At 41.1% G+C, this 815402-nt stretch overlaps 1 protein-coding gene and 1 long non-coding RNA gene across 2 annotated transcripts; both read left to right on the forward strand.

The window, feature by feature from the left end:
- The first annotated feature begins 29745 nt into the window (after positions 1-29745).
- LOC134541869 (protein dachsous) lies at positions 29746-680346 on the forward strand. The gene is made up of 25 exons (XM_063385570.1): positions 29746-30373; positions 53044-54834; positions 521767-521947; positions 529298-529571; positions 530003-530196; positions 565112-565117; positions 568819-568997; positions 574512-574735; positions 576052-576238; positions 578154-578583; positions 597471-597705; positions 599525-599792; positions 614280-614462; positions 620436-621321; positions 630543-630881; positions 633797-634160; positions 641918-642155; positions 643904-644185; positions 644929-645249; positions 649051-649336; positions 657876-658211; positions 669376-669673; positions 671387-671524; positions 674144-674408; positions 675987-680346. Exons 2-25 carry the CDS (start codon positions 53107-53109, stop codon positions 678246-678248), a joined length of 10104 nt encoding a protein of 3367 aa, XP_063241640.1. The 5' UTR covers positions 29746-30373; positions 53044-53106; the 3' UTR covers positions 678249-680346.
- A 23642-nt stretch (positions 680347-703988) lies between these two features.
- LOC134541915 (uncharacterized) lies at positions 703989-711707 on the forward strand. The gene is made up of 2 exons (XR_010076702.1): positions 703989-704068; positions 706844-711707. It is a non-coding gene; the product is annotated as an uncharacterized LOC134541915 (long non-coding RNA).
- Positions 711708-815402: the final 103695 nt, after the last annotated feature.

Below are 815402 nucleotides of genomic sequence, written 5' to 3' on the forward strand. Positions count from 1 at the left end.
GGATGAGCTATCTAATATTCTATCTAATCTGTTACTACTGATAATGATATGCAGTCTGTGATGGTGTAATCCTTCGGTACAGTTACGCAAGTGTACGAAATTTCATTTTAGTATGGCAGCCACTATGGTGTCTTTGAAGTGGGTTAGCCGTTTCACTGCTAGGTTTGGTATATTAAGTTGCAACTTTTCTTTTTTTTTTACTCTTGTCGTCAATAGCTTTACGGCAACGCTTATTACATATTCATACACAACTAGCATTCGAACATCTCGTTAAAGGGTTTTATTACCCTTCCGTCACAAAGTGTCATGATCTATAGTGCTAGAGAAATAACTTCACATCTACCGCACGTTGACTTTGTAAATTGATTTTAATGTATATCCACTAAGACACTGGGTACCTTTTAACAGGAAGAAATGTGCTCTATGATTTAATAAAATATTTGAGCTACCTGTGTTCCAAAAGTCATCAAAATCGGGACGTGGTTTAGATAAAATCATTCAGTCATTAAAACGTTCACATTATTGTAGGCTTACTCAACGTAAGGCAAGAAAACAGTCAGTTTGTTTGATTTTTTCCCCTCAGCTTGTCTTAAGTAGAACATTTTTTGAAGATAGATATGCTTCTCTAAACGCGTTATGGAATGTTTAATATAGAACATAGCTAATCTCCATATGGATAATTTATTACATATATCACAGAGAAATCCATTAAATATCTCTAAAATACGTCAAATATTACTGATGATAGTTTTATGTATACCTATATCTGGCTGTGGATTTACGTGCAAGCTTCTAATTGTTGAGTGAAGGGGGGGGGGGGGACTGTTCTATGGTAGCCACATATTTTAAATTGAAACTCCTTATTAAGACTCGACACACTTAAAGTACGTTACTTTTAAAATTGCATAAATATATTTAATGTTTTAAATGATCATTGCTACATATTCCTGAACTTTTCCTGTCGGCTCTCACTGATCGCGGCAGAAGTAGGAGTGCGGAATGAGATTGTCGGCTGCCATCTTGGATAGTGACATCACGGCGGCCATATTGGATGACCTTGACGTTTGACCTTTACCTAGATCTTGACCTTCATATTTTGCGCAGATTCGTTAATATTGTCTCAAAAATTGACTAAAATGTGCCAAAATTGACACAAAGTTCGCCCAGTTAACAAAGAATTTCTATTCTTTAGAAAAAAAAATCCCACCAAAATTCTAACACACATGCTAATTAATATATTCCATATTTTAAGGGAAAATATTACTGTTTTGAGAACAAATTTCCCATTTTTTCCTCCTCAAAACAAATCCGGAGAGGCAATATTACTCAGAGGGGAGCAAATTTCCTCAAAAAGGGCCCAATTTCCTCAAAGTGGGGCCAATTACCTCAAAGTGGGGCCAATTACCTCAAAGTGGGGCCAATTTCCTCAGACCTTGACATTGACCGTAATTTTTAAAATCTTTAAATTTGGCCGAAAAAATCCGAAAAAAAATGCAAATATATATGTAAAAAATTATTTATTTCCAACTTTTAATTACTAACTACTCTTGTTCGAACCCGGCAAGGTCACTTAAGCTATGGACTTTGGAGTCCTCGGTTCTAACCCAGTGAGAACAAAAATGGCGACGGCTCCTTCATTGAAATCCTCGATCGGACTGACCTCCACCATTACTACCAAGGCATATATTACTTCTAAAATGGCAGCCATCTTTGATTCACCATATTGTTTTCGCCTGCTAGAGTTCACTGCAACAATACTGATTTAATTTTTATGCGCTAGAGCAAACTAACATCAATCACCAGACAGTCAACTATCGTAGCGTCCGCTATCTTGTCGGCCATCTTGGCCACCATTTTGTAAAATTTATTTTTTTTAACTTAAAAATTTGGAAAATATTACAAATACCATCAAACAGTACCTATTAATATATTGATTAGATCTGTCGATTTCCGTCCTTGGTTCGATCCTTGGTCGATGCAAAAAACAATCATTAAGGCTCAAATATTTTTCTCAATTAATTATCACTTCATCATAAAATCAAAGTCCGGGGTTCAAGAAATAAAACAACACATTTTTACAGATGAAATTTATTACATAAATTAAACTCTCCTACAAGTACAAATAAGTAAATTAATAAAGTCTTCAGCGTTTTTCGCATATGCTTCCCACGAATTAAACCGAGAAGGGAAGCCCCACCACTTGTTGTAGTATCGTCCATTTATTCGTTTGAGAATCTTCACCGACATATACGTGTCGGGATACAGTGTAGGCTGAAACTCTCCGATATAGAAGACACCACGAATAGGTCCTCGTGTACCAAATCTTCGAGGTAGTAGGTCCTAGGCTCCGATTTGCGAAAGTGGGTTATATAACGTCGAGTATTGAAGCCCTAGTCAAGGTCCGCCTCATCAAGTCCAAGACAACTTTACATCGAAGGTTTTTTCCGTTTTGCGCGATTCCAGTTCGACTCATTGTGATTACTGTTCATGATTTTACATACGACTTTTTACCTTCTTGTGTTAGCCTGTAATATTGACCAATTTATTTATTTATTTTTATTTTTTGATCCATACAACATCAAAATTTTTTGATAGTAATTTGTTAACTTAGTTCTTATCGAACTGTAGATAATCTTTGAAAGTTGTTTTCATATTCTTAATGATTTTTTTTTTTTAATTTTTGTATGCTTGATTGTGAATGTTTTATTTTCTTATGTTTTTATACTTCATAAACTTTTGCGTGGTAAAGTATTAGAATATTAAAAAGTGAGAAGAAGAAGCTCCAGACACGTGTGCCACTTTCACAGGCTAAACCTCGCACGCTCTCCGACTAGTTCTGTTTCGTCACGTGATAGAATTTCGGAGGGAGATCCACGGGGAACTCGTGATGGTTAGTTAAGACCCCCCGCCTACCTGAGCACACACACGGTGTGCACAGAGAGCTTCAGGAATAACCACGAAAGATTGAAAATCTTATCAAGATATCCGGGTGATGTCTGTTAACGAAAAGCGTTCAAGAACACTCTCAGGATGGATGAGTCGCTCTGTTTTTTTTAATGAAAGGAAACTGCTGAAAAAACGCACGTGTTTATTAATTTCTGGCATGAAACACATACAGATTCTTGAAAGCGCTCAAGGAACTTGATCTCACATTTTAATCTTCATTTTTTACGCCATGAAAAAAAGTATTGGTCATCGCTGAAATCTCACAGTTGCTCTCCGCGCACGACGAGAAGACTGCGCGTCAGTTCAGAGCTGGAAGCACCGACACGATCATGGCGCTGTTGCACCGCACGGCACTCAGACGCTGGTAATTCGGGAAATCTTCGCGGCCCCTCCCTTTCTTTCTTTCTTGACGTAGGAAACTCATCTCATGGAAGACATTTATTTTTTTTCTCTCTCTCTCTCTTGCCACCCGACCCGAGCTGTTGGGAGTTAGTTCTCCGGCCTCCGACCGCGCTCTGGCGGAGACGGGTCGAAGGAAGGCCTCCAGGAATGCCACAAACTAAAGGTCGTCGGCAAATGACATAAAACTACATATTTCCTTTCTTCCACGAAATATAATGATCGTTATTTTCCCTCGCCGACTGTGTTAGTGTGGCTCTGTGAGTGAGGATTGTTAGAGTTTTATGCCGACTATCCCGCGAATGTCTTGTTTTAGTTGTAATGATCCCGGGGGTCCGGTCTGCCCTCTGTAATCAGCCAGCTCTCGGAGGCCCCGGTAATTTACACGAACAGGCCTTCCTCCTTCACCCCCTTTTTCCTTTTCCCCCCTCTCCACGACGAAAGGAGGGTTAAAAAAAAAAATACAGGACTCCACTTCCACCCCTGCTCCCTTACTCATCAAACCTCACCTTTCTTTTTCCAGCCCTGATTATTTCTACGTTTTTATTATTATATATCCAGTTGTACCATTATTACCTACGCAGGCTCCTTCGCCGGGAACTATAATGGTTGATCTAATTGTGATGTCGGGCGAGGTAAGGACGGACACGAGGAATGACAAAAAGAAAATAATGGGCCGTAACGTTCCACGCCATCCCCCCTCCCCCCTCCAATAATACTCAACCATTCTGGCCCAATCCGGAGATCCAGGAGGTTTCGCCAGGCTGCCGATGCGTGTGTGTGTGTGTGTGTGTGTGTGTGTTTCCTGGTGGAATATAATTACAGCCGTCGCACTCGCCCGGGCAGCGAACCAGTGGCGCGCGGCGCCGAAGACAAAAGACGGCCCCGGAGGTCGCGCATGGATGTGTGTGTGTGCGTGTGTGTGTGTGATCTGCGCTTGTTTGATCCGGCGCTGATCGCGGGCAGAGCTGCGGGGTTGTTCGCCGAGGGGGGTGGTAGAAGGGGGGGGGGGGTCCGTCGGTGGTTCTCCGGGAGCGTTTCGACCGGGGGGGGGGGGGGAGGTAGGCAGGACGCGTGTGTGTGTTCGACCGGCTGATGATCATTGTGTTTACGGACGCTGCCGGTTGTCGGGGGATAGCGGGTGGTTGTTGAGTCCGCGGGGTCTTTCACGAGGGAGGGAGAGTGGGAGGGAGGGAGGGAGAAGTACAGGGGGACCAGCAAGCATCAGCAAGCACGTCCTCCCTCGCGCCGCAGACGTTTCCTGATCCGACCAAACTATTCGTCCGCACCATCCTCCTGCATTAAAGGCGCGGTCACACACGCCAATTGGATTTTTTTTTTTAAGGGTAGTTTCTAAAATTTTTACTCGATACTATCTTGCATTTGCTGTTCTCCCACAAATATTTTCAACAGTTATTCACTTAGAATAATACCATGGCAGAACAATGCAAGGGAGTTAAAATGTTAGAAACACCCTTTAAATAAAATAAATGACGATGAAAAGGTTAAAAAAAAATCATTAAGGCGTGTCGTACTGAGCCTTAAATGAATTCCCACTGCACCCGCATGTCATCGCCCAGGATTTTCCCTGTGCATACGCAGGTTTCACCTGGGCTCAAATTAAAATAATTTTAATCCAAAGTTAAGGTAGGAGAGTTAGTCATGACTTCAACCATTGCCAACGCCGGCCAATCCCCGAACAGAAAGTACGAAAATTGTTCCCAAAATTGCGGTAAAATATCCACACCATGCATTCTTATGGACACAACATTGGCCTGTTCAATATGGTGCAACAGCTGTGACTTTTGTCTTCATTCTCCACTCTTATAGTATGCCTTGACAACCCCCTCCCCTCCCCCCATCCTTACTCCTGAAGTGATATTTTCAAAATAAAATCAATAAAAGTGTAAGAATTTTATAATTAAATGAGAAATATTTGTTTTTCTTGTTTGAGGAGTGCGCAATTATGTTTATTACATGGCTATAATTTTGGGTTGAAAGTAAACGTATTAGGACTAAAAGAAAATAATGTCCAGTGAAAAAAAAAAATATATACACTTTTACTTATATATTATACTAATTTCTCGCTTGAAAAAGTAGCACAGAATTCCAGAGCTTCTGATTGGCTGAAAATGGATCAAATAATTTATAATAACACTTTATTGAGCAATATGTGACTGTAAAGCTAATAAAATTAAGTAACTAGTAGTTTAACTGTTCTATACAATAGTGTGTTGTGCTTGTAAAACTTTGAAGTTGATAAAGTCCGGGCCTTTAAAGTGTAGTTTGAGGTTATGGAATTTAGATTTTTTGACATTTATGAGGAATATATTTTACCTATTAGATATATCAGATATTGAATAGACACATTTAACATAACGTCGGCTTACTTCTAAAACCTCGTAACTCCATTTCAGTCAATTTTACAGGAGAACTTATGAGCTTTTTGAGCACGGTTACGACTGACAAAGATATGAGGTTTTATAATTTGTGAATAGAAAAGAGACTAAGTAGAGTTGACTTACGAGGTTTTATCTGTATATGCACTATGAAAAAATGAAAAAAAATACGCCAAACACATCCGGAATATAAAGCTGTGAAAATCTGGACTTGCGAGGTTTTAGAAGTAAGCCGACGATAAGTATGCAAGGTTTGCTTGATAATAACTACGCACTCAACAACTTAAAAAAAGTGTATGTTCTTTGATAATTTTCGCAATAAAATATTACACGTAGCAAAACAATTTGAGACATTCATTAAAATTAAAACAAAATAATATAACAAACTCTACTGTTTCTTCGTAGTCAATCTCCTTGACACAGTTAGATGAAGTTCCAGCCAACTTATGTGCAAGGGGTTCTGGATATTTCCCGTGGAATTGTTGTGGTGTTTTATTTGTAAGTAAACGTGATATTCATATCAAAATATGGATGTTTTACCTAGACTTGCATATTGTAAAATGGGGTGTGTTTATAAGTCTAGTTAAAATAATTTTAATATTTCTTCTCTTTGGGCCTTTTAAAAAATAGTTGATGAACTACCGAAACTAACGAGGTTTGAATAAGTTGTACAAACAATGGCGTAAACATGACATTCGAGCGAGCAGGGATCGAAACTATTCGTATTATTATTATCATCTAATTACGTCACTTTTTCCCCGCACCAGATGACGTTCAGTTTGTCAACTGCCCAATGGGTATTGGATGTTTATGCGTGGCAAGCTCGAAACAAGAACTATCCTAATAAAAACGTCTGCGTTTATGAATGTAGCAGTTAACAACAGGCTTAATTATGTGGAAGTGAGATTATGTTTCACGATGTAGGCAGTGTGGTTTTGGAAATTAACATTAAACTCGTCGACAAATTAATCATCTAGGCCCAGGAATGAAAGTCTCATATAATACTGATTCTGGCTTTGATGCGAGTTTGTGATTATATTCAAATGACGTACAAATTTTCATGTTAATATGATTCTTAAAAATACATTATGTATGTTTTTTTATAATAATATATCAAATGACATTCGCGCCAGACACGTTTAGTGCCTAGCATTTTCAAGGAGCAAAAAAAAAAATGTTATCGCGACTAAGTAGATAATAGTCCTTTGCTTGCTGTTTCTGATAAGTGACGTCAGATGCCCATTGTTTCGACTGTTCATACATATGTATATAGCTCAACATTTTACGTGTTTTCCCAGTGTCATATATAACAGCTGACTAGAGAATTAAGTAACTTTTTTTTTATCTATGATTGTATTTTGAACAGGATATTGATTTTGAGCCGTGGTAAAAATTAAGGAAATTTCACTACACGATTAGATGAACATTAAGACTAATGTGAATTCTCAAATAACGTATCTAAACACAAAATTCTGTGAGAGACGTTAAGTTAAAAATAGGTTTTGTTGCAAGATTTATGAAATACGTGTCATTAGCAACATAATTTAATAACGTTTTCACCTGCCTATGCACGTAAAAATTTTTTCGTTTTGTTTTGGCTGATTTTTTTTTACATAAAAAATAACTAAATTCAGTGTTTTATACGATTGTTTTGATGCATGTAGAATCTGACATGTACATAATATATAAATCAGTCCGGGCTGGTGGGTCTCGATTGTACGATGGATTACGAAATAAAAGAATGATAAGGTTGCGACGCAAAGTCTTATATAGTCATGTTGCTGACGGCAGCAGTTTAGCGAATCGTGCGGTTACGGTATCCAGTGTCGCCCTCAGCACTCCCACACTTCTATGCCTATACACGTCCCAGTAAGGTCGTCACACACACGCCATTGAATCTAGAATCCACGGACAAAGTGAGACAGCCAAATCATCCCGATGGTTGGACGGAAAGTAAAGAAAATCAAACATGTACTCGAACAACAGAGTTCGCATTGTACTACGTAATTTATCCGAGCCACGTGATGTATAATTTCATTCAAGGGCATATACAAGGGGGGGGGGATGGGAGGCTACATCTCCATCCTCTTCCAGCAAACAAATAAAAATATCTGTCACTCCCATCAATAAAAGCAAAATAAATTGAAAACAAACAGTGGGGAAAAGTTTTTTTTTTTACATACTCTGCCCCACCATCAAATTAAATTCTATGTACACTCCGGATTTCATCATAGGTAGCCTATACATTTTTAAGATTTCTAACCAGGAAATCTTACGCTCGAAGTTAGACCTTAAAAATAAGTCATTTGAGACTAACGTGACTTCCAAAAAGGTTCTCATATTGTAAAATATCTTAAGATTACTTTGCTTTTTTTCGTGTTCCTCCGTGGCCGAAATCTCTGAACGTGTTAAATTCGCGAGAGTTGTGATTACTATCCGGAACCAGAATCTGTCTCCTTGAACATCTGTGCGGAATCGTGCAATGGAAACCATACACTGTAATAATGTTTCACTCTTGGTTAATTGGTAAAATGAAACAAAGACGTAATTGTGTTTCTCTATTTAACGAAAGAAAAAACATTTAAAGCCCTTATTTCAGGTTTTTTTTTTTTCATATTTTTACAAATATAGATAATGTTCTCTTCAAGAAAGTATATTTATTGTTCACAATAATCATAACCCACTCTCAATTTTCATTTAATTAAATGTAACAATATTTAGTAGGCTTTGTTTATATCGCGCCAAAGACAAACTGAAAGAAAAGAGTTCGCACATGAGCGAAATGGTTTTCTTTACAATGTGCGAACTCTTTTCTTTCAGTTTATCTTTGGCCGATATAAAAAAAAGCCTACTTAATATTGTTAAATTATATAAATTGACAAAAATCTTATTTTGCAAATTGAATAATGGAATAATCTTATCAAATTAGTATATTGTCATCGGTCCTCGATAAATCTACAAAGTTTGAATGAAAACTGGCTGTTTAAAGTGAGTTAAAAAAATCGCACCCAAAGGAGTCGGTTACAAACATACAAACAAGCAAACATACAGGTGAAGTTAATATAAAGTGTGTAAAATTGCTTTATGTGTAAACATCTTTGTTCTCGGTATACGGGATTGGTAGGAGTAATTACGTGAAAACGGAACGGTAAAGCGAAACAACTGTGCTGCGTCCACGCAGAAGTCTCAGAAACCTCGAAAAGATGGCGGACGCACGTGTAACAACATAAACCTGTGGTGTTATGGAAGAGAGGGTTAAGTCAAAAACATTAAATTTTAAGAGAGGTGGAAGAAAGTCAAGGATTATTTGAAGGGTATGCCTTTTGACACTTTATATGGTTTGTAGTTTTGTGTTGCCTGTATAAAATATCAATAATTAATAATATAACGACTAATATTTGATCGTGAAAATAATATTAGACTTTCTTCCACCTCTCTTAAAATTTGATGTTTTTGACTTAACCCTCTCTTCCATTACACCACAGAAACCTGTACATCGTCACTTTGGTAAATATTAGGGTACTACATAATAAACGTACTGGTGTGCCAAATGAAACTTTATGATATACTTTATGGTATACTAAAATAGTCATAGTAAAAAGTAGTCCCAAGTTTTTAATGATCTAAAAATTACTGGATTTACACTGATAATAATGCATATTCGCCTTACTGGTTTCCAACGGTCTTGGTAGCATGGTGGTAAGGTGTAAGCTACGTAAACATCAGGTCTGTTGTTTAATCCTCGGCGAAAGATGAAATTTTTCTAACAAAACAATAATGTTAAATCAGATCAGTAAGGCTTAGGTTTGTTTGTAGGAAGTATTTACAGACTGATTTCAGTCATTCAAGCAAAAACATATACTAAATATTATGTGTTTTAAAATATTTCAGGATATATTTTAGGGTGGAAAATTTATAGTACTAACTTTTTAATGAATTTTAACAAGATGGGCAGTATCCTACTAATATTATAAAAGTGAAAGTTTGTGTGTATGTTTGTTGCTCCTTGACGCCCGAACCGCTGAACGGATTTGGATGAGATTTGGCATACGCTAGCTCATAACCTGGATTAACACATAGACCACATATTACTATGAAATCCACAAAATTAAAGCATTTTAGAGGAAGTACAACTTTACATATTTACACTTGGAGTGAATTTACTAAATATTGTAGAAAACTAGTAAAAATTAACACAAACATCGAAAATGTAAATTTCAATACCAAATTTACCAAATCATAGCAATTTATTTCACTAATGCACTTCTCAGAGTACTTTTACTCCAGCACAAGAATAAAAATACACTAACATCACTAAAGACTTTGCTGCCATATACATTTTTTTTTGTAAAATTGCGTAATATTGTTTTACAGTGTACCTTCTGTTACAAGTTTCTGATTGGCGTACGCCTGAAGCTGGAAAGAAAACAGCGCGGTGGGCGCAACTAGATGGACACGATGCGATATTTCTAACCAATCTCACGGCTGCTACGTGAAGTTATGAAATCAGAATTGTCTTTTACAATTACGGTTAAACTGGTGCACTGGTAATACAATCATTATTCGTGTATTTTTGAAGTTTTGTTTGCTAATTAATTTTGTGAAATCTTTTAATATGTTCACGTTAGATGATTTTTTTTAAATACATAATTCCATTAAACAATTTTTTTTTAAAATGAAAATAATAAAACAACTCTTGTAACATTTGTGTAGTGCGAATGCAATGGCAAGAAAGATATTGTTGTTTTTTTGTCTGCGGGTAAAAATCGCATGTTCACAATAATGCGATGTTTTTCTGTCGCAACGCGTTCTTCGCGTGGCGTCTGTCGCGCTAAAGTTATAAGTACCAATGTAAGTCACCTTCCAGAACCAGTGCCTCCTACAACTACGCCAATCAACTCGTCATTACGTAGATTCGTTTAGCGCTGATGTAGCTGATGTAAAATGGACTTAATATTCTAGCATGATTATATAGACATTTGTATGTGTGTCATTACTACAGTAAGAATGATTGTGGAATGAAGTAGATGTTCAGAATTATAAGGTACACAAATTGGTCATTGAACCAAATATTACGTGCAAATTCCCGAAAAAGGCTTTGACATATCAAACTAATAATTACATGTCATTTTTAATCTTCGCTCATTTCATACCTTCATTTCGGCTAAACGATAATAAAACAATGACTCAACAGATATATACCTAAATGTGGCAGTAAGGTTTGTTGTCATCTTTTCAAATTCCATTTTTTTTGTAACAAACAGCCATGTCTGAAGCTAGAAAATGTTTGGGCACAATATTTTTACAGCTAGACCAATACTGTTTTTTGTAATTTTGAACTCATTTAAAATGTTAATACTATTTTATAAAAATGTATGAATAAATAAAAAGTATTTCTATTTTAATTTTACTCTTATTAAAACACACACATATATGTATATGTGTGTGTGTGAGCTAACTCACTGACTCACTCATCACGAATTTTCCGAACTGTAAGCCTTCAGACTTAAAATTTGGTACGTATATTTCTTTTGCTTCATACCTAGACATCCGCTAATTATGCATTTTACGAAAAATCATCTCCGAAGGGGTTAGGAGGGGCCGTTAAATATCAGAAGTACCTATACGTCCCACAGACTTGAAACTCGACAGCGATATTCCTTATATCGCTGTCGACTGAGCACCAGGTTTCTGAAAATTAGCTCCCAAGAGTTGTTTAGCTCGGATAACGCCTGGTACTTCAGCTACTAATGTATGTACATCTCAGTGTGTCATGTTACTATTTTTTGACGTGACAACGTCTAATAAATCGATGAACGCCACCTGCACGCACGAAAAAATGTCCCGTTACGCAAATTGTCCCGTTACGCTGTGTGCCGTTACGCTCATTGTACGCTTGCGCCGCATCTATCTCTCTTCCAATCGATTGGAACAACCATCGAATTGACTTTTTCGAGGCACATTAAACTTGAAACACTCCCATTCGTTTCCTACTTTTCCTATCATCGTCCTATCCTTAACAGAATAACACAGATTGGAAGAAGTTAAATAGCAAACATGTATAAAAGTTATAGTTAAAATAATATCTTCGTTAAAGGATAAACATATTTGAATTAATGAGTGCAAATAATTATCAATTAAATTGTAGATTTAATTTCACTCCTTTTTGTATCCATACAAAATAGTGATAATTCAATAAAAATGATTCAATTATATTCATAAAAGTATGCAATAATTTTATTAATGTTTTGTTATGACGTCACGTTAAACTATCGTCCGTAAACCGACTTTACAGACAACCATTTTTTTTAGAAATGCTGAAGAAAAGTTCTTGTATAACGTCTTTGCTCAAGCATCACATGAGTCCAAAAACTAATGTTTTTCCTATTATTTACTACTGTCACTATAAGTCGTACTACTGTTACTGTAACATCGTAATTATTACTAAGTCTCAAATCCCCCCTCCCCAAATGTCATTGGAAAAAGAGTTTTTACGATCAGTCACTAGCCGAAGTTGCGAAACCCACACGGAAGATGAAAACAAAATTTTTTTTAACATTTTGGAATGCACCCAAGCCCGTCTGGCCCGCGTCGGACCTACACTGGTACGTCCCTGCCAACAGCAGTGCAGGATCCTGAAACTCGTTATCAGAAACTTTTTTTTCTTTCTTCTTTAGAAAAGGTAATTTTATCCAGTAGGTATAAATTATGGTGAGAAAAAAGGGAAGGGGGAGGGGCGTTAGGCCCGCAAGAGTTCCCTTGGATCCGCCCCTGACCAAACGACATGACGGCATGACAGAAATGTTCAAAGGTAGAGCCGGTTTTCTATTCTGGGAGAGTCAGTTCAAAGAGTACCTAAGAAATCCGCTAGATGGCAGCATCGCCAACAAAATCTCTGCTCAAAGCTCAAGCTCGCCGTGAAACGCAAAAATAACCACGTACCATTCGCAGCTCCGGCGTTCCTTTTTTCTCTGTAATTTGTACCGCCGTTTGGGATACTTTCCAAATAAGACTGCTAATGAATTCAGAAACTGCGTTATGACCGTGGGATAAAAATTACAGTTTACCATACCTGGCTTCCACCCTCTTGAGATGATATTCTTTGAAACTAATTTTAACAAATAGCCCACGTCGGCGCAATGAGAACAGCAGATATAGATATTCACACATATAACACCAGAAATGCTAGTAAACTGAGGATAGTTGAACATAACATTAGGCGATTTGAAAATGGACTTAATTACATGGGAGTAAAACTTTACAACATAATATCACAGAAAATAACTAACATAAACAGTTTACCTGTATTCAAAAAAAAACGGCAAAACAAATACTTATAGAATATCCTACCTACTCTCTGAAGGAATTCTTTAATTTGATTGATAATAGAGAAATTGAACTGTTAATTTGTTGAATGGACATGTGATTACAGCTGCTTCATGTTTTGCATAAAGTATCAAGTATTACTATACTGTTAAATTGTGTAACATGTTCTGTACTTTTTTTTAACTTGCATCATGTAAATATTAATGTCTGCATTTACATATTTGTATGTAAAGGGAACTACATGAATAACGTGACATGTTCCATATCCCGGAGCCTTGACTCCATGTGGGATCAACGAATCAAAAATACAAAATAAATAAAATAAAATAAACTTTAGGCCCGTTCTACGACACGGAAGCGGAGAGGAATCATGTAAACGCTAAACGGAGACGGATCTTACGGAACGGAGTATCTACGATTGTACGCATGCGAATACGGACCCGTGCGGATTAGTTTTGACAATGACCAGCTCTTACGTTTACTTTACTCCGTGCGACCAATAGAAGCTGAGTATCGGGCCGCGGTGGTAGTTTTTTTTACGATTAAAATGCGTAAAAATTGTTACAAACAAAAAAATATATATAAAGTGTTGCATCATTAGTTTGTGATATATATATTTTTTAATATATGTAATTCCTATATGTGTTATCTTCTCGTTTCTTAAAATATTATCCAATAAATTAATTTTTCGTCACTTAACCGTAAAATTTAATCTCATTGCTTGCCATATTTACGTTTCCGTGTCATTGTAGAACGGGCCTTATGCCCTTTCTACAATGACACGTAAGCGCAGACAAATCACGTAAATGGAGACGGAACTCAAGGAATGGAGTCTCTACAATGACACGCTTGCGGACTCAGATCCGTTCGGATCAGGACCGTTCAACAAAACGCACGTAAACGCAGATGGATATCCCGGTACATTTCACTATCGCGTCTGATGCTTCCACAATGTACGGAAACGTAGTAATGGCATCCAATGAGATTGAATACAATGTTTCGAAATATTAATTTATATATATATAAATAAATAAATAAATATATATATATATATATATATATATATATATATATAGAATCAAGACCATAGCACAGACAGATGCTACATTCATAATAAAAATAAACCACAAAGTCAAAATGGAACATTAGATGATCTTGCACTTGAAACAATTTTTACGTATTTAGAACAGAAACAAACATGGCTACCACAGCAACTAAATACTTGGCTTCTGTTGGTCGCAACGCAAACATAAGAGCTCAGCATTAACCGAGCTAATCCGTATGGGTCCGTCTCCGTTTACGTGTCATTGTAGAACGGGTGATAATTCGGAAATGCTGAGCTCTTCCATTTGCATTGCTCCTTGCGACCATCAGAAGCCGAGTATTTAGCTGAGTTTGTTTATGTTCCAAATACGTTAAAACATTTTTCAAGTACAATCATATTTAGTGTTCTGTCATTACTTTGTGGTCTATTTTTATGTAACGTGTATATTCTATCCGTATTATAATCTCAAAGTGTAATTTATTTTAATTAAATTAATATTTCGTAACCGTAAAATTAAATTTCATTGGTTGCCGTTTGTTTATTTCCGTGCATTGTGGAGCAGCATACCGACAGTGAATGAGGCTATTCCGGCAAATCCGTCTCTGTGTCACTGTAGAACGGGCCTTAGTCTTAGCTACAGGTAACCTGCTGCATTGTTTGTGAATTTTTTTACTAACCTATGTTTTTTAAATTTTGATACATGTAAATTATTGGTTGAATTCGAATTTTCAGTAGACACGTGCGAATTACTTTTCTAGTAATATCAAATTTATACCTAAATTCCTTTAAAACTAATTTTTAACAATAAAACACGTTAATTAGTAATTTTTATCAAAAACATGCCCATATACCGATCGTGGCTTAAGAAGCCATTTTAATTTTTTCGTTTTTTCATCATTGAGCGGTTTCTCTTTACGTACCTAGCAAGCAATTGATTTTCTGCGCAAATGTGTTTAACATTAACTTAGTGCAAAATAATGGGTTTAAAATAGGCGCGCAAATATTCTTAATTATCATCACTTACGCGAATTTTTACTCTCATGATATTACACTTAGTGAATATATGTTGAAAATATTTCTGGCAGAACAAATAAAAAGGGAGGTATAAAGTAAAAAAAAGTGTGTGAGAGCGAGCCTTAAGTGGATTCATCAAAAAAATCTTAACAACCTAATTGGCTGGCTGATAGCATTTTGAAAAACCAAACATCATACATTTTTGTTCAACAGAAGGTGTGAAGTTTTTGACAAGTACCACAAGGAACGTTCAGACCTTGACTGGTGAATGTTTTTACGTAAGGAATAAAATGAACAAAAAGGCATCCAACACCAAACTAGCTAATTATATACCTACCAATACATATTTTGTTCGCCGGGAATTGATACAACAGCGGTAACATCTGTATTTGGCTCGGGTCTGAAATGTTCGTTGCCTTCTAATGGACATCCTTACAAACGACTGTGATATGTCGTTCGCATTTTCCCATGATGCACGAAGACACGAGAGGAGTAAATGTCTGAAGAAAATGCTTCTCGTATGAAGTTTTGCTGTGATAAGTGGTTTTATACGTATTGACAGTTTGAGCCAACATGCAGAAGATCCTGCATATACCGAGTCCAAAGATTTGCTTAATATTATTTGATTACGTCTTGCTGAAATAAAATTGTGTCAATGAATATGTTAAAAATGAGTTGTGCATCCGTACTAAATCACAAACCATAATTATTTTGGTTCGTGTATCAGTATTGAAATTAAATAAACTTCTATCGCATGACAATGCAACGAGTAAATTATAACAATTTTAATTATTGATACGTGAATTCCTAAATTGGTACGAGAAAATAAGCGCAAGGGTGCTAAGGGCGACACTAACTCGCACATCGCCTCTACGCGCCAGGCACCGAACTGGTATGCAGTGTCCTGTTGGTAGCCCGCCTCTGTGGGACTTAAAGCGGTGAACCTACATTTTTATGATGGAACATTAAAGTTAAATCCTCCCTGCACTTTACTGTGCTTTTAGAAATCCTCATATCTAAAAATAAAAAAATTAAAAAACCTCCGTGAAAACACAATTTTTTTAGCTTTTTTTACTGTCCAAACGATATACGTTAACAACGAAACTTGTACAGACCAGTGAAATGAATTTTAAGTGATATTCGTAATAAGCAGAGACCTGAAAAATTCGCGATTTAAATGACCTGTAGGATATACTGCATGATCCTCTATGCACGCGGGAAAATTACATTTGCTCATTGGCTACTGACTCGTGACACCTGTTAACTGGGACGCTAGTGATTCTTTTGTTAAAGGTTTTTCATTGGCCGATTATCATTCAGATAAACTGTGGCCCATCACTGATGCAGCAAAAGGGCAAACTTTTTTGGATTCTAGACTATCACGAAATGAATCCGCGAATTTTTCCGGTCTCTCATAATAAGAAATTTTGAAGAAATCTTAACATCACGTTTACAATGTAGCTGTGCTCGCCGTTAAGCAGCCGGCCGCCTTACCCTTCACAAGTCATCTCTTAATAAGGTGTTTTGTATACTGCATAGCGTACTTCCCTTATTTTGAAACACAATTTGATTTTTACACAAGTTTTGTTAGGGGATTTTTGTCCATAAGAGCCCAGGACCCGTATAGTTATCCCTCCAGAAATCGGGATAGTACCCTAGGACCTCTATTGTTCTTAGTGTATATTAATGATCTGCCTTTAAACATCCCACAAGCCAGCACAGTGCTATTTGCTGATGATACCTCAATACTAGTGAAAGGTAAAAATGTAGACAACATCGTATCTAAAGCAAATTTAATCCTTGGCCATCTAAATCACTGGTTGGAAGCAAATAAACTTGTACTAAATACCTCTAAAACAAACTGTATAAATTTTAGGAACAGAAATAATCCAGTAGAAGAAATGTTTGAATTAAAGTTTAACAGTAATATCATAACTAGAACATCAAATGTTAAATTCCTTGGTGTGAACTTAGATGAACAGCTAAAGTATAAAGACCATATTAACTCTGTCGCTAGCAGGCTAAGTGTATCCTGCTATATACTAAGAAGACTGGCAGACATAGTTAGTATTGAAACATTAAAAACTGTCTAATACGCTCACTTCCACTCTATAATGGCAAACCTATAATATCTTATAGAAATCTGGGGAAACTCAGTGGGAATTGAAACAATTCTAAAATTACAAAAAAGAGCTATTCGTATAATGACACATGACAAAATGTCAGCTCACTGTAAACAAAAATTCAGAAAACTTAAAATCTTAACAGTCATAAACGAGTATATAATAAGAATACTCTTATTCATACATAAGGAGAAATGCTATTTTCAAAAAAATCTAGATATTCATTTATACAACACAAGAAACTCCAATAAATTGAGGATAATAGGTCACAATACCAGTCAGTATGAAAAGGGCACAAATTACATAGGCATAAAAATTTACAACTTATTGCCACAAAATGTCACAAATATAACGGATTTACCTATATTCAAAAGAAAAATCAAGTTCTGTTAGAACATCCTTCCTACTCTCTGATAGAATTCTTTGACCTACTAACAGATAAGAAAACTAAACTCTGGTAAATTTTATTTAAATACATCACAAAACGAGGAGAAAAATATTAAGTTTTGTAAACTAACTCTTCACTCTGAGCTTTAGACTTCAGTTTATACAATTTCTTATGTACCCCCCCCCCTTTTTGTTTTTTTGTTTTTTTTTTATCTCTCTTTCTTACTTTTGAAATGTAAAAGTACTCGGTAATATTTAGTTTTTGTGGTTGTACAGTTTGTTTGTATATATGTATATATTTGTATTAATTGACATGTTCTATTTATCCCGGAGTCCTTACCTCCATATGGGATGTACAGAACAAAAATTGAATAAATAAAATAAATAAATCATCGCCCATGGAGCCTGTCGACGCTGCCCTTAAGCGTAGCCCAACCGCCGTCTCGTATCCGACTGTAACCTGGGGACAGTTCGTCGACGACTCAGTCCCATGCTTATCAACAATCTACAGGCTTCCTGCTATGAAGCTGGCCTTCCGAGTTAAGGTTGTACGTTTTGTTCCAGGTCATTATTTTGTATTCACGTTCCACACGCTTAATCTTGAGTGGCTGAACCTAACAACATGAAAAAAAAAAAAAAAATATTTTATTAAAATACTGCCCATTTGGTTAAATTTCACTAAACAGTTGATACTTTTTTAAAGTTTCCGCACACGTTACAAGTTATACCTTTATTAATAAAATATTAACCTGAAACATTTTGAAACATAATATTATAACTAAGTGTATGTTTGCATATTTGTTTTTGCTTAAACTACTGAAATCAGACCGTAAATACTTCCTACAAACAAACCTTAACCTTATTGAGCTGATTCAAAATTATTATATTATAATTTTATTTAAAAAGTAAAAAAAAAACTCTACCTGTGTGCTACTAAGCCCTTTGGGAATTTAGAATAATATGTATTATAATGAGTGTAATGCTAGTTTTCTTAGGTATTTTTAAACCTGTGATTAGTTTTTACTACGACTATTTTAGTTAAGAAAATACACTCCAGGGTGGTTTCAATATCATAAAGTTTCATTTGGCACACAAATACGTTTGGGATGTACCGTAATGTTTACGAAAGTGACTACGTACGGGTTTTATGCAGAGATTAGAGAAAGTTACAGATGGAGCATAAGCTCTGAGCACTGTGGCCAGTTTGTTCACGTAAGAAGATGGCGGCCATATGTTTATATAGTATATAGAAATGTAGTTTACTACATACACTTGTACACAATCATTTTTCTCGAGTCAACAGTCTTTATTTGTTTAATATTCATGCACTTTTCCACCACCATACATACATCACTTATAAGAAAATGCGATTTTCTTCATGGAAAAATATGGCGGCGACCTGCTTCCCCCTTACGTCCCCTGGCTTCAGCAGAGATACCTACAAACTGTGTTTATGCTCCATCTGTAACTTTCTCTAATCTCTGGTTTTATGTTGTTTCACGTGGTCGACACTTTTCTGGTCCTCGACTTCGGTTCCATTTTCACTCCTACCAAATGCCGCGCACCGAGAACTGAGATGAAGGTGTCGGTCGGTGGCCGGTGAGGGTCGCGGGTTCGATCCCAACTTCCACGCGGGACGACTCAAGTCAATCAACACCGCGTCGGCCACCGCACGCAGTGCTGCCGAGGGCCACTGCTATCTCAGGCGTCTCGCGCGTAACCTCGCATTTACCTCCGCTCAATAAAGCCGTCATTTAACGCCGAAGGCGTTTGACAACAGACGGCGTCTCTTTGTCGCGGCACAATACCGGCCTTTTTTTTTTTTAATTTTTTTTTACGGCGGCCGTCGCGGTTCGCCCCTTGCGGCCATTGTGTTTGTTCTCTTCCGGACTCGCTCCGGCGCCAACCAATGACGCTCCTTTCTTTCAACCCCTCCCTCCCCCTTTGCCATCATTCCCCCCCCCCACACACAACTCTTCAGAGCCGCCGCGCCGCTTTGTGGGGGTTCCAATCCCGGCCGCGTCGCGCGCCACTGTGAGGTCGGGCTCGCAACTGGAAACACACAGCGAAATCGATTCGCAAATAAATCCTTACGCCGCCGATCCATCATATTGCCATCCGGGACAGTAAGCGTGGGCGAGGCCAGAAACCGAAGTTTCTATAACTCGCTAAGTGCATAGTAATTCAGGTGCACCCCACACTGGTGAAGAATCATTTGAATCGACGGCGGGGGTGCGTGTCTTGTGGGATAGGTTTGGCACACGGGCCTGTGTGTGCGCTGATAGGTTGTGTAATGTCTTAGCAACAATTCCAGTTCGTGATGTATCCGTTTTCTACTGGTAGTGTTGGTTAATGAATTTTGGTATCTATCTGGTGATCATTTCGCTACAGCTGGCCAGCAGCCTGTGAACATATTAGTTTTAAACAACACACAAATTAAAATATGAACTATGTTAGGTAAGGTGAAGTTCACGAATAAATAAAATTATCACCAAAGCCCATGACACGGTGAAATTTTAGGAATTTAGACACCTCCATCTTGGATTTTTCCATCTTTTTTTGCTATCGTACTATACAATAAAATACGGACAACTCGTCCCCCCAACGAATATTCACAAGGCGAGTTACAATTTAGCACTAGCGTCCAGATTGTGGGACGGTGTTTACTAGTTGGCCTTTGTAAAATATATTTGTTATTCCTACTTCTGTTAAATATGATTTTATTAAAATTTTAGTCATGGCAAATTATTGTGAAGGCTAGCAAAATTTTTGGATTATTTCATCTTGTTTAATCTGGCACGTAAACCTGAAGTAGAGTCATATAAAAATGATACTGTTTTTTTGTATTTTACGCCTGTATTTTATTCTTATTTGCCCGGGCTATTTAAATGCAGAAATATTAATTGATGTTTCATTGACTGTGTATTATTTTTTTTGTTGCAGGCACTTGAAAGCCAAGTTAAAAAAAAAAACACTTAGCTTTTGTTCTCTGTCAATAATGAAGCCTTTTGCCCGCAGTTGGCATATTTTGAAACGGTTTAATCATGCGTGAGATTTAAATATTTGGTATCGGTTGCTCAAAGAATCTTGCAGACGCCATTTTGAATAATGCAAGCCACTTGCTTGTTTTGAATTGGCCCTAGTATGTGTGTTGTGATATCATGGTTGAATAAACTGGTTCTGACACCGCACGCCTCTTGGTTGTCTTAAGTTGTTGGGTCTGCCCCCCCCCCCCCACATAAACCCCAGCGTCACATATTTATAAGGTTTACAAACAATTTGAACGAATCTGATAGTATGCCTACTAAGGGAGTTATGCAATTTTTTGTCCTCCAAACCCTTGTTTTTTTTTTTACCCCTTGCAGTTATGGTTGGTAGTATCAAACGTTTTTTAGACAAATTATTTTCGTATAACTCCCACACGTTATAACGCGTTATAAAGCGTTAAAACTGATGTTATGGGTGTTATCTTTTTGTACTTCATAATACTCTCTGATTTCGACCGAGAATTTCTATTACTCTAATTTCTACATCAGTTATGAAGTGATTTGTGCAAAATTATGGCAGTTATCGTGACCATAAAAATGTGATATACACACACACACATATATATATACATACATATATATATACACATACATACATATACATATTTACGGTTATGGTTGAAAGTAGGTAGTCATTCTTCGAAATATACGTAAAACTAAGTAACTCCTATTTTATTAAAGTGGGAGGGGATTAATCAAGTTAACTTTTTAAGTATTGTTAAATGTTATGTAGGTGTTCACTTCTGTGTTACTAATATTTCTTTATAACATTTTCGCTACATAGGATTCAGGTGCTGATCGCGGCAAAATCAAGCAGACTCTTAGCGACCACTCCACTGTCGGCTACGAAATGTGCGACGCGTTCACTTGAAATGTCGCACGTGTAACCCGTGCATCGTGCTGGGATCACAACGGTGCAACGGACGCGATGCGACATTATAAATATCGCATTACGGCGAACATGTGGTTTATAACCGCGTGACAAACGTGACAAACAAGAAGTAAATCTCTATAGGTATGCAAAATGTCTCTCGTCATTATATTCACATTACTTAATACAACAGACTTAGATACTCACAAGTTTGTTCTAGTGGGCCTTTTTGAGAAAAGCTTGTTTATTAAAATCAAATATTTATTTGAAAAAACAAAAACAAATGTTAGTGAACGTATCAAAAATTTCATAAACGACTCAGTAACCGAAACCTCAAAAATACGCGAGTAATGATAATACTACCCAAGGGCGGAAATCTGTACTATTCACAAGAGGGAAAATGCGGCCAAAGAATATTTAGCGTGGGGTTTATCGACGCAAATCATATATAGGTACATGCAGTAAGCAGAAGTCTATGTGTATTCCTGAAAACATAGTTTTGGCGTTATCATTACGTTTTATCATCCCCATTTCACAGTTCGGTTGCCTTCACAGTAAGCACAGCGAGGGCCTTTTCAATTGGAGGGTGTTCGGACTCCACCCCCCCCCCCCCCCTCGTCTTCCACGGAAATCGACGCCCATGGTATTACCAATATATCAGTTTATACAGGATTAGCACTGAACAGCGTATACAGTTCTAAACAAAAAAAATGGTACTTTGTTTGTACATAATAAAATTGGTTGTCTGTAAAGTCGGTTTACGGACGATAGTTTAACGTGACGTCATAAAAAACATGATGAAATTATTGCATACGTTTATGAATAAAATTGAATCATTTTTATTGGATTATCACTATTTTGTGTGGATACAAAGGAGTGAAATGAAATCTACAATTTAATTGATAAATTTACTTTTATTTGCACTCATTAATTCAAATGTGTTTATTACTTTAACGAACAGATTATTTTAACTATAACTTTTATACATGTTTGATATTTAACTTTTTCCAATCTGTGTTATTCTGTTAAGGATAGGACGATGATAGGAAAAGTAGGAAACGAATGGGAGTGTTTCAAGTTTAATGTGCCTCGAAAAAGTCAAATCGATGGTTGTTACAATCGAGTGGAAGAGAGATAGATGCGGCGCAAGCGTACAATGAGCGTAACGGGACAATGAGTCATCCTTTTTCTTGCGTGCAGCCGGCGTTCATCGATTTATTAGACGTTGTCACGTCAAAAAATTAAACATCTTAAACTATCATGAATCTGACAAATCTAGTTATGCTTAGGTACAACACACTATTTTAAATCATGCTTAAGTACTATAACAAATACTTTAGTTAAATTTATCCCTCAAAAACTTTAATCGGCATTTTCTTACTACTTGCGTCTTAACTGATACAACTGTTCCACATTTAACATTTTCGCACCCACTTTAGTCAAATTTTTGTGTAATGATAACTAAAAACCAATGTATCGTTTGCTATCATAAACTTGTTTCTCATATCTTCAAGATTATGACGAATTTCTCGATCACCTAAAAAAGTAAATATGACAACGAATCAGCGTTGATGACATTATGAGAATTAAACACCATGATACTTTTGTGTCCTTCAAATTAATTACTTATATTCGGACTTAGTTGTCTTCTTTTTTCTTTGCGTATTCAACTAATTCTGCGCACATAGATTTTACACGTTTATTTCCGGTAAATGTTTATTTATTAAAGCATATAATTTGTTTTAATGGTAGGGTTTCTTTATAAGAAGACTTACATTGCAACCAAACTGTGATTTGTCGGCAAAACTATTATAATGTAACGGCGTTTACCTGAGTATATTTGATAATGGTCTTCGTTAGTTTAGTTATGTGACGTAATCTCCGGTATAGTGTACAATTTTATTTATCTTAATGGATGACACAAAATATGTCATCAAATGCGGTAATTTCCCAAAACAAATTTTTAAGTAAATACCTATCATTAAATTTGCGGATGATGATCATAGACAAGTGCAGGATACCTGTTATAAGAAATAAAGTAATAATTTATGGTTTAATACTCTATGAGTTCGTTGAATGCTGTAACGGTCGATGCAATAATTCCAAATTAATTCCAAGTACAAGTAGCCACATGAAAACAACCTACAAAGTGAATTGATTTAATAATATCTAAATTATTGGATTCACAGCGGACATTGTAAATTTGGCTTTTCTGATAGTACAGGGAAATGTTTTTTCCACTAAAAAAAAACTTTTATTCGGAGTTAATGTTTAAATAAATAGTTGAATGTTGGACCTTTGACTACTTAAATATCGTTTACTGAAGAAATAGTTAGCTTATGGGTTTAAAATGCTGAATTTATAGCAGTATAGGAATGCATGGGGGTAGATCCCAAGGGGGGGGGGGAGGCAGTCAGGGGGATGCGGCCCCCCATGAAATTAAGAAGCTCCTTACTGAGGGTGCTTACGCTTTCTATATCGTGACTGTGAAACTTGGTTCATAAACATAAACATCAAAATGTGTTTTATGGAAAATAAATAATTTATATTCTTATTGCAAGCATAATAGACCAAACTATGGGCAGTGTAAAACACCCGAGAACCGTATCCAGAGATGACTTGTGTAGGTTAGAACCCACGTCCAAAACTTTGCCCCCCCCCCCCCCCCTTGACGAATACTACATATTTGCTCCTCTACATGTATGTATAGTGTAAAGGAACGGTATTTCTGGTATCTTAAAACTTTTAGTGCATTAGACTTGTATTCTACACAAGCTTTAGTAATTAAACACTCAAAAACGGAATATTTGTGGAAAATAATAAGTGTTTATGAGTCCTCAATGCGCGTGACAAAAAAAAAACCTTTGCCGTGTCATCAATTCTCTTCTATTACAATGTACGCACCGAACGCTTCCAGCGACAAGATGGCGGCAGAGCGCGTTCGCAGCTAAAGCTGACGGCAAACCTTCAACAGAAAGGTAAATACAAATTAGATTAACTTTTTTTTAATTTTACATTTTGAGAACTGGTTTAATCTCAGTATTGAGTTTTTTAATTTTATCCCTTGCAGTCACGAAAAAATTATAAGTAAAACAAACAATGATTTTCGTAATGGTTTAAAGTCAATATATTTAACAACGACTTAAATTCAAACACTGTTGTGTTAAAAGCCTACATGAAAATTTTTTTGAAGATTTTCTGGTGTAAAGTATGTTTATAATAACTTTTTTGAGACGTCAACAACATATCTCTTTGAGGATTGAGGCCACACATTACTGGGTTTCATTTGCATTGTTAAGTAAAGTTATGAATTAACTAAATTAGTATTTTTGTGTTCAAATTAACTTGTTTTTCACTGAACGCATACATACTGTAATATTTTTTCTAACCCGTAATCATGACTTAAATTCCAACTGCTTGATGTATAAATGTAACTTATTAATTTAATAGCTATATAATATTCAAAAATATTTCAATCATAGTGAGTGTGTTGATTTAAATATATTAACCTCATTATATTCTCTCACGTGGCGCTGAGGCAAGAGTTTGTTTTGTGTTCGCACCTTCGAATAAAAAATAATAATATTTGTTTTAGTGCTAATATTATCACTGTCAGCTGCACAAATGCTGCCGAAACCCACACAGATTTTTTATTTTTTTTTAAAGATTCCTTTGGAAATCAGTTGACAATAAATAGTTTGTAATACTACAAGAAATATATTCTAACTTTGAACAACACATGGGTATAGTTATTTTTGCATATATGAAATACGGCTTTCAAACTAATACGGAGTATTTCTCAAGAAAATTGGCCCATAATTATATTTTTTAACTGATGTTATATTCAAGAACATTATTTTTTAAACCATGGAATAGATATTGAAATATTCAATAACTGGAATTTGTACTGTTTTCTTATGCTCACTAATGTGCGCAGTTGATACTGGAAAGCTATTCAAGGGAACTTTAACTATTGGAAGTATTGGGACAACACAAGGGATAAATGCCCGGGTAAGAATACGAAACCAGTAAAACTGCGAAAATTATTTTATAGTGATACATTTGTTTCCATGAAAATGTAAAAATTTACAAATATCTGTAACTGTACATAAATATCTCTGTTCCTTTTAAAAAAAATAAAGTGCACATTAAATTGAATGTAAAGATGATAACAGAGGCTGGAAACATAACTTCATCTGTACAACTTAAAATGTAACATAGGCCTATTGGTTAGGTTTTTTTTCTAATGCACTGTTTTCATGTGGTGACGGGCTCATGTTTTTTTCCCAACCCTCAGCATCATCCGACTTGTGGATGTCGAGTCAGTTTCAAATGGTCTCGAGCCCAATTGCACATTATCTCAGCGGTCCCGTTGCCTTAAGCCTTTGTGCGTACCCGTGTGACGTGAAAATAATACCTTTAGTTGTAAACACTTTCAGTCTGTTCGTCCACTGAAGTGGACAATTTATAGCTCAATGATACACGGAGTTTATCAAACCTTGAGTGTGTGGGTTAAGATGTAGGCCTACCTGCATTATAGTGGACATAATACTTTATGGCTATGAAACTAATATTTTTTTATTTTGATTGTATTAATTATTATAAAATAATCATACATTAATATTATAACTATACCAAAAGTACTCCACCACACAAAATATAAAAAAAATAGTTTAGTTACAATAAGAAAATTAAAACTACGTAAGTAAATCTTAGGAACTGACAAAGTGTGATTAGTAGAAAGGGTTAAATAACTCTTACAATGATCACAGTGATTGATTCGTACAAAAATTAATCCACAAATTCCAAATTTTTTTTTCAAAATGCTTAGAACATATTTAGTCCTTTAAATCAATGACTTTGTAAACAAGAATATTATATTTGCTAAACACTAATATGTATATTCATTTATAAATGAAATAGCATAGCATGTATTCTGTTATAAAATTCGCCTTTCGATAATTAGATATTTACCCTAGGGTTGGAGTTCTTTGCAGAGTACGTCACATCAACAATGGTTATGTGACATAAGTACAAATAAGCAATTAATTAAAACATTTCATTAATTAATTGTAATGTATTTGGTTCCGAGGTACAAAGATTAAAAACATTTGTACGTAATATGTAACATGTGTTTAATTTTTGTTTGTGCATTATTATAGTGTTTGCGTTTTTTGGCCTCACCCTCTTTAAGTGTGTCATTTTAATTATTTTTTTCTTGTTAGAGGTTCTAGGGAAAACGAAAATTGGCCTACATTAATATCCCAAGTCAAAGATCCTAATGTTTTTATTCCTTATAATATGTTATGTGATGATGTAATACAAAAATTAGCATTGTTTACATTTAGAGGAAATGAATGATAACGGAGAATCTATTTGAAAAATCGCAGAAAATTTTATACAGAGACTATAAAGTAAACATAAATAATAATATTTGCTCTAACTCCTGGAAAATAAATTGACTGAGTTGTCTCACTGGTAAAGTATTAGACCTTAGTTCAGGCATTTAATCCTGGTCTAGTCACAAAGTTTTCAATTTTGTACGATTTTCTGAAATAATTTTGTAGAATGACAGGAATGGAACCATACAAAAAAGCTGTAACTTATTGCTTCCTGAATTAAAGTGAACAGTGTTGCCACGTTCCTCGCTATTGGTGAGATGTCAAGTCAAATTATATCAAATCATAAAATTTAACATGAACTAAAGTTAAATAATAACATAAATAAAGCTTGTAAAATATATGTGATTACATAACATGTAAAAAGTTTAGATATGAAACGGTTTTCCCAATGTAGCATTATAAAAAACGCGAAAAAACACATTAAATGTTATTTTTGCATAAAAATAGCATGCGCTTGTGAGGTTTAAGTAATATAAACAATTTGGAATTATCTGCAATATCACTGACTTTCATAACAAACGTTACCTACGATAAATAAATAATACCTTTGAATATTAGTCGCATATAATTGACAGCTTATCGATAATTTTTGATCTTTTCAAAACAGCTGTGATTGAAAATACCTCATTTTGATAACTATGGAAAATGTTGCTGCTGAAGTAAAAAAAACAAAAAAAAACTTTATATTATTTTAAATAAATTTAAAACAATGGCGAATGTGAAATTAATTCCAATAATCATGTAAAGTTCTTGATCGCACATCATAACTTAAGTAGTTAAACTAATAATAATAATACTTTAGTTATTATCTGTAAGCTGAGGAAGATCAAATAAATATTTTAAAAAAATTATTTTCAGGTTAAACGAAGATAAATATTTGCAATTGTTAATTAGATATGTTTGAAACACTTTATGATAATAATCCTTTGATAAATAATATCATATAAAGTATTTGGGAACACAGTTATACTTGATTGACTAGCATCTACCACAAAAATATGTTTCAGAAATGTTTCGGGCCTACAAAGGAAATTAACCTCTGAATTTTCTTTAACTAGTTAGTGAAGCCTAAATGTAAAATATGGTTTCGATTATAAAAAATTATATTTGTGGGCTACAATTGAAAAATAATTTATTTAATTGACGTAATTAAGTATATTGTAATTTTATCAGTATAATACATCCTAGTGTACTGACAAATATATAAAGTAAAGAGATTTTTACTGATGATATAAAGTATTTTGAAATCTATATTAAAAAATATTAAATCCTTATATGAAAATTATATCCATGCAATTCTCAACGTTACCAGTGAGTTTTATTTATAGATACAAACTTGGTTTTTAATACACCCAGCATTGTATTTATTATTTGTGAACAACATTTAAGTGACAACTAACGAAGGACAGATCGACATTATGGATTATTTTGTTTAAAAAATGTCATATTTCAGCTAGTATTTGAAGAGAAGATAAAATTTTTAATCGAATTTAAAGTTTTTTTTTGTCTGTGTTGAAAAACTAGACCATGCATTCAGGTAAGAAATGAAAAGTGATATTACCCGAATCATAATAATTGCTCTTGAAAATTTTCCGCATGGGTGGCCGTGATTGGTGGAGGGATTGGCCGTAGCAAGTATTTTGTTGAAAGAATCTTCAGCTGCTTTGACCAGGGAAAAGTTTAGGACAAATGACACATACATTAAAAGTGTTCCAATTAAACAATTACGTAATATTACTTAATATTAATTACTAACTTACCAATGATATTACCGGATTGTTTTTGTTTAGTTATTTTCCTATTAATTTTATAGGATCAGACGTAGTTTAAAATGCTTTCAGTAGTTTAACCTTGGCAAATTAGACCACAATGGTTGCGACATTGGTTTGAACGTGGTCCCAAACCAGAAGCCAATAACTATCTTAGTTTTATATGTTCGATCAGATTAGCTACATTAAGTTATAAATAATTCGTTTATTTGTGTCAAATTAATATGTCGACGCACCAGTTAGTAAATAAACATGCCAAGCAATTGATGTTGTAGAAGACTAATGCTAGTTAGGCTTGCTGAGATAATATCTCAAACTCTTAAGACTTCAAACGGGTTAATTAAGGAGGATGCGTTGTTCGCATGCTATCCCAATGTAGATAAAATAGTAGACTAATGCAGCTTTGGAAGTGGAACGCAGATGTGATTTTCATGCATATTCTTTACTCTGAAATAATTACTCATTGTATTGGCGGGTTCTATCCGTACGTATTTGGCTCTATGAGTTGTGTGTGTTCCATAGTGCAACGATGACTCGTAATTTAATCGTCAATGAGGTGATACGTTGATAGGTTCTCCTTCTGGCATGGTCGGTGTTAGGACCGCTGATTTGAAGGTATTGTTTACCTGTAGTTAAGACTGTTCGTAAACGACCGGACTTGCATTTCCTCGGCTGCATGCTCGTCCCCGGAGGAATCTACTGGTTTTTAAGTTAGACCCCCGGGGGCCGGCACGAGAGAAAACTCGCGTGTTCCAGTGTCCCAGGTGTAGTCGTCGCAGGTGCGCCGACCGCCGGGTCTTCGCGTCCGTGCAGTTGGCAGCGCCGCCGCCGCCGCGCGCGCGAGCGAGAGACGGGCGCAGGGGTGGGGTTGGCAGCCCTGTCTCACTGAACTCTCCCCTCCTCTCCTCCCTCGGCCGGCAAGCTCCACGCCTCTCCCGCCCTCTCTCTCTTCCCCCCTCTCCCAGGGACCCGGGAGGACCCGGCAGCGCCAGCACCGCAGCGGCGAGTCTCAGAAACGTCGGAGCAGTCAGACAGGAGACAAGGGCCTCCGTAGCGCGCGCGTTCGGCCCGCGAGTAGCAGCAGCAGGCAGCAGCCGAGTGGTCGGTGTCTTCTTGCGTGGATGCAGTCGGTCCCCCCGTGTTGCGGACACCACCCACCAGCACTGCCCGAGTCTCGAACCTTCGCGCGCGGAGAGACTCGTCGTCTCGGACCGGCCGTCGACATGTCGTGAACAAGAGAGAGACAGAGAGAATAAAAAGAAAACACAGGGACGAGGAGACTTTTCAGCGGTCGCGCCGGCGTGTGTGGATCGCGGATGCGAGTGTGCCCCGTGTTGTGCTACGCTTGTGACAGCTGACGCCGCGGAAGATGTTCTAGTGAGAGAAAAAAAAAAAAAGAAAAGAAGAAAAAGTGCCGCGTTTGTATCCCCGCGGGCAGTTAGTTTCTTCCCCGGCGAGTGAAACTTGGTGTTGGGTTGAGGAGGAAAAGGGGGGGAAAATTAAATAAACAGAAGAGAGCACCTACAGGGATAATCAGTTCGCGCGTGTGTGTCCGAAGCGAGAGATCGCGGCGATAGGGGAAAAAACAGCTGCAGTGCGCCCGTTGGGATTAAACTTTGGAGGATCTCGTCCGCTGACGCGACAGGTGAGTCTGGGTTGAGCGCCCGCGCGCGTGTGTGTGCGTGTGTTTGTGTGTGTCACCAGACACGTTCACGTAGGTAGGTAGGTAGGTAGGTACCCCGTTGTTTTGTTGTGTGACCTTGCGAGAGCGGGGTTGGTGTAGTAGGCTAGTGCGACAGCCCGTGTTCACGCGAGGTATTACGTTTATTACGTCTAGGGAATCATGGTAGAACGCCATGCGTTTAGTCCGAGAATGTTACAGTTTTTACCTTCCCCTCCTCCCCCCATGAGAGATCATCCTTGTAAACACTGCCGTGTTGTCGGATCGGAGCAGGCGCAGGTGTGGCTTCAGACGGCGGAGTGCCGGGGGCGGCCTATGTGTCGGGAACGAGGCGGAATGCGTCGGGGGTTTCTCGTGGTGCTGCCAGCTGTATAAGGAGGGGGTGGTGGTTGGGGGGCTCGCGTGCAAGGCTGCGGCGACCCAGGGCGGCAGCGGGTAGCCGCCTCTCGGCATTGGTGTGCTGGCTGCCACACGGCGGCCGCTGTAAGAATTCCTTCTGCCCTCCGTCTCTCTTTCTCCCTGCTCCTCTCTCTCTCTCGCTCTTTCACTCTCCGGTTTACTATCTGGCCGGCGGGCAGGGAATCCGCCCCTCGTGTCTTCCCCCCCTTCTCTCCCTACCTTCTTCAGCCTTCTCCCCCCGCCTTCGTCTTCCTCGGTCGTCTTTCGTTGTCTTTTCTTTTTTCCTTCTGCGGCTCCCGAAGCTGCGGCGTCTCTCGGCTCGCGGAGGTTCCTGCTCTCGGCCCGAGGTGTGCCCGGTTCATGCCCGGGGCGCGCCCTCTCCCCGGGGGCTGCCCCCGCCCCTGTGGAGACCCGGTGCCCGGCCGGCAGAGCCGCGAGGCTCGTCCCCTTCGCGTCTCGACCCCGTGTTCCCGTTGCTCGGCCGTGATTCCGGTCGAGCTCACTTGCTTCGCTTTCAAAACAACCCTCCCGGTGCGCGATTTAACAATTCACATATTCAGTTTACAAAAAGGGGAAAAAATATTTTATTTGTCTGCTAATACGTATTTTAATTTTTTTTTTTCATCGAAATAATCGTGACAAATTTATTCACGCCAAGTAGGCCTACATAATTGTGTTTCACTTCCAATTCAAAAATAGTAATAATCTAAATATTTCGTTTGATTGCAATCACACAATAATTATATGATCAGTTCGTTAGTTTAAGTTCAAAATAAGTAAATAACGCTGCAATCTTATTAAAGGTTGAAGCAACATGGCGAATAGGTAGTTTTGTACTTCGTAACTTTGCGAGTTTCGTTATCGAATTCACGTCAAAATTTTTTGCAATCAGCCATTGAGAAGGGAGTAATTGGCCAGGCAACCTTTGAGAGTTCTCGTCGGTGGAGGCAAAAATTTTTAATTTTTAAGCAAAAATTTGTAATACTCGTTAGTTATGTATGTAGGTCTATCTCGTTTCATGCCTTCTACTCGTAACAACGTGTCCCAAATTCTAAAGCAGGAAACACAATAACCCGTCGCCTTCGCCCGTCGTCTGTCCTCCAGTCACGTGACATGCAGCCAATCGGAAGGCCCGAAAAATTCGACCCGTCCGTCAAAAGATCGGCAAACTCCTTTCGACGGACGGACGGATGAAATCATATCTAGAGGCCTAGTTGTTTGCGCCATTAAACTTTTTTTTTTTGCATGGAAACATTGCGAATGTCAAAACTCACATCTAAACAATTCAATCATGACTAACTTTTTCCGAGGATAATGCAATACGTTCGGGAACACGGCGTAAATAGCAAACATCAAGAGATAAAATATCTGAGAGAGAAAAGGGGTTGGCTGCACTGATCTGGGGAAATGTTTTAAATCGCTTGGCTAGTTTCATGGAGGTGACTGACGTACGGATGTCGATAGTACGCGACGGTTTTTTTTGTTTTGTTTTGTTTTGTAATTCTGGCTTAACACAACAAGAGTAGATTAAGGCTGGGCTGACAATTGAAAAATAAAATATATCGCTAGCAGTAGGTCGTGTGCACATGATTTTACCGCCATGTTTTCCAGCTCACAGAACGGTCGTGTGCATGTGAAAGAGGTCGCGCGCGTATGGTGGAAATGAATTTATTTTATGTTAAAAGGACGCATGGTGCAGTTGCCAATGAGAGCAAAGCAGGGTGCCATTTTGGCGGGAGTTGGGAACTGTTTATAAGGTTTATTATCATTTGATGGTAGGAAATTGTCGCGATATAAATAAAATTTGTTTAGGTAATTCTTCCTTAGTGGCTCGAGACAAATAAGTGTAAAAAATATACTACAAAAAAGTTTTGGTTCCTTAAATATGCTTTATTAAAATTTTTGGTTACCCTATCGCAGTCTAATAAAATTTATGAGTTAAAACTTGAGTTTACAAGCTGCTAGAAGATAGCTGTCGCGGGAAAATCATACTTAAAAATATTTATGTACTAACACTGCCAAGAGAGGTCGTTTTCTTCGCGAAATTTAATCTGCTTAAATGTAATTAAGAAATAATTAATTAATTTGGGAAACCGGTTTCGAACAGGTCGTGTACACCCGCACATGTTTATAGATTGTGAACCCATGGATAGAGACCTGTAAAATTCGTGGATTCATTTCGCGATAGGATAGAGTCCAAATACTTTTGACATTATTTTTCTTCAGTGATTGGCCCACAGTTTATCTGAAGAACTCTGGGCCAATGAAAAATCTTTAACAGAAGAATTAGCGAATCACGATCATTCCAGTCAACAGGTGTTACGAGTCGGTAACCAATCAGCAGATGTAATTTGCACGAGTGCGTAGAGGATCATGGAGTCTATCCTTTAGGGATTTGAAATCGCGAATTTTACAGGTCTCTACCCATGGATGATTGTTCTCGGAGTGTCGCCTTCGCAGTACGAGGCCAGGTCCTAACCTCAACAAACCGATGTAGCATTATTGTACGGGGACCGGGTGGCCGTAGCGCAAACAGAGCTGTTGCTCGGGACTTCGGATATGATATTTCACGTGGCCCGCCCGCCGCCATGTCATCGGAGTCGGTTCACGACCCCAGCGGTTATTTACTGCGCAGTAAACGAACCGGTCCGCGACCAAGCTACAGATATTTTTTTATTTCCCATGGGGTGGGTGTTTCTTCAGTGATATCGCCTTGGCAGTTGCAAAAAAAAAGTTTGGAATTAAAAGTAACCTTGTTTCTGAGTGGAGGAGTGTTTGAAAACCCCCAGGGAAATCCCCAACCTCCTCCACAAACGTAAAAACGATCGTTCTTCCGGCCACTTCCAGAATTTTTGTTCATAAGACCGGCCAGAGTCATTGATTGGCCTGACCTCGAGAAAGGTAGCACACAAGAGACACTGGGAACTTTTAACTAAGTATTTTAGTAGGCAGAGAAGGTGCACATTATGGTTTATTAAACCTAGTCGAATAATGGGTGGACCTACGCGCCAGGTTTCCACAACGGTCTTAATGTTACATTTCAGTAGATAATACGTCTACGCGTGGTATTGAGTTCAAAACACTGATATCCGAAATTCCTTCGGATGTGGAGCTTCCATTTATTTTTAATGTAAAGACTAGAGACTGGAAAAATTCGCGGTTTCGTTGACCTCTAGGATGGACTCCGAAATCCTCTACGTACTCTGGAAAATGCCACCTGCTCATTGGCTACTGACTTGTAAGACCTGGTGTCTGGGTTGCATGGGAAGGTTTTTCGTTGGTTCTGAGTCTTTCTAGCCAACTTTGGTCCAATAGCAGAAGCAGGAATAAGGTAAACATGTTTGGCTTCTAGCCAATCGCGAAATGAAACCGCGAATTTTTCCGGTCTCTAGTAAAGACATGCCTATATAGCTACTTTTTACCATTTCTGGCATTAGGCCACATTAAAGGGCGCTCATGCGTAGATGGCAGAGACGTATGTAGTTATGATGGCCTCCTGGCTAGACGGATGTGTAGGCCTACTCGATGGGCAACATCTCGGACCACAGGGTGAAGGAAATCCAGATTGTTTTGAAGATTAGGCTATTAAGAGCTTACTAAATGTCATTTGGTCATTGAGTCGTTATAGAAATTAATTGATCTTAAAATACTATTCAAACGTCTAATTTTGTTGGAGATAAAATATATAATATTAGGAAATCCGTTTTATGTCTGGTTTTTTGAGTTATTAGTTTTGTCTTAGCCCTTCAGGAGATACGCATTGTAGGAGCATTGCAGTGCAGTGTTATTACATTCAGTAAAACATGTAGCGAAACAAACAATTTCCGTGGAAAATAGGATTGAAATAGGCTTGGTGCGTTGAGGCCTACAAAAAAGCCTACATCGGAGAGACTTTAACGAATGTATAGGAGAGGAAGCACGCTGTAAATTAGAAATAAGTGGTTTTATATGGCCCCGGTAATAATAGCGAGCTTTATTAAAATAGTATTTTAGTGGCCAGATATTTTACAGAATAATAAACTTTTTGTATATTAATTTTTTTCAAAATTACAGAACTAAAAAAAAAGGTTGAGTAATAATGACAATGGGACAATTACTATATAGGCCTATCAGTTTCAATCGTACAATAATACATTAAATAGCGATATTATAGATTGTTTAAATAATGAATTGTGTATAGTGGTCATAACAAATCGCTAGAGCAAGTGAATCCAACTATTTTATTTGCAACGATTCCTTTTCTTGAAATCCCTTTGTAGCTAGCTGTGGGTACTTTAACTTTTCAACGGTAGTAAAATAGGTTTAACATCATATTACAATATTTTAGGTAGAGCAAAATATGCTAAAAGTTCTGAAATGACGTGCTTGCGCTTTCAGTTTATTGACAGCAACCATCAAATACGACTTAATTTAGCTTCAACATAAACTCCGCCCTTAGTTTAGCTTACTGATTTCACGGACAACAAATTAAACTCCTCAGTAATTAAAAGAAGAAACTAAATTCACTGATATGTCACTTAACAAGAATTTTTAGGCTATTATTAAGTATGATATGACATTTTAGAATATTTCAGACAGAAATAATTTTTGGTTAAAGCTTAGGCTGTATACTGTTAACATACATAATGGAGGCCTCAAATATTTTTATGATATGCTCTTATTTTTGAATTTGGGAATCATACATTTGTGTTACAAGTTACACTATTTATAATATTGGTAATGAAAATTGATTTTATTATACAATGTGTTGAAATTTGGCACGCGATAACGAGTTGTGATGTTCAAAAGAGAAAATAATAAGGTTAAAAACATTTCTAATGTACAGATAATTGAAGATGGATAGCTGTTATATATTTTTTGTTATGTAAAGGCCTCTGTTGTTTCTGTGTCAATTTTTGAGAAAATTTTGTATTACTTCATTATCGGTTTGTTTTAATTTTAGGATTTAACATGAACATGTAAGACTTGTGAGAGCGAGCGAAGAGTAGATTTTTGCGTAACTTTGCACCAGAAAATCATCTTCACTGTATGAGTAGGTTTGTTTTGATTGAATGCGATGGTTGGAACATATCTGGAGGGATATTTCGTAAGTGGATAAAGATCAGAGTTCCTGGTCGCGAACAGCTTTCTCTTCGCGCGCAAATTTCACATTCGGAGAGATCTGTGCGTGTAAGGCTACAATTATTGATTCATTTCTTGGGTTTAGTTTCTTACCCAAAATTGAGTTACTCAATAACATACTAAAGTGAAATGTGAGCAACTCTACTAACATACCTTCATCATATCATTCAAATTCGATGTTACTTAAGTCAGTTGTTTGCACAATTTACTGCAGTTCTCCTAACATAAACATCAACTCTTTTTACATAATACAGTTCACAAGTAAGATCGTGCAGGAATTTCGTAGGCTTAATGAATCATTAAGTTTAAATGCAATATCACGCGATCTGTAACATGTTTCAGCCTGTGTATGTTTGTCAATAATAAACAATTCGTATGATTGTTAGAATTAACTTTTAAAAATGTTAAAAACTATATACACGCTTTGTGGGCTATGTCAATTTAAAACTGCAGTTTTTTATTTTTTATATATTAAAAATTTAATAAAGTTCCATGAAGAAGAGTTGATAGGTGTGATAGGTTGTGATTTTTTCAAATCAACTTGCAGTATCGTTTTATCAGGTACATGTTGACTTTAGCTTAGGCCTTATTTCCTTGGGTGTTTTTTATGTACGAGTTACATACTTCACACCTAAATATCAGCGAGTAAAATAAATTGTTAAAGGTAATATACGGTAACTTTATAAAACTTGATGCAATTTTTAAATTATGTCGTAGCTATTAGAATGGAAGAAAAAAATGTGTTCAATTGTAAAATATATTTTTTAATTCAACTATTTTTTGTATAGTAGGGTGTCTGCTGATTACGGGTCACAAAAAAGTACCTATAAGTTTTGATTGGTAACTTGGGAGCGTGGTGATCCCAGTTTCTCACGGCTGTGTGATTCTGCAGTGGTTTTCTTTGCCTTCCGAAGTAAGGCACCCCGAATGAAGAATGAAATTTTCGCCAAGTGAAAAATCCCTTACCCAACTTGTGACTTTTGATAACCAACCAATAGTCCGGGCTATCTAACATTACAGAATGCTCAGTAATCATTACAGCCTTTGCATGGTGAATTAAAATCAGCGGCAATTGCATACAGCAAGAAGTTAAAATGTAGTGAAGATAGTAGAAAAAATATTCTATAATGCAATTATATGATTAAAATGGGCTGTTAAATGTACTTATATTTAGATTAAAGAACTAGAGATTGTCTTTTTCTCTATCTAAGAAATAATTTTACGATAAGCTGCAATTTAGGATTTATTATGTTTTATTTTTATTTTGTGGTAGTAGACTACATACTTACGGTTAAAAAATAATGGCAGTTCGCTAAAAAAAAAGTTTTATGAAGGTATGTCTACCGAAACAAGTAAAAAAATAGTCAGGTGAATGTTTTCCTTTCACAACTTAAATTTATTTGTTTTGTTGCTGAAAAATTAGTGTCGTAATTTTGTGGCCCGTACCTCCTTTTGCCGTTAAAATGGCAAGTGATGAAATTTTTATGGCTTTTTCTCTCGATGGTTGTATTGCAACATTTAATCATGGCGTCCTAAATGGCACCCTAACTACAGAAATGCCGAGCTAATTCATATAAAGGCTAAAGTAAAAGATTCAGATAAGTGGGGGGAAAAATACAGCGGCAAGTAGACCAGAAATTCTGTAAAAAAAAATACGTATACAGAACTTGAGAAGAATGCGAGACAGGCACGCATGTGTGAACTTTTTGGCCTCCTGCTTCTTTTTTTTGTTATGTTTATAATTTTGAATTGATGTGAACTGTTATTTATTTGATGATTTTTTTTATTATGGTTTCAGGTATGCTCCCCATTAAGACTTCTTTGAAGTACGTTTCTTCAGGAAACATTTCAACCTATTCCCCCGAATTCTTGTAGCAAAATAGATTTTGGTTACTAAGGCCCGTTCTACAGCGGCACGGAAACGAAGACACGGATCACGTAAACGGAGACGGATCTCCCGGAACATTTATCTATCGCGTCTGCTGCTTCCACAGTGCACGGAAACGAAACAAATGGCAACCAATGAGATTGCATTTCAAGGTTACGAAATATTTATTTAACTAAAAAAATATGCTTCATAATAATACCACTGCCAGAATTTACATATATTATAAAAGTAAACAGCAAAGTAATAATAGAACATTATATCTTCTTTGGTGCTTGAAAAAACTTTTAACTTTTTGGAACAAACTAACAGTGTTACCACCCCAACCAAGTACTCGGCTTCTATTGGTCGCGCGGAGAAACGTAAACGGAAGAGCTCAGCACTGCCGAGCTGATCCGTACGGGTCCGTCTCCGTCTGCGTGATATTGTAGAAACTCTGTTACGTTGAGATCCGTCTCCGTTTACGTAATCCGTCTCCGTTTCTGTACCATTGTATATAACGGGCCTAAGGGCAAGTTGCTGTACTGTTGCTGTTGTATGTTTTTATAAGTTACGCATGCATTGTATTTCTGGCTGCAGATGTAGCCTATAAGGAAGTGTAATCTATTCATACATCTATTCAATTATAGCCACATAAATAAATAGACAGTATAATTCTTTCAAAATAAAAGTATTGTAGCTTAAGTAGTCTTACTATGAACTGAAAACTTTTTAGTTGTATCCCATAATGACGTTTAATTATTCAGTTACTTATTTATAATGGTTTTTAGTAACGATCGTCTCGTATTTACAGTGTACTCTACCGATTAGTCACTATATTTTTACCAACTGGATCTTCAGTAACACTCATTTTAAACCACAGATTAGATTTAAGAGCATAATATAATGTTCAACAGATGGCTTAAACACCCAGTAGTGTGTTTTAGAAATTAAATCTGGTACCTAAGTCATGAAAATAAAGCCATGAACGAGCATAACGTATCATACGCATTTTTACGACTGCGTATAGGCCTACACTTCTTATGCGCCAGTTTAATTAGTCACCTTGCGAATCCTCACTCTTTCATACACATGCAAGTACCTCCAATAACATACTCTTATTTAATAATATATAATATATGAATTATATCAATCAGATATCGTATATGAATGATATTTTTCAACAGTATAAAGCATGGAAGTCTTACAATTGGCCGATCACTTGGTGAATTTGTTTAGACTTTCTAATATCGTTATTTAATAAGAAAAATAAATATCTTTAAAACTTAAAATTTAAAGAAATAAATGAAGTCTTAAACTATCAAACAAAAGAAAACAGCATGCCTAATAGATCAAAGAGCATCAAAATATCTGTAAATAATATATTCCTTTTAAATAGAAGAAAAAAATACCCAGAATATAATGAGCGTGTTAAAGAATCTTGAATATGTGCGTCTTCAGGCGTGGGGTGTTAGTTGTGATGATATCCTGGGTAATCACTATCGTCCTTTTCTTACCTAATCACTATTGAGTCTGTATTTTGGTTTAATTCGTAAGATATCACACCAGATCGGATCTTGAGCTGAGTTTAAATTTATTTTTATTTGGAAATACTTACAATTTGTTTCACTTTGGTGATAAAATCGTTTAGTTTTTAACTTATGTGAATCAGTTATAGCTAAAAGATATTTGGCATAAAACTGACAGCGGTAGTCAAAGCTAGGAGCTTTGTATAGGCCTACAGGGGATACGTGGTATGTTTGTGGAAAGAGCTGTTTGATCTAATATCTTTACCAGCGTGCGACAAAACCAAGATTTAAATTCTAAGCCTAGTTTTTGTTAAAACACAGGTTTGGAGTTGCAACTCTCCAATTTTGTAGTATTAATTGCTATTGTTCCGAGCTGTGAACAAGTCGTCAGCTCGTATGCTTGGATGATCACTAAACTCGGAACCGACCAAACCAGCAGCCACCCAAATGTAATGAAAATAAAATTGAAACATTCATTTACTTGTTGCAAAAAAATATTTTTAAACTACGAGAGAATTTTTTTTGGGCTGGTTGTGAAGGTTTTTTTTTTCTCCTGAGAATTCCGAGTTGCAAGTAATTATAAAATAAGCATACTCTCGTAATCATTTACATACATTTTTTGTGCTCAATACAAAATAATTTTGTTTAACTTGACCAAACATTCGTAATTTGTATTTTGGACTAATATTCTGCCATTAAATTTTTGGTCGTGGATCTTGGTCACTGTAACTCCACATCGTTTGCAGCAAATATAAGTGTACTTTTTTAAAATAAATATTTATAATTAAATAACGTAAACTATGCCAATTTAAAGGGTAAAATAGTTTTAAGTATTTATATATGTGATGTCATGTAGCCAACAAATCACAATACTAGTTACGAGTTGAAAATGATAGTAAAAAAAAAACAAGTTCTTGAAAACTAAACATAGTTAACTGAATTGGAAAATTTGGACCCATGATCAACAGCGAATTTGGAAAATATATTTAATAGTTTTATATGGTATTTATTATTTAAGTTTAACTTAAAATTTACAATTATTTAGTCAAACGATATATTGTTTTTTAAATGTACAGCGAAATAAATACTGTACGTGCTCCAAGTAACTAGGTAATATTATGCTAATCTTTTATGGATTATATAAAAAAAAAGACAAAACATTGTTAGATACTCCAAACGATTTGTCAGGTCTAAATTTATCATCAAACACTTTCCTTTTACCTTATTGTGATGTACACTCATGATACCGCGTAAAACTCAGGATGAAAATAAAATCAGCTTGACTCTTCTACATTGGAAATATGTCGTTAAAGCAGTTACAGCCATTCATGTCACTGCTATAAAAGTCACCTGAAAAAATAATGTACGGCAAATACAGCGTAAAATAAGTATCACTAAAATGACTAGTGCGGCCGTAATAAACTAAGACAAAACTCTCATATTTGTCTGAATTGCAATTCTTTGTCTTTATAACGCGGGCAAGAATCTCCGCAGGGGGTTAATTAATACACAAAAGTCGCAGCTCCGCTAAGTTCACTGCATGCACGTAGTAACCTGTAAATATCATACCACAAAAGCATTCTTGTGTATTAAATTTACGTATGATTCCCTATTTAAATATTTCATACTACCTACACAGTTCCAACGGAAATCAATAAATTCGGATGCCCCGGATTTTTTTATGCGTAAAAATATAATTTACCTTATTTTTTTATGGCACTGATCATTTTAATCCAAGCCAAATAACACTTATTTCTGTGTAAGTCGTTGGTATGTACTCCGCGTTCGAAACTATTATTGTAAAGGTTAGCAGAAGATTTAAAATATTAACCAAAGCATTTTACAACAGTTTCATAAACATTCCTCAGTCATGAAGTATATATGCTTACTTCGGTTTAAGGATGGCCGGCTGGCCGGGCACACTAACTTTTAAGAGCGCGGGGGTCGATAAGGGCGACATCGTCTCGCGCACCACACGCCTCTTCGCCTCTAATTGCCTGGCGCCGAACTGACGTGCAGTGTTCGCGTCGGAAAACCAACTCGCATCTGTGGGACTTTAAACTGTGACCCTATAATCTTATACTCGAATATTTAAGACAACGGCTTCTAATACTTCCCTACATCACTAAAAATACTATGTTAAAAAAATATTTCATACCGAAAAACACGCCAGTGAAACACACCCGTTTTAGGCCTTTTCTCTGTCAAAAAAAAAAAAACACGTTAACGATGAAACCACGAAACGAAGCTTGTATAGACAGATAAATTTTCAGCAGTTTGTAAATGACGCGTTAATACCTGGAGTCCTGAATGTTGTTTGGCTACCACCTAGGCAGCCTCGCATCTATTTTTCCACGCAAGTTTGTTTCGTATCGCTGCTGCATAAAAGAACCACCACTTCAAAGCTTAATGTTTACAGAATTGGCAATTGAGAATCTTACAAGCACACACAAAAACCTACAATTTTATTTTCCGTACAAGTAGAGATTTTTTTACTGTTAGTTAGGCTATATCTAGATTCTTTCAAATAGGTATATAATAATTCTGGGGAAAAATTATTTTTATAGTATTTGAACGAGGTGTGAATTGTATGTAAAACAAAGTCACATGTTGAGAACTCAGATCATTCATGTCGTTTTCCTTTAATAGTAGTCAATTTCCATTTCTTCAAATACTAAGTAGTATGCCCTACTTGAATAAGTATCTCTCGTAGTACATTACAAACACCTCGCTTAGCAAAATGTGGAGTTTATAAAACAAATAACACAATATCTTATAGAATTTTACCAAGAAATTTGCAATACGAAAAAAAAAAAAAATTCTGGGAATAGAGAAAATAATTTTGGTAACATAAATATTTGGCTGTATATGTGCTTTGTAAAACAGTTTTAAGTGTACTCTGCCTACATTAACAACTTAGACATTTTTGTTCAACTCATAATGTGAAGAGAAAAAAACAGTGGCCAGTTTGTTGTAAACCCACTGACAGTGATAACAGTTTGACGGTATTTTGCTAGACAAGCGTTTTAATGTTATAATTCACAGCAATTTAATGTTGTGATTTATAGCAATTGTAATGTACTAACTGTATTAACTATTTATTTTCCCGTTGGTTGGCAGTACCTGTGCCAGGAAACCATACCTGCAGGCTCGACCTACTGTAAGAAGGTTCGCGTTCTATACAAGCATTCAAATCACCTTTACTTTTCGTTCGGGGGTAGGCCGTTCGTGGCCGGTGTTTCGCTTGGGTGGGGTTCGGGCAGGTCGGGGCGCCTGTTCGCTCGATCGGACAGCCATGGGGCTTTGTTCCGCACCGGGACAGGGCAGCCCTGCACAACACAATTACCCCGCGGGGCCTTCCTCCTGGGAGGGAGACGCAGGGCCGTCGAATGAAGAGGCGGGCAGGTATGGCACAGGCACCGAGATCACAGGGCCACGTCGGCGGGTAGGCGGATCGCCGGCAGAGTGAACGCACCCCCGCGAGCTGTCCGCCGACTGTTCAGCTGACGAAGCTGTCGATATCTCTGGAGGAGATGTCCTCGGGTGTCGCGACACTCGAGAGTTACTGGGGAGATCCTCACTGGTTGCCCCGTGATTAAAGTGTCCGATAGTCGCTTCCGTCGGATTTAAAACTTCGCCTGAAATACCTTAAGTTTTCCATCTCGCGGCGAATTTTATAGTTGGAAATAATAATGATTTAATAATAATTTAAACGAGATATATCTTATAGGTAGAGACCGGAAAAATTCGCGGGTTCATTTCATGATATGCTATAATCCAAACAACTGTATCTTTATATTGCTTCTGTGATTGACTCACAGTTTATCTGAAGGACTTTCAGCCAGTGAAAAACCTCCAACAATGAATCGCAAGCGTCCCAGTTGACAGGTGTTACGAGTCAATAGCCAATGAGCAGGAGGCATTTTCCTGAGTGTGTAGGGGATTGTGGAGTTTATCCTAGAGGTCATCGAAATCGCGAATTTTTCCAGTCTCTACTTATAGGAGATACGTTTCTGACACAATGTTGTTGTAGTCAAACGCAACACATCCAGTGTAAATGTCAATAACCGATTTCTGAAGTAGGACCGGTCAGATAAAACCAGTTAAGGGTCTTTAAAAATAATCCAAACAAATTTAGGTATAAAGGATACAATATGAATGGATACAAAAATAATATGAAGCTACGATTAAATAATTTATATAATGCGATCTCTTTTCACTCACTACTGAATTGTCCGCTCCACAAGTATATTTAAGCTATAAATTCTCCAGAAGATACGATAGAGCGTACTTTGATCCCTATAAGTATAAAAATTTTATATTACTTAGGTGTGCGATGAAGTTAACACACACCATACCTAACTAGTGTTGTGGAACAAAATTGTAAAATGCAAAGACTTTTCAGTCGTAAATTTTCAGGAAATGTATTTATTCAATCAGTTTATTACTTTGTATATTGAATGTAAGATGCTGGCTGCATGTTGTATAAAACAATGCTCGTACGGCTTTGCGTAACTTTCTTAGGTTCGCTGGCGCTACCCTTACATCTTGGCGTCCTTCGTGGATTTATCAGTTCTTCACTTAAAATTTTGACTTGTAACGTCTTAGTTCTTGGTATTCGGAATTTGGTGGGAGTAATTTCGTGAATGCGACGGAAGTCAAGGAACGGAAATGTGTAGCAACCACGGTGCTGCCATCTGCGACCGATGGTGCAAACCAAAGTTCACAAAGAAAAAAAGGGAAATTTTAAAGTACCTATTAACTGTTAAGTGAATTTTAACAAGATGGGCAGTATTTAGGTCCAAAGCCAAGTATTTTTGGTGTTTTTCGGAGCAGTATCATAATATAGTTTTAAACTTTTGTCTACTGATCAAATAATTAAATAGTCTACGTAGCTGCTCCGGCATCGAATTCTAGCGGCGGGTGCGGGAACTACGTGGGATAAGCGTCCAGAAATGTAGTGTAAACACAAATGGCATTTATTGATCACGCTCGGCATTATTTTAAAGAATTCGACGTTAAATTTCCTGACCGAATTTCGTATTGTGTGTTTGCAACATGAGATCACGTGAATTTAAGCTTTACCGAGGTTAGATGTTACGCATCACTGGCGAGTACTGGAAGATAAGACAGAATTTTTATTATTATTTTTATTCAACTGTTTGGCATGTCAACTTATAATAATTAATAGTTCCCAGAGCTTTTTTTTTTGTTTCAGTATTCTGATACTGTCTCACACGGGCGACTACAATTTACATAGTAGTTACACTAGTTTACGAACGCCGACTTACGAAAGAGGTCAAAGCTTGTTCGTGCCATGAAATGATGAACAGAACGTATGGTTCAAGTTGAGGCAAAACATTTTTAAGGGTGAGGTAGGCTATGCTGGTGATTTTCTTAGAAATGCGTTGCTTACACGTAGCCTTATTTGCGCCGGAGAGCTATAGTCGGCTAAGTCGCTACCAGAGAAGTCATTACCATGTTAGTGGTTGAAAATTGAACTGTAATGATCGGTTTGTATGACCTTGTGCCTTGTGAAGTTTAATCATGCGAATCTTAAAGTCGACGGGAACCACCCCTGAGTGTAACTCGCTCCGATTTTCGAGTAAAAGCGGAATTACAATAGCCCGTCGCCTCCGTCCGTCATCCGTCCGTGGGTCACATGGCCTGCAGCCAATCAGATGGCCCGAAAAAAATTATCCGTTCATCCGTCAAAAGCTTTGCAAGCTCTAACTTTTTATGAACGGACGGACGGATTATAAGTAAGTGTGGTTTCGGCCGCGGCAGTTAATAATTGTTACCATAATACAGGCCCGTGGAGTTCGTATAGGTCGTTCAGATGTTTTGTATAATAAGAATTTAATCAACGACTCAGAATTTTCCCAAGGAAATGCCAATACAATTACGTACATAAACACGACATAAACAGCAAACAACAGCTACATAAATCTCCGAGAGAAATTTTCGACAGCACTCATTTGGAAAAAAACATTCTGACGGACGGATGAAGTCCAAGTTGAACGTCGCTTGGCTGGATGCTTGGCGTCGACGAACGTCAAGAGAGAGGCTTTTGTAATTCCACCTTAAAGAAAATTGAACACGGTGCCGAGGTGAATTCGTGCTTTGCCGTTTGCAAAACCGCACTGACAAGAGACTTCCGTGTAACATTTTGTAGTTTCGTCCAATTCAGGCTTTAAGCGCGGGATTTTTTCTTTTCTTTAAAGAAGCATACAAAAACACTCGCTCAATTTTTTTATTTAAAAAATGCAGTTTACAGTAGTAATCATCCGTGCATGGCAGTACAAAAGGCGGGATTTCAATTTTTATCGGCCACGTTTTTAAAAAAAAAGAGGAAAAGAAAGAGAATCTTGGTTTGCTTTATAGCTACCACGAAGGGATTGTTCGTCCGCGGGAAGAAAAGCCAGCCGATACTACTACAGCAAGGGAAAAGGCTTTTGACGTGACAACGTCTAATAAATCGATGAACGCCGGCTGCACGCACGAAAAAGTGTCCCGTAACGCACATTGTCCCGTTATGCGGTGTCCCGTTACGCTCATTGTACGCTTGCGCCGCATCTATCTCTCTTACACTCGATTGGAACAACCATCGATTTGACTTTTTCGAGGCACATTCAACTTTGAAACACTCCCATTCGTTTCCTACTTTTCCTATCATCGTCCTATCCTTAACAGAATAACACAGATTGGAAGAAGTTAAATAGCAAACATGTATAAAAGTTATAGTTAAAATAATCTCTTCGTTAAAGTAATAAACATATTTGAATTAATTAGTGCAAATAAAAGTAAATTTATCAATTAAATTGTAGATTTCATTTCACCCCTTCTTTGTATCCACACGAAATAGTGATAATTCAATTAAAAATGATTCAATTTTATTCATAAAAGTATACAATCATTTCATCAATGTTTTTGTTATGACGTTGTCACGTTAAAACTATCGTCCGTAAATCGAATTTACAGACAACCAATTTTATTTATAAAGTAAAATTTTTTTCTGGGGGATTGGTAGAAGAAGGTAGGGGACGGCTACGCTGAAGACGCCAAATAATGATGGGCGCGGTTAACGTTTTCGTCGAAGCAGCCTCGTAGCTGTGTTGGCGTCCTGCTCCGGAGGGCTCCGAGGGCGAAGGTTCACAGCCGCCTTCCTACCCGCAGCCCGTTTTAATTGGACGCGTTGCAAGGTTGCCGGGCCTGGGGGAAGGTGGAATGCGCGGGGGGTAGCCGCGCCGGCCAGGTAGCGGGAAGGGCTGTGCTGTGCCCTCGGGGTGTCTGGTGGAGGTGGCAGGGGGTGTGGATGGGGGGCAGCCCAGGTAGGGGGGGCAGCCCAGGTAGGGCGGCCACGCGCTGGTTCCGGGGGCCCTTTCCTCGCGGACTGCAGCAGCTTCACGGGGGAGGTAGAGAAAAAACTGAAATCTCTCTCGCTGCAGTCGAAAATCCGTCGTCTGTGTAATGTCACCCGACCTCATTATTAGAAACACATATATTGAAAATATATAAAAAAAAGTTAAAACTTGTATTAGTTTAACCTAAAATTAATTCATTACAAATATAGTGAGATAACCAAAAGCTTTAATCCAATAAATAAAATTAAATAATTTAAAAAGATAAAGGCAAATAAATCTTTCAACCGTATGTATAAATTCATCATAACGAAAGCGTGGTAGAGTACCACGAAATCATACAAATATAAAATACATAACAATCATTTTAATATAAAAAATAAATAAATATAATACATGAATATTATCTTATAAATAAATACATGGAATATTCACTTTTATAGAATTAGAATCAACCCACCTTTTCTATGTCATACATTAAATTTAGAAACTAATTCAAAGTTAACCCTCAGCAAAATCAAAAGGAGTACGATTGAAAATAATAAAATCAACTAATACATAACCAACACTTAAAATAATGCAAGATTGTTGGGAACAAAAATTACTCGAGTGCGTGATAAAATAATGTATTAATTCTTTCACTGATTGTGATTTCGTACCGTATCAGATATTGAGGCATTTAGTGTTATGATACGTCATGTACAGGGGGAGTCGGAATCCGGCCGACAGACTGCGATGGCAGGTTCATGGTGACAAAATAAGATAAAAACTTGGGTTGTATACGAATTACGATCGAAAGTGCTTTGATGTTGGATCCCAACTAAAAATTTAATTAGCGTTGCTGTACATTTCGATTGTAAATAATAGAGATTGCATTTAAGATTGAATATTGAACGCCTGCATTATTTTTAATTGAATGAAGTTCTACAACACCGCGGATATCTTCTTCACTGTGCCATAATTATTTTTATAGAAATAATTGGTATTAATAACTTTATTTAGCACATTTTTTTTGTTATGTGTGACGTGTTACGTATATATGTTTTTAAATTATTTTTTGTGATGGACCTACATCCGACGTTTTTCGGTCGTATTCAAACTCAACCTGGATATAATTATAAATATTATTATGCGTCAGTGGTATTTAAAACTAACATACATGTAGTTTTATAACTGTACCAGTGTGCAAATAATAATATATTACGATCGCTGACTGTATAGTGTTGAAACGTAGGCATAACAATTCACAAATTATACATGATTATGACAATGAAGTAACCGTATTTATGGCATTGTGCAGCATAAACATGTAATTATTTGAAGCTGAGACATAGCGTTACGCTCTTCTGCTCCAAATAAACCATTGAAATTTTACTATTTATTTTTCACCAACTGTACATATAATTTATTACATTGTGGTTTAACTGGTTTTAACATATTTAACTTATTGAAAGTGTTTAGTTACATTTCGAGCTGGTAAAATTTTACGCAATAAAATTAAATACTTATAGCGAGTTTTTATACATTAGAAAAATATGTTGATTCGGACTTTTAAATAGTTTTTCTGCGTGTGTACACTTTTTTTCTATTTCCGCAAAATAATTGTTTTTTTTATGATGCCAAACACAAAACCCGGATTAATTAAATTAATTATTGAAAATTGGTGACATTAATCTTAATATGTATTTTTTTTTGTTTTGGCATAAAACGTTTGGAAGATGTGTTATATAAAAAAGAAAGATGAAAACTTGTCTACCTAAGACTGAACTAATTTATTTGGTCACACCAGGTTTAGCGGGAGAAATGATTTAGACAATAAGGCTGAATGTTGGAAAGAACTATTGTCTTAAATGGGTTATCTTTGATGCAAATAAAAACATTTTTTTGAACTGCAATATTTATAGAACGAACATATATTCTCTTCCGCTGATTGTGATGTAATAGTCTCTTAGTTCGACATTTTCAGAAATTTAAGATTAAATAATATTTAATTTTCATTATTTATTTGACATTTAAAAACCGGTGCGTAGAGAAATATGTTGCTTCGGTGTATTTTTCAAAAAATTAAAGTGACTGATCACTGTTGTAGCACGTAATAACTAAACGTAGGCTACATAAGGGAAGCTGATGGTTGGATCGCGAACTCCAGCGAATGGCCAAACGGGCCAGCAGTGGAGCGGAAACACAACTAACTAACCAATCAGCGCATTCGAGGCAAATCTTCCAAGTGACAGACCATATCAATGCGAGATCCTACACCGCGTGAGGTGACCAATCAAACACACCGAGTGAGCCAACTTAAAACTATCCGCCACGCCATTTCACTTCTGCGACACTGTATTCTGTGCTCATCGTTGAAAGAATTTTTTTTTTACATCGCAGTTAATGTTAAATCTTCTTTAGCCGCGTTGAGCGATTTTTGGTTGGGGCAAAACTTATGGGTTCGCGTCACCGACATGCTAGTGACGTGTTGCGCCAGACTGGCGACGCGCAGCGGCCTGTGTACATGTATACTCATATATACACTAATACATTGTATATACTCGACTGTATCATGTGCGTGTTGGACTCTTTTAGGATGGGTAAAATCTTGTGAGTTTGCGTCACCGACGTGCTGTAGTAGCAGTAAGTGAAGTTAAATTGACCACATGAAAAGTTTAATTTGTGTATACTGTGCATTGCCCACTGAACACATGACCTAGGTCCGACATAACTGGTAAGTCATAGCTAGGTAATGAATTTTTACGTAATTTTGACATACCACTGACATATGTTGTGACTAAAGAAACGATCTAAGGATAAATGATATCATGCTGACATCAAGCTGATAATTATAGAAATCGAGGCATAGAGAGCTAAGAAAATCGGTAAGAAATCTTCTGAAACCCTCGTCCGATAAAATAGAAATCAAGAATATTAAATTTTCTTAATTTTAAAGTAGTTGCTTACAATAATCTTCCAAAAAGTAAAACAAGAAAATATAAAAAGGATATATTTTATAGCCAATAAGATAGAGTCCGACTTTTATATAATTGTCAACTGCTTACATAATAATTACATGTGATCGTGACCTTTTATCCCTTTTGCCTTAAATAGTCTACATAATGCATTGTCATTTGTAGAGCGGTGGTTTATAACTAGCTTATATAAACTAAATAAAATACCTGGGTGTAAATTGGTTGCGTAGCGTTGCGGATAGCGCTTAAGACTGGCGAGTGTTTGAAACTATGTGCGAATCCCGTGTGTTGCGATTTTTCGTCTATTATTTTTGTATTTGTGTTTCATTAAATTATTTTATTATATAATTATAATTTAATAATTATTATTTCATAATTAATCATCATAACAGTACTAAAGTCCTTTTATTTAAAAAAATTTAAAAAAAGATCTGAGTGTGGTTTGAACCTGAATCGCTAAGCATTTTAAAATATCATTATTCGACGTCTGGCTTAATCGATGAAATTGAGGATCATTAATATGTCATCGGTATGTAAAATCCACGTAAGAGAGATCGTATTGATGTCAGAACATTATCATCAATATGTTATTAATATTACGTCAGTATCTGATGTAAATAAGTGTAGAATTATGAGTCAGTTATGAGTCAAATCTTATGTAAAGCATGATATTGAATGATATTCGGACTATAATTAATTTTAAAAATTAAAAAAAATAGAACACAGTTATTTCAAAGTTTTCAGTTTTCACTTCTGTTGGCAGTCCTCATGACTGTTTTAGTTTTTTTCTTTTCAAAGGAATCTCATTGATGTTTTCTGTAACAATAACTGTTCTCATTGGCCCAAACGAGAGTAGAAATTTATTGTTCCGCCGATCAGAACCAGTGCAGTATGTAAACGAAAGACTAGCTATGGAAAAAAAAAATAGTTTTGAAGCCTATAAAAAGGAAAATCTTATGATGAATCACCATCTTTAATGGTGTAAATGGGATACATTTAAATTTATACTTTTTTTAGCATTTTGTTATTTTGTTTAATGTTTAGCAAAATGTTTATTTCCACGTCGCTATGTAACTACTCTGATCGGCAACCTGCATAGATTTTTTTTAGCACATTAGGTATTAATTATTCACTTCCAAATTCAGCTATTAACTGTTTTACAATTGGTATGCGACAAAATATGTGCACTATGAGTGCATCACTTTATCATAACAAATATTAAAATACGAAATAGTAGGTTAGTTACACATTTCAAAAGAAAATTTATATTAAAACTATTACAGAACATAACATTTAACATTGCCAGTAAAAATTACTTTTATGATTGTCTTATTTCCTTTCGCTGTTTTAACGCTAGACGAAACATAATCTAGAATAAATTAACATTTTTTAAGGTAGGCTCAATCAAACGGCATTTTAAAATCTTGAGCTGTTTTGAAATTTTAACATTTTTATAAAGTTTTGCACACCATTAAAGTGGTTATATTGTTATGTGTAATTTTAAGCATTTGACATATTCTTGTAGGAGCAGATGTTAAAATTTCAGCAATTTTTAATAACAAGTTTGTCGAAACAATTTTTTCCTCATTTAAAATCTTCCAAGCTTTATCTTCCGCTGTAGAAAATTAAGCGTTTGATAAATGATAAAATAGTGTTACAACAAGACAATTAGCTTATACCATATAAACCATGTACAAAATGCAAATGTTTTTGATATTTTATCCAACGTTACATTTTTCTGAGAAAAATCGATTTTCCTGCTTTTGTGAAGTAAGAAACCTACCAGGTACAGATTTCTCATTCCATTAACTTTTTCAAAATAACTTTGGGATTGATTACTTTTACACCTTACGTTCTTCAGGCTCATTTGATTTTGAATTTTAATTATGAACGTGACTATTTTAAACTACTTTTTTTAAATAACCATCCATTATCGAAATTCATATCGGGAGTTGGACGAGTTTTGCATTTTGTAACATAGAATCAAGTTGGCTATTTTAAATAATTTATGACTATAGAAAATAATTGGTTCTGATGTAGATGTATGTAACTATTAATAGGCTGCATACAACATAAACCTACATATTATTTAGTTATTTCCTCTTCTTGTGATTGCGAACTTAACGCTTCTAAATACAGGATTTGCTATTTAAGGTTTTATGAATATTTCCCAGTATTGATATTGACATTTTTCGTATTAATTATACGAAATATATTAATTTAATTAACATTCTGGAATGCTTTACGAAATAAAATGGTAGTTGGTTATTTAATAACTGCCACTGTGAAACAATAAAAAATTAACGTTGTTCTAAATTACTTATTAGAATTATACATAGTTTTAATAGAAATTACTACTACTTTGTTTGAAATTGGTGCAGGAACAAAAGTTGGTGAGACGGGAATCTATGTAGAAATAATTTTATAGTACCTTCAACTTTTTTTTAATAAAACATTACGTCATTCCATGTGTGACTAAGCATTTTTTCATGTTATGATAACATTTTAGCTGCAATCTTGCTATTTCTCACGTCAGTGGTGCTAATGTTTGAAAACCTAAGCTTAATTTTGAATTGTATCTTTACCAGTTACGAATATTGTTAATTATTTACGGAATTGTTTAATGTTTTGGAAACTTAACTTTTAAAAATTAACCTATGCATCTTTCAGTACAAACAATTCAGCTCATCTGCCCTCTAACTTTTTTTTTTGGGGTTCTAACACTATACAATATTCAATTAAACATCTGTAGCAAAAGTTACTCTGCCGGTTTAGCGCACCTTAGGCCATGGCCCCTACAAGGGTGGGGCTGGGTGGACCCCTGGGTCCAGGGCCCGGGCCTGGAGGGGACCCGGGCCCAGTCCTGGTTATTTTTAAATGTTTAACTATTATATTTTTTACAAACTAGAAAAAAAACACATAGAATATTTTAATAAATAAAGCTTAGTTTGGACTTATAAAATAGTAACCGTAACTATACTCTGTATTCTCAGGTTAAATAACATTCTAAAAAGAGTTTAGGTAAGAAGTAACTATGCAATTATAATGTAGCACGTGAGTAGTTAGGAATATGGGCTCCGGAGACTGGGGATCGGGGATTAGGATTAGGATGAGTGACCTTTGACCTCTGACGAAAGACCTCTAGACAAAATGATTGTCGTAAAATTACGTAATCCAAGATGGCGGCAGGAAATTATGTAATCCAAGATGGCGGCCGGAAGTGACGCCAGAGGTCAAAGTTCAAAACCAATACGTCAGAGGTCAAAGGTCACGCATCCTAATCCTAATCCCCGATCCCCTGTCCACGGAGCCCCTATTCCTAACTACTCACGTGATTGTAAGAATGGGTGTGTCTCCGAACGTGGTGTAGTTGCGTCCCTCCAGCGTGTGTGCTGTGTTGCAGTGGCGGCCGGAGCCCGGACGGCCATGTGGCGGCGCGCGGCGCGCTGAGCCTCGCCCCTGCAGCATGCCCGCGCCGCTCCTCGCCGCGCTGCTGCTGGCGCTGGCGGCCCCCGGCGGCCCGGAGCACGTGCGCGAGATGGAGGTGTCGGAGGGCGCGCCCGTCGGCACGCGCGTCGGCTTCATCGGCGACGGCTCGGCGGGCGACGAGAGCGGGCCGCCCTACCTCATCATCCCCGTGCCCGGCTCCGCCGTCGACTCGGACCTGGCCGTGGAGCAGACCACCGGCGAGATCCGCACCAAGGTGCCGCTGGACCGCGAGGCGCGCTCCTCCTACTCGCTGGTCGCCATCCCGCTGGCCGGCGAGAACGTGCGCGTCGTGGTGCGCGTGCTGGACGAGAACGACAACGCGCCCACCTTCCCGTCGCCCGTCATGAGCATCGAGTTCCCGGAGAACACGCCGCGCGACGTGAAGCGCACCTTGCACCCGGCGCGCGACCTCGACCTCGGCGTGTACAACACGCAGCGGTACAACATCGTGTCGGGGAACGTGAACAACGCGTTCCGGCTGTCGTCGCACCGCGAGCGCGACGGGGTGCTGTACCTCGACCTGCAGATCAACGGCTTCCTCGACCGCGAGTCCATCGCCGCGTACAGCCTGGTGATCGAGGCGCTGGACGGGGGCTCGCCGCCGCTGCGGGGCCTCATGACCGTCAACATCACCATCCAGGACGTGAACGACAACCAGCCCATCTTCAGCCAGAACCTGTACACCTCCAGCGTGCCGGAGAACGCGACGGTCGGCACCAGCGTGCTGCAGGTGTTCGCGACAGACACCGACGCGGGCCTCAACGGCGAGGTGGAGTACTCCATCAACCGGCGCCAGAGCGACCGCGACGGCATGTTCCGCATCGACGGTGCGACGGGGCTGATCGCCGTCAACCGGCCGCTGGACTTCGAGACGAAGGACGTGCACGAGCTGGTGGTGGTGGCGCGCGACAAGGGCGAGCAGCCGCTCGAGACGACCGCCTTCGTGTCGATCAAGGTGACGGACGTGAACGACAACCAGCCCACCATCAACGTCATCTTCCTCAGCGACGACGCGACGCCCAAGATCAGCGAGTCGGCGCAGCCGGGCGAGTTCGTGGCGCGCATCTCCGTCAACGACCCGGACTCGAAGACGGAGTACTCGAACGTGAACGTGACGCTGGAAGGCGGCGACGGCAAGTTCGGGCTGGCCACGCGCGACAACATCATCTACCTGGTGATCGTCGCGAACCCGCTGGACAGGGAGCTGCAGCCCAACTACACGCTGAGCGTGATCGCGACGGACACCGGCAACCCGCCGCTGCACGCGTCGCGCACCTTCCACCTGCTGGTCACCGACGTCAACGACAACGCGCCCGAGTTCGAGCGGGCCTCGTACCACGCCGACGTGCTGGAGGTCGCCGAGCCGGGCACCTCCGTCGTCCGGGTGCAGGCCTTCGACAAGGACGAGGGCAACAACTCGGCCGTCGTGTACTCCATCGCCGACGACCCCGACGGCCGCGCCTCGTGGTTCCGCGTCGACGCGCACTCCGGCGTCGTGACGACGCGCAGCCACGTGGACTGCGAGGCGGACCCCATGCCGCGGGTGGTCGTCGTGGCGGTCGACAACGGCGTTCCCCCGCTGTCGTCGTCCGCCACCGTCACCATCACCATCCACGACGTCAACGACAACGAGCCCATCTTCGACCAGAGCTTCTACAACGTGTCGGTGCCGGAGAACGAAGCCGTCGGCCACTGCATCATCAAGGTAGGGACCGCCTCTCTTCCCGAACCACGCCGTCAGCATGTCGGTCTGGGAACGTCTGAGGTTTTTTTTGTGTGTTACCCGACTAGTAAGGTACCTAATTGTTTTCATTCAGGTGCTGCTGATCCCAACTAAAAAAGTTAATTAGCGTAGCTGCACAAAAGAATTTTCGGTCCTGATTATAGTGATGATAAATTCATTGTTCCTGTGGTGACGCAGCAAAGTTATGATAAATGAATTCTACGAAAACAGCATGGCCTGTCAGAAAAATATTTTTTTTTCTGCAAATGCTGGTTTATCACTTTCTGATTCTCTAGGCACGTTTATTGTAGGATGCAGTTTGTTTTTCTACCACAAATAAACATCATCATTTATATCGTCGTGGTGTATATTCTTAATCTTGCATTGACTTTAATACTACGCAATAAGATAAATTAAATTCTTACATACATACGTTTATGTTATTTCAACTAATTAGTGAGTGTTTAAAGTAAGTTATAACATGTTCAAACAATTAATTCCATAGAAAATAGGGGTGTAAAACTCCAGAATTGTTTTATATATCTACCTCATTTATGATTTTGATTAATGTACAACAAATCACCCAGTTATCTTTTTGTACAACAGGTTACGTATATTAATTTTAAAATATTTGAAACACTTCTTTCCAAGTAACTAAAATTTATTTTAACATCAAAAAATTAAACTTTGCAGTGAAAGTTTTTATAGCTACACTTGAAATTTATGGCCCTTGAAACATTGAACTTATACCAATTTCAGCTGTTTACGTAGTGCGTGTCTAGAAAGGATTAAGAAACATACAATTTTGCACGTTTGAACTTTAATTACAATTTCAACGTGTAAAATATGACTCTAAAAGTTTGTTATTGCTGGTACTTTTATCTTACAGTTAATATTTCAAACAATGAAAATAATATTGCTTTCTTTGGCGTCTGGATAGTTTATTAAAAGTACTGAGTTATAATATAGAAGACTTATGAGGGAGTACATAAAATTATTTGTCTAATTTTTTATAGAATATATGCCTATTAGCATGCAACTAAACAAGTTATAGTTACAAGTTCAATAAATAAAATATTGATTTATTACGTGATAAAAAATTTAAGCGTACCAAATAATATTTAAATATTTTTTACATAACTTATTTCTACAATTTAGAGTCAACATTTAAATCAATTTCGAAATTCGATACACGTGTTAACTGCGATTTTAGTTTTACTACGCGCTATTTTAAAGTTGAAATTTTTTAGTTATAATTAAACTACAGATGAACGACATTATGAGTTTTCTAGAAAATTTATTTAACATATTCTGGGAATATAAAATAAAAAATAATTTCCGAGCCGTAATCAAACCTAATCTATATGAAAATGCTTTATAATTTATATTAATTGAAAATAAAGTTTAGTTCCTAAGAATTGAATACTTGAAAAATATAAATATTTTATTATATCCAATGTCATATTTTTCCTTGTAAATAATACGTTACGAAAATACTAATTAGATTTTTAAAATTTTTTGGATATTGATAAGATGATATTTCCAAGACAAACTTATAAAGAGTTCCAAATCACTTTGGTCTCGAAAATGTGCTGATAAATAAAGGGGAAGAAATAGGAACAGAAAGACGCCGTATTGGTTTGAACGGTTTTTATGTTATAACAATTATTTGACGTTTAATGGAAAATTTGCATTTGCTAATAATAGATCACAAATTAACGAAACTGCATATAAATATCGTAACGTAGAGTGTTATTCAAAGACGTTTGGGTATGGTAGCGAACAAATACTGCCTAGTTGGGATACAACAACCTAACTCGCGGGCCGTATTCCAGAAATTGTCCAAACCGAATCCCAGTAAAGGAAACAAATCGGCAACCGTTTTAATAAACAAACTGGTTTTAACGCATTCTATTGAAAGATACGGCAAAAAATACTAGAGAAGCAGCACCATCGCACAAAAATAGTACGGCCTTTCTAATTCTCTCAAGTGGTTGTTAAGGTGCAATTATTTCTTGTTATGACCATTAAAGTGCACCTAAATGTATTTCAGGAGTGTGAGTGAGGCAATGGCGCGCAGTCTTATCGTCGTGCTTAGGACAACTATTAAATTTGAGCGGTAATGAAATATGATAAAATGGCGGAGAAAAAATATACAGGTGTAATGCAAGGCCCTTGGGTAACTATCAAAAATCTATTCAGGGCGTTTCTTGTCTAGAAATTAATCTGGAAAAAAAAACGTGTCTTAGCCCTTTTCACTCTTCTGAAAATACAGTTTAAAAACGAGATGTGGAAACAGAACTAACCATCCGCCCTCAGCGCATTCTTAAATGGTTTTCGTAAACAGACTTTTTTGACGTGACAACGTCTAATAAATCGATGAACGCCGGCTGCACGCACGAAAAAGTGTCCCGTTACGCACATTGTTCCGTTACGATGTGTCCCGTTGCGCTCATTGTTTCGTTACGCTGTGTCCCGTTACGCTCATTGTACGCTTGCACCGCACCGACAGAAGTGAAATAAATGTGTAATATGAAATAATTTCTACGTGAAATGTACGTAAGAAAATGAATCTGATTACTAGTATAATTTAAAGTATTTATTATTTTATTATTAAAATAAAAATGATTAAATTATTTTCATAAAAGTATGCAATCATTTCATCAATGTTTTGTTATGACGTTGGCACGTTAAACTATCGTCCGTAAGCCGACTTCACAGACAACCAATTTTTTTTTGTGGATTCTTCTGAAGCTCTGCACACCGTGTGTGTACTCATGTGGGCGGGGACCCAAAAGGACTTTGGAGACGTATACAGAAAGAACTGTCGCGTGTGCAAACTAACCTTCGTTCGGGCTTTCTCCTGAGAGAGAATCTGCGTGCGCTCTTTTGTTCTTTTGTTCATTTCCTTCCGCTCCTTGGCAGTCGAAACGATCGAACACTTATGAAGCATGTTCGCCGGCGGACGACTGGGATTGAGGACATACCGCGAACTGATGGTCGGTGCGCCACTGCGTAACTCGGGGAAAGAGATGTCACTTACAGAAGTGTTAATTCTTTCAAAGAACAGCTACTGGGCAGATTATCATCACAGACGGTGTCGGGAGTTTAATAACTTTGGACGCTTTAGACTGCCGGCGGCATGCGGGTATAGCGAGTCTCGGGCGGTAAACCAGTTGCGTTCTGCGAGCTCCTCTTCCTCGGAGATTCGCACGGTCGCACGAGAGAAGGTGGCCAGTCCTGATGCCGGAGATGATACAGACTTCTTTATGCGCGTTTTTTTTTTACTTTCCGCTGTCCATTTCCTAAGCATGTTTATTTCGCTCGCACGCTAATTCTTGTTCTATTTTATTTTACTTCTTTCGACTGTAAATTTATGCAAGTACGTTACATATTTTTTTGGACTTATCCATTTGCCTTATTTGTTAGGCTAATGAAACGCATGCTACAGGATGTTTACCGTGCTCTCTAGCTACATTTTTTATTTCATAATTAAACTCATACCTTAAGATAAAGCAAAACGTAATGTGTTTAGTTTCTTTGTTTGCTGGCATTTAAATTTCATTGGAAGTGAAGTAATTAGTTTGTTGGACTTAAATTGAGCAAACTCTTATAGGCCTAGTGTACAATCTGTGGGACGAGAATTTGCGTCAGACAAAGTTAAAATTTCTTCGAATAAAGTACAAAATAAAGGATTTATTACAGTGGTTAAAATGTTTGCTTGCTTCTTTTTTATTAAAAGGCATGAGCTTAAAAATAACCACATAAAGATTTTAGCTTGTCATTATAGAGTTTTTGGAGTTTATTTCCTTAAGGCCTTGCTGACATTGTAGGTATGAACTTTGTAAATTGTTTCTTCTATTTGAATAGGCAAATGTTACATTAACACGATTTTAGGCAACTGTGAACAAAGTAGCTTAGACGAGTTAATTAAGCGTTTAAATAATTTTTTTCTACAATTTCCTCCGTGAATTGTAAAACTTGTAAGTTCGTGAACGCTATCTAGGAGCGCGTGTGATTGCGACCATACCTTGTACTTGTTCGAGTTTCCCATCACGTCATAATACACCTTCACGGCGTGCAGGCACTGAGTTAATGTCGTGGAACACATGAGATTCGCACGGGAGGAAGTTACCCCATGAAACTAGTAATGTGCAGCTTAGTAAACAGTTGTACAAGCCACGTACGTAGCGCGGCAGTTGTCGGTGTCTTGCGGAAATGAAACTGATGGGGAGAAGGAAAAAAAAAAAAGAAACAGAACATAAACGTATACCTTTAGGAAGTTTTTTCCAAGCCACTAAGATTGTGGAACTTTAAGCTCATGTGCTTAGGCGTCAGTAGCTAGATGTCAGCACCTGACATAACTCTTACATTAATTTCTATGATCATCGAAACACTTCAGAACCTATTACAACACTGGTAGAGACCGGATAGATCCGAGATTTCAATTACCAATAGGATAGACTCCATGATCCTTTGTGCACTCGGGCAAATTACATCTGATCATTGGCTACTGACTCGTGACACCTGTTAACTGGGTTGCTTGTGATTCGATACTTTTTTTGTTGAAGGATTTTCATTGGCCCAGAGTCCTTCAGCCAAACTGTGGCCCAGTCACTGAAGCAGCAAAAAAGGCAATAGTATTTGGATTATTTGGATTACAGCCTGTCTTGAAAATAATCCACGAATATTTCAGGTGTCTAAACATTATGTGGTAAAAAAAATTAGAGCGACTGTATAAGACAGGAATATCGACGTCTCCATATTGGTTATTTATATTTGTTTGTATAAATGTAATATTCATGATATTTCATAATTAAGTTTTAAATTTTGTCGTCATAAATGTACAAACAATATTGTAATTATTCCTCTAAAACTTCATCACGTTTAATCGTAGGTATTTAGTTTGGTCGCATCTATAAACCATAATCAGAAATAATAAAATAATTTCCCCTTTCATCATCTTAAACGAGATATGACGGATGTGTCTCAATCTGTACGAGGACCAGAAAATCGTAATGCTTGAATTTTTAAATATTTAAACTTGTGAAGATATTTACAAAAGGAATTTAAAATATCCTATATGAAAAACTGTGACTGAAATTATTCGCACAACAGCTAGTCAGGATCGAACCCTCTACATTTAGAATGCAAGCCAGACACGATGCCACGTGACTTTGTTATTCGGCCGTACCAAATATAAGTAAAAATGTTCGCGGGGTGCGGTATTTATCCAAAAATTAAGTCTAACATTTATTAATAATTGTGTAGGTAATAAACAGCTGTTACTTTTTCTTTCACGATCTTAATTAAAAAAAAAAATTATTTGGGAACTTACAGCGTGGTTACAGAAACATTTTTTTTCTGGCTGCGACTCTGAATTTATTTTCACGCAATAAAAATAATAATTGTTTCCATATATATTAAAAAAAACAGCGTTTGAGGAGTACTTAATATTAAACGAAAAATGTCTTTCAATTTCTGCTTCGAATAAAGTTGGACATAGGCCTATAACGTCAAACATGTTTTTAATCCTCGTCACCTCAAGTTGATTATTGGACTGACGTGAGCTAGCACAAAATTTTAAAATTTAATCTTATTGCAAAATTTAATTAGTCCATCTCAGTGTTTGGTAAAAATTTTTTACATGTTACGATTTTGGTGCATTTATTAACATGAAACATACGCGCAAATTCAATGTTTTGCGATATTTTAGTGTAATGGACACAATATGTGATTTTTTTTTTCAAATAGAATAATTTACATATGACATTCATTTTAGCATGATTTTAATTGCATACAATTATTTTTTAAAGCAAAATTCACCGTTTCATGAATCGTTTTTTAAAAAAAAGTAACTTTTTAATTATTTTACCTTCAAAACTTGTTTAATCTCCATTTATTCCTCAGGAGGGGCTGTTATACAAAGAAGGATACGGTTGCGAAAAAATGGCATTAAATAAGTTAGATAATGGCTTTGTCATATTTATTAATTCGTGGTCTCATGTACTGAGCCTAAGTTCTTTCATACGGCTTTTGAGGGAAGAAACGTTTCACAAATTAATGAAATCATAAAAAAAAATTTACCCTCAAAAATAAAGAATAAAATAAAATTGGGACTCGGGGGAGGAGTTATCTTCCCCTAAAACCTCATATTTAAGGGGCGCTTCACACGGGAAACGCAAGCCATTTCCTGATCTGCTGATTCCGTCGGACGTGTCGAGATATCTCGTATCGAAGTATTTGACGGGAAGCTCAAGGGCTCGAGCTTGTCTAGTAAGGTTTAAGGCACCGTCGCAACCCTAGCAGGCGCTGGGGGGCGGATGGTGCGAGGTGGCGAGGGGGCGAGGGGGTCTCCGCGCGTGACGGCAGCCCACACGGCGTCGCGGCGCTCGACGCGGGATGCCGTCACGCGCGATGCGTGCGCCGACTGCGCGTCTGGCGGTCCTCGGCGCGCCGCGGCGCCTCTCCGTGCGGGCTCCAACCTGCGCCCGACGCAACACAGTCAGGCCGGTGTTCCAACAGACAAGAATAAAAAGGTTCAGGTGTTGGAAATGTTCTACACCTGAACCCTAACCCCGCATTCCTAACTACTCGATATGAACACGGTCATACCCTTAGTTTCAGGGAACGGATTTTGGTGTCCCACCCGTGAACTATCTGCTGCCCAAATTCCGCGCATGCGCAGAGATCACTTTTCCGTTGATTTTGTCGAGATGACGGACTCGGGTCTGACGCCATTAATCGGGGGACGTACCAAGCGTGTTGGTGTGCCAAATGAAACTTTATGGAACACATGATGTACAACTTTAATGGTCATAACAAGAAATAATTTCAACTTAAAAGGTACTTAGAAAATTAAATAGGTGGTTCTATTATTGTGCGGTGGTGCTGCTGTCTGTAGCAATTTTGCAGTGTCTATTGTATTGGTATCTCCGAAACGTTCGCAAGAATGCGTTGAGACCAGTTTCTAGCCTCGCGCAGGGCACCGTTTATTGAAACGGTTGCCGATATGTTTCCTTACTGGGATTCGGTTTGGACACTTTGTGGAATACGGCTCGCGAGTTAGGTTACGGTTGTATCCCAACAAGGCAGTGCTTATTCCCAACCTTACCCGAACGTCTTGGAATACCGCCCTTTTCCTGCATGGCTAATGCACCTAGGTCCCTTCCTAACCCGACCCCCTTCTACAAATACAATAAGTTTTTTAGTTAGGTTAGGAACAAAAAATGGGTTGTGCGACCAGGTTAAAGGCCCAAATTATAGGCTTCCTACATTTGAACACAATCTATGAACGGAATGCTAAGAAAAGGATTTTCAACGCGGGATGATTTGAAAAATTCATAGGTTCGATACACCATTTAGAACACGTCATTTCTTACTGACTCTTTCAGGACAAAGAAGTTCATTCCACATTTAACTCAGTTATCAGTGGAGCGACAAACAAATATAACATATAATACATAAAATTTTGTGTAGCCATAACTTGTGCATCACACACAGCCTACGATAGCCATCAATCTATACATTTTTTTTAATAGAAGTGTTTGAGAGAAATAGGTTTAATCCTAATTTAATGTTCATTCGCGAGAGAGAAAAATACCCTATTAATTAAAACATTTCAAATAATTTCATGCAGACGTCACAGATGTGACGAACGTGAGTGCTTGGAAGATTATATAATGTTCGCGTCAAGTCGATAATGTCGCGCCCGTAGTGCTATTCTAATTCCAAGTGCGAAGAAGGAGGCTTTCGGCGACGGAAACACAAGTCGTGAAAATTCCGTTCCAGTCTTCGAAAGATCTGGAAAAGCTGGCAGCGGTTCCTATCAACTTTTGAATCATGCGCGGTTACAGACAAATATGTATTTTTTTCTTTCTTCCTAGGTTTCTGACTACCTTAACTGCTGCCCAAGAAATATACAGATTGTTCCAGAACTCAGCGTCATGTGAAGGCCATTTATAGGCCAATTGTTTACGTTTCTAAATTAAAAAAGAGCATGTTTTTTTTCTTAAAAAGTTTTTATAGTCACCATCCTGCGCCAGATTATTAGACACATACTGTGATTACAATTTTTGGATATGCGAACATGGATAACCTTACTTTTGGTAACACTTGAAAATAAAATAAAAACGCATATGCTAGACTTATAAAGGTGGAGGGGAATCATTCTTTGCACGACTTATGCGGCAGAAAATTTTAATCGGATAACTTCGACTTTTTATAATGTAGAAAAATTTATTCTAACTTTGCAAGTTATTGAAATAAATGTCATGCAAATAATTTTTTTTACCTAAAAGTATAGAATATTATTTTATTTTGAATTGCTACAACATAACAGTCTGTTACATCATGTAACTTGTCTCAAATTTGACTGTTAAAAAAAAGAGGGAAAAAAGCAGATTTAGTGGTACTAGTTGCCCAAAAAAATGTGAGTCACTTGCAAAGCAACAGACGTGATGTTTGTTGGTACGAACACTGCCAGTCGCACGAAGTTGTTTACAAACAAACCCCCTTTGGACAGAGCCACAGCGGCGGAAGGATGCGTGGACACATGGGGCACTACTTTCGAGGACTGCGGAGGCGAGTTTCACGGCGCAGACGAAACTGGCGTCGCGCCGAATGCGCGCGCTTCTGTCGGGCCGAGGTACGAGGGAAGCCTAAGATGTACATCAAGTTCTGTCCCTGTCCGAACACGCCCGAATATTCTTCTTCGGCCAACATCGGGTTTATATATATATATATATATATTTATATTTGTCTTTTTATTTTAATGTAGCTATACTAACCTAACTAACCGTCCATAGTGTTTTAAAGTGTTTTAATGTAGCTAACCTAACCGACCACTTTTAATATTAGAATTAATTTTTCCTGCGCAAAAATAAAACAAATCCCGAGGTTGGCCGAAGGTGAATATTCGGGCGTGTTCGGGCGGGGACAGAACTTGATGTACATCTTAGGCTTCTCGCGGTACGAACAGGATTTGCTGATGTCGTCGACGGAGTGGTGAAAAGGGGGGGGGGGGGGAAGTAGTTCTCGGGCGTCTTCGGCGTTGACCTCCTGCGTGAAGACTGGAGGGCCGCTCTGGCTCTTTGCCGGAGGGGAGGAAGGGGTAAAGAGGCGAGGAAGGGGCAGATCGGCGGCTCGGCGGTCGTCGCTCGTAACCGGGTCATCGGCGGTCCGTGGGTCGCCCACCGCCTCGCGGTGCAACAGGCCAAGTTCGGCCAACAGTGGATGTAGGTTCGGCGCGGTCACTCCGATCCCAATCACCCTTACTCTGTCCAACACTTCATCCAGACCATCCTCTGTCTCCTGTAAATTCCGACACGTAATGAATGCCAATTTGCATCCCGCATGAATGTGCCCAGGGTTTTCCCTGTGTCTGTGCAGGTTTTACCTGGGCCCAACCTATCTCTAGTTATAGTCTAGATTTAAGAGTGAGGGGAGTTAGTCATGGCGCCAATCGCTGCCATGGCTGGCCAATCCCCTCCTAGCACATGATGCATGCGACCCTCTCCCTGCATGGCTGATCCCAGCATGACTAGGCGTATAGGCTTCTGCCTGAGACGCACCTAGGTCCCTCCCTAACCCGGACCCCTCCAAAATACACTTAGTTTTAGTTAGGTTAGGAAATTAAAAATTAAAAAATCCAATCACCCTCCTCCCCTCCTCACTCTCCCTCACACACACACACACACCACAACCACGCGCGTGTCCTTGTCCCACGCTCCGAAACAACGGAACTGTGTGAACATTGTTCCCTCAGACAGGGGGGAAAAAAAAAACGGAAAACAGAGGAAACGCAAGGGAATTAGGGGGAAAAAAAGTGTCTTCAAATCCTGCAAAACGCTAGGAAATTGTCAATATCTTAAGTAAAAAAAAAAAAAACAGTATCAGGAAATTTTAAAAAACAGTATCAGGAAATTTTCGTACTACGCTGTATCTTAATGTTGGCTTAGAACCGAATGTATATTAATCATAAATTCTATTAATATTAGTAACCCTTAACCGGTTTTCATGACTATTAATTTTATTAATTATTGTGTATTGACTTGAGTCACAGACTTCAAAATTACAAAACAATTGATAGTTACATAATAAACAAGGACTTACTAGTTACAATTAACAGAAAAAAACAAAACAATTAAGTATTAATTTGGTGTATATATACAATTAAGTATTAATTTGGTGTATACACCAAATTAATACTTAATTGTTTTGTTTTTCTGTTAATTGTATCTAGTAAGTCCTTGTTTATTATGTAACTATCAATTGTTTTGTAATTTTGAAGTCTGTGACTCAAGTCAATACACAATAATTAATAAAATTAATAGTCATGAAAACCGGTTAAGGGTTACTAATATTAATAGAATTTATGATTAATATACATTCGGTTTTAAGCCAACATTATAAAACATTTAGGTTTTTACTTTTTTGTAAACTTATGTTACGGTTGTGTATTTTTAAGTCTGTTATTTATTTTTATTAAAAGTTGGTCATTTTTCAATTTTTAGTCATGGGTTGACCTTGTAAAGACACTTATCGAATGAGGAAACGACGTCTAGTTGAAACTGAAGATGAAAGGCGGAAACGCTATATATATATATATATATATATATATATATATATATATATATATATATAGTTGGATGTGAGTGATTATGTGTTAAATAAATTAATAAACGAAAGTCATGATTATTGAGACCTTCGCTTTAACATGATACGTGATAAAGATAATTTATCACATGCAGATGTTGAACACCGTTCTCATCGACTTAGTTTGATTCGCAGGCGACTGGCCAGTGAAACAGAGGAAGAATGTGCTCATCGGCTTAGTCAAATTCGTGAGCGATTTTCTAATGAATTAGAGGAAGGACGTGCTCATTGTTTAAATTTGATTCATGAGATGCTAGTCAATGAATCTGATGAAACACGATCACAACGATTTAGCGCATTACGTAAAATTATTCCTCACAGAGAGTGCTTAATGAAATTTCAGATGAAAGAAACAGCCGATTAAATAATCTCGTGAAATAGCCACTTATGGAAAGACACCACCAAACTTTGTCGTTCCAAAAGATTTCAACAACTGCGGAGGTTTATTATCGACGCTGAAGTTAGCTGAAGGATTCCGGGTCATGCTAAGGCGAAATATATATGTGACAGACCGGCTTGTAAACGCAGCAATAGGGATTTTCAAGAAATTAAAGTGTCCTTTCTCTTAAGAGAGAACAAATCTAAGAAGGTGAATTACCTGAATGTGTATAAATGAAATTTGATGGTGATACGATTTGAACCAGAATGAAAGATGAAGATGGCTTGGTTGCGATAACTCTTGTTGTTGCAACATTTCAGGCGACTAAAGGATACAGAGACGTCGAGCGCCGAATGTTAGCGTTGATTCTAAGCTGGGCAGTCACGGTGCACAAGTTACAGGGCACTTAACTTGATAAAGCTGTTATAGACCTAGGAAACAAAGCTTTCGCTAAAGACCAGCTCTCAGTCGTGTGAAAACCTTGTAAGAAATAACATTCTCTGATTTAGAATCAAAAAAACACATATTGATTCGGCCAAACGATGAACGTGCAGAAATTATACGATTCCGAAGTTTAACTTCGTCCTGTAATTGACATTATATACTAACAAATTATTCTTTTCACGTATAAACATATATTAAAAATTGCGTAATTCACACACAATAAATGAATTCACGGTATTTATGCTGTTATTTTTTGCTAAAGAGTTCCGATGTGTTTCTGATTAGTTCTATAGCAAGGTACCTATAGCATTGACATTGATATCCACAGGAATAACTCAATCTACACATACATGCTGTTTGTCGTTGATCTTTGTAGACCAAGTCCAGTCCAGCGCATCCTTGACCATATTTAGGTACCCACCTTGTTTTGGGAATGTCATGAACCTAACAATACCTCAATCAGTTTACATATCATATTAGATTTTGAGGAGTACCCTAGTTAGCTTCGAAGTATTAGGTCCAATAACAATGGAATTAAAAGGAGCGACGGAAGACTACCATACTGGGAAACTACCATAATGGCAGTATTACGCCTGACCTCTTCGAAAAAGGCGGAAAAGTACCATAACGGAAAACTGCCATAATTTTTAAAGGACGAGGCGGAATTCCGCTCTATTGAATGAGTACAGCTGCTTTTCTCTCGAAGTAGTGTGAAGAATGCATCGCTATGTAGCGCTCTTAACCCCCTAGTTGTTTCTTATGTTATCTTAAAATGTTACAGATAGCGCTTCTGACGAATAATAATAATAATTTAAAACAGCAATATAATAAGAAAGGTGAAATCTCTTGTAGGATATTTTTTGTACAAAATATTTTTTTTGGACGAAAATAAACAAACACAACCATTAAATGAACTTTTTATACTATACTAGTTAAACATAATACATGTTTTATACTATTACACGTAGAAATATTACACATCCAAAATAAAAACACCGAATTCCAATTGTTGTACAATTAAAATTACAAATAATTAAATAGCGATGTCACTGCGATCTGCACAAATTAAATAAAAACTTTCTGTAGTTGAGTACTCAAAGAAGTTCATGTTTAATAATCCCGATGATTTAATTAAGTTTCTGAGGGTTTCATTGCATGAAATAAAACATTTATGCTCCTGCTTAACCCTGATGTAAGCTATTACCAAGAATTCTGTACTCAGGAGTACTGCAAGTTCCAATAATATATAGTTGTATTCAAATAATGTGAATATTTCTCAATAAGTAAGCAAATCTCACAAAACTAGTGTCATCTGAATTCTTAGTCTTCAGAAACTGATCGATTTAAGTTCAGTACTATCATGACCTAAAATTCCGGCGATGTCAGTATGAAATGTATCTTTTAGTTTGACATCTCCAACACTATCATTGATTTAGTACTTAATTTAAGATTTTGAAAAAGCCTATTTGCAAACAGTTGTTTGAATAGCTTTCCAGTATTAGCTGCGCATGTTAAGCACGGTAAAACAACAACAACAAAAAAGCCAAAAGTGAAATAAGGTAAACTTTTCAGTGGCTTTCAAACCAAATAAATAAAATGTTATACAAACATATTTTAACTAAACACATTCTTTTAATATCTAACATTTATTTCTAAATAACTTTTCCATCGACATATTTTTTTACTAGTCTATAGTTCTATATAATTATTGTACAGGGGGACTGTAAGTTTATTTGCAGAAAATCAACTAAAAATTGCTAGACTAGTTATGCAAATTATATTTCACTGTTATGAAATTACACAACTCATGCTGAACGAAGAACATAAGATCATATAAATTTGTTCGTTACCGAGGTTAGATGTTACTACACATACTGCACGTGTAATGACACACGAAACTACAGTAAACTCGTGGAATAACATCATGTCAGTGTTAAGAAGACTGCAAGTATACGCTCTACCGCTCTGGTTCTGGGGTAGAGCGCCTGCCTTGTGACTTGCAGGACCCGGGTTCGCGCCCCGGCTCCTCCAAGGCGGATTGCCCAGATAAAATGGTGGCATTTTCTCTGGTAGGAATACAATCCCTTGTAACAAGTCAGGCTACCAAAGAAACGGTGGGTGGAACAGAAAAAAACCTTCCAGGTGGCTTCCAAATGGGGAGCCCGTTTCTTTTCTTGGGCTCCCCATGCGGTGGCCATTCCGGGGGTTTCTCCGGGGGAACGGAGTTTTGCAAATATATATATATTTATTTTAGTTTTGTAGCGTTTTAGTTTTTAGTAACTGTAGCATTATCATTCAAACGTGTTATAAATAAAGCTCACACAAACAAACAACATTTTGAAAAATTTGCTTTTGAACATAAAATATTTGAATTAAGAGTGTATCAGTCAGTGAGTGGTTGCAGTGCAGAAAAAAAATTCTTAAATTAATATTTTAAAATATCAGGCTTTTAAATTCATTTTAAATATGCTACATTCCTATATAAATTTAATTTGCATGTTCTATTTACTAGACGTTCAATCAGTGATACACATTTTATTATATAGCCTACGTTTTATTACCATTTTTGATGCTTCAGACATAATATCTCGGTTTGGATTAAAGTTTTCAACTTGCAATTATAGAGTTAGTGACACTTTTAAAACCATTAGTAACTATAAAATTTGTAAAAAATTATAACATTTTGAATAATATAGAAACATCCATTGGTAAAAAACCTAAGCAAATGGTTAATTAAAAGTTTTATAATCTACATATTTATTTTGTATACTCCATTTTAGTTTCTGTTTAAGATTTTTTTGAAAACCAAAGTAACCAATTATAACCAACTAGTTAATATGAACTTTATCAATCTTTATTTATCTGTGCGTTGTGTCGTGTTTTGTTGTAAAGTTATTGATAATTATGTTATATGTATGTCACCACCAAATGTTATCCAACCAATGAGGAAATGCATTCTGCATATATACCGTCTGTGATTCGGCCAGAAAGTAAGTAAAAAAAGTCATGAATAGTAAGCAGAAGCTACAGTTACAGACGTGTGATAAATACGTTATATGTTATACTTAAGTTATAAAAATAATAATTAATTTCTATGCTTGTGCCTGGCACCCTTATGCTTACGAGCTGTAGTGTTTAGAATTCATACGCCACGGTTTGCAAACGAGCTAAGGTAACGCCACGGAAGGGATAAGATCACGCCCGTGGCAACTGCCAGATGCAAACAGGCCGCGCGCTACAGGGTGTGGTGAACCTCCGCGCGCCGGCGTAAACTACCCGAGCAACACTCCCGCCTCCCGCGCGACTCGTAAACGTCACCTCGTCTCGCGTGTTCTAACTCGTACGTCTATACTTGTCCCGCCATAGCTCGTGGATTTTACTGGCCGACGGCACCGAAATGTGCTTCAGCGGAACTGGGTGGTGTTTTTTTTTTTGTTGTTCTCTTCTCGGTGGAACGAGATTGTCTTTACAAGAATACATACCGGTGTGTATAAATCTGAAGAAATAAAAAAAGAAACGCTCTAGGTTACTTCCGGAGAACTGTTTACAGTTAGGTAAGTGTAATAAAGGACTTCACAGTTTTGTTTCCATCAGAAAAAAATAAATATATATTTTAATTTAGACGGCTCAAAATATTTTTTGACTATTTAGAAGCCACAATTTTTTTTTCAAATTTAGACGCCAACTATTAATTGTTACTATTTATACTCCACCAAATATTTTTGATAGTTTAGACGCCAACAAATAATTTAGACAATTTAGACGCTACCTAATATTTGTTACGATTTATAAGCCAAAAATATTTTTTGTAGGTAAAAAAAAATGTCACATCTACTAATTGGCTTTTTCGTAACAGCAAAAAAAAAGTAATTAAAACGTATTTGGTAGTGTCTATACTGCCAAAAATTATTTTTTTTTACATTTACGCGACTTTTTTTTCCGTGTAGATCTTCATGACTAAAAAATTTGGAAAGAGTGACTATATAATTTAATTCTTGTCCACTACCCAGCTGCGGATACACAGAAAATACACTTCTGGTGAGTGACTACGATGCAGTCAGTCAAACAAAATGGATTGGTTGTTAATAACCCTTGACTTTTGTCAAATATAAGAGATTGTATCACATATGTATGGCTAGAAAATTTTTCCATATTGATTTTTTAAAATTTTCTCACAATTACTATTGTTTAAGGGCTATTTTTGACATTTTAACACGATACTTCCCTTGCAGTTGTTTTTCAGCAAATATTTTCTACAAATATTCACTAGACGTTATATAATGTGTGTAAAAATTCGGCAAAGTGATAAAAGCTACGAACGCTTGCGCAATGTTTTACACTTATAATATTACAGTTAGTGAATATCTGTTGAAATACCTTCTTCTGAGAGACCTTAACTAAAATAAATTTAAGAAATGAAAAATTCAACATGGCTGGTGATACCGAGCCTTAAGATAAATTATTACTTATCTATATGGCTTACTTTTTGTTTGTATGATTACCTCCATAAGCAGACGTTTTAATTATATCCTGAAATTTTTTTAAAATTCTGATCGTCGTAGAAGGGTGTGTAAAAATGGTTTTATTTCACGTACGAAGTTCTGCAAAGTTTCAAGTCTGTTTGCTTTGTGGAGTTTGTGTATGCACGAAAGTAGTTACCGAGAGATTTGTTGTGACTGCGACAGTCTTCACGTTTCTCACTCCAATGGCTCGTTGTAGGTATTGCACTGTCTGGAAGCTACAAAGCGTAGTAAATTTTTCACACATTTTTTCTTCCAGTATTGTAATTTACTGAAAGTAGTTTACTCGAAGATATAAATAAATCCTTTTCTTGAAAGGCGTCTCTTCACGGCGTGTTAAACCTTCTTCAGATAACCGTCCCCGCTTTACACTGTAAAAAAAACTGACGCATCTTATTTATTGGGTATTGGTTTACTCGTTTGTGTTAGGTGTTTGAGAAACAGCACAGAGAACGAAAGCCTTCAGTCAGGTGCTCTTAAGTGAGACGCTCAGCAGAGAGTGGGTGCAGAATGAGAGTTGTCTTGATAAACGCCCTTCTACGAGAGTCCGAACCTGTGGGCGGTACGTGTCCATATCCGAATGTGAATGACACGTCCCATCGTTGCACGGAAAACTGCCGTGTCTACAAATTCCAATGTCCGAATCTACTGATTTATAGCGTATTCACCGGAGCGCAGTAAATAGGGACTGGCAAAATATGTGTTTTTCGATTGTTTTTATTTTTTTCATTTTCTTATAAATGAGTTGCGGCTTAGTTTTCAATATTACTTTAATTTGTGAAAGTTCTAAAAGTCCAAAAAAATTTAGTTATCGTAAGGCAAAAAAAGTAAACGCTAATAAATAAATTATAATCATACTGCCAAAAATAAATTCTTGTGTTCGGCCTTTGAAAAGCTCCGGTTGAAAACGGGCAGCACTAATCAATAATTTCGTCTTGGTCTAATCGGCTTCTGGTTCCTACCACATCGACCGTTATTTTCTGTTTACCTTTTCGAAACGGGAAACGGAAAAAAGCAATCATCACGAGTGCTTGTTGTACTATGCTGCCAAAGGACACAGACTGAGACAGAAGGTTCAAGTTGAACAATGTATTCGGACCATCGCCCACACCACCCATGACGTCAGAGGGTCACGTGGGCCAATCGGCGATCAGGATCATTCGGGACAAGAACTACAAGTTTCAATGAGTAACTTTCAGCAATTATTTTTCCTTACTTTAATTTTATTTACTTTCAATAAAAGCAAGGATTTTTTTTGTAGGTTGATTTCGATTTCTTATGTTTTCCCGAAATAACATAGAGCAAATGCTGGGCTGAACAAGTCGTGGCCAGAGATCTCTTCGTGTCAAGCTATTTACCAAAATGATGAAGCTCTTCTCACTATTGTAGCCAATTATGGACGTTCGGTATAAAGTAACGGTATTTTCATTGGCACAGAAAAAAAATCACTTCTATCTGTAATAATAAAAGATACATAGATTCTCCAGGGAAGAGGAGGGTGGTGGGAATAAAGAAGGGGGGGAGGGCATTCTCCGTGTGTAGCTTGAACTATTTTACTTTCCAAAATTCGATTTAGTTATTTTTTCAAATTAAATTTGTTGACGAATAAAGTTAAAGCTGCAGACAAATGTAAAAGTCTGTGCAGGTTTTTAATGCCATGTTTATTTTCGTTTGAAGCATATTTCACTGTTGCATTTTATTCCTTTCTTCAAAGCAGTTGTGTGGGGCCATTGACATTCCAGTTTCGATTCAAGTAATCGAAAAACAATATTGCACACACTGTGCTAATATTGTGTTAGTTGTTAAAAAAAAATTCACCGTTTTAAAAATAAAAGCTAAATGTTCTTTAAAAAAACGCAGAATTCAAGATGGCGTCCTTAGATCATGTAAACTATAATGACCAGCTATAATTATATATGTTAGCTAGGGAATCCAAAACTCACTCTCTCCCTGACTGATCACAGCATAGCTAAATGCAAAAGTTTTAAATTAGTGCACTGTTTTATCCTAGGTCTTATATCATCACTAAGAAAGTATATTTCGCGCCCTTCGTGTCTAATGACCAGTGCGAGAGTCTTTCGCCTGTAGACTCTCGTAACGAAGCTCGTGTACATCAGCTAGTAGCCAATACAAAAAAATTTGCAAAACATAATCATGAACTGTCACCATTCAAGAATCAGCCCACGATCAAGGCTGCTGCCCCTACGACTCATACCCGATTGGCCAGACCTTCCTCCAATCATGGCCACCCTCAGAAACCATCCGCAGCTCGGTTTTGTATGGCCCCTACACACTGCGTCAGGAAACCGGGTCTTGAGTGGTTGATCGCAATGGAAAACACAGCGAGTCAAAGTCTGAACAAACAGTCAAAACATTTCCTGCAAAATAAGGCGTCTGTAGCCGCGGCCGATTTATTCCCCGATCGTGATGTCGCTCTCTATCCTCGGGGAGAAAAAAAAATAGTTCATGCGAATCTTCACGCGCACAATCACTCGACTAGTCTGACGTATTAGAGTTGGTAAAATGTCTTAAATGGCGGACTGACACTCGGATTTATTTTCGTGCCTGCGTGTGGCAAAAGAAAAAGAGAGGGTGGAAGACGGTGGTTGGGGGGGGGGGGGGGGAGAGAGAGAGAGAGAGAGAGAGTGCCATAGTGTGTAGAGGATATTGGAGTCTATCATGGAGGTCATTGAACACGCGAATTTTTCCGGTCTCTACCTTTTAGAGTTGGTAAAATGTCTAAAATGGCGGACTGACACTCGGATTTATTTTCGTGCCTGCATGTGGCAAAAGAAAAAGAGATTGGTGATAGAGGTGGGCGGGGGGGAGGGGGGGGGGGAGAATAAAGCCTGGAAAGTGGCGCGCGGGCGGACAACTCAATACAGGTCGGACGGACACAAAATAAATAAACGAACAAACAAACGAGGCGGTAATGCGCTTGGTCGGACCCGACGCGACGCGTCGGTCGCCGTTCTCTACGACGACGACGACGGCGACGACGAAGACGTCCCTGCGGGGTCCCCGCGTGTGGCGGGGTCGCTGACGGTGCGAAGTGGGGGGGGGGGGGGGAGGACGGTGGGGTGGGGGGACGCGCATATTTAATAAGGAAGGACCCCGGACCGCTTCTTCTCCCTCTCCCCTCCTCCTTCTCACCCTATTTTTCTTTACCTCCCCTCGGTCCTTCCCCCACCCCGCCCGTGAATGGTCGATTACATTTTATCGCGCCTGTTTTCCCGGCTCGGGTCGCCGGCTCGCGAGCTACCGCGGGCGCGTCGCGGGAATGCCCTCCAGGGTTTAAGGGCTCCGCCTGCCCGGGCACACACGCGGTGCGCAGAGCCTCAGGAAAAACAACGCGATTTCAAAACTACTCAAGATATCCGAGCGGAGCCTACTTACGAAAAGCATTTAAGAGTTCGCTGAGGGCCGAAAAGTACTTTTGATTTCGGATTAAGTTTTTAAACTGTATTTTTAGAAGAGTTAAAATGGCTAAAACGCATGTTTTCAGAGTAATGTTTAGGCGTTAAAACAACCAGTACAGATTCTTGAAAACACTAAAGGGACTTTAATCACACCTTTATCTTCATTTCTAGGCCTTATAATGTTACGGTCACCGCTAAAATTTCACAGTTATCCTGTGACGACGAGAAGACTGCGCGTCAGTTCAGAGTCTTGCGCTTAGAGGCTATACCGCGCTGGAAATGCCATCCAGCGTCGCGCTTATCATCCCGCCTCACTAACACACATACACCCCTGACGGCGCAAGGCTTGCATCTCCATCTCCCCTTTCCCCTTCGCGTCGGTCGCAATGAACACTCGAGCACGTTCGATGACTTGCCCTCGGCACGGACTGGGGATAACTCGGCGACCTACAGTCCTCTACACAATCGGGCCGATGCCATGTTTCCATTGGCTGCTCAAATTTGCGAGAGCTTCATCTGAGGCGCCCGTCATCCGACACTTTTCAGAGGCAGTTTTTTGTGATATAATTTATTTTTTACACACGGCATGATTTTATAACCGCGTGCACATAAATTATATATATATATATATATATAAATTTCCGAATGTATGAAAGATCATCCCTTGAGAATTGCTCGACCGAAATGATTTTTTTTTTGAGTTCGTAAGCTTTGTATGAAAGAAAATTTATAAAAAAATCCACAGAAAAATTCTGAAAAATTCATTCAGTTTGAGAGTTGTGCTGTCACAAGTTTTCATAACAGCAATTTCAGCATTAAATATTTCAATGTTTTATCAGTGGTTATCATATCTTTGGTGAATTCAAAACCGTAACATGTTTTCATAGCATAACAAAACCGTTTAAATTATCAAATTGGAACATTCAGTTGATTTCAGTTCGTAGTTAAATGATATAAATGCCACCAGTGAGGCATCGAAATATCGGTCGGCGTACACGCAGCGCAAGCCAACTTCATGATCGTCAGTAAAAGAAACAGAAAAGAGCGTAGACACCCATTTTGAAGAAAATGGAATAAGAATTTCTCCAGCGTGATCCATTATAACTACAGAGGACCGGATACAGTCGAGTTCGACTCGCTCAGTTGGAGCCTACACACAAAATAATTTGGAACGGCGAAACAGACTGCCAAGCGTGACATTACGACATAAACGTTTGGCGTTCAGTTATGATCCAAACAGTCAATTACGCCACGGATGTACAGGTAAACTTCGGAACTATGTGCACTGTTTGTCAACATTGCAATGCTTTGAGTTTTCCACCTGAGCCACCAGGATTAAATTGTGCGAGCGGGAAGGTAATTACCACAATTAAAACCACCACCAGACAAGCGCGGCTCCAGAAGGGGGGCGGTGGGGGCGATAGCCCTTCCCGAGACCAATTTTATTGATTAGTGTATATTTATGTTTACTTAAATATTTAATTTCATATGTTAAACTTTTATCTCATGAAACGTTGCATGGAGCTACTAAGGTTTTGTATTTGAAACCTGTAATTTGTAAATAATATTCCAAGGCCAATATCTGACCACTTTCATTTTTTTGCAACTACGACCTTTCTTTGTGCGATAGCCCCTCCCGAAAAGTCATCCTGAAGCCGCCATTGCCACCAGAGCCACTGGAATTATTGATTTATGACCAAGAACCTCTATCGAAGAATTTCTTGCAGAATATACAAAAGTACAACAATTCCTTTCGTTTGGGGTGGATATTATCGAAGAACGAGTTTTCCACCCAATTTTTAAGGTAAATTCTTTTACGACTGCATCACACATCGCATACACAAACACATCACACAACGTTTCACCGAGGCTCATAAATCAAGTTTTTTCCTATTTTACAGATTCATCACCAAGCAATGCAATGAACGCATTAAAAACACCAACAAATGATTGTAAAAACGAATTACTAATTATTTCATAATTTCATAAAATTTATTATTTTACTAAAAGTTTGTTATTTCAAAACTATTTAAGAAAATATTCGGTTAGTTCAATCCCTTCTCGACGAACTGTCAGAATATATACCTATACTGAAAGAAGCATTGCAATGCATGCCGGGCGTTAGCTGACATAACAAGGTAGTTATGTTAGTCATGCTTAACGTACTATAATTTTCCCGACTTTCAAAAAATCGGGGGCTAATGAAATCTCCACTTTGGGAAGGGGGGGGGGGGAGGTGTTTATCGAGGAACCCGAATGTTTCGGAAACACTCCAAAATCGTTGGAAAATCAATTTTTGAAAAATTCGAAATTTTGTGGTTTTGACCCCCCCACTGCTCTGCCGGCTCGGGGGATGTCCACCCTAAGAAGCCGCGACGGCAGAAGGCCCGCGCGACAACTCGCGCCGCGCACGCGGTAGCTCGCAAAGTCGCCGGGTCCGGCGGGGGTGTTGTTGTCGCGGCGGCAAAAGGCGAGGGGCCACCCAGAGTGCCAAAAAGCCACGGCAGGCGGGCCAAGGTCGAGATAATGTCCTCCGACCTTTTCCTTCATCTTCTTCGTCCGGGTCCCTTGGCACTTCCTCAGGGTGTGAGTGGAAAAGGGAAAAGGAGGGGGCTGGAGGCTAGGGACCATCTCTTTAAAAATCTGTCAACACCTTGTTCGCGGTCGGTGTTGACGGTGCGGAACGCTAAGGGAGGGTAAGGGGGTGGGGTGGAGGAAAGGCTCTTTCAGGACGATGAGGGAACATCGGCGGATGACCAGACGGCTCGTAGGAAAGGGAGCGCGGACGTCGAGGTGGTGGGGGGAGGAGGGGTGATCCGGTCGCCGGGGCGTAATGCACCCAGTACGACAAAGTGTTTGGTAGTGAGAAGGGGAGGGGGGAGGGGAAGCTCCCCTTTCATTCCCGGAGCATAAACTCGCGTGTTTATGCCGACGCGCCGGCCGTGAAAAAGACGCCGAGGTGTGGAGTACGCTACCTGGCCCGTCGAGTCCCTTCCAGAAGTAGTTGTAATTGTTTTGGTGCAAAGAGGGGGCTGGAGGTGGGGAGAGAAGGAGGGCCTCCGGGAAGAAAAAAAAAAACAAGGGGCAAAGAGTAGTATGGCGGGGAGGAAAGCGGGATTGAGAAGGCATCGGTAACGGAAGAAACACGCCTGCTTCAGATACGAGCTGGTATACATAATGAGTTCTCTCTCCCGTCTGGAGGAAGCGGGAGACTCCTTCCCCCGGCCACTCCCCGCCGCCACCAGCTCCGGAAAACACCACGACCGACCGACCAACCACCCCTCCAAGAATGCGGTCGTTCCGATAAGGAAATAAATATCTACACGCGGGCGAACATGCGCCGGCTATTTAGGAGGGACGCCTCGGTCCTGCCATCTGGCGGCCGGGCCGGGTAATGAGTTCATTTTTCCAGCGACGCGGCGCGACCACGGGCTGTGGGGAGGGGGGCGGGGGTCGTCGACGGCAACACTGCTTTCACCCGATTGGGTTGCATTAAGCATCTCTGTTCTGCTGGTATTTCTTTTATAAAAAAAATTGGCATTTTGACGCACAATTATTTATATAATAACTTGAATATGTCCCCCCCCCCCCTTATTCATAGCCCCGTATGTTAATCTTTACTTGCATAATAGGCTTACGGAATCGGTTTTCACAGGGATGAACTTGCGAAGTTAAGTTGGCTCGACAAAACAAAAAAAAATTTAAAGTGATTTTTAAATGATATCTTAAAGACAATACGATAAAAACTACATAAAAATGTTTCATTCAAAACTATAATCATGACGCACGTATTCTTGCATTTAGTCCATTGGTAAAAAAAAATTGTTTATAGGTACTATTAATTTAAAAATCGTGATCACAAACGAATATACGGAAGCGTGATGAATTAGGATCCTACCCGCTTGACGGATTAGTCGTCGGCTCAGCCTTAAAAATAAATTCCTTTGCTCGGCGTGGGAATGTTTGTTGGTGATCGGACAAGAGCTGGACACGTGTTCCCTGCCCCCTCCCCCCCACCGGCCCGACCGCCGGGGACTCGAACCCGGGACCCCGACTGCTAATGAATTCCGTCATTAACCCGCGCGGGGCAGCAGGAGGAGAACGCGGGGAGAAAGAAAAAGAAGAGAAAAGGGGACGAAAACAAGAGGACAGCGCGGGAAGGGGAGAATAAAGCGAGGACGCGTCCGGCGGGCGCGCATTCACGGCGTGATGAGACTTTAATTCGCTTCTGATCGGAAGGCCGTCGTCCCGATATCGCCGCCGCGCTGCGCCGCGATCGGCTACCGCCGTTCGTCCACGGAGCGGCCAGGCCTCGGCGGGGCGGGGGTCAGCGACTGCTTCCGCGTCGTCCGTCGCCGAGAAGGGGTCGTTACCACAACGCCGAAATATCACAACGCTAACTATCACAACGTCGAACTATCACAACGCCGCATACCATAACGCCGAATGCCAAATTGACCGCAACGCCGACAGCTAGAAAACTGCTGTGTACCACAACGCCGAAATACAGTAACGCCGAAAAATGTTGCTGCGGGGAGGGGGAGGTGGCACAGGAGTAAAATGAAAAACAACTCAATGACAATAACATTTTTCGGCGTTAATGTATTGCGGCGTTGTGGTACACAGCAGTTTTCTAGCTGTCGGTGCTGTAATTAATTTGGCATTCGGCGTTATGGTTTTCGGCGTTATTGTACGTTCGGCGTTGTGGCGCGTCCCTGCCGAGAAGTCGCCAAGAAATAGAGTGTCATAGAACAAATTCGCTGTCCGCGTCTGTCTGTTCGCTTACCTATTTTAAACTACACTCTGAATTTTTTATGCGGTTTTCACAATCGTTTAGAGAATTTCTTCCGGATGTTTTATCTGCATAATACCTACATCCACATTAAATTTAAAGATGCTAAATATCTCGATGTTTTTTTAACACTACAAGACTTTGTACAACACGTAACTATGGTTTCTTTTTTGCATATATGAAAATGCTTTTTTTTCCTCCAAATAATACCGAGTGTTCCTTAACGAAAATTGGCGCATAATTTTATGTTTTTATTTATGTTTCATTCAAACATAATTGTTTTTTTTTTTTAAGTACGGAAAAGATAATTTTGCCCCAATTTATTAAGGTGAAATTTCCTGAATGTTGCTTGAGCATCCCAAAGGTCTTCAAAATGTGGCGTCACTTATTTTTTTAAATTCTTCCAAACACACGTCTTGACTTTGAGCACACGCCAGCGAAACATGAGTCTACAGTAAAATGCCAAAAAGACGTACAAGCCTTTTAATGGGAATAAGAGGTTTCTCGAAAGGAAACTCACCAGATAGACCTATGAGCTATGAGGCAGGAAAAAAAAAGTCATAGGAAATCAGCTTAGTTCAAGTGTGCGTGAACTCTGTAAATACATTTAAGTTGAAAAAAAAAATATATATATATATAGATAGTAGCCTATAGACACCTGAAAGGCCGCGCCTAACTGGGCACTCATACGGTGTGAAGAACTTAAGGAGAAAAAAAAAACCACGGGATTTGAAAACTGTTTAAGGATTCCAAAGTAGCGTCTGTTTACGAAAAGTATTTTTGGATACAATAACGGTGTATATTAGATCTATTTCCGTATTTCCGTATTTTTGGAAGAGTGGATGTGGCTCGAGCGAGTGTTTTTAGAACAATCTTTAGGAATTGAAAATCCGGTAGAGATTCTTGAAAACACGGCAGGGGATTTTGCATCACATGTTTATCTTCGTTTCTCTGCCGCATGACGTTGCTTGTCACTGCGCGCCGGTTCAGAGGAGGCACCGCGCTGGACGCAACCAGCGGGCGTCGAACCAGGAGACAGACGTCTGGGGAACAGCGTGCCGGGATGACCCAGAACGCGACGGCGATGTTTGTTGCCTTCTCGGGTCGCGCGCCGCGGCGCGGAAAACAGTCCGCCCCCCCTCCCCCCTTCTTACAGCCCATCACGGGCCGGCTTTTTAAATCTCGTCTGACGAGCTGGTGCATCGGCGGCCGCGTCTGGAGACCGATCGCCGTCACCCGCGTGCGATGTCGAGGCCGTCGGGCGAGTCCGTCGTTAGGAGTGGTTGGGGGGATGGCGGGGAGTTTGGGGAGGTTCTCTGACGTCACGGCTCTCTTCCCCCCCCCCTCCCACCTTTTCGTGACGGTGCGGGAGGGACGCGTCACAACGCCGAACGTACAATAACGCCGAAAACCATAACGCCGAATTCCAAATTGACTACAACGCCGACAGCTAGAAAACTGCTGTGTATCACAACGCCGAAATACAGTAACGCCGAAAAATGTACCACAACCTAACCTAACCTTACCTTACCTTACCTAACCTAACCTTTGTGGCAGTCCTGCAATGACATTTTTCGGCATTAATGTATTTCGGCGTTGTGGTAATTCGGCGTTGTGGTACACAGCAGTATTCTAGCTGTCGGCGTTGTAGTCAATTTGGAATTCGGCGTTGTGGTGCGTCCCCCTGAAAGACTCGCTCACATTTATTTTACGTAACGTAGGTATTTGTATGACTACCTCTTGGTTTCTGTTATTGAGGCCACGCGTCCGTGGAAACAACAATTTCGGTATGCCTTGCTGGAGCCATCCTCAACTGTTAGTCGCCCTTCAAGATAGCTGCAGCAAGTCATGCTGAAACGTCAAGCACTCCAGAACTAAACGCACGTGGCACCATACCAGAAGACAAGAAGTAGTCTGTAATTCTTATGGAAAGTCAGTGATCTAGATTTATACTTTAAATCTAAGTTTGCCTACATATATTTTCCAAGAATTCATGGTAGGGGGTCTATATCTCCTACATAGTTTCTTTAAATAGCCTATTATAAAACAAATTCGCTATCCGCGACTGTCTGTTCGCTTACTTATTCTAAACTACACTCTGAATTTTTATGCGGTTTTCACGTTCGTTTAGAGAATTTCTTCCGGAAGTTTTATCTGTATAATAGATACCTACATCAATATTAAATTTAAACATAGTAGAGAAATCTCGATGTTTTGTAATCGAGTCGTAAAAAGACACTTTTAGGGCGCTTACACTGACTCAGCTTATGCATGACTGATGCATCAAGTAAATGTAGCTACTACAGAATTGTAGGTCCAAAAAAAAAATGAATAGATTTGAGCAATGGGTACTTTTCACGTGGACAGCTATATGCATGTGACTTCTAAACAAAATCTGTTTGTTTTGTTTCACGGGAAAAAACTGTCAACATTGTTTACAAAAAAATTATTTAGTTATAACTATAGGTAGTACCCTAACCACATGTCAGTATGTGTATAGTTTCTGAAAACACCGGAAATTTACGAAAACTTGTAACTTAATAAGTTCTACTTATCAAATCTAAATGACGCCACATAAGTAGATCGCATGCGTGCGAGGCAGGGGCCGATCGCTGGTTTGTTTAATTAAAAGTGAAATTCGCAAGAAAAGTACCAATTTTTGTTTTCCACCGAAATGAGTAGGCCTATAGATTAAAAACTGCCATTAATTGTTTAGGAACGTAATCAAGTTGATTACACGAACTTCTGGCAGTCATCATAAGTAGAGACAGATTATTCCGACCTATGGCCGGCATTCTCACGTTCCCCTCCCACATATGCGCACTATAAGGGTAGGGTGGGAGAAATTACCAGTTGGATTTATTTACATTCCAGAGCATAATTTAAACATAACTGTTAAGGACCCCCCCCCCTCTTGTTTGATAGGGAAGGTGTTAGTGCTTCGGCAATGACCAGCGGCTGGGGCCACCAACCCAGCATAGTCACCGCCTCAGCCCCGTACCTCACTGAGATAACCAGACAGCTGTGTCCTGAGCCCTAGACTTTATCAGCACTGCTGGCGCCTTCCCCGATCTCCCACATCACGCTGGGACCCAGTGAACCCATGGTCCGGTGGAGGCCTATTCAACCTCTGCCAGCTGTCCAGGCTAGTACCGGAGCTGTGTCGTCACTCACCCCGTCGACTCCGCATCGGGGTAGAGTCATAAGTAGAGACAAGGAAAATTCGCGGATTCATTTGGGGGGGGGGGGGGCTGGAATTCAAATAGTTTTACCTTCGATCTGCTTCTATGATTGTCCCGCGGTTTAAGTGAAGGACTCTGTGCCAATTAGAAACTCTCTTCGAAAACAGTATCGAATGTGTGCACACGACTGTGGAGTCTATCCTAAAAGTAATTGAAACCAAGAATTTTTCCAGTGCGTCCTGGTGAGAAAGGCTGAAAAGGGAGGGTTCTGTCGAGTAGTGAGTGTGCTAGAGTGGCTCAAGCGACGTCGAAACATGGCATCCGCACTCAATATCCTGAGCCCGTTTCACGAAAGCGCATGATTGTAACCAACAAGAATCAATTTTTACAAGTTTTTTTAAAAAAAACTTCCAGTCACAAGTGTTTCAGAAAAGAAAAGTTGAAAACTTGTAATAACAAGTGAATTCTTTACGAGTTAACGCGTTATTTACTTGCAGGCTACTAAAAAAATACCTCTGGGTTATTGACAGTTGTAGCTTACAAACTTGTAACTGAAACATGTTATTTTCTATTAATTTTCTCATAGAAATAATTTGTGGTCATGTTATTCCTTTTAATTATTGAAAATAAAATAATACACAAATAAGCTAGCATCATACTAATTTATTGCAAATACAATTTATTACTGTTACCGGTACATTGATTAGTTCAGGTATGCTGCCAAATCTTGTAAGTTACATGTTTTGTTGTGTTGCAAAATAACTATACTTGTCACACACAGCTGAAGCTTTACTTGTTATTGACAACTTTTGTAAAATCTATGTGAAACGCCTTTTCATAACAAATCTTGATTACAAGGTCTTATTTATTACAGTCGTAAACAGCAACCCAGGTGAAACAGGCCTCTGCAAGGGATTTATTTCAATTAGTGGAATGATCGTCACCTTAAACTTCAGTCAGCAAGCTGACGAACCAGCCTACTTCGCCAAGAATAAACTCCTGGAAGTTGTAACATTCACTGCAACATCAGTGGAACACTGCTGTAAAAATCTGTTATAATACACTGACTGGTAAAGTTCGCGATTTCAATGACCTATTGGATAGACCCAATGATCCTCTATGCACTCGGGCAAATTACAATTGCTCCATTGGCTACTGACTCGTGACACCTGTTGACTGGAATGCTCGTGACTCGATACTTCTTTTGTTGAAGTTTTTTTTTTATTGGCTCATAGTCCTTCAGAAAAAAAACTGTGACCCTATCACTGACGCAGCAAAAAAAGCAAGCGTATTTGGATTCTAGCCTATCGCGAAATGAATGCATGAATTTTTCAGCTCTCTAGTTATAATTAATTCGGTATAATAATCGGCAGGACTTAGACAAACTTAAACAAAGAAGCTTCAGCTGATTTTCAATAACATTAATCTTACTTGAACCAGTTTTCACCAACTTCATCCGCGTGTGGTCTCTCACTTTCCGATCATCCTATTCCCCCCCCCCCCCCAACCCTTCTTTTGAAAGTGATTTACGCGAGGAGTGAAAACGTTTGGGTTGGATTGTTTTTTTTAATGGCCGTTATTTTGTCCTTGTTTGACCGGGCTTGTTCTGCGTTGCGATCCGGACCTTCATTAGGTCACGAAGTGGAATGGGAAGGGGGTCAAAATTGTTCTCCTACTACCCTCTCAGGTAAAGCTGTCATCAATCGACTCCCTTCCGCCAACACTTAGAACCAGCCGATGTTTTTGACGTGGACGCTCTAAAGAAAGCGAGTAAAGATCGTCGTGGGGTCTAGGAAAAAAAAATACATTCTTGTTCTGGTTCCAAGGACGTCTGCACTTGACATACGATATAATAAAAGGACTTACAGTTGATTAGGCTTTATTTATTTTTTACCCCACAAACTCTTACAAGGATTTTATTTGATATTAACTAAGAATCTAGAAACGTTGCTATGGATTTGTATCGGAACTTGTACCGTAAAGAAAATTGATAGTTAAAAAAAAAAAAACTCCGAATACTACTTCTTGACTGCCAAATTTGCAGTACGTTGAATTCATTAAAATTAAGCGTCTCTAATATTTATTACGCACTGGTAGAATATATCCCAGGATCATATGTTATTTGTTGGCCTATTTACCATAGATGCTGTCACGGCGATTATAAAATCTTTCAATTGCGTTCACCATTGACGAACAGGTAAGTGCAAACTATAAGATACACACCGCTCTCGGTCATTTTTTTTCACTCATATACAACCAATAGGTTGTATATACTACATCTTGATTTTGGAGTTTCTTCAGTTCATAGGTCCAATTAATTGAGACGAAACAATTCATTCTTAACAATGGACCATCGCGTAATAATACCATGTTAATAAACAGTAGTTAGGCTTGTTATTGCTAACCGCCTTTCTGAATTTAGTCAATACAATTTCAGATTTTCGTTATCAAATATTTCGAAAATAGTTGTATAATTCGTAGTCATAATAATTACAGTTTTCGAATTTCAGTTCAGTTTCCAGCGTTTCTATAGCTACTTAAAGGTATTCGGTCCCAGTTGATTTGTCTGTAGTTAATTCGGAAAAATAAACACTTAAAGTAACTATCTTAAAGTAATTCGTAAAATATAGGTAGGTATTCTTGTGAACAAAGTTCAGCATTATAACTTCTTTAATTATTTACCATTGTTTGCGTACCAGTAACAATTAACCCCCCCCCCCCCGGGTCAAACCGAAATCCTAAAAATAAAATTGTATCCAAATCTATCATTCCCTCTAACCAAAGGAAAGAATTTGAACGCAAAGAGCGGACAAAGTGGTTATATCCTTCCCCCCTTCCATTCACCGAAATCAAATTCTGCCTACGCTCTTGTTTACCTGTGATAAATTAAAATACCGTAGAATATGTGTTGAAAGTGGATTATACGATACAGTCTGTTTGTTACGTCTGTATATTTTTTGCACTTGCTTTTATTAGTCGCCGGAACGGCATTGCCATTAAATACAAAACAAGGTTTGCACTACCCGCCATTTTTTTAGCAGTTAAATACCTGTCTCACGTAAACATTTTATATCTTGAGCTGCATCATCGCTACCAAGCACCGCCGAGTTGAGGTAATTACTGAAGTATGGAGAAGGTGGATCTAAAACGACCTTCAAAATGTACGTTGGCATTGCTTCAGACAGATATTTTCTGCCACTAATAAGCTAAGTAAACGTCTCGAGAAGCTGTATATCCTGGGTATTTAAGAAGGTCTTGTTGGGTACATAACTAACGTAAAAAAATGTAAACCTCTCTTTAATTTATGTTTGCAAGCACGGTGTGAAGTACGCAACAGTGTTTACGGTTAATGAGACGTGAAACGTCATGTGTTAGGTGCTTGTTGACGATAGTACGGCATTCGATTTCTTTCCCGGGGAAATAAAGAACCTCTTTACTTGTAAGGAAAAAAGAAATGTCGCCAAGTATGGACCAGTCTAAACTAACCAGTTCCACGGTAGGCCGCATGTCCAAAACGTTTCCAAATGATGGACGAATTTTTAAAGCTTATACACACGTCTTCGTACGATAGATAGGCGTACACATAAGTCTTGCATTCTCTCTCTCGTTCAAACAAATCCTTCGCCCCATTTGGTGAGTGGATGATGGTCCTAACGTTAATAAAACTACAAATCGAGGTGTTTCACGTATAGCACAGGTATACCACCATAAAGACCGAAAGCGATAGGACCGTCGGGATCCACGTGGACTACAAACCAGTGGTACTAACCCACGAGTGATGTCAAAGATCCAGTGTGAACCACAGATAAATGTTGGTTACAGACCGCGCAAGCTACGCAGTTGAAAATTTTTGTACCCCTGACATTAAAAGGCATTTTTTACCCTAAACAAATCCGTGTCGTAGCTTTTTGTGTGTCCACGTTTCAACGCAGCAAGGGTTGAATTAGTAAATGTATGTATGCTACGTAAAAATTACTGCTTTACTTCGTTACACTTTAAACAAAAATGCATGTCTTTTTTTTGGGTACCATTACGTCGGTCTAGTTAGCAAACCTCGTTACTCCACTGTTTCGTCTATTTTCATTATTTTGCATTACGTTTCTCAATATTATGTCCTGGTGTCCACTCCATGTCTCATACCCGATAAAACTTTGTTATACAGCACAATTTCCACTTTTAGAAACCTCAATTTTAAAAGGCGAAGACTTCATTAGCAAACTTCGGAATGCCCCACTTAACCCCCTTGGGGGGAAAATTTTCAAAAATCCTTTCTTAGTACTCACCCAAATTATGTAAGGATCTCATATGCAATATTTCGTGCTCTAAGATCCACCGGTTTAAGTTGTGCGTTTTCTATCTTTCAGTCAGTGTTAGAGTTTTATTAATTATATTTGTGTAGCTAATTTAACCTGATCAACCTTTAATTTAGGTTATGATCACTTATACACACAAAAACATACATTCCCGGGAGCAAAAGAAGAACTGTGGAATTTTATTTATGTAATAGGTACTAACCTAACATACGTTTACTATAATATTTTCTAAAATAAATAATTAATGATGATAATAAAATAAAAAATCTGATAAAAATGAAAGATATTAAATTAAAGAAGAGTTATTACCAATTGTTTACCATTAAAAACAAAAAAAAACTCATATTCAATCAAATAAACGATATTAAAATTAAAAACTAAAAATCTTATTAAAAATAAATAATTAAAACAGTACATAATAAATAACACCAAAGAATAACTTAAAGTGTCTTATACATATTCAGACCCACAAGCTGATATTTGCAACAGCAAATACGAAAATGCATTAACGCGGATTATTATGGCGTCTTGAGCGGGGAGTCATTGATGTTGAGTTCGTCTTGGAGCGGACATTCGTCGTAGCGCTCGCGGCCGCGGAGGTGGCTACGACGAAGGCGCGGCACCGTTTCCGTCACGTTTCTTTTTGTTTTGTTTTGTTTTGTTCGCCCCCTCGCGGCGACAGACGGACCCCCGCGGCCGCTAATTGTGCCGCGGGTGTTCGCGACGGGCGAGTGACGTCCGCGCGCGAACCGCCGCCGCTCCCCGCCTCGCCTGAGATATTGCTGAATATGCGCCATTAATATCGCCTGTCTCCCTCTCTCCCTCTCTGCCTACCTCCCTCCCACTCCTTCTTCTTCCCCGAGGTTCGTTCGGCCGTACGCCGTACGCAACAACCCGCTTATAAGTTTCCAAATTCTTAACCGGACTCAACAATGACTAGGGACCGGAATAAATTCGCGGGTTCAATGGCCTGTAGGATGAACTCCATTGTTCTACGTACACTCGGTCAAACGTCACCCACTCATTGTTTGCTGTCTTGTGAGACGTCCCAACGTAAGCAGCCTGTGATTCGATACAGCTTTGGTTGGGTGTTTCTCATTGGCTCAGAGTCATCCAGGTGAGTTGTGAGCCAATAGCAGAGGCAGCACTGAGGTATAACTATCTGTATTTTAGCCTATCGCGAAATGAACTCGCGAATTTTTCCGGTCTCTAACAATGACCCGTCTCATCCGTCCTACAGGCCGTCAATCACGTGACATTCAGCCAATTAGATGGCCCGAAAAGTTCTGTTCGTCCGTCCGTCAAATCCTTGCTATTTTGACGGACGGACGGATGAAATTGTAACCTCAAAAAAATGTTTGAAAGGCGTTTTCTTTAATTCAAAAGGTTTTTTTTTAAGTTTGTTTATTTTCTAAGCTGCTTCCGTATTAAGTTCTTAACTTGCGTATGAACACTTTTTGAGTTTGATATTCGAAACAATAATTGTCTGAGATACAAAAATAATTAATAATGCACTGTAACTCGAAAATATATTTAAATGAATGTTTTAGAGTTTGTTTAATAATTTCCACGTGCTTTAGCGTACATGATAGTAAAAATGGCAAACATTTGAAGGAAAAATTTCCTCGAAACAATAGGCCTTAATAGACGTTGGCAGCATTCAAGCAGGAAATTATTATGACGGACGTGCGAATGATGTGTGAATCGCTCGGCTTGTAGACGGACGGACGGGTGACGGAACATTGTGAGTCCTTTCAAGTGAATTAACCCTTAGTTTATTTCTAATCAATGCTTTTCCGCTACGAGTCACCTTACTTATGTTTACAATCAGCGATGATTAGTAAGTTACCGATCAAAGTTATTGAAGTTGCTGATTCGCTTTTCATGTAGCCAATGCTACTGGATCGCTGACTTACATTTCCCGCACTGAGCGGAAATGTTTGTAACAATTTTCTCTAGAGCTGTTATTTTGAAGAAGATCCCTTTTACTAATTAAATTATTCCATATCTATATAAAAGGCCACACAACTGCTTCTAGGGCGGTATCTCCTCTGAACTGATGCGCAGGTATTTTCATTCTGCAACGGGCCAACTGCGAGATTTGAGCGTTCACCATAACATGATGTGGCTGAGAAACGAAGGAAAAGGTGTAATGCAAATGCTTTTCATTTCGTGAACGGCGTTGTTAATAAATTACTAGGGCCATGCATATTTCGCGAAAAAGATTCCGAGACTAGTTAAAACACTGTAGCACCGTCTGTGTTCCGTGATTGGGTGAATTTATTTCAGGTACATGTTGATTAATACAACACCAATCAGAGTAATTCAGTGCGAAAGCAAACGCATCCTGAGTGGCTCAGTAAAAAAAGGCAACGACTTATCTCGCAGACGGCCGCCAATCTAAGGAAGAAACCGCTGGTTCCGGGCATACCTTGTTGCAGTCTAATAGGCGTTCAGATTTATTCGCGAAAAATGCCTGCCCCTATAAATTCAAGTTGAAGTATTAAAACCTTGGTCTTCGTGAGTGGCGGCTGGAGATCCCTCCTCACGGTCAAACCCTGCGACCTGCCGGGGAGTCGCGAATGGACCGACCCCCCTCCGTCGTACGGTCCGCGGTCCGCGCTTTGATTGTGATTAATTAACGGAGCTGACGCTCGCTCCGGAGATGAGTCGACGCTTCGTAGAATGGAACGCCCATTAATTCCCCCCCTCCCCAAATCCTTCCCCCCCCCACCCAATCCCTACACCGCCCCGCTTGCTTAGCGACAATGTAATGACTTCTCATGTTCGGAGCTGCCTCGCTGCCCTGGGAGGCTGTGGCGGCGCGCTGCTCGATATACGCAGCGGAGATTTGTAACAAACACACCTCCCCTCCCTTCTCCTCCCAATTCCTTCCCCCCCCCCCCCCTCCGACCGCCACGCCAACACTGGACGAGCACACCTGCAAGTATTGTATCAGAGCTACGGACGCGTTACCTGCTGTTTGCATCCTGTCAGTTGTAATTCAAGAGGATCGCGTACCTTGTGTTGTTCAGTGGAGTGTACGTTATACATCTCGGCTCTCTCTCGGACAAAACGGCTTCTAAGCTGGAGCAATTTTTTTCGTGAAAATGGAACGGAAAATGTGTAACCAGGATGGCGGACCACACGTGTGGCAACGTGAACCCGTATATGGTCACTTTCGTAAACATAAAGTGGGCATGCCAAACGTATTGGTGTTCCAGATGTAACTTTATGACTGTGAAAATATCTTGTAATATATATTTGGTAAACTAAAAATAGTCACATTAAAAAGAAATTGCAAGTTTTAAAATACTTACGAAAACTGGCCTAGCAACACAGCGCTAGAGCGCGCGCTCTTGTTGACTTCAGGAGACGTGGTAACGATCTAGTCACTGGGAAAAGAAAGTTTTTTTGACAGTTTTTAATAACATTAAAGAATAACATTATATAATAATGTTGAATCAGTTCAGCAAAGTTAAGTTTTTGCTCGTAAAGGAGTATTTACATACTAATTTCAGTTTTTAAGCCAAAACAAATATACAAAAATATAGTTAGTGTTATAATATGTTTTAAAATGATTAAGGTTAATATTTTAGTAATTACGTTGAAGTATAAGTTCTAAAGTGTGTGGAAATTTTATAGTATTATTTCAATGTTGCATTTTAACAAGATGGATAGAATTTTAATGAAATATTTTTTGACGAAATTCATGTCTAAAGCCGGGGTTTAGAGTTTTTCCATTCTTTTCGCTTTCATCGGAGCCGTTTCTAATATATATTTTTAAATTTTCGATTGTTTCATGCTTTTATATGCGCGTGATGGTGACAAGCAACGTTTACGATTCAGACAGCGAATTTTGGCGGCGGGCGCAGAAAGTAAGTGCTTTATTCGCCCCCCCCCCCCAAAAAAAAAAAAATTCTTAATCTGTATACATGCCTGAAGCTTTGCTTTTGGCGGTCTATCCGAGCATCACCTACGCGGTTAAAAAAATTTACCTTCAATTTACGAAGAACGGTGGTTGCAAATTATCCAGGGATCTTCGTAAATTTATGGCTATCTTCGTTAACTTACGGGAACTGAGTTCACTTACGTTAGACATGAATCCAAAACAATATTATTGGTGTATTAAGAAAACATTAAAAAAAAACTGGTTGCGTCTACAGCAATAACACTTCGGGTGTCCACATGTGTGTGTAACTTTGACAAGAACAAAAACCTACAACTTGGAGTCTAAATACGGCGTAGTTTCTACGATGATTCAGGAATTTTAAATTACGAATAACTCGTTTATTTGCTTTAAATTCTTCATTAAGAAGTCCGTACATATACTGTCATTTCTGACGGTGTAGCCTTGGATGCACGTATTGGCGATTGTGATTCGAGTACGGCGTCGCCTCTAAGCGCAAGGCTCTGAGGTCTTATAGTGGTTCATGGGTTAACTGTGAGACAGGGTGACGATCCGAACATTTTATGGCGAAGAACTCCAGGTAAATTGTGTCAGTGCAAATTCCTGTGGTGCTTTCGTTAAACTGCACCAGGAGATTCATACCATAAGATCATTTTGAAAACACCAGATTTGAGCTCTCACCTCCCCCCAACACCTTTCCTGTAAATTTAGTCAAGGAAATGAAATCCGAAGACAGAACTGTCGTTGCAATTTCAACATTTTCTTTAATGTTTTTCGTAAATAGGGACAATTTTTCGGGTTATCTTGAGATAGTTTTTAAATGGCGTGCGTTCTTGTGAAGCTCTGTCGACCGTTTGGCAGCATATATGTGCCGGTGAGGCGGGATGATAAGCGCGACGCTCGCTGGTGCTTCTAGCGCGGTATCGCCTCTAAGCGCAAGGCTCTGAACTGGCTTGCAGTCTTCTATAGACGTGCACAGGACAACTGTGAGAATTGAGCGGTAACCACAACATTGCATGGCGGAGAAATGAAGATAAATGTGTAATGCAAGTCCTTTTGAGTACTTTCAACAAATCTGTACCGGAAGGGTTTCAAACTTACGAATTGTTCTGGAAACACGCGTTTTAGCCATTTGAGTCTTCTAAGGCCGATCTACGATAGTCCGAATCTGTGGGCGGTCCGTATCCTTATCCTAATGTGAATGACGTCACATTTTCACACGGAAAACAGCCCTGTCTACAATTGAGATGTTCGATGTACGTATTTACTGCTTTCTAAAGTAGTCACCATAGCGCAGTAAATATAAAGTGCCGAAATAATTGTTTTTTTTTTCTTTCGAAATTTAATTTATTTTACTATATTCATGGTTTGTAAACGTGTACGCAGCCAAGTTTCAAAAATTTGCGGGAGGTCAATAATATTTAATTTTTCTGTAAGGCAAAAGTAAACTCTTATAAATGTCCGTTACTATCTGTTTGCCTTTTTTTTTTTTTTGAAACGGGAACCGGAAAACGGCAAACATCACGACGACTGTTCGTTCTTCTGCCAAAGGGACACACAGATTGGCGACGAAGAGTTCGAGTTGACCAATGACGTTCGGAGACTCGGGCACAGTGCGGACTCTGGCCTTGATCGGGATATTTTTTTTTTTTTTTCCTAACCTAAGTTAAAACTAAGTGTGTAAGGGAGGGGTCTAGGTAGGGAAGACTCTAAGTGCGTCTCAGGGCAAGCCCTATACGCTCTAAACATGCGGGTATTTAACCATGCAGAAAAGGTCACGTGCATCATGTGCTAGGAGGGGATCGGCCAGCCACGGCAGACGTTATCGCCATGACTAACTTTCCTTACTCTTAATTCTAGACTTAAACTAGATAAGTTAGGCCCAGGTAAAACCTCCATAGACAGAGGGAAAACCCTGGGCACATACATGCGGGATGCAAAGGTCATGCATTATTACAAGCAGGTGGATTACAGGAATAGAAGGATGGTCCTGGAAGAAGAGTGGGGCGTGGTAGAAGTTCTACTATGCAAGGGGTGGGGCACTTGGACTTTTAGTCCGCATTGGTTTGGTCAGGTCTGGTCTTTTTGGGGGCGGCTTATGCCGTTTCCCGTCGTGCTGCCAGTTAGCACTCATTGTGGCTGTGTAATATGATCGTGTAAGTGGGGCGGTCGCGAACTGTGGCGTCGGACTAGACTCCAGAGTGGTGACATAGCTTCAGGTCGACCTGTCGCCAGTAACAGGCTGTCGGTCAGCTAGAGAAATTGCCACCATCTGTCATTGAAAAGTCCTAGCTGCAGTACTACGCTGTGTGAGCTGCGGTCGCGAGCAGGGCATCGAGCCAGACTCCAGAATGGTGACATAGCTTCAGGTCGACCTGTTGCCAGCAAAAGGCAGTCGGTCAGTTAGAGAAATTGCCACCTTCTGTCATTGAAAGACTCTAGGATATGTTTGGTCAGTTTGTCGTGGAGCTGCGCGGGGAGGGAAGGGTTGGGGGTGGGGAGGGACAAAAGGGCAGGGCGCCGGTAGTGGTAGGGAGGGGGGTGGGGCGGTAGCGGCGCGCGCCGCGGCCCAGGAATGCCGGCACGGCCCTCGGGTCGCCGTGCACCGGCCCGCGGCGCTGCCAGGGGTGCACAAGCCCGCGCGGCGAGTCGCTGCCCGCTCTGTCCACCCCTGAGCCCCCCCCTCACTCCTCCTCCTCGCTCCCCTGCGCGGCCGCTTCGCCGCGTTCCCCGCCGCCAGGGACGGCAGATCTTCAATGACCCGCGTCCCGATGCTGTCGCACGCGGCACACGTCATCCCTAGAGACCGGAGAAATTCGCGAATTCATTTCGCGACAGGCTAAAATACAAATAGTTATACCTAGGGACACCTGTTTTTCTCGAATACATTTCATGTCAAGGTATTTCACCAAATACTGTAGCTTTCCTCCTGTGGTTGTTGGCTGAGGTCGGTGAGAGGTGTCGTCCCGCTCTTGACGGGGCCAATGAGAATATGGTCACCGTACTGCTGCACCCTCACAATTTGCCATGACCCGTGAATTTCGCGGATTCATTTCGTGTTATGCTAAAATTCAAATAATTATACCTTAGTGCTGCTTCTGCCATTGGTTCACTGTTAATTTGGAGGACTGAGGGCCAATTAGAGACCCTCACTCATAGAAGTGTCGAATCACATGCCACCCAGTCGAGACGACTCACAAGTCAGCAGCCAATGGACAGTTGGCATTTGCCCGAGTGTGTAGAGGATATTGGAGTCTATCCTGGAGGTCATTGAATCCGCGAAATTCACGGGTCTCTAGCCATGACTCTTAGAAAAAGCTACAGTGTTTTGTGAAATACCTTGACATGAAATGAAATCGCGAAATACAGGTGTCCCTAGCTATACCTCAGTGCTGCCTCTGCCATTGGTTCACAACTCACCTGGATGACTCTGGGCCAATGAGAAACACCCGACCAAAGCTTTATCGAATCACAGGCTGCTACGTTAGGACACCTTCACAAGACAGCAGCCAATGAGTGGGTGGCATTTGACCGAGTGTACGTATAACTATGGAGTTCATACAGCAGGTCATTGAACCCGCGAATTTTTCCGGTCCCTAGTGATATGTAATAAGTGTTCTTCGCGAATTCGAGGGTGAAAATGTTTTAACGGCGTCGATGGGACAGACAACAAACATCCTTGTTGCTTGTCGGCCCTGCGTGCGTCGGCCTGCGCCCGAGCTGGTGTAACGGTCAGAACTAGCTCCCTGATTGGCTGCAAGGAGGCCCCGCGGTACCGCTACTCGTGGGGGAGAAGCTCGCCGCGGCCTTGACGGTTCCTCAGCGGAGGGGGGAAGAAGGGCATGCGGTGCGGGAGTTTATTTTAAGTTCACACTCGCGAGAGAGGCGTTGGAAGTGTTTCCCTTACCGGCCTCCCCGAATACCGGTACTCGGTTCCCAAAATGGCGCACCGCTCGGGTTATTCCCAAATGTGTTACTTTTTTTATTTTTGTAAATGGGTGAAACCGTGACTTCGTCCAGGTCAATAGGCCCGTGAAACAGTGGCACGGAAACGGAGACGGATCTTAGAGAACATCTCACTATCGCGTCTGCTGCTTCCGCGTATGCACGGAAACGTAACGAGTGAGATTGCAATTAAATGTTATAAAAAATATTGATTTAATTTTAAAATTATCGAGACAATAGCTTGGGCCGAATCAACACGTGTAGCTATAATAAAAATTATCTACAAAGTAATAATACAACACTAGATAGGTATTATTGTACTTGAAACAATCGTCAACGTATTTATAACTAGAGACCTGACAAATTCACGCATTCATTTCAAGATAGGCTAGAATCCAAAAAGTTTGCATTTTTGCTGCTTCGGTGATTGGGCTACAGTATATCTGAAGGACTTTTGGCCAATGAAAAATGTAAACAAAGGAAGTAGCGAATCACGAGAAACCAAGTTAACAGGTGCTGCGAGTCATTAACCAATGAGCAGATGCAATTCGCCCGAGTGCATAGAGGATCATGGAGTCCATCCTATAGGTCATTGAAATCGCGAAGTTTTCCGGTCTCTATTTATAACATAAACAAACATGGCTACCACCGCAGCCGAGTGCTCGGCTTCTATTGGTCGCACGAAGTGACGTAATGGGAAACCTCAGCATTGCCGAGATGCTGAGTACGGGTCCATCTCCGTTTCCGTGTCATCGTAGAACGGGCCTTGGCCCCCCTTTTCCTAACGGCATATATACCCATAAAGAATGTGATTTGGATGATTTAAACTTACATCGCGTCCGTCGAACTATGTGTAGGGACATGCATATTTCGCGAAAAAATTCCGAGACCAGCTGAAAGTTAAAACACTTTAGCATCGTCTGTGTTTCTTGATTGTGCGAAATTTTTTCAGCACACCGATCGCAGTGATTCAGTACGGATTCAAACTCGTCCTGAGAGGCTCGGTCAAATAAGTAAACGACGTTTCTCGTAGAAGGCCGTCAACCACAAGGAAGAAACCACTGGTGCGGCTATACCTTTTTGCAGTCTAATAGGCGATCATATTTATTCGCGAAAAATGCCTTCCCCTAACTATGTGTTATTGTAGCATTAACGGTCCTCGCGGCTCGGTCGCGCGCAGGAGGCGTGTTTGTTGTTGTTGTTGTTGTTGTTGTTGTTGTTGTGTTGTTGGCGGGGAGGGATTGCGGTGGCGAGTGAATGTGGGTTGTCACGAGTTCGTGTCGCGCGCGGGAGGGACCTTCTGTCGCCGTCGGCAGCTACCTCGCAGGTGATGTATCCCTAGTTCCCTCTACATTAGCGACGGCCAACCACACTCATATCTAGAGACCGGAAAAATTCGCGAGTTCATTTCGCGATAGGCTAAAATACAAATAGTTACACCTCAGTGCTGCCTCTGCTATTGGCTCACAACTCAACCTGGATGACTCTGGGCCAATGAGAAACACCCAACCAAAGCTGTACCGAATCACAGGCATCTACGTTGGGACGTCTCACAAGACAGCAACCAATGAGTGGGTGACATTTGACCGAGTGTACGTATAACTATGGAGTTCATCCTGCAGGTCATTGAACCCGCGAATTATTCCGGTCCCTACTCATATCTAGGGACCGGAAAAATTCGCGGTTTCGATGGCCTTCAGGATAGACTGCACATTCCCCTGTAAACTTGGGCAAATAACCCAAGTTCATTGGCTGCTGACTTGTAAGTCGTCTCAGCTGGTTTTGCCTGTGATTCGATCCTTCTTTGGTTGAGAGTTTATGATTGGTTGAAATTCGTTCAGATGAACAGTACCCCAATAGCAAAATCATTTCAAAGGTATAAGTATTTGATTTTTAACCTATCGCCGAATGAATATGCTAATTTTTCCTGTCCCTACTCATATCGAGCGCCAGATTTCATTTTATTGAAACTAGTGCGAGGGTCATACGCGAATGAATTAACATTAAGTTATACTTACAACACTTGTTTAGTGTCTTAATTATTCTGTATGCGATATATGTGGCATATCACGAAAAAAATTAATAAAAATACTTTTAAAATTCTATTTATTAAAAAAAATAGGAAGGCACAGTTCGGTTTCGTGCCGCACTATTTTCTGAATTTAATTATCAACCTTTTAATTATTAATTTTTAATTAATTTGGGTCCTAGTATAGCTCCTCGAGCCATTTACAGTGACACCTGAATCAATTTCCTAGCTAGACGCGTTTCCTCCCTACACCTATTTATAAGTTTTGTACTTTTTTACGATTTTACTTTCGGTTTGTTAATTTTTAGAAGTAACTACAACATTAAATTTTTTAAGTTTTTCTCAAGGCTGAATTCTGTTACTTTTTCTGTTTTAAATCCAATCTTACTACACTTTTATAAATAACACTATTTTTTTTTTTTAACGTTTCAACGAATTGTTGCCTTCAAATAAACGTAATGCCATATACCCACATCTTCGTACAGACTGCGCTGAATTCTTCCTTCAAAGTTATATGTTCGTTGTAAATCAACGTAAACACACACGGGGAAGGAAATAATCCGTGTTTACTGTCGATATAAGAAAATTATCTAATGTTTTATTTTTTATACGAAAATTATCTTGGAGGATTCATTTTTAAAGTATTGGAACTTAGTACCCGTAAAATTTTACGAAGAAAATCTGTATAGATCAGAAGAATGAAATGTATGCGAAACTGGAAATTATTAGTTTTAAAGTCAATTTTACTGGCTACTATGTATGTGATATGATTAAATTTCTATCAAAAAATTATTTTATTCTACCTAGCCTTTTAAAATGATTGTCAAAGACTAAAAAAAAAAAAAAAAAATTAAATATTTTTTTCAGAAAGGATTAAAGGCATACTTATCACGTAGCAGCCACCAACATTGCCTTTAAACCCAAAAATGTTCAGTTATTTATCGACACTGCACAAAAATATTTAAAATTCAACTTTGTCAGCTAATTATGGGAAGAAAAATGTATACACAATAAATTTTTTATTTCCTCATCCACAAATTTGACGGTGTTTTGACATAAATATAAAATAATGACTTGGAATGGTCATTAACCCCCAACCCCTTAAGGAGTTGAATTTTTGCCCATAATTCTGTATCGGGGGGGGGGGTGGGTGGAGGGGGGGGGGTGCTATTCTAAGTGCTCCCAGCTGCCCCGATAATGTCCCTGCAGAATCAAGTGGCCCAGGGTCTCACCGAGTTAGGGCGGCCACCTTGCACCCCCCCCCCCCCCTCAATCCACGACTGAGCGACGACTCCTGCGGCGTCGACCAGCCGTGAACGCCGCGTAACCCGCCGGTAAATCTCTGCGGAGACGTAGTTATGATGGCATCACTGCGCCGGTTCCGCCGGAGCAGTTCCCGCCGGATTGCGACTCCTGTCTCCGCTGGCCTGGGCATGGGGTAGAAAGTAGTTATGAACCCGTATAAAATAAATGCGATTCCCTTAATATTTCTTAAATATTTTTTTATACTATTTACAATCAAAATGTTATTCAGTCCCAACTTCAAAGACGTGGTCTATGTAGTTGGCTGCCCATCCACTTTTAAAACTGTTTAGCATAGGCTTTTGAGGTAGAATATAGACATATCGCCTTCAGTCACAGCTTGACATAGGTTGAGTTGCTACCACAAGATAGTACGACGAAACCGGCCGCTGAACTTGGTTTTGGATAAACACTAATTCCTGAGTTACTAGGTTACAACTATGTGGTTTATTAGCATTGTAAGGACAATTATATGTACATGTAAGGCAGTGCCAATTGGAAAATGAAGATACTTCTATATTTTCAATTATTAGAAAATATATATTTGAAAAAGAAATATATCTTGGTAATAGCGTGTAACGTAGACAGCTCGGTATTTGCCAAATACGAAAATTTTTGCTTAATTTTCGACTGACAACTTACAATAGCCCTAAACACTTCAGACGGTTGCCTAACATGTATCACATTGTCGGTTGTTGTGATCACTTTTTTTTTATTTCTGTTCCGTCAGGTGTAAAGAACCAACTCTTGATCCGGGTTCACGCTGTTGTCAACTTCCAAGGTGGACTGGTATTGCTTATTATGTAGTTCTGTTTCAGTCATTATCTGGACGTGTTTACAGTCACATTCACCTCAGTCAATTACGATATTAATCTGGACATACGTTTTTATTAAAGCAAAATAAACAAAAAATATTCAAGTAAAATTACAGATATTTGTATAAATTTGTTCATTCACGTGAAATCAATTGTATCACTACAAAATTCTGTTTGCAGTAATATTGGGTTCGGATTCTCCCCCGGGAATTAATGCCTTGTGCTGTCCCAGTACCTCGAATAGTTAAAAGTTATTTGTAAATCGTTCCCTATTAACTGCGCACGTTAACTAGAATAATAAAACAAAATAAAGTCAAATTATTTAATATTCGATTATCTTTTCCATGTTTTTTTTAACCGTTTCCTGTCTAGAAATGTAAAAAAAAAATTGAATTTTGTAATTTTTATTTCATTTTTATATTAAAGTTGGCATAAAAGGAGACCATAATTTTTTCCAAATTTTTTTATTTATATTTAATATATTTTTTAATGATGGGACTTTTAAGTCCTGACAGGCATTTATCACATGTCCAGCTCAACGAACAAAAAAAAGGGCGCTCCAGACTGGTGCAGCGCTGCCGTTTTAGTGCTGCAATCTCTCGGCTGTCAATCGAACTTCTTCGACAACTGGCAGAGCGGAGCTATACAAGGACCCAGAGGTCCCGACAGGCAGCATGTGGTTTCAAACATGCACACGCTATTTCTATGGGGCTTCAAACATTGTGGGACTCACAAGTCCCGCCAGGCAGGAAAGGGTTTTAAAAAATATATGTGTTTGACTGGAACATCAATATTAAAATATAAAATTTAGTCATATGTTGTACAAAATTACAACATAATTCTTGTGGTATTGGAAACTATTTATTGACATCTGGTTGCCGAAGGAATAGTTTCATGTCTGCGGTGCTAATGTGATGGAGACGAGATAAAGACGACGAGAAAGGAATCGTTGTACGCGATGTTGCAGCATTGGGAAAAACAGTCGGTGCACGTCGTTAAAGAGTAAGTAGGCCTATATGTGGATAACGGAATGCGTCTCCCGCAGCACGACACTCGCGATGATGCGCTCAATGCAGTCTCGTGGACACCGCGGCGCAAGGTCCTCTTGCACACAATGGGCTGTTCTCGTCCCGGTAAGGTGCTTGTGCCAGGGAGGGTTCGGCTGTCCCCGGGATGCACTCACGCCTCCCGAGACAAGAACAATGGCACGTAAAGCATAATGCAACAACAATAACCGGCCATTCGTGTGTGTGTTTGTGGGGGGAGCATCCCCGAAAGACCACACTTTTATGGAAGTCCTCATGTTTACAATGACCGCAGCACGCCTCCTCGACGCGGGGCGCTCGTATCAATTAAGCCCCGGGAACTCCGCGTCTGTGTCGTCCGGGCGTCTAGTCGGGGCGTGGACCATTTCGCCGAGGGAGTGACCTTGATACCCGCGCGCCTCTTTCGTTTGTTTTTGTTCCTTTTTTTTTTTTTCTCCTTCCGTCGTGTCTCGTTTCGCCCGGGTCGCCTGTCCGGGGACTGGATTGCGTACCGAAGGGGGCACCGCCTCCTTTGGGGCAGGCGGGAGACGTAAAGGCTGACCGTTGCTCGTCGATCCTACTGGTACTAGACTCTATGAACACACGCGCCTGGATACCTCAAGGATTGTTCCGGATTGTCAAACGCATTGAGACTAGCTTAGAGGTTGTGTTTTTTTTTAACTTCGACTGTTAACCTGTTTCCTTTAGTTTTGGAATTCAGAATTGTTCAAGCTTCTTTATTGGTGCGACTATTCATTTTTGACTTTATTTTGTTGCATCATGCTTATTTATGTGCGCAGTTGATACTGGAAAGATATTCAGGGAACGGTTTACAAATAATTTTAACTTATGCAGCTGGAACAATACATGGAATAAATTCCCGAGTAATAATCCGAATCCACTATTACTGCGAACGCTATTTTGTGGTGATACAATTGCTTTCATTTAACTGTTAAAATGTAGGCCTACAAATATCTGTAATTTTACATGAATATTTCTTTTATTTACAAAAAAGAAAACATTACATTGAAAAGTCGCCAGGCTTTTGAACTTGGATATTAACATAGGTGTATAGGTAGAGCCGGGTCGTTACCACAGCGCCGAAATACCATAACGCCAAATGTCAAAATTGACCACAACGCCGACAGCTAGAAAACTGCTGTGTACCACAACGCCGAATTACCACAACGCCGAAATAACAACTGAATGAATTTGTGTGTGTTTCTTAAATGTACCTTAACGCCGAAATACCACAATCAAACCTAACCTTACCTAACCTAACCTAGCGTAATATAACCTAACCTAACTTAACCTAGCAATTTGGCTTTTCGGCGTTGTGGTGCGTCCCCGGTAGAGCCCGGATGTTTTCACGGAATTCTTGGGAAGCAAAGTGGATTTGAAACACGCACGTTGCTGATTGGACTGCAGTGATGTTGACACTACCCTTTACGCCCATGAGCCATTCATAAACAAGGGGAAGAAGTCGTTACCCTATCAAGTGTGACCCGCCAAAGGATGATGTCATCTTCTCAGTTGACAGGAAGAGTTCACCCTGGATTGAAACGAATCTTGAAAAAACCGTGGCTGCAGGTACCTACTGATAACTGCTCCCTGATGATGGCGACTGCAATGTCGACCAAAACGTCGGTGAATTATTCGCCAAGGACGCGGCTACAACCCAGAAGCCAAGCTACCGTAAACGTCCAAAACTTGGAAATGGAAAACTTTCTGTGTATTTAAAACAATAATAATTATGCTTATCGCTTGCATACAGGCCAAAATATGGGCATGCACAGCATACGAGCGCCGTGTCCAGAGATTACTTGTGTCAGAAAACCCACGCGCGAAATTCTCGGACCGCGCACCCCCCCCCCCCACCCCCCCCCCCCAACCCTCGCGAATCCTACAGATATTGCATCACCGATTTGCCGTAAGACGCTTGCGCGGTTTTTTTTTGCACATCAATGGCGGCTTCAGGATGACTTTTCGGGAGGAGCTATCGCACAAAGAAAGGTCGTAGTTGCAAAAAATGAAAGTGGTCAGATATTGGCCTTGGAATATTATTTACAAATTACAGGTTTCAAATACAGAACCTTAGTAGCTCCATGCAACTTTTTATGAGATAAAAAAGTTTAAAATATGAAATTAAATATTTAAGTAAACATAAATATACAATAATCAATAAAATTGGTCTCGGGAGGGGCTATCGCCACCACCGCCCCCTCTTCTGGAGCCGCGCTTGCATCACATGACACTTGGTAAACATCTGTGACAAAACTACAAACGCGAGAAACGTATATTAAATAGCCGTTAAACAATTAGTAATGACGAGAAGTTGAGTTGAAAAAAAAAATTAAAAACATGGCGTGTGAGGACCGAACCTTGAAAAGGTTTGGGCGGAGGTTCAGGCGGCGAGGGACCGCGGAATCGCCGCATCCGTCGACCCCTGGGCGTCCCTCGTCGATCACCCCCGGCCGACAAGCGCGCCGATGCCCGCATGTGTCCGCTCTCATGCATAACATTACACCCCGGGGACCCGCGCCTTATTTTCTGATTCCCATCTCCCATTGTGTGCGCGCCGCGCCGTCCAGGGCCCGGCCCTACAACACCCTGTGCCCTGCACACGTCGTGCCCCTTGCTCCCCCTTCCCCCGGGTCCCTACCGACCATCGCAGACGACTAGGGACCAGAAAAACATTCGCGATTTCAGTGACCTGCGGTATGTCCGTCGAGTCAAGCTGCACTTACGAACGCTTATTGTTAAGAGACCTGAAAAATTCGCGGATACATTTCCTGTCATGCTAAAATTCAAATAATTTATTATACCTTACAGCTGCTTCTGCCATTGGTTCACTGTTAATCTGGAGGACTGGGGGCCAATAAGAGACCCTCACTCGTGGACGTGTCGAATCACAGGCCACCCAGTCGAGACGACTCACAAGTCAGCAGCCAATGAACAATTGGCAATTGCCCGAAAGTGTAGTGGATATTGGAGTCTATCCTGAAGGTCATTGAACCCGCGAATTTTTCCTGGTCTCTACTTATTGTAGCTAGCACAAACGAAACGAAAGCTTGAAACTTGCACTACTTCGCACAAGTTTTTCAAACTTGGAGAGTTTACCTTTATTCGGCGAAGATTTTCACATTTATACCTACCTATCTATCTTGTTTCGTTTCATAACTGTGACCGGTCGAACATTCACCATGACTTCACGGACACTGTGCGTAGCAGCGGTTCCTAAAGCTATCGGAATGAATTGACATAAAAAAAAAACTTAAAACAACTCTGCGTGTGACACCGAACGTTAAGGATCTTGCCTTCCCGGGCACACACACGGTGTGCGGAGCTTCAAAAGAAACCATGTGATTTGAAAACTATTCAAGAGTGGTGTTTGTTTTTAACTAAAAGCATTTTAAGTTTTCGGCTGAGGGCGGATGGGTAGTCGTGTTTCCGTAGGTATTTCGTTTTTTGGAATTGTATTTTGAGGAGATTGGTAGGGGGCTAAAACGAGTGTCTCCATAATAATTTTTAGACATGAAACGTCCGATAAAGATTCTTGAAAACACCCTAGGGCCATGCATTACACCTTTTCTCCGCCTTATAATGTTACGTTTCCCGCTGAAATATCGTAGTTGTCATGTGCACGACGAGAAGACTGCGCTATTTCAGGGCCTCGCGCTTAGAGGCGACACCGCGCTAGAAGCACCAGCGAGCGTCGCCCTTATCATCCCGCCTCGCTAACACAAATACACCTCTCACTAGGCGGTCGCCTTAAAGAATTGAAATGAGGTAAATGATGCAATGACAGGATAAAGAAACGTTTCGCGGGTGTTTATTTATTTATTTTTCATCCCCGGCGAACTTCCTTAGGGCGGAGCATTCTTCCTTCGATTTAAATCCTTGCTTGAGTGAGGCTACGAAGTTTCTTCCAGGGCAGTGGCGGATCCAGAGGTTCACCTCGGAGGGGGGCACTCTAGGATTTCAGAGAAGCCAGAGAAAAAAAAAATGTCTTAAAAATCACTAAATTTGTATTTAATCTACTCACACTACACATGACATCCAACCACCAGATTTTATGATTCTACAGGAAATTCATTAATTATATTAAAATATTTTATTGGTTTCAGAAACAATCATGTTTGTCAGCAATATTACTGTAGCAGACAACGGTTTTCTCGGGGGGGGGGGGGGGGCTAGCCCCTGGTATCCGCCACTGTTCCAGGGTGTATTTAGTTGTGTTCAGTTAGGTGGGTCAAAAACCAGAGAAATAAATCTCCCCTAGCGCGGAGCAGAAGTTGGCAGAGCAGTGTGCCGGCAGGGACTTGCATTGGGCCTGAGGTCCAGCCGGGATCCGGGTGTTCTCCGATGTTCCCCGATGTTCCCCCCTCGGCCGCGCGGGGTCTCTGTCGTTCCCGGACGGGCCGACGGCTGGGGGGGGGGGGGGCGCTATCGGAACCCTTCCTCACCTGTTTGGGGGCCTCGCCGAGACAATAACAGCCGGAGAAGGGCCCGCCGCGGACAACAATGCCCCGGCGAAGGGCGTGCCCCGCGGAGGCTACACCCAGCCGGGGCGACGTCTCACAATGCTTGCGCCCAGCCCTTCCCTCCCCGCGACCGGGGGTATCACAGGTCTAAGCAGCGCCAGACACGCCGAGCGCTTCTGCGAGTCAACCTCGGGCAAAGGTCCTCGATTCGGTTCGAACTCTGGTTGTGTGTAGGCGGAACCGAGGGAGCGCAACTGAACAGGCGGATCAGGGCCACTGAAATAAAAGCTTCGCGGTTGAGAAATGCCAACATCGAAAATTTAATTTTTTCAATGCGAGGAATAAATATAAATTTCTTTAAACATAATAACATAAATAAAAAAAGAGAATAATTACGAACATTTATCGTTCAAAATTTATGGAATGATGTATTAACGGTGTGGCGTATTGATTATAATAGCGAATATACCTAGGCATATATAAATTTAACAGAGACTCTGAAAATCAAATTTGTTGGTCGTATATAAAAAAAATATTTATTAAATACGTTACACAAGTAAACTCACTGACGTCACCCTGTGGTGTTCCGGTCCCGTCCTTGCGGCTGGTGGTCGCTTCCAACCCCCCCCCCCCCCCCTCCATCCTTCCCCCGGGAGAACCGCGCGAGCGTTTAGCGCAGAGGCGCGAATGCGCGACGGCTCCCCGAACACACAAGTCTAGATGGAAGGGGGAGAAGGGATTCCTTTAGGGGTCAAGAAGCTTCCTCAAAAAAAAGGGGGGGGGGGTTATTTCATTAGTTGCTCTTCACCGGACGTCCCGACCTCCGGCACCATCCCCCAATGACGCCACCTCGGGCCAGTTGGCATGGGCGTAGTAAGTGCGACCGACAATGGGTCTGCGAAGGGTTGGGTTTCTCCTCAGCGCCGGAGAAAGAAAACACTCGTGGCGAAGGTGGGGAGGGGAAATTACTGTGCTGGGGGTGGTGGTGGGAGAGACTAAGCGAAGGGAAAGGAGGAAGGGTTGTCGAGTCCCGCCCGAAAGCGACGCGACGTGTGAAAGCATCACGAGGAATTTCCGTGGGCCATTCAAGGATGTAATAATTAAGTGCGTTTTAAGCACAGCCTTCCTAACCCCCAACCCCCCTCTCTCCCCAAACCTTCCTCTACCAAAAACATCCTCAAGACTTCCTCCGCTGCATTCTCTTCAATGCACGGGGCCGAAAATTATTCACACCTAGCGTGTGAACGATGCAGCGGCTTATGGGAACCTCGTGTGTGCGTGTTTTCAGACTCACTTTTTTTTTTTTTTTAAAAGAGTTTGTTATAAGTATCAGGCTTTCAGTGTCCCCATATTCCATAATAGATTCCTTATAAACTTTTATTTTGATTAAATTAATCTGATAGCACTGTTAAAATACCAAACGGACTGAAAACGTATCTAAAACACAATTTAATTTAATTTATAATATTATAGCTTCTCACATATTTTTTAATATGAAGTTGTAGGATAATGTGACGTTTTAGCAATTATTTATAATTTTTTAAGTTTTATATTGAATATAAAATATATATAATCAGAAGAGCCACACGAGCGTTACATATTTTTAATATAGGCCTACTTCATTAAAACAAAATTTAACTCTCGAAGCCGTCACCAACCTCACTAGGTAACTCAGTACTAATAAGTAGAGACCGAAAAAATTCGCGGTTTCAATGGCATTCAGGATAGACTGCACATTCCCCTGTACACTCGGGCAAATAACGCAAGTTCATTGGCTGCCAACTTGTCAGTTGGTTTGTCTGTGATTCGATCCTTCTTTGGTTGAGGGTTTATAATTGGTTGAGATGCGTCCAGATGAACAGTAAGCCAATAGAAAAATCATCTAAGAGGTATATGTATTTGAATTCTAGCCTATCGCCTAATGAATCCACGAATTTTTCCTGTCTATACTAATAAGGTACCTAAAAAAAAGGTTTCTCATCGCACCGAGGGTAGGTTTCACACGCCACTGGAGGACTAGAAGCATGACGAAATTTAAATGACACGGCCACGAGCAACCTTGCCAGAAGGTGAAACCAATAACATTAGAGACTAACACCAGATAGCTCCAAGATTTGTGTGTGAAAAACGGACGTTCTTTTCACGTCTGTCCGGTGGATGGCAGACGGTATATACAGTACCTATAGTTGTTCCATAGTATGTACCAACCTCGGGGATTAGTACAAGTATTTACCAATTAATTTAATAGAAAACTGCAATAGAACATTAATATTGAAGAAGCAAGGTGCCCACATGTGAACTCTTACAAAAAAACATAATTTACACAATTTCGTTCAACAAATAACAGTTTATTTGTTCAAACAAGTAACACGCAACTATGAAACTGACAGCGATAAGCAGGAAGTAAGCACATAAAGGAACAAATTTTATGAAAATAACGACCAAATATTATATATATAATAGTACATAATCAACATTATGAAAACGAAATTAACTATATCTCTTAGAAAAACATATTTAAAAATGATACAGATCTGAAAAGGGGGGGGGGGAGGATAGATCTCCATGTGCTTCAATTTCTTAAAAAAGATTATATAATATATAATTTAACATTTTACCAATAAAATATTGTGCTTTCAAGCTTCTTGCCGCTAGGTTATTTTTTTCAATATTTCGCGCCTGTGTTGTCAGCATAGAGCTGTCCGGTTTTTAGTCTCCTGGTGCATTTGGGCAAAAAGGTTTCAGCGGTCAGTGGACGATAACACGCAGACTTATTTGCGTACGCTGGTACCGGAAAATAATGCTTTTTTTTTTCTCCTCCAGGTACGTGTTGTATCGTGCACACTGCGCTTTTTCAATTCCCCCCCCCCCCCCCCCTTTCCCAACATCACAGCCGTCGTCGACTGCTTCCTACCACGACAAATAACCTCCCGCGACTCGCGACTACACGTGTAAATGGGCGATGGGGGGGAGGGAACTTAATTGTCAACGGTAGGTAGAGGTGTCGCTAGTCGGGAGAGAGGCCGCCGTGGATTTATGTCGCTGGGGCCGATTTCGTTAAAGCTACACGGGTCCGCTGCCTCCCTTTTTCTCCTCCCTCCCCCCATTCATGTCCTGGAACACACACACACACATCCACCCACCGGTCTCAGTGACAGTTTTATGGACTCCCCTTCCCCGCTTTTCCTCTCTCTCCTGCCCGTCTCGCGAGAGATGGATCACACCCTGCCTGCTGCCCTTCCACGAGGGGTTGAAACCCCCAGAGGGACGGGGTACACCCCCCCCCCCCCCACAACAAGACACACAACACACACTCGGATCAAGTTAGGTTGGGCTCATTGTTGTATATACTTGCCGGCTTTTCTAGTCACTGAAATTCCGCATTACCACACATTTCAGTTCTTTCCTTTGATATATTTCGTTACAGTTCAAGCATTTAATCATTGAAATTCGATTCTATTAAAGTAAGTTTATTTCGTTATAAATTGGTTCTTTTGATGCTTTTTATTGTTTTTTTACTTCATTTTATTTATTTTATTACATTTAGTTACATAGTTAGCTGGCGGAGTTGCATTATTTATTTTTTTTTTTTTACGTTTTTGTGCAGTATGGATAAGAAGAACTAAACGGAATATAAAACTGGAACTTTCTAAGGTTTGAATTCAATTTTACTGGCTGCCATGTGATGTTTAATTTATTTCGGAGAAAAAATTCTTTTTCGTAGCCTTTTAAAGTCATCAGATTTTTTTTTTAATTTTAAAAGGCTGAATAAAAATTAAATAAATTTAAACCTTGACACGTAATAGCCACCAGCGTTATTTTTTAAATGAAAATATGTTCGGTTATTAATTCCATTTTGTTCTCCCTATCCGTGCTGCACAATAATGTTGATAATTAAACCCAACTGCATGACCGCAAAGTTTGTGTACTGAAAATCATAGCCTCGGTTTCTTTTTTAAAAAAAAAAAAAAAATTGCACACGTGCAAAAGCAAAGCACACACTAGATTTTGTTATGTAGCCATGCTTATTCCATTGCTACCAGAAAAAAAATTAACACTGGTAAATTTTATTACAAAGTATAATAATTTGCAATGATCAATACGCCACTCTGTTAAAACAAAATTCCTTAAATTCTGAACTAAGAATGTTCGTAAAACTATATTTTTTTTATTTTTGTTATTATGTTTAAGAAATTATTATGTTTTACTCATAGTTAAAACTAGTCTAGTCAGGGGTGTATCTGTGTTGGTGAGGCTGGATGATAAGCGCGACGCTCGTTGGTGCTTCTAGCGCGTTATTGCCTCTAAGCGCAAGGCTCTGAACTGGCGCGCAGTCTTCTCGGCTTGCATAGGACAACTATGAGACTTGAGAGGTGACGAATAAATTAAGATAAATTTTTAATGCAAGTCCCTTAAGTGCTTTTAAGAGTCTGTACTGGTTGTTTATATGCCTCAAATATACTCTGAAAACACGCCTTTCAAAAAATACAATTCAAACAGTTTATCCGGAACCTAAACTACATTTCGGGCCTCTGCGAATTCTCAAATGATTTTTTCGAAAACAGAACCCATTCGGTCATCTTGAGTAGTTTTCAAAATCGCGTTTTCTTCTCTCCTGAAGCTCAGCACACACTGTATGTGTTGAGTTCGGGAAGGCGGCGCCCTTAATTTTTTGGTGTCGGCATTTCTCAACAGCACAGTTTAGTTTCGGTGGCCATATTCCGCCTGTACAATTGCGAACTCAACCTGCCACCTCCAACCCCCGCTCCACGGGGCGCCGCTTCTCTTTCGGCGAGCCCGCAGCCAGGTCTCAGCTGAAGAAGAATAAGGGGGGGGGGGAAAGGTGGAAAGGGGGGGAGGGAGAGATGAATTCTTTCGCCCGCGTGCCGTCTTCGTCCTGCGCGAGAGCCTCTCTCTCTCTCTCTCTCTCTCTCTTCGTCCAGTCCTTCCGTCTCTCTCCCGCCTGCTTCTCCGTCATTGATGCTGCCCGCGTCTCCCTTCCCCGCCACGTGAAGCTCTCCGCGGGAGGGGAAGGAGGGTCCTTGTGGTAGGGAGAGGGGTGAGCGAGGGGAAGATGCCGGCCGCGCGCCGTGCGGCGGTGCCAAGTCTCCTCGCAGCCGGCCCGACCTCCGCTAAAAAACACCAGCCGATAATGTTTGTACGGCGCGGAGAATGACCGCTACCGCGCGCGCGTTACACACACTCACACACACACACACGCGCGGCACCTTTTCGCCGGAACACTTCTGTTTACGAATTATCCTCACCGGAGTCGGCACCCCCACTCCCCACCGTCAGTCCTCCGGTCTGGATCCTCTTCCCTCACCCCTTCCCTTCCCACGCTCCGAGCTATTACGCAAAAGTCCCTAACGTCCCGGCGATGAGGCCGTCACGTTTCCATCCCTGCTTCCCCCTCCACCCTCCCCCCCCCCCCCTGGGGAGAGCCTGGCCCGCGGTACACGGGTGTTCGAGATGGAAAACTGTTCTTCACTTTTTTTTTCTCGTTAATCGTCGGGTTTTTATCATCTTCCCCCCCCCTCCCCCTTTTTCCCTTTGCATTTTTTTTCCTCTGCAGCGAGGTCACTTATGTTTGACCTTGGCCGGGGTCACGCCGTGGTTCGGGCTTCGAGTCTTTTTTTTTTTTGTTCCGCGGACTTGTCGGGGTTCGTTTCCCTAATCAACTGTGCAGCTGCGTAGTCGGTTGTGCCATGTAGTGTTTTTTTTGGGACTCTGGAGGGTTGTGCTAGGTTGGCGTACGAGGTTATATAAATAATACTTCCCAAGTGATTTTTTTTTTTCGCCGCGTCTTTCTACACATATTCCAGGCAGATGGATCTTTTTTTTTTTTTTAATTCTTGAGGTCGTGAGATAGCGCGGAAGAAAGTTGCTGAGCTACTTCTTGCTGCGGCCTGGCCCCAGGAGTGGAGGACGAGGCGAGGCGTTGGTACTTACACAGTTTAAAAGTCCGGTGACCGAGATATCGGGAACGGTAGCCGTGCCTCTGAGGCTAGAATCCTATCGTATCTATCATGATAGTCCCCCTCCTCCTAAACACCTCCTTCCCCTCATCCATCCCTACCCCACCCCTCTTGAGCGCTGGACAGGCGAAATTACCTCCCCTACTCCGCCTCGCTCCTTCATACCATACCTCGGCTTGCATACAAAAAAGGCCGGAGTATGGCCAGGGTTTGGAAAAGGGGAAAGGAGGGGCGGTAAAGAGGGAGCGGACTTTTCTCTTTTCGTTGGTTTTATTACGGCAGAGAGAGCCCCCCCCCCGGGGGGGGGGGAGGGTTATTCCTCTCTTTGTTGCTTTATTTTCGGGTAGCCGTGAGTGGAATATGTGGCAACACGGTTGTGTGTTGCGGAGACTTCTCCGGAGCAGACGACATGAGATATAGCTTGGGAGCAGCTCCGGGCGAACCCTTCCCCGCGCGCGCGCGCGCGCGCCACTTACTCCTTCCTTACCCCCTTCCTTACCCCCTCCACGACGCTGCTTCACGGCGCCCGAGACACGGGTCACGTGGTCTCGTCGCCCCGTCGGGAACAACAACAACAAAAACGAAACACGCGCGCGAATTGCTTTCTCGCGGGGCAGTTCCGCCTCCCGCGACCACCGCGGAGTGTCGCATCGGCGACCTTGATCGCCCAGGGCCCGGTTCACGTCTGCCATACCTGCTGCTACTTGTTTTCTTCTGTTTCTCTTCATTTTTTGACGTGACAACGTCTAATAAATCGATGAACGCCGGCTGCACGCACGAAAAAAGTGTCCCGTTACGCTGTGTCCCGTTACGCTCATTGTACGCTTGCGCCGCATCTATCTCTCTTACACTCGATTGGAACAACCATCGATTTGACTTTTTCGAAGCACATTAAACATGAAACACTCCCATTCGTTTCCTTCTTTTCCTATCATCGTCCTATCCTTAACAGAATAACACAGATTGGAAGAAGTTAAATAGAAACATGTATAACATTTTGTTAAAATAATCTGTTCGTTAAAGTAATAAACATATTTGAATTAATGAGAGCAAATAAAAGTAAATTTAACAATTAAATTGTAAATTTCATTTCACTCCTTTGTATCCATACAAAATTGTGATAATTCGATAAAAATGATTCAATTTTATTCATAAAAGTATGCAATCATTTCATCAATGTTTTGCTATGACGTTGTTACGTTAAAATATCGTCCGTAAACCGACTTTACAGAAAACATTTTTTTTTTTAAATTTTAACAGGATATCATTTTACGAATCTAGGGTCAAACCAAGCAAGTATTTCACGTACTTAATTAATTGTGATTATAACATTTTTAACTTTGGTAAAATTTAAAAAAAAATTAAAAAATTAACTCGGCTTAAATGTTTACATCAAGGGTATATCCCGTTCCAGTTCATTATTTTATTTTTACGTTTAACATGGTTGCTCTCTAAACCTTTTACGGACCGAACTTAAACAAAACAAAATAAATATTTAGTGTATACTTTTTGCCAAATTAGCTGGCAAAGTGGAACTTTTTAATATTTTTGTGCAGTATGGAAGAGTAGAATCAGATAATAAACGGAAAAATTTTGGGTTCAAAAGCAACGCTGGAGGCGTCTTCGTGGTATGTTCCAATATTTGTTTTCAGAAGGAAAAAAAAAGTAATTTTATATAACAATTACAAATCATACAAATTTTGAGCATTTTAAAAGGCTAGCTAAAATTTAATAATTTTATTCAGTAAGATATTTAACTATATGATATAGTAGCCAGTAAAATAAAATTAAAATCTAAAAAGTTCCAGTGTTATATTCCATTCCATTCTCCTTATCTATACTGACCAAAATGTTTAAAAAAAAATGCAAATTTCTCAGGTAATTATGCTACAAGTTTTATATATAATGTGGAATTCCAGCCACTGAAAAAGACGGCAAGTTCAACCGTGTGGAACATAAATATAAAATAGCGACTTGGAACAGGACCACCTAGCGGGGCGCAGGAGCGCTAAGAGCGCAGGGTCTCTAAGGGCGACACCGGCTCGCGCATCGCAAGGTTCTTCGCCTCTACGCGCCAGGCACCGAACTGGCCTTCCGTCTTCTCGCTGATGACGTGCCGCTATGGGACTTAAAGCTGTGACCCTAACATTGTATAACGGAATATTGAAGATAATGACTGCCTGAACGTCCACATACCACTTGCAATAGGCTACAGCGTGCAGAATATTTCATACCTCAAGACGTATATGAAAATTCGTGTTTTAATATTTCTCACTTTACAAAAGTACGCGTTACAGACGAAACCATGAAAGAAACTTGTATAGAATTTTTCAGTGGCTGATGAATGATATTCGTAATTAGATACTTATAATAAATTTTTAGTGGTTTGTAAATTGTGCTGTAACACCAGGCGGAAATAAGTAGAATAGTTAGATTTATTTTAACTAAGGTGTTAAAATATTTCAGTTTTTTATGACTTGCATTTAATCTTGCTTTCAATTTATATATAAAACCCAATCCCTGACTACTGGAACATCCGCGCAGGATGTTGGGAATACAAAGACAGAGAGAAAGCAGTGACAATAAACTTTGGCATGGTGACGTTATATTATGACTGATGCCTAGTAAACTTGGTTGTAAAAGAAAATTTTTATATTTTATATTTTGTTGATTTTTTCACTGGCGTCGGTGAGCAACACCATTATTAACATCACAGTATATGTCGATTTTTCTATATTGGCAAATTTTACAAGAAGTACGATTAATTAATTTGTTTGTTATGCTTTAACTGTAAGTACGTCAGTGCTCTCTCTGGGCGTTTCTTCGAAGTACGTATGTCATCGATAATCGAAGCGTTTTGCTTCCGGAATTACTTTGTTGTCTCTTCATTTGTTTCATTTTAGTTTAACAATTGAGAAATTATTTTTGCTACAATCTAACACACATAGACTTTTAAAAAAGAATACGTTACTAGTGAATTAGCAACGAAGATAAACAGTCATCAAAAACAATGGACGTGATTTACAAAACAAATGAACGAGACACAGTAACAATGGCACAAAGTAAATCTGAACACACGGGACATAATAAAATCAACAACGAAGCTAAACAACAGAGGAAACAACAGAAAACTGATTTTGTGTTTTGTATGTTGGCCTATTTACAACACTTTTAAAATAAACAGTTTTGTAATAAAGATAGTGTTTAAAATATATGCAATTACTATTTTTCAGACGTGACAACGTTTAATAAATCGATGAACGCCGGCTGCACACACGAAAAAGTGTTCCGTTACGCACTTTGTCCCGTTACGCTGTGTCCCGTTACGCTCATTGTACGCTTGCGCCGCATCTATCTCTCTTCCACTCGATTGGAACAACCATCAATTTCAATTTTTCGAGGCACATTAAACTTGAAACACTCCCATGCGTTTCCTACTTTTCCTATCATCGTCCTATCCTTAACAGAATAACACAGATTGGAAGAAGTTAAATAGCAAACATGTATAAAAGTTATAGTTGAAATAATTTCATCGTTAAAGTAATAAACATATTTGAATTAATGAGTGCAAATAAAAGTAAATTTAACAATTCAATTGTATATTTCATTTCACTCCTTCTTTGTATCCATGCAATATAGTGATAATTAAATAAAAATGATTCAATTTTATTCATAAAAGTATGCAATCATTTCATCAATGTTTTGTTATGACGTTGACACGTTAAACCATCGTCCGTAAACCGACTTTACAGACAACCAATTTTTTTCGTAGCAAAAGAACGTTTTTAACATCCATTTCGAAATAGATTCTTGCAAGCGCACTGTAAGTTGGGTGCAAGCTAGTTGCGTCGTTTCTGTTTTCGTCGAGAATTTAGTAGTTAGCATTCGTCGTCTGTTTCCGGAGGGCACAGACGGATGAGAAAAGGGAACAAAAGAAGCCCCGACCTCGACTGCTCGTACCTTCTTAGTCGTCGGAAGCATTAATTAGTTTCATTTTTTACCACGCTTTCTTTCGACGACACACAATCTCGGTTCCCGCGTCGCTGGCCTTTAGTCGGGATTTGGTGAAGAAGGGTGGTCCAGTATAACATTTATATTTATACTTACGAGTAATATTCTATACAATTAAATTCTCGGAATTTAAAAAAAAGAAAATTGTTCGTCACACTAAAATCTCAGAGAATAGTAGACTTCTAATACCAACTTTCACACACAGAATTTTTACGTAATGAGTTTGCTCGAGGAAAAACTGTACATCTTATATTTTGTTTATTTTTATTTAATTGTTTTAATACTTTAATCATAATACAATTGTCTGATTTGGTAATATAATAAATAAATGCACATATATTAATGTTAATAAATATATGTAACACACATGACAAGTTTGTATGAAAGACATAGGTACTCTTGTGCAAACTGATATGACAAAACTTGCCATTTTGTGTATGAGAGCTGTAATATGGATTAAATACGCTAATATAACCCACTAAATATTAAAATAATATTTACAAAATTTCATATTGCTGTTATTTTAGCTTTTTTTTTTTAAATTTTAAATTACGAAAGGGAGGGGTTTTAGACCCCCAGGACCTCTAGCTTGTAGGGATGGCAACGATATATCGTTATATCGGAAATATCGATATTTTAGTGCTAATATTTTGAATATCGATATTTGTTAACGATAACATCGAATTTGATTAAAATAATTTTTTTCAAGTAAAAAAAAATCAATATCTATTAAAATTGTTTGTAAAGTAAATACATTTGCCAGAAAAAAAAATCAAATGGTGGACCGAAGGCTTCGGAAAGAATACATTAAGCTAAACTATTTTTTATTAGGTAATTCCTTTTTATTAATTTACTGCTTGGATATATCAAGAACTCATAACATATAATTATTATTTAAGTTTAAGTAAAGCATGGGTATAAAGTTTGTACATTATAATAGACCGATAAATCGAAAATGGCGATATTTTCAGGCCGATATTTTATCAGTACGGATAACATTCAAGCGATATATCGGAAGACCGATGGATGTATCAATGTGTTTAAAAGTTTTGCCGCCCTCCCTGTCCACACACGTCCCTGCGCGCCGCTGCCGCACAGGCGACGGTTGAACGTCAAAGTGGCACGTTATTCTGGGTCGTTACCATAACGCCGAAATACCACAACGCCGAACGTACAATAACGCCGAATACCATAAAGCCGAATGCCAAATTGACCGCAACGCCGACAGCCAGAAAACTGCTGTGTACCACAACGCCGAAATACAGTAACGCCGAAAAATGTACCACAACCTAACCTAACCTAGCCTAACCTAACCTTACCTTACCTTACCTAACCTAACCTTTGTGGCAATCCTGCAATGACATTTTTCGTCGTTAATGTATTTCGGCGTTGTGGTACACAATAGTTTTCTAGCTGTCGGCGTTGTGGTCAATTTGGCATTCGGCATTATGGTTTTCGGCATTATTGTACGTTCGGCGTTGTGGTATTTCGGCGTTGTGGTGCGTCCCCCGTTATTCCTTCCCGGAATAATCGCAGCTTCCAGCTGTTTCCGTTGAGAACGCAATGACTGCACACGTTACCGGGGGCTGGCGCGCGGCGTTCCCTGTAGGGACTGCCGGGGCGAAAGAGCCCTGGGTTCTGGGGTGGGAAGGGGGGGGGTAGGGGGGAGGGAATACCGTCTGGAAACGAGCCGTTGTTAAATGGCCGGCGGTCCGGGGCTCCGGTCCTAATCACAAAGCTTCCGAGAGTTCTCTTCGGCCCGGCCAGAGTGTTAATTTTTTTTTTTTTTTTCATTTTCTGTGATGCGCGAAATTAAAGAAACTGCCTTCGGGGGTAGGTTTGTAGAAAAAAGATAGGATGAGAGGAGGAAGAAAAGAGGTAAATGGTGCGCTGAAGACCGTGGGTAATTTAATCAGTGTTGCATCCCAGCTCGGTTTGCGGGGATGATGGGAAAAAAAAAAAAAAATCTCTGATGTGTCTCCGAAGAGAAGATATACCGGAAGCGAGGAAACGTTCCTTTTATTCGCCTCCCACGACCATCCGTCGCGACTGCAGGTGGTCTCGTTTGTGACCTGGCGAGGACGACGAAGCAGTTCTCGCGAAAATAACTTGCACTTCGCGACGAATTTCGTCCCGGGGTTTCCTCTAGAGCTAGACTCTCGCGACACGTTCTGCGACAGCGAGGGAAACGGCAGTTGAATTCGTGAAACGGCAGCAGTGGTGTATAAATCTTATAATTTTTTTTCTCCAAAACTTTTGTCTAAAACAAAATACCTGGGTTGGAATGAGAAAATAAATAAAACTTCCCTACCCGGTACACTTTCGAATCCATTCTTATTTTTGTTTAACTGTACAAATATTGATTAAAACCTTTTTTTAAGATTAATTTTTGTTCACCCAACCATTACCTACTGCAAGTGGCGTGAAAGTGAAAAAGAAATCATTACTTTTTAAATTAGATATTTTTTATATCCGTTATAATTTATTGTATGACTTGTAAACATAATTTGAAACTTTGGCTTAAACAAGTTTTGATGAAACGAATTATTACGTAAAGACATTGGTTGAAATAAAAAATAAAATTAAACTCTTTCTTAGTATCAAATTCGTTTGAATTTATTTTAAACCATCTTGATATTACCGTAAACCTTGGCGCAAAGCAAATTTTTATACGACCACGTTATTAGTGGAAGGGATGAAAAATAGTTTTTGAAGGTCAAAAAAACTAAACAATTACTTTAGTTAGCATATAATATGAAATTCGTTCTAAGCTATTCAATGCTGCGTTATAAACTATTTAATGCTGGATACATTGGGTTAAAAATATTCGTTATATTTTCGCTGTATGGAAAATGTGCAAATATTTAGTCCAACATTTTGTAATAATTGGAGAACATAAATATGTTATGTGTATTAAGTTCTTAAAATGTTCCAAAATTTTATACAAGTTTCCAAAATATTTACAAAATAAATAGGTTCTTCGAGATCTACCTACGCCTGTAGTCTGTGCCAAAAGGGATTTTGTTTTTGTTTGTGTATTCTACTTTCTTGTTCATTCTCTATAAGAAACAATGAAAACCAGCTGTGGTGTATGTTCATAAAAAATGTTTTAAGTTAATCATTCAAAGAACGTGTTGTCTACAGCCACTGATTTCGACAGTTCTGTGAGGAAACCGTAAGCCACTAGTTATGCGTAGAAGACAAGGTTTCGTCTACTATATTCATCCAAAATCCATCTCCAATTTCAAATACACAGTTATGTACTTACAGCCCCGATTACTTAAACTTGCCCTTGCGGCGTACTAAAAAAATCGAAAGTGTACAATATTTGAACTCTAAAAACAACTTGAGCCAACCTCCCCCCCCCCTTTTTTTTTAAAAAAAAAAAAGCATTTGGCATCAATATTATTCAATACTTAAATTTGATTCCCCCAAATTGTTCAGCTGAAATTAAATTAAATTTTTGGTTACTTACTTACTGATAACAGGAATTTACGCAACCTACGTGAAGAACTACCTTTTTACCAGAAAGTTGCCGTCAGTATACATGAGAATGTACTTAAAGTGAGGTCCTTGTTAACATGTTTAAATGTTTAATTCATTTTTAAAAAAATGAAAGTGAGATATTAATAGGAAAATACTTTACTTGTATTGAATTAACTAACATTTTCTACAAAATTATTTAAAAAATGAGAAGTACGTTAGAAGTACGCAGATTCTTACGTGCATACTTGTATATTGTTCATTTTCAAATTTTTATATCCCTTATGATGTTACTTTCGAGGTAATTGCGCATAAGAATACAGTACAGGCGAACTCGGACGCAGACTTAAGGGATATTAGGCCCCGCCATCTTAGATTTTTCAATATTTTGCTATAGTTATTACTGTGAACTGTTTATCCCAATATTTTTGCATGCCAAGGTATAAATCATATCTCTCAGACCTATATGTAGTTGCAAACACATATTTACAAACGGGCTCTAGTCTGTAAGCGCGGCGACTACAACTGTCATGGTAATCCACCAGTTCACGAAGTGTTGGCTTCAACAAGTAGTCAAAGCTAGATCCAAATGCCATGTCGACTCGAAACATTTAGCACGGAAGCTTTATTGCAAGCGGCATCAGAATGCTCGAGATTGCAAGATCCCGTCTAAACCATGTGGATAAGCCCTCTCCACAAAGCCCACGGTCGGTACAGTGCTGGTGATCGAGCACCAATGGGAGCCAATTGCGGCTTCAGTATGACTTTTCGGGAGGGGCTATCGCACAAAGAAAGGTCGTAGTTGCAAAAAAATGAAAGTGGTCAGATCTTGGCCTTGGAATATTATTTACAAATTACAGGTTTCAAATACAGAACCTTAGTAGCTCCATGCAACGTTTGATGAGATAAAAGTTTAACATATGAGATTAAATATTTAAGTAAACATAAATATACACTAAGCAATAAAATTGGTCTCGGGAGGGGCTATCACCCCCACCGCCCCCCCCCCCCCTTCAAGAGCCGCGCTTGATGGGAGCTCCATGGGCCCCGAAAGCGTAAGCGACTCGCTCGGCGGAGGGTTCGAGTGTTTATCCCGAGGTAGGCGCAGTTGTGGATCAGGGCGGCGTCTCCGCTCGCCTGGTTTATCTGTCTTCAATCCGAGGGAAATGTTGTTAAGAGTTCGTAAAGGGCCCCGCCGAGAATCCTGGAGATGATTCACGCGCGGCCAGCCCCTGCCGACACGCCTGGTTTCAAGAACCACCATCTGTTTCTCCCCTTCATTCCAGCCGGAATGATTCATATTAATGACGTTTAAGGACCATTGTTTACTTATACCCCGTATGCATCGCGCGGTATGTGTAGGCTCTTTGTTAAAAGCACACGTAACCAACCAGCTGCCTTGCCCCGCCGTCTGTCGGGTTGTATTCCGGTTGTAATTCAAAGAACTTCCTCTTGCACTCGGCCGCTTGGAACGCTGTTGTGCATTGTACACACCATCATGAAAAACCAACTATTGTACTTCCTTTGTAGTAAAATAAACTTATAACATTGATTGTGTTCTGTTAGGTAGTACATATACCGAAAAAGTTAATGGATAGTTGTTTAACGTAATATGTATTATAAATGATATACATACTACATGTAACGATATGAAAGCCATTTTAAAATAAAACAATGTAAATAAAATTCATGCTAATAAAACTTTTTTATGTTTCAGGTGACAAATTAATGCACTACCAAGCCTTAACATAAAAGTAATGAAATTTTGTCTTATTTATTATTAAGTTGTAATGATAAAAGAGTTAGAAAGAGTAATAAATATATATTTATGTTTTGAATATAACCTTTATAACTACTCCTAAAAATGACTCCGGGAAAGTTAGAAAAATTACACACTTCTTGTTACAATTTTTTAACGTAATCATGATAAAGTTGTGTTTGCCTTTTAATGCAATCAAGGAAAAAAAACAAGTCGTTTATTTGTATAAATATAGGACATTAGAAGCTACAGTCCAGTTCTTAAGACAAAACTTATCTTCTGGATGGTTGGGTCATGTACTCGGAACGGCAAATAAATGTGCATCAGGTCCAACAGCAGAGAAAATCCCGAACTCTTCTTTATCCCTCCTTTCCACCAACGAACCGTTTAACTAATTGATAGTCTTAAGGCTAGGTCTCACACCATATTGGTTAATTTATGTACTTGTCATTACTATTTGAGGGCTTTCCCTGTAAATTCATTGCGATAGGGCTCTTGCATATTAAGCTTCGTCTGAAAATTTCGTAACAGGTAATATACTTAATAAAAATATAACACTGACTGACAGACACACAACGCACAGGTTAAACCGTTGGGTCTAGAAGCATGAAAATATGCATAAGAGTTCTTTACATAACGTAGGTGAGCACTAAGAAAGACTTTTTGAAAACTAAAATTCTCTAAGGGGGTTAAATGGGGGATGAAAGTTTGTATGGAATTTTGTCACCATTTTTGAAGTTATAAATATGGAAATTGGTGGTTAGGCTTCTGTTTATAAATCAAAGCCAGTTGTATCAGCGTTTATGGCAAAACATGGAAAAAAAAGTATCAGATACTTTCCCATCGGGTGGTTATCTAAATATTATCTAATAGTGGTAAAAGTTTCGCCAATGTTTGTTCTTGACTATAATCACTTCAACTGGAAAATAACGTTAAGTGAATGTCTGGTGAGAAAATTTGGTGACTCAACTGAAAATGCAACAGATCTATCGCAGGAAAAAAAAAAGTAGTTGGTTGTCTGTAAAGTCGGTTTACGGACTATAGTTTAACATGACAACGTCATAACAAAAATTGATGAAATGATTGTATACTTTTATGAATAAAATTGAATCATTTTTATTGAATTATCACTATTTTGTATGAATACAAAAAAGGAGTGAAATGAAATCTACAATTTAATTGAAAAATTTACTTTTATTTGCACTCATTAATTCAAATATGTTTATTATATTTTAACTTTAACTTTTATACATGTTTGCTATTTAACTTCTTCCAATCTGTGTTATTCTGTTAAGGATAGGACGATGATAGGAAAAGTATGAAACGAATGGGAGTGTTTAAAGTTTAATGTGCCTCGAAAAGTCAAATCGATGGTTCCATTCGAGTGGAAGAGAGATAGATGCGGCGCAAGCGTACAGTGAGCGTAACGGGACACAGCGTAACGGGACAATGTGCGTTACGGGACACTTTTTCGTGCGTGCAGCCGGCGTTCATCGATTTATTAGACGATGTCACGTCAAAAAGCTAGGAAAATACATAATTAATAGTAATAACAACAATAAAGATAATCATCAACTCCGCGTGTTACTACGCGTGTCCGCACCTCAGCGTGTGGAGTACAAAGGAACTGTAACATTAACGTTGGCTCAGGAATCTACCACTTCACGTGAAAGTAAACGTTGGTTGAACAGCAAGAGTTATAAAACGTAAACGCGCTCCGAAGCTCATTCTGTCGACGAGACAAGACGTGGAACCTCGGCGACTCGGTTGGATCTCGCCACTCGCGCCTTGCCCCAAGCTTGAAACAACGCGCGTGCTGTAATTAACTTGAAGAGGGGAGGGATTTTAAACGTCGGCGTCCGAAGAAGCGGTGCCGCGCTTCAAGTCCCACGCGCGGACTTGACTGCACTCAATCGCGTTGTTCGTGTCTTGTTGTCACGTTGAAGTCTCCAAGCAGCAATTCAAACCGCTACATCGCAGCTCTTGACAGATGTCATTGCTTTGGCAGTTATTCGTTTAGTATCCTATATCTTTCAATTATCTCTCTTGATCCTCTCTTTATTTCGCTGTCCGTGTGTACTTGCAGTGTAAACGACATTACTTGACTCTATTTTGTATTTTCGTGATGTAAGTATACAAAAAGTGAAGAGTGAAGTTATGTTCATGGCACGCAGGAAACAGTCTTGTCACGATCCATATACACACTTTGTTGCTAACTTTTTTTCAAAACTGATTTTAAACAATTACAACTTAGATTCTTACTTAGTTGCTATCGTAGGGTTTTATTTTAATCAATATTTTAATTTAATGTAATTCAAAAATAATTTTGAAAATAAAAAATAGGACATTTTAATGTTCCGGTTATCAAAAAAATTATAGAGCATAGGTAGAAGTTTATAGAAAATTGCTCTAAATTGCTGGATTTTTTTCCCCCGCCATGCGTTAGTTACAGTGGTTATTTACGCCATATTTTAAGGCAACAACAAATTTCCCTAAGCAATAATTGATGGTCCACAGTAACACGAAAAAACATAAACCTATATTATTACGGCATGAATAGAGAGCGGAAAAATTCGCGTATTAATTTAGCGATAGGCGAAAATCCAAACAAATATAACTTACGTTTGTGTTGCTCTTGCTATTGGCCCTCTGTTCATCTGGACGAGTCTGGGCCAATGAAAAACCCTCAACCAAAGAAGTATCGAATGAGGAAAATCGGTTGAGACGACTTACGGGCCAGCAGCTAGTGAAATTGCCTTATTTTCCGATTATACAGAGGACTGTGTTGCCTATATCGTGCGGGTAATCGAAACCGCGAATTTTTCCGGTCCCTAGGCACGAATAGGCCAGGTTCCTGCACCAACGCGACGCGACGTTCAGATAGCCCGCCGGTTCACATCCTTATGGCGTTCAGCGCAAGCGCAGTTGAGGGTCACAGGAAACGCACACAGTGTTTTTTTTTTTATGAAGGTGCGCTACAGGCTACTTAGGGTGATCTGAGTGTGATGGGTTTTCCATAGCGTTCATTTTGTTGAACAAGCAAATTACAAGAGAGGTTGCAAGGAACTTCAATCTAGAATCTGCCTTAGAACGTTACCTAAGTGACTACACAATGGCCACTTCCTAACCGATGTCAATATGGACGTAAATAAATGCAATTTGAACATATGTGAGAATACATACAATTTCTTAATAACTTATTTGTAGTGAGAATGGTCATTCATAGCAGGTGCCATGCCATGTGTCTTTCATTTGCCTTGAAGAACATCAGTGGTTATTTCAATGGCCAATCCTTAACGTGTGACTTTCTCAGAACTACTCGGAGGTCTACTTTGTCGTTCCTCTCGCGATTTGCTATCATCATTGCTAATTACTTTCCAGTGTCCTTTCTTTGATTTGATGTGCTTGCTTTGTAGCTCTCAAGAACGGTCGTGGACACAATGTAGCTTGGAAAAAAAAAGAAGAGGAAATGATTTTGAAATGAGCAGTGCACGAACTCAATAAATAGAGCAGTAACCTTCAGTGGTCAATCGTAACTACTTTTGGGTTCGTGTTTGTGCTTACAAAAGGGTTACAGCAATCACAGGCCTATAGGTTTAAAACTCGACATTGGCATCGATTATCACGTGCACAAACAATTAAACTGTATCATATTACAAATCAAAGTTAGTTTACCAAATACGTTAAATTTAATAGTGTTTTCCGCTTCTGGAATAAAAGTTTTCTGTAAACTGCAAATCACTTGGCTGATGCCGTAGCTATACATGTAAAGTAGTAAAACTTTATTTTCTCGCATTATAAGAATAAGAGTAAAATAGCAATGTCGTGTTATTAACCAACCGCCTTCTTCCTCGTAGTTATTTGTGCGTAGGAAAATTCATATCTAAGCGCCAGAAGCGTTTACTACGTTACTACTTGTTCGTTCTTGAAATGAAGCCACTGCCCTAGTTCTGAGGTTAAGATTTAAAAAGAAGAAAAATTCACTCCACACACTGTTAGAAAGAAGTGTAAAATTTACTATAGAAATGTACCAATATAGAATTTACCTTAAATAAACTAAGTTTTTTTTTTGTGGTTTTATATGACTAGATATTTGTAGAATCTAAGCAGGAATCCGAATTTGGAGTTTTTTTTGGTTCTCCTGACAACGTAAACTTGCAAGACGTTGTCAGGGAGGAGAAACAACAGGACATGGCCCCTCTAAGGCATCTCATTAACCAGCTTAAAATGACTAATGTATGGGTCAATTTATGGACATTGAATATTCAAAACTAGAGAGTAGCTTTCACTTTAAACACATATTAGGACACCGTCAAAATCGGTGGCATTGTAATGATCCACCTCTCATGAGTGGTGGTTTTTATTCAAGAAGTTCAGGTTTTGAAATTGCACGTGAGGGTTCTCAGATATCCTAAAAATCGTATTAAATCATCAACGTTCAAAAAAAAAATTGGGGAGGACCTCCACCTTCACGTCCTCCTCTCTGTCTCTCTATTCCTCTCTCTCTCTCTCTCTCTTTCCGTATTCGCCCCCCCCCCCCAAACCAGGCCCTCAGACAGAAACAAGCCTACCGGAAAAAAAAAAATTCAGATGGCTTCCTTAGCTCCTCTTCCACAAATCCTGGCACGTGAAAGAAATAAGGGTGTTTTTGGTAAATAATTAATAAATTTTAGAACATATATATATGTATAAATTATTGTTGAGAGTTCGTGTCCAAACTAAGAAGATTCAATACCCGTAAACTGACGAAGACCCCTGGATAAATTGTAACCAGTGTTCTTCTTGAATTACCTCTAGGTGGCCATTTATTAACTTGAGGGAAATGCTTCAGATCGCTGGGAGTAGTGCTCATTGCGGTCAGTGGCATCAGTTCGCCGGAAATTATTTCGAGCTCAGTAGTTCAAATTCAAGTTGCATTGTTTTGTAAAATCATTCTGCTTGAAACTGACACGGATTGTTAGGCAACTGTGCGAAGTATTCACAATGTTTCGTAACGTTAATTTTATATAAATAAGTTTTTATGCAAGTTTGGTTATGATAGGGTCCAAGAAATTTATTCTTTGTAAATATATTTTATCGTTATGTTTTGAAGGAGTTTTTATGACATATGACGCTCCTATAAGAAGTCACGATGCTTGTTTTGATACAGCTAGTGATTCAATGAAGGCAAAATGCTACTAAAAAAATCTGAAATTTTTGAGTTTAGTAACACGTTTGCATTTTAGTTTGGATTAAACTGAAGTCTAAGGCCAATTTTTTGCCATATAAAAAATTCCTTTATATAACATCATCAATGTTGCACAGCAATTCAACACTTTTATTGCGTTATTTGTAGAAAAAAGTAAATGTTTGTGTTCAGAAACCTTCAGAAACCATCTGTTATGACTCGATGTTATTAATTTCAGCCATTCCAGATTTTTGGCGTAAACTATTAATGGAAAGATAACGGTCAGTTCGAACTACCTTGTCACATAACCTTGACGTCATGACTAGGTTACACTGTCATATGTAGCGCCATTTAAAATTTTAAACATAAAATATGCGTATTCTCACTTACTCTACCTATTACGTCTTAGATTTAATCATAAATAGTTTAAAAATAAGTCATGTCTTGGCTTACGTAACAAGTTCAAAAAAAATGATACTCATATTCGTACATATGTAAACAAAATTTACTCTTTATAAAAATTCTATTAATAATATTCTATAAAATTTTAAACCCAAGCTACAGTTTTGGGTCAAATATCATGCAATAAAGTATGAAAATCAGAGTGCTGTCTATCTTGTACCATTTTCTAGTTAGAAGGTTCAGACAGACGGACAGAATAGCTATTCTCCTGGAGTGGGATAAAACACCCCCTAGGCAGGCAGCCAGGTTCGAACCCACAATCTCTCGAATACGAGCCGGAGATACTAACTCATGTTCAAATATTTTTGGAAGTTGTACTTCTTTGGGCGTGTTGTGAATAAATGAGGAGAGTGAACTTTTACGATGCGCGCGCAACATGCAATGAAATTTTCACAGGACGAAAAAAAAAAAATGCTACATACAAATAAAAATGTTGTGGTTTAAAATTTTATACTTTAGTGATTTATATTGAATACTGGTCCATACAATTAAAATAATTTACTTATTGTGACTATTAGTGTAATAAATTATGTTCATAAACATTTCAAAGTGTATTTTCAAGTATATTTATATAAGTGAGGTTTGGTTTTATGCTTATTTAGGCGCGATATGAAAAAAAAAATGGGAATGAATTTTTACGATGTGCGCGCAACGTGCAACAAAAATTGACAGGATGAAAAAAAAGCCTAAATACAAATAACAATAATATATTTGCTTTTAAATCATGTATCTGCTTTAGTGATTGATACTGAGTACTGATCCATATAAAACATTTATTTACTGTGAATGATAGTGATACAAATTATGTGTTTAAACTTTATTTGTATAATGTATTTATATAAATGAGTTTATGTTCCCGTGTGTATAATTTGTTTGCATAATAAATTATTGCATTATTTATTAAATAATTATAAATAAGAATAATTATTCAGCATATTGCATCCAAAATTAAAGTTTTTTTTTCGCCAAGTAGGTATATAACTTCTAACGCGCATACACAAGTAGGCCCTACACGCACCCATTTTAAATTTTTTTTTTTAATAATTTGGCACACTGGTTATTTTAATTACCTACGAGCCGACCAGCCCGATTATGAATTGACTTAAGAATTCTTAAACTATTTACTCTTTTTGACATAATTAGTCACTAGGTGGGGACTGCAAAGATGCTGTCAGAAGTTAGTCCCTGTGATATTACCAACCCTAGAAATAATTCACCAACCCACATGATTTAAAAGGTATGCTTTGTAATCGAGCGAAAATAATTGTTTTTCAATAACAAGAATTTTTTTCTTTTGCTAATTTAAATATTTAAATGATATAAAGGTTTTATTTTTATCTTAAAAAGATTTTGTTACGTATGACACCATATAATACAATATATAATTGAACGATTTATCTATAAAATGTGATATTAGTCACACCTTTTGCCGCTAGGTTATAATCACACTCTCGCATGTGTTTGTTCGGTCTTTAGGCCGTATATAGAAGAAACGCAAGACGCAAAAATGTTCTCAAATGACATTTTAGAGAATCTGTTAAAAACAACGCAAGGCGCAATAGCATAACGTAGGTTTTGTTCAACTCAACAACTTTCTTGCGTTTTCTACCGCCTTATTTGAAGAGAGGTGTTCCGAAAGTTTTAAAAAACACAGACCTTATATGTATAGCAGCCCACGATATATATATTATTTTTTGCCATATACGCTTTCAATTAAACTTTCACACGGTGATAGAAAATTACTTTTTAAAATAAAATTATTGACAATTTCGTTCTTTTTCGTGATAAAAATGAATTATTAAAAGATTTCCTAGGTGAAAAATATGTTTTCTACTGTTTCATATTTTTAATTTAAAGAGTTGGTGATGATTTACGTACTGTGTCTTTCTTGCGTTGGTCGCGTGTTGCACTGTTGTGTTTATGCGTTCTTTGCGTAGTTCATAAATTCAGCCTTAGAGGCCCCTTTCCTACAACCACACGGAAACGGATCGCGTGAACGGAGACGGATCTCACGGAACTGAGTTTCTGATTGGCTCGGTAATGCTGAGCACGTAACGTTTACGTTGCTCCGTGTGCGATCAGTAGTAGCCGAGTACTTGACTGCGGTGGCAGCCATGTTTGTTTATTTTCTGAATATTATTTCTTAAAAAAAAAAATTGTTTTAAGCACAATAAAATGTAGTTTTCTATTGTTACTTTGTCGTTTATTGACGTGATAACGTCTAATAAATCGATGAACGCCGACTGAACGCACGAAAAAGTGTCCCGTTACGCACATTGTCCCGTTACGCTCATTGTACGCTTGCGCCGCATCTATCTCTCTTCCACTCGATTGGAAAAATCATCGATTTGACTTTTTCGAGGCACATTAAACTTGAAACACTCCCATTCATTTCCTACTTTTCCTATCATCGTCCTATCCTTAACAGAATAAAACAGATTGGAAGAAGTTAAAAAGCAAACATGTATAAAAGTTATAGTTAAAATAATCTCTTCGTTGAAGTAATAAACATATTTGAATTAACGAGTGCAAATAAAAGTAAATTTATCAATTGAATTGTAGATTTCATTTCACTCCTTCTTTGCATCCATACAAAATAGTGATAATTCAATAAAAAATGATTCAATTTTTATTCATAAAAGTATGCGATCATTTCATCAATTGTTTTGTTACGACGTTGTCACGTCAAACCATCGTCCGTAAACACGACTTTACAGACAACCAAATTTTTTTTTTTTTTTTTTTTTTTTTTTTTTTTTTAACATGTGAATGTAATTTCTGCCCGTGCTATAATCTCGTCTGTTGACGTCCCCGTGCGCCGTGGAAGCAGCAGACGCGAGGGTGGAACGTACAAGGACGAGCGTTGCGCAGGGTATGTCCGCACGTGTGCACCGGGCCTGAAGACACCTCGAGGCGGGCCTCCGGCGCGGTCCGTCTGCCGGCCGGCGGGGGCTCGTCGCCCGCCAGGCGGGGCGACCCGGGGCCCTGCGACCTCAGCTGCTGGCTCGCGGCCGGCTCTGCGCGCTCGTGCCCCGGGAAACACTGCACCGAGAGAAAGAATCGGTTTGCCTCAACAAAAATATTTGCTTTTTATATGGCGAAATAAATATAATTTGTTAATTCCAAGACAAATATTTCGTAGTATGAAAGATTCTGTTGACCCAACAAAAAATGTTGTTCTCAACTCAACTGTATATAATGGTTAGGTGTTACAGATCATTTTCGTTACTTACCAAGTTTGGTTAAGCTAACAAAGTATTTTGTTACAGCAAGTAAATATTTGTTTCGCCATATTTAAACAAATATTTGTTTGATTCAAAGAAACTATTTTCTCAGTGTGTTACACGACAACTGAAATAGATTAAATTGTACTTCTTTCCTTTCTCACCCCCTCCACTCCCCCCCCCCCCCTTCCACAAAAAACAACAACGTGATTTGACTTAAAACTAAGGTGCTCACCCGTTTCCCGCTGATAACACCATCGCGTGGTTAAAACAAGTTAGTCAGCTGAAAATGAATCGATGGCAGGACGTCCAGGCCGCCAGCTGACCAATAAAACTCGTCCCTTCCGAACCGTTCTGGTAGGTGCAGTTGACACCGCATAACTAGGATCACACTCCCCCCCCCCCCCTTTTCTCTCTCTGGTTGTGAATTTATGGCTGGGTCTCACACACCGAGTCGATTTTTTTTCAGCCATTAATGAGCTACTTATACATTTTTTTTTTAACTCGTTACCTACCTTGCAACATGTCTTATTGTAATATAATGGACGTAAAAAGTAGCGGAAGACTTGCGGGCGTTTTTTTTTTTTTACTCCCATGATAGTTAACAGGCAAGCTTGCATAAAACAGTTCCCGGCTCGCTGACGGTAAAATCTTTCCGCCTGTCGATGACAGAATTGAGTTATCTGAGCTTCAACACAGTCCTCTCATTCCTACGGCAAGTCATAAATAATGTCTAGAAACCAGGCGCGCGCCGAATATATGCCAGAAACGCTTGCATTGTGTTAACTGTGTGTTACGATTATTCAACAATTTTTATAGCATAATTGCGTGTTGCTGCGAATGAATGAACAAACACGAACACTTCTTTCGAACGTGATCATTCAAGTGCCTGCTAGGACGAGAACACTGTAAAAAAAAAGGGCTCACCTTGAACACAAAGAACAACGGTTAAAAATTATCCAGGGAGCTTCAGGAATTTGCTGATATCGTCGTAAATATCACCGAGTTCACTTTCTTTAGACATTAACTCACTGATTCATCATTGGCGTAGTAACGAAACGTCCAAAAAATTTAAGAAAACAGTCGGATTTGAAAAAAAAAAGCCTATTTCAGAATAACCCAACAGTGATCAAAAATACAATTGTATGGAGTTCTTATATTTTTTTCCAGAAAAAGATGTTATCAACTATTTAATTTTTTTAACGCCATTAAATTGACGTGTTAAAACTCTACCCTTATCGGAACGAAAAATGTAAACAAACAGAAAGTTAACTCGGTATTTATTTTCTCTATTTTCTTCTACCATTTTCCGTTTAAAGATAATCCCGATGAAACAAAAACTTAAATACTAATTACGCATTTTCAAACGTCACGTCACGCATTTCTTAAAATGCAGCATAGTACTTTGTGTGAAATACGTAATATCTTTCGTTATAAACAAGAATTAAACCATTCACCAATTTGATTTCTTCTACGTAACCACCGATATTAAGATGTAGGCCCTATACTGCATCACTTTCGTGTTTGTGCCGGAAAACCACTCTGTCAATTGGCGCCGTACTAGAGAAATACAGTACATTCGAAACCTTTACTTTCTTAGTTTCTCTGCTGTGTTACAAACCTTAAAACGTACAGAAGGCCATTCCAAAAATGGTGTCATTTTCAGTGTTTTGGAAATACTCTTCTTTATTACACGTTCATACTAACATTGTTTAAAACAGAACACAGAATTAATGGTTCGAATACGGTGCGTCTGAGGAGATTCAGTTATCTGTAGCTACGATGAACTATTAGTTTACTTAAGGCGCATTATTCGCTGAAAAATCCATTTATTGATTATAATTTTTAACATCATAGTCACGTACTTGACACGCGGTGGAAAAAAACACGATGGAAAAAAAAATCGAGTACAGTTGCACACGAAACAACTATGTAGCCAAACTAGTCTAATAGACCTAAGAGGTATGGGGAAAACTTCAAATAATACCGTAATAATTTTTTTGACATGCACAATAGGGTTGAACGCTCGCACTAAAAGGAATTATGTGCGTTAAAGGCTTGTATATGGTAAGAGCTCTAGGGTTTGTTTGAAGAGCGCATACTTGTAAAGATAAAACTTAAAAAAAAATCTTTCATTGATTGATTGAAATTTTTTTGTAAATTTAATGTGTGGTATAATTCTGCATTTAGTCAAAATCAAGGCGTTAACGAAATGAAAGAAGTAGTTTAATGTAAACTCCATCCAAAATGGTTTTTATAGTCTTTCTTAATATGAACTGGAAGTTATTTCCCATACTTATTATGGAATTTTACCACTAAAATGTAAGAAAGATACAATGGTTTCATGAGAAACATCTTTGCTGTTTGTAAACTTGAACATTTGTGACTCATGGTAACTAAAATTTCAGAAAACAACTTCCCTGTAGTGTATTTATACGTTATTAGAGACCCAGTGTTGTATTGGGTTACTGGTGATAATAATCATCAGTTTTTATTTTGCAGGTACACTGCACTATTACACTCGATGTGTTTGGAAACACACGTAATCGCCTCGTGGCTGGGGGAGAAAAGATGCATGAAGTGACCTTGTCGGTGGAGAAGGGCTTCCTCCGGGCCCCGGCTAGGGGCAGGTCTAGAGGCCTCAGGTACGTCCCGAAATAGCCCTACCGACCCTGTTTCTTCCTCCCCTTTGTCTCCCCCCCCTCCACCTCTTTTCAGTCGCCGTGTATCCACCCCCGAGGGCAAAGAAGAGCGTCTTCAACGTTCGTGCAGATGGTTGGGGGAGAGGAAGAGCAGGGACTCATTACACCCCCGAGCGCCTTATGCCCCCCCCCCCTTTTGTCCTTTCCGAGGTGACGTCTTCGTCGGCGTGATTCGCATGCATTATCCGCACCTCCCTCCCTACCCACACCCTCGTACCCTCCATTTCCGCACAAGCTGTTAGAAATTACAATATATTTACTTACTGTTCAACGAAGGATTTAACTCAAATGAACCAAGACTTCTTTGCAATTTCAAATAACTGAATCTTCGTAGAAACTATGTCGTTTTTCGACTTCCGAATTATGTTTCAAACCAAACAAAGGGTTTTGTCCACACACGTGGAAAAAAGAAGCGTGTTTTTACTATTACTGTAGACTTACCAGGTTTTGAAATTTTTGTTTATATGTCAAGAATGTTCTCTTGGATTCATGTTCAATTAATATGTGACCTGTGTCCGTAAACTTACCAAGACGGCCGTAAGTTTACTAAGATCACTGGATAATTTGTAACGAGGATTCTTCGCAAATTTTAGGTGAAAATTTTTAACGTTGTATGAAAAAAAAAAGGCTGCTAACACCCACAATCGCGAGAAACATTGACGTTATGAAATAAATGTTATTAAACGTTCAAGATACATCGCGAAATAGGATTAAGTAATTTGTGTCTGTTTCAGATCGAGAAGTGTGTTGAGCTTTTTTTCCTCTCCCGTGTGCCTTAAGATATTCCAGCTGCTTGGAAAAGCACGACCCACTGGCGAAGTGTGCCCCGGTCACACCGATGGTTAGAAGAGCCGTTCAAGGGCCCCCGTTTCTCCGAATGTTTTCGCCGTGTAATTACGCCCCTTTCGGTTTCTGTCCGTAGGGACTGAGTAGGAAGAGAGAGAGAGAGATAGAGAGACAGAGAGAGAAAAGGGGAACGATCTTCCTTTTTTTTCTTTTATTTCCAAAAGCGTCCGTGGATGGTGTTCGGCCTACGGTTATTATGGCGTCTTTCCATGTCTCTTCAGGGGTCTTCTTCGAATCCGACCACGATTCGCTTCCATCCCAGCTGCTAATCACATTTGTAAGGAGCGAAGGCGTGTAATCCTGTTGCCGGCATTCTTCCAGAGGGGAGGGAGAGACGGAGAAGAAGAGGAAGAGAGAGAGAGAGAGAGAGAAAGAAAGAAGAGTTTCTCCATAAATCGTCATACTTTATTCCTGTAATCTGCCGGGCTTCTCGGGGTCCGCGCAGCCTCATAAAGCTCTATTCATACGGCCGCGATTGCCAAAGTGTGGACAGAATTATTTGTAAATTATCGACGGGCCGAGGTGACGTCGTTGGGCCCGCATTATCATCGGAAACGTCCCCCCCCCCCCACAAAAAAAAGAACGTCCATTTAATAAAGTGGTTGGCCAGCGCGCGACCGGCCTCGCGGTGACACCGATGGCCTGTTGCGAGCGTCGTCTTCAGCTCCTCAGCTGACCCAAATTACCGGGCACCCTCTGGGTAGTACCCGCCTCGCCGCAGTACAAGGCTGGTGGGCTTCTCTCAGTCCCGTAACGTCTTCCCCGCTCGTCAGACGCCTGCGTAATTCAGGCCTCTCCCACCTCACGTCGCCTCATTGCCAAAAAGTTACCACTCTCTCCGCTCCCCCCTTTATTTCGATAGCTGAACCTTCGAGGGGCGTGGTAAAGTCGAACGCAGATTATCAAAACCTTTCTAACAAGACGCTCCGGTAAAAATAAGCCTCCGGACGAGCTATAAATTACACTTCCCTCGCCAGCAGATACATAGTTCATTCCCACACGCTCCTAAAAGTTCGGGGGCCAATAATAAACACGTATCAGGACTGGGCGGGGCTTACGGAGGGACCGGCTGCCAATGGTAATGCGCGGGTAAATACGAATGCCGAAGCGTCGACATTGTGAGCAGCTTTATTTAAATGGCGATAACTTGTTTCCACGGCGTGTTAGTTGAAAACGATACATCTGACTGAATTAGTGTCGAAGAGCTCGGCTCTATCCTTGATCAAGGTTGTCTGGTCCGTTGGGTTTGAGGCACGGCCATGTTTTAAGGTATTTATGGCGCAAAGCCGGGAATGCCTTTCGTTTCCAGGGACAAATTCTTACGATTCTCAAGTTCGGCAATTAGAATTAACGGGCAGGCCACTATTGCGTGTGACATTTATTTATTATATGGTTGCCGCTGAGGCGGGCGAGTTGGCTGGAAATTTTCTGGTTTCAAATTGTACGATCCCGAATTAAACATTTAGAAATAATTGTGTTTGTGCAAGACATCCTGCAATTAGGTGAGCTCATTAGGGGAGGTGTTAATGAGCATCGTATGTTACGATAATGAGTCTGATTTATTTACTTTATACATATATTTAAAAGTCTTTGTTGATTACCAAGTTAAAAAACTCAACACAGTTTTTACTCTTATAGAATTTATAAACCGAGAAAAAAATACAACTATGTATATGAGATGCCTATAGGCCTAGATCTATCCGTAAAAAAAACCTTAATAACTGGAAAATAAGTGCTGCCCTTGAAATAAATTGGCGTAATTGTTTACATATAGAAAGCTAGAATTAAAAACAACTATTATTTAGCAAAGTATTTAGTTAGTGAAAGCTTTTAAAAAATAAATTATGTACTTAAGAACTATACTCGCTTGAGTCTAAATTTGACATTCTTGTTTAATTGCATACCGTGTCTTAAGAGTTTCGTTTTCTAGTGAACCATAACATCTCAACTAACTCAAGTTTTGGCAAAGAATTTAGCGTGAGTCACAAGAGCTGAAGTCCAAAGCTTTAGTTGAGCCAGACAAAGAACGTAGGTCTAGTTAACAATGTTGTGTGCCTGTGGCTGTTTGAAGAAATAAGTTATAGGTTTCTTCATGCCATGGAGGTTGGTAGAAACACAGTAACGTTGAAAACACAGGGTTTTACTCTTCTTGTAAAGTTGCCCAATTGTGAGTTAGACTTGTTCGGCTCTGAGATACAAAAATATGTGATAGCAAAATGTGCAAAAAAAGGTCTGTAAAGTCGGTTTACGGACGATAATTTTACGTGATAACGTCATAGGAAAACATGATGAAAAATTGCATACTTTTTAATTTTCAAATATTATTTACAGTTTTTGCAAATTTAATTTAAATAATTTGTTTATATATAATCACGAAAAATTAGTTAAAAAGCCAACCCTAACCTGTTTGATATTATTAGGGACAGGAAAAATTCGCGGGTTCGATGACCCGCAGGATGAACTCCATAGTTCTACGTACACTCGGTCAAATGCCACCCACTGATTGGCTGTTGTCTTGTGAGACGTTCCAGCGTAGCAGCCTGTGATTCGATAAAGCTTTGGTTGGGTGTTTCTCATTGGCCCAGAGTCATTCAGGTGAGTTGTGAGCCAATAGCAGATGTAGCACTGAGGTATAAAGATTTGTATTTTAGCCTATCGCGAAATTAATTCGCGAATTATTCCGGTCTCTAGATATTATATAGGATTTTCTCGCACGGTGGTTGGCCGGTTCTTGCACGCTCGGCTCGGGTGGAACGTGACAATTTTTCGTGCGTGCAGCTGGAGTTCATCGATTTATAAGACGTTATCACGTGGAAAACTTTAAAATAAGAGCGCTGGAGTATTGAAACCCATTGTTTCGCGTATTCGTGTAGTGAGCAAGCCGATCAGTGGTCATACCGTGTAGGTGTTCCAAAGATGTCTTTTCAGCGTGTGTTCGAAGGTTGCAGTGTTACCTGCTTGCCTTGAAGACCGGTCCAGTTCACTCGAGGCTGCAAAAGACTCCGATGAACATTCAGAGGAGCGCACGGGCATTACTAAGCCTAGGAATCGCGTTGCGGGTCATGCATCATAGCTTTACGGTAAGTGAAGAAAATTACTTCACGCCAGCTGACAGATAATGAGGTTATCCCGGTTTGTGGTACGTTATACGCCCGTATGTGTTGAACGGTTGGCACGTACTGAGTCTTAGTGCAAGTTTGGGACGTCAGAGTCGCTTGACGTAACGTTGAACGTCAGATATTTGCTGTTGCAGTTTGCGTGTTGATTAATTGCCAGCCAAAATGCACAATCCGAAAAAGGCTGGCACTGTACATATCTGTATCCCAGATGTAAAAAAAAAAACAATGTAAATTTTGTTCGATAAAGCTGTCCCAGAAAAAAACAGGAATTTCCTTTATTAAAAATGTTATTTTCTTATAATAAATTTTACAAATAATGCCTTAAAGTTTTGTAAAACAGTTCATATTACCAGCAAAAAAACCTTAAACAAATCGAAAACTTGCTTCCCGGGATACAGAAATGTAAAAACAAATGCAAATACAAATAGCATAAACATAGTAGGAAAATGAGGAATAAAACCAATGTAAAGGACAAAAGAGGAAATCCAAGCTATCAGCAATGAATACATTTAAGATAAAAATAAATATGATTTTTATTAATTACAATTAAATTACTTTCATTGCCTACAGTGTGACATGTTCTCAGAGCGACTATTGCCTACAGTGTGACATGTTCTCAGAGCGACCATTGCCCACAGTGTGACTGGTTCTCAGAGCGACCATTGCCCACAGTGTGACTGGTTCTCAGAGCGACCATTGCCCACAGTGTGACTGGTTCTCAGAGCGACCATTGCCCACAGTGTGACTGGTTCTCAGAGCGACCATTGCCCACAGTGTGACTGGTTCTCAGAGCGACCATTGCCCACAGTGTGACAGTTTTTGGAGGTCACCTGGGTGGGGATGGATCTATTTTATACTTGAATTAACTAAACTGATAGAGATCATACCCACGCAGTTCAAGGCAAACAATTAATAAAGGTCAAATATAAATATTTATGTCGTGCTACCATTAAGGTTAAGGAAAACATTTTTTAATTTTTTTATTCCGGCAATAGCTATATGCATATGTACACGTTCTTGAAATAGCATGACCTGTTTAAAGTGTGCATATATAATAAGACCTTATCCGGATGCTTAGTGAGTGGAATAGTTTGCTTATTCGTGAAGTTCCTCGTCCTAGATAAATAAATAACTTATTTTCCATTGAAGCTGTTTTTTTAAGTAAGTTATTTAGAGAATGGGCGTTATGAGTACACAGCTGATTCGTGGCAGTATAGAACGCTTTAGAGGATTCAATAGAGCGTTAATTATACCTCAAAAACCTTTTCGTTGTTTTACGCCGAAGAAAGTGGCGGGTTTAAACAAGCTAAATGATAAACATTATCACACTAAAATTTTATGAATGAATATAATATTTTATAAAAAAAAGTTATTTTCATGAGACAATAGGTTAAACGTTCATATTAAAATAAAACATTAGGATCATTAAAAATCCAGAATATCGTGAATTGTTTCTCTATCATATATATGTGTAAAAAACCATGTTACATTTGCAGAATTTAAAATTAAGCTGTCTATAAATTAAATCAATATAAATGTTGGGACAAAATAGAGCGCGTCAAACCAAATCAATATTTATGTAATAACTTTACCACGTGCCTGACATCAAAAAATAAACGGCGTTGGCGCAGTTCACTGAAGACTTGCCAACTTTATAACAGGTTAAGTTGTTTCGGGAAAATGATTACATTGTTTGGTACACATGCCCCAACGGTGTTTTATCGTGAAAGCTCGTGTGGATACCGCGAACTGTAAATAGCTTACATTCGCTCTCTAAACAACGGAATATGCTTAGATGTCTGCCTCACAGTCCGTTCAGAGCGGAACGCGCCGTCATCGCAATGTGCGCAACAATTTGTCCATTCATTGTATGTGAACAAGTTTCATTGGCTGTTTGGATGTTTCACTGGTATGTCTGAGTTTCCGCCAAGCTAGGACGACAAAATAAAATAAAAACACTAAACTCATTATAGTTAGTTTTTCTTGAAAAAACTACCGTAAACGGACTATACATGTTTGTTCGGACGTAACACGTCCACTTACGCTGCTGCGAACAGGAGATTCAACTGTTCCGGTTTTTGCCCTACCTCGCAGTACTTGTTTCCGTGTGTTCTCGCTCAGTTTAACGTCACTGGAGCGGAATGGCACGTAAATCAAAATTAAAAAAAAAAAAAAAAAAAAGTCGGGCTGTTTGCAGTCCTTCCAATAGCTCGCTGGCATACAGGCGAGCCTGACTGGCGTGATGCTTCTGCAAAAACCCACTGCCTCGTCGGAACACCGCGCTGAACACGGATTCGCGCTCAAGCCTTCAACTAGCCGCACGAGAAAAAAACGTCATTGAAACCAAACATTCTCTCTCAGTTATGATGTTACAATGCGAATACGTCGAGTAGAAAAAGTGTGTACTGTGTAATAATTTTTTTTTAAATGTCCTAACAGAAATATTTACAGCATCTCTTCCTACTATAAAATACTTGAAAGTTACGGAAGGTTTTCTTCTATTGAAGGGAAAGCAAGCTTAACTCAAGATGTAAAATTTCGGGCTAACGTTTTTCCTGTAATTGTATCCTGCTTATAGTAATTAGCAGGGGCAGGCATTTTTCGCGAATAAATCTGAACGCCTATTAGACTGCAACAAGGTATACCCGCACCGGTAGTTTCTTCCTTGTGATAGGCGGCCGTCTGAGACAGAAGTCGTTGCCTTATTTGACCGAGCCACTCAGAACACGTTTGAACTCGCACTGAATTACTCTGATTGGTAGAGACCTGTAAAATTCGCGATTTCAAATCCCTAAAGGATAGACTCCATGATCCTCTACGCACTCGTGCAAATTACATCTGCTGATTGGTTACCGACTCGTAACACCTGTTGACTGGAATGATCGTGATTCGCTAATTCTTCTGTTAAAGATTTTTCATTGGCCCAGAGTCCTTCAGATAAACTGTGGCCCAATCACTGAAGAAAAATAATGTCAAAAGTATTTGGACTCTATCCTATCGCGAAATGAATCCGCGAATTTTACAGGTCTCTACTGATTGGTGTTGTATCAATCGACATGTACCTGAAAGAAATTAACCCAATCACGAAACACAGACGGTGCTACAGTGTTTTAACTTATAACAAGTCTCGGAATATTTTTGCGAAATATGTATGGCCCTAGTAATTAGGAGTCTTGTGTACAATATGTGTAGACTGTGGCATACATTAACAGTTATTTAAATCTAACGTGTATAGTAATTGCCTGGGCCATCGATTTTTCGCGAAAAGTTTTCAAGACTTGCTGTGAGTTAAAAACAACTGTAGCATCGTCTGTGTTTCCTGATTGGCTGAGTTTCTCTTATACGCATGTCTACTGTCAGCACACGAACCACAACACAGCCACTCAGTGAGGAAGCAGATGCACCCTGCGTGTCCCGGCTGAAAAGGGCGATGGCTTCTCTTGCAGACGGCCGCCAATCACAAGGCAGAACCTGCTGTTGCGGGCATATCTATTTTCAGTTTAACAAGGGTTTAGAGGGTTTCGAGAAAAAAAAACCGCCTGCCCCTAGCAATTGCTTACGCTGCCACGAGGCTACAAATTTTCATGATTTATGATCATCGATGTCGTCAGAAATGACTTTGTGTAATAGTTGGAGACTTGCAAAAGTACTTTTCGACAGTCTATATTGGGAATGGCCCTCCTCATTGGATGACGGGCTATTTGAAACAGATGACGATGACAAGACATCTGACAATCATTTGACGTGCGACACGAAGATAAAGAAAAGAGTGGCAGCAGCCAGTGAGCACACGGCATCTACTTGATGCACACGCGTTTGTGGAGTCTAACCTGTTGTCGGAAGCTATTGCGAATTTTGCGGGCCTCTGGGGGATAATTTTCCATGACACATTATAATATAGACCCGAACGCAAGAACACAACCGCGGAGTGCATCGCTACTGGACGTACATTACAAAGTGATGTTAATTTAATGTACATAGTTAGAGATCGGGAAAAAAATTCGCGGATTCATTTAGTGTTATGCTAGAATCCAAACGCATGTACTTTTATATTGCTTCTGTGTTTGGCTCACAGTATATCTGAAGGACTCTGAGCCAATGAAGAACCTTCAAACAAAGAAGTATCGAATCGCAAGCACCCTAGTTGACAGGTCTCGGAAGTCAGTAAGCCAATGAGCATGTGGCATTTGCCCGAGTGTGTAGGGGATTGTGAAGTCGATCCTGACAGTATTTTTCTAGCCGTTACTTATTACTAGAGACCGGAAAAATTCGCATATTCATTCGGCGATAGGTTAAAATTCAAATACTTATACCTTTGAGATGATTTTGCTATTGGGGTACTGTTCATCTGGACTAATTTAAACCAATCATAACCTCTCAACCAAAGAAGGATCGAATCACAGACAAACCAGCTGAGATGACTTACAAGTCAGCAGCCAATGAACTTGCGTTATTTGCCCGAGTGTACAGGGGAATGTGTAGTCTATCCTGAAGGTCATCGAAACCGCGAATTTTTCCGGTCCCTACTTATTACTAAGAAGGTTCGTATGGTTTTTAGTACGCGATCTTCGCTTCGCCGGAGATTTGGCCCGCAGTTAATTTTGGAAGGGGGAAAAAAAAATCATCCCAACCTTCTCTTTCCCTTCTCAGACACGGCCAGCCCCTTTGAATCCGATACCTCTCTCTCTCTCTCTCTCTCCACTTTAATCAGCGCAAGGCACGGCTCGTTGACCATCTGACTAAGCGTTGGACCGTGATTGATCTGTTCGCGGACATTATGGCAACGGTTGTGGGTGACTTAAAAAAAACATTCTTATTAACTGGCGTTGGAGTAAACACCACGTCCTGACATCGTTAAAAGTCTGTGCCTTCGAACGGACTACCAAGGCCCAAGACACATACAGGTCCTACCAAAAGTTCAAGACCATCTGTAGATTTAAGATGATAATATTTCGGTTATGAACTTCTGGTAGAATTTACTTAATTTTAATAACCTTTAAAATTCTCAACTAATACGTTATGAATTAGTTTATTAATAAGTCATTATTTTACTGATAAATTTTCAAAATAAAATAAAACACAGAGTTCTATAAAATATTTACTGATTATAAGTTATGTTTTTTTTTTTAAATAATGGTGTTTGTATGTTTCGACAGACGTGTATCGAATAATAAAATACCTATCGTAAGGATAAGAAGATTTGTTAAAAAGAATAATAAATACTGAAAAAATTTACGTAGAAAAATAGCAGTTGGAAAAAAAAATTTTATTGCTTTTTTATTTTTATTTAATTTTCTAGCTAGGGTTTGAAAGCCATTAAGTAGACTTTATTAAGATTTATATGTATTTAAAAATTTTCTACCAGATGTTTAGAACCAAATGTTAAATACGATTTTATAATGGTCTTAAACTAATAGTGGCACCCGTACAGGGTATTTATCAACGATCAGCGCATTGATGAAGTCATCCTCTTGTGTGAATTTTGCACCGAAAGAGTTATTTCATCGATATAACTTTGTTTTGTTTTCAACGAAGAGTGCACCTCAGGTAAACGAAGGGTTCGTCATGTATTCACATAACTTGCTCTTGAGTTCTGCTCTCTATTGTAAACAGTAGAAAAATTGGCGCGCGGAAGAGATAAAAGTGTTTTAGAGTGTTTTAGCTGTGCACTTGGCAAGTTTTTTAAAGAATTTTTTTTTAATATTCATTAAGCGTTTTACCGTAAATTCACAAAGATATCCTGGATCGATTTTCAACAGCGCAGTGACGTATTCATGAAGTTTCTTGAAGTGTATTTAGGCCACGCCATCTTGGACATTTCCATCTTTTTACTACAGTTATAATTTTTAACAATTTATCCCAAAAAATATGTTGGCATGTCACGACTTAAATGATACATTCCAGACCTTTGGTACTTTTTTTTGCAATCACATATTCACTAACAGGCTCTAGTTTGTACGAACCGCGAGGAAATAACTTAATATTTCACGCGGGCGACTACAACTGTCATGATAATTTCTAGGGACAGGAAAAATTCGCGGGTTCAATGACCTGCAGGATGAACTCCATAGTTCTACGTACACTCGGTCAAATGCCACCCACTGATTGGCTGCTGTTCTTGTGAGACGTTCCAGCGTAGCAGCCTGTGATTCGATAAAGCTTTGGTTGGGTGTTTCTCATTGGGCCAGAGTCATCCAGGTGAGTTGTGAGCCATTAGCAGAGGCAGCACTGAGGTATAACGATTTGTATTTTTACGGTCTCTAATAATTTCACCAGTTCACAAGTGTTGACTTCAAACAAGTAACACCAAAGCTAAGTCCTGTGCCATGTCAAACCAAAATAATAATAATAATAATTAGCACGGGAGTTTTATTTGCAAGGGATATCAAAATTTTGGGAATTGCAAGACGGCGCGTTTCCGAGGGCGTCGACGGGGGACGACTCGAGGTGATGAATCGCTTCTGTTCGTGGGCTCCATCGTGACGACGGACTCGTTCGAAGGTGGGCAGAAGAAGGGTGGGGCCCCGCGTCGCATTAGACCTTAAAGTGTGCCGTAACTCGTTCGTTTTTTTTTTAGGCTCGGATCTTCCGCCGACACCGAAGCGAACGAGCGCGGGCATCTCAACTCGCCTCCTCGGATACTGATTTACGTCGTTGTATTCCCCTAAAAATTATTACGAACATGATTTTTTCAACATACACTTTTATTTTACACACCTTATGTTTTAAGGGAATGCAGAAAATTTGAATCATAGAATTACATTAAAATTTTTGTGAAAATAGTTTTCAAAAAAATTTCCTTTTAAACCGTACAAATAATTTATACTGTGTATAACGTGGCGAATCGGTGGAATCCAATGTAAAACTTCTCCTGAAGATAGGTGAATAATTATAAGTTAGATTGCAGCAGTGACCGCTCCTGAAGCGTATAGTATTCCAGTAGTTATAATCAAGGTTTTTTATTTGCAAAAATTGCATTAAGCTCTTGGTGTTTTTTTTATACACTTAAAACTTTAGCTATATGTCGGTTGAAAATGTTGTGTGTTTTATTACAAACAACAGTGCAATACAAAATTATGTAAATTAATATTTAGATCACAGTAGAAAAAGTTAAATTAGCTTATATTTTATGTATATATTCAGTTATAATATATATGGATGCTTTCTATTTCAAAACATATACTACATCAGGACTAAATTACTAAGACCTAGGGAGCAGCTGCATAGTGGTATCAGACGTCAATGGATTAAAGATTGACTCACTATGAAACTCACGTCCATCATAACATTCTGCTACTTGGGAGGTACCAACAACATATTTTTTCAGTAAATTTGTCTTGTTAAGGTTTACTAGTTTTTATTATGATTATAAGTGATAAGACAATGTGTTAAGTATTTGTTTCAAATTTCAAATTTAAAAATTGTTCCTAAGTAAGTTAAGAACTTAATACAGAAACAGCTTACCAAATAAACGAACTAAAACCCCTTTCAGAATAAAAATAAATCAAACAAAGAAAAACTTCCACTGTCGAAAAAAAATTTCAAAACGTCAAATTAATAAAATTTCCAGCACAGTCACTCGGCAAGATTGCTGCCTCTTAAAAGTGAACTGGTTTTTCTTACTGAGGTCTTCAAACGAATCTGGGTATCTTTTTTTTTCCTCCTTCAGAAAGTTAGAAGTTGGAGCTGTGTTGTTCGAATTCATCTGTTTTTGTTTCATAAGTTTCGCTTGCTGATTTCACGCGTGCTTTCCCTGTGGTGTATTTGTATCAACGTACGTTACACTGTTACACATTTTCGCCTAATATTTACGAAGAATGCTTGCTACAAATTTTCCAGGGATCTTCGTAAATTTACGGATTTCTTCGTGAAGTTTGCGGTTGTTGAGTTCACTTACTTCAAACATGAATCAACAGTGATAATCTCGTTATTCTAACAACAAATTAAAAAAAAAAAAAAACATTTTTTAGTCAACAGCAAACACCTTCTCTTTCTTCTGCGTGTGTGATTACTAGAGACAGGAATGATTCGCGAATTAATTTCGCGATAGGCTAAAATACAAATCTTTATACCTCAGTGCTGCCTCTGCTCTTGGCTCACAACTCACCTGAATGACTCTGGGCCAATGAGAAACACCCAACCAAAGCTTTATCGAATCACAGGCTGCTACGCTGGAACGTCTCACAAGACAGCAGCCAATGAGTGGGTGACATTTGACCGAGTGTACGTATAACTATGGTGTTCATCCTGCAGGTCATTGAACCCGCGAATTTTTCCTGTCCCTATTGATTACCTTGTTTACAACGAAACATGCATTTTCAGAAGTCGGAATCCGACATGTATTCTACGGAATTCCAGTTATCGGAGATCACGAAGCACTCTTGCGTTTGAGCTTAGTTCTTCGTTGAAAAATTTCCCGTGAATGTACAGCCGTTTCCAACAGATGGAGTTCGGGCCGACGCAGACATCGTTAGCAGTCGGACGTGATCGGCGAGTCTCACGCCCCCAGCTCGTCAGGGGTCTGCTGCGGGAAACCTACGATTCACTCGTCCTTCTGGACATACCCTAATACTCACGTCGGCAAGCCTTCTTTCAACAGACGAGAGAGCCAAACGCCCGTTCGTGTTTCTTCGGTTTTTTTTTTGGATTCATTGTAAATTAATATACAACTCATGATAACTAATGGTCATTTAGGTTAGGTTAGCTATATTATAAATACATTAAAACATTGTGGACGGCTGATTTGGCTAGGATAGCTACATTAAAGATACTGTGAAATCATGTAAACGGTTTCCCTCGAATAAATACACCTGTTGTGGTACGAAAAAAAAAAAAAAAAACCGAGCGAGCATGAACTTCGGGGAACTTCGGGTTTGGCTCTCTCGTCTGTGAAAATAAGGCTTGCCAACGTGAGTATTCGGGTATGTCCAGAAGGACGAGTGAATCGTAGGCTCCCCGTCTGCTGCAGCGGTCGTCGCGAATGGCCCACGGGGGTCTCCTCACGTCGCCGCGAGCCAACATGGCGGACGGAGAACGACCAGAGGAAGGGTCGCCGCGCGAGAGACGAGGCGGCGTATTTTTTTTTTTTTTTGTGCGCGTCCTTCTTCCAAACCACCATCCTGTATTCTGTGTCTGGACCGCCATAAAACAGAAAGGTAAGGGCGGATCTCCGGGCGAGAGGCTGTAGGGTAAAAGGAGGGGGGGGGGGAAGAGTTGGGCGAGAGGAAAGGCCGCGAGACTTAATTACTTTATGGATTTTAATTAACGACAAATTTTTAGTGCTCGCAGCCTTTCGTTCGGGGCGCTGCCCCCCCCCCCCCACACCACCTCTCTCCACTACGACGCAACCCTAAGCGCGCATGAATCCCGAGGAGGGGGGGAGTAGGGAAAAAAGGGCGGGGCCTGGATTGATGATCGGGGTCGACAGGGAGAGCCGCTCCGCGCCTGGAACGCTCATTTCTCAGCTGACTCTTCAAAATCTGTAAACTCAAAAAAAAAACGTATTTGTGTGAGGCGTTCCTCTATGCCATCGAGGAACCATCTCATTTTGTTGTCATTAATTTCTCTGCGCAGCAACCCCCCCCCCCCCTTTTTTTTTCTTTTCTTTAGGCCAGCCTGTTGATCGCTTAACCTTCGAACGGCCCCACCTTGGTCGTGGCTGGAGTCGAAATGGCGTTGACTCCGTGCGGCGACGTACTGGGTTTTTGAGTTCTTTACGTGTACTTGCCGCTATTTGAAGCAGTTTTTCAGTCTTTTTTTTTTGTTGCTAAAATTCTTATTTTGAACTATTTATCCCAATTGTTGGCATGACAAGGCATAAATAATATCTCCCAGACCTTCTATACTTGGTTGCAAACACATATTTTCTAACAGGCTCTAGTCTGTAAGCGCATCGAGGGAATAACTTATTATTTCACACGGGTGACTACAACTATCGTGATGATCACACCAGTTCACAAGTGCTGACTTCAACAAGGAGCCAAAGCTAACCCTTATGCCATGTCAAACAAAAAAAAATTGCAAAGATAATTTTTTATAAGCGCTATCAAAATAATAAAAAAAAATTGCTTGGTGAAGAGGCATAATCCCCTCCTTAAAAGGCTAGTTTCAAACAATGTCATGAACATACGCCATTGCTGTCTTGGAATTTCCCATTTGACAACAACCTATTTTGGCTTGATATCCTTGTGTTTGTGTATATGTATTCAATTTTTGTTGTCCATTCGTGAGATTTTTCGAAGTCATTCAGTGTAAGCCAGAAAATGTTAATGTTCATGAAATTGTTTTAAACCAGTCTTCCCAATTACAAGAGTCATTCAAAGAACTGCCAGGTCAACGTATATAACATATTGAGGATAGGGTAGCAGAAGCACGCAGAAATAAATGGTTGTTTTGTCAAACGTGTGTTGAAAGTTTTGCAACATCCTTTCATAAATTATGCGTGTTTGTTTATAAGTGTATGTTATCATTGCACATGTTAAGTTTCATTTTCTTTGCTAGCGCAATGCATTGCGAATAGATGTGGTAGAATATTGCTACACGCTATGTACTTTTAGTGTGACAGTTTTATGAAAAATAACGCCATTAGATGCTTTAAAAGAGAAAAATATTGTGTGTTTTAAACATATGAGTAAGGGAACGCGCAAACGGTAACGAAATGGTGGGCTCTCCTTTACTGTCAAATATTCTACTCGCGTTGTGTAATTTCTTTGTGTATCATCACTTAGCTCACAACATCTGAGTCTATCAAACTGCAGACGAACATTCGAACCCTAATCGTTTTGTAGTTTGGAACGAGTGATAGATAAATAAATGAAACTTTCAGCACCGTGACAGTGTCCCAGAGTAGTTGTAATAGCAGCATCGTTTATGTTCTCGTCTGTTGGATTGTTAATGGAACAGGAAATACTTTTTTTTAAAAAAAAAGAAAAGAAATACTAGAAAGTGAAGTCTTATTCATGTCCCCACTCATCCACAACTAAACACTCCCCCCCCCCCCCCTTTTACTTCAATTCTCCACAGATGAAGAAACCACCAAATGTTTTCCGCAATAAAAAAGCAAAGAAATCACCCTCGCGGCGCAGGAGAATTCTTTAATTCCTTTTTAGTTATTTGGAGAACATTTTAAAAAGCCAATGAAACATCTTGTAAAAGGCCTTTCGTGCGAGTGTGAACAGAAAGAAAGCCATGACGCTCTACCCTGGGCGGACATTACTTCGGAGGAGGTAAAAAAAAAAAAAAAAAAAAAAAAAAAAAAAAAAAAAAAAAATTGGTGGAGGGTGTTTGGGGGGAGGGGGGAAATTGAAATCTCGCTTTGATACGCTGACGCCTCCCTCTCAGGGTCTTGTGAAACTTACAATAAAATCCCAAGCAGCTTGATTCCGGTTCCCAACCATTCCCCCCCCCCCCCCCTTCACCCACACTCTCTCGAGGGGAGAAATTCGAGGGTTGGTTGTGGGCGAAAGGTAGGGGGGGGGGGGGGAATGCAGAGTGTTTCACTGTGATAGTCCCGACGAACAAATGGTCTCTGCTTAGCCCTGGTTTTGAATAATATAGTTAGGCGAATGGCGACCGGCCGCCCATAAACCGCTTGTTTTGAGGATAGCGAGGGACGCGGCCTGACGTCTGATTGCGTGGCCAGCTCTTAACAAAGCCATCGCGAGTAAGGGGGTAGTGGTGCCCGGTCGGTTGGAGGGGGGGGGGTAGCACCCGATGACATTTGTGTGTATTTACTCCGCGTGGAACTGGTTTAGCTATCTCGGCGGCAATCGAGTCGCCCTCGTGGGAATAAATTAGGCAGCCGATATCACGGGGCGACCGCCCTCTCCCCCCCTCTAACCCTTCTGAAACCCCTCCCAGAAAAGAAATTTGTGTGTGTGTGTGTGTGTCTTCTCTCCTACGCTCCAAAACCAGCACGCTTATCACCGACGATAATATTCTCAATTCATGTTTCACATCCGCGTCTAAAAGACTACTTTGCATTTCATTCCCGACGTTCTTACTCGCCCGTTACAGTCGTGTCGCCGTGCAGATTACACTTAATTACTTAATTTTTTTTTCCCGCTCTGCCCCTTACCCGTCCCTCTTTCTCTCTCTCTCTCTCTGTCTCTGTCTCTCTCTCCGCGCTCTGTCCGCCGCCGCCGTCGGACGCCTGTCCCCCGTTCTCGGTCGAAGTATGTTGATGAGGCGCTGCGGAGGCAGTTGGACCAGCCCGGCGCGCGGTAATTAGTTTCCAGAATTGTTCCGACTGTTCCTGGGTCCGAGAGCGCCGGGCGTTTAGCCTCCAGAGGGTGTCGCCGCTGGAAGAATTTACTGCGCGCGCAGACAAGCACGAGCAGAAAAAAACAACCAGCAAAGAAATACGTAAGAGAAAAAAAAAGGGGGGGGGGACGACGACTGCGAACAGCGATGCCGCGTGTTTATTGCACGAGCGTCCACGACCGAAACCCGATGACAAATATATTGCAAATTGGTCGCGGGTTTGTTTCGGAGTCGTCAATCTCGTCGACCGTCGCAGCACATTTGCGTTAGGGGTTCCTTTGATGGTTTTCATACTCGTTTTTTTCCTTAAAGTTTTCTGGAGAATTGAGTGACGCGTGTTAAACGCATGATTTTAAGTTTTCAGCTCCCATTGCAAATTTCGTCAGCGCGTATTTTAACACCTCTCCACCCACGTAACAAAAAAAAAACAACAGGGAAATATAAAAAAAATACTTGGATTCTTTGTTTCTATTAGCTTTTACCAGGATATATTTTTAATTTTATGTTGAGTTTGTTTTATTAAAGGCAAATAATTTACTGTATAGGAAAATTGACAGATACGCCATGCAGCGAAAAACCCTTCCAACCTCTTAACCAATAATTTGAAAGGAAAAAAAAACTATATTATTTTGAGTTCCAGTTAGATGGTTTTACTTTCACTGTCTCAGTAAGAGTGAACAAAACTTCTTAGTCAATATGACAATTCATCTGCGCTCTGGGTGGTGCTCATAGTTAGCAAGAGTGAAAAGGGGTAAGTCTTGTGGAATAAAAACTCAGGGATAATGTTGAGCATCTTTCAAAGAAACCAGTGAACATACAATATATTAATTCAGCAGTTTTTCGTACCTATCGTGTTTCTTGCAATGTGTTTAGGATTTTAAAAAAAAATCTGCAAAAATTTAGTTGGAAATTATACTAAGCTAGCCCGATGTTAAATGTAACAAAGAAATCAAAGTATCAAACATTGGTTTTAAATAAAATACTTGTGCCTTAGTGGTTTTTTTTCCACACAGAAAATCAGTCTTCTGAAGGAAGACTTCTGTTTCTGTAACTAAAAGGCAGGGGCATGCAATGTTATCCGCGAAAAGATTTCGGGACTATACCAGAGAGCTAAACACTGTAGCATCGTCTGTTTCGAGTGATTGGGCGAGTTTCTTCCAGGTACAAGTCTGTTTCTATCAACACCGAACACATTAATTCAGTGCGGAAGCAAACGCACCCTGATAAGGTTTGGTCAATAATAGCAACGGCTTCTCATGCAGACGACCGGCGCATGAATAACATATTGTGGCCTGAACCGGGCGGTTCGGATAGTTTTCGTGGATAAAAAATGTCTGCTCCTACTAATGTTAATAAAGATCGCAGTCTTTGGCGACCATTGTCTGTGGAGTTGCTTCGCTTCTGAGTTGTAGCCGCGTCGAAGGCGAAGATGGATGTCACCGACGTTTCAGTCGTCGTTGCAGTCGCCATCATCAGGGTTACAGTTCCCTACTGGAGAGAGACCCTCTGGCACCAGGGACACTCCACTTGACGGTGTGCTCTACTCTGTCGTGGTTCGTCAGGGACCTTCCGCCTGGGTCGCACACAGGTGATTTCTCCCGTGATGATGGCGACCGCAACGTCAACCGAAACGTCGGTGATATTTTCGCCTTCGACGCGGCTAACACCCAGAAGCCAAGCAACTCTACTAATTTTTCTTTTGTGCTTCACGTTTGCTGGAAAGAGATGTCATTAGAGACGGTTAACTCGCAACTATACCGACAATGGATGCCGGGAAAAAGTAATCGGCCGTTGCCCATAGTAAAGTGATTGCGTGAATTCACGGGCAGCCGAGATCGCAGCCGGATATCCCGAGTCATCTGGATGCGAGTCCAATGTCTCACGGCTGTGCCACCTCGCCCCATGTCTGATGAGTCGTCTCACGATACGGGTCGCCCGTCGAAGCATATAAAGGTCCGTACTTTTGAAATTGGCCACACGGAGGTCAGCTGCCATTTTGCACACCTGCACCTAGAGATGTGAGTGGGAAAAATGTTCCGTTCGGAAAATGTTCTTAAAAATACAGCAAAATATTTTTTCCAAAATAAATTGCCGTTTATTCCCCTAACACCAAAATATAATCACATAATTTAGATAGGTTGATGTATTAAGAAAATAGTACAATTTTCCAAGCTGTAGTATGTACGGTGTTTAGAATTTATCCTCGATTGCAAACTTGCTATATACCATATACGCATATCGTTATATTACTGTACAGGTTAAAGTGATGTTTAGAACTGTGGTGTACGCACGTGTGTCTATCAATTTCACGTTGTCTTTCTTTGCCATCTATCGGTAAATAAATTTTAATTTGCTTATGTTGGTATAAAACTGTTGAGAAAATTAATCTGCGCGTGTCTGTGAAAATATAAGTAGATGGAAAAATTTTCCCGAAAATATTTTCCCGGGAAACTAACGTCTTTACTACCCCGCGCCTCTTCTGCCGCGGTCAGGAACACGGGGCCTCGCTCATCGCGGGCGCAAGGCAGAAGCTACACGCGGGGAGCCAAGGCCCTCGCCGTGTACATTTCCCTATCGTTAAAATGGATCTGTTTGCTCTGAGAGGGCAGACCCGCCGTGAAGAAGCACCGTCCCGAGGGCTTCCTCTTCGTTCCTCTGTCTCTCTCTCTCTCTCTCTCTCTTTTACTCTCAGCCTCTCCCCGTGTTTATGCCCGTGTTTGCCCAAGCCACGGAGCGGCTGCGCGAGCGGCCGGCCCTTGAATACATACCGCGGCTCTCCCCCTCCTCCGCGCCCCGCCCGCGACACACTCGCGACCACGGCGGATGTACGTCCAGAGAGAGAGAGAGAGAGAGAGAGAGATCGTCGCGAAGTCGGTGGGGTGTAGCGCCCTCCGCCGCACGGCGCTCGCGACGAATTTGGCAGGGTGTGCAAAGCCAGCAAAAAAAAAAAAAAAAAAAACACCGCTCCCGAGTGTTTGTGGGTGCGTGTGTGTGTGTGTGTGTTTTTTTTACCGGGTGTGAGTTTTCGTGACTGTTTTTTTTTTTATTGCGGATCGTAAATTTCGCGGTTTTGTAGCACGGTTGCGACCACGTCGTGGCTACTAAAGTTGGTTTGGCGGAAGTTCTGCACCGCATTGCAGATTAAATTATGTACTACCCGTTGTGGGACATTCTGTTCCATTCGTTATTCTTTTGAATGAATATAGGAATGAAATTATAAAAAAAAAGTCAAAAAACTTTTATTTTATGTTATACTAACTCGTAAGTAACATAAATTTTTTTTTAAATATATTCTTTACATTCTGCAGACTATCAATTGCGCAGTTATGTAATAACAAGAAATTAGGCTTAAAACACTTTGTAGAGTATTCAATTGTTTCTACATACATAGTGAGAAGTACCGCACGCAGACACGAAGTTATACTCTTGGCCATAACATATACATAGCTTTCGTGAACGTTATATATCCTGTAAAATATAGTGTGTCTGTGCACTTGTTGTTAAAATTAATAAATATAATTTTTTTAATCATATAGTTGTATCATTTTCTCAGTAGGCGAAGCATCATAACGTTTTCAATTTAAGCCAGTTTACACTAAAAAAACACAAATCTATTTAACTGTACAAAAATGATTATATGTACTTTTAAAATATAAGCAGCTATAAAAGGTCGTCTTAAAAATAGTACGAAAATCTGGTCAAATAAACTAATCATACAAAACAAAGAAAAAATAAGCTCAGTTGTCTTTCAATAATGTCCAATGTGTAGCTATAACACGTGTAAATGGTCCTTATTACTAAGAATCGAATTAGTAAGACATAATGTTTACAAGGTTTTAAATCTTTTAAGTACGACGATATTCAGAAATAAATGGGTATTTTATGCTTCGATCGTGCAACGCATAAATAATTCATTTTGCTTTGAATAATTATTCAGATATTAACATACGTTTTCAAATAGTATATGTACGATATTTTCTTGTTGCTTCCGTAACACTACTTTAGAACTATTTAAGCACAATCGCGTCATACATATTTTTACGTTTATACCGTCTTAACTCAAAACCAAAAATATTCGAACTAACGTTTGTTCTTGTATGCATTACGCAATGTAAACTACTACGTGTCCATATGTGGACTCCACGAAATAGTTTTATCAATATGACCAAAAAAAGACAACACAATAATATTGCAGTCTCAAGAAAACCATTGAAATATTTTTCTGTCACTAATAAGCCACTTACTGGTTGTCAACACAAAACATTTGGAAGGTTTTGTACTGACAATATTATGTTATGGCGGCTACACAGTGGCTTTCCTTGGCTTAAACTATTATAATGGATTTTTAACATTGCTGGATTACGCTGAATGCCATAGAGAAACGCCGAAGAAGGGATAAAGAAAAATCACACATAAAAGAAGCCAGGATCAGCAGATGTTAAATCTTTGGACAGCACAAGTAGTTAATTCCGTTGAAGGATTTAGAACAATACCACAGCGCAAACGAACACAGCGGGCTGACGAGACAGCTGCAACAAGAACAGTGAATATAGGCAAACAAAAAAACATTGGACAAAACAGCAAGAATACAGCGACGCACAGACGAACCCAGCGATCAAATCATACTGTCCATTTTTCAGGTTTTCTCTGTAACATTCAGTGCGAACCAGCAATGGCGTACGTTCAAAAAAATGTTTTTTTTTTTTAAACAATCTTCCCCAATGCAAGAATCATTCAGAGTACGTATGGGTCGTTACCACAACGCCGAAATATCACAACGCCGAACTATCACAACGCCGAACGTACAATAACGCCGCATACCATAACGCCGAATGCCAAATTGACCGCAACGCCGACAGCTAGAAAACTGCTGTGTACCACAACGCCGAAATACAGTAACGCCGTAAAATGTTGCTGCGGGGAGGGGGGCCACAGGAGCAAAATGAAAAACAACTGAATGAATTTGTGTACCTAACCTAACCTAGGCTAGCCTAACCTAGCCTAGCCTAACCTAACCTAACCTCACCTAACCTAACCATTGTGGCAGTCCTGCAATGACATTTTTCGGCGTTAATGTATTTCGGCGTTGTGGGATTTTGTTTGGTTTAAGTGAATCGAAGCAATAGTCGCCGAATTACCCGCCGGTAGGGACTGGAAACATCTGCGGGTTGAGTGACCTCTAGGCTAGCTTCCAACATCCTATGCTTACACGGAAAGGAACCCGCCTGCTAATCTGGCTGCTGACTTGCGAGACGTCCCGACTGGTGGTGGACTGTGATTCCGATGGCTTCTTCGGCTGGTGGTCGCTCACTTGGGCCCCTGGAGTCCTCCAGACAGACCGCGAGCCAGTAGTGAAAAATTCAAGCGCGAAGGTACAAATGATTTGAATTCCAGTGAATCGCGAGATGAATCCCGCGAATTTTTTTCCTGGTCCCTACGCCATCGGGAATAAAACATAAGAGTGGCGGACCGCGTCGCCGTCGGACGACGACCAAAGAAGTGATGTGCCCCCTCTGGGGGGGCTGGGGGGGGGGGAATCCAGCCGTTCCAGCGCTCTCTCACAATAAGTTTAACGTCCACCCCCCCCCCCCAAACACACACCCTCTTTCCCCTTCGTGCAGGACGTTACCAGAATTTTATTAAGTTATTAAAACTGTCTTGGACATGGGAAGGAGATGACTCTCAGTAAAGGAGCGAAAGAGTGGGGAGGGAGGGGAGGGGGAAAGGCCACCCGCTGGACCGCTGGGGTTTCGGCTGACGTACGGCTTCAGGACTCCCGTCAGTTTTTGTCGGAGAGGGGGAGGGAAAGAGAGAGAGAGAGAGAGAGTTGCGCAAGTGGCTCAAGGGGTTCGGTACCCTGAATTGTCTTCCCCCCCAACAAGCCCCAGCCCCATAGCTCACGTTTTTACGACGTACCGAGAAGATGAATATTAATACTTAAAAGACCAGGGCCTTCACGGGTGGAATTGTGTGGTGTTGGATTGGTGTACCGCTGGTGGGCTTGGTAAAGGGGAAGTGTGGGGGGGGGGGGGGTGTCCGGAACTCGCCCCTTCCAGCGGCGCGACCGCGGCGATGTCGTGCAGACACGCACATTCTTCAAGGCCACGTTCCCAAAGAGAGAGAGAGAGAGAGAGGAGGCGCCCTACCGCCGTGCTTCCCGAAGAGGAAGTACTTAGTCCTGGACAGGCTGAGGAACTCTGGCGCCAGCGCGGAGGTAACATCCAAGCTGGTGCCGTATTCCCCCCCCCCCCCCCTCCGATGGAGCGGATGGTGTTGTTGTTCTACAGTTACAGTTCACGCTGTCCCCTCGACCATTTTCCAAAATTTCAATTCGTGGTGTTTGTACTCAGGATAGCTAAATTATTTCTCAAAGATTTTTAAAACTAATATTGGTGATTCGGTCAGTAGTCAGCTGTTGTTTTTGTGGAGATGATAGAACTTTTTTTTTCTTTTCGTTTTCGTTATATTTCGGTATTTCGGGGTGTGTTTGGACAACATATACCTACAATCCCCCCCCCCCCTCCACTCTTCACTGCTGGCTGCGGGCCTGGAGGTACCGAAGACGAGTCCAGAAGCTCTTGAATAAAGGCTTCTGTTCATCTTTCTTTTTTTTTTTTCCACCCAGGCAATGTAATGTATTCAGTGTAATTTTTTTTTGTTTGCAAAAGGAAGTGTTGGTTTTATTTGTGGAAGGAGAGGGGCGGGGAGCTGTTTTAGCCTCTGGAGAACGTCACTGGAGGAACTGGTAATTAGAACTAGACGACTTATTACTTCTAGAGCGTTATAAATCTAGACTGACAGAAGTTTCTAGCGAATTCTCGGCAATCAACATACAAGATAAAATAAGCACAAAAAAAATGTTTCTACGAAACTTACCTTGACGAATGAAATTTGAATTATTTCAATGTCTCTCCTTTTTTAATATAAAAAATTGGAAAGTTATAATAAATATTTTTTAAACTTTTTAATTTACATAGAAAATAATGAAAAATTTATGTGAAAACTTAATTTAATCATACAAAAAATCAGAAAGTATCATTACGCGGGTAAGTACAGAGCTTTGATCTTGCTTGTTTAATTTAGATGTGAGTTAACCAGTTGCCCCCGGTATGTAGTTGTGTCAGTAAATAATTTACGGCCATAGAAGTAGAGCGCAGAACTTAACGGTTACCAGAACGAAGAAACGGAACGGCATTACAAGTAATTATCTGGCCAGGTCAGAAAACTGAAAGGGAAATATTGTGTTACTTGGAAAAATTAATGAGACTGGTTTCTTGTGCCATCTTTTATTTTCTCAGTGCCAAGTTGGCTCGATTAATCCCGACCAGGCATTATTAAAACGATTCCTGTTTGCACATTCTTCAGGCAGCATGACCTGTTAACATCCTACTCTAGGCGGGAGAGCGCAAGGGAGAATGCATTGCTACAGCCACTTTGACGGGATTATGACAGCAGTGATGGACAAAAAACATTTTTTTTTGATTTGGTGAATCTGTACTTACGTTTATTCTGATTACATTTCCAATATAGGTTCGTTTTTCACGTAGTAGTTTCTTTTTACAAAATACTAGCTGCAGTAGCCGGCGTTGCCCGGGCTGATAACAGGGTGATACATTGTCCGCGAGTTAAAGTAAAATGGATAGCGCTATATGACATTATTGTGGACATAGAGAAATGGCACACAATTGGTGTTTGTATGTCTATGAGCTATGATTTTATGTTTTCGCGTGGCGGTTTAGAAGTTGATGCGCTGCAGCGCCAGCTAGCTGTGAATTACAAAAAAAAAAAAAAAAAAAAAAGGAAAGCATAAAAACCTTCTCCATGAAAAAGCACTTTGATGTGCCAACTTTTATGGCGATCGGTCAAACGGTGACCGAGTTTATCGACGTCATACATACCAACATCCTATTTTATATTTATAGTTTTCACATGTGATTTGCATGATTAAAATTTTAAAGCGCGGCCTCACATGCCATATTGATTTTTTTTTCGCAATTATTTTTTTAAGGGCAATTAATTTTTTTTATGTTGATACCTCCCTTTCATTTATTCTTCTGCCTCAAATTTTAAACATATATTCACTTAGTGTAATATCATGGGTGTGAAACTTTGCGCAAGTGATGACAATTGCGAAGAATTGCGCGTCTTTTTACACCCATGATATTACACTATATGTGAATATCTGTTAACAATATTTATGTTAGAACTACAGATGCAAGGGAGATACAGAGTTAAATTTTTTTTAGACATAGCTCTTAAATAAAAGTAATAATAATAAAAACATGGCGTGTGAGACCTTGCCAGAAGTTTGAATTGAATTTTAGTTTTTTTTTTCAAGAGTTTTATTTCGGTCATAAGTCCTTTAAGGTTGTTAGATGAAGTTCTCAAGGGTAAAAACGCACGTCTCTGTGGGAATATTTTATAATCTTCACAAGATAAGGTGGGGGAGGAGGACGCCAGTTGATGGCCGGGATGCGGCGCGCTGAGAACTGAAATATCGGGCGCGGGCAATCGCAGCCCCGATTTTCACAGCCCACGCAGAAAACATAATTTTTTTCCCCTGTACTTTTTACACAAGATTCCTTTGGAAACCAGTTGCCAAGAAATAGATTGTACCAGTACAAGAAATATATTGTAGCTTTGCACAACACTTGGCAATGGTTATTTTGGCATACATGAAATACGTTTTTCGAGATAAAACTGAATATTTCCGATGAAAATTGGAGCAATGATTTTATAATTTTATGATCATGTTTCATTCAAGCATAAATGTATTTTAAAATATTTTAAAATATTGGACTTTATTTTTTTATTACGCTTATTAATATGCACAGTTAATACCGGAAAGCTATTCAGACAACGGTTCACAAATAACTAACTATTGGAGGTACTGGGACAACTCAAGACATATAATTCCCGGGTAAGAATCCGAATAATCCAGTATTATTGCGAATGCTGTTGTTTTAGTGTTGTTCATCTCTCCTGTAGCAGCTCTTCAAAAGATGCCAAAGGAGAAATGGGTTGGGTTTACTTGCGATCAAACTTAAAACAGTTTGGTGTAATACACTTTCTTTTATTAGAACAAGATTGACAGATGACACAAATGTAAACTTGGCACTTTAGGTAGCCGTGAACGTCCGTCGCGAAGTATCGCTCAACAGGATACGGCTTGCAAGACACTGTAAACAGAAGGAGTATTTATAAATACTAAACAAAATATAAATACACAAACCCTCTTCCTGATTATATTCTGAAGACTGACCTATAATTAATAAACACCTGTCCTTACTCAAAACACACAACATAAACACGCAGTTTAAATGAATTTCAATTTGGTAGGGGTAACCTACCATAACAATGTAAAAGTACAAGTTTACGAATTATTTATGGTACGCGAAAGACGCCTTTCAGTCTGGGATCTGGCGGCGTTCACCGAAATGGTTCAGTCGCGCGAATTATTTCTTCGGAAGTTTGCCCATAACTCTGCACCCTGCCTGTGGACGTGTGGTTGGTTGGTGAGGGTTGTTGGAAGTTTGCTTTTGCGGTATTCGAGACGACCGGGTCCCAAGAAACAGATTCTTTTTTTTTTTTTTTTTTTCCCAGACGTGCTATTTTGTAAAAATATATTTTCCATCCCGCCGGGCGCCACTAACGATTCCGTTTGTCTGGGTGATGGGCATATGATGGACCCCGCTGAGGTACATCTAGCCCCAGGGGGAAAGAGGGTTGGGGGGAAGGTAGGCGTCCCCATATCCTTGATTCCCCTCTTCGTCTACATCCGCTAGGAAATAAATGTATCTTCCTGGATTGCTCCCCCGAGGGATTTGGGGGGGGGGGGGGGTGGAGTCATTTACCTGGTAGTCTAGTGTCTAGTGCGTGGACTGCTCGGTCTCTGTCGATCAGAGGATCCGGGCAGGAGGGTGTCACAGAGCGTCTTTCTTTGTTTTTTTTTTTAAATTTTTATTTTTACCCTTCGCTCTCCTTCCCCCCCCCCTACCCCCTGTAGGCCCTAAGGGGCAAGGGCTGACGGAAGCGACCGGGCTTGTTCGGGTCTATCCCCGGGGGTCATTCATCATGGGGTCCTCTCGGCGTGGCCGTGAGCAGTTGTCAGATAGTGTCAGCAGATATCCACGGGGTGTCGCGGAGTCGCCCCACATCGCCACCGGCTGCCGCGCTCCTTCGTCCTCCCCCCCTTCCCATTACAAATACTTTACCCGGCCTAAAACCCTTCCCCCTTCTCCCCCAATACTTTACTCGGCCTAAACCCTTCCCCCATGAGCGTATATACGTTCTTCCTCCTTCCTGGAAGCCTGAGGGTTTCGGGAGGGGGGGGGGGGGTTGAGTATTCTCGTGTATTTTTTCAAGCCCTTTTTTCGGCTTTCATTGGAGCCTTTTCATTATATATTACCTAGTTTAAAATTTCGGTCGGCAGATGTAATGATTCTATAGTCGACGTAGCTGCTCTGGCAGCAATTTCATAGCGGCGGGTGAGGAAACTACGTGCGATTAGCTTCAAGAAATAATGTATTTGAAAAAAAAAAAACATTTTGCGTATATACTTATCACGCTTGGAGTTTGGTATTGTAAGTGTATTATGCTCGTTATCTAGGTTGTTATTTTACACATCACTGGCGAGTGCTGAAAGACACGCTCGTATTTATTTATTTATTTATTTTTTTATTTATTTATTTTTCCTTCCTCTCGTGCGCGCAGTTGGTCAGGAATTCGTACCAACCCTCATCATCTCGGTCTCCCGCGGTCTCCGCGACAACACTCCCGCGGTCTCCGCGACAACACTCCCGCGGTCTCCGCGACAACACTCCCGCGGTCTCCGCGACAACACTCCCGCGGTCTCCGCGACAACACTCCCGCGGTCTCCGCGACAACACTCCCGCGGTCTCCGCGACAACACTCCCGCGGTCTTCGCGACAACACTCCCGCGGTCTCCGCGACAACACTCCCGCGGTCTCCGCGACAACACTCCCGCGGTCTCCGCGACAACACTCCCGCGGTCTCCGCGACAACACTCCCGCGGTCTCCGCGACAACACTCCCGCGGTCTCCGCGACAAACACTCCCGCGGTCTCCGCGACAAACACTCCCGCGGTCTCCGCGACAAACACTCCCGCGGTCTCCGCGACAACACTCCCGCGGTCTCCGCGACAACACTCCCGCGGTCTCCGCGACAACACTCCCGCGGTCTCCGCGACAACACTCCCGCGGTCTCCGCGACAACACTCCCGCGGTCTCCGCGACAACACTCCCGCGGTCTCCGCGACAACACTCCCGCGGTCTCCGCGACAAACACTCCCGCGGTCTCCGCGACAACACTCCCGCGGTCTCCGCGACAACACTCCCGCGGTCTCCGCGACAACACTCCCGCGGTCTCCGCGACAACACTCCCGCGGTCTCCGCGACAACACTCCCGCGGTCTCCGCGACAAACACTCCCGCGGTCTCCGCGACAACACTCCCGCGGTCTCCGCGACAACACTCCCGCGGTCTCCGCGACAACACTCCCGCGGTCTCCGCGACAACACTCCCGCGGTCTCCGCGACAACACTCCCGCGGTCTTCGCGACAACACTCCCGCGGTCTCCGCGACAACACTCCCGCGGTCTCCGCGACAACACTCCCGCGGTCTCCGCGACAACACTCCCGCGGTCTCCGCGACAACACTCCCGCGGTCTCCGCGACAACACTCCCGCGGTCTCCGCGACAACACTCCCGCGGTCTCCGCGACAACACTCCCGCGGTCTCCGCGACAACACTCCCGCGGTCTCCGCGACAACACTCCCGCGGTCTCCGCGACAACACTCCCGCGGTCTCCGCGACAACACTCCCGCGGTCTCCGCGACAACACTCCCGCGGTCTGCGCGACAACACTCCCGCGGTCTCCGCGACAACACTCCCGCGGTCTCCGCGACAACACTCCCGCGGTCTCCGCGACAACACTCCCGCGGTCTCCGCGACAACACTCCCGCGGTCTCCGCGACAACACTCCCGCGGTCTCCGCGACAACACTCCCGCGGTCTCCGCGACAACACTCCCGCGGTCTCCGCGACAACACTCCCGCGGTCTCCGCGACAACACTCCCGCGGTCTCCGCGACAACACTCCCGCGGTCTCCGCGACAACACTCCCGCGGTCTCCGCGACAACACTCCCGCGGTCTCCGCGACAACACTCCCGCGGTCTCCGCGACAACACTCCCGCGGTCTGCGCGACAACACTCCCGCGGTCTCCGCGACAACACTCCCGCGGTCTCCGCGACAAACACTCCAGGCGAACGCAAGGACTCGTCTCGAGTCCCGCAAGGAGTTCTTGCCCCGGATGTAAACTAGTCTAATTATGTCCCTGGTCACACTATGCGTATCTGCCGCTTCGACTAAAACTCACGCAGCGTTTTTTTTTTTTAAGTCTGTCCAATAATTCACTATTTATTAAACTCGAACATTTAAATAATTGATCTAGAAGAAATCATCACTTAGTATAAACTGGCAACCTTGGTTTAACCACGTAGTGTGACACCAGCTTTAAACAATAACAGTCACGTTGGTTCAGAAACAGTTAGGATATGCCACCAACAATCCGTGAGATAACTGCCCCAGAATGGGTAATGGGTAACGAAATCTGGTTCATACAACAATACTTTATTCTCAGATGTATCCATCAATGCAGTATGAGAGCTGTAATACCAACGGATAGGCGGTGCCCTTGAAGTTTTAAGCTTTAGATTTTGACAATAGGTAGATTCCACTTGGGAAACTGCAGGTTTCTCCGACTACCCTTCCTTACCCCCCCCCCCCCCTTTTCCGAGGGGGTGGGGGGTGGCTCCTTTCCAGTCAAGCTCGCTACCTGCTCTGAGGGTGCGGGATTTACTTTCTCGTTTCTTGGGTGAAAAGAGCCATAAATTCCCCCCCTCCCTTCAAACGACAGTAAAAAAAAAGAGGCTGAACTATTGTGATTTTATAGAGGTTTCCACGAACCTATCTGATTCAGGTGTTTTTAGACTGATGACGGATATTTATGGCATGCCCCTTCGGCTGTGCCGAACATTTGAAGGGGTCATTGCCCTACAATAGTGTCGGCGACCTTCGTACAAACTCCCATAAACCCACCTTCATACCTATAAGCCTAATTGGTCAGTGTGTGCGGTGAGTCAAGAATTAGAGCTATAAATATAATTTTGAAATGTTTAAAGTGGGCCTTTACAAAATATTCTTGGCATGCCTACCTGGCATGTTTTTCCTTGTTTAAATAAGTAAAATAAAAAAAGGACCGCCCACTGATATACTAGTACGTGTCGGGTATTTTACAGGCGTTAGTCTATTTAAAAAATCATGGGCTATCTCACTTTCATACAAATGTTGGGTTCACTGCTATGCCCTGGAATTCGTAAGGTGGCTATGAAAGACAAGCGTTTGTTTCGTGGGTTCAATTCACACCCATGTCATTATTTATTCTTAATTTGTGTTCTAAAGTCCGTCTCTAATAACAACGACGAGGATACGTTATTAAAACTAAAATAAATAAACAAAAATACGTAATCTGGTACAACAATATTTATGTTAAGTAAACAAATTGACCTCAGTACAAAAAAAATAAATCGCGGTATTTTATGGTTTGGCTTTCATTACAAGTTGGTTAAGAGTTGTAGCTGAACTAAAACGGGTATATTACATTAAAAAAATTGTTTTATGGTAAAAGACAAAACTTATGACAATAAAAACTGTACCGTAGTGGCGTGCGTCAAACATTTTGCAGCTTCAAGTTGTGGTTAACTCGAAGTTGCACATTTCTTGAATATAAAACAACAATGTCCAGAGCCCTTCATATGGTTTCGAATCTGTGTAGAAAGATTTCAGCAAATAATTTTTTGCTACTTCGGTTTTACGGTTTGCTAGAAGCGCTGCTCCGTTCCGTTCAACTGCGACTGCGAGGACTGCATACAGGATTGACGCAGACCAAACCTCGGACGAGTGTTAACACGGGTTAACACGGGTGAGCGGGACTTGGAGTGTCTCTGGTTGCTATTGTTTTTGCGCGGCAGACAGCGCGCGGACGGACGCGATATTATTTATGCACCCGACCGTTGTGTAACATTAATGAGAACTGTGCTCAGGGCTCCTAATGGTCGCGCCAGCGCTCGTTACTTTTTATGCGATTCGGATTCGATTAGTCAGTCATACCCGGGCCTGCTTTGCATCGTGACTCTTGCTGGAGGGAGGCATTCCCGCCCGAGAGTGTGTGTTTATTTTTAAAGTGACGCCGGCGCAGCAGGAGAGAGAAGAGAATAGAGAGAGAAAGAGAGAGAGAGAGAGAAAGAGAGGAAAAAAAAAGTCCGAAGTTTCGAGGTCTTGGATCGACCGGTCGATTATAATATCGCCGGCGTGGTAAACTCCGTGTCGGCGGGCGGCGTCCCCCCCCCCTTCTTTTTCACCCGTGTGTCCCCCTCTCCATGAGCTTCTTCCAACAAGTGGGTCGCGAGTTCATAAATCGGAAGGGCGTGTTGATTGTGGCGGCATCCAGAATATTACCACACGAGTTAGGCGTTGACTTTTTTTGTTAAATTCATTTTTTTCCCCTCCCTTTCGAAAACTCCTCCGTTCCTATTTCTCTTTCCTCCCCCCCCCCCTCCAACCTTCCACGCCTTGTCTCCTTGCTAGGGGACGAGAGAGAAAAAACTAAAAAAATAAATAAATAAAAGCTGACCAGTTGTGTTGCAGTGTAATGCGTGTGTCTTGTTGAGAACATAAACTTGGGGACTTGAGGTCGTCTTAGGAGGAGGGGCGGTGAAGAGGCCAAGATGTGTTAAGATAGAGAAGTTGTATTGATTAATTTTTAAAGCTATATTTCTTTGGGCTTTTCTATTTTTGGGGGATTTCCTGCTGAGATCGCTGACTGCGTTGATGAACGACGGCTGTGCCGAGCTCTCTTCTTTTGTTTCAAACAGCCCCGCTTCGGCGGAAATATGCCCCGCTAGCATGCCAACGTTCAAGTTAATTTTAATGTGCTTATAGCATTTTATTTTTGTTGTGAAGCTCTCGTATTTAAAAAAAAACGGACTTTTACATGGTTTTGTCTTCTTCTAGTGTAACGACGGCATGTACATATATTCCCAGGTCGGGTTATCTAGTATATTCCTTATGCGTATATTTTTTTAAAATCGTGATTCAGTGGCTTTCGTGATAGCTGCGGGCCAAAAATGTTTCTTCCCTTCATTAAATATATGTACTTCCATGTCGTCTTATAGCGTGTTCTAAGATTATCAGATAGATTAGCTGTTGTTTTTGGGAACCTGTGATTTGAAGTATGTGTCGATAAAAATATCCCCTCTGGCTCCACAGAGAATTGAATTTTCTCTAGAGCACTCCATTTTGGTCTTTGTCGGCTCTTTAAAAAAAGCTTGGCATAATTTATTATTATGCCTTCGACAAACAATGCAGTCTCAAAAAGTCTCTCACACACACCTAACTGGATTAAAACACGCTAGGACAAACAATCAAAATTATACCTATTTGCTTATTTGAATTGCTAAGTTGTTACATCCAGCTCTGAGTAACCTACATGCCTAAGTTGATAAGTGATGTTTCCATAAAATTAATAATGGAAATCAACTTGACTTTTGCCAAATTTTGGTTACATATAGATACTTATTATTACATAGCGTATTAAACCTTTGAACTCCTATCTCGAGCGGGGTTCTATTATTTTTTATTTCCTAGTCCCATGTTTTTTTTTTTGCGGCCGGCACTCCAAATAAGTCCCTTTAATCACGTTTAATAGAAAATGCAACACGATTAAAGAAACCGGAGAGTCAAACTCGACGAAAGATGGGAACAGTTCTGCCTTGGCAAAGCTAGGTCTCACACGCCATGTTGAATTTTTAATTAACTTTTTTTTTGTCATTGTTTTATTTAAGATTTTTTTTCCCCGAAAATTTTCACTCCATATCTCCCTGGCGTCTGTTGTTCTTTCACGCCTAGTTAAGTCACCTAGTATAATATGACGGATGTAAAAAGTCAAATAAATGATAATAATTACGAAGACTTACGTGCCATTTTAAATATTTTAAATATATATATGTTAAAATATTTGTGACAAAACAACGAAAATAAAGGGAGGTATCGAAGTAAAATTTTTCGAATCAACCCTTAAATAAAAGTAAATACGAACGAATTAAGGGAAACAAAATGAACATGGCGTGTGAGAGACCAATCCCTCAACAGCTATAAACAAACACTTGGAATATAATTATAGATTTTTTTATACGTTTATACTTAGCAGGTGATTCGCGTACGTTTGCTCGTGCCGGTAAAGAATCCGTGTGAGTTGCGAGTTTCATGCTGGGCACAATGCTGTTTTCGCCGTCAGTACGACGTGGGAAGGCCGGCCGGCGCCGCCGGTAGCGAAGGGCGCGCGCATTAAGACGTGTCCACTCCTCGTGTCAGGCACGCTGCCGGGGGGGAGGGGGGGGGGGAGGGGGGGATTTTGGTGGCGGCGATTTACCAAAATAAAATAAAAAATAATAAAACAGCGAAGGCAGAAAAAATAAGGAAAAACATAGCAAATTAGCTACTTAAATAGTATTTTCTGAAGTATTATTGTAAAACTTAAGCGGGCTACAAAGATATACACTTCGTCCCCATTATAAGCCCGACGTGCTTCATGCAAATATTTCAGTCTACCACATTAAGGGGCCCACCTCGTCAGGGGTGTATGTGTGTTAGTGAGGCGGGATGATTAGTGCGACGCTCGATGGTATTTATAGCGCGGTATCGCTTCTAAGCGCAAGGCTCTGAATTGACGCGTAGTCTTCTCGTCGTCACAGAATAACTGTGAAATTTGAGCGGTGACCGCAACATTATATGGCCGATAAATGAAGATAAAAGTGTAATGCAAGTCCCTTAAGTGCTTTTAATAATCTGTACTGGTTGTTTTACACCTAAAAATTACTCTCAAAACATGCGTTTTAGCCATTTTAACTCTTCTAGAAATACAGTTTAAAAACATGATCCAAAATTAAAAGTACTTTTCGGGCCTCAGCGAACTCTTAAATGCTTTTCGTAAACACACCCCACTTGGATATCTTGAGTAGTTTTGAAATCGCGTTGTTTTTCCTGAAGCTCTGCACACCGTCTGTGTGACCAGGTAGGCGGGCCCCTTAAGATGAACATGACAAACATAAAAGTTACGTACTACATTTCGAATGGCCAACAGCGGTTACGTTAAAAAAAAAGTCACACATCTTAATTGTGGGATTACAAATGTATCTTATATTTTGGCTAATTTAAGATTTTTTTTTCAAAACGATTCCATCTTAATTGGTCGGAAAATTAGAAATTGCTTGTTCTCAGTGGTTGCACAATCGCCACGGCGAATAACGAACAGTGGACTGTGAAAAATGCGACGACCTAGTTCGTGCTGATACCCGGTAAGGTGGTTTTCCCGCGAATGGTTGGGGTGATGGAGGGGGGTGGAAATGATACCGTGGGTCGGGATTCGAGGCTAGGATACTGGGCCCCAAGGGAGTTGTGTTGGGGGGTGCGAGGGAGTGGGGGTATTCCACAATGGCGGGGCTGGACTCTCGGAGGAGGAGAGACCAACCAGAAAACGTGCCGCGATGAAACATGTCCGGCAGCCGCGGCGGGGAAGACGCGTTTTCGAACCTTCCCTTCCCCCCCCCCCCTTCCCCGTCATCCATGACCCCTTGGAAAAACACTGATTTTTATTTCCCCGGCGCACGGAAACCCGTAAACTTCCCTCGGGAGCGTGGCCGCGGTGCCGAAAAGAGCAGGCGATCGTTATAAACTGCCCAGGCGCGGGACCAGATATTGCCCTCCCTCGTACCAGCAGTCGTTTATGAATCACCCGGTATCCGTGTTCATCTGTCACCGCCTCCTTACCCCCCCCCTACCCCCAGCGACCCCCTCCTTCACCCTTCTTCAACAATTCTTTCTCCGCTCTCACCCATTCCCTCTTCGCTGTCAATGAGGCGTCCGCCCGGCCGGGGTTTCGCCATGAGTCAAGCACAATATGAAGATATCCAACATATCGTGCTTATCTCCTCTTCTGTCCTCGTCTCCGCTCTTCGTCATCGACGGGACCTGAGTCTTATGTGGGAAGGGAGAGAGAGAGAGAGAGAGAGAGAGAGAGATGTATTTTCTGGATCTGAACATTCCTCCTGTGGTCCTCTTCCCACGCGCCCATCTTTCTTTTGTTTATTTCTGGCTTTTGCGTTTTGTACTGATAAAAGCTTACGGACGCTACGGAATTCACAAAAACTTCTTCGTTCACCCATTATCGTTCCTGTGATTTTTTTTTTAAAGTAATGCTAAGTTTTTAAATGCTATGAAAACAATAGAAAAAAATTAACATTAACTTTTACTTTGTATCAAACAGTTAACATAAAACCAAGTATTGTAAAGGATAATTATGTGTGAGATATTTTCCATTCGTGGCAGGAGAGATTATTGGTAGGGATTTTTATTTTTTTCTCTTCCTTCTAATTATACGGCTCGTTGACAGCGAGGTAATAAAAGAAAAGAAAAAGCCCTAAATCTTGAAAATTGGGTAAGAGAAATTGACTACTATCCCAGAATTTTAGTGGAGCGATTTCGGGGTGTCATGAAGACAGGATTCGGAATGGACAGATTGGGATTTGAGACAGCCTAGAGGGCGCGCAGAATTTTACTTGTGCATTGCAGAGCGTACTGTAGGCGTTTACTATACTTGGCATCGTGTGCGGCACATGAGGACTCGCCTCTAGCGAGCTGAATTTTTTTTTTTTGCTTCAGTACCTGGGAATCGCCCCTACCATTTCGGTTTCTTTCTTTCTTTTTTTCCATCCCCTGACCCCGAATCTAGTAACAGCAAGGTCCTGCTGTGTCTGCCACTTGTCGTAACAATCGTGAGGCGCGACACGCGACTTTTTTTCTCGCACCGACGCGGCGGCCTTGAGAAAGAACGTTCCATCCACGGACTTCTATTTTTATTTTTTTCTTACTTTCTCATCACGCGATCTCTTCTATTGCGATGCTCTGGGTCTCCTTTTCTTCGCCTTGGTGGACTTTGGGCACGGTGATCAGTGGTCTTGAATTAACTGACCCGTTGGGTTGGGAAAGGTGGGAGGGGGGGGGGGCGGTGCCGAAGAAAAGACGCGAGTTGAATGGGAGGTCGCGTCCTTGGAAGATTGCCGCGTCAGTAGCGACGCGGGGAGATCTAATTAGTCTTTTGTGACTCTGAAGAGCTTTTGGGCGCGTGTTTAGTGTCGCGCAGAATTTTTCTCGATCGCGATTCGTCGTTCCGACGCTAAGAGAGAAGAAAAAATATCAGAATTTGTTTGACGTAGCAAAATTATTTCACTAAAATAATTGTTGGTAGTAACACGCCACAAAAATATTTGGAGAGTACCTAAAGGTGTTACCCCAGAATTATTTAAATGAAATAATTTTTCTACAGCGAAAAAAAAAATAGAACTTCGTTTAATTACACATTAATTTTGACGGTCAGTATTCATGCTTCATCTTCAAAGACGTATAGGTACCTTCCTTAGGAAGCACTTTTATACAATAAGTCGCAAGGGCGGTAAACTGTAAGATTTGCAAGAGGAGCCCCCGCGTGGACAAAAAAGGTTTGCTCGTGTACACAAGTCATCGCTTGACAGCGTGCTTGTATGTTGTTTACTGCCCAAATTTTTTTGGTTGGCCCATACAGAAAGTTTTCCACGTAACATAGTTTTTGACGTTTACATTTATCAACCACTTTTTCACTGTCACGATTTTGCGAGCGCAACTGGGAATCATCAAGTGGAGGGACTTCATAATAATATGCGTCCCCTCCCCCCCTTTTTTTCCGGATTTACGCCCATGATAAGCCGAATTTTGTAGGTCAACAACCCACCCCACCGCCGACCCATGGGCGACCCTCAGGGAACTCACAAAAACAGCAGGCCCGCTCCCCAACAAAAGGATGCCCTCCAGGAATACCAACTGTTTTATAATACCACATCTCCCACACCCCAACCAACCCCCCTAGAACAACCGAAGAAATTGACCTCGATAAATGCATGCAAATAATGATATACCTCGAGGTGGCGGGGTGAAGCCGAGTCCCAGACGCGAAGAAACGTCCCTCCGGATCCGCCGACGACGCGAAACCGCGCCTGCAGCGCCCCGAACAAAATGACGTCTCTTCGCGGCGCGCTCGCAAAGAAAAGAAGGGAAAGGGTGGGGGCGGTGGGGAGAGAGAGAGAGAGAGAGAGATAGACCCATTATGGCGCCTCGCACCCGCGTCGCCGACTCTCGGAGCGCGGCGGCACGGCGTGAAAACAAGCCCATTTGCGCCGCGGTGATTTACGCGACGGACGACATCCCGGCGCGCGCTTCAAAGGCCGCCTCTCCTGTCGGCTCGTCGCGGCTACCAGCGGGTCTCGTGGCTGAGCTGAGGGTTCTCCCCTGCATCTGCATACCACTGCAGTCCTCGGTTATTGGCACATGGTACAACTGAGGCCGATCGTCCAGATGCCAGCAAACCACCGGTTGTCATCTGGACGAACAGACAAAGTAGTGCTCCTGGTATACCCTAACAGGTTCAGTTCCAGGAGGAGGAGGTGGTAAGGCTCGGCCGGGCTTCGGCCAGAAACAACTTGTAGTCCTCAGTTGAGGGATCCCTAACAGTTCTGCAATTTAAAAAAGTTATGGAATGTTTTAAAACAGAACTGGAAGATACTCCCACACTATACCCTTCATGGGCGCATATTGGGAGGGGAACGTTGAGAAACGCCGGCCGCAAGGTCGGAATATATCTGTAGTCCTCGGTGTGTGCATTCGTTCTCCCGTTTCTCGCGGGACTGCCGTGGTGCAACTTTTCCCAAGACCCTCGATTACGGAACCACAGTAATTCGTCGTCAAGTAGTTTAAATTATCATTATAAATCTAAAACATTTGAACTTCCTGCTCAAGAATTTTTCGCTAGTAGTTACGGACCCACCCAACAGATAGCGTCATGTTTCGCGCGAAACATGGTTGTAGTTTCCACTGTAAGAGTCACAGTTCTACATCTCTCTCTCTCTCTCTCTCTCTCTCTCTGTCTCTCTCTCTCTCTCTCTCTCTCTCCCCTTCCTTGTTGTATGGTGAACACCACATTAGCAAGAAATGAGTGTTGAACTTCATTATAACAAAAAAAAATCTGAACAGATTGAAAAAAAATAAGAAGAGTCAGGTTATAGAATATTATTAAAACTTTCCTTAATTATCTTTGCCTACATATTACCACTATTTAATTTTTGTAAACAAATCTGTTTTTTGAAGGCCCTTTAAAAAAACTGTTGAGTCCTATATGGCGTCTTGGGTTTATATTTTTTCCCGTTCATCTAAGTTCAAGCGATTATTATTTTTCACGTGACAACGTCTAATAAATCGATGAACGCCGGCTGCACGCACGAAAAAGTGTCCCGTTACGGACATTGTTCTGTTACACTGTGTCCCGTTACTCTCACTGTTCCGTTACATTGTGTCCCGTTACGCTGTGTTCCGTTACGATGTGTCCCGTTACGCTGTGTTCCGTTACGCTATCGGCGAGTGTAGTAATAATAGGTTATGTTACAGTTGACTAAAAAATTATGGAGATTCATATAATTGATGATAGATATTTGATTACAGTTTATTTATATAAAAACTTTTTCATAATTATATTTAAACTTTATAGCTAAACGCCAGTTTTAAAATTAATTACAAGTCATTTACACGTGAACTGTTTCATCGACTGTTTACAAAGTGAAGTGAAAAGTTAATGTGGTTTTCATTTCTTATTACAATAACAATTTCGGCAATAAAGGTTAATTATTGTTGCATTTTAAAAATGTGATTACTAGTTTAATTTCAAGTATTTTTTATTTTATTATTATAATAAAAATGATTCAATTTTATTCATAAAAAAAGAAATTATTTCATCAATGTTTTGTTATGACGTTGTCACGTTAAACTATCGTCCGTAAACCGACTTTACAGACAACCAATTTTTCTCGTTCGCGGCGCGGTAGGGGCGTGCCCTCGAGAAAGGACACGGTGACGACCAGTGGACTGCCGCGGGTGGTCGGTAACAGTTCCCCCTCCCCCTGTGACAGCGCGCTCTTTGCCGCGAGGACGCCGGGAGGCTTGCAGATCCAATCAGTCTCCTGGTCGGTCCGGCTCGAGTCCATGAATACGCTGAGTGTGCCCTGGAAGAGAGGGGGAGTCCGTGACACCCAGCTGGGCCGGGGGGGGGGGATGGTCTCGGTAGGACGGTACGTCAGTGTCCCATCCGTACTTTGCCCGCCAGCACTGCAGTGATCTCTGGTCTGACCCGGCTCCTTATTTCATCCAAGTCGCGTTCTCTAGCCATGAGGTCGGTGAACTTTTTGAGTGAATGAGCCGTAACATGTATTTCCTCGGTGTCTACACGGAATTTTTAAGACGATAAAATAATGAGATAAGATCAAAATATTTTATTCACGAATTCAACGTGAAGTCTTAAAAATAAAGGCTTCTTAGGAACAAGAAACGTAAATGTAAAAAAAAAAATTGGTAATCATTAGTAAAGCTTTACCGATAAAATAAGGAAACCAAAATTATTCAAATTAATTAGAAGAACGGAAAAGCACCTGGGCGAGTGCGCATGCGTCTCTGCCGACCTCTAGCCGAGCTATCTTCTTTTGTTTCAAACAGCCCCGCTTCGGCGGAAATATGCCCCGCTAGCATGCCAACGTTCAAGTTGATTTTAATGTGCTTATAGCATTTTTATTTTAGTTGTCAAGCTCTCGCATTTTTAAAAAGCTGACTTTTACATGGTTTTTGTCTTCTTCTAGTGTAACGACGGCACGTATGTATGTATATGCCCTGCTCTGAAAGGCGTCTTTCGCGCGCCAATAATAATATTCAAGTAAAATTACAAACCTTTATAAACTTTTACTTTTACATGAACAACTATACCACTACAAAATAATATCATTCGTAAAAATACTGGATTCTTACCCGGGAATTCACGTCTTGTGTTGTCCCAGTACCTTCAAGAAGAGGGAAGGCCCGCCCACAGCAGTCAGTACGCCCACTAGGATGCACTTTCAGCGAAGCCATTAGCCAAGTGATCCGCCAGGCTGGTGTTCGGAAACAAGTCTTTATTTCTTTCTTTTCGGTGGGTTTCCGAAACACCGCAACGGCAGTGGACGCGTCCTTCAGGCATGCTTGGAGCGTCAACTAAAGCACGTTCTTCTTGAGAGTGTATTTTTCAAAAGAAAAAAAAAGAGGGGGGTTTGGTTGGGGTGGGGGAAGATGTGGTATTATAAAACAGTTGGTATTCCTGGAGGGCATCCTTTTGTTGGGGAGCGGGCCTGCTGTTTTTGTGAGTTCCCTGAGGGTCGCCCATGGGTCGGCGGTGGGGTGGGTTGTTGACCGAAAACAAACCCCCTGTTTGAGAGGCGGCCTCCCCGGCCCTTTTGTCGAGGCTGGGGTCTGTCTGGCGAGGTTCGTCCCCCACCCCCTCAATAACCCGCACTCCTCTATCCCATCTTATCGACCCGCCCCCCCCTGTACCCTGCGAGGGATGACCACGACCCGTCACGGGGCGCAACTGGGGTGGAACTGACGGGCGCTCGCGAAACAGGCCAGGCCCGCGACTAAAAGGAGTTGTAGTTCGGACGCATGTTGAGCGAATTCTCTCATCCGCAGGGAACCAATGGTTGGTCCAGAGGATTTTGTTTTCGTCCGAATCGGTGTGCTCATTCTACTTTTCCTTTTTTTTTTTTAAAAAAAAAGAGGGATAGCATTCAAAGGCTCTCTAGAACCCACCCATTTCAGAAACTTCTTAGCGACCGGTCCTGGAATATCGTACCTAGTTTTATTTTTGACCGGCCAAAGTACCCGTGCTTCGCTCACGGTAGTCTACCAGCAGAACAAAGCTTATCCCACACGCCCCTCATCGTAGGTACGCCACTGCCGCACCTTGAATGAAAAAAAGAAAAAGAAAAATGAAACAATGCAATTACATTGGCCTTTGCCAAGAGACGAAGAGAGCATAAACAAAGCAATAGCGACGCTTTCAGTATCAAAATTCTGCTTTCGAGAGGCGAGGCGTTTTTCTCGAAATTTCACGTAGACAGTTACCTTCCTCCTGTTTGGAAGGTGTACGGCGTAACCGTATCCATTGTCCATGGAAGAATCCAGGGTGGAAAGACTTATGCTAAGAGCGCCGGGTTGAAAAAAAAAATATCTTGAGTGCTCACCACTCTCATGAATATATAGCTACATGTTTGGAAGTTAAAATGTGCAATATTTCATTTATTTGTACAAGAAATAAACAAACAAACGGCTTCGTTCCCGTGGTTATAAAAACAAATGGCGTTTTTGTCAATATAGCACCAATCCTCTGTGCCCATGATGATTGCCCTGTTGACATTAGGATGATACTGTATACTGCGTTGTACTATATTACACCGTACATATTAAATACATAATAATTTATAAATATCATTTCAAAAATAATGTTTACACTCAGTACGCCTCTCCTGCAACTGAGCAGGCGATTCAGCGGCTCTCTTAGCGGCGAGGCGATGGCTCTTTAGGGGTCCGCCTACCCGGGCACACACACGGTGCGCAGAGCTTCAGGAAAAACAACGCGATTTCAAAACTACACAACATATCCGAGTGGGGTCTGTTTACGAAAAACATTTAGGGGTTCGCTGAAGGCCGAAAAGTACTTTTGATTTAGAATTAAGTTTGTAAACTGTATTTTTATAAGAATTAAAATGGCTAAAACGCATGTTTTCAGAGTTATTTTTAGGCGTAAAACAACCAGTACAGATTCATAAAAGCACTTAAGGGAATTGGATTACATCTTATATCTTCATTTCTAGGCCATATAATTTTACGGTCACCGCTCAAAATTCACAGTTATGCTGTGATGACGAGAAGACTGCGCGGCAGTTCACAGCCTTGCGCTTAGAGGCGACACCGCGCTAGAAGCACCAGCGAGTGTGACACTTATCATCCCGCCTCACTACACACATACAACCCTGACGAGGCGGGCCCCTTAAAGCCAGTAACAAAAACAACACAGAGTCAAAATTGAGTATAAATATTAACTAATCGACCAATCCAACACGAACTGCAAGTAACCGATGCAATTCCCGTTGCCACGGAGACGCAGAAAGTATCAGCAATGCAAAAGCCTGTTATCGAGCATACATGACAGAATTTTTTTTCCTAACCTAACTAAAACTAAGTGTATTTGGAGGGTTCCGGGTTAGGGAGGGACCTAGGTGCGTCTCAGGCCGAAGCCTATACGCCTAGTCATGCTGGGATTAGCCATGCAGGGAGAGGGTCGCATGCATCATGTGCTAGGAGGGGATTGGCCAGCCATGGCAGCGATTGGCGTCATGACTAACTCCCCTCACTCTTAAATCTAGACTATAACTAGAGATAGGTTGGGCCCAGGTAAAACTTGCATAGACACAGGGAAAACCCTGGGCACATTCATGCGGAATGCAAATTGGCATGCATTACGTATAGGAATTTACAGGAGACAGAGGATGGTCTGGATGAAGTGTTGGACAGAGTAGAAAAGAGTCTACCATGCGGGGGTTGGGCACTTGGACTCGTGGTCCGCCTTGTTAATTGTCCAGTACTAGATTTTTTAATTTTTATTATTATTTTAGAAATATATATATTTTTGATGACTATTACTTAGTATCTAGGACTTATTACTAATTTACAAATCTCTAATATCTACTACTATACTACTAGTTAAATATAGAGGAACTGTCGGTGTATAAAGTTACAGGTGAATTAAGTCAAGACCTATTCGCATTTTGGTATATGTTGCAAGCTTGCAATTCAAAATCCCATGTCTTTCAGAAACACAACCGGCACTGGAGGTGAAGCCTGCCAGGCGGGCCATGCCCATCAGACATAGGGAGTCAGCCCTAACACAACAGGCAGTGGAACTCCCGGGAGCCAAACCTACACCTGCGTGCTTCGGACCATTTTGAATTAGCAAATTATTTCATTAATGTCTATAATTTAAGTTCAACTCGCGGGAGACTGATTGGCCGATCGCTCAGCCAGCCACAGCACACTACGGAGGTCTGTGAGCCAAGATTGAATTTGGCATTTTATATTTTCCATGCAACTCTGGATCTTGTTCGCCCAGTGATGAAATATATGGGTTTCTGCTTATGGCACATTTATCATAGAATTTTTGCGCAGTTCGGAAATAATAATGTTTTAAAAGTTCGAGTTTGAGCTCTCTGTGCATAGCCCTTAGCCTACGGGGCAATACACAGGCGCATCTGTCGCAATACGAATACTCTTATTCTGAATTCTCTGTAGCTTGATTAAGTGAGATTCCGCTGCTGTTGCCCACAGCCTAAAGTCAACAGGGACGAGAGCCACAACACACAACCCAAACAGTTCCGAGGTTTGCCGAAGTAAAATGTTAGGTTAGGTTCGGTTCAGTTAGAGTAATAAATATTTTCTTTCCCATGAGGGTTGGTTATACTAGGTTATCGTAACCAACATGAAAGATTGGGTTGGTTAGATAAGCGTTATTTCAAATACTGTTATCACTGTAAAATATATAAATCTCTCCAATTTTTTTACGAGTGATTAGCAATCTTCGAAGAACTTCGGAACTATTCGGGTGTGGCTCTCATCCATCTGAACTGTAGGCTTCCTGTCTATCCCTTAGGAACAGTGAAATTGTTTCGGAATAAAGAGTAGCCTGTGTCACTCTACGGCCCATAAACTATCTCTATAAAAATGTCGATCCGTTGCTCCGTTGGTGCATGAAGAAGGAAAAAAAAAAACCAACAAACACACTATAATATTAAGTACATATTGTAAGTTTTGTTTGTAGACAGTAAGGCCATTAAAGTAAGAATGATTACAATAAAATGATATATATATATATAATTTCTGTCTTTTGAGTACTGGTTTAGCTTCCCAAATAAATTACAGGTTTAATTGTGTAAAGGACTGCATTTACGACCTTGCAACTTTCTGCATAGTTAACTCGAACTTGGTAAATTTTTTGCCTATCTGAAACGTATCGCCAGTAATGCGCAAACGTTGCAAAAAAAAAGCTGTAATGAAACTTGGGGAGAGAGAGAGAGAGTCGGTGGCATCGCGCGCATTAAGAAGAGAGAGAGAGAGAGAGAGAGAGAGAGAGAGAGAGAGCCGCCAAGCGCTGACTCATCTCCAGCAGTTTCCATCATGTGGACCCCGAGAGCGCCGTCGTGGTCGGTTATCGAGGGAGCCGTTCAATGGTCCGATTCTCTGCAACCGATAAGTGAAATCCGTTGATGAGAGGAGAGGGAGGGGAAAAAAATAACCGCGAACGAACTTACGAAGAAGGATTTCTGTTTCCCTCGCGCTGCTTCCAGTTAAATGGCTCGCTCATGGACCCGTGGAGCATTCATCATTGCCGCAGGCCCGTTCGTCGGGCGGGGAAAGAAGGAAAAAAGAAAAGAAAAAAAAAGAAGAAAAAAAAACACGCCACTACCACAAAATCTCTATACATAAAATAAAACTGTGTCTGTACATGTCACGTATTTTCAAAACAGTTTCCGCACACGTTCGATGCCTATAGATTATCAAGTATTGATTATGTACGTTAAGTTTTTTCTTGTAGCTTTTATGAATAAATTATATATTTAAACTATTTATTTATAAATTTGTTCCATTTTTAGGTGCCAAAGTCTCATATTTAAGGTTACTGTGCCTCAATGAGAATAGCAGTATTACGGAACTGTGATTAACAACAAAGTTACCAATTATGCTTGAAAACGTAGTTGAAAATTCTTTCAGAAAATTTTATTTCATTGATTTAGGTTTCGGAATAATCAGAATTACGGAAACTTTAATGTGACAGCTTTTTTAAGAAACATGTGCGTTTCTCGGGGGAAAATATTTTAATAGTTTTAGAAGACATTCAACAACGCCCGTCGAGAACACATTTTCCGTCGCCCACGCTAGTGTCTTTGTCACAAAATAGTTTTGCGGTTTTTAGATTTGTAGCGTCAATTTTTTTTTTTCTGTTCTCGTTCTTCGGGCCCAGTTGGGACAGTAGGTGCTCGATCCATTAAACAGCAAACTTTAAATAGGATGCGAAATTGGAACCAATATTCGCATAAGATCTACTTTCACGACCATAGCGGATTTTTTTTGTTCATCTCGCCTTTTGAGACACGACCGTGAATAAGTAATTGGAGATGACATCGCCACTGCAAGTGGTTCTCCGTGACAGTTTCTTATAAATTCCTCCTCGGTGTAGCTAAGTATTCGCAAAAAAGAAAAAAAAAACAAGTGTAAACCTGTTTTTGTTTTTGTTTCTACGATCGGGCGTGACAAACTGCACGTTGCAAGACTTTAAGATGGTCGTGACGTCTGAGAACAAAGGCAGGATGTACCCGCGCTTTCGGAGACAATTTATTTTTCTAGCCAGTCGTCGATAAAAAAAAAAGCCTGTTGGGTAAATTCGAGTTCACCTGGGATATTGGCTATTTAAATTTCTTTAGGTACTGATTTATTTGCAGCTATTATTAAAACTAATAAACGTCGAAAATTGTCTTTTGTTTCAAATTTGAGTTAAGTCGCGAGAGGCAGACTATCACAATAATGGGGAAATGACTGGTCTTGGGCATTTGAAAAGGAGATTTCAGGCGACTGTAGGGAGGAAAAAATAGAAAATAATTCAGGATGACCGGGTCGGGGATTCAAACATGCGGGGGCAGTGGTTCACCATCGCGTCACTTGGGCAGATTTTAAGGACCGGCTGGATGTTGCCATGCCACCGCCACACGTGCGGACAGGCAACGGTAAACCTTCGCGGAATTACCTTGCCTTGTCTGCCCCGGACGCCCGGAAACTTGATCCGACGGAGTGGTGGTCCTAGACTTTGCTGGACCCTCTTTTGGAGGCCCATCGCCGGAAAAAATTTGAAAAATATTTCCTATTTCAAACATTTTTTAAACCAAGCTGGGAGCTTATATTTCGACCACGATATTGCTTATTTGTCTCAGAATAATTTGATATTCTTTCCTGAACTATTATCCTCGGGTCAGTTTCAGAAATACTTAAAATAAAATTTCCGATATAATCACATCATTATACGTGGCAAAATATTTGGGAAATTTTGAAAAAAATTCTCTTTCAAGCAACATTTATCAACCCAACCCGAAACATAAATTTCGAAGATGGTTTTGCTCATTTATTTTAGGATATTTTGAATTTCTTTCCTGACATATTATCCTAGATCAGTTTAATAAATGCTTACGATCAAATTTAGTGTATAAACGCATCATTATACGAGGCAATAATGTCTGTTTTTACGAAATCGTGAACTGAAATAGGTATTGACCAGCACATTAAGTTACAAGATTATAAAATTTTTATTTTTCTTTTCCCATTAAAATCCATAGTTTTAATACATTATATAAAAAAATTGGGTGCGTGTACCTACGTACGCGCGTTTAAATTTATATTTACATAGCGTAATAAAAAACTAACTTTAATTTTACATGAAAATAATTAATAAACATAAAATAGTAAAAGGACTGGAGTGATAGGCCTAATATAAATACGATTTATAAAGTACAATATCAAACAAATTTAAAAAATAAAAACTCAGTATTTAATATAGATATAAATATTGTAAAATTAATTATTAAATTTATGAAAATAATCTGAATAAAATATTTTAGTTAATAATTAAAATTAATAAATATGCCGGATGTTCATTATAATTTAATGATAGTTATGTATTAAATAATGTAATAAATTACTATGCAAATAAATTATATATACTGAATAATATTATAATGAAGAGATAAATGTTTTTTTTAAAGTGATTATTTAGTATTAATCACTTAAGCGTATGATTTAAAAGAAAATTTATAATTTATATATATATATATATATATATAGACTTTTTCCATCCTGGCAAAAATTTTTTTGCATGCTGCGCTCTCATAATTTATTCTTTTCATAACACCCGCAAAAAAAGTATAACTTCAAAAAGTTAACAAAAATCAAAAATCTCGGCATGGGGCCCCTGATGATCAGTGACTCTCCTGCGGCGCGGGCAGTTAGCTCTTCGCCCACGCCCTGGACGACACACCCTATCCCTCCCAAAACCACCCTCTCCCTCCCCCAACACAGATGTATACCAATCTCGAGTGGGTCGTTACCACAACGCCGAAATACCACAACGCCGAACGTACAATAACGCCGAATACCATAACGCCGAATTCCAAATTGACCGCATCGCCGACAGCTAGACATCTGCAGTGTACCACAACGCCGAAATATAGTAACGCCGAAAAATGTTGCTGCGAGGAGGGGGGGGGGGGCACAGGAGCAAAATGAAAAACAACAGAATGAATTTGTGTGCTAACTTTACCTAACCTAACCTTTGTGGCAGTCCGGTAATGACATTTTTCGGGGTTAATAAATTTCGGCTTTGTGGTACACAGCAGTTTTCTAGCTGTCGGCATTGTGGTCAATTTGGCGTTCGGCGTTATGGTTTTCAGCGTTATTGTACGTTCGGCGTTGTGGTATTTCAGCGTTGTGGTGCGTCCCCATCTCGAGTTAAATACAATTAAGTTTACTGTTTATCTTTTAGCTTTGTGTGTTTAGTTTAAGTTCAAGCTTGTTTTAAGTATATTTTGCTTGTGGTATTTTATTTAGTTTTTATTATGCAATGTCAATGTAGAGGAACGTAAATGTTAAGTGAGGTTAAGTGTAAGAAAATGTGTATCGCCGCGAATAAAGTTGATAAAAAAAATTAATAAATAAATGAAATCTTGTCTCTGCTGAAGGATGTTCCCGGACGTTGGCGGCAGTGGCGGTGGCGCTGTCGTCTCCCCCCTCCTTCTGCCTGTCTTCCAGGGGAGGAGGGAGGCTGCCGGCGGCTCAGCCCTCTCGCTAATAGGCTTAACAATCAGTTATCCGGCTCGCGGCGCGACGGCGGCGCCGGATTACTTCACGGCCGCGCGCGTAATCCGATTGTCGGGTCGTGTCCTCCGCGTGCAACGCTGCACCTATCACCCCCCCTCCCCCCCCCAATCTCCCACACCCACCACCACCACCACCCTACCCTCGGACGTTCACGAACAACGGTCGTGTCGCGTGGTGGGGTGCTTCCGAACCGCATTGTCCTCATTTGCACTGCAGCGAAACCTCGGTCGCACGGGACATTTCGCTATCGCGTCCGCTGCCCCCCCACAGTGCTCGGAAACGTGACAAAATAGCCAGAGACTGGAAAAAAAAAATTCGCGAGTTCAATGACCTTCAGGATAGACAACACGAATCTCTCTGCCTACTTGGGGCAAACGGCGCCTGTTCACTGGGTGCTGAATTTCGAGGCATCTCAAGTGGGTAACTTGTGATTGGATACTTTTTTTTTTTTGACTAATGGTCTCTAATTGGCCAAGAGTCCTACATATTAACAGTGAACCAATAGCAGAAGCAGCACAACGGTATAATAATTTGAAATTTTAGCAATATCACGAAATGAACCCGCGAAGTTTTCCGGTCTCTACAAATAGCTACAGATGAGATTGCGTTTCAAGTTTACGAAATATGAATTTAATACACGCACACATAACGTTGGACATCGGCAGAGCGCCGGAAACCTTGTGCGGATTCCTTTGACAGCAAGTGTTGAAAGACTCCAAACATATTGCATGGTCATGCGACTGCTGCATCGTCGGTTCCTCGACACGGCCTGCAGTACGCTACGACAATATTGCGTGAACCGGAGTGAACTGAGCAGTCGACGCATTTAACAAATCAGGTCTAAAAAAAAAAATGTTCCGTTCGAGAACATCTGCTGGTGAACGTCATAAAGGTCGTATGTCCCGTCCCAGGTAATTTTTTTTGACGTTACAACGTCTAATAAATCGATTAACGCCGGCTGCACGCACGAAAAAATGTGACGTTACGCACATTGTTCCGTTACGCTGTGTCCCGTTACGCTCATTGTACGCTTACGCCGCATCTATCTCTCTTACACACGACTGTTTATAAAGTGAAGTGAAAAGTTAATGTGGTTTTCATTACTTATTATAACAAAAATTTCGGCAATAAAGGTTAATTATTCTTGCATTTAAAAATTATAATTACTAGTATAATTTCAAGTTTTTATTATTTTATTATTAAAATAAAAATTATTCAATTTTGTTCATAAAGTATGCAATCATTTCATCAATGTTTTGTTATGACGTCACGTTAAACTATCGTCCGTAAACCAACTTTACAGACAACCAATTTTTTTTATATTTATGTTTAACGCGATTAAACTTGTAGATATTTTGATTGGCCGAACTTGAACAATATGGAGAAAAATTTATACAGTGCATATACCTTTCGCATAATTATCTGGCAAAGTTGAATATTGAAACATTTTGGTGCAGTATGGATAAGGAAAACCAAAATAGAATAAATAACTGAAATTGTTTTGGTTTAAAGGCAATGCTGGTGGCTACGCCGTATGTGAAAGTTCAGCCAGTCAAAATGTTGGCAAGTTTACACTTCATGGAACGCAAATAAATGATGGTGGAACAAGACATACCGCCCTTTAAAGATCGAGCGAACGCGGGACCGTCAATTCTGAACCCACCCTTGGGCCTCTAGCCATCGGAGCGAATCCGGGACGCAATTGAAAACATTGTCAAACAGAAACCATTATTACATTGCCGAGAAGATTGTATACGTCGCATAGGTGGTTGTATCTATAGTAGATATTTAATAAAACATTTTGGACATTACGCTATTGCAATTTAGCACTGTTTGTCATAAAAAATATTTCAAGAATGCTAAATAAGAAACGAAAAAAAAAAACATTAATTCACAGAGACGAAGCCTAAAACAGCTGATACTGAACAAATAGACCCAACGATGAAGCTAAACATGTATTATTGACAATAAATACAACGACGACGACAGCACGGGCGAACGCTTTCAAACTTCAAATATCAGACAGCACAAGAATTGCGTGGAAGGAATTAAGTCATGAATAAATAACAGCACAGACGAACACAGCGACCTAACAACGACGAGACAGTTTCAACAAGAACAGTAAATGCAGACAGACAACAAAACCTGGACAACGCAGCAAACATAACACAACGATGAAAATAATCAGGTATTATGGCCAACACAACAACGTCAGCACCGATGGACACGTTTCAGGAACGGGCATCAGAGTCCGTCATCAGACGCAGACTGCAATGACTAGAGACCGGAAAAATTCGCGAATTCATTTCGCGATAGGCTAAAATACAAATAGTTATACCTCAGTGCTGACTCTGCTATTGGCTCACAACTCACCTGGATGACTCTGAGCCAATGAGAAACACTCAACCAAAGCTGACTCGAATCACAGGCTGCTACGGTGGGACGTCTCACAAGACAGCCAATGAGTGGGTGAAATTTGACCGTTTCTACGTATTATATGGAGTTCATCCTACAGGTCATTGAACCCGCGAATTTTTCCGGTCCGTAGCAATGACGCATGGGCCAAAATGGTATTAAATGAAAATTCTTCATTGCATGGATAATTTAAAGAATATATAGTAAGTATGTTTTGCAAAATTCAATTAGTTGCTTATTGTCATTGAATGTATAACGTTTTTAGACGTGGTTCATGTCTGTGATGTTTAACGAAGGCAAGTAGTCAAAACGAGGAAGAGATATGAAAGGATAAATGTATCTCGGGTGGAGACAATGAGATGTCACCCGACATCTACAACTAAAGACACCTACAAACATCTACTCACATCGACACACACGGCGATCAAGCGTATTTGAGAGATCTCGCGAGAAGAGTACTGCGCATGAGTAGTCAATCAGTCTGCTTCAAGCCTTAACTAAAGCCTTTTAAGGCGGTCCAGGAATCTCCCCGCTGCAATTTAAATAACAGCCCCCCTCCCTTCCCTTTTGCCCTCCAACCCACCCCCACGAAAAAAAAAATTAAATAAAAAAAAAGAACAATTAGTTACTAGCTCTGCCCCCTGCTTCACCCATCATTACATAGACGCCTGCGCTTGGTCATGAGGCCCGCTGGTTAGTGGCGGTGTTGGGGGGGGGGGGGTGGAAGTAGAGAGAGGCCATGATGAGGGGTCAGACGTCACACTCGTGGTAAAATGTCAACGTGAAAAATTTATCCCGGAGGAGATTAACAAACAAAACGTCCATTAAGGCGAGAAATGTAATTTTTTTTTTTTTTTTGGTTGTTGTGTGAAGGTCTTCGACGTGAAGGTGAGGAATGTGGCTCAGCGTGCTGCGCTCCCCCCCCCCCCCACCACCTCCCGCAGACAACACGCACCGTCGAGGCACCCTCCGCCGACGAGACACCCGTAGGTCGTCCTTGCACGGGACCCATCGCCGAAGGGCACTCCCGTGAGGTCGCGGGTTCGGACGATGGTATTAATAACCCTCCTCGGTGTCTTGGGCTGGAAGAGAAGGGGGTGAGAGCGCCCGCTCGGCGCAGAGGCCGTGTACACGGCGTGAACTCAAAACACTTGCGTACACTCGCCGTGATCTTGAACGTGTATGTCCTCGCCGGCCCCGTGTGTCGGTGAGGCGGGATGGCAGTTGCGTCGAGCCCGCTTAATGTGGTGTGTCCCGTTCCAGGTTGTTATTTTATATGACGTTTAAAATGGTTAAACTTGCAGAATCTTTGAATCACCGAACATAAATTATTAATATATACTGCATACATTTGGCATAGTTAGTGGGTAAATTAAAATTTTTTAAACATTCTTTTGCAGTATATTTATAAGGAAAATCAAATGTAATAAAAAAAAATATATATATACTGAAGATTTCAAAAGGCTAGCTAATATTTATATATATATATTTTTCTTCTGAAAGAAATGAAACCGTATCAAAAACAGCCAGTTTCATATTTTTCGTTCCATTCTTCCTATCCATACAGCACAAAAAAAAAAAGTTTAGAATGCAACTTTACCAGATATTTTTCTTTTACTAAGTATGCGATGCATATATATGTATATATATATATTCATTTTGTGAAAGTGCAGCCACTCAAAGAGGCGGCAAGTTTGACCGCGTGGAACGTGAATATAAAATAATGACCTGTAACGGGACATACGCCCTTGCGCTCGCGTATACAAGTGTCGTCAGCGCTGGCTACCGCGATCCTCCTCGACAATAAGGTTTGGAAGGAGAGAGGGTGGGAAGGTGTGGACTCAGGCACAGTAGCGGCGGCGGCGGCTGTCGACCGAAGACGTTCGTCCCCCTGGGTAGTAGTAGCTCCCGTGCGGGAGAGGGGACCCAGGGGAGAAAACAGGGAAACAGGGAATCGTCCGCTGTCTAGGTCCTCCTTGTGCCTCTTATTATACAGACTTTGAAAACCAGGGTTGGTCGCGATTCCACAGCGGGTAGGGGGTGTTGGAGGGGGAACAGGTTCCCACGTGACCACTACTTTTCCCCCTCCCCCTCGTCCTTCTTTTACAATTCTATTAGCGACAGCGCGATGCATCACCCTGGCTGCCCGCGCGCCGTCGCGGGACCTGGCGACGACTCCTACAGGAGCCTTGGGGGGGGGGGGGGGAGGAGGGACTCTCTCCCTCTTGTTCGCCGTCTGGACCAGGGAGCGCGGCGCGTGATGAACTATTAATCACGGCTATCGAAGAGTAGCTCTCTCTCTCTATCCTCTCCCGGGCCCCGTGCGTTACAAGCGCTCTTACCTCACCGGGCGGTTATTTATCGACTGGTGGCAATCACCAGCTATTCTCCGGGCGCCCGTTGGATGTTGGTTTCTTTCTCGTTCGTTAGCCGGTCTTCCGTTTCTGCACCTTCGGTCTTAACACAACATCGACACGGAAGGAAAAAAAAAAATCTGTGCTTTCACAAAAGAAAAACCAGTTGCCAAAAAAATAGAACTGTATTGTAACTTTCGTTATTTTTTTCTCGAAATAGTACGAAAATTAACGCATAATTTAATATTTTAATTTAACTTTATTTTTGTTGTTAATTTCCTTATCAATGTGTGCGGTTAGTGCGTGGGGTTAAGAATACGAACCCAGTATTACTGCGGAACACTTTTTTTGTAGCGAAACAGTTGTTCTCGTGTAAATTTACAAGTATTTGTAATATTTCTGTTCCGTTTACAAAAATAAACAAAAAAAAATACTGTGAAGCGTTTTTTACTCGTGTTAGATGTGTCGGCAAACTTTCGGGACTGAACCACGAAGATTGTGCCTCATCTAACGGAAGGTTCTTTCGTAGTTTCAGGTTACTAGGTATCCGTTATATATATATATATAAACCCGGTGGGTGCGGCGGTGGGGATAATGACCGTGTAACCGGGGGAGGAGGGGAGGAGGGGAGGAGGGTGTGATGGATGGCCGACGTCACAACCGCGGCGCAGTCGTCCCGGATCGCGCACCAGACTCATTTGGGATGACTTGATGTAAGCTTTTGGACGTACGCCATTGCTAAAGCACATGTATGTCTGTAGAAGAAAACTACAAAAAAACACAAAAGACAAAAACACAAATTAAGAAAAAAATTGCTGTTGTCAACATGATATAAACACCACATAATATTCAATAACAGGAATATGGTCACAAACAAAGAAAACAAAGAAAATGGACTAACAGAACAAAAAAAACCACAAATGATGACAGCACAAAAATATTGAACCAAAAAAATTCAGCACAACAGTTGAAACGAGAAAAAAAAACAGCAAAACGAAAAGATGAAACAAACACAATAGTTTCCAAAAAAAAAAAAAACCAGAAGATAACGAAAAAAAAAAAAAAACCACAAATGATGACAGAACAAAAATATTGAACCCAAAAAAATTCAGCACAAAAGTTGAAACGAGACAAAAACACGACAAAACGAAAACACAAAACAAACACAATAGTTTTCCAAAACAGAAACGAGCGACGTTTCGGGAACTGCTATCTGCTCCAGTCTTCATTTGGGATGATGCAGGACAGTCGCTTCCCGCTCACACCCCTGTGACCACGCCCCCCTCCTGCTCCTATCGGTGGGGGGGGGGGGGGGGGGAACAATTTCAAGCGCTGAATTGTTGCAGTGTGCAAAACAGTGAATTCCTCAAAAATTACACGACGCGAAATTTCAAGATGTAGAATCCACCAGCATCTCTAGCGTATTTTATACAACTCATTAAAAACAAATTGGCACAGTTACGATTTTCTAAATTATTCGCCGGAAGAAACATTTTGTAACAGGGGGGGAAAAATCCAAAATTACACTACTGAATTCCCCCCCCCCCCCCACCCCTTCAAATTTTAGTTGGACCGTAACCGATGTAGCCAAAAATAGGCTATATATATATATATCCTTGGAATATCTTTTCAAACAACGTCATATATATATATATATATATATATATATATATATATATATATATATATATATATTAATTAGTTAAGTTTTGATGGTTTACGGACAAAACCATTCTGATCTTACTATATTCTGTCAGAAATTTACTGATTTTCATAAAAACCACAGCATGTGAATTTTTTTTTTTTCGAAATATAATTATAACTCTATAAAGTGCACAAAAGTGACATGCTCTAGCAAATAATATATATATATAATTTTTGTGTACATGCAAATGCTTGTATTAACAAATATAAATTACTGTACGGTCGTGAGATCTCCAATTCAACTGCACGAAGTATTTATACCTTCCTTGTGGTTGGTTACGTTTTGAGTAGAATCACCTTCCGTGATGACTGCTTTTCAAGTGCTAGCTAGCAGTTTTAACCAGTTTTTTGAGACACCTCGCGCGTGCTATAACTCGAAGACGTAACGCACAGGTTGCGTCGAACTCCGACGATGTCTCAGTTCTGTTGTTTGAAGCGTGAGTCCGCGCGACAGTGGATTAATGATGTCCGACTCAGTCCGCTAATCACGTGTTCCATCCGACAACAAGCTCAGCGCGAACTCGCGGATCAGAGATGAAATATTTAAAAGAGGCATCGCCTTTTTTTGTCGTTAATGAGATCGGGGTGGCTTATAAAGCCTTGAAAACTTTTGAAAGCCTCGATCGTCACAGCGTTCGCCACGCTTGTTAACTCAGAGGTTAATGTTTCAATTAGGTGGTATTATTAGCTTTACGGAAATTCTCTGTCGATACATTGGGTGCATGCCCGTAGCTCTTCCACGCAAAAAAAAAAATATATTACGGCAGGCATTTCACACTCGATTGTAATTGGCTGACACAATGTGTTTTTATAATCCGTTTAACTTCCCTTTCACAGAAGCAATTGCGTATTTATTAATTAAAGAATCTTTCGGAAAACCTTACGGCCTTTGTGATGGTCACGCCCTGCTTGATCCGGAACAAAAGCGTAATTATTTTAACGTCTTCTAAGCAACTGCCCAGTAATTATTTGGAGATCTATTCTTTTCTCTGGCTAACAACTTCACACACGCCGCTAAAACGAAAGCAAATTGCCAATTTTTTTTTATTATCGCAGATTCTTTTAGAAAGCCTTCAAAGCCATTCTAGCGAACTGTTTTCTGTGTTGGCTGAACCGAGATTACAGGTAGTTTTTTTCCAAACCTCGTTACAATCCGATCGACCATAAGTCTTTCGACGCACATTACTGAAGCCTGTTCAACTTCTTATTACCGGTAACTGGTGTAGCTGAATCACCTTGTCAAGCAAACGATCATCATTTTAATCCCACTTAGTAGCCAATCACTGTCATTTACGCCCACGATCTCTGCTTACACGCATAAATATGTTTTTTTTTATTGGCTCAATTTTATGGTTTTGTTTATCGAATACATTAACACGCATACCTTGAAAAAAATGTCTATCTTTACCTCGTTCAAGCTATTTTCTACGCGAGTCAGTGAAGTTATGGGTCTGACGACCAGTGAACACTCAGATGTTTTAAGTATCGCAGACTAGGTGGAGACTTTTCGTGATAGTGCCATCAGTTAGAATTTGAAATGAAGTTTCAGTTGGGTCAAGTTTCCAAGCCTAGTCTCAGTATTCTTGGTCAACAATTTATCAGTTGTCAATGTGGTCTGAGGACATGATATATTTTTTTGGCAAGCCTCAGTGCCGCTGATATTATATATTCCCCTCACGCGTTTATGGTCAGTAACTGTATCAAGGTTGTTAGTTTAACAGCTGAATATTCATTCAACATTTATAGAAAAATTCTGTTAAATAGTTGGCTAGCATATTTCTATGGAAAACAGATAACTTTGTATTTCAAATGTAATAATTTGTGTGTAATGATATTAAAAGTACTTGTTCATGAGATGGATAGACTACAGCTTAATTCTACACATCAAATCTAACCGTGACTGGATCAACCGTCGCGATGAATGGCAAATATTTCTCAAAAATTAACAAAAAAAATCATCGGTTGCACAATACGAGATGCTACTTCACGGTTAGAAAGCGGAGAGAGAGAGAGAGAGAGAGAGAGAGAGAGAGAGAGAGAGAGAGAGAGAGAGAGAAAGAGATGAAGAGGTTAGCTGTTAAAACACCCAGAATCATAAACCAAACAGGCAGATGATTGCTCAGAATGAAAATATAACAGACATTCCCCTTGTTGTTCAGGAAAGTTATTTAAATAATAAACTACTTTCTTTCCTTCAAATACCCAATAGAAATAAATTCCGGTATCCGCCACTGAGATAGAGGTAGAAAGGGGGGGGGGGGAAGTGAGAGTAAATAGAAAGAGCTAATACTTTTTCAAAGAAGAATTATTAACAACTATGTAGGCTACATTTGCGAGCTATTCGTAAAATCCGATTGAAGAGCATCAGTTGTAGAATAGCAAATACCGAGACAGAATGTAGCTGGTGATGCAATCAACACTGGTAGTTGCGTTTACAGATATATATGCTCTAGGGTTGGTAGCATTGTCGCGGTGCATCACGACATGTCCGGGGGGGGGGGGAGGGGTGGCATTTATCAGCTGTACAACTGGAGGTTATTCACACTTAACCTGCTTTTATGGTACTAATGCAGTTGCTGTGTTTCAGTGCTGAAATGGAACACGGTTTTAGTTGTACTAACATAATCGATTTTTTTTTTAAAAGTGGTTGTTAATGCTGCAACACGATTAAATCGCAGGACTTTGTACCTGAAAATCTTATGTTGTTCATCTCTATATCGTTTAGTCGTGTTTTCTTTTGTTGTAATTATGAATCCAACCAACTGATTTTTCAGGATGGGCACCTTTAATCCGTTTGTACTTCTAATCGTCTCTTGGCCATTCTTGTCTCCTCCTCTCTTTGCACCCACTCGGTGATAAGCAAACAGTACGCAAGATAAGCTTCGAACAGTGATTTTCCCGCGAAAATATTTCGAGACCAGTTGTGTGTTCAAACACTGCTGTAGTTCTTTGTTCGCGATTAGTTAGGTTTCTTTCAGAAGCGCCTTCCGTCAGCGCACTAATCACAGCCATTCTTCGTGGACGCAAACGCGTCTTGAATGCCCCAGCCAAATAAGGCGATAGCTTCTCTCGCGGATGGCCGCCAATTACAAGGAAGAAATTGTTGGCGTGGGCATACGATATTGCAGTCTAGCGGGCGTTCGCGTCGTCGCGCGGAGGCAGCCTCGCCCCCTGACGATAGGTTTTTCTAATTGCTCTCACTGTCGTTGACCGCCTGGTTCCCCCTCCCCTTTTTCCACCCCCCCCCTCCCCCACGTTCTCGTGTCTGACCGCTCTGTATGTGGCAAGGACGCCTGGGAGGGGACACTCAGGCCGGTATTCCAGGATCTTATTGGTAGAGACCCGGAAATTTCGCGGATTCATTTAGTCGCAAGCTAGAATGCAAACCATCACTCTCTCGCACTGTGTTCATGATTGGCACGCAGTTGTTTGGACACGCCCGTCTACGACCCTGAGCCAACGATGCCCAGCTAGGAGAGAAGTAAGCGAATCAGGTAGTGCCAAATAACAAGGATAAAAATTGTTCTCGCTAAGAAATCAACCAATGGGAAAGTAAACATGGGTCGAGCACACCTATAACTTTGAATTATATCCTGAGGGCAGAAGAATCCGCGAAATTTCCGGGTCTCTACTTATTGGATCCTGTCTCGGAAACTAGAGCCGGCAATAACCCCGACACCTCAGGCACCAGGTACCTTATCCCGAGAACATACTCAGTTGAGTTGAATAAACCATTTCTTTTTTTTTGGGTCAGCAAAATCTTTCCTTCCACAGAATATTTCTTACTATAACTGTAAGAGTATTTCTTTCGACATATACAAACTAATGAAGTGTTCGGGCAAACAATCCTTTATCTCGTTGCACTAATTTTTATTTTTTTAATGTGAATCTCGTGGGCAGCGATGTCTTCGCAGACGGCGAAACAGGACACAGAAACACTGGACATCGAGAAAAGAATTTTGCCGTGGCCTAAAGTGGCATTTGACAGAAGTGATTCTGAGAGATCACGGACAGCCGAAATTGAGCCTCGGACCCGTGTATCTTGGATGCGAGTCCAGTGTCACAGCTTCGCCTTCTCCCTACAGTCCACTGTTCCACTAAGAAGGCTTCGATAATGCATTTACACGGTTTTCTTAGGTATGGACTGTCGTAAGAGCGAAATAGTCTAAGCGTGAATGAACTATTTCTGCTCAGCAGATAACGGGGCATTTAATTTTTTGCGTAACAACTTACCTAATTTAAGGTTTTGAATTTTCCGCCCCTTCGAACAAGTTGTAGCTACAATAATAACTTATTTCAGAGAGGTTCACGCTCAGCAATATTTAATTAATTGAAAATTTTTATATACTTGATTTTACGCCAATTAAAAATATATATTGGCTTTCATTGGGAAGTGGTTGGATATAAACTTATATCATATCGTATTATTTCAAAATTTTTTGAGTTACATACATTTCAAGACGAAGTCAAAGGAGTTGCAAAGTTTCAAGAACTGCTGTCTGTCTCTCCTCATGAGTCACGCTGCCAGACAATGGCCTTCGAGATCGCAAGTCATCTCGTTCGCTCAGGTGTCAGCCGCACCGCAGTCGCTTGATCCGCTGTTGCAGCGCGGTGGAATAGCTCTCCCCCCCTCCCCTGCCTAACCAGGTGTTCCGTCCCGCTAGTGGGGTGCTGATTTTTGAATTTCCTACCTGGCCGCGATCGAGGGACTCTATGTTGGCAGGCTTGTAGGGCTGGAGTAGAGGGCGGCCCATCCTGACCGCGGAGTAGGAGCACAGGGGTGGCCACCACACCAGCTTGTAAATGTAGCAGAACAAACCTCCGTCTGCTCATGCGCTCATGAAGCACCTTCTACCAGCGACAAGCGATAGTTAGAGACCTGCGAAATTCGCGGATTCATTGACCTCTAGGATAGACTCCACAGTCCTTTAAATACTCGCGGAAATGACACCTGTTCATTGGCTACTGACGCGTGAGACGTCTTAACTAGGCTGTCCATAATTCGGCACTTTCTTGGTTTAGTGTTTCCCATTGGCTCACAGTTCCCCGGATAAAATGTGGACCAATCGCAGAAGCGGTACGAAGGTATAGTTGTTTTGATGCTAGCCTATCGCGAAATGAATCCGCGAATTTGGCATGTCTCTAGCGGTAGTATATTATATAAATCTGCATCTTGCATGTGGAAAACTGCGGCTTGGTAATGCACTCCACCTAAAAAAATCATAAAGGTTGGAAAGTGAAACAACTTCATCATTTCTGTTGGAAACAGAAAAAAAACTCATGGAACTTTAAAAATATTTTTTTTTAGTTACAAAATATAGTAACTAAACAACTTTATCACGGTCTCTTCATTAAAAAAAAATCGGCTGATTTTGGCTTGTTTTTTCTATGTCTTTGTGTATTCAACTTTCGTGTCCATTATTGTGGTTTTTTCAATGGCATACAGTGAAAACCAGAAGTAGTGGATGTCCATAAAAAGTGTTTAAAACTAAATCTTATGAAGGTTAACAGAATTTATTTTTAATGTGATATAAGTTTTACATGGAAAACTCGGAGTTTTGTGGGGATAGGGACAAATACATTTTCGTATGAACAGGAAAAAATGATCTTTTGTTTTCTTATAGTGCTTCATATTTAAAAGAGTGACCACTCACTCATCCACTTATAGAATACATGGCATAGTACTATCAGCAGCTAAAATGGTTCAAATTCACTGAAAGACGTAATATGCACACACACGTAGGCTATCCTTGCTTACAAAGCACTTCATCTGGGACCACCTCATGAGCTGTCAGCCAGTATTAATTACCCACATACTTACCATAGCCATGACAACATGACCTACACGCAACTCTTGTGTGCTGGCAATCCCTGCACATTCACCCAAACGTTTGTCATGGTCTTCTGCAGCCACGAGCAGCAGCCTCTGGAATGAACTAGACATGGCGACAAGGCAATAAAAAAAACCAAGCTGAATTCAAACGCAGGCTGAAAAAAAACAACATATTTGGAACACATACCCACCATGATCACTTCGCGGCTTACACACTGCTTGACTCTGTGTGTGAACGTGAGAGTGACTGGTTTTAATGAAATTCTACTTAAATGTAATTATATTATTTTGTTTTTGCAACGCTGAATTTTTTAAGTGTTAATTGCTTTCCTACACCTTTATGCCTATGCTTGATTTTTAATTACATCAAATTAACTTTTTGGTTAAATTTTGTAATGGTTATACTTTCCATCTTATTACTTATTTTATCATCTATTTTGTTAATTTTATGCTTATTTTTGTGAATTTCCAATGTATGATGTATTAACAGAAAATATGGTTAAGTGTTAGAAAAAGCGTATCGCCTTAACATCGCCACCAATAAAGACAGTAATAAATAGACACTAGAAAAATTCGCTGTTTACTTTAGCGATAAGCTGGAATCCAAATGCGTATATCTTTAGGCTATTCTGTGATTGGAGCACAGTTGATTGGAAGGACTCTGATCACAGTGAATACCGCCCAACGAAAGAAGTACCGAATCACAAGCATCCCAATTAACAGGCGTCACGAGTCAGTAGCCAATGAGCGGGCGTCACATACCCGAATACCTTAGAGGATAGCGGAATCCATCCCAGAGGTCATAGAAACAGCGAATTTTTCCAGACTTCAATAATAAATAAATAAATAAATAGAGACACCTGTATTTCGCGAATACATTTCGTGTCAAGGTATTTCACAAAATACTGTAGCTTTTCTCCTATGGTTATTGGCTGAGGTCGGTGAGAGGTGTCGTCCCGCTCTTGACGGGGCCAATGAGAATATGGTCACCGTACTGCTGATGCACCCTCACAATTTGCCATGACTCTTAGAAAAAGCTACAGTGTTTTGTGAAATACCTTGACATGAAATGAAATCGCGAAATACAGGTGTCCCTATAAATAAATAATTAAATAATATCGAACCGCTTGAATCTATGGGGGGAAGACGCGGAAGAATTTATTTGCGCGACTCCCGTTTGGCAAGAGCGTACAACACAGTTTCACTTACCCTCCCTCGCTCGAGAGTATCGGCTCCCAGGGGCCAAGACATTCTGTGCGCGCGTGCCAGCTTCGCCTTTAGCGTCCATTTGAATCGGCGGTTAAAATAATAAATATGCTAAACAGCTGCAGGTAGGCGGGCGCCTTATAGACAATGCCCGGCGGTGGTGCCCTCTCGGTTTATTCTCCGAGTCGTAATTGGTCGGCGCGTCTTTACTTCGGTAATTGGGACGGCGGCCGCTCCACATTCACTCTCTCTCTACACCCTTCCCCCCCCCCCTCCCTCCACACACTTCCTCGTAGTTTGTAACAAGGAAGGAGAGGAAGGGGTGTCTGTGATTTGATCGGCAATTTTCCTCGGTTTTTTCCACGGGTCGGGGTCGTGTGTGTGATGGTGCATGCGAGCTTCTCTCGTAGACGGGGGGGGGGGGGGTCCTAATTACCGCCGTGCATTCGGCAATGAGACACGTGATTCGCTCATAAAATTAGGCCCTAAAGTGACCTCGTGGCAGGTGACGAACTAATCTCGTATTTTCCTTTCCCTCCCCTCTCCACACGAAATGCGCGTTAGGAACGCACGCGGATGTCGTAAACGCTCCTGTAAAATTGTTACTTGTGGGGGGGGGGGATGGGGGGTTTGTGTGTTTTCCCACCTATGACAAAATGTAAATAATTTGCTGGCATGTAATTATATATGAAAGTCATAAGCATGGATGTCCTCACTTTCGTACCGTTGTGCTAAGTAAAATAAATTTGCGTCTTTCGAATCGCATTGTTCTAGCTTGCAATGGCCAGGAGAAAATTTCATGGCCGTACCTTATCTTGGAATACTATGTAGTCCACTATGGCCGTAACCTTTTAGTTAATACAACTCTCACTCAAACAGACTCATAATTTTGTGCGTAGTAAAATGTTAGTTATGTTTTTGCCTCGAGTGATTTTATTCCTTCGGTTTACTGCATCTAAGATTGGGTTTTTGGGCGTGTTTTTGACATAGGTACCCATTACAACGAAGAATGTTTCAGGAGACTGCGCCAACAACTGAATAGATTGTTTTCAATAACTCTGTATGTTAAAAACATGAAATTTGGGAAAATTTATTTCATGTAAAAGTTTAGACAAATCTCAATGTGAACGTATGAAATATCAACTAGTTCAGTGTATCTGCAATATTAGGTATAAGTTCTTAATAAAACTTTACTATCCCTCAGAATTCTTAAAAAGAAGGAAAAAAATTAAAAAGTGAGGTTGACTTCTTGGGTTTCGTTTTAGTGTAAAGTGAATACACAATATTCCTTTTTATCTTATGTGTTTGGTAAAATTCTGTTTATTAATAAATAGTTATTACTAGGGGCAGGCATTTTTCGCGAATAAATCTGAACGCCTATTAGACTGCAAGAAGGTATACCCGCACCAATGGTTTCTTCCTTGCGATTGGCGGCCGTCTGTGAGAGAAGTCGAAGCCTGGTTTGACCGAACCACTCAGGAAGTGTTTACTTCCGCAATGAATTACTGTGATTGGAGTTGTAACAATCGACACGCACTTGAAAGAAACTCACCCAATCACGAAACACAGACGTTGATACCGTGTTTTAACTTATAACTAGTCTCGGAATATTTTTGCGAAATATACATGGCCCTAGTTATTGCCAGACGTGCAATATTGCCGTGCACGTAGCAAGTGAGGTTGTGTTGGTCCAGTCAAGAGAAGAACGACTCGCCCATCAGACCAAACACTATAACGCTGGAACCTTATCACGATGAACTCGCGATGTGATTGAAGTAACTGCCTGACCAAACACATTCGACACATCTGTGACACCAATGGGACACGACTTGCGGCCGCGACGGACTTTCCGGTGAGAAATATTTTTTTCTATTTTAGTCGCGTCGCGGGTGCGATTCAATTGGAATACGTGTCAGAATTTTGTTTTGGAACGATTGTCACACGGTTGCGTTGGTTGGTTAGTCTCATGTTTATTAAAGGATCTGTTTACTTAAATCACGTGTGAAATCTTTTAAATGTGTTCACACTCACGAATGAACGTTAAATTTGGAATAAAAACATTTATTTTAAACACGTCGATTAAGAAATAAAAACACGTCCAACGCGCTATTTGTAGAGACCTGAAAAATTCGCGGATTCATTTCGTGTTATGCTAAAATTCAAATAATTATACCTTAGTGCTGCTTCTGACATTGGTCCACTGTTAATCTGGAGGACTGAGGGCCAATTAGAGACCCTCACTCATAGACGTGTCGAATCACAGGCCACCCAGTCGAGACGACTCACAAGTCAGCAGCCCATGGACAGTTGGCATTTGCCCGAGTGTGTAGAGGATAGTGGAGTCCATCCTGGAGGTCATTGAACCCGCGATTTTTTCCGGTCTCTAGCTATTTGTGATTGCAACGTGTAGGTACGTGAACACAAGTGTTTCGCAGTCAAAACAAACGGTGAATGAACTTTTCTGCGCCAAATGCAACGGTCTCCGCGGCTGCTGGATGCACTGCTCGCGGAATGAAGGGAATGTTGGGGGGGGGGGGGGTTGATTGACGACGGAATGTTCGTGTTTTTATACGACGTTTATAATTCATGCTGCGCAATTAAGGACGCCGTCGTAACTCCTTCCCCGGCGCTGGCGGGACGCGCGCGGATCGCAGTCGGCGTGTGACGAGGCTCCGAGCGTCGCCTCCCGCAGGAAGAATTCCCTCCCCCCCCCCCCCCCCCCCCCCCCCCCCACACCTTCAGTCGTAAACGACCGAGGCAATCCCTTCTGGAGGGATTGCGTTCCGCGCGCGACGCGGAAGGATGAATGTGACGAAGCTCATAATTCGGGCTGTCTGCGGAGGAATGAGGGGTGATGGGGGGGGGGGGGGGGGGGGTGGCGCAACGTGACTATCGAAAATAAGTAGAGACCTGAAAAATTCGCGTGTTCATTTCGTGTTATGCTAAAATTCATAAAATTATACTTTAGTGCTGCTTCTGCCATAGGTCCACTGTTAATCTGGAGGACTGAGGGCCAATTAGAGACCCTCACTCATAGAAGTGTCGAATCACAGGCCACCCAGTCGAGACGACTCACAAGTCAGCAGCTAATGAACAGTTGGCATTTTCCCGAGTGTGTAGAGGATATTGGAGTCTATCCTGGAGGTCATTGAACCCGCGAATTTTTCCGGTCTCTACAAATGAGGCCACGGTTACGGTGGATGCGTCGTCAGAATAGCTCAGATATGTTCGTCAGAACATACGAGTTCCAGTAAAGGCAAGTTCTTACATCAGTTGGCTTCTATCCAGCAGAAAAAAATGGAACACACAGAGGATACGCATCTCCTTGAAAGTCAGATGTCAAAGTATTTAAAGTGACAAACAGAATGTATGTTAACGGGTTGTTGACTGCAAGAGACGATAAAAGAGAGTTATCAAATGCTGTTTCAAGATCTTTAAAGTCAACCAATAAGGTTTTTTTTTTCTTGCATATCCCACAGGCACTTGTTTTCAAATACAGGTCTAGTTAATTGTTCTACATCAATTTTTATGATTTGTTGATTAACCTACAACAAGCACCGGAACGTCACCACTAAATGCAAAAAAAAAAAAAAAATCAAACTGGTGTGATCGACCAACTAGTTCTGGCGTGTTCGCGCGTGATCTGCATGAGGCGGTTGCAGGCAGCGCGAAAACTTCCGTTTCATTCAGCACTGTTTGATTGCTCTGACGAATTCGCCAAAACATGCGTCTACTGCGCACGTGGTCCGAGCGTCGTGATTGGCTCGACGTGGCGGCCCGTGCCTCAGCGAACGGCGGACTGCTAGTGCAAGGGGTGAGGGGAGGGGAGGTTCAATTCCACAGGACTTATTTTCAGGTGTCAAGAGCTGCAACGAGTTTCTAGCCTCGCGCAGGGCACCGTTTATCAAAACTGTTGCCGATCTGTTTCTCTTACCGGGGTTCGGTTTGGACACTTTATGGAATACGGCCCGCGAGTTAGGTGACGTTCGTGTCCCAACGAGGCGGTGCTTATTCGCTGCCTTTGCCCGAGCGCCTTGGAATACCGCCCTGAATGTTTTGGACGGTCCTGGGTTTTTTGGCGAGCCAGGTGTCGAGCGGCCTGTATTCGTCGCCGCACGTCGCGAGGGGATCTAGTCGCCTTCCAATAGGATCCAGGTTCGAATTGTAGGCAGTTCGGGACGGGCCGTCGGCGCGTCGTTCAGCGCGGTCCCTCCCCCTTCCCCTTCTACTGCACCACCACGAGATTAAAAAGTCAATAGAAAAAAAATCAAAAAATGAATCAAAACATTAATAAAAAAAACAATCAAAACTTAAATTGAAAAATTTAAAAAAAAAAAAAAATCATAACAAAACCTAGGATTATAGTGTGTTTATTAGGGTTTGGCTGCTCCACTGACTGGCTATTACTGGGGCAGCCAATATGTTGTTAGTTTAGCACTAACAAGCAGGCTACGATCCAAGGGCGTCGCCGGGGGGGGGGGGGGGCAGTCGCCCCCCCCTAGAGCCCTAGAGATTCAAAAAAATGTAGCCAAATGCAAAAAAATACATACTTTTCCCACAACTGGCCTCCCACCCCCAGGCCATCGGCTGGCGACGCGCTTGATACGATCCATCGAATAACAGTTACAGGTTCTATCTCTATCCTCTGGACAGCAGGTACTCCCGTATCAAACTGCAGAGGGTATCAGGGCGGGGAGTTGCAGGCACAGGTGGGGGCTAGTCCTCGTCGCCTCTGGCCGGGCTCGCCGACGGAACACGATCGCGATTCGTCGGGCCCAAGCGTTGCTCGGGCATCCTCGGCACGACGACAACCCCCGGGGAATAAATAATTACGAAAAAGAGGCAGTGGGTTATAAAGTCCTCGCACGGTATTGAGAATCGTGTGAAAATGCAAAAAGGAAAGCAGTAAGAGGAACCGCAACGTCTTGTGTCGGTGAGACGGGGACGATAAGCGCGACGCTCGCTGGTGCTTCCAGCGCGGTGTCTCCTCTGGAACTGGCGCGCAGTCTTATCGTCGTGCATGGGCCAACTTATGAAATTTTAACGGTGACCGTAACATTATATGGCGGAGAAATGCAAGTCCCGTTCGTACCGGTTGTTTTATGCCTAAAAATTACCCTGAAAACACGCCTATTTAACAAATTCAACTCTTCTGAAAATACAGTTTAAAAACTTCATCCGGAAACCAAAACTACTTATCAACCCCCAAGAGAATTCTTAAATGCTTTTCGTTAACAGGCCCCATTCGGATGTGTTGAGCAGTTTTCAAATCGCGTTGTTTTTCCTGGAGCTCTGCACACCGCATTTGTGTCCGGGTAGGCGGGGGGGGGGGGGGCTTAATGTCTGAAGGTACCAGCATGTAGCTTCGGCGAGCCGCCGCGGGACACCCCTGGCGCGCCGACAGCGAGTTTTGATCGGGGGCGTGAGTCCGTGCCGGTGTTGGTTACGCCGTCTGCGACTTCCCCCACACCCCTCTTCCACACCTCTACGGGCTGCAGGAGTATGTTTACCGTCGGCGGGGAAGGGTCTTCAAGGGTACAGAGGGGGAAAAAAATATATCCAGATGCATGCATAATGAGCGCGCGCGGGTCTTGGCACACGTTTCGCGAATAACTTCTCAGCCACTTTTTTTCAAAGTGTTCATCGTCGCTGTCGGGCGATTCGCTTCTTTACTGCGCACGTAAGCAGATTACTTTCACGTATACAACGTTGGGGCTCCCGCACGTCCGACGAGATTTAGTGTTTTTTTTAAGACGAGATGTATGTTTTTAAAATAAAAAATCTCTAAGAAGGACTCTGGTAGTCTAAGTACCAGGTCCGCCATTGACGTAATGCGCGAAGTACTCAACTGACGCGCAGACAAAACCCCTTCCTAACGTCTACCTGCAATCGTCGTGGTGCTGGCAAAGAGGGATTAAAGTGGCGATCATGTCACTGTACCCACTTCTAAGTTTTTTTTTTTGCATTTATCTTTGCTTGTTTCGCATAATACATATAACCTTTACCATTGTGAAGCTGCCCCCTTTTTTACGTTTGACCTCTGAAGTTACCATACACAGTTCCTAATACTAATACAAAATACGTAAAATAAGTCCTGTAAGTCTTACTTTTACTTCAACGGGAGGTAAAAAAAAAAATTAACGATTTGTTTCATGTGTTTAAGAAGTTACTTCAGATGTCGTACCTTTTTACGATTGTGTTCTCGTCTCTAAATCCGCGCTTTTACCGAGAACGATGGATTCAGTTGGTTTTTATGTGACAACTCCGTAGTTTCATGACATGTCATTGGAAGGAAATAAAATTTTACTTTTATTATTTGCATCCCTACACAATATATCTTAGAATCTATAAGAAGGATTAGGTAAATGAATGAACAGAAAGACGTCTTGAATTGAACCGTTTTTATGCTATGACAATTTTGTATTATTTAATTTCCAAAAATTTGCTTCGTAAATCGTAGCATATATTTTAAACCATGAGTTCATTAACATTTAATATTGTAATTACGAAGCCCTTCTCTGATGGGGCCTTCTTACGCTTGCAAAATCGTGACTGTGGAACGGGGTTGATAAACGTAAACGTCAAAACTATGATTTATGGAATGTTTTCTGCTTATTGCATGTATAGAGGCCAAAATATGAGCAGTATACAACATACAAGCACATAATATAGAGACGGTTAAAACCTAAGCACAAAACTCTCGTACCACCCCCCACTCCCATTGCGAATTCCCGCTCACCCACTTTTGCAAATTATACCGATTTGCGCCCCTGATGGTTGTAACTGTGATAATACTGTCAAAGCATACATTGTTATGGTGTTAGGAAAATCTCTTTATATTTTATCTCTTCCTTGGAGAAGGAAAATTTTCAATATAAAAAATAGTTTAGATCGATATGCCGTATTTCAGGCACTCACTTAAAAGGGGTTTACGACTTGTCATCTTGAAATATTTTGATAACGCTTGCAATAAAGCTTCCGTTCTTAATTTTATTTTTGACACAGGATAGGGCTTAGCTTTGGTTACTTATTGAAGTCAACACTTGTGAACTGGTGTGATTATCATGACAGTTGTAGTGGCCCGCGTGAAGTAAAAAAAAGTTATTTCCTTGCGGCGTTTACAGACAAAAGCCTGTTAGTAACTATATGGTTGGAAATATATATAACTAGGCCTGTGAGATATGATTTACGCCTCGACATGCTAAAAAAATTGGGATGGATAGTTAAAATAAATTGGAAATACGGCGTAAAGATGATGGGGGGAGGGGGAATAATCCAATATGGCGGGGACCAATGCCACTTAACCTCGGTTAGTTAGCGCGTCACCTCATCACGGTCTGCAAGTGACCTTCTGATGGACAGCTGTCTAGCCGAGGGCGACGTCTGTGGTATGCTGGAGTCCCCCGGGCGGGTGAAGGGTTGCTGAGGGAATGCTCGATGACGTCACCCGCTAGGGGGTTGGAGGGGGTCGCACTCCGACGGCCCCGTGGGTCGCCGATAAGAGGCCGGTGGGGTCGACCCCCCCCCCCCCTTGTTTTCCACCCCTCAAGGGGTTGCTGGTCAGGGGGTGGTAGCGCGCGCGCGCGTTTACGGCGCGTTCATGCGAAGACGGGGGAGAGATTAAACGGCCGTCGCGGTAGTAACGACTGCGACTGTTGTAAATAATTACCGACGACTTCTTATCCCCCCCCCCCATTCGCAGATGATTAGCCCGCGGAATGATGGCATGTCGTTGTCGGCTTGGTCTTCCTGATCTTGTGTCTGCGGCAGGGGACGTCTCCTGCGTCGCGAGATGACTTGACCGCTTCGACTGCGATCGCTTACGAACAGCTGACTCTGGGAAATGCTACCACATACTCCACTGCTCCTTACGGGAATTTTGTCACTGTAATTAAAATATGCTCACGAGAGATATTTTATATATATTCTCATGTAAAACTACAATATATTTGTGAATTTGTACATTTACATGAAAAAAAAAACTGTAGCACTACAAAATGGTGTTCGCAGTAATACTGGGTTCAGATTGTTATCCGGGCATTTATGCTTTGTGTTGTCCCAGTACCTGGAATATTTGTGAACAATTCTCTGAATATCTTCCCAGTATTAACTGCGCACATTAATAACCATAATAAAACGAAGTCCACTTATTTAATATTAGATTTTTTCCATGGTATAAAATATTATGCTTGAATTAAACATAAATTAAAATATTAAAGTTTTGCGCTAATTCTCTTGAGAAATACTCAGTTTGTCTCGGGAAACGTAAATAATCATACCGTGTGTTGTATAAAGTTACAATATTTTTCTTGTGGTATTACAAAACTGAAAATCGTGTGAGACAATCCAGTTTTGGAACTTATTCGTGAATTTATTGGTAGAAGTTGGCGAATCCAGTGTACACATTGTAATAACCAAGGCTAGGACAACTGTTTCCGTGTTCGTGAGAAGTCAGTAAGTGCAGAGCATATTTCTTATGGATCTTTAAGATCATACCAACTTGTCCCAGCAAACCTTACGAAATCACCATGCAAGACTTGATTAAAATTTATGCCTGAATATTTGAGACTTCACTGTCCTTCATGGAGAGAAATATGATTGATTTCGAATGTAAACACTGCACTATTTTTGTAACGTGAATTTACAAAACGTTTTCGCATATTTATCACAGTTCCAAACACATTTCTTTACATGGAAATTCGGTACCTAATTTTTTTTTCCATCACGTTTGTTCATGACTAATTAAAAAGTGGACTCATACCCAAACTCACTGAAGTATTCATTCCATCAAAGTAACAGTATTGGTATTGGTTTGGTTTTCGGAAGTCTAAGTACGCCTGTGGTTTCCACGAAGATTCAGTAGGGTCGTTACCACAACGCCGAAATACCATAACGCCCGAATGTCAAAATTGACCACAACGCCGACAGCTAGAAAACTGCCGTGTGCCATAACGCCGAAATAACAACTGAATGAATTTGTGTGTGTTTCTTAAATGTACCTTAACGCCGAAATACCACAATTAAACCAAACATTACCTAACCTAACCTAGCGTAATATAACCTAACTTAACCTAGCCTAGCCTAACCTAACCTAACCTAACCTAGCCTAACCTAGCCTAACCTAACTTTTGTGGCAGTCCTGCAATGACATTTTTCGGAGTTAGTGTATTTCGGCGTTGTGGTAATTCGGCGTTGTGGTAATTCGGCGTTGTGGTACACATCAGTTTTCTAGCTGTCGGCGTTGTGGTCAATTTGGCATTTCGGCGTTGTGGTCAATTTGGCATCTCGGCGTTGTGGTATTTCGGCGTTGTGGTGCGTCCCCGATTCAGTAATTTGAAATTACGAAGAAATCCTCCGTTTATTCAAGTTAAAGGTCCGAAAGTGTTGCCGTGAGAACTGGCAGTGTATGCAGAAGCACCAGCCCGCACCTGCGGCCGGGCGTGACCGCCCCTATCGACGGGCTCCAGGTCGGAGTCACCTGCCCCCCGGGTGTGCCCCGGCTGACCAGTCGTCGGCGACGCCCCTCCGAGACTGTCGTCGCGGGAACCAGTTAACCCAGGGGTCCCCCACCCCCCTCCCCCCTCGCCGCATCCACTCATCCCCTCGCGACGCTGAATATTGATTCAGCCACCCCGTGATTGATGCGCTCGGCCGTTTCCGTGGCGTCGTTAATGCAGCCGAGTTCTTTATTGGCCCGTAATAAGAAGTTATGAGCCAATCATTTATCCGAGTTTCACATGTCGGCCAGCGGGCGATAATTCAGTGTTACAGCCCGGCTGCCTCTTCTTCCAGCGCTCGTCCTCTCTCTCAGAGGTCAGCACTGCAACCCCCCCCCCCCTCCCCAACACCTTTTCAAGGGTTTGACCTCCTCTGCGGTGTCGCCCGAGCGTCCTGTGCCTCCAGATCATCGCTTTATTCCCCCCTCCCTCCATCCCCGTCCTCGCCTTTCCCCCCTCGTCGTTGTTTGTTCGCCTCTCGGGGCTGCTGAAGGACGGCTCCTACACGCAGCGTAGTTTATTTACATTTACGACACGTAATACGACTTGCACCAGCGACATTTAGTACAGTCTTGCGCTTCCGTGAACAAGATCGAATTTCTCACGGCTTTATTTCAATTGAAAAAAATATATTTTTTTTTCTCCGTCCTAGGCGATTAAGTATTGAGCTGAGGTCATTAAATAAAGTTAAATAAACTTCAGAATATGTGCCTTTCTGTTTATTTACCAAGGCTAAGTAAAATATTATCGCAGTGAAGTCTTGCAATCTGCATAACACTTGAATGTCAAAGACAAAATACTTGTTTTATTTCCCCCCCCCCCAATCCAATAGGGTTTGTAAAGCTGGTAAGAAAAAAAAACTATCATGGAAGTAAAGCAACTTTGGTATGAAACAAAAATAAATTAAAATAGCTTTTGTCTGTCATATAGAATGTTTTTTTTTTCATAAACAAAAAAAAATCTTTGTATGGAACGTCTTATCACGCAGAAGGGTATAAAGTCGTCGGAACATGTGTATTAACAGTCACAATTTCATAATAGTTTTGAAAAAAAAATGTGAAAGAACAAATACCCTCACAAAATTGTTTATGGATGTTCATCGTTTTACCACAAATGGCATTTTTTTATGGAGAACTAATAATGTTGGTATTGTTTTACCTAAACTGAAAAACTTAAATATGAATATAGTATGCCATAACTAGGCTTTTTTAATGACCAAACACGTCCTTGACTTACAAAGCGTCTCACAAATTCAGAGTAAATATTGGCCTAAAGTGAAAAATTTGGTTCTCGGAGCGATGGAAGAAAGCAGCCGAAACCTACTCACGTTGTACGGATGTTGCGCTTTTTTTTTCCATTCGATTTTCCTGGGTAAACTTTTTGAACAAACTTGTCAAAGAGCTAAACATTAATGTTTACTACTTCGCTTTCGACTCGGCTGAAATATTTATTTTTCTACTGAGAAAACACATCGTGCATACGTTGCATGCTTTGTTTAAGAACTCGCATTGGAAATACTAACCACGCCCAAAGATTTGTTGTAACTTGTCAAATCATGCATATAGGTTTTTTTTATTTTTTCAAGACTAGATATGTATTCAATACACTGTACATAGAAAAAAAATTCTGTACATTTGCAAATGAATCCTTTGGAAACCAGTTGCCAAGATAGTTTGCAATACTGCAAGAAATGTATTGCAACTTTCTACAACTCTTGTCTAAGGTTATTTTTGCAAATACGAAATTCATTTCTATAGGCTATATAATACTGAGTATTTGTTACGAAAATTGGCGCATAATTTTATATTTTAATTAATGTTTCATTCAAGCATAATTTTTGTAAACCAATGAAAAAAATTGAATATTCAACAATTTTATTTTATTTTGTTGTATCGTGGTTATTAATTCACGCGGGTAATACTGAAAAGCTATTTAGGGAACGGTTTACAAATAACTGCCCGGGTAAGAATATGAACCGAGTATTCCTGCGAACACTATTTTTGTGGTGATGCTGTTGTTTAAACGCAAGTGTACAAATGTACAAAATTCCGTAAATTTACATAAATATTTCATTTCGATTCACAAAAAAAAAAAATCACATTGTAGCATCGCCTGTGTTTCTTGATTGGTTTAGTATCTTAAAGGTACACGTCTACTATAGGCACAACGAATCACAGCCAGTTAGTGCGGAAGCGAAGATGTTATGAATGGTCCGGCCGAATAATGTAAATGGCTTCTCTTGCAGATGGCCACTAATTACAAGGAAGAAAACCACTGGAGTGGGCATACCTTATTGCAGTCTAATGAGCATTCAGAGTTTTTTTTTCCCTTCAAAAACTGCCTGCCCTACATACGTATCTGTGATCCTGCAGAAATTGTTTTCTTGGTCAAAAGCCACATTATCTGTAAACAATATCGAGGGAAACCTCACCGTACGACCGCGGAAGAATACTTGAATTAGGTCATTTATTTTTTTCCTAAATCTGTTCGATTTTGGGTTGGTGAGGGGGGGGGGGGGTAAATCTGCTGCCCAGAAGCTTTGAATATATATACTGTATAGAAGTCGCGATTGGATAGGATTTACTCTACGTTTTTCAGAAGCGTATGAGAGCAGCTTGGGAACTTCACCGCTGCAGTGCGCTGCCGTAACGCCCTGTATCGTCTCAGGTTGTTATTTACACGTTAGAGCGCAGCACTGTCGCCCGCTGTCATTACCCCGCACCCCCCACCTATCATTCACTGCAGCTCAAGGTCGTTCGACGGGAGGGGGACGGGGTGTTTGAAGAGTTCGACACTTGTCCGCTAGGGACCGCCGCAAGTCGATGCCCTAGAGATGGTGGCGATTGCGGCGGTGAATTAACCAACTACCTCAAAACCGTATTAGAAATTTTAACCTGGGCTGGCGACTTCTATACAGTATATATATTCAAAGCCAGAAGTTACCCGCTTGGGGTTAATCACACACAAAGTCATGTCTGGATAAGGTGCTTGTGTGTCAGATACGTAGGCCTTTTATTTACTGAAAAAAAAAAAAATATATATATTTCGAGACCAGCTGAGAGTTAAGACACCGTGTAGCATCGTCTTGTGTTTCGCGATTGGTTTTGAGTTTTATTTGAGGTGCGCGTCTACAGTCGGCACACAAACCCCAGCCATCCACTGAGGAAAGAAACGCGTCATGAACGGGGCAACTGGCTTCTCTTGCAGACGGCCGACAACAACAATTCTAGGAACGGCTGGCGTGGGCATACCATGTTGCAGTCCAATAAATGTTCTGATTTTTTTTTCCCCGCGAAAAAAAAAATGTCTGCACCTATGCGTACGTCTCTTGTTTTGGGAAAAAAATATTTTCACATACGTTTTGTGTAGGTACTAGAGAGCGGAGTAGCAAAATGTTTTCGGAATCATTGATCAGTAGGGACACCTGTATTTCGCGAATACATTTCGTGTCAAGGTATTACACAGAATACTGTGGCTTTTCTCCTGTGGTTATTGGCTGAGGTCGCTGAGAGGTGTCGTCCCGCTCTTGACGGGGCCAATGAGAATGTGGTCACCGTACTGCTGCACCCTCACAATTTGTCATGAGTCTTAGAAAAAGCTACAGTGTTTTGTGAAATACCTTGACATTAAATTAAATCGCGAAATACGGGTGTCCCTATTAATCAGTGACAATGAAGAGTAGATAATAGAATGTTTCCATCCGGTGGGCGCTTCAGAATGAGTGGCTTTGGAACATCCTACCCGATCTAAACACGTACTTTACTTTTTAATTTAAAAAAAAAAAAAAGGCGCCACCAGTTTTGTTGGAGGAAACCATTATCGGTAGCGCATGCCAGCCTCCTGTTAACTTCCCCCCAGGTCCGAGGCCTCGACGGCTGTCATGGCTGCCCCCCCCCCCCCAACACCCTTCCCGCCGACGCCACGACCGAGCACGCACGCTCGCATGTTCCTATTGGTGCGTGTCTGGCCGCGCGACGCGCAGCTAGGACCCTTCCGTTGTGACGTGACCCTGTTCTATTAACCCCCTCGATGATTGAGGCAGGTCAGGGGAGAAATAACACTGATTCCACCTGTTCACGCACTCTTCGTGCGACCTTGAACATGGCCTTATTTTTTTCTTCATCCGGGAGTTCTGGGCTAAAAAAAATATATATATTTCGTCTAGGCGACATCGAAACATGCGTTTATTTGATTTGTTTTAAATTTTGGTTCGTCTCGTCGATAATGATGTAACAATAGGTACGGAATAGTGGTAAAAAAAATTAAATGGAATATCACCGTTATGAATTGGGGGTGGGGATATCCCTATAAAACCTTCCAGCTCACAGCCACGTTTGCCACGTTACCAACTTGCAAAAAAAATCTTCCTTTGACACCACCAGGTATCGAACCCAGGTCTTATTTGGACGGTGTTATGTAAATATTAGTCAACTCCCAAATATTCAGAACTGAGTAAATTGAGACATAAATTTGAACAAAAACGGCTGGTACTGTAGCAGGGGGTTAAATGTTTGGCCTTTGGGGCACAGTAATATGGAATGGCAGATAATAATTTTTGCTTAATATAGAGTGTCATTTTACGTACACAGCTATGTCATTAACTAAGTTTTTATTTTTTTCGGTTAACTTATGTTTGAACAACATCGTCCATGTGTGTGGTCGTGAAGGAGCCAAGTACGGTGGCTTATCCCTGGATGCTAGGCGCTGAATTCCAAACCCGGTAAAAATTTGTGTACTTTTTACAAGGAAAATCCTTGGAAACTCAATTGCCAATGATAGATATCACTTGTAAAACTGCAAGGCAGAGTTTAGTTGAATTTTAAATGGTACGAAGCTCTGCCTTGCAATTTTACGAGTAAAATAGTTTGCAGATGTGTTTCAAAGGACTATCCTTGTTAAAGTACAAAAAAAAAAAAAATCTCACAATGAAGGCACTTGTGAATTGTAAAACATGCTGAAGCGAGCCATCCTCAGCCTCGTATTATCGAGATTCCTTAGCGACAACTTTCACAGAGGATCCGGTAATGCGATTGCATATACATAGCTTGCATATGCATGGCTTGCATATCGTGGGGGTGGTTGGAAAAAACGTTATTAAGAGGCCACTCCAGTGTTTCAGGGGCACTACGCAACCCGCGTTAACCTCATAAGTTTCAATGCTATTTTCATTTTGCTTATAACTAATTAACTAATATAGATTTCGAAATAATGCTTGCTTGATATATAAGACAACGATGCTCTTATCAAAGCCCCTTTCTTCAAAAACGTGCATAACTTATGGTTCAAACCTAGACAATACACTTATGCATATTAGTAAAGATTAGTATAAAACCATAATTTATGCACGTTTTTGAAGAAAGGGGCTTTGATATAAGCATCGTTGTCTTACATACCAAGCAAGCATCATTTCGAAATCTGTATTAGTTAATTAGTTATAAGCAAAATGAAAATAGCATTGAATCTTATGAGGTTAACGCGGGTTGCGTAGTGCCCCTGAAACACTGGAGTGGCCTCTTAAGGCCCCCGTCTACCTGGGCGCACATAAGTAGGCACTGGAAAAAATTCGCGGTCTCGATGACCCTCAGGATTGGCTGCACGGTCCACTGAATAATAGGGCAAATAACGTTCTTTGCCTACTGACCTGTTAGTCGTCTGAATTGGTTTGCCTGTGATTCGGTACTTCTTTGGCTGAGGGTTCCTCATTGGCCCAGAGCCGTCCATATGAACAGTGAGCCAACAGAAAGAACATATCGAATGTATTTGAATTTCAGCCTATCGCGAAGTGAATCCGCGAATATTTCCGGCCTCTGCACATAAGTAGGGGCAATTATATTTCACGAAAAGATTCCGAGACTAGATGAAAGTTAAAAACACTCTAGCATCGTCCGTGTTTCGTGAATGGGTGATTTTCTTTCAAGTACATATTTTCTGTTAGAAAATAGATCACAATAATTCATCGCTGAAGCAAACGCGTTCTGAGTGGCTCGGTCAAACAAGGTAACGACTTATCTGACAGACGTGCGTCAATCGCAAGGAAGAAACCGCGGGTGCGGGTATACCTTGTTGCAGTCTAATATGCGTTCAGATTTTTCCTCGCGAAATCTTCGTCGTTGAACACAATCACTTTCATAAAATACTGTTTCCACGGTGCAAGCACTACACTTCAGCCAATGTTTTGGGAGTCTAACCAAAATGGCACAGGCCATGAACTGACCCGGTTACCATGTAATAATGCAGAAGTGGCCACCCCCTGCCTAAAATAGTAGCCATTATTCAACAGCCAAAGAGAAACAACACACATATTATATTATTAAGATACAAAAGTATGAAGATTATTTAGTTCCAACAAAAACTGTAAATTTTTTAACAAGCACCGTGTATCAGCTGTGTGATAGTGATTCTTAAAAGAAAAACTTGGGAGGTGAAACAGCTAGTCCATTATGAAAATGAACTCCAGCTATCAACTCTAGCAAATGTCGTAGGTGTGTAGTCTTACCGCTGACTAAAAAAAGCAACACCACGACTCATTTCCACGTCGGGGTGCCTCCTCGGTTGAGTCACGAAAACTCTCTCCTCTCCCCTTGTCCAAAAATATTTCCTCCTCCATTTCCCCCCTCCCCCACTCCTTCCCCACCCTACCACCAGTCCATTGAACGCCGCTCGTTGCATACAATGTAAACAGCACTATCTAGGCCTCGGAGGCAAAAGACACTATGTCCCCTCTTGGGGAAAAATGAACTTTTAACCATAAATTTGACCACCGTTTTGCATACAACAATAAGATATACTATGACAACAATTCACATATGTTTTTGGTTAGAAAATAGTTGGGCAGATAAGTGAGGCACAACTGCTCTCATGAGAAATATATAAAGTTTTTTTTTGTGACATAGTGTCTTATGCCTCCGAGGTTACAACAGATATGTTTATGTATATGGCCCGCCCCGCCTCGTGAATATTAATTTGGAGATCATTAAAAATGCCGACTGACCCAAACCACTATGCAAATGCCAAAGAGGGTGGAGGGGGGTGGGGTTTGGTTCGCCGTCGGCTGCTGTTATTGTGTTCGCGGGGCCGGCGGGGCGTCGAGACACACCCGGGGCGCCGGTTGCGCGCGCCTCCGACGCTTCGGCGGCCGTCGAAGGCGTCGCTGCCGCTACGAACATCTCCGCGGTCCACCAGCTCCGCCTCTTTGCAGCCTCAGATGTGACGCTTCTTGAAAGCAGTACCGGTGGTACTCACATCCCCAACTCTCACTTGCAGGAGCGCGCTCACCAATAAAAAATAAAAAAAAAAATCCATCATTCCCACCAAACAAAGGAAATGATTTGAAAGTAAACAGCGGGCGAAGTAGTTATATCCCCCCCCCCATCCCCCCTTTTTTTCACCCCTCTGAAATTAAATTCTGCTTACGCACTTGCCCACTTGCTACACATAAAACACTATTCTGCACATTTACAAAAATATTCATCTGCAGACATATTGCCAAAAAAAAATTAGTTTGTAATAAATACTACAAGAAAGATATTTTAACTTTGTACAGTACGTGGCTATGAATGTTTTTGCGTGAATGAAAAACATTTTTTTTCTCAATATAATGCTGATGCAATTCTTACGGAAATTGGCGCATACAATTTTTTAATAAATGTTTCATTCAAGCACAATTTTTTTAAAGTAAGGTAAAGTTAATCGAATATTCAAATATTTTATTGTATCATGCATATTATATGCCCATTTTATAATGAAAACCTATTCAGGGAACGGTTTACAAAAAAAACTTTTTAACTATCGGATGTACTGGGATAACACAAATGCATAAATGCTCGGGTATTAACCAGTATTACTGCGAAGACTATTTTTAGGCGCTACAGTTGTTTTCATGTAAACGTACAAATTTACAAATATCTGTAATTTGACATAATTATTTCTGTATCATTTACAAAAAAATTACAGTGTAAGAAACGCACGATGTTTGTTTACGAACACCGACAAACATGAGAGTGAATCGCGGCGGGGCAACAAATAGGTCACGGATAGGACACCAGTATCCGTTTCCTGTCTAAGGGTTTGGGGGCATTTTTGTGCCCTAGGAATACGGTTAGTTAGGGTACAGGTTGTAACATATTAATACAGACCGGAAAAATTCGCGGGTTCAATGACCTCCAGGATAGACTTCAATATCCTCTACACACTCGGGCGAATGCCAACTGTTCATTGGCTGCTGACTTGTGAGTCGTCTCGACTGGGTGGCCTGTGATTCGACACTTCTATGAGTGAGGGTCTCTAATTGGCCCTCAGTCCTCCAGATTAACATTGAACCAATGGCAGGAGCAGCACTAAGGTATAATTATTTGAATTTTAGCAGAAAAACCGAAATGAACGCGCGAATTTTTCAGGTCTCTACATATTAAACACCTGAACCCTTATTTTTGTGTCTTGGAATACCGGCCTGTGTGTTTTCGTAAGAGGGACCCGGGCTAGATAGGGACCTAAGTGCGTCTCAGGCAGGATGGGTCTTAAGATGAGTTTGGCTGGTAGAAAGACTACCATGCCGGCGGAGGCGTGGAGGGGTATTTGGACATTGAGGTCCCCATTTTATTTTTTGTCCACATCTGGATTATGCGCCCCTGGCTGCTATCACTGTGTACCTGGCCGCCAATCAACAACTAAAAAAAAATAAATGTAAGGGGATATGTCCCCTTCAAGGTTGTTATATTTATTTTTACGTTTAACATGGTTCCACCTGTAGTAGATTGTTTTGTAGTGGCTGAAATACGACAAAATGAAAAAAATAAAGTGGATACTTTTTTTAAAAATAAATTTAAAAAAGGGTTTTAAACAATGATGGTGGGTGGCTACTGCATGGTAAGTTTCAAATTTATTTTAGAATTATGTTTTTAAATTTTATTTAAACTTTTAAAATCATAACAATTATGACGATTTAAAAATGCTTGTTAAATTTTAATTTTTTTTTCGAAAGAAAGTATACCATATTCTATAGTAAGTAAATTTTACTTTAAACTAAAAAGTTTCAGTTTTATATTCCTTTTCATTCTTATCTATACTGCACAAAAACGTTAAAAATACAACTTTAACAGCTAGCTATTTTAATAGTATACGATATATATTTTTTAAATTTGTTAAAGTTCAGCCACTCAAAAAATCTGCAAGTTTAACCATATAACGTAAATATAAAATAATAACCAGGAATGGGACACACACCCTTAAGAAGAGCGATAACAGCACAAACAAACTAGATGAAAGTTTCTCCATTATGCAGGAGAAGCTATTGTTGCGACTGAATATCGTAGTCCTAACGGTCACTAACGTCCCCCCACGGGTCAGGGGAAGGACTTGCCCCGGGCGTTAGGGGAAGGCGTGTCCGTTGGCAATAGTGACTCGTCGCAGCCGGGAGGACTATCGGCCGTCTCAGGACCTTCTCCTTTCGGCCTTCCCCCTCCCCCCTCGATACTTTGGTTCGAACGTAGCTTCCCTCCCTCTTTCTCTCCTCATACGGGTAATTAACGAATCGTTTTGTTTTGATCGACCCCGCGAGGAAATTGCTGATCGAGTTTTGATTGGTTTCCCCATCCCTTCATCATCGTCATCTCTCTCTCTCTTTATATATATATATATCTTTATCCATCTCTCTCCCTCTGCGCATTCCTCTGCGTTCTTGTGCCACGTTATTCTTGTTCGTCGACGGTCCTGGGTCGCCCATGATCGCCAGTGCTTCGCGCCCGTTCTCTGACGGCGAGGCCCCCAAAGACCTGGAGGTGTCAGCGTTTGTTGTTGCTGTCGTCGGCAGAATAATTAGGGACCCGAAAAATTCGCGGGTTCAGTGACCTCTAGGATGAACTTCATGGTTCTACGTACACTCGGTCAAAATGTCAACCCCCTCATCGGCTGCTGTCTTGCGAATGTGTCCCAACGTAGCGCGGCCTGTGATTCGATACAGCTTCGTTCGAGTGTTTTTCACCGGCCCAGAGTCGTCCAGATGAGTTGTGAGCCAATAGCTGAGGCAACACTGAGTTATAACTATTTGAATTTCAGGCTGTCGTGAAATGAATACGCGAATTTTTCCGGTCTCTAAGAAATAATTAATAGATAGGGATCGGAGAAATTCGCGGTTTCAGTGACCTTGAGGATAGGCTTTACAAAATTCTACGTGCTCGGGCAAATCACATCTGCTCATTGGCTACTGACTCGTGACACCTGTTAACTGGGATGCTCGTGATTCGATACTTCTTTTGTTGAAGTGTTTTTCATTGGCCCAGAGTTATTTAGAAAAACTGTGGCCAATCAAGCAGCAAAAAGGGCAAGCGTGTTTGGATTGTAGCCTATCGCGAAATAATGTCGCTAATTTTTCAGGTCTCTCCACATCACAAATGGGTAAAAAATAGAAGTTATTTAAAAAAAATTCACCCCTTCTAGGTCAATAAATTATCACTCATCCTTTAAACATGTATAATTGGTAACTAGAGGTTAAACGTGAGTTAATCAAGACAAGGTTCGAATAAGTGAACAACAGTGCAAATTAATAACATTATTGCAACTTTCCTGCATATTTCAAATTGCCTTTGTGTTCCCCTAAAGGAGTTATGTATATGGTGGTTACGTTTACGAGCTAGTCGGTAGAATTACACAAACTGTATCATCACTACCGAGCGGTTTTTTTTTTCTCGACAGTTTAATGGTTCCACCCAATTTTTTTTTTTTTACATCACAAACAAACACACGTGTGCCGAGATGGTTTTATTGCGTGGAAGACCTCCGTGAGGGTTGAAGTGGAAAAAAAATAATAATAACCCCACGTGTCCACCAGAGACGGAACTAATTGGGGAAAGTCGCAAGCTGCGCCAAAACGGCCCCAGCGGAGAAGCCCTCGGCCGCACCGGGCAGTAAACCCCCAGGTGCGGCGGGGACCGCCCCGCTGATCCAGATGCGAGTGTTTATGACGAGGAGCACTTAGCGGGTTGCGCGATGGATGCGCGCGGCTAATGAGCGGTTCGCGGCGACACCGCCGTCGCTAGGCCCCGAGGTTTGCCCGTCCGCCGGTGGCTGGCGGCGGCGGCGGCTTCGAAGACACAGGCCCTCCGCGGGTCTAGCTCGCCCGACCACGCGCGAGTGAATGCCCTGTTCCAATGCTTCAAGCGCGCCTTGGTGAACCTCCTTTAACTACCTCTTCACGCATTTTGAATGCATTGACCAGAGCCGGATACAGGGTTGACTTATACGGTGGGTAGAGACCTGTAAAATTCGCTGATTCATTTCGCGACAGGATAGAGTCCAAATGCTTTTGACATTATTTCGCTTCAGTGATGGGGCCACAGTTCATCTGAAGGACTCTGGACCAATGAAAAATCTTTAACAGAAGAAGAATGAGCGAATCACGATCATTCCAGTCAACAGGTGTTGCGAGTCGGTAACCAATCAGCAGATGTAATTTGCACGAGTGCATAGAGGATCATGGAGTCTAACCTTTAGGGATTTGAAATCGCGAATTTTACAGGTCTCGAACGGTGGGTTTGTGAGGAAAAGACCTGGAGTACCCCTTCCCCGATGAAACATGTTGGACTGATGAAGCTCCCGACCTTCATTCATTCATACGAAAACCCTTTACAGATTTAAATTAATTTATTAAAAAAAATCGTATTGGGACGTAAATAAATTACGCAGCGGAATAACATTTCAGCGATATCCCAGAATCAAGCTTAATTTACTTCATATACATTATAGACACTAAAACAATTTGTCTAGAAATCTGTGCCAGACTAAGTTGTTAATGATTATTAAGAGACCGGAAATATTGTCCCCGGGCCGTTGTCGTAAGTGCAATGGCTCCTAATTTTGTCAGTGCCTCGACTGGGTCGTTTTCGTGATTGCGAACATCTTAAATGACAGGCTTTGTCATTGGTTAAAGGTTCTCTGCATCAACCTTTGGCCAATAGCAGACGGCAGCAACTAGGTACAATCTTTTTTTTTTTTTTAAATTGTAGAACTGTCGTGAAATGTATACGTGAAAATTTTTTCCGTCGATAGACTTAACGTGGTTCTGTTATGTATCTACTTTTTCAACTCAATCAGTCGTTGATGGCGAATTGAAGAAAGAAAAAGCGTGGGCCCAATAATAAAACCGCAGCTTTCATACGATTGTCTGGAATCCATCCTGCAATCGAACGAGTAGGCTGGAATCTCACGTCTCCACCATCAAGATTCGGTGAATGGAAATGCCTACGCAGGACTCAACATTAACCAAATTCCGATCTCAAGTACATACCTCTGCAAACCTGCATATTTTTCGGAAAATTTTCATTCCGCCTTTTCGCGACGCCGACTCAGAAGTGGCCGGAAACCCAGAAGAATTCTGACGTTGACCGGCCAAGACCGCGAGATCTTGTGTACTTCGTTATTTTCTTGTCTGTTTCCACTTGGTGCAGCCGAGAAGCAGAGCGCTAAAACATCTCGCCATGCTCCTCCATATCAGTGAATTAGTAACTTAAGCACAAAATACTTGGAAATTAAACTGGTCACGTGGTCTAAGATGGTGGTTCCAACATGGCTTGAAGGTGTGATGTGTGACAGTCGCGTTAAATTATGTGCAGATTTGAATTTTTATTTGTTTCAATATTTGTTAATGGAAGCGCTTGAATAACCGCTAATTCGCGAAAGGCATTCGAACAGCAATTTTCAGAATATTGGAAAATTACGCAATAAGGAAGGAGCTTTTTATTTTTCATTCAGTTTATTTGAAATTATCTTAATATTTTAGTGGGGAACATGTGGGTGATTTATACTTTATGGTGAATTACAAACTTGTTGATTGGGAATTTAATTTTAATTGTTAAACGAGAAGAACGGATCACCGAATTGTGAATATTTGTGGACCATAAAATACCCGGCAGATGTCTTTCCGATAGCAGAGGGGTCGTTATAATGGATCGCACCCTCGCTCTTGTTGTTTTTATCGCCGCACAAGTGCTGTGGAAATCCCCTTCTTCCTTCCCCCCAACCCAAATAAAGCGGAGAAGCTTTTACTATCGCATTTCGATTTTGTGTGATTTCCTCTTCCCCCCATTTTTTTTTTTAAAGTTGGAATAGTCGGCAGCGGATAGAAAGCATGAGCCCGAATCATGGCCACGTCTGTAAAATTTTTCTCTTCTTTCCTTTCTGTTGTTCCGGCCGCTGGTTAGGGTTTTGTGGGTTTGGTGGGATGTTGGTTAGGGTCTGGGGGGGGGGGCAGGGGGAGTTACATCGGAGCCTCCTCGCAAGTCCATTTTACGACTACACTTAGGCTCCATATAATTCCTGGCCAAACTGGCTCGTCCCTCACATCTCTTCCCCCAATTCCTCACAATCCAACACCGACGGCCCGTCGTTTCGGCCGCTGCGCGGTTTTGTGTCATTCTTAGAAATGCGTTACACACGTCATACTACCTTCCTCCATTCCCCCTCTTCAACCCTCCTCCTGCATCATTTTAATCCTCCTCCCCTCTTTGCTTGTGCCACAGCAGCGCCGGTTACCAAGGACGATGGGTAGGAGTAAAATAAACCTAGGGCAAAGCATTTCGCCCGTCACTTGTTTCTATCTCTCTCTCTCTCTCTCTCTCTCTCTCTCTCTCTCTCTCTCTCTCCCCCCCCCCATCATTCTTACTGCTACAACGCAACAACCACGCGATGCTCTCGCTGCCCCTGGAATTGTAATTACGGTTTTATGATCGTTGTTTCGTCTCATCAGGGATCGCGCTGCTTCCTTTGGCCGCGTCTGGCGGGCCCGCCGTGTGCCTGGGTGTGGGGGCAGAGGGGCAGGGAGGGCAGGGAGGGGCACAACAGGCGGCGGTGGTGCGAATGCGCGAGCACACCGCGTCTCACCCCGAGGTCCGAACCAACAGCTGCGACTCTCACTTTTTTTTTTTAACTTAAATCCCTAAAGTGCGTAGCCTCAGATAATGTTAAAAATTGAGTCGGTATATTACCTCTCGCTTTGTTTGCTTCGGAGATAAGTATGTTTTCTTTTTATGAACCGAAACTGACCCATTTAAAAACCTTTAGAGAGGTGGAATTTCGAAATGATTTAAAGTGTGTGTGTTAATCCAGTACATGTATTTTGCAAATTTTATCAAAATCGTTTTAGTAGTAAGGATTTGTTCAAGTTGCAAACACCCAAACTTTCACACTGATGACCCATTTACAGCCTACATTTTTGATGAGTAGCAAGCATACCACGTGCACAAAAATACTATTTATGTACTTTTACAAAACATTCCTTTGGAAACCAGTTGCCCATAAATAGTTAGTAATACCACAAGATAACTATTCAAACTCAGCACAACGCATGACTATGGTTATTGTTGCATATGTGAAATAAGTTTTTCCAGATAATACTTTTAATTATTACGATAATCGGCTTATAATTTTATATTTAAATTTATGTTTACTTCAAGTATAGATATGTAAACCAGGGGATGGTAAAAAGAATATGTTACAATTTTATTTTATTTTGTAGTGTCATGCTTATATATACAAGAAACGTAAGAGCGCAAAATGAAAATTAGGTATAGAAAATGACAGTCATTCATTCAAGCTACAACTTGAGAGGATAAAATTGTAGAAAAAACATTTCTTCATCGTGTTGTATTTTAATAATTCATGTTAATCTTGAAAAGGTGGGAAAGTCACACTAATTTAATATAAAAATTGGATGATGTTTGAGTTGCATTGTTGCGTCCAGCGTAATTTATAAAATGATATTCTAAAATGGGATTTTTTAAACGATTATAGTTTTGGCTTAATGAGTTTTTTTTTTTTTTTTTTTTTTTTTTTGCGTTTCTTACGTAGTTTGTAAAACCGGCATTACAGCTTTGGATACAGGGTTTTTCTTCAGTGCTAGGGTAAATGAATTTGAGCAGCTTCTTGGCCAACTTAAGCTGTTTGCGTCCACAGTTGTGGTAAAAATAATGTGTTTTATTGAACGTATTACTGCACTACATACTGTCGTTTGCCAGGTCAAAAATTAATCCGAATACTGTACTGTTTCCATGCTTGTATACCTTCAGCGAAGTTATTGTTTCGATCCTCATCACATGGCAATCACGTCATCCAATTATTTTTTTTTCTCAGTTACATCATAGAGAGAGAAACAGCACCTTCGAGATTTGCATTGCTGAAAGTATACCTTCGAGTTCAGAAGCAATTACTTAGAAAAGTACTCAATCAATGCCTTGTCCTACAACGAACGTTAACAACCGTTCTACAATTTTTTTTTCTATCACGTTGGAACAATTTGTAATTGCTGTTTATTATGCTGGCTGGTCTCTATTCCCCCAATCAGCCAGGAGACGTCGCTTTGCAAACGGAATGCGGATATAACTTAAAAAAATAATAATAATAATAAAAACACCAGCCTGGGCCAGGGACCGTGTATGCTCGTGTAAGCGGGTTTTCCGCGATCCCTTGCTCCTCGCACGGAGGCACGCATGTAAAGACGGCCGTAGAAGATCGCATGAGCGAAGGGAATCAGGGACTTTGCTGGACCCTCTCTGTTCTCTCCCGCCTCCCTTCTTCCTTCCTCCCTTCCTCCCTTCTTCCCTTCTTCCCTTCCCATCCCAACCTTCCTTCAACGGCTTCTGCCTTGATCTTATTTCGCGTGGAAATATCTTGGTGACCTCTGCATGGCTAACGAACTGCAATTACGTGTATTCAGTCTTCTCGTGACATGGGGGGGGGGGGGGAATATTATAACTGTTGGGGGTTTTGGAAAGGAAAAAAAAAAGCGGCGGGGGAGGGAACCCACCACTGGTCCAGTCGTATTACGTTTTTTACACGATGGAAAACTATTTTTCGGAACAGAGAAAACTTCTCGCCGCTTGCTGTTAAAATTCCTTTTTTTTTTTAATTTTTTTTTTTTTTACGGATGAACGTAGCGGTTGTCTTTATACACGAATATAAAGCGAGGAGGAATTCGTAATAACAGGTTGCTTCTCTGGCTGGCGGAGTGAAATGCGCCCCACCGCTGATATGCGGACAGTTTGAAAGCTGCGAAGCACGAATAATTTATGAGCAGGATACCAAACAGAATAACATAATTTTTTGAGTTCTACAGTGTTATTGTTTTCCACGGAGCTATCAGTGATAGAACCAAATTATTTTACAGTGACAGCTTTTTTCTTTTATTCTCGTGTCTTACTTAGCGAGCCCACCGATAATTTATTGGCCGTAAATTAATCTGGTTTGAAATCGTGGAGAACAGTAATTTTAACTATCCTCACCTCTAAACTTCGACCTATGTTAGTCGTTTATCGAATAACAAGCTTTACATATATTTTTTAATATGTTTTTTATGAATGCCCTCGTGATTGATAAACATCGTAAAACCGCAAGAGACAAACTATTTTATTCAGTTTTCTGTGCTCATAGGAATTTTTATACTTCATTTACGACCTAGGTTTTTACAAATTATTATTAGTCTGTCAAGGAGACGTCATATTAACTCATTTTGCTTGATATGCTTCAACCAAGGAGCCAACGCCTTACACTAAAACTGTTTTGCATAATTTTTATTTAATTTAAAATTATGTTTTGAATACCAAATTATAAGAAAGGTTGTAGATATATCGCCTACGTAAGAAAACCATGATTTCTCTTACATGTACATTATTTTTTGGTTATTCGTTGTCATTTCACTATTTTGAAAATATCCTTGCATTGAAGACAGAATGTTTTATGGCTACTTACAAAACATAAAATATTTTATCAATGAAGCACCTACTAAGTATTTTGTGATTAAAAATAAACACTTTTTTAAAAAGTCCACATAGCGCTTTTTTGGTGACAGAAAATTTTTGCTTGGCTTTGTCGAGTTCACAAATGTATTCTCTCGTTAAAACAAAATATTTGATAGGAATTATTTTGACAAAACATTTTGTAGTGGTCACAATCGTAATTTTTTTTTAGATAAATTGTTTATTCAGATTACAGCTTAAAACACAGAATGAGTATATTAATGAAATATTAACATTTAAAAAAATAGAACCTAATCGTCACAATTTTTTTTTCAGTGTAGCTCTTCCGAATTTTTTGTAGGGAAAGCAAAATAATGTTTTAGCTTAAAACTCAACAATTTATTAGAGACAGAAAAGTCTTCACGTATAAAAATATCTGGCAGGGTCTATGGACCAATTTAGTATTATTTTGTATCGGCCACAAATATTATTTTTGTGCAATTAGACGTGTGGGATAGAACGTCTTTTCAGGCAATAATGAACCTTGGTCGGCGTGAAGGTGAATACGAATGTTGAGGCCAGGCCAAATTAAATTTTTTATTTCGGGTGGCATGTTTACGTTTACTTAAAATTCGATTTTTTCAAACTTTTTCTCCCATCAAACATGTATATTTTCGCCATAAATTTTGTAAATATTTCTAGGTGAAATCTCAGTGTTTTGAAACTGCGTCCTTCTTTTTTATATTACGACGGCCTCTTCCGAAGAAGTCTGCCGGGCACCGTCTCGTCTAATCAACGTGACCGATGAGGAAAGAGGACTAACAAAGAGAGAGGGACAGAGAGATTGATCGCGGGGGAGGAGTGGCCCCGGGAAGGAGGGAGGGAGGAAGAGAGAGGGAGAGAAAGAGAGAGAGAGAGAGAGAGAGAGAGCTGGTCTCGGTGTGTTCACCGCGTCCGGCTAATTACATTAATCCCGGCAAATGCGCGGTGCCTTATCACTTATCGACCGCGGCCTCGACCATCCAACATGGCCGCCGCGTGGAGGGACCGCCCCCTGCGGCCCCGGACTTGCTGGTCTTTTTCGCTGTTTCCATTAATAATAAATAACCCGGGCCCGGCGGGTTCGACCGATGAGGTTAATTATCAGGGAGGCCTCGATGCGATGGGCAGGAGACCCAGTGTCTAGGGGGGGGGGGGAAAGATTGTAAACTCCTGCATTGGGACAAGGTAGGCGCTGGCTTAGGGGGGAAGGAGGGGGAAGCCTTGTGCAGCGTAGTCACGTTGCTGAGGGTCTTCGGTTCGAAGAACTAGCTGCCACTGTACCCAGAAGTTCTACTCTACGTCGAAACACTGACGTGTTCTTATTATCCTTTAAGAATCTTAATGTACATCAAAACTCGCAACAGTTTTTTTTTAAATATGACTTCGGAGGAATTTTCTGAAACTCAACTTACAACCATGGTATCGCATGCAAATGTTTCTTTCCATATAGCTTTGAACTTATAGACATAGTAACAGCTAGTTACTCAATGCTATAGTTTACAAAAAAAAATTCGCTGTTGCCAGAAGATTGAAATGAACACTTTCATTATAATAAGTGATGGGTAATCTTCTCTAATCCGAATCTAGATTTCGAATCGCAGATAGAAATTTCGAATATACACCTCGAATCCGAATCTAGGTGTCAAGTGTCCAAAATAAAATAATGTACATACAATAAATTGATAATATTAACTATGGTGTGGAAAAATTCTACCCTTCAAATGGTTGTTTCTCAAAATAAGTTTCCGGAATCAACACATGTTGTAATTTTATTTATACAATTACATGTTAAAAATACAGTATCTTGGGTTATGGCAATATGATAGGTTAGGAAGAAAAAAAATATCTAGTAAACTTCAAAGGTTATCAGTGTTGAAATTTTTTTAATTAACTTTGTTTCCTCCGGTATTTTTCTTGGAATATTTTTTTTCCCTTTAATATAGATTCATTCGAATACTAAAAATAAGATGGTGTTTGAGGTTTTGAGGGTTTGATTTGCCCAGCCCTAATTCTAATGCTGGTATTGCACGCATGTGCTTCCCTCTAATCTAGAAGACGTAGCCCATCGGGAGGCGGACGAGGCGCTGAACTGCCATCACTTCCGCGGTTAGAGCGAGGCACCTCGTGGGTCGAGAGATGGGCAACCCCATCAGTAGAGACCTGAAAAATTCGCGGGTTCATTTCGTGTTAGGCCGGTATTCCACTGTAAAATATTTTATAAAACATATTTTATAAAACTTCTTTGACCAAGATTCTTTTATAGTGTAATAGGTCATATTTTATAAATTATATCTTTTATAAAATTTATTTTATAAAATGTAATAGGTTGGCATTACATTTTATAAAAGAATTTGATTGTTTACATCGATTCATGGTAGTAAATTTTAAAAATGTTTACTAAGCCCTCAAATAAGTACATTTGGAGTCTGGAAACGACAAAAATGTTGATTGCTGAGTATGAATGTAATGAAATGCTGTACAGTGCAAAGCACGAAGATTACAAAAATAATTGTGATTAAGGTTAAGAATTAATATACATAGAAGCCAAAAACTTTTTTAAATCTTTTTAGTATAAAAAATGGGGGGGGGGGGGATCATCATGACCTCTAGCAACGGGGCCCACAGAATGATGTGGGGGGCCTGTCATCCATAGTAATGTTTTCTTTAAACAATTCAATGTGGTTAATAAGTTTAACTGTTTAATGAACACTTAATACACTACAAACAATCAAATGCTATTCAATTACTGACTACTTCTTTGACAACAATCTTTTATGTAGTGTACTTGACAGCCAAGAACTTTTATAAAATAAGCACTCATCAAATATTTTATTAAAAGATGGAAAATATATTTTATAAAAGATGTTTTATAAAATATTTTACAGTGGAATACCGGCCTTATGCTGAAATTAAAATAAAATTATACCTTAGTGCTGCTTCTGCCATTGGTCCACTGTTAATCTGGAGGACTGAGGGCCAATTAGAGACCCTCACTCATAGAAGTGTCGAATCACAGGCCACCCAGTCGAGACGACTCACAAGTCAGCAGCCAATGAACAGTTGGCATTCGCCCGAGTGTGTAGAGGACATTGGAGTCTATCCTGGAGGTCATTGAACCCGCGATCTCTACCCATCAGCCACTGGTCATCTCCACGACACCCATCGTCCCCATGGGCTGGTCCATGGACACGCGTGCGATGAGGACTCCACGTCTGAGACAACGGTTTCGTAAGAATTCGCTTCTCTAAACAACTGTCGCCTTAAATTCACAAATAACGATTTATCCAGGGATCTTCGTAAATTTACCACTATCTTCGTTACGTACTTAGCGTGCTAAGTTGACTTTATTCCAAAACTAACTCAAAAAATTTCGCCCTCGGAAGATCAACAAAACTTTATAAAACGTGTAAAGTGAACAGAAAACAGTCTTTTTATGCAACAGAACAAACCACTCGGAAGTTGGAATGCGACGTATTTAGATGGAAATCCAGTTGTTTGAAACTACGAATAACGGTTCCTTTACCAGAGACTCGTAAATAAGTCCGTAAATTTTCGTTATTTTCTAACAGTGAGTGTAGAATTCCCGTCTTCTGCGTGCGGAGATCTAGGTGTCAACACAGCATTTGCAAACCGGTCAAGATTTCTGGACGTTTTACACTTGTCTATACAAGCTATTTTGTATTTTATAATTTTTGGAAAGGGTCGATTTTTAAAAGGGTGTTTTCACGCCGTATGTTGTTTTAAAATGGTGCAAAGCATTGTGGGTTGTACGGGTACTCGCCGGTTTGCTTAAAGTTCCGTAGAGGTTCGTTACCAACGCGAAGACTGTGCGCCAGTACAGTGCCTGGCGTGTAGAGGCGAGGAGGCCTGTGATGCGTGCGCCAATCCCACCCTTAGCGTCACCGCCGAGCCAGGCGGGGCCCCCTTAACGCCCATGTAATAGCAAGTGCTGGTGAGGATCACGAAAGGAATGCAAGAGCGTGCGTTCGAGATAACTCTGAACGCTTTCGCCTCGAAAGACCAATGTTTATCTCGTAGAGCTCCGAGTTAATTTCCATCGTGACTGCTGGTTCTACTGTACACCCAGCATGAACGAATCCGGCATCGATGTGTTGCTGATCCGATTCGAGCCATGAATAAGGGTGCTGTATTTAATACTAGGTTGGTCCACCCTTCCCCGGTCAATTTATAAACATCAATGGAATATTAAAACGAGAAACGTTTTAAAGCTATAATTATTCATTTTCCTCGCATCTGTTTCAAACGTCGCATTCTAAAGCAGCATGTTAAACTGTTAGTTGCTGTACGTGTTTTCTTTCAACACATGGTTTTTTCTTTAAAATAATATATAGTTCCCAAATTAATGTTGAGACTAATTACTTAAAATAGAGGAATTTTACAATACCTCCATTTAATTTTCATATGAAATTAAACACGCCGACTTTCTCGTATTTGGTTACAAAAATTTCTGGATACAATATCACTGAAGCAAATTTTAATTACACAGTCCGAATTTTTGTATCCAAAATCGGTAAAAAATATTGTTATATATTTCCCCCCCAAATATCGTTTATGAAACCACCCCACTGAGTAGCTTGCAAAAGCGTGAAGTCAAAACTATAGGTATGTTATGGAAAACTTTCTGTATATTTTAAAGTTTCCTGCTCTGGTTTTTCCATGCATGAGACCAAAATATGGGGATCATACAACATACAATCACCGTATCCAGACATGTGTCGGTTAACCCCGCATGCAAAACTCACCCACCCCCACTCCCCACCCTCTGCCACAACGGCCGGAAATTTCCGAAGGCCACTCTTGCGAATCCTACAGATTACCCCTCCTTCTTTTAATTCTGAAAACAAGCTTTTCATCAATTTTTACTCTTATAAAAAATACTGTTCGAAAACGATATCTGACACTCAGCTTATTCTTAAATGCTTTTAGTAAACATATACAACTACTGAGCAGTCTTCAAATCGCGTTTTTTGTTTTTAAGCTCTGCACACAGTATGAGTGCTCATGTGGAGGGGGGGGGGGGGGGAGGGCTCTTAAAGATTCAAAATGTTTATTCTCGGACAAAGAGAAGGGGGTGAAGAACTGTAGCCGCCGGGCGGCTCCGAAGGGGCGAGAAAGAGAAGAAAAAAAAAGAACCGGACGCGGATATTAACATATAATATTATAATTAAATATAGGAAACTTGGTTGAGGGTTGAGAGTGGGGGTAGGAGAACTGAGACGCGGCGTTGCGCCCAGCTTTGTTTGCGATGATACGAAGTGGACATAAAGTGGGCATAAAACTTCCTCTCCTAGCCGTCGTAAAGACTATCTGCATCGGTGTGCCGCGGGCGCGCGCGCAAGAGCGACGCAAGTGCCGTTGCCCCGAGGAGAGAGACTGTTCACGTGGGTTTCTGTCATAACTTAGAAACACACAACTTAGAAGCAAATAACTTAGAATTTTCTAAGTTATGACAGTTCTAAGTTGTGACTTTCTACGTTATGACGTTTCTAAGTTGTGTGGTTCTGCGTTGTGTGTTTCTAGGTTATGACCTTTCTAAGTTGTGTATTTCTAAGTTACGTGGATTATTCCAAGTTTTCTAAGTTATGACAGTTCTAAGTTGTGGCTTTCTACGTTATGACGTTTCTAAGTTGTGTGTTTCTAAGTTGTGATATTTCTAAGTTGTGTATTTCTAAGTTACGTGGATTTTTCCAAGTTTTCTAAGTTATGACAGTTCTAAGTTGTGACTTTCTACGTTATGACGTTTCTAAGTTGTGTGGTTCTGCGTTGTGTGTTTCTAGGTTATGACCTTTCTAAGTTGTGTATTTCTAAGTTACGTGGATTTTTCCAAGTTTTCTAAGTTATGACAGTTCTAAGTTGTGACTTTCTACGTTATGACGTTTCTAAGTTGTGTGGTTCTGCGTTGTGTGTTTCTAAGTTGTGTGTTTCTAAGTTACGTGGATTTTCCCAAGTTTTCTAAGTTATGACAGTTCTAAGTTGTGACTTTCTAAGTTATGTGGCGTTGTTCCCTGTTCGCGTGTTGGGGACCGGCTCGCTCCGAGAGACGTCGTACCCGACACGCCAACTTCCTTTTTTATTTATAGTCCGCCGATTTTCACCTCGTCTTCTTCCCCATGTCGCATCGTAACTTTTTTTTTTTTTTTTGCGAGCAGTGCTCAAAAGTCAGGGCTTCCCACGGAATCACGAACGTGAAGGAATGAACGAAGGACCTGCAGAATTCCTTTACCTGTTTTAGTTTAAAAAAAAAATTACAAACTTGTGCCCGTCAAGGAATGCAATGGTACCTTTTTCTTTTTGTCAATTATATATTTCGATCAAAACGTCTTAAGACTCAGTCCCACACACCGTGCATGTTTTTATTCTTTTTTCGTTTTATGTCTTTAGTTTATTTTTAAAGGCTATTAATAAAATTTTCAACTGGATACCTAATTTTGCATTTTCTGTTCTGCCACATATATTTTCAACAGATATTCAATTAGTGTAGTACCTGTTGAAAATATTTGTTGACGAAAAGCAAAAGGAAGTGAGCTATCTAATCAAAATTTTATAACCAAGCCTTAAAAAAAGTGCTCACGAAGAAATGAAAAAATAAACAGGATGCAATGTATTAACGCATATGTGTGATTTCATGGCGACTTCTAGTTTCGATATCGGGAATCATAATTGACTCTTTTTTTTGTGTAATTTTTTTTGAAGTTATAATTCTTTAGGCGCGTTATGAAAAAATGATGAGAGTGATAGTAGTCGCGCATGTTGGCTTGCTCGTCGCCTCTGATCATTGTTTTCATATTTATAATATTTATCCACATGTTTCTAGTTTCTACATTCACATCACGTGTTTTAGATTCATACAAGTGCGAATTATATATGTGCTCATAAATTATATTCAGTAGTGAATTAAATTAAATATTTTGATTAATATTATTTAATATTCGTAAATATTAGTAAAAAATATTGTGCCTTTATACTTTTTCAAGTGCTCCAATATAGTTGAGGTAACTATCCGTATGTATTATTTATTGATATAAATTAAAATATTATCATTTAATATAATTAATACTAAATATTATTAAATTATAATGTTTAATATTTATTTTTGGTATTTAATATTTACAAAATAAAGAAATATATTTAATAAAACATTTAACAACAAAAAATGTGATAAAAATTAAAATCGAACATAAAATTAATATATTAATTTTTAATATTTATTATTAAATTGAATAAATAATTAATATTTATAAAAAGAAATAAAAAAATTAATGAAAACTTTTTGATAAAAATGAAAAGTGAATATAATTTAAGAAAATAATAAATATTAAAAAATGAATACACATAAATTAAAATTTTTGATTTATTATTAAATTTATTTATTTTATTTTAAAATATTAAATAATCAATAATAACTATTTAAAATCAAGAATCATATAATATTTAGTACAAATTATGTCATATTTTTATTATTCTCTAAATTTTATTTATTTAATTTTTCAAATATATAGGCTACTGAACTTTATTGAATGTGATAACTATCCTTTTCCAGCCCTTTTATTATTTTATTATAATTCATTATTTGCATGCAATAAAAAACTATTTTTTAATGATGCCAAAGAAGTATAACTTCTCACGCGCGTACATAAGTACACACACCCATTTTTTACCCTACTAATTGTGTCACTACTCATTAGATGATTAATTTCTTGTTTTCCCACGTCTTGGTCTGTTCACACGCCGTTTGCTTTTGTAGTCCCATTTTCGATACATTTTTCAAGGAAAAACAATTTACTAATATTCAAATGGCGGTAAAAGCCGAGTTTTAACAACAAAGTCCATGACTTTTAGGGATTTTTTTTTCTGTTTAGAGGGAGTAGTGGTCACCCTGGCGATGGTTAGCTCGTTTTTGCACGCGCGTGTCGGCGATAGTGTTGGGTTTGTTGGAGCAGTAGGGGTGTATGTGTGTGTTTGGTTTTGTTGAAGAGGGGGGCCGTGGTGTTTGTAGTCAAGGTGAAGAAGGCAGAGTGGGAGAGAGATTGTGGAAGGGAGGGGGGGAGAGAGAGAGGTTATGGTTCGTCCGCGCGCAGTGCTGCCAACCTCGTGGTCTTCCCGCAGACCACATGGTCTACAATTTCGGCGTTTCTCGCCCGCTGATGAACTTCCCGGTGGTAATGGCGCGGCCCCACACTTCCTGAGTGACGTAACGATTGCACCGATAGGAGAAACCTATTTGTTGTCGAGCGGAACCGTTCGTTGTTGAATCGCCAGGGGTAAAAATGAAAATAAAGAGAAGAAAATAATTCGCCGTAATTTCCCGACAGTGAGAAATCACCCGAGTAGAGTGCTTGACTGCTCCGAAGTGCAATATGGAAATCGATCTTTTTTTGTTACTGTAAACGTTTTATTCTTCTCTCTTCTACAGGACTACAGAATTTAATTTCTTTTGTGGTATATTTCCTAGAAACTACTTGAGAGCACAAAATTATTTTTTTCTTGACAATGATATCTCCTTGACAAAATAAATGTTAATTTTACGTGGCATCTTAACTTAACGTTAAGAGAAAAATAAATAATTCCAAGATAAAATTTATTAATAACTTATCGGTCTCGTGTTCCACATAATCACTCACTTTATTACTAGTTGCAAACACCCGTTGTCTGTGATTAGTTGCTATGATTGTATTTTTTTAATAGTTATAAATTTTCTTTGGCAATGGCGTCCAGTTATTGGCACTCATGTGTGACTCATCATAATCAATCTTTACTAGACTGAACGGGTATCTATTTGTATTCAAATGAATTGATTATTTTTTAATTTTTGGGTATTATAAAAAACAAATTTTTGGTTCAACAATAAAACAATAAATGTGCATAGCAAATATTTCAAATAATTTAACCCACTTCACTAAAACAATTTGAGTTGATAGTGATAATCATACGATATGACCTGTCACATTACCTAACACTTTCATCTAGAATTTTACCTGTGACCAGGGGCCTGTTGCACAACAAACTACAAGTTACAAGTTACAAGCTACAAGTTACAAGTAAAAAAAATACAAGTTCTAATAATTTCTGTTGCACAACATTTCTGAAGGCACTTGTGAAATGTGATGAAATTCCACAAGTAAACAATATAAACTACAAGTTCATGTGGTGTTTCTACAAGTGGTAGAGTGAGGTTATGTATAGTGAATGTGAAGTAAAAGATAGTTTAGATTTTGATATGCCTTAATAACATTTAAGTAGTTGAGTGAGGTAATATTTCTGCAGAGATATATTCAAGTAACTGAGTGAGGTTAGATTTTTAAACGTATTTGTGAAGTGGATAAGCCATGGGGAAACGTGATGAACAACGCAAGTTAAAACTTTGTGTGTTAGCGAAAATTAAAGAAAAGAAGCATATTTTGCTTTGTGCAACAGAATATTACAAATTACAAGCTCTTTCACTAATATTATTAGTCTACAAGTTATTGTGCTACAGGGCCCAGCTCTTCGTTACAAGTTACAAAATTATTAATAATATAACCCCAATTTTTCCCCGGTCTCCAATTTATATCGCAAGCATTTAGTTGTTATAGTATTTTTTAAATTAAAAACAATTATCGTTGGACATAGCACGTATAATAAATACTCCTAGAAATAATTTTAGAGAAAAATAATTTCTCTAATTTCCCGTTAATTCTCCTAATATTCCACTTGGCTTCACGTGTTTCCCTTGAATAGTAATTTATTGAAATCACTGATTTAGCACGTGAGGTGATGCCTGTGTTAGGCTTCATAAAAGTGTTACTTTGAGATATGGTTTAGATCTCCTACTGGGATTGGGATGCAGCTACCATTAATAATCTCCTCAAAAATGTCTACTGGGCGTGATAGTGTAAAACCACCCTGAAACATATGCACTACATACTCCTCCGTGTTCTGTTTTACAATGCAATTAAAAACGTACCATCTTGGAAAAAAAAGCTATTTAATCATACTAGTAGAGTCTCAAACGAGATTCGATTAACCGAGGTCCCGTGTTTTTCCTAGCGACCTAAAGCGCCATTGCCGATAAAGACAGTTCAAACATTTCCTTTAGGACTTAAAAAAAAATTTATCTTACCCTTGTCAAAAACCTAAAAATAAATCAACTTCAAAGATATTATTTATTGGTTGGCGAATCATGGAGGGATTTACAGGAATATATAAGGAATAAACGCCGTAAAAACATCACCCCGAAAAATAACACCATTGGGCAAACTGAAAATCATGACGTTTTACTTATTCTATCTAAATAATTTGGTATTTTGCATATCCGAGGTTTTTGCCACCCACATTAACTCGTTTAATTAAAAAACTCTGTGTGTGTATGTTGGGTATCTAGGTTAGCTTCTTTTGTATCTACAGTATTAAAATGAATGTGTTAAAAACTACTGAAAATCATTATAATTTCACTTGAAAACTATTTAAACTGGTCCATGCAATAAAAAAACACAAATTCGCAGTACTTTTAACAGTTTTGTGTTAACTACTGTTATTATGTATTGTGTTCTGCAAATCTCACCATATAACTCATGCTTTTTATTTTTTGTTTTCAGGTGAGTTTGAAACGTGGTAGAAAATTTTGATCTTGGTATTCGTCAAGTCGTACTCCAAAGACGGTGAGTGTTTTCAAATTAAGTGCTTCGCAGCTAATCTGTACCCTTTCGAATTCTTGGTTTTTATTATTGTCGATCAAATATGTGTTTAACTATAAAGCAATATGTCATAGTTTTTGTCAGTTTGTAAAGGGGTGATTAAGGCTAAGTTTAGGTTTTCTTTTAATAGTTTCGTCCTGTTTGTGATTTTTTTGTATAAAAATTGGCTCATGCATTAAGGTAACGTAATGTTATTTCGAAACACAACTTTTGTTTGATATATTGAATTATTATAGGTTGGCGGGAAAATCAGTCGTGAGAATAAAACAAGATGGAAAAAAATAATGTTGATACTAATTTAGCTAAAATGAAGGAGCAAAAAGAGAAATTATTACAGCGTTAAATTTTCTTCGATGTAATTTGAAAGTGGTGGGTCACGGAGGTACATTTGTTGCGCAGGTATTACCTGCTTGTAAAGGTCATTCTTGAAATACAACTCGGAAACGATTTAATTAAGAATGTGATTTATTTTTTTTTCCACAGAAAGTTAAAAATTTAGAAGGGCTTAGTGCAAAATACCTTACTATCAGGAAATACCTCTTTAATATCACGAGGCATGGCACTTAACTACTTGTTAGGAGAAATACGATTGACTTCTTTTTGAAGATACATGACAAGGCACGTAAGATACGTTGATGAAATAATCTTCAGTGTTTAGGTTTTTTTTTCTAATTCAGCCTCTTCAGAATATTAACTCTTTACTCTAAGAATAAGTTGACTGTTTTGCTTCTAATAAATCACAATTTTTGCACATAATTTTGAATAAATTCATAATATTACCATAAATGTTTTTGAAAAATTCTTGTAAACAAGTTTAGGCCTAATGGTTTTTATGTACTGAAAAGCAATTTGTTATGTCAGTCTGGCATTTACTGAAAGCATTAAATCATCGGCATACAGTTTTGGAAACAGTTCGTATGTAGCCTTCGTCTTCAAACTCTTTACTTTTAGCATATCATTCATTTAATACATAAACATTAGGGTTTCCCAAAAAAACTTGGAAAACTTAAGGTTTTGGGAAACCTTTAAGTTAGTGAACAGGAATACAGGGCCAGCAACAATTCCTGCTGCTTCTGTGTATATAAGGCATGTTCGTCTAGGTGTTGGAGGAAATGCATTTATTGTAGGACACCATAAGGATGACAATATTTATTTCCAAATAAACCCCTCTGTGAACCTTGGAGTAAATTTTCTTATTCCGTCTTGACTGGTTGTTTTTTTTTTGTTGATATCCTGGAAGGGAGGTGTCCGGAACCCACGGACCTCTCCCCTGGACAAGTCCGGGTCGTTACCACAACGCCGAAATACCATAACGCCGAATGTCAAAATTGACCACAACGCCGACAGCTAGAAAACTGCTGTGTACCACAACGCCGAAATAACAACTAAATGAATTTGTGTGAGCTTCTTAAATGCACTTTAAAGCCGAAATACCACAATCAAACCTAACCTTACCTAACCTAACCTAACCTAGCGTAAAATAACCTAACCTAACTTAACCTAGCCTATCCTAGCCTAACCTAACCTAGTCTTACCTAACCTAACCTTTATGGCAGTCCTGCAAGTACATTTTTCGACGTTAGTGTATTTCGGCGTTGTGGTATTTCGGCGTTGTGGTGCGTCCCAGACAAGTCCCTGCACTGTATCGTGAAGACATGCGTGTGGCTGCGACGTCTTCGGGTCAGTTTCATCCGTGGGACTAGCTCCGACGCGGCGAGCCAATCTGTAGCCCCTCCTCTTCCCCTACCTGCTTCACACACCGACCACGACTCATTACGCAGAACCCCCTTCCACAATCTTCCTTTTGGAAGTTTGCTTGGCTACGGCGGTTAAAGCAAGAGGAGGTTTTGATGAAGGCGGAGGAGCAGTAGGGTTGACGGGGGAGAGGGGGTCCAAGGTCAACGCTCGGTTACCATTCGCGCGGGGAGAGAGGAGCTAATGGAAACGATTTGGATCCGTCCCGCAGCCGCGGCGGGTCGGCGGCACTACTTCCCGGGCCGCGGCCGACGGGAACTCATTTCTCGGCCTCCGCGCGAGGTCACGCGGGTTGTCGTGGAAGCGGGCGCCCGCCTCGAGGGTTGATCGTCAAGCGGATAAGAGCGCCGCGACTGTCCCGTGCGCGTTTGTTTTCGACATGCAGAACAAGACTCGACTTGTCCGGATACCTACAGCGTGGCCCAGAACTGAACGCCAAGCGAGAGAAGTTGACATGCGAAATTAATTACCTACGGTTAAAAATTAACAATCAGAAATTTAAATGTGTAGTATTTATCGAATTTTATGCATTTTATTACTTTTAAAATACCCCCATTAAAATTATAAGATGCTATTTCGACAAATTTTGGTTACGCATTCCTGAACAACCCTATCATTCACGGACATTGAACCCCCGGGTTGGGGGGGGGGGGGGCGGAGGATGTGGGCTTTGTGACTGAAACGTGCTTGATAAAAGTAAAAACATCAAAACTATGTTTGGAACACTTTCTGTATATTTTAAAGTTTTCTGCCTATTGCATATATATAGGCCAACATATTGACAGTATACAACATACAAGCACCGTATACAGCTATTAATTAAGTCAGTTAAAAACTCTCTGTCTGCGCGGCCCCCCCCCTGTATTTATTACGAAAATTAGCAAATAATTTTATATTATAATTCATGTTTCATTCCAGCACGTTTTTTTTTACCTTGTTAAAGATAATTGAATATTTTTTAATTTAACTTTATTTCGTTTTACCGTGCTTATCATCATATTCACTTACTATTGGAAAGCATTCAGGTAACGGTTTACGAATAACTTTAACTATTGGCGGTGTTGGGACAGCACAAAACATAAGTAACGGGGTGAGAATCCGCACCCAATAGTTACTGAGAACACTTACAGATGTTTTCACGTAAAACCATACTGTCACTAAATAACGCAGGTAGGTCTCTTTAACCATAAACTTCTCTACCCAAGGATTGTGATGAATAAATGTTTAATATTTTCATGAAAATTAAAAAAAAAAATGCGAAAGGAAATAGTGAAAAATGTAGACATCACGCGCATCGAGTGGAAACCGTCTCGATGTTTCCGATAGATTGCCGCGGCACACGGAAAGACCCCCGGTTGCTGGTCTGTGTCGGCGAGGCCCTCGAGAGGGGCAAGGTACTTCCCGTCTTCCGCGGTAATGGTTACGTACGGGAGGGCCGGAGCCGCCGCCGGAAAATAATAAAAATAACTCGAGTTATCTCCTCCACAACCCCCCCCCCCCCCCTCCTTTACCATCGGAGGTTAAAAACGAGCCTCCGGTAGAAAACTCGTGGTTAGTCGGTAGCCACTGTCGCAGCCGGAGCGCGATCCGTTCCTAATTCATCAATGGCGCGGTATCGACCGCGTCCATCAAGCAGGCCGGCCAACCTCCGCCCGCGGGGACCCGGCGGAGGTGCCAACTGCCCCGCTATCAATTCCCCCTTTCCCTCTCTCCCGGCCTTTCTCTCGGCCTCCCTGGCAGCGCCGCGGCAAGCCAGTGATTACCAGCCCTCGCCGTATTCAAATGAAGGACGGGTATCGCTCTCCGGGCATCTTGTCCGTGCCCGGGGAGTTGGGGGGGGGGGAGGGCTTGCTGGTCGGTGAGAAGGGGGGTGACTTCACGGTGTCTCGGACCACGGTAGCCTTCCCCCCCCCGCGAGTCACCCACTGTTTTCCTGCGAGAATCCACTGCACCGTCATCAATCACGGAAGATTTACGGGAACTTTTAAACGGAGAAATTTAACTCCTAACGAACGAAGAGATCTTAATAATTTCAAATAACTGTCACTGTTTTTAATAAAAAAAAATTATATAATTTACCGACTATTTATCGAAGAAATTACCTTAAATAAACAAAGTACTCTTCGTGAGTGCGCAGATAACTGAATCTTCGTAAAAAAAAAAAAAAAAAACTACTCCGTATTCCGACTTCCTAGTTTACCTGCTCCGCTTCAAACACGGCAAACAGCAGTGTGTAAGGAAGAAGGGTCGTTGCTGAATTAACTCGTTTACTGAATTTTACGTGGTAAGTATACCAAGATTATTCTTGTTGATTCGTGCTCAGTGTAAGTGAAATCATTACCCATTAATTAATGAAGATCCCTGGATTATTTTTAACAAAATTTCTTCGTAAATTGAAGGTAAATAAAAATTTTTTTTAACAGTTTTGTGGGGCGGACCCCAGACGTTGGCGTTTCAGGTTCATGTTGGGGCCTTTGCAAAAATTACAAAAACCCAACGCTTCGCAATATCTTTTTTTTTGTACAGTTTTTTTTGCTTGTCTTGTAAATGCATTCTAGTACTCGTTTTAACTGGTTAAATGAATGAAGAAAAAAATTTTATTTAATAAAACTTCACCAAGTTTTCTGACATACAAATAGGTTCTTAAAAAATTTCTTTTTATAATTCACTCTGGCCGCAAAACCAGGACCTCGCTGGTTTCTTGCGATGTCAGTGGCAGTGGAAATGTGGAAGTTGGCATACTCTACACTGCAGGCCAGAATTTCTCTCGTAAAACAAAATGATTAATTATGTGTTAAAACACACAAATGTTATAAAAAGTACACATTCGCAGGCTCTGAAACGTCGTTGGCTGTGCCTTTTGCGCGTGGTGTGTTTGGGAAAGAGGGGGGGGGGGGGGGGGGGGGGGAAGAGAAGTTTCTTTTCAAGCAAAAAAAAAAAAATTATAAATTTTTGTCAATGAAATTCCTAGTGATATTATTTTACGGAGACAGCTGAATGAGAACTCAGTTCAGAAGACTATGTAAGGTTACGCGTTCCAATGTAGTCTTCGAATAATTACGCGAATTTCGCCATGTATACTAATAAGCCCATTTAGTGGACATAAAAAAAAAAACATTTCTTTTATGGTTGCCTGTATCGGCAAAAAAAAAAATATATATGGCGACAACGGAATCTCTCTTCCCCCCCCCCCCCCCCCCTTTTCCCACACTGATGCGTCCATGTGCTCCTCGCCGGACCTCTGAGAGCCCGCGCCGGGACCGTCGCTAATTGTCCGCGCATTCGCCCGCGCCCTCTTTCTTATTTGTGCGCTTTCTTTCTTTATTTCTCGCCTTTTACCCCCCCCCTCCCCCCTCCTCCATCCTTCTTCACCTCTTCTTCCCCGGAGCAACGAGCCGAAGCTACGTTCCCCGCGGGCCAACCCCACCACGCGTCAGGGCAGCACTTGTGTCCTTGTCGCCCGGCGACTGCCCGCTCCCAGCCAATTTTCGTCTGTTTCTCATTCGCTTCCAAACTCCCATTAGGTCATTTTTACTGTTTCGGCGCCCATAAATCCAGAGACACACACACACCTCCCCACCCCTCCTTCGGCTTCCTCCCAGGGAAGCGGGGGAAAAAAAAGCGTGATGAATTCTTTTACGTAACCGTTAAAGGCATTTTTTTTTCCGCTTCGGCTGTGCGAACGCCGAATGCACACCGTTTGCGTTACGTTACGTTATGTCGGTCACATAAAGTTCCGTCCCGGTACGTAGTTACCACAGCAGTAAAAATTTCCCGAACATTCATTCAACCGGCTCATAGGCGATTTTAGAAAGATTTTGAAACAAAAAAATAATAATATCCGTTACTTTTATAGGGAGAAGTTGGTTCGTAGAGTTTAGTTAACGTTATTTTCCTCACATACAACTCTTAACCAAGACAGGTTTTAGACAGTTCTATCGGCAAACAAGTGGGTTTAATGTTAGACACAACAGTTTTCTACTGAGGCGCTCGAACGCCTTGTCTACATCCATACTTTGTCTATCAGTTAGGAACATTTTTGCGACGGCTATGTCGATACAGACGCTTTGTATGCTCGTTTTCACTGTGTCATATTTCGTGACTAGCACCACACTATATATACACATACTGTGTGGAAATAAAATAATTAAATATTAAACGGTTTTAAAGGAAAGAGTGCTGACTTGAGAACGAACGATCGTGTTATTGTTTGAGTTACCTGATGTTTAGGCAGTTCCAGTGGCTGATTGCGAACCAGAGTTTGCGGAATTCAAGACCAGGTCTTTATCGTCCTTACTCTATGGCCAATTCAAGACCAGGTCTTTAACATCCTTGCTCTATGGCCGGGCGGAGGCAGATCCACGGGCATTACCAACCTCCATCCGCGATCGCAGCGCAAGGGGAAAATGAGGGGTTTCGGCTGCTGAAGTTGTTGTTGGGGGAGGAGGGAGAGGGGGGAGGGGGGGAAGTGAGGGGAGGTAGGGCACAGCAGCCACCGCGGACGAACACTAATTACGAATGCATGAAGGGCGCTCTGATTGGGGCGGGCGTGATTACTACAGCCCCAGCGCCCATTACCTTTAACCGGCCCACTTTAATAGAGCGTATGTGTTGATAGTGTTCTTTCCCTCCCCCCTTCTCCTTCTCCTCCTCTCTTTTCTCTTTTCTCTTCGTTACTCTGCGCTCGCCTTCCCACAGGCGAGCCCCGGCCCCTCGAGCTGGCAGTGCGCATGCGCAAAGCAATGCGCAGTGTGGGTGAAAAAAAAAAAATTACCCGCGCGGGAATTAAAAAGCAAGACAATGTTGATTGATGTCTTTGGTGATGTAAGTTCTGCTCTGCTCCACATAAAAATAATTTTCTGTACTTTTACAAAAGACTCCTTTGGAAACCATTTGCCAAGAAACAGTTTGTAATACTACATAGCTATGCTTATTTTTGCGTAGGTTAAAGACTTTTTTTCGGAGAAAATATTGAGTATTTCTTACGAAAATTGACGCTTATTGTGTATTTTAATTGATGTTTCTTTCAAGCGTGATTTTTTTTATAAACCACAGAAAATATTTTGCAAACAACTTTAACTATTGAAGGTACTGGAACAACACAAAGTATAAATGCCCGGGCGAGAATCCGAAACCAGTATTACTGCGAACACTGTTTTGTAGTGAAACAGTTTATTTAATGTAAATTTAAAAATTTCAAGTATTTGTTACTTTACATGAGTATTTCTGTTAAATTTACAAAAAAAAATTACAGTGTATAATTTTGAGAATGGAACGGAAATGTGTTACAACGGTGCTGCCCTCTGTGGCGGAAGGTGCCAACCAAATTTTTCAAAGCTAAAGAGAAACTTAAATTTTAGTGAATTTTAACAAAATGGGAAGTATTTTAGTATAATTCCTTGTACGAACCCGGATTTTAGCATATTTTCAAGAGATTTTCTCTATTATCGGAGCCGTTTCATATAAAGCTGGGCATTATTTTAAAGAATTCTACGTTAAATTTCGTGTCCGAGTTGCAAATGTACTTACAATACAAAACTCGGACACGAAATTTAACGTAGAGTTTCTCTCTTGCTACTAAAATTAAATCCAGCGTTGCTCCGAAACATCATAATCTACCTTCGTGCGTTTCTCGGGGCTCGATACGAACAAATAAACTTCCGTTTCTTTTCCGAGACGTATTTCACGTGCACCGAAAACAAATTGTGCGCTGACCTGTACGAAGGTACGGCGGTCTGTGTCGTAATACACTCCAGTGCTTCTGTTCCTGCTGTCTCGAATCGTTTTTGTTGAAGAACAAGATGGAAATGAAAAGCTACACGCGAGCTCTGGTTGCATCCTCTTCTCAATCCAGTCATCCGTGCATGCTCGTGACAATTGTATGTAACAAAAAACTTCCCTTTCCTTGTAGTGTTTTGAGCACAGGAATTAAGACTCCAGTTCCTCTTTAAAAAAAACTAGGAGTATTTATGCCATCATCAAACTGGTGGTTTTAATTACATTACACAGTGTAACAGCACAGGGATCACAACAGAACAGTGGTTATCAAAGAATGCGCTCTAAACGATTTTCGAGTGCGTCCTGTGATATTCCAGGAAAATTATGTCCAGATCTAAAAATAAATATAGCTACTCTATAACAACCATTTATTCATGGATAATTTGCTTATTTTTGTTAACACGTCTTTATTGTGTCATTTGAACGACTCTGCAGGTTTTTTTTTCGCAGACAGTGATTTAGTTCAGTTCGGCGCTGTAGTCTCTCTATACTGTCTGTAAGCAAGCCCTGAATTCACCATCAGTGTACTTCTGTAATGTTTGACCTAATTGTTATAACATATTTCTTAGAAATCGGGTAATGGTGCACCTAAAATGGTTTGAGAACCACTAACTATGGCAAAATATATTGTTACGAGTAGGAAAACAGGTTCGGAAGAGATAGCCCAAGTAATCAAATGCAGTTTTATCCATTTGTTAATATTTTCACTGTTCGTTAAGTTAAAACAATTCAATTTCCTGCCCGCAAATTAAGCACGCTTTCGTTAAGTCCACAAAAATTTTTCTCCCCACTGGAACTGGGCTCGACAGTGACTGTCTCTACTGCTCGTCTCGTACCGCACTCTGCTGTCTCAACACACTCTCACCACTTACTCGTCCGCCGGATGCTTCAGTCCGCGATGCAACAGTCCAACATTTGCTCACGAGGGACTTTCATGTGATCTATTAATACGGGACACTTTACTGTGAGCTACTGACACGGAATACTTTAATGTTTGCAGGGATGGTCAACACATTTTGTTTTTATTCTCCTTTTGACGTGACAACGTCTAATAAATCGATGAACGCCGGCTGCACGCACGAAAAAGTGTCCCGTTACGCACATTATTCCGTTACGCTGTGTCCCGTTACGCTCATTGTGGCGTTACGCTGTGTTCCGTTACGCTGTCGGCGAGTGCAGTAATAATACGTTGTTACAATTGACTAAAAAATTATGGTGATTCATATAATTGATAGATATTTGATTACAGTTTATTTATATGAAGACTTGTTTATAATTATTTCTAAACTTTATAGCTAAACGCCAGTTTTTAAAAATTAATTACAAGTCATCTACACGTGAACTGTTTCGTCGACTGTTTATAAAGTGAAGTGAAAAGTTAATGTGGTTTTCATTGCTTATTACAACAACACTTTCGGCAATAAAGGTTAATTATTCTTGCATTTTAAAAATCTGATTACTAGTATAATTTCAAGTATTTATTCTTTTATTATTAAAATAAAAGTGATTCAATTTTATTCATAAAAGTATGCAATCATTTCATCAATGTTTTGTTATGACGTTGTCACGTTAAACTATTGTCCGTAAACCAACTTTACAGACAACCAATTTTTCTTTATGAAAGGGCTGCTACGAAAGCACTAGTCTTTAAATAATATATAGGTATATGTATTAAATAATATTTTAATGCGAGTCTTTCACCACTTATCTAGACATACTTTGGTGATAGTATAATGTGTAGAAATAATTAAATTAGTTAAGTTATTTATTATTTATTAATTAGTTTGGGGCGCTATTTTCCGAATAGAATCTAGTTTGAAGGAAAAAAAAAAATATTTTGGATGACCTGTAATTGAAAGGAAGAAACTACATTGACTTAGAAAAACAATATAACTACATACTTGCTATATTTTATTTGACATTTATTTAAAAACGTACTGATTTTTTTTGAAAATTTTCTTAATTTAACATTTGGAATGTGAGTTTCCTTTTCTGTCTTGGGTTTTGGTGGATAGCGTAGAGTCCCAGAGCCGTTCGCCTCCCTCTATTGATAAATTACATCCTCCGACCCTCTTGCCCGCGTAAAGGGGGCGGCCTCCCCAGCCGCACGGACAACAAAAACAAATTGATGCGCTGCATTTTGAAAATATGAGCTGCCAGTCGGCGGGCAGTGCAACCCTCCCCCCTTCCCCTCTCCAAGCAAAGGACTGAGAGGGTTGGTCGACCTGGCGAGCCACAGGTAGACACATCCAGCCCTCCGCCGAAGAGTCAACTCCAGACGAGAACAAAGAACTTCAGTTGGTAAGGGCGAGTGCCACCCCAAATGAGAAATCTTAAAATTAAAAAAAAAAAAAAAATTGGTTGTCTGTAAATTCGGTTTACGGACGATAGTTTAACGTGACAACGTCATATCAAAACATTTATGAAATGATTGCATACTTTTATGAATAAAATTGAATCATTTTTATTGAATGATCACTATTTTGTATGGCTACAAAGAAGGAGTGAAATGAAATCTACAATTTAATTGATAAATTTACTTTTATTTGCACTCGTTAGTTCAAATATATTTATTATTTTAACGAAGAGATTATTTTAACTATAACTTTATACATGTTTGCTATTTAACTTCTTCCAATCTGTGTTATTCTGTTAAGGATAGGACGATGATAGGAAAAGTAGGAAACGAATGGGAGTGTTTCAAGTTTAATGTTCCTTGAAAAAGTCAAATCGATGGTTGTTCCAATCATGCACATGACAAACTTTTTTATTGTGCTTTTTTTAAGCGTTTCGTTGTTGTCAATTAAATTTTATTCACATCTTCAAATTACGTTTGCCTACTGCTATAAAAAAGTACTGGAAATTACTGCTACAAAAATACTGGACATGTGACTGACTTAAGGCTTGGTCTTACACGTCTAGAATAATTTTTTCTCGTCATCACTTGTATTTTAAGTTTTAATTTCTTAAATTTTAACATGATACCTTTTTATCTCCTTTCAGTTTTTTTAAATCTTTTTTTAAGTTCAAGTTTAAATTTATGCAGGTCTCAAGGGTGGATCCGGTAAGACTTCTCGTGTGAAGCTATCGTAAAAAAAAAAGAAAGCAAGCACATGCCATTAAATAAGTCTGAGATTGACCTCAAATACAAAAACTTTAATAGTTTCATAAAAATTTTTTTTATGAAAGTAAAGAGTTTCAAACGTGAATTTAAGTATTTAGTTAAACATTTATATACCTTCAAAAAAAAAAAAATATATATATATATATTCTGGCTCGGGAGTGGCTAAACATAACCCCCCCCCCCCCTCCCCAAACCCCCACGCGTCTATTCCATCACAGCTTTCTGGAGCCTCTCTTGCATCTGCTGTAATTTCGCATGGTTTAAGAATCCTGGAAGATAACCACGGAGCGCAGTGCGGGAGAGTATGTGCGCTAATAGCAGGGTCGGGACTGCGGCACAAACATGGTCTGCTGCGTGCCAGCACGCAGGCCGTACCTACACCGCGCGCAGAAAACTTGTTTCTTGTACTTTTAACAAAAGTTTCCTTTCAGAAACCGGTTGCCAAGGAAAATAATAAAAAAAAAATACTTTGTAATACTACAGTAAAAAAAAAAAATATATTGTTAACTTTTACAACACATTGCTATCGGTAATTTTTTTTTTTTGCGTAAACGAAATAAAGTTTTTTTAAAACAATATGCTGAATATTTTTATTTTCGCGCTTACGAAAATTGGCGCATAATTTTAAACGATGAAAATGACAACCTAATATTTAACAATTGGGCTTAATTTGGTTTTATTATGCTTATTAATGTGCGCAATACTGGAAAGCTATTCAGTATGGGGTTTTACATTAAATTTTTAAATAACGTAGGAAGGTATTGGAAGAACACACAATATAAATGACAGGGGCAAGAATCGGAACACAGTATTACTGAAAGTTTTTTAATTTTAAACGATACAGTTGCTTTCATGTAAATTTACAAAATTTACAAACACCTTTATAATTTTTTTTTCCTTTACTCACATTTATATATTTAAAAAAAAACTATTGTGGGGCGATGCGGGTTCAAATCTGCTCCTCCTCGTGTTGAAAACGTCAGTCAAGTATATGTTGCCGAGTGCCGTTGGGTTTTATGAGAATACTCTCCTTCTTACACACCAACCTACACGTTTCAATTCATGTCTTAAGGGGGATTAGGCCTCAACATCTTGCAATTTCAAATATCTTATTACATGGGACCGGAAAAATTCGCGGATTCAGTGACCTCTAGGATGAACTTCATGGTTCTACGTACACTCAGTCAAATGTTACCTCCTCATCGGCTGCTGTCTTGCGAATGTGTCCCAACGTAGCGGCCTGTGATTCGATACAGCTTCGTTCGAGTGTTTCTCACCGGCCCAGAGTCGTCCAGATGAGTTGTGAGCCAATAGCAGAGGCAGCACTGAGGTATAACTATTTGAATTTCAGGCTGTCGTGAAATGAATCCGCGAATTTTTCCGGCCTCTACTTATTACCGTGCAATAAAGCTTCCGTGCTAAGTATTTTGGATCGTTAGGTATGTCATAGGAATTAGGTTTGGCTACTTGTTGAAGTCATCACTGGCTAACTGGTGTGATTATCATGACAGTTGTAGTCCTCATAGTGCTTGCAGACTATACCATGTTAGTAAATATGTGGTTGCAACAAGGTATAGAAGGTCTGGGAGATATGATCTATGCCTTGACATGCCTAAAATTTGGATAAGTAGTTAAAACCTATAATTATGGCAAATACGGTAAAGTACAGACTTGCGGGATCCTAATACCCATTAAGGCTAGGTCATGTTGGTTAATTCACTTCCTTGTCATTATTATTATTATTATTATTATTATTTGAAACTGTCTCTGTAAATATAGCTTTTAAATATTATTTTTTCTTCTGAATTTTTCGCTACAGATATTTAATACGGGTTAGCCTTTCTAATATCAACAAAATTTGCGCAAGTGTTCATTTTTATGTTCATTAAATCACCTTTCAAAAAGGTTCATAAATATCTGGTGATGTAATCTGTGGCCAAAAAAAAAAACAGACCCAAGAGAGAGTTATCGGAACAAATTCCTATAGGAATATCCCATAACTAACGGTCATGACAAATAAAATGAAATAAGCAACTTGGGCGTGAGCCCAGGCCTTAAGGTATGATGTACCATAGATGGCGTTCACGTTAGGGAGGTACTTTCACGTGTCACATTTAAAACTAAATTTCATTACCTGTCAAATTGATATATTTAGTGCAGGCATTTTTTTTCTGGATTTGATTTCGTCTATGTTTCGGGGCATAATTTTTTTATTACGAGATTATAGATTGCCAGACAAATATTTTATAGCGTGCGAATGATCACCATGCATACGTACGGTTATGAATTGCTGGTAAATAATTTAGTATTAAAAATAATTATAACAGTAAATCTGAGTAATGATATAAGTTGTGGGTGATTTAAGAGTCGGGGATGATCATAATAGTTTACATTCTGTACTTTAAGTGGTACCTATCAATGTCTGTTTGAGCTGAGCAGACATGAATTGAGCTAAAAAAAAATTGACAAGAATTAAGCGGACAATCGTCATGGATTGAGCGGACAATTGTCGTGCATTCAGTGGACAATTGAAATGATTTGAGCTTCGCACACCATGTTCTTTTATTATATTTTCACGTCATTATTTTGATTTTATCGCAAGTACCTACTCCTGAAGTTTCACTAATAAAACATTGTTTAAATTTGATTTATTAATAATTTATTCGTCAGGTATGTTCCACGAGTTACCTGTTATTTGTAACACGTCCGATGAATTTTCGTTTTTCAAAAAAATTGCCTAGCTAATGTTCACTCACCAGAATTGTGTTGTCCACAGCCGGGTTTGCACACAAATTTACCTCGAAATATTTCTGTATAAACATTTTGCTTCAGCAATAAATCAAAATAACATTGAGGCGAAGGTGGTCGAGCCTTAACACGACGACGGACAGGACTCGCACCTGTTTGCCGCGGCTGGTTGTGTGGTGGAGGCGGTGTAGTACCCACCTTGTGGCTGGCTGGTTCGGGAACCACTAAACAGCCTTGTTTGGATCTTGGGAAGGGGGTGGCCCTGTTTCTCGGGTTTAAATGAGTTCTATTTTTCACTCGTGGATGTAACGCTTTTTTTTTCCCCGCACCCCATTTACTGAAACCCACCCCTCGTCTGGCAGGCGCCTTTGGCTAGTCCCCCCCCCCTGCTCCCTCCTTCATTACTTCCTACAATATGGCTGGTATTCCAAGACACAAAAATAAGGGTCTAGGTGTTGAATATGCTACACCTGAACCCTAAGCATTGTTCCTAATACACGATAGGACACGGCCAGTCGCTAATTTTTAGGGAACGAATTTTGGTGTCCTATCCGTGAACTATCTGTTCCCCAAATTACAAGCATGCGCAGTGCTCACTTTTGCGTTGATTTCGTCCAGATGGCGGATACGCGTCTGGCGCCATTAATCATCAGAGGACGTACGTAGCGTGTTGGTGTTCCGAAAGAAACTTTAATGACAGCGAATCTATCCTGGAATACATTATGTACAATTTAATGATAATAACGATAAATAATCGAAACTTGAAAAATTAATTTGAGATAATTAAAAAAAGGCGGTTCTATTTTTGTGTAATAGTGCTGCTATCTTTAGTTTTTTTCTTCAAACAATTGTATCGATGGTTGCGAAACATCCGCTAGAACGCGTTGCAACCAGTTTCTAGCCTCGCGCAGGGCCTGTTTATTAAAACGGCAGCCGATATGTTCCCTTACTGGTATTCGAATGGTAAATTTCTGGAATACTGGCTGGCATGTTAGGTTACGGTTGTGTACCAACAAGGTCTGAGTGATGCACATACACGGTGTGAATGGTTGTGATGACTCGTCTGTGTACACGGTGTTGCAGTTGATTAAAATAATAAATTGTCATTTATTTTATAATCCATCTTGACAATTTTTTTTGGCAATACTTTTATTTTTTTAAGTCTCAGTCACGCAGAGCTGGTTATTAGGTATTTTTGTCGTGGAAATTTATTCAACTTTAATGCATGTTTGTTTGGCCAAACATTTACGAATTTAATCTCCATGTATTCACTAAGCGTTACTTCCCATCTGTTGAGAAAATTTGAGAACGAACATGCAATGCACAAGATATATCGTGATAAATTTACAGTAGTGGCTTTGAAATTACGAACCGAGACTGAATTTATTTTGCGCGTGTTAGTAGCGTCGTCTGAGATGATTTAACAATTTCAAGGGGGGGGGGGGAATAAAAGGGTTTTACTCGAAATAAAAAAAAATAATGTTAATTCTTACGGATGCTGGTTGAATTGTAGCAACGTAGTATATTGTGACCTAAAGTCTACTTTGTGGTTCGTTGCAAGGGAGAAAAAAAAAATGCAGTGAACATAAAATCCTTGCGGAAATACGCAAGGCGATCGAGTGCAAGCTTGTTGCACTGCAGTTTAAGCGCGCGAATCGCGAAAGACTTAATCCCCGCCGGTAAATAACGCGAAGGCGTCAGACAACCCGGACCGGCCCGACAATGGCCTAGCAGGGTATCCATCGCGCAGAAAACGTGTTGTACCAACTTAAGCAGGGAATGAGAAAGCACTAGAGCTGCCAAAGCACTAGCTTCATTATTTTCCTTTTTTTTTGTACACCATTTAGACGATTTCACGATATTGTTACGCTCTTATAAATTGAACTCAAAATAGTAAAGCCATTGAACTAACAACAATTATTATTTAAAGAAAAATAATTTTTTGTCTGTAAAGTCGGTTTACGGACGATAGTTTAACGTGACAATGTCATAACAAAACATTGATGAAATGATTGCATACTTTTATGAATAAAATTGAATCATTTTTATTGAATTATCACTATTTTGTATGGATACAAAGAAGGGGTGAAATGAAATCTACAATTTAATTGATAAATTTACTTTTATTTGTACTCATTAATTCAAATATGTTTATTACTTTAACGAAGAGATTATTATTTTAACCATAACATTTATACATGTTTGCTACTTAACTTCTTCCAATCTGTGTTATTGTGTTAAGGATAGGACGATGATAGGAAAAGTAGGAAACAAATGGGAGTGTTTCAAGTTTAATGTGCCTCGAAAAAGTCAAATCGATGGTTGTTCCAATCGAGTGGAAGAGAGATAGATGCGGCGCAATCGTACGAGCGTAACGGGACACAGCGTAACGGGACAATGCGTGTAACGGGACAATGTGCGTAACGGGACACTTTTTCGTGAGTGCAGCCGGCGTTCATCGATTTCTTAGACGTCACGTCAAAAAAATTCCCTCATGTTAGGTATTGTAAACGTTTTCTTTACAGTATTACAAACGATTTGTTGGCAACGGAGTTGATTTTGTTGTTGTTTTGTTTGTGAAAGTACAAATCCTTCTCCGGGCGGGATCGGCAAACACGGCTGCTCTCTCCTCCGCCCACGAGGAAGCGCGACCTGACTCGTGGCTCGTTAGCGGCTCGTACAACTCGCCTCGCTAGTCTCTCCTCTTGTAGCCTAGAAACTCAACTGTAAAGGCACAACTCGAAAAAAAGAATCTGAAAAAACCGCACGATTTAGAAACACGCCGCTTAGAGAAACGCCAACGTAGTAGAAACACGCAACTTAAAAACCATGCACAGTTAAAACATCTTAGAAACATTCAACTCACAAAACATAACTTAGAAATCCACTGTTTATAACCCAATAGGTGATGTATTGATTTGGTGCGACGGAAGACTACCATACTGGAAAACTACCATAATGGAAGTATTCCGTCTGGCCTCCACGAAAAAGGCGGAAAAGTACCATAACGGAAAACCGCCATAATTTTTAAAGGACGAGGCGGAATTCCGCCATATTTTCTTATAAACTCCATGGAATGAGCACAGCTGCTTTTCTCTAGAAGTAGTGTGAAGAATACATCGCTAGGTAGCGCTGTTAACCACCCTAGTTGTTTCTTAGGTTAACTTAAAAGGTTACAGATAGCGCTTCTGACGGTGACTTTCTGTAGTTCTGTAGTCCTACTATACGAACACAACTTAGTGTGTCTCTCGGGCGGGGCGATGACGCCGTGTGGTACCCGGTGGAAGCGTGGGAGGGGGGAGGGAAACAAGACGCGGACAATGTCTTCAAAATGCATCGCCGTGACGAGGCTCGCTACTCAGAGTCAGGATTTTTTTTTTTCCCCTAACCTAACTAAAACTAAGTGTATTTTGGAGGGGTCCGGGTTAGGGAGGGACCTAGGTGCGTCTCAGGCCGAAGCCTATACGCCTAGTCATGCTGGGATTAGCCATGCAGGGAGAGGGTCGCATGCATTTTGTGCTAGGAGGGGATTGGCCAGCCATGGCAACGATTGGCGCCATGACTAATTCCCCTCACTCTTATATCTAGACTATAACTAGAGATAGGTTGGGCCCAGGTAAAACCTGCATGGGAAAACCCTGGGCACATTCATGCGGGATGCTAATTGGCATGCATTACGTGTAGGAATTTACATGAGACAGAGGATGGTCTGAGAGTCAGGGGGATAAGGGCCGCGCGTGAACAGTTCCGAAGTTCTCCGACTTTTGCCGATCGCTCGTGGAAAAAAAAAATACATTGAAAGGATTTATATAAATGTTTTTTACGGTCATAGAATATTTTAAATAAAACAATGCTAACATAACCAACTTATCATTTCAGTTGTTAGGATATAGTTACCTAACCTAACCTAACTTTCGGTAAACGCCGGAACTATTCGGGTTGTTGTCGTGTCACCGACTACAGTCACGTCCTCAAAATGTTTTGCTGTGAATTATTGTGAACATTAATTTTTTATTCCCACGGTGGGTGAGAAATTTGGCACGAGCAGTACCGAGGGTGGTCACTAGTTGGTCCACAAGACTTGAGGTGTCCGACCATCTATCGATATCTCACGAGGAAAGGTCGAAGCCACCCCGAACCATGCATGTGTAGTCTTTGTGTTCCCTCGGGGCGGGGTGTTCGACCATCTATCGATATCTCACGGAGAAAGGTCGAACGAAGCCACCCCGAACCACCCCGAACCATGCATGTGTAATCTTTGTGTTCCCTCGGGGTGGGGTGTTCGACCATCTATCGATATCTCACGGAGAAAGGTCTAACGAAGCCACCCCGAACCACCCCGAACCATGCATATGTAGTCTTTGTGTTCCCTCGGGGCGGGGTGTTCGACCATCTATCGATATCTCACGGAGAAAGGTCAAAGCCACCCCGAACCATGCATGTGTAGTCTTTGTGTTCCCTCGGGGCGGGGTGTTCGACCATCTATCGATATCTCACGGGGAAAGGTCGAAGCCACCCCGAACCATGCATGTGTAGTCTTTGTGTTCCCTCGGGGCGAGGTGAAAGAAAAACGTTGGACAAGACTCACCAAGCCTGTTTGATGTGCTCAGCCTCGCATTCACAACACGACAAATCTCCTGCATCACGTCACGCTAGGAAATCTGTGGAAAGCATTGGGGGTAGATAAGGAAAAAAGGAAAAATAAAAACAGTAGTTGCAAAACAAAAGTTTTAATAACACCAAAAGATAAGTGTAGTTTTGCACACAAGTATCCCGTAGCCGTCTTTTGTAAGCATACTTGTTTTTAAAATTTGATTGCGATGCAAGATCGTACGCAGAATTTCATTTGGAGGGGGGGGGGGGAGGGGTCGTGTGTTATGTAGAATCGTTGCCGTCAGTTTGCTTTCAGATTATTTCTTTTTGTGGGTAGGAATGAATTTTTTTTACGGTTGGGGGGGGGAAGCCTTATCCCCTCCTTGCGTGCCACTGTAGCAGAGCTAAAATTATATAAAAAAAATAACTGCCTGCATAGTGACAGAATTCCAGGAAAATAAGTTATAATAGAGATTTTATTTTCCGTGTAAGGTTACTGTGACAAATATGGGTTGATTATAATTTTGACCAGTATTCACCATTCGGTTAGAATTTTTTGCACCCGCATAGAACTCCACGGATAATACTGTAAAACTTTTGTGTAAATTAACACATTAAAATTTACTCATTACCACATACGTGTGTTTTTACAGACTGTAATTCTGATAAACACATAGAGTTTGTGTATTTTTACACATTATTTCCACAAAAATTTTACGCAAAATGTAGGTTAAAATTATGAAGAAGAAAAAAAAACTAAACATTTCTGTAAAACTAACGCGGCTGCCGGCTAAATTAACGATACTTGTGTTAAGTTCCACACCCATAGTTTTTGACGTGCACATGAGTGAAAATTAATTTCCAATCTTGGGTGGGCTTGTTTTGGTCAGCGGTGCCTTGGTGCAAGCATGAGTTAGTTGGCTCGGCGACCTTGTTAACAAACCACTGAAGCACGGCTTTTACCATTGTAGCGGTGGCAGACAGACGTTCCTCTTTGTTCCCCTCGCGGACCCTTCCGAACTGGTCCTCCGCCGCCTTTGGCGGGTGTCTTCTCCCCCGGCGCCGAACTGCTAATGATACCAGAGGGTCGCCCTTGTCCCAGCCGGGGGGTGGGGGTCGGACCTTACAAGACACCGCCGGGGTCATTTCCAGGGCTTGAAGAAGGGGGAGGGGTGGGGGGACTACGGACCCACCACGCAAGGGCAGGAGGCGGCTGTCATTATAAGAGCATTTGGCGGGGGTCCCTGATGGAGGTAGTCGTCGCCTTCGCCGAGGGTTGATTACACGGCGCGGACTAGGGCACACCCGCCTCTGCCGTGCGGGAAACCTAAAAAAAAAAAAGCACTTCACCCCCCCCCTCCCCCACAACAACAACGATCAGTCCAGTTTCCAGTTCGGACTGAATTGAGGCCTTTCTGCACACACGTTCAGTCCTGGTTCTCAGTTCGGTACGAGCAGTCTTGACCTGTCAGTTTGGACTGAACCGAAGACTTCCCCACCACACACGATCAGTCTGGTTTCTATTGCTGTTGGATGTATCGTTTCTTCGTAGAAATATGAAAGACACACTTTTTAGTTAGAAAAATAAATAAGAAAAGAAAGTTTAAGAAAGATGTCGGCCACAAGACACTCAACTGATGGACTGATGGATTAATTTTTTTGGACTGGCGAGACGCTGTTCCCACACACACGGCAGTTCAGACTTGAATGCTCTCGAACCTACAGTCCGATGTAAGGGAAAGCTATCAGTTCGTCATTCTATCAGTTCCCACTGGTCAGATCACCGCCCTTGCTTACACACGGCAGTTCAGACTGTTCAGTTCCGGTTGAAGTTCGGACTGATCGTGTGTGAGGGCCTTAAGAGTCAACACCAGTCCATTCCGAGGCAGCATAAAAGCATTTTTGACTAATTTTTCCTGCACGGAAATCAACACTTCGAAGATTTTAATTTTAAATTCCATTTACATTGTATGCACTGTATTTGACTAGAAGTTTAACGTTGATTTGTTAAAACATCTTTCCGGAGCGGTCTTTTTTTAATAAGAAGGTGCTACCAAATATGCACATTCAAGCGGCCAACTTCGTGTTAACTTCGGAACTGTTCGGGCCATGGAATGGTCGGGTGTGAATCCTAGGCTTCCGTCTGCCGCGACAGCCCTGCTACTAAAAAGCCGAAAAACCTTTGTCACTCGCGCACGAATTAAAAGAAAATTGCCGGGTCATTGCGTTCTCCGACGGTTTAGCTCACTCTTCTAGGAGCATTCCAGGATTACTATTCCCCAATTTTTCCCTAGACCAGTTATTAAAACCAATACCTGATTGGACTCTTAGAGTTAACATCTTAAAAAAATAAAATCACTGAGTGACGGCAACAAAACTGTTGCAAAGAGTTGTCGGGAGATTTTATTGGCATTCCATCGTTACTAAAAACTCTTGAACCTTTACAATTAGCTAAATTCCAACTTCTCAAATAAACAGTACTTACAATCTAAATATGAAACTGTTTAAAACCACAGCAAACCAGTGGAATTTCACTGAAAAATATTAAATCCGTTTTCAAGTTAAATTCATTTGATTCGTAGAAACTTTAAAAATTACATTTTCCGAGTGTACCTAACTTCACAAGCCCAGCATCTACAATGCCATTTTTTAAGAAGTATTTTTTTTAGTAACAGCGGTTCTTAAAACAATCAAGACAATTGCCCTCACTGATTTATCGCGTGTTTCACATAATTACTTGTGTAGGTTTACAAAAGTAAGAAGAGAAATAAAATTTTGGGAGAATTTCCCCCCCCCCCCTCGTTTTTCAACGTTTAAGCCTTATGGCTATGGTGTAGTATGGCAGAGACTTTAGCCCATTCGAAATGGACGTCGTAATTTCAGCCTCGGGAATTCGCAAGCTGTAACTTATTTTGATCATACGTTCCCATACCAACTTGTTCCGATTTATGATGTTTACAGCTATGTGTTACGACTTATGCGATGTGGACATAATCCAAGGAAATGTACCAACGACCTTCGCTCTAGAAGCCGACGGTGTATTAAGCCACTCAACTGCATAATGCATGCCTAATATGTAGCAAGTTTTGAACATTTGTATGCTGATTGTAAGGGACAGTTTGGAGTCGTGACTTGCATTACTAGTTCTGCTTTGCCCTTTTGAAAAATCTGCAGTGACACAAATTAACCTCCACGGTATTCTGGTACGGTAAATTATTCTCGTCCGGGACAATTTTTTTCCCCGCTTCAAATTTACAGCGAGCGTAACAGATGAATTCTGCGTTTTAAACAGGTTTCCTGTCTGTGAACATCATTAATTGTAGCAACATGTGACATTAGTAGAAAGCGACGCCAAGTTGGCGCGAATTGTACTGCAATATTAATTTACACTCGTTGACAAGGTCACGCGCCAGTTAACTCGAACAGGGCGCGTTCAGTTCTTGCTCGCGGCACACTTGTGCACACAAACTGTTCTTTTTTTTCCTTTACGCTTCAGCCCAAGAAATTTGGCAACTTTTGTGTGTGAGCTCTCACAAGTGTGTATTTTTCTGAGTTTCCTACTGTAAACATATGTTTCAAAATCCCAAATTGATTATTGATTAGTTTCCCCTATAATGATATGGCCCTTTTTTCCCTTCAAGATATAAAGCAAAAGCATACGAGGACTTGAAAAAAAAAGAAACCTTTCTTCTGTCAGGTGATAGTGTCACGAGGACATGTGTCCTTCTCTCTGGTGTAGAAATATCTAAATATTCTGGTTTTATAGTTAGAGCTACCGTAAATAATTTATTTTAAAAATTCTTGAGGAAAATGTTACACATCATATTTGGCCATGTTCCCCAGAACTCCTCAGTTCACTTGTTTACGAATCGATGATTACTGTGAAAAAATGTCTAAATTTCAAATTTCTTATCAACATTCAACAAGTAAGAATCGAGTTTATAGCCAGGTACTCGAAACATTCCGTAAGTTCATTTGCTGGTTTCTGACCCTGATAACACTTCATTTTTGCTACGGTGTTTTTTTTTTACCGTACGTCAGAAGTGCATTATCCACCTAATAAGCTGTGGGCTAACCGAAGTAGCTACCTTAGATGTACTAATGTTTAATTTCAAACGGTCTTGTGCCGGAAAATTGGTGATTTCTCGACACCATCTCATGTAATTATTTATTCGTACTTTTTATCAGTGTTCAGGGGCATATATATATTTTTAAAACAATGGGGGCCCTTATTATTTAAGAATTAGGTACCGCCGGCTGCTAGCAGGCTCCTGATCCCGTCATGCCAAACACGCGCATGGCAGCGTGCAACCAAGTCTCCGTATGCAATGATCCAAACATCGCCTGACACTTCCTTCTTACACGCTGATTATTTAAGCAAAAACATATATAGAAACATATACTTTGTATTATAATATGAGATTAAAAATATTTGAGGTTTATATTTTAGTATCTAAAGCCATGAAAGTATAAATTCTAATGTGTGCAGCAACATTATAGCATCAACTGTTTAGTGAATTTTTAGTGATATGGGCAGTGTTTCAATAAAATGTTTTGTTTTGAAAATCAGGTCCAAAGAGGGTTTTTTTTTGGAATATTTTCGCAAGTCTTTTATCGGAGCCGTGCTGCTTTCTATTTATCATTGTGGCAAGCAACGATTACGATTCATGCAGCTAATTTTAGTGGCGGGCGCAGAACGTAAGCGTGTAACTCGCGTCGAGTGATTTTATTATGTAGGCTACGTGGAAAGCTGATATTTTATTCATCAATATATTTATCACGCTTTGGCATTATTTTAAAGAATTATAACTTTAAATTTAAATTGCTTGTCGTGTTTCGTATCGCTATTTTATTTGCAACATGAACGACATGAGACCACACTCGTTACCGAGGTGTTAGATGTTTACACATCACTGGTGGGAACTGAAAGCCTCGTTCACATTTTTTTGACGTGACAACGTCTAATAAATCGATGAACGCCGGCTGCACGCATGAAAAAGTGTCCCGTAACGCACATTGTCCCGTTACGCTCATTGTACGCTTGCGCTGCATCTATCTCTCTTCCACTCGATTGGAACAACCATCGATTTGACTTTTTCGAGGTACATTAAACTTGAAACACTCCCATTCGTTTAATACTTTTCCTATCATCGTCCTATCCTTAACAGAATAACACAGATTGGAAGAAGTTAAATAGCAAACATGTATAGAAGATATAGTTAAAATTATTCTCTTCGTTAAAGTAATAAACATATTTGAATTAATGAGTGCAAATAAAAGTAAATTTATCAATTAAATTGTAGATTTCATTTCACTCCTTCTTTGTATCCTAACAAAATAGTGATAATTAAATAAAAATGATTCAATTTTATTCATAAAAGTATGCAATCATTTCATGAATGTTTTGTTATGACGTTTTCACGTTAAACCATCGTCCGTAAACCGACTATACAGACAACCAATTTTTTTTTTTTTAATGCTTCGCTCGAATCGTGTGTTGTTGTCCCACGGGCCGCTATCATTTGTAGATTTCCGACCTTTTCGATTCGGATTATCAATCCCCTCACGAGGACTTTGGGAAAAAGAAAGAAAGAAGACAGAGAGAAACAATTCCTCTGTCTGGCGATAGCGCTGGAGTGTCACGAGGACGAGTGTCCTGCCCTCTGAGTGACGGAACACACCCTCTTGGAACAGGACGCTTTTCCGAGCTCGTTTAGATTAGGGGAACCCCTCTGCGTACGCGTCGTCACAAATTACCCAACACGCATCTTCCTCCCCCTCTCGCCCGCTGAAACCTACAACCCGCCCAGCTGAGAAAGGTTTCTTTGATAAGGGGCGGAAGACGTGGACATGCCAGCTCGCAACGACCTTCACCCACAAAAGGTGTGCGCCCTGGTTCACCCTCCTTCCCTCCCTCCCTTCCTCCCTTCCTCTACGTCTCCTCTCTGGAGGCTATCAGATCTGTGGCTTGCCGGAACTCGCCGGTAGACATTGAGGAACACCCAGTTGTTTTCCGTCACACGTGGGTACGAATCTGCAGCTACTTGTGTACGTGATCGTGCGAGCACGTGACTCTGCTCTTGGAATCCTCGTCACTGTTGTCAAAGAAAAGTTTCTCATAAGATCAACACATTCCAACATTTTGTTAGCATGTGCGAATATATGCTTTCCTAAATTCCACTTGTACGACACGGCCCAGTCTTTGTTATTGTTTATACGCTGGAAAGGGAAACACATGCATATTTTCTCTGGTTTCTCTTTAAAAATTAGTTGTACATACCAGACGCGTGTCGGCGGGAGGTTTTAAACACTCCCAGAAATTTAATTTTAATTTTTTTATTGAGAAGTAGGTATTTTTTTTTGTATTTTTTCTAAGTCACCGAATATATTATATTAAACCACGAACCAGCTATTGTTAATTGCACAAACATGAAAGGTTTAGCTGATGACGGTTTTTTTCTTTTCTTTTCTTTCGTCATGGTTACTATTCAGAATCGGAAAAGTGTCAAAACATGACATCAACAGTTGCGCACATAACACTGGAAAGCTGTTCGGGGAACGGACTAACTACTATTGGAGATATTCGGAAAACACAAAACATAAATTCCCGGGTAAGAATCTGAACCCAGTATTACTATTTCTTTTTTTATTTATTCAATTTTTGTTCTGTAGATCCCATATGGAGGTAAGGACTCCGGGATACAGAACTAGTCAATTAATAAAAATATATACATATATACAAACAACCTGTACAACCACAAAAACTAAATACTACAGAGTACTTTTACATTTCAAAAGTAAGAAAGAGAGATTAAAAAAAAAGAACATGGGTACATAAGAAATGGTATAAACTCAAGTCTAAGGCTCAGAGCGAAGAGTTAGTTTACAAAACTGAATATTTTTCTCCTCGTTTTGTGATGGATTCATATAACATTTACCAGAGTTTAGTTTTCTTATCTGTTATTAGGTCAAATAATTCTATCAGAGAGTAGAAAGGATGTTCTAACAGAACTTGTTTGATTGTTCTTTTGAATATTGATAAATCGGTTATATTTGTGACATTTTGTGGCAATAAGTTATAAATTTCTATGCCTATGTAATTTGTGCCCTTTTCATACTGACTGGTTTTATGAACTGTTATCCTCAATACTATGAACACTATTTTGCAGAGTGATACAGTTGATTTCGCGTTATTGTACAAATTCACAAACATTGTTACCGGTTCCGGTAACTTTCTTCATTGTTTAGTTAGCTTTTGCCTACGTGAGTTAATTTTCATGCTACTCAGTAACAGCCATGCGAGAATTAAAGAATTTGAATCCTGCTCTTACATTGTTTGGTTTTAAAGCATCTCACACTTGCGGAATGAAAAGGGGAACTATATTTTGTACTGTCGCGTGCGGTGTGATCGTGCCACCCGCGCGAAGTTTGACCCTCCTTGGGGCAAGAGTGTTGAGGACAGATTGTTGACCGCGGTGTTGCTGGATTAAAGCAACAGGGCGGTTACAACACAAAGTAATTTTTCATGAATGTGTTATGTTCCAATTACAAAAATGAACTTTACAGTGTGGTTAGCTGTTGGAGAGAAGGTCCCTCGTTGGCCAACGGCGGCTTCAGGATGACTTTTCGGGAGGGGCTATCGCACAAAGAAGGGTCGTAGTTGCAAAAAAATGAAAGTGGTCTGATATTGGCCTTGGAATATTATTTACAAATTACAGGTTTTCAAATACAGAACCTTAGTAGCTCCATGCAAATTTTGATGAGATAAAAGTTTAACATATGAAATTAAATATTTTAAGTAAACATAAATATACACTAATCAATGAAATTGGTCTCGGGAGGGGCTATCGCCCCCACCGCCCCCCTTCTGGAGCCGCACTTGTGGCGCTGGCAGCCTTCGGTATCTGGCTTCAAGAGGCCGGCTATCAGCAGTTGAGGATCGCAGCCGGAGAGGTTGGTCACCCGTCCAACTACCGTGTGTGTTTCCCCCGGTGTCCGGCCGCCCTGACAGGCCGGGCGTTGCCAACGACGGAATACGTAACTGCCCCCACGGAGAGCACTTTACGGCCCTTCCCTTCCCCCCTCCGCGGGGGTTTTTAACGACGGAAGTCACGCGGGCAGAAAGAGGCAGCAGCGCAGGGCTCTTCCGGAGCGGCGGCGCGCGGGGTTGAAATACGGCGGGCCTTGCCTCGCTCTTTGTCCTCGTGACCTGCTGCGGCGCGGCGTCGCCGATTGTGATTTACCGTCTCGCCTCCCGTCCACCGCTCAAGGACGCGATAAACTATCCTCGTGATCACCGCGACTCCGCTGAGGGAGTGGGGGCGTGCGCGCGCGCGGGAAAACTGCGAGCCGTCTTCAGCCCAGGAGCCCGCGATTCGAATTCTTCCGGTTATCCACCGAACGTTTCCGAAGTTCGTCATTTCTCTCGCGTGCAACTTCGCGGTCGGAAACTAAACAAATAAAAAAAAAAACCGCCATTTTGCAATATTTCATACATTTACAAGATTTTAGAGTTGTTTTTTTTTTTTTTTTTTTTTTAATATCGCTGACTTAAACCTAACCAACCTTACATTTTAGTTGCGGTCAACAGGGCCAATCCATTGGGTTTCCAAAAGATGGAAGGTTTTTTGAACGATAGGTTACCCCGACGCAAGTTTAGGCCTGCACACATACTACTTACTGTTTCGTGGAAAACATGCGGTTTTGGTGTTTTTTATTACCTACGTTTTATAATCCCTGTTTCACATTCACGATTGCTAACACAGTACACGAGTTTTGATTTCAAAGGGTTCTCGGGACCGTGGTTACGATCAAATTACATTAAAGACCTAATATTTGCGAGAATTGTATATGTGTAATACCTTGCTCGAAGAACGTCTTGGAATACCGCCCGGAGTCATTGACTCAGTTATTGTAGAGGTCCCGTTGCTCTGAGTCTCTGTGCATAGCATTGTGAAGTTAAGATAAAAACCAGTAATATATTAAATAATGTTCCATTTTTTTAAAACTCTATTGCGCTTCAGCAGTTTTGGTTTTATATCAACTGTCCTTAGTTAATCATACAATCAAAGCAAGCCTCGTGTTTTTAACTGTCGCAATGTGGTTGTTTATTGACCTGCTGCGTAATTTTGCCTCTTGTTCTAATCGACATCCATTTGTAATACAGTTTTATTTATTATAATGGACAAAGTTTCCTGTTAACTCTATCGACATTTTATTCGTCTTGATACACAATTCCAAGCTTCAGTTCCCGGAAAAAAACTTAATAAAATCTTACCATCCAAAAACAGTGCGCATTGCGTTATTTGTAGGAGACCTTGGACATCAGCTGACAACGGGACGCTTAATGCGGTAGAAAGTTTTCCCAATAAAAGCGTGTTGACAGAGGAGGCGAGGTCGAAGGCGAGTCAGTCGGCCAGGGCTGGAATTCCCTCCCTCCTCCTCCTCTGTATACCGTCCCACCCCCCAACCACACTCCCCTCTCTCCACTTACAAACACACTTACTACAAAGTAACACCATCCGTTCTCCGGCGCTGTGTCAACACGGGGGTTGGTGCGTGAGTCGGTGGCCGTGGTGGATTGGAGGGAGGGGTGAGGGGATGAAGAATGTGGCACAGGGTGTACCTATCCATTGGTGTCAGTTCCTCGACTGTGTTAAGGCCCTGCCACGCTGTTTTCCAATTATTTTTGACAAGAGTTGGAGGTATAGTTCTGGACGCTAGATAACTTCAAATTTACTCCCTTCGCATTAAGTTGAATCGAGTTTTTTTTTTTTTTTTTTTAATCTTGTCACACTTTCAAAGTTTATTTTTCATCTCAGCTTTCTCAACAAAGTTTTCAATATTTCTCTCATTTTTTAAATCAAACGATGCCTCAAAGTGCCGGATAAAATTTTAAAACATCTATAAATTGAACTCACTTGAATACTTGTTACTTAATAATATTAATGTTCAGTAATCTTTAAATGCTATAGTCATATCATTTACTTTTAAAATATAAAGTTATTAGGCATTAGCCTCTTTAACTGCCTATGTTCTCTTTGACAATTTATAGTTTTGTTGTGGGGGGAATGTATGTAATTTCCATTTTAACTGGGCACTATTCGGAATGGCTTATTCCGTCCAACATCCAAAATATTTTAGAAACCGTCCTATACGTAAAATATTTGATGGAATCTCAAGTCATCCAACTTGTAAAACAAACATTGCGGTGCTTGTGATGTTTTCGGTGACGTCATAACCCTCCAAGATTATATGAAAAAAAGAAACACATTGGAAGGTGTTAGAAGCGAAAGTTTTACAGTGTAACAGAGCCTTTAGCGGTTGGTTGAACAGGAAACATCCCATGTGCACTACGGAAAGATGACCAGCATAAATTAAAAATGAACTGGAGTCGCATAAACAGTTGAAAATGTCACATTTGGAACTAAGATGACATTTTATGATATGTTAAATCTAGGAAGAAGTAATTAAAATCTTCCCGCGGGCATCTGCAAGGTTTCACAACTCAAAATGGCATACTTGCCGGCCTCTTCACACGACGGAAAAAAAAATACTGTTTTGGATCGTATATTGATACCACATGTAGTATTGGTTATGGTAGGAATCATCTCTTTCCAACAAATATTTTTTGTGAGCAGGGAAAGCTGAAATCTGTTTAGTGACGTTGAACAAATAAATGCGAAAGCAGTAGCCTATGCTTATCTCAATTTGTCCAGCAAAAATGATAAGACCCACGAAGTCGACGAGCTGAACCTGGTGACGAAACTTTTGAGTTTTATCTTATGAATGCAGACTTGTTTCAGCTGGACAAAAACTTTAAATGGTTTTGCAATTTCGTGGGTCGATATTTGGCACGGATGATGGGTGATCACTGATAATTTAGCTCAGTGGTGGTTTCAGGGAAAAATTTTTCTGGGGGTGGTCGAGGGGGAAAGTGAAACAAAATATAGAGTAAAAATTTCAATTTTATCACGTGTATTCAAAAACTCACATTACTATTGACACTAACTTACTGACAAAGTCCTACAGAATAAGCCTTAGGTGACGTTGCTTCTCACACAGTTGCAATTGAATGTGTTTTTGTAACATCTTAACTTGCATCGCCCAAAATAACATGCCACCTTCATCAATAGTTTGCAAATTATCTTTTTATTTCAGGGGGCAATATATACCCCCCTTTTTTTTATCCCCCTGCATCCGCCACTGATTATGCGGGACCGATGGTGTTTTGATCGTTAGAGAAACATTTCCTGAGTCTCGCTGGAAGGATAAGAATACTGTCACGTGATCATTTCGATTCATCGACAGCGACCATCTTGGCGTAGCCTAGATAATTTCTTAGTAAAACAATTCATCACTGCCTAGTCGAACAAGGGGAGGGTGGAAGTGTCACGTGGAAGTGTAGATGACCTCAAGTTTCCAACTCCAAAGTTTTGATGTGTAACATCTTAGCTCTGGGTATACGGCAATTGGTTGAATTGAACGTAAGTCGCATGGATATGCGTAGCCACATGTGATGGATGGCGCGAACCCAAGTTCACAATGCCAGAGGGAAACTTATAGCATTAACTGTTTAACGAATTTCAACACGATGGACATTATTTTAGTATAATTCCTTGTCGAACATCAGGTCCAGAGCTGGTATTTAGTATTTTTATTGTTTCGTTATGTAAGTGTATTTGCAACATGAGAATACATCTGTGGAAAAGTGTTGAAAGACTTTTTTTTTTTTTGACCGAGGATTCACTCAAGAGATACTGTTGTTGTACCACTGGAATAAGAAATTCGCGAGATATTAATTATCTGTGTCTTTGAAAGCGCGAGGAAGAAACAGTGTTTTCAGAATAAGTGGTTACTATCCGCTCTTTGAATCAGCAAGAAGTAATGGATTTATCATGTATGTGATCAATTTCACGCGGGAGAAACAATATTATGGTTTGGGAGAGGCGTATTTTTTTTTTTTTAATATTCCCAACCACTCCTTTTGGTACATTATGGATATCCAAGCCGACAGAGTCTCGTCTCCGAATAAATATTGAAGATGTGCGTCGTGTCCACAAGGCGCGGGAGGGATCAGCGTGGGCCCCCGCGCGCTTGAAGAGGTTTTTGATGACCTCACCGCGGACAAGCACCGCGAAGAATGTCCGCCGCCGTCGCGCGGAATACTCAATGTGCCGTCCGCGCTCTCGGCAGACGGCGGCGACATTTTCCCTTCCCCGCGGCTGACTTGTTTCAGCGCGCAGGTGTGTTGTGGGGACGCACCACAACGCCGAACGTACAATAACGCCGAAAACCATAACGCCGAATGCCAAATTGACTACAACACCGACAGCTAGAAAACTGCTGTGTACCACAACGCCGAATTACCACAACGCCGAAATACATTAACGCCGAAAAAATGTCATTGTAGGACTGCCACAAATGTTAGGTTAGGTAAGGTTAGCACACAAATTCATTCAGTTGTTTTTCATTTTGCTCCTGTGGTGCGCCCCCCCCCCCCCCCCCCCCTTTTCCTCGCCTCAACATATTTCGGCGTAACTGTATTTCGGCGTTGGGGTACACAGCAGTTTTCTAGTTGTCGGCGTTGCGGTCAATTTGGCATTCGGCGTTATGGTATTCGGCGTTGTGGTATTTCGGCGTTGTAGTAACGACCCGTGTGTTGTCCGCGCGGCGGCATCTCGACCAAGAGGCGATTCATCCCTCGCCATTTTCGGACGCGTTTGGCATTTTGTTTCTCGCGTTTGCGTCAAACTGAAAGTGATACAACCTGCCAGAAGGTAGCGCGTATGATACGCTGGGTTTGCACAGATATCGGTGGAATACCAAAATTTTTCTCGAACCACGAATCACGAATTCGAATTCCAGAGAGTAACTCGAATATACTCCTCGAATCCAAATCTTAGGTGTCAAGGGTCAAAAATGAAATCATGTACAATGGTTTAAAAATATTAACTTTTGTGTCAAGCATTCTACTCTTTTAATTAATGTTTGTTTCACAAAGTAAGTTTCCAGAAAAAATACATATTGAAATATTATTTATAAAATTTCATGTTCAAAGTACGATATCGTGAGGCATGATATGAGGATAGACTTGAAGAATAAGAGTGTTTAATTTTTTAATTTAATTTATTCCCTGTAATATTTTCTTTCGAATCTTTTTTTCCTCGAATATCGAATCCTTCCAATACTAAGGATTGGATGGTATTTTGAGGATTTGTTTTATGTGCTCTGAACCAGAACACAGTGTTTATAAACTGAGCCAAAACAAGTGTTGGGATCAAAACCGCTAACCTTATCGCATGAGCCTCGGTACTCAGCAATAACGACCACTGATGGCACACAGATATTATTATTATTATCTGTTAAAACGTACTCTGTTTAGTTGATGTGATTTGATGAGGACTTTCAAATTTTGATCATCCTCTTAGATACAACACGTGGTTCTCTGTACGTATATCTTCAGATTTGCTACTGGGAAAAAAAATGTTCTGAAACGCAGTTTTTAAATAATTTTGCACTAACTGTCCATAGCATGAAATAATCTTATGTTTGTAATGAGCCCACCTGACCAAAATTAATTAATACATTTGGGACACAGAAGACAGAATCAAGTTAATAATTTTAATGGTGATATGTTTATTATAGAGTTCCTTGGCGTGAGTTTAGTTAAGGTACAAATATGCTCGGTTTTGACTGTTTTAAGTAGTTCAATATAAAATTTTGAATAAGTGTGATAAATGAATATACTTGTGTTGTGAAAAAAATAATATTTTTAAGAAAAATCAGGTTGAGAATTCGTTCAGTAATGCTTGTAAAAAACTGTTTTTTTTTTACACGTGTCGCAACAAACTTGACGTTTGGTTTCAACAGGTGCAGAGCCCATTGTGGTCGTGGTATTGGATACTCGAACCAAGTACACGAACAGAATATATGCCTATAGCACCCAACTTCTTCTTTGTCGAGCGTTTGTGGGTCAGCTGTTGTTTTAAGTCCGACGGTAAAATTCTTGTCTTCATTAGAGTACTTAACAATGGGTCGTTACCACAACGCCGAAATACCATAATGCCGAATGTCAAAACTGACCACAACGCCGACAGCTAGAAAACTGCTGTGTACCACAACGCCGAAATAACAACTGAATGAATTTGTGTGTGTTTCTTAAATGTACCTTAACGCCAAAATACTACAATCAAACCTAACCTAACATAACCTAGTCTAACCTAACCTAGTCTAACCTAACCTAACCTTTGTGGCAGTCCTGCAATGACAGTTTTCGGCGTTAGTGTATTTCGGCGTTGTAGTACACAGCAGTTTTATAGCTGTCGGTGTTGTGGTATTTCGGCGTTGTGGTGCGTCCTCCTTAACAATCACTTTCATTTAAATTTGGCTATAGACGACAACGGGTGTTCTATCAGTTGCGAACAGTACCCGTGTTGTTTGGCTGCTCCGGGAGGCAATCCACGGGCATCGCGGCGCCAGGTATGTGCGCCGGTGTCGAGCGGCGAGGGCTGGACCACCCTGTAGCTCTCGCACCCGGGGGTTTCCTGTTAAACCGTCACCCACATGCTAATGCGCTTCTCTTCCGAGGCGGGCTCTCTCTCTCTCTCTCTCTCTCTCTTACGTATTTCTATCTCTGTACCCGTGTCTCTGAATGAATTGAAAAGGGGGGGGGGGAAGGAACAGGCCTGAGCCACACACTGTTGTCCACCCCTCCCCTCTTCCACCTAGCTGGGCGCGACCATCCCTCTTTCCTTCTCCTTCCCACAGCCGAGAAAGTCCTTCCGTCTTGACTTCTCACTCGCAAAGTAATCAACTCATACCGAGGCGTTTACACTGTTAATTGCCCCCACACTCGCCGCCGCGCGCCGCTAGCGCTGCTCCGCAAACATAACGGGTGGAGAAGGGGCTCTACTCTCCCCCCCTCCCTCTACCCGCCACACCACCGCCCCGACATCGCGATTCCATTGAGAGCGGCTACTGCGGACCGTGTTCGTCGCGCGCGACAGTACCGAGGTACCGGGGGTACGCACGGGTAGCAGGACGTAGTACCGCTACCTCCACCAGGAGCGTACGCGAATTTCATTTCCCCCCAGGGAGTGGAGACAGAACCTCCTCGCTTGCTGTTTGCTTTCAAAATTATTATTTTTTTTAATGTGTAACATCTTAGCTCTTGGTGTACGGCATTTTGTGGGTGTAAATTTCGTGAATGCGACATAAAGTCAAGGAACGGAAATGTGTAACAAGCACGTTATCAGAGTAGAATGTATACGATCCCCGTTGAGGTTTCCTCTAAGGCCCTGGATCTGATTGGTAGAGACCGAAAAAAAATTCGCGCTTTCAGTGACCTCTAGGATGGACTCAGCAACCCCCTACACACTCAGGCAAATGCCACCTGCTCATTGGCTATTGACTCGTGACATCTGTCAACTGGGACGCTTGCGATTCTATACTTTTTTTGGTTCAAAGTTTTCCATTGGCTCAAAGTCCTTCAGACAAACTGTAAGCCAATCACAGAAGCAACATGAAGGTACAGTTGTTTGGATTCTAGCATAACGCGAAATGAATCCGCGAATTTTTCCGGTCCCTACTGATTGGGTAGGACTCGTACTTGGTGGTGGTGCTCCGATCGCTTGGAGCAGACTAAGTGTTCCTTAGCCCTCTGATGAGTCGACGTTGTGAGCGGACGACAGAGCTACAGTCACTAGACTGCTAGGAGAGGTTGGGTGGACCTCCACCTGACCACTGGTTCACTGGGCGATTGAAGGGTCCCGGTGTGATGAGGTAGATCGGGGTAGGATCATGTCTAAGGGAAAAAGGGACACAGCCAAACTGTCAGGCTAGCTGAGTGAGGCAGGAGGCAGAGGTGGTGACTATGCTGAGATCGGTATGCTTAGCCTCTCGTCATTGCCGAAACACTAACACCTTTTCTCGATACGAGTATACGGCGTATTCCGTATCCTCGCCCATGGGGATCCCAAGGCGGTAGGGCTGATGCTAAGAGGGCTGGGTTAATGAACAAAAAGGTGGAGTAATTCCTTTGACAGTTTACTTTACTTCGTCATCGTAGCCATTGCGGGCCTCGAGGTCCGAGTGCCAGATCCGGGCATTGAACCGCGGGCCCGCGCAGAGTTCCAGGCCGCGGATTGCCGCCCACTGCCTCTAGTCGTACTTGCAGGTACGTGGCCATGGATGATTCCTCCAGTGAGGCGTCCTGCACTTGCGGACCGGATGTTGTGACTGCAGCCGCCGAAGACTCCCGCAGACCGCCGACTGGCGTCAGTACGACCGCAGATGTCTTCACCTCCTCCCACACCCCCCTACTTCCATTCATCCTCCTGTTCCCCCGGGGTCGACGATTATTCGGCTCCTGATGCGGACAAAGAAACAGACCGAAAAAGTTGTCCAACGGCGAACATAAACTGGTTATAAAAATATCCTCTGGTAGGGAGCAACGGGTGGTTTCAGGTAACCTACAACGGAAAATGGGAGTTCGTGTTTCTTTTTACGACTCGTACCTCGTATAGTTCCTTTCCTTCGGCTGCGCGAAAGGGCGGATGTGGGTTGGAAAAGGGAAAAACGTGAAAAAAAGGGGGGGGGGGTGGAGAGACAAAGGATGCGACCGCAGAAATCACCCGAGACACGCACGCAATGTGGACTTCTTCCCGTCTTTCCGTCGGCCATCGTTTCTCTTTCTAATCCTTATACGAACCAACATAAAAAAACGGCTTATGAAACAAGCAGTGCACAGAAGAAACAACTTTAAACTTGGAACGAAAACTAACATTCATAACACGGGTCCTCGACAACACTCCCGCATAAAGAAAAACTTAACTCTCTGGCGAGTGGGAGGAATAATAAACAGAGGGAAAGCTCCGCGGTTATTAACTATTAAGCTACGCTTGGACTGAAACAAGAGACGAATCGTCCAAGCGTCCAAGATGTTGCAGTGTGTTCGAGAATTTATTTTCAAAGGTCCTAAAAAAAAACGAAAAACGAATGGCAGGCAACGTTTAATATTCAGAGTAATATCTTCAGTTGTTTTTAGTCAAAACGATTGCCTTGCATCGCGGAAATAGGAAACTTTTAGGTTTTAGTGTCATCAACAAAGTTCGTTATGAATATCGGTAGATGAAGGTCGTGTAACCTTAAGCGAATTAGTAAAATGTTAAACATTGTAATGCAGACATGCTTTAGCTTTTAAGTCGAGTCTTCGTGGGGAAAAAAGATAAATGTAAAAATCTCGCGTACTTTCGTACAAGTTTTCACATGGAAGAAATATTTTATGAAACTGGCATTCTTGAGGCCAAAAAAAGTACGTTTTTTGTCTGCTCGAGAACAATTTATTGGCGTCTAGTTTTGTCTTTAGCATCTGAAGTGCGTAGTATTTTCTCGAACATCTGGAGTCAAGAGTCAAGCATCTATGAAATAAAAATAACTTTTTTTTTCTTGTCCGGCATTAGCACGGTTATAATCAGTGGCAAAAAAAAGCTACCCTTGCGTTGCATCTACGTTTGTATAATATAATGTTTGTGTACAAAGTGGATTTCCAAAAATGAACCATTACCACATTTTAATGAGATTGATTCGGCATGGGGCACCATTCGTATTTTCAGACATAGCGAAGGTGCTAAAAGGGAACATCTGCGGTTCATGTGGCAAAGGTCGTGTGTCGCTACTGTGTGACGCACATGATTTAAATGTACGAGCATTAAAGTGGTTCGTAGCCCAATCCAATACTGGAGGTTTCGCCGTGTTAGCTCTGTGCATAACCGTGCGACGAAAAACTTATCCATTTAAACAAACAAAAGACCATACGGTAAAACGTTCTTCACCCTAAACAGTAATGAAATATTTTTATGCCATTCTCTAGGTGCGAACGTGTTTTCAGTGGTATGTGTGTACTAATACCCGCATCCTTTATATTCTAAATTATTTTATATTGTTCAATAAAAATATGCTAATAATTTATTTCTATCTGTACCTAATAAAAAAGAAGTTCCACTTGTGCGCATGGACTCCACACACACACTTTTTTTTATTATTTGCGTGTTTGTTATGAAACTATGTTTGCCTAATTGCATGCAGATGTTCTAAGGCTGAAGAATTTTCACTTCTGTTTTTCGCCGGCTCGTGATTGACAGGCGCGAGCGAAGCAGGACTTGGGTTCCTAGACGTTGGCAACAGTGTTTTTCGAGAGACCCGACGGGAGGCGTGCTACCTGACGTTCATGCGAGCGGGCAGCATGGCCGCCTTGTGGGCTGGAGAATTAATTATTGGGCGGGGGGGGGGGGGGTCGAAATTATTTTCATTACGCGCGAAGTCATGTATTTGGGTCCCTGCACGTGACATAAGGAACGTCTTTCAGCCAACGGGGAAAAAAAAAACAGAAGTAAAAAAAATGGGGGATGATGTGAAGTTGAAACATACCGTGGAACAGGTTTAATATTATTCTGTACTCGTAACACATCTCGGGATAAAGACTTTTTTTTTTGTCATATGTGCGAGTGGGCCAATCCGACGTATTCGCGCAAACGAAAAATAAAACATGTTCTGGTCTTCATTTGCAAACCTGCAAACGTGGGACGTTTAACTTTTCAAGTTATTTTATTATCAAAAAAAAAATTTTTTTAATAAGCAAAGTCGTTTCAATTAAAGGTAGTGTAATGCACAAAAGAAGTATGTAATTACTAACGGCAAAATTCTGCAGTTAAGTGACACGTAGTAGGAAATATCAAAATTTGTTTTTCAAGCATGACAGTTCTTGTCTGCCCTGGTAATAAACAATTTTGTTATGTTAATATTAATGGGCGCAATGAAGCAATCTAACAACGCTTTCATTGGTAATTTAAAATATATGTGTGTGTATGTATATATATTGCAAGAAGTGTAAAGAAGAAAGTAAATCCGTCACTCTTGGCATAGAAGAATGAAAATAACTCCCAAAATACGCTTACGATTTAATATTGTGTTGCGTTTAGTACCACAACGTCTCTGTCGCTCTGAGGCCAAGAAGCAGTCGGTCTAGGTAACTACCTGCTTTCGCAGAAGAAGAACCGTCTGTGAATTTCACGGCAGCCCCTCTCCCCCTCAACCTCCTCATTCTTCTGGGAAGTGGGTAATGACGCCCGGAGCCGCCGGAGCTGATTGGTCGCAGCCTATCTCACGTGACACATGCCTTCGTGAGACGTAGTGCGTGAGTGGCCTGGATATCGAGGCGTGACTCCCGCTGCCGCCGTCACGACGTACAAGTTCAGACTTGGGGAGGGGGGTAGGAGGTCCTGACGGCCATGACCTTGTTCCTGCGATGCCCTTGCTACGTCCTCCGCGGCCGTAAGGCGCCAGCCCCACCCCCGGATCTATGCATCAAACAGAATTCCTCCGCGTCGTTGCCAAAAATAAAGATAATCTAGATGCAAGTGCGCAGACGCTGGAATCCAAACTCGTTTAGCGTCAGTGATTGGACCGCAATTTACCTGAATGACTCTGAGCCAATGGAAAACAACAAAAGAAGTATCGAATCATAAGAATCGCAGTAAACAGGTGTCCCGAGTCGGTAGCCAATGACCAGGTGATAGTTGCCCGAGTACATCTATCCTAGTGGTCATTAAACCGCGAATTTTTCCAGTCCCTAGTTATTTATCAAGATGCCCCCCCCCCCCTACCGGGGAAAACACATAAGGTGTGCAGAGAGCTTCAGTCAACACCACGATATTTAAGGGGGAATGTCCTGTTTCATGTCATTATTTTATATTTACGATCCACACATTTAAACTTGCCGACATTTTGATCGCCTAAACTTTCACAAAACGGGGGGGGGGGGGGGGGAATCATACATTGCATACTTTTTGCATAATGAGCTGGGGAAAAAAAATTAATTTTTAACGTTTTTGTGCAGTATTGATAAAGAGAATAAAATGGAATATATAACTGGAACTTTGTACGTTTGAATTCAATTTTACAGACTGTTGTTCTGATGCGCTCTTGTTTACGCATATACCTCATAGGTAGAGCAGATAAGTTTTAAACACAACATTAAATAGTAATTAAATTTTGTTTTAAATATTTCAGAAACATTTTATTTTGCAAAGGAATAGATACGGTGACAATTTTGGAAGTATATTTTCTTGTATATTTAATATTATTTTATATGAGGTTGCTGTTCGTGCGTAGCACGTAATTAAATTAAATGCGTTTTAATTAACAGTGGCATACAGCTACAAAAGTTACTCTGTGCAATAATATTGGTGTTAAGAATGTAGTAATACTGACAATAGACAGTATTTCGTGACGTTAGAAAAATGAACATGAACTTATCACACCCGGAAGGGGTTTTGGGTCGGATTGACTCGGAATAACCGCTCAGTGGAGCGACTCCTGTGGAGCCATTACAGACGGCAAGCGGGCTCACGTCGTGAGAAGCCTGAGATGTACATCAAGTTCTGTCCCTGCCCGAACACGCCCGTATATTCACCTTCGGCCAACCTCGGGATTTGTTTTATTTTTGCGCAGGAGAAATGAATTAAAATATTAAAAGTGGTCGGTTAGGTTAGCTACATTAAAACACTATGGACGGTTAGTTAGTATAGTATAGCTACATTAAAATAAACAGAGAAATATAAATATATATAAATAAAGCCGAGGTTGGCCGAAGGTGAATATTCGGGCGTGTTCGGGCAGGGACAGAACTTGATGTACATCTTAGGCTTCCCCAGTGGGACAGACGGTCGCAGCACCGGAACCAGGACTTCAGCGACGCAGCGACGGGGAACTGCGACTGCTGTCGCCGCAGACGTCGGGAGTCGGCCGATGTCGGAAGCGTCGACACCACCGGCGGGTGAAGAGGGGGGGAGGGTCCGTGATGTTGGCTGGAGGGAGGGAAGGTGGGGGGGGATGTTTGCCCTCGAATGATTTATCGGCGACGGGGGCCGAGGCGCCGGTATCAAGATGTGCGCTTCGCCCCGCGGGTCGTCTCGCGCGCGCGTCTCTGGGGGAGGGGGAAGGCCCCGACAGGTAAATTGGCCTGATGCCGGTAATCGCGGGGATGGTTGGGGGGTTGGGGAGGTGGAAGGAGGCACCCGCGCGCCGGCTACCGCCGCGGATACTCCCACACACTCGCCGGTGGTCGACCCTCCTCCCCCCTCCACCACCCCTTCAACAGACCCCTCCACCAGTCACGCTCGCACCCCGGCGCATCCGTTCTCGCTCTGGTTTACATCATCCGGGGTGGGTTCTGTCTAACTCCCCCCGATTTGTAACTTATGCGGCTAGGGACCGGAAAAATTCGCGGGTTCAATAACCTGTAGGATGAACTCCGTAGTTGTACGTACACTCGGTCAAATGCAACCCACTCATTGGCTGCTCTCTTGTGAGGCGTCCCAACGTAGCAGCCTGTGATTCGATAAAGCTTTGGTCGGGTGTTTCTCACCGGCCCAGAGTCGTCCAGGTGAGTTGTGAGCCAATGGCAGAGGTAGCACTGAGGTATAACCATTTGTATTTTAGCCTATCGCGAAATGAATTCGCAAATTTTTCCGGTCTCTACTTTTATGCCGGTATCTGTCTCTCTACTGACCGCCGTGTACAATCGGGCGCTAGAGAGTTTAATGATTTTTTTTTTTTAATGCCTAAGTGTATCCCTGTTGAAGCCCCCCCCCCCCCTTTCCCACACACACTCACACAAGCATACACACGATCAGTCCAAACTGAACTGTCGAGAAGCACTCAGTCCGAACTGCTGTGTGCGGGAAAACAACGTCTCGCAATCGCAAGTCCAACCAATCATTCAATCAGTCCGTCAGCTGAGTGTAGTGGCAGAAATCTTCGTTTATACTCTTTGGTTACTTTGCAATTTTTTTCTCCCCCTTTTTTTTTCTAACTAAAACTGCGTCTTCCCAAGTCTACGACGAAATGATACATCCAACAGCAACGCGACCACAAGACTGATCGTGCGTGGGGGAAGCCTTCCGTTCAGTCCAAACTGTCAGTTCGGACTGAACATTCCGAACTGATCGCCTGGACTGATTGTGTATTGGGGCCTTTAGTGGAACGAAAATTATTATATTCGTGCGTGCAGGCGGCGTTCATCGATTTATTAGACGTTGTCACGTCAAAATAAAATGATACATTTTTTTTGATGATAACCCGGTAAAGATGAATTTTTAAAAACGTGTTTTTTGTCTAGTACGGTTAAGAAGAATTAAATGGAATATAGAACTGGAACTTTTTAGTTTTAAAGTCAATTTTACTGGCTGCTATGTGATATATATGGTTTAATTTCTTTCTGAAAAAAATATTTAAATTATCAGTTTTTTTTAATCATCAGAATTTATTATGATTTTAAATGGTTGATAAAATTAAATAATTTTTTTCTGGAGGAGTTTTAATCATACTATGCAATAACCTTTAAACACATTTAAGTGAAATTATATAAACTTGGTTATATTTATCCATACTGCACTAAAATGTTAAGAATTCAACTTTGACAGCTAGCTAGTTATGCAAAAAGTACACATTATATATATATTTTTCTAAATTTTTTGAAGTTAGCCCACTCAAAAAATCTACAAGTTTAACCGTGTTCCCGTTCACAGGGGACTACGCAGTCGCGCTACGGAAATGTGCCCTACGTCATCAGTAGAGACCCGGAAAGTTCGCGGTTTCAATGACCTCCAGGATAGACTCCAATATCCTCTACACACTCGGGCAAATGCCAACTGTTCATTGGCTGCTGACTTGTGAGTCGTCTAGACTGGGTGGCCTGTGATTCGACACTTCAATGAGTGCGGGTCTCTAATTGGCCCTCAGTCCTCCAGATTAACAGTGAACCAATGACAGAAGCATCACTAAGGTATAATTATTTGAATTTTAGCATTACACGAAATGAACTCGCGAATTTTTCAGGTCTCTAGTTATCAGGCGAGTTGCGCGGTGTTGCAGTAGCGCGTTATCTTGGAACGAACATTGAGCGGGAATGATAAGAAACTCTACACCTGCTAAACAAATTTTTTAAAATAAAATGAAACTTAATGTAAAATTAATGTTTTAAGTGTAGGTTGGAAAGTTAATATATATTCAGATGGTAATGAAGAAACAAACATTTAGAATATTTTAAAATAAAATGTTTACTATAATAAACACATAATTAGTATACAGTATGCGTACAATAGGCCATTTTTTATTTAAAACAACAATTAATTATCCCATTTTGATGTGTTTTTTAATAAATTACTTAATAAAAACTGTGGAAAATAAATATATCGAGTTACGATGAAAATATTCTTGTGGGATTCAGTGATTATTATAACATAATTTATTTTGGTTATGCCATGCATTAGTTTTAAGCAACTTGGTTTTGTCTTAAATATAAATTGAGAAAACTTAATTATTTTGTCATCCACTTGATGTAGGCTTTTGGACATACGCCATTGCTTAGCACATGTATGTCTGCAGAAGAAAACTACAAAAAAACACAAATGACAAAAAACACAAATTAAGCAAAAATTGCTGTTGTCAGGATTTAACACCACACAATATTCCACAACAGGAATATGGTCAACAAACAAGGAAAAAACAAAGAAAAATGGACTAACAGAACGAAAAAACCCCCACAAATGATGACAGCACAAAAATTCCGAACAAAAAAAAAACAAATTCAACACAACAGTTGAAACGAGACAAGCAGCAATTTTTGCTTAATTTGTGTTTTTTGTCATTTGTGTTTTTTTTGTAGTTTTCTTCTGCAGACATATATGTGCTAAGCAATGGCGTATGTCCAAAAGCCTACATCAAGTCATACACTCCCATTGCACAAATCTTTCAAAGATAATATTTTGTCATCCAGTTTTCATTCAACCCATTTTTTTTTGTATTTGGTACATTTCAGCCGAATCTTGAATGTATTCTTAACTGTGAACATAATTTTAGTCTGACGGCTTGATTTCTAAATTCCAAAATGCTATACTGTAACATTTATGAAGCTTAAAGTTTTTTTATATTTAAAGTTCACTTGCGAATTTAATTGCATTTAAATTGTGTCATCCAGGAAACGTTTACAAAGAACGTTGAAAAAGAACGTCTCAAATCAGCTCTAGAGAAGGTTATAGGTTTCCGCGAATCAAACGTCAAATGCAGGAAATAACCCTGCACGGTGATTAGTTCGCAAAAATAATAAAAAGTTTTAATTGAGAGAACCGTAAGCAAAGGCACAGCACGCGGTAAATGAAATGCCGCATTATTGCTTTCATAATATCTCATGTCGTGCGTGACGTCAATCAACAGTAAAACACCATCCGCGTCTCTTCTTCAGCTCGGAAAAGCCACCAGGAGACCGGAGGAAAAGAAGATAACGGTGCCTCCAACCACAGGCTCCGTTAATGGACCTCGGTCCTCCTGCCATCACGACTGCAGCGCGCGGGAGGCAGTAAGAAGCTATTGACATACGACGTACCAACTCCCCCTTGCGCTTGCGCAACACACGAGGAAGAATGATTGGGGGTGGAAAATGGGACGACGGTCACGCCCACTTATTAATTATATGATCACGTTTCCAGCATTCTTCTCGCCCGAGCTAATTTTTATCCTGACCCTCCCTCCCCCCCCCCCCCTCACAAACAACCTTTTCCCAAAGCGTTCGGCGTTCCTCTCCGAGCTGAGGCTTCTAATCCCGTCGAACCCGCCGTCCCACGTGAATTATACCGCCGGTGCCGGGAATTAGGTTCGGGCCTGATAACGCAGCGGCCGCCCGCCTTTCTGCAACGATCCCCCTCCTCTTCCCTCCTTTTCTCTTCTCTTCGCTGAGCCACACGTGGTTATTAATGGCCCTCCCCGCGCCGTATTCCAGTCGAAACCGTTGCAAAATCTCATTTGGACAGAAATCCTCTCTCCCTCCACCCCTTCCCACCAACCCCCCTCGGCCGCAGACTTGTGTGTCTTACCTCTTGATCTTGGACACGAGAGAGCATTCCGGAGCTGAGTTATTATTGAGGAACGCCTCTGGTTTGGTTCCAGGCGGGGAGAAAAAAGGTTATGCGTACTGAAGCGGAAAGTTACGTGGGGTCCGTACGTTGCGAACCGGGGAGATTTTAACTCTTGTGCAGAACCACGAGTCTTGCGAAACTTTGGAGCTTGTGGTGGATGGAGGTTTGAAACTTGCTTTATTTTAGTTGTATTTTGTACCCAGATTTTTGACCACGGCAGGTCATAAAAATAGCTCTCAAAAATTTTCAAAGTAGAATTTAGTAGATTTTTATTAATAAATAGTTTCAAAACTTCAGTAGCTGGAATGAATAATTCGTTTCAATTATTGGTTACACTAATCCAGGAATTTTGACTTCAAGACGTGGCTCTACTTCAACAATCGCTCGCGCAGTAAAAAAAAAAAAAAAAAAAAAAAAAAAAAACCTAATACCGGCTTTAATAGTTTCGGCTCAATATTAATTTTAACAACCACATTGTTGGGGACAATTCATCATTAACACACTGTACTTGATGAAGTGGTCAAGACGTACGTCCTGATAAAAATCACCCCCTCCCCCCTCGTGCCATTCCCACATTCTTGCCCTTGTAATGAAGTGATTGGTTTGGTGGGGGGGGGGGGGGGGGGCAAAAATACTAGTACTTATAATTAAGTAAACCCTCCTTTCAGCATTAAGTGGTGCCGGAACAATCTGTGATCGCTAATATGGTGGTGCTGCTCCATTCCCAGTGGTAGTACACCATTGAAAATTCATTGAATCCAGCACGTTCGGAATTAGAGATTTTGCCGGATTATAGAACACAATATATTTTTAACTGGAATACCCGTTGTGAAAATGTGAACTTTAACGTGCTATATAGTAATTTTTTTTGTTGATGAGACATAAATACAGATATTTGTAAATTCGTAGATTTATATGGGAAAAAAAACTGTGGCACTAAAAAATTAGTGTTCGCAGTTACACTGGGTTCTGCTTCTTACCCTAAAATTTATGGTTTCTCTAGCCCCAGTACCGCCAATAGTTGGTTATTTGCAAACCGTTCCCTGAATACCTTTCGAGTAAAATTATTGAATATTCGACTATCTTTTCCATGGTTTAAAAATTATAATTGAATGTAACATGATTTGAAATTTAAAATTACTTGCCAATGTTCGCAATTAACACTCTGTATTATGTCTAAAAACTTATTTCATACATGACAAAATAAACATACCAATGTATTGTACGAAATTACATTATCTTTCTTGTAGTATGACAAACTATTTCTCGGTAACTGGTTTCCAAAAGTAATTATTTGTGAAAGTACAGACTTTTTTTTTTTCTGTGTAGGAAACAGGAAACACTGTACTGAAACGATAAAGTGCAGTAATAAATAACTCGGAGCAAACTAAAAACTCTGGCGGAACATTATACTGAGACCACCAAGTTTAACAGCCGTAATCCGCTTAATTATCTATATAAAGGGAGCGGCTTAATTAGTGTCGAACTACAGAATGTGCCGGACGAATCAAAGATATCGCGCTGTAGAATTAATAGTAGTGGTTATAGCGCTAACAAACATTTCACATGCTCGCCGTGTTACGGATAAGACCCGTTCTACAACGACCAGGAAACGAAGACACGGATCACGTAAACGTAGACGGATAACAGAGAACATTTCACTATCGCGTCTGCTGCTTCCACAATGCACGGACACGTAACCAGTGGCGAGCAGTGAGATTGCATTTCAAGGTTACGAAATATTAATTTAATTAAAAAATATATATATATTATGCTTCGAAATCATAACACCGGCACATGGATAATAAAAATAAACTACGAAGTAACATCAGATAGGTAACCTTATGCAAAAAGTATACATTAATATTTTTTTCTCATTTTGTTTGAAAGTTAGGCCACTCAAAACATCTACAAGTTTAACCGTGTTAAACGTAAAAATAAAATATAGACTTGTAACGGGACATATCTCCTTAAGGCTACTCGCATTTCCCAGTCAATGTGGTTCCCGTTCACAGGGGACTACGCAGTCGTGCTACGGAATTGTGCCCAGGGTTGGGTATTTCCTGCATTTGACGTTTGGTTCGCGGAAACCTATAACCTTCTCTGGAGCTGATTTGAGACGTTCTTTTTCAACGTTCTTTGTAAACGTTTCCTGGATTTTACACAATTGAAATGCAATTAAATTCGCAAGATAGGTATCCTTGTATTTGTTACAATTTTTAAAAGTATTTAGGGCATAAAGAAATGCGGCTACGACCGCAGCCAAATACTAATTAGGCTTCTATTAGTCGCACCCAGTTACGTACGAGGAAGAGCTCAGCACTGGCCGAGCTGGTCTGCACGGGGGCCGTAACCATCAGCGTGATGTAGAAACTCTGTACCGTGAGATGCGTGTTCGTTTCCGCGTCATTGCAGAGCAGGGCTAAGCGGCGGCGCTCCGGGATGTTTGTTTCACGCCCGGCGCAACAGTCTGGAGCGCTGACTACCTGCCCCACCTCCCCCCCTGGCGGGGGTGAAATGCCCATTGCTCGAGGGCTTAGCAGAAGGGGGGGGGGGTGGGGAGGAGACGAGGTTGTACATCACCCGCCTCGTTCGCTGGGACGTCCCAAGCCACTGCCGTCGGACCTCGGGAGATTGATACCGAGATAGAGAACGTTCCGGAGAAGCTAACTGCCTAAATATGACGAGGTAATGACCGCTCGGCCTAATAGGACGTGAACCCCGCGCAGTGGTCACTTGTCATCTTGCGCTGGTTGTGGAAGCAGCTGTTATGTTCCGTTCCAGGTTGTTATTTTATATTCACTTTACACCAAGCGCGGCTCCAGAAGGGGAGCGGTATAGGCGACAGCCTCTCCCGAGACCAATTTTATTGATTAGTGTATATTTATGTTTACTGAAATATTTAATTTCATATGTTAAACTTTTATCTCATCAAAAGTTGCATGGATCTACTAAGGTTCTGTATTTGAAACCTGTAATTTGTAAATAATATTCCAAGGCCAATATCTGACCACTTTAATTTTTTACAACTACGAACTTTCTTTGTGCGATAGCCCTTCCCGAAAAGTCATCCTGAAGCCACCATTGCTTTACACACGGTTTAAACTTGCTGACTTTTAAAGTAAATATTCAATTGGAAACGCGTTTTAACACAATTTCACTATTTTGAAAATACAGCTTAAAAAAACTAAATGTTGAATTATAACTACTCAACCGCCCTCGTCGTATTAGTGTTTACTTTTCGTAAAAAAACACATCTCGGATATCCTGAGAATTTTTCATATCGCGTGGTTTTTTTAAACATGTTTTTATTAGTTTTACTTGTAACTAACTGACCAGCGAACTATGTAAACAATTCTTGGGAATCAGTTTTATATACTTCTGTTATTGTCGTATCGATTTGAAACGTTGCAAGTACATGTAATCCAGATGACAGTACAATAACTTGGTACCATCGAACTTATCTGATGATGGGGCTAGAAGATGGATAGTGGAAATCTTCAAACCACAATTTACGAACTTTTTAATGTATAAATGATAAAATCGTGTTTTTTTTAAATAACAACATTATTTCTGAAGCTTTGCGCACCGCATGTGAGACCAGATAAGGCGGAGGACCTGAGAGTGTTTCCTTGGGAAAGAAAGAAAAATCGGTGTCCAGTTGGTTTGTTGTGCAATAATTTGTTGTCGAACGCTTGATTGTATAGGCTTGCACGATGATGTCAACAATTTGAACGTTATAGATTCATTTCGCAAGTTTTGATGCCCAAATGGTTATCCAAAGAGAAACATAGTTAGAGACACCTGTATTTCGCGATTTCATTTAATGTCAAGGTATTTCACAAATCACTGTAGCTTTTTCTAAGAGTCATGGCAAATTGTGAGAGTGCAGCAGTACGTTGACCACATTCTCGTTGGCCCCGTCAAGAGCCGGACGACACCTCTCACCGACCTCAGCCAATAAACACAGGAGAAAAGCTACAGTATTTTGTGAAATACCTTGACATGAAATGTATTCGCGAAATACAGGTGTCCCTATACATAGTCAATTAAATATGAAAGGGCTTCCTACTACGAACGGCGGGTGCCTCGACTGAAATGAAGCGGACAGGCGCGAGGCAAACTGCAGCGGAGTGGAAAGTTTGACGCCTCTGTTACGCCTCTTCGACGTGCAGATATCTGGAGGCCGAGGTCCCCGGCGGAAGGTGGAAGATGGAAAGTGGCGTGGCTGATTCCTCAGTATTCAGGAGACAACGGCCGAGACCGCGCGGTCGGAAGGAGGAAGCGAGGCGAGGAGGAGAGATGATTAAAAAAGAGGCGGGATCAAGGAGGGTGGAGGGGGTGTGGGGAAATAGAGGAAGCTGGAGTAATTACACGGGAGAATTATGGGCCGACGTCTCCGTGGTAGCGTGCGGCGTGGCGTGGAAGGAGAGCGAAGACGCTGTCCCCTCCCTCGCGTCCCGGGCGGGCATCTCTTATTGGCAGGCCGATACGCTCCGCCATCGCTGGCCTGGCGGTTCCGGACCGACGCATGGCCGCTAATTGCCGTTTGCCGAATTCCTCTGCTGGACGTGAACCGTGTTCTTATTGCGCCTTGATCACTGGTTCTGTGAAACTTTTCCGTTTAGCTTCATGCGTGGCTATCGCGTGTATTAAGCAGGTGGCCTTTTAAACACCTCTATTGTATGATGCGTTGCCTCCGGCCATACATTCGTCAACATTACTCGTCGATCCGTTTCTATAACACACTGTGTTCTGTGCTCACAGAACTTTACACACTTTTACCGCAAGCCCGTATGTCTGCTTTTATATATATATATATATATATATATATATATATATATATAACATTTTCCAAACAACTGATTCCAAAACAAAATAAATAAAAAATACTACGCAATGCTTACCATTAATATTATTTAACTTTACTCCTCTATCATAACTGCTATAATAAAATATAGATTACTTAATTCTCGGAGCAGAGCTTCTTGAGACTTATTTCTTAACATCGTGTTAAATGGTTTATGTATTAATTGAAATTAAATTAGGTTAGTCTAACCTAACCTAACCTTTGTGGCAGTCCTGCAATGATATTTTTCGGCGTTGTGGCACACAACAGTTTTCTAGCTGTCGGCGTTGTGGTCAATTTGGTATTTGGGCGTTGCGGTGCGTCCCCCTCCCGGCCTCGCCACGGACGTCTCGCAGTGCTTCCGTGTCCCCGACGGCCAGGCCCGGGTGGGGTTCGTGGCCTCGGAACAGCGCTCCGCGGAGGAGTCCCTATCGAGCCATCTTCGCACGGGCGCTGCGTCCCGATTCACGCGCCGCGGGTCGACCCCTGCGCCCCGGGCCCCGCCCACGCGACTCGTTCGACCGCTCGAAAGTCTCCGCGGATTGGAAAGCCCCTCCCCCTCCGCCGCACGTAAACTTACTGCGGTGAGAGTTTGTTCTTCTCGCTCGGTGAAGCTGGCCAATCACAAAAACATCCTCTAGCGTGTACTCAAGGCCTTGTCTCACAAGCCAAACCTTCTACTACCCCCTCCCCCCCCTGTAAAGGAACAGAAATATTGATGTGAGTTACAGATGTTTGTTGTATTTAAGTGGCTGAACCTCAACATAATGACTATATATATAATTAATATTATATATATAATATAATAATAATTAAATAAATTCTTATGAAGGAATTTAAAACCATACTAGTAGCCAAAAGTTGCCTTAAATCCAAAAATGATAAAAATTTGACTTTGCCAGCTGAAATGGGTAACAAATACGCACTATATATATATATATATATGTATGTATATATATGACTACTAGTATGGTTTTAAATTCCTTCATAAGAATTTATTCAATTTTATCCACCTTTTAAGATCATAAAAAAGCCAGATAAAATTAAATAATTTATTTTTCTGAAAGAAACTAAACCATATCACATAGCTGCTGGTTCCCCCTCCAAACTGAACCACAAACCTTAAGCGGACAGCAATGTCCCAAACATGTTAGTCTCTTTTCAGCCTCGACCATCCTGCTTTGTCCGTTGCTCAACCTGTTTGCGTAATGAATGATATGTTGCACCCCGCATGAATGAGCCCAGGTTTTTTTTTTTTTTTTTTTTTACCTGTGTACATGCAGGTTTTACCAGCTGGTCCGATTAAGCTAGGGGAGATAGTCATGGCGCCAATCACTGCCATGGCTGGTCAATCCCCTCCCAGCACGTTATGCATGCTACCCCTCCCGCATGGTTTTAGTCACACTTTTAGTTTTCCTTAACCCGGAACCCTCCCAAATACTCTTAGTTTTAGTAAGGTTAGGGGGAAAAAAATTTCAGTTGTTAACCGTACCGAAACGTCGGGAGCTCCCAAAATTTACATTGACGTGGCTTCAACCCACGAACCAATCAGTAGCTAGTGATTATTTTCATTGGGGAAAAAAAAATCTTGTAGAATCCACTGTTCCAAGAGGAGAGGTTTTGTCTATTTCGAAGTTGAGACATATAGGTAGAGACCGGAAAAATTCGCGATTTCAAATTCCTAAAGGATAGACTCCATGATCCTCTATGCACTCGTTCAAATTACATCTGCTGATTGGGTACCGACTCGTAACACCTGATGACTGGAATGATCGTGATTCGCTAATTCTTCTGTTAAAGATTTTTCATTGGCCCAGAGTCCTTCAGATAAACTGTGGGCCAATCACTGAAGCAAAATAATGTCAAACGTATTTGGACTCTATCATATCGCGAAATGAATCCGCGAATTTTACAGGTCTCTAGACATAAGACACATCGGAGCGACGTAATAACCCTTGCGGAACCTGCTGAGAGCGAGCAAAGTGCAAAAAGGGCCGGCGGTCCGCCCATTCGATTGGTTTGGAAGGAGAAGAAGAAGAAGTTGGTTTTTGTCACGCCCCTGTTGCACAAGACCGCGATGAAGAAGGGCCGGCGGAGGGGGGGGGGTGGAGAGGAAGAGAGGAGGGCTCTTTGTCACCCGGAGACAGCTGGAGCTCGCGTGCCGTGGCGCCATAGCCGGGCGCGGCCATGCAAATGCTTGTTGCCCCTGGGGGGGGGGGGGGGGTGGCGGAGGGCGGGGGTGCTCCGAGGAGAGGTAGCAGCTTTGTCCATCCCTGGCCCCATGTGCTTCGTAACATCGGGGCCGGTTTCGGTTATTTTTTTTTTTTCGAACAGGGGAGTTACCCGACCCCGGTACCACGGGGTGGCGGAGAACCTGGTTCAGCGGCGGGAAGGAAAAATTTATATATATATTTTTTTTTCATTATTCCACTGGGAGATGCCACGGACCCACGGAACAAAATAATAAAAACATTGGAGAAAGAAAAAAAAGGGGGGAGAAAAGAAAAAAAAAGAGCCAACCAGAGTTAACCGAGGAGATTGGAAAAAGATGAACGCCTCTGATTAATTGAAGGAAAAGATGCTCAGAGGCGAGTTAAGATAGCAGGTGGAGGGGGGGGGGGCACCCGGCTATGTTATTAACGGTAATATAGCTGTGGCCGAGCTTGCCTTGTGCTGAATTCCACCTCGTTGTACCCCTTCTCCCCCCTTCCCCGTACAAAGGTCCCCGCGCGCGTCGCCTTTAATTACCGCGAGACAATTCCGAAATTAAGAGCGTCATGTTGGGGGGGTGAAGGGGGGGGGGTGTAAAGCGTGTTTATTTTTTTTCCCTGTGCCAGGTCCCCACGGCGACCTTCTGCCCATTTCTCTGCCTCGACGGAGTGAATACACGCACACAAACAATCTGTTCGAGACGAAACGGACTCTGCAGAAATGAATCTATAGGTGCACGTAGCGATAGACAAGCTAACTTGATGTAAGCTTTTGGACATACGCCATTGCTAAAGCACATGTATGTCTGTAGAAGAAAACTACAAAAAAACACAACATTTTTGTGCTGTCACCATTTGTGTTTTTTTTTTTTTTTTCGTTGTTAGTCCATTTTCTTTGTTTTTCTTTGTTTGTTGACCATATTCTTGTTATGGAATATTATGTGGTGTTTATATCCTGTTGACAACATCAATTTTTTGCTTAATTTGTGTTTTTGTCTTGTGTTTTTGTGTAGTTTTCTTCTACAGACATACATGTGCTTTAGAAATGGCGTATGTCCAAAAGCTTACATCAAGTCATGCACTCTCATTGCACAAATCTTTCAAAGATAATAAATAGACAAGCTAGTTATGTATCGATGATATATTTTTATTAATTTGATAATAATAATTAGATAATAGCTGATGCACCCGCTCTTCGATACGGCAGTCCACGGGCAGAACACTCTCGAACTGCTCATTATAAATGCCGCTCCTTGTGGGTACGCCACTGCCGCGCCTCGAACGATAAGTAAAATAATCCAAACGAAATTTCAAAAACCACTTAATGAGCAAAAAAAAAATATTTAGAACGAAGATAAACGGGAGTAAATATAAACCAAAGACGATCTCAACAGTTTTATAAGGGCCTTAGAATTCGCATTTGTCTGACCAATATCATATCATGGTAAAGATGAGTGCAGTAGCCGTTGCCAGGAGACCAAGAAAGCATCATTTACAATGCAACGGCAGTTGCCACGGAGAACATCGGAAAAACGTGGCAATAAAAGATTTAAAAAAAGGCTAATTTCGAAAGAAAATCTTTTCACGGTGCAAACATACCTCCCTGGAGGATCATTGTATCAAATTTCAAGGTTCTAGGCCTCAGAGTTTCCGAGCTATGCGAGCTACAGTCAGACAGACACTCTCTCTTTATTTATATAGATTCGTCTGTAAATTCACTGAAGAACCTGTCAAAAAAGTGATACTTATCTTGAATAGAAAGTATAGCGAGTTAAAAATTTTCCTCTTGGGTATAGGATGGCGGTAAATACGGAGACACAGGTTTTCGCCTCTTTTTATTTTACTGATGGTTAGGGTTTGTGGTGATAAAATTTCGCAATTATAGCAAGCAGGCCTTTAATACATAACACTATATCTAAGACACACTGATATGCTTATCATGTTTAGGCCAATATTTTGTGTGCTCAAATGAAATAAGAGTAGCTATTATTTTGGAACCGTGAGCACTTAACCAACCAAAAAAAAAAAAATATTATTATTATTCCAAGTTCTCGTTCGAAGAATTTGTTTGGCATCTTATATTATATTATGTAAAAAAATTTTTTTTGCAGGAATGACATTCTTGGCGTTTCACATTGGTTAAGCTCCTCCCGGACAAAAATCTTGCCTACGCTACTTAGTTAACTTAGCGGGTGAAAGTGCTGAGCCGTTGTGGGGTGGGGGAGGGGGGGGGGGAAGGTGTTGTGGAGAGGGGGGCGGCGTGTGATCGACGCGCATTACTCACCGGCGTAAAATAAATAAATATCGTCATGATCGTGCTTCTTTTTTTTTTATTCGTCCGCCATCGTTAAGCTGCGACTGAAAACGACGGTGACGTGATTAGCGCGTATGGTATCGTTCCCCGAAGCTGCGTGGGCGTCTCTAAGGCTCGCCGCGGCCCCCGCTACACGCCTTGAGCTGATTCGGCGTTTTCCCCCGCCACTCATCCGTCACTCTGCGTGTGCGGCGGCGCCGACCGGCGTCCGGGAGCGACGATCCGGCAACCCTGTGATGTGCCGCTCTTCGGAGCGACAGAAGATGTTCCGTCGCGAAATAATTACTGAGACATGTTTCAACAGCTACAAAAAAATTTTTTTTGACGTGACGACGTCTATTAAATCGATGAACGCCGGCTGCACGCACGGAAAAAAGTGTCCCGTTACGCACATTGTTCCGTTACGCCGTGTCCCGTTACGCTCACTGTACGCTTGCGCCGCATCTATCTCTCTTCCACTCGACTATTTATAAAGTGAAAAGTTAATGTGGTTGTTCATTGCTTATTACAACAACAATTTCGGCAATAAATGTTAATTATTCTTGCATTTTAAAAATCTGATTACTAGTATAATTTCAAGTATTTATTCCTTTATTATTAAAAAAAATGATTAAATTTTATTCATAAAGTATGCAATCATTTTAACAATGATTTGTTATGACGTTGTCACGTTAAACTATCGTCCGTAAACCGACTTTACATACAACCAATTTTTTTGTAAACAAATAGGCCGATCCGTTTCTTCTTTTTTTCCCCTTTCAAAATATCATGAACTACAAATAAAAAAGAATATGCATGTCACTATTTGATTTAAATATTGTATAAAGCACGAGTACATAGTTTAATGTAGGCTATGTAGTATAAAAATATATATATTTTTTATTTGAATCTCCTCATAATATTTAAAATGCCTCTGACAGCATACATGCAGTACAAAGTTCAGTCATTTTTTTTATTTCAGTGAAAAATTTTAATATATAAAAATCTGATTGTTGGTTCTTTAAATTTTAAATTTTTTTAAAAAATTGATGACACCCTACATATTTTACGGTATATATTTGCCGAACATTAAGGTGCCGATAAAAGGTAAATGATTGAGGAAAACCAAGGTACTAGGAAGTTATATATCCGATGATTTTACTAATTATGGCTAATATCTGTACCGAACATCATCGTCCCGAGTCGCTCAAGCCCAGCGATTTTTTTTATTTATCGTCAGTAAGTTATGCTATAAGTAAACCTGTCGAGTAAATGAATTTGTTTTAATGCTAATAATATTGAAATTTTTGAAGGAAAAAAAAACAATCGGATCGTGTTTAAAGAGAGTGCTGATTAAGTACAGTACACTCACGATTATCCGCGAAATGAAGTGGCAGGGCTACCGCGGATAGTGAAAATCGCGGATAATCCGCAAAGAACCGAAAATGGAAAACAAAAAAGGAAACATTAATTTCAACTTAAAAATCTAAAAAAATGTATGTACAGTAAACGTTACAATTAACAGTAAACAATTTTTAATGATGCTAAAATTTTTGTATTTTACTGAATAATTACGCATGCCAGCCTACTGTGTGAGTTCCGAGAAGGCCTGTGGCCTGTGGCCTGTAAACTGATCACAAAAAACTCGTCAGTAGAGTTCAAATTTGCTCACTTGTTATAAAATACAGATTTACATATTTCATGTATTTTTTCGTAGCATGCGCGGATAATAGGGAGTTTACTGTAGCTACGTTGAAAACCCGAGAGGCGTTCGCCCTTGAAGTTCGCCGCGTACTTCCCAGCGGTCTTAGCTGCGTCCACCCCATGAACACCGGAAGAGACTTGGCTGGTGCACGCGGGACGATATAATTGTATCCCCTCGGAAAGGTACCACTGGTGGCGGTAGTGTAGCTGGGTAGAAACTGGCAAGGTACTTTTTTACGATTTCTTAAAATGTTTCGGTTTTAATGCAAATGTGCACTGGAAAGGTATAGCACATGATTTCATAGTATTTTCAATGTAGCTATAGTAACCCAAACAACCGTCCACAATATTTTTAAGTATTTAAATTTTATATTGCTTATGATCTTAACGTATGAATCGTTACTTACATGATTCCTACTTCAAATGTAATGTAAAAAAAAACTTTCTTAATTTTTAAGTTATGACTTTGATTGGACTATGAAAGAGCAAAATCCTGAAAGGTACTATACTCTTTTCGAGTGGGATACCTTTCCAGTGCATATTTGCATTAAAACCGAAACATTTAAAGAAATCGTAAATAAGGGTACCTTTTCCAGTTTCTACCCAGCTCCAGCTACACTACCGCCACCAAAAAAGTATGAAAGGTGTACCCTTTCCGAGGGGATAAAATTCAGCCCCCCCCCCCCCCCCCAACCGTGCACGTGACGAGGTGTCTGACGGTCGCTCAGTGAAGGAAAAGGGGGGGGGGGGGCATCGTCTTCAACCTCTTCGACTCTGGGTCGTCGCGGCGGCAATTTCAATTCAATTCAATAGGTTTTTTATTGACACACTTTTTTACACTTTACAGATCTTGTTATTGCAACATGGCATTCCAGCACTCAGTGCTCTTTCACCTAATTTAGTTTATATATATATACATTTCTGATACGGTTATAGTAAAACAATATTGGCGGCAGAGGACTCGGGAGTGCGGCAACCCGCACACCACCACCCGGAGCGCAGACTCACTCCCCCACTATTTCGCTCTCGGGTCGGGAAGTAATTCACTCGTCTAGGGCGGAGAGCAATCGGGGAAGTGAAAACCCAACAAGAGTGGGACGTCTGTCATCGCCGGTGTGTCCGCGTCAAACGCGATGCCATTTCTCATCCTTTTCCTTTTATAGGCCCGGCGCGTTCGCGGTGATTCATCGACCGCGTTTACTACTTCTCGCGTCGCCGTGGTTACCCGGACTCTACTTCTCCTGGAAGACTCTTCCACTCGCTTCGATGTAGACTGCGTGCGGACCAAAGCTATCAATACAGAGTCCAGCAGCTAACACAAGAAACTGTCGTAAAAAATTAAAGAACTGTAACAAATTAAGATACGGGACAGCAACCTTAGAAAATATCATTTTAAAATATTTTGCTAAAGCGTTCCTTTTTTTAAACTTTTTTTTTGGGAAGGGGAGAGGGGGTTGAGGATTGTGTATGTTTACTTTAACAATAATTATTTACTTAATGGTTTCCATCTCAAAACGTTTCAGAATAATTTCTGACATTTACTCATTCGAAGAAAAACTTTATATGTAGTTATTATCTACTCTTTAAACACGTATTTTGAGCATGACATGAAAATTTATTAGTGTAAATCATTTCAAACGCAATGAAGGCTTAGATAGATAGAAGAGAGAGAGAGATAAATAAATATTAATTGGCTCTGAGGAGGAATAAAAACTATCAGCCAAAGCTCCTCTGTACGTAAATATTTTGCCTTTGGAACCGAGAACGTTATCGCGACGGACGAGTGCGTGGAAGAATCCTCGCCGAGGCAATCCCGCGTTCCTCGTCGTGAGGGGCAGAAAACATAATTAGTTCCACGGAACGGCTGGCACCGCGGCATCGTGCGCCATAAACACTCGCCTCATCAAAAGCGCCAGCCACTTCTTCCTTCCTCCGAATGGTTTTTTTTCCGCTTTTAATCACGATTCGGGGGCGCCCCGGGTTTAATGCGCACACCTCCCGGACGTGCCGATGGGTCAGTTGGGGGAAAACGTAACAGCCGTCCGTGTGTCCCGTCGCGGTAATCGATTACGCGAGAGAGCCGTTCAACTCGCCTTTAACGACCGGCCTCCTCCGAGAGGGAAACCCAATTTCTGCTCCAATTTTCGGGCCGGGCCGGGCTCCGCAGACGCGGAAACTTCGAGGTATAACGCGAGCTGCGCGGGGATAATCAGTCCGCCTGGAGTCGGGGCGGTTATCCGCCGGACAATCGGGCGGCAGATACCCGCGCCGGGCGATTTCATCATCTTCCTCGGAGATCGTGCTGCGGCGCGCCGGCTTCGTGTTAATAACTTCGCATTTTTTTTTTTCCGACTGGGGAAAACGGAACGGGAATGAGCGCTCGTGGGATTATGGGATAGCTCGCACGTAGAACAGATTTTTGTGACATGCATGAACGTCCGCTGTTGCCCGGGCGATAATTAGGCGCTTCGAGATGCTGGATGGATGGATGGAGGGAGGGAGCCGGTGATGTCAGAGCGGGCCCCTGGCCGACGTGACGTCATCACTGCCGCCTCAAATAAGGGTGCGCGCGGTACACGCCCGAGCTATAAAAGTGCGCCGGGGCGCCCGTGTGTGTGTAATATCCCATACGGGAGCAATTTACAAGAAAACTGCTATCTCTCTCTCTCTCTCTCTATCCCTCCCCCCTCCCCCAACCCCTCTCCAACCACAAATACGTGTGGGACATCGGGAGCTTCGGCGTATCAGGACGCAGGATCAAAATTGTGCATGCTTCAGCTTAACATAATTGCTACTCCGAAATATTACCAGAATGTTTGTAATTATTTCCAGGATGCTAATAGATACTCTCTGGTCCGAGAGAATTCTCATCATCATTAAAATAAAAATGGACGGCCGTTCCGTGAGGGGGGGGGGGGGGGAACAGGGATTCGTTCCAATATGCCCGTGAAGATTAAAAGCGGGCGTGGAGGGGGAATCCGAAAAGGGGTTGCGGGGGGGGGGGGGGGGGGCTAAATTAACAACGTGAAGCCGCGAGCGCCTGGCGGCGTCGAGCCCGATGGGAGGTCACCACGCCGTCACGTCTCTGGGGAGGGGGAGGGGGGGGGGAGGTGGTGCGCCACCGGATAGTTGCTAGAGGTCGCCCCCAATGGCTTCGGCGAACAGCATATTAAACCGTGGGACGTGTGTGTAATCGCCAGCGGTATTAAAAGTTTTAATGGCGTGTCCGGGCTGGGCGGGGGAAGCAGTGGGTAAAAGGTTAAGGTGGGAGGGGGTGTTCACCCGCGCACCACGGTGTCTTGGGCGGGGAGGATCACCCCCTACACGCGGAGGGTTGCAGACGGCGAGAACAGGTGACTGGACTGTCCTGTCACGCGGGCCGCGGGCTGGTGTCCACGCAGGGGTGAGCGTGGCACACCGCAGAACACCAACAGGCAGGGGGGCGAATATCTGGTGATTCTCAGGGGGAAGGAGGCGGGCAGAAATTCGCAGGAGGACCCCGCGCGGCTCGAGAGATTTCAACCGACACAAGTCATCTCTGTACAGGATGCCTGTATGTTGTATGGGAAGCCTAAGATGTACCTACATCAAGTTCTGTCCCTGCCCGAACACGCCCGAATATTCACCTTCGGCCAACCTCGGTGTTTATTTATATTAATTTATATATCTCTGTTTATTTTAATGTAGCCATACTAACCTAACTAACCGTCCAAGGTTTTTTTAATGTAGTTAACCTAACCGACCACTTTTAATATTTGAATTCATTTTTCCTGCGCGAAAATAAAACAAATCCCGAGGTTGGCCGAAGGTGAATATTCGGGCGGGTTCGGGCAGGGACAGAACTTGATGTACATCTTAGGCTTCTCATGTTGTATACTGTCCATATGTTGGACTGTAAGCATGCAATACCCAGGAAACTTTTAAAGTATACAGAAATTTTTCCATAGAACATAGTTTCAGAGGTTAACGTTTATCAACCCCTTTTCACAGTCATTGTTTTGCAAGCGCAAGCGGGGCCCCTCAACTTGTGGCTTCTTAATTTCAGGAGGGGGGGGGGGGTGGTCCGGGACCAATGACAACCCATCCCCCTCCCAGAATCTACGCCAATGCCAACTGGCATTCAGACTCTGAACTGCCCTCTTGCCATGCCTCTTGTGGCGGACATAAGCCGTATGAGCGTTCAAAACGGTCTGAACTTGCCTAGCAACGTGGCAGGAAACGAGCAGGCGTTGATAAAACTGTTTTTTAAAAAAAAAACTTTACAACTTAGAGGCAGTTTATTGCCGTTTCCATGTTCAGCCGGGCCACTCAGGATGCTTTTGCTTCGCGCAAAATTGCTGTGATTCGCGTACCTCAAAGAAACTCAACTAATCACGAAAGAAAAAGAAAGAAAAACACGATACTACAGTGTTTTAACACACACTGTAATCTCAAGATAAAAAAAAATACATGTAATTATTTATGACGGTCTTTATGTTGCACGTGTACACAATAATATAAATATTTTGTAACATTCAATGCAAGTTATTTGGGAACTAGTTTAAAAAAAATTGTTTTTAACAGCACAAATAAAACAGCGCAACGTTTACGATCCATTGACGTGGCTTATATAAAACTAATTATTTCTTTGAAGAAGCTAGTGAGTACTTTATAGTTTTCACGAAGGTGGGTAGAATTTAATATTTTTTTTCGAACCGACATAGCGAGGAAAATTGTCTTCTTTAATATTAAAGAAAATAGCGTAGAAAATTTAAAAATAAATAACCGAATATTGTACTGAAAGTTTATAGTGTTTAATGAATTGAACATTTTTCGTAATTTTTTAAATATCACTTATAATTCTACGATCGACACGTTACAGTTGTTATTGTTTATTTTATGTTGAAAATTAAATAAATTATTCATTTTTTTTAATATTCTCTAGAAACAGGAATTGGTACACAAACATTTTACAGATTCTATTGGGCGAATAATCCTACAGTACCAATTATTTTACAATTAAAAAAGAATTGCGTACACAACAATTACAACATATGTCGTCTATATTATTTAGCATTATAAAAACATTACAAAAATGTATCAATTTCGTCCAAGGATGTAACGAACGTTTAGTTCGTTGTCAACAGAATTTTAACTTGTTAATGTCGTTTTAATTTGTTTTATAGGAGGCAACATATCTCATCTTAGTGGTTAGCAAATACATTTTTTCCCCCCCTTCGACTCACTGTAGCGTTCGTGTTTATAACAAACCTTTTTTTTTTTTGTTTCACAGAAATGTGTTGGAAAGAGCGTCTATAGCGTCTATAGCATCTCAGAAAATATTACGTCAACCTGTTACCGAAGAATTCCTCTGTAAAATTCCAGATTGTTTTATCACGGTGTAGTTCGTAAAGCGCCCGCCAGACAGCAGCTTGCACTTGACCGCTGACATGTGTTATTCGCTCCTCTGCCGCGGCATACATTTTAATTTTTATCTTCTGTTTAAGTCAGTTATTAATATAACGGTGATATGTCATTTTCCTTAAAATACACAAAGGTATATTGTTTTTAGTTCTTTTCACTTTTTCACTAGTCCGTAATAGCAGTATTTACAGCGAAAAAATTGGTTGGACAATAGTTTGAGTATTTCTGTTTTACTTTTAAAGCGTGCATTATTAATACTAAATTCACCACAATAATTACAGACCATTCTTTATTTTGTCAAGTTTTGGTGCAAAGTAATTGTTGTGAAATGGTTTTCACGCTGACAAGTAATGCGTATAGAAATGGCTGTACAAATGGCAAGTCTTTCTCTTAAAGCTTGTGCACTTAATCATCCATACGCTGTACTCAGACATTAGCCGTAATACACTGTCGACTTGTTTTATTTTGACATCGAGCTCATTTCGAAAACAGTAAAAATAGGAGCATATTAAACCTCAAATGGTAATAAACTAAACAAAGCATGTGGCAGGCAGTCTTATAGCACTCAGTATGTGATATTTTATTACTTTTAAAGATTGTATTCCCCTGTCCTGTTTTTTATGCCCAACGGGTCTGGTCTTGAGTACCTAACCCACTGAACACGTTTATAATTAGCATGAGAAATATGGCCGACATCTTTCTCAAGGAAAGGTTATTATAATCACCAAGTTATGCACTGAATTGGCGCTAGATTTACTTCGTAAAAAAATAATTCTAAGATTGTGACATTAATAAATATCTTATAGAATAAACACAAAAATGGAAATAAAATATATAGGTACACTTAGCTACTTAATGGAAATTATTCACTTAATATCATATCTATATTTGTGTGTATAATACACAGTTATCACAACAATACATTTTACAGTAAGTTTTAAAACACTTTAAATTTTTAACCATTTTAAAAATGCCAACTGTCAATAACTTAGTTACAATTTCTTAGCACTGATAGTTGTGGCCAAACTCTCCATATTAATTGTAGTATCTCAACTGAGATGTTACGGAAGTGGAAAACGCGTACTGAGTATATAGGTTTCAGTGTTTAAACAAATTAATAGCATACGCGCCTTTATACAGCAACTATATGAGGTGCTTCAGAACTGACAATCATTCCATAGACTAATGCCTCCATAGTTTTAAAGGTCAAGCAAGCAAACTTTCATATTTTATCAAGAATAAATAAATTCTGCTTTAAGGATTGGTTTTATCAGAATCTTACCTAGACAGTACGGTAATTACCATTTTCAACGATTTCCCGTCCAGTACAGTCAAATGTTTCCTTCCCGCCAATAAGATACAAATTATTTTTATTAATTTTTTTTTCAGTTTAAGATGTTGCCCATAAAAAATTTTTCCATTATAAAATAATGTATTTTAAATTTGAAAACCATTATTATTACCGGTTGCTTATTTAATCGTCAGAAACACGAAGTTGGTGATGTGTAAAGTTTCATTAAAATACGTTTTCAATCTTATGTTCTATATCTGCAGCGCATCCATATTTGATTACTGTATAGAGTACGCTCACATGGTCCAGAATCGATATCGATAGCTCGCTGTTTGCATTAAACGCGCAAGCTCTGTCTTGTGCCGGGTGAACTACATTTAATAGCCCGCATTCTTTCGTGGTCAGTCTGTACTAAGACGTTTGAATTGCGAGGTTTTACCAAGAATAATTAAATTAAGCTTAAGGTTTGGTTTTTATCGAAATCTCACCTAGACAATGACCTTTCCCTTGTTTCAAGGTCAAGTGTGCAAAGTTTCAACTCAATAGGATGAACGATGAGTGAGAATATAGACGACGAACACACAAACAATCATTCATATATATTATGTATATAAAACTTTTTGAGGTAATTTACTCTTAGTTTTCAGCCAAAAGAAGTACAAAAATGTTCAAGATCCTTAAAAAGTAATTATATTTTCAGATATAAATTATTTTTGCAAGACATTTGTGGAACTACGTGAGTAAGTGTTGTCGGTTTCTCCGAAAATACCTTAAGCTAAAATTACACTTGTTATATAGGTATACATAGTCGAGGCCGCCTGGTTATATGCATGACAGGATAATTATTAACTTTTCAAAGTTTTAAAGAATTTCATGCTTAATCGCTTCAAGTTTTACTATATGGTATTTTGGAAACTAATTAAAGTTTTTTTTTACGGGTTCCACTTCTTAGTAAATTACTCTGTTAATGAAAGTTTTTCATTCCTCAGCCTCGGTTGGATTCCAAACGTGCTGGCAATTGTTATTTTAGCGAGAACTCAGGCGTTGCGGAGTGGAAGAAAGACACGTCAGTAACCGTGGACAGTTCCGCCGCCTACCGGTCCGTATCTTTCGTTTCTACAAAGTCGCCGGTAGGTGTGAATAATGCGCGGCGCATGTGCCGATTAGCATCTCCCGCTCATTGTGCCGTCACAATGGCCGGGCTCTCCTCTCCGCAATAGCAGCCGAACGGAGTCTTGAAAAGGGTTTCTTAACAGCGGAGCCGCGTTCAGTGAATACCTACCGCGGGCACGATGCTTTACTGTCTTACTGGTGCGTTGAAGTCACCTCCAGCGCCAGCGAGAATGCCGCACGTGAATAGCGTCTGGTTTCCATTATACCCCCCCCCCCCCCTTCGTCCCGCGTTCGCGAGACGGCTTTACTCGAACAACAATCAAACAAATGCGCTGTTGTTATTTATGGACGGGTTGCGACATTCGACCACCCGGAAAGCTACAGGCTACGTTTTTAATTTGCAGAATTTTCGAGTTATTTTTAAAAGCACATCCAAGAATCTTATCTAGTAGTCCTGCTACTTTTTTTAATGAAAACCATTGCTGTATTATCTTTAGGTCCTATATATGTGTGTATATATGTATATATATAAAAGTCTCATTTTACGATTTGTCACAATTATCCGTTCGTTTCTTTGCAAAAAAAATACCAACAAAGTTTTGTATATGGATTGGTTACTAAAGGAGTATTGCCGTATTTTTAATATACGTATTCTAAAAACTTTGACAGAATGTTTTGAAATAGTATAGCCTGCAGATAACCATCAAAATGCAAACGAACACAACCAAGATATTTGAACTAGCGCATTCATTTTATGTTTAATGTTCATTGAATAAACTAAGCTAAATGAAACAAAATATTATTGTATGAATATACTTTCTGTGGTTTTAATTCGTCGTTCACCAGGAACGATCGCTTTTAACAACTCAGTTACATTACTGCCAGCATTATTCTCAATTTGTAAGTCATTTAGATATTCGTTTCGCGTTATTTCAAGTATTATCAAACGGTTAATTACCTGCTTTGCAATTTATATACCTATAGATTGGGATACGTTTGGTTTATTCCAAGTCAGTTGCAGCCTAAATACCTTACATATATGTTCGAATCACATTTATAGCTGTGAAATTCCCTGTGATTATCTTCAGTCAAAGAAAATGCAGCCAGAAATAGGTAGGCCCAATATTACATAAAGTTTATTTATTTTTTGAACTCTTTGCATTGCATTTTGGTTTGTTGCTGCGCTAGCAAAATTGGATTAATACCAAAGAAATGGTTTCCTATATCCCATTTATAAGCGTTACGTAAACAATTTTTTTTAGAAAAACAATATTTTCTATTGGTATTATTATAACATCGTGGCGAAAAAAAAACCTTTAATTTTAGGAGAACTACGTTTTTTTTTTTCTCGGAAACTTCTCTGAAACGACTTCCAGTGATCCAACTTTGTCCCAGGCATAGAGTTAATGCCTATTATTGAATTGATTTGGTGTCCGTCCTGAAGTTAGAGTCAACTGGTTAACAGTTGGTTAACAAAACAAACAATAGTTGTATAAATGCTAATATTATAGACGTTTGATTAATAGTTTTAAAGCTAGGAAGAATCGTATAAACATTCATGATAACTACACATATGCAGTGAATTAGCGTTAAACTTTATTGTAACCAAGATTTTTTTCCTATCCATAAAGTAAAGGGGGTGATATCGGGAAAATTGCGTCCGGGAAAACTGAGTTCGGGAAAATTGTACCTTCGCATATTAAGTGGGATAATACTATGTCATTTGTCGGTGTAATTTTGATTATGTATTTTTTGCGTGAAACTTTTTATTATACTTGTATACACATAAATTTTGAATACTGTTTAACAGTATAATACCAATTTTTTTATTATCCTCAGTTTAGAAACAGAAGATGTCCTTCGTCAGTGACATTCTTATGTTTTTATTGTTTGCTTGAACATTTTCTTCACTTGTATTTACGTAGCTAGTAACTGTCGTTGACATGGAAATCCATTTCTTTTTGTTAATGTAGGCCAGACTTTTCAAACACTTAGCGAGGTCCTTGCGGATACTTGGTGTGTATGAGTACAAAACTTTGGCACTCTGTCCAGTTTCGTGTACTACCGCTTCTTCCTCTTTGCTCCTTCCGATCATATTTGCATCAGGTTTATTTCTCTACCTGCTTCAGTGCCTTCAGAAAGAAGTAGAAATTTTGGTTAAGAGGATTGAGGTGAACTTTGTGCTTAAGCTTATTGTCCCACCTTTCACAGGCATTGCTTGTTCGATGCTTTGTTATCTCCACAGTGTCAGGTAATCACTGGGAATTTTTTTTTAAAGCCATTGGTGCACAAAGTAGTTAAATAACTTGGTTGGTATCGCTTTCTTTCTGGCGCCGTACTGTGAATTTAGAGCCATGCGTCTCCAACGCCCCTCGAGGGTTATCATTGCCAGAGCTGCGCATTCGTACGCGAAGCCTTACTTCTCCGTCATTCTTGAAGTCCTGCACCAATCCCAGGTTTGAACCTTGCACCGTACACACTGGTTGAAGTTTGAAACAAGCGACGAAACGCAGGCGTCTTCAATGTCGATTATAATTCTTTCCGAATTCTATTTCTGCAAAAAAATCATTAAATTATAAAAAAAAATTAAGTGGTACTTTTTTTTTTGTTGGGCAGTAGATAAAGTGAACGGTTTTAAAGCTATGTTGTTCGTGACTCTGCAGCATGTCTTGAACTTTAGAGCTGGAAGAAACGAGTACTCTCTTTTCGACTACTTCATTTATCAAAAGGAAAATCTGCTGTCATCGTCAGACAAAACAATATTCTCCATAGGTACCGGGTCGAGTTGATCTCCTTATGCTTGCGTCTCACGTAGTCCAGGCTGCATTAAAAAGCTGGAATGCGCAGAAACTTCTGTCACGAGGCCGAATACTTTATCAAGCAGAGGACACGTTTCTTCCTGGTGGAGACCGGGATAGGCTCTTTGCCTTCTCTTACTTTCTTCTCGGCTGCCACTCGTTGGATTCGGACTTCAGTTTTGACGACGTCTGGATTGCACTTGTGATTGGGTTGCACTCATAACTTCGTGCCCTTTTTAACCACTAACTGTCATCTACACTTTCTCTCTTTTCTCTTGAATACAGAGCCAAGTCGTCTTCACATTTGTATCCCGAGTGAGTCACAGAGGTGAAGAAAAAATTGAGGGGGGGGGGGACACCATAAAGGGACGCAATTTTCCCACCCATCCTGGCAAGGGCGCAACTTTCCCACTTTTTGTGCTAGGGCGCAATTTTCGTTAATCCAGGGAGTTGGGACGTCGTTCTCATTTTGACTTACATCACAAAGATTGCACACAGGAGCGCAAATCTGTAGGATTCGCAAGAACGAGGGGGGGGGGGGAGATGGCTGGGGACGGCCCCCCGAAGTTTTGCATGTGAGGTTAACAAGACACGTCATCTCTTGGTACGGTGCTTGTATGTTGTCTACTGCCCATATTTCGGCCTACATGCATGCGATAAGCAGAAAGAAAAACTTTAAAATATACAGAAGGTTTTCCATAAGAAATAGTTTCGACATCAAACACATTTCACGGTGAAGCTTTTGCAAGTGCAGGTAGCCATTCCACCCCCCTCTCCTCAGTTAGGGGCTACTTAATTCCATGGCGGATCCCGGGTCTCCCATTTCCCCCGGATCTACTTCCTCGATTGCACACACCAACTTCCTTACTTCTCACCTCCACGGTCCAAGGGTCCACAGGAGGCCTCCGTGTTTCCGGGAAGGAGGGGGTACGGAGGAGAGGATACAGCTACACAGCCCCATTGTGGGGGGGGGGGGGGGCCTCTCGCGAGCGTTGTGTTGGCAGCCCCGGGACCGCTGGAGCCCAAACACTCCGGGGGCTTCTCTCCCGGAGGAGAGCGTTTGTTGGCGTGCTTGTTTGTACGGCGGTCACGAGTGGGGCACACCCCTTGGCCGCCGAGGCAGGGGTGTCCGCGGCCCGGGCTCGCACGTCGCTCCGCGGCGAACACGTGTGTGCGCTCGGTCGGTGGCGAGTTTATAGACGTTTGCTTCAAATAACATTTTTTTTAAAGTTACGCTTCTTCAGGCGTGTTATGAAAAAAATGATAAGAGTGCAGTTTAACGATGCGAACGCACCATGCAACGAAATTTTCACAGAAAAAAAAAAAACGAGATCTACAATGTACAAATAAAAATTTTAAAACGTACTTTAAAAACCTTCCACTTTAGCGATTGATATTGAATACTGGTGCATATCATTTTAAATAGGTATTTATTTCTTTTGAATACTAGTGATAGAAATTGAGTTTATAAACTTGCTCAAATGTATTTATATACCTAATCTTATGTTCCCGTATGTATAAATTATAAATATTGTTTAATAAATAAAATTATAAATAATAATATACAATCAGCGTATTGATTTTCATTATTAATTAAAATGTATCTTAATAATTCTACTAAATTAAATAATTAATATTACACACGTGTTTTTTATTTATATTGAATACTGAGTATTTACTTAATTTATTTTAACTTGATTTAATTTATATTTTACCAAAATAAATTTTTAATGTCACTTCAGTCCTTTTATTATTTTATTTATATTAATTATTTGCATGCCAAATTAAAGAAATTTTTTACTACGCTAAGTAAGTATAACTTGCGTTCAAAATCACACGCACCAACTACATTTAAAGGTTCTGTTAACATTCTTTTATTTAATTTATGATTAAATTATTAGTTTTCTTTTTCCTACGCGTGAAAAAAAAATTGCTGAAGTTTTATATTTTATTATATCTTATAATATTATCTTATAAATGAGTTAAATATTTATTTCCATAAATGTTTGATTAATAAAAACATATATACATATGTAAGGTCAGCAATATTAGAATATTTTAGAATCTTGTATGGATTTAAAGACACCGTTTGGCATGATAATATGGAATATTAGTATGTTGCTTTAGCCCAAAATATTCCGTATTCTTACTGGATTTCCCACAAAACTTAAAACTCTACTGGAAAGCACGACTTTTTTTAATTTTAACGATTTTAAGTTCTCTTTAAGGATACAGACTATGCGGTAAATACATTGCGTTTATTTGTTTAATTGTAATGATTTGATTCATATTATTTGCACAATTAACTGAAAATAGTCGCGAGAAAGGGAAGAAGTTAATCTTCCTACATTGCATTTGTATTGTTTTAAACACATTACAAAAATGAGCCAATTTAGTTTGTTCTCTTTTTTTTTTTTTTTTTTTTTTTTAAGGATTTCCAACCTTTGCAAAAATGTATCCGAAACAGGATACAGGATAGATCCCATGAGTCGCCGATACTGTGAATGCTATAGGTACTATAATAGAGTATGTCCATAAAAGAATTTCCCAGTTTCCTTGGTATATTGTAAGAGTTTTATTTAGACTATTTACAACAACAATAAAAAAATAACACATCAAATTTAAGGTAACCTAAGCTAGTTTTTCTTACAAATGTTCCATATGTGCTCCTTTTGTTACGCTGCACACATACAACCTAAAGTCCGATTCTTACCACACTTTGATTAACAAGTCCGAAGTCTTCAATTCTGTATCTCAACTCTGGCAAATCATTAGGTAGCGGCGGAACGTACACACGATCTTTTATAAAGACCTAAAACGAACAAAAAAAATCGCATGGCGGAATGTCAGAAGAACGTGGAGGCCAACGAAAAAGAGCTCTATCGTCTCGACCATTATGATCAATCCACAACAGTCAGGGGACTTCGACATTTAACCACTCTCGTACAGACGAAACGCACGTTGAACTGAAATTACAGATTCACTTTTGACAAATCGCAGAACACAAAATGCTTTATGCTCAGGAGCCGTCATTTTGCGTGGGTGGCGCCGCTGCAAGCGAGAAAAACATCCAAACAGTAAGTACTCACGCATGCGCTTAACCTAAAACTATTAGAGTTACTCTTTAATTGTGACCTTGAACCAAAACTTCGCACACCGATTTAGTTTGACACTATTGCAATTTATGACTAGAACATTCTTACATGGACATACTGTACTGTGTTGCCAGGTCCTCTCACATTATCGTTTAGTTCGTTGACAACGGTGCTAAGGTAATACAAAGAAGCTGAAGGCGAGGACTGGTGTTATTGAGTGCTGAAAGTTACTGCGTAGCTAGAGACATGCGAAATTCGCGGATTCATTTCGCGATAGGCTAGCATCAAAACAACTATACCTTCGTACCGCTTCTGCGATTGGCCCACATTTTATCCGGGGAACTTTGAGCCAATGGGAAACACTAAACCAAGAAATTGCCGGATTTACGGACCGCCTAGTTGAGACGTCTCACGCGTCAGTAGCCAATGAACAGGTGCCATTTCCGCGAGCATTTAAAGGACTGTTGCAGGTCTCTATGCATAGCTTCTCCAATCGTCGGTCGGGAGGAAGACATACAGTCGCCCGGACGTCATCACGTCTTCAGCTGCAGGCAGCACGCCAACTCCTCGCGGCGATGACCGTTTACACGTCTTCCCGCGGCTGCTGATGATTCTCGGGAATAAAAAAATGCGTGGAACATGAATCCAAAATTGAGGATGCTTTCGTGTTTTTTTCTCCCCCTCTCATCAAGAGAAGCTGGTTTTCATCTCTTCTCTGTATTTCGTAACGGATCTATGGAGAAGATTTGGGGGGGGGGGGGAAGGGATTTGTAATTTAAGACTCGTACTTTTTTTTTTTATAAATTCGTAATGGTGGGCGGAAAGAACAGGTGTATTGGTAGTATTAAATATATAAATTTACTTCTTCGTTTGAGCAAAACTATTTAAGAATTTTTTTAACGTTTATATTTAATAAAAATGGATTGCAGATTATATAAAAAATATTGTAATAATTTTTTTTTTACTAAACTGACCCACAGTGGCACTTAAGTTTTCCTGTATAATTTTAGCGTAGTGCTTTTTTTTTTTTTTAATCTTGGATGTATGAACTTGAAAATAGCATGCAGATTTAATTACGAACGAGCGCCTTTCAAAGTACCCCCGGCAATGAAATAAGGTGAGTGGTTTTACGAAGACAAGCCACAGACGTGACGGCGACGCGTCGAGACGAAGGTGTTTTATGCGGCGGCCAGACGCGCCGCCGGCCGGCGCGGGAACAATTGACGCCTTGTCCCGAGCATTTGTCTTCCGCGGGGCCCGGCCATCTCGCTCGCAGCGCCCATTTCATAACTCAAAAACCACAGCGAGAGCGACCTAAAGCGCCCTTTTTTTTGTTTTTTCAATGCAGCTCTTCTCATCTCGTCGGGGGTCCCCTTCCTCCCCCCCCTTTTCCTTTTTTTCCCTCTCCTCTTCTGGTAACTACACCCATCAGCTTCCATCATGAGCTGGAAATTATGTCTCTTGCGTTTGGTACGTGTCAATATAGCGGGGGCCCGCGCCAGTGGTCGAGGTAGGATTAGTCCTGGGGTGGTTGGACGGGTGGGGGAAGGGGGGGAGGCGCGGCGTGGAAGGCAAAGGACGAATGGGATGGCGAGACGAAGACGAGGTGTTCCTTTCGAGAAAGACGAATGTCTTCTCCATGATGGCCGACGCTAACCGCGGAATACTTGCACGTTGGCGAGAGGTATAACCAGCACGGCCGTCGGGCCACGGCGGGGGGGCACCCCACCAAAAAAAAAAACTACCCCTTCCATCCCCCCCCCCACCCCCCGTGGACACCCGCCCTCATCATCCACGGTGGCTGGTGATGCGGTGGCGGTCGTCGTGGGACAACGCGCTCGCGAGCGAAGAGCGTCGTCGTGGCATTTGCGAATGAGTTTTGTGGGGGGGTTGTTTCCGTCTCAACGTTCGCGACCATGAGCTTCAACTTCTTTGGCCGGTGGCGAGGACTTCTTCGGAGCTCCCTCCGTCGGATGGATGCGCTCTGTGGTCCGGGGTTCGATACCCGGCGGGGTCACGCCAGGATTTTTTTTTTTTTTGCGAGCGGGAAACTTGGCATTACGTCAATGATCCTGTCTCTCATCCCATCGACTCTCATATACTGAGGAGAGAGAGAAAAAAAAATTATGGGCATGGGCTTGGATCCGGGTGAGATGGGGAGAGCTATAGATTTTCAAAATTCCTTCGCTGGTGACTTCTCGTCAGTTGACCACGCGCCAAACCCTTGGGTCGCAAATTACCTCGGACCGTTACGTTGCGAAACCTACAGATTTGCGCCCCTGGTTTAATAAATACTGTTAACACGGGGACGATATCAAGCTAGATTGGTTGTAACATTCACTGTAACACAATTAACTGTTATAAACATACTAGGGCTTAGAATGTTCTGCGTACTGATTATTCAGTGCTCGCCACCGACGACGCTTTGTTACTTGCCACCTTCGTAAACCTGTTGCAGAACCGTTCTATTGTCATTTCTTTGCTCGTATTCATTTTTTTTTCTAGTTACACGTCTCAAATGACCTCGCCGTTGACGAGACGCTAAGCCTTAATTCACTCTTGCATCGTAGACGGCAACTGCCACCGCCCACGAGCCTTCGTCGATAAACGCGTGACTAAACAGGAATTCGCTGCAGTTTTGCTGCGTAGGATGTTGAGTTCTGCGGTCGTAATCCTGCAACGCCTTACGACCGGGCACGACGCGGATGCGTTTACGGTTAAGAATAGAACGGCGGTTCTGGTTTCGGCAATAATCTTGGGGGTTGTATAGGCATTCGATCCCGGGGCGTTTTGAGAGGAGGAAGAGAGATTTTTCCGGCGCGCCCTTGTTGTCGATACCACTGAAGTTCACCGTGGTCGTCCTTCAAGGGCCCTGTTACCTTGCCACTAGCGTTGTTGGACGAAACCTTTCCCACCAAAAAAAAAAAAAATATATATATATATTTTTTAGAAATGACGCGACCACAGCCGAAACCTAGAGGACGGTTTTCATTGGAGCATCGTCTTCAGCGAACTTTTGAAATAAAGTCGGGTGACTTCAGAAGCCGCTGGCAAAAGCGCGACTTCTGGTTGGCCGCGCTCCGCCGTCGACGGACAGAGTCGTCCGGGAGCCTCGGCGGATCGTGGGGGGGGGGGGGGGGCGTGGAAGCTCAGGGCGACGGAGGAGAAGAAAGAAACACACAAATTTTCGCCATTATATTTGTACGTGCTCTTATTAACTATACTCCTTCCTTTCCCCCCCTCCTGGCCCTGAGGGCCGTTCCGCCGCGGGATTCTCATCTCTGGCGTCGGCCGGGACCCCCCCTTTCCGCGGCCGCAGCACGTTTCGTCATTACGGGCCGCGGTCCTATTCCCCACCCCTCCCCCGTGCCCGCTCAGTCACGTGTTTTTTCACAGCTCCGCGCCGTTAAGACGTCGGTCTGCGAGCTGCTTCCATTCGGCCGCAACCTCTCCTGCCGGCGACGGAACTCATTCCGGCTCGCGGAGGCCGCCTCGCAATAAAGTAGCAGACCGCAAAACGCTTCGGACAGTTTTTGGCGGGGTGCAAATTGTCCGCGACGATAGAATGCGTCTGCACTCTCCCCCTTGCGTCAGCAGCGTCGCAATCATCTGGGACCGCCCCCTCCCTCCCTCCCCCCTTTCCATCAGCCACCTGCTGCCGACCATTTACCTGTGATGGCATTGGAATAACGAGGTGATCGCACGTGAAGAAAAAAAAGGGGATGGGTACTCCGCGAAGCAATTACGAAAATCTGCGAGAGCTCAGGTCACGTTTCGGGGAGTGGGGGCACGCGAAGCAGGTTTTGCGACGGCCTCCTGCACTCGGAAATCGCCCAGACGTAGAATTAAGGCCCGACGTCCACTCCTACGCCAAAAACTGGTGTGCAGAACCTCGCCAACACGGTGTGTGTTAGTCTGACCGCAGCGTGTTTTGAAATGAGAACGCGATCAGGAATATTTTCGCACCAAGGGCTTTCCTGGCTCGTCAGACGTACAGTCTGCCCGTAGCCTCGATTAATGATATTTTATTTGGGGTGTAATTAAATACTAAAACTTCAATTTACACTCACCGTCCGGTCCAGGGCTGTGAAGGATGACCAAACAGACGGATAACAGAAATAGCCTAATACACAGTTCAAAATTTTCACCTTCAATTTACGAAGAACGCTGGTTATAAATTATCTAGAAATATTCGTAAAGTTACGGCTATCTTAGCTCACTTACTTTGAACAAAAATAAAAAAGAATATTCTTGGTATATTAACTAAACTTTATTTAAACTGGTGTAGGTATACAGCAAGAACACTCTCATTTTGTCCACGAGTGTGTTTACCTTTGTTTGGAATGAAACGTACAAATCGGAAGTTGAAACATGGCGTAGTTCCTACGAAGATTCAGTTGTTTGAAATTACGATTGACTCTTCGTTTATTTGAGTTCTATTTTTCTTGGAGAATTCCGTGAATTTACTGTAATTTCTAAGAGTTTACATGTGTACAGTAACGTGATTTCACTGTGAGCTTGGGACGAAAATAAAAAGAAAATCCTTTGAAATAATACATACACATTGTATTGAATTGTCCAAAACGATGAATATAAACTTCAGTACATGTGTGTAAGAATAGTAACGTAATGAAATGCAGTGTATGTCTACTGTACATACGTTCACATCCAGCTTTTTACAGTACGGTGTAAAGGTGATTCGTGGACAATTTTAAAGATTTATATTTGTTCCCTGATGCTCATCAATTTTTTTTCAAGACGGACGGATAATAGAAACTGACGGTTGAACGAATGACAGTAAATCGTAAGTTCCCATAAAAATTTAAATATTTTACTTATATAGAAATTATAGTCCTTAGAAATGATGGTGAGTGTGACAGTTTGAACCTTTTACAATTTTATTTTTTTACTTAAAGCATTTAATGCCAAAGCTCTGCACATTGTTTGGGCAGCCAAGTTCATAACCTTCTTCAACCTTCAGACGATTCAGAAATATTTCGCAAGTCGTGTAGCTATTTATGTACCACGAAACTGTGTTTCAAAATTGCTGAGAGAAAAGCCTTTGAATATTTTTAATATTAATGAATTCCAAATAAAAAGGTTCTTGTAAATATGTTTGTAACTTCCCAGTCGATAAACTGAAGAGTCATCGCTGGAAAACCCACCCTTACACACAGGATCAAGTAATTATGAGCGTTAAGTTCAGCTATGCACGTGAAAATACGATGACTTACTGGATAATGGTTTCAAGACCCGCGGGTCTTTTATATTAAGCAATGATAATATGCAACGGATGAATAAATGATGTAATTTTGGATGAATCTTTCTTGGTCTTGAATATCCAGCGCCCGAGTTCACAGGGGCGTAGGCTCGCAGATTTCACGGTGGCACTGCCTCGAAAATGTCTCAGGATTGTCTGGACGTAAAGAGAACCAGACCTCATTATAGTTTTTTTTTTGCAGCACAGGTGAGGTCTCCATTAGACAAATTTGATTTCAAAATTTCCCCTGTTTGCCCTTTTCAGCGCCCATGATTCCTGTCCCATCAGATCATTCCCTTGCCAACTGTGAATATCATTCCCGAGATTGAAGCCGAAGTTCGTACGTAGATGAGTCGCAATCATGAAATACCGGAGCATGAACAGCCTATACTCATTCTTCTTGTGGATTTAACCTGGTGGTAAGGGATCCTAACAAGTACCATAGAAATTCCTCTTGCGATGAACAATGACATAGTAAGTCAATATTTCCGAAGTAGCCTATATGTGATTATTAGCATCCGACACCTTTTGTACAGAGAGAAAAGTTTAAGTCAGCACTCATCTTAAATCCTGATCGGAAAAAAAAGTTATTGCTCAAGCCATAAGACCTATAAGTAAGAAAACGACATTTAAAAACAGGAATTGTTGTCCAGGCGAAAAATCTACAGCAATAAAAAAAAAACGCTTGAATTTAAATAATTTAAATGGGTATTGCTAAGTTGTTTAACTGAAATACTTATTGGAAAGTCGGTGATTATTCGGGGAAAAAATAAATTTACAGGACTGCTGATTCATTGAGGTGGAAAAAGTATCTACCGCATTCGAATGGATGATAAATTTGTAACTTCAATGATCGGAACAGTTTTAGTAGTCCCCTTATTAATGTCGATGGCTTGTAGTGAGATTAATTTATTCAAAACAATTTTTTGTATATTTTAATTTCAGAAAATTCAAGCCAACGGAAGAAGCAACCAGTTTGAAATTTTACGATTCTAAAATCCACAAACTTTATTAATGCTGAAAGATTACACACAGAAAATAAAATTAATTGTGTTATTAAGTCCAAACTTCTTTGTGGTGATATATGAGAAGCCACTCATATTCCTCAAACTTGTATTTGCTAATTTTTGCTATATGTATCCTAATTGTTAGCACGACAAAGCTTGAATAATATAGTTTTTAGTGTCTTTACGCTGTTATCATCTTGTTTTAAATAACAGGTTCCATTGTGGAACCGATAAACCGAAATAACTGTCTTCTGTACGTGGGCGACTGCAGATATAACAGTCACAATAGGTCCTTATTGTTGTTTTTAAAAATTGTCCGATGCTATCCCCTGTGATTTGTCAAGCTATTCAGTTTAATAATACGTACCTATTTACTGCAAGCTGCGATCAGCATATTTTAAAAATCCATTTTTGGCTCGGCAGGGTAGCAAGTTACATAGTTAACGGCACATTTCAAGGACTAGTGTAACTATTAACGTAGTCACCCAATGGTATCAACCCATTTTTTCCCCCTGAAAATTACCAGCCTGGCAATATATTATTAGCTATTCTCAAAAATTTCAATAAGTTAGAAAAGATAGTATTCATGCTGGCCCGAAATAGCTACAAGAATTTTGATCAATCATAAAAAAAATTAAATTGCAGCAAAATTAATACTTCCAATCCAACGAAATATCACTCTTAACGTTGTATCGGTACTTAGAATCGTGTATGGAATAGTGTTAACCCATGCATTCCATCACTGAAATTTCATTCTTTTTCTTCTTGTTACGTTGTAAAAATTGTTGGTAGTTTTACAAAGAAGTTCTTTAAAAATCTAGTTACTGGAATGTATTTTAATGTACACATATAACAGTATTGATTGAGCAATACATGTTGTGGAATTTGTAAAGCAAATTTTCTATCTGAAGAAGTAGGTGTTGTAATATCCCAAATGTTGATAAGCATCACTTTACAAGTCCCACAGACGTGTGCTTGTATGACAACAATAAATTATTTTGAACACTAAGTTTTTTAATGAACTTCTTTAAAAACGTACATTTTTACAGTGGTACTGACATAAATTACGATTCTCAGCTAAATTTCATTGGTAACAATTACAATCTTAAAAGTATTGTTGTTACATGCGCCTATACTTATAGTTTAGTACCTGTGCAATAATTCGGTTCCTTCGTCTATTAACAAATGTAAAAGCCATTTGAGAATTTCACTCGTCACTATGTGCAAACTTTCTTGTGCGAAATATGACTGATATTTTACGAACGTTAATAATTATAGCCATAATATCACATTACTCACTTCGTATTTATTGTTAATACGTGTAATGTAGTTTAAATACTACACAGAATAAGAATCTGTAATATATCATTACCATGCAAATGCACTGAAACAGTTTTATACTCATACTAGATAATGCCCGGCATGCGTTGCAATGCCTCAATCAATTTTTTTTTGTAATTTTTTAAACGTATACTAAGCATCTCTCTTTATCTATCTAATTCTCTATCTCTCTATGTATATCTCTATAACTCTCTCTATCTTTCTATTTATATCTCTATCTCTCTATATATCTTTCTACATATATATCTCTATATATCTTTCTAGCGGACCCGACAGACATTGTCCTGCCCAAATGTACTTTTTGTGAGATATGGATATGGCGGTAAGTATTTCTACGCTGGACATTTGGTATCTTCTCATTATACATACCCCTCCTCTTGGGCACGCCACTGCCGTTACCAAAAACCTTTCCCATGGTTACGCAGAAGGCAACAACAATGCAAAAGCCCGTTGCCATGGAGGCTAATTATCAACAATGCTTAGTTTTTTTGCTTTTAAAGCGTGTTTTTTTTTAGTTTTTTCTTAACTCAGAATCGAGATAAAATATCCAATTGTGAATCTAAACCATCCTCGAATCCCCGTGAACTCACACACAAAATTTCATCAAAATCGGTCCAGCCGTCTAGGAGGAGTTCAGTGACATACACACGCACACAAGAAATATATAATTATATAAAGATTGTAAGAAAATTGTACTTGAAAAATAAAAGCATTACTGCTGCGATAACTTTATGCAGCTATTACAATAGCACGGTACGTATAAAATATCTGCTCGAATGAGTATGACATTAACAATTTGAAACTATTATCTAATTCCACATTCATTGCTAACGTTAAATCCGGAATCATGTTCATTTATTCCAAGCGGTGCTTGTAAAAACTTTGTATAATTTTTGACGAACGTGGAATGAAACGTGTTCTTTTACAATCTCTTTAAGAATACTTTAGGGAACGCTGTTGCAGCAATGCCAGCTAGTTTGCAACTTTTTATTTTTTACATTACCATTCCACAATCAGGTTTTTCTACACACATATTGCAGATTAACACTATGTTGCTGTTAGCTTCACGCTTTAAAAAAAAAATAAAAAATAAGCTGTCTTGTTTCCAAATCAAACTTTAACGCGGGCTGTAAAGTAAGAGCAATATTTTTCTTGCTATAAATATAACTTCAGTGCTTTATATTCTCAAGCAGATATTAACTTTCATAGTGAACTACACGCGAGGTTTGCTTTAACATTTTATGCACTTTACAAATTCATTAAATTTGTTTAAATTCTTCATGTCTGTGAAAACTTAAACTGGTTTCTAATAACATAACCACTGTAGACAGAAACAACATATGAATTACTTCAGTGAAGAAATCTTGTTGTCTTAAATCTTAGCAATTCCCACGTTTTCGCATGATACACACATAATTCTGCATATTCTTACATGGTATATTTGAAGAGAGTAAACACGTTTGTTTCACAGCTATACATAGACGCTATTTGGTTCTCAAGGTCACAAACTTAAGCTCTGACTGCTTGTGTGCACTTTTTGAACTCTTTTGTCTTGTTTTCCTCTCCTGAATTTATTTTCTGTTTCCTTGAGTTAATTTATGCCAACCAGTCAACTGCGACATCTGCGAATTTTATAAATGAACATTTTTTGACATCATAATTGATTTTTTATATTTGTTTTGTATGAAAAGTTAAACTACCCAACATTTACGAAAAAAAATAATAAAAGAATTTGATCGTTCCAAGGAAATTCTGTAGAAAAGTATTGTCAGGATATGTTTTTATGCTACAAGTAAAATAATGTAATCTTTCTATTACATAGATATGGGCTTCACGAAAAGTGAGTTGTAAATCCATGTTTATCATAAAGTAAGAGCATGCAATATTTGCATGTTCAGCTGTTGTGTTTGTTTTATTAATTCCCCTGGAATTTATAATACCATTTACAGTGGTCTCTTGGTCATAGATTTACCAGAAAATACTTTGGCAACTCGTTTCCAAATATTTTTTTTTCAAACTGCGATAGTTTTTAAGTGTAGACTCATATATTTAGACAGAGCTGCCGAAGGCAAATTTATTGGTAGAACAAAGTAGGTGAATATCTGCACTAACGCCACTGCTTTGGAAAAGTTGCATTTAACTCTGAAATTATATTATACATTTTTAACCTTCAAATATATGGGCTATAGCTTTTTACACCAACAATATAAGTTAATTAATCATGGATGAACAAATATTATTACTATTTTTCTCCCTTTTTACACCGTTTACACATTTATACTATGTTCAACAGGAAATATAACCCTTACAAATGTTATCTTGTATAAGAGAGATTTTAGTCTACTTTATGCCTACGTAAAATATTTTTACAGAATAAATACAAACAATTATTAATTTTTTAAAATAGTGACATGTCCCAAAAGTTCAATAAATTTATTTGTAAAATAAATGAATACATTAGTAGAGAATTTTAAATTTAAATCTTCATGTAAGCTACCAGAGAAAATAAAATTCTATATAATTTGTAGGGAAATCTCATAGTATAATAAGTTAAATCATCCAGAAATAGGTTGAGAAGATTTTATTTAAAAATGTATTTTTTTTATTTTTTCAGGAAGAATAGGTAAAGTACTTGGAATTAAAAATGCTAAATACCTCCGTAAAATTGTTTTGAGAAGCAAAGGAGTGGGTAAATTTATATTTTGTTTAGGCCGAGTAGATAAATCATATTCTATAAAATGTATCCGATTTTTATTTATGTAAACAATCTACAATTTAATGTACAATATTTTGATATCAAATATTCTTAGAAGTTTTTTTAAAACGTTTCTTGATTTGATACGTAAAGATTTGTTACATGTAAATTGAGTTTTTGTACTATAATAAGGGGTTAAGTTAAAGGATTCGCATATTCCTCTCCATGCTATTATACCGTACTGTAGTACAGATTGAAAAGTAGGTAAGTAAACCATTCTGATGAATTTTGCATGTAATATCAAGTGTTAGTTCTCGAATTTTGCTTGTAAGAGAATGCCAAGTTTGACATATTTTATAAAATAATCTAGCATGATACCTAAATATTATACCTCTCAAATTTCTATGATTTTACATTTGCTGCAGTTTACACTTATCTAATTACATTAGTGTATTTTACTAGGTTAGGCATTGTTTGCAGTGAATGTAATATACTTCTATTTTATACTTACGGAAAAGGAAATGATCAACTAACTAAGCTTTTTTAAAATTTGTTTTATCATCTATTTCAAATACCGAATCCGAATAGTCAGAAGAAAAAATATTGTGGTATTTATTATCTGCATGATTTTAGGTGAATCTTACACAAAGGAAAAAAAAAATTACTACTTTACAAAATATTTAAATGGAAACCAGTTGCCAAGAAATTGTAGTACTACAAGAAAAAAATATTGTAAATTTGTACAACATTTTGCTATGGTTATTTTTCCGTACATGAAATGCATTTTTTGAATCAGTAATGGTTATTTCTTCTAGCGCTTATAAAAATTGGCGCATTATTTTAATTTTGTGTGGTGTTTCATACAATCATAGTTTTTAATATGTGTAAAAGATAATCGAATATTCAACTATGGGACTTTATGTTTTTATTTTATTATGCTGTTCAGTGTTCCCAGTTAATTGTGGAAAGCTGCCCAGAGAACGATTAAAAATAACGTTAACTATTTTAGGTACTGAGACAACACAGAACAAAATCCGGGGCAATAAACCGAACCCAGTATCATTGCGATCATTTTTAGCTTTAAGGTTGATTTCATGTTAATGTATAAAGTTAAAAATATCTGTAATTTTACATTATTATTTCAGTTCCATGTAACAAAATAAAACTGCAGTGTACACAAATCATTCAAATAAACTTTCTACAAGTACGAAAATAGACACAATGCTAACATAATATTGGAAGTAGTCTGATTTTTGCCTCCTGCTTTTGGAACCATTAGTAGTTATAGCTTACGTGTTACCGTTTGGACCGAAAATCAAGAGAATTCTGCAGCTTGTGTGCGAACTCTTCATCTCAGTACTCGGTACTCGGTACTCGGTACTCGGTACTCGCTACTCACTCTAAGAACGGTAACCTGTCTCATGATATTTCTTACAATTCCATCTGTCACGTGGTCGATACATTAAAAAAAAATGTCGTTTGGCTCAATGTCACTGTTTGGATATGTTTGTCTTGTAGGTCAAATGAAGACAATAATAAATGCTTTACATAATATTCTTTTAAATGCGTGTTTTTGTGTAGACGTACTTCGTCTATGTCACTTGATTCAAAATGATCTTGTAATGTCAGTTATCGTTAGTAGCTGCTGAGTGGAGGTAATTTCTGTGAAGGGACAGGTCTTGGTAGTAATTTAAAATGCTCCCAATGTTTTCTTTATTTTTTACTCTCTGGTAAAAATCTTTATAAATGACTCATTGCTAACGAGCTGTCTTCTCTTCCAAATGGCCCTGCCTGACACTGGTCCTTAGAAAGACCACCGCAAGCTGGAGGAGAACCCAGCTCAAAATCCCATATTTTTTTTCGCCCTCTCCCTTCCTGTTAGGAAATCCGAGAACAAAAGAGGCGGTGACACTTAAAAGAAGATGTAATTTCTCGCGTTTGTTTATAGCGAACGCGGCGTGAAGCTACGAGGAATGGAGTCGGAAGGAATGCACTCGAAGGAGAATATTTTAACATCGGCCGATTTCCACATGAGGTGATCTCGGACTCTCGTGTCTTTATTATTTTTTTTTTCTTTCACGTGGATACCCGTTCGTGCTGGTGTGGAATTTCCGAATCTCGGCGACCTTCGAGGAACGAAACTAGTTTTGCGCCAGGCGATCGTTCCCCGGCTCGCTATTGGTCCTCCGACGACTCTGGGTGTCGCAGGACCAAGTGTTTCGTTGGTCCTCTGAATGCGATCAAGAAGGAGGGAGGGGCGGGAGGGGGAGGTCGTTGCTGGCAGGTGTCAACTACTTCCCCTCTTGCCCCCCCCCCCCCCAAAGAGACACCAGCTCTACCCCGAGTCCTGTTCCCACGTGATCCCTCCCCCCCTCCTCCCCAGCATGTTGCCCCTCCAGATAACTGTCACATCTCGGCAGTCGATCATCGGGCTCCTGCTGGTCCGGCCCCACCAACTCGACGGCCGTCTTCATAAAATGGGCGGGGAAGAAAAAAAAAAGCCACGTTCTTTTTTTTTCTTCTTAATCCTTCTCTCGCCCAGCTGTAAAAAAAAAATTCGAGTGTTTATCGGTCCTCTCATTGGCTCTTTTAGCTGTAATGGCTCCTCCTACTGAACTAAGTATTACAACTACTGGTTGGTTGACTCTTCCTGGGCCTGTCTCCGTCTCGCTCTGGCCCGCTCCTGTTTTTTTTATTATTTACAATAAAAGAGCAAGTTCTCTTTTTTTTTCCTCCTTGCTGTTCGCGATCAACTCTATTTTTTTTTCTCCTTCCTTCTTCTCTCTCCCCCCTGATCAAAGAGGCACGGTTCCTTTCCTTCTTCGTTCGCTGCCTCGCTACGCCTCTCATTATTGTTATTACTACTATTTTTACGCGGCGCTAATGATAGTTTACCTCGGGCGCGGGCTGTCGCGCCGTTCGCAGCACCATGCGCGCTCTGCTGCCTCGCCTAATTGTCCCCCCCCCCACCCCTAACCCTCCTCCCCCGGGAAGACTGTCCACCGCGCTGGGACAAAATGGTTTCCCAGCGTACCTACTCGCTCCCTCGTTCCTTTTATTATTTATTTACTTATTTATCCCCCCTCCCCTCCCAAACAACAACAAACCACCGCCATCCTCTGTCCCGGTGCGTGTTGGACGTCGACAACGCCAGAAACTTTCCGTGAAAGCATCTTAAATGCTTGGGTTGCCTTCGCCTTTTTTTTCTTCCCCCTCCTTCTTCTTTGTCCTCGGCGTCACTTACCGACAACGACGCCGACGCAACAGTCTTGTGTTTCGAGGAATTTTTCGTTCCGTGTCTTTCTCTCTCTTTCTCACCGACCTTTTTCTTTTCGACCTGCTTTCGTCCCAGGGCTGCGGTTCGCCATGTTTGTTTCCCCCCTCCTCCTTGTACCGCCAGCACCAACACCCCACACGCGCTCCGACGAGGCCGGCTCCTATTCGTGAGTAGTTTTTAATCATTCTTATTCTGGCCTGTTATCCTCCTCCCTCCTCCCCCCCCCCCCTACAGAGTGTGATCGTCGTAAGACTTGCAGGACTCTGCGGCGGTCGGCGATTGGTCGAGGCGAGTCCGCGGCGATACGTCGTTGCGCGGTGTTGGTCGGGTTGTCGACTCGGCGCGGCGGCCATTTTGTAACTGCCCGGCGCGGCCTGCCGCGACGGAGCCGCGGACGCGACAAGAAGAAAGCGATGTCGCATCACCGCTGGCATGCGCGTTTTCAACACGCGCGACAAAACAGAAACAAAACAGTAGGATGTAAAATGGTTCCCTGCTATTATATTCGCGCTACAGATAGCTACGACGGCCACCAATTTTTACGAGTTTGTTTTAATTAAAATTGAATATTTATCCGGAAAACCTTTTGCACTTGGATGTAGTAAATAAAAGATTTCGCAAAAGAATTAAGTAACAAAACTTCAAAAAATCATGAACAACGCACCAGTTCAAACCATGGTTAGAAAACAAATGTTCTGACGCTCGTTTCAGTTAGCCTAAATTGCACCCGTAAGGCCGTAACGCAATGCGAATAGAAATACTTTCTAATTGGAAAGTTCGCTGCGTCCGCAACTTTTGTCGAGCTGACGCCACAGTTGTGCTGAACGTTATTGGTTAGGAAATTATTCTATTCGCGTCGCGTGCATCGCGTAGCGTCAATCGCGCTGCGCTCACGCGGCGAGAGTCATTGATTGATATTACCTTAGACCGAAAAAACTCTGATGAACTTAGTTATTCGATATTTCATGACTTCCGTCATGATACACGAATTTCGACAGTTCTGTTGGCAAACATGCCGTCCATTGTTTGACAAAAAAAAATAGGTTCTACTGCGCATCTTTCAGGCGCGGTCCACTCCATACATCTAGTCTACGATTTTGACACGCCCCGAAGAAAAATAGACTAATAACCAGAAGGTGGCCACGTCTTCATGATTACATGGTAACCGTGTAGTGTTTTCGCTGTGGAAACAGTTCTAAATGGCCTTTTTGTTTTGTTTTCAACGACGGACATTCTATTCATACCTAAAAGACGTGATCTAGCACAATTTTTGCAATGTTCTGGGTGTTAAAATATGGCGATGGCGATGTAAAAATGCGATTTCAACTACGTCGTAGCATGCCGTCTGCTAACAATTCCTGACTCCACGCCAGTAACAATAGAGCATGTTCAAGATTCACATCACCCGACCATGGGCAATCCGGACAAAAGTTAGCACGTGGCGGCGGACACTGGAACAACGACACCGAATCGGTTATCTGTTCAAGTGTGTGGAGTTTGCAAGATAATAACCGCGAATCATTCAGGTCTCTGATTTTCTTCCGCAATTAAACCAAAGATAATTTGCCGCACCTCAGATACTGCTAATTCACTAGAAATTCCCCACTGGGAAAAGGTGTAAAGAATCGGTTGCAACCCAATCAGTAGCCGAAGTACCTAAAATCGGCTTGTCTGGAAGGCGGCACACCAATAAACAAATAAACCCAACTTGAAAGTTCAGCAGACTGGGCAGCCTAACGTGTAACCAACTGAACCTGCAATCTTTTACAGTTCCTACTTATGCGTTTTTATTTAGGCTTCACGACTGAAGTAAGATTTTCACTGCCCAAGTCATACCTGTGATCGGTTCCCTGTTTCTGTGCATAAGATTCACGTTAAAAACAAAAGATGGGTTCGCACGTTTAAAGGTGGAAAAGATCATCATTATTAGCTACAATAAGTTATTTATGCAGACATCAAGGTATACTTTACAGCATTGCCCATGTAGTTTTCTCCAGAAATTGCAAAGAGTCAGTTAATTGGTTGCCGTTCGGGTTGGACGTCATCATTCTTCTTTGACTCGAACCACACGGAGCTTGCAGATCCGTTAGCTAAACGTGTACCATTAACATGAGGTCTTCTAATTACCGTGTCAAAATTACGATGGCCCAACCGCTCATAGAAAAGATGAAGTTCCTATGTTCTACGATCAGTCTGGTATGAATGGGTCTCCAGTTGTTTCAGGAAAATTTGACTACTTGTTTATCTTTTTAAATTACTTGGTAATACACCCAACATGTCTTTCATTACTTGGTTCCGGTTGGCGAAAGAAGCTCAGGCCGTGAGAAACGTATTTTGTGTCAAATTAGACAGTTCCTAAAAGTAGTGCCAATAATTTGCGTAACGTTCTGCCAAAGCTTTTCTGTAAAAAATGATTCCTCATAACTTCATATGGCTGTCAGTGTTCGGAAACAAACATAATGTTTTGCTTTGGAAGTGACATTTGGGAATAAGGTACCACTTGTACTACTTTTGAGAACTGACAAATTTGAGACAACAGTCGCAATAAATAGGTACTTCGAAATCTACCATTGTTTTTTTGTATTTCCATGTAAAATAAGTACGGTAATAATACATCTAATAGAACTAAGGCGCTTGTTATAATTTTCTTTTCAAGTTCACTATTTTTTTTCCATGTTATTACTCTTGCACATGACGCTTCTGAAGTAATTTTGACACTGTGTTTTTTAAGTTGAATATTTTCATTCGTAGTTAAAAATTTCTTAAAAATTCTAATTAGAGCTGATATTTTATATAATTTTTATTTCACAGCAAATGAATTAGTGATGTTAACAGCCAATGAACGACCGAAGTTTTGTGATAGTAAATGTCGACGCACGGATCGAGTTGCTGATAGGCTGATCGCAATATACACCCGGCGCGGTATTTGCGTTCTGTTGGGGTGGTTGTTTCGTTCAGAAGGGATGGATTGCGACCTAGGCTTCGTGAGACTTCACGTCGTATGATTCGTCCAAGGTAACGCTTGAATCTGCGGTCATTATGTGCCATGTCCAGGATGCTAGGATAAAAAAAATTTACTTTCGAATTCGATGTACGAGTGTGAGTGTGAATCCACTAAGCACATGAAAAACAGAGGACACGCATTCAATTAACTCTTAATACAATAAATTGTAATATTAGAAATTAATATCACTCTGTATTGAAGATCTATAATCGGGTTCCTTAGGACTTTGAATCAAAGGCAAATCCAGAGAGGGTGAAAAAGGGAAGGGGGAGTTGCCCCCATTAAAAAAAAAAAAATACATACACAAAACAACTTCTTTTCTGAAAAATTTACTAACACTTAGGTTGTTAGTATTTCAACTATTGAAATAAGCTTATTACGAAATAGAGACACTGCATAATCGTGAGAAGTAATGATTTCTAATAAGATTAGCATAATCCCGAAAAATTTCCCTTCTCATCCCTCTTATTCCGTTTTGAGCTAGCACTCCTTTCAGTGTAAAAATTATTTTGTACTTTTACACTTTTACAAGGATAGTCCTTGGAAACTCAGTTTCCAACGATATCACTTTTAAAATTCCAAGGCAGAGCTTGGCTATTTTACAAAGCTCTGCCTTGCAGTTTTACAAGTGATATAGTTGGCAACAGGGTTTCCAGGGATTTTTCTTGTAAAAAGTACATACTTTTTTTTTACAATGCTAGTTCGAATTCCGATTTGAGTTATTCTGAGTTCAGTTTCCAGTTGGTTTCCCAAAATCCCAAATAATTTTTTTATTTTTGTTTTTCGTGTATCCATATAGGTGACTTGTATGTCGACAAGACTTAAAACTACTCGGGTTGGGGAGGGAGGCCTTCTACCGTCCTTGCTGGTAAATCCCTCTGGCAGTTTACGAAACAAGAGCAACTCCCGCCGTGACGCTCTGAAACTCAAGACGTTCAAAGTTATGTCGTAATTAGGGACTGGAAAAAAAATTCATCTGCATGCTCAGAAAAAAAGCCACCTGTTCATTGGCTGTTGACATAGATGCCTCCAATGGGTAGCCCATGATTCGGACACTTCTTTAGTTGAGGTTCGCTCATTGGATCCAAAGCCCTCCGTAATGGGCTGACCGTAGAGGCGGCACAAAAATCAAATTGTTTGATTTTCAACCTGTCGCGGAATGAATCCGCGGTTAATTTCGAGTCTGTAGCTATGTTTAATTACGTCAACAATTACGTACGCGATGACGCGTGTTTTTGACGTTTAGTTTCGCCGGAGAAGCTGTTCAGTGTCGAAACTTGAAAATGTGTCAGAATATCGAACACAAGCTCTATTCCAATTATTTATGTTACGGTACGTCCATCCTTTATTCCATCTCTAACTTTCCATCAGTAATACTGTAGAGCTCATATTGATGATTGATTTGGTTTTGTGTCTCGTTGACGCTGTCATTAAAGGGCCCCACCTAGTCAGAGGTTTAATTGTTTGATGATAAGCGTGACGCTCGTTGGTGTTGCGCGATATCGCTACTTAAGCGAAAGGCTCTGAAATGATGCGCAGTATTCTTGTCGCGCATAAGTGAGAAGTTGCAGTAAATTTACTGTCTTTACTTCTGAGAATTAACCTGAAAGAGACGAAGATTTCTTCTTAATCTCGGATAACTGAACCTTCGTGAAAATTACGCTGGATTCCGACTTCTGAGTTCTGTGTTTATTTGTAAACCAGGTAAACACAGAATTGTAGAACCAAAAAGGTTTTCGCTGGAGATACAGCCAATTCTTTGATTTATTATTTATAAAAATTGATTATTATTGTTGATTCATGTTCCAAATACGTGAATTCAGCACCCATAAATTTACGAAGACAAACTGTATATTTATGAAGATCCCTGGATGATTTGTAACCAGCGTCCTTCGTAAATTTTAGATGAAAATTTTTAACAGTGTAGTGTAGGACAATTGTGATATTTGAGTGACCAGCATAACATTAATGTAGAGGAAATGGATTTAAACATGTTTTTGAGAAATTGAACCGAATGTTTCCTGCCTCAAAGTTATACTAAACGCACGCGTTTCACCCATTTTTACTCTCCTAAAAATACAGTTAAAAAACTAAAAAGGGAAATAGAACCACTCATCCGCCCTCAGAGTATTCTTAAATGCTTCTCGTAAACAGACACCACTCGGATATCTCGAACAGTTTTCTAATCGCGTGTTTTCTTCTGAAGGTCTGCACACCGCGTGTATGCCCCGATAGGTTTGGGCTTTACCACCGCAAGGTGGGATAGTGGTTAACAACACACTTGACTCAAATTCTAGAGGATCCGGATCCAGTTATCCCTATCCCGGTTTCATGTTTTATTTTTTCCCTCGAAATAACTCCAAGAAAATGGTGGGGTGGTTCCTCTCCGAATGTCCCTGGCCTATGTTAACTCAAGTAAAAAAAAGACGGCAGCACTTACTTGTACAACTTACGGCGTGGCCAAGGCATGTATGGATTCCGCATGGATCCGTCTAGCATTAGGCTGAAATGATTTGGGAAACTCTCGAAAACAATTATCTAGAAAGAAAATAAATTCTAATTAGGAGAGCGGGCGTCATAAATAAATAGTCTTCAGCCCCCCTCCCCCCGGCTCTAGCCACATTCTTCTGCCCCTGTTTCCGAAGTTATGTAAAAAAAATTGAAACATATCAGTGAAGACAGTTTTTTGATACACGTGTTAAAAATATTTTTTTTTTCTATTTTTTAGACACCCCCTCCCCGAAAACAATTCCTGTACCAACCCCTGTCTTCTGAAGACGGGAACAGATGCCAGTTACCGAATCGTCTCAACGGTTTTGTCATAGGAAACCTGCTGTGTTCGTCGATGTAGTCCACAATGTCGGTCTATCTCCATCGTTTTGTTCGTATATTTTCTACGCGTTATCCAGGTTTTGTTTGTTTGCCTGCATTTACTCTTACTGTTGAAACCATCTGGTCGTTTGTTAGTCCACTGTCTTGTGCTGTTATTATTTTTCCACGAATAAATTCCTTCCTCTGATATTTATGTTTGGATGTGTCCGTCAGTGCTGTCGCGGTCGTGTCAGTCTAATAATACCTGATTGCAGGGGCGCAACAACAGGGGGGGGGCAAGGGTATTTTGCCCCCCCCCCCTTCTGAAACCTTGAAGTGGGGGCAAACGGGGGTAAAGAAAGTGCTGTGTATTCAGTTTTTAGATAATAAAACTGCTTAAATAGCACCATTTTCCACCTTGAAATACAAATTTTACCGGGGGAGGATCAATGATTATTTATAATAAGGTATATTGCCCCCCCCTTTGGAAATTAAAGTGTTGCGCCCCTGCCTGATTGGGTACATCGTTGGGTTTATCAGTTTGGCCTAGCTCTTTTAAGGCTTGTTCTCTGTGGGTTTACGTTTCCATTTCTAACTCTTAATTTACGTTCTTGAATATTTCCCATGACAAAAAAAAATTGCAAAAGTGCAATGGCGTATGCCCAAGGAAATTGTGTAAAAACTCGTAGCTAGCCCGTGCACCTGATCGACGCGACGTCTGGACCTGCCTGTTTGTTTGGCGGTGTCGGTTCTTCTGGATTTCCCCCCCCCCTCTTCCACCAGACCATCTCCCTCCTCTACAAACTCCTCCATTACCAACAAATCCCGCTTACACGAGCGCGCGCTGACGTCTCTATCCCTCAGCCAGCTGGGGCCCGGCGCCCCCCAGGGGGTCACCCGGACAGAGGCCCCCGACCCCCACCCCCTTCTCCTTTACGCCCAACTTACTCGTCTTCCCCCTTCCCCCTCGCCACTCAAGACTCTTGAGCACTGACTGTGAAACCCGCTCGTAAATTACCGGCCGCTGAATTGGGAATGAACGAGCCGGGGCAATATTTCCGGAACCACGGACAGCTTTACTGTTTCGTTCGTAGGTAGGGGGGGGGGGAGAGGAGAAGAAGAAGAAAAAAATATATATCCCCCCACCTTTCCAACTTGCGCCTTTTTTCCCCCTTCCCCCTGCGGTGACATAAATCTTCCGTTATTTGCATAGGCGGTGGATTTTTTTTTTTAAATGCAAAAAGAAATGGGAAAGCCTGCGTATCTCTCTCCCTCCTCAAACTCTGCCATAGTCTTCCTGGCCACCTCGCGTCATCCAAAAGTGCCGCCCATCACCTTAAGAGAGCCAGTCACATTACCGCAAACTTAAAAAAAAAAAAATTAAAAATTTAGAAATAACGTATCGGTTGACCGTCTGACTTACGGCTTCCCCATCCCGATTTGTCCCGGGAACACACATGCGTATCCCCGGCGACGCCATTATTGTGGCTGAGATCATTCGATACCATTCATGTCGCCACCATTCTCCTATTCCCCATGTCACCCCTCGAAACTATAAGGTCCATGCAGCCGTGATATCTATGTTTCATAATCGAGTGGCATTATTCATACTTAGAGACCGGAAAAATTCGCGGATTCATTCGGCGATAAGCTAGAAGTCAAATACGTATACCTTTTAGATGATTTTGCTATTGTCTTACTGTTCATCTGGACGAATCTCAACCAATTATAAACTTCCAACCAAAGAAGGATCGAATAACAGACAAACCAGCTGAGACGACTTACAAGTCAGCAGCCAATGAACTGGCGTTATTTGGCCGAGTGTACAGGTAAATGTGCAGTCTATCCTGAAGGCCATTGAAACCGCGAATTTTTCCGGTCTCTATTCATACTGTAACCTGCTCCTAAACGAGCTTCATTCATTTCTTAGCGAGTACTTTTTTTTTTTTCCCCTGCGACTGCTGGCTGTGTCTGCAAGGCCCGTTTACGTGGCCTTTACGATCCTTTACATGGCTCACGTGGAATTGGGGAATTTCGTTGAAAAGCCTCTAGAGCATCGGTTCCCAAACGGTGGGTCGCGACCCACTAGTGGATCGCGGAAGGGTTACAGGTGGGTCGCGACTCGATCCTTAAACTATCAGAAACCATTGAATAAGCCATCTGAAAAGATAAGAAAAATCGAAATAAATCGAATATAGTTAAATAAATAACTGTTGCTACAAAGTGCTTATATTTTGACAACCAGAACACAAATTGTTTATCAATAATCAATCGGTAGCAAATATATACCTATATATGTACCTATATATATATTTGGAATATTTGATGATAAATTATATATACATAAGGAAGGGATACGATACTCCATAATGCACCGATAGACCGTGGAGGTATTCCTATAAGGACAGGTGGGTCGCCAGCTGAAAAGGTTTGGGAACCACTGCTCTAGAGCCATGCGCGCAAAACAAAGGCAGGCGTCGTACGAGGACGATGTAATCCATCGGGATTGTTTGATGAGTGCGATAAATTATGTATATAAAAAGGGTATGAGTGGAGTCGAAGCGCGGCAGAAGTGAACCTATTTGCTTATTAGCTATAGATAGCGATAACTTATTAGTAGGGACCGGAAAAATTCGCGGGTTCAATGACCTGTAGGATGAACTCCATAGTTATACGTACGCTCGGTAAAATGTCACCCACCCATTGGCTGCTGTCTTGTGAGACGTCCCAACGTAGCAGCCTATGATTCGATAAAGCGTTGGTTGGGTGTTTCTCATTGGCCCAGAGTCATCCAGGTGAGTTGTGAGCCAATAGCAGAGGCAGCACTGAGGTATAACTATTTGTATTTGAGCCTATCGCGAAATGAATTCGCGAATTTTTTCGGTCTCTACTTATTAGTATTATTTTATTGAAAAAGATGTAATAATTGAGAATAGTAAGGATTCTAGCAGGATCTCAAATGTAGGGGGAAAAATAATCTGAGGAGTAGACAAACACAAGCAGCGTTACGATCATTCCGTAGCATCACTGCTGCGTCATTTCTACCTCTCTCCTGCCTTCTGCCCTTCTGGCCGTTACAACTAGCACACAGCATGCTACGCTACGTACCTATCTCCCATTAGACCGCGAGTGCATGCGTTGGTTTTGGCGTTGCCGCTGACGCACTCTCCTCCTCTACCGGTTCCCCCACCACCTACCTAGCTATTCCCCTCGTTCGATATGAATTTTCGTAACGCTCGAAAATTGTAGCCCCCCTCAGCAAAGAAGTTTCACTTAAAAAACCCGTTGTATAGTTTTTGAGTTCAACTGTAATAAATTAAAATAATGTGGGGGGGGGGGACACTGTTTTGGCCTCTGCAGACATGATAACGATTGAATTTTAATTATATGTAGAATACAGATTTTTCTCTTGGCTCATTATTTATGTCTATGTCACGTAATTAGTCTTCAATTCGACAGTTTACTTAAGTAGAGCCTGTGGTCCATTGCCCAACTGTCACTTGCAAAGCAACACAAGATTGATCCGTGGACAACCCTCCACCCCCCCCCCCTCAATCCGTGAAAGCTAGATCAGAGTCTAGTAGGGAATAGCGAAGTAGACTGAAAGAAATGCTCTTCTGTCTTACCTACTTTAAACATTGTCCCACAGTTTTTTTTATTACATCGTGGATGACTCTAAAAACCCTGGCGTCAGACAAACAATTTTCCAATTATAAGGTGCAATGTTTAGAGACACGATTTTGTGGTTTTATTTTTAGTCCAATTTCTTTTAAACAGAGGATTTCGGTGTTATTGTTTTCTTTTATTTGTATAAAAGCTCTTTTATAATACTTACTCCACCGAAAAAGTGTTTAAAATTCATACACTGCATTTTTTTACGGTAAACTAATTTCTAATAAATGGGTCTAAAACAGATACATTCAGAACAGTAAAAATAAATTAGCGAGCATTTATGGTTTTAAAATGATTCAATAATAAATTAACAATAAAACAAAAGAAATAATTTTTCTGACACATAGACTTTGGTACAATTTTTTTGTCCGGAAATAACGACATTCTTGAAATTCAAACATTAACATATTCATTTTTATATGATTTGAATTAAGTTTGTTTAAATGCTACTTTGTTCCATGTTATAACTTACATTTCGGTACATACATTTTTCAGTCTTATATCTGTTTTATCGTAATTCAACATGTAATCTTATCGCTAGTAATGTGTAGCCAACTTGACGCGTAAAAGGGAGGGTGAGTAAGAGAGGAAGACAGAATATTTCTCCTTTTGCGCGCTGAACTGTTCCATGGTCGGTGGCTCCATGAGGCAGAAATTCCAGTTGCCGATACTGAGACCCAGTTCTTTTAAGTAGTTTTAATTTGAGTCCACCCACGAGATAGCAGCTTTCATAATATATTTATAACATAGTTACATTCGTTATGTATACGCTGTCATCAGGCAAACAAACCAGTGAAAATTAATTCACTTTATTTTGGCAGCCACGTATTTTGTGGTGTGGCATACCAGAAATGTTTGCATCTCCTACTCATTTATAAAGAGCATGCTCTTCTTACAAAGCAACACGGTAAGTGTTTTTCGCACAGTTTAAAACTCCTTTACTAAGAAATTGGTCGTCAAGTAAATAAAGTAAAATTATAAACTTATAACTATCGATTTTAAACTACAGCCCGAGTTTTATTTGCTAGAAGTTATGGGTCGAACCAACAGATAGCGTGACATGTCGCGCGAAACATGATTTCAGTTAGTTTCCACTATAAGGCTCCTTCCACACGGGAGAATTGTCTGCCGGCGACAGCAGTTACATACGCAGCACTGGTAGTGTTCACACGGTAGACTAGTCTGCGATGGCGTCCGATGAAGTGTTCTTCTGATACTGAGAAGTTTATTCAAGAAATTCGGCAGCGACCCACATTATTGGACATTTCGTCAGCCAGGTTATTAAAATAAAACCAAGAAACAGGAAGCGTGGGCGGAAGTGTGCCGTGAGTTTCATAAAGGTTTTGTTTGATTCCTTGGAAAACAACAGAAAAAAAAATGAAATAAGGTATATGTTCGAATGCTGTTCATTAACATGATGTACATACTATTTGCGTGTATTACGTGCATGGTATTTCAGCTGAATAGAGTATAGTACTACTGAAATTAGTCGGAGATTGGGACCTATATGAAATAGTATGACAGACACGCTTGTTCTGTGGCTGGCTCGCGAGTCTCAGCGGCTACACCCTTGTGAGGGCGCCTACTCCGACACGAGGAGTGTCTGGCGCGGCCTTGCTACCGGCCGCATCGCTCTGCCCTTCCTGGGCCGTAGGGGGGAGGACAGTGTCACTTAGTCGGCCGTCCGTGTGGTTGTCGGCCATGATGGCGCGTCATTAGTCATTACTGCTACAGTTCGAATAGCCCCCTCCCCCCCTTCATCATCCACCCTCATTATCCGCCTCATTATCCCCGCAGGCCCCACCGGGAGATAGAGAGAGAGAGAGCTAGCTGCTTTTGTTTCATACGCGGCCGTCATTACCCCCTCTCCCCTGCACACCATGGGAGGGAGGGGAGGCGGAGGAAACTGTCAACAAGGACGCAACAGAGCGCCTTCCCTCGCACAAGAAGTTTTTCCACGCCCAGCGCCATTAAAATTCGGGACAAGTGTTGTTTCGACTTTTTTTTTTTCAATTTTTTTTTTTTTGTTTTAACGACATCACGTTCTCGTGCTCTTGGGTTCTAAATTTCCAGCCGCTGAAGTTGGGTGTTCGCCAGGCCGGGCGGTCGAGTTTTAATAGCGCGGGCGCTAAGGGTTGAAGGCTACGCCCAAGAAGACTCCCTTAAGATGTAAAAAAAAAAAAATTATGAAAAACCTTAAAACTCAGATGCCAACGATATCAATGCAAAACTGCGAGGCAGAGCTTTGTAAATTTTAAAATGATTCAAAGTTCTGTCTTGCAATTTTGCGAGTGATATCGTTGGCAACTGTGTTTCCAAGGCCTACCATTTTTAAAAATACAAAAAAAAAAAAATAGCACGTGTAACTTAGTACATGTGATTCTTTGGCAATTCAAAGCTCTACTCGTAAGTATATAGTAAGAGCTAAAACGGCAGCGAGGAAAAAAACGTGACAGAACACAATTTTTCTAAACATGAATTAATATTGATTAATTATCAGTAAATATTACTCACTGTTAAAAAAACTCAACTCATTAAGAGATTTTTTTAAATAAATATCAAAGCTAATATTAGTTTATAATTTAATTTTATATTATGTATAAGCTTATATGTGATAGAGCATTTTTCTAGACTGATTTTGTAGTTTTGCAAATATCACCTTATCATTGAGTTATAGTGTAACAGATTTTGCCAATAGGCTACATAGACATGCTGCAATGTACTCACAGGCATTAATTATGTTCTGCCGTCAAATTAATGACCAATTATAACATGTCCGCCGCTCCGCGACGCGATAACTATAACGGCAAGGACCTTCCTCGCAGTAATTCTTTACGTTGTAACCATATTGCCACAAAATTAAAATAAAAACAATATTCTACGCACGGGGTGAGTTTGAACTTTTTAAAACTAGCTTATTCTTAGTTGGATTCAAACATATGTACACGCTCGAGGGCTCACAAATATAATGTGTGATTTAGTTAATCATATAATTACCCTGTTAAACTAAGGTAAGAGAAGCGTTATACCAAAAAAAATATTTAGTTACACAGCTCAAACATATAACAATGTTTAACAATACTGATTTACACAAGTTAATTAAAATAATACGTACAGGAAAGAACACCATTTTCTTGCGAAGATGGCCCGTGGCGCGGTGCACAATAACCTCAAACCCCATTGTGTTGCCCTCTGCCCAAGTAGGGGTGGCGTCAGGCGCAGTCGGGTCCCTACCGCCGCGACCCGCCTATCCCTGCAGCATGGCGGGGTTCAACCTGAGCCGCACGCTGCCACGTGGAGCCCGCGGCTTGCCTAGTTCTCTGCACCGTCCGCAACCTACTAGCGTCAAAACTCGTTTCACAAAAATGTTTCACATAGTCTTTATATTCTGTCCAACTCTTCTTCCAGAACCATCCTTCTGTTTCCTGTAACCAACCTGCTTGTAATTAATGTATGAAATTTTGCATCCCGCATGTCAGTGCCCAGGGTTTTACCTGTGTCTATGCTGGTTTTACCTGGGCCCAACTTATCTAGTTTTAACTTAGAATAGTCAGTGAGGGGAGTTAGTCATCGCTAAAACGTTGCCGTGGCTGGCAAATCCCCTCCTAGCACATGATGCATGCTTCCTCTCAAGCATGGTTCATAACCTGCATGCTTAGAGCGTATAGGCTTCGGCCTGAGACGCACTTAGAGTCTTACCTACCCAGACCCCTCCCAAATACAATTAGTAATTAGTTAGGTTAGGGAAAAAAAAATTTTCACAACGTTGCATTAAAATCTCGAACTTTTGCTCCCATCGCGCTTAAATAAGTTTTACTTCAAAAATATACAATATATATTTTATTTCTGATGCAGGTTAAATGCAAATTCTTAGCTGCCTCCAAGTTCTCGTAATTGTGTCATTGGAGATCCAGGTCGAAATCTAGCGGCCATTTGCTGGCCAGTTCGAAATAATACTGGGATCGAAATACGCATCAGATGTTAAAGTATTTTGCAATGTTTCCCACAAAATAACTTTCTTAAGAAGCAAGGTTTAAGTAATGAAAGTTATATACGATTAAGCTCTCGAGGCGAACCGTACAAACGTTCACTGAAACTCCGTTTCTTTCATCTACCTATGCATTCGTTTCAGTTCACTAACTTTCTCAAGCGGTGAATCAATTCTTTATCGTGCATCTTCAAAAATATTTGTTAGTTTTTCCCTTAAAATTCAAATTTGATCTTATTTAGGATAGGTTTAAATCAAAATGTTTTCATCAATCCTTTATGATACTAAACTCCCATTCCCAGTTTCAACCATGCTTGTATAAAGCCATATCAGTAGGTTAGCAGAATATTTTTATGATCTAAGCTACTAGAAAAATTATTTAATTGACTAATGGAAGAATATTATTTTGGTGGACTTCTTGTTAACTGAACAGACTGGGGAAGTAGTGCACAGCAAAATGTTTTATACAAAAGGTTTATTTGGAAATCAGTTGCCACGAACTATTGTAACTTTGTACCACTGACTGGCTATTGATATATTTGCGTATATGAAATACGTTTTTCGAGATTATACTGAATATTTCTGATGAAAATTGGCACATTATTTTATATTTTAATTGATGTTTCATTTAAGCATAATATTTTTTAAATCATGGAAATGATAATCGGTTATTCAATAATTAAACTTTATTTTGTTTTATTATGCATAATAATGTGTGCAATTAATACTCCACTCAAAATGTTGCCACGGAATGGTTTACAGATAACTTTAACTATTGGATGTACTGGGGTAAAAACCAATCAATAATACTTGGGTAGGAATACGAACCCAGCATTACTGCGAACACTATTTTGTAGTGATACAGTTATTTTCATGCAAATGTACAAATGTACAAATTTCTGTAAATTTACATGAATATTTCTGTACCATATATGTACAAAAAAATAGAGTTTTGACGTGACAACGTCTAATAAATCGATGAAAGCCGGCTGCACGCACGAAAAAGTGTCCCGTAACGCACATTGCCCGTTAAGCTGTGTCCCGTTACGCTCACTGTTCACTTGCGCCCCATCTATCTCTCTTCCACTCGATTGGAACAACCATAGATTTGACTTTTTCGAGGCACATTAAACTTGATACACTCCCATTCGTTTCCTACTTTTCCTATCATCGTCCTATCCTTAACAGAATAACACAGATTGGAAGAAGTTAAATAGCAAACATGTATAAAAGTTTTAGTTAAAATAATCTGTTCGTTAAAGTAATAAACATATGTGAATTAATGAGTGCAAATAAAAGTAAATTTATCAATTAAATTGTAGATTTCATTTCACTCCTTCTTTGTATCCATACAAAATAGTGATAAATCAATAAAAATGATTAAATTTTATTCATAAAAGTATGCAATCACTTCTTCAATGTTTTGTTATGACGTTGTTACGTTAAACTATCGTCCGTAAACCGACTTTACAGACAACCAATTTTTTTTCGTATATAGAAACAACAGTTATGTCAATAAAGATCGCAGGCTTCCGCGGCCACTGTCAGAAGTGGCTTGGCGTCTGGGTTGTACAACGCATCAGAAGCCAAGCAACTTCAACAGTTATGTCATTTATGACAATTTATCTTCAACAACGTGAACTGCCAAGTAAGAGAGCGGAGATAAAACTACATTGGTTCTAATCGGGTTGTAAATGTCTCGCAACTGGCTTCTTTACGTTCGCCATAAAATGGTCCCTCGTACAAATCTGCGGGACTTGAATTGCGATAGTTCTTCCGGATAGCCTGCCCCGCCGCGACCACAGTTCTGACACGAAGTCTTGGCGCAGAGCGAGCCGACCTCCTTGCAGTCCCGTTGTGCGCACGCCGACTCTCGGAGTCAGTGGTTCCGGGTTCGGGCACCGGATAAGGCACTTGCGTGAATTTGTGATCGTCACAACTATTGTGTTCGTGTATGAAATCGTCAAAATGAAACGTAACCTTGTCAAAATTGAACTAATTGATTGGTAAATGGCCAGTCCATTGGTTATGAAAAAAAAATACCAACGAGGCAATAATTAAAAAAATAAAGAAAGAGGTAAAAGTTGGTGCAAAGACAAAACGCTGACCCCCGATCGAAAAACTTAGGCTGTAATCCCGATTCATCCATCCAGAGTTTGATATTTTAATACATTCTCGTAATGCTGGGTTGTTCTTTATTTATAGCCCGTGGCCTATTTCTTCCCTAATATCTTTTGAATTATGTCTGTATTGTTATCGTCGTTGAAATCTAACTACACCTTAAAAATTAATCTGTCTTTGATAAAATATGATTATTCTTACATCGAATTTTTTATGCAGATTTTAGTTCAAATGCCAGTTAAAATAAAAAAATAAACACCTAAGTCTTAAGAGATGAGGGAATTATTTTTTGGATAGATATTCTTTATAACGAATGGAGTAGAAGGAACAGAATTAAATAAAAATACTCTAGCTAAGTAGTTAAAGTTATTTCGTGCTTGTGTGGTAGTGACTGGTGAACTAGGGAAATTAGCCGTGACAAATCACCATGTTAGATTAGCTATGGCACTCGTTTATCACTCTATATCCAATGACATTAAATTGAATCTCTATGTTCATTGGCCTTGAAAGACTAATTGTGTTAACAATTTATAACAGAAATTCACTTTGACATGAAATAATTGTACCGTGTTTTATGATGAACCTTCAGAAAATATTAATTTTTAAAATTTATTTTCAAATCAATAACGAAGCGGTCTACTACGTCAAAGGTAATTGGTAGGACGTATATGTTTACCTGGAATTAAATTAAAACTTGATTTTTTTCATATCCATTCTGGGCGAAGGTAAAACTATAATAAATTGTATTCTCATAAACGGAGCGTGATGTATAAAAGCAAAAGACATTGAATGTTTTTCGTATCATTTACTTAATATCTTCAAAAATTGAACTAATTTTATAAGTATTATATTGTTTGATAATTTTATTTTAATTAAGTTTTTTAATTGCTCAGTTTTAAATAAAATCTGTTAAAAGCAAAAGCTGTTACAAAAATAAATATTTTGATTTTACCCATTCCAACCAAATAAATTTATTAATATTAAGCTTAATTTACATTCAACTCGTGCAACACCCAATTCGGTATATACTTATATAAATTTAATGCAGTATGCCCATAAGATTTTGTGTGTTTTGCAGTGCAACAGGTGAAAATATTAGTAAAGATCGCAGGCATTCACGGCCATTGTAGCCGCGTCCTTGGCGAAGATATCACCGACGTTTCGGTCCATTTTAAAGCAGCGCCATCATCAGGGAACAGTTTAACCTGGCTACAACCCAGAAGCCGAGCAACTACAGGTGAAAATATCACTGAAATTTGTGAATAATTGACAGTAAAAAAATGTTGTATAGGCTACTTTAATTTTTAGACAGGTTGGTTAAAAATTAAAAAAAAAACATATAGTTTTTTTTTAAAAAAAAAACTAAAATAACATTCTAAAAGGGTGAAGGGAATGAAAGGTTTGCAGCGTGTTTGTGTGCAAAAATCACGCAGACAGGTAGGAGGCTGTGAGAACAGAAAATAGAGAAGGGGCTTATAGCGCGCGCTAAGACGGCAAATAAAGCACTGGTGTTCGTGATAGCCGCGACACCTCCGCCGGTGAATCACGTGGCCGCCGCCGACGACGTCCGCTGTCTGAATGAATCGCGGCGCGAGATTCACGGCGCCCGAGCGCGACTGCAGGCGCACCTGGCGCGGGATGGAGCAGCGGCGGAGTGCGGGGCGGAGGGCAGCGGGAGCACCCCGCGAACACCCTACCCCCTTTTACCCGCGACTCGCGGCGACGTCCGCCACGTTCCCCACTCTCTGAAGCCGAGACGGGATCGCCACGGTGGAAGGCGAGCTATCTGATCACTTAAGGCTGCTAGAACCTATCCTAAATTGTTTATTTAACGGGGTTTCCTACCAAGAAAGTTATTATCTAATGGTTTTTCATGAACTCGAAGAGAAAAAAAAATTATGTCAGCCCTGGCATGTACTGGAAACATAATCATATTGTGTACAGTTTTGGATTCACCTTTAGTATATAGCCTTCATCTTAAAATGCTTAATTTTAGTATACCATTCCTTAAATTAATAAAATTGTTCGTATAAAAACTCTGAAAAATTCAGGTTTCTATGGTTTTGGGAAAACCAAATATTTTTTGAATTAATAATATACCTACTAAAAATAAAGATGTTTAAGACAATGGCTACATACGAAACGTAAATCCAAAATGATTTCATGCCTTTAGTTCAATCTAGGACTGACATAAAAGTTTTTCTTGTGAGGACAGGAAAGTTTGCATTGTGCATGAATGATGAGAATGGATAACACACTCGGCCTCTGTCATCTCACGGCGGTGGTATCCTATGTTATTTTGCGTTTTCGCACATTCTTTAAAATATATTCCTTATGTAACCACATTGAATCCTTTATAAAAGTTATTTCTTTTTCTTTAAAAAAAAAGTCCTTGTTGGATTTTATGAACTTAAAGAGGATAGGAAAGGTCACATCATGTACGAATGACCAGAATATTAAAAAAACAATAATGTAATCTGAGCGACTTGACAGAATTCGATGGGGTTTGTTTTGTGGCTAGATATTTTCACTGCTGAGACCTGAATGAACAGAAATATAGTCAGTGTGAAGTTGGACCAGTATTTAATAAAAGAAGGACTTGAAAACAAAATTTAACAAATGTGAAAATAATTTAGCTATAAAATTATTAAATTCAATTAAGCTAATTTTAACTTATTTAAACATTATATTGTGCAATTGTAAAATACATTTTTTTAAATATATTTCGTTTCAGGATTTGGTTACTAAATATGTTTTCTTTATGTAATATTAATAATTTTTCGGTTAATTATTTCTCATAATTGTTTATTTTTTGTTTTAAGCCCTTATTTAATTTAAAAAGTTTGCAATTTTTTTTTTAAACTGCACACTGTATTGGCTATTTCTGTTCATTCAGATCTCCGTAATGGAAAAATCTAGCCAACAAAACAACCCCCATCGAATTCTGTCAAGTCTTTCAGATTACATAATTGTTTTTTTTTTTTTTTTTTTAATATTCTGGTCATTCGTGCATGATCTGACCTTTCCTATCCTCTTTAAGTTCATAATATCCAACAAGGACTTTTTTTAAAGAAAAAGAAATAACTTTTATAAAGAATTCAATGTGGTTATATCAGGAATATATTTGAAAGAATGTGCGAAAACGCAAAATAACGTGGGATACCGCCGCCCTGAGATGACAGTGGCCGAGTGTGTTGAGGGGGTGGTGGTGGTGGTAGGGTTTTTTTGGCCCGCCCGTCCAGTGTGGTCCAGCGAGCGGCAGCTGTAGAGATGTTCCTCCCCTCCTCACCCCCTCTCCCCCTCCTCCACGGTGTCCGCAGTGAGATTCAGGAATGCACGAGGCCTGGTTTTTGTGCTGAGGGGGAGGGGTGTGTGCAAGAAGAAGGGGGGAGGGGGGGTTATCTTTCCGAAGGCGTGGCGCACGGTGGGTGAAGGCTGCGGAGCTGTAGCGTGTTGAAAATAACAGCTTACTGGAGCACCATTGCGTGATTCTCATTTCGGAGCCCACATTCGTACCGCCGAGCGCACCAGATGGACGAGGATGGTCTGGCCGCGAGAAAGAGAAAGAGGGAGAGAGAGAGGCGAACAAAAGGAAACAGTACGTCGAATTGAATAGTCGGGGTGATGAGAGGGAGGGAGAGAGAGGGAGAGAGATCGCGCACACGTGCACGATGTAGCTCTAATACCTCAGAGGCGTACATGTGAACATAGACCACCTGCGCGGTACAGTGCAGTGATCTGGCGGGGAAAAAAATAATAAATTACGCACGGATCTTACAATCGTGCCTACTAATTAAGACACTTTCAATTCTAAAACACTTGAAAACTGCACCATTAACAGCCACCTAACTTAAATCTGTGCATTCAAACTGTGACTAAATCGCAGTAGCATTCCTGTCAATTCCACTCTTTAGGAGCAGATCACAAACAAATAGATAGCAGAATTTTCAGATATTCAAATTTTGCTGATTGCAGTAATTAATTAATTGTAACATAAACAAAAAAAATATTCTTCCCATGATTTATTTTATTTTATTTATTTCTCGATTAGTGGCTGTGTTACAAGTAAATAAAACAAGTGGCCGTAAATTTACGAAGATACATGGATAGTTTGTAACTGGCATTCTTCGTAATATCAAGGTGTATTTTCGTTACAGTATACTTGTTCGTATTCTGCGTGTGGAAATCGCATTGCTCCCGTCTTCAGACTGTCACAGGCACGAGACACGCCAGAGTTTTTCGCCGATGAGAGAGAGATAGAGACAGAGAGAAAGAGAGCTAGAGAAATAAGATTAGTGATGAGTCTGATTTCATTTTTCTCGCATCCAAATCACTTATATAACCCTAGAGTACGAATATAGGTCTCAAGGGTCCAAAATAAAATAATATGCAAGACATTTAAAAAAAAAAATATTAACTGTGGTATAGAAAAAATTAACCATTTAAGTGCTTGTTTCACAAACTAAGTTTCTATTGTAATTTTATTTATATATTTCATGTTAAAAGTGCGATATCTTGCGGAATTGTAACATGATAGGTATGAAGGGGAAAAAACTTGCCTATTAAACTTCAAAGGTTATCATAGTTGAATTTTTAAATTTACTTCATTTCCTATAATATTTTTTTTCTCCTAATCTTTTATCTAGAATATTGAATCATTCGAACACTAAGGACGATGGTATTAGAGGATTTCATTGGCCTATCCTAAAAAAAAAAGACAAAACCCAAGTTTACTTTCGCGGCGATAGAGTGCTCGGATTACTTGCTTCCCTCTACGGGTTCGATTCCCCGACGCGGTGCACCCTGGGAGACGTGAGCCAGAGGGTCTTCTCTGTGCAGGCACTCCAGTTTCCTCTTCCGGTGCGTTTACGTCGCTGATTCGTGTCGCAGCCTTTGCCCTCACCCGGCTGTGATGACGTCGAGATGCTAAGCGCGAATCATTTACTTAGTTTTGGTATTCGTCTGCAACGAGGCGTTGGAAACGCGAGTCCCGGACGAGTCTTTCCTCCCACCCCGGTCCTCTTCCCTGCAGGGTCTCTTTGTTTACGACAAGCCGTGACGCTATCCGCCGCTACCGCCACCTAGTGGCCGTAACGCTACCCGCTTCCGTGGCCGCAGACGTAACACGCGGTCGTAACTCCAGGGGCGCGTCGTTTCCGGCGAATAACGGCCTTGCCGCGTTCCTCCTCGGCGACGATGTCCTCCCTTCCTCTTCCCTTGTTATCTTGACTACTCTTCCCTCTCTCTCTCCTCCGCTGGGAACTCTGCGAATATCAAGTTTCCTTCGTCCCGCCTCATCGCGTCGGACTGCAGAGTTGTTCCAGGTAGCGCCATCCATGTGTTTTGTCTTATTTATTAGGACTACAATACAGCGAACACCTCCTAACATGTCTAAAGAAAGAAGAAAAAAAGCCAGTCATGGGGACTGTCAACAGAAGTGAAAACTTCAAAACTATGTTTTTAAATGTGTAATATGACATCATTTCTACGTCAAATGTACGTAAGAAAATGATTTTGGTATTATACCAGTACGAAGTCAGCATTATATCATTTATCGTTACATCATTTTTTTAGTCACAACAGATGTCAGTGGTATGTAAAAATTACGTAAAAAATTCATTACCTAGCTATGACTTGCCAGTGATGTCAGACCTAGGTCATGTATTCACATGGTCAAATTAACTTCACTTACTGCTACTACAGCATGTCGATGATGCGAACTCATAAGATTTTACCCATCCAAAAAAGAGTCCAACACGCACATGATACAGTCGAGTATATACAACGTATTAGTGTATATATGCTTATACATGTACACAGGCCGCTGCGCGTCGCCAGTCTGGCGCAACACGTCAAGAGCATGTCGGTGACGCGAACCCATTAGTTTTGCCCCTACCAAAAATCGCTAAACGCGGCTAAAGAAGTTTTCACTTCAAAAATATATCACGGATTCATTTCGCGGTAGGCTAGAATTAAAATTCACATTCCTTTGAGCTGCTGTCGCTATTGGTTCACTGTTTATCTAAAGGGCTCTGGGCCAATAAGAAAACTCTCTACCCAAGAAGTATCCAGTTGCAGGAAACCCAATTGAGACGGCTTACAGTCAGAATCCAATGAACTGGCGTTATTTTTTCGATTTTACACAATGCTGTGTTGTTTACCCGGAAGTTCATTGAACTCGCGAATTTTTCCGGTTCCGGCGCATGTTAGCAAGCACCACAAAAAGTAACAATACAATTAAAAAATTCAATTATTAATGGTGATCTTATATTCCAGATTCAGACTAACGAATTACATACAAAAAGAACAAAGATGAGAATATGGAATATTAAATATAATTCAATATCATTATATCCTAGTATTCTAATGTGATTTGGGCATTCACACAATCACTCACACTCATATGCTATTCTGACAGGTATATGGAAAGTTTTTGCCTTTTTAAATATTCAGGAGCCCATGCGAGATGAATAAATGAATGACATACGTAAAGCTTACCGTCTAACGACATCGAATTCATTAGTAAATGTGAGGAAAAATAATAACTATGGATATAAAAAAATTAACCATTTAATGATTGTTTTGATGATCATTAAATGGTTAATTTTTTATATCCATAGTTATTATTTATATATATATATATATATACCTATATAATGTTAAAAGTAAAATATCTTGCGGAAATGTAATTGGATGAGTAAGAAGGGAAAAAAACGTGCCTATTAAACTTCATAGGTTATCAGTGTCGCTCTGGGAATTAAAATGATGTAAAAAAAGGTGACTTGCTTGGAATTTCCCTGGCTTGGAAGTTTATAATTATAAGCATTGTATTACACACATGCCATCGGGAAAGCTTGGTTTATAGAGAAATCCAAAAGAATAGTACAATTTTTTTTCATGCCTCTGAAAATTAAAATATTTTTTAGTATCAGACAGTAGAGAGAGCAGTCTGGCGTTTTGTTTAGAATAAAACCAATGCCATTTTTAAATGTGTAATGCAACTAAAAGAACTATATACAACTAAAAGACTCAAGATCGTTTTGGTACTTAAAAGAAAGTAATGAAATAACAAAGCCACAATTGAAAACTGTTTTCACCAATCAGTACCTACGTTAAAGAAGCGTGCTGTATTCACATATTTATAGAAGAAACTATAGTTTAATAAAATTACGTGCAGGCATTTATTTGTGTTATTCCTTATTTTACTATCAACTGCGTTTCCACCTTCAGATACTGTATTAACGATCCGTACACGGTTCACCCGCCGAGAAAGCCTTCTCTTCCTGCCATCTAACCTCACAGATTCCTACAACATATAATTTCAGCCTATCCATTCCCCCCTCCCTTTTTCAAATTATCTAACCTGCCACTTCAGAATCTTAACATTCCACGCTCCGACCCGCAGAGTGCTAGTTTTCCAGTTGATGAGTCTTCTTCCTCCCGAGAACATCCCGCCCGCAGAGCCGAGTGGAAGTACCGCGGTACCCCCGGAACCTTTTTACCCGGGTAGACGTTTTTTCATGATCGGAAAAGATTACAACTGTATGGTACCCCATTTCTCTAGGCCACGTGCAGAAATCCGGTGCACATTAAATTGGAGGTATAGGAATTGAAATACGCCATATTGGTTTCAAACGTTGTTATGTCATACATATATTTTTTTAAAAAAATTGTTACGAGTGTCCTAGAGGCTGGACCCGAGGAAGGCCGGTCAGCCAGACCGTTAGTGTCCACGGTGTGGGGTGTGGAGGCGTACGGAACATTCCTTCCCGGATTATATGACCCGACCCCCCCCCCGCTTCCTCCTCCCCCGGCACTTACGTCATCGACCCTTCAGCCCTCTGGAGTGTTCAGCTGACTCCCCGAGGCCGCCGCGTGAAGTGGCGTTACTAGGACGCCACTGTTCTGGGAGCTTCGGGCGTCGGGTTGACCCTGGGGGCGGGAGACCATTCAAGAAGGAATATGAGAATTGAGGGGTGTAAAAGCGGTGACGCCACCCTCCGAGTCAGTGAAGTGAGGAAGGCGAACGTGGAGTACGAGAGACGGGCTTCTTGAGCGGAGACTGGTGCATCGGGACTGTGCTGTGTGCGACGGACAGTGTGTTGGGACAGAGTTGCGATGTAAGAGACGAGGAATAGGGATAACCACTGTCTAGTCGAGCTCCAGTGGGGAGTTTAAACTGTGGGATATGTACATGAGAGAGTGATTCATTTGTGAATATACATTTTAAGAGTTGTATTTTCATTAAAGTGCAGATATGGCATGTAAAAAGTTGAATGGAGGGAGGTGTCCACGATATTATTAACCTAAATATATCCTCACATCCTTAGTGAAATATATTCGGCTTTTTAATTTCTGAGTGACTTTTGGAATATTTCAGACATTATTTAGGCCATTTTTTTTAATAACGTGTTTGCGGTTGGCATTTGTCACTGCAGCACCACAGCACAACACTTCAGTTCGTTTTCATAATGATACGCAAGAGAGAAAAAAATCCTTCATTAATTTTTAATGCATCTTTGATAATTATGTGGATTGTGTTAATATTTAATATTTTTTAAACTTATCCATGCTCATTCACTATCTACATTAATTTGATTAGAAGGTTGTGGATTATGAATTTATTTCGAGATCACTTCTTAAAGTAGCACTGTATTTTTTTTCCGTGTGGTCATCGTAATTAAGGTTTACATTTTGTTTTAAATTACATTTACTTGGGTGGATGGCTATCAAACAAGCACGTTTGCCCGCATAAGGTCTCAAACTCACTATTAGGGGCTCGAGACGTACAAAACCGACCACTAAGCCACCAAGGGTAGCAGAAAGGAGAATCAAAGCATTTTTCCCAGGGGAACTAAATGAACCGTGAGCAAAAAAAGTGGGTTTACTGTTCCGAGCACACCTCCGTAAGTGACGGAAAGTATAGGTGGCGCGCGCGAAGAGCGTTCGCGGACGGACGGACGGACGTCGACGGCCGGGTCCCGTTAGGCCCCTGGATGAGGGGTCGGCCCTGTGCGCTCGGCCCGTATTACGAGCCGGCCGGGTCGTGACGCGTGTGTGGAGATGTGCCGGCGATAGCGGGCTTGTTTCCCCCGACGGCGCGCGCGGGGGTATTAGTTCGCGAGGTCGCGGCTTGCGTCTCGCTCGCGGACGGGGAGGGGGGTAATTACAGAAGGCGTGCTGTTTTTGGTGGGGAGGGAGGGGGATCGCCTGTCATAGCCCCGGCGCTGACCCCTTGCACAGCCCCCTTCTCTCTCTCCCACCCCCGAATCGCCGGCCGCGATCTGGGGCCGCGCCGGCGGGGAACGAGTTCTCCTCCGCCGGCTCCCGTCCGAGCCCCCCGGAGAGGCCGTCGGCCGCCGGCGGTCCTTCCAGGGGTCACCGCGAGGCAGCGCTGGCAGCGCTCCTGCTCCTGGGAAGCCTGCAACTCAACGTAGTTTCGGTTCCCCGCAAGAGTTTCCCGAGGATTCCCGAAGTTTTGCGTTTTTGGTATTAACGCCACTTCAGCCGCTAAATCAAAAGTTTTCCAATGAAAACAATTATGTTGTGACTGACCTAACCTAACCTAACCTAACCCTTAGATTTTTTAATTTCAATTTTTGAGAGGAATCCGAAGTTGCACGAACGTGGTAGGGAACCGAAACTACGTGAGTTGTAGGCTTCCCCCTGCTCCTCGTTGCCTCAAATCCGCGCCGCCATTCCATAATGAAATATAGCCTTGAATTTTGGGGTAGCTCCAAATATATAAACAGAATTTTTTTTAAAAAAACAACAAAAAAGTTTTTAAGCATAATAACTGGTGTAAGAAATAGAACCTCGTGCAAGCCTCTTTTTTGTAACTCTAAATATAATAATACTGTTTACACAGAATATGCTATCTAGGTATTGAAACTTGTACGTCAGAACATTGAATGTTGCACTAAAAATAAAAATTATCACGATTACAATACAAGAAATGCAGAAAAACTTAGAATAATGCAACATTCAAGTACTTTATTGAGTAGAAGCACGTTTTTATGTAGGCTTACAAATGTATAATAGATTACCAGAGAAACCGCCTCACTCGTTGGCAGACTGTGTCACTTGCCCACTCAACAGTGGCGGAGCGCAGTGTCCACCAATATAATTTTTTTCTCAATAACTCCTTCTGAATATAGGTACAGCCTACAAATACAATATGTCGTTGAAGAAAGTCCCAGTTATAAATTTTAATTGCATCAACTGTAAGCGTTGCGATGTGTTGGTTCAAGGTCACATTTAAGAATAGTTTTAGTTAAAGCGCATGCGCCAGTACTTCTGTGTTGTTTCCTCGCTTGCAGCACCACCCGTGTTCAAAGAATGGCTCCTTACCCTATTAGTAGTAGAGGGTGAACCTGTAAACTTTATTTGGCAACAGGATGGAGTACCCTCCCCATTGGAATCTCTTTGCACGAGAGTGGTTGAACGTCAAAGTCCCTGGCCGTTGGATTAAACGTAGAATGCTTTAAATTTAATACTTTTAATACTGGAAAGCTATTCAAAGAAAGGGTTACATATAACTTCAACAATTTGAGGTACTGGGGCAACACAAAACATAAATTCCCGGTAAGAATCTTAACCTAGTACTACTGTGATACAGTTGATTTCATGTAAATTTACAAATTTACAAATATCAGTAATTAAACATTAGTATTTATGTTCAATTTACCAACCCCCCCCCCCCCCCCCCCAAAACACCAATAAAATACACTGTGTTCATGGTGTTTCCCAGTCGACACGGTTCGGCGTCTCGCTCTTAGAGGCGAATAGACACGTGATGAACCAGCGAGAGTCGCCCTTAGTGCTCCCGCGTGGGCGACCTCGCTCGAGGAGACCGAGAAAATGAAAAACACTTCAACTTTGTAACGCTTATGCAATCTGCATGTAGTCAAGGCCCCCCGGGGGACAAAATTATACAAGATAAATGGTCCACTGAGACAGCATAGGACCGGAGAGGCATGACGTCTCAATGTGAAGTAGGTACTACTCCCTATGGACAAAGGTACACACTCTTTAACATACAGTAAATTTACAGACTCTTCCGACGAAGAACATACTCCACATAAACGATTATTATTATTATTTTGTAAACTCAGATACTGGATCTTCGTGTACGCCTAGTTCCGACTCCCGAGTTATGGTTGGTTGATGTAAACAAGATAAACACATAAGTAGAAGAATAAAAGGAAGGTTTACTCAAAACGTTTTTTGAATGTTTTGTTAATATGATAAGATTATTATCATCGATTCACTTTCAAAGAAAGTGAAATCAACACCAGCAAACTAGCGAAGCTCCCTGGGTAGTGTTTGTAACCAGAGTTAATCGCAAATTAAAGATAATGAGTTTGAACAGTGAACAGGGATGCAGCGGTCTCTACACCAGCATCGCGGGGTAGCTTGCTTCCGCCTCACATCGGCGATAGCGACCACTCGACACGCAACGAAGACATCAGGCTCCGACTCCCACGCATCATCACACGTCTGGTGAATTAATTATAATTAGGGGCATGCATTTTTCGCGAATAATAGATTCGCTCGTTAGACTGCAAAAACGTTTGCCCGTGCTAGTTTGGACGGGCCAATCAGGACGCGTTTTCCCCCGCACTGGACGATTATGATTCGCGTGCTGACAGTAGTCTACACATGTACCTAAAATTTACCCAGCCAACCACTAAACACAAACACTACTACAAAGATTTAACACACAATCTGTCTCAAAATCTTTTCGTGAAAAGTACATGGCCGTAATTATATTATATACACATTCAATTAAAAATTCACGGACGCGTTCTGAAAAACGCTGGTGTTGTCACGGCTATGCGTCTCTTGACATTGCAGCTGAAACTTCTGCAACTTTTTTTTTTTTCGCTTGAAAATTCTTTCTAACCTCTTTCCTTGGAGTGCACAAAACCTAGGTGTTTTCAGAACGCATTAAGTAAATGTATCGAAATGCAACATGTGAACCACCGAGTGGAAAAATTGGCGACCGCACAGCCGCGACACCGGCCCGAATTGAGAAGATGACGGGGTGTGGTTTGGGGGGGTGGGGGTGGAAGAAGGGATGGATGGGGACTGAACACGCAAAACGAAACTAGTGATGCCAGCGGTAGGAGGAACATAAATCGATTAAGGCCGCAGATAAACACCCTCTCAACATTGGCCCTCGCATTTGCATACCCGGGTGTTCCCCGCTCTCGGTTGTGCGAGGGGGGTGGTGGGGGGGGGGGGAGGCAGGCACGAGTGTTGGCGGGAGCACAGACGACGTGGCGTGCGCATGGCCGGCTCTTCGGCGACCTCGTCGTCGGGGTGGCTGATGTACAGCCTTGTCCGCGTCGGAGAAAAAAAACTCGGTAGCCGCAATTCACGCCCTGCCCGTTCTCTCTCTCTCTCTCTCTCTCTCTCCCCCCCTAACCCCTCTTCTACCTGGTGAAATAGTGAACTTCTACCACACCCCACTCTTCTTCCAGGACCATCCTTCTATTCCTGTAATCCACCTGCTTATAATAATGCATGACCTTTGCATCCCGCATGTATGTGCCCAGGGTTTTCCCTCTGTCTATGGAGGTTTTACCTGGGCCTAACTTATCTAGTTTAAGTCTAGAATTAAGAGTAAGGAAAGTTAGTCATGGCGATAACGTCTGCCATGGCTGGCCAATCCCCTCCTAGCACATGATGCACGTGACCTTTTCTGCATGGTTAAAAACCCGCATGTTTAGAGCGTATAGTGCTTGCCCTGAGACGCACTTAGAGTCTTCCCTACCTAGACCCCTCCCTTACACACTTAGTTTTAACTTAGGTTAGGGGAAAAAAAACGAAGTGTATTCTGGGGAGGGCAAGCGAGTGGAAATTGGGAGCAGCTTCCCCCCTAAAAATACTCCCACCCCGCCTTTTCTTTTCAAGCTGGTTACGTCCCTGCCCAGGAGATCGGTTTCGCCCGCCTTTACTGGTTTTCATTTTGCTAAGTCCAGGTATTTTTGAAGATATTTATCGAAAACGTGTGACAATTGAAATGAATTGTTATTAATCACCCTGCTGTTTAATGTATAAAAAATTGGTTGTCTGTAAAGTCGGTTTACGGACGATAGTTTAACGTGACGTCATAACAAAACATTGATGAAATGATTGCATACTTTTATGAGTAAAATTGAATCATTTTTATTGAATTATCACTATTTTGTATGGATACAAAGGAGTATAATGAAATCTACAATTTAATTGATAAATTTACTTTTATTTGCACTAATTAATTCAAATATGTTTATTACTTTAACGAAGAGATTATTTTAACTAAAACTTTTATACATGTTTGCTATTTAACTTCTTCCAATCTGTGTTATTCTGTTAAGGATAGGACGATGACAGGAAAAGTAGGAAACGAATGGGAGTGTTTCAAGTTTAATGTGACTCTAATTTCTCTGCACCAAGTTGCCAATTTTCTCCAGCGTGCCAACGCAACCCAAAAGGGAAAATCCCGCTTTGACGCATCACCCTGGGAAGCGGGGAAAGGCTGCTTGCTCCTCCCCCCCCCCCCCCCTGTTGCACGGACGGGTGGGCTACGTCGCGTGGCACGCGCGTTGTGCCCCTGGGGCTGGGAATTGGGAATGAGCACAGCGTCTGAGGACCAGGGTCGGAAAGAGTGGGTGGGGGACGTGGGGAGCAGCGAGTGTTCCGGGAAGCACGTGTTCCTCCCCCCCCCCCCCCCCGGTGAAGCCAAATGCAGCACACGCGCTTCAACCTTTGAATATATATACTGAATAGAAGTCGCCAGCCCAGGTTAAAATTTCTAATACGGTTTTGAGGTAGTTGGTTAATTCACCGCCGCATTCGCCACCATCTCTAGGGCAGCGACTTGTGGTGGTCCCTGGCGGACAAGTGTCGAACTCTTCAAACACCCCTTCCCCCTCCCGTTGAACGACGTTGAGCTGCAGTGAATGATGGATGAGGGGTGCGGGGAATGACAGCGGGCGACAGCGCTGCGCTCTAACGTGTAAATAACAACTAAGACGATACAGGGCGTTACGGCAGCGCACTGCAGCGGTGAAGTTCCCAAGCTGCTCATCATACGCTCCTGAAAAACGTAGAGTAAATCCTATCCACTCGCGACTTCTATACAGTATATATATTCAAAGCTTCGAGCATCGAGGGGAGAGGGAGCACGTTGTCCAAGCGGCGGCCCAGAGGAAGAGGACTGGGATTCCCGTGCTGAAATGTCGAAATAAATTTTTTTTTTGAAGATGAAACATAAATATTCATGCTTAATTACTAGGGACAGGAAAAATTCGCGGGTTCAATGACATGTAGGATGAACTCCATGGTTCTACGTACACTCGGTCAAATGTCATCCAATCATTGGCTGCTGTCTTGTGAGACGTACCAACGTTGCAGACCCGTGTATCGTATAAACCTTTGGTTGGGCGTTTCTCATTGGCCCGGATTCATCCAGGTGAGTTGTGAGCCAATATCAGAGGCAGCACTGAGGTATAACTATTTATATTTTAGCCTATCGCGAAATGAATTCGCGAATTTTTCCGGTCTCTATTAATTACAGATTTTTGTAAATTTGTACATATACATAAATGCATTTTAAATTATAAATAAACATGGGTTCCGGACAGACACCTATTTTATAACTGCTTTGCATATTTAAAATCAGACTGAAGAGTGATGTATCACGAAATGCACCTCTGTCCCCCAAAGTGCGTTTGTGAATGTGTGTCAAATATTTCGCATTGCGGGCAGGTTTCGTGTTTTTAACTTGCGTTGAAGTCTCCGTGGCTACGGGAAAAGGGGGGGGGGGGGGGCTACCAGATGTTTCCACCGGAGCGCCGCGCACACAGCCCGCGTGCGCGCACGCACCTCACACACTCCCGCGTCGGACGTGCCGCCATAGTTGACGGCCATGTCACGCTTCTCTCCTTCCACCCCCTCCGCCCCTCCTTTATTCTCCTGGACCGACCGCCTCCCCGCACCACTCATTGTTCTGTAACCACGTAAGCGGTGTCAATGTGATTATTGTCTCTTTGTGTGTCCGAAGCATTCGCCAGGAGCGGCCCGCGCGGAATGCGTGATCCCAACCCCCCTCCCCCCCTCCCCCAAACAACCTTCTGCTGGAGTCAGTAGCCTCTTCGCCATTCCGCGGGTGGTAGGTCGCGATGCTGTTGACCTGCCTGTCTTTGAACTGCAAGCAGGAAGAATACATTTTTATAAATGGAGATCACCCGTTAGAGTCGATACAGAAGTCATCCACAGTATCAGGATGGATACATTTAAAGAGATTTGTCGATAAACGACGTATTATAATTTTTAGGACAGGCGTGCTTCACATTCTTCAATGGTTCAGTTAACGGGAAGAGGTGGGAATTGAAAAAAAGTCATGTTAGTTTAAATTGTTTTTAAGCCATGGCAATATTTTATCGTTTAGAATTTTTTTTTCGAATTGTAAAACCTTTTTTTGGAACCAAAGGAAAGCCCAGTTGATCAAATGCAGTTTTTTTAACTACTATTTAAGCCTTAAGTTTCAATAAGGACCCACAGTCCAATATCTGTCCTCGAAAATAGTCTTTCGCCGAATGATCAAACATAAAAAACTGCCACTAGAGCTGGGCTCGACAGTGACTTGTTCTTCTGCCAGGCTCTCTGTCCACTCACCACAGTTCTCGACAACCACATCGCACCACTCGTCCGCACTGCGCCGCGACTCCGTCACAGACTGTCCGAAGAGGTTCTCGAGACTCTCTTGTGGGTCGCCCTCGCTGGTATCGCTACCTTGAGTGGCCGGATAGTCGCTCCAATGTCCCCGCACGAGGGGTCACTCGCCCTCTTCACTCCACTCCCTCGGAGGCTGGCATCGCCGCTTTTAAACCCCCCTCGGCCTCTTTTCTGGAATGGTCTTGCACCCCCTTTTTGACGGGTCGCGTCATCGGGGTCGCCCCGATGCCCGAAGCTCCCAGAACAGTGGCGTCCTCTTCACGCCACTCCACGCGGCAACCTCTGGGAGCCCTCGGAATTCTCCAGAGGGCTGAATGGTCAGTGACAAAGCGCCGAGGACGCAGAGCGGGGAAGGAGAGTGGCGAGGCCACGCCGCTAATCCGCACAGGTATGCGCTGCGTCAATGGGCTGCGGCTCACCCGGAGGCCGACGTAGAGTCAACGGGCCAGCAGACACCCGGCCCGCATCGCAACCTCGCCTTCCACCACGCCCGTGACAGTATTGAAGATTGGCCTCCCTAAGGATCACCCAAAAATTTATAAATTTTCTTAGACCATTAAACTGTGTCTAAAGACAGTAAAAATACGGTCATTCTTGTTCTCGAGAATGAAGTAAAATTTAAGAACAATGCTTAAACGAAGAATTTTTTTTTTTAAATTCAACGACAGAACATTGTTAATGCGTAAAAAACTGTTGAGATCAAAACGGTGTCAGTCCGTAAATTTACTGTTTTTTAACGAGTATAATTTTAAGGGAAAGTTATTGTAGCTTGAATCCACGTGTTAAGTGGATGCCAGTGGTACCACAGCTCAAACAAACTAAATAGTTCCTTTAGAAGTTTCTTGTAACTCTTTATCAACGTGATTGGGCTCGTGGAAGCAGTTATTAATCCGACGTGCTGGATGAAGCGCCGATAGCAATCTTTCTTTTTCGATGACAGGTTGCCATAGTGAGCGAAGTATGACAGTTGATCAAGGATAGTCCTCTGACTAGACAGGCTTGCTATGGTTGAATCATCTCCGACGAAACAGCAGATACACGAAGAACGCCGAAGAATGTCTGTCAGAGTCTTTAGAATAACTGATCAGTGTTGTTTGGTTAGTCGGGATATGCTGTGTCGGTTGATCTTATCTCAGTTTGTTAAAAATAAGGGCTGAATTGCGGTGTTATCTTTAGCAGCTAAAGGTCAAGCACTTAGCCAAAATCACAAATGAAAATGAAATGCTGAGAACTAAAGTTACATTCGAGAGACTGAAAAGCAATAACTTCTCCTTGTAGGCGTGTGTGAAGCTCCAAATAAGCTAAATAATCGAAGTTCTTTTTAATATTCGATTTGACTTGGTCAGGAAATTTGCTATTCGTTTGACTTGAAGCTTCGGTTTTGATGCAATGCTTCACGTCTTAACTGAAGCTAGGTTTTTTTTGCAAAGCTTTAAAATGCGGAAATTAAGATTCGCTCTTGAAAATTTTTAGGTTTTTCTCGTGTTGTGTTTTCCAAGACTAAGTTGGTTTCTTAACATCAAATGTGGCTCTTAGATTTGTTTTTATGAATGCGCAATTTTAGTACTTACTGTGCAAGGTTATTATAAATGTTACTGAATGGTATTATATATCTCTTAGTCAGTTCAAACATTACAAACGTTAAAATATTATTTTTATACTTGAAAGTGTAATACAGACTTGTTAAGAACAGTGTTCGCAGTTAGATTCGACTTTGCGAATATTTTAAACTTTCTATTTTATATTCGCTTCGCATAAAAAAAATTAGTATTTGCACATGCCAATTTCCTTGCGTGATCTCGTTGCCAGAACTAGACAACAAGACGTACAAGGCATTCCGAAAATTATGCACCCATGGACCACTGTAATACGGGTGCTTTCTTCATCATACATGGCCAGTTATTATTTTCTTTTTTTCTTTCTTACACCGAATACGTGTTACCATGTTGAATAAATCTCTTCATTCCTCAGCTTCTGGAATAAGTTCACGCCCGTGCGGAATTGCGTACGCAGAACCGACGACGTTTCATTCCAACGACATTTCACAGTCTGTTGATGTCTAATGTAAATTTTCTATCTAGCACTGATAATTTATATTGTTATTGCACATGAGGTGTTCTTGTTGTGAGCCGATGAGCCTGAGGACCTCTGCGTGGCGACCCAGTCAGGGCATAAGGGCGATCCTCGAGGGGTCGTTACCACAACGCCGAAATACCATAACGCCGAATGTCAAAATTGACCATAACGCCGACAGCTAGAAAATTTCTGTGTACCACAACGCCGAAATACCATAATGCCGAATGTCAAAATTGACCACAACGCCGACAGCTAGAAAACTGCTGTGTACCACAACGCCGAAATAACCACTGAATGAACTTGTGTGTGTTTCTTAAATGTACCTTAACGCCGAAATACCACAATCAAACCTAACCTTGCCTAACCCAATCTAACCTAGCGTAATATAACCTAACCTAACTTAACCTAGCCTATCCTAGCCTAGCCTAACCTAACCTAGCCTAACCAACCTTTGTGGCAGTCCTGCAATGACATTTTTCGGCGTTAGTGTATTTCGGCGTTGTGGTACACAACAGTTTTATATCTGTCGGCATTGTGGTCAATTTGGTATTTCGGCGTTGTGGTGCGTCCCCATCCTCGAGCTGTGTTGCGGGGTTGCGGGGCCCCAGTCGCCCTGCCCTGGACCCGTGTCGGGCCGCTTCCCTTCCGACGCCTGCGCCCGGCTCGTTTGTAACCGGTAATGCGCCCGTCATGCGCCTCGGAAGATTAATGAAGGGGCATTCCGGAGGGTTCTGAGTAAACACCGCCATTAAGACAAGAGCCCCGCTCGCTTTCGGGACCTCCTTCGCCCTTCTTCCTTGCCTTGGTCGTCCTTTTCGAGCAGCTCTTTTGCCGCGCGGGAGAGATAACCCCGCGTCTTGTTGGATTCGGGAGTACTGGAGTCTTCAATCCTGGTTCAGAGTGAAGATGTTCGACTGTCTGGTCCGGCGTTGTTCGCGTTGACGGCCACCACGCCTTCGGTCCCCGCCCGGTGAAAGATTTTTTTTTTTTTTTTTTTTTTTTTTCAAAAAAGATGTATCAACACTATACCTCGGTTCACACGACATGTTGATTATTTAATTTTATTTTCATTTCTTTTGTTTAAGAGCATATTCTGAAGGAAAAAAAAACTATCACGCCAGTGCTCATTATTTTTCATCTCAGATTTTCTCAACTACTAAGTTTATCTATTAGCGGTAAAAAGTCATCTAAGAGTTTCATAATTGTGATCACTTCCTTTAACTTTCACCGTTCTAAATTAACCTTTGAATAATACCCGGTGAGAAAATGCGTGACGATTCCATCCTTAATGAACGAAATGAATGACTCGGCGTGTGATACCGAACCTTAAGTAAGTTACTTAGCCACAGTCTTGTAGTGTATGTTTTCCATTCGTCGACGAGGCGTCTCGTACACCTGCGGGCTGACTACGAACACACGGCGGAGACTTGGTGGATCTCTCCATACGCTCTGCCGTAGCAGGACGTAGCGCATTTGGCGGCTACGAACCAACGTGATGCGGCGCGTGCGTTTCGTTACGATCCGCGAGTCCTGTGAACCGCGGTGTAAATCAGCGACGTCAAAGTTCCCAGCAACCACCGAATAATTAACGCGTGGGGAAAAAAAAAAATAGTGCGTGGAGTCCCTCCACGCGGAAGAAGTGAAACTTCGTAATGTGGAAATGAAAATAGGAAGGGGTAGAAATAGATTTTTAGTGAAATCATATTGTTTCTTTAAGACAAACTTTATTAACATTGCTTACAATTCACAATTGATCGCATCTTTTAATTATCATTTTCGAGCGGAGAAATATCCAAATCTATAACATTTACAACCTCCATGGTAGCGTTAAACGTTTAACGCAACCTTGTTGGAAGTCGCATTAGAAGTTTCACTTCAAAAAAAAATTACCCGGGCATGATTAGGCGTGAAGGCTTCGGCCCTGGGACGCAAATAGCCCAGACCAAGGGGAAGGGAACAAAAAAGAATTTTGGACAGGTGCGTTCAGTGGCGTAGCCAGGATTTGTGTATGGGGGGGTGTTAAGAAGCATGCCCCCCCCCCTCCCCCGTATTAAAGCCGGGGGTCCGGGGGTCCTCCCCCGGGAAAATTTGGATTTTAATGTGTAAAATAGTGCTATTTTAGCAGTTTTCAGTACTTAAATTTAAATTTTGTAATGGTAAAAATTTTATTAAATTTAATATGAAATTTGTTTGAGTGATGAATAAGAAATTATTTAAATATTTGGTGCTGGGGGGGGGGGTTTGAACCCCTCTTTCCCCCCCCCCCCCTGCGTGCGTTCATCTCGGGCGTGGCCGCGACGGGACGGGGAAGAGCCCCCGACGCCGCAGGTGGTCGAGCCGTCGTCGACTCGCTCTCCTCGTCGCGGGGTCGGGCCTTCGAACCCCCTCGGCCGTAAACTGCTCGTGAACGTGGGCCCGCGGGTACCTTCGCAGTTCACTCGCCCCGGGGGCAGTACCTCGTGTACCGGCACCACCCGCGTTCTCTGGGGTGCCCGTCTATCAGGAGATGAGACTTCCCGCTGCCTTCCCTTCCCCTCTGCCCACGGCGTCTCATTCACCGAGGGTTATGATACATCCAGTCTCTTTGGCGGTCACGTTTTTATACCTCCAGGTTACACTCCCCGGGGGTTAGGCTCTCACCCCTTCACCCCCCTCCCCCTCAAACCGTCCTTGGAGGAGCCGGGTTTTACAACTCTCCCATTCATATCGGAGGTCCCAGGAATATTGAGGATCGCGTTAAATTTTTCCGAGACGCGGTAGCAGACAGTAAAAATTTTTTACACAGTATAAATTTATAACGAAACTTAAATTGTCGTATTTTTTTTTTTTTAAACCCCGTGTTGCTGCTGTTAGGAGCATGTTTATAGCAGTGCCCTGAAATTCCAAGTGTTTTACGTAATAATAAAAATATAACTTTGTTGCCAAAGTTGATTTTAAAAAATTACAACGCAGTTGCTTGTGGAACTTTGGAATGATAATGACTAATTTCAGGGAAAAAGTTTCGAGTGGTTTTTAAAACCAATAAAGCACTTTCGCGAAAAGTGTAGGCTACACACACACACACAGATATATATATATATATATATATATATATATATATATATATATATATATATATATATATATATTCCGCTAAAATCCATATTTGCTTGGCAGGAAAAATCCTTATGTTATACTTTTGTGTAATTGAAAATATAGGCTATATGTGTGTTTATATCAGTTATATTTATTAGGTAGATACTATTTTAACGAGCATATTTTGACAATCGTTAAAACTGTCTGTGAGAAATTTGGTAGACGAACTTGCAGTTGCGATTAAGGCAATCTATAAATATTCAAATTATATCTGAGCTTGCCGTAGATTTTTTTGCAGCAAGATAAGATATAAACTGGCAGTTACTACTCAGTACCATACCAGAGTACCAGAGCGTGGAGCAAGAATCGTTGGTGCAAAAAGAAAAAAAAGAACGGCGCAGTTCATTTTATCGCCATAAATGTTTCGTAAAAGCGTTTGGATAAAATCCTTACAAGTGTTTCGTATTAATATATAATTTAACTACAAATATCTTTAATACAGTGCTTATATAGAGTAGAGTAATTGTTACAGAAATGGCGAATCACCATTTAGTTTCATGTAGCATGGGTCTGTGTCAGCTAAAGTATAGCGCCTCGCTATGCACAAGATAAACACGACAGCGAGCGCGATGACGTCACAGGCCAATCAAACACTCCGCGACATAAACGTACAGACATGATCTATCCGTTTTGGGTTCAACCATAGTTGACGCATTATTAGTTATTAGCGATTCAAATATGACGGTACATTGTCACACAAGTAAGTTCAACCGACTATCAATGTAACAAGCTGATAGACGTTCTCACGTCAAAAAAAAACTGAAGATTTTATTTTATTTATAAATTTCTTTTTTTACCATTCGCAACACCCTAGGTCCTGATTTTTTTTAAGATGTTGGGTATCCAATAACTGAACAGGCAATAGGCTATACACAGGAAAATAACGTCATTTTTTATTTTACTGTTTCGTATCACGAGTTCAGGACTGACATCTGATTTGTCATACATACTTCAAAAATAAAAATGTGCAACTTTTTTTTATTAAACTTCTGTCCCTGTGCTTGGAACTGCAAGTAAAAAATTTGTAAGCGCTGTTATGTGGTTTTTGCACCAAGCGTGGGATTTACGGGCTGCTTTTTTTTTTTCCCTCTCCTCGGAAAGGGCCTGATCCCATCCCACGGCAAGCAGCGAACCCCTCGCTTTCTTTGCCTGCGTGCAGGCCGAAGGTAGAATTCGGGGCGCTGCGGGTACTGTAGGCGCGGCACGGGACGTGTCTCCCAGCGGACCATCGTTGTACTCCATTTGCTTGCCACCACGTGTAGCCCCGGGTCCCCCTGGAACTAACAAGCCGTCACTGAGGGGAGCCTACTGGGACTTGAAAAAGCGCGACTGTGAAACGGGTGTAATGCCAAAACTGTGTCTCATGGACAACTTTCTGAATATTTAAACGTTTCCTGCTAATTGCATGTATGTATGTATGTATGCCAAAAATTTATGAGTAAAACGCTTAAAAATTTTCCCCTTCAATTTGCAAAGAACGCTAGTTACAAATTATCCAGGGATGTTCGTAAATTTGCGGCTATCTTCGTAAATTTATGCGTAAATTGAGTTCACTTACTCCTAATATAAATCTAAAAGAATGTTCTTGATGTATTAGGAAAGCATTTAATAACTGGTTAAGTATACAGCACTTGTATTTAATTTTTTTTTGGAACGAAATACACAATGGGGAATTCAAAATACGGCGAATATTTTTAGGAAGATTCGGTGATTGGTAATCATGAACTCTTCGTTTATTTGAGTTAAATTCGTCTGTAATTTTTAACAGTGTAAAATTTAGAAGCACCCTATCCAGATGACATATCGATTAACGCCACGCGCAAAACTCTCTTTCCACCCCTGGAAATTTCCCCTGGCCGTCCCTTGCGAATACTACAGATTTCCACCCCTGCTTGCCACAATACTTTAAGGTAAAGTTAGGAAATTTGATGATGATGGCTACGGTACAAATTCAACCTGAGGTAGGCAATGAAAACTTGTGGCCATCGTGGAAGAGAAACCAAAATTCAGTTTCATGACGGCAACACAGTAGATCACGACGGAGAAGTTATTAGCTCAGCGAAGCGTAAAGATTACGTCCTGCCGGCCACCTGAGGAATAATAAGACACGTAAGATGTGGATTCGAAACCGCAGGCCTCCCCTTCAGCGGTCGCGCGAAGTAATTTAAGTTCCACGCCGGCGACAAGACACCTCCTTCCGCTGCCGCAGGCACGTAGCTCGCGCGATCCGCGTCATTTCGTGTCGGCTAGCCAGTAGTCTCGGAGGTTCCTGGCTTACTCAAACGTTCAGGTCTCCAGCCGTCTTTTCCCCCGCCCACTCGCGGCGAACGGCGCCTCGCCGGATCGCCAATTGAAACCACACTTCTTCCTCTCCCCGACGTCGGCCGAGAGTCCAGGAACAAAAACCATCCCTCTTTCTTTCACGCAGTCATCCCCTTAGGTTCCCTCTGTTCTGTTTCCTAAGTGGGGGGGGGGGGGGGGGGGGGAGAGAGAGAGAGAAAAAAAATACACACACCCGCGGCGCCTTTCCCCCTCCACAGTGCCCGAAAAAGTTCCAGGTCCCAAATCACCCGACCGCCGGCCAACCGCACTTTCCTTACAATTTGTGGTTACATTCCTCCCGATGACACGGCGGCATTTTGACGGCTCGCGTCATTTCTGACTCTTGGTTATCTTCTTCCTTTGCCCACTCGCATTATCCCCAATAAAATATTGTTACAAGCCCATACCTTCGCCAATTATTTGTCGTAAATGGTTACTAAATTGGGGTAATAACTTCGGTGGAACCGGGGAAAGGAGTCGGCGTGTTTCTCTGCTCGTATCTGCCCTTGAGAAATGAAGGAACCGCCTCATTAACAGTGGGTATTATTGTTTTTATGTGTGGGAAGGGAAGAGCCGGGACTGGCGGGTTGTTCTTGTGTTGCCTTTACGCCCATGGCAGGCCGAGGGGCCTGAATCACTGCGCACCGCCTGATATTCGGCGGTGCCGCGCAGTATGTGGCCTCCGCCGAATATGAGAGGATTTGTATTCCGTACTCATCCGTGGGGGGAGTTTATTGTTTGTTGGCTTTCTGCTCGTGCATCTGATAGCGAGCGGGGAGTGCTGTACTACGCCCCGGTCCCACTCAACTTGGCGGCTCCCAGCCGGGCCTTGGGCGTCGCTTGAGTCCGCGACAGGCGTGCAGAAAAAAAAAACTGTTCTGCGATTTCGCGAAAGATTCCTTTGGAATAGTTTTGCTGTACCTAGAGACCTGAAAAATTCGCGGATTCATTTCGTGTTATGCTAAAATTCAAATAATTATACCTTAGTGCTGCTTCTGCCATTGGTTCACTTTTAATCTGGAGGACTGAGGGCCAATTAGAGACCCTAACTCATAGAAGTGTCACATCACAGGCCAACCAGTCGAGACGACTCACAAGTCAGCAGCCAATGGACAGTTGGCATTTTGCCCGAGTGTGTAGAGGATATTGGAGTCTATCCTGAAGGTCATAAAACCCGCGAATTTTTCCGATCTCTAGTAATACCACAATAAAGATACCGTAACTTTAGTGCAATACATGGCTATGCTTATTTGTTTGCATATATGAAATACGTTTTTATAGATAATACTGTTCTTACGAAAATTGACCCATGATTTTACATTTTAATATTTGTTTCATTTAAGCATAATTTTTTATCCCATGCAAAAGATAATCGAATATTCAACGTTTTCAAGGGATCACTTTTAACTATTGGAGGAACTAAGACAACACAAAGCATCAATGTCGGGATAAGAATCATAACTCAGTATTTATACGAATACTATTTTGTAGTGATACAGTTGTTTTCATGTAAATTTAAAAGTGTACAAATATCTGTAATTTTACGTGAATATGTCTGTTCGATGTACAAAAAAAAATACAATGTAAGGCCCTGGTGCAAATTCCCTCAGAGTGCTTTCATAGCTCTAGAAATAGAGATCTTGTTCAATTGGTTTCATTTTCAACACATTCTGCACTAACTACCACCCTGTTTTAATTTCACCACTGGTGTTACCTCTTACCTAGAGCACCTCAAATATTTCTGTCACGACTTGTAAAATGCAATATAACCTTACAGGGTTATTTTGGTTAGGAGGTCTTTCAGAGTTAAGAAATTGAAGAGCGCATTACCACGAATACACCACCGTCACAGACACCATAGAAATGTTATGGATATTATATTACGCGTCCTTAAACTTTGTTCTATTTGATAGGCCGTCGAGAATTTTCACCAACCCAAAGAATTCCCTCTCAACATAGAAAAATGTAGGCATATCTTTGTTTCACAACCCTTCACTTACTAGTTTATGTTATCGTGAAGAATAGTTCAATTTTCATAAGTTTTTGAAGTTATACCTCTTTAGGCGCGTTATGAAAAATTGTTGAGAGTAAATTTTTACGATGCGCGCGTAACATGCAACGAAATTTTCACAAGATGAAAAAAACGCTAAAGACAAATGAAAATTATATATGTGCTTTTAAATCATATACTTGAATAATGATTGATAAATAATATGTGTTCATATAAATAAAAGCATTTATTTATTCTGAATAATAGTGATAGTAATAGTGTTTCTATTTTGTTTTCAAGTGTATTTCAATAAGTGAGGTTACGTTCCCATATTTATAATTTATTCTCATTATAAATCTTTAAATTATTTAATTAATAAAACTAATCAATTAGAATAAACATTTAGCATATATTTAATTTCATTATTAATTAAAACTATCTTGATTATTTTACTAAATTAAATAATTAATAACGTTATACACGTGTTTATATTAATATTGAGTAGTACATTATTATTTTTAATTTTATCTTATTTATATTTTACTAATGGTATTTATCATATTACTCAAATAATTTTATTTTTTATTCTAAGTATTTGCGTGCAAAATAAAAGTTTTTTTTAAATTACGCCAAGTAAGTATAACTTCTAACGCGTGTATGTAATTACATGTACTTTTTTTTTTTTTAGTTTGAATGTTCTCAATTATAATTTCCGAGCCGAAAGTTGGATGTGCCAGACCTTACGCGAGTCCCTTGAACTTGAGGTTCGTCTTCCCGCCGCACAGCGCTGCTCTTCGCTGTTGCGTGCCGCGCATGCTGGCAGACGCGACTTCGCAACCACTAGTTATTATAACAGCCAGTTTTTACAGCCGAGCAACCGTCTTTCCGTGAACTCTCTTTATGTCTACGGAACAGCTCGCGAGAACTCATTTTCTCAGCAACAATTTTTTTTCTTAATGATATGACTTTTTTTTAACTTCTTGTTTTTTTTTTTTGTAATTTTTCTTTGAGCGGGAAATTGTGCACTTTAGACATGGTAAATGTATGGCAATTTAAAACTGTTGGTATCGGTCCTCGTTATGTAAGGATCGGAGGGCCGGCCTTGCTGTAAGGTAAATGGCTAGCCTACCACCTTTGAAAATGGGCGTACGTCACGTTCGTGATGTAACGTAGATTAACGGTGTATCTATTCTCGCAATAGACTTCCGGACACGAAACTTCTGTTTGTTAAAAAATAAGCTGACTTATTGATTAGAAACACGAGAGGCTGAATCAAACTAGCTACTATAAATAATGCTCATTTCTTTTTTTTTTTCTTTCCGCGATACTTGTTGCTGTAGTAGTATGCAAAAGCTCAGCTGTGATCGCTTTATAGGTTGTCAGACTGCATGCTACCCGGTGTGCCGGTGAAAGGTGAGGAAATTAAGTGCCTGTGCCTAGGAATTCCGTTCTTCGCACACTTAAGAGGCCACTCCAGTGTTTCAGGGGCACTACGCAACCCGCGTTAACCTCATAACATTCAATGCTATTTTCATTTTGCTTGTAACTTATTAACAAATATAGATTTCGAAATGATGCTTGCTTGATATGTAAGACAACGATGCTCTTATCAAAGCCCCTTTCTTCAAAAACGTGCATAAATTATGGTTCAAACCTAGACAATACACTTATGCATATTAGTGCATATTAGTGCAAGCCGGCCTTACCCTGAAATTGTCACTCATTACGTTTTTGGAGCTGGACGTGTTTCCAAAGACTTGCGATTGTTAATGAACGGCCGAAACAGCTGGCTTTATTTCGTTGTTCGCATAAGTTGGTCCTGTAGACTAGATTTTTTCCATCGGCGCAGTACGGGCGTAGCAACGAACTTTTTGGTTCCTTCAAACACGTCACACATTCGCTCGACCAATCTGCATATAGTGGAAACGGAATTTTTTTTTCTCTCTCTTGTGAACATAGCTATATCGACACAGCTCAAACTGTGCGTTAAAACTGTTTCACAACTAATTAGTTTCATCTTAAATTTGCATTTTATTACCAGAAAAGATGACTACAAATACCAACAGTAATAAAATAAATAAATATCACAAACCAGGACAATACTTTTTTTTCATACCTGAACATGGTATTCAATTTTTTTTTGCTACACTTTAAAGTAGGCTATATACATATGCTTTTAGATTGGAACATTTGTAGAAACTGCCCTAGACACAAATTTATGGCAAATGAAAAAAAATTCAACATGGTGGTTGAAACCGTTTCTTCGGATTGGGACAGGCAATAAAGGTTCGTTAACAACTTTAATTTAAAAGCATTTTTTGGGGGAAGAGAACCATAAGAAGATACACAACAATATGAAAGAAATGGTTTCTAACTTATCAGAACATTATATAATAGTTTTCTGGAAGTAATTACTGTCAACAACTTAAAAAAATAATCATAACCCGTTTGACGCCTGGTCAAATTTTTAATATATTAGGACAAGTATTTTCACATTGAAACATCTTCTTTACCGAAAAAAAAAACCACTTAAAAATGATAAAAAAAAATTAAGGTCAGTTGGTAGTGCATTTTGTGTTCTTAACGCGCAGACTTGTGGTCCCAGGCTGAATTCAGGGATAGCCGTGGACAGCTACGGCTGTCACCGCTGGGGAAAGATACCGTGATCGCGCGGTTAGTTTGTGGTGGGTTGAGGAACAAGCTACCCTGGACGCGCGGTAGCTGTGCAAGGACGGCGACTACCTGGCCGGCGCGGCGCGGTCTGCCAGAATGTTGATATCGGCGGCGGTCTCAGGTACCTATGTCAGGTAGTTATCGTATTGACATGGTAGCCAAAATAATGGCACGCTATCAAAAACAACAAGGGAACGCACTTTAAATGACGTAGGTATATTGTGTTCAATTATTGTTTTTTTTTTTTTTAGATTGTACAATAAAAAAATTTAAACATTCAAATAAAAGAATTTGTATATTTATGGTAAAATTAGTTTTTATAAATAAGTATTTCATCATTTAATTTTGGTAAAAAGAACAAACCGCATTTAAATGCCATATCACCATGGCACGTTGTACATTAGGCCCAATAATATTACAAGCACGATGATAACGGGGTGTTTGGCAACCCTGGGGTGATATTCTGTGAGAGGGTTTGCGGGCCGAGCGCAAGAGTTGAAAGGGTTGAAGCTCGTTGTTGAATTTTTTCCCGGTGGTGGTGGGTTGTTGGGTTGGGGGGGGGGGGGGTTCTTCCTTCTGACGTTCCTCTTCCTTTCCCACCGCATCCAATCCCTCCCTCGCTCAACGAGTAATGATGTATCGTTGGAGGGATCAGAGCGAGTGCTAGGTACCGCGCGGATGTAGGCGGGTGCGCAGTACGCAGGTCTCAGCGGAGGGGCAGCCTAACTTTCTTCAACACTCTTGTTTAAAATTGAGATTTATGTTTCAAGCCCGCACTGCCTCTCGCCCCGGCGCCGGCGACGGAGGCAAAACCCTCGTCGTCGACCCTCCCGTACGTAACACGACACCCGCCGCCCCCGTTGGTTCGAGAAGTGCCGGGTTCGAACACCAACCGAGGCATGGTGTAGCCATGATGACGCAGTGACGTCGTCATAGAGAACGAGTAACGGGGAGGGTCACACAATTGTAAAATTCTTTGCTTGGTGGTTATTTGTCGAGATGTTTTGTTAAAAAATTGTTTTGTCAACTTCCGCAGTGAGAAACTTGTTTGTGATCAGCTATGACGTTAGTTGCCGAAAACACAGAGGGCATGTTTGTTACATTATAGTAGGGACCTGAAAATTCGCGGTTTCGATGACCTTCAGGATAGTCTACACAGTCCTCTGTATACTCGGGCAAATAACGCCAGTTAGTTGGCTGCTGATTTGTGAGTCGTCTGAACTGGTTTGCCCGTGATTCGTTACTTCTTTGGTTGAGGGTTTCTCATTGGCCCAGAGTCGCCCAGACGAACGGTGAGCCAATAGCAAAAGCAGCTTAAAGGATATGTGTATAATTTCAGACTATCACGAAATGAATCTGCGAATTTTTCCGGTCTCTACATTATATGTAGTGTCCTTACATACGTGCTCCTTCACATACCGTCTTACTTCGCACTCGGATACCTGCACATACTCATACCTTGTCGAAACACTAGCGTCCGAGCCATTGCGATGCGGGGTCATTCTCATCTCACTACTCACCCCCTAGTCGCCACCACGTGACTCTTTCGACGACATCTTACGCCTTAATTGGTTTATTGAATTGGAATCCAGCCTAATTACCCCCCCCCCCCCCAATTTGTTTTGGTACGCTGTGAATCTATTGGCCAAGCGTCAGAAACAATCTCATGAACTCATTTACTGCCAGAGCGGTGAATCACCCCTGGGATGCCTGACTGCAAAGGAAGTCGTCGTGTGTATCCGTCGAGAGGCAGTGCTGTGAGACAGTGAAAGGTCCTTGCTCGGTAGAGGCAAAGGGAGAGGCTTTTTTTTCTTCTATAACGAGACCTCTTTACGCTTTCTAGTGAAATTTCGCGGCGCTCTGATCGGGCACGCTGATACGCGCGCGACGTGAGCTGTTTGCCGATTCGCGCAACCCGCCCCGCCCCGCCCCCTCCGGCTCGTGCCGCGATGATGATGATGATCATGATCATGATCATGATGATGATGATGCATTAAGCGTCGGCCACAACCAAGCATTCGCGTCTGGGATGCGTCGGAGCTGGGACCTGTTGCATAATTTTTTACAAGTTAATACCACTAGTAACGGCACGTGTTAAATTGTAGAACTGTGTTGCACGGTAGAAAAAAAAATTAAAAATCTACTAAGTTACAAGTTTAAAAACAAAAAAAGTGAATTTGAAAAAAAAAATTATGTGTTACACAATTTATTACTTTCCCACAAATCTGTAAAAGTTATTAGTTCAGCTTATTGTTTCAGGTCGCACGTGAGTTTTATTTGCCTCTCTGTTAACTGGAACTCATGCTACCATGCATTAATTTGTGGCTAGAGTCATTCGGTTATGAATAAAATGACTTTGGATAATCCGCAAAATAGGATAAATATATATTCGTAGGTAAAGAGTGAATTTTGATTTTCATAATGATGCAGAGTTTAATGCGAGATTCCGAATGAGGCCAAAGAAAGTGGAATTATTGATAAAAAAAAGGCATTGATATTACAGCATCCGTAAAATAAGGGCGTTTATACATCTCCTAAATAACAAACATGCATGCCATTGCACACGAGGTCGCGTCAATAATCTAGAAGCGCTATTATACACATGTTAAAATGTTTAGTGATTTTATTTTGCAATGATTAGCTCTTCAGGCATTACAACGATTTGAATATGACCTTGTGGAAAATTTTGAATACTTCACAGATTTAATTTTGTGCTTACGTAACTAAATATTGTATGGAAATATGATATTGACAAATTTTTGTCCATAATCGTGAAATTTCAAAATCGGGGAGTCACTTAATCGACATTTAGAGCGATTCAAAAGCTGTATTCCGCTTTGAAGATTGACAGTAAGATTTTTGCAGAAATGAGAAACATATACTTGGATAGAAACTATGCTATGTAATGATGTGGTCACGCAGTAGAGCAAGTACTTATCTCTGAACGCTATTGTGTGTGTGTTTATATATATCCAAGTTAACCCATTTTCTGAAAACTACATTCTTGTTCTCGGTATATGTAAAGAGAGGACCCTTTTACCTCCTAACCCTCTCATCTCACTTTCGACCACTTTAACCGTAGGCATTGTAAGAATGTCGAAAACCTTCCTAATCCTCCCTCCTCTGTTTCAGACCACCCGCTGATTTTACAACTCATCCTCTCCTGTCTTGCTGCTCTCTGGTTTTCTTAAACTTTCTCCCTTCTCTTTGTGTACCTGGACTACCGAAAAGGGCAAAGCAGAAAAAAAAATCCCTTATGATGAACCTCCTTACATATTTTTGGGGAAAAAATATTTCACCTTATACGCATTGTCTCCTTGATCTTTATCCCGAGGTTTAAACTGCAGTATAACACGCCCAACTTTTCTTTACCTTTCTCTATAGGCTCCGTTGTCCGTCGCGTGGCAAAATGCGTCAGGTCTGCTGCACCGTTTCGATCAGCGGCGGTGCTCGATTATCCGGGGCTCGAACGCGCGCTGCGCACAAGGGTCTCTCTCTCTCTCTCTCTCTCTCTCTCTCTCTCTCTCTCTCTCTCTCTCTCTCTCACGAGGACACCGTCGGCCTTCGCTGCACTAGGCGTCACTCCCTTTCCCCCTCCCCTTAGTCCCCACCCACGTCGCTGCCTCCTGGTCACCTCCCTCTGACGGGTCGCGCACCAGGTGTGTGTGTGCGTCGCACCGCGCGCGGCTCACCTCCACTTCCGTCACGCGCGGTGCGTAGGCCCTCCCCGTGGCCGGGGAGGGGGGGGGGGGGCACCGCTTTGGGCGGAAGACCTGCGGCTCCGGATCTCACTCGCCATCTGAGACTTTAGTTCCTGAAGTATTTACAGTGGTTCACTGTCCGCATTTTTTTTTTTTTGTAAATTGAATAGAAACATTCATGTGAAATTAGAGATATTTGTAGATTTGTCATGTAATTCGCGGTTTCAGTGACCTTCAGGATATAGTCCAATATCCTCTGCACACTCGGGCAAATGCCAACTGTCCATTGGCTGCTGACTTGTGAGTCGTCTCGACTGGGTGGCCTGTGATTCGACACTTCTATGAGTGAGGGTCTCTAATTGGCCCTCAGTCCTCCAGATTAACAGTGAACCAATGGCAGAAGCTGCACTAAGGTATAATTATTTGAATTTTAGCATAACACGAAATTAATCCGCGAATTTTTCAGGTCTCTAACCATAGGGAATGTAATCACGGCTAAAACAATATTTTTTCCCAAAATAAATTTATTTAGTGTTGCCGCTAACGGAATGACGAAAACTCTACACTAAGAAATTGTTCGGAATTTTACTAAATTTAATGTGTTGGCGTAGTGTTAAGAAATTACTGATCGTGAATAAACATATTCCCCTATTAAACACATGTTAAATTTTCTATGCGTGTTTTAAGATACAGCAAAATTTATTGAAAACTTATAATGTTTTTAATAATAACCCATTTAGAAACCTTTCCGAAACGTTTTAGTGTACAACTTCCGACGTGTGGTATCGAATAATCACCATTGAATAAGTAGTGTCGGAGAAATCGAGTTAATCATTATTTGTATGGACAGGGTAAGCGTCGAAATCGCCACCATAAATAAAAATCTTAACAACCCTTTGTGCCATGATGTATTGCGTAGTTGTGCCGGCTGCATGTTATTTTTTTTTGCTGTCGGGGTATTATTCGGTCGTAAAACAAGGATGTTAGTTTTGCGCGATTTTATTTCTTTTGTTTTTCCTTTACAACCGCCGCGTTTATAACGGGCAAGAAACCTTGAATCAACTCCATTTCGAATACACTGGTTCTCACTCGCTAGTCAATCAACAAATACGTTTTTTTTGCGTCGCTGCAGGATTTATACTCCAGAAACCAAAATTGCGAATGTTTTACATATCGAACCCCCCTTACTCTCGATGGAATACTTTGACTTTCCACGACGTATCTTGGCTCCAAGTGTAAGTAAATTAAATTGTCTGGATTACACTCGTTTGGATTTTTTTTCTTGTGATAGGTGTTTTTAACATCCATTTTTGTTCATCCCTGGGAAAGTTGTCGGATTGACGCTCCAAACCACTGACTTACATCAAACTCCGTGGGGATTTAGTGCCCAGCAACATCTGGTAGTCGACGCTTAGGGTCGTCCTCGGCTGTTTTAGAGAAGCGGGACTTGTGGCCGAACCGAAGTTCATCCAGCTGCAGTGGAACATTAAGTACATGTCACCCATTCCTTCATTGTTTACATTTTGTAACTATACAATTATTTCGCTGTAAATTGTGGCGCAATTATGTTTTACACAGAAATAAAAAAAATGTCATTTTACAAAAGATTTCTTAGCTACGAAGAAATATTTTGCAATACTACAAGAACGATAGTCTAGGACGCGATTCAGGAAACGGAACCACTAACTCTTGAATCAGCATGATTCGTGGCTAGAGTCGGGGTAGAAAAAAATGGCGTGAATCCCATAAGAGTGGTGGGAGAGGGGCTCGGGGACCCGTGGAGTTATAAAGCACATCACTGTAATGATCCGCTTGCGCTTGCAAAATCTTAAGTGTGAAACGAGAATGATGAACGTAGATCGCCACCCCTGGGTGAAACCATCACACTCTGCCTATGAAGCAGGGCTTAAGAGTCGGGGTAGAACCACCGCAGTTCGCCTATGAGGTATTGGTTAGAGTCGAAATGAAAACCATCACACTCTGCCTATGAAGCAGGGCTTAAGAGTCGGGGTAGAACCACCGCAGTTCGCCTATGAGGTATTGGTTAGAGTCGAAATGAAAACCATCACACTCTGCCTATGGGGCCGGGCTTAAGAGTCGGGGTAGAACCACCGCAGTTCGCCTATGAGGTATTGGTTAGAGTCGAAATGAAAACCATCACACTCTGCCTATGAAGCAGGGCTTAAGAGTCGGGGTAGAACCACCGCAGTTCGCCTATGAGGTATTGGTTAGAGTCGAAATGAAAACCATCACACTCTGCCTATGAAGCAGGGCTTAAGAGTCGGGGTAGAACCACCGCAGTTCGCCTATGAGGTATTGGTTAGAGTCGAAATGAAAACCATCACACTCCGCCTATGAAGCAGGGCTTAAGAGTCGGGGTAGAACCACCACAGTTCGCCTATGAGGTATTGGTTAGAGTCGAAATGAAAACCATCACACTCCGCCTATGAAGCAGGGCTTAAGAGTCGGGGTAGAACCACCGCAGTTCGCCTATGAGGTATTGGTTAGAGTCGAAATGAAAACCATCACACTCTGCCTATGAAGCAGGGCTTAAGAGTCGGGGTAGAACCACCGCAGTTCGCCTATGAGGTATTGGTTAGAGTCGAAATGAAAACCATCACACTCCGCCTATGAAGCAGGGCTTAAGAGTCGAGGTAGAACCACCACAGTTCGCCTATGAGGTATTGGTTAGAGTCGAAATGAAAACCATCACACTCTGCCTATGGGGCCGGGCTTAAGAGTCGGGGTAGAACCACCGCAGTTCGCCTATGAGGTATTGGTTAGAGTCGAAATGAAAACCATCACACTCTGCCTATGAAGCAGGGCTTAAGAGTCGGGGTAGAACCACCGCAGTTCGCCTATGAGGTATTGGTTAGAGTCGAAATGAAAACCATCACACTCCGCCTATGAAGCAGGGCTTAAGAGTCGAGGTAGAACCACCACAGTTCGCCTATGAGGTATTGGTTAGAGTCGAAATGAAAACCATCACACTCTGCCTATGGGGCCGGGCTTAAGAGTCGGGGTAGAACCACCGCAGTTCGCCTATGAGGTATTGGTTAGAGTCGAAATGAAAACCATCACACTCTGCCTATGGGGCCGGGCTTAAGAGTCGGGGTAGAACCACCGCAGTTCGCCTATGAGGTATTGGTTAGAGTCGAAATGAAAACCATCACACTCTGCCTATGGGGCCGGGCTTAAGAGTCGGGGTAGAACCACCGCAGTTCGCCTATGAGGTATTGGTTAGAGTCGAAATGAAAACCATCACACTCTGCCTATGGGGCCGGGCTTAAGAGTCGGGGTAGAACCACCGCAGTTCGCCTATGAGGTATTGGTTAGAGTCGAAATGAAAACCATCACACTCTGCCTATGGGGCCGGGCTTAAGAGTCGGGGTAGAACCACCGCAGTTCGCCTATGAGGTTTTGGTTAGAGTCGAAATGAAAACCATCACACTCCGCCTATGAAGCAGGGCTTAAGAGTCGGGGTAGAACCACCGCAGTTCGCCTATGAGGTATTGGTTAGAGTCGAAATGAAAACCATCACACTCTGCCTATGGGGCCGGGCTTAAGAGTCGGGGTAGAACCACCGCAGTTCGCCTATGAGGTATTGGTTAGAGTCGAAATGAAAACCATCACACTCTGCCTATGGGGCCGGGCTTAAGAGTCGGGGTAGAACCACCGCAGTTCGCCTATGAGGTTTTGGTTAGAGTCGAAATGAAAACCATCACACTCCGCCTATGAAGCAGGGCTTAAGAGTCGGGGTAGAACCACCGCAGTTCGCCTATGAGGTATTGGTTAGAGTCGAAATGAAAACCATCACACTCTGCCTATGGGGCCGGGCTTAAGAGTCGGGGTAGAACCACCGCAGTTCGCCTATGAGGTATTGGTTAGAGTCGAAATGAAAACCATCACACTCTGCCTATGGGGCCGGGCTTAAGAGTCGGGGTAGAACCACCGCAGTTCGCCTATGAGGTATTGGTTAGAGTCGAAATGAAAACCATCACACTCTGCCTATGAAGCAGGGCTTAAGAGTCGGGGTAGAACCACCGCAGTTCGCCTATGAGGTTTTGGTTAGAGTCGAAATGAAAACCATCACACTCCGCCTATGAAGCAGGGCTTAAGAGTCGAGGTATAACCACCACAGTTCGCCTATGAGGTATTGGTTAGAGTCGAAATGAAAACCATCACACTCTGCCTATGAAGCAGGGCTTAAGAGTCGGGGTAGAACCACCACAGTTCGCCTATGAGGTATTGGTTAGAGTCGAAATGAAAACCATCACACTCTGCCTATGGGGCCGGGCTTAAGAGTCGGGGTAGAACCACCGCAGTTCGCCTATGAGGTATTGGTTAGAGTCGAAATGAAAACCATCACACTCTGCCTATGGGGCCGGGCTTAAGAGTCGGGGTAGAACCACCGCAGTTCGCCTATGAGGTATTGGTTAGAGTCGAAATGAAAACCATCACACTCTGCCTATGGGGCCGGGCTTAAGAGTCGGGGTAGAACCACCGCAGTTCGCCTATGAGGTTTTGGTTAGAGTCGAAATGAAAACCATCACACTCTGCCTATGAAGCAGGGCTTAAGAGTCGGGGTAGAACCACCGCAGTTCGCCTATGAGGTTTTGGTTAGAGTCGAAATGAAAACCATCACACTCTGCCTATGAAGCAGGGCTTAAGAGTCGGGGTAGAACCACCGCAGTTCGCCTATGAGGTATTGGTTAGAGTCGAAATGAAAACCATCACACTCCGCCTATGAAGCAGGGCTTAAGAGTCGAGGTATAACCACCACAGTTCGCCTATGAGGTATTGGTTAGAGTCGAAATGAAAACCATCACACTCTGCCTATGGGGCCGGGCTTAAGAGTCGGGGTAGAACCACCGCAGTTCGCCTATGAGGTATTGGTTAGAGTCGAAATGAAAACCATCACACTCTGCCTATGGGGCCGGGCTTAAGAGTCGGGGTAGAACCACCGCAGTTCGCCTATGAGGTATTGGTTAGAGTCGAAATGAAAACCATCACACTCTGCCTATGGGGCCGGGCTTAAGAGTCGGGGTAGAACCACCGCAGTTCGCCTATGAGGTATTGGTTAGAGTCGAAATGAAAACCATCACACTCTGCCTATGGGGCCGGGCTTAAGAGTCGGGGTAGAACCACCGCAGTTCGCCTATGAGGTTTTGGTTAGAGTCGAAATGAAAACCATCACACTCCGCCTATGAAGCAGGGCTTAAGAGTCGGGGTAGAACCACCGCAGTTCGCCTATGAGGTATTGGTTAGAGTCGAAATGAAAACCATCACACTCTGCCTATGGGGCCGGGCTTAAGAGTCGGGGTAGAACCACCGCAGTTCGCCTATGAGGTATTGGTTAGAGTCGAAATGAAAACCATCACACTCTGCCTATGGGGCCGGGCTTAAGAGTCGGGGTAGAACCACCGCAGTTCGCCTATGAGGTATTGGTTAGAGTCGAAATGAAAACCATCACACTCTGCCTATGGGGCCGGGCTTAAGAGTCGGGGTAGAACCACCGCAGTTCGCCTATGAGGTATTGGTTAGAGTCGAAATGAAAACCATCACACTCTGCCTATGGGGCCGGGCTTAAGAGTCGGGGTAGAACCACCGCAGTTCGCCTATGAGGTATTGGTTAGAGTCGAAATGAAAACCATCACACTCTGCCTATGGGGCCGGGCTTAAGAGTCGGGGTAGAACCACCGCAGTTCGCCTATGAGGTATTGGTTAGAGTCGAAATGAAAACCATCACACTCTGCCTATGGGGCCGGGCTTAAGAGTCGGGGTAGAACCACCGCAGTTCGCCTATGAGGTTTTGGTTAGAGTCGAAATGAAAACCATCACACTCCGCCTATGAAGCAGGGCTTAAGAGTCGGGGTAGAACCACCGCAGTTCGCCTATGAGGTTTTGGTTAGAGTCGAAATGAAAACCATCACACTCCGCCTATGAAGCAGGGCTTAAGAGTCGGGGTAGAACCACCGCAGTTCGCCTATGAGGTATTGGTTAGAGTCGAAATGAAAACCATCACACTCTGCCTATGAAGCAGGGCTTAAGAGTCGGGGTAGAACCACCGCAGTTCGCCTATGAGGTTTTGGTTAGAGTCGAAATGAAAACCATCACACTCCGCCTATGAAGCAGGGCTTAAGAGTCGAGGTAGAACCACCACAGTTCGCCTATGAGGTATTGGTTAGAGTCGAAATGAAAACCATCACACTCCGCCTATGAAGCAGGGCTTAAGAATCGAGGTAGAACCACCGCAGTTCGCCTATGAGGCTTTTTGTTAGAGTCTAAATGGAACCACCACACTCCGCCTATGAAGCAGGGCTTAGAGTCGGGGTGAAACTGCGCTTGGCCTTTTGAGGCAGAGTTTACGATTCGGGGTGGAACCATCCTACTATAATTATGAGTCAGGATGGAACATTGGGACCTACAGTGAGGCGTGGCTTAGAGTCTGGAAGGGATGACAGTAACTCTGCCTGAGAGACATTGCCTAAAGTCGTGGCTTAGAGTCGGGAAGGAATCACATTTCTCTGCCGGAGAGGCATGGTCTAGAGTCGAGGAAGGAAACTCGCCCCACGAGCCGGTCGATATCCGAGTGGGGTCTGCTTACGAAAAGCATTTAACCCTTTAAAAACCATTTGCGAATACGTTTAAATTCAACAGTAAATATAGGCCTATATGCGTTGACGTTCGTCAAATAATTTTTTTTTCATATTTAAAATAACTATACTAATTATACTACGACTCTCACTCAACGGTCATTAAGTCGTAATTTTCAGGGAAGCGATCGTGTACAATAGGCAAACTGCAATTAATTACATTGTAAAGTGTGCACTAAAAAATAAACCACAATTGCTGGACCACCGTATAGATGGTTCAGTTTTAACAAATGAGCTGTTATCAGGCTGTCAATCAAGGAAAACGAAGTAAACAATTTCTTGGGTACATTCGCGGTACGAGTCATGGCTTCCCTAAGGCCTTGAGAGACGGGACTTGCGTGCCGCCCGCCGCCGCCGGTCTGACCTGGCCTCGTAGACGCCGGACATGGGTAGGCCTTTCAAAAACAACAGGACTTAGTTGTTTTTACTATAATTTGGCCACATCCTGTCAAAAAACAAGTTTTTTTACACGCTTTATATTAGCTTCTCCTGTTTGTTTGTTTGTATGTTTGTATGTTTGTAACCGACTCCTTTGGGTGCGATTTTGACCCACTTTAAACGGCCAGATTTCATTCAAACTTTGTATATTTATCGAGGACCGATGACAATACACTAATTTGATAAGATTATTCCATTATTCAATTTGCAAAATAAAATTTTTGTCAATTTATATAATTTCACAATATTTAGTAGAGAAATGGTTTTCTTTACAATGTGCGAACTCTTTTCTTTCAGTTTGTCTTTGGCGCGATATAAACAAAGCCTACTAAATATTGTGACATTTAATTAAATGAAAGTGAGAGTGGGTTATGATTATTTTAATTGCGCCGCGTACAGCAAACACGGACCAATCCTTCAAGAGCAAAACTTGACAATATGCGTTCGTTTTACTGGAATTTTTTTAAAGTCCCCTTCCAATCGTTAAAGCTCAGTGAACTCGGAGGTTTTAGTTTATGTCGACCCAAAAATACATAACTATTGACAATCTATGATGCATAATTGTTTGGGACTGAAAAAATTCGTGGCTGCGATGACTCTCAGGATAGGCTACACAGTCATCTGTATAATCGTGCAAATATCGTCGGTTAATTGACTGCTGAACTGTAAGTCTACTTAACTCGTTTTTACTGTTATTCGATTCTTCTTTGGTTGAGGGTTCCTCATTGGCCCAGATGAACACAGGGCCAATAGCAAGAGCAACTCAAATGTATACGTATTAGAATTTCAACCTATCGCGAAATGAATCCGCAAATTTTTGCTCATGTTATGATGGCAGAATGTGTTACAGAGATTTATAATGATTATAATTTCCTTAATCGTTAATGTTACATGCAAAAAAAATATATTTTCAGGTCTTCAGTGAATAAACGGTACTGGGTTCTACACCCGTCTCTAGCCGGCATTGTAGCCGTGGTTGTTTGAAGCTTCAACCTTAATGCGACGGTTCTTGGTTCGAATTCCATGCATGGCATTGTGTGTGTGACGTTTGTAACTGCAAGATTAAAATTTTAGTTTCTTCTGAAAGCCACTCAATGATTGCGGTAAAAAGGCTCGAGTGTTAATAGCCCCAACAAACAAGTACATTTATGTATGTATGTATATTAGTAAATTAATGTAGTTAAAACCAGTGGGAAGTTTTCTTTAAGAACTAGTCATGGACTGGAAATTACCATTTTATGGTTGTAAAAACACAGAACAAAATATTACCGCGAAAAATAAATTTTCTTTCTAAATCTCCCGCACAGGATGACTCATTAAATGCACTAGGTTTGTCCATATTCTGTTCTAAAAGACATTAAATTTTGAAGGGAAAAATTTATTATTGCGTTTATTAAATATTTATTGTATGCCAAGAATCTTCTTGTTGGACTTTCACGATGGCGAAAAGTGAAGAAAAAAAAAAGGTGCGATAAACAAAAATGAAGACTTACTGCAAGTCGTAGTAAAACTCGTCTAGCTGCCCCTGACCTCACCACACAGCTTTGTCTAGCCAATACGAGCCGCGAAGTGAAAGGCTCCAAGTATCCGCACATGAAACTGCGATGTTGTTTTATTTACAGTAGTAAATGTCAAACTCATCATTCGTTTCCGTATTGCAGCGCGCAAGGGGTGTCCGAAGTATCCAGCCCGCGAATATCACACGCTTGCTTGGTTGGAACCTTGCCGCGTCCAGTAAGAATAGACATTTCTCATTTGTAGGGACCGGAAAAATTCGCGGGTTCAATGACCGCTAGGATGAACTCCACAGCTCTATGTATACTCGGTCAAATGTCACCCACTCATTGGCTGCTGTCGTGTGAGACGTCCCAACGTAGTAGCCTGTGTTCGTTACAGATTTGGTTGAGTGTTTCTTACTGGCCCAGGGTCCTGAAGGTGAGTTGTGAGCCAATGGCAGAAGCAGCATTGGTGTATAACTAGGGACCGGAAAAATTCGCGGGTTCAATGACCGCTAGGATGAACTCCACAGCTCTATGTATACTCGGTCAAATGTCACCCACTCATTGGCTGCTGTCGTGTAAGACGTCTCAACGTAGTAGCCTGTGATTCGTTACAGATTTGGTTGAGTGTTTCTTATTGGCCCAGAGCCATGCTGATGAGTTGTGAGCCAATGGCAGAAGCAGCATTGGTGTATAACTGTTTGAATTTTAGCATATCGCGAATTGAATCCGCGATTTTTTCAGGTCTCTATGTATAACTGTTTGAAATGTAGCATATTGCGAATTGAATCCGCGATTTTCTTCAGGTCTCTACTCATTTGACGTCGATGTCCGCGTCATTCGACTAGACTTTTGAACAGAATGTGATGCTGTATTCCTTAGGAAAATGAGTGAATTATTTCCCCTTACGTAACATGAGAAATTAAATAATTACAGGTCAAAACAGTTGACACAGGACAAAAAGATAGGCTGTGGCTTATTAAGACTGGAAAAATACGCGGATTCATTTCACGACAGGCTGAAATTCAAATATGTATATACATTTGAGTTGCTCTTGCTATTGGCTCACTGTTCATCTGGACGACTCTAGGCCAATGAGAAACCCTTATCCAAAGAAGTATTGATTCACAAGCGAACCAGTTGAGACGTCTTAAATGTCAGCAGCTAATGCCGTACTATGAAATGACTGTGTAGCCTATCCGGAGGACCATCGAAACAGCAAATTTTTTTTCAGTCCCTTGTTTTGTCTTGTAGCTTAAGCTTTTAATCGTTAAAGTTGTTTGTAGTTTTTTTAAAAAATGGGTTAAGTGTAGCTAGGTCTTACCCTCGATACCATTTAACTCCCTCCCCCTCCTAGACCCATCCACCAACTCCTGGGACGTCTGCCCGGACGTCGTGAGCTGCAGTCGCTCCCGAGTTACGCCTTCGAGATTTATAATTGCTAGAGACCTGCAAAATTCGCGGATTCATTCGGTGATAGGCTGGAATTCAAACACATATACCTCTTAGATTAGTTTGCTATTGCCTTACTGTTCATCTGGACGAATCTCAACCAGTTATAAATTCTCAACCAAAGAAGGATCGAATCACAGACAAACCAGCTGAGACGACTTACAAGTTGGCAGCCAATTGAACTTGCGTTATTTTCCCGAGTGCACAGGGGTATGTGCAGTCTATCCTGAAGGCCATCGAAACCGCGAATTTTGCAGGTCTCTATTAATTGCAAGCTTCATGAATAGAGACCGGAAAAATTCGCGAATTCATTTCGCGATAGGCAAATTGTTATACCTCATTGCTGCCTCTGCTATTGGCTCACAACTCACCTGGGTGTCTCTGGGCCAATGAGAAACGCCCGACCAAAGCTTTATCGAATCACAGGCTGCTACGTTGGGACGTTTCACAAGACAGCAGCCAATGAGTGGGTGGCATTTGACCGAGTGTACGTAGAACTATGGAGTTCATCCTGCAGGTCATTGAACCCGCGAATTTTTCCGGTCCCTATTCATGAATCATAATCGACCGCTGCTGTTCCTGTGGCATCGCGTGGTCGGGATTCCGGTGCTCGCGGCTCCGTGTATGATAATGAGCCAGTGGCTGCACGTAATCAGGGGTGAATTCAGTGCTGAAGGGGGGGGGGGTAGTCTTTCAAGGTCGCGGGTGAGGATCGCGGTGCAACGCGCACGGACCAGCTGCGCGGCGATATCTCGACACCACACCGGCCGCCTTTCGAGCTTCGACCTCGATTGTCATGCGGCGAGAATGAAAGACACACACACGCTCGCGGGTAAGGGTGTTGATTCCGGGTTTGCAGTTGGTTCACTGCTTGACCTTCTCTCCTGTCTCAGCCTGAACGACGGCGTATTTGCATGTCGGGAACGGTGTAAACAGTTGACATTGCCGCCACACCCTCCTCCCACCGGGGCACAACACACACACACACACACACACACTTCCCACGCGCCTCGAACGGTCGTACCGCCTGCATTTAAAACCCCAACGTGCGTTCGACAACACAGGTGGATTTAATTACTGTCGCTTGGGAACCTTGGGAGCTGGCTACTGCACTTTTTTATTTCAAGTGTAATTATTGATGAAAGACATGAAATGTAGGTCTCTCTTGATTTACCGCTTGCCGATAGAGATCGGCTGTCGCCACTGTTTGTCCTGAGTCGGTCGTGAACACCTGAGTTTTTAATCACTGTTTATACGATTTATAAAAAATAATAAATTACGTTCTTTCACACTCCCGGGTCAATAAATGGCAAAACTTGTAGCATTGAACACTGATCACGTTTCTATCGATGCAAACAAGACGTATACCTGTTAGCAAATAATTGAGATCTAAAAGTAGTAATTCAGTTTTCAACTTTATTTTGTTTGAGGCCCAACTTCAAGTCAGTGATAAAAGTGACAGCAACCTTTTTGACCCTGCACCGTTACGGTTTTTTCACTTGATTCAGTTGCATCTGGGATTTTTCCCACTTTTTGCTGTGTCCATGAGTGTCCAAGCCGAGTGAGGTGATGATGGTGGCTCGTTCTTTTTGTGTTAATATATAACTTTTTCAACTGCTTTTGGTGGTATATAATTTTAGTTATACAGGATGAGTCTGAATTCGACCGACAACTTTGACTGCAGGTTCATCATGACAAAATCCTACGACTTATGGTCTAAAGTTAGGTCTAACGTTTTTGCGAGGAGAAAAAAAAATCCGAACGCCTGTTATACTGCAATATGACATGCCCAAGCCAGCAGTTTCTTCCTTGTGATTGGCGGCCTTCTGCAAGAGAGACCATCGCCTTATTTGACCGAGCCGTTGGACTCGTTTGCTTTCGCGCTGAATTATCGTGATTGGTGCGCTGACAGCAGACATGTAGCTGGAAGAAACTCAACCAATAACGGAACACAGACAATGCTACAGCTTTTTAACTCTCAGCTAGTCTCGAAATCTTTTAGGGGGAAATAAATAATACATGGTCCTAGTCTAAAGTTCTTCTTCGGGGCTGAAAAACATCTGTATTGTGAATAATAGAGAGATAGAGACCCGGAAATTTCGTGGATTCATTTAGTCGCAAGCTAGAATGCAAACCTTCACACTCTCGCACTGTGTTCATGATTGGCACGCATTTGTTTGGACACGCCCGTCTATGACCGTGAGCCAATGATGCCCAGCTAGGAGAGAAGTAAGCGAATCAGGTAGTGCCAAAATAACAAGGATAAAAATGTTCTCGCTAAGAAATCAACCAATGGGAAAGTAACCATGGGTCGAGCACAACTATCACTTTGAATTCTATCCTGAGGCCAGAAGAATCCGCGAAATTTCCGGGTCTCTATAGAGAGAGTATTTGAGATAAAACATTGAGCGTCTAGATTTCGTTTAATTGAACGAATTCACACAACCCCCGAGAATGTTAACAAAGTGGTTGAAGAACTTCCTTTAATTGAACATAATCCAGAAGGTCCGTGTCCTGTCTTAATATAATTTCTCCAGACATGCGCATGAACTCAGGGAATCACGGAAAGCAGGCGACGCTACCGTGTTTTAACTCACAGCAAGTCTCGGAAGATTTTAAGGGAAAATGCATGACCCAATTTACGTTTAATGTTGGAATTATTCGCAGATTCATTTCGCTCCAAGCTGAAAATTCAATTACTTTGCATCGTTTTGCTACTTCTGAAACTGGATCACAGCGTAGGCCTAATTGGAGGAATATAATTTGGCCAATGGAGAACCCTTCAACTTTAGAAGAATCAACGTGATACCCAATAGAGACGCTCCGCAAGCCAGAAGCCAATGAACGGGTGACTTTGGCCCGTGTGTGCATACGACTATGCAGTCTATCGTAGGAGTACTTGTACCCGCGAGATTTTAAAATTCCTTAATTGTGTTTTATCACATATAAAAATTGTATTGCAGTCTTCGCTTCAGTAACGCGGCTCTGTGGGACTCTTAAGCAATGATCTGGTAATTGTATGGTCGAATATTTAAGATTAAGTCTCCTTGCACGTTCCTATACCACTAAAAATAATTAGAGACCGGAATAATTCGTGAATTCATTTCGCGATATGCTAAAATACAAATAGTTATACCCCAGTGCTGCCTCAGCTATTGGCTCACAACTCACCTGGATGACCCTGGGCCAATGAGAAACACCCAACCAAAGCTTTATCAAATCACAGGCTGCTACGTTGGGACGCCTCACAAGACAGCAGCCAATGAGTGGGTGGCATTTGACCGAGTGAAGGTATAACTATGGAGTTCATCCTACAGGTCATTGAACCCACGAATTTTTCCGGACCCTAACAATAATATACGCATAAAGTTTGCATGCTTAACAACGCGCTTAAAATCATCCACTTTAGAATTTTTCTCTGTCCAAAAAAATACATATTAAAGACGAAACTTGTAAAGGAAAGTGCAATGGTTCTCAAAAGCTCTTCTAAATCAGACAACATTTATGAACCTTGAATAGTTTGCAAATGGCGCGTTGACAACTGGAGCTCTGCACGTCGTTTGGAGACCCGCACGGTGAAATTTTTTATTTGTAAATGGAACAGAATTATTAATTTACAATTACAGAAATTTAAAATTTTTACCTCTACGTGAAAACAACTGTATCACTACAAAATAGTGTTCGCAGTAATACTGGGTTTGGATTCTTACCCGGGCATTTATGCTTTGTGTTGTCTCAGTACCTCAAATAGTCAAGGTTATTTGAACACCGTTCTCTGAATAGTTTTCCAGTAATAACTACGCCGATTACTAAGAATTATAAAATAAAATTAATTCAATTATAAAATTTTTGGTTTTATTTTACATCAAATAATTATGCTTGAATGATAAATCTATTAAAATATAAAATTATGCGCCGATTTTCGTAATCTACTCAATATTATCTCTAAAAACTTATTTCTTACAGGTAAAAATAACCATGGCAATGTGTTGTATAGAGTTATAATATATTTACTGTAGGATTACAAAACTGTTTTCCAAAGTAATCTTTTGTAAAAGTACAGAATTTTTTTTGAAGTGAAAACTTATATGGGAAAGTTTGGAAAGGAAGTAAATTTATGTATAAGTCGTCATTGACTTGGTCACGTGACGTGTTAACGATAAAACTATATCTGTTCCTATTAGTATAACTTATTGCGCTTTTTAATATTAAGTAGCCTATACGATTACTGTGCAGTAAAAAGTGAGTATAAAATATATTAATATTCTCATATAGTAAAATATAGTTTGCATAACGAAGAAAACGGAGTATTTGTAGCAATATAACCTAAAAATTAAGAACATCATTAATTTGTTTAATACCTACAATTACTATGCAGTGCGTATTTTATAGTAATTTAGGAGTTATTTTAACGAATAAAACACATTTGATATGTGATAATATTTTTTTCGTAAAAATTGCGAAAAGGTTTTCACTTGTGTCGGCAGTCCTCATGACTGCTTTTATATTTTTTTTCTGTGTACGAAGCTGGAGAGCCGCCGAGGCCGAGAGGCGGGGCAGGCGCGGCGAACGATCGCGAGTGTGGTCGTGCAAGTAGGTGTAGCGACACTTGTTTGTTCGGGGCGCACCTGCTTGCGAAGCCCGGCCCTCGGAGGGAGAAAGTTGCGGCGCGCTCCCATTCACGAGGCTGGTTCGCCTTTTGCCCCTTCCTTCCCGAGGCAAGTCTCTCCTCGAGATATCACAGCTTGACGTCACAGCATGAGCCTCCCTTTTATTTTTATTTTTACGTTCTCGTCGACAGTTGAGGTTGCAACAGACAGATAAACTCCTCTATACGTAGAGACCGGAAAAAATTCGCGGTTTCGAAGGCCTTCAGGATAGACTGCACATACCCCCTGTACACTTGGGCAAATAACGCAGGTTCATTGGCTGCCGACTTCGTCGTCTCAGCTGGTTGAGGGTTTATAACTGGTTGAGATTCGTCCAGATGAACAGTAAGCCAATAGGAAAATTATCTACTAGGTATATGTATTTGAATCCTAGCCTATCGCCGAATAAATCCGCGAATTTTTTCGGTCTCTATCTAGACGAAAAAAAAAAGAAATTCGGGGGAAGGGATCGGCATAAGTTTTGTGTGACGTAAATAAAACATCAATATTCATATAAAATTTCACATTTGCATTAAAAAAAACCTATCACTACAAAAAAGTGTTCGCAGCAAGGTTTAGTGTCCAGGTTCGTTGACCCATTACCTCCAATAGTTAAATTTATTTGTAAACAGTTCCCTGAAAAGCTTTCCTGAATTAACTGCGCACATAATGAGCATGACAAAATGAAGTAAAATTGTGGAATATTCCTTGGTTTAAACAATATATTTGAATGAAACATCAATTAAAATATAAAATTATGCGCCAATTTTTCTGAGAAATTATCTCGAAAAACGTTTTTCATATATGCACAAATAGTCATGTGATGTACAAAGTTAAAATATTTATTTTTATTAGTACTATTACAAACTATTTCTTGGCAATTGGTGTCCAAACTAATCTTTTGTAAATTAAAAAAAAAATTCTGTGCATGGTAAACAGAAAATTGGGATGGATACATCAAGATTCAAACCCGCGTACTTCTCGAATGCTAGTCCAACAACTAACAAACCGTTGCGAAATCTTTCTTGGTGAACATGTAGGCATTTAACCCCCCCCCCCCCACTTAACCTAGCGTGCGGTTTCGTAAACGTTGGATTTTGCGACGCGCTGTTATGCAAAAATGCTTTAGGTAAACGTTTCCCCCGAAGTTATATCTCGAGATTCGATCTTCTTTGACACCAAGAGCATACTCATAAATGATCCTCTAACAAGCCTTTAGCTTCAACCTACACCGTTACTGGTATCAAAAACCTAGCGCAGGTGAAAGCAAATTTAGGAAACATTTGTGAATTTTGTCTTATTTAAACAGAAGTATGATTCACATGCTCAGAAACACGCCCTTAGGGTGTGGCAAAACACAGTAGTTTGTTTTTGTAGTATTTTTATCAAGGACGAAGGACTGGGCTTCCCTGGGATGACGGTTTTAATCTCTAACGGTATTCAAATTCTTAGCAAAAAGTTCACATTATTTTTTTTTGAAGCAACTGCAATCGACTGAAAAAAAAAAATGGACTGTTCTTGCGCGTGTTTGGTAATGTCTTGGTTGGAGCTACTTGACGCCAGCGTGGTGCTGATAAACGAGACTTTGGACGGGTGTTGTGGATCGAACCCACGGCATCCCGCCGCGCGCTGGTTTTCGGGCGAGCAAACGTCAACCCAAGACTTCCCACTTTATGTGTGTGGGTGTGTTGGTGTGTGTGTACAGGAACGCGCGAAGTGGCTTCCAGGTAGGCGCTGGCGTCCTCCACTCCCCAAAACAAACAAGGGAATCCCTGAGGGCTGGTAGCGGGCTCGTGGTCCAGGCCGGGATGCTGTGCGATCTTCCTGCTCCCTCTCTTCCCCCTTCTTCAGCCTCTTCTTGCCACCCCCCTCCATCCATCCCGTGGCTCTCGGAGAACAGCAGCACTTCGGGCGACCACTTCCTCAAGGTCGACCACAATTTGCCGGCGCGCGGTCAGTGGCGTGGCCAGAAGGGAGGGCCGAGGCAGCCCGGATCAGTAAGGGCGGTTATCCCCAGACGTGGCGGAATAAACACTGCCTTGTTGGGACGAAACCAGTAACCGAACTGGCGGCGCACGCATTCCAGAACGTGTCTCCCAACCGAATCCCGGTTAGGGGAACAGAAAGACAAAACAGTTTTCAAATAAACGTTGCCCTGGCGCGAGGCTAGAAAAATCTGGTTCCATGCGCATTCAAGCGGGCGTTTCGCAACCTGGGTGATACAATTTTTTACTGCAAAAATACTAGAGATATGCGAACGTGACTATAAACGAGTTAATGGCCCCAGACGTAATCAGATATCTTGTAAATAATTTGGTATGCGTAAGATATTTGTGTGTACTTAGTATGTAAAATTTTCATCTAAAAAATCGAAAAGAATTTAATAAAATAAAAATCTTTAAACACATGTCATTTATACAAAAAAATGGTATTATAAATAAATAAATAATGACCAAACACTCCAGCAAAGCGGATACTTACAGCTGGTTACAAATAATTAGGAGATATTTTACACGCATTTTATAACACTTAGTAAAAATTCGTTTAAAATATTTGTTAAGAATAGAACATGAGAGAGATGTAAACATAGTGTTAAATTCACATAAATAACCTTTTATGGCAAGAAAATTTAAAAAAGAAATCAAAATTCCATGTGAGACCCCACCTTAAGGCCTTATATCCCGTTCCAGGTCAATATTTTATTTTTACGTTTAAACTGTTTTTACACTAGTAGACATTTTGAGTGACCGAACTTCTACAAAATCAAAAATATTAGTTCATAATATTTGCCTAATTAACTGGCAAAGGTAAATTTTTAACATTATAGTCGATAAGGAGAAAATAGACTAAATAACTGAAAATACCTACGTTTAAAGGCATTGCTGGTGGCTACTGCGTGGTATGGTTGGAAAAAAAATTCTTTCAAATCATAAAAATTCCGATGATTATCAATGGCCAGGTAAAATTAAAATAATTTTTTTCTGAAATAAAATAAGCCATAATCACATGGCAGCCAACCTAAAAAAGTTCCAGTTCCACATTCCATTTCATTCTCCTTATCCATACTGTACAAAAACTTTAAAAATGCATCTGCACCAGCTCATTACGCAAAAGTATGCAATATATATAGCATACGTGTATATATATATATGTATACACACACATACAAACCCATATATTTTGTGAAAATTCAAACACTCAAAAAAAAAAAATAAAGGCAAGGTAAACCGTGTGGAAGGTAAACACAGAATGATGATCTGTAACGTGACGCACACCCTTAAGGGGCCCGCCTCGTCAGGGGTGTATGTGTGTTAGTGAGGCGGGGTGATAAGCGCGACGCTCGCTGGTGCTTCTAGCGCGGTGTCTCCTCTGGACTGGCGCGCAGTCTTCTCGTCGTGCACAGGATAACTGTGACATCTGAGCGGTGACCGTAACATTATATGGCGGAGAAATGAAGATAAAGGTGTTATGCAAGCCCCTTAAGTGCTTTCAAGAATCTGTACTGATTGTTTTATGCCTAAAAATTACTCTGAAAACACGCGTTTTAGGCATTTTAACGCTTCTAAAAAATACAGTTTAAAAACATGATCTAAAATTAAAAGTACTTTTTTCGGGCCTCAGCGAACTCTTAAATGCTTTTCGTAAACATACCCCACTCGGATATCTTGAGTAGTTTTGAAATCGGGTTGTTTTTCCTGAAGCTCTGCGCACCGTGTGTGTGCCCGGGTAGGCGGGGGCCTTAAGAGCGCGGACGGGGCTCGGAAGCGATGTGCCTCGGGCTGCGACGACCTCTCCTGGTTGACCCCCAACAGGCGCCCCGCTGGAGGTCGCGTCGCCCGCGGGTCCTCTGGGACGACGCCCGTTGGGAAGGGGGGGGGGGGGGTGAGCGAAGTCTTGCATCACCGCCCGCTCGCCCGCTCGCCGCCGCCGTCGTATGTAGTTCCTGGAACGGAGCGGGAGCCTAGCTGCCCCTGCGGGTCCCGTGTTCGAGTCCCGCTTCCCTCCCACACGCTCGCTCGGCTCTCCGCTTGGGATGTATCCTCTCGCCGGCCGGGGTCGTCGACCCCTGAACGAAAGCTCCCCCCCCTTTTTTTTTGACGTGACAACGTCTAATAAATCGATGAACGCCGGCTGCACGCACGAAAAAAGTGTCCCGTTACGCACATTGTCACGTTACGCTTATTGTACGCTTGCGCCGCATCTATCTCTCTTCCGCTCGACTGTTTATAAAGTGATGTGAAAAGTTAACGTGGTTTTCGTTGCTTATTACAACAACAATTTCGGCAATAAAGGTTAATTATTCTTGCATTTTAAAAATCTGATTACGAGTATAATTTCAAGTAGGTATTTATTCTTTTATTATTAAAATAAAAATGATTCAATTTTATTCATAAAAGTATGCAATCATTTCATCAATGTTTTGTTATGACGTTATCACGTTAAACCATCGTCCGTAAACCGACTTTACAGACAACCAATGTTTTTCGGTCCTTTCAGTTGGTAGATGGTACCATCGATCCTGCCTAACTTTCAAATGTTAAAATAAGCCATCAGGTGGAAAAGAAAGACAAAATTGTATGTTTCATTTGGCAAAATTCAGTTTGTATTTTTAAAAAAAAGTATAAAATTTATTTGTGTTTTTCGGTGAACTTATATGAATTATTTCGGTTTACCAGAAAATTTTCTCAAAAAAAAAAAAAAAACTTTATTCGGAAAAACTAACATCTCTACCCAACGACGAGATCTGAAACAAATTAAATAAATAAATAAATTTTTTAAGCGTCGTGTGCGAGTTCCATAAGCCTGCGAACCGGGAGGTGAATGACCCCTCGCCTTCTCCTGGTTTAGGATGTTTGTGTGGGTGCGGCCCAGGTTTTTGCCTGTGGAGGGGGTAGGTGGGGAAGCAGGCTGTATGTGGGTCAGCGGAACAGGTGCGTCCCGCTTGCCCGCCTGCAGTTGGCGCGCGCGCGGCTATCGAAAGTTACTCTCACTCCCCTCTGCCCCCCCCCCCTCCCCCACACCGCCTGTTCGAGGACACGGTTGCTGCACTTCCACGCGGAATCGCGCAAGGCCCGTCCCACGCAACTTTGCCAGGAACCCATCTCCCGTCATCGCGGACAGGTTATAGGTCCGCCCCACGCGTTAGAAGCGAAACTTCGCTTTTTAACAATCCAACTAAATGATAAAAAAAACTATGCAGTAATTCACTTCAACGATTTAAATATAAACCAAACAACAACGTTTTGACGTGACAACGTCTAATAAATCGATGAACGCCGGCTGCACGCACGAAAAAGTGTCCCGTAACGCACATTGTCCCGTTACGCTGTGCCCCATTACGCTCATTGTACACTTGCGCCGCATCTATCTCTCTCCCACTCGATTGGAAAAACCATCGATTTGAGTTTTTCGAGCCACATTAAACTTGAGACACTCCCCATTCGTTTCCTACTTTTCCTATCATCGTCCTATCCTTAACAGAATAACACAGATTGGAAGAAGTTAAATAGCAAACATGTATAAAAGTTATAGTTAAAATTATTCTCTTCCTTAAAGTAATAAACATATTTGAATTAATGAGTGCAAATAAAAGCAAATTTATCAATTAAATTGTAGATTTCATTTCACTCCTTCTTTGTATCCATACAAAATAGTGATAATTCAATAAAAATGATTCAATTTTATTCATAAAAGTATGCAATCATTTCATCAATGTTTTGTTATGACGTTATCACGTTAAACTATCGTCCGTAAACCGACTTTACAGACAACCAATTTTTTTAATATGATAATTTTTTTTTAATTTTTTAAAATTATTTTGTAATTGTTCCCTAACCGTATTTCAAGTGCACGATGGAACAAAGCCTATCCCTTATTTTTAGGGAACGGAGATCGGTGCCCTATCCATGACCGTTCTGTTGCCCGAACTTCGCGCATGCGCAGAGCTGACTTTTTCGTTGATTTCGTCCAGATGGAGGACGCACATCTGGCGCCGTTAACTCGTATGTGGTCAGTTTTGTAATCATCGGGGGATGTAGGCCTACTAAGCGTGTTGGTGTGCCTAAAATTGAAACTCAATTATAGCGAGGCTATCATGGAAAACATTTTGTTCATTTTAATGCTCATAAAAATAAATAATTACAAATTCTAACGTACTTCATATATTAGAAAAGAAACGGTTTTATTATGTTTGACGGTGATGCTATCTCTATTCTTTGCCTTAATAATTGTATCAATGGATATGAAAGATACGTAGCTGCAACACCAAATTGTATCCCTCGATTTTGTTATCATTCGGTTTTTTTGAATTGCCTCCCGCTGTGGAAGCAATTTTAAAGACGTGTTCACGTCAAAAAAAAAAGTGGCCAAAAGAGATGTCCAGCCGTAATACGCAGCGGAAGTCTCGGCCGCAGCGAAGGAGACGTCCATTGAGACACGGACCTTAACTCTGGTTCTCCGAGCCTTTCCCCCGCGAGGCGGGTAGGAGACACCGCTTCGTCTGCGTCCACGCTTTCCCCGAGCCCCCCCCCCCCCCTGCGGGCCCCGGGGGCAGACGGGCTCTCTCTCCCCGGACACCGCCTGGTACCTCGGGGGCAGCTTTCCGCGCGGCGCGCCCCGCCCTCCCCTGCTCGACCCCTGCCCCTAACCCTTGCGTGTCTGTTCAGCAGCCACGGCAACTTCCCTGCGGTCTGGCTCGCGTCTTCGGCGGCCGAATCGGAAGAGTATTGTTCCGAAAAACTGACCTTTGTGTGCATACAATCCCACGTCGTTCTCTTTACTGCATACATCAGTAGGGACACCCGTATTTCGTGAATACATTTAGTGTCAAGGTATTTTACAAAACAACTGTATATTTTTCTTGTAATTATTGGCTGTGGTCGGTGAAGGCTGTTTTCCCGCACTTGACGGGGCCAATGAGGACGTAGTTACCGTACTGCTGCACGCCCGCAATTCGCCAAACCTCTAAGAAAAAGCTACAGTTGTGTGTGAAATAGCCTGGCACTAGATGTATTCGCGAAATGAAGATGTCCTTATACATCAGTTTTTAACCTGTTTGAAATTTCACACAGTAAAAGAAAATAACACTTTTAAACACATAATTGATAATATTTTGTTTTGTTTTGAACATAAATCAACCAAAGGAGCTCGGGGTGAAAAAAAAAATTGTTTTCCAGTGTAGCTTGTTGGGATGTTGTGAATCCCACATAGTTTGTAAACCAGCCCTTAAAACCACCTCTTCCCTTCTCCGTACATGTAGGTTTGTTTTATTCATTTTTGTCTAGAACCACCTATACGGATGTTTCACTGCACACGCATTGGTTTTTCTTTTCTCTCTAAGCGAATTTTGTCGCTGCATGACCAGCCGTTATGGTAAGGTATCCCACAGAGCGGCAGAGGGAAGTGAAAATATTGGTTGAGATCATGAAGATTTATTAAGCGGATCGAAGTCTCGTTTGAAGCAGACCTGAAGGAAAGTGAGTGACAGATAGTTATGTGTGAGTGAATGATTGAGTGAACACAGTTTCACGCCGAAAATAAGCTCTGCGAATCGCCGGCACCATCTGACATGTTATCTCTTATTCGTAAAAAGTCAGCCAGTGATCATGATTGAAAATTTTTTTTTTCACGTGATGATCACTGTCTATGACATTTTTTTTCGGGGGGGGGGGTGGTGTTTTACAGATAGGAAATGACTTACAAAAAAATTTCAGTGGCCCCACATTATTATTTTTTAACAATCTGAAATCAGCATGAACCAGCAAAAAAAATTTGCAGATCTCGAGGAATCACATTATTTATAGCAAGGGTCACCAGATTCGACTTCTTCCTTGGGCATAACTCACCCCGTGTTCGCATTGGTAGTTTAAAAATTGGGTCACGCTATCCAATTTCGTATACACAAATTTGTGATTTTTGTATTTCGTTAGTTTTCATTGGTCGTATTCCGTGTCCTAGTTTCATATTATAAGTTTATTTTCAACGTGAGAACACGCGAATTCGCCCTCGTTACAGAGGTTATATTTTACACATCTCTGGCGAGAACTAAAAAGACTTGCTCACAATTTTTTTTTCATTCGGTTTGACAGTTGAATATTTTTTTCCCATAATTTCAGAGCTACCCATTTGGCAAATGGTTATTCAGCTATGATTTTTTGACGTGACAACGTCTAATAAATCGATGAACGCCTGCTGCACGCACGAAAAAGTGTCCCGCTACGCACATTGTTCCGTTACGTTGTGTCCCGTTACGAACATTGTTCCGTTACGCCGATTCCCGTTACGCTCATTGTACGCTTGCGCTGCATCTATCTCTCTTCCACTCGGCTGTTTATAAAGTGATGTGAAAAGTTAATGCGGTTTTCATTGCTTATTACAACAACAATTTCGGCAATAAAGGTTAATTATTCTTGCATTTTAGAAATCTGGTTACCAGTATAATTTCAAGTATTTATTCTTTTATTATACAAATAAAAATGATTCAATTTTATTCATAAAGTATCCAATCATTTCATCAATGTTTTGTTGTGACGTTGTCACGTTAAACTATCGTCCGTAAACCGACTTTACAGACAACAAATTTTTTTTTTTTTTGTAAAATATATATTTTATGGAATAACTTGTGTGTAAAGACAAGCTCGGTGCCTCGCGTGAATCCGTGGAACAAGTGCACTGATAACCACGACGGGACCTGGAACCGCTCGTTCGCCCCGGAGGGGTGTCACGGGGGTGCCGGGGGCACGAGGAAGCGGAGGAGAGTCGAGCGCAGGACGTCATCGTGGACCCCTGGGGCCGTCGCGGCTGCAGCCGGAGCCGGTCCGGCGAGCGGGAAAAGTGGGTCGCACCACGCGCCTGCCTCCCTGCCCCTCACCCCCTGGGCAGTTCGTGTACGGGAAGCCTACGATTCACTCGTCCTTCTGGACATACCCGAACACTCAACGTTGGCAAGCCTTCTTTTTCACAGACGAGAGAACCAAACACGAAGTTCCCCGAAATTCATGCTCGCTTTTTTTTTTTTCCGTACCACAACATGTGTATTTATTTGGGTATCTTTAATGTAGCTATCCTAACCAAATCAACCGTCCACAATGTTTTAAAGTATTTATAATGTAGCTAACCTAACCTAATTGACCATTAGTTATCATGAGTTGTACATTTATTTACAATGAACATAAAAAAAACCGAATATGCACGATCGGGCGTTTGGCTCTCCCGTCTGTTGAAAGAAGGCTTGCCAACGTGAGTATTCGGGCATGTCCAGATGGACGAGTGAATCGTAGTCTTGCCGTTCGTGTGCGAGGGACTGCGGCCGTACGATTTTCCAGTCACGAGCTTGGATCTCTACTCGGGTCAGCTTTTTTGTCGGTCGTGCTTGGACTTACGGTGCTCACAGACAGTATTTCCAAACGCTGTGTTTTTTTTAAACCCGGAACGCTCGTAGTTACGCTAATTCTTTTTTAACTATTGGGTACTTAATTATTAACAGTAAGAATTAGACGTGTTCCTAGAATATAACTCGTAAGTTTAGTAAAAAAAAAAGGGGGGGGGAGAGAGAAATCATGATTGTCGTGTAGGAATTTGGATGGTTTGTGTGTGAATCAGCTGTTGATTTAAGAACTTACAGATATAGTTATATTCAATTTTTTTCCCCTTACGAATGGTGGAAAAGCACCAATCGGAGCACAGTATAATGATTTTTTGGTGCGAAATAATGTTTGTTTGCAGGTAATGACGTAGTACGAAAGGAGTAGAAAATAAGGAATAATTTTAGCAGTATGTCCCGAAACTATAAAATACTTCTGAGAAATACTAAATAAAGAGGCTCTTATCGGAATATTGATTATTAATTTATAATTTGGTAAATTTATTATTTTGTTGTGTTTCTGGAAATTTTTTTAATATATAAGTCCATAAAATTTGGTTCACACGTCTTGAATATAATTTTCACTGTACAGCTATTTAATGTTACACTAATTGGCTTGGAATAGATGATACTAGTATTACATGTATGTAATAATATTTATATATTAGAGTTAAATATTGGTTATAGTGAGATGTGTTTGAATTTTAGAATAGTGCGAGCTGAAATTTTATGTTCAATCGCAGTTCCTTTTCTGGTATTTCAAGTACACAACCAATGTCACCATAAATAAAAAAAATTATACATTTAACAAATTATCATTCAGCAACAATTCATAACCGTAACGCACTTTGATATTTATTGCACGCGATACCTTACAAATGCAAAATTCCTCTATTTTAACGTGGCTGCGTTCTCGCCCTTTTTCATTTCAACCGGAAATTCGCGGTATCGCTTAACGGCGTGCTCATCGACGTAAAGTTTAAGTTTCTAATTGTTTAGGTTTTTTTTAAATCGTAAAACTCACTTTTGCTACACGTGCGTTTGAGCGTTTCCCCAAAAGCATTGTGTTGTGTGACACTTTTCTTCCACGCTGCGATCCGCCGTGAGCGCGCGAGGTTTGCCCGCCATTGTCGCTCTTTCCGAGGCAACGGTCACAGCTCCAACTGGATGTTGTTTTGTGTCGACCTGAACCGGGAAGACATTATTTAACGCTTTGCTTTACTAATAAAATTGTAAAAATAGGTCGTTTAAAGTAATAAGTAACTAGAGACCGGAAAAATTTCGCGAATTCATTTCGCGATAGGCTAAAATACAAATCGTTATATTTCAGTGCTGCCTCTGCTATTGGCTCACAACTCACCCGGATGACTCTGGTACAATGAGAAACACCCAACCAGAGCTTTACCGAATCACAGGCTGCTACGCTGGAACGTCTCACAAGACAGCAGCTAATGAGTGGGTGGCAATTGACCGAGTGTACGTGGAACTATGGAGTTCATCCTACAGGTCACTGAACCCGTGAATTTTTCCGGTCCCTAGTAATAACATTATGATACTGTACCCCACTCTAGAGCAATGAAAATCCTTCTTTCTCCTTTGAGGGCTACACAAAACTGTAATTAAATTCCGCAAACAGTGATATTTCACGAACAAGCGTACTATGCAACTATTTAATTTTAATTGCACAGTATTATATACAGTGTCGCAAATTTTTTTAGGCTATTTTCAAAAATTTTAAAACCCTTTGTTTAGAAATAATGGGGATATTCTTGTGCAACAACTTTTCAGATTAGACGCGATTATATTTGCATGCGTGTCTTATGCATAAACATGCATAAGTTACAGCTGTATTTAATAAATTAACCATAATATATTGGACATATGCCAAGGCAGGTTTATGCTGGTTATCAGAGCAATCAACCTCAGGAATGGGCAACAATAATATGAATACATAAACACACGGAACACACGCCAATTAGCTAATGTCAAATGTTACATTCGTATTCTGTGGAATGAATTTATTTTGTAAATACTCGTAAGAATATGATTCAGTACTTTCGGGTGCAACACATGGTTCTTTACAATTAAAATAAGGAATATTACTTTTTTTTAATGTTTCAGGTGAAATTACGCTTTTTAAGCACATACTTCTCATTATTTAGGCATAATAATTTACATCGTAAGTTATATATAGTAGTCACACGTACATAAACGCTTGCTCATATTGTGTTTAAAGCGTGTGAACATGTACCGCAGCAGGGGAAAAAAAGGGGGGGGGGGGCCATGGCGCCCCAGTTTACCACGCTGTTCTCCGAACTTTTCTCGCTACGCTGTTCTGCGCCTCTGTTCGCCACGCTGTTCTTTGCATTTTTCTCGCTACGCTGTTCTGCGCCTCTGTTCGCCGCGCTGTTCTTTGCATTTTTCTCGCTACGCTGTTCTGCGCCTCTGTTCGCCGCGCTGCTCTGCGCCTCTGTTCGCCACGCTGTTCTGCGCATTTTTCTCGCTACGCTGTTCTGCGCCTCTGTTCGCCGCGCTGCTCTGCGCCTCTGTTCGCCACGCTGTTCTGCGCATTTTTCTCGCTACGCTGTTCTGCGCCTCTGTTCGCCGCGCTGTTCTGCGCCTGTGTTCGCCGCGCTGTTCTACGCCTCTGTTCGCCGCGCTGTTCTGCGCCTGTGTTCGCCGCGCTGTTCTACGCCTCTGTTCGCCGCGCTGTTCTGCGCCTCTGTTCGCCGCAGCCCGCCGGCAGGTGAAAGTGTCCCTGGGGGCAGGCGCGCGCCGCCCACCGGCGAGGCGGGGTCGTGTGGTATTTACACTCGCGCCGCCGCCCACTCGCGAGGCCCACATGCAACTACCGCATCTGGGGCTCCCCTCCACCTTGCCCCGTCCGTAAGGAATACCCTAATCCGACGTCTAGAGTACAGCAGCTACGCCCCGAATCAAAACTAGGCTGTTTCAACTACAGTACTTGACTTGGAGTGGTTCAGGCTGTTCGTATAGAGCTCCGCCGAGCTTGCAGTCGACTCAAAACCACTAACGCAGACTTTTATTTGCTCATACCTAGAGACCTGAAAAATTCGCTGATTCATTTCGTGTTATGCTAAAATCCAAATAATTATACCTTAGTGCTGCTTCTGCCATTGGTTCACTGTTAATCTGAGGGACTGAGGGCCAATTAGAGACCCAATACTCATAGAAGTGTCGAATCACAGGCCTACACAATCGAGACGACTCACAAGTCAGCAGCCAATGAACAGTTGGCATTTGCCCGAGTGTGTAGAGGATATTGGAGTCTATCCTGGAGGTCATTGAACACGCGAATTTTGCAGGTCTCTAACATTGGCTAAAGGTTCGGTAATTTCACGGATTCATTCGGTTGCACGATAGAATGCAAACCTTCATATTCCTGCACAGTGTTCATGATTGGACCGCAGTTATTTGGAGTGAGTGTGAATGTTTGCAATCTGACTTACGACTTAATGATGCGCGAAATTTCCGTGTCTCTATAGTTGTGGGTCTGAATATTACCTTAGGCATGAGTTAAATCAACTGGGGCCCAATTGAAACAGACGCAAAAATGTACAAGGGTTCGGAGTTGAAGGAGTCATTAACTTGATCCGCTGTATTTTAGGTTCTTTATTTAGCCAATGTATGTCACACTGGATGTTGAGTATGCACTTTTCCCACTAAACTCACTCGATGAGTAAGGCTTTCTATTTCTACTACTACTTCTACTACTACTACTACTACTAATACTAGAATGAAACCTATGGAGTGAATGATTCTGAATTCATCTGACAAACTTCGGCAGCAAATTCAACACGATAAATTATAAGTTGAAAAAATATAAATATACTTATGGTCTTAACTGCTTCCAAAGACTAATCATTTACGCAATTAACTTATAACTGGAGGTGAACAACTTGTTTGTTGCATTATAACGTGGACGTATTCAAGATGGGATAAAGTTTAATTCGACAGGTATTGTCACCGGAAAACCTTTTTGCTGTTTTAAAAACTTTTAGTCAAAACAATTTAGGGTAAAATACTTAAAAAAATTGTAGCGGTATCTATAAATATATATATACAACTAAAGTTAGACACACATGAACATAGCGCCTTCTCTGTGTAATGATGTTGTGCGGGAGATGTGTTTTGTGAAAGTGTAGCCACAAGGTACGTGACTTGCAGTTTTCTGTAATTAGCCCACGAGCGTATTTCCAGATCGGCTCCTTCACGAAACCGAGCGATCGAGGCAGGAAATGTGTTGCAAGCGCAAAATAACGGGCATCGGCGGCTACTTGGCCACTCGGTGTTGGCCTACATAGTTTCCTTTGTTCGCGCTGTGCTTCAGTTCGAGATCGTATCGTCCACGATTATCGCCACTGGCTGACAGACGGTTGCTGTCTTTTAGTTTACGAACAGCAGGCGCGGTAGTCTTTCAGCCTGTGGAAACTACCGCTGCGGACAGCTGTGGACAGTTGTGGCCTAGATTCATTCCCTTGTGGCTGCGCTTACAAGTTAATTTCTAGGTGTCCGTGCTCTGTACACTAATGTCTAGAGACATGCAGATTTCGCGACTAGATTAAAGTCAAAACACTGTAGCATAGTCTGTGTTTCGTGATTGGTAGAGTCCCGGAAATTTCGCGGATTCCTCTGGTCTCAGGATAGAATTCAAAATTATAGGTGTGCTCGACCCATGTTTACTTTCCCATTGGTTGATGTCTTAGCGAGAACATTTTTATCCTTGTTATTTGGCACTACCTGATTCGCTTACTTCTCTCCTAGCTGGATATCTTTGGCTAACGGTCGTAGAGGGGCGTGTCCAGATAACTGTGGTCCAATCATGAACACAGTGCGACAGTGTGGAGGTTTGCATTCTAGCTTGCGACTAAATGAATGCGCGAAAATTCCGTGGCTCTAGTGATTGGGTGAGTTTCTCCCAGGTACATATCGATTGTAACAACACCAATCACAGTGATTCAGTGCGGCAGTAAACGCGTCCTGAGTGGCTCGGTCAAATAAGGCAACGACTTCTCTCGCAGACGGCCGCCAATCACAAGGCAGAAACCACAGGTGCGGGTATACCTTGTTGCAGTCTAAAATGTGTTCAGATCTTTTCGCGAAAAATGCCTGCCCCTACATGTCAATCATGTACACTCGGACTTTTTTTTCCGGTAACGTTCCAAAACAGTTAATGTATGTTATTAATCTTTATAAATCTGATGGAAATTTACAATGAATCAATTGAATCTCCCTTAAATAATTTTATTACACCTCAAACGCCTATAATATCTTTATAAATAAATAGTTTAGCTACATTGTCTTGAACTATAATCAAGCTCTCGTAGTGTAATGGATAGCGTGTTAGTAAACCGTGCTAAAGAGAAAAGGATCTATTTCTACGCACGCGACTATTAATTATTTTATTGGATGTATCAAAATAATGCACACCTAAAGTATACACATAATCGTGATTTAGATGTACAGCGTTTGAAAGTTTTATTTCAATTAATTATTTTTAACTCAATTGTGAAAATAATATTCTTTTGCAGATCATGGAATTTTTCTGTTCACGATGCTCGATTTTTCCTTGTGTGGTAGGGAATGTTTCATTTCTTGCCACGTGAAATTGCGTGTCTGTTTGGTAACTTTCCAATACAGTAAATTTTATTTTCTTGGTTAATTGTAAAGGAATTTCTCATTGTTTTTGTAAAGTGTACAAGTAATGGACAACATTGATTGAATTGTCCCATTCTTATATGCGGGTAGGTGAAACCTCTCAATCTACACACACATTATTGGCATATCTGTGGCAACATATAAGTATAATGCATTTTTTTTGTATTTCTTTACGTATGTTATCAATGGCTTTTGTGATATACTTTTACTAGTGTCAGCTTAATTTTGGACTTGGAACGTGAAATTAAAAGTAGCATGTGCGCTAGATTTTTTGTTGCGAGCTAGAAAATGCGTGGAGAAAATTGGCGATATTTTAATGGAATTTAAAACCATCAGCAGAAGAGCATTTAAATTCAAGTTCAACAAGTGATAATGACCAGATAATATTTCACTTTACATAAGAAAAAGGCAAATAAAAAGAAAACAATGGACAACCGTGCCACCGAAGGCGCTGATATCATCTAGTAATGAATAGAGAACAGCCTCGAGTTTCGCTACCAAGTTCTTTCATTCAAGTCTTGTTTGGTTCGAAGTGTATCAGAACGAATATCAAAAGCCACTTTAGATTCACGGGGTAGCGACTGGAGAAATAAATTGAGCGTGGCGAAAGCCCGACCAACGAGGTGGAGTCGTTTAAATTCACAGGTGTCTGTTGTACGCAGTCTGGACATGACCTCACAGCCACGATTTTAGGTGACGAAAAAGTAACTACATGGAGCTGATCTATTTTGATGATACATAATTCGATTTATTGCTATACTCCAGCTTTCTTATCAGTGGCGAATACATGAATTCCTTCCGGGGGGTCAGGAGGGATTAATAATATAATATACGACTCTCTGTGTCAACGAGATGAGTTCTTCGCAAGGGGAAACACGTCGCTTTCCTGGAAGTCGCGGATTCAGTAAATCGTGTTAACGTACGCTTGTCCTGATTGGCTCGGTGGGGAGGCTGGAGTTCGGCGAAGCGCGCCAGGAGTTGCGGCTCCAAGTGTTTTCGGGAACCGACCAGATATAGCCAAACCGGCCATCGCGTACCTCCCACGAGCACACGCGCCTGAGTGTGCTCACGACTTGCTTGTAGCGTCTGCTAGTAGGGACGCTCTCCAACACATCGACAAGCGCACCATTACAATGTACAAACCTTTACCCTTGCTTTACTCATTATAAAATTATTTAAGTACTAGCTGCAGTACCCGGCTTTGCCCGGGCTGAACACCGGGTGATATATTGTCCGTGAGTTACAGCAAAATGGATAGCGATATGTCCAGTGTGTTGGACATTAAGAAATGACACATAATTACTGTTTGTGTATCTGTGACCTATGATTTTCTGTTTACCCATGGCGATCGGTTGAAAGGTTTAGAAGTTGATGCGCTACAGCGCCATCTAGCGGCGAGTTACAAAAAAAATGGATGATAAAAACACTTCGATGTGCCAACTTTCATGGCGATCGGTCAAACGGTGTAAGAGTTTATCGACGTCATACATACCAAAATCCAACTATATATATTCTTATATTTCGAAATTTTGGGGCTTTCACTTTTGCGAAAAGTGGATGTTCAGGACCTCGAATGGTTTGGAATACTCCATCTCGAAAGAAATGATATTTGAAAATCCTGAAATTTTCGAGATTTTGGGGCTTTGTCCCCAGAGGAGGAGGGGTTATTTTGAGGACCCTGAATGGCAGGGAAACACAAAAAATCGAATGAGAATGATTTTTGAAATTTTCTAAATTTTTGGGGCTTTGACCCCTGAAAAGGGGGGGGGGGGGTGATGTTGAAGACCCCGAATGGCTCGTAAACACTCCAAACCGAAAGAGAAAAGGTTTTCGAAAGTTTGGAAAATGTTTTTATTATTGGGTCTTTGACTCCTTGTGGGGGGAGGGTAGTTTGAGGACCCCGAATGGCTCGGAAACACTCCAAATAGTACAAAAAAGTATTCTTAAATTTAAGATTTTTTCGAAATTTTGGGGTTTTGCATTCCCCCAATCCCCTTACCATAAAAATTTGTTGGAGAACACGTCTTTGGGTAAACGTTCCGCCATCCCCCGGACTTTTTAGTTAGTAATGACTTAATTTTAATACAATTTCTTCCAATTTTTCGAAATTTTGTGGCTTTCACTTTTGAGAAAAGGGGGGGGGGGGGAGGTGGAGGTTCAGGACCTCGAATGGTTCGGATAACTCCATCTCGAAAGAAATGATATTTGAAAATCCTGAAATTTTCGAGATTTTGGGGCTTTGTCCCCAGAGGGGGAGGGGTTATTTTGAGGACCCTGAATGGCAGGGAAACACTAAAAATCGTAAGAGAATGATTTTTTAAATTTTCTAAATTTTGGGGCTTTGACCCCTTAGAAGGGGGGGGGGGGTGATGTTGAAGACCCCGAATGGCTCGTAAACACTCCAAACCGAAAGAGAATAGGTTTTCAAAAGTTTGGGAAATGTTTTTATTATTGGGTTTTTGACTCCTTGTGGGGGGAGGGTAGTTTGAGGACCCCGAATGGCTCGGAAACACTCCAAATAGTAAAAAAGTATACTTAAATTTAAGAAATTTTTGAAATTTTTCGTAATTTTGGAGTTTTGCACTCCCCCCCCCCCTCCCACAAAATTGGGTGCGAAGTCGACTTTGGGTAAAAGTTCCACCATGCCCCGGACACTTTAGTTCGTAATGACTTAATTTTAATACAATTTTCTCCAATTTTTCGAAATTTTGTGGCTTTCACTTTTGAAAAAAGGGGGGGGGGGGGGGGGTAGAGGATCAGGACCTCGAATGTTTCGGAACACTCTATCTCGAAAGAATAGATTTTTGAAATTCCTAAAATTATCGAAATTTTGGGGCTTTTTCCCAGAGGGGGGGCGGGGGGTTCTAGGACCCTGAATGGCTCGAAAACGCTTAAAATCGAAAGAGAAAGATTTTTAAAAATTTTAAACTTTCGAAATTTTGGGGCTTTAACCACCTGGGGGGGGGGGGGGGTGATGTTGAGGACCCCGAATGGCTCGGAAACACTCCAAATCGAAAGAGATATAAAGGAAAACTTATTACCTACCTATGAATAATTTTCTAAATAAATTAATAAATAACTCTAAGTTTAAGAATTTACGTACATACATAATATTAAACTTCAAACTATACACACCAAAAAAAACTAAGGATGTTTGTGAAACTATTTTTTATTTGTCATAATGTTTAAAACATTTGTAGGATTTGTTGATATGTAAAACTGTGATGGCCATATTCCACTTATCCAAAGGAGTATAGAAATTAATAGAGATATCACTCCCTGTACACGCCACAAATCTTTGAATTAAGTAAAAAAAAAAAACATAGTCCAAAATGAAATAAAAAGTATAAATAACAACTAATTTGTCAAAAACATTTATTCAACTGGAATGACAATGTTAACATCCACCTGAAATTTAATAGAAGTAGGTAGGTAAGAATATATACATATACTAGCTGCCCGACCCGGCTTCGCACGGTTGTATTTATGGGGGGGGGGGGGGGGAAATGAGACCAAATCTCCTATTTACAGTTATAATAAATGAAATAAAATGAAAATTAATTAATTTTGACAAAAACTTAATACAATGCTTTGTAATGTACCGAAGAAAAAACGAATAGCACCGATGGTTTCCCGACTCTCGAGCACGCAACGTTGTCATGGAGACGAAGTGCCCACTGTTTCCCGGGCTTAAACACCAATCAACATTGATGATCAGTTTATTATTAATTATAAATTATTAAGACTATTAATCGAAATAAAAACTATCCTATCTCTCAAGTTGGAAACAATTACACATAAATGCCAATTTTCATCGAAATCGGTTGACTTGGTAAAGAGTTCACTGGACCTTTTTAGAAATCAGATGTAGTTAGTAATTGTCTTCTTAATTTGAATAATTTATATCACTTTCAAATCCCGACCGACTTTGTTCTACCAGTGTATAGTTATTTACCTGTATATATCTAAAAATTGGTGGTCTGTATTTAATGAGTGATGAGGACTACACTAACAATGAAATAGTCGTTGCCATGGAGACGAATGAAGCATCAACAATGCTACAGCCGTTGCCGTGGTGATTTTCTGCCAACTCATACATACATCACATTAGAAAACTCTAAAATTATCAGATTTAAGACCATTAATCGAAATAAAAACTATCCTATCTCTCAAGTTGGAAAAAATTACACATAAATGCCAATTTTCATCGAAATCGGTTAAGTGGTTTAGGAGTCCATTGAGGACAAACATTGTGACACGAGATTTATATATATTAAGATATATAAGAAAATAAATGAAATTAAAACATACATAAATAAAATTATCACACACTCAACCAAACATAATGTTTAATATGAAATAAAGGAAGATGGCACTAACTATTCTAATTAATAAAAAAAATCGACCTACCTGAAATAGTAAAATTCAAATTTTTCAACAATATATTACATAATTGATAAATATTTCTGGTCTTCGGTCTCAGTAGCCCTAAGACTCTTGACGCTCAGCAGATAAATTATAAACACTAAACCAAACTCCTTGCAAATAAGTTATAAGTAGGTGCTGTAAAAAAAAAATTAGATTGTAATATACAAAAACGGTATTGAAATTTGAAACAAATATGGCGACACTACAAACTGTCAAGATATTTATTTTTTTCTTACTCTCTACTTAGTTCCTTACAATAGCAAAACGTAACGTAATGGCTTGAAAGCTATTGCTCGGCAGACATAGAGGAATGATACTAACAGTTTGTATATCTATGACACACGTTACATAAAATTAAGATATATTTTTTTAACCCATTTAAAATTCATTTATTTTAGACAAAAGATAGCCTATGTCCATCCCCAGGATATAATCTATCTCCTTGCCAAATTTCATTACGATCCGTTCAGCCGTTCAGCCGGGAAAAGGTAACAAACAGACAGACAGACAGAGTTACTTTCTCATTTATAATATTAATAAGGATATGTTGTATTGAGTTTATCTTTGAAAGGTTTGTGCAATGGGAGTGCATGACTTGATGTAAGCTTTTGGACATACGCCATTGCCAAGCACACGTATGTCTGTAGAAGAAAACTACAAAAACACAAATGACAAAAACACAAATGACAAAAACACAAATTAAGCAAAAAAATTGCTGTTGTCAGAATACAAACACCACACAATACTTCACAACAGGAATATGGTCAACACACAAAGAAAACAAAGAAAAATGGACTTACAGAACAAAAAAAAACACAAATGATGACAGCACAAAAATACCGAACCCAAAAAATTCAACACAACAGATGAAACGAGACAAAAACACAGCAAAAACGAAAAGACGAAACAAACACAATAGTTTTCAAAAAACAGAAGAACGAAAAAAAAAAAAAACCCACAAATGATGATAGCACAAAAATATTGAACCCAAAAAAATTTCAGCATAACAGTCAAAATGAGACAAAAATACGACAAAACGAAAAGACGAAACAAACACAACTGTTTATATCCTGACAACAGCAAATTTTTGCTTAATTTGTGTTTTTTTTGTAGTTTTCTTCTACATACATACATGTGCTTAGCAATGGCGTATGTCCGAAAGCTTACATCAAGTCATGCACTCCCATTGCACAAATCTTTCAAAGATAATAAATATATGTTTCGATAGTTTTTTCCTTCCAACATTTTTTTTTATTTTTAAGTAATTTTTATGTGTTGTTATTAGTATGAATTACTGAAGAAGTTAAGCGAAAAAAAATAATAATAATGAAAAAAATTAGAAACATATTTTGGATGTATTTGATTTTGCTGGTAAGGGCAAAACCTTCTGTAGGTAATTTAATTATTAACTGAAAATATTATAAATATATTCCTGTTTTATTTTTTTCAAACTTGGAAGCATTTACTCATGTTATCTAAGCTTTTATTCTTGTGTAACCAATGTTTCCCTTATCCTCCTTTTAAATAATAATTTGTTCTTTCGAAGCCTTCGGTCCACCATTTAATTTTTTTCCTGCCAAATTCAATTATAGACAATTTAATGAAATTGTTTTTTACTTGGAAAATGTTTTTTATTCAAATTTTATATTATAGGAACGGAATATCGATATCAAAAAAATAGGCCTTAAAATATTGATAAACAATTATGGATATTTTGAACCTAAAATATTGATATTCCCGATATATCGATGTATCGTTGCCATCCCTGGCGTACAGTGCGTAATGATAGTATCAACTGCGCAGTAATGAAGCTGACACTAGATGGGGCGTCCTTACAACTTATATAATTACAGGTTCACGATTCATTGACCTTCGATCAGTAATTGGACATATCCGAAGTTCGCCTCTCGTTCGAGCAAATTTGCGGTCGGTATTATAAAATAAAAAAATTTGTTTTTTTGAGATATCATAAATGTTTACGATTTATATATTAGTTTTAATGTCCTTTTCCTAACTTTATCAATTCTAATTTTTAGTTAATGTTACCTAGCCGAGCGAAAACCTATCAATAAAGAAAAAATAAATAAATTGCAAATTTGGCTGGAATTTTATTTTATGTAACACATATTGACGTAAATTACCTTTCTCTTTTTCAAAAAAAAAATATCTGACGATTCACGTCGCAACTCCAATCTTCTGTTTCGTGTTTGGTGAACTTCAGACCAACGAATAGTCGACCCCTAAGTTCATTCATACATTCTAATCCGCCGGGTGACGAATGTGCGGGGAAATGTTGTCTAAAGGGGGAGGAAGGGGGAGGCAAGAAGAGAAGGGAAAGTGGACAGGTGCCAGCCCGATCACCGCCGGCTAACGCAAGTAGGTCGGGCCGCGAGACAAAAACCCTACCTCGCTTCACCCCCTGTCTTCGCACTCCCGCTGAACAAGCCGTGAAAGGGATTCGTGTACGCGGAAACGCTCCCCTGCACTGTTATTTCGCCAGCATTCCTCCTTTACAAAATAACTGTCATTCGCGGACACGGCGCAACCCGCCGGCCCCGTGGATGATCCCTCGGAGAAACTCGATTGCCGGGCACGGCCGATAGTGCGAGAATCGCATCCCCCACTCGATTCTGAAATCGGAGAAACAATCCACTTTTCCCCGCCAGAGGCTCTGCCTACACATTCCTATGACCTTTCCCTCTTGCTTGAGGAATAGATGTGCATCGTCAGATTTTTTTTTCCTTCGTTAAATCGAAAGGTATGTCACGTAATATGTGTTACATAAAATAAAATTTCAGCCAAATATTCAATTGTTTTTTTTTTTTCGTTAGGTTTTCGTTTTAAAAATTTGGCTTTGTTAAATCGCGGCGTTTAACGTAATGGCAACTATTTGGATGAACGAATCCAGAATAGAAACCTACTATTCGCATTGCCAAATTTGTTTGATGCAAAAAAAAATGCGTGCGTTCGTTTGGGTTTGGTATTAATACAGAGCTATCATTATCTTAGAAGTTGATGAGCTCAACTTAAAATAAAGTTGTGCTATTGCCGTGGACAATAGTTACAGTTCAAACGGCATTCACGCAGTCACACACTAAATCGCGGCACACATTTACCGCCAATTTCGAAGCGTTAGAGGTTGTGACGTCGGTTACAGGTTGTTTGTGAACCTGTCTTTCAAAGTTTGAAGGTTTGCACGCGGAGAAAGCGTTAGTACTCGGGGCCACTCGACAAAAACGTTTCGTATGGCTTCGTATACCTTCAGCAATCTCCGTCCTTTACTCCCCAAAGCTACAAGGATATAGGGGAGTTAGTCATGGCGCCAATCGCCATGACTGGCCAATCCCCTCCTAGCACATGATGCATGCGACCCTCTCCCTGCATGGCTAATCCCAGCATGACTAGGCGTATAGGCTTTGGCCTGAGACGCATTAGGTCCCTCCCTAACCCGGACCCCTCCAAAATACACTTAGTTTTAGTTAGGTTAGAAATAAAAAATCTACAAGGATATACCCTGAAAAAGGGTGATGATTATTTCTACTTTCGGACATTACTGCCCACCTCCGTAAATATTTTAGTTTATTTTTTTTAAAGCTACCCATTAGGATGTTGGCCAAGCATATTGCATGGGGTTTTATTCGGAACTTTAGTTTTAAAATGCAGAGGAAAGCTGCGTCAGGGGACTTTACTCTTCCCAAAATCTTTCTAGGAAAAATCTCCGCTTCCGTCTGTCGGTGATTGTTACAATTCGCCCACCCCCCTCCCCCCCCCCCTCATCCGTGGGAAGACAGGGAAGACAGCTGCGTGATGCGAAGAAGGTACCAAAGGGCAGAACAAGGAAAGGTTGTTGGTTCCTTCTTACCTTGTTCGCGGGCCTTTTTCTGGCCCTGCTCTCCGCCGCTTTAAAAAAATATAACGCGTCATCTTTCAGAATTAACCCGGGACCTTCCCCCTTCTGCAGCCTCGTCATCGCCGTAATTTAGGCTTTCAGGCGATCGTCCTCCCTGATAAAAATATTTCCGAACAACCCCTCCATTTGCTTTTTCCCTCCATTTTATCAATTACGTCCGGAGTTTCTTCCCCTATTCCCCTTCCTCTAAAACTCCCAGTCGCCGCCCGGCATTGCTACAATTTGTAATATCACAGCCGCGCCATCTCGCCGCGATTGTGACTTTAAAGGAAGCACTTTTCAGAGGCGTGAGCGGAGTGCCAAGAGAAGATTTTTTTTTTGTTGCTATTGCGATGAATACTGACTTACTTCTGACTGAGAGATGTCGGGCGGAATAAGATTCGTGTTCCATTTTCTTAAAACCTATTTGCAGTTGGTAAATGGCGCAAACGACCAAACTAACCTTAGCGGCCATAAGTCATCTTGTGCAGCTGCTTTGTGGAGATTAATAAAAAAATGCCGATCATTTTGTTTTAAATCTATATTAAACAAATATATATGCATTTTATAGTAGTTTTGTGTGTAACAATGTTGTCTATAAAATAGGATAACATGAATGTTTGGTTGAGCTACTACAACTCATAAACAAAAATGCTTTACATATAAATCGCATGCTATATGAAAAAAAATAATGTCCTAAAGTTACTTTTTTATTAATAAATTTGAATTAAGGTAAACCCTCAAAAAATATATATGTTGTAAGATTTCTTTATTCGGCAATATTAGCTGGCCAAATAATTGTTTTCGAGGAAGACTTTTGCTTTCTTTTTACGTTGAAGCTGCACTTGACGTTGAGGTGGAGTACGGAATGTTATCAAAGTCGCGAGTTTCACTTTTGCGTGCATACATCGTGGAAAGACGACAGGAACATACTTTCTTTTGTCCCCCGCAGGAAGGTATTAACAGATACTCGTAAATTCTCGTCGGGTTGAGTGGGGGAGGGGGGTTGAAGGAAGGTCATGCTGTGTTTTATTACGTTGAGCGTGCGTGGAGAGCTGGTCTTAGCTTATTATCCCCCCCCCCCCACGCCCCGCAATTCCCGAGGTGACTGACTGACTCTCTGTGAAATGTAACTTTTGTCCAAAAACTTGAAAGTTCTCAATAATAGTATCAGTGGTACACACTTCCCAAAATCACACTCACAGAGCAACGCGCGATGTTTTTTTTTTTTTTTAACAAACTCTTACAACCAAAGTAAGTTGGTTTTTTTAACAAAAACACTTGACAATGACAGAATAACAGCAGCAGAAAGATTCGTGTACGTGTACAGACCAGTGAACTTTCAAATTCGAAATAAGTTCAAATTAAACTTTGTTACATTACTTCCACGTCAATTGTCTCTTAGAACTTTGACATACAGGCTTTGCACAAGGAGCACTCTTTGTCACCTTTCTTCCCCTACGTGCGGTTAAAAAGTAGACACACCACTCAGAATCTTAAGGATCATTTACTTACACCATTTTGAGGTTTCTCTGTATTATCACAGCAAATTACATTTTTTTTGTCAATTTTTACTCCATTTACACGGCCTCTGCTATTTGTAAAATTTCAAGCAGATATTCAGTATTAAAAATTTTGCCTAAGTAATTCCGTCACATGGAAAGAGATAAGACACTGTCCTCTTGTCTACGACATTCCCGAAGCAACTTTACGAAAGATCCAATATTCGTCACATAACTTACTCGGGCAGTTAATCTACAAAGGTATGTCAGGGGCGCAAATATGAAGGATTCGCATGGGGTGCCCTCCCCCCCCCCCCCCAAAAAAAAAACAGGCCGGGGGGGGGGAAGGGGCATAGAATTTTGCGCATGGGTTCTAACCGATACGAGTAATCTCTGGATATGATGCTTGTATGTTGTATACTGCCCGTATTTTGGCCTGTTTGCATACAATAAGCAGAAAACCTTAAAACATACAGAGTTTTCCATAAAACATGGTTTTTGAAGTTCACGTTTACCAACCCAGTTTCACAGTCGCAGTTTTGCAAAGCGCAAGCGGATCTTCTCGTTGAGGAACTTCTTACTTCCAGGGGGGGGGGAGGGGGGCTGTCCACCCACCCTCACCACCACCCCCACGTCCATGTCGTGTGAGCGAGGGAATGTGAACTCAAATGAGCTTCACGATTCTCTGGCTCCAGACGTGTGTGTTGTCATGGGCGGGGCCGGCTCGGTGGCGATAAGAAGTTCCGATCGGTCAGTAGCTGGACCTTCCAGACCTCGCCTATCCCTCCTCCCATCCCCCCCTCCTCCCCTCCTTCCATCCCCCCGCTTCCCCCCATCTCGACACGACGGAATGATCTGGAGCTCGCTCCCTACGGTCCACACGTCAAGGCGACCTGTCCACCGCGGACGTGTACAGGTGAGAGAAAAAATAAAAAAAAAAGGGGGAAGGAGGCGATGGGGATTCATAATAATTTGACTTGGGATGATGACACTTCCATTCCTCCGGGTCCGATCTGAATCCCGCCCCCCACCCCCCTCCCCACCGGCTCGGAGAGCCCCATCGGGGGACCGGAATGTATCGACCATCTCCCCGTGCGTGAGGTCGTCCCCCCGACATACCCCCACGCGCTCGGCGACACATGATTAATTACCGGTGTTCCCTGCGGTCGTGGGAGGGGCGACCCGTCGGCGGGAGTGGGGGGCGTGGCACCTCGCTGCCTTCGTCGGCGAAGCAAGGGCCCTGCCCCTGTCGACACGCTCCCCCCCCCCCCTTGGCACGGCCCGGCCCGAGTGCCGTCGCGACGCCCTTCTTCTTCGGCGGCGACTGTCCCCCTTCGGCACCGGCACCTCCCCTGGTCCGCGCGTGGGATCAGCGCGGGGCTGTTTCTCCAAGTAGACATCTCGGGAGGGACCCATCTTACAAAGAATCAATGCAGTCGCAAAACATGTCACCAAACAAGCCTGCGGCCGTGTCCGAACTCAAGAATGCTTTTGGGTATTCACGTATTGTCGAACGGGTTCAGTGTTTCCAATTTTATTAAAAAAATAAATAAAAAAAACGTAATTTTCATTGCTCCATATGAAAACACGTTAATTTACCTTATTAATGTAACTTTGAATTATGGTTAGGTTGAAACTTCCTTATAAGCATGTTTTTTATAAATAATTTTATCATAGGAATTTATTAATACCAGTAAAATACAAAGTGAAGTTGAACTATGAGTTTTTATATTAATTAAAAATCACGTTAAATATAACACTCAAAGGTTTTTTTTTCAAAATTGCGTCCTGCCTTTAAATGGAATAACCCAAGAAGTACACAAGACTCGTTTACTCGTTTTCCGGGGAAAAGTACGTATAAGTATATACTTAACGCGAATTCGGACACGGCCTGAAATTAGCCTTGGAAAATTTAGAAATTTGTGGTCTCAAATACATAACTTCAACAGTTTTATACAATATTTGTGTAAGGAAACGTTTTACACATGAGTTTAGGTATTAACATAAATATACTGTACGAAATGAGATAAAAATAGATAAAATTGACGCTTGGGACATATCGTCAAGGTTACTCCGTGGGCTCAATTAATAATGATTTTACACGCTGCCCAAAGATTCGTGTCAAAAAGGTAGGACATTAGGAGATAGTTCCTAAATAACTTGAAAGTCCCACGTGCTATGTCGAATATCATGGCGGTTGCACCTCTCAATCTGAGTCACAATGCCACGACGAATACGACACGACAAAACCCGACAAACTGTCGTACAGCGTTACCGCACGACAGATTTAATAACGTAGGGTCACAATACCACGATCAGATCAAACAGAAGATTTCTTATTTGGCTATCGCCAATAGTTCCAAGCCAAGTACTTCCGTTAAATGCAGTAAATAATGTGCTCAAAACAACGTAGAAGAGAAAAAGAACATGCTATCTCAGCTCATACTTTTTTTTTTTTTGGCTGATTTCTGTAATCCTTCGACCAAATGTCATACAGAATACCATGAGTCTGACTAGAGTTTTTCGTTGTTACAAATAACGTGGTAAAAAATGTAAACATAAGTTGAGAGACCATGAAAGTTGCTGATTGAGTTGTTTTTCTTCACATTAACGTTGTTGCAGCTCTATAAAAACATGCCGTTTCCAAGAAAAGATATAGCCTACGTTTATCCTAGAGCTAACAACTTTCTCCACCTGGTGCCGTAGAAGGCTGTCAGGGAAACGAGTTCGTGATGAATCACCGTGCCTTATACTGAACTACAATTATGCATTTTTATAAATTTGGTCACACGTTTGCTATAAGTACTGGCACACGTTTCTGCCGTTGCGAAAAGTTTCTGAAGTATGGAAAATGTTTGCTAAAGTGGTTCGAATTAAAACTGGCTTGTATTGCAGATAGGTATAGAGCTATGTACGCGCAACTACCACACATAACAAGCACAAAGTCTTAACCTTTAAATATGACAGGTTATTCTGTAAGGCTGCTGCAATAATCATAAAATACTCGAAATGCTGTTAGAAGGAGTGAAAGTTCTGATATTATTCTGGTTTCAGCTCCGTGATCTAAACACGAGAACACACTACTGAATGAATAAACATGTATTTTTTTGTTGTTATTGGATAGTAATGTGACCCAAATGTAGGCCTCAATCCTGCTAATTATTTTTTTCTAGCATGAAGCGATTCTTATTGAGTAAATTGCATGTCATGGGAATAACACAACTGCCTATGTAGATACTTAATTTTTACTTTTACAACGAATAAAAAAAACTTTAGCAGAACAAGACGTAGGTGCTTTATATCATTAAATTTAAAACTAACTTAACTGAAACATTGAATTTCAGTTGAGTTTAGCTGGAAAATAAAAGTAAACAGCTTAATAAACTGATTTTTTTTTGGTTTCTGAGCTTATAAATAAAACCTAATTTCCTCATAAATGAACGCATTCGCAAGGTCACGTTGAAGGTAGGGCTCTAGTAAGAGGATTTTTTTTTGTTAAAACGTCATGTATTTGCTGACGACCTTGGTGGGTTTGAAGTTGAGTATCGGTGAAGTAAAGAGGTGAGACGTAACATTTTACGTCGTGAATTCAGAAGCATGATCCAGCCGAACGTTACGCATGGTTTCATTTCTCTCGTTGGGCCAAAACCGCGGAGACCCTTATGCACTTCAAAATAAATTTTAAAAAAAAGTAGCAAAATGTTACAAGCTGATGACGGACCGGTCCAAGCGAAAGAAAATGTATCAACTTTGCGGTCGGCCGGACGCGTTCTCAATTTCTTCATTTTTATTTTAATACCGTCATTACAGTGTTGTAATGCCACCGCAGAACGGAGTAAAAACTTTGATTATTTTCAGCGGTTTTGCAGCTCCATTCTGCGAGAGAAGCTAGGTGTGCTCAGCCGAATCCGAAAATATTTTTTTTTTTTTAAGAGGAAATCTTACACTCTATAGCTTGTTACGGTATTTCTCAGTCTCTCTCGTTCTTTCTCTCTCTCTATTTCTCTCCATCCCTTCTCCTCCTTCAACTCCCGTGGACAATTTGCCTCAGTTTAGAAATCCATTTGTTTTAACACTGTATATTCTTATACTCTTTGGGGCAAAGGATTCATGCTCGTCAAGTACATTAAACTTAGGCTGCTTCCGAATATTTCCTAAGATTCCTTGAACGTTAAAATGATGTCGGCCTTTTTTTTTTTAATTTTAATCTCCAGAATAGTCGCAAGTATCCGTACAAAATCGGCGATGCAGTCTTTCCATTAAATTACGAGTCGCTGACGTTAATTTCATGCCACACTTGCGACCTTTCAAGGGCTTGTGTCCGTTATCTTCTATAGTAAAACGAAATGTATGCGAATCTTTCGGTACTCGCCAGTGCAATGTGTATGTAAACAACTTAAACTCAGTAACGAGCTCATTCTTGTGTTATCATGTTGAGCTGATTCCACATTATTATCACATAATATTGTTTTGTAATAAAAATAGTAAACGATTTTAAGTGACGACATCCGAACCACGTCCCTTGAGGTTAACACGCGCTCGCTTTACCGCCGCGCTATCGATCGCGTTTAAATATTGTAAGTAGAATGTGGATTATAATCCTTGCAATGCCAGTTTTCTTAGGTTTTTTTTTTTAAAAAAATTGAAATTACTTTTTATGCCATGGCTATTTTAGTCCACCAAGTATATTCCGGGGTAGTTTCATTCACTAGCGTAAAGTTTCACTCGGCAAACCAACACATTTGGTACGTACCCCAATGTTTACGAAAGAGGAATATATACTTATACGGGTTTACGCGGGTCACATTTCCGTTGGTAGACTTCGGTTCCGTTTTCACGAAATGATGTCGAGAGCTGAGATATTTACACGTCCGGAATGCGAGCGGTAAGTCAACAGCTGAACCCACGAGCTGACCTACACAAGCCCGGACCCGCTGGCCCCTCCACAAAGAAGTGACTTCTATCTTTATTCATCACAATGCCCGCAGCAGCATATGGGTTCGAGTCCCTACCGCGATCCCGCTAGAGAAACAAATTTTAACACCGCCTTATAAGTAACCCAGTATCATCCTTTCGACAGACATCCACACATAAACTCTATTTCACAACAAGAGGTAGTGGGCGGCACTCCGCAGCCTGGAACTCTTCGCGGGCCCTTGGTTCGATGCCTGGTTCTGGCATCCGGACCACGAGGCCCGCAGAAGCTATGACGACAATACAGTTTGCGGCACACTGTGTCGCGGTGTTGTCTGATTAAGCAAACAGTCTGAGCACGAGCGAGACCCGCCGTCGGTCCCAGTCCGCCGTCAGGAAGACTTCATTTCACAGACGAGAGAGCCAGCCGCGCGATCGTGCATCTTCGGTTTTTTTTTTTTGGTTCGTTGTAAATAAATATGACGGTGTTGATAAAAGGAAAGACCACAAACAAGGCAACGGGGTATTTATTTGTACGCCGCCGTATTTTTCGTTTGCCGTGTGTCCGTGAATGTTTATTTTTGGACAACTACTCATGATAACTAATGGTCAATTAGGTTAGGTTAGCTACATTATAAATATACTTTAGAACATTGTGGACAGTTGATTTGGTTAGGATAGCTACATTAAAGATACTGTGAAATCATGTAAACGGTTTCCCTAGCCCTGGACAGCTACATATTAAAAAAAATTAATTGCTAAGCAACCGCAAAATGATTTTACAGTATTTTTAATGTATAGCTATACTTACCTAATATAACCAACCATCCACAACGTTTTTAAAGTATTTATAATGTAGCTGACCTATCCTAATCGACCGCAAAATTTAATGCCACGCCGGTTTATACAAATGAGATAGAACGGCGTATGACGTATGAGTAAGCTACATCCCAAATAAATACGCCGGTTGTGGTACGGGGAAATAAAAGCGAGCATGAACTTCGGGGGAACTTCGGGTGTGGCTCTCTCGTCTGTGAAGTGAAGGATTCACGTCCGCGGTCGGCCGCGCGCTCCAGGTATGAAGTCGTCGCCCGGGCAGGCTCGCGTACGGCTCTGCCGCTGGCAGCCCGCGGTCGTTAAAACCACCCTCTAGCCACGGCGCCGCCTGCTCCCCCTCTGCGCCCCTTCCCGGTTATAATGCAGGTCCGAGACTCTTTATTTTTTTGTTAACCATTCGGCTGCCTGCCCTTCGTCCCTCCCCCTCTCTCTCTCCCTTCTCAGACTTGATCCCTCCATGCCCTTTTTCTCCCCCACTCCTTTTTCATACCCCGCGCTAATCTCGAATTTCGGTAATGACAGGGCTCGAGCGCGCGTCAGCCGGGCCGGAAGAGGCCGCTGTCTTCGGCGCTCCGCCGCGGGGTCGGGGTGACGTCACATCTCTCTCTCTTCCACCGCCTGGGGTAACTTGCAGTGTGCTCGTCAGCGCCCGCGATGTGCGGACGGTTACAAGAAAGTCTGCGGTTAAAATAAATAAATGAATAAACCAGACGGAGTGATGTGATCCGAATACCTTCACTCGCACACCGGAGTAGAGAACTGAAAAATTCGCGGGTTCCATTCGTGTTTTGCTAAAATTCAAATAATTATACCTTAGTGTTGCTTCTGCAATTGGTCTACTGTTAATCTGGAGAACTGAGGGCCAATTAGAGACCCTCACTCATTGAAGTGTCGAATCACAGGCCACCCAGTCGAGACGACTCACAAGTCAGCAGCCAATGAACAGTTGGCATTTGCCTGAGTGTGTAGAGGATATTGGAGTCTATCCTGAAGGTCATTGAACCCGCGAATTTTTCCGGTCTCTACACCGGAGGACCACGGTTTCTGTCTTGACCCCCGGTCCGAGCATCCTTTGATTTCGGTTTTCCTATGAGCGTCCCGAGATCGCTTCAGGCAATTACTGGGTTTGGTTTCTTCTTCTTTCGTGTGCCGTATCCTCTTAAGAGATTTGGCAGACCGTAATGGATAGATATCCGTGCTAGAACCCAGACATTATGATTTTCCTGAGGATGTCAGCCTTCTGCATCCTACGCTGTTGACCTTCATGCATTTCATCCACCTTGTGGGGAGATCTCTCTCCCCTCCCTTCCCGCAAGGACAATTTGGTACACTTTCGTCCGTACTCCAAGAGGCCGTTGGCACTTAATAGATGAATACCGCTTATCCCGGGATAAGCGGTATCCCATACTAAAGGCAATGATGACATTTTTTTTTTTGCGCCAGTCCTATTATTCTGTTGTGGATAGGAATAGCAAGGTGCAAAACACGTTTTTCAAAGATGAATTATAGTGCACTGGCGTTGTGAATCTTTTTTAATTTTATTTTCGATGTGTTTAGGAGCTCAAAAAAATTTATTTCTGTGACTGGTTAAGAATTTCACCAAGTTATCTTCCAGCTTAGTTAATGTATTTTTTTTTCTTGCTAAATTAATCACGAGTTAATTATCTCATAGTGCCGGCGCGACCGACCACGAGCCCACAGCTGCACGCAGCTGCCGTCGTGGTCGCTCGCCGCAGGGGGCGGAGGGGGGGGGGGGTTGACCCACGCGAACACAGGGGGCCGTCGACGGAAGACTCTCCTCCCGGGCGCTGCCTGGTCTGGACGGGAATCCTAACTCGGCGCGAAGCGTGCGACGCCCCGGCGGGCTGTGACAAGCAAGGCCCCCCCCCCCCCCACCACGGGGGAGGCAGGGAGGAGGGCGTACGAGGTGCAGGAATGTCCTCCTGGTACCCGAAGTCGTCACCAGACGTCGGGCCGAAGAGCGAGGACACCTGGGGCCGTTCCTGCGGCTCCTTCTCCCTCCCTCCATCGAAGACTAACGCCTGGGGAGAGCCCACTGCACGGAGAAATAAATGTCCTGCGTGAACGTTTCAAACAATCCCGTTTCCACCACGAGGGTACTTTTCCAGGCTTCGTCCAAATTCACCTGACGTTCCTGCCCGAACGAATTTCTGTCCCTCTAAAGTAACTTAACAATGTTTATAATGTCGCAGGGAAACTAAACGGAAGTGTTACGCTGTAGCGTTCTTTGGAAGTTAGAAGTGTAGAACACCGGAATTATTGCGAAAGGCGTCTTTTAGGCTACTTAGTTAAAAACTATATTTCCTTGATAAAAGAGCCGCATAAACAATATGAATTTTTTTGTAATAACTTAGATATCAAAACTAACGTTTTAACCTGTACATCAATAAAGTTAATCTGAATCCACACAAATGAACAGATAAAAACTAAGAAACAAAAGTAAACTTAAAGTGACAATACAGCTATTCCATTATTTAAATCCTTTTTTCTATTTATTAATATATTATTTATGAAAAGTTTTTTTTTTTTGGTGAATTGGCCAGCTGCATGGATGTTGCCGTTCAAGCAAACAAACATTCACATCCAAATCCGTTCAGTGTATGCATTGTGAGGAATGACATTACATTTAAGGATTTTTCAATGAAAAACCCACCTCAGAAATGAACTAGAGTTTTTCATTGTTCCAGATAACTTGGTCTTTGTGATATCCACGCCATATTCTGACTCTCGAGGATAATTGTGACGAAGATTCCACAACAGTTCATAGTTCTGGTACACTTCCAAAAACACTACTATGTCGTCAGAGCTCCATTTTACAGCTTTCTTCTTCTTTAGATCTTTAATCAAATTTTTTCATTAGAATTAATGTGGAATTTCCAGTAACCGCCTTCCAACACCGGTGATGAACGACGTACTTATGGAAAATTACTGTCGTTTGGTGGCAAGTGTATGTTCCAGCAGGTACTGGCCACCAGTAGGTGACGTGACCGTTTATTTCCGTCTCACGAGGCTGTAAAATGAAGAAAATAAAATTACTGGGTACCACATTAAAGTTGGCGCTGAAGATGGGGTAAGAAGACAGTGTTTGGCAGCCAATACTTGCCTTCTTCACTGGCCTCCTTCACTTGTAACAGCCCTAAGTCAAAGCTACGTTTACGCGAGGCCAGTAGCTGAATCCAGAGCACTAGAAAGGAAGTGGAACAATGTAGACACCCTGCTCCAGTAACTGGTTCCAGCACTGAAACCAGTATTCTGACGTTACAGCAGCGCTACTGGCAAGCGATGAGCCACTGGAATGCACAATTCCTGGAACTCCGAACAATTGGCATCGTGCAAACAGCAACTTGAACAACACAACTCTAGCAGCGAGACAGCAGAAGTGAAAATGTCTGAGTGGAGTTATAAAGATACACTTGTTTTTTGTAGAACTGTACGGAACTCAAGCATGTGTGTGGAACACAAGTGCAAATTACAAGAATCGTGGGGAAAGGGAAAAGCGCCGAAGTTTATTGCAGAAAATCTGCCTGTGACAAGAACAATGCAAGAGAGAGCTTTCCTCGTAAATTAGCTTCATTTTTAATAGCACCTTCAACTTGATGTAAAAGCCATTCAAAAATATCTTCGGTCATCCTCAGGTGGTTAATATACATGTCAGGATCTTCGTCAGCAAGTTCACGTGACAGTTTTTCAGATGCATCCAAAGCATTACGTCTTAAAATCCAGTCTTTCTCCCACAGTATGCGTCTCTTCTTTTGGTTCTGTAACACTGTCCCCCAATTTGCATGCAAGTACCTGCATGCCACAGCGAAGTACATTCTTTGGACGAAATTTTGAGCCACGTCGCATTGTCTTTGGCAGACGTTCGCTGGAAGCAGCAAGTGGAATACGGCACTGTCCTTTCTTCAGGACCTACAGTCTGGTGGCCTCGTGTGAGCGTGGCTTTGCCTGGGTTCGGGCACTGCCTGCAGCCAGGGCCGCAACTAGGAGGGGGGGGGGGGCGGCAAGCGGTGCATACGCCCCGGGCGCAAAGCTGTGGGGGCGCCGAAATCGCCGGCTTGCATTGCAATTCCTACTACAACTGGTAGTGGGTTCATGCATGGGAAGTTACAGTAGCACAGAAACTGTTACATGTAGGTATGGAAAATGCTTAAATAGCACAATTTTTCCATGGGAGAGCCCCCGGACACCCCGCTTTTTTATTTTATTTATTTGATTATATAAATTCCTATTTAAATATATGACTTCAACTAGCTGCAGTACCCGGCGTTGCCCGGGCTGAAAACAGGGTGAAGGGGGCCTTTTTCGAAATCAGATGTAGTTAGTAATTGTATTCTTAATTTGAATGTGCTAAAAAAAGAGGGGGGGGGGGCGCATGAATCCATTCATGCCCCGGGTGCCAGAGACTAGTTGCGGCCCTGCCTGCAGCCACAACGACTGTCGCGCGGGACAACTCTGTCAGTCGCCGAGGGGCCGGCGGAGGAAGCCGTGGAGGAGTCGCCCAGCCGCCAATCCGGGCGCACGTCTTCATCCGCAATCGACGTCGCCTCCATCCCCTTGGACGTGCGAAGGCGTCCACAATGCGATTTCCACGCTGACGACGCGTTGCCCCTCCAGTGATGATGCAGGTTTATGCGAGGCGACGTTACATTCAGACGTTGTAACCGTCACTTGTCTCCTCCCCCCTCCTCTTCCTGAAGGTCTTCGGCGATCGTGATCGCTGAGACGAGGGTACAGTTACCACACCCGGCTTGTCACCAGTTGGTTCGGATCCCACTATTATCTTGGAGGTCTCCTTAATTGAAACTCCTGTGATAAACCGTGCGAAACAAATCCCTAATTTACTCTTTTTCTGTGCACTAATGTCAATCAGGTAGGCTACACTCGGACATTTTTTTTTCGTTAACGTTCCAAAACATTTAATGTATGTTATTAATTTTTATAAATCTAATGGAAATTTATAATGAATCCATTGAACCTCCCAATTATTTTTAATACAACGTCAAACGCCTAGGGAAGATACCATAATATTTATGGCAAATTAAATTTACCGTACAACTGTTTAATTTTATAACTTCCACTGCATGCTAAGAATTATTACCAATTTTGTTTACAGCACTCACTTGTCCGTAATAAATATAAATATTTGATTGCCATTGCTTTGAAGATTATTCATTAAAAGTTATTTTCTTGTATTTTTTTTACAATTACTCTTGAGTTCTGATGCGTCTGTCACTAGAGGAAAGTTAATTTTTACTTAGAATTATGTAATTTAACTGTTTACCTGTAAGTCTAGCCTCGAACGACTAGCCAGTGCATTAGCAGACATGAGTTACCTCAAAAGACATTACTCAGACATTACTCCATTACGAGGAGCGTACGCAAATTTAATTATTTTTTCTCTCTGAAAGATTTGTGCAATGGGAGTGCATGACTTGATGTAAGCTTTTGGACATACGCCATTGCTAAGCACATGTATGTCTGTAGAAGAAAACTAGAAAAAACCCAAAAACAAAAACACAAATTAAGCAAAAAATTGATGTCAAACGGATATAAACACCACATAATATTCCATAACAGAAATATGGTCAACAAACAAAGAAAAACAAAGAAAAATGGACTAAGAGAACGAAAAAAAAAACATAAATGATGACAGCACAGAAATTATTTAATTATGATTTTTTTTTAGGTTTGTGAAGGGGGGGGGGGGGTCCACTTTACCAGTTTACCCGATGTTCGCTTTCAAATTCTTTCCATTTGTTGGTGGGAATGATAGGTTTTTATTATTATTATTTATAGACAGAGGTTTGGGTTGGGGTTGGATGTATCATCCCCATACCCCTGGCCATTGCAAAGTATATCTGAAGCCTCTTACGTACAATAATAATTTCTCAAAGGCGAAACAAAACAAAAAAAAAAACTAAACAAAAGTGCACGAGTCGTGTGAACCTAAGAAAACCCATCTGAAGATTGTACCTCTATCCATAAACATGGCCCGTCCTGCTGGAGCAAGGCGAAGTTGCTTCAGGAGAATATCTCGCTCTACCCATCTTGCTTCTTGCTCTCCTTCTCTCTCTCTATCTCGCTCTCTCACGCCCTTTTCCCTTCTTCCCGGCGTCATCGGATTAAGCCATTACCCGCGCGTGGACCTTCGTTAATACGCTTCACGGGCGAACCCGCGGGACTCCGGCGGCAGGGACTTCACACACGAGGACCACGGGGTCCTAAGTCAGTCCTCCCGTACATCCAATTATGTGTCCTCCTGCTCCCCTTTCCTTGTCTCCGATCGCAGTGCGGGACCGCGAGCCGCGTCGAGCTCTGGAAGCTTCCGTTCATCCACTTATTACTTGTTGTTGAAATCCAGTCTTTCACCCACTAGTATGCGTCTCTTCTTTTGGTTCTGTAACACTGTCCCCCAATTGGCATGTAAGTACCTGCATGCCGCAGCGAAGTAGTACATTCGTTGCGCAAAATGGAGCCACGTTGTTTGACTTCGGCAACTGGTATCGTGCATACATTCCGCTGGAAGCAGTAAGTGGAGTACGTTACTGCCCTTTCTTCAGGACCCAGTTACAGTCTCCAGCTAGTGGCCTCGTGTAAGCGTGATAAACATGATATTCGTTTGTTTTTACATCGTTATTGAAAATTGCGTAAAAATAATTCTTTACAACCTGCAATGTGAATTTTTTTTGGATTAAATAAATAATGTTTAAATATACTGTATTCGTAAAAAATAATTTCACAAACGAAATCTCTAAAACATCCTCGGAAAAAAATATATAATTACTATTGGACCAGTTTTACCACCATTCGAAAACAAAATGTTGAAACTCATCTCAGTAATATCGTATGCAGCAACGCATTGGAAATATTTTTGGTGGCGGTATGATATTGGGGGGGGGGGGGGGGGGACTTTCTGATAGGAAAGTCGGTTCGTGTCCGCGAATTTTGTCGTGGCGATGTCGGTTATATCTCGAACGTGATTGGTCAGAATAAAAATGGTTTAATTCACGTCGCGTCTTTCTACATATTCCAAAACCTCATCTACAAGGCTATGGTAGCTGCAATAGTAACGTCCGACGTGGTTTTTTTTTTATGTTTTTACTTCATCTGGGTTTACTGTCATGTCTGTTCTGTTGAAAGTGATTTTTTTTTTTTAAATTATATTTATCCTCCCTTCCTCCTTCTCACGCCCCGTCCATTCTGTTCCTTCCGTTGGTTCTGACGAACCCCGGCGAAGTGTTGTAAAAGAAAGGACGTTAGGAGTGGAGAGAGGCGGAGAAGATAGGTGATGACCTCTGCATCGCCTCCGTCTCGTCCATCGGTCCTATTAGTTCGTCCGAGTGAATTAATGTGCTTCTGTTTTGAAACTGCTGTGACGTGTTTAGGCTGCATTCCATTCCTCGGTTTATCTTCCATTTTAAATCAATCAGCCGTGTTCTTCCTTTCCCCCGCGCCGCGAGTATAAAACAGAATCTACGGAAGTGCAGGTTTTGATTTTATTTCTTTCTTTCGCCTTACAACTTCCATCATTGTTAAACTTATACAGGCGGGCACAGTCGGGAGATTAATATCTAAAAAAAATATCTCAAGCTACTCAAATGGTGGGATACTTTACTTTGCCAGAAGTCATGACTGTGCAAGTGTGTAGATCGGTGGAAATAATTCCACCGGAAACGCTTAAACTATACGTACAAATTCAGTCACTGACATGTTTTTACGTGCATACAAAAACTTATTGTTCTCAGGCACTGATAATTTCTGCATTCCAATTTCGCTCGCCTGACAGAGATAAAAAATTTTGTTTGACTCATGCGTTCCAAACAAAAAAAAAGTAAACATTAATATTGTTAGCAGGCAAGTTGACGAGTTAATGTGTGGTTTAAAATACATATATTTAAAAATAAATGTTTTATATTGGGATCCATCTTACGTGTCCACATAAAACATTTTAAATTAAAATATTATTTCAAATAGTTTTTTTACACTTTTTATAATAAGCATATGAATCCAAACCGTAGTTAATTTATTTAATTTTGACTTCAGAAAAAAATGGAATATCTCAAAGATTTGTTAGGTTTAGAAATTTTAACTGCGTTATTGATGTTAGTTAAATACGTAAGAAAATAAAATTATTATTATTTGACTCAATTAATCACTCTAGGAAAAACATTGGCTTTTGGAAAATGTTACATGGTTATCAAAAACGGGTGTTTTTTTTTTTTTTTTTTTTTTTTTTAGTATAGCTTGTACACAATCTCACTTTAAACCATGATTGAAAACATAATTCAGATCTCAATCCAAAATTAAAGTTATTCATATTGTCTTGCATGCAAATTTAAGTTATGTTTAGGGCTGACGGTAGAATCTCAAAATTAAGCGGACTTTTAAGCGCGTCCAACCAACTACGATTTCAATGATAGTAATTACTTATTATGATAAATTTGCGTGACTAATTCCAGATCTGGCTGTTTCGCACATTTATAATTGCATCTTTACATTCACAATTACCACTGTCTCCGTTGGTGGTAGCGAAATGTTCAGTTTTTTTTTTAGAAACGTGTAGACCCAAACCAAACTTTCGGAGTCATGAGGGTCGGTGACCCGTAGCATTAACTCGTAATCAAGCAGTTAAGCTCGGGCTTCAAGGGGAGATACAGAAGAAATTTATAACTTTATTAGAGCTCTACGTTGGCGGCGGAGAACGGTAGATAATTGCTGGCTGGTGAAAGTAGTCGGCTCTGCAGGTCTGTGCGAAGATTGCCCGAAAGGGCACCGGGTTTAAAAATAAATAAATAAATAAATAATGACTTCCGGGAGCGAACGTGTATTAAATGAGTGTGACGAAAGCCCTAACGAAGCGAAAAAAAAAAGTCCTATTTATTTTCACCAGTTCTCCATGAAGAGAGAGTCCGACCAGTGTGTCCGTGGGGTCCATGGTATCTTTATTCCTTCCAAACTGGACACTCAGAATCAACTCGAGACAATCCACCTTGGCCTCTGAAACACACGGAAATTAATTTTAAAAGCAGCCGAGCTGACAGAACGTTACGTCATACGTTGGTTATCTCAGCGTGTTATCGACTTAATGAACACATTAGTCGTGGCTTATAAGCTGCTCGTTTGAAAGCGAAACCATCTGTATCGGTTCAAGCAAAGGTTCCGGGTTATATTTCGTGCCGCGTCGCAGTTGTAAGATACTGAAATAGCATTCCAAAGAAACCAGGGTTGGAATATACCCGCTCCGACCATTTTCATTTAGGTTTTCCGTGGCTTCACAAAACCACTCCTAGCGAATACTTGAATGGATCAAGAAATGTTCCTCCCCCCGATACCCAAGTTATGCGTAGCTGTTTTGTTTGTCACTGTGGTACTTTGTGTCATTTGTACTTTTGAGTACTGTTAAAAATAAGACAAGTTTCGTAGTATGTGATTGATAAGTGTGACGCTCTCTGATGTTTCTAGTGCGGTATCGCCTTTAAACGTAAAGCTCTGTAACATTAAAATTATATGGCGGAGAAATGTCATAATTCAGTTCCATAAGTGCTATCAAATATCTGTACGGGCGTTTAATATCTAAAAAAAATATCCTGAAAACACGCCCTTCTTTTTAACTATTTTCACTTTCCTTAAAATACAGTTTTAAAAAAGCCAACATAGCATTCTTAAATTGCTTTTTCGTAAACTGACCCCACTCTGCTATCTTTGAGCAGTTTTCAAATGGAGCGGGTTTTTTCTAAGCTCTGGTATGGGGCGGTCTTATGCTCGACTAAACAAACACAAACCATCTTCCCCGCGAGCCGCTATCACCCACACCGCACGAGGTAGTGGGAAACCACCGCAGAATCACTTCGGTGACAAGTAATCTTCCATCTACGATTAATGCATTTATTGATTCACAATTTATACTTTGAACGATAATTTTTTTTCTTTCGCCTTAATTTCAAACGCATCTAGTTACGCGCGAATGGACAATGTATAGATTTATTTTTTTCACAGATCATAATGACCTACGTTTGGAATATATTTTTTTTTTTTTTATGAATTGCGTGCTCGTTCGGCCGCGCCAATTTTTTTTTATTTTCCTTCTCGAAATCTCCTTCAGCTGTCGACGCGACGCGCGCGAAAAACCCGGCAGGCGAGAGATCGCGTCCGTCGCCGGCCGTTAATTAACGATTCGTGCGAGCAGCGAGTTCTCTCATTCGACCTGCCTCTCCGCGGGAACTGTGATTAATTACGGGCCGTGGTAGGGATGCGGGAGATGTCGCTTCGCGCCTCGTGCATTGCTCACCAGGCTTAACTCCCACGTGACGTCTTCGCGCTACGCTCAGTAGTAGACACAGGGATTTTTAATGTTTTTTGACGTGACAACGTCTAATAAATCGATGAACGCCAGTTGCACACACGAAAAAGTGTCCCGTTTAGCACATTGTTCCGTTACGCTGTGTCCCATTACGCTCATTGTTCCGTTACGCTGTCGGCGAGTGCAGTAATAATAGGTTATGTTACAATTGACTTAAAAAAATATGGTGATTCATATAATTAATGATAGATATTTGATTACAGTTTATTTATATGAAAACTTGTTCATAATTATATTTAAACTTTATAGCTAAACGCCAGTTTTTAAAATTAATTACAAGTCATCTACACGTGAACTGTTTCGTCGACTGTTTATAAAGTGAAGTGAAAAGTTAATGTGGTTTTCATTGCTTATTACAACAATTTCGGCAATCAAGGTTAATTATTCTTGCATTTTAAAAATCTGATTACCAGTATAATTTCAAGTAATTATTCTTTTATTATTAAAATAAAAATGATTCAATTTTATTCATAAAAGTATGCAATCATTTCATCAATGTTTTGTTATGACGTCACGTTAAACTATCGTCCATAAACCGACTTTACAGACAACCAATTTTTTTTTTGCTGGTGGGTGGGGAGGGGGTGAGAAAAAAAATGTGTGGACGAATCTTTTAGTACTCGCCAGCGGTGTGCAACACCTAACCTCGGTAACAAGCCAATTCTCATGGTCTAGCTTTTAAGCACGTACACATATGTAAGCCTTCATATGATGCAAGATCCACCAGTTCCGATCTAATTGAAATTCGTCTCTCTTTTGTTTCAGGTGAGCTTCCACGAGTTTTCTTCCACTCTGGCTGGGGTATGTTATATTTTAACAATTTATTGTGCTTTGACAGTGACGGTGTCGGCGTGGACGACTGGCGTGATGCTGCAAAAATGCACCGATGTTTGTAAATCATGTTAACTCCCACCTTCAAACCATGAAAAATGTAGTCGAATATTCAATAATTGGACTTTATTTTGTTTTGTCATACTTATTACGTGCTTAGTTAATACTGGAAAGCTATTAAGCGGATGATTTACAAATAACTGTAGCTGTTGGAGGTACAGGGACAACACAAAGAATCATAACCCAGTATTACTGCGAACTCTATTTTGTAGTGATGCAGTTGTTTTCATGTAAATGTACAAATTTACAAATATATATATGTAATTTTTACAAATATTTTGTTCAATTTACAAACAAATTACATTGCAGACCTAGCAGTAACAAAGGAACAAAAAAAGTTGTTCTGTTCAGCGGACGCCCCTGAGCGTATATTTGTAGAGGTTCCCCCGTTACATTTCCGTTAATTTTTTTTTCCGTTCCCATCAGACACATTTGGGATGAAAATCACGGGATTTCAAGATGGCGGAAAGTTCTATAAAACCAAATGGTGGCTGTGACGTCACAATCCAAAGACGGCGGCCGGCTTTTCGGGTCCTCGCCCTGGAACCTGTTCCCGGACGTAGGTACTGTTCTGTAGGCACACCCCCTCCCCCGGCTCGACCAACACGGCAGCAGCGCCACAAGTCATTCGGCAGGCGCGGCGCCCGCGTGGAACCTAGCGCCTTTCAACGGCTCCGCGCAGGAAGATGAAAAATATTCCCCCCGCGACTTCGGACCCCACCTTCCCGGTAAACCCCTTCCCCTCATCTTCACCCAACTTCATAATCCAGTCGACCGAGCCCCGACCTTGGTATTCCTCCTCGCTTTATTAATCGATTGTAGAGCAGGCGTTGCTTGGTGCTTGGGAAGGAGCGGGGAGAGAGAGAGAGAGAGAGAGAGAGAGAGAGAGAGAGAGATACCTCCTGCTGGTGCTACAGTGTTATATACGCAGCTAGGCGCGGTCGGTTCATGCGTGCAAGAGCGTTCCCTTCGGGTATCCTCGGCTGCGCTCGCCGCGACAATATTTATAGCGACCGGGTTCGGGTGGGGCCCGAGTCTCCCACCCCCTCCTCCCCGCGCGCCGTACGGCCTGCCGGGAGCTCGACGAGTCCAACCGGAGACGTGGAGACGGCGTCGCCTTGTCGTGTCTCGGCGTCGCCTTGTCGTGTCTCGACCGACCGCGTCGCTGTCCAAGTTCTTGGGGGTCACGGCTCCAGGTCTCTAGAATCTTCCATGGGCACCGAGACTGAAACAAATCATTCTTTTACCTGAGTTGCTATCCTTACACCATACTGACTTACAAATACTTGTTTTTGACGTGAAAACGTCTAATAAATCGATGAACGCCGGCTGCACGCACGAAAAAGTGTCCCGTTACGCACATTGTTCCGTTACGCTGTGTCCCGTTACTGGGAAGTTAAATTTACTAGTCCGTTTAATAGTTAAAGAGTTACTATTTTGCAAGCGCAAGTGGTCCTTTCAGTGAGGGTCTTTTAAGTTGCATGAAGTTTGGGGCCACCTACCGCCTTACCTGGGATTTACGCCCACGATCTTGACAGTTTGATAATTTTCCAGCAACATTATGCTTATCAAACTATAATCAAATAACCAGCTTAAAGTTGATGTAATGCAGTGGACCCGGAAAGGTAAATACAAAATTGTTTGAAGGAGAAAAAAAAACTTTTGTCATCGTTATCCATCTCAGACGTGATGTAATTTTTAACCTGTTTGTTCCGTGCTCGATGGAAAGTCTCCTCCAACGACGATTCCCTAAATATCTCAAGTTCACAGTTTTTTTTATGTGACGTCTAATAAATCGATGAACGCCGGCTGCACGCACCAATAAGTGTCCCGTTATGCACATTGTCCCGTTACGTACATTGTCCCGTTACGCACATTATCCCGTTACGCTCATTGTACGCTTGCGCCGCATCTATCTCTCTTCCACTCGATTGGAACAACCATCGATTTGACTTTTTCGAGGCACATTAAACTTGAAACCTTCCCATTCGTTTCCTACATTTCCTATTATCGTCCTATCCTTAACAGAATAACACAGATTGGAAGAAGTTAAATAGCAAACATGTATAAAAGTTATAGTTAAAATAATCTCTTCGTTAAAGTAATAAACATATTTGAATTAATGAGTGCAAATAAAAATAAATTTATCAATTAAATTGTATATTTCATTTCACTTCTTTGTATCCATACAAAATAGCGATAATTCAGTAAAAATGATTAAATTTTATTCATAAAAGTATGCAATCATTTCATCAATGTTTTGTTATGAAGTTGTCACGTTAAACTATAGTCCGTAAACCGACTTTACAGACAACCATTTTTTCTTGTACCGCAGCCTTCTCCAAATGACCCGTCGCAATCCTCGTGTCACCTGGAACATTATTGTGAAGAACAGAGGTAGCGACCGATGTTTGCTCGGCGAAGCGAGCGTCCCGGCGGCTGAACACTCCGCGTCCCCGTGAATGGTGCGGATCCCCTCGTTAGTACACAGCTCCGTCACGGTTCTCCCCCTCCTTCCCCCCTAAACCCCTGCCGCCTCGACATCTGTCTTCTGGATACCCGGAGGACGCGCGCAGCTTCCGTGCCACGGCGGTCGCACCTTCCAACCATCCCCCCCTCCTCACTCCTTCTCCCTTAAATTCCTCCATTCTTCCCGGTGTCAGCGGCCATTTTCCCGGCAATCCAAAACGCGTTAGCGCGACTCGTTTGGAAATTACATCCACCTCGTGTACTATTTCTTCCTCGGCTTCCACTCTCTCTCTCCCCCGCACCCACTAGTTTCCCTACAAATAATTGATATTTGTTTTGTTGTTTTTTTTTTGTGTGGAAAAAAAAAGATTGCGGGTGAGTGGTCCCGCCCAAATGGTTCTCTGGAGGAGAAAATTTTTTTTTTCCTTTTGGTGAGGACGATTCAACTCACTGGTTTGTGTGGTCCCGCGGGCGTTTTTATTTGCTCGCCGCGGCGGCGCTGGACGCATCAGGGTGGGGCACGACCCGCAAATTCTCAGGCTGACGATATGCGTCTGTTCGTGAGGAGAAGAATATATATAAAAAAATAGTTCCCGCGCGTGTGTGTGTTGTGTTTACTTTTTTTTTTTTTCCACATTGTGCGCGGCCGAGATCGTGAGGCACGGGGCGTCCGCGCCATTATTCGTGCATCATTCTTGCAATGGATTGCCCATTAGGCTGCGGGCTACTTGCACGTCGGTGTTTTGTTGCGTTACGGCGCAGGCCCATCCTTGATAAAAAAAAAAGGGCAGGAAAACAAGAAAAGAAACAAAAAAATTTCCCAGCCGCACCTTCGTTTGGTGGCGAGCTACGATCAAAAGCGCGCTCTCGTGGGAAATGGTGGAAACTGTTCTCCCCTCCCGTAAATAGCCTTCGCGTCGGGAGGGGGGGGGGCGGGGGGCAGGCACTTTCATGATTGTCTGTCTACTTTCAGAATTCCACAGGCATTTTATGCTCTGAGCAGAATCATTTGACTTCTTTATTTTTGACAAGACACAAGATAAATAATTATTTTTAAAATTGTTTATACACGTCGGGTAATGAACCATATATTTGGGTGCATGTTATTTAATACAATTATGTTTATGATTTAAAGTATTATATTTAAAAATAAACTATATCAAAAATAAACTTCTATAAGCTGAGGCTTGTAATTTTCCTGCAAAAAGACACAGTTGCATAGTTCGTTGTGACCTTGTTATTTTATGGTAAAAAGACGTTGTTAGCCACAGAATGTTTTGGCCATTTCGCGTAACTTTAAAATAGTTGATTAGCAACCACATTTTTCTCCTTGGAAAAAGAAAATACATAATATTCATAAATAATTTTTGAAAGTCAGTTTTCCTATCTGTTTAGCTTAATTGAGCTGGGTGCAAACACTATTGTTACTAAGTAATATTTGCAAATTATCGAGACACACTGTAACCGATTCAGTGGTTTCATGGTGACGTATTATTAATTATTTGTAACAATTATCAAAGATTACTTACTACTTATTTGTGATTGCTCACAGCAATCGTTTCAGTTCTTGTATTTGCTTGTTCGAACATAGCTCATAATTATTTCTAGCTAGCGCAACTACCCCTGAGAGAGTGCAAGTGTATCAGACTAAATAGCCCATCATTCGCAACTTATTTAATTAATTTACAGTAAGAACCATATATAACCACTAGAATCTTTAATCTTTAAGACTCCATCTCTCAGACAATGTTCGTTATTTCATTTTTTTTGTCATTACTATTATTTATGGGCTATTCTTTGAAGTTATCACACTAACTCTCTTGTTGTGAAACGGTTATTGTCAGAAAATATTTACTAATAGTAGGGACAGGGATTTCTCATGGAAAAAAAATCTGAACGCCTATTAGATTGCAATGTGGTATTACTGCGCCAGCGCTTTCTTACTTGTGATTGGCGGCCGTCTGCGAGAGAAGTCGTCGCCTTGTTTTGCTGAGCCACTCAGGACGCGTTTTATTCCGCACTGAATTAATGTTATTGGTGTTCAAACAATATGCATGTACAGAGGGGCGCAAATCTGTAGGATTATAAAGGGGCCCGTGGAAATTCCTGGAGGGGGCGGGGGTTAGATAGTTTGGCACGTGGGTTTTTAACCAACGCAAGTCATCGCCGGATGGGGTGCTTGTATGTTGTATACTGCCCATATTCTGGGCAATATGCAGAAAAAATATAAAATGTACAGAAATTTTTCCATAAAACATAGTTTTGACGTTTATGTTTATCAAAACCCGTTTTAAAGTCACGATTTTGCAGGCACAAGCGGGCCCCCTCGGATTGATTCCAGCCGTAACCCCCCACCCCCACCCCCCCCCCCCCACACACACGGGCCCCCTCGGATATACGCCCATGCATGTAACTGAAAGAACTCACACTACAGAAAACACAAACAATGCTACAGTGTTTTAACTCTAGCCTAGTCTCGAAATCTTTTCGCGAAAAAATATGTGCCCCTACTAATTGTTAGCCTACATGAAAACTAGAGGTGTGGGAACAAAATTGATGTGTGTTCTGTGTTTCGTGGTTGATTGATTTTTTTTTTATTATGTTCATGCCTTCTTCATGCACGCTAATCATAGCCATTCAGTGCGGAAGCAAACGCGTCCTGAGTGGCCCGGCCAAACAAGGCAATGGCTTCTCTTGCAGACGGCCGCCAACCACGAGGAAGAAAATGCTGACGTGGGCATACATTTTTTTTTTTTTTTAATTCAACCGAGTGATCGGATCTTTTCGCGAAAAATGCACGTCCCTACTAATAGCGGTATAGAAAGTCTGGCAAGTGTTCATAACTGTCATCACTTGCGTAAAGTTTACAGCACACAAATAACTATAAGTATGTACTTGAGGACAACATCTGTGTTCAAATAACACATGCACGAAAACTATCGTGGTAAATTTTCAGAACTCCCCTTTGGCGCAAAGTAAAAAAAAAAAAAAAATCATCAACAATGCGGTTCAGACCGAGCCTTAAAGAGTTAAATTTTCAGGACGAAAAAAAAGACAAAAAACAAAACTCTGAATCGGAACCGTGCTTACGCAACACGAAACAAGTGTTTCGAGGCGGTTTTCGGAAGGGCGTTATTTATTTCCACCGCGGTGATTCAAATCAGTTTTCTGGGCGCCCATTTACTTTCGTCCTCCGCCGCTCTCTTTCTCTCTCTATCCTTCCCTTTCTCGCTCAGTGCGTGTGTGTACACACACACACGCCGGGTGGAGAGTACCGGATACTTTGTCCCGTCGCAGAGGGAGGTTAATAATCTAATCGTGCGTCCAGATCTCCTCTTTCCAACCTGTTCGCACATCGTTCTCTAGTTCACAGAAATTTTTATCTCCTCCGCGTAAATCACTTCGATGGGCCCACACCGACCTTTTGGACCCCCACCACCCCTCATCATACACCCCCCTTACCCCTCCCACCCCCCCTGTGGGACCGGGACCGGTGGCAGCGAAACGAGATGACACGGAGATAAAAAAAATTAAATTAAAGAGTTAAATAATAAATTTAGGAACCCCCCTTTCCACGGCGCTAACTGATAAATGAAACGCCTTGCTGATGACACCAATTATTATTATCTTTTTTTTTTTTCAAGCACTCTCCGGTGGAGAAACACAAAGAGCCGGACTTGTTGACCGACACGGATGATGGATGACCCGCTGACGGACGGACGGGCGGACGGAAGAAGGGCATTCCATCCGGGAGCGAGGCGTCGAGGAGGTCGGGAGACAATATCACAGCTATTCCGACGGCTCTCATCCGAGTCGCGTACCGGGAGGCGGGAGATTTTGAGGCTGATGCCGAAACAGCGCTTACTCTTGTTGGATCTTTGCAGACCAAGTTGTAACTTAAATTATTTTTCTGTAATTTTCGAACGTTCCAGTTATGATATTGTAATAGGCGAAAGCAATAAAAAAAACACTGTTAACAGAACTAGCTATTGCTAGAGACCTGAAAAATTCGCGGGTTCATTTCGTGTTATGCTAAAATTCAAATAATTATACCTTAGTGCTGCTTCTGTCATTGGTTCACTGTTAATCTAGAGGACCGAGGGCCAATTAGAGACCCTCACTCATAGAAGTGTCGAATCACAGGCCACCCAGTCGAGACGACTCACAAGTCAGCAGCCAATAAACATTTGGCATTTGCCCGAGTGTGTAGAGGATATTGGAGTCTATCCTGGAGGTAATTGAACCCTCGAATTTTTCCCGTCTCTAGCTATTGCTTTTTTTTAATACGTATCTGTCTCTGCAATGCGTTGACTAATTATTTTCAGATCTTCGAAAAGGAAAAAAAAATATTAAATGTTCTAATAATTCGTTCGATCATAAGAATAAGAAGGAGGTACACTGTTAGAAAATTAAGTAAATTTAAGGATTTTTCAACGACTAATTCACCTTTAAAAAAAGATGAGTTCTTCGTAATTTCAAATAACTGAATATTCATAGAAACTAAAACGTATTATGAGTTCCGAGTTGTATGTTTCGTTCTAAACAAAAGTGGGCTTATGAAGTGTGTTCTTAACGTATAACTAATCAGTTTTTTAAATTTTTTGTTAACATATAAAGAATATTCTTTTTATTCATGTTCAGAGTAAGTGAACTCAGTGTCCCCAATTTTACGAAGATAGCTGTAAATTGACGAAGATCCCTGGGATATTTTGCAACCAGTGTTCTTCGTAGATTGAAGGTGAAAAATTTAAACAGTTGTACAGTGGGTTGCATACTATCTTGGCGCAATAAATTTTCACTATGAATCGTCATTATAGTCATGACTAGAGACCTTAATCGCGGATTCGTTTAGCATCCGGCTAGAATACCAATATTTATGTTTGTACTCCAAATGTTTTCTTTTAAATTGGTTGATTTCTAAGTGCGAACCTTTTTCGTCTCAATAATATGCACTACCTGATTAGCTTACTTCTCTCCTAGTTGGGCATAGTTGTTTTATGGTCGCAGAGGGGCGTGGCCAAATAACTGCGGTCCAATCATGAACACCATGCTCATTTATGAAGGTTTGCATTCTATCCTGCGATTAGATGATTCCGCGAAATTTCCTTACCTCCAGTCACGATCTAATCGATAGAGACACGGAAATTTCGCGCATTAATTTAGTCGCAAGTTAGAATGCAAACCTTCACACTCTCGCAGCTCGCACTGTGTTCATGATTGGCCTGCAGTTACTTGGACACGCCCCTCTATGACCGTGAGCCAACGACGCCCAGCTAGGAGAGAAGTAAGCGAATCGGGTAGTGCCAATTAACGAGGATAAACATGCTCTCGCTAAGAAATCAACCAATGGGAAAGCAAACATGGGTTTAACACACCTACTACCTTAAATTCTACTCTGAAGCCAGACGAATCTGCGAAATTTCCGGGTCTCTACTTATCGACAAATTAACTGGCGGGTGTCTTTTGAGATAAGCAAATAATCTTCGTCAGCAGCTGCCCGGACCCGGCGCCTTGACCGTGTAAGCCAGGCTCGAACGCGGAAAAAGGTTGGGCGTCGGGCGTACATCTTGTCCTCCCGGCACGTCGTGACCGTGTAAACCAGGACCCGGGCGCTACCGCTGCGCCGCGAGCGTGTAAACGGGGCTCTCATCTCATTCATCTTGCTGGTGACTGAATACATTATCTCTGCTTCTGGCTGTGTCTTCTTATTACCGAACAAGCACGATGAGAACTGCGCGGCCTAAGAGGAAAGCAAGCGGACCCCCCGATCACAAAAGGGAACGAGAAGAGCTCGTCTTCTTTTTCTTCCCCTCGATGGGGACATAAGAGAGGGGAAAAAAAAATTTCCCGAAGTGAAAAGAACATAAAGGTTTACAAAACGACTAGTAGGAGGAGGAGAAGTTTGATAAAAAAGAGAGTGTGTGTGCGGTGTGATGTTGGCAGAAAGGAGGGAACATTAGCTAAACGCACAGCTGTGTATATACCTACCGGGAGGCGATGTGTTTGGATCGCGACACCTTGTCGAATGGCGCGTCACGCGTAGAGCCACCAAGATTGCCAGAAAGATACACGTTCCTAATTTCATTATTTCCGTGAACATCTTTTCCGTTCTCAAAATCTTTCTTGGTCATAATTAAAATTAAAAATAAAATATTATATACTGAGGTAACAGAACAGAATATTATTTTTAAGTGTTACAATCCATAATCAAGTCCCTTATACTATAAACTTACCATAATAAAAATATAAACTTAACAAACGTGCAACGAAGCTGCAATGAAGCGTGCGTGTAATATTCGATTTCTCACCAATCCACTTCAGTTAATGTGTTGTTTAATATTTGACCATAATTATTTTTGTAATATCGGTTTTTTTTAAATGGGTGAGTGTTTGTGAGGTTTCGTGGCTTGTCGGTTTTAGCTACGTCAATAGTAAAGAGTTCACCAACGTTTCGGTCGATAATTCAGTTGCCATCATTAGGCTAACAGTCTCATACTCTCTCCTATTGCGCACAAGCTAATAAACCTCAGGCAATGGCCGCGAAATCGTTTATCATGCGTTTCAGGCTTGTTAAATATCAGTTCATCTCTTTGTGCTTCCTAATTTATGCTGCGGGTACAAGTGTTTTTTTAGTATACTTATAGACAGTATCATGAGGTTGATACTACACAGAAAAATGTTTCTGTTCTTTTACAGAAGACTTTTTTCGAAAACCAGTTCCCTAGAAATTTATAATACTACAAGAAATACTTTTTTACTTTGTACAACACATGACTCTGTTTATGTTTGCATATTTTAAATACTTTTTTATAGATAATACTGAGTATTTTTAATTTAATGTTTCCTTCAAGCATTAGTTTTTGAACTATAGAAAAATATTGAATATTCAATGATTGAACTTTATGCTTATTAATGTGCCTAGTTAATACTGAAAACTATCAAGGAACAATTTACTAATAACTATTGGAGGTACTGAGAAAATAGAAAGCATAAAAGTTCAGGCAATAATCCGAACCTAGAATTGTTGTTTTTATATTAAAAAAAATTACAAATATCTGCAATTTTATGTGGGTATCAGTTTAATTTAAAAAAAAATACAGTGTATCATTGCGCGATCATAAGACTGTGCAGTTCTTTAGAATGTCAAGTGTAGAAGTAATTTAACCTATGACTTTCCTGTAGGTATGTTCTAAACGTCGGTGAACATACTGAACCCCTATTCATTTAACTTTCTGACACATTAACTGTGGTCAAGATACGCCAGAAGCTAAAGTAGCATATCTTAATTAAGAATGCACATCGCGATTGTATCTGTTTGCACTTGTTACAACCGCACAATAAAGGGGAAGGGAGGGGTAAGTCATCTTCACTCAGGCAGTTTTGTTGCGTTGTTGAAGCTAGCAATTAAAATTAAACCTCGCACTGGTCGTTCCAAGCGGAACAGAGTGCCAGCACTTAAACGTTTGACATTTCAATTGGCTGCTGACTGGACCGTAAACACTGCGAAGAAAGTGAACAGTAATTACGTAAAGCTGCACGGCCTTAAAAATTTTAGGCTATAAATAAAACCCGTAGTTTCTTACGCCAAACGAGAGCGGTTTGAGGAGAAAACTTTGATTGCGCGACGGGGGATTTTAAGTGCAGAGGCCAGTGAAAAAAAAGAAGAAGCCTTGGGCAGAGTTCTTGGTAATGTTGGTGAAAGACACGTAAAAAGGTTACGACCCACGGATGCATAAAAATTAAACGGTATCTCCAGCATCACCTAAAAATGAAATATTCAGAAAATGCTTAATCTCAAAAATATATCTTACAATATTTTAGGAAATATATGTTAGGTCAAGTGATATAAGCCTGTATCGCTAAAGCAGTAACTGTACAAATTACATTCAACTTAGGATCACTCGTTTTTATATTGTATGTACATTTTCTTTGGGGGGGGGGGGGGGTGTGAGGTTGAATTAACGTCTGTGAAGGTGATTCGGAGTGTGATGTAAAAAATAACCCTTTGTTTATAAGTTATATAGGATTTTGTTACTGTACTGTGTAAACAATTTTATCAACGATATTGAAGAATCCATAAGTATCTATAGCAATGTTTAAAAGTAGTGCATAGATTCATAATATTAAAAGTTTTTTGGACACAGAAAAGTTACAAACAACCTTGAGAAGTCAGGGAAAGGAATTTTTTTTTTTTTTGAGGTTTTGTTCCAAATCCTTTTAAAATGTTTTCACGCTCAGGCCAAAAACATAAAGCCATAGAAAATAATACAAAAATCAGGCCACTAAATCAATGATTGATTTAAAATTGCAATTTGCTAATAGTTTAAAACCTATTTGAAAAGCTCCGAGTGCTGGTTCCATTCTTGAAAATCCCTGGCAATCAGGACCTCAGAACAATGCCATCCACTGGAAGTCAATACACAACTCAGGCAAAATTTTAACCCATTAAAAAAATCCAGTAGTGTATTAATACATGTGATTTGGAAGAAAATGTTTAATGAGCTTGTGGTAGTTTCGAAATACCGGTGCGTGGATTGAAAATTGTGAGTTCCCCCTTCTAACGGAGACTTGGGTTCATCCGGCACGGATTTTTGGTTTTTGCTAATCAAACATTTTTACAGCCGGTTACAAAAGATGGTATCAGCAGCATGACTTCGTTTACTGTCCAATAATTTTGTAAATGATTACATAATTTTGCATACGTTTACATACATTGCATACGTTACTCTTACATTACCTACTGTAAAATTTTTGTACTATTTACAAGGAAGATCCTTGGAAACCCGGTTGCCAACGACATTACTTGTAAAACTACAAGGCAGAGCTCTGTAAAATTGCATGTAGTACAAAGGCTTACCTTGCAGGTTTACATAAGTGATACCGTTGGCAACAGGGTTTCAAAGGAATGTCCTTGTCAAAGTACAAAAAACAATTAGCGTGTAGTTTAACATACATTAGCATTCTTTAGCTTACTTTCTCATAGGTTTGCATATTTTTCCGTATATTGTTCTTGCATACTTGGACATACGTTACTCTTAAATACTTTACATACGTTACTCTTGCATACTTTAGCATACTTTTTCATAATTTCCATACTTTTGCGTATTCCTATCATCTGTGAAATTTCACTTCTAACGCGCGATGGGGGCCACGCACGGAAATTTTTTTTTGAAAGAGAAATTGAATTATGTAACACACCTAACTTTTGCTGTTACAATTTTTTTAAAAAAATAATTCCGCAGATGCACGAGCGTGGATTATTCTGGTGTCGGCTCCGGGGTCGGCGAACTCCGCGTGGTGGTTGTCAGGTGGCGCTCTGGGCGGTGTCTCATTGGCCGAGCCGGCGACTCGACGCTCGAACCGCACGGCCCCGTGCTCGGCGACGACGGTCGCCAGAAGTGGCCGGGAGAGGCCGAACAGGATTGGCTGGCGGATTGACTCCGTCCCGTCCGGACTCCGTATCTCTCAGACCCAACCCTCCCCCTTCCCCCTCATCCTCCATCCTTTCTCCTGCCAGCAACGCCAGGCGTCTTGTATCTGCTCGTCCCGGTAATGGCGGCTCGGCCTTTTTTCCACGTGATGTTTCAATCTGTAATGGCTGGTGTATTTCACCGTCGCCGGTGTCAAACACGGCGTACCGAGCCGCCTTCTTTTGTCTTCTTTAATTTTATTTTAGTCCTGGGGTTGGGGGGTCGGAAAGGGAAGGGGGTGGGATGTATTCGTATCGTTGGCCAACTTTAAAAGACAACGTCTTTCGTGTCTGGTTTTTCTTTCTCTCTCTCTCGCTCTGTCATCCATTTCATTCTTATTTCTCTCCCCAAGAGATAACAACGAAAAACGAAATAGGTTGAGGGGTGTTTGCTTTATTTGTGTTTTGTACTCGCGGATATTTGCATAGCGGTTCGGTCCTTAACAGCCCCGGTGGGCTCTCGGAGTTTGGATCCGAACCCGCATCGTAAACCCTTCGAAGTTGCGGTCGAATGTGCTCGGCACTTAGGCACTGACAACGGAATTGAACGTCCGGCGAAGTGATTACGCAAAAAGAAAAAAAATACCATTCGATGCTACGAGCATACGTGGCACCCAAAAATGTTTAAAGCCATGAAGTATCATGTCTGACTGAACAGGCAAGAGGTAAATTTGCTGGTGTCCACCCTCCACAACTATTTCCTCCTCCCCTCCTCCTAAAAATACTTTTAGGTTTAGTTTACTTGACGGTATTGAAAGCATTTTTGTGGCAGATGAGGAAACTTATTTCAAAATTGAAATGAAAAGTTTTTTTATATCTTTTGGCTAGTAATATTAACCCCTACGTTTTAATTTTACAGCCCTTAAAAATTAGAAACAAATAATTATTATAAAACCATGAACTTGTACGAACCGCATATAGATTTAATGAAACACTCAACACATAATTTTTCCATACGAAAATCGTCAATAAAAGTTATAAAAAGGCTAATTTCTCCAACATGAAAAATTAATCGACGAAATATTGAAGGTATCTTGGGTGGAAACGTACTGGGACAAATGCAACTGTCGAAGAACGTGATAGTAATTGTTAAAGGGGCCTGAAAAATTCGGGGTTTCGATGACCCTGGTGATAGGCGACTGTATAATCGGGAAAATAACGCCAGCTCATTGGCTGCTGACCTGTAAGTCGTCTCAGCGGGTTTGCTTGTGATTCGATACTTCTTCGGTTGAGGGTTCCTTACAAGCCCAGAGTTATCCAGATGAACAGTGAGCCAAAAGCAAGATCACCTCAAATTTTTCATGTATTTGAATTTCAGCCTATCGCGAAATGAACCCGCTAATATTTCTGGTCTCTAGTGATTGTACGAGGCAGCGCAGTGGTCAATACACGGTGTTCGCGTTCCTCCTTTTTTTTTCAACCAGCAGCGTAGAGAGCGCTGTTGAGACAGTCCCTGAATTTCCCGCAATAGATAGCGCTACTTGTAATCAACTTAGTGTTTATTTCAAAGATTTGGCGTGTTCCAAACGACAGAATTGTTTGAGAAGTTTCACATCTATCATGCGTACTGAGTTACACGCGCTCTTGTTTTTTGACGTGACGTCTAATAAATCGATGAACGCCGGCTGCACGCACGATAAAGTGTCCCGTTACGCTGTGTCCCGTTACGCTCATTGTACGCTTGCGCCGCATCTATCTCTCTTCCACTCGATTTGAACAACCATCGATTTGACTTGTTCGAGGCACATTAAACTTGAAACACTCCCATTCGTTTCCTACTTTTCCTATCATCGTCCTATCCATAACAGAATAACACAGATTGGAAGAAGTTAAATAGCTAACATGTATAAAGGTTATAGTTAAAATAATCTCTTCGTTAAAGTAATAAACATTTTTGAATTAATGAGTGCAAATAAAAGCAAATTTATCAATTAAATTGTAGATTTCATTTCACTCCTTCTTTGTATCCATACAAAATAGTGATAATTCAATAAAAATGATTCAATTTTATTCATAAAAGTATGCAATCATTTCATCAATGTTTTGTTTTGACGTTGTCACGTTAAACTATCGTCCGTAAACCGACTTTACAGACAACCAATTTTTTTTAAATAAAAAATATTTTTCTTCTCCGATCTTGAAACAGAGAACAAGGCTGCAGCTTCCGCAGGAATGCGACGTCCCATTGTCTGCAGGAATACGGAACGGCGAGGGAAGGAGACGAGAAGTTGTAAAAATTGACATCGGAACAGAGAACTCGGGGGAGTCCTCCACGGATCGTGAGTGATTGCACACCGCGGGGCCGGGGGACTGTTAGCGCGCGCCGCCGCCGAGTGCGCTAACACTGTCCCCGCCGCCGGCAGGTCTCCGCGTCATGAATAGGCAATGTCCAGTCGGCTCCGCGGGCGACCCCAGGTGCAGGTTATTGTTTCTTGATAGTAATAGTTTTCCAGCGGAGAAAATTTTTTTTAACTGCCGCTGCGCTTACTTGAACGATTTCGTTTTGTCGGCAATGCCTAAGTGATTTTTTTTTTTGTTTTGCTTGCGTTCTGCGACGAGTGGATTCCTCGAGTCTGTACAGCGCATGCGCGAACTGGTGAGCTCGATTCCGGCTGCGCGTTGTACGACGGGGAATCTGTGGCGGGAAAATGGAGACGGGACAGGCATGAGCACGACCATCGCACGCGTCTGCCGTGTGAAACGGAGTGATGTTTTCGAAGAGTCTCCAAAAAGCACAGTTCGGTGATGCTACTCTTAAGCCCAAGAATTATATGGGGCCCAGAAGTGTCTCGAAACGGTCGTGGTAAAAGTGGAAAACCAAAGCCGTAGACGGGGCGTCCGGCGACCAGCGTCAATGAAGACACTGTTCAGGCCGCGTGTTAGCTTGTGGGAGGTTCACTGAAGGAGGCATCAGGAAGGACGACGACTCTGCGGTCGATTCTGCGTGCGCGATTCGCTACTGCGGCAACCATCCTTTTTTTTTTTTTTCATGAAGGGTAGGGGCATGCATATTTCGCGAAAATATTTCGAGACCAGCTGAAAGTCAAAAACAATGTAGCACCGTCTGTGTCCCGTGATTCGACGAATTTATTTCAGGTACATGTCGATTTGTTACAACACCAATCACATTAAATCAGTGCTGAATCAAACGCGTCCTTAGTGGCTCGGTAAAACAAGGCGTAGACTTCTCTCGCAGACGGTCGCCAATCACAAAGAAGAAACCGCTGGTGCGGGTGTACCTAGTTGCAATCTAGTAGACGTTCAGGTTTTTTTTCGCGAAACATGCCTGTCCCTAATGAAGGGTTAAGAAAAAACCTTCCTATCCTATGGAGAAATTGTATTTCTGTTTGAAGGAAACTATGAAGGAAAAAAGAAAGGCATTTAAATTTTATTTCCAACAATCACTAATAAATCCGCACGAAAAACAATTCCCGTTCATATTTGAATAACCCTCGTAAGTAGGGTCATGCACTTTCCGCGAAAATATTTACAGACCAGCTAGCTGTGTATTGAAACTTTATAGCATTTCCTGTGTATCGTGGCAGGCTGGGTTTCTTTCCGATACACGAGCACGCCAATCATAGTCATCCATCGCGGAATTAAACGCGTCCTGAATGGCCCTGCCAAATAGGGCAATAGCTTCGCCTTTAGCCGGCCGCCAATTTTAAAGGGAAAAATCGCTAGCGCGGGCATACCTTAATTGCAGTCTACTGAGCAATCAGATTTTTTTCCCCGCAAAAATACGATTATAGGTACGTAAATTAGTTTCAGGATGTTGACCATCAATTAGTGGCAACGAAACAGGAACACACTACAGACAAATGACACTGTACCAAGTGTTTGTAAATAAGATTCTTAAGAGGTGATTGTTTAAAATAAAATTATTTATTTTCTTATCTACCTAATTACACAAAACACATATTGCTATTTAAACTTAAACGTCAGATTACTCTTGATAAATTAATAAAGATTGTTACAACTAAAAATCACCCAACCAATTCTTAAGATAGGATTACTGGCAATGTTCACTGCTTAAAACATTCTTTTATTTCTCGAATCAAATTACTGCATTTTGGGCGCCTAAAACACCTCCGAGATCACTCCATTCGCTGTTTTCACCGTTTGCAAACATGTCAACACCCAATAACGATCATGTTCCGTGCTGAAATGTGGCTGTACAAAAAAAAAAGCCGTTCGATGTTTGTGACCACACAAAAATTTTTCTCTGCTTTCCCCCGCAATATTTACTCCGCTATCCGGATAAGTCTTTTCCTGCTCCACGCGCCCCGAAAATAACCAGGACCGTCGTTTGTCAATCTCCACCCTCGTGGTTTCGAGATGCGAGGAGACGTTAAATGGAGAGTCCGCCCGTTGAACTGCTCAGCCGCGCCTCGCAATCAATCCAAGTTACAGGAGTAATGGATGATGATGTCAGTGAGGGGGGATAGAGGTGTCGAAGACAACGTGCTGCCCGGCGAAGCTTCTAATTACCAGCCGAAAACGTTGACGTGATCGACAGCCGCATTGGGTATCGCGTGTGTGGGGAAGAAATAAATAAATAAACACTCGCATTTGGTATTTCAACAGACCGAAAGCATTTCTTATCATTTATGTTTGATGTAAATTTTTGTAATGGACACATTGCAGGTTTTTTGCTTTATATTTATCAATCATGTTTTGCATTAAAATTCTGACAAGTGATATATTTATATCAGAGCTGAAACCTTGTGCCAACCTCGTATTTTTTTAGATTATATATTTTTTCTATTTTCTGTTTGTATTGACATGCAGGATGATAGACGATGGGGCCACAAACCAGACCAATTAACAAAAAAACGCGATCTTTGTGCGGTATTAAGATTTTATTTTAATTAGTTAACTATACGTGGTATTTAAAGAGTTCAAAGTTTAAAATGGAAATTAAGTTTCAGTACCGGAAGCAGTACTGCAATGTATTTCGTAATAAATTATTGGTGTTCTTTTTTCCCCGCCTTGTTTTGGCAGTGAATCGCCCTTTTTAATCTAACCCTTCCTTGAAAAAACACACACACAATGATGATGTCTAGCAAGACGACAAGGACAGAAAATCTTCCTCCTTTTGCTCTTCCGTGCTTACCTGATCTCTATTCTTGCTCCCCATCCAAGCCCCGCCGTTCTTTTATTTTAGTAGACCTGGAATCGTACAAGACCAAGAAACACTCTCACTTCCTCTGCCTGAAAAATTAATCAAGATAATTAACGTTCCCAGAAGTGTAGCAACATCCCTTTATTTATTTGCTGGTGATCGCGAAGGATCCCGTGGGCAGGAAGCTAAGTATATAATGTTTATTTTTAATTAGATCTATTACAGGGTCGACAGTTTGATAAATTCCAACCTTCTTTTTCAGGTGGACAGACTTATCTCGTCCATTTTCATCTTTCTCCCCTCTCCCTACTCTTTGTATTTTTTTTTTTTTAATTCCTTTCTTCTCGCTTTTCGGTTCGTAACTAGAAGTCGTTTTCTCCCACACCCATTTTAATCCCGTGTATACACTCTTCACCATCTCTAGCTCACGGGGTTCGTTTCTTCTGCTCCAAGTCGGCGCCCCCATTTGTTCTGTCGGTGGACCTCTTCCAGCGGAGAGAGGAAGTGGTGGTGGTGGTTGTTTGGTGAGGAGGAGGAGGGGGGGAGGATTTTTGAGTTCTCTTTCGGGGGGGGGGAGCACGGACCGAAAGAAGGAGCACCACCTCGGCCTGATTACCGGTCCGAGGGGAGCTCCTTAATTTACGCTGCCGCGTGCACTGGAACTTCGGGATCTGATACACGGACACTGTCTTCCCGCCCGCCTCAACTCCTACTCCCTCCCCCCCTTCAGCACCGAGCAGCACCATCGACTCGGGACACGGCCACCGCGCGATCACAATAAATTTCGCCCCAGCCGCGCTTGTCGCATTGCCCGGACAACAACCCCCACCCGTCAGACGACGGCGATAACAGTGTCGTGTTACTTCCTGGCACCCATGTCCTCCAATTTGCAGGGACCCCGGCGTAGAAGGAACAAGGTGACGGAGCCTCACGGCGGGAATTGACGGCGTAAACTCCGCTTGTTATTGCGCGTATCTCCGCCTGTCGTCCGGGGAGCGGTTGGGAGAGGTATATCGCGGCGGAGGTGTCTCGCGGCCTGTTGGTCCGTTGCCAAAACTCGTTCTGGGACCCCCGGGGACCGTAAAAACGTGTTAACGGCGATTTTCGTATGGCCGGTGCCCCGTGCTCCGATTGGGAAAAAGGAGGAGGGGAGGAGAGGGGGTTGTAGTTGGACGCGACACGTCGTTGCATTGTGTATACGGCCGGCGGTGGGGCATAAACTGACGGCGAGGCGCCGTAAAGGCCCCCGGCGTTAATTGGCCGCGATCGTCAGCTGTCGGGGACCGCCGCCCGGCGTATCTCGGCCTGTGTCGGTGGACCAGGGCTGACGTCTCTGTCTCGCTCCGAGTCCGGGCGCCCGGCCAGACTTGCCTGCTTGCCGTCATCAAACACAAACAATACCACGTGTCTTAGGATTGCTTAGTAAAAGCTTTCGTTTAAATTACGAGTTTTATTTTTTGTGATAGTATTAAGTCTCTTCATTTTATTACTGACGCTTACTGTAAAAATAAATATTTTCCCTCATTCACTTATAAAATAGCTCATGCACACCTCATTCAAACTATCCTATTCTATCCACCTTCGGGAAATACAAACGATATCTTAAATTTAGTTTGTCGGAATAAACCCCTGATTTAATGAAGCACTTCTGCGGTTTTCGGTACAAGCGCGTAAGGTTTTTTTTTTTGAAGAATTTAACACCAATATTGTGACTTCCAATTTCAAAATGACAGTGATGATGCTGATGATAAAAATGAAAACTTATTTTTGGTTTCATTTTGTCTCCCTCGCGTGCCATTCGGTCTTTAGATTCTTACGCCAAGAAGTAGCTACAGTCTACTATGGATGTTCTATCGTGATAATGACGTTTCCAATTTTAGTTCAATATACTAATAGTTATCATTAGTAAAGCTTTGATATGTGTGTTCTGTCAAAATACAAAATCAATGTGAAAGTTTTTTTGATTAGGATTAAATTGTATCATAAATTTGCGACATTAAGTGAAAACATAATTTAGCAAGTAAAATTGCTACCAATCCCTTGCAGCTTCCCGGTGATAAAGTGCACTGTAAAATGTTTTTTTACAAGGAAAATTCTTGGAAACTCGGTTTCCAAAAACAGCACTCGTAGAACTGCAAGGCGGAGCTTTGTTTTATTGCAAATTTACAAAGCCATGACTTGGAAATTTTTACAAGCATTATCTTTGGCAGCTGTGTTTTCAAGGACTATCCTGGTAAAAGTACCAAACATATTTTGTAGTGATATAGCGAAGCGTCTTTTTTTTTTACTCAAAACCTTAGATGCACTGGCCTCGCGTGTGCGCAATCTTGTGATCGCGGAAATATCAGACACGTGGTATTGTTTGTATATGGTTGTTTATTATTGATGATGGCAAGTTGGCATTTGTCGGCAATTTCCACAAAACCTTAATGAATTATACACCTAAATCTTCCTCGTGAATCACACCGGCCATTGGTGAAAACCGAATGAAATCCATTCGGTAGTTTTTGAGTTTATCGCGTTCAGACATACAGACAGACAGGCAGATAGACGCGGTGGAAGGACTTTTTTATAATGGCCTATGTATTTATAAAATATTTCGTCTTTGAATATTAGCAATGTTATCTGTAGTAGTCAGGTCGATTCTAGTGTTTACTAGCTGAGTTTGTTCGCTTGAACACTATAATTAACACAGGGTATCAATATATAAAATATTTACAATATTATTGTTTTAATATGTATAAGAAAATTAAAATTACATTTGAAAGATTCCCTGCAAACATAATTTTAGTTTTACGGTCAGTAGTGAGCATTGAAAAAATAGTAAAAATCTTCAATTCGAAAACATTCACCCAATCCAAGTTGACCACAAAACTGACTTGATTACTGCTGAAGATATTAGAGTGGTGTCTATTTACGAAAAACTGCTCAAAATATCTGAGTGGCGTCTGTTTACGAATAGAGTAGGAACGCTGCGAAAGGATGATAAGTTCTGTTCACGTATTTATTTTCCAACCTGTATTTTTAGAAAAGTGAAAGTGGCTAGAAGGCGTGTTTTCAAAATCATTTTTTTAGGCATGAAAAGCCCGGAACAAATTTTTGGAAGCACTCAAGGTCCTTCAGTTACACATTGATCTCCATTCCTACCCCTTGAATAGGGACCGGAAAAATTCGCGGGTTCAATGACCTGCAGGATGAACTCCGTAGTTCTACGTACACTCGGTCAAATGCAACCCACCCATTGGCTGCTGTCTTGTGAGGCGTCCCAACGTAGCAGCCTGTAATTCGATAAAGCTTTTGGTCGGGTGTTTCTCATTGGCCCAGAGTCGTCCAGGTGAGTTGTGAGCCGATAGCAGAGGCAGCACCGAGGTATAACTATTTGTATTTTTAGCCTATCGCGAAATGGATTCGCGAATTTTTTCCGGTCTCTACACATGAAATGTTACTTTCACCGCTCAGATCTCGCAGCTGCCCCATGCGCGACGAGAAGACTGCGCGCCAGTTCGGAGGAGACACCGGCGCTACAAGCACCAGCGGTTGTCATCCCGCCTTACCGACACAGATGCACCCGCGACCATGAGGCTACTCCTGGCGTCGGTCGAAGCCCCGTCAGCTGCGCGACATGCGCTCCGGTATTTGCGCAAGTTTGCGCGAACCTCGTGATGGCCTCTTGGTTTTCATCTCCCCCGCGTCAACCCCCTTCATCTTCCCATCTGCCCTCCGGACAGCTTGATGACTCTCCCTTCCTCCACCTCCTCCTCATTCCCCCAGAACTCCACCTCCCCTCCGCCGTCGCCATGTGGCCGGGGGCGGGGGGGGGGGGGGGGGGCGTGTGGGCGAACCACCCGCCTGGCGCGCAGAACAGGGGGAACGTACAGAAGCGAAGAAGAAGGCCGCGCGACCTCCCGAATGATGAAGTAAGCTGAGATCAGTTGACAAATTTAAAAAAAGAAAAAAAAAACATGTACTCGTCAGAGATGTGTAACATCTAAACTCGGTAAGTAGCAAATACATGTGTTCTCTTATTGCAAATATAGGTACTTATAATACGAAACTCGGAAACGAAATTTAACGACGAATACTTCAAAATAATGTCAAGCGTGATAGATATACGAAAGATTGTGTTTTCAACTACGTTACTTCAAGCGAATCGCACGTAGTTTCCGCATTCGCAGCTACAATTCTCTACCGGAACAGCTACTACGTTTTTTGAATCATTTTATTGGCAGTAAACAATAAAATAAAGCGTATCCAATGAAAGCGAATCCCCTCCCCCCTCTTTAAAAAAAAATACTAATCCTCCAGCTTTGTACTTGAATTTCAACAAAGAATGAGGGCCTATATTTAAATACTACCCATATTGTTGAAAATCACTAAATAGTTATAATACTATAAATTTCCCTTGGGCTTTGTGAATTTTGGTTCGCGTCATCCGCAGCGTGGTTACATATTTCCGTTCCTTGTGACTTCCGTTCCATTCACGAAATTACTCCAACCAAATGCCTTAGGTAGCTATACCAAGAGATAAGATGTTAAACATCAAAATCTTGTATAGACAACTAATAAAATATATTATACTATATATTAGAATTTTTACTTTTAAGTTTTAGTCAGTAACATTTTAACTGATATAACATTGACTGTTATAATATGAGCCAAGGACTGTTCCCAAAGTAGAAAGCCACAATGGCGTACGTGTGCTGCGCTGGCTTGTTGGAAGGGTTTGGTTGGAGGGGTGTGGTAGAATATTGCCACCCCTGAGGGCACCTAGGTCTGGCACGCATACACACCCCTGTTCACCACTGAATCGTCCCCTTGATGTCCCCGCCAGACTGGTTTGTGCGTGGAAGGTATGCGGTTTGTCTTAAGACCCACGTGTTTCCGTCTCTCTCTATCTCTCTCTCTCTCCACCTCTCCGACTCTGTATCTCTCTATCTCCTTCGGACTCTGCGGGCGCCTTCCCCCCCCCCCCCTCCCACCCACTCGGCCGGGAAGGTGTGGCCACCTTCGTTCCCGGGCCGCCCTAATGAGACAACTTTAATGTGTCACACCCCACAAACACCTCCTCCTTCTCTCAGACCCACTCCTCCTCCGGATGTCCCTTTATTCCGTATCTTCTCCCGCACTCCTTCCCCCGTTTTACTGCCTACTCCCGTTCCTCGTCTTCTTCCTTGGCGTACTGGGGCCACGTCGCATGATTGACGCGAGTGGCATTCCTGTCTTGAGGCCCGAAGGTATTCCATGCCTGTGGAAGAATTACCAGAGCGCTGGATGTTTTCATGGAAGTTATTTATGATCGGTCTTGTTCGAACATCTGTGGAAGGTTTTGCAAAGGGTGGAAATGTTATCCTATCAGAATGAATTGGTTGTGTGCCTCTATAGTGTTAAAAATAATAATTTATTTGGGAGGGATTGAAGTTATATCATTAATTTGAAACTCGGTGAGCGCGTGGTCTGTTGAAGCAGCTACAACATTATGCGACAGTTATGAGAAACATCCATGTTTCTACAATACAAAAATTATCAACTATTATAAAAAAATCACTCGTATAATATAGTCCTACGTACACCAGTTAAAATTCTATGTGTGGTAGTTTTTTTTCCATAGAAACATCCATACCTGCTGCCACGGACACTTGGTCAGCAGCTTTGCTGGAAGATTCTAGCGAAGACTGTATGTAAACTTACATCGTGTGATTGGCCGTTACATGCACCACAGCCAGAAGCCAGTTTTCAGGACATACTAATGTATACTACTCACAAGGATTTCGTGAACGGAATTTAGTCACGGAAAAAAAAAACAGCAGAGACGAACGCAGCGACCTAACAACGACGAGACAGTGTCAACAAGAACAGTAAATGCAGAGCGACAAAAAAACTTGGACAACGCAGGAAACATACGAACACAACGGTGAAAATAAGCTACCATCGCACGGAACACATACAGCGTGTATAGGATTCGCGAGGGGGTCCAATCACATAAAAGGCGTTAATGTTTGTATGGAGCTATTGTGGAGGGGTAAATTACATCGCTAATTGCTAGGACCTGCAATCATGTTAAGTTTTGTGAGCGTCCTGTCGGGAACCCATCTTTTTTTTTCGGGATCTGAGAGTCGTCTCGAAGGTCATGCAAACCCCGTGCATAGCGGCGTGCTGTGAAAACCCTGCCTTACACACACTTATATTTAGTTTATGGTAATGGTGTATTCACCTTACCAACCGTCTTCGCCTGCAGGAATCTCGTTCTGTTTGGGGCCTCGTGACAGCGGGTTGGATCCGAGGGACGTCAGTGTCCTTGTCACGTGGTGTGTTTGTTTTCCGCCCTTCACTCCTGCCATCCCAGCATCCTTTATTCCCCTCCGCACCCCCTCCCCGTATTCCTACGATTGCTGGCGCACCCGGTGCTCTTGAAGACGCGGGGAAACTCCCCTCGCCATCGCCAGAGATAAATAATCGCAGGATTGATGACCGCTGGGGCGGAGTCTTTCCTGGCTTTTGACGTTTCGAACATGGTCGGGGACTCGGTAGCCGGGTGTTGAAAGGACGGCGAATGGAAATGAGCGCCGTGAGATTAGAGTCATTAAAAATTCTAGGTAGGCCCTGGTAGCTGTTGCGTTGGGTTGCCTTGGGGGGGGGGGGGGGAGAGAGAATACCCCCACCGCTACGCCTCCTCACATATCACTTTAAGGCGGATGGATTCCCGCCATAACTTTTAATTAAACCCTTTGCTTTAGAATGTATGTCAGCCCAGGTTATAGATTTTAAAATTCTTTTTTTTTTTTTTTTTCTCTTCTGCCGTGGTTTATTAGAGTTAGCCTTCTGCCGTTTATATCTTCTGTTCTGATACTGATAGTTTCATTCAAATTTAGCTTTTACATAACTAACCACGCAACATTATGTAAATATTCTATTTTTCCCGTTATTATTACAGAGCTATTAGATATTATCACGTAGTTATGTTGAGGTTGCCCGATATTTAGTTCAGAAAAAAAGAAATACCTCGTAAAACTCTTATCTTCACGTTCTCACTGCGCAAAGTACCTGTATGCAATTAAACTTATTTATCGCCTATGCATGGGACAGAAATCTTCATCTTTTCTATGTAACGCGACCAATTACAACATCTGTACTAGATCCCGATATAGAGAAAAAACGTTTAACTTTAGTGTTGGAACATTATAGTGCTAATTTCAATAGGCATAACATTGTAGCCCAAGTCCAAGACGGTTCAACTTCGTCATTTGGTTAAAAAAAAAAAAAAACTAGGGGGTCTACATATGAAGTTTTATGCTCTTGCAACTTACCATTTTTACGTGTAGTAGGCTTTAAGTTCCTTGATTTAACTTGGAGTAAATGAAAGTTTAATTTTTTTTTGTTGCTTGTAAAAATTTTGAAACAAAAGTAAATTAAATCCATACGTTTATTTTTTGTATGTTTAGAAATAAAAAAATATACACCTGGCTTAAGCCGTAGAAGCGTCTTGATTCTAAATAAACATTATAACTCTTAACATTATTACTGTGTATATTTCAGTTTTAATAAGCAAATGTTAATTATTAAACCTGAACCGATACGGACTTTCTGCGTCCTGTCGCATCCCAGGGTCGCAAGTCGCTGGGGCGAATGGGAAGTGCGTGTGGCGACCTATCAATTCATTAATCGCCAGTATGCAGAGCCATTCTGTAATGTGGTTTTGCGTTTTGAAAGTAGTTACGAATAGTTTCACGTGACGAAACGCATACACCCAAATCGTTAGAAACTTTGGAACATTAAACTTGGACTGTCGCGGAATGGTTTATAGCAAAAAAAAAAATTAGCAAAACTATATAGGGCCTACATATATACGGGGCGTAGTTACTTATTAGTAAGGACTGGAAAAATTCGCTGTTTCAATGACCACTAAGATAGACTCCACGATTCTCTTTGTACTCGGGAAACTATCATCTGGTCATTGGCTACCGACTCGGGACACCTGTTTACTGCGATTATTATGATTCGATACTTCTTTTGTTGAGTGTTTGCCATTGGCTCATAGTCCTTCAGGTAAATTTCGGTCCAATCATTGACGCAGCATTAAGCTAAACGATTTTGGATTCCAGCCTGTCTCGAAAGGAATCCGTGAATTTTTCCGGTCTCTACTTATTAGCGATGCACTGATGGTGAGCATTGTGTTAAATGCGGAGGAAGCTTCTTTGGCTGGTAGCGGCAAGTATATTTTGCGCTAAAAAAAATTTCTGATTGCTCATCGGACTGCAGTAAGCTAGCAATTGCATTATTGGCCGGGCCAATTCAGGATGTGTTTGCTTCCCCGGTGGGATGGTCATGATTGAGGTGGTGCTGAAATGAACCCAGCCAAACCACGTGGCACAGACAACGCTACGAAGGTTTTCAACACACGGCTGATCGCCAAAAAATATAGTTTAAAAAACTAAAGAAACATGCTTTTAAAGATTATCAAACTAAAAAGTTAAAAATAATTTTAAAATTTAATTTATGACAATAGTATATAAGCAATACTAGTATAAATGAGAAAAAAGCTTGAGGCGCTTTGTGCCATATTTTTTGTATATTAAGCGCCCCATGCTTTTTTCTCATTTATACTAGTATTTCTTATATACTATTGTCATAAATTAAATTTAAAAATTATTTTTAACTTTTTAGTTTGATAATCTTTAAAAGCATGTTTCTTTAGTTTTTTAAACTATATTTATTTTTAACTTTTTAGTTTGATATTCTTTAAAAGCATGTTTTTTTAATTTTTTATACTATATTTATGTATAATTATCATAGGGAAATGAGTTACCGACACTACCTATTACCATCTGAGATAACTATTTGGAGTTGCAACGTCACAAAGAAATGGTAAAGTCTCTCCGAATCATTTACAGTTAATGTATGCATATAATCTTAGAATTTACCGGGAAAAAAAAAAAAACATTTTTTTTCCGGCGTGACCGGGAGTAGAACTCATGATCGCTGATTCCGAAAGCTGATGGCACAGTAGTCGCGCGCCTTAGACCGCTCGGCTAACGAACGTAATAAAGTTGGTGGGACATTTTACAGTGATGTGCCACTCACTCTTAGTCGAAAGAGTTACAGACGGACAGACAAACAAACATACAGGTGAAGCTAATATAAAGCATGTAAAAAACACAGCCTGTGTGCGTGCAGCATGCGGGTTGAAGGTAGAATTTGAACGACGACTCCGGACGTTCACAAAGCGCTGAAGTCGCCCGCCTCCTGCCACCCCCCCCCCCCCCTCCCTGCACCAGGCACCGAGAGGTGGCGTCGTGGCGAAGTTGCCGGCGGGGTCGACGGGCCGTTAAAGGGGAGCCCCCCCCCCCTCCTCTTTCACAGGCCGTCTCACCGCATGCCGGCGGCCGTCAGGGACCAACCCCCGCGACACCCAGCTGCTTCACAGTCCGTCGCCCCGCGCGGCTATCGTGTTTCCCCCCCTTCCGCCGACCGGGCCCGGCGCGACCCCTGGGGTGACGGAGCCGCTACCGGCTGTCGTCTCGACCCTGCCAGGACCTCTCGACCCGGCCAGGACCTCTCCCGATGATCCAGGACACGCTCAGGCCCGCCTCGTCAGGGGTGTATGTGTGTCAGTGAGGCGGGATGATAAGCGCGACGCTCGCTGGTGTTTCTAGCGCGGTGTCGCCTCTGGACTGGCGCGCAGTCTTCTCGTCGTGCACAGGATAACTGTGAAATTTGAGCGGTGACCGTTAAATTATATGGTGAAGAAATGAAGATAAATGTGTAATGCAAGTCCCTTAAGTGTTTTCAAGAATCTGTACCGGTTGTTTTACGTCTAAACATTACTCTGAAAACACGCGTTTTAACCATTTTCACTCTTCTAAAAATACAGTTTAAAAACTTAATCCGAAATCAAAAGTACTTTTCGGCCCTCAGCGAACTCTTAAATGCTTTTCGTAAGCAGACCCCACTCGGATATTTAAAGTAGTTTTGAAATCGCGTTTTTTCCCCCTGAAGCTCTGCGCACCGTGTGTGTGCCCGGGTGGGCGGAGCCCTTAATCAGGCAACACCGCCGCAGGGTGAGCTGCAACTGTACTGTCATCACAGCCACATGCGGGCCTCGAGGTCCGAGTGCCAGATCCGGGCATCGAACCACAGGCCCCGGGGTATAGTTCCAGGCCGCGGATTGCCCGCCCAACTACCACTGGTTGTGAAAATATTATATTAGGTTTTAATGGTGATGTAGATGACGGATGTTTGGTGACCCTGGAGGTGTGGTGAGTTGGGTGGTTTTGCGGGGATTGCAGTAAGGTCTCTCGAACCCGCGCGCACGGCCCCCCCCCCCCCCAGTCTTCAAATAATACATTCCGTACGTTTACAAAATACTGTAACTAAAAATCTGCACGCCGCGCAGCTGTCGTGAACTTACGCAAATATATCGTTTCGATCTTCATTTATTGAGAGAAAGACGGAATCTTGGTTTCACCATAATTTTTAGAACAATTTTTTTTTTACAAATTTGGTTTTTTTGTTAAAGCTTTGTGTGCAATTTAACGGAATCCCTAAGTTTAAAAATTGAGTCAATGTTGAATTCACTAACGTTTTAGTATTTAATGAATTTGAGACGTTTTAAAATGGGCGGGGTGTAAAAATAGTTTGAAACCAACATGTTTGAATATCAGAAGAGAAGAAAGAATACTTAACTCCATACACACGATACCTAGAACGTTAACAGAAAACCAGCCAACGCAGTTTTGGGATGGAGATTAAGAGTTATTAACATTGTAAAGCATTTTCATTGCGTATTATAAAACTTGCGATTTTCTTTCTGCGATTATTTTAGTCTATTCCAGGGTAGTTTTACCATCGTAAAGTTTCATTTAGCATACCATTACGTTTGTTACGTACCCAAATGTTTACAAAAGGGACTAACACTGGTTCATATCGCTACACGCGTCGGCGTGTCGTGAGGGCGCAGCGCGCGCGAAGCTTCATGTGCACCTGTGGAGCACACTTGGCCCGCGGTACTTCAGTCTACGGCGGGGGAGGTGTTATTTTCTGTTTTGTTTTTGGTAGCTGAAGACAGGCGGTGACGCGTACGGTAGCTGTGGCCTGAGCCGCCGGTATGTGGGAGGGGGGGGGGAAGGAGGAGAAAGGCATGGGCGATTTCCCGAAGTGATCGATGGGGCCGGGGTGTTTGTGTCGGGGAAGAGATTACAAGGACGGCGCGATTACGAGAAATTACACGGGCGAAGATGGTGAGAGAAGGGGGTTGCTTTACCCATCGTGAAAGGAAAACAAAAAAAAAAGGGGGAGGGGGAGTATACTAACATCTACATCTTCGCTCTGCTCTGGACGAGGCTGTTGAGACGGGGGCCTTCTTTTTTGGGACGGCAGGTGTGTGGGGGTAGTTTGTAGTTCGCTAGGGTGTTGTTATTCGGGCTTCCGTCGCGCGCACGTATAGCTGACTCCTCTGATCGATGTTATTGCCCACGTCCCACTTAGCATCGGGGGCCCCGTCACGCTAATGCGCCATTATCCACGGCGTGGAGTTGTTTGTCGTGTCTCCCTCAGCACCTGTGCGCCTAGCGGCCGACCTCGGGGTCAGCCCGCGTGTTTCGTCGCCACCCCTCGGGCGGGATGCCGTTTGTTTGACGTTCGAGTCGTTACCTGCCAGTGGCATTTCTGACCAGTTCCTCAAATGGCCGATAATTTAGCTGTCGAGAACGGTCGCCCCAGATTTTCATTGTCTCCTACTTGACCTATAAGGATATTGCTAAGTGATCAGATTTTTTTTTATCCATACTTGAATTTATGAAAAATGATTTGATCTCATATATTATCTTCGAACGTGGTTTTCGACTAGATAATTCGTCCTGTTCATCTTTATTGCACTTTAAAGGTCGAAGTCACTGGTGGATCAAGAGATTTGAAATTTGGAGGAAATATTCCTTGTGTACCCTAGAGGTGCACTAAGAAAGAATTTTTTTTTTAAATTCTATCTTTTAAAGGGGTGAAAAGGCGTTGTATAGTTTGTATATAAAAAAATTAAGATACGATGATAACATTTTGTTAAAAATTTACTCTCTAAAAGAAATAAAATAAAACCCGCTTCATTATTTTTGAAAATTCATCTCCTACGGGGGAGTTAAATATCAGAATTCCCGTTTTTCGTAAAAAATCCCCTTGGCAACGAATTTGGCATTGTTGATGCTTTCCTTCGTCACCATGGCAACGGCTTTTGCATTCTTGATTAATTCATCGTCTGCGTTAAAATTTTTCGGGGGCGGTAAAGATGAAAATTCTCCGTGTTTTTTTTATAAGTGTAAGCCCTACATACTTGAAACTCGGCAGCGATGTTTATCAACTGAGAACGAGGCTTTCCACAAAAATCAGCTCCCAGGGGTGGTTTAGCCCGAGCAGCGTAGGTTTATTTCACTTATTCTGTCTATAAAAGAGAAATTTTCACTATTATTTAGGCTTTCTAGTCTGTTGGAGAAGTTTTTGAGGGTACTTATGAATAGAGACCTGTAAAATTCGCGGATTCATTTCGCGATAGGATAGAGTCCAAATACTTTTGACATTATTTTGCTTCAGTGATTGTGCCACAGTTTATCTGAAGGACTCTGGGCCAGTGAAAAATCTTTAATAGAATTAGCGAATCACGATCATTTCAGTCAACAGGTGTTACGAGTCGGTAACCAATCAGCAGATGTAATTTGCACGAGTGCATAGAGTATCATGGAGTATATCCTTTAGGGATTTGAAATCGCGAATTTTTCCGGTCTCTACTTATGAATCATTGTGAATCGCGTAGACTGTTGATGGATGGACGTTTGGCTGATACACGGCTGTGGGGGGCTTATTTCGGAGAGCGGAGGAAACAAAAGTGCTGATATTTTGGCGTCGTAGGCTTTGCGGAAGATCGCGACTGCGAAGAGACGGGGGGTGGATAACCGCGCGCGGGCAGTTGGCGCGGGAAGAGAAAGCCGTGGCCCGACGCGCGCAGACGCCCCCACGACCCGGGACCCAGGCCGCGATTTAGATATCAAACGCTCCAGAAGACAAGCAGCTCGGGTCTGGAAGGAGTTGGAAATGGGGGGGGGGGAGGGAAGGCCAGAGAATGGAATCGGTCGCTGGCCCCGTTCAGCAGGTTGGTTGGTCAAGACGGGTGGACAGAGGGGGGACTGTTTACGGGAGATTTACCGAGCCTTGTTTCTCTGATTTCGGACCGGCGGCGTAGAAAGGAAAAAGGGGGGGGGGGGGAGGGGAGAATGGAAGTCGGCGGCCGAAGAGGCATGTGTATTCTTGAAGTATCGGCGTCCCGATAACGAACGTTTCACCTTCTCTTGTTCGTCGCTCTTCCCCTCTCTTCGGGCGAGGGTCGTTCCTGTGGACGACTCCTTCCCCTCCTCCTGTATCACCCTTTTTTTTGACGCATCGCCTGTCCTCGCAGTCCTGGGAACGTGAAAAAGGAGGGGGTGCGGGGGGTTTAAGCCCCACGCCGATGCGGGATAAATTTTTTTTTAATTACCTCCGGATGGTTGTTATCTAAATTGGTCGACTTCTCACGCGACGGCACGTAGGGGTGAAGGAGAAGGGACCCGGGGGTGGTGGGAGGGGGGGTGGAAGGTCCTTGCGAGCCACCCTGTGGCGGAGCAGACGTGTATCCCGGAGGATATCTCTTTTTCGGCGCTACCGGACCCGCTTCTCGTTCCGGGGACATAAAAAAACGCCCACCGCACCGCCCGAGACCACGACTTCTAAAATAAAACTTCAATAAAAGGTGTGGAAAAGAGAGAGGTGGATACAAGTTTTAACGTTCGGCTATTCGGGCCCATCCATCAGTGCGGCTGTCAACGGATTTCCACCCCCCCCCCAACCCAAATTCCCTCTGCTACCTCCGCCGGCTCCATTCCTCCGCAGAGGGGCAGGCGCGATATTGTCACCGGTGATGTGTCGTCACAGAGTTGTAGCGTGGCATTGTCTCGTCGCCGTGTGCATTATTCATCTCGAATAACTTCCAGGGAAACGTACCTGTTAATAAAACACACCCCCTTCATATAGCAACCAGGTCGGAAAGGCAGTATTTCGTGAATATGTTTTTTTTTAATTTTTTTGGAGGTCCGAAAGGTACATGTGCGGTGGTCACGCACGAGAAATAAAATAACGTTGACGGCTTTCATGCATGCAACTAAATGAGTTAATGTAGTTTCTGATAAAAGGAAGGATTCTATTTTTTCTCGCGGTGAAGATCCAGCATAAGTTAGTTGTCGCTATCCATCAAAACACTTTTAGAATAGGTACCTCATAATTATTTAATTTTTCTAACGGTTAGCTAGTATTATATTTTGCTATTAGTGTTTACTTATCATTCGGTTAAAAATTCACAAATATGCTAAACCTTTAGAAGTTTCTAAATACGTTTCATCACAAATGAAATAATGTAAAAAAATATACTAAACCCCGGCTTTGTACCTGATTTCCAAAAAAGGAATTTACTGCCCATCTTGTTAAAATTTATTTCAGAGTCAATATTATAACTTTTTACCTGGGTTAAAATGTGGTGGGCAGACGCGTCTCACGCGTAGTTTCCGCACCCGCCGCTAGGATTCCTTGCCGGAGCAGCTACGTCCAAAGTTACAAGCGAAGGGTTAAACTATATAATGAAACGGCTCCGATATCAACCTGAAAGACTTGAAAAAATACAAAACCCAGACTTTGTACCTGATTTTTCACACGGAATTTTATTAAAATATTGCCCATCTTGTAAAAATTAATCAAACAGTTAATACTAGTATAAAGTTTCCCTTTGGCTTTGAACTTTGGTTCGCGTCTTCTGCCACATATGGTAGGTAGCCCAGAGGTAACACATTTACATTCCATGCGACTTCCGTCGCATTCACGAAATTACTCCTACCAAATGCCGTAAGATTTTACACATATAAAAAAAATTGAAATTTTGATGTTCGAACTTATAGAACTTCGTGTTTCTGTTTTGGAAAACTATTGTGTTTGTTTCGTCTTTTCGTTTTGTCGTGTTTTTGTCTCGTTTCAACTGTTGTGCTGAATTTTTTTGGGTGCAATATTTTTTTGCTGTCATCATTTGTGGGTTTTTTTTTTCATTCTGTTTGTCCATTTTTCTTTGTTTTTCTTTGTTTGTTAACCATATTCCTGTTATGGAATATTATGTGGTGTTTATATCCTGTTGACAACAGCAATATTTTGCTTAATTTGTGTTTTTGTCTCTTTTTTTGTAGTTTTCTTCTACAGACATACATGTGCTTAGCAATGGCGTATGTACAAAAGCTTACATCAAGTCAGAACTTCGAGATGCTCACAAAATATGTGTAATCGGGTTTCATAAGTCGCGTCTCAACATCGGACAGATAGCCTGGTCATAGCGAACCCTGAACTACGAGGCAAGGGAGTCGGTTGTGGAAAAGGCTGGAACCCTCACCATCAGTGGGGTGAGCGAGGAAGTAAAGTAGTAAGAAACTATGGACTCGCATTTCAGTACAAGCCAATCCTGACCTTAGTTCCCAGTCCAGGCGAATGCTGGAATGGTTCCTTGCAATAGGCCAACGTCGGTTCAATTCCCTGCATCCTCGAGTTGTTTCTGCTGAGTGTTGCCATCTTTGAAGGCGTCGTTTTTCAACGAGGCGTAAAGTGCGACGGAGCCAAAACTCCAATAAATTTTCTTGGCTTTCGAGGCTGAGGAGCCTCGAATTGGTAGAATGTAGCCACACGGCGACGTTTTGCTCTCCTTTGCAGCAGGCATCTTCGGGGTTGAGAAATCAATGAAGAGCTGAAAAGGTGGTAATGCTCTATATGTAGAGGCCGGAAAAATTTGCGGGTTCATTTCGCGTTAGGCTGAAATACAAATAATATACATTTTAGCTGCTCTTGGCTCACTGTTCATTTGGACGACTCTGGGCCAATGAGGAATCCTCAACCAAAGAAGTATCGAATCGCAGGAAAAATAAGCTGAGACGACTTACAGGTGAGCAGCCAATGAACTGGCGTTATTTTCCCGATTATACAGGGGACTGTGTCGCCTGTCCTGAGGGTCATCATCGAAACTGTGAATTTTTTCCAGTCCCAATTTATATGTCTACTGGCAGGGGTCTTCTCGAGGTAGTCAATCCCGAAGATGCCTCTCCAGACGTTGAAGTACAACCTATCTTTGTTCCTTCCCACCAACCTAAGATATACGTAATGATTGAATTGTGAATAATAAGACGTAAAATAATATATGTTATTAAAACTAATTTGTATAAACCGTAATCATAATTCCTATTTCCTACTCCTTAACAAAGTGGCAGTCTACTTTAAAACCAAAGCCATCGCGCTGCCGCAGAGATATAACAGGTCGCCGAGGTCCAGGCGATATAACGCGCAAAGAGAAGTCGCGAAGTCGCGTAGTTCTTTTGGAGATCTGAGATCACGGCTGAACCATTAACCGCCACGCAAGTTCTCACTCGGCAGTTCAATGGGGGGAGAAAGAAACACGAGGCGAAGCAATTTATCATTTTGCACGCATCCCAACGGCAGGTCTCGAAACCCTCTCCCAGCGGGGTCGCGACACTCTCAAAAGTGAATCCGCGCGGGCCCCCTTCCCTGCTGAAGGACAAACATTCGCCCGCGTCCACCTGCTCATTGCGGCGGCAGAGCGAGTTAACTCTCCCAATAGAGTCGGCGTGATTATAGTCATGAGTTTTTTCTAATTACGTTCCACTCCGCGCCCGCACACCTAATGGGAACCCTGGAAAGGTAATTTAATAGCGCTGCATTGTGCGGCGCCAAGGCCGCCGGTGGTAATAAGGATGCAGGGATTGAGTTTAGTGCGGCGGGGTTGCGCACGTAGCGGGAATGTGGACTCTACCCTCCGGACTGATGGCGACTGGGGTCCCCCTCCTCCGACTCCGCTGCTCGTAATGGCTCTCGCGGTCGGCTCCAGCAGTTAGATGGCGGCCGCCGTCGTCCCACTGCGGTAGCGATGGTTGTCGTCGAAGAAGAAAAGATCCCTTGCAAACACTTCTCCAATTCCTTCCTTTATTTACGTCGGCGCAATACCCCCCCCCCCCCTCACTCACCCTTTTTTTTGACGTGACAACGTCTAATAAATCGATGAACGCCGGCTGCACGTACGAAAAAATGTCCCGTTACGTTGTGTCCCGTTTAGCTCATTGTACGCTTGCGCCGCAACTATCTCTCTTCCACTCGATTGGAACAACCATCGATTCGACTTTTTCGAGGCACATGAAACTTGAAACACTCCCATTCGTTTCCTACTTTTCCTATCATCGTCCTATCCTTAAAAGAATAACACAGAGTGGAAGAAGTTTAATAGCAAACATGTATAAAAGTTATAGTTAAAATAATCTCTTCGTTAAAGTAATAAACATATTTGAATTAATGAGTGCAAATAAAAGTAATTTTATCAATTAAATTGTAGATTTCATTTCACTCCTTTGTTTTTATACAAAATAGTGATAAATCAATAAAAATGATTCATTTTTATTCATAAAAGTATGCAATCATTTCATCAATGTTTTGTTATGACGTTGTCACGTTAAAGTATCGTCCGTAAACCGACTTTACAGACAACCAATTTTATTTGTGAACTTGTGAACGCTATCCGAAAAGATCAAGCATCTCGCTTCTCGCCTTAAATTAGGTAATTTGTACTCCTGAGTTCAGCGGAACCCTGAATTCGTTGTGAATATCTTTGTTGGTATGTGCGAGTTTTAAACTTTTGTGCTTACAGACAGCGATTGTGCAGCTTTGTAGCCCGTGTCACGTAACTTGTGTCAAATATTGACTGTTCTCAAAAGTATTACTCGTGGTACCCAGAGGCGGAAATTTTATTTTTTATTTTTATGGTACTTGTCTGTCAGGTTTCTCTATGAAAAATAATGAGAAAAAAAAAGGAAACGATAAAATTTAAGTAACATCTCATTTTAGGTGTTGGCTAATACCTCTCTATTTCATATGAGTTTTCATGAGATCATATAGTAAAATTCTTAAATGGCTTTGTTGCCTCTTATAATGATGCGATGTCACCGGAATTTGATCGTTAGGATTAATAAAACCAACCCGAATATTTTTTTTCTTAGAAAGAACATCAAAACATCTTAAGATAAATTAGAAACATAATGCTCGATAATTTCCGATTTGTCATTAAAAGAAGGTTTTCGAGAGTTTTATTTAAAAAAATAATTCCTACCTTTTCACATTCCAAAGCATGAGATGAGCAAACACAATCCCCAATTTTTTGTCGAAGTGCTGCCAGCTTCATGTTGAGGTCGGAAACTTTTTAGACAACCCTCGTAAATTAACTAAACAATTTTTGTAAAAGTACAATAGGTACTATTTCATATGTATCTAGCCCACAGATTAGTTTCGAAAAGGGTATCTGACCTTCAGGAAAAAAAAAGAGAGAGAATTTGATCATCGCCGTTGTACGCAAAATATTTTTTTTAAGAAATCCTGGCTCAGTGGCGCGAGAAGCTGTGTTGAAACCCGCAAACCTTCAAAGGGGAAAATCGGCGAGACGAATCCCGCGTGCGTAGTTACGTGAAGCAACCCTGACATTTTCTGCCAATCGCGTGTGCGGTTCCATTACCAGGTGATACGAGAAAGAAAAAAAATTGCGAGCGAGTCTTCAGCACATACTCGCCAGCGATGTGTAACATCTAACCTCGGATACGAGCAAATTCGTGTGTGTTCTCGTGTTGCAAATGACACTTATAGTACGGAACTCGGGCCCCGGACACGAAATTTAACGGAAGAATTCTTTAAAATAATGCTGAACGTGATAAATATACGCACATTGTGTTTAAAAATACATTTCTAGACGCGAATAACACGTAGTTTCCATACCCGCCGCTCGAATTCACTGCTGGAGCAGCTACGTCGAATAGCGAAACGTTTGATGAGCAGACCGAAATGTTAAACGATACAAAGAAACGGTTTTGATAAAAGCGAGAAAAGGCTTTAAAAAAATAATAAACCCCGGCTTTGGGCCTGAATTTCGACGAGGAATTTTATTAAAATAGCGCACATCTTTTTAAAATACATTAAACCAGTTAATACCATAAAGTTCCCAATTATTGTATTTGTGAACTTTTTTTTTCGCTTCATCCGCGAAAGATAGCAGCACCGTGATTACTTCACATTTACATTTATTGAATTCCTCGCACTCACTGAATTACTTCTACCAAATGCCGTATACCTAGAGTTAAGATGTTCAATGAGATCCAGTCACTTAGCTTCAGGCATCGTGATGTGGCAAGTGGCCAACATTGTTGGTGCTTTTCTTTTCTTTCTTCGCCGCTTTTCGGGTGGGGGGGGGGGGGGGGGAGAGAGGTTAGTTTCGAGAAATGAAAATTGCCCAAATGGAAACGCGGCATGCCTTGCCGCGTGGTTTTTAACATTCCTCCCGTTCGGTAGTTTGTGGAAATTGTTTTACTGATGCGCCCCTCCCCCCCCCTCCCCACCCCCCGCCCCGGTACCTTCCAGTCTCCCGTGTGTTCGAAGAAAAGGGCTAAGCACCGGGCGATGATGGCCTTAATGCCCGACGCGGTCCGGTGGTCCTTGCGCGCCGCGCATTACGGTAAGGGGCTTTGGGGGGGGGGGGGGGGCGAGAGGGCGTGGTCGCGGGGGTGACGAACAAATTGTAGAGGCGCGCGCGGCAGATGTCGGCCGGGTGACTCGACAACTTCTGTCACGAAGGCTTCTTTTCTGGCGGAGGGCAGGCCTTCCATCCGGGTCCACGGGTAACAAAAGTTGTTCGTGTTTTCGGCGGCTCGCTTAGACATATATTCACGCGCGCCGAGCCATGCGCTCGTCCACTGTGCCAATTTCTTAGCGTTTCGTGGCCGGGACGGTGTGTTCCGAGGGGAAGGTTTCAACGCCCACCAAAACTTGAGAATTTCGGAGGCCCAGACCCTCGATAGGAGATGAGAAGTTACAAATAGGTTTTGAAGTCTCTCGATCAGATACACAGGATTTTTTGCGTGACGGGAAATCGCAGTAAATACATATACAGACATTTCAACGAAGAACTCGTCTAAAGGAAACGAGTAATTCTTTCAGATAGCCGGATCTTCATGTTAAATACGCCGTATTTAATTTTGTTGAGCTCTGTTTAAATTTTTAAACCGGGTAAACTCAAATTTGGAAGGCACAAGAGTTTTCTTGCTAGTTATTTTTAACAAGTTTTTGAAGTTGAGATGATTTTCCAAGATTATTCTTGTGGATTCATGCTCAAAAGTAAGTGAACTTAGTAGGCTACCCGCAAATTTATGAAGATAATGGTAAATTTACGAAGATCCTGGGATAATTTGTAACCAGCGTTCTACATAAACGTAAGGTAAAAAATTTTCAACAATGAATTTAATAGATGGTGTCGTGACATCCTTCCACGCAATACATCAAAACATTCCATGTATCGAGGAGTGTAAAATTATTTTGTTTGACATTATTAAAAACATGAATTGCCAATATAATTTTACAAAAAAAAAAGCCGAGTCGGTAGTGGCACTCATTGTAGAATATACCTCCAAAATATAATTCTGGCTACAGCTTTGTGTGAAATTCCGGCGTCGTTAATTAGCTTCCACCGGCGACCGTAGGGGGCGGACACAATTATATGATTTTCTGCTCTTCATTGAAATTCTTTCGATAGCCTTTTTTAAACGCACGTTGACGGCAGTGTACTTTCCAAACCCACGTAGCTGGCTCCGTAATGCGCTTTTTTTATATGCATAGCGTAGGGGCATGCAGATTACGCGAAAAGATCTGAACACATATTAGACTGCAACAAGGTATACCCGCGCCTGTGGTTTCTACCTTGTGATTGGCGGCCGTCTGCGAGAGAAGTCGTTGCCTTATTTGACCTAGCCACTCAGGACGCGTTTGCTTCCGCACTGAATCACTGTGATTGGTGTTACAATCGATATGTACCTGGAAGAAACTCACCGAATAACGAAACACAGACGATGCTACAGTGTTTTAACTTTCATCTAGTCCCGAAATATTTTCGCGAAATCGTCATGCCCCTAGCCGTAGGATTTCGTTATTTTCACAATTTCTCAGACCTCCCCTTCCCCGAAGTAATTACACGCCGGGTAACCACGAGTAAGTGGAATGTCTCCTAAATCAGTGAAGTAAACAGTCAAATGCATAGGAAATGTGTTACTTCTGTAAATAAAATTTCCCTTACATTTATTTCAATTTATAATGTCCATTATATGATGGAATTTTGTCGAAATTTCCTTACAGAGTGAGATAAATTTTTACAACAAAAAAAAAACCTCAAATACACGCACCACCGCCAAAACCAGCAGTGCGCAAAGTTAATCAATGTCATACACTTCTGCATATATGGTTTAAAGCACCGGTTATCTGAAAGATTATAGTGGGTACCGATTCTCGAAGGTAGCTGACCAGGCGATTGTAAATTTAGTCACGCCGAGAGGTCGGGGTCCTAACACGTGTTTGCGTGACGTGGCAGGAAGCAGTCACCGAGTGTACTGAGTTCCTACTCCTTAACGCACAATAGCATCAGCGGAACCAATGTCCCAGTTCTAAATTCTGCTTCGGAATGCATGCATTTTAACACTGACTTTATTTATTTATTTTTTATCGACTAATTTAACTTGGCAAAGTTAAGACGCGACGCCTTGTCTACAACTTAACCACTGACCTGTTGTAAAATTACACGTAAAGCTATAACAAAACATAAGTACATACATAACTAAGCTAACCTAAATAAAAGACAATAAACAAGTATATATAAAATGCATTAAAAACTAAATAAACAAGCAATTTACTATCAAGTAACTAAACGCGATTCACGCATATTAAACTACATGTTATAGGGTCAGAAAAGTTGTAATTGGTCAGGGAAAGTCAGGAAAGCCTTGGGATATTCCCCAGTGGTAGTAATTCGAGTGGAAAATGTAATGCTCCAGTCTGTATTCACCCAGACTGTGAAAGCATTTTTTTTCAGACGGTATTTAAATCCATAGTTATAAACAGTACCTTTAAAATGGTATATGCAAGATTATTTTGAACAGTGCCAGCTATTGGGTATGGGGGAGGGGGGATCTACCGACGATCATCTGGAACTGGCGAGTATTTACCATTGAAATTCCCGTGATTGTCATTTTTAAACGGACGTTAGGTTCGTAATTTTGAAACGGACGTTTTCTTTTGAGTGACATCTGAGTGTCTCTCTTAAATAAACCGTTTTTGAAAACTATATACATATTTTTAGAATTACGGGAAACTGTGAGGTAGGTATACTTTACAAGCTTGTGTAAAATACTACACGAGATTTCGTTTATGTCCATAATGGTAACAGGATAGGTATTACTTCGGGTTTTCATAATTCCTCGTTAGGGCAAAGAGTCAGTGTAGAGTAAAACTGTTGTTTTGTTATTTCATGGCCATTGAAAGGAGAAAAACTAGGTGGACTGGCCCCGAAATGTTCCTGTTAATAGGAGCACTTTCAGCCAAAATGCTATAATTAAAGAAATTACCACTCGAATTGCCTTTGCCAAGATGGCGTCTTACGAACTTTTTTTCCTCTTTTCTTTTCCAAGAAAATTATATAATTTTATTGGCGTGTTCTGTGTAACACATCTACTGTAGGCGCAGATACTACATCTACGGCGAAACTGCAAGTTCGAATATGCGCGAACAGTCTTTGCGCATCATCTCATTCTTAGCAAAAAAAAAAAAGAAAGCTCTTGACTGCATCCGACTGAAAATTAATTTTCCTTCTCCTGCTTATTGCAGAAATTGGCTTAGCCTCATAACTTACTTGACAGTTGAAAAATAGTGACGTGCTTAAAGACTTGTCAGCGTATCTGGCACAACAGGATAATGACAAGGAACTGATTATCACTTGAACAAGAATTGGTTCCCTTGAGTTTTATTAGTGCTCCAAGTGGTAATGACTGAAGGTTCTCAGTTGGACATGCGGCATCTCACTTAACGTAGAGAACATTCGAACGACCATTCCATGTTCCAATGCATTACACCGAGGGCTGCGCTCGAACGCGTAATTTCCGCTCAAGAGTTATAATGACATCGCTATTCGTTATGGCTGTCGCTAAAAACATAATGTAGGTTAGTCAGCCGAAGCCAAAAGGAGGCGTATGAATTCGCAACTCATAAACAGGCATTTTACATTAGTCACAAATCTTTTTTGAAAGGATTTTTTTTTATTCAAGCGGCAAGCACTACGATACGTGCACTTCTTAATACCGTTCTACTGTTTGCAAGTCGTAGCAGCTAAATATCACTATTAATTTACACATTACTTTACTGGAACTTTAATAATTCCATGAACCACGACCTTAGAACATTTAATTTTCGCCAAAATAATGACAGTGTTCTCTTTGTTCACATTTTGTTGAAACTGCTAGCGTGTGACAAAGCCCAATTCTTTGCTGTAGAAGCTCAAAAAGATTAGGCTATATTTATTTGATATTTGATACCAATTATTGATTTAATTTGAAGTCAAGTGCAAGATAAAAAAAGAAGAAAAAATGGCAATACGAAAAACACATCAATTCGACAATTTTAGTATCTAATAAAAACCGTTTTTGAATCTTTTGAAATGCATTGCAGTTTTATTCCAGATAACATTAAAAACAAACATTTGAATACAGATTTATCGAAATTAAATAACTATATGAACTACTTTACATTGAGTGGAAAAGAAACAATTCAACATTAAACATTATTACAAATGTTGTTTGAAGCAAAGTAATAGACATAACTTACTTTTGAAAATGTTAAAATTTTAATTTACAATGGTACTTGTTCGTCATTTTTTTTATTGTATAGTTAATCCACTAAAGGTAATAGGCTACATTAAAATTTCTTATAAATCAAATCAGTTTCACGGTAATCTAATTAAATTTCCTCTAATGCAATCATTAAGAACCTCCTTGTAATGCCAGTGACAGGATTTCATAGGTCGTTCCTACTGTGTGCAGCGAATTTCTTTGCCCTGGGGCCCATTCCAAAAACGTTCAAGTTTAGAACTAACTAGTAAAATTACACAAGTCTGTGAAAATACCCACTTACAGGTGTTTCCAAAAATAACTCTTGTAAACTGACAAATGAATTTTCGTAAGTTTACTTGTAGATTTACTTGTAAGCAGCTAAAAACTCTGGGTTGCGACAATTTGGCTTGAAAACGTTTAGCTGACACTTGTGAACTACAATTTGTTTTTACGTAGCCTTATAGGTTTGGTATAGTTCCTTCTTTAATGAGCGAAAATAAAAATTACAGAAGAGAACTAGAAGAATTAACAATTTTATGATGAAAATAAACAATAACTGTTACCGGTACTTTAATTAAATGAGGCTATGTTGCAAATTCTTGTTAAATACACGTGTGGATCTTTTGCCTAATCTTGTTAGTTACAAGTGTACAAACTACATTTATCACACACACAATTATCATTCCAACCAACAAAAGGAAATAATTTGAAATTCAACATCAGGCAAAGAGGTTCTGGTCACCGCTCCCCCAACCCCTTCCCCCCCCCCTCCGACCCCCGGAAAAAGAAAGAAAGTACGCATAATTATTTTCAAACCATGGAGAAACTAATCGAATATTCAAAAATAATTAGACATTATTTTGTTGCATCATCCTTATGTGCACAGTTAATACTAGAAAGCTGTTTAAGGAACGATTACCAATAACTTTAACTATTGGAGGTACTAGGACAACACAAAGCCTAATTTCCCGGCTAAGAATCTGAACCCTGTATTACTGGAAACACTATTTTGTAGTGATACAGTTGTTTTCATGTAAATGTACAAATTTACACATGTAAACCTAATATAACAAATAAAATCACTTAATTCAATACAAATTGAATTATGTGTACCTAAATATAATAAAATAAATAAAATGAAATAATATTACATGAAAAAGCATCAAAAGAGCCCATTTCGAACGAAATAAGTGTACTTTAATATAATCGAATTTCAATGATTAAATGCTTGAATTGTAGCGAAATAAATCAATGGAAAGGACTGAAATGTGTGGAAATGTATTCTACTTGAACATATTAATGTGAAATAACCGAAATAATCTGAAACGATAAATGGAAATGAAATAAATCCACAAATACCGAAATGAGTCGAAAACCTTATATAACAAATAAGATCACTTAATAAATGAATATTGAGGGCTTTGACGTTGCTCTCCAGCGCACTTCCACGTATCCGCGTATCGTTAGCGTCTTGTTAAAATGGACGTTCAGCAAACTGTTCTCGTGTAGACGGAAAAAAAAAGCGCTCGTAACTCAGTACACGTGATAGAAGAGAAAACTCTTTAGCAATTAAAACCTCAACTCGTATGTATAGCCTATCCTAAGGGGTAAAACGGCAGAGAGAGATAGAGAAAGATAAAGAAGCAATTTTATTTTTAAGAAAATCGTAGCACTGGGTATTTTTGGAATTATTTTCTTTTTCGAGTATTTAATAAGCCTAACCTTTTGTATTTATTAGAAACTTGATTATAAAAAAATATATTCAGCGCAAGGGCTTTGTTTAAACTTTTCTTTAACTAGCATATTCTTAGTTAGGATTAACATATTTACGCATTTAACATACAAATAATTTACATATTTAACATATTTAGTTACACAGCTCAAACATACCTATAACAATGTTTAACAATACTGATTTACACAAGTTAATTAAAATAATACGTACTGGAAAGAACACCATTTTCTTGCGAAGATGGCCAGTGGCGCAGTGCACAATAACCTGAAACCCCGTTGTGTTGCCCTCTTCCCAAGTAGGGGTGGCGTCAGGCGCAGGCGGGTCCCTACCGCCGCGACCCGCCTATCCCTGCAGCATGGCGGGGTTAAACCTGAGCCGCACGCCGCCACGTGGAGCCCGCGGCTTGCCTAGTTCTCTGCACCGTCCGCAACCTAATTTCACGTCTGAACAATGTTTTCCCGTTACATTGAAATTGGTGCTCGATGTTTTACTCCCATCGCGCCCGAAGAAGTTTCACTTCTACGTACTGGCTAATCAGCGCGGGTGTTTTCTCCGCGCGGCTGTAGAAGCTCGCTGTTTGCAAGCTTCTGGGCGGCTGTGTCCCCTCCCGTCCCGCTTAGACGCGGCGGCCGGCGCAATCATCGTTAAAAGCCTCCCGCCTTCGTTAAGCAATGCCAAAGGTTCCGTGATTAACTCGAGATGGAGGAAGTCCTTCGCCTCGGAGGTCACCGGTCGAAACAGCAAAATGCGTCGATGCTCGTTTTGCATAAGGCGCGTACATTCCAATAAATAGGCACTAAACGTTTGCGTTTGAAAACGACCTCATGGACGTTGACAAATGGCCGGGGCGGGGGGGGGGGGGGGGGGAGGTTAATCGGTTGTGCACCCCGTGCCGTTCACTTCGCAAAGACAGGATGTTGGCGATACTCTGCAATTAGCGGAAATGAGAAAATCACAGCGTCGTCAACGGCAGTTAAAATCGCCTATACACTGTAAAAAAACTTAATGTATATCTTTTTTTAATTTTGGAAATTTAAGAAAATTGTTTCTTGTAAATCTTACAAACATTGTAGTACTTATATATTATGCAATTATTTTGTGTTTATTATTTATATTATATTTCATAATTGTGTTCTCCCAAATTAATGTAGCTGTAATATTTTTTTTTGTACTTCTTACAAGGAAAATCCTTAGAAACTCAGTTGCCAACGATATTACTTTTAATACTGCAAGGCAGAGGTGTGTGACATCGCAAATGGCACACAGCTCCGCCTTGCAATTTTACAAGCGATATCGTTGCCAACTAAGATTTCAAACACTATCGTTGTTAAAGTACATTTTTACAGTGTTAATTTTTTACAAAATCCACATAAATGTGATAGAAACTTAAAAAATTTAACTCATAGCATTCAAAAAAAAATTTGACAGTTATCGTTGGAAAAAATTTTTGTTGTAAATATTTTGAATGTATATTATTTATTATGTAGGTCCTGTGGTGTGTCATTGTAACTTGCCTCAAACTTGACAGTTTCCAATGTATGTAGTGACAATGCCTTACGTATCCTTCTGTCACTGTTGTTCGGCGAGCAGTACTTCGTTTGGTGGTTGTTGTTCGTAAATAAACACCGTGCGTCGTTTTGCAAAGTGACAGTTGGGAAATTGATACCGCCTGTGTTACCTTTAAGAACAGTCGATTTGGAACAAGTGATATGGGGTAGACCTTACAAACCGCTTCCGCTAAGGCAAGGTCTCGCAAATAATGTTTTTTTTTTTTTTTTTTTTTTATTTTCTCATCATTACTAATAGTTAAGGCTATTCCTGTAAATTTAACACTATAACGCTCTTGCATTGTTTACAGATTTTCACTACGTGTTATATAATGGGAGTAAAATGTCGCGTAACTGTTCGTAATTTTACAAACTTGCACTACTTTTACCATCACTATATCACACTTAGTAAATATCTGTTGAAAATATTTGTGACAGTAAAGTAAATGCACGAGCGATAGAGAGAGAGAGAGAGAGAGAGAGAGAGAGAGAGAGAATTAAATGTTTAATTTACAGAAGTAGCCCTTTAAAAAATAATGACAGGAAAAAAAATTGAAATGAACATAGCAGGTGAGACCCGACCTTAATCATTTCGTCGGCGAAGAAACTTGCTTGAGGGTTTAAACGCGAAAATGGCACCGAGGGTTGTTGCGTAGCTTCGTCCTAGAGATGTTAGTAGTGAGAAAAAAAAATTATTTATTTGCTCTTCCGACGTCTCACGCAGTTACTTCGTTCGGGAAATCCGAGCCTGTGTGTTTACGGTATTCTAACCCGGATCGCGGTCCAGACGGCCGGATGTTCTCTGGGTGGATATCAAAGGGTCTCTTATTTTAAGCAGTTCGGTCGAATCTGGAAGCAGTTAACAGTTCCTTTGTATGGCCTTTTTAAAGTCGGACGGTTTTGCACCAGCGTTTAACGACACCTAGTATCTGGACACACATACGGTGTGCAAAAATTCAGAAAAAATCTAGTGATTTAAAAACTGCTGAAGATAAAAGAGTGTGATCTGTACACAAAAAGAAAAAAATTAACAATAGGCTGAGGTTGTATGAGTGTTTCTGTCCGTATTTAGTTTTTAAACGTGTGATTTCAGAATAATTTCTAGGTATGAAAAACCTGTGCATATTCTTGAAAGCACTCAAGAGACTTACAGTACGTCTTTATCTTCGTTTCTCCGCCATGCAATGTAATGGTTGAGACACAGCTCGACAAGAGGACTGCGCGCCAGTTCAGAGCCATGTGCTTAGAGGCGACACAGTGCTAGAAGCAGCGACGAGAGTCGCACTTATCGTCCTGACTCGCCGACACAAAACAAATTGGTTGTCTGTAAAGTCGGTTTACGGACAATAGTTTAACGTGACAATGCCATAACAAAACATTGATGAAATGATTGCATACTTTTATGAATAAAATTGAATCAATTTTATTGAATTATCACTATTTTGTACGGATACAAAGAAGGAGTGAAATGAAATCTACATTTTAATTGATAAATTTACTTTTATTTGCACTCATTAGTTCAAATATGTTTATTACTTTAACGAAGAGAATATTTTAACAAAGTATAACTTTTATACATGTTTGCTATTTTACTTCTTCCAATCTGTGTTATTCTGTTAAGGATGGGACGACGATAGGAAAAGTAGGAAACGAATGGGAGTGTTTCAAGTTTAAAGTGCCTCGAAAAAAACAAATCGATGGTTGTTCCAATCGAGTGGAAGAGAGATAGATGCTGCGCAAGCGTACAATGAGCGTACCGGGACGCAGCGTAACGGGACACTTTTTCGTGCGTGCAGCCGGCGTTCAACGATTTATTAGACGTTGTGAAGTCAAAAAAAAAAAAAAAAGCACCCCCGACCATTCGACGGGACCGCTGACGTCACGGCAGGACTGCGAAGCACCTGGTGGTCTCGGCGTGAGCGAGACGTCTTCGGAGCCGCAGTGTGTGTACGACCGACGCGACGGTTCGCGAAGAGTCAGCGGGTGGCCCGCGCCTTCCCTCCCCGTCGGACGCGCGCGAGCGGCTCGGAACACGGTCAAGCCCCGATGTCGCCCCTCCACCCCCCCCCCCCCATCACCCTCTCCGCGGGCCGCGACACGACACGCGGCTCTTCTCACGCGCCAAACAAACAAACAGACAGACAGACAGACGCGGGTGTCGGTGTTGCGGCGTCCTCCTTTAGGGTCAGCGGCGTGTTCGCGAGAGAGTTGGTGGGGGGGGGGGGGGGAAGAGAAGCAAGACAGACGAGCCGGGAAGCCTTGCTGCAGCCGGGGGCGCGGGGCTTTTGAAGGCTCCAGTCAACACACCGGAGGGGGACTGGAGGGTCCCGCAGGAGGCCCTCAGGAGCCTTTGTCCCACCTGTCCGGCCCGCACAATGAGGGCGCGCGGGACTGTCTTTCACGCGCGGACACCTCCGCCCTACCTCCCCTCCCGCCCATTTACACCACAGAAGGAAGAAGAAAAAAAAAACATATCTGCGGTTTGCGGGAGTGTAGTGTATGTTACCGTGTAAAAGGACGGTGTTGGGGGGTTGGGGAAGTAGAGGACTTGTAAAGAGGGGAAGTAAAGGACTTGTAAAGGAGAAGATGTGTGCGACCCTAACTGCGAGAGACAGGTCGTGTGAAGACAACGTCCTCATGTTCGTGACGGGTGACGATAGTCCTGCTAACGCCCCTAACGTTCATTAATGACTTCCTTCGCTGCTCCACGCAAAGGAAAAAAAAAATCTCTCGCCTCTCGAATATGCCGCCATTATTAAAAACAAATGTTTTGAGATTGTCCCATGCTGGAAATATAAAAGACTACAAATTTAAATTTAAAAAAAAAATAGTTTTTGCTCTAGGCCTACCTTTTTCCCCAGAATTTCAATAGATAAACTAAACGTTAGTACGCCGTGATAGTCTCAACCCTAACTTCGTCTCGCTAAAATGCCCTGAGAATATTTATTTCGCGTTTAAGTTTTTATACAAGAATAATAAGTGAGTGTTGAATCGGCAATTTTTAATCTGGCGTATTCTTAAAATAAATTTATGTAAGTAAAAGTACTTAATCCACTTGTTGAGAATGTTGAGAATGTTGAGAATGTTGTTCTGCCCAGAGTTCTAACAGTAACAACAAATGTTAGTAAAAGTTAGGGTTTCGATAGTTATAATTGTTTTATAAATATAATTTAGTCCCAATAAGGTGTCATTGTTTTGAAACAAAAGTCGCAATTGTTTACGTAGAGACAATGGGAGAAAACCACCAAAATTAAACTATTTTTCTCCCTGCGCAGAGAGACAAAATATATCCTAGTTCATCAAAACTATCACGTAGATAATTTTGGATTACGAGTCATGAACTACCATTGCAAGAATCTTAAAAAAATCATCTCTAAACTATAATAGCTCTAATTAAAGATAAAGGAAAGTCGACCAGACTTAAGCCTCGCTGTTATAATTACAGTAAACTTACGGACATTCAAACGAAGAGAGCACCTAAAATTAAATTAACACTTCGTCGTTTCAGGTAACGATCTTCGTGTGAACCACGCCAGTTTAAAACCCACTAGTTCTGTGTTCAGTTGTGGACAGGGTAAACTTACACGCGAAAGTAAGATGATCCTTGTTAGTTCGTGTTTTACCAAAGCAAGTAAACTCAGATCTTGTATTTTTTCGAGGATTTTTTTAGGAGAAAATTTTTTCCAAGATCACTGTATAATTCTTAAGCAGTTTTCTTCGCAAATTTAACTTGGACATTTTCAACAGTGTTCATTGACTTCGTCAGCCAGTACCTAACGATTCCCAGTTTCCCAGGCTTCTGCGTTTTCTTTTCACATACTCCATCTTGTGCATAAAATTGAATTACTTCCCTCCAGGTATTATGTTATTCTTGGCAACCAACTTAAAAACTAAAAAAAAATTATTGTGACTGGTAACATAAGTGAATAGCAATCAGGACTCTGCTTTTATAACCTGCGTACGCAGTTACTTAATTGAGTTTGTTTTAATTGGCTACCTGTCTTTGCATTTCACTGGCAAAACATTTAAATTTTTTTCCCCCGAGGAGTTACTAAAGTAAACGTTTCTGTTGAATTGGTTGAGAGAGAGAGAGAGAGAGAGAGAGAGAGAGAGAGAGAGAGAGAGAGAGAGAGAGAGGTGTGTGTCTGTCGTTAAATCAAGTAAATTTTGAGTCACAATAAACCTTTTAAGTGAAAATCAGTAATTATAAAAAATACAGAAAATCACGTTAATCGCCTCCAAGGAGTGTAATTGTAAAGTTGGTCGTATATTTGTCTAAAATTCATTTTAAACTTAAAAACCTCCGTGGTGGTAGGCCTACTTGTTGACGCGTCTCAATTATGTGGTAAGCTGAGGGTCATCAGTTTGATTACAGTCTTCGGATTTACTCATATCAATTCATGAGCACCGAATCATTGTAGGTATGGTTTTGAGCCTTATACTATATAAAATTTGTATATTATATAAATAAAAGTTTGCCAAATGATATTAAGTCTCGTATCATTCGTTCTGCAGTAATTGAAACTATTGGTCGTAATACTTCTGGAGATCTGCTAAGAAAAATGTTTCATGTTACGACCGCGCAAGGTAAGTACGAGTATGATTAGGCTCTGAGATTTTTTTAAAGTAAAATGTTCCTTGTTTTGGGCAAATATAATTAATAAATTTAAAAATATAAACTATTTTTTTTGTACTTCGAAACTTAACAAGAGTTTTCAATGGGTTAAACCAACCCAGTGGTTTTGACCAATCAGTGTAATCTAGGAAAATACCGTAAAAGTAACAATTATGTTTAAAAGTTATTTTATCCAAATAGTTGTTTTCATGTTTTGTTGTAAACATTTGCTCATAAAGTTTTTTTTTTTAAATAACCAGCAATAGTGGGTTAACGAATTTTAATGTCACTTATTGTTTAAGTGTAATTCCTTCTTATGTTTTACTATATAACGAGCGCATATAATCTCACAAATTTTTTTCTTCACTTATATATTACATAAAAAAAGGTAGGGCAAGTATTTATAACTAAACTTATTTACCCGATGGTAATTTGCCTTATTGTAACCCACTGGACGTTCTCTTTCTGTTTTTCCATTGCTGGGCTTTTATGATTTCTGAGATTTTATGTTTCTACACGGGAAACATTCATTTATAAGAATATTAAATTAGAAAGGAAAAAAACAAATGACGTTCGTAGCTGAGCCTTAAGACAGGAAGATAGGAATACGCAATGCTGGTTTCAACAGTTTTTTACGCTGTAACAATTTCGTATCGTTTAATTTTCAAATTTTGGTACCGTTTAAGTATAGGTCATAACCCGGTGGAATGCCTGAAGTCAATAGTGACTCGCCGTTACAAAAATGTCCCCTGTGAAGTTATTGACGTTTAATTTGGAATTATTTATATACATTTTTGAGGATGACTACAGTGTTAATAACACAGTAAATTGACACTGTGTTACGGTCTTTGAAAATCTCCTATTGTGCCTTAACGAAAGCATATTTTAGTTGTTAAACGTTAAAAAAAAATGTTAATGAATAAATTTTTTTTTAACCAATGTGGCTTCATTTGATACAAATATCTAACAATAAAATAAGTCCATTGTGAGATTTCTTCCTTCATTACACTCTGATAAGGTTTTTGCAAATGGAACTCAAATAATCATGTATAAATCAAAAGATTTGGAAAATTTTTACATTTCCATGAAAGCAACTCTATTGAGGAAGATATTTTTCGCAATAATAATGGTTTCATATTCTTGTCTGAGATTTTTGTGTTGTCCCAGTATGTAGCTACAGTCGTTAAAGTTATTTGTAAACCGTTACCTGAACAGCTTTCCAGTTTTAACTGCACACATTAAAGAATATAATAAATTAATATTAATCCGATCTTTGAATGAGAAAAAGATTATATTTTTCTTAGTTTGAAAAATATATGATAGTAAAAACATCATTTAAAATTTAAATGTTATCCCATTTTCGTAAACACAACAAATATTATTTTTTTTTCAAAAACGTTTTGCATATAGGCCTACGCAAATAATAACTATAAAATTATCTGTAAAAATTTACAAGAATTTTCTTCTAGTATTACAAAATATTTCTTCTTAGCAATTGGTTGCCAAAGATATATTTTGTAAAAGTGAAGACAAAATGGGCGCGTGTTCTTGTGTTCGCGCTTTAGAAGTTATACTAACCTGGCGCAATGAAAAAAAAAACTTAAATTTGCATGAAAATAAATAATATAAATCAAATAATAAAAGTAATGGAATTATATTATAAATACGGTTGGTAATGTAAAAAAAAATTAATCAACTTAAAACGTTTCGAATAGTTACTCAGTATTCAAAATTAATACAAAAACATCTATAAAATTAATTATTTGATATAATAAAACAAACCAGATATATTTTAATAAATAATGAAAATCAATAAATATGTTCAATATTTTTCCTTCATATGTTTTTTATTAATGAAATAAAAATGTTATAATTTATAATTTTTAATGCATTTAAATTATACACACAGGAACATAACCTTACAAACACTCCCATGAAAACGTCCAGGAGACTACTAAAGCTACCACAGACACTCCCTGATAGCGAAAATGGAAGCTTACAAGCAACTTGACATCGTTATGCATACGGGAACATAAACTCTTGTATGAATTAACTTGAAAACGTTTATAAACACAATTTTTATCACTAATATTCAAATATATATTTTTAATTGAATGAAGCATTTTTTTCAGCCTATCAATTTTTTTTTTGCATTCTACGCGCGCATCGTAAAAATTCTTTCTCATTATTTTTTTTATAACACGTCTAAAGAAGTATAACATAACCTCACTTACATAAATACACTTGAAAAAGTTTAGAAAAACAATAATTTATATAAAAAAAATTCACAATAAATACATTTTTTTTCAATTATATGGGCCAGTTGCATGGTGCGAGCGCATCGTAAAACTTCATCCACATAATTTTTTTTTTTTTTTCATAACGCACCCTTAGAAAGTATAACTTCAGAAATCTGTGTGTAGGCATACACAAGAGTTTTCGGATTGGACAGTATCGTAACTGGCCAGACCCTGGGCTGCTCTTCCCCGCCCCCCCCCCCCGCCCACCGGGGGGGGGGAGGGGGGGCAGACCCCCGCGTGCCAGCGCAGTGTCTCACTGGGGTGCCGACGCCCGTCAAGTTAGGTCAGAGGTCACGGTCAGCGCAGTAAACGCCACGGCGCGGCGCGCGAATTTCAATTCCCGCGCGACCGGCCCACTACACGTCACGTCTTTCATTTTCGACCTTCCCCCTCCCCTCTGTCGCCGCTGCGGAATGCGATCACCCCTTTTTTTTATTTATTCCCCCCCCCCCCCCATGTCCGCTAAAGAAGGTGGCGTGGACGCTGTCTCGTAAATTCTTCACCGCTCTGAAAAATGATAAAAATAATCTTCACATCTATTGTCTGGTCAGTAAGATCTTTTCTGGGAACGTATCGTTGGGTTTACTGGAAAATGTCGTTGACTGATAGGAACTGGTACAAGTATTTTGCTTCCATCAATGAGGCCATAAGAAAAAAATACTTCCCAACAATTTTTAGTGTCAAAAACATCCATAAAATTATGTTTAGCGCTTCTCGACTGCATGATTATTTGGAGCCCATTATGTGTTTAAGAGAAACTACGCTATCAGCCAATTTTCATTGCGCATTTGCCATGTACGAACCGCTGATGAGGAACAGCATTTAAGAGTTAGATGTTTCATCTTTTCATCTTTTCATCTGTCCTAAAACAGAAGAGAGTAAAAAACAGGTGTTCATCGTGGCTCAGTTTTGGTGTTGTGAAAATGTTTGTACACAATACTGTAAGAAAATTGGGTCACTGCCCAAAGTCCCATACAGACGCGTCCCCGACCAGGAGCCTGGTGCGTAGAGACGAAGAGACGTGTGATGAGCTAGCCAATGTCACCCTTAGAGACCACGCGCCCTTAGATCTTGAGCGCCCAGATGCCATCAACTTAGTATCTCTGCCAGACTTTACCACTTCTAATTTGTGCTTCCCTTCAAACTTGGCACGCCGTCGTTTGGCTTTCTGTCTGAAGCCACCCAGTGGCAAATCAAACCCTATTATTTTTGGCCTAGTTAACCGTCATTATGAATGCTTGGTTTTTAAATTACAGTTTTAAAGTGAAAAAAAAAAAAACGCCATATGCGATTGATTCTTGATGTTAAAAAACGATATTGCAAAATTTAATATAATTATAGGTACTTTAATTTAGATAAAAAGTAGAAGAAGTTACTTTCAATGTAGTATTAGCTTTCACAGTGAGTAAATTGTGAATGTAAAGATGTATATATTTACGATAGTGCATTTTTTTAAATTAATTTTTCTCCTCCATAATTTTGGCAGATAGCAATACATCTTTTGTAAGATCAATTTTGAGTGGCAAGTGCAGATACATAAATACATTCTTTGCACGATTAGCTAATAACTGTGGACATTAGTTTTTTTTTTTTTTTTTTGCAGCAAGCTAGATAACCGGTGCCCCTGGGAGGTTGTCAACCCAGCGTTACCGCAATGCTTAGCTGTCAGTAGCTCGTCGCCTTCGGGGCAGCCAGCGCTCACTTGCTTTCCCAGCACGCGAGACGATATGTAGGCGTTAACCTCATACGTATTCGCTCTTCTGTCATCTTTATCGCCTGCAGTAGCCTACCTTATGCATATATATTTTTTGGTGAACAAAATCATCGCGTTTCTATTTTATCCTATATCTTTAAAGATTGGAACAAAATGTCTTATCGTAAATTTTTTTTAGGAACTACAGTTACAGTGATTTTTTTGACGTGACAACGTCTAATAAATCGATGAACGCCGGCTGCACGCACGAAAAAGTGTCCCGTTACGCTGTGACCCGTTACGCTCATTGTACGCTTGCGCCGCATCTATCTCTCTTCCAATCGATTGGAACAACCATCGATTTGACTTTTTCGAGGCACATGAAACCTGAAACACTCCCATTTGTTTCCTACTTTTCCTATCATTGTCCTATCCTTAACAGAATAACACAGATTGGAAGAAGTTAAATAGAAAACATGTATAAAAGTTACAGTTAAAATAATCTCTTCGTTAAAGTAATAAACATATTTGAATTAATGAGTACAAATAAAAGTAAATTTATCAATTAAATTGTAGATTCACTCCTTCTTTGTATCCGTACAAAATAGTGATAATTCAATAAAAATGATTCAATTTTATTCATAAAAGTATGCAACCATTTTATCAATGTTTTGTTATGACGTCACGTTAAACTATCGTCCGTAAACCGACTTTACAGACAACAATTTTTTTTTCATAACGTTTTTATAGTATAGGCCTACGATTTTTATCTTCACTTATATTTGGAATCAAAAATAACCATTTTTGATGTATAACAGCTTAGCTCTCGCTAAACGTCATTTGGCAGTTGTAATTTCTTTAATGGAACGGAAGTCCCATGGAACGGAAAAGTGTAACCATGGTTCTGCCACCCGTGTCAGATGGCGCGAACCAAAGTTCATAGAGACAAACGAAAATGTTATAGTATTAACTGTTTAATGAATTTGAACACGGTGGGCAGCATTTTAATGAAAAATTATTGTCGAAAATCAGGTACAAAGCGACTGTTTAGAATTTTTTCGAGTCTTTTTCGCTTTTATAGGAGCAGTTTTATTGTATTGTTTAATTTTTAGCTCTGAAAATTGATGATTCGATAATCCACCAGCTGCTCTGGCAACGAATTCTAGCGGCGGGTGCGAAAACTACGTGTGATTCGCGTCATGAAATGTAGTTGAAAACACAATTTGCGTATGTATTTATTTAACACGCTCGGCATTATTTTAAATAATTATAAATTACATTTCGTGTGCGGGTTTCGTATTATAAATATTTGCAACATGAGGACACATGAATTGGATCGTTACCGAGGTTAAATGTTTACACATCACTGGCGAGTACTGAAATACTCGCTCTCATCTTTTTTCTTCTTCCCATATTGACATATGCATTATGATATTCACCAAAGTTAATATTGAATCGTGTATTTTAAGGAGTTCCAAAAAAGGTATTATTCAAAGTTTTTAAATACTTATTATGTTTATGTTGTTTTGTTTAACCTCTCATACAGTTGATCTTTAAGGCATTAGAAGTAATACAAGGACATAGAGATGGTCCCACACAAATATTTAGTAACAATCTAAGTATATACCACGTTAAAGCCTACACAGTCATAGCTGAAGTAACCCTGGAGCCCAGAACTCATTATATTACAGTTCTGTGTCACATTTGCTTTGTGTGTTACAGCTGTGTTTGTTTTCCTTCCTCTAGGTTGCTTTATCGAGTTATTTAATGATGTTTACTTAAATCATATTTCATTGATTCTTCTATTAAGTACAATGGTTTGCCAGATTAAAAGAAATTTCCTTCTTGGCTAGGAGCGCGGTACATGAAACTTCAGAAGTGTGAACGAAAAAAAATATATGCACTTAGTAATTTCTGAGATGGAGGATGTAGAGAAGAAAGTAAAACAAATGGACTGACAAATTGAGTAACGAGGAGGTAATGAAGAGAACAAGAGAAGTAAGAAGCATCTAGAAAATAATTTGAACTGTGACTTTAACTGGACGCGAAGTATCAAGGGCGGAGTGAGTGTGTGTGCCAAGGACTAAAACAGAACTGGGGTGGGGGGGGGGGGGTTAAATGGGAAGAGAAGCAAAGGCAAAATGATGATGGGAATGATTTATCTGCAACGTGGTGGCAAGAACATGACGCCGAGAAGATCGGTGAAGATTTAATTGACTCCCGTCCGGAAACGTATACACTAATTACGACAATAAATCCTATCCAATGTAGTTATCAGTTATTTTTGATGACTAATTTTTAAGATATTTTTTTTAAAAAGTTAACTATATGTTACGACTAATTTCGAGACCTTTTTCTTACTTTGTTGCCATCACAGGATTTAACACATTTTCCCGAGAATTTTGGTGAGAAGTTTAGTTGGAAGAGAGACGCAGATTCCCAAGACGCGCAAATATGTCTAACCTCTTTTCGCACAATGAAGACTAAATATTGCAAAATAGTGAAAGCGTGATAACTCCCTTTACAGCTATGAACATGTTTAAAGTTTTCATTTTTTATTATACTTTTATTTTTATTTTTGCTGTCAGAGTCTCGGCAGATTCGTTGGCGGTTTAAATGAGAATATTTGGGAATTTTTTCAATATGTACTTTGTTTTAGTCAGTAAAATGTTAAGATTCGAAAATTTCTAATGACATAATGTTGAATAGGAGTTTGTTGGAAGGTGGTTTACTAAAAAGCTATTTTTCAAATATTCTAACATGGTGCTAAGGGAGCAACCGTTAGATCTTCATAACGAAACGCTTGTGACAGTCATCGAAACAAACTCAGAAAAAAGGGGGTTGTCTGTAAAGTCGGTTTACGGACAATAATTTTACGTGATAACGTCATTAGAAAACATTGATGGAAAATTGCATACTTTTTAATTTTCAAATATTATTTACAGTTTCGAAAATTTAATTTAAATAATTTTATTTAAATATAATCACGAACAATTAGTTAAAAAGCCCGCCTTAACCTGTTTGATATTATAGAATATTTTCTCGCACGGTGGTTGGCAGGTTCTTGCACGCTCGGCTCAGGCGGAACGTGACAATGAGTCATGCTTTTTCGTGCGTGCAGCCGGCGTTCGTCGATTTATAAGACGTTATCACGTCACAAATAGTTCCTTAATCTCAAGACCCTCGGTGGCTGTGATAACATATGCATCATTCCTCTGCGGTTAGGGTCGTGGTTTAAATTCTGCTCAATTTATAACATTGTTTTATGGTCGGGGTAGCCGCCAAGCAATTTGGAGCGTATTGTATAACTTGCATGCCCCTTATACGGCCCACTTTTAAATAAATATGTACCACTAGCCGCCCTTACGTTATAAACACTCGCATCCTCTTGGAACGTCCGCAGTCTAGTCTGGGGTGTGCACACAAGTCATTCATAGATGTTTTTGTTGCCTGAATTAAAGTAAAATTCAACCTTAAGTTTGGGCACAGGAACCTGAGATTTGTTCATAACCACGCCATGTAAAACCCCTTACTTAATATATATTTTAACATTGGCCATATCTGGTTTGAGGAACTAATGAAGAGCGTACAAGTTGTACACTTGGGACGGGGCAGCATCCATCGATTTGACGGGCTTGCAAGATTAAAAAAAAAATGAATTAATGAATGGAGATGGTTGGGGTTGTTATAATTCAGAGGTAAAGAATCCACCGGTTCATTAAAACGACCGCCGCTTTTGAAACTTTGGAATGGATATCGCTGGCTTAGCGGCGATTTGCACTACAGGCAGTTTTTAAAGTGAAATCCGTGAGTGACGATCGACAGAAAGCTTCAGTTCACTCAGATGAAGCGTTTTTTTTTTTTAAATCCACATTTTGCAACTGGTTACCAAATGATATATTTGTTATACGAAAAAATTACGTTCGGAGGCTTTCGTGGCCGTTGTTTTGGTTTAGGCTTCGGGGTTCAGGCCACGTAAAAGTGTGAAGAAACGGATCTCCGAAGTTTCGGTCGACGTTACCGTCGCCATCTTGAGGATGCCGCGCGGTGGTCAGCCTGGAGATACCGACCGCGGCGGCGGCGTCGTCGGAGATTGTTTCTCGGAAGCTGGCGGGGCTTGAGTCCACAGGCCGGAGCCAATTCACGCTCCGGAGGAGGGTGAATTGTGGGGGGGGGGGGGGGAAATTTTGTGCTCGTCCAGAGAGGTCTGCAGGCCCCCACCGGGACGGACGGTCGCCTTTTTTTCCGCGGCGACTCGAGGCGGGGCGCACTCCGGCAGCCGGGGACCCGGCCGGCCCCTAATAACACACCGCCGACTAATGGGAAGCCTTACCAAATTCTTAACCACACGTGACGCAACGGCGGCGGTCCCCGCTGCAACAACCGCCCAACCGCCCGCAGAATCCGCCCGTCGCCTCCCGTGTCCCGTGTCCGAGGTTCGAACCCCGGCGTCCGTTGGGTTCCCAGAATCCACTGCAGGGAGATAACAGGGAAGGATTCCTCCCCCGATATACCTGATCTGCGTCGTCGTGTGGCGTCCTTCTGTATTGAAATTCCTGTTTACGAGGCTTTTAAGCGTAAATGTAAAAAAAAAAAATATGGGTGCGTGTACTTACGTACGCGGATTAGAGGTTATACTTACTTGGCGTGGTAAAAAAAAAACAAACTTTAACTTTGCACGCAAATAATTAACTGAAATTAAATAATGCAAGGTCTGGATTGATACGATAAATACGGTTGGTAAAGTGTTAGTTCAATTAAAAAATTTAAATAAACACTCAGAATTCATTATTGGTATAAACTATCGTATACAATTAAGTATTTAATTTAGTAAAATAATCGAAATAAATTTTATTTAATTAAAAACAAAAATATTTTGAATGTTATAATTTATTAATATTAATATATTTATTAAGTAATAAATTATAATGCAAATGAATTTTACATACGACAATATAGAAAGTTTAGAACTTACCTATAACATAAATAGTAAACAAAGTAATGAAGTGGTTTTATATATGTATATTAATTTTTTTTATTTATTTACGCAATGCACTCCGTAGGGCCATTTATTTCGGTTGAGACAATAATGCTTATGGGACAAAACAACTTTACATGTAAACATTGTAGTATTTACCACTAACATAGAAAAAATATACTACAATCAAGAGCAAGACCTTTAAGAAAAAATTAATAATCAGGTTCAACATAATGTTAGGCATCCATTTTTTCTTAAAATAATAAGTAATATGAAAAAGATAAAATAAGTAATATTTTACACGACATTTTCATATTTTAATTTTAGTTTGCAAAACATTTAAATGGTTCTAAGCTGTAAATATAAATTTTAAAGTGGGGCATTCTTTTATGGACATCATGTATTATCAGACTGAACTGTTTACATTTGAGCAACGCACTAATGTAAAAAAAAAACTCTCAGAAGATGTTGAAATATGTTTCTATTTACTTCCGTACACTTGGTCGAATGCTTACGTACCGTGCGTATTGCTCTACGTGGCTGCAAAGGCTATCTTTGATTACTCCAGTAGCATGCGTGATGCGTGTTCCTGCAGTATTTTTGGTAAACGGTGTCTTTTACCAGTCCCCATAAGCAATAATCTGTAGGGAGATGTTTGTTGCGAGGCATTTCCAACTCGTTGAACCACTCCCGTCAATATTGGATAAATTTATTTGACATGTTTAGCTTCATAGATGATGCGAGGCATAAGCCCCCGTGTGAAGTGTCGGTTACTCATCGTGAATCAGCCTGTATAACCAGCTTTGCCCGAGGTCGGCTCCTGTAATAAGTCCCACCCCCCTCCCAACTCCTTGTCGATTATCATCATTAGGCGTGATCGCATCGCAGTCTGCGGCGTCGCGCGGGGTTGTCGAGGGATTGATTTAGGGAGGGTTGCCCCTGCTACTTGCAGGCGTCCGGCCTCGGTAGCTTGCGCCCCGAAGGCCATTGGCAAAGGAGGGAGCCTGGCCGGGGGGTGGGTTGGGGGGTGGGCGGGGATCTTTACCGCAGCCTGTCGGTTACCTGCAGATGCGGCGGCCACAAAGGGTTTGGTCAGACTGGAAGCACTTTCTTCCCGTAAAGGCCCGTCTACAATAATTGCAATGGCCTAAACTGTGTCCGGCGGACGCTGATCACTAGGGCCGTGCATATTTCGCGAAAAGATTCCGAGACTAGTTATAAGTTAAAACACTGTAGCACCGTTTGTGTTTCACGATTGGGTGAATTTCTTTCAGGTACATGTCGATTGATAAAACACCAATCAGAGTGTTTCAGTGCGAAAGCAAACACGTCCTGAGTGGCTCAGTCAAGAAAGGCAACGACTTCTCTTGCAGACGGCCGCCAATCACAAGGAAGAAACCACTGGTGCGGGTATACCTTGTTGCAGTCTAATAGGCGTTCAGATATATTCGCGAAAAATGGCTGCCCCTACTAATCACCGATTGGACCACACGACCCTCTGACTCAATGCGTGGTGCGGGCGATGGTCCGAACATACCTGGTTACGAACACATTGGTCAACCTGAACTTTTTGTCCCACTCTTGTGTCATTTGGTAGCGTGGAAGATTGAACACTCGTGATATTTGCTGTTCCCGTTTCCCGTTTCAAAAATAACGTTAGATTTTACTTTTGCCTTACAGAATAGACAAAATTTTATTATCCTCCCACAAATTTTAAACATTAACTAAATTATCAAAACTTAGTTGCGTACACATTTACAAGCCATGAAAATAGTAAACAAAAACAACCGCAATCAATTAATTTGGCGGTCTATATTTACTGCGCTCTGCTGACTACTTTAAAAATCTGTAGAATCGGACATCAGACATCGAACTTGTAGACAGGGCTGTTTTCCTTGTGACACTGTGACTTTATTCGCTTTAGGATAAGGAAACGGACCGTCCACAGGTTCGGACTATTGTAGACGGGCCCTGTCGCAATGTCAAACCTTCCCTTCCAATAACTTCCAACATGATGTGTCAAACAAAGTTTGAAGGTTTTGACGTCAACGAAAAACGTCACTTGCGCAGTCATGTTTGTTTGACAAGTTTGATGACTTGATTGTCCATAAAATATATTTTGCATGTAGGACTGGTTCTAAAATGTGTTGGGTTTTGGGTGCAATCAAACAATCTAAATCGTGCCTAGCGAAAACGAAAATGACAACCGTTTCCTTCACATCGATTCTTTGAAATGGTGAAGAACAAAAGGGGTTATGAAAGTGAAATATCTAAACCATAATGTTGATATGAATGTGGTATGCGAAATTATTTTGTGTTTAAAAAGGAAATTATGTTTTTATAACTTAAAATATCAATGATCATTAATTTTATTACGTAATGAATATTGTGAGTTAAATTTATACATATTAAAAATTATGAAAAATACACTAATAGTTTGAGTTCAAAAATTCCATCCAGTTTGAGTCTCTGCTAGTGGTGGATAATCCAATGATGCATTATTTAATTTAAAAGTGAGATTGACATGGAAAAGTTTTGAGCTAGCTCAAACCAAAAATAAATCTTGCTAGTGCGACATGATTTAAAACATATCCTAGGGTGGTAAGCTTTCCCCCTCCCCTCCCCCAGAATGTAGGAAAATAATATTGATTGCACGAATTAAGGCGAGACTCAAGGACAGCGCGAGCTGGTCCCCCCAGACGGCTGTTAGCCGCTTGCTGCGCCGCGCCGGTGACATGCATTCACGAGTCGAAAAGAAACACAGCCGGCGAGATGTAACTACGAGCAACCGGGGCAAACGACACAAGTCGAGATAAACTGAACCGCGTCGCTTGTCACCGGCAACACGCCGCTTATGCCCGTCAGGTAGGCCGTGTAGCGGCTTCGGTGGCTCCAACATGCGTCGCTTTTACACAGATACCCCAGCCTTCGCTCGTAAAGAAATGCCGCTAACTATTTTAAATGCCGCGTGGATTATACCGAAGCGCACCGTGAGCTCGACTTTGTAAAGATGGTGTGAATTATTGAAAACTTTTTTTTTGTAGCTGTAGTTCATCCTACTTAGTATATTAATGATGACAGAGACTATATTTAGATTTTTCTTTTTTATATAAATATTGATTATCTGTAATTATGTCTACCGCGATTTATTACTTACCTATGTGTAGACCTGCAAAATTCGCGGTTTCGATGGCCTTCAGGACAGACTGCACATACCCCTGTACACTCGGGCAAAAAACGCAAGTTCATTGGCTGCCGACTTGTAAGTCGTCTCAGCTGGTTTGTCTGTGATTCGATCCTTCTTTGGTTGAGGGTTTATAACTGGTTGAGATTCGTCCAGATGAACAGTAAGCCAATAGCAAAATTATCTGATAGGTATATGGGTTTGAATTCTAGCCTATCACCGAACGAATCTGCGAATTTTGCAGGTCTCTACTTATGTGTAAGAGAAAATATTAGAGTATTTATTTCGCAGTGAGGTTATGAAGGCATCGGATTGTGTGCGATTGTCAACGCAGCACCCAGGTCACTGTACTCCCCTCGCCCCTTTTTCCTTCTTCCGCCGCAGAGAACCGCCGGCTCTTTCTTGCAATGCACTATTGTGTCTGCACGCGTCTCGCATGAGCGTCGATCGGACTAGTGGTTTTGGTGCCGCGGGCGCAGTAGAGTTCACAGTTCGTGTTCAGCAGGCTCCAGAGATGGTTGTTTTCGGGCAGATGTTAAGGTCAGTAATCAGCAGTTACGTAGAGATAGCGTTCTGTCGCCAAGAGACCAGCTGGCCACGAGCCTCACACAGAGTACAGAGGTCCTATGTTTGAGACACTGCCATAGCTGGAGAACCCAGCGACCCGCGTGACTTAAATTGCAAGTGCGAGAATCACGAACCCACAGCCCAATACAATCCCGAACCCCTCCCGCACCAAATTCCCACTCCTACCCTACCCCTTTCCTTCCAGTGGAAACACTGGTGGAGTCACATAACGAAGAATGGCCCCCCTTACATTTGCTGCCAATACATATGCCAGTTTTAAGGGCTGTTGAGCAAACAAGATTTTTCCTATCATTGATCTGAATATATAAATATATATATTTTTTGTTGCGTCAATAATTGTTTCTCAAAATAAGACGAAACTTACGTTACCGAACAGTATTACTTTCTTACAAAGAGTGGGGGAAAAAAAGAAAGGTGCATTGCTGCTGTTTTTGGTGCTATCTAACACTGCTCGGCGCGCACACCGGGCTGTTCGGGTCGCCGGCCGCTGGTCCCACACGTGCGGCCAGCCTCGACGCCCGGGGGTCAGCCGCAAGGCCGCCGACTCCTCCGCCACGCCCCCTGGCGGTGCTCGCCTTGTCCGGAGATGCGCCGCGGCCTACCCCTCTCCCCTCCTCCTAGCGTGAGCGCGCTGTTCGCCAGCTCTGTCATAGCACCTGTGTGTCACTTCGTCGCCGGGTTCGCCCGTGCGTCGCTGTATGTGTCGTCCTGTGTGTGTGTTGGGGAGGGGGTTCCACATTATCTCTTTGGCATCGCCGTTGGGGTCCTCTGCTTTTTTGCCGTGTTCTTCAGGATTGTCGTTTCTCTGTACTTACCGCTCTTCTTGCAACTTTGTCTCGTCGTTGTCGACCCACTGTTGTTTGTCTGTGCTGTGACATTGTTCTGTCTAACTCCTTTCCACGTGATTCTCCGGGCTGTGTATGCATTAGAAATTTGAAATCTGCTGATTTTGGCTTGTTCCCCCCCCCCCCATGTTGGTGTATTCATCTTTCCTTATCCGTTCTTCAGGTTTTCTCCGTGACCTGCAATGGGGTATGTGCAAAAATAATGTTTTAAACAAAAGGCCAGTGTCACACTGTGCGTTTCGGCCGCTGCGGTTAAAACTTCTGCAGCCTGAATGTGATTTCGACCCGTTTTTCTTAAGAGTGCACAAGTCAGGTCTTTATAAAAAGAATGAACTAAGCAAATTGATAAAACTCGGACATGTAAACAGTGTATCTGGAAAAAAATTGCCGAGCGGAAACTGGCAACTGCATAGTTTCACACCTGTGACTCAACCACATAGTTTGACACCGGTGGCTCAACTGCATATTTTGACACCGGCCAAAAACGCTTCCACAGAGATAACGGACTCACTGTCCGGGATCTCATTAATTTAATTCCCGTCCCGTGTTAAGACAATTTAAAGTACATAATATATATTTGCAACAGACATGGCGCAGGTTCTAGCACCTAGTGTCACACTGACAGATACATCTAGAGAACAATAACAACAAAATAGAATACTTCTATCTTTTTTCACCGCAGCTGTAGCCTATTTTCTTCACAACGTTATTACGGGTAGTAATAGCGGGTCCGCGGTTCGATACCGGGATCCGGCAGTTGGACGACGAGGCCCGCAACTGCTGTAACTGTAAAAACATGTTGTACTTCCACAAGGAAAATCCTTGGAAACTTGGAAACTCAGTTTCCAACGATATCACTAGTAAAGCTGCAAGACAGAGCTTTGTACAGTTACAAAAGGTACAAAGCTGCGCCTTGCAGTTTTACAGGTGATGTTGTTGGCAACCGAGTTTCAAAGGACTTTCCTTGTAAAAGGACATCCTTTTATTTTACAGTGTATGATGATACAGTGTTGTCAGTTTAGTGTTGTCTGAATAAGCAACTGGTATGGGCACTGTGTGAATAAATGAATTGAATAAATAGGTGTTTAAAATCCTATCGAATAAATGTATTAATTACTTAGAGCCTAACGCCTCGTCAACATCCTTGGTGGTGGAGGGGGAAGGGGAGTCCTTCGAGATGGAAACGCAGTATATGACGAGTGATTTATGGGAAACGTGAGATCAGGTCCTCCAAGAATTGCGAAAACCATGCAGTGAACATGAAGTAGACTGCGGGAAAGGCTGTGCATACACCAAAATCGGCCGTGTCTACGAAACACGTCGACGCAACCGTTGTCTAACCGCATCAGGGATTCGCGCCCATAAAGGTAAAAGTCGGGCTATTGACTTATTTTTTTAAATTAATAAATATAATTTTGGGAATCTGCGTGCTGGGAATAAGATTACCCATCTGACCACTCAACCATTCTGACACTCGAGAGGGGCGGTGGCGTCGGTGGATTTAATGATTTTGGTGATGTATGAGGGCAGTCGCATTTTTAAGTGTCTGTGAATATTAAAAAAATACTAATTATTTAAAATTGTACAATTTTTCTTTATTAATGTATTTTTTTATGTCGGCCGTTTCGCTAAGATAGTTTGAAATTATTTTTATGACCTCTACATCATGGGTGTACGCAGATTTTTATTGGGGTTTGTATAAGAAGAAAGCCGAGGGGGAGGAGGGGTTAGAACCACTTTTCCCGCTGTTTGCTTTTCTCGCTCTTTCCTTTTGATGGTGGGAATGATAGATTTTGATAGATTTTACAATTAAAAGCCCTTCGTCGTTTCGATCAACATTGCAGCCTCCTACTTACAACTTCTACCCTGAAGATAGCAACTACGGACTTGAAAGAAACGCTGGATAAATATTTTTCATCTTTGATGCGTTTACAACCCATAAGCCTAGCAAATAGACCTATATTAAATTATAAAATTCGTCAAAAATCCAATTATGTATATGTTTATCTCTATTATGTACGTATGCGCATACTGTCTATTAATTTTGGTATTACGATGACAAATGCAAACCATTATGGAAATATGATATTCGCGTCACTGTTTAAAACTAAAATTGTTTTCTTTTTAAAGATAACGTTCATTGTTAGAAATAATTTAGTGCAACAATGATTTTTAGTGATTAAAATATATGTCTACTACCGGCCTATAAGCATATTTATGGCCCCTTACATAATTATATGGTGAGTATCACTACCCAAAAGTAAATACTTTTCTGTCGCCACGGCAGTTTTTTAAGTAAAAAATATAGTAACTATATGTAGTTGATAAGGATAACGGGCAAATGAACATTTTGATAATGACACAAGCAAAAGTATGCAGTCATGCTATCACACATGTAAAAAATTAGTAAGACAGATTCAACACACTAGGTTCAGATAGTGAACAGAATAGAGAGGGTAGCAAAATTATCGGGCACATAGATGCTAAAGTAGTTGTTAATACCTACTCTACTTCAAAGAAGTTAATAAAAGAATGTTTCTTGTCTAATGAATGTTCGTTTTCGGATGCAGTACGCATGCTTGTTATGACGAACTAATTACTCTTAATTACATGCGCAGCAATAATTAGGATGTCTGGCATAGAACGAATGACAAATGATCCTGTCAAGAATGGAACTCTCTACGATCAAAGAATTTTTTTTCCCCATTTTTTCTCTCACTCCATTTTATTACAGGCACAGATTCTGCAGATCAGTAGCATTTTGTTTAAAAAATCTAATGAATGATAAGTGATAATAAATGTTTTGTTTAAATAATAATAAAAAGTCTGCCAACATATTTTGGATAAAATTGTAAAAATAGTAGCTTGTGATACGAAATAAAACGCGTTGTCCCTGTTTTCTTACGCAGATTTCATAAATGTGTGATTTCATAAGTGCCTGATTAGAAAAATATGTACTGTCTGTAAATATGTCAACACGTATGTTACAACGCTAACACCATTTAGAACAAGCATCCTTTAAACCTCCGAGGTAAGTTTCAAAGGAGACACAAAAAAAAAGCACCGTGGAGTGCTTCCATGTTCAGGGCCGTGTAAAACGAGAATAAAGCGTTTTTAAGTCTCTCCCTTTTTCACTGCCCCTCCTGCCACCGACCCCGGCTCTTCTCCATCTTGACGAGGCAGACGCGCGCGTCGGGGGAAAACAAATGCGCGTCATCCATCTCCTGACACCCCTTCCTTCCCCCTTCAATTATCACACTCGCAATTACACTTACAATGAAGCGATTTGGGGCCCACCCTGTCTCCGGGAGGCCCCGGATCTGTCGCTTGCGCCGCTCTCGTCCCCGCCGCCTCCGCATTCCAGCGGCCGCGCGGCGGGGCGGCGGGCGGGAGGCACCCGCGCAAGAGCGACGCAAGTGCCCCACCGCGCCGCAGGTCGCGGCGCGTCGTTTCGTGTTTCCCCTCTTCCCTCCCCTCTCCCTGGAGATGAAGACGTGGAAACAATAGCGGGGCAAAAATGTCTTTGGAATAAGTAATAGGAGGGCTGCGCGGGACGTAATTACCTGGGAGGACCCTGCGGTGACTAGAGTCCTGTCGTCTCCCGGGACACAAGAAGAGTCTTTAAGCGCGCCCCCCCCCTCCCCTTTTTCCTTTTTTTGTTTCCCGTCGACCCTCACACCTCTTTTCGCTCGTCCGCACGTGCGTCGCGTTACTTCCTTCGAGTTAGCTGCTCGAAGCGAGACAATGCCACTTTCTATATCAGACCTACCTCCCAGCCTAACCAGGGTGTCCAAATGTCCCGACAATTTCCAAAAAGACAAGTCACAAAACTCACGAGAAAAAAAAATTCCCGAACTAAACAATGACATTGCTAGGAGACTTTGCTAACTATTTTTTTTTGACGTCTCACTATAGTTTATTGGTTAACATTGAAAAAATATCCCGTCGAATAAAAATGTAATAATTAATTAGAGCCTAACGTCTCTTCAACATCCTTAGTCGTGGGGGTGGGGAGTACTTCGAGAGGAAAACGCAATATATCACGAGTGATTTATGGGAAACTGGTTTCCAAACAAATCTTTTATAAAAAAAATACAGTTTTTTTTTTCTATTTTTCTGTGTATCAGTAGCGATGACGGAAAAGTCTTCTCCGGCTATTGTGCACTTCAGTTCGTCGTCTGCACAACTTTTTGATCCGAACACATTTTGTCTTACGTGTGTTCCAAATCACGACACGACACGGAAAAATGTTCATCAGTTTTTTTTTAGCAAGTTGGATTGCTTTAGTTACCATATAATGCAGAATTTTGCATACAGGATTATTTCTCAAATATGTTGAATGCTTGACGGAATCAATAAGAATCGTTGTGCCCAGAGAAAACTGAAATGACGTGCGTTTCCGTATCAACGAATCTTTAAAATGGTTTAGGGCACATGGGAGATAAAAGACGTTGTGAATGTAAAATAATGTTCGTATCAACTCGCAGGTACACAATTTATTTGAGTAAAAGAGGGCGACGTGTCTATAACTTATAAGTAGGGACAGGAAAAATTCGCGTGTTCAATGACCTGCAGGATGAACTCCATAGTTCTACATACACTCGGTCAAATGCCACCCACTCATTGGCTGCTGTCTTGTGAGACATCCCAACGTAGCAACCTGTGATTTGATAAAGCTTTGGTCGGGTGTTTCTCTTTGGCGCAGAGTCATTCAGGTGAGTTGTAAGCCAATAGCAGAAGCTGCACTGAGGTATAACTATTTGTATTTTAGCCTATCGCGAAATGAATTCGCAAATACTTCCGGTCTCTACTTATAAGTTCGCAGATTTGACTGTGCAACAAGGTTTAATGTGGTTTAAAATTTATTGATTATAAAACGTAAATTAATTTATAAAAAACGAAAAAAATCCGTTGAGTTCAGTGATCCATTAATTTTTTTTAAATAAGATGAAAATTAAAAAAAAATATATTGAGATACCCAAGTCGAATGATAAACTTTGATAGTGTGACAGGATTTGAAACATTTTTGAGCTCATCCGTCCAATTGATGGAGGGAATGAGAAGCCATTTTTTCGTGCAATATTATGCATCCATTTACGTTGTCAAATATGGTTGTAATTGAAAATTTTCCAATGTAATGGGGCCTTTACAATAATTCAATATTACCTAAATACATGAGCTGGAATGCTCTTATAGATCGACGTCAGGTCCATGCTAAGTGTTTACTCCAGTTGAGTAGTTCAATTATCACCGACGTAATCTTGTTAAAATCATTTTGACGTCACCAAGACGCTCGCTCGACTACTTGCTTAGATTGGCATTGCCGAATTTGCTTGTTCCTTTTACATCTTTGATCTTTGAACCAATTTTCCGCGTCATCGCATTTTTAAAGAAGACATCAGTACGTGAAGAATCATCCTATTTAGGTCGTTGCTAATCGAGATTAATGTTTACCAAACAATTTCTTTTTCCGTGTTGGCTATTTGTTCAGAGTTTATGGAAAGTCTTTTTATACGTATCTATTTTTTCAGAATATCATACAACAATGGCTAAATAAAACTTTGCACTGAATTACTTGCAACATTTTACGTTCGTACATACTATAAGAAATTACATTTAATTGACGGACTCTTTTCAACGAAGAATGCGTCATAGTGAACAAAGTATTTTTGTATTTTCAGATAGCTGAATCTTTGTAGAATATATACCCTGATTTGAAACTTCTGAGTTTTATTTTTCCTGGTAAAAATTGTTAGCAGGTAAGTGGTTTAAAACAGTATTTTTTTGTTGTTGTGAGATTAATTTTCTTTGTTAATACTCTGGTAATTTTTTGAGTTCCCGTTCAAGGTAAACCTAAACTTATAGACCCGAAAATTAGCAACAAACAAAAATATCCGTACACTTACAAAGAATCATGAAAAGCATTTTTTTGGTGTAAATTTCAGGTGAAAAATTATAACCGTGTTGATTTACTAAAGAATATACCACACTTAGCATAAAATAAAAATTATGATAATCTGGGGGGGGGGGAATGTTAATTTTGTAAATAAATTAATTGTAGATATTGTCGATGTTATTCACAGTAGGTGGCGCCTGAATTGTTACAGCTCAATATACAGCAGTCAAGGACACCAGGAATGTTGGTGCCCTTTGCAAGCAAACAAAAAAAAAACCTTATTTTCTTTCGCTACTGTTTCTCCTTCTCCTCTTCCCCCTTTCGTCCTCCGCCGGGCTTTGTAATTGCAGTCGTGATCTCGCCAGTATTTGTAATGAAATTTTACGACTGAACACGTCTCTGAAGGAAGGCAGTTTCGGGCGAGCAACCTTTTTTTTTTCCTCTTTAAATTAATTTTGCTTTCCGTTCCGTGCATCTCTCCCTCCCCCCCCCCCCCTCTTTCTTTTCCTCATCCACATGAAACTGTTTTTAACGTTTCGAGTCACGGTTTTGCGATGTCGGCACCCGAATGTCAGCCGCCCTTTTTGTTTTATGCCTCGCGCTGTTAACGAAGGTTTACTGCCAGCTGTCGAATGAGCGGATCGGCTCTGACGCGGTCCAGAGCAAGTCCGATGGTCGGAGATGGATCACAAAAAAGTTGGTTTGTGTGTGTGGGGGAGGGGGGGGGGTTAGTAACTTCTGAGCTGAATACTTTAGAACACACACCTAACTGGAGTCGTGTGTATTTCGAGGCTCCTGAGGACATCGTCCCTGCTGAGCTATCTCCATACCACGAGATTCCGGGTCCAATTCGAATCTTTCGCTATTTGCGCCACCAGTTCTAAGGAGCCCGCTTATTCAGGGGTGTACTTGTATTAGTTAGGTGGAATGACTAGAGACCGGAAAAATTCGCGGGTTCAATGATCTCCAGGATAGACTCCAATATCCTTCTACACACTCGGGCAAATGCCAACTGTTCATTGGCTGCTGACTTGTGAGTCGTCTAAACTGGGTGGCCTGTGATTCGACACTTCAATGAGTGAGGGTCTCTGATTGGCCCTCAGTCCTCCAGATTAACAGTGGACCTATGGCAGAAGCAGCACTAAGGTATATTTTATTTTTATTTTTAGCATAACACGAAATGAACCCGCGATTTTTTCAGGTCTCTAGCGAATGACAAGTCCGACGCGTTTTGGTGTTTCTACAGCGGCTCTCTTTACGCGAATCTCTAAAAACGAGATAATTTCTCACATGTCGGTAAACAAGGCTGTAAAAATCCTAAAACGAGGATAGAGTGACATTAAGCTGGCACTGCCAACTATAGTTAACTAAATAAATCCGAGTCTCGTGGTTCTGCCGAGCTTTGAGTTGCTGTTGGTTCATCACTGATGAAATTTTTCATCTTCAATTTACGAAGAACTCTGGTTACAAATCATCCAGGTAACTGCGTAAATTTACGGCTATATTCGTAAATTCACGGACACTGAGTTCACTTACTTTGAAGATCAGTACAAAAGAATATTCTTGATGCACAAGCAGAACACTCGGGATTCGAAAAACGGCGTAGTTTCTACGAAGATTAATCTACTATATAAAAATAAGTCGGGTTTTCCTTCCTGACGCTATAACTCCAGAACGCACGAACCGATTTCCACGGTTTTGCAGTCGTTGGAAAGGTCTCGGGCTCCGTGAGGTTTATAGCAAAGAAAATTCAGGAAAAATTCAGGACAAACCAACATTTTAAGTAGATGGCGCCGGTGCGTGATACATTGTTTGACAGCTACTCATTGTTCTCTGCTCAGTTAATTTCATGTGACAAACCGGTATTGTGTTCACTGTGAAATTGTGAAAAAAAAGAAAAAAAAGTTATTCGTTTCCTAACATTTCAATTGGAAACCATCAAATCAACTACTCATTGTTCTCTGCTCAGTTAATTTCATGTGACAAACCGGTATTGTGTTTACTGTGAAATTGTGGGAAAAAAAGTAAAAAAAAACATATAACGTATATTGTGCAAATTTTTATTCAATTTCAACAGCAGGCATTTGTCTTTAAGGTCGTAAGTTGAACTGTGTAAATTATGTGGATCGTGCATTTGAGGTTAAATTCACCACTCTGTCCATAGCCCAAAATGCCTAGAGGACGACGTGCCAACATCGGCCGCCGCACAAGACATGCAAGCCAGCAACAAGTGTATTCACAGAACTTAAGCGAAGAAAGACAAAATATAATAAGAGAAAATGCCCGATTGAGACAACGCGTGAGCACACGAAGATCATTGGCATCATACAATCGCTTGGCATTCCAATATGATCCCACTGCGAACTACAGTGATGATGAAAATTTAGATATTGGACCAATGACGACTATATGCCGATATTGCAATGCGTTAAAGTTCAAAAGAGAAACGGCTGGATTGTGCTGCGCAAGTGGAAAAGTCAAACTGGATCCATTACTTACACCACCACAGCCACTGAAACATTCATCCAAAAAAAAAAATTAATCCAGATGTCGCATCAACTGGGACTTTTCCATTTCCAACATCTAACAATTGTTTGGAAAATTGTGCAGCACTTTGATCATTTTGAAGTTGAACTCTCATATTAGTGGTTAGCGATAATGTTTTTACGTTATTCCATAAAGGTGATGCCTTCAGGCAAGCATTCAATTCATCTGCAGGCGTTCCACGGGGAATTACTGGCAACGTCTGCCTGAAATCGCCTGCCAACAATATCATCAAGCCGCCAAATATGTTGTTATTTCGCCGAAGATCCTTCAGTGTGAAGTTAAGTGCTTCAAGTGATTTCTTATGTGCCATTGTGCAATGACAATTAACAAGACGCAAGGCCAATCGCTTAGTGTTTGCGGAATAAATTTAGAAAATCATTGTTTTTCACATGGGCAGTTATACGTTGCGTGTTCACGAGTTGGGAAACCATCCGCTTTGTTTGTGTTAACGTCAGACCAAAAAACAAAAAATGTGGTTTACCAAAGAGCACTTCAATGAAACGGATAATTTGCGGACACGTATAACGCTTCGATTCAGTATTTACTTTGGATTCACTTTCATTTACTTAGAGAAGTTCAACTAAATAACACTTCATTTTTGTAATCGAAATGAATTCATTACTGTTGTGAAATGAAATAAAAATTTTCCTTTTCAAATATAAAACAAAAAAAAATTTTTTCTTCATCTTTTAATCACCAAACGAAATGTTACATAAAACGAAGCCATTTGGTGGCGAAACGGAGTTCACCGGGTTTGCTAGTTTATTTTATATTTTTTAGGGACACCTGTATTTCGTGAATACATTTCGTGTCAAGGTATGTCACAAAACACTGTAGCTTTTTCTTAGAGTAATGGCGAATCGTGTGCGAGTAGCAGTACGGTATCCACATTCCCATTGGCCCTGTCAAGTGCGGTAAAACACCTCTCCCCGACCACAGCCAATAACTACAAGGAAAAAACTACGGTGTTTTGCGATGTACCTAGACACGAAATGTATTCGCGAAATACAGGTTTCCCTAGATATTACGAAGAACTCTTCGTTTGTTTGAGTTATATTCTTCGTTGAAAAGCACGTAAATTTACTGTAATTTCTTACAGTGTTAACTTTAGAGTTTCTGGGCTGCTACGTGAGTGCTAATGCTCCAACGATGTAAAGTCCCCTGGATGTTATCTAGGGTAGAGGGTTGGTACTTCAAACTCATCTCTGGAACACGCTTCAGAGCCTCTAAGTTGGGCCTTTCCTTTTTTTTTACCGCTCACAGAGTTGAGTTTCGAAGTGGCAGCGACCAGCTCTTGCTCTGTACACATCCTTGCAACTCGCGCGTGAGGTTGGGCGAAGGACCTCTGTTTTACGAATCGGGCGAATCAGCTCTCGGGATGTGTTTACCGTGGGTTCGGGGCACGCCTTGCCATTAGCTGGTTCTTTCACGTGGGCCATCTCCCAGTGTGTAGAAACCACTCGACAGTTCCTTTCGTTCATGTCTAATGGTATGGAATGTTACGTGTCAACGAATTTAAAAAAAAAACACACGCCTTAAAATATTAAACCAGCACAAAATATTTTTTAGATATGCGCAAGGGTATCAAGACATCGCAGGAATTAATTGAATTTTTATTTAAACACCTCTGAATTAATAAATCAAGATTTTCTCAAAAGTTCGAGTTCACGAACCATCATCATTCCTACTTTGTCGTCATTTGAGCGCGACATACTAAGCGACAATCATTTATACATATTTATATTTACTTATATCATGTATAGGTACATCATACACTCTATTTACGACATTACTGGCAACTACGTAAAAAATTTATACTTTAATGTAAGCAAAAGGACGACGGCAATGGAAAGTATGTCACATTTATTCATCCTCTAGATAATCTCGGAATGCTAATAGCTGTTAAGTCTTCTGTAAGTGAAGTGCAGCGCCTTGTGACTGTGTACAGCCACGCGCAAAGCAGGTTCCTGACATGCGAAGCAGTAATGTTGTCGCGCTGTTTCATTTTCATTTTCAGTTAAAGCCGCGCGGTTCTCCGGTTTCTCCGCCAGGTGCGGCGCAATCGTTGCGTCGTCAATACGCTGCGGCTGACACTTGAGGGTCTGTTAGGGACATCTTGCAACCCCTGTCTCATCTTCATATCGCCGCGAGAGTCCGTTTCCACCTCAGCTTTCGCACGGTTGCGAGACCATCCACCCGAGCCTCGACAGCAAACACCGCATGTTAGTGCGCGGGGAACCAATACGTTTGATCGCGCGAACGGCCTCTTTCGCAAGCGTCGGTGTAGCAAACCTCGGGGAACAGCCGACGTCTTGAGCCGACATTTTATTCCCTCTGAACGGCCGTGAAGAAACGTGTCTTTTAGTATTCAGTGATACTCTGCGGACGTATGATGACCTCTGCTTCCCGACTCGGAGAACTCGCTTCCCAACAGGAAAAGCTGATCCGACGCGAACGAGTGTCTTCTTCGCGAAGAGTCACCGCGTGTAACATTTTCATTTGACGTCACACGCCTGTCTCCGAACTTGACGCTGGTAAGCCTCTTCCTGTTCGGGAAAGTTTGACGCTCTTAGCATCCCTTTCCTTCTTCCTGGGGTCCTTTGGTCGTAATTTTTATTCCAACGGCATCGCCAAGAAAAACCCGAACCCGAGTAAGGACTCGCAACATTTATTGCGCGTTCGGAGCACAGCGAAGGCGAAGGAATGCCACGGCGATAGTGGCACTAGCGCTCCGTTGCAAGACGTTGCGGTGTGCAACAACTACTTGAACGCAGCGAATTGGTAGGACCATGCATTTTTCGCGAAAAAAAGATTTTTAGACGTGCTGTAAAGTTTCGTGATTGGCTGAGTTTTTCTCATACGCATGTCTACTGTCGGCACGAATCGCAGCTATACTCAGTGAGGAAGCAGACGCACCCTGAATGGTCCGGCTAAAAAAGGGCAGTGTCTTCTCTTGCAGACGGCCGCCAATCACAAAGAAGAGACTGCTGTTGCGAGCATACTTAATTTGTTAATAAATAAAGTTTGTTCTTCTTCTTCTTTTGGTAGCTTCATTTTTCTTGCGGCTGCAATGGGTGGCCGCATGAGTAAAGTTGGCGTATGTATATCGCGGGTGCGCGATGTCATTGTAAATGACTTATCCCATTTTTCACGGACGAAAACTGTCAGTTTGTGATGTAACTCCAAAAGTTCAGTGCCATGGAATAACACACAAGGGTGCTATACTTAACCCATTTGGACCATTTTGTAGAGCTTGTTCTCCTTTATTCCATACCATAAAAAAAAACATTTTTGCCAACATTTGACTTACCCCTTATTCCCGCACACCCGCGATATGTTCACACGATTATAAAAATCGCAAATTTGATGATGCAAGGTGGATACTCAAATTGCTATTCTTAAATCGCATTGAACAAGGTGTAGCTTGTCAGAGATTTATGTATATATATTTTTTTACGTTATTTGTGCAACCAGAAAAAAAAAGATGATATTTTTTATTGTCCGATCGGGCAATTAGCAAGGCGGCTGAAGCTCGCTAATTGCTTGTTCCGCGGCAGTGACGCGACGGCCACCGACTCTCCCGCTAATGACGACCAACTGCAGGCAGTTGGGGTCGCGTAACTCACGAGGCGCGCGCCCGACGGCCGCGGGCAGTGATTCACCCGCGGGAAACACTTGTTCGGGCCGCGGCGAGGATAGCGCGGGGATATTTATGGGAGCGGCGTCGTGATTTGTCTGGGCTGGAAACACGGCTGAGGAGGAGGAGGGAGGGGGGGGGGGGGATCCCACGCCCTTCTTCGCACGGGAAAAAGGTTTCTCTCTCTCTCTCTCTTTCGCCAAACGCGTCAGCGAGATCAGCGGGTGCAGCCCAGGAAACAAAGGTTTCAACCTGTGAAAAATTTCTCCAAAGCTGAATTTTTGCACAGTGGTAGAGTCGACTATGCTTAATAACATACCGAAAGTTTACCGCTGTAGACCTTGTGCGTATCACTGAAAATTTGCAGTTAAGTCCTAGATGACAGCGACTTGCAGCAGTTCATTAAAATGCTTCCCATTTACGCACTTTTTATCGTAGACTCTCGAGAGCTATATGAAAATAATCTTAAAGCACCACTACACACATTTATAACGAATAAAGTTCTAAGTGTTAATGTTAAAGGTAAGAAAAAAATGTTTAATTAATGAAATAAGCTTTTTTACATCAGTCAAGGCAATAAAAAGACAATTCACTTACAAATTAAGGGTCTTACGCAAATATTTCCTAAACAAAAGTTGTTGTATAGTTCTTAAGCTTTACAGGGACATATATCTCAAAAATCTAGCTGAATTTATAGGATCACTAGAGACTCCCGAGCTTATCAATGTCGTCTACGCACTGCGACAGAGCCACAGCCGCAAGCGCTGTGGCCACTCTCACTCCCACGAAATCGAAGATTTTTTTATCTTTCTAAAATTTGCTCCTAACTGAAATTTAAAACAGTGGTAACATTCAGATTTTCTAGCAACATTTGAAATGTTTACCTCCGCAAACCTTGCGCGGAACACCGAAAACGAGAAGTGAAGTCCTAAATAATACTTTATTGACCACTCAACAATATGGTACTCAAACGTAATAACTATAGTATACTTTCAGAATAGAAAACAAAACTTACTCAAAATATTATTCTCAATGATTAAATTTAAAAACCTTTCACTAAGTTTGACTAAATATGCTATTTATTCAATAATATTAGACGAGAGGATTTAGAAAAAAAGGCACAAATGGAAATACGTATTACAAAAACACGAAGATCCCGATGTGAAAACATTTAATAAAAGTAGTTGCAAAGTTCATAAACTTTAAATTAGTTTATTTGTTGAGAGCCTAGTACGATGTGTCTGGCCGCTAACGCGATCCGAGCCGTGTAGTGTGTACTACTGCGAGGTTGTCGAAGTAGGCTCGGGTCGGGACGAATTTCGCTGTAAAGAAACAAAGGTTTTTAATACATGGAAAATTATCCCAAAGAAGAAACTTTGTACAGTAGTAGAATGTACATTTCTTAGTAACATGTCAAAAGTTTACCGATGCAAACATTGTGCGTCACACCAATAACGAGCAGTTAAGCCCAAAATGACAATTTTTTGCAACGATCCACAATAACGGATATTGCAAATGCAGTTTATGGAGTAGACTGACAGTATGGTACCCAAAATAATCTAGAAATATTTTCCTATCTGAGGATAGTGATAAAAAGTACAAAGTTTAAACATCTTTATATAAAATAGACAATTTAAATCATTAAAGTTAACGAATTCACTTTTATTCAATTTTAAGGAAATATAAATACATTTTACATAAACGTAAAGAGCCCAACATGGAAATCGCTTGGAGTAAACGTTGTTGCATATTTATTCATCTTTAAATTGGTATATTTGTTAAGGTTATACAATTAGTCTGACGGCTGAAGCGATCCGAGCCGCGTAGTGTATACTACTGCGAGGCTGTCGAAGTAGGCTCGGGTCGGGACGAATTTCGCTGTTAACAAACAAAGGTTTTTAATACATGGAAAATTATCCCAAAGAAGAAACTTTGTACAGTAGTAGAATGTACATTTCTTAGTAACATGTCAAAAGTTTACCGATGCAAACCTTGTGCGTCACACCAAACAATTTTTTGCAACGATCCACAATAATGGATATTGCAAATGCAGTTTATGGAGTAGACTGACAGTATGGAACCCAAAATAATCTAGAAACATTGCCCTATCTGAGGATAGTGATAAAAAGTACAAAGTTTAAACATCTTTCTATAAAATAGACAGTTTAAATCATTAAAGTTAACGAATTCTCTTTCATTCAATTTTTGAGGAAATATAAATACATTTTACATAAACTTAAAGAGCCCAACATGGAAATCGCTTAAAGTAAACGTTGTAGCATATTTATTGATCTTTAAATTGGTATATTTGTTAAGGGTCTCATACAGTTTGTTTGACCGCTGAAGCTGTCCGAGCCGTGTAGTGTGTACTACTTACTGTGAGGTTGCCGAAGTAGGCTTGAGGTCGGGACGAATTTCGCTGTTAAGAAACATGGAAAATTATCCCAAAGCAGAAACTTTGTACTGTTGTAGAATAAACGTTTCTTAGTAACATGTCAAAAGTTTACCGATATAACCCTTGTGATCACACCAATAACGAGCAGTTAATCCTAAATGATAATTTCCCAAACGATCCACAAAATTGTGTTTTGTAAATAATTTAATAACTCTATAAATACTTTTTTTAAGTAGGCTCCCAGTATACAGCAAACTTGGTTTGTCCTCAAACGCCATACTACTACGGTAATAGGAATATGAAATCACTACAGACAAGATTTTGTTCCGTTTACTATGGTGAAACCAGAGCTAACCGAGAAATGACCGAACGTCCCGGAAAGTTGTGATATTTGACGATATTGCGCGAGTAGCACACCCGTACGTGACTACAGAGAATGGATAGTTTCCTTAACCGTTAGGATTTCTGGTACGAACACCCTCTCACAGGCAGGGTCATAAAATACGGTCAAACTCTTGCAAAAACATCCACCACCGCTCTTTGCCACTAGCAATCCAACGACGTCAGCTAGGCGCAGCACTCAAATACATTAACCTATAAAAAAAAATTGAATATGTAATGCTACCTATACATTTTACAATACAACTCGTGTTTTATTTATTTTCTGAAAAAAACCTATTATTATAGGAATTATGTTATAAAAGTGAAAAAAACTCAGAGTAAATTTACGATGAATCGTTTTATTCAATTTTTATGTAGTAAACTGTTTTTAAAGAAGTAAATATATAATATTTAATATTTTCGAACACAGGCTACATTAAAATTTTGCATTGTTCTGATCGAAAATAAAACAATGTATCAGAAATAAAATAAAACAAATTTTGTTTCTAAAAAAATAATTTTTCATAATAAAAGTTTTGAAACAGAATAAACCCATGCATATATAAAACCAGAGGTCCTCTAGAGTTTTTCATTTTCAAGTTCCAAGCAGAAATCGTTTATTGTTGATTTTATTGTATCAAAAAACATTTATATAAGAAAAAAATGCATATCTCATTACATGTAACATACACCCTCTCATATGAATTAGCTATGTTTTAAGTAATCCCTAAATAAGACCCAGTTGAATGAGTGTCGCAGCACGCAGTGTGTCGCAATGCCGCGCTGGAACGGCGGTGGCCGTGAGAGATCAGTACGGCCGCAGTACACTGCAACGCTCGGGCCGCTTTAATGAGCCAACTAATTACGTTATACTTTTTTTAAATATACTGTCTTAAAGCTAAAGGTATAACCAAACACATTTAATTGGACATTTTTCGCATTGGGCTCTTCAAATTGGTGTAAATCGTATTTTTATCTGGGTGGCAAAGATAAAAAAAAATATATGTCATGAATTAATCGCTTAATATCATATCTTTAATATTAACCATTTATGCTTTTTACAACATTAATGGCTGTATTAGAGTCTCAAGATTATTTTGGTGATTTTATGGACAGTCTAAATTAAAAACTGTACAAATGGGTAGCATTTTAATGGACTGATGTAAGTCGCTGTCATCTAGGACTTAAATGCAAATTTTCGGTGATACGCACAAGGTCTACAGCGGTAAACTTTTGTTATGTTATTAAGCATAGTCAAATCTACCACTGTGCAAAAATTCAGCTTTGGACAAATTTTTCACAGGTTTGTGCCTTTTAAAGTCTTGGTTTCCTGGACTAGTGTGGCAACTCAAACAGCCCGATATGTACCAAGTTAGCGCTACTATTAGCTGGCTAGTTATTTTTTATAAACTCATAGAGACCGTTAATACTTATAATCAAACTTAAATTGAAATGCTCATGACGGAATTAAATTACATAAAATATTATTTAAAATGTTTCTGATCGCTTTTATAATAAGGGAAGAAAATGAATTTAGCAGGTATAATATAGTCCGTAATGTAAAGAATGAATGGTTTTTAAACAATAAGAAATTTTTTTTAAATTTGTCGCAAACTGTATTGTCATCACATCGGCTGCTGAACAGTGAAAATTATCTCTACTTACACAAAATATTCCTTTGTAAACCAGATGCCAAGAGATAGTTTGTAATACAAGAAATATATTGTAACTCTAAACAACACGTGGCTGGGTTTATTTTCCCGCTTATTAAACACGTTTTTTGAGATAATACTGAGTATTTCTTACGAAAATTGGCGCATAACTTTATATTTTAATTGATGTTTCATACAAAGCATAATTCTATTTTTTAAACCATGGAAAATATAGATTAAATATTGAATAATTGGATTGTATTTTGTTTTGTAATGCTTATAAAGATATCGGGAAACGGTTTACAAATAACTATAACTATTGGATGTACCTGGTAGGGATTCCCAACCCATGTGTTACTGCGAACACTATTTTGTAGTGATGTAGTTGTTTTAAGTAAAGGTACAACTGTACATATATCTAGAGACCGGAAAAATTCGCATATTCATTCGGCGATGGGTTAAAATTCAAATACTTAATACCTTTGAGATGATTTTGCTATTGGGGGTACTACTGTTCATGTGGACGAATCTCAACCAATCATAAACTCTCAAACCAAAGAAGGATCGAATCACGGACCAACCAGCTGATACGGCTTACAAGTCAGTCAGCCAATGAACTTGCGTTATTTTTCCCAAGTGTACAGGGGAATGTGCAGTCTATCCCGAAGGCCATCGAAACCGCGAATTTTTCCGGTCGCTACGATATATCTTTAGAGACCGGAAAAATTCGCGGGTTCAATTACCTCCAGGATAGACTCCAATATCCTCTACACTTTTGGACAAATGCGAACTGTACATTGGCTGCTGACTTGTGAGTCGTCTCGACTGGGTGGCCTGTGATTCGACACTTCAATGAGTGAGGGTCTCTAATTGGCTCTCAGTCCTGCAGATTAACAGTGGACCAATGGCAGAAGCAGCACTAAGGTATAATTATTTGAATTTTAGCATAACACAAATGAACCCGCGAATTTTTCCGGTCCCTACACATATCTTTTATTTGACAGGAAGGTTTCTGTTCCATTTGACAATAATAATTCCCGGAGAGTCCTGGGCGTCAGGATGCAGCAGTGAGCGGCAGGGAGCGGGGTGGAGGCGCGCCTGCTTTACGAGTCGCCTTCGTTAGGGACGCCTTTGTGGCGCGGGGTTGCGCGCGTCGTCGCCGGACCACCGCGCGACCACCCCCCAGGTCCTCACCAGGTCCTCCGGGCCATACTTTCCAATCTGGGACTCGTTCTTCACGCCGACGGCTCTCTCGAGACCTGGGCGTGTGTGCTTCAGCTGCGGCTTGTGTGAAGGTACAGTCCGCGAGGGGCTTCTTAGTTCCAGGAGTGGGGGGGAGGGGCACAGATTCCCTTTCTCCCTTACTCTTGGATACAAGAAGCCTTTCTCTGAGGGAGCCCGCTTGCGCTGGCAAAAATCGTGATTGTGAAACGGGGTTAGTAAACGTGAACGTTAAAACTAGGGACACCTGTATTTCGCGAATGCATTTCGTGTTCAAGGTATTTCACATAATACTGTAGCTTTTCTTCTATGGTTATTGACTGAGGTCGGTGAGAGGTGTCGTCCCGCTCTTGACGGGGCCAATGAGAATGTGGTCACCGTACTGCTGAACCCTCGCAATTTGCCATGGCTCTTAGAAAAAGCTACAATGTTTTCTGAAATACCTTGACATGAAATTAAATCACGAAATACAGGTGTCCCTAGTTAAAACTGTACTATGTGGAAAACTTTGTACGTATTTTAAAAAAAAATAAAGTTTTACTGCTTATTGCATGCATATAGGCCAGCATGTGTGTAGCATACAACACACAAGCACCCCACCCAGAAGTGACTTGTGTCGATAAAAACACACACGCAAAACTTTCTCCCCCCCCCCCCCCCCCCCCTTGGCCACCTGCGTGTAACTGTGGGTATCCTACATATTTGCGCCCCTGATGTTAAAAGTTTATGTCTTTTTCGAAGTCTTTTTTTATATATATTTGCGTTTAACACGGTAAACTTGTAGACTTTACGAGTGGCCGAACTTCAACAAAATTAAAAATTTATATTGAACGTACATTTTTCACAATTATCTGGCAAAGTTTATTTTTTAACATTGTTCTGCAATATGGATAAGGAGAAACAAATTGAATACATAACTGAAATTTTTTATGTTTAAAGTCAATGGTAGGGCCTAGGAGTGGTATGGTTAAAACTTATTTCACAAACATTGATTTAATTTTATCTAGCCTTTGAAAATCATTAAACATCTGATAATTTTAAAAGGTTAGGTAAAATTAAATAACCTTTCTACTGGAAAAAAAAAAACAACATTAAATCAAATCACCTAGTAGCCAGCAAAATTGACTTTAAACGCAAAAAGTTTTTTTTATAGTTAGTTTAATTCTCCTTATCCATAATGCACAAAAGCATGAAACATGCAACTTTGGCAGCTAATCATGCAAGAAGGATGCGATATAATATATAATTTTTTTTTTCATTTGGTAAAAAAGGTTAGCCACTCAAAAAAGTCGGCAAGGTTCAATTGTGCGGAAAGTAAATATTAAATACAGACCTGGAACGGAAGGTAGCTGAAGGTGAAGATCTGGCGACTGAATTCGGGACGAAGCATTGGATCGCAAGAGAGCTTACATGGAAAAAAAAAAAACATCCGCAGGAATGGCCCGTAAACCCAAATGACGTAGGGACCGGAAAAATTCGCGGGTTCAATGACCTGCAGGATGAACTCCATAGTTCCATACCTGCACTCGGTCCAATGTCACCCACTCATTGGCTGCTGTCTTGTGAGACGTCCCAACGTAGCAGCTTGTGATTCGATAAAGCTTTGGTCGGGCGTTTCTCATTGGCCCAGGTGAGTTGTGAGCCAATGGCAGAGGCAGCACTGAGGTATAACTATTTGTATTTTAGCCTATCGCGAAATGAATGAATTCGCGAATTTTTTTCCGGTCTCTACGAAATGAGCGACAAGGAAACGGAAGCGAACTGCGTGGCGCGTGGCGTGCGAAGCGGCGACTCGGGCGCGCGATAACAGCGACGCCGCGATGATGCTAGGCTCGAACGGACTTGCGAGGTCCAGCCTCGACTGGCCGCACCACGCGTCCTCCTGGTCGGGAGAGAAATGAGGCCTGGTTTCGCGAGCCACGTAATTAATGGCGGAATGGCCGCGCATGAAGGAGAGAGACCCGTCCCCGTATAGCCCGCTCCCAGCTGGAGTCGAAAATATCGCCGCTGTGACGAATGCGCCTCTCTTCTCCCCGCCATGCTGAATTACGTCCCGAGAAAGGGCCCCGCTGCCATAATGCGTCTCTTAAGTGAGTGTTCTCGCAACGGGCAGTCACATTAAAAAGGTCTTCGGGGGGGTGGAAGGGGGTGTATCTGGCGTTATTATCAACGCCACCTGAAGCCAGCAGTTTATATATATATTTTTTTTCTGCTTCGGGGTTTTTATTATTTTTCCTCCCTTCCTCTTTTTCCGTATCCGACATATTCTTTGACGGACAGCCGTTTGGGTCATCGCACGAACCCGTCAGTTTTTTTTTTTTTTTTGCGAAGGGCGAGGTACGAAACTTGTAAATAAACATCGTGTTGTAGTAGTTTTAATGCTACTTTGTCTCTGATTGTCAAAGCCATATCCCTCGAAACCGCAAACAGAAATACTTAGAAATATTAACAGAAATAACTACGCAAAGACGATGACTGGAAATTTACTGAAAAAATGTTAAGTAATACACGAACCAAAGATGAATATTATTATTATTATTATGTTTATGCATATTATTTTTATTATTATGTTTGTGTGCTGTTGGAACATAAATCCAAGGCAAAGTAAAAAATGGCAGTTTTTTCCCGATGGTATAGTATTTTGAAACTCACTACTTGTAAATCGTTACGTTTTGTGGAAGTCTTTTTTAAGTGTTTTCCAGTTTAAATGATTTCTCTTCGCTTCCACGAAAAATGAGCACTTTCCACTACACATATATATTTTTATAACAAAATATTCCTCTCGAGACCAGTTGCAAATAGTTCGTAATACTACAAGAAATATATATTTCAACTTTATACGATAATGGCTATGGTTATTTTTGCATATATTAAATACGTTTTTTTATATACGACTGAGTATTTCTTTCGAAATTGGTGCATTACATTATATTTTCATTGTTGTTTCATTGAAGTATATTTATTTTTAAAAATCATGGAAAAGCTAATCATCTATTCAATAATTGGACTTTATTATGGTTATTAATGTGCGCAGTTAATACTGGAAAGCTATACTGGAAAGGATGACTACAGTTCACTAAATTAAACAGGGAAATTTAGCACTCACAAAAGCAAGCTTGACAAACATACCTATAAATAAGAATAATTTGAGAAAACTTATATAGGTTTTTATAAAATTTGAAAAAAAAAAGAAGACAAATTCATTTAAATATAAGATAAAATATAACATTTTTTTTTTCAGAAAATATATACACATAAAAGTTAAATTTAATATTTTAAAGAAAAGTACGAGTACATAAATTATTACAATATTAAACCTTACTTAAATATAACAGAAATATTTTCATCAGTTAAATGACATTACTAGAGATTGATGTATATATTATTTTTTTATTTTTTTAGAAAAAATAACTATAATTTTTCTTAAGATCCCTGTGAAAATGATTTTATGAAATAGAGGAACAGCTAAATTTATGTTCTGTTAATACCGCGTAGGATAATTATGAGCCATATGATCAAGGTGAGTTTCCCTTCGATACGTATACTCGTTATTGCAGATCTGTTATACAAATATTTTAATATCAAATAATAATCTTGAAAGTTCTCAAAAATTTCTTTGGATGAGTACATCAAGCTTTTTTTAAATGACTCATAGAATAAGTTTTTTGAATTGTTAGGACGTAACCTTTGGCCCCGGGGGGGGGGGGGGGGTTACTTCTGGGAACATCGTGGCCCCTGTGCAACCAGGCGCATTTATCATTACACATTTTTCGAGAACGAAGTCCCGGAGGTACCGCTAGGCGGGTAGTTGAACAGAAGGGGGAAGGGGGGGGGGGCAAGGGGTGTCCGGTCACGACCCGCAGGCGGGGCCCTGCGGGTGAAGCTTTTCATTAAGTTCCCTCGGGTAAACGCACGGCCGCTGCCTCCCCGTCGGCAGCGCACGAAGAGCCAATCGGACGCCCGTTATCCCGGCAGGATGAAGCCCGGGGGGGGGGGAGAGACATTCTTCTACCGGAAGCGCTTCTCTCATTCTCAGTCCGCCGGCGACTCGGATTGGAGAGTTTGAGGCCCGAGCACCTCACCTGCCGTCTTTCTTTCTTTTTTTTTATTTGCGTTCTCGTGTCTTTACTTTCGATTATTTTTAAAGTCATATATTTTTAGGCACGTTATGAAAAAATAAAAAAAAAAGTGAATTTTTATGACGCTCGTGCACCATGCAAAGATATTTTTCACATGATGATAAAACGGCTACGTACAAAAAAAAAGTTACATACAAATAAATATTATACAAATCTTGTATTTTCAATGATATAGAATACTGATTCATATAATTAAAAATATTATTGTGAATATTAGTGATAGAAGATGTGTTTATAAACTTTTCCAAGTGTTTTTAATTAAGAGAGGTTATGTTCCCGTATATATAATTTATTTGCATTATAAATTTCTAATTATTACAATATTATTTAATAAATTATTTAAATTAACAAATTAAAAATAACATTCCACATATTTATTGATTTTCATTGCCAGTTAAAATAAATCTAATAGTTAACTAAATTAAATAATTAATTTTATACATCGCCTAATTATGTCGTTTTTGTAATACATTATATTGTCAAAAATTGTACTAAGACGCGAATACAAACAATACATGAAAGTTTACGTAAAGTTAAATTTAGAAAATGTACAGAAACGATCATCTTCGCTGTACGATAAGGTGGCAGTGGTTTTGACGTATACTTTGTAAACAATTGAATGTGGTTTTAAGAATTCATTTGCTGGTGTACTGTTAAGATTGTTCACCTTCAAATTACGAAGAAGGCTGGTTAAAAAAAATATTCGTAAATTTACGGACGTTGAGTTAACTTACTTTGAATATGAATCCAAAATTGTAATCTTAGTATTTTAACAAAACATTTTAAAACTGGTTAAGTCTACAGTAAGGAAACTTTTCTTTTGTTTCGAACGATACATCATCTCGGAAGTCGAAAAAGGGGTAGTTTCTACGAAGATTCAGTTATTTTAAATTACGAAGAATTCTTCGTTTATTTGGCCCGCCTAGTCAGGTATGTATGTGCGTTAGTGAGGCGATAGGATAAGTGCGATGCTCGTTGGTGTTTCTAGCGGGGTATCGCCTCTAAGCGCAAGGCTCAGAACTGGCACGCAGTTGAGTTGTGACCGTAACATTATATGGCGAAGAAATTAAGATAAAGGTGTAATGCATGTCCCTTAAGTGCTTTCGAGAACCTGGTTTGGTTGTTTTAAGCATAAAAATTACTCTGAAAACACGCCTTACGGCCATTTTTAACTCTTCTAAAAAAAAACACACAAAGTTTAAAAACAAAAGGACTTTCCTGCCCTCGGCGAACTCTTAAACGCCTTTCGTAAACAGACCCAGCTCGGAATGGTTTAGTAGTTTTCAAATCACTTTGTTTTTTCCTGAAGCTCTGGGCACCGTGAGTGTGCCCGGGTAGGCGGGGCTTTTTTTTTTTCTTCTTCGTCGAAAAGTCCGTAGATTTTGCTGTAATTTCTAAAAGTGTGTGGAATGGCCCGAAGTTTTTTCCCTTTATTTTCCTCCCCCGCGAAGGGCGGCCCCTGTCTGCGCGGATATGTTCGGTGGTCGTCCCGTAGTATCTGCATATCTCCCCCTTCGCCTCGACGCCTCGGCTGCTCCGTGCGAGTGCCGGGGCTGTTGATCCTCCCGCTTTGTTCGCGCGACGCCCCGCCGCGGCTGTTGTGATTGCGGTAACGGTGCCCTCCTCGCCCTCATCATCTCCCTCTCCCTCTCTCTCCCCCCTCCACTACCGTCACACCTGCGAGGCGTCCAGGTCGCGCGTGCGTCCGAAATATGGCGTCGCGTTGTTTTTGTTTTATTCGGCGAACCCCCGTCGTGAATGTGTGGCCACGCCGAGGGATCGCAAACATTGGAGCAGTTTTCACCGGGTGGGGTCTTCTAAAACGGGGACACACCACAACGCCGAAATACCACAACGCCGAGATGCCAAATTGACCACAACGCCGACAGCTAGAAAACTGCTGTGTACCACAACGCCGAATTACCACAACGCCGAATTACCACAACGCCGAAATACATTAACGCCGAAATACATATACGCCGAAAAATGTCATTGCAGGACTGCCACAAAGGTTAGGTTAGGTAAGGTTAGCACACAAATTCATTCAGTTGTTTTTCATTTTGCTCCTGTGCCCCCCCCCCTCCCCCTTCCCCCCCCCCCCCCCCCACCCCGGCGGCGTTGCGGTCAATTTGGCATTCGGCGTTAAGGTATTCGGCGTTACTGTACGTTCGGCGTTGTGGTATTTCGGCGTTGTGGTAACGACTCGGCAAAGCCGGGTAGTAAGCAAATGTTGGATTCAAACAAAGCTTTTTCCTCCGAGCGAGCCGCCGGGGAAAGTCGACGCCGGACGTAAAGAAACGCGGAGACGTGACCCGGGACCTGTTCCCGCGACATGGTTGGGGCGTGCCCCCGGGGGGCGGAGCAGCGCTGGCCGGCGGCCACGCCCTCGGAGCGAGACCCACTCCCCCTGGGAACCACACACAACTTAGAAACACAAAACTTAGAACTGTCATAACTTAGAAACCTCGAAAAAAATCCACGTAACTTAGAACTGTCATAAGTTAGAAATATCATAACTTAGAACTATCACAACTTAGAAACACACAACTTAGAACTGCCATAACTTAGAAACACATAACTTAGAAACACGCAACGCAGAACCACACAACTTAGAAACGGCATAACTTAGACAATCATAACTTAGAACTATCACAACTTAGAAACACACAACTTAGGACTGTCATAACTTAGAAGATTCTATCTTGTGTGTTTCTTAGTTATGTGTTTCTAAGTTGTGTGTTTCTAAGTTATGACAGAACCCCACTCCCCCCTCCCCCTTTTTTTCAAGGTCCACGTGTTGGCGAGTGCTTCGCAGAACAAACGACGCATTTGCAAAGGCTGACTGACGCTGCAAGTTTGTTTGATGGCTCGAAAGGGAACTCGCCAGAAAGAATACCACCTTGGAAGTTAATATTTTTAAAAGGAGATTTACGCCCCTCCATTGCGTATTTCTCATTCTTTTTTTTTTTTTTGCTGTAGCTAATCCTGATTTAAAAATATTTATCACAGTTTTTTTTTTTTTTAGCATATGAAGTCATAAATCATATCTGCTAGGCATTTTATATAAGGTTGCAACCACATATTTTCCAACAGACTCTAGTCTTTAGGCGCCAACGAGGAAATGACTTATTATTTCACGCGGGCGACTGACTGCAACTGCCATGGTAATCACAACAGTCAAAAAGTGTTGCCATCAACAAGTAGTTAAAGCTAGTCCTATGCCGTGTAACAGCAAAACATTTAGCACAGAAGTTTTTATTGCAAGTAGTATCGAAATTTTTGAAATCGCAATGGCGAGGCCTAATTCCCTTAAAAATACATTAACTTTTTTTTTGTATATAGGGACAGCCAAGCCAAATTCTTGTCTTCTGCGCTTGAGGCAAACATTGCTTGCTTTTCGCCAAGAGAACTGCAGAATTCAACTGTTACACACAATTCCGTGCTTGTTTGTTTTAAATAAATATAGTTTAAAAAACTAAAGAAACATGCTTTTAAAGATTATCAAACTAAAAAGTAAAAAATAATTTTAAAATTTAATTTATGACAATAGTATATAAGCAATACTAGTATAAATGAGAAAAAAGCTTGAGGCGCTTTGTGCCATATTTTTTGTATATTAAGCGCCCCATGCTTTTTTCTCATTTATACTAGTATTGCTTATATACTATTGTCATAAATTAAATTTTAAGATTATTTTTTACTTTTTAGTTTGATAATCTTTAAAAGCATGTTTCTTTAGTTTTTTAAACTATATTTATTTTTAACTTTTTAGTTTGATATTCTTTAAAAGCATGTTTTTTTAGTTTTTTAAACTATATTTATGTATAATTATCATAGGGAAATGAGTTACCGACACTAACTAGTACCATCTGAGATAACTATTTGGAGTTGCAACGTCACAAAGAAATGGTAAAGTCTCTCCGAATCATTTACAGTTAGATGTATGGATATAATCTTAGAATTTACCGGAAAAAATTTTTTTTTTCGGCGTGGCCTGGAGTAGAACCCACGATCGCTGAATCCGAAAGCTAACGTCACAGAAGTCGCGCGCCTTAGACCGCTCGGCTAACGAGCGTAATAAAATTTGTGGGACATTTTACAATCATGAGACACTCACTCTTAGTCGAAAGAGTTACAGACGGACAGACAATCATTTACAGTTAGATGTATGGATATAATCTTAGAATTTACCGGAAAAAAAAAAAAAAAAAAAAAAACATTTTTTTTTCGGCGTGGTTAAGCAAGCTGAAAGGCTAGCACAGAGGAAGGAACAATTGAAACTGGTAAAAGTATGTGCTTTGCAAGAAAAGAAAACTTAGTCGAAAGAGTTACAGACGGACAGACAAACATACAGGTGAAGCTAATATAAAGCATGTAAAAAAATGGCAATCCTGTAGAAACAATTTTTTTTATTATATTATAAGTACGGAAATTTCGCTGATTCATTTGGCTGCAAGCTGGAATGCAAACCTTCATACTCTTGCAGAGTTCGTAATTGGACCGCAGTTATCTGGACACGCCCCTCTGCGACCGTGAACCAATGATGCCCAGCTAGGAGAGAAGTAAGCGAATCAGCTAGTGCCTATTAAAGAGAACAAAAAGGTTGACACTTAGAGATCAGCCAATGGAAAAGCAAAAGTTGCTAGAGCAAACACAAGGCTTTCAATGTTAGCCTAATGGCAAACTAATTTGACAGTCCTTTAAATACTCGCGGAAATGACACCTGTCCATTGGCTACTGACGCGTGAGACGTCTTAACTAGGCTGTCCGTAATTCGGCACTGTCTTGGTTTAGTGTTTCCCATTGGCTCACAGTTCCCCGGATAAAATGTGGGCCAATAGCAGAAGTGGTACGAAGGTATAGTTGTTTTGATGCTAGCCTAATGCGAAATGAATCCGCGAATTTTGCATGTCTCTACAGTAATTTGCGACATTTCCGTGGCCTTAATAGCAATGTAAAATTAGCAGTTATTTGACGAACGTACTAAAAAATGCTTGTAATAAAATATAAAAACCCTTACTAATACTACATTTAAACTCGAACGTACAAAGTGCTGTTGAGATTTCGCAAACTCAACAACATACCATCTCCGTCCATGACACAGGTTTCTATTGGCAAATGAGCTGTTTAATGTTGGGTCCACGAAGATTAATCCATCAGTCGTCATCGGTTAAGCTGTAACGCTTTCAAAGTGGTGTATTTAAATCCTCATCTTTCGAGCGCAGCTGTGACAACAATCTTAAGCGGTTTTGCTTACACAGGTAATTTTTTTAGTTCATTTAACACCTAGACTGGGAAATTTTATTAAAATATTTTTTTATGTCAGTTTAAAATAATAATAATAAAAAATTAAATTCGCATTGCCTATTTATTTAGCACAAAAAATAATAATTGTTTCGGAATGCATTTGATTGCCATGGTAGCGTTAAGAGTCATTTTTGAATTTCGAATGGAAAAAATTGAACTATAGAAAATATTTAGCATGCCAGTGTAAAAAAAAAAAACTTTGGAGTTGTCAGAACATTCGATCCCTCTCACGTGAAAATGGCCGCGATCGCGGATGATTAAGTGACGTCACGTGTAACTGAAGGGGATCGGACCCGATGAAAGATGGAATGTTGTCCCGAAGCTTTAATCTGATCGTGTGAAACTAACCTTCAGCGCTCGCGCGCGGTATACAGGCGCGCGCGGAATGCTCTTCTCCGGTTGGGGGGGGATCGCTACCGTCTTCTGTTCTCTCTTGTTCTCCGCCGGGACTGTATCAGTGTTAGCCTCGGGAGGGGGGAAGTGTGGGGGAAGTGCTGGGAGCGGAGGAGCTCTACCCCCCTCCTTCCCCCCGCGGCGCGACGCATTGTAATGAACCCACTTACCGGCCCGGCGAGCACGTGTGTGCGTGTTGCCGGTCGCGCTAGCGGGACCCGCGCGCGGTCCGGTGATTGACACCCGTCTGGGCCCGCCGAGATTGTTCCCTTCCCTACATCATCCAGCCTCCTCCTCCTCGCATCGTCCGTCTTTGTCTCTCTCTCTCTCTCCCTCTCCCTCCTCCTCTCCTGCACGCCTCGACTACCAGCAATCGGCCGCGGCATCGCCCCCCCCCCCCCTTACTCACTCCCCCACCCCGCCGGGACACGTCGGTTAATAACCACATTTATCATATTGTCCGGGCTTCTTGGGTGGAGTTTGGGAAGAGGGGAGGATCTTCCCTCCCTCCCTCGCTCGCTCCCCTCCCTCCTGCGAGGAGATTCGCTCGCTCGCACGTCTGCTTCCAGAAGCTCTAGCAGAGAGACGCAACTGAACGGACGGAATATTGCCACCACCCAAAAAAAAAAAAAAAAAAAACTCTGCTGTTGAGAAATGCCGACATAAAAAATTAAGTTTGATATATAAAGAAAAAAAATTCACATTTGTTAAACAGTATGACTTAAATAAAAAAGAAGTAAATTTACAAACATTCTCAGTTCAGAATTTATTGAATGGTGTATTAACGGGCTGACGTATCCCTATAATATATCTACTATAAATGCCAAATTGGTTTTTTGTGATTGTACTTTCACGCAGCAACATGATTTTTTTTTGCATATAGATAATTTCTGTTCCGGAGAGTTACATAGCCTACATATAATCATGAAATTCCATCCCTAAGGGAGTGGAAAAGGGGTAAATTGATAGGCGTTAGGTCATATATACACACACACACAACGAGTTTGTTCTCATTTCTCTGTCCACCACACGGCCATATAGTAAGGTCTGGGTACTTTCTATATTTCTCCTTGGCGAAACCCATCCGCTTAGTCTGATGCCTTGATGCACCGAGATTGTGCAATCAATGGGACTTTAAAATCAAAATTTCCCCGTTTTTGAGGTATGTATGTCCCACAGACTTGAAACTCGGTAGTGATGTTCCTTACATTATGATGTGTTTAGCCCGGGCAACGCAGGGTACTTTAACTAGTTGAGTATAATTGAAAAATATTATGTTTGGGAAATATTTTTTACAATGTTGAAATATATTGGTAGCAATGTTGTATTTCATCAATTCTATTTCTAATTAGACATTCGTGAAATCTGTCATAATTGTTTCAAACCCTTTTCTTCATGAGTTGTTTTATATAGTTAAATATTTAAAAAAAATGCTGTTTTGAGTATATCACATAATTTATGGAATGTCTTGCTATTAACAGTGACCACCCTCTTACAAATCGTTTCTTTTTTGAAATGATATTTGGTGTTTAGCATTTTTTTCCTTTCAGAATGTCAACTGTAAAAATCAACAAAAATAGAGATTTAAAAAAAAATCAAAACTTGTCATAAACAATTATACACAAAATAAGATATAGTACAGTTTTAACAAGCGGCGCAATATCAATCTGGCAACAGTGTTCGCCATTTATGCTTTTCTGCAGTCCAAGCGCGAGGTAGACTACAGATGTATCGGGTATTTGCCTGGGGTTAAACCGGTAGAGGCCTGAATTCTGGATGACGGTACCTTTGTTTGGGAATTAACCGTGTTGTCCGACCTTGCTGTCTGGTAGATTTTCTGTAGCAACGTACCACGTTCACTTGTATTATGCATTTGGTTCGCGTGGTCATTCATAGAGGGCTGCACGGTATATTGCTATGGATACTTAGGCCTATCTTGGCTTTGCTCGAGAGCTTCACACAAAAGAGGGATTAATGTAAAAAAATATATATTTTATTGGAACTTCAATAATTCTTTTTTAGTTTGACTAAGATTTTAATATTTATTCTGACCAAACCTGCTATTTTCATGCCTACACACATTTACAATTTCTTTTTCGGGTACTTCTTTTTCCGTTTCAAAGCGACATATTGCAAAACAAGTAAAAAAAGGGGGAGCGCGTGTTACTCAGCACACGTGATAGAAATGAAACTTCTTTGGCAATTCAAACCTCTACTTTTAAGTGACTGACACCTATTTTCTGAAACGATTTCATGTGCACACACGCTGTCTTATTTTTTCGTTCATATATCTCTATCGCTTCTATTTTAATTTTATTTTTTTGGGTGGGGACGAATCATCGCACAAAGAGGAGCATGAAAACGAGTCCAGGAACGTTTATAACATAGTGCTCTTTTTATATCGCTTTGGCCAAGTACCTATTATCTGTGCTTTTCGCGTCATAAACGTTTCGCAACATTGTTTCACGAAAACGTTGCATTAAAACGCGGCCTTGAAATGTTACTATCATCGCGTCCAAGGAAGTTTCGCTTCAATAAATGGTGCCCAAGATGAAATTACAAAAACCTACAATTAGAACGTTTGTTTGGAAATAATTATTTACGCGCGGTATTCACAGTTGTCTTGTACGCATCATGGTTCTTAATGACGAATATTTTATTCATGACTAGGGACCGGAAAAATTCGCGGGTTCAATGACCTCTAGAATGAACTCCATAGTTCTACGTACACTCGGTCAAATGTCACCCACTCATTGGCTGCTGTCTTGTGAGACGTCCCATCGTAGTAGCCTGTGATTCGATAAAGCTTTGGTCAGGTGTTTCTCATTGGCCCAGAGTCATCCAGGTGAGTTGTGAGCCAATAGCAGAGGCAGCACTGAGGTATAACTATTTGTATTTTAGCCTATCGCGAAATGAATTCGCGAATTTTACCGGTCTCTATTCATGACATCAGAAGCTGATGGTTAGAGACCCGGAAATTTCGCGGATTCTTCTGGCCTCAGGATAGAATTCAAAGTTATAGGTGTGCTCGACCCAGGTTTACTTTCCGATTGGTTTATTTCTTAGCGAGAACATTTTTATCCTTGTTTTTTGGCACTACCTGATTCGCTTACTTCTCTGCTAGCTGGGCATCATTGGCTCACGGTCGTAGACGGGCGTGTCCAAACAACTGCGTGCCAATCATAAACACAGTGCGAGAGTGTGAAGGTTTGCATTCTAGCTTGCGACTAAATGAATCCGAGAAATTTCCGGGTCTCTACTGATGGTGCTTACAGACCTGTCCGTCCTCGAAAGTTCCAAAGTTCGCCAGCTCCGGGCAAGACGGACCCGTTCCGCGCGGCTGTGCCATCAGCGCCTGACGTCACAGGTGGCGTGCACCAATCAAATGCCACGTCCGCGTCTGCAGCATCGGAGCCGACGCGTCAGTCAGACGCGACCTCGCGCGGACCCAAGCGCCCCCGTCGTGCCGTCCAAGGGGCGGGGAGGGTTGGTGGGGGGGGGGGGGGGGGGGGGGGGGTGAAGGAGGGCGAGAAAAGAAGGAACGAAAAAAAAAAGTAAAAATAAAATCCGAGAACATTGGCCACGTTTCGATGCGAAGCCGAAGGTCGACGACCCTGGAAAAACAAAAGCCGGCGATAACAGTTCACCGGGTGTGGCAACGGCGCGCGGGAGAGAACACCGAGGTGCTTGGGCAAGACGTCAGTCAGCCGGCGGGGCGGGGGGGAAACAGGCAGAGACATGTATACGGTAATGGCGGCAAAACTGTTTTTGGAGCCCCGCTGTTTTCTCTCTCGACACGTTCTTCTTTTCCTGGCGCGCTGACTCTGGCTGACTGGAAAGCGACGAGTACCGTCGGCCGCCTCCAGGGTCGCACGCGCCACTGCACACAAATCCAGATGCCAACAAGCACCAGTGTGGGCCAAAAGACCCGAGCTCCCGACCCACAGCACGATTGAAAAAACTCTTATTCCTGGATCTTCCTTCTTGTAATGTCCTGAACCTGCCTGCTTTAATGCTTGCAATATTTAACCCCGCATTAATGAGCCCAGGGTTTTACACCGTTTCTATGCAGGGTTTTACCTGGGCCAAACTTAACTAGTTATAGTCTGTATCTAAGATGTCGGGAGTTACTCATGGCATCAATTGCTGCCATGGCTGGCCAATTCCCGGAACAAAGCACACGATGCATGCTACCAGGCTTCGGCCTGGGACGCACCTAGAGTCTTCCCGAACACAGGCCCCTCTCAAACAAATACACTTAATTTTTAGTTAGGTTTGGAAAAAAATTGCATTTTTATTACACTGCTGGGCCATCGACGGTTCATGAAAAAAAAAGAGGAGGGTGGGGTATAGGTAGAGACCAGAAAAATTCGCGAATTCATTTCGCGATAGGCTAAAATACAAATATTTATACCTCAGTGCTGCCTCTGCTATTGGCTCACAACTCACCTGGATGACTGTGGGCCAATGAGAAACACTTAACCAAAGCTGTTTCGAATCACAGGCTGCTACGTTGGGACGTTTCACAAGACAGCAGCCAATGAGGGGGTGGCATTTGACCAAGTGTACGTATAACTATGGAGTTCATCCTACAGGTCATTGAACCCGCGAATTTGTTCGGTCCTTAGGTATAGGTGTACCCACAAGGGGTGTCCCCAGTTGCACTAGGACCAACAAAGCTATTTGTTGTAAACCCGAACTGACCCTAAATCCACCTCATATTTCATTTAATTTTTTTCCATATCTTAATATTGGCCACATCAACGCAAAAAAAAAATCATATTGTTGCTGTTCTTCTGAACGTCATCAAATTTAGCTACAATTAGTTTTTTAACATCTGTAACTACAATGAAATATAAATATTTTTCTCTCTTTTTTTATATTTTATACAATATGTACGAGAAAATCTTTAAAGATACTTTTTTAAGGGTCCCGCCTACTTGGGCACACATGCGGTGTGCGGAAATTCAGGAAAAACCACGCGATCTGAAAACTGCTCAAGATATTCGAGTGAGGTCTGTTTACGAAAAGCATTCAAAAATTCGCCGAGGGCCGACAAGTAGTTTGGTTTTCGGATTAACTTTTTAAACTGTGTTTTCAGAAGAGTTAAAATGGCTAAAAGGCGTGTTTTCAGAATTATAGTTAAGGCATCGAAGCAACCGGTACAGGTTCTAGAAAGCACTTAAGGGCCTTGCATTGCAACTTTTATCTTAATGTTACTGTCACCGCTGTAATATCATATGTAGTCGTCCTACGCACGACGAGAAGACTGTGCGTCAGTTCATAGCATCGCGCTTAGAGGTTATACCGCGCTGGAAATACTAGCCGAGCGTGGCACTTATCATCCCACCTTACTAACACAGATACGCCCTTTACCAGAAGGGGCCCCTTAACGCTTTGACTGTTATTATTTTTAGCTGTAAAGTGTTTTGCAAAAAGAACCTTAAAAAAATTGTAAGAAGTCTTTAAAGACCGTGACCTTTGACACATAAAAAAAAAAGATGCCATGAGGCTATCTCGTGAATGGACAGACTTGCTGACTAGCTTTACCAAGTGTTGTTGCGCAGTGCTCGCTATGGCCAGAACTGTACCTTTTTCGGACGAGCGGTAACGGGTGATTGGGATGAAAGGTTTTGTAGTTGCGCTAGAGGGGCAGGGGGGGGGGGTGGCACTCGCCCCCAAGCCCCGAACCGGGCTCAGCTAATTTATCGCCGTGTCGTCGTAGCTGGGTGTGCGGCAACACGAGAGGCGGGGGCGGTCACGAAAAGAGAAAAAAGAAAAGGTGGAGGAGGAATGACGTACATGGAAGGGGAAAAGAAGGGAGCGGGGGATATGGAGGGTGGAATATCTGCGAGCAGCAACTCAACCGCGGTGTACTCGTTCACTCAAAAACCTCCCCTCACTACACCCTCCTCTTATTTTCCCCCCTTTCCACTATCCTGACTAGATATGTTAGTTTTCCGGGTAAGTACCATCCAGTAAATTTTTCTTGTAATTTATCAGAAGATTTTCTGCACAACTTGAAAATTTTCCAACGAATTACCCTTCGACACAAACACCCACGGAAATTATATTAACCTGTTTTATACAAACATAAATAATAATAATTGAGCCATTATGTGTTACCACATAAAACAAAATATACTAAACATACGGGTATACTCCACAGTTCAATACCAACTTTTTAAATAAATTTTTCCCCACCCGTACCTACTGTTATAATAGATAATGGTAACGCTAAATTTAACAAGTGTTATAAACTGTTTGTAATAGAACACAAATATTATACATTGCACACGCGTTCAGATAAAGAGTACAGAAATATTGTACTATTACCTTGGTACATGAATCTAGCTTAAATTATGTATCTATTTTGATATTGTAAATAAGAAAGATTTTTGGAAAAAATACATGGTTTGAGAAACAAGCTGAAACTCCATTTAAAAGTATAACTCAACATGGGAAACACATGTGAGCGATATCTCACATTTCAATGAAAAGTTATTCAGTCATCCTTCGGGAGAGTTTTTTGGTTCGCAAAACAGCGATTTTTTTTTTGTGAAAAATGACTTTCGATATACAAGCTGAAACTGCAAGAAACCACGAAAATTAATTTTTGCGATTAATTTTTTTTTCAGATGTTTCTTTTTCTGCTGAGGATATGAAATGACCCATGTTCTTATGTCATATCTATGATCCTCACCACTGTCATTTGCGTTGAGCGTCACTCTAAGACAGTAATGTACAACTGACCTCCTGTGGAACGAATCTGACCCACAGAATCGTTTCGTTAGCTTGAAGAATTTTCTAACCAATAAATATAAGGTCTACTGAGTATCAGCCGCATTTCTTTGCATTTACACGAAGAATACGTTTTCAGCAGACACTTTTCGGAAGCCATAATATATTCTCACAGATTTAGATAATGTTAGATACTAATTAGGCTATATATTTATACTTTATATTCTCTAAGGGTTGTATTCTTAATTTTAAATTTTTTTTTTCCTTCGTCGAATGCTGCATAATGTATTTTTTTATTATCCCATATGATAATACATTAAAATTGTTGCAAGAAATTTAATATTTATTAATGTGTACTCCCCTAAGATTGGTTAAAAAAAATAATATGTGGCCGTCGAAAAGAAATAGATTGGCCATCTATGCACTTAAGTCTTTCGCGAACATGCGCCTTGGTTGTCCGCCTAGAGTCCTTTTTCATTGCCGCTCGCAACGATGACTTATCCTTCTCTGTGTTTACAGCCTTAGCTGCACCGTATTGTTACTCTATGCGTTCGGACGGCGATGTTGGGCCACGGCCTTTGAAAGGACGCCGTCTTCGATCTTGGAGGAAGCTGATGGCGATGTGGGTATCTGTCGGGGCGTTGAAGGGGGAGAGAGAAATAGAGAGAGAGAGACGGCAAAATGAACTGCCATCATCGTTGCATAGATTAAACACCCAAAGAGCCTACAACGGACATCCAGAGGGCCCAACTCGTACAGTCTGGAGTTAGGTGGGCGAATATTCCTGTTCAGAGTAGGCGTAAAATACTATCGTCGACTATCAATTACTGTGTGTTAACTGGGTCCGTCAGTATTTAACCCCGGATGGGGAAGTAAAACTACAAACGGGCCCGTGGTTTAAGAGTGTGTTCCCTAACTTCATAAGCACAATTCCGGGTCCCGACATTGAACAACCTGTTTGCTAACAGAACTGTTAAAAACTCGTGCCATGGACTTACGCAGTCGACACACTGTCCAGATTACGTAATTAAACAGCTAGAGCCCTGCAAATTTCGCGTTCATTTCTGACGCAAGGTCAAGACCACACGAACATGTAGACAATCAAGTCGGTCATTGGCTGTTAGCCCATTTCACGTCAGCTCCGGTTCGCAAGTGTATCCGTGTGTCGAATAACTAGAACTGAAGGAAAAAATTCGCAGGTTCGATGCCCTCCAGCATAGACGCCAAGATCCCCTGCATACTCGGGCAAACATCACTTGTTGATTGGCTGCGGGGTGCTGGCAAATCAGTGACATCTTCTCTTCCGATTGGCTGTCAGCCCAAGCCAGTAAGAATAGAATAGGCCACTTTTTTGCCAGCCAATCCACAGAAGCCCAGCTCCGATTGGCCGAACCAACAGGCCAACCAGACGAAAGGAAGGCTGTGATTGGCCCACAGCTGCAGCCAATCGGGAAACACTTCATCCTCTCAGGTGAGAGTATTAAAAGGCAGGAGAACATGTTACAACCGCAGTAGGTAACTCTGCCCTGATGATGGTGACTTCCAACGTTGTCCATAACGTCGGGGATATATTCGCCTTGGACGCAGCTACAACCCAGAAGTAAATTGTGTCAAGCTATTCTGCAATCCCTTGTTATGTCTTCTTACACTTATTGTTGAAAAAAAATACTTTTTATAAGGCTTCGTTATTTTAGAGATAATCATGCATTATCAATAATGGAGTGTATATTTCATCGTCGGTTGAGTTAAGTGTGGAACGAGCTTATTTTTCCGATAAGAGCGTGTAAGAAAATAAACCTTGCAAACACGGCCAAAGGTCATCGATGTATTTTAGATAATCAGATTTGCTCGCGATTAATCATCATCACTAGTAATACCTCACAGTTCTTTAAAAAATACGTTTAAATGTACACTCTATAAAAAAAAGGTTTATTTGGCTACGAAATGTAGCGATACGCACTTGTTATTGTTTAAATGTTTGTCAGGATCTTTTGCAGCCACGAGTAGCAAGCTATGCAACGAACTCGAGCAGGCAACAAGGCAATAAAAAAAATTGTTAATTTCAAACACCTGCATAAAAACAGCTTTGGAACAACGACCTGCTATTATCACATCGCGGCTTACCTATTGCTTGAATCTGTGTGTGAATGTGTGAGAGACTGGTTTTAATGTATTACCTACTACTTAGTATTATCTTGTTTTGATAACGAGGAAAGTTTTGGCTTTTGATTACATTTTAGTTACTTGTAAACTAGCTGTTTGATTAAATTTTGTAATGGTTACCTCGCATTTTTGAACATTTAGTTAGAGCTAAATTTTTCTTTCTAACATTATGTAGAAGACGTATCACTAGAGACCGGAAAAATTCGCGTGTTCAATGACCTTTAGGATGGACTCCAATATCTTTTACACACTCGGGCAAAGGCCAACTCTTCATTGGCTGCTGACTTGTGAGTCGTCACGACTGGGTGGCCTGTGATTCGACACTTCTATGAGTGAGGGTCTCTAATTGGCCATCAGTCCTCCAGATTAACAGTGGACCAATGGCAGAAGCAGCACCTATGTATAATTATTTTAATTTTAGCATAGCACTTAATGAACCCGCGAATTTTTCAGGTCTCTACGTATCACCTTAACTTTGCCACCAATAAAGAAGAAATAATTGGGCGGGGTTGTGTCGGGACGCACGGCCATTGGTTTTAACGTGAGACGTCTGTGTCAGCGGCTCGCTCTTAGTGGGACGGTCTGAAATGGAAAGGAAACGTGGACTGCGTACTAAAACGTTTTAATATAAAGCTGACACTGGATGGTACATATATATATATTTTTTTAATTTCGATTATATATTCGACGACAATTCGCGGAGTCGGCGTCGTACACTGAGCGCGCCGCGTCGGCTCTGCGACGCTCCAGAGACAGTCTTTGCTGGCTCGGCGCCGGACTCCGGGGTTCCTGTGCGTGGCTGGCTCTTCCACGGGCTGAAACTACTGACATTTTGTATTTTAATACGTTTGTATAGGCTTACATTACAATTTTTCGTTTAAAAATTTTCCAAAATACGTTTTTTTTTGTTTTTTTTTTTTAATTGATACACGAACCACCGCGCTATGACGTCTGAGTCGCGAGCTGCACTGAGTAGAAAGGAGCGAGACCAACCCACCTGTCCGTGACGTAAAAACTCAAGTTCGTATCAGCGAGCACTTATATCTCCAAGACTAATAGTTAAGGGAATTTTTAAGGCGAGACGATATAGACCTTTTCCGTTACGGAACAAATTTCTGATCGGGCACCCGTAATGTTTCGGTGTGATTTTAAAGACGTTTCATGTTAAAAAAAAAAAAAAAGTTGGTTGTCTGTAAAGTCGGTTTACGGACGATAGTTTAACGTGACAACGTCATAACAAAACATTGATGAAATGATTGCATACTTTTATGAATAAAATTGAATCATTTTTATTGAATTATCACTATTTTGTAAGGATGCAAAGAAGGAGTGAAATGAAATATACAATTTAATTGATAAATTTACTTTTATTTGCACTCATTAATTCAAATATTTTATTACTTTAACGAAGAGATTATTTTAACTATAACTTTTATACGTGTTTGCTTTTTAACTTCTTCCAATCTGTGTTATTCTGTTAAGGATAGGACGATGATAGGAAAAGTAGGAAACTAATGGGAGTGTTTCAAGTTTAATGTGCCTCGAAAAAGTCAAATCGATGGTTGTTCCAATCGAGTGGAAGAGAGATGGATGTGGCGCAAGCGTACAATGAGCGTAACGGGACAATGTGCGTAACGGGACACAATTTTTTCGTACATGCAGCCGGCGTTCATCGATTTATTAGACGTTGTCACGTCAATAAACAAATAAACACAACGGACGAATTTGACAAGCGTGTGTTAACGAAACGTTGGAAGCCTGTGCCGGGCACATGAAACCTGTGTGCGGAGAAAACATCGACGATGGCTCGTGAGTCTCGGAAGGGCGGCGTCTCTTGACACCCCAGGCGTCTGTCCGGGCTCCGGCACTCTCATCCATCCACGCATCCATCAAGCACACTCTCCCCCCCCCCCCTCCTTCCCCTCCACCTCTTGAGGACGGGCGAGCTACTTACGCCCTTGTTGCCTCTCCCTGCGGGGCCACCGTCCACCCTCCCCCCCCTCCCCCCCACCTGCAACCAGCACAGACACTTGTAATGCGCTATTAATCACGCAGCTTCTCCGAGGGTTTTACTCTTTCACCGGCCGGGTAATCCTGCCGGTCTATCACCCCCTCCTTCCCCCCTGCTTCCTCCCGTTACCCATCTCGGCAGTCTCCCGGCTGTACCCCGGTGTGCCTTGGATCCTAGTCGGTCCATTGCTTAGGCCCGTTTCCTGATCCAGCGGTTCCCAATTTTTTTTTTCCCCGGTCAGGGAACCACCTTATGATTAGAGACCGGAAAAATTCGCGAATTAATTTCACGACAGCTTAAAATTCATATAGTTATACCTCAGTGCTGCCTCTGCTATTGGCTCACAACTCACCCGGATGATTCTGGGCCAGTGAGAAACACTCAACCGAAGCTGTACCGAATCACAGGCCGCTGCATTGGGACACCTTCACAAGACAGCAGCCAATGAGAGGGTGACATTTGACCGAGTGTTCGTAGAACTATGGAGTTCATCCTGGAGGTCATAGAACCCGCGAATTTTCCCGGTCCCTGCTTATGATCGACTATTCTTTTGGCGGAATCCCAACTCCTTCAAAGAAAGTTATATGACAGTAATTGTGCCTGCTCTATACGTAGAGACAGGAAAAATTCGCGGGTTCAATGACCTCCAGGATAGACTTCAATATTCTCTACACACTCGGGCAAATGCAAACTGTTCATTGGCTGCTGACTTGTGAGTCGTCTCGACTGGGTGGCCTGTGATTCGACACTTCAATGAGTAAGGGTCTCTAATTGGCCCCCAGTCCTCCAGATTAACAGTGGACCAATGGCAGAAGCAGCACTAAGGTATAATTATTTGAATTTTAGCATAACGTGAAATGAATCCGCGAATTTTTCCGGTCTCTATTTATACGACATTCGTCCTGACTCACCAAACCCCAGGCTTCCGGAAACGGACACGGATCACGTAAACGGAGACGGATCTAACGGAACAGAGTTTCTACAGTAGGGACGCGTATGGAGACGGACAATGCTGAGCTCTTCCGTTTACGTTGCTCCGTGCGACCAATAGAAGCCGATTACTTGGCTGCGGTCGTAGCCATGTTTGTTTAAGGAACTGATTTTTGGTTTTTTCGTAGTGTCCCAAAATCACTTCCGAATAAAATGACGGTATGGCTACCTGGAAATAAGCCACTGCATATTTCGCGAAAAGATTCCGAGACTAGTTATACGTTAAAAACACTGTAGCACCGTCTGTTATTCGTGATTCGGTGAATTTCTTTCAGGTACATGTCGATTTGATACAACACCAATCAGAGTAATTCATTGCGAAAGTTAACGCGTCCTGAGTGGCTCAGGCAAGAAAGGCAACGACTTCTCTCGCAGACGGCCGCCAATCACAAGGAATTAACCACTGTTACCGGTATATATACCTTGTTGCAGTCTAATAGGCGTTCAGATTTATTCGCGAAAAATGCCTGCCCCTAGTTACGTCTAGGGACCGGAAAAATTCGCGGTTTCGATGGCCTTCAGGATAGACTGCACATTCCCCTGTACACTTGGAAAAATAACGCAAGTTCATTGGCTGCTGACTTGTAAGTCGTCTCAGCTGGTTTGTCTATGATTCGATCCTTCTTTGGTTGAGAGTTTATGATTGGTTGAGATTCGTCCAGATGAACAGTACCCCAATAGCAAAATCATTTCAAAGGTATAAGTATTTGAATTTTAACCTTATCGCCGAATTAATATGCGAATTTTTCCGGTCTCTAGTTATGTCGTTGTCTTCACTCCAATGAATGCGAAATCAACTACCCGTGCAGCAAGAGTTTCGCTTCTGTGCGTTGAGTTGTTCTGTGACCGAGACCTTCGGCGGTCGTGGGTGACGGGGGTGTTTGACGGGTCATCTGGCTTCGCGGCGGGAGAGGTGACACGAGTCATCGCCCTCCTACTCCCCCCCCCCACCCCTCTACCCAAACGATTTCATTTTGAGATGTTTCGATGGCTGTGGACTTTGTACAGTGGAGGGGCGAGGAGGGATTGGGGCAAGATGTGTACACTGCGCCCGGTGCTCTTCGTGATTTCGCTACAAGACGGGCCCCGCCCGTCCCAGGGCCGTCCAAATCCCCGGCCAACTCCGGCAGGGGTGTCCGGAGATGGGGGAAACAGCCTTTTGCAATACAGAGCAAGCTAGAAGACCGGAAAAATTCGCATATTCATTCGGCGATAGGTTAAAATTCAAATCATTATACCATTGAGATGATTTTGCTATTGGGGTACTGTTCATCTGGACGAATCTCAACCAATCATAAACTCTCAACCAAAGAAGGATCGAATCACAGACAAACCAGCTGAGACGGCTAACAAGTCAGCCAGCCAATGAACTTGCGTTATTTTGCCAAGTGTATAGGGGAATGTGCAGTCTATCCTGAAGGCCATCGAAACCGCGAATTTTTCCGGTCCCTAAATATTGGAGCCACCTTTATTTCGCGGCTACATTTTATTCCAGGCTACGCTCAACTTGCCTTTGCATAGGGACTGGAAAAAAAAAATCCCTGTTTCAATTACCTTTAGGTTAGAGTCCACGATCCCCAATACTCGGGCAAATCCCACTTGATCATTGGCTACTGACTAGTGAGATCTGTCAGCTGGGATGCTTCCAATTAGCTATTCCTTTGGTTGAAAATTTTTTCATTGGCTCTAAGTCATTTAGATAAACTGTTAGCGAATCACAGACGCAGTATTTAGGTCCATGTGTTTGGATTCTAGAGTAACGTGAAATATATCCACGATTTTTTTGATATCTCTACCTATGTATAATCAAAACTTTTCAAAACGCTCATTGGTTGATAACAAGGTGACATACACGCGATTGTTAGGCGCAGACATTTTTCGCTAGAAAGTATAAACCCACGTTTAACTGCAACAAGGTATGTCCGCAACAGCAGTTTCTTCTTTTGTGATTGGCGGCCGCCTGCAAGATAAACCATCGGTGGGGGCATGCATAATCCAAGAAAAAGATTCCGAGAATAACTGAAAGTTAAAACAATGTAGCATCGTCTGAGTTTCGTGATTGGTTGAGTTTTTTTTTCCAGGTACATATCCATTATTATAACACCAATCACAGTAATTAAGTGCGGAAGCAATCGCATCCTGAGTGGCTCAGTCAAATAAGGCAACGACCTCTCTCGCGAAGCGTTCAGATTTCTTTCGCGAAAAATGCATGCCACTAGCCATCGCCCTTTTCAGCCTGGCCACTCAGGGTGCGTCTGCTTCCTCACTGAGTGGCTGTGATTCAGCCAATCACGAAGCACAGACGATTCCACAGTGTTTTAACTCACAGCAAGTCTCGAAATGTGGTCGCAAAAAAATTGCATGGAACTAGTGATGGTTCTCCTTGATTAAAAATTAGAGGGACGGAAATTTCGAGGATTCATTTGGTCACAAACTATAATACTAACTCTTGCACACTGTTTATGATTTTACCGCAGTTTTATTTTTATTTTGGATACGCCCCACTGCGGCCGCGAACCAACGAGAAGTAAGCGTAACAGGTAGAGCCTTTTAACGAGAGCAAAACGGTCCACACTTTTAAATCAGCAAATGGAAAAGCAAACGTCAGTAGAGCAAACTCTAGCCTGATGCCATCGCGTAAATTCCACCAGGGTCTCTATTTATAAATTTCTCAGTGTCTTCGTGGTCGTGTCAAGAGAATTATGGACCAATAGACGTGAAGCAGATGTATATATGTGCTTCAACCCTTCTTTGCTACTCAGTGAATCCAGGAAGTAATCGTAACTCTAAGCATTGTCAATTACAGACCAGAGTCTTAATCATCAAGATTTTGAAAAGGCTTTATCTATATTATTATAAAACTTTAACAGAAGTGTGTCTGTTTCTCTGTTTGTCTGTTTGTTTGTTTGTTTGAGCATCACGAAAAAACTGCTGAGCCGATTTTAATGAAGCTTTTTGAGCTGAAAATCTTATGATTAGACTTAAAAACTGTAATTTATATATTTTATCTTTCTACGATAATGGGAGCAGGTTTTTATAAACAATAAAACCATAATTTTTTCACGACCAATTTTAACCAGTATTAGGTACGAGCTTCCATTTCTAGTACATTCACTTTATAAAAAGGTGTTGCGTCATAATACATGTAATCTAAATTTGAAATAAATTTTCGATTGTTTCCAAAATCTTAAAATAATGTATGTAATTGAAATAATATGAAATAATTTAATTATTTTAAGCAATGTTGTAGCCAAATTCCTCGAACATACTGAAGTAGATAATATTATCAGATACTCAATCTATACTAAAAATTAAAAAAAAAAAAAAACCTTCCACATAGCAACATTAGAAAATATAGGAACATATTTATTAAAAGTTTTTTTTGTGAATATAATTTTTATACGCCTGGAAATTTATTGTGTCGTTCATTCAGTTAGAATGTTTGGAATTAAAAACATACTTTTCTTCCCATGGTAAAATATCAGCAGTACTTAGAGCCTGCGCTAGCGAACCCGCGAGTCTCTTACTGGTTATGTACAAGCAAGTCGAGTCTAGCCTGAAGTGGAAATAATTTGCTAAATAATCACGTCTCTGGCTGTGTAGAATTTTTTCTGTGCTGCGCAACCTGTTGTACTACTAGCATACATAATTTTTGCATCCAACGAGAACGTAAAGAACCCCCCCCCCCCTCCAACAAAAAACCACTCACGGGAAGTGTGCCGAGATGCAGCTGTTGAACCAGTTGAATATTTATTCCATCTTCCATTAGCACATGTTACATATCCTACCTTAACCCCCAATACAATGTGTTATTTTTCCCAGTATAAGAAATGGGTTTTCTGCTGTGAGATTTTTATTTTACAATTTATAGATTGAAATTAACAGTTTATTGAGAAAATACTTATCTTTTATAAACCTCTTGAGTACTTGAAAACCAAATATTGCAACTGCCACATGACGTCTGTTGGTTTAGCATTGTTTTTTTTTTTTTGTGCAGTTCAGAAGCACTAGCGTGGGTTATTGGTAGGGACCGGAAACATTCGCGCTTTGGATGACCTGTAGGATAGACTCCACAATCGTCTACACACTCATGCAAATGCCTCCTGCTCATTGGCTATTGACTCGTGACACCGGTCAACTGGGACGCTTGCGATTCGAAACTTTTTTGGTTGAAGGTTTTTCATTGGCTCAAAGTCCTTCAGATAAACTGTGAGCCAATCAGAGAAGCAATACAAAGGTACAGTTGTTTGGATTATAGCATATCGTGAAATGAATCCGCGAATTTTTCCGGTCTATAGTTATTGGTGCAGTTCACACATTCCCTTGTCGGAACAAACCTCTGACTCGGTGACCGACTCGCCGTCTGGACGCTAGCAGGCGCCAGGTCGAAAATCCATTAACCTGGAATATAAATGCAAATGGCGGGCTCCTCGTAAAACCGAGCGTAGTCAAGCAGAAACGTGATGTTTCCATAAATCTGCCGAAAAAAACTGCTTGAAAATGCTTTGTAATTACGGGCCTGCTGCGTGTAAATTACCACCTTGGGTGGAATTTTTTTTTTTTGTTTGTGTTTTTTTTTTCTTCTTCCCGGAACCAGGTCGTTCCATTCTACGTTCCGCTTTGACGGCCCGAGTGTAGAGTGGAATGGGGCACCGAGAAATGTACAGGGTTTGCAATCAGGGACCATACAGCATCCTGATCCGATTGTGACGATGCTGAAATCGTCACGTATTATGCGGCAACCTTACAGGCTGTGCCAATTCCGTGAAGCACGCGTTAAACGGCGATTGAACGAAATTATACGGGCGCAAGTCACTGTAACATTTATGCTCGGTAGCATTGACTCTCATATAAACATGACATTACTTTAGAATACGTACAAGGATAAAAACGTTTTACTAAGTTTTAAAATAATAAATACTTACTCGATTAGTTTTTAAAAAAATTAACCTACTTACATGGAAAAAAATGTTTTATAAACATTACAGAAAATTTTCTCAATATGTACCCCACCAAAGTATTTTCTGCTGATAACCAATTGAATTTTTGTAGTCTCATTTCAAGCACTTGTTAGTATCGGCAAAAATTCATAAACACGACATTATTTTGTCTTCAAAAAAATTTAAGGTCCCTATATTATGGAGTTAACAAAGTTTTACAGGGCTCGGAAAAAATATTTTATAGTGTTTGTTCGTTTTAAAAATGTTTATTAAAAAACATTTTTTAGTACATTTTAAGTTTCTGAATTTATTCCTAACCAATTAAAAAAATTGAGTTTTTGCTTGATGAGCAGGGTGAGATGGTCCTTGCACTGAGAGAAAGGTTTGTTTGCCTCCACAAAATATTTGTTTGTATACCTATATGGTGAAATAAATATATTTTGTTAATTCAAATAAATATTTTGTAGTAGGAAAGATTCTGTCAACCCAACAAAATGGTTTCGTCAACTCAAATGCATATTTGGTTATGTGTAACAAATCAATTTTTGTTTCTTACCGAGTTTGGTTAAGCTAACAAAATATTTTGTTCCGCCAAGTAAATATTTGTTTCGCCATACATAAACAAATATTTGTTTGATTCAAACAAACCCTTTTCTCTGTGTGCCTGCATACTTGTTCGGCGAAGCACGAGGTACGTCGGTGTGATAAGTAGAGACCCGTGAAATTCGCGGGTTCAATGACCTCCAGGATAGACTCCAATCTCCTCTACACACTCGGGCAAATGCCAACTGTTCATTGGCTGCTGACTTGTGAGTCGTCTCGACTGGGTGGCCTGTGATTCGACACTTCTACGAGCGAGGGTCTCTAATTGGCCCTCAGTCCTCCAGATTAACAGTGAACCAATGACAGAAGGAACACTAAGGTATAATTATTTGAATTTTAGCATAGCACGAAATGAACCCGCGAATTTCACGGGTCTCTAGTGATGAGCAGGGCCGTAACTAGGGGGGTGCAAGCGGGGCATACGCCCCGGGCGCAAAGCTGTGGGGGCGCCGAAATCGCTTGCATTGTAATTCCTACTACAACTGGTAACTGGTAAAAATTTTTTGTATGGAAGTTACAGTACCACAGAAACTGTTACATGTAGGTATGGAAAATGCTTAAATAGCACCATTTTTCCGTGGGAGGGCCTCCGGACAACCGCTTTATTGGTGTGGTATGTGCAAAAAAAAGGGGGGGGGGGGGGCGCATGAATCCATTCATGCCCCGGTTGCCAGAGACTCTAGTTGCGGCCCTGGTGATGAGTCAGTGACGCGCCCAGAGGCCGAAGGTGTGGAACTAGCGGCGTGGCGCGGGTTGTGACGGCGCGATGTCGCGGCTGTTGCAGGTGTCGGCGACGGACCCGGACTGCGGCGTGAACGCGCTCGTCAACTACACGCTGGGCGACGGCCTGGGACGCGCGCGCGAGCTGGAGGTGCGCCCCACCACGGGGGAGGTGTGCGTCGCCGGAGTCCTCGACTTCGAGGCGCGCGCCGTCTACGAGTTCCCCGTCGTCGCCACGGACCGCGGTGAGTGCGGGGATCCTTCCCCCTTACCCTCCCTCCCCCCCCCCCGGGTGTGTCAGGCTTGTAACCTCCCGCTGCCCCAAACACTGGTCATTAAAACAACCCATAGGAGTAGTTAGAGCCACGGAAATTTCGCGGATTCATTTAGTCGCAAGCTAGAATGCGAACCTCCACACTGTCTCACTGTGTCCATGATCGGACCGCAGTTATCTGGACTAAGCCCCTCTACGACCGTGAGCCAACGATGGCCAGCAAGGAGAGAAGTAAGCGAATCAGGTAGTGCTAAATAACAAGGATAAAAATGTTCTCGCTAAGAAATCAACCAATGGGAAAGTAAACATGGGTCGAGCACACCTATAACTTTGAATTCTATCCTGAGGCCAGAGGAATCCGCGAAATTTCCGGGACTCTGGGAATAGTATACTTTTATGACTTCAATTTAGGTACTTATTTTGCTTGAGAAAACAAAACTGAACTTTTTATATATATATTTCTGTTTATATTTAATTATTTAAAAATAATTGGTTTATTTCGTTCAAATAAGTAGTAAATACATCCAAAATAACCAACACACATGTCGAGTTTGTATGAATGACATGCTTACGGGATCACGTTGCGCAAACCGGAATTAAACATACCTACATAGACTACTTTGGAACACACATTTCCTGCAGCTTCTGTGGACGAAACTATGTCAGGCTAACCCTCCGGGTTCGATAACCGCTGTCCTCAAGGCCCTGGATTCTGATTGGGTAGGACTCGTACTCGGTAGTGGTGCTCCGATCGCTTGGAGCAGGCTCCAAGGGTTCCCTAGCCTGATGCGGAGTCGACGTGGTGAGCGACGACACAGCTCCGGTTACTAGCCTGGACAGCTAGCAGAGGTTGGATAGGCCTCCACCGGACCACGGGTTCACCGGGTGTTTTGAGGGGTCCCAGTGTGATGTGGGAGATCGGGGAAGGCGCCAGCAGTGCTGTTAATGTCTTAGAGCTCAGGACACAGCCAACTGTCTGGTCAGCTGAGTGTTGCAGAGGGACTGAGGCGGCGTCTATGCTGGGTTGATGGCCCCAGCCGCTGGTCGGTGCCGAAGCTCTAATACCATCCCGATCAACAAATTAGAGCGATTCCCTACAGTCCTGTTTTTAAAAAAGCTCTGGAATGTTTATGAAAAGCGAACTGAAATGTTACTCCCACCCCTACCCTATTAGGGCGCATATGTGGGAGGGGACGTGAGAACGCCGGCCGTAAGGTCGGAATAATCTGTCGGGAAACGTGGCGGACGTTTCCGGGAGCTGGTACGTTTTGTCGAGACACACCTCTTCCCCTTACTCCACCCATTCATTCAGTCAAGACATGTAGTTTTTGACGAAACGAGGTTCTGTTTCATACTCCATGTTGATTTTTTTTTCCTTTTTGAAAATCAATACTGTTAATTAAACGGGATTAGACCTCTCCATATTGCAATTTCAAAGAAATTAAATAATCCAGCATGCAGTTAAGATCGTGCCTTTAAACTCCGGAAGAGGGAATCAAACACGGAATGCGTGCGTGCAGTTTCAGGTCAACATTTTATATTTATATTAAGTTAGTTAAACTTGTTTCTGTATTAATTTAGTGGCTTAAATTTCAGAAAATTTGCACATATGTAGTACCTTTTGGTTAAATAACTGCAAACGTTATTTTTTTTTTTTTACTTTCTGGGCGTAATAAAATGTATTACAGAATTTAAAAGTTTTTTTTTTAATTCCTCGCAGGAAAAAAAATTCTTTAATTTATTTAGTCTGCAAGGTTATTGATATCTGAGTAAAATATAATAAAACACGCTTTAACATTAATTCGCAAGCATTGTCCTAAATCTAAGAGAGTTTCAGTTTTGTAATCCAATTGAGTCTCCTTATTTGTACGCCCCGAGAACGCAAAAAAAAAAAAAGTAAATGTTTGCAGTTTACCGAGCGAACCGTGATCTATCTATCTATCTATATATATATATATATATATATATATATATATATATCTTATTTCTTAAGCCTCCAAAATAACACGAAATATATGCTAGAGTTTTCTGATGCAACCCTGGGCACCGGAAGTATGGAATTCCATAAACTCGGGAGCATAATGTAGGGTTTTTCTCAAGGCACTCCTATTACTACTGTCTTCATTCAACTGCTGTTCTGTCTGTATCTCATATCAAATGCCAACTCTGTTCAAAGACGTGCTGCCAATAACCAATATATACTGGGAAAGAAAAGTAAGTTAATTGAAGAAAAAAAATCCGCACTGCGGTAAACGTAAATAGAAACTAATGACTGAAGTGGGGACGCACGCTCTTAATTTATTCCCGACAGCGAGTTACCGTGTGTTCGTGTTGGAAGAGGACGTCGCGTGGTGGAAGGAATTCCGCGACGCAGCCTTGGTTCTAGGAGACGTCGATGTGTGCGGGTTCTAATAAAAAAAAAGGTGCATGGAGGGTTGGGGGGGGGGGGTGTTTACCAGATCGATGGAGCGTCCAAGCATATTTCGGTAGAGCGATTAGAGTCATGCGACGTATCCCAGCGGTAGCCGATGACCAGAGGCTAATTTCTCCCACATCCCGCCCTCCACTCAACTTGATTTGCATGCCGTACAGATTTTTTTTTGCGTGGATTTTTGTTCCCGACTTGAGTTCGTGTTGTCGTGGACTCAGCTGAAAACACCTCCCCCCCCCCCCCCCCCCCTCGCCCCTTCTCACCGAAGTTTTTCCACCCTAGTTAATCTTCCATTCCTTTTGGTGCCGACCTTGATGATACTTAAAAGGATGAATATCTGTCACGGTGAAATTCAACTGATATTTAAATTCTTTATATTACATTAAGTGAATAAGTATCTGTTGAAAATATTTGTAACAGAACAACCTATAATGCAAGGGAAGTATTGAGTTAAAAATATGTCATGCTACACGTATACTATTTGAAAATTTTACTGTCGAGATTGGAACGTAAAATTGAGAATCCAACGGTTTACATATTTCAAACATTTTTTTTTTGTTTTGTTTTAAAAGCAAAGCTACTGCATACTTCTATATATAGTTTGAATTACAAAAATTGGTTTTAACATACTTCTAATATTGTCATATCATTTGAAACTTTGAAGGGTATGTAATCCGGATTACAATACAATAATATCATGACTATAACCTGAAGAGATAAGGGGTAAGGTCACAGGGGCAAAAAAACCAACTACTCTTGAGCTATGGCCAATAACCATGTGTTTTATGTATCCATAAGACCAAGGCATGGTGGCAAATTCACCCGGAGGTAGGCTACCCCGCTTCCCCCCTCCCCAACAGGAGATAAATCCCCCAAAATTTCGAAAATTTCAAAAATCGATTATTTTTTGTTTGGATTGTTTCAGATATAAGAGGCCAGAGCGTGGTGTAAAATATGCCCGGGGTTTGACTGCCCCCCTCCCTTCCCTTTTTCACGAGGTGTTCACTTCCCCCCGATTTTTCGAAATTCAGGAAATTATGAAAATTGAAGTCAGTTGATTCTGACTTGCTCCCGAGGTCTTCAGGCACCATCGGACCCCTCTAGGTTGAGCACGGGGGGAAGGGGGGGGGGGGATAAATTCCTTCGAAATTTTCGGGACTCTAAAAATTGATTTTGTGGTGCATTTAGAGGAGTATTACAAAGTGTGACGTCAATGGATACACCCCCCTTTTTTTTTCTCTCAGGGGGATGGGTCCTGGCCCTTTTCAACGAAATATTATTTACTCTAAAAATTGTTAACTGGTTCACTCTTTTGAAGAAACATTTCACAAAATATATATAATATTGACATTCAGTATCATAGAGAAATACTTAATGTTTTCCATGGAATAATGATTAGTCTATGAGTCTAAGCATGCTCTTTGTTATTTATAGTTATATACATGCTTATCATGTCAAAAATTTTTCCTGTGGTGCATTTAAATGAATTTAAAATAAATTTTATTAAAAATGACCAATAAAATAAAAAAAAATAAAATTATAATTTAAAAAAACACGCTTTCTATGTTGTATGAACTAAAAAGTAAAAAAAAACCTAACTTTTAGTTATTTGTTCAAAAGCGAAAGAATGAACTACAAATCTGTATAACGTATTTGTTTTAATAAGCTTAAAATAAAAATCAATCAATAAATAAAAAAAAACTTGAATGAAAAAAAGCGTGAGGTGCTTGATACCGGTTGTCTTTAAATTTCTAACGTTAATGTGTATACGTTAGAAGAACCATTAAAAAATTAATGAAGAGAGCAACGAACGCTTCATATCAGATGTCTAATATTTTCTACTCCAAATGGCTATTCTTTAGTGCAGAGTCACTATGAAAAAGAATTAAAATTAATTGTTTTGTTTTTACTTGATTTTATTAAGCTTTTAAAAAAATTACGTTATACAGAGTTGTAGTTAATTCCTTAGCTTTTAAACAAATTTACTTCAAATTAAATATATATTTTTTAATTTTTAGTTCATACAACATAGCGTGTGTTTTAGTTTTTTAAAAAATACATTTTTTAATCTACCGTTATTTAGAGTCTGTGGACCACGAAAAAAAAAAAACTTTTCACATTCGTGAATTCCCTGTTTATTTTTGCTATACCTATTATGACGTAGAGTTGTAGCACGATTACGCCTTGATTTTAGTTTAAACTCAAATATTGATAGATGCAGCTAACAAATTCGAAGGTGGGCTAAAAAAAATTTTGCACGACTTATCGACCTATCGATCCTGAAGAGTTCTGGCATTTCGAAACGCCCGTGAAGATTCTTGACGTAGTTACATTAGTGCCTGCTCCGTAAAAAATAAAATCAGTTGGAATTTTTGGCAGTAATTTAAAATATGCCTTTTATCCCTCCGTTTTTTTTTTTGTTTTTGCCCTCGAGCGATTTACGAGGGAGGAAAGCTCGCACAATTAGCGGAGTTTACGAGCTCGGCTCGATAGCCCGCGAGAGCGCCGCGACCCGGGCTCGTCCCGGAGATCGTATATATTTAATTACTGCCCGGGCGGTCGCAGCCCATTTGGGGAGAAGTTGCGCGGAAAAGGAGGGGTGGGGAGGGTGGGGATCGGACCCCCGCAGTAAACAAGCCCTCATTAACCAGCGCCCCGGTAAACTCGGACCGTAACTCAGACTCAGTATCCCTCCCTCCCCCCCCCCCTTTCCTTTTTACTTCTTCCGTGGCGAGCTTTGGCTACGCCTTCAGCTACGACTGCCGCACTGTAGGCCTTCCGTCCTCGGATAACCATGGGCCATGGGAGGAGGGAGGGGTGGTCACTGCCTTTGGCGCTGGGTTAGACAGGGAGCACGATTGGACGACGAATATGTTGTTCACTACACAAGTTTTGAAATTTAAAAAAAATTGGTTGGTCTGTAAAGTTGGTTTACGGACGATAGTTTAACGTGACGTCATAATACAGCCAATCGGGTGGAAGAGAGATAGATGCGGCGCAAGCGTACAATGAGCGTAACGGGACACGATGTAACGGGACAAAGTGCGTAACGGAACACTTTTTTCGTGCGTGCAGCCGTCGTTCATCGATTTATTAGACGTTGTCACGTCAAAAGAAAATATAAAAAAATAATTACATAATATCTACAATTTTTTTTTTTCATTTTACGCACCTATCAATAACCATGTTCATGTACTGTTATATAAAATCTTTGGTCAAATTTGATCAAACTACGTGTACTTATCATTGTTTAAGTGTACATTTTACCTAAGCATTGGAACTGCAGTATGACTGTACGCAGCATCAAGGCAAGGCTTTTCCAGAGGTCTGACAGAGTTCTATGCCTGGGGGGGGGGGGGGCAGGGGGGGAGAGGGGCAAGGTAAGTGGGTTCCGCACCCCTCTCTTCCAGGATTAAAGAAAAAACAAATACAGAAACTTAGCTACAGAAGATTGCAGAGAGATTATTTTTGAAAGGATTATTGTAATCCTTAATGGGCTTCGATAAAGTATTTTCTCCCCATTATAGCCTGACATTGTTTCATCCACAGAAGCTGCAGGAAATATGTGTTCCAAAGTAGTCTACGTATGTTTAATGCCGGTTTACACACGTGATCCCGTTAGCATGTCATTCATACAAACTTGACATGCGTTGGTTATTTTGGATGTGTTTGCTACTTATTTGAACGAAATAAATAATGTTATTTTAAATATTTAAATATAAACCAAAATATAAAAAGGTTCAGTTTTGTTTTCTCAAGCAAAATAAGTACCTAAATTGAAGTCATAAAAGTATACTATTCCTATGGGTTTTAATGTCAAAATCACATATATAGAGACCGGAAAAATTCGCGGGTTCATTGACCTTCAGGATAGACTCCAATATACTCTACACACTCGGGCAAATGCCAACTGTTCAAAGGCTGCTGACATGTGAGTCGTCTCGATTGTGTGGGCCCGTGATTCGACACTTCTATGAGTGATGGGTCTCTAATTGGCCCTCAGTCCTTCAGATTAACAGCGAACCAATGGCAGAAGCAGCACTAAGGTATAATTATTTGAATTTTAGCATAACACGAAATGAATCCGTGAATTATTCAGGTCTCTACACATATAGCTAGGGGCAGGCGTTTTTCGCGAAAAGATCTGAACGCTTAATAGACTGAAACAAGGTATACCCGAACCTGTGGTTTCTTCCTTGTGATTGGCGGCCGTCTGCGAGATAAGTCAATGCCTTATTTGACCGGGCCAATCAGGACTTGTTTGCTTCCGCACTGACTCACGGTGATTGGTGTTGTAAAAATCTACATTGACCTGGAAGAAACTCACCCAATTAAGAAACACAGATGATGCTACAGTGTTTTAACTTTCAGCTAGTCTCGGAATCTTTTCGCGAAATTTGCGTGCCCCGACGTATAGCGTAGAATTTAATTAAATGGAAAACATACTCTTGAAAGTATACTCTGGACTGCCTCCTTCACAAACATTTTCTATCATCGTCCTATCCTTAACAAAATAACACAGATTGGAAGAAGTTAAATAGCAAACATGTACAAAAGTTATAGTTAAAATAATCTCTTCGTTAAAGTAATAAACGTATTCGAATTAACGAGTGCAAATAAAAGTAAATTTTATCAATTGAATTGTAGATTTCATATTTCACTCCTTCTTTGTATCCATACAAAATAGTGATAATTCAATTAAAATTTATTCAATTTTATTCATAAAATTATGCAATCATTACATCAATGTTTTGTTATGACGTTGTCACGTTAAACTATCGTCCGTAAACCGACTTTACGGACAACCAATTTTTGATGTGAAAATCTTAGCTTAGAATTTAAGTGAATATAAAACTGACTGATGAGAAAGTACTGGGCTCCTGTGCGCAGGCGGGCTGAGCACGACGGCCATGGTGAAGGTGCAGCTGTTGGACGTGAACGACAACCCGCCGCGCCTCTACCCGCGCCTCTACAACGTGTCTCTGCGCGAGGGAGAAGGCTCTACCGCCGGCCCGCTGGTCACCGTGGCCGCCAGCGACCCCGACTCGGGCCGCTACGGCGCCGTCAGCTTCAGCATCGCGGCGGGCAACGAGGCGGGCGTGTTCCGCGTCGACAAGAACACGGGCGAGTTGTTCGTGGCGCGGCCCGGCCAGCTGTCCTCCAGGTGGGTCCCCTTCCGCCGGCTAACCCGGGTACACGAGTCCCCGAGTAGCTACCCCAGTACCCGAGTCCCTCACTCCCCGAGTCAGCGATCCCGCGAGTCAGTCCATGAGTACTCGTGTACCCGAGTTCCTGAATCCATTAGTTAACGTATCCCCAAGTACCCGATTCCCTCAATCCCCGAGTCAAGGATTCCGCGAGTCAGTCCATGAGTTCTAGAGTACCCGAGTTCCTGAATCCATGTTAACGAATCCCCAAGTACCTTAGTCCCTCAATCCCCGAGTCAAGGATTCCGCGAGTCAGTCCATGAGTTCTAGAGTACCTGATTCCCCTAGTTCCCGAGTCCTCTAGTCCTCTAGTCCCCTAGTCCCCTGGTCCGCGAGTCCTCAATTACCCAAATATCCGACGGTGAGTGGCTGTGTTCGCCCCACGCAGGTCCACGCACCACCTGAACATCTCGGCGACGGACGGCGGCGGCCTGCGCGCCCCGGAGGACGCAGAGGTGTACCTGAGCGTGGCCGACGCCGCCCACAGTCCCCCGGCCTTCGAGCGGCCGCGCTACGCCTTCTCCGTGCGCGAGGACGTGGCCCGGGGGGCCTCGGTGGGCGCCGTGCGCGCCGCCAGCGACGGTGAGTGCCATTCTCTCTCTTGTCTCTCTCTCTATCCGTCTGTCTGTCTGTCTCTCTCTGTGTCTGTTTCTCTCTCTCTGTCTCCCTGTATCTCTGTGTCAGACTGTATCTCTCTCTCTCTGTCTCTCCCTGTCTCTCTCTCTCTGTGTCTCTCTCTGTGTCTGTCTCTCTGTCTCTCTCTGTCTGTCTCCCTGTCCCTCTCTGTGTCTCTGTCTGTCTCTCCCTGTCTCTCTCTAAGTCTCTCTCTGTCTCTCTCTGTGTGTCTCTCTCTCTGTCTGTCTCTCTATCTGTCTCTCTCTCTGTGTCTCTCTCTGTGTCTCTCTCTCTGTGTCTCTCTGTTTGTCTGTCTCTCTGTCTCTCTCTGTCTGTCTCCCTGTCCCTCTCTGTGTCTCTGTCTGTCTCTCCCTGTCTCTCTCTGTCTCCCTGTATCTCTGTGTCTGACTGTATTTCTCTGTCTGTCTCTCTCTCTGTGTCTCTCTGTTTGTCTGTCTCTCTCTCTCTCTCTGTCTTTCTCTCTCTTTGTGTCTCTCTCGGTCTGTCTTTCTCTCTCTGTCTCTCTCTGTGTGTCTCTCTCTCTGCGTCTCTCTCTGTCTGTCTCTCTCTAAGTCTCTCTCTGTCTCTCTTTCTTTGTCTGTGTCTGTCTCTCTCTCTGGCTGTCTCTCTCTCTCTTTGTCTGTCTGAGGGCTAAGGACACAGCCAATTGTCTGGTAAGCCGAGCGAGGCAGGAGGCTATGGCGATGACTATGCTGGGTTGCCCTAGTCTGGTCATGCTGAGGCTCTAACACCTCCCTGATCAAAACTGGGGAGTATCCCCCTTGACTGCTCTGTAGTAATATTACTTTACTTGCTCTGGAATGTAAAAAAAAAAAAAAAAAAAAAATCTGTAAGCCGACTCCCAATTTACCCTTAAAGGGCGCATGTTTGGGAGGAGTGGTGGAGGATTCCGACCAAAATGTTGGAACATAGCTGTCTAGCTGGGATTAGGAGAGGATGCAGACGGAGCTTCAGGCTGCGGTTACAGTGTATGCGTGTTCCGGCTAAGATGTATCCGTCAGAATAGCTCATGCTCGTCAGTCAGAACATGGCGGTTTCAGTGCAGGCGTTTTCCGTTTATCAGTTTAGATGGAACCCACAAACGCTGCGTATGTCCTTGAAAGTTTGATATCAAAGCATTTTATAAAGTTTCAAGATTAAAAAAAATATATAAATGTGTAACTACGAGAACAATATAAAATATAATAAAAAATAATACTTACTTGTGCCCATTTCTGCGGCAATTACATCCCACTTCTGCCGAGAAAGATCTGTGTTGCATTTTTCCCCCTTTGAGTATCCCACAGAACCGTTTTTTTTTTCAGACACAATTCTGATTAATTTTTCTACAACCTTTGTTATGACTAGAGACCTGCAAAATTCGCGGATTCATTTCGTGATATGCTACAATTCAAATAATTATACCTTAGCGCTGCTTCTACCACGGGTTCACTGTTAATCTGTATTGATGAGGGCCAATTAGAGACACTCGCTCAAAGAAGTGTCGAATCACAGACACTCAGTCGAGACGACTCACAAGTCAGCAGCCAGTGAACAGGTGGCATTTGCCCGAGTGTGTAGAGTGTAGTAGAGTATATCCTGGAGGTCATTTAACCCGCGAATTTTGCAGGTCTCTAGTTATGACCTATTGATGACCTACAAGCACGTGGACGTCACAGCTAAATGCAGAAAATCAAAACAGATTCGAATGTCCAAATAGTTCTGGTGTGTTCGTGCGTGATCTGCAGAGGCGGTTGCAGGCAGTGCAAAAACTTAACACTTCATTCGCATTGTTTGGTTGCTCTGACGAACTCATCAGAACCACTTTTCGTCAGAACAAGCACCCACTGTAACCGTAGCCTTAGTCGTCAGACGTGAAGCCGTTTTTTACTCCATTTTTTTTATTCCTGATTTCCACATACCAAATATGGCGGACGTTTGTTCATATTTGTATCAGCTGTTCTAGCCTGCATGTATTAACTACTATAGTTAAGCTGTTCGGAAAAAAATATTTGATCAAAATATTACTGGTTGGTATGTTTATATATATTTCAAAGTCCAAAACGAATCTTCGTAGTACAAACGTAATGATATGACTTGGAAATTTTTCTCCAATTTAACCTCTAGTACAGTTACAGCTGATACATTTGTAAATAAACGGCCGCAATGTTGGTACGTGTAGTACACTCCCCCCTCCTAATCGTGTCCAGAATTGGACCTTATTGTCCATCTGTATATTTACCTAATCTCTGCTCTCCGCCCCGTCTGATCTTCGGCAACACTTTCACCAAATATCGTAATAGAACAATATGGGGAAACCCTGGCCAGTTAGCATTCGCGAAGAGCGAGACAATTTTCTGCATTGTTTTCAAGCTATTTTACACTCCACGCCGCTATATGCCACTACTGTAAACCAGTTTCACGCACTTAAAAAAAACGTAGGTACACTCCACACAGCCAGATTCGCTGGCATCACCTGTCTCGCGTATTCCTCACTAGTTCGCCATATTGTCTCTATTATGATAATTGCTTCCACCGCAGATCCTCCCGGGCCGTTTTCTTACATTCATTCACGTGTTACAAACTTTTCTTCCATCAAAAGTAACTGCGGACCAATGATGAACACAGTGCGAGAGTTTTAAGGTTCGCATTCTAAGTTGCGACTAAATGAGTGCGCGAAAATTTCCGTATCTCTAATCAGGGATTTCGAACAACGCGTTAACACTAAATTTTGTTTGCGAAACGGAGACCAATAAAAATGGTTCGTGCTGAAAGGAAAACGTTATGACACCATTCCCGACATTGGGAGGACCGCGAATTAGCGGCTGAAGGCCCTTCCAGAAATACTTTCAAACATAGAACCAACATTGGTATGAGTGCGTATCGCTAGCCAAAGAGAGTATTTTGAAGGAGATTAGTTCAAATTTCATTTAAGCTCATTTCTTTGTTCGAAATAAAATTACTGTATTTTTTTTTATCACGCCCTGCATTTGCATTCGTCGCAGCGCAAAGAAAACCCCTGAGCCAGAACCCGCACTCTAGAGGCGGAAGTTTAAACTACTCCAAGTCATTAAAATAATTCTGTCATGTACAAATTAATAATTCATCTTACAGCGTTTCACTGATTACCTCGAGAATTAAAACTAATTAACTTAATAAACTGCCTGAAATGCTATACTAACCTAATTTATGATTCATTTACTTTAAAATTGTTTACATTATCTTATATATTGATATAAATAAATTAAAACAGTTTAATAATTTGCATTTACCATACATTTGCTAGTTAAATGAAGAAATGTTAGTTTAATAAACTGGAATATCATGTTGCAGCTACATTAAAAAAATTTAACATCCTCAAGTAATAAAAATATAAGTGTAAAAATAAAAATCTCTTTACTTAAAAAAAAAAATGCAACGTAAGCTAGAGAAAGTTATTGCTGACTTCTTCTCCTACACCGCAAGTTGTGTTCAAGTTTATAACTTTGTTAACTGAAGCATGACCGAGGAGACAAGAGATCAAAGCGGCAACGAGTTGTTTAAAGTGTTTCAAGCTTTTCGCAAAAAATTATGGCAGTTTCATTATTTTTTTTAATTTGCGGTTATGTTCACGAGCTGGCACGCAGGAACGTAAAATAAAAGTCACGTAACATGCTGTAAATTTTTACGGTGACCTAAAAGAAAGTTACCTGAATTACTTGTCGATGTTTCCAGTGGTCGGCCTGTAAATATTAGGAATAGTTGATCATATTATTTTTATAGTCTGCCAGTAGTCAACCGAAAACCTTTAGTTCGTAATTAAATTTTCAAACGATACAGCCGTGTTTGTTTACTTGAAAGTCATATTAGTTTTATGAGAACATTACCGCCTGTGCTTTTTAATATTTTGTTAAGTTTTTATAGATATCGTCTTTTCGGAACATTTGGCCTTTGACATCGTGGCCTTAATAATTAACATTGGTACGAGGCCAACCTTAAATAACACTATTTCCGCAAACAAGCAAAAATGATATGTTATAATACTGCATGCGACTAAATGTAAGTCAGCTGTACTTCTGTAGCTGGCTGCACTATGTATTCGTAGTCAAGACGGAAGGAAAAAATGAGTGTTTCAGTACTCGCCAGTGATGTCTAAACATCTAACAGTCGGTAACGAGCAAATTGATGTGTTCTCATGTTGCAAATAAACTTATAATACGAAACACCAACATGAAATTTAACGCAGAAATCTTTAAAATAGTGCCGAGCGTGATAAATATACGCAAATTGTGTTTTCAACAAAATTTAAGGACGCAAGTCACTTGTAGTTTCCAAAACCTCCACTAGAATTCGCTGCCGAAGCAGAATCGTCGTCTTAGCAAATTTTTCGATTTTCAGAGCGAAAATATCAACTATAAATAATGAAACTGTTCCGGTGAAAGTGAAAAACACTTTGAAAAAAATACTTAACCCCGGATATGTACCTGATTGTCGACAAGGAATTTTATTAAAATACTGCCAAACTGGTTAAAATTCACTTACCAGTTTATAATTTCTATTAAGTTTTCCTTACGCTTTGTAAACTTTGGTTATGGACACACGCCATAGATAGCAGCACCGTTGTTACACATTCCCGTTTCTTTTTTTACTTCCGCGGCGTTCACGAAATTTCTCCAACCAAACGCCGTACGCCAAGATGTTAACACATCTTCTTACCTGACGGGCCTACGTAACGCGCGCTGGCTGAGGGTCAATCTTCAATCATTGATACGTTGAGACCGGAAAAATTCGCAAATTCATTTCGCGATAGGCTAAAATACAAATAGTTAAACCTCAGTGCTGCCTCTGCTATTGGCTCACAACTCGCCTGGATGGCTCTGGGTCAATGAGAAAGCACCCGACCAAAGCTTCATCGAATCACAGGCTGCTACGTTGGGACGTCTCCACAAGACAGCAGCCAATGAGTGGGTGACATTTGACCGAGAGTACGTAGAACCTTTGAATATATATACTGTATAGAAGTCGCGAGTGGATAGGATTTACTCTACGTTTTTCAGAAGCGTATGATGAGCAGCTTGGGAACTTCACCGCTGCAGTGCGCTGCCGTAACGCCCTGTATCGTCTTAGTTGTTATTTACACGTTAGAGCGCAGCGCTGTCGCCCGCTGTCATTCCCCGCACCCCTCATCCATCATTCACTGCAGCTCAACGTCGTTCAACGGGAGGGGGAAGGGGTGTTTGAAGAGTTCGAGACTTGTCCGCTAGGGACCACCACAAGTCGATGCTCTAGAGATGGTGGCGATTGCGGCGGTGAATTAACCAACTACCTCGAAACCGTATTAGAAATTTAAACCTGGGCTGGCGACTTCTATACAGTATATATATTCAAAGGTAGAACTGTGGAGTTCATCCTGGAGGTCATTGAAGCCGCGAAAATTTCCGGTCCCTATTGATACGTTGTTGGCAAACGTTGCGTCACGTGTTCGCCGACGAATGAATGGCTTTGTGTGTGTGTGTGTGGGGTGTGCGATCTCGATCGGACTGCTCGAGTACCGAGGCCTCGCCGCGAACGGCGTCGTACGACGGCCCGAGGCCCGGTGACGGCGATGGGACAGTCTGCCAGCCGCCACTTCGCGGACCCTGCGGAGCCGATGATCGCGCCGAGAAGCCTAAGATGTACATCGAGTTCTGTCCCTGCCCGAACACGCCCGAATATTCACCTTCGGCCAACCTCGGGATTTGTTTTATTTTTTGCGCAGGAAAAATTGAATTCAAATATTAAAAGTGGTCGGTTAGGTTAGCTACATTAAAAACACTTTAAAACCCTATGGACGGGTTAGTTAGGTTAGTATAGCTGCATTAAAATAAACAGAGAAATGTAAACATATATAAATAAAGCCGAGGTTGGCCGAAGGTGAATATTCGGGCGTGTTCGGGCAGGGACAGAACTTGATGTACATCTTAGGCTTCCCGATGGCGCCGCGTTCTCCGCGCACACCCGAAACATCGGCTCATCGCGGAAACAGTTCCAAAACGATTGAATTTCATAGAATTGACTTGTGTTCAAGGGGGTATCATCCTAAATTATCTTGCTTCTAATCTATACGATTGAAAGTATAAATGTTCGTTCGTTCACAATCTTAAATCTACGAAAGTTCTTCACCGATTGCTTCTAAATTTTGGCACAACGTTAACATTCGAATACGCGCGTTTTTTTTTTTTAAGTATAAACCTGTCGCATCTGTGACAGGTAAAAGAGATGGATTAAAATATAAATAAATTTCTGTGTGTTCTTATGTTCGGAAAATATAAAGATATAGATAGGAAAGTATAGACATTAGAAAGAGATATAAGTATAGAGAGGTATAAAGAGTTAGAGCGAGAAGGGAACATACAGATATATAGCATGATAAAGCTAGAGAGATAGATTGAGATATAGATAGAAACATAGTAACACATAGAGGTATAAAGAGATGTAGTGATATGGATGTATATGCACATATATGTATATAGCCACAGCAGTAGCAGCAGTTCAGTAGCGACAGCAGCAGTTCAGTAGCGACAGCAGCAGTAGAATTAGTAGTACCAGCAGCAGGAGGAGTAGTAGTAGAAGTTGCAGTAGAAGCAGCAGATACGGTAGCAGAAGCAGCAGCTAATCATCACAAGCCCAACCAACCGTATTGATGTGATGTTTTAAAATACGGCAGGTCAAAATAGCTTGACTTCTCGTCCAGGATGTTACGAACAGCCATCGAATCGCCAGAATGGATGGAAGACGTGTCTGTCTTCGTCCCTCCCTTCTCCAACCGTAGATGTTAGAAGTTTACGAACTCGGGAATTTTTTTTCCCCAACATTTCTCAACATCTCGAACTTTTCCCGTCGGGCCACAGGGTCGTTAATTCCGGCGAACAGCGCAATAAAAAAGTTTTTATATATATAGGTACGCACACACCCCGACGTACACGGAGTTCAAGAGCGAAATTAATTAGCCTCATTTTGCCATCGGAAAGTCCGCCGCGGAAGGCTTGGGTTAAGGTTGGGAAGGGTAGGAAAAAAAAGGTTGGAAAGGGGGGTAGGGAGGTGGCAGTGTAGCGAATTTGCAGCTACAAGAAGTGACGGATCGCGGCGTTTGGAGATGCCAGCGTAACTCAGAGAAGCGGCTCGTTAAAGATACGTCCGTACCGCCGCCATTACATCATCCGAGGGGTACAGGCGGGGCATCTCGGCCCCTTCTCTCTCCGGAGACGTGCCCTGGGAGGTCGGGGGCTGGCTCCTCTTTGTCCTCCGCGCGCTGAATCCGACTGAGTTATTTCAATCAGTGAATCGCCTCCCCTCTCTCTCCCTGAAACTCCGGCTAACGAGCACACGGAAAAATTTTGTGGCCGTTGCTAAGAATTAGTTCCCCGTGGTCATGAAATTTACTGCAAATATTTTGTGCGATGTACAGGTAAATCTTCGCATTCATTGACAGATATAATTAGTAGGATAAAAATTTTTTTTTTTTTGAAAATGGGGAGAGGCAAATTTCTGTCAGGTTTATCAGAATTTTTTTTTCATATTAAAAATTATTTTTTAATGTTTTGTCCATGAATTGCTTGTTTGTTCTGAAGAGGCTTTAACGAGTTAGCCTTAATATAAATAAGCAGACCACATAATATACACTTCAGGTGCCCACTAATTTCTGCTATAATTGCGCTTGTGTCATGTTTGAAAAAAAATTCACAATATACTATGCTGAAAGATCCAGCAGTTATTTTTTTTTCATGGAAGCTTCTGTCTCACACGCCAAGTTTTTTTGTTCGTTTTTCTGCAATATATATTTCTAGCGTGATACTTCCCTTGTATGTGAAGTTTTGCTACATACACGTATTTTCAACGGATATTCACTAAGTAAAATATCATGGGACTAAAAAGATGCGCAGGTCTTCGTAATCGTCACCACTTGCGCTACTTTTAACACCCACGATATTACACGAAGTGATTAACTGTAGAAAGTATTAGTGGCAAAACTTCTAACGCAATGGTATCGTTTTAAAATAAAGAACAAAGAATGAACAAATAAAAACTGCATGTACGACTGAGGCTTAATAAACACAAACTTTTCAATATCCTGTAAAACAATGTTGTACGTATACAGAGTAGCAAAAAAAAGACCACTTCTACACCATAAGGTCGGTTAACGGAATGACATACACGTACCGCATGTTTGCTTCACACTTGAAAATCGCTTCACACCGTTATAACCCACTGATGGATTATTTTTTTTTAAATTATTTAAATGTCAGTACTGGGAGAGTACTATTGAAATTGCATTTACGAAATGCACTTTTGTGGGTCTATGCAAGAAATCATCATATAGGACTTAAATGCCCGTTTTCGTTGTGGCGCTCAAGGTTTGTGGCGGTAAGCGTTTGATTTGTTTCTAGGATCCGTTGATTCTGTCCGGCTGAACAAAATTTCAGCTTTGAGATAATTTCTCATGTATTAAAAACCTTTTCCGTTATTAAAATGATTCAAATTATTAAAAACCTGATCCATCCAGGTCTGTACTTTACGTACAAGACGAAAAAAAATCTCGATGCGCGCGTCGGGTGCGTGCTTAGGCGGATCATGTCGGATCAGGTCAACCATAATTGCACTACACTTTGAGCCAAATCAGTACCTATCCATTTAATCAGTGAATTCGAGGCAACAGCATATTTATAAATTCGTGTTGATAGTATTGAGTTTTGGAGGATTTAAGACTACGTTCAAAACAAACATACTAGTAGCTTAAGGGTTAAAGGTTAAAAAAATCATAAATAAACAACCAATGACTGTACATATTACGTTCTTTGTATGACTCATACAATGTGGAAGATTGGCTAAGAATAATTTCATGGACACTCATCCATTGTTCTTATACACTGATTGAAATAGAAAAACCTTAAGAACTGTCAACAAAAAATGAATACATAAACACTCGAAGATCAAGCCAATGTAAGCTGATGTCAAATGTTACATTATGTATGTAACATACCTAGGCAGTAACAGATATTTCCGTGATAGGGCATTCTGACTAAATTGTATTATTTTATTTATATCAATCATTTGCACGCAAAATTAACGTTAGTTTTTTTTTATCATGCCAAGTAAGTGTACTTGTAACACCCGTTTTTATTTTATTTACAAAGTGTACATGAAGTGAAAGGAAAATAAGGTAGACATCGTGGTAGGGTTCATTTTGTTATTTATTGTGAGTAATTACGAACCATTTTTCTTGTTTCTACTTCCTATACGTATATGAATGAGAGTTTCTGATTTTTGGATGCCACTTACTTAATCACATCTTAGTGAACCGAATTTGATGAAATAAGGAGCAGAGGTACCCCGTAAACTAGGTTAAAAGAAAAATCTTAGAATGCAAATTATTTTGTAAAATATTTTGTTGAATTGCTTTTGTGGTTAGCAAAAACCAATTTGTGACTGAGTGTTATTAGTATTATGCACGATAACGAAGCTTAGGCCGGTGCCAAATTGTGCGGTTGAACCGGAATTGTTGCCTGTATCCACTCGGTGATTTATTATGCGTCAGTTGTTCACATGTTCTATATTGATATATTCACCTAGTGCAGTCTTGAGAGACATGCATTGTGCACTCTAAGAAAAACGGTTTGGAAGAATGTATTGAGCGAACATTTTAGCCGCAGCGGCAGAAACACATTTGTGTGATACTAGTCTTAGATTACCTTATTTCTGCCTGCCCTTGGCTGGTACCGAGCATTCCCGCAAGTTAGGCGAGTGGTAAGACGTGCTATGATACGTCCTCTTAAATGCAGCGGGTGGAAGATGGGGTTATAAATAACCGAATTATGGCGCAACGCAAAAATTACACCTTCTTTGCATATGCTGTGTTCCTGGAAAATGGGGAAGGGGGGAATTAAATCATGCGTTCACTTCTGTCATGCATGCGCACTCATACACCGAAAACTTAACGAACTGTTGCTAAACCACATATGAAACACATTTGCTGAAAACAATTAGCGTGCTACCTATTTTAAAAAAATGGTTGTAACTAATCCAGAAACCTTCGCGGGCATGCTCGTGATAACTCACCGTATGTACGTATCTTCATCGCAATCGTGTGAATGGTATTAAGGAACGCATTACGGGTCAAATAAACAAACATTTATGTATATATAAATGCAGTTGAGGATGCACTGCGGCAGGGTTACGCCCGCGGCATTGTCCTCTTCAGTTAAGGCGATGCTATGACCAGAGGTTCAGGCCTACCCATCCCAACATATGGTCACCACGATTCGCCCCCAAACAGCGGTGCCCACGTGGAGGGCAGAGGAATTGCCACTTGGTTACTGAAGTAACGAATTACCTTAAAATGTCATCTCAGCCGGGGGGGGAGGGGGGGGGGGTGACTGTTACCTCGCCCTGTATTGTGGATATTCTGTGCGAGACGCCCTGGATAGCAGATGTCGTCGGGGGAACGCAGCGGCCCAGCACCATCCTGGAGGCCTGGGACAGTGGTTGCTCAGTCGCCGGGACTCCACGGCGCCCAGACGACTGACGGGGCCCTGACCCCCGGGTCTAGGAGGGGGAGAGGGGGGGGAGAATCTCTTCCCGCGGCCATGGCGCGGCGCGGGGAAAGGGATTGGACGCTCTCCTCGCTTATTGTAATTAAGTCCGCGGGGTGCTGCCCCTGCAAGGGAGGGGAGGGGGGATGGGGAGTCGGAGGACCGCCGGAGGCGCCCATCCGCGCCTGCTTCCTCCGGAGACAATGGGGTCGTCGGCGCCGCCGCGTTGAATGGGTGACCGCGCGGGTTCGTGTGTGTCTCTCCCCGTCGCGTCGTCGGGGCGGGGAGACGTGATGGCCGCTATCCTCGTGTCGAGGTGCCGTGGTCGTCGGCGTCCCCAAAATATAGTCTGTGACGCGTAGCTTGACAGTCATCGAAAGCTGTACCAATGGTTTGCGTATTCTCCTGCCTGTCGACGGTGTTTGTAAAGAACTTCGCGTGATTTAATACGATTAATAATGTTCGCAGGCTCTCACGGCCATTGTCTGAAGTAGCTTGGCTTCTGGGTTGTAGCCTTGTCCCCGGCGAATAATTCACCGACGTTTCGGTCGATAATGCAGTCGCCATCAGTAGGTGACTGCTCCCTGATGATGGCGACTGCAATGTCGATCGAAACGTTGGTGAATTATTCGCCAAGGACTCGGCTACAACCCAGAAGCCAAGCTACTTCATTTAACACAAGTGTTTGGACATACTCCTTTGCAGTTTTCTGCACTGTTTGCTATGGAAAAAAAAATTCAAGTTTATGCACAGAAATAAGAAACCTTGGACGTCACAGCGAACTGATGGATTCAATGGCGAAACTAAACAGTTATTACGGACAACACAAACTCCCTGTTTTCCAGTGTCCGATATCAGTCTGTTTGTGCCTGTGTTGATGGCAGTTCCCGAAACTTCGCAAATGTTTTGTCATAAGATGCTTTCTGTTTTCGTCCGTGCTGTCGTTGTGTTGTCCATAACACATATGTATTTCCATCGTTGTGTTTGTATGTTTGCTGTGTGGTCCAGGTTTGGCTGCATTTGCTGTTCTTGTTGACACTGTCCCGTCGTTGTTAGCCCGCTGTGTTCGTCTGTGCTGTTATTTTTTTTTTTCATGACTAAATTCCTTTCTAGTAATTCTTGTGCTGTCTGATTTTTAAAGTTTGAATGTGTTCATGTGTGCTGTCGTCGTTGTGTTTTGGCCATAATACCTGTTTAGTTTCATCGTTTCGTACACCTGTTTGTTTTTTTGTCCAGGGTTTCGTAATTTTTCATTCTTGAATTTTTTTTTCTATGACAAACAGTGGAAAAAATGCTAGCCGCCTATCACAGTATAGCTTTCAAATAAAAAACCACAAAGCACATTGTGAAGAGAAGAACGTTATTTATAGATTATGTAGCATAGAAATAAAATTACGGAAAATTTATTGGAAGATTGTGAGTTTCATAAAACAATTTTTAGGTTTTTAAGTTTTAAAAAGATTGTAAGGACAAACCAAAAATAACTTACACCGTGCTTAATTCTTCCATGTAACATTAATTCTTGCTAAATTCACAGTTTTTTAACGATAGTGTGCAAGTTGTCCAAAATTTTGCCTTAAAGTATTTAGGTTGTAAATGGTTGCTTCTCCAGGTAGATAGGTCGTCTGAATAAGACTCCAACTTCAAAGTCGTTATGCCAGCCTATCACTATAGAGGCCAAGTACAGAGGTATTACAAATTATTTTGTCGAGTTAGAACCTGCAGGTGAAGTTCGTCGGTAGAATCCAAACTCATCCTGCTCATGCATGAAGGATTGCAAATTAGATAACAGCTCCGCATTGTGCTGCGGGTTGCGGGGTCGTAGTTCCGCAGGCGCTTTTGCGACCGTAAGGTCACCACCGCCCGGCTCTGAGGGATCAGTCAAGACCTGGTCTTTGTTCACGCATCCTCTGCCGACCGCCAGTCACCCGCGGACGTAAAAGTGTCGTCGCGCAGCCGGACGCAGCCGTAAACAGTCGTTTGGGGACACTATATTTGAGAGTCAGTAAAACGCGACTATGAAGACCTTTTTATTAACTTCTTGTGATACTTTACAAGGACTTTAAAAAATTTTTAATGGCTGCTGACGTGCCGCACCGCACGTAAACATTTTTTTTAAACTGTATTCATTCTAGAAATATAAAATTTTACCTACAACATCTGTATACTACAAGTCGTTTATACGCTCATATGTTTTGAATCGTGACTTAGGCCTAGTCTGTAAACTACACAAAACGCAGTAACAAAACGCAAGTATTGTTTAGCTTCCAACTTTCTTGCGTTTTTGCTCGCGTTTCCGATAGCCATTTTATAAGATAAGTTTTCGGAAAAAAATATAAAAGCTGCAGAATGATTTTTTTTTTACTATATTCATCATGTTAATGTTTCGTCAGCTTTTACTCAAAGAAAGAATATAACGCTTTTAAATGCAATTATTGAACACTTCTTTTGTTTTCATGATAAAAATGAATTTATAAAAAATGTCCCGGGGTAGAAGATTATTTTACATTGTTTTTACAATGTTTTAGTTATATGGATGGTGACGTGTGGCGCTGTTGCGTCTTTTACGTTCCTTGCTCGTTTATAAACCCGGCCATACCGACTTACTACGACGAGAACTCAATCTTAACCAATGTTAAACATGCTGACGGACAGACAGTTTCAACACTGTATCAGCGTATGCTAAGATAGAAAATCTTGACGTTATTATGTTCGCGGGTTTTGGAACGCTTTACAAAGCCTCCCTTCTCTGTAGTCGGGTTCTATCCGTGCGAGTAAGAAACTTTTTAATGCTCGATGACCCACTAAGTGCATGGCTCACGGTGCAGCAGGCCGAAAAAACCCCACCTACCCCCGTTTGACGTCGTCCACATAGCAATCCTCTTGCAAAAAAAAAAAAATTGGAAATACCCTTCGGAAGACCTAACGTGCAAAGCCTTAAGGGCCTCGCCTAACTGGGAGCACATACGATGTTCAGAACTCCATGGAAATCCACGCGATTAAAAAAAAAATTGGTTGTCTGTAAAGTCGGTTTACGGACGATAGTTTAACGTGACGTCATAACAAAACATTCATGAAATGATTGCATGCTTTATGAATAAAATTGAATCATTTTTGTTTTAATAATAAAAGAATAAATACTTGAAATTATACTAGTAATCAGATTGTTAAAATGCAAGAATAGTTAACCTTTATTGCCGAAATTGTTGTTGTAATAAGCAATGAAAAATACATTAATTTTTCACTTCGTTTTATAAACAGTCGATGAAACAGTTCACGTGTAGATATAAGCTGTGTGCTGCCGCTGTCTTTCTTCTCCTCGGACGCATATGCCAATCGAGTGGAAGAGAGATAGATGCGGCGCAAGCGTACAATGAGCGTAACGGGACACAGCGTAACGGAACAATGTGCGTAACGAGACACTTCTTCGTGCGTGCAGCCGGCGTTCATCGATTTATTAGACGTTGTCACGTCAAGAAACCTTGGAATTACCCTTCGGAAGACCTAACGTGCAAAGCCTTAAGGGCCTCGCCTAACTGGGAGCACATACGATGTTCAGAACTCCATGGAAATCCACGCGATTTAAAAAAAAAAAAAATTTCAAGACATCTGAGAGGTGTCTGGGGGCAGATGAGTAATTATGTTTCCGTGTTTCGTTTTTAAACCGTATTTCTGGGGGAGTTAAAACGGTTAAAAACGCGTGTATGACTTCTGGCAGAAACACCCGGCACAGATTCTTGAAAGAACTCAAATAGGACTTGCAGTTCACCTTTATCTTCATTTTCATTCCCATGAAATTTGGGTTGTCGCTCGCGAATTTCATAGTTGCCCCATTCACGACGAGAAGACTGCGCGCCAGTTCGGAGCTAGAAGCAAATTCGTGTGTTTTCATGTTGTTTATGTTGCGAATAATGTTATAAAACGAAAGTCTGACACGAAATTAAACGCAGAATTCTTTAAAATAATGCCGACCATCATAAATATACTGATAAATAAAATATTCTCTTTTTAATTAAAATTTTTTTAGACGAACCATGCTTGCCACCATCACGCGCAGGTAGCAGCACGAAAAAACATGATATTTTTAACTATTAGAAACTGCAAGCCAAAATTACTTGATAAAGTTAATTGCACAAATCAACAACTCTTTTAAATACGAATAGATAAAATGTAGATACTTTTCGGTAAATAGTATTTGTGACTTGAATACATTATATGTAAACAAGGAAGTTACTTGAAGGCTTGTACAGAAACAATGAGGAGACTTGAATTTTGGTTTCAAGTGGAACAAACAATGAAGTGACTTGAATGTGTGTACAAAAACAATGAGGAAACTTTAATGTCTGTATTGAAGCAATGACGAGACTTGAATTTATGTATCGTAACAATTAGGAGTCTCTAATGCCGGTATCGAAACAATGAGGTGACTTGTATGTCTGTATAGAAACAATATGGTGACTTAAGGAATTAAGTATTGAGCTAGTTATGTGGTGATTAACAAGTTAAGAGAAAACATTTCTCACTCATATGTTCCATAAAGTAATACACACCTTAATACTTCCAGGTTTTTAAGGGTTTTTCGTGTATCACTCAGTGCGATGATAAACCAATAAATACGATATTTTTAAAATTTAAAAAAACCATATATGGTCACTATTTATTTAAATGCTGATATAATAAAATAAATTTTAAATTCTCTTTATTTATAAACGTGTAAAACATGGTCACCGCTCACGAAGACGTCTTAACTGAAATAGAAGAAACATTCTACTGACAGCTTGTAGAACACACGACGTCAACAGCCGGAACGTACAGCTCAGGTCATCCCAAGGTCATCGACGAGCTCTTGGTCTTTAGGGGCTCGCCGTGAGCGCTGTCGCACGAAGCAAATTAAGGGGTGGGGTGGGGGTGGGTAGGTCACGTGGCTAGTCCGGCGGCCTTGACCTCGACCCGGGAAGGGTGTCGCCGACATCCAGCCAGATGATCGTCACTCCCCTGCGAAATGGTATCTTCGGCGAAGGTATATGAACGGGAGAACTGGGGAAAGGATTGTTGGTGGGGGGGGGGGGGGGGCTGCGAGATCAAAGAACTCTTGGGGCCTTAGTTTTCCCACCTAGCGCGCTGGCTAATCAACCACGAGGCGGGTTGGTGGGGGGAGGCTTGGACCCGGGCTAACATTAAACAATGCCCGAGTAATTAATAACGCTCTGGGATGGCACATGGGGAGGCGATGGGGCTGGCTGGCTAGGAGGGGGGGAATGGGGTATGGGTAGTGCTGACATACCTACCTCTCTCTTTCTCTCTCTCTCTCTCTTACGACCGGCCGTTGTTCGTGTCGTGCCTGTGGCCGGTCATCTCTCTCTCTCTTTCTTTCTCTCTCTCTCACCGTTACGCGTCGCTCTTTTTTTTTTTTTTTTTTTTTTTTTTTTTCACCCTCGTGATGGTCTGCTCTGTATCGAAAAGCGTCCCATGTCCGGTGATCGGTAGATATACGCCAGACATCCGGTTGATCCGTTCTTCGTTGTTTGGATATACCCTAAAGTGTTTAATCTCATCAGTCCACCAACGCACTAGCCTTCCGCGTATTTAATATGTAGAAGTGAGACTTCTTCGGACGCGATGGGGGTAAAATTTCAAGGCCGAATTTTAATGCAACGTTTACGGGAAACGTTTTTTTTTTTCCCTAACCTAACAAAAACTAAGTGTGTTGGGGAGGGTTCCGCGTTAGGGTGGGAGACTAAGTGCGTCTCAGGCCGAAGCCCACACGCTCTAAGCACGCAGGGTGTTAGCCATGCATGAGGGATAGCATGCATCATGTGCTAGGAGGGGGATTGGCCAGCCATGGCCAGCGATTGGCGCCATGACTAACTCCCCTTACTGACTATACTAGACTAAAAAACTAGATAAATTGAGCCCAGGGAAAACCCTGGGCTTTGACATGCGGGATGCAAAAGTTGCATGTATTAATAACAAGCAGGAGGCTTACGGGAAAACAGAAGGATGGATCTGGAAGAAGAGTTTGACAGAGTAGAAAAGAGTCTACCATCTGGGTGGAGGGGGGCCCTTGGACCTTGCTGTCCGCATCGATATTTTTTTTCCTAACCTAAATTAAAACTAAGTGTATTTGGGAGGGGTCTGGGTTAGGGAAAGACTCTAAGTGCGTCTCAGGCCGAAGCATATACGCTCTAATCATGCAGGGTTTAAGCCATGAGGGAGTGGGAGCATGCATTGTCCGCATCGGGAAACGTTTCCTTATACGGAGTATAGGTTGCGAACGGTGCAGAGAACTTGGCGGGTCGCGGGCTCCATGTGCTGGCGTGCGGCTCAGGTTGATGAACCCGGCCATGATGCAGGGATGCCCACCCGACTTGCTGGCATCTAGTAAGGGAGTATTTGGGCAGAGGGCAACACAACGGGGTTTGAGCTTATTTTTGCACACCACGCCACGGGCCATAATCGCAATAAAAGGGTTTTTTTTTTCAAGTGCGCATTGTTTTCGAAACGGAAACGATAATTAATGGAACATCCTGTTATGTGTTCTTGAAGACATTTTATTCTATGAAGTTTTGGGGCTGAAGATCGTACTTCATTGACTTTTTTTTTTTACACTCTCTCATCTTTACTTTCTGTCTCTCCGTATCCCACTCTCGCACACTTACATACATAAAATCTGAGCCGGCTGCCCCAACCCCCACATCAAAGTGTGTAACCACTAGACATGTTGAATAATTCACAGCATTGTATGCACCGAACGTGGATTCTGCAGCATTTTCTTGCGTGAATGGACTGGTAGTGTTTTCGCTCAGTATAGCACAGCCGAGGATTTTGTTCTTCGTGCACGTATAAGGAAGTCACAAATGATGCGCGCGAACCCGATGGGACAAAGGAAATTTACATGCTCTTTTTTATTTTACACCTTGACGAAATAAGCAGCGACAGAGAAGGTAAAAAAAGATGGTCGGTAGGTTTTTGTTCGTCCCTGCATCGTGATTCTAGTTACGAAATATCCCACCACAGATATCGCTTGGCGACGACAATGCAGTAAAAAAAAAAAACCTTGGAAATTAGTCAATTACAAATTTTTATGTTTGGGCTTTTTTTGTGTGTATTTCGTATTAGATAAATTTAAGTCACTTGTTTCGCTATCGTGAACTGTTGCAACCATAAATGAAGTTCTTCTAAAAAAAAAAACCTTTGATATTTTATTTGCCACAATGCGGTCACGACAATTTGTTTCTATACACCTCACATTTATGATACTTATGGTATCTTATTCAGTATTCGAGAAGGGACGTTACCAGTTAGAAAAAAAACGTCGTTTTTGACTGGCGGAAGCGCGGACCCCGTTGGGAGTACTGGCTCTCAATATTATAAATTCAAAACTATAATGCCCATTCTTCATTATTTTTGTTTAAGTTGTTAGGAGGAGGTCATATAAAGCATGATTAACCTACTGAGTTAAAGAACACCCTTAAATATGTAGTAATGAAGCAAACCATGTATTCTAGGCAAGCAACTATTACAGTGATCACATTCCCTACAACAATATAGTTTTCGTATAATTTTTTTTGTGTTGGGAAAAATTCTAGTATTTTTGGCCTAGGCCTTTAAGGATGCGAACGTTCTGCAACCTGGCACAGAGGGTAGAATTCTGGTGGAGATAACAGCAGATAATAGGTACGTTTGGCAACGCTGCCCTGCGACAAGGCTGAGCCGTGACAGGTGAGACATGCGCCGCTCTTGCCCCGTAGTCCACCCGAGGTGTCGGAAGAGGCTTTGATGGCCAATCGGGTGATTAGTTTGAAACAGTGGGTGCCTCCATTGTTGCCGCGTGTTGCCTTTCCCGGGCACGGCAACACAGCGTCTCCGCTATATACATTTAAATGCATGTTTTACATTGCTCAAGTTATGCAACGGGAAACCTCATTTCAGTTCGTTTGTTCGGAGAGTCTCGACTAACCGAGTTATTTTGGGCTGCGGCAACCTCGAATAAGAAACATCTAGGATAACACGGGCACAATAAGAAAAATCTAGGATTACACTGGTACAATAAGAAAAACCTAGGATAACACGGGCACAATAAGAAAACCGTCTTTATATTTCCATTTGTCTCAGCCGCACAACTTTTCAGGGTAATATTTTTCCAGATTTTCTTTGGTGTAGATTCTTTCACGTCACTCCGTGATTATCCCAACCAGTTAATCAAATCTATTAGGTTAATTTCGTTAATTTAAGTTTTGTTATATGGCTTCCTTCGGCTTGTAGCCTTGAATGGCAGGCACAATACAAAGAAAACACTGATACATAAAAACAAAACAATACAAAACAAAAAGAAAAAAAGCCTGAAATGCATGTGTACATAAATAATACAAGAAAGACAGTTAAGAAATAAAGACAATAATAATGAAAAATGTATAACAATAAACTGCTAAATAAAAATAAAAAACAACTTAAAATTTTCATTTCACTCTCGAAAAGGTTGTTAGTTAAAGTTGAGATAATAATATTTTTTTACGTTTATTTTATTATCTCGTAAGTGAATATCACTTCCATCAACACTTATTGAAATTTGTAATGATTCTGTATGAAATTTCATTATTAAATGTTGCTGACGACTATGGAATGTAGTAGGTTCATTAACACGACAAACTCTATTTTGGCTGTCAGCAAATTTTTCCAAGCCAAATGCGTTTATAAAATGCAGTATAGAATGCCCTAAAAACAGTGTAAAAGAAAAAAAGAATGTGTTATCTCACCCCATTCTTTTTTTCCTGCTTCTTTGTGTGCCTCGAGGCTCGCTCTCATACGCCATGTTTAATTTCTCATTTTCTCGTAATGGTTATTAATTAAGGGCTCACACTGGAATTTTAATTTTAACATGACGCCTCCCTTGTATTTATTGTAATAATTGGAAAATAAAAAAATATATATTCAATTGGATTCATTTTCCCAATAGCCCTGTTTTGTGCTACAGTATCTTTGAATAATTTAAAATTTAAACACGTACATTACTATTGACACTAGCACACTTACGTACGGGTTAAAGTAGTAGCCGAATGTGACGTGGCTTCAAACTCAGTTGCAATTTTAGGTGTGGCAACAGCTAATCTTGCATAACACAAAACAACGTAATGCCTTCGCTGGTATTTTGCAAATATTTATTTTTTCCAACTCTTCGGTTGGAGATGGGATGCGTCTGCGATTATATCCCAGTGTTTATCGATGTACGATAAACCGAAGCCTTTCCGGACCTAAGTTCGTTGGCTTAATTTTTTTTCATCTGTAATGTCCTACATATGTGGGAGGAAAAATCTTTGACGTGTGTTAAGGATACGACTATATTTTTTACATTGTTGGTAGACCATGTTAGGCAGTCACGTTCAGAAGTACGCACCCAGAAGGTTGTCTGTCGCCGCTGTGTGTGTCACAGTATTGCCAGCGGCGCCTCGTGGAGGTGACGTTTAGGGGAGGGGATGGTTGACGCTGAGGAGGCGCACCGCGCACACGACTGCATCCGTGAGTTAAGAGAGAGAGAGAGAGAGAGAGAGAGAGAGAGAGAGAGAGATAGGGAAAGAAGGATTTTCGTCGGGCGAGGGATGGGTGCAACACGACTGGGCATTCGGGGCGACATTGAGACGTCAAACGCTAAGTGGCCGTTGTAATCCTGGCTGGGAGAGTGTCGCGGCTGTTCGTCCGCCCTCATTTACTGCCACCTGATCAGCTCTCTTGCCCCTTCCTCTCCCCCTTTCCTTCATCGCTTCCTTCCCCCCCCCCCTCCCTCCTACTCCCTCCTGATACCACGTCTTTCCAGAAGCCCGAAATGATCGATCTCCCTCCCACTCCTTCCTGCGCGCCGCCTTGGGGAAATTCCCTCCCGCTGCGGTATCCTGAGGACGGGTAGCTTTAATGGAGCGATCTCATAACCCCCTACATCCCTCCCTCTATATCCCTCCTTCTACACCTCCCCCACAGACAAATAAAGGCGATAAACGACACACTTAAGCTTTATCGGGGAAACCCCCTCTGAGGACCCAACTTCTCTCTCTCTCTCTCTCTCTCTCTCTCTCTCTCTCTCTCTCTCTCTCTCTCTCTCTCTCTCCCCGCCGTGGTCTTCGAACAGCGTTCCTTTTTATTTTGTCTCCTCCCCGCTGCCAGTATTTATCTTCCAGTGTTTTTATTTTTTTTATTTTTACCGAAAGTGTCCGTGAGAGGTTGAAATACGTCCGTGTCCGTGTGACACAGCGGGTCCGGCCGCGGCGGCGCCGGACCTCGGCGGACGACGTCCAGGCACGCATGCGTCGTGCCGGGGGGGTCAGGGGGCAAGGGGAGTCCTCGGTGGTCGCCGAGGCGCCGGCTCGGCGTCTTCGATACTTGCTTCGGGCGCACTGCATGTCGCGAGAAACCTTCAACCATGGACAGAATAACAGGAATGTGTTAACACGCAGAGAACAAGCAAAAAAAAATAAAAATCAGCCTATGTGAAGAGTTAATAAATTTACTAAATATAATTTTTCGCAACAGAAAATTACGTGGAAGCAATTACTCAGAAAAAAAATTGGTTATCTGTAAAGTCGGTTTACGGACGATAGTTTAACGCGACAACATCATTACAAAACATTGATGAAATGATTGCATACTTTTGTGAATAAAATTGAATCATTTTTATTTTAATAATAAAAGAATAAATACTTGAAATTAAACTGGTAATCAGATTTTTAAAATGCAAGAATAATTAACCTTTATATCCGAAATTGTTGTTGTAATAAGCAATGAAAACCACATTAACTTTTCACTTCACTTTATAAACAGTCGAGTGGAAGAGAGATAGATGCGGCGCAAGCGTACAATGAGCGTAATGGTACACAGCGTAACGGAACAATGTGCGTAACGGGACACAGCGTATCGGAACAATGTGCGAAACGGAACACTTTTTCGTGCGTGCAGCCGGCGTTCATCGATTTATTAGACGTTGTCACGTCAAAAAATACATATCACAGCACAGACTGCCGCAGTGGGCTGACCACGACGAGACGCACGCAACCAGAACATTAAATAAATAAATGTAATAAAGGTAAGCGTGGCTTGTCCTTGCGTACCGCTATAACTCCGCAACCCACCCCGGCAGCCCCATCCATGAAGCAGGTTTCGGTTTGGAACCACCCGACAAAAGAGGGAATCGCACCAATGGACTTCTTATGGGAATTCGGTGAAAATTCTGGGAATCGAGTGCCGAAGTGGCCGAGACTGGACCGAATGTTCCTGAAGGTTCCGGTGTGTTCTGGAATATTCTAGAATGTTCCAAAAAAATGTTTGAGAATGTTCTAGAAGATTCTGGACCTTCGAAGGGACTTCCGGTTCCGGTTCGATGGGAGCAGACTGGCTTTGTCCTAGCGGAGCGAGGGTAACTGCGGCTAGTAGTAGAGACGAAAAGACGTAAGAAGAACACAACGACACGATCACGTGGACACCACGACGACAAAATTGCGACGTGTTGAGAACTGAGATCTGTCCCCGTCCTCAGACACAGTCTGTTCGGATCCCACTTGCATAACTTGACTTGACTAGGGCCTCTGAGCAGGCGTAAAGACCTTATCTATACAGTAAACCCCCCTATTATCCGCGCATGCTACGAAAAAAATATACAGCACATATATTAATCTGTATTTTATTACAAGTGAGCAAATTTGAACTCTACTGACGAGTGTATTGTGTGCAGTTTACAGTAAAACGCCACAGGCCTTCTCGGAACTCACGCAGTAGGCTGGCATGCGTTGCTATTTTGCCTCTGTCGCACTTTGTTTCTAGTCGTATGGTTGAGCAATTTTATGTTTACATTACTGAAATGTTTTGTTTGTTAATTATTCAGTAAAATACTAAAATTTTAGCATCGTTAAAATTTTTTTACTGTTAATTGTAACTTTTACTGTACATAAATGTTTAGATTTTTAAGTTGAAATTAATGTTTCCTTTTTTGTTTTCCATCTTCGGATCTTTTGCGGATTATACGCGATTTTCACTATCCGCGGTGGCCCTGCCACTTAATTTCGCGGATAATCGGGATGTACTGTTTTTTTTTTTTCCCCTCGTAGGACCAGAAAGTACGCTGGCTGCTTCGAAAACGAAAACCAAAGAGACGAGAGAGATTATTTCTAACTTGGACCCTGTAAAAGAAGGACTTGTTTGAATAATTAACATCGGTGAATACTCTCCTGACACAAACATTTCGTGTAAAATTACTTTTTTTCCCCTCTGTACAGTGTGGGCATGAAGCGGTGTAAACATGTTCGCTGGGCCGCTCCTTCACTTTCAGGCCGTAACAGGAAAATTCGGGGCCGTGTTTTTTTTTAAGAACGGGCTAGAGGAAGTATGTAACCAAAGCCCCGCGCGAGAGGTGTAACTCAACGTGCCTGCAAGAATTCCTCATGTCTCCGGGACAAAGTACGATGTACCTGAACGATGAATAAAGCTGTAATAGAGCATGGTTTACATAAAAAAAACTACTCAATATTTTTTAATAGCGTCTCAGTACTAAAAAATGATTTAATCATCTCTTTGCCTTTGTTTAGTCGTTATATTGTGTGGTTTCATTTCGAATAGCGTTTTTTTTTTAAATTGTTATGCGAGTATTTTCACAATCATTTTAATTCATAATGAAATACTTTCTATCGTGCGTGCAGCCGGCGTTCATCGATTTATTAGGCATTGTCACGTCAACAATCTAAAATTAATCAAAATTTAAAAACACAAAACGCTCACAAAATTCCGTGAAAGGAATTAGTCAAAAATGTATTACAGCACAGATGGACACGCTGGGCTGACAACGACGAGACAGTAGCAACAAGGACAATAAATAAAGAAGATAAACGACCTCGCACAACATAACGACTAACAGACGAACCCAGTGATGATACTTAACAGATAATGAGGACAACATGAAAACACAGAGACATTCAGGTGAAATCCAGCGATGCGAATAATCGGATATTCTGAACACAACGACGTTCAAGCACAGACGTACACAGGCATCCTGAGGCAACAGTTGCTACGTTCTGAGATCTGTTCCCGTCCTGGGGTTTCTTATGGCATACAGTGTAATTCAAGAAAATGCCGTCTTCTGTTTTTGTTGCACATTTGTTGCCAGATGTATGCTAAGAGAAAAAAAAATGCTGTTTTTTTTTCATTTAACATTTGACATCGGCTGATTTTTGGCTTCCTTATCTGTGAGTTTGTGTATTCACATTTATTGTTCATTCTTTTGGTTTCTCTATGCATTGCAATAATCCTTGATGGTGGATCCAGTTCCGTGATTTGTCAAGTTTTACACTGAAAAGTTTTTTTTTCCCTGGGACAAATTTGCAAAGAAGTCTTCAGAGAGTTAAAAAAAAGTGTTGGTTAGAAATTGTTGTTTTATTGCTCAACAAATAATCGGATGCATCCAATATTTTCTGTTTTTACGGCATTTCCTTCACTGTAGCAACAACACAAAAATGCATTTTGCTTCCACCATATTTATTTTTATACTAGCAAGTGGTAATGTGGATTGGCGCGTTAGAATGCCTGGTGCGAGGGGAGAACCTAAGTTAAGTCAGAAGTAGGCTTGGAATATTTACAGTTTTACTGTCTTTACTACTGCACTTTAATAGATTTATACAAATTGTGATGAAATACAAGTTTAACACATTAATATAAATCCTTAAGTCACATAAAAATATACCATATAAAATAAAATACACAAAAAAATTAATTTGGGCTTGGGGATTGGCAGTCGCGTATTTGCAAACGCCGAGGTTCGTAAACCGGAACGGTGGTAGTTACGATGATGCGCAGCGTTTGATCGTTTCCTAAATTAAAAAAGAAAACATCGTGCTGTTTGGTACCGTTCATTCACAGCGCTGCGATCCGCCGTGCGCACGCAGGGTCGCCAACACAGTCGCTCCTTCCGAGGTCACTGTCACACAGTTTCAGCTGCTCGTTGTTTGGTGTGGACTTGCACGGAGAAGTAAGTCGGTTGAACGTTTTAACTAACGAGATAAAAAATTGAGGCCGCGTATTCGGAATACCGCCCCTGAAAAACTATATAAAAAAAAAGGGGAATTTAAGAATCAGCAGCGGTTGGTATAACTGCATTGGAAAAAAATAAAACTGCCACCGCAGCTGTCACACAGCGTTCGCGCATGCTGACGCGTGGACAAAAGAGACATGAGCAACTGATCTTGGCCAGAGAGACACATGGACTATGCTTCTGGCGTTCTTTTCTCCGATGATCGCCCTCCGAGTTCTTCTAGCGGCAGCGCCTGGTAATTTACTGCTGAAAGCCAGCCGCCTTTGTTTTTTTTTTACGTAACCCCCTACTTCCCCTTCGTCTATCACGTGTAATTTATACATCTGCATGTCCTCTTTCTGGGTGTTTGCTGTCGGCCAGAAAACGTCTGACGCGCAAAAACCCCGTGCAATTATAAAAAAAAAATGTTTTACGTGTGCGGTTTTAGTGATTTCAAATAACTCCATAAAGTTGAAATAATGAAAAATTGCCCCCAATTAAGCGAGCAAACTAACTGAAAACTAGTGAATACTTTTTTTTTTTAATCTCCTAAATGAATCTTTCACATAAATTAACCGTCCTGAATTTAGTGGTTCACTTTAAATGGTTTGTAATGATTTATGCCCTGATATATTTTTCATCAGCAGCTGCTTGTCTATAAGTATAATAACAGTGTCTGTAAGCATCAGTTGTGCTTTTGGGTTGTAGGCCTATGCCATATAATTTTTATTGTTTGTCGGATGATTGTTTCAGTGTAGTTGTATAAACGTCTAAACGCCTAATTGGTAGCGTGGTAATCGTAATTTTTTTTTTTGTTGAATTCTGTTCCTGGGAGTTTAGGCTGATCGGGAACAGAGCATGTTGGTATATAGGGTAGCTGAGGAAAATAATTTTAACAAGAAACTCCATCTCTCTCTTAGAGTACGTTTATGGGGCCAGTTTTGGAAAATATCTTTCTCACTGCTCCTTCATCACAATCTGGTGAGTTTCAACCCCGTGAGTCGCACAATACGAGTTAGACGTTACTAAATTTTCTGCTACTCATTCACAAAATATTTTTTTTAAAATTAAGTATATACTACCCGGTAATCGGCTAAAACTTGCAAGATGTCTTGAAGAATTTCCACTGCCTCTTGCATAACTACTGGGCGCTAATTACGTATTACAGACGGATGTGGCAGGAATCAGGCGGCCACATTTAAATAAACAACAAATCCACGCTGCTATTAACATGTGTAAAAAAGACAGGCAAAAGCTTCTTAAAACCAGTTTCGCTATGTTCCCACCACGTGTTTAAGAAAACCGTCGAGAAAAAAAAGAATAAGAGGGGATTGGAGGTTGGTAACATGTATACAATTTTAATTTTACATTTTAACTGTGGGTGGAGGAACTTAAAATCACTTTTTTTTTTGTCTTGCACAAGAGCGCATTAGCGACTGCGATACGATTTGCTAACTGATCGATGTTTTATTTTTACACGTTTTTTTTTCTTTCAAAATTTTGTTTCAGCTTTAAGTGTTGGCCAACAACTTCTCGCAAATTACTGATGGCCACCACGTTGATAGTCTAGGAATCTGAAAGGTGTATATTTACGGACTGCACAAGCATTCGCATGGACTGGGGATGAAAGCCCTCTTCGAGGAAAAGCTACCTCTCCTGCATGTGCACTGACCGTGAGAAATTACAGTGAATTTACAGACTTTCCAACGAAGAACTTAAATAAACGACGAGTTATTGTGACTTCCAGTAACTTGATCTTCGTAGAAACTACGGCGTATTTCGACTTCCGAATTGTATGTTTCGTTCTTAGCAAATTTTAACACACACGTAATATGTTTTTTTGAAGTTATACTTCTAATGCGACTTCCAACAAGGTTGCGTTAAACGTTTAACGCTCCTGGGGAGGGGGAATAGAAAGAGACAGAGCGAGAGTGAATGCGTTTTGCTATTGTAAGGAACTAAGTAGAGAGTAAGAAAAAAATAAAGATCGCCATATTTGTTTCAATTTTCAATACCCTTTTTGTAAACTACAATTTAAATTGCAGAAAAAATCATGTTTCATAGACACATAAATAGTGAGTGTGTGTCATTTCTGTATGTTCACGAGGTCTAGCCGCGTCAATTTTCTCCTTGGGGTGAACCCGCCCGCTTAGTTAAATAAACAGCTTTTATCGTTGAATGATTTCATGATTTATTTTTTTAGTTTCATTTGATACAATATGATTTCACTAAAAATCAATTTCTACCCCTTCCTATTTTCATTTCCACATTACGAAGTTTCACTTCTTCCGCGCGGAGGGACTCCATGCACTATTTTTGCATGCAATTAAAATCTATTTTTTAATGATGCCAAAGAAGTATAACTTCTCACGCGCGTACCTACACGCACCCATTTTTTATTATAGTTCTAACTAGTATTTGAAGTAGTATGGAATACTCCAAGAATATTATTTTGGATTCACGTTTCAAAGTGAACTCACGTGTCCGTAGAACAACGAAGGTAGCCGCAAATTTACGAATATCCCTGGATAATTTGTAACCACCGTTCTTCGTAAATTTAAAGTTGAAATGTTTAACAGTGTAACCGGGATCAAACCTAAGGAATACGAATACCGCATGTCTGATCAGAGAGAGAGAGAGTGATGAGAGAACTTATGTCAACGTGAACGTATGCCAACAAACACCTTATTCGAGAAATGCGCGATGACATTTGGTGCCCTTGGTTTATCTTAACAAACCAACTTATATATTCATCATTGTAGTTTCATACGTAATATTTAGTACCTTATATTATTCCTAAGTACACGTTTTGTGGATCAATAATGTCATAGCAATATTTGTAATTTCTTGTAGTCAAGAATTACTATACGAAACAAATAACTTATGGTCCTGTTTAGCTTCGCAATACAATCAAAAGATGATTTATTAAGGGGGAAATATAGTAATTGAAAAACGCCTTGTAGGTAAAAAAATTTTATGCCATAACATTTTTAATAGAATATTTTTAAATATCAGCTTTTGTTAAGGCCAAGATCACATAGTGAGAGATTTTCAAATAGCTACAATACATAGAAAAAAAAATTTTTCCTATACTTTTACCAAAGCTTTCTTTGGAAACTAGTTGCCAAGAAATAGTGTGTAATACTTCAATGAAGATATTTTAATTTTGTACAACACATGGCTATGTTTATTTTTGCATGTATAAAATATGATTTGCGTGGACCAGCGTCTCAAAGTTGCCGAAATTCCATTTGCGTGGACCAGCTTCTCAAGCTGCCGAGATTCCAAGCGCGGTCCGGCGAAACTTTCGGTCAACTGCCGCCTGGCAGCGCTGCAAACGATAAATAAATAAATAAAAAAAAAAACTCAAGGACGCCGCTCCGTGTTTGGGACCAGAAGACACGAAGCAATAACCCGTCCGTAAAGAGAAACAGAGAGAGAGAGAGAGACCACTCTTTTCTCTGTCTCTCTCTCTCTGCTTCGGTCTAAACTCCCCCCCCCCCCCCCACTTCTCCTTTCTTGTTCATTGTCTTCTTTCTACAGGACTTCTTTCAACCACCTTGTTTCCCTTCCCCTGCACATATCTTCGTGCCGTAGCTAGCATGCGCCCGTTTCTCATCTCTCCTCCGCCCCCCCCCCCCCCCTTCACAAACTTCCTTTTTCCCCATCTCCCTCTCTCTTCATCAATCGCCAACCCGTCGCAGCCGCGAAGAACAAAAGAAGGCCGTGCCGCGTATTAATTCCTGCGATACGAGACAAGTGTTTCTCTGTATTGTATTGACACGTCCGTCATACGCGAGGACCCGCGTAGGAGGCGAAAGGGCGCCTAATTATTCTCGTTTGTTTCGCCGCTTCCTTCTCGATCGCCCCCCTTCCCCCTTCGAATTTTTTTTTTCCAATTCCCTCTGCAGGTCGGCCAGTCACCTTCCCCCCCCCCCACCTCCCCCCTCCTTTTCCTCATTCCCGTTCGCGAATACCAACGCATGTTCCTCGCGTCTGCGCCTTCGCCGAACGCCGCGATGGCAATGCCGTTAACTTCGGGCTGTTTATCTCATCCGGGCGTAAGGGTTTTCATTTCGTTCCTTTTGTTTCTTCCCGCCTGACCCTTGCCAACGAAACACTGCCCGCTCCCCCGGAGGAATGCGCAAGAAGCACAGCTAGTACACTGTTAAAAAAAAATTTCCACCTTAACTAAATGCGAAGAACGCTACTTACAAATTATTCAGGGATACTCGTTAAAAAAAAAAAAGTTATGTTCGTAAATTAACGGATACTTATTTCACTAGCCTTAAGCATGAATCCACAATAATAATCTCGGTAAACCAACATAAACAATTTAAAAAAAATTGGTAGTATGTAAAGTTGGTTTACGGACGATAGTTTAAAGTGACGTCATAACAAAACATTGTTGAATGAATGCATACTTTTATTAATAAAATTGAATCATTTTTATTTTAATAATAAAAGAATAAATACTTGAAATTATACTAGTAGTCAGATTTTTAAAACGCAAGAATAATTAACCTTTATTGCCGAAATTGTTGTTGTAATAAGCAATGAAAACCACATTAACTTTTCACTTCACTTTATAAACAGTCGACGAAACAGTTCACGTGTAGATGACTTGTAATTATTTTAAAAACTGGCGTTTAGCTATAAAGTTTAAATATAATTATGAACAAGTTTTATATAAATAAATGTAATCAAATATCTATCATCAATTATATGAATCCCCATAATTTTTTAGTCTATTGTAATATAACCATTTATTACTGCACTCGCCGACAGCGTAACGGAACACAGCGTAACGAAACAATGATCGGAACGGGACACTGAGAGGAATGGGACACTTTTTCTTGCGTGCAGCTGGCGTTCATCGATTTATTAGACGTTGTCACGTCAAAAACTTGTTAAGTCTACGACAAGAACGACCTCATTCCTTACACTTGCATGTTTACCCTGTTTACAACGGAGCGCGTAAACCCTAATTTGGAGCAGGTACGCCGTATTTTTTTTTTTTTTTTACGAAAATAACGAAGAACTCTTAGTTTATTTCAGGTAATTTCTTCGTTTAAAAGTCCGTAAATTTACTGTATTATTTTCTAACAGTGTAGAAAATGGTGATCTAAAGTTTATTGCGTAGCTTCTAAAACAACACTACAAAAATACGTATTTTAATCACACAGTTGTCTTGCAAGCATATATTGTACTATTTCCAGTTTTCTGGCTTTGTAGAGTAGAGGTTTTTTTGGTGTAATGAAACGTGTTGTTTCGTTCAGTGTTCACGGTATACACACACGTAGATTTAATTTTGTTGTAGGGTGTTTTGCAATGACAATATTTTTTTTTTTTTTAAATTTGTAACACATTGAAGTTATAATTGTTAAATAAGCTTTTAAATGCCTTTTCAGCGATTTCTCCCAGCTTACCTACAGAACAAATTTGAGTTATTATTTTTGGAAATTGATTGCCGGTGTTCAGAAACCAATGAGTAAACTAGTTAGCAAGGTCTCGGCGACGCCACGGCCTCAGGAAACTGACGCACGGTGGAAGGATAAGATAAAGCAACGACGGAACGCATTTGGTGAGAGGAAACAGGAGCGCCCTGAGATAACCCGCTCCGCTCAGACAACGTCCGTCGCGTCACTCCCCCCCTCCCCCCCCCCCCCCCCCCCCCAACACAGTTCTACAACGCGAGGAATTGGGTTTGGACCTCTCCGGAAATCGAACCCGGTTCATCGACGTGGCCGCGTTAATTATATAAACAGAACAGTTCTCTCGTCCGCTATCCCATTTTTTATGCGCGACATCTCTGCTCTCGACATACGATGCGACGGAAAGTCGAGGCACGCAAATGTGCAACAGACGATGCTGCTATCGGGGACGCACCACAACGCCGAAATCCCAAATTGACCACAACGCCGACAGCTAGAAAACTGCTGTGTAACACAACGCCGAATTACGACAACGCCGAAATACACTAACGCCGAAAAATGGCATTGCAGGACTGCCACAAAGGTTAGGTTAGGTTAGACTAGGTTAGGCTAGACTAGGTTAGGCTAGGCTAGGATAGGCTAGGTTAAGTTAGGTTAGGTTATATTACGCTAGGTTAGGTTAGGTAAGTTTAGGTTTGATTGTGGTATTTCGGCGTTAAGGTACATTTAAGAAACACACAAATTCATTCAGTTGTTATTTCGGCGTTGCGGTACACAGTAGTTTTCTAGCTGTCGGCGTTGTGGTCAATTTTGACATTCGACGTTATGGTATTTCGGCGTTGTGGTAACGATCCGCTGCTATCTACAGCGGATGACGCGAACACCGGAACTTCACAAAGCCAAAGGGAAATTTTACAGTTTTAAATGTTTAGTGAATTTTAACAAGATGGGCAGTTACTTTAATGGAATTCCTTGTCGAGAAATCGTGTCCTGAGCAGGGGGGTCAGTGATTTTTTTTTTTTCGAGTCTTTCTCGCTTTCATCGGAGCAGTTTCCACACTGTCGCAGGGGACGAATTTACAGATTGTTTCGTGCGTCCCTTCGCCCAGAGGTTTGTTGTCTCGATCGTCGACCCAAGTCCCTCCCACCCAGTGGCGTAGCCAGGATTTGTGTATGGGGGGTGTTATGAAGCATGCCCCCCCCCCCCTTCCGTATTAAAGTGGGTGGTCCGGGGGTCCTCCCCCGGAAAAATTTGGATTTTAAGGTGTAAAATGGTGCTATTTTAGCAGTTTTCGGTACTTAAATTTAAATATTGTAATGGTAAAATTTTTATTAATTTTAAATATGAAATTTGTTTGAGTGATGAATAAGAAATTTAATTAAATATTTGGTGCTAAGGGAGGGGGGGTTTGAACCCCTAAAATCCCCCCCCCTGGCTACGCCCCTGCTACCACCCCCCACTCCCCTTTTTTTAAAAAAAAAAACTTTGCTGCCTCTCTTTACGACTTCGTTGGGAGTCCCGGGACGGTATTCCAAGACGTTCGGGTGACGCACTGAATCATTTAAGTATAGCTTTTTTAAAACCATGGAAAAAAATGTAATAAAATATTCAATCATTTTACTTATTTTGTTTTATCATTCGTATTAACTTCCGCACTTAATGCTGCAAAGATATTCAGGAAACGGGCTTACAAAATAACATCATAACTGTTGGAGGTGCCGGGTAAGAATCCGATCCAAGTGTTACTGCTAACTCTGTTTTTTTTTTTTTTTTTTTTTTGGGATGCGGTTGTGTTCACGAAAATTTACAAATTTATAAATATCTTGTGATTTCACGTGGATGTTTGTGTCCCATCGGACGGTAAGCAGCTTCTTCCAGTAACCAAGCAGTGGCGCGTGTGCGGGCTCGGTGTATGGGTGTTGCGGTGGGAAGCCTAAGATGCACATAAAGTTCTGCCATCCCCGATTACACCCGAACAATTCACCTTCGGCCAACCTCGGGTTTATTTATTAATATTCATATTTCTCTGTTTATTTTAATGTAGCTATACCAGGGGTGTAGCCAGGGGGGGGGGTTTAGGGGTTCAAAACCCCCCCCCCCCCCCGCCCTTAGAACCAAATCTTTAATTAATTTCTTATTCATCGCTCAAACAAATTTCATATTAAAATTAATAACATTTTTACCATTACAATATTTAAATTTAAGTAACGAAAACTGCTAAAATAGCACTATTTTACACCTTAAAATCCTAATTTTCCCGGGGGGGGGGGGGTGCATGCTTCTTAACACCCCCCATACACAAATTCTGGCTACGCCACTGAGCTACACTACCCTAACTAACCGTCCATAGTGTTTTCAATGTGTTTTAATGTAGCTAACCTAACCGACCACTTTTAATACCTATTTGAATTACATTTTTTCCTGCAAAAAAAATAAAACAAAATCCCGAAGTTGGCCGTAGGTGAATTGTTCGGGTGTAATCGGGAATGGCAGAACTTTATGCGCATCTTAGGTCTCCCGTGTGCGGTCGCTTAAGGGCGCCCGAAGGAATCGCAGCGCCAATCAGGACGGCGCCCTTGTTACGCTCCCCAGGGGGGGGGGGGGGGGCAGGGGGGGCGGGAAACACCAGGCCCGTCACCCGAGCGGGGGTCGTGACAATGGGAAGTCGACCAGTCATCATCGGCATCGCCCGCTCCGGTTCACTGACACCTCGCGAGACTGCTCGGTCCTCGGAGGGGGGGGGGGGGGGGATGAAGCCCCGCCCCTTCTCCCCCACTCCCCTACCAATCACACACACCACCTCCCCCAGTCCTGCGGGGACCTGGGTGCCGGCGGTCTCGGCACTCGCAAACTGCGAACATGCACTGTAATACTTTTTTTTTAAAAACGGATTATTACTAGGGACCTGCAAAATTCGCGGATTCATTCGGTGATAGGCTAGAATTCAAACACATATACCTCTTAGATAATTTTGCTGTTGGCTTACTGTTCATCTGGACGAATCTCAACCAGTTAATAAACCCTCAACCGAAGAATTATCGAATCACAGACAAACCAGCTGAGACGACTTACAAGTCGGCAGCCAATGAACTTGCGTTATTTGCCCGAGTGTACAGGGGTATGTGCAGTCTATCCTGATGGCCATCGAAACTGCGAATTTTGCAGGTCTCTAATTATTACAGATGGCCTGTATCACTACAATAATAGTGTTCGCATTAATAATGGTTTCTTACCCGGAAACCTTTATAGTTAAAGTTTTTTTTGTAAACCTTTCCCGGAAATAGCTTTCCAGTATTAATGAAACAAAAGTCAAATCGTTGAATCTTTTCCACGGTTTTAAAAAAAATTAAGGTTTAACGAAACATGAATTAAAACATAAAATGATACGTCAATTTTCGGAAGAAATACTTATTATTATCATCTCGAGAACGTATTTCACAAAGTTACAATATCTGTCATGTAGTATGATTTACAAACTATTTCTTGGCAACTGGTTTCCAAAGGAATGTTTGTGCAAATACTTGTCCATGTATGTAGTTCTGCCTGCGGAGGTTAGCCCGTCGGCGCACTTGGGCTTAGCGCATCCATCTCGAAGATTAAGAGTCGATTGGGGGAAGGGGGAGGGGGGAGAGAGGACCTGAGCGACCTTGCTTCGGCGATGTTGACCGCAAGGTCGAGATGCGCTCTTTTCGCCGAGCTCATCTTTCACCTTTCGCGACGGGGCGAGCGCAGACATTACGCAACAACTTCCGCGGGTGATTTGTGGCGATGGGATTTTCGAGCTCGCGTTTTCATTGCCGCCAGAGCACCGCGGGGCCGGGGTTTCAATATCAGCCCTTTCTTCCCCCCCCCCCCTTTCTCACCCCCCCCCCCTCACCCAAACCTTTCTCTTCCCCCTTCTCGTCGTTTTGGAAACGTTTGGAAACACAACTTTCGGCTGTTTGTTTAAATGTTTTGATATTTCAATCAACTTCGTTCCAAATTAAAAAAAAAATGTTATGACCATTGTCTTAATAAGTTAGTCCGTCTTGGATTTATTGGTATGTAAGGCTTTAGCTTTCGGTATACGGCATTTGGTGTGAGTAATTTCGTGAATGGAACTGAAGTCGCGTGGAACGGAAATGTGTAACCACGGTGCTGCCAATCTGTGGCGGATGGCGCGAACCAAAGTTCACAAAGCCAAAGGGATACCTTTTAATGAATTTGAACAATACGGGTAGTATTTTAATAAAATTCTTGGTCGAAAATCATGTTCAATGCCGGGGTTTATTTAGTATTTTTTTTATTCCAGGCTATTTTCGCTTGTATCGTAGCCGTTTCATTTTATAGTTTAAAATTACGGTCTGCAAATCGAATGATTTTGATAATCGACGTAGCTGCTCCGGTAGCGAATTCCAGCGGCGGGTGCGAAAACTACGTGTTGTGATTCGCGTCAAGAAATATAGTTGAAACCACAATTTCCGTATATATTTATCACGCTCGGGATTATTTAAAGAAGTTCTACATTAAATATCGTGTTCGAGTTTCGTATCACAAGTGTATTTGCAACACAAGAACGCATGAATTTGCTGGTTACCGAGCTTAGATGTTACACAACACTGGCGAGTTCTGAAATACTCACTCACTTATTTTATTACAGTGAAAAAAGAAAAAAAAATCTTTGCGGAAACGATTTATAATTTTCTGTAAAAAAAAAAAAAAAGAATAGATTTCAGTCACCAGTCAGACGTTCGCAGCCAAAGACCATTCTGGCCTGGCAGGTATGCAATGGCGTTGTGCTTCATATTTCTGGGCCACACGTCGTTTAGTCGGTAGAGAGATGAGTAGGTGTAGCCAAGCCGATCAAGAAATTATAACAGACGTAAGTGACAACACTAAACACTTACCGACGGCGACAAAACACAACTTTGTAGCTCTAGGGCTCCCAGATAAGTGTGTGAGAGTCTTCGGAACGTAGTTTTGTAAGTTAAGAATTTTGCAGATTGGAATTTTCCATATCAAGTAATAGGTTGGCTAGCTCAAATATGCAAAATTTTTAGACGGGCCCCGTTTTCCTTCGAAGCCGTTTCGTGCGATGCGCTTGAGCCAGGTGTATCCGACGTTGTGCAGAGACCTCTCGGGCCGAGAGCGCCTCGTCGGCGGAGAGGGGGTTCGCGAAGGAGGAGGGGAGTGGCTGTCGGTGACGTGAGAGAGGCGAATGATTAATTCACCTTCTCGGCCCTGCGGGATTGAACCCAATCCACACTCGGGCCGAGCCCCGCCATTGTCCTAAACGGCGGCCGCCCGCGGCGAGAGGTTGTTCTCGGGTCTCCCGCGGGAGTTGTCGTCGTGCAGCTGCGAAGTCGCGCCGATCCCGCCCTTCCGCGCGGCCATCACTCCCGAGCCTGCGCGGGGCTCTGGAAGCTAAGGTCGACTGTCACGGCCACATCGTGCGCGTCTTCGCCTCTACGCGCCAGGCGCCGACCTAGAGCGGCTCCCTTCACTTCACTGTTCCACTTAATTCTGTATTTACAATATTTCATATGCCTAGAAGCGTCTGCAAACACACCTAACAGCTAGAGACCTGCAAAATTCGCGGATTCATTTCGTGATATGCTACAATTCAAATAATTATACCTTAGCGCTGCTTCTGCAATTGGTCCACTGTTAATCTGGAGGACTGAGGGCCAATTAGAGACCCTCACTCATAGAAGTGTCGAATCACAGGCCACCCAGTCGAGACGACTCACAAGTCAGCAGCCAATGAACAGGTGGCATTTGCCCGAGTGTGTAGAGTGTAGTAGAGTCTATCCTGGAGGTCATTGAACCTGCGAATTTTGCAGGTCTCTAATAATAGCGTATTTCACTGTCCAAAAATAAATAAATACGAAGTTAAGAGATGAAACCATAAAACGAACCGTGCATAGGAAAGTGCAACGGAGTTTAAATGTTATTGATAACCAGACTCGTTCAAGAAATCTTGATCTAGCGTGTTATCACCCGAAGCTCAGCACGCCGTATCGCGGTACAGCCAGACCTATGCTTAGTCAGGGGCCTATCTGTGTCGGTGAGGCGGGATGATAATTGCGACGCTCGCTGGTGTTTCTAGCGCGGTATCGCCTCTGAACTGATGGCGCGCAGTCTTCTCCCAGTGCACTATGATATTTGACCGGGAACCATAACGTCATGAAGATAGAGATGTAATGCAAGAGCCCTTGGGTGTTTCAAGGGCGTTTCATGTTTAAAAGTTATTCTGAAAACACGCGTTTTACCCCTTTCGAATCTCTGGAAAAAAAAAATAGTTTGAAATACGTAAATATTACCACCATTAGCACATTTTTAAATGCTTTTTGTAAACAAACTGACATCTTCAGCAGTTTTATAATAGAGTGGTTTCCTCTGAAGCTCTGCTCACCGTATGTGTGTCCAGTGGAAAAAGGTTTCAGTGTAGCCTGCCTGCCCTGCGCTCTCTATTCCAGGTGTGTGGGTTATTAGCTGGCTGTGGTCTGAGGCTACACATCCTAGCATCGGCTACCTAGCTCCCCTCAGGTAACCAGACAGTTGGCTGTGTCCTTAGCCTTTATAGACCTCATCAGTACTGCTGGCGCCTCGCCTACCCCCGATGTATCACTCAAGTCACCCAGGGAGCCCGCGGTCCGGTTGGAGGCCTATCAGCCCTGTCCTAGCTGTCCATCTGTGTCACCGCGTCAGATATTCGCAGGGCTTCGTCGGGGCCGGAGTCCTTTGACGCGACTGCGACCGGCGACCGCGACAAGGCGACCAGGCGACTGCACTGTGCACAGCAGTTCGTAACGCGTCGCGTTCCTATGAGGCGTCTGCGAACGGTGACAGGAGCGAGCGACCAGCGCCAGTGCTTTGCGAAGGGTCTGGTCTCGGGTCGCGACAACAAGAGTGGACGTGCGTTCTCGTTTATTGTCAAAACACCACCATAATATATGTTTTTTTAATGCATCAACAGAGTAGGCTAAATGTTGGAACGCAATAAATGTGAATTACTCCCTTTTCTAGATTTTTTTTTTATTCTTACTTATAACAATAACATTGCTTGTAATTTCACTCTTGATACGTTGATTGCATACCGGAGTGTCAGGGCCAGATATCCGTGTGATCTCTCTGGGCATGGGACACAATTGGTTTGAGTTTCCACTTGACTGCCGCAGTCGGAGGGACCCCAGCTCGCAGGACGCCGGCAGCCCACGAGGAGGAGTGGAGGAGGAGGAGGCGGTGTGTGAAAGGGCCTGGTTGTTCCCCGCAGGCCCGCGCTGCGCCGCGCGCTACTCCATCTACTCCGGGGACCCGGACGGCCTGTTCGCCGTGGACGCGGTGTCGGGCGTCGTGCGCACCGCGGCGCCGCTGGACCACGAGGAGGAGTGGAGGAGGAGGAGGCGGTGTGTGAAAGGGCCTGGTTGTTCCCCGCAGGCCCGCGCTGCGCCGCGCGCTACTCCATCTACTCCGGGGACCCGGACGGCCTGTTCGCCGTGGACGCAGTGTCGGGCGTCGTGCGCACCGCGGCGCCGCTGGACCACGAGGAGGAGAGGAGGAGGAGGAGGCGGTGTGTGAAAGGGCCTGGTTGTTCCCCGCAGGCCCGCGCTGCGCCGCGCGCTACTCCATCTACTCCGGGGACCCGGACGGCCTGTTCGCCGTGGACGCGGTGTCGGGCGTCGTGCGCACCGCGGCGCCGCTGGACCACGAGGAGGAGTGGAGGAGGAGGAGGCGGTGTGTGAAAGGGCCTGGTTGTTCCCCGCAGGCCCGCGCTGCGCCGCGCGCTACTCCATCTACTCCGGGGACCCGGACGGCCTGTTCGCCGTGGACGCAGTGTCGGGCGTCGTGCGCACCGCGGCGCCGCTGGACCACGAGGAGGAGAGGAGGAGGAGGAGGCGGTGTGTGAAGGGCCTGGTTGTTCCCCGCAGGCCCGCGCTGCGCCGCGCGCTACTCCATCTACTCCGGGGACCCGGACGGCCTGTTCGCCGTGGACGCAGTGTCGGGCGTCGTGCGCACCGCGGCGCCGCTGGACCACGAGGAGGAGAGGAGGAGGAGGAGGCGGTGTGTGAAGGGGCCTGGTTGTTCCCCGCAGGCCCGCGCTGCGCCGCGCGCTACTCCATCTACTCCGGGGACCCGGACGGCCTGTTCGCCGTGGACGCAGTGTCGGGCGTCGTGCGCACCGCGGCGCCGCTGGACCACGAGGAGGAGAGGAGGAGGAGGAGGCGGTGTGTGAAAGGGCCTGGTTGTTCCCCGCAGGCCCGCGCTGCGCCGCGCGCTACTCCATCTACTCCGGGGACCCGGACGGCCTGTTCGCCGTGGACGCAGTGTCGGGCGTCGTGCGCACCGCGGCGCCGCTGGACCACGAGGAGGAGAGGAGGAGGAGGAGGCGGTGTGTGAAAGGGCCTGGTTGTTCCCCGCAGGCCCGCGCTGCGCCGCGCGCTACTCCATCTACTCCGGGGACCCGGACGGCCTGTTCGCCGTGGACGCAGTGTCGGGCGTCGTGCGCACCGCGGCGCCGCTGGACCACTAGGAGGAGAGGAGGAGGAGGAGGCGGTGTGTGAAAGGGCCTGGTTGTTCCCCGCAGGCCCGCGCTGCGCCGCGCGCTACTCCATCTACTCCGGGGACCCGGACGGCCTGTTCGCCGTGGACGCGGTGTCGGGCGTCGTGCGCACCGCGGCGCCGCTGGACCACGAGACGCGCGCCGCCGTGCTGCTGAACGTGATGGCCACGTGCGGCGAGCCGCCCGCCTACGGACACTCGCAGGTGAGCGCGCGACTGATCTCCCTCCCACGTCCACAACAACATTAGTCATAGCAATTGTGTTAAAAAAACTTTCTCAAGTGTATTTATGTAAGTAATATTGTGTTCCCGTACGTATAATTTAGTTGCACTATAAATTATTATTAGAGCCACGGAATTTTCGCGCATTCATTTAGTCGCAAGCTAGAATGCAAACCTCCACACTGTCGCACTGTGTTCATGATTGGACCGCAGTTATCTGGACACGCCCCTCTACGACCGTGAGCCGACGATGGCCAGCTAGGAGAGAAGCAAGTGAATCAGGTAGTGCCAAATAACAAGGATAAAAATGTTCTCGCTAAAAAATCAACCAATGGGAAAGTAAACATGGGTCGAGCACACCTATAACTTTGAATTATATCCTGAGGCCAGAGGAAGCCGCGAAATTTCCGGAACTCTTAATTGTTATTAGAGACCTGCAAAATTCGCGGATTCATTTCGTGTCATGCTAAAGATTCAAATAATTATACCTTAGTGCTGCTTCTGTCATTGGTTCACTGTTAATCTGGAGGACTGCATGTGAATTAGAGACCCACGATCAAAGAAGTATAAAATCACAATAATGGTGGAGTCCATCCTGGAGGTTATTGAACCGATAACGTTTTCCAGTCCCTATATATTTATGGGGAAAATACAAAGCAAATGCTGTATTTCTACAAAGTTGTTTGTTTGGTTTCGGTAACTGTTATCACTCATGAGCTGTAACAGTGGACCATGTTAATCGAAATTAACTGTTAGGCCCACCGCTACGTTTAAGATATGCAGGCAGGGTTTTATAATGTCAGAATTCACAGGAGGGTCAATTATTGACAAAAATGGATTTTGGCAAAAGCAATTTTTCGCACATGCAATTTGCGAGTGTTTCACAATGCTATAAGGTGTTTCTTAACGTCTTAATTACTCTTTTTTTTTGCTTGCATTTTTTGTCAATGTTGAAGTAGAATAATTTCATAAGTTTGATTTTCGGACAATAGCGTGAACAACGGGATAAAAGTAAATTTAATAATAGCCACGTGTATCTGAAATCACTACAATTCTTAAAGAGCTTCTTAGAAGCGCGTTAATTTTTATTAATGTACTAATTTAGTTATGAACAATGTATTGCTTACTGTAGAATCACTGGAATGTACTGGGTTGAATAGTTTGTTAATATGGTTATCCAACCTCTGTGAGGGGTTCTGGGTTTGATTTCCCGGTAAAGCATGTGTATGTGTGACTTTATAATTACTGTAAGATTAGATTAAGTGTAGTTTGTAATGGCCCCATCCTTCCCTCCCCCACTAACAACGCTATTAGAATAACGACAATAAAGTGGGGCAGTTTATGATTCTAGTAAAATATTTAAAAAAAAAAACGTGCGTTAAGATAGAAAAATTCTCATATTTTAATTTAAATATATTTTTTTCACAGAATCACATTAGTATGTACTGAGTCGCATTAACAGCAGCTTTGCGCTAGATATGTAAGCCGTACATTCTCAGTAAATCATGACTAACAATGTTTCATAAAATGCATTGTAATCGCTGAACCTATACATAACCATTTTTTGGTAATTTTTTTATACTATAGTCTATATTTTTTTTGTATCTTATTTCTTTTAGCAGTATTTTTCTGTAGTTTGCGGTAATACTTCCAGTATTAAATAACTACACTTGTTATTTGTTGTACAATTTGTGAACCGACCCATTGTTGAATTAATTTAATATCCAAAAGAGTTAAGTAAATTAATTAAAAACGTGCTCGGACAATTTTTAACGTTCTTTCTTTTGTTAAAACGTTTCACTTTAATTTAAGGAATAACACTGGTTACAAATTGTTCACAAGTCTTCATAAATTTTCAGGTTTTGAATTGGCTTACTTCGAAAGACGCGAAATTACAAACAACTTTATCTGAGTATTAATAAAAATTCCTCTTCTCACTTTTACTTGCATGCACTTTACATGCTTGTTAGAATCTGGCGTTGATTTCACGTAGAATCGGTTATGTGGAACAACGGGGAAACCTCCCTTTATTTTGTTATTCTGTTATTTTGTTAAAAATTCCCGTAAATTAACTGCGGGATTTCAAAAGCGTACTCTTCGCTTGGAGCCGCGCCAGAGTTCCGACTGGCGGCCGAAGAGAGAAGGGGGGGGGGGGGGTCATTAACATAGCGCCGTTTGTTCTGCCGTCGGAGTCCAGATGCTTAACGACCCGGCGAGGGGAATTTTGTTGTAGGAAGGGGTGGGGGGTTAGCCCCCTTCTAGCGGCGATGATGCATGGTCGATGCGGCCAGTCGGTCTTGTCGCCCCTGCCTCCCCCCCTCTCCTCCCGCGGCCATATCTCTCCCCTCCAGCACCTACGCACCAGTACCGCTAGGTAACACACTCACTCGGTCATTTTAGCGAGTTCATTCAGAGACAGCTTTAAGGCCCTTGTCTCACACGCCAAGTTGATACTTTCCGTTTTTCTCATCATTACACAGGAAAAAATATATATATATATATATTTACATAATCTCACAAAAGATTCCTTTTTCAAATAAATGGTTTTGTATCACTACAAGAAAGTTATTGTATCTTAGTACAACACATGGCTATGGTTATTTTTGCATATATTAAATCCTTTTTCGAGATAATACTGAGCATTTCTTAAGATATTTGACGCTTAATTTTATATTTTGATTGGTGTTTCATTCAAGCGTATATATTTTTTTAATGTGGAAAAATAATCGAATATTCAATAACTGGGCTTTATTTTTTATTATACATATTAATTTGCGCATTTAATACTGGAAAGCTATTCAGGGAACAGTTTACAAATAACTTTTAACTACTGGAGGGACTGGGACAACAAAAACCATAAACACACGGGTAAGAATCCGATCCCAATATTACCGCGAAAACTATCTTGTAGTTATAAAGTTGTTTTTATATAAATGTACAAATTTATAAATGTCTTTGATTTTACCTACGTATTTTCAGTTTCATTAAGAAACAAAAAAACTTACATAAAAATTAATTATAATTATTTTCTAAAGTTTCACAAATCAACAACTCTTTTCCACACGATTTAAATTAAATAAAAGACAAATGGCAACGTTAATCGTCAGCTGAGGAGTCGACAAACAAATTAAGTGGTACGAGAATTCCGTAGCGTCACTGCTGCGTCGTTCCTAACAGTCCCCTGCCGTCTCCCATTCCGGCCGTTACAACTAGTGTATAGTATAGTATAGCTAGAGATTGGAAAAATTCGCGGTTTGAATTACCTCTAGCATGGACTCCACGATCCTCTATGTACGCGGGAATATTACACCAGCTCATTGGCTACTGACTCGTGACACCTGCTAACTGGGATGATTATGATTCGATACTTCTTACGTTTGAGGGTCATTCATTGTCTCACAGTCCTTCAGGCAAACTGTGTTCCAATCACTGAAGTTGCAATAAGTTACACGCACTTGGATTCCAGCCTATCGCGAAATGAACCCGCGAATTTTTCCTGTCTCTAAGTATAGTATATTATGCTTAGAGACCGGAAAAATTGGCGAATTCATTTCGCGATAGGCTAAAATACAAATAGTTATACCTCAGTGCTGCCTCTGCTATTGGCTCACAACTCACCTGGACGACTCTGGGCCAATGAGAAACATCCCACAAAAGCTTTATCGAAAAACAGGCTGCTACGTTGGGACGCCTCACAAGACAGCAGCCAATAAATGGGTTGCATTTGACCGAGTGTGCGTAGAACTATGGAGTGCATCCTACAGGTCATTGAACCCGCGAATTTTTCCGGTCCCTAGTTATGCTATGCTACTTTCATATCCCCCCTCTCCCTGCTGACTCCCCATTCGACCGCTAGTGCAAGCGTTGGAGTGGCGTCGCCGCTGACACTCCCCTGCTCTACCGGTTCCCCCACCACGTGCCTAGCTATTCCCCTCGTTCGATCGGAACGTTCGTAACGCTCGAAGATTGTTGCCCCCTCAGTAAAGAGGTTTAACGCCACGTGCACAAGTGAGGTAGTGGTGGAGGATGGACCGGGCAGATGTGGTGACGCAGGAGCTGGTGGTGGAGGATGGACCGGGCAGACGTGGTGACGCAGGAGCTGGTGGTGGAGGATGGACCGGGCAGACGTGGTGACGCGGGAGCTGGTGGTGGAGGACGGACCGGGCAGATGTGGTGACGCAGGAGCTGGTGATGGAGGATGGACCGGGCAGACGTGGTGACGCAGGAGCTGGTGGTGGAGGATGGACCGGGCAGACGTGGTGACGCGGGAGCTGGTGGTGGAGGACGGACCGGGCAGATGTGGTGACGCAGGAGCTGGTGTTGGGGGATGGACCGGGCAGATGTGGTGACGCAGGAGCTGGTGGTGGAGGATGGACCGGGCAGACGTGGTGACGCGGGAGCTGGTGGTGGAGGACGGACCGGGCAGATGTGGTGACGCAGGAGCTGGTGATGGAGGATGGACCGGGCAGACGTGGTGACGCAGGAGCTGGTGGTGGAGGATGGACCGGGCAGACGTGGTGACGCGGGAGCTGGTGGTGGAGGACGGACCGGGCAGATGTGGTGACGCAGGAGCTGGTGTTGGGGGATGGACCGGGCAGATGTGGTGACGCAGGAGCTGGTGGTGGAGGATGGACCGGGCAGATGTGGTGACGCGGGAGCTGGTGGTGGAGGATGGACCGGGCAGATGTGGTGACGCGGGAGCTGGTGGTGGAGGATGGACCGGGCAGATGTGGTGACGCGGGAGCTGGTGGTGGAGGATGGACCGGGCAGATGTGGTGACGCGGGAGCTGGTGGTGGAGGATGGACCGGGCAGATGTGGTGACGCAGGAGCTGGTGGTGGAGGACGGACCGGGCAGATGTGGTGACGCGGGAGCTGGTGGTGGAGGATGGACCGGGCAGATGTGGTGACGCGGGAGCTGGTGGTGGAGGATGGACCGGGCAGATGTGGTGACGCGGGAGCTGGTGGTGGAGGATGGACCGGGCAGATGTGGTGACGCAGGAGCTGGTGGTGGAGGATGGACCGGGCAGATGTGGTGACGCAGGAGCTGGTGGTGGAGGATGGACCGGGCAGATGTGGTGACGCGGGAGCTGGTGGTGGAGGACGGACCGGGCAGATGTGGTGACGCGGGAGCTGGTGGTGGAGGCTGCACCGGGCAGATGTGGTGACGCGGGAGCTGGTGGTGGAGGCTGCACCGGGCAGATGTGGTGACGCGGGAGCTGGTGGTGGAGGACGTACCGGGCAGATGTGGTGACGCGGGAGCTGGTGGTGGAGGCTGCACCGGGCAGATGTGGTGACGCGGGAGCTGGTGGTGGAGGATGGACCGGGCAGATGTGGTGACGCGGGAGCTGGTGGTGGAGGACGGACCGGGCAGATGTGGTGACGCGGGAGCTGGTGGTGGAGGCTGCACCGGGCAGATGTGGTGACGCGGGAGCTGGTGGTGGAGGCTGCACCGGGCAGATGTGGTGACGCGGGAGGCTATGCGACCCCGTGCGCAGGTTCACATCGCCGTGGAGGACGTGAACGACAACTCGCCCGAGTTCGACTCGCGCGCCGTGCGCGTGTCGGTGCCCGAGGACGCCCGCCTGGGGGCGCCCTTGTACTCGGCGCGCGCGCGAGACCGCGACTCTGGGCGCAACGGCGCAGTGCGCTACCGCCTGGCGTCCACGGGGCCGGGTCTGTTCGGCGTGGACCCCCGCCAGGGACACCTCGTGCTGCTCAGGTGAGACCGCCCCAGCCTCTGCAACCGTTCAGGCGCCGTCACACACGTGTTCCAGTGTCGAAGTCGGTGGACGAGAGAGCCGAAACCCGAAGTTCCCCGAAGTTCATGCTTTTTTTTCTCGTATATTTAAGAGGCCACTGCAGTGTTTCAGGGACACTACGCAACCCGCGTTAACCTCATAAGATTCAATGCTATTTTCATTTTGCTTATAACTAATTAACTAATATAGATTTCGAAATGATGCTTGCTTGATATGTAAGACAACAATGCTCTTATCAAAACCCCTTTCTTAAAAAACGTGCATAAATTATGGTTTTATACTAATCTTTACTAACATGCATAAGTGTATTGTCTAGGTTTGAACCATAATTTATGGTCGTTTTTGAAGAAAGGGGCTTTGATAAGAGCATCATTGTCTTACATATCAAGCAAAAATCATTTCGAAATCTATATTAGGTAATTAGTTATAAGCAAAATGAAAATAGCATTTAATCTTATGAGGTTAACGCGGGTTGCGTAGTGCCCCTGAAACACTGGAGTGGCCTCTTAATGTAGCTATCTTAACCAAATCAACCGTCCACAATGTTTTAAAGTATTTATAATGTAGCTAACCTAACCTAATTGACCATCAGTATCCTTTTTATCAACACCGCCATATATTTATTTACAATGAACAAAAAGAAAAACCCCCGAAGATGCACGATCGGGAGTTTGGACTCTCTCGTCTGTGAAAAGAAGGTTTCTCATCTTAAACCTGGCAATGTTTAGTTTGTGTTTTGGAAAGGATTGAACCTTGGAGGAAGTTAGGAATAATTGTTAAAAAGTCAGTCATTGCAAAAAAAATGTTTGTCCTCGCCTGAAGGTGGTTGAGAATGAGAATTTCGCTATAAACCTTTTTTTTTTACCACGCTTTTACCTGTACTTATGTATGAATGGACTATGTAATAAAATCTATCCGTTCAATTTTTGCCCACTTATGGACGTCCGTTTGTGTTGGAATTTTGCATACGTATAAGGAACCTCTGACAAAACAATATTTTTATATTTTAACTATAAAGGGTTAGCTTGGATTTGGAGGGGGGGGGAGGTGTTTCAGAGGGTCAATAAACCACTAATTGCGAGTTATGGATAATAACCAGGCTTTTTGTGTATCCGTGAGTTCGGGGCATGGGGAGGAATTTTCCCCGGGGTCTTCTGTTACTCTTGGGGGGAGGGGGTGGTTAAAGAACCAAAATGACGGACGACGACGGGCTGTTGCGAGGAAGGAGCCGCAGGGGAGGAGGACGCTGACGGGGGGGTGGTTGTTCCCCCGCCAGGCCGCTGGACTACGAGTCGGCGCAGAGGCACACCGTGGTGGTGGTGGCCTCCGACTCGGGCGAGCCGCCCAGGTCCGCCAACCTGACGGTGGTGGTGGAGGTGCAGGACGTGAACGACAACCCGCCCGTCTTCCAGCGCGCCGAGTACAGCGTGAGCGTGCTCGAGTCGCTGCCCGTCGACTCGCAGGTGAGGCGCCCCGTCCCCCGCCGTCAGCCCTTCTCGCATCCGTGATGGCGTGTGTCTGTATTGGTTGTCTGTAACGTCGGTTTACGGACGATAGTTCAACGTGACAACGTCATAACAAAACATTGATGAAATTATTGCATACATTTATCAATAAAATTGAATCATTTTTATTGAATTATCACTATTTTTCATGGATACAAAGAAGGTGTGAAATGAAATCTACAATTTAATTGATAAATTTACTCTTATTTGCACTCATTAATTAAAATAGGATGTTTATTACTTTAACGAAGAGATTATTTTAACTATAACTTTCGTACGTGTTTGCTATTTAACTTCTTCCAATCTGTGTTATTCTGTTAAGGATAGGACGATGATAGGAGAAGTAGGAAACGAATGGGAGTGTTTCAAGTTTAATGTGCAGAGAACCAGGGACGTCGGAACAGGGGGGTTCAGCAGGGGCGAGTCGCCCCCGTGCTGTTATGCATGGGGGGGGAGGCGAGAGTAGCATTTCGCCCCCCTCCTCCTTTTCCAAGAATAAATGTTTGGTCCTAGTAGTATTTTTCTCAACCAGCAGTTACAAACGTTGCATTGGTGATCACATTGATTAGAAAATTCAAATTTATGATTGTCAATATACTTACTGTAAAATGATTGTAAATTCCTATTATAAATTGTACTACATCTACTGTCAGAGTGGTATTTAATACATACTACGTCATCGAATTCTTGGAATGGTATATTTAATATTTTGGTTCGGAAACTCATTAAATAGCACAATTTTGCATCTAAAATTTCAAGATTTTTCCGGGGAGACCCCCCGCTCTAGGACTGAGGTAAGTGTGATACATCTTTTCGCCCCTCCCCCCCCCCCCCCCCCCCCACTCATGAAAACGTTCCGACGTCCCTGCATCTGCCCATCTTTAAAAATAAACAAACAGCGTAACTATCGTCACTTTATTGTCGATGAATTGTTTGATGCCAAGTTCGGGTACTAGGCCCCCCTGGGTCCGCCACTGGCGATGGTGATGATGTCTCTGTCAGCCAGCCAGCAAATTTAATTATTTTATTTTGGTTCAAGGGCATAATTCCTTTATATGTATTTATAATTATTTATATAGATTAGGCCTATATGGTTATATATGATTAAATGTGATTGATGATGTGTGTGTCTGCCCATCTTTAAAAAATAAATACACAGCGTAACTGTCGTCACTTTACTGTCGATGAATTTTTTCAAAAATTTGATATATTTTTTAAAATTTTCAAGGCCAACTTCAATCGTGTTGTATACATGTTTGTATCCGAACGCGCCGGGCCCGGGGGGGGGGGGGGGGTTGGTCCGCGGCATTTTCTACTACTTTCTTATCATAGTTTACCAAACTTAATTCAATGCAATGCCATGGATAACAGGATGGTATTTGAACCACAAATAAAATGCACTAAATATTTCAATCCTATACGCACTAAAATTGCAATAGGAAATGTTATTTGGCCCTTCCCTGACACTTCAGCCTGGATCTGCCCCTTGGTTGTACGGAGTTGTAAATTAATCGTTTGTTACGTAACCTTTGGCGTTTATTACATAGATTTTTGTACATGATTCATAAAGCAATTGTGCACACCTGAGTTTCTTCAGATTACACATGCTTAACTCTTTTTAATGTTTTCGGGGTGAATAACATACTTAGAATAATTTTGGTATGTTGTTCTCTCACTCTCAATCTGAATACTGTAGAGGACACCACTCATTACATTGTTGTTGCGTCACTGGTTTCCGACGGTGCAGGGTGGCGAGTGTGTTGAGTTGATCGAAGAGTGTTGACGGGTGCCCGTGTTGCCGGCGGCGCAGGTGGTGCAGGACGGCGAGTGTGCTGAGTTGCTGCGGAGGTTGACGGCTTGCTGTGTGTCGCAGGTGGTGCAGGTGTCGGCCGTGGACCTGGACACGGGCAACAACGCGCGCCTCACGTACCGCCTGCTGCCCGGCGACGACAACTCCTCGGCGGCGGCGGTGTTCGGCGTGTCGCCCAACAGCGGCTGGGTGTTCCTGCGGCGGCCGCTGGACCGCGAGGCGCGGGACCGCTACGCGCTGCGCGTGCTGGCGGCCGACGGCGGGAGCCCTCCCGGGTCGGCGACTGCGCGCGTGTCCGTCACGGTGCTGGACGCCAACGACAACGACCCGGCCTTCTCGCGCGCCGGCTACGAGTTCTGCGTGGAGGAGAACCGGCCGCGCGGCGCCTGGGTGGGGCGCGTCGACGCCTCGGACCCCGACCTGGGGCCCAACGGCGCCGTGCGCTACAGCCTCATCCCCGCCAACTCCAGCTTCAGCATCCACCCAGTCACCGGTGAGTCCGCCGTGCCGCGATCCCTCATTGTTGACACGTTTACCCCCAAATGTCTGTATCAACTGCTTAGGCCTACCGCTACCCCACTGCTCGAATCTGTGTGTGAATGTGCGAGTGACTGGTTTTTTAATGTAGCAGCACCCATTTTTCCGGTTTTGATACTATTTGCTGTATGTTCGATTACTTTCCTTTTTTATGTATGTCTATGCTTAATTTTTAATTTATTACTTTAAATTAGTTATGGTTGAATCTTATGTAATAGTTAATGTTTGAAAATTTATTTAAAAAGTTTAATTTGTTCGCTCGATATTTAGTCAACATCTGCTTATATCATGCTTAATTATTAATATTCCACTAGCTGATGTAATTGCAGAAAAGTGGTTAAGTGCAAGAAAAGGCTGACCGCCTTAACTTCGCCACCAATAAAGACGATAGATAAATAAATAAATAAATTTTTGGCATAAACACACCTCCCAGACCTTCCGTACATTGTTGCAACTAAAAGCTCTGCAGGAAGGGGGAAAAGAAAAAGCTTTCTCCTGGGCGACCGCAACTACATTGGAAAAAAAATAGCTAAAGCTAAGTCCTGTGCCATTTCAAACCAAAGAATTCAACGCGGAAGCTTTGTTGCAAGCGGGATCAAAAATATTTTTGAAATTGCAAGATGTAGAGGCCAATCCATTGGCCGAATCAACAGTGGGGTCATAATGGAGGCACAGAATTAATTAATGAAAAAAAAATTAATTTTTTTAATATTGCGTTGACAGCAAGGTTATAAGCAACACAGAATACATTTACTAACGGCAAGTCGGCAGCGAGGTGGTAAGGGACGCATGAAAAGTGACGAAATGAGAACGGATCTTTTACGGAATTCGGTAGTGAGAGGAAACAGAAGTACCCCGGGAAAACCCATAGCTTAACCGCAACGACCGCCACGAATCCCCACGCTGGGAAATATCTTTGTTTCTGACGCGAAAAGGACAGATAATACGTACTTGGCCAAATGAGGTTTGAATTGGCAAAGCAGTTTCAATTCTGTCACGTGTACTGAGTTACACGTACTCTTTTTTGTTTTTGTTTATTTATCCTTCTCGGTTCTATATTTTTGGGCGGGAGATACGAATAACGCGCAAACAGGAGAACGAAAACGAGCCCAAAAACTTATATAGCATAGTGCTCCCTTTATAATTCTTTGGCCAAGTCCTGCTGGGCATTGCTTGGTTGCACTTGCAAAGATTTTTCCTTCGGTATTTTTCAAATTACGATTATGTTCATGAACGGAACAACTGTCTTTTGTCTTCCAGATCTTTAATCACGACCCACACACGTTTCAATCTACACACCGCACGGAAAGAAAAGCAGGGGCAGCTGTAGACAATAAGTCTCGGCGCGGTAGAGACGCTCTCTTATACCGCCTGCTGGTATTCCCATTAGACTCCTCCTTTCCTCCTCTCCCATTGTCTCGCCGGGGATCTCCGGCATCGTGGGCGACGGCGGACGTCTTCGGCCGATGCCTTCCGTGCTCTCGACCATCACGGGCGAGTTGTAGGCCGGTAACTCCGGCACCGCGAACCCCCCCCCCCCTCCAGTGGGTCCCGGGTGCGAGGTGGCGGGGGCAATGACTTGATCCTCCCTGGCGTCAGAGGAGGAGGAGGTTACATGCGGCGCGGAGACATCGCCGCGAGGTTCCTCCGGGAGTGTTACCGAGTTCCGGCACGCCAGCATTTCGGGGCGGCACTAACTCAAGTCTCCGAGACCGGGCGGTGACTTCATCGGCGGAGAAGCGACCCCCTCCGGCAGCCCCCGGCTCGTTATTCTTCCATTGTTTCATTATAAACTAACAACTCCTCCTCCGCGTACCTTCCCCCCTCTCCTTACACACACATACACACACACAGACAAACCCAACCGCCTCTTCCTCGAAGCTTCGCTAATTAGCCCTTCGATTCCTTCACCCTGCGACAACCGGCCCCACGCAGCACATTCAAATGAAGGTAACTTTGCAACCTCGTGACCATCGGCGAGCGTTACGGGATGTTTTCGCGTTGCGTTTCCTTGCACGAGACGATGAGATTTCGTTTATAAATTCATTTATTAATTCATCTAAGCCATTTAAAAGTGTTATCAGAAGTTCCTAGGCAAGGATTTAGTGGTTCCACCCCTTGGACCTGTCAAGACCTACATAGTGCTGACTGTGTCGCTGTCAAAGCTCTCTGTATTCTTGTTGGTCCCATAGTTTGCAGTCTGTTTTTTTTTTTTGCATACCGTAAGACGTTTGTGATCACCAGGTACAATTATTTCATTGTGTAGGGACAAATATCTGCCGTAAAGAATCTGGCAAATTTTCACCGTGGAATGATGGGGGTAGTAGAATGGGGTAGTTGTTTCATGTTTTTTTTTTAATTCGCCCTTATGAGGCGATCCGGATTCGAGTCCGTGCGGAGTCAATACTAGAATTATTTTTTTTTTTGGTGGGAAACTTGACGGACGTTACCATGAGCAGGTGTTGATTTTATCCTCGTGCTCCGTTTCCCTCGTGACTGCATTCTGTTCCTGCCCCCATCTCACCGTCTCTCCTCCCTCCAGCAGACTCTGGTGGACGCGGAGGCGTCCATCCTTTCACTTTATTCATTCATTCATTCATTCGTTGCGCCGCGAACGGACTGGCCTCGAGGTGTCCGGTGTCTGTCCGGTGTCCGGTGTCCGATGATGCAGTGCGCCCGCAGAGCGGTGCTCCACATCGGGCGGGACTGGGCCTCTAAATTATCGCGGCCGACAGCCGCCGGGACTTCAGCGAGGCGGGGTGAGTGGGAGGAGGAGGGGAGGGCAGTGACAACTCTTTTGTTGCTGCGGATGATGATGTCCCGCCTCGTTCAGGAGGCGAAACAGGAGCCAGCGTATCTGCCCGCTGCGGGCCTCGCAAGTTCTGCAATTACAAACAGCGGTTTTATTTTTTGGGAACACCTTCCTGATTATTCATGAAGCAATTAAGAGCGTATAACTTGAGATTTTTGTTTGTCCTAAATTTGAAATTTTATTAATTTTCAAAGTGGTGAGTGGTAAAAAAAAAATTACTCGTTTATATTGCGATTTAAAGCCACACTACCCATCTGTAATCTGTCACACAAAGGAAAGAAAAAAATTCTGTACCCTTACAAAATATACCTTTGGAAACCAGTTTGCCAAGAAATAGTTTGTAATACTTCACGAAAAATATTGTAACTTATTACAACACGTGCCCAATGGTTTTTTTTTGCATACGTGAAATACATTTTTTCGGGATAATACTGAGTGTTTGTTACGAAAATTTTTGGCCTTAGTTGTTCCATTCTGCCTCATGAATGTGGGCCATTACCGAGAATAACATATCCATTCTGATATCACAACCGTGCCAGCAGCCGGAATAAAGCCTTTGTCAATGTTAGTTAAAAATTAATTTCCATGTGTCCACAACAATAAAAAACGGCGGTGGATGATTTTTTACCTTCGCTAACATTCCGCGTGGAATCTCTCGCATGCCGTCTGTGTCAGGACGGTTGCCTGTACCTGGTGCTACACCAGGGCCCCCACATGGCCGGTGCTACCGTTGCTATGGCAACGGGGCCCATGGGTCTAGGGGGCCTGCGAAGGAAAGAAAAAAAAACTTAAAACAAAAAAGTAGACAATTTTAAATAAATCATAGAAAACAATTAAACAATAAGGCCTAAATTTAGTTACCGATGAAATATTACACCAGAGTAATATTATTCGGAATATGCTGTTGCGTACATAAAACGTGTCTGAATCTACAACTGTGTGGTAACAAAACCACCACCAATTGACGTGACACCATTTTGACAGTGCAGAACACTTACACTCATTTATTTGCCATTATTTCAAAATCAATTTACGTTGACAATCGAAACACTGACTTAAAACTAGTTTTAATGTGTTTTAAAAATAATTGTGAAATTGTTAAAATATATATATATATATATATATATATATAACTAAAACAATATACATAAAGGAAAGAAAGAATTTTTTTATCTCTGTTAAAAAAAAAAGGTAGGGGGGCATCATGACTTCTTGCAACGGGGCCCACAGAATGATGTGGGGGGTCTGCGCCACACAGCGACGTGTCGGAAGGGGTGTTGACGGCGGGTAGCCAGACAGCGACGCCCCTGTGCCGCCGGACCGCACCGAGGTCGTCAGGGGCCACGGGTGACCTCGGCGCGCCCCGCCTTAGCCCGCGACGGTAATTAATCACGGCAGCAGGACGCCGCGCCTTCGACGGGATTCGCTTTGTTCGGCGCGGGTCGGTTCGCACCCTCCGCCGACGGACGTGTTCGTTCCCGAGGGGCAGGAATGTCGTCGGCGCAGGTGGTTCGCTAGGTACACTGTTAGAAAATATATCGAGAAATTCGCCTCAAGTAAACGAAAGAGTTCTTCGTAATAATTTCAGACGACACGTTATGAACCACGCCGTGTTTGAAACTTTTGAGCTCTTTTTTTTTTTTTTTTTTTCGTTACAGACAGGGTAAACACGCCCGTGGAAGACATAAAGAGTGTTCTTCCAAGTAACATTTTTCAAGTTTTTGCAGTTTCGCTGATACACCAAGTATATTCTTGTGGATTCATGCTCAAAGTAATGGAAACTTAAAACCGGAAAATTTGCGAAGACATCAGAAAATTTACGAAGATTCCTGAGTAATTTATAACCAGTTTTCTTCGTAAATTTAAGGGGAAATTTTCCAACAGGGTACACAGCAATATACATACTATAAAGTTTGTACATTTTTTGCGTGTTTGCAAATGCTTTTTTATTTGCATTTTATTTTCTGTGAGTCGTAGTATCATTATCACTGCAGGAAAAAAAAATTTCATACATCGTAGACGTCCATTTAATAAAGAGGTTGCAAATCACAGAGTCCTAAGTAGTTAAATAATGACCGCCCGTTTATTGAGAAGCATCGGACTTGCGGGATACGTGATATGTGTTCCTCACTTAAATTCCTTAGGGGCGTGGTTTTTTTTTAAATTCCATCCAAGGTGGGGACACATTAAATTATTGATCACGACTGTTATTGAATGTACAGATGAAAAATTAATTTTCAAAATTACAATTTACGTTTTTGGAATTACAATAAATATATTCAGGGAAAAAAATACATCATTATATTTCTTACTATGCAAGCGACCCACGCACTTCCTCGGTGTAATTAATTGTTCGCCCGAATCGCGACGCGTATTGGCACCGAGATCTTGGACCGGCATCCAGCCTTGGAAGTCGCACAACTGGCGAAGACGAGGAAGGTGAATGTGCAAAAGAGAAGAGAAGTGGCGGGAGAACTCTCGCGTATTGTTGTTTCTGGTATCTTTCTGAATAGAAAAAAAAAACCACGAGAAGCGAGGTGGGTGTGGAATAAAATAGGTTCAGAGGTGGCGACCCGAACACAGGTCACGGTTAATGGCTCGTAGTTAAAAAAAAAAAAAGTCGGCGAATCAAAGGAAAACAGGGCGGGGAAGAAAACAAGAATGCCGGTAAATCAGTTGGATATATCACGTCAAAACATCATAACTGCGTCCAAAAAGGTGCAAGAGTTGAAAGGACGAGGAGGAGAAAAACATTACTTTTGCCTAGGTATCGTACAAATTTTTGGCACACACAGTTTGATTATACTTCGCGTGAGTGTAGCGCACGCGTAAACACGGAATGAACTTCGCGGCTTTAATTGCCTGAAAAACCGTACCTCACCCGGATACACTTAAATGGGAAGAAATGAAATTCCAACGGTAGGAAAACGTTTGGAGACAAAAGGACCCGAAGGTTCTTAAAATAAAAATGGAAAGGAAATAAATAATAGTAAAAAAAAAAAATTGGAGGTAGAGCAAAAACGCGGTCGGTTTAGATCCCCAAAGAAGAATGCTCGGGCAATTCCTCGTGTTTGCCGAGATAACCGACCCCCCTTTTCCTTCCCCCTTTTTTATATATAACAGTGCCCTAGGTCTGGGGCTTGTACCGCGTGTTTGGGCTCAGAGTCACCCCCTTCCCTCTGCCCAGGAGATGTTTGGTCCCCTCTTCCCTTCTCCCGCGTATACACCAGCACAACGCCTGGTTCGGCACACAGGCGCGCATGACTCTCGGTTCGACGTCGTGTCGGCCTGGGGGCCGCGCAGGGTCAATAAGCGTCAAGGATGTCCGTGTTGTCCGAGGACCTCGCCCCCTCGCCCCCTCCCCCACCGCTTCCTCCTTCCATTACTATACCTCGGCCCCCGCGTTCCTGCGTTTGTCGGCGGTCCCCGGGACATTGGTTGGGTGGTGGGAGGGGGGGGGAGAGAAGAATCCATCCCCGAGCGACGAGGACAGTTCCGGAGGACCTGGGTTCCGAACTTCAGACCCGGCGATCCTGATCTCGCGAGATCACTTCAGGCGAATGACGGGAGAGGTTCTTTACTGTTGGCCAGTGGACGATCCCCCTTCCGCTACAATTCCTGAACTTCGTCGTAAGAGCTTCTCAAGTTTCTGATTTAGAAAGCTCGTTTTCCACACAGGAAAAAAAATAAAGCTCTGTACTTTCACAGAAGAGTCATTTGGAAACAAGTTTCCACTAAATAGTTTTTTTAAAATACCACAAGAAAAATACTATAAACGTGTACACCACAAGGCTGTGGTTATTTTTGCATATTTTAAATACTGAGCATTTCTTACAAATATTTAAAATTCATGCTTCATTCAAGCATAATTTATTTCAAACACGGAAAAGATGATCGAATATTCTACTATTAGACTTTGTTTTGCTTTACCGTTCTTATTAATATGCGCAGTCCATAATGGAAAGGGTATTCAATGAACGGTTTACAAATAACTTTAACTATTGGAGGTACTGGGACAACACAAAGCATAAATTCCCAGATGAGAATCCGCATTCAGTATTACTGCTGTTTACTTGGATATTGTTGTGCAATTTACAGATAAAATTACATCACAGTGTAGAAGACGCAAAAACCAACATACATTTTTTTTATCAAGGTCATAGTGGCTTTTAAGGTCCTCGGCGGTCTTTGATCCCTTCGGTTTGGAGCTCATATTTAAAATGGTTGTTTCCGTCACCTTAAAGCTTATGTGCATAGTTGTGTGGTGTAAAATCCAGCATTTACCTAAAAGCGTGAAAATGCACACAAATGCTTTTTTTTTTTAATCCAGCCGTTCTCGCAAAGCAAATTTGAACATACTGTTACAAGGTCTGGTTTCGAATACCGCTTAAGAAACTTAACAAGTACCTTTTATTTCCGCTGGTTTCATTTAAGGGAAATTTTTGTTGGAACTGTTGAAACGGGCATTTGCAAAGTAGTTATTAGATGGCTTAACCACAATTTAAATGCATAAAATACTTTATTTTCATACAGCAAGCTATACAGTAAAATTTCCGCTTTGCACGCAGAGGCTTTGCACATGCTGTAGTCGCCCTTAAAGCTTCCTCGGCTGTGCCATTTAGAAGCGTCAAAATTGACTTAAATAGGATACGTTAAAGTCGCAGGGATAATTTTCAGTGTTTCTCGCGAAATTGTTCAACTTTTCTAGCTGTGATTTTTTTTTTTTTTTGTAAATAAGTTGTCCAAATAAAATAAAAATAGTTTCGTCTCGCAAAGGCACAATAGAGATGTTCTCTTGTGAGGATGTTGGCCCACTGTATGCACACGGATACGCGCACCGTGTTGATTCGTCCGCGTCGCAGAAGATGGGTGGCTCTAGCCGTCGGAGGTGATAATGATTCCGTTGGCTTCCACCACCTCCTTTCGCCTCCACCGCGCGCCCGCCGCAAAGCCAGAGTTTGGCCAGCAGGGAGAGGGGAGGCGGAGGGAAAGGGTTTAAGGTGGTCGGGATTTAGCTGAGGAAATATTGACAAACGTTCAGTGTGCGGACGGTTAAAAGAAAAGTCAATATTGGTGATGCCGGCGCAGGAGAGTTGGGGCGGCCAAGAGGAGGCAGCTGGTAGACACGACGCTAGGTACACCTCTGTGCGTCTAACCTGAGCGGACGTACACTCTCGGTCGTGAAATCTTAGCACTTTTTACGACATCCTTTCAAGACACATAGAGTAATTTTAAATAAAAGTACGTTTAAATTTAAAATGTACATATAAACCATCTTCGCATGGACGTCAATAGACAAAAATAAAAATAAATAAATTAGAACCTACCCTCCTTAAGGGGGAAAAAGAAAGTTATTACAGTAAAGAAACTAAACATTTTCATGTCACGTGTATTTGCACAGATATAATTATAAGTAAAAAAAATATATTTTTTTTTTACAACTGTTACCATCACATTACAATTTGAAGTATAAAGACTCGCAAACACGCGAACTAAGGTACTGTGCGCTATTCAGATGGCTATATGTCCGCTTTTAGTACAAAATAACTAGTTATTCTATTCAATGCCTGAGTTTGTTAGGTTTCCAGCACTGCAGGATGTGGGTGGTTGTTTTCGCCGTCGTAAAACAAGCTTCTGTTCACGAGCGCTGCAGGGCTAGCCAGCGGCAGGCATGTGTCCCGAGGTCTCGATGCCACGATAAGGACCTGTATTTCAACGCTGTTGCAGCGGACCTAAAACGAAGACGGGAGTTATGGGGGAGGAGTTTAAGGGGGCAAGTCTCGGGCGAGGTAAGGGGGATTAAAAAAAAGCGCTGCTGGAATCGTCAATTCCTCCTTCTCGCTGGGCGGGCGATCGCCAATCAACCGGTAAAACGGTTTTCTCTCGGGGGCAACGACGTGGAAACGGACAGCTTCATTCACGCCTGCCGGGGGTTCCTAGTTAGCGTTTCTGCTAGATCCAGAGACATGCTCCCCCCCCCCCCCCTAACTTTCCTTTTACCTTGTTTTTTTCCCCACCGTCCTTTTTATCTTCATCTTTGCCCCCTTCCTCCTTCTCCTTTCTCTCTCGGAATGTGCTTAACCACAACTTAATGTCAACGTCCACGCTTCCGGCGACATTCATACCACTATTACCCGGTAATTCGATGCCCTGCTAAGGTTACTAATCTCGTGACCACCCGCTTGTAAATGATCTGTTGACCGTATACCATTACGGTTATCCTCGCAAAAATGCGTCCACCTATTAATGACCTCGCAAGTTGGTTATTAGCGTCACAAAACGATGGCCCACGCCAAAAATTTAACAACACTCCTAGTTTGTACTGTTCAGTTTTGTGACTGTCTCACTCTTTTCTCTCTTTCTCGTTTTGTCTAATCGATTGATTAGATATGCAGAGTCCTATGACCAGAATTAAAGAGTCGCAAATGTTATACTTTAACTTACATGAAATTAAAAAAAAAATAGTAGAATTTTATATTTTACACATTTTTTTTGTCTTTAACGTATTGTATTTTGTTTGTCGTATAACTTTTCTCGGCTGGTTTTCCAACTGGAATAAAAACTTATCGAAGTTCCAGCCTACGTGCTGGAACGTAGTTCATTTTCTTTGTGGGTGTTTTATTATTATTTTTTTTTTCTTTTTGAACACAACCGGTAAGATACTTCTTCTCGCTGCAACAAGTCCCATCAATCCAGTTGACATAATAATTTGATTGATGACTCCATCGCCTCGCCTCGCCTCGCGGGGAGTGTGTCCCCCCGTCCACTCGACGTCGCGTCGGGGCGTGTGGGCGAGGGGTGTCCGGGCGCGCGGGAGGCGGCCGGGTTCCGGCGGTCTGCCGGCGGCGGCGCTAGTCCCACCCCTGGCGGGTCCTTAATTCAAATCCCGTGTACCGCGCCGCGAGAGCTGTGTGCGAAGGGCGGGCAGGGCCTTCCCCCTCTCCCCCTCCCATCGCTTCCCCCTCTCCCCCTCCTCCCCCTCTACCGTCTCAAGATGGACGCGTCGCGCCGTCTCCCCCTCATCTTTGGCGGCCGCGCCGTGACAAGGCCCGGGAGAAATTTGACTAGTATAGGAGGTGGTCGGGGGGGGGGGGGGGCGAAGCCTTTTGTGGGCCGCTGTTTGCATTTCTCAGGACGGGTTTATATATATATGTATATATATTAAAAGATTACAGAGTGTAAAGAATACAGGCAGAGGAGCACTCCATCCGGTTTATAACAGCGTATCACACACACACGCGCGCGTCTTGTGTACTGGGTTCCTCGTCTATACTAGCGTTGAAGTCGCCGACAAGAAAAAACCTAGTTTCATCGCAGCCGCGTCGTAGTGTGTCAAGACTATGCTAACTGCAAGTGGCAAATTCATAGGCACACACTGTCCTGTTGATGGGGGATTAATTTTTTTTAAAAATATATTTAGCAGATAAAATGTTAGATACCATTCTTTATTCAATAAAAGGGCAGAAGCGCCTACGAATTCGGGCCCATTAATCGAAATTTATGCTTTACTCTGTTTCCCATGAATAAGTGCCGAGAGTCTTTCAAACAAATAATAAAGTTAAAACGGGATTTTTGTGTGTAATTTAATTTTTTTTTTTTTCAAAATACATTACAAATTGTTTTTATGGTAAAAGCATAGCGGGTTAATCGGTTTAAAACACGTCTTTCTAGGTCTGTCCGTTTGCAATGTAAGTATACTTACAATCCGACATTTACTGCAGCTTTTTAGACAGTAGGCTACTTTTTAAATCGGTATTACAAAGCTTACCTGAGACTCATACACATGCGTAGTACTACTGCATACTTTATCCTTGGTATTCTGGGACACATCATGTCTGTTGCGTTTTGACAACTTCTATTCAATAACTGAAGATCGTTTGTGAAATTCTTAAGTTTTACTTGGTGTGTTTTTCACGAAGGCTGCTGTGCATCTTGGTTGCTGGTGCAAGTGTTCTTCCGAGTAGTAGAACAGATTTTTCCGTTTGCCTCCCTCTCTTTTTTACTATGGTCCTCTCTTGCGTTGCGTGATGTGTTTATGCCCTGCGGCGCACAGCGGCTTTACGCTGTGTCACGACCGCGGCGTAGCTGCATAGCGACACGGCGTCTCTTTCCAGCCGTTTGCAAGCCACGCACGCGCACGCATGTGACGTCACGGAGACGGGGCGTGAGCATTCGCCCAAGGCGTCGGTAGTCTGCCTGTGGACGTCGCGTGGACCCCGAAGACGTTGACGCTCAGCGTGTATTCGCCGCTGTTCGCTCTTGCTTCAACCTTTGAGTATATATACTGTATAGAAGTCGCCAGCCCAGGTTAAAATTTATAATACGGTTTTGAGGTAGTTGGTTAATTCACCGCCGCAATCGCCACCATCTCTAGGGCATCGACTTGTAGTGGTCCCTAGCGGACAAGTGTCGAACTCTTCAAACATCCCTTCCCCCTCCCGTAGAATGAACTTGAGCTGCAGTGAATGATAGGTGGGGGGTGCGGGGAATGACAGCGGGCGACAGTGCTGCGCTCTAACGTGTAAATAACAACTAAGACGATACAGGGCGTTACGGCAGCGCACTGCAGCGGTGAAGTTCCCAAGCTGCTCATCATACGCTTCTGAAACACGTAGAGTAAATCCTATCCACTCGCGACTTCTATACAGTATATATATTCAAAGCTTCAACTGCCCAAGGGCTGATACCATGAAATGAGATTAAATGCGTTTTCGTACCAAGTGCGTCTCTGCCTGAGGACGGGAACAGATGGCAGTTCCCGAAACGTCGCTCGTTTCTGTTCTGGAAAACTATTGTGTTTGTTTCGTCTTCTCGTTTTATGTTGTGTTTTTGTCTCGTTTCAACTGTTGTGCTGAATTTTTTGGGGTTCAATTCATGATTTGTGTTTTTTTTTTCGTTTTTTTCGTTCTCTTAGTCCAATTTTCTTTGTTTTTCTTTGTTTGTTGACCATGTTCCTGTTATGGAATATTATGTGGTATATATATCCTGTTTACAACAGCAATTTTTTTGCTTAGTTTGTGTTTTTTGTCTTTTGGTTTTTTGTAGTTTTCTTCTACAGACATACATGTGTTTAGCAATGGCGTATGTCCAAAAGCTTACATCAAGTCATGAAATGAGAGGTTCCGTGCAGAGGTTTCCTAATGGCCAGTTGCACCGTTCTCCTCTTCAAACCGCGATACAATGATCTTAACCCAATAATGATCTGACGATCGTTCCTCTGAACGTTGCGCCAGCACATTCTGGGACTAAGTGCACAGGCTTTCAATCTGCGGCAACAGGCAGCAACAGTGTCAAAAGGATTGTTAGGTGCATTTATATTGGTGGGCTGGAACGATATGAAGTCACCACAATATATCAGCCTCGTCTCTTTTGATTTGTAGGTAGATTGCAGCCGTTACCTTTGTGCGAATTCCGGAAATTTTTTATATAGTTTTTCGTTTCATGGTCCATAGACCCAAAAACCATCGTAAACTCAAAAGGTTATATATACATATATGTTTTATATATATACCTACATATAATTTTTGTGGACACGATAACTGTCGCAATTTTTCTCAAATCACTTCCATACTGATACATAAAATCTAGTAGTGGAAAATCTCGGCCTAGTTCGTTTTTGGGCAATATGCTACCAAAGGGGTAGAAATGGGAAAGGATTTAAAAAAAAATATTCTAACTCCCGTAATATGTAAAATATTACATCCGATTGAACGTTTTATAACTCTTAGGATTAATGCTAAAATCTTTTGTCCAAATAAGTTTTTGATACGACCAACCATAACTGCAAGGGGTTGAAAAAACAAGGATTAGTGGAAAAATAAAATCTTAATTCCCTTCTTTGGCAAATTTTGAAATCGTATGAATTGTGTATTAATTTTATGTTTATCTAACACTTTTTGTCTGAAACAATTTTTGATGAAACGAACTATTGCCGTAAAAACAGGGGTTTTAATTAAAAAATTAAATTACTAAAATAAAGTAACAATTCGTAGGAATTTATTAATTACTGTCTTAATATTAACTTAAATCTTTGTCCAAAAAAAATCATACGACCACGTATTAGTGCAAGGGATGAAAAATAGCGTTTGAAGATCAAAGACTGCCTTACTAGGCGTATTATGAAATTCTTTAAGACATTCAATGCTGGATGCATTAAGTTAAAAAACATTCAAAAAAAATTTTGTTCCATTAAATTTGAGAAAATGTTAAATCGATCTTTTTTTAATATTCACGAACATATAGGATGTTATGTCAGCTACATTAAGTTCTTAACATGTTCCAGGATTTTTTTAGAAGTTTCCAAAATATTTCCATGTAAACAATAGGAACTTCGAAATCTACCTACGCCTGTATGCTGAGCATCAAGGATTTTTTTAGCTGGAGAGTTGGCAGGGTTTGGTAGGCCCCAGTCTTTTCACGGGTTTCCTGGGCGACTGAGTGTCCCAGAGATGTGATAAGTTGAGGTGAACACCAGCTATTGCTCACGCTTATGAAAATTTTGACCTTCAATTATCGAGGAATGTTGGTTGCAAATTATCCAGGGGTCTTCTTCAATTTACCGCTATCTTCGTGAACTTACGGTCTCTGCGTTCACTTACTTTTAACATGAATCCAAAAGATTGTTCTTTGTATATTAACAAAACACTCAAATCCTGGCTAAGCGTACAGTAAGAACATCCTTCTTTTGTCCACATGTGTGTTTTACCTTTGTTCAAAACCAAGCATACAATTCGGAAGTCGAAATACGGTGGAATTTCCATGAATATTCAGTTATTTGAAATTACTGACATATCTTCTCTTATTTGAGTTAAATTATTCGTTGAAACGTACGCAAATTAACTATAATTTCGAAAGGTGCAGTTGTGGGATTGAGCTTGAGCCAACCAACTGGTTAGTGAAATGTCTCAGCCGCGATGAAACGGCATTGCGCGTCAGTACCTTAGACTGAGATCGCTGCGTTAGCAAAGAAAAAGAGGCAGAATCACCAGAACTGTTATAGGCCTACGTAACTGCAGGCACAAGAACTTGGAATTGCCCATGTCTCGTTGGCAAATGAATTGAAGGAGTATATACATTTTCCACATCATTAATGTCCTAACGTTAAAACTGGTTGCTATTCGAGCGTGATTCTTTTTTTGTTTTTTCATTTAAATTACAAGACACATCACGGCGTAGAAGAAACATACTTCATGGTCGTAACGATTTCTCTCAACAACTTCTCGCACACAAGTTAGTACTTAACCCATTGCGCGATGGAAGTATGGGTTGAACACAGGATAAATTTTTCTCCTAAAATTAGAGAGACCATCTTTCTACTGCAAATAAATAAATCCTTCTAAATAAAAAAAAATATTAATATTATCATAAAATTTAAACAGCCATAAATTTCTAAATTTTCAAATCTACACTGTTAAAAATTCGGTAATTTTGTAGACTTTTAAACGAAGAATGCACATAGAATGAAGGAGAGTCATTTTTGTTGTGAACTTAAAAGTTTTTTAAGGTTTTGTTAATACTCCAATATGATTATTGTGATTTCATTTCCAAAGTAAGAAACTTCTGTATCTGTAAATTTGTAAATGTACCCATAAACTTACGAAGAAACCTGAATGATTTGTGATCAGCATTCTACGTAAATGTAAGTTGAACTATTCTAACAGTGTATAGCACTGAACATTTTAAGAGTCAAGTTACTCAGGAGCATAAATGTAGGGGTGCATAAAAGCACAATAAACATTTTTTTTTGTGTTCAATTGTTTGTGACGCCGGGGACAGAGAAACACTAGAGGCGTCTTTTTTTTTTGTTCCACGCCACATACCCTGGAAGCAACTTGTTTCAGTTAACGAGTGCACTCAACGTCCGCGGCGCGCCAACGACAACGCCAACAAATGTCGAAAAGGCCAATTTTCTTACGCCAGTGATCGGATCTCTCGCGTAACAGAGCCGATTGTTAATGGCGTTGTTCTCGAGCGAGTCGGGCCGACGTAGCCGTGCTCGGGTGTGTTTCTGTGTTTACTGCCTCGACGTCAAGGACGACGGATTTCGCCCCGACTGTGTCTTCGCGGCGGGGGGGGGGGGGGGGGGGGGGGGAGGAGGAGAGAAAATCCGCGGCGCGTGCCTACCGCGTGCTGTTCAGGTGCGTCGTTCAACTGTTTCTCTGCTAGTCGTAAAGCATTCCCGATCCGATCGCGCATCACTGTGCTGTTTTGTTTTTTGCTTCGGGTCGTGAAGATGCTTCTCTGCAGGAGGATGTTACATGCCGTCGTCGTTGGTGTGAGATGTATAACGTCCCATCATTTCGTCTCGATACCCGTCAAGTATCAATTATTAAATGTTATTTGTGACTAAATAAAATTTACTTTTCGTTCTCTAATTTAAAACGTTTGCTAGTCTTTTTTTTTTAAACAAAAGAACAAATTTCCAAGTAATGGTGTGTAATGATTCAAGAAAGATATTGTAACTCTGCACAACACACGGCTATGGTTATTATTGTATAAATTTAATACTTTTTCGAGATGAGTATTTCTGACGAAATTGATGCATCATTTTATATTTTAATTGAAGTTTCATTCAATGATAATTTTTTTTAACAATGGAATTATGATCGAATATTCAATAATTTGACTTTATTTTCTTTTATTGTACTTATTAGGAAAGCTATTCAGGAAACGATTTACAAATAACTTTAACTATTGGAGTTATTGGGACGACACAGCGCATGAATGTCCGGGTAAGAATCCGAACCCAGCATTACTGCGAACACTATTTTTTTTGTAGTTTTTTTCATGTAAATTTACAAACTTACAAATATTTGTATTTCACATTAATATTTCTGTTCCATTAACAACAACAAAAAAATTCTGTGTACATCAATATTTGTCGTGATGCATTTCGATTTGTGATAGATTTAGTTTTACTTTTCTTTGACAATGGGAAAGGAAGCAGCGGGGCCGAAAGTCCTGCGGGAGCCCGAATACAATTTTTTTATAATGCAACATGTCTGATGAACTACGAATTAAAATAGAGAGTTAAATTTGCCAGAATTTTCTTTTGTTTGTGGCGACAGATTTATCCGTTACTGATGGGCATTCTTGATCTAGGTATTATCCTGATGTAGGTGTCCTAGTATTTTTTATTTTCTTCTGGCTGCCTTAAATAATTCTTAATATTTTAGTCTTCCGGAGCTTAAAGTACGTGACGTGTCTATATGTATTGTGATCTTTATTTCCCTATCGATTTCAGCTTGTTATTTGTGTATATGGCGTAGTCCAGATGGTTCGATCATTCCTTTGCAAGAAGAACCGCCACGAAACTCGCAAAGGGCATTCTGATTTAGACTCGTGTTAACATCATTTTATTTCCCAAGCGGCGGGGTGTTCTTGCTTGCTAGTCGTTGTTCCTCTCCGCCATCCACTGTGGCGACATCGACAATCCGATTCACGCCCGTGCGGTGCGAAGCACGTGGTTTCGCCGGGGACGCACCACAACGCCGAAATACCACAACGCCGAAGTACATTAACGCCGAAAAATGTCATTGCAGGACTACCACAAAGGTTCTGTTAGGTAAGGTTAGGTTAGGCTAGGTTAGGCTATCCTAGGTTAGGTTAGGTTGTGGTACATTTTTCGGCGTTACTGTATTTCGGCGTTGTGGTACACAGCAGTTTTCTAGCTGTCGGCGTTGCGGTCAATTTGGCATTCGGCGTTATGGTATTCGGCGTTATAGTACGTTCGGCGTTGTGGTAACGACCCGTTTCGCCCGGGCTCGGCGATCGACAGTCCGCATCGCTGGCGCGCGCGCATATCTCTCCCCGCCGAAGATAAAGGCTCGTGAACTCGCCGCCGCGTGATCGCACCTTTCTCCACGCGCGGCCGGCACGCGCGCTCACGCGCCCCGCCGTATCGCCCGCGTGATCCCCCCCCCCCCTCCTCCTCCCGTCGCGTCGGTGTCCGACGACACCGACGAGAGGTAATCACAAGCGTAAACAGGGGGGCGCATCGCCCCCCCGCCTCCTCTAGCCAACTGTTTGTTGACTCAGATGATCGCGCACAGACACTCCCCTTCCCCCCCCCCCCCCATATTCCGACTCGCTCCCGAGTTACAACCAGCCCTTGGCCGAGTGAGTGGCCGAGTCATCTCTTCGCTCAGCTCGTGAGCTCCCTTCTCAAACAACTACAGCTGCACCCGAACACTAGCCTTGTTGTGGATCTCTAAACCAGAGGTCCTGTCGCGCCGTCAAATTTCCCCTTCCAACACCTTCCACAATTCTGCGTCAAATAAAGGTCGGAGGATTATGACGTCACCATTAAAAAAAGTCACTGTCACAGTCACGTTTCGTTTCGCAAGTTGGATGACTTTGAGTTTCCATGAAATATTTTGCACGTGGGACGGGTACTAAATTATGTTGGGCCAATCAAAGTCGTGCCTTGTGAAAACGAAAAGAACAAAAAAGGTGCTTGACGGAGTATCCGTTTGGTAATGCTTGCATGGCCACCCCCTGGCAGGTATGCATGTCGCGATGTACTTGTAGGTACAAGCAAGTACCTGGTACCCGTGAAGGTTCACTGTAATTTTTTTTATTTTAGTTTATAAATGGAACTGAAATATTCACTTAAAAATTATAGGTATTTGTAAATTTGAACATTTACATGGGGAAAAAACCATCACTACAAAATAGTGTTCGCAATAATACCGTTAAAGATTTTGATAAACCGTTTCCTGAAATCTATCCAGTATTGTTGAATAATCGATTATTTATTCCATGGTTTAAAAAAAAATGCTTGAATGAAACACATGTTATAAAATATAAAATTAGGCACCCATTTTCGTAAGAAATACTAGTCCATATATTATGAAAAAATGACCATAGCCATGTTTTGTAAAAGTACAGAAACACCGCGCGCGGTGACCACGGTGGACTTCCTGCTAACACCACAGTTGGACTGTACTGAGATGTGCCCTTGTGTCCCTGCCGGCGTGAGACCCTCCACTCAGAGTCTGGCCAGAGTGCCATCCACGCCTCTTGCCCTTCATCGTCAGTTGCCATCGGAGGTTATCATCCACCACCTCCAGGGCGGCTCAGTCTTACCCCGGCTTGCGGGGTCACAACTGCCGAATACTGTACCGATCCGGGGCCGACCAAGGAAACCACAGCGGAGAGCACAGCTTCTTCGCCGATCAGCTCGTGGTACTACCAACTTTCAATGGCGCACAAAGCGTACTCTCTTGGGCCTTTATGTGTCAGACTGTCGCCACTTTTCCATCCGACTGCCACATGGGTACCCTCGACTCTGCCGTCTCCTGGTTGTGACATCGCCTGGGCTCCAGTGGAGATAGTTCGCGGCGGGGCTGGCCAACCGTTCAGAATCTACAGAAATTAGGATGATTTTTTTCAGACGTGAATTAGTCTCAATAATCTCTCCAACAGTAGTGAAGTCAATCACTTCAGTTCAGATCTGGACGCCATGCAAAATTATTGCTTTATAATCCAACGTACTTCTGCCGTCCAACAGGCAGTGAACTATTTAATGCAGTAAAAGCAGCGTGATATGCGATCCAGGTACAACAAGAGTTAACCCCAAAGTTAACCTTAGATTTCTGAAGTGAAACTTCTTTGCTGAGGGAGGGGGCTACAATTTTTCGAGCGGTGAGAAAAATTCCGGTCGCACGAGGGGAATAGTTATGTACGCGGTGGGGGAACCGGGAGAGGAGGAGACGGCAGGGGAGAGGTAGTAGAAATGATGCAGCATACTTACACACTTGCATACTTGCACACTTGCATACTTGCACACTTGCATACTTGCACACTCGCATACTTGCCCATTTATACTTGCACACTTACACACTTGCATACTTGCCCATTTGCATACTTGCATACTTGCGAAATAGAATAATTTATCTCTGGCATAGTTGCATATATATATATATATATATTTTGATCGGCGACCCCAGCCAGAGAGAACAGTGTTTCCTCCACCTAGTGTGTCTGTGTGGACCGGCGCGGCTGAGTGCGAGCGGTGTGGTGCCCCGCAGGCGAGATCACGACCCGCGCGCCGCTGGACCGCGAGCTGCGCGCGCGCCACGAGCTGGTGGCGGAGGCGCGCGACCAGGGCTCGCCGCCGCGCGGCGCCAGGGTCGCCGTCAGCGTGCGCGTGGCCGACGTGAACGACAACCCGCCCGAGCTGGTGGACCCGCGCGAGGACGTGGTCAGCGTGCGCGAGGAGCAGCCGGCGGGCACCGAGGTGGTGCGGCTGCGCGCCGTCGACAGGTGCGTGCGTGCCCTCCCGCGCCTGTCTGCGTCGCCCGCTCCTCTTAGGGGCCGGTTGCACCATTGAAGATCGCTGGTCGATCCGAGATCAAACGAGGCAACGAACCAGGATTGTCACACAAACGGATTGCACCATTCGAGTTCACCTTCTGACAGAGGATTGAGGTGAACCACTGTTTGAACCACCGAAATTGATGGTTCAGAGCAGTTGGATCCGAGATCTTGTGTATTTTTCGTTGGTTTGTTGTGTTTTGTAGTCGTGTTCGCATAGATACTGCTTTGTTTACAATTGATATTTTAATGGGCTACAATAGTTTACAGGAAATTGAGGCCGATATATTTTTAAGTATGCCCGAAGTATGGTAATTGTCATCATAATGTTATTTAAAATATGATGCCAATTCTTGCCAAGCTTCTTCCTTCTGCTTACAAAACATGCCATTAGTTCTTTTACACTCTAAAATATCCAGTCTTTCTTGTACCAAATCGACAAAGATGATTTTTTCTTTTTCAGAAAAAAAACTTTTTTTAGGTACTGAAATTTTCTTTTCCATCGTCATGTGTACCTGCGTGTACCCCAGTCAACTCACAACCGACCACAAGTTTGTAATCAATAAACAAATAGGCTTGTATGTAAATATCACGATTCCAACATTTACAGCAAGAACTTCAAACATGCTAAAGAATATTATCTGTGACTAGACGGAATTCAGTAGCCAATAGAAAACTTGCTTTCATTTTACAATCAATCTTTACCAACCTAAACCTAGATCGTGAGATCGAATGTCTGAACTCGTAAGTTCACTTTGGTGCAACACATATACACTGGATCTCAGATTCGACTTGAGATCACACTGAAACAAAGATCTTACGATCTCGGATCCGAACAGTTATTGGTGCAACCGGCCCTTAGTGTCCACATCTGTCGAGTGGTCAGCTTTCCCCTCGATGTTCTGAAATCAACTTAGTCGAGATTGTTGCGCTCGGGTGTCAACCGATACCAGTCATCCCTGGATAGGATCCTCGTATGTTTCATACTGCCCAAATTTTTGCCTGTATGCATATGATAATCAGAAAACTTTAAAAAATGCACAGAAACATATTTTTGACGTTTACGTTCATCAACTGCGTTTCACAGTCACGATTTTGCAAAGCGCAAGCGGGCCCTCCCCCTGTGAGGGGCTTCTTAATTCCAGGGGCTTGGGCTGGCGTCCCTCCGCCGGGAGATACGCCCGTTTCAACTGTTGTAGATGTGCATTTCATACTTCTCCTTTATTCTCAGTTGTATAGCTGTCGAGGCGCAATAAGTTTGTCTAGGTTTTATCATTCCTTCAACATTTAGAGGTTTAGGCCTGCAACCCCTTAGACCAAGCATCCTTTGCGCCAGGGCCGGATTTAGGCGAAAGCCCCGGGGCCTACACAAACGGAGGGCCCCCCACAAATTCTTTGATAATCTTTTTCCGCTGTTTTACCTTTACCTACAGTACTTTGCACATACATGATTATATTATTGCTAAATATTAACAGAGTTATTCATTTAACACTAAAATTCAATAATTTCATATAATTCTTGTCTCCGATTATATTTATGTATGTTTTTTTAAAATACTATGAGAATCTACTTGATTTCACAATAATTTATTTATTGGAAAAACTCGACTCAAAAAAAATTGTTCATTTTATTTGTAAAATAATTTGGGGCCAGGGGGCCTCCGCTCCTCTGTTGCCCTGCTTTGCGCTGACCCCGCAGAGAGAGCGCGCGGTCTGGCACGGGACCCTGGGCGAGGGAGTACACCCGGTGCGTGGTTTGCGGCCGCAGGGACGCCGGCGAGAACGCGACGGTGACGTACTCGCTGCTGAAGGGCCGCGACTCGGACGGCCACGGCGTGTTCTCCGTGGACCCGCTGACGGGCGTGGTGCGCACCACGGCGGCGCTGGACCACGAGGACAAGGCCATCTACCGGCTGGAGGTGGCGGCGGCGGACGGGGGCAGCCCTCCCAGGCAGTCGGCGCGGCTCCTGCGCGTCGAGGTGCTCGACCTCAACGACAACCGGCCCACCTTCACCAGCTCCAGCCTCGTGTTCCGGGTGAGTCGCCGACGACCACGTCAAGTTTCCTTCCATTGTCCACGTGCCATCGGCGGAGACCTGCAAAATTCGCGGATTCAGTGACCTCCAGGACAGACTCTACTACAATCTACACACTCTGACCAAATGCCACCTGTTCATTTGGCTGCTGACTTGTGAGTCGTCTCGACCGAGTGTCTGTGATTCGACACTTCTTTGAGCGAGGGTCTCTAATTGGCCCTCATTACTCCAGATTAACAGTGGACCAATGGCAGAAGCAGCGCTAAGGTATAATTATTTGAATTGTAGCATTTCACGAAATGAATCCGCGAATTTTGCAGGTCTCTAGCTATCAGTAGGGACCGGAAAAATTCGCGAGTTCAATGACCTGCAGGATGAACTCCGTAGTTCTACGTACACTCAGTCAAATGTCACACTTGGCTGCTGTCTTGTGAGACGTCCCAACGTAGCAGTCTGTGATTCGATAAAGCTTCGGTTGGGTGTTTCTCGTTGGCCCAGCGTCATCCTAGTGAGTTGTGAGCCAATGGCAGAGGCAGCATTGAGGTGTAACGATTTGTATTTTAGCCTATCGCGAAATGAATTCGCGAATTTTTCCGGTCTCTATCTATACATAAAATAGCCTACAAAGTAAGACTGAATGTAGTTCTTCGTCAGCTAACAAAAAGCTCTGTTGTTGATATATGTGCTTTCGTTACAGAGTGATTAGTTTAGAAAGATTATTGTAATCCATAGATGGCGACTATACTGTATTTTCTCTCCATTGTACGTAGCTGGATATGCTGTTGGAATTGTATTTCTAAGTAGTCTGTATTTAATGCTGGTTTGCACACATGTTCCTGTCGGCATATATTTTTTTTCGCAAATCTGACAGGTGTAATTCATGTTTTCAATAACATTGCTTTGACGAAATCATCAAACAATTGACTCAATAACAAATTATTTTTAAAAAAATCATAAACCAAAATATAGTATGTTCAGTTTGATTTTCCAAAGGCAAATCCTTACTTAAATTTCTATGTGTAAACGTTGTAGATACAAAAGTAGCCTACACTATTCCCGGAGATTTTAGTTTACAATATTTAAATATTCAATCATGAAGCAAAATTACTCATGAATAGGGACCGGAAAATTCGCGGTTTCTATGTCCTTCAGGATAGATTGCACATTCCCCTGTACACTTGGGCAAACAACGCAAGTTCATTGGCTGCTGACTTGTAAGTCGTCTCATCTGGTTTGTCTGTGATTCAATCCTTCTTCGGTTGAGGGTTTATAATCGGTTTAGATTCGTCCAGATTAACAGTAAGCCAATAGCAAAATCATCTAAGAGTTTGAATTCTAGCTTATCGCCGAATGAATCCGCGAATTTTTCCGGTCTCTACTCATGAAACGTGATATCGTGGTTATACTGGATCCGCTCCTTCACGAAAGCCTGTCTACGGCCTTGGCACGGGAGGAGTGTGTACCGTTACTTCTTGCGAACTCTCCCAAAAATACGTTTCCTAAGTTTGTACGCCTGCCGTCGCCGCGGGCGACGGGAAAACAAATTCGGAATGGAGCGCGCGGAGCGTGCGGAACAGAACCGAATTAACCTCTCGGCGGGCGGGGCAGAACGACGAATGATCGTCTCGCGAAAATACTTTGTGATCCCGGGGCCAGACCTCACTTTTTTGTAGGACGAGGGATGTCTTTGGGGTGGTAAGGGAGGGGGGGGGGAGAGAGAGAGTTAGGGTTGAAACTTAATTAATCCCTACCTCGCAGATAAAGCTCGGCGCGAATCATCCGTAGGGGTAACGCGTCGCGCCATTACCGAGACCGGTCGTCAACTGAGCGCGGAATGAAGTGCCTGCGCCCGAGAGAGCTTTATGGGTCCGTTGGCCGACGACTGCCCTGCTCGTAAAACATGCATCATGCTCTGCCCTCTCACCTACCCTCCCCCCTTCCCCCACCACCACCCACAAGCCACCTCGTGCCGCGGCTTATACGCCTGCCTGGCGCGGGATGGATAAAAAAAATATATACCCCACAGCTGCATCATTCGCAAACACAAGCTTAAAGTAGGCGCGGCACATATGATATCCTGGCGATAGTTCAATTCATTCTTGGATAATAGTAACGAGTTTAGTGATTTGCTTTGTTTCTGCGTAACAGCTGTGAAACTCAAAGAATTAAAAAAAAAATTATTGAATGGTTGCAAATTAAACTGTACCAGCTTGTCTCTTAGCCAAGGGTTGTTTTCATATTTCGCAAAGCTGGTCAGAAGTACGTACCGCGCCAATTTAACGCTGACGTCGCACTGACGGCGGTCGAAGACCACTCGATCATGACCGCATTCACCTTTCCTACGGTCAGCAGCTTGGGGATAACTGACGGGCGTTCCTTTGTGTTCTGCTGAGGAACGATGGGTATGATGCTCTTGGCGTGTGGGTTGGAGGCTACACTCCTGCTTGTAGCTGCTAGGAATCCAAGAGGTCAGACTCTTGCAGAAACACACGACGGGTTAAGGGCGTATGTCCTGTTCCATGTACATAGTTAATTTTTGCATTATTAGCTGGCAAGGTTGCATTTTTAACGTTGATATGCAGTATGGATAAGGTAAATAAATTGGAATACAAAACTGGAACATTTTAGGTGTAACGTTAATTTTTACTGGCTTCTATGCGATATGGTTTAATTTCTGTCAGAAAAAAAATACATAATTTTACTTGGGCTTTTAAAATCATATTTTTTTATGATATTGAAAGACTAAATTAACTAAAGTTAATTTTCTAAAGGAATTTTAAACCATTTCACGCAGTGGCCACCAGAATTTCATTTAAGTACAAAACTATTTAGTTATTTATTGAATTGGGTTCTCCTTATCCATATTGCACAAAAATGTCAAAAATTAAACATTACCAGTTAATTATGCAAAAAAAGTATGCACTATTGATTTTTTTTTGTTTCAGTTCGGACACTCAAAAAGATAACAAGTTTGACCGTGTTAAACATAAAAATAAAATCAAAACCTGGAACTGCAGCTAGTATTTTATGTAAAAGTTGGTCCTATTCTCAGCATAGAGTAATTTGAAAACGTTATAATAATGTTTACTACTCAAAAGTAAATACAGAGATGTACTTATTATCAGACCCTAATGTTTACATTTTGGCATCACAATAGCGTGTGACAAGCTTACTAAAGTCGGTAATCTACTGCCATACACCTGAACGGAAGGATGACTGTGATAATGGTGGCAGAAAAAGGTTCTGGGCGTGTTACCTACAATTGGCGTTTCTGAATGGTTAATTTTTCTGACCAGCAACCTCGACGCTCTCGTTAGAAACGAGAATGCAACCTATGCACACCTAGTCCGTAAGCAGTGGTTCGGATCTCTCTGTAATGTTGGATGTCCCGTCCTCTTAGGGCTCCACCTACCTGGGTACACGTAAGTTGTGCAGAGCTTCAGGACAAACCACCACGTGACTTAAAAACTACTCAGCATATCCGAATACGGTCTGTTTACGAAAAGCATTATAAAATTTCTGAGGACCGATAAGTAGTTTTGTTTTCGGATTCAGTTTTTAACATGTATTTCTAGAATTATAATAGTTAAAAGGCCTGTTTCCAGAGTAATTTTAAGCATAAAACCACTGGTACAGATTCTTGAAAGCACTTAAAGGGTCTTGCATTACTCCTTTATCTTAATTTCTCCGCCATATAATGTTTCGGTCACCGCTCAGTTTCATATTATCCATATGCACGACGATAAGACTGCGCGCCAGTTATGAGCCTTGCGCTTAGAGGCGATACCGCGCTAGAAGCACCAGCGAGTGTGACACTTATCATTCTACGTCACTAACATAGATTATACACCCCTGACTGAACTGCCCCCTTAAGCCTTTTGTGCGTAACCGTACGAAGTTAATCCGTACCAAAGAATCAAATTTACCACTTGGAAACACCTAGGGAAATATTTGTATTGTAAATCAATGAACAGGCTGGAGTTTGTTAGCATGCATGTCCGGTTTCAGCTAGACCAATTGAGGTTAGCATGGTCGAAATCGGATCCTAGGGGAGTCTGATGGCGTCATGGCGTCACGGTTTCCCCCCTTCCACAGTGATTTCTTTTAATAGCAAAAATTGTGTCTCTGTTATTCACGTGTTTGCATGCGTGAGCGCTGTCGACAGCTGTGATGGCGTTAATTTCAGTACAGTCATATCAGCCACCGCTGATTCTTAGTTATTATTTTTAAGTCTTCAGAGGCGGTATTCAAAAGATGTACACTCCTTTAATTTTACCTCGCGAAGTAAAAAAAAAAAAACATTCAACATACAATTTACCGATTTTGCAGCGACTTGCTTCTCCGTGCAAGTCCACACCAAACAACGAGCAGCTGAAACCGTGTGACAGTGACCTCGGAAGGAGTGACAGTGTTGGCGACCCTGCGTGCGCACGGCGGATCGCAGCGCTGTGAATGAACGGTACCAAACAGCACGATGTTTTCTTTTAGGAAACGATCAAACACTGCGCATCATCGTAACTACCAGCGTTCCGGTTTACGAACCTCGGCGTTTGCAAATACGCCTCCACCGCGAATAAAGCGTCTCATTACCCAATGCAGTCTGAAAACGCGGCGTTCGGGGAAATGCGAACGTGTGAATAAAAGGGATCTTGCATTTGATAAAAATAATGTTTACCTAATTGTGCATAACCAGGGGAGGGGGTACGGTCCTCTTCTCTCCCCCATATCTTCTCAACGAGTTTCCGAATCCGCAATTGTGAATAGAGTTTTTTTTTCCCTAAACCATTGGTGTTAGTAAAACGGTTAGCATACGAACCCCATTTCCAAAGAGCCTCCCGCAATAGAAAACATGCTCCCCCCCCCCCCCCCCCAATCAACCCGCCGTCTTCCCAGGTCGTAAATATTCTCCCTTGCGGTGGGTGGGGGGGGGGGGGTGTCTATGTGCGCTACGCATGGTGGAGATAATTTATATGCACGCGATACTCGACCTTAAGAGCACACGTGGACGTCGGGCCCGCGATTTCTTCGTCAGCTGTTATACCAAGTGATGATAGCCGGGAGGGAGAGTGGGAGGGACGTTTTGTAACGGCAAAAAAACCTCGCGTGGTTAGGCGATCTCAATTTTGTCTGTGTGTGTGTGTGGGGGGGGGGGGGGAGGGAGCAAGTAATGATGCAGCTCACACGAGCCCTGCTTCTTCCATCCACCCCACCCCCCCTTTATTTTCCTCCCTGAATTCAATTCCTGTTACCATTATCTCCTCATCCTTCAGTCCGTGTGTTTCCTGCCTTCACTAAACTATTGATTGTCCGACGTGAAAAATGTTCTCTTTATTCATACCAACCCCCCCCCCTCCCCTCTTACGGACTGCTCGGGGAATCTTTCATCCGTTTATCGTGCGGACCAGTTCGGCGCCTGATTTTTACTACGGCTTCCTTGAAAGCAATATTGATTTCAGTTCTTCTTTACTTCCCCCCCTTCCCCCCGCAACACCCCTCATCAACACTGTCGCCTTTGGCCTTCCGAGGTGTTCCTTGTCGTGTCGCACCCGCGCGTACGTGCCGGGTCTCTTCTCTCTCTCTCTCTCTCTCTATCTTTCCCTCTCCCGTGATTTTAAATGAAGCTCTAAAAGTGGTTGTTGGTTTTTTTGAAAGAAGAAAGAAGTGACAGCTGATATAATATGTTTAACGATTATCGAAACTAGATGAAAATGGAATTTTGTAACAGTTTGGAATGTTTATATTGATATAAATAATTATTTAAAGTCCACGGTGACCTGTTTATGATTTGCAATAAGTAAAACAGTAAAAAAAAAAAAAACACAAGCCTGCTTACATTTGATTTTTGACAAAATCTTAGGCTTACGTGATGTATTTTGAGGCAAGGAAAAAATTTTTTTGGGGTGTCCGGCGGAGGGGGGTGGTGCGCATTAAGGTTTTTCGCCTAGGGCGCCATTTTACCTTGCACCGGCCGTGGATGGACGCAACTCGCACAGACCATCTGCGTCGGTCTCGCGACTCCAACCCCGCCGGTGTTGCCAGATCTGCGGATTTCCGGGGTAGGAATTCTGGTCTGAAGTCTTCGTCGACGTTCGAGATCATTTGAGACGAACTCATCTGGGGTTAAAAGAAAAAATGTTAGGTGTAGAACTGACAACGACTCACAGCGACGTCCGCCACGTTTCCCTACATACTGTTTGATAGCGATGAGCATCGAACCCGTATCGCTCCGGTACGAGGTGAATGGGCTTCCCCCCTCCTCTCCCCCCCCCCCCTGAGATTGAGCTCGATCTGCTGAATTAATAGCTACACCTACCAAATTCTGATAACTGTTCAGAATCTACTAAATTTTGTTTTAATAATCTTCCTAACAGTAGTGAAGGGGATACTTAAGTTACTTCAGTTACTTGCAGTAACTTCAGTTCAGAATTGGACGTCATGCTTTATAAACAAACGTACTTTTGTACTTTTTGCCATCCGATAAGCTGTGAATTATTTATTGCAATAACGGCATCAATACGTGAAGCAGGTACAACAACAAGCCTTACCCTTATTACCGTAGCTTTTGGTTTTTAACTTTTTAATGTGATTTTTCAACGGAGTTTTTCTACTTAGTTTTGTATAAGCTGCAGTAAATTTAGGTCGAAAGAGCATTGTCAAAGTTAATGCTATTTTAATTGTACTCAAGTAATTAAGTCCTGTTCTATATACCACGAGTTAAACAAATTAGGGTTTAGAAGTTTTATTTTTTAAGAAATTGTTTGTTTTGATTTAATTGTTTCGTTTCTCAGGTTTGTGGTAATTATGAATTAAATTTAAAATTCTAAATTGTAATCGGGATCTCGTGGCATCTCGAGGAATGTTCGCGAATCCATCCGACAATGCTGGCTCCCACGCCGGCAGTAGGTACTCCTCGCAGAGATCCCAGTGTCCTTGGGCGAAGTAGCTAACCTACCCGGCGACACGGAGTCGTATAACATATCGCCTTTTAGCGCCGCTGACCCACACGCCTACCTCTCGCGTTTTTTCTTCCTTTTTTTTTCTTCTCGCGTTCGAGGCGTGCAAGCGAAGAAGCACTAAAGGCGACACTTACAATACGTGTTAGTGCGCAAGACAGTTAATTGGCATGCGGCTCTGCAGCGTATAATATCGGCACTAAAAGCTTCACCAATGACAAAAGTGCCGACTGCGTTAGAAATCACTTCGCCCCGGGATTTTTCGCACCTACGACCGAGGCAGAAAATTTGTTTGATTCAAATGTATGCTGGTTGGGGGGGGGGGGGGGGGTTAATAGTCCCTCTCCCCGGGAATATACGAACAGTTTTTTTTACGTTGTTTAATTGTTTCAAAGATTGTATCAGTTGAACGGCTGTTCGCTAAAAAATTTCAGTTCGTCGGTTCCTATTGATAAATGAATGAGATAAATTCACAGGAAATAGGTTCTCTGAGAACAGATTAATATCTGAAATTTGAGCTAATACCAGACCAGCATGTTTGAGTGTTTTGGCAAGTAAATCCCGCTCGCTCATTTTGAATAAGATGTCACGTTCTGCATTTTTAATGGCATACGAGAAAATTAGTTGAAGCATTCATTGACTGCTAGGTCAATCCCACATGTTTGCACCATTACTTTTAAGTGTCATCAATGTACCATCCGTATCTAGAACAAAATGTTGATATCGGAAACCAACTCAGGGCTAGCGACTTCCTTCCCACCCTGGACCAGAACACGCGTCGCTGTGTCCGATCTCTCTGAGGCGCCCGGACGGGGACGCACCACAACGCCGAAATACCACAACACCGAACGTACAATAACGCCGAAAACCATAACGCCGAACGCCAAATTGACTTCAACGCCGACAGCTAGAAAACTGCTGTGTACCACAACGCCGAATTACCACAACGCCGAAATACATTAACGCCGAAAAATGTCATGGCAGGACTGCCACAAAGGTTAGATTAGGTAAGGTTAGGTAAGGTTAGGTTAGGTTAGGCTAGATTAGGCTAGCCTAGGTTAGGTTTGGTTGTGGTACATTTTTCGGCGTTACTGTATTTCAGCGTTGTGGTACACAGCAGTTTTCTAGCTGTCGGCGTTGCGGTCAATTTGGCATTCGGCGTTGTGGTAACGACCCTGCCCGGACGTCTTCGGAGCGGCTTGCAAGCTTCAACTGCGAAAGGAACACTCGAAGCGAAGAACAGCGGGCTGTTCCGAGGCAGTTCGCGTTTTCATTACTCGTAATTACATCATGGAAATACAGCACCGCAGGTTTCAGCTTTACTGTTGCTTTTTAGCTCCACTTGACGGGTCGTTGGAGATTTATGCCGACCAGCCACACAAACCCTTTTAAGTGCGTCAGTGAAACATGGCGGTGTTTGTCGTTTCTGTACCTATCGAGCGAATGTGCAGATGTGTTCGAGTGTGAGGTTAAAAAAAAATCGACGATTTTTGCATTCGCGGAATCGAACCATCGACCGACCAACCTATCGTTGTCACCAATTTGTCTCAGTTCGTATTTCGAAAGTAAATTGCTGCATGCTGTTACGCCCTCTAGAGAGTCATATACAGTTTATTAACTGGCACTGATTTGTTTGCAGTTACTTTTATCCTGCATTGAAGGCGGATGATGTTTTTACTGCCTAGAGGCCCACGTTATTGGCAGCTACTATCCTAACATCACCCTCCTCAAGGCTACAACTCTCACGTCACAATTACCCCCCCCCCCCCCCTTTTTCAACCCAATCCACACCTGTTCAACCCCCTTCTCCTACTCTCTTCCACCTCCACACCGCAAACAAATTACTTTTTTCATATCTTATATGTAAACGTAAACTAAACAAGGCATAGGGTCAAGTGTGAAAGACATAAATAATGCAACAATGGCGTTTACGTTTTGTTTGATTGATGCAGCTGGATGTATCGTTTTCACCTTCGCTATAAAAATAGTCAAGATTGTTTATTTTATACCAACAGCTATGTCGAAGAAAAACTACAATTTTCACATCATGAGAATATAATTGGTTGAATGATCACGTTTAAATGGTAAGAAACTTCGACAGGTGAAGTTTGAAGAATATTACACTAAAATGCTTGTTAAATACATTGTAAAAATCACTGTCATGTAAATGTCCCACATTCCACAGTTCATAAAAATAATATTTACCAGTTTCCCGGATGTCACTTGCAAAACAACACAGAAGGATACGTGAATTATCGATACCACTTTTGTGAGTTTTCAAATGTTGACACCGACTTTAAGTACATACATATTCGACACTTGGCTAAAAAAAAATTCTACACTTGGTCAGATAATCAATTCAAGTACACCTGTTTGATCGCCCCACTGCTATTTCCGGGTCAACTAAAAGTTTCAAAGTAAACTCCGTTTTGGGAAGGGGGGTAGGGGTTGAAAGAGGATCGGAGAACTTTAATGTGGGGCCGTTTGCGAGTGCGCATACAGGCATAGCTAGGTCCTCAAACACTTGTCCAACCGCACAGGGGGAAAAAAAGGAGGTGGGGGAGGGGGAGGAAAACACCATCACACGCTGGTAATATGCCCTCATCTGCAACAAGGGAAATTGCTCGTACCAGAAGAGGTCGTTGAGTCAGCTTTAATAATAGCTGGAAGCTCGCTAGGCAATATTGCCGGAGTGCCCCGTGAAGAGAGAGAGAGAGAGAGAGGGAGAGAGGAGGAAAACCCTGCCTTCCTTTAAAAAAAAATCTTTTATCGTCTGCGGAGAAGTGGAGGTCGCACTCTCGACTCGGCTTCAGTAATGGCTGGCGGCCCGCGCGCCGTCCAGTCCGCCGGCGGTCGAGCGCTGCAGTGTCGCGGGCAAGTCGAGGCCCGTTGACCGCCGGCCGCTCCAAGGTCAGGTGCCTCTCCGAGGGAAGGGGCTGGGTCGGGTCGTTACCACAACGCCGAACGTACAATAACGCCGAATACCATAACGCCGAATGCCAAATTGACCGCAACGCCGACAGCTAGAAAACTGCTGTGTACCACAACGCCGAAATACAGTAACGCAGAAAAAATTAGTTTTGGTGAAGGGGGGGGGGGGGGGGGGCACAGGAGCAAAATGAAAAACAACCGAATGAATTTGTGTGCTAACCTTACCTAACCTAACCTTTGTGGCAGTCCTGAAATGACATTTTTCGGCGTTAATGTATTTCGGCATTGTGGTAATTCGTCGTTGTGGTACACAGCAGTTTTCTAGCTGTCGGCGTTGTAGTCAATTTGGCATTCGGCGTTATTGTACGTTCGTCGTTGTGGTATTTCGGCGTTGTGGTGAGTCCCCGGCTGGGTCCACAATTCAACAGTAGGCCACGTGCACAAGATTTGACCCCCCATTTCCCACTGATTCACAACACCGCTTAGGAGACGGGTCGTGCGAATGGGAGAGAGAGGCCGTGCTCATAGGGCGGAAAATTAATATATTTTATTTCTGTTTAACGACGAATGGCCCAACAGCCAAAGAGAAGAAGGGCAAGGTTCTGTTTTGGCTGAACTTGAGGAAAGTTATTAATCGTATTGTGGTTGAGAAATCGTCGAGATATTACAAATGTTCAGGTGATTCCTGATTTAAAAATAAATTATTGAGATTACTTAGAAAATTTCATCATAAACATGGGACTTTCTTATTATTAATTTATGTGTTGAAAAAATGTGTTCATAAATTGCAGGTCAGATGCCATCAGATGATCATTCGGTAGTTAGTATTGTTTATTTACGAACACTGCCAACAGGTGTCAGATACATCGCGACATTTCGTTGGCTAAAAATAACAGTAAGATTTCGATTGTGAACCTAAATGCTATGTTTCACATAGGTAAGTTTAAAAATTTTTCATCACATTAAACAAAGTTGTGTGTATAACTTGTGTGGCTCTACGGTGTACGTCTGGCAACATAGCGCACCGGAATAAGGATAGCGCTAACGGATGAGACGCCTCGTAGCCGGATAACGTGGTAGTATACACGCGATGTTCCTCGGATCTTTAGCTACCCGGGTGCATGGCATGGCGCGCCGTCAATCATTCAGCGGTTGGTATTCTTGACTCTGTAACAGACGGAGGGCGCAGCGTATAAAAAAAAAAACCACGAACATCTGCAACGTCGTGTTTTTGTTGACGAGTACATTCGCTAAGTTACGGGCTTTCCTAATTCGTCCTTTCCAGCCCAAAACTCGAGGAACTCAAACTGATGAAACTGCTGTCTTCGTCTCCTCTTTCCCCCCTCCCCCGGGGCCTTTTAACGGTTATTTGTTATTTTGTTTTTATTGTTTTTGATGTGTAACATCTTGGCTCTCGGTATATGGTATTTTGTAGGTGTAATTTCGTGTACACGAAGCCAAAGCAAAACTTGTAAGTATTAACTGTTTAATGAATTTAAACGAGATGGGTGAGTACTTTATTTTCGAAAAGCAGGTTTCAAGCCAAGGTTTAGTTTTTTTTTTTTTTTTTTCCAAAAATTGTTCTTTTTTATCTGAGCCGTTTCATTATATACTTTAAAATTTCGGTCTGCTAATTAAATTATTCAATAGTCGACGTAACTGATATGGCAGCGAATTCGAGCGGCGGGTGCGGAAACAACTTGTGTTTGGCCTCAAGAAATGAAGTTGAAAACACAATTTTCGTATACATTTTTCACGCTCGGCATTATTATTTTAAAGACCTCTGTGTATATTTCGTGTCCGTGTTTTGTATTATTAAGAGAATTTTCAACACGAAAACACTTGAGTTTGTTCGTTACCAAGTTTCGATAATACAATCTCTGGCGAGTACTAAAGTACTCGCTCACTTTTTTATTTATCAGACAAGTATCCCCTTGACTCCGCGCGCTAAACAACCAGAAATAAACAATAAATCACGGTTCGCTAATTGTTTCTTCAGGAACTTACTCGCCACTTAGAGAAAGGTTTGTTTACCTCAACAAAATATTTGTTTATATATGGCGAAATAAATATTTTTTTGTTAATTCAAACAAATATTTGTTTATATATGGCGAAAAAATATATTTTGTTAATTCAAACAAATTTTTTTGTAGTAGGAAAGATTCTGTTGACCCAACAAAATGATTTTGTCAACTCAAATGTATATTTGGTTAGGTGCAACAAATTATTTTTGTTACTTACCGAGCTTCGTTAAACTAACAAAATATTTTGTTCTACCAAGTAAATATTTGTTTCGCCATATTATATAATCAATGGTATTTGTTTGATTCAAACAAACCTTTTTCTCTGTGCGATTTCATAGTATATTTCGTGCCATTTACTAATTAAGATGTTGCGACTGATGTCTTGGCCAGAACTGTCTTCAGATATGTTAATGGAAAATTTACACGCTAGAGGGGTTTTTTTTTTTTTTTTTTTTTGCGTGTTGGAATGACGATGCTGGATTGCATACTAACGCCAGACAGCCAGCATGTACTGCTTAGTGGGCCGAAAAAATTGATAAAGTAGGTGCAAAAAAAAAAGGTGTTTCCCGTTTGTCGGGGCTATTCTCCTGCGCACATCAGCGCTCGTTTGTTTCACCCTCGGCCCTTGGTTCGAGTCCCTATCGCAGAAGCCTATTGTGGCGGGGTCCGCAAGGAGGTAATTGGTAGTCGGCGGATGCGGCAGGCCTCCCGCTCCTCGTAATTGGAGAATCGTAAATAACAGGGCATCGTCGTGTCTGAAATTAATAGTTGGCGGGGGGTTCCTGCAGGTGGCGTCTGCCGGTATGTCCGGGGAAGAGCCATTCCTTCCGTCGTCGACCCTCAGCTTCTGGAAGATGAGGTGGGAAGGTGGGAGGGGGAGAAGGCAAAATCCCCGGGGGGGGGGGGGGGGCTGAGAACTAGCAAGGTCCGATTGCTAGAGACCGGAAAAATTCGCGGATTCATTCGGCGATAAGCTAGAATTCAAACACATATACCTCTTAGATAATTTTGCTATTGGCTTACTGTTCATCTGGACGAATCTCAACCAATTATAAACCTCCAACCAAAGAAGGATCGAATCACAGACAAACCAGCTGAGACTACTTACAAGTCAGCAGCCAATGAACTGGTGTTATTTGGCCGAGTGTACAGGGAAATGTGCAGTCTATCCTGAAGGCCATCGAAACCGCGAATTTTTCCGGTCTCTACCGATTGCGTTCCGAAATATTTTTTTATTTAACGCTTGATTTCACCCTGATAGCATGGAGAAAATTAATAGGTAAGTCTGTCGCAAATTGTATTGTAGTCATGGCCTCGTGATCCGTCTGCATCGACGGGCATAGAACAGCCATGGATAAAATGTAGCAAACGCGTCCTGAGTGGCTCTTGTCAAACAAGGCAACGACTTCTCTTCGCAGTCGGCCGCCAGTCACGAAGAAGAAACCGCTGGTGTGCGGGTATATACCTTGTTGCAGTCTAGCATGCGTTCAGATCTTATTTCGCGAAAAAAATGCCTGTCCCTACAGTTATCCATCTGGTTACACCGCCGTGCTTGCAGCCCAGATAAGTTTTGTCAAAATCGAATTGAAACGTGTATACAGTAAACTCCCGATTATCCCCGGGCGGATGATCCGCGGTGCGGATTATCCGCGCATGCTACGAAAAAATACAGCACATATGTAAATCTGTATTTTATTACAAGTGAGCAAATTATAACTCTACTGACGAGTGTATTGTGTGCAGTTTACAGTAAAAAGCCACAGGCCTTCTCGGAACTCACGCAGTAGGCTGGCATGCGTTGCTATTTTTGTCTCTGTCGCGCTTTGTTTCTAGTCGTATGGTTGAGCTCTTTTATGTTTACATTACTGAAATGTATTGTGTGTTAATAATTCAGTAAAATACTAAAATTTTAGCATAATTTAAATTTTTTTACTGTTAATTGTAAGTTAACTTTTACTGTACATAAAGTTTTAGATTTTTAAGTTGAAATTAATGTTTCCTTTTTTTGTTTCCCATTTTCGGCTCTTTTGCGAAGTATCCGCGATTTTCACTATCCGCGGTGGCCCTGCCACTTAAGAGGCCACTCCGGTGTTTCAGGGGCACTACGCAACCCGCGTTAACCTCATAAGATTCAATGCTATTTTCATTTTGCTTATAACTATTTAACTAATATAGATTTCTAAATGATGCTTGCTTTATGTGTAAGACAACGATGCTCTTATCAAAGCCCCTTTCTTCAAAAACGTGCATAAATTATGGTTTTATACTAATCATAAGTATATTGTCTAGGTTTGAACCATAATTTATGCACGTTTTTGAAGAAAGGGGCTTTGATGAGACCATCGTTGCCTTCCATATAAAGCAAGCATCATTTCGAAATCTATAATAGTTAATTGGTTATAAGCGAAATGAAAATAGCATTGAATGTTATGAGGTTAACGCGGGTTGCGTAGTGCCCCTGAAACACTGGTGTGGCCTCTTAATTTCGCGGATAATCGGGAGTGCACTGTACATCGCTTTGCCCGGAATAACTTGCCGCCTCTGACGCGCCGCCTCTGACGCGCCGCTCTGCCCCGCAGGTGAGCGAGGACGTGAAGGTGGGCCACGTGGTGGGCACGGTGGCCACCTCCGACCCGGGGCACCTCGGCGGCGGCCACGTGTCCTACACGCTCACCTCGGTCAACAGCAGCGAGGAGGAGCCCGAGCCGGAGGACAACAGCGTGCTGTCCGTGTTCGAGATGGACCGCACCACGGGATCGCTGGTGAGTCGTCGGCGGACCGTCGGGTGTCGGCAGGTTATGAAGACCATCCCCCGCCTCCTCCCTCCACCGTCCTAATTTTTTAACTATTAACCCCAATTCTCAAGGCATAAATGATATCTCCCACACAGAGAAAAAATTTTGTTTGAATCAAACAAATATTTGTTTATATATGGCGAAACAAATATTTGCTTGGTGGAACAAAATATTTTGTTAGCTTAACCAAACTCGATAAGTAACAAAAAATGATTTGTTACACCTAACCAAACATACATTTGAGTTGACGAAATCATTTTGTTGGGTCAACAGAATCTTTCCTACTACAAAATGTTTGTTTGAATTAACAAAAATATATTTATTTCGCCATATACAAACAAATATTTTGTTGAGGCAAACAAACCTGTCTCTCAGTGCAGGCCTTATGTACCTTGTCGCGACAACTTATTTACGAGCACCGCGAGGTTAATAACTCATTATTTCACGCTGGCTGCTACAACTGTCGTGATAATCACACCAGAGTTCAGAAGTGTTGATTTTTTCAACATGTAGCCAAAAAAAAAAAAAAAAATGTAGTCATGGGGACTTTTCGACAGAAGTGAAAAAATACAGTAACTATGTTTTTGAATTTTTTTTTTAAATGTGATAAAGGCCATTTAAATGCACACAAATATGAATTCTTACTTTTTCACGATAAGAACCTGGATTTTCAGTTCCCAAACGATTGCCTGTTATTTTAAGACTACGTCTAGCATCTAATTATTTGGTGATTTAATTTTCTTGTCATCATTATTGATATTATTATTTCTATGATGTTCCTGTAAATTTATCACGATTAATCTTTGGTTGTTGTTTTTTTTTTTTTTTTTTTCAAATCTTGTCATCAGTTACATATTAAGTGGTAACGAACAGTAGGTATGTATGAAGACGTGCAACTAATCATAATTATGGCTACTAGAGTAACATTTTAGAGTTTGCAATTATCTTGCAGTTTATTGGGTTATTCTGTTCTGAATTTTTCAGAAATGAGAGAAAGCATATTTTCATGTTACTAGGGTTACATCAGTTTTGTTTTCTTCTAAATTTTCAAAGCAATGTGCGACCAATAGAAGCCGATTTTTTTTTTCCCGCGGTGACAGCCATGTTTATTTACATTTTAAAATACGTGAAAAAATGTGTTGTTCTTTTAGTACCAGAATGTTCAATCATTACTTTCAGGTATTTTTATTAATTACATAAATCCTGACCATGTTTTGTTCTTGGATAGAAAAATTTATTTTTTAATTAAATTAATTTTTCGTTACCGTGAAAATCAATCCCATTGATTGTCGTTTGTTACGGTTTCTTGTGTTGTATAAGCTATAGACAGATTGTGAAAAGTAAATATCTTGCGAATCCAGATTCGTTTCCTTTTTTTACATTTCCGTGTTATTGAATAACGGGCCTTAGCTATTAACTATGACATCGGAAGAAGGGGTGATACAAAAATCGCAGTGGAAATGGGCGCTTAAAACATCTTTGTCACAGATTGCAAAAGTTATCGCGTAAGGTAAGTAAGGTTTAAAATTGCAGTAAAGAAAGGCGGAGACGCGCTAAGTGGAAGCGCGTATTGTCGACCTTGTGCGGTCATTTTACTCGGTACCAAGGTCACTCTTATTATGTTTTGTTGCATGCTATGTCGTCAACGATGCACACGTTATTTGCATTGTGTTGTACAGCAGCAGATAGATTTTCTTTAATTAAAACGATTTCTTTTTTTAATTTGAGTGCCGGTCACTAAAATGCACTTGCACGTTCCTGAAGTGCACCTTTAAAGTTTATTTATTAACGAAGTACTTTAACTCGTCAATATTTATTGACTTGTTTGTACAGTCCACGTGAATACGCTAAATGAATATGTTCCCAACCGAGATTCAACCTCAAACAATATATCTTTTGACTCTTAAGCTATTTACGCTCACTTTAAGTACGTAATGAAACACTTTTTTTTTTCCTTTTAGTTTTAATTGTATCACGGATGAATATCTTACGAGGACACATAAATACGTTTACACAATTTTAATGGTGTGGCATCAAGGTGGGGTTTATGACGCGACGTACGACGCTCGCGGAGAAAGATAGAACGAGTGAACATCCAGCCCCGTTCGTAATAAATGCAACCGTACACGCCTTCCCCTTGCCACCCGCGTCCTAAATGGACTCGTCGACCGTGAAGCCGCAGCCGTCGTCTTTGACGCGCCAGCCAATCGTTTATTCCCGATCGTCGCGTTACGAGGATCGAGATAGTCGCGAGACGCCGCACCGCGCCGGGGCCGTAAATCGGAATGCGTAAAAAAAACGGAAGGATCGTGATACACTTCGGTCGGGGGGGACTTCCATTTCGATAAACTCACGGTGTAGACGCCCACCTCTTGGGCTTTCAGCTGCCGTTGCGTCGGGCGTCTTCTGGCTCCCGTGTTCTGTCGTCCCCCCCTCCTCCCCTCCCCCCACTCTCACTGCTGCAACGACAACGACAACGACGACAACCTCGGATGACTGCACCCAACCGCAGGGCTGCCGTCGTTCGTCTGTCCGGCTAATCGGTGTTTCCGCAACGCCTATTCCTGAAGTAGTTTCGACGCCGATTGTTAACAAATAGGCGTGTGATGAGAATAGCAAGGCAGTCTCTTTCATTCTTCTTCTTCTTCCGCAAATTTTCATTAACGAGAGCTGGATAAATTGTTTTTTTCAAGTGGTTAGTAACCAGGAAGGAGGGGGGGGGGGGGTAAATAAAAATCTTTAGGACTCATCACGCATCAACTTCAAATGTGAAGCTTTGTCGGGTCGCAAGAGATGACCGTGAAAATGGTAATTGTTGCACATTATTTCGAAGAGCGAATCTTGTTAGTGTGTACCCTTTCGCTTCGCAAAATGGTTTAAGGGCGTCCTCCCGGGTGGCTTCGAACGCTAATGAGGCGTGTCAAATGGGGCTGTGGTTAGCACGTGCATGCCGTATACGTTATGCGCAATGATTTTGTTCCCGCTTATTTATAATCCACTGTAACATTAAATGTGTTGACTCCTTGGACATTCTGGAGCGAAACAGTGCTACGCTAAAACTGTTTATATATATTTTTTTCTTCTTTTGAAACCGAAGAAAGATAACGTAAAATATGTCGATGAACTGACGCTTGTGTTACCAGTAGCATTTTCAAGACTGTGACATTCGGGCTATATGAACCTGTAATTGCTAACGTCATACTTAGAAATTCGTGTAAATTCTTCATCTAATAAAAATAGGAAACAATTGATGGAAAAATTTTTTAAGCTGTATCCGAATACTGGCCCAATGGATCCCTTGGCTAAGGGATCCCAAAAAATTGTGAATCGTAGTAGACGCGGCCATCTTTACTTTGCTTCCGAATTCTCATGATGGATGCCGACGCTACTCTACATTCGTCCACTGAGCTCGAGGTTTCTAGCGACGCGACACTCGCATCCACTAGTGCGTCCTTACTTGCATTAGCTTTGTAATCGTGTTTTATTTTGTTTGTATATTATATTACTCAAGATTTGAGGCATAGTATTCTTTTAAAACGTTATAGGCGTAGGTATGTGATAACCTAATAACTCAAATAGAGGAAAATAAAAAAAGTCAGTAAAATTACCCAAATGTGAACTAAAAACTTATAGGGAGAGGTATTTAATGCTCATTATAAGAATTTTTAATATTTTGAAATTCATAAAAAAAATAATTTTGATCGCTAACAAATATGAAATCATTTTTAAATACTTCATTGTTTTTGCGTTCTTTTGTATCGTAGATATCACGACTTAAAATGTATGTGGGACATTAGTACGATCGAATATCAACAGGTGGTGCTAGAAGTAAAAGTATTCTCATAACATACATTCATTAGAAATGCGTCCTTTAATATTTGGCTGCATTTGCGAAGGAATGTAGGAATGTGTGGTCTATGGATGCATCCCTGTGTATTCGGATACAGTTCTAGTGTTAATTACAAATTTATATCCTAGTAAAAGAGAGACTGAATTTTCGGTATGTTTCCAGTTGTCACAGGGGATACCAGACAGGAAGTACATCTTAAATGACGAAGCTAGATGACGCAGTGATAACACACTGGACTCTCCTTACTTATGTCCCGGTTTCGAACCTTGGGTCCAGCCTTTTCAATTTAAGTTTTTCATACGGTTTTCTGAAGTTCTATGCAGTAAAATTGTAAGATGTTTATGTGAGTGTAACCGTCTTTAACTATGAATATAGAATGTGTGCGCAAAGCTGTACAGCAGAAGAACATTAGGCAGATCATTGTACGGTTGGTTCGCCCATTGAACTGTTAAATAATAATAATATTAATAATAATAATAGACGCGGTTGAAGTTGAGGTTGTAAAATCTCGCGGAACCGTATGATTCTGTTTTAACGGAGAAAATGTTCGTTATATTTGGGGGTAGGCCCGCTATATAATGACACGGAAACGGATCACGTAAACGGAGACGGATCACGTAAACGAAGATGGATCTCACGGAACAGAGTACCTAAAATGGCATGCATACGGACCCGTACTGATTAGCTCGGCAAAGCCCAGCTCTTCCGTTTAAGTTACTCAGTGCAACCAATAGAAGCCGAGTATTTTGCCGTGGTGACAGCCATGTTTGTTTAAAATTTAAAAACGTGAGAAATAGTTTTAATTACAAGAATATCTAGTGTTCTATCTTTACTTTCTGACTTGTTTACATTAAATATGTAAATGCTGACCAGGTTTTGTTCTCAGATCATAACATTATATTTTTTTAAATTAAATTAATTTTTTGTAACCGTGAAGTTCAATCTGAATGGATGTCATTTGGTAACGGTTTCTTGCATTGTAGAATGACAGACGGATAGTGAAACGTAATTAAATTATTTACCTATATTTTTACGTTTCCGTGTCATTGAAGAATGTCACTTAGTAACATACTTAAAATTGTAATATTTAATAATAAAGGTTACCTTTTAATCAAGAGAGTGTTCCCGAATCCGGAATCTCTGGATTCATACTTCCAGGTAGGGACCGGAAAAATTCGCGAATTCATTTCGCGATAGGCTAAAATACAAATAGTTAATACCTCAGTGCTGCCTCTGTTATTGGCTCACAACTCAACCTGGATGACTGTGGGCCAATGAGAAACACCCAACCAACGCTTTATCGAATCACAGGTTGCTACGTTGGGACGTCTCACAACACAGCAGCCAATGGGTGGGTGACATTTGACCGAGTGTACGTAGGACTATGGAGTTCATCCTGCAGGTCATCGAACCCGCGAATTTTTCCGGTCCCTACTTGCAGGTTATGTTCAGAGCCACGGAAATTTCGCGGATTCATTTAGTCGCAAGCTAGAATGCAAATCTCCACACTGTGGCACTGTGTTCATGATTGAACCGCAGTTATCTGGACACGCCCCTCTACGGCCGTGAGCCAACGATGACCATCTAGGAGAGAAGTAAGCGAATCAGGTAGTGCCAAATAACAAGGATAAAAATGTTCTTGCTAAGAAATCAACCAATGGGAAATGTAAAAATGGGTCGAGCACACCTATAACTTTGAATTCTATTCTGAGGCCAGAGGAAACCGCGAAATTTTCCGGGACTCTAGTTATGGTTAGAGACCCGTGAATTTTGCGGATTCAATGACCTCCAGGATAGACTCCAATATCCTCTACACACTCGGGCAAATGCCAACTGTTCATTGGCTGTTGACTTGTGAGTCGTCTCGACTGGGTGGCCTGTGATTCGACATTTCTATGAGTGAGGGTCTCTAATTGGCCCTCAGTCCTCCAGATTAACAGAGAACCAATGACAGAAGCAGCACTAAGGTATAATTATTTGAATTTTAGCATAACACGAAATGAATCCGCGAAATTTACGGAACTCTAGTTGTGTTTCAAATGAACAGGGTGGACAGCAGGCACAGTGTCAGACGAGGTGGTGTTGCGCAGGTGGTGGCGAGACAGCTGGACCGCGAGACGCGCGCCGAGTACCGCCTGGAGGTGCGCGCGCTCGACACCTCCGCCTCCAACAACCCGCAGAGCAGCGCCGTGTCGGTGCGCGTCGAGGTGACGGACGTGAACGACAACCCCCCGCGCTGGGCGCGCCAGCCCCTCGTCGTGCCCGTGCCCGAGGACGCGCCCGTCGGCGCCGCCGTCTGGAACTTCACGGCGACGGACGCCGACTCGGGCGCCGACGGCGAGCTGCGCTACGGCCTGGCGAGGCAGTGGCCGGCCCGGCCGCCGCACGCCTTCTCCGTGGACCCGCTGACGGGCACGCTGACCCTGCGCGCGCGGCTGGACCGCGAGTCCGCGGGCGAGTACGTGCTGGTGGTGCGCGCCTCCGACCGGCCGGACAACGCCACGGGTAGGCTGCAGAGCTCGCTGACGGCGCGCGTGGTGGTGCGCGACGCCAACGACAACCCTCCGGTGTTCGTGTCGCCGCCCGCGGGCAGGGAGGTGCGCGTGCGCGAGGGCTGGCCCGCGGGCGCGCCGCTGTGCCACGTGCTGGCGGCGGACCGCGACGAAGGAGAGAACGGCCGCGTCACGTACGAGCTGAGCTCCGGCGACCCGGAGGGCGTGTTCCGCCTGGACCGCGACTCGGGCGCGCTGAGCCTGGCGCGCGCCCCGGCCGCCGGAGGGATCGCCTACGAGCTGAACGTGACGGCCAGCGACCACGGCGCCGCGCCCTTGCGCGCGCACCGCCTCGTGCGGGTCGTCGTCTTGGGAGCCGCGGGCAGCCCGCCTCGCTTCCCGCGCGCCGAGTACCGCGCCAACGTGTCCGAGGACGCCGGCGTCGGCGCCTTCGTCGTCAAGGTCACCGCGCGGGACGGCTCCGGTGAGTCTGCGTCCTTTACCAGCATCGCGCTCGGTCCGCTCTGGTCGTGCCATGCGCAGAGATAAAGGTTTGTTTGAATCAAACAATTATTTGTTTATATGTAGCGAAACAAATATTTACTTGGTGGAACAAAATATTTTGTTAGTTTAACCAAACTCATTAAAAAAAAAAAAAATTGTTACACCTAACCAAATAAACATTGGAATTGACAAAATAATATTTTTTTTTGGTCAACAGAATCTTTCCTACTACAAAATATTTGTTTGAATTAACAAAATATGTTTTTTTTTTTTCCCCATATGTAAACAAATATTTTGTTGAGGCAAACAAACCTTTCTCTCAGTGTGCGTACGCCTCTTGGCGATGGCTGGTGATCCAACCATTTCATTCATTTATTATTAGATTTGATTTTATTTTTTCCTTATTTCTTTGCATAGTCAGTGAGAACGTAGATACACCAGCAGCGCATGGCCACGCGAAGCGAGAGCCAGTGTCGTCCCTCGAAGCCACGCGGCCATCTTGGCGCTCCTCCCGATCCGCAATTACGCCCCTCCGCGCCGGGACCGGCCACGCACGCACGCACGCGGCGGTCCGCGGACGGAACAATGAAATTAGGGGCGCTCGCGGATGCGATACGAATCTCCCCCCCGCGTACACGGCCGCCCTCCATTTCCGGTCCGGATCTCGCCTTCCTGTGCCGTGGAGGGCACCAGATGAAGAAGAAGGGTGTAAGGGGGAGGGGTGGGAGTTAGGTTCACACCCACCGACAGTAACGGCTTTGGGGATAGGCCGGACCCGCCGGCTACCCGGCCCCCTCCCGGTAATTTAGTTCCCCCCACCCCTTTTCTCTCGTTACGTCATCAACCACTGCCGCTCGTTGCCAATTGTGCGGCGTGACTCGACTCCAACCCTGGGTCGCCTCGCGAGGTTTTCTCGAAACTCAGTCTAATTTGAACCTCCTTCCTGTTGGCGGGTGCGTGATTACACGCCCCCCGCGCAAGGGGTGAGGCGCCAGTTTTTATTAGGGTGTTTATCAATCCTTTTCTCTCTCTCTTCCCTCCTTTTTTTCTTAAATACCTGCCGACACGTCCTTATGAAACGAGATCTTATTAAAAATTTAGTCAAAATGAGTTACGTTCTTTCTCATTCGTTAAAATCGCCCAGATGTGTAACACTAATGAACGCAACGTCAATGATAAGTGTTTGAAGTGCTAACATGGGTGATCAATAATTCTACATACTTAGACCCATGTCTGAACGAATGCCCAACAATTCTAATAACAATGAAATCAATGAAAACTAAACTCTATTTAGCTGTTGTATTATTAATATTTAGACTGTAGTAGTTTTCAAGCACGCAGGAGAGTCATGATATTAGCATTTTCTTTTTCTGATAATTACATTCTAAATATGAACACTTTATAAAATGTCCTATAAATCAAAGTCAAGCCGAAAACAGTTGATAGGCAAATTAAACGCCGTTCTGAATTTAAAAAAAAATTAAAGAGTGTCGTTTTCGAGTTATAGACTTTTATCCTAAAGTTTATAATCACAACCCTGCACCAAATTATTAAATAATGTGATTAAATATTGTAGCTACACAATCATAAATAACCCTACTACTGACAATAATTAAAAATATCAATCATGCTATACTACCGGGAAAAGAAATTCTTTCCACTACTTAGCAACAACAAATTTTAATTAGGTAACTTTGACTATTCATGCTGTCAAATTTACTTTACTAACTTAGCAAGTTATTTGATTTCATTAGCAATGAATTCAAATAACATTCTGCAAAAAGATTTTTATGTAGATTTCAAAGAAATACTACCTGTTCTGTTCTAGACGTTACCATGGTGCCACTTTCGGAAATTGTTTTATAGTTTATCGTCAAATCAAAAGTTTATACATACATAATCACAATTTTGTGGACACGCTAACCGTCAAAATCTTTACAAATCACTTCCAAAGTGATACATAAAATCTAGTAGTGGAAAATAATGGTTGAATTCGTTAATGGACAATATCCAACCAAAGGGGTAGAAATGGGGAATGTTAAAAAAAAAAAAAAAAAAAAAAACAGAAAAAATTCTGTAACTCCCACAATATAGAAAATATTACATTTATTTGAACGTATTATAACTCATAGGAGCGATAACAAAATATTTTGTCTGAATGAGTTTTTGATACGACTAACCATAATTGTAAGGGGTTGAAAAAAACAAGGGTTGGAGGACAAAAATATCATAACTCCCTTCATAGGCACAACATTTAATTAGTGAAAATTTTGTATTAAGCTTATGTATAATTTTTATCTCAAATTTTTGTCTGAAAATTTGTTTTTTAGATGAACCATTGCTACAAGTTGTTGAAAAAATAAAGTGTAGAATTCATAACTACCTTAGCAGGTACACTATCAAATCCATTTAAATTGTTTGTAAATCTTATAATTTTTATCTAAACTTTTTATGAAACAATTGTTGATAGTACGAACCATTTTTGCTTGAGGGTTGAAAAAATAAAGGGGTAAAATTTAAAGAATTCATAATTTAGTTAACGTGTACACTTTAAAATTCTTTTTTTTAAAAACCTATAAATATTTTCTACAACTTTCGTCCGAAATTATTGACCAGCCATTACTACAAGGTTGGAAAATAACAGGGCTTGAAAGACAAAAATAATTCATAACTCCCTTAATATGCACACTATTAAATTCGTACGAAATATTTGTAATACCGTATAAATATAATCTAAAACATTCTGCTGAAATAATTTTCCATACGACCAACCATAACTGCAAGGGGTGGAAAAAACCAGATTTGGAAGTAAAAAATCGAATCCGCTCATATTGTTTTTAAAACTTATACTTTTATCTAAAATTTTATTTGAAACAATATTTTATAATACAAGCCATTATTTCAAGGGGTTGAAAAAAATCTAGGGTTGGAATGCGAAAATTAATAAAACTTCCCTATCCGGTACACTATCAAATCCATTCTTATTTTGTTTAACGGTTTAAATATTGACTAAAACTATTGTTAACATTTTTTTTTGTTTACCCAACCATTACTGAAAGGGTTTGAAATAAGAAGGTTTGAAAGAAAGAAAAAAATCATTACTTTTTTTTAATAGATATACTATCATATCCTTTACAATTTATTGTATGAATCCTTAACTTCATCTAAAACTTTGGGTGAAACCATTTTTGATGAAACGAATTATTACCGTAAATATATGGGTTGAGATAAAAAATATTCAAAACTTGCTTAGTATTTGATTCTTTTGAATTTATTTTGAACAATCTTTATATTATGTGAAACATTTGTGCAAAACAAATTTTTATACAACTACGTTATTAGTGCAAGGGATGAAAAATAGTGTTCGAAGGACAAAAATATTAAATAATTACCTTAGATGGCATATAATATAAAATTAGTTCTAAGTTATTCCATGCTGCGTTATAAACTATTCAATGCTGCATACATTGAGTTAAAAATATTCGTAATATTTTTACTGCATAGAACATGAGCAAATATTTAATCCTTCATTTTTTAATATTGGATAACATAAATATGTAATGTACATTAAGTTCTTAAAATGTTTCAGAAGTTTATAGAAGTTTCCAAAATATTTCCTGAATAAATAGGTAGGCTACATACTTCGAAATCTACCTACACCTGTAGGCCGTGCCAAAAGGGATTTTTTTTTATAGAATGATTAGTCAAATTTACCCATTAAAAATTGTTTTGCCTCATGTCTTCCAAAAAAAAATTACCCCCTAAAAGTGCATATAGAGTATTCGATTTTATTTTGAATTTATATCAATAGTAAGGTTTTTTATGATTGGGTAGAAATAATTTTAGTCACAGAATCTAATAATTTAGTGTGGGGTGGGGTTTAAAATTTTTTTAAAAAATACCTATAAATCGAAAACAACGATACTTTTGAATTTTATTTTTTATTCAGAGACGTAATTTACTGGCCCATCAACTGTTGTGTTGAGTTATGGGACATACTGGAGTTATAGTTGTCCTAAGGACGGTATTCTAAGACTTTCGGATAAGGTAGCGAATAATGCACTGCCTTGTTGAAACACAACTGCGACCTAACCCTTCGGGCCGTATTCCAAAAAGTGTCCAAAACCCTATCCCAGCAAGGTAAACAGATCGGCCACTGTTTTAATAAACGTTGCCCTGCGCGAGATCAGGAACTGGTTTTCAACGCATCATGGCGTACGTTTCGTGATTGCTACGGCAAAAATACTAGAGATAGCAGCACCACTGTACAAAAATATATTGTGCTTTCTAATATCCTCAAGTACTTTTAAAGGCGCGATTATTTCTTGTTGTGACCATTAAAGCGCGCAAAATTTATTCCAGGATGGTTTCGCTACCATGAAAGTTTCATTTGGCATGCCAACACACTTGGTACGCCCCCCCGATGATCACAGAAATGTCTGTGTATATTCGAGTTAAGGGACGAAATCAACGGAAAAAGTGAGTTCTGCGCACGCGCGGACCTTGGAAAACAGATCGGCAACTGGCCGTGTCCAGGGGACGCACCACAACGCCGAAATACAACGCCGAAATGCCAAATTGACTACAACGCCGACAGCTAGAAAACTGCTGTGTACCACAACGCCGAATTACCACAACGCCGAATTACCACAACGCCGAAATACACTAACGCCGAAAAATGTCATTGCAGGACTGCCACAAAGGTTAGGTTAGGTTAGGTTAGGCTAGGATAGGCTAGGTTAAGTTAAGTTAGGTTATATTACGCTAGGTTAGGTTAGGTTAGGTTATGTAAAGTTAGGTTTGATTGTGGTATTTCGGCGTTAAGGTACATTTAAGAAACACACACAAATTCATTCAGATGTTATTTCGGCGTTGTGGTACACAGCAGTTTTCTAGCTGTCGGCGTTTTGGTCAATTTTGACATTCGGCGTCATGGTATTTCGGCGTGTGGTAACGACCCCCGTGTCCTATCGTGCACTATAGGAACACGGTTAGGGTGCAGGTGTGTAGCATGTCCGACACCTAAATCCTCATGTTTGTGTCTCGGAACACCGGCCTAGGTACATAAGGCGGTCGCCGCGGGCAGGGGTTGGGAGGGGACGTCGTATACCTTCCAGACGTCACGTACGACTGTTCCAGGGTGAGCGATAGCTGGAGGGGGGAGGGGGGGAATTACGCCGACACCAATTGAGGATACCGAGCCGTCGATACGAGCATGTTGAAAGTATAGGAGGGGTGGCGGCCGTATCGGCCACAAGAGCCTGGCCGTGCAGGAATCCAGGGCAGGATCTTGTAATTATGCCGACGTCCCTGCCCCCCCCCCCCCCACACACACACACACAAACTCCACCGCTGGAGAAAACCTGCAGGAGAACTCCTCCAACGGAAATTAAACGACATGCGGACCCCCAACCAAATTGGCCGCAGTATGTGTAATCTGGATGACTTGGCAACAATGGCGGTTAATTGCTGCCAGGAAGGAGACCCAATCAAGCCCAGAACTGGATAATTACCGGTTACCGGGTCATCCCCGAGCTCCACCAATACCCTGTAAGTATGGAAGATTATGGGTGGACCATTACGAAACACTCTATATAGGCTGCGGGTTCGGGAGGGAATCATTTTCATTTTGGGCGAACGTGTGGATCTATCTACCCCTTCTCGTCCACGAGATACGGATCCATGTAATAAGCTGGCGTACCTCCACTTTAATAATAAATGTATCTTTATATATAAATTTATCCCTGACATATGCCGCCACATTTCCGATACCGTATCTCTGGCGATCGCTTGGTAAATTTGTTAGAGCGAGAAGAAACGGAAAACGTTTGTTTATCGTCTTTTTTCGTGAGAGATGCGTGTTATCACGTATTAACGAGCCGTTAAAAGTGTATTTAAAAACCCAGATTTTTTTTTTCGTTCAGTGTAGAGCACACTAACTCGTAATTTCTGCATTTTCCTACCAAACTCAACGCCAGAGCTTGAACTGTTAAGCGTGTACTACCACGTATTTAGTGCATATTTGTACACATATATTTATATATACATAAACCGCAGTTTTCCGTATCCAATTGACTCAACAACAGAAAGTTATGAGCACTGATTCTGTATCTTAAGTGGTTCGAAATCGACTTCAATCTTCAAAGAGATTGGATCTCGCCATCTTGCATATTGCATCCCTTTCTAACAAAAACCACGCAGTTAATCCGTATAAATTTGGTATCATTGTATAGATAAATGTTTTATGATTGAGTTAAAAATAGGTTGAACTAAAATAGTTTATTATTGAGTCATTTTTTTATTGAATTTCTATTTGATTATTTAATATTCTTTTGTTTGTTCGAGTATCACGCAAAAACTACTTGACCTATTTTTCTGAAATGTTTTGTGTTTAAAATATTTTATTATAATTAAAAACTGCTATATATTATATCTCACTACGATTAAACGTTTTTTCTACAACCAAGTGCAACCAATATAAGGTGAGCTCTCCCATTCATACCAGCACCACTATGTACCTCATACATGTTCTAATTTGTTTATTCTATCATAATCAATAAATATTTCACGATTCATGATAAATTGTTTGTTACATGATGTGATAAATGAATAAAAAAATAACCGAGTGATTATTTCCATTTCCATTGGGACACACGCTAGTTTATTAAATATTTTGGAAATGAAAGGACATAAAGAGTATCGTCTGAAGGGATTGAAAATCTGCCACAGCCTTATTTTACTAAACGATTGCAGGCTCGAGCTGGCGAGAGAAAATTAACTGTTTTATCACACGACTGCAACTGACTGTCGGGTCATAAAATGTAATACGAAAGTTGTACTGCTAGCTGCGGCTCAGTGTTTGAAAAACCGAGACGGCGAGAACGAATCCCCAACCCCCTTGCAACACTGTGCGTGACAACGTGACCTAAAACCGTACATTTAGTTTCGGTTCTCACGCGCCATGTTTGTTTTTATTGGCTATTCCTTCGAGTTTCATTGGTTTTTCAGTCGCAGATTTGGTCACCAGGGATTTACTAAATTTCAGTTCCAAGCTGTAACCTTTTCACGCGATCGTTATTATGGACACTTGCGTGACCTTTTTACTGCTGTTAAAAATCTGAGACGAAAAGTAAAATACCAGAGGGCTATTCTGATTTATTCAAAGGAATAGCCCTAAAATAAAAGTAGTGAAATGGAAATGAAATAACCGAAATGGATTGTGATAGATTTTTTCTTCATTTCATCATCATAACACGGTATCTCCCTTGCATTTATTGTTCTTTCAAAAAAATATTAACAGATATTCAATGAGCACTTGCTCGCCTTTTTATAACCATTTAATTACACTCATTGAGTGTCTAATTTAAAGTATTTGTGACATAAAAATATTCGTAAGTGAGTTACCGCGTTAAAATTAACAGAAAATAGCCTTAAGTTATAGTATACCCATAAAATGGAAATTATGCACGTGGCGTGTGAGAATGAGCGGGAGCGCTAAGGGTGACATTGGCACACTCGTCACACGCTTCTTCGCCTCTACGCGCCAGACACCGGACTGGCGTGCAGTCTTCACGTCGGTAACGCGCCCCTGTATAACTGGTAAGGGTTACTCTATAATTTTATGGTCGAATGCTAAAGATACAGTCTGCCTGCACAGCCTTATACCATACTATGTGTAGAAATTTTCATTCCTAAAAACGTTCCTGAAAACGCCCTTTTCAGACATTTTTCAACTGACAAAAAAAAAAAAAAACACACGTTACAGAGGTAATTATGGAACGAAACTTGTGTAGACAAGTGCAATGGCCCGTAAACGCCATTTGTAATCAGACACTTGTAATAAATTTTGAGTGGTTTATAAATTGCACGTGTTTGGCAACCTTAAGGAGGATTGCATCTTGCCGTAATAGAATTTTTTTTCTTTAATTTGGCCAGAGCTTGCAGTACAGGTGTATTATTTGATTTAATGGCTCGACGTATCACCGTTCCCAGCATACCCGGCACTGTTGTTGTTTTGGAGTCAACAATCGTAGCCTCGTGTTGCTGTTGCGTCATCTGCAGTGAAATAATCACTGATCTCCCGAGGGCTACACACTGAAGGGAAAAAAACACCTTGGAAGCATGTTATTATTGTTATTATTCCTTGTCGTGTATATTATTAAGACAGATAAAATAGGGATGCTGGCAAGAAATTACTGAATCCGAATTGGCAGGGTATGATACCTAGTCAGGGGTGTATTTGTGTTAGTGAGGCGGGTTGATAAGAGCGACGCTCGCTGGTGCTTCTAGCCCGGTAACGCCTCTAAGCGCAAGGCTCGTCAGTCTTCTCGTCGCGCATAGAGCAACTATGAGAGTTGAGCGGTAACCAGAACATTATATGGCGGAGAAATGTAATGCAAGTCCCTCGAGTGCTTTCAAGAATCTATAACGAATGTTTCATAAAATAAAAATTATTCTGAAAACATGCGTTTCAGCCGTATACGGAAGCAACTGCTCATTAGCCTTCAGCGTATTCTCGTATGCTTTTCGTGAACTGACATTACTCAGATATATTGAGCAGTTTAGCGACCAACTGCACAGATTCTTGAGTTATTGGCCTGCCCGGGAGATCTAGTCGCTTGCCGCTGTTGCAAATTAGATGGTAAATAATTTACATTGGGCTCGTACTTTGTTACTCTTAGCGACCACGTGCACAGATTCTTGAGTTATTGGCGTGCCCGGATGATCTAGTTGCGTGCCGCTTTTGAAAATTAGATGGTATGTATGTTGTATTGGGCTCGCACTTTGTTACTCTTAGCGATCAAGTGCACAGATTCTTGAGTTATTGGCCTGCCCGGGAGATCTAGTCGCTTGCCGCTGTTGCAAATTAGATGGTAAATATTTTACATTGGGCTCGTACTTTGTTACTCTTAGCGACCACGTGCACAGATTCTTGAGTTATTGGCGTGCCAGAATGATCTAGTCGCGTGCCGCTGTTGCACATTAGATTTTCTAAATATATTGTATTGGGCTCGTACTTTGTTACTTTTAGCGACCAAGTGCACAGATTCTTGAGTTATTGGCGTGCCCGAATGATCTAGTCGCTTGCCGCTGTTGCACATTAGATTCTGAATATCTTATATTTGGCTCGTACTACTCTTAGCGACCAAGTGCACAGTGGCGTGTGGGGATGATCTAGCCGCGTGCCCCTCTGCCCGGCAGGCGGCAACCTGAGCTACTCCATCCCGCCGGGCGCCGCCGAGGACCGCTTCGCCGTGGACGCGCGCTCGGGCGCGGTGACGGTGCGGCGGCCGCTGGACCGCGAGGCGCGCGACCTGCACGCGGTGCCCGTGTTCGCGAGCGACGAGGCTCACGCGCACGCCGCCGTCGCCACGGTGCTGGTGGCCGTGGGCGACGCCAACGACCACGCCCCGGAGTTCCCGCCCGGCGCCTGCTACCCGCTCGACCTGCCCGAGAACAGCGACCTGGCCGTCGTGCACACCGTGGTGGCCGCCGACCGCGACTCCGGCGCCAACGCCGAGATCACCTATACCATCACCGGTGAGTGCTGGATCTCTACACCACCATCCACCACTGTGCTGGACCTTTACACCACCATCCACCTCAGTGCTAGATCTTTGCACCCTCGGACCATCCCTCTACCATCCACCTCAGTAATGGATCTTTACACCCTCAGACCATTCCTCACCATCCACCTCAGTGCTGGATCTTTACACCACCATCCACCTCAGTACTGGATCTTTACCTACACCCTCAGACCATTCCCTCACCATCCACCTCAGTACTGGATCTTTACACCCTCAGACCATTCCTCACCATCCACCAATGTACCGGATCTTCTTTTTCTTGACGTGATAACGTTTTTTAAATCGATGAACGCCGGCTGCTCGTACGAAAAAGCATGGCTCATTGTCACGTTCCGCCTGAGCCGAGAGTGCAAGAACCGGCCAACCACCTTGCGAGAAAATATTCTATAATATCAAACAGGTTAAGGCGGGCTTTTTTAAAGCAGCCTTTTAATAAAATTGATATGACGTTATCACGTAAAATTATCGTCCGTAAACCGACTTTACAGACAACCCCCTTTTATTTTCTTTTAAGGAAATTTAACACTCACTCAATTTTTGCGAGAGCACCCTTTAGTCTCTTTTAAAATTATTAAAACAAAATTAGATATAAACATTACAAAAATACAAAATACAAAAATCTAAACAAAAAACTTTAATCAATGTTGTCCATTATTGTTCTGCGTTTATCTGCTCCGTCTGTCCTTAAAGCAGGGTGTTTTTGTGTTACCTTCTGTATAATGACAAGACGTTAGAGGCTAAACCATTAACTCAATCTTTCATTCATTCACTCACCAGAACACTTGATTTGCATTTTTTTCCATCTCGAATTGGCTTTGTTGTTGACAAGACATTAAAATCGAGTTCAATTACATATTTATTCATTCATTGATTCAGTCTCCCTTCTTTCTATCAGAGTCCTGGATTAGGGCTGTTGTGTTCTTCCTGCTCTGATGACCTCCCCGTCTACAAACGTTAACTTTAAGCATTAACAAACGTTAACAATGCCACGACGGACACGACAGGTCCGACACGCTCAGTAGCCAATGAAAAACAAGGTCACCGTGACGTCAACACAACGGAATACACGCCCCCACGTGACGGTCCACAAGAAGGTAGATACTGTTTCAAATTTTGTCGAGTCGTGCCGCACGGCGGAAAGTAAAACGGAGCCATGCAGAATTAAACTTCAAAAAAATATTTACGTAATTGGTAAATCTTTATGCTGAAAAAACGTTATTTCGTTATAAGTTTGAACACACTTTCACGTTTGTGGTGTGACTTCAACAGGTTATTACGTTTGTTTTGAATTTTTAACTTAGCTAACAGCGGAATTGTTTTCTGTCCCTTGACAGCATATTTCATAGCTTCCTTGCTTCTTTGTATCTCAAATTAAGCTTAATATCACATTGTGAAATAGAAAACTAAATGTTGTAATTTTATGAAAATTAGCTATTAACAGGAAATAAAAATATGCCTATAGGGCCTACACTAATTTTGACACATTATATACTGTATTTTACGGACGCATTTTGCATGGAATGATTTGCCGACAGCCAATTTAGAGTTCGTCGTGTTGATGATGTCGTGGTATTGTGACCAAACGCTATTTAACTCTGTCATGCTGGAACCATGTACGACGCATAAGCGGATTTGTGATGAAGTGTTGCAGGGAAGTAGCCAGGATTTTTGTGATTTAAATCATCATTTTTAATTAGTAGAATTTTTTTATAATGGAAATTAAAAAAGATAATGGATTACCACACTTAATTCTCAGGGAATATCTAGTAGACTTTTAGAACTACAGTAATTATTTTTTGACGTGACGTCTAATAAATCGATTAACGCCGGCTGCACGCATGAAAAAGTGTCCCGTTACGCATATTGTCCCGTTACGCTGTGTCCCGTTACGCTCATTGTACGCTTGCGCCACATCTATCTCTCTTCTACTCGATTGAAACAACCATCGATTTGACTTTTTCCAGGCACATTAAACTTGAATCACTCCCATTCGTTTCCTACTTTTCCTATCATCGTCCTATCCTTAACAGAATAACACAGTTTGGAAAAAGTTAAATATCAAACATGAATAAAAGTTATAGTTAAAATAATCTCTTCGTTAAAGTAATAAACATATTTGAATTAATGAGCGCAAATAAAAGTAAATTTATCAATTAAATTGTAGATTATTTCATTTCACTCCTTCTTTGTATCCATACAAAATAGTGATAATTCAATAAAAATTATTCAATTTTATTCATAAAAAAGTATGCAATCATTTCATCAATGTTTTGTTATGACGTTTTGTCACGTTAAACTATCGTCCGTAAACCGACTTTACAGACAACCATTTTTTTATATTTTTTTTTTACTTTGACGCCATAAATACGTATATAAATGTAATTAAATACGTTAAAACACACGTGGCAAATTGTTTGAAAGACATGCTTCCCTGCCGCGGCTGTGTGTGAGGCAGTGGCGGATCCAAGGGGGGGGGGGGGCGGCACCAGTGGCAAGTGCCCCCCCCCCCTCCTCCCGAAAAACCAGTTGTCTGCTACATTAATATTGCCGACAAAAATGACTTTTTTCTGAAAACAATTAAATAATTTAATGTAATTAATGAATTTCTTGTAGAATCATAAAATCTGGTTGAGTGGATGTTATGTGTAGTGTGAGTATATTAAATAAAAATTTAGTAATTTTAAGACATTTTTTTCTCTGGCTACTCTGAAATCCTAGAGTGCCCCCTCCGAGTTGGACCTCTGGATCCGCCACTGGTGTGAGGCATGTCGGGCTGCAACGGGGAGGAGATACAGTGTTGCAGCCCGGTAAGGGTAAGTTGGCACAGTGTCCTTGTGTTGCGAGCGAGGGCGGCGTGTTGTCGCGCAGGCGGCAACGCGGGCAACCGCTTCAGCCTGGACCCGCACTCGGGCGAGCTGACGGCGCGGCCGCTGGACCGCGAGGCGGCGCCGCGCTACCGGCTGCACGTGACGGCGCAGGACCGCGGCGCCTTGCGCGCCTCGTGCAACGTGTCGGTGCGCGTGGACGACCAGAACGACAGCGACCCGGCGTTCGCGCTCCCGGGCTACTCCGCTACCGTGCCCGAGGGCGCGCCCGCCGGCACCACGGTGCTGGTGGTGCGGGCCTCCGACGCCGACCTGGGCGCCAACGCGCTACTCGCCTACTCGCTGGCCAACGAGAGCGACTGGCTGTTCCGCGTCGACAACCGCACCGGGGCCGTCACCACGGCCGGGTCAGTATCGCCGCCGAGACTCGAGTAGTCTTGGTTTCACCCGCTAGATGGTGGCTTTCGTTATATCTTTAAATATATATATACTGTATAGAAGTCGCCAGCCCAGGTTTAAAATTTCTAATACGGTTTTGAGGTAGTTGGTTTTATTCACCGCCGCCAATCGCCACCATCTCTAGGGCATCGAAATGTGTTGGTCCCTGGCGGACAAGTGTCGAACTCTTCAAACACCCCTTCCCCCCTCCCGTTGAACGACCTCGAGCTTCAGTGAATGATTGGTGGGGGGTTGTGCGGGGAATGACAGCGGGCGACAGTGCTGCGCTCTAACGTGTAAATAACAACTAAGACGATACAGGGGCGTTACGGCAGCGCACTGCACGCGGTGAAGTTCCCAAGCTGCTCATCATACGCTTCTGAAAAACGTAGAGTAAATCCTATCCACTCGCGACTTCTATACAGTATATATATTCAAAGGTTATATATAGGGACTGGAAAAATTCGCAATTTTCAATGACCACTAGGATAGACTCCACGATTCTCTATGTACTCGGGCAACTATCACCTGGTCATTGGATACCGACTCGGGACACCTGTTTACTGCGATTATTATGATTCAATACTTCTTTTGTTTGAGTGTTTTCCATTGGCTCAAGAGTCCTTCAGGTAAATTGCGGTCCAATCACTGACGCAGCAGTGAGCTAAACGAGTTTGAATTCCAGCCTGTCTCGAAAGGAATCCGCGAATTTTTCCGGTCCTAGTTATATATTACTACAGACATGCCAAGTTCGCGGTTTCGATGGCCTTCAGGATAGACTGCACATACCCATGTACACTCGGGCAAACAACGCAAGTTCATTGGCTGCCGACTTGTAAGTCGTCTCAGCTGGTTTGTCTGTCATTCGATCCTTCTTTGGTTGAGATTTAATAACTGGTTGAAATTCGTCAAAATGAACAGTAAGCCAATAGCAAAATTATCTAAGAGGTATATGTGTTTGAATTCGAGCCTATCGCCGAATGAATCCGCGAATTTTGCAGGTCTCTATATATATTACTAACATAGATCCATTCATTGTGCATCAGCTTTTATCAGCCAATCAAACAGTTGAAAATTAATTCACTTTATTTGGTTAGCCACATATTTCGTGATGTAAATACCAGAAATACTACATATCATACTCATACTCATAATTTTTTTTATTTAAACCTCCCACTTTTTTTTTTATTTGTTACGGGCCCACCCAACAGATACACGTCGCGCGAAACGCGGCTTCAAAGTCGCGAATACGTACCTCCCTCCTTGTTCTAAGAGTGTTCCGACGACCCTTGCGTGATGCTTCTGCGACCCCAACAGCCCCTTGTCGTGACACCGACCCGCTAGCCAAGTGCTGGCAAGGGTTCCTGCTCCGAACGAAAGAAAGAAGAAGGAAATTTTTTCGGAATAAAACCTCTTTCAAACTAAAAGAAAATAAACCAAGAACACTATTCATATTTTAGATATCTGAACTATAATTTGTGATGATTCATTACAAATTTTATTACTATAGCTCCTTGATATATATATTTTTTTCACTTCGAAAAAGGAGGGGGGGGGGGGGGAGCAACTGCCCACGTTTACCCTCTATATTCTTGCTAGTCCCGTTGCCTCTGTGCATGGCCTTGTGACGTACAATCCCAAATGCAAACAAAACATTATTGGCACGTGGTTTGACCATAGAAACGTTAAAATCAGCAGACGCGTCGAAAGGAATGATAAATTTGCAAGAGGCGGGGTGTTTGTAGTATGTGGCAGGGATTTCGAAACGTTTACGGATGTGGGCCAGATAATAGGTATTTCTCATTTTCTATAAATACAAAAAAAATGTTTTTTTTTTTCATTGTCTTATAATTTACACTTAATTTTACCACGGTGCAACAAACAAACAATTTTCTACTGCTTAGGTAACCTTTTTTTTCATTCTCACTTGTAGTGCTTTCGAAAAACCAAATAGCGATACATATTCAGCACATTTCTTAAAACATTTTTTTTTACCAAGGTTAATTTGGTACAATGAATTTTATTTAACGGTAAGAAGACGATGCTGCGGGTGAATGTTTCTTTCCCCACACACGGAGATGTTTTACAATATCGACGAGTACCTTAATCTATTGACGTGCAGTAGCATTTTCCCACGCCCTTACGTCGGCCGGCTTATTCGTCAATCAAACCATCGAAAACATCGTGTTCACTGCATGCAACTACGAGATCCATTAATGTGTGCGTTTCACTCCCGTAAGCGTTCGATATTCCGTTAATTGAAACATATGCGTTGCGTCGAATCACGTCGTTGCATGAACAGTTTTAACAAAATCACAGGTAGGTACCTTTGACTAACAAATTTGAATAAATGCTTGCTTCATTGTTTACGTCAGCTGATTTTGACAGTTGTATTAGCAAGTCGTAATTCGATGGTGAACTCATGCGCAAAAGACTAAAACAAGAGTATGTCACCATTAAGTACTAAGATTCCAACATACCCACGTTTTATTTTACACTTTGTTTTTCCTCCACTCATTTTGTGTTTTAAATCTCATTTCCACTCATCTAATATGTGTGACAAAAATTCCAAGGAATTGACAAATAAATTACTCAGTCAAAGTTATTGCAACGTAAGAAAACAAACAGCTTTTTTTTACATACAATATAATTGTACATAGTATGTGTATTCTTTATAAAGGTATTTAAAATTAATGTAACATTAACTTATTTGCATTAATAGTACTTAATATTGTTAATACTTTTATTTTATGTTGTGGTTTATCTGTCATAATTTATGTCCTTTCGCATGCTGCAGTTGAAAAACGTACAGTTAGTTGGTAAGTAAGAATACGCTTTTATCATATGTTATTTGGTAGTTTTAAATAATCTTAAATGTGCGATTTTAAACATTGTTTTCTTAACCATTATAAATTGTCTCACCACAAAATTTATTATCTCATTGCTAGTCAAATATAATATATTTTTGTTTCTTTAAAGATGTTGATTAAATACAAGGCAGCTTTTTTATGGTTTTCCTGCTGTAAGATATATATAAATTTTGTTACTTAAAATTAGAATAAGTAATTTTTAACCCATGGGCTTTAAAATCGTTAATTACATATATATATATGAGTTCCTTTTTGTGACCCAATTGTAATCATATGTTCTTACCGTATGTTTATATATTTGTTTGCCTGTCAGAATATGACAGGCTTGAGTACAATAATTTAATAAGCTCAAGTTTGTGGACTATTTGCGATATCGATTTTTTTGACTTAAATATGCAAAAACTGTATTTTTGGATATAAACATTGTCTTCTAGTGTAAAAGCTGTAGCTTTTGCTAAAAACACACGGGGTATCACATATGGGTGATTAAATAATAATAAAATAATTTTATTTGTGTACGAAATGTTCAATTTGATAGATTATTTCGTGCCAGTATTTCTTTCAGAGTTCCTACCCTCGAAAACAAGGTTTTTTTTTAATTTAACTTCAGTACCTAAATATTTTTTTAATGTTTGGTTTTAGCAATTTTGTTTAAAAAAACTTACATTTAAGGTGATAACGTTTGAGAATCCCTGTAAGCTTTGAATGCGAGAAGATTTAACGATAAAAATATTTTTAGCTGATACTTTATCTACTACAGGCCTTTAAAAACTTTGTGCTAATGAACATCAGGACTCTTCTTTAAACAGTGCACGTTCAATAATGACCGGGCAATTTAATCAAACCGACGTGAAACATGAAATTCAAATAACACACTATTAGAGGTGACGAGGCAACGGCGTTCTACTTCAAGCCTAACGAAACAGGCTTACATCCTGAAAATGAAGACTCCAGAGGTGAAGAAAAGGAAATATCAAGCGTAGTATGATGACGTGCTAATTTCGCGGGATTTATTTCGCGCTTTCCGACTGTAATTGAAAGAAGTAGATGGTGAAAAATAGAAATGATATCGTTGAGAAAACCAGTTTTCTTTAGTTGCGAGAACGCGGAGTTTGAACGATGCGATTATTATCTTAAAAAAAAAAATTTAGTAGGTGGGTTAGCAACGCTAGGTCCTCCCAAGCAGTCATTCCGCGAGTGAACTTTCGCCGACGCTGGAGTCGTTTCATTAGCGCATGCGCCTTCGGCCTGCCTCTGCACGAAAACATTACAGGCGGTCAGGTCCAATTTGGTTGCTAAAGATGGCGCAGAGCACGCTTAGCGCGAGTGTTGGATCCCTAAGTAGCTCAAATTAGTGTCTTTTGTGTTGTTTTGTTCCGCTCGTGTACGTGAAGTCCTTGTTCGGTAATGCGAGGTTGTAGGAAAGGTCCCTACAGTCCTGAAATAAAAATGTGCAGTCGGATTAGACGGAACCAACAACTATCGTAATTTCATGGTCAATCCTCGTATTCCTGTTGTGAAGCGGCGAAGGGGTGACTTGGGAAAAGGCGTGGAGGGGGGGGGGGGGGGGGAGAGAGTGAGTGTGGAATGCAGGATAGTACGAAACTGTTAAGGCTTATCTGAACTCACCATGCTGGGCTATTACATTTTAATGACTTTAATTTTTATCTAGGAAAACTTACTTCGATGTTCCACTAAATAAGATTTTTTTTAATGTTCTGAAGCAAATCTTGTCGCTAGATGTATCCAGTTTGTTCTCTGCTATTTGTAAAACGTCTGGTAAATATTCATAACCAAATTTTTTTTTGTTCCTGGCTAGTTGTGTCGTGTTCACTTACTAGAAGTTCATTTTCATTTCTTTTTTTTTTTTTCTACAGCTGGGTAAAAACACGTATCATACAAGATTTGCTCCTACACTCGAACTATCAAATTATTTATGCTTAACGAATCATGCAATTAGTAAAATATTTTAAAAAAAATCAAGATGGTGTGTGAGGTCGATCCTTGAAAGGCCCGCCTAGTCGGTGAAGACATTTGTGTTGGCGAGGCGGGATGATAAGTGCGGCGCTCTCTGGTGCTTCTAGCGCGGTATCGCCTCTAAGCGCAAGGTTGTGGAATGGTGCGCGGTCTTCTCCTCTTGTATAGAGCGGCTACGAGATTCGCGTGTTAACCGTAACATTTAATGGTGTGGAAATGAAGATAAAGGTGCAATGCAAGTCTTTCAAGAATCTCTGCCGGGAGTTTCATGCTTACAAATTATTTTGAAAACGCATTTTAGCCATTTTCACTCATCTAAAAATACAGTTAAGGAATGAAATCTGATGTAAAACTATTCATCTGCCATCAGCGTATTCTTAAATGATTTTTGTAAACAGACGCATCTGTTATATCTCGGGCAGTTTTTAAATAGCTTGGTTTTGTCTGAGCTCTGCACGCGGCATCTGTACTCAGGGAGGCATGGTCCTTATGGCACTTGATGATTGTTCTGAAGCATATATAAGACACTGCACTGAGGGCGAATTACACTTAAACGCAATGTAGTAACTTCGACCCTGAGGCATCCGGGAGAGACCCCTTCATTTCGTTTGTAGAAAATTTGTGGTTACGTTCAGTGCAGTCTGCTGTTTAAAAGTCGTAGGCAACATCGTGAGTGGAAAAACATCTGCAACACGGATTACAATTTGTCTCGGCTTCTCCAAAGCTTTTATTATTTCTGTGATGGAAGAGAGTTGTGATAATTTGTCAGAAATGCTTTGTAAAAATATTTCGTTTCAAACCAGCACAAAATAGGTTTATTGCCTCCAAACCGTGTGTGTCGAGACTGTATAAATGTTACATCGAATGCTCATGGGAAATTTTTAATATCTCTAATAATCAACTGGTAATTTTACTCGTGTTATCGCTTTAAAAATTTTGAAACACTTCCGGATAATATAAGACGCAAGATGCCACAGTACTACTGTTTCATCCTTGAAAAAATATAAAATATAAAATATAAAATATAAAATATATTCTTTCATAGGGCTAAAAACATTTGTTTTAAGAAAATGACACTAAGACAAACCAGGGTGAGTTGATGCACATTTCGTTTCAAGTGTGTGTTCATAAAATTGCAAATTGTGTGTTCATAAAAATTTGCAACATTAAACGCGACTAGATACCTACTTTCATTCGTAATATTAATAAAAAAAATTCCCTACAAGTAAAATAAATATACGGTCAAATTAAATATATGCATGTTTTCAAAAGAAGTGTTTTGCTCCCTACAAGTTCCAGATCATTAATTTATTTTTATGTTTTACACGTCTAAACTTGTAGACTTTTTGACTGACCGAACTTCACAAAATAAAATAAAAAACAGGTTCATATATTAAATACTTTGTTTGCATAATTAGCTGGAAATTTTTCGTGCAGTATGGATAAGGAAATCCGTTTGGAATAACTGAAAAAAAAAATGTTTTTGTTTAAATGAAATGCAGTGGGCACCTACTGCGTGGTATAGTTTAAAAATTATTCCACAAAACATTTATTTAATTTTTTTTTTGGCCTTAAAATCACAAAAATTCTGAAACCAGCCAGTAAAATTTAATTTACTTTAACCTAAAAAGTTCCAGTTTTATTTATAATTTCATTGAAGCTCAAAAACTTTTTTTTTAATTAAAATGCGACTTCGCCATATAATTATGCAAAATGTATGCGATCTATATTTATATATATCGCACTGTCAAAGTAATAGAGCCATATCTCAAAAAATGTGAAATTGAGTTAAGATCGCCAATGGAAACAACATCTGCCAATCTTACCAATGTAATACAAGGCCATACCTGAATTTTGAAAGAAAAAAAACCGGTCAAAACACGATGTTGCGATGGACGCAAGTCTGAAATTTACCATGTTATTGCAATAATTTTAAAGCCTCTTGTTTAATTTGTTTTAAAAGATTCTACTTTTGACATGTGGCCGTATTACTTTGACAGTACGATATATTTTTCTCGTTTCGTGAAAGTTTATTTCCGGGGCTATGAGCCAATATGAAACAATGATCTGGAAGAAACAGGACCCGCCCAATAACCCCCGATGACAAGAACAGGAATGTTTGGCCGAGGAAGGCGGTGTGAGCGTGTCGTGTTGTGTAACCCCCAATGACAAGAACAGTTACAGTTGTGTTTGGCCGAGGAAGGCGGTGTGAGCGTGTCGTGTTGTGTAACCCCCAATGACAAGAACAGTTACAGTTGTGTTTGGCCGAGGAAGGCGTGTGAGCGTGTCGTGTTGTGTAACCCCCAATGATAAGAACAGTTACAGTTGTGTTTGGCCGAGGAAGGCGGTGTGAGCGTGTCGTGTTGTGTAACCCCTAATGATAAGAACAGTTACAGTTGTGTTTGGCCGAGGAAGGCGGTGTGAGCGTGTGGTGTTGTGTAACCCCCAATGACAAGAACAGTTACAGTTGTGTTTGGCCGAGGAAGGCGGTGTGAGCGTGTCGTGTTGTGTAACCCCCAATGACAAGAACAGTTAGAGTTGTGTTTGGCCGAGGAAGGCGGTGTGAGCGTGTCGTGTTGTGTAACCCCCAATGACAAGAACAGTTACAGTTGTGTTTGGCCGAGGAAGGCGGTGTGAGCGTGTCGTGTTGTGTAACCCCCAATGACAAGAACAGTTAGGTACAGTTGTGTTTGGCCGAGGAAGGCGGTGTGAGCGTGTCGTGTTGTGTAACCCCCAATGATAAGAACAGTTACAGTTGTGTTTGGCCGAGGAAGGCGGTGTGAGCGTGTCGTGTTGTGTAACCCCCAATGATAAGAACAGTTACAGTCGTGTTTGGCCGAGGAAGGCGGTGTGAGCGTGTGTTGCCCTGGGGCCCGCAGGCCGCTGGACCACGAGCGCCAGAGCTCGTACGCCTTCCACGTGGTGGCGACGGACGGCGGCCGCTACGACGCCCGCTCGCAGCGCGTGCCCGTGCACGTGCAGGTGACGGACGCCAACGACAACCGGCCCGTGTTCGCGCGCTACCCCTTCAGCGCCAGCGTGCCCGCCTACACGCAGCCCGGCCAGACGCTGGTGCGCGTCGCGGCGCACGACGCCGACCAGGGAGCCAACTCGGAGGTGGGTCCCTCCGCCCCAGTCCGTACCCGACATCTTTCCTGAGGAGACTACAATTTTCGAGTGTCACGAAAATTCCGGTGGCATTGGGGGAATAGTTGGGTACGTGGTAGGGGAAACAGGAGAGAAGGGGATAAGTTAGGTACGTGGTGGGGGAAACAGGAGAGAAGGGGAATAGTTAGGTACGTGGTGGGGGAAACAGGAGAAAAGGGGAATAGATAGGTACGTGGTGGGGGAAACAGGAGAGAAGGGGAATAGATAGGTACATGGTGGGGTAAACAGGAGAGAAGGGGAATGGTTAGTTACATGGTGGGGAAACAGGAGAGAAGGGTAATAGTTAGGTACGTGGTGGGGGAAACAGGAGAGAAGGGGAATGGTTAGGTACGTGGTGGGGTAACAGGAGAGAAGGAGAATAGTTAGGTACGTGGTGGGGGAAACAGGAGAGAAGGGGAATGGTTAGGTATGTGGTGGGGTAACAGGAGAGAAGGGGAATAGTTAGGTGCGTGGTGGGGGAAACAGGAGAGAAGGGGAATGGTTAGGTACGTGGTGGGGGGAACAGGAGAGAATGGGGAATGGTTAAGTACATGGTGGGGGAAACAGGAGAGAAGGGGAATAGTTTAACACGTGGTGGGGGAAACCGGAGAGAAGGGGAATAGTTAGGTACGTGGTGGGTGAAAATGTAGAGAAGGGGGATAGTTAGGTACGTGGTGGGGGAAACAGGAGATGAGAAGGGGATAGGTACGTAGTGGATCACGGTATATGCTAGTTGTAACGGCCGGAAGGGGAGACGGCAGGGGAGATGCATAAATTACGTATAGCAGTGATGCTACGGAATGCTCGTAACGCTGCTTGTGTTGTTTTTTTTTTCATTTCGATCATATCCGCAAACTTACTAATCTCAATTATTATCTCTTGTTCAATTTAAAAAAAAATAACAATAACTTATCTGTATCTAAACATAATACATAAGTAGTTTCACTTCTGTCGCCCGTATACTCCACATACACACTTTTTTTTTACACATTGATTACAATCTACTAAATTTAACAGGAAAATGTAGCACTCACAAAGGCAATCTTGTGTGTGTGTACATCTTGTCACTTTAAACAAGTAGCTGTATTTTTATTAATGTAAACATTTTAAAAATTGTAACAATTGGCAAATAAATATACTACACTGATAGTATACAGTCTATTCATCAATTGAAATGGACAATTTGTATCTTAATGATACATGGCTTAATTAACCTTTGAATGAGTGGGTAATGGTGCAGCCTACATTGTGGTAGACATCATTATCTAGGACTACGAAAAAATACAGGTTGTATTGAGTTATGTTATAATATAAAAATATGCATTATTATTAGAGCTTAAGAGTATTAATAAATAAAATATATTTTTTAAAAATTTCCAGTGACGAGTTTCGAACCACTTCTCTGAGGTTACCGAGCCCGTTTTATATATATAAGGAGAATGTGTACTGTATAATCATCTTAGGTGCTTTCAAATTTGAGATTAATTTAGTTTACCAAAAATATATTCGTTGGTTAGTTTCGCTATCACAAAGTTTCATTTAGCACACCTGTATGTCTGGCTACTCTGAAATCCTAGAGTGAACCTCTGGATCCGCCACTGCCGCACGTTGGTGTCGCTGTGTGCCGAGAGCCAAGATGTCTGCGCGGTATGCTAGGAAGTGTGACTGGAAGGGTTGGCCGTGACTGACGCCTCTCTCTCTCGCGCGGGGTGGCGCAGGTGGTGTACAGCCTGGTGAACGAGCCGGCGGGCGGCAAGTTCCGCATCAACCCCACCTCGGGGGCGGTGAGCGCCGCCTCCAGCCTGGCGCCCGACTCGGGCCGCCTGTTCAGGCTGCGCGTGCTGGCGCGCGACAAGGGCAACCCGCCGCAGAGCTCGACGGGGCTGGTGGAGATCCGCGTGGGCGACGGGCCCGAGGCGGGCGCGCGGCTCCACTTCCAGAACTCCACGTATCGCGCCCAGCTGGAGGAGGGCGCGGCGCGCGGCACCGAGGTCTTGCAGGTGGGTCACCCCTTCCCTACCACCCCTTCACTACCCCTCTTCTCTACCACCCCTTCCCTATCACCCCTTCACTACCGCCTTCCCTACCACCCTTCCCTACTACCCCTTCCCTACCACCCCTTCCCTTCCACCCCTTCCCTACCACCCCTTCCTTACCACCCCTTCCCTACCACCCCTTCCCTACCACTCTTCCCTACCACCCCTTCCATACCACCCCTTCCATACCCCCTTCCATACCACCCCTTCCCTACCCACCTTCCATTCCACCCCTTCCCTACCCCCCTTCCCTACCACCCCTACCCTACCCCGCCTTCCCTACCACTCTTCCCTACCACCCCTTCCATACCACCCCTTCCCTACCACCCCTTCCCTACCACCCTTTCCCTACCACCCATTCCCTACCACCCCTCCCCTCCACTCCCCTCCCCAGGCGACCCCGATATGTCTCCGGAGACGGTGCTTGTACGTTGTGTACCCGCCCACACTTTGGCCCACATGCATTCAATAAGGCAGAGAAACTTTAGAGAACGTTTTCCATGAGACGTAGCTTTAACGTTTACGGTTAGCAACTCCGTTTCATAGTCGCAGATTTGCAAGTGTAAGAAGGTCCCTCAATTCCAGGATCTACGCCCACGCTTGAAACCACAAATTTGTAACGTAATGTTCTGCAGCCCCTCCCGGAAAGTGTTCCCTGGTGTTGTCGACGGTGGTTGTCCTTGCTGAAGACGTCCACGGGCCCCCAGGTGTCGGCGGTGCGCACGGACGGCCGCCGCCAGCGCATCACGTACAGCATCGGCGCCGGCAACGACGACGGAGCGTTCGACGTGGACGGGGCGAGCGGTGCGGTGCGCGTGCGCGACCCGCGCGCCCTCGACTACGAGCGCGCGCGCGAGCTGCGGCTGTCGCTGGCGGCCGAGGGCGAGGCGGCCGACGGCAGCGTGTTCGGCTACTGCGAGGTGCACGTGTCGCTGCTGGACCGCAACGACAACGCGCCGCGCTTCACGCAGGAGCAGTACGTGGCGGCCGTGTGGGAGGGCAACAACAAGGGCACCTTCGTCATGCAGGTCAGTCTCGACACCGCCTACAGTAGCGGCCCTGGGCTGTTTATGTATGCGTGAGAGGCCTTACCGGGGTGACCTGGGGACAGGGGCGCAAATCTACAGGACCCGACACTTCATGTGTGGATAGGGTGACCATATGTTGGTCCACATGCATGCAATAAAAGAAAACTTAAAAAAAACATACAGAAAGTTTTCTATAAGACATAGTTTCGACGTCAAACCCTTTCACAGCCACGCTTTCGCAGGGGACGGCCGGGCCCGGGCTCCCCTTGGCTTCCCCCTCCACGGGATCCACCCCAATCCTAGGGGTATGTAGGGGAGAGTTGGCTAAAACGGGGTACTTAGTGTTTATATGCTCATTAAGTGGCTGGTAATTATACCTGAGTATCCATTATTTTCAAGGAAACACTATATACATCCCTACTGATATTGTGCATATGAAGAGTCGGATCCAAGCAATGTGAAATAAAACATTAATATTTTTCTTTCATGTTGCTAAGTACCCTGTTTTATCATACCGGTCGGATAAAACGGGGTACATCAATGTCGAACATATTAGTGCAGGTATTTAGATACAAAATGAGACATATTTAATAAAAAGTGTTGTCAACGTTATTACATATGATTTATGACTTGCATTTATATTACAGTTTACTATGATACATTAACAAATAGCACAATAAGGAAGTCAAATGTCATCATTATCATTTTCTGAGGATCTCATTTTTAAAAATGCCTGAAATCACAGACTCTCTGAGTATCAGTGCAAGTTATACAACACATTTATACCAAAAACAAAATATTCTATCGTTGGCAATAATCACAAGTGTAAGGAACAACATCATCACTGTCCATACCTGCACACTGTTCGTGTGCCCATTCATCGCACATAACACACATAATCCACCCTTCTTCTGATTTGGAGTTTGAATACAAGTCATAGCAGAAGAGACATGCTGCATTTGTTTCCTCTTCATCAGATGTTTCAGAGTTTTCCTGAGTCATTACGGATATTTTACTGCATTTTTTATTACTGTGGTCTTTGCGAGTTGTAGACTCATTAACATGTGACCTGTCTCTAGATGAATTCAGTTTTCTTTTTACTGTTTTGGGATTAGCCGTAGAACTATGCGCAGATGTCTTACTTTGTGCAGCAATTAGGCCTAGTTCATTTTTATAAGGGGAGCTTGTGAGGATCACAGTTTTGCCACGTCTCCTGTTATTTTTGGTTTCAACCTTCCTCAGCTATAGGTATGGGTTTAATGTCTTTCGGTGACACAGCAAATGCCGATGTGGCTGTTGATGTGGATGCTTTGGAATTCAAAAGACACTGCGAAAATGGCCCATGAGATTCACGTTGGCTAGATGCAGGTTCAGGTGTGCTGGCCATAGGTTCAGATTCAGCCATGGTAGGTTGTACCAATGGTTGGTGGATGCTTGAAATGGCCAAACTTTGCTGACGAGACATTTCTTCTAGAGGCCTTTCAGTGGTTTCAGCAGGTTGGAACATCCAGTCAGGAAATACATTACGATCAAGTGGAAATATCCCAGTCTTCTTGAATGCATTCACAGCTGTCTCAATTGATGCCGCTTTCATGAAACGGCACCAAAAAGTTTCCCAACTTGATTGATTGTTATTGGTCTTCCCGGGTGGGACTGCAACCACTTCCTGGCCTCTTCTGAGTAGTAATTGCTAAGTGGAGCCATGAAGGACACATCCAGAGGTTGCATACGATGCGTGCAATGTGGGGGGAAACATAGAAGAATTATGTGGTTGTTGCGTGCCATATCGATCACCTCAATTTTTTTGTATGCGTGGCATGCCCATCCAATAAAAGTAACACAGGCTTTTCCTCGGTAGGGTTAGAAAACTCTATGAATCGTTTGAGCCACTTCAAGAGCCTTTCATAGTAGCATCCTCAAGCGATAAACCAGTTCTGGCTTTTTTCACTCTCGCTTCGAGAGTTGATTGTGGGACGCCAAACATTTTAGAAGCCTTAAGGTATCCCATTCTGGCAGCCAAAACCTCAGCAACTGCATTTTACATAGCATCTTGAGACCAAGACTGTCTGTTGGTTTGGCGAACATAAGGCATGATGATTCGCTGTCTAAATAAAATACTGTACATTAATTTGTGCCCGAAACCAAATAAATAATGGTTTGGAACTTATGGGTAACAATATCAAATGATCATTGTACTTAAAGCTATAGTTAAGAAATGGTTTGATAAAACAGGGTATAGTCGGATAAAACAGGGTACTACCCTGTTTTAACCGACCACGCAGTACCCTGTTTTATCAGACTACGCCTTGCTACAAAATAAATTTATTTCTAAGGAAAGATGAGAAACGTACAAGTTAGTACACACACGTATTTGTAGTGCATACTACACTCATTTCTATGCCCACTCACCTGTATAGTTTGACGGTTTAATTCATCTGCAGTTATCATACAAACAAAAGCCAAAAATTACATCACATCAGTCAGAAAACACACTTTTCTCAATAGACAACGCTTGACGCTGCCGACTGCCGCGCTATCTGTTGCTGGCTAGCGGTAATCGTACGAGTAATTAACTGACAGCACGTTATAGTGGAAATAACAGTGGTACCCCGTTTTACCAGACCACCCGGTTTTGTCCAACTCTCCCCTATGTGATAAAAAAAACCCTCCCCCGGAGATATAGGGGGTTGGCAGAAAAAATAAAAAATTAAAAACATTTTAAGCCAACCTGAAAATTAAATATCGTAGATTATATTCTAATTTTTCTTAAGATTGTTTGATATTATTTTCCTGATAAATTACACTTTGGTTAATTTTATATATTTTGAAAGTGTTTCTAATGTGAAATCATGATAACTCAATTGATATCGTAAGGTATTGGCCAGCACTCTTAAGTATATACTAATAAAAAAATTTAAATTTAATCCTTCCTTTTCCCGTTAAGGTCCATAATTTTTTTACATAAAATATACCAAAAGGAAAATAAAAAGGAAAGGTCGGCGTAGGGCCCTTGTAGGCGAGGAGTCCCGGGCATTTGCCCGGCTTGCCCTGCCCTGGGTTTTTTTCAGGTTACTCCCGCTTCTCCCAGCCATGCATTCCGTCAATGACCCATTCTCATCTCAGTACACCATATTGTTTCGAATCACTCTGATGCAATCAAAACGTTAAGTCATTCGTATTCATTCACCTTTAAATGCAAAAAAACAACCATACATTACCTTTCAATCATATGTACACATGCACAAATCCAAATGAAGGTTATTCATCAGAATGTACATATGTAAACCATGTTTGAATTGACGTGTAAAACCGCGTCCACACTTTCTTATCAGATCACCATATCTGTATCATGATCGGCCTTTGAACAAAAGAAATTCTGTATCAGGCATGAATATCAGAAATGATGCAGTGATCGGATCGAACATGAACCCGCCAGGAGTTGGTCTTTTGCTATCATATCAAAGGGGAGACATGTGATGACAAGGTGTCTCCCGATCATTAGTTTGTATCATCGTTACTCGAGCTGCGAGATCTTCTCGTCTTACATCTGGAGAGACTGGCTGGAGAGACAAGGCCACCACCCGGGCTTGCATTCTAATGATTATACAAAATTAGTGGGTGGTAAGCTGAATCTACACTTAGTTGATACAGATACCTGATACAGATCTAGCTGCCTTGTCATATGAGTGACTTTATGATAGCGTATCAAATTCTTCTACATATTCGTTGATCTGATGCAGGTGTGGACAAGTTCTCGGAGCTGGTGGCGAGAGACCATGTTCTTGTTCTGGCCACCTGCAGGTGACAGCCGTCGACGCGGACGAGGACGGCAACTCGCACGTGCTGTACCACATTGTCGACGGCAACCACGACAACGCGTTCGTCATCGAGCCGCCGTTCTCGGGCCTGGTGAAGACCAACATCGTGCTGGACCGGGAGATCAGGGACACCTACCGCCTGACCGTCATCGCCACCGACGAGGGCAACCCGCAGCTGACGGGCACCGCCACCCTCAGGGTCACCATCATCGACGTGAACGACAACCCGCCGACCTTCCCGCCGCACAGCGTCATCACCGTCAGCGAGGGTGAGTGCCTCTCTCTCTTCTAGCACACCGATGGGCCCTGGGTGGATTCGGGACCGGGTGTTTGTGATGTCCCTTTCACCTTCATCCCGCGGGAGGCAGTGGCAAACCTGCCTCGGCAAGCATAGGGACGTTACGACAATCACCATGGCGTTGTCTTTGCTCACGACTCATCATAATCATCAAACGAGTATTATGTTGGCTTTTGGATATTTACAAATTTGTGTTCTGAAATACTGAACCTTAATATTTTCATACAACTTTTGATTAAAGAGAAGTTTAATACATTACTTAAGTTTTTAAGTAAACATAAACATTACTTCCAAAATAAATTAAATAATAAAAAATTTCCTTGAGCTCAAAAGGGGCTATTGCCCCAGTAACCCACCCCCTTTTTCCCCCCTTTTACTGGAGCTGCATCTGTTGTACATTCTAACCCATAGAAGTTTTTTTTTTCGACAATGCTTCAGGGAAAATTCTGACTTGGACAACTGGACATGGTATAAAAAAATGGGTTCATGTACATAAACTACATTAGAAGTGACTTATACTTCAGTAACACACTTTAATGTTAAAACTAAACAAAACAGTACGCCGGGGAAGTTCAGACTGGAGGTTCACAATAATTGTAACAAACATGGCTCCAAAAAACCTGCAGAGAGTCTTACAGTTCTCTAAATCTCCCCTCCCCCTCAACATGCCTCCACAACCTTTGGAGCCTCCCATTCCACATTAATCTCGTATGAGTCATCGACCCTAATTACTCTACAGGGTTTTACTATGTTTACTTTAAAAAATCAACAATAATTATTAATATGTGCTATAAAAATAATTTTTATTTAGTTCAGCTGACAAAGTCTGAATGTTCACTGAAGCATCTGGTAAACAGGTTTTATTATGAAGATTTTCATAATTATATTTACTTAAAATTATTGTACAACATGCATGATTGATTTGCATATAATTACAATGTGATAGCCATTTGTACCAGTAATCTAACCGATTGATGCACAACACCCTCATAAATAATGTAGAATGGTAAAAAAAAAAAAAATTGCAGTCTTAATACCATTAAATTTCACATGTGTGAACTTTCTAGCATTTATTTTTTTTCTTTTATTTTTTAAAGGATTTTATTCAATTATAGATAATAATAATAATTTTCAGAGAAACTGGATTTTTAATTATTTGCAGGCACTTTAGTTTTACTCTGGTTCTACGATTCTAGATCCATTATGGCATATAACACAGTTATCAAGCATAATGGATTTTATTTACATAAGTACCTACTTTTTAATATTACAATCATTGTAAAGTAGTGTGTTTAATTACAATACTTGGTATAGTATGTAGTTGGGTTTTAAATATAATTTAATACCAGGACGATTTTTTAAGTTGATTATAAGAGTCATATATGAAACGGAGATACCAAATTCCGTAATTATGCGTACTTAAAAGAGTGATTCTTGGTCAAAAGATTCGAATTCATGTCTTATCTGCTATCGCCCGACCCACCTCAACGCCACGCAGGACTCAAACCTTACTCCCACCACCTCTCAAAGAGAATTATTTACGACATTGGAGGCAGTAAAAGTGCCAGTCGTCAAAGCTGTCAGGCTCGGCCCAGGGAATCTGGGCTTCTCTCCTGGCTGGAAGAAGGAGTCCTCTAGATCAGGGACCGTAGCCGGGAGTCTGGGCTTCTCTCCTGGCCGGAAGAAGGAGTCCTCTAGATCAGGGACCGTAGCCGGGAGTCTGGGCTTCTCTCCTGGCCGGAAGAAGGAGTCCTCTAGATCAGGGACCGTAGCCGGGAGTCTGGGCTTCTAACCTGGCCGGAAGAAGGAGTCCTCTAGATCAGGGACCGTAGCCGGGAGTCTGGGCTTCTCTCCTGGCCGAAAGAAGGAGTCCTCTAGATGAGGGACCGTAGCCGGGAGTCTGGGCTTCTCTCCTGGCCGGAAGGAGTCCTCTAGATCAGGGACCGTAGCCGGGAAACTGGGCTTCTCTCCTGGCCGGAAGAAGGAGTCCTCTAGATCAGGGACCGTAGCCGGGAGTCTGGGCTTCTCTCCTGGCCGGAAGGAGTCCTCTAGATCAGGGACCGTAGCCGGGAGTCTGGGCTTCTCTCCTGGCCGGAAGAAGGAGTCCTCTAGATCAGGGACCGTAGCCGGGAGTCTGGGCTTCTCTCCTGGCCGGAAGGAATCCTCTAGATCAGGGACCGTAGCCGGGAGTCTGGGCTTCTCTCCTGGCCGGAAGAAGGAGTCCTCTAGATCAGAGACCGTAGCCGGGAGTCTGGGCTTCTCTCCTGGCCGGAAGGAGTCCTCTAGATCAGGGACCGTAGCCGGGAGTCTGGGCTTCTCTCCTTGCCGGAAGGAGTCCTCTAGATCAGGGACCGTAGCCGGGAGTCTGGGCTTCTCTCCTGGCCGGAAGAAGGAGTGTTCTAGATCAGGGACCGTAGCCGGGAGTCTGGGCTACTCTCCTGGCCGGAAGAAGGAGTCCTCTAGATCAGGGACCGTAGCCGGGAGTCTGGGCTTCTCTCCTGGCCGGAAGGAGTCCTCTAGATCAGGGACCGTAGCCGGGAGTCTGGGCTTCTCTCCTGGCCGGAAGAAGGAGTCCTCTAGATCAGGGACCGTAGCCAGGAGTCTGGGCTTCTCTCCTGGCCGGACGGAGTCCTCTAGATCAGGGACCGTAGCCGGGAGTCTGGGCTTCTCTCCTGGCCGGAAGAAGGAGTCCTCTAGATCAGGGACCGTAGCCGGGAGTCTGGGCTTCTCTCCTGGCCGGAAGAAGGAGTCCTCTAGATCAGGGACCGTAGCCGGGAGTCTGGGCTTCTCTCCTGGCCAGAAGGAGTCCTCTAGATCAGGGACCGTAGCCGGGAGTCTGGGCTTCTCTCCTGGCCGGAAGAAGGAGTGTTCTAGATCAGGGACCGTAGCCGGGAGTCTGGGCTTCTCTCCTAGCCGGAAGAAGGAGTCCTCTAGATCAGGGACCGTAGCCGGGAGTCTGGGCTTCTCTCCTGGCCGGAAGGAGTCCTCTAGATCAGGGACCGTAGCCTGGAGTCTGGGCTTCTCTCCTGGCCGGAAGAAGGAGTCCTCTAGATCAGGGACCGTAGCCGGGAGTCTGGGCTTCTCTCCTGGCCGGAAGAAGGAGTCCTCTAGATCAGGGACCGTAGCCGGGAGTCTGGGCTTCTCTCCTGGCCGGAAGGAGTCCTCTAGATCAGGGACCGTAGCCGGGAGTCTGGTCTTCTCTCCTGGCCGGAAGAAGGAGTCCTCTAGATCAGGGACCGTAGCCGGGAGTCTGGGCTTCTCTCCTGGCCGGAAGAAGGAGTCCTCTAGATCAGGGACCGTAGCCGGGAGTCTGGGCTTCTCTCCTGGCCGGAAGAAGGAGTCCTCTAGATCAGGGACCGTAGCCGGGAGTCTGGGCTTCTCTCCTGGCCGGAAGGAGTCCTCTAGATCAGGGACCGTAGCCGGGAGTCTGGTCTTCTCTCCTGGCCGGAAGAAGGAGTCCTCTAGATCAGGGACCGTAGCCGGGAGTCTGGGCTTCTCTCCTGGCCGGAAGAAGGAGTCCTCTAGATCAGGGACCGTAGCCGGGAGTCTGGGCTTCTCTCCTGGCCAGAAGAAGGAGTCCTCTAGATCAGGGACCGTAGCCGGGAGTCTGGGCTTCTCTCCTGGCCGGAAGAAGGAGTCCTCTAGATCAGGGACCATAGCCGGGAGACTGGGCTTCTCTCCTGGCCGGAAGGAGTCCTCTAGATCAGGGACCGTAGCCGGGAGTCTGGTCTTCTCTCCTGGTCGGGAGAAGGAGTCCTCTGGATCAAGGACCGGAGCCGGAATTCGGACCGAGGCATGTGTTCTCTCTCGCGATCGATACGGAGTAATTTTTTGTATGTAACTCCTGACGTGTCCACCAGCCTCACGCCGAGCGGGGACTAGGCCTTTCCATCTTGCCATTTCGAACGTTTTGAAACCGCCTGCAATAAAGAATCCATGATTTATTTTTCAATTTTGGTTTTGACTTGTAATAGGCCTTAGCTTTGTCTTCTTGTTGAAGTCACCACTTGTGAACTGGTGTGATTGAGACGATAGTTGTAGTCGCCGGCGAGAAATAATTAATCATTCCCTCGCGGCGCTTACAGACTAGAGCATGTTAGTAAATATGTGGTTCCAACATGGTATGGGAGATATTATTATGGCTTGACATCCAAAAAGTTGGAATATATAGTTCAAAATGAGAATTATATCATAAGAGGGAAAATACAATATGTCTGGGCTTGATCCCCCCCCCCCCTTAATGCGCCCCTACACACACGGGGTTAAGAGCTTCAGAAGGACCCACCTGATTTCATAACTGTGCAACATATCTGTTGTGATGTCTTTTAACAAAAAGCATTTAGGAATACCCTGAGGGCGGATGAATAGTTCTTTTTCCGTACTTCGTTTTTTAAACTATATTCTTAGATTAGACTTGAACACATGTTTTCAGAATAATTTTTTAATCATGAACCAGATGCAAACAACACTTAAGAAATCAGTTTGTGAGTACAGCAAATCCTTTTGGGTGTCTACACGTTTGGATATTTTTTTGTGCTAATTCAGCCACTTTAGAAGTAAGTATCTTACGATGCAGAATTTGCAGTCTGGAAAAAAAAGTGTGTGTATATGTCAATAATTTGTATTCGACCAGCTAATCGGTGGAATGCAGAGGGGATGTGTCGTTTAGAGTATTTTCTGGAATGTCATTAGGGGAGAAAGCTCAGATCAATTGCTTAATGAAGCGACCCCCAGCAGCCATTGCGGACTGACTAACAGGGATATCCTCATCGCCAGTAGCGAACCCAGGGGCCGAGTACCTGAACTTGGCATCGAACACAGGGGCCCGCGAGGAGTCCCAGGGCCGCTGAATGCGGCCCCTAACCTCCTGTTCTGTGCCTGTAAATAGTAAGTTTTGACGGGGGACAGTGAAATAACTGATTTTGAAAAAAATTCGCTGCGAAGCTTGGTGACTACAAATGGCCTAAGTTAAATTTAATTTAATTTCGAGGTAAATGAATTTATTTTTACGTTAAACTCGTGTGTTAACCAGCTCTCCATGATTGGTGGAGGGGGGGGGGGGTGATTTAATATGTAGCTGAGCGGTTAGCCTTTACTGTTCAGGTTATCGTGTTGATTTTTTTTTTCCGCGGTAGAAATTTTCACTGGTTTTCTGACAGAATTTCGCTGATCGGTAGTAGGGGTGCGGAAGAGAGGAGAGGGGAAGCGAAAGTGGCGGTGGACTGCTCGAAGGGTCAGGCGCTTTTTTTCGGCGCGTTGCTTCGCGCGCGCATGCGCACGTGCAGCGCGTGGAAAAAGAGCAAAACCAATCGCACAGCATCCTCGCGGTCCAGCGATCTCTCGCGCGGTGTTTCCAGGGCGCGGCTAACGGCCGGGAGGGGGGGGGGGGGGTGGTAGGGGAAGCCGCGGCGTGATGACAATACTTGTAAATTAGTTCCTTTTGTTCCTCTCCGTCTCAGCTGGCCGGCTTTCGGGCTCCGGGAAGGATTCATGCAGCTGCCGCATGATAAATCTTTCCTAGCCTCTCCACCTCCTCCTCTTTCTTCGTACTTTTTTTTATCTCTCTCTAATTCCTTTATTTTTTTATTTTTCTCCCTCTCTCTCTTTCTCCTCTTTGTCCCGCCGGTGGTCCGTATTTCCGCCACAACTCAAGTCACCAGCTCGTTACAAGGCTCTTACTTAAACGAAACTAAAAGTGGTCTTCATTTGCTTGTCTATTGTCCATCCATCACGCCGTTTCGGGCTGTGGGTGATTTTTTTTTTTTAATCCTACCTTCCTTCTCTCTCCTTTTCCGAGCACACTTATACGGCTGGACTTGACGTTTCGCATTGATAATTTGATGTCGAGAATTCTAGGAAGGTCTGTGGAGTTGTACTCATTATGACTTGAATGCTGTAGGTTTTATTTTAGAATATTTATTAGGTAGGCGGTAGGTATGGCTTACATTATAGAAGATTTTAATTTTTTTTTTCTGGTGGCGAAGGTTTTGTTTTAATGTTTGTATTGTAGTAACATTCTTTTGCGGTCTCTGGCAGGATATTCATCAGACAGCCAAAGAGAAAACTTGTATAGTTTATGTAGCAAAAGTTGTTCTCAACGTCCTGAGTGAAGTATGACGCTGATAGTTATAAAGAAAACCATTCTGGAACGAGTTTCAAATGGGAAATAATAATGCATGTATTCGTAAGTGCAAAATAGCGGATGTACACTGTAAAAAATATTTTACTATTCACAAGTAAATTCTTTATAAAATAAGTTGCCAAATCATTTTATTTAGATCTACAAGTAATTTTTTGAACATTTTCCAGCGCATTTCTCTAGGACTTACAAAATATATGCTGTAACTCTATGTTTATCATAAGTTGTTAAACTAGAGTACTTGCTTATTAAAAAAAAATTATATGTGAAACTACCTGGCTACCTAGCGTTTATTGTATCAAGTAATCTTACTATTTTCGACCATGCACCCCGAAAATAAATTTATTTTAGTTATTTCTTTTCAGTTACACCCGATTCAAGTTTTGACGCTTTTGTAAAACTGAAAATAAATTCCGTGGCAAAATAGAGAACGTTAGAGGTTTATCGACTTTCCAGAACTTTTTTCAAAGCCCTTAAAATAATAATAATAATAATAATAATACCTGTAAGCTCCATAACTCAATTCAGGACAACTCCGTGAAGTCACCACCTTTATGGCCCATGGTCGCACATTGCCTTCTAAAATGTCGTCCTTAGGTTCCTATCTCTCGCCTTTAAGAACAAAATGCTTCGCCATTTTGGATGTTATAATAACTTTTTTTTTGACGTGAGAACGTCTAATAAATCGATGAACGCCGGCTGCACGCACGAAAAAGTGTCCCGTTAAGCTGTGTCCCGTTACGCTCATTTTACGCTTGCGCCGCATCTATCTCTCTTCCACTCGATTGGAACAACCATCGATTTGACTTTTTCGAGGCACATTAAACTTGAAACACTCCCATTCGTTTCCTACTTTTCCTATCATCGTCCTATCCTTAACAGAATAACACAGATTGGAAGAAGTTAAATAGCAAACACGTATAAAAGTTACAGTTAAAATAATCTCTTCGTTAAAAGTAATAAACATATTTTAATTAATGAGTGTAAAGAAAAGTAAGCTTATCAATTAAATAATTGTAGATTTAAATTTCACTCCTTCTTTGTATCCATACAAAATAGAGATATTTAGATAAAAAAACGATTCAATTTTATTCATAAAAGTATGCAATCATTTCATCAATGTTTTGTTATGACGTTGTCACGTTAAACTATCGTCCGTAAACCGACTTTACAGAAAACCAATTTTTTCATTTTGTGTCTGTCCCGAGTATTGTGACCATGGGCGTCGCAAGGATATATATTTTTTTTTTGGGGGTGGGGGGGGGAACTGCAATTGATTTAGTTGTTGATGAATATCCATCCCCTTGAAAAACAAGCCTCCCCCGGGAAAATTTGGGGTTTTGAAGGTGCAGAAAAGGTGGTTTTTAGGCATTTTTCTTTCCTAAATATTCTAATTATAGTTGGTTGCAACATATAATTTATTTTTTATAAAAAAAAATATTTTCAGAGAACAAATTTGTAAAAAACACAGTGCTCACAATACCACGACTGGACTAAATGCACCATGCGCAACATATGGGTTGTATCACAGAAATCATATTTTTAATACAACTACGAAACCAAATATATTATTGGAGGGGACGAAATTGCAGACTTTTATTATTGGGGGGGGACGTGTCCCCCCCGTCCCGTCCCCCCGGTTGCGACGCCCATGATTGTGACAACACGGAGTGTTGTCTAGTAGAGCTGTAGCAAACCGTATGTATTCGTTACTGAGTAACGGGTGCGGCATCTAGTAACGAGTAACGAAACGTTACACACGAATGCATTTCGTTACTCGCATCTTTCGTATGTTTGACGCATGCGCGCGCTTATTCGTTACAAAGAACGATGTTTGTTTATTAATAAAAGTATAATTTGGAAATTCGTCGTCCAAGTTTTTTACTGTTTATTAAAGGTATTGTGTGTGTAGACAAAGTTTTAGATTCGAACAGAAACAACGCAAGAAAGTATTTTTTACATATTATAAATATGTATGTTTTTGTTTTTTATAATCGCGTATTTTCACGTTTTATGTTATTATCTTAAAAGATATATTATAATAAAGCCGCTCTAATGAGAGTTAATTGTTTCTTGGTTAACAAAAGCTGTTAATTATCAAATATTTTAAATTGTTTATATTCGATTTATTTTTATTTACGCGACGTCATGCTGTACGCGTACGAAATACGACTCGATTCGATGCTGTCACATAACATAGCATGTGCCATGTCATGCGGTATCAGAAGTAACGAGTAACGATACGAAAGTAACGAGTACTGATTGTTATAGTAACGAATACATACGGGTACGCATTTTTTTCGTTGCTTTTACACCTCTGTTGTCTGGTGCGGGAGATGCGAGGTGTGTGGTGTTGTCGCTGTTGTCGCAGGCACGGAGGTGGGCGCCGTGCTGACGACGGTGCGGGCCAACGACGTGGACTCCAACCCGGCGCTCACCTACCACTTCGCCGACTGGTCGGCGGACACGGGCGAGCCGGAGCGCCGGTACCGCGAGGCGCGCGCCGCCTTCAGCATGGACCGCTTCAGCGGCAAGGTGACCCTGGTGCGGCGGCTGGACTACGAGGCGCGGCGCGAGTACCGCCTGCGCGTCGCCGTCTCCGACTCGGCGCACTCGGCGCTGACGGAGCTGCGCGTGCGGGTGCGCGACGAGAACGACAACCGGCCGCGCTTCTCCAGCTACACGTACCTCGCGTCGCTGCCGCCAGGTGGGTCCACAACTTTTTATTTCTTCTAACCTGATTAAAACCTTTGAATATATATACTTAGGGGCAGGCACTTTTCGCATAAAAGATTTGAACACGTATTAGACTGCAACAAGGTATACCCACACCCAGGGGCGCAACAACTAAATTTCCAAAGGGGGTGCACTATACCTTTTTATAAAGAATCATCGATCCCCCCTATTGAATCGGGGTGTCCGGGGGTCCTCCCCCGGGAAAATTTGTATTTGAAGGTGGAAAATGGTGCTATTTAAGCAGTTTTATCATCTAAAAATTGATTACACAGCACTTTCTTTGCCCCCGTTTGCCACCACTTCAAGGTTTCAGAGGGGGGGCAAAATACCCTTGCCCACACCTGTGGTTTCTTACTTGTGATTGGCGGCTGTCTGTGAGAGAAGTCGTTGCCTTGTTTGACCGAGCCACTCAGGACTCGTTTACTTCCGCACCGAATCACTGTGATTGGTGTTGTTACAATCGACGTGTACCTGGGAGAAACATACCCAATCACGGAACACAGACGATGCTACAGTGTTTTAACTTTCATCGAGTCTCGAAATCTGCATGCCCCTATATATACTGTATAGAAGTCGCGAGTGGATAGGATTTACTCTACGTTTTTCAGGAGCGTATGATGAGCAGCTTGGGAACTTCACCACTGCAGTGCGCTGCCGTAACGCCCTGTATCGTCTTAGGTTGTTATTTGCACGTTAGAGCGCAGCACTGTCGCCCGCTGTCATTCCCCCGCACCCCCCCCCCCCCCCCCCTCAATCATTCACTGCAGCTCAAATTCGTTCAACGGGAGTTTGTGCGTCACATAACTGTAGGGTTGAGAGGTGGGGTAGAGGGTGGGTGGAGGACAACGCATGTTTGAGGGAGGGTGGGGAAGGGGTGTTTGAAGAGTTCGACACTTGTCCGCTAGGGACCACCACAAGTCGATGCCCTAGAGATGGTGGCGATTGCGGCGGTGAATTAACCAACTACCTCAAACCATATTAGAAATTTTAACCTAGGCTGGCGACTTCTATACAGTATATATAATCAAAGCTAAAACTAAGTGTATTTTGGAGGGGTCCGGGTTAGGGAAGGACCTAGGTTCGTCTCAGGCCAAAGCCTATACGTCTAGTCATGCTGGGATTAGCTATGCAGGGAGAGGGTCGCATGCATCATGTGCTAGAAGGGGATTGGCCAGCCATGGCAACGATTGGCGCCAGGACTTGCTCCCCTCACTCTTAAATCTAGACTATAACTAGAGACCGGAAAAATTCGCGGATTCATTTCGTGATAGGCTGAAATCCAAACATGTGTACAATTCTGCTGGTTCTGCTATTGGGCTCGCAGTTTAGTTGGAGCTCTCTCCGCCAATGAGAGACTATCGACCAAAGAAGCGTCGAGAATCACAAGCTACCCAGTGGAGACGCCTCACAATTTAGTACCCAATGAACACGCGTGTTTACTTGAGAAATGCAGAGGATAATGGAGGCTATCCTAGAGGTCATTGAATCCGCGAATTTTTCCTGTCCCTAACTATAACTAGAGATAGGTTGGGCCCAGGTAAAACCAGCATAGACACAGTGATTACCCTAAGCGCATTCATGCGGGATGCAAATTGGCATGCATTACGTATAGGAATTTACAGGAGAGACAGAGGATGGTCTGGATGAAGTGTTGGACAGAGTAGAAAAGAGTCTACCATGCGGGGGTTGGGCACTTGGACTCGTGGTCCGCTTTGAATTTTATTTGTATCTGGAATATTTTACGAGGGACGCAAGCGCCCCTGGTGGTGGGTCTGCCCTCCCGCCAATCCCGAGCGGCTCCGCACCTCTCCGAAGTTCGCCGATCGCTCGTGAAAAGACACTATTTTAAATACAGAGATTAGGAAAAGATACAGATGAACGTTTGTTTTTATTCATTTCAGCTTTTCTGCCCTACTTTTATTAACGACTGTAGTTAAGCTGTTCGAAAGAAAATTACATCAAAATATTAGTGGTTACTATGTATGTGTATATATTATATTAAAAGTTCAAAACTAATCTACATAATGCAAATGTAATTATATTAGTTAATATTTATCTCCAATTTCACCTCCAATACAGGTAAAGCTGATAAATTTGTAAACAAACGGCCGCCATATTGATACGTGTAGAACACTGAAATCCCCCTCCCCTTTGTTTTGGCTTCACAACCCCCTCTCCACGCCTTGAATCGGACCTTATGCTCCATCTTTATAATTTCCTAATCTCTGTTCAAAAATATTCTAACATAACCTAACCTACCCTTCTGGAAAAAAAATTTAAGAACTATTATTTATTACAGTGACCGAACCTAACCTAACCTTTTACTTCGGCTAACTTCGGAATTGTTCGGGTTGTGGGTGTGGTTTTCATCCCTGTGAATGTAACTTGATTATGCTGGGGAAAAAATGTTTTGCAATGGTGGCAGGGCCGTCAAGAGGGAGGTGTTAATGAGGTAAAATCCCTGGCGCCCTCCAGAGTTGCATGCTCTATTACTTGGTACATTTTTCACTTCACTCCTCTCCTCCATGTCTTTCACACACTGCCTCTTCATCAGGAAGAGGGGAAGGGGATAGTAAATGTTTCCCTCCTCTTCCCCCCCCCCCACCAATAATGTGTGAAACATCTGCTCTCTTAATGACTATAACGTCTGGCCTCGTAATGACTGTAACAGGCATCCCTTTTTTCTATCATCACCCTCGTACCATTATTCTTCTCTTCATGTCCTTTTACCACCATGTACGATAATTTTTTCAACCCCTTCCCACTTTGCATACAATTTTTCCCCCCCCCTCCTACAACACATACTGCATACCTACCATAAATTTTCCCGAATCCACCTTCCGCATACAATAATTTCTACCTGTTGCATACCATCATTGATTGGATTTACCCTAATAGAATGAAAATTACAAGTCTATAGCTAGTATAATTCATTGGAAACTTAATACAAGTTATGCGGTACAGACAGATTGCATTTACAGTTATGGCCATGTCAACACTTACTTCTGTCTTTATTTATTTATTTATTTATTTATTTATTTAGTTTGAGGTTTGAAGAATTGTAGATTAAGTAATGGGGAAAGGGTGCGACACAATTATCTGCCCCAAGCCCTTGGTTCCTCTCGACGGTCCTACATAGAGGTAAGAAGTAAGGAGCGGGTGTGTTGAATCTTTACCCCTTCGCCACTGGATAGAATAACATTAGTTTGTTTAAAACTTAAAATCAATTGCATGGCTGATGAGTTATTAACTGTGTTTTACAATACTCACTTAATGATCTATGTGTTTCCTTTATGTGAACTATTATTAAACAGACACCTAACATTAGCCTTTATACAGCTGTGGTTTGTTGTCCTAACCAATTGCTATCCAGAGTGACTTCATCTGTAGAACAGTCACCCATTTCATTGGAAACATAATACAAGTTATACCTCCATGGTTTTTGCCTCTGTATACTGATGATGGTGAATTCTGAGCCCAAGTAAGAGAAGTAAACAAGACTCTGTTCCCCATGTTTTCAGTTTTGACTCTGGTTGTTTTGATGTTGGGTATTTGCTGATATCATTGCTGCTAATGAAATGTGAATATGAGATGAAATAATGAGTTTCAAATATGTTTTAACATACAGGTTAGTTGTGTTTCTATGGTTTGGTGTACACATGTTTACAGCTATAAAACACATTATTTTATTTTACTTTAACATTTCATTGTTTAAAACCTGTCTACAAACACTCTACATAAAAAATAAATCAAATGTAAAAAAACACCACTTGAAAATACCTTTTATTACTCATACATAGCTTGGAACTGATTGCAAGTCAGTTTTGAGGGAAAATGTTTTGCCAGCATGGTCACTAGATCTTTTAACTGTGTGCGGTAGCACAAACTTGGTCATATCTATATTCACTTTACAAAGGTGTTACTGATCCCTAAAGTTTATATTGCCTTACTATGCAAGCCAGCCTAGAATCTTACTAATGTTCCCCTCTTATTCATTCATCAAATAATTTTTAGCATACAATTCCTGAAGCTGGATTAATGATTTAAATTGGTGTGATTAGTGTAACAGGTAAATTAGCAAATCTCTGATAATTCAGTGCGATTCAATCACTGAAATAAACAAAACTTAAGAATTTACTGAATCAAGTGGATCAATTTAAACAAATTTTCAAATCAAAATTTACTAATCGTGAATAGAGATAGCAGCACCATCGCACAAAAATTAAACCGTCTTTCTAATTTTCTAAAGTTTTTTTTTCAGTTGCGATTATTTCTTGTAATGACAATTAAAGTGTACAGAATATCTTCGAGGATAGTTTCACTATCATAAAGTCTCATTTGGCACACGAACACGCCTGATACGTCCCCTGATGATCACGAAAGTGACTATATACGAGTTAATGGCGCCAGACGCGGGACGGATTCAACGCAAAAGTGAGTTCTGCGTATACGCAGAACGGCAACTGCTACGGAGCTGGCTGTGCCCTGTTGCGGACTAGGAATACGGTTAGGGAACAGGTGTAGCGTATTCAACACGTGAACCCTTATTTTTGTATTATCTTTGAAAGATTTGTGCAATGGGAGTGCATGACTTGATGTAAGCTTTTGGACATACGCCATTGCTAAGCACCTTTTCTGTAGAAGAAAACTAAAAAATACCCAAAAGACAAAAATAAACACAAATTAAGCAAAAAAATTGCTGTTGTCAACGGGATATAAACACCACATAATATTCCATAACAGGAATATGTTCAACAAACAAAGAAAAATGGACTAAGAGAACGGAAAAAAAAACCACAAACGATGACAGCATAAAAATATTGAATGGTATTTTTTTAGTTTTCTTCTACAGAAAAAGTGCTCAGCAATAGCGTATGTCCAAAAGCTTACATCAAGTCCTTATTTCTGTGTCTCGTAAAACCGGCCTTGGGGACCGCAGCTTCCAAGAACGCTGCCGGGCGAGGAGAAGTTCCCATTCCGCCAACCCTTCACCCCTCGTTCTTCCTCCAGCTCTCCAGACGGGCTCCCATTTCCACGGGCCGTCCGTCGACGGCTGTTACGACCGCGGGAGACTTCCCCCCCTAGGCGGCTCTGATCGCCGCGACAAATCGGGCCCCCGTCGCGAGTGTGCATCTGTCCAGCGCCTCTCTCTCTCTCTCTCTCTCTCTCTCTCTCTCTCTCTATGCCCGGGGCGAGACCTCCGCCCCCGTGGGAAACGCCCCGATGACACTAACGAATCGAGTTTATCGCCCGCCCGGGTAAAATGTTAATTACGCCCCGGACAACCGGCGGGCTGCGAAACACCTGTCCCCCTCCCCCTTTACCGTTCTCTTTCGCAACCTCCGCAACCGACGCCTGCCGCGGAGGAGAACCCAATTATCGCTGGTTCGCGGCCTGATTTAAATTATCGCGTGCGGGGCCTCTGCGCAGAGCGAGAAAAATGACTCCTTTCCTCCTACCTCCTCCCCTCTCCCCCACAAATTTTTAGAAAAGAAACCGAGGAGATAGAACGATACCTCCCGATTCTTCGCGGCTAATAGAATCCGCGCCTCGGACAACCTTGGAGGTTAATTCCCCCGTCGGGCTCGCCTCCTCGGAACACGCGTACAACTGCGGTGCGTTCAACTTGTAACCTCGCGTGGGAAAGCTACTTGACGTCTCGGGGTGAAGTTTTGTGTTTTTTTTTTTTTTAATTATTATTGAAACCGGGTTGGTTGAGGTGACGACTCATTTAGAGCGTAACGAAAAGTGCAACGCCCAGTAGAAGGGAGCTCAATGGTTGGCGAGGAGGACGTTTGAAGTACGAATGAAGTAGAGAGAGAGAAAAAAAACTTATGAAACTATTAGGTAAGATTTTTTGACGCCAGATATGTTACAATTATTGTGAACCTTCAGTGCTGAATACCTACTTTATTGTTTAATTTTTCTGTTTTTAAGTCGATTAATTAATTGCAAAGGTCTACTTTTAGCAAGCGTGGTGCCCACGCAACACAGTTTAATGCTTAAACATCAAAGTTCTCGGTATACGACATTTGGTAGGAGTGATTTCATGAAAATGGAACGGTGGTGCCATCTGTGGCCGATAGCGCGATCCAAAGTTTACAAAGAAAAAAGGAAAACTTTTAATACTAACTGTTTAATGATTTTTAACAAATGGGCAGTATTTTAATAAAAATCCAGTGTCGAAAATTGAGTAAAACAGCAAGGTGAGTTGTTTTTTTTATCGGAACCGTTACATAGTTTAAAATTTCGGTCTGCAAATGGAATCATTCGATAGTCGACGTAGTTGCTCCTCGTGCGGCGAATTATAGAGTCGAGTGCGGGAACTTCTTGTGATTCGCGTTAAGAAATGTTGTAGGGAAACACGATATGCGTATATTTACCACGCTCGGCATTATTTTAAGGAATTATGCTTTAAATTTTGTGATTGGGTTTCGTTTTATAAGTGTGTTTGCCACACGAGAACATGTGAATTTGTAAAATTTTGCTCGTTACCAAAGTTAGTTCTTTACACATCACTGGCGAGTACTGAGAGACTCGCTAACATTATTTTTTTTTTGACGTGACATCTAATAAATCGATGAACGCCGGCTGCACGCACGAAAAAGTGTCACGTTACGCTGTGTCCCGTTACGCTCATTGTACGCTTGCGCCGCATCTATCTCTCTTCCACTCGATTGGAAAAACCATCGATTTGACTTTTTCGAGGCACATTAAACTTGAAACACTCCCATTCGTTTCCTACTTTTCCTATCATCGTCCTATCCTTAACAGAATAACACAGATTGGAAGAAGTTAAATAGAAAACATGTATAAATGGTATAGTTAAAATAATCTCTTCGTTAAAAGTAATAAACATATTTGAATTAATGAGTGCAAATAAAAGTCATTTTATCAATGAAATTGTAGATTTCATTTCACTCCTTTTTTGTATCAATACAAAATAGTGATAATTCAATAAAAATTATTCACTTTTATTCATAAAAGTATGCAGTCATTTCATAAATGTTTTGTTATGACGTTGTCACGTTAAACTGTCGTCCGTAAACCGACTTTACAGAGAACCGATATTTTTTTTTTTTTTTGCGCGTGCATTCGATTGTATTTCCGACCGAGGTACGAACGGCGTCGACCATTTTTTCCCCTTTGGTTCGCGTTACCTGCGTCGCATAGCTAGCGGGAACCACCTCAACTCTCTCGCCCGGCAGTTTGTGTCTTTCTTTTTACACCTGCCTTTCTTTTTTTCTTATTTCCTCGCTTACGTTGCCTGCCCATAAAGTTGCTGATTAGCCGCGCGCGGTCTGCTGCGTCCGACGCCGAAAGGCAAAAATATCACCGCGTAGAACAGGTAGCCGGCTGAATGTCTGCGACAAGAGTATCAGCCAGATTATTATTATTTTTTAATAATAAAAAGCTTTACGTTACGCGCATTAGAAACAGCATCTTGACCAATTTTATCTCTTTTCTGGGAGTTACGTGTAGTGTGATATAGTGGTTGAAAATATATATTTACATAAACTGGAAATATTAATTATTAAAGAGGAGTACAAATTAAAAGATGCCTCCAGGGCTCCACGCTGGTGTCCAAGAAATGTAATCGTTTAGGTCGGATGATAGTTTCTTAAGCCTTTTTGTGTGCTGCTAAAATTTCTTCGGGGAAAATTAAGTTATTGCGATCACCTCGTTGTTGGACTACAGATATTCATATTCATAAATCACATGCTATTAAATATTTCCACTGATGATGGCTATTCATACTTATTTAAGTTCTGCACATGCTCTGTACGTACCCAGTTCTTTTTCTTCCCCAGATCTAAATGAATTTCCTGACAAGCTTACTCTGTGTGTGTGACCGCTCCGTAATGTTGAAATCAATCAACGAGAGATTCGTTATATATTCAATGTTATTAGCGAGGCGGGCGCAATGCGATACTCGCGGATACTTTTTCACGTTCGACACATCCGTGACGTCAGCAAGACAAAAACTGCGGACGTGACAACTCTCCGAGTAGAAAGTTTTTTATATTGCCATCGCGGGCGCGATGTTACTGAAATTAGCGTAAGAATTTAGTTTGCGACTGTTGTTTGAATTTGTGTTTGAGGATTTATTTACTAATTTCTTTTTTGAAAAATATATTAAATATGTTCACTTACAATGACTTTGGGGGGGGGGGGGGGGATATTAAATTTTAATCAAAAGAGTTTTGTTTTTATCAAACATTCAATAATTTTTAACGAACTTGTAAACATTGATGGCCCTCGTACATGGATTGATAAAGAAAAGAAACATTTTATATATGTATATTAGTTTGTTTCTATTTGTCGCGTAGTTGAATATTTTATGTTCACGATAATGCGATATTTAACGTCGTATCGCGTCTGTCGTGATATTCTGACGCCAGCTTTAACCTTGCCCAACATTCGTGCTGCGGGACCTTTTTTTTTTTATTGGTCATTCTGGGACGGTTATTTTCCTTTGTTCGCGAAACGTCCTGATTTTTTTTTCTTCCGTGGACACTTAAGCTAACCATTTTCCCCACCCCACGGTTCCCTGACTGCAACCCGACTAACCGGAGAACCATAACGAAGTGCGCTAATGTGACGACCATCTTCGAACGGATGCAAATGTCTTTCGGGGCTCTCTCCCTGCGAGGCCACAAGGCGCAAGTCTTTTTTCTTCCCCGAAACCCTTCTCTCCTTTTTCTTACTTTCTTTCGTGTTGGAAGCCGGTGCACTTGCGCGGAATGTTTAATTACGAGGCAGGGAGAGCTCGGGACAAGAGCCGACCAAGCGCCGTCTGAGCACACGCGTTTAACTTACGTTTTGTCGTCCATGGACTTCGGTGGTATGAGTTCAAGCGCAAAGAACGCAAACATGGATGCAGACTTTTTTTATTCCTCTTCATGAGGTAATAAGATTTGGGACTACCGTCACAAATAGTAAACTCCAATGATCATTAGCCTACTATTTATAATTTTTCAAAGTCGAAAATAAATTCTGAGATTATGTCAGCGCCTTTAAGGAGTTCGAACTTTACATGAAGAAGTTGTCAAGGGCATTTCATGCAAATAATTAATATAAATAAAATAATAATAGGACTGGAGTGATATTATATATACTGTTGGTAAAATATGAATTCAATAAAATTAAAAATTTTAATGCGAGTAGATATAAAATTAATTATTTAATTTAGTAAAATTATCGATATAAATGTTAAATAATTATTGAAAATCAGTAAATATGCAGATTGTAAATTGTGATTTAATATTTTTTTTTTATTTTTGAATAATAATACAATTTGTAATGCAAACAAATTAATACATACATTAACATAACCTCACAAACATTCCCATGAAAACGGTCAGGAGACTACTAAAAGCTTTTACATATATGTACTACCTGCCAGCAACAATGGAAGCTTGCCAGCAACCTAACATCGTTATACATACGGGAAGGACCTCACTTACATAAATACACTTAAAAAAAAGTCTTTCAACACAATTTCTATCACTAATATTCACAATAAATATATATTTTTAATTATATGGACCATAATTCAAAATGAATTACTAAAGTATATGATTTAAAAGCACATACATAATTCTTATTTGTATGTAGCCTTTTTTTTTTTTTTTTTTTTTCATCCTGTGAAAATTTCGTTGCGTGTTGCCCGCGCATCGTAAAGATTCACTCTTTTATCATATTCTCATAACGCGCCTGAAGAAGTATAGGTTCAAAAATACCCCTTGTGTGTACACGACGGTATTGACGTAGACAAATGGCATGGTGCTAGGATTGTCGGGAACAGACTGTACCGGCCTGGTCGCGGGCCACCCCTTGAGCCGAGGGTCCTTGGGTTCACTCCTCCGACCGGGTCATCCTTCTCGCCTCTTCCCCTCCCTCCCTCGACCACTCACTGGAGGTATTCGCGGCCCGCCCGTAATTCACAACGCCCGCGGAGCAGCGCGACTTCTCCTGTGGACCAGGGGCGCAACAACAAGGGGGGGGGGGGGCAAGGGTATTTTGCCCTCCCTCTGAAACCTTGAAGTGTGGGCAAACTGGGGCATAAAAAGTGCTGTGTAATCAATTTTTATATAATAAAACAGCTTAAATAGCACCATTTTCCACCTTGAAATACAAATTTTCCCGGACCCCCCGCTCCAATAGGGGGGATCGATGATTCTTTATGAAAAGGTAGATTGCCCCCCCCCCCTCCCCTTTGGAAATTTAGTTGTTGCGCCCCTGCTGTGGACGGTACCTTAAAACTGGCGGCGTACGTACGACCCGCCCGTAAACGTGTCAGGAGCGCTTACTGAAATCATAGACGCGTGCTGTCTTGCTTTCAAGCAGAGCATGTTCTTAAACGCGCTAGTCACGAACAACCATTGAAAATCAGACGTGCACAGGAGCGCAAAAATCTATGGGATTCTCAATTTAGGGGGGGTGGCGGGAGGGGGTGTTTGCCCAACGGAAAATTTCGAGGGGGGGGGGGGGGAGAGGTCAGAGAGTTCTGCACTTGGGGTTAACCGACACATCATCTCTGGATAAGATGCTTGTATGTTGTACATTGCCCATATTTTGGTCAGTATGCAGGAAACTTTAAAATATACAGAAAATTCTTCGTTAAGCTTTGACATCAAACCCGTGTCACTTGTCACTAATTTGAAAGTGCGAGTGGGTTCCTATCAGTGACGGCCCTATCCAGGGCTATCTGGGTTCAACTCCCAGCGAGGTCAAACCGAGGGGTTGCCGCCAGACTGCGCCCAGCAGCATGCTCGTATGACAGGGGGGGGGGGGGGGGGCTGAATTGTATCCCCTTGGAAAGGTAACCTTTCCAGTTTGCGACATGTTTGTGCTCGGAATGGTTAGGTTAGGTTAGTTTAGTTTAGGTTAGTTTAGGTTAGGTTAGTTTAGGTTGGTTTAGGTTGTTAGGTTAGGTAAGGTTAGGTTAGAGGGGATAACTTTCACGATTTTAAAACAGAAAATAATATGAATTTCAAGAAATCGGAAAGGGTACCTTTCCAGTTTATTTTTCTGCTGTGTCATCGTACAGAAAATCCTGAAAGGTGCCCTTTCCGAGGGGATACAATTCTGTCCCCCCGGGTGACACGTGTTTGCCCCCCGCGCCTGCGCAGACGGCAGCGACCCGTCGCGGCCGCTGCTCGCCGTGAACGCCACGGACGCCGACTCGGGCGAGAACGGGCGGGTGCGCTACTCGCTGCTGCCTCCCGCGCCGCGCGGCTTCCTCGTGGACCCGGTGACGGGCGCCATGTACGCCAACCGCAGCGCCGTGGGCGGCGGGCGCGCCGACGTGCAGCTGGCCGTGGTGGCGGCCGACTCGGGCCGGCCCGAGCTCAGCGACGTGGCCACCGTCACCGTGACCTTGGGCGCGGGCGGCGGGCAGGCGGCCGTCTTCCTGCAGCGCGAGTACAGGTGGGTGCTGCTCGTCTCCGCCGACCCTGGTTCCTCTTCATCCCGTCATCAGTATAGACTATAGAGGACCCTGTAGACTTGCACTGCCAGAGCCATGGTGGCGGTCGCTCTCCTGTCCACTCTCTTGTCATCCTCCTCATCCCGTCATTATTATTAGGACCCAGTAGACTTCCACTATCAGATCCATAGTGACCGTCACTCTGCCAGTTACTCTTCGCCCCATCATTAATATAGACTACCCAGTAGACTTGCACTATCAGATCCAGAGTTACTGTCGCTCTGCCAGTTACTCTTCACCCCATAATTAATATCAAGGAATCATTAGACTTACACTACTATAGTCATAGTGACGTTCACTCTCCTGGTTAATTTGCAACTCATTAATATCGTGGAACCAGTAGACTTACACTACCAGAATCTTAGTGACTGTCACTCTGCTGGTTACTCTGTAACTCATCTTTAATATTGTTAAGGAACCAGTATTCTTTCAGTGCCAGAGGGACAGAAGAGGAATAAGAAGATTTTCCCTGACAGTCACCGTGACTTTTGCTGCACCTTTTACTATTTTTAATGTCTTTAATTTTGAGGAACCAATACACTTTCACTATCCAAGTAAAACAGAAAGGTTCATTCAGTGCAGTTGAACCAGTACAGTTTCACTGCCAACTGGAACTGCTAGAAGTGATTTTTCTGGATTTTTTCCTTAAGAATTTCTATTAAAGTACATTTTCTTTCAACTTGTTTTTATTAAACAATTTAGTAGGGTGTCACAACGTCACAAATAGGTTTTCCCCACTTTTCTTTCTTCACCCAGCGCTCTTAGCCGTGAGGCCCTACTGCCCTGGGGCCCCCATGGGCATGGATGCGGATACGCCGCATACGCAACCAGAGTAGGGTGACACAGCATGAAATAATGTAATTTTTGTTTAGATTACATTTTTAATTAAGTAAATATATTTCTTGATATAGCTTAGACTAGAATAACTTTGCCAAGTAACCATCTTACTTACTATGGCTTTAAAAAAGTTAAACACAGGGCCTGTGAATTCTAGGGCTCTCTGTCATGGTGTTGTGTACCACACATGCATTGGTCAATATATTATAGAAAAAAAATTTTCAGGTTAGACTTAAAATAGTTGGGTAGTTTGAAGTGCTGTCAAAAATATTATATTTCATAAACCAAGCTGTGATAAGTTATTGGTATCTGTTTATTTGGTTCTAGTTGAAACCCACATTGTTTTAAACTAAAAATAAATATGTACCTATTATATGTGTACATCATGGGCATGGCACATTGAACATTATATATATATATATATATATATATATATATATATATATATATATATATATATATATAATGTTCAATGTGCCATGCCCATATATATATATATATATATATATATATATATATATATATAGCATAATTTATACCAAGGCATAACAGTTTTATTTTTCTTTTGCAAATATTTAACCAACCCATTAGCTAATTAATAAAAAGTACCTATGTAAGTAATTTTTAAGAGTTGTAAATGTATGTCAGTCTCTCTCTCTCTCTCTCTCTCTCTGCCATTTTACCCTTTACGATATACTTACAAGTCGAGGTTTGAATTGCCAAAGAAGTTTCACTTCTATCACGTGTACTGAGTTGAACGTGCTTTTTTTTATATATTAACAATTACAAATTAAAATCCATAATTATTCTCTGTGCAGGGTTCGGGTTCGTGAAGATGCTCCCCGCGGCACGGTTATTCACAAAATAACCACAGCAGACCAGTTCTCAGAAGAGAGTCGTAATGTTGTGTTCCACATCATTGATGGGAACCCAGATGGTGTATTTCATGTCATTAGGTAAGTTATAAAACATACACTCATGTTACTTTGACTTTATTTACCATTCACCTAAGGTTCTTTCTGTCAGCTGATTTCCGAATTTGAAAAATTGTATGTCAATATTTCCATGTTAGTGGGTTCTTATGATTTTACTCACTTATTATTTATTTTATCAGGGATGAAGTATTTCAGCAGTAATGTTATACGTAGAAGGCTATTGTATAATTGATGCTCACACATAACTATTACTGCCACTTCTTCAAATGACAGCATATTAATGCTCTGTCTCATCACACAACATTTTGGTTATTTCATTTTGTTATTATTATTTTTATTTAAGCCCTTTTTCTGTAAATTTATTGCATAAGGTATCTTGCATTGGTTGTTGGGTCACAAATTTTCTCTCCAGATTTTTACTAAATACGTAGTATTTTATTTTTATGAAAGGTCTCACAAATTTGCTTGATTTTCAACACTTTTTGCAACTTTTTACCACTATTAGTAAATATTCAGTATATATCTGTTTTCAAAATTTGTGACCAAACAATAAATGCACGAGAACCATTGGAATAAATTTTCAGGAAATATCCTTAAAAATATAGTGACAAGATAATGAAACAATCAAGATGGTGTATAACGGACCAAGCCTTGATACAATATAGTTCTCACATTTTAACATCTTCTAGTATGAAAGAAAACACTTTAACGAGAATTCAAAAGTGTTATGAATAGCTGGAATGTATCAGCTACATCATCTCGAAATAAATGGATCTATCATCTCCGCATGTGACGTAGCTAATGATGGCTTGTTTTCAGTGTGTTGCATTTATTAGTTGTCCATTCCTGAGTGTTTTCTAAGACAACAAACAAGGCCACAGCCAGGATTTTGTGGAGAGAGTCCAGAGTCCAGTATAATCATTACATAATTTTTTTATGAGTAAGATTTCTTTATGATTGGGTTTCAAAATAAATTTTATTCACTCATTAAAATCTCAGGGCATTGTAATCTTTTAAACTTTTGATCCTTACACATAAAAATTTAAGTAAGTAATTTTCTTGAGCAAAAAAACTTAACTTTTTACATTGGTTTTTATTGAATTGTTTTTAACACTTTGATCTTAAGTAATTATTTTTATAATTTTATTAAAACAAGTCATAAAAACATACATATATTGTTATTAAATACATGAAACTCACACGTCCAGTTTGTATGATATACCTGCTTAACTGCTTACAGGAACAGGTGTGCAAATACCGGCATTAAATATAGACTCCATGGAAACACAATTTTTGTGGCTTCTGTGTACGAGGCATGTCAGTCTATAATGGGGAGAAAATTCACTATTGTAGCCCACAAAGGATTACTCTGTCTTCTAAGATAATCTCTCTGTAAACTTATGTAGCTAAGTTGATATAATTTAAAATCATGTCTTCGCTTGTTTTTTTTATTTCTTTTAAATCCTTAAAGAGAGGGATCCAGACTCCTCGGATCTCTTTCCTGGCTACATTCCTGTAACCAGCATAAACCAGCAATGGTTTATGTCCATAAAATAATTTCCCAGTTATAAATTTTAATGGTATCAACTGTAAGTGATGTAGTATGTTGGTTGAAGGTCACAGTTAAAGAGTAACTCAAACAGTTTTAGATTAGCGCATGAGCCAGAACTGATTTGTCGTTTTATCGCTTGCAGCGCTACCTACGCAAAATGGTGACTCCCTGAGTGCAAAGCATTTTTGTGTTCTGCAAATTGCTAAGAGTGAATATGTAATTTCAGTTCAGAGTTTGAATCATTTAAAGTTTAATTGTGATCCCCCATGTGGCAAAAACATCCGACGATGATACATGCAAGTCAAGACGACAGAGCTCTTTCCCGCTGGCCTCCATGTTCACTGACATAAGGCCATGCAATTTTGTCCTTTGTGGCTTTATAAAAGACATTCTGCTGCTTCCTAATGATTTGCCAAAGTTGAGACACAGAATTGAATCATCCATTACTCCCGAATTGTTAACCAAAGTGTGAAAAGAATTGTATTTCAGGTAGGATGTGTGCTGTATAACTAGTAAATGTACACATATTGAACATTTTGTAAGAAAACCTAGGTTAGTTTACCTTCAAATTGATGTATGATTTTTTTTTTGTAAATAGTCTAAATTAAACTGTTATAACATACCACTGAAACTGGGATATTCGTTTATGGACGTTCTGTACAGTGGCGTAGCCAGAATTTGTGTATGGGGGTGTGTGTTAAGAAGCATGGTCCCCCCCCCCTCCCCGTATTAAAGCGCGGGGGGTCAGGGGGGGTCCTCCCCCACATAAAATTTGGATTTTTAAGGTGTAAAATAGTGCTATTTTTAGCAGTTTTCGGTATACTTTAAATTTAAATATTGTAATGGTAAAAATTTTTTATTAATTTTAATATGAAATTTGTTTGAGTGATGAATAAGAAATTAATTAAAGATTTGGTTCTAAGAGGGGGGGTGGTTGAACCCCTAAAACCCCCCAGCCCCCTGGCTACGCCCCTGGTTCTGTATGATGTTAGATCAATCTCCCCCATTGCGAGACTCACACGAGAACTAGCTCGCCTGAGCTCGGCGTGACGTGACCACGTGCGACGTGTGTGTGTGTGTGCCCGCAGCCCGACGGGGGAGCTGGTGCTGCTGAAGACGCTCGACCGGGAGGCCGAGGACTCGTACACGCTGCGGGTGGCCGCGGGCGACCGCAACTCGTCGGCGGCGGTGGTGCGGGTGACCGTGGACGACGCCAACGACAACCCCCCGGTGTTCCAGCCGGCCGGCGCGGGGGGGTTCTCTGCGTCCGTGAGCGAGGGCGCCGGCGCGGGCCACAGCGTCCTGCGCCTGGCCGCCCTCGACGCAGACCAGCCCGGCTCGCCCAACTCTGAGGTGAGCCCGCCCTTCCCGCACCTCCGCCCTTCCGATCCAACAATTTTTCAAAAAATTTCGGGCAGACAGAAGTCATCACATTTTCAACGAATTCGATTTAAAGCGCAATGTTATAATTTCCAGATTTATCCGGGTTGTCCATGTCCATCTATTCTAAATTTGACGCATTTATCGATGGGTTTGGGCCAATGTAGACGGCTTCAGCGTTCCGCTGGTGTTGTGATTTTCGGTCCGCGCTCACCACGTTGGGCCACCCGGGCCCGGTTCCATTCCAATTTTTCTTCTGAGCTGCTTTCATTCTTAATCAATAGAGCCCAGCGTACCTCTGGGCATCTGAAATTCTATGTGGACGGTTACAAATTGGTGTCATTCGTTGCTTCTTTCGTTTCTTCATTTTTTTTTTTTTTTTTTTGGCTTTATTCCTTGCTGCCTGCGTAAGAAAATATTGTGCATTAATTATTAAAGTTTTTTTTTTTACAAAACATAGTTTACACTCATAACATTAAGAATATAAGTTGTCTGGAACAAATCGACCAAAAACTTCCTTTGCTAGCTGGCTTGTGACTGAATGCCAGCTGCATCCATTACGCATTTTAGTATTCGCTGCCGCGCGGTTACGTCATTGTGGGGTACACGGGGGGAGCGTTGGCGCCAGCATTTTCCATTGCGGTCTGAGCGGCTTTACGATGGTGTAGTTATTACTAGCCTCGAGTGTATAGTTTGGACATAGTACACATTTCAAAGTATCGTATTTTCGTGTTGCCAAGAATTTGTCATGACTCCGCATATGAAACAAAAGACATTCATTGAATTAATTTCAAAATGGTCTTGCTGCTTACTAAATTATTACTTTTCAAACGTAATCAAATAACTGCAAAGGCCACTCTAGATTCTGTTACTTTAAAAACTATTGCCATAATTGTTTACACACACTGTGTTAATTAATTATTACATGTTATACATCATGTTCTACCTTTAAAATTGTTTACAGGTTTGTTGATGTTATGTTATCTATTTATGGATACCAGTCATAAGGTGAATTGTAATTGTAAATGTTGACAAAATCAAAAACATCAGTCTCATTGTTTATGAGATGTTAAACCCTTATTCATTAATCCAATCATTAATAAAGTTTTTTAAGATTTTTTTTGGTTAAGAAGTCAATAATTGAAACAATACTTTTATAGAAAAACCTTCACATACAAAGTAAATATTTAAAAATATATTTTGTTCTTCACTTTTCTGTGTTTATTTTGACTAGACATTGTGTATCACAGGAATAATTTCTTTTAATAGCAACAAACATTCTTAAGGTTACATACAAACTATGCTAATCAAAGTCCATCAAATATCAAATGAACTAACAGTCATAAGTAATTAAGATTTTAATATTTATTTGCAGAATATAGAAAAAATAACTCCTTTAAATTTAACTTTGTGTTTTTTAATATGTACTTGTATTTTAAGTACTTTTTTATTTTTCAACAATTTTTAGTAGGTAATTTAAAATTTATAATGGTTTCTGTACTTATTTTAGTGACATACAAAAATGCCATTTTTGGGGCCCTTGTTTTTCAGGTGGTGTATGAAATTGCATCTGGCAATGATGAAGACTTGTTTTCACTCGATTTGAAGACTGGAATAATCAGGGTGAATAAAGGACTGGACTACGACAGTGGGGATACACAGTATGTGCTAGTGGTCCAGGCAACAGATTCTGCCATCTCCCCCGACACACGCCTGACCAACATCGCAACGGTCAGCATTCAGTTGGAGGATGATAACGACAACTCGCCCGTATTCCCAGTGCCCGAGTACCTGCAGACAGTTCCGGAGAACGAGCCAGCCGGCACGGCAGTGTTTACCGCCACCGCCACGGACGCAGACAGAGGCCAATACGGGGCCGTGAACTACTCCGTGGTTCCTTCTCAAGGCCTGGAGGACTCGTGGCGCTTGTTCAGGGTCGACCCGGTCTCCGGAGTGGTGACAACCGCTGCTGTTTTCGACTATGAGCAAAGAAGTCGCTACACGTTCACGCTGCAAGCCAGGGATTTTGGAGGCAGGGAAGCCAACGTGAGGGTGAGAGTCGACGTGGAGGGCCGTGACGAGTTCCACCCACAGTTCACGGAGCGAACGTACAGGTTTGCGCTGCCGTCCACGCGTCTTCCAGCGGGACACATCCTGGGGCACGTGAGTGCAACCGACCGTGACAAGGGACCCGACGGCCGAGTGGTGTACCAGTTGACAACGCAGCACTCCTACTTCAAAGTGAATCGTACAACAGGGGCCTTGATGGTGCGACGAAAATTGGACGAGTCTTTTGCCCCTACAGAAGATATAAGCCTCGTGGTAACAGCAAGCTCGGGTTGGCAAGGTTCTCTCACAAACATGACTGTAGTCGAGATAACGCTGGATCCCTTACCTAAACGTGATAATGAACTGTTAGGCGAAACCCTACCAGCTGCTGGCCCAGGGGGTCTGGCTGATTGGGCGCTAGGACTTCTGGTAACGTTAGTACTGATCGTACTGGCTCTGGGTGCCATTTTTCTGTTCCTGCACATGAGGAATCGACGGCATAAGAAAGGCAACAAACCGGCACTCAGTTCTGGTGGAGGTGGTGCTGATGGCTTTGTCGATCCCAGTGGATTCGACACTATTCCCATCAGGGGCTCAGGAGCCCCCGGAGGGCCCGGGGTTCAGGGGGTTCCTCCGGGCTCCCAGTTCGCCCCTCCCAAGTACGATGAAATTCCTCCCTACCCTCCAGTGCACCGCGGTGGTGCAGGCAACAATAACTCTGCCAGCTCAAACTCCGGCGCTGCAACATCGGAACTGTCTGGGTCGGAGCAGTCTGGTTCCAGCGGGCGAGGCTCTGCGGAAGATGGGGAAGACGTCGAAGATGAGGAGATACGAATGATCAACGAGGGTGGGGCAGGTACCGGGGGTAGAGATAATGCCGGGTTGGACGAGGACAATCTTTCGGACGTTTCCGTGCGCAACACGCAAGAGTACTTGGCCAGGCTGGGCATCATGGTCGTGGATAATCCAGTCACAGCGTCTGGACCGCCACCCCCGCCTCCGCCCCCCTTGAACGGCCTCCATATGTTCGACGAGGAAGGTGGCGGCGAGGCAGATATCGCGAACCTCATATACGCCAAGCTCAACGACGGCGGCAGTGCGAGTGGCGGAGGCAGCGAGGATGGCGGGGGAGGAGGGGCCCTGGAACACGCGATGGTACTCAGTGGCTTCGGAGACGTGCCGACACACCACCAGCCGTCCATGACCGGCTCCCTCAGCTCCATCGTGCACAGCGAAGAAGAGCTGACAGGGAGCTACAACTGGGACTACCTACTGGACTGGGGGCCCCAGTACCAGCCGTTGGCACACGTCTTCTCCGAAATCGCACGACTGAAGGACGACGCGGCATCCGTGCACAGCGCAAACAGCGCCTCGTCGTCCGGTGCCGGGAAGGGGAAGCTCCCGCCCGCGCAGCCCATCCCACCTCACCCGAAGAACGTTCCCCCGCCGCTCCTTACCAGCGTGGCACCGAGGTCGCTCGCAGTGCCGCGAATCGGACATTTGTCTTCGTCCGTCGCCGGGTCCATGGCGCCGGCTAGTCATCGAACGTCGAGCCTGTTGGCGCTGCCCCGGTCGCCCATCAGTCACGACGCGACCGGCCAGGGCTTCTCGACATCCACTGCCATGTCGCCGAGCTTCTCACCCTCCCTCTCCCCTCTGGCCACGAGGTCGCCCTCCATATCGCCCCTGGTGACGCCTGGTGTTTCGCTGCCCAGGCAGAACCCTCAGACGCAAAGGACAGATCCCACGGAGCTCAGGATATGATTGAAGTGGTATTCCGCTGTTCTGCATTAAGTGCGCTGCTGAAACTTTGCTGATCGGCTGCGCATTTAGTGAATGAAACAAGTCTGCTGTGTGTTTACTGAACGTTCAACAAGTAATCTGCGCAGTATAGTGAACTTGTTCTTGGTGGAATGTGCAATGTTGGATTAGAAATGAACGAACAATTAAAGAGAGTACATTTTGTGAAAGTATTATAAAATCTATCTGTTTGATGTTCCAGTATTTAGTATTTAATGATAAATCAAGAATTCGCTGTATTAACATCCCTCCAGTTTTTGATTAATATATTTTATGAATGCATCAAAAAAGACACACTATGAATTGTCATTTATTTGCATTTGAATAGTATATGGCTACAATAATTTTGTACTGATGCTTCCAAAGAACTAAAATTCAATAAACAGTATAACAAACAAATTTTTAAACATCACAAAATACACAAAAAATTTTTTTTTCTGTTTTACTGTGAACAGCAAAGTTCAATTTGCGGAACTGAAAAAATTTACAGGATTGTACGTAGGTAATACGGTATTCCCAAAAAGTAAGGCCATGATTGAAATGTATAGTTCTGCAAAATTAATTGTAGGTATTAATGTACGGATCATTCATGTAAATATCTGTTTGAAATGTATTAAATGCGTAAATAATTATGTAAATACATTGTAGAAATAATCAAAAGATGTTAATAAATACATATACTAAAAAAACTACAACAGTAACAGGAACTTTTAACACAGCATACCATTAAATTATAGTGTGTTCTGATGTATACACTGGTTGTGTGTACAGTGTGTTTCTTGTTTGCTCAAATGGTTTGTTCACAGCGCCAGATTATAGATAGATTTGGGTAGACAAAGAGCTGTGTTATGTGGCATGGCAGTTGATACGTTCTTTGTTGTTTTTGTCGCCACTTCATGTGCCATTTACTTCCACAGTTCTATGAGATGATGATTTATTTTGCGGGATGTTTGTTTAATATGGCAGAAGATATTACATTCTCGTTTCTACACAGTATGTGAAAAACTAAAATTCTTTGGAATGTGATAATATATTTTTTAAATTAAGAACTGAGTGAAATATAAAAATGACACAAATTTTTAAAATAGAATTTTTTCATTCATCATAATTATTAATTGCCTTTGTTAAAATATGTTACTTATTTTTAGCGGATTGTATATTTATCTTTAAAAAATTGTCATAATATATTATACATAATGGCTTTATATTATGCAGATTCCTGTTTTGTTAACAGTAGTGCTACATGTGCACATATTGTTTTAGTTCATCAAAAACCTACATTTACAATGTGTTATTTTTGACTACCTAAGTTAGTAGATCACTCTACTAACTTGACCACAGATTAAAATGAATTTTGGATTTACATTTTCACAAAGTAATTCCGTTCCTTGATATTATTAGTGAAACATATATCAATAAAAAATAATGCATAAAATGAAGTAATTAATTTTCAAATATTTTTAAGAATTAAATTTAAAGAATTGAAAACTTCCATTAAGCTTCAATGTCTCTCATGTTACATTATCAGTTGTTAAAATTCATGTAAAAATATTAAAACATTTCTTTGCTGTTGGTAAACCCAATATTTTGACAGTAGTTTAGATAGCAATTTTGTAATAACATATAGATTTGCGCTATTGTGAAGTGATAAAATTATTTTTCATGCATTAAAAAATTATTGATTGCAAATTAGGTTTTACTGTGCTGTCATGCATTGCAAACAGTTCACTCAGTGCCATAAGGTTTTCAAAGGAAATATTTTTAGGAATGTACGTATAGTAAAAAAAAAATAGTAATGGAATATTCTTATGCCTTGTCATACCGTCACAAATGCAATCTGATTCTAAAACTGTTGGTTTACATCATCTTTGCAATACAAACTTGTACATAAAGTTGTCCATAGTGTTCCCCATTCTTGAACAAAAAGTTATGTAAGTGTTTTGTAAAGTATTATAAATAATTTGCATTTGTATTTTTACTGAGTAAAAACTGAAATATTATTTTGTGTACAAAGCAAGTGTTCCATCGAAAAAGAAACAAATAAAATAATTTTTGTAAGTGATCCAACTTTTATTAATCATTTTTTATTAATAAAGTTTGTTTAAATGTTCATTCAATAGCATTTGGTGATGTCTTACAGTTGTTTGAGATTCTGTAAGCCACTTCATTTCCATCTGTAGCCTACACACATAATTTAATAGCTCCTACCATGGCATACAATAGATATTTCTTTGTTTACATAGACTGCATTAGGTAGTTGTAGAAATGCCAAGACCATACTCAAAACCATCATAATTTTTTTAATGTTTGCTGCTTATTTTAAATCCTGAATGTCCTGGCTTTAAAGCCAACCAAATGTTGGAAGTGCATTGGGGATTTCATAGAGAAAACTTTTGAAAACATCAATAAAAAATATCCCATGCCTGCATATATTTTTAGAAAAAATTTTGAGGGTTACGTGGTCAACAGTAACAGCCGATAAATTGTAAAACTTGGAATGCACATTAAGTACTGTGTGATAGAATGTTTTCTGAACAGAAAAAGCGAAATTTTTTTTAATTTAACAAACATTTTGACATTTTATTTTAAATTTGCAAGTACCACAATGCTCTAACTGTTGGAACTGCAAAACATGCCATGCATGTGGGATATATAAGTTTTGAACGTTCATCATTTTTAATAATAGTACTTAATATTAATTATAATAATATAATTTATAATTAATATAATAATAATACAATTTATTATAATAAAATAATATTAATTTTAATAATAAAACTTTTGAGGAAAAAAGCCTGTACTTGGATGAAATTATGAAAAAACTATTGAGAACTCAAAAATATAGTTTTTAAAATTTGTTTTTGTCTCTTTGTTCGAGCATCAATCAAAAACTACTGGATGGATTTTGATGAATGTTTTTTTAAAGGAAAGCTCTTTGGCTAACTTAGAAACTAGGCTGTTTGTAATTACAGAATTCTACCCCTAATGGGGTGAAAAAGAAGTATATATACTTTAATGATGATTAATTATATCTCTGAAACTAATCAAGCTTAAGAAAAGATAATTGGTAACCAATAATTAACATTCAAAAACTAACCACCACAATTTTTATATTTTGGCGAATTTCAACCCCTGTAAGGTGAAAAAGGGGTAAGAATGTTTTAAACTTTAATTATTATAACTTTGTATTAAATTAAGCTTAATGAATTATTTTGGGTATCAATAATGAAAATATAAAATTTACAACAATAATTTTAATATTTGTGTAATTCAACCCCTAAGGAGTGAAAAAAAAGTATGTTTTTAAGATAATTATTAATATCCATTAAGTGCAATAAATTATTTTGGGTACGATTATAAACATACGAAAACTACTAACCACAATTTTTGTATTTTGCGAAATTCAATCCTAAAGGATTAAAAAAGAGTAGGTAAGTATGTTTTTAAGAATAATGATTATCTCCAAATTTAATAAAGCATAGTAAGTGATACTGGGTATCAATAATAAGCATACAACTACTAACCACAATTTTTTTTTATTTTGATAAATTCTACCCGTAATAAATGAAAAAACTGTAAGTATATTTTTATTAATAATCATATCACCTATTAAATTATTAAGCATAGTAAAATATTTTGTCTACCATTAATAAATATATGAAAACTACCAACTACAATGTTACCATTTTGTGAAATTGTAGCCTTAAGATGTGAAAAAAGGGATATTATGTTTTTAACATGCATGATTTAAACTTTGAATTTAATCAAGCACAGTAAAAAAAATTGGGTACTCATAATACACATATACAAAAACTACCGACCACTGTTCTACCATTTTGTTTCATTCAAATTCTAAGGTTGGTATAAGGGGTAATTGGATTGAAAAAAAAAAAAATGGAACACTCAATCTGCTCAATTCTGTTAGAAGTAGAAGTAAGATAACGAAAGAAAACCTGTATCTAAAGTTACATATTGCTTATTTTTTGCTTTTATAAAAAATTTTCTTTTCATGGAGTGATAATGTTAGTTAAATTAGATACAAAGTTTACACATAGTTGTCGTTGGTGCCTGTGCACTCGACATTAACTCTTTGAAGCATACCTAATATCTAATTTTATTGACTACCTATGCACAGAATATTTTTTTGCAAAAACTTTTTTCGCTTTCTGATAATTTGAGCACTTATTCACAGTTATATCAATTACAAATACGTAAAAAAAAAATTTGGTGTTTTATTTTACACTATTTTTAATAAAATATTGTGGTTATTGTAGATAACCACCATGCATTAGGGGACTTTGTCATGGTGGTTATCAATGGTAACCACTTACGCCCAAATAAACCAATTTGTGCACAGTTTTATCAGTTTTGTACTTATAAACTTATAATTCATTAGAATCTGTAAAACACATATGTGCAACACATAGACCAGCTGGAATTAAATAATTGTTGTGCTAAACAAAAATTTAAAAAAATTACTTAACTTAAACATAATACACTTGCCCTATGTAACATAGAATCAGATCTGTCAAGTACTTTACATTACCTACATAACATTTACTTCACAGTATTTTAAAAATAAACATCATGTATACGTATTAGGACGTGGTGTTCTAAACTGGAAAGTGAAGCAGCTACATCTGTGTAGGCACATTTTCGGATCATGGTAATTAGAAATCAAATTTACTACCCTTTTATCCATCCATCTAAACATTATAATGCCCTTTTCAGTTTGTTTCCAGTCAAAGTCCCCTCTCTTCAACTCTTTATCTTCTTTCAAAGATGGCAAATTTATTCGTGATTGATTTACAGTACCACAACAAAATATTGGACTTTGTTTTAGTGAGACCATCAAGTCAAAACTGCTGAAATAATTATCGATGTACAGATGGTGGCCCTTGCCACCAAAATCTTCACAAAGCTCAAGAACTATACGAGCTGCTAAGCCATGTTCAACTTGAGTCTCACTTTTGCCAGTGTACACTTGGAATCTGAGGTTGTATCCAGATGAATCACATAACATCCATATCTTGAAACCTTTTTTTATAGGTTTATCCCTAATATACTGTTTCAAGGTTGATCTACCCTTAAAATTCACCATTGCTTCGTCAACCACGAGTTTTTGATGAGCATGGTAGTTTTCTGAAAAAGCCTTTTGGATAGAGTTTAGGATGGGCCTAATTTTGTATAGCCGATCATAATCTTGCTGACCAAACTTTGGTTGCACTGTGTTGTCATTGAAATGTACATGGCTTAGTAGCCAGCCAAACCTGTTTACTGTCATGACATCTGAAATATACCTAGTAGTCATGAAAGTCTGGTTTTGATGGCCAGTAATCGCGATAACTAGGTAAAACTTTCATGCCCGTGTATATATTTATTCCAATAAAAGCCCTTATTTCATCGGAATTTGTTGGTTTGAAAGTTTTCCTTTCCTGTGTGGCATATAAGTATATTGAAATGCAATATGTTCATATAATTCACTATCAAAAAATTGTGAAAATATTGTTACGGGGTCGTGTTCTGGGAGATGTAATATCTTATCTGAGGGTCCTTGCCTCTCTGTAAAATTAGGAAGCGTATCAAAATTCCTCTCAGCTTGATCCCAAACAGGTGGAGTTACTACAGAAGACTTTTTTGACCAAGATTTACTAGAACATGGCATAGATGTGCTAGCAGAAACATGATCAAAACGTTTTGCATTTGATTGTTGCGCTATAAGAGTTTGATTACTAGTTTTCACGGCTGCAGGGATATCATATGAATCATTATCTGAACTAATTTTCGAGGATGACGATGACGCTGATATTTGAAATGTATTTTCTTTTTCTATACTATACTATCATTACTTATATCACTTTCTGAACTTGAAGGTATTTCTACATTACATTGTTTTCTCCATCTAGAACTTTTTCTCTTTGGACGCATTATAGAACAGTGCGAAAAGAAATACTGTAAAATGTATATATGGGCTGACTTCTGTATCATTGGCACGGTGTTCACTGTTGCTAACCACCAAAAAATAAGTTATAAAATATAAATTAGTCAATCAAGATTGCATGTAAATTAATAAAATAGCTTTATAAAGACTATTTACTAGTACAATTGTTTTATACTGAACAATTATAACACTATTACCACAATAACTTGTATCTAAATACAGCGTAACAAAATATATCGTCACTAATATTCGAAACCACGAAGAACTGAACAGTAACCAAATATTGTAATAGGATAATATAGGAAACTCTGGTCAATTAGCATTGGTGAAGCGCGAGACACCAGACTGCAGCGCATTCTAGCGGCGTGGACTGAAGAAAGCCCCGCGTAATTCAATTTTACGTGCATATTAAAGGCAACATGTTTACACAATTAAGTGCTGTTTTTACCAAAACTAGAAATTCAAACAAATTTAATGCTATTATTCATACAGAACTCTTCTCAGGCTTTATTTAAAGGTATGTGTCAAAGATAGATATGTAATTATGTGCAAAATATAATCTATCAAAATAACTGAACAAGTAGTATGTAGTATCTAATTGGTTTTCCAGCTGTTTTATTTTTAAGGAAACAAGAACAACTAGTTTTAGTAACGGAAGTAAATTGTATGCATTAAATTAATTTCTCACCTGAAAATGTGACTGCATTTTAAATAAAAATCCTTAATTAAACCGAAAGAAACTGCTGTAAACAAATCATGTTACAAGAATGGTAAGGAATTATAATAAATAATTACTTTATAATAAGAGACAAAAATATAAAACAAAGGGGTTAAAATTGTGAATACGCGAAACGCGAAACACTTACTGCGTTGCGTCCGCTGGAAATCTGAAAAAAGACTTTGAGCAGTTAGTAATGTTGTAATTTTTGCAGCCAAACACCGCACAAATATTTCCGGCCATTCTGAATTACTGTTCACATAATAATGTGTTTATTTATTCGCAAATAGAACCATCATCTTATAGCACCAAACACACTTCAATGCCTTTTACCGCCGTTTCCAAAGCGTAGGTTCAGTCCACGCCGCCAGGTTCGCTGAACAACATGTCTCGCATTTTTTTTGTCTGTTTCCCATATTATCCTATTACAATATTTGCAGTAACCTCGCGAGGCTCAGAAGTGCATTTGCATGCGATCTAGTGGCATTTAACGGAACTAGTAATAGTGGTTAGCGGCGGATACCACCGTGCATTCGGAGCAGGCAGAAATAAGTTCAAGTGGTTATCGCTACTAACCACCATGCTTGTATGACCAAAATTTATGTGGTCACTAACACTGACCACCATGCTTCAAAGAGTTAATGAAAGTTCATTGGTAGCGGGAGTCGGCCCATGCCGTAAGTTGAACTACCTTGCGTAATGTCTCGTGCGGGGAGTTTATAGTTAAGCTGCGGGGTTAGGCCCTACACCGGAAAAAGGACCGGGGACGCACGGGGAGTTAACGAAACGAAGAAAAGAGGTTTGGTTGTGTGACTATAATTACCAGCAGTACTGTTTGGTGTGGACAAAGGATGATGGCTCCCCGTGGAACGTACGTCCGCCCCGGTCTGCATTTGCCCTTGGCGCGAGGGGAAGGTCTCAGCGTTCTCTCGTGCCAAAGTTGCTAAAGTTCCATTATTCGGAAATTATTTTAATAATAAGAAGCTGAGAGCAGCTCTAATTTCACACATTAATTATTAATAATTAATCTGATTGGTAGATACTCTTTAATAATTATGGTTAACAAATTTACGTAAATTAAGTTTAAATATTAAGAGTCACACCAGAGACTGTTCGTCACTTGCTGACTGCTCCAGTGGCTAGTTACACACAAAAAACGGGGAGGTAATATTTACGTTAACACAACACTATAATTAATCAAGGCTGAAGGCCGCAAAGGAGGCACTCACAAACTTATTAAGATAAGTTTGACGTCCCCCGGCCTATGGTCCCTAAGTTCCCGTTGTGAACTATCCCGTTTTGCCCGCGTAGCTCCAGTCGGAGGGGAAGTGGAGTTCAGGCCAACGTGACCGGGACTGTGTAATATGGGACCAGGAGGGACTTTTGCGTTAGGTGTAGGAATAGTAGGCGGTAGCAAGGAGAAGATGATATTGTTCGTTTCACGAGCTCCTTTATTCCGTGAAGAATCCTATCGCAGCCTGGCCGGCACGTCGCGGAACGGGCGTCCTCCCTGCCAAAACCCGGACTCCCGTAAATAACTAGAAGGAAGCAGGATACGACCCGGTCTGACGGTGAATGCAGTCCTGTAGCGAAACGTCCCGGTTACAAAAGTTCAACAGCACTACGTAGCACGTACGCGCCATGTCACGTATGCGGAAGTAGTTTAGTATCGTAACGTACTGACTCAGAGAAATCGGCAGCGCAACGAATCCCGACACAGTGCAGGGCCGCAACTAGGGGGGAGCAAGCGGGGCATACGCCCCGGGCACAAAGCTGTGGGGGTGCCGAAATCGCTTGCATTGTAATTCCTACTACAACTGGTAACAGGTAAAAAAATTTTGCATGGAAGTTACAGTAGCACAGAAACTGTTACATGCAGGTATGGAAAATGCTTAAATATAGCACCATTTTTCCGTGGGAAAGCCTCCGGACATCCGCTTTATTGGTGTAGTATGTGCAAAAAAAGGGGGGGAGGGGGCGCATGAATCCATTCATGCCCCAGTTGCCAGAGACTCCAGTTGTGGCCCTGCACAGTGTAACTCGACTGTGGAGGCGATCCCGTACTCAGAGCGAACAACTTTACTGTGCTACACGCGTCCCGAGCGGAGCGGAGCGAGCCCACGTCTGGTCCGCTCCGAGTCTGACAAGCCACTGCCCTTCTCAGCCCGCCCGCGCGCCGGGCGCGCGGGCCGCGGAGGAGGGGAGGGGAAATCGGCCGGCGTGGGAGAGGCCCGTCTCGCGGTGCCCCAGGTTGCGATTACATTACTAATATAGCCCTTAAAAGAATCACAGAATTATTAAAACATAATTAATTAATTAATAAAACGAGAATACAAATTAATTAATGAGTTACAGATTAATGACAAGCGCGGTATTTGTACGACATTTATACACACTATTCAAGACGTGAGAGTTCTGTTACGTTACAAATATATACACTCGTGGAGGCTTGTGATCACTTAAAAGATGTACATGAAAAGCATAACTATTTACAACACCATGACATCTGCTGACGTACTAGGGCGCACGCGTGTGCGTCCCTGATCGTAGCACTTCACAGACGGTGCACTGGGGACAAACCTCCCCTAAGCCCACGTCGGTGGACAGGTACGGCCTCTACATCTGGGAGGGTACAACGACTGTCGTCAAGTTCACACGTGAGTGACTCGGGCACTCCGGCGTCGCACTTTCCTTGGGCGGGGGTTTTAATTAATAGTGGAGTTACTATTAATTTATGTTTGATTGTTAATGAACTGGGGTCGAGGTGTTTAATTAATTAGACACAGCCCTTGGTTCTCTGTGGTTATACCTTGGCATTGGAGGCTCGCCTGACTCAGGTGGGCCATGGTTAGGGGTGCGTTCCGTTAGCGGGGTTGGATACTGGCGGTTGCAGGTCGGGCTTTTGGGTGGCCTTCGGCTGGACGGCGTCACTACCTAGGTTTTGGATCCAAAAATTGGCAAAATAAATAGTATCCCCTCGCGACTTTAACCACTGTATATACATATACATGTACATAAACACACATATTTGTATGCATGTATATGAATAAATATATATCAGTGTAATAGGATCCTTACTGTAATGTTTTGAAACTGCATCCTTGCTTTGTAAGATAGCCCCTACAGAAAAGTATTCTTGTAGCCGCTCCTGATTAATACTGAATTGTATGGACACATTTGGCTTGGTAAGGTTTGCTGTCAACTATATTAGAGTTCGTTATGTTAAAATCAATGTAGTGTAACTCTATTAATTCTGTCGTGTTGAGATGATGTAAGATGCTTATTCGGTTTTGTCATATTGTGGTCGTCGTGGCATTGTGATTCCATCATAATAATATTGGGGTGGTAATTTAATCAGCACTGGCATGCTAGTGACATCATTAATATTGCTATGGAATCACATCTAAATTACTCCCAAAATTTTCTATGTGTTTTGCCGTCGCCCGGGTTTTCGTGTTCGAGACTCGTCGGTGTTCCTAGCGGGTAGGCCGTTCTCTTGCGGGGAAACGTGTCAGGGAGGACGCCAAGCTAACGCGGTGGTTAGCCACAAGGTGGGTCGTGAGGTCCGAAAGCCCCTGCGTGGCCCACTAGGAACGGCGGCGGTGGTAATGATGCTAGGGATCCCTAATGCCTGTTGCCCCACTGGCCCTACACAGCATAGGACGCTGATCCCTAACTGGATTGGTGAGGTTCAGAAATAATGTACACGGCTTTGCACTGTCGTTCACACACAGCACACGGAGTGTGCAGAGTGAACTTTTAATTACGTTGGCAAATTACACTTGCAATTACATTCACACGATTTCCCTACATAAAGTACACTGTCAATTATACACTAGGCGTCCTGACGCGCCGTCACTAACATTACGTCCTCACGCCAGTCGCGGTTGAGGGAAAGTGTTTGATTAGAGTCGGCTAATCCCGTAATGGTGAACGGCGACGCGCAGGCCTACCTGTGTGGACCGCGGCTCGCTATTAAATTAAGAAACGTCTACGATTAGCTGTAGCCAGTTCTTGTGCACTTGGTGATTAATTAAAAGTCTGTGGTGGCGGGAGTCGGCCCGTACCGTATATTGCACGGCCCCACGTCATGCGTTGTGTGTGGCGTGTTAAGTTGACGCGGCTGGGTTAGGCCCTACACCGGAAAAGGACCAGGCGCACACGGGGAGTAGTTAAAAAAGGTTTCGGGGTCTGACTATAGTAACCAGATGGAAGTTCGATGAAGACAAAGAGATGATGGCTCCCCGTGGGACGTGCGTCCGTTCCGGTCCGCGAGTCGTGCTGTACTGGATGGAGTCTGGCCCTGGCGCGAGGGGAGGGGTGAGCTCCCTGTCGCGCCAGAGTTTCTAAAGTTCCGTTATTCGTAAAAAATTATATTAATAACAAAAAGCAAGTGGCTCTAAATTCATACAGTAAAACTTAATGATTAACTTAATATGTATATATGTCTTAGAAATGACATTTAATAAATTTTTATCAAATAAGTTTGAACTATTAGTCACACTGGAGACTGTTTGTTGCTTGATAACTACTCCGGTGGCGAATGATAAATGCTAATTTGGGAGGTTTGAGTTACGTCACATATTACACTATTGAATTCAGGCTGAAGGCTGCAAGGATTGCACTCACAGCTGTTTTAGTAGAAAACTACACATGAGTGACCCGGGCACTCCTACGTCGCACTTGTGTTGCACGGTGTTGTTAATTCAAAGTGGCGGGTTCATTACAGTTTAGTGAAATTACTGTGTACATGACTCGGTTTGTCTTGCCAATTACGTTAAGGGCGTTTATAATACCTAAGTTCCGCGGCGCTCGTCTGACACGGGTGTGCCATGGGTAGGGGCGCGTTCCGTTAGCGGGGTCGGATACTGGCGGTTGCAGGTCGGGCTTTAGGGTGGCCTTTGGCCGAACGACGTCAGTTTAAGAAACCAAGTTTGTTTCTTCCGTAATTTTTAAGTCTGTTGTCATTAACACGACGGCTTTTAACAACCACAGTAAACCTTATCACGTGTCTCACGGCTTTGACTAATTTATAGTCACTGATTTTTGAACATCACCATAATCTAGAAATAGCATGACGCTGATGCCAACCATTTGTGCTCCTCGAATCCGCACAGACCGCTATGGTGCATCGCCGCCTCGCCCCGAGTATGTGCGACGTGAACGCACCTGGGTGCAGGGTGGTGCAACGCCTCGAACGTTGAAATTAACATTCAGCACTCTGAAAAACAATAAAATTAAGTAATGACTATGCTTAAATATTAATTGTAATTCTGGACTTTAGCGTGATCAGGCGGCGTGCATGGCCCGGGATTACTTTTGCACACTACATGTTTTCGCGTGAGCGAGGCTGGGGAGTCGTGCGGACGTCACAGCCATCGCCAGTTAATCACCGCTCTCCAAGGAGACGAGACGCGAGTCGCCCGCGGAGCCTCTCGACCTCCGCCCTTGCCATCTCTCCCGGAATTGCGTGAGTTTTCAGCCCATCAGAAACGTGTCCTGTAGAGCGCGGCTCCCAGTAAGCGGGTCATGCACGATGCAGCGCATGTATAGCGTGCCTGACAATAAATCACTTTGAATTGAGCCCCCGCGTATTTGTTACAACGCCCGTAGTATAGCATCCCTGGTGGCTAAAACAGCCGGGGGTAAATCTTTCAGAACGACCCTTACTGCCTGCCGGCCACGTGGCGACGTCACGCTCTGAGTCAAGAGTCTCGGCTACGCACTAGAACGTAGCTATTATTGCTAGTTGGCGCCCAGAAGCAACTCCACACCCTCAACATCACCTTGGCAGAAGGCAGAAGGCGTCAATTGGCGCCCAACGTGGGGCAACATAACAACGCCGCAAACGCCATCCGAATCGCAGAAAATCCGGCAGAGTTACGCGTAGGGACAGCACAAAGGGGAAAGAAAGCGCGCGCAGACGTGCAGGTGCCGCGGAACGGGACACGCCGGGGTAATCAGGCTACACCACCCCCCTCCCGCTCTGAGATCGTTCGCTCACTCACTCCCGCATTCCACACCACACCCCCACCCCCGCGTGCAGATCGTTCGCTCACCCCCTCCCGCCAAGCCCCTCGCGAGTGAGTAGACTGCCCCGACCGATCGCGTGCTGAGGACAAACGAGCGCGCCTGAAGATCACCGAGACGCCAGAGTACGTCACCAGCCGCGGCCGCGTAAACAACCGCGAGGCGCGTGCGTGCGGGCAAGACCGCTCGGTCGTAAGCGCAAGGGGGCGTACCTCTGGATCTACCCGCGCCCGCAACCGACGCTTCATCCCGACGCTCGGGTCGGACACCTGCGGATCGCGCATGGTCAAGAGGCCGGACATAGCCATCACCATGGAGAGCTATTGCGCCGGGTGCGGCAAGCCGCACACCACCAGCCACAGCAACTGTGAGTACCCTCACCTGTACTGTACCTGCTAAACGGTATGCATCAAGACGGAGGGGCAAACCAGAACCCAAGCGGGACCCCAGTGAGCCGCTGCGCACTGTCCCGGTTACCGAGGCGAGATAGCGAGATGCCAGCAGTGCGGAACAATTAAACACTGCGCATGCGCAGACGCGCTGGAATTAGTAAATATCCGGGACGGACTTTTTCTGTGTGGGGGGTGCGAGCGACGCGCACGAGGGCACCCAGGGAGTCAGCTAGCTACCACGTCCCTCCCCCTCACCGGGCCTATTATCCTCCCGGCGTTTGCGGGCCTCAACCACGAAAATCCGCGCGTATTTTTGTGAGCATGCGAGGCGAGCCTCGTGCGGCACCAGATACCGCGGGAAGAGCCGGCGGAACGGAAGCGCGCAGCTGCGCGGGGAGGCGCGCGAGTGGTGGGCCCAGGCGGGCAGCTACGACGCAGACTGGGAGGACTTAGCCCGCCAGCTGGAGGTGCGCTTCAATGACACCCGAGCCCTGAACACATGTCGGAGTGAGATGTTCAGCCGTTGCCAAGGGGACGGGGAGGCGGTGTAGACGTTTGTTTATAACAAGCTCAGACTATACCGCCGCCTAACACCGGGGGGTCAAACAAGCGACATACTGCCCTTCATAGTGGAGCTAGTGTCCCCCGAACTTCGCCCATTCTTGCGCGAAGCAGTACCTCGCGGGCTGGAAGTTTTTCTCGCACAAGCACGAGCCATAGAGCATGACATCCAATCAGCTCACAGTGCCAAGGGCGTCGCGACGCCCCGGAAGCCCATCAACCAAGGGGGCGGCGCGCGCAGAGGACGAACGTGTCGTAGTGCCGTACACGGGCCCGCCGCCACCGAGGGGCAACTACCAGCCCACCGACCCGTCCCCGATGGGGGAGGGGATGCCCCTACCGGGCCCTCTTCACCGTGGCGCGGTACAGACGCGTCGCGACGACCACCGCGGGGGAACACAGGGCGCCCAAGACAGCCTGCCACCCCGCTGCCGCTACTGCGCGACAGAGCAGTACCACTGGCACACGGTGTGCCCGACCCGCGAGGCAGTCTGGCGAACGCGAGGGGGCGAGGTGAAGCTCCCGGGAAACTCCGTCCAGGGGGCGGTGACGCAGCTGGCCACGACCCCCCAATTAACAGCCCAGCTCTGCCGAGAGACGCACCCCGGCGCCGTGGAACCACCCAGCCGCCAACCTGCCCACCTATCACAGCTGGTGGGGGACCGCCTCACCTTTTCGCGATGTTCGCGGCCCGCCTCAAGTCGTCGGCGAGCGATGCCGTCCACCTGGCGTCGGCGCCGCCCCCGCACGCTGCTGCGGGGGCCACTCAGCAACCTTCTCATCCATCTGGCGCGGGTGGGGGCGGCCCACCTCACCTGTTCGCGATGTTCGCATCCCGCCCCAAGTCGCCTGCGAGCAACGCCATCCACCTGACATCGGCGCCGCCCCCACACCCTGCTGCGGGGGCCACTCAGCTGCCGTCTCACCCACCTGGCGTGGGTGGGGGAGGCAGGCCTCACCCGTTCGCAGCCTGCCCCAGGTCGCCGGCGAGCGACGCCGTCCACCTGGCGTCGGCACCGCCCCCGCACGCTGCTGCGGGAGCCACTCAGCTGCCGTCTCACCCACCAGGTGCGGGTGGGGCCGGCTCACCTCATCCGTTCACGGCCTGCCCCAGGTCGCCGGCGAGCGACGCCGTCCATGCACGCTGCTGCGGGGGCCACTCAGCTGCCATCTCAACCACCTGGCGCAGGTAGGGGTGGCCTGCCTCACCCGTTCGCGGCCTGCCCCAGGTCGCCGGCGAGCGACGCCGATCACCTGGCATCGGCGCCAATCCCGCACGCTGCTGCAGGGGCCACCCAGGGGTGTCGGCCCAGGCTGGGCCGAGTGGGGCCCGAGGCTGTTGCGCTGATCCGCATCCCGGTGGAGCTGAACGGCCAGCCCATCACCGTGCTGGTGGACACCGCGGCCAAGCATACCTACATCGCTGCCCACCTCATCCCTAAGGCGGACCTGGTGCGGGAGGTCGACATCGTCCAGCTGGCCACCACTGGGGCCAGCACGTTCACGACGGGGCGTGCCCAGGTAAGGGTCGGCATAAGGGATTTTGTAAGTAGCACCAGTGCCCTAGTGATGCACGACCTCTGCGACGACCTGATCCTGGGGCTGCCCTGGTTGGAGCAGGAGGATGCCATAGTCGAGGTCCGGGGGAAGCGGGTCCATGTAGGGACCAGGGGCCGACGGACGGTATATGGACTCAACTACAGGACCCCGTCACCGCGGGGCGAGCCCCTCCACCTGGTGGACCTCCGCCATGGTGTACCCCCCGTACATGTACCCATGTTTGATGCGGTCTAGGGCAAAAGCCCCAGGTGTTTTCCGCCGCGGACCTACTGCGCCGCACCACTATCACAGAACATTGCATACCAACCATACCACACCGGCCCCCTTTCGAGAAGCCCTTTGGGTTTGGACCTCGCGAACGGCTCGCTATCAGGGATCAAATCACAGAGATGTTAGAGGATGGCGTCACCAAGCCAACAGAATCCCCATACAACTGCCAGATCGTCATTGCTAGCAAAAAGGACGGATCTCTCCATTTTTGCATTAACTTCAAGCCCGTCAACATCACCATCCCAGCACCACCACCCCTCATTAACATCACTGAGGCACTCACCGGGCTGGGGGACGCCCGCATATTTTCGTCTCTCGACCTCAAGTCGGGGTACTGGCAAGTCCCAGTACGTCCCAAGGACCGCCCCAAGACAGCGTTCACGGCCCCCGGTGGGCGGCGCATCCAGTTCTGTGCGATGCCGTTCGGGCTGATGGAAGCCCCCGCGATGTTCCAGACCATGATGGTCCGCGTCCTGGATGGGTACATCGGCGAGTTTGCCACCGCGTACCTGGACGACATGATCATCTGGTCACGGACGTGGGAGGACCATGCCCACCATCTCGAGCTGGTCCTCGAACGTCTCGCCACACACGGTCTCACAGACACGCCGCCCAAGTGTCACATCGGTGCCGCTGAGCTGGAATTCTTGGGGTATATTGTCAGCGCCAAGGGATGCCTGCCCATTCCCGCCCAGCTCGACCTCATCGAGAGCAAACAGGCACCCTGCACCAGGAAGCAGCTCTAGAAACTGATGGGGCTGCTCAACTGGTTGCGGTTGTTCATACCCCATTTCGCCACTATCACCGCACCCATGACCGACCTCCTATCGCCCAAGTCAAAGTTCCGGTGGACGACCGCCGCCGAGCAGGCCCTGACCGCGGTCAAGCAGCGATTTAGAGAGTGCCACACCCTATTGCGCCTGGACCCAGACGAACCCATCTTCGTCCAGACGGATGCCAGCCAAGAGGGCATGGGGGTGGTGCTCTACCAGGAAGGGGGAGACGGGGAGCGGCGAGTGGCCGAGTATGCCAGCGCCAAGTTTGGCCCCGCAGAATGCCGCTATCATGCAAACGAGCAGGAGTGCCTTGCGGTGGTGTGGGCCCTAGGGCGCTATCGGCAGCACCTCGAGGGGAGGCCGTTCACCCTGCGCACTGATAGCCAGTGTCTGTGGTGGCTGGACTCCGCCCAGGGGCGGAAGTCCAAATTTACCCGCTGGGCGCTCATGCTCCAGGGCTTCGCATTCCGCGTAGAACACGTTCCTGGGCGGGAGAACCAGCTGGCAGACGAGCTGTCCCGTCACCCTGACCCCACTACTGTCTTCCAGGACCCCCAGGGCTGGGAGGCACTCCTGCCACCACCTCACCCACCAGCCAACGGCACCACGGCACCCACACCAGCGGCCCTCTATGCCATCCAGCGGGTGAACCCTACCACCCAGGCAGACACACCAGCCACCCTACTCGCCCTAATGGAGCATGTGAGGCAGGCCCAGGTCGACGACCCCGACACACAGCGCGACCTGGCCGCGTGTGGGGAAGGGGTTCAGCCCCAACAGCGTAGTCTGGACGGGGTTTTGCAGAATCGGGCCCCAGGTGATATGGACAGCTGGCAGATCCATGTGCCCCCTGCGGCGAGGCAAGGGTCCTTCAATTTTTCATGACCATGATCTGGCCGGCCACCCAGGGGCTGAACAGACCCAACATGCACTCCGAAAGCTGTTCCACTGGACAGGGGTAGCGCGGAATGTCCGCGTGCATGTGCGCAGCTGCCAACAGAGTCAGCAATGCAAGGCACGCCGTGCGGACGGGGTAGAACAGCAGCGCCCCCAACGACCGGAGGAGCCCTTCCATACTGTGGCCCTCGACATCATGGGGCCCTACCCCCGCCCGACCCGGTGAAAGTGCTTCCTCGTGTTGACCACCGACGTGTTCACGCGATGGTCAGAGGCGTTCGCCGTGTCCAACGCACGTGCAGGGACGATAGTGGCCCTCCTGGACAGCGAGGTGTTCCCTCACTACGGGTACCCAAAGACGCTACTAACAGACAACGGTACCCAGTTCACTGGGAGACATTGGGCGGCAGACTGCCGACGCTGGGGAGTTGAGCATCACACTACCCCGACGTATCACCCGAGGGCGAACCCGACGGAGCGACGCAACCAGGACATCAAAGTTCAGTTGCGCCTACGCCTGGGGGATGATCACTCGAAATGGGATGTACACCTGCCAAAGTTGCTCTACTGCCTGCGCCGGCGAATCAATGCCGTTACCGGCCATTCCCCTGCGGAACTGCTCCATAGTCAGAACCTCACCCTACCGAGCGAGCTGCGGGTCGCCGAGGCAGCAGGGTAGTGTCCCACCCACCAGCCATTGACCTAAGGAAAGAGGCATGACGGCACCAAACCCAGTTCCTGGCCACGCGAACCCCGCAGTCAGCCACTCTCCCAACACCACTGGAGCCAGGGCAGATGGTCTATGCCCGGTGTCACCACCTGTCGTCCGGCAGGAAGAACTACTGCGCGGGGCTGAGCCCCAAGTGGGCAGCCCCCCGGGAGGTCTTGCGATGCCTAGGCCCCACCACATACCTCATCAGACACCCAAATTGTAGGGCCACAAAAATCCACAGGGACGACATGCACCTCGTTTCCACTGCCGAGGATCCCTCTGAGGGTAGGGAGTGCCCAAGGGCCCCCACCCCAAGCGCACCAGCCTCACATGCCACATCACCAGTCGGCCAATCACCCTACCACCAACCCACCACCATGGACACCACATCACCGACATCACCACCCCCATCACCAGCTCCCCATCCTACGCCACCAGCCATGCCACCAGCCACCCCACCACCCACCACCTCACCCGCCGACACGCAGGACGTGTGCCGACCCACCATCATAGCTCACGCACCATCACCGATGTCACCGTTCGCATCACCAGTCACACGCCCCACGTCACCGACCATGTCATCTGTCATGACTTCCCACCATCTTAGCCGAAGTGCGAGGAGCGAGCTAAGGAGACTTGGGCGTCTAATTGACCGGTTGGACCCAGGGGGCGAATGCCTCAGCGGGCCAACTACCATGACCGCTCAGCCATGCCCCGAGGTATTTTACCCCCCCCCCCCCCCCCCCCCCGACCGGCCTGAGGTCAGGCAGTCCCACTGAGCGCGAAGGGCGCCGACGAGAGGATGCTGCGAGGGCAGCAGCCAAGGTACCCATTGCTCCTCCCGGCAAGGGGGAGGGTGGTGACCAGACAGCCCCCGGAGTGGGAGGGGGGAACGTTAGTGCCGAGGGACCACAACAGTCCACCCGAGTCCGCCAAAATCCGGGGCACCTCAGGGAGTTCATTTGGCGCCCACTACGACCACCAGTAGACCAAAAACCACACCCCGACGTACCCCGCCTCAGTGTCATGTCTCTGCTTCCCCCGTTCGCCCAAAACCCAGCAGCCCCGGGACCAATCCCCCAAGACAGTGTTGGCCTCAGTGCAACGAGGCAATGCGTGTGACCGGGGTGTCGATGACTATAGCGGCCTCAGGAAAAGGGGGGCATTTGACGCCAACCATTAGTGCTCCTCGAATCCGCACAGACTGCTATGGCGCACCGCCGCCTCGCCCCGAGCGTGTGCGACGTGAACGCACCTGGGTGCAGGGATGTGCAATGCCTCGAACGTTGGCTGCCCTGCCTAATGACTGTCGCCCGCACGAAAGTCGACCACGGGGGTACTGTTAGGTGACCTGATTACCTGGACTTTGAAATTAACATTCAGCACTCTAAAAAACAATATTAATTAAGTAATGACTATGCTTGAATATTAATTGTAATTCTGGACTTTAGCGTAATCAGGCGGCGTGCATGGCCCGGGATTACTTTTGCACACGACACGTTTTCGCGGGAGCGAGGCTGGGGAGTCGTGCGGACGTCGAAGCCATCGCCAGTTAATTACCGCCCTCAAAGGAGACGAGACGCGAGTCGCCCGCGGAGCCTCTCGACCTCTGCCCTTGCCATCTCTCCCGGAATTGCGTGAGTTTTCAGCCCATCAGAAATGTGTCCTGTAGAGCGCGGCTCCCAGTAAGCGGGTCATGCACGATACAGCGCATGTATAGTGTGCCTGACAATAAATCACTTTGAATTGAGCCCCCGCGTATTTGTTACAACGCCCGTAGTATAGCGTCCCTGGTGGCTAAAACAGCCGGGGGTAACTCTGACGGAACGACCCTTACTGCCTGCTGGCCACGTGGTGACGTCACGCTCTGAGTCAAGAGTCTCGGCTACGCACTAGTGCGTAGCTATTATTGCTAGTTGACGCCCAGATGCAACTCCACACCCTCAAAATCACCTTGGCAGAAGGCAGAAGGCGTCAACGCTCTGATGTACATCGTAACTGACACTTTGGTAATTTCAACTAATGTATGTTGGCAATGTAATTATAAATTCTCTTAACCAAATATCGTAATATGACAATCTGGGAAACTCTGGCCAGTTAGCTCTGGCGAAGCCTGAAGCAAATTATTGCATTGCTTTTCAGTTAGGGCGCGGTTACATGGAAGTCTGAACTACTTCAGGTGAACATGTTCAGCTGTTGAGTGCGGTTACACGCAGTCTGAACATGTTTCGTTTGAGGCCATTTCCCATTTAACTTAAACAGGTTGGCAAAGTAGTTCAGATCGACATATCTTCTACATTAGCCACTGATTGGCTGTTTAGAATATAAACAGTCCTTTGCAGAAATTCAAGATGGAAAGTGTTCCTGGCACAAGTTTACCGTCGCCCCGGTTCTCGTGTTCGAGACTCGGTGGTGTTCCTAGAGGGAAGGCTGTTTTCTTGCGGGGAAACGTGTCCGGGAGGACGCCAGGCTAACGCGGTGGTTAGCCACGAGGTGGGTCGTGAGGTCCGAAGGCCCCTGCGTGGCCCATTAGGAACGGCGGCGGTTGTCGTGATGTTAGGGGTCCCTAATGCCTGTTGCCCCACTGGCCCTACACAGCATAGGACGCTGATCCCTAACTGGATTGGGGAGGTTTGCAAATAACGTACACGGTTGACGCCGTCCCCGCTGCCTGTCCTAAAATTATGTTAATTAAAATGTTAGAAAGGAAATTTAGTCTCAAAGGCGGGGTTCCTGGCCTCGTGGCTGCAGGCAGGGACGCGTAGACAAAGGGCCCCCGGGCTGTTATGGCCTCCCAGGATGCCGTATTAGTAAAATACACACGTGACTTTGACTATTTTATTTCGGCAACACACGTTACAGAACTTCTAGTCGCACAAGGCACTGTCACGCGGCTGGTCGTATCATCGTCAACCTTCACTCTGCCCACACGGCCCTCGAATGGCGGCACTGATTAACGTTTCACAGTGTTCCGAAGATTACCCCAGCGAGGGGTACAGGCTAACCTGAGTTACGGTGACGGCGGGGCTGGACGCGGCAGGACTGGTGCCTGGCACGTGATAGTCCGTAATACACTTGATATCTGAATCCGCTAATGTCTGCACGAGTTTACAAATAACACTTAATTATGCATAGACGTAATAATGACGGCACACACTAATCTTAACATGGCAATTAACACTAAATAATTATGAGCGCATCCCGGGCTCGGAATGGATTCGGCTCCTGGACTTCTGATGGTCACGTGACGCGAGACTGGTTCTCGCAGTGACGTGTGCCACGTTTAACTGGGAACGGGTGCGACGGGACCCAGGGTGGTCTCTCGTTCACGTTCGTTGCACGTACCAGGGATTGAGGCGTTCGTAAATTGAGTTACGCGTTTGGCGCAATGCCGCCCTGCGTGAGCAAAGTTCTAACTCCCCGTGGAGAGATCTTAAGGCGTGAGGCACAGGCACCACGGCGGGCTGCCTTGAAACACAATAATTACGTATTACATTAAAAGACCCGTAGTCGGGTCGCACACTTTAACTAAGGACCGCACGACAATTCGACCGGGGAGCTGAAGAAATATGATTCGGAGATAATTACCTATTGATGCTAAACGTGGATATTGGCGCGATAGTTGGATGCTCCCCGTGCGCGGGGCTGCCGGCCCTGGCGAGTGCTGGATGGCTACTGACTCCTCTCCCTGGCCGCCCGGCCAGGGAGGGGAGGAAAACCTGCAGGAAAAAGACGGAGCGCGGGAAGGCATGCCGGCCAGTTATGTGAATGGAAATAATTTATAAATTAATTAATTAATTAAAAACAATTATTATACTTATTAAAAGTTTTAGTTTCTGTTTGATAATTGATTTACATGTGCCCTGGATACCTGATGCGCATTGCCACACCTGGCCGGGCGCTTTGAGCATTTAGCTGGCCGTGACTGACGTCACACCGTTCGAGGCGCTGCACTAAGACACACGCACGGGCATGTTCGTAGCACTGGCACTGGCACTGGCTCAGGTGTTGAGGACACACAACGGCCTGTGCTCTCAGAGGGAGCACCGACGGCGGCGTCACGGTTTTGTACTATCGTTTTCACGTCGCGCACAGAGTGTGCGGAGTAGACATTTAATTACGTAGTAGTTACACTTGCAATTACATTCACACGATTTCCCTACATAAAGTACACTGTTATTATACACTGGGAAGTCTGGCGCACCAACACTAAAATTACGTCCTCACGCCAGTCGAGGTTGAGGGAGAGAGTTTGATTTGAGTCGCAGTATGCTGCACTGCCCCGTGCAATGTGTTGTGCAGGGAGTGTGATATTTACGCGGCTGGGGTAGGCCCTTCACCGGAAAAAGGACTGGGCGCACACGGGGAGTGATTAAAAATGGTTTTGAGGTTGGACTATAGTTACCAGAAGGAAGTTCAGTGGAGACAAAGAGATGATGGCTCCCCGTGGGACGTGCGTGTGACCCGGTCCGCGAGTCACGCTGTACTGGCATCTGGCCCTGGCGCGAGGGGCGGGGTGAGCTCCCTGTTGCACCAGAGTTTGTAAAGTTCCGTTATTCGTAAAAAATTATATTAATAACAAAATGTAAGCGGCTATAAATTCACACAATAAAACTTAATAATTAACTTTATATATATATATATATATATATATATATATATATATATATATATATATATATATATATATATATATATATAGACGCCGTCCCCGCTGCCTGATTTGAATTTACGTGAATTAGAAATGTTTTGATTAATTTTGATCTCAAGGGCGGGGTTTCTGGCCTCGTGGCTGCAGGCAGGGACGCGTCGGCAAAGGGCTCCCCGGGCTGTTATGGCCTCCCAGGATGCTGTATTAAGAAAACACACACGTTCTTTTAACTGGTTTATTACGCCGCACACGTTACACTTGACACGCTCAAGCGACTGGCCGCTTCATCATCGACCTATGCCCAACCTACACCACCCTCTCTTGGTGGTACTCGTTACGATCGTCCAGTAGCCCGGCGGCTAGTACATTATGAGGGGTAGTTACCCGGTGAGTGGCGAAATGAATGCTCAGGTGAGCGGCAAGCCTGGTTCTGCGCCCGAGAGTGTCTGGGCGGGGTGTGATATGAAGTACGCTTACGGCGGGTTACACAAAGTTACTAAACACTGAAACAATACACTAAAGTCACTAGGGCTACTCCCGGGTTTGGATTAGGTCCTGGTGTCCCACACAGGTGGTTACACAATGGCGGCTACTCCGCGTGGTGGCGAGGGCCACGTTATGCTGGGTACGGGCATGGCGGAATCCGGCGGGATATCACGTCCGTGACCGTCGCACGTCCCAGTTGATGAATCGTCCGTAAACTTATTCTCGCGTTTGGCGCAGTGCCGCCCCGCGTGGGCGATGAACTAATTCTCCGTGGGGATTTTGATAGCGTGAGGCGCAGGCGCCACGGCGGGTCGCCTATTTAACTTACGTATCACAAGAAAGGCTCGGTGGCGAGCCACACATTATATTTAAAGACCGTACGAAATCTCATACGGCCTGTTAGGGCCGACCGGGAAGCTGTTGAAACTGTTTGACTATAATTACCTATTGTAGTTAATGATGAATTGGCGCGAAAGGTGAGTGCTTACCGTGCGCGGGGCTGCCGGCCCTGGCGAGTCACCGATGACGATTGACTAACCTCCCTGGCCACCGTGGCCAGGGAGGGGGGAAATTCCACGGGAAACTGCGGAGCGCGGGAAGATGATTTCGGCCAGTTTTGTGAATGATACTAGTTTACAAAATGATTATTGAATTAACATTAATTATTAGTTATTTTACAAGTATTATTTTTTGTTTGTTTTATCGAATGCATGAACAAATTATTTAGTTGTGCAGTGCCACACCCGGCCGGGCGCTTTGCACACGTAGGAGGCCGTGACTGACGTCACGCCGTTCGAGTCACTGCACTATGTTGCACGCACGGGCGCGTTTGAGGCACGGCACTGATCAGGTGTTGAGGACACATAACGGCCTGTGCTCTCAGAGGGAGCACTGACGGCGGTGTCAATATATATATATATATATATATATATATATATATATATATATATATATAGACGGCGGTGTCTATATATATATATATATATATAGACGGCGGTGTCTATATATATATATATATATATATATATATATATATATATTAGAAATGACATGTAACAAGTTTGTATAAAATAAGTTTGAATTATCAGAGTCACACTGGAGACTGTTCGTCGCTTGATGACTGCTCCAGTGGCGAATGATAAATGTTAATTTGGGGCGGTTTTAGTTAAGTCACATATTACACTATTGAAATCAGGCTGAAGGCCGCAAGAGGAGCACTCACAGCTGTTTTAGTGAAAAACTACACGTGAGTGACCCGGGCACTCCTGCGTCGCAATTGTGTTGCACGGTGTTGTTAATTCCAAGTGGCGTACTCTTTAAAGTGTATTGAATTTACCGTGTACGTGACTCGGTTTGTCTTACCGATTAAGTTAAAGGCGTTGATAATACCTATGTTCCGCGGCGCTCGTCTGACTCGGGTGGGTCATGGCTAAGGGCGCGTTCCGTTAGTGGGGTCTGATACTGGCGGTTGCAGGTCGGGCTTTAGGGTGGCCTTCGGTCGGACGACGTCAAGTTCGAGTAATATTTTACCGAATGCAACAAAATAAAAATCAACAGGTAATTTTATATATAGGCTATATATATTTTTTTTATTGATCCTGACCTTAATTTTCTTAAAACTAAGATAGGTACTCTCTCTCAAAAAATAAGTTCATAAAATTTTACTGTGCATGATGTATGAATTCCCGATTTGTAAAAAAAATATTGAGCAATATGAAAACACATTCAATTTCTGCTGATAATACTTTATAAACAAGTGAGAAAATCCCCCGTTTTTGGATACAAAATAGAGACGATCAGCAACACAGTCATTCGTTGACAGTAGAAAATCGGTTTTAAGGGTGCGGTTACACGGGACCCTGAACTACTTCAGGTGAACATGTTTAAGTAAACACGTTTACAAACGCGAAAGTGTGCGGTTACACGGTAGTTGCTGAAAAGTGTGTTTAGCTCTAAAACCGATTGTCTACTGTCAACGAATGACTGTGTTGTTGATCTCTATTTTTTAATTGCATCCAGAAAACGCAGGATTTTCTCACTTGTTTATACAGCATTATCAGCAGAAATGAAATGTGTTTACATATTGCTCAATATTTTTTTACAAATCGGGAATTCAAACATGCACAGTTAAATTTTTAAACTTATTTTTTATTATTTTTTGAGCGAGAGTACCTATCTCAGTTTTAAGAAAATTAAGGTCAGGATAAATTAAAAAATATATATAATTATCTGTTGGTTTTTTTTTTTTTTTGCATTCGGTAAAATATTACTCGAACTTGTGCCAGAAACACTTTCCATCTAGAATTTCTGCAAAAGACTGTTTATATTCTAACCAGCCAATCAAAGGCTAATGTAGAAGATATGTCGATCTGAACTACTTTGCCAACCTGTTTAAGTTAAATGAGAAATGGCCTCGAACGAAACATGTTCAGACTGTGTGTAACCGCACTCAACAGCTGAACATGTTCACCTGAAGTTGTTCAGACTCCCGTGTAACCGCGCCCTAACCGTACTCTTTCGCGTTTGCAAACGTGTTTACTTAAACATGTTCACCTGAAGTAGATCAGGGACCTGTGTAACCGCGCCCTTACCACTCCACGCCACTAGATGCCACTACAATAATTATTCTTTCTCACTTAAAACTCATTCTATAAAACCGTAGGTACACTCCAAGCCGCCAGGTTCGCTGACATCACTTGTATGGCGTATTTCTTAGTTTCCCATATTGTCCCGATTATAGTATTTGTTATAATTTCTGTGGCGCTCTGTGATTCATTAATTGTTGTTTTGGTAAGTTTAAATATAACTGTTTGTATATTTGTACTATATCGGAGCATCGTACATATAAGTTATAATCAGCTAGAACTTTTAATAACTTTTCTTTTTATAATTTGTGCTTTGTGATGATTAACATAGAATTTGATGTTTGCGTTATCAAGGTTAAATAAACACGAAGCTTAAAACCTTTGTCAATAAATGTAAAAAAGAAAAAAAGAAAAAAAAAATCCTTCTAGTAAACCTGGCTAGTTGGATATGGAATACCAAAACTAATTCCTTCAGATAATTGTTAATTGTTTGCTAAGGCTGTTTTCCAATCGAATTCCGTTTCATCATTTAGGCCCGATCTACAATGGCACAGAAATGGATCTCCCGGAACATTTAATTTCGTGCCTGCTGCTTCTACAATGCACATAAACATAACAGATGGCAACCAATGAACCAATGAGAGTTTGCATTTCAAGGTTACGATATTTTATTTTAATTTAAAAAAAAAATGTTTCGAGGTAATTGCACAGGCATAATTTGGTAAATATGAAGAGTCGCGGCATATGCGAAAAAAAATGCTAAAACTCCGAAAATACTTTTATTCTATGCTCTTTCACTTCCTCTTATCAAATCAACCGGCGGAGATAAGAAATTCCATATACTTTAGGAGATATCAAATTTTTTAATTTTGATCACAATACCTGTGTATTCATGCGGCGATCAACATTGTTCCTCGTTTACGAGTATCTATTTTTCTTATTGGACAATTTTGTCACGTGACAGTTCCGTGATTGGCCAGTATTCAAATGAACCAATACGTGATTATTTATTTATTTATTAATGTTCCGTTGGAGGTATCGCGACGTAGGTGAACGACTACATCATTTCCTTCAAAGGAAATGTACCCGCCTCAAACTTAGGTGGGTTTTTAACGTTTCCAATTTTATAGTCTTATTTTTTATTTGGATATTGTTGCGCAAGTAATAAGTAACAAAAAAAATTTACGTGAGTTAATGTTCATCATTTGTCCGGGTTTGTTAGGTCAGGTCAGTTACATTATAAATACTTTAAAACTAAAGTACCACTGAAATTAAATCATATTATTTTTAATGTACGCTTAGTTTGAAAGTATTCATAATGTAACTGACCTGACCTAATCGACCATTTTAGTTCCCGCTGTTCATCCTTTGTCCCGGTTTGTTTGGTCAGGTCAGTTACATTATAAATATTTTAAAACTAAACAGCCATTAAAATTATTTCACATTACTTTTTATGTCCGCTTAGTTTGAAAGTATTAATAATGTAACTGACCTGACCTAATTGACCATTTTATTTATTACACATTCACGAACACACGGCAAAATAACAAAAATTGCGGCGTTCAAATGGTTGTAAACTGTACCAGTAGTAGACACTTTAAGAAGTGTTTTTCCAAATTTTAAATGAATAAACTAGACTAATGAAGCGAATCCAAGTTGTGACATGTTTCATAATTTCTTAAACTTTTATTTACAATATACCATCTAGAAATCTGATTTAGTTAAATCAACATCACAACAATATTTTTTTTATGATGCGTATGCATATGCACCAGTATTAGACACCCACAATTTCTTTGCGTACCAGTGTTTGACATGTTACTGTACCAGAAGTTGACACTTGTAAAATGTTTTAGTTGACTACATTAGTATACAGTTGACCAACTAAATTAAAAAGTTAAACCGAAATGGACACAAGACATTAAATAATAATGGAATTATACATATACTAAAACAGATTAAGGATTTATTTTAGAAGAAAATGATTCCCACTCAGTATACAACATAAAATTGTGTCTTTCATTGTTTTCTAGCCTTGTACATCTAAGGTCATCTTGAAATGATATCTCAAACGATCTCCTGAACTAACCATACTTGGCAAGGGTAATTTATATACAAGATTTGAGACCTTGAGACCATACTAACATCAGATTCAACAACCCTGAAAATTTTTTTTGCATCGGTACAAGATTTCAAAGCCATGACTTCTGCTTCTGTGTCATTTAAATCTTGAATTATGCAAGCATATTTGTAACACTTTTTTTTCCCTGGAAAGGATACTATAACATAGTCTCCCTTTTCAATATTTAGTAAGTCATTATCACACTCATTGTCAGAAGACCCAATAAGGCTGAAGTCATCAAGACTATCCCCTGACTGCACCCAATCTTCTTCCTCATCATCAGTTTCTGAAGAATCTTTTAGTAAAGATTTCTTTTTCTGTTGCTTCTTACTCTTCTCCTTCAACATAAAAAGTTTCTCTTTTACTTGTTTCACTTGTAAACAAATGTCAATTAAATGAAGAAATTTTACATGAACCTTCTAATAATGCAGCCTTCTCTACATATGTCTTGCGTAAAGAGGTACATTTGTTTATATTTTTTTCTTTTCGATTCTTTTGTACTATAACTTGATGAAATAGGTAATGTTTTGTTAAAAGTATTATTGTGCAAACATATTTATTTTGTCTCAAGTTTCATTTTGTTCACATACCTATGATATAGGATTGTATTGCAGGATCTTATTTCATTTTACTTTTGTTTAGTTAAAATGGTTTATATCTTAAGAAAGAAAAGTAATATAAAATATATTTAGATATACAGGTGTGGTGAAAATAGGTAGTAAACTGTGAATTCAACTATTATGCAAGAAACATTGGGTATCAGTTGGTAAAAACTGGTTTCATGATTGAAATACTCTTGATGTGTTGGGTAAGAAAGTTTCCAAATGGAAAATTGAAAATTAGTTGATTGTTTTGCAGTTCCTGTTGCTGTCGCCAGTAGTAGCTCCACTCAAGTGCTCGGTGCTGCCCCTCAGCGGCAATGTGGAGTTCCAGCCCTTCGTGTGCCAGCTGTGTGTGCAGAGCAGTCAGTGGGCTTGCAGGGATTCTGTTGTGTCATCATCCTCGGTGGGCATGACCAGGAACATTCATACATTCAGAAATTACATCATATTTAAGATAATTTAATATTTAATGATTTTGCATGTTATTTAGACACACATTTCAGGGAAATTGTTGGCAAACTTTGCCTAGGCTTGTGGTAAGCATTGAAGACCCTCCACTCCTGATTATTACTGACAGTTTTGGTAAAAGACTAGAAACAATTAGTAGAGACCTGCAAAATTCACAGATTCATTCGGTGATAGGCTAGAATTCAAACACATATACCTCTTAGATAATTTTGCTATTGGCTTACTGTTCATCTGGGCTAATCTCAACCAGTTATAAACCCTCAACCAAAGAAGGATTGAATCACAGACAAACCAGCTTAGACGACTTATAAGTCAGCAGCCAATGAACTTGCGTTATTTGCCCGAGTGTACAGGGGTATGTGCAATCTATTCTGAAGGCCATTGAAACCTGAATTTTGCAGGTCTCTAACAATTAGGTATTGTTGGGTCCTTTGGAATGAGAGTCCTGTGGTTTACCACTGAACTACCCTTGTTTGTTTCAAAAAAATAAAAATATTTGTCTACAATGTTTTTATTTTTGACATGAAGGGTAAAGATATGAAAATACAAAAGTACAGCTACAAATCTTTTAAATGCAATGCCAAAAGCAAAGATTTTACATTTTAACATTTTCCTTGTTACAGTTGTTTTATAATCATGCATTAATAAATAAAAAGAAAACTTTATTAAACGATTACAAACAGAGGATTGGCTAGATATCTTTAACATGCTAAGTGTATTCAAAAATGCTCTACCTTAATAAGTACAATAGTTAAATACATTAATGAATCATTCCCAACAAAAAACATTTAACTAAATAACCAGAACAAGAATAATAAATGGATTACCAAAGGTATACAAACTTCCAGCAAATATTTAAAAATACTCCACCACATAAGAAACAAGGAGTAAGCACTTCCTTCCTTGAATATTACAAAAATTACAAAAACATTTACAGAAAGGCATTACATCAAGCTAAAACGATTCAATTAGAAAAAGTAATTCACCTAAGCCAGGAAAAAGATAAAAACCACATGGGGTATTATAAAGAAAGAATCAGGCATGTCAGATGTTAAAAGTGATTGCATTAAAAAAACTAGAGGCTGAAGGAACCGAACTTAAAGAAGGTGAAAAAATTGCTTCAGCATTTAACACGTACTTCGCTAACATCAGTGAGAATTTAAATTCAAACAACAATGAACCGATGACGAAAGCTATAGAACATTTAAAAACCAAGTGCCAGCCAAATTCAAAAACTATTTTTATATTTCCAACCACAGAACAAGAAATTATAAACATTATTAGTAATCTAAAAAATACACACACTACAGATGTTTATGATTTATCAAACAAAATAATAAAAATGTCTAAAAACACCTACGTAATTGCAAAACCAATTACAGCTATCTTTAATGAAGCATTGGTAGGAGTGGTACCTGATTGTTTAAAATTAGATAGGGTCCTGCCTCTGTATAAAAAAGGTAACCCAACAAATCCAGAAACTATAGGCCTATTAGTATCCTACCTATAATTGCAAAAATATTTGAAGGGGTTGCATATAAAAGAATTATTTCAATTTTTACCCATAACAACATATTAAGAAGTCAATATGGTTTCCAAAAAAATAAAACATCAGCAGCCATTAATGAATTCATAAATAAAGTCTTAAATGCACTGGATAATAATACCTTATCATTAGGACTTTTTTGTGATTTATCCAAAGCTTTCGAATTAGTCAATCATGCAATTCTCCCAGATAAACTATATCACTATGGCATAAGGGGCACAGCACACAAATTAATGGAATCATATCTGAAGGAAACGAAACAGAGGGTAGAAATTAAAAATGTAATTGGTAAGAAATATTCAAATTGGTCAATTGTCAGAGATGGGGTGCCACAGGGCAGCAATTTAGCACCATTACTATTTTTAATATATATAAATGACAACTCTACCAATAGACCAAGGTCAGCTTATCCTTTTTGCAGATGATACATAAGTTATAATCACTGGGGAAACTTCAAAATCAGTACAGGAGAAAACCAACGGAGCCATTGAACAGATGAAAAATTGGTTCTCATACCACAAACTTGTATTGAATGTAGGGATGGGAAAACCGATTCCCAATTTCATTGATACCTACCGATTCTACTTAAATAATCGAGAATCGATGATAAAAGTCGATTCCCGCATGTAGCAAAATAAAATCATTTCACAAAATTGCAAATCTGTCAGATACAATTATTTAACGACTCTTTGAGTGGGGTTATGACTGACTAGACGCATATATAACAGTCATATTTCCCCAAATAAACAATATCTAAAACTTGGGTCGATGTTATAAACAAGTCAAAGTACAAACATTATTTATAAAAATATTATCACTGCGTATTCTTTTCGTGATCGCGATTAAACGACGATAAACGCGAAATCACCGTAAAATACAGTTTATACGCGAAATCGCCACAAAACAGCGTTTTTCCACGAAATTTAGTATTAAAATGCGAAATCGCAATGTTTTTACAGGAAATTTAAATACTGTGTAAAAGACTTGTCTCGTCACTGGTAAACACCGCAACATGGCCGCCACTAAACATTAATCATAAATGCACTAAAGCAAACAAAAGCTTACACACGCTCACGTTATAATGTTAAACCCAAAAATATAGTGTAAACATACGCAAAACTACGGCGTTTATTTTCCTTCCCGGCATAATGTTTGGATAGATATCACAAGCAGGTGAAGTTTTAAAGCCTACGCTTTAGTGCTCGGGGCACTGACGACAGCTTGGAACAGCGACAACGGATAAATACAAAAGCAAGCAGATGATTGGGCGAACGGTGTTTGTAACAGCCTTACGTGAGTGGCCATACCACGTCAGCCGGGGGCGCTGGCATATAGTTGGAACAGCGTCGTAGTATCAAGCAGATTATAACGGGCGAACCAGGTACCAGGCTCTGTACTTCGTCACCCAGCCGTACGTGGCAGCACAAGCATTTTAAAACGCGCCAAAAAGCAGGAAAATGTAAACAAACATTCATTTTCGAATGGTGTGACGATGATGATTAGTTGGTCAACAGTGTTTTATAGATTTTGTTGGGTCATTACCACAACGCCGAAATAACAACGAATGAATTTGTGTGTGTTTCTTAAATGTAACTTAATGCTGAAATACCACAATCAAGTACAACACTTTCATTTGCTAGTTCTCTAGTTGCTTAATTTTGTTACTGTTTCATTTCACAATTTTTTTAGTTAATTTGTACCCTTCTCTAAGTTAGGCAAGTTGTATTAACGAAAATAATTTATACTGCTCAAGGAAAGCTTAAAATGTTATTTTATAGTTTATTCCGTATTACAAAACAAATTTTAGATTAGTTTGACCCCTTTGACATATGAGCCATTAACTTCTAATAATGTAAACATTTATATGAGTTAATGTTAATAACTTAGTTGTGTACTCAAATTTGATAAATATGAATTTATGATGTATGCTACATGATATATGTATTGAAAGCTGATAAAAAAATGTTGCAAATAGAATTTGAATTATTTAATATAAGTTAACTAGGTGAGTATCGAGTATCGAGAATCAAAGGATTTTTTAAGGAATCGATAATCGGGTATCGGAATCGAAAATTTTGGAATCGTCCCATCCTTAATTGAATTTCTCTAAAACTAATTATATTAAATTCAGAAATAGGACCAAAGTATATGAAAACAAGTTTGACATAAAATTCAATGGAAACAATATCTTGCAGGTTAACTCAGTAAATTTCGTAGGGGTATATATTGATGAGCAATTAGAATTTACGGAACACATAAATAATATTGCGAAAACAATTAAATTCAGCCTGCTATGTCTTGAGGTATCTTGTAGAATTAGTCGATTTAAAAACAATTAAAACTGTGTATCATGAATATTTCCATACAATCATGTCTTAAAGATAAAAAAACATCTAGTTGCATACAAAAATTAAAACAAATAGGAATACTAACATTTACAAATGAATAAATATACAGAACATTAATATTCTGCTATAGACACCAAACCAAATTTAAAAGAAGCAAAGATATCCATCATAATACTCGAGGATGCAATAAATTGAGACCCATACAACACACCAGTACTCAATTTGAGATAGGAATAGAGCACATTGGCAGAATACTACTTAATATCTTACCTTACAAATTAATGGAAATCAGCAACATAGATAAATATAAAGCTTCCATAAAAAATATACTTGTATGCAATCCATTTTACAATTTAAAAGAATTTATGGAGTATACTGCTGAAAGAGGGGAAGCATTCTGGAACAGCCAGACTCCCTTTTATAGCTACAATGACTAACAACAATATCCTAATACCCTAAATCCTGCTTAATGTATTTTTCCTTAATAAATATAAGAAATTGCTTGGCATGTCTTGTCTATGGGTGTGTATAAAAAAAATAATGTATTTGCAATTCAGATTGAAGGAACTTTGTTACTATTTGTTTTACTTCAAAGTTGTGTATATATGGAACTATATGTGTATGTAAAACTGTGTATATGTGGAACGAATGTATAGCTGTAAATATGTAAATGACATGTTCCATAGCTTTATGGTTTCTACCAAAAGAAGGCTCAATGGAATACAAATGGATAAATAAATAAAATTTAAAAAAGATAATATCAAGAAATATTGTTATGCAACCTATTGAACTATAACTTTTTAATGTTTATATATATAATATATATTTATAATATATTTATTATGTGTGTATATATACATATAGTATATATATATAAAATTGATTGTGTAGTGTATGTTATTTCTTGTGGCAACAATGTTTAAGTTGTTAATTTTATTCACTATCTTAATATTTGAATACTATTAACACAAATCACAACATAGTACACAGTGTTAAAAGCCCTTCATAATTCTTGTACATTTCTGTCTGATGTTTCTCTGGAGACCTTTAGTCATATCTGTTTGAGCTCTGATATTCACTGCTACTATATATGTATTTATAATATGGTTACAAAATACTTTATGGTCACCTATGCATGTTATTATTTATTTAAATTGTTACTTTTATTTAAACGCTCAGCCACAAACATTAATTTATATTGCATGCAGTATGTAATTTCCATCAGCTAAACCATTTCATGTACACATACATGTACATTACATGCATATTTCACATACAGCTACTTTGTTTATTACTTTCAGTATGCATCTGACAATGTTCACTTTCTGTGAGGTTTTTTTTCTTTCGGATTTTGAACTACGGGATGTGATATTAATGTGCGTTTCTTGACGTGGCTTTGGAAGAAACCTTGTCATATGCTTTGTACCCCTTTGAGTAAACCTGTAATGTTATTGTAACACATTCTGGCTCATACATTTTGTGATTCAGCACACACTGTTTTATTATAATTATACATATATATTTGTACATAAATAGGAGATACTTTTGTCTCTTAAGGGCCACTTCAAAGTCCTTCAATTTTCATAAGTGCTGTGGTCCAAGTGAAAAACGTTTATGTATAACAAAACCTCCAATTCATTGTTCATTTTGATCACCTTTAAATTCAAAATGGCACATTTTGCTGTCTAACTTTGAACCTATTAAGTAAATGTAAGTGGTGATTTAAGTAAACACCAGGGCTACAAATTGTAGATATACACTATGCTCAGATTTGATGTGTGGTATCAGAGAATTTTGTACAATTGGGGTTAATCACTGAAATTAATCATTAGACTAACTATTTAACTTTGTTATTCTGTTAAAGGTTTTGTGATATTACAACCTTTCTACCTCTTTATAGTGGTGAAGATAAAGTATAGGTGTCCTTAAAACACAGTAGTTTTTACTGCACAAAAGGGTACGAGCCATGAGTTAACTAGGTAATAAAACAAGCAGGCAATACCACATTCCTTTCATTATTTGGGTGTATGCAAAACTTGTTATTACTTTAAGCTTTGTATGGTACATCTGGTTAAATTAGTTATTGACATTGATAAATTTAAAGGTACATTTGCTATTTTAAGATTTTAACATATTATTTGTGGTATCAATGTGTAGTTGAAGACAACATAACTTACAAATATTACTGTGCAGCAATTAGAATTAAGTGACTGTAGTGACCCGTAGCAATATACTCTGTATCAATTATAGTAGTATCAATAGTGTGAGTTAAATTGTACCAACGTCGGGGATTAGTAAAAGTATTTACCAATTAATAGAAAAATAGAACTTCATAGAAACAGCAATAGAACATTAAGTAAGCAAGGTGCCGAATGAAGGACATGTGAACTCTTACCAAAATAATACTTTCCGAAGGATTTACACAATTTTGTTCAACAAATTTATTTGTTCAAATCAAGTAACATGCCACTATGAAAATGACAGCGGTAATAACAAGTGCGTACAGTAGCAATAGCCATGACTCATCTTTTAATTATACTGAACAATTCATGCAATACAATAAAGTTTCCTGCATATCATGATCAAACAAAGCTTAACAGCACTAAAGAACATTCGTGCGTACAGTCGCAATAGTCATGACTAACCTTTAAATCATGCAAATGCAATATACTGAACAATTCATGCAATACAATAAATTGCTAGATTCATACATACGATTGCAACTATGCAAGAGCGATATCAAGAGCAATTAATACATTGGTCAAGTTTATACCAAAAAGGAGAAGGCTGATACAATTACCGCATCTGACAAAGGTTACAACAAATATTGCACATGACGACCTAACCTGAACACTTGTGAAAATTAAACTTGATCTAAAAAGTGATAATACTGGTCAAAGGCAACACAGCCAATCAAAACAACGGAGCTACATTATTACGCAAATGATTCCTACACGTAAGTAATGATAATGAAAAGCCAAACAAAATTTCCAAAGGCAATCCGACAACCAATTTAGAAAAACCTAATCCAAAGTTAATCACATACCCTAACCTTCGTGCTGCCCACACACGTCGGACACGGCGAACTACCTGCTAACCAATTATTTACATGTTACCTCGTTCAAACCTGAAATAAGAAGGACGTCTAACAGTTGTTGCAACTACCAGGGCGACCGAACGTTCGAGCGCATGCGCAGAGAGAAGACTGGAGTAGGGGAAAAGGCGGGGACAATAAGGAGAGGAGGAAGGAGGGATGATTCTTGTTTGTCCATGAGGTCACTCATAAATGTCTTTTTGCTGCCAGCACAAAATTAAAATATTGTATCAATAACTAGGAACGAGATTTCACTTTGAAATTTGATAACACTGAAATAACCGAAACGTACTCGTCAACACTAAAATATCAGTAGATACATTTAACGAAAACAAAATTCATAAATGTACAAATGGATGGAAAAGTTAATTATGTTTCCCAAGTGAAGATTGACTTATTCTCAATTTTCCCTTAATGGTGTTAACATTGTTGGATGTATTTAACAATGCTCCATTCACCAACTTTATGTAAAGTGAAACATCCTTATGGCCACTGGGTAGGTAAGTTGATGACTCATGAGTGTGATGAAAAATAATATATGAAAAATACTACGTCTGCTACAAATAAGTTGTTGGGTTTTAATTACCATTGTTAATACAAACGTGAAATTCTTAAAGCAACAATACAATTGTCTGCTTTGTATGTAATATTTTACTTATTAATAATATACCTACGTTATTTGGCATGCAATTGACTCTTGAAAATTATACACCCAAATACAAAATAAAGGTTTTGTGTTGCAATATTCCTACTAATATAAAAAGGTTGTGCTGAAGAAAAGCATTTATTGTGCAAGATAGGAAGCAATGTCACATCGGTTTTAATGCCTGGGAGATTAAAAATGCTGGGAAATATGAAGGCTGCTTGGCTGCAGTCCGCTGGTTGGTGGGGCAGACACCTCACTCACGCAACGACCTGAGGTGGGCCAGATTCAGCGCTTTTTGGTGCCTCACTGCCATTCTATGGATCTCATCTTGGTGTTTGAGAAACTGCCTGTGGATCTCTTCTTTGTGCCTCATGACCTGACAGTTTTGATCTTCTTTTATTCTCAATTCTTGCTCGTGTAGCTCCTGCTTTCGCCTGCACTCTTCCTCAGCATTTTGCCGAAGAAACACAGCCTCCGCCAATCACTCTTTGTGAATCTCCTGCTCCCTCTCTTCCTTCCTCGCGAAACTAGACTTACGAAAGTCTAGCTCCTGCTCTACTACAGCTGTACGTGATGATGATTTCCTGCGGGATGAGTGTGGGATGGATGAATTAGCAGCTGTAGTAGAGCATCGAGGCTGAAGAGAAGGAGCAACATCCTCACAAGAACTGTCGGAAGCTGGGTCTTCTGAAATATACAAAGAATGCAAATATGTTTAGTAAGGATGAGAAACAAAATATAATCTGCTGTGAGATTAATGTTTAACAACTTTGCCTCTAAATTACGAAGTTTATTGAGATATGCCAATTAGTAGAGACTTGCAAAATTCGCGGTTTCGATGGCCTTCAGGATAGACTGCACATACCCCTGTACACTCAGGCAAATAACACACGTTCATTGGTTGTTGACTTCTAAGTCTTCTCAGCTGGTTTGACTGATTCGATCCTTCTTTGCTTGAGGGTTTATAATTGGTTGAGATTCGCCAAGATGAACAGTAAGCCAATAGCAAAATTATCTAAGAGGTATATGTGTTTGAATTCTAGCCTATCACCGAATGAATCTGCGAATTTTGCAGGTCTCTACCAATAATAGTATTCACCTTTATGGTTTGGGTTTGAAGATTCTATCACATAAATGTTAATTATTTAAAATTACACATCATCAGCCTATAATTTCTAAGTGCACAAATGAGATAGAATTCAACTAATGCATATAAATGTTCAGTCTGTGAATTGGGTGTAGTATTAATCAAATATGATTGAAACATGCATTATAAAGAGTGTAATTTTGTAACCAGACTTCAAATTGATGGTGTCAGTCATAAATACAAGCATAGCAGGCAGATACGAGAAGGGAAGAGACACAAAACATTTTCAGCTACAAAAACCAAATTTTACATAAACAATAATAATAATAATAATAATAATAGATACACTACGTTGTGTACTATCCCTCTTTTTCCCATTACTTGTACAATATTCTGTTTGGTATCACTTACAATAAGTGGCTTTTGCAAAATCAACCAACACAAACTATTTTGCCATCTACCCTTAGGAATGTGTTAGTTCATCAGGGAGCATGATATTATGAGTTTGTAACCTGTTAAACCATTATTTTCCATTGGATTCTGAAATCATTTGGATGTATCATTGCAAAGTTGAGTTTTCGTTATTCCCAGTGAATGCTGGAATCTGCGAGAAATATAAAATCTAATCTAAATAAAAATGTGTCGGTTCTTAAGTCAAGTAAATGTTTTTCTTTATTTAGTTAAATGAAAAGAAATGTGGCCTAAAAACAATTACATACATAACTTTAAATTAGCATCATGATTTAAAGACATTTCTGAATTCAATATGTGGCATTTTAATGTATTTATCCTGACCATTTACTTTTGGGAATGAAAAATTGTGTTCTGCAGAACAATCAAGCATAATTAGTACTCAAACCACCATTTTCTAATTTCTCAAATGTTTTCTGTCAGTACACTGGACATTTTGCTACTTTTGAATTAAGTGTGAGAACAGATACAATACAATATTCAAATAGTTACCTTGGGCAGAAGTCTGAGGGACTGGTGCAGTTGAAGTAGCAGGAGCTGGATCATGAGGCACAGCTTCCACAGCAGTCTCCTCTGGGACAGTGATCTTTGCAGCAGCTGCCTCTTCCACTGCAACAGCATCTCTGTCCCAGAGAAAACCAAGATTTTCCGTTAGGTGAGGCACTGCTGCATCAAGCGCTGGCACCGCAGGCTTGCTGAGGATGAAGTGTCCACCCCCCGTTCCCATTCTGTACTGGGATTCTGCAGCCAGCTCCTTCCTCCTCCTCATCTTCATATTCTCCCAGCATTTTTTTAGTTGCAACGAAGTGCGCTATAAAACCATAACAAAAGAAGCATAAATTCCTAAAATAGTGACTAGAGTAGGTACAATATGCACTACATATTTTAGTGTGTCCACCTTCCTTAATACTTAATTGTTAAAAGTTAAAGCTGAAATAATAACAAATAAATAAATGTTTATTGAGTAAACGTTCAGTGTAATATATCAAAGTTAATTCTTTGATCCAGATGGAATGATCTTGTACCGTATATATTGTTCCTGAGGTACATGATGCTTGTTTTAATTTAGTACACTGAAGGAACCTGGACAAAACAAACTTGTAGCATTATAATGATAATTGTAAAATGCACATCAAGAAAATTATTCCCACAAGACCCCGAGATAGTTTGTAGTGTGGCACCCAGGTTTTTATCTTCAGGCTCTTTCAACACACTCAAGCATCATGTAACACATGATCATGCCATCAAGATCAAGGAGTAAACTTGGATATGTGATACGGAATGATTACCCTGACAAATGTTTAATTCAATTCAGTTGTGTAGTAGTAAAATAATTGGTCACAGCTTGGGTTATCAAACGATTTTTATAATTTAAACTGACATACATGTAGGAGTGTACGTTTTAACGCCAGTAGCAATTCAGTAGCGGATACAGAGGGAGGGGGGGGGGCGTTAAGGGGCTCAAGCCCCCTCCAAAAGCATCTGGGTCCACTATTGTTTTAGTGTTTGCCTTGATAAAGCCTAGCCTCAGCTGGGTCAAGCCCCTCCCAAACCATATTCCTGGATCCGCCACTGAGAAGCATATACATGTTTGAAAAAAAAAACAGTATTAATTTACAAACATACTTTTCTGTAGTGTGAAGTTAGGACATTAGACAAACATTATGTCAGATACTTTAGTTCTAAACACCGATGAAAATAATGAATAAAATTGCGTACAAACCTGACGATATTTTATCATGCATCCTTGTTGAACCTAAACTTTACCTTTTGCACGAATTCTTGCGCATTGAATTCCGATGCAACTTGCTCCCAGGCTTTCTTTTTTGTTGTCACTGATGTGACATCGCTTCGCTTGTTTTCAAGACATTTATGATTTTGTACTAGCTTGCACAATAGATCCTTTTCTTCAGCATTAAACTTTCTCATACCCATCGGGTCCATTTTTCAAATTTCAAGGAGTAAAGTGGGAAAGCTCTATTAATATTTCCGATGAAATCACCAACATAACAAAGACAAAAATTACATTTACAAGGCGGTGAACATCGAGAGAAATATTTTTCCCCGTGGGCGTGTGGTAACAGTTGCACTCGGCTTCGAGGAACCTCCATTTGACGACTCTGCAACGCACGGAGAAATCTCGAGTAATATCATCCAATTCTATCTCGAACTCCACTCACACTTCACTCGCACTCGGAGAATTCTCGGAGTTTTGAGGCGGGACTCTGCAAGTGGCCCTTTAGTATTAGTATCGTCGCTGCGTTCATCTGTACGTCGCTGTTTTGTCCAAGATCTTTTTTTTTCTGTCACGATCGTGTTTATATGGATCCTGAGGCACCCACATACCTGCTGTTTTAATTTAGTACGTTGAAAGATAATGGCCAAACAAAAACTTGAACATCGCAATACAAACAAATTATGTCGTGTGTACAGGGCCGGTGTAAGGTAAATTGGCGCCCTAGGCGAAAAACCTTAATTCCCCCCCACCCCCGGCCGGACACCCCAAAAAATTGTTTTTTGCCTCAAAATACATCACGTAAGCCTAAGATTTTGTCAACAATCAAATGGAAGCAGGCTTAGGTATTTTTTTTTTTACTTATTACAAATCATAAACAGGTCACCGTGGACTTAAAATAATAACTTATATCAATATAAACATTCCAATCTGTTACAAAAAATCCATTTTAATCTAGTTTCAATAATCAAACATTTTATATCAGCTGTTATGTGTCGTGCTGCGCCGCCCCCAGCTACTTGGCGCCCTAGGCGGTTGCCTAGTTCGCCTTTATGGACGCGCCGGCCCTGCGTGTGTACTTCCCCGTATATCCAGATTGCAATCATAATGCATTGTTATGTCACAAGTTTTTCTTATGTCAAGGATCTTTAGAAGTTTTAAATTATAACAGCAAGTAATCTCTTTGTGCCCGTCCTTAAGGTTTCTCTCGTGGCATACAGTATAAATAAACCATCAATGGCATACCTGTGCCCAAAATTTTTTTTTAACAGCATTCAGACCAGACGTTGGGACAAGTTATATCTATACTTTTCCCTTAAGTTGAGTAATTCAAACGACGTAACTCCTACAGTTTCATTTCCAGATTAAGTACTTATAAAAAGCTACGATTAGTATTTTAAAAAAAATTGCCTGCATAACCACTAACCATAACCACCGTATGCCGTGAATACTTACCGTAAAGTTGCACCTGTAGCTACCACTGCACTCGACGACCGACAGTTGGGTGCCACCTACCTCCGTCTGATGCCTTGCGTCGACTGGGGCTCCGGCAGGGTGTCCACAAGGAAAAAATATTTCGTACCAACTTGGGCGAGAAAAAAGTACTAGATTAGAAAAAAAAGTACTAAAATATAATTTGTTATGGTTTTTAACAATTTAGGAAGTTATTATGACATTGCAATGCTCGAACTTAAATATTACACCACACACACATACATTCCATAGTTTTTTAAAAATAATTACGCTTAATAATAAAACATATTGGAGTTACAATAATATTATTATATTAAAGAAAAATGTACTAGATCTGTACTAAACCACTAAAAAAGTTATAAAAGTACTAGATCTAGTACGAAAGTACTAACTGTGGAGACCCTGGGCTCCGGCTCAGCTGGTGTCGCCAAGCACAGCCACTACGTCACATGTCACGTGACCAGCGGTGCGACGGGTGGCCGACCCTCCAGGAGCTAAAACTTCGAGCCTCAACTACACCACACTCATGCACTACGCTCGATGGGAAGCCTTATTTTCACAGACGAGAGAGCCAAAACCCGAAGTTCATGCTAGCTTTTCTTTTTCCGTAACTTTAATGTAGCTATCCCAACCAAACCAACCGTCCACAATGTTTTAAAGTATTTATAATGTAGCTAACCTAACCTAATTGATCATTAGTATCCTTTTATCAACACATTTACAACGAAAAAAACAAAAAAAAAAAACAAACGAAGATGCACGATCGGATGTTTGGTTCTCTCGTCTGTGAAAATTCCTACGCACGATCCTTGCCTTCGAATTCACGTCTAGCTGTCAAACTTGCTCAGTGTAATCACTGCGGCTGGTCAGTGATGTTTTTTTTTTTTTTTAAATTTTAATCTGATTAATATGTAACTACAATATTAATGTTTCATTGATTTTTTTAATGAACAAAACATTTAAAAGCATTTATTAGACGTGGTGAACCCATAATAATAAAATGGTGCTTGGCAGGCCACGATCGTTAGAAGTGAAACTTCACAGATACAGGGATGTGAAAAGTGTAGGGTACATAACATAATTTAAACAAGTATATAAGCGCACAGTGTACTACCACAAAGTGTCCGTACAGACATTTATTTCTTATTTAAATGTATTTACAGTATCATTTATATACTTTCCTATTGTTTGAATTAACCTTCTCTCGTGTCAATGTATTTTTACGAGCACGCTATTGTTGATTTACCTCAACTTGAAAAACACTATAGGTCTAACCTGAAAACAAGAACTTATAATAAGTATTTTGAACCTTATTATTATGAACTTATTTTCATATGCATTGTTGGAAGTCCTACTGATTTTTCATGTATGTTTCATCCTGTTCACATTTTTTATTTGAAATCTTATTGTTTTTCGAGCTATTACTTACCTGTGATTTAACACTATTGTTGTGACCGAAGGCCATGAGATGCTGCTCTGGATCTCCCAGACAGGGTCTTCACGGGATTCGGCAGCACCGGAACAGGAAGTAGATTAAAAATTAAGAAAGAAGTTTTTCTGGCGTTACCGCGTATAGGCTGAGGCCTAACGCCTTGGTGATTAAAATCTATAAAATATGGTTTTCTTGCATAGTTGCTTATATGGTGTAATGTAAAATTGTGCATCTCGACCCAGACATCGATAGTGAGTAAAGTTGTTCTGGTACTAAGAAAATCATTTTAGATGCAAATTGACTTGAGTTTCACTACTATAAAAGGTACGCCATAAGCAAATAGCGTCGCCATTGTATTAAGCAAGGGGCTTATACTAAAAGTGATTTTACGCCCGCATTAATTCTTGAACTGTACCGTCATGTAAACTTTGTAACCTTTAAACATTATTTGGAACGAAGATCAAATATTTTTGGCTGTTTTTAAAGAGAAGTACGTTTTCCGAACACTCAGTGGTCCTTCAGATCGATTTAAAATTGCTTCTACTGAGTAATGCAGTGTGCCTTAAGTAACTATCATTTTCTGTTTTCGTTAAAACTATCTCTTTGAAGTTAAACTGGATTAAAGCATCTACAAACATTTGTAATTTATCTGTGCCTCCGTACCTCCCAATGGGTTTTTCTACAATTAGATTCCAGAAGGGATTGATCACATGTAAAATTTAAATATTCAAAATAATTATATTTTTTTTTGCTCAGAGCCTGTAACATATAATAAATTTTCTACTAATCCTCAACTACGTCATACACCAAAGAGAATTGTAAATTTATTGTAAGATTTTCATGTTTATTAATCTTAATACTGTTTAAATAAGATTTTCAAGGTTTTCAGTAAGCAGTGTTTGGTTTTACGTGTCAGTGTTTTGCGTTATTGAAAGTGTTTGCTGTGTTTTGCCTCCTGTTTATAGTCATTTTATATACAATTTCCACCTTCACAACTATATTTTCATTCAGACTGCTCTTAATTTTAAATAATAAATCTTCCACCATTAAATATTTTTGTTTCTCTCATCATAATTCTCTTGTTATTTATTTTTCTAACTGCATTCCTACAAGTATACCATAGTCTAGGGTTCCATAGCATACTGAACACATCCCTTACAGTTTATCTGGAACAGGAGTTATTTGTCGTTGGCTCATTTATTTTAATGTATCTAGTGTTCAAGGGTTTTTGTATAAATTAGTTTTAAATGTTTCAACGAGTCATCAACACCACAGATTAAACATTTTCTTCACCTCTGTGGTATCACCCACCATACTTAAGTATTAATTCTGTAAGCTGGAGTATAAGGTTAAGTTCCGAGCCCAGAAAAAATAAAAATATACATAGGAAGAGGGGACTGCCCAACAGGTTTGTGAGTGTACGAGAATGTGTGCCAGAAATGAAGAGCAAAAGTAGGCCTATACAATTCCTCAAGTATGCAAGTGTGCTATAATGCAAACTTATCATCGAGCACTAGTGCTGCCAACTGTGTTTTCGGAAAGTAATTTGATAGCTGATATGTTACAAAAATTCTCTTTCAATAAAGCATAACAAACATGGTGTAGAACCTTCAGAGAGTCTTCAATTACTCTCTATTTAATGGGTTCATATCTCATCAATGGATTTTATTTCTTATTATAAATAATTATAAATAAATAAACTAATATATTTTAATGATCATATTTATAAGTGTTCTTATTTCCATTTCATCAATTTCACTTTTATCTGAATAGGAATATAGATTCACATTACATCATTAATACCCTTAATTATGGAACAAAAAAAATATAATATCAAAATAATAATAATCTATGTACCTTTCCGAAGCATTGAACTTTTGGTCTTTCATTACGCGCTGAACTCAACTTACCCTACTGGCTTTAAAAATGTTCCACTCCAATAATAGGTACAATGCAATTCACGCGAAAATAGTTCACTCGTCCTATGTAATCGGCACTCTCTAAACCTCGGGGTTTACAAAACACTAATCCAAGTTCGTGACGAGGAGAGAGTGGGTTTGGTTCCCCGCATAACCGTTTTTTCTACACTTGAAAATAATGCGGCCTTTGATTTTGGTTAAAATAGTATTATATATAGAATATAAAATAGAATAGTATGGATTTAACGTAACTGATATCTACATAACGCGTTTAAAGTTCTACAAAATAGTTATATTATAAAGGTACTATTTTTACCAAAAACTATCACATAAACTGAAAATAAAATACATAGTTACGAACACTCACAAAGTTTTAAGAAAATATTGAAGTCCACCGACTTCATTAAAAATTTCAAAATGTTTTGGAGACTTAAACCTGGCTGATTCTCAAAATTTCAAGAGTGACACACTAATCTCAAGGGATCGTAGTGATTTAAGTGCAGTCCAACTCCGTGCACTTATTCTATAGGTGTCTTGTCATTAATTTTCGTAAATCATGCCAAAGGTAATAAGCAAATTAAATTTCCACGAAATAAATACAGGTTCATTTATTTAAGTTTCCTTTCTTATGATTTAGCTAAATTGACAGGAATGCTTATTCAAGGATTTTTATATACGAAACAAATGTGTAATATTTTGTTTTAAAAATTATATTTTAAATCATTGAAATAGAGAGTTTAACGGTCTCCGAGGATCCTACGATGTATTATAATTGAAATTGTAACGGAAATATTAGTGGTATAAAATATGCTAATGTAATGTTCAATCAAACACACTACAGACTAATACCGGACAGCTCTATACCAACAAAACAGAGATGTCCGATTTAATTTTATTTTTCCTAGCCGTTTTTTTTTTTCCTAACCTAACTAATTACTAAGTGTATTTGGGAGGGGTCTGGGTAGGGAAGACTCTAAGTGCGTCTCAGGCCGAAGCCTATACGCTCTAAGCATGCAGGTTATGAACCATGCATCATGTGCTAGGAGGGGATTGGCCAGCCATGGCAACGTTTTAGCCATGACTAACTCCCCTCACTGACTATTCTAAGTTAAAACTAGATAAGTTGGGCCCAGGTAAAACCTGCATAGACACAGGGAAAACCCTGGGCACTGACATGCGGGATGCAAAATTCATGCATTAATAGCAAGCAGGTTGGCTACGGGAACAGAGGGATGGTTCTGGAAGAAGAGTTGGACAGAGTAGAAAGTCACTACTTAGCAAGTTTGGGAGGGAACTTGGACTTTTTGTCCGCATTAAACTTTATTTGGTTGGGTACTGATCTTTAGGGGGCGACTTCGTCGTTTCCCGCCTGGCTGCCAGCTAGCCTGGTTTTGAGAAGGGGAAAAAAATTTGTGTTATGTGTATATATATCCTACTACATGCGTGGCATCTCTCTGGTATGTTGCGGACGGCACAGAGAACTCGGCCGGCACGTGGCGGCGTACTGGTTCGAGGTTATTGTTGTGCACCGCGCCACGGGAGTATATTCGCAAGGAAATAGCGTTCTTACAAGTACGTATTATTTTAATTACTAGAGTAAATCAGTATATTTAAACAGTGTTGTATGAGTATTGTTTCAGCTGTGTAACTAAATATTTATTGCTGGTATGATACTTTTCACGCTTTAGTTTGAAATTGGTAATTATTTGTCATGAGTTATTATTTGATCAACTAAATCACACACCGTATTATAGTTATGAGCCCACGAGCGTGTAAATATTTCGAGTCCAACACAGAATATGCTAGTTAAAAGAAATTCAAACAAATATCGTGCGTGGAATAATATTAATTTACACCATCTGAATCTATTATTCTCAAAATGGACTCGTGGTCGTGTGGCTAGCGTGGATGACAAATCAAAGATTATCGGTTGGAATCTCGGCAGCTGCGAATTTTTTTTGTACTTGTAAAAATAAATACGTCGCACGCAACATTTCAAAAGTAATAAATATGAATTAATGAATGCAAATAAAAGTAAATTTATTAATTAAATTATACATTTAATTTCACTCCTTTGTATCCATACAAAATAGTGATAATTCAATGAAATTGATTCAATTTTATTCATAAAAGTATGCAGAGGTAGATTTTATCATACAAAAGATAGAAAAATTAAAAAAAAAAATTATTCTTCAAAGAATATAATATTTTTAATGCCTAAATGGTTTGGTTGCAAAGCCTATTACGGCTCAGTCTCAGGCCGAATATGATATTCCCTTTTCTTCTGGATCAATAATTTCATCAATGTTTTGTTATGACTGACGTTGTCACGTTAAACTATCATCCGTAAACCGACTTTACAGACAACCAATTTTTTTTTTTTTAAGAATTTGAAGGTCCGGAAATTAATCATTCCCCATAAATATGTGCAATAATTTTTTATTCTAACGGAAAATAAAGTTATATTCGTTGTCATAACGTTGGTGCCACATGTATTAAACAGATACGTTGTTCAAAACATGGAGGTAAGAAGTAGATTTCTACCTCCATGGTTCGTACCGGGCATACCGTCTGCCATCTGTCGGACTGACGTGACGACAACGCCATATTTTTAAACACAAAAACCGTGGAGCTGTCTGATATCAGTTGCTAGCGTATTTGGGTTTGATTGCGTCGAGTGTCGTGAGGCATGGAAACAAAGATTCCCACGTCGACCAACTCCACGGCACCGCAATTCTTCGCGTTTCCCTCCTCGGACGGAATAAGCGCACGCAGCGAGCGGACCGCATATGCGATATTTGCCATCCCATCTCTCACGAGTACCCCCTCCACCCCCCTCTTCATTCAGAACCCTCCATACAATATCCCTTGAGTAAATTCTGCGGGCGAAGAGAGACGAGATTACACGGACGAAAAGGCGGTGGGAAGCGGAATGGAACTAGCGGCCCGCGAAGGATGGGAGCAGGAGGAAGGAAGAAGGAGCGGGGGGGTAAAAAGAAAAAAGAAAAAGGGCGGTGAAGGGAGGACACTACGTCTGCGTGGTCCCGATAAGCGAAGGCCGGGGTAACACGGCAATGCGATTTGTAAGCAAGTTCCCACAAACCCTCCCGACACCCCTCCTCTGCCGCACCTTTCCCGTTTCCGCTCCTGAAGCGGAGAGCGTCAGGGTAATGTATTCCGAGTTGACGTCAATAGGAGAGGAAGCAAGAGGAAGTCAAAACTCTCGTGGATGAGTAGCACTGGGTGGATCTGAGCACGTCTTGTGGGCCGGAGAGCTGAAACAGCAGTGACTGAAAACAGAACGTCAGGTGGTTATGCGCCTCGAGGGAAAGACGCCACATTGGTTTCAACAACCGTTCATATAGTATAACTTTGCTTCTTTAAAGCATAGCAGAAAGTTCAATGATCCGTGTTTTCTCTGTGAAAACATAAGCTTTTAGTTTCGAATTTATATTTTACCTGGACTTCAATCGGGATGATACTGCCGATAAACAACTTTACAATATACAATGTTCTGTCCATCTCGTCCCCCACCCTTCTCTTAGTGCTCTAAACCCGAGACGTTAAACATCGCATGACATCGTCCGTCTTGATAATTCTTACATGAACTTGCGTGATGTATAAACCTATTATAAATATTTAATTTAAATATATCGTTCACGAACAGTTGATCTAGCATAAATCCACATGTAGTCAATTTCATAAAAATTAGAGGACATACCAAACGTATTGGAGTGCCAAATGAAACTACTCTGAATATATTTGGTAAACTTAAATAATAATAATAAATTGTAATTTCAAGTTTTAAAACATCTAATTAATACTAGTATTAAATTTTGTAGTATTAATAAGTTATATTGCGGGGTTAATAAGCGTGGTTCAAAACTCAAAAACTCAGTGGTAGTAAAATGATTTTATTTGCATACACAACTAACACTATTCCATAGCAAGTTTTATATTCAATACTGAGTATTTATTTAATTAATTGTTATTAAATATTAATAAATAATAATAAAAGGTGCAGTGTCTTCAATCAAAAAAGTATTATAACTTTTTAACCCGCGTACGTAAGTATGCACTTCTTTTTTTTTATGATTTTCATCTAGTGGCGGCAATTTCTGCCCCTCCTGTCCAGCTGTTGCACCCTCAACCAACCCCCCTCCGCCCCTGCCCCGAGTGGCAGCTGACCCCTGACCCCTGTCATCGGCAAGCACATCACGGACAGCCCCAGGGTGGAGCAATCTTATCGCGGCACACTCCGACGTCCGTCCTCCTAGCGGACCATCAATTTTCGGTCAGCGCGTGTGACGGCGTCCTTCCCCCTCCATGCAGCACTCTTCCAGCCTTTTTTTCGGGAAGCTTTCCAGATAAAATTAATTAATAAAAAAAAAAGAGAAGGGGAAGGAGTAACCTTCTTGCGTGTTTTTTTTTTTTTTCGACGGGTGCCATTCCGCGCACGTCTCGAAGATCGTCCGTCGGAACAGATGGCTTCTCGGGCGATAGACGGGCGACGTCGACGGCGAACAGGCCCCAGAAGCTGCCGGTCAAGTGTGGGGTGTAGGTAAAATCATCGCGAATTTTCGTACTTATTTTTTTTGACGTGACAACGTCTAATAAATCGATGATCGCCGGCTGCACGCACGAAAAAAGTGTCCCGTTACGCACATTGTTCCGTTACGCGGTGTCCCGTTACGCACACTGTACACTTGCGCTGCATCTATCTCTCTTCCACTCGACTGTTTATAAAGTGAAGTGAAAAGTTAAATGTGGTTTTCATTGCTTATTACAACAACAATTTCTGCAATAAAGGTTAATATTATTCTTACATTTTAAAAATCTGATTACTAGTATAATTTCAAGTATTTATTCTTTTATTATTAAAATAAAAATGATTCAATTTTATTCATAAAAGTATTAAATCATTTCATCAATGTTTTGTTATGACGTTGTCACGTTAAATTATCGTCCGTAAACCGACTTTACAGACAACCAATTTTTTTTTTTATTTTTCATTCTAGGAGGGTATGTGATTGAAACTAAAGTAATAGGTTGGTAAACTAGATAAGTGCTCGCAAAAAAACTAATCACTGGAAGTAGGGGTTTTTGCACATCTAGGTGATCGTAAGTGAAATTATAGGTACCTATTTGTGTTCGTTGAAAGACTTTTCTAGAATCGTGGGAAATATATGAATAGAGACCGGGAAATTTCGCGAATTAATTTCGCGATAGGCTAAAATACAAATAGTTATACACCTCAGTGCTGCCTCTGCCATTGGCTCACAACTCACCTGGATGGACTCTGGGCCAATGAGAAACACCCGACCAAAGCTTTATCGAATCACAGGCTGCTACTTTGGCACGTCTCACAAGACAGCAGCCAATGAGTGGGTGGCATTTGACCGAGTGTACGTAGAACTGTGGAGTTCATCCTACAGGTCAGTGAACCCGCGAATTTTTCCGGTCTCTTGTCTATGAATTCTCACAAAATAGTTTTTTTTTTATTCCGATTGTGAGATTGTACGTGGGGGAGCACCGGATTTTGGGATGTGTCAAGGGGTCGATAGGGTGTCGTGGGCTCACCTTCCGTACCGCCTTTGAATATATATACTGTATAGAAGTCGCCAGCCCAGGTTAAAATTTCTAATACGGTTTTGAGGTAGTTGGTTAATTCACCGCCGCCAATCGCCACCATCTCTAGGGCATCGACTTGTGGTGGTCCCTGGCGGACAAGTGTCGAACTCTTCAAACACCCCTTCCCCCTCCCGTTGAACGACCCTTGAGCTGCAGTGAATGATTGGTGGGGGGGTTGCGGGGGAATGACAGCGGGCGACAGTGCAGCGCTCTAACGTGTAAATAACAACTAAGGCGATACAGGGGCGTTACGGCGGCGCACTGCACGCGGTGAAGTTCCCAAGCTGCTCATCATACGCTCCTGAATAAACGTGGAGTAAATCCTATCCACTCGCGACTTCTATACAGTGTATATATTCAAAGGTACCGCTGTCTGTAGCTCCGCGGACAGCGGGCCGGTGTAGCTGCCTCGGCGACGGAGGACGTCATCGCCTCGGGACTCCCGCGGACGACCCGCGCCATGCAAAGTGGCCCCGCCGAGCTCCCGGGAGAGGGGAAACATCGACGACGACACGGCTCTCCACTCTTCGCGGCAGTTTCCCCGCGTGGCGGTCGTCGCCCCGGGAGTCGGCGCGGGGGTCGTTACTTCCTGGGGGCCCCTCAGCCCCCCGCGGGAGCCCGCGGCGCGCCCCCCAGGGGGTGCTGACTCGGCCGACACGCATCACTCCTCGTTCACACTCGTTCCCTTTTCCGGCGCGGAGTGCTGGAGGTCTCGTACTACAGTTGGGTCACGTTCAAATGAAAGCTGCGGATGCACTATTTATGGAGACCGGAAAAATTCGCGGGTTCAGTGACCTCTAGGATAGACTACAATATCCTCCACACACTCGGGCAAATGCCAACTGTTCATTGGCTGCTGACTTGTGAGTCGTCTCGACTGGGTGGCCTGTGATTCGACACGTCTATGAGTGAGGGTCTCTAATTGGCCCTCAGTCCTCCAGATTAACAGTGGACCAATGGCAGAAGCAGCACTAAGGTATAATTATTTAAATTTTAGCATAACATGAAATGAACCCGCGAATTTTTCAGGTCTCTAACTATTTAAGATCGACCAATACTAACTACCGATGTACAAACAAAGCTAATATAAACTATTGCAATAATATAAAAAAATATATTAAATATTGTTTAAAATAGAAAAAAAAATGTTAAAATATAATTAATATTCTTATTATGATACTGTCATTCTATCACAAACACACTATTAGCCTCGGAGACGCAGGTGCGGTGTCGTTTCATAGCATGTCTGGTCAGCTCGCTAACACGACCTTGAGAAGATTCCATAGTGAGAGTATGGGTTGGTGGATTCGAGAAAAAAAAAAAAAAGGTGAACGATGGTTTGAGCAGCGTTTAACAGTTCAAAACTGGGGTGGTCTCCGTCATTTCCATCCAGTTCGACTCACGACAGAAAAAAAAAAAGTGATGTTTCGGGTGTCCGCGCAGAGAGATTGTCGAGGTCGATCGACTCTTGACGGTGTTTCTTTGAGAAAAAAACTCGAGGCACGTGTTGGTGTCAGGTGTTGTTGGAAAGGGGGACGGACCACAACGCAAATACCACAACGCCGAACGTACAATAACGCCGAAAACCATAACGCCGAATGCCAAATTGGCTACAACGCCGACAGCTAGAAAACTGCTGTGTACCACAACGCCGAATTACCACAACGACGAAATACATTAACGCCGAAAAATGCCATTGCAGGACTGCCACAAAGATTAGGTTAGGTAAGGTAAGATTAGGTTAGGTTAGGCTAGGTTAGTCTAGCCTAGGTTAGGTTAGGTTGTGGTACATTTTTTGGCGTTACTGTATTTCGGCGTTGTGGTGACGACCCGTTGGAAAGAGGAGGCTCCGGGCCACACACAGGTATACCCCCCCCCTCTCCCACCCAGCTGACATTGCGTGTCTCAACTGTAGCATTTGTTGGTACAACAACATCTAATGCTGAAAGCCCACCGTCAGATACAAACAAAACCAAAATAAGAATGAGTTTTTAATATATAATGATTCTATAGCAATGTCAGCAGTGACTACGCTATGAAGGTTTTTTCGGGGTATTCCTTCTACTTCCTTGTGTAACACATGATCGTATTTTATTTGTTCACACTAATCAATTCAAATTAATAATATTTCAGTCAATTGGCGTATTAATAATTATTTATTGAATTAATCTAAAGTTCCTTCAAACCACTGGAAGATTCTACAAAACTTTAGTAACGGGAAAATCCTTAGTAATTCTTTAATTTTCTTTGGGTCCGTTTTCATGTTTACTTAACATAGCCACCAATTTAAAAGTACACCCGAAAACCTACGAATCGTCGGCGCATTTATATAATAACACGGCGACCCTCTAGGCTCTACATTCTGAAGAGTGCGTGCAGGATAAAAAAAAATATACTTCTAACCAGCTTAGGATAATACAGCCACCGAATGCAACCCTTGGAAACATAAATACAGATCAAGGCAATTTCTCGAGATTTTGCACTTTTCGTCGTCATGGTAGGACGATCGGTTGAAATCAGCGAGAGGGCATTAAACTCGATATGGCCGTTGCGAAGACGTGACGGAACGAGCGAGCGGAAGTGAAAAACTGCAGGTTTAAAAACCAATACTTAATATAAGCCGAATAATAAAAAAGAAAGAAAAAAAAGGCATGTGAAACAGTACGTAACCGGGTCGTAATAAAAACCTATCGGCGCTGTAGGAGCGGAGAAAAGGTCCCGCATCAAAAAATGGCATCGCATAAAAATGGAGCAGAGGAAGGATGGGCAATGGAGCGGATAAGAGGACGGGCAGAAGTGGGTGGAAGGAACTGCGTGTTGCCGGGGAAGGGGGGGGGGGGGGCGGGGAAGGGGAGAAAGTTATGGCTAATAGTTAAGTACATAACGCAATAAAACTGTGCGAGCGGGGCTGAAAGAAAGAAAAGTTGGCGCATATACGGCGAGTGCCAGTGGTGGGGTGGGGATGGGTAGAGGTAGGGGAAGTGTTTGCTGGAGGTGGAAAAGTGGGGGGTGGGGAGAAAGAGAGGAGGGGCAGGTTATGCCGCCGTATTTGATAGAAAGTAGTTTGCTGGCTGAAAGGCTTTCTGCGTGGTCGCCAATTTATGTTGTAAAATAATGGCTACGCGAGAGGAGGATAGTTCGAAGGCGCGACCACGGCGGGAAATACATCCGTGCCGCACAAACTCTGTCACGTGTGTACACCATATAAATTTTTTTTTGGACGTACTCCTATTGCTGGCACGTAAACATAATTTGTAAACCTTGTAACTGATCTACAGACGCTGAAAAAACTTAAGGCCCAAATACAATCAATGTAAGCACAGAAAAGTATTATGCACAACAGTTCAAGTTCCAGTTAGTCAATCTAGCTAGAATCGTACATTGCAAACAATAATTTACACAAGAGCGGTTTTCAGTAGCATTCACGAGTTTTCAGCCAATCAGGAAGTTCCTGAAAGTCATACTATGACGTCATTAGTAATATTAATTTATTTTGGTTTTTCGTGTTCCCATTACGGCGTTACGCTATAAACATCGCAGCGCGCTTATAATATTAATAGATAATATATTCTGCATTTAATTTTGAAATTATGACCATTTTATTTCTTATTCTGCAATTACTGGATTTTCCCCCTTATGATCACACACTAACAATTACAAAAGAATTAATTTTTTACAAGCTAAAACCACAAAAATAAATAAATTTGGATTGTTTGGATTCATTGTAGTCAGGCTGTCTTTTTTTAAACACTTTTTTTGTACTTTCGTTTACTAATGCAGTTTCTGGCAAAAATAATACTCTGAATCGAGACGCTATGTTTCTGTATAGAAACAAGCATGCTGCACAGAAAATTTGTTTTTGTACATTTACAAAAGCTTCCTTTGGAAATCAGGTGACAAAAAATAATTTGTAATACTAAAAAAATATATATAAATACGTAAAATGATCTGCTATAATTATTTCTCCATATAAAAAAAGTTTTTTTTTAAAACAATACTGAATATTTGTCCCGCTTACGAACATTGGGGCGTAATTTAAATTTTTTATTGATGTTTTATACAGGCAAATTTTTTCAAACCATGGAAAAGATAAAAGGATATTCAAACATTATACTCATTTATTATGCTTATTAATGCGCGCAGTTATTACATGGAAAGCTATTTAGGAGAATGGTTTACACATAACTTTCAATAATGTACCTAGATATTGGGACACAACAAATCATAAATGCACGGGCAAGAATCCAAACCCAAAAATTATGCGAACATATTTTTTTCGGCGATACAGTTGCTTTCATATAAATGTACAAATGTACAAATATTAGATTATTATTCGGTTAAATTTACAAAAAAAAGAGGGTTTTTACAGCGTGGGTAATCGAGAGAATCTTGGGAAAACCAAAAGACCATCGACTGAAAAACTCCGCCGCATCCACCCCATTGCAAATGTCCAGCAGTGAGCCTGCAGAGGTTCGAACCAGGACCACTGTTATTGCAAACACATACACACAATAAATTACGTATTTCATTCCACAATCTTTTATTTAACTGGATAATTTTTTTTTAATAATTTAGCACCACACAGAGAGGCAGGACTGTTCAAACAAACAACACTGAACCAAACGTAGGTGAAAAATTTAATCTTGTTTAAAATCATAAATGTTTGCACATAACTCAACAATAGTGCGCTTTCCTTAAGAAATAAATATTATTTTCAGATGATCATTTTGCTCTAAAAGTAATCCACCAAAAGTTAATTTATCTGAATCACCTTTATCAAAATAGAAGTTTTTAACGAGATAATTTTTATAAAATATTATTAGTAAGAATAGTTAATGTTTATCAATTTACAACACTTTAAAAATTATTTTACTACGCAGGTTTATATATACGAATGTACAGAAATCAGAACTGCAAAGGACTTCAAATTTTAACTTGAAGGATAATAATTTAAATCAACAAAACTTTTGCGCGGAACGTTTGTGAGATTTTTACAATTTTCACCCCTATAAAATTGTGGAGCACAATTTTTAGCACATCAACATTTTTCTTTAAATTTGTTTATAAATCATGATTATGTGTTATCTTAAACAGCTTACTTAAATATTTAGATAAATAAGTATCCAACACAATAAAAATTGATTGCAACTATTGAAATACCTTCTCCAAAAGAATTATTATATACGGAAACTCCTGCGGTCTATGTTTGATCCCAAAACGTAGCCGCGTGAGGGGCTGGTGTTCCTGTCACAGAACCTTTTTGTCGAATGACTGCGAAGCCATCCAACCTCCTGTTAAAATTCAGAACTTGAGCGGAAGTGACCTGCAGAACTCCGGAAGATATATCCATTACCGGAGTAAAAAAATAGAATGGATGATCCTAAACACGCTTACAACTTCAGAAAATTTCACTTTTAACCATTGAACTACATATTATTTTTTCTCGACATTTATTTTTCTTTAATAAGCGTATACAATATTAATAGAAACTTAAAGTTTTTGTCCATATTTATAATGCAGATGCAGAAGATAAAATAACAACGCCTTCTCTTGAATGTTTGAAGATGATGTGCAACCGAAGAAAATTTCTTCTGAAGGTTTTAAGTAGTATATTTTTGTATCTTGAACTACACCAAAAATTAGCCCAATTCATTTCCTATATATATATATATGTTTTTTGTAAATAAACATGGAAGTCTATTTTCTTTCTGCGCCATAAACAATCACGTGCAAAGTGATAAAAAAAGGGGGCGGGAAGTGACGTTATATCAGGAAACGTGTGCTCGCATATCTGCTAATTTAATTTGTTATCCTCTGTGGTTAAAGCCGTATATAGAGGATTTCAGGGGAAAACGTAGGCAAGGTATTTTATTCTTGATGTGACTTTCCCTCCCCTTCTCTTTCTGTCATCCCCCCCCCCCCTCGCTGGCATATGCGAACCGCTGCGCCCTGCGTTTTGGGGTGAACCCTGGCAGAAAATATAGGCCAATAACCTTCACCTCCCCCCCACCCGCCCCCTGGTCGACACCAACAGCTATACACTCGACTGCAGTCCCCCTTTTTATCCTTTTTAAAAAAAAAGTGAATGCATTCGCTCTGATGTGAAAAAAAAGAGAGAGAGAGAGAGAGAGTGCGAAGAGGGAGAAGGGGCTAGAATATATTTATACATATATTTTTTAAAATGCGAGCATGCTGGGATAAATTCTTTCCACCCCCGCTGCCGTGCTCAGGCGCGGAATGATATGTGTTCGAAAGTAAATATCCATTTTTAAAAAAAGAAGAAGGAAAAAAAAGTTTATCAATCCGGAACAGATGGATCGACTGAGTCACGCCATTGGGGTTCGGGTCGAACTTGCATGCGTGCGTGTCTTTACGGACGCCATGGTTATAAGGCAGCGGCTCAAGGGGGGGGGGGGGAGATGGAGAAAAGGAGAGGGGGGTATGTGGAACAGCTTGAAAAGGGAGGCTTTAAAGGCATTATAAAGCTTTGCGGGTAGACGGGAAGCGATAAGGAATGAAAAGGATGGTGAAGGGAAGGAAAAAAAAAATGGAGTGCGTGAGTGTGTGTGTGTTTGAAAACTAGATCTCAGTCTTCAACTCGTTTCTGGCAAAATTTTTTTCGTTTTTCGTGGTGAAACGCGAAGTCAGCTCGCCATTTTCGTGTACGAGACGGTGGAAAGTTTGCGGGGTTCTAGTCTCTCTCTCTCTCCCCCCCCCCCCCCCCCAAAAAAAAAAAAAAACTATGAAGTCTTCGAAGAAGAAAAAGTTGAAGAGGAATAGAAAAGAAAAGGAAGTAAAATAGTGACAGTTGTGACTATACAAACGCCAATTTTAATTACATTTTTACAGATATATTAGGAAAAGTGTATGTATCTGAAGAAATAAACGTTTATTTAATAATAATTTTTTAATGTAAAGGAATATAAATTTAGAGGATTTGTTCGGTTAAAACTCTGTAGAGAAATGACGTTGCTCAGTTTTCGAGCCAGCAAACCTTCTTCATTGATCGAAAACAATTGTTTTTCATTAGATGAAATAATAATTTTAGAACGTCATCCACACAGATCACACAAATTCACTTCGGAAAAATTTATATTAAGTAAGCAAAATATTATAAAATTGCCGTGTCCCGAACAAAACAAAAAAAAAATTATTTATGAAAAAATTTAAAATGTGACCAGAAATTGTGTTTATTAATTAGGTTCTTCGCGACTCTTGTGTAAGCGAGATTTATTTTCAAGTTGCTGACCAAAATAACGTTTAGTAGCAGATTGTTATTTATACCAGCTTCTAAAATATGGTGCAATTATAAAATAATATATAATCTGTATTCAGAGAGACTTTTTTTTTTTAAGTCACGCAGTAATAACAAGTTTCCTTCGATTAACTTCAGCAGAAAATGTTCAGTTATAACGATTCCAATGAGTACTTATACAGGAAATATTTAAGCAGAATGAAAAAAAAAAAAAATGAAGTGGGGATAATAGAAAACATTCCTGCCTGCCGGCCGTTGAATTGACAGGCACTCGTGCTGGTGTGTTTATGACGCCGAGGATATAATGAGGCTGCAATTACAATTCGAGACCACGGACATAAATTCACTCGCGCGGTGGATTCTGGTATCCCACGGCCGAGGAATTATTCAAAAGGCGATCTTCGCGACGGACCCAGCTCTCGGACTTTTCTTTCGGCGGAGGGGAGTGTTTGGCATGGGCACGGGAAGGTGGGATGGCGAGGGGAAACCCGGTATAAATGCAAATACGGCCGGCAATTAGGCGGTCATTATGTCCCCCCCAGCAGAGTCGCGGAGACGGGTTGTCGCGACGACTCCCTCATTCATATTCAGCGCGGGCCGCGACCCCTACAGTCGTCCTCGAGGACCAGAGACGACGCGGAAAAGACCGAAGGAAGTCTTCGACGAAAGTAGTTTTTCGTAGAAATTAAAAAAAAAATCCCTCCGCGTTTGGCCGCTTGAATAACGATTTGGCGAAAGTAAAGTAAAAGTTCTTGCCCCGTTAGATAATGTGCACAACCTGTAGCTTGGCCATGAGTTAAGTTCGTAAAGGGCCCAAATATGGAGCTCATTTTCCTTGAATAAGTATTTTTTTTTAAATTTTCAAAGACGATTTAGTAATAGGTATTAGCTTCAAGAGAAATCTCAACTTTGTTTTTATTTTAACGAACCAAACGTTAGGCCTCAAGGGAACAAAGCACCTAGCTTTGCGGAATTTTAACTGCTCTAAGTGTGTCACGTGTTTTATTTTTAATTGTTACTTTTTCCAGGTGGTAAATTGATAATAAATTATCAATTTCATTTCATTAGGAACTTGGCCTCCTTCGGCAGAGTGTTCACAACACAGAGGCGGATCCAAGGGGAAGATTAAGGAGCATTACTTCCTCCAGCCCCCTTTCCTTGTAGTCTACCTCGCAATGACAAAAATAACTTTTTTTCCCCCGGGACGAACCAGGAATTGCATTTATTTACAAGCACGAAATGTTTTCTTTCCACGGGGTCTCGGATCCGCTAGCGTGCTGAAAGACTGTCGGACCATTTCAAGCTTCGCGCTTTTTCGTCACCCACTGGAAGCTCGGTCATGAATCGAAGCAAGAGTTTTCTGGACGCCTTTGAGACGAGGAATCAGAATGACATGACCGGAATTCCAAGCCTGGGTCCTTCTGGACGCGAGTCGAACGGACTTGATGGTGATAATCGCGTACTATTTTACTGTGCTTCAAAGTTCGTTAAAGCATGCAAGGATAATATTATGCATTATAATCAGTGTATCGCCAGTTTTCTTAGGTATTTTACAAATTGAGATTACGTTTTACTATGACTATTTTAGTTTACCAAATATATTCCGGGGTAGTTTCACTGTTATAAAGTTTCAATTGGCACACCAATACGTTTAGTTATGTACCCTAATGTTTACGGAAGTGACCACATACGAGTGGCCCTTTTGGCCACAACTATTTGTAGAGACCGGAAAAATTCGCGAATTCATTTCACGATAGGCTAAAATACAAATAGTTAAACCTCAGTGCTGCCTCTGCTATTGGCTCACAACTCACCTGGATGACTCTGGGCCAATGAGAAACACCCGACCAAAGCTTTATCGAATCACAGGCTGCTACGCTGGGACGTCTCACAAGACAGCAGCCAATTAGTTCATCCTGCAGGTCATTGAACCCACGAATTTTTCCGGTCCCTAACTATTAGACATTTTATTCATTTTAATAGCCAGTCCTGCGTTTCTGGCGATGTCATCGTTCTGTGTGACTGACCGCGAGGACGGTAAAACATGGATAGGGACCGGAAAAATTCGCGGATTCAATGACCTATAGGATAGTCTCCATTATCATCTGCATTTCTCAAGTAAACACGCGTGTTCATTGGGTACTAAATTGTGAGGCGTCTCCACTGGGTAGCTTGTGATTCGACGCTTCTTTGGTCGATAGTCTCTCATTGGCCCAGAGAGCTCCAGTTAGACTGCGAGCCAATAGCAGAACCAGCAGAATTGTACACATGTTTGACACGACCAAGTGCCACGGAGCGGGGGAACCGAGCGCCAGCCATGAGCCGGTCTTGCCGGCGGGTCAGCCCGCGATGATCGCAGGGCGCTCTCTCGCCTCCGGGCCAAACTTGCGCCATCGCCGTGGATGCTGCGAGAGGGGGGGTCGGGGAGGGGAGTTCCCGTCTTGGCCCGCATCTCGCCTCCCCCGCGCGAGCGTGATAAGTGAGGGTAAACTCCGGATTATCGCGCCGGGCGAGAGATCACAACCCTCCCTCCCCCCCCCCCCCCCAGACTCACCCTTTCTGACGCCGCGACGCTGGGTACACAGGCGTCCGCAGAGGAGGCGCTTCGAAATTGTCTTCCTTCCCGAGCACACACGCACTCCATTGTCTTCTCAGCCACCTTCGTCAAGTTGGGAAGGAAAGGGGGGATGGGCGAAGATTCGTGGATCAGGAAGCGCACTCAGCGGTTGCCAAGGGGGCAACAACCCCCCTTTTCCCTTGCCTAAAATAACAATGTCAGATAACCTCAAATATGTTATACCATGTCATACTATCAAAGTTTATTTTTGGTTTGAGCTATTTTAAACTTTTCAGAATTTTCTTAATTTTGAAATTAAATAATGCATCACAGTGCTGGACTTCTGCACTTTTAAATTTTTTGAACATGAATAATTTTAACTTCGTTATTCACAATAAAAATATTTTTAGAGTTTTTTTTAAGTTAAAGAAACAGAACTTCATTTCTACGCATATAATGCTTTTGCATACGACATTAATTTTAACATTATTTTAGTTATTTAACTTTTTCACTTCTTTAATCGGCCAATGTGCTCTTCGCCAATTCAAAGAATCTTTGAGGCGAAAACGGATCCATTTCCGTTTTCGCCAGGCACGACTTTGATTGGCCGATCGCATCCAACATGACCACTTATTTCAGAACACGTCCTACACGCAGAACATTTGATGGAAACTCAAGTCATCCAACTTGTCAAACAAACATGTCTGCGCTGGTGACGTTCTCGGTGACGTCATAACCCTCCATGTTTATCTGACACGACATACTGGAAGGTGTTGGAAGCAAAAATTTGACAGATTATTCCGACATTACAGCCGGCGTTCTCGCATTCCCCTCCCACATATGCGCCCTATTAGGGTAGGGTGGGAGTAATTTTCAGTTCTCTTTGATTAGAAATTCCAGAGCTTTTAGTAAACAGAACTGTAGGGAATCGCTCTAATTTGTTGATCGGGAGGGTATAAGAGCTTTGGCGCCGACCAGCGGCTGGGGCCATCAACCCAGCATAGACGCCGCCTCAGCCCCTCTGCAACACTCAGCTGACCAGACAGTTGGCTGTGTCCTGAGCTTTAAGACTTTAACAGCACTACTGTTGCCTTCCCCGATCTCCCACATCACGCTGGGACCCAGTGAACCCGTGGTCCGGTGGAGGCCTATCCAACCTCTGCCAGCTGTCCGGGCTAGCACCGGAGCTGTGTCGTCGCTCACCACGTCGACTCCGCATCAGGCTAGGGAACCCTTGGAGCCTGCTCCAAGCGATCGGAGCACCAACCACCAAGTACGAGTCCTACCCAACAAGAATCCAGGGCCTTAGAAGAAACCTGAGCGGGACACCGTTCAATCTTTCATGGATTCTTCCCGTACTACTACCAACTCGGCGTTGATTCAGCAGACTGTTCACCAGCTGCTAACCGACTGTCACTCTTCAGAGTTACTCCACTATATGTCCTCCAGCGTGACTGGGCCTTAAGTGAAAGCGACTCCACTTTACGTCCTTGCCACACCTGGGAGTTAGTCGGTGTTTCGGTGTAGCTCCCAGCCATCCCGTATAATGGACGGAGAGCTAGTGTGTTTGTTTAGTTTACGTGCGGGAAATGAGAAGGGGGGGATGTATGGGAGGGGTTGAAGCGCTGATTTAATAGGGCTTGGCATGGAGACGCTCCACGAATTTTCTTACGCCCGAGCCACCGTGCCCCGTCGTAGCTCGCGCGCGCCTGAACTTCCGTCTGGGAGAGGGCCGCGCGCCTTGCGTGTGTACACATGGCGTTAGGGCGTTAAGACGCGACGTAACGCGTAAAGTGCGAAGGATTGACTTCTGCAAACACCGCGCGCGCGAGAGTTATTTTTTTTTGACGTGACAACGTCTAATAAATCGATGAACGCCGGCTGCACGCACGAAAAAGTGTCCCGTAACGTACATTGTCCCGTTACGCTGTATCCCGTTACGCTCATTGTACGCTTGCGCCGCATTTATCTCTCTTCCACTCGATTGGAACAACCATCGATTTGACTTTTTCGAGGCACATTAAACTTTAAACACTCCCATTCGTTTCCTGTTTTTCCTATCATCGTCCTATCCTTAACAGAATAACACATATTGGAAGAAGTTAAATAGCAAACATGTATAAAAGTTATTGTAAAAAAAAACTTTTCCACCAGCCCGGGAAGGGGGGGGGGGGGGGGGGGGTCGACACCTGCATTATTACATTGTAACCAAGTTAAACTTTTTTTTATATAATGTCTGACGCCATACTGGTTAGACGCCTATAACATTGTTTGCATTGTGAAAACAGATTAAAAATATATTTTTTTAAATGGATGTGACTGTGTTTAAAGACGGAGAATCTAATTCATACATCAGACGCGCTTAAACTACATTTGGGGAATGTTTCGGGTGGAAAGAAATGGCGATGGCGAGGTAAAAAAGTAACTACAACTATACGTCACAGTATGCCGTATCCCGACAATTCCTTACTCCATGTTCTTCATATTGATAAGGGTTATTTCTGCCGTGAAGTTGATGATCCTGTTGGTTTTTCTTCGCCTATTTATTGTTTGACAGTTCACATTTTTCAAAATATTTATATATTCTCATAAGAATAAAACAATATATTTAAGAAATACTGTGCGTAGATATTTTGCTAATTTTTGTTTTTAATATTTTTTTCAGGATTGTAGTCCACAAGTACCAAACTTTGAGATAGTATTGTGGGAACAAATAATGCATGATAATTTGGCAGGATGTACTGTATATAGTGTATATAATCACATTATTAAATACAAATTTACTATCAATTATTTTGGAGAATTGGCAAAGTTTTTTGCTTTCCTGAAAAATCAGTTTGTGGACGTGGTTTGTTTTTGATGTGAACCGGGTGGGTGATATGGTACAGTCACCACCAGGGAGCTTATACGATACGCAGACCTCATGACCAAGCACGGTAGAAGCTCTTTTCTTAATAGTTAAAACAAAAGTGATCGTTTTTTGCAGTACTCGCCAGAGATAAGTAAAATCAAATCTCGGTAACGTACGAATTCTTGTATTATCACGTTGCAAGTACACTGATAATACGAAACTCGCACACGGAATTCAACGTAGAATTCAAAAAAATTATTCTGAGCTGCTTTTTTTAAACTATGTACAGCACTGGCCGCTAGAATTCGTTGCCGGAGCTGCTACGACGACTATGCAATCATTCGATTTGCGGAGCGAAAAGTGTAAACGGCTCCGATAAAAGCGGAAGAGACTTGTAAAAAGTATACTACACCCCGGTTTTGGACCCGACATTACACAAGGGATTTTATTAAAACTAAGTCAAACAGTTGATGCCACGAACATTTTCCTTTGGCTTTGCGAACTTTAGTTCGCGCCGTACCCCACAGGCGGCAGCACCGCGGTTACACTTTTATTTATTTATTTTATTTTATACACGAACAAATTCAGCACTAGGCCGGTTTGCAATTTACTCGTGTTATTACACTACATTATAAAAATAAAACACTTTTACACTGAACATTGGGACCACACTATTGAATACAATAAATTAAGGAAGCTTAATGAACAATATAAATTAAGAAAAAAAAACACTAAAAATAATTCCAAAAAAATCACTTGGAAAAATAAAACATGAATGTAAGGATTGGAAGCTATATAATACAATTTGCCACATCTGTAAAAATAGTCTGTTGTAATATTTACTGGGTAGGTCACATTTCCGTTCCGTGTGCGAACTTCCGTTCCATCGACGAAACATCTCGTGCCAAATGCCGCGCGCGCCGAGAAATGAGGTGGTACACATCAGAAAAACAATCGACTCGCTCGCCACGGTCGACCTTTTCCCCGGCTGTGTTCCGGGTGGCTTCCAGCCAGGCCTCCCTTGCCTCGCCGGGGATGACCCGCGGCGATACGCACCTCGTGTCTCACGACTGCAGCGCCCCCGCGGGGTCGGCGCAACAACGTCGCAAGTGCCCGATCACATCCATCACCACGAGTGCAGAAGAAATAAGCGTTGGTTCCAGTTTTGACGTGAATACGTCTTAAAAATTGCTTCCATAGTAGGAGGCAATTAAAAAAAAAATGTTTGTAAAGTCGGTTTACGGACGATAGTTTAACGTGACAACGTCATAACAAAACATTGATGAAATGATTGCATACTTTTATGAATAAAATTGAATCATTTTTATTGAATTATCACTATATTGTATGGTTACAAAGAAGGAGTGATATGAAATTAAAAATTAAATTGATAAATTTACTTTTATTTGCACTCATTAATTCAAATATGTTTATTACTTTAACGAAGAGATTATTTTAACTATAACTTTTATAAATGTTTGCTATTTAACTTCTTCCAATCTGTGTTCTTCTGTTAAGGATAGGACGATGATAGGAAAAGTAGGATACGAATGGGAGTGTTTCAAGTTTAATGTGCCTCTAAAAAGTCAAATGGATGGTTGTTCCAATCGAGTGGAAGAGAGATAGATGCGGCGCAAGCGTACAATGAGCGTAACGGGACACAGCGTATCGTGACAATGTGCGTTACGGGACAATTTTTCGTGCGTGCAGCCGGCGTTCATCGATTTATTAGACGTCACGTCAAAAACGAATGATAACAAAATCGGGGGATACAGTTTGGCGTTGCAGCTACATATCCATCATCTCCATCCAAAATTTAATTACACCACTGGATGGCTAAAGGATCAAAGAATTCGTTACGCTAAGTGAGGACTGTGACGCATCGCGCGCGGTGGAGGGGGAAGCGCTGCAATTTTGAGGTAATTTTGCTGCGTTTCGAGATTTCCATTTAGTATAACTATTGACTTGGAGAAGCTACGACGTTCGTTTGAGTTTCAGTCGTCAGCTCTCGTCAAAACCTATGGATTGCATATAAGTGTAAAATAGTTACAGTGAATATATATGGTGTTAAAACAAATAAAAAAGTTGCTATCATAAACAAAACATGGAAACCCGAAGGACTTCTTAGTGTTCAAACATGATTATAACATACGTAAAATAGCGTATTTTATATTTTGTATAGAAAATATTACCTTTTACATACACGTATTCACGTAAAACACACGGCCGTGTCCCTGACACAGCCACACGCCATTTTTTATCCAACTTAACTAACCACGCATGATTTAAAACACGCCTTAATCTAAACGTTATTTAGCGATCATAGAAATCTGCCAATGTTTGCAATAAATGTACGTTTCCTTAAACTTCTCAAAATAAGTTTTACACCACTCAGTTATATTGCAAGCAAGGTATGGATATTTCCAGATTTCAGTAAACTATTAGTCATATGCTTACACAAAAATTCAGGTGGTGCAAAAGTTTTTAATTTTTTTTTTAGGTAGATTTCTAAGAAATACTACCTATTGTTGCCGTTATCATGATGCGACGTTCGTAAATTTTATAAATGTTTTCGTTTCAAGGTCCATAGACCCGAAAACCATCGTCAACTCATGCGCTTTAGATGTTAGATATTATCCGACCGTGGTGCGCGCGCACTTAATTGTATTTCCGTTGCATACTAAAATTTCACCCTTAACCGACAATACAATTGTAACTACGATAAAGGAAAAAAATAAATTATAAAATGTGAGCGAGTATTTCAGTACTCGTCAGTGATGTGTAAGCATTTAACCTCTGTAACGAGAAAATTCATGTGTTCTTATGTTGCAAATTAACTTGTAATATGCTTTACTTGCTTTATTTCTTTTCTTGTATAGTTTATAAACCCGGCCCTTCGAAAAACTACATCGCAATGCGTCGCCAAGCATGAAAAAATATTCGCACGAAACAAACATAACGTTTCTGCACATGTTAGATGACTATAAATTAATTACTAAATAATTTTTTAAATATTAAATGATAGTTGTACTATAATTAAGTTTCATTTTGTGATACCTTTAACAATTCATTGCCATTAATTTCTAAATAAACTTAATTAATTTTATTTTAAGTAAAAATAAAGGATATAGGGCTGCCTAATATGAAATAATCAAAAGGACTAAGTATTTATTTTAATGATATTATAGTAATAAAATAAACCAATACAACATCATATATTTGTTTAAAGCCAGTAATATGTTATTAAAATAAAGTTAAAATTTTTTTCAAGTTACGAGGTTTGAACCATGTCAATAATTACTCGTAGAAATTACCAAATCATGCGTTTACATTTTTTAAAATTTGTTATTATTGAAAAATAGTATCAGATAGTTGAAATATGCGTCAATTACATAAGTACATTTGGGGGCAGAGGCTCAACTGTAGATACCCAAAACTTTTCACAGTTTACACTCACAAGGCCATTAACATTTTATTGTGTATTTACAGATCAAAAGAAGAGGTAAGGACCAAACTTTAGTTGAAGAGTTTTGTTTTTTGACCATAGTCCACCGGGCCCTACGAATGTTTTCCATAAAGTCACGTGCTAAATAAGGTGTTTGGGTGTGCACTATGAGCCAGACCAAAGCTAGCCGTTTTACGGTGGGAAACACTGAAAACTCAAGATAACGTGTTTTTTTCTACAGTAATTTCATGGATAAATAACAGCGAGTTGTCTTGCAACACGTTCCAAATGCGCTATCGGAACAACTACCATAGTGTAATGCCAGACTTCTTAGGTATTTCAAAACTTTCACTTTTTCGAAAGGGACTATATACTACACGTTAATCCGCCACCTTTTGGGTCACATCTTCGTTCATCGAATTCCGTTCCATTTTCACGAAATTGCTTCTACCATAACGCCGTATACCGAGAGCTGAGATGTTTACACCTCAAAACCTGTTGATAACGGACGCTCATAAAAATAGGCGGTGGCTCTAAAAACCTACAGACTTCTCAGTACTGTGTGTGGGAGCACGCTTGTTATCTCGTCTAATGGCTCGACGCTGAAAGGGTGGACATACGTCGCTATTCCGCCAGAGTTTTTTTTTATTACCTATAGGAAAAACCGGGGCACGACCGCCCAATGAAGCTGTTGTTTCGTTAGCACGAGCGCTCGCTATTTGTTCCCGGATCAGTTGCGCTGATACCGGTCTTGCCTCCGAAGAGCGCACGGCGCTGAACTGCTGAACGTTCGCCGCCGGATAACTCAAGAACTATGCGCCTTCGAAACAGCACGAAACCTGGCAGGTTGTGTTGGATGGCAATCAATCAGCGATGAGTCGAATAAAATAAAATTTGAGAAAAACACACCACATTAAGTTAAAAAAAATTGGTTGTCTATAAAGTCGGTTTACGGACGATAATTTAACGTGACAACGTCATAACAAAACATTGATGAAATGATTGCATACTTTTATGAATAAAATTGAATAATTTTTATTTTAATAATAAAAGAATAAATACTTGAAATTATACACGTAATCAGATTTTTAAAATGCAAGAATAATTAACCTTCATTGCCGAAATTGTTGTTGTAATAAGCAATGAAAACCACATTAACTTTTCACTTCACTTTATAAACAGTCGACGAAACAGTTCACGTGTAGATGATTTGTAATTAATATTAAAAACTGGCGTTTAGCTATAAAGTTTAAATATAATTTATTATGAACATGTTTTCATATAAATAAACTGTAATCAAATATCTATCATCAATTATATGAATCACCATAATTTTTTAGTCAATTGTAACATAACCTATTATTACTGCACTCGCTGACAGCGTAACGGAACACAGCGTAACGGAACAATGAGCGTAACGGGACACAACGTAACGGAACTATGTGCGTAACGGGACTTTTTTTCGTGCGTGCAGCCGGCGTTCATCGATTTATTAGACGTTGTGACGTCAAAAAAAACAATTCAATTTAATTTCATCATATTACTAGCCTAATTACTCGGCGTTGCCCGGGCCAAATCACCCTTGGGAGCAGCTGATTTTCGAAAAACCTCGTTTTCAGTTATGGCTATGTAATACATCAAGAACATCACAGCATATGTGGCGGACGATGTTATGGCCTGTGGGTTTTCTCGGGGTACTCCCGTCTCCCGCACCATTTCACACCACATCTCGTCTCCCCTCATGCATTCTCCCTCTGGTAGGGTAGCCGGCTCCTATGAGCGTCAGCCCCATTCTATCCATGCAGACCCTGCCTCAGACTGGACACTGTCGATTCACGGGGTACATTTTATAAGGAATGAAATTTTAAAAATATATCTGATATTTAATGCGCTTTGTTTTAGTTAAAATTCAGTTACGTCAAAAAAAAAAAAACAAATTCAAACGTGTTTTTAAAAAATATTTCATATACAAAAGCAAAATTTTAAATTAATTGTTCTCGTTTGATTAAAATTTCTTTAATATATATATATATATATATATATATATATATATATATATATATATATATATATATAGCAAAACTCCGTTCCCCCGGAGAAACCCCCGGATGGCCTCCGCATGGGGAGCCCTAGAAAAGAAACGGGCTCCCCATTTGGAAGCCACCTTGGAAGGTTTTTGTTTCCACCCACCGTCTCTTTGGTAGCCTGACTTGTTGCAAGGGATTGTATTCCTATCAGAAAAATGCCACAATTTGCCTGAGACATACGCCTTGTAGGAGTCGAGCCGCGAACCCGGCTCCTACAAGTCACAAGTCAGACGCTCTACCCCAGAGCCAGAGTGGTAGAGCGTTGGAGTGGTGCGACACCAGCAGTATCCTGATGTTGCGGGTTATGAGCTAGTGTAATATAAATGTGTATGTTCAAGATATAAAAAAATATATATATTTTTTTGTCACAAATGCTTTTTGTAGTGCTAAACAAACATTAACAGAACACTGTTACTGGTGGCCAACAAAAAAAAAAAATATTTGATAGTTTCTGAAGAGTAAAATATTGTAGTCCATGCCAATTACATAGGTGCCAGTACATGAATTTCTGCATTTTCCTACCTAAAATATTTTTGTTTAAAGCCGCTATTTCGAAAATAAAATCTTTCGAGTGCTGACGAATTTATGGCATCTGAGGTTTTATCCCAGCAAAAATTACTAACCCTACAAATCTTATTAATTTGGTTGCATAAATACCTCATGCTTAAAAAAACTTGAAATCATAACCTCAGATTTTATTGCCAAAAAATACGCACGAGCAAAGCACACGCAAGATTTTGCTTTGCAACCACGATTCATTCTTTGCTTCCAAAATAATTTAACATTGGCAAAAATAATTTCAAAGTATATATTGACATTATAATCACTGCGCCACTCCGTTAAAACATCATTCCATAAATTCTGAACCATGGATGTTCGTAAATATATATTTTTTAATGTTATTATGTGTAAGAAATTGATATATTTTCCTAAAATTGAAAATCTTAAATTTTGGCGTTGGCGTTTCTCAACCCCACAGTTCTTCGCCTACACAGTCGCGCGCCATTGAGGGGAAGCCTAAGATGTACATCAAGTTCTGTCCCTGCCCGAACACGCCCGAATATTCACCTTCGGCCAACCTCGGGTTCATTAAAATATATATTTATATTTCTCTGTTTATTTTAATGTAGCCATACTAACCTGACTAACCCGTCCATAGTATTTTAAAGTGTTTTTAATGTAGCTAACCTAACCGACCACTTTAAATGTTTGAATTCAATTTTTCCTGCGCAAAAAAAAAAAAAAAAACAAATCCCGAGGTTGGCCGAAGGTGAATATTCGGGCGTGTTCGGGCAAGGACAGAACTTGATGTACATCTTAGGCTTCTCGCCATTGAGCATCGACTGCAGGCTGGCCAACCCAACGGGAACTCCGACGGGCCATAAGCGCGCGCGCGTGGAGGGACAGATATGAACAGCCGGCGGACGGACGATCTTCGAGGGTGCGCATGCATAATCGGGTTCCTCGGCGAGACATTATCCCTCTGCGGCAGAACTCTCCCCCCCCCCTTCCCAAACACCCGACGCTAATAACCCCCACCTTCTCTCTCTTACAGAGCCTCCAGCAGCTAGCCTCATCCCCACCCCTCTTCCCTCCTACAATATCTACTGTCGTCTGGCGAGGTGATTGATGACGCAGAAACCATTCGCGTATTACTATTTTAAACCTTCCTCCCCCCACCCTTCCGCCCTTTACAGAGGGTCACGGTCGGTCTTTCTCAGGCTGGACTGGAAACAGCCGGTCCAATGGCGCCCGCCGAGAGAGAGTTTCCGGTTTGGACAACACGACTCAAGAGACCTCCTGTACATTACGTACGTCTCATCACCAAAGTTGAGTGTCCACGTGTTGCGTGTTATCCGTTGCGTGTCGCCGTTACGTATTACGTACGACACGGTGCAAAGATGTTGGACTTCCCATCGTGTCATTCATCCGTTGCAGCGCATCCGTATCAAAAAAAAAAAAAATTGGTTGTCTGTAAAGTCGGTTTACGGACGATAGTTTAACGTGACAACGTCATAACAAAATATTTGCTATTTAACTTCTTCCAATCTGTGTTATTCTGTTAAGGATAGGACGATGATAGGAAAAGTAGGAAACGAATGGGAGTGTTTCAAGTTTAATGTGCCTCGAAAAAGTCAAATCGATGGTTTTTCCAATCGAGTGGAAGAGAAATAGATGCGGCGCAAGCGTACAATGAACGTAACGGGACACAGCGTAACGGGACAATGTGCGTAACGGGACACTTTTTCGTGCGTGCAGCCGGCGTTCATGGATTTATTAGACGTTGTCACGTCAATAACAAATGTTACGTCCCGTAGACACACCGGTTTATCAGTAGTCCATGAGCTCAGATTAACTTTCAGCAGCGGCCTTCATTTCTTATACACCTCACGCTTAAATAAAGAAAGAAGAGGAAGTCGCCTCGTCGGTGGATGTAAAAAGTATTTACAAGTAGCTGAACGGTGGTTCGAGTTTGTTGGCTGATCTGAAGTTTCAGGCATTGACAGTGAGGGGACTGTAAAAGAACTTCACGAGATGACATCCGACGGAATTCGAATTTTTTTTTCTTCTGTGTTCGATTGGGCCGGAAAATGAAGAAGAATGACACGCCACCCGTCCACACTGTCGAGCCGTGACTTCCTTTGATGTAGCGGCGGAAGGCCGACAAATGACGGATCGAGCCCGTCGCTTATGTTCGTGACAAGGTTCGACACGCAACGTTACAACGAGTCCCGTCCACACATGCACAGTTTGGCTACGCAACGAAGCTACGTTACGGTCGTTTACGATTGCAGTGTGCATTTTGCCCTTTCTTTTCCAATGCACGATATCTGATATTAGCGCTCTCCTTGCTTCAGTGTTTTCTGTTTGCCAGATACACCCAAAAATAACAAATTTAGAAAATAATGAAAAATTTTAAAAATTTATTTAATAATTTTATTTTGAAAGTAAAATATGCAATGAGAATATTAAAAATACATTTTATTATTGTATTTTATGATAATATTCAGTCCTTAGTTGTAAGGAAACGCCATCATGGTTTCAAACATTTTCGTTATCAGATTTTTTATATTTTTTATTAACAAGTTTGGCTATGTTTATCTATAGAACATAATTTTTTGAATCCCTTGTTATTAATTGTAACAGAATGCTACGACACTATTTTAATGTCTTAAAAAAATCAAGAAATAGTGCAAATAGTGGTCACCATTTACTCTTTACTGCATTATAAGCGTGAGACATACCATAGGGATGGATACACGTGGATAAGACTCACTAGGATTGTGTATCTGCGAAGTAAGCAAACTTCAAATGTCAGTACGTTTAGAACCAAAAGGGCTTCATCAATTAAACAAATTTAAAGAAGAGTAAAAACAACTGCTCTCTCAATGATACTGTTTTCCACCAACCTCCAACTACATGTAGCGGCAAGTTGGATCTTATGATTAATTTCTTCCAAATATGGGACTATTTTTCCAACAGCCACAAATACGTAACACTGTAACTGGACTTACTTCTGACCGGTCTTTATAACTCTTACTAAATGCCTTAGAAACATTTTAGTGTGTTACCGTAAATAAGGGTTATGTTGGCCCTGTGGTATTACTTTGTCCCGAGACGCAAAAAAAAAAAAAAGTCCGAACCATGCGAGTTACAAGCTGTTTGCTTCAGGTTCTCATAGTAACTGGTGAACCCACAAGTCCTGCTACAAGAGAATAATAAGTAAAACTTCTAATTAAGCTGAGTTTGTTTAGTAATTTTTTTTGGTCACTCAGTTCCTCGTATTTTTATTCATTTGTTAAAATAAATTTTAAAAGAAGTTCCAATGTAAATTAAAAATAAATGAAGTGTGTTGTGAGGACAATTTCTCATCCAAACCAATTGCTTAAATTGCCCCAATCATGTTTCACAAAATGTTAATATCGAATTATTGGATGCGAGACAAAGTAAACTATCAATAAAATGACTACGGAAAGGATACTATTTTTATAGGCATATTACTGTAAATTGATAAAAGAATGAAATATTTTAAATTTACCTAAACATATTATTGTTTATTATTTGTTATTTTCCAGCTAAAAATTTTAAAAGTGTGACAAAGTAACTTTTGTTTACGGTACGATTATATGGCTCGACAGAAAACGAACTTCTATGAAATAATCACTCACTTATTATTTCTCGTTTATATATATATATATATATTATTCCACAGTACTGCATGTACAGAAGTTAGACGAGTATTCTCTGCACGCCATGAAACAGTCCAGCTAAGGCTTCCGATAATATGCGCGCGAAACCGCAGGCTGCGGTGAATAATGATGAAGGCGAGCAAGAGAGATTTTGCGTGCGGGGAGGGGGCGGGGAGGATAGGGTCCAAGACCCATCCGTGAACCGCGGAAAGGAGGGGTTACGTGAGACGCTAAAAACTGTAGCATTTTTTTTTATGAAGTGCTGTATGCCTCCAGGCTCTTCGTTCCTTGTTTGCCCGCGAGGGGCGCGGTGGTGCAGCGCCCGAAACACAGCCCCTTGCTGCTGGAGAAGGGGGGTGTAGGGGGGGGGGGAGAAGACAGCGCCCGAAGGAAAAGGGTTGACATGTCTGCGAGACATGATTGATGCGCTCGGAGGGGAGCGGTGACAAAGAGAGAGAGAGAGAAAGAGAGAGAGAGAGAGAGAAGAGACTGCAAACAGGAAAGGTGGTACTCGTCAAGGAGTCTGCGGGGTTTTGGGGAAAGGGAGGGAAAGGGTAAGACAATGACCAAACAAGGACGAAAAGAGGGGGGTCGTCCCCCCCCCCCCACCAGCGGTAATTAGGCGCTGGTGATTCCACCGCGCACCCTGCCATGTTTGATATGCCGCCCATCCCCCCTACCCCCTCCCCCCTCCTCCAAAACATACCCATGCCTCGCTGGAATCGCGTCAAGAGTCGTGACTAATCGTTTGCCCGGGAAGAAAAAAAATACTTTTTTTTTTTTTTAGAAACATCAGTGGCATCATGGGATTGATATTCAATCACTATAATCCTGAAATAAAATTAAAAAAAAACCTAATCTACCGTATCCCTCATCAACTATTGGGATGATTTTTTTTTGTCTACATGCAGATTGTGTTGATTTTAATTAAATTGATATATATAAAACACGTGGCTTCGGTAATCAAAGTATGTTTGCACATTGCATTTACACCAGAAATACGCTTCGATGGTGAAGGGGGCATGTCACGTCATCAGGAGGTATAAGAGATACATACTGCAGACATGAATGTCCGTCTTATTTTTGGTACTAATGAAATCTACCTAAGCTCTATTGCGAGAATTAGTTGTCGCCAATTTTGAGAGGAAAATTAGTATAAACAAGTCCTTATCTTACGTAGCCTACTTTTATAACCATGATGAATCCTGATCGGTTTTTTCTCTTGGTAACATAATTGTTGTGGTAACTCTCTACCCTACCGATGTGACATAAAATTTCCTTTCCAATTTTGCGGAGTCCTGGGCCCTGTTCTTTTTATTTTAACAAAATACCTATTAATATATGTAGTGATTGATTCCATCTATTTACATGCTGGATTAAATCGTCGATAAGGTACAATCCATTTAAGTCAGTCCTCAGGCACAAGTAAAAGAAATAAAAGAACACATTTTCACAAAATAAACATATTTTTTAATGGAAGTTAATGTATATATGCAAATCGTAAATAGAACAATATAACATCTACTTCTGTAATTGATCAAAATGACTGATTCTCAGCTTCAGTCTATCCATAGAAGTCAGCGTTCAGCTGGATTCTTTTCCTACGCAGTATTTATCCTTTCCGCAAGAATTTCTCGATACTTTGTTTTACAGACTGTTCTGCATTGTCAGGATTGTAAATGGCAGTATTAGAGGTCTTGAAAGCGCACGTCTCCACTTGGTTCTCATACGGCTAAGTTTTACCGTATATGAAGTTCAACAATGAATTATTTTTTAAAGTTCTATTAGACGCTACATACTTTAACCGTAAGCTGCTTAATATAACCAAGAAAATCACAAATATCTTCTGATCCACCTAAGTTATTTAAATAATAGTAGTCTTTCAACATTCCGCGAAATGCAGATCTCTTCAAATGGAACCCATTAACATTTACCTGTAATGCACCGAGCACCGTCTTAGGTTTAGATTGATTTCCAGGTATCACAGCAATCGGTTGCTGCGCTTCTACTTTACTACTAGAGCTTGCACGCATACGGCTCTGCAACCAAAATTGATGAGTTGAAACGTCCGCAGGAAGTTCCACAGTAGATAGACGGACTTCAACGTTACGTTTATTTGAATTTCTTCTCAAATTTTCAATACGAGTAAACCACTGATGACACTTATAACAGCGAAACTTCCTTCTTTCCACATTGGCAACATCGATGGTTGGAAGAAGTCGACAAGCCTCTCATAGTGGTACTGCAGTCGTCAAAGTCTCCTTTGCTGATAAAATGGCATTCATCAAAGTCCCCTCTTTGATGACGTAACTGCACTCGTTAACGTCTCTTATAGATTTCTCAGTGGCGATGGTACTCATTCCAGTGGAATACCCATGATCGTCGTTGGCGTCACTACCATTGAGATCTCAGTTGGCGATGGGTACATGTTCCATCGGTTTTATCACCCTCAAACTCACTATAATCATCATAGGAACTGTCAGCATCATTACCATAACACGGTCATTTACATTTATTTTATCACGTCGTTTCCATTATTTTGTTCTCAGACTTTATCACAGACTTCGATCTTCTCAGCTTCATATTCTTCTATATTGTTCTCAATTTCGAGGAAGCTATATCATATTTGCTGTATGTACATATATATATATATATTTCCCATGAAGATTAAACTATTTTCGTTAGCTTTCAATTCCAAACTATTAGGGGGATCTGGGTTAGTGTTGTTGGCATCAGCATTTTCACATTCTTCGAGATTATAATAATGTCTCATTTTTGCTTTCATTCAACTACCTTAGTGTTGAAGACTCGCCCTCGTTATCATTAGTAAGCTTTGTTGTGTACAGATCTCGCGATGTTTATTCCAGATATTCCTTTAACTAAATGATGTCTGGCACTGAACGCAACTGAAATATTTTTGGTAAACACTCATAATACGCTCACTCCTCTCATGGCACTTAGCAATTTTTCTCAATGTAAACTTCTTGCTGCAGTAACTATCTCAGTGACCTTCCAATACAGCTGCAGGCAACGATCTGTTATCAATAACAGCTTCCACTAATAATACCAAATGCATACTTAAAATTTGAATTGAAACAAAAACTTAAAATGTATTTTAAATAATCCATCAGGGAGAGTTAATTTTCTATTAAAAAAAAAAACACATTTTCCCAAGAGTTCTCATTTTAACAACAGATTTCGCCACATGTTATTCGAATTATATAAATTTTAATTTTTTATTTATTTTAGATACCATGATACTCTCTCACGGATGAACGAGAAGAAAGGCTTCTATATATCTCAAGGTGTTGCCTTGACTTTATGTAATGTCCTTTATATAATGGTATTTCTCAGATTTACTAAGGCTTATAATCGAATGTTGCTCCATTTGGCTACAAATTTAGCCTTGTAGCCTGGCAATAAACGTAGCGCCGCTACAAATATAGCCAAATTGCTCCATCTGGCTACATTGTAGTCCAAGATGACGGTCGGTCATTGAATTGCACTTTGTACCTCAGCCTTGAAGCCTGAGCCAGACTTATATATTTTACACTAATCCTTCGACCCTAGTTTTATGTTCAATTTGTGTAAGAACGCACATTTGCCTATAGTTTCGTGGTTAGAAATAAAACCCACAACATGTAAAAAAAAAAAATAGAAACCGTAAGATAAATTTATTTACTATGTCAAAAATCTCGTGTGAAGTGTGTCTTTGGGTTTTCGAGGAAGGAGGAAAGGGGTAACCCACCAAAGTGGCTGGCTTTAGAGGTTTCTTTTTACTGGGAATGTATATTTAACCAAAGCGTTACGGTGTAGCAGGGCTGAATTCAAGGAAGTAGATTAAATAAGAATGCTACATAAGAAACCTAGTCTGCATCCCAGTATTTGTGCCCGGACAGCCTTGGCTCAATGGTGGTTCGTGTGCACCATTCTACAAGATGATACTGAATACGATATATGTAGTTGGAAATAAGAGAGGAAATAACTTTTTCAATGTGGAACTCTAATTAAGCCAATCATTTTACTTAATAGACTAAAACTACCAGTAAAATCTACTTATTATGTTATGATGAATTCTGTGATAACAAAACATTGTTTCTATTTTGATGAATACCTTAACCAAAAATTTTAAGTTATTTGTTAAAGCCCGGCCGGTATGTATAATGGGATTTATAAACAAATGTCAATGCAAGAATGATTTATACACGCTAAAAAGGCAACACGCATTGCTGTATATGTATATGTATGAGGATTAGGCCATTATGGGGTATGTTTATAGCTCACAATATGAACACATGTAGAAGAATTCCATTGACTACATTTACTATTTTGTTATAAATCAATGTAAGTTCGAACATACTAGTAACTCGGTGACACATTGGATTGGGGTATGATCTTCAAACCAATTATCTACCAGAATGCACTAATCTTCGCTACATTGTGTTGATGCATAATTTATGTTTGAAACTTTGTAATAAGTAATAAGCATAATGGTGTAATGGACCAACTTCAAGTGTAGTTAGAATTAATATATGCAAGTGTCCAAATTATTTATGTTAAGAGAAAATTATAGCACGCAGCTTCTGTCGAAACGGCAAATAAATCACGAAAGCAGGCCACCGTAATAAGAACGCACTGACGTAAGAATTCTATATTTGCATGTGTAATTCAAAGCTACGCCGCTGAAGCGTAGTGGGGGCCATTAATTTGACAAATGTGTCTACCTCTCTCCGCTGCGGCCTTCTCTTGTTCCTGTTCGGTTCTGGATGCTACGAGAAGCAGCCTTCAGCGCCAATGGAATTTACAGCGGCGACCTGCGTACCACGCTGGCCAATGAGAACAAAGGGATTGCCAAGGTTGCGATTGAATTCGCGAGCGAACGTCTGAGACTCGCGTAAAAGTTACGCTGTCAACACTTGTTGTCAGGTAGTGTCATTTCTAAGCCGTGCTACAGAAAGAAGGCTCCGGATGTACAATACGTAACTTATTTGTTGTGAACTTTTTCTTTGTCTTCTGATTTTTAGGACACATTTGTGAAAAAGGTTGTGGTAACCAACGTTTCAGCATGTTTTCTGCAGCCATCTTCAGAGGCACGGAGTTCGGGCACATATAGCAGTGACTGGTCCATGTTGGTAGTGATGAATAGTGAATTTTGGTTGGGGGGGGGGGGGGGGGGGGGGCGGAAGGAGGAAAAAATATTGAAAAAAGAATTAATTTAAAATTAATACCGTAAAGATGAATCAGAATGTGTTTTTGACTTTTAAATGTTGCAGTTGATCCAGTGATTAGCCTGTCAAAAAAATATTTATTCGTCCATAAATCATCGGGAGATAATTATATGTGTGAAATATTTAAATAATTTCAAACAATAAATTAAATATAAGACATGCTGTTTGTGATATAATTTTTGTGATTAACGTTATTTCCTTTAAAGATCCTTTCATATACGTTGGAGATAGATTTAGGTGTGTTTAAATAAAATATTTTACCATACAACTTAAAAATCAGGGTGTGAAATGAAGATTTTTTTTTATATTTCTATGGCAATAGTTTCAAATATCTCACCACTTCATAGCCACGAGACTGAAAAATGACCACTTCAGCGTCTTGAGTTTCGGGGATACGGAGCAATTGGTGTGCGTACTTATGTCGTCCTGTTTATTGTCTCTATGAAGCCATGGGAGAATTATTTTTTTCGCAAGTAGGAAACAAGATGGACGTTTCCGTGTGCCAGAGGGTTTTTCTTGGGGCATTCTCACAGTCAGCCACCCATTAATTTCGTCAATACTCCATTCTCATCTCATCGCTCATCATCGTCTGTAAGAACCTCGATGTCGAAAAAATGTTTAGCCTATTCATTCATTAAATCATTCAATCCTTTATTCAATCCTTCATTCAATCCTTTATTCAATCATTCATCCAATCATCCATTCATTCATTCATGCAATCTTCCGTCTGAGTACTAACCATAATAAAAAGCTTCAGGTAAGAAAGAAAATGGGTCGATAGAGACGTGTAGCCACCGTAATGCCGGCGTTTTACGTCGAACATTTCGCATTCGGGAATCTCCGGATAACATCGGTGATTCTCGGGGAGAGGTTTTAGGAAGAGAGCAGGAAAAAAAGGGGGGGGGGAGGGGGTAAGGTCGTGAAGAGCGATAAGGGTTGGGTGATATGCCGAGGACCAACTTGTCGCTGTCACATATTATTACAACCCCCCCCCCCCCCTTCTTCATTTTTCCACCTGGCTTATCCTTATCAGCTAGGGCCACTACGTAGGCCTACCACAGTTGCAAGACTCGTGGTAGTGACTGTAGCATCGGGTAACATTAATGTGCGTTTGAGTTGAAAATTGGTGGCGGCGCCGGGGCGTAACGGTGAGAGAGAGGGGGGAGAAACGCATATTGTTAAGAGAAAATTGACGCGTTGACTTAAAGGCGCAGAAGGCAGGCTAGGCGCGCAGGGCCAGACTTCACTCGAGATAAAAAAAAAAAGGCGCTTGAAGGAGATCGCCAGAAGCAAAGCAAAGGACTGAAAGGAAAAGAGTCAAGATATTTTTTTGATGTCAGTCATCATTATCCCACTTTAATTTTTTTTTTTATTTGTACGCTGGAAGCGAATCGAGACGCTACAAGAAGTGGATTTTGAGTTCGGCGGAGACGGATTTGAATTTTTTTTTCTTTTACCCCACTAGCCTCCCCAATCCACAAGAAAGGAGGGTTTAGATGGTCGGGGGGGGGGGGGGGGGGGGAATGTGGAGGAGAAGGTTGTTTGTGGTTGTGGGATTCGGGTGGGAAGGAGAATATGGGAAAAGAATGAGGGAGAGCACGAATAGAATAAAATATGTTAAAAGGGGGAAGTATGGGTGTGCGTATGTGTGTGCATACATTTAAAATTCAAGAGAGCATAAATCACGATTTGACAGCATCCCTGACGACGTGTGAGTGCGTCTCTCTCTCTCTCTCTCTCTCTCTCTCCCTCTCTCTCTAGCTTTCTCTTTCTCTCTGTCTCCGACCTTCCCTCTTCCCTCTCGCTGTATCTGTCTCCCGTGTTGACTGAAAGTACATCCATCAACGCGCAGGTCAGCGCCGAGCGCAAGAGCGAGCCAAGAGCCCGGCCAGGGATGGCGCCGAACCATCAGTCGAGTGCCGTTTTAGCGTGGGCCCGCCTGCCAGACCCTTCATTGTGACCGGGGGAGGGGGAGGGGTGGAGGAGCTTTATGGCTCGGACACAAAGGGTCCCGTGTTCGATACTCGAAACAGTCGATGTTGCCTTTGCCCCGCAAACACAATAACGCGGGGGAGTGGCGGAGCCGGGAGCTCTCGTGCGTGCGTGCGTGCGTGCGTGCGTGTTCCCACCCCCTTGACCGCCCCCTCCCTCCCCCATATGACGAAAACCCTCCAGCCTAGCACAATGGACAACACGGCGGGCCAATTACGGCCAAGTGGGATGCGACCGGGAGAGCGCGCGGGGCAATAAAGGAGGCAATTTTCGCCCGACCTCGCTTCGAGGGGCGAGATGCGCGCCCTGGCGAGAGCTGCACAGGAGCCGGGAAAACTCCGCGGTTACGTTCCGCGAGTCAGGCTGGACTCCAAACGCCTCTTTTTTTTTTTTTTAAGTTCGCGCCGCAGTCGCAAACGCAGCCGGACTAGACCCCGTGCCAAACCCGCCAATGTGACAGACCAGACACGAAATCATGGCCATCCCAAACGAAGACATCCTACACAAAGACAATGCCGTAGACCGGGGTAACTTTGGGGCTAATTAGCTTGTTTCTCTATTACTCCTATCAACATGTATTAATCTGGATGGCTGAAACTATGGTATTATGCGAAGTCAACAAATATGGAAATTATTTTGCTCTATGAATAATAAGCCTAAAAAACGTTTTCAGTGATATTTAGAAAAAAACTAGAAAAAATAAACTGTCTCAGTAATACAAATATGTTTCGTTTAAATTTCGCACCATAAACATGGACATGTTAGTAATATTTTGTATGATTATTTTTTAAATAGGTATGAAACTAATAGGAATATCAAGAAGATTATATAGCCAAATTAATTTCCCAAGTACACAAGTAACTGCGAATTCTATCAAAGAGGTTGTTGAACTTACGCATTACCCCCCCCCCCCCCCTTCCGGAATCACTGTTGTTTTTCGTATTTCCACTGACCCGTTTGTTAAACTTCCAACTACTGTGTAGCGTTTCACTGGCTGCTACCCGAGAACACGATTAGTTTATATCTGGATGTTTTCAAGTATTCGCCACTCTCAGACAGGCGATTTAAATCCTCTTCTTTCTCTTATTTTCGCTGATGTTTGTGACTTCCTGAACTTCTTGCGCCCATGCTCACCTTAGACTTACAGTTATTCTTCCAGGGAGTTCTTAATCATTTGTCATTTTGGCCACCTTCCTTCATTCATCACGCCCAGATGCCCCATACCATACTAACCTCTTACGTTGTGCCCCATGCGTTGCCTTGTTTTCCCCATTCAACTCACACTACTTTGGCTCCAAGACAAACCTTCCTTACTAGCATACTAACCACTCTCAAAATATAACGACGTAGGGCCTACCCGGCTAGCAAATAAAGAACAGAATTTTAGTAGACATTCGACATAATTGCAGCTCAGGAATTCAAAATTATGCGTGATTACAAAAAAAAAGCAGACTTTCAATTTAATATTTTCATGACATTCCGATTTGCTAGCCCATCAATTAAAAAGTTCTTTCTTAAAGAATTGAATAAAATAGGATTTTCAGTCAATTCTTGGATATGTAAATTATGGTACAGAATTTTTAAACGTCTCGTACTTTTTTCTGTACATATGCCAGATGAGTCACCGACTAAAATACGTCTCACTAATTCAGGACCTCGCATATAGAGAAGACGAGGCATCTCACGTTTGATAACTCAAAACACCTTTAATACACACAAACAATCTGCACCTTTACAAAAGAAGATTCCTTTGGAAACCAGTTGCCAAGAAATACTTTGTAATGCTACAATAAAGATATTGTAACTTCGTACAACACATGGCTACGGTTATTTTTGTAAATATGAAATACGTTTTTAGAGAACACTGAGTATTTATTACAAAAATTAGCGGGATAGTTTTATATTATAATTGATGTTTCATTCAAGGATAATTATTTTTAACTATGGGAAAGATATCAAATATTCAATACCTGGACTTAATGCTTATTAATGTGCGCAGTTAAAACTGGAAAGCTGTTAAGGAAACGGTTTACAAATAACTTTAACTATTGGAAATACCGGGAAAACACAAAGCATAAATTCCCGGGTAAGAATCCGAACCTAGTATCACTGCGAACACTATATTGTAGTGATACAGTTGTTATGTGAATTTAAAAGTTTACAGATATCTGTAATTTTACATGAATATTTCTGTCTCAGTTACAAATAAAAACAAAACTGTGTGTTTAATCAAGTTCGAGGTATCCTTTTTATTGATGTGTACATTACCAGAGAATTGTAAGATTCGAGTTATTTACCAGCATTCAGTTGGATACCAGCAACGTGTGCTCAGTCGAGACGATGCCAGATGTTCATTGGATGCTGCCACACTTCACCCTCCTCCCCCTCTTCCCCGCGAGACGCCCATGATTGGATCACGTGTTTTATTACTAGGGACATGTAATATTTTTTTCACGAAATAATCTGATCGCTCATAAACGAAGAGTTCTCCGTGATTTCAAATACCGTAAGTGAATCTTCTTAATAACTACACTGGATTTTGATTTCCGAGCTGTATGTTTCTTTCTAAACTAATATAAACTAACATGTGGGACAAATAAAAAAGAGTGTTCTTAACATGTTTTTTTGGAAACTTTGTTAATATGCCAAGATAATTATTTCGGATTCGTCTTCATGGAAAGTGAGAGCAGTGTCCGTAAATGTATGAATATTATTAGATAATTTGTAGGGGCAGGCATTTTTCGCGAATAAATCCGAACGCCTATTAGACTGCAACACGTTATACTCACACCAGCGGTTTCTTCCTTGTGGTTGGCGGACGTCTGCCAGGGAAGTCGTTGCCTTGTTTGACCAAGCCACTCAGGACGTGTTTGCTTCCGCACTGACTCGCTGTGATTGGTGTTGTATCAATCGATATTGACCTGAAAGAAACTCACCCAATCACGAGACACAGACGATGCTACAGTGTTTTTAACTTTCAGCTAGCCTCGGAATCTTTTCGCGAAATATGCATGCCCCTAATAATTTGTAATCAGTAGAGACCGGAAAAATTCGCGGATTCTTTTCGAGACAGGCTGGAATCCAAACTCGTTTAGCTTAATGCTGCGTCAGTGATTGGACCGCAATTTACCTGAAGGACTCTGAGCCAATGGAAAACACTCAACAAAATAAATATAGAATCATAAGAATCGCAGTAAACAGGTGTCCCGAGTTGGTAGCCAATGACCAGGTGATAGTTGCCCGAGTACATAGAGAATCGTGGAGTCTATCCTAGTGGTCATTGAAACCGCGAATTTTTCCAGTCCCTAGTAATCAGTGTTCTTGGTGGATTGAAGGTGAAAATGTTTGGCAGCGGACCGAAGGAGGCCCGTTTCGGAGCCGCTGTGGGCGGGCAGTGCAGGCCCCGCGGAGGATGCTGGGTACAGCGGAGAGCTGATCTCCCGAGGGAGATAACTTGACCGACCACGCGGCCCTGCGGAGGACCGCAATGGGGTGTCTCCCACCCGCCGCAGGGCCCACCAACCCCTTGACATTGTCCACAGCCGCGGGTTCGTGTGGGATCGGGTTTAACGCCGTTTTCATCCGCACAATGGTCCCTCCCTCCACCCTTCCCCCTTGCCAGCCCCCACCCGCCCACCCAGCTGGCGCAACTAATATACATATCCAGGGCAGTGTATGACATGGGCCATAGTTATTATCATACTGGTGTGTTAGTTGATATTGCATTATGCGGGGCATTTCGCAACAATGACCGCTGGAACAATGGTGGGTGGAGTGCAGCTAGGTGCCTCCCTCCCCTTCCCAACCACCCCCGCACCCCCCCTTTCAGCCGACCAAAATCACCTCTTCTCACTTCATCGCCTGACCAAGCCCACCCTCATTCGCAACGCCAAACCAGTCAACTCTTCAATGCCACCGCCGATATAGACCCGATACATTGTTGTAATCGGGATCGGTGAATTTTTGCCGGTATAACCCGCCCCCCCCCCAACCACTCCTTGGTCCATTTGCGCGGTGTTGGAAAAAAAGGGGGGGGGGGGAGCGTTGGGTCGGGGGAGGGAGAAGGGGCTGGGTCGTACGAGGTAAATTTTTGTACAAATTGCTGGAGGATTGTTCGGCAACAATGGACCGGGATCGTGTCGAGGGCGACTGCGGGCTCGGCCGTATTTAACGGCAACAATGGCCGATTGTTGATTTGTATTTTTGTCCAGGGGTAACATCGGGCCGGAATCCGAGGTGCCTGTGGCAGATCAACTGGTCGATCCCACCCACACAGAGACACAGAGGTCCACCCCACGAAGCGAGGCGGCACGGCGAAGTACGAATGAACGAATGATTGATGAATGAAAGAATGATGAATTAATCATGGCCTCGCACCTCGTCGACTTCAGGGGATCATCAGAGGCGACGAGGGTCGGTCGGATGAGAACGGAGCGATATGAATGAACAAAGGAAACGGGAGCACCCGGAGAAAAACCCCAATGGTTTCACGTCAAAGTCCGCCAGGGACCACCCTGACCCTGAATCCAGCTTTCCCTCAGTTTACCAACAAAAACAAACCTCCTCCATGAACTTTTCCATAGTATAGATCATGACCCATTCATTTCTCAGTTTCCCTGACTGGCGTAAGCAAGTGCTATCGCTTTGTAATGACCTCCATTCATTGGCAAGCCACAGAATATTATTTAAATAAATAATTTGGCAAATAAACAAGATTCACAATATTTATTTATTTTTGTTCCGCCCCAGTTTCAAACTGAACGCTTCTTTTCCGAAAATCAATACTCTTCGTGTAGCCTGCTTTGCTCCTCTAACCTAAGCGTTAAGATTCGTCTTTTCACACATTTGTTGAGGAACTGGAATGTTGTCATCTCCGTGACGAGCCAACAGAATAAAAGGGCGCGTGTACTTATGTACGAGCGTTAGAAGTTTCACTTACTTGTCTTAATTAAAAACGAACTTTAATTTTGCATGTAAATAATTAATATAAATAAAAGAACAGGATTAATATTATAAATACGGTTGGTAAATATAAATTAAATCATTAAAAAAATAAAGAAATACTCTGTGTTCAATTTTAATATAAACACACGTATAAAATTAAGTATTCAATTTAGTAAAATAATCGAGATAATTTCTAATTAGTAATGAAAATCAATAAATATACAGAATGTTTTTTTTTCAAATTTATTAATTTTAATTATTTATTAAATAATACTGTAATAATTTATAAAGAAACTAATATTATACATCCGGGAATATAACCTCACTAAGCCTGCATAAATACACTAGAAAATACACTTTAAAAAGTTTATAAACACGATTTACACCACTAATATTCACAACAATTTATTTTTATTTTTTAATGAATGGACCGGTATTCAATATCAGTCACTAAAGTATATGATTTAAAAACTCATGTATTATTTCGATTAAATAATACTGTAATAATTTATAAAGAAACTATTATTATACATCCGAGAATATAACCTCACTAAGCCTGCATAAATACACTAGAAAATACACTTTAAAAAGTTTAAAAATAGATTTACATCACTAATATTCACAACAAATTTTTTTATATTTTAATGAATGGACCGGTATTAAATATCAGTCACTAAAGTATATGATTTAAAAACTCATGTATTATTTCTATTTTTCATAACGCGCCTAAAGAAGTATAGCAAAAAAAAAAGAACATTGGGATGCCACATCTAGATCAGAATCAATGTTTTCAGTCCGTTCAAACGAACGAGTGTTTAACATGGTATGGCAACGGGAGAAGGGGAAGAGGGTCTTAAATAGGTTGAATGAAATATGACCCATTAACACGGGATCAGGTGTCAGTTGTGATAAACAAATACAAAATATGGGCTAGAGACTTGTACAGTAGTGGGGTGCTTTGGACAAGATATTAATATTTTTTAAAATTTTATCATGGTTATTAACGCTCCCAAATATTTCTGGAGCGAGAAAGATAGTTTTGAGTCTCTGTATAAAAAAAATAGAGATAGAAATATTTTGCTGCCACTAGTAGGTAGTGAACCCACTTTCCTTGGATTTAAAACATATTTATGGGCATTCGCCATTGCTGGTGTTTGCGCTGCATGTCATAGAAAAGCCTTAAAAACAGATAAAAAATGTGTACAAAAATACGCGGAGAATGAGTGCTCATGTCAAACGTTAAATGCCTAGAAAACACAGAGAAGTCCGTGGAAGAAGTTACTCAGAAACAAAAATTACAGCACAGACGAACACAGGGTGCTGATAACGACGAAGAAGTTGCAACAAGTACAGCGAATCGAGGCAGAGCAGCATTCTTGGACAACACAGTGGCAGACGAACTCAACGATGGTACTAAAGAGAAAACACCAACTGATTTTGGTTTGTTCTCCACGTGTTTGTGTGTTCATCTTTTTTTGTCATTTTTTTAGGTTTTCTTATGACATACGGCGTAAAAAAGGAACGGTGTATGCCTATAAATATGTTTTAAATCAACCTTCCCCACTTCCGAATTTTTCTTGGACACTACACAATTATTCTGTAACCACAAAATACTTGTAAGGGTGTGTACTGACGAAATATTTTTCAAAAGGGAGTGTTATATCGTATGATTAGCCTTTTTACGATATTCATTATAAACATCTTCTTAATATATATAAATCCAGTGTCCTGATGTTTGTTTCCAGTGAACTCTTCACCAAGTCAACCGATTTCGATGAAAATTGGCATTTATGTGTAATTTTTTCCAACTTGAGAGATAGGATAGTTTTTTTTTCGATTAATGGTCTTAATAATTTATAATTAATAATAAACTGATTATCAATGTTGATTGGTGTTTAAGCACGGGAAACAGTGGGTACTTCGTCTCCATGACAACGTTGCGCGATCGAGAGTCGGGAAACCATCGGTGCTATTCGTTTTTTCTTCGGTACATTACAAAGCATTGTATTAAGTTTTTGTCAAAATTAATTAATTTTCATTTTATTTCATTTATTATAACTGTAAATAAGAGATTTGGTCTAATTTCCCCCCCCCCCCCTAATTAATACAACCGTGCGAAGCCGGGTCGGGCAGCTAGTACTTTATATAAATTAAAAATTAAAAGATTTGGGCCGTTTTTTTAAACTGAAAATGGAACAAACGACATTCACGTGGTATCGACCTCACTTGGACTTTATCCGCGACTGCGGTGTTGATTTTGCGGCTTGTGTTCCATGATTGATTGTAAAGGGGTTGGAGGGGGTGGGGGGTGGGGAAACAGGCGGGACACTCACAATCACACTCTCCTCACACCAATCCATACTCTTCCCCTTGTCACCCCCCCCCCCCCCCCCCCCCGCAGGAACGATATTCCCCCCCTCGCCAACAACCAGATACCCCTCAATTCACTGCGCGCATGCGCGCACACACAATTACTAATGTGCCCGCCGCACGTAGTAGGGTTATTAATGAACGAGTCGGGCGACGAAATGCCGATCGTTTTACAGCGCGTCAGTTGATGTGAAATGAGTCCTTTGTTAATTTTTTTTTATCGCGATGTAACATGACCGTTGAAATATTAACTCTTGCGAGGCCACCGCTCTGTCCGCTGACCCGTGCGAAATAAAAAAAATAGAAGAGAATAACTGCTCCCGAATTTATTTGATACTTTACACTTCCTAGTTTTGGGACCCCACCATTATACTGCGTTTCCTCACTAGAACCGCCGATTTCATCTTCAAAAACCACTATACAGTGATTTACTTGTTCTTTTTTTTTTAAGATATTATTTGTAAAAAGTATTTCTCACCTTATTTTGAAAGCAAAGTGAGCAAAATTACAACCGGTGTCAAAGTTCTGTTTTAAGGGAAGAAAAAGCAGATAGGGTTGATTTTTCGAAAGATCATGTACATAGAAAGTGACCTTCCTCTTGTTTCTAAAGTCAAGAGTGTAAAAAAAGATCACTCTAATTGTGTTTATTAAATGTAAATTCAGGTTAAATGCCTACCTAGCGTAAAAAAAAAAAAACTAAACCAACAAACTGAGCTATGAATTAATATTTATAAAAAATGAAGTAATAATATTATGTTCAAAAATTGTTTTGTCGGATCACACTTCGGTAAAGCGTTTTCGTGAAGTGCGTAGGTATGTGTCCGGCGTAAGTTTGAATTGCCTGACAAGTAGGCAATACGCACAACTAAAGGAACGCTTAGGTGGCGGTACATCAAGGCGTTCCCGTTATACGTAAATCACACCCACACTAGTTGCAAGCGACCTTGACGAAGGCCACTTTCTTCGTGTTTTAAGGTATTTTTGAAGTTATAATTCTTTAGGCGCTTTATGAAAAAAATGATGAGAGTGAATTTTTCCTTTGCGCGCGCACCATGCAAAGAAATTTTCTCAGGATGAAAAATAGTCTACATACAAAAAAACTGGGTGCGTGTACTTATGTACGCCGTTATAAGTTATACTTATTTGGCATAATCAATATTTTTTTTTAATTTTACATGAAAATTATTACTAGAAATAAAATAATAAAATGACGGACGTGATATTATACATACAGTTGGTAAGTATAATTTAATGAAATTTAAAAAATAAATAAATACTCAGGATTTAATATTAATACAAATACGTGTGTAGTATTTATTATATAATTTAGTTAAAATAATCAGGATAAATTTTAATTACTTATTTCATATTACAGTAATAATTTATACGAAAAAATATATACATACGGGAAGATAACCTTTTTTGTATAAATACACTTGCAAAGTTTATAAACATATTTTATAACACTAATATTCACATATATACATTTTAACGATATGGACCAGTATTAAATATAATTTACTAAAGTATAAGTTTTAAAAGCACTTATATATAATTTTTATTTTTATGTAGTATTTTTTTTATTCCTGTGAGAATTTCGTTGCATAGTGTGCGCACATCGTAAAAATTCACTGTCATCGTTTTTCCATAATGCACCTAAAGAAGTATAACTTCAAAAAAGGCTACATTAGAATAAAAATTCTATATGCTTTTAATTATTATAATTTAGTGATATACTTTACTGGTCCATATCATTAATAAACATTTATTTGTTACGGATAGCCTAGTAGTATTAGAAATTGTGTTCATAAACTATTTCAAGTGTATTTTCAAGTATGTTTATATAAGTGAAGTTATATTCCCGTATTTATAACGGTGTCAGGTTAAGTCTAAGCTTCCATTGTCGCTGGCAGGGTGTGTCTGGGGAAGGTTTATGTCTTCTGGTCGTTTTAGTGGGAGTGTTTGTGAGGATATGTTCCCGTATATATAATATTAGCATTATTAATCATTACATTATTATTTAATAAATAACTAAAATTAATAAATTACAATAACATTCAAAATATTTATTGATTTTCATTATTAATTATAATTGATCTCGATTTTTACTAAATTTAATAATTAATTTTGTACAAGTGTATACATTAATATTGAACACTGAGTACTTATTTAAAATATTTTATTTGATAACATTTATAACTTAAGAACTGTATTTATACCTTCACTCCGGCTCTTTTATTATTTTATTTATCTTAATTATTTGCATGTAAACTTAAAGTTATTTTTTAATTACGCCAAATAAGTATAATTTCTAACACGAGTACGTAAGTACACGGACCTTTATTTTTTAAATGCCCACAACAATCACGACTGGACCGGTAGGAATCCACATACTACCCACACGTTTCCGGTCAGATAGTAAGGTTTCGCGTGAATTTGCGGTGTGTCTGATGATGGTTCGCTTGCATCACACTTCCCACCACGAAGACTGGAGACCAGCACGAAGCATTCCATGGCGAGACTACCAGAATTATTGGGATTATTTCGACATTCGACATGGTGTGTGACTGCAGCACGACGGTGCACTTGCACACTTTGCAAAGAAATGCCCATACACACTTTTATTTTACGAAGTAAAAAAAAAAACTACTGAAAATTTTACTAACAGGTAAATTGTTGGAATGTCCTCAAGTACAATTGTTAAAAAAATAATAAATTGTGTTTATTCCTTTGATATTTTTGAAGTGAAAACTTCTATGGGAAGGTTTGGATAGGGAGTAAATTCATGTACCTAAGTCGTCATCGACAGGGTCACGTGACGTGTTAACGATAACACTATATCTGTTCCTATTAGTATAACTTATTTCGCTTTTAAATCTTAAGTATACGATTACTGTGCAGTGAAAAGTGAGTATAAAATATATTAATATTCTCATATATATATGTAGATGTATAGAAATATCGGCAGTCTTCATGACTTCTTTGAATTTTTTAAAAATTATATTATGGCAGAATAGTTTCCTCAACCAATGAGAGAGCTCGGTTCTCGAAAAATTCCTCCCTCCGTTTCGAGCTGGATGATTCTCGTGTGGAGATATTGTGCCATGACCTGCTTCATCAAAAGGTTATTACAATGCCTGAACTTTGTTCTTTTTTTTCGAGTGGGTAGAAATGAAATTGATAGTCGCCGATTGTCTCAGGACCTCGCCCCCTGGACGCCAAGATGATAGGCCCCGCTTGCACGCAGGACACTATGCGAGTCCTGGCACGGGCGTCAATCAATCACCATTTATGTTCTGGTTCGAAGCTTAGAAGAGTTCTTGTAAACAGTGATGGCATTGCTCTGTAGTATTATTTTGTATTTTTTTTAAATCTTCATCACAAGTATATAATGTTGAATGTCCATGTTGCCACAATTCTGAACTCCTGGGCAGAATTTGTACGAAAAGTATGGTACCTAGAATTTTGTTACTTTTATTTTGGAAGCCAGGTGGGGCTCTGCCATATTTAGAGAGTGGTACCGATACATATCGTGTGTTATTTAATTTTTATTTTATTTAAATTTAGTGTCAACCATTTGTGTATACATTCCGTGTAAATGTATTACAGGAGAGCGTACTACATGATGACACTGTCGTTGATTTCGATGTACTTGTTAACATTATTCCACTGAAACAGGATTACGCCTCTATTTTATTAATAAAGGAAGATTGTAATGCCAATCGTGTTTTCACAGGCGTAGCACTTTGTTAAAAGGACACATTAATCACCTATTTGTTGTTTAGCGCAAGTTGTTCCCAACTTTAAAAAAATATAAATTTAAAATTTAATTTTAAGGGCGCATAAATTTCTTAGTAGTCACTTCAAGGGAAACGTTGTGATATATGTTTCGGTCGTTCGTTGTTGTTGCTGATCAGGAAATATCCGGGGATCGGTTAGGGTGACGACTATTTGACTGTCGGTATCTCTGTCGCTTGTCGCGTCTTTGTCGTTTATGTTTAGGTCACAGAGAGGTTTTTTTTATTTAGTTATGTTGTCTGCAATTTTTCTTACTCATGTTGCAAATTAAAAAAAAGTCCACTGAATATTACATGATGTCAATACGTCCTCCAGATTTAAGAATTCTCCGTTTTAGCGTAATATTTGATTTTTACAGTAATTTTCACGTAAATTTTTCTTGCCGTGAAGGTATTTTAAAATTTATTTTTATAACTGAGTGACCTCTTGAGAAGCATCAGAGGATAATAAACGTGCTGAAGTAAAGTAAACTACTACCAAACATACTGGCGTTTTAATAATTAGTCTTTGATATTAATGTAGAGCCACAAAAAATAATAGCAGTAAATGGATCGTTGGCGTGGCAACCTCTTCGATGGAAATCAACGACGATCGTTGAAGCTCAACGAAGTCAGAACGTATTCGCAGCTCGGCATTGTCGCGCCGTGGAAACCCGCAGCGTATATAATGCCGATAATGGCGCAGGGTTTTCAGATCGCTAAACCCTGCCCGTCCCGTGGGCAGATTATTACGACCTCGCCATCAGGACTTCTGTTAAGTCCCTTTTGGTTTATTAGCCCCTGGTCGGGGGAGGGGGGGGGGGGGGGGTCGCGCTGCAGCGCGCAGTAACTCAAAAGAAAACACTCGCGATGCTGTCCGAACGGCAGGTGGTGCAGGGGATGCCACGGGTCGTCTTGTAGGAAAAGAATTCGAGCCGAGGGGAAGCGGGCAGGGGCGGGGGGATGATCTGGCGCAACCACAATGGCCTGTTGCAACACCCCCCAGGATTACGGGGTCCCGGTAATTATTATTCGAGGGCGGTAGCAGCGGTGCAACGCGGTTATACACGTGGTAGCTAGAGGGGGTGGAAGGGTGTGAACAATGCGCATCGGGGGTTGAAGGGTGGTGTGTTGGAGGCGGCCTTACGAGAGAGTCAGAGAGGTGGGGGGGGGGGGGTTGAAGAGAAGGGGATCTGGACCCTGGCTTCGAGCCCCTGCTGATGCGCTTTTGTTCGGCGGCAGCAAGCTCCCGAACGTGTTGGAGAAGGGGGTGGAGTGAGGGGGGGGGGGGGTGTCCAGCCAAAGCTACCCTCACTCCCCATCAGAGAGGCAAGAGTAGCTCGTGTTAGCGAGGGAGAATCACGGCAATCCTCCCCCCCCCCTCCACGGCTCAGAGTCATTTTCGAGGACATTGAACATGCTTCCCCGATGGATTACGCAAACGATGCGGGAATATGATCCATAATTTTCCCTGGCGACTGTGATAACGAAAATATTCGTTCATCATTTGAATTCTCTGTGATAACGTGTACTTAAACATAGGTATTAAAAAAAATTCAGATTCACCTAATTACCATAAGAGTTATCTCTTTGTTAACAGCATAGTTTTGGACTTCGTTCTATGTACAAGAAACGACGTAAATAGAGTTATTTCGCAAATTAAGATTAAGATATGCAGAATACGTGTCGCAAAGACAAATTTTCCTACTGAGAGTTATTTATGAAATATCTTAAGAGAGATTTTTCGCTCAAAACATTGGCATCAAAGATCATTCCTAATAAATGCTGCGACAGTTTCTTATGTGAGCCTTAGCTGATTCCAACAAATTTCTTGCATCAAATTTGTTGTCTGCAACCAGCCTTCCCTCACTGTGTCTGAGGGTTGCCAGACTTCAAGGCGTCCACTGCGATCTCCTTTCGAGTTGGCTCACTTACGAGGATTAATTCCCGCCATTTTTAATTATAAATGTGTTTTTGATGATTTCCCTTGCGGATTTTTTATTCGTGTTATTGGAACGTCAAGGCATAAATAATATATTTAATAGTTCTTTTTATGTTGGCATATCTGGCATGAATTAAAAAAGAGGTATTTGTTTTGTGGGTGATAGCAGATAACCTATTAGCCACACAAGACCACGAATATCAACTTAATCAAGTGTCTAAAGATATATTTTTGTAGTTTGTGAAGACATGAACTGAAATAGTAATTTTTTTTTACTGTAAGCTATGTCTTATAGTTGAAAAGCTAAAAAATACGGGAACCTACCTAATCCTTTTAAATGTGAGGAAATGGCCGTACAATTCCTCAGAAATAACCAAGCTGCGCCAAGAGAATATTTTATTAATTTTTTGTGATCATCACGAGCTCCCGGTGGTTGATCTTTCAACATTTACCAGAAACAAGTACGAATATAGAATTAAGGGACAAGAGATGAAGAAGCGAGAGTGGTGTTCAGTTGGAGAAGTAAATTAGCAAGTTACGCAACAGATCTTCCCGTACTGGGAGAGTTACCAAGGAACGACATTTGGTAACTTCAATTAACAATAAAGAAGGGAACCTCTTGTAGACGTCTAACATCAAAGTTACGTAAGAAATCAGATACTGGTGGACAATGCACGAATAACGACTCCTCCCATATTTTAACCATGTATTCTGGGTGTAACTCTTAGGTGTGAGTAATGATTCTTCGTTAACTACCAGTAATATGAAATCTATAAACGTAAGTATCGTTTTGTACACCAGAAACACCATTACTTAAAACTCAAAGCTCTTAAACGAAGCGAAGGCCACGTAGTAAAACGGTATTAAACTAACAGTGTCGAGGTATGTTCCTTGATGAAATCTACAAGGAAATGAACTGGAGAATGGGATCCACCATGGCCCAGCTTCAGCAGTGGAGGTGCTGCACTCTGGCCGGACAACCACTGTACTGCAAGCCGTGACTTAATATTTAAAAAAAAATTGGATATCTGTAAAGTCGGTTTACGGACGATAGTTTAACGTGGCGTCATAACAAAACATTGATGAAATGATTGCATACGTTTATGAATAAAATTGAATCATTTTTATTGAATTATCACTATTTTGTATGGATACAAAGACGGAGTGAAATGAAATATACAATTTAATTGATAAATTTACTTTTATTTGCGCTCATTAATTCAAATATGTTTATTACGTTAACGAACAGATTAATTTAACTATAACTTTTATACATGTTTGCTATTTAACTTCTTCCAATCTGTGTTATTCTGTTAATGATAGGACGATGATAGGAAAAGTAGGAAGCGAATGGGAGTGTTTCAAGTTTAAAGTGCCTCGAAAAAGTCAAATCGATGGTTGTTCCAATCGAGTGGAAGAGAGATAGATGCGGCGCAAGCGTACAATGAGCGTTACGGGACACAGCGTAACGGGACAAAGCATAACGGAACAATGTGCGTAACGGGACAATGTGAGTAATGGGACAATGTGCGTAAAGGGACAATGAGTCATCCTTTTTCGTGCGTGCAGCCGGCGTTCATCGATTTATTAGACGTTGTCACGTCAAAATAAACGTGAGCGAGTCTTTCTGTACTCACCATCAGTTATGTCTAAACATCTAACCTCGGTAACGAGCAAATTAATGTATTCTCATGTAGCAAATAAACTTACAATACGAAAATTAAACAAGAGATTTAGAGTAGAAATAAAAAAAAAAGAGGAGTGTGATAAATATACAAAAAGTAATCATTTTAGGGGAAAACGGCATAAATATTTCCACTTTTTAAAACCTAACTATAATTCTGTTTAAAAAGGGCTAGCGAAACAACAGGAGTACCGAAAGCGTCGCATGTAAATACCTCAAATATGAACATTTTACATCCCCAACCCCCTAGACCGGAATTATCATAGTAGTATGTAAATGGGGCTCCGGAAACTGGCTTCTGGGTGTGGTGTGTGGCTGGTGGTGTCGACCGCCATCTTGAACTCAAAAATTCCTCAAAATTCCTCAAAAATGACTCAAAATGACTCAAAAGTTCCCGTTTTGAGGAAAAATTTCCCGTTTTAGTCCTTAAAAATACCAGCAGCTAGAAATGTCCATATGTAGGCTTAACCATCCATGTATACAGCCTCTGATAAGCCTCTGACGTCATCATGGATAATAACGTCACCGGTGCAGTTTCCGTTACGTCCGCCATCTTTAAATTTGTAATCCGATTTTAATGAAAAAATATTAAAATTTATAATAAAATTCAATTATTAAAAATTTAATAAAAATATTTAAAAAAAAAAACTTTTACGGCACGGAGCTCAAAGTCCTCGGTTCGAACCGGTGAGGGCAAAAAATAAAAATGACGGCCAATTCTTCCCTCACTGTGGCTGCTAGCAGACTGACCCCCGCCACTTATGTCAAAGTATATATCGACACCGTTGCTATTTCCGTTACGCCTGCCATCTTGAAAATCTGTAATTTTTATGTTAGAAAATCGGGAAATATTTTAAAAATCATTAAAATATTAAAAAATCGAATTAAATAATAAAAAATCTTAAAAACCACTGTTGCAATTATCGTTACGGTCGCCATCTTGGATTATATAAATGTTGCATGTTTCGTTACGCCCGCCATCTTGGTTGAGTACTATGTCATCGTTACACTTTATGTTACGACTGTCATATTGGATCTTATTAATGTTGCAATTATCGTTACGATCACCATCTTGAAATTTAGACGCCATATTTGAAATCCGTAATTTTTATGTTAGAAAATCAGTAAAAAGTTCAAAACTCATTAAATAAATTGGCAATAAATATAATGATTGATTAGATCGACTACGGTCCTTGGTTCGAAACCAGTAAGAGCAGAAAATAAAAAAAACAACAGATCCTCCACAGAAGCCACCTACAGACTGATCTACTGCCACCAATACCAAGGTACATGTATCGTCAGCTGATATGACGTCATGTCCGCCATCTTGTCTTCATCCGCTGGAGACCACCATCTTGTTTTCGTCCGCTAAAGTGTGCTGATACCATGTTAGTATAATTTTCTGGTCACCATACCCTTGTCCTCAACTGTTGGCATTGAACTTTGACCTTGACCTTTAAATTTGACATTGACCTTGAAATTTGACCTTGACCTTGAAATTTGACTTTGTCCTTGTCGACTATCATGGATCCAACATTTTATGTTCAGTACATGCTACCAGGAGCTACCAGCTGCTGGAGTACACCATCTTGTGTGTGTACTCGTCTTATAGAGTACATTTCCATCTGGATAATTTTATTCCAACCCGCTAAAGTGCAGTAATCATTTATTACCGAGGTGCCCCCCCCATCTTGAAATTTGGGCGCCATCTTGAAATCGTGTTATTATTTAGCTAGAATTTCGGGAAAAAATCCAAAATTCATCAAAAAAATCACTCATTAATTTACATATTGAATCGCTTGATTCCTGCCCTCGATGCGATAATTGAACAGTGACAAGTGTAACTAAATATTAAATAAATTTAATATTCTCTTTTTCCATTACCTTTCGCGGAGTTTATAAATCATTCTCTCTTCAAAAATAAAACACAAGTCGACACAATGTACGACAATGTTCGACGAATTAAATACGTTGCCGATGAGCCTAACATGAAAGTCTAGTTTTTAAATAATCTGAATAACCTCTAAACCGTTCATGTACAAAGCCATACATACATATAGACCAAGCGTCTTCGGACCGAGAGACCGGGTCATAATCAATGTCAGACGTATAGACCAGTTATTTCCGAACCTCACGACCTTCCTCATCGTCAGCTAATTATATTCAATTGAACCAACGGACCATGTTTTTTACGCTTACAAGAGGACCAAGAAGACAATCAAAAAGGCAGCACCATTAACAAAAAGGAAGCACATTTGGAAGCACCATCAACAAAAAAGGCAGCACATTTGGAAGCACCATAATCAAAAAGGCAGCACATTTGGAAGCACCATCAAAAAAGGAAGCACAATTCGAAGCACAATCATAAAAGGAAGCACAATTAGAAGCACCATCAACAAAAAGGCAGCACATTTTGGAAGCACCATCAAAAAAGGAAGCACAATTGGAAGCACCATCAACAAAAAGGAAGCACAATTGGAAGCACCATCAGCAAAAAGGAAGCACATTTGGAAGCACCATCAAAAAAGGAAGCACATACGGAAGCACCATAATCAAAAAAGGCAGCACATTTGGAAGCACCAAAAAAAGGCAGTACATTTGGAAGCACCATCGAAAAAGGAAGCACATTTGGAAGCACCATAATCAAAAAAGGCAGCACATTTGGAAGCACCATCAAAAAAAGGAAGCACAATTGGAAGCACCATCAACAAAAAGGCAGCACATTTGGAAGCACCATCAAAAAAGGAAGCACAATTGGAAGCATCATCAACAAAAAGGAAGCACAATTGGAAGCACCATCAACAAAACGGAAGCACATTTGGAAGCACCATCAACAAAAAGGAAGCACATTTGGAAGCACCATCAAAAAAGGAAGCACATACGGAAGCACCATAATCAAAAAAGGAAGCACATACAGAAGCACCATAATCAAAAAAGGCAGCACATTTGGAAGCACCAAAAAAAGGCAGTACATTTGGAAGCACCATCAAAAAAGGAAGCACATTTGGAAGCACCATAATCAAAAAAGGCAGCACATTTGGAAGCACCATCAAAAAAAGGAAGCACAATTGGAAGCACCATAAACAAAAAGGCAGCACATCTGGAAGCTCCATCAACAAAAAAAAGCAAAAAAGAAGTACAAGTTATGAGATCTAAGTCTTAGTTAGAAATCAGAATACAAGAATATAAGCATTAAATTTTTATAATTTAAATTATTTATTTTATTTCTTTACATTATACAAATGCAAGTAAAACAAGCCATTATTGTATGTAGCCAGCTTTCCTCAGTTCCTTGAGTATGAAGGATATTTCTTTGATGCACGAATAGTTTCCTGCACAAACCATGTAGAAGTCTTAGCCGGTCAACCAATAAGTTTGGATCTTTCCATGATGTGTAACCATGCTCTTCTACCACCATCATCCTTGCACGTTCATAATAAATATTATGATCTCTGGTGTCTTCCGTTTTACCACCAGCCTCAGGGTAACTTTCATTTTTGAGACAGTGATCATCACAAGCTTGATCAGATTTATTTAATATATCACGTCGTTTCCATCGTTTCGGTCTCAGGAAACCGCCACATTCTTCGATCTTGTCAGATTTAGGTGCTTCATCACAGTCTATGTCTTTGTCAACAGCCTCAGAGTCACTAACAATCACCGTAGAAGGAATCGTCTTCACCCAAATTACTGTAAGAATTCGATGTTGATGATGTCGAAGTGTCTTCATCGTCTTCATGCTTCCTTTTTATGAGTCCATAATTTTTACAAAGTAGGAAAGATCTACTTGAATTCGGCTGGAATATATTCTCACTTTTCACGTTAAGGATTTTTCCATTGTCTTAATTCTTCCATAAATCATCAACCTCCTTCAATTTAAGTTCTTTGTCGAGATCGGAAGAGCCAGGAAATTATTGTCGTAATGCAGATCACTCTTCCTTAGTCTAGTAGATTCATCGTTGTCCTCTAGCTTGTACGCAGGCTTGGCGTTACAAGTTCTGCCATGTATTTTTAGGCTCTCTCTCCGCGTAAACGACTTGCTACATCGAACACAACTTATCATATTGCGCAGTGGATTTTTAACACAGCATTCCTCTCGTGTTGTCTTTTATTCTTTCTCAAGATAAACTCTTTGCTGTAAAACTTACACCTATGTTCTTTCGATGCAGCGCCAGATCCCAAATCGGAATTCATATTAGTTACCGAGACTAATGCCAGATACCAATTGAGTGTTTTAAATTAGAGCCATTACTTAAATAGAATTTTTTTCATATTTCATCAGCGAGAATTAATATATATCTAATTTAAAGTTACTTAATGCATGTAGTTCTGCTTTTCAATAACAGATGTCGTCACATGTTGCTTGCAGGTAAATAATATTTATTTATTTTATGCGGGATGCGGGATGCTCACTAACGATCGCAAAAGAAGGATGGTTTCGTTAGACTCCAAGGAGAAAGAAGTTCGTCCTTCCTGTTAGTGCTTCTTAGATTTCTCAGAGATTATTTTTATTTGACTGAGTAATGATATTTTTTTTTAATTTCCACCTGATAAAAATATTACAAGTGTTGATTAAGTAGCAGAAATTCACTAATTAAATGTAACCTTAAATAAATTAACATCACTCATTAAGTAAAAAAAATCCTTCATGCAGAGATCAATTTCTCATCTGTAACCAGAAGCACTTGCAGAAAACCATCAAAATATTGACAAGTATAATTCTCAGCCTGAAGCCTGTCCCCGGAGCCCCTATTATATACTACTTATTTGGGAGGGGTCTGGGTAGGGAAGACTCTAAGTAAGGGCAGAGGTCAATACAACGGGCCTTGAGCTTATTTTGAAGTGAGTGATAATTATGTTAAATCACATTTATTTAGATATATATCTTATTTCTCTCTCTCTCTCTCTCTCTCTCTCTCTCTCTCTCTCTCTCTCTCTGCCGTTTTACCACGATATACTTACGAGTCGAGGTTTGAATTGCCAAAGAAGTTTCACTTCTATCACGTGTACTGAGTTGAACGTGCTCTGCGCACGATGACGGGAGGTTGTGTGCACAAGACGAGAATCAGCGCGCGTGATCTCCATGGCCGGGCCGCGAACGCCCTCCCTCCCCCCCGGCTCCCCGCACCCTAGCACACGTGTAAGCTCTTGAGGGCGACCATTGTCCCGGCAGCGCCATTAGTCACGGCTTATTTCCCGCTCGATATCGCGGCGCTGCGATCGCCCGCAACTCCCTCTCCGCCGGGCGACCTGCGTTCGAACCCCAGCGGGACCCTGGAGGCCGCCATCTTTTTAAATGATCCACGCAGTAGGGGATTTTGACAGTAGTATAGTTTGGTTCCTCCGGGCACAGGGTTCAAGGGTGAGAATGGAGAGGATGGAGTCAACGACCGACATATGACGTCAAGGCGGAAATCTTTGTATCAAATTTCCTCAAAATTCTTCAAAAAAGGTTCAAAAATTCCCATAATTACTAGAAATTTTTCTCTTTCGGGGAAAAAAAAAAATTCCCGTTTTGAGAGAAAATTTCTAATTTGCCTCAAAAAATCCAGAGGAGTCAAATTTCCTCAGAGTGAGATAATTTTTCTCAAAAGCCCAGCTAAGGCTGTGACCTTGACCTTGACCATAAATTTGAAATTATTTTATTCTTGACCAAAAAAATCCGAAAATATTCCAATAAAATATAAAAAGATTTTTTTACTTCAAATGTTTAGTTAAATAATTCATTTCAGTCCTCGGTTAGATTCCCGGCGAGAGTAAACATGTAATTTATTAATAACAAAATTAAATTTTTTGAAAATAAAATTTAATAAAACAATCTGGCTTACTTTACACCCGTCGTCTTGAATTCTAGTACCCTCCATCATTTTGAATAGTGATGTCACGTCCACCATCTTGAAAATCTTTATTTTTATGCTAGAAAATCGGGAAAAAATTTAAAATTCATAAAAAAATTATAAAATAACATTTTAATGAAAACACACATCACGGAGTCATCGACTCTAACCCGGAGAGGTCATTCGATGAAAACTGGCGCCGGATCGTTCCTCCACGAAAGCCACCGGCAGACTGACTTCCCAACACTAATTACTAAAAATATATTACATCAGCCAATATAAAGTCATGGCCACCATTTTGGATATGGCATATTTTTTTCATCTGCTAGAATGTGCCACCGCCATATTGGTATAATTTGTACCCGCTAGAGTGGAGTAATTATTTATTACCGTGGCGTCCGACATCTTCAGCCATCTTGGACGCCATTTTTAAATTCTTTAATTATTTAGCTAGAAATTCAGAAAAAATTCAAACAATGATAAAAAAAATAGCTTACTAAAATATTGATCCAGTTAATGGATTCCTGTCCTTGGTTTGATCCCTGGACCATGCAAAAAGTTAATTTTCGGTTAAAGTAACTTATAAAATATTTATGGTGAAAATTTCTAAAAGCATCTTAGATTCCTTACTGCAGACTTACACCTTTCGATAATGCTGCAGGCATCGAACCATGATCCATGTTAGCTTTACAAGTCATCTACACGTGAACTGTTTCGTCAACTGTTTATAAAGTGAAGTGAAAAGTTTATTTGCTTATTACAACAACAATTTCGGCAATAAAGGTTAATTATTCTTGCATTTTAAAAATCTGATTACTAGTATAATTTCAAGTATTTATTCTTTTATTATTAAAATAAAAAGGATTCAATTTTATTCATAAAAGTATGCAATCATTTCATCAATGTTTTGTTATGACGTCACGTTAAACTATCGTCCGTAAACCGACTTTACAGACAACCAATTTTTTTATTTTTCGTGTGGAATGCGGGATGCTCACTCACTGTCGCAAGAGAAGGAGGGCTTCGCTAGACATCAAAGAGAAGGAAGTTCGTCTTGCATGATAGAGTTTTTCAGTTGTTTTAAGGCATGGTTTTCGACTGAGTAAAGAATTTTTTTTGTTTGAATTCCAGCTCATTAATTTATATTATCAAATATATTTTAGGCACGGATTTGATTACAGTAATTCAGCAATTTATACAAAACTCTGATCAAAATTTCTTGTTTCATTACGAAAAAATAATTACATGCAAGGATTATTTTCTCAGGAATAACTAGAAATACTCGGAGAATATCAGCAGAACTCTCGCCAGGAATAACTGGAAGCACTTGGAGAAAATCAACAATATATTGGCATGAATAATCAGGAGCACACGAAGAACTCATATTTTACTAAATCAAGCTTGTGAATGAAAAAAAATTATATTACCAATTAAAAATTACGAAAAAATTCTGGCTTGTGCTAGAACTCTAACCTTGCCGAACAAATGAAAAGTTCACAAGATTACCAAAGTTGTTTTTTTTTTAATATAAGAAATTAGCACTCCATTTGATAAATTACTAACTTATTTGTCATTTAAAATACTATTAATGTATAGTTTGGATATTGGGTGCGCAAAAAATGAATTTTGAATCAATATTCTGTTCATTCGTTCTCCATAATAATAGGTATCTAGGAAAATAAACATACCACAAAATACTTATTAAAATTAAGTTATCCACGTACATATGGTGATAATATACTATATAAAACGTTCTGTTAATGACTGTGGCGACACACCTTTTGCATTATTTGTTATCACTGTTAAACACTACAGAATTTCTCGCACTCTGCCGTTAACTACAATACCATTGTTTTCAGCTATAGTACACGAGAAAAATAAAGGTTTGTTGAAATTCATTTTTGCTAAATAAACCTACTTAATTTATTCTCGTTTTTTCCATTATTCCAAGAGAATATAAAAAAATTGGTTGTCTGTAAAGTCGGTTTACGGATGATAGTTTAACGCGACGTCATAACAAAACATTGATGAAATGATTGCATACTTTTATAAATAAAATTGAATCCTTTTTTATTTTAATAATAAAAGGTTAAATACTTGAAATTATACTAGTAATCAGATTTTTAAAATGCAAGAATAATTAACCTTTATTGCCGAAATTGTTGTTGTAATAAGCAATGAAAACCACATTAACTTTTCACTTCACTTTATAAACAGTCGACGAAACAGTTCACGTGTAGATGACATGTAATTAATTTTAAAAACTGGCGTTTAGCTATAAATTTAAATATAATTATGAACAAGTTTTCATATAAATAAACTGTAATCAAATATCTATCATCAATTATATGAATCACCATAATTTTTTAGTAAATTGTAACATAACCTATTATTACTGCACTAGCCGACAGCGTAACGGAACAATGAGCGTAACGGGACACAGCGTAACGGAACAATTAGCGTAACGGGACACAGCGTAACGGAACAATGAGCGTAACGGGACATAGCGTAACGGAACAATGAGAGTAACGGGACACAGCGTAACGGAACAATGTGCGTAACGGGACACTTTTTCGTGTGTGCAGCCGGCGTTCATCGATTTATTAGACGTTGTCACGTCAAAAATACGCACGATAAGGTGTATACACCTTTGTTTCTTTAAAGTAATCGGTAAAGCAGCGAATGTGCGTTTGTTAAATAACTTCAACGTGTATTAAACTCGAGGGACAGAATATTAAATTGGAAGGTTACTGGGTTGGAGCGCATACTGGGAATTGCAGGCAGAACGAGATCTCGCATATTCCGAGAGATAGCAGCACCTGTACCGAGCGGCAAGCCCTGTTCGCGGGAATTTTGCTCCGCAGTGCAAAAAGGCAACTCAATTTGAGATCGAACATTTGGCCATTTACCCCTCCAATTCTTCATCAGTCCCTCTCACGTAATCAATTCATAGCCAAGTGTCAAAGTATAATATGAATAAGAATTCATATTATACTTTGACACTTGGCACAGTAACTGAAATTCACAGTAACTTTTTACGAATCTAGTGTCTAAGGATGCATCCTTTCTGAAGTAGCCTTAACTAAAATATTATTTCATATATGCTGGATTTAGTGAATGTAGGGGAGACCGGGGTAAGTTGGCGAACGGGGTAAGATGACGAATCGTATGTAACTAATCCAGAAACACAGATAGACGGTTGGCGCACCTGTGACCTTGTGTGTCACCATCTGCACCTACTAGGCAGGTGCAGCGGAATTTTCGTCAGTTTGAATGTGGCAGTTTTGAGAGGCAGTCTGTTTCGTGAGCCATTGTTGTAATATTGAAGGTACGTATGTTAAGCTATTACGAGAAAAGAGTCCATTTGTTTTAAATGTTTATATATGTAAAATGAAATGCTGAATTTTGGGAGTATTTTAGTATATAGATTGTTGAAGAAAATTTGTTAATGTTGTTCGTGATTTTGGTAAAGCAAAAATACGGCTGCTGGGGCAAGTTGACGGGGGTAAGATGACGAATTCGTCATCTTGCCCCTGCAATCGTCAACTTGCCATAGGTAATGACAGTGTGAGCATTATTTTGTATTATATGTGTTATTTAAACCAATGATGTACAGATATGACGAACATTTAAGTAAAATAAAAATAATAATGAAATTATAAAATATTATAAATAGTTCCTGTGTTAATAGTCGTAACAATTTTGTTTGATTTTTTTGTAGATGCCTAGGCATATTATAAGCGGAAAACGGAAAGGAGGCGTTGGAGTGACGAAGAGATAGATAGAAGAAGCAGAATGAAGGGAAGAAAAATGAAAGAAAAACTAAGAAAACTGAAAAACAAAGCTCTGATCATTCTGTAGCAAAACCATAAAGCCTAAATAGCGTTTCTTGCCCTGCATGTGAAGAAGTTTACGTGGAACCTCCAAATGAAGACTGGATTCAGTGTTCCACATGTTCTGAGTGGTGGCACGAAAACTTTTCCAATTATGAAGTCAAGGAATTATATCAAAGTCGTTCAAATATGTTACAATATATCTTCTTTACATCCTGCACGTTGTTTAGTGTAGGATATCTATAAAACTATTGTTTTCTTTGTCCATAAATATATATTTTTTGGTTTCGTCATCTTACCCCAATAGGTTCGTCAACTTACCCCACTCCTGGGGCAAGATGACGAATGTGCTAACTAATTGGTTTCTTGTCAATAACTTCAGAACTACGCAAAGTAATACAACCTTTTTACATATTTAGGTAGAAATTAGTATGTACTTCGTATTGGTACCAAATTAGATATTATATATGCTTATTTATCTGTTAAAGGCCATTTCAAAGCTTAACATCGTCAACTTGCCCCGGTCTCCCCTACGTCCTGGTTTTTTAGACATTTACTCAAATGGGTGAATCCAAAATTAATAAATTATTAAATATTAAAAGAAAACTGCATCTATTTCCTGTTTTATTTTATTTCAACACACCGGCACGAATATTATTCCAATATAAGAGACAGGTATTCTATAATTTTAGAGAAAAAAATATAATGGAACAGGAATCTATCTCACTAATCAATGACTAAATATTTTATAAACCCTAATACTTATTCAGTTTTACATGATAATCTATAATAGACATGCTGAGCAGGAATAATTCATGTTTAACACTCCCATACCTGATAATATCTAGTGCAGTCACAGTCGTTGGCTGACCGGTGAGAACATGTAAGGGGCTGTGAGGATAGCGATGATGCCTGAGAATGGTCGAACGTTCGCTACTGCCAAGTCAAAATGTCACAAACGTCGTCACACAAAATTTTTTGAGGCAGTTACGAAAATCAACGCAAAAATAAATGAAAAAATGAAGGAAACATTTTAAATGTCCATTTATTGTTAACGCTAAATAATAAGACTACATCATCCTACATTAATTTGGTTGAATTAAATGTAGTATCAGGGATAAATAGTGCAGGTTTAAATAAAAACAACAATTTATGAAGTGATAAACTTTTTAAAAAATTTAAATAATTGTGATATCAGTGCAGAAAATAAGTGGCGTAATCAGATAGTAGTTGTTAGGTGCATTTGTGCAGGAAAATGCGTAATTATTGTGTATAGTACTGTGCCTTGGTCAACGTAACGTCAATATTAGTACACTGGTTGGTTTCTCATACAATTTTGGTCCCAACACAGCTCACTGTAAGCGGAACCTGGATAATATCCACGATTCGGAAACAACGCCTTGTTTATTCGCGTTTGAGAAAGTAGGCTACTGCAGTCAAATATTTACGGCTTCGCCGGGTGAAGCATTCGAGGGCGACATTGTTCCACGTCGGCACGTCCCGACAAAGAGGCACTAGCCTCATCATTAATAATCATACCTGTTTAACAAGCGCCCAATTGTCATAGTCCAAACAGCCAATCTCGAGCCCGCCAAATTACCCCCTCCACATCACCGGCGTTGGCCGACGCGCGAAACGCCACTTGCTTGTTTTTCGCAAACTGCCTCCAGGTGCTTTTCTCCTGAAATATTCACGTCGCGGCGCCTCATTATGTGCGAAAAGCCAGGGGAGGGGATTAGCGAAAAATCAGGCGCGACCGAGACGGACTCGCGCGGTAAGGGGGGTTAATTAAAGCTGTCAACCAACCCCACCCCTCCCCAATCCCACCCGCGACAACACTGGCAACACTGGCAACACTGGCAACACCGCGCGAAATGCGCGGGAAACGGACAGCGCCGCTGTTTGCGCGCCGTTAAGTGGATGAAGAGACGTGCGCCTCGCGGGCGCCGAGAGGAAACGTGTTTAGTTAATGGCCTGCGAGGGTATGGGGCTGAAGAGGGAAGAGGGGCGGGGACCTGGCGGTTAATATTGGCCCCGCAAATAATCCACTCAACTCGCGCCGGGACTTGGGCTAATTACAATGGAGCCCGAAACCAGGGGAGAGTGGAGTGCGCCGTATTTGTGGTGCCCGAAGTCACAACATAGGCCTCGCCGCAGCCAACAAATAAACAAACAGTTCCCAAGTGCACGGTGGGCAGTACCTGCCTGCCCCCTCCTCCCTGCTCAACCCTCCTTCCTCGCGATCAAGCTCCAGCCCCCCACCCTCACCTTCCCGAACATCAATATTTCATCGCCGGGCAATCACGCCTGGCTTGTTCCCGTGTGTGCTCTCGACAAATAGGTCAGGGCACGAGGCGGGAGACGATGCGCCCATGTCATGGTGGGAGCGAATGACGCCCTAGATCAGTTTACACCTGCTGTGACATTTCTTTTCTCTTTGTTTTTGGATGAGCCCCCATATCCCGCTCAGCCTGCGTGAACCCCTTCAACAGTTCTTTGGCCCTCCGGCATACACGTTAGCAGCTACGAGTGGTCAGAGTTTGGATGCGTCTGACGGTAAGCCCTGTGTGCCTCAGGTCAGCGTTGTTATTGCGAAAAGGTCACATTCATAGCTGTTTACGTAAGGAATATAAGTTCTCGCGGCTGCAATAATCACCGTGGACACTACCCGAAAGAGGAACAATCCTATTGAAATGGCTCAGTAAAGCAACGGAGGAGGAGAGAGCATTGGGAAAAACCTACGCGATAGTTGCAAGTTGAGAAACTTCATAACATTGCGGCACCAGGTTGATAAACACTTTACAGTAGAATGCAAAAAACAAATTCTCCTCACGAGTACCATTTTCCTGAAAGACCTGGTTCACAGGTTATCACCACGACATTGGATGAATTCCAGCGCCGACTAAAAGGTCAATATTGGTCTTTGTGACATCATATAGAGCAAGAGCCCACGACGGCCAGACCTTCGTTATTTTATAAAAGCTGAAAGTTTTTCTCTGCATGTCCCCTATACCGGTAAGAATGACCAGGGACGATAAAGTTTGGGTTGTGGTTACTTGGGCAGGTAACAGGTAGTAAAGGTGTATAAAATAGTACCTTAAATTCGTTAAAGTATAAAGCTCAATTTTTTTTTATTTACTTAGGGATAACTTTAGAAATTTCGTCATCCATTGCCGGACACTTATGACAGTTGCTACCCCCTGCCAGACACCCCTAAACTTTAATAAATTATAATTATACTTTCGGTATAGTATAAAAGCTAAATTTTATATATGTTACTTGGGGACCTATGAAAAAATGTTACCTCAATAGCCGGACAGTTCTAATGGTTTTTACATCTTGCCAGACACATTGGAAGTCCGTTGTAGGTACGAGTGCGAGGTAACAACTGTTCAAGCGGGCGCGAGTGAGATAGGGCGCTTTGTCGACTGCGATCTTTTACTGCGCATCATCTGTCTTTTAGTGATGTATTGAAGAATTATGTGTAGGTACAATCACGTTTTATAATTGATACTAGCTGCCCGACCCGGCTTCGCACGGTTGTATTAATTGGGGGGGGGGGAGGAGGGGAAATGAGACCAAATCTCTTATTTACAGTTATAATAAATGAAATAAAATGAAAATTAATTAATTATGACAAAAACTTAATACAATGCTTTGTAATGTACCGAAGAAAAAACGAATAGCACCGATGGTTTCCCGACTCTCGAGCACGCAACGTTGTCATGGAGACGAAGTACCCACTGTTTCCCGGGTTTAAACACCAATCAACATTGATAATCAGTTTATAATTAATTATAAATTATTAAGACCATTAATCGAAATAAAAACTATCCTATCTCTCAAGTTGGAAAAAATTACACATAAATGCCAATTTTCATCGAAATCGGTTAAGTGGTTTAGGAGTCCATTGAGGACAAACATTGTGACACGAGATTTATATATATTAAGATTTGTGCAGTTTTTTTTGTAAAATAAAAGTGTAATTTTAGTAAAAAGTGTTATCATGGGAGATTCATTAATTTGTTTCGTTTGTAATAAAAGTGATAGTAGGTAATATAATATTGTTCTCGGAGGAAACTTTAAAAAAATGTCAAAATGTTTTGAAAATCAGAAAATAAAAACATAACCTTAAATATAAAGGCATTATTCTGCCTGATGAGTATACAGAAAATGGTTATCACCGGGGATGTTATAAAGCATTTACATAACTAATGAAAAAATACTTAACTTCTGAACCTGAAAATTCGACAAAAAATCAGTGAAAAACAAAAATCAGCCAGTGTTTCTACAGACAATATCTCAACAACCTCGTTGTTGATACCTAAGTTGACCACAGAAAAATCTCATTTATAGTCTTCCTCTACAGAATCTACAATAACATTGCAATCAATTTTAACTTCTGAATCAATAGGACTTCAATCTACAACTTCTCAAGGAAATATTGAAATTTTTGAACCAGATGTTAGTGAAGATAATGATTCAACTCAGGATGCAAATATTCTAACCGAAAAGGAAGATAATAATATCGACTATCAAATTGTTTGTGTGTTTTGTGACAGTAAATATAAAGAAATACGTTCACGAATGCTTCCACTTCATAAAGCTGATACCAACCAATTCAAATCTAGTGTAAGACTACCCAACATCGAAAGTCAAGAGGAGTATGCAGAATTATTAAATAAATTTAAAAAAAATTCTGGTCCAAAATTATCTTATCATACAGAATGTAGAATTAGTTTCAATAATTAACTATCCTCTTCTAAAAAAAAAAACATCCAGCAACATTTTCATCGGGAATATCACCAATTAGCTTTTAATGAAATAAGTAGCATCATCGAGGAAGACGTAATTAAAAAAGGGCACTGTTATTTATTAGTATATTTGCATGAAGTGTACACCGATGTATTGGAAAAAAATCTTTGAAGAAAATTCTGTTGAAGTGAATTCTGTTTTTACTGCACATAATCTAGAAGAAAAAATTTTGAAAAATTTTTCTAAAGATATTAAATTTTTTACTATTCGTAATAAAAAATAATAATAGCACCCAAATATTTACAAGCAATAGACGATACAATATTTGAAAACTTACAAACTGAAAATAGTTTACGATTAAATACTTTTTTTACATGTAATAATACTTTTATTTGTATTTTATAATATTAACATAATTTGTTTTACTTTATATAACATGGTTATGAACGTAACACAATTGTTTTTTTTAATTGGATATCTTAAAAGATCGCAATCGACTAAGCACTCGCGCTCTCACCTACAGCGGACTTCCAATGTGTCTGGCAAGATGTAAAAACCATTAAAACTGTCCGGCTATTGAGGTAACATTTTTTCATAGGTCCCCAAGTAACATATATAAAATTTAGCTTTTACACTACAACGAAAGTATAATTATAATTTATTAAAGTTTAGGGGTGTCTGGCAGGGGGTAGCAACTGTCATAAGTGTCCCGCAATGGATGACGAGATTTCTAAAGTTATCCCTAAGTAAATACAAAACCAGATTGAGCTTTATACTTTAACGAATTTAAGGTACTATTTTATACACCTTTACTACCTGTTACCTGCCCAAGTAACCACAACCCAAACTCTATAGTCCCTGGTCGTTCTTACCTGTATAGGGTAAAAGCACAGAAAAACTTTCAGCTTTTATAAAATAACGAAGGCCTGGCCGTCGCGCGCACTTAGGCAAATATGTCCTGCCACCTCCATCCACTTTTATGCACGACAATGTGCAACTAGCGTAAGTTTTGTTTAAGTCTTTATGTTTTTCTTTCAATAAAAGATAGTTCTGATGTAAGAGACCATACGTCCCGGAATGTTTCATTGTACTGCCATAGTGTACTGTTGCATTTAGTACAGAAAATTATTGAGATTTTTATTTAAATTATATATTTTATTTGCATAGAGACTATGAACATTTTTGTACAATGTGACCCTGTGTAAATTCTCTACGAACTTTATTTCTTGTTTGTTTTGCGAAGAGTGGTATCTGTTTTGATGTATCCTTTGGATTTTGTATAAGGAGGGTTGGAGAGTAAAATTAAGGGAATATGGGCCTCCATGTTGAATGTGAAAAATGAAAGGTTTTGTCAGATTGAGGACAAGTTATTGTTTGGTATTGATGAATTGAAGTCCATATTTACAGCTGGAGCTGCATGAATGTTTGAAATTGCAACTTGCCTCATAATGTGAATATTATTTCGGTATGTATATGGTCACGAGGTTAACACTTATTATAGTGTGACTATTTATCAAAATATGGTGAGTTTGCAAATATTTATGTTATACCTTGAAAAGCCAGAAATGACCATAGCTGTGCAGCTGGTTTCTGCTACGAAGAAAATTTAATGCAAGAATTTTTCTGAATAGAAAAGAAAGCTAAAGGTTATAAATATTTATTGACATAAGCAATATCCTGTAGCGTACAAACCAGTGGTAATGCCGAGTTAAGAACCTTGTGTTCGAGCTAGTTGAAATATTTGTTTATTTTGGAAAATAACTATTGACGATTTGATGCACACACATAATAAATTAGTCCGGGTATTTAATTATATTTCTTTGCTTTTACATTTTCATTGGAATGTATTGAATGTATTGATAGATTATACTGATAAATTGCGAACATTCAGATATGCACTAAAATCATATACATACAATATTTGGTTTATACATGAGTACATACATGTGTATACACCATACAATAGAAAAAATGAGCTGTTCTCATCTCCAAGGTCATATGACATGTTAATGTGGTGCGTTTATCATACTAATTACTGTAATAAATCCCTTGATCCTTTTATAAAACCTCATGAACTTTGTCTCAAGAGATTTATTATAGTAGCGAATATTTAGCTCTGTAACTTTGGCCAAAATGTTAAATTACAATTGTCAAATTGATTTTTCTTGACTTCTTCTGAAAGTGAAGTTTTGGTAGTGAGTTTTTTGGGTCTTCGTTTTATCTGTCTGTCAGGGTTGCTGTATGTTGCTTTATTAACCGGGTCTATCTACCTACGCCTGTAGGCTGTGCCGAAAGGGATTTTTTTTCATGTAAATGTGTAAAATTTACAAATATCTGTGATTTTACACGAATATACGAGTCACATTTACAAAAAAAATTTACAGTGTGTGTCTTTGTATGGGTAAGGTTTATTGGTAGAGACCGGAAAAATTCGCGAATTCATTTCGCGATAGGCTAAAATACAGTGCTGCCTCTGCTATTGGCTCACAACTCATCTGGATCACTCTGACCCAATGAGAAACACCTGACCAAAGCTTTATCGAATCACAGGCTGCTACGTTGGGACCTCTCACAAGACAGCAGCCAATGAGTGGGTGCCATTTGACCGAGTGTAGGTAGAACTATGGAGTTCATCCTACAGGTCATTGAACCCACGAATTTTTCCGGTCCATATTGCCCAACCAACTGCTGACCAGAGAGACTTAAACTACTTGGACTAACACCTCCATGGAAGCTGACAGTTCGTGGCGGAGACGTGAACCACAGCGAAGCTGGGCTACTGAACTATCTCTCCCCCCCCCCAAACCCGCCGTGGGCTAGGGGGCAGGACGCGCAACCTCCCCTTTGCACCTAATTAAAACGTCTTAATTGATCGCCTGTGCCCGAGCCACCGCCGTCAGCGCAGCAGTCATCGCCCACCTGGCGCGCGCGTGGCCGTCTCTTCTCTGGGCTCAAGCCATGTCGCCCCCAGGCTGCGAGCACCGCACACCGCCACGACAAAGGTTTCACCAGCGACGGGGACGTGCGTACGCAGGACGAGTCTGAACCCGACTGACCACTTCCAGCTGCAATTTTAATCACGCAAAAAAATATTTAAAAAATATTTGAAAAAAATATTTACGACTTACGGTCTAAAGTGCTTCCCATGGCTGGTGCGTATCTTTGAAGATGGATCTGAAACAATACATTTCGTTGTAAACCAGCTGAAGAACTGGGTGAAACACATCACCATATAAGGAACGCCATTACCGAGTTTCAAGTCTGAATAACACACACTTGAAAAAAAAAAAAACGGGAAAGTCCCATTGATTTCACAATCTCGGTGCATCGAGGATACGCATCAGTAAATACGGCACGCCAAACTTCATCTTCATTTTGTGGGAAGGCACGTGACGCCCAGGCTAGACGTGACGGACAGACCGAACAACGGGGCGTTACAAATTCAAGGCAACGCCATCTATTGACGAGTGTCTAAGCTAAACTGTTTTATAGCGCCTTTCGTTCGCTGGCAACCGCGAGATTCACTAAGTGGGTGGGGTTTCACCGAGGAGAAGGATAGGAAGTTGCCAGACCTTACTATATGACCGTGTGGTGGACATAGAGAAATTACAAAAAAAAAAAAACTCACTGTTTGGGTGTCGTATGACCTGCCTCCTGTGATCTTCCATTATAAAACTAAATTTACTCCTTTTTCACTCCCTTAGGATTTCAATTTTATAATTATATGTAATCTATGTCATTCTCCTGCCCATAAACTTTCTATAAGCAAAATATTCATGGCGATCCATTGCTCCGTTGCTGCGTGAAAGGACACACATACAAACACACTTTGGCACTTATAATATTAATATTATATTGTTAAGGGGCCTGCCTCGTTAGGGGTGTATGTGTGTTAGTGAGGCGGGATGATAAGCGCGACGCTCGCTGGTGCTTCTAGCGCGGTATAGCCTCTAAGCGCGAGGCTCTGAACTGGCGCGCAGTCTTCTCGTCGTCACATGATAACTGTGAAATTTGAGCGGTGACAGTAACATTATTTTGCGGAGAAATTAAGATTAAGGTGTAATGCAAGTCCCTTAAGGGCTTTCAAGAATCTGTAATGGTTGTTTTACGCCTAAAAATCACTCTGAAAACAAGCGTTGTAGCCATTTTAACTCCTCTAAAAATACAACTTGAAATTTTCATCCAAAATCAAAAGTACTTTTCGGCCCTCAGCGAACTCTTAAATGCTTTTCGCAAGCAGACACCACTCGGATATCTTGAGTAGTTTGGAAATTGCGTTGTTTTTCCTGAAGCTCTGCTCACCGTTTGTGTGCCCGGGTAGGCGGGGCCCGTAGGATAGTAGAAAAATTATTTAAAACTAGCCTTCTACCCGATTGAAAGGTATTTCATTCTTATTTTTGATGAATTATCAAAAACGCCTACAAACAGAAGCCTAAAAACCAATTTCCAATGTTCTAACTTCAAAAATAACAAACTTTCATCACCTATTTAACATCCTTAAGAGATGAATTTTCAAAATCCTTTCTTTTTGCTCACCTATGTTGTAATAAGGAACTCCTATGCAGAATTTCATGCTTTTTAAAATGTGCGTTGCCTGTCAGTCAGCCAGTGCTTTTTTTTTTTACGTAGATGAAGCAGAAAGCGACCAAATAAAGACAAATAATTATTCAAATAAAATAAAAACTTAAAACAAAAAAAATACCGCCTTGTATTATCACACTTAACCCAGCCGGTTTTGAGAATATATCGTATGTAATACGCACAACACCCAGTGTGCTGTAGCTGCTATAAAACAGGGGCACTGATTTTTAAGTGAAGTAGATGCCTATGAAAGAATTAAAAAAAAAAAAATATTAAAAGTTAGATTTGACATGTGGAATAATGATTCACATTTAAAAATAACATTATACATCCGCGTTTCAAAATATTTGTGGGAAATAAGTGAGCCGCCCCTAATTATTTCAATGAAATAATTTTATTTCTAGAACTTAGTTAAATCAAACGTTATTAAGACGCTTAATGTTCTATTTTAAATAAGTTTTAGACTATTCGCAATAAACCAGTTGATCAGATCTAATCTGAAAGGCCTACACATACGAGCTATGGGAAGAACTTTAAAACTTAAGTCGTATCAACTCATTTTTTTCGTGAGGACCCTACAACCGGATTGTCGGTTGTATACCTATATTATAAAATTGTAAAAAAAATAAGAATCCATGTGCACCCTGCTTAAGGTTGGATTTATTATCTACGTCAGTAACGCAAAAAACAAAAGTATTTTAATAACCACGTTTAGAATACTCATTTTTAAATTACGCAAGACGCAAAAACGCAACACAAGCATTGCCCAACATTCGAATTCTTGCGTTTTAGCTTTCGTTTCCCTTATTTATTATAATTGAATCTTTGTACCGTGTATAAAAGGCTAAAATTGTTTACTGAATGCATAACGTATTCAGTCAAAGTAAATAAACACTCTAAAATCCATTTATTGAGATGTTCACACGTTTATAATATAAACATGAATCATCAAAATAAGTATAAGGGAAAATTGTCCCAACAATCGTGCGATTTGAAATTTTAGTGTTGAGGTTTTGCAACTTCCGTGTATTAATAAACAATTGTTTAGTGAGTTGCGTTAAGCGTCATTGCACCCTTTGCACTTTTTTTTTGCGAAGTTAAAACTCGGCTTCGCGCACCATATTGAAAACTCGGTTTAAAACTCGGCTTCAAGCACAATATTGAAAAACCGGTTTAATTTCGGCTTCGCGCACAATACCTATTGAAAAATCAATTTACAACTCGGCTTCGCGCACCATATTGTAAACTCGGTTTAAAACTCGGCTTCGCGCACCATATTGAAAACTCGGTTTAAAACTCGGCTTTGCGCACCATATTGAAAACTCGGTTTAAAACTCGGCTTCGCGCACCATATTGAAAACTTCGGCTTCGCGTACCATATTGAAAAATAGTTTTACAACTCGGCCTCAAGCACAATATTGAAAACTCGGTTTAAAATTCGGCTTCGCGCACAATATTGAAAAATCGTTTTAAAACTCAGCTTAAAGCAAAATATTGAATACTCGGTTATAAATTCGGCTTCGCACACAACATTTAAAAATCAGTTTAAAACTCGGCTTCGCGCACCATATTGAGAACTCGGTTTAAAACTCGGCTTCAAGCACAATATTGAAAAACCGGTTTAAAATTCGGCTTCGCGCACAATACCTATTGAAAAATCAGTTTAAAACTCGGCTTCGCGCACCATATTGTAAACTCGGTTTAAAACTCGGCTTCAAGTACAATATTGAAAACTCGGTTTAAAACTCGGCTTCACAACCATATTGAAAGCTCGGTTTAAAACTCGGCTTCACGACCATATTGAAAACTCAGTTTAAAACTAGGCTTCACGACCATATTGAAGACTCGGTTTAAAACTCGGCTTCGCGCACAATATTGAAAACTCGGTTTAAAACTCGTCTTCACGCACCATATTGAAAATTCGGTTTAAAACTCGGCTTCGCGCACCATATTGAAAACTCGGTTTAAAACTCGGCTTCACGCACCATATTGAAAACTCGGTTTAAAACTCGGCTTCACGACCATATTGAAAACTCGTTTTAAAACTCGGCTTCAAGCACAATATTGAAAACTCGGCTTTAAATTCGGCTTCGCGCACAATATTGAAAACTCAGTTTAAAACTCGGCTTCGCGCACCATATTGAAAACTCGGTTTAAAACTTGGCTTTTCGCACCATATTGAAAACTCAGTTTAAAACTCGGCTTCGCGCACCATATTTAAAACGCCACTTAAAACTCGTTTTCACCGCACCAATGTTTTGCCGATGGATGTGGCAGGCAGCCGCAATGGCCGAGTAGAGACCTTGCGTCAACTAGGGACAGAGTTTTTTTTAAAAAATACAAAATTAATTGAAAAATTCTCCGGTGTCGAAGTATAAATTGTGCGTACGGGCCATCCCCTTCTTCGAATCTCTATTCTGGGCGTGTGTGAGGGATTGCTCGGGTTTAATAGCAGCAACGTCGTGAATATTAATACGTAAATTTAACCTTAATGAAGTAATTTAATTCATCAAACAAGACTACGGAACTCATTTTAATCCTTGCATTTATTTTTACAGATATTTAAAATATAAAAAACCTTAAGAAACAGCTATTTTGTAAAGATGCTACGTAAGTTTTGTAAAGAGTTAAATGTTGAAATTTTTTTCAGGATATATTTAAAAGAATATTTACATGTCGTTATTAAGATGCCATAAAGCTTAGGTAAAATAATGCAAAGATATGTATAGGAAAAAATTTCCAATCAAGAGGGAAACAAAACAAGGTAAGAATTCTCAGCATTATAATTCCTTTTTAAGACCTATCCATGCATTAATTTCATGGGAAGTGTGATTGCTTTCAAGGTTCTCATCAGAAGGCTATTTGGGTGGATGGGACGTAACTCTTTAAAGATTCATACTACACGTCCCGCCTGACATTAGTGGCACGTGGGGGAGGTATTTCGTAAACCTTGCCACTTTGTATTAGATCGCTCAGAATCTAATTCGTTAAGCATGTGTGTAAGTAAACGCTGGCATGCGACGACAATGCGAACTACGACGCTGTTAAAAGCAATTAAAAAAAATAATATTTGTGTGTGTGTGTGGGCAATGCCTAGTTTTTAAACTAAATTAACTACCAAAAACGCAAGACTCAAAATAAAAAATAAAAATGTGGGGAAAATAAACAAAACATAATCTAGATTAATGGCTGTCTTTCAATATTTTACTTATCAGCTTTTGTCGGCACTTTAAATATTTAAAGTGATGAATTCTGAAACTATTTAGACATGCATTAATCCCGTAAGTTAAATTATTATTCTTTTTAAGCATTCCACTTTTCTCTTCTTTAAATTTTTAAGGCGAAGTTAAATTATATATCTTATTTAAAACAATATATTTTTTTTTGAATTACACTTTTGTTTTAACGATAAACATGAGCAGTTTTACGATTTTGTATTGTAGGGTTGTAAGATATTGCTTGTTTTACAAACAAACATGGTTTTTTGGCGTATTGTCTGTTTGCAATCTCGCGTTTCTGGCATGCAATGAAAGAGCAAACAAGAAAAAAAAAATCTGAAAATTTACCCTGCAAAACAAATTTCATTTTACTATTTCCAACATGAGGTTAATAACTTAGGCTTACAGCCAATTTCAGTAAGGGATAAGGAATAAACAATATCAACAAAGTAAAAAAAAAAGTATTTAATTTTTTTTAGTTAGTATGTAAGCTGGGATTTAGTTTAGTTATACAGTAATCTTTTTTTTTGTCTGTGTAACAAAAACATAGATTATGATTTACGTAGTTCGGTGCATTTTATTTTTGTTTTTATCAAACGTATTTGTGTAAAGTTTTACGGGCTATCATAACATTTTTAATATATTTTATGTAACCTCTTTTAAATTTGTTTTTAAATTAAACTGAATGCGTTTCACTGATAATTTGCAGTCAATGCCTAGGTAGCCTCGGTATTGAAATAATCAAAATACATCACAAATGAAAAGATATAATAATTGCTAGTAAATATTTTTATGAGCTAATTCCTTGAAAAAAATTATGAAAACAGTGTAATTTGTTGTCAGTGTAACTATTGCATCTTTTTTCGTTTTAAAAACTAATTTTCCGTGTATGAGCCATGTCTTTACTCCAGGAAAGGTTCCAAAGTTTATAAAATACATATTTTCGGGTCGTAAATTTAATATTCAGAGTAAGTCTCAAGGATTTATCCTCCCAGCCATGTTATGCTCCCCGATTTATCACAGGACGTAGACCTGTTTTCAAATTGAATCGGGCATTAATATTGTCGCTTCTACTTCATGAAGTTAGGCCTTAGGCATGTATTCACATCAAAAGATTTTTTCTTCACAAGTTTAAATGGGTGATCAACCTTTCTTATTCCTTTTAGTCCTAAGTGCAAAGAATGGTTGCGGTATCCGTTCTGTGTCAATCTTCATACATGTTGGAAATATTTATGTCATACATTTCCATTTAACTAAATATGTTTTATTCACCTATAATTATTCCATCGCTCATGTCTCATAGGCCTAATGTGCAACCTACTCGCTATAAAAAATACCACAACCGCAGTTTCAAATCTTGTTTGTATCCACAACGTTATATTAATTATCTTTTTTCATATAGAAATGTAACCACGGGAACTACCATTTATTTTTTAAATTTTAAATACAGGATAGGTATACATGCTGAAATGTACAGACATTTCAAACCAGCTCAGAAAAATTATATAAATGCTACAATTTTTTTTCATTGTGTGTTTATTTACCAAATATCGTTATAATTTGATGTATCAACACATATCTTTCATATACTGTAAAATGTACAACTGAGATCTTCAAAATGGTCTGCTTTTAAAAATTACAGTTATTTTTATATCGATATACTGTCATCATCAAAAAGGCAAATATCTTGAATAATTGACAATATTTTCATTATAATTTGTTTTGTTATATTATAAGAAAACCATCCTCAATTACCTACTAAATGAGTAGAGAACTATATTAACACACAAATTCACATAGTTCTTTTTTCAAGTCCCAGAAATGCTTGCCTCGTCATTAATTAAAATTAGAATTCATATATTTTATTTTAAGAGGAAAGCTCACTGCAATTTACTAAAAAAAAGATAGACCATTTTTATGAAATTTATTTATAATGATGTATCCAATACGTTTCTTAGCCACAGACAAACTTACTTCATGTAAAATGTTTTCAAACATGTTTGCCAGAATTTATTAAGCTTGATACTTCATAATTTATTCAACTATATTTTGAAAATAATCTCCGATACATTTGGCACCACTTCTTGACTCCATTTAGCACCAAATCAAACATATTATGAAATATGGTCAAACTAGAGATAATTAATGCTAAATGGTTGGGAAACGAAACTCCAGAGAAAAATTAATGATTTAAAAAGAGAAATGATTCTAAATGGAAATTTCTTTAGGTTGCTGCAGTCTGGCGAAAAAATAATTTTCATAGGAGGTAGTGCCTGATATAGTAAATATCACATTTGGTCATTAAAAAAAGCTAAACCGTTATTTATGTATACATGGGGAGATGTTGCCACTGAATAGTAGGCAAACTAAAGCGACAGATATTTCCCTGTTTAAATTGTAGGAGGCATTTGGTGGCCAGTTGTTGGATTAATTCAACCTTGTGTAATAAATATCACAGAATCTGATATTTACTTTGGACTTGATATAACAAAAATTCTTTAGGCTATTTTGGAATATTTAGAATCAAGTGAGCTAAGACATTAACAGAAAAAATCAAAGAACTCTAATTTGTTTTCTAATTTTGCTAATTATTTCTTTTTGATTATTCAACAGAGCGTGTAAAAAAGTAAAACTAGTAAAAATTTCGGAAAGCATTCTAGGATTTCCGTAAAAAAAGGTCTTCTTTCAGAATATATATTTTTTTGTAGATATTAGTATATTTAAAATTCTACCACACGTTTTTCCAAATCTTCAAATTATAATTTAATTTTCGGAAAACATTTGTCATCACTGTCAATATATTTAGAGAAATGCCATTACGTTAATAGTTTTATGATTTTCTTCAATTTTGCGTGATTATTTATATGTCGTGAAATTTCATGTTTTAGTGTAACTGAATAAAATATACACATTGAATAAAATTAACGTTCGGAACCTTACTACAACATATTTTAGTAACAGCAACCATAATGGTTGCACAAATATAATGGTTACAGAAAAACATACGATCACTGTTTTTAAAGTCGGGTTGTTATAATTTTTACAAATTCTATGTGTTACAAGAAAATTCATTGCAATTTACATATCGCAACGTACTTAAAAGATTGCCTAACGCGCAAATAACATTTTGAAAACTGCATTTATTAGTTTTATATAAGTTTAGATTAGATTATGGAGAGAAAAAAAACATTTTTTTCATTGCTGCTGTCTGTTCTTTGAAATTCACATTTTCATGTCGTAATTTTTCCTGTACGAACGCAAAGTGTTTAGTAATGGAAAATTTTTCTTGTATTGCCTCATGATAAACGGTTAGAAAATAAATTGAGAAAGCAATGAAATGGAATTGAACAACAAAAATATGGAACGTTTGAAAGTCAATTTTACGGCGTTAAAATAAACTTTTGCATAAGATTATTATAAAATAAATACAAGATGACACCTAATGTGTCCCTACACAAACTTTATTAGGCGTGTACAGATTTAACATGAAATTTATAGTGAAACTGGTGTTACACGAGGTTTCTCCTATTTGTAGAATATTTGTTTGATTTGCGTACTTTAAGATTAAATTGGTCTTTATTTCTCTATAGACCTGCTAGCATTTCAATGCAAAACTTTAAATACTTATTTATAAATATTATAGCATCTTTCAAAATTCTCACCTAAATACTCTGTAGTTTTAACCCTTTTTAAAAGAAAAAATTTGTTTAGATCACGACACTACAATATAGCCTTTCAATACATATTATCGTGGCAATATTTAATGAATGAACAGAGTAATAAAACATTTCGTTTACTTCAAAGTGACTCGGTACTTATCACTGACAACAGTATTTAACATAATCAAATACTATATTAGAAACTGGAAAAAATTAAATAAATACATTTTTAAAACTTAAAATGAAATGTTGATATTAATTTTTGCAAACGTGTTTTATATTCGCATCTAACCTACATTAAATAGTTAAAATATTTATCCGGTTATTTAATGTGTTTACTAATGGATATATCTTTGGCTCCAGGGAGTAAGAGTATAAGTCAAAATATTGAATTTTTTTTTTTTCGGATATTAGTATTTTTTAAGTAGCCGACTATGTGTGTCTAAGAGTATAAGTCTCTACTGTACTTTGTTTCCAGTGTAATAACGATTTGAACCTAACAGTCCAAGAGAAATAAAGTTCATTATGTTGGGTGTAAGAGTACAAGTCAACTTATACTGTTACACCCAAGTCAAAATTATGTTGGGTGTAAGAGTACAAGTCAACTTATACTGTTACACCCAAGTCAAAATTATGTTGGTACTGTTGCTTGTTTACTGACTTATACTATTGGGAACAACTTCTCCCAGCTGTTGGTTGTGGTTAGAATTTAACTTATAAAGTTATAACAATAGTAGAAGATTCTGCGTTATTTTTCACTATTCCTCTGATTTTTACATTATAATGTATAGTGTGTAGGAGAAATAATGTATAGCAGAGGAAAAAAAACTTGTTGAACTTGTAAAAACGAAAATAGCTAAAGAGAATACCTCCAGTTTAAATGCAGGTAAGTGCTAATTAAATTTAGTGTGGTACTCCATTTATGTCTGTAACTGCAGTAAAATCTTTTGCATTATTACTTTTGTCTTTTATTTTATTTCAGATGTGATTGAAAATGTGAAAGACATACCTGTTGTAACAAACGACCGAATTGAGGTTAGGGACGATATAGATGAGAAAGGAACTGTGAATATCGCGGAATACTGGTCAGGTAAGGACAAAAGTTATGTTGCTTTTATAGTGCAGTTATTCTCATGTTATGATAGTGCCCATATTTTATTTGTTTATTTATTGCAGAAAGAAAAACAAACGAGGACGATCATGTCTTTGTTCAAGATACTAGGAACACAATTTCGAATGGTATGGATGAAGAAATTTCTAATGTGACTGAAGAACAACTCGTTAATGTTGATGGCACACAGCTACCAAACACCTCATCATACAATTGGGAACTTGATGAAGTTTTATTTGAAGTTGTTGTTGAGGACACAGGCCTTGCAAGTAAGTTACATAGTATGAGTTGGCATGTAAGCGTAGATGTAAAACTATTATTATATTGTAGTCTTTGGCTTTATTGTGTGGTTATACTTACGTCATTATTTTTATGTGTAGGTAATAATGAAGATGGAAGTTTGACAGTGCTCCAACCAATGGTTATTGAAGACATTGCAGATGCAAATAACAGAAATAAAGAAAATGAACCACATTATGAACAGAGTGAATTTTCCTATGATGTTGTTGATGAGGACAGAGGCCTTGAAAATACGCGGAACACATGGGCAGGTAAGAGAGTTGATACAAAACTAATCATTCTTTTAAAAGTCATTGGCATTATTGTGTGCTTGTAGCTAAAATAATTGTTTTACTTATAGGTAATAATGGAGATGGAAGTTTGACAGTGCTCCATCCAATGGTTACTGAAGACATTGCAGAAGTAAATATTGATAATGGAGAAATTGATCCAGATTATGAACCGATAGAAGAGAAAAGCTCAAGTGAAGATGATGTTTCCGTTAATGTTCCTCGCCAGAGGAAGGCTGGTCTCGGAGAAAAAGAAGACAATACACAAACAATTGAAGCTGAAGTGAAAAAATGTAGGTTTTCAAGAGCAAGAAAAAGAGAAAAGTGTGTAAACCGTAACAGAGGGGTGTCATACACAACTTTAAGCGGTAAAGTTGTCAAAGCTAGAGTAATGAAACCTCTTAGAGACTGTCGAGCAGAATGTAGAAAGAGACTTCCTGAAGACATAAGAGAAAGTATTTTTAAAGAATATTGGTCTCTTGGTAGTAGAGACAGGAGAGTAGCATATGTTGCCAGCCTTATTGATACTATGGAAACCAAAACATCAAGAAAAAGAGCTTACAATCCTGATAAAGAGAAATTTAGAATGGTTACACATACGTTTCATTTTAAGATAAATGGGAAAAGAGAAAAAGTTTGTAGGGGATGTTTTATGAACACATTAGATGAGACACAAATGTTTGTAACTCTTGCAATCACCAACAGAAGTACCTCTACATCTGGTATCACACAGCAGGACAACAGGGGAAAAACATCACCTGGTAATGCAATTTCTGATGAACGACTGGATGAGGTTCGAAGGCATATACAATCATTCCCTTCTTACGAATCTCATTACACGCGAAGAACAAACAACAAGAAGTATCTTCCTTCTTTTCTGGATTTGAATACTATGTTCTCATTTTACAAAGAATCAACTTCTAATCCTGTGGGGCGTACTGTATATACTAGGGAGTTTAAGTCCTTGGGACTAGCCTTTAAAGCACCAAAAGTAGACACTTGTCATAGGTGTGACACATTACAAATGAAAGTGAAGCTAGCGAGTGGTGCAGAAGAAGAAGATATAAAACAGGAAATATCTGTGCATCATGCAGAAGCTGATAAAGCATACCTACAGAAAGATCTCGACAAGAAAACTGCTAAAGATGATCCTAGCAAAAGGTGTTTTACGTTCGACTTACAACAATGTTTGCCCACACCTTTTGTTCAGTCGTCTGTGTCTTTTTACAAAAGACAGCTCTGGACGTATAATTTAACTATGCACGAAACTAGTAAACCATCTGTTCGTTGTTATATGTGGCATGAAGGCGAAGGTGCTCGTGGAGCAAATCAAGTTGCCACATGTGTATTGAGAGAGCTTTCTGAGTTACCTGAAGATGTAACGCACATTATTTTATATTCAGATACATGTGGCGGCCAGAACCGTAACTCGCATGTAGCAGCAATGTTTCTGTATTTGATGCAACAGAAATGTAATCTTCAGTTGGTGGACCATAAATTTATGGTGAGTGGGCATAGTCATATGGAATGTGACACAGACCATGCACTTATAGAAAAGCAGAAGAAAAAACTGCGCTTCACTGTGTCACACCCCCATGACTGGTACCAGCTTGTCAGAACTGTTGGAAGGAAAAACAAATTTGAAGTTGTAGAACTTAATCATCAGGACTTCCTCAATTTTGCTGAGCTGTACAAAACTAGTCTCTTTCTTAGAAAGAAGGATAGTTCAGGAGAACCCTTCAAGTGGACTGAGATGAGATGGCTCAGATACACTCAAGAACGACGAGTGATTCAATTTAAGAACACACTTGATGAAGACGCACCTTTCAGAGAAATTTGTTTAAAACGACGGAACCGCAGTCCAGATGAGCTGTTACATCCAAAGAAATGTTATAACTCCACACTTGCCATTTCCAAAGAGAAAAAGAAGGATCTCTTGGAGCTGTTGCCATTGATAGACACAGTTTTTCACAGCTTTTATTTAAACTTGAAAACTACTGTGGATGCAAGAGATGTACTTCCTGATATAGAGGAATTCAATGAATGAATATTTTTGCACTTTCCGGAGCTTTACCTTCCAAAGGTTTTTGTAATAAGTATACGAATGTTGTCAATTAATCATTTTCCTAGCAAAAAGTGTCATCTAATTTAAGAAAACCTGCAATATTCTCACCAGTATAAGTCATGTAATTAATGGTCTTAAGAGTACATGTCTTTAAACCTGCAGTGTTCTCACCAGTATAAGTCATGTAAATGATGGGCCCTAACAGTACATGTCATTTATTTAATCTTTAGCAATAAAGAAAGAAATATTGTTGTTGTAAAATGCTAATAAATCATTTACTAAGCATATGTAGCCATTTGGTTTATTTAAAATAATGGAAATTTGATATTGTCACTAATTTAAAATCTTTAAACCTCTCTCCTGAAAAATAGAAGTTTTTGACTTATACTATTACTCCCTGGAGCAATAGATATGTACATTAGGCATAAAGGGGTTTGATTATTTCAAAAACAATTGCCGCAATGTTAGGTAACAAAATACAATGAATTAATATAAATGCTGAGGTATTAACTACACTCATAAAAGTTTTTGCAAATTAAAAGTTTTTCCTGGTTATAATTTAACAACAAAATAAACTTTTAAATATTATTATATCATAGAATTAGAGTAGAAATTTTTTACTGTCATTAATTCTAAGGCGGTTGCTTGAGTTATTTTTATAAAAGTTCAGCACGTTTTAATTGCTGTACTTTCAGAAACCCACTTTACTTCTCGACATTGAATCAGGAGGATAAGTTATTTTAAGAAGGCAGGGAGCTAATTTAGCGATATGTGAGAAAACTAGCAAAAACTAAAATTTATTGTTTCAAAGAAATGGAAAGTTAAAACAATTTGGACAAGAAATGCATATTAAAAAATATTTTTATTTTAATTAACATGATTTCTATGCAAAGTTTTGATACTGAGCGAGAAAATAATACACATATCATGATACTAAATTAATAGTCTTTGAAATACTTATATGAAAAAAATAAACTAATAATAAACTAAAATTAAATCTTAAGTTCTGTATCATCTTAAAATGTTAATACTAAAATGATAATGGTTTAAGTTGGTTTAATATTAACAGGTTCTGTTCTAGCAACAGCTGAATAATTTTACGATTAGTTAGTCCACTTCATCACCATGGGAAAACAAGCGATGAATTTATTGAAGTTAAAATAAAATAAAACACCATTCTTTTGAAACTTTTATGTAAATATATTTAAGGAAGCAGATAATGGCTGCTAATAATTGATTTCGCGTAAGTTAAAAATTGGTTTGATAACTAGCAGTAAATACGTACCTCACTAAACACACAGGCGTGTTTATAAACACTTAATATTGTTTCACTATTATTAAAATATAAAAAGTAGCTATGTAGGTAAATACTATAGAAACTTCAGCTTAGATTGGTTACAGTTATAACATTTTTTTAGTGATAAACGCAAATTATTTAACATTAATGCACTCCCGTTAGAATCGTAGACGCTAAAGAGACCTACATAATAAATTTATATTAAAACTTTTAATTCCTTAATCGTACGGCTATATCATTTTGGTTATACAATGGTAAATGAAGGTAATTAGTTGAGCAAATAACATAACCTGTATGAGACTTCAGTATAAGCCTATATTATAACTTTGATAAGGTTCTTTAAACTCACATGTTTTCAAATATTCGGATTTAGCAAGTGATTGTTCCCTAATTTTGTTAAATTGGTTTCTCAATATATTGGTCATTTTATCACGGAATAATTTTACAAAAAACACTAAGTGGTAATATTTACTTATTAGATTTAAATGGGTGAGTATAAAACAGACCTGACATTTTGCAGTTACAATTTAAATATATATGAACTACCTATAGTCATTCTTAAACGTATGCAGTTATTAAAATATAATTATTATTTTCACTTACATATTTTAAGATTTAGTATTTTTGAAGGTAATTTAAATAGTGAATACAAGTGAATGTGTCCTTATTAGTCGGATTATATTTGTGTGTTCACATCTGAAAAAAATTTAAACCACCTGACTGATTTAACTCAAATTGGCTCAGTGTTCACTTAACTCTTCGGAAGTTTGATTCAATGAAGCATTAAAGAATGTGTGGTTACTATAAATTATGCAACGAAAATCGGCTATTGGGAATATTTTTTGATAAGATAAGTTTCTGAATACAAACTAAAAATGTTTATTTATTTACACGTTGCAGTCATCAAACTTAACATTTTTTTTGTAAATATCTTTCAATAATATATTTTTAATTTCATCAAAAACTTGAATTTCTACACACTGACTCAAGATAATATACATAAGCAAACAACCGAGTAGTTTTTGTAATAAAAATAATAAAAAACACCAAATGTTTACAGTATTGCTTGGAGAGTACAGGTTTAATCCAGTTTACGTAACTTGGCCATACTTTATAGAAGCATTTCTTAACTTATCAATTTATCCTAGCCTTAAATCCCCACGAGTAATATTTAGTGTCAGGGTCTTGCTGATGTTAAGTTTGTTCCAATATTGCTAGTATAATCAGTGATACCAAATGATTTTCTTCAGCTATGATCACGTGGAATGTATTATATTGTTGACTTTCGCACAGTTCAGTTCATGTTTTATTGATTATTTTTCAAGTTCCTTGCTTGAAATCTGGAGGTTTACAGACTATGACGAATATCTTTTTCCCAAGCAATCCTTGTTATACAAAAAGGTTAATAAGCACTAACTAAACATGTGACTAATATTTGTTATAATTCAACTGCCAATCTGACAAAACTTGCAGAATCTCTCTCTACCCCTCCCCCTCCCTCCGTTAACACACGACGATACACAACAAACAATTAACAATACTATATTTCATAAGCTGCTTCTGACTTTTACCTATGTCAGCAAAAAACGCCAAGTGTATAACCAGAAGCCATTAGAGAACATTCACTCTTAATTTTGGGAAAGATCTTTCAAGACTAGTGGTGATTTGTTACCAAAATAACAGTTTTTCACCTGATTCATTTTCACAGTTTTTACTTATTCGTAACTAGATTTAAATCGGCATGGCAAGAATAAAGTGTTCTAAACCATTTCCTGGACCACTGTGTTTCTTCGATGACCATACAAACGTAAACTTGACAGTTTCACAAAGAAAGTAATATATTCATGTCTGATATTTGAGCAAACGCCCCCATAAAAAAAATATCGTTACGTTATATGTAGGTTTAGACCTTTTTGTGCGCATTCTGGAGACGCGCTGTTGCCAGATTCCTCATAAATTTTCCAATGCGCCAAATGTTACAGCACGCCAAATGCAAATGTTAAATTTTGAGAACTGTCTATGTCCACTCGTAAAGCAATATTAAACCAGAGAAAAGTTTGAGTACTAAAAGTCTACTATTCCCTGAGATTTTAATGTGCTCACCAATTTCCTTTTTAAAATTCCAAAAATTCTATCATAAAGAATACTTAGTCGCAAAACTTATATAATTTTTTTTCACAAAATCCTGCCTACGGCTCTGTGCTTGCTTTGAAGTTTTGAACCTTGCGCAGTTTATAAAAGGGTATTTTGAACTGTCGTTATTAAACTTTATGTGTCTTGAGTTTCTTGCGTTCATGCCTTTCTTGAAAGTTTATATATCTCTCCTAAGTCTCAAATATAGCACAAATTGTCTACGTATCATTTTTCCACGGTTATTCCGTCTGTAGTGTTTGTGAACAACTTCACGTTAATTGTCAGTGTTCCGTAAACATATATCGTGTGAACTTTGCAAGAGATAGTTGGGAAATGGATACTACTGGGACTTATTTTGATAACTGTCGAATCTGTGACTAGTTAAAGTGACACAGACTATATCGCTGCCTCCTCTACGTACCTCAAATAGAAAATAAATTTTGGTAAGCTGGAAACGTATTATCAAAATCATTTCGTGACCACAGTAATACACTGTAATTTTTTTAAAGGGAACAGAAATATCATGTAAAATTACAAATATTTGTAAATTTCTACATTTTTTTATAATACTGGGTTTGGATTCTGACCTGACCATTGTGTAGTCCCAGTACTTTCAATAGTTATTTGCAAACCGTTCCCTGAATAAAATATTAAAATATAAAATTATACACCGATTTTTGTAAGAAATACTCAGGATTATCTCGAAAACGTATTCTACTAGATATACATACAAAAATAACTACATATATCCAAGTGTTGTACAAATTTACAATATATTTCTTTTATTATAAAACTTCTTGGCAACTGGTTTCCAAAGAGATTTTTGTAAAAGTTTTTTTGTGTGTAAACTTTATGAAAATATAGCTGAAGTAATTTTGTTGTTGTTGTGAACAAAAAAAATTTTGCGTCGTACATATGATACTTCGAAATTTTTTAGTAACAATAAATAAACTTTTTTCAAATTAATTTGTTCACCACAAATACATTTGGCTGAAATATTTCGTGGAGGGCCCAAAACTGTTTTATTAACTAATTTTGGTCACCAAAAATCCTTATGGCTGAAAATTTTTGAGGAGGGCTTAAATTATTTTTTTTTTAAATTAATTTTGGTCACCATAAATCCTTTTGGCTAGAATATTTTGTGGAGGGTCCAAAACCTTTTCTCCTGCGCATGAATGGCCGATTTTCTCACCTTTTGGTCACATTTTCCGTTCTACATTCAAGGAATATAATTGCCAGTTGGCTCAGCACAGTGTTGCCATATGAACGAAAACTTAGTATCACTATCAAAATTCATCGTTAAATCCGGATAGAGCTTCACTTCAGTTTTCGTACGAAGAAATACGGGAAACTTGAGGATAATCCACATTTATGTTTAAATTTATAGTAAAGTAAATATTTGGTGTTTGACTGAGTGGAGTCATGAATGTAAGATTCATACAGGTAGGCCTACTAATTAATTTGATTCGTATGGTCTTTTCAAAGGCACAATGACACTTCAAAGTAATGAAAAGTTTCCATGTGTACGGAATATGTTCTGAAATGCGGAACTTTTATGCTATCGGTACGGAAATGCAGGCCCAGGAAATCTGGTAACACTGGCTCCGTCCAAGAAGTGGCGTTCCATCGTTAGGTGGGCTATATTCTTGTGTCTCTCGCACGCCTGCCTACTTCAGTTGCAACGTCCAATGTAAATAAGCATTTAAATCTCTTGCACTTCCACGCAAACCGTAGCGTCGCCGGCAACGCACCAGATTCCGGTGCGGGGCCTCTGGGTTCGAATCCCGGGTAAGAGATTGACGTAATTTGTGTTGTAAAATTGACTCTATGACGCTTACCCATACACCAACAACTACCATAAAAACTACACAGCGTCTCAGGGTTGCCTAAATAAATACAACATGAAGGGGGTGATAATATTGGCACACCGGTGACTGCCAAATTTTCCAGTGTGTAACTCATCTTATTAAAAAAAAAATCGGAAGACACTATACTCACGTTCCAAAGTACTCGGGTTTGAATCCCGACATATCGAGTCTAGTTTACGTTTTTTATGTGTAAATACGTATCCTTAGCTTTCGATATACAGCATTAAGTAGAGTTAATTTCGTTAATGAAACGGAAATGTGGAACCATGATACTGCCATGTGTGGCAAAATGGCGCGAACCGAAGTTCATAAAGCCTAAGGGAAACAATATAGTATTAACTGTTAAATGAATTCTTAAAAGATGGACAGTATTTTGATTAAATTCCTTGTCGAAAATCAGGTCCGCAGCTGGTTTAGAATTTTTACAAGTATTTTCTTCGTTTATCGGAGCAGTTTCTTAACACAGTTGAATATTTCGCTCTGCAAATATAATGATTCGATAGTCAATGCAGCTGCTCCGGCAGCGAATTCTAGCGGCGGGAGAAGCAACTACGTTTGATTTGCGTCAAGAAATGTAGCAGAAAACAAAATTTGCGAATATTTATCAGGCTATCATGTAGGCTACTTTAAATTAGCGAGAACTGAATGACTCGCTCACAATTGTTTTGCTAAAAGCTGTGTTATTTTATTTATTTAAGTTTTTTTTACATGCCTACCAACAGTTTGGGAACTTTTCAGGTGGGCACTGCGTACAGACAGGTACGAAGGACAGTGTAGGCCCTATCGGCAGACAAGAATATATTCCATGCAAGGATTAAGGTGCAGGAAGGCACCACCTGTAACAGCTGGAACATGTAGGCACTACCAGCAGATAGTCAACTGACACTAGAAGCACTCCATACCTGCAGGGACTACAAAACTCAAGACAAACATTTAGTACAATATACTTAAAAACAAGAACTGGCTTAGCAATTACAAATATCTACAAATAATACACGAGCACAAAAATAATATACATAATTATAGGACATAAATAAAGAATAAATAAAGATTAGAAACAAGGAGTTTACAAGACAGTTGGGGTTGTATTTAGTACAAAGTGGAGGTAAGTTAAAACATTTTATATATAAAAAATATATATAATATATATGCTTGAATGGAAAGTTTTTTATGTAAGCTAGCAAACAACGTCTTTATGCCTATTCCGCTGTCAAAAAGATTAGTTTATTTATCTATGTTATTAAACTTGTTAATCAATCTGTACACAATATCATTAATTAAGAGTACAGAATAATGCCTTTGAACGACTGTTAAATTGCTCTGAGCCCAGAAATATCAAGGAAATAAATACAGCTTATTTTGGATATACCAATTCCTGACAAAGAGAGAATCTAATAGCATTCTGCGTTCAATTAAGGCAGAAGGTATGGTCTTGAGAGATGCTTTTGATTTGTACTTTTAAAGTAGTTTAATTTGTATGATTTCAAGTTCATCGCTGTCAGAAGAATTGATGTTCCAAATTGCGGAACCATATTCTATTTTAGTTATAACTAATGAATAATCAAGTGTAAGTAATGAGTCGATTTCTGATGCATAGTAAATAATGTATTCAATCAAAGTTAGGTTTCTGTGTTAACTAGATACCAAAGAGTTAATATGTTGGTGGAAATATAATTGAGAGTCAAGTGTAATGCCTAGGTCTTTGATTTATAAAACAATTGGTATAATTAGATTATCAATCTTGTAATCATACCAAATAGGAAATATTTTCCTTGTGTAGGATATTACTTTTATTTTTTCTTTATTTAGAGTAACCAAATTAGCGTTACAACAATTAGAGATTTCATAAATGCCACGTTGAAGGAGCTGACAATAAATTTCAGAAGTAACCTTTCTATAACTTTTAAGATCTTCAGCAAATAATAAACCAATTTAAAATCGGACTAATTTAATCAATAAATGTATTAAATAATTAAGGTGATAACTCACCTACTTGAGGGACACCAGAGAAAGTTGTTAATGGAAAAAAATAAAGCATCTGTCTCTAAGATAGTAAATTAGAGAACCAACCTAAATATTTATCACACTCGCCAAATCATTTAAGCTCTTGAAGTAATATAGCTTCACAATATCAAATGCCTTGGCAGTGTCAAAGAAGCAAGCGCAAACTTGAACCTTATTAGTTATTCAGCTTAGAAAGAGTTTATAAATGTAAGTAAATTCGTTGAAGTAGTCATCCCAAATATAAACTATGTTGATGTTCAGATAATCTATTTTTAAGGTTGAAATTTATTTTCTTGGACACAATTTTTTTCAAAAATATTTGCAAAATCGTTAAGTATATATATGGGTTTATGGTTGTTAACTTGTAGATTACTGTCTTTTTTATGAATCGGGTAACCTTAGGAATTTTTAGTTTGTAAGGAAAGACTTATGTTTCCATTCCAAACCAATATTAAATGTTTGTTGAAACAAATTCATGATTACTTGAGAGCATCTTTTTATTATAAAATTGGGTACACGTCTGGTCCTGTACCTATATTTGGTAGGTTTGAAAGATTTTATGCCCTGTAGTACCAAACTCTCTCCCAATAAAAAAAATGTTAAGAGTTGAATTAAGGGCGGGATTCACAGTAACATTGAAAGTAAAGATACAATAGAGGAATACTTAGCAAACAATTAGAAATAAAAATAGGATCTTCCGAAACAACCCCGTTGACATTTAAAGATGAATTTTTTTGGTAACCATTCTTCATTATTTTGACATATTTCCAAAATATTTTTTGGAGTTTTCTTCATGTTACATGGCCAATTGATTTTCGCTCTTTTGAATAGTTTTTCAACTTTTTGGCAGTAATAAAAAAATTGTATATTAATTGTGTATTAATGTTATGGAAATGTTTTTTATTATTAATAAACGCTTTAATTAGGTCATAGAGAATCAGTGGAAGGATTTGAAAGTTCGGTTAGTCGACAATGTGATAAAATAATTTTTATTTTCACATAAACACTATGTTAATTCTTCAGCAAAGAGGTTTACATCTAATGTCTTATAGAAATCGGACCAATTATGGAACCTTTACGGTGTTTTATAAATTCAAGCAATCGCCGTATTTTTATTTTTTAAATAGGTGGAGCAGTACTTAATGTATCTGTGGTCGAAATATTTTCCATGATGATTTTAATATCGAGAACTGGATATGGCAGATCTTTAACTAAAGCATCTTATGCTTTTGAGACCTCACATTCAGGTACATTAGTGAATCACAAATAAATTATTAGTAAATTTGTCTTCGAGTGCTTCAAAATACGTATCATATATGTTTGAAGTTGTATAAGGTGGTATATAGAAGTTGCCAAGTGTCAAATTTGAATTTGTATCCATACTGCTTCGATTCCAGGCTGATCACAGTAATGAGATTGATGAACAGATGGATAAATATGTTTGTTTAATACCATAGTTGTAATATCTGCATATCCGTCAGTTCTGAAATTTAAATATTGATCAGTTAAATAATGAGATTTTCATACTTGTATCACTGAACCACGTTTCCGTAAGTCAGAATATATCATTCTGAATATAGGCAATATTATCAAAAAATTCAATAGATTTAGTTCTTAGGCCTCTAATATTTCGATAAATTATTTCCCACTCTTGAGGACAAGGTATGTATTACGTCTCCCTGCGTCGGAGATGACATCTGAAGCAGACTTATATTTATTGCAGTTAATGTTCACAGGACCACAAAAATTTCAACTGTCGTTAGCAAGTTGTTCAGGACGCATAATTTCCCGTGGAACTGGCTAATGAAGCACCTAATTTTTGGGTCAAAAGTCCGAGTTTTTTTATTCAGGGAAAACGTCTTAAAACTGAGGTATGGACAGAAGCACATGCGTCATACCTACTTGGTGCAAAGTTTGGTTACTTTCACTTGTGTAGCTAGATTGAAATGGGCGTTTGTATTTTGTAGGGATAAGTATGTTTTCCTGGAATCCTAAAAAAATTCTATACAGATCTGTCATTCCCACGAACAGATTTTAAAACAAACAACGGGGAAAGTGGCTCTATACAATTCCTCCACCCTCCCCCTCCCACGGAAATGAGATTCCAAGGAAGCTTCTGGGCCAGTTTTCATTAAACTTTTGTTGTCATTTTAAAAGTAAATATCACTAAGAAAGATACTTAATCCAAAAACACTAGATACAGAACATGATAACGCCTTTATTGAACGATCACAGGGCCGTAGCCGGGGAGGGGGGGGGGTTTAGGAGTTCACACACCCCCCTTTGCACCAAATATTTAATTAATTTCTTATTCATCACTCAAAAAAATTTCATATTAAAATTAATAAAATTTTTACCCTTACAATATTTAAATTTAAGAACCGAAAACTGCTAAAAATAGCACTATTTTACACCTTAAAATCCAAATTTTCCCGGGGGAGGACACCCCCACCCCCCGCTTTAATACCGGGGGCCATGCTTCTTAACACCCCCCCCCCCCCCACACCAATCCTGGCTACGCCACTGATAAAAATGTTTACAGTAATTTTTAAGCAAATAATTTATATAATATTAAGAAATGGTCAAAATGAAAGTAAAATATTAAGAATTTTAAATTATTTTTTTTAAATTACAAGTTGAAATTCTCAATAGGACAAAACATTAATTTATTTTGAAAAAATTCGTATTCATTTTGTGTACGGCTTATTGAATCTGTTTATTAATAGTTGTGAGTCTTAACAAGGAAATAAAATACCTCGTGCCTGTTTTTTTAAAAATAATATTTTATTAAGATAAATGGTTAAAAGAGAGGAAAACTAATTTTCAGATGATGTATTTTGTTAATTAAAATACTAATATCAACGAATGATATACGTTTTAACTCAATCGGACAATTTTTTGTAGTAAAAAAAATTGTTTAGAAATTATTTACAGGTTTTAATTTAAAAAAAAAAAAAATATATTTATATTTTTTTATTCCTTACGAAATTTTAACGAGAAGTGGATTAATTGTTTGCGGAAGTCACGAAACGAGAGCACTGCGCCCGGCACAACACGTTCCCATAAAAATCGGTCGTTAAGAAGCGCAGGGTTAATAGAGACCGGTTCCCGGAGCGCGCGCGGTCTCCCGCGGAGCAGATAGTTCCAGCGGCCGCCGACAGATGCCGACTCCGTCAGCGCGCGGAGCGGCGGCAGCTGAAGTCTCCTCTTGGGGCGGCCGGCCTCATTGCTTCCCTCGCACCGCGCGCGGCACCATCGAGGGAGGGGGTAGAGACATTCCGAGCCGTCACGTTGGCAGCGCGCGTCCCGGGGACAAAAATAAAAACAAAGGCACCGATTTTCAAAAAAAAATATTCCTCCGGAAACTGTACGGGAAGAACTGTAACCGTCCCCGCTGCCGGTGGCGTCGAGACGAGAAAAAAAAACGGACTATTTAAAAATTTTTCGTATTTCCCCAGAGTGGGAAAAAAACCATTACGGTAACTCAATTTTATTTTATTTTTTCCACGCTAGCGTGCCGAAAAGCAGTTATTGTGTGTGTTATTTTTTTTTTTAAATATATTTTTTTATCTCGCAGTGAGAGGTGCGCCGACGTGAAGAAAAAAAATTTTTTCCCTGCCGCCGTTGTGCGCGAAGTGAGTGAAGATAAGAAGTGACATTTATTATTTCAAACTGTGACTTATGGCTGCTGTGCGGCGGCGAAGTTGAGAGAGGGTTGTTTTGCCCCTGCGAGTTCCGCGACCCGCCCACACAAAGGTAGGAGGCGACGAAGGTGGCAATAAGCGAAAAGGGGATGACAGTAGGGAGAAAGAGGGACACGAGTCACGAAACGCGGTAGTGAAGTGGCAGACAAAAGAGAGAGAGAAGGAGAGAGAGAAGGAAAGAGAGAGAGAGAGAGGTTGGTGTACGTGCGTGTGTGTGTGTGTGTTCGCCTGTGTGTGTAGCTACGCGCGCGCGCACACACAACGAGCACAGAGAAAGAAATCATTCTCCTGTGCTAGGAGCAATAAGCCTTCCACGGCAACCCCCTTCCCCCCTTTTTCTCACGCTCCTTACCCGCCCGAACCCCCCCCCCCCCCATTCCAAAGTGTAGAGAGATTTTGTCAAGTTAGCCTGGGCAGGGCGGGGTCTTAGCCGGCGCGCGAGGCGCCAGAGGGGGAGGGGACGAAAACAAGAGGAAACTTTGAAAATGAAGTCAGGCGGAACTTGAGAGGGCGCGGACCAATGGGAGACGGAAAAGCCGCGGCGGGCTGGCCAATCGCGAGCGAGGTGCGCGAAGCACTGGGCTAGTGGCGGCGCCCTGAGTGGGTCACCCCTCCCTTTTCCCCCCTCCAGCGCGCGGGGGGAAGATAGAGAGAGGAGGAGGAGGAGAGAGAGAAAAAAAGGCGCTGCCGCAAGAGGTGGGAAAACGGAAACAGAGAACAGATCGGGACGGAGGCAAGAAGTCTCCAGGTTCTCTTTCCACGGTAGTTCTGACCCGGGGGCATTTCCAGGAGGACTGTAATAGCGTGTGCACGAGTAATTTTTTTTACTGTTACTATTTTAGTGAAAAAGGAATTTTTTTTTCCCTTCACTACCGCATGAAGAAAGAGACACGCTGGGAAGTTCCCCGCTTCCCCTTAAAGTCTGCTTAAAACAATTTCTGTAACAAGTGAGCGTGTTCGACTCCCCCACCACTTTCCGCGGAGAGAAGAAATACTTTCCCCTACCGGGAGTTCTTTCCCCGCCCGGCGACATCTTTCCCGTCGCGAACGGCGACGCAGCAAGAACCGTTTGTTTTTATTCCTCTTCCACTACCCCCTCCACCCTCGTGCGTCGTCGGGGTCAGCGGTGAAGCCACTCGAGAAACAGATCGCGAAAAGCCTTCCTTTCGGGTGCTCCGCCTCTCCCTCGCGTTATTTCATTTCGTGTGCGCGTGCGACGAGGACGGAGATACTGCCGTGCCAAGTGCCTCTCCCTCCCCCTGACCCCCCTTTTCGCGTCGCGTCTGCCCCCCCTTCCCCCTTCCAACCCCGCCGGCAGTTGCAGAGAGAGAGATGGATTGTAATGCTGCAGTTGTTGTTCGTGTTATTGTGCTGCCTGGCCGGCGAGTCGGACAAACAGCGGTGAGGACATATCGGCCGTCGGCGTAGAAGACCCCCGTCGACCAGCGCAGTTCAGTCTCCCGTCCGGCGAGTGCCGAGTGCTTCCCTGTCGCGATGTCTCGCCGCAGGAGGTCGTAGGCCCAGCCAGGAGCGCAGTTCCCCTCCGGCCCCGGAGCGAGGTGCGGTCCCCCGGAGCATGGACGCTGTGATGGATTCCTCGTCGACGAACAGCGACCACAGCAGTAACGCCTCCTCCGCCGCCTCGCCGCCCGTCAACCTCAAGCCGCCCGCGTCCACGCCGCCGCCGCCGCCCCAACAGCAGCAGCAGCAGCAGCCGCCCCCGCCCAGCCCCATGGGCATGGCCCGCCAGCTGAGCCCCGGCCCGCCGGCGCCGCCGCCCCCGCTGCCCCAGCAGCAGCTGTCGCCGCCGCCGGCGTCCGCGCCCGGCGGGGTGCCCGCGCCGCCGCCGCCGCCGCCCCGCGTCATGCACCCGCTGCCGCCGCCGGGCCTCGGCCTGCTCAACTCGCTCGGCGGCGGCATGCTGCACCACTCGCCGCTCGAGCTGATGGCCGCCGCCCACCAGCAGCACGGCGCGCCGCCCCCCAGGTCCTACAACTCGCCGCCGCCCAT

This window comes from Bacillus rossius (assembly GCF_032445375.1).
Source record: "Bacillus rossius redtenbacheri isolate Brsri chromosome 4 unlocalized genomic scaffold, Brsri_v3 Brsri_v3_scf4_2, whole genome shotgun sequence".
Classification (NCBI taxonomy): domain Eukaryota; kingdom Metazoa; phylum Arthropoda; class Insecta; order Phasmatodea; family Bacillidae; genus Bacillus; species Bacillus rossius.

Bases quoted from the DNA above. Each gene is read 5' to 3' on its own strand.
- LOC134541869 (XM_063385570.1), top strand. From the start codon at position 53,107: ATGCCCGCGCCGCTCCTCGCCGCGCTGCTGCTGGCGCTGGCGGCCCCC. The intron at 568,998-574,511 runs GTGAGCGCGCGA...CCCCGTGCGCAG, and splicing joins CCGCCTACGGACACTCGCAG to GTTCACATCGCCGTGGAGGA. The intron at 578,584-597,470 runs GTGAGTCCGCCG...GGTGCCCCGCAG, and splicing joins CAGCATCCACCCAGTCACCG to GCGAGATCACGACCCGCGCG.